Consider the following 1,144,974-nt stretch of genomic DNA (forward strand, 5'->3'; position numbering starts at 1 on the left):
CAAAGGCAAGAGAGAAACAATGACGGGTAAGATCAAGTTAGTCTATATTTCATAAGATGGTAAATACCTAGAAGTCATGTTTATGTATAATGAATTACAATCCTTCCACATTTACCTTAGTAACATTTTACAGGGGTTGTATTTTACTCCCAACGACCAATTATGTCATCATTCTGGCATTTACCTGGACATAATGATACACAGAAACCCATTCTTGTAACATAATTCATTGCTTAAAAGTGTTTGTAAAGTCACACGGCATTCTACACACACATAATGACTCGGATATTGCTATTAAATTTTACTGATTGAAGTTTAGTAAACCTCAAAAATCTTACGTTAGTTTCTGTGTATCTTATTAATCCTAAAGGAAAAGATGTTCAGCTATTTAAATGTCAATAAATGTGTAACCCTGTAAAAAGCAGACATTGTATATTCCGTGATACAATACCTCACCTACAATTTTAATGGAAGATAGAGACTTGCTGTTTTAACTGTTAAAGGCAGGTCATTTAGACTTTCACTGCTACCCCCATATTATGTCATCTATTAAAATATGAAAATACACTAAAAAAGCATGCACGTACACACCTTCACACCTCATACTCTCATACCCCAGGTCCCTTTCCTTGACTCGTTAAACTGAGTAAAGAAACCACAACTGTACCATTGGTTTGCATTCATTCATTTTAATTTAGATTTGAGAAAAAACAAGAAGTCAAATCCTTTTATAAGCTTGTGAGGTCACCAAATTTAAATTATGCCTCCGCCTATAAAGCACATTAATAAAAGTACTATACAGAGGGAAATTTAATATGAATGGTTAAAATGCATGGAATTCAGATTTTACTGTCAAACAGCTCAATTAAACAAATTGAATTTTTAAGCAACAAAAGGGAATTGAATCAAATTAGGAACAGAGTGTGATGTGAAATGTGGACCTTTATGAGGAGCGCCAGCCCCTCCAGCATGAAGCCTTCTTTATTTGTTGCCTCGGCAGTTAGAGGAGGCTGGCAGAACCGCATCACAACAGGATAAAAATGTTCACCATTGAAACACAGTTTTTGGCTCCCAATAAATCATCTATCACTTCATCACAGCCCAGTAGATAATGAGCAATAAAGTTTTCACACTCAGGGAATGAGGACACAGACACAAGAAATACAGCTGAAGCCGTAAGTCTGGCTCTGCTGTGAGTGGAAAGTGCTTTGTATAAGAAATGACCCTAAGATTTCCTCCAAACAAGAACACAGCATCTGTACAATACACAATTTGCCACATTAAAAATTAAATTGCATTTATTAGGAACTTTAATGACAACAGTATGTTGAGGTTGATATATTAAAGCACAATGTTGATCCAGAAATAGCTCTGTGCTCAAAACCAGCAACGCAGGGTGGTCTATACAATGAGTCACTATAATTTTTACTGGCATTATTTTAAATGTTTATGTGCATACACTATTCCCCATTGGTATTTAAATACTGCTAATGTATCTGTAATTCCAAAATAATTTTTATTTGGATGGGTTTCTCTATGCCCCCATCCCCATAAAATTCAATTGAAAAGAAAAAAAGTCTGAGCTATTGATTCCAAAATCATATGCTGGTGTATTTCACAGATGCAATCCATTTGCAGATGTTCTACAAAGGTTTCACCACAATTACCTTGAATTGTTTCTGACTTTTATTCACCCATCTCTGCAACCTGCATGTGGGTGGTCCACTCCATAACCAGAAACAACGAGACAGGAAATGAACCAGAGAATATGGGAAAGAGAAAAAAAGAAGAGAAGAAGGAGGAAGGGAGGGAGGGAAAGAAGGAGGGAGGGAGGGAAGGAAGGAAGGAGGGAGGGAAGGAAGGAAGGAAGGAAGGGAGTCTCAGTGTCACATCAGTTACACTGAATAAAATGTTTCATTAAAAATGCACTCTGAAACTGGTGCCATTGAATCTGGGGCAGTAAGATGACCCTCAAAACATATCTTTCTTGCAGTGGTAGCCAGATGGTGGGTCAGGCACTGGAGGGTGCCAACATCTGCTGGGACAGGAGCTGGCTTCAGGGCACGGGAAGGAGGGAAGAGCCATCCTGCCTTTTGTTACAGGAGCTTTGCCATTGGCTCTCATTGCTGAAATGTGTATGAGGCAACAACCTCATGGTTCTCTGAGGGGTTCCAGACCCCAGTTTCCAGAGGCCCAGTGGTGTGGCTCAGCAGGGATGAGATCTCAAGGCCAACGCGAGTTCTTGCGTGGTTCCTGTCTCACAACCCCTGAGACTCACCACCCATTGGGAGGGCATCCAGCCTTCACATTGCCCCCGACGGCCCAAGGGAGGGTGGAGGGGGGCTTCCTGCACAAGGATGCCAGGCTGCACAGTTGGAGCATGATGTGAGTTGTGAACCCCAACTTCTGCTTTCCAAAGTCCACCTCCTGGGATCCAAAGTCCACCTCCTGGGATAGGTCACATCACAATCCTTATGGAAAATGGAAAAATAAACTACCAATTATAAATAAAACTCTCAGTGGGAGGTGTTGCTTGTTTCCCAGTTGGGGTGAACCAATTGCAGCCTGATAGCACTGCTTTGAACTAAAGAGAGCAGGAGAGTCTGAACGGCCCATCCCAGATGTTCTCACCGTATGGGGTGGGTTCAACAGGATGACTGTGCCCTGTCACACACTGCTGACCCAGGACCCAGGACACGGAGCAGGCAGGAAGCTCCAGAGGTGGGTCTCAGAGAGGCTGAGAAAACACTCTCTCTCCTCCAAGCTGGTGGCTGTGCCATTCACTCAATGATGGTTTATGGAAAGATGACTGCAAACGGGGTGCAAATCACAGGAACTCTAAGACATCCATCCAACCCCAAATCTAGAATTCCCCTACCTAATTTCACATCTGTTCTATAAAAGTTTCTCCATCTGATAGAACTACAAATTTTAATGAACGCTTCTTGATCTTATTAACGTGTGTAAAACTATAATCAAACAACAAATTATAGCACTTTGCAATTGAAAGATATTAAACTAACGCTACGTGCTTCAGAAAAAAATTACAGATATGTAAATAAATGCAAATACAGATTTCCTTACTGTATTTTGTGCCTACTTTCTGAGAAAGGCAAGTCACTTAAAATCTTTATTTCTCAGTTGTATTCGTTAAAATAATGCATGTTAATTATATTCTGACATTCATCTGACAAATAACTGATAAGTTACACAATGTAACTACTAATAATCCATGCAGCCCATTTTATTATCTTATGAAATTAGAGATCGAACATTGATTATGACTAATAGGGGATTTCATCCAATAAAGACAGCACATGAAGAGAAGTATATAAAAATTGGGTAGCTGGCTTTTGAATAGCTAAAAGGAGCTGTGTTAAATCATTAATTAACAAAGATGAATGCTCTGGGTGAAGATGGTAATAGTTGTACTTTTTTAGACCAGAGATGAATTATTTATTTCTACCCTAGCTATACCATAGAGTGCATGCAGAGTTTGTTTAGCAACAATAGTAGAAATATATTTGCTACAGGGGCAGCCTGGTAATACTGCTTGTTAAGGCATGCTATTTGTAAGCAAATTTATATGAAAAGTATGCCATGTCTAATACTAAACTACTCCAGCCTCAGACTGAAGGGTGATTTCACAAACGTCCTGCAGCACTCCATCATCCCTTCATTTTAATGTCTTTATGATTTTGTTGATGAAATACTACTTACTCAGTGCTCAAAATCCCTTTTAGGCTGCAGGCACTGGCTAGTTGACATGGCAAGCTATATTTTACGGCCATATATTTCAGCTCTCTCTGTCCAAGTTGGAGGACACAGTAGCCAAGATGGTTTTTCATCGTAGAAATATATTTTCATATTTATTTATTGATTTGACTAATGTATCTATTTTTCAATTCACATGCTTATGTTTCAATCCATTAAAGTGATTCATGGTCAAATAATATGTTATTGCAAGTACAAAGAGGAGATAAAAACCACTGCACATTTGCTATAACACAAGAACAAAAATAATAAAAAAAAGCATTGCATGATTAAATATAGTTTTAATCCCCAAAAGATCAAAACTAAAATGATGTTTTTAATTATTTCACAAAAAGGCATAAAATAAAAGTTTTTTGAAAAAGTAGGATGCAATTGCCTATGAAATCAGTTTCCCAGTAATAAATATTTTGTGGATGTTTCTTAACAAGATTAAGTACTCACTACAGATTTAGCATCAGGCATGAAATTAACAACAAAATAAAAACTAAAACAGGTTTCCGTTATTCAGCAGGAGAAGGCTAAGATGGTGAAGCTGACCAGCCCCAAGGCATAGGAGCTCTGTTCACCAAGTGCCTTGCTAAGACCTACATCGTGCGGCTGTGTTGTTAGGATCCTAGGTTTTTGGGTGAAGATAGCCAAGCACACCTGCTTTCCTACTGGGGAGCCGGGCTGCGCCTAGCCAAGCCTTGAGATGGCCCTTTCTGTTTGGCTCCAAAGGGCTCCTCAACTGCAGAAGGTTGAGGAGAAAATGCTGCAGGGCTGTTGCTTCTCAGCACCTGTCTCCCCGAGGTCTCATAACAAACTTCGTTTTCCAGGAATGTTTGTCTAAGAACTCTGCAGTTTTGCAATGATTAAAACACACACATACTCACCCATGTGCACGTGTGCATGCATGTACTGTGTGTGCGTGTTTGGAGAAGGAGTATATTATTTCAGGACACACTACCTTGCTAAGCCATTCTGCTTAAATATAGAGGGTGAATTCTTCAGAGGGGCATAGAGAAGTGCAAAGCCTAAACTAGCTCAAGACAAGAGAGGAAGCCAATTGATTCTCAGAGCAACTACTGAGTATCTGCCCCAGGAACAATCAAGCCTCATGGTCAATGAGCTGTCATGGAAACAGAAAACTGACAATAGAGTGTGGTAAAAGAGCAGCCACCTCTCCCAAGAAGAATGGGGGAAAGCAATTGACACTGAAGGCAATGGACGTTTTAAGGTAGGATTTAAAGGGGAAGTCAAATTTTACGAAGGAGTTGGGAAAACCTTCAAGGCAGAGAATACAGGGCTGTGAGGGTTCTGGCTCCCTGTGGAGGGTGTGATGTCCATCATGGCAAAGCGGGAGGCGCCTGACCAGGCAAGGGCAGGGCACAGCAGGTCAATGCCAAGGCCAAGGTGTTACGACACTTCAGTCAATATCCTAAGGCTATTCACTGCTCATCTGCCGTCTGCAAGGCACTGTGCTGAAAGAGCTGGGTTTAGCCTCCTGTCTGTCCAAAATATTTTCTGCAGAACTGGCCAGACCTTAGCTGCCTTTCAAAGAAATCTGGAAATAATAAAATTACTACTGGTGGTATGGAGAAGGGCTGTATCTCATTATTATCATCGCATGGGGTCCTCTCCCACCTAGCCTCTGCTCTTTTTCACAGCCTAACCCAGGAGGCCTATATTACAAGTGCAGAAGCAAGGACCTCCCCGTTGGCTGCTCACTCTAAGACAGGTGCCTCTTGCTCCTGAGGCTGGGGTTAGGATCAGGGGATGTCCCATGGCAAACTGACGCATTCTTCCAGAAAGGACTCCTGAGCCTGTGTGTGCAAGAACAGAAACTGCAGATGAAATTCATGCCCTTTTAGTGTTTGCATGCTATAGAATTGGAGAACATTTGAAAGATTTAGCCAGGAACCTGGGAGATGCCTGAAACAGCCTTTCTAAGCATGTCCAGGGGTAAACTGAGCTCAGATCTTGCTCCCTGTCATGCCTATCTGCCCCAAACCAGGTCAGCTGTTCTTCCCTGGTCTGCAGAACTTAGAACGGCCTTCCTGCTCCCTGCTGTCTTCCAGGTGTGTCTCTCTTCACTAGACTGTGAATTCCTAGGCTGAAGGAGCTGCATCATGCACAGGACACAGGAGATATGCAATATATTAAAGAATGAATGAAATGCCCCGTTCTCTGGAAGCTATCCTGGAATCAAGATTGCAGGAATTTAAGAATAAGAAGAAGAAAAATAAAAAGTACTCACAATCCCATGGTCAAGAAACATCCATTTTAACATTTTGGCACATTTCCTTTCTACCTTTTTCCATGAGAATTCACACTTTTAAAATTAATCTTTGGATCAAGCCATTCATACTGTTATATTTCCTGCATTTTACACTAAATATTTTATAACAAATAGTTTTTCTAACTTTTTCTCATAACAATCTTGAGTGGTTGCCTAGAATATCGTGGTATGAACGTACCATGAATATACCACTGTTTGCATTTTTTTTCCATCATTAAAGATGCTGCATCAAAAATCTCTGAAGCCAAGTCTTTCTAAACATCTATAATTAATTCCATAGGATAAATCTTAAAGTGGAATTTAAAATACCATGAAATCTTTAACCAACAGACTGTACGAACATGCTTTACCTTTATCTGTGTCCATTATCCAATACTCTCCCAGCATCAGATATTACCATTAAAATGTTTTTATAATTAAAATTTTATATAAGCTATTTTATAAGTAAAACAATATTTTTATTTGCATTTTATTACTGGGCAAGTTTAGAGATTTTATGCTTATTGGCCATTTATATTTCTCCTCTTTAATTACTCTTTTAAATCTTCTGCATATTTTTTCTTTCCATACTTTAATTTTTTATTTAATATTTATTAGTTTGTTATTTTAACTGCAGAGAAGCATAAGGAAGAAAGCTAAACTTCTTCATAGTCTCACCCCAATGATCTCTATTGACTTTAAAAAAACAAAATATGTAGATATTAGAAAATTCAACAGCATGCCTTCTTTCTAATCTCAAAACCAACTCCAGTTCCTCTTTCGAAAGATTGTCACTGAAAATACTGTCGTTTTCTACCATATAAACCACATTACACACACACACACACACACACACACTCATGGAGAGAGAGAGAGAGCTCTTTACCTTGCTTTCATAGTTAATAACATAGATTAGAGATTTTCTCATATAACCACAAACCATATTATTTTCCCAACTGCATAGTATCTATCATATAGATGTACCAGAATTTATTTAACCATTCCCCATGCTGGACACATTGATCGTCTTTATTTGGGTCTTGTTACCTTAACAATACCACAGTACCAGAACGAAAATACTGGTGTGTGTGCATGTGCACATGAGTGCAGAGAGAGAGAAAGAAGGAAAGAGGCCTTTGTGAGTACCAGGACAAATTCCTAATGATGAGGGTTTGCAGCTTATATTTGTCTTAGTGACTAAAAGAATTCTTTATAAATTGAAGATGTTAACACTGGAATTGTAATATAAGTTGCAAAAATTTCATCATAATTTATTATTTGCATTATAATTTTTTAACTTGGAAGTGCATTTTTGGAAATTCAAATCTATGTGCTTTTCTTTCTTAGTTTCTACATGTGATACCACACTTTAAAAAGCTTTTGTCACAGTAAGAGTAGATAAACTTCTACATAGATGTTTTCTAGTACTAATGTAGATCTATTCTTAAGCTTAAAATATTCATCTTTCTGGTACCTATTTTTGGTTTCATTGTAAGGTAGAGATCTAATTTTTTTTTCAAATGCTTAACTAGTTACCCTAAACTGTTGACCAATTAACCTATCCTTTTCTTACTCCTCTAAAATGCCATCTTTATTGTATACTCCATTATTTATGCCTCTTTCTGAAATTTCTTTTCTGTTCTATTGATTCATTTATCCCCACACCAAAAGCACATTGTCTTAATCACGCCAGTATTTTAATATCTAGTAGGTCAAGTCCTCTCTCATTATTCTTATTTTTCAAAATTTTCTTGGCTCTTCTCAGCCATTTATTTTTCCAGATGAACTTTAAAAACATTTTGTTAAGTTCCACCCCAAATCTCACTGGGACTAGAACTGGCTATTCATTGAATTTGTGGATGAATTAGGCGAAAGTTAACATCTGCACTACTAAATCTTCTCATACGGGAATATTATTCTTTATATTCATTTAAGTCTTTTTTTCCTCTCCCTTGGCAAAGTTTTAGATATTTTAATACTCTTCTAGGACATTTTGTAAGTTTATTCAGACATATCTTACATTTCAGTTGCTAGTATAAATAAGGTCTTTTTGTTATTATATGTTTTCAGTTGTTTATGTAACATCAAAATCCATTGTTTTCTGCACAGTAGTTTAATATTAGTTAAAATATTTAGTCTTAGTTAATATTATTAAAAATTAGCTAATCTTAATATGTTTTCATTGATTCCCTTAAGTTTCATAAATAGAGTCACATCAACTACAAACAATGCTAATTTTATCTCCTCCATTCTAGCCTTTGTGGGTCACTTTTCTTACATTTTTAAAGAAATTCTCTAAAACTTACAAGTAGCCTTTTAAAATAGCTTTCATGGCGTTTCATCTTGTGTTGTTGCTAACTGCAGAGGACATGATCCTAGAGAAATCTGGAAAGTGGAGGGATGGTCTTATATCAATATTGTTTTCATGTTAAAGAAACATCCTTTTTTTCCTTGTTATTATTATCCAGAACAAATGTTAAATTTCACCAAATAACTCTTCTGCATTAAACAAGATGTTCATGTGTGCTTTTTCCAGTGCCCTAAAAAAGTTAATAGGTGCTACCAGGTATCTTCGGATGATTCCTTGTTGCATACTGGGAGTACTATTAAATAGCCACAGGACATCATTCTCATGTTTGGAATCTCAAGTCAGAAAAGTTTGAGTTCAAATCTCAGTTCTACTACTTCCTGATTGTATGACAATGAGCAACTCCCTTGACTTGCCCAGGCCATGGGACCTTCCAGAATATTCCATGAGATCTACTGCACAAGCACATGCTCCACTTATGTGAATGTTAGTCATCATTTTGAATAACCTCCTCCTTTCATTATGCTCAAAATTAATTTAAGATGTTCATATCTATTTTCATAGGTTAAATTGATTTACGGTGGGTTTAAAAATATCTTTATCTAGCTTTGACATCAAATATCTTCTCATTTTAACAAATTGAATTGAAAAGATTTCCTCCTTTTCTCTGCCCAGGAATTAATTGTAGCTTGGAAGTTGGAAAGAAGTGAAAATCCCATTTGAAACCAGTGGTGATTGTTAGTTTCGAGTGGTAGAGGGGAAATTGCTTTGTAGTGTTGGGCTTTAGTTTCAGATGGTGAAAGAGTCTATTCAGGTTTTTCTGTCTTACGTTGATCATCATCTCTGCATCTAGTCATATATGTTCCTGCAGCCAACACTGTGAATGGGAAAGTGATTTTTGCATTTTATTTTGCTCTTATTAATGGGAAGATATGCTCCTTTTTTTGTCTTTTCAAAAAACCAGCAGTCAATTTTATTCACCAAACATTGTTTAATGTTTCTATAACATTCTAATAGGTAATTCTATTCTTATCACCTCCTTTCTCCTACTATTCTCAGGTCAACTTATGCGATTTTTGTGTCTCCTTGAGTGGAATGGTGTTTTTTATTGTTGATAATATTAAAAACATTAACAGCCACACATTTGCATATTGATACAGCTGTGGCCACATCCCATGAGGCTTCTTATGTCCCATGCTCATATTATTTATTTCAATAACTGTAATTGAGGTTTGTTTCTTTTTCCCATTTTTACTGACCTATCTTTTCCATTCATGGGAAAATATTTTTAATTTCCAAGTAGTTGTTTTGTTGATATTGTTTTATAAACTGCTATTATTTTTCTGCATTGCCATGACAGACTGTGTCCATATAGTCCTTTTGGGGGAATATATGGATGTTTTCTTTTAGAACATGTGATAAATTTCTAAATGTTCTATGGACATTTAAAAATAGTGTCTATTTTTGGGAGGTATAAACTTTATTATATATTAATTATACTATTAATATTCCATATACTAATTATATTATTGAAATTTCTTACATCATATAATATTTTTCACTTGATACTAACAAGAAGTGTCAAACTCCCCCACTAAAATGGTACTTTTGTCACTCACAAATATCTACCAATATTTCCTTGATCTGTAGTCACTATTAACATCTAATGCTCTGTGCTATTAGAGTTTATATTCATTAGACTGAAGCAGGTCACCCAGGAAACATGGAGAAACAACTTCCTTCTGTCTCCACCTACACCAGTCACTCCAAGGCTGCTTCTTCTCTGTTCTCCAGACTCAATCTAGGGCAAGTCCTATGACGTTTCTGGCATTCTTAGGTAAGAGCAAATCCCCTGGTCACTTCTGGTTACAAAAATAGCTTCAGTTCAGAGACTCATCTGTCCAGTGTAATATTTTCACCCTCCTAGCTTCACATAAAATGAAAGCCGATCCTTCCCACAGCTCACACCTACCGCAGACAGAGCCTGGAGTCAGTGCCCCTGCCTCCTTCTTTCTGCTCTGCCAGCTCCTCCCCTGTCCCCCCAACCCCCAGGCCTGCTGCCATCTGCCCACTCCAGGGATCAAATGAGGGAGGAGGGAGAGGGGAAGGGATTATAGCCCTGGCACCTCCAGGCTTCAGGTCTCAATCTCTCCTTTCTCCTCCTTATCTTCCTCCTTCCCTTCTCTCTCTCTCTCTCCAACACCGGGGGTCAATCACCTTTAAGCACCTCTCAGCCAGGACCTCGACCTAAAGCCTGGGCCATGGCAAAACAGCCGGTTAGCCCCATGCCCAGTGGCTGCAGTCACTCCTAACCGCAGCCCTCCTTTCATTAACTGCCTGGCAGGGCGCGGCAGCCACAGCCTTTCACCCTTTGGAGCTCCAAGGCTGCAGCCAGCCTTCAGGCCCTAAGCTGCAGGGGCCACACAGCAAGTTCCCAGGAGCCTCTCCCCGAGGGCTTGAGAAGAAGCCCACACTGGCACAAAGGTTAGGGAGGAACCCACAGCAACCAACAATTCTCTCCAGAGAAATAACCTTCTAATCCCCCTCCCCTCTCGCCATCATGGACCTTTAATTCCCCAAGAGCCGGAAAACTGGGTTTTGACCACCCTGTTTGCACTTCCTGCACAGGTGGGCTGACCCCTCACTTTTGGAAAGCAGGAACCGGCAGTCCCACATCCTGGGGCCTCAGCCAACTCTGAGACTAAACTAGTTTCACGTTACCAACCTCTTACAAAATTCATCATTAGTCATAATGGATGCCAATACAAAATATATATCCTTATTCCATTTAACGACTTTTTCATTTTATTGCCATATTAATTCATTCTGGTATGCAGTAGACTTGTATATTTTTAGCCACCATGTAGTCTTATATATGGTTGGATTATCTCCTTTTATTTAGACTTAAATCTTTGCCTTTTAATGCAGTAATTTATTCCATTCCTATTTATTAGAATAATAGATGTATTAGGTCTTCTGCCAGCTATATCATGCTACCTTTATATTTGATTTTTCTGTCATTGTCGTCTGTCTTGTGCTTTGCTGATCAAGTTCCCCTGGCATATATACATAAACATATAAAAATATTTTGAACATTTTGTCTGTTATATAAGTTTTTAGGGCTGCCATAATAAAGTACCACAAACTGAGTGGCTTAAATCCATATAAGTTTATTATCTCACAGTTCTGGCAGCCAGAAGTCTGAAATTAAGGTATCAGCAGGACCAGGGTCCCTCCAAAGCCTCCAGGGGAAGATCTCTCTTTGCCTCTTCTGAAGTCTGTAAGCCCCGGGTGTCTTTAAGTTGTGGAAACATCATTCCAATAGCTGCCTCTGGCGTCACACTGCATTCTTTCAAGAACACCAACTGTATTGGATTAGGGGCTCACCCTTCTTCATTATGATCTCACCTTAACAAATTACATCTGCAACAGGCTTATTTCCAAATAAGGTTGCCTTCTGAGGTATTGGGGCTTAGAAATTGAACATTTTGGGTGGGGGGCGGTGGCAACACAATTCAACCCATAGCATTTGTCACCTTCGGGTACTCTGGAACTGTGGTGAACCCTGGCGCTTTCGAGTAAGCACTCAAAAACTACTTATGAATGAATAGATTTAAAGGAAGGACAGCATAATTAATGCCTGGGAGCAAATCCCACCTGTGGATTATGCTCGGCTTCTTATCCCCCGAGGGCTCCTGGCAGTGGAGCCCACTGGGCTGGAGGATGGAGACAGGCATGAACTCTCAGGAGCAAACGTGGTAACAGAGCCTGTCAGGATGTGAGTCTGCTGTGGACCCAGCTATCTGTCACTGACATGAGAAAGGCCAAGCAAAGTCGTGCCCCTTTTTCCTAAGAGATTGGAATAGCTCGGAGGGACAGTGTGGGCTCTGTCGCCTCACTGAGCCATCCGCCATTGTTTGTTGATGGATTGCTGGGTTGTAACTCTGTTGCAGGTCCAGACACCTGCATGCGGTTGATGCTTTCCCCACTGTCCCTCCCCTTAATCAGTTTCTTACTAGAAATTCCTATTAGAGCTTCATCAGGCAACCTTCCAAAAGGCAGAAAAGCTCAGGTATAAAAATCGACCCACCCTGGCTCCTTCGCATGTGCAAGTTTAGATTTCAGATTTACTCCTTCCAGGATCTTTTCCAAATTCTGACCTGTGCTTTATCCACTCCTCTTTATTTCTTAGACATATCAGCCAAAGTTCTTATGGAAGAAGGAAAACACTAATTTCAATGAATTCTATTTAACTCTAAAAATAATTCAGACATGCAGAATATGGATGATCAAAAAATGCCCCATCCTCATTTCTTAGTAAATGGTGAGAATCAACTTCCCCAAAATGGTCCTCTATTACAGACAGCACAAATCAGTTATTGATATTCACAAAGATGAACATACATGTTCTGGAAAGAACATACATATTCTGGAAAGAAACAATGTTCTTTTCTGGAAAGAAACAAAACCAGATGTTCTCTTCAGGGCTGACCCCTAAATGAAGTAACCTTAGAAGGAAAACAGCCTCAGTTCAGAGCCATGGGCAGTAGTTTCAGGTGAGCCTGGGGTAAATTTACCCATGCAATTTGATTCTAGCAGCCCAGAAGGATAAATATTTATTACCCTAGTTATAAACCCACCAGAAAAAAAAATCAAATCTAAAGTCACAATCCAACCATTGCAGTGGCTGTTTCAGCAGATCTTGTTTCTGAAATCTGAGCAATTGGACAGAAATTCTTGGAGAAATGTTCAGACCGAGACAATCCCTCCTGCCTTTCCATCATCTGGTGCAAACCTGCGCCTGCACTCTGATCTTCTCAAAGCAGGAGAGCAAGTTGGGCAGCATCTCACAGATGTTTGTGTGTAAAAGTTTGGTTTGAGAAACCTGTATCTCTTCCTGTCGTGCACAAAGCAAACCCCACTGTAAAGAGAGGTTTGTCCCTAGGCTGACCTGGTCCAGCCCACCCTCCCCAGGCAAGGTGTCATTCTTTGTAGGAGAGAGTATTTGCCCAATGTCTGTGATGGGCTCTCAGACTGCAGAGAGGAGAGTGAAGTTTGATTCTTCATTGCCTATTCCTCCAGCTTCCTGACATTTTTCCGGTTGTTGTTTCAGATGATGCTAACTCACTCCCTGGAATAAAGAACAGCCTGCAAGTTCAGCATTACCATGTCCTTATTTGCTAGTTCAAGTTCTCACTATGATATAAAGTGTGCAAAGACATAGACTCCCCTAGACACAGGAAGAGTCCTCGCTGCTTTGCTTGAGCAGTGAAATGGGAGGCCACAATAGTATAGAGAATACTTTTCAACTCAAAGCCGAGTAAGTGAAGATCTAGCACGGTCTACGCTTTAATCACCAGGGGCAGCAGCAGAAACCAGCAGCTCCACGCTCAGGCCAGGTCTCCTCATAGTTTCATCCATGACATGGTTAAGAGGCAAGTGGATGTCAGCTTGGGGTTTTGTACACTCAATGTCAACGGGAAGCAGAAACAGGCATTGAAGTTCAGGCCCATTTTAAGGATCACTCAGTCTGCTTGTGTTCACCGTAAAGAGTAGCGGCAAATAAGTCCTCATTAAATTTCCCCAACTATATTAAAAGTATACTCTGATTTTGCATGTTGAAAATGTTTGTGCTTCTTTTAAAAATTCATTCAAATGACACTGAACAGAAAACTGTTAAAGAGGGACACCTGATATGTGGATTTCAAGGGACAGAAAGCCATGGGAAGCTGTGATCTTCTGGGATAGCCCAAATGACCGTGTTTGCAGCGACTGGAACCCCAGCGCTCATGGGCATAGCTAGATACACACGCAGTCTAGCTGCCGTCTCCTGCTCAGCTTCATCTCAGAGGGACCCCGTTCCAGCTCATCCCATTCTCCCACCTAAAGCCACGTCCCATGGTCCTGCCCAGCATCCTGGCACCCTGCTCCGGAAGCCCCTGCCTGGCCTCTCCTTAACTTCCCTGGCATCTGCCTTCTGGGATCCTGGAGCATTTTCCCTCTGCACCCCCTCCACACTGTTGGGTGTTGAGATTATTATTCCCTTCCCAGTTAAATTTGTTTCCAGTGAGTGTTTTGGTTTCCTGTGGCTGCCATAACAAACTCACCCAACCTGGGGGCGTCTAAAACAAACAACAGAAACTTCCTCCCTTACAGTTCTGGTGGCCGGGAGTCTCAGGTGAAGGCGTTGGCAGAGGTGGTTCCTTCTGGAGGCTCAGAGGGAAAGTAAGTTCATGCCTCTCTCCCAGCTTCTGGTGTGCACAGCAGTCCTTGGTGTTGCTTGGCTTGCAGACACATCTCCCCAATCTCTGCCTTTGTCTTTGAATGTGTCTTTGTGTCTCTCCTCTTTTTGTAAGGACACTAGTCATATTGGATTAGGGGCCCACCCTACTCCGTTATGACTTCATTTTAATTAATTACCTCTGCAAAGAATCTATTTCTAAATCAGGTCACATTCTAAGGTTCCTGGAAGGACACGAATTTAGGGGGGACACTGTTCAACCCAGTACACTAGGGATCTGACCTTGAATTTTAATATGCTACTCTCAGTGCACCTGCTCCAGTACCCTACGCTGAACAAACAATCCAGAATTAGGTGTTGGTGATTAATTTTACCTTATCCTGTCCTGTCCCAGTATGGACACTTGACCCAGCAGAGAAGACACATGGGTGTGGCCCATGGACAGACTTACACAGATACATCGTGACCTCTTAAGTTGCCAGAAATCATGGATGAAGGGCAACAAAGGATTGGAGACTCTGCAGAGAGAGTCTGTATCAACATATACCTCGAAAGAGTTAAACTTCTGAAGCAAAGGCTACGGAGTTAGTGAAGCCACAAATGCTGGGGAAACTGCACGGGCATTCAGCCCCACAAGATCCCTTCTGAGCACAGTGCAGGCAAATGCTGGCATGGAAAGGACCCCCAGATGAGCCAGGAAGTCTTCCACTCCATCATGAAGAATTGTTCTCTGGAGTGGGGGCCAGCAGGGACGTGTTTGAAACACTTACCATATGTGCCTGAGAAGGGTCTAATTTGTCCATCTTGAAATTTTGCCTTTCTTTTGAAAGGATAGTTAATTTAAAGTAATTTGTTTCACAGGTGAAGCCTTTTTCCAAGTGTTTAATATATCACCCTTGGTTGCCTGAACAATTAGAAATTGTCACCAAAGAAAAATGTCGCAGTTCATGTAAATAACTGTTTACCTAAAGGAATGGGAACCCGCGAGAGTCAGCATACTTTAATGAGGCATGACAACAGAGAGAAAGCCCGGGCCGGCTGCATCTGAGAAAGCTGACATTGCTTATGGTAAAAATTGGCCAAAACAACTATTATTTGTTTTTTTCTTGTCAGAAATAATGTAGCTTGAAAATTTTCAACAGGCAGCATGAGCCCAGACCATTTGTTACTTCTAATGGCCTAATTGTTCTCCTGGCAGATATAAAAAATTGGGGCACTTGTATCATTTACCTAAATGTCTAATTAATGCAATGGCAAAAGAGAAATTGGAGCAGGAAAAAAAAGTTGAACAATGTGACTGTTAGCTGTTATGTAACCTGTCTTTGTTAACTTTCCCACTATTTTCCCCAGCAGCACGTACTTTTGATCACCAACTAGACGTCATACTGTTTGTTTCAACAGGAGGAGGGAAAGATATATATCATTTGCTCAGATCTTCAGGAAATGGGCCTTCTGCTTTCTTAGCAAGCAACAAAAAATCCCTTTGCAATGAAAGGTGAGTTACATGCAGTTGGCATTTCCTGAAGAATTTGTACTTCTAGCACCCCTGAGTAGCAGAGACATACATTCCACATCTGCGTAGCTCCTAGACCATGCTCAGGCATAGATTCTAATCCATACATCTGCAATCGGATTTCTAATTTTAAGGCTTTGGCATACAATGAATCATCTAATGTTCGAAAATTCTTGGAATCATGCATAGCTGTAAAACAACCTCTTACTACAGAAGTCTTAACATTCTGTCTGTTGGACCCTTGATGATGTTTCTCTTGCAGTTCAAAATAATTCCCCTGAAAACGGAGGTAAAAACGCATTCCAGAAATGAATTTATGGCTGACGTTAACGAAGCTATAATAATGCGAAACAGCAGTGCGCACTGTGTTTCCCTTAGAATGACAATTCCATGAAATGCTTGGTGAAAAAAAAAATCTGAGGCATACTAGCTTTTCTTCTTAGAGCTCATTGAGACATGAAAGTTTCTGAGACGTTCTGCAGTAAAGAACCATCTTTCAAGGTATTTAGATGCTCATTTTTCAAATGTATTTGACTTCATGATCCTTATTTTTACATGAAAAAAAATCATATCCTGCAGAAAAGAAATCTGTGGAGCCTAATTCTGATAATGAAGTACTTACTGGTTTGTGAAGGAATCCATTCCAGTGATAACGCTAATAATTGGATTAAGAGAGATGAAGTGCACGGAACACCTAGTGAGAGGCTGGGGTGTAGTGTCTAATAGATGTTAGTTGGCTAGTGAAGAAAGAAGAGGGGAAAATTACTCTTCATACTAAAGTTTAAAACAATACCTTCTGAGGCTTTCCTCCATGACTTAGAGAATCAGAGACCAGAACTAACCACAGGTATCTGAGAATGACCGATGCCCCCTCCTTCAAATTGCCTCTGCTCCAAAGGACAAACTTCTGATTCCCATAACAGCAACTCACACAGAAATGTTTCCCTATCCTTCAAAAGCAGTCAATGTCCTCTGCATAGAGCCAGCTTCTGGGAGTCCTTTCCAAAACGTGGCATCCTGTGCCACCTCCATTATGGGGGGCTCATTCCATGCAGTTATTTTTACTCTCCAGTTCCAAATATTTAATTCTCTGAGAGCTGGCATATTTTGAGTCCGGATCAATCAGATTCTCAAAATAGCTTTCATGGGAAGCACTGTGACATCACTTGTCTCCATTTTATCTTCTTTCTCTCTAGTTCCCAGCCCATGGCACCCATTTCCATGATTTCAAATATTATCTGTGTGCTAGTGGCCCCGCATTTTATTTCCAGTCTGTGCTTTCCTTTTACTTGTGATCTCTACTTGGATATCTCAACATAAATTTTACACGTGCAAAATGGACCTTTGGAATCCCCTGCCGTTCCCCCAAACTCTGTAGTTCCAACCCCTTTTTTCCACCCATAAGAACAGAATCCAGCCGGTTTCTCGAGCTGAAAACCCAGGTGTCTTCCTTGATTGCGTCTTTGCGCTCAGATCCAGTTCATTCACCAGATCTGTAGGGCCTACCACCAACTCCCATTGTGAGCAGGTCCAGTTCCCTCTGCGGTCCCTGCCTTACTCGCATCTCGGCCACTGTCCACTCTCTGTAGCTACTACAGTGGCCTCCTGCCCGCTTGCCCTACCTGAGGTTTGACTCCCTCCTGTCCATTCTCCAGAGAGCAAATGGAAGGACTTTAAACCAAGCAGTGAATACAGTGTTATCACTTCCTGGCACAAATCCCTACCAAGGAATCCCAGTGACTTTCAAATAAAATCCCAACTTCTGAAGGTAGACCCTGGGTCTACCTTCTTTCTATCTTTCTATTTTCCTATCTTCTATCTACCTTTCTATCACCTTCTTTCTTCCCTAGCCCATTCCCAAATGTCACCTTCTACTTCCTTGTACCCTGGCAAGAGAGCTTCTGGAAGCTTCTTCTAGTAACCAGCTTCTCCTAGCCTCGGAGCCATCACTCGAACCGTTCCTTCTGTCTTGGAAGCTCCTCTTGCCACTCCCCTCTCCCTTCCCTTCCCCTGGTCAATGCCTGCTCATGCTTTGGTCTCTTTTATTTTCCTCTTGCTATTACATGTACCTTACGGCTGTAATTACACAGAAATCCCTGACTATTTCTCAGAATATTTCCTTTCAATCATCACTTTGAAGATTCTTTGATTTTTTTTTTTTTTTTTTTTTTTTTTTTTTTGAGACAGAGTCTCACTCTGTCACCCAGGCTGGAGTGCAGTGGCGCGATCTCGGCTCACTGCAAGCTCCGCCTCCCGGGTTCACACCATTCTCCTGCCACAGCCTCCCGAGTAGCTGGGACTACAGGTGCCCACCATAACGCCCGGCTAATTTTTTGTATTTTTAGTAGAGACAGGGTTTCACCGTGTTAGCCAGGATGGTCTCGATCTCCTGACCTCATGATCTGCCCACCTCGGCCTCCCAAAGTGCTGGGATTATAGGCGTGAGCCACCGCGCCCGGCCCACTTTGAAGATTCTTGATTCATGTTGACACACTGCTCTCCAGAAAGGAAAATAATTTCCTCCTCTAGAGGGTAGTATAGGAATCTGCCACTATCATCACACCTGTATCCATTTCCTTGGGCTGCCATGACAAAGTACCGCAGACTAGGGGCATAGAACAACACACGTACATTGTCTCAGAGTTCTGGAGGTTAGACACCCAAACTCCAGGTGTTGGCAGGACCAGCCTTCTCTGATGGGTCTAGAGGAAAATCCTTCCTTCCCTCGTCCTAGTTTCTGGTGTTTGCCAGCAATGCTTGGCCTGTAGACACAACACTCCACTGATGTGACCTATGTTGCCCTGTAGACGCAACACCCCCGTGATGTGACATCTCCCTGTATCTTCATAGCATCTTCCCGCCGTGCATGTCTGTCTCTGTGTTCAAATTTCCCTGTTGTACAGAGCACCAGTCCTACTGGATTAGGGGCCACCCTGATCACCTCGTTTTAACTTGTTACCTCTAATAAAGACCTGATTTCCAAGTAAAGTCACATTCTGAGGCCCTGGGAGTTAGGACTCCAACATATGGTTTTGTAGAACAGACAGGACTCAACCCATAGCAATGCCCTGGCCAGCCCCTCTCCTTGCATTATCATATTTATAAAATATTATCTACCTGCTCACTTCCAGTTGCTTTAATTTCCTTTGGCATAGTCATTGGTGAATTTGTACACTTGCTCATTTTCCTTCATCACTTGAACTTCTTTTGTGGATTTCCAGTTATGCCTTTAACACATTCAGTCCTGACAGAAATTCTTCCAAGCTTTTCATCCACCTCTTCTGCTCTGCCTGCCCACCAGGGACGTTTGGATCGCCCAGTTAACAGAAGGAATTACAAACGAAGCACTGCACTTCTTCCTCTGGTCACTGGTGGTGAACATGCTTCAGAAGCATGAAAGTGAGCAACTTGCTTCTCAACAGGAAGACTGGACCTGTTGTCACATAGAATTGGCAAGAGCTAAAATTTATTTGCCTAACCCCCAGCAAAAATTCTAGAAAAGGATGTTTCTCATTGGTTAAGTGAAAAATAACCAAAAATCCTCCGTGTGACTCATTTCTACCTATTATAGCCTCAATTATTGCAAACTATCCTAGCAGTGCCTATTTTTTAAAGCTCTTTTATTCATTTCCACTAAACATGCCAAGCACTGCTATTATTACGCGAAGTGTGAATTTTTTAAAAACCATCGAACTGTATTATATTAAAACAATAAAAGTGATTATCTAGTCCAAACCCCTCCAATTTACCAATGAGGAAAATGAGATTTAGGGAGTTAAGCCTAAGATTACATGGACAATTAGAGGAAGAAAGCAAGGTCTAGAACACCAACTGCCCACTCCCAGCTAAGCTCTTCCCCAGCCTGGCTGTTGTCAGTCTTTGTAACTGTGGACCTTAGGAAATACCTCAAGGGAATGTGGTTATCATTTGAGATAATAGTGGTTACTCTGATATTTATGACTATGTGACAGGCACGGTATTTCGTTTCTTACTCACATCTCTCACCTGAGGCCCGTAACAACCCTCTGTTGCAGGCGCCATTCCACTTTATGAAATAAGCCCTGGAGTTTGGGAGATCACAGGCCTGCTGCCAGGGTCACAGAGCATTGAGTTCAGGCCAGGACTTGGCTCGGGTTTCTAAGACGAGTGAGCTCTTTCCACTAAATTCCACTGAATTTCCACTGAAATTTTGACTTCTTCCAAGACATTACAGTCACACCTGGCCTTTTCTGGCATCAAAAAGCTCCTTGGAAAGGCAGAGTTATTGAAATAGCTACTGCGAAGCAAAGTGTGCAGCTCTGAAATCTCAGTCCTGAAATAAGGCCTTCCATTGCTTCACTGCTACACACAAACCTTCTTTCCCCATCCCCATAAACTAAGAAACTTACATTTCTGGGACTGAAAAATACAGTTAAATTCAAAGGGCCATTTATGATATTTTTATAAAGATGTTTTCTCTCTTGCATTAATGGGAACAGTTCCTATTTAATGTAAAACTAGGCCCTGGCAGCGGTGTCAATATTTCTAGCTTCATTATTATACGTGTGGTCTTATTGATTCTGTTCATAGTTTTACTGTTAAGAATTAAGTCATGAGCCTTGTTTCTTAATCTCTTTTTATCCTCAGTACTCAGCCTAATCATTCTTTACATTAAAGGATTAGTGCTCGGGGTGCAACTGGACAAATAATAATCCACCTTGGAAAAGATACTTTTCCAAAAGGAGAACAAGGGTAATTTTTCCTTGTAAGCAGGCTTAGCAGAGAGGGCAATGGCCTTGAAGGTACTTAAAGAGTGCGAGAGTGTCCATGCATAGCAATTCCTCCTCAGTAGATGGGGAAAAGCATTCCATTTTCCATAACAATAATCCTGGCTTCTCGTGGTCCAGCTTAGTAACTCCGTCATCGTGCAGCCCCGTGACACTGCTTCCCTTGGAAAGATTAAACACCCTAGCGTGTGGGTCCTACCCTTCAGCCATCCCAAAGTCTGATGGGAGGTAGGACACAGGAGACCACCAGGATTTCTGTGGCCACTTGATGACAACGAACCTGTGCTCTCCACATTGAGGTGGTGGAGAAGTTTCAGGATCTACCCCAGTGGCCCCTGGTGTATGTTTTCCCACTTGGGAGACTTGAGTGAACCCTGATTCACTCCACAGCTGAGTTGCTTTAGGGGAAAGAGCTACTACCCATTAGAGAAAAAGCCCTCTCTGTTGGAGGGAAATTACTTTAACCATTGAAGGGTAACGTCATTCATCCAGGTAAACCTTGGAGTCGAAACCCTAATACCTCATTACTGACAGATTCCAAGCCAGCCGGAGATCCGGCAGAGTAAATATTGATGTCCACAGCCCCAGGGAGATTTCCACCAGAATAAGCAGTGGGACCTTTGTTCCCGCTCTTTGCTCAAATACCATCATGCAGACATTGCCACCATCCACTGCCCCCCATTTGTAAAAGCACAGACTTAACATATGGAAGTGTGCTGGACTCTGCTGTATAGAGGATAGGCACATTTCTGTGTCCTCAGGGATGGAATGGCTGGCTAGGAGCAGCATCACCCAAAGAAATCCCATAGCTTTAGGGCAAAGCAGATCTAGAGGTGACCTCTTACTCTGCCACTTCCAATCTTGGCAGCCTTGGGCAACTCACCTGACTGGTCTCAGGAGTTCCAGTATCCTCAGTGCCAAAATGGGGATAGAAATACCTATTCCTCAAAGGCTGGAAACAATAAATGAGGCAATAGATACAGATGTAAATATCTATTACAGTGACAGACACTCATTAAAGAGCCACCATGATTACTGTCAAAGCCAGACTCCATTATTGACAGAAAACCAAGAGGAAAGAAATGTGCAGCCCTGTACTGTCATTCACTATTATTTTAATTAATCAATTTCAGTATTGAGGCTTCGAACAGAGTCATTCAATAGAGAAACTTTATAAGAGGAAGCTGAAATGGCTTGTGATCTATTTTTAAATCTGCTGCTTCCTGGTTGAAGAGTTTGGTTAACTAGTTTATCGATGCTTTGTTTTATATTCCTCACCTATGAGATAGAGATGATTAGTCGTAACATAATTATAACATACAACTCAAAAAACACCAGGATACACTGCCAGTCAGTGAAAAAAGCCATGGTACATAACGGGTACATAATAAATGTTTGTTGAAATAATGAAAGTTAAATGAAAGCAGAGAAATATCTGTTTTCAATGTGTTACCAAAAATATATCTGAACCTGAGAGTTAAGTAGCTCCAGTAATAACATTTTTAACATACTTTTTATTCTTTCAATAGTCAAACAAGTATCAAGTACCCAATATGTGCCTGCATATTGAGAACATGAGAACATTGAGGAAATACAGCCTAGGACTTGGGATCTAGTGGGGAAGACAGACAATTTTTTTTAAGCACTACGTCTGTGCCATAACAGAGGAACAGATGAGGTGTTTGGAGAGCACAAGACAACGTAGACCGCTAAATAGGTCTGTTGAGATCAAAAGAGGCTTCCTGGAAGAGGCAAAACTTGAGTTGATACTTGAAGAAAGAAAGAAGTGGGAACTCTTAAACAAGAAGATGAGCATTCCAGACGGAATTTCATGGTGCATGAGTGGGTGCCACATGCAAAAGTGCAGGCCTCTGTGAGCAATACCAATAGGATGCAGTGTGAAGACCATGTAGGGGGTCATAAGAGAGGGGCATAGGCCATATCAGCAAAGGCCTCATAAGCCATAGGTTAAACTCTACCTTTGGATAATGAAAAGCATTGACTAAGTAGAAATCTAACATTACCCATAGGAGAACATGACTAGAAGGGGTGAAATAGAGGCCTCAGTTAAGAGGCTAGTGTGTTAGTCTGCTCTCACACTGCTAATAAAGACATACCCAAGACTGAGTAATTTATGAAGAAAAAGAGGTTTCATGAACTTACAGTTCTGTGTGGCTGGGTAGGCCTCACAATCATGGCAGAAGGTGGAGGAGCAAAGGCACATCTTACATGGAGGCATGCAAGAGATCATGTGCAGGGGAACTGCCCTTTATAAAACCATCAGATCTCATGAGACTTATTCACTATCATGAAAACAGCATGGGAAAAAACCCATCCCCATGATTCAGTTACCTCCCACCGAGTCTCTCCTATGGCACTTGGGGATTATGGGAACTACAGTTCAAAATGAGATTTGGGTGGAGACACAGCCAAACCATACGAGCTAGTCTGCAGTTTGGCCAAGAAACTATGTGGAGTGAGGAAAAGCCAGAAGCTTGAGATGACTTCCAGATTTCTGGCTCAGGTAACTGTATTAAGAGTGATGTAATTTGCCAAAAATAGAGGTCTCAAAGGAGGAGGGCCAGGTCTAGTAGAAGTGGAAAGGTAATTTATAAGTTAAGTTTTGGTCACAAAGACTTTTGTGTGCCTAAAGGATATACTGATAGAGAAATCCTCAATGCAGTCAGAAATACACATCTGAAGCTTATAGCATATTCAATGGTAGTCATAGGAGACCAGAAGTCATGAGAACATATAAGATTTCCCAGGGCAAATTTGGAGAGTAAAAGAAAAGAGTGCCAAGGAGGGATCCTGAGAAATGACAAATATTTAGAGTCAGCTATAGGAAGAAAAATATCCAAAGGAGACTGAAGAGTTGGTTGAATGAGAGAAGAATGGTTTGAAAGCACATGGAACATTCAGATATCTCAGTGATTAAAATGGCAAAAGAGAAATGGGTTTCAAGAAGAGGAAAGTTAATTGAAAACAATAGAGGAATATTTTTAGAGTGAGGAAGTTCTAAGTATACTAATAATAAAATAGAAAATTTTAAGAAGACACATTTTAAAAATGTTAAATGGTAGATTTATACCTGAATATATAAGTAACTACACAAAATGTCAGTGGATGAAGTCTTCTAATTAAATGAAGTGGAAAAAGCTGTTAGACTACGTGAAAATCAGAAGAACCCAATCTCATGCTACTTGGAGAAACATATCCTAAATGTTAGAACACAGAAAGCTTACAGCAAAAGCGTGGGAAAGCACATATTATACACACTCTAATTAAAAGAAAACTGTTGTGTATATGTTGAAGTAAGAAAAATTGGATTTCAAAATGGGATTATTGCCAAAGATAAAAAGGAATGTATCATAATTTTAAAGAGTCCATTCATCTGCAAAAAATAGCAATCATAAATGTGCATGTACCTAATAATATAGCTTCAAAATCTATGAAACAAAAAGTAACAGAACTAAAAGGGAAAATAGTGAAATCTACAATCACAGTTGGAGATTTAGCACACCTTCTAAGTAATTAAAGTGAGAAAAAACAGTAATAATGTAGATTTTAACAGCACGACTAACAAACTTGACCTAATTGGCAAAGACAGAACACTATGCTCAATTATGTTAGAATAAGCATTCTTTTCAAGTGCACATGTAGCACATACCAAAATATGCCTAATGCCAGTAGTTGAGCAAATCTCAATAGATTTTAAATGATTAAAAAAATTCAGAGCATGATCTCTGTCCGTAGTGTACATAAGTTAGAAAATAATAATAAAAAGATAACTAAAAATTCTGCAATTGCTTGAAATAAGGCCGTTTACCAAAAAATAACCACCTATGTAAATATAAAAGTGAAATTATATTGAACTAAAAATAACAAACAAAATTATATGAGATGTAGCTAAAGCAATGCTTAGAGGAAAATTTGTCACTTTAAATATATACATTAAAAGAAAGAAGAAAGACTGCAAATTGAACACTAAACATCCCTCTGAAGAAATAAAAATAAAAAACAGAAAATTATGCCAAGCACTGTGGCTTATACCTGTGATCCCAGCGCTTTGGGAGGCCAAGGTGGGAGGATTGCTTAAGCCCAGGCATCCAAGACCAGCCTAGGCAACATAGGGAGACCCTGTCTCCACACAAAATTTTTTAAAAATATTAGCTGGTCCTGGTGACACACACCTGTGGTCCAAGCATCTGGGAGGCTGAGGTGGATGGATCGCTCAAGCCCAGGAGGTTGAGGCTTCAGTGAGCTATGATCACACCACTGCACTCCAACCTGGGCATCAAAGAAAGACATCTTCTAAAAACAAAAACAAAAACAAAACAAAAAAAACCCACAGCTAATTAAGTCCAAGGAAAGCAGAAGAAAGGAAATAATAAAGATGAGAGCAGTAATCAGTGCAATGTAAAGGAAACATATAGTAAGTAAAAATTATTTGGCATCTTTGAGGAAAAAAACGTACAATATCTCTAAGACCTTAGAAGATCAACAAATTTTAAAAATTAAAATTATGCAGTATCAGGAATACAGAAGGGGTCATCACCACAAGTTCTACAGACATTAAAAGGTAATAAGATGGTACTATGAATACCTTTCTGCCAGTGAATTTGAAAATACAGACTGGACAAATTACTTTCAAAATATAACCTACCAAACTGACACCAGAAGAGACATAAAATCGGAATAGTCCTGTGTCAATAACCAAAACTGAATTCTCCATTAAAAACTTCCCACACAAAAAAATACAAGACCCAGATGACTTTACTGTTGAATTCTTTCAAACATTTAGGAAGAAAATAATATCAATTTTACACAAGCTCCCTCAAAGAGTAGAAAGAGAGCAAATACTTCCCAATTTGTTTGTGAGACTAGCAAATGCCAATTACAGCGTATAAGAAAAAATATACATATTCTCTCTCTCCCTCTCTCTACATATATTTGTATATACACATACATATATATAGTGCACATACAATATAATGTATATTACAACATACTATACAGAAAATGCAAAGTAAATGTATGTACATATGTATAAGTATATGTTCATGTATTATATATAATGTGTGTCTTCCTATAACTTGTGTGTGCCCACATGCAGAGAGTTCTGAAAGAAAGGAATATATAATAAAGATAACTACCGTTATTTTAGGTAGTTGGAATTATCTTGTTCTTTTTTCATTGTTTCAGAATTTTCATTTTTTTAAATAAGTATGTGCAACATTTATGTTGAAAATGTTATAGCTCTTTTATTTTGAAAAAATAAAGTGAATGTTAAGGCATGTTACATTTTTTAATGGTGTTATTCAATATAATTCACACTCCTTTTAATTTCCTTACCACTTAAAGTTTACAATTCAATGACTTTTAGTGTATTCACATAACAGAGATCAGAGAAAATACTTCAAAAATGTCCCTTAGAATGTTAGTTTTAGTTAGATATAAGTAAACTTTAAAGTATAAGTTAAATCCAATAAATTATAGTGGGTTGTGGGATAAAAAGCCAAGTGAAGAAGTAAAGACTGAATAAAAACATGCATTTTCAAAAAGCTTGATTGTGAAGGAGGGGAAGAAAGATACTATCCAATGGGAAGCCCCACCATTGAGGGAGGGTATTTTCATAGGAGGTATTTGAACATACATATCCTCTCAAAGCAAAGAGAGGCAATAAAAGCAACAACAAAGAAGAATGGTTTTATGGATTAAGACTTTCTGGAACAGATGGGGGAAACACAGTGAGACACACCATTGCCAGTCTTTATTGGACTTTGTTCTCCTCTCTGTTCTCAGAGTCCTTGTTGTCCTGGCTTCCTTAGGGACCTACTTCACCCTGTCCTGCAGTCATTCCAGGTGCTTGCCAGGAGCCTGTGGCATCACCCTCTAGCTTGCACCTGCCATCAACACAATGGGGAAGCAAAGTGGGAGGGAAAACAAATTATTTCTCCCAGCCCCTACTTCTGGGTCTCCACTTCATCCCATCCTTGGAGACTTCTTGGAAACTCTCCCTGCAAAAGACTGTGGCAAACTCCTTGGGTACCGTGCCTAGCAGCATGGAGCAAGAAGGCCAGGAGGGCTGCCTTCAGGCTCCTCCTGCTTGGTTCTTAACCACCTAGTTTTTCTGGTTATCTTCAGTTACCAGAGATGTGCATCTCTGCCTGACATGTCTGACTTCCTTCTGCAGTGTTCAAGATTATTCCATACTCATGAATATTCATCCAAAGAAAAGAAAGAAGAAAATAATTGATTCAAAGGGTAAGATCTACTATTAAAAAAAGGAGGGAAGTGGGTAGAAACATGAGACAAAATAAGATTTGAGTCTCGGAGTTTTAGGTGTGAGAAAGAGTAAATTTTTGTATATAAAAGAAAGTTCTTATACATAAATATATTTTATATACACACATATTATCCTATTAATAAAAGTGAATCACTGAAGCAGAACCCAGCCCCAGCCCCAGCCCCAGCCCCAGCCCCTGTAGGGGCCTAGAAACAAGAACTTATCTGGAATAAAGGAGGAAAATGACCTCTTAGGAATCTGGTTGATTTTTGACAAGAAACAGTTGGTGATTTATAAAGTTCCCAAATTGTTTTTAAAAGATGATGGTATTTTTCTTGAAATTATCTAGAACCCTCTACCTTTGTCTCCTTCATACCAGTGAGAGTCCTTGTCCCTAAATTCAGCTGCTCCCCCCAAATAATAACCTCTTCAATCCCCTACTCTCCTGACCCACTCAAACTTGAGGTTAGAGCACCGGACAGTAGTTAGAGAAATTTTTGGCAATATAAAGGAAAAAAATTTTAATTTGAGCAACAGATGGACAATTGCATATTTCATTGTGGTTGGCAGCTTGCCTTTTCTTAAAGGGGCATTCACGAGCCCTGCCAACGGGGGCCTCAGGTGCTCCCAGCTGGTTCCCACTAACCAGGGTGGGCATGGGTCCAAGGCATCTTCATGCCGGGCCCCGCTGACATCTTCAAGTGCACTGCAGCCTCAGGACCCTGACTGGCTCCCAGCCAGGGTGACTGCTTTGTGCAGTGAATCAAAGTCACTGACCATTTCTGGAACCAGAGATGGTGTCTGAAGACATCCTCAAATCCACAGCAGGCTACTGCTTTCTCTCAAAGAAGGGGCAGCCCTTACTTTCCAGCAATCCCATTATCCCATCTGTTTTCCAGGCAAATGCAAGCGGCAACCCTCCACCAAGTTGTCTTTCACGCACACATGTACTTCTTTAATTGTTTGGGGAATTTGGAGGTCATGAGCTTGGGAGACTACAAGCTAGTGACTTTAAAAACACAGAATGCTAGACCTAAAAACATCCTTGACCTCATGTACCACGCCTGTGTTTAATTTAAAGGGTAAGGAAAGTGAGACTCTAAAGTCATACCCAGTGTGGAGCAGTGTTCAGTCCCCGGGTCCGTGAAGCAAACCCTCCCACTCAGGTAACACCCAGGCATCCCCAATCTAGCAAACGAGTTCCTCCTGGGACTCCCTTTTTCTCTCCCCAGACAAAACAATGTGCCCGTTGCATCCTGGTGACAGCACAGCAGTAGCACGGCTGGCCATTTCCTTCTTGTCCATCAGGCCGTCTCCACCTCCATCTGGGGGGCAGATTGGATCTTGCCAGGTTTTAGATCTCAAGCCCGACATTTAGTAGCACTCAATAAAGATTCGCTAGGACATTGCAACAGTGCATTGGCATTGATGTTTCTCTCCATCCTGGCATGTTATGCAACAAAAGACTCTTCCCAAGGATGATCCAAGAATCCCAGAAAATGCAGCTCTCAGAAACTTATGCTGAACCTTTCCAATTTCAGAAAGAATCCCCCCCTGGCTAAATCAGACACTCAGTTGGCTCCGATGTGGATGACTCCACACAGACAAAATGCAGAAGCCCTGAGGCTGAGCCAGGGTCTAGCAAGAGAGACAGAGAGTTCCTGCCAGCAGCCACTCCCTCTCTCCCCAACAGGGGAGGCACAGGGCAGCCCCAATGTGGACGGGACTCTGTCTGTTCTGCCAAGGTCATGAGTATTCCTATCCACTCAGAAGCCACTCTAGCTCCACTCTCTCCCTTTCTGGATTCCTGTGAAAACCAAAATCAAATACGTGTTAGGTTACCATTCTCCAAAATGAGAATCCCTGATACAGAGCAACAGAAACTAACATGTATTTAACACAGGGCACGTGGAACTCTTGGTTAACACCTCCTGACTCCAGATTTGAGGAAGACTCGCCAGTGACCCGCAGAACTCCTATTTCTAATTGCTTTCTCCTTGATTGTTATTTAATTTTCGTTTCTGAGCCTCCAGCTGCCTTACCACGTATGCCACCACCACCCGAAGCCTGACTCATCTTTCCTGGAGGTAGCACTGACTCTCAGTGCTGAGCAATTCGAGCCACTGGGGGGTGACGGGAAGAGGGAGCCGGCACAGCTCGTGCAGTGAGCTCCAACACATCACCATCTTGGGATGGTTTTGATAGCTCTTCTTTTGGAGCTATGATCAGTTATCACGTCAGTACGTAATATAAAACGGCACTCCACTAAATGGCACATCAGGGGGACCATGACCTGGACATTTCTCACTTCCAGCAACACTTCCACTTGTTACGGGAGCACAGAAACATTTTCTAATGCTTTTTATTCTTTGAATTCCCTTTCTCTACTGCCTTGGAAAAATTTAACAAACCAGGATGCAGTAGAAAACTTGTTTTTGAAAAAAATTGTAGAAAAGCAAGGAAAGGATAAACATGTAATTCAAAGTAGAGGTGCATCAGGGGAGAGAAAGCAAGGGTGAGGATGAATGCATGACTGTAAAGTGCATCGTCCAAAATGGGACCCTCTGGGGAGTCCAAGGGGCACTGTCAGTAAATGTGCCCCAACAACATGGTAAACCAGAATGGCCACACTCAGGACCGTAGACACACACAGAGACTGTCGTTGTCATTCATCTAGAGTCTAGGTCTCCAGTCAGTTGTGGGTTTATGGGTGTTCATTACATTATTAATCCATGCATATGTAAAATAGGGCTATGCATGGTCGAATGATGACAGAGATTAATAAACTAAGGACCAGTACTAAAACAATTCTCTGCAGCAGAAGTGCATTTTAAAAAATTAACACTCTTATTGGTGAATCCAGCTAAAGATGGGTTTATGTCACCTTGTACTTCTTTATCATCATCCTTCTGCTCTTTATTATATAATTTTGTAATGTTCACCTCTCTCTCTTTCTCTCTCTCTCTCTCTCATTTTCTGTCTCTCTTTCTCTTCATACTCTAAATACAGGCATTTAAACCATTAATAGATCTTTCAGATCGACTGTCACATTAGAACCCAGACTGCCAAACCCCAAACCACATCTTCTCTTTAATACATTTACTTCCTATTTTCTTTCCATTGACTCTAAAACCAAAAAAGCCCTGAATTATGAATGGAGTTTTTGCTAAGCAAAATTAAAAGCACACATCTATTTTTCTTCTTCTTCCATGAGGACAGACTCTTCCTCTATGTATTAGTCCATTTTCACACTGCTGTAAAGAACTGCCTGAGACTGGGTAAATTATAAAGAAAGAAGTTTGACTCACAGTTCTGCTGGGGAGAATCAGGAAACTTACAATCATGGCAGATGGTGAAGGGGAAGCAAGTACCTTATTCACAAGGTGGCAGGAAAGAGAGTGAGTGAAGGAGAAACTGCCAAACACTTACAAATCATCAGATCTCTTGAGAACTAACTATCTTGAGAACAGCATGGGGGAAACCACCCCCATGATCCAATCACCTCCCACCAGGTCCCTCCCTTGATACACGGGGATTACAACTCGAGATGAGATTTGGGTGGGGATGCAGAGCCAAACCGTATCACTCTATATTTTAGTCACTACAGTCATTTATTCATTCATCTACCCAACCAACCAACCATTTATTACACACTGTTCATAGGGCACTGTGACAGACACTGGAAAGGAGACAATAGTAGTTCATGTCACCTGATCCCTGCCTTCTAGGAATGTACTGTCAAAAGGCAGTTTATAAGCACCCAAATGAGCATGGCAGGTAAGAACCATTGTAGACAACTGGTGAGGTGAGCGCTCAGGAGCTGGACAGGATCATTAACCAGGTGTTCACAGTGCAATATTAACTGTGTGTGTAAGGAAGACTTGTGTCATCCAGCCCATCTGGAAGATAAGTATGGTTGTCTGGTTAACCAATTTCCCTATTTTGGGGAAAGTTTCCTTAGTCTGAACCTAAATTGCCAATTATAAAGGGAGTGTTTATTTTCTACTCAGATACTTATCTTCAAGCATTCCAAGACAAGATGCTCAGCTGACCACAGAAGGGTAAGAGTCCTCAAAAAAGGCAGTAAGTGTAAGACAGAAGCAAATTTTTTTGTGGAGAACATTAAGAGACACTTGACCCCTGAGAGTTCAAGCTTCAGGCTCAATAGCCAGCAGCTTGGCTGACATCTCTACTCATTATCCAATGAGAATTAAAACCTAACACGTCTAAAACACAGCTGCCCATTCCCCTTCCCCAGCTGGACCCTGCAGCACTTTCTTCATCTCAGCAAGTGGCCAATATACCCTTCCAGCTGCCAACCATGGGTGGCCTCTTTCTCCTCTTTACTCTCACACTTGATGTCTGATCCACCAAAACACTCAGTTGGCCTGATTCCCACAACAGACCCAGAATCTGACCCCTTCTTATGCCTCTACCCACCCACCCCATTCAAGCCACCATCCTCTCATCTGGACTAGTGAAGGGGTCTCCTGGAGCTGTTACCCCGCGCCCTCTACCATCTCATCTCAACACAGCTTATGTTCAATTTTCTGACCGATGCCCACAGGCCCTGGACAATCAGGCCCTTCCATTAACTCCTGACTTCATTTCCTCCTTGCTCCCCCTTGCCCATACTGTGTGTCCCTCCTGGAGACTTCCAGTCTTGCTGCTTTGTACTGGACATCTGCCTTGCTTCCCTCCTGTGACCTCATACTCCTTTACTTTGCTCACTTTGGTACTCCCAGCACCTACACCAGTCCCTGGTGCACAGCAAGCACTCCGTACCTATTTGTTGAATGTGGTGAATGAATGAATGAATGAATGAATGAATGAATGCCATCTGGAATGTTTGATCCCAAAGCCCTGTGTCAAAGTTGGTGAAGACACCCCATGGGAGGACCAAACTGATATTGCTGGAAGTTTTGATGTAAATTTGGGATGTGGCTCCTTGGAGCAAAAGATTCCATTTGTCATCACACTCAGAGGAACCGTTCCCACCCCTGTGAATGAGGGCCCTAAGCAGCCTTCCCAGTACCCACAGACCAACTAGGCTTCTACTGTGGGACCCAGACTTTCAGAGAGACAATGTCATCTTGTCCACATTTGGCAGTTATACTGCATCCCTTAAAAGCCACTCTAAGTGAGAAATGTACATTCTACTTTCAGGGGGAAAAAAAAAGAAAGAAACTTTCCTTGAGTCAATTAGATGACCCCATGGCCAAAATCAAAATTCCACATTAAGAAGAATATTCAGGAATAATGTCAGTGACTTGGGCCCCCACACAATACTTGGGCTCAGCCCCACCAGACTACAGCCACTCCGATATGCTGTTTCCCTCTTCCCCAGGGGACCTCCTTCATCCTTTCCCAGGAGAAAGACCCCCTGGCTCCAAGCTGGACAATGACATCCATGACACCATTGCAAACTCTAATCCACCCTAAACCCAACAAACTTCCAGATCAAATGCTTCTGCTCTGCACTCCCTTCACCCCGAAATCATCCAGGTCTTTGTGGAGACTCTGCATTCCAGGATTTCAATGATGTCCCCAACACAAATCCATAGTGGACAAACAGGGAGTGCACTCCAATATGCTAATTTTCCAAGTTAGTGATAAGAGATAAGCGTAAACCTGGATCTGTCATTATCACCTTCTTGGACTTCATCAGCCAAATGACAGCCTGAAAACAAAGATGCTTTCAGACAGGCAAAGAGTAGCCCCTTAAGAAGGCAGACAACAGGACTTGGAACAGGCAGGCCGCACCTGCAGTGCCCTGTGACTTGTCTGAGGATCACAGTCAGTGAATCTAGAACCCTCCCTCCAACCTGCTCCTCCTAGCCCAGGTCCTGATCCCCATTCACCTTCAGGAAGCCGAGCTACCTTGCTGTTGATTCTGTCAGCGTGTCCTGCACCAGCCCAACTCTGCCTCTAACTCAGCAGGTAAGGCTGGTTTCACAGTCAAGGTCGCACATGCCCTGGGCAGGCAGACTCCCACAGCTTATTTCTGCAACGGCAGGCTGACACCAGTACTTAATCTGCCCAATTTGTGATGTGGATTTTTCCCTGCTGCAGTGTCTAGCACAATGTAGCTACTCAAAAAATAAATGCCTGTATGAGACATCACGGTAGGACTCCTAAAAGATCATTATGATGCCCTGAATCCGACTTTTATTCACAAACCGGGTCCCCTATGAATGCCCAGCTCTCTTTGCCACTTTCCTGACCCAATATTAACAAGGCAGGAGCTGCTACTGATGGGACATTGAGTGAAGATCCCCATAGAGGGTCCATAAGGAAAGACACACTCTTCCTCATCTGAGCACTGGCCTCAAGGTAGCAGGGCCAACCAAGGAAGAGGACACAGACATGATAACAAAAAAACTTCACAAGCCATAAAGAAAACACCACCACTACCATCGAGGTTGCTTCCTTTGGCCAACCCTGGGTTGACAGACATGCTCCTCTGCAAGCCCCGCCAACCTACCACTGAGTCTTTTGTAGCAACAGAAGGTGAGTCATCCCCACTGTGGGGGGACAGCACCTCCCTACCAGGAAACAGTTTGTAGCAAACCGTCCACAATATGAAAATGTATTTAATGCAATTAATAATTTAAGAAGTGAGAGCATGTGCTTTTGGAGAGTTAAATGCTTGTCAGAGTGAGCGATGCACGCTTCACCACCAATACATTTCGTATGAAGAGCAGAGGGATTTTGCAAACTTGTGTTGACCTTGGGTTGCCGTATATAGGAGGCAGATTGCAAAGGCAGGCCTACTTAAGGAGGAACAGTGCTTCAGCTCCCAATTTACAGCCCTTTCTCCAATTAAAGGACTGTAAAAACATTAAAATTAATGCAGTCTTAACTCCTAGAGCAGGCCCTACTTTCTTAATTAGTGCATAATTATTCAGTTTTTGATATCCTGGAAAATTATCACATGGAAATTATTTTAGGCCGAGTAACAATAGCAAAAACTCCCTCCCCCAACTCTATTAACATGTGGAAGTAATTAACACTTTATTACAGTGAAAATACTATTACTGCTAATGTTTAATGACTTTTGCCATTGCATCCTAAGCAGGAAATTCAGAACACTATGGAATGATAGTTTCCTATAAATATATTACAAATGACTCTGCAAAGATTGTGATAGTTTGAACTAGCTGCATTAAAAATCAGGAGGCCATAGACATTCAGTTGCTAAAAGCTTCATGAGCAGAGATACATAATTCGGTGTGAACTCACAGGAAGATGGCACGGAATCATCATTTAGGCATGGCCTGGACAGGCAGCCCGGGCACAATCTCAGCTGTGGCCTGCTGTTAATAAAACAGCATCCTCTCTGCTGTGCTAATGGATACTTTTAAATGGATAGCCAAACTGTTGGAAGTTCAAGACATTGGAAAAAAATTACAATTAAATGGCTCCAGCTGAACAAACCAGAAATGATAGCAGAACTTAATATTTCTACAATCGGGAGGAATTAGTGGTGTTTGGAGTAGGGTAAAAATTATGATCGCTCTTACATAAATATCTAAAAATACAGATGCCTACTTAAGTTGACGTATAACAAGAAAAACTTGCACACGATACCTTTATAAGAAACTGAAAGGGAAAGACAGTTTGTTTCTGCCTGTGCCATGGAGCCTAGTTTGGAGGGAACAGAAGAAAGAGGGTCTTCCTAGGACCACTTTCAAAGTTGTAATCAGGGACATCTTGTGAATAAACCATTGTTCACCACTGTGTGCATTCAGGAACTGGAAATGTTAGCTTCTTTTTAATTTTAATTTTATTCGTTTACTTAATGAATTTTTTTTTGGAAAATTGTGTTGAAACCTCTATGAAAGAAGCATTGCAGAAAGGGTAGCAAAAAGCAAAAAGCACTCCAAATAAATATGGGATGGATATGGGGTAGAAAATGCAGGTGACTTCAGCTAAGTTGCTTGAAATGTCCTCTATGTCAAGTGCCAGGTTTGCCATTAATGGTGCCCTCATGATGCAGCCAAGTCTACAGCACTCTAAAGTTTTATTACTGACTTTGAGTAGTTCTAAAAAATTTTCATACACCATCTTGTTTTCTGAGTCTTTTTTTTCCTTTGTTTCCATGCATTCCTGGGGTTTTAGTTAGTTCCCTTGGAGGAAAAATGTCTCAGAAACATTTCTCAGGCAGAGGGAAACACACCTATGTCCTTCCTATAGTGGATAGAACAACAATTTACATCATTCAGAAAACTTTCAAATGGCTTCAAACCCATGCAATTGCTTTGATCCTAAAACACACTTGGGACCTGTAAGCTAAGCTGGCGGGGTCAAAGAAAACATAGCTCAAGTCATCTGAGGCACTCTGCCCAGAACGGGGGTGCTGGGGAAGAGGGGTGCCCCTTCGTGAGACACACTGGGGCTCTGGGCGAGACCAGCCACAGCAGAAAGTGTCCAGGACTCTCTCACTCAAACCCCACTCCCTCCTTCAGAGAAGGGAGCACCACCACCTCCCTGACACTGAGCAGCCAGCCGAGGAGGGCAACATCACCTCTTCCTTTGTAGGAATGAATCCTGTTTTCTGCAGGTCTCATTTACCACCAGAAGGTAGGGCTTTAGGTTGTTAGCTCTAAGTCCCTTGAAGACACAGACAGTGTCTCATGTTCTTTGCATTCCTTTGGGCTCTGTGAATATGAATACACCTGTATTCATATGCAGGAGGGGCAATTGGGGTCATGACAGGGGGTATAGACCATGAAGGAGGGAGCTGAGGCTGAATCCTGGTCCTTCTCTTTACAGGCTGTGTGAGGGTGGGCAGCTTACTCACTCTCAGCAGCCCACTTCCCTGGGAGAACACTGGTAGTACTTGCCTCAGAGGACTGCTGCAAGGTTAAAGAATTCATACGCAGGTGTATTAGTCGGGGTCCTCTAAAGGGAAAGGACTAATAGGATAGATGTACATATGAAGGGGAGTTTATCAGGAGAATTGACTCACACGATCACAAGTCCCACAATAGGCTGTCTGCAGGCTAAGGAGCAAGGAAGCCAGTCTGAGCCCCAAAACCTCAACAGAAGGGAAGCCGACAGTGCAGCCTTCAGTCTGTGGCCAAAGGCCGTGGCAAACCACTGGTATAAGTTCAAGATTCTAAAAGCTGAAGAACTTGGAGTCCCATGTTCGAGGGCAGGAAGCATCCAGCAGGGAGAAAGTTGAAGGCTGGAAGACTCAGCCAGTCAAGTTCTTCCACATTCTTCTGCCTGCTTTATTCTGGCCGCACCGACAGCTAATTGGATGGTGCCCACCCAGATTGAAGATGGGTCTGCGTCTCCCACCCCACTGACTCAAATGTTAATCTCCTTTGGCAATACCCTCACAGACACACCCAAGAACAATACTTTGCATCCTTCAATCCAATCAAGTTGACACTTAGTATTAACCATCACAACAAGAGTACCAAGGAGATGCTGTGGGTTTGGTTCCAGACCACTGCCATAAAGTGGATATCACAGTAAGATGGGTCACGTGGATTTTTTGGGTTCCCAGTGCATATAAAGCTGTGTTTACACTACACTGTGGTCTATTAAGTGTGTAATAGCATGATGTCTAAAAAAATGTACATGTCTGAATTTAAAAAATATTTTAAGGTTGGGCATGGTGGTTCATGCCTGGAATCCCAGCACTTTGGGAGGCCCAGGCAAGAGGATCACTTGAGGCCAGGAGTTCAAGATCAGCCTGGGAAACATAGTAAGGACCTATCTCTACCCAAAGAATTAAAAGTAAAAAATTAGCCAGGAGTAGTGGTTCACGCCTGTAGTCCCAGCTACTCAGGAGGCTAAGGCAGGAGGAGCACTTGAACCCAGAAGTTCTAGGCTATAGTGAACTATGATTATGCTGTTACACTCCAGTCCGGGTGACTAAGGAAGATCCTGTCTCTAAAAAATAAAAAGTTAATACCTTATTGCTACTTATGCTAAAAAATGTTAAAGATCATGAGCTGTCAGCAAGTCATAATCTTTTTGCTAGTTGAGAGTCTTGCCTTGATGTTGATGTCTGCTGACTAATTAGGATGGTGGTTGTTGAAAGTGGGGTGACTGGCAATTTCTTAAAATAGACAACAATGAAATTTGCCACATTGGTTGACTCTTCCCTTCATGAAAGATTTTTCTGAAGCATGCAATGCTGCTTGATAGCGTTTTACCCGCAGTATAACTTCTTTCAAAACTGGAGCCAAGTCTCTCAAACCTTACCACTGCTTTATCAACTAAGTTTATGTAATATTGTAAATCCTCTGTTGTCAATTTCAGCAATGTCCACAGCATTTTCACCAAAAATATATTCTATCTTAAGAAACCACTTTCTTTGCTCATCTATCCATAAGAAGCAACTCCTCATCCCTTCCAGTTTTATCATGAGATTGCAGCAATTCAGCCACATCTGCAGGCTTTAATTCCTAATTCTACTTCCCTTGCTGTTTCCAAAACATCTGCAGCTACTTCCTCCACTGAATTCTTGAACCCCTCATAGGGATCCATGGGGGTTGGAATCAACTTCTTCCAAAATCCAGTTAATGTTGATATTTTGACCTCCTCCCATGAATCGTGAATGTCCTTAATGGCATCTAGAATAGCGAATCCTTTCCAGAAGGTTTTCAATTTTCTTTGCCCGGCTGCATCAGGACAATCATGATGTCCAGGCTATGGAAGCTATAGCTTTATGAAATGTATTTCTGACCTAATAAGATTTGAAAGTTAAAATTACACCTTGATTTATGAACTGTGGAATGGATGTTGGGTTAGCAGTCATGAAAACAACATTCATCTCCTTGTACATCTCCATCAGAGCTCTTGGGTGATCAGGTGCATTGTCAATGAGCAGTAATATTTTGAAAAGAATCTTTCTCTGAGTGGTAGGTCTCAATAGTGGGCTTAAAATATTCAGTAAACCATGCTACAAAGAGATGTTCTGCCATCCAGGCATTGCTCTTCCAATTATAGAGCACAGGCAGAGTAGAAGTAGCATAGTTCTTAAGGGCCCTAGGATTTTTAGAATGATAAATGAGATTTGGCTTCAATTTCAAGTCACCAGCTACCTTAGCCTGTAACAAGAGAATTAGTATGTACTTTGAAACTTTGAAGCTGGGCTCTGAGGTTTCCTCTCTAGCTATACAAGACCTACATGGCATCTTCTTCCAGTATAAGCTGTTTCATCTACCTTGAAAATCTCTCGTTCAGTATAGCCACCTTCATCAGTGCTTTTAGCTGGATCTTCTGGATAACTTGATGCAGCTTCTGCATCAGCACTTGCTGTTTCACCTTGCACTTTTATGCTATGGAGGTGACTTCTTTCCTTAAATCTCACGAACCAGCCTCTGCTAGCTTCATGCTTTTCTTCTGAAGCTTCCTCACCTCTCTCAGCCAGTATACAATTGAAGAGAGTTAGGGCCTTCCTCTGGATTCAGCTTTGGCTATGGGAATGTTGTGGCTGGTTTGATCTTCCATCCAGACCACTAAAACATTTTCCATGTTAACAATAAGGTTCTTTTTGCTTTCTTATTATGTTTTTTGTTCACTAGAGTATCATTTTTAATTTCCTTCAAGAACCTTTCCTTTGTGTTCACAACTTGGCTGTTTGGTACAAGAGGCCCAGCTTTCAGCCTATCTTGGCAGTGGACACGCCTTCCCTTCCTTACTCAGCTTAATCACTTCTAGCTTTTGATTTAAAGTGAGAGATATGTGACTCTTCCTTTCATTTGAACACTTAGAGACCATTGCAGGGTTATTAATTGGCCTAATTTCAATATTGTTTTGTCTCAGGAAAAAGGGAGGCACAAGGAGAGGAAGAAGGATGGGGAGTGGCTGATTGGTGGAGCAGTCTGAACACAACACAGTTATTGAGTATGTTTATGATATCGTTTGGTTTGGCTCTGTGTCCCCACCCAAATCTCACCTTGACTTGTAATAATCCCCACGTGTCAATGGCGGGGCCAGGTGGAGATGATTGAATCATGGGGGTGGTTTCCCTCATACTGTTCTCATGATAGTGAGTGAGTTCTCGTGAGATCTGATGGTTTTATAAGTGTCTGGCATTTCCCCTGCTGGCACTTCTCCTGCCTGCTGCTGCTGCCATGTAAGATGTGTCTTCCACCTCCTGCCATGATTGTGAGGCCTCCCCAGCCGTGTGCAACTGTGGGTCCATTAAACCTCTCTTTCTTTATAAGTTACCCAGTCTCGGGTATGTCTTTATTAGCAGTGTGAGAAAAGACAAATACAGTTTGCAATCTTATTTAGGCATGGTTCACAATGTCCCCAAACATTTGCAATAGTAACATCAAAGGTCACTGATCACAGATCACCATAACAGACATCATAATAATAACAAGTTTGAAATATTGTAAGAATTACCAAAATATGACACAGAGACATGAAGTGAGCACATGTTAGAAAAATGGCACTGACAGACTTGATGAACTCAGGGTTGCCACCAAGTTTCAATTTGTTAAAAAAAAAAAAAGTGTCTGTGAAGTTGTGAAGTTCAACAAAGTGATGTGCAAATGACAAGGCATACCTGTATAAGTGCAAGCAGCACAGTAATGGCCTTTAGTAAGGGCTCCATCGGAGTTTGCTGTTGCTACCACTGCTACTACTATTATTACTACTACGAGCATGCCCACGTCACTGGTGGAACTGAGAGTTCTCTCAATTGTACAAGAAAAGTTGTGAAAGCCATCAGTTCTGCAATGATGACACATGAAGCCTGTTACCATCAGAACTCTCCCCTCTCCCCAGGCTGCTCCACTGAGTGTCCAATGTGACACATTCTGTGCTTTCTGTCTGCTACTCTCATTTCCAGCTAATTTCCTGCCTTGAAAGTCTTGCTCACGAACATGAGGCAGAAGGCACAGAGCCCTCCTTTCCACCCTGCCTCTGGAGCCCACGAGGGTCTGGGGTAAGCCTGGAAGACAAAACAGACCCAAGTACATCTACTTGTGAACTAAGTGCCCATGACCTGACCAGTGTCAGCACTGTCTTCCTAGCCTGAGACAGGGAAGAAGCCATGCCCCAGGGAGGACCCCAAGGAGGACCTGAGCCCTCCCTATGAGTGCCTCTGGGGAGCAGAAGACCAGAGGCAGGAGAAAAGAGAAGAAACTGGGTGCAAAGGAAAATCAGAGGAGGCGTGAGGGGATGATGGATAAAAGACCTCACGACCCAGTCATCACATGCCTACATGTGGGCCAAGGGAAACTCTCCCACACTACACAGGAGACTCGTGAAGGGATGTCCACAGCAGAACTTCTCATGCTGGACAAACTGGAAATTATCTCTCAGACTGCCTTCCGGTCCACGGCTGGGAAAACGGGGCCTATAAACAGATACATATTCACAGAATGCAACATGCACAGAAATTACGTGACTGGACCACAACTGCTTACAACATGGACGAATCTTGAAATACAATTGTGAGTGAAAAAAAGTTGGCCCTAGAAGGCTGCATGTGGAATGATACCATTTTTATAAGCCCAAGATTAAACAAAACTACATAATGTACTGTCAAACATGCATACATGTCTAATAAAACCAAAATTTTAATTCCAGCTCCTTTTCCTCAGGGAGAGTGGACCTTCCGGAGTGAGGAGTGGGGCAGAGGCTAGACAGGGGCATATAGGAAGGGACAGGTTTGGAGCAGGGTCTCTTATAGGGTCAAGCTCTGTGGGCAGCATGTGTGTGACACACATGCTTTGCCTATTTCAAGCAGCTACTCTTAAAAGGCAAAGTAAAGAGGGAAAAAAAGAGAGACATGTCCTGAAATGACTTCAGATTACTTAATATTGCACCTGAGAAATAGGTGCAATATTTGTAGGCTCTAAAATCGTTTCCTCTTCTAGTATGGACTTTTTTTAAATGACAAAGGATCACAAAACTTACAAGACAGCAAGAATTGTCCACCCAGCCCCTGGTGGACACCTAAACATGGCTGGGTTTATCATTCCAACCCCTTCAGGGTGAGTCCCTCTGAGTGCCTGCCCTTCCCCCTATTGTTTTGGGGGTTCTTTTGCAGTTGAGGGGTGGGGTTAATTTCAAATGTCCATTTAACAGACTACCAGGACTAAAATGCTAGAACTCTTTCAAAGAAACTTACATTATATGAAGGCACTGACAGTTTGGTGATGTTCATCACAGCAGATAGCATTACTTATGCTGACACAAGATGTGATCTCTTGTATAAGAGGAATACATGAAGGAAAGGAAAAGAGCATGTTGGAAATGACCTCAGCTTTTCAGTACTGTAATAGTAGATCAGTTTTAATAAACAAGGAAAACATTCAGTTTTTCACACTGGTGAAAATTATTCAAGCAGCTAGCACACCTTGCCTGTGGCCGCCTTTCCTGTGGTCAGTACAGGAAACTCTTCAGTTCTCGTCTAACCCTTCTCCAATTTTCAATTGCCTCAGTTTGCCATATTATCTTCTTAGCAATGCCAACACGCTCACCTGGGTCTGCCATTGGCCATCCACCTGAAACTGCTCCTCTGCAGAGGCCACCTGTGGCCACTGGCTACGTAAGAACTTGCCTCCAATGCTGGCCACATCACCATGTTAATGGATCATAGTGAATAACCGTAGGAAGTTGTCTCCCCAGAGAAATAACAACAGAAATATTAGAGCCAATGGTTTGCTTGTAAAATAGATTCCAGATTATTTCAAAAGGCCAACTATACACCTGGCAACAAAACACTCTTATGGCAATTTAAAAACTATAGAGCTAAGGGAATTTTTATGCCTCAGCCAACTGTTTTGACTGCTTTTAATTAAATACAAATGAAATAATTGACATAAAGTGCCATGAGGTAATTATTTTGTTGGCATTTTGTCTCTTTGGAGGCAAACTGTTTACTGCATTGATCATCTAGAAAATTCTTTAATTCAGTTGGAGCCAGTTGTAACATAGCTAAAGAGGTAATATCAACTTAAGGTAATCAAGAACTCTTATGTGAATATCGCATTTGTATTAACAGCACACATTTTAGATCCAAGCACAGTGCTATTTTTATACTTCTTTATCCCTGGGCCATTGCTGTGAGATGTGGGATGTTAATTATTTTTTTTCTGATTAGATATTTTAAATAAATGAATAAATTACAACAAAATGATGTTTATCTGAGGTTTTAGCAACTTAATTGTTATTTCTCATTTTTGCAATAATCAGAATTTTTATTTTCTTTCCCAAAATGTACATAAGCCCAACAAGAGTGCATCTGGCTCATTGGCAAGACCTTAAGATATTCTTCCATCCACAAAGTCATCAGAGAATGTCATCATGGACCCACACAAGTTTCTTCACATTTTTGCATAGATGGAGTCAATCTTGGCTTTGCATCTTATAATAACCATTTAAAATACTAGTCTAACTTAGATTCAATATTAAATTTATAGTCACTATGAACATTGGTTAGCTTTCCAATAATTTCTAAAGGTCTGAGGTGAATGTTCAAATGAGATGAGACGTTCATTTGGGTCTGAAAAGTCAGCTATTCTGAATTTTTCGGTGGCGTGTGGCCAAGGATCACGCAGGTGTTCAACTGGGTATAGGAACAGCCAGCACGATGCTGAGTGCCTTCTAGGAGACAACCTTTCTCCCAGTGGTGCGCACGAGGGTTTGTCTGTATATTTATTAGAGGCATAATACAAAATAGTTCTCCAGCTTAAGAAAAGTTTTGGGATCATTAGGAAACTCCCCAGTCAACTTGAATTAAATTCTTATTTAGAAACTCTAGGGCTGCAGTCTAAAAGGGTCAGCACCCGCGTAGTCTGAAATAACTAAGAAGGTGTCGTAACTAGAGCATTCAAAAGAGACATCTATGTGCTAGTTTGGCTATTTGTAATAGGTGGTTTAATAATCAGATCAGAAGCCAGCTTTGTAAGCTTAATATTTTTAATTGTGGTTCTGGCTTGATAAATTATCTTGATGAACTAGCTGATTGGTCCAAGTTCAAATAGCTTAAAAAGAAAGAAATGGCTTAGGCTCCTAGCCAATATATTCAGAACAAAACCAAACTGTTTGCCAGCTTCCCAAACTATTGCAATCAAAACCAGACAAAAGAAGGAGAAGATACCTTCTGCAACCTGCCAACATTTTAACCGGCGCGATTCTTCCGCTGAGCGCGCGCCTCAGCCAGAAGTTGGAGTGCCAGGCCAAGAGCGCACGCTCTGGCTGCAGCTCCGCGCTGACTCTTCAAATGATTGTCGTTTTTTCCTCTCCTGCTGCCAACTGCTCCCGGAGCTCACCAGCCTGTGTTCTGAAGCCAACAGTTCATAGTAAACCTTGCAATATCTCATGCAATCGTAATGCAATTAGTGAGGCGCGCGCTCCTGCTGGGCCTCTCCCCTCCACGCTCTGAGCCCCCAAAGAAGTCAATCACCGTGCCAATTTCAAGGGGCTCCGAGCTGGGCAAGGGAGGCTCAGGCTGCCCTGCACTTTGTCATTTCTGCTGCCTCCACCGACTCCTCCTTTCAGCAGCACAGAAGGTGGCTCCGGTGTGATGGCTTTGCAAACACCACTGGAGAGGCCACAGCTCCCTGGTCAAACTATTTCCAAGTCAACTCTTGTGAGAAACAGAGCACAACCAGTTTCTCCAGACTGTGTACGCTTGCAAATGAAGCTCTGAAGGTGAATGAATTTGCATCGGGCAATTCATCCGGCAAATTCAAGGGATAATCAATTTCCAAATTACCTCCCTCCCTGGTCCATTGAATCCTGTATTTTCTTTCTGATGATTTGTATCTGGTGCATCCCCAACCTTGTGCTTGAATATATTTTATTGATCACTTACAGCACTGAGCACCCAGACTGGGGTTTTCAAATACCCATCCTTACTAAAAAGAGCTAGGGGTCTTTGGACACATGGTGATTCTAAGGCTCAAGCCAGAAAAGATGATCCTGGAAGAGCTTTTGTGCTAGAAAGTCAGAAAGTGTTTAGAAAATGATGGAGACATGTCAATACAACACAGAACCAGTTTGGAGTGGCTCTTGTTGGCCAAACCCAGGCAATTCGAACCACAGAATTACATTGATAGCAATAGACTAAAACTCATTGATCTATAAGTCTGTACTGATATAGATGAATTAGTAAATAAATGAGGGGAAGAAAGACAGCTCCTCTTCACAGTTGATTGACAAGTAGAAGAAATGCTGGTGATTTTGCAATCATCATAGTAATGATTGAATTGGGCATGAATCCTCAAATGGATGCCAAAACTAATGGATGAAACTTGGATGAGAAATAGGATATTGACACCTTCTTAAAGTATGTTCCCACAAATTACTTATTACTATCAGAGAAAGAGTAAATTTACAATGGAGAAATCTGGCAGACCCCACCCTAGCCAAGTAGCCAAAGTTACTATCATCTATATTGGAACAAAGTGACCTCATGGTTTCTCCTGATACGAAACACTGGGAAGGGCACCATGTCACTTCTGTGATATTCCTGCCGAAAATGCAAAATCTGAACCCAAGCATTCAGAAAATATCACACAAACGCAGATCGAAGAACATTCTACAAAATAACTAGTCTATACTTTTCAAAAATATCAAGGTCAAGAAGATTTTTAAAAAGACTATGAAACAATTCAGGAACTATCCAGGCTAGAATTGAGATACTAGAACCCACTTATGGGAAAATATGTATGGCTCTAAAGAACATTATTAGTGCATTTGATGAAATTTAAAAATGGACTATGCATCAATGTTAAAGTTATTCTTTCTCATAATTATACTGTGTGTAACAGAATTTTCTTGTTTTTAGAAATTACTTTTAAAGTGGTTTTTGGAATAAATGCAACATGATATCTATCACTTATTCTCAATGCATTCAGAAAAAATATGTGTGTGTGTATTCATGTATGCTTGTATACATGCATGGGTATGAATATGGTGCATGTGTATTAGTATATATATATGCACATGTGTGTTTGTGTGTATGTATGTCTATAGATATGTATGACAGAAAGACAGTTGAATAGGGCAAAATGTTAGCAATCAACAATCCTGGATAAATTTGGCAGTTCTTTGCAACTTCTGTATGGGTTGGAAATTATATCAAGTAAAAGTCTCAAAAGTTGCACTTAAATTTAGCATCCATTTGAGGATTCATGACTAATCCAGTCATTACTATGATGATTGCAAAATCACCAGCATTTCTTCTACTTGTCAATCAACTGTGAAGAAGAGCTGTGCTTCTTCCCCTCATTTATTTATTAATTCATCTATATCAGTACAGACTTACAGATCAAATTAGCAGCATCATTAAATATTTTGCCCAGCGAAGAGTGTCCGAAAAGGCTCCCCACACAGTAGGACACAAACCTCAGACACTGTTTACACTCAGGCAGCGGGGAAAAGAAAGTCCTGGAGACTGACTCCATGAGGAGTGAAATCCATGGAAAGCATTAGTGAGTCAACCCAGTGGTTCTCAACCAGGGTGGTTTCATCCTTCCTGGGTGCATTTGGCAATGCCTGGTGACATTTTTGTTACACTTTTGATACACTTGGGGATGGGAGTGATGCTACTTGCATCTAGTAGGTAGGGGCCAGAGAAGCTGCGCAATATTCTACAATGCACAGGACAGCCCCTGCAACAAAGAATATCTAGTCTAAAATGCCAATTTTGCCAAAGATGAGAAACCCTGAGCTAAACAATTGATTTTCAACAACTACATGGTTATAGATTGAATTTCAAAGAAATTTAATTTCATAAATTAGAACAGTTTAATAAACCCTAGAAATATATTCAGAATTTTTCAGTTATATAAATGAAAGATTTCTGTGTTGCCCAGGCTGGCCTCAAACACCTAGCCTCACCTCCTTATGTGCCGGGACAACAGGCCTGAGCCACGGCGGCCTGCTATATTTGGAATTTATAATTCCTGCCATTTTTAAGGCTGATGAGAATAAATATTAATCAAAAGGCAAGAAAATGTTTCTAACTTAAGAATGAAAGAAATTTTCAAGCTATCATTGAAGGGAATAAGAGATATATGCTTTTCCTAAATTTAGGAATTTAATATAGATCTATACATTAATATAGATGTATAGATATAGCCATTTTGTGAAGGAAAAATAATAGCCGGAAAGTAATGTGATTGGACACTCTTGTTTTCTAATGTCTTTGAATCTTAAAATCTAAGATGAATAAATTTTTAAGTTTTCTAAATAGTCTTCTTTACTTTGTGTTGTTATTTGAAATGGCGTAGATGCTTCTGTCCTATGGACAATCGCAAGCTGTCTAAATGTGGTTCCTTTTAAGCACACTGAATTTTTTACAACTGGCAGTCTCCATTATTTTTTTAAACTGCAAATCTAATTCAAATTGGTGATCACACTATGGAGAAAATGCAACTAAATAACAATAATGCATTTTGAGGAGTTGAGTCCAATTTCGGTGGCGTGCTAAAATGCCCTCATCAAGACATGCGATAACACTCTCAGTGCAGCTGATGCCAGGAAGCCATTCCCAAAATGAGTTCAGACGTAATTGCAGCCTTTGACATCCTCAATGTTAGGCTCCTTCTAAATCATCTTGAAAAATATGTTGGTCTTTCAGGTTCGGTTATTTGGTTGCTTAAATCTTATTATAATCATCAACAACAGTTTGTTAATATAATTTCTTTCCATTCCCCCTCTTACATTGTCATCTGGAGTCATCTGTTACATTGTCATCGGGAATCCCAAAGGGAACTGGGTCTTGCTACCATCCTTTTCTTTATCTAAGTGCTGCCTTTAAGAACTACACCACCATATCTTTAAAAACACAGATGCTCTTATCGTATTTCAGCTGACAATGGGCCCGCGTGTTTTCCTGTTCCCAGCACTTACACACTCGACTGGTACACTCATCTGTTATTTATACAAAACTAACTCAGGGTTTTGTTGTCTTGAAACTTTTTAATGTTAAAATTCAGAATTGTTTGGTTTATTCTACCTTCTACCTCCTAAAAAAATTCATAAGATTATTGCTGTTTTTCATGAATATTTCAGATTTATTGACTGATCTAGCATGGGTACGTAGGTATTTTCTACAGTCAGTGGAATAACCAGTTATTGGAATTCGAATGTGTGCCCTGGACACCTACACATCACCAGTGCCAACACAGATACTGCATTTCCTTCTGCCTCTCTGGTTTGAGCATCCAAAGAAAAAAAAACACCAAGCCTGCCTTCCTCACATGAAGACAAAAGGAGTGGGGTAGAAGAGAAGAACAATCTATTTTGCATCTGCTGTTCATTGGGTAGTGTTCTAGGTATTTTAAATACACGCCTGTTTTTTTCTTCTGGTTTGAAATGGCACCTGGCTAGCAGACCTGATACAGCCTGTACCTATCTTTGACCCTGTTTTCAGAACATTATATTCCCATAAACTAGCACATGAGGAGTTTTCAAAACTATTTGTTAAATAAATGATGTATATCTGTGAAGACACTTACAAAGCAACTTTAAAAATATTGAAAGCACCACAGTACTTCTGAAAACTAAGATGAATTAAGAGCTTAATGGCAGACTCCGGGTAAATCTCAAAAAATGAGTCAAATGCAACTCTACTTTTAAAATCAACAATCAATCAACACCCCCTTATACAGGTTTTGCCTCATGAAAAACTCAGGCTGTGGTTCACAAGAAAGATTCCGGCTGCAGAAAGCCAGGAGCACATTGGAAGAACCCATCATCACTCCAAGCAGAGCACTTGAAGAGAAGGCCTGGTGCTCTTTCACATGAGCTAAAAGTCAGAAACCCCCAGAAAATAACAGAACAAGGTGTGGGATGTATGGTGCACATGGTATCCTGGTTTACAAACTCAGGAGCAGATGCAGGAAAAATGCTTAGTGCAATGCCAGCTGGAAGGAAGTGTTTCTGCGCACCTTGCTCACTTACCACACTAGGTGAGAAGAGGGTGTATGTGAACATAGACAGATGCATGCTCAATGATGCCCCCTAGTATCTAAGGACTCAGTGGGACCCTGAGTCCAGCCACCTTCCCTCCACCAGTGGAGAAAGGTCCCTGTCTCCACCCACTTTTCTGGGCAGCTGAAGCATTGAGACTGGGGAGCTCTTTCTTCTTTTATTTCATCTTTTTGTTTCAATCAGAAATATAAATAAAAAATACAACACGAGGCAACTCTAAAAGCACAACACAGTAAGACATCAAGAATCTTGTTCTCAACTTAGAGAAAAAGCATCCTTCTGGCTGGTAACCACAACATAAATTAGAAGTGAGCCCCTGGAATTCATTCAGCATACTCAAGAGCTCAAAACTCAACTCCAGTGAAAAAGGACAGGAAATTAAAGCCAACAAGATTAAAAAAATAAGAATATGGCTGGACATGTGGCTCATGCCTGTAATCCTAGTACTTTGAGAGGCCAAGGCAGGTGGATCACCTGAGATCAGGAGTTCAAAACCAGCCTGGCCAACATAGTGAAACCCCATCTCCACTGAAAATACAAAATTTGGCCGGGTGTGGTGGTGCACACCTATAGTCCTACTATAGCTACTCAGGAAGCTGAGGCAGGAGAATTGCTTGAACCCAGGAGGTGGAGGTTGCAGTGAGCTGAGACCATGCCATTGCACTCCAGCCTGGGCAACAGAGTGAGACTTGGTGTCAAAAAAATAGTAATAAAAAATAATAATATGAAAGGAGAGAATGAACAAAGAGAGAGAAATGAGTAAAGAAAGGGATACAAAAGATTAAAAGTGCAACAGGATTTAAAGCCATGTTGTAGACAGTGAACCACAGAACACCTGACCATGACTATGGCATACGTATTTGGGATTCTCTTTTGAACAGAGAGAAAAAGGACAAAGAAATGAAAATGATGAAAGAAAAGAGCATGATCAATGAGCACAGATAACAGTCTAAACATACAAAAATTAACTGGTGGTCTAGAAGGGATCTCTTGTCCCTCCAAAGAACAGAAGTTATCAAACGTTACCCTCTCTAACTAAAAGAGCAGCAATGATGTGGGCTTGCTGATTTAGAAAGTTCACAGTGTTTCATGTAAAAGCCATCGGTGAGAGGCATATTTATATATCCTCCAGCAAGTGATGAAAAATTGCAAGGAGAAGGAAGAAAGCACATCCTGCCTTTCTCTGGATAAAACAGAGTTTATCTACATAAAAGAGCAATGACAGATGGCCTCCAAGTCATCCTTTAGAACATGCAGTGCCAGACTGGGAGCAGAATCTTAACAAGTCAGAGGGAAAAAAAGTTATATCTTACAAATAGGACCAGCCAAGTGATATGTTGTTGGTGAAGCAATTATATTTTTTTCAGCTGGATTGAATTTAATTAATACTTTTTCCATTGAAAGTCACAATGTGACCATAAGGATAAAAAGAACTCACATTAAGAAGAAAAGAGAGTAACAGACATACAATGACAAAATAGAGTAGAGTTGACTAAAAGCACGACAAGCAAAAATATTTACAGATCACTCTTCTTCAGCCTTTTCTAAAGCAACAAATCTAAACAGTGCTATGCCTTATGCTGCTTTTTTTGTTGTTGGTGAAGCAATTCTGAGGGCCATTCATTATTCTATCAACTTATTTATTAACAAAACATAGAAACTGATGAACTAATCCCTTCACTTAGAAACAAGAGGAAATCAGAACAAATACCTAGTATACTAAATAAGATACCAATAAATTAAAACAGAAAAATCAATAAAATAAGTCCAAATCTAGTTTGTTGTCAAGATCTTTTTAATTTTAATCCACCCAAAATTTAAATAAAAATTATATGATGCTGTGGCTCACACCGGTAATCCCAGCACTTTGGGAGGCCCAGGCGGGCAGATCACTTGAGGTCAGGAGTTCAAGACCAGACTGGCCAACATAGCGAAACCCCATCTCTACTAAAAATAAAAATTAGCTGAGTGTGTTGGTACGCACCTGTAATCCCAGCTACTCGGAAGGCTGAGGCAAGAGAATCACTTGAACCCAGGAGGCAGAGATTGCAGTGAGCTGAGATCACACCACTGCACTCCAGCCTGAGCAACAGAGCTAGACACCATCTCAAAAACAAACAAACAAACAAAATGATATGAAGTGACTAGATCAATTTGGCCACTTTCATTTGATAATAAACCCATGTATCAAATGTTACACTTAATTTTAAGATAATATTTGAATAGCAGTGAGGCTGGAGAAACTTTCCCAAGTAAAACCCAAAAGGAACACAGGAAAAGGGAGTTAGCTCACCTTTAAATATTTTAAATAACTGTGTGCCATATGATGCCACAATGTAGAAAGACAAATGATAACCTTCTTGACTACCCACATAATAGACAAATATCTGTATCCCTAAATCACTAAGAACTTCTGCAAATGTATAGGTAGAAGAGTAAAGAGTAAGTAAAAAAAAAAAAAAAAAAACAACAAATGGACAGATATCTAGACTGACAATTCAAAGAAAAGAAAATTCAAATAATTATCAATAAATATGTGGTCAAGGACATGTAAATTGAAGCAGTGAGGAGATCTCATTCATTTTACACACTAGCACAAATTATGAATATCGGTAACATTCAGTGTTAGCAAGAACATTAGGAAAAGGACATTCTCAGGCAGTGCAGTTAGGAAAATGAATCATTACAAACTTTAAATGAAATAAACTAGCATTATCTATAAAAGGTTAAAGTCATGTTTTCTCTTAACCAGCCATGTTTTCTTCTGGATATTTACCCTATACAATAAAAATTTCAGCATGCATATTTATCTGTATAATTGTAAAACATTATTTGAAAACAAAAATACTGGAATCAACCATCAGTAGAGCTTAAATTAAATATCCTATAATAAAACATTATGGAATATTAAGCAGCTGTTTTATATTATTTATCAGCCCAGGGAGATATTCACTATGTACCATTACTTAAAAAATATCAAGTTGCATTGTGATCCCATTTTTATAAGACAAAACAAGATCAATATCAAAATGTGTATATTCTGGATATATGAATGGATGAATGAGTAGATAGATAGACAGACCAATATGCAAATCAAAGTGTTAAATAACACTGATTATCTGATTACCTAAAAGGAAGAATGGGAGAATGGAGAGGGAGTAGGGAAAAATAAACTCTTTATTCAGATAATTTTAGATTGTTTTATTTGTTCTAATTTAATAACAAAAATTGAAAATATGAAGCACCAGTAAAATAAAGAAAAGGCAATGCATGACTTCTGGAAGGAGAAAGGAGACAATTACAAATAAGGCTATGTAAGGAACAGTAAGAGACCATTCGGTGTAGACACCTATGATAATATCTTTGAAAATCTAAATGAGATGAAAAATGAACACATTTTAGAGATGACCAAATAAAAGTTATTCCAGGAAGGTAAGGATGGTTTAATTCCAGAAAATCTGGTAATATAATCAATTATATTAATAGCTCAAAAGAGAAAAATAATGTATTTATTTCAAGAAATGGTCTTAAAATGCACTGCATATGCAAACATAAAAGGATATAAATTTCTTTGGGATTTTATCATTAAGTGCATTAGTGTGTGTAATAAACATGTACATAATAAAATTATTGGTGTATATAATAAACATGTACACTCATGCACTTAATGATAAAATCCCTAAGAAATTTCCAACAAACTCAGAAACACTGATGTCTTTCAATTCAATTAGTACAGAAAAAGATAGGAATATATATTGGAAAATATGAGACAAAAGAATCATTATTCATGGATTGTCTGTCATAGGAGAGAAAGTAATGAACTGAAGAACTATTACAACTAACTATATAGGTCAGAGATCATGAGATAAAAAATAAGTTTAAAAAATTTGTATTTTTTCCTATATAAGAACAATAAAAAGATAGAAAATATAATAAAAATTGCATTCACAATAGAAAGAAAAAAGTTAGAATAACAAAAAATGATTTTAACAAAAATATTCACATTTAACTGCAAAATCTATTGAGAGCCAAAGAGGGATATTTAAACAAGATCAAGAGTCATATTATGTCCATTAATAGGAAACAATAACAGCAGAAATACAATATGTCAAATCTTCCCAATCTAATTTATACATTTAATTCCATTTGTACCCCAAAAGGGATATTTTTTTCTCATAAAAATGGTTCTAAAATTAACCTTGGAAATAAGTGAAGAAGAACAATCAGAAAATGTCTGAAATGAAATGAGAGGGACTTGTGTTTCTAGATGGGGAAATGAACGATAAAGCCACCATAGCTGAGACAGCGAGGCACTGGCAAAAGAGTCACTTCATCTATGGGCAAGTGACTTTTAAAAAATATCAAATGCATTGTGATCCCATTTTTGTAAGACAAAACAAGATCAGTATCAAAATGTCTATATTCTGGATATGTGAATGGATGAATGACTAGATGGATAGATAGAGATGCAAACAAAACTGTTAACTGACACTGATTATCTGATTACCTAAGAGGAAGAAGGGGAGGATTAAAAGAAGAATGGGAGAGACTAAAAATCTTAGTGGGAGTGTGTATAAGAATTTAGCATGTTGTTGATTGAGAATACAGGGACACAGGGAGGGGAACATCACACACCAGGGTGTGTCGGAGTGTGGGGAGCTAGGGGAGGGATAGCATTAGGAGAAATACATAATGTAGATGACGGGTTCATGGGTGCAGCAAACCACCATGGCACATGTTTGTACCTATGTAACAAACCTGCACGTTCTGCACATGTATCCCAGAACTTAAAGTATAATAAAATAAATAAATTGCTACATTTCAAAAAAATTTAGTATATTAAAGGTCATATTTCAAAGCAAAGGTTAAAGTCTAACCCAATAAATAGCTCAAGTTCAAGTGGCTAATTAGAAAAAATTAAGTCAAATTCCCCTTCTCAGAAAACATTAGAATTAATTCGTAATGGATTCTTTTAAAGGTAAAATACAAAAACACACACACACACACACACAAAAGAAGAAGAAAATATAGAAATATAGATAAATATTTGAACTTGGGAGAAGATAGAGGTAGGAACACAGAAGCAAAAGGAAAAGATAGAGACAGCGATCACTTTAAACACATGCACATGTTATACAAGAGATAAAGTAAATAATAAGAGCAAACACAAAGTATGTAAGAATATATCATTAATCTATAAAAGACTCTTAAAAAATTAATACGAGAAAAATAAATACCTACATTGATAAAGAGTCCAAGGCCAGAAACAAATGATTCACAAGAGAAGAAAGCCAAATAGCCAACAACATGTGATAATACAAATTCTACCTCGTAGTAATCAAAGAAATGCAAATTAAAATAACAACAAAGCATCGTTTCTATGACATCAAGTCTACAAAACTTAACGAACACAAAATGCCCAGTGTGGGTGAGGAACTGGGGAAATGGGCACTTTCGTGCACTGCTGATAGGAGCATTATTTTATACGTAATCTTTCAGAAATGCAATTTTCTACAATGTTTCAAATTGGGCACAACCTTTAAACAGGGAATTCCACTTCTAAGAACTCTTCCTAAGGGAACAGGCAAAAGCAATTGCAAATAATTATGCACCTTCACGTTCATCACAATGATATTTGTAATGGCGACAATTTTTACATGACCTAAATGTCCAATTGGGGCTAGTTAAATGAATTTTGTTACTTCGCTCTGATAGACTAGAATCTATTCTGCCTTTCAGATTCATGTTGAGAATATCCATTTACATGGTTAAATAGTCCAAATCTACTGTCAAGTACCAAAGGCAGCTTACAAAACAGAACAAATAATATCATTTCAATATAGTAAAGCAATGACTACAGCCTGCGCTAAAAAGAGGCTGGGGGGATATGCCCAAACCATTCAGAATAGATTTCTGAGTGGCGTTGTTATCTTCTCTTTGACTTTCAAAAGTTTTACAATAAACATGGTTTACTTTTATACATAGGGAAAAGAAACATGACATTTTATTTTTGTGGCAACTTATTATCATCAAGTTTCCAAATATTCTTAACCTCAACAAAATTCTGGGAATTGTAAGCCAACTGGAAGCTTTTCAGAAAACCACAGTTTGTGTGGCCTGTGTGCCTGTCAGGTCAATGCTCAGCATCGCCCTGGTTGCTGAAGCCCATTTGCAGGGGAATTCATCACCGCCATCTTGGGTTTCCTGCCAAGTGAAGACCCAAAGCTCCCATTGAGCGAGTGTTCACTCTGGGCTGGATGCTGGGAGGAACGTCCTAGGATGGTTTCCATGTTTAAAGTGAGGGAACTGAAGCAGAGAGAGATGAAGAAATTTGCTCCACATCACACAGCTTGCAGGTGGAGGAGCTGGGATCCCAGCTCACACCCGTGAGCTGCTTTCCTTCCCCCAACACACTGTCATCTTGACTCAATGTGCACATCCCTGCGGAGAAGAGTTATCCTTTTAAGTTAGGTGTGGTCACATAACTTGCTTTGACCAGTGAGATGTTGGCAGAAGTGACATGTTACTCCCAAGGAAAGCTTTAAGAATGAATCTGTGCCTCACCCCGCGCCCTCTTTTCCCCTGTGCCACGAGAGCTGACGATGTTCCAGAGAGGAGCTGCTTTGTCAGCTTAGGTCCTGGCCAACCTCAGATGGGCTTTTAGCATAAGCAAAAAATATACCTTAGTTGCTTTTCAACTCTGAGATTTGGGGGCTGTTTGTTCTTGCAGCACAACCTAGCTTATCTTAACTGTGACATTGCCATTGAACAATAAACTTAACTGAATTTCCAACAGTAAAAGAGGGGAGGAGAATAGCATGTACTTACGTGATTCTCCTCTTTTCTGAGAAAAGAAAATGCACAAGTCTCTTAGGAGCTGGTACTAAATTTCAGAATAATTGTTTTGCCTGGATCTTTAGACCAGAGACAGTAAGAAACATAATAAATTATTCACATAAACGAGACTCTTTCTGTTCTTCAATATTCTAATCAAAAAGTAAAAATGATATTGCCTGCCTTGCAGAACTGGGGTGAAGACCAGAGATGATGTGAGTAAATTTCCTAGCACTATGGCTGGGCTTAGCTGACCCTTGATTACGTGTCCTGGGTTCTATCTGGTGACAAAGGAAACCGTCATGTTGGATGGGGAGGGCGGCTGCACATAAATTATCAATTATACAATGACAGAAGTTTGCAAAAGCTTATTGTTTATAAAAATAAGAGCAGATGAAAAGTTGTCACTAATATTACTCTCACTCACAATCTGATATGTAATCTTGACCTAAAGGGGTATTGTTACAACTCTAAAGTTATGAACAACAAAGACGTGACGTCATCAGCCAGGTGCATCCCCTTCAGAAGGAAGTGCCAAGGACCAGAGCTTTTAAGAGATGGTTGAGCCCGCTCTACTAGTGACCTGAGTTTCCTATAAATCTCCCACATTTACCTAATCCAGAACTGGAATTTACTGATTTGCTTGGAAGAAGTTGGTTTGTTCGTTTCCCAGAGTTTTGAAATGAAGACTGCACAAGTCCTGGCAGATGGCAGAAAAGTCAAAAGAGTCTCCATCAGGTCATTTTTATATAATAGAATTTCAGCGGGAAAATCAAATTAAAACATTCATCCAATTAGTAAAATATATAGGTAGAAATTATGCATCATTTTTGGATTTTTTTCTGACTTCTGTGATCCTTTTGGAATTTAATTCATCCTCTTTGCCAATGTCAAATCTAACAACTGAGACACCAGTGTCGAAGTTAATAATATTTCAACTTGAGAATTTGGGAGAATTGTGAAATTCATAAAAGAGATATTTGAAACTCTTTATAATTATGACAAGTATATCTAGATTTACCAGAACTGCCTATATTTTGGGAAGAGAAAATGTAATCTTTAACAGATAAATTAATTATCCCAACAGCCAGAGCATTGGCCAGGAAGTGAGAAAGTTTATCCCAGAGTCTTAGGTTACTGAAATGTAACCACAGCCTTCTCCCCTTCCCCAGGCCTGCAAGAGGAACTCAGCAACCAGAGAAGTCTTGGGCTGAATTTTATTATGAGACAGTATTGTTCTTCTTGAATATGAATGTGCCCCTGACTGAGGTAACAGTTGGGTTTTAAGTGGTCTAAAAACATAGAAAAAAAACCACGTTTTAAAAAATTATTGGCACAACATAGATTATCTCTTTAAGGTAAGGCTACCTGCTTGTGGGCTGAATGGACTCTTCCAGTGTCAAAGGCAGGGTGGTCCCATGGCAAAAGGAAAGGGCAGACCTCAAACCCTCCACCAAACCTGGGTATCATTCCAAGTGCTGGCCCAGAAAGCTCCTCAAGACAAACGGCCTGCCTCTGTGGTCAGTGTTCTATTGGCTTTATGAATGAATTAAAGAAATAAGGAAGGGAAGATGTAACACGTGTCTCCCTATAGAAAGTGATTAATAAGAATCTTTGTTAGACTTGCTTTTGATAACATTTTTCCCTATCTTCGACATTTTATCAGATCCACTTTAAGAATTAAAATCATTTTGTGTTGGCTACTGTGGGGTTTTATTTTCATTTTCAGTTTTTGCCTCTTTTGTGTGAAATTCTGCAGAGAATGAGATATTGTGCTGTAAGATCACAAATTACTGAAATCTAAGGTGGTGTGCTTTTGAACTTTCCTGTGTTATTTATCTAAATGTATGGAGAAATCTGTGTTAAAATTTAAAATGCAATCTATCAATTCATCTTTTTGTTTATTCAGAATGTTTTATTGCACACCTGTTGTGAGACCCACTGTACTTGTCTTCAGAAATACCAGAAGAAACTACGTGGAGGTGTTTTTTAGAGCTTTCTTATCTCGCAGTTCCAAATTTCTCATTAGTTCTTCCATTTGAAAAGTTCTAAGCGCCTCCTCACACTGTGTCCCCTTCTTTTCTTTTCCATTTTGCTTTTGTCCCCAACATCTCAGCTGACCCCAGAGACGTCGATGATTAATATTCCTAATTAATATCTGTTAGCCAAGAATTGTCACCTCCTTAAACCATCATCTATAAAGTACATTTATTGGGCTACTTTGTTTTTACTTTCATTTAGGTGCACGGATGCAAATTAAAGACATTAACTAATCAGGCCTGAGAATAATTTATAAAGAAAAAGAAAGGGGTATGTCTTTTCCAACATAAAATATATGGAATTGCTACCAAAATGATCCAACTGAGCCCTACTGGTTTATTCAATAAGGGTCCTCTCAAATTCCATCTGTGAACATTTGGTCAGTCCTTTTATGGAGAAAAGACATTTCTCCGGGTTCATATTAATTTTTGTGCACGTCTGTGCACTCACCTAATCCCTACCCGCATACCACTTCAATTAAAATTAACGGAAGTCAAATCCTTGAATGGTTTTAATTGCAATATGTAGATTATAAATGGTGCCCATCTTCAACCACACAAAAATTATTTTTTCCTTGGCCTTTCTCTCAGGAATAATATTTAACTATAGAGCTCGTTATTATGGATGAATTTTCATTTATTGTGTTACTGCTTCGCATGATACTGGGAGACCTCACCAATGAGCTAAAGGCCAATCAAAATTAATGCAAAAGTACAATTAAGGAATATTTTAAAGAAATGCCTTTTCATTCTATTCAAGGGCATACGGTGATATGCATTGCCAGAAAGAGGATAATGTTGGGCCTGCTTTAATGAGGCAAGCGTAATTATGTGTCAGCTCTATAAATGATGCGGTAAATGGTTTTTTCTCTTAAGTATGTTAAATATTGCCCTTACATCTGGTTTACAATATTCGCAGAATACTCCTCTCATAGACCCCTCAAAGATACACTTGAAACCAGCCTGTTTCCAAATTATCTGTCCTTTAAGCCAGCGGAGTATGACTGAATACTCAGTTTCATTTCCACACACATCCTGTATACACATTGCCATTTGCTAAACATTTTCAGCCTCACACCGGTCGACTAGTGATTCTTGTCTATGTACTCAAATTAAAACAGTAGGCAAAACCACCCTTAAGAATTCAGCTTTTGTTTGTTTTAGCAAAAGCAAAAATTTCTTTCATGTCCACACTCCCTTAAAAGCAACAAGTAATGTACCCTTTGTCAATTAAAGAGCAGAATTGCAACTACACGCAATCAGAGTTTTTATCTTAGGGAAACAATTACACTGCCTCATATAATAAGCTACGATAAATAGAATTTGTCACCAAAACAGAAAATATCATTAAGAAAGGAAAAAGTCAAAGATGACACCAAGAAATGTCAGCTAGGTTAATCACACTTAATTTGAAAAGATGACTATAACTTTAAGAACGCAGCTTAGCTGGAGTTGGAGCTTAGGTTTTTATTTTGCTACTTTATAGCCTGCTTCACAACTACTTGGACAAATACAAAACAAGAATTACAGTGCCCCATAAGTTATTTTAATATCCTGTAGTGGTGCATACTTCCAATGAAATCCCAAGACTATGATTACGGTTCTGTGTTTGTGTGAAAATGTCAAGTTGTTTCGAGTGACTACATACTCTAAATTATATATAACTGTTACTTTATAGCTAATAGGCACTAAAATTACTTTAAAACAGAAATGTAAAGTTATATTTTCATCCTTTTTGACAGATAATACAGCTTATTTATGAGATACAATTTTTCAAGCATTAAAACATCTCATGTTTACAAAAACATTAAAAATATTATTACTTGATATTTAAAGGAATGAAAAAAGCAAAACCATTAGGAAAATATTTGTCCAGCTCAGTGACTCCTCCATTTTGTCACACCGTTACAACTTCACTTATGAAAGTTACTAAACACTTTTAAAATTAAAAATATTTGTAAGTTCAAATAGAGGCCAGTGATTTAAGATCTGTCTTGTTTCATAATCTGTTGGCAGGAACAAAATCCTTCCATATATATTTTAGGTGCAATGATGACATCTGATAGATTGTGTCTATTTATTTTAATCTGTATCTCCAGAAGTCATGTTAGTTAATTATTCAACCACTGAATCAGTGGGTGGAGTTAAATTATATTTGTTATTGCTCAGAAATAGAGTTTTGCATTTCTTCTCCAGTGGGACTAGATTGCTTGATAATCCTGTAAATTTCTTCAGTCCATCCCTCTATCCATAACACCCTGCCAGAAGTGCCGAGGAGACCTGGAGTGAGAGAATTAGTGGGTGAGTGAGTGAATTAGTGGGTAGGTGAATGAGTCAGTGAATGAGTGAGTGGGTGAATGAGTGGATAAGTGAGTGAATGAGTGAATGGTGAGTGGGTGAGTGAGTGGGTGACTGGGTGGGTGGGTGAGTGGGTGAATGAGTAAATAAGTGGATAAATGAGTGAGTGGGTGAGTGAATGAGTGCGTGAATAAGTGGGTGAGTAGATTAGTGGCCGGGTGAATGAGTGGGTGGGTAGGCGAGTGAGTGAGTAAATAAGTGGGTGAGTGGGTGACGATGAGCAAGTGGATGAGTGAATGAGTGGGTGAATAAGTGGGTGAGTGAGTAGGTGAGTGAATGAGTGAATGAGTGGGCGGGTGAATGAGTGACTGAATAAGTGAATGAGTGAGTGGTGAGTGAGTGGGTGAGTTAATTGGGTGGGTGGGTGGGTAAGTGAATGACTGGCTGGGTGGGTGAGTGTGTGGGTGGGTAAGTGATTGGGTAAATGAGTGACGGGTGGGTGAGTGGATGACTGGCTGGGTGGGTGAGTGTGTGGGTGGGTAAGTGATTGGGTAAATGAGTGACGGGTGGGTGAGTGGGTGAGTGGGTGAGGGAGTGAGATAATGGGTGGATGGTTGGGTGAATGAGTGGGTGGGTGGATGACTAGATGAGTAAGTGGGCAGGTGAGTGGGCAACTTAATGGCTGAGTAGGTGGGTGGGTGACTGGGTAAGTGGGTAGGTGAGTGGGTGAGTTAACGGGTGGATGGGTGGGTGAGTAGGTGGGTTAATGCGTGGGTGGGTGGGTGACTTAATGTGTGGGTGACTGGGTAAGTGGGTAGGTGAGTGGGTGAGTTGATGGGTGGGTAGGTGAGTGAGTTAATGGGTGGGTGGGTGAGTTGGTGAGTTAATGGCTGTGTAGGTGAGCGAGTAGGTGAGTTAATGGCTAGGTAGGTGGGTGACTGGGTAATTGGGCAGGTGATTTAATGGGTGAGTGGTGAGTGGGTGAGTAAATGGGTGGATGGGTGGGTGTGTGGGTGAACGAGTGGTTGGGTGGGTGGATGAGTAACATACAGCACCTGCCCCTCACCTTTGAGAGTCTTCACTTTATGGAGGAGGAAACAGAGAATGCCAAAAAGCTCAGCCCACATCACACAGCTGCTGGCCTTGTTTTCCTCTTTGAAAGTGGTAAACAGTGTTGAAGATGGCAAGGAGTGGATGTCGGCCTTTTTTGAAGGTCCAGCCTGTAAGAGCGGTGCTGGAAGGCATCTATGCCCAGAGATGAGATGAGCCTGCTAGGGCTTCCTTCTGGGCCCACAGCCACCTTTCTGTGGCCAGGTCAGCTTGGTTGTGGCAAAGTACAGGCAGAGGGCATTCCATTGATGAGCCAGACATCAGCAGGCCACACCAGTGTTGGCGCTTCAGCAAATGAAGGCTGGCCAGGCCACCATGCTGGCTCCAGGGAGATGCTGGAAGTGTGGAGTGGGCTGTGGCAATGGCCTTGTTCTGGGTACTCCATGAGGAGGGGACACTCCACAGCTCAGGGCACACCTACCATGAGTCCAGAGCAAAATGCAGCGGGCGGGAATATGACAACGAAGGACCCCTGGAAACATAATCCCTTCCAGAGGGACCTGAAAGAAAGCATTTCAAAGGTACACTGGGTGGACACTAGGGGCTTCACGCTGCCGGCCTTCCATGCCCTCCCAGCGGCACTGACTTCCTCAGGGGCATTGCGTCCTCCCCACTGGAGAAAGTCAAACCCTCCTTCCCAGGAATACAAACACAGAGGCTGTGGAGTTGTCTCCTGAAAACAGTGGTGCCTCCACCATGTCTGAGGGGCCCTGCTGCAAGAGCCCCCAGCTTCCTGTTTTTTGCTCCCTGAGGAGGCCTTGGCTCCTGCCCATCCCAGTTTCCCACCAGCTCCCTGCCAGAAAAGGCCCTTTTTGCTTTAGGGGCCAGAGCTGGGTTCTCTTGTTTGTAACCAAAGAATCCATAGCACCTGGTGGCACCATCCTCTTGTCCCTGCTGGCCACAAGCTTGCCAATAACATGGCGGCCCATTACTCTGTCTGGATTTCAGACCCAAGATGGAGAGACCTTCTGCTACCCTCGGCTTCACTGCCTGGAAGCTGTCCCGTGTCCTTTGCAGAGCCCAGGTCTGGAGGAATCCAGTAGTGAGGGAACATGAGTCACAAAACCTCCCTGCCCCATGGGTACTATGAGCACCACTACAGCCACTTCCAAGCCCTGAACCCCCTCCAGGGTTCTTTTAGGTTACAGGTTCCAGGCCTGTTTCATGCAGCTTCTGCCAATACGCTCTTTTTAGGAAGAAATGGTGTTCCTGTCCCTGGAAAGTTAATGCCTGTCCTCCAAACTACCCAGTTAGCCACAGGCCTGCCCAGGGCTCCCCCAGTGACTTTGCCACCAGGACAACATCCTCATGACCACCCCGTCTGATCTGCCTTCATCTGCAGGCCCATGCCTTCCTTCTCAGGAAGGAGAGTGAAGCACAGCCCTTAATAATTCTGGCCCATGCCACCATTGGGGCAGCCCAAGGCTCCAGCACAAGAAGGTGGTCCATCCTGGGCATCAGCCATGTCCACCCAGCCACCAGGAATCTTGGCTCCGCTGCCCAGGGCAGGGAGTCAGATCTGAACTCCAGCACCATGGTCTCTGCAGGAGGCCCAGCGGGAGCCTAGTGAGCAGCTAAACCGAGGACAAAATGTTTAGCTGTGTTTTAAAAGACTAATCTCTGATCACACCCCACAGACTTTGTTCCTCCTCCCGAGCCATCATTAACTATTAATCCAGCTCACGGGCAGGGGAGGGGAAACCCATCTCTTCTGTTTAAAGGAGGGAAAAAATCACAGCATTACACGATTGTGAAGCAAAATGTGTTAGGAAGATATAAACACAGTCAAATCTATTTCAAGATTCACTTACACAGGAGTGCAGGTGTGTGTGTGTTTATGCATCCGTCCCTGTATACAGGGGTATGTGTGTTTATGCATGCATCCCCATGTACAGGGGTGTGTGTGTGTGTATGCATACGTCCCCATGAACAGTGGTGTGTGTGTTTATGCATGCGTCCCCGTGTACAGTGGTGTTTAATGCATGTGTCCCCATTTATGGGTGTGCATGTGTTTATTCATGCATCCTCATGTACAGGTGTGTGTGTGCTTATGCATGTGTCCCCGTGTACAAGGGTGTGTGTGTGTGTTTATGCATGCATTCCCATGTACAGAGGTGTGTATGCATGTTTATGCATGCATCCTGGTGTACAAGGGTGGGTGTGTGTGTGTATGCATGCATCCCCATGTACAGGTGTGTGTGTGTGTTTATGCACGTATCCCTGTGTACAGGGATGTGTGTACATGTTTATGCATGCGTCCCCATGTACAGGTGTGTGTGTGTGTTTATGCACGTGTCCCCATGTACAGGTTGTGTGTGTGTGTTTACGCACCTGTCCCCATGTACAGGTGTGTGCGTGTGTTTATGCATGCGTCCCCATGTACAGGTGTGTGTGTGTGTTTATGCACGTGTCCCCATGTACAGGTTGTGTGTGTTTATGCACCTGTCCCCATGTACAGGTTGTGTGTGTGTGTTTACGCACCTGTCCCCATGTACAGGTGTGTGCGTGTGTTTATGCATGCGTCCCCATGTACAGGGGTGTGTGTGTTCATGCATCTCCGTGTACAGGTGTGTGTATGTATTTATGCATGCATCCCCGTGTACAGCAGTGTGTTTGTGTTTATGCATGCATCCCCATGTACAGGTGTGTGTGTGTGTGTGTGTGTGTGTGTTTATGCACGTGTCCCGTGTACGGGTGTGTGTGTGTGTTTATGCATGCATCCCCATGTACAGGGGTGTGTGTGTTTATGCATGCATCTCTGTGTGCAGGTGTGTGTATTTATGCATGCATTCCTGCGTTTATGCATGCATCCCCATGTACAGGTGTGTGTGTGTGTGTGTGTGTTTATGCATGTGTGCCCCTGTGGTGGGGGTATGAATGTTTATGCATGTGTCCACATGCACAGGTATGGGTAGCAGAAGGGAGAAGGCTCTGGGAGCACTCCTGAGCCAATAAGATTTGCAACAATTGCTAAGGAATTCTTTACCTTGATGTTGATTTAATACCAGATGAACCTGAGAAGGCAGAGAAATTTACTTGTTGGGTTAATACAAGAATATGTTTAATCTGTAATGGCAGATGTAACAATTTCATGATTTTTCTCAGGAGTTATTATGAAATATCTTATTGTTTATTGTCTAGATCAAATGAGAGGATGATGGATATATGCTGTTAGCCAAGGTGAAATATGGTATAATACAACCGAATGTCTTTAGAATTTAGGCAAATAAATGTGCAAATCCATGCCACAAGATAGAGATGATACAATATTCAAAACCAGGGTCACTAAACACTTCCACTTCACATGAGAAACAAGTAGAGTTGAAATCTTTGTACTGCTGCTCATGTTTCAGCATCTTGAGAGGCAGAAAGGCCATTCCTCTCCTGGTTCTTCATGTTTGTGGTGGTGTTTGCCCAGAAAGTTTTCCCATCAGCCCTTCTTCTGAGAACAAAGCCCTTATTTGTGTGGGGTCCATTCCATGGGACACCAGTAGGGCTGACCCTTTCTCCCCAGTGACAGGGCCCCTGTCCCAGGCCCAGCCATCAGAGTTCCACATTGCCCAGCCACATAACTGGTCTCGCCACAGTCACAGCCCCCAAGCCAGGCTGGCCAGAGCTGTCGCTAAGACCTAAGATCTCCTTTTACTAAGACCACCACCTTTTGATCACGGTGCAAATGGCCATGTTTTCTGTTACATGGGGAGAAGCTGCCTGCAAATGAAGCCAACATAGAAGAAAACAGAATCAAGAGATGAAAAAGATCAGATAGACTTCTGATGGCATAGGTTAAACCTCTGATCCAGCCAATTCCTTGACCAACCCTACTAAATGCCTGTTTTGGTGTAAGGAGTTATAGCTTGGAACTCAGTCACTTGCAACCAAGAGGATACTGGCTAAATATTGTCCTGTGTCAATGTTTCTTTCTCTCATTCGTTATTATTTCATTATTCCACACATTCTTCAGTGACCCAATAGTTAATTCACCTGCTTTTTTAAAATTGCTAGCTTGATTTACAGAAATAACCACACAAAAAAAAGCAAACATATTTCTTTCTTAAGCAGGGTAGAGAAAAGCTGAGATCAGTGTACTATAAATAACAAAAGGTGTTACCTTTCATGACAGCTTATCAAATGTATGTTCATAAAAAAACTGAAATTAAAAGTAAATCAAGTCTTAACAGAACAGTCACTAACTATGAGTCAAGACTGATTTAAGCAGAGAAACTCTTCAGAGGAGTGTGTGCTTGGAGCTCATCCACTTTTAGGTAATGGAAACATAACTGAACCAGAGAATCCAAATTTGGGGAGCTGCAGGGATCCCAGAATCCCCCCTCTGCCTCTTCCCCGTCAGGAAGCAGAAGTGATGGAACTTGCCCCAGATTGTGGAGCACATTAAATTCCGTCAATCATTCTCCAAGAAGTACAGTCAGCAGCTGCAGTAAAGCAAAGAGTTTGTTGCGAGGAAGAAATTGGTAGAAGACATCCCAGACGAGAAAGCCTTCAGAAGACAGAGCATTAGGGTTTGCCAGTATGCAGGCTGCTATCCGAGAGATGCTGCGGGATCCGAAAGTGCAGAGCAGAGAAACCAGAATGGTTCAGAGTTTGAGAGTAAGACTAAGAAGATAGATGGGTTAAGTCTATCCTAAACCATCCACCCCAAACAGACGAAGATTTTCCCCAGGACTGCCGGGTACTCAGTGCCCATAAGTCAAAAGTAGACGGGGAAATGGATGGTTGCCAATCCAATGTTTGATTTAACAACTAATTCAAAACTGGGAAACACAGGCCGAGGTTACAGAAGGAAATAATACATTATCGACTGAAGCGCTAGGCAGGAGACTGGAACTACACGAGAATTTTAGGAGTAAATTTTGTAAGTGACTAAATCACTTTTACTAAATGGATTCCTAAATGGCACCCTTAGAGGGTGGATGGGATGCTCATTTCTACGTATTAGAACTGATTTTTTCTTTTCAGAAAATTAAACTTGGGAACCACAGAGAAGTGGGCCAGAAGGATTGAGGGAAGTTTGTAAGTGTGTGGCTGTGGGTTGAGCTGCTGAGCTTGGACTTGGAACTCAGGGTTAGAAGGAAGGAGAACAGCATATGAGGCTGAGGGGGGAACAAATCCACAATTTATTTTTAATAGACATCTTTTGACTCCATAATCATTGTAGGAGAAATCTATATTCTTCATGGGCTTGAAGACATTGTGGGAGCAGCCTCGAACTTTTCTCAATAAATTGTTCTTATTTCTATAAAAAATATTCTTGTAACACATGGCAGGCATCCCTCCAGTTTACTCCTCAGTGGCTTTCTTGAGTCTGCCATGCAGCTCTCTTTGCTCTGGGTTACATAAGCCTAGTGGCTTTGGCCTGTCCTCAGGGGTCCCACTCTCCAAACGCACCTTCCGTTTTCTTGTGTCCTCCTGCACCTGCTACCCTGAGCTGATCCCTCTTGCCTCTCCTGCTGCTCTAACCTACACAGAGCCCCAAGTCATGGCCAACAGGGTGGGGAGATGCTCACGGTTCCCTCACTTGCTGCTCCTGTAGAGGAGCTGGCAGCGTCTCCGCAGCACAGACAGCCGCTCTAGTGGCTGGGACCATTCTCTGCTCCAGTTGGTCAGGGGTCGGCATTCCTGGCCTTCTGCTCCATGCTGAAGATCCAGGCCTGGCTCCTATCCCTGAAACCAGGAAAGGTTTGAGTTTTCTCCTCAAGGCCCCTCTCTCTATCCCTAACTTCCCTGGAAACCATGCACAGATGCTGGTTCTTCCTCGGTGCACCTTCCTGACCTCCAGATGGCCAGAGGGAAAGTGGAGAACTGCTCAGATGGTTTTGTGTATTTAGGAAGCCATCGCTGCAGCCGCGGTCCGGCCCACAGTCCTTCCATTGTTGCGGACACAGCCACCTATAACCAGCCTCTAGGTGGGCCTTGGGCACTGCTGGGGCTTTTCCTCTGCATACGGGCCCTCTCTCTGTACACACGGCTTCAGCACCATCTTCCCTTGAACTTAGTTATTTTCATTAGGATATGAGGTCTTAGATTTAATAAAAGCCAAAAACTGATGAAAAAGACTTTGGTTGGCCGATTAAAAAGGTTAAACATTTGTAAAGAGTCCTTTTTATTCAAATCACTTCTCTAAACATCCTTGAAAAGGAAACCAATATCTTTGACCAGGCACAGTTCCATCCAATCTCACCAGAAACCAACAGGCCAAGACACAAGCAGTGAATCCTTATCTGAGAAGGCTTTTAGGTACACAACCAGGAGCATTCTCTTAGCCGACCATGCTGTGGCTGTGTTTGCCATGGAAGCCTCTGCACTGGTTCCTCTCGATAGTTCCCACATCCTGAGCTGTCAACCTTAGTCCTACCAGACGTGGCTTCTACCTTGTCTCCAGTGGGTTGGCCTGAGCTCTTCCACTCCACTTCATCTGTCCTGATCCATCAGCTCTGAGTGCAAGCTAAAAGAAGACAGTTTCTTGAGGAAATAAGAAATGGTGTCAGCACTCATATAGAGCTTAAATGCAGGCCTTTCAGTAAGTTTTAAAGATGTATGAATAAAGGAATTCCCAGCAAATCTTGGGCACTTCATCAATCATATGGAAAGCTTTTAAAATAAAGTTACTAATACCTTAAGATGAGTGAACAGAAACAGTACTAGCGAGAGGTGTTGTTTTTACAACTTTAAAAGCTAATCAAGTCAGCGAAAACACAGCCCTTCATTCGAGAGCCTTCGACAGGTAGGACTCCGGGCATCTGCCTCTTCTTCATACTTTTCTATACTTTGGAAATTTACTGTGAGAAGCATGAATTTTCTTTGTCAACAACAACAACAAAAACCTAAAATTTCAAAGCTGGTGTAAGTTATAAAATACCAACAAAGCTAAGAGTCACTCAATCTGAAAGAAAACTTCCAGCAATATTTAGGTGGTGATATATATCCACAATGTGATTTCCAGGATAACAGTTATTTTATTTGCTTACGCAATTTGTAAAGTTTGGGGGAAAATAAACCATTCATCTCTACATGTTGCACTTGCCCAAAAAAATGCAACAGCTTATCTCTAGAAGGCGTGCTTCTTGTGTCGTTTTGGCATGTAATTGCTCCATATTTAAAAATGTTGACTGCAATCATAAAGTGTAGTGTTTAAAATTCAGTTCAACTCACCCCTTGTCCTTGCTGAAGGTAGTTATTTGTCTCTGTCCTCTGAGGGACCACATGGTATGATGCTCAAAACATGAAGAGTAAGAAAGAAGGAAGGCATGCAAATCATCACAAAATGAATCCAGCTTTATTTCATTAATTATATAGAGTAGGCGCTAAATATCATATTTGATTCAGAAATAAATAATATATAACTGAAAACACAAGCATCCAATGCACAGCGGCATCATACAATGACATGGTTTTATATGAGAAATTAATCAAGTCTTGCAAAAGTTAAAAGCATGCGTTTTCTAAGCCCTAGAGGCCTGCAGCTAGCGGAATGCTGCTGTGAGAGAGCGCCGCCCTCGTGGCTGGCAGTTCACAGGGGGTTTTGAAAGTGATTGGCTTAGATGGTTGAACTATTATTTTAGATCACCAGTGACATTCTAGCGACATCAATCGTGACATTCTAAAATGCAGTGGTTGTACTGATTCTCATAACATTTATGAATTAAGACAACAGACCCCAGGGAGTACATCCAGTCTGGAAGTTTTATCATGACCCACTTTGCTCCAATAGGGTGAAACAATATTTCCACAGATTATTAAGAATATTATTACATCCTTTAACACACACACACGCACATACATATCCATAATATTAAGAATATTCCCACAGAATATTAAGGATATTAAGGAAATGAAATGCGTAATAATGAAGCTGATTTCTCACTTTGAGGGAAATATTTAAGGGGATACAGCCACTAACGAGTGCCTCCAGCAGTCAGCTCCTGGACTGAGGCTTCCAGAGGCAGCCAAGCAGGTGGTGCCCCTGCAGACCCCCATCAGCCTGGCCTCCCACTACCCCTGCCCCTGCCCCTGCCCGGGGTGCAGGAAGAGCCGCATTCCTGAGAGTGCTAGGAACATGAGCCTGATGGGTTGGAGACAGAGCTGGAGGCCAGGCAGGCCATGAACTTGAATATTCTGCCCAAGCCAAAAGGAAGTGAAAATGAGAGTGTGGGAAATACAAGGTCCAGAGCACTGGGCTTTCCAGAGGCAGTCGGAGGAGAGTGTTTCTCAGAGATGCTTCCACCTACGAGCTCCATGTGCCTTCCCAAGGGAACAGCATGGTGGCTCGCCATGACGTGGTCAGCCACTCTGGGTCACCAGGCCACCTAGTTGTGCTCGTCAGGCTTCCAGGCTGGGCCAAAAGGTGACCTCTGAATGCCCCCAGGGTCAAACTGTTTGCAGCATGAGATGCCCTGTAAATTGGAGAGACCCGGGTGCTCCCTCTGGCCACATCAGATGAGGCCGGTAATGCTTCTGGAATCTCCAACCTGAGGTCGGGTGAGTCCTCATATTCTGCCTCTCTGATGAGCTCAGGATGGAACTAAAATTGCTGGCTGTACTTTAAAGACTAGAAGTCTGGAAACCGCTGGATCTTTGAGAAAGCCTAGTGCTTTCAGAGGAACTGTTAAGGGTTCTTCCTTTTGAGGTGTGTGTGTGTGTGTGTTTTTCCACCTTAAATATGTTGTTTAATGAATAATCTTACAGGGAACAATTACCAGGGTCTAACATGCCACATGCCCTGTTCTGTAGACTGGTAGGAATTTGCCTCAAAGATACAGAATTTAAGTTCATTAATTCTAAACCTAGATTCTCTTTACAAAGGACAGTAAAATACCTATGCCTAAAATCTTCAGTATTTGGTAACTATTAACTGTGGTGACAAGTGATAATGGGGAGTTAACACTTAGCTTGGAGCCCGTTCATATATGCTAATATAAATTATCTGGGTCCTGAGCCTGGCAGGACAGACTTACTAGCAAGGCAGTGAGATCAGCAGCAACTGTTTGAGACCATTTGCTCTGTATGCAATTCACACTTGTCACCACCACGGCCAGTCACAAGGAACATTCAGGCAAGTACTTCTCTTAAGGTCACCTCATTAGTCAAAAGGCCATCTTAGCTACCAGAGGAGAGAGGGTCTGTGGAGAGCTGCCAGCATCTCTGGGAGGGCCATGAGGAGTAGCTATTCATTTTCAAATAAAACTTTTTTGGTTCAGAAGCAAGCTAAGATTCAGGAGAAAATCATCTAAAATAGCTCAGTTGCACAAAGTCATCTACAAAGGAAAATGTGGGCTGAACCGCCCAGTTTCAAAGCTGAACATTGGTGACTGTATGGAACTTCCCAAATGAAGAATTTCTAGAGCAAAACCTTAGGCACGAGCAATCTCTAAAAGTTTAAATTCACATGGCGTGGTTTTTCAAAATTGAAAACGAAACCAGCGGCTGTGCTCCCGGCGACGGCCTCCTCTTGATGAGCACGGTGCGGATGCGGGGGCTTTCGAGGTGGAGGAAAGGGGGATGCGTTGCTCCACTCCCTGAAAAATACCAGAAGCAGAGGGGAACCCATTCCAAATGACCAGAGAACAAGTCATGGGAGACCAATTTGATTGTGTCTCCCTGATAGAATTTCAAGATTCACCAACACTGAGTGCAATACACATATTCTAGTAAAAGTTTAACAAAGCATTTGACAATAAGATCTATTAGATTGCAGAATGGACTTGCAAAGGAAGTTGTGGAAGGGCTCTCCCTAGGGAACTTTCAAGTCAAACAAGACAACCCATTTGAAGAAGCATATTGCAGAAGACAATTTTTTTTTCCTCCAGATGCCTTGATTTAACTGGACCACTTAACACTTCTTGGGTAAAAACATAAGCACCTTTGAAACAAATCCCTTTTCCAAAGAAAAGCATAGGCATAAACATGGGTTTGTTGTGCCACTTTTTCTTTTTTAAATTCTTAACCTAGAGAAAGTGGGATCCTCCTGGGGGACCCCACAGAGAGCCAGAGAGCAGCCAGCCATGCTCAAGAAGGCAGAGTGCAACTGACTGGCAACCAATGCCTAAGGACACGGGCATCTCTGTGAACAACAAAGGAAAATGAGTGCTGGGCCGCACACACACTGCCTTCTACAACCTGCTCCATGCCAACCCACATGTGGGAGGGTATCCAGTGACGTTTCTTATCAATAGAGGAAAAGAATTGTCAACACAACTTGACAATTCAAGCAATGGGCACACGACGCAGTTTGAAACCCAAGTCCCTGTGTGTCCAGTATGATAAAATACATAAAAGTGTGCCATTTCCTATCATTTCTTATCTTTAACCAGCCATACAAATATTGATAAGCCAGGAAATTCCAAAATGGTGCTGGTCTAGTATATAAACACTAATTGCTTTCCTCATTGCACTGTACCATTTTTGAGAGGAAAAACGTGGAATTTTTTAAACCTTGATAGAAAATATATGCAGAATTTGTTTTCCAATGAACGCCTAATAAGGCTACCTCTTAAGTCTAGATATGTAAAAAATTGCCCTTTTCACAGCTGATAAAATACAAATTAATCCTTAGAGGATTTAATATGTGCCTATTTATTACTTTCAAATCTGAACTTACCATGGCAATTAATATGGCTTCTATTAGCCTGTGAGAAAATCAGTAACTGCCTTTGAAACAGGAAATAAATGCGACGTTGACCCTGTTTTAAATGCCTCCTACCTTGTGTGTGTGCATGTGTGCAAGTGTTTACTTTCAGATGTGCTACCAGAGGTGTGATTTGATGCCCTTCAGAAGATCACAATTGCCAAAGCGCCTCTGTAGTTATAACATTGCTTCTAGAATCAATTTGAGTTCCACAAGCTTTAAATTGTGGTGTCTTCAGGGTATGAAATAATGTTGTTTGCATGCAACTGCAAGTTCAGTTTATTATGAGAAGTGAAAACATTTTAAAAATTAAAGAAACATTTTTCTTTGTGTTCACAGTTCATTGTGTTAGTTTAACCCCCACACTTAACCTCCACGCTTCATTTTATAAATTCGCCTTTCATGTATTTTTGCATGCACGCAGACTTAACCCTTGGTTACCAAGGTCCTTTTTAGCATGCCAGGTAAAATGAAGGCTTTTGAGAGCAAATGCATGTTTCTCCCATCTCCCAGGAGTGTGTAGTTGGTAGGCTGCGGAACTATGTAATTACATTTGCAGAAATTTGAGTATTTCTCACTTCTTAACCCACCCTTCTTAGAAGGCCAATCATGCCTATTTTTACCTTCATTTATTTAGCATATGTATTTCTGTTTTCCCAATTGGATTCAAAGCATTTCAGGCCATGACAACTTATAACCTAAGCCATACTGAAGTTTATTTAAATCTGTGTAATTTTTTTTATCCATTCATGTTTCTCACTGTTGATACAGAGCAGTTTTCAAAATAAGCCCCCCCTTTTCTTCATCTTGCACCCACCATTTTGATCTCAAACTAAAAGGGTCATTTAATTTTCTGCTTCAAACATCAACCCTCCCAATTACCACAGTACTTCTTCTTTAAGTGCATGACAATCGGGCAGGTTTTATTCACATTTTTTAAGAAGGGATGTCTGTTTGATATTCTGCCTTTGTGTATTCATCGGCAAAAGTCTATATAATTTCCCGTAATGGTCTTGGTTTATTTACAATTTCAGCAGTCGTATTTGTTTAGGCTAAAAGAACGCCTCTGTGGGGTTAAGGAGAGCAGCCCTCTTTGCTCGGAGAATTATGTCACCTCCCTCTGTCCCATTTCAGCCCATGGAGTTCTTTTGACAGACAGCACGAACAAATCTGCATAAGGGAAAGTAAGTGACAGCTGGGGTCAGGCTCTCTCTGTTTAATGACACTGCCAGTTACACATTTTGAATTGTTTAAATATGAGTCTACAGCTTCCACAATCATCATTTCACTGGATCCACTTTTCATACCCAACAGCCAGGAAACTGACACGTAATTACACACTTGCTGATGGTATCGCGGTGCCGATAATTAAAACTGCCACCCGAGGATTGCGATTGCGAGTCTACAGCTGGGATGTTGTCAGGAGGCAGCAACTCCAGCAGCTTTTAACGCCATCTCCTTACAGGTGGACCTCGAGTCCCAGCGCCGGAGGAAGCGGCGGCCTCCGCACATCATTCGCAACGTCTCACACAAATGAAGAAAATCTATTAACAATCCAATAAGTGAAATACAAGCACGATGACCCAGGGGTTAAACTGTCTGCTTGGACGCAGGAGTTGGATCCATTAGGTATTGTTCTTTTTTCTCCCTTTTGCTGTATTTACCGAAAAGATCGCCAAATGGTCTCCCACTTCTGAGCATAGCTTCAAGTTTTCACGGGTGAGGCTGGAGATGATGCGAAGGATGGGTAGTTCAGCACCTGCCTGAGTTCTTTCCTGTATCTGATTAAAGAAATAAGGGAGACCCTGGGAAAAACAAAAACAAAAACAAAACAAAAAAAACCCTCTAAACTCTAAGAAGCTTGTTAACTAAGAAGAGATTTAATTTCTTGGGAGGAAATGAGATTGAGGTAGAAGAAGACTAGGTTGAGGGATGAATTCTGACTTCCCCAGAGTTCAAAATAATCCCCACCCATTTGCCCAAGAAAGTGATCGTGCTGACGGCATGATATCTGGTGGCTTCTGACAACCCATTTCTCCTTCATCCACGCAAGGACACGTAGAGAGGGCAGAAGTGTGAAGAGTTGCTAAAATAATCTAAATAGGGCAGACAGGGAATGCAGAAAAGACAGAAGCCACCGTGAGTAGGCAAGAGCTGTGGATTTATGAATGCAAAACATTAAAATATTAGAAACAGGTAACTGGAAAAGTTAAAGCTGCCATAGACAAGTGATAATCCAAATTTTAACAGGTCCCGACAGCATGACAGAGGCAGCTTTGCCCAGAATGAACTATATTTATTCAATTCAAAAATGAGAAATGTATTCATTGCATTAGGCCCAAACCTTATCATCAGCATGGGTCTAAGGGTCGTTCATGGGCCGCCTGCCTTCCTAAATAACCTCCTAGTGCATCTGCACTGGGAAAATGAAGACAGGACTTCCCACCCCCTCACTGAACTGAGCACAGGGGTAACCATCACAGGATAGGATTCAATCTGTCTCACGTACAGGGATAGGTTTTCCTGATGCCCTCTGCTAGGCTGACCCACTGTCCAGGTTTGCTGGGACCAAGGGCTTCCTGAGATTTAGGACATTCAGTGACACAGCAGAAAGTCACAGGCCACCCAGGACAAGTTGGCCCCTCCCACCCATTCCACTCCCATAATATTAAAAAGAAAGTTGAGTTGATTTTCTTTGACCTTCAAGAAACCCTGACGCAGAATTACAGAATTACAAATTTGGGGCTTCTATGGATGGGCATCTTTATCCCAAAAGTAGCAGACATGTGCTGGGTGAGGGTGAATATAAGGCATTTTCTAAAAGCTCTCATTTTAATCTACTGTAATTTAAAACATTTTAACGTTCAAGTCACAAGGATAAGCTACGCAATGGACAACTAACTTGCATGAACTTTTAAGAGGAAACACGTTTTCAGAGGATGTTTGCTCTTTGGGCTTGTGGCCAGCCAGGGTGCAGTCCACACCTGGGGCATATTTATGGATGCCCTGGAGCAGAGCTGATCCACTGTACTTTGTCTGCCCACAAGCCACAAAGAAAGGACTTGTCCATGGACACCTTGAAATTCATCTCCCAGTGTTCTTCCCTGCTTCTCTCTCTCCAGGTCCCTAAGGTCCGCTAGGATTTCTACAGGAAGGCAGCATGCTATGGGGGTGCATGCTCTGCCCTCCCCTGCTCCTTGACCCCAGCTGGCATCACTGGTCTTGTCTATAAGTGGTGATAGTATCAACGTCCATGAAGGCTACCGGGAGGATTAATGTCATCTCACCAATGTGGAGTGTGTTGGCCTGCTTGTTCTTGCTGCTATCAGGTGAACGGCTATCAGGTGATGGTTTGGTGGTTAAAGATGAAACAGTGATGGAATTATTTTATACACACATTTCACATATCTTAAATGTTTTATAAGTTATGATTTTCATAGAACTCTCATTAAGTTTTCATAATTGGTATGTTCTTAAAATAAGTGCACTGGAACAATCTCATTGGTCAGTTCTCAGATGACATTCAATAGTGCACATACCTTGCCTCAGATATTTTCCTAATATTTGTGTGTTGTTTACATTTATCATATGCATATTAGTTATAGTTAGGCTGTGTTCTCTCCCCAACACCCAAAATGGGTCAATGGCTCAAAAGTAAAACAATTTTAATACATTGTTTTTAATATTGAATAAATACTTAAATATTTTAGGAAATATTTTAATTTTTAAATGTTAAGAAAATACTCCAACATAGTAAATATTAATAATGAGCTGGGCGTGGTGGCTCATGCCGATAATCCCAGCACTTTGGGAGGCCAAGGCAGGTGGATCACCTGAGGTCAGGAGTTTGAGACCAGCCTGACCAAAATGGTGAAACCTCGTCTCTACTGAAAATACAAAAATTAGCCAGGCGTGGTGGTGGGTGCCTATAATCCCAGCTACTCTGGAGGCTGAGGCAGGAGAATCGCTTGAACCCAGGAGGTGGAGGTTGCAGTGAGCCATTGCACTCCAGCCTGGGTGACAAGAGTGAAACTCAGTCTCAGTAAAAATAATAAATAAATATTAATAATGAATAAGACTCCAATAAGAATATACATTATGAAAAATGAATCTGTGGCAGGTGACAATCTCTACAAGCATCCAAAAAAAAAAAAAAAGTCAAGACCTACTAGGAAGTAAGATAAGAACTATGTGAGAATTTGTTTTTATTGACCAGCCAATCTGTATATCACTGGTATCCAGCAACTGCGGTGAAACTTGTTCAATGGATGGCATGGAGACATCAGTGGAGGAGAAACCTAAACGATAGAGACAGTCTTCAGAAAGACAGCTTTCACAGCAGACGCAGATCAAGACATACTCCTGCGAGAAGCTTGTAAACCTGGTCACCAGCGAATGACAGAGATGATGGTCAGGGAATCAGAAGAAAAAGCTATTGGAAAAAGTCCCTTATGACATCACATGACATCAGCGGCGATTGCTGTCGCATGCACATCCCAGCGGGTCTTTCGATGCACTGTGGGGCCGAGTCCCGCACTACACAGAGCCCAGACTGACTCTGGCATCACCTGGACCAGCTACAAGAGGGATGGGCATGATCACAGGCTTCCATCCATGGCCCACGGCTGGGGGACATCTTGAGAACCTATGCTACAGGGAAGAGTTTTCACAATTATTGAATAATCATCCTGTAAGCAATGATATGGACTAAAAACCAAAATACAGAAATCAGCCCTGCTGGGGCAAACAGGCCACATCTGAAACCCAATTTACATGTGGGGTTTCACTAATAGGGAATTGGGGGCCTCCGGTCTTGATTCAGAATTGATGAAAATAATAAAAATTGTGAATATTACCAAATCACAGAAGCAAATTGTGCAACTTACAGTGTGCTGTGCAAATCAATGCACAGCTGGTCTATTTTCCCGCATTGGGCAGTAAGGTCCTCACTGGGTTTGAGGTTTGGAAATGAAGGATGAAACGAAAACTTTCCTTCATGGCACTAAAATGTCATTCATGACAGTGGTCTGAAATTTATTTACTTATTTATTACTTAAAAAAATATTTTGAGAGTCAGGGTTTTGCTCTGTCACCCAGGCTACAGTGCAGTGGTGCAATCATAGCTCACTGCAGCCTCAAACTCCTGGGCTTGAGCAATCCTCCCGCTTCAGCCTCCCAAGTAGCTGGGACTACAGGTATGCACCACTGCACCTGGCTAATTTTTTTTATCTTTTATAGATACAGAGTCTCTCTATGTTGCTCAAGCTGCTCTCAAACTCCTGAGCTCAAGCAATCCTGCCGCCATAACTTTCAAAGTGCCGGGATTCCAGGCGTGAACCACCACACTCGGATGTTGCCTGCATTTAGAAGTTGTGTTTAAGTGACCTTTCCTAGGAAAATATTTGGTATTTTGAATAGTCTAACCTATCCCTTTAGGACTGAAATACAACATGTTTGATGCTGAGGAAAAAATTAAAAATTTCTCAGTAAGACCAAACTATAGGATACACAGCTTATCTCCCAGAAGTTTGAGTCTTTCCAAACACTCAGTGCTTTATTGCACTATGAATAAAATAAAGATATATTTTAGGGGGAAATATTTTAAATCCACATTTAAGTAGAGACACTGAGCATGATAGAATACTGTTCAAATCCAAAGGCAACCAAATCGAGGCACCATTTTCCCAAACTGGAACATTCAGACTTCTATAGGGAGACACAGGCTCATCTACCCAGCATCCAGGGGATCCAGGAATCCTGGGAGGCACCTTCCTGCAGTTGTCGAATCCACATTCAATGTGGGGACAGGAGCTGTAACCAATGTCATCGAAGCCCCTGGACAATGGGTGCAGACGGAGGCGTTCATACCACCCGATCCCAAAGAGGAACGACACACACGGCCTTCCCAGCAGCCATCATCGCAGGCTGGGATTTTCAAATTTAGGATTTGTAAAAGATGAGAAAAGAAACAGCATGAAGGTTAACATAACAGAAGATTTCGCTCTCTGTAAGCCGATGTACATCATGTCGTCCTCAGTAATGCATACATAGTAAGAGTCCTTATTTAAAAGGAGACATACGTTTTAAAAATTAAATTGAGATGTATTATTTTCATTAACCAAATTCCCAGTCCCTTCATACTATACTTTGAATTGGGACAATTCTATGCTCTGAAAATCTGGGCATTTCTGAGTCTTAAACAATCAAAAAGCAAAGACAGGCCCCAGTGCCCACATTTAAGTCATTCTCTAGATGCGGCTGAGCAAAAACTAGACATGTGACTGCGCATTTGTGAATTTTATGGGCTTTTTCTCTTTGAATCTGGCAGTCAAAGTAGCCATCCAGCCAAACAGAAGATCTACAGGGAAAAGAGATACATGTGCATAAGAACAGGAAGTCAGAATAAAGCCATTAATATCTGAATCCGATGCGCTGTGAGATCGTTCTGTTACGCGACACTAGCGCTTTCCCGCCGCGGAGTCCCATGGGGTCAGAGGCGTCGTGGCCTTCAGAGATGCTCGGGCTGCCACCGGGGTTAGCCCTGGGAAAAATTAAAGCACAGCAACCCTGCCCAGTGCAGGACAGCAGGCAGTGAGAAGGGGGCAGATCTGAAGCCTTTCCATCTTCAACTGTCCCCATGCTTACGGGCAGATGGTGGATTCTGGCCTTTCTCTCCTGCTGGGGTACAGGTGTGCATGCAAAGGGATGGACACACGCACTGAGCTCTTGGAGACTTCATTTCCATTAAATTCTGAGTGGGAATCTCTGGCCTGGAAGTGAGGTGCCATTCCCACCCACGCCCCCTCACGGGCCCTTTCCTCTTGGTGACTTAGCACTTCTTTCCAGTCTTTTCTGGTACCACTCAACCTTCCCACTGGGTCCTGCAGGGATCGGGGAGCCGCATGGAGGGAGCACAGGAAGGCTGGCAGTAGGAAGGAGGGAAGCTCAGACACTGAGCCACATACGCACCTTTGCCCATCAGATCTGTCCATGGAGAAGCAGTGCTGAGAGAGAGAGCCAGAGGCTGCAGGTGACAAGATGGCCAGGGGCCCCAGGCGTCAGCGACTGACCAGAGGCCATTGGTCTATGGTGTCAGGGCAAAGGCTCAGGCTGGGGTGGAGAGGGAGAATGGAGCAGAGGCTGAAGGCTGCCAGGAACAGCTAGCGGCATGCCCGAAGGGAGTCCCTGCCCACGTTGGCCTGGGCTGGGCTGTAGGGAACCCACTAGCAGCGTTGGGTCACAAGGTGAAGAGGGGAGGAGCACTGTCTCTAGAGCTCCTGGTCCACTGAGACCACAGTCCTCTCCAAGTGCCCCCATGTGGACCAGTGGGCAAGGAACTGGCACCCCACTAGAAGCACTGCCGTGGGCTTCTCACCCACACAGCAGGTCCAAGCAGCACTTCTATGCCATCCAAAATGCTTCCCACGTGAAGTCCCCCGGAATGGGGGGCTGCAGAGCAGCAGGGAGTTTCCTCAGCTCGGTTCACCAACTTCTAATGTGTTGCCACAATCGTGCAATCATTTGAAGATAGGCAAGTCCCTTCAATGTGTGTCACCCAAGGGCAAGACAGCCACTTGTTTTTAAAGGAATAGACTTTCTGGGGTTGTATCTCCATGTATCAGATAGCCTAGCCGGTTGTTTCTCTTCACTTTCGGAGCACGTGGCTTTGGTTTCAGCGCATGTTGTGGAGCTGCGAATGGAGCTTTATAAGATGGGGTGCTCAGAGACTTGGGGAGCCTCCAGATTTGCTCATTGGTGCCACGATCACACTTGCTCCAGCAGCCTCATCCTCATGCTGTTTTCAAAGAGCTTCCGGCTCCCAGGACACAGGCTCCTGCAGAGATCACAACAACACGGAAACCAAAGCATCCCCAGAATTCCACACTTTGAGTGCCTTGTAGCAACTTTAGCACCAAACAAACTACAAGCCCAACTGCATGAGACTCAAACCAACCGTGTCCACTACGGGTGTTCCTCTTATGTTATTGCCCTAGTGGTAAACATTGATAAGAAAAATGAAATATCCACGTTAAGATGGAATACTGAACAGTGACAAATGCCCATATGAAAACGGGGAAGGTGGCCTGTGGGCTGTGAGAGATGCTGCAGACTTCAGGAAACAGAAATGGCAGCCTGGCCAGATTCATCTCCCTTGTCTTGTACAATGGTGAGTGCCGGCAGGAGAAGGGGTCTGTGGAGACACAGCCAAGAAGTGCAGGTGGACCCCAGGACATCACTGTGGAGGCAACAGGCCTGCAGATTCCCAAGCCTGTTCCTCACAACACCGTTCTCCCCCAGGCCCCATTTGTTTCTTAGAAGAAACAAATGAAGGCTGCTTTTGTACAAGACAACACGCAGTGCCCCAAACATCTTAAGCTTTCCCTCTGGTCCCCTCCTGCTTACCAGTTGCCCCTTCAGGAAGCCAACTGACCCATGAGGCCAGAACAAGTTGTGTCTTGAGGTCTCAAGCCCCACCAGCCTCACCCACACCCCCTACACCCAGCGTGTCACCTCCACAGGCTTCCTGTATCAAAAGAGGCCCTTGGGAAGGGCTTTGGTGCTCATTCTTACTATAGGTGTAAATAGCTTAGTGTAATCATCCCAGAAGAATTCACATTTTGGAAGGTATCAAAATCTTAAGCTAATATTTCCCTAAAATCACACAGGCAGCAAGAATTTTATTCATTTTAGAAGCAGGTCTAATCTACCCACATGCCCCAGGTATTCTGGGAGAAGTAATATAAAGAAAGGTAGGGACCCATAGCAACCCTGGTAGGGACAGAAGAGGGGAAAAAGGCAGGGGACAGGACCTGCTGCTCAGTAGCCTGGGCGGTAGCCTCCTCTGAAATCCACTGTCACCCACCAGCCTGCTGGCAGCTTGGTGGCCCGCATTTGCACAGATCTGCACTGACACTGCCAGTCCCTGCCACTGAAGGATGCCATTTTAAATGCAAAAAGGCAGTCACTTCTGCAATATTGATTGCCAGCTGCCAGAGTCCACTTCCTGTGGCCAAACACTGAGTGACTCCAGTCACAGGTGGTCACAGCCCAGTGGACAAAGGTGACAAGGCACCTGGCCGCATGCAGGACACCTGCCTGGACAGCAGCAAGTGCCCGGTGTGCGCCACGGCCACGTCAGCACAGGGATGTCCGTGCCACCCGCTCCTACAGACACCGGAGCTTGGGCTTGCTCTGGGTCCCTCTACAGGATTCTCTCCCGCCTTGGTCTTGGGCAAAGCCAAGGCTCACCTAGGCCAGGCTCAGGGTAGAAGTGACCTTCACCCCATGGGCATGGGCCACAGGAAAGGAAAAGTAAACTGCTCCTGTCTGCCAAGCCTCGGGCTCCTCTGAAGGGGATGCCAGCCCAGGGCTGCTAGCACACCGGGGCCTGTGGGTGGAGTCACAGGGTCAGCTCTGCCAGGTTCCCCAGGACCAGCAGCGGATGCTGTGGTCACTGACGTATTGATAGAGACCGGAAACTCTCTGGTCCTTGAACCTCTATGCACCTCAACACCCAACACCCATACCCAGTCCCAAATATTCCCTAGAGAAGCCCGGTTCAGCCCAGCTCAGCCCCACCCCACCCTCACCTGCAATGTTTCCTGACATCCCCGGCTCTGATCCACACGCTTTGTGCTTATGCAAGGACTGGCAATAGAAGCTATACTGGCTCCCTTAAATAAGATGAAGGTGAAGAAACAAACCAACGGTGGTCAGGCCGTATATGACAGCAGAACTGTGGCCCACGCCCTCTGTAGCAACCAGTTCAGAGCAGTCAGGACTTGGTCAACAACTGCTAGCTTCCAAAAATTACTCAACTCCAAACCAATGCAGAAAGCCAAATATGCACCCATATCAGTCAAACTGGAGGCTCTGCTTCCAGACAGCCCCCACCCACCCCGATCTTCCCCAGTGTTTCACCCAGGGCACACCAGAAGCCGCCCCTGTTCCGCTGAGAAGCGTCCCACTCTGCTGCCTGTCTCTGAGTCTCTGCCAAAGGCATGTGGCGATGGCCACCTCTGCTGCCAGAGCAAGGTCTGAAGGAATCGCTTGCTTGTCCTTCCATGCATGGTCTTTGCTTATTTCCACTAAGGACATGCGAGGAAATAATTCCCTCTCGAGAGAGTGTGATGACAAGCCACCAACTTGGCAAAAGTATTTGCAAATCACATAGCTGATAAACGACTTATATCTAGAATATATAAAGAACATTCAAAACTCAATAGCAAGAAAACAAACAACTCAATTTTAAAAATGAACAAAAACTTGAACAGATGCTTTACCAAAGAGGATATACAAATGGCAAATGAAATATTCCAGATCATTATCCATTAAGGCAATGAGAGTTAAAATTGTGATACACCTATTAACATGGCCAAAATAAAAAATACTGGCAATGCCAAGTGCTGACAAGAATGTGAATCAACTGGAACTCTCATACATTGCTAGTGGGAATGCAAGATCATACAGTCACTTTGGAGAAGAGGATGGTGGTTTCTTATAAAGTTAAACATATATTTACCATGAGACCCAGCAATAGCAATCCTGTTTTCACGCAAGAAAAATGAAAACTTAGTTTACACAAATAAAATGTACCTGAATGCTTATAGAAGCTTTATGTACAATTGCCAAAAACTAGAAACAAACCAACTAGAAAACAAACTGTGGTCCCTCTATAGAATGGAACCCCACTCAGCAATAAACGGAAACAAACAGGGAGAGAAGCCAGACCCAAGGCTGCAGCAGGTGCGATTCCACTCATACGACATTCCGGAAAAGACCAAACTAGAGGAACAGAGACAGATCAGTGATTGCCAGGAGTGGAGGATGGGGAAAGGGGTTTACGATAAAGGGGTTTCAGGGGGTGATGGAATTATTCTGTATCTTAATTGTGATGGTAGCTACGTGACTAAGCATTTGTAAAACTCACGGAACTATAAACCATAGCGAATAAATTTTACTGTATGTCACTTTAAAAATAAATACAATTTTTAAAAATCCATTCCATCAACACAGCTTCTAGATTTCTCATTTCCAGTAAGGTTTTGAAGGGCAGTAGTCCCACATTCCATTTTTTATGCTAAAATGCCATTAGTGATTCAGTCAAACATTAATTACAAAAACGGAAAAAACACTAGAAGCATCCACCTCCCATCAGCATTCTATCGCCTTTATCCACCTAGCAGCACACTCTAAATCCTATTGATTTGCTTATATTTAGAATACATATTGTTTCCTGATGACAAAGGTAATATACATTCACTACAGAAAATATTAAAAAGAGTAAGACATAAATAGTACCAGCTATACTATTACAATCTAATAATTTGCTTTTTCAAAATAGTTTTTGAATAAAGTTATTACTACCACCATAATGAAATGTCAAATATAAGGCAATACAAATAGAAGGTATCTGTAAAATGATCATAATGAATATAAAACAGTTCGACTATATTTTAAAAATTTAAATTTTAAAGGATAAAATGTAAGCCATGATAAATCCAATTAATTGACTTAAAAACAATTTCCTCAATAAAAGAACAGACTTCTTTATGATCAGCTATGAATGAAGGGCTATTCAGTTTTCTGTTGTTTCCCCTGAGTCATTGGTTCTCAAATTCAAGGGTACAGGTAGCATCCCCCAGACAGCTTATAAAAACATATTTTGGGCTGGCCCCAAACCCCATTAGAATCTCTGATTTATTAGGCCTGGCGTGAGATTTGGAATGTGCATCTCTCTAATAAACGTCCAGGTGTGGCTGATGCTGCTGTGGTCTGGGGACCCAACCTTGAGAACCATTCCTTCAAAATGTACTTCTGTTATCCAATTCATGCTTTTACATTCTCAGAAATATTTAAGCATCTGGCCACGGTAATGCTGGACTCTGAGAATTAATTCTTAACCAGAATGATGTGAGTAACTTACAGGAATAATCTACAGGCTCTGTTCTGAATGGAGTGGGGTGGCCAAGTCCACGGCAATGAGCGGGTATTCTCTGTGCATTCCCCACTCCCCTCTGGGTCGGGGAGACTTTTATCAAGTCTTTCAAGTGCATTTTCATAAAGCTCAAAATATTTTCAGTAAGTCCTTCAGATGCATTCATAGCCAGGTCCTCTAAAGAGGGTAAAGAGTCTCAGTCAGCCAACACAGGTACAAGCCCTCCTCCAGCTTTCCCGTCACCACCTTCTCTCGCCTGCGAGTGGAATATTGATGGCAGCTGACGCTCGCCTTCTAGGGATGGATGTAGGTTGTCCTAATGAGCTAATATGTCTGCAAGATATGCTAATTTGCAAAGCCGGCTATAATAATGCATACAATCTCAGTTTGGAGATTTCATGCAGAAAGTTCTTGAAACCCAAATAGAGTGAAAACGTTTTCAAGCAAAGGCCGAGAAGCATCTATATGAAACAGGAGTTGTCAATAGTCAGTGGCGTCTCTCCCCTTAACTGACAACTCGCAGCTTTGGCATGCTTTCCTCCCCTGTTCCTGCACACATCTGAGGTTTCTCTGTGCAGGCTGCAGCCCGGAGCAGGCACTCTGCACCTGCTCAGTCAGAGATCAGGCCTGAGACCCCCACATGGCCTTCGAAAAATGACTGTCTAGCCACACCCACAAGTGACAATCGCCAAAACACCAGTCAGATGGGCTCATTACACTTTTCTCTCTAAATTCATGACAATATTCAATGACTAATAAAACTTTTAAATTCTCTGCATCAATTTTCACACCACCAACAGAAAGCATTAAGGCCTCATAGTATTACATTAAAACAGACATGCTTCCTGACTAAGTTCAAGAAAAACACGCAGAAATGACTGAGCACAAATTAAAGATGACCCAGGAGAAGAAAACCTACTCAAGTCATTATACTCATATAAGAAAGAGTCCACTGAGTCAAGATCTAATAAATACGTGCATCTCCATGCTCACTTCTGAAGTATGTGGCCCGTGTATTGCTTTGCACATTGAGTGATAAATGATAGTGGGTGGGTGGGTGGGTGGGTGGATGGATGGATGGATGAGTGGATGGGCAGACAGATGGGTTCGTGGGTGGATGGATGAATGGATGGATAGACAGGTGGATGGATGGATGAATGGATGAGTGGATGGCTAGACAGTTGGGTGAGTGGATGGATAAAAAGAGGAATGGATGGACAGTGTTGATGAAGAGTCATCATTTAATCTGGTAGCAGAGAATCTGACTCTCCTACCTGGTAGTTGTCTAAACTTGGTCAAGTCCTGCTAGCTCTCTGAGCCTGTTTTCACAACTTTAACAAAAATATAGTAATTACTGTCATACTGACTTTATAAGGTTTTTGTGGGGACCAGGTTAAGGAATAAAAAAAGCAAGCTATTATAATGTCCATTTATCTACTGACTTTCATTTTGTTTTATTTGAAACTCAGACTGACATAAACAAGCTTTGTCCAACTTTCACGAATGGCTCATTGGTACACTAGGTGACATGACAGTTTACAAAGTCAGCCCTACAGTGAAAACAACTGCTAACATTTTATGAAGATGTCCTAGATGCTAGACATTGTTCCATGAGCTTGATTTGCATTCTCATTTAATCCACAAACAACACTCTGCGGTCGGTACTATTATCATATCCATTTTCTACAAAAAAACTAGAACACAAAGACTAAGCAACTCGCCTTCAGTCATGCGTTTATTAAAAAGTGGCAGAGCCAGGGGGCAAACCCAACTATCTGGCCATTATGAGCACAAAACCAGTAGGAGCTCACAATGGAGTCACACAGACCAGGCATTTCCAGGCACTTCCTTGCCTTTTCCTCCAGTGTGCCTTGGCTCCTGGTCTCTTCATCCATCTTTAAAGCCAGAGTGCTGGGCTGAGTCCCTCCCACGTGGCATCTCTGATTTCTCTTTGCCTCCCTCTTCCCCTTTTAAGGACCCTGTGATTACATCACCCTCACCTGGATAGTCCAAGCTCATTTCCCTATTTCAGAATCAGGGAATTTGCAACCTTAATTTAATCCACAGCCTTGATTCCCCTACACCAACCTTACTTAGACTCTGGAGGCTAGTTTCTCACCTGCAAAGTGGGCATAATAATGTTATCTATTTTATAAAAGTTTAGGGATTAACCGAAATGACACATTTAAGTGTCACTTGATCAGCACTTTGGCACACAGTAAGAACAAAAAAAGTTTGAAATTTAAAAATATTTGTAGCAGGCTATTCTGACTAAATTACAAAGCACAGGTAATCCTACAAGTATGAACATTCACCCACGTGCCTGTGTGGATGTGCTCATGTATATGTGCATGTATATGTGTGGCATGCATATGTGTGTGCTTGCATGTGTGTGGGAGTGGGTGGGGTGTGTGCATGGGGACTGTGTGCATGGAGGGGTGTGTGCATGGGGTGTGTGCAAAGAGGGGTGTGTGCATGGAGGGGTGTGCATGGAGGGGTGTGTGCATGGAGGGGTGTGTGCATGGGGGGTGTGTGCATGGGGGGTGTGTGCATAGGGGCGTGTGTGCATGGGGGTGTGCATGGGGGGTGTGCATGGGGGGTGTGCATGGAGGGGTGTGTGCATGGAGGGGTGTGTGCATGGAGGGGTGTGTATGCTTGTGTGTGCGTGTGTGCATGTGTACTTTCCTTCAGCTGAACCGCTATCATTATTAGCTGGTCAAGAAGGAACTTTGAAGGCAAAACAAAAATGCTAATACACTTCTGCAGCTGTGTGAAGAATGTGAATGTATTCCACATTCAGAGAAGACTTTTAAATGCCTGTAGAATCTCAAATGAAGGACCAAAGGAGGCTATTTAGGAATCCTTATCCAATTGCTGCTGAAAACCACCCAAACAGTTCTCTGCGATTTTATCGGAGACTAAATAGTCACAAATGAGCTGAACTGCTTTTCTTTCATTTTCTCAACACGGTTGGTAGTTTCCCTACCAAGGCAACTGATGCTCTTCCATGCTGGTTTCTTCCCCTCCCGACTGGGGGGATAACAAGCAACAGTAACTGAGAAGCCTTCCTAAACTCAGAGGAAAGCCCAGATAATTCACTCACAGTCCAGGCCAGCCCAGGGAAGGCCTCAACCAGTACTTGTCCCACGTGGGAAGTGAGAGTGGACAAACTCAACGCCAACCCCAGCTCCTTCAAACTGCACGTTCACTTACATATCGGTTTCCTATTGCTGCTGTACTAAGTTACACAAACTAACTGGCCAAAAACAACACGAGCTTATTACCGTATGGTTCTACAGACTGGAAATCCGGCATGGCTCTCACCAGGCTAACATCCAGGCGTTGGCAGGGCTGCGTTGCTCCAGGAGGCTGCAGGAGAGAATCCACGTCCCTGCCTTTACCTCCTGTGTGACTTGACTCCTAGTCTCTTCCTCCATCTTTAAAGCCAGAGTGCTGAGCTGAGTCCCTCCCACGTGGCATGTCTCTGAGGCCTCTTTGCCTCCCTCTTCCCTTTCAAGTATCCTGTGATTACATTGGGCCCACCTGGATAGTCCAGGCTCGTTTCCCTATTATAGAGTCAGGGAATTCGCAAACTTAATTCCATCTGCAGCCTTAATTCCCCTTCACCATGTAATGTAATGTGAATAATGTAATGTAACATATTCGCAGGTTCCAGGGATTAGGACGGGGCTTCTGGGGGTGGGGGAGATGACTGCCTACAATTTACCCATCTCCTTCCACCCTCTTGAACTCTTCCTCAAGTAAAAAAGCTATTCTCGGGGGAAACATCCCACATATACGAAACAAATTGAAAGCAGGTTGTAGTTATTACTTCACTGTTTTTCATAGAAAGACGTAGGACCACAACTATGGTGGCCACCTGTAACCAAGTCTTAAGCAAACGTAATGAGTCCCTCACTGTAGACTTAAAGGTGGCAGAGTCCTCACAGCACACATGAGTCTTCAAAGGTGTGTGTTGTGAATTCAGTCTCTGCTGACTCTGTCATGGATTCATTAACCATTCAGCCAGCAGTGAGGGCACCCAGGACGCAAGCACCCTCTGTGCACGGTAGCAATGAGGGCACTCAGGACGCCAGCACCCTCTGTGCACAGTGAAGGTTATACAGCCAGGCAAGGTGATAGTTGTCCAAGGTCCCAAAGAGCTACTGATGCAGCCTGTGGCGAGACATAAAAGGGTCCCGGGGGATCTAAATGCATAAGGTGCCTCCTCTCTACCCTCCTGTTCACATAGCCAGCAGTTTTCCCTATGGTACAACAGGCAGGTGAGGTCTGAGCACCTGATTTTAACTGCAGCGCCAATCCTTTCCGTCCCACAGCCTTAACCCACAGGTAAGGTCCCTGGGCAACCTCTGTGTCAAGACATCCATAAAGATGAACACAATGGAAAACTTTTTGTTCACCTAGGCCCTGCCAAGGCCAAATGTTGCCAAGAAAGGCAAGGAATGGAAATGGAGACATCTCTGCACAGAGGACCTCTGGGTACAGCAGAACTGGCACTTGCCTCAGAAGCACATTCCCACTGGGAAGGCAGCCTCCAGCAAGTTTCCTGATGCACCAAATGCAGATGATGATCCCAGCTAGTAGGGCTGTCGTGAAGATTAAACTGAATGATAACAGATGTAAAGCAATCATCACCTAGTAGGTATCCATTAAATGTTGGTTTTCTCTGCCTCCAGCAGTTATTCACAAATTATCAGCATTTGCGGAATCCTGAAGTACCAGCAAGTTACTCAAAACAAATCATTACAAACACTATGCTCGTGCTGGCTGTAACTTCTTTCCAATTTTAGCGAAGTCATGTAAGAACCTCTCAGGGACACGTGGATCTACAGTGCGGTGCACTTGAACGAGGCCGAGCCGCATCCCGGGTCTAACTGAACGCAGCCCACTGGACTCTCCACTGTTTTCAAAGTGGCCTCAGCAAAAAGGATGTCAGGCTTCCTGTTCTGAAACCAATCAGAAGTAAGCAAAAAAGCTGGAATATCAACTCCAGTTTCAGTGAAGGTAGGAAATGATCACAATCTCAAATCATAGATGATGGGTAACAGGCATGACCACATCTGTGGTGGACACCTGGGCCAGAGCATCTCTGAAGAGCTGGAACAGGGGACAGATGTCGGGAAAAAATGAGAAGGTCTTGAATAACCTGGGAAGAAGCAGAATGAAGGAAGGCCGAGCTGGAAATGGGGGCTCCAGGGAAACACGGTCAGCTTTCCAAGACCCACCTGAAGGCAGAGCCTGGAATTGAAATAAATGTAAGAGAGAAGGGAAACAACAATTGACTTCACTGCTACCCACCAGAGATGTTAAACAAAAATCAACAATGCAAAAGAGGTGTGAGCTTCCCTGTGAGACTCACCAAGCCGTGCCAAAGTGAGGAACAGGAAAGGTAAGAAACCTGCTCCTGGCAGAGGGTGTATTAGTCTGTTCTCATGCTGCTAATAAAGACATGCCCAACACTGAGTAATTTATAAAGAAAAGAGGTTTAATGGACTCACAGCTCCACATGGCTGGGGAGGCCTCACAATCATGGCCAAAGGTGAAGGAGGAGCAAGGGCACATCTTACATGGTGGCAGGCAAGAGAGTGTGTGCAGGGGAACTGCTCTTTATAAAACCATCAGATCTCGTGAGATTTATTCACTATCATGAGAACAGCACACGAAAAACCCACCCCCGTGAATCAATGACCTCACCGGGGTCCCTCTGATGACACATGGGGATTATGGGAGCTACAGTTCAAGATGAGATTTGGGTGGGGACACAGCCAAACCATATCAGGGGTGATGTGGAATGGATGTGAAACCGGGTGATGGTTCTGTGGACGCATGCTCCTTGGCCTGTTTTGCATTGTTCTTGAGTAAATAGCAGGGCCTGGTAGAACTGTCCCCAGCCAAAGGTGAACAATATTCTTCCCATGAAGGCCTGCAAAGATGCGACCGAAGAGATGAATGGGACCTTTCAGGGAAAAGTCCCACAAAGTGTGTGCCTTCAAAGAAATGCACCAAAAAGCAGAAAAAAAATTATCCCAGCAAAACCTTCTTTCAATTCTCTGTAAATGTGAAAGAAAATGGAATATGGAAGAAATAGCTTAAAACAAAACTATAAGAAATAAAAAGAGAAAACATTACAGAATAAAGATAAAAATACAGAATAACCATAGAGGATAAAATTGAACATAAAACTATTACGGAAGCGAAAACCACAATTAAAGCCACAAGAATGCGAGCCAAAGGTGCCAAGAATGCAGGAGGACAGAGGACAAGCCTGTGGGAAATTCCATGAGAAAAAGGGTTATAAGGAGGTGATGGATATGCAAGAAAGACACAGGAGTTCCAACACAGATGCGGCAAATTCACTCATTTACTTATGCATATGTTCATTCTAACATCCTTTGAATAATCAGCTTCGACTGTACAGACACTGTTCTAGGACCCTGGACATTAGCAGTGAGAAGCCACCAGCCCACAGGAAGCTCACATTTTAGTGGGTACAAGACAGGTAAGAGGCAAGAAAATGAACAAAGTTCAGATACTGCCAACCGCTCCAAAGAAAATAATTCAGAGCAAGGAGAAAGAGAGCACCGGTGGTGAGGAGGACCAGGAGGAGAAGAGAACACGGATGGTAAAGTTATTCGACGGCCTAGTGGAAGGAATGCTTCCCTAAACCAAAGCGAGGCCTGATCCCCAAAGCCAGATCCAAGCCTGCGGACATCAAGACATATACAGAGGAAGTGATTATATTTCAAAAAAAAAAAAATTTAAACCTGTAAGAACAACAAAGCAGAAAGAGGAAATCAGCTAACAAAGGGAAAATCCTCATGGGCTGGGGACATCAGACACGCCTCTCAGAGCCGGGAGCCACAGAGCAACTCTGGCCTCACAGATTCTTGCACCTCAGTTGCACAGGGGCAGCCCAGGAAGCTCCTCTGAAAGAACAGCGCTCCCCAAGCCCACGCGGAGAGCCTCCGAGTCACGAGGATCCAATGGCTCCAGGAATCTGCACTTGAAACAGATCTCTCTGCTGATTCCTAAGCAGGGGATTCAAACATTCACAGGTTGAGAAACACAGTGGCCCAAAGTTTGAGGGGAAGAAGCGTAACTGAAGGGTTTTATAGGCAGCCAGTTTCTTTATGTCTATAGTGAACAGAAAACACCCTCAGTATAGCAAACATGAGCCCTTCATGCAAAAATAAATAAATAATAAATAAAAGCTAACTGGAATTCAGGGAAAGGAGAAAAGTAGGAATGGGAATAAACTCACTGACTGGGGTGAGCACTGAAGGTGTTTAAATACGGAATTGAAATAAAGCAATTGCAAGAATTTTGGGGTAAAGGCAGCAAGTAAATATTGCTTTTTTAAAAAGCAACAATATTAAAATTATAGCTATGCAAATCCAAAGACAAGGAGAGAGAACAAGAAGTATAAGCCCATCCATTTTCCCACCTTTCATAGATTGGGGTAAATCAATACTATTTGGAGTTGATCAATCAAGAAATAGAAATGTAAGCATTTCTTTAAAGTTATAAAAGTGAGCACTAGAAGAACTAAAAGGAACTTTAGCCCTTCCAAATGCTAGACAGGGGTTCTCTCCCTCAACCCCTTCCTCTCACTCTCTTTCTCACTCTCTTTCTCCCTTTCTCTCTCTCTGTCATATACATATACACACACACACAGAGTGTATGAGCCAAAGATAAAAAACAAAACATTTAAAATGTTTTAGAAACAATAAAAAATCATGCATGACAATTTCTAAAAAGACCTAAGAATGAATACAGATGCATACAATTTCAATCATCATTTTACAGATAATAATAGATACACAATAAATTTAAATTGGATAAGTTGACCTATTAAAAGTATTTATATTAAATCAAAATTCAACCATATGCTGTATGTAAGAAACATCTTTAAAAAGTTACCCAGAAAAGTTGAGACTAAAAGAATGCCAGCAAAAGGAACAGCAGAGGTGAACAAGATATCAAAGCAAGAAGCCCACAAGCATGAAACTCTGTGTGGAGCACAGCATCTCAGAATGCTCCCAGCGATACCATGAGGTCTCTCATATCCCCCTCTTGGTTCCTTCATAGTGCTATTTACCTCTGCAGCTTGTCCAGTATCTTGTTTATTCGTGATTTGCTGTCTGTCACTCACGCATACAAATGTCAGCTTGGCGAGGGCTGACGTTTTCCTCTGCACATTCCTGGTGCCTGGAATAGCACATGGTTGCTGCACAGGAAATATTTTTTGCAAGAATGAATAAAAAATAGATACAATTTCAATCACTATTTTACAGATGATTCAAGACAAGAAAATCTATTAATGTAGTTCACATATCAATAGACAAAGGAGAACATTTGATAAACACACGTCAAAAGGAAAGTTTATAAAATTCAAAGTTCTTTTCTGATTTAAAAAAAACAAGAAATTGACTAGATTCACCCTTAAATTGTGTACATGCAGACAACACAGATACACACACATCACTCACCAAAAATCAAAAGCTATCATGATACTTAATGCTGATGTTTGGAAGCATAACCAATAAAATAAAAACAGAACAAATGTTCCTGCTCTTCCTCAATTTTTTGTAATAGTACTTACCAAAGAAATTACTCAACACAAGAAAATCTAATATAGTCTTAAGTTCTTGTATTTTTCTAGAGGAGGATAGAGATATTTGTGTTCAAAAAAATTTAAGTAATTACTAAAACAACAGAATGTTTACAATCCAACAGAGCAGGGAATATGAAAACTTGAGCAATCAAACAGAAGGCAGAAAATGAGAAACAAAAAGGCAAAGAAAATTGTAATTATAAATTATCATTATTTACTTATTCATTACTACTTACTACTATTATTTAATATACATTATTAAAAGCCAAATACTTAGAAATGAGCAGTAAAAAACAAAACAGGAACTCTTATAGGACATAGCTAAAGCAATATTTGGAGAAAAATAGATTTTTGAGTGCATTTAGAAGAAAAATTGAAAAAGAATAAGCCAAGTCCCCAACTCAACAAGTTGTGTAAGAACAAAAAATAAACCGAAGGGAGGTGGGAGGCAGGATATATCAGAGACGACTACACAGACTGGAGATGAACAAAACATGGTGCGTCTCTGGGGAAAAATCAAGTTACCAGAACGATTAGAAATAATAAAACATGAGTAAGTTTGTGGGCTATGAAATTGTTCTTCAGAAATTAATAACTCTTTTCAACGTAAAATAGTTCAAAACAAACTGGAAAAGGATTTCCCATTCACAATAGCAAGAAATTAGATGAGAATTCTTAGGTATAAACTAAAGAAACATGCACGGTAGAAAAACATTGAACTCAATGAAGGGACATAAAAGAAGACTAATAAACAGGAGGCCGCAGCCCAAGAGTACAGAAGTAAGTTCTCCAAAAATTAATAGATTTTTAGAAATCAAGATTTTTTTTAGAATTGAACAAAATTATTCTAAAACAACTGTATGGGAAGATAGCCGAGCAACGCTTTTAGGAGAAGAACGATCTCCACTAACAAAACATCTGAAAAAGTGACACTATTTAAAGCACTTGATACATACAAAATATGCTAAAATTCATAAAACCTTACACTAAAAGAAAAAAATTCAACTTTACAGCATGATAATCTAAAAAGCTTTTATTTAAAAGGCAATATGATATGGACAAAGGATTATTAAGTAAATACATGCAACAGAAATCCAGAAACTAATCAAATACATATAATAATTTTCCTCTTATAATGTAACCACTTCAAACACTGGAGAGAAAGATGAAAAATAAATTGTGTTAGAACAAATGAATAACAATTTGGGGAAAGGGAGGAATGGATCACTGCTTCAACTCAGTTGAATATATTCATCAGTTAATTTCATTTGGGCCAAATACCTAACTTCATAAATAAAACCATGATAGTTATTTAAAAAGCGTAGGTTTTTCCTAATAAACCAAAAATGGTTAAACTGGTTATAATTGTTGTAAAAAAAAAAAGCCAAGTAAAGTAGATGACTGATAACTGACTAAATAAAATGTTTAAAATTCTGTAAAGCAAAAGTGCCATATACGAAATCAGTAAAGAAATGAGGCCAGGCACAGTGGCTCATACCTGTAATCCTAACTCCACCAAGATGGGAGGATCGCTTGAGGCCAGAAGTTCAAGACCACCCTGAGCAACATAGTGAGACCCCCATATCTACAAAAAAACTTAAAAAATTAGCGGAGCGTTGGTGACACGTGCCTGTAGTCCCAGCTACTCAGGAGGCTGAGGTGCGAGTATTGCTTGAGCCCAAGAGGTTGAGGCTGCAGTGAGCCATGATCACACCACTGCACTCCAGGCTGGGCAACAGCATGAGACCCTCTCTCTTAAAAAAAGAAAGAAAGGAAAAGGAATAAAATGAAATGCTCACAACCTTAGGACAGGTAAAAGGGAGATTTTGTGAATGTAAAAGTAATTCATACACATCTTGTTTGTTCCTTTAAACCTGATCAACCCAAAAGGAAAATGTCCACAGATATGAACAGGCTGTTGAGAGAAGAAATACAACAAAGATATGAAACCACTGTAAGTAAATAAACGCAAATCAAAGCAAAAAGCGGCACTTTCAACTCTAGTTTTGTGAAGGCTTACCAGCAAGTGAATGTCCAGTTCTGGCAATCGGATGAGGAAAAGAACACTCAAAGCTTCTTCAAAACAGTATGAATGGGTCCTCGGTTGAGGAGGGTAATTGGGTCCTTGGTTGAGGAGGGTAATTTGGCAATATTCCTCAAAAGTTAAAGTGCACATAGGCTTTGATCCAGCAGTTCTACATGTGAGGCTTCGTCTTACAAATGCACTCACTTAATTGCACAAAAATTCTCTCTTTTTCACACACACAAACACACACACACACCTGTTTATTCCAAAAAATATACAGAAAAAGCTTTCTGTCTGCAAAGTTCTGATGTTTTCACTTTGTGTGCATGATTTTTATTCTCTCAACAACTATGTGGCATAAGTTTCATTTATTCCCATTTTACAGGGGAGGAATTGGGTTCCAAGAGGATAAGTAGATGGCTGGTGAGTGGTAACCTGTGATTTGAACTGAGTCCCTTTTGTAACCGGACTTACACTCTTAAGCATTATCCTTGTTCTTGCCTTCCTCTTGTTCATAATAATGGAAAATGGGAAACAACGTGTCTTAATGGAGGACGAGTTAAATAAATTGGTTGCTGGAATACTAAGCAGGTTTAATTTTCACCAGGTTGAATTTATGTACAGAAAAGCAAAAAAAAAAAAAATGTCTAAAATATGTTAGGCAAGAAACAGCGAGGTTCAGGGAGTATGTAAAATGCTATAATATTATTCATCTCGTGTATGTGCAAAGCCAATGCCTGTAAGAGTCCAGAGGAAGGTCTCCATACGACAACCTCTGGGGAGAAGAGCTGGGGCGACTGGGAAATGGTTTGGCCAGGGTGTTGGGGGAACCTTTTCATATAACAGATTTTGTACTCTTTGCTTTCTTTAATAATGAACGTGTCTTTCTTCTATATTTTCTAAAAGCTAAGTTTGAAATAAAGAATAAACATTTCCTGGATACTTCCCCAGGATATGAGTCTGTTCCAAGAGGCACACACCCAAGTCAGGAGGGTTGGCAGCATTCTGACAATATGATTTCTAGAAAGAGAGGAAAAAATGACTTCAAGATGTGATGCTTCCTCATAAACAGAGGGCCATCGGAGCTGAGCTCCTGGTTTGATAGTTGAATGTCCTGATGGTGTTTTTTTTCTGGCTATTCTACAGAGCGGGTCTTTAGGAAATCCTGCCACACCAAGGGCTTCGGCTGTGAGCTCGGTCCTATTTTTACAGGACTTCTTCCCCCATCACTCATTTTCAGCAAGAATGTGCCCCACAGTTCAAGGAACTCAAGGCAGGGCCGTTCTTCTATCTTTGGCACAAATATTCCACGTTTTCCTGCCTAGGACAGTCCCCACTCTCCAGGAGAAATTCTACAGCTCAAGAGAAATCTGCTCATCCCTCTAAATAAGGGCAGCCTCGCAGAGCCGAGAAGGGGAAAAGGTGCCAAGTGACAAGGGATGCTTCCATGGGCTCCACCACCTCAACAGGGAGGCAGATTTTGAAAAGAATAGTGCTAGGAACTTCTAGGGGGTGAAAGAGTAAAGCTGTGAATAAACCACCCAACCCAGTCTCCCATGGCATTTTTACAAAAGAAATTAGAATTTCATCACACAGGGCTTGTGAGAACACAAGCTGTATTTCAACACCCTCTTCCTTACATAAACATCAACGACATGGTCATTTGCCTGTTTGTGAATTTCCATTATGAATAATTAAAAAACAAAACCCACTTCAGTTAGGGAAGATATACAACTCCTTATCAGAGGACAGTAGATGTTCTTCTTAACAGTGTACAGACAGGAAGATTAAATTTCAGAGAGAGATTTATTTTGTGCGATTGTCCCGTTATTCACCAGAGAATTGTGCAATGCAAGTAATCTGATCAGAATAATGCATAGGGACATATTTCAGAAAACCAATAATTGTGGTAACGTTGAACTGTGCAAGGTGCCAAAATAAAGTCCAGAATCACTCTCACCCTTTCCCCCAATTCCTTAATCACGGCTTCATAATACGCGGCCACATTGTCCATTACAGGCACAAGCTGGCAGAAATCACTATTGGACTTGTAGAGATTTATTGTCATTTGAGATCCAAAGCACTTCTCTAGACCCAAAATCAAAATGGTATTTTACAGATAAGCCCTAGCAAGATTTTACAGCTCTTACATCTTAAGGATTCTTTATTCTTGGCTAGGTCCTGCAGGGTTTTTATTATTATTATTGTGTTAGTCAAACAATAGAAAAACTACTAAAACTGGCTGTATTTAAATTCTGTTTACTTCTTTAACCTTTTGACTTACCTACATAAAAGGTAATCTTTCAGGAACAAGTTCCAAACAGAATCACTGCCTATTTGCTTTCCTCAAATCCTCATGGAATAAACAGAATCTGTAACAAGATCCCTTTCACCATTTTTTATTCTGCTCATATTTGCAATGATTTTATAACTGACGGCTGGGCCGCCTCTCTCCCATCATCGCAATCAGTGCATCCTGGGATTAAAAACCATTTAGGGCCCAAGTCTTAAACAAACTCCCCACACAGCAGTATAATGAACATTATGCATTGTTTCTTTTTATTGTTGCTAGCTTTATCGGCTCGGCCAAGAAGCTGGGGAGTTCGTCCTCATTTTTAAGCAGAGGAGTAGCCCGCTTACCAACATGGCCAGTGGCATCCAGCGAGATTGCAAAGGTGGCAGGGCAGTTATGCATGAAGGCTTGATGACCACCTGCCCCGTTTTATCATAAAACGGTCACACACTAGATACTTCTCCAGAGACTTTTCCTGGGAATATTTTCTTTACAAACATGAACTGGTGTCTAAATTGCTCAAGAACAAATATGTTGAGTAGCTGAAAAATTGCATTAAGAAGAGCAAAGCAATCTAACAAGTACCTGAGAAGCCTCATCAGAGGGGAAGGTGCAGGCCGTTCTCCGTTCAGTGGCCTGTGGATGGATATGCCCGGAGGCAGCGCCGCCTCCACCCACCTTCAGCGAGGTGGCCCCAGCAGGGCAGGGGGTGCTTCCACCCTGCTCACCGAGCCTCCGTTAATGAAATTAAGCGGGAAGGTCAGCTGCATTCCCATAGGATCTTCTTCCAGGATCCCGCAGCATTAAGTAGGGAGACTAGGCTGGAATCAGCCCCACTCCACTACAATTTCCCAGAGCTAGGTCAAACATAGGAACTGCTCTGCAGAAACTGAATTCCAGATAAGATTCTAGTAACTCCTTCTGTTGTTATCTCTGAAGATGATTAGACTTGGAATCTTAGGTGAATTTGAATTTGGACAATAAAACCAGAGAATATTTTAATAAGTGAGCATGGTCTCGCATCGGTTTTTCCATGCCTACCTAGAAATGACTCCCCTTACTGATAATTAACAGGGAGGGACCAAGCTCCATCTCAAGAGTCAGCACTAATCTTGAGTTTATCCATGAAAATGAGAAATGGGTGTTTCTTAGGGTAATGAACGCCTTCTGATCCTCACATTTTTAATATCTTAATAATAAATAACATCACCACCTTATATTTATATAATGTTTCACAGTAATTGCATTATTTCTACTTCTTTACTATATGAATAAGGTAGACATTATCGTTTGAGATGATAACATGGAGCTATGCAAAAATATCAACTTTATTCCTGTTAAAATCAGGCCTAAGTCTGTTATCACTATGACTGTTTAACATTGTTCTGATTTATCCAATGAAGTAACATGTGAAATACTTCACAATAAACAATTATAAATGACAAAATCATTCACTGCAAATAACGTGAGCACACACATAAAATCTCTTAGAATTAATATGCAGGTTAAGTGGCCAACACAAGTTGAATATAGAAAAATTAATTCCTAACTTATTAGAAGATGTAATGGGAGAAAACGACTTTCATAAGATCAAACAAGAACATAAAATGCAAGGATGACTCCTAGCAAGAACCATACAGAATTTTCAATGGGAAACCACAGATATTTCCTGGGTGATATTAAGAATTTTATAGAAATATGTCATGATCATTGATGGGAGGGCTGAATACAGTAAAGATGAATATTTTCCCAGTTAATTTAAAAGACCAATGCGAATGCAGACACAATCCCAATGGAGATTGTTATGGCACGTGACAGAATCATTCTAAAATTTATAATAAAAATAAATAGCAACAAAGAGCTAAGAAATTGTAGGGGGCAGGGGAGAACAATAAAAGGAAACTCTCTCTGTCAAAACCTCTCATTTATCTAATGGTTTTTTCACCTAAAAGGGAGAGTTACAAATTATGAGAAAGAAATGTGTATGCAAATAGCCATAGTTAGCAAAAAGTGTTCGGAAAATAGTGTTTAAAAAACCTGACATAGGTTATTGGCACATGATGGAACAAAATAAATTCCAGATGGATAAAAATAATCCAGTGAGTAAATAAGAAATAAATAAGCCAATTTTTAAAAATAAGACTTTTTTTTTTACATCTTTGGGCTATAAATTCCATAAGAGGAGAATAATAGTCTTTTTACCCCAATGAATTTGTGCAATGAATGAATGTAAAAACGGTAAAATAATAGAAAATTCACAAAGAAAATATGGATTGATGTGATGGTTTTCAATGTTTTCTAGAATTAAGGGACAAATAAATCTGGGAAAGATTGCAAATAATATGATCAAAGGTTAATATTCTTAACACATGGGGATTTTATTCATCAATAAGAAAAAGACAATTTGAGACAAGCGGAGAACATTTCAAATCATGGTTTGGGAGAGCCAGGAAGCTAGCTGGTAAGAGAAACACACACTATGCCCGCCACGTGGTTCTGAGGGCCCACTGTGGCAGGTGACATAAATTTATACTAGCCCTCATCCACGGGGTTCTGGGATCTTCTCCAGCAGCCCAGACACAGAAGCATCGATCTAAACACATTTTCAATACTTTGACATCATTATCTAAGAGATGACTGTGTCTTCCCAAGATTCCCTGATAAAGATATACTTCCATTCACTTTTTGCTAAGCTGAGGTTTGGTAAAACCATCTTTACAAAAAGAGCTAGAATTTCATGCTAACTTGGTTCACAGAAATAAAACAAAATTGTTTTGCTTTTCTGTGAGAATTAATTCATTTACCTTACATATAAATGAAGAATTACTTTGCAGAAAGAATAAAAATCTATCATATTGTTAATTTTGTGATTTAGTATATACGAAAAACTCCATCTCAAAAGCCTCCAAACACACACACACACATGCACTACACACACACACACACACACACTGAAAAAGGCTAAACACACACACTGAAAGAGGCTATCTTTTCAAAACCTTGATACTCAATTCATGGTGTTCCTTACCTTTGTTATCATGCATAAAATAGGAGGATGAGGCCAGGTGTAGTGACTCATGCCTGCGGCACTTTGGAAGGACAATGTGGGAGAACCACTTAAGGCCAGGAGTTCAAGACCACCCTGGGCAACATAGTGAGACCCCATCTCTACAAAAAGTAAAAATTAAAAAATTAGCCAGGTATGATGGCACACACCTGTGGCCTCCACTACTTGGGAGGCTGAGGTGGGAGGATCCCTTGAGCTCAAGAGGTCAAGGCTGCAGTGAGCCATAATTGTGTCACTGCACTCCAGCCTGGGCAACAGAGCCAGAACCTGTCTCAAAAAAAAAAAAAAAAAAAAAAAAAAAAGGGATGAAGCCACAGTAGTTACTGGAAAAGTGATGATGAGAAAAGTCAAGAAACAAATGAAATTCTCTAATTTGTAGGTAAAATTTAGGAAAGAATAAAAATATAGAAAGAAATAGATAATAGTGCAAACATTCAATTGCTTTCCTTTAAAAAGAGACAATGATAAACAATGCAAGTTATAAGGACAACCACGTCTGAAAATTTGTTTTGTATTTCTGACTTACTAATGGAATCGATGTTCTTCTATTTAAAAATTAGAAAACAGGATTCTAATTACTATGGCTGACTGAAGACCTATTATTCTCTCATCTCTCTCTAAATCCTGTTGAAATAACTGAAGAAATAGATATATTTTAAACTCACTACCATACTGGAAGACCAGAGGGGTACTGTCAATAGATCGAAACAGGAAGGAAATTCTGAAAAATACAGAACACATAAAAATTGATTGATGGCAAATTCCAGTAAGCTAAAGGCTGGTCCTCAAGGAGCCATAGCTTGCTGTGTTCACTTCCTTGTCAGACACCTCCCTCATCCAACCAGGGTGGCCTGTGACTCCATTACATGATGGAATACAGGAAGAAATCCAGCTACCCTGCTGAGGAGATCACCTAGAGGGACCACATGTGGAGAGTCCACAGGGAAAGAGGATCCCACTCATCCTGAGCCCGTCCCCACGGGGCCTTCCAGCTCAGCTGAAATACCAGGCAGCTGCAGATGCAGCCAATGGCACAGGGAGTAGAAGCATGGCCCAGCTGAGCCTCATAACCCTCAGAATCAAGAGAGTAAGTAATACGGCTCTCTTAAGTGGGATTTCTGAGAAAGATGTCCTCAAAGTGTGGTCTAAGGCCAGAGAAACTGGGAGTTGCCACCAATAACTGACCACTGCCCTGGCCACTCCCCTGAGAATGAGAATCCTGAGGACTCACAAGCTGCTAATGTTCCCTAAAAAGAAGCTCACCTGGCTGAGTCCTCCGCATAACAGCGGACTCCACCAGTGCTCCTAGAATCAGAATTTGCAGTCGCTGCCTAGGTAACACACTGCAGTCATCAATACTATTTGGCTTATAATCTCTTCTATGAAATGAAGAATTAAGAATATTCAAATATTGGAGAAAAATGGCATGAAATAGCAGTACCAGTTATAGAGGGGTAAAGGAAGATAAATGATGGAAACAAGAAAATTTTAAGTAAAATTAACAAGCTTAGAGAAATATGCTAGGATACCCATTAATTCATCTAATAAAATTTATAAATATTAAAAAATATGATTTCTAGATTGAAAAATTCAATAAGAATTAAAAGACAAAGCCAAATATCAAAATAGGAAGATGGAGAATTGAAAAAGTCTCTCAAAACTCAGTCCAAAAGGACAAAGGTGAAAAGTGAGAGAAAATTTGAAAGGTAACAAAGACTGATTCAGAAGCTCTAACACCTATCTAATAGACTTGTCAGGTGAAAACAGGATGATGGAGGGAGAAAATAAAGAATTAATGGAGTAATTCTCCCTGTGCTGAAAAATGTCGTGAGTTTTGTTTCATTTTGTCTTATCTTATTGAAAGGGTTAATCAAGAGATCAAGAGTTCTACAAAACATAAAAATAAAAATGAGCCCATTCCTCCATTCATCCTCAAAGTAGCTAGAGACCCTACGTGTAGGTAGACAGCTACCTAGGGGGAACAAAATTAGATTGGAGCGGCTGTCTAATCCACAAAAATAGGCCCTTGAAGATAGTGAAACAATGTGTCAAGCACAAGGACAAAAAATTTGTACCTAGAATTTCATACCTAGCCTAAATATCAGTTGTCAAAATAAGAATATTTACAGACATTCAGGGACTCAGAAAATTTATCAACCATTTTAGAGGAGTAGGCTGGGCATGGTGGCTCACACCTGTGAATCCCAGCACTTTGGGAGATCATGGCAAGAGGATTGCTGAAGCCCAGGAGACCAGCCTAGGCAACATAGCAAAACCTATCTCTACAAAAAACTTTTTTTTTTAATTAGCTGGACATGGTGGTGCATGCCTGTAGTCCCAGCTACTCCAGGGAGGCTGAGGAGAGAGGATTTGCTTGATCCCAGGATGTCAAGGCTGCAGTGAGCTGTGGTGGTAGCACTGCACTCCAGCCTGGGTGACAAAGTAAGACCTTGTCTCAAAAAGAACAAGAGGGAGAGGAAGAAGAAGAAGAAATAGGAGGAGGAGGAGGAGAAAAAAAGAAGAGGAGGAGGAGTAACTTGAAGGTTTATACTGGCAAATTTTGAAAAATGAATCTAATTTTTAAAAGGATGGCGAATCTAAGAAATAATTTTAAAAATACTATTTTTTACAATTACAATTATATTTATAATATAGGTATGGTAGGTATTTTTAAAAGGTGAGAGGGTAATGCAGATAATAATATGGAACTAAAACTTTATATTAGATTAACAACCTATAGAAGATGGAGGAATGGAAATCATTAAAGAGTGCCTTGTCTATTCGGGGAAGCTGAAACTTAGCATCAGACCAAAAATCAAGACAGAAAGGAAATTTAAGACAAGGAATTATATTTTATATAAAAGTATAATCCCTCTTGGTTAAATATCTCTCACACATTGAGCAACATAACAGCAAAATATATAAAACAAAGTATATAAAACAGAATATATATCTAATATTGTATACTAAATAAAATATCTCTATAATATGTAAAACTGAATAATATAAAACAAAAACAGGAAAGCAGAAAAAACATACATGTTCACAGCCATAGGGTGAGAATTTAAGATGCCACAAAAAATTATAAAGTGAAAAATTAATAAAGAGAAGATTAGAATATCAATGTAAAAGCTTGATTGGACAGAGATATAAAGAGAGCTTCTTCCACAACAAATGGAAAATCTATGTGTTTTTCAAGCTCTTGTGGAATATTTATTTGAAAATATGCCCGTGCTTTAGTGAATGAAGAAAACTCAATAGATTCCACAAAAGTAGAAATCACAGAGACCACATTTTCTGAACCTAAGGCAATAAAACTAGAAATGAATACTCAAACAATGGCCCCAAAATGTCACCATACTCAAAAGCACGGGACAAAACCTCCAAATAACTAACGAATGCAAGCAAAGATAAAAACCGAAATGAAAAATCTCAAATAATGAGAGTACTCCGTACTAAAACCCATGGTCACGAGCAAAGCCGTTCTCAGTGGCACATTTAGAGCTTTGAATGTATTTTCAGAAATAAGAAAGACAAAAAGCAAATTAAGCATTCAATTCAAGAAGTTAGAAAAATTACTCAAAAATCTCAAGTAAATATAAAGAAGTAATTAATAAGGACAAAAACAGAGGCTTCACATTTCTCATATTACATACCAGATTATTTGGACCAACACTTCCACTAAAGACAACGGCTAACTTTAATACTCCTTAAATGCATAAAAAGTTATCAATACTGTAAGGAAATATCAGTGCAAAATCTAATGAAACAGAGAACTCAGGGAGGTAAGCTGAGCCCCCAGAACACCAAAATTACTTTTATCCTAAGAGGTTTGACAGTTTGGGTGACCCTACAAAGCAAGAGGGATGGAAATCAGGATCCAGGGCTCACTCATGTCGGAGATATAATTGGAAACCAAGGTGGCATTATTTAGTTCATTTAAATATAAACCATGCCCCATGATCCAGCAGTCCTGCTCCGAGGTATACACCCTGGAGAAACCTGTGCACCTGAACACCAGGATAATGGGCAAGAATGTACACAGTTGTACTATTTTCGACAGCCAAAAATTGCACTATTTTTCAAAGGCCAAATGTCATCAAAAGGACAGCCAAATAACTTGTAATTTTCACAGTAGAGGACTACACGGTAACAGAAATGAACAGTGACAGTTACCCAAAAATTCAAAGCATCAGCATAAGGAAAAACCCAACTATCCTGTCCAGGGACATGGACATAGGCAAGGAAATTATCATGAAAGTCAGAAAAGTGGTTACCCCTGGAGGGAAGAGGGGGCTGAGTTTTGAAGGAATGTATAGGAAATTCTGGGGGGTTTTGTTGTTTGTTTTTTTGGGAACTCTAGGTGCTGGTAAGATTCTGGCTTGTAGCTTGTGACAGTGTAGGTACATTTATATGGGCTTTTTTCACTTTTTGCAAGTGATTTTCACAATACAAAAAGAAGGGGAAAGTTAAGAAGTAATTAAGAAAGTATAAAACACATCAACAGTAAAAGTAGATTCAAACAACAAAGACAAAAGTGTTCTTAGAAAAGCCCAATAAAGTAGCCAAGAATTGTTAACGTCCGCCCAAGTAAAAACAAAGGAGACAAAGAACCTTAGAAATCACGAAACCACACAACTGCCTTCACGGTGCCAATTCTTAAGATAATATGGTGTATAACTTTGGACCAATAAATTTGAAATTTTAAGCTTTTGATTAAATGAACACTTTTTTTAAAACAAAAGTCTGAATGTTCCACAGTGGACTAGAGAAAATGTAGAAAACCAGAATATGCCAATATGTACAAAAGAAATGGAAAAAGTCACCAAATATACATACCCCACCCCCCACGAATTCTACACACACCCTCAATGCACAGATACGGCTTGTGCTCTTTCAACTGCACCCAGGCATGTGGAGAGAGGTGTGTCTTCTCCCCACATCTACAGAACAGCATACATTGTTATTCATTCCTTTTGACTCCATGTGTTGTTTTCTAGCTTTCTGAGTTCTACATATATTTCAGTTATTTTCTTTTCTGGTGATATATGTTCATAACAGTATAATTTTTTTCCTCTGAGTTTTAGTTTAGCTGTATGTCATCGCTTCTGATATACTGAGTTTTCCTTATAATTTTTGAAATTCTGCAATTTTGTTTATTTCTTCCTTGACCCAAGTTGTTTAACAGATGGTTTTATTTTTCCAGGTGGAAGTGCTTAGTTGTTTTTTATTTTCTTATTAATTTCTAGTTTTATTGCACTTAGTGAGGGTGGCTTGTATTACTTATACTTTTTGGAATTTACCGAGGCTTTCTTTACATGCTAATATATGGTCTTTTTTTGTGACTATATACTTGAAAAGAAGGTATGGAGTCTGTTGTAGGAGTACAGAATTTGAAATATATCTATAAAACCTTCCTTATTCACTACATTGTTTAGATCTTCTGCATAATGAATATGGTAGGCTAGTACTATTCATACTAATTGTTTGCTGTCTCAATCTGCCTAGGACTGAGAGGGTAAATTGGCCTTCTGTATGTGCCTATTTCTCCTATGCTGGCGTGTCTTGGTTTATTTCTTCTTTCCTCTCTGTGGTTTCTGTTATATCAGAGTTGCTTCTGTGTAATCTAATGCATTGATACTAATAATTTTTAAATTTTCATTGTGAATTGTGGCCTTTAGCATTATAAGATATCATTTTTCTCTAATTTAATGCTTATTGGCCTGAGTCCTACCTAGTCTATTATATGAATTGCAACATCTGCTTTCTTTCTATTAGTATTTATATATTTACCCAGCCTTTTATAATATTTATCTTTTTCAGTTTCTTTGCATTAGACCTATCTCTTGGATACAGCTTTCAGCGATGCTTCCTTTGTTAGCCAGTCAGACACCTTTTCTTTAAATCAGTGCGTTAAACCCTTCTATAACTACTGACAGGATAATATGTTTCATGTCAGTTCCTTCAACTGTTTGATATAATATTATAGATACTTATGTTTATAAGTATGCAGGTGGGTATATGTGTATGTTATGATGACACATGCATACATAAAGCCTTTCACTATGGAGTCTTTTTTTCACAATTCTGTTATTTATTTTGGTGTTTAGGCAGGCTTACATTTTTCTTCTAGTGTTTCTCTTGTTACTAATATCTTCATATGATAGCCTTAGTCTCCTCTTATATTAACTAGCAACCTCAACCCAGATTTTGCAAGAGAATTAGGCCCTAAGGCATCAATTAGATAACCAAATGATCACTCTTAAGAATCTAAAATGGTACATAGTACCATCCTGGGGAGAAGGAAGAAAATCAAATCATTTTCTATGTGGCTCAATTTCTTCCAGGATCCTGGTAGAGAACGGCTCTCTGTTATGAAAACAGGCATTAACTATTAATAGTAACTGTGTCTCTTTCCTGTCCCCCTTCCCCACCACCTAATTATTAGACACTAGTGTTGGTGTTCTGAATGTCTGCTGGTTGCCCTGAGATTCCCGAGGGCTGAAGCCGGGCCGTCACAGCACCCTGGTGCCCCAGTGCCCATGAATGCAACCATCTCTGTACTCACCAGCAACTCTGAGTCTCAGAGGACGTCTCTCAGCCTGGCCAGCTGCAGCTAGACCCACATATGAGGCATGAGGTGCCTGCCTTGTGGGATATTTCAGCATCCATAGCACAGGGTGACAACAGCTCCTGCACTCTCAGCATCCTCCAGCCATGCTGTTGATCTCTGCCTTCACTGAGGGTGTTTTGGCCACACCCACCCATATTTGGGGGTTCAGTGGGGTTTCCCTGCATCTAGTTTTTATTGTCTATAATTTTCTAACCCTGTACTACCTTATTTTGTTTATTTGGGTTTTTCAGGAAGCATCTTGAAGACATTCAAATGCCACCCTGAGGACATGACTCCAATGCCATAGTCTGATAGATTTTTAAATGTTGATGAAATAGACTGTGCTCCAAAAATTTTTGAATATTCGATAATTTACCTAAGCAAATACAGAAAACTTATGTATAGCAATCACCATATTAAGTCTATCCATCCAGAACATAGTATGTCTATTTACTTAAATCTTATTTTTATTTTTCTTGGCAAAATTTTGTAGCTCTCTTCAGTTGGTTCTATATTATTCTTCCTAAAATTTTTCCGAGGTACTTTATATCCTATATTGTTTTTGTAAATGGGAATTTCTTTTCTTCTAAGTGTGCTGATTATGGCTAATATGTAACATTATCACTGATTTTTATATATGTATTTAAGACCAACACACTTTTATTATATATTTCCTTGACTCAAGAAAAGATAAAATAGATTTTTAGCACAAAGATGAAGATCAAATATATTTATTTGTTGAAATGAAATATCAATGGGGAATTTGGAGAATATTATTTTATAATCAATTTTTAAATCAAAATTCTCTTTTTATGGTTTATGTTCATAACCTTCAGGTAAATCACAACTGATTTAATCAGCAGAATTTAATCAAGAGAATTATGTGAGGATTTAACCCACTGGTCTGAAATATCTTTGAAAATGGCATAATTCTTTGTAATAATACATTGCTCTTTGAGTGAGATCTTGTAAATGGCCCCTTTGGAGATGTTCTGAGAAATTGTATCTATTTATAATCTAGTATTGAAATATGAATAAAAGTTTGCATATTAGAAAAAGGATTCTTTGGAAAACTGCATAGTTTTGATTATAAAAATTATGTGAATCAAATAATGAAAATGCTCTTTGGACCACGTGAGCAACCATCATCTGCTTAAACAGAAAAGATCCAAAGAAGCTACATGTGGCTGCCTTCTAACTGGTGTAAGCATCAGCCTACCCTGGGAATGCCCCCGGAGGCTTGTCAAATCTTGGATGTGCGCATGGCCTGAGGATTAGCTGTCCCCAGGTGGAGAGGAAGCTGATTTTGGAATGGAAGAAAGAGACAACATTAAAGTGCTACCAAGAATAAAGAGCATAGAACAGGAGAGGACATGAAACGGCAAGAACAGATCCCAAGTTTGTGTATAAAGTCAGCGGTGAGTACGTCAGCCAGGAATAGCTCAGATAATCCAAGGCGCAGCTCTGTCTCTGTGGGAAGGAACCCACGTAGTCCTTGAACCATATGGACAACACCTAAAATAACAGTGGTTGGCCGGGCACGGTGGCTCACGCCTGTAATCCCAGCACTTTGGGTGGATCACAAGGTCAGGAGATCGAGACCTTCCTGGCTAACACGGTGAAACCCCGTCTCTACTAAAAAATACAAAAAATTAGCCGGGCGTGGTGGCGGGCGCCTGTAGTCCCAGCTACTCGCGAGGCTGAGGCAGGAGAATGGCGTGAACCTGGGAGGCGGAGCTTGCAGTGAGCCGAGATCGCGCCACTGCACTCCAACCTGGGCGACAGAGTGAGACTCCGTCTCGAAAAATAAAAATAAAAAATAAAAAAATAAAATAACAGTGGTCAATAAATCACTTTTAGGGTTTGGCCTTCAGGGTTCATCTTGAATCTACGACCAACTCACAATATCTCTGTTGCAACATGTGCCTCCTCTCGGGTTGAGAAACCATGATTACCTAAGCTTGAATCCGAGACCCTTTAACCGTCATGAACCACTTGGTGCATATAAAATGAAACGTTTAGATGAGATGAGCTCACATGGTTCAATGCAGACCTGGCATTCCAGAAGCTTCTGAAAGCCATCATGGAACATCACATATTCAAATGCATTCATCCCACAATTATACCTTGCGTGTAAACAACTACCCAGGCATTATGCCCGCTGGTAGATATAAAAGTAAACAGAAATGGGGGAGAGGCAGGGCTGTCTGCAGATGGTCCGAGGTTTCTTTTGGAGGTGATGGAAACACTTTAAAATTAGATTGTGGCGATAGCTGCACAACTCCATAAACATACTCATAAATAATTGAGCCGTACATTTGGAAAGGGTCAATTTTATGGCATGTAAGTAACACCTCAAGAAAGCCCTTTTCAAAAGGAGAAACAGAACAGCAGGCCTTGTTCTACAATGCCTGCAGGAGGATAAACAAGATGGAACAGCACACGGTGTCACCTGTGGTGGCTAAGGGCCTCCCACTGGGGATGGCTGCAGCCCCCCGCAGCCTTGGAAGTGTAAGCAGTGCCCCTGGCTCTCAGTGAATTGCTATCTCTCGAACGTTTCTTTTTCTTAAGTCGCACTCTCTTCCTCTATGTCAAGGCCCACACGGACACTCGCTGGTAAAATACAAGCCAACTTCTGTCTCTGGGGTGGGCCCCTATCCGGCCTGGCAAGCATCCAACAAAGTGTCCAAGTCGAGAGGCAATTCCTTTCCTCTGCTTCTCATCCACATCCCCTAGGAAAACTGTACCAGGAAGGTAGGCCATGTGGGTAATAGTACATAAGAATCCTGAAATGGCTACTAATTACAATGTTTGCAATTATTTCAAATTTTGATTTTCATAATAACTCTTCATGGTTGTGTTGACCAGAGGGAAATTTTATTCCCAAATGTGTCCGTGTCAAATTTGCCATTATCTTCCAGGAAAAAAATCAAATGAGAAGGCTTTTAGAAAGAGATAAAGTTTACTCACTGGAAATTAGAAATGAATATTTATTGTCAGATCTCTGTCTAGATTAAAACCTTTTATTTAACACCAGTTGAAAGTGTAAATTATTCACATGTTTACATTTCAATGACTTCTGTTCTCTAATGATTCCATTTCTAGAGTGTATTAGTGGTAAGATAATGAAATGCCTCATCAGCTTGGAGTATTAAGCAAACAACTAACTTCAACTTTTCAACAGTGAATAAAAAAATAGAGTGGTCTCCAACAACTTATTTCATCAATTTAAAGCAATACTCAGCTAACTTTCCAAAACACAGCACTAAAGGGAATATTGCCAATAAGCCGTGGAAATGCATGTCAGCCTCCCATCGATACGCATGGGACCATGATAACAGATACACTGCTCTCACACAAATCACAGTTTTTGGCAAGATTTATCTTTCCTAGAGGGGAGAATTGGGAGGGAAAAAAAGAGAAAGAGAACATAGTATTGTCCACTCGCCAGCAAAGACAAGCTCTTGGTATTTGAATGACATTATATATAATTATTCACCCTATTCTTCTCACTTAGATTATTGCATGATATTAGGGAATTTTATTACTAATAACAATGATTTATCTATTTACAGTGCTTTAAGTTTACAAAACACTTGCATATGTTATCCCATTCAAGAGATGGGCTTTTTCTGGAATACTGGGGGAATCTAGATATGTCTAGAGAAAAATGAATTTGTACATTGAATTCAAGGATTTTATAAGCCAAGTCTGTTTTCCAAAAATTTCCATGCAGATGTTTCACAATCGCTTCAATGGCACCACACTGTCCATGCATTTAAGTGCTGATAATCCATGACTTTTACACATTCCTCTATCTAATAAATCTCCATTTTCATGGAAGCAACAATGAGATTTTTTGTGTGTTATGCCAAGCACAACTGCTGGCCTTGAATAAGCCAGAGAAATGCTTTCTTTAGTATTATAATAGGCGTGTGGGTAAGGAGTTAAGACCTCATGTCTATGTTCACAATATTTACCATATTACACTATTTACAAAATGTTCATGAAATGAAAACTAACAAAACATGGAACAAGCCGGAGTGACTACGTGAAAGTCAGAGAAAGCTCTGGAAGCATTCCTCTGAAATACAGGGCCACCGATTGTGCCATGTCGGAGGCAAGGATGTGAAGGAGCAATGTTGACTCTGAAGATCCCATTCTGGGTGCTGGCGGGCCTACCAGGCTGGCTTGCCTGGGAGGAGACAGGACTTTGGAAGTGACACTCTGACCCCCAGATAGAGTGGGCTGCTGCTCTGTGCCAGCAGGCCAGAGTGCCAGAGAAGTTGGGGCCGGTGGTGTTGTCTGCACAGATATGACAACTGAAACCACAGGGGCAGATGAGAACTCCAGCTGGGAGGGTGCCGAGAGAGGGCAGCACATCAGCAACCCGAGTTCAGGGTGAGCTTCAGCGAGAGGCCCTGAGAGATGTGGCGAGGGGGCCAGAGAGGTGGGAGGAGAGTCAGCCACACAGGCCCGGAGCTGCTGGAGCTGCAGGGAAAAGGGTTTCTGGAAGTCAGTGATGTAGAAAAATCACCTCTCCAGGCAGGTGTGGTGGTTCACGCCTGTAATCCAAGCACTTTGGGAGCCAGAGGCAGGCGGATCACCTGAGGTTAGGAGTTCGAGACCAGCCTGGCCAACAATGTGGTGAAACCCCATCTCTACCAAAAATACAAAAATTAGCCCAATGTGGTGGCACATGCCTGTAATCCCAGCTACTCAAGAGGCTGAGGCAGGAGAATTGCTTGAACCCGGGAGGCGGAGGTTGCAGTGAGCTCCAGCCTGGGCGACAGAGGGAGACTCTGTCTCAAAACAAAAAAAGAAAAAGAAAAAGAAAAACCACCTCTCCAGTGTCGCACTTACTCCATTTATTCTATTTGAGGTGCAGATGTTGATTTTGATTTTTAGCCCTCCACCTTTTGACTCTTTAAATCAAATATGACATAATGTGTGGAATAAAATCTGCCAGATTAAGATATTCTGCTGTCATTTCCTTGCTCATTACCATGAGGCTTTTTATCTAATAGGATGTGCAAGGCATTTCATGTCTTTCCTTTGACCTCCCATGAAATAAATTTGGCCAAACGAGCTCTACCCTAGGACATCTTTTTAATATGCAACAGATTCTTTCAATTTGAAAAGAAAAATTACCCGTTTTGAATGGAGCCTTCTGTGAAAAGTGGTCCAGGCCCTGCCTGGGGTCTGCATCCTGGGCTTGCTGACACCATCTGGGCCACTCTCTGTTTCCTGATCACTCTCCTCCCCTGCCTCAGAGATCTTCCTGCAGTCCTGAGCACAGCATGTCCCAACAGATAGGATTTCTCTCTGCTGAGGGATGCTGCCCACAGTCCCACCAGCTCCCACCAGAGCCCACCCACCTCTGACGTCATCAGAATCCGGTCCAGATTATTTCTTATTTATCCCTACACTCCCTTCGAAGCTCCACTCTCTGTCGTCACTTCCTGCAGTCTCTCTAAAGACCAAATGATTCCCCACCCCGCCCCCGCTCCATCCCTTACCTGCAGCCTCAACTCAGAAAACCATCAGCATGTAGTACCCAAAGCCCTCACCAGGGGCCAGCCCACTGTACCCCCCTGAGGCATTTCTTTGTGAATTGTCCATACACAGCACACTTGATCATTGTATAGAGAAGGATCCTGTGGCAGAGACGGAGCCGAGATACATGGTTAGCAATCAGCAACAAGGATGCCAGCCACTAGGTAAGGGCTCTGTCCTTTGCATGTCCTATCTCTTGTGTGGAGTGGCCAGGGTGTGTTATTTGAAAATTGTTGTAAGGCAATTCTGAAATTTTTACGAAGTCAAGAAGCCAGAACCTCTTGGTGGTGTGTAATTCACAGTGAGGGAATTCATTATTTTTGGACAAGAATAATCTCTGAAGATATAACTGGGTCCATAGGGAATGATCTTCCACTTCCTTACACTGACCCTTTACATTAATACTGGGGTCGTCTGCAATTGTCGGCTTGGGAAAAGGACCCTGTATCCTTTTCCATGGACTTCTTCCCTGTTCTCATCGTCATGTGCCACTCTGCCTTCTGGTTTCACTTGTGCCTTGTTGCTTCCTCTCAGACAGAAACCTCCCTCCACTTGTCTTCCTTCCAACTGGAGTGCCCCCGCGTCCTGACTTTCCCAGTGCAGTCTTGGTTTTTACCTGTTATTCCAGCATGATTATGAACAGAGCCTTCTTTCACTCTCAAAAAGGCCTAGTTTGGGTAATAACTCGTAGCGTCACGGTTTAAAGCTCATGTAACCGAGAGTTAAGTGTATATTGGACTAGTGAATCAAGAAGCACATGCAGATAATTTTTCTTCTGCTGAATCAGCAAACTTCCCAGCCCCACTTCTCACAGGAAGCCAGGCGGCTTCTGTGGGGACCCCATCCACCCACACGGCGCTCAGTAACCAGGGCTAAGCCCACACACTCAAGCCTAGAAATGCTCTTTTTAATGAAGCTAGGCCAAGTCAACTCACCAATAAGAGAGAATCCTAATCCGTGTGACCAGTCAGCTCTGGTTCTCCCCAACATTTTGCACTTACACAGACGGGCAGTTTTGTAGCATGACTTCTGTTAGGCTACCGCTTATACACAGGACTTGAATTTTGTATTAACTTAACTGTACTGATTCTGCATTTCACATTGCTTCCTATACATTTTGCATGCTTTACCTTCAATAAAAACATGATTTGTTTAACAAATGGGTTTATTCAGTCATTTAACAAATATTAACTGTACTGAAACTGAACTCTTTCTAAATATTGGCAATACAATAATAATGAATGAATAATGAATAAAGGGACAAACAGGGTCCCTTTTTATATAAGGCAAGTCTAGAAGAGAAATTTGGTTTAAATAAATAATCATTAAACTCTAAATGTGATAAGCACTACGGGAAAAACACAGAAAGCCGTGTAACCAGAAGTCTGACCTCAGTGTTGGTTGGAGAAGAGGTTAGAAAAAGACTCCGAAGGGGCTGAGGTTTAAATAGTGGATAGAAGTTAACCAGGAATAAGAGGAGGCTGAGGATGTCACAAAAGACAAAAGGAGCAGCCAATACAGAAACTGTGAGATGGGAACCATGTTGGGACTCTAGAGAAATTGTACGAAGAGGGGAAAGTGACCCAGGTGATGGTGCAGCCTTTGCCAAAGAGTTTAAGTTTCATCCTAAGTGTAGAAGGGTTTTAAGTGGAGGAGTGATCATTGAATTTGCAGGTCTAAAAGGTCTCTGTGGCTGCTGGAGAGACGGACCAGCTGAGGAGAGCTCACGTGGACAGTCACCATGTATGAGGCTCTGGGAGGCGCCAGGCAAGATGTGCTGGTGTCTTGGCATGCGTTGAGGCGGAGAGGATGGAAAACACAAGCAAATGAAAACGTGCTGTGGGGCAGGGGGAGGCAGCACTGAATCTTCACGCAGCCGTGCTGCCGGATAGAAGTGCGAGTCTGATCCTGGGTGGGCTCGTTGGGTGGCCCAGGGTGACCCAGTGCTGAGAAGAGGATGCAGGAGAGAATGAGTCCGCAGTGAAGGGAGTGTGCTCGGTGGTGACTCCTTCAGCTGGAGGTGCCTGGGAGGCGTCCAGGCCACTGCGGATGAGCTGAGCTGCCCACGTATGAGTCTGGACCGTGCACATAGTGTGAATGGGGTCAGTGGCTTGTACTCTACTGAAGCCCTGGGCTTGGGTGAGGTCACTGGGGGACCTTAGAGAGAAGAGAGGAAACAGGCCTGAGCACTTTCAAGGTCTAACGGCAGGGAGAGAAGAGAGATCCCGTAAACGACGGAGAGAAGTAGGAAAGAAATGGGAGAGAGAAGTCCCAAGGAAGGGTGAGCGGGGAAGGATGAGCTCTGGGCGTCCCCGCAGTCAGCAAGAGGGAAGGAGAGCCTCTCCCCAGGGACGTCTGGGTGCTAGAGGTGCACAGGGTGCTAGAGGTGCACAGATTAGAAAGGACAGAAGAGGCTGTGGGGTCCAGGGAAGGTTGTGTTGTTTTGTTTTAATGGATAGATGTGCATGTTTGGGGAGATGGGTCTTTTAAATGGTAGGAAACAGAATATGTCTCAGGACTGACGGAAAGCATCCAGGAGATGGGAGAGAGTCATAAAATAGAACTGAGGAAAGAATGCTGTGCTCTTACTGAGGAACTAGGGAAGATGGGCTCCGGAGCCCTGCAGGAAGAGGTGCTCCCACCATGCATGCACGGTCGGAATCCTGCCCTGGGACTTTCTGCCCAGCAGGTGGTGGGGAGGAACCCGGTGCAGTGATGCTGACGCACTCCGTCAGACACTGCGCATGGTCAGTGGTGGCTGTGTCAACGGCTGCGCAGCTCATGACGGCGCCGGGCTCTAACGGCCAGAACCTGTAGTTTGGGCGAGGGAATATTCTTTCCTTTACAGCCTGCCATCTTCCACGTCATCTGAATCTCCTCTGACTAAGGCAGGGAATGGGAGGGCTAACTATGGATAGTCAAGATACAAAGTGTTGTTCGTGTCAATAGTCTACTGACTCTTTAACCCTCTGTGTACTTCATCGTTATCTACTGAAAAAAAAAAAGTACTGATGTCTTTATCCTTGGAGAGGAGAGGTGTAATCGAGATGGAGAAGGTATTTTAGACAGTATTTTTCACTTGCTCTCAAACTTTGGGCTACTTTATACATATTTAGATGAATTTTACTACCAACCAAGTCTGCTGTTCTTATTACTACATGGTTATCTGCAGTGCACTGTGTAAAAACTTTTAAACAAATTATGGCATTTGATACAATAACTCAAAAAAAAAAAACCATCCTAGGCCTGTCACTGCCCCTGGCCCTGGCCCCCCAGCTGAAGCCCACTGAAGCCCATGGGCTCAAATTTGCCTGCCACGAAAGCAGGATCAAGACTGACTACAAATAAGCTGTCGTTGGCTTCTCCACACTTGAAAACTTACTTTTCCTCCACCCATTTCATCCCAATGTGATATATATTCATAACCACATGTAAATAAATAAATAAAGTGCCATGATTAGGAGAGCGGTTATATCAGATAAACACAGGGGAAATTATGTTACCAAAGGGACTATCAGTCACAGCAATTGGGCCATCGGATCAAGGCTCTGGGGAGGGCAGGAGGGATTCTTACTTTGCTGCAAGCATATGTGGATACAAAACAGTTCTTTGCTTCCAAGGATCTGTCACTGGCATTGCAGTGATACTAAACAAAAGTTATTATTTTCTTTCTTTCTGTTTGTTCCTTAGAAAACTATTTATACAAAATGTTTTCTCCATCCAAATGCAGTTTGGATATTTACTGCTCATCTGCATCACAGCATAAGTCGCATTTCAATCAGTGAATGTAATGTGTCAAGATGTATATATTCTCTGTGTAAAACATTTTGTTGAAATGAACAAGGCTGTTTTAAAGAAAACAGCACATAGGGTTCTCACGTGTTTTTATTTATTTTTATTTTTATTTTTTGGAGACAGAGTCTCACATTGTCACCCAGGCTGGAGTACAATGGCATGATCTTGGCTCACTGCAACCTCCTCCTCCTTGGTTCCAGTGATTCTGCTGCCTCAGCCTCCCAAGTAGCTGGGATTACAGGTGCCCGCCACCACACCTGGCTAATTTTTGTATTTTTAGTAGAGATGAGGTTTCACCCTGTTGGCCAGGCTGGTCTCAAACTCCTGACCTCAGGTGATCCACCGGCCTCGGCCTTCCAAAGTGCTGGGATTACAGGTGTGATCCACCGCGCCCCTCCTCTCACATGTTTTTAAATGTTTCTGCAAAAACATTTATTCTTTTGATCCTATCAGTTGAGCTACAAAATATCTGAATCCTCTTTAACTAACACGTCATTTTGTTTTGTTGTCATACCGACTTACTTCCCCACCCCATCCCCGGGGATGAGTTGGGTGGTTTGGGCTGTTTTTAGTTAACTAATAGAGCTTAGTGTAATGTCAATACAATGCAGTCCCCAAACTGATAGACTTTTATGTGCATATGACTTTCCATTAAATAGAGAGAGTGACTTTGTAAAGAGTAAAATAAACCACAGCTCTGTCCAGGCAGAATTCATTTGACTGAGCACTCCTCTTGTCACATCACCTTTACTCATCTCTTCTTGGAAATAAACACATTTACTGTGCACTATAACTAAACCAACATTTCACCCTCCCACGCGCATTCGCTTTTTAATTTAGAAGAGTCGTGAAAAACGTGAAGCAGCAGGATTTTGGCATGCTCTTCAGAATGCATATAAATAAATCTTTTCCAGCAAATCCTCAAGGGTTTTAGGCAAAACTTTGTGAATGCCAGAGCAGAAAGCTAAAAAACAATTTTGGGTTTGTTTGTTGAGCCAAAAAAGTGGACATCGTGTCCAAAGTATAATTTGAAGCATTATTTTTTGTATTAAAGAATTTAGTAATGTGTATTTCCAACTCCAAGAATTTGTCTGCAGAGTTTCCCAGGCATGTATTGCTTCTCCAACTTTTTAACTCTTAACAGAGAAAGCCAAACAGGATGGGCTCTAGGAAGTATCAGTGTTTCCATGGGAGCCTCTTTGACTAAATAAGTGGATCATGCATCCAAGTACATTCAGTTATTCTCTGAAGAGAATCAAAATCACAAAAACAAGTACCATGGGCACCCTCTTATCTTTTCCTAAAATCCTCATGACCTGTTTCTTCCTGTTAACTGGAATACGCATCACTCTGTGACCCATAATACATGCTTGATGAATATTTGTTAAATTAAAAAATATGTAAAAGCCAGAGAAAACAAATTGTGCTTGCCATTTGTAACTAGTCCATTTTTCCTGTTTGTTGAAATAAATACATACATTTTGTTAAAAGAATGTTTAAATGTGAAAAGGAAAAAATAAAGATAAAAACAGGAAACAGGACCCTGGAGTATCCCTGTAGCCCCTAAGAGGCACTTTTCTTCCATTCTCCGTGGTTTACCTAAACCTCCTTTCTACCTCTCATATTTTCTAAGCAGCATCACTATTTCCTCTTATGAAGTCTGATCTTCCCACACAGAGGGGACACCTTTTGTCAGATTCATCTCCACTGCCAAGTACAAGGTACCCAGTACAATGGCTACACCTGGAAGGCACTCAGCAAATGTCTGCCGAGAAAATAATCTCATTATTCTAATTTTCTGCATGTACTAGCTAACACTGTAGGTAGAAACTCACAAATATGCCCAACAAATGCATTTAAACTCCTCCCTTCGGGGCTTCTGGAAGGACAGAGGCATTTATACAAATACTTTCAAGTCATTGATGTTTTTTCTAAACACCATGAAAGATTTCCATAACGTATTTGTGTAATGTACATCGTTCATATTTGTCCACTTAGGTCTTTATTTGAACATCTGGTTTTCTGCTGCAAGCCTCCCTGTGGCTGGATAGAAGCCACTTTGAAGCCTGGAAGCAATGCCTGAGGTTCTCTAATTACCTATTTTCCCCTCAAATAGAAATAAAATTGACTGTAAGAAAATTTGGCAATGATTCATTTTGTGGACTGCTCTGATAATTTATTGTAGCCCAATTTCATCAGTCCTATTGAACTTATATCAAAGAAAGTTTTGATGTGTTAAAGAGAAATCCATCACACAACAAACTGGCTTCATTTCAGGTTCATTGCTGTTAGGTAGAATCTTCATCACAGATGGTAGGAGCCAGCATCATCTGGTCCCTGAATCACCACCCCTCTTTCACCCTTTCCCATCCCCACCTTGCTCTCTGTACTACAGCTGCAACAGTACACAGTCAGCAACTTCAGCCTGCCATGGTCTCTCACACCACAGAACATCTCACACTCCCTTCTCTGTCTAAATACTCCCCTCTACCAAACATTACCTACTGTAACCTACAATGACTTTAGATCTCAACTCAAGGGCTTCTGGTTCTAACAAACTATTCCTTCACTTGCTCAAGGTCAAGTTCATCAGTTATACATTCTTGTAGAATTACTTATTTCCATGGTCTCCCAGAACCTTTTTTTTTTTTTTAGCTTATAATCATGCATATGTTACTGTGACTATTTGACTAATGTCTATCAACAACAACAGTCTTGTGGCTTCGTGGAATCAGGAGCTGTGCCTGTTTTTGTCCACAAAGGAGACACTTTTATTTTTTTAATTAATACATGATAAAGAAATGAGTGAATGGACAACCAATATACCAATGAGACAAACCGACTTTGTCTTCTAGAAGGCTCATTTTCTCACTTATCCCAATAAATTTCATATGTTCTCTTTTCTCCTCAATCTTCTTACATTTGTTCCCTCTACCCTCTCCCTCCTATGATGACCTCACCACATTCTTCATGGAGAATACAGAAGCCAAACCCATACTCTGTCATGTTCCCACCACCAAACCTGTAAACAAAAATACATTTACTCCTACCTTTTCCTGAAAACAGAAAATATGGCAAAATGACAGACCTAAATCCAGCCACACAACAGTTACATTAAATGTAAATGGCCTAAAAACCCAACTGAAAAGTAGATACTGTAAGACTGGGGGGCAGGGTGGGGCGGGGAGAAGCACTCAAATATATTATGTCTAAAATAGATGCATTATAAAGGTGCAAATAGTTGAAAATAAAAATGTAAAAACACATTCCAAAAATGTAAAATTAAAATATAATTCTGAATAAAAGTGCTGAAAATAAAAATGTAAAAACATTCCACATTTACATTTTCAAATAGAAAACATTAAAAGGATGAACTAACTAGGTCAGGTAAAATATCTTTTACTGTATGTTATGTTTAAAAGGCAAAATAGACTTTAAGGAAAGTAGTATCACCAAGAGACATAAAAGAACATTTCATAATGATAAAAGGTCACTGTATTATGAAGGTAATGCAATTATAAATGTGTACACTTCCAAAGACAGCACTAAAAATACATTAAACAAAAAAATGACAAAAAAGGGAGAAATAGGTAAATCAACAGTCTCCTCTCAGAGATTTATAGAACAATCATACAAAACACTAGTAAGTAAATAGGTCTCATAAATTGTAGATCGACAATTATAAAACAGTATATTCAATAGCCACATACTCTTTTCAACCATATAGAGAATGTTCAAAATATACCACATACTTGAGTACAAACAGTCTCAGTAAATATGAAGAGATTAAAATCCTACATAGTATTTTTTAACCACAATACATTTGAAATATAGAGCAAGAAGATATCTTTTAAACACAGCAAATATGTGAAAATTTGAGAAAGATATCAAAGGGGAAATTGGAAAACATTTCAAATTAAATGATAACAAAAATATAAAGTATAAGTTTGTGGCTTATAGCCAAAGCAGTCATAAGAGGAGAATGTATAGCTTTGAATACTGATGCTAGAAAGAGGGAGAAGGGGAATCTAAGATCAGAAATCTATGTTTCCATGTGAAAAAGCTAAAACAAAGTCAAGTAACATAACATTAAAGCAAGTTGAAAGAAGAAAATTCTAAAGGTGATAGTAAAAATCAATAACATGGGAAACAAAAAACAATAGAATTCAAAAACTGGTTCTTTGAAGACATTAATAAAATTGATAAAACCATCATAAGATTATCATGGGAAAAAAGGAGAGAAAACAACTTACTCATACTAAAAATATAATAAAAACATGAAAAAATCCTAAGACATTAAAGGAATAATAAGGAAATGACATAAACAATTTTTTGCCTATGCCAAAACTGACATTAGATGGAAGATAAATCCTGTAGAGCCTAGTCCAATCAAAGAAATGGAATGTATGCTAGTAAAACTCCCTGAAAAGAAAATGAGACAAAGGCATCACAATCAGAGTAAATTATGGACCTATATCCCTCATTCATAAAGATGTTAAAAAGTTTAATAAAATTTTAGCAACTTGAATATAATAGCACATAAATGAGTAATACAGTATGGCCTAATGGAGCTTATCCAAAAAAAAGGGAAGGTTGGGTTAACATTTAGAAAGCAATCAAATGTAATTTACCGTACTAACAGACTAACAAATAAAAATTATGATTATCTGAAGGATGTGGAACAGAATCCAACCTATACTGTTGATTAAAAACTCTTAGCAAACAAAGAGTTAAAGGGAACTTCCTTCATCTGAGGATGGACATCTATATTATACCTAAATATAATTGTACTTACTGCTGAAAGACTAAATATTTTCCTGCTAAGATCAGGAATGACAAGAATATTCACTCTTATCAATTCTATTCAGTGCTGTATAGGATTTTCTAACCACTGATATCAAGAAAAAAAAGAAATTAAAGGCATACAGATTGGAAAGGAAGAAATAAAACTGTGTTTACTAAGAGATGACAATCTTTTATGTAAGAAATCCTGTAAAATATACCAATTAAATAAGGATACTAGAATGAATAATTCTGTTTAGCAAAATTTCAATATACAAAAATCAATAAAAGAAAATCAGCTTTATTCTATATACTAATGACAGATGATTATAAATTGGGCAAAAGATTTTAACAGACACTTCACCAAAGAAGATATATGGGTAGCAGTTAAACACATTAAAAGATGCTTATTATCACTTGGCATTAGGTAAGTGTAGCAATGACTTGCTGTTACACACCTGTTACAGTGGCTAAAAGACTGTGCATATCCAATGTTGGCCAAGTTGTAGAGCAACTGGTTTCTCCTATGCCTCTGGTGGAAATGTACAATGGTGCAATCACTAGAAAAGTTTGTCAAGTTCTTAAAAAGATAAGCAAACACATCCTATGACCCAGTCATGACATTCTTAAAAGTTTACCCAAAAGGAATGAAAATGTATGCCCACACAAAGATTTTCAAACAAATGTTTATATCAGCTTTATTTGTGATCACCAAACACTGGAAACATCCAAATGTCCAAATGTCTAGCAACCAGTGAATGGATAAATAAACTGTAGTGTATCCATACCATGGTATTACTCAGCCACTTAAAGGAATAAACTATTCTACACATAATGATTTGGATACATTTCAAAATAGTTATGCTATTTGAGAGAGGCCAGACCAAAAAATAAAAATAAAAAAAGAATATATATGCACATACATGATTCCATGTATGTAAAATTTTAGGAAATGTAAACTAATATGTAGTGACAGAAAGCAGGTCAGTGGTTGCTGGAGGCGGTAAGGGGTGGAAGATAGGATCACCAAGGGGCACAATGGAACGCTTGCCAGTGATGGGAGCATTCATTGTCATGATGTGATGGCAGTTTCACAGGTATGACACTCATATACATATGTCAAATTCTTCTAATTCCAACATATACAGTTTGTTGTATATCAGTTATACCTCCATAAGATTTTCTTTTAAGCAATTACTATCTCTGTATTTTAGCAGTAACAATGAGACACTGAAATTTAAAAATACAACTCCACTTACAGTAACTTCAAAAACATATCATATTTAGGAGTCCACTTAACAAAAGGCATGAAGAACCTCTATAGTTAAAATAAAAAATGTTGCTGTGAGAAATTTTTTAAAGACTCCAATAATTAGAAAGATATATCAGGTTTATGGATTAGAACAGTGGTCCCCAACCTTTTTGGTACCTGGGACTGGATTCATGGAAGACAGTTCTTCCACACACTGGGGTCAGGGGTATGGTTTGGGGATGATTCAAGTGCATTACGTTTATTGTGCACTTTATTTATATTATTATTGTATTGTAATATACAATGAAATAATTATGCAACTCGTCATAATGTAGAATCAGTGGGAGCCCTGAGCTTCTTTTCCTGCAACTAGATGATCCCACCTGGGGGTGATGAGAGTCAGTAAAAGATCATCGGGCATTAGATTGTCATAAGGAGCATGCAACCTAGATCCCTCGCATGTGCAGTTCACAAGACGGTTCACTTCTGTGAGAATCTAATACTACCCTGATCTGACAGGAGGCGGAGCTCAGATGGTAATACAAGCAATGGGGAGTGGTTGTAGATACAGATGAAGCTTTGCTCACTCACCCCCAGCTTACCTCCTGCTGTTTGGCTGGTTCCTAACAGGTCATGGACTAGTACTGGTCTGTGGCCTAGGAGTTTGCAGACCCCTGGATTAGAAGGCTTTATATTATTAAGACATGTATTCTCTGCAAATTCATTTATAGATTCAATGCGATCCTATTCATGTGCCTCATATTCTTTCCTGTAGAAATTGACAAGCTGATTCTAAAATTTGTATGAAAATGCAAAGGGCCTAAAAAAGCCAAAACAATGATGTTGAAAAAGCAAAAATAAGCTGAGGACTTCACTACCTGAGTTTAAGACTCAGTTTAAGACTGTAAATCATATTAACTGAGACAGTGCAGAATTGTTACGGGGCAGACAAACAGATCAAGGGACTAGAAAATAGAAATAGACCAACAGTTTCTATGATCAAGTGATTTTTAACATAGGCACCAAAAGGAACATTAAATTCAGCAATAATACTGATACTGAAAGGGAATAAAATTATCTTTACTCCCTACTAAAAACTATACCAAAAACATCATTTCAAGATGAATCATAGGCCTATTTGTGGAAGCCAAATCTATAAAGCTTTTAGAAGGGACTATAAAAGAATATTGTTGAAACTTAGAAGCAGGCAAAAATTTATTAGACAGAAAAGGCAATAGCCATAAATTTAAAAATGATAAATTAGACTTATCTAAATTAAAAACTGATGCTCTTCAAAGGCATCATTATAATTAGGCAAACCCCAAGTATTTGGCAAAACGTATATCAGACTCAAATCCAAAATGCGTAATGACTCATGCAACTCAATAATAGAAAGACAAACAACCCAACAAAATGTAAATGTAGGCAAAATGATGGAACAGACATTTCACAAAAGAAGCGATATGAATGATCAAAAACAACACAAACTAGTGTGTTTATCATCAGTTGCCAGGGAGTTACAAATCAATGACCACAATGTGATATCATGTCAGGCTGCTAGAATGGTGAAAATGGATAAGACTGATAAAACCAAATGTTGGCAAGGAAAGGGAGCAACATGAACTCTTGTCTGTCTCTGCACAAAAATATAAAATGGTACAACCACTTTAGAAAAAGTGGCAGTTTCCGATAAAGTTCACCATTTACATATCCTAAGTGTTTATCCATGAGAAATTTATTTAAATAAATGTTACAAATATCCACATTACCCAAATAAATATTTTGTTGGGGAAAGGAATTTATGGAAAGGTGCTTGAGTATTCACGGCAACTTTATTCACAATGAATGAAAGCTGGAAACACCCATTGTCTATCACCGAGAGAATCGACAATCTGTGGTATAGAATACTGAGAAACAGTAGACAAAAATGAGCTACTGAACCCTGTGATGTGGATAAATCTCACAGATACACTACTGAGTGAGTAAAGCCAGACACGAAAGCACACACACTATGTGATACCATTTACGGCAAGTTCTAGAACAGGCAAAACGAATCCAAGATGGAAGCCAAAAGGGTGGTGACTTGGGCAGGGATGGGGGTGGTGCAGGAATTCACTGGGAGGGAAGAGACTGAAATATTCAATATTGCATCAGGTGATGACACAGATGGATAAATCTGTCACAACTGTACAGTTAAAATGTGTGCATTTCAATGTGTGTAAGTGTCACTTTAAAAAGAGCTGTAAATAATGATAACTGTGGAGTGAGGCAGGCAGTAACCAGAGGTATGAGGGGGACAAGAATGGCAGAAGGCTCGTCATTGCTGAAGCTGAGAGATGGTGTGTCAAGGTCCATGTCACCATTCTGCTTGCTTTGTATGTGTTTGAAATTTTCCATGGTAAAATATTTGTAAATCATTTGATTACACACATTGAGAATGAAAACATTTTTAATTAAAACAAAGGAAAAAGAAAAGTAAAATAATTAATCAAAACAATTTGAATTGGCTTATACCTTCCAGTGATAAGTGATACAAATGGCAAAAGTATTTAAAACTTTTAAATCCAGTTTATAATTCAGCAAAACGTTTCTCAGACCTGATCATCACAGCATCCACAGCCATGCATAGATACTGTATGCACTTCACGGTATACAGCATCCTGATACATAAGTGGAGTCGAGCCTACTGCACAAGTCTGAGCATCATGTGGCCTAATGTGGGGAAGGTGGGGAAAGGGTTGGAGGCTTAGGCTTTGCCTCTGCTGCTTGGTGTTGGGCAAGTCAGTTATGCCAACTTCCCTCATCTGTAGAATGAGAAAAATATCAGAGTGCCTACCACACACAATTCCTGTGAAAATTAAGCACATAAAGCAATTGCACGTATTACATGAATTCTCAATATGATTAATTAAGGAGTGCAATTTATTATAGAGCTTACCTGAAAAACAGAGATCAGCAGGCAAGCAACAAAAACCTTTTGGAGGCGTAAGAACACACAGCCATTTCTTTTGAAAGGCTTGGTCCCTTGAAGAATGTTAAGGATTCTTCAATTGTTAAAGCTGTGGGTTGTGCTTGCTGGGGGCAAAGTTGGCTTATAATGGAAACGTGGAAGCTTCAGCATGTTAAGAGTAAAAAGAAATAAGGAAGTGTTTACCTTTGCTTTGTCTAAATATACTTACAGTAATAAAAATTCATTTTATTGTTGCATTTCTTTAGGAAAAAAATAATGTTGTTACTGTGAGCCCAAATCTAGCCCATAACTTCCTATCCCTAAATATTTATTATGGTAATGTGTATATTTACAAAAATCTAGCTTTTTAGGAGAGTGAAATTATATCTTAGCAGAGGATTAAAATCAAGCAAAACAGACTACAAACTATGCAATAGAGAGAGTAAACCAGTTTCCTGAGTGATATCGGCAAGTCTTAGGATTCACTGGAAGAAAATTAAAACCGGCAATACTGTTGACTATTTAGTAGCTGGAACCAAAGTGTCTATAACCAGAGCAGAAGCATGTTGATTCATTTTCTTCATGGTGTGTAGACGCCGGGATGTTTCTGAGCTGCCTGCCCACCAGTGCTCACCACAAAACAGAAGTTTTCCCAGACCCTTGCAGGGAAGCGTGAGTGTAGAATCAAGTGCAACTCAGGCAGGCTGGCCTTGTCTGGTCTTCCCCAAAAGTCAGCAGAAAGAAGATAGAAGCCAGAGTCTGCCTGGGAAAGAGGCCTGTGGGACTCAGAAAGCATTGGGTTGCCCTTCCTGATGGACAGTAACTGGATTAGATGCTCTCCAATTAAACAAGTTGAGCACCAACCCTCAGGCTTTGAGACAGGCAAGACTTGTCTAGAAATTCACTTTTCCAATCTAGCTTTAACAAGAAAAGAAATTTCTAAATGGAGATGTCAAAACAATTGTAAAGGGAAATGTCAAATGGAAATTTAGATAATTCTGCTCTTTTAGTGGGAGTTCTAAAGCTACAGATAACATGGACCAAAGCAAAGAGGACTGGAGCCAAAACGGACTTAACCAAGATGAGTCATTACTGCAATTTCCAGATCCACCACTCATCTGTGAAAGCTCATCATGGAGAAGATAGCTGCACACGCAGCTGAGCCCTTGGGGTCTGCATGGCCCTTGCCCAGCCACACACGCTGTGGTCTGAACTATCAGAATGTCTGTACCTCCCAGGACAGATGGCACGTGCCATGATCAAAGACACCAGGAGAAAGAAAAGAGCAGAGCAGACACGGAAATGAGTCCTCTGAGAAGGGCTGATGGCAATCATTTACTAATGAGAAAATCCATGTGACTAGAGTGACAGTCCAAAAATCACCTTTCAGAGAAGCAGCCCGAAATGATGAAATCCCAGCCTCAGTGGTTGAAGGGAGTACAAATTGGGAGCTTCTTATTTTTCAAGTGTGTCAAACATCAGTTAATAATCACCAAGGCTCAGGTACCTACAGCTACAACTGGTGAGTCTGTTCCTGAGGAGCTGTCATTTGCATTGGGTCCATGAGTGATTGTGTCATTGTGTCTTAGTGAATTATTGTGGATGAGAAGTTCAACACCAGGACACATCACACTCTTTTACCAGGTACACAAGCAGTAGGTCTGTATGGCAGCAACCAGGATATCTGGAGGTCAAAAAGTCTTGATATTGGAAAATTATCCTAAGATGTACAAGTAGAAGGTAAATGATAAACCTTTAATTCCCTGCTACTTGTGAACTCTGCAAGGTGCAGGTCAGTTGACTTCTGAGTGGCTCAGGTGGCCTATCAATGAAGCTCCACTGACACCTGAAGGGAGGGGCTGGGCTCTTCAACTTTTCCTTCACTGAGCAGGCATGGTGCCAGGTGCTGGGGTGACAAGGTGGGGACCCAACAGAACAAGGAGACATTGTTCCCACCTCCAAGAATCTTACCACCCAACTTGGGGGAACAGATGGCAATAACTACAACAAAGCAGAAGAAGAAACCTAATATAATAGGCACACAAAGTATCAAATTCAAAGCCCAGAGAGATTAATTCCATCTGGACCACAGGGGACAGAGTCATGAAAGAGGGGGCATGTGAGCTGACAACTATTAGGAAGGAATTAATGAGGACCCTAAGGAGGATGGAAGCAGTAACATGGAACAGGAGGAAAGGACCCATGACACTAGCAAGACAGGACCGGAGAGAGATGTGTCTATCTACTTCTTCATCAAGAAGCTCATGACAGACAAGCTGAACTATACCTTAACATAAATAATGTAATTTGTACTTTATTTCAGTAATCAGTTATAAGTATGTAATTATTTTATATGTGAACATACATGGTAATTATATACTTATATAAATGAGATATAATTATATATACATATGTACATAAAATAATTATAAATATATATGTGTGTAACTATTAAAGAAGTTAAGAATGATAAACTTAAGCAATTTAAACTATTTTTAATAATACTTTGGATTTTTTTATCAGTATGTAATATTTGAGATTGGAATAGAGGACAAAGGGAAAATCTGATGATGACTCTCAGGATTTAAGTGATAAGTCATCTCACAAGTGTTAGGTGTGAGAAAAAATCTTGAATTATTTGATGGTAAAATATTTGCCTTGTCCCAATTGCTCACAGGCCTTTTAAATCTAAAGAAAGAGAGCACCCAATGAGACAGATGATAAAATTAAATGTAAATCCCACTGAAGTGCAAAAACAAAAACAAAAACTATATATTGCTGCAAAGTCCTGTAAGGATCCATTAAGGAATTCCAAAGGGTGGGATGTGGGAGGCTGCACTTGGCTCTGCTCCTATAAACGAGGATGCCATCCAGGCACTGCACTTTGAGACAGACAAGAACTGAAGGAATTTCAGAAGGTGACCCAGACAGTTCCAAGAGAAGTAACTAGCTTCATATTCATTTCATCTTTATACAAATGAAGGGTTGGCATAGGGAAGACCAACTACATTTGATCTGTGGCCTCTTAGGATAGAGCCAGGGCCAATGGGAAGAAATAAAAGGAAAGACCATTCTGTTGAGTAGCAAAGAGAAATTTCTGGCCTGAAAGATGTCCTCTTTCAAGAAAGCAGGGGTTTGCCCATGGGGGTGTTCATGTGAAAGTTGGGCTTGCGTTGTATTTCTCGAACACTATCTTTAGCTTCCTTATAAATATTAATGATTTCATTTCCATAAAGCCTATGAGACAGAGACTCTTATTGTCCCCATTTTACAGATGAGACAAATGGAGCACATAGAAGCCACACAACCTTCCTAAAGTCACGCAGCTGGAGGCCGCACAGCCAGATGGCTCCAGAGGACATGTCCTTAATCATGATGTTGCTATTTAGCAGAAACATCGCTGCAGAAAGTCAGACCACAGATGGGGACTGGTGGAAACCAAACATATGACTACATCAGTCTACAAAAGCATCATGGTATTCCCACATAATTCAGAAGCATGCCAGGCCATTCAGAATCTACAGACCAGAGCAATCATGCAAGATAATGGAAGATAATGACAAAACAATATAATGACAAGATAATGGAAGATAGTGACAAAAATATTCTGAGCATCATTGATTTAGTCACCCTTTATTTCATAAACATCTTAGAATTTTCTTCCCACCTTTGTTTATTATTTGGTGTGATTTTGTGTTTTTTCTTCCTAATCTTTTATTAATTTATTTTAAGTGACAAGTAAATATTGTATATATTTATGGTATACAAAATGTATTTGTATTTTGATATATGCATACATTGTGGAATGGCTAAATTAAGCTATTTAACATATGCATTATCTCACATACTTATATTTTTGTGATTAGAACACATAAAACCTACTCTCAGTAATTTTTAAATAAACAATAGATTATTAAATGTAGTCATAATGATGTACAATAGATCTCTTAAATTTATTCCTCCTGTCTAATTGATTTTGTGGTCTTTGACCAACAGTTTCCCAACACCCCCAGCCCCCGCCCCCAGGTAATCACCATTCTACTGTCTGCTTCTAAGAGTTCAACTTTTTTATGCTCTGCATATAAGTAAAATCATGCAGTATTTGTCCTTCTGTGACTGGCTTATTTCACCTAACATAATGTCCTCCAGGTTTATCCATGTTGTCCCAAATGACAGGATTTCATTCTCTTTTAAGGCTGAATAGCATTCTATTGTGCAGATATACCACATTTTCTTTAGCCACTTATTCGTGGTATTGATGAACATTTAGGTTTGCTTTTTATTCTTTCCTTTTCAACTTTTATTTTAGAATCAGGGGTGCATGTGCAGGTTCGTTACATAGGTATATTGCATGATGCTGAAGTTTAGAGTATGAATTTATCTGTCATGGGAACAGTAGATACTGGGAAATACAAGAAGGGGAAGGAAGGAAGGGGGGTAAGGGCTGAAACCATCCTTCTGTTGGGTATTATGCTCACTATCTGGTGTGAGCTTGAAGACCGATCATAGAGGAGTCCATCTCAGATTCCACTCAACAAGAAAGCATTAGTAATAAGCACTGAGAAAAGCAAGGGCATGATCAGAAGGCAGAGGAGCCTTGAACATAGTAATGCCAGGTAAGAACTTGCCCTCCACTGTCCCAAAATGGCGCCCATCACATGGGTTTCAGTGTTTCCTTTATCTCATACCAAATTAAGAAAGTATCAGAGATATTGTCTCTCACCTGTTAAAATGACTATTCTCAAAGAGCTGAAACATAACAAGTGTTGGCAAGGATATAGAGTGAAGGCTGCCTTTGCACACCATTGGTGGGGATGTAGACTAGTACAGCCGTAAGAGAAAACAGTGCAGAGTTTCCTCAAAAAACCATATGACCCGGCAATCCCTCTTCTGGGCATATACCCAAAGGAAGTGAAATCAGCACCCCGTTGGCATATCCACACTCCCATGTTCATTGCAGCGTCATTCACAATAGCCAAGATACAGAAACAACCTAAATGTCAGTTGAGAGATGAATAGATAAGGAAAATGTGATGTGTATACACACAATGGGATATTGCTAAGCCTTGAAAAGTGGGAAATCCTGCCTTTTGCAACAACACGGATGAGCCTAGAGGACATTAGATTAAGTGAAATAAACCAGACACAGAAAGACAAATGCCATATGATCTCACCTATTTGTGGAACCTAAAAAACCGAACTCATAGAAATAGAGAGTAGAAGGGTGGTTGGTTACAAGACAGGTCGGGGGTGGGGGAAATGCAGAGATGTTGGTCAAGAGCACAAACTTTCATTTATAGGATGAATAAGTTATGGAGATTTAATGGACTCATGAGAACTATAGTCAGCAATACTGTGTTATATACTTGACATTTGCTGAGACGGTAGATCTTAAATGTTCTCATCATTGAAAAATATTGTAACTATGTGAGGTGATGGATATGTTAATTAGCTTGATGGTCGTGATTATTTCACAATGTGTACATATTAAATATATCAAAACATCTGCTTGTACACCTTAAATGTACACAATTGTTATTTATCAATTATTCTTCAATGAAGCTGAAAGAAAAAAGAAAGTATCAGTGTTCTAGATAGACCAACTTCTCAATACCTTAGAAATCCCTACAGTGGCCACAGCCAAATACTAAGTTCAATTATATTTCTCATCTCAAAGTGGGGTCTGGGTAACTCCCTGCCAACAGCTTAGGAAAAGCCTAGTGCATCAGAGCTTCTTAACATGTTTCTGAACAAGATTTCAGTAGTACTGGACATAGAGGACTTGATTCTTCCAATTCAGAACCCCTGATACAGGTCAACTACTGACAGTTCTGTTTTGCGGTGGTTCCTAGTATGGTACCTGGCCAAGGGCACACTAGATCTTTGTCAAGGTAATGACTACTTTTTATTAAATGCTTTCCATGTATCAAGTTCTGTGCCAAGCACTTGACATATATCATTTTATTTTATCCCGTGAAGTAGTTATTGGTATCTTCATTTACAAATAAAAAAACAAGCTTAGTACTTAACTCACTGCCTTGAACATAATTATTGCTTTAAAGGTAGCTAGGATTCTTAATAGCTATTATTACCAAAGCATGAACAATCAGTAAAAAGCAAACCTGAGCATTAGCCCCAGGACCAATCTGGTCACAAACATATTAATGAATTGAACAAATGAGTGAGTGGAAGGAAGGAAGGAAGGAAGGAAGGAAGGAAGGAAGGAAGGAAGGAAGGAAATGAAGACAATACAACCAGAGTTGTTCCTTTAATAACAAGACAAGGGAAAAAGAGAACTGTCAGAATAAGTGTTAATTATAATATCCAGGGGTGGGATACAGAGGTTTTAGCATCTGCTCTTTGCCAAGCACTGCACTTATTCCTGAGGAATACCTGAGGGAAAAAGTATGGTTTCTCACAGGATCTAGTTGGACTGGAAATATGACATTCATATTGGAATCCAGTGTCTTTTTCTGAAAAAGAGAGTTCGTTCCAAGCTTAGCTCACATGCAAGCTAAGACAACCACTAGAAATTACTCTCCCCAGGGCAACTAGCATTGCAGCAGCTCAGGGGCCCAGACTCTTGGGCACCAGAATAAGGACCTGGACCACTGATAAGATAACTATATCCATATTTCATGCAAGAAAGTACTTAGCTCAGGCTTTTTTTTTTTAAGGGATGTTTCTGAGTGAACTAAACATCTTTCTGTTTGAAATTGAATAATGAACCCCAAATGTCTACTTTACCCACCTGAGATTCCAGCATTAGATAGTCACTCCTTTGACTCCCAAAAAATGTGAAGTCTTTTACTCTATCTTCCACTACAATAAATCACATTGGAAAGATGTTATATTTTAAAGCTTTTCAGTATTTTAAGACAATGAATTGAGCAAAATCTTCATTTGAACAACTGATTGAGAGAAAGGTACCAGAGAGAAAGAGTTAAAATAGGCAACTAGGGAATGGGCCAGAGAAACCTAAGGGCTCCCATCTTAACCAGGGTTAGCCTCAGGGCATCTCAGTCCATTCATTCTGGGAGGTGTCACATCATCACATCTCAACTTTCCCTCTGTATATGCAACAATCACTGGTCACTGGCCAAGCAATAAAGCTTCACATTCAGCACTCAGCTATGACTTTAGATGGATGGCTGGGAATCCCACGATGTCACTCCCTCATCAGAAGCCTCTGTCCTCACGAGGAGCCCTTCCGCTGGAATTTGTCCAGTGCCATGGCTGCTGATTTAACTGCACATATTGGGAAGCAAAAAGTTTAGGTCCTTCTTTACCTAACTCTTCTCACCAATTCCTGAACTCAAAAATGTGTTAGAACCCTGTGCTAAAACATTCAGTGAAGTACCAAGCTAAACCTAGGTATTTCATTCTGAGAATAAAGAACGTTTGCCTCCATGACAGTTCTTGTTTAAGCGAATAACACAAGTTCGCCATACTGCATGTGGTTCCTTTCAGTAGTTCCTACTTCTAGGAAGCCTAGAGAATGAATTCAGGGACAATAGCAGTGCCGGTGCTAGTGCTAATTTTTATCAACCTGCCCAGCCACAGAAGCAGCTGAACATATTTACTGGGAAGCCACCATGAGCAGGCTAGAATTTGATGCTGGGAACACAGACACAGGTAAGAAATGGTAGAGCTCAACCGGGCACTGTGGCTCATGCCTGTAATCCCAGCAGAGGCCGAGGTGGGTGGATCACCTGAGGTCAGGAGTTCAAGACCAGCCTGGCCAACATGGTGAAACTCTGACTACCAAAAATGCAAAAATTAGCTGGGTGCAGTGGCATGCACCTATAATCCCAGCTACTCTGGAGGCTGAGGCAGGAGAATCACTTGAACCTGGGAGGAGGAGGTTGCAGTGAGCTGAGATCGTACCACTGTACTCCATCCTGGGCAAGAGAGTGAGACTCTGTTTCAAAAAAAAAAAAAAAAAGAAAGAAAAAAGAAATGGCAAATCTTCATCCCATCCTTCTCCACCAACCATGAACAGGATATGACAAGGACTCTTGTCCATTCGTTTACAACCTAATTTTGTTTGTAATCTTACTAATTAACATAATTTCACTGAAGTAAAACTAATTGAGAAAATATAAAACACAGACTTAAAAAGAGAATTTTTGATAATATATGGAAAAAGGCAGAAAGACAATTGCACACGGTATGATTAGGGCTCTTAGTTACTTATTTGCAACCTAATTTTGTTTGTAACATAATAATTGACATGATATTTTAAAAGAAAAAAATGAGAAAATTTGAGGGGAAAGCAGAAAGGAGAGTTTTCTATAATACAGTATACTGAAATAAGAGGAAGGCAATTCAATGTTTGAAATGCTCTCAGTGGAAAAGGTTCTCCTGACATATCTACCAGGGTTCAAATGTTGAGCCCCCAAATCCCACTGATTCCTGCTCAGCGTCCTTGCAGTCACCATCCCCTGGGGGAAGGTGGTGGCTGGTGGTAGCACAGCCCACATTCCTTTCTTCTCCACCTCCACTCTTACCTGCAAGGCACTGCAGAGTGATGGTTGAGAGCACAGACTCCGCAGTGCCCTAGCCTGAGGCTGGCTGGGCTCTGCCCCTCAGGAGCTACAACAGAGGGTGTACAGGGCAAGCTCTGGAGGAACACCTCGGGCACCCAGGGCAGAACCCTCCCCATCACCTGGAGCACAATGTACCTGATGCATGCATTTTCAAGAAGGTAGATTTTGGCTAAAGATGAGAGCTTCGACTTTTCATTAGATGACACGATGAGGTAGACCATGTCCTGCTGATTACCCGGACAAGGAAGTGTCCCAGCCAGTCATAGAAAGCAGGAGCTTACTGCCATTAGTGTAGTGCCCTAATGAACACAGCTGTCAAGCCAACAACTGACTTCCCCCTTGCAACCAGGTGTGTCTGTGTGGCCCAGCTGGCCGGGAGATGTAGGAGGAAGTTTCCTGCAGGGATGGGGAGGAGGCTCTGAGAAAGATTTTGTTTTCCAATAAGAGCACCAGGTACATTGCTGGGACGGCTCCCTCCCTGTGCAGCAGCCACCCAATAACCACAACATCATTAAGTAATGTCAAGAAGGCAATGCGCTGAGACTGGAGAGCAGAAGAAAGCATCACTGGGCTAACACAGCAAATGTGGAACCCCCTCCTTCAGCACCCCCTGGTTGTGAGATCGTCTTTCTTGCTGAAATCACTGTTAGGCATGCCTAACTGACATGAATGCTACTTTTGGAGCATGAGTGAGCATCTACTGTTCAGAAACAATGACATCTTAGTGGCTACAGCCTATAACTGGCCATCCATTCATTAGCTATGTAATTGTCAGTCATTTCTCCATGAAAGTACAATAACAAAGAGGAAAAGCCTGGCTTCCTTCAGAAGAAACATAGACCTACGCTTCGCTCCAGGAGTGAGCTAGCACTACTTGCTGAGATCCAACAAGCAGGACCTATATTTTTAAGCCTGAAGTTCCCAAGTCCTCCCTGTTTCTCTGTTTAAATTCCAAATATGTATAAAAATATGAACTATTATAAGACACACTTGTGCCTCTGAGAAAATCTTGGGCAATCTATCACTGTAGCTTTCGTGTCTTTGCTAGTTTCCCATGATTCTGCAGGTTTTCAAGAGAAGTATTTGTGGCAGAGCACCATTATTACTAATAACAGTATCTGAAAATTACATAGTGCTTTCCTATCTGTAGCACTTTCATATATATTCTGTATTTGCAGATAGTTCTAAATGACCAAGAGGTTGCTGTTTCTTTGAATGCAGGATAGAGTACAGTTGACACTTGAACGATGCGGAGGCTCGAGGCGCCGACACCCACACAGTCAAAATCCCCTGTAGCTTTCGACTTTCCAAAAACCTGTCCACTATTGACCAGAAGCCCTGCCAATAACATAAACAGTTGATTTTATCCTGTATTGTATACTGTAGTCTTACAATAAAGTAAGCTATAGAAAAGAAAATGTTATTAAGAAAAGCATAAGGAAGGGAAAATATATTTACTATTCTTTAAGTGGCTTACTTATACTGGCCGGGAGATGTAGGAGGAAGTTTCCTGCAGGGATGGGGAGGAGGCTCTGAGAAAGATTTTGTTTTCCAATAAGAGCACCAGGTACATTGGTACAAGGATTACTATAAAGGCCTTCATCATCATTGTCTTCACATTGAATAGGCTGAGGAGGGGGAGGAGGAGGAGGGATAGGTCTTGTGTCTCAGGGACAGCAGAGATAGAAAAAAATCCACATATAATAGGACCCACACAGTTCAAATCCATGTTGTTTACGGGTAAACTGTATATGAAAAGTGAGTATGGTAAAACCATCCATGTTTTTAATATGCAAATATAAATAAGATGAGACAACAGGCTAAGAATGAAAGGAGCATAGAGAAATGGAAAAGGAGCTAGATAGGGTAATAAAGTAATATTAATTAATAATTCAGTAGCCCAATTTCTATGTACTTTAAAAGCTGTAAAAAATGCATAATATTCAATCAATATCATGGAGGATAAATTAGAGAAACTATATAAGAAACAGAGGAAAAGGATGAAGATTGCCAAAAGAATTAGAGAGAAAACTATAGGTTTAAGCAAAAGAGAATAAAGATCCAATATTCAATAACTAATGTTCCAAGAGAGGAGATAAATATAAGAGGGTAAGTGATTGGCCATATCCTGGAACATAAAGGAAGTCTCAACAACGTTCACAATGTTACAGAGACTGAATTAATTAGCATATATTCTCTGACTGTGAAAGAAACAACCTAGAAATAAATAACAAAATAATCTAACTAGAAAATCCTCAAAACATTTGGAATTTCATCAATACACTTCTAAATAAGTCATGGGGCAAAGAACAAATTATAATGGATATTAGAAAATATTTTATATTGACCGATAGCAAAAATGCAACAGAACATAATTTATGGGATGCAACTAAAGCATTGTATAGAGGGAAATTAATACCCTTAAATGCTTACATTAGGAGATAAAGAGGTTTAAAATAAATGATTGAAATATCCAAATTACAAAGTTAGAAAAAAACATAAATTAAACTCAAGCAAAAGAAAAGGAATTAAGAAAAACTTTTCAAAATGTAAAACAAATGAGCAAAAGAAAAAAATTTAAAACCAAAAGTAGTTCTTTTTAAAAAAATTACATAAATTGACAGCACATTAAAAGGAATATTTCAGAAAAGAGAGGAAAGAGGAAAGCAGAGATTTTCAATATGGAGACTTCAAAATGGAATATCACCACAAAACCTACAGATATTAAAAAATTAGAGGATATTATAATTTTATGCATATTAACTTGGAAATTATGAAATAGAAAAACCCCTACAAAAGCACAACTTAGAAAACTGATAAAAGAAGAAATAAAAATGTAAACAATCCCATAATTATTAAAGGAATTTCATTTGTAATTTAAATTCTCCACAACTCACCCATCAAAAACTCTCTACACACAGATGGTTTCATTCATGAATTATTTTAAATATTGTTTGGTAAAATGATACCAATCTTACAGAAACTTTTCGAGAGGCTAAAAGAGATAAAATACTTCACCACTCATCTTATGAGATCATTTTAACCATGATGCCAAAATCTAACAAGGAAATAAATTATAACAGGAAAATTACCGGCCTATGAGCACAGACATGAAAATGCCAAACAAAACCCCAGCACAAATAATCCAGCAAAATGTCAAAAGGAAAAGGCATGAAGCCCAAGCAGAGTTTATGACAAGAATGCATGGGTTTTTAACATTCAAAAATCAAAGCATGTGCTTCAGCCTCTGCTCCCCCCACCTCCCTGAACAATTTACTCCTGCACTGGCAGGTAGAGAAAGGAAGGCCCCTATAGCAGGGAGCAGCGGGTCCTGCAGGGAATGTCTGAAAATTAGAGGAGCGCAGGCAGGCTAAAGAGGGGACCCATGCAGGGGAGGCCATAGTGGCAGGGATGAGAGGCCTGCTGGGTCATAGGGCTTGAGCAAATGAAGAAACATGTTAAGGGTAACAAAAGCCAGAGCTCTCCCAGGGCTGGAGAAGAAAGTTACAAATGTGGAAATGGAAAAAACGAAGAACTCTGTGATGTTGAATTAAATGGGATGTAATGGTGTAAATGTGTAGTTTTTGACAAGGATTAGATGGGTATATTATAGGATAGACAATAGGTAGATTGTACATAAATAGATGCAAAAAAGACCTAAATCAACAGAAAGATATACCATGTTTAAGGATTGGCAAACTCAATATTGTTCAGATATCAGTTCTCCCCCACTTAACCTGTAGATTCAATGCAGTGTTAATCCAATTCCCAAAAGGATTATTTGTAGATATTCTTTCAGTGCTACTTTTTAAAAAGATTATTCTTTTTCTATTGAATTGTCCTTGCAACTGTGCCAAAAATCAGTTGACTACTTGTGAGGCCTTATTTCTGGTCTCTCTGTTCTGTTTCATTGCTCTATGCATCAATCTTTTTGCCAATACTATACTCTCTTGATTATAACAAACCTTGAAATCAATCAAAATTGTTTTGACCATTTGAGTTGCTTTGCCTTTCCATATTTAAAAATACAATTTGATTGCCAAAATCTATTTAGCAAAAAATCTTGCTGTGAGAGACATTATTAAAAGAATGAGGGAAGAAGCCATGGACCAAGAGGACTTATTTGCAAATCACAAATCTGACAAAGGGCTCTCAAAATTCAACAATAAGTAAAGAAACAAACCGATTTAAAAAATAAGCCAAAGATCTGAACTCTTTTTTTTTTTTTTTTTTTTTTTTGAGACAGGGTCTAGCTCTGTTGCCCAGGCTGGAATGCAGTGGCATGATCTCAGCTCACTGCACCTTCCACCTCCTAGGCACAAGCCATCCTCCCACCTCCTCAGCCTCCCAAGTAGCTGAGACCACAGATGCATGCCACCACATCTGGCTAATTTTATGTATCTTTTTTTATTTTTGTAGAGATAGAGTTTCAACATGTTGCCCAGGCTGGTCTTGAACTCCTGAGCTCAAGAAATCCACCTCCCTCGGCCTTCAAAGTGCTGGGATTTTACCAAAGAAGATAGAATTTTGCAAACAAGCATATAATAAGATGCTCAACATCATTTATCAATAGGAAATGCACATTAAAATCATAGTATCAATGAGATTAAAATCACAATATTACTACACACATATTAGAATATCTAAAATTTTTAAAAAACTTACAATGCCAAGAGTTGTAGAGAATACAAAGCAACTGTAATTCTCTTACATTTTTGGGAATTCCAAGTGGTATAGCCCATTTGGAAAACAGTTTGTCAGTTTCTTACAAGGTAAAAGATATACCTACTATATAACTCAAGCAATGTCACTCCTTTGTACCTACTGAAGAGAAATCAAAGTTTATGTTCACACAAAAACTTATATATGTTTACAGCTGTGTTATATATATTAGCCGAAAGTTGGCAACAACCCTGTTGCATCCTTCAACTAGTGAATGGCTAAAACAAACCATAATACATCCATGTAATGGAATACTACTCCACAATAAAATGCATGAACTATTGATTCCCACAATAATATGGATGAAACATAAATGCATTCAACTAAGTAAAGAAGCAGACCCAAAAGGCTATCTATTTTATGATTCCATCTATTTGATGGTCTAGAAAAAGCAAAACTATAAGGGAGAAACTGATTAGTGGTTGCCAAGTGTATGATTGAGGGGAGAAGTTATCTGTAAAAGGGCAGCCAGGGAAGATTCAAGGTGAGACAACCATGGTGGTGGACATAAAATTCTATGCATTGTCAAAACCCAAAGACCTTTGTGGTGCTACAAAAAGCAAATTTTACTAGAAGTATTTTTTTTCAATCAACTAGGATGTGGAAAAGATCCTAAAAGCATGAAATGCAGACAAAGATAGCAAATGAGTCTAACTGTATTACACGTGAATGAAACCACCACATTCAAGGGGCTGGGGGAGAAAGGTGCTGACCCAGGTAACTTTGGAAAATGGTGTTTGGACTAAATACTATAAAACTAAAGATGAAAAAGAATTATATGCAAATCCTGCACTCCAGCTGATGAATAACTTTCTCACAGGGGTATGGTTAAAAGTCTTGAAACTATTTATGAGTATACTGGAGTTGAACAAAAAAGGAATGATAGATAATGAGATCCCAGTTTCTTACTGTCAGAGAAAGACGCTACAAATAAGGTGAGGAGGAAGACGAGAATGAGCAAGGTGGTGTTGGATTGGATTCAGAGGTATCAATATGGACTTAAGAGTTTTTTGATATACAGATAAATAAATATAAAACTAAATAGACCCATGTACTTGCATGATTTAGTATACAAACATATGTTTCCCCGCTCTGATCACTGAGATGTGCTACAAGTAGTGAGACTCCAAAAGCAATGAGCACACCTAGCAACCAGATCTTGGTTTCTAAATATCATTTTCCCAAAAAAGGGAACCAGGACTCCTTGGAGAAGTAGTTGATTCCAGGGCTTGGGCTGGGAAAGTCCAAGATGAGCCTGAAGCACTTTGTGCTGCCAAAAAGCAAGGAAGTACTCAAGGGGAGGCAGGGGGAAGGGAATAGGTCCTATTGAAAGGACGCAGAGGTCAAACCAGAAAAACTCTCAATGGCCAAACTTGGAGCAACTTTAGCAACAAATAAATAAAAATAGTATTTAACTACAATGCCCAAAATAAAATAAATATCCATGAGTCAAAAAATTTTTTCCAATTGTGATCATCAACAAAGATGGTACTATCCCTACTTGTATTCAACATTGTACTGGAAATCCTAGTCAGAGCAATAAGCCATGAAGAAAAATTAAACATAATAACTGAAAAAGAAAACATAAAACTGTTACTCTTTCACATGACATGGTTTTGCACTTACATAATCCAAAGGAATCTATAGACAAATTAAGTATTAATAGTGGATTGAGTCAGGCCAATATAGAGTCATATAAAATTGCCATTTTGGAGTTAAATATTGGTAATTTCACATGCTTCAACCAGCAAAAATCAAATGCATTTCAATATTCTTATAAACCAATTATAAAATAAAACTTATAAAAGATACTACTTACAGTAGCATCAGTAAATATTAAGGAATAAATCTAACAAAACATACAAGATTTCTGCGCTGAAAATTATAAACCACAATTGAGAAAAATTTTGAAAGACCTATTAATTTGAACTATTCAATATTATAAAGTTATCAATTTTTACTAAATTAATCTAAAGATTCAATGTAATCCCAATCAAAATCCTAACTCTCAACTCTTGTGTGAAACTGATAAGCTGATTCTAATATTTATACAGAAAGACAAAAGGCAGGGAGAGCCAAGATAGTACTATAGAAAAAAAACAAAGCTGGTATTTGTATCCTATCACCCATCAAGACTTTCTGTAAGCTACCTTACTTAATATAGTGTGGTATTGGCACATGGAGAGCAAACCGATCAACAGAATAGAGAGGGCAGAAATACACCCACCTATTTGTAAGTCACTAGCTTTATGACAGCAATAACATGAAGGTGACAAGAGAATAGTGGTCAATTCAACAGATGATGCTATGTCACTTGTATATCTACATGGAAAAAAATAAATTCTGACATATTTCATACCTCACACAATAGAGAAAAAAATATTTCTAGATAGCTTGTAGATCTAAATGCAAGAGGTAAAACAATAAAGCTTCTCAGACATAGAATAGAAGAATATCTTTATGATTTTATGACAGAAAAATATTTCTTAAAAAGATACAAAAAACACTAAATATTAAAGAAAAGTTTGGATTATATTAAATTAATAATATTTAAATCATATATAATATGTAATGTAGTCAAAAATATACAGTATATATACTATATGATATGTATACTATATATCACTGTACTATATATTATATATAGTCTATATATTTCTATATACTTTAATTGTTTTAATGAACAAGTAAAATATAAATATTAAAACATAAAAGCATTGAAAGACACAAAATACTTAGAAATAAATTTAACCAAATATGTGTAAGACATGTTCAGTGAAAACTCTGTATTACTGGTGAGATAAATTAAAGAACATCTAAATAAATGGAGAGATATACTATGTTCAGGGATTGGAAGACTCATTGTTAAAATGACAATTTCCTGCAACTTAATCTATAAATTCAATGCAGTATCAATTAAAATCTCAGCAGGTTATTTTTTGTAGAAATGGACAAGCTGATTCTAAAATTTATTTGAAAATGCAAAAGATATAGACTGTCCAAAATCAGTTTTTAAAAGAAAAAAATAAGATTTATACTATCTGATATCAAGACTTCTATAAAGCTACAGTAAAGAAGTTGTTGGGGTACTAAGATAGGATAGTCATATGTACAGTGGAACAAAATATAGAGTATAGAAACAGACCCATACTATGTCCCATTTTCCACAAAGGGGCAATGATAATTCAGTGGAGAAAAGAATAGTTTTTGCAACCAACCATCCAAGAACAGATATCCAAATAGGAAAAAAAAAAAAAAAAGATTCCTGGCTTTTACTTAATGCCATGTACAAAATGAGCTCAAAAATGGATCATAAACATAAATACAAAATTAATCAAACCTTGAGGTAGACAAAAATGTTATAAATAGAGCACAAAAAAGATAAAATAATGGTATTAGATTTAACCAAAATTTAAACCATTTGCTCTTCTACAGATACCATTAACAAAATGAAAAGGCAAATCAATGACTGAGAGAAAATATTTGCAAATCACATATTTGATAAAGAACTTATATCCAGAACATATAAAGAACTCCTAAAACTCAATGTCTTTCTTAAATGCTTAGATAGAATCAGAGAAAATGTTCTCAAAGGTACAAGCAATTAGAAAATGTATTACTTGCAAAACTTAGAGAAAACTGTATTCAAAGACATTCTCCAGCGAACTAAAAGGTGAGTCAACATACAGAAGCAAAAAATTCTAAAATCAAATTATAAAAATACTGGGATAAACAATGAAACTGGATGATCATAGAAATAAAGGTAGTATTTACAAAAAATGAGATTGTGAAAACACCAAAAATTTAATGACAAACTGGTTCTAAACATTTCACGATAAAAACAACAGGAAATGGATTGCAGACGGAGGACAGAGGTAAAGAATGCTAATTTCCTCCTCTTATGAGGCGTGCCAACAGATATGACAGGCAGTTTGACGAATACCAAAGACCCGGAAATGTTTATATCATTAGCCAACAATTTTACATGTAGAAATTTGTCTTAAGGAAATAACTGTGAGCAAATTGTATACACAGATGTGTATTGCAGCATTATTTATGGCAGACAAACACTGAAAGGATTCTAAATGTCCACTAGCATGGGACACACAGAAGAAGTATGGCACATGCATTCACTAAAATACTGTCTATTTATTAAATGGGATGTGGACAAAGAATACTTAATGATTAGGATAGCATTTCATCATCTTTCCTAGTTGTGTTTTTTTTCCTTATGACATTCTATTTGAAACCAAGAATTTTGCTCTTTTATGAATCTTTCTTCGATCACCGGGATCAGTTTGGCACCGTCCCTAACCTTTTCCCATTTACTTTCCTAAGTTTTCTGCTGCTTATGAACATTTTCATGTGAAATACTTTGTTTCAACTGTTTATCCTTCCTAAAAAAACTATTCTGTGCTTTAAATACCAGTGACTTTTTGCTTCCTAAAACAGCAGTAGTCATGATTTATTTTTAAATGAGAAAATAAGAATCCCATCACTTAGAAGCTAGTTGGTTTATAATGTCAATGTTTAGTTTCAAACATGATACGACAGTTGTATTTTTAAGTCTCAGTAACTTATGGTTTTGATAGACTTGAATAAAATACTAATTGCTATGACAAAGTGTACTAATTCGAAGAGAGAATCAAAACATTAATTTTTACCAATCCCCAGCAATACGTAATTCTAAAAAGAAACACACACACACACACACACACACACACACACACACACACACACACACGAGATAGATCAATTCAAAAGGGACCTCCAACGCATGTATTTTCTGAAAGAACAGATCTAGTCATAAAATATCCTCCACCACAAATGTGAGCCAAACCCATGTTTCATTTATTTTGAATATTTGAATGCTCCAACGTTTGGCTCATCATCAAGCCTCTCAGAAATACTTTGCAGGAACTCAGCAGACACAAGGTCACCTCCTAGCACTGCCTGGGAGCAAAGTGCTCCCACAAGCCCTACTCACACAGGGCTCGCCCTGCGGCTCTGAGACCCACCCCAAAAGCGTTGAAGCCAGCAGCTGCTCACAGGCCAATGACTGCAGAGAAATAATGACACGACATGGGGGCTATGGGGAGGGCATCTCTGCTGCCAGCCCGGGAAATGTTTCTTCCATGGAATTCTAAGACCACTCGCCCACCTCCTTATCTCTTCTGGGGAACTCCTGGTGTCCGCAACCAACAGCCAGACTCTGGCAAGTTCCCTGCTGGATTAAGTTCTCATGCAGTCTGCATCACCAATGTAGATATCATCAGAAAAGCAATTTTAAAATTTTCAGGCTGGGGTAGAATATGACGATGGCATTCATCTGTTGCCCTTCACAGGATTGCTGGGCACACTCATTTTCATCACATTTCAGGTCTTTCTACAAACCACCGCAGTGCTACCCCAGGAGCTCAGTTCTCAGACTTTTCCAAGCACTCACTCAAGCTTCTCCTCCTCCTTCCCCCACAGATGGTTCCACAGTTTTCATTAGAAACAGATGATAAGAGAAACTTGCTTCGGAGAAACCTTCTCACCTGATGCCTACATGTGATGAACTTTACAATGATTAATTATATTTTATTGAAGACAAAACTCGCCTTAAAACTTAGATGTCAAGACCCTCAAGAAGCAAAGCCAGAGCAACACCTGCTTTCTTCTTCTTCCCCACGCTGGCCCAACATGCTTCAGCTGCTCTCTGGATTCGTCGAGACACAGCACTCATTTTGATCACATCTCCTGTGCAGAAAAATAGAATCAGCTCAAGTCACCTTCAGTCATGCACACAAGAAACAAGGAACCCAAATATTTGTCAAAAAAAAAAAAGGAGCAAAAAACAATATGTTTGCTCTACCCGTGTGCACACCAGGCAGGCATTCGGAGGCTTTGCCAGCTAGTAGCTATGATAGGAATTCCAACACGTCACCGACGTTTCTACCTCCCCTTGTGGGGAGCAAGATCTTGCACTTTATACTACCCTTGGAAAATCAGCAAAGCGTTGCATTGAGTATTTTTTTAAAGAAATTACACAGCTGTTGTTCATAGAAAGGATATATACTTAAGAACTGTTTTCCTTACTTAGTATTTCATTATCGGTATGCACCTAAGTGTATTTAATATTAACACCATTCGACACAGCTTTTATTGGAGGCCTCCATTTGTTTTCATTGGCCCCTGGGAAGCCATGTGAACTCATGGCCATAAAAGCTGTGTTGTACATAAAGGATGCATTGGATCTGGTTTCCAAGCCTAATCCAGAAAAGAATTTCCTTTTCAGGACTCTCACTTTTGTTTCTGAAAAATTTGGAAATACCATTTTTCTCGGGGAGTTTCACTAAGCATTATGCAAAACTTTCTACCATGTGGAAGATGCCTTCTTTGGGAGCAGCTAGAGTGGCTCTGGTGAGAGAGAGAAGGTGGTTGTGCTCCCTGACACAGCAATCTTTAAGTCCCCACCATGCACGCAGCCAGGAAAAGCCATCATGAAAGTGTTGAATCAGTGGAGACTTTCTTAAAGAAGTAATAATAATTTCAGGAGTGAACATCCCGGGGCTACTCTGGGTCCTGGGTTTGCCCCACCATGAGGCCTCCTCAACCACCACCCCGGCTGTGGCTCCATAGACAGGACACATCTGTACGTGCTGAGCAGTGACAAACCTAGAACACCTTGTACAGATGTCTCATTGTGGGACATCCATGTGACTTCTGCTGCTCAAGAAAAAAAAAAGTCTCTTTATAAAGATCCCCCCTACTTAAAAGAAATAGAACCTGTATTTTTTTTTCGGTCTGGAAAGTAATAGTATTATATATCATTGTATATGTGGCTTCTTAGATATTTGAACAGTGACTGAAAAATTCATGCAACCATTAACCTAGGACTGTTTCGCTACAAACAGCAAGCTGGAAACTTCCAGAGGCCCTGGACTTCATGTAGGATCTTCTGCACACCATCCCCCTACAGCCTCGCTTGTTAAAAATTAAAAAAAAAAAAAAAGGATTGGACTATTGACTCAATAATAAAAATTTGATCACATCTTAAACTAGAAATCATCTGTGTTTGCATTTCCAGATTCTTTATCAGTAATATGTTGATGCATGTTTGAAAATTTATTAGATGCTGTAAAACAAATCATTAAGCAGGAAGCAGTTCTGAGCCTCAGCACTCTCTGACCCTTTGTAACCCTATTATAGCACCGAAGTGTTCTAACAAACAAAAGAGAAATTAGCTCTTTTGTTCTCAAGACTGTCAAGCAGGTTAGTTCATCTAACATAGTCTTTTATTAATAAATGGCACAGATTTTCATGCTAGCGTAGCTAAAGCAAATCACATCATCGTCTGAAAAAGACATACCTATTATTTTTCAGTGATATATTGCTTTGCAGCTGTAGCCAAAACAATCTAATAAGCACTATTAGATAAAGGATTCTGAATATGAATGTATTGAATTTGTAGTGGAAGAAAATGAACATATTGCAGCATTTATGTCAGATTGGGTTAAGCTTGGGCATCTCTTTCTCCTTAATAAATGCAGATCAAAAGACTTCTCTTATGTAAAAAATAATAATACAAATTTCAGCAATATGAAATAACACAACCACTTTGTAATGTTGGGAGGAAATCAGTCAGCCATGTGCTGTATAGAATATGAATTATTTTAGGAGGGCAAACAGATCCTGTGATGCTCTCTCCATACATTTATATTCATAAAAGATTCCAAACGCCTAGAACAATAGCAGCGATCTATTTGCCATAAAGCATTCCGACATTTGCAGTGTCACTTATGACAGCTTTGATAGACATGTACTACATAAGAAAAATATCTTCGAGCACTCAACTCGTCTAATAAATTGATTAAACTTCTCTTCAACCAATTGTTTTTGTCTTAACTTCTTCTTCAGACATCACCTGAAGGAGCCCTTGCTTGTTTTCAGAAGACTATGTAAAAGGAGACAGTTTAATCGAGGCCTCAACGTTTGAGCACTGTCAGAATTTCCCCTCAAATGATAAATGATTGTATAATGCAACAGTCTACTGCTAGGGCTGAATTATATTAGCCATCAGTGTTCAAAACCCATTTGAAACTTAATTGTGCTGTGGTAGTGGTATCCCCCAGTCAGCAGAACAGCAGGTTTATAAAAATCATCTCCTATGATTGTTAAACGCTTTCCTAATGAAGCTGATGATCACAACACTTTGCAATAAACGCTTTTGTCAAGATGTCACAATGCGTGATAGTGGCCTCTACAGTGAGCAAGTGCTTCTGCGATTTGGGTTTATCTTCATTGCACGGAATTCAACAGATCGGTCTGCATATGGAAGATAATCTCCATAAAAAGGGAAAGTGCTGTATATTAAAATGGGATTATCAACTAGAACATAATCATGCCACTGTGTAATTATATGGTACACCATACGTAGATGTGAACAATCATACAAGAAAATAATTGAGGGCCATAAAACTTAATTCAGAAAAATCAATAGAATATAAAAGCAATCAGATAAGGCCTCTTAAGAAATCGATCAAGGCTTGTACAAAGTCATAATGTGTTTTCCTAAGAGAAAAGGAGCTAAATGAAGCAGAGAAACCTACATAATATTCTACAAGTAGGTTTCTAGAGGTGCTTGTATATTGAAGAGGGAAGAAGAATGGAAAATGCAATTACTTTTTACATTCTAGAACCACGTGTACCGGGAGCAAACGGAATATATGTTAAATACTGCAAGGGAAAGGGCTGTTAGAGCAATTATTCCTTTTTGATCATTTATCTATATTTGTGTCTTTTTGTATCTCTCTAGAGTCTAAAAAAGCTATTAGGCTCTGCTCATTGCAACTTTATGTATCTTTATACGTTGTACGCTCAATCTGAAATACTCAACCATTTAAATATTGGTATAACGTGGAACCGCCCCGCAGGGTGAAAAGTCTGCACGGGAGTCATCTTCCCCACACCCACAAGCTTCTCGGAGCCCAGAGCCTCTCGGTGCCCAGGGGCTGCTTTGTCTGTGTGTCGCCCCCTCATCATTTCCGCAGAATTTGGCCACATAATTTGACCAGAACAGTGTGCTAAGCCAAAACTGTTTTCATTACATAGGGGAAAAAAGTTTATAAATGAAACATATTTTCCTAAGGGAGTACACCACTATTGGATTGAATCCCTAAGGATCTGGGGAAGTAATCAAGGGAAAATACACACTACTTTTGAAATATTCCCACCAAAACTCTCCACAATTGTACATTAGCAAGAGCTTTGTGGTTTATTTTGTATGAAAACAAATAACAAAAGCTCATGTAACCTGTAGGTGAAATGTATCCCTAATCCCCCAAAGCTCACTCGCTGGGCTTCCAGAGGAAACAAATAACTTTTTGTGAAAAGTTAATGTTGCCTCCATTTTTTTTTTTTAAGGAAGGGGAAAAAAAAACCAAACTTGACTACATTTTTTTGTAGCCATTATTAGGCATTGCACATTTTCAGGATCATGTGCTTATAATAGCTAAATGCAGCTGGATTTATTGCCTCTACTTTTAAGAAAAAGTATACTTACAATTTATTTAAAAAGCATCTCTAATAGGTTCACAGTTTTTGAGAGGCAAGCACAAAAGGGCTTATGTCAAGATAGCTGAATGGAGAAATTTACATGTTATCACTGTAATTTATAAAAACAGAAACCCAGATTATTGACTTCAAAGTTTGTTGAAATGTATTTAGAATTCGAGTGGAACCAGCTGTTTTTTAGCTTCTAAAGATCATGTTGTTATAACCTTGCTCAAAAGGGTGATTGTACTGTATTTCTTTAAACAGCTTAAGGGGTATTAATTACAGGAGGAAGGGAAAATACTGTAAATGCCTCTTCTGCCATCTCAGTCAAATGAGAAGCTCCATAACCACGTGCCTCCTGGAGGGACGCGTGGCACATGCACAGGCCCTTACAGGTTCTCCTGCCCAGGGGTCTGCAAATGCACCCACAGACATCAGTGGCATCATCATCAAAAAGTCTCTTAGAATGCAAACACCTAAAACAATGCACACACCAGAGAGGGAGCTGGGGAGGGTGGAGAGGAAGGGAAGGACTCAAGGATGGAGAGCATTGGGGTCTCAGGAAAAGCCTGGCTCGCCCTGACTTTCATCCAGCCAACATGAACTCAGCCCCTATGGTGGGGATGGCCAATTCTAAGCAAGAAGACCTCATGGCTGCACCATGGACCCATAGGCCAGCAGCTTTCAAGCTCAGTCTATATTCTTACAGGGATAGGGATTAGATGCAAGGAGGTTACTTCATGACCATTTGATGAAAGGTAAATAAAGTGATGCTAGCGAGTTCTACCCCATTAGAAACAGGGATGATAGGAAATTTCTTCCAAAAAGCTAAAAACCCATGGTCTCATCATCTTTGCCATTAATCCTTGGGGGGTAGGGATAGTGAGGGAGGTTTTATCAAGTGCATTTGTACCTGCTGTAATCAAATCCTACCTTCAAAAGCCAGAGATGATAAAACAGGTGATATAAGGTAGCAGTGGTTTATTTGAAAGAGAGATTTTTTTACAAAAGCATTAAGCATAGGCTTCCTTAAAGATGCTAGCCCTCATAGTCCAGCTGAAATGATCTGCTATGAGAATTTGTCTATGACGTCTCCAAAATCCTCTGTATGTGTACTTAGCCCGGGCAAAAGAATATCACCTCTCGTGAAGGTCAGAACTAGCCAAGTGTCACATTCTGAACAGATTCCCCTCTTTGCTGTCTTCTACAAACAAGGAATATATATATTTTTAAAACTCTAAGTGTTCATCCCCCAAGCAGCCTGCTCTGACGACAGCTTCCCAGGAAGGAGGGGCAGCTAGAGAAAGACTGTAGAGGTGGTGCTGGTGTTTCTGTCCCCTTCTAGATTGGGTATTTCCAAGTGAAGGACTGAGAGTGGACCATCATGTGCAGGCAGCTCTGCAGACCCACTGCAAATCATCACAGCACATCATTGACAGCCACTATCCTCCTGCACTGGCCAATGACAGGGCCACTGACTGAGGCCCTACTATGTGCAGCACATTCAGCTCAACATGGAAGACAAATGAGAAGAATAAGACTCAAACCCTGACCTCAAATTTGCTTTTGATCTAGTGGCAAATATATAGAGTCAAGAAGAAGCAAAGCAGCATGCATGCAGACACTAGGAGGAGGCCAAGGAAGCCCAGAGAGGCCTGGGCATGTGTGGAGAACCAGTGCTCAGTCTGCACATTCCAGCACGGGTGTCTGGAAGTATGCTGGAAAACTACACTTGGTTGAGAGTTTTCGCTTCTTATTTTTTCAGCAAATCCACTGCCTCATTGTTAGAGAATGTAAGCAAACTACAGTTGACCCCTGAACAATGCTGTATTAGGCCACTCTTGCATTGCTGTAAAGAAATACCTGAGACTGGGTAACTTATAAAGAAAAGAGGTTCTGCAGGCTGTACAAGCATGGTGCCAGCATCTTCTTGGCTTCTGGTGAGGCCTCAGGAAACTTCTACTCATGGCAGAAGGCAAAGTGGGGGCAGGAATGTCATGTGGCAAAGAAGGAGCATGAGAGAGAGTGGGGAGGAAGGTGCTACACACTTAACCAACCAGGTCTTGTGAGAACTCACTATTGCAATGATGGCACCAAACCCTGAGAGATCCAGCCCCATGACCCAAACACCTCCTACCAGGCCCCACCTCCAACACTGGGGATCACATTTCAACATGAGATTTGGACAGGAACACAGATACAAACCATATCAGGCACCAATCCCCGAGGCTGCTGGAAATCTGCACATAACTTTACTCCCCCCAAACTCAATTACTAATAGCCTACTTCTGACCAGAAGCCATACCAATAATATTCACAATTAACACATATTTTATATACATATTATTTACTGTATTCTTACAATAAAGCTAGAGAAAAGAAAATGTTATTAAGAAAATCATAAGCAAGGGAAAACATATTTTCTATTCCTTAGGTGGAAGTTGATCACCATAAAGGTTTTCATTCTTATCATCTTCATGTCAAGTAGAAGGAGGAAGAGAGGGTCTTGCTGTTTCAGGAGTGGCAGAAGCAGAAGAGGTGGAGGACGTGGATGGGGTGGCAGGAGAGATTTATTGAAAAAATCCTTGTGAAAGTGGACCCAAGCAGTTCAAATCCTTGCTGTTCCAGGGTCAATTGTAGTCTATCTGGGTTAAAATTGGGAAATTCCAATACCAAATACTGGTAAGAATTTAGTTACCTGAAAGATTTAGTCACGTGGAAGATGCTTACTAGTGAAAAAATAATTTCATAGTATTAAATTGTGTTAACCCTATTTTCCATAAACCAAATGACCCTGAAACAATCTCATGAGAGTACCTGAAAATCAAACCCATATGGCATCCCCGAAACTTCCTTTTTTCTTAGCACATGTGAACATTTTACAGATATATTATTTTATGGCTCCAACAAGAAAGGGAGTAGAAGATCCTCAAAGGAAGTTAGCTATAAACAGGAGAAGAGTTCAGGCTTTACCACTATCTAACTGGGCCACCTTTACCAGTTATAAAATACATATGAGGGAAGGATATCAACATGAAAACAAAGGGCTACATGGAAACATGAAGCTACTGAAGAAAAAAAGGAAACATTTTTCCATATTTCACATGGAAAGAAGGGGTAGAAATCCCAACAAATGGATGAAAAATTCACGTTGATATCAGGGTAAACAGTGAGCTCTCTGCTACCATGAACAGGTGTAGAGCTGCAAGAACTGCTTTGAAAGAACTTTACTCAGTGGTTAAAAGCCAGGGGCCAATGATGTCCATTCAAGTGGGCTTCCCAATGCCCTCAGTGCCACACTGCTTGTGTATTTCTTTGGAATTAAGGCTTGGATTATGTCTCTATGAGACAAAACAATGAACTAAACATGGAGTTGGCAAGCTATAGCCAGGGAGCCAAATCCGGCCCTCTGCCTACCATTATAAATAAAGTTTTATTGAAATGCAACCATCCTGCTTTCATGCTCCAACAGTAAAATTAAGTAGTTATGACAGAAACTATATGGCCTGAAAAGCTTAAAATATTTACTATCTGGTCCTTTACAGGAAAAGTTGACTGACCCTTGAGCTAAATAGTAAAAAGCAGTCAATTTTTCAGATACCTTGTCTACAGAATAATCTAGACATTTAGAAATATCTACAGAGAAGACCAAATACTTGTACTCGTCTCCTAAGTGTTAACAACTACCCCTTATTTAACAAGATATTGGTGGGGGTAGGGGTGAGGGGAATATGGGGTTGGGGGGCTCAGAGGGCTCTGAGCCCAAGAGCTGGTCGAGAAAAATGAAATCAAGAGGAGAGGCTGACACAGATTTTCTGGGCATTGAAAAAAAGAATAATCACTTTGATCTGGCCATGTTTCTTCACTTGAAAGTGTCTGTAGATTGGTTGATCAGAGAGCTTTTCAGGCAGAAGTGGTCCTGCTTTGGGCAAATATTTGATAAATACTGCCATGAAAGCTCTGTGGTATGGTTGAAGTGAGGCCTGGCTGAGGACAAAATAATCTGAACTCACAGGTGACAGAATAATTATCCCCATGTGTACAGAACAAGGGTTCACCATTAATTTGGAGAAGGTCTCAAGCACGCCTCCAGGGCTGTGCTCTCAGAGGTTCTCACCGTGCCTGCAATTGATCGGGGCTTGGCCTGAAGGCGCATAGCTCACAGAAAATGGGAACAGAAAACAAACAACAAAACAGCAAGATAACCAGGAAGGCAAGCCAAGCTCTGCATTTAATATCTAGGAGGGAGGAGAGAGAGGTCTTGATGAGCTCTCGAGACAAAGGCCTGCAAAGTTTCTTTGCACCCACAATCCATACAAATTCACCGTGTAGAGGGGCAGCAGGAAATCTAAGGCCAAGTTCACATCAATTACCAGAATCATAGTTTCCATATCCCAGGAGAGGGAATGGATCAAACACCATCTGGACTTCTGTGCTCAGTTCTGAGCATCAACAAACAGGGAGGATTACTCTAGAATCCTCCTTCAGGCAACTGAAGGGCTGGACAACCAGAGCAAAGAGGAGAAGGAAGAGCAAAGAGGGTTTAATCTAAAAAAAAAAAAAAAAATAGAGGAACTGGAACAACTATCTCCAGACAGTTGTGGAGTTTGCTTTGTCAGATGAGTCCTTCTTGAAATCAATGGGTAAAAGATGGAGGGGTACAGATTTTGGCTCAGTATAGGCGAAAACTGTCTCTTGGTACCAGACATACTGTTGAACAGTGGGGCCCATCTCAGTTACAGGGAGTGAATGAGCAGGAGCCAGGGACCTCTCTGTTATGGAACTGTCATGGGAAGGGTGCCCTCATAGGGAGCACTCCTCAGTGCCCTAAGATTTTGCCTAGGGGCAGTCCAACCACAACAAAAGCAAAGCATATGGTTTTATTAAGCATATGTGCTGATTTTCCAGGACAATTTTTACTTTAAACAGGCCATTCCCCTTAAGCTATGACAATATCCCACAGATTCCACATGGCAACTCCCAGGTCATTCTTAGACCTAGAAGAACCTTGGTGCCCTTTGAGGCAGTGACCTCTCATCCCTTTGGAAACTGCGGTCAGCACAGCTGCTGCATGATGGGCACAGTCTCTCCAGAGCACAGGGCCACAACACCCTGCTTTTCTAGGCTGGCTTGCATTTTCTGCTTCCTACCTCTACAATGCACAAAAATAACTGTATTTTTTTTTACTTACTTCAGGGGATCCTTCCAAGCCCCTCTCTTGACTCTATGTTTGAATGTAAATACAGAGATTAGTTTGATAGGAATGGGATCTCACTATATACACTGTTTCTTTATAGTATCTATTAAAATGGAAAAACATCCAGGTGAAAAATCATTATTTTATCAGTTCCATAGTATTTTATCTTATTCATGCTCCAAATACCCTATGCTACAATAAAGAAGCACTGCATATACACCTTTGCACATGTGTTGAAATATTGTAGTACAAATTTTACATTCTGGGATATATTGTTAATGTCTCCCTGAAAGCTTGTATTAATTTATCTTCCTAACACCAGTTCAGTTTATAAGTTAATCTGACCTACTTCCTTACCAGCACTTAATATTGTTACTATATTTAGTCATTGCCATGCAAACATGTGAAACTGTGTTATTGATATTCTAGTTTGCATTTCTACTCTGGAAGTTAAGAGTTCAACCTTTGGGTTAGATGACCACCTCAAATCTATCCAAGCTCTTACCAGTTACTTGATATGGTCAAGGGATGAAGCCATCTGTGCCTTAATTTTCCTCATATAAGAGATAGGAATAATAGCAGTATTCATACCACATAGGATTGTTATAAAACTCAATAAAATAATAAACATAAAGCACTTTTATAGGAAGGATAATACAACATGACAAAATGGAGTTGATCCCAGGAATGCAAGGTTGGCTTAACATTTGAAAATCAATGTGTTTCATGACATAGACAACTAAAAGGAAAAACGATAAGATCAATCAAGAAACTCACAAAAAAGTACTTGACAAAATCCAACATCCATTACTGATAGATGCTGTCAGCAAAGTAAGAACAGGAGAGAACTTCCTAAACCTGATCAAGCACATCTATGAAAAGCCTACAGCTAATGTCATTCTTAATGATGAAAGACTGAATTCATTCCCCTATCATCAGTAATGAGACAGGATATCTGCTATTGGCACTACTATTCAGGCTTGTCCAACCTGCAGCCCACAGGCTGCATGCAGCCCAGGATGGCTCTGAATGTGGCCCAAAACAAATTCATAAACTTTCTTAAAACATTATGAGATTCTTTTGTAATTTTTTTTAGCTCATCAACTATCCTGAGTGTTAGTGTATTTTATGTGTGGCCCAAGCCAATTCTTCTTGTTTCAGTGTGGCCCAGGGAAGCCAAAAGATTGGACACCTCTATACTAGAGGTTCTATCCAGGGTAGCAAGGCAAGAAAAAATAACTAAATAATACAAGCCATTCAGATTAAAAAGGAAGAGGCAAAACTATCTTTTGTCATGGTTTATATGATCATCTATGTAGAAAACCCAATACATTCTACAGAAAACTGCTAAGAGTAAGTGAGTTCTGCAAGGTTGCAGGATGCAAAATCAAAAAGACAAAAATCAATTGTATTTATATATAGTAGCAACAAACAACCAGAATTTAAACTAAAAAAGCATCATTTACAATAGTATCAAAATATATAAAATATTTAGGGGTAAATCTGACAAAAGATGTGCAAGATTCTTACACTGAAAACTGAAAAACATTGCTGAGATAAATAAGGAAGACTTAATAAATGGAGAGACATAGTGTGCTCATGGGTCAGAAGATTTGATGTTCTTAAGGTATTGATTGTCTCCAAATTCATCTCTAGATTAAATACAAACACAACCAAAACTCCCACAGGCTTTTTTTTTTTTGTAGAAACAAACAAGATAGTGCTAAAATTTGTATGAAAATGCAAAAGGCCTAGAATAGCCAAAGCAACTTTGAAAAATAGCAAAGTTGAAGGACTAACTATTCCAAGAGCTATTTTAAAGTTACAGTCATCAAGATAGTGTAGTATTGGCTTAAATTGACAAGTAGATCAATGCAATGGAATACAGAACAGATCCATGCATTTATGGCAACGAATTTTTTACAAATGCACAAAAGCAATTCAGTGAAAGAGGGACATCTGTACCCCCTCTCTGTGCACTGCCACACACACACTCAAAGAAACCCCACTTCCAATCTTACACCATATATAAACTTAACTTGAAATGGAGAAAGGCATCCTGGCTAACACGGTGAAACCCCATCTCTACTAAAAATACAAAAAATTAGCTGGGCGTGGTGGTGGGCACCTGTAGTCCCAGCTACTTGGGAAGCTGAGGAAGGAGAATGGCGTGAACCTGGGAGGCAGAGCTTGCAGTGAGCCGAGATCGCACCACTGCACTCCAGCCTGGGTGACAGAGCCAGACTCTGTCTCAAAAATAAATAAATAAATAAATGGAGAAAAGACCTAAAAAGTATGGAAACTAAAACAATAAAACTCCTAGAAGAAAGCGTCAAGAATATTTGTGACCTAGAGACATGAAGAGATTTCCTAGATACTATACAAAAAGTATGATCCATAAAAAGAAACTCATGAGATAGACTTGATAAAAATTAAAAACATTTTTGCTGCTAAAGACAATGTTAAGTGAATGAAAAGACAAGCCATAGACTTGAAGGAAATTATTTGCAAGGCATATAGCTGATAAGAAGTTTTATCCAGATATTTTCAGAACATATATGGAAACTCAAAATTCAATAACAAGGAAGCAACCCAAGTGTTAAAACTATCCCAAAATTTGAAGAGATACTTAATCAAAGATATACTTTTGAAGAATAAGCACATGAAAAGATGATCCGCCTACAGAAATACAAATTAAAACCACACTAACTTACTACTACATGCATATTACAATGTTTGAAATTAAAAAGACTAACCACATCAAGGCTAGATTCTGAAGGAATTAGAATTATAGCACACTGCTGGTGGGAATATAAAATGTCACAAGCACATTGGAAAACAGCTTGGCAGTTTCTTTAAAAAATTAAACACACGCCTACCACATGACCTAGCCATTCTACTCCTAAATATTTACCCAAAGAAAGCATGTGTCCATATAAAACTTGTATGCAAATGTTCACAGCACTTTATTATTATTACTGAAACACCAGGGGTTTGGTCTAGGCCCTGCTGCTCTCAGCACAGAAAGCCAATCACTGAGACAATAAGTATTGCCAGGGAAGAAGGCTTTAATCAAGTGCTGCAGCCAAGGAGATGAGAGCTCAGTCTCAAATCCATCTCCCTGACCAGCTAAAACTCAGGGTTTATATAGCAGGGAAGAAATGAAACAATGTGTAGGAACACAGAAACTAGGGAGGGGCAAGGGAGCAATCACCATGAATGTGGGGTCCAGCATCTGATGTGAAGATCTGGTGAGTTTCAGTTCCTTGACACTTTTTTGAGAGGTCTCAGGGTCCTTTCCTGAGGAAGGAACTCAAATAAAACAAACATAAGTTTCAAGCTTTAAGACAAGAGGGGTCCATTTCTATGTTTATTTTAAAAAGCAGTCTATGGGACTATTAAGTCAGTTTCATTATTAATACACAAAATCTTGAAACCACCCGTTTCCATATGCAGGTGAATGGGTAAACAAATTGAGGCATCCAATGGATTACTACTGAGCAATAAAAAAGAATAAATTATTTTTTAAAAGAAAAGGAATGAACTACTGATACACATGCAACATGAATGAAATTCAAAATAATTATGCTGTGTAAAAGACACTAAGCAAAAAAATACGTACTGTATTATTCCACTTATGTAAAATTCTAGCAGATGTAAATAGATATGTAGTTACAAAAATCAGATCAGTGGCTGCCTGGGGCTGGTGGCACCTAGGGAAATGGAGGAGGAAAGAATCGCATAGTGGCATGAGGATTTGCTATCTTGACTGTGGTGATGAATTCACAGGCATATGCTTGTCAAAACTTATCAGATTTTACACTTGGAATATGTTCAATTATTGTATGCCAGTTTTACCACAATTAAAAATATAAAGCACTTTGAATACTGTCAGAAAGATAGTAGGTGCTCAACAGATGCTAGCTACCATTATTGTTACTTTTTCATCAAATGTTTTTTCCACTAGGTGGATAGCCTAGTTGCTCATTTTCTACTGATTTCACTTTTTTGTAGGAATACTTTAAACATGAAGACAATTAATGAGTCACAGTTTTAAAATACCTCCTCCAGCCATTCCTTTGTTTTCTCACTTTGTCTTGGTGCCATGGATATGTTCAGACACCACATCAGTCTTTCCCAGGATGGTTTCTGGCTTTCAGGTCATACTTTAAAAAGGAGGAATTTGATTTTAAATATTTGGTCTTATCACTTTTTGCCAGCTTTATGGAAATACGATTTATGTATAATAAAATCTGCCCACTCTAATTGTTTAGTTGGATGACTTTTGACAATTTTATGCAGTCCTGTAACTACCTCTACATCTCCAGCAGCCCCAAAAGTTCTCTAATGTCTTTTTGCAGTCACACCTTCCCCCATCCCCATTCCTGGCAGCCACTTATCTGTTTTCTGACAATTTTCTTTCCTAGAATTTCATGTCAATGAGCTCATATAAGTGATTATGCAACATGTGCTCTTTCCTATGGGTCTGGCCCCTGTCACTCCCCATAAGGTGTGGCGAGCCATCCACATTACTGCCTGCATCAGGATTTCCTTCTTTTGACTGCTGAACAGCATTCCTGGCCTGGATGTAGGAGGAATTTGTTTATCCACTCACCTCTTGATGGATATCCAGTTGCTTTCAGTTTTGTTGGTTTTTAGTTTTGGTTTTTGTTTTAGTGAGATTTGGGGACTACTAGAAATAATGATGCTCTGAACATCTGTGTACCAGGCATTTGTATGAACCTATGTTTTCATTTTCTTTGTTAAATATGTAAGAATAGGATTACTGGGCTCTGTATTTAACTTGATAAGACATTCCCAAGCCACTTTTCAATATGGCTGAGCCATTTGCCACTTCCGCCAGCCATATGTAAGCACTCTAGTTGCTCCATGTCTTTGTCAACACTTGGCACTGTCAGTTTTTACATTTGAGCCATTTCCTTGAATGGGTAATGGTTCTGTCTTATTGCCTGTCAGAATTTATTTATGCTTAAAATACCCCAATCTGTATTAGCCTTCTTTCCTAAAATCAACATTTTACTCCAAAAATTCCCTTTATACAATAATTAGATGGGTGAAAGCTGCCAAAGAGATGGCAGTTATAAAGTGATAACATGCCTTCTCACACAATCATCATGTTTTTAATGAAATATTTAGAATATATATTGATCTCTTATAATAAACCATAATTACTTGATTGGTTCTATCTAAGAAGGCAAATAAGGAATGTATCATTACCGAAAAGTATTTCAGGCATTTTATCTATAGGCTTTTGCTTGGGTAGTACCAAAATAAAGACAAGGGGGAAAAAGATGTCCAGGATAAAAGTTACACTTAATACTTTAGTAACACACTATGTGGTACATTTTATTAAACTCAGATCCACGGCTGAGTCAGAAGGGAGTGTACATGAGGGGACCTTGGGGTCAGGTCATAGATCATTAGAAGAGCAAAGAGCCCACACTCACTGCTCACATGGATCAGGCTGTCCTGGCCATTGTCTGTGTGTATTGGGATGGGGTGATGATAACATAATCCTCTATATGGAAATACGCATACACATACATGCACACATGCACGCAGGAATGAGTAATTGGATTTGGATTAGGATGGATTTGGGTATTAATTCGGTACTTAACTTCATTATATAGGTGCTTTATCAAACAAGGACATTTTATCAAATAGTATCACCAAAAGCCCATTTTACCAGGCCTTGCAGGCATGTTCACTGCCCTCCGGATTCTCAGCAGGCTAACGTCGTGGCCTCCTTCAGCAGCCTCTCCTGCCTGTGCCGCTGGAAGTGACAACTTGGTGACAAGCCAGATGTGACGGCCTGGGTTTCTCTTCCTCGGCACACTCCAGCCGTGGCCTTAGGAGCAATTGCAGCGTCTAGACGGGGTCTGTATCCACACCAAGGCTGCATTCCCGGCCTCCTTCTTGTCTCCCTCTTTGGACTGTCAGCTCTACTGATCCACTTTCCACCTATATGGAAAAAAATTTCTCCAGTATTTGCTAAAAATATCCTTTCACATTCTTGACATCAGAGAAAATTTCCAAAAGTGATTTGCATAATCAAGCACAGAGATTGGGGGCCATAATCGCAGTCCAAACTCATCCGCATGTTCATCCTTCCTGGAAATATCTTGGAATTCTTCATTTCGGTGAGTCTGTTTGGGGATGCTTGTGGCAGCAAAGGGGATGAGGGGCTTAGAAAGAAAGACACACACTGCACGGTGACCTTTATGTCTTGAAAAGGTGGCAGAAATATTCTGCCACAGGCCCCAAAACATGCACAATGAACTTCTTACTATTTTAACTCAAAAAACCCTGCAATTCCTTACATTCTTCCTAAAATCGCATGCTTTTGTCTGAAGCCACACATCAGCAATATGCTTGTCTTGCCTACTTTAAGCATAATAGAAATCATATAAAGCCACGTGAACCTTGTTGTTTAGGTATCATTTCAGGTATGGCGGGCTTTTCTTCCCCGGACTGTGAACGTACATCCGTGTTCTCGTTTGAAGAGTTACAGTGGAGGCAGAGAAGACAAACCCTCCCCTCCCCTCTCTTTTCACTCCCACTAATTCTTCAGTTCACATCAACAAAACATATTAATAGGGGAGTCTTTTGCAACAACTAACACCATGTATTTGGCTGCATGTTTTAGAAGACCTCCGAAAATACCTGCGAAAGAATGCCATTCCCTGAAAGAACCACCCGTGCACAATCAGCATAGAGGCATTGTCTCCAGATCTGGGGGGAAATAGCTAAGATCTTGCCTTTTCCCAATGAGGCCCCCTATTAATATATACCTGTGCACATTTTTATCAGAGGAACTAATAAGACGATAGTGAGGAAGCAAAGTTAGCTATTAGATAACAATTCTCCTGCCAAGAGCCATAATCTGACACAGATTGAGCTGGGCGTAGTAGTCCATTAATGGTTCACGGCTCATACAATAATGACCTACTAACCTGACGTGGTGTTGCTTTCACATTCTGCTGTCCCCTGGGATGCTACTGTCACTGTGTTATCTATTGCCTGCTTCCCTATCAAAGAAAAAAGCAGAGCTGAAATGTATGTACGCATCCAGCCCTGTAGTTCATGGCACACCAACCCTAGCAACTGGAGGAACAATAGATTTATAAGATTATCCTACATTAAGCCAAACATGCCTGACTGCACTGTAAATTACTAAATAATAAACCAGGTGGTGTAAGATCCTGACTTGGACAGAATATAAAAATCTATCAACCTGTAAAATACAATAACCATAAATGTGCTGTGTAGCTGATGGCTCAGGTAAACCATCCACCTCTAGGATCCAAGGTTTCAGCAAGACAATTGCAACAAAGCCATGCCACATTTTACACTTGGCTTCCTTTTCTTTTGTGCTTCCTGTCGGCAGAGGAAAGATCGCTGAGTTAAAACACTTGGGTGTCTGTTTTGTTTGTTCAATGTCTTTGTTTGGAATTGGCCACTTCTCTCCTAATCGGCAATTGCTCCCGGGCTGTTGCCACGCAGTCTGGGGCTGGTGTCTTCCAAGATGACACCAGGTTACATAAAGATTGCTTCGGTGCCCAAACTTCACATTCAAATGAGCTTGAAACACTCCACGCTGCCTGGAGAAAGTGAAAAACACAGGAAAGATGCAACCTTCAGATGATATATACCTTTCTCTTGAGAAAAATATCATAAAACTTGGTTAACTCAGTAAAACCCTGTCCTGAATTCCACACTTCAGCGGTCGTTGCAGAAATAAAATGAAGATGAAGTAAATTCTGCTCGGTCTTTCCTTGCAGTCCCCTGCAAGAGAGATTCCATTTGTATGAATCTCAGGGAAAAAAAAATTAATTTGACTTCAGTGAGAGATTCCAAAATGATCCCATAAATTGTGATTCCAAAACATACAAAGCTAATTAATTCCTTTTTAGGAGATTTTCAATAAGCAAACCAGGTTAAGTTTATATGATTTACAAACAGTGTTTACATTCATAGAGGTGCAACTAATTGCTACATGGTTTGACATCATTACAGAAAAATGCTGGGGGATGCAGGCAGTTTAATTAGGGGTGGTTTCAAGTTCACTACGCGATTACCATCACAGAGCTTTTCTAATATGCTTATACAGTACAGTCATGCTAAAAAGTGATTACATTTTGCCCGCCGCCTGCCTAAATTTTGAATGAAGAATTAGAATCTCTATATAAAAGGTTATGCTCATACAGTTTAGATTTCTTCTGAATCACCGTCACCGGCTTCTGCCCCTCAGACTTCATCTCCTCCTATTTTGCACATCAGCTATCTGGCGACTGTGTGCAAGCCTTTGTATCCATCACAAGACCTCCTTGGAGCATTTTCAAATGATGCTGAAAACCTTCACGCTTAGCAAGATGTTTTAGAAGCAGATTTTTACCATCTACGTAGTTCCAATACAACACCAGCCGTTGTTTATAAATAATTTAGTTCCAAATTACAACTCACTTTCCATTTCAGTCAATAACAATTGTTTTGCCAGTTTTAATTTTTAAAGTTTCATCCTGTTAAGTTGCTGTCTTCTGCAATAAACTCAAGTTGCTAATGACAATGTCTCTTTGGAGGGCTAAGAACTGAGAGGAGGGTGGAACTCAGGGTATGACCTCTAGAACCCAAGACATCTGGATTTCAATGAGCCCTGTCACCACCACAAAATGACCAGGAGCTTGTATTACAAATATCAAGTTAACATCCTTAAGTAATATATAACTAAGAACCAACCCTTTGGAATATTCTAGAATCCATGTGAATGTCCAAAAAAAATTCCCTAAGTCTCTCCTGTCCGAAAGAGGCTCACAATTTAGTCCTGGAGAGATGGCCGCTTGGCGGGAATCACTTCCTTTAAGGCTGAAAGGACAACAGGTTCAAACGGTGTGCGAAGATAATTTAAACTTCAAAAATACCACTCCTTCATGCTTTTTATTTATTTTTTAATGCACATTTCTAAGTTTTGGCCGAAGTACTTGCAAAACACTTTATGTTCCACTGTTTTCTGTTCTGGATTCTGACGATTCTGTTTTGAAGGAAGAATAAATGAAATAAGATTCCCCAGAGCAAATGATTTTACAGTGCAAGTGACACCTCACAGAGGTACCCTGGCTTTTCACAGGAGTTTCAAAACACAGACATCAGAGGAAAAAAATGTTCAAGAAACCTCATATTGTTGGTGTCTGGACTTTAATGAAACAGACTCCTGCAGGTGACCACTTCCCACAAGTTAGTGCCTTGGGGTGGAAGACACAAAAAAGTATAAAAAACACATTATGGCCATACAGTCTTGGTGCTTGGGCCACACAAGAAACAAAATTTCTCATGATACTTTAAGGGTAGTGGGATATCTGTGCTTTGGAGAGCTGATTTGACTCTTGAAGGAATAGCTTCACCTTTACCAACAGCAACTGCTAATTTTTCTATTCAAAAGCAAATAACCAATTTCTAATTGACTTTAATTAACTTGAAGACAGCACCAAATTATTACATACATCTGTTAATAAACAAACGATAAATTCTGGATCTGAAATTGAAGTCACCACAAGTTTTAAAGCATTAAAAACTTGTTTTAAAAACCACATCTCTGGTCTCTGGCAGACCACAGAGCAGCAACTTTCAACCCAACTCACCACTCTGCAGCATGGTCCTGAAGCCTCACTATAAATTCTTCTCTGGAATCTTCCATGTTCTCTTTTTTTGTTTGTTTGTCTGTTTTAAGAGACAGCGTCTTACTCTGTCACCCAGGCTGGAGTGCCTTGGGCAGAACATAGCTCACTGCAGCCTTGAACTCCTGGGCTCAAGTGATCCTCCTGCCTCAGCCTCCCAAGTGGCTGGGACTACAGGCACAAGCCACCACACCCAGCTAATTTTTTATTTTTTGTTTTTTTGTGGAGACAGGCTGATCTCGAACTCCTAGGCTCAAGTGATCCTCTTGCCTCAGCCTCCCAAAGTGCTGGGAATACAAGTGTGAGCCACTGTGCCCAGCAATGTTGCCCCTGTCCATGGTACTCTCTCTCTAGCTGCCCCCTCTATGCTTTTCCTGTCACATCCCTGAAATGGATACATGAATGTCCCCACCTGAAACAAAGGTAAGCTCACGAACAGGTGTGTCACCCCCACAGTGACTTTCCCAGATGGAGCCCTTTCCTTCCACAGGGAGGTGGACTTAGCTCTAACCATTGCCTGAGCCCACAGTGGAGACTGTGGTGATAAGCAATGCTCAGCCCCTGGCTCCAGCTCTGACTGTGAATTAAGCTAGACCATTGAGATGAGTGATGCCATGGATCGAGGGCATGGATCAGACAACTGATCAGGGCCCTGGCTGAAGTACTGGGTCCACATCCTCCGTTTCTTTCTACCTGATCATCACCAGAGGAATTCACTGTTTCCCCTTCTGTCTCTGATTCCGGTGACTCTTCAGAACCAACCCAATACGTTGTTGCTTAATTCATTAATTCCATGGAAACTGACAGACCCCAAACACTGTACTCGAGCAAAGGTGAGTTGCAGGAGACCAGCGCAAGTCTCTGTGAATGCACATCCTGCAAGACTGCCTAAACTAAAAGGATTACCACAATTGCCTAACAATTAGCAACTTCCAGCTCCTATAAAGCAGAGCCTTTTGCCATCCTCTGGCTTACAGAGCATTCACTCACTGTGGATTCAGAAGACTCTTCACATTCATGGGAGCATGTCCCGAGACCCTCACAAACTCCCATCCAGGGACACTGAGGTATATCATTATATCATGTCCAACAAGCTTACTGGCAGTCTACACACAATTGTAGAATGCTCTCCAAACTTCCACTGATGCTTAGCCCTCATCAGCAAGTAATTTCTGCCCTGGATGAAGCATTCACACCCACAGTTTCATAGGTCACTTCTTCTCATGACCGCATTGATTTTCCAGGGGACCCATTCTGGTACTGGGTAGGGGCCACAACCCAGTATTTTGTTCTCCTCTTTCTCCAGAGTTCAATTTCCCAGATATGAATCACCATTTACTTTACTTTCTCTTTATTTCCAGCATTAACAAATAGCTTGTGGTGTGTGTAAGGTGGAAGGGAGGGGTAGCGAATACTTCATCATGAGAAAATGAGTTTGAGCCATTTTCTTGTCTCCTCTTGTCTATGAAGAGAAGAGGAGACCCACACAGCCACATCATAAACCTGCTGGGTGTTATCTGGGCTCATCGATTCAGTATTCACAGCATACAGAATCCATTTTATGGCATACAAAATCTAAATATGTGGCTCAGCAAATTACAAATGACTATATGCCATGAGCCTTCTAGGTTACCTACAAGTAGCCAAAACCACAGAGGTCAAATCACAAATTTCAGTTTATGCTGAATCAGGTCCCCAAACCAGTCCCATGGGCCACTAAAGCCACAAATGTTCAGTTGACTTAACATGACAAAAAGGGTTCTAAGTTCATCTTCTTTTAATTGGGATATGACCCTAGTCTGTTAACATCAGGTACCACAAACCCCAGCTCAGGTGATGTGATTCCTAGACACTGAAATATATTAAGAAGCTTTTGACTGCAAGTAACAGAAAACTCCAATCGAACTGGCTTAAACAACAGTGAAATTTATCTCACAACAAGACTTCCTGAAATAGCTTGGCAGCATACTGGCTAGTTCAGCAACATAACCAAAGATCCAAGGTGTCATCTGCTATCCACAGATCCGCGCCTTTGCAGCCCATCTCGGTTATCCCATGCAGCCAGCAGGACACCCAGCCCAAAACGCACAGGTGCCTCCCTTGAGTCTGCTAACAATTCAGACCCCTCAAGGAGCCACTCAGCTTCTTATGGCCAGAATCGTATGACGTGCCCTTGCCTAAAACCATCCCTAGCTTAGACAGGCCCTGCCGACTGAAATCCATGACATCCATGGAGTAGGTCCCAACTCCCATTTCGCAAGTGAAATTTGAGTCCAGATGTAAATATAAATATGAATATACACATGTCCACCTACTTATGTGTGCACTGAGCTGCAACGTAAGATGAATTTCTTGTATCTGGTTGATGGTCCAGGTAGTATGAGAAGCACTGACTTAGACCAGTCCTGACCTAGACTTAGGGCAGAAGATGTAGCCTGACTTCCCTGAAGCACACAGCCATGTGTGACAGAAGGGAGGCCCAGACAAAGTGAGGTAGGGAAGAAAGCCACAGGAGCAGTAACGGGTAACAAGTAGCAAGTGAGGAAGAGAGTCTCTTGAATGGGGGAGATGCCTGTCACCTGTACAGAGATGCACATGGATTGGATTGAGAGCTAGGCTTTGCGGTGAACAGGGCAATTCCAGGTGCTAATAGAGCTGCCTGTGGGGCCACCTAGATTCTCTGCTGGCTGACATGGACACATTTCCAATGGACAGTGTGAAGCAGATAGAGCAGAGTGTGGATTACAGGCAAAGAAATGCACAGCTGAGTTCATTTAAAAACTAGAAGAAGCATCTACAAGGGCTTTTACCATCTGATGAACAACTAAGCACATCTTAGCCAACTACATCGTTTATTTATTGATTTCCTATGATGTACTTTATGATACTGCTGAAATCATTATGTGGTTTTTAACGCAGTGTGACTCAGGAGACAGGCATGTTGAGGGCTGTCATCACCAAGATGCCTTCTGTCATTGCACCATCCTCTTAACCTGATGTAAGGAAATTCATATTTAGTGGAGAAGGAAATGACTTTGGGTATGTATCATTCAAATCCTCAAGGATTATTGGCTAATTAGGAGCACAGTAATGTAAATTTGCCTTGTGTCAGGTTTTCAGGAACAGTAAAATAACATAATTAAGCAGTGAACAAAGCAGATCATTTAAGCCACTCTTCACTGAAAATGTATATGATGGCTAAATGTATGCATCAGCCTGGCAGCTGGGAAAAAAAATAGCCCACACTGCGGAGGCCAAAAATTGTTTCTAATCGCAGAAGAGAAATTGCATAGATTGACTTAAATATATTGCTATTTCTTACAGGAAGATTTGCATTGAAAATTCCCATTCAATAATTAAATAATTCCCTTACTTAAAGGAAGCAAGAGTTGTTCCTTATGAAAAACATCAAACTGAATTGTATTAATATAAGCAAAGTAAATAGCCAAATAAAACTTGCTAGAAATGGAAACCCTAATAAAATAAGGAAACAAATCTTGAAGTGATACTTCCCAATTTTGACTTTTCTTTGGACTTGCAGCTACATATGCAAAATTACACGTAAAAGTGCATAGCTTCAGCTAAAACGCTTGCCTCCAAATGGCCCAGTTAACTTGGATTTTTAAAATAGAAGCCTCTTGGTCAGGATGCTGATGGACTGTCTCTGTGCATTGAAAAGAACGTATTCCCATCGTACCCAGAAACCTGAGAGAAGGTCATTGCGAGAACTCCAACACACCCTGAAAGACTTGGAAGGGATTCCTGATCAAGGGAATGCATTTCTATTCCGTCATGCTTGCCACTGGAATGAGAAAGGGAGGTTTGACTTAGCCCAGCCAACCGTGGCAAAGAACTGCTGGTCCAGGGTGGGGTCTGGAGCAGGGAGGGCGGCCGGATTAACCCTCCACCATCTCATGAAGCAAAATTCTCTCCACTGCCTCCTCCCCCACTGCTCCCACCCAGGGTTCCGAAACTGCAAGTCAATGTTGTGTTCCCCTCAGTGCTCCAGAAGTGGGGGTGACAAGAATAGAAACAGTGAAGAGAGTCGGCCTTTAGAAAGAAGGGAACACGGCACAGTGACTCACGCCTGTAGTCCCAGCACTTTGGGAGGCCTAGGCAGGTGGATCACTTGAGGTCAGCAGCTCAAGACCAGCCCGGCCAACGTGTTGAAACCCCGTCTCTACTAAAAGTACAAAAATTAACCAGGCGTGGTGGCACGCACCCGTAATCCCAGCTACTCAGGAGGCTGAGACTGGAGAATCACTTGACCCCAGGAGGCAGAGGTTGCAGTGAGCTGAGATCGCGCCACTGCACTCCAGGCTGGGCAACAGCGAGACTCCGTCTCAAAAAAAAAAAAAAAGAATGGGGGGAGAGTGAGAACATGGAGGAGGGAGTTGGCCGTGGGAGAAAGGACAAGGCTCAGATAGATAAGTTAAATAAAATTGTTTTCAAACTTGGTCTGCAAAAGTCAGTGAAAGCATCAATCAGCCAAATATTCACAAGTACTCAGGACTCTGCTTTTGATAAAATATTGGCCACAGTCATTTTGAGAATGCAGCCCGGAAAGCTACTGGTACTGCTTTGGTGCTTAAACAAAAAAAGAATCAGGAAAATCAAGTGCATCTTGATGTTAGCTAAGTTCCCCTTTTTCTTACAAACCAAGGCAAGGGCTGGAAAGTGGCAGCTCTTAGCTAAGTGAATGCGGGGTGCTGCCAGAGATCGGGCCCTACACGCTGATGGCCTGATTTATAACTGCTGTTTTCTATTATAATTCAAGCACCTCCAGGGGCCTTTCCAAGACAAATAAATGATTACAAAGTGCTGTATTGTATCTCAAACCTTCTTTCCTCCCAAATCAAATTCAGTAGCTCTGCCTTGGGAACGTGTGCTCCAAATCGTGATCACTTTCTAAAGTTGTCCACTCATGGCTCCGTAATCAGCTCTCTTGGAGATGCAATTCTGCTGAGTATCACCTGATAGCTCTCCTTCAAAGAAATAACAAAGGGCCCTGTCGCAGGTCAGCAAGGCACTTGGGCAACTCATTCCTTCTTAGGTTCAATGCCTAACATCTTTGTGAGGCCATGATGAGGGTCACCCTTATGAACTCCAAAATGCGAAACAGCAGAAAATGCTCTTTGGGATGAACCACTAACTCAACACTCTCCCAAATAAACAACATATGAGCCACAGGAATTTTATTCAAGAGGTAAATGTGAATCTTCCCTTAATGACTTTGAAAACCCAATTAAGGATTAACACGCTGCAGAGGTAACATGCAATAAATCCAACACTATACGATTTTTAAGATTTCAGATTGAGTGTCTCTTCTCTGGACCTTTTCTAACATAAATTTTGCCTTCGATATTTACCGTCCTTTGAAAAGTGGGTCACTATGTTCACCTGCCACTGTATGATCAGAAGAACTGAAGAAAACACTCATTAGGTTGACAAAATATCCCATATATCCGTGTCAGTTAAAAGGGGAAAAAAATCACCAAGATCTTCCCTGTGCCACCTTTCAGGATTCCTGACATCTGTCATAAAACTCAGGCCATATGTCTTTTCCTTCCATTAAGGGGAGTCGCCACACAACCAGAGCTAAGGTCGTGTCAAAAAGAATTATTGACTTATAAGCATATCTTCCCCCACCCTGCTAATGACTTCCACAAATATACCCACTGATCGTCTTTTTTTATGTGCTTTCCAGAAATTACTGGGAGACCCAGGGGGCCATTTGGGGGTTCTATGCTTAGGGATTTGACAGGTAATGTTAATGAGACTCACACCCATATTTATTTCAGGATTTATTTATTTAGAGTGGAGTGTTCTGGTCGCGTGAGCCTTGCTGAACTGGCAATGAGAGGAGAAGGGAGGAAGGAAGGAGAGGGACGGCGGGGGGGAGGGCCGAGGGATCGCAGTCTAGAAGGCCTCTATAAAGCAGCCTCCAAGAGCACCGTTTACTGCCTCTTCTACAGGGACTGCATCCGTCTGCCCTCATATTGTCAGGTTGACAAGAGGAGAAAAAAAATTAACCAAAAGCCAAATCAAATAAATGTGCAACTCATAAATTCTGCAGCTAAAAATTTACCCCTGAGGGATAGCAACAAGGCACCGTGGAAGGCTTCCCCCTCTCTTGCCCTCATAAAGAGGGATGAGGAGTGAGGCTTCTCTCTCCAGCTCCGAGAGGCCCCGTCCAGAAGCACAGCACCAGGCCGCCTGCCTGGTCCTAGCCTTGTTAACGAATTTACTCCCCTCGTTGGTGGGCGTGAAGCTGCTCTCTTCCAAGGTGATGTCAGCTTCTCCAGGCCCCAACATGTTGCTAGGCAACACGTGCCTGGACCTGGCACCTGACCACTCCTTTGCTTCAGCTATGGGGGTGCGGGGGATGCTCGGGCACAGGATGCTGCGTGGACCGCAGATGGCTATGGAAGGAAGAGCAGGGGACCATCGAATGACCAACATCCAAGCTCATCAAGCCACCTCCTTTTTGGACTCCAAGTATGTCATTCCCAGCAAAACTTGTTCGAAGGAACATCGTTCTTGCTCTCAAGTATTCAACCAAGAGCAAGGATAAGTCAGTCATTAGAAAAAGCTCATTTCTGCCTGCCACTGATTAAACTTTCCAGAAGCAGCAAGGTTTCAAGGTGAAAATGTTTATCAAACCATGTAAAGCAGCTGCGTCTGCGGCGTCGTTAAAGCTTGAGATCCACCCAGGATGTATTTTGGATGCATTCATGTTTGGGAACATTCACCAGTACAACCAGGAGCCCCAGACAGAGGCCATCCATAAGAAAGACTTGGGGAATAGTGGACTACTTCATGCCACCCCAGTTGTCCAGGAGAATTACATTCTTATTTGGCAAAACTCAGAAAACGTTATCTACAGAGCGCCATCTTGTGGCAAACAGCACTGCTCTCTGTCCCCGCCCACTCCTGAAATTGGGGGTGGGGGGAAGAGGGGACAAAGACCAGGAAGCAATACGTAGGGCACCTTTTGCAACTAGGAATTGTTTTTCACCTGAAAGAAGAAGAGATAAAAAGCTATCATAGCAATTAAAATCCGAAGAAGTGGACAATTCGTTTAATACACTTCTAGCCTCAAACTTGATGAGCAGATTAGTGAAAATGCAATGTATGTCTATTTGCCAACACTTCCATCACACAGGGAAAATGAAAAAGAAGAACTCCACTTTTTAATAACCAACAAAAATAACCACAGTCAGAAACATTAGTAGAGATTCGTCACTCAGATTACCTAGAAGCATTAATAAACGTTTTGCTCTCAATTATGATTTGCAGCTGTATTTCATACAAAGCATTTGTCAATTAACCTCAATAAGTAAATATATAAATATATATAAGAATGTAAGACAGTGAAATGTATTTCCACGAACTGAAAAAAAATGGAGTTTTTGCAGATTCTTTGAGATCAAAGTAGAGTGCTTATACCATATGCTACTTCTTCTCTAGTGAGTGCAACTATGAATTCAATATATCTATTCAAACTCAGATATGTAAAATGGCTTTTCATCAACAAAAGTATTCAATGCACGAAGTCCTTATTTTTAAAATATGAATTCAAGAGTATGGCCAAGGATATCTTCAACATGTCCAACCAAGGTTGCTGTGTTTTGGAGCAGTGCTTTCAGATGGCAAAAAGGAAAGTGTTGCTGCTGTAATGATTTAGGTTAAATTGTAGCTTGTAATAAAACTAATTCCTAAATGTTGCAAAAAGGAAACCAGGAAGCTGACAACAGGTTTTAAGAAATAAGGTATGTTTCTGTATATTTAAAATAAGAACAAATGAGTCACTGTCAAATATGTTTCTAGTGAATAATTATTTTCTATCAACACTCTGTTAAATTAGGATTTTCTCCTTCTAGGAGGGTGATAAAAGAATTGATTAGCTGTCACTCTTAGGTGCTGAGTGATATCTATCTGAGTTAGAAGGGCCTCTTTTTGCTGTTTTGTTTCCATAACTGTAGGCATTTTCACTAAAATTCTACTCTGAGTCTTTTTGGCTTAGTCCCTGAAATCCTGAGCCTGCGTTCTAGAAAACACACGGTCACGCGCACACACAGGAATTGTTCTCTCCAAAAGGAGACACCCTCACATCTGCAGTGCCCTCATTTCATACCACAAGAGTCGGCCAATAAATCAACTAGAGGTAAAAGTAAAACCTGTAATAACCCGTTACCACTTCTTCCTCCTCCCACATCGCAGCACATAAAACTTTGTGTCAAAAGGCCTCACATCATGAGAATTAATCAAAAAACTCTTAAAATACTCTGTGCACCTACTTCTGATGGCTAATTTGGCTTCTCGATGGTGAAGCACTAATTTTTTATCTCAATCAATTGGTGCGATATTCTTTTCCATCAATCGCAGGGGGTGGAGAACAGTAAAACTCCACCCTCTGTGAGGATAAAGCAAAATTAAGCAAATACAAAGAAAAAAATGAAAAATCATATGCTCCCAACGAAAGCCTACTGGAACAATAGAAAACACAGAGAGCGTAGGAAGAGGAACAGAGAAGGAGAAAAACAGCAGACGCTTCAGAGGACCCAGGGGAAGCCTTACAAATGGCTCCACCAGAGCAGAAGGAATCTCAAAAGCATCAGAAGGCCAAACGCAGCCGAGAGAAAGAGCCAATAAGAAAGTCAACAAGGTGCCTGGACCAGATGGATCTGGTGGGATGGATGTGAACAACTCGCAACTCGACAGCGAGGATTACTGCCGTCGGGAGAAGACAGATTGAGCTTTTCTTTCCCAGGAAATGAAAGGGAAGTGCCCAGAATGGCTGAGAAAACACAAGCCTTCGACGAGAGGAGAAGAAAGGAATCGCAAAAGTTAACTTGGCTCCCTGAAGAAGCAGCCGGGGAAAGACGACAGCTATGTCGGGCCACGGGGGATCTGCATGTTGATGAGAGATGGCAGAGGGCAAAGGGCAGAGGACATGGATCCCTCCCTCCCTGCTGTGCAGAACCCATAGGTAGGGAGCCCCAGCAGCCCTCAGCTGCCCCACAGTGATTTTTGTCGTGCAGCCTCGCCTCCAGCAAGAGGCCACCCCAGCTGTGAAGTCAGTCCACTCCCATCCTCCTTTTCTCGCCTGCTGCCATCTTGCCTGATGGGCTCCTGGCCCCACCAGCCTTCCTGAGCCTGTCGAGGGCAGGGGTGCACAGCCAGAGTTTTCTCTCCCTCAGCCCTGGGTTCCCTGCTGCCATCTTCTCCCAGTAACTGTGGCACACTTCAGTTCTTATGTGGAGGAAGAAGACGCTGGGACAGCTGGGGACAGAGAGCTCGGGCTGGCTTTTTTTATTTTTTCTTTCTTTTTTTTTTTTTTTTTTTTTTTGACAAAGTCTCCCTCTGTGGCCCAGGCTGGAGTACAGTGATGCAATCTCGGCTCACTGCAACCTCCGCCTCCAAGGTTCAAGCGATTCTCCTGCCTCAGCCTCCCAACTAGCTGGGATTACAGGCATACACCACCACGCCTGGCTAATTTTTGTATTTTTATTAGAGACGAGGTTTCACCATGTTGGCCAGGCTGGTCTCAAACCCCCGACCTCGTGATCTGCCCATCTCGGCCTCCCAAAGTGCTGAGATTACAGGCATGAACCTCCATGCCCGGCCTCAGACTGGGTTTTCTAAGTGTCAGGGCCACAAAGCGGGTGCCCCTTGAAGGGTCAGGCATGCAGGGACTGCTTTGAGACTTGAACTAGAAACACAGCTCCTGCAAGCAGTAGACAAAGCAATGTTTACAATATTTACTGACAAAACACATGAAGCCAATGAAAGGCATTGAAATCTTAAATTAGGGGGAAGTAGAACGTGTCGATTTTTGTTGTTGTTGTTGGAAAACATGTTCAAGCTGTTGTATTGCTGCCCCTAACCATCCCTTCATAGCAGAGATCAAGTATGTAAGTGTAAGACTGTGCTTCCCACAGCAAAGTGCGTGGAAACACTACTGTTCCTGGTGCTGTAAAACTTTCCAAAAATGTGCATCAGCTTGTTGTACCCTCACAACAGCACTATAGGGTGAGTTCTGATGTTTGTTTTAGAGCTGTGTACACTGAGGCTTGGCAAGGTTAAGTGACTTGCCCAGGCACCCAAGTAAAAAATCGTGTGCAAATATGGATCAATATTTATAGCTGAACATCTGACTCTAAGTGCCACCCGAGGCCTGTGGCTAAGCTCGTAGCCACAGCCAGGGGCTGAGATCTTGGGTCTTGGTAGGACACGGAACGAAAGAGGGTGATCCCTTCTAGACCAAAGGCAAGAAAGCTAGGTTTGCCAGATATAGCCACAAAAATACAGGATGCCCAGTTAAATCTGAATCTCACAAACACAACAAGTAATGTTTAGTATAAGTACATCCCATGCAACAGGTGGGATACGCTTATACTAAAATTATTCCTTGTTCATCTGATAGGCAAATTCAACTGAATGTCTGCCGTTCTATCTGGCATCCCTAGTGAAGGCAAATGTTAGTTCCTCCAACCCCTTTTTCAACCCAGGGGAGGAAGCCCTGAGAACAATTTAAAAATGCCCAGTGACATTCCCTCTTCAGAGGCCAGGCACTGTAGGGCATTTCTTCTTTTTTCAAGCATGTTCCCTGTGATTATCTCATCAGATACTCCCCACAGAACTAGGGCATGGGGATCATCCACACATCATGGACGAAAAAAAACTGTCACTAAGCTTGAAGTGACTTAGGAAAGTCAGTGGCAGAGTCAGGGTAAGGCCTCCCAAGTTGAAGTCCAGGGCTCTCTGTTTAAAATGAGAAGCTATGCCCTGACCAGTCTTCAGCCATTGCACTGATCATACTTAACTCCTCTTCAGAGCCACAGCCACAATTTCCTTTTCCCATTTTGAATCCAACAACATGAAAATGTAAGCAGTCCAGGTGACATCAACATCTTTTTCTCTAGGCTTGGTTGACGTGTGGTCCATAAAGCAGAAGGGGTTGTGGTAATACAAAGTAGTACTGAGACAGCAGAGCGAGTGCAGGACCCAAAACTTCTCTAAGGGTCCAGAAAGCTTAGACTAGAAACAATTTGCAAAAAAAAAAAAAAACAAAACTGAAATGAGATAGATTCATTATTCTCATTTCCATGTTCCCATCTATTAATTCAGCCTCCAAAGTAATCTTTGTCCAGGGTGCATAACTGTATCAAATACTCCTGCTATCAAAGCTTTATTTCCTTAAAAGGCAAAGATAATATGGGCTGGGTATTCTTTTCCTACACATAATTCATTTAAGTCAGAAATGTTCTCAAATGGCTTCTTTTTTTTACTGCTTGCCAAGTTTACGTGCACCATGATCCAAGAAGATATAAATTACCATTGGGAGAAGGGGGCAAGGCTGTTCCCTCCCATGGCACAAACACCGAGATTTCATTTTCCTGATACTTTTATTTTGCTGCTAATAAAATTGGGTGGTTAAACCTCCATGGTGGAGTATGAATATAACACCAGAGTTAAGCTCTAACACCAGCAAAAACTCTATTAAAATGTTGCCCCAGAGACTGTAAATTTGAATTCTGGCACCACGGGTCCGGTTGGGCCTGAAAACTAAGGAGAGGAAGTTCCTAAGTCTTGCTGAACAGGCCACACAGAAGGACTTTTTTTTTTTTCCTTTAGACTAATTTCCTCATGGAGAAGAAAATAATAAGGAAGTAGAAAGGCCTCAGAATTCTGGACTGAATTACGAGAAGAAATGAGCTGCAAAGAAGCAGAGGATGGGTCTGGGGCACATGAGCTTCCCCTGGATGGGTCAACCCCACAGGTCAGGAACACAGGAAGGAAAGAAATGCAGACGGTGTTCTGTGACATGGACTAAAATGGATCTTACTGAAAAGTGCTGCTTTCAGGAAGATGAAAGCAATCCACTCTGGGGGAAAAGCAACGTCATTGGACAGAGTCATGAGCTGGGGAGCAGTACATTGGGGCTCTAGAACCAGCCCTGACTTCATCACAGCAGCCACGAACCAGCAGAGCCTGCTTCCTCATCCACTAGATGTGATCATAGCGCAAGGTGATGGAGAAGCTCACGACTTCAAAACATATATATGTATTCCAGTGCTTTGGGATTCCTGACATGCCTAGGAGAAGGTAGTTTATGAACATGGCAAATGCTTTAAATTAGTGTTTGTAGGATTAACTTATTCTTAATGCTAGAAATTTCCTTTAAAAAATGGACTGGAGATAAAAAAAAATCAGTTGTATACTTTTATCAGTGACAAAGGATTAGAAACTTTCCTTTGCAAACATAACATTTGTAATACCAACAAAGTCTCAAGAATTCTAAAAAGAAGCATAACAAAACAAAATTTAATAGACTTGGCTTGCATTTTATATTGCATAAACAATAGCATGAAAATCGGTCAAAATCTCTTAAAACCGGTGAAAATTTTTTTAAAATACTGTAACAGACTTGAAAACTAATGGTCAACATAAAAGTAAGAACAAATGAGAAGGCAGGTGATAATTGACAGCCAGGTTATCAAACTTCTTCTGGTCTTGGAGTGAAGGCACTAACAATATTCCTGCTCCAGTGCACTTGCAGAACAACTGCTCAATATACATTTTACTAACACAATCAATGAATTTAGCAAAGATGTGTTTAAGAAGAGAGTATTTGAGGATTAGGAGCAGGTTTTAGAAATGAAATGGAGGATAAGCTAACAAATCTATCAGAAATAAGATCAACAACTTAAAATTTAAACCAATCTTGAGCATATATTTGAACTTGGATATGCAGAAATGGTGCACAAGTCCCCGAGGTTCAATGATGCACTTGGAGGATCAACAGCCCTATAGACAGTTAAATTACTCGGAAAGCCAGGGAATTTATCAAACATGAATTTCAAAGTGGAGTCTGGCCTCCAGGAAAAATGGAAGTCCCCATTAATGTACATACAAAATAAATGTTGTCTGCAAGCTCTTTCTGCTATTTATTTTTTGACCACAAATTGGCTAAAGGTTTTTACAATTTCCGTAAAGTGGGACAAAGAGTTCTCTCCCTTTGATAGAAGTAATCTGGGTACAAGTTGTGTAAAACTATTTACAGATACTAAAAATGTAACTGTTGGCCTGACAGGTACAACACAAAGCAATAATTTGCACCATTCCCCATTTCTTGGTGCATTATTTATAACCAACTCCAATTTGAGAATGTTAACATTAAATAGGCTTCACACATGGAGGAAATTTCTGCAAACCCGTCATACATTATGAATGAAAATTATAACAGCTCTGCTAAAATATATTGAAGCAGATGGGCTGGAATACAGTGAACACAGAAGTATGTGATTGCAGAAATGTAGACAATATTGAGCGCATGATCTCAATGCTTATTTCATTGATCAAAAGAAATGTTAACTTCATCTACTGTTGACAGATAATTTGTCAAAACATGTTTTAAATAACAGAACATTTCATCGCTAAGGTGGCTCAGGAAATTAGTGCTTGGTCTGTGTGCCACAGGACTTGGGCCTGAGCTGCTCCCGAGGAAAGAGGTTGAGCGTCCTCTGTGAGAAGACAAGACCCAAACCCAGGGGGAGGAAGGAGGATGGACAGGCTGGGCTGGAGGTGGGTGTGGAGGGGCCTCACCCCACACAGTAACGCCCAGCTTCCAGGCTTCCTTGCCCAAAGAGAGTCATCATCTGAAAGAGCAGGGCTTCCTCTTCTGGAAGACGGCTCCTCCAGGTCCAGATGTGCCAAGCCTTGCAGATATACCCAGGAACGCACACCTTCACACGCTTTGGTCCTGCACCAGAGGAAATCACTCCGGCTTTTCTCTCTGATTCAGGCTTTCCATTCCCTTGGGTCTCCAATTTTGTTTTGACTTCTATAAACTGAGTCCTTCTAATTGAACAGACTTTGTTTTCCCTCTAATCTCAGAGCTTCTGCTCGATAGCTGACCAGCTGAGAAAGCCACAAACCTCACAGGTCCCAACATTCAAACCCCACTCCATCCATATCTAACAGTGCCCAGTAGCCACAAGCCATCTGACCTAATATCACAATTCACATGGCCTGCTTCCCATGGCGGGCTCTTCATAGGTCCTTGTCATGGTCACCCTCTTATATGCAGATGGTTGAGAGGAGGTCACCTCTCCAGGCCTCCCCTTTCTTGAAAAAACAGGTGATTGAAAAAGATTTTCTGAAATGATCCTTCTGTCCTAGTGCCTGTTTTTTAAAGTTGGCCTCCACCTCCCCTGGTACTTGCATGTACTAAGTAGCGTCCCCTTTTCAAAGATGGGGAAATGGAAGCAGATTTACAGCTGTCATCATGCAATGCAAGAAACAGCACTCAGGCAGCCTGCAGCGGGATTGTTGGCCTGGACCATGCCCGACATCCACAGCTGCCCTCATGCCATAAGCAGTCCTGCTCATCAGGGTTGGGATGTCCTTTTGCTCTCCTTGCGGGCAAGGGCTTAAAATGAACCCCTTTTCTGGGGTGCCTGGGCCTGACTGTAGACATTTCACAGAAATGAGCACACATGGTCCTCAGTGCCAATGAATGCACCAGCCCCCAAGGCCAGCACAGCGTGGTAAAGCATCAGATCTCTGGCTCTGCATGCCCCGCCGCTGAGCCTCAGCCCAAGCACACTGCAGATCCACCCGTCACCAACAGGATCTCAAGCAGCAACTGCAGGCTGGAGTTCGCTCAAAGTATGTGTTGGGAGAAGGCAGCCGTTTGTAGGGAGTGGGAGCCTGGAAAGGGGTCTCACCCATCCCCCATCCCCCACCCTGCACACACCAGATGCCCAGAGACCCCGAGAGCCCCTGCTCTGCCCCACCCCGACCCCCAGCAGTGGGACCAAGAGGTGTGGTTCCCTCAGGTCTGCTCCTCCCAGTTCCCTTTGGACCACCCTCTCCCACTGTGCCACGCAGGACCCTTGATGTGCAGACTCCCGGGGCTGGGGGCAGTTCTCAGCACTGCAGCCCTCAAGAATCCCCCACTAATAAGCACTGTGTCCACTTCCTGTGGCTGCAATAACAAATACCACAGACTGGGGGCTTCAACAACAGAAATTTACCCTCTCCCAGTTCTGGAGGCTGGAAGTCCAAGACCAAGTTGTTGGCAGGTCACCTCCTTCTGTGCCTCTCTCCTTGGCCTGGGGGTGTCTGTCTCCTGCATCTTCATGTGGCCATCCCTCTGTGTGTGGTCTGTGCCCTAATCTCTTCTTATAAGGACACCAGTCATAGTGGATTAGGGCCCACCCATATGACCTCATTTTACCTTAAGTACCTTTTTAATGGCCTTATTTCCAAATGCAGTCACACTCTGAGGTCCTGCGGGCTAGGACTCCGCCATATGAATTTGCAGCAGGGTCAGGCACAGCAGAGTCAAGTCCCACTCCCTTCCTAGAAGTGAGTAGCTCTCTAGCTTGTTTATGCCTCAGAAAGTTCATTGCCAGCATTCTCAGTTGGAAACTACATCTGCCCAGACATGACAAGTGATAATGCCACAGCTACGGGAGGAATTGGAGGGAATTCTACCCCAAACAAACACGACAACCTGGTGGGCATATTTCACTGCACAAAGCCCTCTCACATGCACTGGAGTCTTTGATCCTCCAACTCACTCTGGAAGGGAGGCTGGGGAGGTATTAATCAATGAATACAGATTAATTTATGAGATGGCGAGATGCAGAGTAAGTTGCCCAAGGTCACACAGCTAATTACGGCCCAAGTCTTGTGACGCCAAGAACATACTCCTTCCACCACACCTCGCTGTCCCCTGTGCAATAGGGGATGCCTGGAATACGATTTCACAGCAGTTCCTTCAAGTTAAAATGCGTTTATCATCTTACATAAGTTATGACCCCAACCTTCCCACAAGAAGATCGTATCACAATAAAAAACACACATCGCGCAGGTGGCTAACATGATTTATTAAATTTTCTCAATTTCATGTATTAGGAAGTTCCTCCGCACAGGAAAATTTCCTAAATATTGAAAACATATGTACATAGGACAAAGCTCAGGGAAAAGGGCTTATTATAACACATCACACATAATAAATGTTTTTTAACAAAGTCTGTATGAACTTTCCATATTAATCAAAAGTGAATGCTGCATGATTCTGTATAATTAACCAGGAAGTCATATTACAAGTGATAAATATCACAGACAATAAAGTGAAGCGAACGAATATTGACCTTAAGTGCTCATTAATAATGCAGGGTTTTTGATGGTCCACAATGCAATTATTACTCAGTTAATTGAAGGGTCAAATTTCCCAAAGATTATTAATTAGACTTACAGTGGCCTGTTCATTGGAGGTTTAATAAATGCCAAAAAGGCCCCTTTAGGCTTCCTTAATGTCTGAATCAGAACCTCAGTCCTTTGAGTTCCTGCTGTCCTTGCAAAAGCTATGGACTTGAGAAAAGAAACAGTCTGTGTTGAGAGCGAGCCCCTGAGATTTTCTGGTGCTCCCTAGAAAAAGAGGTGCCTAACCAGCCTGGGTAACAGTGAGACCCTCGCTCTCCAAAAATAAAAATTAGCCAGGCATGGTGGCGTGTGCCTGTAGTCCCAGCTCCTTGGGAGGCTGAGGTTGGAGGATCACTTGAGCCCAGGAGTTCAGTGAGATGTGATGGCACCACTGCACTGTAGCCTGGGTGACAGAGCCAGACCCTGCTAGAAAAAAAAAAAAAACAAATAAAGCAACGGAAGGAAGGAAGGAAGGAAGGGAGGGAGGGAAGAAAGGAGGGAAGGAAGGAAGGAGGGAGAAAGGGAGAGAGGAAGGGAGGGAAGGAAGGAGGGAAGGAGAAAGGGAGGGAAAGAAGGGAAGGAAGGGAGGGCAGGAGGGAAGGAGGGAAGGAAGGAGGGAAGGAAGGAAGGAAGGAAGGAAGGAAGGAAGGAAGGAAGGAAGGAAGGAAGGAAGGAAGGAAAACTCATGACAAAGATAAGCTTTGGGGAGCCCTGAGTGGGAGTTCAAGAAGAGGGGCCATCTCAGCCACATTCAAAGGGGAGCAGCTGAACAGGCAGCACAAGGCTGTCTCTGCTGCCCCTCGACACGATGCACAAGGCCGTCTCTGCTGCCCCTGGACACAATGTCTCGCAGCCTCGTCAGCATCTGGAGCTCCTGGAGGTTCACTGCCCCCAGAAGTGATGGATTTTAGACACCTAAGAAAGGTTATGATAGCACTCAAGGAAATTCACAAAATGACTTCGAATTTAGGAGATATGGGAAAGATGAGACAAAATATCTTCTTGCAAGTCAAAATTGTCCATAGTCTATCTCCTTTGCTGTGTCTTTTTGACTAAGTTCCTAATGACTTGAGCAAATTCAGAACTTCCCTACAGCTGCAGCAATCTCACCTCCTGACCTTAGTAATTAAGACCTCCTCAAGTAGGACCAGGTGTCATTTGGTACAACCCCCAGCAAGCAACACGGCAAACACACCTGCGACTCCTGGTCTTGAGTCCTGGTGAGGACTCCCGAGCCCAGATGCCTCCTTCACTCCCAGTGCCAACTTCACCCTCATCGGCTCCTCGAACCTCAGCTAAACTACCACCTGGCCCCAAAAATGTCACTCGATCTCAAATCTCAGCACCACCTCCTGCTCTGTACTCAACAGCACTTCCTGGCCTCTCCTGGATGGCAGCTGCCTAGACCACACACACGGGTACCATCTTCCTTCCACCTCCCTACAGACTGGGAGCGACTTACAGAGTGAGATTGGGTGCCCCTCACCCCTCTATCTCCACACAGCCCAGCCCAACTCCCACAAGCGTTGGAGAAATGCTTGCTGAGTGGGAGGTGTGGGTGGGGAAGGAGGGGCCCTGTGCCCCCTCCAGAAACCGCACGGCCAGGTGGAATGGGGCACAGACAAGTTCAAGCCCCTGGTCCACACAGAGCAGGTGCAGGTAGGATGGGGAGAGAGAGAGCAGCGGCCAGGTGGGACCCCAGGAGAAGCCAGGAAGAGCAGAAGAGGCTCACCTGGAGAGTCAAAAAGGGCTTGGGCCTGTAGGATAGCATGAAATTGAAAACTGCCAAAATGCCCAACAATAAAGGATGGGTTAAATAAAGATGGTGCACACATTCCACAAAATACTGTAAAATCATGTGATAGCAAGCATAAAACAGCACACGCGGCTTAACCACCGTCCTATACGCACGGAGGGCTGACTGCATATGTGAAGGTGAAGGAGGCCACAGGAGTTCTGACTGTGTGGTGGGATCAGAGGTGATTTTTTTTTTTTTTTTTTTGAGACAGAGTCTCACTCTGTCACCCAGGCTGGAATGCAGTGGCATGATCTTGGCTCTTGGCTCACTGAAACCTCCGCCTCCTTGGTTCAAGCAATTCTCCTGCACGGGCGATTTTTTTATTTTGCAATTTCTGCTTTTCTGTATGTTCCAAATTCTCTAGACTGAATATACGATGTTAAAGAGGAGGAGGCATGAGCGATAGGACCTGCTCCTGGCTGTGTCTGGGCCACGAGATCGCTGTGAAAATCCAAGGGCCTGGTTGCCTGCTCCATGCCGAAGTGTAAGCAGCATCCACGGACCCAGAAGTCGGGAAAGGCCGGGGCTGCCCCGACGGCCTGCGACGGGAGCAGTGCCTCCACAGCACGTGAAAGAGAGAGGCCTTCACAAAAGGCAAAGGAAGGGCAGGGACCCAGCCTCCACTGGCTCCTTCCTCCTTCCTCTGCTTCTTCTTCCTCCTCAGTCCAGAACCAAACCCAAACCAGAGGCCAATCGATGAGTCACGGGGCTGCACCTTCCACCATCCTCACTGACCTCCTTCCTGGTCTGCCTATTCTCAAGAGCATCACCCCCGAATCCTGCAGGACGCAGACCTGAGCCCAGAGCGCCGCCCAAGAGCGCCTTCTCATTCCCCACCCTCGTCTCCCCCAGCCTGAGCACATCATGTCTATCATGGTCCAGTCTGAAGCAGTGACCCGGAGGTGAAAATTCCGTGTCCCAGGATCAAACCCGTGGGCCAGCCAGTCACCTTTATTTATGGGTCCTGTAAAAAGAGCCCGCTGCAAATTTCCACTCCGCCCTCCGATGCCCACTAATGAGATCTCATTTAATATGGACATATTTCCACATTTTGGGGGACCAGCTACTTCTCCCCCATTCAGGAAAGCCAGGGAAGCTTTGCAGATGCTGTTACAGGGCAGAAGGGACCACAGTGCTCCGGGGGGTGCAAGCGAAGGACCCTCTTTAGTGGCACTAAGCACCCTCATGCCCATCAGTAGCATCAGATTTCAAGCCGAAGCCAAACCAGAAGAAATTGCATCCCAGCAGCGCTATATTTTATGTCTTGTTTTTATTTCCTTTACTTGTCTTTCAGTGTAAACAGTCGATGTTGTTCCAAGAGGTCAGTTTTATATGCCGGAGCACCACCAAACTATTTAGGTTTAAACTGACACTACTGTTTAAGACCCAGTAATTTTCAGAACATATGATTTACTGTCGCAGCACTCCATAAGACTCATTTCATACCTCCAAGAAGAACTAGTCAAAGTGTTAAATAAACATGAAGGCTGTGTCTTGTTTTCCTTCCAAAAGTGCAAACACTGTGTGAGTCTAATGATTAAATACTGCTCGACACACACGCAAGTGACTAGTTCACAGTTGCTTCTTTCCTGTGGCTTCATTTTATGTATTAATTATTTTGTGTTCAGACAAAGACTTTAATTAGGAGTCATAAAGAGTTTCTGAAGAGTGAGTAAGTAGTTTCATCTGCATTAAACTGATAATAAACAGACATTTCTAAAGCAAGGAGCTGCCCATATGCGAGCCTTAACTAAGCCTGAATCTATTAACCACTAACTAAACTCAGCCTCATAAAATATGGTTTGGGGATGTTACATGACAGCAAAAATGATTCAGATTGCCTGTAGGTCCTTAAAGAGGAAATAAATTAATTGAACTTTGGTAGATATTAAAGGTTGCGACTTGCCTCTGAATGTGAACAATTCAACCAATATTATCCTAGGCTCCTAGCACTGATTATTAAAAATTGTTTGATTCTTCAACATGACAGTACAAAAGCAAAAACATTTAAATATAATGGCTTTTTAAGGACAAGAGGCAAATATATGTGCATTTGATTACAATGAATCTGGGAAAAAAAAAAAGGAAGTCGAGAAAGTTAAGGCTGCCCATTAAGCTGAAACTCCAGTCTCCACTCTTCAAAACAGGAATGTCAGCAATGTCCCTCCAATAAAGGCCCTGAGAAGCCAGGCACCATGGTGGGAAGGGCCCTCCTCAGCTGCCTGCATTCAGGAGGTAGGATTCTGAACACTCAGGCAGCCTCCCTTCTCCAGACACTCCCAAAAGATGCCTGGTACCACTGCTGTCAGTCAACAGCGCCTACAGTCCAGGGCCCAGGGGTGAGTGTGTGCTCACTTTTATTTTCAGCTTTATTTTGCATCTGCTCACACTCCAAGACCTGGTGCTATCCAGTTTGCCAATTGCTTGTCAGGTGCTGTTTTCTGGTGTTATAAATTCTTAGAACCCAGTTAATCTTTAAAAGGTGTTTTCTCCAAAGGTCTTCAGAGTTGGTGGTTATCTTAACCTCAACTGCCTGTGCAACTTTTAGGTTGGGACATAGGGATCACCTGCCCTTTCCCTGAAGTCCTAAATTTCCCTTAAGGACGTGCAACCCCACTCACTTCAGAGTCTACGCTGACCCGCAGTGTGGCCACTGTCTACTATGAACCCTTGAGACAAATAATTCAACATCAGCTTCATCATCTGTAAAAAGCAAATCATAGCCCCCACCATCTGGGACCATAGTAAAGATGAAATGAGATGATGTAGAAGGAGGCCATCACAGAGCCTAACTCAACTCAACAAATGTGTGTCTCCTCAAATTCTCATGATGGACCACCTGCCTACAATTTAGACACGTACAGGAGCATACACGTCTGGAGCATATACGTCTGGAGTAGTCTCCAGTTCCTCCATGCCTGTGAATGCATCCTACAGAAATAATCTCACAAGCACGGGCCGATAATGAAGACAGAGGCCCATGGCAGCCGTTTTCTCAAGGTGGAAGACTGGAAGCAACCTAAGTGGCCATCAGGTGGGGCCTGGGAAAGAGAAAATCACAGTGCATTCATGCTGTGCATGCCCTGTGGCTGGGAAGAAAATGTGCTTGCAAGAAATAACATCCCAGTGAGGGGGGAAAAGCACATTTTCAAATCAGCGCGTGTAGCAGGATCCTCTTTTACTAGGATAGAAAAGACGAAAAGAGAGACAGACAGACAGCTGATGGAAATGCACTCATATATTGTTGATCCCTGAACCACACAGGTTTGAACTATGCAGTTCCACGTATAGGAGGATTTTTGTTCAGCCAAAGGCAGAGTAGGGATGTGAAGCAGAAGGACACAGAGGGTTGACTTGTCCTAAGCGTGCGTTCCGCAGGGTGGACTGCAGCAGTCAAGAATTGGAGCACGCGCAGATTTCAGTTATGAGAGGGTCGCGGAACCAATCTCCTGTGTATACTGAGGGACAACTGGACACACACAGACAGAAAATGAACTTTTACTTTTCATTTACACCTTTTGTCTTGTATAAAGTTTCTATTTATGATTTAAAGCCAAAAGAAAGTGTCCCTATAGTTCAAGGAAAATCTTTGCACCTGTCCCCTAACAGAGAGAGAACAAGTCCAATGTGGAAAATGCTACTACGTTACACCAAGGGAAAGGGGAGAGGAGAGGGGAGGGGAGGAGAATGGGAACACCACAGACCAAAAGCCAGTTCATGATGCCTTCTGTTCACATATGGATTTAAGACATGGTTAACTCTATATCGCTGTCTGCTTTGGGTCTGGGAGATGTTTCAGGACATGGGTAAGCCCCAACAACCCGCAGCATACGTGACTATGAAGAAACTAAGCATGGCACAGGCATAATTAGGAACTCAGAAGGGAGACCCAAAAAATCATAATAAATCTAATGCGATGGTGAATATACTCAGAAAATGTCAGCTGCCAAATATTTGCACTTCAAATTTCATCTCCAGTTGGGTGAAAATGTCTCCGGATCCCAGAACACTAGAATAAAACTCCATGCGGTTCCATTTTTATGGGTGAATCTGAAACCAGGTGGTTCTGGAAGGAGAGTTCCCACAGCCCTTGCCCTCCTGCGGTTTCTGGGGATGCTTAGAATGTTTTCCTAAAATGAAATTACAAACATGAATCTCTTATATGCAAGCAAACTTTCATACTGAGCATGCCAATTACAGGCTTGTCATTTTCCCTTTGTAAACCCCAATCTTTAGCCATAAAAATGTGCTTATGATACAACTTTTTGAGCTCAAAAACTCAATTGGTTTTTTTGTGGGGTGGGGGAGAAGCAGGAATTTGAAAATGTCTTCTTAGCCATTTTAAGGGAAAACAATCAAACACAAATTAACCATTACTGGTCTTGATCATAATTCAGCAATTCTCTAACCTCAAATTATCTTTTAAAAAACATTAAATTGTAATATAGTCTTTTCTAAAGGTAGGGGTAGAGGGTCTCCTGGAGACAGAGGAAAGAGAATGAGTGCATGTGGAGGGGAGCGAGGATTTTACAAAATAAAGCGAATAAGGAGACATGGAAAGTGAGCTCACAGGGTTTGAGGATGAGCCCCCGGGCATACAGCTGACCAATCCACCCCTCCGAGCCGGGGCTGCCACGGCCCTGGGTGTACGGCTGACCAGTCCACCCCTCCGAGCCGGGGCTTCCACGGCCCTGGGTGTACGGCTGACCAATCCACTCCTCCGAGCCAGGGCTGCCACGGCCCTGGGTATACGGCTGACCAGTCCACCCCTCCAAGCCGGGGCTGCATGGCCCTGAGTGTACGGCTGACCAGTCCACCCCTCCGAGCCAGGGCTGCCATGGCACGTGTTCTCCGACAGCATTGGGTGAACAATAGGCTTTGAAACCAAACTCAGAATTGTCTGTCATTAGGAGCATTAAGCTATATTCGTAACTTTATTTCAAGAAGGGTTTGTGTGGTTTAATACAGCTATAGCTTTTTCTAACAGCCACACACTCTAACTTTGACACATTTGAAGATAGAAGATCTACAGGGAAATGTAGAATCAAGAGCCATAAGACACTGGGTTACAGTTCATGAGAATTTGCAATTTAAGTATATGATGACTGAAAAAGAGATGGAGATGCATCGGCAAATGTATCTTTCGGCTGCTACATCTACAAGTAGGTTAATTAAGTCACCATCGTTCTGCAGAGAAAAGTGTAAAACACAGTGATCAAGTGAACTCTTCTCCAGGGTTACACAATTCCTAACCTACACCATCCTCAGAGGAGGAGCCACGTGCTTCTGCCAGGCTCCAAGGAGCTCAGCCCAGTGAGGAGGAGGGAGGGGGCCAGGGCAACGCACACCCTTCCCCACTGTTGGGCCACAGATGGGGCTCTGTCCTTGGGGGCTGTGCTGGGGGATAGAGGAAGAGGCTCCCAGGCAAGGGGCATGCCTGGCTGCGCGCAGCAGCCTTCTGAGCTCAGGAACAGCTTGTACAGGGCTGGGCGCCTCTGGAGGGCAGGCAAGGGCCTGGGGCTGCAGCCCCACTCATCTCCTCCCCCAGTGGGTGTCTCAGAAGGGGCTGCAGAGGGGAGGCTGCCCCCTCAAAGTCCTGGGCCTTTTACCCAAGAGACAGACACCTCCAACTTTCAGCCAGTGCCCACCCAGCCTGCTATGCGCCAGGACCTAGATTCGGAGTCAATAGGCACCTTTCACCGCTGGCTGCCCATGGGCCTAGGCCACATACACACGTTCTGTTTTAAATTCAACCACATAGCTCAGCTCTCGCTCTCATCTGGTGCACCTGGAATAGCGGATGGGAACTGGATTTACTGAGTAGCATCCACGCATCTGCCCTCGGGGGATGCACCCAAAACGCCCCTAAGAACGTGTCCATTGCAACCCTCCACAACTGAGTCAGCCCCAATTCCTGCTCTCTGGGAATCGTGATAAGCCGGGGACCCCTGAAGCAGAGCTCCCTCCACGAAGCCCTCATATCCTCAAAGAAGGGAGGGGAATTCGAAGGTAAAATTGTCAAAACTTCGTGATCCTCTGTGGAAGTCCACAAGACAGGGGGATTGCTCTTCTGATGGGACTGGCTCAGCTGTGGGCAGCAGGTGAGAAAGGGCATGAGATGCATGCAGGCCCCCCGACGCCAGTGCTCCCTGAACACCCCGTGAGAAGGCTCCTGCCCCTCGCAGCCAAATGTGCCATAGGGCAGGTACTCAGGACAAAGCCCTTGGTTCACAGGTGACACCACCCACGTGTGGAAAAGAAGCACTTGGGCAGGGCACCCCACACCAGCCAGCAGGGTTTGGAACCTCACTCCTCCAGCTTCCAGCCTGGCTCTTCCACTAAGAATGCAGCCTCCACCCCCCACTACCCCACCTCCACTGTCCAACAGGCAGCGCCATTTGCCCTGATTCTAGTTGAGCCAACAAAACTCGTTGCTCGTGGAAACAGCCCTGGTTTAGAAGTCAACTCTGCCATACCAACCCCTTGCAGGGTAAAATGGGGCAAATTGCTGTATCTTCCCTGCAGGATATAAGGATGATACAGGTTAAGACCAGAAGTGTTTCCTGTTGGGGATTGTTTTGGATTTTGGAATATCTGCATATATAAAATAAAATATCTTGGGGATGGGATCCAAATCTAAGCACAAAATTCATTTATGTTTCATATCAACCTCATGCACATACCTGAAGGGAACTACATGCAATGTTTTAATAATTTTGTGGATGAAACAAAGTTTGTGTACAGGGAACCATCAGAAAGCAAAAGTGTCACTATCTCAGGCACCATGTGGAGAATTTGTGGCTGTTGGGCCTCACCATCATTCCTGACTCTGAATTTATATGTGACCAATAAGCAATCATTTTCTTACACTTATTCACACGTAAGCACTTAACAGTCAAATAGATGACATATCATTAATACAATGAAAACACAGTGTTCGCTTAGCAGCGTGGGGGCATCGGCAGAACACCTGCATCGGTTGTTGGAAACAGCAGCGGCAAGCAGACGGCGGGCTGGGTGCACCTTGTGTTGCCACCTGCATTCTGACCCCCACCCATCGCATGAGGTCAGGTGTAGAATTTTCCACTGGAGGCACTATGTCAGCATTCATCAGATTTTGGAGTATTTGGGATGCTGTATTTCCAGGTGAGAGACACCCAACCTGTACTGCATCCCCGTGGGGCTCTCTGAGGACCGAGAGAGGGCAAAGAGAGGCGCTCAGCAAGCAGGAGCAAAGAATCAAGAGGATTAGAGCAGGGCCAGGATTCAAGCCCTCAGCCTCTCTCTGTTTAAGAAGAGTGTCTCAAAGCATCTGCTCTTCAGGGTGGGAGATGTCCCATTTAATTTGTCTGGTAATATAACTAACACTTTCTTTTTAATTTTTAATTTAATTTTATTTATTTCTGTTGTTTTTAGGGAACAGGTGGTTTTTGGTTACATGGATAAGTTTCTGAGATTTTGCAGCACCTGTCACCCAAGCAGTGTACACTGTGCCCAATGTGTAGTCTTTTATTCCTCACCCCCTCCCACCCTTCCCTCAGAGTCCCCAAAGTCCATTATATCATTCTTATGCTTTTGTGTCCTCATAGCTTAGCTTCCACTTATAAGTAAGAACAAATAAGATTTGGTTTTCCATTCCTGAGTTACTTCACTTGGAATAATGAACTCCAGCTCCATCCAGGAACACGTTCTTTTGAATGCTGTGGTAGGCTGGAAAACGGTGTCCCCAAAGATGTCCATGTCCTGATCCCTGGAGCGTGTGAACGTTACCTTATACGGCTACACTGACTTTGCAGATGTAATTCGGAATCTTGAAATGTGGGTATAATTCTGGATTATCTGAGCAGGCCCAAAATGCAATCACAGGTGTTCTTTATGGAGACAGGGAGATCTGACACAGACAGAAGATGGGAAGGCTGTGTGAGGACAGAGGCCGCGACAGCAGCAATGCGGCCACCAGCCAAGGAGGCAGTGAAGGACTGTACCCCAAAGCCTCCAGTGGGAGCACAGTCCTGCCAGCACCTTGAGACCTTCTGGCCTCCAGACTGGGAGAGATGAACTGTAGTTTGAAGCCCTCCAGCTTGTGCGGATCTGTTACAGCCGCCACAGGAGACTCACCAGACCCCACGGCACAGTTTCACTAAATGACAGAGCCTGGCTCTCTGCAAGCTGTTACCAGGACAGCTGTGTCTCAGGGGAGAGAAAGCTCTGGGTCTCCCACTGCAGGGGCAGGGATGCCCTATTGCTGACAGTCCCCTCAAAAGCCCAGCACCTCTGAGGTCACAGACCAAAAACAAGCTGAAGACCCATTATGAGAGAAAACAGTGCCTGACTCCAAGGCCGCTGATGGGAAAGCCAAGATCTTTCTGCTTTTGTTTGTTTAAACGTAAGTGCAACACAAAATGCATTTATTTCATCAATAATTTCCTCAAACCACCCTATCCCCCCACCACAGCCTCACTCGATCTCTACTTGTTCTCAAGGGGAACTCAGAATGGCAGGTGTATCCCCAACAGATTCTTAAGAATTTAGAAGATAACCTATCCAAGTTTCATCATAAAGAAGTAAACATAATTTACTGTCTAAATGAGGACAACGTTCAGAACAAAGAGGGGCTTAGAAATAATTAACTCGGCCAGGTGTGGTGGCTCACACCTGTAATCCCAGCACTTTGGGAGGCCAAGGCAGGCCGATCACCTGAGGTCAGGAGTTCGAAACCAGCCTGGCCAACATGGTGAAATCCTGTCTCTACTGAAAATACAAAAATTAGCCTGGCTTGGTGGCACATGCCTGTAAGCCCAGCTACCCAGGAGGCTGAGGCAGGAGAATCGCTGGAACCCAGGAGGCAGAGGCTGCAGTGAGCCAAGATCAAACCACTGCACTCCAGCCTGGGTGACACAGTGAGACTCCGTCTCAAAAAGAAGAAAAAAAAAGAAAGAAAAGAAATAATTAACTCGGGATGTATGGTCACCTTCACTAGAAAGCAGTGTTTCTCAGACTTTCATATTCATGAAACTCACCTGGAAATTCTTGTTGAAAATGCAGCCTCTAATTCCGGGGCCGTCGGAAGGAGCCTGCACTGCCTTTGAACCTGCTCCTAGGCCACACAGAGGCTGCTGGGCCCCAGACCACACCTCAGGCTGCAGGACTACAGCATGTGTGGTGCGCAGCATGGACTCAGGATGTAGTCGGTAAATGAATAAAATGTTATCAAATAAGAAAAACACAGGGCGTGGAACTCATAAGGCCAGTGTTGTAGGGAGCTTCCCTGTATGGGTTCACACAAACACACACACACACACACACACATTCTCCAAAAGCCACACAAAGAAGTAAATACAGAGGGGTATAGACAATCATTAGGAACGCAGCAATGGAAGTTGCCAAAATTGGATTTTTTTCACAGAGAAAAGACCACTTGAATATCCAACTCAGCCTGAGAGAGGAAGTCAACAGGACGGACGCCGCGCAAAGAAAGAGCTCCCGCTGATTGTGCGCTGCCCGCTGCAAAGAACTGAATAACATGGTCTGCAACGCTCCAGACAAAACCAAAACGGCATAGCCAGGCTCCAGCACGAGATACACATTGCATGGGTGCAGAGTGAAACACAAACGCAATGACGAGGGGGGCTGCAGCTGCAGCCTGGCAGGGCTCTGGGTCTCGAAGCGCAGTAGCATCAGGAGTTAGCTTCCAGTGGCAGAAAAGGAACAACAAAAAAGGCGGGGAATACAGGGCTTCATCAAAAACAGATAAATGCTGTTGAAGGCAGGGATGGGGGGCGAGACGCCCCTCTTCCTCTACTCACAAAAGGAGGCTGGAAAAAGATCAAGGTCAAATCTTACACCTCATGGCTTTGTGACTGCATCAGCAACGTGCCCAGTATGAGAGTGGAGCTAAAGTTCCAATTCCGCATTAGAGATACCATGAGCTGGGCACAGGCAACAGCCAGAGAGCTAAAGAGGGAGGATAAAGCGGGGAGAGACGGGGGAGTGGGGAGAGAGAGAGAAACGCTTGGGGGAGAGAAAATACGGATGCAAGATACAAAAACACAACCTTCCCACTCAAAACAGGCCTACTCACCAAAATTCCAAAACACATAAAACAAACCTCATACAAGAAAGACAAATCATAAAAGAAAGAATGTGAATTCATTCCAGATAAAACTAAGTTTATAGAAATCCTAGCAAAGACTTTTAAGAATAAGTTTTAAATGTTAAAGGGATACATCCAACATCTCTGTAAATAATAAACCCAAATGAAATAAGAATAGATGTATATAAAAGAGAATCAATTATAACATCTTAGAAATGAAATGTATTGTCACTGAAAATGTTTTAAGCACACGAGGTGGGGTAAACTGTAAGAGGAAGGTGGTTCCAGGTCAAAGAATGAAATTGAAGGCAGACTCGAGGATTTCACCAACATCAAAGAGCAGCAACATTTTTTTTTAATGTATGAAAAGCCTGTTAAAAGACATGGAGAATAGATCAAGAGGCTCCAAGATTTATAAAATTGGAGTACTTAAAGCTGAGGATGGGAGACAAGTGATATTAGATCATTTAAAATAAATAATAGCTAAGAATTTTACAGAACTGGAGGACAGAATTCTTCAGAGGCAAGAGTAATTCATTTCAATCAATAAAAATATCTGTGTCCACACAGCATAGCAGCTTAGAAAAAAATGCAGAACCTTGGAAATAGGGAAGCAAGGACGGGTGCAGTGGCTCATGCCTTTAATCCCAGCACTTTGGGAGGCCGGGGCAGGCAGATGACTTGAGGCCAGGAGTTCAAGACCATCCTGGCCAACATGGCAAAACCCAGTCTCTACTAAAAATACAAAAATTAGCCAGGCATGGGGATGCACATCTGTAATCTCAGCCACTTAGGAGGCTGAGGCACGAGAATCACTTGAACCCAGGAGGCAGAGGTTGCAGGGAGCCAAGATCACACCACTGCACTTTAGCCTGGGTGACAGAGGGAGACTCTGTGTTTAAAAAAAAAAAAAAAAAAAAAAAAAAACAAGAAAAAAGAAAGAAGAAAAGAAAATAAGGAAACAACATCAAAAGCTTCCAGAAGAAAGAAATTGCCTATAAAGGAACGATAATTACAATGCTGACAGAGTTCTCAGCAGCAACAAGAAATTTCATAAGGCAAGGAAGAAACACCTTTAAAGTTTTGGGGGGAAAACAGATAAACTTAACCAAGAATTTCAAACCAGTCCAACTATCAATCAAGAGTGAAAGCAAAATAAAGAAATTTTGAGGTATATAAAGATTTAGTGAATTTACAATCTACAGATCCTCAATATAGGAACTATACCAGCATGCATGTTGAGGGGGAAGTAAGTACCAAAGGAGTTATGGGAAATAAGAGGCAAATATGAACATAGAAACTGATAAAATATAACAGTAAATTTAATAACTAATTTAGAAAATGACAATGTTTTATACTAAAAAATAGTGGTAAAACAAACTCCCAACAACAATACACAAGATGGGGACTTATTCCATGTCAGCTAAGGTATTTATTATAGTCAGAAAAAAGAAAATAGAAATACCAAACAGCTCTAGCCTTTGTTAGGAAATTTTTAGTTAAGTATCTTAAAAATTTAGGAATAATCACCAAAAAGTAAAAATACAATCTATAACTTCCAAAGTAAAAGAAAAAAGTATCATAAAATATTTTATTAATTTTCAGGGTAATAAAAAGGATAAAAAGAAGATGAAAAAGTGGGGGGAAAGAAAGAGGAAACAAACGAGAAAAAAATAAATTGATACTAAAAACAAAAATGTAAAATAAAACGATACATATAAGACCAAATGTGTGCATTAACCACAATAAATATTAATGGATTAAATTACTTATTGAAAGACGATGTTATTTGGTTGGATTTGGGAATTTTTTTTTTTTTTTTGAGATAGAGTCTCGCTCTGTCACCCAGGCTGAAGTGCAACGGTGCAATCTTGGCTTGCTGCAGCCTCCACCTCCCAGGTTCAAGCAATTCTCTTGCCTCAGCCTCCAAAGTAGCTGGGATTACAGGCACGTGCACCAACACACCCAATTAATTTTTGTATTTTTAGTAGAGATGGGCTTTCACCATGTTGACCAGGCTGGTCTCGAACTTCTAGCCTCAAGTGATCTGCCTGCCTCGGCTTCCCAAAGTGCTAGGATTACAGGCATGAGCCACCATGCCCAGCCAGATGTGGGGATTTTTAAGAAATCTAAGTATATGTGACTTAAAAGGAACACAAATAAGACAAAACCACACAGAAAAATTGAAAATAAAAACAAGATATAATATGCAGATATTACCCAAATGAAAAGGAAGTGCTATCTATATTAATATGACACAAAAATACAATCTGTGGCAAAAAGTATTAAAATGTCTAAATAATGACACTATCATAGGGAAAAATTCACCACAAAGATATTAGCAATTACAAATTTTGTATACTTCTAACAACATAGCTCCAAAATGTAACAAGCTCTAACTGGCAGCATTACAAGGATAAATTTAAAGTTTCATAAGTGCCAGGGTGGTGGCTCATGCCTATAATCCCAGCACTTTGGGAGGCTGAGGCAGGAGGATTGCATGAGGCCAGGAGTTTAAGGCCAGTCTGGCCAACATAGCAAGGCCCCTATGTCTACAAAAAAATAAAAAATTAGCCAGTCATGGCGGCATACACCTGTAGTCCTAGGTACTTGGGAGCCTGAGATGGGAGGACTGCTTGAACCCAAGAGTTCCAGGTGACAGCCAACTGTGGTCATTCCACTGCACTTCAGTCTTGGTGACAGAGTGAGACTCTGTCTCTAAAAATAATTAATTAAAATCCACAGTCACAGTATTTGTAAACTATAAACTAGATCTAATAAGCAACTTCCTTACCCTGACAAAAGACACTTATTCAAAACCTACAACATCCATTATACATAATAGTGAGACTTTAAAAGTTCTCATTAAAACTAAGGACAAGAATAGCTCCTATTACTACTTAGAGTTGACTTTCTTCTATCCAATGCAATAAGAAAAGAAAAATGAATTCATGTTTCAGAAACAGCAAAGGAAGAGATAATATGATAGTCCATTTATAAATTCAAGAAAATCTGTAGACAAATCATAGAAATAAAGATCAGCGTGGTTATTAGATATCGAATTGTAGTAGGCAGAATAATGACTCCAAAAGATGTCTGTGCCCTAATTCCCAGAACCTGTGGCTATGCTTACCAACATGGCAAAAGGTATGATCAAGGTTAAAGGCCTTGAGATAGGGAGATTAGCCTGGATTATCCAGGGTGAGCCCAATCTAATACCACAAATCCTTAGACGTGGAGCTGGAACAATGGAAGAAGGGTCAGAGAGATACAATGTGCTGGCTTTGAAGATGGAGGAAGGGGCCGCAGGCCAAGAAATGTGAGTGGCGTGGAAACAGATTCTCCCTTAGAGTCTCCAGAAAGGAACACAACTCTTCTGACACCTTCATTTTAGCCCAGTGAGACCTACATGGGACTTCTGATCTACCAAACTGTAAGAAAATAAATTTGCATTTATTTAAGCCACTAAGTTTGTGATATCTCTTTTACAGCAGCAATAGAAATCTAATACACAAATCAACACATAAAAATCATGTCCATCACCAAGCATCCTATTATAGAACATAAATGCTAAAATTCCCAATCACAACAACAACAAAATGCAAAATGTCACTGGAAAAAAAAAACTAAAAAATACTTGTATGAGAACAGTACTAAGAGAATATTATCAAAGGATATAAAACAAGACCTCAAAAAATGAGAAGGCATATCATGGACATGAATTAGAACACTTCATTATAAATATGTCAAACCTGCCAAAATTAATCTATAAAGTCAACTGTAATTACAATTACAATTCCAACAGGGTTTTTGAAGAAACTTTGCAAGCTTATCTTAAAATTCTAATGAAAGAGCACGGGGTCAAGAATAATCAAGAGGATACTGAAGAAAATAAACAATGTGAGGAAACTTGCCCTCTCAGGCATCAAGACTATTATAAAGTTATATTAGATAAGAGAGTGAATTTTTGCCATAGGGAAAGAAAGAACGGCCAATGGAACAGAATGAAAGTCAAAAAATAATACCTATAGTATATTTCCATTTAGATAAAGTGGAAAAGAAAGGCACAAGTACAGAATATATTGTGTAGGGACACATATATGTGTGGAACACAGCAAAGATGACCAGAGGACCATTTATCATACAAATTGGGAAGGAGAAGGGAAGGGAATGGGATGAAGGGGTGGCCCACACAAATGCTCTAAAATACCGGAAATGTTCTATGTCATAGCATAACTGATGGCTTCTTATTTTGCTTTATTGGCTTATAATAATCCTTAAGTGTGTGTGTGGGGGGGGTGGGGGGTGTGGGTGGGTGTGTGTGTGTGCCCCTCTTCAGTTTGTATGGTAAATTTTACAATGCAATATTTTAATGACTAGCAAAATAATGGATTATTCAATAAATGAAGCTGTGACAATTGGTTATTCATGAGGAAAATGTAAAATCAGATACCTACTTTTTACATTCAAATGTCTCACCAATAGATTTAAGACCTACGTGTGAGAACCAACTTTGTCACTTTTCTAGTAACTGGATGTCACTTTTCTAGTAACTGAACGGTCCAGTAACAGTAGGCTCTTATGGCACAGAAACTTTTCTTAAACAAACGTAAAAAGCATAAGATGTAAATTAAAATATTAATAATTTTTTGATAATATCAATATTAAAACATCCACATCAAAAGACATAGTAAAATAATGTGGAAAAACAAGCCATAGAATGTGAGAAAATATTTGCAATATGCATAAGAAAGAAATTATTATACCCAGATACACATATTGTATTTTTAAAACATGCTTTCTAATCAATAATAAAAAACCAGATACCACAATAGGAAAATGACCCAGTAATAAGAACACGCAGTTTGCACAAGATGAAAGTAAATGGCCAATAAATATAGACAAGCCTCTACTTCATGAGTAATTAGGGGAATGCAAATTAAAACAAGGAGCTATCAATCCACACCCAACTATTGGCAAATGTTTTTAAATGGGGCAATTACAACTTTTGTAAGGTGAAGGGGGAAGGAGAATTTCCATACCCACCAGTATGAATGTACAATGGTACCTAATTTTGGAGAGTAATTGGGGGCTATCTAACAAATTTTAAGACACTTGTACCCTATGACTTAGCAATGTGATTTCTCAATGGAAACTTTTGCTTCTGTGTGTAAGAGTTAGAATGAGACATGTACTGAAAAAGAACATCCAAGTCCATCGTATTGGTTATAGGGGGAAATGGAAAACAGGCTAACTAGCCATCAATAGGAGAATGGATAGACAGCATCAGAGTCCTACAATAAAAAAAAAACAACAACATAGAGAGGATAAAATAGATTTACTAGAGTTATATATGCAAGCTCAAAAACATAATGTTCAGTGGAAAAATTTTAAAAAAAAACAAGGGTAGTTGGGTGCAGCCGTTTGCACCTATAGTCCCAGCTACTCAGGCTAAAGTAGGAGGATCACTTGAGTCCAGGAGTTCAGGGCAGCAGTGAGCTAGGATTGCACTTGTGAATAGCCACTGCACTCCAGCCTGGGCAATATAGCAAAACCCCATCTCAAAAAAAAAAAAAATCAATAACAACAACAACGAAAAGGCATACAGACAGTATGATACCATAGCTTTATTTTTTTTTAAGTCTACACACCACTGTCAGATAACTTATTGAAACATAAGTATCTTGTAAAAGTATAAAAATATGCATAGGAATGATGACCACTGAGTGATTCTAAGGGGGATAGAGAGGGCTAGGATCACAGAGCGGCACGCAGGGGTCCATTTCATCTCTAATGTCAGGGTTTGATAATAACGGTGAGCAAATGGGTAGTTGTTAGGCTCTCTTACTTTTGGAATGCTTGAAATAGTACCTGATTTTAAGAAGGACATTTTCATAAAGAGGACTAAAGCGCCTCTGGTGGGAATATCTCCCACCAGAGATATCTGCCATTGCTAACGCCCAGTGCCATGAATTCACACGGGCGCCTCATCACCAAAGAGACACAACCTGCCACTGAGAAGATGACCTGTATTTCTTAATATGACGTCAACTTACTTTATGCCACAGCCACGACTGACAAGAAGGCAAGAAGGAAGAAAATTTTCTCTAAAAATGAAGGAAATGTTGCTGTTTACGAAGCAGTCCAAATGTAATGAATATTTATAGGTCACGAAATCTAACCTGCCAAGGCACTCTGATTAATAACAGAGTGGGATAACACAACCTGGTAACCTTTTATGATAAATTATAGGCTGTACATCGGTGGTCTGGGACTGGCAGGGGGTGAATCCCTGTCCTGGCCGCCTCCTCCTGAAGGACTTCACATGGAGAGTGGCAGGCTCCGAGAGCTGTGGACAGCAGCGCAGCCACCCGAACCCCTGTGAGGGGTCAGGCAAGGATATGGAGAGTGGCAGGCTCTGAGGGCCGTGGACAGGGGCACAGCCACCTGAACCCCAGGCGTGGATAGAAAGTTGTGAAACTCTGGGATGTGCTTGAGATTTCTGTCAACTGGAGGAACAGACGGATTTAGGGGAGGTGGGCCTGAGAGAAAACGCAGCAGTTTTCTCTTTCTGCGGAGATCTGCTATCAAACCACCTCAGCCTCAATGGGATGAAAGTCCACGGCAGGTAACCTTTCTCTCGGCATCCTGTCCGTCTTCCACAGAAGAGAGCCTGCATCAGGCCGGGTGTTGATGACTCAGAAATAAATGGTCTGCTGTTGATATGCGTGTTTTAACCCCTGTGAACATTAATGAGAGTTTTGTGTACGTATTGATTGCCAAAGAGGCCTAAAGTTTAAAGCATTCATTCTGAATTCCAAGATATTTGTCAATTCCTCCCAGACCCTCGGTCCTCATCAGCACTTGGTATTTTGAACTTCTTTTCTCTGCATATTTTAAAAGAAGAAATGTAGGGGCTTATCTAATCTGATCCTATGAATCTGAAACCCACATCATTTAATGGGTCCGTCGATATACATCCATATTTAGGCTGAGATGAATGGGCATGGCTGCGCATTCGCCTTGGCAGCAAGGCTGGGCATCAATCATGAAGATTAGTCCTCACGCAGACACATCAGCCATTTGGCATCCTGGTGCCCCCAGCCCCCACCTGATATGGTTGAAGACACTTCCAATATATCAATAATGATCTGTGTCCAAAAACTTCTCAGGGGGATCACATGAGCTGGGGGGAGATATATTTCCTCATGCCCGTATTACAGTCTGGTTGCCTCTGCTTCCTGGAACCCCAGAGGTGACCTCCCAAGCTTTCTGAAATATGGACCAATTTAGCTTACACCTGCAGATGTCACTGGCCACAGCAGCTCTCCAGCAGAGAGAGCTAAGGTCCCAGTGAGTGGGTATTGGAAGGAGTCGGCCTTGACAGCTCTGGTTTTGGGGTGCAGTGTGGAGAAGCTTGCTCCAAACCCACTGTCCTTTCTCACAACCGCCCCATCTGCCAAGCACTGGCTCCCACCTTCAGACCAGTCTATTTTCACTGCCTTACAGACCATGGTGACTTTTCCTTTTAAATGCCTCCTGGCAGCTTCCCCAGGTGTTGCAGTCTACTTGGGGTTCCTGGGGGGATCGGAGGACTCACAGAGCCCTGCCCCGGCTGCCCAGCTCCCGGCTCTGTGGATCCACAGAGAACAGCCCTGGACACAGCCCCACCTGCCTCCACTTCCCACCCATGTGGCCTGCGTGAGTTAGGGACCCTCTCAAAGGCTCAATTTCTGAACCTTTCCGCATAAGGACCAAACTACCCACCTTAGAGTCTGGGGAGAGCCGAACTGATGTGCTGGGGACCACGCTGGGCGTCTGCTGGTGAAAGCCCACGTGCCGTGTCCACTCAGAGGGGCTGTATTTTCCTCCCCAGCATCATCCCAGAGCCTAAGTGTACAAAGGGAGGTGGAAACAGAGAAACAGTAGAAATGAACACAGGTTCCTGAATGACAGGGAACTGGGGAAGGTGGTGTGGCTTGCGCCACACACGAGTGCCTTCACTAAGGGCCCAGTGAGACAAGGCCAGCCAATAAAACACAGGGTGCCCGGCCAGATTTGAATTTCAGATACGCAATGAATGCTTCGTAGTATAAGAAGTTTTTAGTATACTTACACTTACATAATCACTTACAAGTTCTTCCTTGTTCACCTGGAATTCAAATTAACTAACCTGGGGAGAGAAGGAGGCAGGGAGAAGTCGCAGCTTAACAGGTGAGAGAAACAAGGATCGCACAAGTCCCTGGAAACGCAGAGACAGGAGGAGCCAGACGAGCAGGTGCCAAGTCCCCAGGTGTGGCGAGTGGAGCCTCGGGAGGAGGCACTGGGCAGCTGGACTGTGCTGTACCCTCCGCTTCCCCACACACAGGCACTGAGCAGAGGCCACGCCGCTCACTTCTGGGGGGACCCAAGGCACTTACATAAGTAAAGCAGCTCTTTCAGCTCTTCTGCAGACTCAGGTAGGGTGGGGTTTGTTTTTTCTTAATCTTTAGTAAAGGACCAGGCAGAAAGATCAACAGTTCATCCTATGCTTATATTTGGGAGGGAATCAAAGGAGGAAAGAAGCTTAGTCTCCTACTGAGGAAAATATCTGAACTTAATTACTTGGAGCCCAATTAATATTGGAGAAGATGCTCTGGTTCTCAGAGGACGGTTACGTCATCCCTCACGCAGATGCACTGTGTCCTCCCGCGGGGATTTCTAAGATCAGAAGAACATTTAACTTACATGTTACAGGAATTTTGCAGTTTGGGACAGCTTATAAATGAAAATATAACAGCTTAAACAGGTCACTCACTCTTTTACTCATCAGGAAAGTTTCAGGCAGTGGCCTGGACTGAAGGACGCTATCCCCTCTCCCCGGGAGAAACAGCCTAGGGTGGTCAACAAGGTACCAACTGCAGGCCAGATCCAGCCCACTGCCTTCTTTATGTGACCTGTGAGCTAAGAATGGTGTTTACCATTTTAAATAGTTGAAAAAAAAAATCCAAAGAACAAATTACCTTGTGGCACATGGAAATTCTATAAAATTCAAACTTCAGTGTCTATAATGAAGTTCTGTGGGAACCCAGCCAAGCACATGCACGTTTATGCATTGTTGATGGTTGTCTTACTGACACAAGGCAGGACTGACTAATCGCAGCATCTGCAAAGATGAAAATACTTACTACCTGACCAATAGAAAAAAGTTTGCCAACATGAAAATATAACTGCAGCACAATGCAGCAAGTGCTCCCAGGGGGCATGAATAAACGCAGAGGGTAGGAGGCTGCTGGAGGAAGCTGCAAAAGGCCTTGGGACTCTTATGGGTGTGCCAGGGATGAGAGTGAACATACTGGGAAGGAGAAACCTTGATGAGATGCACCTACAGGAGCTTACGGGGCACAGAAGATGCTCTACACAGACACACAATGGCACGTGGACACTGACTTAGAAAGAAAGGAAGCCTGTTTTGTAACTGTTAAATACATTCATGAGAGGACAAACTCTGGGATGAAATAGTTTTCAAAATAGTAAAATGAAGTTTTTCTAATTTAAATATCCATCATGATGTTCTAGACTTCCTGCCTCTGAAAGCCCTTGTACTTCCATCCATCCCTTCTCCTTCCTGAGTCTTTAACCTGTCTACTAGATTCTTCCTTTAATGAGTCTGCAAAAGCCCACAACAAGAAAACCTCTCCGTACCCCCATCCCCTTCCTGATTCCTCCCATTATACTCTTCACCCTAACGTGAACCTCCTCCCCGGATCGCCTCTAAGAGCTGTCGACACTTCCCAACCTCCTATGCTTTCCTGACTGGTTCTGCTTCTGTTTCTCCACTTCTCTGACCAACGTCAACAATGATTTCCCTGTTGTGAGGTCAAATGGGCATCAAAAAGCCTCATCTTCCACAGATTCTCAGCTGCCTCCAGTCCTGCTAACGTCTCTCCTTCTTGTAACACTTTCTTCCCTCGGCTTTCATGATTCCATCATTTTCTCGTTTTCTTCTTACCTCTCCATCTTCTTCTCTTGACCCGACTTGGCCTCTCATCTTTCTCTTTTAAATGTTAAAGTGTCTTAAGACCCAGTTATTTCTCATATCTTGTTCTCTCCCACTAGGTGATCTTAACCTGCCTCGTCATCCATATTGGCGTCATGATCTAACCAAAATCAGCTCACGGCCGAGCGTGAGTGTCTCGCTTCTGTAATCCCAGCACTTTGGGAAGCCAAGTCAGGAGCATCAGCGGATCACTTGAGGCCAGGAGTTGGAGACCAGCCTAGTCAACAGAGCGAGACCCTGTCTCTAAAATCTAATAAAAATAATAAATAAATAAATAAAAACAGTTCATGAGAAAGACTTTTTCCTTCTTCAGGGAGAGTCAGCCAGATTTGTCTTTTCTGAAACCCCACTGGAAGAATTAGATTAGTTCCCTTCCCTGAAAACCTTAAAAAAATCCCCTTCATAGATGTAAGCACTCTCATCTTCCATTAATGGTTTATCTGTCCTTTCCCTATTGGGGTTAAGTCATCTTCATTCTGAAAACTAACAAAGGCTCCATAGTAGATGCTCAATAAACACACAAATGGACTGAAGAGAGGATCATGATGGTAAAGCACTTGGGGCATCATTAGAAAGAATAAGGACTTACATATCCCAGACCTGAATAGGCCTTCTATAATTTCCCAGTGTCTTATTAAACTCAAGATATTTTCATAACATAAAAAGTAATTCTGACAACATTTTAGATCATGGAGCTAAGCATGCTTCTGTTGGTTGGAACCGTGGCTCTGCTGCTTACTGGCTGTGTGACTCTAGGAAAGTGCCTTCACATGTCTGAGCTACGGCTCTTCAACTACCAGATGAGTTCAATGGTAGCCCCCCCTTGGACTTTTTGAAAAAAACCAAATAGCGTATCTCACATCAAGTGCTAAGGGCAGTGTGTGGCACACAATAATAATTGAATAAATAATAGTGAAAACTCAATCTCCAGGCAGTAAAATAAGGAAACAGTAGGAGAGAAAAACAGGGAAACAATTCAACACAGGTACTGCCCTACACCCAGACAAGGACAAAATAGTTTCATAAAATATAGGAAATGCCAAAAGGCTGTCTTAATTCCCACTAAGGAGCAATGGCTCACCCCACCTTCACACTGACCCAGCAATAAAGCCAGGAGACAGACTCACGCTGTGTTATAACCTAACCATATTATATCAGGCTTTTGTTATATGTAGTTGTTTAAGTGGATGCACAGCTTAACCTGTGGTAAATTTAAATCTGTTTAATGACTTGCATTATAACAAGCTTCTACATAAATAACAATTCCCAGGAGAGGAGGCCGTCTGGAGTCCCATTACTACCTCCTTCCTACTGATAACGCACAATGCAAACGGGATGAACTGGCTCACAGAGCGTTTATCAAACACACATTTGTGCACTGTGCAGTGCGGGGCACCCACCAAAATATGGGGAAAATTCCCATTAATCCCAGCCACAGGCAGGCCTCCCATGCTACAAACATTTGCCCACAAGAGCAGAAAACCACAGCCTGCAAGTCAACTTTAGGCTGCCCATCTACCTAAGCCTAGGGCCAGGAATTAAGGAGAGGCACCTCGCTCGGCCCTGCACACAGATCAGCAGGAGGGCAGGGCTGGACACAGAAGTGGGGACCTCAGCCTCTGGCCAGGCCTCGGGACCCCTGCGGCATCAGTAGATTTCAGTGTAAATCTCTAAGAAACTCCTGACAGACAGGCCCCGGGACAGCCATGCAATTACTGCTGATGGCCGACCTTCCACGAGGTACCTTTGAATTATAGGAATCTTATTAGAAGCCTCTGACCTCTTGAATTTGCGAGGTAGAAATCGCCTGAAAATCCAATACTCTTATTTATGCCAGCTCTGCAAAAAGGGAAAAAGTAACTATAAGCAGACAGATGGACAGACAGACATGCATCTGTGTTCAAAAGACAAATGCTCTTCTTGCCCAGAGGGCTCCTCATACCATAGCTAGCTGGGTGCCCAAAGCCAACAGCCCTTCTGGTCTTTGATTCAGGCTCTGCAGAAAAAGTTTTAGTCCCCTGTTATTTCAGAGGAGTAGAGGGAATAAGCAAAACAAAGCAAACAAACAAGAGTTTCATCTGTACTTGTGCTGCTCCCCTCTCCCTTGGGCTTGGGAGAAGCCAGAAGAGTGGGGAGGGTGGAGTGAGAATGTCCCCACTGGGCTTCTAGAAGACAAGGAGGGGCGGGGCTTGTGCTGAATGGGTGGGGCATGCTAGGGAGGGTGGGGCCAGTGCAGGGGGAGGAGCTAGAATTTCCCAGGGCTAATTTAAGAGTGGTGAGCCATCCAGGGAAAGGGGTGGGACTAAGGCAATGGGCGTGGCCAACCGAGGAGGCAGAGGTAGTAAAGAGAGCCAACCGTTATAACTGAGGGAGGGCTTCTCAGACGTGGTTGGAGGAGAAGGGGTGGAGCTAGGAAAGAGGGACGGAGTTAATGTGGGAAGGAGGAGCAGGACCAAGGAGGTATTTCACAATTTATCCTTTCAGTGGGGGGAATCTCATTTTTTTAATTAAAAAAATTAATTAAGAAATTTTAAAGCCCTGGGGAAAGTGACCAGGCCACCTGGTGCCAACACATCACATGGCCTTTAATTTTCCTTTTCTGTATAAGCCACGCACTGATCCATTCAGAATTCCAGGTATGGGGGACTCCTGCCTCCAGCCTGGAGTACTCTGCTAGGAAGACCCTGATGACATCAGGCATCCCAGAAACTCTGTCGTCTTGCTAACCTGCATCTAGTCAGTGTGTGTTATGAAAGCTGTTTAGGTTCAAGGGTGTTTCACTAGCACAGCTTACTGGGGACTGCATTTTCTCTGGGGTGCTTGGCAAGCTCTACATCAAAGCCTGATTGAGCAGAAAATATGTGCTAATGTTCACAGCAGTACTCTATTATAGTATAAGTGTGCTTGTAAATATTCACTACATGTTATTACGCCATTTGAACCAAGAATATTGGAAGGTGAAAGGTCGGCCTAATGCTCTCTCCGGAGGCAGCAGTTTTGAATATAACCAAATGGGATAATGGTCGGGAATACCCAGAGGGGGCAATGGAACACGTCGTAAAGAATTGTGCTGTGAGTTTTAAGTTTTCAGGACAACAAAGATGCCAAGAGATGGCTCATAAGCAGTCATTATTAATGGAATGACAAGGCTAATGTTAAGCAGAATGTCTTTGCGACAATAAATCTTGTCCCTGCGCCATTAGTACTCCTTACAACTGCAAATAGCAGTTAGGTTATAACCTAACATGGCAGAATTTTATCCTCTCAATCTCTAATGTATTTTATAATGCTGTTAAAGTCAGGAATCGCAACTGTTTAAGCTCACTTAATCTAGGAGAAGTTTAAACACGAATTTTAAATGCAAAAACTGCTTTGATATTAGTTTTTCTTAATTAAAGAGGAGATCTTTATAAGAAGTAGATCTTTTTAAAAGTGCGTCAGCCTGTAGTAGATGGGCATTGTTGAATATTAAGTGCCATACTTTTATTCATACTCAACTTGGACTGCCCCGTGCGATAAGTCATATTTTTAAAAAAACGAAACGCATTACTTTTGTGGGAGAGCCAGGTCGCACATTTATTTGTTTAACTTCAAATGTACATTGTGTTCAAGCTCCTATTGGGAATGGATTAATCTTTTAAAATAACTTATTTGTATGCATTTTCCACACAGTTCCTTTTGAAATTATGTTCTAATGATTGCCCTGTCTTCCCATTTGACCTCCTTATATATAACAGAATACTTTGGAGAAAAAAATGATTATTAACCCCCGCTTTTTTATTTTTCCTTCTACATGACCAGAAGAACACTGAGAACCAGAAATTAGTACTGAAACTGGAGAGCATCCCGAATGGAAACAGCAGCCACCAACCTCCACAGGGCCTGCCGGGACCACCCTGCAGGGTGGTGGCCTGGGAGAGGACCCCATGCCACAGCCAGGGCCCATGTGAGATGGTGTATAGAGGGACTGTGCTTTGGGGCTGCCATCACTGCAGATACCTGAGGGGAAGGCTCCAGCTCTTCTGTCCCCACCCCAGAATCTGCTGTGCACTGAAGGCAAAGGACTCTAGGGTGGCCTGACCCAGCCAGGGCTGTAGGGTGAAGCCCACTTGCCTCCAGCTGCACAGTTGGCCACAGAACATCTGGGATACCTGGCCAAGCCTGGGAGGCAGCTCTCACCAATACCCTCCATGTGCCCTGTAGAATTTCCACCGTGTTCACTGAGAGCACTCTCCATCAGCAAAAAGGATCCATGGTGCTGCTCATTCTGGCCACTGGTCCCCACTCCTTATGAAGGCATCTCCCTCAGAACATGGTCTCCAAGGGCCCGAGGGTGTGTCCTCACAGAACATTCTGCACAGCATTGAGTAGCAGGTTGCTAAAGCTGGAAGCTCCTTGAAGCTTTTCCAGCGGCCCCTTTGGAGGAAATTCAGGGTCGCTGATCAATTTCAGTTACTTCACAATGCAAAACTTCAAGCTTGCTGCCTTGTTAACAACAATCGTCAACACTTGTGTGTCTCTTCATGGCATACACATGCACTCTCACATCTATTACTTCATCCGTTTTCACAATCCATCTCGAGGATGAGGAAACTGAGGCAGGGAGGGGGCCTAGGCTTGAACCGTGGTCCTCTGAGTCTTAGTCTGACTCCCACCTCTGGATCCAACTGCTTCTCATCCTGTGTGGCATGAAGTATCACTGATTTCTAGATTGTAACATTGTAAAGTCGCTTTTAGATCCCTGCAACAATACTGTATTACCAATGTGAAGGAAATGGCACATTTTGATTGCTGTAATTCTTACGTTTTAAATAATCAACACAAAAATGTTTTCAATTCTTCTTGACATAAAATCTCCCCATATCTTTTGACTCTTCCATCAAACAACTGTTTTTAACCTTTTAGCCTAGAATAATAAAACTGGAAGGAGCTTAGGGCCACTATACAGGTAAGAAATTAAAATGCAAAAGGGAAGAAACATCTTTGATCCAGGGGTGAGGGAGGTCTAGTGCCCAAGTAAGTCCAGGATTCCACAAGCTCTGTGTTTGCTGAAGCATGTTAGTTCACTACCTGACCTGAACTTCTAATTCCTACAGGAGTCACAACAAGACAAGATCGGGCCAAATGGGCTGAAGTAAAAAGGTCTCCATGCGGGTTACATGAAAAAAGCAAGCTACAAACTATGCATAATGTACCCCCATCACACATGCACACATGAATGTCTACATGCACACATGCAGGTGCATGCATACACAGGCATGCATACATGCATACACAGGCATGCATACATGCATGTGTGTATAAGTATACATGTGCACACATATAAACATATGCATACATACACCCACACATGCATACACCCCCACATGCACATGCACACTATATTTCCAGGTGTGCATATATCTGGAAGAAGGGCACACAGAGAGCTGATATCAGTGGTTCCCCTGGGGAAGGACACTGGGATAGACATGGGAGAGGCAAGGAATTTGACTTTACTTGATTGTTGAACATTCTTAAGTTTACAAGAATTTTTAAAAATTCTTATACAGATAAACATGGATCTTTTCAGATCACTGTTGCTGAAACGAATGAGAAGGGGCCTGGCTGGGCCTGAGTAGTATGACAAGTGCCCCCAAGTATCCTGCAGCCCTTGGATCTTTTCCTGGAAGATGCTATTTTCAAGTAACCTCGGAGCCTCATGCTGAGCCGATGAAACTTCAGGGCTGCAGGGTCAGAAGGAGAGAGCTCTCCCTTGGTTTTCAAAGGTTCCGGCTCTGCCCTGCACGGTGGGCATCACAGCAGGGCTCTGGGCCCCTCTGCCCAGGCCCGGGCTCCTCAGGCAGCCGGCTGAGCCCACACTCCTGGGAGCCGCCAGGGAGCCTGGCCTCTCCAGCAGCAGCTGGACGCTGAGAGGCTGCCCAGGCAGGCTCTGCCCAGCCAGGGTGGGAACTGCGATCCGCCACCCAGAGGGATGTGCTTTAATTGAAAATTTATGTTTAATTGAAGAGTCACCTGTTTCATGTGAGATCAGAGAGCAGGCTCCCCTCAGATTTGTAATGGGGACAAGAAGTATATCATTACATGTTTACTTTGTAAGGAAAGGAAGTTTCATATTTAATTCATACAAGGATTCCTTGGCTAGGAAAGAAAGGTTTTTAAAAGCCAGGTTCACATGGCAGATATTTAAAACACCCAACATCTTTATTGCACAGGTTTCTGTTTTGTTGGCTCATATCCTTCTAAACACGGCGGTCAACAGAAGGGAAAGCACTAGAAAGGCTGCATTGTCCTCAAATCATTTAAGAATTACTGTGAGCTTGAAAGCCAACTTAGAAATCAATGCCATTAGAAAAAAAGTGTGCAGAAATACAATTAAGGGATAATAACTTTATTATATAAATAGCTCATACAAATGGGGAAGAAAAACATAAACATCCCAATAGATTAATGGGAAAGGGACAGAAACAAGCAATTCCAAGGGGATAGAATGCAAAGCATAATGCGACAAAAACCATTTAACCTCACGGTTAATAATAAAATGAATATGAAACATGGCACCATTTTTGACCCATCCAACCAGCAGAAATTTTTAATGGTAATATCCAAAACTGAGATGGAGTGGTGAAATCGGAAATTCTCACATAGTGCTGGGGGCAGGAGAAACCAGCGCAGCACTTCTGGAAGAAAATTTGGCTGGGAGTAATGTAAGCCTTAAAATATTCATGTCGTTTGACCTCATAATTTTGTTCTGGGAATCTAACCAAAGAAAACGATCTAAATATATCAAACTTTATAAAGATGTTCAGAGAAGTGTTATTTATAATAACAAAAACTTTAAAACAGCCTAAATGTCAAAATAAATAAATAAATAAAAGAATGGCTAAGCAAATTACAGTTGTTGCATTTACTAGAATATTATGGAATCATTACAAACTATACTTATACAGACTATATTATAATGTTTTTTGAACATTCTCATCAAAGGGAGAATTAAACAAATCGAAGTTTATATTCTGATTGATTACAATGAAAAAACAAACCTACAGGAAAGAATAAGTCTGAAAGAAAATGTGCTAATATATTAATTACATCTGGGAACAATGAATGATGTCAGTGCCTTTTTGCTTGTTTGCTTAGTTTCCAAAATACTCCTCATGACAGTGTATTACATTTTAAATAAATATAAAAACACATTTTAATTGTTTTTCTACTTTAAAAAAAAAAACCCTGGGAAGATAGATTGTAGTGGGAAGTTTCAGGTTAGCCCCTCGTTTTACCGGTCAGGGTATGGAAGCTAAGAGGCTCTGCAGTGCCCTAAACCACAGCACTAATTAGAGAATGGCACCTCTGTAGAATTTGTCACTCAGTATTTGTTAATTGTATCAACTCCCATTAATTAATTAATTCTAGAGGGATATTATTTTCTAACTAGGAGCATGTCCTGGGGAAAATCACTACTTCTCTCTCTCACCCAACAAACATGCTTTGAGCCCTCTGCCGGAAAAACAGAGGAGCAAAGGCGGGATAACAGGGCCACGCAGCAAGTGCCACAACACCCCACACGGGCAACCTTCGCTTCACTGATGAGCACTCAGAGAATGATTTTAAAGGAAAACATAACTTACTGGCTAAAAACTAAGTACCTGCCAGATAGTAGGAATTAATGGGATCATTTCATGAAATAAAAACTTCTACTTTGGTCAATGTAGCAAATTTCACTTGCAGACCTGTTTGAAAAATAAGCACATCTTCAGAATGGTCCAAACGTCAGTCAAAGATCCTGTCCACCTACACGTGGAGGAATCCACATGGTGGTCAGGACCTTGCGACATGGGCAAGGAGGGTGACATGCGGCAGGGAGAATGCCACATCGGCTTCCTGCAGGGTGACAGGAACCCCTCCTTTGGGGCCCATTCCTCTGCATCCAGCCCCCTCCTCTCAGACGCTGTATGGAGCCAAAGTCTGAAGCCTGGGGAGCCCCTTCCTGGCGGTGATTGTGCAGCTGATTCTGGACAAGCCACACAGTCTTGATCACTTTTTCAGAGCTTAACACCGCGAGAGTAATGCCACTGGATCTTATCAGCTCCACCGAAACCGCTTGCTGGTATAAAGATAAATTGGGACTACTAATGCCTAGTGAATACATTACTCTATACTTCTTTTACTTAGTGAAACAGTTAATTAGTATTTACTCGAAAATTACTATCAATTACTAAAAATGACTACAAATTACTAGCAAAATGGATAAATTTTCTCTCTACCACCAAAATAAATTCAATTACTAACTTTGAGTAATTGCGGGTAATTTATTTCTTGGAGGGCAGAGAGCTTATAGACAAACTGGAAGGAGATGATGAAGATACGCGGCGTGGCTGATTTATGAGGGGAACTTTAATAGCTAAATCTGGGTGGTTGAGCAAGAAAGCAGAAACACCGCCGCAAGATACCCACAAACAGCTGCCCAGCAAGCAGAGTCTCTCTGTGGCTTAGCCCAGGATTGGGGGAAGGCTGCGGTGCCGAGATCAATCTAATCAGGAGCTTTCTGCAAAAATACTTAGAGGTTTCCTTGATGGTGAAATCTGAGACCCTAATATGGTCTCCCAAAGGGAAGTTGTCAACACCCGAATCTTAAACAGGACAAAAGGAGAGAGAATACTTTGCAGAATGATTGCAGAGGTTTTCCTTAGAGGGAAAGGGAAGATTTAGATGCCAAGTTTTACACGATTTGTTCCCCTTCAGGTTTCAGCAAAAGAAAAATGTCTTCTGTCCCCCAAGCCTGACATAGGAGCAATCACAAAGACCAGCAGCTGCCAATAGTGGGGTTTGGTCCCTGCAGGAAGTTCACAGCCCTGTCCCTGCTACTTGGGCACCAGGGGGGTGCACAGATTGTGAGGTGGCCATGAACAGTCATCCTTTAAACTGGCACCTCCTGTCCACACTGGATGCGCCTACACCATCTTCACCCCCGGGAAGTCTCCGGCCCAGAGTGCTGCAGATGCCAGCTATTTCGGAAAAGCCGTGTAGAAAGCACATTAGTGAGTACTGAATGACATCTGAATGATGCAGAAGATCATTACAAATGATGACTCGGATTTCCCAAGTCGGGGATGCAGTGAGGCATCATGGTGGTTTCAAGTCCAGTTGTCCAGAATTCCAAATCTTCCAAACTGTGTGACTTACAGCAAAACACTTAGCCAAGCTCAGTCTGTCTCTTCATCTGTAAAACAAAACTCAAAATATGACTTCAGATTAAACAAATTGTGGTACATTCATACAGTGAAATAGTGGTCAGCAATAAAAAAACAAATGAGATTTTGCTCCATGAAAAGACACGGAGGAAACTTATATATAAATCAGGCGGCGAAAGAAGACGAGGTACTGCACGATTCCAGCCATGTGACATCCTAGAGAGGGTAAAACTATGGGGTCAGGAAACAGATGAGCAGCCAGAGTACGGGAGAAGGAGGGATGGGTAGGCGGAGCACGGGATTTGGTAGGCAATGAAACTATTGTGTATGAGACTGTGATGACGGATACGTGATGTCACACATAGGTGCAAACCCGTAGAAGGTGCATCACCAAGAGCAAGCCCTAATGGAAACTCTGGACGTTAGTTACCATTAAGGCACCAATATTGGTTCATCCACTGTAATGGATGCACCACACTGATGCAAGATGTTCACAGTATGTGTGAGGAGGGACAGCCTGTGCAGGAACTCTATACTTTCCACTCAGTGTTCCTAAATGGAAAATTGCCCTGAAAAATAAAATCTAAAATGCAAACAGCTACTTCACAGGGCTGCTCTCAGCACCAAGGGAGGCAGAGTCATAACTTGGAAATGGCACAGGCAGAAGTCAAAGTGACTTAGCCTGGACCTGGGCTTGGCCCTGGTGTTCAAGCCACACACAATGTGGGATTTCCATGCCCATCCTCGCCCCCTTACGGGTCTGCATGGTGACAGGGTCAGTTCAGCAGTCAGTAAGAACAGACCGTGGCCCCAAGAACGACATCCTCAAATCCCACATGCGAGCAGCACGTCCCTTCCCTGGGGAGTCCCCCAAGAGGCCAGGGCTGGAGGGTTGGTGGCAAAGGCGAGTTAGTGGATGACGAGGAACCTTGGTTCACTGTCTGTGCCACCAAAACACAGTCGGTCCACTTCCGGGAGTCCAGGCCTCCCTCCAGGACCAACCACTGGGCCTGTCGTCTCGGAGGCCTTTCTCACTTCTCAAAGCTTGGCCGGTTTCTCTCCCAGGGAGCCAATGCACTGGGACACTTTGGTGTGTGAGCAGCTCCTCCTAATGCCCTCTGCTTTCTGTTCACACTGGTTTAGGCATTCAGTCATAATGTCACAGCATCCCGGATGAGGACGCTCCTGCCAGGCCCCCGTCGGCGGGGAAATTCCTTGAAGCATTAAAACCACGCATAAGAGGAATCTCTGTCCCTTTCACCATGTTGGAGGCTCAAGATGCACAGTAATGTATTCCTGAGAGCCATATTTACCATCCTGAGTGGGGTAGTCAAGGACAAGGATGGCAGGCCGCATTTCTAGGGCCAGAAAGAGAGGTGTCTTTATATCCCACATAGAGGGTAATGCCAGGCTGAGCTCACAGCAACCACACATGCAGGTCATAAAGAGATGCAATGCAGAGGGCATCCCAGAGGTGGCTTGGGGACGGGCTGAGGACATCGTTTAATAATATGGAATGGGGCTTTTGTTCATTTATCTTAGATTCATGCCCACAACCGAGACAGAAGAGTGAGTTCTTTTGCCAAGAGAAAGAGCAGCCTCCTGTCTATGTAGCCTGAGAGACCCATACAAACACGGTGGGCCCGCCCGCTCCGTGCTGCTTTGGGGCTGGATCAAGTCCCCAAGGTGAGTAGTTTCCGTAACTCCAATGAAGACATCCTAAGGTTTTGTACCATGTCATACAATATCAATTTAACATTGGTGCTTCTGAAAAATGCTACCACCATCTGGAAAAATCAACCCAGACTACTTCCATGTAACTTGCAAAGGCATTTAAATTGGCTCTGAATACAGCCTTAAAGCAGGTTGACAGACACCCTCTGCCAACAGTTTAGTTTTGACTTCACATTGCAATTATACTCTGCAATGGAGAGGAATATGCTCAGGTGGAGTCAATCTTGGGTTGTTAGTCTAACAGTGTGAGCTGTACAGAATTTGCTGAGAACGTGTTAATAAAAACTCAAAAATAAAGAAAGTACCACATTAGCAGATTCAAGCCGCCCTCTAAGAGGTCCGGGCTTTGCTCTGGTGTGGGCTAACAGGAGCCTGTAAACAGGCTCCCTCTCGGCAGAGGGAGAGAGGCTGGGCTCCTGCGGCCCCACCTCACCAGCTTTTACAGCTGCATGCCCTGCTGCGGTGGAGCATGGGACTGGTCCCTGCACCTGTGCAGAGCAGGGGCTGACTTGGGCATGTGGCAGCTGCTACCTGTTTCCATACCCAGAACTGGCCATGGTGGTGTTGCCCGTGGATCCAGCATGGAGCAGGCCTGAGTCCCCTTCCTCTTGCAGTGGAGTGAGGAGCCCACTGTGCCCCCATCCTGGTGCCCTTGGAGCAGGGGCTGGGGGTTCCCAATGGACTGAGGCCCTTGGCACCCTCTCCAGGCCACTCCCTCACTGCCATTGGGCCACTGGGCCCTTGTCAGGGCTGGTCCTTTGGTGCTGGCGTCTGGTGTCTTCTCTTCCTCTCCAGTTCCCCAAAGGGTCAAGAGCTTGACCTTCTTGGCTAACTTCTCCCAGCCCATGGCCAGATAAACACAGGACACCAGTCAAGTCTGAATCCCAAATAAAAGTTTATTATATGTATGCCCCAGTACTTTAGTTAAAGTATCTAGGACATACTTATGCTAAAGAAACTTCTCACTGGTCTGAAACTCACAGAAACTATCCTATATTGTTTTTGAAATCCACCCCAGTCCCTCCCTGCTGGAGCTGAACTCCGTTGCTGGCCTCCATGCTGTCATCTCACATCAGCACTGTTGATTAAACAAACCTTCTGCAAACTTCTCATTGTCTGGGGACCTTTCTGAACCTTTGGGACACTGACCTAGATCACTATTAATTGTGCTGCAAATACCTTTCAAATCTGGCGATTCCAGAGTGGAGAGGGGCCACCAACGCTCCCTTGGTCAAAGTGCCCAGCCCCAACCCTTGCCAGTACCACCGTGGTCTCAGGCCGAGGCCTTTCTCCAGGACCCAAGCCACCCATGTTTCCAGGAACTGGCAAGATGCTGCCTTTCAGTCCGCTGGTGTGCACCAGACCCCAGCACGCTCCTCTTGTGTGCCATGCACTCTGCTGTGTGCGGGGATGGACAAGGATGACATGGGGCTCTCCGGACCCAAGTGGATGATTTTAACCCAAGTCAAGTCCTCACCGAAAACTTGGGCCAGATGTGTTTTGGAATTCAAATTTTTCAGATTTTAGAAAGATAATGCCTTGTAGTATGTAAATGCTATTTATAGGATATTATGCATAAGACATAATAAATCCCCCATTAGATTGCATAAATACCTGGTGGATCCAGGGCAACCTCGAACACAGCACGGGACCAGGACAAGTAAGGGAGGGGCCCAGGGCACAAGATTCAAGGAAATGCTCAGAGCCTGGGTGCCGCACCCACCTCACCCTAGCCCTGGCGCTGACAAACACCTGTGTACTTCTACAGTGACCTAGAAATACTGGCACAAGATGGACGCATAAAGACCCCAAAGAGTCACATGTCAGTTCAGGTCAGCTGGGGCCACGGATGAGTTTGGGAGCCAGATGTTAAGAAGGACTTCTTATTTTTTTGAGCTTTGTACGTGTGGCCCTGGGGGCCTGGGATGCGGAGCAGGTACATGCTGCAGCAGAGGCACGCCCGGGGCCTGCCCAGGTGAGTGAACAAGCCTCTCCAAGGCCTGGCATCTATCTCCCTCCTTCTGTCCCCCCACCCCCACCCCAGAGAGAGAAGGCACTCACTGTTAACTTTGCAGGGAAATCATGGGTGGGAAGCATAAGGACACCTTAGGAGTAATTATTTCATCCTGCTCCCCAAGCTGTGAGGCTGCCAAGGAGCTCGCTTCCCAGGCTTTAGGAACGCAGGCCACAGGAGAGAGCTGCAAATTGCTCTCTGGGCCCGGGACACTGCCCGTGAGGATGCCACCAGATTAGAGCTACACCTGAAAATGTAAAACTACTCCTCCTGTGGGCCCTCATTCCAGTGATAGGGGGATCTGCCCATCCACAGCTCGGGACCAGGTCAGTTAGAAGCTGTTGTGAGAGGCCTTTCTGAGAGCCTCCACCAAGCTCGTCCATCAGGGCAGGGCAGGGGACCCGGCCACTGTGCACCAGGATTACTTAGTGGGATGATGTCAGTTGTGCTCAGATAAAATTATAATAGTGTTCAAAGTGGACTCAAGGAAGGAGCAAGGGCAAAACTCTCCTTATATGCTGTACCTTCTCCTTCAAATCCCTTCACACTCAAGGAGTTTGTCTAAATGGACTCTTAGATAAATAGAACGACATAATTGCTTTGATATACCAACATATCTGAGTGTCAGGTTTGTGAATACATCCTCGGTACATTGAAAGAAGCGTATTAAAAGAGTAATTACTTGAAGTCAATATCATATATTCTTATTTTAAAGGAACAGTTCTCAACTCTGAAAAAATTATCATCTCTAACTGCATCATCCAATACAAGAGAGCCACTAGTCCCATATGGCTATTTAAATTTTAACTTTAATGAATTCAAACTAAATCAGTTGTAAAATTTAGCTCCTAAATTGCACTAACCACATTTCAAGCACTCATTAGCTACCTGTGGCCAGGGGCTCCCATATTGGACAGAGCAAATAAGGAGCATTCCCATCAGAGCAGAAAGTTCTATGGAATGGTACTGATCTACAGATTCAGGAATCAACACTCCATTCCTAGCAGGTCATTTCTTTCTTTTGTTTCCCACAGAAGAAGCGGCACCCATGTCATTACTGAAGTTGTTACTAAGGCTAGTGAAATTATCAGAGGCCCAGCTAGTGCCCCAGCCAAGACCTACGTGGGTGACGACCCTTGATGATGATGGCCCTGGCTAACTGTCCTCAGCCCGCACCTTGATGTCCAAGGAGATGAGGAAAGAGACCACATGGAAAGAAAGGAGGGCTGGGGGGCCAGATTTCCACTTCACTGCTGCACAGATACCGATCTCGGCAAGGCATCAGCAACCTCCTAGTGGCCGAATCCTTTACGCCCATGGGTATATACGCTCATGGACCCTTCTTCACTTTGACGTCTCTGGAGCATTTGCGACCCTGGAGCATCCTCCTTGACAAAGTCATTCTTCCCTGATTTCTGAAGTCCATGATCCCTGTTTCCTTCCCACCTCCCACCACTGTTTTCCCCACCCCCTTGGCAGACACCACCTCCCACAGGCGTGCTCTGGCCCAGACCCCTCCCCTTCTCTCCACTCACACCCCAGGCTGAAGTTCACATCTGCAGGCTGCTGGATTCTAAATCAGTTCTCTCCCCGAAGCCCCAGGCCTAGCTGCCTCTGGACATCTCCCCTTGACCAGGAGCCTCAGACAGGATGTTCCCACCCAGAGCCATCTCTCCACCACAACACCCGCCCAAGACTCCCTCCTTCCTGTGTCCTGCGGGGCTTCTCTGAGCCAGGACCTGGCAGTCGCCCCTGAGCCCTTCCTCAACTCACCCCCTGCATTCAGTCCACAACCACCACTGCTGTCACTTCCAGGTACTAAGTCTCTCTCTGGTCTCTCCACGTTTCTCCAGCCCTGCCACTGCTACTCTGATCCAGCCCAGTGCCATCTCTCAATTTATTACCTTCATGCCAACTCCTGGTTTATCCCCTGGCCTTGTCCCCTCTAGCCCGTGCTCCCCACTGTGCCAGGGAGATCTTCCACAGGTGCAAATCTGCTCTGGTCATTCTCTTCCGTCAAATGGGTCAGTGGCTCTCCATTGCCCTCAGGACAACAGCCCAACTCCCTAGAACAGCCCAGGAGTCCTCTGTGGTTGACATCTTCCAGACCATGGCTCAGCAGACTTCTCCTGTAAAGGGACAGATTGGAAATATTTTCGGCTTTTCAGGCCCATACTGTTTCAGCCTCTATGGCTCAACTCTGCCATCATGGCCCAAGGCAGCCATAGGCAATCTATAAACAAATGGTGTGATGGTGTTCAAAACAACTTTATTTATAAAAAACAAGGAGCTGGTTGGATTTGGCCCAAGGCCTGTAGTTTGCTGAAACCTGTTCTATAGATTTCCAGGTCACCTCTCACACAGATCCTGTGTGGTCTCCCCTCTGAGCCTCTACTCTTGCTATTCTTTCTTCCTGGAATCCTCTCTTTCTCCCACCCACCTCTCTACTCTTCTGCTGCAATAAACTCCAACTTGTCCAGTTCCCAAGTTAAATATCTATTTCAGCTGCGTATAGGAGTCTCCAAAAACCTGGGACCTTAAAAACTTCATGTTTGCAAGTCACGTTGATTTCAGGAAAGTAAATATTTTTGGTTTATTGCAGAAACTTAATGGAGAAAAAAATTCACATATACACACACACACACATACACACACACACATACGTTTATTCCACATCCAGGTGTAACTTACCACCATTAACATTTTTATGTCTTTTTCCCAGACTTTTTTTATATATCCATCTTTCTTACATAATTTGAAAAATAACATATAGAGGTTTGAAGTCAGACTTTTTAAAAAATATACATTCTCATGTTGTGATAAGTTATCAAAAAAATACTAACTTGAATGCCAGCATAATCGTCTATCTTACTAATGCTCCAGAATTCACCTTATGATGCCCCTTTTGGGAGTCTGTTAATTTTTCTCTACGGGAAATAGCAGTTTGCTTTCCAGTAGGGTGTCCCTGTCACACCCTCAGCAGCTGCACCCTCTTGAGCATGAGGGGTTATTTATTTAATCTCTGCTTATCCAGCAGGGGAAAATGGCGCCTCATTGCTTTAGTTTGTTGTGTCTGTTTCTTTCTTTTCCTTTCTATTTTTTTTTTTTTTTTTGAGACTGGTTGAGACAGGGTCTTGCTCTATTGCCCAGGTTGGAGAGCAGTGGGCACAGTCACAGCTCACTGCAGCCTCAACCTCCAGCAATCCTCCGGCCTCAGCCTCCTGAGTTGCTGGGACCAAAGCTCATGCCACCACACCCAGCTAATTTTTTTTTTATTATTTATTGTAGAGACAGAGTCTCCCCGTGTTGCCCAGGCTAGTCTTGAACTCCTGGGCTCAGGAAATCTGTCCACCTCAGCCTCCCAAAGTGCTGGGATTATAGGCGTGAGCCACCATTCCTGGCCTGCCCTGCTGTGCCTGTTACTTGAGAGTGAGGTTCAGGGGTGCTCCCATGGTTCTTGGCCATTTGTGTTTCCTTCTCTGTTCCAGGCCCTCTCTCTGTGGCCATGTTCTATACGCGCTAGAAACTCAGTGTATTTCAAGGACACATTCAGTGCCTGACTGGGGTCCTTGGAAGGTTGAAGTGGTCACCAATGGAGCACTGTGCTACTCATCGACCTGTCAGGGGGTTTCTGAATCCACAGCAGAGATGCGGCTGAAGATGCCTTTCCTGAAGGTATAAACAACAGCAAGGCAGGTCAGGGCATCTGTGGGAGTCACCTGCTATAATTCCAGATTAAGACCACATGCAGGAGACCTTCAGAAGAGTTTCAGGCTCCAGAGGCAATTATGTAGCTCACCTGGTGTAGAGGAGAAAATGAAAACACAAGCGGTGAAGGTGGGCCTTCTCAGGGGCCTCCTTAGACAGCACAACCAGATGGTTCGCAGAGTAGGAGACACAGCCGCCTCAGGCACACCTGAGAAGAACTCGGTCCACAGTAATCCCAGAGGCGCCTGCTATGGTTTGAATGCTGGGATCCCTCCAAAGTTCAGAGGTTAAAACTTAAACCTCACTGAGATGGTATTATGAGATGGGGCCTCTGGGAGCATTATTAAGTCATGAAGGCTTCTCCCTCGGGAGTGGGATTAATGCCCTTATGAAAGAGGCTCCAGAGAGCTACCTGGTTTCTTCTACTCTGGCCCTCTGAGGACACAAACACGGCGGCAAGACGCCATCTTGGAAGCGGCAAGACGCCATCTTGGAAGCAGGGGGCAGCCCTCCCTAGATGTCGACTCTGCCAACACCTGGACCTTGGACTTCCAGGCCTCCAGAACTGTGAAAAAATAAAGCATCTCTTCTTTATAAATTAGCCAGTCTCCGGTATTTTATAATAGTAGCGCAAATGGTCTAAGATCATGACCATCAAAACACAAGTGGTACACTATTTTTTTTTTTTAATAAAAATGCGGCTGACAATGAAAATGAGTGTGGCCCACTCATATGCGGGGAAGCGAAATAGGAATCCGTGCGACTTCAGGGAAGCCATGTGACAATGCACCTAAAAATGACCACACCCTACCCAGGAGCATCTACATCATTTTTTAAAGCTCCACAGGCAATGTTGATGCTCCCCTGTGTGTGAGAACTGCTACACTGGATGGGCTATGATGCAGCCATTCAAAATGCTATTTTTAGATGTTCAATAGCATAGGAATGGTTTTCAGCTTACATGCTTAAAGAAAAAAAGCAAGACACAAAATTATAAAATCTTTAAATACATGTAAAGAAAACTGAAAATGACATTGAAATAGTAACCTCAACTGAGTCACTCATTCTTTTATTTAACAAGTATTTTCTAGTACCGTCTATGGTTTAGGCCAGCAGTTATCAAACTAAAAATTATTGAAAACTGCAAAGAGTTTTTGTGTATATAGAACATAGCTATTGATATTTACATATTAAGGACTAAAACTGATCATTTTAAAAATATTTCATTAATTCCTCTTTAAAATAATAATAAATATAATGTTAACACAAAGAACGTATAAAGAGAGTGGTATTGTTTTACATTTTTGTAAATCTCTCTAAGTCCCACTTAATAGAAGACAGCTGGATTCCCATGTTTGCTTCGGCATTCAATTTGTTATGATATCACACTTCATGTAGACGCTGGAAAATTCCACCATATACTCATGAGAGAATGAAAGGGAAGAAGGCAAACAACATCTTAGTTGTTGGAAAACTAGTTTTGACCTTGTGTTAAGAAAATAGTTTTGACCTTGTGGACCCCTGAAAAGGTCCTGGGGACCCCAAGGGTCCACGGATCACACTTTGAGAACCACTGGTCTAGGCATTCCTCTAGGTTCTAACTGTAAGAAAAAATAATAAAAGCAAAATGAAACCAAGTTCTCTCTCTGTCTCTTATATTCTGCTAAGAGAAGAAAAAATCATGTTTATGATCTTTAGGTGGTAAGTGCCAGGAAGAAGAGGTACAGGAGGTGATGGAGAGGCTATTTCAGCTCAGCGGGCACGGAAGCCCACAGACAAGGCAATACCTAGAGGCGCACCGGTATCTGGGAAGAGCGGTTCGTTGGTGCCCACTCGGGGGTGGTTTTACGGATTGTTATGCTTCCCTGCATTGTTCAAATTTTCTTTAAGGAACAAGTACAACTTCAATTTTGAACAAGTTGGGTTTCTTTTTTTTTTTTTCATGAAGGCCTCTTGCAAGGCAGCATTCATCAATGCAACCTTGAAGCAACGGTCAACAACGTTTTGAAGCCGATTTGGAGCCCCTGCTGTTGCCCATTGGGTACTCCAGAATCACTTTCTGCTGGTTCCGCTGTGGTCATCCTAATGATCCTTGAGGGAAGGGCTCTGGGGACACAGCCGTGCAGGAGGCCAAGGACAGCCCCCAAAAATGGGAAGGACATGCATCCAGACAAAATTAATACGTACCTCATTGTTCTCTGTGGGCACTAACCTGTTTCTGGGCCTCCCCTGATGGACTCAGTTCTGCAGGGTGCAGCATGTGGCCTGACCTCCTGTGGGGGTCCATTCTCTCTGTGGCCTCTCAGCTCTGTCTCCTGCACATCCTTCTGCTTCCATTCTAAGACCTGATCACATGGCCCTCGCCACTGCCCTCCTGAGGCAGTGAGATCCCAGAAAAACAAGCCAGGCTTTGCCCAAATGAAGAAACAACAGTTTTACTTTGATTTTTTACAAACAAACAGTTTTCACTTTGTTTTTTAAGTTTTACTTTAGGTTGGTGCAAAAGTCATTGCAGTTTTTGCCATTGAAAGTAACGGTAAAAAGCTCAATTACTTTCGCACCAATCTAATATAAATAATAAGGTTGGATTTCCTAGACATATCAATGAAAACGATGCCTCTGTGTTCCCTATACTTCAGCACAAAGAGAAGATGCTCCCAGGCCCAGCGGACTGCTCGGGTCCCTTGTGTCTCAGGAGCTATAGTGGTTTCTTGTGACTGCCATAACAAATTAGCATAAACCAAGTGACGTATGACAACAGACTCTCATTCTCTCAGAGTTCTGGAGGACAAAAACCCAAAGTCAGGTTGTTGGGAGGGCTACGCTGCATCCAAAGTCTCTTGGGCAAGACCATTCCCTGTCTCTTTGGCTTCTGCTGGCCCCAGGTTTTCCTTGACTGGTGGCAGCATCTCTCGAGTCTCTGCCTCTGTCTTCACATGGCCGTCTTTCCTCTGTGCTTGTCTGTGTCATGTCACCTTCCTTTATAAGGACACTGATCAAACCGGATCAGGGACCACCCTTATCCTATATGACTTCATCTTAACTTGATTATATCTGCAAAGACCCTCTTTCCAAAAAAGGTCTCATTCATAGATACGGGGGTGAGGACTTCGACATATTTTTGGGGGGACACAATTCAACTCATATTAGGAGCCACACCCACCAAGGGAGAGACCAGAAGAGAGTGCAGGCACCAAGGCCAATAGGACTGACTAGGAAGAGGACTGTGGACAGGGCTTTGGACAAGCCAACCTGGAGGTCTTTGCTGAACCCAGCAAGAGGATCATCAGGGTAAGGAGGCAGTGAGGGCAGATCCAGCTGCAAGGAGGCTGTCTGCAGAGGGAGCACAGGACATGCAGACAGTGAGTGTATTCTGTCAAGAGGCTCGTGGCAGAGGGCAGGTGTAAAATTAAGCACTAGCTGAAGGGGGACATGAGAGGCAGGGGATAATTGAGTTTTGCCGTGTTTGTCTTTTGTTCAACTTTGGGGAATGGGCAAGACGACCTTATCGGTAGCTTTACATTTGCGGTTCCTCCCAGGGCCAACACATTCAAGTAGTTGGCTGATACTGAAACTTCTGGGCGTTTTCATTTAAATATTTATTTTATTATTTATATAATTAATACATTGTCTTTGTAGAAATACTATACAATCTAGATAAGAAAAAAGTGCTAAAAGGCAACCATAATTAACATTTTGGTGACTATATCTCTCTAGACTTTATGTCCATAAATGTATGCATATTAATATATATTTCAGGCCAGGTGTGGTGACTCATGACTATAATCCCAGCACTTTGGGAGGCCGAGGCAGATACGTCACTTGAGGTCAGGAGTTCAAGACCAGCCTGGCCAACATGGTGAAACCCCATCTCTAGTAAAAATACAAAAAATTAGCCAGGTGTGGTGGCGGGCCCCTGTACTCCCAGCTACTTGCTAGTCTGAGGCAGGAGAATCACCTAAACCCAGGAGGGAGAGGTTGAAGTGAGCCAAGATTGCGCCACCGCACTCCAGCCTGGGCGACAGAGTGAGACTCTGTCTCAATTTAAAATATATATATTTTTCAGATAAATGAGTTATACCCTACACCGTGTTTTGAAGCGTGCTTTTTTGTTTAACACTATATTGTGAACATTTCTTGTATCAATGTATGTGTACATGTATGCATCTATGTTTACACAATGACGTGTCTATACATACATTCATGCACACGCACATATATAATGCTATTTTAATGACTGCATCTATTCCATTCTGTGGCTGTATCATAATTTAATGAGCCAGTCCTCTACTCTTGGGCACTGAGTTTTACTAAGCATCTTTTGACTTTACACATGAGTCTGAATTTTAAGATAAATTGCTGGATCAAATGGTATCACAATTCCAGTTATATATATATATATGCACATATATATATATTTACACACATATATATATATACACACACATATATATATATGCACATCCTAAAGTTAATCATACCTTTTCCAAATGCCACCAGTTTTGACTCAAATTTGGGAAATCCTGCAGAAGAAGAGAAACGAGGCCCCCAGACAGCGCTGCGGTAGCAGCTTCAGTGCACCCTCACTTCCACACAGGAGGGACCACGTGTGCAGTGTGTGCAGTCTTTTTAAACAACACATATTGTTTTCTTGGGGTTTTTTTTCTAAATGTAAAATTAACATGAGGGGGTTTTTTAAAATTAAAAATGAGGACTGGTTAAATAATGATGCATCATGCAAAGTCAATTTCATTCTGCAAGAGAAAGGGAAGTAGAAAATGTCTTTCCTATTATATCAAACCCCATTTCATATATGATTGGTCAGAAAACAGTAGAAAAATTTAAACCTTGCCTCCTCCTTGTCCTGATATCCTTGCACTTATTCATGTAATTATTCAACACATTTGTATTGAGTACCAAAGTCTGCAAGGCAAGATTAGACAGGCAGATGAAAGGTCCCTGTTTGGACATGTGGAATGTGGATGGGGTAAGGAGAGATGACCAAAAGCAATGATTGCAACCAGAAGAGATACTGGGACTCCCCAACTTGAGACTTGGAGGCCAGAGCACAGACATGAGAGCTAACATCTTGGGAACTGAAGAGACCCCAGATCAGAAAGTGAAGAAGATGGCCAGAAAGGAAAAAGCCACAGGGCACAAAGATGCAGAAAATGAGCTGCCGGGCCAGGCACAGTGACTCATCCATGTAATCCCGGCACGGTGGGAGGCCAAGGCAGACAGATCGCTTGAGCTCAGGAGTTTGAGACCAGCCCATCTCTACTAAAAATACAAAAATTAGCTGGGTGTGGTGGCACACACCCATGGTCCCAGCTACTCAGGAGGCTGAGGTGGGAGGATCACCTGAGTCTGGGAGGGTGAGGCTGCAGGGAGACAGAGCAAGACCTGTCTCAAAAAATAAGAAGAAGAAAGAAAGTAAAAAGGAAAGAAAGAGAGAGAGAGAAGGAAGGAAGGAAGGAGGGAGGGAGGGAAGGGAAGGGAAGGGGAAAGAAAGAAAGAAGAAAGAAAGAAAGAAAGAAAGAAAGAAAGAAAGAAAGAAAGAAAGAAAGAAAGAAAGAAAGAAGAAAGAAAGAAAGAAAAAGAAAGAAAGAAAGGGAGAGAGAGAGAAAGAAAGAAAGAAAGAAAGAAAGAAAGAAAGAAAGAAAGAAAGAAAGAAAAGAAAGAAAGAAAAGAAAGAAAGAAAGGAGAAAGAAGAAAGGAAAGGAAAGAAAAGAAAAAAGAAAGAAAAGGAAGGCAGAGAGGGAGGGAGGCAAGGAAGGAAGGAAAGAGGGAAGGAAGGAAGGAGGGAGGGAAGGAAGGGAGAGGGAGGGAGGGAGGAAGGAAAGAGAAGGGGAGGGGAGAGAAGGGGAGTGGGAGAGAAGGGAAGGAGAGAGAAGCTGCTGGAGAGTCATCAGGTCAACCAAGACTCTTGTTTGCACCATATCATGTTGGCAAAGGTTGAAAAGGTTGATAAAACCCCATGTTGGTGAAGGTTTATGGGATCAGGAAATCCCCATCACCCTGGCTGGACTCCAGTGGGAAACCAGGTTGGAGAACATTTCACAACATCCGATAAAATGCTGGGCATGATCTCCCACTGATGGTGCAATCCCACCGTAACCAATGGAACCACTCACAGATACAAGTACATGTTCATCTGTGGATATTAGTTGTAGTATTGTTTGTGATAGTGGGAGATCCTATCTATACCATCGAAATGCCTGCCCATTCAATGGACTACTGCACAGCTGTGGACAAGAATGGAGGCATCTGTGTGTGCTGCAGAGGGCAAAGAAAACAAGAAGCTAGCTGAAAATGGGGTCTCATTGGTGCAGAAGGCAGCACACACATGTGCACAGCTGAATAGATGTGTGCCTGCTGGTTAGGCTAGAAAATGTCTGAAAGGAAATACAAGTTCAGGGTGGTTTCCTCTAGGGAAGTTGGCACAGGAGTGCTGGGCATTCGCTTTTACTTCACTGTTGAATGTTTCACAATTAGTACATTTGACTGTTTTTTAAATGAAAAACAATCACTTGAACAGGAGAGGACTGAGGAGCTCCCATGTCAGGCCAAACATTCCCAGGAAACATCGGGGACCCTGAGCGGTTTCATCACCCACTAGTTGGCAGCAGACCAGAGTTAGCATCATAGGGCTTGACCACTGGTGACTTCTCCATGTCCAATACAACAGAGTGCTATTTTGGCATTGGACGGGTTAGGACTGTCAGAGACTCTGGCCCTGTGGCACCTCAGTGATACAGGATCAGAAATCTCAGTGCTGGAAGGACCTTGAGAGCTCCCTGGGCCACTGGGGCACACATCAATCACACCAGAGCTCTGCCTTATCCAGCTGAGACCCAGAGCCCTGGGAAGTTCAGCGACGTGTCCCAGGCCATCCCGAAGAACGTGGTGAAGCCTGCCTGCCTCTGGGCTGCAGTGCAAGGCTGTGCTTTGCCCTGGAGTCCTGAGGGCCTGGTACACAGATTGGGCCCACAGAGGACAGAGGGGCATGGGACTCACCAAGGTCAAGTGAGAACAATCATGGTCTGTCTGTTTCCCACACACTGAAATAATCTAGTTCATGACACGCATGGGCTCTTCAAAACAATTCATACTGTTTGGTTCTGGTTTTCTTCCCTGTGATAAAATTAACATGCGGTGGGGAATTGTTTTCCAAAACTAAGGACTGATTAAAAGGATAATAATACACGCAGGCTTTTAAAAGAAGGAGGTAGATATATCCATGATGACATGGAAAGAGATCCAAGATATATTCCTCGAAAAAAGCAAGGTGCAACAGGTTTATGTAATATGATCCCTCATGTGTAAATTATAAGCACACACACAGAGACACATGCAGGTATATGCATAACCACCTCTTTACAAGTATGTTTAAAAGTAGTGTCAATTACTTTTAGGAGAACAATGGAAGGAGTAAAGCTTTCACACTACATTTTGTTTACATTTTCTAACTGTCTTTGACAATTGCATTCTCTTCAGTGCCAAAATAGCACTTCAGTGTACTGAGAGTAACAAGTGATCAGGTTCCAGGACAGTAACTCTCATCTGCTACCAGCCCTTTTCTAATATGTATATTGTATTTGAAATGTATTTTCCTTCATGCCAACAGAGGCTATCAATCTGGGTGCTGAAATTTTGAGGTATTTTGTTTATCCCTTATATTTATCTCAATTTTTGAAAATGAATAAATTCCATAAAATTGAAGCAAAGTTAAAATTGAAGGCACATTGAAGGAAATTTGGAAAATTCAGAAAAAAGAATGAAAAAGAAAACAGAAATCAGAGAGGATCCACTAATCCTTGGATAGGTGCTGTCCACCAGGTGTAGCAATTCCTTCCATATAGTTTTCCATGTGGAGATATGCGCGTGTTTTTACGTTGCTGTCATCACGGCCTTTACGAAGTGTTCAGATCTTCTTTCTGTGCATACAACACCCAGTCCTGAGCACGTGAATTGAATGCTGGTGTAAACGTGTTCAGTCATCATAATCATCATCATCATGCTATGTGTGTGGGTCTTTCTCCTCCTTTTCAAATACTCTGTCCTGTCACTGTGCCAAGTCCCCAGCCCACTCCTAGTTACTTGGTGCTGCAGTCACAGGGCACACCTGTGCCCAAGCAGATGCCTCCCACCCACCCCATGGTCTTCCTTGGTCCAGTTCATCACCTGCTTCCTAACACCAGCATCCGATTGCAGATCCATGGCCTTAGCACCAAATAGCACTGCATTTAATCACATTCAGCCTCAAAAAGTGCCTAAAACATAACAGTGTTTTGCTAATGACTACAAACGGAGTCCTTCAAGATATTCATGGTGGTCCAGGGAATTTCGTAGAAAAAAGAGAGGTCTGTGCTGATTGGATTATGTTCATGTCTCTCAATCTTCTGATCTTGTCCTAGCACATTTGGGTGCTGGCTGTGCCCCCTGCTCATCCTCCCCCCTCACCTGGCACGGACGGGTAGCACACGGCATGCAGTTCCATCCATTTCTGTTCGTGCACACAGGCCAGAGGAGCCTGCCTCTCACCTGGGAGCCCCTCCTAGAAGCAAAAGCTCTGTGAGATTGCAAACATTTGGGAGAATAGCATCGATACCTACATGATGTTTGTTTCATACTCGGTCAGTTTTATTACTCCATACATGGTGTTTCCCAACACTTTAAATCCCTTTATATGATCAGCAAAGATCGTGGTTATGACTACATGGAGGTTGCCACTGCTCTGGGTAAAGGTCAAGCTCTCCTTCCATGCAGCAAGTGCAAACATTAGCCTGCTCCCTTCTGCTATTCGGGTGACGCTGGCCCCACTCCTGCTATGTCAGACTTGCCACGGAAATGCCATCTGCCCCCCACGCTCTCCCGACAAGATTGGGCAGCCTGCAGACCAAATCACAGATGATTTACCAGTAACAAATTCAGGCCACCTCCCACAGCATATCCCAAAGAGGTTAGCTCAATCAGAATATCTTAAAGATGTTGTTAGCCTTGGAGGAGGTTGCAAAGTTGATGATCATATGTCTTCTCTCCAAATTTTATTTGGAAGAGCCTGCTACCGTGTGAGAGAAGAGTCCTTCTGAGATAGTAATTACTATTTTGAAAAGTCATTTTAATATCTAATTTAGAGATAGTGCTTAGCTCCTTGGGTTTCTCAAGTTTCGAAGGATTTGTTTTTGTTTTCTTATAAAATCCAAGCTTTTGTTACTAAAATGAAGTTCCCGCAATGTATGTAACATTTATTTCCAAATGGTGTCTACTTTTATGGGCAAAAATCATCAGAAAAAGCCACTGGCTATAAAAACTGCAAACAAAATGAACCCTTAAACAGCTAATGACTTAAGGGTGGTTGTACAGACATATAAAGTATGTTGGGGCTTACACTATTTGTCATTAACACATATTCTGAAAGCTTGGCTAATATAATGTGACACAAAATTAGTCAAACACAATTCATGCAATATTGTTTAATTTTACTCCTCATTTAACTTGGTTTTAAGCAAAATCATTATGTCACATGACAACGTTCACTTGAACAAGAAATATTTCATAATGGCCACTGCCTTTAGAAATGAGTTATTAGGGGTTCCATGCTGAACACATTCTTAACTATGAAAACTATAAAGCTAATAGCTTAATCATATTTTGACACCATCTACATACTTTATGCATTATTTACAAGAAAGATATAAAAATGAAACCACTGAATATCTCACGCAATACTTCACAGTCATAGTTAACTGGTTAAAAATATAACACATTTATCTTCCAGGGGCTTTATATTTGCATATAGATATTTGCATACCATGTTGCAATGTGCTGTTAATGTAAAATTTAACCTTTGTTCTTTCCCTCTGATGTGCAAGGTATACTCATTAAGTTAAAAATAATGGCAAAAATAAGTCTTCTGGTGATATACATTTCATAAATTATTCCCCAGAGCAGTGAGGAAAGGTAAAATGTGGGTGGGAAAATGTTTAATTGAATTAATTTCTCATTTTCTGTATTTTTATTTTACAACTCGGAGACAGAGCAATTTGACTAGTCTATGTCAACCCTCTGAATTGCTAAGGACCTCCTCTCAATTATTCAAGGTGTCAACCCTCTTAATCCTGTAGTAGAACAATTCCTGGTTTCAGGACTGAGATGGATACATAGCATCATTTTGTACCCCTGTTAAATGGATGAGTCTTTATTCAACAGAGGGAATACACAACTACTACGCATCAAACGTACTGCATGATCATTAGACATTTGGACAAAATGCAGAAGGCTCTTAGTTTGCATCAGGTTATAATACACAATGTCAGTTTCTAATTAAGCCCCTATATGAACTTTTAGAGAAGTGAGACCAGGACTTAGAAATGTGGCAAGAGGGCCGGACGCGGTGGCTCATGCCTGTAATCCCAGCACTTTGTGAGGCCAAGGTGGGGTGGATTACCTGAGGTCAGAAGTTCGAGACCAACCTGGACAACATGGTGAAATTTTGTCTCTACTAAAAATACAAAAATTAGCCGGGCCTGGTGGCGGGCCCTGTAATCCCAGCTACTTAGGAGACTGAGGCAGGAGAATTGCTTGAACCAGGGAGGCAGAGGTTTCAGTGAGCCAAGATCATGCCACTGCACTCCAGCCTGGGTGACAGAGCAAGACCCTCATCTCAAAAGAAAGAAAGGGAAGGGAAGGGAAGGGCACTGTGTTAGTCAAATATCTAAATTCCAAATTCTCTTTTTCCTTGCTGATATATTCTAAATTTAAAATGCGTCATTCAGATGGACTCAATGCCGGAAGTCCTACTGAGGCAAGGAGTGGCCCAGATCCTGCTGCTGGGAGAAGAGGAAAATCACAGATAGCAAGTCCGTCCAAATTAGGCAGATGTCCAAGTCCTTTAATGAATGGTTAAATCTCAGATTATCTCTACCCAAAATGGTTTAGTTCAGGAAGGTGGTGGCGTGCACCATGGCTTGCGTGCCCAGTGAGAACGGGCAGGGTGGGTGGCACACAGCCTCAGGATGGACCTGGGCACACAAAGCTGGGGGAACACAGACCCTCAAGCCTGAGGATGGTCCAGGAGCCACGGCCAGGTGGCCCCAGGTCAGGAGCACAGAACAGGGAAGGAGGGGAGACAGGCTGCCACCCAGAGAGTGGTCTCCAAGGTGTCAGCTCATTGTCCCGGGGCCCCACAGCCCCAGGACAGGACTTTTCCCCACTGTTCTTTATTCCCCTAGAACACTGGATCTGGCAACTTGAAGACGGGACAGGCACAATACATCCAGGATATACTGAGGGCGGGACGGGCCTGAGGTCAGGCCAGCCTGGACAGCAGGCTCCTGACCCCGTAGGGCCAGAGGACCACAGGCCTCATTTCATGGACTGTGGTGGTGACACTGGGGTTCCCCTAGATTTCCAGAAGGGGTCTGGGAGCCCTGGTTTTGTCCTGCTTCCTCTTTCCAGGGCAATCATAATGCCCAGCGCTCCCTGGGCGGACCTCCCTACAACTTCCGCGTTGACCTTTAGGGACTGCCTCTTTGGGGGAAGAGATATCTCGGGCTTCGGAGTGCGTCTCCCGGGTACAGTCAAAATTATGTCCGCTGACTCTGGGACACTGGCCACTGTCTATGTGGGGCTGCAATAATCCCGCCTTGCTGGATTCATTGACCCCGACATCTCGGAGCAGCCGTCCCCATGGTGCCTCACCTTCCCCGTCGGCTCCTACCTTCCCAGCAAAATCTTTTTTCCTTGTATTGAACATGCAATTTATAAGTAGATGTGAAACATACATAAGCTACAGGAACATTTGCGTTTTGCAAATTTCATATAATCTTCGGAAGACTTTGCTTTCTCATTCTGCCACCACTGAAAACATAAATGCACTGTGATTAGACCTCATTTTCTGTAAGAAAGGAAAGAACCGCCCCAAAATGCACAGTGCTCTTGGAACAAGCAGTGGCATTGGTTCTTGCACAAAATGCCCCAGCCCCTCAACATGGAGGCAGGTGTTTTAGGCAGAAATGCCGTACGGAACTTTTACTTATTTACCGTCTTTTCTGGACTCCTATGTGGATGTGATTGTTCTTGTAAAGGTTCTTACCGAGGTAAATAAAATTGTAGAACCTTGGAAACATACTATTATTACAGCACAGAGCTAAGGTGTGCAGAACGGGAAATAACTCTCTGAGGGATAAATTACATGTGATGATGGCTGAAAGGATACAGCTCCCATTTCAGGAAGTCTTCCAGGCAAAGATTTGGCAGTTTTAGCATTCCTTTCAAGACAATGCACGTACACCAAAAACATTATTCTTCACAGAGCGCCCCAGAGGCCGCAGCCGTCACGTGGATGCCGTCGTTATTCCATTCCCTCCAATTCAACACAGATCTTCTTTATTAATTTTAATTTGTCATCAATAGCCTGACAGGCACTCTTTCGGCAAGAAATACTGCATTAACTGTTTCACTCACTGTGGCAGCTATTAAAACCAGGATGGTGATTAGCAGGAATGAGGTCAAACAGAATAATGTGAGTCTAAGTCGCTACCAGCGAAATGTATAACACAGGAGGATTTATTATGTTCACTTGCTGAAATGTAATTTAAAAACAGGATATCACCACCTGCTATGCTGGCTTGTAGGGTTACTCAGATCATTTGAACATTTCCTGCTAATATGTTTATTTGCTTCTGGCATCTATTACCGTTTACTGTATTTCTCATAACTACAGTTAAAATAAACTTAATTGTTGCTATCTACTTCTTGTAAACATAGCAGGTAAATACATCATCCCATGATTAGTTCAGAGGATGTAAATTAGGGTGATTTAATCATCAATATTGGCAACAGAAAAATTAGTTTTCATAACCTTCTTGCAAAGACCTAAATTTAGTTTTCTGATTGAAGAGTCTGTTTGCTAAATAAGGATGTCACCAGGATGCTGAAAGACTCTACTTGGCTAGAAATCCTGGGACGCACCATCAAGCATGCTAAGAAAAGTGCGAATCATTGCAGATGCTAAACATTCGCATGTAAATTTCACGTGCGCTCTTTTTTGAAACATCGGAAATCCAGGCATGTTGCTGGGGATGATTGCTGACCTGGAAATCACAACTCACAGCCTTTGGCTGTACTTTTTAAGGAATTCCGATCAAACAGAGTGATCCACAATCATTTAGTACTTTGTTATTGGGATGAACTTTACATCATGGGCTGAAAATAGAGAATGTGTATTTTAATGTACAGCATATTTTCAATGTGCAGGTTATTTTCAAAATGGACTGCCCGTGAGGCAAACCAGCTGTCAATAATCTCTCTGAGCACCACTGGTCATTTAATCCTTGCATTAAATCTCACTCATACCACTTCGGCTAAGAGATCTTTCTGACTCTGGTTTGTAGGTGGCACAGAACAGGATGCAGTGTGGGTGGTGGTGCCGGGGCAGGCAAGCGCCATGGAGGGGTCATCTGCCGTCAATGTGGCGGTGTGGCCCAACCCACGGCCCCGATGACCCGCCCTGAACGCAGAAAAGTCCTGGCTCAAGGGCAGGTCTTTGTAACTTATTTTCCCTACAGCTTTCAGATCTGCACATTGTGGGAAAAAAAAAAAATGTCAGCTTAGCCATTCTGGAGTGAGGTGGTAAAAACCAAAGCTTGGTACAAAAATTTCAAAAGAAATCATAAAAGATTCCTTTTCTATAGTTTAAGATAGAATTTTTTAAAAAGCCTTTTCTGATAATCCCTATGTAACCTACAAAACAGAATGAATCCTAACGAGAGAAGAGTTCAAATGGTTCTAGCACACAGAAAAGACAACTATTGAAGTTAATGGATATCCCAAGTACACTGATTTTATCTTTATAAATTCTATGAATGTATTCAATTGTCACATGCACCCCAAAACTATGTACATCTATTATGCATCAATTTTTTTAAAAAAAATTAAATCTTGCAATCAACCATAGGGATTTGCATTAACATGAGGCAGAAATGTAATCACCACCACTGTGGTTTTGGGTCTTAAAGAAACACAGCCAGTAAATATTGCCCTCTTCCCACAATTGCCACCTTCTGCGCGGGGCTCTGCAGGAACGCAAAGGGAATATGTAAAGAAAGACACCACCAGCTGCATGCATTTGACTCTTTTTCTCCCAAGCGCTGCCTCTCCCTTAAATCAAGCGGTGCTACAGGAGGCAATTTTCGTGGCAGTGTCTCCCATGCCAGAGTCTGTCACATTAGACAATCAGAGAACTTTTATAAGAAAACCAATGCATGTTAAATATCGCCGTCCTGCGTGCAGAGCCTCGGCTCCCACCTTGCCCGAGGAAAATGAGCAGCCGGGGTACCAGGGAGGCACTTTGTTCCCGCCAGCCCCACCCCGCCGGGTGCACTTGGGCTGCGAGATCCCCCTTCATCTAAGGCAGCCACAACGTGAGCTTTACATATCAGCTGCATTTGAATCGATGATGGGAGCGATGTTTGTAATTCCACATCAAGCAGCCCCGGTGTCTGGCGTTTATTTGTGCTGTTGTTTTGGCAGGTTATCCAAGGCCCCTTCTCATCTGACATGTCAGGTCTACAATCAAACAAAGAGGACTAGTGAATTCACTTTTACAGTTAGGCAAGCTGAATGCTATTACCCGTGTATTTGTCACCGACCTGCAGATCCCAGCCTCTAATCTGCCATCCGGATGGATGCTACAAAGTGAAGAGCCGGGACATGCATTTCCCAGTAACTACCTGCTGCCAGCTATTATTTTAAGGATCCTGTGATTTTCTTTTATTTTGAGTAGAAAAAACAAGGCAGCTGCGGTAATAAAAAGGCATATCAACTAGTCACTTCCTGGCAGATTTGTCACTGGTATGGATACAGTAGAGGGCTTTTTTTGTTGTTGCTAGAAAATGTATACACTCGAATATAATATTGTAAATCTGCAGTGTGTGCTTCAAATAAAACCCTTTTTAGTGCCTTGCATACTGGTAAACAAAATAAAAATGTATGCATCTTATAAAGAACTGCCGATACATACATACATGCAGGATGCCTCCTACAAATCATGCGCTGACAGAAAAAATTTTATGTTATATGATTTTGGGGTGAAAGTTATTATTTTTTATTCCTAAACCACATTAACATAGCTACAAAGCCATACATTATCACAGCTCTCCAATAATGTTCCTAAATATTTCCTAATGATGGATTGTATCATAGGGCCTCCTAGGACCCAAGTTTAACTGTATAATTCCAAGTTGTGAATTAAATTGCAAACATCAAGTGCTTCTGGTAATTCTTTTATTTCTGCACACCACATAATCATATCGATCTCTTCCCCTGTTCTGTCCGTAAATAAATCTTCAGAAATAATTGGTCACCAATAAAACGTTCGTGGTTCGATTTTGATATGTGTTTTAAAATTAATTAGGCAGAGCTTTTAAGAGGTGATCATTCCTAGGGAGAGAGCTGAAAAATTGCAGCCAGGTATTTGTCAAGCTGCATGATTACAGACAATACGTCAACACTTTACCTTTTGTATTTTGAAAGATGTACAGGAATTGCGCTCAGATACACAACAAAGTCAAAATGCCGTTGCCCTTTGCACAAAGCCCGGGGCCCCCAGGTGTGTCCACAGGACCCGCGGATTGAACAAAGAACCCAGTGCCCCGGTGTTCTCCCATCCGAGCAGGAGTTGGACAATTCCGAACAATAAAACCCGGCCCAAACAAAGAGTGATTAATGACTTGAGGAGTCGCAGTGCCACGTCGACCAGAGAGGCTCGAAGTGGGTCTTTGAAGGAGAAATGAAAAGAGTTTCAGGCTTTAAATATTTACTATTTCATTCATCAATGGAGCATGTAAATGCAGAAACAAATATTCAAACATTATCCCAAGACTCCATTTTCCACATCGTCCTCACACGTAATGCCTATTCACGGCAATCAGTGCCGCAGAAGGCACAGGAAGAAAACAGGTGACAGACACAGCCCCGGCGACTCAGCAGGGACCCTTCGTCCCCCTCCTGAATTGTGTTGGTCACTGGGGTTTCTGGTAGGTTCCTCGATGCCATAGAACCTATCCTGTGCTGAGGACTGAAGTTGTAGTCATATTTTACTGTTTCTACACAATCTATTATTGAAAAAGTGATCCAATTCCATGTGAAAATAAACAGTTTTATCATTGAAAGGGGGAACGAGTAGGCAATGCACCTACAATTTGAACATCCTGCATTTCAAAACATGTTTTAAAGCATCATTACTGTTAAGACCATTCTAAGATGTCTATTTCCATTTTCCACTGGTGAAGTTTATTTTTGTTCCTTGTGTTGTGAGAAAGAGAATGCATTTTCACTTTCAAACACACTTATAATATTTCCTAACCTAAATAATAAAAACTAGGGTAGTATTATATCATGCTATTATCATATACCTTGATGCACTTATCGAACACTTCCAGTGTGCACTTGCATGATTTCGTTTAATTGTGCCAAACACTGTCTGAGACAGAGACCAATGCTCTTCCTATTTTATATCTGAGAAAACACATGCCTGAACATTCCTTGAAAAGTCACGATTCAAAGCCACGACTGGCCACCCCAGCCCCCACCTTGGTCCTCTCTTCCTTCTTCCCCTTTTCTCCCTCCTGCCCTCTCCACTTCTCCAAGCCTCCTCCACTCCTCTGGGGTCTGTCTCACAGTCAATGGTGGGGACAAACACTTGACGTGGTTGTTAGTCTTGTCATCTTAATTCTAGACCTCCCCCATCCTTTTGGGCTGGAAAGAACCTCCTTCAAGGAAGGAAATCCAGACTTGCCTGGCAGCATCCCACGGTATCAGGGTGCAGCAAAGCAGGAAAAGGAGAGGAGGGAGGAGCAGAGGAGGAGGGTGAGGGGCCAAGGAGCCGAGAGAACTTGTCTATAAACAGGGCTCTGCCTCTCTAGCAACTGGGCTAAAATGAGAACAAAGGGGTGCTCAACTTCCAAACCCTGCTGAAACCCAGCAGGGTTTACTTTGTTATCCCCTTGCTCTCCTGTGGGAGACTCCGGGAGCCAGCCTCCGTGTCATTTCAACCACGTTTCCAGGGATGCTCCTTGACCCAGTTGCAGGCAGAACCCCAAAACATGTCCCACAAAGTCCTGCAGGATCCGCCTCCACCGACCTGGATGCCCCTTACAAGACCCACTGTGTCGCATGTCCTGCACTGGGTCACCCCGGCCTCGTTCCTGGGCAGGGCCCTTGCCCTCCCCACTCCTGGAATGGCTACATGTTTGGTTCCCCGGCCTGGCGGATGTCAGTTTCTCTCTTGGCCTAGTTTCAGCTGGTAGCTAAAATGCGGCTTCCTTCAGGAAGCCTTCCACGGCAGACTCCAGGTCATGCTCCTTCCTGACTTCTCCCCGCTTCCAGGGCTTTTCTCCCAGGGCTGGCTGAAACCTGGTGCTTTGATGCCTCCGCTCACCAAGTGGGAAGTTCCCAGAAAGCAGGGCGCTGGGTGTTTCCCTCCGCAGCCCCAGGAGAGAGGCCGGTTTACAGCAAGTGTGCCACGATCATTTGTTGCATGAATGAATACGTATGATTTGCTTGGTCTTTATAGACAGGCAGGAAATTAGCCTAAAAGGTTTTACTAAACTTTCATTGCCTTTTCTCCTCCAGCTTTTTTGGAGGTGTAATTGACAAATAAGAGTTGTATATACTGATGGCATAGGTGGTGGCATTTTGATATATATGTGAAATGATGTTCACAAACTAATTAACGAATGCATCCCTTCACATGGTCACCTACTCTCTTCATAAATTTCAAGTACATATGAATCATTTGAATGATTTGCCTACTCAGTCTAAATTTTCATGGTAATTAGGGCTATGTGAACCTAGTATTAAGATCCAGAAAAATAAGTTTTGGGAATTACTAAAAATAAAAAAAGCATCATCTGTGCATGTACACACACACACACGCGTGCACACACACACAAGCACATGGACACACACCTTGGCATGTTTAGAAAAGAAACAGGCAACTGTAGGCCTTTGTGGCCATTTGGTGGAGATATTTCAAGTTTACACTTGTAAATTCCAGACTCAACTTTGGCTGTGACTTAAGAAATTCTGTTAAATTAAACTTTGGAGATTTCACAGAAAGAGAGTGGTTTTCCACTGCTGAATATTTCACAGCAAAGCCTGTTTGTGTGTGCACGTGTGTGTCTGCAAGAGAAAGAGGTTTTCGTTGTACTTGTTGTTTCATATGTGTATGCTTCAATAGATCTGCCAATTTCTCCCAGCATTGCCTTTCTGGGAGAAAGGCCAATTTTCTTCATTTTAAAAATATCATAACATTTGTGTTAGCAAAAACTCCTATAAATGCCATCAGCTACAGAATTCCAGTTTAATTTCTATTTTGACTTTATCAAAATTTGAGAAAAATATCTTTGGGGAATACAATTATCTGTGCTTAGCCTCAGCCCACAAATAAACAGAAACCAACTGTTCCCTGCAGCAGGGAGCTATTCAGTAAAGTCCCTCCTAACTATAGATGATGTGGCCCAGCCAAAAGCTGGAACCACACCCCACAGTGTAATCTAAACAACATAATTCTGATCCCATGGACCGCACCATGTGGTCTAGCATATTGAATTTGTAAAAATCATATTAGAAGGATACACAATATTTATAAAATACAAATACTGATTTGTCACACTGATTCTCAACCTGAATGTGGGTCAACCTCTTGTTTGGTTCCCTTTAATAGCATAATTAAACAAATAAGAGCATTTATATCATGTAAGATCCAGACATAAGGAATCATGGCATTTTAATATTTTAATATTCGAGGCTGCCTAGTGATTCCGTAATGGCTAAACCCAGTTAAACTCCCATTGATGATGCTGATTACTCTAGGATCTAATTTTCTCCTCTGGCTTCATCTAAAATCATGTTTCTCAACAGCTATCCTTTATTGTTTTTTAATCTTACTGCCTGGATATTAGTGAATCTCTAGAGTTCCAAAAACTACATTTGAGTGTTTTAACAAGTCAGCCCAACAATATATGTGGTGAGCTCATTAAACTTAGGTTATAGTTCAGACTATTCACCTGGAATATTAATATTCATCAATACTCTTAAAATCATAGGCCAACTTGACAGCATATATGCCAGCATCAGGGTTACCAACACCTCTGCCCTTCATGCAACAGTAGCACCCGGGATGAGACCAGTGTGTGCAGAGCCAGCTCCTGGCCCCGGGCTCTGTAATTAGCACCCTTAGCTGATACCCTCCAAGCAGAAGGAAAACGACACACACGAAGTACGTCAGTGAATTGTCTTAAGTTTTTCCCTTATGAAGTTTTTAAAAAGCAATAAACATCTAACTCTAAATTGTCATTAAAACACAGCCTCCAAGCCCTATCTATGCCACCTTGATGAATAAATAAGTAGCAGACAGGCCATCCCAATATTCAGTTACTAGCACCATTGCCAGTTAGCGATTCTCTACGGCCGGACAGAGAAAGCACTGCATGTCCTGAACCACACTCACACCGTTTAATCTCCTTCCCAATGTCACTGCCATCTTTGGAAGTGACAAATTCTCTTCATTCTTTTTCCTCCTTCCCTTGAACATAATGTGGTTGAGTCTCTTCTCCCACTTGGCCTGATTTCTCAAATTCAATCAAAATCTTTTTAAGGTCCCCCATTTTATTTGTCTTTTCACTGGGCTCTGCCCTGTGACTCCAGCACTTTGTCCCCTTCCAATCTTCAATGCTCCCTGACTTCTTCATCTCTTTTGTCAATCCCATTGTCATTCACCTTCTGCTGAAAAATGCTGGCCAGGTCCTTTTTGGATCCTTTGGAAATAAATGTACAATTCTAAGTCATATGTATAATGAAGAGGCAGTCAATGTAAAAATCTTTGTTAAATATTTAGAACTCATGGAGCTGAAAGACACTTCAGAGGTTATCTGTCCCCCACCTCACCTCTACCTCTGCACCACTCTGCAAAGGCTTAGAATGCTGAAGCCTCCTAATCAGAGGCACACGGCCAGTTAATAGTATTACCAACACCGGTGCACGACAGCAGGACTCTTTGCCCTGCACCTCCCACAGGCAGCTGCTAAAGACAACCTCCCGATGCAGGAGTCACCTGGCCTCTGCTGGTGGAGTGGCCCTTCCTAGTCAGTGTCATCATAGGTCTCACATCTTACGATGCAAAAGAAGGAAGCCACAATTATTCCAGAAATTTGGCAAGTTACATGCAAAAAAAAAAAAAAAAAATCTAACAGAAGGAACTTTGAACAAAAGGTACAATTTATCCCAACCCAGTTTTTACTGTGGCCTCCTTGATACACATTTCCAGGCTAAAGCTGCCCCATGTCTTGCCATAGACAACAATGATGCTCATAGGAACGCTAGCTCTCAGTTGTTGAATGCTTATTATTACAAATGGCAGCAATCAACAATTGTCAAAGTGTCACAGTATCTCATGAAATCCTCACCATCGTATACATGGATATTATCTTTTCTCATTTTCCAGATAAAGAAAGTGAAGGTCAGAGGGCTTAAATAACTTTCCCTGAGGCCAGGGAAGGTGGCTCGCGCCTGTAATCCCATCACTTTCGGAGGCCAAGGTAGGTGGATCACTTGAGTTTAGGAGATCGAGACTAGCCTGGCCAACATGGCGAAACCCCATCTCTACTAAAAATACAAAAATCAGCTGGGTATGATGGTGCACACCTGTGGTTCCAGCTACTTGGGAGGCTGAGGCAGGAGAATTGCTTGAACCCGGGAGGCAGAGGCTGCCATGAGCTGAGATCATGCCACTGCACTCCAGCCTGGGCGACAGACCAAGACTCCAACTCGAAAAAATAAAAAATAAAATAAAAAAACAACTTTCCCTGGGTCTGAGCTAGCAAGTGAATGAGAGATTCAAACCCAGATCTGCTCACTTCTGCCCAGCCTCCCTGAATCAGTGTAAGCTTCTCAGGCTGCAGTGTTCTAACCAGAAGTATCATTTCCTTGAGGAAGTCATTCATTTATTCACCCAGCCTGAATACAGGGAACCTCACCCATACTAGCGTGTGCCTACTCTGGGAAGACAGGATCAGGGAGCCCTGGTCTTCGCCCTCAAGAGCCTGGCTTCTGGCTTTAGATCTGCTTTGGAGAATCCCACACTTGACTTTTTAATGCCTCTTCTCCCATCTGTAATTGACCGGTCATTTAGTAGTCTTTCTTATTCTTCACGTATCAGCTTAAGGAATAAGAAAACCTTCGTTAAACAGACGCAGAACACGGAGGATGGAAAAAAGTCTTTGAAAGAAAAAAGTGTTGATCATTTACCACAAAGAAAGTCTTAGTGGATTAAAGTATATTCCCTGGGCCTTTAAAGATATCTATTAGTAATTTACAGAAATTATGAGAGCAAAAAGGGCTGTTGTTTTCAGAATTCAGAGCTCAGCCTGTGGCCTTATACTGGATGATGTTCAGAACCAGCCTCTTTGGGAATTCACATCAAATTCAGGTTCATAATTTATGTAATGACATATACTTGGACACTGATTAGCTATCGTATCAGCTCTGTAATAAAGGCGGCATAACCCCTAGTTTATCATTCATTCATCTGAAGTCATTGTGAATAATATCACAAGATTGTAATGTAATCATTATGCTGTACAGCAGTCCTGGGCCTGCACACCAGGCTGGCAGGGTCAGGGCCCCGGCAGGGTTCACACCGCTTAATTTACTCACTTCTTACACATTTATAAAATTGGAGTCAACAGTGTAGTATCGAAGTTGGGTCCAGGAGCAGATGCTTACACACATTGCTAATAAGATGTTCAATAGGAGGTACAGGAAGACTTAATAACAGTAATAATAATCTTCTCTCCCAGCCAGGCTTGTACTTGAGTTTGAAACAAGTCATTCAGTGCTCAATGACTAGCACGGATTTCCTTTGACTCACGGGCTCTGCTCGACCTGAAGGGTTTATCGACAACCGCTTTGCTGCTATGAAACGCTCTATTAGGAAAACTGTGTCTTCAGGCCACGGGGAGGGGAACTGCAGAAGAGTCGATTCCTTTGGAGAAGGGTTCGGGCGGGCAGGCTCTGGAGTGCAGCCACAGCAGCAGAGGAAGGAGGTGGAGGTGGAAAAAATCAGCTTCTGAGAGGCCGGAACGGTGGCTGGGAAGAAGGAGGAAACGGTGGTGACATCGCTCACACCCTGGTAAAGGCACTCGGGCTTCAGTGTGACAGTGACTGTTGTCATTTCTCTGTGGCCGTCCTTCTGGCCACTCCACAGCTCTTTTCTAAAAAGCTAACTAAATGCTAGGTTACCTTTTAAGTTTAATTTGCAATTTCCGCCAGAGCCTTGGCCGACCCACTCATCCTCTGTGGGAGGCGGCTGAACTCATCACAGTGCCCTGGGGGGCTTCCGCCAGGGGCCTGCCGCCTCCCTGGGCCACCAAATCTAGGAGGAAAAATCATGATGTGATGTCAAAAAAAACACGGTTTTGGGGCTGACTTTGGAGACTAGTGCCCCTCCTGCCTCCTGGGCTTGAGGTGCAGCCACAGAACCTGTGGGCCAACACCGACCCTTTCTGCAGTGGGTCCCAGCCCAGGGTCACATGCCAGGCCTGAAGCTTTAACCAGAAGAAGGTAGCTGGGCCAGTGGGGTGGGAGAGGTCAGCCAGGGCAAAGCTAAGTGCCCTCCTCCCAACTACCCCATGAGAGGAAGACAGCAGGTAGAAGGTAGGAACCCCAGCCAAGTGGGAGAGGGTGGCCTGAGCCATCCCAGGTGGGTCAGAAGCCCAGCAGCCTGCAGGTCATCCTCCCAGGACAGGTGGCAGGGAAGCTGTGGAGGCAGATGGTGAACAGGTGGAGGCTCCTCCAACCTATCTCGTTCAGGGCATCCCGTGATTCCTGCATCCATTTAACAAGGCTCCATGGAACATGACTAGGTGTGACGTGGGGCTGGGCTTTCCATGCACAGCACAGGTCCAAGGCAGGCAGCAATGCTAGCATAATCTTTAGGGGGCAATAGGATTATGGAAGAGAGACCAACACCTTCTGCCTGGGAGAATCCAAGAGGCTTCCTGGAGGAGGTGGCATACGGAGCAGTAAGAGGATTTCACCGACTTCATGCTGCGCTGCCAGGTCAACAGGTGGCATTCACTCTCTGTGGTTGCTTTAGGACTAGATGAAAACAGTGGTACCAGAAGCATCACCGTGAGGTCAACAAGAAAACTCCAGCTAAACCTTAGGCTCAGGGTCAGTGACCAGCGTCTCTCAGCTTCGTCAGTTCTTTTTCAGGAAACAGGTGAGGTAAAAATTATAAATAAATCAGAAAACATGAGGGGCTGGTGGGCTGGTTGTGTTTCTCTGAAGGCCTTTTAACGTCCATATTATTTAGGAAAGTTTTTTGTTGCAAGTTACATTAAAAAAAAAATCTTAGAGCAACAGGGTCTTTCTCCCTCACACAACAACGCCCCCATCTCAGCATTCTGGAGGGAGGCTGTGACCAGCCGTGGCGAGGCGGCCGGAAGCTCTGAGATCTCTCTCGGCATCTCCCTCATGGTCACAAGATGGCTGCTTCAGCTCCAGACAACATATCTGTGAAGCATGAGGAAGAAAGAGGTGAAGCCGGCACAAGACATGTTTATCTCCTTACATTCAACACACAAAAGCCTCCAGAAATGCCCGCAAACACCTGCTTGTGTCTTATTGGTCGAAACTGGTCACATGGCTGCCCTAGTTGCAACAGAAGCTCGGAAGATGGGGTTTCGCCTGTGCAGCCCGCACATAGAGGCCGCCACCGACAGGCGTCGGGGGGGCACCCACCACACTCACTCCCACACCCCAGAAAAGTGCGAGAAGACATCACGCTACTCAAGAAAAGCCCTTCACCTTAGAATGATACAATGGACTTTGGGGACTCCGTGGGGAGGGGGAAGGGGGTTGAGGAATAAAAGGCTACACGTTGGGTTCAGTGTACACTGCTCGGATGACGCGTGCACCAGAATCTCAGAAATCACCACTAACGAACTTACCCATGTAACAAAAAACCACCTGTTCCCCAAAAACTATTGAAAAAAAGATATTTTATGTATATAAAATAGAAAAGCCATTCACTCTTCCTCCAAAACTAATGAGGAGAGAATGGTAAATACCAATGGTGAATTCACGGCTGGACTGAAGGTGCTTACGCGGCCATCTCCTTGTTTCCAGATGACGAAGTTTTGGAAGATGTCTGGAAGATCATAGTTAAAAGTTATATCAAAGGGAAGCTTGGCTGGAGTTTGGGATTTGTTCCCGTGCATTTCCATGGACAACTTAGAATTGAAGGTCACAGAAGTCATCCCTAAAACCGTAGTGAGGGAAAAAGGCCAGTTCGTAGCAAACATAGCAAAGCTACCTGACAATAACAAAAAAATCTGCAACGGTGGCTTTCCAAAGAACACCTCCATTTAAATAGGCCACAATATAGAAAAAAGTAAACATATGCCCTAGCAAAGTCAGGGGTCGAAATGTGAAGTCAAGTTATTCTTTTATTTTTATTTTTATGTATTTATTTATTTTTATTTTTATTTGGTTTTTTTTTTAGATGGAGTCTCACTGTGTCAACTAGGCTGGAGTGCAGTGGCATGATCTTGGCTCACTGCAACCTCTGTCTCCCAAGCTCAAGCAATTCTCCTGACTCAGCCTCCTCAGTTGCTGGGATTACAGGTGCCCACCACCACACCCAGCTAATTTTTTTGTATTTTTTAGTAGAGACGGGGTTTCACCATGTTGGCCAGGCTGGTTTCGAACTCCTGACCTCAAGTGATCCACCCACCTCGGCCTCCCGAAATGCTGAGATTACAGGCGTGAGCCACCATGCCCAGCCCAAGTTATTCTTTAGAAGACTCATCAGCTTCTATCAGGTGTCCCTAAGTTCTACTCTTAGACTTGAGTTTGGCCAGCCCTAGAGGTGGTCCCCATGCATCTTGGTGGCATCTGCAGAGGATGAGAGTCCAAGTGTGACTTGGGAAGGGGCCTTCCCGAGGGGGCTTCCTTCTCCACCAGAGACCTTTTCAGCCAAGGTCAAAGAGGAGGGGTAGCGGGAAAGTCCTGAAAGACCCAATCCCGCTGCAGTGGTGACAGCAAGAAATGACTCAGCCAAGGCCAGGGGTTGCAACCAGGCCTGGCATATCTGGGAAGAGAGGCAGAGTGCACAGTGGTCAGTTGCATGGATGTAAGTGCAGGCAGACCTGGTCACTTCCCACACTTGGTCTTGGGTGAGTTACCTGACCCCACAGAAACTGTCTCAGCTTGTAAATTGGGGGTAATAATGGTACGTACTGCACAGGGCTCCTGTGAGAGATGATACATATAAAATTCCTACCAGAGGGCTCAGCACCATTAAGCCCTCAAAAATGTCTTCTTATTAATAGTTGCAACTGCAAATACAGCTCCTTTGAGCTCTAGAGGGCGAGCACCTTCTGGTTAACTTTTCTCCACATTCATGCTCTTAGCCTTGGATTCTTAACTTTCAGGACCCTTGAAACTAAACTCAGAGTTTTGTGTGTATGTGTCTATGTAAATATGTATCCATCCATACATACACTTACATTTCCCCGATGGAAGGATCCCCGGATGGTACCAGACTCACAACAGGGTCTGCTGAGCAAAAAAAGAAGAGACGAAGCTCTCAGAGCTACTTGGTGGCCATATGGGATGTGTATATGTTGCTTTCCTCAAACACAAGTTAATCTTCTCATCCTGTCCTGCCCCCACCGTTCAATGTAAGCCTGGTAATTTCCTAGAGAGGCAGGCTTGTCATCTGAGAAATGTTTAAGCATAGCCATGGTCAGGAGGTAGAGCAGGGAGCTGTGAGTGGTCTGCAGAGGCTGGGGAGGTAGGTTTCCAGGCAGGCCAGAATTTTATGTAAGCCATCTTGAAGCAAAAGCAGCTTTAGGAAGTGCATTCCGATGGACTCACCACCAAAGGGAAGCCCATGAAAGAAACGTTGTCAGAAGCGACCGTGAATCTGGAGGGGGTGGTACCCTTCACGAAGGACAGAGCGGGAAGGTGCGGAAGGTGCAGAGAGCCCACCAGCCAGACCTGCACCAATGGGGCGGGGGGCATGTGACATTCCTCAGGGACAGACACTGGCAACGTGTATTCCTGACTCAGAGGAAACAGTGACTTTCAAAATAACCATATTCACACTACTCGGCCATAAGAAGGAATGAATTAATGGCATTTGCAGCAACCTGGATGAGATTGGAGACTGTTAACCATATAAGTGAAGTAACTCAGGAATGGAAAACCAAACATCATATGTTCTCACTTATAAGTGAGAGCTAAGCTATGAGGATGCAAAGGCATAAGAATGACACAATGGACTTTGGGGACTCAGGGGGAAAGGGTGGGAAGGGGACGAGGGATAAAATTGGGTTCAGTGTATACCGCTCGGGTAATAGGTGCACCCAAATCTCATAAATCACCACTAAAGAACTTACTCATGTAACCGAATACCACCTGTTCCCCAAAAACCTATGGAAATTAAAAATTTTAAAAATCTATAACAAAATAACCATATTCACAAGATGGGGTGGGGGGGGGGGCTGTTGGCAAACACTCCTGAATCCCTCATGAAAACAATTGCTCAAGTTCAAAGGAATTAAAGTCACAATGGAAATGATCAGATCTTTCCTTCCCTGTCATTCCTGAGAAATGTGGAGACAATCACACAAAAAATCGCCTGTAAGCCCCAACCTTCCACCTCTCCTCCAGGCCCGGAACAACACCCCGCTTCTGTCCTCCACTATCTCCTCCAGTGAAGGCTCTGGACTGGCAGGAGACAAATGCAGCAAATAAATTCTGCCCCAATAGCTAACCTCTCCATAGTATTCTCATGTCTTTAGCACCAAAATCTAACAGGAGTGTGATATTTATCTTCTGTTTTCAATATAATGGAATGAATCAATGACCAAAGGAATATAAAATGCAATGCCGTCCAAAATCTCCATAGGATGGAAGGGAAGCCTGGCCCTTACTTTCACTTGGAGGATTAAAATAACAAGACTAGGTAAGACATGTGTAAAAATAATAAGGGAAGACTTGTCTGATCAGATGTCAAAATGCATTCTAAAGCTATATTCATTGAAATGCAGTGATATTGTTCCAGAAGAGTCAAAAATATCAATGGACAAGGGTTCAGAAATAGACATATGTCATATGCTTATTACTATAATATTATAAAGTGGCATTTCAAATCAGTGGGAAAATGCACTCTGAAAATGCTATGAGGAAAATTGACATTTTTCAAACAAATTCAGATATACTATATGCCATTCATTAAATTTAATTCCTATTTCACAATATAATTATTAATCAGAAGATGTTTTTATATTATGGAGATGAGAAAAGCCTTTGAAAATCTAGAAACCAAGAAGACAATGGGTGGTAGATTTCATAGACAAAGAGATTAGGGGCCAGCCTATGTAAAGAAGACCCATAAATCAATAAGAAAAACACAAACAATTCAATAGACAAATATGCAAAAAAGCTCTTTATGAATGAGGAAAATCAAAAAGTCAATTAAACACAGGAAAAGTTAGTTGCTCATTTGCATTAATACTGCGGGAAATAAAAATTAAAACCAAAGCAAGAAAAATATACCTTCCACACTGGCAAAAATATAACTCTAACAATATTAAATGTTGGCAGGGATTTGGGAAATGGGATATCACATATCTTCTGGGCACAAGTCAGCTACTTAGGAAAACAAAGTTATCAGTATCTAATAGAACAAAGAACACACATATCCTACAACCTAGAAATTTTATATGCAAGCATATGCCTGGAGAAACTTTTAAAAAACATTTGCAAAGCTTATCACATCATTATTTTCAATGCTGCAATTGGAAAAATCCTAAATGTCCATCAGTACGCAAGCTTTCAAAATAAACTGTATATTTCTGTATCAGCATGGATATATCTCTAAATAATGCTGTTTTAAATAACAAATTACCAAATAAAACTATGATGCTGTTTATAAATTTTTGAATGCAAATTAAAAAATGCCAGATACTTTTTATAGCTATCTACATTTCTAAGTAACTATTATTTTATGACCTAATAGAAACATGCAAAATTCATTACAGTAATTACACACAGGGAGGGGAGTGAATCAGCCCAGGTATGGATGACAAAGGATCAATACTATCTTTACCTTTTCATTTTAAACTTCTAAAAACTTGAAGCAAATATGTTAAAATCTTATTTATTAGTATTGCTTAAATTATTCATTGTACATCTCTCCACTTTTTTATTTTCCGAAATTTAAAAATGCCATTAATGTTAATATTTTGTTTTACCATTGCTGAACTGTAAATATATTCACACATCACTATTATGTCTTTTGTTAAAAAAAAAAAATTGCTAAGTTTGGCTATGCACAAAAGTAAAAATTCTGTACAGGAAAAACTCCCATGAATAAAATTAATAAACAACAAATGAGGTCAGTATCTTTGCAACCCATATTTTAAAATGTTAATATGTTTCATACATAAGCGTCATTCTCAGATCAACAGGAAAAAGACATCACATCTGAAAACGGAGGGCAGTGAAGAGGATTCGAAGGCTACATCTGGTGTAGATAAACAGGTCCTGCCTCTGAAGGTAGCACAGGGGCGTGGCTGGTGTTGGTTGCGCTGGGTGCTGGAGTACAGCCCACCTGGTCCTGCCTGTTGTCTCAGATCAAAACTTTGGGAGGTTCTGTCAACCAGATCAACTGCAAGGAGGACATGAAGAAAGAGAAAACTGTCTATTTCCCTCCCTAAAAACAGCCAAAGAGATAGGACAGGTTGTGGGGGACAATCGGAGTCTGGGAGCTTCCCTCTTGTGGCACAAGGAAAATGAGTTAATGTGCATCTCAGTCAGGACCCTAAGTGCTACAAAACAGAAACCCAACTCAACTCTAGCTAGCTTAGAAGAAGAGAGTATTCTTGTCTTACATACCTAGCAGAGCAGAGTCAGGCAGGCCTTGCGGTGGTAAGCTTACTCCAGGGGTCTGGCTTGATCTTTTGGATGATCTCCCAGCCATGCCTCCTTTACTGGTCTGCTTCTTCCCCTGGGTGACTTGCCTCACAGCAGCAAAATGGCTGCAAAGGATCCAGACCCCCTTGCCTTCCCAGCATACTATCTATGGCCCAGAATTCCCAGCAAATACTTTGAGAGTTGCTCTGATGAAACTGCTTAGGTCACCCACCTGCCTCTAATTAATCGCTGCAGCCTCAGGATGAGTATAGTGTCTGCTTGGATTAGGTTTCATAACCCATTCCTAAAGCTGGGGTTGGATGGGGTTCCTTTCCCTGTACCCAGGGGACCCCCAGGAAAAAAAGAGGGAATGAATCCTGGAAAGACAAGGACCAGGAGTTCACAGAGAGAAGAAAGCTGAATGGTGCTTCAATTCTTTTCCATAGACCTATGTCATATATATATTTGTAACATTACAAATTGTGATATATGCTGAAGGGACACGTGTTTTCCCAGGACTGTAAGTTCAAGATACTGGTTTCCCAAAGAAAGGGTTAAAGGCCATCATGTGACAGGTGCCAGATGCTCATCCAGGATGGGAATCAGGATCCTGGTCCTGGGTCTCTTTCCCCAGCAAGACCCAGCCGTCCTCGGCCCCCTGTACCGCTGCTTCCTTTCCTCTAAAGTGACAGGGCTAGTTTGACTCTTTAGAAGTATTATTTTGCCCCTTTAAACACAGATTTTAAGATTATATGAATGGCTCTTGTCCTCAAAGATAATACTTTGTGCCCGAAGTTATCAAGTTCCTAATGTCAAACCACTAAGAAAGAAAAGTTGTGACAATTTAATTTACCATCCAATTTAAAGTTCATTATCATGAAAGAAAACTTTCCAACTTGTAAATAAGCAGACTGAGTGAAAACTGATGAAAAATGTATCAGTATCTAAAACCCACCTCCCTTATAGCACATCTTGAAAAAAAATTTGTTCAGCCTTTGAAAAGCCCTTTCAAGCAGGGTTGCTTGAAAACTCTCTGAAGAATGTATTCCTTCAGCAATTCTGTATCCTCCTCCATCTTCTGTGTTCCTGGAACTTCTCTTGACAAGCTGGGCACGAATACAATGGGATTTTATTTATTTTTTAATTTTAAAAGCGTAAAAATAAATTTCCTAGCAAGACAAAGGTAAAGGTGACACACAGTCTTTATATCATGGGTAAGCGTGGAAAAGGCACATGGAATTACAGAATGAAAATTTGGGAAAGGACAACTGCAAGAAGCCGTCAGTCCCTAGGTGCCAGGACAGGCAGGTGACACTTGACTGCACAGTGGTGTGCCTGGATGAAGCCGGAGGTGGAGGCTCCCGTCTGGCACACTTGGCAGGCTCCGATTGTGCTATTTCCTTTGCCGGTTATGGAGAAAATTAATTTGCCATATGACGGTAGCTCCTGCCTTTAAAGAAAAATAATGATTTTAAATCACCAATTGTGTTTGGCCTGTAAAAGAGAGGATCTAGAAAAATTGGAATGTTTCTTAATGATGCAGGACTTATCTATTTTGGGACTATCTGGTACTCAGTCCCGAGACTGCCCGTGAGTTTTGTCTCCATCCCCCAGGTCAGGCTGTCAGCCGTCATCTCTGTTGTCATCATGCCATCTTCCATGAGTCCTCTCGAATTCCTTCCAGCTTGATGCTTCCAGCCGACCACAGCTGGGAAAGCAAGATCGTTATGAATTGAATGTGAAAGCAGCGCCATCGGTGACAATGGACGAGGCTCCCTGCTGGCCTCTGGCACAATTATTCAACGCTTCAGAAGTCGCAATCTTTCCTTCTGAGACGCAGTACCTGGTACCTGCAGTGCAGCCTTGAACTCAGCTCCCGCTCTCACTGGCTGGGCAACCTTGAACACGGCTCACTTAAATCTCTCCAGGCCTCTGTTTCCTCAATCCGCACATTGAGGAAAATCAAAGCACCTACCCCCGCTCGAACATCACATCACGTGAAAAGGGCTTAAGCGGGCCCTGGCACCCAGAATGCACTGGACAGGAGCTGTCAGGATGGAGCTGGGATGGGTGGAGGTAAGGGTCATGCTTAAGCTTCTTAGAAAGTGTTCTCACAACCAGAGAACTTCTCAAAAAAAGTTTGTCGAACACTTTTCTCATTTGAAATTCTCAAACAGCTTTAAAGTGAGCTGAAAACACAGCAGTAAACCCTGGTCTCAGCTTCCCGCTTGGGGATGTTGGGAGAGTTCCTCCCTTCCTTCCAAAGCTGTTGATTGAATATCTACCCAGCACAGGGGCCTGCCTCAGGGAGCTTAGGGTTGAGGAGGATGGACAGACAGAGCCAAGCAGTGACGACCCAGGCAAGTGCGACAGAAGGGAGGTGCCGTGTATAGGAACAGCAGAGGCTTGGGACCTCACTGCATCTAGGAGTGCCAGGGACGTTTTCTCTGAAACGGGAACTGTGAGTTGGCACTGGGTAGGCTGGCACAGCAGGAGGTGTAGTGGGGGGAGGGTGGAGGAAGAGACCCCAGGAATGGGCCCAGCATGGTACTGAAGCAGAAATGAGCATGGTAAGAATCATGGAGGCGGGAGATCAAGGTGTGAGGATAACTGTGGAGAGGTACGTGGGGCTGGGATCACGCAGGGCATGCAGCCACGTAGGGATTTAGCATTTTATTCTAAAATTCTTTGGAAACTATGATAAATTAAAATACATATACTTGATATTTTGCCCAGTTTTATTCATTTACCTAAGACTTTGGGAAAACCAGAGATGTTTGCTTTACCAAGTTCAAGGCAAGGAAGTTTTCAAGGAAATAATACAGATTCAAAGCCGCTGAGTAATATATTTTCTTGGACGTCTATGGATATGGTAGGTATCATTTTCCTAAGTTCATTTTTCTACCTTAAAGGATAACACTTCAGAAGCCCAGCCAGACTGAGTTCATGGTTCAGGGACCCTTGAAGCTCATGTTATAGGGGTGGAGGGGGGAGATACTGAAATCTTTCCAAAAATTTGAGTGTATAAATTACAGCTGCAGAAAACGGGGCTCCTCGTAGGAGGGCCATGTCTACTACCCCCCAGCTCTGAAAGCCTTTTCTTATGGGTGAGGAGGAAAGCACTTTTTCAAACACCTTCCTTTGCTCCTGTTTTTCTTCCAAATATCTTGTCATTTCATTTTCATTGCATCTAGGCCCTTGCTCGTTCCTTAAAGCCATTGAGCAGGAAGAATGGCCTTTTGCTGCACCCAAAACTCCATGTTCTCTGCAAATACATGCTGATGCGCCTGTTTACAGGTCAGGAACCAGCTAGGGCACCCACCCTATCCATGGTCTCTCAAAAACCTCTCCATCTTTGAAAAGCACTAATTTCACCTTATTTTCTGGATGAGTATTTTTCTTTTGCAAAGTAAGAAAGGATAAGGCTCAGGAAGCTTTGCGATACTCCTCATGGAAAAAAAGATGGGAAATTGATCCCAGGGTTTATGCTGCCCTCCTTCAGCACCTGCCTCCTACCTCCCACTAGAGTCCCCGAGAAGCCGGGGAGCCGGCTATGCTATCCTCCCAGCTTATGCCGATACTCCTCAACCTCAAATAAAACAAAATAAAGTGATTTAAAGATGTCCTACTTTCCAAGATCTACAGACTGTCTGCAGAACGTTAAGGGAAATTGGCTATCAGCCCAAAGTGTTTTTCCAAACCACCTCTTAAATATTTTCTGGCCAGAACAATGTATAAAGCCCACACTGTCATCTCAGAAGAGGGAAGACGGATGCTCTCCTGTTGCTCAGAGCCTCTGTTTGGCCCCAAAGCCCCCAGGTACTGTTAAGTTTCATTGTGATCCAATACCCATCTGCCAGACTAGAGCCTTGGGGTGCTTTCAATGCCAAATTTATACAGGCTGATATTTGCATGCAAATATGTAGCTAGAAATAAATACTATAATTAGCATCCATTGAATTTGCAGGTCTCTGTTCCTTAAGCCCTCTGCACAATTTGGGTAGACACAAAAGTTGTGGATCTAAGCACAGATTTTTCTCATTTGATCACACACTATTGTAGCCTGGCTTTGAGGACAATTATAACTGAATTTGATTCTAAAGGTAAGGTAGAGGCACTTAGAGATTACATGTTGATTTGAGGAAATTTCATCCAGTCTGAGTCTGCAAGGTCAGACATGCAAGTAACTAGTAACGAAAAAGGAGGAAGATTCTGCTCCAAAACGCTCTTGAGACAATAAATGAAAATAATCAAAGGAAACCCATCATTTCCTATCACCTGTGTCAGGTCTTAAATCTGGGTCGCAGTCCAGTAATTAGGTGAAACAATTAAAACCTGGATGTTTTGTAAAGGAAACCGGCAAGAATTAATTCAAACTTAATTGAAGTGAGGCAGCCACTTTCAAGGATGAGTTGGTGCTTTGCTCAGGTTTGAGAAGTGGGTGGGAGTTTGGGCAGCTCCAGAGACATCCCCCACCCCACTCGTTTTTGTGGAGAGGCTTCCCTTTTGGAATGAATGAATGAGTGAATGAATGAATGAGTGAGTGAATGAATATAAACGAGGCAAACCTTAAACTGACTTCTTATTCGTTTCTGGATTTCAGATATTATGTAGATTTGTTGTGTGTGCACACATGTACCAAAGTGGACCCAAGCACATTTTAGTGCATGAAAGGCAAATAAAGTCCATACAACAACAGTGTGGGCTGAGAGCACCGGCCGTGTGACCCTGGAACACAGGCTGGTTCAGGCACAGGACCCCACTGCTCGTCATCCTGTTCTGTGCCACAGGGCCTGCGCATGGAACAAGCCCAAGACGACTTCGTGATGAAATAAACCACTCAGACTTCACTTTTCACACTCCTCCTCAGATATAATCCTGCGTCCCTTTTTGAACTCAGGGATTTGTCGGCACTTCCTTTTCCCTTGGCTGGTAGGGCAGATAAATTAGACGGAGCTCTTGGCTCTGTATTGTGGGGAAACAAATGGGAAATCTCATGGAAATCAAGTTGAAATATAAAATCATGAAAGGGCCTTTATGCAAGGTTGTTTTCAAAATTCTGCCTAGGACCTGTCCCCCAGCCCCACTGTCCAGTGTGTTACCCCAGATCAGCGGCTTCTCTGCAGAACACGCTGGGACTGTGTTCTGGAGAGGTGTCTCTGGGCTGGAAGGAAGGTTCATGCTGGGACTGTGTTCTGGAGAGGTGTCTCTGGGCTGGAAGGAAGGTTCATGCTGGGACTGTGTTCTGGAGAGGTGTCTCTGGGCTGGAAGGAAGGTTCATGCTGGGACTGTGTTCTGGAGAGGTGTCTCTGGGCTGGAAGGAAGGTTCATGCTGGGACTGTGTTCTGGAGAGGTGTCTCTGGGCTGGAAGGAAGGTTCATGCTGGGACTGTGTTCTGGAGAGGTGTCTTTGAGCTGAAAGGAAGGTTCCCCAGTTGGAATGAGAGCATGGGATTGGCAGCGTATTGACATGGTGTCTGGACTTAGTTGGAAAACCTAAAACACCCAGAGCCTAGGGCTTGGTTCAAGAGCCCACCCCAGTACCAGGAACTGTGGTTCTGGCCCAGTCATGGATAGACCAAAGTCTCCCTGCAAAAGGAGAACTTCTCATTCATTCTCTAATTCATTTGTTTTCAACACGGATGCATTCCGTAAGCAACTGGAAACCCCAGTACAAATAGTCCAACTTTAGACAGTAGGACGGAGTAGAAGACAGGGTTCTGCTGAAAAAAAAATAAATGCTTTTCTAAGGTTAACGCCGGGAAAAGTCCGGGGCCTCCCGAATTCCACTCCAGTGCTCTTTAGTCACCGGGCCACTTGCCTTGTCAAATGTGCGGCTGGGTTTCATCTCTGCACTGATGACAACGAAGGCCGTGGCAGCTATTAATCTTCACTATGGTCCTCATGAACTAGTTAAGCATGAAGGGTGACAGCCCTGAGCCCCAGGGGCCTTGACAACTGCGGGTCCTAGGGGCATTGTGATTCCGGGATCTCGAGAGGAAGAAATAACGTGCGCTAGTTTTGCTAGCCTCCTGGTCACTGGAAGCAGGATAGCCTGTCTCGGCTGTAAGGACTGGTCGTTAACTGTCAGGCACTGGCATTGTAGTCTTTGTCAACAATCCTAAGCAGATGCAGGGAGCACGATCTGCGAGTGAGGGGGGATTGGCAGCTGAAATGCAACCTCGTCATCAAGAGAATGTGGTGCACACCGATCGAAACTCGGCTGATTCTGCCAGCTCCAATGTCACTCACGCCCTTATTGACGGGTGCTTCTTCATTCCATCTGTTGAATGGAAGCCTTGGTTATTTTCATTCTGAAATTGCACAGGATGACACATCCCCTGTCTTTCTGTACATTTTAGTCAACGTGCCACTGTGGTGACATGCATCAATCAGGCATCTCGGGGCAGCATGCCCTCCAGTGCCAGCATTCCGTTCGGGGCAGCACCCGGCCCTGCCCAGCCTGCTCAACATTCCCACGGAGGTCCATGGAATTTTCAAGCAAGTGCATTATGAGTGGATGAATATCAAGTTGTGCTTCTCAGCTTTAAAAATGAAATTTACGAGTCCAGCCTAGGGATTTATTTCCCACCTCCTTAGCGCCCTCCCCTCCTTAAATGATAAGAAACAACTGGAACAAGACTCTGGGGTGTCATGCTGTCAAAAAAATTCTTAATGAAATTAAAACCCTCACACTCTGACTAATGCTATTTCTGGCTGTGGAGCTCGATGCTGTCGATGTGTGACTATCTCCACGTCTGCCGGCCTAGTGGCTCCACGTCTGAAGAGTTGCTGCATGTCAGCTATTTGCCCCAGGGAATATGGGTGGAATATTTTATACCTGAAGTGGCCTTATTTTCAGGCAATGGCATAGCATGAAACGCAACTCCACTGTGTGTGCAAGAAGAAATGCCGCTTGAAAAACACAGCAGAGAAACGGTGAGATACAGTCAGGGGGAAAATGCCCTTGGAAGAAAAAAGCATGTCCAATCCTCTACATTTCTAATTCTGAAATTTTGGAGAAGCCTCCCCAAAAACTGCAACCTCTTTCTCTGCCTTAAACAACCCTTTGTCGATCTGATGTGGGAAGACCTGCTGCCAGGGGAATGAATGCCATCATTCCGAAAACCGTGTATTCAGAGGGAGGTGGAAGGTCGCACAGCCACTAGCATTCATTAGGAGCTGAAGATGCCTCTCAACTCCTCTTCCCTTAAACAAAAAACGCATATTCAAAAGATGAAATGATGCTTTTTATAAATTCTTGTACATTGATTTCTAAATTTCTCTTATTATGCGTGTTAAGGTTTTTCTTTTAGGTAAGAATTTTCTCTACATCAAAAGCAAATAGTTTTTTTTTTTTAAAAAAAAAACGTATGATTTCTTTCAAAACATAAGCCTTCTTCCTATGCAAGTTTACCAAATTCCTTATCCCATACACAACACAAATGTCAAATCTAGTTCATTTAAAATGAAAACTCTCAGAGTGGAACTCATTGCCCAGTTTATCTGTTCCCCTTCTCTTCTCATGTCCCCAAATAGTACTAAAATGCTTGCGAGAGAGGCACTGGTGGCTTTTAGAACCTTCCCTTTATTTTCTGCTTAAATGTGTTTGTTAAATGTCACAGCGCCGAGAAGGTTCAGTGCTGGAGTTCAAGAACACTCCGAAATGTCTTATTAATTCTTCATAACGCATCGACAGGCAATGCTTAAAAACAAAGCCCCAAGAAGAAAGCTGTGGTGAGTCACGGGCTGCACGTGGCTTGTCCCCGCTTCGGCATCTGGAAGCCCACTTCTAAACAGGAAAGGCATTTTTAACCCTGGTTTGTTTGTTTTACAGTGTCCAACTATCTGAGTCACATTCCTGGCACTTGGCACTTTGTTTTAATTGAACACATACTATTAAACCCAAACTAAGGTTCTGAGTCTCTCAATTACCTGCAATTTTTGTCTTTCAAAGGAAAAAAAAAAGCCAAGGAGTCGCCGCTGCCCATATTTATTGGGAACCATCTGTTACACCTCTAATTAAAACCCACTTGTAATGAGCTTGTTAGTGCACAAAATGTGTCAGGTATCGGATATTATTCATGAAGCAGTTGTTTTGGTGGCTGAATGATGCCTTAAAATCCTATTAGTTTAACAAAGTAATGTATTAGTATTTTGACCCGATATACAAGAGACTTCAGAATGACCTGGCACTCAGCTTGTTTAATATTTTTTTCTCAAATATGTTGCTATTTCTACCTAATATATAGTCAGATGGCCTCTTATAATTGCAGTATCAAATCTTTGCCTCAATTTTCAACTGCAGGTGATTCCAAATGATTAAAGATGCACAACGGGGAATAAACAAAAATGCTTACATGCAATTATTTTTAATTAGTATTTGGCTATAAAGTGTATGGCTTCATAAAAAAGTCTGTTATTCACATAAACATCTGTTACCATACACACAAGGAAACACACTGTAAGTCTGTCATCACATCACCAAAACAGAAACACGGAGGGAGGCTGGCCAGGAAAGCCAGCACTTTGAGCTCTTCAACAAAAGATCTGAGTCTAACTAACTGCCAAAACAGACGCCAAGCCACACCTTTCAATTACCATCGCTCACAATCAAAGGAAGAGCGGTTACCCACGGAATTACACTCGAAAATGTTAAAATAGATGGAATTATTCTTTGAAAACAATAGAATCTCTGAGCACGAGACAATTTCGAATTCTTTTACTAATTTTGCACCCGTGCGCATAATCAGACAGTTTCCTGTTTGCACGCTGTCTGCTGGCTGCTAATTTTCCAGGTTCTCCGCACTCTTATTTTTGTTCGTTAATACATCCAAACTTTGTGAAATGCAGCGGCTTAAATCCCAAGTGCCGAATATTAGCCTTGTTTCACGAGAGCCTCCAGCAAGGGGAAAAAATATATATATATTTTAAGTGAGCGTGCCCCCACCACGCACAGGGAGAGAGATACAGGGAAATAAATTAATACTGCAGTAATTGATAGGTGGAGATAAGGCTGCTCTGTGGAATACTGAGAGGAAAATGAAGGGGAGGTGTGAGAATACTTTGCCCATGAATTACTGAATCAGTGGGAATTAGCCGGCTCCAGTCGGTGGAAGCTCTTGGAAGCGTAGGGCTCCAGGATTACCCCCAGAAACCCAAGTTAACACACTCTGTTCGCAGCCCAAAATCTGCAGCTTTTATTAAACGCACAATTCACGTGCCAAAAGAACTTATCTTCATTTGCATGAAAATGCTAACAATAATTTAATTGAATCACACAAATCAGCATCTATACTATTGCCACACTGGGTTGTCTGTGCTCAAATTAGGCAGAAATCATGACCCCTGGCTGTGGCCCCGGGGGATCAATAAGCAGTTGTTACCCTAACACCCCTCCCCGCCCCGCACCAGGCTCTGGCTTGCCCCTTACAAGGCGATGTTCATCCGCCTCACCAAGGCACGGCCCCCCTGAGGGAGGCTGTGTTGGAGATTCTCACCAGTCTGTCCTGACCATGTCAGGGAGGACACAGCCCAGGGCAGCGGGCAAGTGGACCAAAGGACCTCCGCATCGTGGCCTCAGTCTTTCTAACTGTTCAAACTCAGCTCTGACTCCCAAGATGGTCTTGGAGGGCCCAAGACGGAAGGCCAGTCCCCAGGAACACGGCACCCCTCCACACTGCCCACACACTGCCAGCCTGCATCAAGCACCCTCATCTCCCAGAAACAGGCCCATCTGGGAGGCTGGTGTTAACCTGCAGCCAAGACGCCTTTAAACCCGGCCGCCTGGCAGGCAAAAGCCCAGGTTCACTCAAGGGCAAGCAGCACAATCATTAGCAGCCCCGTGTAATTTAAAAACATAACCAGGAACAACTGAAAGGAAGAAATATACTGTGGGACTAAATCTATTGATCAAGAGCCCCCCAAAGACAGGCCGTAAATAAAATGGCACAATGACCAGAAAAGGCCGGTTTTACATTAAGAAGCAGCAAATTCATTGCCGGGGTGAGCCTGGGAGCCAGGCCCGTGCGCCGGCTGCGTCCTCCCAGGCAGGAAGGTGAAAGATGACCCATTCCTCACGCGGAAGGCGCGCTGGGCTACAGCCAGGCTGCCCTTTGCTAAGCGCGCATCCCTCACGCGAGGAATCCTCATTTTTCAATCATGCCCGCGTTTCAGCCGTCTTCCCCTTGACGTCACTCCTTCGGCATCGTCTCTCCGTCGAAGAGATACTTTTAACCATTCAGTGCCCTGACCCTGGACTCCCTGCTGGGCTTGTGCCCAGAGCCCAAGGAAGGCCGCCTCCCCCTTCGCAGGATGCTCTAGCGCACTCGCAAAGCCCAGGGCCACCTCCCCACCATCTCCTGATGGAGACAAGGTGGCCTGGCAGGTGACGGACAGCACATCACTTGCCACCCCAGGGTCAGCTGTGCTACCTGGGACCTCTGTCCCTTGCTTATTTTGGCAACAGAATCACAAAATCTTTGTTGGTTGAGGGGCGAAACTGGATGGAATTTTGAAAATCAAAGTTGCTATTCATATGTAGAATGTGTGGAAAATGAAACAACAAATATGAATGCCCAAGATTAATCTGAGAAAAATCCTAGGATAGCATGGGGCCAACCGGCAGAGTATCCATTACTGGTCTAGAAATTTCCCGGTAATATTCCTGGGCAGGTGGGTACTAGAGTGAGGAGAGGGAGGATCTCACCTTGGATACAAAATTTTAGGGAATGCCAAGAAGCTCAATCATCAATACATAATATTTTTAAAAATCAAAATGAATTCAACTTAGTGTGCTGTGTCAAATCCTACTGGAACTTCAGGCAAGAGGAAGCATCAGTGATGCCACCCCTTTATTTAGAAAACAGAATTGCTATTTCATGCATAGTGGATTTTTTGCATTAGTTTTTATTTTTAATATTATATTATTGTAAGTCTTGATTGCCGAGTTTTTTGGAGCTCTTTAAAGTTTGTGCCCTGGCTGGGCACGGTGGCTCACACCTGTAATCCCAAAACTTTGGGAGGCCAAGGCGGGCAGATCACCTGAGGTCAGGAGTTCGAGACCAGCCTGGCCAACGTGGTAAAACCCCATCTCTACTAAAAATACAAAAATTAGCCGGGCATGGTGGCGCATGCCTGTAATCCCAGCTACTTGGGAGGCCGAGGCAGGAGAATTGCTTGAACCTGGAAGACGGAGGTTGTGGTGAGCCAAGATCGCACCACTGCATTCCAGCCTGGGTGATAGAGCAAGACTCTGTCTCAAATAAATAAATAAATAAATAAATAAATAAATAAATAAATAAATAAAGTTTGTGCCCCAGAGGAGTACCTCACTCCTCTCGGCCTAGCCTGAGCTCTGCCTCCCTGTTTACAAGAAGGCCCGTTAGCTAAGTGCAATCAAACTGCTAGAAAAGAGCTCACCCTGATTTCTGAGGTCAGCACTTTACTCAGATATTTCTCAATAGCTGCATTTATTTTCATTCTTTTGCAAGCACCTTATACTTCTGAAGATTGTACAAAGTTTTACCAACTACAACAGCTACCAACAATGATTTTCCTGGTTTTGTTAGAAAACAGAATGCCTGTTCTTTGCCCAGACCTTTCGTTAGAGGGAGATCTCTTCTGTACTGCTTATTTGCTAATGTTTGTACTTACTATGTTAATTTCTTCCATACACATATCACTCAAGAGAATATAGCCGGTGTGAAATTAATCGGCATGAAGAGGTCTGTTGGCATGAGCAGCATCCAAACAGGCAGATCCTGTGATTTTGTGGCAATTACTTCCTTGTCAGCAGAGCTTGGCTGCATTGTGGGAGACAAGGCCACTAGACAGTGCAGGGAACTGGTTTCTGGCCCCCATGTGGTCACCTGTCAGTGGACCTTGGGCCATACCTCCCACCTGTCCATTCCCACCTCCTCCTGAACCAGGCCCCTCTGTGTCCCCAGCATGTTCCCTCAGCCTGCCCCCTCCAGCCATGGCTGCCTCCTCCAGGGGCATGCAGGCCTTGGTGGCAGCATGTCCATCGGTCTGCACTGAGCACCTCTGGCTTCCTCCCTGGGCTGCCCAAGAGAAGCTGCATGGTGCACTACCTGGGAGAGCGGGGAGGTCACACTCTCAGGCCGCCTTTGGCCAGCGGGAGCCAGATGGAGAAAAAGCTTCCTCCTTTATCCCAAAAGACCGTTCTGAAACACTTTTCATGAGACACCCAGAAGATTCTGGCTGTATCCTGCCCCAGTTGCCATGGGAGTGTCTGGCACCATCATGCATGCTTGCCTGTGGGTCCTTTTCTCTCTCTCATTTCCCATGCCCGACTCTCTGCTCCCTGGGATCTCTTCCTAAATGCCCCATTGAGGCTATAAAAGGACGTTTCCTGGCCAATTTCTTCATGGATTGCCAGCGCTAAAACGGGGGTCACATGCCGTTCACATGTTTTCTTAATATATGAACCCTACAAATACAATGTTACTCATTCTTACAATCTACACTTTTTTCACCAATCAAGTCTTTCATTATTACATTATTCCAATAATTATTGACAATCACGGAACAAAACATTTTACTGTGCCACACAATTGGCCTTGTATGCAGCCTTGTATGTGATGCAAATCTTTTAGGATCATGCATAAGCTTGGCTAAACCAAAGGCAGCTGGAGTGAGGTTGTTGTTTTTCTCTGAATCCGAATTTTCTGCTAGGTCATTTGTGCAGGATCTGCATTTGTGCAGGTCATTTGTAGGCTGTGTTCTCCCTTTCCCAATGTTAATGAAGTCATATTGGCCATTTTTTGACTAATCATTGCCCTATAAGTGGTTTGATTATTGATCTTATGGTTAGATTATAAGTTTGTCTCTCTGTACATTTCATCGTTGAATTCCTTCAGATTAATATAATAATACCTGATAACAGTTACGACTCAATAAATATTGATTCATTGATTCATTGAATAAGCAAATAAAAACTTGTGAAGAGCAAAAGTAAGAGTTAAAGAAAACACTGGAATCATGGCTAGGTCTTAACAAATTGATATGAATGAGAGAAACTCTTAAATAACTAAAACAGGACAATGAATTAGAATATAATATTTACTAAATATTTTCGGAGCTTATAGTAAGAAAATAAATCATTATTTTCAGTAGTTTAGAGAACAGAATTAATTTGTATCCAAGTTATTTAAATAACATTTGAAATATGCCATAAAATCTTACCAGATACTTTAAAATGCAGGCATTCTTTCATTTCTCCTACTTTACAATTGGAAGGAATGCCTGAGCCCTTTCTATCTCACAGGCACTGTATCTAGTGTGCCTCTTCCTTTTCTCTTTTTTGTTCTCCTAAGCTGGGTGAAGTGGGCAATGGTTTATTTTGCCTGCTCTGCCTCTGTGCACCTTCACCTGAGTTTTTCCTGCATTTTCCCATTGGCACCATCCATAAGCATTCCCTCATCCCCACCATGGGATAGGCATGAGACACAGGTCTGCTCACCCCGTGTCCCCAGTTACTGGTTCAGATGCAGACCTCTTTCCCACATGGGGTCAATGAAAGGCTTCCCAGAGAGCTGACACACAGATTCTGAGACCATCTCGCTCTTTTGTCTCTCTCTTTTCCTCTGGCATCAAAGCCCTAAGGGCCACTCATGGGAGTCTGGAGCTGCCATGGTGCCTGGCAAGCCATGTGGAAGAAGTTTTATGCAGAATGAGGCCAAGCCAGGCAGCAACTTAGGGGAGAGAAAGACAGAGAAGACCTAGAATGTTCTTTGACCCCTGGATCCAGCTGTGCAGAGCTAGGATTTTCAATGCCATGAACCAACAAATTTCTTGGGACTTCAGCTGAGTTTCTGCCACTTGCCATGAATGAGTCCAACTAATACACTTGGACATTGTTTCTAGGAAGAATATGCTGTCTCAGGTTAGAGTCACAAGTGTCCACAGCCTATATAATACAACATTTGGCCTCATAATTTCTGCTGTAAACAGAAATCAGTTCTTCAAAGTCCCCTGATGCTAAAAGTTTTATTTCTTTTTGTGACTTTTTAATTGCTCGTCAAAGAGCACCTTTCTTCTGCTTCACTCAACAAGTTTATATGGCTATGTTCTGCTTAGAAACTCTGGGCAGAGAGAAAGATTTAATGCTTAACTGATAGTCAATATAGATTTGTTTTCATTTCAAAGTTCATTGGAATAAAATTACATCTTATAACTAAACCTAAGGGAAGCCTCATCAATAAAAATTAAAAATTAGTAAAAGCTATTTAGTAATAAAGAACTAGATATAAATTTTTAAAAATTATCAAATTTAGTAACTGTATTTTGTGCTTCATATGCTTTTAAGAAACAAGACCAGAAGCATCTTGGATGGAACCATTTTGATAGGCATTGATCTGGTTCAACAGAAACCAAGTCACATTTTGGGCCTAAGCATTGTGAAAGCAAGGGTCTAAGACTAGGAAGATACATCTTAAAATATAAATACATAAATTTTAATGTCTTTTAAACTAATTTACTTATTCATTCAACCAGAATTATACTGTGTCATTTATATACCACCATCACCAGTGGGGGAAAAATAGGCCTGTTCCCTGTCCTCAAGGAACCTGCAATCTGCTGGGGAATAGAGAAAAAAAAAAAGCAAATACATACTATGAATACATTGAGATAAGTGTGGCCAGGTGCGGTGGCTCACGCCTGTAATCCCAGCACTTTGGAAGGCCGAGGCAGGTGGATCACCTGAAGTCAGGAGTTCGAGACCAGCCTGGCCAACCTGGTGACACCCCCGTCTCTACTAAAAATACAAAACTTAGCTGGGCATGGTGGTGGGCGCCTGTAATCCCAGCTACTCAGGAGGCTGAGTCAGGAGAATCACTTGAACCCAGGAGGCAAAGGTTGCAGTGAGTCAAGATCGCGCCATTGCACTCCAGCCTGGCGACCAAGCAAGGCTCCTTCTCAGGGGGAAAAAAAAAAAAATTTAGATAAGTGCAACACAGGGGAAAAAGCCAGAGTGTTTTATCCGAATACTGAAGCTACCTGCTTTCCATGGGGCTGGTGTAGATTTCCTGCCCTATCATTATTTTCCCAGGAGATGCATTCTTTCTCTTAATATCTGTCCTTCCAAAGTTGAGCATATCTAAAAACCAAACCATAAACATAGCCTGGTTTGAATACAAATAGGCACGCAGTGGAGCCTGATAAACCCTCGTGGTCCGTCATGAATTTGTTATGAGAGGTGGCAAACGAGACACTCTCCCGCATGGAGAGGGGCTTGAAACCAGCACAGTACATACCTGGAGCCCTCTTCAATTCCCACACCCGTCATTTACTATTTGTGTGGCCTTCAACAAGCGACCTATCCTGCCTGTTTTCCCATCTGTAAAAATGGGTGTAATCCTAATGGTGCCCATCTGGTAGGGCCATTTCATAGATGAAATGATCCTGCGGGAGGAAGCTTCCCTGGAAGGGCTGGGCTGCAGGAGGGGCTACAAAAGAGTGCAAGAGCTAACCATGTGGCCCGGCCCTGGGGAAGCTCTCTGGAAAGGGAGAATGGTTTTGCACAAACTGGAATCGTGAGGTCCTTCCTACAGTCCCGTGGCTCCTGGAAAGCATCGTGGTCCCGAAGAGCTGGCGGAGAGAAGCGGCTCCCAGTGCTTAGCCGGCCTGTCGGAGCTTCCTCTGCCTGTCAGCGCCCTCGCCTCTTAGCACATGTTTTCAAGGTCATCTCCTAACACCGGCTGCCAGTTGCCCAATCGATAGAAGCAACATCACACTCCTTCCTTAAAAAGGGAAAAACAAAGCTGCTTTCGATAAAGCCTCATCATCCTATAGCTTCTCCGAGAGCCTCCACAGCAGCCACTCCAGTCCAGATGCGCTAAACTGTCAGGGCCACGGCAGGGTCAAAATGGGCTTTGATGCTCTCTAGCACGTGCACAGAATGGGATTGTAACGTGTTCTGCAAAAGGAAAAGCCATCACTGGAGAACCCGCATGCTCTGGGAGACGCTATCACTGACAATTCCAGAAACATTTTCTCCTTGTATGAAATGAAGGTGCTGAGAAGAAAATACAATTTCTTTTTAAACCAAACACTGCCTGCCTTAACGCCTGAATTCTAGGGAAGGGCACAACTCAGGTCTGGGCTGGCTGGTCCTGCTGGATAGAAAAAGACCTTGCCAGGCCTCTTGGTTGAGAGAGAAGAGGCTGCAGGATATGGTCAGGAAAGAGAAAGGAAAGCAGAAAGAGCTTATCTGTTCTGCCAACCCAATTGGCAGCAGCTGGGGAGTGGCCAAGACTGGGGTGGGGGAAGGGGCAGTAAGGAAAGAACAGGGTCATACAGTGAGGCTGTGACCAGGCGGAGAAGGGCCAAAATACAGTAGCAAACAATGCCTATGGGGAGGCCCAGACAACAACACAGTCCCCATGGTGCAGGGATGTCAGATGGATCCTGAGAACGATGAGGCCAGGAGCCCATACAAAATTGCATCCTGTACTACAGTGACTTAGAATCTCTCTCTGCTTCCCCAAAACCTTCACTAAAGCTGGCTACACACACAGCCTTGGGCTAGAAGAACTCCAGGGAAATGAAGGATGGGCAAGTTATCCTGAAGGGGGTGAGGATGGTGGGAAGGGGAGCACTCAAGAACTCGGCGGGAGTGGAGTCAGTGCAAGAGGTGACCTGCAGTGACGCAGACACCCAAAAATCCTTCAAGATGAGGTGGGGCGGCTGGGCATGGTGGCTCACGCCTGTAATCCCAGGAGGCTGAGGCAGGCGGATCACTTGAGGCCAGGAGTTCAAGACCAGCCTGGCTAATATGGCAAAACTCCATCTCTACTAAAAATACAAAAAATAGCTGGGTGTGGTGGTGCACACATGTAGTCCCAGCTACTCGGGAGGCTGAGACAGGAGAATCGCTTGAACCCAGGAGGCAGAGGTTGCAGTGACCTGAAATTCTGCCACTACACTCCAGCCTGGGTGACAGAGTGAGACGTCTTAAAAAAAAGATGAGGTGGAATGACGAATTACCCAGCATCCTTGGGATAGGAGATCCAGTCTTTTTCATTATAAATCTTAAATGATAGAGTAAGCTAAGAAGTTTGGAGCACTGGAGGAGCCCAAGCGACTGTTCCACAAATGACATAAGTCACACACATATATCCAACTTCCTGTTTTCTGACATTACTATGGTGAAAGGAAGTCAGTCGTGTCTTACATTAACTTTGTTGTGTATAAATATTGTTTGGAAGTCCATTCTGTGTGCCTTTGCACATGTCGAGAGTGATAAGGAAGTTATTTATAACACTTTGGAATGAGGAGGGACATGAAGAATGATGGCTTCCCTCCTGTGTTCCCTCTTTGCAGCTGCTCTGAGTGTGCTGAGCCTCCTCTCTGCTGCAGAGAGCCAGCCACCATCGACTGTGGGACTGAGGGTCTGGCAAAGGAGAAGCAGGGACTCCTGGAGGAAGAGGACGTCCTCGTCTGCCCAGTGATTAAGCCACGCTGCTTATAGAGAAATACTTCTTCCCTGGGTGAGAAGGAGTCAGAATGAGGAGGTTTGACTCCCTTTCTGAAAGACAGATTGGCTTACTACCAGGTTATCCAAATGAAGAATTCCATTTCTGAAGCACCTCATACTTGGCTTCTACCTGGAGGGACCCCAGTTCTCAGCTGTTTTCACATCTTTGTGGAAGTATATGGGGCTCTTTCCTGGCATAAAACAGATGTTGGAATAAAGTGAGCCTGAGCGGGCATATCTGGGAAAACGAAGTTATTCAAGGAAAGCTTGTACTTTCTAAGTGAAGGTGCATTGTTCCCTGTTGTTTAAAAGCAGCTGTAAGAACGGGCTGCTGAGGGCCATGCGACCCCAGGGAGGGACTGGCTTACCCAATAAGCAGACGTGACAACACCTAAGAACCGTGTTCCTTTGTCTCTAGTTGATCACCTGAACAAAAGGAACAGCCTCAAATGTTTCTGGAAAGTGATTGTACATGCTACAAGTTCTTCAAGTCTTGGAAACTCCTGAATAAAGAATTACCTAAGCCTATGAGAGCATTTGGCCCAAACCACGTTACCAGTCCTAAAAAGAAAAAGTGCAATAAAACAGCTTAAGTCAGAGTTGTGAGTAAATACACCTATTCTTTTGAGATTCGGTCTTGATGATCAAGGGTTACTCTGGTTAAAAGAAAATGAAGCCAAATAAGGGCAGATGGAAATATCAAAGGCACTGATAAATCAATAGAAATATCTCTCTAGGATGAGCAATGCTGGAGGAGGATGGTCTCTTGGTCACTGGAACTTCATTGCCATTGACTATAGTGAAAAAGAAAAAAAGACAGAATTATAATTGAACCTCATAATATCCTCTCTGCCTTGCAGAAATAATTAACTTTTTTCTAAAATAATTTGTGTCTTCATCATTTTTCACCACTAAAAATAATTATTTTTAAAGTAAATATAAAGAGTAAAAACTGGACTCCCAGTTAACTGTAGCAGACGAAACACACTTGTTTCTCTCCATTTCTTCCTGAAGTGCCACTAAAATGATAGTAATGGAATTAGAAAAAGTCATGAACTCATAAAGACAAAGCAACAGGACAGGGGATGACAGTCAACAAGAAAAGACACCAAGTTTTGGGTGCTAGAACGCAGATGGATGAGTGTACACACTGAGAATAATCCAAACAGCTGAAACCTACCTTCCTAATAATAATGAAGTCAATTTATGCCATAAAACTCCAGAAAGGCTTAGATTTGGAGGCACTTGGTACCTCTGCAGGCATCAGTACAGGTAATGATTGGAAAACCAGAAGCAATTGGAAACCTCTATAAAGAGCCCTTAAAATAATAAATGATAAAGGGCCCTTAGACTCCCAATTCTTCTACCATAACCAGGCTGCCTAGCAACTGTCCCCTACCCCAACCTTGGCAGAAGACAGACAGAAGATTGTTCTCTGGGAGGCTGAACCTGAGACTGTCTAGACTTGGGGACACCAGGCCACTGGAGGGTCAAAGTGAGGTGCCATATTGAAAGCAGGAAATTGAGAGTCTTAGTACTGAATGCCGAGATTCCTAGTTTGCTTCTCCTCTCAGCTCTGAGAACTTACAGCCTCCAGATAAGCATTTGGGGAATTTTCCTCTGAAGAAACTGGCCCACCCAGAAGAGACTCTCTGAGCTGAATTATGCCCCACCATGTGGCATCAGTGTTGCCTGAATACTGGATGGCAGGGCTACCAGTCAAGAAGCCCCATCACAGAGAGCATTTCCAGGAAATTGTGTAGCGCCTTGCACCCAACAGCTACAGTCTCCATATATTTGAGAAAAGCCGTTAATCTGAAAGACTGAGGTCAAAATAAATGAACAGCGTGAGACAAAGAACTTTTAGGAAACAGACACAATGAAGTGAACAGAAAAAAATGTCAAATAAATATGCAATTAATATTCTCAGAGACGAGAGCCTTTTGCATTCATGAAACAAGAATGTAACACTTTTTTTTAAAAAAAGGAATATTCAGAAACTAAAGAGTTCTTGCAAATTTAAAACATAGTAAAAAGTGTTTTTTAATGCAAGAGGAGATTTAGAAGATAAAATTGAGGAAATCTCCAAGAAAGTAGGACAAAATGTTAAAGAGATGAAAAATAGGAGGGAAAAAGATAAGAAGCTTAAGAGGATTAATCAAGGAGGTCTAATATTTGAATGGTAGGAGTGTTATGAAGAGAAAGCAAAGTAAGTTAGTAGGAGATAATGAAGAACTATTGTTTTATAAAAATGTCCTTAGAGCTAAAGGCCATTGGTCACTAGATTTAAGCTCACCAAATTTACAGTCTAATGAAAATAAATAGTCTCACATTGAAGCACATTATTATAAGATTTTAGGACACCAGTAATAAAAGGGAGATTCTAAATGTTTTCTGCAATGATGAGGAGGACATAATTCACATACCAAAAAAGAAAAAAGAATGAGGGTTCTCCCCAGGAATACGGGAAGCAAGGTGACCATGGAGCAGGGCCTCCAGATTCTAAAGCAAGATCATTTACCGTCTAGACTTCTACACCCAATGAAGTATGAGGCGTTGTTGTCAGGTTATGAGTGCAGAATCAACATTTTCAGGTATGCAAGATCTCAAAAGCTTATCTCACATAGACCTTTTCCTAGAATGTTACCAGAAAACTAAAGCAAGAGAGGAGAGGACTCTGAGAAGGATGCCTACCATTAACAAATGGAAAGGATTAATCACCTGATGCGTACCTGCGCTAAGAGAAGTTTTATACCCCAGGCAAATATTTGGAATATAAAGCAAATAGAAAATTAAGCAAATTAAAGAATGATGCAATTACTAACTACAGGAAAAAAGGTTTTCAATAAAATAAATGTAATGAAAGTAAATAGTTCTGTACCATATTAGCAGTCATGATAATATAAATCCTGAGTATTGCTTTGATCTGCCTTACCTTCCCACAAAGAAGTAACCTTTATAGTACCTTTACCAGAAGAGGGGCTTTTCTTCTATGAAGTAGAGGTGGAACTCATTATATTGGGAAAAAAGATAAAAAACAAATTCTGGAAAAATGATTTGACAGGCAACCTTTTTTTCTCAAGGGGAGCACAGTTTTCCTTTTAATGAGACCCTGGCTTTTGAGGGTTGAATTGAGTAACAGTAAATGTATTTTCTGGGATGTCAGAACTTCTAGATTAGGGTTCAGATCTTGGTTGTGGCTTAACTTGTTCTTAGTTGTAGGTTTCTTGCCTTGTCATTTCAGGTCAACATTTAGACTGCATTTGCCTAACTGACGAAATAATCAAATTATGTACACTGTCCATTGTCCCTTCATTTGTTAGGATAAGAGTTTGGCTGCTTTAAGAGAGAAATAAAATAACAGTCCTGGTGAGGTGGTACAGGGTGAATGTGGTGGTCTCGTGCTATAGGGGCCCAGGCCCTTCTCTCTGGTCCCTTCCATCTCTAGAGGCCATATTGTGCAGCAGTTAAGAGCATAGGCTCTGAAGCCAGGCTGCCTGGATGAAAGTCTCTACTCTGCCATTTACTCTGTGCCTCAGTTTCCTCATCTGTAACATGGACATCATAGTAGTGCCAGCTTCATAAAGCTGTGAGATCTCAGGTGTAAAGCACTCTGAGCAGTGCCTAGCAGACACGAAGCGCTGCATAGGTGGTGGCGATCACTGATCCACACTGAGGTCTGCCCTCTTCACTGGTCCAAGATGCCTCCTCACCACGCACCTATGGCAACCAGCAGCTAGAACCTAACCTCTCTCTTACAGTTACAACAGGAGATCATCTGCATCCCATTGGTTGGAACTTAAGGACGTGGCCTCAACAAGTTGCAAGGGCAGAGGAAAACGTAACCTTCTTCCTAGGCACTCAAGCGCTCCTAAAAATCTCATCACTGGGAAAGGAGTTGGCAAAGGGTATTGGAGGACAGCTAGCAGTCTTTGTCACCATACCTGTTAGGTGTGTCCCAAGGTCCCCATTTATATCCGTAAGTCAAAAGACAAATATATCTAAGCATTGACCTACTAATGCATTCGTAATGTGTCCTACATTAAAATGAGGTTGTATTTAATTTTGCTTGTTATGCCTTGATTTTTACTCAACTCAGAGATTAATTCTCATCAACCCTGTTAAAAACAAGGTAGAGGACAACTCGTACGATGGAACCAGGTGCAAAATATCACTTACATTTTTATCTAGTTTTATCACAGTGAGTTCTGGTACATTTTTCATTTTTAAAAGGTGGGCATTAGATTCTAGGAGACAAGCAATCCTAGTTTTATCAACACAGCTATGGGATATTGGAACTACCAAAGCAGAAATCTCATATAGAAACCTTGTACATTCATTCGCCATGACTAACTTTTCTGTCTTGTGGAATTGAAAGTTATAAGAATGGCTTTCTTTAAAGCAATATAGAAACTTTTTTATTGCAAACAGCTAAATAAAGGCTGGCAAAAACAATAGGTTCATTTTTTACTGCAGATCTTCAAATTATAGGAAACTTGTCTCTTGGCCAATTTGGGCTGGCTTGGAGCCAAAATAGATGTCTCCATTCTCATCCTCACCCTTATACTTATTGTGGGCAAGATAAAAACCCTTAATTTTGAAAACTCGAGCCAAGTGTTGGGTATGAGGCAGAGTGACTCCCTTAACTATACTGGTCCTGAAAAAAAAAATTGTATTACTTTATACCAGTTCACTTTTTTTTTTCAGTTTTTAGAAATTGAGTACTGAGAACAAGAAACTTTAACAAAAGGGAGATTCAAATATTTTGATGGTCTATTATAAATCAAGTTTTAATAACTAGAGGTATATACAAGTACAATCAATCAATGAGAAATACTCACTGGTTAAATACTTCTGATCAAGTCCTTTTCTCTAGGTGAGTTGGCCCTGAGAAAATTAGCAGGCATCTTTCCATTTCAAAGCACAAAAGGCTTCTCTTCTGTTTTTAGCCATGTCACCCTCCCGCCTTTTTTTAATTAACAAGATTTGAGATCATTTGGCAAATTGTAACCATAAAAGTGAATATCGTGATTGGATGATGTTTTATAACTTGAAAAATAAATCTCACCGCTTTTCTCCCTGTGTACTTCATAAATGTCGCTTCCTCTTCACTTCATATTTATCTTGCTTTCAAAATCCATTATGCAATTGTCATTTCACTGAAATCAAAAACTGTCTCTTAATTACATAAGAATGGATTATAAATCAGTTATTCATCTCTCTATATGTTCCTTTTATAATGATTATAGCTAAATACCTATTTTTATACACAAAAAAACAAAGTGGATTTTACCAGGTTAAAATTAGGACTTGCAAAATTCTGCAGCCTAGAAGACAAAACAAAGCCATATACAATGCATCTAGTTTGTGATAATAATGCGATCTTGCACTGATGAAATACTGCAAAGCTTGTTAAGTCAATGGCTTTGGAGAAGACAATGGAATCTGCATTTCCTCCCTCGACTGAGTTAAATTTAGAAGGGAAAGGTAAGCCATACTTCCAACAGGAATTAGAAAACACTGCAGTTGGTGATGTTACAGGGACGATCCTCTTGCAGCCTAACTTGCAATAAATGGACCTTCATAAGACTCGAGTCTGCTGCATATCCTGGTAATTAATCATACGGAGGCACCAAGCCTTAAGTATTAAACACTCTCTAAATGGGAAAAAAATTGCTGTATTGCTAAGCACTAGGACTTGATTCATTTAGTATTAACTTTTAGTCTTTATTAAAGTGGCTTTAATTTTATTTGTGTGATGTTAGTGCATTTCTGGAAAAATAAACACCGAGGTTTTTTAGCTGATTGTACCCGATACGCTCCTGATTCAAATTGTAAGCTGCATGCTATTTTCCAGGAGAAATAAAGATCCCCATTTTTTAAAGCTTATTTTTAAAAACATGCCATAATGGTAAGTTGCATTTCAATATCCTGTGAAAAGTGTGTACTGAGGACAGCACAGTGGCAGGCACCGGGCTGGGAACAGAACATGCAATGATGCTCAGGTGTGGGCACTTGGTCCAGGTTGCCCACAGCCCAGATGGGAGGCAGGGAGGATTCAAGTAACTGTCCTCTGATGCAATCGAGAGTGTGCAGACACGGTAGACAGATCTGTTTTACTGGAGGGATCCAGGGCAGCTTCCTAGAGGAAGCACACTTTAGTTCAGCTGTGAAGAGTAAGCAGGAATTTAGTGCCGGGGCAGGGCTGGAAGGGGAGCACCCTTAGGACAGGAGCACTCTCAGGATGGGTGGGGCAGAGCAGCTCATGGCATAGCGTGGGCTGCACCGAAGGCACAAACCAACGCACAGGCCGCTTGTGGTCTAGCAGCCATTGTCTCCAGCATCCCCACACTCAGCAGAACCGAGGCCAGCCCTGGTAGATCCAGATTCCTGGGGAAGCATGAAAGCTCCTGGCCCCAACCCCAGCAACTTTCCAGCAGCCCCCAGACAGTCTGGCTTACCATCAGAGCCCTGCCTGCGACCTTGTGGATTGGGGATTTGTGGTTCTGGTTGGCTCCAGACATAGCCCTTTTCCCAAAGGAGGACTGGAAGCCAATCCAGAGCCAGCCAGTCCTGCAGCCTCTCGGGGCTGGGCCTCAGCAGGTGTCTGCAGAACCTGCACCGTCAAGCACTCCCAAATTAAGAGGGGCACTGGGCCCCGGGCCCCTGAAGTCTTTCCCCACTCCACCTGCATTCCCATCCCCTGGAGCCCTCATGTTAGGCCACTACCCATCAGGGGCTTACATGAGACCATGAGAGCCTGCCCTCCTCCACTTTTGGCCACAGACGACTCCAGAGATGTCCATGGACGCTGACTTGGTGCTAGACCCAGGGACAGATGCCAGGGAGTTTGCAACGCATCGGCCGGTCAGTTGGGAAGTCACATACAGAGAGAGCATCTTTGGGTTCGCTCTAAGCTCCCTCCTCTCCCCACTGCCCTTCCCTTCCTCCCTGGGTGACCATAAATGTTCCTGCATTATCTATTGATGATTATAATCACACGAAGTCAGGACAGATGGGCTCCACTCCTCAGCTCACAGCCATAAAGTTTACAAACTCGCCATGGCCGGGGGATAAATTACCATTGCTGATCTCTCGCTCATTTACACAGAGCATTTTTCTTCAAGATGGCTATTTTTTCCTTTCAATCATCTGGCCAAAGTTTTTTTTTTTTTTTAAACCAACTTGATTTTATAGAACATGAGAAATATTGGGGATTTGAAGAGCAGTTTAGAAACCATCATCATAAGTGATTAGGCAAAAAAGATATTTCTGAACATGGAAAGGAAGCCCAGTTTCTCATCCTTTATAATCCCACGGGACTGCTGAGCAACTGTGTATTCCCGCTGGGTCACAGGCAGTGAGAAATGGGCCCCCAATGGTTTATTTAAAAGTGTGTTGTCGAAGATAATGGTGCTCAGATTAAGTTTTTAGTCTCCTTGATAACTGCTGTTGTTCCATGGACTAATTATGTCTACCTTCGATTCACTAATGTGGCCCAATCAAGCTCCTCATATGGGATGATATTTCTGGTGGTTGTTTTCTAGATTCTCCACGCCCCCCCAACAACGGTACCAGCGGGTATTGTGTAACACTACAGAAAAGGAATGATTAATTCAAAGTTCAGGTGCAAGACAGGGTCAGAAAAGAAATACTCCTGGATAGAGTGAGCATTTCAAGATGAATTTGTGACTTGAAACATCATTTTATGACGCATTTTCTATTTTGTTATCATGGGAAGTGTGATGGCTGACACACGAATGATCACAGCATTTTGGTGCCATGTTCTGTGATAGGCTTTTCATAAAAATTAGCTGACATTGTCATGAGCACACAAGTAAATTTATAGCTTTCATACTGGACTGCCATTCCCAGAGCAATTTCCAATCACTTGCGCTTTTTATTAAGTTTATTGTACTTTTATTGTTCAGTGGAATGTAAGCAGTGAGATTACAAATAAATGTAAGTTCCACTGGATATGAAGTGGAGCTTGTAGAATTAGGAGAGAAGGGGGTGAAGGAAGCCACACAGTAATCTGAATCACTGGTGATAGGAAACACCACCCACTGATGTTTCTTGTCACCTGCTTCTGTACAGAAGTTTAGGAAATTGACATTCCATTCACATTCAAGTTTTCCCGGAAAGCCCTCCTAGGAGAAGCCTTTGTGGAAAACTTGGTACTGCACATCACTCTGTAATGCAAAGAAAATGCATCCTGCTGTCACTCCTCTGGGTTCCTTTTCTGTTTGTTGCTGTGGCTTCCTGCTTGCTCCCTCCCCTGCCAGGTGTGTCATGCTGGCACAGTGAACATTCCCCTCCAAACTGGTGAGGACCCTGTTAGGAAGCACACTGGCCAGTGTGCCTGTGCACCCCACAATGACCAGCTTCCTTCCCATGCTTTCATTTAGTACTGAAGACACTGGGCCATTTAACTTTCCATTATGCCTTTATGTTTCCCCAAAGAAAGGGTTCATAATCACTAAAGTCCTACTGTTGGGTTTTTTTTTCAGCTGTTGATTTAAAGTTGTTAGTTAAGGTGTGTCAGGGTTCTCTAGAGGGACAGAATGAATAGGATAGGCGTATACATAAAGGGGAGTTTATTAAGGAGTATTGACTTGCACGATCATAAGTTGAGGTCTCACTTTAGGCCATCTGCAAGCCGCAGAGCAAAGAAGCCAGTCAGAATCCCAAAGCTGAATAACTTGGAGTCCGATGTTCGAGGGCAGGAAGCATCCAGCATGGGAGAAAGACGTAGGCTGGGAGGCTAGGTCCATCTAGTTTTTCCACGTTCTTCTGCTTGCTTTTATTCTGACCACACTGGCAGCTGATTAGAGGGTGCCCACCCAGGGTGGGTCTTCCTTTCCCACCCCACTGACTCAAATGTTAATCTCCTTTGGCAACACCCACACAGACACACCCAGGAACATTACTTTGCATCCTTCAATCCAATCAAGTTGACACTCAGTATTTACCATCATACAGGGTGAGAACAGAGATTGGAAGAGGGGGGGGAACCCTGTGCCTGTACAACCCTTCTCCTATCTTAGAGGTCCAGAAATCACTACCCTGCCTTTTGTTGTTGTGTGTTAGGAAGGTGAACTTTTAATTTTAGTGGGCATCTGTGTGCAGACACTGTGGGTCACCAAATCCCCCCTCATACTTCCTAACAGACTCCCCTTTTGTCTTCAGCTCCAGGTGATGGATCATAATTGGCCCAAACCAATCATCTCAATGTTCTTCCCCATTTTCCCAGTCTCCCTTGTTCTTAAAAGTGGCCAGGAAACCTAATTCCAGGCAACAAGATTTACACAAAAGTGTGCTGTGGGGTATGGAGCTAATTGTTTCTGGGACAGCTTCCCTGATTAAAGGGGACATTTGTTGATAGCATACTTCTTTTTCCTCTTCCTCATCTTTTCTGCCTTAAACCTGGAGTCCGTCTGGAGCTGTGGCAGCCATCTTGCAATCACGAGGCAAGAAGCTTCAGGACAAAAGCTGGCACACCAAGAATAAGGGACTGAAAAGATAAAACAGACCTGGCCGTGATGGCATTGGTAAGCAGGGGGACTAACACTGGCCTTGCCTCCCCACACATTCTATGGGAAAACCAAAGCCTCTGTTTAGGGCCAGCTGTCATTCGTCAGGTATTCCATGTCTGGCAGCCAAATGTGTTCAGCATCAGCCTCATCTAGGGAGCTCATTAGAATGCAAATAGCCAGGCTCACTCCCAGAAATTCCCTCCCAATATGTCTATGATCAGGCCTGGGAGCCAGCACAAGCATCCCAGGTCATTTTTATGCAGGTCATATCCTCAAAATACCCTTAGACACAAAGTACCCTTGGAGCACACAAACGGTAGCAATGGGAGGGTAAAGGGAAGAAGTCTGCCAGGGCGACAGGAACCAACCACGTGTTTCCCAGAATTTTTGTTCCCCGCAACCCCTTCTCAAACCTACCAGGTAACACCTGTTGTTCTTGAGCAGCAAACTTAGAATACAAGGAAAATAAAACTGCTCCCACCCAGGATTAGGATGCTCTGATGGAAGGATGCTCTGATGTGTGTTAGGAAGGTCTGGTGTCTTCATCCATCTTCCTGCCTCACCCTGGTGTTGATTCCACAAGGTCATCTCCAGCGGGTTGTGAACGTGGCCGCTCCAGAGAACATCGGCCTCACCCTATCCTCATTATGGCCAGCAGTCAGATCCTTCTACCACCCAGCCCCAGAGGACGCCCAGCCTCAATCCTTCCAGTGAGAGGCAGTAACGCCTTATTAGTTCAAGATGGGGGTCCCCAGGGTGTTGCAGCCCAACAACGCCGCTGCTTCCACAGTGATTGTGGACTACGTCCTGACTGCCCCTTGCAGAAAAGTAGGACTGGAACACCACTGGTAGGCATGGAGAAGCTGGGCTCCAGGGAGAGTGCAAGGAAGGGCCAAGAAGAAGCTGTGGGGAGACCGGAAGTCCAAAACGACACTTAGCCTCCACCAGTCACAGCTTGAGGTCAGAGAAAAAGGAATAGACAAGCCCCAGCACTGCAGAGCCACAGGCAGCACTGGAGTCCCCAGCAGTGCTGACAGAATGGCAGCTTCCTCATTCCACCCAGACAGCCCCACTGGATCAGCTCCCTGGAGGTAGGGCCCAAGAATCTGCATTATCTGCAAGTTGCCTACATTACCACACCTAGACCTTCCTCAAATTCATTTGGGGGATCATTTATCCCCAGTCACCATGACATTGGGGTCAGCCAGAGCTGCCTTTGAATTCCAGCGGGGACACTTCCTAAGCCTGTGGCTGTGAGACACTGTGGCATCCCTGACTAGGATGTGTGGACAATGGGATAATCATGGTACCCACATTACCTACAGCCCTTAGAGAATCAGATGAGACTGTAGACACAGTGTACTTAACACAATGCTGCAAAGATGCACAGTGAGCATTCAGCAAGAGCTAATCACTTTTATGCCATTGCTATCATCTTCTGGGTGCCCCCATCCCACTGGCACCCCCTGTTTACCTAGCCTTCAAGATGATGAAACATGAAAAGTCTCAGCTAGCCAGTTCGCAGAAAGGGGGATCTGAGAAAATAGTTCTGATTCAGATGTTAACGACAGCCCTAGTTCCCCTGTTTTACACAAAGGAAGCAGCATTGTTTTGGATCCTAGCAGGAAGGGCTAGTCCAGGAGCTGGAGAGGAAGCCCACACTTAGCTCCGCACCTTTGGGACTTGGCCGGCACCTAGGATGGCAGCTCCTGGCAGCAGAGGAAGGGAAGGCAAGGCCCAGGAGGCCCTTCAAGGAAACCCCCGCCGAGATGCTGGAGGGGAGAGGACTCCAGGAGGCCACTGGGTGTTCAATGCTAGGAAATCAACACGGCGATGCCTGCATCCCACAGCCAAGGCACTGGAAGTGGCATTTTCAGCAGGTCTGCAGCAGAAGAACAAGTGGGACGATGGAAAGAAAACAGGGCCCACTTAGCACTTCTCAAAAGTCCCTAGATTTGGAAGGTGATCTGCCTGAATACAACTTTCTTTAAACCCATATATTTGACTTGTAAAAATGGACATTTGCGGTATCAAAAGTGAGTGTATTCTTGGGAAATATACTAGCAAAATTCAATGAGACTTGAATTAGAAAGTGCTCAATGGATGTCCAGGATGTATACAGCCTGGACAAATGACCTAGACAAGGAAGAGGAGACACCTCTGGCTGGAGGTTGGCAGTCAGCCACTGTCTTCCCAGCTGTGGGGCCTGAGGCCTGGGCTGAGAGATCTAGACACAGGCGGGTGACCTGCCCCCCAGGCCCCACCTGCTCTCCCCTGCAGCCCCTACAGCATCACTCCAGACCTTGAGCAGGCCTGCCTCACCCCTACCCTCAGCATGTAGAATGTCTTCAATTCCTAGGCAAACTCGGATGAGTTCAGGGCACCGTGACATCTTTTAAACACTGGGCATGTTTGCAAAGTGGTCTCCCTGACCCACACATGGGCAAGGTTGTTTAGTGATGTTGGCTGAGGAACCATTTCGGTCTGAAGGATGGCAGCAAAATGCATTGGCTGAGTCACTTTTGAAGTAGCTCCTTACTGAGAACAAACCACAGAGGCTGCTCAGATTTTCATAGGCTTTTGAAGCTAGTGAAGAAAAGACTTTGTAGCAGCATAGAAATCATAGAAATCCAACCCAAACTTCAGGAAATGCCACTGAGGACATAAGGTGTTTCTTTTATTTTTCCCGAGTGGTATCACAATTTCTAAATTCAACCTGTTCCTATGCACGAGTTGTAAGTGCTGAGATTGCACCCAAGGATGAGAACAGTTTCCTTCTTGAAGGATCTACAAGCTCTCTGGGGTACCCAGTTTGTGGGGGTGGGATGGAGTGGGAAGGACCCTGTAGGAAGCTGGGCGCATGGAGCTTTTGGCAGGAGAGTCCTGACTCAGCCTGCCCCTTGACTGCTACAGGGCCTGGCCCAGTGAAGAACAGAGTGGGGCTTATTCATGATTGATTAGCTTAATATTTAATGATTATTGATTAATTGATATAATGATTATCAATGGTTTGACTGATGGGTTTAGTGATTATTCACGATTGATTTATTCTTGTTTTAAAGTAGGTGAAATAGTTTCATAACAAGATAGCATTTCATTTATTTCCAAGGAGACATTTAATAACCCTATATCCAAATGGAGATGAATCTATTGTGTCCTTTTTGATGATCTCAATAAAACAACTCTTTCTCCATCACAGCCCTAACAAAGATCACTCCCAGATCTTCATGTCCAATCCAGATCTCAAATCTCTGTGAAGCTTCCCCACCAGCACCTGCTACACCACACCTGGGCTGGGCTGGGCACCAACCTCCATCCAACCAGCTGCTGGCTCTGTGTGCTACCGCCTCCCACCACCCACACCATCCCAGGCTGCCCACCCCCAACTAGCCTCTCCTTTCCTCTCATGGCTCATATTCCTCAGCCAGTGATTCCCTCCTGCCTCTTGTGTGGCCACACTCCAAGTCAGACTGTACATATCCTTCAGTACCCCCATTGTCCATCAAAATAAGTCTAACGTCCTTGCCTACACACCCAAGACCCTTCCTCACGCAGTCCGACTGACAGTCCTTCCAGCCTTTTCTCCCCCAGAGGCTCTGTACGTGGCCAGTGAACTAGCCCCATCAGAACTCAGCATCCCAGCCGGCCCTATGCGGATGTACCATGTCTTTGGACAAGCAATGGCATCTTCTTGCAAAACTTTCCGTCCTCCGTTGCCTTTGGCCCAGAATCTCTCCAGCCTGCAGGAGTCCATTAAAATCCTTCTTCCTTATCCTGTCTTTTCAGATCTACCCATCCAGGAGCAATGTTTGTTTTCCTTGGAATCTACCCATGCCTCTCGCCTCTACGATGACACCATCCTCCCTCTACCTCACCCACTTGTTCAACCACCCAGCAGCTGCCACCTGCCATGCACTATGAGTTCATCCGATTGGGCCATGGGACTCATGAGTCCCTGGAGGACAGACACTGTGACTTATCCCTCATTACACTTCTCGGGCCTGGCTCAGTGCCTGACTTACAATAGGTTTCCCAAACCGCTAGATTAAGATTGAGTTCACTACAGGAGCAGGTGTGTTTAGCAAGAGTGCTTTTCAAAACATCATGTTGATCAGAATAACTCTGGCCACTGTTTCCATTCCATATTTCTGCTGTAAAGTCTCAACTAAAAGGGGGAAGCCCTTGCCATTCGGAATGCATTATTCCCTTTGGAGAAACCTAGGTGGTGGGGAGTTCTTCCTGGCTGGTAGTCACCGCCTTCTGCCCTGGGCGCCCCTGCCTCCAGCCCCCAGGGCTTGCTTCTCTACCACCGCAGGCAGTCCTTAGCCTCTGGGCCTGGAAGCGAGGCTGAGGCCAGCCCTGCCACAGCGAGGCAAGCCCACCCATTTTGCATCTGTGTAAACCCAAGTGCTAGCAGCAATATTCATCTTAATTTTCTCTTTAAACCCTTGAGTTGCATTATAGCTTCCATTGTGCTGGTGACAGACAAATGCCTTGCAATAAATCAAAGTTAGGGTGACTGATACACTAAACACCTCTGCTTAATGATGTGATTGTTTCTTATCTGCAAAGTAATGTCACTTATGGCTTTGCTATTTATAGTCAATGTAGTGTTAGACCATTTTATGCCCCTGATGCCTCTGTGGCCAGCCCATTAGCTGTGATTATGGACCAAAAGGGGATACAGCCTCTGCAAGATTGGCGAGAGAAGCCTTCAGAGTGTTCAAGTCATCTCTACCCACGGAAAGCCTGGCTCCTCGTCCTGAGACTGCCTGCAGTTTCTTGCAGGCACAGGTGAGTAAATAAGATGCTGGCTGACAAATCCTGTTTGTGCTCCACTTGTATTAGTACTGAGCATCTCCAGGACAGCAAGATACATATGAAATGTTAAAAAAAAGAAAAAAAAAAGACAAGGGGCTGCTTCTCTCTCTGGCTCAGCCTCCAGCCCAGCAGGGCTCAGGCAGGGCGTGTGGAGAATGTGCGAGGACTGGGCCTTTGCAAGCAAGTCTCCTGTTGGGCTGGCCCAGGCTCTGCCGTTCATTCATTATTTGCTAAGCTATTTGCCCAAACTATTCTCTTTGAACAGGGTGTCGGTGGGGAGAGCAGACTTCGCCTGGGTCTCCCTGCTCTGCTCTGTCCCCGTGCTGTGAGACTTGCTGCCAGCTTCAAAGGCGGCCCCCAGGGTGGGACCAGGGACTGGGCTCCTGGGCAGCCCCCTGCTCCTCCTGTGCCAGGCTCCCAGCCCCGAGCTTCTGCACAGGCCCTGCAACTCCCCCTCCCCCTCCCCCCAGTCTCTGGGCTCCAAACAGCCTCGAGGAGCAGGACCCAGAGTGGCTGGCTACTCAGGGAGAAGGAGCAGGACAGCAGCATTGTAGAAATCCCTTTACAATGTTGGACACCTTGGGGGCAGCTGTGGCCATTCAAAACTGTGCCAGGGCGGGTCTTTCCTATGGCCCAAGGATCCCACAGCTTCAGGAACAACACTTTCATTGGACGAGTAGTGGCTTTGGTGGGTAGAACTGGGTTCTCCAAAAACATATGTTCCAGTCCTAGGCCTGGTACCTGTGAATGGGACTTTATTTGGAAATAGAACCTTTGCAAACACAATCAAGATAAGAGAAAATCATACTGGATTAGGAAGGGCTCTAGTCCAGTGACTGGTGTCCTTATAAAAAGAGGGAGACTGGGGACACAGACTCAGGGGAAAACACCATGTGAAGAAATACACAGGAAGACAGCCTCAGGCTGACAGACACAGAGATTGGGGTGATGCCTCTATAAGCTGAGGGACGCTGAGGACTGTTGGAAGACACCCGAGCCAGGAGAGAGGCATGGGGCAGGCTTTCCCTTGGAGCCTCCAGAAGGAACCCACCCTGCCAACACCTTGATTTCAGACTTCTGGCCTCCAGAACTCTGAGAAAATAAATTTCGGTTGTTTTAGGCCACAAGCTTTGTGGTAATTTGTGATGGCAGTCACAGGAAACTAATACGGAACCAAATGACTTCGCTGAGCCCTCAACAGATGTCAGGGTAGGCCCTTTGCTGGGAGTAAAGTGACCAGCTGCCAGGCTGCCCACTTGGCTCTCAGAGGGCTCCTCTCTGAGCTGGAACAAGGGCATCAGAACACAGAGGGTTAAAGCCTCATCTGTAGATAAACAACCTCATGCACACTGCATGCTGTGCGTGTATATTTATGTTGCTTATGTTTTATGCCTCCATCCTCAACTCCTCCTGTATACCACGCCATTAATTTTCCTTTGATGTTTTGAAAAGAATGAACTCTATGTTTCTCTCAGCTGAGCAGTACCAACCAAGGGCACATTCAACCCGTCTAGCCTAGCACATTTTCCTGAGCCAGCGAGGAGTTGGGCTCATACTTTGCCTTCGTTCCCTAAGTCATGGCGGATTTTGGGCATGGAGCTTGGTGAGTGGATGATATTACTCACACATTCAGCATTCATTTGTGGAGGCTTTTGCAATTTACCATGTGCTTTTTGCGCACTGTATGAGTCAGGATGCATCTGAAGGCAAGATTCAGGAATCCAGCTAAAAGTGGCACGACTGCCCTGTCCAGAAAGAAGTGGTTGAAGAGTTCCAGCAGTGGCTCAGTCATGAGCCCCGTGACACCCACAAGGGCCCTGGCACCTTCCATCCTTCCATCTAGCATCCTCAGGGGGCATGTAGTAGGCTTGGCTCTCTGCAACCATCATGTGGCTGAAGACAGAGAAGGACAGGAGGAGGTAAAGACAGATAGAAGACGAAAGAGGGAGGAGGAGGAAAAAGTGTCTTTTAGGAAGCCGGCCAACCATGACGGTTGCGCACATATTTCATTTTAACTTAGAGATCATCATTTCACAATAAATACCACTTTATAAATGTTTAAATACAATTTAAGGAGATAAAGCAGAGACTCATTAGCCACTTGGTAACAGATGCAGAAATATCAAAATGATCATTACCAAAATTATCAAAAAACAAACAAATCAAAAACCCAGCATGGCTTCAGGTGCAGGGCTGAGAAGCGTCTTTTGTTAGCAACTACCTCCGTGAGTCAGAGGGGACCTACCGCCGGATGGATACAACAGACGTTCAGGAACGGGATAAACATTGGCTCCATGTGCTTTCGTATCACTTAAAAGAAGAAATCTGTAGTGCTTTTATATCCCCTCTTACAAAAATCACAAATGCTATGAACTGCTCAACCTTTAAACCAAATGTGATGTTTCAGAGTTCTGACACTAACAGGAACATTTTAATTAAAAAGTAAGCTGGTGGGAAGGCTTATAAAATTCTGTGAAGTAAAAAAGATGTTTTAAACATGTAGGGACCCTTTGGGGGTAGAAAAAAGGGATTTTGCAGTAGTAATAGCTCTATTCCATTTTAATATTTTTGAATGTAGAGGTGTTTTTTAATCCTGTTCTAGAGAAAGCAAGATTTATCCTGATTATGTAGCAGTAACAAATGGTGAGGGAAGCGCTGTAAACACTACTCTAGCATGCATTTTATTTTTTGGTGGTATCCTTCCGCTTCTGGTTGAAAAGAGGAATAAATTAAATATGATTGCATGGGACTGCTTTATGCTTACTCAAGAGTGCTTGCCGTTGATGTCGATCCAGTAACAAACCTATTTTTCAAAGGGGGACGCTGGGGCTTGTGTTCATTCTCTAAGTATCCTCAGTGCTGAGCTTATCATTAGGGTATCTTTGGCAGTTCAGACTGAAATTAGCAAGTGTTATTAAAGAGTTTCAGTTATGCGGCTAAGAAATGGCTGCCTTTAGAACGGATGCTCTTTATTCAAACTTTCAATGTCAGTTATCATTTTTAAAGCAGCTTGACCTGGAAGCATGCAGCTAACATTGTGGGAACTGTTAATGACAGTTTTATTGGGCACTCTGCTTATGGTTCACATTTTGAGGTCTGTATGTAATTGATCTTTCTCCCCTACATGAGAAACACAGCAATAAGCTGGTTGCAGCACCACATTATAGATATAGAGAAATAATAATGATGTCACCTTGAGATTCAAAGATCGTGGAATAGTAATAGTCTCCTAGCTCATTTCTCCCAACTGTGATGACCTCTCCAATACTAAATCTTAACAGTCTCAGCATTATTTTTGAATTATTCATGCTAGCCTTTTCCCTCACTACAAAATCAAGGAAAATGAATGCATCATGCTCTGTCAGCTCCACAGGTATTTTGGTAAAAATATAAAATGTTATTTGGCATCACAAAAAAGGGCGAAACAGTAGTAACACAATGATGCAAGTGGCATGCTTACCTCGCACAGAAACACAAACGCAAACATCCATTTGTAGAAAATAAGACCAGGTGCATTTCCCCCATCAATTGTGAATTGATCGTTGGCTAATCATGTTGGGGTTAGCTGGATTGTGAGAAGTCTATGGCTTTAAATACAAAGTGCATAATAGGATTAGAGTCTATCATCAATCTGCCCCCCAAATTACACTAATAAGTAACGTCTAGAAATGTGTGCACTCTCTGTGATGGCCAGTTTTAGCCAACATTAGACTTAAAGCTGTTGCTTTCGAAATATCAAATCAGCATATATTTCTTATTTTAATTCAAATTATGTAGAGATAGCAGCTTGACAACTCTCCTAGTTTAGCCAGCCTAGAGAATATGGGAGTGCTACAGTTTTATTCCAGTGATGGATCTCATAAAAAGTGCATGTGGGAATAAAATAAAATGCATGTAAATGTAAACTCAGGCAGGTACTCTGATCCATCTGTAGCCTGTGACCTTTAAGTTCATGATGAAAAACAAATGTCAAGCTTTCAGAAGACAGGAGTATCCCTGGCTTGGCTGGGGTGGTGTGTGCTGTCGCGCAGACTGTATTAATTTAGGATGGCATCAATAACCTTGAAATCAGGATTTTGCACTAAAAACCCAGGTTTATGTTTATTCAGAATCCAAAGAAAAAAGGCAACTTTATTTAAAGAGGCCCTTCAGCGGCGAGTGGGTAATTGTTGCTCACCACTTAGATTTTTGGAGCTGCCGCCGGCTTCCATGGCAACAGATGCCTAAGACTGTGAGGACCCAGAGATGTTCCTTAAAGAGTCTTTTTATTCTGCATATAATGCTAATTATAGATGTGCTCTGCTCATTCGGCTAAGTAGGCCACACCTTGAGAGAAAGTGTGGTCAGTCAAGACCGTGCCTCGACCAAAATGCCGCGGATTCCTTGGGGACTGAGACAAAGTGCCATTTTGTTGTGCAATGTAGACTTATTTCTGAATGCATTTTTTTTCCTGGTAAAGAAAGAAACAGTCAAAGAAATCACTCGTTCCCATCACTGGACTGTAGGCACAAGCGATTTGGCCATAAGTCGTGCCTGGCTGAGCAAGCTCTCCACCACTCCCTGTTCTGATGAGAGAGCCCATAGTCATGTCCTCGTACTTGCCATGATGAGATTAATGGCAGGTCTGGTAGAGTCACACAGTGCCTTCAAATCATCCAAGGCTGAATTATGCTCAGTACAGACTTCACATTAAGTATGTTCCATTATATTCCAATTCTTTAAAACTTGGTGTAATAGGGTTAATTACTGGTAAAAAAACAAAAATAAAAATAAAAATAACTGGTATATTGCCTTTTCCACTGCTATGGGGTTCTCAGCAAAAAAAAAAAAAAAAAGAAAGAGAGAGAGAAAGAGAGAGAGAGTAGGAGAGAAAGAGAATCTGAGCTTGTCTCCCCCAAGAACAGCAGCCAGACTCTGTTAGGGCTTGCCCAGGGAGAAGTTAAATGCTTCTTTTGATGTTTGAGAAGTTGCCCTGAATTCAAGCCCCACCCATCCTTGGTTGGAAAAGCCCAGCAGCTGGGATGCGAGGCTGCCCCAAGAGGAGAAGAAAGGGCTTCACTTACCTGGAGCTGATGCAAGGGGAGTGGCTGTACCTCGGGCCCTTTTACGCTTGTAGGCTGGGGAAGGAAAGGATTTTGGAGGTGAGTAGCGGAGACCAGTCCCTGCCCCCTCACAGTGGTCTGGACGTAGGATGGCCAGATACAATACAAAATGTCCAGAAAATTTTGAATTTCAGATAAACAATACACACAATCTTGGGGGCATATTTACACAAAAAAATCTTGTTGTTTGTTGGAAATTCATATTTAACTGGGCATCCTGGATTTTTATTTGCTAAATCTGGGGACAGTGGGAGGCCATAGCCAGGGCTGAGATGGAGGTGGCTGCCTGAGGACCTGGGCCTGAACCTTGGCCTGACCCTAGCCAGGAAGGTCCTGGGTGAGTCTTCTCCCAACTTCTTGTCTGTCTCCACCCAAGTCGCCTGACCAGCAAGTCCTAAAAGTATCTTCATCCTCAGTGATTCCACTGCTCAAGACCAGGGGCTGCCTGTCACTTAGCAGGCCAAATCTCCATTCTGGGGTCTAGCATGGGAGCCCTTCCTCGAAGGTAAGACTGAAAGAGTAGCAGCCATGGTCAGACCAGGTGCCCACCAGGGCTCTTTCCCTGCAATCTACAAAACCTCAGCCAAGACTTTCATGTTCTCTGAGCTTTGAATACCCCATCGGGGTGGGGACCAGCCTAGGGCTGACCAAATGATCCCAAATTTCTCCTTAACTGCTTTTACTTACTTTGCTTTTACTCCCCACTGAAGAACATTTTTTTGGCCCACTTTCACTTCTTCAATAAATATTTATTAAGTGTCAGCATATGCCAGGATACATAAATGAATAAAGCAGACAAAAATCGCTGCTCTTACAGAGCTTGTATTTAAGTGGAAATGTTTAGAAAATACGTGTGATGACTAAGACAATGATAGAGGATTTTTGAAGGTGAAATGAGCTTAGGAAAAAATTAGAGCATGCTCAGGTGGGTGGAGGTTCAGGGCAGGTTGCAGATGAACAACAGCAATTTAAAGTAGAGTGGTCAAGGAGGGCCTCCTGAAGGTGGTATTTGAGTCTCAAAGGCAGTAGGCAGGTTAGCAAAGGTGCTAAAGGGAACAGTGTTTAGGCAGCAGGAACAGTTGGAGCCCTGGGGGAAACATGTGACTGGCAGAGTTGGGAGAGGAGGAGAGATGTGGTCTGGGTGGTTGGAGGCTAGAGGCAGGGCGTGGAAGGCTCCCTGGATGAGGAACGGAGGGGAGTGGAGTCACAGAGAAGGCTCTGACAGAGGATGAAGAGGAGTGAGTCGAAGCCACCTACACGATCCTAGGGCACGAAACCCAAATGCTGGGGACAACACCCATTAGAATAAATATTAGGTGACAGATGAGGGTGGAGGTGATGAAAGTCTTGGGCGACTGCATGTACCTGAAGCTCCAGTTTCTCTGCCACACTGAATGAGGCACCAGAAAGAAAGTGAGGTGTCTTAGCCGGGCCTGGTGGCGGGCACCTGTAATCCCAGCTACTCAGGAGGCTGAGGCAAGAGGATAACCTGAACTCAGGAGGCGGAGGTTGCAGTGAGCCGAGATCACGTCACTGCACTCCAGCCTGGGTGACAGAGTGAGACTCCATCCCCCTGCCCCACAAAAAAAAAAAAAAAAAAAAGTGAGGTGTCAAGGATGCGATAAATATTTGTCCTTCACTTAGCACACATGGATCCTGGACGGAGAACACAACTGCAAGTCCACAGACCAGAGGTCTAAATATTTCAAAAGAAGAAATCGAGCCAGCAAACTTTCAAATAAAATATTGGCTATCCTCCTGCTTTCCTAATGATGAAACCAAAAAATACGTGGAAAGCTATGATTTTTATTGGCTGAAAGTTGGCAAAATCTCAATGGCTGAATGTAATGCTTGTTGTACATGTCTGGGGGTTTTACTCACGGGCCAGCAATGCTTGAATAAGTCAAAAATAAAGACATCCATAATTCATAAATGAGTATGTACTTTTTCAGTAAAATTTATTTTTCTTGCCTCATTCAGTATAATCAATAATTATGTTGTATGAGCAAGATTTTCACATAATTCATCTTTTAACATTAATGTGATAAAGTGCCAAATTTTGAATGCATTTTTGTCAAAAATGTACATTAAGCCTGGTGCAGTGGCTCTCACCCGTAATCCCAGCACTTTGAGACGCCAAGGCAAGAGGTTTGCTTGAGGCCAGGTGTACGAGTCCAGCCTGGGCAACAGTGTGAGACCTCATCTCTAAAAAATGTGTTTACAAAACTATCCAGGCATGGTGGTGCATGCCTGTGGGCCTATCTACTCAAGAGGCAGAGGCTGAGGCGGGAAGATCACATGAGCTCAGGAGTTCAAGGCTGCAGTGAGCTATGGTCATCACACCACTGTACTTCAGCCTGGGTGACAGATTGAGATCGTGTCTCTAAAAATTTTTTTTTTAAAAAGGAAATTAAATGTAAATTTAGAAAATAAATTTAAATAATTTTTCATATTTTCAAAAAGTATTGCCTCTAAAACATTCAAAATTAGCTGTTAAAAAGCAAAACACAAATTTTAATTATGGAAGTAACTTTAATCAAAGCTAGTTTTTTAAAAAAAACTTTGAAAATTTAATTAAATCACCTGAAATATTTAGGTAAAAATGAAACTATTTATGATTCCACTGAGAACTGTAACCAGACCAGAAAATGCTGTGTTGCTTATATAAAAAAAAGTAGGCCAGGTGTGGTGACTCACACCTGTAATCCCAACACTTTGGAGGCTGAGGCTGGAGGATCACTTGAGCCCAGGAGTTTCAGACCAGCTTGGGCAATATAGGGAGACCCCATTTCTATAAAAAATTTAAAAAAAGAATTAGTTGGGGCTGTGATTGTGCCATGCCAGCCTGGATAACAGAGCGAGACCCTGTCAGAAAGAAAGGAAACAAAAGAGAAGGAAGAGAGGGAAGAAAGGGAAGAAAAGAAGGAAGGAAGGAAGGAAGGAAGGAAGGAAGGAGTGAGTGAGTGAGTGAGTGAGTGAAGGAGGGAGGGAGGGAAGGAGAGAGGGAGGGAAGAGAGAGAGAAGGAAGGAAGGGAGGGAGGGGGAGGGGAGAAAGAGAAGGAAGGAAGGGAGGGAGGGAGAGAAGAAGAAAGAAAGCATATCTCACTTCATGTAGGTTATAACTAGACCTACATTTATGCAAATTTGAGACTATGCATTGCTTAATATTGTCAGCCATGGTTCCTCAGCAACCACATGCAATTGTTGTGGACCCCGTGCTCACTGGAGCAGCTCTGGAATCACACATTGGATCATGAAGACAAGTAAGAAAATGGACACTGGGCAATTCTGGGAAGTGATACTTCATTATACAACAATCTATAGTAACCCTGCTTAAAAGAACGGTGTGAGAAGTTAATACATTTCTCTTTGCTCTTCCCTACTCAAGTCCCCCTTACAGACAGAGGCAGCATCTGTCTCCCATGGAGCAGCTCCACCACAAACCTCTGTGGTACTAAGACGATGGCACAAGGTGGGTGATTTCTGTGTGTAGGGGGGCTGGGAGGGTGTGTTCCCAGGACCCGAGTATCATCAGAATTCAGAGCAAATGTTTCAGGGTCCTGCCTTGCCAGCACCAAGCCCTGCTCCATGACCACTTAGAAACCCACATGTTCTTGCCTAAATGGCATGTGTATGTGTGTGCACATATGCCTGCAGTAAGAGGGGCCCTGTAGGAAAGGAGACCCCCTGAGAGCCTCCCACTTTGGGCAAGGTCTAAGGGCAGTGGCCCCTAGAAGGATGGACTTGCCATCCTCTAGATGGGGAAGCTGTGGGTGAAGTAGCTTTGGGAGGGGATGTACAGATCAGGAATTCAGAAGTGGAGATGTTGACTTTGCAGTGTCTTTTAGTTACCCAGAGGAAAGTAGGCAGGCAGCTGTATAAAGGGGTCTGGATTTTGAGAGAGAAATCTCAGCTGGAGATAACAGATCTGTGAGTCATTAGTGGGTGATGTTCTATGATGCCTTCTGCCTGGAAGATACCACTAAAGTATGAATGTGGATGTGAAAGAGAGAGTCCAGGGGCTGGATCCTAGGGCATGAAACCCGAAGGCTGGGGACAACACCCATTAGGATAAATATTAGCAAAAAAATAAGTAAATAAAAGCAGTAAACAGCAAGTGCTGGCAAGGATGTGGAAAAATTGGAACTCTTGTACATGACTGGTGGGAATGTAAAATGGTACAGCTCCTACAGAAAACATTATGGCAGGCTGGGCATGGTGGCTCATGCCTGTAATCCCAGCACCCTGGGAGGCGGAGGCAGCCAGATCACCTGAGGTCAGGAGTTCGAAACCAACCTGGCTAACATGGTGAAACCCTGTCTCTACTAAAAATACAAAAATTAGCCAGGCATGGTGACACGCGCCTGTAGTCCCAGCTACTCAGGAAGCCGAGGCAGGAGAATCGCTTGAGCCCGGGAGGCAGAGGTTGCAGTGAGCCAAGATTGTGCCACTGGGCGCTCCAGCCTGGGTGACAGAGTGAGACTGTGTCTCAGAAAAAAAGAAAACATTATGGCAGTTTCTCCAAAAATTAAATATGTGATCATCATATGATTCAGCAATGTCACTTCTGGGTATATACACAAAAGAACTGAAAGCAAGAACTCAAACAGATATTTGCACATCCATGTTTACAGCAGCATTATCTGCAAAAGTCAAAAGATGGAAACAATCCAAGCATCTGCTGATGCATGAATGGATGCACAAACTGTGACGCATCCACACATAGCATATTATTCCACCTCACGAAGGAAAATGACACATGCGACAACATAGAAGAACCTGGAAGACTTGCTAAGTGATATTCTCCAGACACAAAGGGACAAATACGGTATGATTCCACCAAATGAAGTCCCTTGTCGTCAAATTCATAGAGTCAGAAAGTTGAAGAGTGATTGCCAGGGGCTGGGGAGAAGGGGAATGGGGAGTTATGGTTTAATGGGGACAGAGTTTCCGTTTTGCAAGATGAAAAAGGTCTGGAGATGGATGGTGGTGGTGGTTGCACAACAATGTGACTGTGATGAATATCACTGAACTACACACTGAAAAATGGTTAAGATGGTAGATTTCATGTTATGTATATTTTACCATGATTTTATATGCTAAAATAGAGAGAGAGAGATTAAAATAAGGGTTGAAAGAGTTGAAGAGTTGGGTACAAGATCAGGGACAATTGACAGGGACAGAGAAGGAGGAACCAGCAGCAGTGTGACTTTGGCCAAAGTCACACTCCTCTCTGCAGGCCTGCAGCTCTCTGTCCAGCTCAGAAAGTCTCATGGCATGTTGCACTCACTGGATGTTATTCCTGGTCACTGTTATTCCTTGAAAGTCCTCCGACTTTGGACTTGGACTTTGGATCTCAGTCACTGTCCACTGCACTTGCTCTTTCCACCTCAGTCAATAAGTCACTCCTCTAACCCACTCACTCATCATTTCAATACTTGTGTGCAAATAATTCTAAACTTCACTCTCTTGTGCCTAATATGTTCAGTTTTGTCATCTCCTCCCTGCCACCCAAATGGCAGATTATTTCTTTTCAAAATGAATGGTGCATGAATGAATGAATCAATGAGGTGGTCCGTCAATAAGGAAGTGTCTTCTTGCTCTTCTCAAGTCTGCTTTTGACATTATCATGCCCATGGTTGGGGCTTGCCCTGTAGAAGGAAGAGCAGAAGGACATGGGAGAAGAGAACAAGAGTGCTAGTTAGTAGAGGTGGGGTCTTTCTCAGAAATAATAAATAGAGTGAGTGTTTCTCAGGAGGTTAATGCACCACACATTTCAGTACCTGAATGGCAGCTCTTATTTAAGACTATATAGATGTGAGGAAAATGAATGCCTGCCTTAGTTCTCTTCAGGGATTGTCAATGAATCTATGTGTGGCATCTCTAGACCCATGGGGACGTCTTTAAGACATAGTCCAAGAGGTGAATTTCAACACGGGGTCTCAGGTTGCATGGTCTGAGTTACACACAGGGGAGGAGTGAGTTAAAATGGTCAACACATTTGTGAAATGATCTTTAATGTTTTTAAGTACCAGCATGTGGTGGTATATATTATGTGTCAACTTTACTGGGCCACAGGGTGCCCAGATATTTGGTTAAACATTATTCTGGGTGTGTCCACAAGGGTGTTTCTGGATGAGAAACATTCAAATTTATAGACTGAGTCAAGAAGGTTGCCCTCCCCAATGTGGGTCAGCCCCTTTCGATCCACTGAGGGCCTGAATGGAAAATAAAAAAGACCGAGTTCTCTCTGCCTGGCTGTCCTTGACCTGGGACGTTGGTCTTCTCCTGCTTTCAGATTTGGACTTTGACTAGAACCACACCACCAGCCCTCCTGGTTCTCACACCCATAAACTCGGACTGGAACTTACACTATCAGCTCTCCTGGGTCTCCAGCTTGCCACCTGTGGATCTTGGGACTTCTCAGCCTCTGTAATTGCAGGAGCCTATTCCTTATAATAAGACATAAATCTCATTATATACATATTATTATATATATATACAGTCATGTGCCATAATATTTCAAGTAACAATGCACCGCATATACAACAGTGATCCCGTAAGAGCATAATGAAGCTGAAATGTTCCTATTGCTGAGTGATGTTATAGCTGTCACAATGTCACAGCATAATTATTTTTGAAATCAATTTAGTGTAGCCTGAGTGTACAATGTTTATAGGCCTACATAGCGTGCAGTCATGTCCTAGACCTTCACATTCATTCACCACTCACTCAGTGGCTCACTCAGAGCAACTTCCTGTCTTGCAAGCTTCATTCATGGTTAAGCGCCCTATACAGGTTTCTTATTTTTTATCTTTCATGCTGTATTTCGACTGTACCTTTTCCATGTTTAGATACACAAATACTTACCACTGTGTTACAGCTGCCTACTACATTCAGTACAGTCCCATGCTGTACAGGTCTGCAGCCTGGGAGCAATAGGCTATACCATACAGGCTCGGTGTGGAGTAGGCTAGGCTAGGTGAGTGTAAATGCACCATGATGTTTGCACAAGGATGAAATCAGCTAACAACCCATTCCTCAGAATGTATCCCTGATAGTAAGCAAGGCATGACTGTACACACACCACACACACACACACACACACACACACACATAATTACAAGATATATAGATATAACAGAACCAATAGGATATATATTATTTACCTGGAGAACTCAGACTCACACACAGCGTAATTGGTGGAGGTTTTATATTGTGGTTGTGGTTGGCATTAATTCCCCAGTTACCATAATGTATGGAATTTTGATGGAGAAAAAAGTGCCCGATGCCCTCTGTGACTGTGTCCTACCACGTTTTAAATTGAGGAGTTGCTTGCACCAACATGACTCCAGTGCTTCACAGAGCATGTTCACTGCCCAGGGACTTACATCCACATGGTCAAGGTGGTGTCAGGCTGGCAAAGCAAAATCACTGCTATTTGACTTTCAACTGTGAAATTTTGCAGTCGTATTATGAGTCGTTCCCCTTCACAATTGTCTGGCTTACAAACTCCCGGGAAGGTGAGAATGATTTAGACTTTATGGGGAGTATGGTAGGTTAATCATAAGAACTGGGCTGCTATGAAGGCCGGTGGGGCATTGACAGATGGTGTTCCCTTCTCCCCTTCTGATTTTCCTTATTTGCAGCCTGACATTTTTAAAAAATAGATTTGCTTGGAGTTTTTGCACATTTACGAAATCCATTTGAAAACTTGATGGTTGGAGAATGGAAATGATTTTATGGTTGGGAAAGATTGTCCACAGATTTCTTAAAAGGTAATGGTTGCTAATTCTGCCTTCAGCAAGAGCCACAACGTCCTCATATTAAATAAGCTAGCCCAGTTTAAGAAGAATTAGACAAAGTCAAAATATAGGATCCACATTTGCCCGTAAATGGCAGCTTTTAATCTGCACAGGCGTTAGAGGTGGTGCAGTGACAGGAGGGCGAGCTCCAGGGAAATTCCTCCAGCTGCCTGGTGGAACTGCCATTTTCAAATGGAGTCCTGATTTTTTTAAAAAAATAAAAAATTAATTAGCAAAGGTCAATAATTACTGTATTATCATAGCTATAATGTACAATTTTTTGGCCCATACATTTGGGGAAGGAAAAAGCATTTGATAAACAATACCTATTCTTTGAAGCCTTTCCTCAGAAGGTTTTCCTAGCTAGTTGGAGTGAGGTGGCCATTGCCATGTTTCCTGTGTTTTGAAGAGCCAGTCCCATCCATCTCTCACAGCTGGAAAACCTGTAGATGTGGGAGTTATCTCCCACATCCTTCTTGGGCTCAAGAACCTGCTCTGGCTCACTATTAACCACTGCATCAAGTTCAAACACTTTCTTGGCTTCCCGATCCCTGCAGGTGCCCCTCTGGCATCCCCACTTTGATCTTAGGCTGATTTTCCAGTCCTCCACTCCTTCCTGAGACCCACCCTAGTTCCCCCTCTGCTCCATGTTGAGTCCTGATTCTTCCAGGATGCCTTCCCTAGCCGTCCCAGCCTGTGGAGTTTAATTCTCAGTTCCGTTGTAGAATTATCTTTGCATTGTTTCATGGGTTCCTTCATTCATGTTTTCATTTGTCTGACATGTTTATTCAGCACCGTCTAGCTGCAGAAATAATTGCACACCAGTGTAATGTCTGCAAAAAAAAAAAAAAAAAAAAAAAGACTTGCATTGGGGGCCAATGATTGGGGTAGCATAGAGCAGCCAGGATGCTGGTGACATTTCACAAAGACCTGGCACTCCAGGGGAAGGGCGGGTTCCACGAGATGCAAAATAGGCCACTACATACCAGGCCTGGAGGTCAGGAGAGAGGTGAGCACTGGCTTTTGAAGTTACTATGAGAGAAATCAATGATTGATATTAAAGCATTTTGAACAACTCTAAAGCACTACATGAGGGTTATAAGATTCTACAACTAGTGCTGTGTAATCCTTTCCAAAGGAAGCTAACGATTTGAGCCCCTGCTGTGGTTAGGGTTTACTGTGGTGGGCATTTCCACTGACATTATCACAGTCAGTTGCAAGGCTTTCTGGTAAGTCAGGTATTATCATCTCCATTTTACAGACAATAAAACTGAGGCTCTGTATGGCTAAGAAACGTGCTAAGGCCACAGAGCTAGGACACGATGGAGCTAGGATGCCTCCAGGTTCATCCTTGGAGTTCCTCCTGGGGTGCAATGCGGCCACTTTCGTCTTCTCATGTCGTGCCACCAAAACAAACTGAGGAATTTAATCATTTAAAGGTTATTTTTGGCTCCATAACAAACGCAAGTTGAGGTCTGTTGGCAGAGTCTGGCTCAAAGGAAGCTACAATTCATCAGTTCCAATCACTGAACAAAGAGTTCAGGGACAGCCTGAAAACACTGGATGCTGCTATTGACCCTGGGTGGAGAGGGAGTGGGAAACACGCCTGGAAAAATTGGCATTTGGTTGCTAATTAAAACATTTTTAAAGATCTCATTACCAAAATATTTATTGAGGTGGACATTGAAATCATTTTACTTACCACTTATGGATCATTTTGCTTAAGAATGGAGTAAAATGTGGATGCATGAACATTTTGTGGAAGTGTAATCATGAAACTGCATCAGATGATGTGTCCATTGTTTTTATTTCTCTGTTATTAAGGGTTTAGGGAAAAAAATTTACAAAGAATTTTAAATAAACTCCCAAACCTTCAGTTTCCAAAATGATGCTTGAGATTGAGAAGTTTTATCTTGGTAAATACGTACTTTGCAGAGATTATTAGATCATTTTGATTTCTGGGAACATCATTTAGAAGCATTGCGTTTGTGGAAAGTGCGTGTTTAACACCTTTGTGGATTGGGGGTGCCCTCATCTTTCTTCGTTTTCCCTGCTCTCTTGTCTTTGTGCTGATTTTTCATCAAACCCAGTGGCACAGGAACCAGAGCCCGCTTCCATCACTCTCCGGGTGCTTCCGTCTCTCTCTAACTGCCCGTTTTTTTCTTCTGAACATCATGATGCCATCTATCAAACTTCTAAACAGGTTCCCACTTTGCCTTCTAAGGCTGAGCCTTGGTGCTTCATTTTCCACAGCAATCCCAGTATTAGAGAACAATTAATGATGTCAGCTTACCGGTATCACTTTTGAAATATTTTCTGTTACTGAGAATCTTTGCAGGAGAACGACAAAGCTGCAAACACAGACCTTTTCTCAATGAGCTCCAGAACCAGGATTGGCCTTTTGATAAATGCTTTCTGGAAGTTGTCTTTAAGGGGCTAATTTTTCAAGCTTAGAGAGGGAGAGAGAGAGAAAGATCTCCATTTTTTCAGGTAACTAATGACTTAAATGGAAGAAAATGAATAATTTAATGAAAATATTTTGGCATGTCTTAAGCCACATACATTTGGTTCCTGTACAAGGTCCCACCCTCCGCGATGAGCAAAGGTATTTTCGTTTGGCAGATTAGGCTATTTTTGAATTCTACTTATTATACTAAATTGAACACCATATTATGAAATCCATTTCAACTTTTATGGACATCCCTGCCTCCTCCAGGGGCTTCTTTGGGCATTTGGTTTATTGGGGAAGAGTCATTTATTCCCTGCAACGATGCCCACGGTGCTGGCACATTACAGCAAAGAAAATAAGCCACAAAATTCAAGTTCTTATTGCAGACTAGTATCAACTTAACAAGATTTTTTTAAAATAATGGAAAACGTTAGAATATGACATCCTAGGGAAGGATAGAAGATTCTTGCATATCTAATCAAAATGTTATCATCCCCGAAACATATTCATCATATGACCTTTGTCAGCTGCTTCATAGTAAAGAAATCCTTTCAAAAAGGCAAAAGTTTCAAACAGAGCATTATGGGCTGGAAGAAATTCACAAAAAAGAAATTGCATTTTCAACCAGAGAGCCTCAGTGCCAAGGCTGCACTGGGGAGATCGCTATGACCCTCTTGCCGTTGTCTTAAACTGTCAAAGTTTGACTCCTTTTGGATTTTGAACAATTCAAAAAAGATCCTTTCATAAACAGTTTCATAAACTACGACATATCTAATTCCTGGGCTTTGAACACGGAGCTGAGTACAGCACAGGGAGCCTACTGAGAATTTCTCCTGAAACCATAAAGCAATCTAGGAGGTGAGTTACCACGCTGTTGACACAGGGAATGGAAATGGAAATTCTCTAGGAGTCTCTTCCACCCCGAGTTCTATGCACTGCTTTGCCTGATGCTTGTTGATTGGTGTCGTATATCTTGATGTTAGTATCCCATTTCAGAAATGTTCTGACATTATCTATTTGGAAGTTCGAAACACAGTATAAAACTCCCAATGCATTTGAGCACAGGTTTCAGCACAGCAATCACAATGCCCATTTCCACTGATGCAAGATGCAGGTTTGAACCACATTCCAATAGACTCTATTCCTAAGTCGATAGAAATCTGAAAGTCTTTCTGTGGCTAGCAGGGTTAGGAGGGGCTGACTCCTTCCTTCCCGAACACCACCTCATTCCTCTTATCAACTCTCCCTAGTGCTCAGCAACCAGGGGCCTGTGGCTGTGGAATATGTATGAAGAACAAATGATCAGGAAAAATGAGGTGGAAAAAATTTTTTAGATAGCAGAACTGAAAGGAAATGAAACAATGAGGATTTGAAAAATGCAATTGAATACAGGTTTAACCATTAAAAATGATTGCACGTCTCTAAAAGAGAGTAGAAATAAAGTGGCTCGAATGTGTTTACTTTTTTAAAGATTCAGGCTCAGTTCACAAATGGCAAAGCAGATTGAATCAAAATTGACCTTTTGCATTACTAGAATCTAGAGATTTTATTCATCTAAGAACCCACTGTACTTTGGAATTAGTCCATGGACTTACTAGCATGGGGTGACCAGAAAAACTGTTAGGTTGCTGATCCTAAAATCACCTTTAAATTCATATTTAGACTTCTTCTAATTTATTTTTATCACACAAGCATGGGTAGATGCCAAAGAGAATCCTCAGTTACTATTTCTAGCTTGTTAATAATCAAGTTATATTTTTCCAGTCATTGGCATTTTCAAATGCTGCAAATGAAAATCAAATTTGCAAATGTGACACATTCGGGGAAACCATATCTACTATTTCCTTCTCAGACAAAGAAAGACAAGTTTTTAATCAGCAGTCAACTCTGCAGTCTTTGGAGTTGGTTTAAACTAAGTCAGCAACTCTGATTCTTTTATTTGAAGAACAAATAGCAGGATAAAATTCCTAAGCCCTAGAAATATACCGTCATAACTTGCCGCCCAAAGATTTCAAATTCCTCAATTGAAAAATGCTAACACAGTCTTTTCCCTGTCTCCCTCTCTTTGTCCTTCCCCCATTCCCTCCTCCCTCCTCTCTCCCTCTCTCATCTTTCCTTCTTCCCCTCCCCTCCCTAATCCTGTGTTCTTAGGAATCGGGAATACTCTCAGAATATTGATGCTTGCAGATCAGTAATTTTCTGTAAGGTTTGGTTCTGCCCATTTCATAGCTGAGTGGCCTTGGACAAGTAACTTGACCTCTGCAATCCTTACTTTCCTCACCTATAAAATGGGTGTAATGATACTCATCTCACAAAGCTGTAAGGTTTTTTGTTGTTGTTTTTGTTTTGTTTTGTTTTGAGGTGGAGTCTCGCTCCATTGCCCAGGCTGGAGTGCAGTGGTGTGATCTTGGCTCACTGCAACCTCCACCTCCCAAGTTCAAGAGATTCTCCTGCCTCTGCCTCCCGAGTAGCTGGAACTAGAGGCACGCATCATTATACCTGGCTAATTTTTGTATTTTTGTAGAGATAGAGTCTCACTATGTGGGTCAGGCTGGTCTCAAACTCCTTCCTGATCTCAGGTGATCTGCCTTCCCTGGCTTCCCAAAGTGATGGGATTACAAGCGTGAGCCACCATGCCTGGCCAAAGCTGTGAGTTTTAGAAGGATGACACATGTAAAAACACACAGCACTGAGTGTCTGCACACAAGAGACCCCTGTGTTGTTCCAGACTCTTGGTCACAAATGACAGAAACCCAACTCACAGTTTATTCAAACAAGAGAATTTATTGTCACAGAGAAATGAGAAGTCCAGGGGTGGCTTTATACTCATGATCGGATCTGGTCATATCCAGGGGCTCAACAATGTGGTTTGGGCTCTGTTTCTATCTCCATGCAACTTTCCTTCGTGAAAAGATGGCCACACGCAGCCCCAGAGCCATGTGGTCCCTGCTTTGTGCCCCAGCAGGAAAAGGCAACTCCCTGCAATAACTGTACATCCATCCAGGCAAGAACTCTGATCAGTCCACCACTATGACCAATGGGAGATTTGCTGTACACAAAGAGACAGTAGAGCTTGCAGGTAAAAGCCATCAATGTCCCCTATGAGGCCCAGTAAATGCTGGCTCTCATTTTCCTGCGGCTTCTACTCATCAAAGAAGCAATAAATTGGGGCATAAATGACTCTAACACCTACTGCTGTGTGATCTTACCAAGTTACTCAACCACTCTGTTTCCTCATTTCTAAAGCTGTGATCATGACAGTACTTACCTAATAGGGTTGCTGTGAGGATGCAGAAAGAGGATGGGTATAAAGCACCTAGCCCAGAGCCTGTCACTTAAAAAGTCATCATCATTTTCAAATATGATTACACATTTTTTTCCGACGGGGATGCATCCTGAGCAATGTGTGGTTGGGTGATTTCGTCATCTCGCAAACATCATAGTGGACTTACGCAAACCCAGCTGGTGTAGCCTATTGCTCCCAGGCAACACACCTTCATGTACTGAATACGACAGGCTATTGTATCACATGGTATTTGTGTATCTAACCATACCCAAGCCTACATAAGGTAATATGTTGCACTACGACATTATGATAGCTATGACATCACTACGTAATAAGAATTCTTCAGCTCCATCATAATCTTATCGGCACCACCATGGTACAGGCAGTTCATTGTTGACCAAAACATCATTATGTGGCACATGACTGTATTATCATTAATTTCTACAAGTCCTATCTTTCTAGTTCTTTAGTATCTTAATGAATCTCCAATAAATGTCCTAATTAAGATTAATCCCTAAGACAAAGAACCAAGGCACAGACTTGCCAATGCTTTTGCTTGGCCTTGGGGCAGGGACAAGGCTAGGAGAGTGCCCTGGGTTGGCACCAAGTTGTCTCGCTGTCCAGCCTCATGAAATGCGTCCCCTTGTCAACAGCCTCCCTGGAAAGCTCCGCTGCACAGAGTCAGATCCACCGGGCACTTATTTAGTGGCCAGAAACTCCCTCTACTGCTTTGGGGAAGATGGGGCTGCAGGAAGCAGAGCACCCCCAGCCCCCTCCTCACCAGGGCCTCCCCAACCCAATCCATACACAGCTGGTGGATGAAGAGTTGTGAAGACTTAAGGTGAGGCAGCATGTGAGTATGCATGCTCAGCACAAAGGGCTCAAGGGCTGGCACACAGCAGGTGCACCATCCTTGTGAACAGGGAGGATACAAACTTGGTGGCTTACTGCCTCATGGTGATCCTGCCCTTCCCACCCCTTCCCCTTCATTCCCATATCAGATCTGTTCTCCAGGCCATGGCGAGTGCATGTGACCGTGGCTGGGAAGGTACCTCATTCCCCTGCCCACCGTGATTGGTCCAGAGGTTGTCCTAATCATCCATGGTAGGCCAGTCAGAGCCCTTCCCTAAGATTCTTTTTGGGGGAAGCTGGGAGAGAGCTTTGATGTGGTTCGATACACCAATACCATTGTGTATTTCAACTCTGAGGGCACAGAGCTGAAAGGATGTAAGCCTGGGTCCTGGGTGGGTAAAGCCTGCCTGGAGCTGGGGAAGATGAGAAGAGGAAGGCCTGCGGAGGGCCCAGTGAACGAGACCTGAGCTCAGCCTCTGTGCCCTGGAGTCCTCCTGCCTTTCCTTCTCTGGGCTGTAGTTCACTTTCTAATAAAGGTCCTTTGGGTTTGGCGGCTTTGTTCTGGGCCTCCTTCACCTGCATCGTGAGGAGCACCAGCAAAGGCCGCCTGACACTGCCCTCACCAAGAAATGAGCACCCCCAGCTTCACAACTTTCCCCTACCCCTGCCAGGAATGAAGGTGCTGTCCTATTCCTGTCCAGCGGGCTCCTGGACAAAGAAGGGAGAGTCTCTGATCTCCAGGCGCTGCTGATCAGACAGATGGAGGGATCATTCTGAGGACCTCAGTGTCTGTCATTCCCCACTCCTAGATTGAGTGGGGTTATCTCAGGCAAAGAGACAATGGGACAGACGGCCACCGGCACCAGCCCCAGCTCCAATTCTGCCGCTCAGGTGGTGATCACTCTCCCACATCTGCCTCCTGTTACCTTAAAGCAGTGGTTCAATGTGCTAGGCTGGTTTGAAGCAGTTACCCTGGGAGGAAATGCAGCCACTTTTCCTTTCTAAATTTGTATTTTGGTGACTGAGACAGAACCCTTAGTGTGGCTGTTTTTCTTGTCTTAATTTCATTCGTGGTTTCCCAGTCAGAAGCAAATGACAGCAAATCACAATCTCAGCATCGAAATCCCCACGTCTCTTGCTTTAATTTCCAAGTCACAAAAGCATGGGCACTTCTGGTTCATCCCAGTGGGGCAGGGGAGGGGGGGGACCCACTTCCTTCTAGTGACCCAGGTGCACACTCCCCAGCTCTTCACACCATTTAAAGGATTCTGCCCAAACTGCCAACCATGTGTTACAAATAAAGCCCTTCCCGAAAATGGATCAAAAACACTTTGTAATGAGTGAAGGAGCTGGTTTAAAAAGGGCCAACATCAAACAAAATCCCAGTCCTGAGTCACAGACACTCAAATAGCCCCTTCCAGGGTGGGAATGTCCTCCAAAGCACTTCCATTTGTGTGAGTAGTTCTTCAAGCCAACGTATCCAAATACATACATCTGATGAGCGGACTTTGCTTGTTTACATACATTATGTACATTCCTTTGATAGTCAATTGTCTAAAGTTGGAACAGTTCGGAGGGAAGAGCTATATAAGGTTTGCAATGATCTTTGTCCACCAGTTACTGGACAACTGGATCCAAATTCCACAAATAGCTGTGGTTCTTTACCTGCATGGTTCTCCTCCCCTGAGACATCCAGTGCCATGCATTTTCTCTTGCAGGTCTTTCCTTGCATCACCCCTCCAACCCCAGCAGATATCCTGGCTGAGCCTGTTTTCTCTGTGAGGGGCTACACTGCACACTGGGGCTCTTGAAAAGGGCTTGCTGGGCTGGGCACGGTGGCTCACGCCTGTAATCCTGACACTTTGGTAGGCCGAGGTGGGTGGATCACCTGAGGTCAGGTGTTCAAGATCAGCCTGGCCAATATGGTGAAACCCCGTCTCTACTAAAAATACAGAAAAATTAGCTGGGCATGGTGGTGTGCACCTGTAATCCCAGCTACTCAGGAGGCTGAGGCAGGAGAATCACTTGAACCCGGGAGGCAGAGGTTCCAGTGAGCCAAGATGGCACCATTGTACTTCAGCCTAGGCGACAGAGAGAGACTCCAATTCAAAAAAAGAAAAAGAGAAAAAAAAAAAAAAGAAAAAAAAGAAAGGGCTTCCTGCAGGGACAGTCAGTGCAGGAAAGGGCCTCTTTCGTACTCCCACTGCCCCTACGCATCTCCTGGGTAGAGGTCGCTGCTCCAGAGAGCAAACTATTTCCTCATCTGTGTGCCATTCCACTACAAGCCCCACAGGGGCCTGCAACGAGTCCCATAAATCCATCTCCAGGCCCTGCACCCACAAACTGGCAAAGGAAGTTTCAGGAAAAGTCTTTCTAATAGGAGTCTGTGGGCTGCCTCTGGTTCGTTTCTTTAGGAATTCTCCTCCATGCCCTTCTTGACACAAAAGGGCCTGAAGGGTTCCAGTTCTCAACAGGAGCTCCCAGGGGCTCCTGGCAGGAGGATGTTCTGCCTCTTTGGAGGAAAGCAAGAGCTAAGGAGCCCCTCCTGTTTTAGTTGCACCTCCATCCCCTTTCTCCACCCTGCACCATTCCCTTACCCTCTATGTGAGGCAAAGCCTGAAGTCCCTCCTTCCCGCCCTCTCTCCTGCCCACTAGTAGATTACACTCCCTGCTGCAGTTACACCATGATGCCTCTGCCATGCTGACAACTAGTGTCACACAGGAGCGTAATCAGAAGCACCTGGCATTCAACCCCGGTACCGATGGCCCCCACCTTTTCATTTCAGGCTTCTTCCTCCAGAGTGCTTGAGGCTCCCTGGCCTCCTGGCCTCTCCCAGGTCCAAGGCGCTGACTCCAGCTCTTGGCTCCAACATTTACAGGAACACTGGGACTAAGAAAATCAATTGTGTTAATCAGCAAAACCCTCCACTTGAGATGCTATCCTAAAAGCAAACTATATGTAAAACACTTAACGTGGGGAGCTCTGTAATATGTTTCTTTTGTTACACGACCATCACACATTTGTCCGGAGTTTGGGGCTTTCAAACCACATAAGGTTTTATGTGATCGTTATAAAATCCCTTCATTTCCCAAAGGTAGGGTAGTAAGGATTAAGTTTGACTACTGAAGGCAGCTTTGTTGTAAGTGGTCTCTAATGTCACAAAAGTAGCTTGGGAAGACAGGCTTATTAAACAAATTTCTTGGGTTGCAAATCATTAGAAGCAATCGCATGTCATGTTCATTTGCTTAACCCGAAAGGTATCCATTTGGATGTTTAAAGAAACTATGCAGATTAACATTGTTCCCAGTGCCCACAAGAAAGCTGGCTGATCTTAAAGGAAATCCAGGGAGCTCCTTGAGGAAGTCGGACTGCAGTTGAGCATACCCTTTTGTGGTTTTCCCACCTCTTTTGTAAAAAGTTCTTCATAGGAATCTGTGTCTGGAGGAAAAGGGGTTGTGATTTGTTAATCTGAAGATGGGAGACCTCAAAGGAATCTCACCCAACCAGTCCTGCACTGTCATCCTATGAACAGAGAAGTCAGGTGGTTGCTCAGTGAGGGGCAGGGCTGGCACCACATCCGAGCCTCCCTGTCCTGTGTTCCTTACTCTTCAGTGGACCCGGCGACCTCCCGGCTTTGGAGCCATCCTGTGTTCCTTTAACAGTAGGACGAACACACAGGCGATGATGAGATTGTAATGGGACAAGGGGGAGAGGCGTGGGGAGCTCTTGATGAAAACTTGGGTTTTTGAAATTACCATGATGAAGGGAGGAGCTTGCACCAGCAGGTGTAAGGAGTGTGAGTTTGAGTTCTGCTCATCAGACAGCCTAAGCAGTCACATCCTTGAATCCTGGTCTTTTGCAGGCCAGTCCTTGGTCAGGTGGTGGCCTTTTTCCTCTTTCCCCTCTGCACTGAGACCCTTATTTGGCTCCTGATCCTGGAGCCCCTGACACAGTCCTTACCACTGAAGTAGCTGTGGCCCTTCACATAGTTCTTCCCACCACGCCAGCAAGGGGACTGAGTTCTTTCAGTACAGCCAGGGCCAGGTCCACACATCTCCCTGGGAAGCCAGCACTTTCTCTCGTGGACCGCCTCCCCATTCCCACAGGGCCCTCCTAAAGGGCCTTTGGATGACCACATTGGCCTTTCTTTCCTAGGGTGGGGAATTAGAGATGCTAAGACTGGCCAGTCTCTTTTTCTTAAGAGTTTAGGGATTCGTCTTAAAATATTATTCAGATAAACGTATGAGTCATGTGTTAACTGCAAAACTACTTAACAGCACACTTGTTAGAATATCAGTCGGCACTCTGATTCCATTTCGGCATTGTTTTTCCTTTGGTTCTATTAAGATCCCGGTTCTAACTGGGTCCTGGTAGTAACAGGCTGTAAGTGGCCAGGTGTATAGCATTATTTCTTAGTAGTGTGGTGTGGTGCTGGTGGTTTATTTTCCCTATGCACACATGCCCTAATATGGAAGGATAGTTTGTACACACGTAGGGTACGTTATCATGAGACTCCTTTACAGAGTATGAAACTGAGGATTAGAGAAGTCAGACGAGTTTCCCGAAGTCTTATAGAAGGCTAATGGAAAAAACCAGAGCCAAGGGCAAACATGTTTCATCTGTCCTTCCACATTAGTTTAAATGTGAATGGCTGCTTGGAACACAGTGTTGAGAAGGATTCCGAGGCTGTGTCCAGGTTCAGTGGGGAAAAAGTGCCTTGATTTGACCATTATATCGTGTACTCAGGGCCTAGTTTATTTCCCACAAGCAGCTATTTAAAACATGTCTCATCCAAGGCAGGGTCGGGGTGGGGAACCTCAGAGGATCAATGATGCAGCCTGTATTGTCACCAGGGCTCATCCCAAAGCAAATCCTGCTGAAGTTCTCCTCTGAACAACCCTTATCACTCATGCTAATATGTTGGATCCTGCAAGTCACAAATACGAAGGTATGAGCATTGGCCGAATCCCAACAGGGAAACTTCACCGGGAAGGTGAAGACCCCTTTCCATTAAGATAACAAACAGAACCTAGAAGGCCCGTAGCATGGTGGCTTAGAACATGTGGGCCTTGGATGGGATCCTGCCAAGGGGTGTGTGACCTCTCCGAAGCCTCCAGGGATGATACTACTCCCTGGGGTGCTTATGCCAACCACGTTAGAGACAATGGTTTCTGTACCCATTGCCTGGGGCTGCCATAATAAAGTGCCACACACTGAGTGGCTTAAAACAACAGAAACCTATTGTCTCACACTTCCGGGGGCCAGAAGTTTGAAACCCAGGTGTGTTAGGATCCTGCTCCCTCTGAAGGCTCCAGGGAAGAGTGTCCTCTGCTCCCTCCGAAGGCTCCAGGGAAGGGTCTGTCCTCTTAGGCTTCTGGTGGCTTGCAGGTGCAGCCCTCCAATCCTCCTCCCCAAGCGGCCTTCTGCCTATAAGGACACGAGTCATACTGGATGAGGGGCCCACTAATTGATGGCTTCTGTAAAGTCCCCATCTCCAAATAAGGTCACATTGTGAGGTACTGGGAGTTAGGACTCCAACATAGCTTCTCTGGTGGACACAATTCAACTCCTAATAACGTCCACACAACCCCAAGCAGGGCCTGGCACCCTGTGTGCTCTCTGGAGAGCGGCTGAGTCAGGCTCTGGCAGTGTCTAGGCCATCGGTGACTGCAGCCCCTGGACGGCATCGCCCACCACAGGCCCTGGAGGCTGCCCCCACGGCCCCCTGACAGGGTCTCTGCTGGTCTGGGGGTCCCTGACTAGGGGAGCGGCACCAGGAGGGGAGAGACTCGCGCTCCGGGCTCAGCGTAGCCGCCCCGAGCAGGACCGGGATTCTCACTAAGCGGGCGCCGTCCTACGACCCCCGCGCGCTTTCAGGACCACTCGGGCACGTGGCAGGTCGCTTGCACGCCCGCGGACTATCCCTGTGACAGGAAAAGGTACGGGCCATTTGGCAAACTAAGGCACAGAGCCTCAGGCGGAAGCTGGGAAGGCGCCGCCCGGCTTGTACCGGCCGAAGGGCCATCCGGGTCAGGCGCACAGGGCAGCGGCGCTGCCGGAGGACCAGGGCCGGCGTGCCGGCGTCCAGCGAGGATGCGCAGACTGCCTCAGGCCCGGCGCCGCCGCACAGGGCATGCGCCGACCCGGTCGGGCGGGAACACCCCGCCCCTCCCGGGCTCCGCCCCAGCTCCGCCCCCGCGCGCCCCGGCCCCGCCCCCGCGCGCTCTCTTGCTTTTCTCAGGTCCTCGGCTCCGCCCCGCTCTAGACCCCGCCCCACGCCGCCATCCCCGTGCCCCTCGGCCCCGCCCCCGCGCCCCGGATATGCTGGGACAGCCCGCGCCCCTAGAACGCTTTGCGTCCCGACGCCCGCAGGTCCTCGCGGTGCGCACCGTTTGCGACTTGGTGAGTGTCTGGGTCGCCTCGCTCCCGGAAGAGTGCGGAGCTCTCCCTCGGGACGGTGGCAGCCTCGAGTGGTCCTGCAGGCGCCCTCACTTCGCCGTCGGGTGTGGGGCCGCCCTGACCCCCACCCATCCCGGGCGAGCTCCAGGTGCGCCCCAAGTGCCTCCCAGGTGTTGCCCAGCCTTTCCCCGGGCCTGGGGTTCCTGGACTAGGCTGCGCTGCAGTGACTGTGGACTGGCGTGTGGCGGGGGTCGTGGCAGCCCCTGCCTTACCTCTAGGTGCCAGCCCCAGGCCCGGGCCCCGGGTTCTTCCTACCCTTCCATGCTGCCAGCTTTCCCTCCGCCAGCTGCTCCAGGAAGCTTCCAGAAGCCCCTGCGCGGGCCTTGGCTTGCAGCAACCCTTTAGCATACTTAGGCAGAGTCCCATATTTCCTTCCTGCTGGAGGCCAAGTTCTAGGGGCCTTCTGGTTACTATGGCTGGTGTTTGTGTACATCATACCCTAACTGTATTCATCAACACTTAGAGTAAGCAAGGCTCGCTGGAGAGCCACACACACTGGGCACCGTAATGTCGGTTATAACACCGCAGAGGAGTTCTGAACTATGTATTTCGCACTCCTGGGTTCATCATCTCCTGAAATCTCAGGGTGGTGTTTGCTCTCAGTTGCTTCAGCTGAGTAGCTGGCTTTCTGTCCTGGAAAGCAGACTTTGTACATGTGTGTGCAACCTATGCCTGCTGAGATCATCATCAGACAGGGAAGCGGCTTGGTCCAGAGAGCTGTTCTCAGTAGAATGTTAAGCACAGAGAGCTGAGAATTAGACTGGTTATTTACATAGACATCCAAATAGAAACCTATAGAGTATCTGTTAAGTCAGGCTCTCCCGTCATCTCCCCCATCCCTGGGCAGGTGTCTAGGAGATGGTTTTGTTATTTTCAGGGCCCTCTCAATGGCTAAAACACTCTGGGAGATGAACAAGATTTTAAAAACCCAAAGCTTAGCGCACCTGGTGGGTGGGGGTGTGAAAACTTTGAAGGAAACCGCGTCAAGAGCCTGGCTGATTGTTAATATCACGTTAACTCAGAGGGCCAGGATACTTGCCCAGACCCGGAGTCTGCCTGCAAGTAGCAGAGGAGAGCTGGCCTTGCTCTGCCGCGTGTCTTTCTTCCTGGGCCCTCTGTCTCGGGTTGGAATTTGAATAGTGGAGTAGTGTCTGCCACAGTCAGGGGCCTGGATGAAGTAGACCACCAGTACGGAGCTATACTCAGGTACTTTTCAATGTATATATCTTCATTAAAAAAAAAAAATCTGGGCCAGGCACAGTGGGTCACGCCTGTAATCTCAGCACTTTGGGAGGCCGAGGTGGGTGGATCACCTGAAGTCAGGAGTTTGAGACCAGCCTGGCCAACATGGTGAAACCCAGTTTCTACTAAAAACACAAAAATTATCCAGGCGTGGTGGTGCATGCTGGTAATCCCAGTTACTTGGGAGACTGAGGCAGGAGAATTGCTTGAACCTGGGAGGCGGAGGTTGCAGTGAGCCGAGATTGCGCCATTGCACTCCAACCTGGGCGACGAGAGTGAAACTGTCCTGAAGGGGAAACAAAAAAATCTGTATCAAAATAAGGATTTAACTAATAGTATTAGGCACTACTTTAAAAAGGCTTTGCTGTTAGTAAGGTTGAAAGAAATAGAGCCCTAGGTATACATTGGGTAGCACCTTGTTCAGCTGCTCAGATTCTTGAACCTTGTTGAGGTCTTACTTTGATATCACCTGGGCCTTACTTTTCGTTGTTTGGGTTTCCTCCCCAGGTGTCTCAATCAGGGCCTCCTCTGTCCTTTTGCAGGGAAGAAGGGGGTAGGAAGGGCCTGAAAAAGAACTTGCCTTCCCCATTGCCCCCTCAGAGTTTGTTCCTCTCCAGTCCTCTTCCCACCCTTTCTTAGGACACCAAAACCCTGACTCTTTCAGTATTTTATAATAAAATAAAGTTACTAAATTGTCTGTTCTGTTTTGCAGAGGACACACATTTAGGAGCCAGTGATTCAGACCTTCCATTTTTCTTTTTGGTGCTAATGCTCTTTTCAGTATATTCTCTTTGATAGAAAAAAAATGGAGGCAAAACTGAATTTTCTGCATTATCTTTTCCTTTAGCATTATTCTTGTTTCTGCACTTCATTCTGACCCCCTTCCCCAGCATAAAGTTCCATGTCCAGATCCACTTGCCCTGAGATTTTTGACTTCCGTTTGGGACTCTAGTCCCTCCAGGGGACACATTGAGCCTCCCAGACCCTGCAGGGCCCTGTGCTCATTCGGCTCTTGGGCTGTTGCTACGGTCCTTCCTGACCCTCTGTTTCCTGGGACAAGTAGTTTTTAATGCAGCTACTTTCTGAAAGAGCTGGGGTCTTACCGCAGAATATTATTTTATTATTTTTAGAGACAAGGTCTTGGTCTTTCGCCCAGGCTGGAGTGCAGTGGTGAGATCATAGCTCCCTGCAGCCTCAAGCTCCTGGGCTCAAGCGAACCTCCTGCTTTGACCTCCCAAGTACCAGGGACTACAGGTGTGCGCCACCATACCTGGCTAATTGTTGTTGTTGTTGTTTTTAGAGGCCAGGGTCTCCGTATGTTGCCTAGGGTGGTCTCGAACTCCTGGACTCAAGTGATCTTCCCTCCTAGGCCTCCCAAAGTGCTGGAATTATAGGCATGAGCCACCATGCCTGGCCTCGCAGGATATTATTTAAACGAAACCTGAAGGATTTAAAATCAGAGAAGACACATAAACCATCACCTGACTGTGGGGTGAGAGTGGTCTTTATATAGACACTCATGATGCACAAGCCAGCCCTTCGCCCCACTCTTGTTTTGAAGTGAAAGGATTTATATGGGAGGGAGGAGGTTTGAGCTGTGCAGGAGGGTCCTTGGTTGGCATGAGGATTTTGTGAACCTACGCTGTTAGCTCTGCAGGCCTGTCTTGGACATAGGTAAGTAGAAGTTGGAGACCTTGTGTTGTGGACCAAATGTTGCAAGATGTGTGTTCTGTGGCTTTTCATTAACTGCTGCATATCTGCTGGTTGGTGGACATAGTCTAGTTTTCTTTTGACTTAAAAAAATTAACAGTACAGCTTATATCGGAGGGCTGCATAGTTTGGGGGAAACTAATGAATATAGTATGGAATGTAATGAATGACTGACTTCTTCATAGAGCTATTGAAGTGATTTATGAAGAGGAAGAAATCATTTTTGTGACTTTGTTGATCTTTGAAGTATTAGAGTGGCTTTGGCAGGTGTGGATCACCCGGAAAGGAATCAAACACTGAGTCCTGCCAAGGTGCTCGGTCCCGGCAGCAAAGCCAGTCCTCAGCAGCCTGCGCTCCCGAAGCTCCTCCAGCTAAGTAACTGAATAGGCCGCCCTGGGAGCTGCCCATGCGGATGCTCTGAATGGTGAAACTTGGTTTTGACACCACAAGTTGTTTTCAGTTAAATCAGTGGCTCAGCAGCAGAGCAGGGTTCTCCAAGGAGGCCTCGTGTCCCCTTCACCCCACCTGGAGGTAGCTGTTCTAAAACCAGTAAAAAATTCTACAAAAACATTTTCTTAGGGTTGTTAAATTAGTCATAGTGTGTGTAACCATGAAAGGAATGGTGAGAGTGCAATAAATGCCTGGTGTGTTCACTCTCCTACTCCTAAAAGTTTCTTGGTAGAATAATTTCCTACCTGTGATGCTTGCGAAGTCAGCAGAGGCTCCCACCCAGCCCTGCCGCCCATTCCCAGAAGTCTGGGCTGGGGGACACCGAATGGATAGTCCACCAGCGGCGTGGCTTGTGAAAGGAGGTACTTGTTAAATCTATGTGTTTTTATTATAGACATCGTTCTGCCAGTCGCAATAATGTGTTTATGGACATTTTTCTGCAAGCACAGCGCGGGTGGCAGTTTTTACTGACAAATTGAGTCATATGCATAGAGGTTTAGAAAGCGCTTGCCTTATTGACGGATCAGGCAATTCTGGCACGGGATGTTCAGAGATATTTAGGTGGGTGAAGAGAGTGAATGAATCTCAGGGCAGAGAAGGAGATGGGGCATTATATGTTGAAATGCAATAAATAATCGCTAGTTATTTATCATTTGTTTTTAAACTTTTAGCTACATTGTACTTCCCAGTCAAGAGGACTCCGGTGGGCAGCCGGGGATATCATGTTCAGGTGTCTCTCCTGCTTGTGTGGGGTAAGAGCCACTACTGGAATGCGATTCCAGCAAGGCCTGACGAGTCACAGCCCCTTGAACCTGTTGCTCTCCGTAAAGTGGGATCTTCACAGGCAACAGTGGAGGAGCGTTTGAGGGTGACCTGGGCCCTCTGCATCAGAATTACTGTGGGTGCTGGCTAGAGAGGTCTCTCGATTGCAGGGCCCCATGGGAGACCTACAGGACCAGAACCTGGGGATGCCAGGGGATTCTGGCAGACCCTAATGCTTGAGCACCTCTAGGGAAGGCCTTAGGATCCTCTGGGAAGTAGCACTCTCCAGCCCAGGCAAGATCCGAGTCCCCCTTCCAGAAGTATCCATCGGCAGTTGGCATTGCTGCAGGTTTTCTGTGCATATGGGTCTGAGTACGGTTTTGTAACTCCTGAGAGACGTGAATCTCTTCAAATTGCAAACCCAACATGTTATTATTGCTTTTGAGTTTTCAGTTTTGTGGTTATGACAAGATGCAGATGTTACCAAAACTTTGGCGTCAGTTTTACAAACACACGCGAAGCACGGGCAACCCGTATCATATTTCACCCCTTCTTTCCTTTTGAGAGGGTTGTCTTGTTTTTAATCCCCCTCTGGGTCAAGGCATTTTCCTGGTCTCAGGTGAGGGTGCACTTTCAGAGGCACAGCTGAATACATTTTGTGGGACTGAATTGAGCTTTTCTACAGGAAGTGCCAGGCCGTGTGTGGGAGTGATGCTGTTTCCTAGCTGGGTCCCCCTGGGCAACTCTTAGCCCTCCAGGCACCTCCTCATCCATTGGGTGGGGACGATTATGCTTATTCGGTCTACCCGGGTAAGTATAGGCACACGAGACAGTAAATACATATTTTTTTAAAAGTAAAATTTCTATCCACTACATGGATAGAAATTTTAATTTGGAGCTGAGTCTCACGGAAGGATGAAACGAGAAGACGGCGAAGAACCATTTCGAGCCCTCGTTTTCCCCCCAGTCCAATCCGAATCTGTATTTTGCAGATCTGCACACACCCAAGCCCTCACTGGGGGCATGTGCACGGTGGTCAGAAGTGCACCTTCTGGGAACAGATGGGCTTCCGTTTGGACCTGCTTTACAAGTTACAATCCTGTGCCCTTGAGCAGAGTTACTTAACCTTCCAAGGCCAGATTTCTCCAAAAGCAGGGCCAGGGACAGTTCCCATCCAGAAGGAGGCCTGGCGCTGGGGAGGCCTGAATGAAGGCGGTTGGTGTTTGCGGATGCAGAGTCGCTCTGTTTTGGTGGAGGCAGGACTGGAGGTCGGGATCACTTGGCCACATTTGCCACCTCTGGTGCGTCTGAGGTCACAGTGCATTGTCTGTGTGCAGCATAAGGTAGTTCCCTATTCATTTACTAGGTCCCTGAAGTCCTTTTGTCTGTAAAGAGGCTACTGGCTCTGCCACCTGCTTCTGTCTTTTCACAGTAGACATTCTCGACGTGGCAGCATTCTAAAGGTTCAGGTGTGCCACATCGGCCTAGAGTGGGCAGGTGGGCTTCATGTGTGCTCCTAGGGGCACTTGGCAGTTGCTGATAGCCCGAGACACTGGGAGCCTTGACATTATTCATCTGTTATATTGAAAGAACTTCCCAAAGGACGGACACAGGATCTGACACGATGGCAGTGGCCAGGAACCAGCAGTGACACCAGCATGTGACAGTATTTTCCCATGTGTGACGGCCGTTTAGATCACAGCAGTGAGGGGTAACGCAGGTCCGCTGGGTAAACTTGGTCAAAAATGGGAAGTCTGCAGCATTTCGTGTGTTTGTGGAAATGGGCCTTATTTTTATTTGGGGTGTCTCCTTAATCTCCTGTCATGGTTCAGCTCACCCTGGTGGTTATTCTGGGCGTGCTGCGCTTGTTGCCTTGTACAGACCAACTTAGGAAAGGCTCACCACCACCCCATGAAGGAGAAGGCGCTGTGAGTGTCTTTATTTTGCATATGAGGAACCCGGGCCTCGGAGAGTTTGAGTGACTTGCACAGGTCTCCTGGGATAGAGGTAGAGTTTTGTTTTCAACCCAGATTTATTTGATAACCAAGTGCAGGCTCATAACCACTTGTGCCAGGCTGGCTTTGCAACGATGAGCCTGAGAAGCTGTTAGAAGTCCTTTAAGGGGCAAGACAGGGTGTAAACAGACACAGACCTGTTTATGTAGCTAATGTTTTCTGAACATCAATGTGACCAAGTGTTGTCTTTAGCATTGTGGGAAAAGCAATTCGCCCAAGTGTATTCCTGCTTGAAGGCGTTGAGCCGTAGCTGAGGCTGGGTGCAGTGAGGACTTGGGGATGGCAAAGCTGTCCCTGCGTGTGCCTTGTGCCTACCCCGCACCCCACTAGAGAGTGGAACGACCAGGGCAGTGGGGCCAGAGGAAAGATGGGAGGATGCAGAGGGCCAGCCATGTCCCGGGACTGTGCACACGCTTCACCATGTCCCTGCAGGCCAGGGACCCATGCCTGATTCCCTCTGAAACATTTGCGGGACTGTGGCTACCGGTCAGGTTTCTCCAAGTGGCCCAAGGGGTGGGCATTTTGAGCAGAGCAGTGGGACTATGGATGCGGGTACATTTGGGGACCTGGCCATAGTTGAATTTGAGCAGGGTGTGGCAAGCATGTGGGGCTGGACAGGAAGGCAGAGCTAGCCAGTGGGGCCAGGGCCTGCGGAGCCCAAATGCTGCGCTGGGTGAAGGGCCTTGGGAGTCTTGTGAGTGGGGAACACTAGCCTGTCAGTGCTTCCCAGAGAAGATCACGGGGCTGGCAGGGGACTGATTGGGGCAGAGGATGCAGGATGGTGGCAGCAGGCCTGGCAGGGCGGGGACAGTTCCAGGAGGTATAGCTGGGGTCAACCCTGGTGGCTTCTGGTGAGAGCGGAGCAGGTGGGAGTCGCAGAGTGTGGTTGTGAGGGACTAAGTTTAGAATCGCTTTTCTTATTGAGAGAGACGAAAGCCTTGGTGTGTGTGCTTTTTATGTGAGGGAAGCCAGATAAAGGATCTGGCTTTGGAAGGGTAGACAGGCCGCCCTCTGCCCTGCCTGGCATCTGGGTTCTGAGGCGGGAGATTTCCCGACTGCAGCCGCGTTCAGGCGAGGATGGCAGCGGTGGACCCAGGCTCATTACCATTGCTCCCACCCCAGCCTGTCCCTGTTGGGGGCAACCTGTACGTCCTGCAGGAGTCACGGAATTTTAAAAACCAAACCGTCAGGTGTTAGAGGTACAGTCACATCAGAATGCAAATTAGAAATAGTGTGTGCTGGGGCCTTAAACACCATGACGTGTTTCGTGGGCTGGTGCGGCTGAGTGTGCCCCTGGGCAGCAGAGATTGACGAGGGTGGCTGGGCTTCCTCCGGGCCCTGGGCTCGCAGTGGCCTTGTCTTCAAGGGGCTCCCCGTGTGGTAGGGAGACGTGCTTGTCACACCCATACATTTTGTAGGTACTGGTGAGGGCTGGCTAGACTGAATGAGGTGAAGAGCCTGGCCTTTGTTGGGGGGGGTGTTGGGGAGCTTGGTAAGTGGTTGAAGATGTTGAAGAAGTCCCCTCTGAGGAGGTGGCTTTCGAGTGGAGATTTGAACAGTGAGAGGTGGCAAGGTCTGGGGAGGAGGCTTCCAGGGGACGAGTGAGAGCTGCAGGTGCCTAGATGGCTGCAGGTCGGTGTGTTGGAAGCACAGATGGGAGGTCCTATGAGGGTCACGGGGTGGGGTGGGGAGCATTGAGGCCACTGTTGCAGGCCTGGATTCACTCTAGGAGTGTTAAAGCCAGGGTCTCAGCCTCCTGCAGTTGTCATCTAGTTAAAGTCATGCCAGCAGGGCAGGGCTGTGTGTGTCTGGGTGATGGGGGATCAGATGAGAAAGTGCGTGCCACCCTCAGCACAGTGCATGAGAGGCGTGAGGCACGGCGGATGCTGCGGGTCTTATAAGGCCTTTAACGCTCGAGGGGAAGTTCCTAGAATAATGGGCGAAGAAAAGGAATGATATATTTCTAAAAGTTACTGAATTTAGCTAGCTAGCCCAAGAAAAGCCCATGTGTGCTATTCTTTATTGTGCAGAAAAATTCGTTTCTGTCACCATTGTGTTATCATCAGATTAAGCTGTCGAGTCAGATGGATGCTGTGGTTGTGCGGGGTGCGGGCCGATCAGCACACTCCCAGTGCCTCTGCAGGCCGTCAGCCTCCAGCCCAGGCCAGCCTGAGAGGCAGGCGACGTGGGAAGGGAGGGGCTTCCCACCAGGACACAGGAGGTTGCTGAGGAGGTTGCTTCCATGGTGCCACTTCTGAAATAAGAACTGTTCCTTGGAAGGAATGCACAGGTTCTGAAGTTAGTGTTCTTAAAGTTCAACGTTATCTACCCTCTTGGCCATAGTTGACCACCCTGTGGTCATCCTTGGCCCAGCAAGAGCACAGGCTCTTGGAAAGCCACAATCCATGACCATATTCACAGCTGACCAACCATTTGCCAGGAGGCAGGACTTTCTGTGCTAAAATGGGGATGTCCCAGGCAGACTGGGGTGGGTGGTCCCTGCCTCCCTCGGCTCTCATTCCAGGGTCCTCCTGGACATCACTGCTGTCACTTTGCCACTAGCTTGAGTCCACCTGGGCCTTGAGGCAGAAGCAGTCGTTGAATTTTCTTTTTTTTTGGTTCTCCGGAAGCATGGGCTTATAAGCCTTCCTGTTGTATTTTGCCATGAGTGTAATTAGAACATCTCCCAGAGCCTGGGTCACTTCCCTTTAGCTGGACATGGCCCCCGCTGTCCTTGTCACATTTTTTGGATTGTTTGTCACTCCAGAAAGCCTTCAGGGTCATGGTTCTCACTTCCTCAGACATTTTTCTCTTCTGGGTGTGAGGATCTTTTGCTCATAAGACTTGCCTTCTTTGGGCCTGAGACGCTTCTCCCCCAGCTGTGGAGATCATGACAGTTGCAGCAGACGGCTTCTTGGAAAGGTAGAAGGCTCTGGTGTTGGCTGAGGAGAAGCAGCTCCGTGGTCTCCAGGGGTGTCCTGGGTTCCCAGGAATCCCATGGCTCCTGGGGGAACCGCTGCCTGGGGCAGTGCTGGTTCCATGGTCTGTTGGGGTTCCTGGGTGCTCACACTGCCCCAGCTTAGCCGGCGTGACTCAGGATGCTAGGACCCATCGCCAGGCTGCTGGGAGTGGCTGGGTGGGGAGGTCAGCTCTGGCACCAAGGCCATGCTGGGGCTGCAGGGCTTGGCTGGAAGGGGTGCTGCCCTGTGTGTCCTGCTACAAGGGGCCGGGGACCCTCCCAACTCAGGGTGTCCTGCACGCCCACACTGCCTCCCTCTTCTATCTTTAAGACACCTGGGAAGCTTCTGGACATGTCAAACCCACACCAGACTGAGTGGCAGGGTCCACCACAGGAGTAGCTTAGTGAAGACCAGAAATGGTTTTGAGCTGGGCACTGGCACAGACAGGGTGAGAGCCAGCCGCATGGTCCTCGCAGCCTCCCCGCCTGTGGACCCCTCTCTCAGGCCAGGCAAGTCTGTGGGCTCGTGGGACCCCGGCAGTGCTGGCCTCCTGTGTTTGGGCCTCTGCATCTGTGCTCTGCCCTGAGGTTGGGTGAGTGGGGGACTCGTGTCCCTCTCTTCCCAGAGCAGCCTCTGCTCTATCCTCAGGGAACCTCTTCTGACCCGATCCCCACGCAGACATGCTCTGCTGCCCTCTCTCTCAATCTTCCCCACTCTCACTTCTTCCAGAAGCTACTTCAGCCCCCACGATCTCTCTCTGTCTGGGGCCCTTCACACACCACTGTTTTCTACTAGACTTGTATTGTTTCCATCTCTTGATGGTGGGATGCTAGATTGGATGCTCTCCAAGGCCTGGTGTGTGGTTTCTACTGGATGGAAGGCCCAGCACAGAGTGCTGGACACAGGGTGCTGTGGACTGAACCGTGTCCCCAAGATTCACAGGCTGAAGTCCTGACCTCCAATTTGGCTGTATTTGGAGACAGGGCCTTTAGGAGGAAATTAAGGCTAACTGAGTCATAAGAGTGGGATCCTACTCTGCTAGGATTGATGGCCTTGGCAGAGAAAGAGAGGATCTTTTTTCTTAGAAGAGAAAGAGAGGATCTCTCCCTCCCATACCGTGTGAGGACACAGCGAGGAGGAGGCTGTGTGCAAGCCAGGAAAGGAGCCCTCACTGGAAACGGAATCAGCCAGGACCAGCAGCTCTCACTTGCCAGCCTCCAGAACCGTGAGAAGATAAATGTCTGTTGGTTAAGCCCCCAGTCTGGTATTTTGTTACGGCAGCCCAGGCAAACCAATATATAGGTGAATTACAGACTAAAGTTGTTTCAAAGGCACAAAACTCATCAAGGGATTGTGTATGAAGTTGGAATTTGGGGCTGAGGATAACTTTGTCATCAGACAGTGCTCCAAAAAGGCACTGTTCTCAGGTTTAGCTCTTGGCATCCCAAAAGATATGAGTGTATTGCAGTAAAAAACAAGTAACAAACAGAAACCCAGATTTCATGACCAGAAACATCAGTGGTTGTGGGAATAGGGGACAGCAGGCAAGACAGGAGACTCCAGAAGCCAGCAGACCATGGAAAGGCCTGGTGCTGTCCTGGCCCTGGGTGGGCTTGCTCTGGTAAGCGGTAGAGGAACCTGCGCCCTGATGGGAAGGAGAGACCAGCTCAAATGCTGCCAGACTGGGTTTTTAAAACCAGTCTCTACAGGTTCATTGGGATTCTTTTTGTTGGTTGGTTGATTTTTTCCCCCCCTCCAGATTGGTCAGTATACACACACTAATCCAGCCTGGTTCAAAGGACAGCATGTGGTCGTCTGGTTGGACACCAGCTACATCTCTCAGAACCATACTCTTTGCTGCTTTTCAGGCTAAGATAGCTCTCTGAGACTGTTTGGAGGTCTCTGTTGATTTAGGGGCCTTGCAAGACATTTCTTGCTGAAAGCCCCGCTGGCCCACACCTCACCAAATTGGCTTATGTGGCTACTGATGGGGGGACATAGAAAAGGTAGATAGAAAAGGTTAAATTTACTTCTGTCTAACTCACCAATTCATGCTGTGGATTGTAGATCTGCAAAATATATCAAGTTCACAGGGATTTTATGATTGTTGCAAAGGAAACTCAAATTGTCAGCCTTTTCCTGAAGGATCTTGCCATTCCTAAGCTCTGGCTATGCCCCTACTTCTGGCTGGCTGTGGCCTTGCAGTGCAGGCTGGCACTGTGCCCCTGGCATCTGGCTTTGGGGGGCCCAGCTGTGCAGGGAGCAGATGCTGTGGTGAATACAGGTGAAGCCAGAGTCCTGGCTTGGGGAATGTGTTCTGCTTCCTGTAGTGCTCTATTTGAAGTGTGGATTTCAGTTCTTCGTTATCTTTTATTTATTTATTTACTTATTAGCACAGCTTGTTTGTTGTTCAGTTCCATAGTGAGAATCTCTAAGAATATGATTAACCTTGAGGGTCATCTTATCCTGTAATTATTAATGATTGATTCTGTTTATCCTTGAAATCAATAAGAGAGGCATAATGGTTTGGTCTGTAGTTGGGCGTGATTTCTTACATTTCGTAAACACGGTTCTGTGACAGCAGTTGTATCAGTTTATTACCCAGAACATGTTTGATGAATCTGAAGTGTATGATTAGTTTTATATAATTATTGTGATATGTAGTGTTCCTTACATGAGTTATGTTAATATGGCAAATAGTGTTAACATCTCCTGCCACTAATAGTTAGGGTGGGGACATATAATAATTGATCTTCCTGGGAGTGCTGTAATGTAAAAACAATTCAGGCTGTTGGAAGTATATTTTACAAGTATGCGTTGGGCCTTGGGGATGTTATATTGAAAAACCCAATTGTACAGTTACCATGGGAACCCAATTAAAATAGATTGGTTGATTTTTTTTTGTCTTTCATCTTGACCAAAAATCTAATGTATTTTAAATGTTTTCATATGGAATTGTAGTCATATACTGACTTGCTGTGCCAAAGTATTCTGCTCGTTTTTTCCAACTTTAAGCTAAAATAGTGAAAAGTTCTCGAGTGGATCCTTATGAGAACGTCTCCCAAAGAGAATCAGTCATGTTTTTGTGGAAAAGTTTGTGTGAGTGATGATGGTAGAGTGGAGGTGGTGGAAAGCTTTTATGAAAAAAGGGAGAACAAGCATTTTCCTACGAGGGCAGACAAGAACCCTCATGTTCTTCCTTTGGTGGAGGACATGAGTGTGTTTCTCCGTTCTCACGTTTGTAGAAGGTGAGATTAGGTCCCTAAAGGGCCCTCTCCGTGTTGTGGAGGGGTTGGGGTGGGGGTGGAGTGGTGGGGTGGGATCTGTGTTTGCCCTCCTTGCTGGGGGTCCTCACATTGTTTGGTCTCAGAGCCTTTTTGCACAGTTAAAACTTATGAGGGATCCCAAAGAGATTACCTGAGTTATATATTAATACCCCATTAGAAATTAGCAGTGAGAAATTTTAAAATATTGATTCATTTAGACAATAAACCTATTAGCTTTTTGCATAAATAACATTTTAAAATAAAAACTAGCTATATTTTCCATAAAAACCAATTAGGGAGGAATGTTATCAGTTTCCATTTTTTAAAACTTCATAATGCCTGGATGAATAGAAGACAGCTAGCTTCTCCTGCTTCATTCAGTCTGTTGTGATATGTTTGGGTTGAAGCGCATCAAGAGAATCTGGCCTCACTCAGGTAAGTAATTAAAAGGGAATAGTGTTTTAACAGCTTCCTCAGATAATTGAGGATGTTCTCCTTTGACACTACATCAGGACTCGGCAAGTGGTAATTTCCTGAGGGTTTGTAGCAGGGTGCAATCCGAGACCCGCTCTGTGAACTTTTTGCTCTCTATGACGTTAAAATCCACAGGTATGCCTTGCACTTTGAGTGATTTTGTAGCGTCTTTCATCGGCCCTGTGGAAAATGTTGCTTCATTGAGTTATACAGATCTTTCAAATATTGATGTTTCCTAATACAGTCCTAAAAATAATATTTGTTAATATCACCACCTTTCTCCTTAGGAAAGTCATTTAGTATTGGGAAGCCATGGTGGTGGGTACCAGTATTCTAACATTTTAATCATCACTTGAAAGTTCTGGCTGGGCACACTGGCTCATGACTGTGATTCCAGCACTTTGGGAGGCTGAGGTGGGAGGATCACTTGAGGCCAGGAGTTGGAGACCAGCCTGGGCAATATAGCAAGATCCCGTCTCTACAAAAACATTTTTTAAAAAGAAAGTTCCCCTTTTATCATCAGCAGCAGATACTGTCAGTTGTGTTCATTACAGGTACAGACTATTCATTTTTGAGAAAACATCCGCCAGATATGCAAGTCTGAATAACTGTTGTTTGTGAGTCATTCACACTAGCAAAGCTTTTGTTCTAAAATGAAGTTGGTAAGTTCATCAGCAGTCTCTGCCATTTGCGGAGCCCTCCTGGTGGCAGCGTCATTCTGGTTTGTGGCAGAAGTGCTTTGCTGCGCTTCCCGTTAGGTCACAGAATGTTTAGAAGGTCAAGATTTAGTGAAGTTTGATTGCTTCCTCAGGGCATTCTGAAGTGAACCTGCCTGTTGCCCTGACCGTGCCTTCCTCCTAGAGTTTGGTGTCAATATCTTGGCCCTTGCGGAGGCATCCACGGTTTTCCCCAGCATGGCTTCTGTGTTGTCTTTCACCGTGCGGTGTGTGGTCAGCCATAGTTTGTGCAGGTGCCCTTTAGCAGATGGGGGATGTTTTACTCTTTTCTGCAGTGAATATGGTGGATAACTCTCATTGGTTTCCATGTCTTCAACCAATTTTGTGTTCCTGGATAAATGCCCACCTGGACTTGGTGAATTACTGTTTTCATAGATTGCTGGATTTGACGTGTGGATATGTTTGAGGATTGTGTGTCTGTTCATGAGAGGTGTTGGTCAGCAGCATTCCTGGAGTGTCTGTCTGCTTTGTTAGGAGGGCAATCTTGCACTCATAAAATGAGGCCTCTTCTATATTTTGGATTAGTTTGTGTACCGTTAGCATTGTCTCTTCTTTAAATGCTTCATAAGATTTACCAGTGAAGCCATTTGTGTTTGAAGTTTTCTTTGTGAAAATAACATTAACTATGAATTCAGTTTTTTTTAGTAGCTATAGGGCCATTCAGGTCATTTATTTCTTCTTGAGTGACTTTTTGGGATTTTGTATTTGTCAAGGAATTTGACCATTTCATCTAAGTTTGTTGAATTTATTGGCCTAAAGTTATTTTTATATTCCTTTATTATCCTTTTAATGTCTGTGGGATTTTGAGTCATGTCCTTATTTTTATTCCTGATATTGGTAATTTGCACTTTGTCCCCTTTTTTGCTAACTGGTCTGGCTAGAGGTTTATCTGTTTCTTTTCAGAGAGCCAACTTTCGTTACTTGATTTTTCTCTCTTACTGATTTCTCCTGTTTATTATTGCTTTCTTGTGCTTACTTTCAGTTTAGTTTGCTTTCTTTTTTGTAGTTTCTTAGGGTAGAGGCTTAGATCATTTGGTTTTCCTTTCTTCTTTTCTCATATAAACATTTAATGCTAAAAATTCTCTCTAAGCACTGCTTTAGGTGTGCTCACAGATAGACATGCTGTGTTTTCATTTTGATTCAGAGTGGCGTATTTCCCAATTTTCCTTGTGGTTTCTTCTTTAATGCTTGGGTTATTTATTAGTACATCATTTAATTTCCAAGAATTTGGGGATTTAAAAAATATTTGGGTACTTTCCCAGTATTTTTCTGTTATTGATCTGCAGGGGTGAGTTACCTTGTAATCAGAGGACATACCTGTTATGATTTTAATCCTCCTAGATTTGTTGAGAGTTGTTTTACAGCCCAGAATATGGTCTACCTTGGTGGATGTTTGAAAAGTGTATACTCTGTGGTTCTTGGGTGGAGTGCTCTTTAAATGTAGTTGGGTAAGGTTTGTTGATAATGCTCTTCAAGCCTTCTATATCCTTATTGAATTTTGTTTCCCTATTCTAAAAATTATTAGGAGTATTGACATCTCCAGCTATGATTGGAGACTTATTACCCCTTTCAGTTCTGTTGGTTCTTGGTTCATCTGTTCTAAGTGATTTCATTAGGTGCATACATGTTTAGAATTTTAACATCCTCATGGGGAATTAACCTTTACTCTTATGAAATGGCCTTCTCTAGTTTTGTTGTCATATTCCTTTTTTGAAATTATTTGATATTAGGATAGCCACTCCAGCTTTCTTTTGATTAGTGTTTCTGTGGTAACTGTTTTTCCATTCTTTTATGTTGAACCTGTTCTTGTCATTACATTTAATGTGTGTTTCTTGTAGAAAACACAGTTGGGTCTCTTGCTTTAAAAAATCTAATCTGACAATGTCTTTGTAAAATTGGAGTATTTAGACCATTTACATTTAATGTAATTATTAATATGGTTGGGTTTAAGTATACCATCTGGCTGTTCATTTGTCATTCACCAATTTGTTCTTTTTGCCCTTCCTCCATCTTCCGTAGCTTCTTTTCAGTTATTTGGATATGTTTTTGAATGATTCCAATTTAACATTCTGTCTACACTGTTGGCTTGTTAGCTATCTCTCTTCTTTTTTAGTGGCTGCTTTAGGATGTGTAATGTACATACTTAGCTTATGCTTATCATAATCTGCATTCATGTGATATAATACAACTTCACATGCAGAATAAGCACCTTAACAAAAGTATGCTTCAATTTCTCTCATCCCATTTTTTGTTATATTATTGCTACATATGTAATATTCTCCAATATATAGAGTTACTATTTTTATGTTGGGCAATCAGTTTTCTTTTAAAGAGATTTAAAAAATCCAGAATTTACATTTATTTGCATATTTACTGTTTTTTGAAATCCTCATTCCTTTGTGTAGATCCTAGTTTCCATTGAGTACCATTTTTTTTACACCTGAAAACCTTGTACCATCATTTCTCAAGTGCAGGTCTGCTGGTGTCTGAATTGTCATGCATTTGTTTTTGTTTTTTGAAAAAAGCCTTTGTCTCACCTGCATTCTTGAAAAAATGTGAATTCTAGGTTGACCTGTTTTTTTGCTTTTTAATACTTTAAAGATGTTGTTCCATTGTGTTCTGCCTTGCATAGTTTCTGATGATCAGTTTGCCGTCATTCTTAAATTTGTTCTTCTGTATGTAATCTGGCATTTTTGCCACCTCTGGCCACTAAGGTTTTCTCTTTGTCACTTGTTTTCAGCTGTTTGATTATTTGTTTTTATGTTTCTTCTGCTTGGGTTTCACTGAGCTTCTTGCATCTGTGAGAATGGGTTACATATCCCTTATCTGAAATGGTTGGGACTAGAAGTGTTTCTGATTTTGGATTTTTTTTGGATTTTGGAATATTTGCATAGATAGATAGGTAGATAAATAGATATATAGATAGATAGATATAGATATAGATACCTTGGGGATGTGACCCAAGTTTAAACATGGAATTTTTGTTTCACATATACCTTATCCACATAGCCTGCAGGAAATCTTATGTATTATTTTAAATAATTTTGTGCATGTTACAAAATTTTGACTGTATTTCAACTGAGACCTGTCATACAAGGTCAGGTGTGGAATTTTCCAATTGTGGCATTGTGTTGGTGCAGTTTTTGGGTTTTGGAGCATTTTGGATTAGGTGTGCTCAACCTTGTTTTACCTCATATAGATTTTTCATCAGATTTGAGGAAATGTCACTGAATATTTCTTCAGATATTTTTCCTGCCTCCCCTTTTTCTGAGGCTCCAATTGCGCATGTGCTGCTTCATACTGTCCTGTGTCTCCCTGAGCCCTGCTCATTTCCTCAGTCTTTTTGTGTTTCTGTGCCTTGATAGTTTAAAAAACGTTATTTTCTCATTGTTGCTATTTTTTCCTTCTGCTGCATCTAATCTGTACATCCTATCGATTGTATTTTTTACTTTAGAGACTGCATTTTACATCTCTATATGCTCCATATGGGCCTTTTAAAATATCTTCTATTTCTCATGTCATATGTGGGTTCTCCTCTATCTTCTCAAATATGGAGCATGTTTATAAGAACTGTTTTTATGTCCCAGTCCCCTTGTTTTACGCATCTCTACTTTTCTGGGTTTGGTTCTGTTGAATGATTTTTCTCCTGATTGTGGGTTATATCCCTCTGCTTCTCATGTGTGTGTGTTTTAAATGGGATCCTAGACATTGAGAGTTTTGTTGTGGAGTGCTAGATTATGTTGTCTTTTAAAAAACAGTTTTGGACTTTGTTCTGCTGCAGGTTCAGTTTCTTGAAATTGTTTGTATCCTTTCAAGGTATCATGCTTTTTTTAAAAAAAGGTTTTGTTAGGGCAGGTCCAGACCAGGTTTTAGTCCAGGGATAGTTTAGTCCTACTATTTACATAATGTCTTTACTTTATAAGGGTGTGTGTATGTGTATATATGTATGTGTGTGTGTATTATATATATGTATGTGTGTATTTTATATATGTGTGTATTAAATATATATGTATTACATATATATGTATATATATGAAAAATAAGGCAGCTCTGAGGTCTTTACCTGATGAATGTTGTATTAGGAGATCTTTCCACACTGGCTGGTGAGAACATGAAATATTCCCAGCTCTGTCTGTGATCAGGAATTATTTGGGCTGCTACTTCTGGGCATCTTTCTTTGACCTCAGGGAGTTCCTTCTCAAGCAGTGTCTCAGTAGTTAGGCAGAGGCCACAGGGACTCTTCTGGAGATGCCTGGCGTGTTCTCTGAGTAGGCCCTTCTTCCCTGGTACTCCATCCTGATGATTCTAGGTGTTTTGTTCTTTTTGAATTCTAATCTCTCTCCCCACTTTGGTGAGAGCACCCACTGGTTTTGTGCCAGATGACCCTCCTCCTCCTTGGCACAGCCTGGAGGCTGCATCCAGCCGTTCTCTGGCGGCTGGCTCACTTCACTTCCCTTTCCTTGGGGAGCATAGCCCCTGGCTGCTGTTGTCCTTGTTCTGAAGACCATTGTTTTATATAAAAGTTGAGCACCCCTAATTCAAAATCTGAAATGCTACAGCATCTGAAAATTTTTGAACATTGACATGCTGCTCAAAGCTGATGCTCAAAGGAAATGCTTATTGGAGCATTTTGGATTTTTGGATTAGGGATGCTCCAACTGTAAGTATTTGCAAATATTCCCAAATCCAGAAAAATCTAAAACCTGAAGCACTTCTGGTTCCCAGAATTTCAGGCTACTCATCCTGGACTTTATTTCGTTTTAGCTGTTACATGTGGTTCTTGCTGCTCTGTCATGGCTAGAAGTGGGATCCCCACCAAGTTATTAGTGGACTCATAAAAATAAAAGAGAGGCCTGCTGGGCTGTTACCAGACTGAGATTGCTCAGATTACACAAAGCCCTCTGGCCCTGACCCCAGACTTTTTACCAGCCTGAAGTGGGTGAAAAGAAAGCTTCACTGACTGCTTTCTAGGCATGTTTAAGCCTGCTTATTCTGGCCCTCACAGAATAAGAATTCAAAGGACAATAATTTTCAAGAAGACTTAATTTAAGTTCATCTACCTTATTAGACTTGATATAGATAGATAGCCTTTTTAATTTTTTTTTCTCATGGAAACAGAGTTGAAGAAAACTAATTTACCTTCTAAATTTAGGCACAGCTAACCAAGTCAAGGTGTGGTTCTGTTCTTCTCTGTTCTCTTCTCTTCTCTTTTTTTTTTTTTTTTTTTGGTGGGGGGTAGACAGAGTCTTGCTCTGTTGCTCAGGCTGGAGTGCGATGGCATGATCTTGGCTCGCTGCGACCTCTGTCTCCTGGGTTTAAGCAATTCTCCTGCCTTAGCCTCCCAAGTAGCTGGGATTACAGGTGCCCATCACCACGCCTGGCTAATTTTTTGCATTTTTAGTAGAGATGGGGTTTTGCCACGTTGGCCAGGCTATTCTCGAACTCTTGACCTCAGGTGATCCACCTGCCTCAGCCTCCAGAAGTGCTGGGATTACAGGTGTGAGCCACTGCGCCCAGCCGGTTATTGTATTTTCTGTATGCTTTTTGGTCGTTCAGCTCATACTCAGTCTTTCCCTGTACTGTTTGAGAAATTCACAAGTGAATCCCAGATCACAGGTGTTTGGTGAAATTGGTATAAACCTTAACTGACTTTCTGTTAAGAAACATAAAAAAATTTATTTGTATTTCTACTCTGAAGAAGGACTGTTCAAACTTTATATGGAGGGGACCCAAGATTGGGAAGGCAGAGGAAACAAAGGGCGTCTTTGATTCACATTATTTTTCTCTTGTCATCATTGCAGGCTTAAGTGTGTGTCATCACTAGAAATGTATTCTGTTGATGTCTGTCATTTCAGCATTTTCATGTTGTCAAAAATGAGACCAGACAGAAGAAGAGTGTATTCTTTCCTGCTAGAACTCGCACAACACTGTCATTAATGCCTCTGGCAGTCAGGACTTTAATCAGTTAAATGTAATAGTGGTGATAACGTTAAAGCCTTGTATGGCAGTCTACCCGGGCAGCCTAGAGAGCCCTGTGCAACTCTGCATTTGAAAAATCAATCAACTAGGGCTGTCTTTTGTCCTGGGCTACTTGGATAGCTGGTATGAACCACCCAGCACTAGCCTCCTGCTTGTTGAGATGACACTTTTCCTGAAGCCATGCCCACTCTTGACAAAGAATAATTAGGTGCCCTGCATAAGTGTATGGGGACCTGCAGGTGGCTTGGATGGTTTGCCCTGCTCTCATGGGGGTCCACATGAGCATACAGAATGGAAGAAGTCATGATGGTTGCAGTGGTTCCTCAGAGGAACAGTGAGTTTTTCAAGTAGGACTCTGATTATCTGTAAAGGCCAAACTTGTTCCAGTGACATCACATCTCTGGGGTTGCTAGGAAGTAAAGGAGAAAATGGGTTCACTTGCACAGTTTTGGATTACATGTAAGTTTTAAAGAATAGGAATGTGTGTGTGTATGTATGGTATATACACTATATTATCATTACCAAAAATGATGCCTCCTATAGACTTTTGGTAGAAAGGAAATTTCTTTCTCTTCTGGTTGTCTGAATTTTGTTTTCCTTTTTTTTTGCTTCCCTCCGGAAGGGAATCAAAAAATTGTATATATATATGTACACACACTATATATGAAATGCCTGTTCATATCCTTTCTGCCTGTGTTTCTGTTGGGATTTCTTTTTCTTATTGATTTATAGGATTATTTTATATAGTCTGGATTCTAATCCTTTGTCAGGTATATTGGCTGCAATTTTCTTCTCCCAGTTTGTGGCCTGCATTTTCATTTTCTTTATACACTGCTAACCATGTAGGTGTATGTATGTATATATTCTGATTGTGGGTTATATTTCTTTGCTTCTTATGTGTGTGTTTTAAGTTGGATCCTAGACATTGAGAGACTGTGTGTGTGTATATATATACCATATAGGGGTGTGTGTGTGTGTGTGTGTGTGTATATATATACACACACAAACACACATAGGTGTATACGCAGGTATACACACACACACACACATAGGTATACACACACACACACACACACACACACACACACACACATGAATATACCTATATGGTTAGTAGTGGGAAGCCAAGCTGTTTCTCACTGTCAGATGGTTAAGTTTTGAAATTTTCTCTCATTCTACTCAAGGGTAGAATGATTGGAGTGTCAGTGTTCAATGCTACAGGACAATAACTTTTGTAAAAATGGTTAAAGCAGATTAGACCCCAGTCAGTTAATCCACCTCCTCACCAAAACTTGGAGTTATCATGCTACTAACACTGCTAACCTACTGGGTAAAAATCCTGTCTCATAGTGATCTTAATTAGCACTTCCGATTGAGAGCAACCTTCAGCATCTTTTCGTGTTGCCATTCATCTTTTGCGAAATGCCTGTTCATACCCTTTCTGCCCATATTTCTGTTGGATTTTCTTTTTGTTATTAACTTATAGGATTATCTTATATAGTCTGAATTCTAATCCTTTGTCTGTTATATGTGCTGCAATTGTCTTCTCCCAGTTTGTGGCCATGTTTTCATTCTCTTTATAGTGCCTTTTGATGGACAGGAGTTTCTAATTTTAATATAGTTGCATGTAATTGAATTTATGATTCTTTTCCTTTATAGTTTGCACATTTTGTGTCTCGTTTCAAAGTGCTTCCTTATCCCCAGTCATAACAATTCCACTATTTTCCTATGAAAGTATCAGTTTTCCTTTTCATATACAAGTCTGCAGCTCATTTGAAATTAACTTCTGCTGTGGTATGGAGTGGAAGTTCAGTTCTTTTTTAATATGAATAATCAGTGGCTCCAGCCCCATGTATAGAGTAACCCCACCTTTCTCCAGGGCTCTGCAGCGGCTTCACTGCAAATATATGACAAACATGTGACATGTGGATATAGAGCAAGAGAGGCACTGCAGAGCCCTAGAGAAATGAGGAGAGACACAGTAAATGGTGCTGGAGCTGCTGACTATTCCAAGTGGACGCATGCCTTTTTCTAGGCTCTCCTGTTCCATTGATCTTTTTGTCTTTCTGTACTAACGCCACAATGCATTAATTACTATAGCTTTAGGCTAACTCTTAAAATTGATGAGTCAGCCAGGCACAGTGGCTCATGCCTGTAATCCCAGCACTTTGGGAGACTGAGGTGGGCAGATCATGAGTTCAGGAGTTTGAGACCAGTCTAGCCAACATAGTGAAACCCCATCTTTACTAAAAATAGAAAAAATTAGCTGGGTGTGGTGGTGTGTGCCTGTAATCCCAGTTACTCGGGAGGCTGAGACAGGGGAATTGCATGAACCCGGGAAGCGGAGGTTGCAGTGAGCTGAGATAGCGCCATTGCACTCCAGCCTGGGTGACAGTGCAGGACTCTGTCTCAAAAAAAAAAAAAAAAAAAAAAAAAAATTGGTGAGTAAATCCTCATATCTTGATTTTCCATTTTCCTCTTCAGGAGTTTCTTGATTCTTTTGGGGCCTTTGCTCATCCATTCGCATTTCACAATGAGCTTGTCACATTCTTAGACTAACCTGTTTGGTATTTTGATTGACGTCCTTGGGTCTGTAGACTAATGTGGGGAGAATAAGATCTTTAGGATATGAATCTGCCTCTTCAGGAATATGCGCTCTTGCACTCTCTGTCTCTCTTGGATTTCCTTAATGTCTCTCACATTTTAATAAGTTTTTTCATAAACAGCTTGTGCACCTTTTGAAATACTCCCCGTGTCCTTATTTTTTGTTGTTGCCATTAATATTATAAATGGTATCTTTTTCTAGGATTAGATTTTTCTTTATGACTGATATGCGGAAATGCTATTAATTTTCATGTCATCTTTAATTTACTTTCTAATTTTTTAAAATGAATATACCACATATATATTCTTTGTTTTTTCTACATAGACAGAGTTTTGCTTCTTCTACTCTGTAAACCATTTCTTTCTTTTACTTGTCATATTGCACTAGGATCTCCAGTTCCATTTTAAGTCGATGTGGGGATAATACACTCATCTTGTTGCTTATTTTAAAGGGAAAACTGCTAACTCTTCATTAACAAAAATGATGCTTGCTATAGACTTTTGGTAGAAAGAACTTTCCTTCTCTTCTGGTTATCTGAATTTTGTTTTCTTTTTTTTCTTTTTTCTTATTTTGCTTCCCTCCAGGAGGGAAACAAAAAATTGTCAGAAACTATTTCAGAGCTGAAGAAAACTTCTTAATCTCCTTCTCCTCTACTGTTCCTTGAAAACTTTTTAAAAATTATGAACAGGCTTCAAATTTTATTAAGTGATTTTTCTGCATCTATTTAACTGTTTATGTGGTTCCCATCCCCATATCTGTTAGTGTGGATCATGACTTCTAGGGAATTATTAATGTTAAGCTATCTTTGCATTCCTGGGATGAACATTACTTGGCCACTAAGAATCATCCTTTAAACACCTGCTCTAGACCAAGCTTATTAATTTATTGCTTTTAACTTTGGCCAAACTAGTGGTTTAATTGTTTTTAAGGTTATTTATTCTTTATTGTTATTAAGATTATTCTTTTTTAAAAACTGGTTAGGTTAATTATATGAAGCTATATTTTTGCACAGTCTATCTTTTTCTACCCTTTAGCTTTCAGCCTTTGTTCTTATATTTAAAATATGTGTAAAGTAATATAGTTTTAAAAATATCCAGTTTGGTAGTCTTTATTTTTTAATTATTTAGTCCAGTCACATTAAAATAATTATAGTTGAGCTTACTTTTACCATCTTGCTATCTGTCTTCTATTTGTCCCATCTTTATTTGTTCCTGTATTTCTAATTTATTTTGCTTTCTTTATGATTAATAGTTTTTAAAACCATTTTTCTCCCCTTTCTGGTTATACAGATTTGTATGTTTCATTTAGTGATTAGCCTAGAGATTATAATATACACCCTGGACTTACTATAGTTCACCTAAATTGCTACTTTGCCACTTCCTGAATAGTAAAATACTTTACAAAATGTTAGTCATTTCCCTTTCTCCCAGCTTGGATGCTGTTGTATTTTAATTATATATACACATTTAAAATGCAGTAGTCACTTTTGTCACTGTTTAAACGTTTGGTGTTTGTGTCACCGTGCCCCATGCTTGCCCTCCAGTGCTCTCCATTGGTTCTCCATCATCATGCCTTCGTCTGGGGTGACTTCTGCTTGAAGGACTTGTTTGTTTACTTAGTTTTTAATGCTAGTCAACTGGCAGTGAATTGGTCCATTTTTAAACACTAATAGTTATTGATTGTTGAGTTAGCAATTCTTTACCTTATAAAATATGACATTCCATCGTCTTCTGGTTTCTGAAGTTTGCTGAAAAGTCAGCTGTCAGTCTTATTGTTGCACTTTTGAAGATAATGCAAATGTTTTTACTCTGGCTGCTTTTAAGATTTTTTCTTTGGTTTGAAGCTAATTGTGTTATGGTTCTTTGAGGTTTTCTTCATATTTATTCTGCTTAGGGTTTGCTGAACTTCTTGAATTTCTGGATTGCTCTCTGTCATCTATTGGCAAATTCTTGACCCTGATCCCTTCAAATATTGCTCTGCCTCATCCAATCTGTCCTTTCCTCTCGGAGTTGAATTATAGGTAGGTTAGTCCTTTTGACTGTCCCTCGGATCTCTATTCTTGTTTTCTTTCCATTCCTTTCCCCTTTCTTGACCACAGTTTGGATATTTTCTGCTGAGCTCTCTGGCAGATCACGGACCTTGTTTTCTGATGTGTCCAGTCTGTTACTAAACCCATCCAATGAATCCTGAATTACAAATTTTGTATTTTTCAGTTCTAGAATGCCCGTTTTGTACTTTAATATATATTTTAATTCTATATTTAAAATTCTTCTCTTTCCCACTTATGTTGTCTGTCTTTTCCTCTTATTATTAAGTGTATCCATTGTAATTATTTTACACTTCTTATCTGCTAGCACCAGTATTGTGGACATCTATTCCTCTGCTTGTATTTTCTTCTTTTTTCCCTTCTCTTTATTATTATTAAATACATGTTTTTGCTTTTTGCATGCTTTTAAAATTGTGAGTGTTTGCTGGACTTGTGCATAAAGGACTGTAAAACCTCTGGATTGTCGTGTTTTTCATCAAAGCAAAAGCTCTCTTTGCCCTTGGTTAGGCATATGGAGTGAGGGGTGAAGGACCTTGGTTTCATGAGGGATTGATCTGGGTCAGGGCTGGCCTGTTATTTTACTAAAACTCAGTCCCTAGTTGGACCTTCCCTTTGAGCATGGTCTTTTGATTGGAAGCCCATGGTCTCTTTCTCCTCAGCCTGTAAATGCTTTGGGAGATCCCTTGGTTCTCCCCTTAGAAGGTTTTGAGCTGAGCTCTTTAGCTTCCCACGTCCCCTGTTTCAAAGTCTCCTAAATGTCCTGATGGGAGATGTGACTATGTGTGAAGCAGGCCCTTCTCTCTCTGTCTTTCCGCCTACCTTTCCTCCCACCCCAGTCTCGTAAGTGCTATTAGATTAAGGGATAGTGTGCTTTTCCTTTTAGGAGCCCTCACTTGACCCAGCTCTCTAGGCTCATGAACGCAGCCCCATAGGATAGCAAATTGATTGCACTTTTGGGGTTCTGATTCTGATCTTTCATGCCATCCCCAATGGGCCACCCAGAGCTTCCCTGGTTTCCCTTCCCAGGTGGAGTGGCTTTGTGTGGACTGCCACGGTGCTCCCCATCTGCACCCAGGATCAGCAAGTGTTTCTGGGCAGCAAAGGGCAGTCTCCACTGTACAGTCCCAGTCCCCCTAGTCCTGGTTGCTTCCACAGCTCTATAACATTTTAAAAGACGAGTTTTGTAATTTTTCTGACTTTTTCCAGTTCCTGTGGGAACATTGGGCTGCCTCCATTAGTTCGTTTTGCTTGGAAATGAAAGTCCATTCTGAGCACTTGCTTGAAATCTTGATTGAAGTCTTTGATTTCTGCTTTCTCCTTGGTCATGCTTTCTCCTGTCATCTATCTTCCTTTGCCCACACATTTCATAAATGCTTATTTCGTATTCTACACAGGTTGCTTTAAATATCTGCAATCCTGTGGGTGGAGTGTGGGCTTTGTGGTTTTCATCTTTCTGTGATTTCTTGTAACTCTTACGATGACACGGGACCTTGTTTGATGACTTGGTTGATTATTAATTTATATGGGCTGAGCCTGATCTGTTTGACTCCTGAGTGCCTAAATTAGGGATGCTTTTCCCTAAGGGTGGGTGTTTGGGTTTCTGTTGCCTGGAACCAGGGGGTCTCAAGGCAGCACCACTCAGATCTAGGACTTTCTAAGGCTTCTCACTCAATCAGGGCCCTCGGGTTGTCAGGGAGGCCCCAGTGGAGCGTCTGGAGGTCATGAGGTGTGCACCTTCTCTGCTGATGCTGCCCACTTTCCCTCTGCTTCCTCCAGCCCTGGCTTACTCTCCTTTTTCCAAGTGCCCCGATTCTCTTTGGATTGCCCCTGCTTACTAGAGAGGCCATTCAGGAAACTTTGAAACATTGCCATTTATTCAATATCTAGTGCATCGTAGTCCCTTAATCCAAAACAACTGGTTTGGTTTTTGCATAAAGCTACCAGAAGATAAATATAGATAAAAATCTTGAAGATTTAGAAAAAGTAATATTAAAATAGATCCTTAGATATGTTCTTATCAACATCTGCAAGTGTTCATCCCAATATGGATTCCATCAGTTAGAGGGGTTTTAAGAGGGGTCACTGTGCGCCAGGCCCAGTGTGGGATCTGGGGGAGGTTGTCAAAGTTGTCTTCTAATCCAGAACAACTTGCTCACTAATATTTATATTTCTGCCTTCAATCTGGGAAGCAGCCCTTTTCAGAAAGGTTTGCTGCAATACTCTCTAGGGGACAAAGCTGAGTGAAACTCTAGAGGCTTGTCTTATACGCATAGACATCACGTGCACACTTACACCCCAGTCATTTCCGCATGTGGGATCATCACAGTTGTGTGTTTGACTTTTTCACCTGACCTTGTAAGTGCTTAGCCATATATTGAACTCTTTAATATCATTTTTGGAGATGGCATAGTGTCCTACTGTAAAGATATAACCTTCTTCCATTGTTAGGAATTTAGGGCAATTTCATATCTGAGACTCTGTCTTAAAGAATTAATTAAAATTTTGTGCACAAAGATGTTTAATATAGTGTTTTGAGAAGTCAAAACACAGGGAAGACTTCTTGTGTCTTACACTGAGAAATTCTTAGCCAGCCTCTTAGTTTCCTGAATTCAGGACTGTGTTGTGTAATTTTGAAGCCCCAATAGTGATATGGTCATTTTTTTCATATCTTCATTCAAAAAACCTCAGTCACCTGGGGAGTGGGTGGGGTGTGTGCTGGACCCTGACCTTGAACTGTCCAGACAAGTTCCTAACCACGTGGAGCTCAAGCTTCCCTGGGGCTTACCTGAATGACCTGCTCAGTGGCCAGCCACTTGCTGCGTGTCAGCCGGTGAACTCTGGGTTCCTGGCTTATCAGAGACTTCAAGTCCTCATTACCTTCTGGGTCTCAGTTTCCCTAATATGTGCAATGACAGGATTGGCCAGGGCTTTCCAACAGAAGTTTTTGCAATGATGGAAATGTTCTGTGTCTCTGCTGCCCAATGTGGTAGCCACTAGTCACATTGGCTGCTGGGCACTTGAAATTGACTCCTGTGGCTTAGAAACTGAATTTTAAATTTTATTACATTCCAATTAATTTAAATTTAAATAAGTAGCCACATGTGGCTAACAGCTGCGTATGGACACTGCCAGTCTAGACGGATATGATGCTTGTTTAATGGTCTTAAGAGGTCTTTAGAGTCTATTCTAATCCTGACATCTGGTTTTCTTTGCTTGTTTGTATTTATTTGTTCCTTTATTTTTACCACGACTGCTCTGAGTACCAGGAACTCCTTTTTGGGATGTCACAGATCACCAACTTCCTTCTCTGTGCTGTGTCAATAGGGACGTCACCCCTGTGGGGAAAGGAATTTGCCTGAACAAGACACTAAAAAGATAAAATAGGCTGAAGCGGAGAAGAATAAAAGATTGTGCTGGCATGAGCTAGTTTTGCAAAACCCATTTAAATAAACTCAGGATATTACCGACCCCATGCACACATTCTTTCCTTGACTCTGCAATGTTCCGTTAAACCAGATTGTGAATTTTTTTCAGGATTAACAATTTACATTTATGATTCTATTTTCTTTTATAAGTAACTGCTATTTGTAAATGAGACTAATTATTTGAATTCATGGTACAAATAACGTAATTTAGAGTTACAGAACTCTTGATCCTCTGGGTCTAAGCAAAATAAACGTAGTACCTAATGCTGGAATAGAGCAAGAGTTTTCTTTGAATCTCAAAATATCTGCATTGTGAAACTGGGTTAAGTTATTTTGGAAACTATAAATAGTCACTTGGTAATTAGGTGTTTGGTTTTATTTGTTCTAATGGAGTGCTTATTACAGTCGGTGCATTTTTACCCCACGGATCAGAAGCTTTTATAGGCCAAGTGATGAGAGACCATCTTCTACATTTCATTTGCTGATTGTGACTCATCACTGATGATCGATGGACTGCTGAACTTTTTAATTCCTGTTTGCTTGTAGAGAAAGAAAATTCTCATCTCTTTTGATAGGTCCTACTCCAAAATTCTGCAGCCGTTTTGTACAATCATAACCTTACACGATATCACACAAAGGCAGAGAAACGATTGCATGGACATGCCTTCCTGTCAAACGTGTATGGAATCTGGCCCGTCCTAGGCTTATCTCTTTCCACCAGGATTCTTCTTCCCATTTTTCTCAGCAGAGCATCTTCACGTAGTTCACATGACATCAGAACTTCATCAGGATGTAAGTTCCTGCAGAAATAGGCCTGTGTCTGGTCAGTAAACAGAGAATGTAATGACATTCCCAGAGCATTCACAGGCCAGAGTCTGGTGTCCTCCCCAGCGTCCAGCAGGCTGCGGATGGATGGCATGCAGCTGACAAGATTGATACTGCATTAGACATTCCTGGAGGTCCCTGCGGCTGGGGACTGGCACTCGCAGGCCTCCCCCTGCACACAGCTGTCTTTGGAGAGCACAGAGCAATGGGAGGCGGTTTTGTTTTACTATTTGCCATTTAGAGTCTCACTTTTAATTTATCCTCACTCTTTAAGAAATAATTGGTAATTTATTTCTTAGAGATCAAATGTTGCTACAAGCTGAAAACTGTTTTATAAATATTTCAGGAAACTTGAATGCCTGGAATTTTCATCGTCACGCTTAAGTCTTCCTCCAAAAGGGGATGGACTTCGTTCCATCCCGCTCCAAAAGCTGGTCCGATTCTTGCCTGGGTGTTGTATGCTATTTGCCTTTTCCATAGGCTCCAATAACAATAAGTACATCTTAAAATTGATGAAAGTTTAATGAATGGCTAGCAAGCAGAGAGACTACTTTTATAACAAGATTAATACCTTGGCTCAGGGGACATAACATTTTAGTAAAATCAAAATTTGTATAGTTATCCTAGCGGTGCTTGCAACCTCTGGCTTCCATATAAAAATGTCTAAATAAAATACTGGCAGCCGTCTCTAGCCATTATTTCCATCTGCTCTAGGTGGCCTGACCCGGAACCCACTCAGGGTGGTGCACTCTGGGCCGGGGTCTCTGGGATTTCTGTCGCATCAGCTTGTGCAGCCGTGGAATGGGGATGGGGCACTGAGGCTAGCTGTCCCGTGCTCTAGAGGTTCCTGGGAAAAAAATACAGAGAGAAATAACTCACAAGGGAGCCAGCATTTGGTGTTGTTTTAAATAAATTCATTCATCATCTATACCTTTTCCCCTTTTAATTACTACACTTTAAAAGGGATCTTGGTATATATTTATTTTTGTTTTGTTAATTTTTTTCTTTTTTAAAAAATTAATTGTAGAGATGGGGTCTCTCTACATTGCACAGGCTCGCCTTGAACTCCTGGCCTCAAGTGATCCGCCTACCTCAGCCTCCCAAAGTGCTGGGGTTACAGGCATGACCCACTGTGCCTGGCCAGTTTTTTTTCCCCCTTTTTGGCAAGGGAAGGCTATCGGGGTAGAAGTTCTGAAGCAAGTACTCTGAATGGTTTCTGATTTTAATAGGGGGAGCATCATTTCCTGATCTAATTTATAATGTGATATAAAGCTGCTGGCCAGCTGACACTAATCTTAATTTATGATCTATTTAACCTTTATATTTCCTAGCCACAGCTCGTACCACTCCCCCGTCTCTGCACCAGCATGTTTCAGAGGCAGGCAAGCAGCATCAGTTCTGGATCCTGGAGGCAAGGGGAGGGTTTTCACGGAGGGGCGGTGCACAGCTCTGTGCCTCCCCGGTCAGCTGGTCCGGCACTGCAGTCAGCAGCAAGGGCGTGGTGAGGGCCCTGCAGATTCTTCACACTGTCCTGGTCCTCTCTCCTGTTTCTGAATGGCAGGACTTTGGGGTCAGATTAGACCCTGCATGTACATAGATGACAACGGAATGGCTTTTTGGGGGGACTTTTTATTTTGAGATAAATTTTAGACTTGCTGAAAAGTTGCACAAATAGCACAAAGTTTCTGTATGCAGCCACCATCTGGTTTCTGCCAGCACTAACACCTCACACTTACCACAACCAGGGCGCTAACACGGGTGCACTACTGTAAACCTTGCCATCTCTCCTTTGTCTCCTCTAGTGCAATGGTCTGAATTTATGCTTCCTCCAAATTCCTGTGTTGAAACTCTACCCCCATGGTGATGGCCTTTGGAGGTGGGGCCTTTGGGCAATGACTAGGTCAGGCTGGAGCCCTCAGAATGGGATTAGTGTGCCTATAAAAGAGGACTGAGGGAGCTCACTGTCCTCTTCCACCACGTGAGGACGCGGCGAGAAGGTGCTCTCTGTGAACCAGGAAGAGGGCCCTTATCAGACACGGGCTCTGGCGGCACCTTGATCTTGGACTTCACAGCCTCCAGAATGTGCGAGATGAATTTCTGTTGTTTACAAAGCACCCAGTCTAAGGTATTTTATTCCAGCAACCAGAAGGAACTAAGACGTCTAACTTGTGACAGTTCCTCTTGCCTTGTTTTTTGTGACCCTGGACCCTTTCGAAGAATACTGGTCAGGTATTTTGTAGGATGCCTCTCGTTTGGGTTTGCTGATGTTGTCTCACAGAGAGACAGAGGTTACGTGTTTTTGGTAAGAAGGCTCAGAAGTGATGTGCCCCCTTGGGCCATCCTGTCCTGGGGACATATGTCTGTCAGTTACTGTGATGTTAGCTTGGTCACTGGGTATGGTGAATCTCTTGTGCATTTCCTCTTGGTAATTGAAGTTTTCCCATTGGTAATTAATACCTTGGGGGAGATATTTTGAGACCATTTTGGTTCTGCTCAGGCTTTCACCCACTCATCTTAGTGACCGTGGGTGTGTCTTGCCTGTGGCAGTTATTACTGTACTGTTTCCCTAATGTTTGTATTTCCCTCCTTCCCTTTTCATTTACCAACGGGAACTGTTCTGTAAGGAAGAGCTGTCTTTTCTTTCCCTTTTATTTATTAGTCATTGAATTATTCACATCAGCGTAGACTCATGGATATTTATTTTAATTTCTGGGGTATAGTCCAGTGCTGTCTTTACTTAATTTTGTTACTCAAATAGCCCCCAGTTTGGCTTTTTGGAAACTCTTGGGTTTGGCTCCTATGTCTTTTGGACCTGCCCATCGTTTTTCTAGCGCTTTCCTACTTTCTGGGATCATAGTATGATCCAGGTGTATCTTGTGTTTTCCCTGCCCCAGCCCTGGATTCAGTCACTTCTCCAAGGAGCCTCTCTTCCTTTTAGCTGGAGGATGATGTTTAGCAGCCAAGATCTGGGTGCTGAGTGTGCTTGCTGCTGCTGAGTCACTGCTCTTCCTGCCCTTCTCAGTAGGGGGAGCTAGGGGCTGTATGTGTGTCTACTGACCCGTGCATCTGCATTTATTTCTGTGTCTGCTGTCTGCATGCATGTTAAAAACTGCAAGTTCATCTGATGCCTCTAACTTGAATTCATCACAGCAGGTTTTATTCTAATCTCTGCCTTTCCTCTTTGTAGCTGCCTTCTCCAACATTGAGAAACCTGGCCCTCTTTATCTGCAACATGTTTGCTTATATGGTGGCTTCCTTTAAAAAGAATCTGGTAAAACCTGTGTCATTGTGTTTCAGCCACTAGATGCAGATGAGGCTTAGTAGGAAAAGCCCTACTTGTGAAGAACAGTATTTCCTATGCTTGCTTGGTGGAAAAAGTCACAGAATTTTCTATAGAATTCTCTGTAAACATGGTTAGGAATATAGGGTTGACATTTGGACTCAAATAGAAAATGAAATCCTTTTGTTTCATTACTTATTTCGTTACTCAGCTTTCACCTTGACTCTTGGAAAACTGATGGCATGTTTCCAAATGGATATGCCAGCTAATTAGCTTATTTCTCAAATATCCATGTTGGATGTGGAAAACAAATAAAAATAAAGCAAGGAAGACCCTCTACTGTTGTTATGTGAAGAATAACAATTACCTTTAATAGCATTTTCTGCTAATTTAGAGATTTTTCTTTTTCTTACACTTATTTTCTAACTCCTATGATTTGTGTAATTCATATCTTATACCTACATCTGATTCATTATGATTCTTAATTCTCTTTGTTGTAAACAGAAATATTGAAAATTCATTCGATGAACCTAAAACCCTTTAAAAGGTCTGGTTAAATTTTAACATTAAGGGTGATACAGTATTCATGCTATAGAACACAGACAGTCAGAAATCTTATGAAGTGTTGGAGACTTTAATGGATACTGTACTATGTAGAATCTGATCACGAGACTCCTGCTTCATCACGTTTTTACTCGAATTGGGTTTCCTGGTGACAAAAGACTGTGAAGTAGCTGACGGAAATACATCCTTATGTCAGTTTTCACCCGATGACTGAAAATTGTTGGATATATGCGTGAAATAATTAGGTCTTATTTTTGGAAGGGAGAGAATATAACCGACTGAAAAATAATTTGGAGTTAATTGTCCTGAAAATTCACCTACTGTATATTAATAGGTTAGGTGTTTCCTAATTCTTTCTTTCTTAAGCATATCTTCCTTTTCCTTACACTCTTTTTGACACAAACTTTTGAATATGGACTCACATTATAAATCTTGGGATTGGAAAGGCCATAAAGATTGGATTTTTAAAACTTCAACAATGTAGAGGAATACCAGTGTTGTATTTGTTCAGAAAGTCCTCATTGGCGCTGATTTGGGCACCGCCTGGTTTCCTACCGTAGAAGCGTGTGCTGTGGTGGGGTGAACTGGGCGGGGGATTCACACCAGCCTGGGCCCTGGGCCATGGGGGGCTGCCTCCCAGGGCTGCTTCAGCCGACAGGAGGGTGCGGTGGTGAAGAGGCAGGGCTCTGGGGATTGGAATCTCCACGCTTGACTTTAGGCTTCTACTGCTCACTCGAAATGGGACCTGAGGCAAATTATTCACCTGCATTGTGCTGGGTTCCTCACCTGTGATACATGGATTATAATATCATCTCTCTTCATGGGTTATTGTAAGGATTGATTTTATTAATATTTCGAATGTTAACGTTATTATTTATTTATTTTGAGATAGAGTCTGGCTCTGTTGCCCAGGTGCAGTGGTGCGATCTCAGCTCACTGTAACCTCCACCTCCTGAGCAATCCTCGCACCTCAGCCTCCTGAGTATCTGGGATTACAGGTACCCACCACCACACCTTCCTGATTTTTGTATGTTTTTGTAGAGACAGTGCTTCACCATGTTGCCCAGACTGGTCTTAAACTTCTGAGCTCAAACTATCCGCCCGCCTTAGCCTCCCACAGTGCTGGGATTACAGACATGAGCCACCGCACGCAGCCCAAATGTTAAGTGTATGACATAAAATTCAGGGTTACTTTGCCTAAACAGTTCAGTGTCTCTGATTAATGTGATTTCTGTTTCACTGACAGCTTTCATGTAAATTTAAAACTAGATAGAATTACAGAGCTTCAGAGTTGTACAGACTTGTAGAGGTAAAGTAAAGCCAAAACATTGAGCTCAGTGACGGGGTCAGTCACTTCCTGGTGTCAGAGTCCACTGACAGGCTCTGGCAACTCTTGCATCAAAATCCTTTGCACACAGGTCCTTTCTTGCTCTTAGCCAGTAGCAGCTGTCCTGGGCAGAGTTCCCTCAGTGAACCTGGAAACGGCAGTGGCTGGAGGTGAGAGGTGTCCATGTACTCACTTGTTCAAAGTTGCCCCCTCTTCCCTCTCTGGGCTTGGGCCCTGATACCTCTCAGAGCTACCCTGCCTCCTGCGGGGGTGGGGGAGGATGCCTTTATTATCTCTAGGCCAAAGGTTGGACCTCCACATATGTCCATGATGAGGGACAGCAGTCATCCCTTTCAAGACCGAGAAAGTATTTAACTCCTTGGAAAATTGAGGGTTTATTTTGCAGTGGTTTGGAAAATGTGCTGAGGGTGGCTGTAGAGTTAACTAAATAGAATGTTTCAGAGTCACAGAGATTTGTAATTGGTGGGCTTGGTTTGTTTTTATAGTGCTTACTCCTTTTTATCTGCCTTGTGGATTTATGCATTTATTTGATAAGTCAGTCATTTACCTCCCCATTCTTTGGTTTTCATGTTTCTGTTTATCATCAAGATAAGCAACTGTGGGTTTTCTTCCATCGAAGCACCTGCCGCAGGTGATGATTTTAATGGTATGACTGCCATGGTCACCACGACCATTCCGAGGACTCTAAACATGTTTCTTGTCCAACACTACTTTAATTTGAAACAAAGCCTGAATTGAGCAGCATTCGTGTCTGTGGTAGACCAGGGAGGCAGGGCTCACCTCTGTTTTCAGTTCCCCTTTGCTGGATGTGCAGGAGGACTGCCCCGTTCCACTCCTTCAAGGGTGGCTTGGTCATGGACTTGGTTTGGCTAATGAGCGTGGCCTGGAGTGGCATGTGGTGCTTCTTGGTAGATGTGTGTGCACACCAGCTCTTGGTTCTCCCCATGTGATACTGGGACAGCTGTGGGATGGGATGGGCGCAGCCTGTGGCATCAAGCTTGCATGAATCAAGGCCGCTGCTGGGGCTAGCCCAGACCCGTAGTGGGTTTGGTGGTGGTTGTTACTGCAGAGCGTCCCAGCCATCCTGACTAGTACAGCGTGGAGTGTGTCTATGTCCTGGAGCTTGGGGAGAGTCCTGGCCGCAGTCCAGGCTTTGAAGAATGTTGACTTGACCTGGAATACCCACCTGTCCCTGGAGTGCTGTGTTCTTAGGCTAGTTCCGTAACCTCCCTGTCTGCTTCTTCATCTACACACCATTTGATCTTCCTTAGGTTTGCTGTAAGGAGTAAATGAGATAACGCATGTAAAGCACCTGGCCCGGTGCCAGGCATATTTAGTTAATACGTTGCGTTCCTACCCAGCTAGACCTTTTAACAGTCCATTGGCATCAGGTCACCTACAAAAAGGTACAGAAGCTGCCTTTCTCTGTGGTATTTGCTTTTTGATTAAAAAAAGGAAATAAATGATCACATAATTGTTTTATTTTGCCTTAAAAAATGAGTAAAAAAAAAATGTGGCTCACATATGCCAGAGGTGTGATATGTGAGTCGTCTCTCCCTGAGGAAGGCTGCAGCTGAGGTTGGGGGTGAATTTTTTCCCCTGCATGAAGAGGGGTGACTGGGGATGGGGCCGCCTCCCTTCCTAAATTTCCGTGCTCCCTGTTGGTGTAATTAACTTAGGGGAAACCACACGTGGGGATTCAGGGGCTTCTCCCTTTATTCTTTTCCTTAAAATCAAGTTACATTTTTTTTTGAGCAATAAACTTTAGAACAAAATGAGGAATAGAAAACAAGATGTCGAGACAAACAAGCCTTAGCGAGGCAGCTGTTAAAAGCAGCCGGACCCAAACAGAGCATAAAAATGCATGTAGTCCAGAGAAGCACTTTTTCTTTTTACGGCTCTACCCCGTATTTCATTTATATTTAAAACTGAGTTGACGAATATGAATACAGATATTTAGAGTTATTGTAAAGTCGTATTTGTTTATGTGCGTGGTCCAGTTTCCAGGCCATATCTTACAGTTTAAAAGGGAGAGCAGTTAATGGTTTCGCCCACACTGCTTGGATTTTTTTTTTTATTATTATCCTCCAGCTCCTATTCTTCAGGTGTGCAGCTATTTTAGTATTATGAAGAATGATGGATGATGCAGGAAAGTTTCTTTGGAAGCACTTCTGATATTGTGCAATGCACTTGGGGGTCAGCTACACTTGACTGATGCATGATTTATCCAATGTCCCTGCCACTTCCCGAGATAAAGCTGCTGCTTTATCGAAAATGCCAGCAACTGTGATTTAGAATTTATAAACCTCCGTTTTCAAATAATTGTTCTGATTACTTTCTGCCTTGGCAATAAAATGATAAAGGTAATTGCACACAAATGTGAGATAGCACCAAAATACAATAAAATTAACCTGAATTAGCTTGACTTGTCGATGAGAAGTATTTATGAAATGTGGTGTTGCAATAAGGGAGGGAGAGTGATATTATGGCTGGAAGGTGAGTTATTGCTTTAATGTGATACTCTTTGAAATTTAAAAAAGAGACTGTTTCTGTTGAGGGTGATTGTGCTTTTGAAATTAAGTTGAAGTGATTCTTATAATTGGCAACGAGAATGCATTTTGAAGGTAATATCTTTTATTGTGTTATGCCTAGTTGCATCACCTTTTATTTAGCTGTTTCTGGCTTCAGCTTTTCTAATACTCAGGTAGAAGCAGACTTGGAATTCTGTCGGATCCAGGGGCTGAAATGTTGTATTCTCTTTGTAGCAATGCCCCTGGTCTTAATGTTACAGACTTTTTCCTCCTACATTTGATTAAATTGTTTAGATATCAAAGGTTAAATATTATAGCTAGTTAATGTTTTTTTAAGTTTAAAGGCGGTTTTAGAAATGTGTTTTGTTTCCCTGTCTTTGTGTGCACTGGGAACATCTCATTGTAGCCTGATGGTTTCAACAGTATCAGATCAGGGTTCCATGTCTGATACCCATAGTTCGTAATCTGCCTTTTACATTCCTGAAATGAAATTCCTGGATAATATCCATCTACATGTACTATTTAAATGAAACACTTTAGGAGCAGTAATTTATAATAAAATAACATGCCTTCAGAACAGGAATGCTTGGGCAGGACTCTGCTAGCAGACATAACGTGGCAATCAGGTGTATGTACCTGGAACACAGCAGCTGCAAATGGAGATTGAGACAGTTTTGTTTATTGGACATTCATCATCTGGTCAACGTTGACATTGGTGATATAATTTTTCCAAAATGGTGGACAGCTTTTGTAAAGTTTCAAAGAAAATGAAGTTCACCTTTCCATTGAGTTACAGGATAGTTGTGTTCTTAGAAAACTTTGTGTAGAGAAAAACTGTGCAGAAAATTTTGTGTTTGCAGTAAACAGAATTCTAGTTTAGGGTCTTATGAATTTTAGATTTGAATGTGTTGCAGGACAGTTGAAAGTGACACAGGTTGCAGGACGACACTGTTGTTTGGGATGGGAGAACATTCTACATTCTTGATTCCCCCCTTTTAAATGTCGATAGCTCCCACAACCATTGTGACAACTAAAAAGTGCTTTCAAATTCTCAATAACCCCCTCTTGAGAAGGACTAGAGAGGATGCCCTCCAGAACATCCTCCCCTGGCCAGATTGTGATTAGATCAGGAGCTTCCCAGCACCCTCCTGCTCAGAGAGCCTGTGCCACCTCACATGCCACCATGGGAAGCCTGAGATTTTGGTTCCCACTGTTGCCTGGGAATCCATTTCCAAATGAGTGGGGAGAGAGATGTCATCAAAGCTGAGAGTCCTTGGCAATTGATTGTACTGTAGTGCCCTCCACCACCTTTAGGACCTGATTTTGTCTAGCCTAGGTTTGTGTGAATGTGGTAGGGTTTTTTTTTCTGACTTGGTAATAAAGTTTGTAGTATTAGTGACTTGTAGGATATCTAACAAAGATGAAGTTTTGGAAACTAAGGCCAACTTTGGAAAGTGTTATAGACTTAAAATTGCAGCGTGTGTTTCCCCCTGTTGACTTTGGGAGTACAGCACTGGTATGCTGTTTTTCCAAGGAGAATGAAGTATTGGGAAAGAATTGCTCAGGAAAAATATAACTAGTAGGATTTTTTCCAGAAATAATAAATGGAATTGAGAAAATTGAAGTGAAACAAGATTCTGTGGTAGATAAATATCTCTTTTAGTCCCCCAACCCCACTTTTATTTTCTAGTCTATTGATAAACTGTATATTATTATGATAGCCTACTTTGACTCTTGGTTTGTAAAAATGAAAGTATAATACAGGCTTTATGATTAGGCTAGTGTGAAGTTACATGTTAAAATAGGGGGCTGACAACATATCAAATACCTGTGTAATTTAATATTATGTGATAAATATGTAAAGTAAAAACTGAGATTCCATTTTTTCCAACATTTTGACTTAAGGCTGAATTTTAGGGGTCATTAAATTATCATGGAGCTCAGATAGATACACGGTGGTTCTTTGTCTTACTCTGGGTGTGAGCAAGCTGGTCTTTTCCTTCTTTAAAAATGGTTGAGTTACTTTCTGTCTGCATCTGATACATCCAGTATCTCAAGTCTTTGCTTGCTTATTGTACATTCATCATCTGGTCAGCATGGATATTGGTGACATCATTTTCCTAAGATGGTAGACAGCTTTTGTAAAGTTTCAAAGGAAATTAAAGTTCAAGAACAAGCTAATAAAGTTTTTTGGCTTGTTCTTGCTCATGGTGTCTTATTTCCATGTTTTCCTGTTTCTTTGATTATACTGGGCATCATATTTGAGAGATTGCTCATTATTCATGAGAGCAGTGTGAAGCCTGAGGGGTTGTGCTTGTCCCTGGGGTAGTTTGATCCCTTCGGTCAGGTGCTGAGCACACCAACAGGCTTTGTGAATTGCTCAGATGGCCACGAGCTGAGACCTGCAGAGTGGTCTCTCGTCTGCAGTTGCTATTTTTTTTTTTTTTTTTGCAGCATTTCCTCACTAGGCCAGTGGTTTTCAACTGGGGGCAGTTTTGTCCCTCAGGGGAACTTTGTCATGGTAGACATTTGTGGTTGTTACAACTGAGGGGGTGCTGCCGGCATCCAGTGGGTGGAGGCCAGGGATGCCAGTGAACATCCCACAACACATGGGCTAGCCCCACAACAAAGAGGAATTCTCTCTCCTGCAATGTCGGTACTGTCGTGGTTGAGACAGTTCATTGGTCTCTGTAGAACTTGTTTAAAGCCCAGCTTGTCCCTGGCCCCACCCCGGATTTCCCTGCCTACCCTCGGTTCATCCATGGCATCCCATCCTCTTGGGCAGGATTCTCTTGGTGCCATCTTGGACCCCTTCTTCTGTTGTGTCTTTCCCATCACCCTATGGCAAAAGAGTTTTCCATTTCTGTGGTTTTCCAAGCATCCCACACCTCCCCTTGCAGCCACATACTTAGGGCTGGTGAAGTAGCCGTTCAGTCATCTCACTGGCTCCAGATTGTTCTCCAGGCATCCAGGGGGCATTTATGCTCATGCCCAGCGCTGGTGGCTGCCTCGATGCTATTGTAGATGTCCAAGTCCTGAGCCCTCGGACTGCTTTCAAAGCCCCAGCTGCCCTACCCTGTCCTCCCATCTCTCGTTCCTATAATCCGCTCTATCCGAAAGAGTCGACTTGCCATTTGTACAACTCCATACTTCACATTTTTCTTTTCTCTGCCTTTGTACACTCTGTTTATTCAACGTACATAGTACAAATACCTTCTTAATCTACCCCCTTTAAACTCCTAACCATTGTTCAAAACTCCTCCTCCTATGAAACTTTTCTTAGTCCTTGGATTTGGATGTTGTCATCTTCAGGGCATCTTCTCTGGGTTTCTTTGAGATCAACACAATATAGTCAGGGCTGTGGGCCCTGAGCCCATCTGAATAGGATCCCAGTCTTCACTCTGCCACTTAGGGGCCATGTGTCCATCACCAGGTTACTTGAGATCCCCAAACCTCAGTTTCCCTGTGTCTAAAGTGGGGGTTCCAGTGCTATGTTATGATGCTTTGCCAGGCTACAGTGGAGAGCTAGGTGAAAATGTTCCTGCGACGACCAGTTCCTGTGAGGACCGGGTGAAACAGGACTGATCTAGTGTTGAAAGGTCTCTGTGAGCCGTCAGGCAGGTGACGTTGGAGCCAGCCTCTCCAGGGTGGTGTGCGTGGTGCTGCAGTCTCTGCATTTATCCCATGTCCTTGGGTTTGGCTTCCAGACGGATGTGAATCTCCCCTCTGGAGCATGTAGATGGAGGACAAGGCCTCTGGGGCAGGGGTGGCCTGGAGACATCGCAGTGGTCTTGTCTGGTGGCACACAGACATTTCCCAGTTTGGTGCGGGCCGCCCTGTGCACAGCTGTCCTACAGCATCAGAGCAGGCTGTGGAGGCAGGGCCAGGCTCACTGGGAGCAATGGCCCTGCTGGAGGAGATCTGGCTTTCAGTCCCTGTTCACAGAGGGTCCTGCTGAATTGGGGACAGGGGTGCCCCAGGAGTGAGCTCTGCAGTATGTAGGAAGTCCTAGTTCCGGTGCTGGGGGAGGAACGTCCTGAGAGTGGGCCGGAGGAGATGGGGATTTATGAGCTGAGCTGTGGGAAGCAGGCTTGCAGAGCCTCTGGTGAGTGGGCCAAAATGACAAATGGATTCTGTGCAACTTTTTATTGTCCAGCCTCACACTGTATTTCTTCGCGCACTGCTGTGTTTGCCAGGGTTTTGATTGTATTAGTTACTTGTGAGATGGAGAAACCTTTCCGTCTCCCAAAATAAATATGGATCTGCTTTCAAAATGTTTTAGCTGTTAAACTTCAGCAGCTAGCAAACAAGCCGAAAGCTTTTGTTCTCATTCCACCACAGGTTTGTAGAGTTTGAATCCCAGATAAAACATGTACCAAGCCACTGGATTCTGGGTGGGATACTAAGTCCTTTGCAGGGAGGTGACGCCCTTTGTTCTGTGACATTTTTGTTTTTGAGGAGTCTCCCATTTCCTTCTCTCACCAAGTTAGTTTTCTGTCTTGGGTGGGGCTCCCTAATTCTTAGGGACCTCTGGTACAGCCCAGTAGCAGTTCTCAGCCTGTAGGTCCTAGCCCGTAGGTAGACAGATGCTGTGGGGCAGGGCCAGCCCTTTTGTGGAGTAAAAAGCCCTTTTGCGGGTGGTTCTGATGGCCACACCACTCCAGCCCGCCTGGAAGCCGCCATAGAGATAGCTTTCACATACCTGGTGATACGTGGCAGGTCCTAGAAGGTATGGGTGAAGGTGGTGTGTACCAGGGGTTGGCAGGGGAAGGAGGAAGAGAGGAGTCGTAGGGCTGGAAAAGGAGAAAAAAGTTGATCTTCACCTAAAACAGTGTGTTTGTCAGTTGAGAAAACTGGTTTTACACTTAGAAGTTAAAGGTGGAGTATATCGAGGTAAATGGGTGCTGACCTCTCTGGTATACAACAGATTTAATTTTTCTTTCTTTCTTTTTTTTTTTTTTGTTTTTTGTTTGTTTTTTTATTTCTTTTGAGATGGAGTTTTGCTCTTGTTGCCCAGGCTGGAGTGCAGTGGTGCGATCTTGGCTCACTGCAACCTCTGCCTCCCGGGTTCAAGTGATTCTCCTGCCTCAGCCTCCCAAGTGGCTGGGATTATAGGCGCCTGCCACATGCCCGGCTGACTTTTTGTATTTTTAGTAGAGACGGGGTTTTCACCATGTTGGCCAGGCTGGTCTTGAGCTCCTGATCGCAGGTGATCCACCCGTCTCGGCCTCCCAAAGTGCTGGGATTACAGGCATGAGCCACCAGGCCTGGCCAGATTTAGTTAATTTGGAAAACCCCATTAAATAGCTCAGATCAGATTGCTTACTTGGTTGAAAAAAAGGCAAAGGTAATATTTTCTGTCATGAACAAGGTTTGTGGATATTGCTAATTACTTATTTGAAAGAAATAATAAAATGAAATTCAGTAAAATCAAATAACTTGGCAGTTATTTGAAGGAAGCGGCTCTTTTCTGCTGGGCTGCGACTTTGAGGAGCAGTTGCGTCATTTCCGGGTGAAGCCAAGAGCCCTTGCCATCACCTGGCTCCACCAGGGTTCTCTGTGTGTTTTCCTTTTGGGTTGAAATTTTCCCTTTTAGCTGCATGAGATGTTTATTATTGCTACTCAGAAGTGCCTGGAATCTATATTGCTTTAAGGTGTGGGATGAAGTTTCCTTTCATGATGGTTTAATTTTTATTGCGTTCGCATAGAGCGTTGCCGCCGTTCACAGGATGCCCATGATAGTCCCGCCCCTCGAGACGACATGCAGGATTGCACCTTCCACGCCCAGCACACACCAGGCCCTGCACACGGTTCCTGTGTGCATTAGTGTGGTTGGGCTCCTTCTCTGTGTGTGTGCCTGGCACATTCGGATTTCCTTGTGTCCTTGTGCGATTTCTATAGAAAAAGGTGTGTTTTATCAAGTGGAAAATAGCTTACAGTAATGGTAGTTAATTATTTTGGAGTTCCAAGTTGTTTAGAATTGATCGAATTCCTAAATCTTGAGTTAAAATTCTACTCTAGGATGACTAAGAAAGACATGCTGTGTTTACGTGTATTTTCCAGTTTAACCAGAGGTGACTTTAGACAAGTAATTCTGTTCTGCCAATTTATTTCTCTAAGTATTGTCAATTTAGCTTTTTCATGGGATTCTGGGATACAGAGTTGCTTGGTCCATTGAAATCTATATATGTAATTTTGTTTTTAATCAAACCTAACTTCTGGGTTTTAGAAAGCATCTCCTGTCCACAGCTTTTGAGAAAGGTCCCGTAAATTGGATGACACCAAATGGCTCCAGCACCAGAATGAAAAGGAAGAGCAGCAGAGACTTGGGGCACCCACCTGGGGGCTGTTTCCTAGTGCTGGGCAGAATCCTGGGGTCAGGGTTGGAGGGCCTTAAGGCCAGATTGGAGGTGGGAGCATGGCAAGGTTGCCGTGCCAGGATGCACAGTGTCCATCTGGGGTCCTGGAGCGGCCTGGGTTCTTCCCGCAGGGTGCTGTCCTCTGCCTGACAAGTCCTGTTCCCTGTCTCCTCGGGAGAACACCAGTACCAGGACTCCAGGAGTTGCCAGGTGGGGGCATCTAAGGAAAGGAAATGTTCATGGGATGCGCCACAGAGATGATCCCTCGGAGAATATTTTCCGGTCTTTCATAGAGGCTAAAATATAACATAGTTGTTAGAAATATGTGGTTTTGTAGGAAGTTACATACCTTGGGGAAAACGCTGGAATTGACACCTGAGAATGGGTGAAATGTTGGAAGATGTTGAACAGGTGAGAGGACTGAATCGGTGCAGAGCCACACCTGGTGGTGGGAGCACGTTGAGGGCCTGCGGGTGCCCTTGAGGAAGGGTTTTGGTGGATGACAAATATGATAGGAACCACGTGTCTTGGGGAAAACACTGGAATTGATGAGTGAGAATGGATACATTATTGGCTCTATTGGAAATTATGGCTGACAGATCTGAAGCTCTGTCATGCATTGGGGGCTTGCTGGTTATTTCAGTTTAGTAATTTCATTGATCTGTAACAGATATGTGTCAAAGAGTTTTAGGAAGTTGATAGAAGTGTACATATTGATGAAAATAAAAATTCGTAAGAAATAGATGATGGGTTCAGGTACAGAATAAGGGCAGGAAAATAAATGAAACCAGTATACCAGATGCAGGCATGTGCTTCCCATGATGGGAACCCCAGATACCAGACGCAGCCAGATGCAGCCACGTGCTTCCTGTGATGGGAACCCGGTATACTAGACGCAGGCACGTGCTTCATGCAGTAGGAACCCCATATATCGGATGCAGCCACATGCTTCCTGTGATGGGAACCCCGTATACCAGACACAGGCACATTCTTCCTGTGATGGGAACCTGGTATACCAGATGCAGCCACGTGCTTTCCGTGATGAGAACCCTGTATACCGTCCGCAGCCAGACACAGACACGTGCTTCCTGTAATGGGAACCCGTATACCAGATGCAGCCTGGTGCTTCCCATGATGGGAACCCCATATACCAGACTCAGCCACGTGCTTCATGTGATGGGAACCCAGTATACTAGATGCAGGCACGTGCTTCATGTGATGGGAACCCGGTATATTAGATGCAGGCACGTGCTTCATGCAGTAGGAACCCTGTATATCAGATGCAGCCACGTGCTTCCTGTGATGGGAACCCCGTATACCAGACACAGGCACATTCTTCCTGTGATGGGAACCTGGTATACCAGATGCAGCCACGTGCTTTCTGTGATGAGAACCCCGTATACCATCTGCAGCCAGACACAGACATGTGCTTCCTGTAATGGGAACCCGTATACCAGATGCAGCCTGGTGCTTCCCATGATGAGAACCCCATATACCAGACGCAGCCACATGCTTCATGTGATGGGAACCCCGTATACCAGACGCAGCCACGTGCTTCTTGTAATGGGAAACATCTTTGAATATGCCAGGAATTAAGCAGTGAGCTTCTTGATGGTCAGAACACTGATGGCACCCAAAGTAGTTGCGTTAAGCCAGCACCAAGGTTCTGGGTTGTGTGTTTTGTTTAACACAGCCATATTCACCTGGCCATCAGTTTTTTAGTGAGGAGACCTTCCCAGGGCTATTGGGGATCAGATGAGGGGCCTAGCATATACTAAGGGCAGAGCTCTGAATAGGTTAACAAGAGCCCTAGATCCCATTAGAGCTGGGACTAGTTTTATCTGTGCAGGCCTAGAGCCCCCCTATGCAAAGTGGCGTCTGGGCTGGCAGCATCACCTGGGCCTACCCACTCCTGCTGTATCGGAATCCGCATTGCACAAGCTCCCAGCACTGGCCGCTGTGGAGGGAATGGCGCTGTCTCGTGGTACCTTCTCCCCAAGGCTGGCTGCTGCTCTTCCTTAGGTCTGAGTCTGGCTGTCCTCTTTCCAGGTCGAGGATTTAAAGCCGCCTAGCTCAGGGCTCAGTCCTGGGTGTGTGGCTGGCCAGGAAAGGGCAGTGAATTCAATTTGCTAAGTGTCTGCTCTGCAGATGCAGGATGCTGGAGATGGGGGGCGCAGAAAGAAACAGGCCCTGATTCTGCCCTCGCACGTGGTGGGGTAGAGGCGGCGAGGTGTTGGCAGCCATCCCTGCTTTAATTGACCTGAGTTGTCATTCCCTCAGCGATCAGTTTCACCTGTTTGCGGACTGCCTGTAGTACTGCTTGCTTCTTGTTTTCTTTATATCAACTTATTTTTAAACACCCGCTTTAACTTCTTCCTAAGGAATTGCAGTGAGAACAAGTGTTTGCTATGCTCATTTTGTTTATTCTGTTACACGTTAATTTAAATCTATAGTTAATAAACTAGTGTCTCAACTAATCTCACCACCTGAGGCGTGTTCAACACCCTAGAGTCAGACCACAGCCTCCCTGTGACTTCCCCACACCAGGTCTCTGGAAGGGTCGTTCTCATGCCTTTGAGCTTCGGGTCTTTCATCATCAGAGGAATGGACTGTGTCTCATTTGCAGGGCTCTTGTAAGGATTAGAGAAGAGGAAAGTGAGTGCCTGGCATGAAGGAAGTACCATCAATGTCACTAAACAACTCTTACTATTAAGTGTTTCTGAGTTGAGTTGTGGCTTAGCGATGCGTGAAGCAGTTGTTGAATTGTAGTCTGTGCCGTTCAGTGCCTTGAATATAAGTATATTTGATAACGTTTATGATAAGTGTTGGTGAGGATGTGGAGAAATTGGAACCCTGTGTGTTGCTGGTGGGAATGTGAAATGGAGCAGCTGCTGTGGGACACTTCTGGAGGTTCCTGAAAACATGAAGCATAGAATTCCCATGTGGCCCAGCAATTCTACCCCTAAGGACATACCCCCCAAAATTGAAAGCAGGGTCTTGAGTAGATATTTGTACACTGGTGTTCATAGCAGCATCATTCACAGTGGCCAAAAGGAGAACACACACAAACGTCTATCTGTGAGTGAACAGATACATTAAATGTGGCCTATCCATGCAATGGAACATTATTCAGCCTTAGAAAGGGTGGGAATTCTGGCACATGCTGCAACATGGACAAACTTTAAAGACATTACGCTGAGTGATATAAGCCAGTCACAAAAGGACAAGTACTATATGGGTCCACAGACATGAGGCACCCAGAACAGGCAGATTCAGAGATCAAGTAGAATAGTGGGTGCTGGGGGGTGGGGAGAGCTATTGTTAAATGGGGACATAGCTTTTGCTGAGGTTAATGAGAAAATTTTGGCTATAGATAGAGGTGATGGATACACAACTTTGTGAATGTATTTAATGCCACTGAATTACACACTTACAAAATAGTTAACATAAATATTGCATTTTGCCACAATAAAAATATATTTCCTAACATTTAAACAAAAGGAGTGTCTGGGACGTTACCTCTGACACACCTGGTTATTTGGCACCACCGGCGACCCCTGGCTGCTGGCAGGTGTCTGGAGCAGCAGCTCAGAGCAGGAGGCCCAGAATCCACAGTGCCAGGTCTAGGAGTGCAGGGGTGTGGCAGGAAACGTGACCCCGCGGCTCCTCTTCAGAGCCTCGGGGACCACCAAGGCAGTTCTTGACACTTTATCCTGGCCTTGGTGTTCAGCATCGGAAAACAAGGAGAACTAGAATGTCTTGACTTTCTAAAGGTTGTTGTAAAACAAGGGAAGGCCATGATGCAGTGAGTTTTATCACACTCTTGCTGTGACCTTCATGAGGATGTTGGAGCGTCTTTTCTTCATTGCGGACAGAGGCTTCCAAACTCCACGGCTGAGCCCCAGTTACAGTCAGTGTGCAGTAAGTCCTGTGGGTAGTCGTAGAAGTGGAGAAAATGGCAGTATCTTTTCTCTAAAAAACGTTTACAAACAGATACTTAATGTGAGTTTGCTTGCTAATAGGTTAGGTTCTTAGAGTTTAAAGAAGTAGTTAATTATCAAAGCTTTTTCATTCTTGACAACCAGCATTTTTCCTCTAATTCAGGCTACCTTTGAAATGAACACTGCAGATCTCTGAGATTTTCATCTGTGAATGTTGTTTGAAGAATTCATTCTGCTGCAATTTAGATAAAATGTACCTGCTGAATTTTGTAATAACATTCACAAAGTTTTATATTTTTGTTCGTGTTTGAAATATACAATAGAGGTTTTCCTCGTGATAGTGAGAATATATCAATATGAGAGAGATACAATTATATCAATCAATTATTTGAACAAAGATTGGGTATTGTTTACATATAATTTTGTAATAATTCCTATTTCCAAGGAAGAACAATGCACAATACTTTGTCATTGTGTCATTTATTTTTATTGTAGTCTTTTGTTTTTATTGAAACATAGATTCCATGTATAAATGTGGATTTTATGTATATCTTTCCCCGTGTATATTAGAAGTATTTCAAATCAAATAATTTGGCCAAATGATTTTTCTATATTAAACATTATATTTTCATTTAAACCACTATAATTTCTCCTAGTTCAGTCTGATTCCTTCTTGCTTTTTTGCATACAGTGAGTACTATGGTCCAAATGTTTGTTCTCCCACAAAATTCATGTTGAAACCTCGCCCGTAAGTTGTTGGTATTAAGAGTTGGGGCCTTTGGGGGGAGATTAGGTTAGTGCCCTTATGAAAGAGACTCCAAAGAGGTAGAGCCCTCGACGATTGAGGATGCAGCAGGAAGGCGCCATCTGCGAGGAAGTGGGGCCTCACCAGGCACTGAATCTGCCGGCGCCTTGGTCTTAGACTTCCTGGCCTCCACAACTGTGAGAAAGAAATGTCTGTTGTTTATGAGCCACGCAGTCTATAGGATTTTGTTATGGCAGCTCAGATGGCCTAACACAGTGAGCATGCCCCACCCGGAGATGGCCTTGCCCCTCTTGCTGTCAGCATCAGGACTGACAGAAGCTGGGCCCATGCAGATTTTCCGGAAGCTGTGTCAGGTATTGGGGGTCATTGGACTCTAACCAGTACCCAGCAGACAGATGGGACCTGAGAGAAAGGGTTGGGGTCTGCCCCTTCTCCGCTCCTCAGCTTCCTGCAGTGGCTGGGGGCAGGAAGGAGGGCACAGTTCAGGGGATTGAGAGACGTGTGCTGACTGTCCAGCAGCAGCAGATCCACCTGCAGGCACAGTGCAGCCTGGTGTCTCGTCTGAGAGGACACGTGTGCAGGACAGGCGGGACCCACAGCTGCTGCTTCCCCACTCGCCAAGGCCCCGTCAGGAGCAGCAGCTGCGGCCCTGGGAGCCCACAGTCCAGCCAGGAGGTGGTGAGCACAGGGCGGAGTGTGGGGTTGGGGACTCCACTTGTGGTGTTCCCAGATTTGGGGGATTTCCGCAAGGCCCCGTTGAAGGGCAGTGCTCCTTAGATACAGTGCAGAGTCCTTGGGGTGAGGGTCCTGTCTCATTACTTGATAGCACGTGTCCTGTCTCATTACTTGATAGCACATGTTTCAGCTGGCTCTTTAATGGGAAAGTTGGTGCTTTAGTGGAAGCTCCAGTCCCCTAGATACAGAGTGTATTGCGGATATTTATCCCTTCCTGGCTGAGCGCGGGGCAGTTTCTGCCTGCAGATTTGGGCTCTGGCTCTGGGTTATGGACCTTTGAATGTGGCCATGCCAGAGTTTGTGACCTTGACGTCTTGAGGCATCCTGTAAGTGGTATGACCTCAAGGGAAGAAAGCTAGCGTGGCCTGCATACAGGTGGGCCTGTGGACTGTAAAAGCAGGTTTACTTAGCGGGAGTAATTACCCATGTTGATGACAGCCTCTAACAGAGGTGCAGTCTTCAAATTCACATTTAAATGTCTCTGCCTGCTACTGAGAAATCCACAGCAAGGGAAAAGAGCAAAACAGTCTTTCTGTGAAGGGTCTGTTTTATTTTTTATTTTATTTTATTTTAATTAATGAGACGGTGATCATCCAGGGAACAGGATCTAAACGCAGTCTTTGAACTTGAACTCTGTATGTGGTGTCTACAGGTTTGGGTGTGAGCAGCCTCACTCTGTGCTGGTTCCCAGCTTAAACGTCCAAGGAAGAGCTCATGACAGTTTTTATATTAGTTCTTTAAATATTTTATTGTAAGTTCGTCTCTTCCCAGCCCCTCTTGCTATTTTTATTGCTCCATTTGAAGTTCCAGCCAATAGCCCAGGCCCTTTCTGTCTTTGATGTCTGTATGGTGGGCAAGATCTCATCACGACCCACATCAGCTTTGCTGTTAGAAACGTGTTGCCACAGAGGAGCACATTCATAATTGAAATCACCAAATAGGGAATTCTTTCTAGAGGCAGTGGCTGCCTCAGTGAAACGTGCATGGCTGAGCAGAGCAAGGAAGAGTTAGTGGGGCCGGGGGCGTGCTGATATCACAGTGGCGTGGGGTGGGGTGAAGGGATACAGGTGTGTCCCTCCTCTTACCCGGCATGGTGTTTCCAGAAAGCAGATGGGAGAGCTGTGTGATGAACAGGTGAGACACTGGCTGGACCCAGGTGAGCTGCTATAGAAGCAGAATCAAAACCGTGTAGCACGTTGCCTTCCCTTTCCCAATACTGTAAAGAATTCCTCTTCAATGGAAATCTACTTCAAACTTTTATCAGATTAATTTTAATAAAAAGCTGAATCAATACGAAGCAGCTTGGGAAAACAGCTTTCCCCCACCCCAGCCCCCACCACCAATAACATTTTACAGATTCAGGCCCAGTATTTCTTGTTTCTAATGAGATGGAAGGAGCGGTATTCTTGGCACCTGCTCATCTCCTTCCCTTTGGAAACTCAGCCAGGTTTTTGTCGTTAGCTTATGGGTCGCTAATGTTATGTGCACTCATAGCAGAAATGGAAATCCGCCATCGGTGAAAGTGGAGACCTTTGAGAATTTATGCAGCATCAAAATGTAAATACCAACTCTTATAGAATATTGGGGTTAGCAATGTCGACAGTTCTACCCCGAGTGCGGTTGGTGGTGGGGCTCCAATGGAAACAAACTGGTGTCCAGCAGTCAGCTGTCTGCGCATCCGTCCCTCCCACTCCAGCTTCTCCAGGTAAGACTGGCCATGTGAGCACAGAGGGTAGAAGAAGGCCTTAGGGACACCTTAGAATGGGAGGAGAGGTCATAGCTGGAGCTCCGCTTGGGGGTTTCTGGTGCTCCGCCCATGGCTCCTGGACAGCGAGGGGCAGTCTTCTGAATGGACCTCAGAGGTCCTGTGGTCCTCTTTGGCCAGAGGGCACGGGCCCCCTTAGCTCATTTCTAGTAATGGGATGGGTGGGTGTTAGGAGGAAACACGCAGCCCAGCACAGGCTCCCCAGAGCACATCGTGAATCTTTCTGTCGCCTCCCTGCCCCACCTCACCTCTGTTCTGTGGCCTCCCTGCACTGTGCCCCTCCTGTGTCCTCAGTTGCCACATGACTGACACGTGCTTGGGGCTCATTTGATGGCTCTGGCAACTTTCTCTACCTCGGTTTACCTTTTGGCTGCCCAGTGCTGGATCGCCAGTCTGCTTTACTGTTCACGGGAGGAAGGGTGTCACGGCGTCACACATGGGCATGGCACCTGCGCTGGGGCTCACCTGTCTCATGAGGCCGTATGTCGCACAAGGCTTCTTGAGGGTGGGGTGGCCATGAGCGAGAGCGCTCGCCTCTGTCCTTTTCCTGTTGCAGAGGAGGAAAAAGTCTGGGGCCCTGTTTGCTCAGGGTGGGCTGAGGCCCAGACCAGCTTCCTGTCTCCACACCCTGACTCCAAACCCTCACTGTGACCCCACGGGAAAGCATATTCCCAAATGTAACTGCGACGCCGCAGCCCGGGACTGCTGATTGAATGAATGAGTATTCTCCTTTGGGTTTCCCACAGAAGTTTTCCCCCAGTTCCCTACCATGATGGGTTGTGGCTTTGTCACCCGCAGTGAGAATATGCGAATGCTTTAGCAGATGTTGTGTGGCTCGGGCCTGCCTGCCTTATTTGGAGATATTTCGCACCTCTGTGGGCTCCCAGTGGCAGGCATCTCTGGGGAGGGAGCGCTGTCTCCATCGTCCTTTGGGAGGATGTGGGATGGCTGCACCGGGCACCACTCTCACATGGTCTCCACATCAGGAAGCGTATCTCACCGTGTCCAGCATTGGTGTCCTGGCCAGATGCTCTGTTTATAATGATAGAAAAAAAATTTTTCATCTCTGAAATTTGCCACCTTCTTTCAGCAGCATTTCACTTGGTTTACTTCCTTAATTCACGAAATATGTGAAAAAACTTTATAAATCTTAAAGATGAGAAAATTCTAAATGATGTGTGTACAGATACACACACATACACACACACACACACACACACACACACACACACACATTTGGCCCTTGGACAAGACAGGTCTGAACTGTGTGGATCCACTTACACTTAGATGTTCTTCTACCTCAGCCACCGCAGAGACAGCAAGACTGCCCCTGCCCCTCCTCCCCTCCCTTCCCCCTGCCCCTCCTCCCCTCCCTTCCCCCTGCCCCTCCTCCCCTCCCTTCCCCCTCCCCCTCCTCCCCTCCCTTCCCCCTCCCCCTCCCCAGCCTACTCACCATGGAGATGATGAAGACCTTCATGATAATCCACTTCCACTTAATGAATAGTAAATAGATTTTCACGTCCTTAGGATTGTCTTAATAACTTTTTCTAGTTTATTTTACTGTAAGAATACAGTGTATAATATGGGTAACATACACAATATGTGTTAGTTGAATGTTTATGTTATCATTAAGACTTCCATTCAACAGTAGGGTATTAGCAGTTAAGTTTTGGGGGAGTCAAAAGGTTATGTGGATTTTTGACTGTGTGGGGCTTCAACAGCCCAACCCCTGCACTGTCCGAGCATCAGCTGTATACATACATATTTTGCCGTTTGTATTATAGTAGCTCTGTGCATGGGGCATGTCTCCGCAGGAAGAGGGACTGTCCTGACTCTTGGGCCTGGTGGTGATTGTCTGGGGCACTCCTCCCAGAGCCCTGACTACTGACAGGTCACTTCAAGAATCAAAGAACCTCGACTATGATGTCATTTTTCTGTAAGCCCTGGACTACTATAAATTATGTTTTATCTGTCATAATTAAGACTCGGAGACTACCAAGCTGTCTTCGAGGGGAAAGGCCTGTCCCTTTCTCCAGAGAAATAATTAATTGTTAGAGTATATGGTTTTTGAAGAATTTACTGTAAGATAAAAGACTGGTATTTTATTCTTGCATTTATTAGTATTTAATCAAATGGAAAGTGCACTTTCAGCCTGGAAATCTTGGCTTCAGCTGCAGGATTAGACTGAATTATTGTTTAAAGAGTAAAAGGTATAGAATTATATGTTCAAGTTATCAAGCCACTGATAGGTTTTGGGTATAATGTAACTAATTTAGAACATAAAATTTCCTGCCTTGTGGACTAGAGCATCGGATTAATCATTTGGAAGCGGGGCGCACTTCCTCTGCTGCGTGGCCTTGCGGTGAGATGGAGCCTGTCGCTCCAGGAGCACGAGACCTTTACGGAGTTCAGTGCCGTCAAGGCCCACTTGTCCACAGCCACCGGAGCATGTTGGGAACACCGGGAGCCGCTGGAACGTGTCTGGAACACCAGGCTCTTCCATTCGGGACACTGAGTCATAAATCATCCCATGTGTCTCATGCAAGAATTCTTCCCTGCAGAAATTTCATGAAACTTAGTCTTTGCTAAGGGTAAAGAGGATTTAATTCTCTTTGTTCTCAGTGGTGTGCAGGCTTAATGCTCATGGGTGTTGACTGGTGGCCGGCACATCAGTGGCTCGTGGGTGTTGACTTGTGGCTCCTGGCATTGCTTTGCATTAGAGGATAGCCGGCCTCTCTACACCATGACTTAGAAAATTCCAGCCAGGCACAGTGGCTTACACCTGTAATCTCAGTGCTATGGGAGGATTGCGTGAAGCCAGAAGTTTGAGTTCAGCCTGGGCAACATAGCAAGACCCTATCTCTACCAAAAAAGAAAAAGAATAAAGAAAATTCCAGAAAACGTTTGTGACAGCATCACTGTTGAGGTTGTAGTGCCACAGGCAGTGCAGCAAGCATCTGGTTTATCTGCGTGAGCTCATGACGTGTTCATCAGTGGGCAGAAAAAGATGGGATCAGACAAAACAGATGCTTTCAGGATCCTTCAGATCAGGATGGCAAATGTTTCCTGAAATGGGCCAGGCCAGAAATATTTCTGGCTCTGTGATGTACAGCCGCTGGCACAGCTACCTGACCCTGCTGTTAGAGCTGCTGCAGACAGGACCCAGAGGAGGAGTGGGGCTGCTACCCATGATGCTAGACCGAGGTTGCCGAAACTGGAGTGTCCCATTGTATGCACGTGTCCTAAAGCATCTCCTTCCATCTCCTTGTCTACTCCTACCGTGCGCATACAGAGCCCCTATGGTGCGAGTACAGAGCCCCTGTGGTGCATGTACAGAGCCCCTATGGTGCAGGTGCAGAGCCCCTACGGTGCAGGTGCAGAGCCTCTACAGTGCATGTACAGAGCCCCTACCGTGCAGGTGCAGAGCCTCTATGGTGCGGTGCAGAGCCCCTATGGTATGCTTTCAGAGCCCCTAAGGTGCACCTACAGAACCCCTAAAGTGCAGGTGCAGAATCCCTACAGTGTATGTGCAGAGCCCCTACGGTGCGGGTACAGAACCCCTACGGTGAGGGTGCAGACCCCCTATGGTGCGGGTACAGAACCCCTACGGTGAGGGTGCAGAACCCCTAAGGTGTGCCTGCAGAGCCCCTATGGTGCGGGTGCAGAGCCCCTACGGTGCGGGTACAGAACCCCTATGGTGCATGTACAGACCCCATATGGTGCGGGTACAGAGCCCCTACAGTGCGGGTGCAGAGCCCCTATGGTGTGCATACAGAACCCCTACGGTGCGGGTACACAGCCCCTAAGGTGTGCCTACAGAGCCCCTACGGTGAGGGTGCAGAGCCCCTACGGTGCGCGTACGGGGCCCCTACGGCACGCAGGCTTGCCCCGCCACCTGCTGTCCCCGGATTCCTGTCAGATGTCCGGGTGCCCAGCCTGACTGGGCATGGCCCTCCTGGAAGCAGTTTCAGGGCCAGTTCTGATCTCAGGTGGGGATGGAGAGCTGGTGTCTGGGCCTCTCAGAGCTCAGGCCCCGCACATCGTCAGAGTGACCTCACCAGCTCCAAGTGCCCCTTTTCCCTCAGTTTCATTATTTGGGAAGTGAGGAGGTCACACCAGGCTGGACACGGGATTTCAATCCGTGTGTCCCCCTGTTGCCCGGGGTGGCTGCATGCAGGGTGAGTTCAGGGAAGCTCTGGATGCAGTGAGCGAGGCCCCGCCCAGCCTCTTGGTGGGAGTCACTGGCCTCACAGCTCACTGCAATTCAGAGACCTGCAGTGTGAAGATTCTTCCAGATTACTGGATGGAAGGGACTTCAGTGACCTCATGTAAGAAAGGAAGTCACCCACTGGTAGCCTCAGAGAGGGAACCTCTGGCAGTCTGGCTCACAGCCGGGGCTAGATTCAAACTGTATCCAAGAGCAGCTGCTGAGAGACCCACCTCAGTCCTGCAGGAGTCCAGGCTCTCTCCCAGGCCCCCAGGGAGGGTGTTTCCACCTGGTACCTTGGGGAGATGTGACCAGAGCTGCTGGAGGGAGCGTCTACCTGCTGGGGTCAGGGGGTCTCCATCCGCCCACAGTGTCGGCTCAAGAAGTGTGTGCTGTCCACCCCAGGCCCAGGGCAAGTCCCACGAGGCCGAGGCTGCACCTTGCTGTCCAGGGGGCCGCAGCTGAGGCCTGTGCAGCCTCCCCGGTGCTAGTGCCAGCATGGTACAGGAGTCGCAGCTCCAGGAGGACATGCAGGCTGCCTGCCATGAGAACATCCCTCTGCTGTTTGCAGACCGAGGCCCATGGGTGCAGAAGGAAGCGTGCCGGTGCAGGGCACGCAGGGCCGATGGGAGATGGACTGACCAGTGGTCTGGACCGAGCAGGCAGCAAAGGGCCCTGTGTGCTGAACTGAGCTGCTGGGACTTAATGCACACAGAACCACAGAACCACAGAACGTAATGGAGAAGAATTGGGTAAGGGTGAGTGGGAGATAAAGAAGCCATCAGAATGCTGCTGAGTCTGGTGGGGGTTGGAGGTCACCGGAAATAGCTCCTCCCAAGTTTTACTCAGATCTTCTTGGCAGGGTGCATCTTAGCATTTGTAGAATGCACCAAGGAATGCCTGGGAAGGGCATGGGGGCCCTGCAGGGGTCACAGGCTGGGAGAGGAGGGGCTTACTGCCTTGGGCCCCTGGACACAGGTAATGCCTTTGCCTCAGGTGGCCAGAAGTGCCTGTAGGCTTTGCAGAAAGCTACTGTTCCTTTCCTGTGTGGGTGTGTGACTCCTGGACGGTTGCCGGAGATTGCCCTGAGGCTGGGGTGGGTGCCCGTCCTGGAGCCCCCATCCCACAGTGCTCTTTGTCCGTAGGATCTGCGCACACAAGGGTTTGGTTGTTGAACCTGGAGACACACATTATGGTGAATCCCAGTGTTGACTGATTATATCATTAAGTGGGTCACATGACACAAAAACCACACGTTCTGAATGTACAAATTCCATCCCAGTGCAGGTGGAAATTTGTATTAACCATGGCTTTCTTCACATGGCTTCTTTGCAAACAAACACTTGGTACTTTGCTAGTACAAGGTCCTTCCTTGGTGGGGAGGGGTGTAATCCCATGTCGATGTCTGGACGAGGAGAAAGAGGAACTTCCCCTCAGCCAGTGGACGAGACTGTCCAGGCTGCTCCACAGTGGCCACAGAGAGCCCCCGGCACCTGCTCGGGGCAGGAATTGGTGGCTTTGGCCACCTTGCTTAATTGAGAAAGTTGATGTTTCCGTCAGATCTTCTTGTGTTCGCACATGTTACCTATTCTCTAAGAAGTCAGTGAAACTTCACCCAACTTTAGAGGCTATAAAGAATGAGGTTATTTTCTGCCATGACATATTTAAGCTGAAGCTTCCCAAGCCATAACAGTTTTAAGAAGTGACATTTCATTTTGAACACCAGCCTGCCACCTCTTTACTCCTCATGACAGACTGTCACTGTGCAGCGCAGCAGTTAGTTGGTTCCTGAAGTGCCAGAAAATTCCCAGGTTGTGAGGAGTGTGCTGCTGGTGGGGTGAGATGTGCGACCCGGCGGGGGCCTCGGCGGGCACAGGCGGGAGACCCGGGCCAGAGCCCTGTGGGGTGAGCGCCATCCTGGCCAGGCCACACGGCCGGGGCAGCTTCTTTCCCTTCTGCAAGGCAGTTGGCATTATCGCGGATGTTAGCATAGGAAGTTCTAGCGGGACTAGTTAAAAATGAGGGAAAACATGGTGTTCTCTCATTGTCTTTTTCCTAGTAAACTAAAGGAATCATGCTTGATGAAGGCTCAAGTGTAGTATGATTCAATCGGGCATGAGACTGTGCTGAGGTCTCGGATGTCTCGGGCCTGGGGTCAGCTTGAAGAGATTCATAGGCGGGTCTCGAAGCCCATGCTGCTGGGAGGGCCGGGCTGCCGACGTGGACGGGTACAGCTCCCTGGTTCACACAAGACTTGGGGTTCCCTCCACCGTGGAATCCGTCTTGCTTTCACGGGATTTGGGGACTGTGAAATCTCTTCTCTTCTAATGCATTCCCGTTGTCTAGAGGCTGGGGAGCACCATTTGATTTTAAAGGACAGCCACAGTCCTGCCAGCTCCATAGAGAGAGCAGAGGTGGCCTCATGTTCTGAGCAGAGGGTGCCATGGTATTTCTGACCAGGCGGGACCCTGGCTGGACTCACGAGATTGTGTGAGTCCACAATGTGCTTGTCAGAAGCCAGGCGTCCTGGAGTTAGGGTCAGATTCCCATGGTGGGTTTCATTACCCTCCTAGAGACTGGCGGGGTCCCAGCCTCTTGGAAGTGTCCGCTCAGACACTGCCAGGTGCCTTGGAGGTAGCAGAAGCATCTCTTGATGGCAAGTGTCCATTGTGACCTGTGTTGAAGACAAGGTCTGTGTGAGAAGGTGCACTGGTACCTACTGTGTCCTGATGACCTGGGAGTGTCGTGAAGACAGAGCAGCCAGTGACCTTCTGAAACCAAAAGAGTGGCTGCCCACTCTGCCTCCTGGCTCTGGCACGGGGACGGCTCCAGGGTTCTAAGGCCTAAGCTGGCTGCACTACCTCCCGCCCTCAAGGACGATTGGCATCTCTGGCGTGCTCAGGCCCCTGCAGCCTTGCCAAACAAACAAACAAACAAAAACAACTTGTAATTTTTCATTTTATCTGTATTTTGCCATTAAAATGTTGTTCTCTACACAATTAGCTGCAGGACGCACAGTGTTTAGCCTGTGGACGTGTCTCCCAGCTCTGCCATGCACCGTGCGTGTACACCTGAGTGTACTCAGGTTTGCATACCCCCGACACTGGGACATTGATGTCATGGAATCTCTTCATATAGATTTTTCTTTGGTCTGCAGTGACATGGCAAGTGGTAAAGCCTTTTATGAAACCTCTTAAAGAAACAGATGATAGTTACTAAGAAGCTTCCAAAAAGACTTTTTTTTTTTTTTTTTTTTTTTTTTTGAGACAGAGTCTCGCTCTGTCGCCCAGGCTGGAGTGCAGTGGCGTGATCTCAGCTCACTGCAACCTCCGCCTCCCGGGTTCACGCCATTCTCCTGCCTCAGCCTCCCGAGTAGCTGGGACTACAGACGCCTGCCACCATGCCCGGCTTATTTTTTTATTTTTAGTAGAGACGGGGTTTCACCGTGTTAGCCAGGATGGTCTGGATCTCCTGACCTCGTGATCCACACGCCTCGGCCTCCCAAAGTGCTGGGATTACAGTTGTGAGCCACCGCACCCGGCCCCAGAAAGACGTTTATAGGCTCATCTTGACAGTGTTCTGGTATCACAAACCAATTGTCAGTTAGAGCTAGAGTTGGTTTAGCTAAACTGTCGGAATGGATATGGGAGTGGCAGTTATAATCTGGAAACATTGTTCCAAAGTGCTTTAAGTTCCAGGGAATTTTTGGAGCAATTTGTTAAAACTGTACACATTTACGTTTTCTGCCCTTTTCTCTAGGTGTGATCTATTTCTTTCACACACACACACAGCAGTTTGTATGTTAACTGCTTGCTGACTGATTTCCTGCTTGATTGCACAGATTCAAAGCAGTGCATGAGCTTCAGAACAGCGTTTATCTTCCTGCATTACTCATATTTAGTTCCATATATGTACCAAAGAGAAGAGTTCAGAAAAGAAAACCAGATTTTATTTTAAGTATGATTTTTAAATGTAGACAGGTGCCAGTTTATATCTCAAAATGGGTGATTTAAAGACCAGTGAACAGATTTCCTTAGATGTCCGTCTGCTTCTGGGATCTGATGTGTAGGCATCTTCACGTTGGTTTTATAATGTGCCACGCGTCAGGTGTTATTTCGATGACTATGCTGAGCCCTTTAATAAGACGCACGTGCCTGGGGTGCTTCTGGAACCTTGCCACCAGGGCTCATTCTTTGACCATCCCTAATTCCCCAGGGCTCTTGTTGTTAGAGTATTCTTTACAACCAAAGCATCATTAATCAGAAAGGTGCTGTGCGGTGCGGGGCCGGCTCCGATGACAGTAATAAAAACCGGCACACCTCCTGTTCCAGGACCCAGACCCTGGAAGTCTGTGCCTAAGCCAAGACATGAGCAGCGTTTGTGGAATGCGGCTTCAGATAGAAACCTTCTTTCAATTTGCAGGCCTGGTTATGTAATTCTAATGCAGAATCTCCCCCTTCGTGTTTGCATGCGTGTAGCCGGGTTCACAGAACTTTAGCCACAAACAGGAGTGTTTCCCTTTTTCCAGGGCTCCCGTGTTAGGCCCCCACCAGGAGGCTTTGGGGTGGCGTTTGGGAACGCCGTTTGGATCCCTTCTCAGTTTGACATCCTAGGTGGCAGCTCCAGTTTTGTTTGGTGAAACGATTTCAATGTAACAGAACCCCTTTCGGTTGTGAGAGCAGAATGAACTGAGCCGCACTTGACTGTCTTGTGCTGGATGTGACCCAGCCGAATCCACGGGGAGACCCCTGGTTACAGCGGGGACCACGGGTGGGGTCTCAGCCGTGGCCCTTTATACTTGGTGAGCATCAGCCACACCACGTGGCCAGGTTTATGATCAGGTGATAGGGATGAAGTGTTTTTGACACATGCTTTTCTTTTTTTAAATTAAAATACTATCTCATGCCTGATTTTGAGGTGGGCTGAGCATGAGTCCTGAGGATGAGAGGGGCTTCCCCAATGCCCCTTATTCCCTGTTCAGAAGGGAGATTGCAAAGCTAGTTTTCATCTTGTGATGTCTTTGTGGGAGGTTGTGAGGCAGTCAGACACGGTCCTCTTCCTCCCCCAGGTGAGCCAATCTCCCCCTTCACACAGACCCGAAGCCCAGGCCACAAGGGACCTGGGCTACCTTGTTTGTAAACAGCTTACAAGGAGGCTGGTGATTTCTCCCTTTTAACATGTTCGTTTTTATGTTTTTGAGGTGTGGTCTCACTGTGCTGCCCAGGCTGGTCTGCAACTCCAGGACTCAGGCGATTCTCCCACCTCCGCCTCTGGATAGGTCGGACCGCAGGTGCACGTCACCACACCCGGCTAGTCTGTTTCTGTGTGTTTTCATTGCACAGGATACCAGCAGTGGAAATGGTTAAGAGGGAAAGACACAGAGCTGCAAAGATGGTCCTGGAAGGACGGTTTTTAGACCTGACAGTTTTTAGTGCAGCAGGCCTGGAAAACGACTACCAGTAGGGGAAAAAGAAGAGTTTCTGTTTCTGGGTCTCTTCCTTTTAATATGGCAGGAACTGGCCTCTGGCGCCAACTGCTTAATTCAGAACATTGTTATTTAAACGCCATTCATGTTAAAAGGGAGATGAAACGAAATTCATTTTTCCAGAGGTCTCCAAATAGCCATGAAAAATAAATTTTTTTCTGCCACCAAGTACCATCAGCCACTCATGTGGTTTAGGTGGATGCCGTGGTGGTGCCGGGAGCACTACCAGCCTGTGGGGCCGTGGGCTTGTGCTTCGCCGGAGTGGGAAGTGGGGACATTAGGAAGCCCGACTGTTGAATCGCCTGGGCGTCCTAAATGTGGGCTGTGTTGTCGTCCCTGTGCAAGCCTGAGAGGCAGACAGCACTGAGTCCACTGGATGCCTGCTTGTCTGGTTGCCCCTTAGACTATGGTACTCTCAGCAACACGGCTGTCCCATTATGTGCACATGCCCTGTTACAGCTTTTGGAGCCCCCCTTAGGACCGATGGTTCGAATTCTGGAAGTCCTAAACATTTGGGTCTTCCACGTCGCTGTTTATTCTGCAGATTTGAGGCTGGCGTGTTTGAGTTAGACGGGACACTGGGGCTGCCCGCTTTCCTTTGATGGTACGCCGAGGGCCTCTCTGCCCCGTGTGTTCCCTGAGGTTCCAGTGGGCTGCTTCAGGGAAGGCGGGCCGGGAATTCCTCTCTGTAAGACAGGCCCCGTTTTATGCAGCTGTGAACCTTGTGCTTGGGTGTAGTAGGTGGTCGGCTCTTTTCTTTTCTCCTGTTCACAGCACGCTTATAGCCAGAGCAGACTCTATGGTTTGCCTGGAGAGAGCTTGCACACACATCGTCACCCTGTCTCTGGTGGTTGTGGCTGCAGCCTCCCAGACGCCTCTCCCTGTCCCCACCCTTGACACGCCTGGAATCCGTGTTCTCCCTCGTTTCTCCGACTTCATCCCAGGACTTGGCCCTCACGGCTCCAGGAGCTGCTGAGGCAGCTTCATCTCAAAGCCAGGTCCTCTCCCTCCTGGTGACCTGGCCACCACCTTCTGCTCCTTAATGCTCTGTGCTGCTTCCAGCGCCAGTGCCTTTGCCTGTGCGCACCTGCCTGCCTCAGTCTCTCCTCTCCTCCTCCTCTCCACCCAGAAAACTACAACACTATCCCTTCTCTCTCAGCACCTCCTCCAGGAAGCCTTCCTGGACTCCCCAGGACATCCAACCCCTTGATACAGGCTCTCATTAATCCTGGAGTTCTCCTTCTGAATTCCTATCTCAATTATCATTGCATGATTCATATAATTAGATATTTTGTTCAACATATATTTGCTGAGAAATCGTGGGTGCCAGGCACTGTTATTCTAAATGCTGGGGATACAGCAGTAGATCAGCTAAGACTACTCTGGTTTGAAGAAAAAACAGGAATTCCTCAGAACACAGACTTGAAACCAGCCCAACGTTCCTGTTCTCACACAAGGAGAAGCCTAGCCAGCCATGGAGAGCTGCAGTGGTATAGTGGCCATGGAGAGCTGCAGTGTAGTGGCTGTGGAGAGCTGCGGTGGTGTAGTTGTGCTTCTCTGAGAAAGTGACGTCTGAGCATGGTTGTGAGTGGGATGACAGTGGCCACTGTGCAGGCTGGGAAGGAGACAGCAGTAGCACGGAGGCTGTGAAGCGAGAGCGAGGCTGGAGTGTGAGGGGCAGTGGCGGGGGGAGCGGGGGCGTGGGTGCGATGGGGTCATGGGGGACTGAGGCCAGAGAAGGAAGTGTGGCCCTGCCGAATTTGGGACCATTTGGGCTAGGGGGCCCCCAAAGAGACCTGCCGTGTGGAGACTAGCCATGGAGAACCGTGGTGGCGGAGTGGCCGTGGAGAGCTGCGGTGGTGGAGTAGCTCACAGTGTTGGGCCCTGATCTGTCAAGGCTTTTGGCCTTTTCCTCATGATCACTAGGTGGTTGCCACAGCTCCAGCCATCACATCTGCCATGTCAAGGAAGGAAGGGTAGGGGATGGTGCCATCTGACTTTAGAAAAAGTATATGAAAACAAGAACTCTCTGCAGGCTTCTCCTCGCTCTTTGGCTACAGTTGTGACACATTTGCTGCCTGTATTGGAGCTTACATTCTAGTGAAGGTGACACAACAAGTAAGCAAATCACGTCACTGTGATTCCAGGTCATGTAAGGAAAATAAGGCAGAGAAAGAAGGGGTGGAGGTGGTGACTGTTTTCGGCGGCTTCTCTGAGAAAGTGACGTCTGAGCATGGTTGTGAGTGAGATGACAGTGGCCACTGTGCAGGCTGGGAAGGAGACAGAGCGGTAGAGCGGAGGCTGTGAAGCGAGAGCGAGGCTGGAGTGTGAGGGGCAGTGGCAGGGGGAGCGGGGGCGTGGGTGCGATGGGGTCATGGGGGACTGAGGCCAGAGAAGGAAGTGTGGGCCTGCCGAATTTGGGACCATTTGGGCTAGGGGGTCCCCAATTTTTTTGGCACCAGGGACCAGTTTTGTGGAAGACTAACTTTTCCACAGATGGGAGTGGGGGGATGGTTTGGGGATGAAACTGTTCCACCTCAGATCACCAGGCACTAGATTCTCATAAGAAGCGTCCAGCCTAGATCCCTCCCATGCACAGTTCACAATAGGCTTCACACTCCTATGAGAATTTAATGCTGCCGCTGACCTGACAGTAACGCTGGCTCACCCGCTGCTTACCTCCTCCTCTGTGGCCCGTTTCCTAACAGGCCACGGACTGGACCCCTGGTTTAAGCCATATCCACAGGAAGTGTTTTCTCATCGTGATGGAAATGAAGGGAAGATGTGATCTGATTTACTTGTGTGTGTTTTCATTTTATTCTAATCTTTATTTTTTTAACTCAGAATTATTTTACACCTCAGTTTTTATTCAGAAAAGCATTAACCATCATTTGTTTTGCATATAAGACATGGTGAGATCACAATAAGTGGAGAATGTTTGCCATCGTTTTTCTACTTGACATCAACAGTGTAACATTAGCTTTTTTTTGTATGTTATATTTACCCATGTATTCATAATTTGGGGTACTCTTTATTTCTTTGTATAGCTCTCATTTTTCTTTTTCCTTTTTTTTCTTTCTTTTTGTGGGGACAGGGTCTTGCTCTGTTACCCAGGCTGGAGTGCAGTGGCACTACCGTGGCTCACTGCAGCCTCGACCTCCTGGGCTCAAGCAATCCTCCTGCCTCAGCCTCCCGAGTAGCTGGAACTACAGGCACATGCCACCAGCCTGGCTAATGTTTTTATGTTTTTTAGTAGAGCTGGGGTTTCGCCACATTGCCCAGACTGGTCTTGAACTCGTGGGCTGAAGTGATCCTCCTGCCTCGGCCTGCCAAAGTTCTGGGATTACGGGTGTGAGCCACCATGACTGGCCCAGATTGGATATTAATACAGTTTTTTTCTCCTTGAAAAGTTGACTCGTACTAACTGTAGAAAGCTGAGAGAATGCAGATAAAAAAGGAATAGTTTAAATCATCCTACCTTATTTGATTTTTTAAAAATAAACTGATTTTGGAATAATCTTAGATTTTTGGAAAAGTTGCAAGCAACGTATGGTGTGGTTTACTTTTTGTGGGTAATTTTTCTCCCCCCAGGAGATCACATTTGTCTCCTTCCAGTTTCTGGCACCTTAGCCCAGTAGCTCCTGTGTAGGGGTGCTAAGGCATTGGTTAAACGTCTCTTGATCGTTCCTGGTTTGTTTCCCGTTATTTTGTCTCCCTTTTGCTTCTCCCCTGGTTGGGTTTCTCCTCACTTCTCAGTGGGTTATTTCCACAATCGACCTTGGTTCTGGACCAGTCTTGACAGAGCTGCCAGAGGGAGCCTCGAAATGCAAACCAGCTGCATCTCCTCTTGTTGAAAACTCTGTGGCTTTTCAGGGAAAAGGCAGCCAGCAGGACCGGCCTGGCCATGGCGGCCTCAGGGCCCGAGGGTGGCTGTGTCCCCCACGCCTCTCCAGGCACACCAGGCCTCATCCCCCAGCTCTCGTGGCGGGTGCCTTCACCCTGGCCTGCGTGGCTCCTCGCCCGGGGGCCCCTCCCCATAGTTCAGTTCTCTGTGTAGGTGTCAGTTTCTCCATAAGCTCTCAGCTGCCCACACTCTCCCCCCGAAGTGTGGCCCCAGCCCTGCGGAGTGGTTCCCTAACCGCCACTCTGCCCACCTCGTGCTAGCCTGGGTGTGGGCTTGCCTGCTGGCTCTGGGCTCAGGCTGGGGTGCTGTCAGGGTTGCAGGGGTCACAGTGAATCTTCATCTTCCGTGGGCCAGTCCCCTTCCCAGCGTCCCTCCTGGGGCTGTGGGTCTGGCCTCCCCCGTTGAATGGCCCTCTCTTGAGGTTGTTGGGCATTGGTGAAGATCCTGATGGGGTCTCATCACTGGAGTCAGACGTCTTTCTTCCTGGGTCTGGGGCATGGCGGTATTACTGTGCGGGCTGTTGGGAGAGGGTCTGTTACCCTCATGGCTGCTTGTGACCTGTCCAGGCCACCACTGTGCCAGCCTTTGTGTGGCTGGTATTGTGGCTTCTAAGTTGAGCCTCCGCCTGGCTGGGTTGCGATGGTTTCACTCCTGTCAGGTTTTCATGCTATTGAAACTCACTTTTCTCACTGCCTGATTTCTGCCTTTTGTGGGTCCCTCCTGGTGTCCGTGATGCCCTCATTTAGTCTGCAGGCATCCCCCCACCTCTCTGCTCGCCCGGTGTGCACACCTGCTAGGTCAGCCCTGGGCATCGCATCAGAGACGCTGCCGTGCTCGGTGGCCTGGGGCTTCTGTCCTGTAGAGGCCTCAGCCATTGCATTTTAGGAATCGGCACTAAACTAACTTCTACTGCTGCCCACAGAAGAACTGTGCCAAATGCTCTGGTTGTCTACCGGAAAAAAAGGTAGTATGCAGGTTTCAGTGGCATATCAAATTCCATTTCTGTGGGCCTTTGTGGGAGGCTTGCTCTTAGCGGGGGCTGGTGGGGGTGGGGGGGGGTGGGGGTTTGTGGGGGTGGGTTCCAGCTCATTGTTGTGTTCAGGTGAAATGAGGCAGGGCTTTATTTTGATCCTATTTAGGTTGTAAGCAGGTCTGAGGAATTCACTTCCTCATGCTTCACATACCTAAATAATTAGCCAGTTGGATATGGACAGGAGCTGGAATCTGTTGCTCATTTGTAAGCCAGATTCTGAACTCATTCATTGTTGCAGTTATAAACTGGTTGCCTTTTTTCGGTTCTTGGAATGATTTGGATGGAGCTCACCTGGTCCCCCCAGCTCCCTGCTTTGTGATTGATTCAGTGTGTTCCCATGGCTTCAGGCCACCTTTGCTGGTCAGGGGAGCTGGTTCAGAGGGCTTGAGGCCAGCCTGCCCTTTGGATGAGAGGCCCATGCCATGATGCTGGTCATGGGGATAGCACCACAGGGCTCAGTCGGGGATATGCCAGAGCTTTAGGGTCCCTTGGGCCAGCAGCTGGGGTCCTTGGGCATTTCCTGGGTGGCGGTGCTCTCTGGGGTGCAGAGTTGGTCATTCCAGGGCAGGCAGTTCACTTGGCCACACCAGGTTTGGCTGGAAGCCTTCTCCACCGCATTCCCAACCGCTGGCCTCCCAAGTTTGGCTTCTTGTGGTCAGGGCCCAGACCATGATAACCTTGAGGACTCCTCTCTCCGGGAGACTGTCGGGGCTAAGCTGCCTGTGGCCCTCCACCGCCCTGCTCCTTCCTCCGGGTGGGGGACACCCCATCCCCCATGCCCCTACTTCAGCTTGCTGGGATTCACCCCCAGTGGCCTTCCAAGGCTCCTACCTTTCTCCCTGGCCCTGTCTCTGCACACTCCAATGTCTTCCCCTTTGGCTGACGCTTGGATTGGGGGTGAACTCGAGGTGTGGTCTGTGCAGAATGGCGTGACAGCCCTTCCAGCCCGTCACGGTGTGTAGTGCCCAAAGCCCTGGCCGTGGCCATCTCAGGTTAGACCCTCAGAGTGGCACTGTCAGGTAGAGGAGTCAGGGGTCTTATTGATGAGGAAATAGAGGCTTGAGAGAGGAGTGCGCAGCTAGTGTCTGACCAGCCCCCACATGGGGCACTCCCCAGTCCGAATGTCTGCAGTGCAGCTTCAGGCGCTGATGTGGGCAAACCCTTCCTCTCCCAGGCCGTCCCTTCCTGCAGCTGCTCGGACACTGGCACATGTTGGCAGGCGTCAGCACCAGGGCTGGGCTCCTGCCTGGGACTCGAATCGGGAGCAGGTCCCACGGAGGCAGAGCAGCCGAGAATCAACGGTGGCCATAGCCACCACATCCTGTTTCCAGGGGCAATGGTGGCAACAGTGCCAGCTGCCCTGCCTGCTGTGCCTGGTTGCCCCACAGATGTTTCCTGAAGCTTGATTTTGGCTGTGATTGGAGCGTGGCCAGTTCTGGTTCCTGCTATTTTCTGAGCCTGCTCCTCCAGCCTTCCCAGAAGTTCTTTGAGTTGTGGAGTAGCCTTTCAGTAAACGGCATTTGTGCTTAAATTAGCCCGTGTCAGTTTCTGACACCTGCTGTTAAGAGTGCTACCTGATGCAGGTGCTCGGGGCTGGCCAGGATCCCCACCTGAGTCTGGAGCCCTGAGCCCAGGCCTCCTGACTCCGACAGCCTGCAGCCCTGCCCGAACTGGGATGATAGAGCAGCAAACATGGCTCCATGGAGAGCGAAACCCAAGCTGGGCTGTTTACTGCCAGTCTGCTGGGAGCTTTGACCCACCATCGTGCAGGGCGAGTTTCCAAGAAATGGCGAGAGAGCATCCAGATTTCTCACGTTGCCTCTAGAGCCCTGTTGTCTGACCAGTATCTTCTGTGAACATACTTTGGGAAATGATCTCATGGACGCTTGGCCTGGATGGTGGTCACACTGGTAATTCAGTTCCACAAGTATTTTATGAGCCCCTTGTGTGTGTGATGTGTGCTGTTCTTCAGGGAGCCCTGAGCAGAGCTGCCAGCATCCTGCCTGAGAAGCAGTGGCCCGGGATGGTGGGAGATGTCTGCAGGCGCAGGGCGGAGGCTGTGGGCCAAGATTGTGGCTCTGAGAAATGGAGATGGGAGAAGGGGAGGCAGTCACTTTGGAAGAATGGGCGGGATGGTGATGATTTGAATGAGACTTGGGGGAGTTGGGGCAGCGTACTCCAGGGGATAAGATCAGAGGTGAAGGGGGTTGGGCTAAAATGTTGATCATGGTGGGAACAGTAGTGATCCCCAAATCCTACAGAGCCTTTGGGAAGCCTGGTCTTTGCATACGTTCCCTCTAAACTCGTGCCGACGTTGTGATTTGGTCTGATTTATCCTACAGACAAAGACAGTTGAAGCACCAAGAGTGATTTTCTCACAGCAAAGGGACAGAGGGTGGGAGGCCGTGATTTGCACCCCCTGCCTTTATCTGGCCCCTGCCACATGGTAAGTGGAAGGCAGGTGGCTCCTTCCACAGGGCTCTCTTTGCCCTCTCGGGAAGCCTGGTTTTTACCCTTGAGGCAGCAGGGAGGCTGCAGGGTGAGATGTTGAAGGAGTGTGATGTGGGCAGAGCCTCTGTGATGGGGCATGGTTTCTGGCACATCCCATTTCCATATTCTGGGGTGATCGAATGGGATCCGGTTCAAATCCCTGTCAGTCTGCACAGAAAAGGGGAGGTTTTGCAGGCGGCTCTGGAGTGTGACAGTTGAGGATTGAATCTTGAGAGTAATGCTTCTACAAAACACTTGTGTAGTTTGCGGTCCGCTGCCCGACCCTGGTCCCTTTAAGGGACATAAATGCACCTCTCTCTCCTCGTTCTTGGAAAGACAGATGAGAGAACCAAAGAGTGGCCTTAGAAGCATATGTAAGACACAGAAAGGAAAGATCAGCTGGAGTGCTGGTGAAGGGTTTCACAGGATAGGAGACCAGGCAGCAAGGTGCCCAGCGGACAAGCAGGGAGGGGGCCTTCAGTGAAGGCGCAGAGATTTGGGATGCATGTGGGATTCAGACCTGCTTCATTGTGGGAACAGAGCAGGAAGGTGCCAGTGAGCTGCCCTTCCAGGGGTCAGCAGACCTTTCTGTAGAGGGTTCCAGGGGTCCGCAGGCCTTTTCTGTAGAGGGCCAGAGAGTCAGTGTTCTGCGCTTGCAGGGCCACACTGCCTCTGTCACAACTGCTCACCTCTGCCACTGTAGCACGGAAGCAGCAGGAGATTGTGTGTAAATAAATGAACACAATTGTGTCTCAATAAAACTTTATTTACAAAGACAGGTGCAGTGAGTGAGCTTTGCCCCACAGGCTCTAATTTGTTGCCCCTGCTCCAGCCCCTTGATGTAGGGAGCCTTTGCTTTGTTGTTCTCAGTGAACTTTGAGGGCTGATGGTTGGGTTGGAGTGGAAAGAGCCCAGGTGTGATGGGAGCCGTGAGGATGGCCTTCCTTGAGTAGCCACGAGCTGCTGTGGGTCTTCCTGAGAAGCTGTGGCAATGGGAGGACAGAGGTAAAATAGCAAGACCCAGTGCCTAAGGAGGCTGAAGAGGGAGGATCGCTAGAGCCCAGGAGTTCAAGACTGCAGTGAGCTAGGATTGCACCGCTGCTCTCCAGCCTGGGTGGCAGAGCAAGACCTCGTCTCTAAAAAAAAAGAAAGAAATGTACAAGTGTAAAGGTAGCCTATAGATGTGTTCCCCTGTATTCCCCAGGCTCTATTCTTCAGCCTCCTGAGCAGCTGGAACTACAGGTGTGTGCTATCATACCCAGCTAATTTTAATTCTTTTGGGGCAGGGTCTTGCTACGTTGCCCAGTCTGGTTTCAACTCCTGAGTTCAAGTGATCTTCCTGTCTCAGCCTTCCAAAGTGCTGGGATTACAGGCATGAGCCACTGCACCCAGACTTGTACATCTCTTTAAATGTAAATTAAATGTGCTTTCCACAGCATTAGTGGAACACCCCAGCATTGCTCATCCTCTCCGGGCTGGCTCCTAACACAGGTGCCGTGGCATAGGTGCTGAGTTGAATCTCTGTTTTTGTAAGTCATTGCATACATGCTTCATTCTAAAATGTACTTTATTCCAAATATTGAACAGTTTGTCTTCGGGATTTATTGTCTGTGGTAGTTGTTTTATTAATTGTTTTAGTAAAACAAAGTTAGCTTAGTTGTGGGAATTATTTAAAAGGAGCTCTTACCAGGTCAGCTTCCTTCGGTGTTGCGTTGGTTAAAGATAAACGAGAAGAATCGGGATACAGTAATTTTAGGAAATAAAAGGAGACTGTAGTATTGGTTGGCTGCTCTAGGTAATGGTGGTAATTTTCTGTCTTCAGAGTAATCATATTGTGAAAATGATGCATCGTATAATTCCAAAAATGAGGAAGAGCTTTGGAATATATTTTGTGTCTTAAATAACCAGTACTTCTGTTGTGTGTTTTATATACGACCAGCCTCTTACCTATACACTTTGTCTTAAAAATTATTTCTGTTTAGGTACTTGGAAAAATGGACAAGGATTGTGAAATGAAACGCACCACACTGGACAGCCCTTTGGGGAAGCTGGAGCTGTCTGGTTGTGAGCAGGGTCTGCACGAAATAAAGCTCCTGGGCAAGGGGACGTCTGCAGCTGAGTAAGTATGAGCCCACGTGATCCTGTATACCGCACATGCTGAAGCAACCGAGGAGTATATGTGATAACGGCATGTTTTCCATTGATGGCAGGGTAACGCATAGCCTTACCCCCACAACCGCAACCACGAGTCCGTCTCTCAAAACAGTGTGCTGCGACGGCTCCTGCATTTGCAGCTTCCCTGTGTGTTGCCCAGGAGCTCTCCACCTCCGATGAACCCAGGGCCGTTCCCTTCATACCCTTTCATTAGTAGCTCTAAGATGTTTGATTAAGGTGTACGTTTACAGAGGAGTTGGTTGGTGATGAGCATTGAACATTTGGGTTCTTCGGCATATGTCTCTGGAAATTTAGAGACAGGGAGATGCAGGATTAATCTTGATTAAAAAAAAAAGCCCAGATCAGCGTTCCCTGTTCCTCCAGAGTCTGCCAGGTGAGTTTCATACTAGGACTGCTTGATGTTCTGGAATCCCTTAACCAGGAGTCCCAGTTGCCTTTTGAGAGCCGTGGTCAGACCCTTGGCGAGGGTGTGGCTGAGGATGGCCCTGCCAGGGGGAAGGGCCCGAAAGCCCCTTTTCAGCATGACTTTAAGTTCTTGTCATTTCTAAGAGCGTACATGTTTCTCTTTTTGTGAACAGCTCCCACTATATTTCTCTAATTGCAAAAACGTAAGAAATGTAAAGCATTCCTTAGTGTTTTGCTTTGAAATGTAACATTTAATTTCCTCCGTTCATTCTATTAAAATTGTAGCTCTTGTTATTTCTGACCAAAGAAGAAGAAGAAAAAAAAAACACCCACTCCTATGCTTGGTGTTTCTCTTAACTGGCTAATAAACACAATGCCAAGAACATTAGATAAAGAAAATACATAAGAAACATAAAAATTGATTTTAATGGGCCCCTGTCCGAGACAGCCATAATGAGCACAAGCGCAGTCATAAATATCAGCACTCGCCTCCGCTGTCGAGATTTTTCCTGTAGAGCTGCACGTTACAATCAATATAGTCTTTTTGAGACCAAAAAATAAGCAAACCTTTGAACCATGTGAATATACTCTTTTCAGTTTCTATGAGAACCATCTGGCTGTAGTGTTCAGAAAGTCACAGGCACCAAATAATTTGTAGGGGAAAATGTCATTTTGTCTTTTAGCATGTTCAGTTGCACAATAAATCATAGAAATTATGTGTTGGTTTTTTTTTTCTTTTGGGAAAAAGGTACAAAGTGAATTTGGGGAAGAAAAAGGAAAACAAAACAAAACAAACATTATAAGATATGTTTAGTTAAATGCCCATTGTGGATTAGGCAAATAGGATGAAGACGCTTAATTTTGAATTTCTACTTTATGAACTTTCTGAATCAAGTTAGGATCAGGTTCAGGTGTAAAAACAGCCGTGAAATAATGCTAAATCCTGAATAGGATCTGGCTGATTGCTCTCATGAAAACACACCTGTGGACAAACCATGGGAGCTGGGGCTGGTGCCTTCATGGCCCCTGGGAACTTGGGCTCCTCTGAGCTTGGGGTCTCCAGATGGTGGTCCCTGCCCTGGTGCTTCAAGACAGCTCCTGGGCCTCTGCCACAGGTAGGGGAGAAAGAAAGGAGGGCGTGTCATATATGGGCTAAAATTAGGTGTCTTGTGAGTAAGGAAGGAGTGGGATTTGGGGGGCAGCCAGCAGTATTTGTGTGTAGTTAATTTTAGTGGGGGGAGCATTTAAAAGTTTGAGAATAGTATATAAAAGTATATGAATAGTCAATTAAGTTTAACATTTTATCATTTTTAAAATTTAGGTAAAAATTACATAGAAGTCAGATTTCAAGTGTACAATTCATTTGACAAAAGTGTACAACCGTATAACTACCGCCGAAGATATAGAACATTCAAGATATGGAACATTCCAGAAAATTCCCTTGTGCCCCCTAAAGTTAGTCCTCTTTGTGAATTTTTGTTTCCATTTCTCCAGAGTAAATTCCTGAGTGTGGAATTGCTGGGCTGGATGGCAAATGTATGTTTAACTTGACAAGAAATTGCCAAAACTTTCTTCAGAGCGGGATGGAATTTCCACTAGCAGTGTGTGAGTTTCAGTTACTCCACGTTCTTGGCAGCACTTGGTGGTGTCAGTTTTTCAGATTTTAGCCATTCTGGCTGGTATGAAGTATATCTCATTGTGGTTCTAATTTGCACTTTGCTGATGACTTATCCTGATGAAGTCTTGGCCATTCCTATGTTTTCTTTGTGAAATATCTACTCAAGTCTTTTGCCCATTTTTTTTTTTTATTTCTTTGAGATGGAGGCTTGCTCTGTCACCTAGGCTGGAGTGCAGTGGTGCAATCTCGGCTCACTGCAACCTCCGCCTCCTGGGTTCAAGCAATTCTCCTGCCTCAGCCTCTGGAGTAGCTGGGATTACAGGCACGCACCGCCACACCTGGCTAATTTTTGTATTTTTAGTAGAGACAGGGTTTCACCATGTTGGTCAGGCTGGTCTCTAACTCCTGACCTTGTGATCTGCCTGCCTCGGCCTCCCAAAGTACTGGGATTACAGGCGTGAGCCACTGCGCCTGGCCACCTTTTGCTCATTTTAAAATTAGAGGTTTCTTGTTTGTGTTTTTGTTGATGTTATTGATTTGTGGTTCTGGATGTAAGACTTTTGTCAGATGTCTGTATTGTGATGATTTTCTCACAAGTTGGAGGCCTGCTTTTTTGTTTTTCCAATAGTGTCTTTTGATGAGTAGAGGTTTTAAATTTTGAACAAGTCCATATGTCTTTTTTTCCCTTTATGTTTAACACTTTTTGTGTTCCCTGTAAGAAATATTTGTCTACTGTAATGTCTGAAATAAATTCTCCCGTAATTTCTTTTAAAAGCTTTGTAGTTTTTTTTATGTTTAGATATATGTGATCCATTTTGAATTACCTTTTTGTGAGGTACAGAGTTTATTTTTTCCCTGTAGCTATTTAGTTGTTTTAGCATCATTTGTTGGAAAATAAAAATTGTCTCCTTTCTTCATTGAATTACCATCAGTTGACCAAGGGTGTGTGAGCCTGTTCCTGTTTTGCTCTGTTTGGTTCAGCCTACCTTTGCCTGTTCTATGCCCGTTCCATGCTGGCTTGGTTAGGTAGCTTTGTGATACATCTTTTGTTTTGTTTTGTTTTGTTTTGAGACGGAGTCTTGCTCTGTCGCCCAGGCTGGAGTGCAGTGGTGTGATCTCGACTCACTGCAAGCTGTGCCTCCTGGGTTCACGCCATTCTCCTGCCTCAGCCTCCCGAGTAGCTGAGACTACAGGCGCCTGCTGCCACGCCCGGCTAAATTTTTGTATATTTAGTAGAGACAGGGTTTCACTGTGTTAGCCAGGATGGTCTCCATCTCCTGACCTCGTGATCCACCCACCTCGGCCTCCCAAAGTGCTGGGATTACAGGCGTGAGCCACCGCGCCCGGCCTGTGATACATCTTGATGCTAGGTAATGTGAGTCCATGAATCCTCTAAATTTATTTATTTTTGAAAGGTTTGGCTTCTATGTCTCTTAAGTTTGCCTATTACTTTTAGAATTCAGGTGTAAATTTCTGCAATGATTCTTTTTTGGATTTCGACTGGGAGTTCATTGAACCTGGTTGTCAATTTTGGGAGGGTTGACATCTTGATACTGAAGTGTTCAGTTCTTGGCTTTGACTGGCGTCTGCATTTGTTTGGGTTCTTTCATTGTCCTCGGCAGCGTTGAGTGGTTTTTCAGCCTGGAGGCTTTGCTTATCTGGCAGACTCCATTTCTAAATACTTTGTTCTTGATGGTATTCTAAATTAGGTTGAAACTTTTTAACCTTTTAATTTATTGCTGCTTGTGTTTAACAACTGACTTGTATGTTGATCTTATATTCTGGGATCTTGACTTAATTCATGTATTTTTTCCAGGGTTGTTTTGAGATTGCTTAGGATTCTGTATAAAAATTCATGATGTCTATGAATAAAGACAATAGGCTTCTTCCTTTCTGATTGTTATGCTTTAATTTCTTCTATTGAGCTGTCCAGAACCCTCCAGGATGACTTCAGTAAGTGTGGTGACAACAGACGTCCTTCCCTGTTTCCTGGTTTGGGGGAGCTTGCAGGATTTCACCAGTGAGGACTTGCTCCCCATGTTGGGTTTCAGAGGCGTCTTCCTCACTGTGTGGAATTTTTGTCAAATGATATTTCATGTATGTGTTGACATAGTCATGTGCTCTTGCTCCTTTATTCTTTAAATTTGGTAGAATAAATTTTTAGAATTTTAAACCAGGTGTATACTTTTCTTTTTTTGGTACTGTCTTTGTCTTGTTTTGGAATTAGTCTCATTCTGATGACAGATCAATTTGGAAGCATTCCCTCTTCTATTTTCTGAAAGAGTTAAGTGTTGGATTGATATTACTTTATCTCCAAATTTTGGGATGAATGCACCTTGGATGCCATCTGGGTCTGGTGTCAGAAGCCTTTTGTGAAGCTTCCTGGTTTAGTAGAATTGGGTGCTGCCTTCCCTCATCTCGGGGTGCTCCCACCTGGAGCCATCTGTGCTCTGTGTGGCTGCTGTCCTCTGGTTGCTGAGTGACAGTGGCTGCTGGGATTTGGGGCAGCATCCTGCTGGCTCTGGCCCCTGCCCTCACCCTTCTCCGAGTGCCTATGAGTCCCAGGGTGGTCCTTGCTTCCTCTGAATGGGTGTTTCTTTAGTAGATAAATTACAGGTTGACCACTGGGCCTTCTTCAGTGACATTGCATCTGTGCTTGTGTACAAAGTGTGATTCCCGCTCCCCAGGTGAATCCACTTACCTGTGTGTGGCTTCGCACGGGGACCAATGACTTCCTTGCATAGTTACCTTTCCCTCCCTAAAAACGTGTGAGAAGCACATCAGTTGGGAAAGTGGTATATTTTCCAAAAGGGAAGCAACATAAGCTGCTTTTAAGTTAGTTTCATAACTGCCTGACAGTATCAGGTTTCTGTGAATGCCATCACGTCCAGGAGCACTTGGCCTCTGCAAGAGCGGAGCAGCTCCCCCGCGCCATCTTCCCGCAGCTGCAGAGCTCTGACCTCGTCAGATTCCCTGCAGTGCCCACAGTCTAATGAGAGGGGCCAGGCTGTATGTGTTTACTTTTCTAATGTTATTTTGGGGCTTGTTTAGTTTTCCATAATGTTGATTGCCGTATTTGATTACTTGAAAAAATGGACCGTATCACCCTGGGTCATACTTAGATTACAAAAATAGTAGCAGTAGGACTTGTAGATCTTGGAAGCTGGGGAGCTAAGGGGGCTCATCTTTCACTTACCAAGGGCTTACCCTTGTTTTTCATTCTTTTATTTTTTTCACATAAGCCTTTTCAGAAAAATATAGGAAAAGCTGATAGAGTCCAATTGAACTAAACCACTTTAAAACTTTTTGTATTTTGGAAAATGTGGGGACTACACACAGACTGTCTTCTACTGCAGAGGCTCTTTTTCTGTCTTCATGGTAGGGATCCATTTACAGGGTTTGTGGGTCTGCTTTTGGCATCTGGCCCAGCCAGCCCTTGGATTGAGGCTGGGTGGGGCATGCAGGTTGGCCCTGACCCTCTTCTGAGCACCTGGCTGGCTGGACAGATAGGGCCTTCAGTCACCAGCTAGGCTGGCCTGACCCTAGACCCTCTGGAACGTGAGAACGTATCCTGCCGGGCCTCTGTGTTGAACCTGGGAGGAGAGTTGTCTGATGTCATTGGATGCCCTATGAGTTTCTGCCCTCGAAACGTGCCCCATGGAAAGCGTGAAGATGCCTTTGAGCTTCCCGAAGGGCAGCTGCAGCAGGAGGTGACCTGCGTTTTGCCTCTCTCCTGCTCATCTCTAAATGTGTTCAGGAACTCAGTCGACCCTCAGCCGTGCATGGGGTCCCGGCTGGCTTGGTATGTGCACCTGCCGAGTCTGTGCTGCCAGTTATCCCCACGGCCTCTCCGTGCAGGTCGGTCTGACCAGTGCCAGTCGGATGGTTCCTCAAGGTCCACGGGCCATGAGAACCTTCCTGGGAACTTCACGAATTCGTTTTTTTCTGACAGATTGGGAAATTAATACAGACACTTGCCGCATTCACGTTACTATAATTGATCTTTCAAGGAGGAGAAGAAACTGTTCTTAAGGACAAACACTTAGAGAAGCACTGCCAGTAAAAATAACATCCAAAAAAACGCGCTCTGTAGGACTTTTACCTGCGGCAAGTTCGGCTGTCTCATTGCTTTTCCTCAGTGCCGTGAAATAATGATTTGTGTTGTATGTGCTTAAAAAATGTGATTATTTTACTTTATAGAGTGTTCCTTAAGGAGGTCTCTTGAGTCAAATAAGCATGTTTCTGTGAGGAAAACTTGCCAGGCGCTCCTTGGCTTTATAGAAATCGTCTGTTTTTCAAAAACGAATGGCTGAATGCCCTGGCGAGCCTGGAACCCCTTGTTCTTGCCCCTGCTGGCTCTGCGATTCCATGTCGGTGAGGCCTGTCCACGCTGACGGATGTTGCCTCCCGTTTCTGCCTGAGAGGGGTAAATGATCAGTGGTGGATAGGGAGTTCCTCTTGTGACTTATGTTATCAATAACACAAATTGTGCATATACTTCACCCCATGCTAAACATTTATAGTGCAGTGTCCTTTAGAAGCCAGACAATGGCCTCGTCTTTCAGGTTGATGGCTAAAAAGACAAGACAGGAAGCCAAGGTGTTTCTTTTCAGCTCCACAGATCCTTGTGATGAATTATGTTCCGTGACGAGAGGGTACGATGGGGGCCGACTGCTGGCCCCCGGACACACAGTGCTGCACATGGGGCCTGCAGAGGTGTTAGCGTAGCCCGTGATGGTGGCAGCTCTTGGACCTTAGTAAAATAAAGGGAAGCAGCATAACATATGCTTTTAAGTGAGGGTATGGCGTGAAAACCCTGCCGTTGTGTGATAGGAGACGGGCTCTGCAGGCTGAGCCTTCCAAGTCGTGAATGATGAGGTTTGCTGTGCTCCTCTGATTGGCAGCTGAAAGGGCAGGTCAGAGCTCCTCTCTACAGCACTGCGGAGAATCCCAGGCTGTGGAGCACTGGCCCATCCACCCCAGGACAGAGCTGCCTCGCCACAGAAGAGCGAGGTTCTGGGATTCACTGTGAAATTGTTGTATGGTTTCTGATCTAGAAAATCAAACCTAAACAATGCGCAACCTCACCAGCTTCGGTGCTCTTGATGTTTTCTCCCTGCAGCTGGTTCTTTGCTGACCTGGGGGCAGAGTAGACAGTGGTGGCAGCCAGGTGGATAGTATTTAAACAAGTGTCACTGAGATTTAGGGTCCTTATGTGCTGGACTCATCTAAGAAAAAAAAAAGCAATGCAAAAGTTTTATTTCTGTCAATTTTGTAACTGTGTTACAAGGAGACAGAGATGGCAAACGTGTGTGCCTGTGTCTGTGAGTCAGAAGCAAACTTGTTCATTTCATTTAATTTTAAGTCTGCCAGGAACTTCTTGGAAGGAAGAAAAGAATGGTTGAATGACAGCTACAAATAGGTGAGTTCAGAATATGATCCAAAGTGTCAGAGCAAAAGATTTTTTAAGTTTCCAACATTTGGAGTAAAAGAGCACTTTAGAGTAACAGGTAAATGGGTTAACTTCAGGCAGAGAGAGGTGGATGTTTCTGCCTCTCTGGTATGTTAAAATAAAACCCCTTAAATCCCCTGCTCTTAACAATAAGTTTCCATTTAAGAGTCATTGGGCTTCACCTCTGTTCGGCTCTGTTTGTGAAGGGAGGGCAGCTTTTCTGGGGAGATCATGCCCCTCTCTCCTTTATGTGGCCACAGAGATCCTTTCCCTGTTTTCATGAGGAGGAAACATGGAACCTTGGCACAATCCAGTTCTCATCTAGAATTACATTGTATGCTGTGCAGGCCAGGGGAGGAAAGATCCCGGAAGTGGCAGCCACCGGATAGGCACGTTGCCGCCACAGCCAGCATCGGCGTCTGTTCAGGTTTCAGGAAGGTCACTTCTTGGCTCAAATCCCTGGTATTTCCAGGTTGTCTTCAGACTGCGGCTTTCACCCTCAGGAAGCCCCAGCATGGCCTTGGGCCCAGCTTAGAGGCTTGTGGGGGTTTGGGTGTAGCCCCGTGCACAGTATCCTGTCTAGGATTCATAATCTTGCAACAGCCATCCCTGATGGGATTGGGTAAGATGACAGTGTCCTTTCTCGATGGCCCTGGTGCCCTGTGGAGTTGGGTCCTGGCCCTCACTACCCTGTTGCGTGGGTGGGCCACGCCCCTCCTGCTGATCAGCCTCTGTTGCAGAGAGTCTGGCCCTGTGGACCCCTGCCCCCGGCCCCAGGCCCTGTGTCTGCGCTGGGCTTGCATTGCCTGCCTCTCGGTCCCCTCGCCTCATTGCAGTTTGGTGCTTCTAATTAGTTGTGGTCTTGAAAAGCTGGTGAACAGGCTTGTCCACATTGTATGGGAAATAAGGTTCAATGAACCCCTGTGAGAAACGCCAAGTGTGGGATTTCTGACAGTATCCCACAGAAACATCTCAGAGCCCATTTCTGTTTCCTCCTGGAGTCTCTGTTTCTCCCAGAAGAGGCGGCGTGGCCAGGGGTCAGGCAGATGTCAAGGAAGTGAGGACTCGGAGGGACTGGCACCTGTGGAATAGCCCCTGCTTCGTCTGTCTGGCCTGGTGGGAGGAGGTGTCCTTCCGTCACTGCACTTCGTCCTTGGGACCCCTCTGTGAAGTTGTTGGCATCAATGTGCGTTTACCAATAAGAGAAATGGAGATGGGGTGAGGGATGGTGGGTTACAAGTCCTGGGGAAGACTTCAGGGAAGAAGTGGGTATTCCCTCTACTTAGCTGAACTTGCAGTAGAGACTGCCACTCTGGGAGTGACTTCTGTTCTCCTGTGAAATCCTCTGTGACTCTTGCCTGCAGTTGAGGGAGCCTCTGAGACCATCCTGATTGGGATTTGGTCAGTGGGAACTCAAGTCAGTATTGTCCTGGGGGCCTGAGTGCCAGTGTCTTAAAAATAGAGTGTCCTCCAGGTAATGTTGGATTTGGAAGTTCAGGCTCAGCACTGGATTTGTCCTCGTGATATCACTCGCCTACTGTACACATGAGTCATTGTAAAGTTACGACATGAGCTCGCATACGTGCTGGTATTAGAGCTCCTTGGACGGTGATGTGCTGTTTTAGAGGAGAAAAAGCTGAGATGAAACAAAAATGGTGGTGGCAGTTACCCAGGGCCACGTCTGTGGATGCCATCCTCAGGATGCCATTGCATCTCGGGCCAGCCTCCCTCTGCTTTTGCAAAAGCACAACCGTCTGGCCTCTACGACCACCAACACACACCTCTCATACTCTGGAATTTGATTTCTGGAATGCTTTTTTATTCTTCCTATATCTGTAAGATTTTCTGATATTTAAACTGGCTGCAACTAATGAATAGTTTTCAGTTTTGTTTTAAAAGTGTTCATGTCATTTAAGCTCTAAACTCTCACAATATACTTGGTTTGTTAAATGTAAAATTTTATCAGTAATTAGATCAGCTCCTTGATATTAATGTACAGGGTAGCTCTTGCGTGCTGATCAGTTCAGAATTTAAATTGAGTTAAAGGTTAAATGAGTTTAATTTTTGAATTGAACTGAAGCATTGTCTTGTGGCAAATTCATCCAGAATTTTTATTTCCAGTTGCTGTACAAGTGACGGAAGTGGGTCTTTTTGCGATAAAAACATTGTGAATACATTTAGGATTCAGTGAGCTTCTGTCATTTACTCGCTCATTCTCTAAACGTGTGAGTGCCCTGCTCCGTGTCAGACCAGATGGCAGGCCCTGCATGGGGTGGGGAGGGGCCAGAATGTGCAGCCCCACCTGCAGCCCAAGCCCAGCTCAGGGGCAGACAGGGGCAGACGGGGAAGTGGGCTGTTCCACACCTTGAGATTGGTGAATTCCTCAAGACAGCGGCTGGCAGGGGCCCAAGCCTAGGTGACTGGCCACAGAGCTGAATGGGGCTGACCGAGTTAGGACATCACTGGGTGGTGAACCAGGAGGCCCTGGCTGCTGACAGGATGTAGGGGCATGGAGGGGTAGCAGAAGGAGGCAGTTAAGAGGCTGCGAGCCCCCTCTTGGGCATCTGACGGGGTGGTGCTTCCTCCCAGGGCTAGGGGAGAGGTGAGCAAAGAATAACCTCAGGAAAAGAAATAAAAGACCTGGAGGAACAGTTTAACAAGTGGGTGGCCATGAAGAGCTACCAATGGAGACTGAAGGAAAACCAAGAAGGACCAGAGAGAGAATGGAGCCAGGAGGCTGGAAGGAGAGAGGCGGGTTTTGTGTCAGGATTGCCCAGAGCTCCCCGGAGAGGAGCATCTCTCCTCTCCATGGCAGAGCACAGAGGGTGGAACACTGACGTCAGATCTTCTTCAGGCCCTGAACGTAAGAATTCCTTGGTACCTGGTCTGCTTTGAGACTGACATGCTGTGTTTGATTAGTTTGACTTCGGGATGCCAGCTAAATGCTGTTTGCTCAGCATATGCCTGAACTGGAAATGGTTCCATCACAAAACAAACTGAATCAAATAGAACGTGGGGGTGGCTCAGTGGGGACACAGAGCCAGAGGTGAGTCTCCTTCACCCCAAACACCCCAAGTTCTAGATTTGTTCTTGGAGCTCTGTGTCAGGGTTGGGGTGGACAGGAGGGAGAGAATATCCTCCGCAGAAACACAGTTTATCACACTGCAGAATTCTTAGTGTTCTTCTGACAAGGACGTTTGTTCAGTTTCCCTCTAGACTGGGCCATGCTCTCTAAATAGAACTGAAATCATAGTTACAACTCAAAGGCAGTTGAGAGAAGAGTTCTAGCTTTGTTCCATAACGTCCTGTGTCTTGATTTCACTGTATCTGTCTGTTCATCCTGCTGGGGGCGTTAACCCACCTCTTCTCGTACAGGGTCATCTCTAGTTTCACTGAGGACCTCTGAGAACCCTAGTCCCTCTGTCCATACACATCGGCAGGAGACTCACCTCCCCCCTTTCCTCCTGTACCCCATCTGATCCACATGCACAAAACACACACATGCAAATATTTAAAAGTAGAAAGGCTTATGGACTGTATGACTTCAGTACACCTGCAGATTCATGGAGTGGTTCTGGAGAACATTGGTCCTTCTGCCGGCCTGGCAGCTACTTTAATTTCTGGTGTCCATTGGCAGAATACAAGCTCATAGTGTGTGCTGGGGGCTGGGTGGGGCAGGGGATTACCGTTTTCTTGCAGTGATTGTTCTTGATGGAATCCACATTACTGCTTTCAAAGCTGCTTTTCCTGTGCCTTCTTCCAGAAAGCTATCCTCCCGTCCTTGGTTGGCTGGGGCAGGTGAAGCATTAGGAAATGCTCTGTCTCTGCATTCTCTTCGAGTAACACTGGGGAGTGTTCATGGCTTCTGGCAGAACAGCAATGTTAGCCTTCAGCTGCTGAAGCAAGCCTTCTGCTCATTCTAGAGGCATCTTCTAAACAGATCTGCACTGGTCAGGTGGGGCTGGAGAAGGACTGGGCTGAGAGCACAGCTATGGGAGGCAATACTTGTTCTTGTTCCCAAGAAGCTGATGTGTCGTCCGGTGAGGTCTCTCGTCAGCCGAAGGTTGGCACAAGGTCGCCAGGCAAGGGCTTTTTGTATGTGAAGTATGCACATTCTAGCCACAGAGTTTTCTGCCAGGGTGTTTAGACAAGCTAAAAGTGGAATATAAACTGTATTCAATTTGCTAGGTTGCAATTATAAGGACAAACATGTTTTTAAGACTTAACCCATTATAGTAGGAAAATACAAGGCTTGGGGTATGCTGACTCTTTCCCTTGTTCGTCTCTCAAATAGAAAAATGGTGTGTGTAAGTAGGTGTTTGTATATGTACATTATAAGACATTCTAGAAATTTCTGTCCTATTTCTTTAATATTCTTGCCACTAAAAATATATGCTCCTGAAACTAGGGAAAAAGAAACTGTTTATCATTCTTCTGAATTATTACAGATACCCCAAAAGTAGCCTCCTCCAAATAGTGGTTTTTCTTTTCTAAAAATCACCTGGAAAAATACTGAGCTTTCTGATCTTTATTTTATCCTTTTCAGTGGCTCTGTTTGGAAGAGTTATTGTACAACCCAGCACTGCTTTTATTAAAAAGAAAACTGGGCCACTCATTTCCTTCAAAGTTTTTGGTGTGTTTAAATCTTCTCTAGGTAAACAAAACTTTTATTGAAAATAATATTTTGAGACCGTGACACCCTTCTCACAAGAAGCGGTGCTGAAAGCCCCCTTGTTGGCTGGTCCTGCAGGCAGCCTGGCGTCTGCTTTGCCTGTGGGCCGTGCAGGGTGCTGGGGGCAGTGGGGAGAGGCGTCAGTCCCACCTGCAGCTTTCGGGGGGGTGCTGGGGAGGCAGATTTGACATGAACGCAAATAAGTGCAAGGACCATCAGGGCAAAGAGACCCAGGAGACCAGGCCAGGGGAGGAGGCAGAGAGCCTGGTCAGGCCAGGCTGGTCCTCCAGGTCCAGGCCCTGCAGGATCCTGGAAGGCGTGAAGATGGGCTGGAGGTGTGAGCACCAAGAATGGGGCGCGGCCTGACCTTGGGTCTCTAGAAGTTACCCTGTGGTGGCATTTTCTATAATTGATGTCATAAATAGCTGGCTTCTTTGTTAGAATTCATTTACTTACTAAGTTTGGCAAATATGTTGAAGGAAAGAAATGTGAGTGTGTGGATGGATTTCAGCACGTTGACATCAGTGCCTGTCTCCTTGGTGCCTGTTGGAGACACCGTGTTGGAATAAGGATGAGGTTCCTCCCTCAGAATGGTTGATCCATTTCCTTCAGTTCTTCTTCAGTTTTGCAGCTTTTCTCCCCTAACTGTAGCAGACCATCTCCTGGAATCTCATATTAAAGGCATAATTAATCATGTGATATCCTCTCGTTTTTTGCATCAGAGTTTTCAAGAGCCCTCCAGATTTTTATTGCCTGCAGATCCGTGTGCTTAGACATAGTACCGTCAGCAGTAAACTGGCTTCTGGAGAAGAAATTGACAAACAACTTTATAGTTGCATTTTTAGCCTTAATATCTGAGGGCGAGAAGAATGTTCAGGATTTATGAAGTTCCTGAATTTAAAATATAAGCAATAAAATGTTCCTAATGTGGGGTCCCCATCTGCATCTATTATTACAAACTCTTAAAGTCACTTTAGCCTAACATGTCAATAGGAGTTTTCTTCTCTTTCTCTTTTCTTTTTGACAAATTGTGTCCAAGCAAATTAGTTTGCTTGCATGAAGCGTCATCTGTGTTTGCAAGCTGGAACAGTTTTGCTGGTTAAGCAGTCTAGAGATGATAAAATTTTTTGTCCGAGTATGACTTTGGTGGTGAATTTAAAAGAATCACGGCCGCTGCTGGAAGCTCAGAGGAGAGGTCCATTTTAAAGGGCGTCTGCTGCACTCAGCCCAAAGCGTTACGGGGATTGTTTGAATTGACAAAATGAAAATATGTATTATATTTTCTCTTTTTAAAATCCATTTACAGTTTATTTGTCTGATATGGAGGAGCAGAGGTATAAATTACAGAGAAATTGTCATCATATCCTCTGGATGATAAGTAGGGCCAGGGCTTCTGTTTATTTCGGTGGTTGGTTACCCACTCAGGACAGTAAAATCACAAAGTTTTAGCTAAGGAAGGAGAAATCCCTTCTGCCTGTATAATAAATGTTGTTTTGACCCAACTACACTGTTTCTTGTGATAAAAATATGTCACTTAAGGTTTCCTGCATCTGCCATTTGTGAACGTACAGTTGAGCGACATTAGTTGGTGCCATCTGTGAGTGCACAGTGCAGCAACTTTAGGGGGTTCACAATGTTCCGCAGCCATCACCGCCGCCCAGCACTGGCATGTTTCACAGTGTTCCGCAGCCATCACCGCCACCCAGCACCGGCATGTTTCACAGTGTTCCGCAGCCACCACCGCCGCCCAGCACCGGCATGTTTCACAGTGTTCCGCAGCCACCACCGCCACCCAGCACCGGAATGTTTCACAGTGTTCCGCAGCCATCACCACCACCCAGCACTGGAATGTTTCTGTGTTTTGATTCTTTTTTTTTTTTTTTTGAGACTTAATCTCGCTCTGTCACCTAGGCTGGAGTACAGTGGTGCGATCTCGGCTCACTGCAACCTCCATCTCCCAGGTTCAAGTGATTCTCGCGCCTCAGCCCCCCAAGTAGCTGGGATTACAGGTGCACGCCACCACGCCCAGCTAATTTTTGTATTTTTAGTAGAGATGGGGTTTCACCGTGTTGCCAGGATGGTCTCGATCTCCTGACCTCAGGTGATCCACCTTCCTTAGTCTCCCAAAGTCCTGGGATTACAGGCGTGAGCCACCGTGCCTGGCTTCATCTCCAGAACTTTTCTGTCTTGCAGAACTGAAACCCGTACCCATTAAACACTAACTCCCCATTTCTGCCAGCCCATCCCCTGGCACCCACCCTACTCCTTTCCGTCTTGATGCTAACACACCTTGTGTGGGTTCCTCCAAGTCAAGAGAAGGAGTGTCCAAAGACCCCTGAGACCAGAACCCTCTGCCAACGTTGGTAGTGCTGTTTCGGCCTGGAGGGCAGGTGGGCCTCTGGGCACTTCTTCGTCAGGACATGGAGCCATTTCGGGTAGGGCCCTGGGTCTACCCTGTCCCAGCCCCGTTCCCTATCAGAAACCCGAGGCCCAGAGGTGCAGGGCAGCTGCAGCACCAGGGTGGACAGATGTTGATGATCAGTGGGAAGGAATTCAAAGAAATAGAACATTCTACACAAATGTGGGGAGGTATCTTTAGTAAAAACAGGACCCAAGTACATGCAAAGTGCACTGTGAGGGAGAGAGATGCTCTGAAGAAAGGCACTGTTTTTACATTAATGAGCATTTAAATGATGCTGGGTTAACCATTTGGCTTTTTGTACCTTGTCACCATCTCCTTTATGGTGTGATTGGACTTTCGAGAGAAGGTGGAGGAAGGTTAATAGATAGGTAGGAGAGTTGCAGGCAGGAAAGACAGAAGGCCCCGGGGATGATAGGTGGGGCAGAGGGAGGGATGGAGAGGTGACTTCAGGAAGAGCATCAGCTGCCGCAGGCCAGGGCACCCTCAGGAAGCAGGCCCCCCATGCTTGCAGCTGCCCCCGGGAGCCCTCATCCCCAGTCTGACAACTCGAGGTAGATCTGGGTTGCTCTTTATTTTTTGATGATTTTTGCATAGTTTCAAGGATCAGTGTCTTCTACACTGATATTCTATCTCTGTAAGTTTCTCCGAGGTATTTTCACCTGTACTGACATTGTAGTCTTTCCTTACTCTCTTATTTATTTATTTACCAGACCCCACCACTGGGTGCAGTGATCAAAACCAAAATATCAAACCAGCACCAGAAACTCTTCAGCAGACCGGTGGAACATGCCTTAGAGAAAGCCAGAGGGGTCAGGCATAGCCTCCTGTGCCTGGCCTGCGCTCGCCTGGGAAGGGCACCCCTCGCTGTCCAAGAGTGACCCCAGGCCACAGAAACCACGCTGAGTACCAAAGGCGAGTCCCCAGGGTGTGGGCAGGCTCCTTGCTGGCATGTTCAGCCCAGGCTTGCCGGAAGTGGGGCTCAGGCTCTGTCTGTGGGATAATGATCAGAAGCTTGGCAGTCATGGGACCAGGATAAGAAGAACCAAAGGACAGCTCTCCTCTCATGGTTATGGGCCAAAAAATAGGTGATTGTTTTAACTGTGGAAACTGACCCACTAAGGGGGACCTGCTGAGAGGAAGGCCAGTGGGGCCGCAGACAGGAGGGGAGGCCACAGCCGCCCACCCGCTCATGGCCGAGCGCCCCGTTTCCTGAACATGTGGGAGGGGCAGGCTCCCCACATGGGAACCACTGGGCCGTGACTGTGGCGCTCCAGCTGCTGGCAGTGCACACCCGGTGGGGCCCTCTGTGGCTTGAGCTGCGTCACCATGACGCTGCATGCCCAGGTGGTCATCCAGGAGGATGACTCTGTGCAGACCTGTGTGCCCCCGGGCCTGGGCCTCCTGCACCCCAGAGGTCAGTGACAGTGGAAATTGCCACAGACGTGGGTTTGTGGCCTTCAAAGCCTTCAATGTCACAGAATTCTGAGTCTTTAGCTAAATTAAGTACATGTTCACGTGAGTGTGTGATTTCTCCATGAGGACTGAGCCTCATAGTTTGTCCCTGTACCGGTGTCAGTTCATCGCTTTGGTCTTGGTGGAGAATTCTGCATCGCAGGCACATCGTCTGGTTAGCGGGAGACATGTTTGGCCAGCGGTGAAAGACTGCCTTGCCCGAGTTCCTGAGACTTCGGGGCTACTGATGGCAGGGAGAGGCTGGCCGAGGGCAGGGCCACGCGGTCCCCTTCTGCTGATGTCCGTGAGGACTGGGCACAGCTGCCAGAGTCAAGGGCACGGAAGTGCAAGCAGTCCGTCCTTTTCTGAAGCCTGCTCTTTTTGTTTTTCCCCACGTGTGTCACCTTTTAACGTTTTTTTCCTGGCTTTTTCATTAATGTATGTAAAAATATTAAAAGCCCTTGTATATTACATGAAAAACTATGTCAGCTGCCTTGCTTTTTTCTATTTATTAAAACTTTTCAAGCAGTAAAAACATTTTACTTGTTAATGAGGGAAAGTGGGAAAATTAATGACATAGAGCTTGGATCCACCACGATGTCTCCTCTTAACCATGCGCAGCCAGCTTCCCACCGCATGGAGTTTAATTTCTGCGATAGGGTTCAGTAAGCAAATGCAAATAGATTTAATGATTTGCATCAGTAGATCATTTCTCAGTTTAATATCCTCTGATATTTTGGGTCAAGGACTCTTTCTTTGGGAGACTAGTATAATTTCTAGAGGTAGAATTATTAATATTAGTGATATTACATTATGTTGAAGTGAAGTGAGATAGATGTATCATTTTCACAAAGTCAGATTTCTGCGTGACTTTTATTCATTGTGGTGCAAAGGAAACCCTGGCTGCTGAAGTAGACTTAGGAGCAGGCAGAATTCCTGGACGCAGGTGCCTTGGAGTGAGGTGACCCTCTCTGGCCCCCAGCACCTTGCGAGCAGTGGTTTTTGCATCTGTTCACCAGCGCATGTGAACCTGTGGGCCCGGGGGACACGTGGTCCATTTTTGTTGAGTACGTTCAACAAAGGAATGAATTAAAATGAGAACTCTTTTCAGCAAACGCTGATGGAGCTTTCTGTGTCTCGTGTGTGGCACCATGCTGACGGAATGACGAGAAACCACAACCTGGCCTCAAGGAGCTTTGTCTACTGCGGGAGACAGAGATGGTGGCAGATCAGTCCTGGAGGCACAAGGAGAGAGTGGTAGAAATACACAAAAGGCATTGAAGACCAGTGGAGCATCAGGGTCACTTTCACAGGGAGGAGGCCAGGGGTCTTGTTGCCTGCCTGCCCCAAACGTGGCCTCCATTCCTTCTTTCTGTCTCCCGCTGGAAAGGCTGAGTGCAGGTGCCAGCTCTCTCTGCCTCACTGAGCGGGTATGTGTGAGAAGCGTAGGCCTACTGGCAGGCTCCTGGGGAAGACGTTTCTCCCCTGATACAAAGAGCAGCATGAGGAAGACTCTCCCGGCTCCCCAGTCTGCGGACACAGTTGTGTGAATGTGATTGCAGGAGGGAGCTGGGCAGCTGTTATGTGACCATGAGGGCGTGGGACTGGGGCTGAAAGGTGGCGTGCTGCCAATGAGAAAGATGGGGAGAGCTGGGCACCTGCTGGCCCTGTGGCCGGCCAGGCCGCCTCTGAACACCTATTCTGTGACCTGATGTGCATCCTCATCACACACTGCAGCCGTGAGCAGCACGCAGGTGATGACGGGTCATACGCCATCTGGGGACTTGATGCTCCTTTTAGCAAATACAGAAAGTACAAAGGAAATAAGAATCAGTTCCATTAATCAGTGATAGTCTTTTGGTGTAATTCCTTCTAGCTTTTTTTTTGTTTTCATCGACATATTTAAAATCAGTTTTGAATTCTACTTAATTTTATATCTTAAGCATTTTTCTTGTTCTGACATCTTTTTAAGCATGATTTTTCAAGGTCTGTGCTTGGTTCTTTGTTAAGGCCTGTTGCGTGGTTGTACGTGGTGGTATTTTAACTGTCTATGTCCTGGTGAACCTCTATGTTTTTGTTTCTGTTTACTGGGCTGCAGTAAACAGTCTCGATGAACACTATGTAGCCCTGGGTGAGTGCTTCCTGAGCAAGCTTGCTTTTTGGCCTTTCTCCCTGTAGCTTTTTTGTCTGTAACACCCCTTTCTGTATTGCAGGTTGGCTTCTGAAATCAAATGTGACCCTAAGTGACTCCTCACTGTTTTTAAGATAAGAAAGCATTAGCTCTGTGTTTTCCTAGCCCCTCCGTTCTTGTACTTAGACCCTTCACTCTGAACAGCAGGTATGCCAGCCTGTACTTCCTGGCATTATTACCCAGTGGCCCATAGCTCAGAAGTGACATTGTGTGGTGTGAACGCTGTCTCCGGAGCGAGATTCCTAACTCCTCTACTTTACAGCTATAAAGTGGACAAATCACTTCACTCCATGCCTCAGTTTCCCCAGGTATCACACATGGGGACTATAATAGCATCTAACCACATAGATTGTTGGACAATTAAATGAGCTGACCAGCAGGAAACTCTTAGAACAACGCCACCCCATAGTAAGCACTCAATAAATGGCAACTGCTGCCGTTGATGAGGATGACGATGGTGCTATTTCTACCACTTCCTAAGGTCGCCCCTGCGTGCTCAGCAGCCACCTCCACCCTGCCCTACCCGCTGCCCACATATTTCATAGGCCTCCTTAGATGTCCCTGTCTTTGAGCCGGGAGCCCTCGCACTCCCAGGCTTGCTTCAGATCCCTTGCCTGAGCCTGTCCAGCACTTTGAGCCCGCTCTGCCCGAGCGCTGTTCTCCTTCCGTGCCGTGCTGTCTGCTGTGAGTCCTGGAGAACAGGGACCATGTCTATCTTGCTGGCCTTAGTACCCCTCACAGGGCCTAGCCCAGGGGGCACTCAAGAAATTGTAAAGATCCATAGGCCGGGCGTGGTGGCTCACACCTGTAATCCCAGCACTTTGGGAGGCCAAGGCAAGAGACTCACTTGAGGCCAGGAGTTTGAGAACAGCCTGGGCAACATAGATTCTGTCTCTACAAAAAAACTTAAAAAAAAAAAATTATCCAGGCCTGGTGGAAGGCGTCTGCAGTGTCAGCTACTCAGGAGGCTGAGGCGGGAGGACCGCTTGAGCCCAGGAGTTCAGAGCTGCAGTGAGCTGTGATTATGCCACTGCACTGCAGCCTGGGCAACAGAGTGAGACCCTGTCTCTAAAAAAAAAATAAAATAAAAAATAAAGATCCTGTAAGTGAAGGGTTAGAAGAGTGGAATATATGTGCTCTTAACAAAGAATGGTGTGATTATAGAGATGGGAGGTGAAAAGTAGCACGAATTCCAAGTTTTATTTTCGGCAACTCCGTCAGAGTCCTGAATGTTCTTTACCCAGTTTCTCACTCCCACTGGGACTCTCTAGGGCCAGCGGGAACCCTGCAGGCATTCGGAGAACTGAGCGCTGGCTGGACCTCCTCAAAACGGGGCACCCTCCAGGGAGCTGTCGAGGGGCTCTTCTGCCTCTTCAGAAACCATCATCAGCTGTGAAATGTGGGCTTCCAAGTGGTTTTGTGTCTCCTCAGTTTACAGAGTCCATGTTTTTGGTGACTCTTGCCTTGGACCCTGATGGCGCTGGGGGGTTTCATCGCCATTTAACCCTCCGCGTCTCACAGAGACCAAGCAGTGCTTTCGGGATCGCTCTGTTGGTCTCTGTGTAGCACGTGGCCCCCAAAATTTAGGTGTTGAAGTCCTCATCCTCAGAACCTCTGGATGTGACAGTATTTTTGAGATAGGGTCTCTTAGAAAGGTGATTAGGGTAACTCAGGGTCATTAGAGGAGCCCCTCACCCAGTGTGACCGGTGTCCCCATGAGATGGAGGTTGTGGCACAGACACACGGAGGGATGGCCACGTGAGGACCCTGGGAGAAGGCTGCCTTCTGCAAGCCAAGGAGAGAGCGCCTTGGAGAAAACCAGCTGTGCCTACACCTTGGGTTCAGACTTGCAGCACCCAGGCTGCAGGGCTTCGTCAGGGCAGCCCTGGCGGAAGAACGCAGCCTCGTCGGTGGGTTTGGTGATGCTGTGCAGTTCAGCTTTACCGTCTTGCTGCAGCGGGAACGTCCTGCTGTAGAAGAGGCGCCGCCATCCCAGACAGTGTTCATAAACACCGACGGCAAAGTCAGGACGGGCAGGAGCGTTCTAGGCAAATGATGAAAATGGTATTTTACACATATTTGAAAAGAAAGGTTTGAGAAGGCATCCATTATTAAAACCAAATTCAACAGAGAATTTAAAAACTGGCTGTGGTGAGCAATGTTAGTCCCAAATCACTTTTTCACAACTTGTTTCTGTTCTGTCGTAGGGCTAGTGAGACCAGCTTTCCCTTGAGTTCTGGGGCGGGACGTGGAATGTTTGTGAGGCTACCCTTCATTGAAGGGGGGCCCGTGATGTTGAGTGTTCACCGTCTTTCAGAACGTTTGTGCGGTGGCGTGTCCCTTCTGTAAATTGCTGTGACCTGGGCTGCATGCTCCACAGTCAGACTCGCTTCGCCCTCTTACTGGTCTTCATTAATTCGTGGTCCCTGGAGTGGAGCGGGAAATACAGATATCCACCTCCTCTCATTATCCAAATACAATAACAAATTACGAAGCATCTTATCCTACCAACCATTATCCTATCAGAAAGCATGTGCTAATTTCGAGGAAGCAAGAGGAACTATGTCAGATGTGCCATGAGATGTAAAATGTACTCGCCCTGTATCTTGGTCTTCTCCTAGCAGTATCTTGTCTGACAATCTCCTTGTTTAACTTCTTGGGCTTTTTCTTTGACATCTTCCCACCTTTCCCTAAGGGTTTAACTGTCTTAGATCTCCTTGTCTGCTTCTGCCCGAGACTCTGGGTCCCTGTCAACTCGGGTAGAATTTTATTGGTATTTTTAGGCTCTTTAACATACTTTAATCATTGTGTTGCTGCATATATTTCTTCTAAGATAGAAGTAAATTGTAATTGTCCTCAGATAATAACCTAGGACCTTAAAATACACACAAATGTACACACTAATGAATTTTGTAAATATTACATAACTCGGTAATTATTGTTTCAAATTAGATAATGCAGAAATCTCTGGATTTTTATGTCGGTGTTTATAAAGCATTTTAATGATAATTGGGGAAGTTGGTTGTGGGTTTTTAGCTAGAACAGGAACCCATTATAATTTTTCCCAATTATAATAATGGGACATAAGCCTCTGTAACCTGAAATTTTCCTCTATGACATGTTTTCAGAAGTAGAATTATTAGATTTGATGAGTGTGGATGCCTAGGTTTGTAGTCAACTTTTTGAACTGAGCTAATCAATGCATATTTGGGAAGAGCATATAATCCAAAATATTGGGTCTACAAATGTAAGATTGCCTTTGGTGATGAGTTGGTGTCATCTGTCTTCTGTAGGAAATGAAGGGCCTCTTGCAGTGTGCTGTGCCTCATTTTAAACCTTTAACTGGCAAGTGGTCCTGATCTTCCCTCTGGACAGCTGCGGGAAGAGGTTTCCCGGTTTACCTTGGCCCCCGTAACACCACATCATCCCACGTGTGCGTGAAGAGCCCGCACAGGCCCCCTGTGCGCCCGGGGTCAGGTGTGGATGGGGTCGGGGTATTTCCAGTACTTGCGCTTCGGAGTCTTTTTAAAATTGAGAGCTCATCTATTGTTGATAAATGGCCAAATATAAATGTATAACACCTTGATTAATAGGCTGCTATGAAATTGAAGGTGGTCTTTTCTAGGAAATCCTCATTGAAATACTGCCCATTTTGAATAAGTCTAATAGTACGATGAACCACACCCTTAGTGGAAACGTTATAGGATGCAAATAGGAAGATTTGTGGGTGTTTTTCCTTCATGAATTTGTTGTTATCTTTGCAGAAGTGAAGAATATCAATATTTTATGGCCTTTCTTTGGGATTCGTGTTTATTACCAGTGATGCAGAGCGTGGCCCTGGTCCTCAGCGCCTCTGCCTTTGTGGTGGCGGGGGCCAGTTTGCCTGGTGGGGAGGTGTGTGTGTTTTCACCAAGTTAGCAAATTTCCTGTTTTCTCTTTTAAAATGGAAGGCTAGCTTCCTCTCCCATTGGCTTTTTCTGGAGATTGGAAATGGTATTACAGTCTTTGTTGTGTTATTGTGGAAATCTCCGGCGTCTCTCCTGATGTTGCCGCCCTGCACGGCCGTTGGAGAGTACTTGCAGGCAGCCCCGCTCCACACCACTTTTATCATCTTCATTTTCATTCTTTTGTGAAAATGTAGTTGCTTTGGAGCCTTTCGAAAAGTGTGTCAGATCATTTTTGCCATTTCTCTTTTTCCTTTTACTTTCTGTTATTTTCCATTTCGATCTCAGATACCCTTCTTAGGAAGCTGCATCCCCGACGCCGGGCTGGTCTGTTCTGCTCTGGGGGCGGCGTGTGCTCTCATTTCACTCCCATAATCAGCTTTGGCATATGGGATTCAGAGACGCAGTGCTTGGTCTTCTGAGATGTTTTGTGCAGCAGCTAGGTGATGTCCCAGTTCTCCTGGAATATTTGCATCGACCAGGATGCTGTTTCTGCGTCGGAACGTGGTGTCTTTGTTTACCCTTAGGCATTATCTTGCTTGTTTACCTAAATCTTTAACTCTCCTTAGGTGAGTGACTTCACTGATACTAAGAGTGATTAAAATAATGTGATGTATGGAGTCAACTTAGGCAATACATTTACCTGTACACCACACGTCCAATATTTATTCAGAATGATTTTTTTCAAATATTTAATAAGAATGAATAATTGAATGTACTATAGCCTTCTTACTTTGCCCTGCGATCCCATAAGACCTTTAAAGCTAAAACTAGTTTGGGCCCTTGAGGGGTTTATAGAAATTAGGTATGTCTGAGTATGGAAATGGCTGGCATGGTGAAAGAATTGAGTCCTTAAGTAATTTGCTATTCCCAGTGATAATTAGAAGAAACCCCTGTTCTAGCTCCATTTTCCCATTTTTTTTAATGTTTTAGGGGAGATTTCTTTAGGTATTAGCGGCTGATCTTTTTTTTCTTACCATGTACTCCCGCTGTAAGGTGAGTGGTTTTGGCATATTGTGTTGCCTTGATGGGTTATTAAATCGTCACTTGGAAGGATGAATGTGGGTTATAGAGTATGTTGTGCCATATATCATCTTAGTCATCAGGAATGTTTCAGAAAACTGAATAAGAGTAAAGTTTTTTAAATTTATGATTGAAATTAGCAATTTTATTAGGTCCTTTTAAAAAAACCTACAAACTTTTAAAGTTTTTCTCAAAATATACATCTTTGTTCTCAGAAGAGGTCTGCAGACTGCCCTAATTTGTCTTTTGAAAGGACACAGAATTTTAGCAGAATACTTATGCTGCAGAAATGGACAAATGCAGGTGCTGTTCCTTGGATGGTCAGCATGGAAGGTTGACGTGCTCCAAGATTTACTGTGCGTCACCTTAGCCATCAGTCCCATCGTATTCATTTAACTCCACTAATAAGAAACGGAGCAAAAGTGGAATTATGAGTTCAGTAGTATTCTATGAAAGGTCAGTTGTTAAAAAGGCAGAGTCTGACATTCTGTGAAAAAGGTGCCTTCATTAATCATTCTGATGGGAGAGCACGGGGCGTTCTTGACCAATACCAGTGAACCTTGCAATGCAAAGTTTCAGGGTCTGATGTGTAAGTTCTTATATAAAAACGAGGATCGTTTGAATATATGTTGAGATCATTCAAGGAATTGCTTTACCTTTGCTGTTTAAAAGTGTGTATATGATATAGAACACGTTATTAAATGTGCATTACTGTTTTGAAAAAGGAAAAACACCTGTTAATTTTATAGATAAATTATGGAAATCTGTGGTAGACACAGCTCCAGGCAGTAATGCATTTCCAAGCGAATGAATGGACATTTCCTATATGGATCATCTACAGATATTGGTAAGGTTTCTTTAAGTCTCTTTTGTACTCTGCATTCGTGGCTAAACCTATGCACTTTGACCCTGTTCTGCAAAACAAACCATGGCCTACTTTCAGACTCTCCTTCGTTCTTTTGCTGTTGGTTACGGTGGCAGAGTGCCTACTGTGTACACAGAATCTAGACATTTCACATTGAATTATCTGAGTATTTATGTGCCCTGACAATTCAGCGTTAAAGTTCAATACAAATATATAAATTATTAAGCAGTTAACCAGTGACACATTCATCAGCTGAACGTCTTTTATTGTGGCCTGTAGACAGATTATTTTCATTCAGCCATTAAAGCACAATATTGTCGGGTGAAATTCTGTTTCTGGATTTTCTTTGTCTCTGTTGCTGCTATGGAATTTCATTGAAAGCATCGAAATATGAGACTAACACAGAATACTGAGTGTTTCTTTTCAGAAACGGGAACTTTCAGACATTTTCTCTCCAGCTGAATTCAGTAAAGAGCAGTGTGTGTGTGTGTGTGTGTGTGTGTGTGTGTGTGTGTGTGTGTTCCTTTCCCAGCCAGCAGTGTTATATCTGAAGGGAAGGGTGGGGATGAGCTGTGGTGCCGCCCTTCACGCCATTGAGACGGGCTGGGAAGGTGCCCTTTCACCCTCTACCTGCAGTTGGTGCCTAGTGATTTTAAAGATTCAGGAATGTCTTTCACCGTGATTCTCACTATTAACCAATCTCACGTATCTAACTTTCCTTACTATATTATTAGTTACTACTTTCTATACAAGAGAGAGGTGGAGCCTGCCTGTGTCACGATGGGGAAGGCCCTTGGGATTCGCTCTGTGGGTGCGGGCAGCGACAGGGGTGGGTCAGGGTGCAGGCGGTGAGACGGCGAGCGAGGAGGTCGGGAAGGAGCCTCCACACCCCAGCAGGGCCCATTCCACACGAGACCCCAGACGAGGGGAGCAGAAGCTGCTGGTGCCTCTCTGTTCTTTGCCGGATGCTACCGTTGTCTGTGGCCACACTTGCTTCTTCAGGTGTGGAAATAGAAGCTCAGAGAAGTTAAACAATGCGCCAAATGTTACACCTTCCCATTCTAACGATTTTGTCAATTTCGGTGTCAAGGTGATATCTTGTCTGATGGTGGAGGTCATAGTTGTCTGTGAGGACATGGTATCCACCCTCAAGCATGTAATTATGCATGGAGAGGGCTCAGTTCAGTTTTACCGAGACACAGTTTATTGGAGTCTACAAATAGCATAAACTGCTATGTCTGCAGTGTTACCATTCTCTTTCCTTATTGTCATAATTTTTGTTTAATGGCTGTTTGTGCTACATTGACCAGGTCCATGGGTTGCTTAACATAAATGATTACATTTGCTTATGATTAAAAACTTCCTCCATTAGAAGCACTGCACCCAGGACTTGTAAATGATTTGTTGTTAAAGTTTTCTACTTCATTAGCCACGTCGTTGACTCCAGAGTCATTGTCTAAGAGTTAGGAACACTTGTAATGAGCTGTATAATATGGACCCTCGAACGAAATTTAAAAAGAGACCAAGCCTTCTAGGAACAGCTTAGCATGCAGATAAAAGGCTAGGAAAATGTGTGAACAGCGCCAGGCTGTAGGCTGAGGCACGTTCCATTCTGACTCAGAATGGCATGGGTGAATAAAGTCTTTTATGATGGAGCAAGACTTGTTGTAAAAAATTATATACCATTCATGACCAAAATCCTTCAAAACACTCCGTCACCATTCCCTTCTGAACCCTATAGCTTAAGTTCTAAGCATCTTGTGAGTCTCTTGATAGAGCGTTGAAAACTCCATGCAATGGTCTTTGGGACGCCATTCGAACCTGGCCTGCCCCTTGCTGGCACCTTGTTCGTCTTTGGCTCCATCCGGGGATTTGATTGTCAGTGACCCACCTGATTACAGTGGGCTGCCATGGCCCTGGCCTCGTGGTACAAAAACATGGACGATTTTGTGATTTATTATCGGAGGACAGCTAGCAAAGAGAACTTCCTGGAATAACTGCATTAAATGTGATGGGCATTTTTGTGACAGATGTAAAATTCTTAATCTTGAAAGCAGTTGCATGTGTCAGGCAGACTGGGTGTTAATTTTCTGACAGCAGTAGGAGGAGCTTTTTTTCCCCATTACAGATGGAATTAGGTCTACTTTGTACACAGTACTTTGTGACAGTGACTCTGGCCAGGGGAGGGGATATGCTGGTTCTGGAGTCTGAGAAGATGGGGCTGAGCCAGCTGTGACTCGGCCACACGTGGCTGTGGGACTTCGCACTGACTACGCAGCCTCTGCCAGGTTTCTTTGTAAAAGTGAAGTTAACACCGATCTCACAATATCTGGGGAGGAATAAATAGGAACACACATGCTGAGTTAAAGTCCTCAGTTATTTCGTCTTCAGCGACAGATGATCCCCGACTTACCGTGGTTCAGCGTTTGAGTTTTCGAGCTTTATGATGGTGCAGAAGCAGCCTACGTGCAGTAGAAACTGTACCACAAGTGCCCGTGCCACCATTCTGCGTCTCAGTACAGTATTGAATAAAGGACATGACACAGTCACCACTTTATTATAAAATAGGCTCGTGTTCACTGATGCTGCCCAACTGTAGCTAATTCAAGTGTTGTGAGCACGTTTAAGGCAGGCTGGGTGGAACCATGGCGTTTGGTGTATTGAATGTGTTTTCAGGGTCGATGTTTTTAACTTTCACTGAATGTATCAGGATGTAGCCCCATCATAAGTCGAGGCACATCTCTGTTTGAGTGCCTGTTACGTGCTGGCCATGGTCCCAGGCCTGCGGGATGCAGAGGCGAGGACAGTGTTTGAGTTTCTAGCGTGCTCACTGTGTGTGGGTAGGATGACCCTGCCGGTCTGTGCCCTGGCTTAGTGAACTAGATCTCGTTGGTGTCCTGAGGCCGAGTCTTCTGTGGTTTCTCTGGAGAGTGTGGCTCTCCCTGGTCAGTATTGTGACCTCAGTTACCACTTTCTGTCCCCTACATTCATATACTCCCATTCATGTATTTAACAATTCTTTACTGCTGTAAGATAAATGGTTTTCAATTATGAGTTTTGTCATGAAAATTTAATTTTTTAAAAAAAATCAAAAGACCTGGATGTGGTGTGAGCATGCGGAGCTCCCCTTTCTGCCCAGGCCTTTACCTTCCTGCTAGGAGGCAAGGTCAGCCCAGGGACAGTGCTGGGAGAGAGCGGAGTTCCGTCGTTCATGGGTTGCTAATTTTTGGAGTACTGCAATACAATTAAATATACTTAACCTTAAAATTACCCAGAATGTGATTGAATCTGTGATTCACAGGCCCCTTCTGGTTCTCCCGTGCCTCGGTGTGATCATTAGGAGGATGGATCAACCTGGTGCTATCGGGAACGCACTGCGTTAATGGCCTCAGTGCCCAGCAATGGAGAACTTTCCACTGAGTATCCGCATGCAGCGTGCCCGGCGGAAGGTGAAAGCTTCACCCTTTGTCTCCCTTGCCATCCTTTGGCCTTGTGTGTTTGGAAGTAGCCAGAGGTGGTGGAACAGTGGTGGGCTGGTTTGGGTCTTGTTGGCAGTGCCAAAGGGACAAAGGCTGGATGTGGGCACGACCTCAGCCTCGTGATGGGCAAGACAGGTGGGGGTGACTTTCTGTTCTGAAAATGACCTCCTCCCCTTCTTCCTCCCCTCAAGCTTCCTACCTTTCCTCCCCCTCCCCCTCCCTTCTTCTTCCACTCCCCCACTTCTTCCTCCTCTCCCCCTCCTTCCCCCTTCCCCCTCCTCTTCCCCCTTCCCCCTCCTCTTCCCCTTCCTCCTCCTCTTCCCCCTCTCCTTCCTCCCCCTCCTTCCTCCCCCTCTCCTTCCTCCCCCCTCTTTCCTCCCCCTCTTTCCTCTTCTCCCCTTCCTCCTCCTCCTCTTCCTTCCTCTCCCCTCCCCCTCCTCCTCCTTCTCTTCCTCCTCTACCCCTTGCTCCTTCTCTTCCCCTTCTTCTTCCTCTCTCTCCCCTTCCTGTCTTTCCCCTTCCTCCTCCCTTCCTCCTCCCCTCCTCCTCCCCTTCTTCCTCCACTTCCTCATTTTCCTCCTCCACTTCCTCATCTTCCTCTTCTTCCTCCTCATTATTTTCCTCCTCCTCCCCCTCATTTTCCTCCTCCTCCCCCTCCTCCTCCTCCCCTGCTTCCCCTCCTCTGCTTCCTCACCCTCCTCTCCTTCCTCCCCCTCCTCTCCTTCCTCCTCCTCCTCTCCTTCCTCCTCTTCCTCCTCCTCCTGCCCTTCTTTTCCTCTGTCTTCCTGTTTTCTTCCCTTTCCCCTGCTGTATTCCTTCCTCACACGCCCCCCTCAGCCTCTTTTCTGGGGACTGGCTCTTCTAGGAGGCCTGCCTCAAGGCCCTCAGGCCAGTTCCCGGGGCAGCCACTGAGCAGAACCGCCCCTCCCAGCGCCCACCTATGGCCACTGCCCTCAGGGTCCCTTCCTCCAGCATGGTGCTGGCGGATGGCGCCATAAACAGGCTGTCACTCATCTGCAGGCTGCCTTGTCTTTCCCCCAGCAGATTAAAGCCTTCATGAAAAAAGATGGAGGGCGCTTGACTTTGCGACACGCACATTCTGCCGTCTTGGGAAGGGGGAAAGAGGGGCATCTAGCTGGGCGCTGCGTGTAGCCTGCCCGGCGGGGCCGGGGTGTGGCAGGACCGAAGCCTGCTCCTCGTGTGGGGCCCGGCGCGAAAACAGCTTGTGCAGCCGCTGAGTGACTGAGGACCGTGTCCCAGTGTAGTGTCATTTCCTCGTACATGTGGAGTTTAAAGAATTATAGGTACCTTGAGCTACTGGCAGGTAAAAGACAGTAAAAAAAAAAAAAATAGTGAAAGACACAGTCTACCCTCTGAACTGATCTACAAGGCTATGAAAGCATCACTTTGAATAATATGCAGTAGATATGTTAGAAAAATGTAATATTGGTGTGTGGACCCCTCAGCCTCTTTGACGAGTGTTGTAATATATCTTGTTGAATGATGAATATGCTACCGTATGTTTCAACTATTCCTTTCTTGTGGCTGAAAGAAAAATATATTGAAAATGAATGTAAAATATTGACATTTAGTAGTTGTTATGCTCCACTGTAATTTCTTGTTGCTTTGGATGTGGTAGACACCTCACTAATTACACGGTGTGTACATGCGCACCTGTAACAGGAGCCGCGTGAAAGTCTGATTGGAACTCTGACTTGATCAGCCCATGTTCTTCTGCCATAGCCACAGGAGCATCTGAACGTGGTGATGGAAGAAGACCCTGGCGCCCCGTCTCCCCGTGGATTAGCGGCCCTACTGTGAGATCCTGGTGATCTTGATGATCGAGGGTTATTTGAAGCAGTTCATTTTGTGCTGCAGTTCATTGAAATGCCACCACCCAGAAGACCCCTGAGTTTCCAGAGGTCCTGGTGCTTTTTTTGCTGGGGCTTGGACCGGAGCGTCTTTAGAGTGACCACTGCCAGGGAAGACACCGTGGTCGGGGCCTGTGATTCCTGCCGGGGCCCCAGGCAGGCTGGAGCCACAGGTCTGAGTTCTGTCCAGTTCAGGTTCGTAGGCCACTCTTGCAGCTCTGTTCCTTCTTCAGCTCCTCTGGTCATTCACACGTGGCCTGGCCACTTGCCTATTGTACCAGCTCTCCAGGGCTGGGGACTTGCTAGAGCAGGGTTCCCAGTGCCCCCAGGCTCTACTTTGCTCTGCCTGGTCTCAGGGTGTAGGGGATGGAGAGCTGGACTTCCAGCCTGCTTCTTGGCTGTCTAGGTGCCAGGGGCTCGGGACACAGAGCTCCTGGAGGCCGAGCACAAGCCTTGGGCAGAGGTGAGGCAGAGCTCTGACTGTTTCATTCGACTACGTTGCCAAGGAGATGCTCGCTCGGAGTGGTTGCTCTGGCTCTGGGATTCCAAACCAAGCTGCCTTCTCTGATGTGGCCTTAGTGCTCTGGGCGGATGTACCTTGGCTCTGCCTGGACCCTCTCTCTCTTCCAGGCCTCTGTCCCACCAGGATGATGCCTATCCAGAGCTCATTGTCCTCTCCCACTTCCTCCCCGAGCTTCCCATTCCGTGTCTCTCTGGAGGGCCCATCATCATCCTGGTGGAGGTGTTGCACTGAGGACCACAGCAGCCCTCGCATTCCTACACATACCCCTTTGCCCGTGGGATTTTTGCTGTTTCTCTTCTCCCACTGTTGGTCGTTGGCTGGATCTCGTTGAAGGCCTGCGGAGATTCAGGTGCCATAGGGAGGGTCTGGGACTTTTCTCTCGGAGGCCCCATGAAGTTGGTATTCCTCAGCTCTGCCCCAGGGTCCCTCTGATTCCACGGAGGAGCTGCGGAAAGTCCACATTTTTGAAGAGCTGCAGGCTGGGGAGCCCCCGTGGCGAACAGAGGCTCTAAGAGAGGGGTCTTTGTTTTGGGGCAGTGAGACTGAGTGGCCAGTGAGCAATCCGTCATCAATGGAGATCAATACCCAGGAGGTGCCATCTCTCTTGGCGGGTGACACGTAACTGTTACAAATGGGTGCCTGTCCCTGTCACGTCACCGGAGTGTGCGTCTTGATGCCCTGGCTCCCTGAGGCAGCTCGTGTTTTCGAGTGTTTCCATTTTAGAGACCCGGAAAAGGGATCCTTAGAGCTGCTTTGTTTTCCTTTTTCACCAGAAACAAATGCCTTTGTGCTTCTCCCGCCTGCGGACTCCCACTGCGTTCAGCCCGTGCGGGTGGTCATCGGCCAGACCCATCCAGCCTGTGGCCCGTCCCCTCCACCTCTCACAGCCACCTAGGAAAGTAGTTCTCAGCTCTAAGGGGCATTGTCTGTTCCAAGAAGAATGACTGCTCCCTGCCACCTCCCACCCCCATCCCATGTCCCCATCATAGACCCAGCAGGACAGACCCCCCCAGAGAGCCAGTGGCCTTCTTGCCCATAACTCGTTGGTGCTGGAGAGCTGTGGGTAGCGTAGCAAGTGCCACTGAGCATCCTGGAAACCCTGGGAGGGGTCCCGGCGAGAAAGAGCCATCACCCTAAGAAGATTCAGGAATGGGATGATCATGGGGTTCAGGGTGCCCCAACAGTAGGTTGAAAATCCTGTCCCTGGCCAGGAGGCAGGGAAGTAGCAACCTTATTCAAGGGGAAAAAAAACCTCCTGGAGTCTAGATACAGTATCTTAGTAGTAATAAAAGCACGGGTACAGATTTACTGGTGTCGGAGTTTTAACTGTAATACTGTGGAATGGTAGGTTATTTTGTGTTCAAGAGCTACATTTATCACAAAAATGATGATATACAAATCACTTCCATATCACAAAATGTTCTTGGTCAAAATTGGCTTGAGGCAAGTGATATCTTCGAGTAAACAGTATATGAAGACCATATCTTAAAATGATAGATCACCTAATTTTGTTCTGACAGAGGTTTTTGCCGCAACAAACATCTGTCATTGAAATACCAATTCAGAGATATGGAAGCCAAATTGTAGAGGTTTTCCTGGATTTGTCACTCCTAACTTAAGAATGCTACTGTTCCCATCGTAGCTTTTATAAGATATTAGGCAGTGTTGCACTTTAAGAGACATTAAAACAAAATAAACAATTCAGAGAAATACGCTTTAAATGCAAACCAACCATTAAAAAGTATAGAAGTCAGGAATGGGCCGAGACAGCCTGGCTGTTTTTATGTGCAGACATCACATTAAGCTCGCTTTACTTGGAGATTTTGAACTGTAGAGGCCTCCAGGCCTCCTGCCTTCACTTGAGGTTTTTGGTGCTTTTTAAAGGACTGTGATAATGATGTTATTCCCAAGATGTGAAGGACCATTCTGGTGCTGTCCTGACAGGGGAGCAGGTTTACAGCTCAGGACACTGGGGTGCCACGGGGACCTGGGGGTCTCCTTGTGCCTGGGATTCCTCCTCGTCAGGAGCCCTCACTCAGGAAGCCCTGCACGGGGGCAAATGTCCTGGGATTGGAGAGGCAAGCGTGAATCAGACATTTCCAAAGACGACACCGAAGAACTTCTGCTGTATTCCAAGTTAAAAACTAATTGATCTTGGTCCAAACTATCATAGGATAGTTAAAAAAAACACACAATAGAATTTCTGAGGTGCTTGGGAGACATTTTAGAAATATGTCATTGGTGACCACTTTTTATAGGCTGAATTAAGAGGAAAAAAAGGTAAAATATCTTTTAAAGTCTCCAGTTTCTGAGACCCCTCTGGAGATGATTTCATTGAGTTCCTCCCTCTGACAGCTCCTATGGACCTGGAGGGCTCTGGTTTCTGGAGTAGCATGGGAGCTGGCCCTGGTCCTGGCTCTCCTGCCCACCTCTGCCCCCTTTTCCCTGCCCCCTCCTGACTGCAGCCACCAGTGCCCGCCATTTCTTCCTGCGCTGCAACAGCTCTGGCCAGTCCTCTCCTTATTCTGTAGGTTGAAGTACATTCCTGGAATCCAGGTTTTCAAAGCATTCTATGCAGTTTCTTGCATGAAATACAGGAGCAGCCTTTCCTGGGCTGCCTCACACATTGGGCTTCTGTATTCCTTTATGACAGTGTGAGGCAGGCCTGGCTAATGTCTTCCAGCCCATTCATCTCCCCACAGGGTATGAGATGATGGGCTTTAGCGTCAGACAGCTGGGCCCACACTCCGGCTCGGCCACTTACGGGCTCTGGCAGGTTACCTCAGCTGTTGAACTCGTGAGCTGTGACTTCCTCCTCTGCTAATGCGGCACTCTCATGCCTGCCTCGCAGGTTCAGATGTGACGATAGACATAAAACACCTGGCCCGGCTCCGGCGCACAGATGCTGAAGTCAGTTTTCTGAGGTCGTGGTGGGGGCGGGGGTGAGGGTGGCAATGGAAATAGTGACAACAGTAGTTGGCGTTGTCATCCTGTTTACGGCTAGCCTGCGAGTGGCTCAGGCGAATCCAGCACAGCCTTGTCCTCGGGTTAGCTGCCCTCTCAGAGCTTCACATCATAACTAGTTCATTTATCATCCACGCTAGAGACTGGTCTTCCAGAGGATATTCCTACCTCAGAGCCCCTTCCTCCCGACGTGCTGGGACGGCCCCTGCTGTTGCCTGGCTTTGCCTGGTATTACAAGGGACCTCAACCTCCTGTGCTCTTACCCGGGCCTGACTTGGGTGATGCCCAGAATCCCAGTCATGAGGGGACCATGACTGTGGGCCAGTTGCTGACAACCTTGGTGGGTTGTAGACTCATGAAAGAAACACTCCTTTGCCTCCTGACCTTGTGCATCAGGGAGGATGCAGGAGGAACGGAAGATTGAGCCCGGGGAGTGCTGTCTCGGCAGTGCCACTTCAGACAAGTGAGTGTCCCTTTGTGGGACGTGTTCTCAACAGGCACAGGTGACCTTATAGGTATTGGGATGATGGGGGTGTGCCTGCAGGTTGTGAATTACTTTTTGCCTTCAGAGCCACCAACACATTCACACAAACATTTGTTTTCCTTTTGATTTTATCAGGAGAATTTTGTTTCTTTGCCCGCCTGAACATTGCTTGCCCTCCATAATTGAGTGTAGACTAACTCTGCAGCCTAAGCCAAAGTACATCTTTTGTCTGTGCGAAGAGAAAGTTCCATTTCCCTTTACCAAGTTATCTCCATGGCCCTTGGCCACAGCACCCTCCGCAGACCCTCACGTGCATGGCCGCAGCAGACTGCCCACACATTTGCACACTGACATTGGTCTTATTCTCATCAACTAATAATTAAACCAGAATCCAAGTAAGTGCAAGAATCAAAGGCTTTGAGTAGGAACAAAAGGCTATGTTACTTTGTATCCTTAACTAAGAATTTTGTTGTTCAAGAAATCCTGGGCTTTTGTTGGTGTAGCTCTGCAAGTCAGCAGCACCCGGGTTCCACCCGGTGCTTACAGGTCACGAGTCCAGTGACGCTGATTGAGGTGTGTCACCAAATATGCTGCAGATCCGGGGCCAGCCCACCTGGGCCTCCGGCCACGGTCTGTGCCCACGTGTCACGAGGCACATCCCGGGTCATCCGGAGAGGGACCTACAAAGTCTATTTTCAAACCAAGTTATTTTGTGAAATATTGTAGTGAACTTATCAAAACTGGTGAAGTTGATGAAGTGAAATGAAAATACTGCCATGAAAATTATTTTAGTGCAACATAATGAGTTCTGTTTTTCATATCTGGCAGATATTACCTACTAAATCTAATCTGCAATGCTGAGAATTATGCCATTTTTTATGATTTGTTTAATTTTGACTGAAAAAAATTGACTATTCATCGATTCTTGACCTGCGAGTATTGAGGGAAAAATTTAGTTAATAAGAATTTTCATGAGGTGTAAATTTAAATGTATGAGGATTCTGCCTATCCTTTAATACTATAGACATTAATTTAAAAATTCTATAAGGGCCTGAGGGCCTGGGGTGTCTGAAGAACAGAACATGGAGGCAGTTATGGTTGTTAACTGGTAGACAAGGTCTGTCAAGATAATATAGGAATATTTTGGTGTTTTCCCTATATCCTTGGTTATATGTGGCTGAGCATAATTAGAAGTTAAATTTGTTTTAGATAATCTCTTCGGCTGTGAAATGGCATCAATACACTTAAGAGTAACAAGTCGAATAGAAATCAGGGCCTGTTGTTAGTGTATGAGCACACACCACACAAAGTTTCTTCTTGGTTCCCTATTTCCGCAGTTCAAAGGGGGTTTTAAAGAAGTCATAAAAAATGAAGGATCCTAATATTGCAGTTGGAGACTGAGAGTGAATGACATATTCTTTACACACCTCAACTGTCAACATTTCTAATCAAATCACCCAGCCTTCTTACTTCTTAAATGATACAGGCGATATTTCCTGTAATAAACACCCCTAAGTCTAATGAGAGGCCCTAAGGCAACTTGAAATATATGAATTCATTATAATTGAACAACATAATCTGCAGGGCAAAGATGCCTGCTACCCAGCTCTGAACTTCACAGAGCTTGGGTGTTTTATGAAAAATGTTATACGTTTTGTTTACAACGTATGGCTGCTGTTTGAAGTATTGTATGTTCCTGTAGTACATAAGACGGGGCCGCATAATGGAGGAAAAATCAAGGAGGCAATCTTTCATTTTGTTCTGGTATGAAAAATTCAAAAGACTGAAAACTCACCCAGAGAAATTTTGCAAGCATATTATTTTCCAATGTTTCGATCAATTTGTCTGTCAACCATGCTGAGAGGTGGAAGGGGCCAGCAAAAGCAATTTAGCTTGTGAGGTCCAAAATAGAAATGTTTTAGGGAACCTTGTCACATGTTATTTCTTTATATTAGAACCGCCGTGTGTTTTATTTGCTGGTCATAATATGAAGAGAAATTGATATCAATCATCTAAGTAAGCTATGAATATCTGATATAAATATGACTTTTATATGCATGCATCAGAATACAATATAAATTAACCTCTTCATGCATGCAAGAATCGTTAGTGCGACAGCGGGCTCCCTGTTTTGGATTTTTCCATTTGACAATTCACGGTGCATTTTAATTGATTGTACCCAAGTGACACTCCGTGGAAGCATCTTGCATGTGAACGTAACTGACCCTGCCAGGGCTTTAATTAAGCTATAATCTTCCTTTAGTCAGTGCATCTGGGATTGATAAACATATGTAAACCATGCTGACCATCTAAGTGTTGCTTTAAAGAAAAAAATGGTGCAGATATGGGAGTTTTAAATAAACGGCTTTGATGTTACCTCCAGTTGAATTTTTAGTTGGGATTTGTTAAGATCAAGTTATCTTAGGAGTAGTTAATTCTAAGGTGAATATACAATCTTGGTGAAACTTGTCCTGGAAAACCTGTAATTCTGTGATTAGTCTGTGTGTACCCCAACACTTTTTCTTCAAATCTTAGATTAACACTGAATACATTAAGGTTATTTTTCAAACAGGTTATAGTTCAGAGAAATTAATTTAAATCAGTTGGCTTACAGAAGACCCAGTTTAGTTTTAATTTGCCTTAACAGCCAGGGTCTTCCTGCTCTACTTACTTAGACGTCCTCAGAGTGTCTTCTGAGTAGTTGGCTACCATTTGCATGGCATGATTCCGCTCTCGGAGCTTGATATCTTTCCAGATTTTCAGAATTTAGAATTAAGTGTGGAAGTCAAGCATACTGAAAGTTTTTTATACTATGGATGCTGATAAATAGAAATAAACTATGACAAATTAATTCAGAAATCTTTCCACTCAGTGTAGATATTAAGTTGTGGTCATACGGAAGAAGTCTTGAAACACGATTTACAGTAAATTATGATAATTTGGGATAGAGACTGTGCCATTAAGAGTTGTTAAACAGCATGATTCAGACAGCTCTGTTTTTTCCAGTGACTGCCTATTCCTTTATTGTATATGTGTACCCAAGTGATGCTCTCACATTTATCTTAAGTCCCTATTATTAATATACATTTAAAGTCTCCCGAGGTTTTGTTTGGTTTGCTTTGGTCCTTTTTTGGAGTGATTTGAAGCAAAGTTAATTGTGGAACCTATTTATAGACATCTTTCTATACTTGCACAAGTCTGTGTATAATCAATTCTGAGAAGTAGAATTTAAAATTTAGTGCTTTGAAAATTGTCCTCATTTTAATTTTTTGGATTTTAATTAGGTAAGGTTGAACATTTTTCCTTATTTTCATTGATTGTTTGGGGTTCCTTGGTAAAATGCTTGCTTTTGTTTCCTGTTGGGTTATTTTGTCTTTTTCTTATTGATATGTGAGAACTTTTTGCATATTAAAGAAAGACCATCATTTCTATTTTGATTTTGCCCAGGGAATTTTTTTCAGAATAAGAAATTCAACTAGATTTTTAAAAAACTTTTAATTGGGCAATAATTTCAGATTTACAGAAAAGTCACAAAGATTGTACAGATCCTTCACCCAGGATCTCCCAATGTTAACAGCTTACATAACCATAGTACATGGTTTGTCAAAACTAGGAGATTAACATTGGTCCATTGTGGTCAGATTTTTAAGTCCCTTCCTATGGCTTCTAAATTTATGAGGTGCTTACACAAAGGCCTTTTTAACCTTAAGATTTTTTTTTTGTTTTGCTTTTGTTAATCATATATGTTTATTTCCTTCTACTTTTTAAATGTTGTTTTTCATATTTTCATCTCTATTTATTTATTTGAAATGTGTTTTAATTTAAAGAGTCTTGGTTGGAACCTATCTTTATTTTCATCTAAATGCTAACTAACCAACTTTTTCAGTATCTTTTGAATTACTCGACTTTGTGTTTACACACATTTTACAAGGACAACAAAAAAGTGCCTGCTGATTGACTTTGTAGTCAATCATAACCCTTGACCATATTTTTTTTGGTGGTACTTCATATATGAAAGAGTATAAAATCTAGGTTATTTAATGTTGTTATAAAATTATTCTAAGATCACCGAATGGAGAATACTTAGATTCTAAATAAGTGACTTTGTGAGAATTGAATTTTTATATCATTAACCAATTCTAAGACATTTTAAAGAAGGCAGAATGATCTAACCCAATACTTCATATACTTAGTTTTACTGTGGAATCCCAAGGGCAACATGTCCCCCGACCCAACGACAAAATAACATATATTCCTATTAAGTTTAGGGATTGATGGAGCTTGTAATTGTTAATTTGTCACAGATGATACTGTTATTTATGCGCAGTTACTGTCTCCCTTTGGAGAGTTTCATGTGCTAAATTTTCAGCAAATAGTTTGAGCCTCACCTACAGCTTCTTGACCTTTTGGGGAAAAAACTATCACTTTAAAAGACCTTTTACGAGTGAGCAAATATATGCTTTTCTGTTTTCACAGTAACTTTCAGAGAAACCCACTGGTCTCAGCATGGCCTATGCCTTGGCAGCCCTTTCCACCCGTAGCAGGTTGTTCTTTACCTTTCGTTTTTAAGGTGGCTTCCAGTTCATACCAAGCTCACATACTGTGGCGAAGAGCTTTCTGAGAAACTTCATAAGATTTTGCTAAGATATTAATGAATAATTTAGTATATTGTTGCATATATGACTGAGTATCACATTTCAGTAATGTTTTTACTATCTTTAAATATAGGTACATAAATCCTAGCTTGGGGTAAAAGGCATTGACATTTTCTCAGTAATAGTTCTTTGTAGACAGACCTGGGTTCAATATTAGCTCTGCCACCCCTCGAGCTGTGTCACCAGAAGTAGGTTGTCCTGTACGTCTAACTTCAGTTTGTCTATTAAAGGGGATTGCACCACTGACGGCTTGATCAGGGTTAAATACTCCAGCATTCCTTGGAAAACACTTCTGTGAGCATTGTCGCAGACTTGATGATGTAGCAACTATTTTCCCTAAGTTTCCCACTTTAGAAATTATTAAAAATATTGCTGCCTTCATAGCTTTTTCAAAGGTTTTCTCTTATTTCTGTCAGATCTCTTACATCTAATATTCTCATTCCCAGCAGATAATTAATCTATTAAGAGGCAGGCTGTGGGCCCCTCTGATACCAGGGAAAGTGAAAGGCACCAGGGCAGGAGTTCTGATTCTAGCAACTGCCTGGCCGCTGTGTGATCTCCACACAGCATCAAACCTTGCAGAGTTCTAACAGAAGTGAATAGAAGATTAGTCTCCCACACAACAATAATGGGAGACTTTAACACCCCACCGTTAACATTAGACAGATCAACAAGACAGAAAGTTAACAAGGATACCCAGGAATTGAACTCAGCTCTGCACCAAGCGGACCTAATAGACATCTACAGAACTCTCCACCCCAAATCAACAGAATATACTTTTTTTTCAGCACCACACCACACCTATTCCAAAATTGACCACATAGTTGGAAGTAAAGCACTCCTCAGCAAATGTAAAAGAACAGAAATTGTAACAAACTGTCTCTCAGACCACAGTGCAATCAAACTAGAACTCAGGATTAAGAATCTCACTCAAAACCGCTCAACTACATGGAAACTGAACAACCTGCTCCTGAATGACTACTGGGTACATAACGAAATGAAGGCAGAAATAAAGATGTTCTTTGAAACCAACGAGAACAAAGACACAACATACCAGAATCTCTGGGACACATTCAAAGCAGTGTGTAGAGGGAAATTTATAGCACTAAATGCCCACAAGAGAAAGCAGGAAAGATCTAAAATTGACACCCTAACATCACAATTAAAAGAACTAGAGAAGCAAGAGCAAACACATTCAAAAGCTAGCAGAAAGCAAGAAATAACTAAGATCAGAGCAGAACTGAAGGAAATAGAGACACAAAAAACCCTTCAAAAAATCAATGAATCCAGGAGCTGATTTTTTGAAAAGATCAACAAAATTGATAGACTGCTAGCAAGACTAATAAAGAAGAAAAGAGAGAAGAATCAAATAGACGCAATAAAAAATGACAAAGGGGATATCACCACCGATCCCACAGAAATACAAACTACCATCAGAGAATACTATAAACACCTCTATGCAAATAAACTAGAAAATCTAGAAGAAATGGATAAATTCCTCGACACATACACTCTCCCAAGACTAAACCAGGAAGAAGTTGAATCTCTGAATAGACCAATAATAGGCTCTGAAATTGAGGCAATAATTAATAGCTTACCAACCAAAAAAAGTCCAGGACCATATGGATTCGCAGCCGAATTCTACCAGAGGTATAAGGAAGAGCTGGTACCATTCCTTCTGAAACTATTCCAATCAATAGACAAAGAGGGAATCCTCCCTAACTCATTTTATGAGGCCAGCATCATCCTGATACCAAAGCCTGGTAGAGACACAACCAAAAAAGAGAATTTTAGACCAATATCCTTGATGAACATTGATGCAAAAATCCTCAATAAAATACTGGCAAACCAAATCCAGCAGCACATCAAAAAGCTTATCCACCATGATCAAGTGGGCTTCATCCCTGGGATGCAAGGCTGGTTCAATATACGCAAATCAATAAATGTAATCCAGCATGTAAACAGAACCAAAGACAAAAACCACATGATTATCTCAATAGATGCAGAAAAGACCTTTGACAAAATTCAACAACCCTTCATGCTAAAAACTCTCAATAAGTTAGGTATTGATGGGACGTATCTCAAAATAATAAGTGCTATCTATGACAAACCCACAGCCAATATCATACTGAATGGACAAAAACTGGAAGCATTCCCTTTGAAAACTGGCACAAGACAGGGATGCCCTCTTTCACCACTCCTATTCAACATAGTGTTGGAAGTTCTGGCCAGGGCAATCAGGCAGGAGAAGGGAATAAAGGGCATTCATTTAGGAAAAGAGGAAGTCAAATTGTCCCTGTTTGCAGATGACGTGATTGTATATCTAGAAAACCCCATCGTCTCATCCCAAAATCTCCTTAAGCTGATAAGCAACTTCAGCAAAGTCTCAGGATACAAAATCAATGTGCAAAAATCACAAGCATTCTTATACACCAATAACAGGCAAACAAGAGCCAAATCATGAGTGAACTCCCATTCACAGTTGCTTCAAAGAGAATAAAATACCTAGGAATCCAACTTACAAGGGATGTGAAGGACCTCTTCAAGGAGAACTACAAACCACTGCTCAATGAAATAAAAGAGGATACAAACAAATGGAAGAACATTCCATGCTCATGGGTAGGAAGAATCAATATTGTGAAAATGGCCATACTGCCCAAGGTAATTTATAGATTCAATGCCATCCCCATCAAGCTACCAATGACTTTCTTCACAGAATTGGAAAAAGCTACTTTAAAGTTCGTATGGAACCAAAAAAGAGCCCACATTGCCAAGTCAATCCTAAGCCAAAAGAACAAAGCTGGAGGCATCACGCTACCTGACTTCAAACTATACTACAAGGCTACAGTAACCAAAACAGCATGGTACTGGTACCAAAACAGAGATATAGACCAATGGAACAGAACAGAGCCCTCAGAAATAATGCCACATATCTACAACTATCTGATCATTGATAAACCTGACAAAAAGAAGAAATGGGGAAAGGATTCCTTATTTAATAAATGGTGCTGGGAAAACTGGCTAGCCATATGTAGAAAGCTGAAACTGGATCCCTTCCTTACACCTTATACAAAAATTAATTCAAGATGGATTAAAGACTTAAATGTTAGACCTAAAACCATAAAAAGCCTAGAAGAAAACCTAGGCAATACCATTCAGGACATAGGCATGGGCAAGGACTTCATAACCAAAACACCAAAAGCAATGGCAACAAAAGCCAAAATTGACAAATGGGATCTAATTAAACTAAAGAGCTTCTGCACAGCAAAAGAAACCACCATCAGAGTGAACAGGCAACCTACAGAATAGGAGAAAATTTTCTCAACCTACTCCTCTGGCAAAGGGCTAATATCCAGAATCTACAATGAATTCAAAGAAATTTACAAGAAAAAAACAACCCCATCAAAAAGTGGGCAAAGGATATGAACAGACACTTCTCAAAAGAAGACATTTATGCAGCCAAAAAACACATGAAAAAATGCTCACCATCACTGGCCATCAGAGAAATGCAACTCAAAACCACAATGAGATGCCATCTCACACCAGTTAGAATGGCAATCATTAAAAAGTCAGGAAACAACAGGTGCTGGAGAGGATGTGGAGAAATAGGAACACTTTAATACTGTTGGTGGGACTGTAAAGTAGTTCAACCATTGTGGAAATCAGTGTGGCAATTCCTCAAGGATCTAGAACTAGAAATACCATTTGACCCAGCCATCCTATTACTGAGTATATACCCAAAGGATTATAAATCATGCTGCTATAAAGATACATGTACACGTATGTTTATTGCAGCACTATTCACAATAGCAAAAACTCGGAACCAACCCAAATGTCCAACAATGATAGACTGGATTAAGAAAATGTGGCACATATACACCATGGAATACTATGCAGCCATAAAAAATGATGAGTTCATGTCATTTGTAGGGACATGGATGAAGCTGGAAACCATCATTCTCAGCAAACTATTGCAAGGACAAAAAACCAAACACCGCATGTTCTCACTCATAGGTGGGAATTGAACAATGAGAACACATGGACACAGGAAGGGGAACATCACACACTGGGGACTGTTGTGGGGTGGGAGGAGGGGGAGGGGTAGCATTAGGAGATATACCTAATGCTAAATGACAAGTTAATGGGTGCAGCACACCAACATGGCACATGTATATGTATGTAAGAAACCTGCACGTTGTGCACATGTACCCTAAAACTTAAAGTATAATAATAAGAAAGAAACAAGATGAGCTTGTGGACTGTCTTTCACATCCTGGGAACTTATAGAAAGGTAGTTAGGATTATTAAGCAACTAAAACATTTTCCTTTATTTTTCCTTCCTTACCGCTACCTCTCCCAAGTTGTAATAATTTAATAGTTACAACTATTAGTACAAATAGTTTTAAAAGTCTCTTTGAGTTGCCACCCTGGAGTGTGTATCTCCTAATGGGATAATACTTAAGGCATTTTATAAACTTTAAAGTGCCATGGACATCAGTCATTTGTGCATTTGTGAGCACTGCCTCATTTAAGCCTGCCGTCGCCTTAATGTACTGTGTACATTAGATACGACTTCAGTTCCCTTATCCCAGGAGGGCTGAAACTTACTGGGATTTCTGTTATATTGACCTAACAGATTAGGATGATTTTAAAATTTTACTCATTTTCTATATTGAATTAAAACAAGAAATTAGCTGAGCATTTTCCAAGATGGAAGGAAAAACGGCCATTGTTTTGATTTCTAGTTATGTAACCCATTCCAAAAATTCAAACATGAGATTACACGGAGTGCTGTATTAAACAGATGAGTACCTGCTCACTGGCTTCCTTTCACACAGTCGCCTGGCACTGCAGCCACACCTGTGCTCACCTGTACCTGCCTACCTGTGGCTGGGCCAGGCCCCAGGAGTCCCGTGGGTCAGGAGCATGGCATGGAGGGTGGGCAGAGCTTTCTGCTCATCCCCGGATCATGGCAGCGTCAGATGGAACTCGGCCTGCCCCGTTTCTGTGCAGCTGTCAGGATGTATGGGGTTTTCCCATGCTCCGTGCCTCCATGCCTGCGGCACTTTGGAAGGACGTTAAGGCAGGACATCTTTAGGAGAATGTCTTTATTGACTTTGTCTTTATTTACCTTGGGCCTGGCGCTGTTATCTCAGCTGAGTGTCCGTGTTTAAAGGCGACACATGGAACGAGCATGGCTCATAATTTTGAGTTTCTTCTTCTGGAGCCTTACTATTATATGCTCAGAAACCATCTCTGTCTGCGTGGTATCTCTCCTCTGGCAGTGCAGTAGGTCACACATCGTTGAGGTTATGAGCTTTGGAGACTCTTAGACATCAGCTCTCATGTTAACTCTGTGATTTTGGGAAAGTTGACCTATATGTTTTTGTTTTCTTTAGTGTGAAACAGGAATGCCTTCTGCATAGCGAGGCTGTCAGAAAAGCCCTTGACACTTTCTGGTCCCAGAGAGGGCACCGCAGCCACCCAGGCCTGCCCGTGAGAGGTGGCAGCTCTGGGAGGAACACTCCTTAGGCCGGTGTGTGGTACTGTCAGGTGCTTATTTTTGTTTCACAAACTTGGTATTTATTAGGTGTTCCAGGCTTTGTTCGACCCGGGTGGGAGGGAGGATCTTTGTTGGAGGACTCTCACTTTCTAATTGCGGGTTTTTGTTCTGAAGCCATAGGGTGTGTTGCCGTCTCAGCAGGGAGGAGTATTCCCCATTAACGGGCAGGTGGCATCGTGGGAGAAGCACCTGCTGTGCCCGGGGGGGCGGGACTGCGCAGGATCAGGGGGATGCGCGGGAGCCAGTGGTGCTGACACTGCATACCATGTGTCAGGAGCCTTGGAAGTCGGCTTAAATGGTTTAATCTGATTTAATCTTCACAAAAACCTTGAGGGATAGGCATTACGATTAGGCACCACAGTAGAAACTGAGGCATGGAGAGGTGCAACAGTTTCCCTGAGGTCACACAGCTCTTCAGAGGGGGAGACAGGACTTAAACACGAGGAGGCTGGCTCCAGGGCCCGTGGGCTTTGAGCGAGGAAGGCCTTCTAGGTCTAGACGTTCCTAGGCTGGGGCTCAGTGATACCCTAAAGCCCATGCACACCTCCTCAGACCTGGCTCCTGAGAGGCAGTCCTCCAGAGTGGCCTCTTTGCTGAGACTGTGAGCCTGGGCTTCTGTCTCTAACCACTAGCTACAAAAGGATGCTGGACAGACATCCTGTACCTAGGGACACCCCATGATGGCTTGTCCCCCGACCACAGACACCCCATGATTGGGGATACCCCGTGACCATGGATGCCCCATAACCACAGACACCCCACAACTGGGCAGCTCAAGGCAGCAAGTGCCTTCCTTGTGTGCTTCCGTTTTGTTGAGGTCTTTGTTGCAAACATCGTTTGTTGAGGGCTGCCTTACCCTTAGAAGACATAGTACCATTTCTGGGAACCATGGTTGCTGTTGAGAAATGCATCCTTACACGCCCAGATCCAGCCGCTGTCTGGTCCCACTGACATGGCACAGGAATCAAAGCAGGTGCTTGGGGGATGTCAACAGTTGAATTTGGATTCCTCATAAAGCAATGTTAGCACATGACACTCTGTGAGGAAATAATGATGCTACTTTGTAAGATAAGAAAGGGGAAACAGCTGCGTTGGTGGATAATTGTTAACGGTGCAGCTGCAGTGTGAGTTGCACACTGGAAGGTGTTTGCCGTGACCTGTCGCGGGCTGAGCTTTTTGGTAGCCTGGCATTGTGGTGGATGCCTTTCATTCCATCCGCTGTGGCTGAGTTCTGCTTTCCTGCCCCTGGTTCTGCAGTGGCGTGACTGGGCTGCTTACAGGCCCTGTCTTTCCAAGCCACCATTTAATTGGGGAGGGCTACTGACATGGCACCATTGAACTTGAGACCTGCCATTCCTCCGGTGGCAGTCCTTGGAGAACAGGGCCCCAGGTCTTTCTGACCCCACATCATTGGCATGGTCTCGCAGCCAAGTAGGTTATGTTTTCTGAGGAAATCATCATGTCATTCCCATCTACTGTTAATTTTTAAAAAGCTGTGATTCCTGATGAAACAAACTAGAGATGATGCAGGAACTCTGGATCTAAATGGTCAGTCACTATCTTCTGCAACTTGCTGGAGTGCAGACACGTCTCAGAATAAGATATTCTCAGACTAGTCAGAACATTGTTTCCTTTCTTTAAAAAACAAAACAGAAAACCACTGAGCCCAGAGTTCAAGGCCTCCTAAAGAGGAAGAGGGCTTTGGCTACCTGCAGATAAGAAAGGTTTTGGTGGTAATGCTCAAGTGTGAGTTAGGTGTGGGCGTGAGCATGCCCAGTGGCCGTCCCGTCCTCCTGGAGACAAAACCATTTCCGGGGTATCCCCTGGCTAAGCATTTGAAAGCAGCAATTTATTTTCAACAGTTTCTATCCTTAATATTTAAAAAATAGGAAAGTGTACTCAATCAGCTTTCTGTTGACTTTCTGCTGCCTGGCCGGCGTCTTGTAGGAGGCGCTCTGCCTGTCTGTGCAGGAGGCTGTCCAGGGTGTGCGAGCCACGTGGGCCAGCCTCTGTGGGCGGACTGTCCCAGGTGGGTGGTGGTGAGGGGGTGAATTCCTCCTTCACATTTGCTTACAAGTGCTCCTTTTTTGAGTGTTGGGAGCACATCTGTGTATGAAGGACATCATTCGGACGCTTTCCAGGGTGGTGGGAAGCAGCCTCCCTTAGCCCGGCTACGTCTCATGAATGTGCGTGGACCCCGCCTGGCCTTCTGCCCGACATGTACTCCACCCCGCCTTCTACCAGGAGCCAAGGCTGTGACCATTGTGATCTGAACAAGCCGTTGAGAGTGTGCTCTGTTGTCAGTGAATTAGTTCAGAGAGTCCCTCCTCGTGTTATAGTTCTCATGACCACTGCGCAGTGTTGCTGTGCTCTGCCTCTGACGGGTGGCTGCCAGGCATTGAAAAAATAACATCGTAAGTCCTTACTGCTAACACTGACTTTTAAAAACATTTAATTGTGTGCCTTTTAAACTTTTGTTCTCCGTACAACGTCTTCCCGATATTTAGATTTTAACTTTTAAAAGACAGTTACAAATTATTTCTAAAGTATAAAGTCTGGTTGTTGTTTTTTTTTTTGATGGAGCTGTGAGGAGGAAAAAAATGAGATATAGAATTTTAGTGTAGGTGATCTTGTGCTTTAGGATAAAACCATTTTTCTGTTACTGCTTTTTGGTATCTAAATCCCCGGCAGTTTCCCCCTTCGGATAAAGCATCATGTAGGTTTTAGCACACCAGCGGGTTCCTGGCTCTTTAGTGAAAAGGTGGCTCTGAGGATTGCCCTGTGCCCGCCATGACCATCCTGGTGGCTTGGCGACTTCATATTGACTGCAGGCCCTGTGGACAGAAAGAATTATTTCTTTTTTAGAGAAAAGATATTTATGACCGAAAACAGTGCTAAAAACATGAGAATATTGATCATGGTTTTGAGAGATGCTTGCACTGAATCACTTGATATACCTAAATATCGGCTTTATTCTATCTTCCCTAAAAGACAGATTGCCAACACAAAAGATGAACCATCTTGAGGGAAAAAAATCTTATATCTTTCTGATAGGCTGTCTTGCTTCCTTCCATAACAATGGGGAGAAAAGAAGTCTGTGTGGTTTCCTGAAATAAGCAACAAATATAATAAATGGTGTATCGGAAGCTTCTGTAAAACTGCCTTGGGTGTACTTTATTTAACTTGTAGTAATAAGTTAAATTAACATCAAATGGAAATTCAAATAGCTAAACATTTAACCAATCTAACAGTAAACAATTATTCTAAAATCAACATAAAAATAAAGACCCATTATCATCAGAAGACCTAATTCATTGTTTTTAGAGGTAATCTCTTGGGGTTCTGTGGAAATTTATAAAGGAATGAGTGAGGCTAATTATTTACTCATCAGATTTTTGAAGGCAAATACTTTTCTGTTATTCTTAAATTTTAGACCTATTTTGGATCAAGATGGTGTGTTGCTTTTGTAGTTTAAGGTAGAAGATAGTGAGGCTGACTTCCTTCCTTATCCCGGGTAGAAAGCCTGACTTTTTCTGGATAGATTGCAGCCTAGGGGTTGTGGTTTTGGTCCTGTTCTGCCCTTTTCCCAAATTCTTCTTCATTGCATCTGATACATCCCCCTTGCCTGCAGGGCAGGGCCCTGTCTCTGTGGCACACATAGCAGGACCGTTTACATTTCCTCTGCTCACAGGTGCCGCCCACACCTTGCTTCCTATTTCATGTCCTCCTCGTCTCTGTAGTTGAGGGAAGAGTATTCCATTCAACAGATGGAAACACCATTGCATCTGACTGCCATGTCTTTGAAACCTGCCAGACCAAGTCTTGACTTTCGTTTTGTTTTTTTTGGTGGAGCTGGGAGGAGACAGATGGGCCATACAGTCTATGTGTGGGTGCCTTGGTGTGGGACACAAGAAAGTGAGGCAGGACGTGGAGCACCAGGTCATCAGAGCTGGCAGAGGCTGCTCCACCGTGCACCGAAGACTTGGCATGTCAGTGGAGCCAGGAAGTCTCCGATGCAGAAGCGGAAGTCAGTGTGGCCACAGGAGCGAGGTGGCAAAGTGCTGGCCTTGGAGGAAGAGAGAGGTCAGAGAGTAGACAGAGGGTGAGGCCTGGATCATCATCAGATGAGCAGACATGAAAGCCGCTCTCAACAGGATTAGAAAACACAGTTTCTAGGGGATTCTTGCAGGGAAACAGACATGGAGGGGCACCATTTGGTTTGTAAAAGGAAGGTATAGCCCTGAAGTTGGCAAGCTCTTGGCCTGCTGGCCTGATGCAGCAGGCAGCTGAGAATTGCTTGGCCTGTCCATGGGGGCCTGACAGGTATCTCAAATTTTAATTGCCAGCACACACGAATCAGGAGATTTCATATTTCAAAAAGCATGTATGGCTGCTGTTTCTTTTTTGTATAAGGCTTAATTTGTTTTTTTTTTCATGTTATAGCTTTCCTGAGATACATTTTACATACTCTAAAATTTACCCATTTAAATTGTACAGCATGCTGGGTTTTCATGCATTTATACAGTTGTGTGTCCATCATCACAGTGTAATTTTAGAAGATTTAAATCTCCCTCTTCCCCACTGCCCCTGCCAAAAAAGGGACCCCAGACCTACCAGCAGTCATTTCCCATCCCCCTCCCTCTGGTACCAGCCCACCACTAGTCTGTCTGTGTCTGTGGTTTTCCCTGTTCTGGATGTTTTGCATCAACGGAATCCTGCACCATGTGGCCTTTTGTGCCTGGTTCCTTTCCCTTCGTGTGGTGTTTTCAAGGTTGCTCCACGCTCCAGCATGTGTCAGAACTTAATTCCCTGCGGCCAAACAATATCCCATCATGTGGATGAACCACATTTTGTTGATCTATACATCAGTTAAGTCAGTTTCGCCTTTTGGTGTTGTGAATAAGGCTGCAGTGAACATTTGTGTATATATGTGTTCATTTCTCTTGGGGTATATATACACACACACACACGTAGGCCTAGGAGTAGGATTCCTGGGTCCGATGGCAATTGCATGTTTAGCATTTTGAAAAACTTATGGTTTTCTAATACAGCTGCCCCATTTTACATTCCTGCCAGCAATGTATGAGGGCTCCAATTTCTTCATATACTCACCAACACTTTCCATGTTGTCTTTTTGATTTTAGCCATCCTAAAGGGCGAGAAAGATATCTTCTTGTGTAAAACGGGCAAATAATCAAGCTGGGAATGGTAAGCAGGGTTTTTATTCACAATAGGGCTGGTTGATGGGATTCACAATTACAGAAGGCCACAGAGGGAGGACACACTTGGTGTACTATTTCTTTTTGTCAAACAATAGCATTATTGAGATGTAAATGACATACAGAGTATACATACAGTAGTTCCCCCTTAGTCATGGGGAATATGTTACAAGAACACCAGCAGATGCTGGAAACCGTAGAAGGCACCAAACCCTTGGTATCCCTGAGGGGTTGGCTCCAGGACTCCTCTCGGATACTAACATCCGCAGGTGCTCAAGCCTCTTATATAAAATGGCATACTATTCTTATATAGCCCAGAGACACCCTCCCATATTTTTTAAATCATCTCTAGATTACTTATGATACCTAATGCCTAGATATCACTTCATTCTTGTGAATTCAACGTAGTCCTTAACATATAGCAAATTCAAGTTTTGCCTTTTTGAACTTTGTAGAATTTTTTTCCGAATATTTTTGATCTGTGGTTGGTTGAGTCCGTGAGTCCGTGGCTGTGGAGCCCATGCATATGGAGGGCCGGCTGTGCAGTATCTTTTCCTACACATACATCCCCATAATAAAGTTTACTTTGTAAACTAGCCCAGTGAGATTAACAGCAGCAGTCTATGGAACCATTATAACAACATGCCAGCATCACTATTCTTGCACTTCAGGGCCATTATTAAGTGAAATGTGGGTGACTTGAACACAAGCACTGCAATGACCTTGATAGTCTATCTGATAGATACCAAGATAGATGGCTACTAAGCGACAGAAGGGCGGGGGTGTGTACAGTGGGGATGCACCGGACAGAGGGATGATTCGTGTCTCAGGTGGGATGGGGCGAGATTTCATCCCACTACTCAGAATGGTGTGCAATTTAGAACGTATGGATTATTTATGTCTGGAATTTTCCAGTTAATATTTTTGGACCACGGTTGATCTCAAGTAATTGAAACCATGGAAAGTAAAACTGTGGATAAAGGGGGCCACTGTATCTCACATATACAGTTTGATAAAATTTGCCTATGGATGACCCCAATCAAAATAACAAATATTCTCATCACCCCCAAAGTTTCCTCTTGCACCTCTGTGATTCCTCTCCTCACCTCAACCCGCTTTCCTTTCTCATCCCCAGGCAATCACTGATCTGCTGTCACTGTGCATTAGTTTGATTTTCTAGAATTTTGTGATGCACATATATACATATATATTGTATTTTACACAAAATTTTCTCGTTTTATGAATGGAATTATAACGTATAGTCTCTTCGTGTCTGAGTTCTTCCAGTGTATTGAGTTTGATATTCATGCATGTTGTTGCATGTGTCAGCGGTTGATTACTCTTTTTGCTGAGTGGTATTCCATTGTGTGGGGATACCACAGTTTATCATTCGTTTGTTATTGTACATTGAATATTGTTCTTTCTGCTTTCGGCTGTTGCAGACACTGCTATGAATATTTATATGAAAGACTTGGTAAGGACGTATGCTTCTAATTCTCTTAGGTAAACACCTAGGAGTGGATCCTATGGGCAATGGGTGTTTAGCATTTTAAAAAGTTGCCAAACTGTTTTCCAGAGTGGCTGCATCCCTCTGCCGTTTTTATGAACAGTGGGTGGGAATGCAATTCTTGCATATAGTCTCTGATTTCATATCATTTTCCTTTTGCCTGGAAGACTTAGCATTTCTTCTGTGGGGTCTGATGGTGATACTGTCTTTTAGTGTTTTTAATGTCTGAAAAAGTATTTTCATATTTAAAAGATATTTTTGCTGTGCAAAGAATTTTGAGTTTTCTCTTTTCCTTTTCTTAAAGATCTTGTTCCACTGTCTCTGACTTGCATTGTTTCGGACCAGAAATCTGCTGTCATCCTTATTTTCCTTCATGTATGTGGAGCATTTTCCCCCCTCCAGGGGTTTTTGAGTTATGTTCTTTATCGCTGGCTTTGACCATCTGGCTCATTTTTTGGGTTGGTGTGCTTGTCTTCATGTGTCTAGTGCTTGGGCTTCATTGAGTTTCTTGGTGCCATCAATTACATCTATATTTGTCTGTTTTAAGTTATCCCACAGTTCTCTAATATTGTGATTTTTTTGTTTTTTTTGCAGTGTTTTATTTTGGTAGTTTCTATTATGTTTTTGAGTTCACTAATCTTTTCTTCTGCAATGCCTAATATGCTTTGAATGTCATCTAGTATGTTTTTCTTCTCAGGCATGGTGATTTTAATCCATAAAAATTTGTGTCATTTTTATATCTTAATTTTTCTTTTTCTTTTTTTTTGAGATGGAGTCTTGTTCTGTCACCAGGCTGGAGGGCAGTGGTGTGATCTTGGCTCACTGCAACCTCCTCCTCCTGGGTTCAAGTGATTCCCTGTCTCAGCCTCCCAAGTAGCTGAGACTACAGGCACAACCCACCATGCCCAGCTAATTTTTATATTTTTATCATGATCCACCCGCCTCGGCTTCCCAAAGTGCTGGGATTACAGGTGTGAGCCACCGTACCCGACCTATATTTTTCTACTCACCTTTTTGACATGTGAAATACAGTTATAACGACTATGTTAATATCCTTGTCTGTTAATTCTAACATCTTTGTCAGTTTTGGGTTGGTTTTGATTTTTTTCTCCTCCTAGCAGTTGTATTTTTATTCTTTTATGCTTTTCTTGTAATTTTTGAATGGATGCTTTATATGCAAATGTTACCTGGCTGGGTGCTAGGTTATTTATTTAATAAATATCCTTTAGCTTTGTTCTGGGAGGCAGGTAAGTTACGTGGAAATAGTTTGAATCTTTTGGATCATGCTTTGAAGATTCACTAGTTGCAACTACAGTGGTATTTAGTTTCAGGCTAATTATTCCCACAACCAAGGCAGGATTGTAAGAGGAGAGATCATGGCCGGGGACTCATGGCTAGACAAAAAACAGGACCTCAGTCCTATCAGTGCAAGGAAATGAATTCTGTCAATACATAGTGAGCTTGAAAGAGACTCGCAGCCTCAGCCCTGGGAGTCTCAGTTGCAGCTGACATTTTGGTTTCACCCGGAGAAACCCTTAGCAGAGGACTGAGTCCACCCGTGCCTGGACTCCTGACCCATGGGGCGGATGAGACAGTAGATGTGTGGTGGTTAAACCACTGAATCTGTGGTAATTTGTGGTGATTTGTTATGCAGCAGTAAGAGGTAATACCGTATGCATCTTCTTGCATCATTTACCAGCTTTTTATTATATGTGGAAGTCTTACGTCTTTCCTCCCTTTTTTATTGCCCTCTGAGTACCTTGTTGTCCCTTTCTGTGTCACATTCTTCCCACTCGCACGCATGCATCCAGGAATAAGAGCACTGTGGCTCGGTGTGGCCAAGACCCACTGTGTACCTTCCATGAAAGATGTTTGTGAGTAGCATGGGCCCCCGAACCCTGGGTCCAGTCCTGCCTGTACTGCGAGCCAGCACTGTCATCATGGATAGTGCCCTCAGCCCATACTCTCCTCTGTGAAGTGTGTGTGCCAGCACACTGACATCACAGGGTGCCTGCAGCATTTGGAAAACACGCAGCATCATGCAAACTGCCTAGGAGTGCTCAACAATTTGGAGCTGGTATCTTTACACTTACCACGTTGAATATTGCATGCAGACTACATATTTGCAGAGCTTAATGAACAGAGAGGCATTTTAGGACAACTAGGAGAAACTCGCGCAGATTCCCCTCAGGGGGAGGGAAGCTGTTTTGTAGGTGTCTCTGGCAGTAGCCTAATGCAGTTGCTTTAGACCCTGGTGGTCTGGATACTGCTTCACTGTAGGCTTTAATTGCATTGCTCCAGGTCTGTGGAAGGCTGGAAGAGGCCGGTGTTTTTGTGTCACTTTTGCTACCCCCTACTCTCTCTAGTTGACAGGCCATTTGGAGCACCAGGGAGTACAATCTGGCTGAAGAAGCGGTATCCAAGGAGGACGTCATGGTGTCTGTTCTCGCAGTCATGGAGCCTAGTGCCAACAGGCCTTAATTCTGTGTTCTGGTGTCTCATGAGTGGCTCTGCAGTGGGACGTCAGAGCAGCCAGGCCTCAAGCCGCCTGGCTGGGGTGGGGACAAAGTGTGTGTTGTCCCTTCATCACGGGAGTGTGGGGCCTGGCACACGCCCTGCCAGGGCCTCACTTGGGCCATGCCTCAGAGCATGGGTGCTACTCACCTCTGACCTCTTGAGTTTTGCAGGCAAACTCAGGTCGAATTTGGATTCTCAGTCGCATTGTGGCTCACATGACATGAAATAAAATGTTGACATTTATTTGCTTCTTGTGGCCTCTACTAAATATATAAAATAATCAAAACTGAAACTTTCCATTATTCTCAGCAGGAGTGAAACATCTTGACTTTGGAAATTTTTCCTAGTGATTTAACTCAAGTCGGATATCGGCAGCACCACCTGCAATAGTGACCCCCTATGGCCTGCGGCGGGGCTGCTTAACGCTCACATGGGTGGTCACCAAGGAAGGGCTGCTGGACAGGCAGACTCCCAGAGCAGTTGCTACTTACAAATCCAGCTTCCAGCAGGGAGACCATTAAAGGGCTGCTTCCACCTCCAGGGCGGGCAGTGAAGCCTCCAGCTGGGAGCCGCGTGAAAATCAGAGCCAATGGGAGCTGGCAGCCCATCCACCAGGAGGGTCCAGAAGACAGAGGCAGAGGACGTGGGATCTGGAGCCCAAGGGAGGGGTCCCAGGTGGGTTGAGGCTGGAGATGGCCCAGGAAGCCCTGGTTTGGGGTGAGGGTGGGCGAGACTGAGAGGCTGCTCAGACAGGATGGGTGGTTGAATGGAGTGCGGATCATGAGATCATCACAGGGCCACAGCATATCAGGCCATGGGTTCCCTGTTAATTCCTCTCCCACCTCGAGGACCGGAGCTTCTGTTAGGCAGGCGGGGGCTCTGCCGCAGGCCCACATTCTCTGCTAATTCCCTTCTCTCCTAAAGGTTTCAGATCTGTCTGTGGTCTTTTGTTTTACTTGGAAACACATGTTTAATATATCTTATAAAATACGTTTAATATAAAAATATAGTTCACTTTATAGTTCAGTTGCTTTGAGCACATTTAGTAAACCAAGATGTGCTTATATGAACTTTTCCCTGAAAAGTACCTGGATCCCAGAGTTCTACATGGATTGAATACTTATGTTTCGATTTTAATTCCTTAGATGGCTAACTCAGCATTATTTAAATTTTAATAAAGAGACTGGATACAATGTGAGCGAATTTCTCTCTATATTTTGTGAATCTCTATCAGAGCAAAATAAAACTGTTTCTGTTTTGCAATGAATAGTTTCTAGCCATGGAATTGCTGGTCGAGGCAAGAAAGTATGAATCTTATTTTTGTGGATCTAGCCAAGAAAAAGAACGTAAACTTTGAAAAGTATGTCATTTGCCATTCACAGTCTAATGAGAAACTCAGAGAGGCTAGAAACTCTCAATAAAAATTCTGATATCAGCATTTAAGATCCAGCAAGATAGGGTATACGGGCATTTAAGGGATTCACAATCCACAGTTTACTGGCACTTTAAATGCTGTGAATCTTGTACTGGCAATCACAATCTTGATTTTATTACCGAGGGGGACCCCTCGTGAGGAATATGTCGGTGCAGTGTGCAGGTTAAACTGTGAGCTGCTCCAGCCTCTCTCCCGCCGGCTGACGGAAAGGTGGTCAAATTACCTTCGCAAATCTGAAGGGTGCTTGGCTCCAGCAAATTGGCCATTTAGTCAAAAAGTGTCTGAAAATGACGTAGTCGTTGGAAGTGTTTGGGAATAAGCGATGAGTTGGCCAAACGCAGTGTGTTTTCTGTAGGCAAGCACCTGTGGCAGCTGGCAGGGATGGGCAGGCCTGCAGAGATGGCTTCCTGGGGGCGCAGCGTGGTCAGGCTTGAGGGTGGTGACAGTGCCCCCAGGAGAAGGCGAGACTGGCCAGAACTGGGACGGGCATGATGAGTGGCCGTGTTTCAAATATTGTCCATTTTTAACTTTTGAAAATGCCAAAAGCAAGTATGCTGCCTTGTGGAATCTGTGCAAGCAGTTCTTTCCAGGCTGACCTTGAATAGCCTGACAGCAGAGCGAGGAGTGAAATGAGCACGCCTCAGGCTGTGGTCCACTCGTGCGGGAAGACATGGACCTGCTACTGCTCCCTGCCCTCTGTCTCCCCAGGAAAGGAGCATTCTGGCTCAGAGATTCTCAAACTGGGTCTTCCAAGACCGCACAGGTGCTGTGTCAGGTCAGAGATGCCTCTGTAACAACGCCAAGACCTCGCGTGTCCAAGAGTGATGCTGGGGGAGGCTGCTCTAGCTGGACCTAGATCCAGGCCAGGCCCCAGACCTCTGCAGCTGTCCACCTACTCCTCACCACCACGCGTTTGCAGGTGGTGGACGGTGTTTTATTTAAGAATGTCCTTGTTGGCCGGACGCGGTGGCTCACGCCTGTAATCCCAGCACTTTGGGAGGCCGAGGTGGGTGGATCACAAGGTCAGGAGTTCGAGACCAGCCTGGCCAACATAGTGAAACCCTATCTCTTCTAAAAATACAAAAAATTAGCCAGGCATGGTGGTAGGCACCTGTAATCTCAGCTACTTGGGAGGCTGAGGCAGGAGAATGGCTTGAACCCGGGAGGCAGAGATCACAGTGAGCCGAGATGGCGCCACTGCACTCCAGCCTGGGTGACAGAGCGAGACTCCGTCTCAAAAAATAAATAAATAAATAAAAAAGAATGTCCTTGTTGAAGCAATAAACGCTAATTGTACTACAAACTGACCCTGGAGCACCTCTCTTTTTAGTAGACACGGGGATGAAGTGAAGTGTGCGTAAAGCACTTCTGCCATGGACCAAAGCAGGGATGTTTTCCGGAGGAAGGGTTTGCGTGTGACTCAGGGTGACGGGAGTGGCCACTTTTTTCCTGGAATACCATTTTCACCATTGAAAGTATCACTGACCAGCCAACCATATTTACCCACACTTGGGTTTTTGGCAGAAATTTTCAAGGAAAATAGCTGACAGTATTTGTTGCTAGTACTGAATGATGAAATCTGAGTTTCAAGTGAAAATCATAATTTTGAGAAACTTGCACCTACTGCCGTGAGCTTAACAGCATTTCAATGTTTAAACAACGTTTTGCTGATACCAGTGTGGCATTAACTAGTGTGAATTTCGGTAGTGTGCTGTGGCTGAAATGCCTAACGTAGATTTGCATACCTCAGTGAACCAGTATTTTCTAAATGATGGATAATGTTATAAAATTATGCCTGGGTAAAAATCCAAAATGCAGGCTAGGTGAATGGATTTTAATGGAACCGTGCAGACAGTTGATTCGGAAGGCTTCAGGGTCCACATGGAAACTGTGGTTTGGGAGCTGCCCCTTGTTGAGAGTTCTGTTCAGGTATCAAAGGAGAGTATCCACAGTGGCCCAAGGTAGATTTTCTTCCTGCACGTCAGCCAGAGCCCTGTATGGAAACAGACTGAAGGCAGAAGCAGCTGCGAGAGTCCACCTGCCTTCTGTTAAGCCAGCTGTGGAAGACAGTCTCAAAAATGTAAACCAGTGCAACTTTAATTAATCCTTTTTTTTTTTGGAAAAATGGTTATTTTTCATGAAAATGTTATATGTGATAACATGAAATCAGTTCATAACTATTTTGAAATGAAATATTTTTAAATGTTCTCAGCTTTCATTTCAAACACAGTATCAATAGAAATAACTTGCATGAGGAAAAAAATAGCTCTTTAGAGTCCTCATGATGCTTAAGGGTGAGACTGAAAAGTCAGACACCCACCGCCCCAGACAAACACCATGGTGGCCTCGGGGATGCTGCGAGGTCAGAGAACCTGCACTCTGCTTCCTTCTTGTGTAGGGTGAGGGAGAAGCCCCAAGCCGTTTCTTCTCAGGGCTCAGGTGTCTCTCATCAGTGTAGGGAGGGTCTTCGGGCATCCTATGCCCTGCTCATTCCCTCGATGTTATCCGGACAGGAGATTTCAGCTCCTGCGCAGTGGGCGCTGTTGGGATTCCCAGGCCTCCAAGTCATGACGGTGGGTGAAATGGAGCTGGTATTTGAGAAGGCTCGGAAGCCTCCCCTTAGAAAGGTGGGTCCTGATCAGCAGTTTGGGATGCCCCTGTGTTTCCTGCATTTGGGATGGGCGGTCCTCCCTCCTGCCTCCCCAGCTCTCTTGAGCACAGTGTGGCCGGCATCTGGTCAGGACTTCAGAGTGGCCAGCCCCGTGTTGCCGACGAATCTGAGAGGGAGCCCCTGGCTTCTTATTTTTCTTTGAACTACGTCAACGGAATTGCTTCGGATCCTTAGCCATTTTAAAAAACACAGTCATATCACGTCCCCTTCTGACATTCTCTTAAGCTTTAGCAAATAACAGAAATTTCAGTCTCACTGTGCCTTGTTCAGAGGTGACAACAACAATGGGTGGCTGAGGCGTAAGTCTCAATCATCCAGGCTCCTTAAAGCAGCTTTCGGGCATGTGTGGGGAAAGTACGCCACAGACACCCAGGGCTGTGCTTCCAAAGAGGTTTTCAAGAGGTTGAGTATTGACACCTTTCCTTACAAGGTAGTGGGGAGGCCTGGAGGCCAGGCAGTGAGGCGAACAGTGCTCAGTGAATCCACGCTCCAGGTGAGGGGAGGCAAATGTCGGCAGAGAAGGTGGGAGCAGAGGAGGAGTTCCTTATGCAGAGGTCTCTGGGCAGGCAGAGGAAATGAGCCTCGACTTTGCTCTGCCCTGGGAAGGGAAGCTTGTGATCCACATTATATCAGTGTGGGGTTTTATGAGCTGGACTGAGATGGTTGATCTAAAGTCACAGTTGGCAAGTCCCTGTTTATGCGAGGCCGGCAAAGAATTCACCTCTGAGTGATCTGTGGGGGCAGCCCTGTGTTGGTGCCTGAGGCCTCTGCCTTTCTGTGGAGGTCTGGCTGATGCATGAGGCTAGAAACAGCCATTCATTTGGAAGAGGGCGTTGCAATGACTCAGCCTCTGGGCTTAAGCTTTCCTTTTGCATAAGAAGTCTGAGGGGTCCTCAGATGTTTTATCTTCCTTTACAAAGTTGTGTTGTCAACACCAAGGAAACAGTCTTGATTCTGAACAAGGAGGTAGCCTGGGTACTGAAGGTGAAAAGAGCTCAGATCAGAAGTTTCTTGGAAAGAGATTTAAAGATTTTTAAAAAATCAGATTACTAAGGCATATTAAAATATGTTCAGTCTTACACTGTGTTCTTTGAAACCTTGAATTACTCTAGCAAAAGGCTCAGAGGGTACTGCTATGAGAAGCTGGATCTTGGACATCTCTTTCAAATGCCTCGGTACCTTTCAAAGGGCTTTGGATGGAATGAAGGGACACCATTGGGTCTCACAGCTTTCTCCTGCCTAACATACCACAGCAGTGTATGAAATTGTTCCCATCAGCTCCAGCGCGTGAAAGACAATACGAACAGTAACACCCCCAAAGAAACAGTGGGGCTGGAGACAGCAGAATCCTTGGAGGGTTCTCTGGCTGAAGAAATCTCTCTCCTACCACAGATACTGTCCCCAGAGAAGGTGCACCTCTACCACCAATGCCCTCCATCCTCAGTTGACAAGGATTCAAAAAGTTTGTTGGTGACGCTGACATGTAATATTCCCCTGCGAGTTACACACATCCAGGTGACCTTCGGACCAGCATTGCCGGCACACCCGTCACGCCATCAACCTGCCAGGCTGGAGAAGACCGCTCAGAGCTTTTCCTTGACTGGGGAGAGGGGAGCCGGAGCAGCGCCCCACGTCTCACGGTTCACCCCTGCCGTCTCTCGGGGCCTTCCTTCAGGCTTTCCCTGTATCCTCAGATCTTCGCCAGGGTCCTGTGATCCAGTGTTAGTTCATTCCATGTGTCATATATGAATGATGTCATTTGAATCATTTCAAGTCCTTTTGTAGGAAAACTAAGGCAGAAAGGCCAGCACCACAAAGAGGCATCCAGAATTCTCCTCGGCACAGGAGGGTGCAGCCATGGTGCCTTTGAGGAGACGGACACGCTTAGTTCCCCCTGCCATCAGTGGGCATCTCGATGTTAACCAGATCTTAGAAATTGCTCTGCTCAGGTTGGACTCATAAGTGTACTCTTAGATGCATTCTTCCATGTTTTTGGAATTTCCTAGAGAAAACGTCTTCTTTGTTCATGCCCGTGACACACGTTCCTCCCTGTGGTGACCTGGCGTCCATCCTGAGCTTTCGTGGTGTCCACCCATGAAAACAAAGGTGTCTGATCCCCCGTGCCACAGACATACTCTTAACCAGAATCTCCCAACCTGGGGTCCGTGGTGGTCTTCGGGGGGGTCTGACACTACCCAGGGTCAGATGAAAAGTGTTGACTGGATGCGTTTATGTGGGCGCTGCGATACTCTTCTTGGGGCGGGGCCCAGAGGGTTCCTGAAATTCTCAAAAGTGTCTGTGTCCCTCCTTGTGAGTAGGAGTCACTGTTTCAGATGCTCAGCTTTCCAGGTGATTTTTCAAATCCCTGGCACAGGCTTTCAAGGTGACTTAAGATTGTCTAATCCTCCTGCAGGTAGAAATGAGAGTCATCTGGCTGATGGTCACGAGCCGTCGGGGAGTTCCTCCTGTCTTGCACTCAAGCAGAGGAGTAAGGAGACCCCTTTAGAATGTACTTCTAATTGTTGAAAAGCACCTAACAAGTTTTCTATGGGGGAGATTATACAGGGACTGGGTAGGGACAATCACGTAAGACATACCTGTTTATAGAAAGAGCTGGATATAGAATTATAGGTGGGTTCAGCTGCACAAAGAAGAGTCAGACTACGGAGGCTTGAAGGAGCTGTGAATACACTGGGCATCTGACATCATTGCTTACTTCCCCCTGCCCCGCCCTGCCCCTCCCTGCCCCAGGGTATCGGTAGCATGTGTCCTAATTAAATTTTGACATTATGTGAGTTTTAGCATGGTATTTTCTGCATTGGGCTATCTGTATAATGTCATGGAGTGGTGACATAAATAATGCTAGACTTTTCCAATTTATCTACCATCCCAGCCCCCTCCCCAACTCAGTCATATGTGGAAAGTCAGTTTCTTTTTCCATTTATTATAGTTGTTAACTAAAGATTAAAATTTTACATTTCATTGCACTGTTCATAAATTGTTTATAAATACAGTGAAATCTAAGCAAACCAAGATGATCTTGGAAAGAAGTGTTCTGTATGGAATTTATCTGTTCAGACCCAACATGCACACCCTTCCTTCGGGATGTATCACCAAGATGAAGGCGGGCAGATCTCATGGGCATGAGCTTGTGTGCACCGAGGAAGTTCCTGCAAGCAGTCCTGCTGCACCTGGGCGGGGGACACCCTGTGGAGAACCACGGTGCTTGAGTGGAAGGAGTCTGTGTCTGTTTTTCAGAATGCCTTCTTGCCTTCACAACTAATATGCAACAAAAATAATAGGATTGCACCTGCTTTTGATGCCTCAAGATATGCAGAAATACATTTCCCTCACTTGAGCATGTCTCTGGATATACTAGGACAGCTAGGTCGTGCTTGCGTTTCAGGCCACGGCCCTGCTCAGGAGTCAGGTTCAGCTTCTTGCATTGAGTCTTATCCGCCACAGCCCAACTTTAACAGTGGATGATAGCCAGGAAAGAGAGGGAAGCATTTTTGGAGCTGGTTGTGGTTTTAATGAGGCATATACAGACACTGCTTTAGTGGATGTAGGAGTGAGGGGGGTGGGGTGTAGTGGTTGAGGAAGGGGCTTAGTGGGCTGGGGTGAAGGTCTCTGCTGGAGATCTAGGAGTTTTCCCTAAATCCTCATCTGATCTTCCTCTCCTGTAGATTGTTAGGATAAATGAGCAAGAAGATTCTGCGCAACAAACTGATACCTTGCTTTCTTTTGTGAGCAGCAGAGCTGGGGCGTGGAGAGGGTACGTCCAGTGTTGGATGTCAGGAAGTTCACGTCCCAGGGTATCTAGTACATCTGAGCTCTAAGCCTGCAAAGGAACCTTCTTTACAAATTGCACCATTGTTATGGTTGGCATTCTGGTTAAAAGTTCATCTGGATCTCAACCTCGCGTGAAATTGCAGAGCTACGACTGGAAAACTCGGCATCAGTTGAGAACCTTTGGGGACTTCTCAGACATTACAGTTAGAATTGAGCAAAACATGCTGAGTTCCATTCACTCACATTTTGGTGAGTGGGTTAAAATAACAGTTTAGTTTCGTCATTTTTATTACCTACTTTTCAGACAGATCCAGAAAAATAAAAAAACAAAAAAAAAGACAAGCATCATTACCATGTTTAGGAAATCTTTGAGAAGAAATATGTATGAAATTTGGCATACTGGCTAGCCATTCCCTTACCCCCTTATTTTTGATTATCCAAAAGCTCAAGGTGACTTTGCTCTTCCCCTCTGTGACTGGGGTTAGCAAACAACAGCCATGGGCTAGATCTTGTCCACCAGCTGTTTTTGCATGATCAGGACGCTGAGTGTGGTTTTTTCATTTTTTAAAGGGTTGTAGGAAATAAAGAGACTATTGAGTAGAGACCTCACAGGCCTTGGAAAGTGTGACATACTTCCTATCTCCTTCTCTACAGAAGTGGCTGCTGACTCCTGCTCTTTGGGGTCGAAACACAAAGACTGAATAATGATGTGGTATTTTTGTATTTAAAAAATGGCATAGGGCATTTTTAGGGAGGTTGTGGCATTGACGTATTCTGTGTTGCTTCAGAGAGATGTCGTTCGGTGGGTAGAGGCTGCGCAGTGGCCCACTGTGATTGGCATGGTGGTGGCTCTCGGCCCCTGGGCCTGCTCTGCAGTCAGGTCCACCATGTGGAAGTGCTCTGAGACTCGGTGCACGTATTCAATGTTTAGTGTGTGCCAGCCACGTTCTAGGCACCGTGGATGCGGCCAGCAAGGAAGATGAGGACCCTGTTCTCATGCCCAGCCTCAGGGTGGGTGCATGGAGCATCCCTGGTCGAGTGTGTGCTCAGGATTCCTTTAGTATGTCATGAATCTGTCGTGTTTCTCAGAGCAGACTTAGGAGCCAGGCTCCCTGAGATTGAACCCTGCGTGGGCCACTTCTTTGCTGTGGAACCGTGGGCAAGTCTCTTGTTCTTTCTGGCGGCTTCCATCTGTATAAGGGGATGATAGTGCCAATCTCTTAGCGTAGGTGACAGATTCCGAAGTAAAGGGCTTGTCAAGTAGGCCTGGGGTGGGCCTGGCACATCCTGGGGGTGCTGCCTGAGGGTCAGATGTCATCTTGGTGGCCCACACTCCCCTGCAGTGGTGCTGCTGGTTCAGGAAGTTAAAGTGGAAAACTGTGCTCCGGAATAAACACAATTGGGAGAACCCAAAACCACACGCAAGAAAGCAAAATGTGCTGCCCGATTACTAAGCATGGAGTTAAACTCTATTTGGTGTTTTTGTTCTGAATTGTTAGGGAGTAAGAATATTTATGGTTGGAATCCTTGGCCAATCCTAAATTTTCTTCTAACTAGTAGATAATTAAGTGTCTGCTTCTAGAGGATGTAGATGTGCTTGTCTTGTATATTACAAAGTAGAGACGACTTGCCCACACCCCCTCCTGGGCTCACACTCCATGCGGATGGCGTCAGTAGCTTCTGAGCCTCTTCAGGTGCTGAACACATGCCCTGAGCTGCTTGTTTTGACAGGGACATCATTTTTAAAGAGTCCTTTATTACCCCAGTTTACTCACCTCTTGTTGTCTCCAGCCCTTCCCTTTTTTATGTTCTTCTCTCCCTTTTCCCTTAGCAATTGCTAATACCCTAGTTGGTACTGATAAAAGAAAAACTTAAGCTGAATTGAATTTAAAGGAGTTTAATTGAGCAACGAACAATTCGCAAATCGAGCAGCCTCCCAAAGCCAGAGTAGGCTCAGATGGACAGAAAAAGGAAAGTGACAGAGACGAGGCACAGAAACAGCCAGATTGGTTACAGCGTTTGCCTTATTTGAACATGGTTTGAACAGTCAGCTATATTGGATTGGCCAAAACTCAGTGATTGGCACAAGAGTAGGCTACGGTCTGTTTATACCTCCACTTGTTATAGTTCATGAGGTACAGAAAAACCTTGAGGCCACATTCAAAACATGGAAGGAGGCAGCTTTAGGCTAAGCTTGATTCAACAGGTTGCTCTCGTCACTAGGAAGTAGTCATGTACAAATGCAAATGTGCTTGAAGTTTCAACCTAGTTTTTAGAATGTGGGATCCTGATGGGTATTCCTCTCATCTTGCTGCTTCTTGTCTTGCGCATTTATCATCCCTTCGAGGCAGTGGTTTCAGATCTTAATCCTTTTTCCTAGTCACCTAATATTCTAAGATGTGGCTATACAAAGCATTTCCAACCATTGTCCTTCCCCCCTCAAAAATTATGGTAATAAGCGTCCTTCCCACCCCACAGATAATACTGCAGTCAGTGCAGACATATGCTTGTACATGCTTTCACACACGATTCACTGAGGCCGGCAAGTCTGTGGGAGGGAGTTCTATAACTGAATGTTTACACAGGGTGTGCATATCTTTCTCTTTGAATAGGTTGTTTCTATACTGTTTGTCATGAAAACTCAGACCATTCCCATTTTACCATCCTTTCTTCACCAGGGAGATAGAGTGACAGAGCAACTTAATTGTTGCCCATCTGATGCGGATCAAGTGTCATATTAACTGTGCATATCCCTGCAACGTTTGCACACTAATGTACATTGGTCTTTCTAGATGCCTGTTGTTACCTATAGGTAAGTAGGTAGGTAGGTAGGTAGGTAGGTAGGTAGATGTCTGCTAGCAATTTGACGGGTCATTTCTTTTTGAAGGATAATGAACAAATTTGAAACCTGTGGCACAGCCTGGGACCTAAGTCTGTGTGGTGCAGGGAGTCTAACTTCTGTCTAAGTCAGTAGTATCTCCAGGGATACAGCCTTACATCCACTGCTGGCTGCGGCTTCTCTGAGCGACCCATCTCTGCGTCCGCCCATCCATGGCTGCCATCTCGCACAAAATTATTTTCCTGGGATGGTCCCTTGAGTTAGTTCGTGGTTAGGGGTAGCTCTCACCTTAGTCCCTACAAACCCACCTGAATTTCCTTTGTCTCCGAGCCACATGGGAAGGAGACTGTGGAAAATAAACCAAGAGATTCTCTAGTAGGTAGAGCTAGAGGCAACAGGTTAAAATCACATCTTTATAGGAGAATGTTTGGGGAATGCATTCAGCAGTCACCCATTCTCATTAATAGACCCAGAAAACAATTAAAAAATACACATTGTGATTTGGACTGGGCAGACATGCCGACTGTGGAGCCATTTCTTAAGAGAGGGAGGTTGGCAGGTAGCTGGTGAGCCTATTTCTTTGCTCATTGAGCTAGCAAGAGCAACACCCATTACTTTCATTGGATTACTTGTTTGAAAATTAAATTAATCAAGTGAGGTAAACATCCGTATTGCCTCTTAGCACCCCCATAGGCTGCCCGCAAAATGGCCTGCGTGGGTATCCTAAGAGCAGGAATTGGCTATGACCTGCCGAGGTGGCCAACTCAGATGTGGCCAGTTTTCCATACAAGTATGAAGTTCCTGAATTAATGGGAAACCTGGCTGCATTGTCTGATGGCTTACTGGCAAGCAGTAATTAGAAAACATTTTTCATAGTGGAACCTCAGGTTTAGCTATCCAGAGAAATTGGATATTTCAAAATACTCCTAGTTGGTTAGTGAAACATTAGTATTAATGACAAATTAATATTAATATCAATATCAGAGTTGAGTATGTAGCCTTTGGGAAGAGAAGGGAAAGATTTTAAGGACCAGATTTAAGTAGCCTCCATATGCCTTTCCTTCTTGGTGGCATTTTTCATCTGAAAGCATTTTTTTTTTTTTTAGCTCAAAAACTTAGATGTGAAAAATTCAACGCATTGGGAAGAGGCGTCAACATTTGAACCGCAAATGATTAAACCTTTATGACTAAAGTAATAGGTTTGGCTTCAGTCTTCCCAGTGGAGTAGCAAGCAGAGGTCCTTTTCAGTTTGCAAACAGTAGTATACAAACTTGGTCCATATCAAATACTGTTTCTCTTCCAGGGCTTGTGTGTGCACTGGGAACAGCAACAAAAGTTGAACAGCAACTGGGTGGGGTTTCTTTATGTCTTCTGTTTAATCAGAGTTTCCTGATGGTTTGGCCACTTCATTCTCCTTTGGCTTAAGGGGTTCTAAGCCATGGGGCAGACCTTGGGTGGCTCACTGCTCTTGGAAGGAGGGTGTCCAGCCTTCCTGGCAGTGTGGAGATGAGTAAGGGAAACACTGCAGGGGCTTCTGGCTTCCTGGATCCTGCCCCTCACCTGGGGACTTTGTCTAAGTCCTCATCCTAGCACCACCTCGAGATCGATTCAGGCCTCCCCAGCAGTGGCAGAAATCCAACCATGGGAGCTAGTGGGTTCCATTACTGTGGAGTAGGGAAGAAGACATATGTCCCTTCTAAGTCACTTTAATTTGGTCCAAAATAAATAACCAAAGTCCTTGGGGAGACCGTCAGGGAAGTATCTTCCCACATCACACTTGGTCTTTGCAAGAAGTGCTGGTGGGCGTGCAGGGCTTCTTGACACTTCGCAGCAACGTAAGGATGTGGTAGTAGAGTGCTTGGTGTTCCAGTGGCCACTGCAATACAAATAGAGTGAGTTTTGTCGCCGTGGTACATTACAGCCATGGAAATTCCCCGTAGTTCATTGGTCCGTGACCAACAAAAATCCCCCTAGACTAACAATTAATCAGGCTCTGCTGAGCCTTTGACTGGCGACAGTTGCAGATGTCACATCATGCGAAAAGTTAAATCTCAGCTTTCCCCAAGAAGGAAAAAAAGTTTATTTTTACAGTTTATGGAACTAGTTTTCCTTTTGATCAAATGACCTGGTCTTTAGGGGAGAAATATTTTCATTTTTATGTTAGCAAGTGTGATACAGAATCATATACATTTAAAATCTTCATTTTTATTGCTTTTTTTTTAAAGTACAAAATTTTAATAGTAATAGTGATTTCAAGAAAATGTTGTGAGTGTCACTTTACTAGTCAGGCATGTTGAAAAGGAACGCGCTTCCTGAAATCTCCAAGCGAGGTTGGCATTTGAGACCTCTGGGTACGTGAGCTTAAAATTAATATAAGTACCTGAGCCTAGAGCCCAGGAGGTTTAGAAAGACTCAGAGATGCGCTTAAAGATAATTGGTGTGCTCCTCTTGTGAGAGCGGATTCACCAAAATGAAGTTAAAATTTGTTTGGGAAGTTGCTTGTACTGTGCCTTGTGAACTTACAAATCTGTGTCACAATCCAAAGGGTTGAGAGCCACACAAAGCAAAACAGATGGGCCGTGTGTCGTAGGATTTCCTGCTGTCCTTTCGGCTTCAGGTAACTAGGACTTGTGAAGCACAAGATACATGGGAGGCAAATCTGAAAAGGAATGGTGAGTGCGCCCCACGTGCCTGGGTAATACCTGAGTGCTCCCGGCATTACCTGGGGGCTGCCACCCTCCCTCCCCCTCCTTCCTTTCCAGCTCAACATTGAGGTGAACTTTTTACCATGATCGATGTAGCTTTCTGGTGTCTACACAGATTTCTGGATGGCCTCAGAAATGTCACATACTGCTTCGGGAATGTCTGCAAGTATATTTCATACATTTTACCTGGCAATTAAAAAAAAGTCATCTTTAAGATATTAGCATGTGGATACCGAGGTTCCACACAAAGCAAACAAAGAGGTCATTCTTAGCAGCTAATTTTAAATCTTCAGGCAACTATACGAACCTATGTCACAGTCTCTCCCAAAATTTATTATAATGCCCTTGTTATAAATTTAGAATATTTTTGCAAACTCATATAAACAAGTAATTGATGCGACTAAAATTCTTGTCACATATTTATTGCACTATCAGCTAAAATTTTTAAGTGACAAGAACCAAAATAATCGTTAATTTTTATAGGGCAAGGATCTGGCTTTTTGTCTGACACAAAGCTGTATAAAAAACTGCTTCTGATTTTATGCACATTGTTTTTAGTTAATGATTTTCAGCTGTTTGTTGTTTCTCTGATAGCATGAAAATGTACCATATGCTCAGCCCAAAGACAGATGATTAGCAAGTGAGATTCCGGGCAGCTGTCTGACTGAGCGCGTTGGGTTGATAGCATTCTGCTATCATAATTAGCTTAAGCTTTGGGTTAATTAACTTTCTACCTGGATATGCATAATAATAGCAAACTGCAAAAAGCAAGAAGCTTTCAGTACATCAACAACATTGCTGTCTTTTTTATTTGGTATTTCAAGAGCATATTAGAATTTCAAGAGTGATTAATCCTGGGAATATTGTCATCTACTGTAGATTTTATTTGCAAGCCAGATAATACTGAAACAATTGGAATCTATTATAGAGCAGAAATAGCATTTTAAAATTGTAATTAAAGTTTCTAAAAGCAATTGCTAATTTCAAATGCCTTTGTTGGCAAGAATATTAGGCACACTGCTTCTTGTATGGGCAGCTTGTCGGGCACAAAAAATACCAGCACTTACACTGTGAAGAATAAAACTTTCTTTTATTTAAGGGCTGTATTGAAAATAATCAGTTATTTTTATGTAATTTGAAAGTAAGATTACTCTGTAGTTTGCAGAGGTGCTGTTCAGACTCCTAGATTGAAGATATTAACCCTGTGCCCTCTTGCAGGTTCTCACCTTTGTTACCTCCTGAGCAGTGGAGGGCTGGAGGCCTGGGTAGGAGTGCCTGGTGCCCTCTTAGAAGATTTGATGTGTGCGTGTGTCTGCGGGTGCCAGAGGTCAGATTTTTCAAAAGTCAGTGCTATACATTTGTAGCTTGATATTTGTTTTCTACCCCAAGCAGTTTCTAAATCAATTTACTGATGGTATGAAATGGGGAGAGGGAGGGCTTTGTCTCCATCCTCCTCCTTGTTTGCATGATTTACCAAAGCACTCTCTACGACGCTCATCATCTGAAGGGGCTGCCGGGGCCTTTGGAGAGCACAAGCTAGTGAAGTGGATGGTGGATTTGGAGTAAAAATTGTAGTTTACATTTCCCAAAGCACCAGAGAGCCTAGCACTTAATTCTGAAATAAGTCATGCCTGTTGTTACACTCAGAAAAATATTTTATCTTCTGAAAAAAAAATTCTTTACATATGCAGTGGATGGTGAAGATTTGGTGGCGGTGAATTTGCCCTGGCTCCAGAGGACTTTACTTACAGAATCAGCAGTCGTGAAAACGTGCTTTCTCAGATGTGTGACTTGTGGTCAGTCTGTGGGCTCAGGAGCACCCATTTGGTCAATCCATGCAAGTTTTATGGGGCTGTCAGAAGCCATTTTTCAAAATTGGCTTCATCTGAGGACACGTGGAGGAGCCACTCTCTTGGTGTGGGTAGTGAAAGGAGTGGCTCCCTGTGGCTCTGTCTTGGGAGTTGGGGGCTGCAGTGGTTCACTGGGAGGAGGGGGTGCCCCTGCAGGCCCCACCTGCACCCCACCTCGCCGCCCCACCCCCTCCCCCCGGCTTTCAGGCTGTGACCTCAAGGCCTTTTATCATTTTCACAATGATGTCTCCAACAGACCTTTACCCCAGTCTCAAAAAAGATACTGCCAGAGCCTGCCTTTGCTTTTTGTTTAGTCTGCTTCGGGCTGCGTCAATAAAGATAGCAGAGGGGTCAAGAGAAAAGAAGTGAACGGAATCACAGTTTTGGTGTTGAACCCTTAAATGGGGGCCCCACTGTCTCTGCTGTGTAGCAGGCACAGGATTATCTGTCTGCCTTCTGAGATTTCTTTTAATGTTTTACCAAATTAAACATGAACAATTTCAGGATGCAAAAACTTGACTGCATCTTGTTGTTTCTTAAATAAGAGCACTTTAAGAAGGCAATATATGGAGATTCTTTTGTGGGAAAGATGTTTCAAATGGGTTATTACTGGCCATTGAAAGAAAGAAAAAGAGGAAATGCATCGAGGCCTCATTTTTTGGCCTGCACATTTGATTATTTTATTTTAAATGCCATTTCAAACATAGTGTAAACTAATGATATTATTTTTTAAAAAACTTACTCTACTATTTGCGGTCCTTGATCTTTAATTTCTTTTAATGTCAAAATTATTTATTTGGCCAGTTCCATTCCAGATGTGACTGTTGAGGGCACATTAATTTCTATTCTGTTTTCATGGGCCCCTGTCCCCATCTGTACATCATTTCTGACTTCCGTGTGCTCCCTAGGGAGTTCACTTATTCATATTGTAGGTTTCATTTGCTGTGTAAACAGAATAAACAGACAATGCAAAAATCCCCACAATACCAGAAAATAATTCTTTTCAACAACATAGTGGATCATATTTAAAAAAAAACATGGAAAATGCAATACATGTGAAGCCCATTTTTTCCACTTTATTGTCCTCCCGAGGAAAGGCTTGTGTTACCAGTGCATTTCCCTTGAATTTGATAAGTTCATTTTTATTAAAAATCCATCCCAAACAGCATTTTACGATAATTCTCAAACACGTGTTGTGGACATTTCTTTGTTTTGCGTATTAGCTTGGTCTTGCGGGTTAATTCGGAATGTGTTACTCAACTGGTATGTGCTTGCGTGGCCAAAAACACCCGTTGTGCTGTGTGTGTGTGAAAAGCAACATTCAAGAACGGTGATTTTTTTTTTTTGACATTTACAAATAAAGAGGGACATGAGTTATTTATGCTCCAATGTTGCTGCAAAGTCCTTATCTCCATTTGGCACTAAACAAGGATTTGTTGTGGGATTTGTGAGGGCTGCGCAGTGCCTCTGTGCTAAGCACCCAAAACTCTAGGGGACTGGCACTAATTTCCTCTCTCTCGTAAAACAACGTAGTATTCATAACAACTCAAGAGGCTTGACATAAGTAATGATGGCATGTGCAGGCGAAGATTACCACCCAACAGTGTAATCAAGGTGCTAGGTACTAATGCAAGTTAAATTGAGACAATAATGCCGAAACTTGCATTGTGGGATTAGGAGGGCACTTGAAATGCTGACGTGAGCACATCCTGCCTGCCTGCCTGTCTGGCGCTCCGTTCCTGTTTATACTTAATGACCTCAAAATTTGTATGTCGTTAACACCGTGTACTGAAGTGGGAGAGAACACGGTTTGGGAGGGAGAAGACTCCCTGTCTTCGTTGACTTTTGTCTCTTTTGGTAATTGGTGGCTTTTCCTGCCGTATTAGGGAGCAAAGCGTGCAGCGGGGAGGCCCCTGAGGTCTCTGTAAACATGCTGTGGGCACCGAGGGCCTCCGCACCCGGCGCTAGGCAGTAATTTACATACTTTGAATGAAAAGTCATTTGTGCCTGCAAAATTGTTATTGCTGGAAGAAATTTAAATACTAGTCATATGGAAATTTGAAATAAAGTCATATTAAATTTTGATGCTCAGATCAATATTGTGGAGCCCCGGTAATTAAAGTGGGTTTGTTTATTTGGCTCCTTATAAATAAAAAGGGCTTAATACAGACTAATTACACAGAATCTTTCGTCTACGGTGGGATAATAATGGCAGCAATTTAAAGTGATATTAAATGAGAATTAATAAAGGAATATTGAGTCACTTTGACTGTATTAAGCTGTGAAATGATTCCTCATCTCAATTTAACTTTCTGTCTTGAGCATAATGTTTGATAAGCAATGCATTTTTGTAGGAATAATCTATAACAGTATTTGACTGCAATATTTAATAACAACTAGACTTGTGACTTTATGTTGTTTTTAAATGGGCTGGGAAAGCCCGTTTTTTCTCTGCAAATTTATAGGACAACTTAGAGGGTTCTTGCCCTATGGTAGCTTCACAAGAGTTCTGAGTTGGCACCCTCCGGTTTGGGAGGTAGGTGGAGATGGCTTTGACTTTTGTTCAACTTACAAGGGAGTAACTTCTTGGAAGTGCAGTCCGGGCCAGCAGAAATGGTCATAGTAGGCCATGGTGGAAGGAGAATCAGAACCACGCGTAAATCCTCAGAAGGAAGAGGGCAGTCATTTTTTTTTTTTTCTCTTGGAGGAATATCCCGGGAAGAATTACCTGGAAGAAATCAGAGTGGTTTTGGAAGATGGATTGTCGGATAACATTTTAACTTAAGGGCTGAAGTTCCTTTCTACCTAAGTACCATTGAAGAAGTATGTTCCTGATCTTAAACATTTTTAATAGCAGTCTAGGCCAATTGACTCTGTGACCATTAAGTAATTTTCAAGTGGACTGGCTGCTGCCAGGGTGTTTGTGTTTTGCTTTGTTTTGTTTGCAGAGTAACTTGTGTGTAATTTCTTTCCACTGTGCCGCACAGCATGTCATGTCCACGTTAGCATTTCTGCCCTTTTAAAGGGTCCTGCTGAAGGTCAGGACCTCACACTGAACACCCTTTTTATATATATTACAAATTGCTGGAATTGTTCATTAATTTCTGTCTTTGAAATGCCATGTCAACCCTCTAAAGGAATTCGCAGTGCCAGTTTCCCTTGGACAGCTGCTCACCATGGTCCAGTGCGAATTTCTGATGAAATTACAGGTGCAGGGAAATGCAGAATTAGAAATATATCTGATGTTGCAATACTTGTGAAGCTATAGCTTTGTTGATGACAGGACAATTCCATTTTTGACAGTTTAATTTACTGTTGCCAGTGGACAAGAGCAAGAGGAGGACGTGGGGTTAGCCACCTGCCCCCTCGTACCGTGTTTCACATGCGAGGTTGCCAAATCATGACTCCCTCAACCTGTCGGGCTCAAATGAGAAGGTTTTCAGCTGGGAAAATGGAATATATCAGTGCATGTAATATTGCCTGACCTCATAAAACAAAAGGGAAAATTGCAGATTCTGACAGCCATTATGAATCTTGTATCAGCATCCAAAACGACTTGGAGCCAGGGTATAGTACATGTTTATAATAGAAAAAAAACGGGGTTGCCACGTTGACTTGCAATATGGAGCAAAAAATGACTTGTCATAATTCGTTCTCAGATGTTAAAGAGGCTGTTGAATTTACTAGTATATACACAGAAGAATGCGTAGCCCGGAGCAGAGTGTGGAAATAGTCCCTACACAGAGGGGTCTGCTGAAGTTAGTCATCGAGTTAGATTAGAATGGAAGGCAGGAGGGGAGGAACTCCGGGTTTGCGCCGCAGCTGCGTCGGTGGGGCCAGATTTCTCATTACAAGATGTACTGAACCTTTCCACTTTCACCCACTGTAAATCTATAAGTAATCAGGCTTCTAAAATAAAGCAAACAACCTTGTTTTGAGATTATGAGAATCATTTGAATTGAATGTATTCTGTTGGAAAACTGGTGTATTGAGGCATGGCTTTTTATCTTACGCTTAAAAAGTTTTATTTATATTAAAATAAGGCATAATCTCTCTGCGTATAATTATACGCTCTTCGATTTAGTTTTTCTATTTAATAGTCTATTCCTTCACCTTCTTGCCCATTTCTTTATGTTATTCCTTAAAAAATAATTTCTAAGTACAATAATTGTCTCAGCTGCTTTTGGTGATTTCTTTGGGAGGGGAGATGTGGAGTGACAGTCCAGGAACTTTCTGCCCAGGGGCAGGAGGCCCAGCGCGTGCTCCCCAGCTGAGGCCCCGTCCGCCTTGGCCACTCCCTTTCATCTCCCGGGCTGAATGCGGAGTGTGGTGACTTTTATTTTTTCCTTTGCTATTGGTTTAGAATGAGATGTAGCAGTTGATTTAAGTGAAGTAAAGCATGCTTACGCAGTACACTGTGTCCCTGTCGGGGCCTGCTCTCTCATGTCACCTGCCGGCGGTGGCATGGAGACAAAGCCTTCTCTCCTCTCTTACTGCTGCTGGGCCTCTCCTGGGCAGGTCCGGGCTCAGTGGCTTGAACAGGTGATGCAGGGAGGGGCAGTGCCTGTGGCCACAGTGATGGCACAGGTGGACATGATCCTGAGAGTCCAGTGGGGGCTGTAGCACAGGAAAGGAGGTTGTCTACAGCCTTTCTCACCACACCTTTCCCTCCTCAGTGGAATCTCTGGCCCCATCTGGAGTCCCTGGAGGCTGGATGGTAGAACTGGAATCGTTGGCCCGATCTGGAGCCCCTGGAGGCTGGGTGGTAGAAGTGGAGTCTCTGGCCCCATCCGGATGATGGAGGTGGAATCTCTGGCCCCATCCGGATGATAGAGGTGGAATCTCTGGCCCCATCTGGAGCCCCTGGAGGCTGGATGGTAGAAGTGAAATCTCTGGCCCCATCTGGAGTCCCTGGAGGCTGGATGGTGGAGGTTTGCTGGGGTAACCCTAGGCGGTAGGTGTTGCCACCCAAGGTGAAGAGGAACTCACAGCAGCGCTGGCTTAGCAGCTCTGTGGGGCATAACCCACTTCTTTGCAAACTCTGGTGCTGGGAGATGATGAAATGAGCACCTGGTACATTAGGTTTGGGACTTAAAGCTGATACTTCCATTCGGGAGCAGGATGAGTAAGACCTGGTGCTTCTTTGCTCAGAGCTCTCTGAGGTGGGAGGCTGGAAGCGCTTCCCTGAACACTGTAGGAAGTGTTGCAGGAGAGCGGAAGAGCAGGAGGAGGAATGGTGCAGAGGAGGAGGAGCAGTGCGGAGATTTCACCTGGGGGGACACCACCACGGGAGGCAGGCGGCAATGGTGGAGGCGTTGGCTGAGCAGGGCCTTTAGAAAAAGGCCCGGGAGCTTGGCAGCAGAAAGGAGGGTGGAAGTGCAGAAGCATCGAGATGCCCAGTGACGTCTGTGCAGTTTGGATTTTGCTGTTGAAAAGCAAAGGAGATGAATAGAAAGCTTTAGGCAGACACTGAGAGTTTTTGCTTTGGAGGTATTTTGATATATGGTAAACTATTGTTTGGATTATTTTGGAGTATGCTTTGGTCTATTATTAAATATCCCAGTCAAAGATAGCAGATATTCAATATTTGAGTTAGGATTTTTCAAATACTTAGAATATTTGAAAATATTTTTATCATTAGAATTTATTGATTTTTTGAGACACTATCATATTCTAACAATTGCACCTTATTCTTTGGCGGTATCACTGTCATTGTATTAATGGCAAAGGCTTCAAAATAGCCTGTCAGGCCCATGTCATCTGCAAGTCAACCCTCAACCCTTTCTCTCTAAACTCCTCTCCTCCAGTTTGCCAAACCACTGTGCTCCAGCCATGCTGCCCTCCTTGCTGTTCTGGAACTTGCCAAGTATGCCCCACCCCAGGGCCTTGGCATGTGCCTGGAACACTTGAGCCCCCACCCTGCACATGGCTGGCCCCTTGTTTTCTTCAGCTCTCCGTCCATATGCAATAGCGATTCCTCATGCCCCTCATAGCACTTCTGGACTTTTTCCTTGCTCTATTTTTTACCAACTAAAACAGGGGTTGGCCAACCATGGCTCTCAGGCTGGCCACCTGTTTTGCAAATACAATTTTATTGGAACACACTTATAAAGACTTGATTTCTTATGGCTGTTTTCCCTATGATGGCAGAGTTGAATAGTTGCAATAAAGTCTGACCTGCAAATCTAAAATGTGTGTAATATCTGGCTCATTAGGCAAAAGTTTGCAAAGCCCTCATCTAGGATATAGTGCATTCATTTGCCTCTGTCCCTGACTGGAATGCACCCTCCCTTAAGACAGAGCCTATCTCTGTTTGGCCCACTGCTGTATCCCTAGAGCCTACAACAGTGTCTAGCACAAAGTATGTTCTCGTGAGATACTTGAATGAATAAATGAACAAAAGTGAAAGTTCCAGCCAACAGGATGATGGGCAGTAGTTAACTATGCCTCTAATTCTGGCTTAAACTTTGGTATTTCAGCCTTTATGTATGTTCTATTTTGCAGTTTTTATGGTGCACAGGATGAAAGAACACATCAACTCCTAGGGAGTAGAGGAGGCCTGGAAATAGACTCAGATGCAGAATTGTGTGCAGGTGGCTGTTGGGGAGTGTATTCATTCATTCTCACACTGCTATTAGCATCTGAGACTGGGTAATTTATGAAAGAAAGAGGTTTAATTAACTCAGAGTTATCTGGGCTGGACAGACTTCTGCTTCTGGAGAGGCCTCAGGAAACTTACAATCATGGCCGAAAGCAAAGGGGGAAGCAAACACATCCTCATGGATGGAGCAGGAAGAAGAGAGAGAGTGAAGGGGGAGGTGCCACACACTTTCAAACAACCAGATCTCTTGAGAACTCACTCACTATCATGAGAATAGCAAGGGGGAAATCTGCCCCTGTGATCCAGTCACCTCCTACCAGGACCCTTCTCCAAGACTGAAGATCACAAGTCAACATGCAGTTTGGGTGTGGACACAGAGCCAAACCATATCAGGGAGTATTCCCAGGATACACTCTGTAAGGAAGTGCATACTGCAGGATCGGGCAAGGGAGAAGCAGGGGCTTGCATTATGACCTAGTTGCAGTTGAGGTCTCATCCTGTCCTGCAGGGAACTCTGGAGAGAGAATGACCTGTAGAGTCATCCCAAATTGAGGCCGGGGGCCTAAGTCTTGGCTCCCGGGTGCGCTCTGGGGGGGCCATAACCTTGGATGAGATGCTTCTCCCTCGAGAGCAGCGGTGAAGTATGCACCTGCCTCTGAGCTCCTAGAGCTGGGGTGTGATGCACTGGTCCTGAAACAAGGCCTGGGCAAGTACCCAGAATTTCAGTTGTCAATGGAAAGAGTCAAACTCTGTAAAATACTTATAGGGATTTATTCTGAGCCAAATATGAGTGACCATGGCCAGTGACACAGCCCTCAGGAGATCCTGAGAACATGTGCCTAAGGTGGTCGGGGTGCAGCTTGGTTTTATACATTTAGGGAGACATGAGACATCAATCAAATACATTAAGAAATACATTGGTTTGGTCCAGAAAGGCGGGACACCTTGAAGTCCAGGGGACTTCCAGCTTATAGGTAGATTTAAAAATCTCCTGGTTGATAATTGGTTGAGTTTCTCTAAAGACCTGAGATCAATAGAAAGGAATGTCTGGGTTAAGATAAAGGATTGTGGAGATGCAAGTTCTTATTTGTGGAGGAAGCCTTCAGGTAGCAGGCTTCAGAGAGAATAACTTGTAAAATGTTTCTTATCAGACTTCAAGTCTGTGTGGATGTTAGTGCCGGAGAGGTATAGCGAAGCATATCCAACCCCCACTTCCCGTCATGCCTGAAACAGTCTCTCAGGTTACATTTTGAAAGAGCCCTGGCTGCGGAGGAAGTCCATTTGATGGTTGGGGTTAGAATTTTATATTTGGTTTACAAAGTCTTGAATTAAAATATTTTATCATTACCTAGTTTTATACCCGGGAATGTTAGTTGTTGCACGTGAGGACATGAAGTGAGTTAATGCAGGGCTTGGGCCGTCCAGTGTCTTCTTTCCCCACAGCCTTGCTGGCAGTGACCCCATATAAATAGGAACAATTACCGGAAGAAACTGTGCTCCTCCTAAAGCCTAGCTAGTGACTTCCACCTTTGAACCATAGGCGAGGCAGCACTTAACCAGGGCACTGTTTGATAGGATGTTACAGGTGGTTCCAGAGAAAAACGAAACATGTCATCTTGTTAAGGGAGGTCTTCGTTTCGGCATCTCTGTAAAATATTTAAAGAGGTATTTTTATTTCTTTAAACAGGCTCTGCCTCTTCCGTCCCCCTCGCCCAATGTGGACTCTGCCCGTCCTTCCTGAGCAGTGAGACTCTGTCCCCATGTGCTTCTGGTCACAGCTGCGGTGACATCCTGTAACATTGTTTGGTCCTTGCTTAAATCAGTTACTCACCATGTTATAGCCGAGTTCAGACCCACTACACAGACCTCCTAAGGTGCTGGCCTGTCTAAAACATTATTTCCATTATTCATTCCTGTTCACTCTGGGATAGGGAAGCCATGCTCCAAGCTGTATTGGAATATCAGGTCCAGGGTAATTAGCCAGGGCCTAAAGGGTCTGTTTTGGAAAATTCAAGTACAAGTAGAATCTTCTTTAGTATCTTGGATCCACCAGGGAAGAGATGGTCTCTGAGGCCTGCTATGCAGAATAAAACCAAGAGAGTCACTGTGAAGGAATCCAAGAGATGCAAGTGCTCTTTGCTGTCCAGTGATTAAAATGAAAGCAAAGACGGGAAGCGTCCTTGATCCACATTTTGCCTGTGATTTGAATATCACATGCTTGGTCCGGGCACTTAGGTGGGCTTCAGTGATTTGGGCCGGAAGGAAATGGTGCCCCTTTCCTCGAGTTTCTAGATTGTTTTGTCACAGACAGGGGAAGCCCTCATCTGACTTGCCCTGTAGGACCCTAGTCTGTCGGGAGGTCTCTGTCCCCACCCCTCCCTGGAGTCTGGGGTGTAGTTGGGCTGACCCTCAAAATATGCTGTGTCATCAAAGGTTCATCATCTATCTGGTCTGTTTTTTAACGCAACTTGATAAAATACCAGTGTTTTAATAAAAAGGTCTAAAACATTTACCATTTAAATGAGCCTCCCTTCCTGGGATGCACACAGGAGTCTTGGCGGGAGGCTGGTGGCGCAGGCTGATGGGTCCTGTCCCTCTGTGCCTTGGGCGCCTCTGCCCAGCGTCACGCAGTGTCATGAGACCCCTCAGTGCAAGCGCAGGTCTGCCTGAGGTCCCCCCTCCCACCTGCAACCTGGATGCCTTTTGTGCCTATGGAACACAACTGAAAGGGCCGGTCAGTGCCATGGCTTGGCTAATTCATGGTGGACATGCATTTTGGTTTTTAAAATTATGGTAAAATATACATAAAATTTCCCACCTTCACCATTTTTAAGAGTCCAGCTCAGCAGCTGTCAGTGCATTCACACCGTCGTGCAGCCATCACCACCACCCATCCTCAGAGCCCCTCATCTTCCCACAGGGAAACTCCATCCCCATTGAGCACAGACTCCCCCTTCCCCAGCCCTGGCACCCACCCTTCTACTGTCTCTATGAGTCTGACTACATCACATAAGTGGTACAGCCATTGTCTTTTGTGACTGGCTTATTTCATGGAGTATCATGTCCTCAAGGTCCATCCGTGTTGTAGCACGTGTCAAAAGGTCCTTCCTTCCTCAGGCTGGATATGGGCTCTTTAAAAGCCTATTTTCTTAGAGCAAAACCCGTTTCCCCCACACCTGATCGTCACAAGCCGTCTAAGACACGTGGTCTAGGGTTTGCTAGTGATCGTCTGTGGGCTTTCCGAGCCTGCGCTGGTTTTGCTGCCACAACCTGAGGTCCGCGGACGTCCCTGTGCTCGCTATGACTTCTTTGTGTGAGACTGTCAGAGTGTGTTCCTGGCCCTGACACGTGCTCGGCGGCTGGTTTTTCTCCTTCAGATCAGCGGCCTTGGACAGCTTTCGCTTCTTTGGCAGCCGTTTCAAGCTGCTCCGTCTTGTCATTTTAGAGTTCAATATCTGCTGCTCTGAAGGAAGAAACGGGGATGGGCTGGACCATTGCACTTGGTCTCTTGACCTCGATGTTGCCCATGAGCAGTGAAGGATGACTTTTGACGAGCCATGTCAGATGTGACAGGCAATCTAGTTGGCTTGAGTGGAAATGTGCTGTACAAGTTTGAAGCCTTGGTTGGGGGCATTTTTCTGGTGTTCAATGCATTTAAATTGACACCAGACTTCAGTATGTTGTTCATTTCAGGCCCAGCACTGTAGGCTCCCATCTTTAAAATGTGTGGGTGCCGAGCGCTCCCTCGTCAGCTTTTGCAAAGCATTTTGCATATTCCCAGTACTGTATTTACATTCCTGGCTCACATTGGTTTTTGTTTTTTGTTTTTCCTATCTTAAAGCTTATTTTTGAAGTGAATTTTTAATGCTTTCAGTTGAGTAGGGATTTGTGGAATTTTGAGGGGTGGGGAGGTGCAGTGGAGAAAAGGGGGAAAATGGTTGTTTCTTGGCTCTCAGCATAAGCTACATTTTCCATCATATGGAGTGAGATGCCTATATTGGGCAGCTGTGATTTTAAGTGAAAGTCATTTCCAGTTGTTTCTAATGTCTAGAAATTAGGTTTGTTTTGATTTTAATTGTCAAAGGAAGGGACTGTGGGTGAGGAAGAGCCCTTGCCGCCGCCTCCCCTGACGTGCCCCTGCTTGGGCAGACGCCTCCCTGGTGAGGTGTGGGCTGCGCTGGACAGCACCCAGGACCACGGCCTCGTTCTTTTCCTTCTCACTGTGTTTTCCTCTTGGGTAGGGGTGAGGGTGGTTATTTTACTCAGATCTCTGAGCCTTAAAGTGGATCTTCTGCAGATCATCTCCAGAGTCATCTGACGGCGCCGGGCAGAAGTCTGTATGTTGGGAGCTGTCCCCAGCTCCTCTCCTTAGGACTTCTGAATCTGCTTCAACCAAGCATATTCCTGCCTCATCCGGAACATTCCTCACCCTCTGCCCCAGTGCAGGCGGTGTCCACATCTCAGGGATGCAGCGTGGTGGAATTTTTAAGGTTTTGGTTGGCGTGGATGAGAGCATCTCTGCTGAGGCTGCCGTGCGGGTGTGGGCTGGGTGCATCTGTGTCTCTGGGCACCATATACCAAGTGGCACTCATCCCTGTGAGAACATGGCCTGGGCATTAGAGGATAGGATCCTTAGTGTGAGGGAGGCCTCAACCATAAAGGGACTGAGGGGAGAGACAGGAAGGGTCCAGGTATAAGAAGAGCTGCCCACGGCAGGGGGTGTGGCAGTGGGACCAGGATGAATGGGTCTCAGTAATGTGGCTCCTTCCCCAAGCTGGGGAGCAAGGGAGGCTTCTGCTGTTGGGTGTTGAAGAGGAATCTTTGGTTTGCAGATGGGGGTGGGGTGGGTCTTTGCCCATCCTCTGATCGTATGTGTAGAAGTTTGCAACATGAAGGGCAGACTGTGGTGGAGTTCTTTGGCAGTTAGGAAAGCAAGCCAGGGCACAGACGTGTTCTCTGAAAGGCAGGGTGTGGGCACCACAGGGTCAGCCCTGCAAACAAGAGCACTGAGCAGAGGGAGCGGCGATTGGATTGGAGAACGGAGGCTCCCACCTGGCTCACATACTCCTACATACATGCCACACGCATGCCACGGTGCTTAGGAATCTTGAAAGCTGCAGGCTCAGGGGAGCTGCGATGCTCATCGTGAAGATGCAGAGCCGGAGAGGCCGCCCAGGCAGGAAGGCCAGTGCTGGTCGCCTCCAGGTGGTCTCAGGATCCCAGAGCAGGAGGCAGCCATGTGGTGCTGAAGGGGAAGCGAGGGCATAGAAGCTGTGCCCTGGAGCTGGAATGGTAGACAGGGCTTTCTTAGTGCCAGGGCCTGCAAATTCCCAACAAGGGCTCACTGGAATCCTCCTCCCGCCATCCTCCCAGGCCCCCCATTGGCCGGCCAGGCCCCTGGATTACCTCTCTGGTGCCCTGTCCTCCTCCATGCTCTCCTCTAAGGGCCCTCACTGGCACCTTTGCCCTCCTTAACCAGGTAACACTAAACCAGGAGACATCTAGAATCCTGTTTGAGACATCTTCGAGAGTCACCTTGTTAACTAGACAGAAGTGGATCTCTACAGGTTAGAGCCTGGGGAACCTCTGTTTTCTTTGTGATATTCTCTAGTGAGTGTTCCAGGAAAGAACATGCCCCACTGTCTCCTTTCTACTTGCAGATAGCGGTGAGGTGGGAGAGGGGCCTGGGAGTGTGCTCTTCATTCTCCACCTCCTCCCCCGAGGAGGTGGTCATGGTCACTCGCTTGACGAGCCCAGACTCTGAGCTTCTGCCCCTTTATTGAGCAAATTCATAAAGTCAACCATGCTCTTTTATTATGTAACTTGTTTTTTAGATTCAGGGGTACATGTGCATGTTTGTTGTATAGGTAACTTGCCTATCACAGGGGTTTTGTGTGTGGATTATTTCTTCATCCACATGATAAGCACATGATAAGCATAGTACCCAATAGGTAGGTCTTCAATCCTCACCCTCCTCCCACCCTCAAGTAGGCACCGTTGTCTGCTGTTCCCTTCTTTGTGGCCATGTGTACTCAGTGGTTAGCACCCACCTCTAAGTGAGAACACATCCATGTTGCTGCAAAGGACAACATGGATGCAAATGATCTCATTCTTTTATTATGGCTGCATAGTATTCTGTGGTGTATATTTACCACATGTTCTTTATCCAGTCTCCTATTGATGGGCCTTTAGGTTTAGTCCATGTCTTTACTATTATGAATAGTGCTGCAGTGAATATACGCGTGCATGTATCTTTATGGTAGAACCGTTTATATTCCTTTGGGTGTGTGCCCAATAATAGGATTGTGGATTGAACAGTAATTGTGTTTTAAGTTCTTTGAGAAGTCACCAAACTGCTTTCCACAGTGGCTGAACTAATTTACATTCCCACCAAGAGCGTATAAGCATTCCGTTTTCTCTACAGCCTCACCGGCATCTGTTATTTTTTGACTTTTTAATAAAAACCATTCTGACTAGTGTGAGATGGTGTCTCACTGTGGTTTTGATTTGCATTTCTCTAATGATTAGTGATGTTGAGCATTTTTTTCATATGCTTGTTGGCCATATGTATGTCTTCTTTTGAAAAGTGTTTGTTCATGTCCTTTGCCCACTTTTTTTTTACAGAGTTGATTGTTTTTTGCTTGTTAATTTGTTTAAGTTCTTTATGGTTTCTGGGTATTAGACCTTTGGGGGATGCATAGTCTGCAAAGTGTGCTTCTTATGCAAGCACCCAGCCTTCCGGCACTGGGACGGGCCACATGGGAGGAGCCAAAGGATGGGAGAGTTTACCCCCTCCAGCCCATGAACTTGCTGTGAGGACCCCTCCTGCCATATACCCTCCTGGGTGTGAAGAGGCCTCCTGTGTGGGCTGCACCACTGTCTCCGGGATTCTTGGCCTGGAGGCATCTCTGAAATTTCTCAGAATGCCCAATTTGCACCAGAGATAGAGCCAGGCCCCTTGGGATGGAAAAGGAAAAGAAACTAGATTTACTTTTTAAAGTTTCTAGAACTTCTTTGGTATCCCTAGAAAACTTTTTTTAAAAAGGATTTTCTTTTTAAGTTGGATTTCTATCCATTATTTACCTGAGACATAATTTCAGCTGATCAAAGTTTAGAGTGCTGGCAAGTGCCAAGCCTTACGATAGATGTTGTACCTTTTGACAAATGACCATGTATGCACAGCTCTGTTTCTGGACTCTGTTCTATCCATTTTTCTGCTTGTCCTCATGCCAACATGGCCCCGACTTCATTGCTGTGGCTCTGTAGTAAGTCTTGGTGTCTTGTAGAAGTTCTCCAAATTTCGTTGTTTTTTCCACAATTGTTTTGGCTCTTCTTAGTCCTTTGCATTTCCATGTAGAATAAGTGGATTAATTAGTATAGAAAAACCTGTGATTTTCATTCAACTGCATTCAATCTATAGATCTATTTGCAGAGATATTTCACAGTTTTGAGTCTTGATCTTTGATTGTGGCGTATAGCTCCATATTTGTTTTCTTTGATACATCTCAACATGGTTTTGTAATTTTTTGGTATACAAATCTTTTAAATATATTCCACATAAATTTATCCATAAGTTTTTCATGTGTTTTTGTTTTGTCCTTTAAAAATGCTATATTTTTAGTTTCAATTCCCAGTATTTCTTTGCTAATGATGAGAATTACAGGAGCTTTCTGTAAATTTGTCTAGTATGCTGTGAGTTTGCTGAACAAATTTATTCTAGTTCTAGTTGCCCAAGGATTCTTTAGTATCTTCCATGTACGTGAATATCTTGTTTGAGAATGAAGACAGTTTTGTTTCTTCCTTTATACTATGTATGCTGTTAGTTTCTTTTTCTTACTTTATTGTACTGGCTAGGGTCTCCATACTGCATTCAACAGGAGTTGGGGAAGTAAACATCCTCTGTTCCTAATCTTAGGGGTGAAGCACTCAGTATTTTACTGTTAAATATAAATACACATTCTTGTAAATTCCCATTGAAGTTCTATTCTTGTAGGCTGAGAGTTTTATTACGGAAGGGTGTGTCATTTTGTCAGGTGCCTTTTTGCATCTGTTGTAATGTTTATGTGGTTTCTGTCTTTTATTCTGATCATATGGAGAAATGCAGTAATTGATTTTCTAATGCTCAACAAACCTTGCTTGTCTTTGATAAGTGCCACTTGCTTTGAGAAATGCATGCATACATCTCTCTGTATATATATGTGTATAATTCCAGCATTATTTCTATATACATAGAAATAATAAATATACAAATAATGCTGGTTATATTTGCTAATATTTTACGAATTACGGGATACTGGTCTGCAGTTTTCACATTTTGTCTTTTTTAGGCTTTATTATCGGGGTAATGCTGGCTTCATAAAATGAACTGATGTATTCTCTCTTGTACTGCTTTTTAAAATTGTTTAGGATTGGTATTTTTTTTATTTAAGTGTTTAAAAACATCTGGGCCTGGAATTTTCTTTGTGGGAAGGTTATTACTTAATTTAAAAAATATATGCAATACTATTAAGATTTTGAATTTCTTCATGACTCAGTTTTGGTTATCTGTCTTTCAAAGAGTTTGTTTTATCTAAGTGGTTGAGTTTATTGGCATTAATTGTTCGTAATCTTCTCTTATCCAGTTATCCCTCTCAGGTCTCTAGGGCACGCCATGATGATGCTATTCCACTGCCCTTTTTTCCATTCCTGGAATGGTACTTCCCACCTTCTAAATCAGTCTTGTTACAGGTTTATTCATTTTCTCAGTTCTGTATTTTATTGATTTTTATTTTTTTGTTATTTTGTGTATTTTACTCTCTTTCTACTTTCTAAGATAGAAGCAGTGGGTCCCACTGAAGAAAAGCAGATAGCAGGCACTAAATTTCCCTGTAGGGTTAACTATGTCAGCCTGACAGACCCCAGGCTGTGTGTCTTTGGAGGACAGAGACATTGGAGGCCGTTCATGATCCTTTCTAAGATTGGTCATTGATAGGAAACTTTGTTTGTTAAGTAATATAAGTATTCAAAACTAGACATTAACTTCTAAGCAGTGCTTAAGCAGCATTCTACATGTTTTGATAGGGATTGTTTTTTAATATCACTCTGTTAAATATTTATGTACTGTAATTATTGTAAATGGTGATTACACTGTTCCATGTGCATTTGCGAGAATATACCCTGCCATTGTGTGCAGTCTTCTATAAATGTACGTTGGGTCAGGTTGTTTTGGCGTGTTGTGCAGGTCTTCCCTATCTTCTGACTTTGTCTCCCTGTTCAATCAGTCGAGAAAGGAGTGTCGAAGTCTGCAACTCGAATTATGGATTTGTCTCTTTTCCCCTTTGGTTCTGTCAACTCTTGCCTTGTGCCTTCTGTACATTTGCTAGTAGGTGCCTAATCACATGAGATCATGACGTCCTCCTGATGTGCTGGCTCCTTAACAGTATGAAATGTACTCTTTATCTCCAGCCATTTTTCTTACTCTGAAGTTACTTTGATATTAATATTGCTAGCTTTCTTGTGATTTGCCTATGCATGTGTTATACTCTTTTCCATCCTTTTGCTTTTGATCTATTTCTTTATATTTATAGTGTGTTTCTTGGAACCAGGATATAGTGATCCAGTATGCAAGTCTGTACTTTTTATTTGAAATGTTTTAGTTAATGTACTCATCAATAGGTATGGGTTTAGTCTGCCGTTTTGCTGATTTTTTCATTTGTACTTTTTATTCTTCATTCCTGTTTTCCTAATTCCCTGCCTTCTTTTGGATTGAATCCTTTTTTGATTTCATTTTATAATTACTATTGCGTTATTAGTGCTACCTTTTTTTAAGTAGTTTGTTTAGTACAGTACTTTTTGTTAGAAATTCCAGAAATGATGGAATGCGCTGTATCCACACTGTCCAGTATGGCAGGCACTGGCCACCTGTAGCTGTTGAGCACTTGACATGTGACTCGGGCAACTGAAGGAACTGGGTATGCAATTACGTTTAATTTTAAATAATTTAAATATAAATAGCCACTTGGGGATACCTGCTACCACACTGGGCAGGGTGACTGTAGGGTTTCTAATATTATTGTTAACTTCTCATGATCTACATTGAAAATGGTGTTCTGTGACGTCACATGCAATGCAAGACCTTCACCACAGTGAACTTCCATTTGCCCCTTGAAGTCCCATGTACACGGCCATTGATCTTACTTCTACATGTTATAGACTCTCAAATACATGGTTGTGACTTTTTCCTTTAAACAGTCATTTGTCGAGAAATAATCATTTAGAATTGAAATTGAAAGTGAGAAAGTACTCTTTTCACGTACGCATTTTGATGTTCTAAATATGTTGAAAGGGCGCAGGGGGGTTTAATGCCCTTCATCAGATCTGTGCTACCTTGTGGACAGTAATTGGAAAGGATGGGGAACAGGGACGCACGAGTGGGTAGATGAATGCGAGGCTGTTGAAATGGTTCCATGGTGAGCAGTGCATGGTTGCTTGGAACAGGAAGGAGCGGAGGTGTTAAGAAGTGGTTGAATTTGGGATCTCTTTGGAAGTATGATGCTCCAGCTGTTATCAGCAGAGCTGTAAGTGAAATGTACTTTGATTGTTTGTTGAACATCCTTGCCACCTTTCCTATCGAATTTGCTTTTCAAAAATAGTGTGGACATTAAAAAGCCATCCCCATGTGCCTAATTTCAATTAGAAAATGTTGAATCACTGTGAATTTGGTGAGTCATCCTGCATGTAAGTAGAGCTATCCATCTAACTCTTAGAATTTGTTAACTATTAAGAGAGGAAGACAGAAGGTAATATAGAGATGACTATTTATGAGTCATTTTATTTATTCATTATCCATCTAAAGAGTAGCAATTGATTGTATCACAGAACGGTGTTTGTTTTACATCTTTTGATTAGGAGCAGTGGTTTATGGCATAGACTTGCTTAATTTCCTCCTGTTTCTTCCTCTGGAGTGGATAACTGTTTCACAACAGAAGGCGATAAAAGATTTCTGGTTTATTCATTAATTTTGCTTTGAGACGGAATACCTGATCTCAAGGATAAGATGCTGATTGGTATGACCTGAATCGAATGATTAGCAGTATGTTGCCCTTACTCTGATCTCCCCACAGTGTGAGAGATTTTCTCATCTTCGCATCAGTTTTTAGCCATGTTTTGGTGTTTAAGCAGAGATACGATTCCACTTTGAAAGCTCTGGAAGTAATTCTCAGATCACATATATTCATCTCAAATTTGAAATCTGGAGTGTTTGTCTTGAAATTAAATTGTGGTATTGTAAGCTGTCAGTGGCATGATCTGTGCTGGAACCTGATGCGGTCTAGTTTACACGGTATTGAATCATGTAAGTATCTCATCTTTCCTCTTTGAATTCAGTATGACTTCACATAGGTGAGGTTAGCTTTTAAGTGTACACAGAGGTATGGTTAACTATCAGCAGACTTCAGTTATCAATTGCTGATCTCAGAAAGCTAATTTATCTTTAGTGTCCAATAACATTACATGGCTTTCTTTCTTTGTTTTATGTTTTGTGTATATGTGCTTAACTGTTTAAATAAGTTCTGGATTGCATCCAAATAAGGTTTGATATGCTCTCATTAAGAATATGATATTGTGAATAAATGTAATCCTGACTTTCAATAAATGGCCTGTAAAAAAAAAAAGAAAGTATTTAGAGTTAGTGAGTTGAGGGGCTTCGTCACATGGCTAAAGGAGATTTGAGTAGCCCCTGGAATGTTGAGTGACTCTGACTTGTGGAATGCATGGAGCCCCGTTTCGTTGGCTGGCAGGATCTACGTGGGCCGAGCATACAGCCCTAGATGAATGACTTATGTCTCTGAATTCTGTTCCTAATCTCTGCTGCTCAATCTGTGGCCACCTGCAGAGGAGCCAGCCGGATGGCATCGTCCTTACCGAGCTCTCTGGTTGTCAGATCCTTCACTACTCCTTAGTGGCTGATTACTCTGCGTAGTGTAGGGTGCTGTAGGGTGCATAACTGATTAGTGCCTTGCAGATATAAGCAAAGTTTACAATGAAGCCCTTGCGCTTAGGAGCATACAGTCTAGTTATGAAGAGAAGACACAAAACACCCAGTCACATCACTGTGAACAGACAAGTTTGCCAGGAGTCTGTTCAGACCTGGTGCTCCCTGAGCCGCGCTGAGCAGCAGTTCAGCGGGGATACCAAGTTGGGGAAGATGCCAAGTGGTAGGAAGGAGGCTGGGGCTCTGGTCTGCACATGCCAGCTGATGGAGTTTGGAGTTGGGGGGATATGGCCAGTTCCCAATGCACTGGACCAGCCACCATCCAGAATTAGGAAGTAGATCAGCCCGTGCCTGGCATGCATTGCTTTCTTTTCAGTTTCTAACATATATATAACCTTTTTAAGTATATATATATGTATGTATATATATAACTTTAGTTATAGAGTCTCGCTGTTTTGCCCAGGATGGAGTACAGTGGTGCAATCATAGCTTGCTGTAGCCTCAAGTGATCCCTCCCACCTCAGCCTCCCAAGTAGCTGGGACTACATACGTGCACCACCACGCCTGGCTAATTTTTTTGAAAGGACAAGTCTTGCTATGTTGCCCAGACTAGTCACCAACTCCTGGTCTCAAGCAGTCTTCCTGCCTTGGCCTCCAAAGGAGTTAGGATTACAGGCATAAGCCACTGTGCCCAGCCTAATCTATATAACCTTTCAAACAGGTATCTCCATTTGTATACTAGGGGAGAATGTAGACCCCACACCCTCTTCCTCAAGAAACAACTTGAACGCATGCCATTCTGCCATCTCAGCCAAGGCGATTGCCTGTGCCCTTCCCAAGGGCTTGGAGACACCCTCTCCCTGCTAGCCCCGTGCAGGGGTCTTCCCATGTGTACCCTGCAGCACCGTCCACCTGTCTGAGTTCGATGGGGCCTCCAGGCCCCCTGCCTTGGTGAGGCAACACGCTCAGCGCCTGCGCGAATCTTCTTGCCCATCAGTTCCTTTTCCTTTTATCCAGGATTTCACACACTGGGACATTTTGTGCCAACAATTATTAATCAGTTTTAAGATTGACTGGGTTTGTGGACTGTGCCCAGGGTTTGTGCACCTCACTCACGGCAGATTTCCTGGCAGCCCTGGGGATGGTCCTGCTCCCCCGGGGACAGTTTCCATCTCATGGTGTAGCTTTGGGAGTGGGGCCCACTGAAGAAAAGCAGATAGCAGGCACTGAAGTTCCTGCAGCCTGTTGGACCCCGGGCCGTGTGTCTTTGGAGGACAGAGACATTGGCCTACAGTAAAATAAAGTCAGATGAGAAAGGGTGGGGAGGCTTTCCTGCTGTAAAGGGATTATGTATTCATACTCGAAATAGGGATACATTAGGGGAATAGATTGTAATCTCTACATCCCCAATCCATGAAAACAAAACAGAAATGGAGGGCCAAGAAACCTACACAGGGAAGACACGAAATAGCAAACATACCTGATTTATCCAAGGGAAGGCAGAGGAGGGAAACGAAAGGATGAATAACAGGTGAGGCAAGCAGGACATAACTCGTAGGATGGTCAGCATGCCCAGTGCGGCGGCGAGGACTTCGGAAGTCAGTGGACCCAGTGGAGACTCAGATGAAAATCAGAGATGGTCTCACTGTGGGAACATGGTGTGCAACCATAGACTAAGGCGGCACACCTTAAACATAGCCTAAGAGATGCACCGTGCAGGGCAGGCACCCACATGAAGCGGCTATGTAAACGTGACAAAGTAGATATTAAGAAAAGTAGGAAGGAACAGTAAAAATAAGATCAGATATCAGCAAAGCAGAAAATGGTATTACAGAGATGTTAACAAAGGCAGAAATTATGTCCTTGGAAAGAGTCGTAAAAATTTTCAAAATTCCCAGCCAAACCTGATGAAGAAAAATGAAATGACAAATAATATAAATGAAAAGGAAAGATCACTACAGAATCTACAAATATTCAAAGATAATGAGGATGTTATTTAAAACTTTATGTTGACAAATTTGACAGTTTAGATACAATGAGCTAAGTTTTTGTCAGAGCTTAACAATTTAATCTAAAGAAATCAAAAATTGAAAATTAAAAATCTTCCCTCAAAGAAAAATCTAGGCCCATACAGCTTCACTGTTCAGTTTTATCAAATAGTTAAGGAAGAAGTAATTCCAATCTTATATTAGCCCTTTCAAGGAATAGCAGAAGAGAGAATAATTCCTAGCTTGTTTCATAAGACCAACACAACCATGACACCAAGATGCCAAGATGTGTCAAGGATGTTTGAGAAATGGTAACCACAGACCAATGTCTCTCATGAACCCAAATTTTAAAATCCTAATAAAATATTAGAATGTCAATTTTACAATATAGAAAAATATGTATATTTCCAGTGGGGTTTATTCCATTCAAAAATCAATCGGTGTAATTCTCCACATTCACAGAGGAAAAGAAAAGAACTTTATGATGATAATGATCATAGTAACCAAAAAAAGCATTTGACAAATTTCAACATCCATTCACGATGAAAATGCACTGCAAAGTAAGAATATAAAGGAAATTCTCTTACATGACAGCGTGTATACGAGTGTGCACACGTGTGTGTGCGTGTGTGTGCATGCATGTATGTGTGTGTACACGTGTGCACCTGTGGTTTTCTCTCCATGTTTCTTCCAGTACTGATCAGGGTTGCTTGTTTTCAGGAGTTTTCAAGTGCTCTACCTTCAAGTTTTCCCCAGCTAAATCTTTCCCATTTCTTTCTCTAAATCCCTTTTTGATATTTGCAGTTCTTTTCAACTTACCACCAATATTTTAGTCTTGATTAGAATCTTCCCAGAAAAGACAAGTTTTCCTTCTGATTCCCACATGTCCCTTCAGCTCGTGATGGCGCAGAATATGTTTGCTTGCCAGTTAGGGGAACCTGAGGCTGCCTTCCTGGGCAGAGTGGCGATTTGTACTGGGCCAACGGGGCAGCCACTGTTACTTATGGACAGGTGGACTAGGCTCTTTTTCATCCTGAGGAACTGCTCCGCGCTTGGGAAGAGCCACTGGAGTTTATCAGCCTGCGTGTAAGCATGTGGGAAGGGGGATCAGGAACATTTAGTAGAATAGTCCGTGCTCCAGGTGATCAGTCCCCACCCACCCGCATGCCTCTCCTTCTCCATCCCACCCGCATTTTGGGTCATTGGGGGATTAATTTATTCGTGTCTCGTAAGCACTGGCAGAACACCACCCGTGTGAACAGCATTGGTGAAGCCTGGGGAGTTCTTTTTGAGACTTCCTTGAGCTTCCGGCAGCACGTGTGAGTTTCGGGGGTGATTGGAATGTTTCTCCCTGGAGGGAGGCCTGATGCCCTGGAGCTGGCTCCAGCCCGAGCCCCGCGGCATGTTCTGCCTGCTGCCGCCTACCTGCAGGGAGACGCCTGAGCTGGGAAGGTTCTGAGGGTTGGCAGGGTGCTCTGCTGTGCTCTTTGGGAGGATCCCCTTGGCTGTTCTGCATGCCCAGGGCCGTGCTCTCCGTGGAAATCTATGTTGGAGACGACAGGCTCCGGTTCCAGCTACACCAGCCTGACTTCCACTGGACAGTGCCATTTTCTGCCTCTGATAACACCGTGGTGAAGCGCCTTACGTAAAGCAACAGATTTTTTGTTTTAAGATGCACTATAATTACTCTTTTCAGAACCAATAATATTAACCCAGTGAAGTCAAAACTGAATTGTTTTATAAACTGACTATGGAGCTGGTGTAAGGAGATGCAGGGAAGGCTTCTCATCTGAGTCGGTAGCAGAGTACATAGTGCAAGAAGCGTGGGCAGGCTCCCAGCGCACCCAGAGATCAAGGAGAGTGATGGGTGCTGCCCGCCTCTGAGGGGACGGAGGCAGCTGCCACCCGCCGTGTCCCTCACGCTGGCTTTCAGAAGGCTTCACGCAAGTGGGCTCACAGGCAAGAAGAAAAGCTGTGGGCCGTGTGTCTCCCTTGGCTATGGCTCAGTTTTAATGTAATTAGAAGCTCAACTTGAAAGTGAGATATCAAAGGAAGCCTTCAGTTGCTGAAGATGGGTGTGCTGGGGGATGAGGGCGTGGGTTGAAAAGTATCCAGTTACTGTTTTTCTCACGTGGATCAGTCTAACATATGTGACTCTGGTAATTGAAGATGGTGACAGGCTAAACTAAGCTGGGATTCCCCAGGGAGAGACTAGGATTTCTGGAACCAGTCTAACAAAAACAGAAACTTGAAGGAGAAAACAGAATATGCCTCCCTCTCTTCCCTGCTTCCCTCCTCTACTCAAAAAAAAGAAAGAAAGAAAAAAGCAGCTTTTGCAATGAAGAATTCAGTTTTTCGCCCCCGAGTGTATGATGGTAGTGACTTTGGTGTTCCTGGTGCAGACCTGTATTTTTTTGTGATGTCTTCATCTGGCCCCTCGCCCTCCACTCTTCATGATGAATATGAGACCTGTGCACTGAGGGTCCTCACCAACACTTCCTTCCTCACAGCCGTATGATTTCATCCGGAAGCGGCCTCTAAAAATAAACACCCTCATGTTAGCCTTTTTCCACCATGCTTCATATTTGGCTCTTGTATAAATATCTGCCACGTTTCCACTGGGAATTATTGCTGTTATATATTTTATAGACACTCGACTGTCATCTAAGTGGCTTATTTTATTCCCATAGCTAGAAGAAAAATACAAAAATAATTTTGTAATGTGAGTGTGATTGTGGGCCAGGAGTTATGTTCTGAGAAGGAGCTGAGAGTAAATTATATTCCTGCTTTATTGTGTTGATATTGTCTTCCCTGTTGTGTCCTGAGTTAGCCTTTGTTGTTCCAAGTTATTAACCAGAGGTGGCTTGATAATGACGCCACTTTGGAAGCGTCTGGCTGGTGTTTAAAACTCTAGCTGGTGATAAATATATTTTAGTCCTATTAATGAAGAATTGTAACATTTTAGTCCTATTAATGAAGAATTTTAACATCCATGCAGATGAGCGGCATCCTAAAAGCAGCTTCAGATGCTTTGGGGTGTTTTCTACCGAAGATGCTTTTGTAGAAATACCGCCTTCCTTTTCATTTTTTACACTGGTCTGTTCATCAAAAACCATAACTTCATGGAACTTGCTTCTGTGGAATGAACTAAATGTAAATTATTTTTCCAAAAGCTTTATGAGTTTATCATACATGTTTTGGAAAAAGTGGAAAAACACTAGGAAGAAGTTCCAGTGAGCAAATGTTTCCCGACATGTTTCACGTTTTGCTCTGGTTTGAAGCAGGGCGTTTTGTGGAAGGTAGGGCTGGTGGATCGCTCGGTCGCTGGGCAGTGCTGGTCACTGCCTTTCTTTGGTTGAGCTGGTCTTGAGTCCTGGTACCTGTGTCTGCCCTGGCATTGACCCCGTGGTGCTTTCTGTGCATCTCCGTGCTCACCTTTCTGGAACACAGCCCCTGAACAGAATCATTTGGCAAAACATCCCAGTACAAAAACCAGTGGGTTTTACATGGGGAAAGAACTCAATGAGTCCACAGTTCGTGTCGATGAAGGAGGCACTGCGTGTTGGGCTCAAACGCATCTGTAACTGTGGGTGCCAAGAGACAAGTAGAGCTCAGACTGCTGGGAGCGTTGGCTGGAATAAAGCTGGCCCTCACGGGGCTGTTAAAATACTTGAACTTGAATTCAAAGTCAGATTTAAGCTGACTTCACCCCTCTTCCCTTGCTTCTGAAGATTCTGGTTTTTCACGAGACAGAAAAAAGGGTGGAACCAGGAGCTTATCCCCTTCCTTCCTTCCTTGCAAGCAGCAGCAACAGCCATTGAAACTCAAAGACAGCAAGAGCTCTCTTCCCGCCCACTCCCAGCGCCACTCCCGGGGGAACCCATGTGGGAAGGGCTCTTCCTGACACCTCTCCTGCAGCACACAGCACACGTCAGCCTTGCCCTGCATGCAGCCTTCCCAGCTGGAGCAGGTCCCACCAGCGCCCTGCCAGGCGGCAATGGTCTACACCGCCATTTTACCTTCCCCAGGTCTGTGGCATTAGGTCTTCCCTTGTGAGTGGCTCGTATTCTTTTCAAGATACTGTAAATAATTTGGCATCATATGGACCACTTGATGCTTCTATATGAAACATGCCTTATAAACCCTTAGTACTGCATGATTTCAGATTACGGAAATATCTGCATGAGTATTGGCTGCGATATCTCTGTACTAGAAATTTCAGTGCTACCTCTACACAAACAGACACACTGGGGATGTGCTGTGTGTATTGTATGAGTGTATCATAGAATATTTCATTGTCCGTGGTAGTACATTTCACATCATAGGCTGTCTGTGGCTACTTTTAAACCTTAGACATTTGAATTTTCCCTCAAGCTTTATTCTGGTGAAGCGTGGGATGGGGTCTTAGCTCACTTTGGAAGGATGGAACAGTTAAGCAGCGTACCTGGTGACTGGCACTGTGTGTGAGTGATGCCACCTCGGCACCTTCGCGTTGATCATCTTTAGGATCTTTAGGATCACTGAGAATTAATCATTCTTTGCATGCATAAACCTGTGTAAGGGTTGCTCCACGTTTCTGCCATTGCTCACAGATAAAACACATTCATGATCTCAGCTTAATCCCAAGAGGATGTTTCCCCATCCATCAAAACCACAGTGCAGGTTTTCACTGATGGGACATAGGGAAGGTATGGCAAGCTGGGTGGAGGTGTGTTTCCTGGACTTTTCCGGAATAACCCAACCCATCCCTCCTAGTGAGCACAGAATTACCCAGAAAGTTGAAAAGGAAAACACAGTTTATTGGAACAAATATGCAAAGTGATTTGTTCTTTTCACAGAGAAGGTAAATAGCATGTCAGCCGCCAAGGCCCTCACACACACGGATCTGCCCGTGGAGTGATGAACTTGTAAAAGAACGTCAGGTGGAAGCGGTGAGAGGGCCTGGACAGTTGTTCTGCAGCTGTGTTCTTTGTCTGGTTAATCGCGTGCGTCTCCAGTCTGTGGCTGGCCAGCCGCGTCCACCTGCGTGCTCCGGGCACCCAAGGTGCTTGGTTAATATGCAGCTCTCTCAACATCTCCCCCTTAGGAGCAACAGGTACCCGGTGCTGGTGTTGTCCGTCCAGATGAAAGGGCCTGGCCACTCTGATTGCACTTCTCTTTGATCTCCCTGTAGAAGGTCGGCTTGTCTGCCTAGAGATTCCTCTGAAGGGCAATTTAAAAGTTGGATTTGAGCAACATCAAGTGAAATGTCTTCCCATCTCACGCCGTGAGGAGCTCTTTGGTGTGGCTCATGGCTGGATGTGAGGAAAGATATTAACCCTTCCTTTGAAACAAACTGTCTCACAGGCTGAACTTGCCAGCTACCTTTCTCCTCTGCTTTTAGAAAAGAAAATATTTTCTTTCTCATAATGCTCTTGGCCCTTGAAGATAAACTCATTGCAGTGTTTAAAATTTGTCCTGAGACCCTATTGCCTTTACTTTGTTAGTGTGTGTGAGACTGAAGGCCTGTGGATGGGTGAGATGCTTCGAACTGATAGAAAAAGAAAACAGAAGGAAGATTTTTGTGGGCAGAGCCGAGACGCCGTCTCTCAAGGTGTTGTGATCAGTAAAAGAATCCATTTTTAATGGTGAACTGGCAAAGGCTGCTAAATACCAATTACTGAGTAAAGTGCCATGAGAAGGTAAAGCCACTTTTTGTGAATTATTTCATTGCACTAACGTGCTCCTACTGAAAAACATGGCCAGGCTGCTTCCGATACAGTTCACTTAAAGAAAAATGGCTCACGTTAAAAATAGTTGCTTTATTTTGTAAATGTTTTAGAAAAGTGCATTGCTGTCCAGAAATCTAGATGTACACTTGTTTTGTGTTTAATGAAAAAGGGAAGGAAAAATATCTCGAAATCCCAAATCTCATCGGTATCAATAGGATCATAAAAGTAAAGGCAGGAAAAGGAATTTGCTGCTCGTGTTTCCCATCCATGTTTCCAGGTTATGTATTTTGTTTCTCAACTTTTATTTATGTTAATGAAACCAGTCTGCTTTTTTTTTTTGTTATTTTTGATGACTAAGATCCCATTTATTAGGAATTTGTAACTCAGCTGTGACAACGTAGCCTGAGATTTACACAGTCCCCGTTAAGGGTAGAAAATAGAGGGAGGGCTTAGCTCTCTGTTTTCATAGCTGTGTTAAAGAGCCAAATAGTAATTTGTTGACCGAATGTATTATCTGTCCTGCCATATGTTGTTCAAATGATGAGACAGAAGAATGAAGGACTCTTACAATGTAAACTTCTGGAAATCATACTGTTTCAGGGTTGTTTACATTAATAACAATGATGGCTTACATGTATGTATGGTTTTATAATTTTTTGAGATTATAAAAGGTATACATGGTCAGTGTTGAAAATAAAGTATAAAGAAATTAAAAATTTGGACGGTGTGGTGGCTCACGCCGGTAATCCCAACACTTTGGTAGGCCAAGGTGGGCAGATCGCTTGAGTGCAGGAGTTCAGGACCAGCCTGGGCAACAAGGCAAAACCCCGTCTCCACCAAAAATACAAAAAATTAGCTGGGTGAGATGGTGTGCACCTGTGGTCCCAGCTGCTCAGGAGGCTGAGGTAGGAAAATCTCTTGAGCCTGGGAGTTGGAGGCTGCAATGAGCTGAGATCACAGCACTGTACCCCAGCCTGGATGACAGAGTGAGACCCTGTCTCAATTTAATAAATAAATAAAATAAAAAATGTATATTTCTATTGCATAATTAACTATTATTTATGTTTTATCAGTCCTTCTAATTTCTTTTTTTCTTAGGAGACAGGGGCTCCCTATGTTGCCCAGGTTGGTCTTGAACTCCTGGGCTGTAGCAGTCCTCCCACCTTGGCCTCCTGAAGTGCTGGGATTGCAGGCGTAAGCCACCGCGCCCAGCTTTCTAGTTTGTTTTTATGCCTACAGCGTACAAATGTTACTAAAGTTTGGATTGCGTCACACTGCATGTGTTGTAGTGGGATATGCCTTTTTATGCACCAGCGTATGCATTGTGCCACATCCTTAGACATGACTTTTATTGGATATGCAGTAGCCTGGCTTACGGATGTTTCATAATTTATTTAACACCCTGTGATTGGTTATTTAGCTTACTTTCATTTTTAACTGTACCAAATTGTGCTGTCATGCCATCCTGGAAGTGGATTGCATGTGGGCGCCTTGTACTTGATAGAGCACTTTCTTAAACTGTATCTCAGTCATTAGCACAAGTGCTCCATGAGGCAGTGAGGCCACTGAGTAGTGATCCGGGTCACAAGGGAAGAACTGGGGCCCAGCGAGACTGAAGCGGGTATTTTCACGTGAGACTTCGCCAGTACGGGGCAAAAGCACACGGTAGAGGATTTTGAAATCACCCTGATTGAAGACCAAGCTGGTTTTTGTCCCAACAATAGTGATTCCTTCATTTATCCCACAAATATTTAAATGCTGCGTACGTGTCAGGCACTGTCCTTGGTTCTGGTGAATAGAGCAGACCCTGCCTGCTGCTCCGGGGGATGTCGGCCCGATTCTTTGGTAACTCTGGAAGGCTTGTGCACCTGCTGGAGTTTGGGGGAGAGAGGGAGGGTTGTGGACCCAGTCACATACCACAGTGGGTTCAAAGTCTCATCTTTATTCTGGGAGTGACTGGGTGTCTTTAAAAGTCAAGTTCGGAAGATTCTCATTTAATGATATTTGATTCCATGTCTCATGCAGAGGAATACTTAGATACGACGGAATGAGTTAAGTAAAGGGTAAAGTATTACTTAAATATATCATCTGAAAATAACTGCTTCATATCTCTTGTATCTTAAAATATTTTCTGGACAAAAATTTTATGTAAATTAAAACAAAATGCTGTTTTTCATCATTGTATTAGGAAAAAATGTAAATACAAAATATTTGGTGTTTTGAAGGATGGGCCGGAAATGGGGATGTTTTTGTATGATGCTGCTGATAACAGTAAGTTGCTATCAGTCTTGTGACCATATACATACAGACATAAAAATGTTAAAACCCTTCTCAGTACTCCCACTTTGAAAAAGTATACTCTAGAAAAATATCTAAATTATAGAAAAAACGTTATACCTTGCAGCTTCTCTTATCATGGTGGAAAGGAAACCAACCTAGACGTCCAACACTAGTGAGATCGTTTAGATAATACTGACACATGCTCTCACCAAACCGAGTCAGCATCTAATGCCTATGAGACTGCGTAGTCAGGGATAAATGCTTCCGTTAAGTGAAAAAGCAGAGTGCTAAAGAGCAGGCACATTAGAGTTACAACTGTGCCATGTGAGAAAAAGCTTGAAGTGAATACTCTCAAATGATGATAATGGCTGTTTTAGGGATGAAGATCAAGGAATTTCCTGTTTTTTCTTGTCTGTATTTCAAATTTTTTATAGTATAGTTATATTACTTTTTAAAACTAGCGACTTCATTTTATAAAATGACTTTTACTTATTTTTAAAATTTAAGCAATACAGGAAAGCAAAAGAAATAACAATTACCTCCCATCTCACAGCCCCCAGATAAGTAGTGCTGATACTTGGTGAGCCTCCTTGTAAAAGTCACTCTTTGCTTGCATAAACATGTGGTTATATGCATAAAAGACAGTAACATAAACACAGATAAAACGACAAATATTTTCAAATGACAATAGTTTTGTTTAATACAAGGTTCTTAAATATTGTCTGTAAAGAACCAGATAGTAAATATATTAGTCTCTGTCTCAGTTATTCTGCCGTTTTGTGACAGCAATCATAGACAAAATGTAAATGAATTAATGCAGCCGTGTTCCAATAAAGTTTTATTGCTCTTCATTCTGTTTAGATCCATTTCCACCTGGCATCATTTTCTTCTTCCTGACAGTTTCCTTCACCCTTTCTCATTGCACTGGTCTACTGCAGGTGACTTCTTACAGTTTTTTAGTGCCCAAAATGTCTTTATTGCTTCTTGATTGTTGAAAGGTATTTTCACTGGGTGTAGAATTCTAGATTGACAGGGTTTTTTTCCTCCCAATACTTTACAGATTTTGCTACACTGCCCTCTTGCATGCATTGTTTCCATTAAGAATTCTGCTGTCATCCTCATCTTTTTGTGCCTCTGTGTGACATGATTTTTTCCTCTGGTAGGTTGTAAGGCCCCTTATCAATTTTTTGAACAATTTTATTGTGATGCATCTTGGTGCAGTTCTTCATGTGTCTTTTACTTGGTTTCACTGTCCATCTTGTATCTGTGCATTTGCAGTTTGCATCAAATTGGAAAATATTTTGGCTATTTCTTCAAATATATTTTTTTCCTTTTCCTTTCAGAAACTCCAACTACAGATATGTACGATTTCCTGAAGTTTTTCAAAACCTCACTGATAATCCTTCCTTCCTTTCTTCCTTCCTTTTGATTTCCTTTCTCTGTCCTCATTTTGTGTAGTTTCTATAGGAATATATTCAAGTTCACTAATTTTTTCTTTTGCAGTGTCTAATCTATTATTTTCATTTGATGTATTTTTCCATTGTAGGTTTTTTTAGTTTTTAATTCTGAAAGTTCTCTTTGGATCTTTTTTTTACTATATTCTATAATTCTAATTAACTTTTTGAATGTCTGGAATACAGTTACATTAACTTTTTGCATCCTCGTCTGCTAATCTTAACATCTGAGTTAGTTTTAGGTCCATTTCAATTGACTGGTGTATTTCTTCGTAATGGATCATATTTTCCTGCTTCTTTGTGTGCCTGGTAATCTTTGATTGCATGTCCAGTATTGTGAATTTTACCTTGTTGAGTTCTGGTTATTTCTGCATTCTGATAGATTTCCTTGAGCTTTGTTCTGGGATACAGTCACAGTTAAATTACTTGGGAATAGTTTGACTCTTTTGGGTCTTGCTTTTAAGATTCGTTAGGTAGAACCAGAGCAGTGTACTGAGGCCAGCCCCCTTTTCAGCTCGCCCCGGATGGTCTGTGAATAGGAGGCATTCCAGTGTGGCTGTCAGGAAAAGTCATGCTCCCAGCCCTGCAAGAGCAGCGGTTACCACCCTGTCATCCTCACAGATAGCTCTTTTCCTGCCTGGGGGAGCTTCCTGACATGGCGGTGCCCATCAGTACTCTGATGAATATGTGAGGGTGACCTGTTGCAGATCTCAGGATTCCTCTTTCTGAGATGTGTCTCTGTCCCTCCAGTTCTGTCCTGCAAACTCTGCCTGTCCTGGTTTCCGGGCTCACAGCTCCATCCCCTCAGTTTGGGAGCTGGCCAGGCCCTTCCTGTGTGCCCCTCCGGGTGCCCGGAACTCTCAGGGCAGTCGCAGCCTTTTCTTCCTTGGTTTTCTGTCACTCATCTGTCTCTGTACTTTGCTCTCCAGTTTCTTGAAAAGTGTGTTCTATTTAATTTATTTTTTCTTTTTGGTTCTTTTTGGTGAGAGGGTCAATCTTGTCTCTTACTTATTTTATCTTGCCTGGAAACAGAAGTGCTGGGGTGTTTTTTAAAAAATAATTGTAAGATACATAATTTAAAGCTGTGCTATTATAGTATTTACATGAAGTTTTAAAAAGAAATTTGCTTCCCCTAAACTTTCTGATCATCGATAGCACTTTTTGAGGCAGGGAGCCACTAGTGGTCACCTATGTCTGTTAGCAATAGACAGACATGTCTGTTACTTCCAAAGGACTCTCACAGTGTAAACTGAGGACCCTCTTACAAGCTGGTACGGGAAGACCAGGCCTGCATCTGTCAGAGATGAGAATAAGACAGATTCTCCTAATCAAGCTGCAAGGAGCTCCTGCTGTAATCACTCCAGAATATATATCAAGAGTGGATGTGTGTTCTCTATGGCAAAAAACAGGCACTGGAAAATTTACATATTTTTAGTTTAAAATATGCATGCTCTTGGCCAATATGTTTGAACTGAAAAAAGATAGAATGTGGTTTTCTGAGTTATCTTCTTTTTCTTTTTTCTCAAGTTAGTTAAGATTTATAAGGTGCTTACTCAGAAATTCATGGATGAAGTACAACGTTCACCTTCACAACACTTTGCTCTGGTTACAAATTTTTGTGGTGTAGAAACCCCCAAAGTGCCTCGTATTTTCTCACCCGAGTCCAGCCGGAGATACTGACCTTGGTCTAGATCGTCACCTCTGAACCATTCCTGAAGAAGTGGGTAGACACCCCCTCAGGACTGCTGTAAGAGTGGAACACATTCACGTATAACCAGCACAGAGGTTAGTATTCAGTAAGCACTCAATAAATGTTGGCTCTGAAGAGATTCTTCTCATTTGCATCATTGAAAAGGGGTCTTTGCAATGATGCTTATAGCCCAGTTTGGGGTGAATCATACCTCTAAGCAACTGTCATTGAAAGAAGGCCTTAATGCTGATAGTCATTGTTTCAGTTTTACTTTTTATTTCTTTGTCTTGGCTCTCTGGCTAGGCCTTTAATACAGTTTTGAATAGAAGTCGTGATAATGGGCATTCTTGTCTTGTTACTAAATTTAGAGGAAAAGCTTTCAGCATTCCACTGTTGATTTCCTGTGAACTCTATAGATTGTTTTGTGGATACCCATTTTCCCCCAGAATGAAAGATCTTTTTGAAATTATATTATTCTTTCTTTAATGAGGCCATTTTCATATTTGCATTTATGAGAAAATGTTTAAAAAAGTATGTGAACATAAATTATATAATCTTTTGAGTCAATCAGAATTATACAATTGAAAAATAGTCTACAATTAATGATATTCAAGTATCTTTAGATTTTAAACTCATTAAATGAACATTGAAAGTTCTGTTTTCTAATTATAGAGCCGAGTTTAAATTGACAAGAGCAGCCACACTCGAGTTGTCTAAGTCAGAGGCTTTATAAACCTGTTGGATTTTCCAAGGGTTGCTTCTCTTGAATAAAGGTGTTTTTGTTTCTCACATATTTTACATTTTCAATGACCTGTTTAGGCAGAAGCACCTTTTGTCACTAATTAGTGTGGTGTGACAAGTAACATAATGCGTATCTGAAAAGCTCCACTGGGTGTAAGTGGAGTTCACACCTCTTAATGAGTGCCTTCAAGAGTGTTTTTGTCATTCCCAGGGAGAACTAGTGCCCCTTGAATAGAAAACTGCTGTAAATGGAAAAAGGATGTGTCTTAGGAGCCTGGTGTAAGTGCAGATGGGCCCACCCTGTCCTCTGACTTTAGGGCCTTCCTCAAAGCCAAGGCCCTCTTGTGCGATGGGGCTCTTCTCCTTCTTAGAATTCCTACATCCAGAGTAATGGAGACGACTTGGGATCATGCTTCAGGATATATGTAGGTGCTCAACACAGGCTGGTTTCTGTTTTTAATTTCTGGCAGAATGAACCACTTGAAAATGAATTTTCATTACGATTTTAGGAGGGCTGAGAGTAGATGAGGTAAGAGATCTGCCTAGGGGGCAGGATCGAAGGAGGCTGTCACTCTCAGATTTGTGCAAGTGACTTGTGTTCCCCAAATTCACATGTTGGAGCCCTAGCCCTCAGTACGTCGGAGCGTGACTGTATTTGGAGATGGGGCCTTTAAGCAGGTACTTAAAGTTAAATTGGGGTTGTTAGAATAGGCCCTAATTCAGCCTGACTAGTGTCCTTATAAGAAGAGGAGATTAGGGCACAGATATACCATAGGCTTCTGTGCACAGAGATGACCATGTGAAGTGGCAGCAAGGGGTGGCCGTCCGCAAGCCAAGAAGAGAGGCGTCAGAGAAAATCAACTCTGCCAACACCTTGAACCTAGACTTGCAGCATCCAGAGCTGTGAGAAAATAAATGTCTGTTCTTTAAACCACCCGGTCTATGGTATTTTGTTATGGCAGCCTGAGCAAATTCATTCAGCAAGTGCCAGCCTTGCACTCGCGGGAGAGTGAGTGCCTCCTGCAGTGCTCAGTCTGGTCTCAGGCTGAAATTCTAGGTAGATGCACATTTTCCCAGTTGGCAGGTGCTGGCTCATGCTGAAGGGGAACATATGCTCAGGATTCCTGCTTTATGTACTTCAAAAGGAGACATGTGACATGTTTCACTTAACTTCATCTAAATTTCCTAGACACACCAATCTGTAACGGTTTAGAACTCAACCCGGTGGTTATACAGCTTTCCTGAAGTGGAGAGGTGGGCTACTTATCTTGTATGAGTCCCATGAGAACTAAAGAACAATGGTTCAAAAAACAGATGGATGTCTCCCATCTTACATTCCCTCCAGGAAGAAGTAGTTGAAGAAATAATGGATATAAATTTCCTTGAATTAAGAACACATGAAAGACTTAAGAATAAGAAGTCCAAGAGAGGACCAAAGAGGCAAAAAAAAAAAAAAAAGAAAAAAAAAAGAAAAATAACTGACGTCTATCTAGAAGAGCACAGTGAAATTTAAGAATAGAGAGAAAAATCTAAAACATTAGCAAGAACAAACAACACATATAAAGAACCAGTGGTCATATTGGCTTCAGATTTGTCAACAGCAATATTGAATGTAAGAAGAGAATGGAGGCATGTTTTCAGCGTATTAAAGGAAAATAACTTAGAACAGAGTTTTATATGCAGCTAAAACTTTAAAATATGAGGGCTTGGCAAAACTATTCTCACAAGGCCTCAAAAGTTACACCTTAACAATTATAATAAATGTAAATGAACTAAACTCACCAGTAAGAAAAAGACTGAAAAATGGAATAAAATATAAAATCCAAATATACGCCACTCAAAGGTTATCCAAAGTATAAGGACTTTCAAACTTTGAGGGTAAATGGATGGAAAGAAGCATGTCAGGAAAATACCCAAAGAAAACTGGCATAGCTATAATGATATGTAAAATAGATTCTAAGACTAACAGCCTTGTTAGAGATAGAAAAGGTGAATACACAATAACAAAACAAGTAAAATAGATTAACAGAGTAAAACATAAATGACAAAAATAATTTGTATTCTTGAAAATATATAGCCATGGAAGTATACATTTTAAGTTAGAAAATGAACAGAATAAACCTTTTAAAAAGCAGAAGAAAAGATCATTGGAAATTAGTGGAAAAAATACAAAGATCTTAAAAAACCATGAATTGTTTGTTTAAGAGAAAAAAATAGATTAAAGGTAAGATATCTGAAATGGCTATATTAGCATTAGATGATGTATATTCTACAAAAAAAGTTACTAGGGTTAAAGAGAGATGTTACATAGCGATAAAGTATTCAGTTCACCAAAAAGACCTAACAGTCTTAAATGGCTATGTACCTGACAACAGAATTCCAAAATACATGAAGCAAAAACGGAAAGGAGAAATAGATAAGTCCACAATTATAAATGGAGATTTCACCATTTCTTACTGATCAACAGATCCTAAAATCAGTAAGGATATAGACAATTTGAACAGCATTATCTACTAACTTGATGTAATTAACATTTCTGGAATACACTTAACAAAGGCCAAGATGTGGAAAATCCAGAATATTTGAAAGTTCTTAGTAACCCATCATTCAAAGAAGTCACAGGGAAACTTAGAAAATGTTTTGAATTAAATGAACATGAAAGCACAACCTATCAAAAGCTGTGGGTTGCGGCTAAAAGTGTGCTTTGAGGGAAATTTATAACATTAAGTTTTTATAATAGCAAAAGGTCTCAAAACAATGATCTAAGCTGCTGCTTTAAGAAAACAGAAAAGTAAGAGCAAGTCAAACCCAAGACAAACAGAAGGAAGGAGATAATAAAGATAAAAACAAAGATGAATAAACATGGAAAACAGAAAAACAGTGGAAAATATCAATGAGTCAAAGAACTGGTTCTTTGGAAAAATATTAATTAAACTGATAAATCGGTGGCTAGACTGACCAAAAAAAAAAAAAAAGAGAGTGAAGTCATATATTAACAATGTTATGATGAGAGGGGCCATTGCTACAAAACATACTGACACTGAAAAAAAAAGTGCATAGCAGGACAGTTTCGCTACCCATATGTTTGACTGCTTAGATAAATGAATAACTTTTTTTTTTTTTTTTTGGAGACAGAGTCTAGCTCTTTCTCCCAGCCTGGAGTTCAGAGGCACGATCTTGGCTCACTGCATCCTTCTCCTCCCGGGTTCAAGTGATTCTTCTGCCTCAGCCTCCTGAGTAGCTGGGACTACAGGTGAGCACCACCATGCCCACCTAATTTTTGTATTTTTAGTAGAGACAGGATTTTACCATATTGGCCAGGCTGGTCTCAAACTCCTGGCCTCATCATCCACCCACCTCGGCCTCCCAAAATGCTGAGATTATAGGCGTGAGCCACTGTGCCCAGCCTGAATAACTTTTTTGAAAGGCACAGACTACCAAGCTCATTCAAGAAGAAATAGTCTTAAATCTATCATAATAATTGAATTTATAATTTAAGCCTTTCCATAATGAAAATTTCAGACGTAGTTGTCTTCATTGGGGAATTCTACAAAACATTTATGGAAGAAATAATGTCTGTTCTAGAAAATTCTTCCAGAAAATACACGAGGAAATACTTTCCAACTCTTTTTATGATGGCAGCATTACCTTGATACCACAACCAAATAAAGGGATTAGAAGAAAAATACAGACCAATATTCCTAATGTACATAAAATGCAAAAGTCCTCAGGAATATTACCAACTTGAAACCAGGAAATATATAAAGGATGATGGAACATGACCAACTTGAGTTTATCTTATGAATGTAAGACTGTTCAGTATTTCACAATTAATCAGTTTACCATATCAATAGGAAAAATGAAGATAAACCTGTGTTAATCTCGAAGAAATTTCCTGATTTGATAAAAAGGAATCTATCAAATACTTATTGCTGACATAATTCCTAATGATAAAAGATTGAATGTTTTCCTCCTAAAATCAGAAATAAGACAAAGATGTCTGTCCACTCTTCCTACAGCTATTCAGTGGAAGGTCCTAGCCAGTCCAGTACATCAAGGGAAAAAATGATTTTGGAAAAGTAAGAAATAAAACTTTATTTATAGAAGGCATGATTGTCTATACAGAAAATTCCCAAAAACCTACAAAACTACGCAACATACAAAAACCAATTGCCTTTCTATATACTAGCAATGAATATTGGATACTAAAATTTTAAATATAGTTCCATTTATAATAGATGAAAATGTGCAGTAGTTCATGTCCAATGATATTTGCAGGATATATATACTGAAAACTACAAAACCTTAAATAAAATAACATTTAAAGAAATGGAGAGATATACTGTGTTCTTAGATTGGAAGACTCAATATTCTCCCCAAACTGATGGATTTAACATGATTCCAGTCAAAATCACAGCAGGTCTTTTCCTAGAAACTGATAAGCCATTCTGAAATCTATGTGGAAATTTACAGTTGTACAAGTTTTCCAAAATTATTTTTGACAACCCATCACTAGAGAATGTTAAAGTAACTGATCATATAATTCCTTCAAGAATGGTCATTAAATTCTGGATTTCACAGTTTCTTTTAGTTCGTATTTCACAAGATAGAAGCTTTACATTTTTCAGATTAAGGTAGTTTTCACCTTTGTGCATGCTACATCTTGGGGAAAATACTGAGACAAAATGACTCATTGGAATTATTTTTGATTTTTTGATACTCGGCTGACAATTATAGTCTGTGTTATGACAGTTATAGCCTGTGTCATACGTACTCAGAATTAACTAACATAGTCTTCCTCCTAACTTCCCTGCATATTGGAACATTAGAATTCTTTTGGTTGGTTGAAGAAACATCCTAGAATTTTAAAATATTTTGTATCTAATGTAATGCTGAAAACATGAAATCCACATAATGTATGCGGCATAGCTAATATTAGAAGCATGTTCAAGGAGCAGCCTCTGGGGTTAATAGAGTTTAATTTGCAAGACAAATGAAAGCTTATTTTCTCCTAGGCTCTCTGCTCATAATTCTAGTAGGGCCACTTTTGAAGAATAGTACCTTCAACAGACACAGAGAACCCTTGTTGGACAGCAACAGAACTTGCTCACAGTGAGACCCGACATCCCCTCCGCTCAGTGGGCATTTCCTACAGTGCAGAGTTGTGCGTTGAAAAGTGCCTCTTCACTCCCTACATGAGGTTCCTCACACAACCCCGCACCTGGGCGGGCGGGCGGGCGTAGGGGGCATAAATGGCTTATCCCTATGAACTTCATCATTATGAAATGTAAAAATGGACAGTCCCATTGCCCCAGAAACAGTGGGGGAGCTTCTAAGTAAATCCAGGTTTATCTGCATTTGGGAATATTCTGCATTTTTTGAAAATGATGTTCCCAGGAATCTTTATAACCAAGGAGAATCCTTACTGTAAACATTCCACCTGAATTTTTCCAAAAAAAAAATAGATCATTAAGAACAATAGACAAAGGAATATGCTTTTAAAAATAGTGATTATCTCTGAAGGTGGGATTGTGGCTAATTTTTAACTACCCTGGTGTGACCTTATGTGACCCTGTGTGAGTCAACATGTCTGGCCTCAGGGGTGTGTGTGGAGGGGGCACCCTTTGCCATTGCATTACACAAGTCTTTGAACTGACTGTCCTTCTTACTAAATGCTATTAGCATCTCTTAGTCACTGTGGCAGCCAAAAATGCTTCCACGTTTTCTAAGCATTCCACAGGTGTATGTTCCTGGCCTGATTCAGGATAGACCAGTAACTCCTGAAAGTAATCAAAGGGGCCGGGTATTGTGGCTCACGTCTGTAGTCACAGCTACTTGGGAGGCTGAGGCGGGAAGACCACCTGAGCCCCGAAGTTCAAGACTGCAGTGAGCCGCGATCCCACCAAGGCATTCCAGCCTGGGCTGCAGAATAAGAACCTGTCTCTTAAGAAAAAAAAAAGAAAAAAAGGTAATAAAAGAGCACCAGGAAGCATAGGTGATGCACCTCCCATGTAGAGAAGGCTGGGCGAGCGAATGTGTAGTGGTTTCTGCGGCTCCATTGTTAGTGATGACTTACGGATGGAAAAGGGAGTTTTGTAGCTGAGTGAAAACTGTTAGAAAACCAAATGCCGCTGTCATGTTTTTGTCTCGTGCGCTTCCCCTTCACCTTCATCCTTGGGCCCATGCTGTGGCCAACTGAGGAGTACCCTGAGGTTAAGCGTCCCCCATGGCAGGTGAGGCTGTGGGGTGGGAGGAGGGCTGGGAGATAGCAGATTAGAGATCTACAAGAGAATAGAAAGTTTGATTCAAGGAGAAAAACTGGAGTAAGCAGTTTGGAGAAGTCAGATGTTTAAAACATGAAAAGAAATGTAACTTTGAGTTGCAGTGGTTTTGAGTTTCCTGATCTTGATGTGCCAGTAACTCCCTGGGGGCTGACAAATCCAGGGGGAAGGTTCAAAGGCAGAGAGCCTGTTTGAGCTGGGCCAGGGCACAGAGGCTTGCTCAGAAGACGTGGACGGCAGCAGAGCCTGGGCTTGAGAGTCGAGCTCCACCTTCTTCAGGCTCTTTCCAGCGGGGCGGGACAAGGACCCACACATGCTAAGCGAGCAGGGACCCTCAAGCCTGTGACTGTTCGTGCCAGTGAAAAGGGCACCAGTGCACTGATTTCTTCCGTTCACCCAGAAACAACGATTTCTTCAATGTTCACAGTAGTCTGTTAACCACCTCTTCGTGGTGCATCTTTGAGCCTGTGTTTACAGCAGTCCTCTCTTTGGTCTTAACAACCCAACGTGAATTTTGTGGCATGCTACAAATTGAGGCATCAAAGCTATGCTTTTTACATTGACTTTTGAGAAATTCGACAGAGTTCTGAAACCCAAATCTTGACCTTTCATGGATATGATGGTAACCTGGCTTGAGGTTTTTTTTCATCTCTTTCCCAAACTACCTGTTCTTTCCATCGGCATTTTAAGTAGCTTGAGCACTTGGTTTCACTCTTCAATACTTTGATGATGCGAATATCTGCAGATGCCTACTGTATGCCCAGCCCAGCCTCTCTACAGAGAGACCTTCCCAGCCAGCCCCGGTCTAACCCATCATGCTGTTGAGTGTTCTTCCTAGCAGACATCATTATATTACTCATGCATTCATTTTAGGGGGTTATGGTCTATTCCATTGCTCCCCTCTCCCAGAGCAGTGCTTTAGGGGAGCCAGGTCTGTCTTACTCCCGGTACACCCAGCACCTGTAACTCTCTAGCAAATCCTAGATGCTTGGTGAGTGAGTGAGTACATTGAAGTACATTGAGTACAGTGAGGCCACACAATTTAAAAAGTGACAATGGCAGTACACTGCGGCATGTGCTGGAAAATGAAGTCCAGGGTGCTGGGTGGCCTCATGGCAGGGAGGCTCCCCTAGGCTGGCGTCGGGGCCAGGCAGCCTGAGGATGTGAAATTCAAGAGGACACAGCAAGAGGCTGGAAGGAAACTAGTTGGGGACAGGGGTGAGAGGACTCGATTGAAGGGGTCCCACTGCAAAGGGCCCCATGAGCCCATCCAGAGTGCTTGGGTTCCCCCCCTGAGGCCTGGTGAGAGCCCGTGGAAGGGCCGAGCCTGGGGAGCTCACACCGAGGCCTCAATTCCTGCTTCCCTTTCAGACACGCATTCATCCTTAACTCTTTATCAGAAGGGAAATAAAACCTCCCAGATAGCTTGGTTGTGAGGATTAAATTAGGAAAAAAAATAAAGCTATAGCTGTTATTGGCCTTGCCCGGTGCTCCTGGACCGTGGTTAGTGGATGGAGCCTTTCCTCATCCTCCAGCTTCTTGCCTGTGTTTGTAGGGCTCACGACAGCTTGTAATTATTTCATTTGTGTGGGTCTTACTTTTTGCACATCTCTTCACTGCGTGGCAGGTCCTGTGGAGGCAGAGCTTGGGTCTGTTTTGTCCACTTTGTTCCCAGTCCAGGCAGAAGGATGGGCAGGGAGTGGACGTCCAGATAATGAACCTGAAGTGAGTGAATGAATGCACTAAGCTCAAGTCAGGGTTTTCTTTACATAGAAATTCTCCCACGCTCCTTTTTGCTTTTAGTCTTGAGGATCAACAGTGTTCATGTACTAAATCAAGCCTGAAAGCCCTTTTTTTTTTTTTTTTTTTGAGATGGAGTCTTGCTCTGTCACCCATGCTGGAGTGCAGTAGCATGATCTTGGCTCACTGCAACCTCCGCCTCCTGGGTTCAAGCGATTCTGCTGCCTCAGCCTCCTGAGCAGCTGGGTTTATAGGCGCCCACCACCATGCCTAGCTGATTTTTGTATTTTTTTGGTAGAGATGAGGTTTTACCATGTTAATCAGGCTGGTCTCGAACTCCTGACCTCAGGTGATCCACCCACCTCAGCCTCCCAAAGTGCTGGGATTACAGGCATGAACCACTGTACCTGGCCAAAAGCCCACGTTTGGCAGGGTGGCTGGCAGCCTTGGGGCCTCATCCACGGTGAGGTTGTGTTTGGCCTCTCTTTGCAGGTTGATGGCTGGAAGGGGGAAGGGTTCTGTGGTCAGGCCTGTGCTTCATGGAGATGTCTGACCGTTGGGACTGTACCTTTCATCCTTTGGATGAGATGCTCTGCCTTGAGGCAGAAGCATGGAAAGCCGGTGGATTTGTGCGTGTCGGTGGTTTTCCACTGGGTCTCCAATCCGGACTCAGCATTGTGGGACCACCAGTGGCTCCCCCTGCCACTTCTTGTGGACACGTTCTTTCTCCTTAGAGCATCTGTTCCAGGCCAGCGGCGGTGTTACTTTCCAGCCTGGGGATGACTTTATGGCGTGATGTCTAATCTCCAGTGGGCAAGTGGTGAAGGTACTCTAGCATCCATCCAGTGGCCAGTCGGCCGAGGGCCTGTCTGCTCATGGGGAAGTGTCCTCTGATGGCAGCCCAGTGTCTTGCTAACCAGCAGACCACTGCAGAAGGCAACGCTGGCCTCCTAGAGGTGTGGCTTGTTTGCATCTCTATGTTTGTGACCAAGTCGTTTCCTTCCTTGGTCTCAGAATCTGCTTGGCACTTACTAATAGCATTTGTTCAACATGCATGATCCCGGTATGTGAAGTACAGATATGACATTTATAAGCCAGACACTGCGTTTGACTAATGTTGGCAAAGTCACACTAAGAGCCTCCCAGTGTTCAGATGGCGGAAGGGAAGGCAGATAGGAGTCCAGTCCCCAGGACTCTGAGGCCCCACCTTGTGCCTTGGTAGAAGTGAAGACAGATCGCCTGGGGAAGTTGGAAGAAGTAGCCGAGACATTTCTCCTGGCTCAGAGCAGAGGGGGATTTACGTTGGCCTATGAAGGAAGAGTAAGTATGTAGAACCTTCACTTGTAGAGAGCTGAGACTTTACTGTCACCCTTGTTTTAGGGAGCCTACATGGCACCTAAGACTCAAATTTACATTTTTAACTAACTGAAGCCAAATAAAAGACCTTTTATCCCAACTGGGTACACTCTAAAGTCTCGACATGATTATGCCTGTGATCCTGCACAAATCGTCTCAAAGATCTTGGAAAATTGGTTAGTGTCGGGGCACGGTGGCAGTTAGTACTGGGGCATTGGAAGCACCAGAGCTTACCTTAGCTAGACGTTTCCATCCCGTGGCAGCTTAACACGTGGCATCCTCACTGGTCTTACAGCATTATGGGGAATGCAAAATAAGGACTTGTCTCCTTCCAGAAGCCTGCTGCCCATCAGAAATATATATATATATATATATATATATATATATATATTTTCAGGGAATGGTAGAGAACAGTGGAGAAGTAGATGCTTGTCAGGCGTCTTGTCTGCTGGGCCAAGGTGAATCAGGAGGTGAGAGCGGCGGCTTTCCTCTTGTTTGGGCAGCGGGTGAAGGACAGGCGTGGCAGGCTGTATGGTGAGTGTGGGCATGGCCGCCCCTCCGTCCTCTTTCCCCTCTGGCCCGTCTCGCATCTGAACACCTGGGAGTCTGTGATTAGACCTGAGAAGAGGAAATGAGGGGCAGTTCCCTTCCATTTTCCTCCCAGCCGCTCAGTCCAGGTGTGTGTCAGTTTGCACGCCTCCCTCTGGAAGTCCGTGTCTCTGCGAGGCTCCTCAGCCCCGGTAGCCCCCACGCCAAGTCCCATTTACTCAGGGTTTCTGCTGGTGACGGCTCTAATAGGCACTTCACCTGCTCTGCGGAGGCGCCTGCGGAATGGTGGTCGCTCTCATTAGCTCTGCTCACCCGCCCAGCGTTACAGGCAGCTGGGGAGGGATTCAGGGGCTGCTGTGTTCAGCAGTAATCAGAGCCCTTCTGTGCACATTCGACGCTCAAGTGTGTAGTTTACCACGGGAGATCAAGAAATACGTTAAATGCATAAAATTAAAGGCAGCGGCCTGCAGGATCCCCAGGTGGCGTGTGCTGGGAATTGGATGCACTTGGCTGTGTGTGTCACTTAGGAAATGCGCTAGGGGGTCAGCAGCTTTCCCATCGAAGCGTTGGTTAGTTTGTGAAAAGTAAAATTCCAAATATTTGAAATAATAAGGGGCCAGATACGTTTGGAGCTTGAGAAGAACTATTTCACCAGCCAAGAGATCCTAAACATTTTTTGGCTTAATAGAAAATAATAGCCTATTTTGAACAATAATCTTTGTAAATCCAAGAAGAAAAAACAGTTCATCTCCCTTTATAGGGTCTGATTTGTGTCTGTTCAATTTAAATAGCGGCAACAGAAATACAAGTGTCTTTGGGTGATTTTGTTCTGCTCTTACCAACAGATGACAATCACGTCTTATGGTTTTTGATTTGACAGAACGGTTCATTTCATCAGCTTTCTAGCAGCCCATTTGATTCAATTTCCCTCTGCAGTGTTTTACTGAAAATGACAAAAATGTTCTTTTACATAAAGCCTGCGAGTCTGTGAAGGAACATAAATGTGCTGTGCTGTTTACATACTAACTTAATTGTAATTTAAATGCCCTTTTCATTCCATAAATATAGCCATAGGCTTTTCATTTCCTTCAAGCCTTCAGCTCACAGAGCAGTTTATATGTAAACTGGAGTCAGTTGCTTCATAAAGTGAATTTCTGGAGGAAATAATATAGTATATATCAAAATCTAGATAGGTAATGGGAAATTGATTGTGACAATACAATATTAGAAACACATCTCCATAATATTTTATTTATTACACTTTCCACCTTTTGCTGTCAAGGGAAAATATTTCATCTTGCACCGCGAACTCCAGTCTGTAGAGATTTTGACCTCAATATTCTCACACAAATGAATATAGTGTGTAAGGTAGCACAATTTTCCCTGTGTAAAATCATGCATAAAAAACAATTCATTTAAAGCATCTAAATGTTTCCAAATTACTGCAGGTAATTTTTACAGCTTAATTCCTCCGAGACACCATTTTAAATGAACCCATAATTCAATTTTCAGACTTTGCATTTCAAATTTTTATGTTGAAAGTAATTTCCTTTCTTGCTTAAGTTGTGCTCAGAACCAGATTCATAAAATGTGTATGATGTATGTCTGTAGAATCAGTGACTGTTAGAAGCTTAATAACAAATATGCAAGGAAGAAATTAAATGATTTTTCTCTTCAGTAGTTCAGTTTAACATTGATTTCTAAAAGAAATGATTCTGACTTTGCCGCTAAGTTTCTTTCTTTCACTTTTTTTCTTTTCTTTTTTCTTCTTGCAGTGTTCCAGGGGATAAAACTGTCCTTGTATCTGTATTTTGAATGATTTGGAATCTTTTATCTTTGCATATTCCTTTAGACCAGAAAAGAAGTTGAATAATGTTCAGACTGGCTCCCATGTTAAGGTAGCACTTAGAGATTCTCTGAATATCATCCCTGAAGCTATGGCTTCCTAAAGACTTTTGACCTCTTAAATTAGTGAAGAGTGGACACCACCGCTTAAGCCCTGCTAAGACCAGTTAAAAGCATCTGTGGTCTGGGCGGAGGGAGCTTTGAGTACAATGGAAAATGGCACCACCGTGTTCATGCTTGCGAGCTTTCCATCCTGATGGCTCTCCTCTGCCTTTTCCTGTGGCTGTGGGATTTTTCAAAACCCTTTTCCATGTCTGCCCTTCAATAGAACACTCCAAGTATCCAGTTTTATTAATGTCCAGAAGCGTAAATCACAGCCCCCTGTTTTGTCATTCCAGTCATTTTAGTCACTAAAGGATTACTTCAAGTGACTGAACTCGGCTGTTATCTGTTTGAGTTTTTGCAGCCAGGTCATCTCAGGGGACTGGGAACAAGCTTTCTGCCCCCTTAACTATGTCGAGTGGATGGCTTTAGCTGGACCACTTTTTGTGATTGATGTACATTCTGTGTCGCTGTATCTTCCCGCGACGTGGTAATGCAAACTTAGAAAAAAAAATAAGATGGAAATGGTGCTGCAAGTTTTTAAAATCAAGGGTTGGGCAGTGCAGGGGGAGCTATTGTTTAAAAAATAAAAGTTGGGAGGAAGATATAATGGATTTTGTCAGTGGTATTAGGGCGATGAGGCATTCTTGAGTTCAGCAAATATTGGCAGATAATTCTGCTTTATGGAAACTATTAAATGTAATTGGTCACATCAGAGACACAATTGGCATCTGTACTTTGAAGCTGAATCTCCTCAGGTTGAGAGAGAGAAAGAGAGATTAAGACGGACTCTTCAGAGACCATGGACTACAGGGCCCAAAGTTATAAATCTGGAAGATGTAAATAAAGGAATATTTTAGGCTAACGTTGCTCCAAGAAGCAGTATTTGCCTGTAAGAAATGTAATAATAGAGGTGCCAATACAAGATAGCAAAAGTTACCCAGGAAAGATGTTAAGTGACATGCTGTCTTCATTTTTAAACAGGACAAATTATTTAATTGGGAATTTTGCCGACACTGTTGAAGCAATTATCATATTTAAACTGTTTATCTTCTCCACATTCTGCCTGTATTTTTTTTCTTCTTTGCATTAATCTTTTTCCTCTTTAGCATCTAGAGAGGGTCCCTTTCTCGTGGAGATCGGCATTGTAGACCTTAAAAGGTCTCACTTGAGAAATATTTTTGATATTATTGAATAATTATTAATTCATGCAAGAAACAAAAGGAAGGGCACTCACCGGCTCGTGGCCAGAGCAGACTCTCATTCTTTACTTCTGAGTGTTTGGGGGCTTCTAGCGAATAATCCCTGGATGACGGGTCCTAGTGGTTTTGAGACCACCAGTGGGTAGCCTCGCCCTGGGAGGGGCTTGAGCAGCCTTGAGGTGCTTTTGTGCTTTGCACGTTCGTAATTGTGAACCTCAACGCAAAGCAGGTGTTGTTGTAAATCTGGTGTCTCTGTGGAAGCAATGCCAGTCCTCTAATTCATCTTCGCCAAGCTAGAGGACGCGAGCACATGTGCAGGTCTGTGACCTAAAGCCCTTGCTGGCCAGGGTGCTATTCTTACCTTTGGGCTTCCAGAAAGAGCCAGCTCCTGGTGGAGTGAAGGTCCTACCTCCAGATGCCTCCGAAGGTGCCGGTACGTGATTGGAATAGGAATGCGCATGAACGGAGAAAACCCTCACCATTGCGTCCTTTTGTTCTTTTTGCGAGGAAGAGATCCATGGGTTGGCTCTTACTGAACATGAAATGTTGGAAGTGGAACACTGCAGTGTTACCAGTGAGCTGTGTAATCGCCACCTCTGACAGGGATCCTGCTCGAGGAGCACGTCTTTCCTTGGTGTGGCCGTCTCCAAGTACTTTGGGTGGTGGTAAATTTACCCTTCTCGGTCACACACTGTGAAGATGTGAGTTTCCCAATTTCAGCATTTGGAGCCATGTCCTTGGTGAGGGCAGGAGGAATTTGTCACCCTTTCTCGATGTGCCTGGGACTAGGGCAGAGACGGTTAGTCTCAGGAGAGCCAGGTGTGCCAGCTGCCCCTGCCTGCCATGGCTCCCGCATTGTGGCCAGGACTTTTTCTGGCAGTGGTACTGCCCGAGGGCCGCAGTCCTGGTCACATTCCACTTGGGGACAGAGTGTGCAAGGGGCTGATCTGAAGATCCGGCTGGAACCTGGGAGCCACAGGATCCTGGGGACCCTCTTTGGCTGTACCCCGTACCTCTGTATTTGCTCCCACATGCTGTCTGATTTCTCTGGATGGCCTGGATGCCTCTGTTCCCAGCATCTCCTCGGCATGCTCCCTGCAGCCCTTGGCCTGTGTCCAGTGGGCCCCGACCCGGAGGCTCCTGCCCCGTAGCTCAGGTCCCGTCTTGGCCTCAGCCTTCCCTTAGGTGCTCGTTTCTCCAGTACCTGCAGCACCGGCGCTTTTAGATTGCATTCTTTATGCATTAATTAGTAATGTGGTGGTCCCAGGTGACTAATAAGCTAAAGAAAGAACTAGTGTGAGTGAATTTCTTTAAAGGTCATTTGGCTCTAGGAAAACCTTTTTTTTAAGAAAAAAAAAAGCATTTTATAGAAATGTTCAATGGCAAAGTGAAATGTAAAGTATTACATGTTTTTTACTATAGCGAACAAATTGCCCCTTTTTATTCCGTTTATGTCTTCATCTGCTACATTTAGCCAGATATATTTGTCTACCTAATTTTCTGCAAACTGGAAGACATAATCCCCCAATGTGAAAACACCAAGAGTTACATGATGATAATTATAACTCATGAGGGGAAAAGTGTCGCCTATAGAATCCATACCGGTCGTTTGCCTGAGAGAACGTGCTCATCCTGGCCCTGTTGGATTGTCTCCACAGATGTTTTTCATTTCGTATTTGGTTTGATTAAAGACAAAATTCACCCATCAAAAGGAAGAACGGCCCTGCAGAGTGTGAGTTCTTCATTCGAGAGCATGTGCTAGTTAAAAAGAAAGAAAAAAGATATCTTAATCCAATTTCTGAGCTGCACTGATCCCAAATTGAACTGAATTTCCATTAATAACTCAACCTAAAAATCCTTTAGGTGTTCTCTGGGGGCTGGAAACAGAGGCCGGTGGCGTGGTGTGATGTTCAGCGTTGGCCAGGATCACTTGCTTCACCCAGGTGTTGGGCCTGCACACTGAGTGCCCGAGAGGAAAGGTTCCGGGAAAGCTGCTGTCGGAAGCCGGGGTTTGTGGGATCGTGTGTAGGAGTAGATGTGGAGGGGCTTGTGTGAATGGGGGAGTTATGAAACCAGGACTGAAGACAACAGAAAGGCCCCCTGGGAGACAGGTCCCTGGCTTGCCCTGTGCTTCCCCGCCACTCGGGGGGCCGGCCATGCGGAGAACACTCTCCTCTCCCAGCCAGGCTTCAGAACTGGGGGGCTCGGCCTCCTTCCTCTGGCCCCAGCAGCCCCCGAGCGGAGACGCTGGAGTTCCAGTAGAGTGGAGGGAAAAGTGTCTTTGACAGCGAGGTGAGCTGCCTGCCTGCACGGTGGGTCCCCTGGGTGACTCAGGCCCCCTTCCTGGAAGGCAAAGGGAGGGGCACGTTTCTGACCCTCCTGAGGGAACGGAGGAGACTGGAGAGGGAACATTCTAGTATGTGCGTGCGCCCATGCGAAGGCTTTCAAAGGCCTGAGAGCAGACTTCAGAGCTGATCACAAAGTTGAAGGTGGGAGGAGGGGAGCAAGAAAGCATCGGCACTCAGAGTCCCCAGGCATGGGCACCTGACACGGTGCTGTCCCCCGCAGTGGCTGCTGCTGTTGGTGTGCCTACTGTGTGGGGGCTTCTGTGGGAGAGGACCCTGTCCTCCGCACGTCAGCTGCCGGAGAGTCAGCTGGTGCCAGATGGCCGGCCGGCCTGCCTGCCTCTGGGAGGCCTCAGTGCCTGTTGGATTCCCTGCCATGCAGGGCGCACCCACGGGGTGACGTGTGGGACCCTCCCAAGCGTGCCCGTGCACCCATGCAGCTGTGGCCGCAGTCTCCACTGTTTTGAATATTTGTTGTGTTCCTCCTGGTAGGATGCATGATGTTTTGGGACTGTGCTGGCAGCTCTGTCTTCCAGTTCCTTCCCAAGCAGTGTGGGCTGAGGGTGCCAGCAGAATGCCCGCCCCAGGACACGATCCAGTGGCTCTCGGGATCCCTCCAGGGTTGGCTGAGAATATATCAGTGGCACTGATCTTGTCCCAGAATGCTTGGTCGTCCGGTCGGCTGTGACAAAAGAGAAACATGGTCCGGGTTATACACAGCCTTTCCTTGTCTTTATTTCTAGACACCCTTTATTTCAAGACTCTACTCCACTGGACTTCATGTCCGGTTATTAATAAGCAGTTCTCGTTCTGTCATCGAGCCTGCTCTGGAGTTAACTGTCAAATAATCTGAACTAAAAAGTTAAATCATATAGGCTTTGAAAATTAGCATCCCTAAGTCTCTGTCCTTTTGTATTTGAAAACATTGATCATTTTCCACCCCCTCAGGATGGCCAGTATCCTCTGGATTTATTGCTAACAGTAACTGCTCAGTTTCACACCCATCCTGAAACCATTTGAGGTGATCCTGTAATTGCCATGTGTGTGTATTACTAATCAAGGCTGCTCCCTCTACAAAACACTGAGTGGCCCCCAGGCCGAGGTGCTGCAGAGATGGCCCGTGTGGGAGGGGTAACGCCTGCAAACCCGACCCTGATCACCAATGGAGTGGCCTCACGTGGCCTCCCTGATGGTGGCCCTTGACTGTGGTCAGCACTGGACTGGCCCACCCTATGAGATGTCTCAGGCAGCTTGCAAGATTACATCATGTGATGGCCAATGCTTCTGCTAAACAAGAGGCAGGGAGCCGAATGGACAGGCCTCAGGAAGCACAGCGTGGTGGCCGTCACAGCCTTCTGGGAAGGCTATTTCTGCATCACTGAGGCCCCACAGCCCAGGGTGTTTAGGATGAAGGGCACAGATTTCCAGATGTGAAGAGTGTCAGGTGGGCTAGGGGCAGGAGAAGCATGAGGAGGACCCTGTGCTGGGGATGAGAGGAGAGCGGCCCTGCAGTCAAGGGGCCAGGTGGAGCCACCTTTGGGGATGCGGGGAGAACTTGGTGGCCCTCAGAGACCCCTGCTTGGAGACCCCACCTCCCCCTTGACAAGACTGCGGCCTGTGCTGGGCACAGCTGGCCCAGAGCGAGGGCCACACCCTACTACTGCACCCTCCACGCCTGTCTGTCCTTGCCCACCTCGGTGGCTGCCTCGCCGACCCCCGCCTTGCAGCTGGAGTAGCTGTGCTGATAAAGATGCAGGTGGGAAGCTGGATGGTGAGGTAGCCCATCTGTGGTTTGGGATCCGAGAAGACGGCAAGACCTCAGCTTCATGAGAAGAGAGACCTGAAGATCCATGCTGGGGAAGGGCGAGGATGGAAAGGGGTGCAGGGCGTGGAGCAGGTGCCCAGGTCGGGTACAGAGACAGGCCTGGGACCTGGAGGACCTGCACGCGGGGTCGGGCACCTGCCACACTCTCCCATGTCTTTGAAGCCTCTTGTGGTAGAAGAGAAGGTGCTCATATTTTACCTTCTGTGCCTTAGTATGTAGTTTGGTATTGTGTTAAGTGGACAGAAATCACATACCCCTGCTCACTCTGAGCCTGCATCCTTTGACCGTCACTGTGAACCTCAGATCGAGACACCAGCCTCAGCGGGGGCTGAGATAGGGCATTCCCCATTCCCACTGGCTGCTTGGAGGGCTGTGAGGGACCTGCTGCCTGGAGCACAGGGCCTGTATGGGTGGGTAAGTCCCTGGAGAGACAGGAGGAGGCAGGGGTGTGCAAGCCTCTTGAGGTATGAGGAAGGTGGCCGGGGTCTCGGGAAGCTTGTCTGGCCCTGGCAGGCAGGACAAGGGCCCCCTCCTGCCCATACCTCTACCTTAGGCCCCTTGTCATGACACGTGATACCTGAGGGTGGGGGGCTGTATGGGCATTTGGAATGTGACGGCACAAGCCACAGTGGGTCACTTGTTTCTACAAATGCCTGAGAAGAAAACTATTCTTCTAACTCAGAGAAGTGGGATTTCCCACTGAAAATCAGTGGAAATCACTTATAATGGTCTTTGCAAATTCCTTGCATCTAAGGAAGTGCCTGTGGAGCAGCAGTGGGAGGAAACCATTCAGGCTCGATGGAGAGGGTGACCGCTGCACCCTCATCCCTGGTGTCAGCACACTACCGAGGTGCTCCTGGTTTAAGGACGTTTGTGCACCCACCCGGAGGTATGCATGGAAAGAAAGCACTGCAGCCATTCCCCAGCCAGTGTAGGGGTGGGACACAGTCCCGTGGGGGCCCCGCGGAGGGCCTGGGCAGATGCAGGGCTGCGCACTGCCGTGGTTTCCTGTGTGTCTGCCAGGAGTGAAGACCTGAGCAGCCTCACTGGCCTGGTGTGGAGGGGCCGCCTCCGAGCATGCGGAGAAGTGGTTTGCATGGCTGGAAGTCAATGTTTATCTGTCTTTAGACTCAGTTGAAGACACATTTCTTTCACACATTACCATTTTTAAAACCCATTAAGGTCTGATTTTCCAAGGCGCTGACCCTGACGCTTCTAGAGGGCCTCATCCCGGAAGCTGGTGGGGAGAGCAGGAAAATCTTCCCCGTTGAGTTTTAAACGTCCAGACCTTTGTTGTCTCCTTGTGACCCTTGCAGGAGAGCTCTCGTGGCTTCTGTGCATGTTCGTGTGTGACTCGCCCGGCTGAGGGACTGGCATAAACAAACAGGGATGAGTTTGTAAAACACTTTGTAATCCCTTGAAAAGGAGAAAAATATAAATGAAAATCACTGTTTAACAGTGAAGGCAGGAAGGGAGCTGTTCCTCAGTATAGCTGTGGGTTGTCGTTACGTGAGCAGGAGGGAATTTCACTTTGGATGGATTTGGATTTTCTCTTCATGCTCATGCTCTCTAAATCTTGCAAAAGCACATGGTAAACACACAGCGCATGTGTTTCTGGAGGAAACGCACAGTGTCCATATAGAGCAGGCACTGATTTTGCACTGAAAGAACGTGGATGAGAAGTTCCACGTGTTTAAATAAACTGGCAACAGCGGTCCCAGATAGCTTAGCCGGGCAGCAGTCAGAGGTGCCCTGGCCTGGGGACTGAGCTAAGGTCTCAGAAGGGTCAGCTAGCCAAGCTCTTCACCGGACAACCCCTGAATTAACCAGACACATCACAGATGCAGACTGTTGATTCCAGGGAACCCAGGTGAAAGGCCAAGGAGAGGTGAGGTAGTTGGTGCGGTGCCCCTCCTGGAGTCCCTTCAGGACTATGGCACTACAGTTCTATGTAAGCTGTCACCCAGGACTCATCTTCAGTGGAGTCTGGACTGCAGTCGGGAGGTGACAAACATCCATGGCATGAGGGCAGCAAGAGCCCCTCTCTTGGGAACCAGTTGTGGCCACTATCTGCCCAGTGAACATGGGCTTCAGCCCCGAGCATGGGAGGGCTCCTGGTTGGGCATCTCCCTGGGAGTTCCTTGGTACTGCCTCCTGCAGGGTGAGGAGGGGTGGGGCCTACTTCCAGGCCTCTGGAAGCAGCATCGGCATGTCCTTTCTGGTGTGAACTCCAAATATCTGAGATGGTCTCAGTTAATTTAGAAAGTTTATTTTGCCAAGATTAAGGACATGCGCCTGTGACCCAGCCTCAGGAGGTCCTGATGACACGTGCCCCAGGTGGTCGGGGCACCGCTTGGTTTTATAGATTTTAGAGAGACATGATACATCAATTAATATATGTAAGAAGTACATTGGTTCTGTCCAGAAAGGCAGGGACAACTCGAAGCAGGGAAGGGGCTTCCAGGTCACAGGTAGGTGAGAGTCAAGTGGTTGCACCGAGTTTCTGATAAGCCTCTCCAAAGGAGGCAATCAGAGATGTCTTTCTCTCTGTGAGCAGAGGGATGACTGAATACAACGGGAGGCAGGTTGGCCCTGAGCAGTTTCCAGCTTGACTTTCCCCTTTAGATTAGTAATTTGGGGGCCCCAAGGTTCTCCTTTCATGCTGGGAGGAGGGTTTTTCCACACGTCTCAGACCCAACTCTCGGGCTTCTTAACCCAAAAGAACTTCCACGCAGAAGGCAGCGAAAATAGTGCACTTCATTTTCTAAGACATCTAAAGCTGCCACAATGACTGTGAGTTAGGTGAGCTCTATGAATTAGGCTAGGGATTTGCAACCACTTAGCAAGTTCTAAGTAACTGTAAAAGATCCCATAGACTGCAAATTGTGTTTCATTTGGGGACAGATACCCTGTCTTGGGGATTTAAGTGTGTTTACCTGCCCAGAGTTGACACAGACGACTGTCCCTTAGCTTCCTTTCCTCATGCTGGTTTTAAGTGCTTCGAATCGGGATTTTCCTACCCATCTGATGCATTCCATTGAAAATTCAGGAATACACATGTATGTGACTGTTTATTGGCAAGTAATTGTGAAATAGGCCAGAAATCTACCAGCTTCCTTTAATTAATGTAACAAATACTTAGCAAGGACCTCCTGCATTCTAGGGATTGTGGGGGTGGGGGGGGGAGCAACAAACAAAACAGATAAACCCTGCCCTGAGGCGCCCCTTGTCTTGTCTGGGGGTGGAGGTGGGGCAGGCGTGAGACAGAAGAAACAGGTAAAATACAGTTCAAAGTCAGGTGCTGGTCAGTGTCTTGGAGAATTCTAAAGCAGGGAGGAGGGATGGGGTGAGTTTTAAATGTGGTGACTGCTGAAGAAATGGCCTCTGACAGCCTGGAGGAGGAGCTGGAGCTGGGGGGGGGACAGGCTGGCCAGCTCCTCCAACACACACACACACACACACACACACACACACGCACACACACACACACACACACCCCCTCTCCCCCAAGGACCCACAAGGACTGCGGCCTCTTAGCGTGTGTGGAGTCATCACACTGACCCTTAGCAGTGTGGCCTGACTTCATGAGGCCCCCGTTGTCATGGAGATGCTGGGAATGGGAGGATTTGCCACCCTCCAGTGAGGAGCCCCCATCCCATGAGTGCAAAGCCTGAACCGGCCCTTCCCTAATTGGCACCTCTATCCTATTTTCTTTGGCTGAGGAAATTCTCGTAAATGTATATTTAATGTGGTGTTGAGATTGGTAGTTCTCCCCCATCCCCCAAAGATCATCAAATCTCTGGGGGTCTTTCAAAACCTAAAGGTGATCTCCCTGGTCCTATTATGCTGTTTTGTTTTTGCTTCTTTTCTTTTTCTTGAAAGACCTAATTGTGGAGTTTTTTCCCCCTTCTATGAATCCCAAGTAAGGAACTAAAATGGAAGACGGGCTTCTGGCTCCCGCTGCAGCAGATGGGATAATTCTACAGGTGATTGCCCTGGAGGTCTGCAAGGGAGGGAGAGCGGCACCATTAGACTAACACAGCTCTATTATTGACTAATGACGAACAGCGTCGCCTTGCCTTGCCACCTTAAAACAGACACAGGGATTTGCTACTCTATTTGTTTTATAAAATATGCATTGAGAGCAACACCAAAATGCTGAATGACAGGTGACCCTCAGAGCACGCCTGGTATGCACTGCGTTAGCTTGCCAGTATTTCTTAGAGACTTATTTGATTCTAATTCAGTAGGATTTTTAACCCCAACATTTTGAAATCTTGCTTTGAAAGTCCATGTTATTCCCATTAACGTCAGTGAGTTTTTCACATATCTAAATATCTAATATCATGCTTTGAGAATTGAAGCCCAGCCTGCTCTTTAAAAGCAAGGGAGCTCACCACATCCTGGAGTTCTGCAGTGATTTGACATGTCCTGGAAGAAATTATCTTCGCAAGAAAGTAAGTTTAGTTGATTGAAATGAAATTAACACCACATTTCTGTGTCATAATGTATTAACCTGATTGGCTAGCTGGATTCCAGCCTGTTTACAAACATCCTGAAGCCTAGATGGCCCCTTCCTCAGTGTCCTTAACTGCTGTTCTCGCCCTTAGCTCGCGTGCCCAACCCTAAGGCTGAAAACGCCCCCTGTAGGCTACTGTAAGCTGTAGCATTCAAGGCCTCCCAGGTGTCGCTGTAATTTCTTGTATACATTTTAGCTCCATCTGTGGCATAGGTACCATTCAATGTTATCTTAATACACTAGCTTTGGATTTTGTGGCTGCAACAATAACAAAAAAAAATCCTTGGTTCTGATGACTTCATGTTGTTTCAGAAGATACTCAAGGCCGGGTGCAGTGGCTCACACCTGTAATCCCAACACTTTGGGAGGCCGAGGCAGGTGGATTACCTAAGGTCAGGAGTTCGAGACCAGCCTGGCCAACACAGTGAAACCCCATCTCTACTAAAAATACAAAACTTACCTGGGCATGGTGGTGCACACCCGTAGTCTCAGCTACTCGGGAGGCTGAGGCAGGAGAATTGCTTGAACCTGGGAGGCGGAGGTTGCAGTGAGCCAAGATCGCACCACTGCGCTCCAGCCTGGGTGGCAGAGCGAGACTCCCTGTGTGGAAAAAAAAAAAAAAGATACTCAGATGTAGCTGTCTCTGCCTGGGTTGTTTTCTAAATGCGTTTGGCTGGAGATAGAACAGATCCTGCCTCTATCCACGGCGTAAGGGAGTTAGCTTCATGGCAAGCTCTCTGGAGAACACAGGCCATTGTACCTGCTCATGAGAACAGAAGTGAAAGTCACACAGCATGCATATTAGTTCCGAGGCTACTGGCATTATTATTTAATGATGAGTTAGTGCAAATTGAGGGGTGAGGAAGTAGCATGTACAAAGGCCCTGAAGATGAATGACTGTGTGAAATTTTGAAGAGCAGTTTAGCCCGAAAATATTCCATGAGTAGCTGCCAGGAGAGCTTTTCTGGAACAGTATTAAACTTTAGAAAAAGTGTTCTGACATTTATAGACTGACACGAAAACAGAAGTAAAAGTCTAAATTGAACCAAAGTCCTCCTTAAAGATTGCCTTTGAAATTGAGTAATGGCGGATGCCCAGCACCTGATGTTTGGGCACGGGCGACAGGACGTAGGGTGGTCATCCGAATATCCCTGCCCCACTCCCCAGCTCTCTATGGCATTAGTAGATGCTGGAAGATGAGGCCGTGTTTTCTCTTTCATCACCCGTGCAGTGAAGGATTTGCGTGGTCTTTGGTGCTTTTCTTCTAAATAATGAACAATTATTTCTTGCGACATTTTGGTTTTTTACTGCCAATTCCAACAGCCATTTGTCTTTTCAGAGCTAAGTTTATAACTTCCTCCTTTCTCTCCTGTCACTTTTACCCCATTCTGATTTTTCATCTCCCTGCCAATTGTGGTTTCGTTTCTGAGCACTCATTTATTAATCCTTCTTTTTCATTTCCCAGAACACGTGCTGGTGTAAATCTTTTTGCAGTTAAAGTATTACATTAACCTTTTTGATAGCATGGGGTGGTATCTCGGCGGATGGGCGAGTGCTGTTCGCCTGTGGTCTGTCTCAGGGGTTCTAGTTGGAAGGCGTCCTGCAGCCATTTCTTCAGAGGCTAAGGTGTGGGGGAGCACCTTGGGGAAGAAGAAAACATAGTTTCTGCCCTTACAAAGCTGATACCCCATCAAACTTGAGATTAAAACAGACAAAAAACCCAAGAACCTACAGAGCACTGCAGAGAGGCCTTGGGACCCTCTGACAGAGTCAGTGGGGAGTCGGCTGGGAAGGGCAGCTTTTCTGTCCCAGCAGCCTTGCTTCCTCTTCAGCATGCTGAGGGACATGGAGCCCTCCACCATTATCTGAATTGATTCCATCTTTCTCTCCTGCCTCTGCTGTGGGTTTCCATAATGTGAAATTAATGCATGTGCTTAGGTTGCGGGGGGCCAACCCCTCAGAAATATGCAAAGACTTCAAGGGAGACCTTTTCTTTTCACAAAGAGGAAGATCCCCCACCCCCAACACACACACACACACACACACACGCACACACATGCACAGTTTGCATAGCCGGAGTAGGGAGTATCTCTTTCTGGGGAATGTTCGTATGTCACTGTTGATTTTACATTGTTTTTCCTTTCTTTGACTTGAAAATTTTTAAAGTAACACAAATTTATTATTTTAAAAACTTCAACTCTGGAAGTACAGCCGTAAAATCCTCTTTCCAGAAGCAATCAGTCTTAGTCCTTTGGAATGCAACCTTATAAATCTGTTTCTGTTGTAAATATACTTCCCTGTTCTTACCTGCCTTTACCTGGAGAGTACATAGTATATTCTTTTGTGAGTAGGACTTTAACTTCCTAATATATCATAGGCTTTCCGCAGCTGGTTCTGTATTATGGATTACTGTAATTTATTAACTTTTCCCACTTTGAGTGGAAATTTAGTTTATTTCCAACTTTTTTTTTTTGCTTTTATGGTGTTATGAACATTTGTGTATGTCTGTATTTCTGTGCTGTGTGCAAGTATTTCTGTGGGATAGACGTCTAGGAGAGGAATTGTTTGGCCGAAGGGCATACACATTTAAATGTTCACGGATGCAGCCCAGACCCCCCTCATAAGGCTGTACCAACTCATACTCTCAGCAGTAATAAAGACGCGTCCATTTCTCACACCTCTGCAGAGGATTTCTAAAATGGCTTTTTATTTTTCAAAAAGCTTACATTTGACAACTATTGATGTTGTGCAACTTTCTGTGTTTATTAGCCAATTATATTTTTTTCTCCTTTGATTTACTTATACATATTCTTTGCTTTTTTCGATTGTTTCTTTTAGTAACTCTGCAGTATGGCTACTAGTCCTTTGTCTAACAAGTTATACATATTTTATTCTAGTCTCTTTTCTTAGCAGTTTAGTGGTGTCTTTTAGTCACGCTGGAGTTTTAAAGTTTTCCGCAATTTAATCTGACGATCAATTTACTGGAGTTTCCAGTTTTGAGTCCTGCTTTGAAGCGCCACTGTAAGATTTCGAAAAAGGACTATCTTGACTTACGGTTTTGTTTTAATATTTTTAATTTACTGGTAATTTGCTTTCGTGTGACCTGAGAATGATCTGACATAAGGTTTTTCTACATAGATGGTTTTGCTACACCCTTTCCATAGGCTTCACTGTCATCTACCCTCATCACTGAAATGTCCCCTTCATCTTATTCTGACCTTTCCTGTGTGTGGGTCTAGATACAGGCTCTGTTCTGTCCATTGCTATTCCTGGGCCAGCTCTTCCCTGATAGTAATGTGGCTCTGCAGACAGTTCCACGTGTAGAGGATGTGTCCTTTTTCATTCTTGTTTGTAAATAAGAATGGGGGTGGGGACACGGGAGGCAGAATCATAAACAAATAGCCTGACAGAACAGGGATAATAAAAATTTAAAGAAAAAGGGGGTTAGGGGAAGTAGAGTAAGATCATGCCCTACTGTATAGGTCATAGGTAGGAATCAAAGGAAACTATTTCAAGCTCACAGACCAGGAAGTGGAAGATTAGGCAAGGAAAAAAAGGAATTAAAATAGGGTGACCAGTCATCCCAGCTCGCCTGTGACTGAGGGGCCTCCCAGGACACGGAACTTTCCGTTTTAACACTGGGAAAATCCTGGGTAAACTGCTGGGACAAGTTGGTCACCCTAGATTACAGACGCTATAAAAGATATACACACAAAGGTACCACTAGAATAAAAACACTTTACAAAATATTAACCTAAAAGAAAAAGCAAAGAAGACTAAAGAGACACAGTAACCCTCACTGCAATTCCAGCATCAGCCAACAGGACAAAGCGGAAGCTGTGTCAGGAACTGTCAGGGGGCTTAGCTGCTTCTGGAAATGAAATTTCACGTTGGCTTGGTAAGGCAGCCCGTAGCTCAGCACATGTGAGCAGCACATGTGAAACACAGTGATTCACAAGGGAAGGGCAAAGGGATGGGCGGTGATTAATCAGGCAAATGAAACCATAGGGAAGCAGGGGTTGCCATCTTGGGATTAGACCAAGCAGAAATCAGGCTAAAAAGGCATTATAAGAGACAGATGAGAACACCTTAAAATGCTAAAAGTCACACTCATAATGAAGATAAAACCCATGTAACACAGAAACCACCTGTATAAAGCAGAACCTACAGCATACGCAAAGAGAAATAAATAGCAACACGGAAATTGTCAGAGATGTTAACACACTATTCTCAGTACAAGACAGGTCAAGTGGCCACAAGTAAGGAATGATACAGGAGACCCAAACAACCTATCCCGTCACAGATACGTATTGAAATGCATTCGCTGAGTAGAAAATACGTCTGTTTCTCAACATACATGGAATATTTACAAAAGCTTATCAAAAATTAGGTTATGAAGAAAAGTTTCATAAAAGAATTGTTACAATCAACATTCTCTGATCACAGTGCAATAAAACTATAAATTGTTAACAAAAACAAGGCCCATCCACCTAGAGACTTAAAACCTATTCTTGAATGAAAGTGTAAATATAAACCAACGTAATAGAATGTCTGTAAAATAATAACTCTGTGTATCAAAGGCATAGTTAATGCAGTGATTAGAGAATTCATGACTGTAGACACCTATATCAGTAAAAATGAGGGAAGAAAAATAAATGGAATTAATACCAAACTCAGAAAACTATGAAAAATTAAAAGGGAAGCCAAAAAAGTATAGGAAAGGAAATAATAGAAGCAGAAAATAACGAAGTAGAGAAGGAAAAAGCATTTATTTAATCAGTAAATCAAATTCTAGGTCCTTTGAAAAAAATTTAAACAGACAAATCATTAGTTATTTTATTCAAGGAAAAAAATGGGGAAACACAAATATATAAAATGAGAATGACAACAGGGAAATAAGTATTGATACAGAAGTTTTTAAAAAGCACAAGAGACTAATTTGCAAATAAATATGAAAACATTTTTGAAGTGCATAATTAGGAAAAATCCAGTTTTAGCAAAATTAACCCCAGTAGAGATAGAAAGCTTAAATAAACCAATTTACATGGAAGAAACAGAGAACATTTTCAAAGAACTACCTCACAAAATGGGTCTGAGCCCAGTTGCTTTCACAGGGGAATTCTAGTAAATCTTTTGTGTAGATGATTCTAATGATACATAAATTGTTTAAAAGCATAAGAAATGAAGGGAAACGTCCCATATTTTTTATGCAGCAAGTACAAATTGAAACCTAAACCTGGTAAAGATAGTATATTGTAAGGAAAATAAAAACTAATATAATATGGAAATATTGATGCAGAAATCCCAATGAATATTAGTGAATAGATTCCGACACCTCATTAGTAGTATAATATACCTCAACAAATATAACCTTTCTATGCCCAGGAATGCAAGGGTAGTTTGGTATTAGGAAATCTGTTCATTGCATTGCAGATGAATAATATAATCATGCAAAAAGGAAGGAAAAAAGTACCAATGCAAGTAACTTAAACACTGTACTCTGATGACATGTACTCAATTGTAGGGGGAAAACTACAAATATTCTTCTTAATAACTTTGTTTTTCATAGTGATGTGGAATTATTTCATGTGTATGTGGATTGAGAAAATGACTAAGTGTGTTGATGTTTGGGAGAACCCCCTGTGAAGAAGAGGGACACTTACATGGAGTAGGCATCAAGGAAGAAGTTGGTGCAGTTGACTTGGAATCAGCATCATCTATATGGACTCATTATTTCTCAAACATGCACATATGTACACACTTCTTCCAGCTCTAGCTAGAACTAAAAAGGCCTAGAGGCAGTAATACCCCAGTCACAAAGAACACACCTAGTTCCCAGTCTTATTTTCAAAATACCATGCACCACTGAAAAGGATCTTGTGCAGCTTGGAGAAATGGCTGATTCCAGGATGGGGGCAGCAAAGACACAAAAGGAGCCTAGAACAAGAAGAATGATAAGCAGGATGAGAAGGAAGAATACAAAATGAGCCCAGAATTAGCAGGGGGAAGAGAAGCCAATTTTTAAAATGGGCAAAACATTGGAACAGGCACTTCACCAAAGAATGCATATAAATGGAAGATAAGCATATGAAAATATGCTCAACATCTTCACCCTTAGCAAATGAAAACTAAAACCACAAGGAGATTCCACTACATGCTTATTAGAATGGCTAAAGTGAACTGACAGTGCCAAGTGCTGATGAAGATGCAGAGCAGCCAGAGTCCATTGCGGGGGAAAATGCTGAATTACAGCCACCAGGGTGACAGTCAGGCAGGTTTAAAAAATAGAGTTGAACATACACTTACCATATGGCACAGAAATCTGACTTAAATGTTTACTCAAGTGAACAAAAACAGATACCTACTCACCCACCCATCCACTCCTTCAGTCACCCACCCACTCCATCACTCTCTCTCTCTTCACCCACTCACCCACCCCCCCACCTACCCACTCACCCACCTACTCACTCCCCCACCCACCCCCCAACTCACTTACCCCCACACCCGCTCACCCACCCATCCTCTCCCCTCTCCCAACTCTCTCTCTCCCAACTCTCTCTCTCTCTCTAACTCAGAAAAGTGGCTTTACTCAGAGTCTCCCCAAGCCTTAAACAGCCATTCCCTCACTTGGAGAACTGAGTAAGTAGATAAGCTGTAGTTCATCCCTACCATGCAGTTCAGATCAGCCCTGAGAAAGGAGCAGACAATTGATACATACAACATCATGAATGACTCTCAAGGCATTATGCATTTGATAGTGGAAGAAGCCAGACACTGAGATGACATTACTCCACTTACAGGACTGACTGTGGGAGGCAAAACCACTGGGACAGCAAATCAGTGGTAGCGAGGGATGGGATTGAGGGGGAAAGAGGTTTCCTATAAAGGACCACAGGAAGTGCTTAGGATGATGGAACTCTGGCTTGATCTTAGTGATGGTCATGTGACTGTAGGTGTTTGTCAAAACTTACAGAACTAAACACCAACAAGGGTGAGTTTTACTTCATGTAAAAAATGTTAATGTCATGAAAGACAAAGGCTGTAAAACTGTTCCAGCTTGAGGGAGACTGAAGAGACATGGCGACTGAATACAACGTGTGCCTGTACTCCAGGGAAAGTGTATTGTGGGAGAGACTTAATTGGGACAATTGATGAAATTGGCTATGGATTATATGTTAGATAAAAGCACTGTGTTGATGTAGAATTTCCTCAGTTTGACAACTGTACTGTATTATGGTTACCTAAGAGAATATTCTTAGGAAATAAGATGTGTGATATACCCAAAGTAACTCTCAAATGGTTCACACAAACAAATAATAATGTTTGTGTGGGGAGGGAGGGGGAGAGAAAGAAAAAACAGTGGCAAGATGGTAAAAACAGGTGAATCTAGGTAAAGAATATACTGGTGTTCTCTGTATTCTTGTAACTTTTCTGCAAGTTTAACGTTATTTGAAACAAATTTTAACTATTTCAGTGTTCTAGATCATATATCTTTTTCCATGCTTTTAGAATGCATTTGTCAACTTTCACGTTTTAAAAATCCAGTTACAGTTTTGATTCAGGGTGCATTCACTATGTAGATTAATTTGGGATCACAATGAATTTCTGTTAATTTTGAGAAAATTTATATTTCTGATATTTTCCTATCTAGGAATATGCTGTTTTTTCACTTATTCAGCACTTCTTTTATGTCTTTCCATAAAATTTTATACTATGAGTCATAGAACTCATATTTTTTGCTAAGTTTAGCCATATATATTTTTTAATGTTTGTTTTATAAATGAGCTCTTTTCACCTCATTGAAATTACTAATTTATTATTTCTGACATACAGAAAAGCTGTTGACTTTTGTACTTGGCCATTCTGCTAAATTCTCTTATTAGTTCTAACATCAATTTATTCTCTTTAACTTTCTCTAATAATACCTGGAAATAATGATAATTTTGTTTATTCCTTCCTAATATTTTTATCTGTTATTTCTTTGTCTTGTCATGCATTGACCAGAACCTAGACAACAATGCTGAGAGTAGTGATACTGTTGATGGGGTGTGCCTACCCAACAGTTGTAGAAGTTTTTGTTTCTAATGTTTGCTGCTTATGAAACATAAGATGGTAATTAACAGGTGATTGCTGGAAGTTCTTGGCTTGGTTCCCACACCTGAAAAGCATTTGTGATTTACTGAAAACCAGTGCATGTTGAAGGCTTCCCAGCCTTACATAATTGAGATTCACTTTGACTGTCATATTGCCAAAAATGGACTCAAACCCTGAAGTTGTATCCATACCATCTTGAGAATCAGTTGTTTGAAGCGTCACCCATTGTTTCTAACCATTTTTGTTATAAAGATAATACACACAGAGAGAAGCGCCTGCAGTGAATCTTTGTGTAACCATCATGCAGATCAGGAGACAAACCATGGCGGCCCCTCAGAACTCTGCCACGTGTTTCTTCCCATCTTTTCCTGCTGCTGCTCCCAGAAGTAACCCTATTCCGACTTTTCTGGGTTTTCTTGGTAATCAATTTCTGGTTTTTCTTTATAGAGTTGTTGCCTAAGTATGCACCCTTCAACACGATACTGTTGTTTTGCTTGTACTTTTTGTTAACTGTACATATAATAAATTATGTTATATATTTCTTTATTGCAGGCTCCTTTAATCCAGTGTTATGTTTGGGAGACGCACCCATACAACTGCATGTCACCGTAGCTTGTTCATTTCCAGTGTCGTGTAGTGTCCCTTCATGTGAATTTATCACAGTTTATTAGTATCTTCCACTCTGATGGACATTTGGTAGTTGGAATTTTCATTACTAATGATGCCCCTGCCTGTGGTCATTCCTGCCTGCCTCTTGATGCACACAGGCACGCATTTCTGCTGGGTATGTCCTAGTTCCAGACTCACTGGTTATACGGTATGGATGTAATTATTGTTAGTTTTCCAGTGTGATTAAACATCAGATTAGCGCCCATTAGCAATGTCTGAGGCTGCCTGTTGCTCCACTCGGGTGCCCGTTTGGTATTAGGAGCTTCTTCAGCCATTCTTGTGTTTGTGTTCATGTATCTCATTGTGGTTTTAATTTTCATTTCTATAATGACTAATGTGGTTGAATATGTTTTTGTATGATTATTTGCCATTTGTATTTGCTCTTTTTAAAGTATTTGTACAGGACTTTCACCCATTCTCTTATTGTGTTGCCTTATATAGGAATTATTTCTATGTTCTAGATATGGATCCTTTGCTGGCCATATATGTTGAAAGTATCTCCACTCTTTGGCTTGCCTTTCATTATTTTAATTGTGTCTTGCTGAACAGAAGGTTTTAATGTCAAGGTAGTTTTTAGTCAATCCCCTCATTTATGATTGGTGCATTTTGTCAGGTTTAAGAAGTCTTTTCTCTCCCATAAGAACGTGAAGAAAACATATTCTCCTATGTTTTATAGACCATAGGTTGGCAAACTTTTTTCTGTAAAGGACTAAATAGTAAACATTTTAAGCTTTGTGGACCACAGATAGTCTCTGCTACATATTCATCTTAAAAAAAAAAAAAGAATAACCTTTAGAAGTATAAAAACCATTCTTAGATGCTGGGCCAGAGTGGGCCAGGCTGTACTTTGCCTGTTCCTGTTCTAGAAGTCACAGTTATTTGCTCTCACCTTTACAGTTATGATTTCAGTTGCAGTTGGTTTTGTTTTTTGTTGTTTGGGTTTACAGCATGAGACATGGGACATCTCTAAATGGATATTTATTCATGTTGAGAAGTCCATTTATTCCCCATGTCTATGCAGTGACCCCTTTGTCACAAGTGAAATGAGTCTGTTTCTCAGTTGTCTATTCCATTTTATTGTCCTATTTGCTTATTCTCCCACCATACCGCACTACTTTAATTATTGTAGCTTTATAACAAATTTTCAAATCTAATAGAGAAAGTACTTCATTTGTTCTTTTTACAACTGTCTTGGTTATTCTTGGTTAAGACATTTCCATTAGTATATAAATGAATCAGTTTGTCACATTTCAGTTTCAGAGTAATTTTTAAAAGAACTTTTTCTTTTTGAAATGTAGAGAAGGTTTTTAGAAAATCTTTTTCTTCTTGAAATTGTAGAGAAACATCTCTACAATTTTGAGTCATCAAATCTGTAAACATATTATAGTCCTCCATTTGTTGAGGTTGTCTTAATCTTTCCCAATCATGACTTAAAGCCTTTCCCTACAGAAGTCTTGCATACATTTTGTTGGATTTATTATTAGGTAGATGAATATTTAAATATATATAATCTATTGTAAGTGTTATGCATTTATTAATTGGCAGTGCTTCCTTAAGTGTTTGTTGGAGCATGCTGCTGAAAGCATCTTGGCTTATACATTTCCATAGAAGATTTAAAATTATAGGACACTAGGTTTCCTGATATTTTTGTTTTTTTAAAAATCAACTTATTTTGTTTTACTGCAATTTTTTTTTGTTAAGAGACAGAGTCTCACTATGTTGCCCAGACTGGCTTCAAATTCCTGGACTCAAACAATTCTCCCACCTCAGCCTCCTAAAAAGCTGGAACTATGGATGCACACCACTGTGCCCACCTCTAATTTCCTTTTTTTCCTGATCTTTCTGGCTGGTTGCTTACCAATTTTACTCACCTTTTTAATGACCCCACTTCTGGTTTTACTGCTTTTTCTTATTTTTTTGTTTGTTTTCTGTTTCATCAGTTTCCTATATGAGATCAACCCACAGACATACAATTTTATTTGAGCATTTGTATTGCTTAGAAAGCATTTATAAAATTTTATTAAATTCTTCTCGACATTTTTCTTTCAGCATGGCATTACACTGCAGATTAATAATTTCCAATTAAAGGTTGGGTGGAAGCTCTTCAATTGCACAGTTAAAAAGACTTTGAAATATGGAGATTTCTTTTTGTACTTGCCTTGGGATCCACAAAAAACAAAACACTACCAGAACAGTAATTTGTGCTCAGAAATTATATCCACTGTAAATTTCTGTGGGAATAGAAATCTGGAGAAGTAAATGAACAGCTGATGTTTCTTATGATTCAGTTGTTACTTTTCATCACAATAACTTTACTGAATTTTAAGCATATAATTACTGTTTTGCCTTGTAACTTTAGGTTGAATTTATTTTTAAAAAATATAAAGTCCGATTTACAAAGCTATTTAATGTTTGATAACAATAGTTGAAGGAAATTCTTTTGATTCAGAAAAATTTTAATATCAAACCTGAACCATAAAAATTGCAGTAAAACGTTACTACCTCTGCTAAGTCATTGAAGTGCTTTGTGATACAGTATGTCAGGATATCCAGCTTCAGTTTCTGACTAAATTTCATAGAAATGATTGTCATTAGGTCCGTGAGCATCAATGAAGTACACCATTGATTACACTCTTTAAATAATGTGCAATAGATTCAGATTCACATATTTTATGCAGAGTACCTGCTAGTAGGTAATATAGTAACCATAGGCCTTAACATTTTCATAAGTTTTTCAGTTTAGCCAACTAATCCTTTTTTGCTTCACACAATTTCACAACCACCACTTATAACACATCTTAGCAGATTCCACTTCAGGTTGTACCGAAGTAGTACTTTCTCATTTTTCTGAAAATCTTTTCTTTGGATTTAAAAATTTTTTCTTTGAAAATATTCTTGCCATGGCCATAGTTTGCCAGCTGTTAATCTAGCTTTCAAAATAAGAAACCACAAAGAAGAGAAAATTGAAACATAGACCTAGTAGAAGAAAGGCAATAATGAAAAGCATAAATTAATGTAATGGAAATAAAAAAAATTTTTGAGAAAATCAAAGAAACCAATAGCTTATTTCAGTTTTGAAGACATCAATAAAAATGATAAAACTCAAACTGAGAAAGAGATTACAAATTACCCAAATTGATGTGGTAAGAGGAAATAAGTACAGATCCTACAGACATTAAAAGATTATGAAGGACATATTATAAACAGTTATGCCAGTAAATGTGACAACAGACAAAATGGACAGAATCATTGAAAGACACAAACTATCAAAGCTCTCTCAGGAATTCGTAACTTAGTTGCTGTGGTGCCTGTATGACTGTACATGTCAGTACTCATTGAACTGTATGTATGAAAAGATTTAATTTTTCTGTATGTGAAAATTATCTCAATTTACTTGACTTTAAAATATTGTTTAATGCTGTCAGTCATTTGAGCTACACGTAGATTTACCATTTTTATTCTTTTCATCCTTTCTGTGTCTGTAGCCTTCTTTATGTGATAATCCTCCTTCTGCCTGAAGAATACCTTTTCAGCAGCAGCAAGCTGAAGCCAGCCAGCTCCGAGAGCCAGTTCTTTAATTTACGAGAATTTTATGAGCTGGCTGTCAAACACACCCATTAGTAAAAATCGAATTACATAAATTTACAGTTAAATACATTATGTTTGGAAAGAGAACACACATTCAAAACTGATTCCTTCCAATTATTGTACTAATTGTGCTGTTATCCATACCTTGGAGGCCATTTTTATGATGCTGTGATACTCCACATTTAGTGCTGTCACCTTGGTAGCTTGAAGTCAGTCCTGGTAGGAATATTTACACAGCAGAAATTAGCAAATGCTACTAATTAGAAGTTTATTTGATTATCTAGACCAGAGGTTGGTAAACTATGGCCTGGGGCTGGGGCTGGACATCTTTTTTTTTTTGGTAAATAAGTATTTGTCAACACAGCCACACTCATTTGTTTATGTCTTGTCTGTGGCTGCTTTCATAGCTCAGTAGCAGTCAAGTGGGAGCAACTGAGACTTCCGGCCCACAAAACACAATATATTTACTATCTGGCCCTTTGAGAAAATGTTTGCCAACCAAAATCTAGATTTCAAAATGTGATGGAGAAGATGTTAGTAAGGTGCATTCATTTTCAGATGTCTTGTGTGTAACTGTTACATTTTGAATAGCTCCAGAAATTTAGCCCCTCTTCCAGTGGTTAAAAGTATCATCTCATTCAACAAAGAAATCGCTCACGTCATTGCCGAACACGTGAAGTTCTGACATAACATCTTCATCACCTCTGTCTCGTCACTTTGCAGCATTCATGTAGAACTGTGTGTTCACCAGTTGCAACCTCAGATTGGCTATGGACATGAGTTTGGCAAATATCAACAAAGTCATGCTATAAGAATCAGCTGGCTATACAGAATTTACAACAAAGAGTATTGTGTATTGAATTATTTGTAAATTGTATACTTCACATCCTTTATATCAGTAGAGTTTATTCTTTAAGAAATGCACATCTACATGAATACTTGTTTTGGAATGCCAGCTAAACATTTATCAGTACACCATTGCCTTTATTTCATTTCACAGGGAATTGCTGGCAAGTTCTGGTTTCAGTTTCTTTTTTAGAAAATGTCTTAATTGTATCTGTATTTTTATATCATTTGTTATAGGGGTCTAGGTTTCCAGTTATTTTATTCAGAATCCAGAGATACTGTGACTTTTTCTTCAGGCTTCCATCATTCTTCTTGAGAAGTCAGCTCTTCTTTCAAGTAATGTCTTTTCTCTAAATTGAGATCTGACTAGGTGTGGACACCTTTTATTTATCTTGCTTTGAGATCACAGGGATTCCTGAATCTATAGCTCAATGTCTTTCAACAGTTTCAGAATGTTCTCATCTCTTACTTCTTCAGAGGTTATTTTTGCTCCATTCCCTTGAATTTCCTTCTTTGAACCCATTTACGCATCGGTACACTTCCCTGTATCTTCTAAATCTCTTGTTCTCCGTTATTTCCCATTATTTTATATCCGTGGGGTCCATTGTGTTGATTTCTTCTGATCGCTCTAACAGTTCATTAGTTTTCTTTGCTACTGTGCCTAATTTGGTTTTAAACCCATTCATAGAATACATTATTTCAATGATTTCTCAATTCTAGTATTTTCATTTTTTTAAATAGTTGGTGATTCTTTCCTGAATTTGAGATCTTAGCTTTTTTCCTGCTTGAAGGTAGTAAAGCATAGTTATTTTACATTCCAACACCTGGAATCCCTGTGATCTATTTTTTGTCTTTATTTCTGCCATTTTTGTTCATATTGTCTTATCTCCTCATGGGTCTAGTTGTTTTTTATTTTGTGCCATATTAGTACATTGGAGAAACAGTGTGTAGAAATGACGTATTGCCCGGGAGGATGTTTTCTTCCTCTAGCAGTGCTTGGGGCACCGGCAGTGTGGGATCAGCTCATTCTAACCCTAGGGATTAATACGATCAGAGCAGGGCTGTGGCTCTTTTGAGGTTTGCTCTAGTGACAGCTCACTTTTACTCCTACAAGGTGGCCATTCAGATTCTTCCCCCAAGTTGAGGGTGCTCAAAGGACCCTGCAAGACACTGTCTGTTGCCCCAGGGCAGTCACCTCGCAGGAATGGTGCTTCATCCCAGGGTAGGGGCAGCTCCTGTGCTGCTGTTTCCTCCTGTACGCTGGCCCAAAATTGTCGCTGTCTGCTCTTAGAATATGACCCACTCCTTTCATAAAGCTGAGTTCAAATCCCACATCCCAATTTAAAAAAAAAAATCATGTTATAAGCAACACTAACAACAAATCCACTTTTCTGTCAGCCCTGCCCACCTCCCCATCTTCCTTTCTGAGACATGCAGCATTTCTCTGCAACAAGCAAAATTTTGTATGTGCAAACACACCCTCCCACCCCAAACTTTATTTTAGTCTCTGTGTCTTGGTTAAGGTGTCTTCCTCGCAGTGCCTGCCACCTTGCGGTCGAGCCCAGCTGGCAAATGAAGCTGAGCTCCAGTTCTGCCTGATGCACCACCCCATGCCTTGGTCTTCTGCTGGAGGCTGGGGGAGGTGAGCACTGGCCAAGGACCAGCCCTCTGGTTCTGTCCACATCGGCTTGATGCCCATTCAGGGGTTGCAAGTTCTCCTGGTCTGGATCTATTAGTTGAAGAAATTGCCACCTCGTAATTTCAAATTAGTGGGAATTAAAAATTTAATGGGATGTATGTATTTTTTGGATCATATGAAACTATGTTTTATGTGGTATTTAATGTGAGTTTAAATATGCTTACTAAATATGACTTTTGTTAATATCTCAGTTGATGCTCGTGCGAAAAAAGTCTGCCTTTCTACCTTTCTTTCCTACCTTTCTGCCAAACCCAGTCCTTTTACTAATATTTTAAAGTATTGATTTGAAGCAGCAGTGTGGTTGCTTCTGTCTGGGTTTGAACAAGTAACTGAATTTTAATTCCTGAGACCTCTTACATATAGCAATTGTCTTGGCTGTTGTAGGAAGGCAGCACCCTCATTCCTCTGATTTAGCTCTCTTTGATTCTACAGGAAGTTGTTGCCACTGTCTCTTTTTATTAAACTAAATGCCAGAATTCTTTCATGTCATCATAAGATGTTAATGCATATTGCTTTGGGGACCAAAGTCATACAATTAGAAACCACTCAAATGCTTTTTTATTCTAATTCTGAGGTTACCAATTCCTTAAAATTAGTAAATTTTCACTGATTTTGCAAGCCAGTTGTAAAAAAAAAAAATAGTATAAACTCCTCACTGACGGTAGTTTGGAAGCTGCATTGTTTGGATGTGATGTTTCAGTGCCACACACGTTAGCGGTGGGAACTGGAAGCCAGTCACGAATCGGCTATCTGCTTCAGGGATCTGGCTTTGCACTCCTGCCCCTGCCCCTGAAGTGGCTCTAGGGACAGCTGTGGTTTGAGTGGACTCTTGCTCCTTCCTGACCTCTTAATGGCCACATGGACCCCCTTGCTTATCTTTGAGAGCAGGGCCTTGATGGAAATGCAAATGTGTTTCTCTTTGGTAACCCAGATACCAAAACCAAGTGCAGTCCTGGAAGGTGAAAAGAGTTTCCAAAGGAAAAATAAAAGACACATTTCTAGGAAGCATGGGAAAACCTTGGTGGCTTTGTCCTCTGGTGACAGCAGCCTGGGGGAGGTGGAGTAGCTGGGATGCCCCCAGCTTTCGCCTCCCCTGGGCTCTATCCTGCATGTTCTTGGTCCATAGCCCTCTGTGGGCCATATCTTTCCAGCATCAGTACCTGTTGGGGTCCGTGCTAGGAACACAGCAGTGAGAGATGAAGATGTGGCCTCCCTGACCGCCTGGAGTCCACAGTGCAGGGGAGGAGGGTGACTTTCAACAACTAATGAACAAAGCGTGGCTCAGTCGTAGCTGAGAGAGGCACTGCCCAGGAGAAGTATGAGGCATCGTGGGAGCATTTATCAGAGTCAGAGGAGGCTTCTTTGAGAGGTAGCTTTTAAATGAGATCTGAACCACGTGGAACAAGTAAGAGCTCACGAGTGCCTGTGAAGAAGGACCCCACCTTGCACTTGGGGGACCCGAGGAGGACCTGTGTGCTTGCCGTGCAAAGCAGCAGGACAGAGGACCCAGCTGAGGGCCAGGCGGGAGCAAGGGCCCAGCACACTGGGAGGTTTGAGAGGGTGTCAGGAGGCCATTTGGATGGAGAAGCCACGGGCAACCAGAGGAGTTTCGTCTCGAGTCCTCACCCTGGCTGTAGTGTGGTGAGCACATTGGATTTGGAGAGGTTAGGCAGATGCAGGCAGGCCAGTTACTGGACCATCATGGTGGTCTAGGCAGGGAATGACTGGGTTTAGACTAGTAGAAGGATGACAGCAGTGACGTCTGTAAGTGGACAGATTGCCGGAAGAGTTAGGAGTGAAAACGAGGACTTTGTGATTAAATAGGGCCAAAGAGGAGGATAAGGCAGGCGTGGGCCCGTGTTGCTGGCATGTGTGACTAGCAGGAGGGGAGTCCCCATCAGAAGGGGAAACAGAGCAGGAAGCCAGGAGTGGCGGGAACAACGCTTCAACCTTGGGCCTGCTCTTGTTGAGGTCCAGGGAACCAGTGGGTCGGATCCGTGAGCATGCAGGCATGGAGCTCAGAGAAGCAGCATGTGTCAGAGATATGGCCTGAGAGCCACACACCCACTGCTGCTGCTGTGATCTCCTTGGGTGAGAGCATCAGGGAGAAGAGAGAAAGACCCAGTAGGTGGTGTCGCCAAGGGAGCAGGCCGTGGTGACAGAGGCTGGTGGAACCATCGGGAAAAAGGGTGCCAGAGCCCATTTCCCTGTGGCAGCCACCACCCCCTCCTCACAACACCCACCAGGTCCCTTTTCCTTAAATCAAAACCTGGTGGATTTCAGGGGCAGGCGCTGCTCAGTTGTGGCCTCTGCAAGGTCCCGGCCATGTGTCACCATTGAGTAGCTGCTACCTGGCACTGCGCCGGGCTCTCATGAGCACATGTGAGTGAGGGAGGGAAGGGGCTCCATTGGCTGAGCAGGGTGCACCCTACCTCTCCTGTAACTCCCAGGAGTGGCCGTCCCACACCCAGATGGGGAGTCGGGGTGAAGCCACCATCCTGTGCGTGAATCAATGGAAGGCAAGGCTGGACTCACCCCCGCCTTTCCCCAGGGCATTGGGCCGGATGTTACTGAGCCTCCTTCACTTCCTCTTCCCTGTGGCCGCCCCCCGACCTTCATTTCCTTGGTAATGGGACACTTTGGCCGCTGTCATGGTTGGCCAGGCTCGGTGTGGGCGGCACCCACCAGTTCCTTCTGTGAACATACAGGTTGATGGCAACAGCGCTGGGGCCATGGGGATGACTGCGGGGAGAAGGGCTCATGGCAGAGCAAGCGCAGTGGACCCTCTCCCTCTGGCCAGTGTTCTTCTGTGAAGAGGTGCATCTCTGCGTCTCTGCGGCGTACTCTGCGAGGGTCCCTGTGGAAGTGGCTGAGATCAGCAAGACGACGTGTTTGCAGGGGTTGGGCCACACCAGGCTCTGCACGTGACATGGAGCCTGCAGCTGGAAGAACAGTCTGTTTAATAAAAAATAACCATTTGATAATTATAATCACTTTTAAATTGATAAATGGATTCTTTTAAATAAAAGAAACCATTAAGAATGATTGTTCTGCAGAAAAAGCACATGAGGAAATGAAATTTTCTATCTCATTGGGAATTTCTTGGTAAATATGCAAGCAGATACATACATTACATTTAGATTTTAGAAGTAAAATGACCTCATATACTTTACTTTTTTAGCACAGAGAATTCTGTATAGCATAAAGCAGTAAATCACAGATACTGGGCATTATGAGTGTATTTTTCTTTTGGAAAAAAAAACATTGAAAAAGCAGAGTTATTAATTGGAGTCCTCAAGGTCCTTATTTCAGTAAATCTGAAATGGTGACCATCTTACCCATAGCTAAGTTGGGATGCCAAAGCCATTTCCACCATCAGCGTGCTAGTAGTAACCATCCAGGGGCAAAGCGGCTGATTCTGCAGCCTGGGCATGTGGTATGTGGGTGTCTCTGATGGGCCAAGGGAAATGACAGGCCCTTGTGCTGAAGACTGATAGGAGTTGATTTACATGAAACACATGTGTTTTTTTTTTAAAGACAATTTTAATGCACATATTTTCATTTTCAGCTTTATAGTGTTTTATGTCTTTTGCCTTTGTGATTTAAATTGTCTTATATTATTTATAAGCATTTTCTATTATTTATAATTATTTTTAATGATTTTATGTAATACCATTTTATTTCTAGCTTGACCTGAGTTGGCCTATGCTAACACATTTAAGCTTTCCTAATTCCCAAGGTTACCATAAATCAGCAGGTCCCTAACTTCTGTATTCATCTCTGCCCTGTAGAGAATAGCCAACCTCAGGTTTTCGCAGCCATGCCTCATCTCTCTGTTTCTCTAAAGGGAAGCCATAGCAGGTGCCTGGGTAATGTCCAGATCTGAAAAATCCCATGTAACCTGGAGTTGAGGGCCTGTCTTTCACCCAGTCTGTTTGTAAGCAGTGCCTCTGCCCCCACCATGTCCCCACCTGACAGGCCAGCTCAACACCTGCCTGCCTCCTCGTCCCTGCTCTAACACTAGTCAGGGCGCACAGCCCAGCGAAGTGCTCTGTCTGCTGGGAGGAGGTACTGGCTGTGATCGGACTGCCCCCCACAAAGCCCTGAGCAGGTGAAGGGTGTGGGCCAGCCGGGGGCGAAGGAACAGGTCACCGAGGCCACTGCCAGCACCACCAAGAATCAGGCCAGGTTCCGGGGGCATCTCTGTCCCCACCAGCAGCACTGCCCTTCAGCTTTTTGATGAGGCCGGTTGTTGGCCATAAGAGGAGCGGTGATAAGTTTAGATTGTTTTGGTGTCTGTAGGTCATTACTGGAATTACACCAGCCAGCCATGAGGTCATAAAGTTACCTTGACAGATTGTGAATGCCGAGTCCACAGTAACTCTGGAGGGCTGCCTGGCATCGTCCTTCATCATTGTCCAGAAACGCTCCTCTCGGGAAGGCTGGGCGTAAAACTGAAAAGAGGAGGCTCAAGGAAAGAACGCCTCGGTGGCTCCATGCAGGAAACATTATTTCTGATTTCAAGCTGGAGAGAGAAAGGACTTTGGGGCCCCTGTTTTGGAGGCCTGGAGTGATGAGTACTGTGTCTCCAAGCTCAGAATGAAGCCACCAGTGGTGGCTGCCTTTGTTTCTGCACTTTCAGTTCCTGCAGGTGCAGGAGCTTGCCAGGGCTGCTGTCAGGGACACTTTTCCAGGCCCCGCTGCCCTGGCTGGGTTTCCTTCTCTGAGCAGGAACAAGTGCCCGATGCTGTTGCTGGTGCAGATTGGAGGGCTGCCAGGGCTGGGTGACTCCCTGCCGCATTTTGCCAAGCTTGTGTAGCTGCTTCTGCCTCTTGGAGGGGCTGTGTTAGAAAGCATGCATCACCTCCAGTTACCTCAGGCAGCAGGAAAGACTTTTAACCTACTAAACAAGCGTCTTCCCTGGGAAAATACATCCTTTGGTTGAGACTGTAGGAGACACACTGTAAGTTATTTATCTTGAACCCTAAACTGCATGTAAAAAATGTAACCAAACCCTCAGTGCCTGGGGCGAAATCCACTCCCTAATGTTTTAATGACACAGGATCCACTATGCTACGTGTGCACCGGGTGTAGACTTGGTCCAGTGCATGTGGTGCTAAGCCATAAGGGACTGTTAGGAAGAGCCGGGCATGGTGGCTCATGCCTGTGGTCCCAGCACTTTGGGAGGCCGAGGTGGGTAGATCACTTGAAGTCGGGAGTTCGAGACCAGTCCCGGCCAACATGGCAAAACCCTGTCTCTACTAAAAATACAAAAACTCGCCGAGCGTGGTGGTGCACACCTGTAATCCCAGCTACTCGGGAGGCTGAGGTGGGAGGATCGCTTGAACCCAGGAGGCAGAGGTTGCAGTGAGCCAAGATCATGCCATTGCTCTCCAGCCTGGATGACAGACTGAGACTCCATCTCAAAAAAAAAAAAAAGAATCGTGATATTCTTGATAGGAAGTAAATGTTAGTCATAGGATTACAAGATTTTATTCTAAGCTCTTACAAGCAAGCAGTTCAGATTAATGTGTTTTCTTAGAAAACTTGATTTGATTAAATTTCATACTTTTTATCTATTCCCCAAAATTTATGCGGTCCTTGTGTGCTTGAGGGTTCTAGGAACAAAGTGATTGGGGAAACACCGGTCCCCTCTGCTGTGGGACCCTGCGGGCTTCCAGAACTGGCGTGAGGTCCGAGTCGCTGTGGGACCCTGCGGGCTTCCACAACTGGCATGAGGTCTGAGTCCCGGTGTTTCACAATATTACTTGACCAAAGAGCGTTTTTTTCACAAACACATGAGGCAGCCCATGTGACTCCAGGGACCCGCAAAGCACAGCTTGAGAAATGTTGGTATGTTTCAATGGAAATGTATGTAATTAAGAATATTAGTACAATATTTATTAAAAGTTTCTGTCTTGAATGAAGTAATAGGATATCCTTTAGGAAGCCTGATGTCGGGACGTGCTGTGGGGTATTTTTATGTTAGGTGTTAACATTCAGCAAACAAATCCAGGCTCTACTTTTATCCTTTAATGAAAGATTTTATTTTTTATTCAGCATTGGTGCATTGAGGACTTACAGCCATCTTATCTTACCTCGATGCCATTGAAACAAAAAAATTAGTCATAGAAAACAAACCTAATGCCTTCCTTTGCAAGTTCCAGTCAGAAGTGTCGCATATACCAGACAACACATCATTTTTATAGTTATAGAGAGAACTCCTATGTACTTCATGGGAATACAAAAATGTCACAAAATTAAAAGGAATTTTTCCAAAATTACTGTGACTGAACAGATCATTCCACGCTCCGTTATACCATTCTGATCCTAATCCCATAGTTTAAGTGTAGAGGCTGGAAAATGTCTTCGATTTAGAAAGGAAAGACAGGCGAGTGCTGTACAATGGTGCAATTCAGTGGCCAACGAGCCCAGCAGTCGCAGACCCCATACATTCCTCTCGTTCATATCCTATCGATTTGTGACAGCGATCACATGCTATTGTAGTACAAGGAAGAGGTTTTTTTAACCGACTGTATGACTTGTAGACTTTTCTGTGAATTTTCATTAAGGTTGGTGAATTGTACAAGCTGAGGAAAGCCAAGACAAGCTAGTTAAAATCTCCTGGCACACAGGTCAGCCTGAGTTCAGATTTTATTTCGCGGGCATGATTTTGGGGATCCCGTGCTAGATTGTAGTTGTGTTGTAATAAAGCCCCCTTTCCAGCGCTGCAGTGGGTTGTGGAAATTGTTGAGAGGAGAAACCACCTTCTCCTAGGCATCTGTATTTGGTTACCCGCCAGCACTGAGACATGCAGGCATGGAAAGGCAGACTCAGGAAGGTTCAGGAATTCTACCGACTTTGGAGCATGCTCTCCCCCGGATCTGAAACACTGGCCCCCGTCTTATCCACCCACCACTCCTTAAGACATCCAGGCGTGGAAGGGAAGATTCAGGAAGGTTCAGGAATTCTACCGACTTTGGAGCATGCTCTCCCCTGGATCTGAAACACTGGCCCCCGCCTTCTCCGCCTCCCGCTCCTTTAACCAGTCGTCAGGTATTTCCTCAGGTACCCGCTCTGGGAAGCCTTCCCTGACCCTCCTTTGCCCCCGTGGGGACGTGGCTGCTGCTTCCCCCGTGTGCCTGTGGCCCCTTGTGCCCAGCGCCATCGCCACTCCGTGAGGGTAGATGTGGGTGCCGGCCGTGTCTGATGCCTCCCCACAGGGGCCTTGGGCACGCTGTGTGGACGCTGCCTGTGCGTGCTTCCTGAGCGACCCCATCAGTAAAGCGTCGCCACCATGCAATGCTGCTGGCAGTCCTTGTACTGAGACAATGTGGTAGCTGCCATCCTGAATTTCCCTCTGAAACTGCTCCCACCACCAGTGCTGCCTGTGCTGTGGCCCTGCTTTGTGTCCTGTGGCCTAACACTGGAGCGCCGGCTGCTACCTGTCTGTCTCCTGTGCTGGACAGGAAGCACCATGCAGGCGGCGTTGTCGTCCGATGGTCTCCACCTGTGGCCGTAGCACCGGGTGCGCTGTGGACTGGGACACTTCCATGTCACTCCACACGTGTGCCCCGCTGTGGCACTGTAAATATTCATTTGAGCTGGTAAGGAAAATGACATTTTAAATGCCATGATGATATATAGTGTATTTCTCATGTGAATCACGTTTTCCTTAGTATGGCTCAGCAGCACGCCATGTTTCCGTCCCATAGAGACCATGCTTCCTGTGGGGACGCCCATGGTCCTGGCTACCTCTGCTGAAAGACGGCCAAGGTGACTCTTCAGCTATAAGAGAGATCACTCATCCTGGAAACTTGTCAGAGCAGGAGAATTCCAGAAGGATCAATATTTTTAAAAAATTCTGTTCCTAAACTTTTGCTCTGCAAAAGGTCTTGTAAAAAGAGAACAGAGACAAGTCAGCCCAGGAGAAAATACCATTGACCTTTGAACAACACAGACTTGAACTCTGTGGGTCCACTTACATGTGGATTTTTTTCAACCAAATGTGGATGGAAATATAGTGTTCACAGGATATGAAAACCGTGTATATGGAGGGCCAGCTTTTCATATACACAGAATCTACAGGGCTGATTGTAGGACTTGTGTAGGTGCAGATTTTTGTATCCATGAAATCCTGGAGGCACTCACCAGCATATACCGAGGAACAACTGTATTTGCAAATCCCATATCTGACAGAGGAGTTGTATTCAGAACATGAAACCAACTCTCTAAACTCAAAAATAAGAAAATAAACATTCCAGCTAGAAATTGGACAAACAATCTGAACAGAGACTTCATCCAAGAGGAGATACGTAGGACCATAAGCACAGGAAACAATGTTTATTGTTAGCCAACAGAGAAATGCAAATCAGAGCCTCAGTGAGGTTCCACGCAGAGACCACACACTCCTACAGCCACTCGGAGACCACGTGGCCACTTCCCAGAAAGTTAAGCATCTGTTTCCACAGGAACCGGAAGTTGTACTTCTGCTCTTGTATCCTAAAGAAAGGAAAACTTATGTCCACACAAAAACTGTACACAAGTGTCCATGTCAACTTTATTTGTAGTGACCCCCAAATTGGAAGCAATTCAGATGTCCTTCCAAAGATGAAAGAAAAAGCAAACTGTGGTCTATCCATACAATGGAATACTTATGAAAACAGAATAAAAAGCAGCCAACTATTGATACACGGTACAATTTGGATGGATCTAAAGGGCATTAGGTGGAGTAAAGGAAGCTAATCCTAAAAGATAGGATTTTTTTTGTATGTAACACTCTTGAAATGACAAGCAGTGATGGGGAAGAGATAAGGGTTAACAGAGACTGGGGACAGATGACTTCGTAGGTGTAGCCTGACAGGTGTCTTTGTGATGAGACAGTTCAGTATCCTGTCTGGGGTTTTGTGCATGTAAATCTAAACACATTATAAAATTTCATTTTAAAACATAATTTTTAAAAGTCCATTAAAAATAAAAATACATAAGAATTTAAAATGTTTGTAAAAACTGGTGACATCAAATAAGATAGGTAGTTTAGTTAGATGTATTGTATCAATGCCAGCTTCCTGGTTTTGGTAACGCATGATTATGTAGAAAGTTAAGCTGAATGAAGGTGCCTGGGAACTGTCACTAATATTTTTCTTGTGAATCTTCAATTTCAAACTATAAAGTTTAAAAAAATTTGTGCCTTTTACATACCAGTTTTTTGTTGTTTTTGAGACGGAGTTTCACTCTGTCACTCAGGCTGGAGTGCAGTGGCGCAGTCTTGGCTCATTGCAAACTTCATCTCCCGGGTTCAAGCGATTCTCCTGCCTCAGCCTCCCAAGTAGCTGGGATTATAGGCGCACGCCACCATGTCCGGCTAATTTTCATATTTTTGGTACAGATGGGGTTTCACCATGTTGGCCAGGCTGGCCTCAAACTCCTGACCTCAAGTGATCCACCAGCCTCGGCCTCCCTAAGTGCCGGGATTACAGGCGTGAGCCACCACGCCCAGCCCATACCCATTTTTAAAAAGAGAAAATGGACAAGAGAGCAGGGAATGGCGTTGGCTTTGCTGCTGTGAGTCTTGGAAAACCCATTTCCAGTGCAAGTGCCTGCGTAGGAGTACGGGGGCAGCATTCTTGTAATGAAAGTGAGCCCTAAAGCCAAAAGGTGATATTCCCCCTGAAATTTAGGAAAGAAAGGAAACTCTTAGGCTGGAAAAATGTGGCTGAACTTGATACTGTTCATTTGATGGTTCTTTGATTAGCCTCATTACCTAGTATTTGAACAACATAAAAAATTGGTTAAGAATAGCCAAAGAGAAAATGCCCGGGTGAGTGCTAGGCGTCCATACACATGGCAGCTTTTAACAACGTGCAGCCATGAAATATGGAAAACTTCCTGACGTTGATCACAGTTGAAACTTCATACTTTCTTAATTCAGCCTCTTATTGACAGTAATATATTTTAACTCAAGAATGTGTTCATTCAGTGTATATTGACTTGGCTTGTTGAAATGTTCACAGTACATGTGAACACTGGGTTTCCTGTCATGATGACTTAAGACAGGAGGACAGCAGTGAGTGATTCCTGCCAGTCAAGGAACTTTCCCTGGAACCCCACTTGAATGGTAATAATCTGCTCCTATAATTGCTGTGGAAAAGGAAAGCCCTCTGGAGATTTTACATCTAATCATTTATTTATAAATCTGTAGATGGCAGTCTGCAGAAGATGTGTCAGGGGTCAACTTTGTGCTCAAAACAGTTGCCTGATGTTTACATTTCACAGTGTATTTTTTTAACAGTACCTCCAGCCCCCATCATCACAAAAGGACCCTGGCTTGCTGGTAGCTGCTCCCCACTCATCCCACAGCCCAGACACTTCATTACAGATGCCTCGGCAGAGGCTGGTCCCCTCTGTATTTGCTGAAATATGCATGTTTTTCCATCTCATTAATTCAGTCTACATACAATTAATTTTTGCCTATTAATAAACCCCTTGGTGTTAGCGACAGCTATCTAAACCACTTCACCTAGTGTGGAATGAGCAAGTGTACTTGCAAATTTCCATCCCTGGTCTGCATTTTTTAGTGTTGTATTTGTGGGTTGGAGAGTTTGGGTGCATAAATCAAGCATTGTGAAGAAATATAACTGCCGAAGACTCTGGGTTCAGACTGGCTGATGGGAAGTTTGAAATACGAATTAGTTCCACATTAATTGGGGATAGAGGGAGATGCAGGGGGGCCATCCCAGCACGTGGTAGTCAGGGAGGGTCTCTGGCTATGGGAAAATTTGTCAGCCTTGTATGTGCGTGAGACCAACTTTCTTTTTCCACAAATACAAATCCTCTCCAAATTGGACACTTCTCAAAAGATATCTTTTCTGTGTGTTTTCAAATCTCATAATTTCTTAAACATCTAATAAAGTCTGTGAATACACGTAAGTGATTGTGTATGTGGTAACTACACCAGCCAACAGCATTGAAAGGAAAAAGGAAGAAAACACAAAAATCAGAATGGAGCCTTGAAGTTGAGATGAGCACCACCTAGCTCATTTAGAGACATCCACAGGAAAGGAGGTTCCCCAAGACTTTTGTTATGCTCCAAAGCCCTGAGACAGATCCATGTCACAAGGACACCTTTCTCATGGTTCAACATCACCAGCCAGGAGGAAATGCAGAATTCTGTATAAATGTTAGGAATTCTTAGATTTCTCACCTGGATTTGTAAAAATTGCAGTTCATGGCGAGAGACATCCGGGAGATCCAAATGCCATCCTCCTAGAACTTGCTGGAGGAACCAGATTCTTTCTAAGCGATTTGCATCTTGATGTGATGCTACAGTTCTATGACAGGCCCGAGTAGCTGATGAAATTCTACGTGGGAAAAGCTTTTGAGTGCCTGTCCTGGTAAACCTGTGACAGTGGCATCACATAAAGGTTTCCAGAATGTTCTGTGAGGAGATTGAGCCAATGTCGTTGGTCAGCTTAATTGGAAGCAGGTGATTGAAAGTCAGATAAACATGCAAGATTTGCTGATTTTTAAATATGCCATATGTGTCAAATGTATGAATTGTGATGATGGACAAGAACACTTTCGCAGCTTTAATGGGAGCATGTAATGACTTGAACAAGACTGCTTAGTTTTGGTTACTGATGATCAAGTACAGAATCTTGCTGGTGTCTCCAAAACTTCCTGCCTGGCCTGGGCAGCTGTCCTGGCTCCCTCTGGCCAGTTCTCTGCCAGGCAGCCAGTGTGAATCTGGAAGGGGCTAGTCCTGTCTTCCCCTCCCTGTCTAGTGCCTTTAACGTCTCCGCTGAGCCTGCCACCTCCTGGCCTCCTCGACCCTCCACCTCCCCGAGCCGTGGAGGTGAGTCCTAGACCTTCTTCTGTGGGCTCCTCTCCCCGGGGCCCTTTCGGCTCAGCCCCACTTCTCTTATTCACCCACTTGTGTTCTCTGTAGCTAAATGATACATAACAGGAACTCGTTAAGTAGCTTGTGCAGTGAATGAGTTAATCCTAGGTGTTTTCAGAACAGTGAATTTCAGGTTCCTGACTCCGCTTTGAGCTCATTCAAAGAAAGTCATGTAAATAAGACCTAATCATTGCAAGAAGTCTAATGAAGAAACCATTCATTATCTCTGGAGATGGGCAGGTACACCTCACAGAAAGTGAAGTCTGTTGCTGATGAATAGTCTGCATGCCCACATCTTCCTCTGGGTTTCTAAGTAATTGAATAAGAAACGTTTCTATTTATATTCTTATTTATGTGCAACTGTATTTAATTATTCCCTAGTTTTGAGGATTGGCCAATAAACCTTTTCTTCCCTTTTGCCATTGATTATTCTTAAGTTTAAGACAATGCCCAGTGGCAGATGTGCTTAACCGCCATCCTTCATCTAGTTCATGTGACTTTTTAATGTCAATTATAAAGAAAATTACTCCTTTGGCTTCAGAAGTTTATTTAAATCTCTTCTGAGAAAATTGGCAGCTCTTCGGAGTTAATGTCCAGAGCAGCAGAAACAGAAACTGGAGGGCACAGACTGGTGGATATGTGAACAGAAGCACTTTTTTTAAACAAAGTTAAAAAAAAAATGTTATGCTATTGCTAATAAATTGAGTCAGGGGAAAGAAAAAAAAAAGAGATCCCTAAATCAGCTTCCAAGCTGCCATTAAGATGGGCAAGTAAGATAATTCCACATAAATAAGACCAGAGGCCTTGTCTCTGTTTTTATTTATGTATTTATTTTATTATTTTTTTGAGACAGAGTCTCGCTTTGTTGCCCAGGCTGGAGTACAGTGGTGTGATCTCCTCTCACTGCAACCTCTGCCTCCCGGGTTCAAGGGATTCCCCTACCTTAGCCTCCCAAGTAGCTAGGATTACAGGCGCCCACCACCACATCCGACTAATTTTTGTATTTTTGGTAGAAATGGGGTTTTCTGCTGCTCTCAAACTCCTGACCTCAAGTGATCCACCCACCTGGGCCTCCCAAAGTGCTGGGATTATAGACATGTGCCACCGTGCCCGGCCTGCCAGGGCTGTTTTTAAATGAGGATTTCTCCATTTAAGGAGGTCACCTGTCCTGGACGGTATTTCCTAAATGCCTGGCATAGGTGACATCATGCGAACAAGTGATGGTTCAGAATACAGAAGTCATGAGTTTGAAGGCTGTGATAGAGGAAGGCCGGGAGAGAAGTGAGAACAGAACGTGCTTGCCCTGGGCCTGCAGCTGTTGCCAGCATCTTCTGTCAGCTGATCTGGGCAGGGCGTGGGGGTTCTTCTCAGGCCTACCTCCTAAGAACAAAAACATGACTGACCACGAGCCTGTCCTCAGGATGCAGCCTCCATCCTTGGTGGGCACAGCTGAGAGAGGAAGTTCTGAGCTGCTTTGGGGTAGGGCTCTGTTGCACTCACCCTCCCATCTCCTTAGTCGCTGCAACCCTGTGTCACAAATAGTAGGTTCTCAGCAAGTGTGCTGAACCAAGGGGTAAGAACAACGTTTTTATTTTTTTATTTAATTTATTTTTATTTTTTGTTTTTACATTTATTTTTTAATCCATTTGGAATTTTTCTTTTTGAGATATATATAATAGGGATGAACTTTTATTTCATTTTTCTAGACAGGTGTACAGTTACCTTAGGTACATATATTGAATTGTTATGTCTCACCAATGCACCACAACGTAGCAGTCTCTCATAGCCCGACGTATCACCCAAAGTTCTTTGTCTCACGACCAAGAAAGTTAAGGAGCGCCGACGCCAAGGGTATCACTGGACTGAAAATTTAATAAGCAAAAGAAGAAAGCTCTCTGGTGCACAGGGGGGACCCAGAAGAGGGTTGCTGTTTTTACAGTTGAATGCAAAGGCTTTTATAGGAAACTGATGAGAGCTGGGCATCTTATTTGCATACGGTGCAAATCTGTGGTAGCTCCACCCCGTCCTCCTAGTGCACACGTAGGCCCTTAGCTTGAGTTACTCCATATTGCTTTGTTTCCCTTACTGTGCATGTGTCAGGGGACAAAATTTTTCATTGTGGGCATGTCTGGGAAACTCACATGTGTAGCCCTTTTTTTTTTTTTTTATACTTTAAGTTCTAGGGTACATGTGCACAACGTGCAGGTTTGTTACGTATGTATACATGTGCCATGTTGGTGTGCTGCACCCATTAACTCATCACTTACATTAGGTATATCTCCTAATGCTATCCCTCCCCCAGCCCCCCACCCCACAACAGGCCCTGGTGTGTGATGTTCCCCTTCCTGTGTCCAAGTGTTCTCATTGTTCAGTTCCCACCTATGAGTGAGAACACATGGTGTTTGGTTTTCTGTCCTTGCAATAGTTTGCTGAGAATGATGGTTTCCAGCTTCATCCATGTCCCTATAAAAGACATGAACTCATCATTTTTTATGGCTGCATAGTATTCCATGGTGTATATGTGCCACATTTTCTTAATCCAGTCTATCATGGATGGACATTTGGCTTGGTCTTTGCTATTGTGAATAGTGCCACAGTAAACATACGTGTGCATGTGCCTTTATAGCAGCATGATTTATAATCCTTGGGGTATATGTCCAGTAATGGGTTGGCTGGGCCAAATGGTATTTCTAGTTCTAGATCCTTGAGGAATCGCCACACTGACTTCCACAATGGTTGAACTAGTTTACAGTCCCACCAACAGTATTAAAGTGTTCCTATTTCTCCACATCCTCTCCAGCACCTGTTGTTTCCTGGCTTTTTAATGATCGCCATTCTAACTGGTGTGAGATGGTATCTCATTGTGGTTTTGATTTGCATTTCTCTGATGGCCAGTGATGGTGAGCATTTTTTCATGTGTCTGTTGGCTGCGTAAATGTCTTCTTTTGAGAAGTCTCTGTTCATATCCTTCACCCACTTTTTGATGGTGTTGTTTGATTTTTTTCTTGTAAATGTGTTTAAATTCTTTGTAGATCCTGGATATTAGCCCTTTGTCAGATGGGTAGATTGCAAAAATTTTCTCCCATTCTGTAGGTCGCCTGTTCCCTCTGATGGTAGTTTATTTTGATGTGCAGAAGCTCTTTAGTTTAAAGACTTCATGTCTAAAACACCAAAAGCAATGGCAACAAAAGCCAAAATTGACAAATGGTATCTAATTAAACTAAAGAACAACGTTTTTATTCTGTATCATCAAGGAGGGAACCCAGCACGCCTCTATCCTTTTAAGAGACACGGCAAGCATCAGACCTGAGGGACATCATCATTTCCTTGCAGCTCAGAATGCACTTAAGTGTCATGTAGTGGGTTTTCTGTTTATGGGTTTGTTTTTTTTTTAGAAAATGTGTTCTTTTCTATCTTTTGTTTGTTTTTGAGACAGGGTCTCGCTGTGTCACCCAGGCTGGATGGAGTACAGTGGCAAGATCTCAGCTCACTGCAACCTCAGCCTCCTGGGTAGCTGAGACTACAGGTGTGCACCACCACGCCCAGCTAATTTTTGTATTTTTTGTAGAGATGGGGTTTAGCCACTTTGCCCAGGTTTGTCTCAAATTCCTGGACTCAAGTTGTCCACCTGCCCCAGCCTCCAAAGTGCTGGGATTACAGGTGTGTGCCACTGCGCCCAGCCCAACCCTGTCCTTTGTTTCTTACAATATTCAACAGTCAGTCACTTCTAGCTTTCACTTTGTCCCATAAAAATATTTCATTGAAAATTGCAAGCCATGGCAGTTTGCAGTGTTTCTAAGCTGAGGAGTTCAGCTCCACACCCAACAGAGCTCCAGCTTCTGGTTTGATTCTTAGAGATAGGAGTGACTTTTTTCAATCATGTACATCATAATTAGGAGGAAGGCATTCAGTCTTGAACATGGGGACAAAAAAGTGCTGGAGATAGTAGCTTGAGAGTTGCAAATATTTATTTTGATTCTGACTTTAATTCTTAAAAATGTTTGTCAAGAAGACAGTGGTGTGATGGAGCAGGTCCTTCGGTTACCACAAGCACACACCCTTTCTCTGTAGTCTTATAGCTTGTTTTCTTGGTCGATTGTGCCAGCTCTTATAAAAATATTATGCTCCCAGGCAAAGGGCCATTTCTGTTGGAATTGTTGAGAAGATTCTTGGCTTAACTCTTGATCCAACTCTGATCAGCTTGGCCAAGACTAGACTTGACAAGTTTGCTCTGAATTGCCTCATGCTGCTGTGTGGGGTTTCAAATCATTGGCTTCCCAGTGCTTTCTGGGCTAGACCAACAAAACAATGCCTGGGAAAAGAGAGATGATAGGCCGTGATAAAACTAAAACTGCGTAATACTGGAATTAACTGAGTTGGCCATGTAGATGGCAAGATATTAAAATTGAGTCCTTGTGTGCCAAAGTCGTAAACTCATTCAGATAGGCCCTAGGTCTGTGAATGTTTGTTGTTGAATCCTAGGCTCTGGGTGGAACCGAAAGCTGAAAAACATGAAATTCCCCCTCTGTCCTTTGGATCTTATTCAGACAGTCATTTCCTAGCTATTTCAAGTTTTGATCAAAACAGACACGCAGTAGAAGCCCAGTCTAAAACATCGGTAGTTTATATCACATATTTACTTCCATGTGTCTTAAGTGGTTAAGTTGTAGAATTATGTCTTTTAGAGAATGGATGAAGAAGTCTAGGAGTACAATAGGCAAGAGAATATAGCAAAGTAGTTATATTTTGTCAATTTTAAAGTAAATTCTGAATCATTTTAAGTATATTCAGTAACACCCGTTTGCCCCCACCTTCCTTCCTTTGAGGTTTTCACTTATTCACTCATTAATAATTCATCAGTCTTTGCTGTTTGTGGCATGAGTATGTACAAAAGGCACTGCGGCGTCCATTGCTGTGAGTAATATAGAGATGTCCAAAGGTGTGGCTTTACCTGTGGAAACCACAGGACCATACCCAGAGCATTTGGAGGTGCCATATGCTGCTTAAGGGTGGCACATGGAGGGGAGGCTGGGCTGCACGCATGCTGGTCCTGAGGTGACCCTCTGGCCGCAGGAGAGCTGGAAAGGTGCCAGCCGTGGGTGCCATGCACTTGTCTGAGGCCAGGATGGGGAGACCACATTCCAGGTACAGGGATAAGAGGAGGAAAGTCCCAGGAGTGGGAAGGCCTGGGGGAAAAGGGGAGAAGGTCAGGGGGAGGCAAGTTGGCCAGATCGGCTGGAGCTTGGGATTCAGCCAGGACAGAGCCTGAGCCCCAGGCCAGACTGCAGGGCTGTGCCCAGCACTGGATGCAGAGTTTGGATCTGATTCTGAGTATGTGGTGATGACTCGGGGAGGCTTGTGAGCAGGATGGTGACAACCAGGCAGGATTTTAGGAAGGTTTGTCTGGTTTTGGCAGGTTCTCTGGATGTGACTGGAGTGTGAAGAGGCCAGTTTAGAGGCTCTGGAGGTTGTTCAGAAGTGGCAACAAAAGGGAATGGAAATAAGAGATGTTGCAAAGCAGAAACCAACTGACATGGAGTGCGGGAGAACTTGAAGGCAGCAGTGGGAACTGGGAGCTGTTCCCGGCGTGGGGAGAAGGCTGACGTTGATGTTGCCTAAGGAGTTAGAGGTGATGACCAGGTTCCAGGTGGCTGATCTGGATAGGCAGCTGCATGGGGCAGGAGCCCCAGTGTGGCACAGCTGTGTCTGTCCCCTGCCGGTCCTCAGAAAGTGACACCTAACACTGTCCCAGTCCACACAGAGCCTTGTCCAGTAGTCAGGGTGAGGTGAGTGGAAGCAAGAAGAGGAGCTGGCAACAGGACTTGGGAGAGGCGGAGAGCACAGCAGGCAGCTGGGCCCAGACGTCAGCCCCAGGCAGTGTCCTGAAGCAGCGTGTGCACCTGGGCAGTGCAGGCATCGCGAGTAAGAAGAGGGTGTTAGCTCGGATAACTGGGGCTCCTGAGCAGCCTTCAAGAGGACAGGTTCCTTGGGGCTGTGGGTTTCAAATAACATCATGGAGGAGGGAGCAGAGAGGCTTGAAAATAAACGGCGGTGGCCGGGGGGAGCACAAAGAAGCCAGGCCTGGCAGTGGCACAGGTGTCAGGGGTTTCATGAAGGAGGGGCCCGGGAGTGTGCCTGCCACATGGACACTGGAGCGAAGGTGCACCCTGAGGCAGCCCACAGTGAGGAATTCAAACGCAGCTTCCTGGGCTGGATCCTGCAGGGCCTGAGTTCTCTGTTCCAGGGGCATCTTCATCTGAGGATTTGGGGTGTCCGTGCCCTCTCCTGGTTGAAAGTGTTAGAAGCCACGTTGGAGAGGCCACCACTCAGGTGCTAAAGTTAAAGCTCTAGAGTTTGGTGCCTGCCACTTAGCTGCATGGCCTTGGGAGTTATTCACTCCTCTGCACTTTGGTTTTCTCGTTAATCAAACTGGAATCCAGATACTCACCTCCTACCTTGTTATGGGAACTAGACGTGGGCGGTGCACGTGGGGGCACCGAGCACAGTGCCCAGCACCCAGTGGGTGCTCAGGGGATGGCAGCTGCCATGATTTTTGGGACTGAATGCTTTGATACCACCCAAATATATGGTCTGAGGTGGTTGTAAATAGAATTAGCAGAGGAGATGATACAGACTCAGAGTTGAATTAGGGTTTGAAGAAGGGCTTAGGTCTGGAGCGTTACAGGTGGGAGGACCAGCAGAGAGTGGTCAGGAATCAGGAATGACAGGACACACCTGGGGAGCCTGAGCGGCGGCTTCCAGGCAGGGAAGAAAAGCTCGGGGCAGTATGAGTCCAGACCAGGGGCCTATCAGGCGCCTTCTATGCAGGGTCAGGTGGTAAAGAATTATCTCAGCCTTAGTGGGCTAGAAGATCTCTGTCATAGCTATTCAGCTCCGTTGCTTTCTGAGTAAACAAATGGGCGTGGCTGTGTTCCAATGAAACTTTATTTACAAAAACAGATGGTGGGCCAGTTTGGTATGTGGAGGCATGTTGACTATGGACACCTTGAAAATCCCATGTGGCAACAGATATGAGCCAAGTGGTGACGTGGAATGCCCCATCGTTGAGGGATGGGGACGCAAGGGCAGCGAGGAGGTCCTGTGGGTCCGGGTGTGGCGTGGGCCCAGCGTGGCCATGGCATCTGGGGCCTCAGCTGCAGGGTTGCAGTGGAAGGAAGGGGAAAGAAGCTCAGAGTGCATTCTGAGGGTCAAACTGGCCTGTAAGTGACAAACTGAGGTCACTTCACATGTACATGGAGGGAGACAGGCTGTCTTTGGAGCAGTGTCCATGCAAGCCTGCCTGGAGGGAGCTGCCACCCTCAGCTGCAGCCCCAGACCTCGCGGTTGCTCTCATCCGTCGTTCCCAGTGTGGGCAGTGACGCAGCACCACGGTAAGTTCTGTAGAGTGGACGCCACTCGCTGGCAAAGCCCAGCAGGGCAAGGAATAAGTGTCACTCAGTCTTTATCCAGAAAAATCCACCAATGTACTTTTAGTGCAGTATTAACACATGGTAGAAAATGGAATTGCCTAGAGGATTTTAATCTCTGATGGATTATTCTTGTACCTGTACCTGTCTGATGGTCGTGTAAGTCCATGTTAACAAACCTGGGACCACAGGAAAGGAGAACTGATGCGAATACAAACAGGTGGAGGATTTCCAGGCGTCAGTGGGGTCTGGGAGACTTTTCCAAGAAGTGTTTTCATTGCAGTTAACATTTTTAAAGATGAATATCTCACTATTATAAAGGTCAATGCCACTTCTGTAATATTAATTTGCAATTGAAAGGTATTTTCTTTTAAGAAGTCCCCTTTTTCAAGTTTCTCAAACTGGAATTTTCTTGAGCATCTAAGAATCCTTTCCTTTCAAAAGATCCCCAAGTTACCCCGGTCTAAGCTAAGAAGGGTTCAGCGTTGGCCGGAAGCATAACTCTAGCTCTCCAAGGCCTTGGGCTGCGGCAGGGTTTGCATGTCCAGGCAGTAGGTGGAGGCTTCTCTTGGTCAGTGTGTCTGCTCAGGGGGAGGCCTGGCTGGGGAAGCGGGTAGCAGTTTGGGACCAGAGCTTAAAAGAGAAGGAGAGACCGGTGCGGTGGCTCAGGCCTATAATCCCAGCACTTTGGGAGGATGGGGCAGGTAGATCACAAGGTCGGGAGTTCGAGACCAGACTGACCAACATGGTGAAACCCCATCTTTACTAAAGATACAAAAATTAGCAGGGTGTGGTGGCGCACGCCTATAATACCAGCTACTCAGGAGGCTGAGGCAGGAGAATCACTTGAACCCGAGAGGTGGAGGTTGCAGTGAGCCGACATCATGCCGCTGCACTGCAGCGTGGGCGACAGAGTGAGATTCCATCTAAAAAGAAAAAAAAAAAAAGTGAGACTTTGAAAGTGATGACAGTTTCCACAGTTCCCATGGGCAGGTGGCTCAGAATGAGGTGGCCTGAGGCCCACAGTCTGTCCTTGGGGACTGGGTGGCCCCCACGTCCAGGCAGCAGGGAGAGGACGTGCTGGCTGCCAAGATGGGGTGGGAGAAGCCCAGGGCATCAAGTGCCACGGAAATAAAGCTGGTTGCCTTAGTTGAATGGCGCCTTTGAGTTCCCAGAAGCTCTTCTCAGCGGGAGGCTCCCTGTCTTTCACCTCTGCTCTTCTGAGGTACCAGTTGAAGGGTTTGGGGGGTGAAATCAAGGCATAGGGCTCCTGGCAACACTACCCCTGGCTCCGGGGTTTGCATGCCGGGGCTTCTTCCTTGTCCTGGCTGTCAGAGAACACCTGGAAATAAATGCTGCATTGTTTTGCTGGAAAATCCTGACACCACCTCCTGCCTTCCCCTGGGAGGGCTGAGACCTGGCCTAGGCATGGAGCTTACGGTCCACAGACCTGCCTGCCTGCAGCATGACAGCCTCCCAGAGGGCTGTATTGATTTTTGAAGAGGAGGAAAAAGGCATACAAAATTGGACTTGCCAGCCTTCTTTGAGTAGAAATTGGTGCTTCCTAAAGGGAATCTTAATTGGCTAGCTTCGAAGCTAAAATGTTTTCTCCCCCTTCCCTTCTCAGAACTCTCCAGCCCCCCTGTTTGTTCTTGTGAGACTTTTCCAAGCCCCAGTTACTTTTCTTTCCTGCTTTGGAACATAATTGGATTCTTCGCTGGGTAGAGTTTTGCTTGGAAGACCTGAGGGTGTAGCTGAACCAAGTTTGAGCACCCTGGAAGGAAGACAGAAGATGCCGGGAGACCAGCCAGCTCAAAGGAGAAAGGGAGGGGGACAGCATCTGAACTCTGGCCTCCAGCATGATTTCATCCTTTAAACTGAAAACCCTGAGTTTCAGTGCCAGCGACGACACTTGTTGAAAAAGTACAAATGTTTTCTGCTTCTTGTAATCTACTTCTTGCAAATATTAGTACTCTGGAAAAAAGATTTATTTTAATAATGTGAGTTTCAGATTTTTTTCTGTAGTTAACGTTGTTTTATTACTCTATATCCTTGCCAGAAAGCGTGTTTTAAGAGTTTCAATTCAAAATTAAATATGACCTCAGTGTTTTAAAATACAATTATATTAACTGTCCATTTAATAGTTGCTGAGGATTTTTTTGGCCACTGATGGATAGTCAAGATACTTGTCTGAGATTAAATGCAGTATTCTCAACTCTGCTAACCAGCTAACTTGTTCCAGCTGCAGCAATCAACAGGAAAAACAAGGGCTTTCTATGAAGTGAGCTGGAGAAAGTTGTTCCCGGATAAAATTGCAGTACTATTCTATAAGCTGTGCTTTTCTTTTAAAAACTCCACTGTGTTTCATAATAGGGAACTATCTATTATTTATTTAGAACTGTACAAACCAATTTACAAGACAGGTAATTTAGTGACAGAATTATTTATTAATGAGCCCAAGTATACAAGTTAATGGGACCGAGCCCCGTGGAGGTCAATCCTCATATAATCCATGCCTTTTGGAAAGAAAAGTATTGTCTTCAGAACATTTAGTTATGATTGTTAAATTTAAATTACGATATATTCTCTTGCTAAGACAAAAAATAATTTTTTCTGAATTGCATGATGACAGAGTTAGTCTGTAAGCTGTGTGGAGATGAATTGTGTCAATTAGGGGTAGGTACATCTTAGCCCTGTTGGTACCAAAAGTATTATTTCTCATTGCATGGGCTCACAGGAGAAAGCAAGCCTGTTCTTTAATAGAGACGACAAATCAGAAACCGCTGCCTGCCTGGGAGATGGAACAGTCGTGCAGGCGAGGAGCTCAGAGGGCGGGCGTGGCTTCCCAAGCTCTGGCACAGCCTGCAGGCCTTATCAGGTGCTCTGCTTCTGGGGTACTCGGCACTTTGCTCTTCCGGTGGATGGGGGAGGGGCGGGCTGTTCCATGTGACAGCATGTGGGCTTGTCATGATTCGGGGTGACCACTGGCTTCCATTTCCCAGGAGTGGCTTTGTCCTCGCGGTCTTACGGTATGTTTCCAGTAGATGAGAAGGCATGCCTACAGACAGGGCCTGCTGGTGTCTGCTGTGTGTCATGGGGGGAGGCAAGGTTTTCCTCACTGGGACCTCTTCACTCCCCCTTTATTAATGACCCCCTGGCTCCTCCCCAGAGGCCCAGAAGCCTAGAGGAGAAATGAGGGTACAGCATAGATGCCTTAGTGTAACGAGTGGGGCTGCTGGAACTCAACAGACTATTTACAGTTACAGCATGAAGGTGGTGCTTGAAGGATTTGCTGCTTCGTTTCATTTTTCTCATTTCATCTCATCATGAAGTCGATTGCATTATATCAGGGGGTGGGGAATGGAACAGACACAGAGGAGAACCCACCAAGTTCTGTGTCTTCAAACCTGCAGCATTTCCAGGTTCCGACTGCAGAGTCCTATCAAAGTAAGCAAAATTGGAAGTGATGCCCATTTCCTGGGCTTTCACAAACTTTGTTATTCTGCAGTCTACCACAAAATCTGAAAAGGCAGAGAAATGTAGCTTTCACTGTTTAGAAAATCTTTGTGAGTTTTTCTTCCCCCTAGGGAATGGTTTTCAGCACATTATTCATTGGAAAAATGAAATCTGAAATGTAGGTGTATTTTCAGTGCACGTGCTCCGGAGGAGCCTCAGCACCCTTGTGTCTTGTCTACCCATTCGCTCAGTGGGCAGGGATTGAGCACTGGGAATGTGCTGGGTCGGAGCCGAGGGCTGGAGGCAGAGTTGGGACCAGCCCCAGGATGGTGCCTGGCTGTTTGTCCCAGGGCTCACTGGAACAGCCCTCCTGGGCAGCCCTTGGTTGGACTTCTTTACGCAGCCCAGTCCACACCTCACCTGTGCATTCGTCAAGCCATTGAGTGCAGTGTTGTGGCCTGAATCACTCCAGGCCTTGCTTTGGAGGGTTGACAGTAGGGGACACGGCAGGCCGGGGGCATTCTGGGACCCAGGTCTCCTGCCTATGTGGAATACTGATGTGTGTTGTGTGGACAGGTCACTGATGTGTTTAAATGTAAATCTGACCTTCCTTTAAGAGCAATTGGGCAGCAGTCTGGGAGCTTGAGACTGTATGATGTGGACACCTAGTATCTCTTTCTGGAAGCTTCTAGTGTATAATAGAAAGTAGGTTGGTTACTCATTCCCATTGTCTTTGAATAATGGGGCAGTGGGCCTGGATTGTTGTCCTGTGGATTGGGGAAGAGATCATAGAGATCATAGAAGTAACCTTAGAGTAAAAGAAAGTAAATCAAAATGCTATTCTATGTAGAATATATGCCATCAAGGGCAGAGCATGTGGGCGTGTGGACTTGTCATGATGAGGAGTGACCACTGGCTTCCATTTCAAAGAGGAGAGCTGGAGTGCTTCTATTCCACGGAGATGCCCCAGACTAAGGTCTTTGGAGTCAGGCTTTCATTCCATTCCTGGGTCTGTCCCTTATGCGTTTGGTAAGTTGTTATTACATAACCTCCGGACCTCAGTTTCCTGTTTTAGAAATAGAGATAATGGTACCTCCCCCAAGGGTCTTTGGGAGGAATAAATAGAACAGCTTATAATGGAATGCCTGGCACATGTTAGGCACTCAGTAAATAGCAGCTGTGCAGTGTTGTGCGAGAGCTTACATCGAGCTGTTTTCCCAGAGTGCATTGATCCTCAACCGTGTTCATGTACCCCTGCCCAAGGTGCCATATTGTGTAATGGAGATGTGACGTCGAGGCGCCATGTTGCCTGGAACTTCTGGAGTCAGCCACCTTGCCTGTGGCTGACCTTGGCTGTGTTCCTGAGAGAGTGAGGATGTGAAATTGCATGACACAAAGTCGGTCATCTTGTGCCCGTCTCATCTACTCTCACTGGTGGTTCAGTTCTTCTCTGCCCCTAAATTCTTACATCCCAGAGCAGGTTCTTGGTTGAGACACAGGTGCTTGCCTCAGGTTTCCTTGGAAAACTCCAGTGGCACCAAGCGGTCAGTAGCCTGTAGCGGCCACTTGCACTGTTGTCCCCTTTTGTGGACGTGGACGTTGACTCTCCATGTCTGGTCTGTGCAGGAAAGAGTGAGTCCTCTCTTTCTCACTCCAGAGCCTGCAGGGGTACCCACCCTCAGCCGGGCAGGGCAAGCCAGGACAGAGGCTTTGAGGGCATCTGAGGAGGAAACTGCAAGGTGTGCAGTTTGGCCCAGCAGAGAGAGACCAGAATGCAGAGGGTACTCAGGGCAGGCGGTTGCTACTCTGGGCTGTGTGCGTCATAGCGTTTGCATGACAGACACCAGCGGTTGACCAGATGCCCCATTTGAAGCCCATGTCCAGGCATGCAGTGTTGATCTCTGTGTATAGATCGACGTGGCTTCTTCTCTAGGGCTGGGGAAGAGAACTGTTTAATAATGCACAGTTGCCTAGCCTCAAAGATCCTTTGAGAAATAGCTACTCTGTGCAAGTTTTCAACAATTTGTTTAGACTAATGGAATGACTCTTTAAAAGTTTATATCTTTACAGATATACAAGCACTTTATTTCTAAGCAACTAATTTAAGCTGGGAAAGAAGAACGTGCCCTCATGTGTGTGTAAAACGTTAGAAAGCAGCTCTGTTCACTGCCGTGGTGGTGGAAGGCATGTGCAACACAGACATAAGGCTATTTGAACTCTTTATTTGCCACATTTACAATATTAATAATAGCGTTTCTAGAAGTTGTCACATCAAGTAAAAGATCTTCATTCCAGGCTGTCTTTAGGGGCCAAATTGAGACTGGATGCATGCATTTAATAAATTGTAGTCTCACGTAGTCATTTTTGTAAATAATTAGTTTCAGTGAAAGAATAAGTTAGCATATTGTATGCATCTAATGTTGCAAATGTACATACAGCAAACTTTGCTATTAATCAACAGTCAGGCACCGCAAGTGGGGTCTCATACATAATGAATTGTGCTTAAGCCTCATGGGCTTCTTGATAGAAAAATAAAAGAAAACACAAGTGCAGTAAGCTTTTGAATAAAATTTAACTAGATTGCTCTGCATCCTGTAATTGTTTTGGAATCTTTAGGGACCTGATCATTCATCTATAGTTTTGGGGTGTTTTTATCTTCATCTGTCAAATAGTAGAGACTTTTAATGATATGTTAAAATGTTGATAAAATACAATTTTCCTTTTAATGATTTGAACATTTGGAGGGGGGAGGTAAATAGGCTTTTTAAGGCTTTCTGATCTGCCAAGTATACTATTTGGGTTGTCTTTTAAAAATATTTTCATTATTTCCTGTATTTTTAAGAATCAATTATTTTTAAAAAGAAAAATATATATAGTCCTTATGGGGAAGAGTTGAAAATTTACATAAAGTGTTCTCTGTATTTTTGGTGGGTGTTTTAAAATACTATGGTAAATACCTTTGCAGTTTTGTTTAGGATCTGACATTAATTTGAGCCCCAGATATTGAGGGCATAGCGTGCCGGTTAAAAATCGGTATCCAGTTTTAGCAAGATACCTACGACCACCCAGAAAGTAACTTGGAACCTAACTTAATTTTAAATGGCCTCTTTCTCCTCTTCACATTATTGACATTAGTACATGAACCCGTTGGTGGCCTATAATAGGATCATAAACATAGGATTCATTTTGGGATGGGGTTGAAGGCATAAAAGCAAGGAGTGAGATTTATGTCCACCTTTATTATGAACCACACAGTAAAAGTGCAGTAAAGATCTGCTGACTTGACAGCCAGAGCTCCTCACAGCCCTCCTGCAAGCACTCATGGAACCCGTCCTTCTCCAGGAAGACCTCCTGTTTACTTCTGCGCTAGGAATGGGCTGTGCTCATCACTTACTTCCCTGTCTTATATGATGTCCTTTTGTACAGAATGCATCTTTAAAATAGGCCCTACAACTAAACACATAACAGTCAATCAGTAGACTCACCTGTGATAAGTGGGAGGCCCTCTTGTACCAGAAAGTTTTAAAAAAAAAATACATTACTCATACCTGTCATTGTTTGTTACGTAAACTTAAGCATATTTTTGATGTTTTGTGCGTGTTTATTCACTTCTTCCTTTCATAGTTGAACACATCTTGTTCTTGAGGTTGCGTTGGAAATCAGTAGGGTGGCGCATGAATCACTGAGAACAGCCCACGGTGTGTGGTCAGTGCCATCGTCATCATCGTCATCAGCAACGGCAGCTCAAGACCAGCAAGGCCGCGGTTGTGTCTGTCATGAGCCCGTTGGCATGCCGTTTGTTTTTTATCTTTGCCACAGTTGCACTGTTGAGATCCATGTTTCCTATTACTAACATCAGCACTTTTAATTTTCCGTTTCTACTCAGTTTCCTAAAAGAACTATAGAATATTCAAATAATTGCATGCGCTTTGTCAAACGTACATGGTCATAGTGCCCAAACAGTTGCTGGCCACCACGCAGAGCCACGGAGCAGTCACTGCCATGTTCCTTCGCAGCCTCCTCGGGGCCTCCATGAAACATCGGGGCCAATGGAAGGCGGAAGTGCTGTTTCTGATGTTGACCTGTGTGTTTGACCCTCACCTTCCCTTCCTGCGCAGTCGGCTGTCAACTCCAGAGGAAGGGACAGCCCTGAGTCAGTATTCTCACCACTAACCGCATGCATTTCAGATCCTCAGTAAATGATTGAATGAAATTAAGCCACTGCATTTGTCTGAAATACAGAGTCAAAAGGTTTTATTCAGCCTCCTGTTTAAAATAAAATGATCTTTATTAAGAGCAGGTAGCATAGTTTATTTCTTTTCTTCAGTCTTACCCCTGAAAGAAAACATCTGAGCTTTAGCAGGAAGTTATAATTAAATGCAGGACAAATCCATCAAACACAAGACACTCTGCTAGAGATCTCTAAATGGGACATAATTGTGCATTTACCAGTGATATTTAGCAAGAGTCTCCATGCAGCGTGGATAATCTTTGGCTGAAGGCATGTTCCTTCCTACATGAGCCCCGGAGTCTGCTGCTCTGCCCTTCAGTCCCGAAGCCTCTCCTGGCCCTCCACACCAGGTTCTGGAAGCCAGAGGAGGTGGGGTGCTCACTAGCTGGGTTTGGAAAATGTTGCTCATCACCTGAGCATCTGAAGTGCTGTGTGTGGCGAGGCCACTAAAAGCTTTTCAGATCCCCACCAGTTTCCGTGCAACCTCCTTCACAGCCTCATGGAAGCCTTGCGTCCAAGCTCGGCACCTTGCCAGATTCCAGAGGAACTCAGAGGAGCACCTGTCTTTGGAACGAACTCTTTCCTTGGGTGACCCTCCAGGGTGGTCAGGTAGCATTCCCAGACCATAAGATGAAAACGTCGTCCATGGAGAGAGAGAGGAGGTGTTCGGGTCACAGGAGAGGCAGAGGGTACACAGCACTCCCCATCTGGAGTGTCCCACGGTCAGCCCGATGGTGCCTCAGATGTGAGTAACTTATGAAGGACTCTTGGCCGATTTTCTTAAATCAAACAGGATTCAAGCCAAGTACATCGTGTGTTAATGTCTCTGGGGAGTAGAATTCATTCAGAAATGGACATTTAGTGATTCTCTACTGCCAGTGGAATCTTAAGGCACCCAAAAATCTGAATACCCAAATCTCCCAGCTGGCTGGTCAAGTTTTAGAATGTTGAGCACTCTAAACTGGGAAGAGCCTGGTAGCCGTGGTACCAGGAACACTCACTCTTCCTGCTTGCTGCTTTCCTCATGCTGAGCTGGGCTGAGATCAAGACTCCTGGGGCACTTGCTTCCTCTACCCTTTGTCTGTGGCCAGGTGGGATTCCCACACAGTCAAAGGAAGCCCGTGTCCAACAGGGGCCATTTCCCTTAAATTTCTCTCATCACCCCCAGCTCTGCTGTGCCTCAGGTGGGCCGCTGCCACTCTTCCTTCACGTTCTTGATAATATCAGTGTCTTGAAAGGAAGCTTCTTGCAGGTAGGGAGGACGCTTTTCCCTGGAATAGCTGCTGTGCTCATATGAGTTTGTGCTGGAACATTCTAACCACCTTTCTGTGCCCTGGTTTGGGTTGAAGGGAAGGCGATTTAAATCAAAATAAATCTGCAAGGCAGTTCATCACTGGGACATTGTTTTTCCAAGCCGGGGAAGGCGAATGGGTTAGGGCAGCTTCCCACAGACGGCAACTCCGGGAGAATATCACCGGGGCCTTCCAGTCTGCCGCAGCCCCGGGAGCTTCTACCCAGGGCAGGTCAGTGTTGTCCGGTTTGATTTTAAGGAACCCCTGGCATTGCCAACAGTTGTGTTTTTCTTAAAGAAATCCTTGAGCCAGGTCCACATGGCTCTAGCTTTGCTGTGTTAAGGTGCCCGACGCCCTGTTGTCACATGTACACACGCCCAGCAAAGCTGGGCTGCTTCACCCACCAGCCACCATCCTCTCGTGCCAAGTCAAAGAAAGTGAAAGCCACCAGTGTCATGATATTTGCCTCGGGATTATTCTGTGGGTGACACGTGATGTCCTAGGAGAGGCCTAGGGGAGGTGCGACTCTGATGGGCTCTGAGTGTTTCCCCACCAATGCTGGGAGAGGGTCTTGTCTCCTGCTGGGTTCAAGGGATGGGATAGGAAGGGGCTGAGGTGCCAGGCAAAAGTCTTGTCTCCTGCAGGGTTTGAGGGATGGGACAGGAAGGGGCTGAGGTACCAGGTGAGGGTCTTGTCTCCTGCACTGGCTCCTGCTGGCATCATGAGCTGGCATCCGTGGCAGCCCCCGGAGCTGCAGGATTTGGGCTTCCGAGCAAAGGTGCTCCCCCGGCAAGGATGGGGCGGACCACAGGGCCGGCATTTCAGTGGTGGGTGAGTTGCAGGGCCCCTGGGGAAGACTGGGACGTGGCATTTCCATGAGCGTGGGCTACGGAGCCCGTAATTGTTAGTGTTTCAGGGTTTGCCAGTGGGGAAGCTTGAGGAACTCCCCCGTGATAAGCGCCGCCGTGAGAGAGGCCATCACCCCAGCTCTTCTTCCAGGGCCGAGCGCGGCAGGGAAGGAGGAGAGGGCAGGGCAGGAGAATAAATTTCATTTTACTGTAGAAATGGAAATTTGTGTCATGGCTTTAAAAATCTGGTTTTATGTGTGTGTTTAATGCCATTCATTTTAAATGTAGTATCATAAATCATTGCTTCAGAATCAAAGCTGTTTAATTACATTTCACCCATGAATAGTTATCTAATGCCAATAGAGAAAGAGTTAAAAAGGAGAACTACAGAGTAAATCAGAGGTTGAGATCTTCAGCACAAGCATAAAAAATCAATTTAAGATGAATTTTACTACTATAAAAATTCTTCAAATATCCCTTTAAGAGTGGGAACTGCTAGGAAAGCCAGCTCACATTTCAATTCCCTCAGCAGCATGAGAGAAGGACGCCCGCGTGGGCAGAGGCTTGGTGTGCACCCCGTTTTGCTCAGGGGTGATGAAGGAATCCTAACTCTGGAGTCTGAGCAGTTGCTGGGGGCACAGAACCTCCCAGCTCTCGTGGTAGAATGCCCCCTCTCCCACAGTGTACCCTCGCTTCCCTGAGAAACCCCATCTGCGGGGTGTGATGGCCAGCCAGACCCCGCTAGTCCTGAAGACTAACCCTGACCTTGAGGTGCATGCCTCGCCAACCAATCCCACATCCCAGTCTTACCCGGGGACCGTACAACTCACCCACCACTGAAACGGCAGCCCCTGTGCTCCACTCCATCCTCGCCGGGGGGGCACCTTTGCTTCGGAGCCCAAATCCTGCAGCCCCAGGTGCCACCACGGACGCCAGCTCATGACACCAGCAGAGGTAGTGCAGGAGACAAGACCCTCACCCAGCGCCTCAGCCCCTTCCTGTCCCATCCCTCGAACCCTGAAGGAGATGTCAGCTGAGCTCTTGCTGCAGGAGGTGCCAGGCCCAGGTGGCTTGATCAGGGGTTTTGTTTCCTCAGTTGAAGGTCGGGGCACATGGGCCCCATCACGCTTGCTCTTCCTGTCTGGGCAGTGGTGGTTGACAGCAGCCAGCTCTGCATCACTCAGGAGGGAGCCGGGGCTAACCCTCACTGCACAGGGCTTCCACCCCTCTGTTCGGCCGCCTTCCCCAGGGATCAGGACAGCAAAGTACATTACATATTTCTCCATCGTTCTTCTTAGATAGCATCAGTACACTGTTTATTCGGTTAGCAAAGAGCAGAGCAAGAATTGAATGACTGAAGGTGTGTCTCTGAAATTGAATAATATTTAAGCCAAGCAGAAGTTCTCCTTTCCGTGGCCAGACCTCACTAACGGGGAAGGAAATTGGGCAGTGAAAAGACAGCACTCCCATGCCCTAAGGAAACTCTGAGAGAGGCCACTTCGTTGCCTGCTCGGCAGGCCCATTCTCTGCCTGCAGAGTGAGCCCGGCTTCCCCCAGGGCCTCTTTGTGACGGGACCGACAAGGGTTTCCAGGCAGTGGCTTGGGCTGTGGAGACCTCAGCCTGTGTATTAAGGGTACTGGGCTGAATGAGGGCACTGTCTGCGTGAGTTCCCTTGGGCAGGGATCTGGGTAAGGCGGCAGTTTGGAGAAGACCGGGGCATGTTCTGTCTGGCCGCAGTGTCCACGGGGTCAGCGTAATTTAGCCGGCTCTGCTGGGCTTGGTTCACAGGTCCGACTGCTGGTCACAGTTATCCGTGGCTGTCGGTCATCCTAGTGAGCTTCCTTCTTTTTCCCTTCATTCTCTGGCTCCTTCCTTAAAACCGTCAGGATTTGTGTGCTTGGAAACCTCTGACCACCCTCCTGCTCCACCGTGAAAAACAGTGTATGGGGGCCCCTATGTGCATCTCACCCAAAAAGGTCCATTTTTAGAAAGACCCGAGGATCTCGGCAGAGACTTTTACACCCACAAAATGCTCCAGCCCAGAGACCCAGCCTCCAGCACAGGACAGCGTGTGAGACTGGCCCGAGGTCTTCCGTCGCCGCCCCTGCTGTCGGATGACATGCACATTTCTGCACCTGCAGGACCTCAAAGCGAAGTAACCCTGGACACACCCTTCACTGGGTCTCTTTCCCCCACATCTCCCCCAACAATGGAAGGCAAGCACCGCTCCACACGAAAATAACAACACGGGTGCAGTTCTGTGCCTCTCCTTAGCTTCTCCCTGCCGCCCCGTGGGCTTGGTCATGGTGTCACCACGCACTGTAGATGTCGCAGACGCAGGCCCATGGCCGTGTGTGCCCCTGGGCATGTCTGCTGTCTTCTGGGGAAATGGAAACGCCACCATAGGCATTTACTCAGGCAGAAGCTCCAGAACTTTAGATCCCAGCTTTGCCGTTTTTAATTGTCTCTTGTTAAAATGTGAGTATCCCAGATGGAATGCAAAAGAGGTTCGTGCTGCTGAGGCCCTGGTTTCTTTTCTGAATGGATGTGCCAGGGTATTTCCGCCCACAGTACACTTTAAGCCAAAGTAATTTGTATCATCTTTAACACAAACCCAAAACACGAAAGGCTGTGTTTGTTTAACTAGACGTGTAAGCTATAGTTATCTTTATTTCCGCTTTAACTGCATAAGAGAGGAAACCTTTTTAACTATAAGGAAGGTGTTCGGCTTCCTTTTATCTCTTGCCTCATTATGTACTTTTGACTTTATTCAGATTTGTACAAGCTTGGTTTTTACCTCACAGGAAAAGCGAGAACTAATCGCTCCAGAGATCATCTGAGCTCTTTGTGTGAAGGTGTTTTAAGAAGTTGTGACTACATCTTCTTTTCTAAAACAGCCTCCAATTCTGTGATACAAAGTGAAATGCCAGTTGTTTGCAGCTCCGGGGCTGTGGTCCTCCTGGACACCAGCGGTAGCAACAGGCCCCATCCACACAGGGCTGGGGAGACAGGTCCCCTTCTGCACGGGGCCCAGGAGACAGGCCCTCATTCATACAAGGCCAGGGAGACCAGCAGAATCAGCACGGGGCCAGGGCAACAGCCCCATCCACACAGGGCCGGGCAGACAGGCTGAATCCGCACAGAGCTGGGGTTGGAGCTGAGAGTCATCCCTGACCCCAGCTTCATGGTCCTCCAGCTCTTCCCTGCACCATTGCCATGTTCTTACTGCTGCAGCCCTGCGTCAGGGCAGCTGCGGTGCCTTCTGCCTCTTGCCAGGGGCCCCCAGCCCCCACCAGTCACACTGTGGGCCGCACTCATAGGACAAAGTGCCCTTCCCGCCCTGACACGCACAGTCCTTGCCCACCTTTCTGTGAGTCTCAGTCCCCGAGGCCTCCACTCTGCGTCTACGTTCACACTGTCTGTCCTACGTCCGGGATGGCTCTGTTGCCTCCTCTCCATGGACTGGCCGTGCATACCTTGTGTGGACAGAGTTGGGACGGTGCTCCCGGCTGCATCGGCCGCCTGTGCTGGGCCACATGTCCAGGCAAGTGAAGCCTTCACTGGGACCCTCCCAGAGCAGCATGGGTGTGTCGAGGAGAAACATTCTGTAGATCTCAGCGCACGCCCCCCAAGGCAGCCCAGGAAGGAAGGGTGAAGGGCCCGCGGGAGCTGTGCGTCCACAGCATCCACAGTGCAGTGACGTTTCCCACCTTTTCACAGAAGCCTGAGGAGCAGCACTGTCTGCAGAAGGAAACTAGAAAACTTCCGTGCTCCAAGCCTGGGAAGTCCCGGGGAAGCATGCCGTTTGTCTGGGGCCTCGAGAGGCAGGGAAGGAAGGAAGGGAGTCACCTGAAGAAATCGGACCCAGGGCCAGGGCTTCCCACGGGGGTCCACAGCACTTGAAATCACAACGGGATGTGTCATGCACTCCACAGCCCCAGGTGGCAGCGGGAGACCTCCCCTTCAGGGCCATGTCCTCAGTCCGTGGAACACAGCCCCAGAAAATCCACCCCTGCTGGAGATGGGGAATCCTTTCCATGAGGGCCCACCAGGTCGAAGCCACAGATGAATGAACACCCCAAACAGAAGCAGCCACAAAACAGTCTGAAGCGACTCCCAGAGGTACAGGTTCAAACTGCAGGAAATCAAAGGGAGGAGAGTGTCCAGAAAGAACCAAGAGGGCCGCGCAGTAGCTCACACCTTTAATCCCAGCAGTTTGGGGGGCCCACGCGGGCGGATCACCTGAGGTCAGGAGTTCGAGACCAGCCTGGCCAACGTGATGAAGCCAACATGGAGAAACCCCATCTCTACTAAAGATACAAAAAGTTAGCTGGCCGTGGTGGCAGTCGCCTGTAATCCCAGCTACTAGGGAAGATGAGGCAGAAGAATCACTTGAACCCGGGATATGGAGGTTGCAGTGAGCCAAGATCGAGCCATTGTACTCCAGCCACGGCAACAAGAGCAAAACTCCGTCTCAAAACAAACAAACAAACACCAGGAAGGTTTGAGAAAGAACCAAGTAGACACAGGCACACGAGGCACAGGGCTGCCCCCGAGAGGACAGACTCACCGATGAAGGAAACACAGAGTAGGCCCTCTGGAGCGTGGGAATCAGGGGACTGCAGGTAAACCCTGAGGAATCCCCTGAACACAGCACACGGCCATGGAGGAGGCAGAACGCGTGGATGTGGCCTTGCGTTGTTGGACTCGGGGTGGGGTGGGCCGTGTGGTGCAGTCTAATGACTGTGTCGATATTTCTGGGAACTGTTTTCAATAGTGAGTGCTTGATGATTTAGGTGCAGCCGTGCCATCTGTAAGTCTTACAAAGGGACACTGTCACTTGGGTTGCCTTGCGCTGTGATGCAGACTCTCAGAACACACGTCCTGGGAGGCCTGAAGGTGGAGAGTGGTTGCGGGGCCTCGGTGCGTCCTTGCCTCACCAGTCCCCCTTTCTGCTGCACAGCTAGTTGAGACGTGTGTGCCCATGAAGCAGCCACAGGTGTTTGCCCGTTTAGATGCAGTAGGTGTTTGCTTTTCCGATGTGTGGAGGCAGGGCCCAGAGGTTTACTAAGCCCCTGTTCTCACTTTTGCAGTGCCGTGGAGGTCCCAGCCCCCGCTGCGGTTCTCGGAGGTCCGGAGCCCCTGATGCAGTGCACAGCCTGGCTGAATGCCTATTTCCACCAGCCCGAGGCTATCGAAGAGTTCCCCGTGCCGGCTCTTCACCATCCCGTTTTCCAGCAAGGTCGGTAACTAAGCCATCTGCGGTGTTTCCTTTGGGGAGCTTGACTTATTAACGATCGCTGACATCACAGTTCATTTTATTGAGTATACCAACTTGGTATTTTTACATCAGCTAAACAGAGGCAGCGTTTGGCCGAGCTGGAGGGACGGGGGTTCGCCGCCTCCACCCACTCCAACACTTGTGTTAGTTTTGGCACAGGGTTGCATAATTCTTGGCAAAGGCAATAAAAATGAAGCATGCAGATCGACTCTTGACTCTCGCTGGCTGAAAGGTTTAAATAGGAACACATCTGAATGGCAGTAAATTTTTCAATAAGCTTATTGTGAACTTCAACTATCTGCTTGCCAACAGCACAGAAAACGAGACTTGTGCGTGGACATTTAGCTATTTCCATACACTCTGTTGGTGACACTTACATCATAGCAGGTAGCAGCATTGGAGCTTCTCAAATAATTTTACATTTAATTTCTCAAACGTACCAGAGTTAGACATATTCTTTCTTAAGAGATGACTTGAGAACTTACCTGTATGTAGCCTGCTTAAGGCTTGTGATAATCTAAAACATTTCCCAGACATTTCTTTTAAAGCTTGTGTTTGGCTCTGCTCAATACAGAAATTAATTACAGCAACTAAAATCATTCCAGACACATGCCAGAAATTTATTTTGCATAGTGAGTTTTTCATAATCATTTTTGTGTATAAATGAACATATATTCATATATGATGTATATATGGAGTTGTACACTTATATATCCTTAAAGGGAAAAATTACCTTGAGATTTTAGATGTGGTGAATTTAAAGCAATTTTGAATTTCAGATCAGATTTGCTGGGTAAGCTTAACAGTATTCTAATTGCTGCGGTGCTTCTCAGCACAAAACAAACTTGAAAATGGAGAGAACTTTTCAAGGGAAGCAGGTAAAGAAACCCCTGAAGGTTGGGCTAATACCTGAGTTCACTAACCAAGTCAGACAGGCGAACATATGAAGTCATGAGCACGTTTTGTGCATAATGAACTGAAGCTGTGCAGCTATAATGAACCAGGCACCTTGCTGTCCTCTGAATCATACAGAACTGTCTCCAGAAGGGTTCAGTGGGGATCTCTAGGATGGGCAGATAGGAAGCTAGAGTGGGTGGGCCTTTACATGGAACCACAAACGTCCAAGAAACCTCTCATCATCTCTGCCCACCAATGGGCTGCTGCCAGGACAAAGGCACTACCAAAGCCTCCTGGGCTGCCGCCAGCTGGGGGCCACCTCTCCCCAGCGCCACAAGCCAGTGAGCCAATTAGACGGTGTGGGGGACCTTGCTCACTGTGCACCTGATGGGCCGGGCACAGGGCAGGATGTTGCTGAATGGCCCAAGGAAGTCAGAGATTGGTTTTGTTTATTAAAGTTGGGGCTTGGGGATCTTAGAGTGGTGAACTCTTCTCTATACGATCTCTTTTTGGGGGTTCGCCTGCCAGGAGGAGCAAGGCTGAAGAGCTGTCCAGAGGCTTTTCTTCTCCTTAAGCCTGTGAAATATGTGAGCTGAAATGTAAGGTCTCAGGACAGAAAAGTTCTCTTACAAAACCAGGGCAGGAGGTATCTGCATAATCATATGGAGGCTGGGAGAATGAGCCTGCAAACCCCTGAAGTTTACCTAAGGTTTGTTGGGCAACTTCATGAAAAACATAGGGGCAAAAGTTCCATGAAAATCGTTAGTTTTCTCCAAGTCATATGGTGGCCCTGGCCATGGAGCTAGACCCTGCTGGCCTGGTCTCACCAGGGTCCAGAGAGTGGTGTGCTCTCAGGCAGGCCAGGAAGAACCGGAGGAGGAGGCCTCCGCAGCTGCTGACAGGAGCTCCAGGGCAGGAGTGGCCAGCAAGGAAGGTGGCACCGGAAATAATCAGACACTCTCCAAACCACCCCTGCAAGCACTGAACCCCCGCTGAGCCTTTTCCCCCTCACTTCTGCCCATGGCAGTGTTTGCTGCTCCTAGAGCCGAGGACAGGCGGGCCCCTGGGGCTTCTCAGTCAAGTCCCTAGTGCTTAAGCAGAGTTGGGATTGGCCACACCTACCCCTGCCTCCCTGGCTTTCAGCCCACGCCAGGCCAGGCTGCTTCCTGGGCTGGCAGGTCATGATAGGTCTTGGTGACCAGGAAGACCTCAGAGTAGCCGCCAGGATACTGGTAAAGGCTGTCTGGCTCCCCCGTGGCCCTGCCCCTCTTGGAAAGCCCTACAGTGCGGGTGGATACCTCTAGCTGGGACGAGGTCCACTCCAGCCAAGTTTTGGGATGGTAGTGCGACAGCCGCTCACATCCTTCTCTCTTGGTGTTCTAGAACTCTGAGGCTGGCTGCAGACCCAGGGTGCTGAGCTCAGGGCCTTCTCTCGAGGGTAGGGGCTGGAGTCCCCTGGGCCAGGCCTGCCTGCGGATGGTTAGTGGTTGCTGTGGGGGCTGGGATTCCCCACCACAGCATGTGTAAGCCAGGTTTTTAACATTTAGCTCAATCGTTTACTCCTGGGCAGGGGCCAGGTGTATGGATTTTACTGTTTGAAGAAGGGGAGGTGGATGGTGGATGGTTGCTAACAGGGAGTTAATTGGTTCTCCCAGATGTGGATACGCCCCTCTCTGTCTGGCATGAGTTTGGTTTGCTCTCTGTCCAGGTTGTTATCTTGTAACATCAGTGAAATCAACAGTGAGGGGGCAGGTCTTCTAGAGGAAAAGTCTTTTGACATCTCAGAGCCGCCTGGAAGCTGTGGAGTAACAGAAATCAACCTGCTTTGCAGACTGAGAGGAGCGGGTCCATTGTAACATGGAATGAACATTTCCTTGACCAATTCCTTTTTCTGCACATTTTAATTTCTGTATATGTTTAACATACTTTTGCATATCATTTTTCACCATAGTCTCACTTCTGAGATTGAGACCAGGTTTATCTATTTCAACCTGGTTTGTCTATGTCAACATTTTTAAAAATGTGATTGTATTTGAGCTCATCCTTGAGTTCCAGCACATTGACCATTTCTTTCTGAAGGCCTGGCTGGTAAAACTTCTGACTGCGCAGTACCAAGCCCTCATCCCTTCCTCAGGCCTGTCCTGCTGCTGAAAGACCCTCTCTCCTGCACACGGCCTCTTCGCGGTACCACCTCACCTTCCAGGATTCCTCTCTGGAACGAACATGCTGTTTGTGATTTGCTTTTTAAGGCTAACCACAAAAATATGCATTACGTTGAACCATATGAAATTGCTATTTTTTAGGTTAAAACTTATCAAATACCAGAAATTTCAGATGGTTCAACTTCTTATCTTGGGGAATTTCCAAAGACAGGTTAGTAGCTAGGTAGCTGTTGAAGTATTTCTGCCAAGGGACAGTGAAGCTGCCTTTCCCGACCGGGTGTCCGGAGGTCCCCGGGGCTGCCTCATTGTGAGGTTGGGACAGGTGGGATTTCCCAGTGGGAGGGCGCTGAGGCTCTGGAAGGAAGCCTCATTGTTCTGCTGAAGGGATTAAGAGGAAAGCTGAGCTGTCCAGTGAAGCATATTCTAATTTCTCGTTCAAGTGTTGTTTTAGTCAGGTCATTTCCTAAAATAAAATTAGTCAAAGTTTTCTTGGTTTGGGGTTTTTTGGCTTTTTTGGTTTGCTATTCTGGTTTTTTTAAAGTGTCAACAAAATCCATTTTCTAGCTACTGTGTGACCGAGGGCTAGCATCTTGTCGTACAACGTAGCTTTTTAAGGAGGTAATTTTTTCCCATAAGCCTCTCGCAAGGGTCAGCTTTGTATTTATTTCTAATTCATTTTTCCTCAAGAAATACTTATTTAATGAAGCCATTATTTTTGAAATACATTTTTACTTTTTTCTTTTATAATGAAATATCATTTAAACTTTGAACACTCCCTGATTTCTTAGTGTTTATTTATGAAAATGTTTAGCTTCTTTATATAATGTGCCTTCTGGAGAAGCTGTAGGGGTCAGCAGCCAATGCAGCTACAAGAAATCCTTTCTACCTTAGTTTGCCAAAAGCAGCTTTTTACAATGAGTTCAAGAAAAGCAGACCTACGGAAAGCGAGGATGGACTTTCAGATACAGAACCCATCTGGGCACGTCCTCAGGTCCCTGAGCCCTCCCACCCATGGAAACCCTGCCAGCAGGTATGGCTGACCCCAGGCTGCTGAGGGAGGTCCTGCCAAGGCAGGACCAGGCCTTGGGGCTGCCCACGCGAGACTGTGGGGAGCCTAGCTGGGACCCCAGCCTTCTCACAGTTGAAGGTGTTCAACGGACGAGTTCTGAGTTTTCTTTGTAAAGTGACTGCAATGTTCCCTTTTAAATGAAATATTTAACACTTTAATAATTCCTTCGTCACAGCTATTGGCTTACAGCTATGAAATCCAGTTGCATGACAGCAGTAAAATCTCCCTTTTTTAACACCTGCTGGTAGAAGTAAGTTTTTGTAACTTCTATTATAGAGCCTCAGAAAGGATTCATATTTTTGTATTTTTGTGTCTCCATCGAATTCCTCATTTCAAAAGCGCCTCTAACAAAAGCCCTGCCCCAGAGTTAAGGGAAAGGGCCTTCAGGGTGAATTCGTTAAGGTTCCCACCGTGTCCTGGAAGATGGGCCCTCTTTGCTGGTGCTTCTAGTGAGGACTGCTTGGGTCCTGGAAGGGGCATGTCCCGGGAGAGGATGACGAGGGAGGAGAGGAGAAGAGAGTGGCGTCATTACTTGGGTCCTCACCGGAGCCAGCCCTTTAAGATTAGAAATCCTTCTTGAAGAGCCAAGCAAAGGCTCATCCAGCCCCCTACAACCCCATCCTGCTGCCTACTCACATCCAGGAAAGAGCCCACCCCTGATGGGTGCCCAAGTAGATGGCCTCCCCTGGAAAGAGGCATATTAGCCCTCCTCACCCGAGGGTCCTAGGGCCCGTTTGGGTGTTCTTAAAATGTGCCTTATAAGTCGTGATCCAGCCTGAGTTTTTCTACAGAGACACTGCAGCCAAGAGGGGATGTTTTTCTTGTAGCTTCCACATAGATCACGGCAGCACGCAGGCTTTGTCCTTTCAGCACTTTGTACCGATATTTTCCCTGAACTTAAGAAAAAAATTACCAATTGAAAGAGAAGAGAATAGCTAAAATAGGAGATGCATTTGCCACCACGTGTGGGTGGCCACCGCTGTTCCCCTTGATTTTAAACGAGGGCTCATAAATATTGTTGACCTTGCTGAGATATTACCTGGTGGAGCTGGAAGGTTTGTAAACCTTCTTCCGATGCCCGTTTATTGATTAGAACAAGCTAACAACACTGCACTTAAGTGGAAAAAACAGCTGGTAAAAATGTAATTCTTTCAGCCTTAGGGCTGCTGTGCTCCTTTTCTGGAGAGCAAATGTGGAAATCAAGATCTGTGGCCTTCTGGAACCTTCACCAGGAAAGGTGAAAAGAAGAAGAACCCATCCACAGCTGAGAGTGGATGGCAGGCCCGCGGGTTTCCAGGTGGCCAGTAGGATTGTCCGATGTCTGGAATGAGTACCGGGGCCGCCACCAGGAACACTTGTCATTTCTACCATGGAGAGGAAAGCCCAGTGCATTTCTGTGGTTCAGAAACTTGACACAAAGAGAAAAGCTGGAATGTTTAAAAGCAAAAATAGGGCAGAGATCAGTGAAAGTGCAGGATGTGTGTGAAACAAGGGTAGAGTGAGCACTGGTGGGGATGGAGGTGGTGAGGGGTCTTCTGAGCTGGGGACGTTTACTTACACCAGCCCTGCCTCCCAAGAACCCATCCCCTGTGGGTCCAGAAGACCAGATCCCCGCCAATGTCCTTCCCTTTCAGAGCTGTCTGGAGGAGCATGCCACTAGTTCCCAGGGTCTCATCTGCCGGCACACGGCCTGACTTTCATGGGAAGTCCCCATTGATGCTGTTCCCTTCCCAGTGAGTGGGCTCCCGTCACCCGTCCTGGCTCATTTGAATACCTGCATCACCTCCAGCCCCTCAGCAGAACAAGAATGTCAGATAATCCAGAATGCTGTTGAGAGCTGCTCCAGGTTGGGGGCTCGCAGCCCCAGCATCCAAAAGCCTGGTTTCAGCAGGGCATGCCCGCAGAGCCCCTAGGCGCCCCGAGCTCTCCTGGTTTGCCCGGGCTTTGCCTGCACGGGCTGGCCCCGTGGACTGCCTGGCCAGGCCAGCCCAGTAACAGCGAAGCACACCACTCTCAGCTCCTGAGCTTGGCTGACCAGCTATACTCTGGCATATTGGTGAATTTCATGGGCCAAAGAACCTGAGGTTCAGATTGTGTCTTAGTTCATTGTTTCATATTTGAATATGCAGTTTCCTACCTAGCAATTGTCATGAGTACTTTCTTGCTGTTTATACTATGAACAACATCTTGGGCTAGGAGAGAGTTTTTAAAGTTTCAACAATGATTCATTCAAGCACTTTCCTTTTTCAAGTTACTCATATCTCAGTTCATTCAATGGGGTTGGGGGATTTATATCAGAATCCTCTAGACATTTCATTTATAATATTCTACCTATAAATTTTTATACTTCTTACCCCTCCTCAAGATACACTAAAACCTTAGCATGGGCACACGCACACACATACCCTGTTTCTGAGAATTATTGTTCTAAAGGAATTTATCAAAATGGATGTAGCTCCTATGAATGCTTTTGCTGTGTGCTTTACCCTCTACTAAGCCTAACATTCCTAATTTAATAGCTATTTTTGTTTGAGACTTAAAAACTGTGCGCATTGAAGGAATGTTTTGCCGTTGAGGAAATGCCAGCCCCTCTCCTAGGAAAGGGGTGCTCGGCTCCTGGTCCACTGGCAGTGGCTGGAACAGAACCACAGCCTGCTGAATCCCAGGAAATTCATGATGTCCCTGTGCAGAGCCCTCTGACTAATCAGCGATCCCACAATGCCTGTAGCAGAAGCATAGTTAGGTGAGAGTTTTATCCTGAATGTAAGAGGTGGCCAGGTCCTTAGTTCCCTGAGGTTCCGTGAGTCGGGGGTAAAGGAAGCAGCCCTCACACAGAGTAATTTACCAAGCCTGAGAGGGAACCAAGAGGACTGTTTGAGAGTCAGCCACTTCCAAACCTTGGTGGACATAACGAGGGTCTCTACTACAATAAGCAGGACTTGTAATATGTAAAATTATTATGAGTGCTGCTTTTATGGGAAAATATTCACATTAAAATATAATTTAACTCTGGTGAAGTAATTAAACAGTAAATCAGTGATGGCTTCTATTAAAAATTAAGTCATCGTAATTATGTGAATGCCTTTAGAAGGATTTTCCGCAGTGTCCTGGCGTTGGCCTTGAGTGGACTTCTCAAAAAGTAGAAGTAACCAGGTTTCTGCCTGTGAGGAAATGTAAATTGCATCATTGCTTCCTTTAATAAATTTTCATTTTAAATGGGCTTTGAAAAATAGGAATTTTCTCTCTGTTTTAAAGTAAAAAACACACTTTTCACTTAAATATGTTTCTAAATTTCTATTTCCACTGTAGTCATTAGCTGGACATGTGCCGCTCCAAAAGAGAATGTTAACCTTCGTCTCTTTTGTCGTCATAAATGCACATTCATGTTTTACAGGTAATGTTCGTGCATTTGAAATAATTCCAGCAATAATAAGTAGAATTATCTCCACTACCTGTGTTTATAGAGAAAATGATGTTTTAATAACGTGTGCATAGAATTGGACTATGTTATCAATACGTTAAATGTGTAAATATTAGTATAAAATTAATAGTGATAATGCTGAAAAACTATTGCAGGAGCTGAAAGTGTAAGAACTATGACTTAATGTAAATGCTTTCACACATACGGTTTTTGCCTGCAATCCTTATGTTCAGGCTGACTCGGAATATAAGATTCATGAGTCTCTGTCCCTCTTTATATGTTGTTTCATGTGTCAGAATGGAAAAAGCAAATATTTACGTAGAGGGAACTCCTCCCTCCTGTTGGAGGTACGCGGCGGTCAGTGTAGCTTCTGAGGCCGCGTGGAGATGGGAACATCCTCAAGACAGAGCAGACTTCCTGGAGGCTCAGCCGGAACGTCTCCAGCTCTGTAGCACGTTTTAATTCCATACAAGAAGTTACTCCCAAAGAAGTAAATTGAAGAACGAAATCGAGGAAAAGAAAGTCCTTTTTTGAAAGCTCTTAAACACTTGACTCCGTTTAGTTCGGATCAGGCCTTCTCTGCCCTTCCAAAGATTCAGGTTAGGTATTGGTAACGCCCAGGAAGCACCCACTCTGGCGAGCCCACCCTCTCCGCCAGTAAATATATACAGTGTAGCTGTTACTATGACAACGACTTTTTTTTCTTGAGTACTGTTTTTAATTGTTGCACAAACACATATTGTGTAAGAAAGGGGAATTGTCCATAGTCTTCCACGTGTGGATGTGTGTGCCCACACTGTCTGCTTTCTTTAAAAATGCACATTCCTTTCTGGATTGGGCTCCGCGATCCCCCGCCTGCCAAGCAACCTGATTTTCTCTTCAGCCTTTCCTCACTTAGATGGTTTTAGTAAGACCTAGCAACCGAGCTCAAGAGACACGTCAGGACTTACTGCTTGCCCAAGACATATACTTTTCATAGAAAATTCGCGTCTCTTCCTCTTTTCAGAATAAAATATGCAAGAACCAACAGAAATGGCACATTCCCCTGCTTTTCCCCAAGAATTGGGCCTTTGATGTTCAAGAGCAGCTGATATTAAAGGCTATCCCTAGAAGGCTGTAGAAACTGTACCTATTTATGACAAATGTAAAACAGCACAAATCTAGCTGAATGTGATGGTATCATTAGTTTGTGAATCGCATCCTTGAAAATAACTGTGAAGGAGCCAAATCGGTTTAAAAGAAGATAACAAAATGGTTTAAGCTACTTAGGTTGAATGCCAATTATATTTTAATATTCAACTGAGCATATTTTACTAAGAAAAAAGGCCGCATTGACGCATGCATAACTCATTGGCAGCGTCGGCCAGCTGTGCCGCTCCACTCTCCGAATCACTTTGTGCATTTTAGTAGCATGGTAATTTAGTAGAGGACTACCTGAGTGATGGCATTTTCAATGAGCAGGTAATCTACAGAGAATTTTTATATGGTTATGAGTTCTGTGCTTCAGCCCGGCAACACAAAAATACATCAAGACCAATTACGGTATCAACTTTCAGTGTGATACCCTTGCCACGCAAGTGCATGTATTTCTGCCCCAGGCATTTCAAATTGCATCTAATTTGAAATCTTTGGGGTTTTAATTAAATTTCAGAATATATGGAATTCTTCATTAGTACCTGCTCTGAATAGCAGATCATCCTTCTCCCAGTCTCTCGTTAAAGAAGTAGGCTGTGGTAAATAGCGTGTTCAGTAGCTGATCATTTGTGGGACCTGGGTATTGGAACAGAAATAGTGAAATGCAAAATAATATCAAAAAGATTATTAGTCCAGGGAGAGTCTCTTGATTTGTATTTTAATGGAATTTTACATTTCTCTTAATGATTTGCAAATTGTCCTCTGATTATAAGATGCATTAAGCTTTTCATTTTAATGGCAAAGACACAGCCATTAGCAGAATTTTTTTTTCTGTCTTCTTTTTAGAGTGCTTCCCTGCAGCAGATAAATATTGAAACCATTAACACCTTTTGATGTATGGTACAGTCTGCATCTTAGACCCACACATGGCTGGCCGGCTGTGGTCCCTCCGTGCCGCACACCTGGCCGGGGACCCTGACTCTTCTCTGAGGACAGTGAGCAGCAGTAATGCCTGTTTCCTTTTCTGGAAAACAGGATTCTTTTTGAAAATTTCATCAGAAGGTGGTGTTTATTTGTATTAAAGCAATGCATTTAAATATTATTCATGGCCCAATGTGTATTTAAAAAGCTGGTCTTACCAGTGTTAGGGTTGACGGTGCCCACAGCTCCTGCCTTGCTCTGGTCTGCGGGGCTGGCCTTGGTGATTTTGGAAATGGAATCTGGCCTTGCCCCCAGGATGTTTCTCTGTCAACCCATGTGCTGTGAGAGACACACAGAGCTCTTTCTGTGTTAGCCAGCTGACCACAGCACGACCCCAACGTGGGGACACTTGACTTTGGTTTGGCCTCTGAGATAATGTCTTGGTTTTAAGGCCAGGACTTCTAATGCCCTAGAAGATGAATATGATTTACACGACCAGAGCTACAAGGCAAAGCTCATCTCTTCTGCTTCATCTGCTGAATGTGCACAGGGAGCTTTAGGCTTCGACCTGGCATGCAGTGACAGTCTGTGAAGGCAGTGGCGCTTCGGGCTAGGTGTCTCCTTGTGTCGGAGACCTGTGGAATCCAGCAGCTCCGTCTGATCGTATAGTTAGGAAAACCAAGGGGACTAGAGAATGGCACTGCTGAGTGCGGGCAGTGGTGGCTGCCCCCCACCCCCACCCTGGGCAAGTGAGGTCAGGCCTGGCCCTGCTTGCCCTCCATTTCGAAGGGCAATTCTTCACTCCAGGCTTGCACAGCTGACCCGAGAGTGAGTGTCTCTGAGCAGCTGTGGCTCTCAGTCACTTACCCCCTCACCTTCTCACTTCTCTTCATGGGTCTTCCAGGATCTGAGGGATGAAGCCAGACACACCTCCTGCCCTTCCTTTGTCCTCTCCTGGTGAGTGTCACCTTCCCGGGCTGTCAAGAGCTGGACCATGTGCCCACTCAGGTGTGTCACCTTCCTGGGCTGTCTAGAGCCAGTCTGCATGCCTGCTAAGGCGTGTCACCTTCCGCTCAGGTGTGTCACCTTTCTGAGATGTCTAGAGCCAGTCCACGTGCCTGCTCAGGCACATCACCTTCCTAGGCTGTCTAGAGGCAGTCTGTATGCTTGCTCAGGCATGTCACCTTCTGCTCAGGCATGTCACCTTCCCGGGATGTCTAGAGCTAGTTCGTTTGCCCGCTCAGGTGCATCACCTTCCGCTCAGGTGTGTCCCCTTTCTGAGATGTCTAGAGCCGGTCCATGTGCCCGCTCAGGTATGTCACCTTCCTGAGATGTCTAGAGCCGGTCCGTCTGCCTGCTCAGGCGTGTCACCGTCCCAGGCTGTCCAGAGCCGATCTGTGTGCCCATTCAGCTGTGTCACCTTCTGCTCAGGCATGTCACCTTCCCGAGGTGCCCAGAGCTGGTCTGTGTGCCCGCTCAGGCGTGTCACCTTCTGCTCAGGCATGTCACCTTCCCGGGCTGTCTAGAGCTGGTCCGTGTGTCCACTCAGGTACGTCACCTTCCCAGGCTGTCTAGAGCCAGTCCGTGTGCCTGCTCAGATATACTGTCACCATGTGGGCCCTACTCTTGTGTCAGGGCCATTAGCTGGCACATGCTGTGTGGTTGCCTGGTGCGCGCTGGGGCAACCTCGGGAAACACTCTTAGCCTTTGTATTGATCTGTGCAGGCTGCCAAAACAAAGTGATGCCAACTGGGGTCTTATACAACAGAAATCTTTCTCAGCTCTGGAGCCTGGAAGTCCGAGACCGAGGTGCGGCAGGGTGTCAGCTACTCAGACCAAGGTGCTGAGGCTGTCCTGCTTGCCCTGCAGATGGCCGTCTCCTTGCTGCGTCCTCACTAGGCCTTTCCTCTGGGCGTGCATCGCTCGGGTCTCTATATCATAATCTCCCCTTCTTAGAAGGACACCAGTCAGATGGGATTAGGGCTACCTGAACAACCGAATGAGAACTTCTTCACCTCTTAAAGACCCCATCTGCTGATACAGTTGAAATGCCGAGGGTCAGGGCTGCAACATACGAATTTTGGCAGAACATAGTTTAGCCCATAACACCCTTTCCGAGCCTCTGATTATCTGTCTGTAAAGTGGGGACAGTAGTAACAATGTGTAAAATGTCATGAGGGTAAAATGAGGCCACCAAACAGTCAGCAAAAGAAATACCTGCTTATTTCACAGATAGTCTTTTCTCCAAAATCCCAGTGGTAGTTAGCAAGTCAGGACAGCTGACTCCACCTGGTCCTTTGGAACTCAGGGAAGATTGGGCCGTTATTAGGAAGTGCTGCTCTTTGCAGCCAACAGAACTTCCCAAGGACGCCCGCCCTCCGCCCTTGCTTGCTATGTGTACGAGTTACAGGAAGTGTGGCTGGTATAGCCCCGCAGCTGTTCAGAAGGAGTGTTTTGGTTTGTCATCTCCACATGAAATGAATGGAGCCAATTCATACTGTAACTGAGAAAAGAACATTTTTCAACCATTATTTCTTCTCCCTACTCACTGTTAAGCTCTAGGCCACAATAAATGGCTGCCTGCTGGGACTCCTGCACTCTGGGATGACACGTTCAAAGCGTGTGCCCATGTAGGCTGCTGCAAGAGGGTAAGCATGATTGGAGTGGGGTCACTGGGGTCTGGGGAGCCAGCCTCGGCCCCTCCTGGCTCAGCACAGCCCTCGCGGCCTTGGGGGCCCACAGGGTCACTCTCCCCCAACCCTCCCACAGCACCGGGCTGTCTGCTCTGTGCTTCACTCTGCACTAGCTGGTTCCTGAGTACCAGGAGGCATTCTCTGATATGCTATGGATACAGTTATGGACAAAATGGACTCTTAGGAAGGCAGCAAGTAAGGGGAATGGAGGGGCAAAGAGCACACAGCTAAAGATTGCCTGACTCAACTGTGGTAGTCACTGGTGCACTGCAGGTTGGCATTTGCACCCTGCTAGCATGTGCTCCTGAAACTGGGGCCGGAGAGCTTTCTTCTCTGTCTGAGCACTCAGAGCAGTGCCTGCCAATGCTGTGACAATGAACGAATGAATAAGCAAAATGTCAACCCATTTTCAGAGTTTTGTTTAATGTCCCTGGACCTGGATCTCTCTTGAGAGTGAGCATTGAATGGGCCTTCCCTGCCCCTACTGAGAGCTCAGGGCATGGACCCCAAACGCTTGGGTCTCTCCTCTTCCCTCTTCTGTTGTAAATTTAAATGTCAGGGGGAAAAAAAAAAAAGCAAGAAAAATATGTAAATAAATACATTTGCAATCATATGTTATCGGATGAGAAGGGTAGCGGTTTCAAGAGTTACATTCAGAGTAATCGTTGAGCACATTGATGGCAAGTTGATAGTTTCGTTATTATGAAATATTTACTTTGGACAAAGGAGTATTCAAAACTGACTTACGAGGTATAAATAATAAAGGACAAAGTCATATATATGCCACCCAGGTGATGTAATAATTTGTTTTCTTCCCTTCTGTCAGTAGACATTTGGGTTCTGAAGTTTTTGCCTTTAAAACTAATGATGTTACAGATATTCTAGGTTGTGTGCCCTAGTGCTCCAGCTGGCTGGAATTCATGGGCGGAGTTCGCGAGAAGAGGGAACTATACAGAGAAAGAATTCCAGAGGTCTGCATGGTATCCCATTGAGTCTGTTGCAGATTACAAAGTCATACATGCATTTGTAAACCACATGAAACCAGACAACTATTGGGGAACTATAAGTTGAACAAATTTCAGATAAGTGAACCTCACTAGAACTAGAAAATATGTGGACAAGTATGAAAATTTTCTTCTATTATTTTATTTAAAAGATGATTAACTGTTCATGATAAAGTTAATAAAGATGTATTTTGTAGTTTATAATACACGTAGAAGGAAAACATATGACAACAATAGCATAGAAGATGAGACTGGGGAAATGGAAATACATTGTTCTAAGTTTCTTACTTTATGAACAAGTATAATATTTAAGGGCAGACTTTGATAAATTATGAATGCATATTAAAAATCCTAGAATACCAGTAAAAATAACCAGAATCTATAGCTCATGGGCCAACAGAAAAGATAAAATAGAATGCTAATTCTTTTATTAGAATTAGCATATTAGAATGCTAAAATGTAAAAGAAGATAGGGTAAAGGGGGAACAAAGAACAGATGGGAAAAATAACAAGTTGGCAGACTTAAACCCAATCATATTAATAATTACATTAAATGTAAATGTTTTAAGATTCAAATAAAAAGACATAGATTAGTAGACTGGTTTAAAAAGCCAGAGCCTGTTATATATTTTCTACTAGACAAAAATAATGTAAAATGATGACAGAGTCCTATGTAAAGATGGAAGGAAAAAAAAAGGAATACATTGACAGAAAGATATAAGTAAAATTGTATTTATTTTCAGATCACATAATTATTTACATAGAATATCTTGAATAATGTTGAAAATAACTATTAAAACCAATAAGTGAATTTGAGAAGTTTGAGGATACAATTTTAACATAAAATGTATTCTATTTTTATATAATGTAATTAAAAAGTAAATTATAAAACAGTTGCTTTATGTATTTAACATTAGCATTATTAAAGATTATTATTTAAAGATATGCAAGGCCTCTCTACTAAACAGCATAAAAACATGACTGAAAGAAATTAAAGAAGACCTAAGTAAATGGATCTTTATTAGTTATTGGAAGAGGCGGTGTTACGGAGAGGTCACATCTACACAAATTGCCCTCTGCATTCAGTTCAGTCACACTTTTAAATTATTTCAAAATGCAAAGAGCCTAGAATATTTAAAACAATCTTGAAAAAGAAGAATGAATTTGTAGGACTTACATTACCTGGTTTCAAGACTTCCTACAAATCTGTGGTAATCAAGACACTGCAGTAAGGATCAAAACTTAGAACAGTGCAACAGAGAGAGAGACCAGTGTTTTTTCAGTTCTTGTATCTTTGAGAAAGACACAAAGTAGATCAATGAGGAAAGTAAAGTCTTGTTGGCCAGGCATGGTGGCTTACGCCTGTAACCCCAGCACTTTGTGAGGCCATGGCAGGCGGATCACTTGAGGCCAGGAGTTCAAGACCAGCCTTGCAAACATAGCAAGACCCTGTCTCTACTAAAAACACAAAAAACAGCCAAGCATGGTGGTGCACACCTGTAATCCCAGCTACTCGGGAGGCTAAGGCATATGAATCACTTGAACCCAGGAGACAGAGGTTGCAGTGAGCTGAGATCATGCCACTGCATTCCAGTTTGGGTGACAGAGGAAGACTCTATCACAAAAAAAAAAAAAAAAAAAAAAAAAAGTCTTGTCAACTAATGGTGCTGAGCAACTGGATATCCATTTTTTTTTCCATTCCATTTTCAGATCACTTTAATGGTTAGAAATTTGTTCCATAACTTATTTATTTCCATAGGTTTTTGGGGAACAGATGGTATTTGGTTACATGAGTAAGTTCTTTAGTGGTGGTTTGTGAGATTTTGTGCACCCATTACACGAGCAGTATACACTGAACGTGATATGTAGTCTTTCATCCCTCACCCACTTCCCAACCATTCCCCCTGAGTCCCCAAAGTCTATTGTGTCATTCTTATGTCTTTACCTCCTCATAGCTTAGCTCCCGTGGATAACCATTTTCAGATAAATATTATTCACCATGACCTTGACCTCACACCATACACAAAAATTAATCTGAACTATATCATATACCTAAAGGAGAAGCTGAAACTCTAAAGCTCTTAGAAGAAAACATGAGTATTTTTCTGATTTGGGTAGGCACACATTTCTTATAACACCAAAATAAAAAACAATGAAAGAAATTATTAATAAATTAAACTTTATTAAAAGACTTCATTAAGTAAATGAGGAACAGGCCACAGAATGAGAGAAATTTTTACAAAACACATATCTGACAAAGGACTTCTAAGAAGGGTATATGAAGACTCTGATAACTCCATAAAAGGACCAACAACCCAGTAAATAACTGGACAAAATATCTCACATTTTCATCGCAAAGACACATAATACACAGATTGGCCCCTGAGCTCATGAGAAAGTGCTCGGCATCATCAGTCATTAGGGAAGTACAGGTTAAAACCACAGTGAAAGACATCTGCATATATCCCAGGGCAGCTCAGATCAGACACCACCAAGTGTCGCAGAGACTGCCGCAGCCTCGCCTCTCGTATACATTGGTGGGTGTTAAAATGTTGTAACCTCTTTGCAAAAGGTCTAGCAGCTGCTTATAAAACTAAGTGTTCTCCTACCCCGCTACCCAACAATTCCACTCTAGGGCATTTATCCAGGAGAAATTAAAACCTACGTCCACAAAAACGTATTCAAGAGTGTTCACAGCAGCTTTGCTTGCTTTATTTATAATTGCTGCAATTGGGAATTGCTTGTATGTCCATCTGTAGGAAAGTGGATAAATTACCTGAGGGATATCCATGTAGAGCCTGTTCCTATCTGTGAACTTAGCATTGAAAAGGAATAATCCACAGACACACACAGCCTCGTGGATGAGTCTCGGTAACGTCATGCTGAGCTTAAGGAGCCGGACACAGCAAGAGCCTGCCTCTGATTATATTTATTGAAGCTCTGCAGTTGCCAAAAACAATCTGGATAGGGAAAAGTTAGAAGAGGAACTGCTTCTGGGGTTGTGCAGGCAGTGAGAAACTGGGAAGGGGCATGAGGGAATGTTCTAGACCATGACGGCCATGGTCTATATCTTAACAGGTTAGGTCACATAGGTATCTATCTGTGTTTGTCAGAATTCATCAAATGATGTTGAAGATGGTACATTTCACTGTGTGTGTAAATTCCACCTTAAAGGAAAAAAGAACCATAAATGGACATTGAACTCTTAATGGTATATGTGCTGAAGGACTTGGAGAGAGTACACTGATGTCTGCAGCTTATTTTGAAATGCAGCAAAAATAATAATAAAATGGATATGGGGTGGAGAGATGGATAGATATATGATAAAAACAAATACAGGCTAAAATGTCAATTATATCATCTGAGGTATAAAGCTATTCATTGTAAAACTCTTCCAACTCTATGTGGCTGGGGTTTTTCATAATATGTTGGAGGAAAATAGTAAATATTATGGATTTTTATTCCTTGAAAGCAAATTTGGGGGAAAGATCATGAAAACTGTGGCCTCCTTATCCCAGATGGTGAAGATACAACCTAGTATGGCCTCAGCGAGATACTGAGTGCACTCTCAGTTTGCACCTGGAGGGCAGGGTGAGTCTGGGAGGTCTGTGAATTGTCAGTGGACCTCCCGGTCCTCTCCAGAGCCCTGCAGGATCGGGTGGATACACTGACCTGATGGACAGGAAGAGGAAGCCTCTGGGCCAGACCTTTGGACACTGTTGCCTTACTCTTCTTCTCTCCAGCCAAGCGAGTGGCCTTGGGAGGTGAGTGTGGTGTCGCCTTGCAGCCTTGCACTCAGCTTTGCAGCCGTCCCTGTCCAGCCAGCTTCCACGCAAGTGGAAGACACACAGAATCCACAGCCCAGGCAGCTGCTCTCACCTGTGTGTGGAGCACAGGGTGCCCATCCTCAGAGACCCTGCCCAGCCCCTCGCTGCCATCCCCTCTGCTAGACCAGGCATGTGGGTCAGCGCTGCCCTGTCTGGCCCGAAGTTCCATGTCAGTAGCCGTGGATCAAATGATGAAGGCAGAGTTATCTAATTACGGAGTGTTTTCTCTAATATTTCCACAGCCTGCTGCTGTCATGGAACATGGAGATTCATTACTTAGAATGTCAAATTAATAGCGTTCCTGGACCTGAAACATCATTGTGTCAACTTCTCCACCTTTTCCAGGTGGTGGTTTGAGTTTGTGCACATGGCATGCCTATTGCCCCAGCACGGCCACAGCTTTCCAAAGTGCCGCCCAGGGCTGGGGTCTGCCCACTTCCTCGGAGGTCTGTCCATGCTCTGGGCAGGCTACAGCCTGCAGGATGCAGATGCCCAGATTGGAGCAGCACCCTGTGCCCTCAAGAGGAGCACAGCTCACACATCCACGTAACTCTTGTCCTTAGCAGTAGTGAGGGGCTTCTGCAGGCAGAGGAGTCGGCTCCACGGTCCTCCATGTAAACTACCGGGATCAGGAGCCTAGGGTTCAATTCTGCTGTCACGTGTCTGCACTGTAGCCTGTTCTGCCTTCTCAACCAGCCCCTTCTAGCTCCTGGGGCAGTTTCTCTTTAGCTGAAACTTCCCTTCATCTTCCACCAATACCATGTTGCGTTACAGTTTCCCTCTTCTCACAGAACGAGCCTTGGGAGAGGAGTGTGTTCTGTCACACAGCCTGGCCATGGCTCAGGTCCACAAGGTCAGCTCCAGACTCTCAGTGCAATGAGGGACCATGAGTAGCTTCTGCTTGCTGAGTGCTTTCCAAGTGGCGGGGCCTCTGCCAAGTGCTTTGTGATCCTCATATCCAAGTGGAGGAAACTCAACTTTAGACAGTGACTGAGCTCCAACAGCTGATCCTTGGCACAGATGAGACTTGAACCTGGGTCCTTCTGACTCCAGAATGCAAGCTCATAGGAAGGGGTAAATTTACTGGGAAGATCTCTGCTGGCCAGGTCCTTGATGGCACAGGGCCACGTGCAGGTGGAGTCCAGGCGAGACTTGTCCTTGGGAACACGAGCTGGTTTTGAAGCTACTGTAGTCCTGGGTTGCCCGCCCATGGGTGTTGTGAGGACGCTCTCCAGCATCACTGCTGCCCACGTGCCCTGAGGGGTCTTAGGTTCCACCCCAGGTCACATTCAGTGTTTTGTCTGATTCTTCACCAGAAGGGAGCAGCCTCACGCAGACTGAGCAGGAACAGTGGCATTGGTGTTTTCCACAGATCTTTTGGAAGAATTTGAACTTCTGATCATGTATATATGACACTTTTTAAAGTTTTAAGTGATGCATGGAAACTTGATATTGTAAATTTAAATATCAGTCATTTTCAGTTTTGTCTCTTTGCTGCTCAAAATGAAAAATCTTCTCACTCTTCCCCTACTCCATAATATGGTCATGGAGTTTTGACCTAATTAAAAGCATCAGAATTAAGTTGCTAAGTTTGAATGGGAATGTAGTGGTGTTTAAGGGGACTTAGGAGACCCTGTCCTCATGTCCTTTCTGTCACTATAGGTTTTGTTACTGTTTAAAGTCCATCTGCCCAGCTTTTAGATAATTAATTCTAATTTTGAGAACTTGGGAGATGTTGCAAAAACTGTTGGAGCTGATTTTAAGATTGGTGTAATATACCTGGTATTACTAGAGTCAGTCAGTGAAGTCATAGATGAAGTTGTGACATTTGGCCCAGGGTTCCCTGCTGAATTCTGAAATACCATGATGCTATCAAGAGAAGAGCCATGGGTTAGCCAGTCTCCATGTGACACCCAGTGAGCTTCACTGCTGGTACTCCCACTCTTGTTCCTTCTCGGATGGAGTCAGGTCTGGCCCCAAGCTACAGCAGGATATGGAGGAAGTGATGGTGTGCGACTTCCGAGGCTAGGTCATAAGAGGCCTTGCAGCTCCCAGTGTCCTCAGTCACCTGCTGTGAGGGCAGCCAGTACCATGTCAGAGGACATACAGGCAGCCCCAGGAGAGGCCCATGTGGTGAGGAGCCAGGGAAGTCAGCCCTGTTGGAAATAGATCCTCCAGCCCCAGTCGAGCCTTCGGATGAGTGCAGCTATGCAGAAGACCCCAAGTGACAACTGCTGAGCCCGACCCTTCTGAATTCAAGGCCATGAAAGAAAGGTCATTTGTGTTGTTTGGGGCCACGAAGTTGGGGATTATCTGTTACCTGTCTGTAGTGACTGGCACAAGATGTGAGGCACTCCCCAGTAGTTACTTATTCATCACACTTCCTTTCATAGCTGGTCCTTGTCCTTTCCTCTGGTGTAAAGTACAGACTGTGAAGACCCGCCCTCTGTTCCTTCCAGCTGTTTTTGGCTGTCTCTTGTGTACAAATGCTGTAGGAGATGCAAAGGTGACTCGCAGCATCCCCCAAGAATGCCTGGGCTTGGTGCTGCCAGAAAGGTATATGAGGAGCCCCGGGTAAGCCAGCACTGCAGGCAGCAAGGTAGCCTTCAGCTGTGTGGGCTGGGGAGAACTTCATGGAGGAGGTAGCATTTGCACCAGACTTTGAGGTAGATGGGATTTGAACACATGGAGTAAGGGGAAACAACATAGACTGAGGCTGGGCCTGTGTGTGAAACAGCAAGCAATCCCTTCTGGCTGGAGCAGGGGAGGGTGTGAGGAGGGGCTGCCAGCCTCCCTCCAGGCCAAGAAGGCCATCAGGTCTCACTGGGGGACAGTGAGGAGCTACTCAAGGCATGATGGGAGCCAGGCTGGACTTGAACAGGACTCATTGGACTGTCCAGGTGCTGGGTGAGAGAGGGAGGAGGGGACATGGAGCCAGCACCAGGGGACAAGGGGGACCTGAAGCAGCTGTGACCGTGGATGGCAGGGAAAAGAAGAAGAAGGGATTCATTTTGGCATAGAGTTGGGAATTGCAGCAGTCACTTGAGAATGACAGAGATGGGAAGGTTAGGGATTAGGGTCAGTGGCATGGACGTGAGCGATGAACCCATACAAGTGGGTGAGAAAAAGGCTGAAGAAGGTGAGGCAGCATAGGGAGTGGGTGACGCCAGTGATGGCTGATGTGGTGTGACCAGAGGAAGGGGCCAAGGGGGCGGACCCCGCAGGGTCCATAATGGTGGTGATTGCCTTGGGGGAGTTCAGGGGTCGCAGAAGAGGACCTGATTATGCCATCCTCACTTGTAAATTCTGCTTGGTCTCCTGACGCTATCAGGGTCAGACCCAGCCCTCTCATGGCCCGCTGTGTGGCATGTGCTGCTCCCTGGCTCTTGCCCATGCCCCTCCTCCTGGCCAAGCCACACTCCACCTGCATCAGCCATAGGCCCTCCCGCCACTGCCCGCCTGCAGGTCTCAGCACCAGCGTTGCCTCCCCAGAAGCCTCCCTGACCATGGTCCCTGTTGTGTGCCCCACCACCCCCTGTTCTCTGTCCCCCTGGTATTGGTTCGTCTGCTTGTGGTAACTGCTGAATGCCAGCCCCAATGCCCCCGCCTCCCATCGCCATCAGCGTCACCAGCATCACAAAGGTCAGCACGAGGTAGCTGCTCACAGAATATTTATTAAGAATAAGAAATTAATAAAGGGACTAATTGGTAAATCTTAACATGCCCACACTGGGTCTTTTCCCCATGTCACGTGAGCCTGAACTTGGAACATCCATATTTCCAGAAGACATCAGGCTCTTTCTCTAGTGACCTTAGAAATCCCCGCATTGAAGGGAGATGGCCCTGGCATGGGGCCCCTGCCACTGGGTGGGGAGGGGTGGGGACCAGACTGTGCCAGGGACCCCAAGGAGTTGGAGGGTGCAGAGCTTCTTGACCTGAGTGGACAGGGAGACCCTCTGAGCTCATCCTCTGTAACAGGATGAGCATGGACTCTTCAGGGGACAAACTTCGTGCCTCGTGTGAAAAACGAAAGGGCCCCACGGGCTGTGTCTGATGGTGTTACCCACTGCACAGGGAAGGCACCTTTGCACCCCAGTCCCAGCCAGGAGAGCAGCAGGTCGCAATGTCTTGCTAGCCTGGCCCCTCTGCCCTCAATGACTTTGCAAGCACCTTGGCCTCCCTGTCCCACTCCCCTGCCGGCACCTGCGTGTCCCTGTCCTGCCGAGCTGCCAGCCTCACCTGCGTGCCTCTCGTCCTCATTTGAATAGGTGAGCAACCAAAGTCAGCTGTGCCGTTGGAGCCGGATTCCATCACTCAAAATCCAGGCACAGCTCCTTTTGAATTCCTCAGCTGCCCCGAGGCAGGGGCTCAATGTTGATACTGAGATTAATCCCCAAAGAGCTTCTCATTTCTCTGCAGAGAAATTAAAGCTTGCCAGTTTCCTTTTGCCCGTCCTTCTGACAGCTCTGTCAGTAATGATATGCCTGCCGCGTGGCATAATCCGTGTCCCGTGGTAAAGAATAATTCATTAAGAAATTTAGGGCCCAGCTCCTTTCCGTTGGGTTGGTCTTCAAAAGTTAACTAATGGCGGCAGCAGCACGATGATCAATGGAAAATTATTGAACAGAGCTCAGGGCTGCTTCAGACCAGCTCAAGGAGCCACCTGGGTGGAGAGCAGTCAGACCCACCCACCCCCTTAGATTTGTCAGCATTCCCTGAAACACAGTCAGACGGTGTTGATATGAGGTGTCTGCTGGGCGTGGACAGTGGGGTGGATGGGGTACTGCCCTAGTTTGGGAAGCAGCTTATTTTTAGCCTTGTAGAAGCAGCGTGAAGTGTCTACTGGTAAAGCCAGCACGACTTCTCCTCCCTTCTGAACACCAGCAAGAAGCTTCTAGATGTTTCTGATGAACAAATAGGAGTTCCTGTACTGGCTGAGAGGGGCAGCCTACATACTTAGGTTCTTTGGGGAGGTCAGTGCGTTTTTAGCAACCATTGGCGCATTGAGCATGAAATGGCGTGGAGCTGAAACTCACTACCAACTGCAGTGAAACCAACAAATGGAAGACGTGAACTGATGCTGGCCCTAATGACTCTGGGCAAGACGAGGGACATTATTGTTTTGCATGCATTGATAATGTGTCATCTGGAATCAGATTTTCTACTTTCATGTTGTTCGATAACAAGGTTGTGCCCTGTGAGTCTGGGATTGTGTGAGGCGAGCGTGCGTATTCATTCTACTGCAGAGGAGGCTGGGGAGGAATCAGAGCATCCTGTGTCTGCAAGGTCTGGCGTGTTTCTAAGGGAAGGCAGAGAAAGCCAGTGCTCCAAAGACAGCAGAGCAGACGCGAGGTTTGCAGGCATGAGGATGACAAATGAAATTCGCAGAATTCCTCAGACTTGATTTCCCTCCCTTCTATAATTAACCTCAGGGATACCTTGACTGCGCTGAGGTCCATGTGCTTGAGCACTTGCTGTCCTGCTTGCCCTGCCCTCCTCTGATTTTTTTTTGCACAGCATGATTCTATTTCTGCTATTGTTCAGAAACCATTAGCACCTATTCAGAAGTCAGTTATTCAGCTTTGAGCTGAATGACAATTATTTGAATGGTAAAGGGTGTTAATGTATAATTATTCACATTCATACCAGGACAGTCACAGTTTAATCATTTCTCTGTAGGCTTCCTTAAGTTTGTGCTTAAAGTCTTAGGCATAATTCTTTTGTTAAATAAGTTTAGGAGGCTCTAAGTATTGGGAAAGTGAGTATAAATACGCCTCTGGGGGAGCTTCAAGGATGTGGTGCCTCACCTCCAGGAGCGAGCCTCCTAGGTGAAACTGTCACTAGGCGCCCCACACTTCAGCCAGGAGGAAGGTCCATTTCCGAGGGCTGGTAGCATAATCTGGCCTCCAGGTGAGCTCTGAGGTCGTGTTCTGGCGTGCCCAGGACTAGATGGAGCCTACCGGGGCATTCCTATGTGTGACACAGAGCCCTGCCAGGCCCGGTCGGGCTCAGAGTGGGCTTAAATTAACCCTTCAGACCCTCGATTCCTCTGGACCCCTCTTTAAGATGATTGACGACCCCAAAGAGCTTTTGATGATAAGGGCTATATTGTGCACATTTGCCATATTGGAAATTAAACCTAAGACTTTTTTTTTTTTTTTTTTTTTTTTGCGACGGAGTCTCGCTCTGTTGCCCAAGCTTGAGTGCAGTGACACGATCTCGGCTTACTGCAACATCTGCCTCCTGGGTTCAAGAGATTCTTCTGCCTCAGCTTCATACACCCTGCATATGCCGGCTGCCTCCTCAAGCAGTACAGCTGGGATTACAGGCACCCGCCACCACACCCGGCTGATTTTAGTGTTTTTAGTAGAGTTGCGGTTTCACCATTTTGGCCAGGCTGGTCTTGAACTCCTGATCTTGTGATCCACCTGCCTCGGCCTCCCAAAGTGCTGGGATTACAGGCCTGAGCCACCACGCCCTGCCCTGAGACTTTTTAAATGTATTAACTTATTTAAAAATAACAACAGTAAACCTATGGCAGGATATCATAGGTAATATGCTTCTGGAAATGAGTTTTCCAAGACAGACACTTGAGGAGAGTGGCACTGTTGTCCATTTTTGCAGAATGGAATGCCTTGATGCCTGCCTCAGTGGAAGACAGCTGGGTTCTCAGATCTGCCTCTGCGTTTAATCCGTTGTGTTGTCACATCACGTAGCCCCCAGAAAACTCTTTTGTCACCTGTAAGAGAATGAGAATCTAAAAGGCAAATAACATCCTAGTATTGCTATGGAAATGATTTTGACCTCACAAACCCCCTAAAGGGGTCTCAGTGACCCCTGATGATCCCTAGACCACATTTTGAGAATCTCTGTTCTAAAAAGTCCATTTCTTTTACTCTAAAATATTACTCACATTGCCTGATATGTTGTGGGCTCCTCCTTTTTTAAATTTTTTTTATTATACTTTAAGTTCTAGGGTACATGTACACAATGTGCAGGTTTGTTACGTAGGTATACATGTGCTATGTTGGTGTGCTGCACCCATCTATTCGTCATTTATATTAGGTATTTCTCCTAATGCTATCCCTCCCCCAACCCCCCACCCCCCGACAGGCCCCAGTGTGTGATGTTCCCTGCCCTGTGTCCATGTGTTCTCATTGTTCAGTTCCCACCTGTGAGTGAGAACATGCGGTGTTTGGTTTTCTGTCCTTGTGATAGTTTGCTTAGAATGATGGTTTCCAACTTCATCCATGTCCCTGCAAAGGACATGAACTCATCCTTTTTTATGGCTGCATGGTATTCCATAGTGTACACATGCCACATTTTCTTTTTTTTTGGCATTTTTTTTAATTTATTATTATTATACTTTAAGTTTTAGGGTGCATGTGCATAATGTGCAGGTTAGTTACATATGTATACATGTGCCATGCTTGTGCACTGCACCCACTAACTCGTCATCTAGCATTAGGTATATCTCCCAATGCTATCCCTCCCCCGTCCCCCCACCCCACAACAGTCCCCAGAATGTGATGTTCGCCTTCCTGTGTCCATGTGTTCTCATTGTTCAGTTCCCACCTATGAGTGAGAATATGCAGTGTTTGGTTTTTTGTTCTTGCGATAGTTTACTGAGAATGATGATTTCCAATTTCATCCATGTCCCTACAAAGGACATGAACTCATCATTTTTTATGGCTGCATAGTATTCCATGGTGTATATGTGCCACATTTTCTTAATCCAGTCTATCATTGTTGGACATTTGGGTTGGTTCCAAGTCTTTGCTATTGTAAATAATGCCGCAATAAACATACGTGTGCACGTGTCTTTATAGCAGCATGATTTATAGTCCTTTGGGTATATACCCAGTAATGGGATGGCTGGGTCAAATGGTATTTCTAGTTCTAGATCCCTGAGGAATCGCCACACTGACTTCCACAATGGTTGAACTAGTTTACAGTCCCACCAACAGTGTAAAAGTGTTCCTATTTCTCCACATCCTCTCCAGCACCTGTTGTTTCCTGACTTTTTAATGATTGCCATTCTAACTGGTGTGAGACGGTATCTCATTGTGGTTTGGATTTGCATTTCTCTGATGGCCAGTGATGGTGAGCATTTTTTCATGTGTTTTTTGGCTGCATAAATGTCTACTTTTGAGAAGTGTCTGTTCATGTCCTTCGCCCACTTTTTTGATGGGGTTGTTTGTTTTTTTCTTGTAAATTTGTTTGAGTTCATTGTAGATTCTGGATATTAGCCCTTTGTCAGATGAGTAGGTTGCGAAAATTTTCTCCCATTTTGTAGGTTGCCTGTTCACTCTGATGGTAGTTTCTTTTGCTGTGCAGAAGCTCTTTAGTTTAATTAGATCCCATTTGTCAATTTTGTCTTTTGTTGCCATTGCTTTTGGTGTCTTAGACATGAAGTCCTTGCCCATGCCTATGTCCTGAATGGTAATGCCTAGGTTTTCTTCTAGGTTTTTTATGGTTTTAGGTCTAACGTTTAAGTCTTTAATCCATCTTGAATTGATTTTTGTATAAGGTGTAAGGAAGGGATCCAGTTTCAACTTTCTACATATGGCTAGCCAGTTTTCCCAGCACCATTTATTAAATAGGGAATACTTTCCCCATTGCTTGTTTTTGTCAGGTTTGTCAAAGATCAGATAGTTGTAGATATGCGGCGTTATTTCTGAGGACTCTGTTCTGTTCCATTGGTCTATATCTCTGTTTTGGTACCAGTACCATGCTGTTTTGGTTACTGTAGCCTTGTAGTATAGTTTGAAGTCAGGTAGTGTGATGCCTCCAGCTTTGTTCTTTTGGCTTAGGATTGACTTGGCGATGCGGGCTCTTTTTTGGTTCCATACGAACTTTAAAGTAGTTTTTTCCAATTCTGTGAAGAAAGTCATTGGTAGCTTGATGGGGATGGCACTGAATCTGTAAATTACCTTGGGCAGTATGGCCATTTTCACGATATTGATTCTTCCTACCCATGAGCATGGAATGTTCTTCCATTTGTTTGTATCCTCTTTTATTTCATTGAGCAGTGGTTTGTAGTTCTCCTTGAAGAGGTCCTTCACATCCCTTGTAAGTTGGATTCCTAGGTATTTTATTCTCTTTGAAGTGATTGTGAATGGGAGTTCACTCATGATTTGGCTCTCTGTTTGTCTGTTATTGGTGTATAAGAATGCTTGTGATTTTTGTACATTGATTTTGTATCCTGAGACTTTGCTGAAGTTGCTTTTCAGCTTAAGGAGATTTTGGGCTGAGACAGTGGGGTCTTCTGGATATACAATCATGTCATCTGCAAACAGGGACAATTTTACTTCCTCTTTTCCTAATTGAATACCCTTTATTTCCTTCTCCTGCCTGATTGCCCTGGCCAGAACTTCCAACACTATGTTGAATAGGAGTGGTGAGAGAGGGTATCCCTGTCTTGTGCCAGTTTTCAAAGGGAATGCTTCCAGTTTTTGCCCATTCAGTATGATATTGGCTGTGGGTTTGTCATAGATAGCACTTATTATTTTGAGATACGTCCCATCAATACCTAATTTATTGAGAGTTTTTAGCATGAAGGGTTGTTGAATTTTGTCAAAGGCCTTTTCTGCATCTATTGAGATAATCATGTAGTTTTTGTCTTTGGTTCTGTTTATATGCTGGATTACATTTATTGATTTGCATATATTGAACCAGCCTTGCATCCCAGGGATGAAGCCCACTTGATCATGGTGGATCAGCTTTTTGATGTGCTGCTGGATTCGGTTTGCCAGTATTTTATTGAGGATTTTTGCATCAATGTTAATTAAGGATATTGGTCTAAAATTCTCTTTTTTGGTTGTGTCTCTGCCCAGCTTTGGTATCAGGATGATGCTGGCCTCATAAAATGAGTTAGGGAGGATTCCCTCCTTTTCTATTGATTGGAATAGTTTCAGAAGCAATGGTACCAGTTCCTCCTTGTACCTCTGGTAGAATTCGGCTGTGAATCCATCTGGTCCTGGACTCTTTTTGTTGATAAGCTATTGATTATTGCCACAATTTCAGCTCCTGTTATTGGTCTATTCAGAGATTCAACTTCTTCCTGGTTTAGTCTTGGGAGAGTGTATGTGTCAAGGAATTTATCCATTTCTTCTAGATTTTCTAGTTTATTTGTGTAGAGGTGTTTGTAGTATTCTCTGATGGTAGTTTGTATTTCTGTGGGATTGGTGATGATATCCCCTTTATCATTTTTTATTGCGTCTATTTGATTCTTCTCTCTCTTTTTCTTTATTAGTCTTGCTAGCGGTCTATCAATTTTGTTGATCCTTTCAAAAAGCCAACTCCTGGATTCGTTAATTTTTTGAAGGGTTTTTTGTGTCTCTATTTCCTTCAGTTCTGCTCTGATTTTAGTTATTTCTTGCCTTCTGCTAGCTTTTGAATGTGTTTGCTCTTGCTTTTCTAGTTCTTTTAATTGTGATGTTAGGGTGTCAATTTTGGATCTTTCCTGCTTTCTCTTGTGGGCATTTAGTGCTATAAATTTCCCTCTACACACTGCTTTGAATGCGTCCCAGAGATTCTGGTATGTTGTGTCTTTGTTCTCGTTGGTTTCAAAGAACATCTTTATTTCTGCCTTCATTTCATTATGTACCCAGTAGTCATTCAGGAGCAGGTTGTTCAGTTTCCATGTAGTTGAGCGGTTTTGAGTGAGATTCTTAATCCTGAGTTCTAGTTTGATTGCACTGTGGTCTGAGAGATAGTTTGTTATAATTTCTGTTCTTTTACATTTGCTGAGGAGAGCTTTACTTCCAAGTATGTGGTCAATTTTGGAATAGGTGTGGTGTGGTGCTGAAAAAAATGTATATTCTGTTGATTTGGGGTGGAGAGTTCTGTAGATGTCTATTAGGTCCTCTTGGTGCAGAGCTGAGTTCAATTCCTGGGTATCCTTGTTGACTTTCTGTCTCGTTGATCTGTCTAATGTTGACAGTGGGGTGTTAAAGTCTCCCATTATTAATGTGTGGGAGTCTAAGTCTCTTTGTAGGTCACTCAGGACTTGCTTTACGAATCTGGGTGCTCCTGTATTGGGTGCATATATATTTAGGATAGTTAGCTCTTCTTGTTGAATTGATCCCTTTACCATTAAGTAATGGCCTTCTTTGTCTCTTTTGATCTTTGTTGGTTTAAAGTGTGTTTTATCAGAGACTAGGATTGCAACCCCTGCCTTTTTTTGTTTTCCATTTGCTTGGTAGATCTTCCTCCATCCTTTTATTTTGAGCCTGTGTGTGTCTCTGCCCGTGAGATGGGTTTCCTGAATACAGCACACTGATGGGTCTTGACTCTTTATCCAATTTGCCAGTCTGTGTCTTTTAATTGGAGCATTTAGTCCATTTACATTTAAAGTTAATATTGTTATGTGTGAATTTGATCCTGTCATTATGATGTTAGCTGGTTATTTTGCTCGTTAGTTGATGCAGTTTTTTCCTAGTCTTGATGGTCTACATTTTGGCATGATTTTGCAGCGGCTGGTACCGGTTGTTCCTTTCCATGTTTAGTGCTTCCTTCAGGAGCTCTTTTAGGGCAGGCCTGGTGGTGACAAAATCTCTCAGCATTTGCTTGTCTGTAAAGTATTTTATTTCTCCTTCACTTAAGAAGCTTAGTTTGGCTGGATATGAAATTCTGGGTTGAAAATTCTTTTCTTTAAGAATGTTGAATATTGGCCCCCATTCTCTTCTGGCTTGTAGAGTTTCTGCCAAGAGATCTGCTGTTAGTCTGATGGGCTTCCCTTTGAGGGTAACCCGACCTTTCTCTCTGGCTGCCCTTAACATTTTTCCTTCATTTCAACTTTGGTGAATCTGACAATTATGTGTCTTGGAGTTGCTCTTCTCGAGGAGTATCTTTGTGGCATTCTCTGTATTTCCTGAATCTGAATGTTGGCCTGCCTTGCTAGATTGGGGAAGTTCTCCTGGATAATATCCTGCAGAGTGTTTTCCAACTTGGTTCCATTCTCCCTGTCACTTTCAGGTACACCAATCAGACATAGATTTGGTATTTTCACATAGTCCCATATTTCTTGGAGGCTGTGCGCGTTTCTTTTTATTCTTTTTTCTCTAAACTTCTCGCTTCATTTCATTCATTTCATCTTCCATCGCTGATACCCTTTCTTCCAGTTGATTGCATCGGCTCCTGAGGCTTCTGCATTCTTCACGTAGTTCTCGAGCCTTGGTTTTCAGCTCCATCAGCTCCTTTAAGCACTTCTCTGTATTGGTTACTCTAGTTATACATTCTTCTAAATTTTTTTCAAAGTTTTCAACTTCTTTGCCTTTGGTTTGAATGTCCTCCCGTAGCTCGGAGTAATTTGATCGTCTGAAGCCTTCTTCTCTCAACTCGTCAAAGTCATTCTCCATCCAGCTTTGTTCCGTTGCTGGTGAGGAACTGCGTTCCTTTGGAGGAGGAGAGGCGCTCTGCTTTTTAGAGTTTCCAGTTTTTCTGCTCTGTTTTTTCCCCATCTTTGTGGTTTTATCTACCTTTGGTCTTTGATGATGGTGATGTACAGATGGGTTTTTGGTGTGGATGTCCTTTCTGTTTGTTAGTTTTCCTTCTAACATACAGGACCCTCAGCTGCAGGTCTGTTGGAGTACCCGGCCGTGTGAGGTGTCAGTCTGGCCCTGCTGGGGGGTGCCTCCCAGTTAGGCTGCTTGAGGGTCAGGGGTCAGGGACCCACTTGAGGAGGCAGTCTGCCCGTTCTCAGATCTGTAGCTGCGTGCTGGGAGAACCACTGCTCTCTTCAAAGCTGTCAGACAGGGACATTTAAGTCTGCAGAGGTTACTGCTGTCTTTTTGTTGGTCTGTGCCCTGCCCCCAGAGGTGGAGCCTACAGAGGCAGGCAGGCCTCCTTGAGCTGTGGTGGGCTCCACCCAGTTCGAGCTTCCCGGCTGCGTTGTTAACCTAAGCAAGCCTGGGCAATGGCGGGTGCCCCTCCCCAAGCCTCGCTGCCACCTTGCAGTTTGATCTCAGACTGCTGTGCTAGCAATCAGCGAGACTCCGTGGGCATAGGACCCTCCAAGCCAGGTGCGGGATATAATCTCCTGGTGCGCCGTTTTTTAAGCCCGTCGGAAAAGGGCAGTATTCAGGTGGGAGTGACCCGATTTTCCAGGTGCCGTCTGTCACCAATTTCTTTGACTAGGAAAGGGAACTCCCTGACCCCTTGCGCTTCCGGAGTGAGGCAATGCCTCGCCCTGCTTTGGCTCGCGCACGGTGCACGCACCCACTGACCTGCGCCCACTGTCTGGCACTCCCTAGTGAGATGAATCCGGTACCTCAGATGGAAATGCAGAAATCACCCATCTTCTGCGTCGCTCACACTGGGAGCTGTAGACCAGAGCTGTTCCTATTCGGCCATCTTGGCTCCTCCCCATGTGCCACATTTTCTTAATCCACATCATTGATGGGCATTTGGGTTGGTTCCAAGTCTTTGCTATTGTGAATAGTGCCGCAGTAAACATACATGTGCATGTGTCTTTATAGTAGCATGATTCACAGCTGAATTCTACCAGAGGTACAAAGAAGAGCTGGTACCATTCCTTCTGAAACTATTCCAATGAATAGAAAAAGAGGGAATCCTCACTAACTCATTTTATGAGGCCAGCATCATCCTAATACCAAAGGCTGGCAGAGACACAACAAAAAAAGAGAATTTTAGGCCAATATCCCTGATGAACATTGATGTGAAAATCTTCAATAAAATGCTGGCAAACCGAATCCAGCAGCACATCAAAAAGTTTATCCACCACCATCAAGTCGGCTTCATCCCTGGGATCCAAGGCTGGTTCAACATACACAAATCAATAAACATGTTCCATCACGTAAACAGAACCAAAGACAAAAACCATATGATTATCTCAATAGATGCAGAAAAGGCCTTCAACAAAATTCAGCAGCGCTTCATGCTAAAAACTCTCAGTAAACTAGGTATTGACGGAACGTATCTCAAATAATAAGAGCTATTTATGACAAACCCACAGCCAATATCATACTGAATGGGCAAAACTGGAAACATTCACTTTGAAAATCGGCACAAGACAAGGATGCAGTCTCTCACCACTCCTGTTCAACATACTGCTGGAAGTTCTGGCTAGGGCAATCAGGCAAGAGAAAGAAATAAAGGGTATTCAATTAGGAAAAGAGGAAGTCAGTTGTCTCTGTTTGCAGATGACATGATTCTATATTTAGAAAACCCCATTGTCTCAGCCCAAAATCTCCTCTTTTTTATTTTCGAAAAAATTACAGCAGAGTTCACTCTTCTTGGTGTGCAGCAGGAGGTGCACGTGCTGTGCTTGTCCATCAGTGTCTGCTTTGTGCATCTCTGTTGACCTGCCTCTAACACTGGGACGAGCATCAGCCAAATCAGAACCAGGTCAGAGCCCCTACGCCCTGGTCAGATCAGAACCAGGTCAGAACTCCCCTACACCACAGTCAGATCAGAACCAGGTCAGAACCCCTATACCAAGCTTGTCCAATCCTCAGCCTGCGAGCCACCTGCAGCCCAGGATAGCTTTGAATGTGGCCCAACATAAATTCATAAACTTTCTTAACACATTATGAGTTTTTTTATGATTTTTTTTAACTCCTCAGCTATCATTAGTGTTAGTTATTTTATATGTGGCCTAAGACAATTCTTCCAGTATGGCTCAGGGAAGCCAAAAGATTAGACACCCCTGCCCTACACCTTGGTCAGATCAGATCCAGGTCAGAGGCCCTACATCCTGTCCCCACAGTGGACAGGTTGGAAATGTAAGGTCGTGTGGCCACTGGGGGCCCAGGATGGGCTCTGCCTCAGAGGCACTTCCTTCCACCTGGCCTGTTTTAATCAACAGTCATTAAAGGGAAATCTAAAGATGTTTAAAACGTTGTGTATTTTCTCGTTAGCAGAGCCAAGAATCAGTCTGCAGGGAGCAAAGAGCTTGAGTGTGGAGTTAGAAGTCGGGGTCCGGGAAAGGGTGCTTGTTTCTGAGGCTAACATGCATCAGGTGCTCCAAGTGGGCTCTCATTGACCCCAGGATGCCATCAGCCCCCTTGCCCTGCCTGGAGTATATCACATGGGCCCTGGGTGCCTGGGCCTGTGGAGCCACAGCTGCTGAGGTCCGGTGTTTTTAAAGCCTGAGAGAGGCCATCTGGGGGTAGCACTACAGGAGATGGGAAGAGGCCCCCAGGAAACCAGGGAGAGCAAGAAGGTCTTCTAAGGACTCATGTCCTCTTACCAACTACCATGTAGTTAAGAATGCCTTACGAAGGGGGACGGGAGAGTCAAGGGATAGAAAATCAGTCCTTAAAATCTGCACTGTCCTTTCCACATACAAAGCACCTTTCACACAGGTGAGCTCATTTACCCTCAGATGGCACTTACTGTTGTGGGAACCTCATTTTACCAGGAGGAAACGGAGGGGCGACAGGACAGCGTTCTAGGAAGTAGCTCAGCTGTGGACATTTTGTGGTGAGCTCTCAGGGACAGCAGCAGGCATGGGATGCCTGCAGAGAGGCTTTCAGGAGAGCGCTGGCCCCACCTGCAGGCCCCCAGGGCGACCTTGGATAGGCTGCCGTCTGGGCCTGGGAGACTTCTCACCTGCAGAGTGGATGATGGGGGACCTTGAGGACTGAACAGGAGAAAGCACACTGAACCGAGCCTGGTACCTAGTAAGCACTCAGTAAGTCTTGGCACTTACTGTGATAATTGCATTTTAAGCCCAGCTACCAAAATTTCCAGACCTACGTTACCATCTTCAAATGAGTGCCCCTACCCGTTTCCCTAACGTTGCTCAAACTTGCATTTTCTGAGGAGCGTCTGTTGGATGCCTTTGGCCCTTGCACCACGTACAGCTTTCCACGCTTATTGGCTGGCCACTGGGTACCAAGGACCATGGCGGGCACTCTGGAATGCTCTGTTTTGGCAAACTTTCTTCCCCAAGAACAGATTTGACTTTTGAAAAGTGGTCTGAAAGTCAGCCTCCCCAGCCCTGGTCACAGCAGAAATAGTTTTGGACCCAGGTGAGTTGAGTCCACAAAATAACAGGCCGTGTCTACTTGAGCTGAAGCCTTATCAGTTGGCCCAGTAGGTCCCATCTGAAGAAGCCCTGTATTTTTGAAAAATGTTAACTCTCCCTAAAAGGTTACATTGAACGGCAACACCCGGGAGGCTGCTGTTGGCCTTGCCAGCAAGCTGAACCTGCAGTTGAGTGGCCACGCGTGTGGTGCGAGGCGTGCAGCCCATCCCTGAGGGCTCCCCTGCATGGGAAAGGAGGCTGGGAGGTTCGCCAGGACTGCATGTGGCCCTCGCACCAAGAACCTGACCCATGGTGGAGGTGGTGAGTGCTGTGTGGTCGGCCTTGATGTTTATACGAGAGTCTCTGAGGTGTAGACATCAGTGTCTCCATTTTGGGGAGAGGGAGGCGGTTTTCTTCCCAGCTTACCATTACCACTGTGTTCGAGGAGGGACTGATATTTCGAGTGGGGTCACCATCACACTCACACCACCAAGGCTGCTTTCCACCACTCAGCTTTCTCATGCATCCCGTTTCCCAGAGGTGGCCAGTGCCTGGGCCCTGAGTCGGTTGAGACTCATCCAGAGCAGAGCTGCAGAAGCTGGGCTGGCTCCAGACAGAGATGACCCAAAGCCTGTGTCAGCATTTGGGTGCCTGGGCCCACCGTCCAGGCCTGAGAGAGCATCAGTGAGGCTCGGAGCCCCCATCAGCCAGGTCAGGCCGTGGCTCTGAGCCTAGTGCTCCTTTCTAAATGGGAGTTGCAACGCCAGCTTTGCAAAGTGGTTGTCAGGGCTCACTGAGGGGCTCTGGGGAGACTTTGGGGGAAGGATAATGATTGGGGAAGTAGAAATTGGCTCCCAAAATGCTAGAGCAGGACTTAAGGGACTGATGGCCAGGCACCTGCCCAGTGTGGCATCCTCCCATCGTTGGCTCGAGCGCTGAGCTGCACCTCTGTGTCAGGACTTGCTCTCAGTGTTCTGTCTGGGGAGGTCATGTGCCTACTGGGTGGGGCAGGTCCTTGTGTGGGAGGAGCCAGAAACTCCCTTTTTTCTTAAAAGTTATTGGGCCAGAGGTCATGAATTCACCCTTAGCCTATGATCTCCAGTAACTCTACCATCCGCAGGAAAATGACTTCACACCATGCGTAGGGCTGGAAGGAGCACTGGGATGGAGTCCCACCTCGGTGCGCGACCCGGGGCGTTCAGCAGTGCCCCAGGACCGCAGCAGCCCATGCTCAGAGCCAGGTCCTCAGGGCCGGGGCATTCAGCAGTGCCCCACTACCATAGCAGCCCATGCTCAGAGCCAGGTCATCAGGGCCAGGGCATTCAGCAGTGCCCCACGGCTGCAGCGGCCCATGCTCAGAGCCAGGTCCTCAGGGCTGGGGCGTTCAGCAGTGCCCCACTACCACAGCAGCCCATGCTCAGAGCCAGGTCATCAGGGCCGGGGCATTCAGCAGTGCCCCACGGCTGCAGCGGCCCATGCTCAGAGCCAGGTCCTCAGGGCTGGGGCGTTCAGCAGTGCCCCACTACCATAGCAGCCCATGCTCAGAGCCAGGTCATCAGGGCCGGGGCATTCAGCAGTGCCTCACAACTGCAACGGCCCATGCTCAGAGCCAGGTTCTCAGGGCCGGGGCGTTCAGCAGTGCCGCACGACTGCAGTGGCCCATGCTCAGAGCCAGGTCTTCAGGGCCGGGGCATTCAGCACTGCCCCACCACCGCAGCTGCCCATGCTCAGAGCCAGGTCATCAGGGCCGGAAGATGGCAACTTGATGCTTAGCCTTCAAAGAGGTGGTAAACGATAAAAAAACGGAGCCATGCCTGGATTCAAGAGCCTCTGAAATCCTACCACCTAATCACTGTCTTCCCTAATTTCCCCTTGGCCGCTATGTGGGTGGTATATGGTGGGCTGTTGGGTGGAGCGGGGCGGGTCGTTACTGATCTATCTGGAATACCCGCTTTATCTCTACCCAGCAAACTGCTACCCATCCAAGACCCAGGCCCACCTGTCACTTCCACTCTGGCACCTCGTTCGCCATCACCTCACTCAGGAGGGTTCCACTGGTGCTTGCCGGCGAACGCCACCATTTTTTGCAGCATATCTCATAGCTTGTTGGAAACCCACGTTGAGTTGGGGCTTTGTTCATCCACAGGTGCTGTCACGCATCCGTTTTCAGGAGACAGAGATGTCCTCTGTGGCCCTCCGTTGGCCGACCCTGTTGGGTGCAGCAGCTGTCAGTGGACAGAGGTGCATCAGTGCGTTGGTTGGTGGCATCGTGGCCTCACCGGCCCACAGTTCTGACAGAGGTGTCTGTGTTTCACCAACTCAGTCTGTCCCTGCCCATTGTCCGCACACTCATTCCCTCCATGCCCCAGTCTGGCACCCTCAAGTGCAAGTGCGTGCATTTAATTCACGTAGTGTGTTGGTTGGGTGCACTCCTGGACCTTTGGGGAGACTGTCTTCTTCCATGTTAGCTGCTTCCTTCTTCCCTGTGGGGTCATAGAGGTCACAGCTGACATGCTGAAACAAATGCCATTGTTTTCACTTAAACCACATTGTATTCCATAGCCGCTGTGTCATATGCGTATATATAATAGTGTGTAAGGCGTATGGAAAGAAGAGATTGTGTCCAGACTGGCTACAGATGGTCATCCTAATGGCGGAAGCAGCCAGGCCAGTTGGGCTTGACTCTGGAGCTTTGGAGGGCCATCCTCAGTGTATTTGTTTTTATTTGTGGAGGCCCCGCAGCGCTCATGCTGGCCATGCCTGGCTGGGATGGGATGACCTGGTGAGGACAGAGGAGGACAGCCTCTGCTTCCATGATGAATAAAACAGCATCTGGCTGGGTAGGAGGAAAGCCTGTGCTTGTTCAGCCTCAAGTACGTGTTTGAAAGCTTGCCCCAAAGACATTCCAAAAACCAGGCAGTGGTGGTGTCCTGTCCTTCTAGAGGCCAGGTTGTCCAGGCCCAGGGGAGTCTTGCTTAGGGGTCAGTGAGCGCTGGGACTCAGTCTGGCTCCTGGCAAGCCCAGAGAACCCCACTGCTGAGTCTCTACACAAGGCATTGGACGGGGCTGCTGTGGGTGTGCGCCAGGCCACCTCCATGCCTGGGCAGCTGTGCACAAGCTGGCTATGAGCTCCATGGCATACAGAGCACGTCCAAACTAACCTGGTAGCCCAGTCCCATGGAAAGTGTGTGACATCGTGTCCCTGCCTTCGGAGTGAGCAAGCCACAAGCCAGATGTCAGGGGCTGTTCCTTCTGCAGGTCACCCACTGGCTGGCCAAGCACCGTGAAGCTGGGCGCACCTCCTCCAGGGACCATACTAAAGCAGCTAGCAGCACCTTCCCCCTGCTGTGAACCCCATGCCTGACCTGAGCCTGAGCCCTCACAGGCCTGGCAAAGGCTGCCTGCAGAGGCCTGGGCCACACAGGCCCTATGGCTTTCCTGCGTGCCACGGAGAGCCAGCCAGTGGGGCTGCAGGCACCTCCTCCCGCTCACTCTCAGTGTGCGCCTCCACAGGGACCACAGACCACAGGAGCTCCTGGCCCGCCACATCGCCAGCCGTGTGCGCAAGGTTTATCAGGTTCCTCTTGGCCAGGTTGAAGTAGATGCCGGGTGGGGATCTGTAGGCCCTGGTTGTGTTTACAGAAGATGCTGCCCTTCACTGTCTTCCAGCCTCCCAGGAAAGGATGGTCCCCAGGCTCCATGCTGACACCACCCACCTTGCTTCACCCAGTAGGCGCTTACTGTATGTCTACTCTAGGTCATCCACAGTGCTGAGTGTTGGGATAGAGCCCCGGGAGGTAGGTGCCTGGTCCTCCGTGAGTCTGGTGGAGGAGCCCTCCGTGGTGACAGCCTTCTGTGAGAGCATGGCAGGTGGTGGGGCCTCGTAGAGGGAAAGATTTTGCAGAAAATGTGACCTAGATTCCCTTTTAAATAGGAAATACTGGTCCCTAGTGTCTTGAACTTTGGGGAGAAAACTCCCTTTGATTAAAGAGAAGGTAACTTGGAAATGTGTTTTCCCTCATCTTTTTGTTAATTTATTTTTTAAATTAACATGTAGTGAAATTGGCTTTTTGTGGGGTATACAGTCCCGTGAATGTTAACGCGTGTGTGTGTTTCTGTAACCACCCCCAAAATCAGGGTGCAGAGGAGTTCCACCACCTGGACACCCCCACGCCGCCCCCTGGCAGCCACGGCCTCTCCCCACCCCCATTCCAGCTCTCAGCAACTGCGACGTGTTCTCCAACACCGTGGCTTTGTGTTTTTGAGAATGTCTTATAAATGGAATCAGACAGTATTTAACCTTTGGAGCCTGGCTTTTTTCACTCAGGTTAATGCCTTTGAGATTCATCCAAGTTGTTGCATGTATCTACAGCTTATTCATTTTTCTTGCTGAGTGTACGCTACCGTGTGGGTATATCTCCATTGATCTGTTTTTTATTTTGGCCATTCTAATAGATATGTAATGATATCTCATTGTTTTCATTTGCGTTTCCCCGATGGCCAGTTATGTTGAACATCTTCTTTTGTGGTTATTGACCCCTCCTTATATCCTCTTTGGGGAAGTGTCAATTCAAGTCTTTTGCCTTTTTTTTAAGTTAGGTGGTTTGTTGAGTTTCAGTTTGGAACTGTTGAGTTTGGAAAAATCTTTATATATTCTGGATAGGATAGGACTCTTGTTGGATTTCTTATTTCCAAATATTTTCTCCTAGCTAGTAGTAGCTAGTCTTTTATTCTCTTAACACTGACTTTCAGCCGGGTGCGGAAGCTCATGCCTGTAATCCCAGCACTTTGGGAGGCCAAGGGGGCGGATCATGAGGTCAGGAGATCGACTGCATCCTGGCTGACACAGTGAAACCCTGTCTCTACTAAAAAAATACAAAAAAAATTAGCCAGGCGTGGTGGCAGGCGCCTGTAGTCCCAGCTACTCAGGAGGCTGAAGCAGGAGAATGGCGTGAACCCGGGAGGCAGAGCTTGCAGTGAGCCGAGATCGCACCACTTTGCTCCAGCCTAGGGGACAGAGCGAGACTCTGTCTCAAAAAAAAAAAAAAAAACAAACAAAAAAAAACACCTGACTTTCATAGACCAAACTTTTTCACAAACAAGTTTTTTTTCCCTTTTTAATGAAGTTCAATTTATCTCTCTCTTTTTTTTATCATGATTTGAAGGACATATCTAACAACTGTTTGCCTAACCCCAGGTCATGAAGATTTGTCATATAGTTTCTTTTTTTTTTTAGTTTAATGTTTTACATTTAAATCTATGATATATTTTGAGTTAATTTGTTTAAGTAAGTCATGAGATTTACATCACGTTTCACTATTTGCCTATGGATATCCAATTTTCCAGCACCTCTTTTTGAAAATAATATGCTTTCTTCATTGAAATCCCTTTGCACCTTTGTCAATAAACATTTGGTCGTGCTTCAGTAGGTCTATTTTGGAAATCTCTCTTCTATTCTGTTAACTCCATCCAGTAACTCCATCAATACTCCAACAAGCTGGGTATTTATCCCTTTGCAAATACATAATTATTATTATGTATAGTAAGTCTTGAAACCTGTCAGTGTGATTTCTCTAACCTTTTTTGTCTCTTGTAAAATATGTTGGCTAGTCTCAATCCTTTGCCCTTTCATCTAAATTTTAGAGTCAACATGTCTATCTGCAATAAATTCTTCTAGGGTTTTTTAATTGGAATGATAATAAACCTATAGGTCAGTTTGTTAGAATTCAAATTTTATGATATTGAGATTTCCATGAACATGATATGTCTCCTCAGTTATTCAGACATTCTTGTGATTACTTTTTCAGCATTTTGTAATTTCCAACAAACAGAGCCTATATACAAATTGTTAGATTTACATCTAAGTATTTTATTTGGTTGGAGCCATTATCAGTGGTATATAGAAAGGTGATTGATTTTTATTTAGTAACCTTGTATCTAGTGACTTTGCTAAACTCACTTATTAGTTCTAAGACTTTTCTATTATTTCCTGGGTATTTTCCCATAGACAATTATGTTGTCTGCAAATAGGGAGAGTTTGTTTCTTCTTTTCTAAAACAATTGTCTTCTATTTCCTCATCTTGCTTTTTTTGCACAGTTAGGTATGATGTTAACTGTGGGTTTTTTGCAGATACAGTTGTCAGATTGAGGATGTTACCTTCTGTTCTTAGGTTGCTGAGAGCTTTTATCATGAATAGGTGTTAAATTGTATTAAATATTTTTTCTGACTGGATATAGATTATGTGTTTTTCTAGGATATTAATATGATAGCTATTGTTCGTTTTTAATAGCCTTTGTTTTTAGAATAGTTTCGGATTTACAGAAAAATTGAAAAATCAGTAGGGTTCTCTGATACTGCACACCTATTTTCCCAAATTATACCATTGATTCTTATTATGATGACATTTACACTTGACATCTTACATTAGTACGGTACATGTGTTATGATTCATGAACCATTGTTGGTACCTTAATATTAACTAAAGTCCTATGATCTTGAAGTTTTCTTAGTTTTTACCTACTGCCCTTCTTCCATTCCAGGATCCTGCCTTGGATACTGCATTCCTAGCTCCTTTGGCCCCTCTTGGCTGTGACAGGTCCTTAGTTTTAGATGGCCTAGACAGTGTTAAGGAGTACTGATTAACTATTTTGTAGAATGTTCCTCTTTTGGAATGTTTTATGCTTTTCTCATGATTTGACTGGAGTTACAGTGTGTGAGGAGAAAAACCACATAGGTAAGCTGTCATTTTCCTGAGATCGTATCAAGGAGTCATGCTGTCAGTGTCATTTATCATTGTTGATGTCAACTTTGATTACCTGGCTGGGTAGTGGTGTTTGTCAGGTGACTCTATGATAAAGTTACCTTCCCCCATCTCCCCTGCGTACTGCACTCGTCCCGAAGAAGTTGCTGTACCTAACACACTTAGGAATGGGGAGTTACGCTCCTTGAAGACAGAGTATCTACATAAGTTACTGGGAATGCTTCTGCATGGGAGAGTTCTTCTCCCTCACCTATTTCTGTATTCAGTCATTTTTTTATGTTAGTATGGACTCAGGGATATTGATATTTTGGGTTGTCTTCCAATACTACTTTATTTTGTTGCTGAGATTATCCCAGTTTTGGCCATTTGGGAGATTGTGCAGTTTGCTCCTGTGTCCCTTTGTCGTACTCTCCTCATCGTGGTTTGACTGGAATGTTTGTCTTTGTTCTTTTGCTTCATTTCATTTTGGAGTGTGTCCTGACTTTCTGATACTGCAAGATTCTCAAGGCTCATCTTGTGTATTTCCTGTCCCAGTCCTAGGGAGGAAAAGGCCAGTTCTTGAAGGAGTCTTGTGTCTTTTATTATAAAATGCATGAGAAACCATGGACTGGGCACTAGGTTTGCTCCTTGCTATGGGGGTGGTGTTGTTTCTAAGTCTTCTCAGTTGACAGACCACAGAAGTAGCTTTCTGTATACTAACCCACGGACAGATAAATATTGTAAACATTTCTGTATGCAATTATCTGTGTCTATATTAAGCTAAACATTAGTTCCTATTGATATCTGCAACTCTAATCCATTACCACATGGATTCTTCTAGCCTCCTCTCCTTACTTATCTGTAAAATCCCACTCACAATGAGAAACCTGGCTCACACTTTCTGCCATCCATTTACTTAATTATTCAAGCCCAGTATACATATAGAATAGTATCAGAGAGTTTAACACCTGTGCTCATGGGAAACAACTTTATCAACTAGAGTTCAGTATTTATGTACAGTTCCTTTTGCCTTTAGTCTTACAGACTCCACTCACTTTCAAGTTACTTTTGGAGAAATCAGCTCCCCTCCCCCATTCAGTGAGGACGTTTTATAAGTTTATAATACAGTCAGATTCTCTTGTCACAGTCTGTGTTTCTTCCCAGGATCCCCTGATCTCCTAAATATTTTGTTGTTGTTAATTTACATACATTGCTTAGATTCACTCTTTGTGCTGTAAGCTTCTATGGCCTTTGATAGATGTATGATATCATGTTTTCACCATTACAGTAACATGCAGAATAATTTTACACCCTAAAAATCCCCCTGTGCTCCACCTATTCAGTCCCCCGCTCCTTCTGAAAGTGCCCCGGCAACCACTTATCTTTTTTCTGTCTATATAGTTTTGCTTCTTCCAGAATGTCATCTAGTTGGGATCATACAGTATGTAGCCTTTTCGGCTGGCTTCCTTTGCTTAGCAATATACATTTAGTTTTCTCCGTGTCTTCTGCATAGCTCATTTTTTTCACTGAATAATATTCCATTGTATGGATGTACCATAGTTGTTTATCCGTTCACCTATCGAACAACATTTTGGTCACTTACAACTTTTGGCAGTGTTAATAAAGCTGCTATAAACATTCACAGGCAGGTTTTTGTGAGGATGTCAGTTTTCAAATCAGTAGAGTAAATACCTAGGTGTGCAATTGCCAGATCACATGGTAAGGCTCTGTCTTTGAAAGAAATTGCAAAACAGTCTTCCAAAGTGGCTTTACCATTTTGCATTCCCATCAGCAATGATTAAGCATCCTTTTTGCTCCACATCCTTGCCAGCAGTTTTTGGTACTGTCACTGTTTGGATTTTTAGCCATTCTAAAAGCCATTGTAATCATATTCATTATTTTAGTGTGCAGCTCCTAAAGACAAATTATGTTAAATATCTTTCCTTGTGCTTATTTGTCACCTATATATATTCTTTGGTGAAGTGTCTGTTAAGACTTGCCCATTTTTTAATTGGGTTGTTTGACTTTTTTCTTGTTGAATTTTAAGAGTCTTTTTATAATATATTTTAGATGCAAGTCTTTTTTCAGATATGTGTCTTACATATATCTTCTCCTAGTCTGCCTCTCGTTTTCAGAGTCTCAGCATCTTTTGTAGTAAAGAAGTTTTTAATTTTAATAAACTCCAGCTTATTCATTTTTTTCTTTCATGAATCATGTTGTATCTAAAAACTCTTCTCCCAACCTAAGGTTGCTTAGATTTTCTCCTGTGTTATATTCTGAAAGTTTATGATTTTCCCTTTTAGATTTAGGTCCATGATCCATTTTGAGTTCATTTTTGAGAAAGGTATAAAGTCTGTATCTGGATTCACTTCTTTTTCGTGTGATGTCTAATTGTTCCAGGGCCATTTGTTTAAAAGACTATGCTTTCTCCATTGAATTGCTTTTTGCTTTTTTTTGTCAAAGATCTTTGTCAAAGTCTAAATTTGGCCCTTGTATTTATGGGTTCCACATCCATGTATTCAACCAACTGCAGATAAAAAATGTTCAACAACAAGGAAAGAATGGTTGCATCTTTACTGAAAGCGTACAGACTTTTTCTCCTTGTCATTATCCTCTCAACAATACAGTATAACAGCTATTTACATAGCATTTACATTATTCTAGATATCCTAAGTAATCTAGAAATGATTTAAAGTCTACAGGAGGATGTGCAAGGGTTATATGCAAATACTATGCCATTTTATATCAGGAACTTAAGCATCCATGGATTTTGGTATTCTAGAAGGGTCCTGGAACCAATACCCAATGGATACCAAGGAATGACTGTATATCTGTGTGTGCCTGTTTCATTGACCTTTGTGTCTGTTCTTTTACCAATGCCACCCTGTCTTGATTACTGTAGTTTCATAATGTAGATTTATTTTCAAATATTGAATCAGCCTTGCTTTCCTGGGACAAACCCCACTTAATTTTGATGTCTTGTTCTTTTTATATATTGCTGGATTTGATTTGCCAATATTTTGTTGAGGATTTTTACCCTGTGTTCATAAGAGATACTGAACTGTACTCTTTTGGTTTCTGACTTTTTCTGGTTTTGATGGTGGAGTAATGCTGGTCTCATAAAACACTTTAGAAAATGTTCCTTTCTCTGGAAAAAATTATGTCAAATCAATCTTATTTTTAAAACATTTTATAGAATTCACTGGTAAAACCATCTTGGCCCTAGAGGTTTCTTTTTCAGAAGATTGTAAGCTATGAATTCAACTTCTTTAATAATTATAGGAGTATTCAGTTTCATCTTGGATAAGTTTGGTAGTTTGTAGTTTTTGATGCATTGGTCTATTCGCAGTTGTTGGATTTTAGTACACAGTTATTTGTAGGAATACCTTATTATCTCTTTAATATCTGTGGGATCTGTGGCAATATCTTCTCTTTTATTCCTGATATTGATTATTTGTTTCTTCTTTTCTGTCAGTCTTTTAGAGATTTATAAATTTTATTGATCATTTCATGGAACTCATTTTTAATTTCTTGGATTTTACTCTTATCATTTGTCTGTTTTCAATTTTGTTGATTTTCGCCTTTGCCTTTATTATTTCCTTTCTGGTTGTTTTGAGTTTATTTTTCTCTTCTTTTTCTGGTTTCTTAAGTTGGAAGTTTAGATTATTGAGACCTTTCTTTTTTAATATAGACACTTAATACTATAAATTTTCCTCTAAATATTGTTTTAGCTTTGTCCCATAAATTTTAATATGCTTTATTTTCAGTTTCATTCTGTTCAGTATACTCTTTTAATTTTCCTTCAGACTTTCTCTTTGACCTATTGATTATTTAGAAGTGATATGTTTACTGTTCAAATGTTTGGAGAATTTTCTATTATGGTTTTTGTCGATTTCTAGTCTAATTCCATTATGATCAGAGGATGTAACTTATATGATTGCAGTCATTTTGCATGTGTTAAGGTTTATGGCCCAGAAGAATATGGCATATCTTTGTCAATGTTTTATGCACACTTGAAAAGAGTATAGATTCTACTGTTATTGGGTGGAGTGTTCTGTAAATATCCATTAAATCCAATCGGTTGATAATATTTTTTATTTGTGTATCTTTGCTGATTTTCTGTCACCTAGTTCTATTGATTATTGAGAAAGAGGTGTTTAGGTCTCCACATATAATTCTAGATTTGTCTAATTTTCCTTGAATTTTTTCATGAGTTTTGAAATCTGTTGTAAGACACATATACATTTAGAATTGATGATTTCTTTTTGTGAATTGACCCTCTCACTATGTAATATTCCTTTTTACCCTCTGGGAATTTTATTTGTTCTTAAGTCTGCTTTGTCTTTTATTAATTTTTTTTTACATTTGTGTTTGCATGGTATATCTTTTTCTATCCGTTTACTTTTAACCTACCTACAGGTATCATTTGAAGTGAATTCTTTATGACGGCATTTTCTTGTGCATGTTTTTAAAAATCTATTGTGACAGTCTCTATCTTTTCCTTGGCATGGTTAGATCATTTACATTTAATGTAATTATTAATGTTTCAATTTAGGTCTAACATTTTATTGTTTGTGCCCTCTTTTTTTCCTTTTTCTTCCTTCTTTTGGGCTATTTTTAACTTGTTTTAGTGTTTTGTTTTATTTGTTGTGGTTTTTACTATATCTCTTCATATAGTTTTTCTAGTGACTGTTTTAGGGATTATAATACTTTCTTTCACAGTCTAATTAGAATCACTGTTTTACCTTTTTAAGTGGAATATAGAAATCTTATGACTATATAGATCCTTTTAGCTCTCCCATTATGTTATAATATCATGCATTATGTTTACATAAATTGAAAATCTCATTTCATATGTCATAATTTTTGCTTTTGGCTAATAAACATATCTTGAAAAACTTGAGGAAAATAGCCTGTAATAGTTTTCCATATACTTACATTTTTCTTACTCTGCCTGCATTCCTGATGTTCCAAGCTTCTTTAGAGTAAGTATATGGATAACTATAACCATCATTTCCCTTTTTTCTAAAGAATTTCCTTTAGCCATTCTAAAGATCAGATCTACTGGCACTGAATTACCTTAGATTTTCCTTTTTATCAGCAAATGTCTCTAACTCTAACTTCATTCCTGAAGGATTCTTAAACATCGGATATAGAATCCTGAGTTGTCAGGTTTTTTTCTTTCTTTCAGCACTTCAAAAGTGCTGTTTTACTTCCTCTGGACTCAGTAGTTTCTGATGAGAATTCCACATTCAAATGACTGTTGCCTTGTACATAATGCATTGTTTGTTTCTAGTGGCTTTCAAGACTTTCTCTGAAGCTTTCAGCAGTTTGATCATGATTTATCTGGGAATGGATTTCTTTGAATGTGTCCTGTTTGCAGTTTTTTGGGCATCTTAAATCTACAGTTGTGTATCTTTTGCCAAATTTGACAAAATTTTAGCTATCGTTTATTTGAATTTTTTCCCGTACTACACTTTTTTTCCTCTTTTTCTGTAACTCCAGTGACATAAATAGATCTGTTGACCTTGTCTCACGTGTTCTCTTTTTGTCTATTTTAAATACTTTTTTTTCTGTTGTTTGGATGATTTTTTGTTAACTTGGCTTCAGTTTTATTGACTCTTTTCTCGGCATCTCCATTCTACTATTGATCCTATGCAGTACAGTTTTTAATTTTGGTTATTGTATTTTTCAACACTAAATTTTCTACTTTATTATTCTTGATAGCTTCTATTTGTGTTTTTTCATTTGTTTCAAGAGTGTCTTCCCTTGCAGCATTTTTATAACAGATCTCTTAAACTTTTTGTCAGATGATTTCAACTTTTGGGTCATCTCAGCCTTGGCATGAGTTGATTTTTTCCCTGGTGAGTTTATTTTTCTGATTATTTGCATGCTTGGTAATTTTGGATTGTATCCTGGTCATTTTGAATATTATGAGACTCTGGGTTTTATATAAATCCTACAGATAATGTTGATATTTTTGTTTTAGGAGGTAGTCAACCTGGTTGGATTTAGTTAGTTCATAAGTTCTGACCAGCCTTCAATATTTGTTCAATTTTCAAACCCTTTTCCGTCCTCTTAACATCAGTTCTTTTGTGCACCACTCACCAGCCAGTTTGGGAACTGGCAGTGCCGAATTCTTACAGCAGTTCTCAAAGTCTGTGGTTTAGGGTCAGATACACATGTGCATAGGCGGGGAAGTAGACAGCTCACCCGAACAGGTGAGTCCAGAAATCTATCAACAGCTTTTTGGTTTGCTTCCATGAACTCCTTTTCCTCCACAATCTTTTTGGCACTTTTTAGTTCTCAGGGCTCCCTCCTCAGTCCCCTGGACAGACAGCTGGGGCTTTTCCCCACTCCGCTAAACTCTTCCTATTACTAAACCTCAATCTGGGTCCAAGCATTAGGAAGACAGAGGTAAAGAGCAAAGACATTTCGCCCACCTCTTAGGGGGAGCACACCTCTTCCCATCAGAAAGGGACCATCTCCCCCTCACTGGTTTGGGCTCCTGCGGCCCCTGTTGTCCCCCACACCACAGGATTGCTTAGGGAGGAGCTGACGTTCAAGGGCTCAGAGATAACACCAAAAAGGGATGATTCCTCACTCGCCCTGAACATAGTTGTCTCAGCCCATTTTCTGCTGCTATAACAACACTGCCATCTAGGTAATTGATAAAGAATAGGAATTTATTGGGCTCACAGCTCTGGAGGCTGAGAAGTCCAAGAGCATGACGCCGGCATCTGCTGAGGGCCACCCCGTGGTGGAAGGCATTCCATGGCGAGGAAGCATGCCAGACAGGAGAAAAGGGGCCAGAGTCCCTCAGTAACCAATTCCAGCAGTAACAGCATTCATCCATTCCTGAGGGAGGGGCCCTCATGACCTAATCACATCTTAACACTGTCACAGTGGCAGTTGTTTCCAACACAGGAACACATTGAAACCTTAGCAGCAGGTGATGCTTTTCCTTCCTCAAAGTGGATTAGAGCCGAGCCCCTAGGGGGCTCCCCAGCTGTGCCAGGCTTTGCCTCCAGGGCTCAGGCTGTAGTAAGTTCGGGCTGAGGACAACAGAGGGATAACCCAGGAAGCCCATTCATCTTTTCCATGGTACTTGAAATTCTTATCTTCTTTCCAAGGCTGCCAACTACTACTGACTCTTCTCAGCCCTCACGTAGCTGCTCTGTGCCTTCTGCCCAGGTTTTATAAAGACATTCAGTAGAAGAAACAAGTATAGAGTGCTTGCTTCATTTTACCTGGAACCAGAATCCCCCTTTCCCTCCATTTGTGTTTCAGGTTAGTTTATTCTGGCTGCTTTTGATGGCCAGGGAGCATTAGGTCAAATAGCTGTGACTTGTGCCAGGGACACCAGCTCCTGGGGATTCCCCTTCCAGGCCAGTGGCTGCTGCACAGGGATGTCCTGCAGGAGCTGAGGACCTGCTCTTTCTTGCTCTCTGTTGCTCTTTGTTGGCCATGGCCACAGCACAGCTACTGAGATGCTCTGCAAGCATGACCCGGCAGGTAGCACCTGTGTGTATGGGCCTGAGTATGCCCCTGCTAGCTGCAGCCTGGCTAAGGAAAAGTCCCAAAGCCTGGGCTGCTGAAGGATGCCCCTTCCCCCCAGGAAGCCACACGGACCTTGACAGGTCACCACCCATGGAGCTGTGATGGTTGAGGGAAAGGAGACTCCTCCTCAAGAACTTGGAAGCACAATGGCCTGCCTCCCAGGAAAGAGAGCCTCAGTGCTTGTCGGAGCCCTGATCTCAGAGAGGGCCAGCTGCCTGGCCAGCTCTGCTGTTGCCTGTGCTCTGAGCCTGGCCGTGTGCAGTGGACGCACAGGTGTGTTTGCTGAGGTGGCTCGTAGCAGATTATCACCGAGGAGAGATGGACACCCAGGATAAGGAAGTGATGAGTCTGAGCACAGCGGTGGCAGAGCCAGGCTGGTCCCGGTCTGTGTCCTCCTGCCGTGCTCTGGTGTGTGTTGTCTTCCTTATTGGAGCTGGGTTTGGCTGAGTTGGTCCAGGTTCAGGTGTCAGGCCTGCTCAGAGCCTTGAGCTCCACTCCATGGCGTGGCATGAAAACACCTCGCATAAAAACCCAGTGTCTGTGACACAAAACGATTTCTCCCGTGACCAGCATGAGAAAAGGGCATCCAGACCCTTGGCGGAGGATGCACAATGCAGGCAGAGGGTTTAGAAAACAGTCTTCTCTGGGTGAGGCAGTTATGGTGCACACATTTAAATAGCTGCCCAAGCCGAAATGAAAATAGCCATGTCCTTCAGATGCAGAGACTCCAAGATGCAGGTCCTCTCCCTTGACCCCAGCCACAGAAGCCCAGCCCAAGGTACCCAGCACCACAGGACAGGCAGGAGGAAGGGCGAGTGTGGGAAGGAGACAAGGGAAGTGGAGGGGTAAGAGAGGAACATCCAGAATGTGGCGTTCGGAGGCCGCGTCACAGAGCCCCAAGGTCTCGGGGCTGCCCTCTGGGGAGGCCCATGGTGAAAGAGAGAAGGCTGCTGGGGTTTTTTTTGTTTTGTTTTTTGTTTTTTGAGACGGAGTCTCGCTCTGTCGCCCAGGCTGGAGCGCAGTGGCACAATCTCAGATCACTGCAACCTCTGCCTCCCGGGTTCAAGTGATTCTTCTGCCTCACCCTCCCGAGTAGCTGGGACTGCAGACGAGCACCACCACGCCTGGCTAATTTTTTTATTTTTAGTAGAGATGGGGTTTCACCATATTGGCTAGGATGGTCTTGAACTCCTGACCTCGTGATCCGCCCGCCTCGGCCTCCCAAAGTGCTGGGATTACAGGCGTGAGCCACCGCGCCTGGACCAGAAGGCTGCTGTTTTAATGGTTGCCCCTTTGGGCCACCTGAAGTGATTGTTCCAGCTGCTGAGGACTGATGTGGTCACCTCAACCTCAAGAACTTCTATTTTCCACATGAGTTAATGTCTATGAGTGGATTTCACTCCATTATAGAATATGATGCTTAACAGCAAGGATTGCCCTTCTTCAAGAACGGGTGTCATTCAGCCATGTGATTCTGCACAGGCTAGGGTTCGAAGCACTGTGCTCTTTGAGAGCTGCTTCAACTAATTACTGCATTCGTTCGCTGCAGGGTGAAACAGAGTTTTCAGATACATTTGTAAAATCAGGTGCCTGATTGCTAAATACTACATTGTTTGAGCTATACTTCCTCATATGTTGCCTGGTACGGACCAGTTAAGAAATGGTTTCCCATGAGAAACTGACAATGAAGCTGAACATGTTTGATAAACTCTGTGCTCATCTATGGACATATAATTGTTTTATTATACGATACTTTTACACTTGGAAAGAAAGGTGCTCCGTAATTTGGCAGCAATTTGTCAGAGCAGCACTCAAGGCTGGCGCTCAGATGAGGCCCTTGGAACCATGCCATTGTTTCTCGGAACTGCTCTGTGCTCCGGTTAGGTTTGCACACACCTCCCTCGTTTCATTCCTACAAGTTTAGTAAAGTTCCAGGCCGTTCTCCCAGAACACCTAACGGAAAGCACAGAAAACAAAACCACCAACTCTGTGTTCGCCGAGGAAGGCAGGAAATTGGCCTCTGCTTCTTGCGGTATTGACGTGCTGCTTTCATTGTTTCTTTTCCAAGACAGCTGTCCCCGAAATCTCTTTACCTCCAAGTCAACAGCAGGCTACCTTGCTTTGCTTTGCTTTTTTTTAAAGTTAGGCATAACAACAACAGCAACCATGATAATGATTAACAGTTTGATTTCAAAACGTTTTCTGAAGAAATGACAGTAAACAGTGCATTTGCCCAGGGAAATCCACCACCCCGCCAGCCATCAGCCGGTAATACAACTGCATGTGCTAATGAACCCAAAGCTGTTAATGTGGTTTCTTCAGTTAAATTGATTCATGAATTTTGAAGAGAACATTATCTAATGAATTTTCTTTGAATAGAAAGCAATTAAAAGGACAAATCAGTCTGATTAACCCCAAAGTCACCCTCCTGCCACAAATGGTGTACAGTTTGAAATTATATCATAAAAAACTAGAGCACATTTGCTATCTTTTTGCCCTCTACTAATCCATGTAAATTAATGAACAACAAAGTTAATTTCTTTGATGACCCTTTTCTAGTATCACCTGGATTATGCTGATGTTTAATTTGCTTAATGTTATAATAAAGACTAAACAGATTTTTTTCCCAGTGAAGTGATTATCGTTCCCTTCAGTTAAGAAGTGATTTTTATTATTTAACACACATGTAAGGGTGTGTTTCCTTTAAGAACCAAATCACACTTTGCCAGCTTGGCACCAAGTGTAATTAGTGTTCTTGTGGACACACTCAGAACATCGTTCCTGCCCGCGGAAGCCTTCCCTTTGTTGCTGCTATTCAGAAACTCCTGCCCCTGGAGGGGCTGGAGCCCCTGCGATGGAGGACATGGCTCTGTCTCCAGTGCTCCTGAGCTGCATGTCCCCCTTGGAAAGACAATAGGTACTGATTCAGACAGGCCTTCTTCGCGTGCCCCAGTTTCTCTCCCACCGACACCACTCCCAGGTAACAGTTCTGAAACCTGGAGGCAGAGGGAGAGAATGTTCTCCTGCAGTCACCTCCTCATTCCTGCAGCAGGATGCGGCACAAATGCAGTTGGATGTGGTTAGTCAATTAAAATGGGAATCAAGTCATTTTATTTTTGCAGCCCTATTCACTAAAGATGCCTGTAACCAAGGTCACCGCCAGCCCCTGCGTACTGTGGTGCTTGGCACTCCGAGCAGTAGCTGGGGGAATCCTGCACGCGGCTGGAGGTGGACAGCCGGCATAATATCGCAGCCTGGCCTGTGGCTGCTTTTGCCTTCTTTGTCCCAGTTGAAGTTGGAAATTAACCAGCAGTACAAAAGATTTCCAAGCAGGCGGGCAGGCAGGGACTTCTGTGTGTATTAATTGAGCCATGAGCTCACTTACACACGCCCAGTCGCTAGAAGAGTGGCACACGCAACCCCACGCGGAACACGGGAAGATGGAAAGAAATTGCAAACCTGTGGTGCCAGCTCCAAGGATGCCTTCCAAGGGGCCAGCCTGCATGGTGGCCTGCCACATGCTTGCGTCTCCTCGCCTGGTGACATGGTGGCAGCAGTGCATGGAGGCCGTGTTTTAATTGAGTATAATACCTCTATTTGTGTAGATGCGTTTCCTGTTTTGGGACTAGTGGCTATTTATATCAGAGCTGCTGAAGCCGTTTGTCCAAATAACATTATCCTGCATTCTTCCTTTCAGAGTCGTTCACCAGACAGGTGTTATGGAAGCTGCTGAAGGTTGTGAAATTCGGAGAAGTGATTTCTTACCAGCAATTAGCAGCCCTGGCAGGCAACCCCAAAGCCGCGCGAGCAGTGGGAGGAGCAATGAGAGGCAATCCTGTGAGTTCTCATGGCGCAAGCATGGCTGTGGGTGGCGGGTGCGTGCAGGTGGCAGGGTGTCATCTGATCCCACGTGTTTCCTCGGAAGGCAGGCTGTGCTGCTGGGGTGGGCAGAGGGGCGATATCTGTGATGGGGACCATTATGCCAGATGCCTCCAGAAGAGGCAAGGAGGCTACCCCAGCACTACACTCCTGGAAGCTCCCCCCTACCGGGAGCACATCTCCACTGCATGAGCTCCTGGTTGTCACAGTGAGCAGGAGAGGAGGGAGCCTGGAGGAGTGGCAAGCGGGCAGAGGGTGCCCCACCTGCTCACTCAGGAGGTGGACGTGTTGGGTGCCTGTTTTATGGCCCACACTCTTCTAGGTGCCCAGAGTACAGCAGCTAACAGACAGAAAGGTCTACCTGCGAGGTGCCTGCATCCTAGCAGGATGGCCAAGCAAGGGTGCACATCCAACCCCATCTCTCTGTGGGCTGCACTCCCCCTGAGGCCCAGGGCTCCCTGGGTCCCAAGAGCTAAAGCACCACACGTGAGCACACGAGGCAGGAGGCCTTGCAGCATGGGACAAGGGACCTAGACCACACGCACCTCGTGTCTCACCAGGGATGGCGCCCTCCCCAGAGCCCTTCTGTGTCCTCGTCCTTCCCATGCGTCTGCAGTCAGATTTCACTAAACTCCAGGCTCCCAGGCTATGCAGCCTCAGGCCATGCTCCCCAGAGGACAAGGCCCAACCGGGACACAGCATGGGTGGGGCAGCGTGGCCTGTGGTGCCTGGGGGCCACGTGGGTGCCGTTGCTCTCCCATCTCACAGCACCCAGGCCTGGCAGCTGGGCCGCGGGCCATCTGGCATCTGGCATGAGGTGGTAAGTCACAGCATGCCATGTGCGCCCGGCCAAGGCCACACGTGCCTGTGTGTGTGGGGGCAGAAAGGGTGCCCCGTCTGCGTGGCCCATTGGGAGAACCCACACAACCTCAAGAATGCCCCTGGAATATTCACCCAGTGATGGTGTGTGGTCACGTTGGCAGTGTCTTCTCCCGAAAGCTCTGTGAAAGTTTCTAGCATGATGGAAGCATACCATCTGATCAGGGAGCACAAATATGATCACTCCATCATGGGATGGGAAATTACTAAATCAGATAGACCTCACTTTTTGAAAAATTGCTGTGGCTTTACTGTCTATTTCCAAAACTACTTATATCCCTGCTCACAGGGGAGAGGCCGGCGTGTTCATACCACAGCCTGCTGCTCCTGCTGCCCGCTGCAGCAGCCTGGGGGCAGAGCCTCCGTTTCTAGGAGATGACAGTTACGTAGGCTTTTGCACAAAACTGCATTGTTAGTCCTTAAAAAGCAACTCTGGTAGGTTTGTAGTGGATTGCATTGTCGTAATGTACACCCTAATCTAGGCGAGCTTTCTACCCTATTAAAATATCCCAAATATCCCAGGAGTGAGATACCACAGGGACAGCCACCATCCCCACCTCCTCCATCTCTTCCTGTCCTCAGTTTTGGTGACAGTGGCTGGTGGGCGCAATTGACCCTTCCTTTTGCACCTGTTGCACATTAATTGCAATGTCTTCAGCTACATTGTCATAAAACATCTGCACCACGCAGTAGGGATCTGATTTTTACGGCGCGTTGGGGGATATTTCCGAATCAAATTTCTGAGGATGGTTTTTGACATTTCCCAATAAAACTTAACCTACATGCCCCTCTGGAAGGCTGCTGTCTTCTCCCCGGTTGTGAGTCAATTTTGAGGTGTTCAACCTGATGAAAAGGCAGCTCAGATGCTGTTGTGTTGTGGCTCCGTGTAGGGCCCATGAGAACTGTGGATGCGAATGGGGTTTTGGGGGTGCTCTTCCTGCATCAGTGCAGTGACTGTTTCAGGCAGTGTCTACTCTTTGTGCCCCCCGAGGAGAGTAAGTCCTTGTCTTCTCCCCACTGAGGTGGATTCTGCTCCCTCCGTGCACACACATGAAGATGGGAGTGGCCCCGTCAGCGGGCGCCGACTGCTCGCTCCCTTGTGTGTGCAGCTCCCCTTTTGCTGTAAGGACAAGCTCCACTAACTGACATGTGCAGCGTGGCAGCACCCTCCCCCACCAGCCTTTGGTGATGCCAGCAGTTTCTCACTCTGCAGTGGAGATGCCGTCGCTGGTTAGCAATCCTGCTTGTGGCGATATTCGGAGACATTTATTGTTCTGCAAACCAGCGTGACTCTCTTCTCCTGCTATTAATCTCTATGAGTGTCTCTGTTCCAGTATGGCCTCAGTCACTGAAATGTATAAAGTAGTATCACATGGGATGTAAAACCCTAATGTCTGTAAAGTCCACACATCGGCACCCTGTCCCATGGCAAAGCCAAGACTGGAGGTGAGCACAGCATCAGGCAGGAGGGTTCTACAGGCACCAAGTCTCGCCCTTCTCGGCGTCCACATGCCTCCTGTGCCGAGGGCAGCCAGGCGGTGGTGGCTTCTCGTGGCCTTTCTGTGGGCTCCACCGTGTGCAGTGACCTTCAGCCTGAGGAGGGGGCTGCAGCAGGACCTGTGGCTACGGTACCCACAGACGCCTCAAATTATAGCACAGATATGCCAGAGATATTCCTGCAAGAAGCCTTCAGCTACGTAGTTTACTATGGTTCAGGTTGACAGCCTCCCAAGTTCCCATTAGAAACCTCATTAGAATGGGCTAGGAGGATGAAAAGGTGACCCAGGGACTTGCTAGAGGAAGGGCGCTGGCCAGCAGTGAGCCATTGCTGCTGTCAGTGTCCTCAGGAATGTTTCCCTTTGGCGCTGACAGCAGTGTCCCAGCCGGAAGGCTGCGCACATCCACTCCAGCCCAGACGGTGCGTCGCTGAGACTCGCTCATTGAAAACATCCCTTATATTCAGGATGAATAGAGTGATTGTGCATTTAAGGGAGGAGAGTGAAAAATGGACTTGGAATGTTAGAAAACATCGTAAAGCTCATTGTGCATTAATTCCTTAGGTGGCTTGCAATAAACAGGAGCACGTGCTGGTTCATATTACTGCATTTGCTGTCGGCATGAGTTTCTCTTCCCCAACCGGAGTAAGGGATGGCTTTTGCCATGCGGAGCTTTCCTCTATCCTAGGAGCTTGATTTCTCCAGAATCCTCCAGGAAGGACTCACCAGCCGGTGTAAGGTGGTTGGTCAGCATTCCTGGAAGGCTGTCTCCCCAACTCAGCGGGAGAGGATGGTCAGTTTCCCAGTATATTGAGTAGAAAACTCCTCACGACCCACCCCCTCCACAAAGCACCCTTCCTCTTCATCCTCAGACAGAATTTGCTAAATGCAGTTCAAAGGCAATCGATACATTGCACAGAGAGTCTCCCCACCTTTTTCTGAACAAATGCATTCCTGAGGAGTTAGTTTATTCACGGATTGCCATGAGCGTTAATGACCCCCCGAGGCTTGTTCTGCCCGTCACCCGGATGGCTGCTGATAAAGACTTAGCATCATGTTCTAAGTGTCAAGGTTGTCAGTGGAGCTGAACCATTTGACCAGAAGAAAAAAACGCACAGGGAGCTATTGATTACAGCTTCTCGGTGTCACTTGTTCACCAGGATTTAGGTATTGATGAGGCTGCGAGTGAAAACAAGCTCTTTCCCTTGTGGGCTGCTGCCCAGAAGAACAAAGGCGAAGTTGGAAAAAATATTCAGCCGGTACCAGAATCAGAGGGATTCCATCATTGACTGAAAGGCCCCTTCATGTTATTTTTGTTGGAAACAAATCTATGGGTTTGGAAGTTTTATAGCGTTTGAGAAAGGGGCTGCATAAGTGATGGATTCACGTATTGGATGAATTAGATTTCACAGCATGAAGATTTCAATGCAGCTGTGATATTATGAGCTTCTTGGTTATTGATAAAAATTACATTTTATGCAGCACATGCTTTAAAGGAGAGGGCATAGAGGGTACAGATCCTTTGAAAATGTCCTTAGGGCCCCAATAAATTTCAGCAGGTTTCATTATCTTAATAGTCTGAAACCTGCCACCAAAATTCACACAAACAGAAGCAGCGTTCCCTATTTCTAACGGTAAAAATAGTGCCTATTTGGTAAGTCACCTCTTCCCCATCACAGCATGCTAAGGTGAGGACCGGTCACAGCTGTCGGGGTCATTGTTATTCCGTGCCATCTGTCCTGGCCTCTGCATTGATGTACAGGAAGAGGGAGAGGGAGACATGTTTATTTTACTCATTTTTATAATTTCATAGCTCATTGAGAGGGAGAGAAGAAAAACCAAAGCTCTGCTGTGAAATCTGCTATTAGGTAGGAAAATTGAATTGGTGCCTAAATGTTTATAAAACTAGATTGAATTAAATGCCTACCTCTTTATCAGTCAAAAACGTGAATTGTGTATTATCTAATAATGCCCTCACAGCAATTATTAATGGGACTGTTGTATTTGATAAAAATCATCAATCAGGGTAAATATTCCATCCTGGAGATTTCCTGTGACTCCTTCTGGAAGACTGGGATTCTCAGCTGTTCCAGAACTTGGCAGTTACTACACCTCACTCTAGTAAACTCAATGTTAAAAACAGTCAGCCCTCCGCCACCTGCATGTTCCCATGTCATAGTCGTCAGAAGCCTCTTAGACTGCGTCATTGGTGCACGTTACCAAACTCATCGTCAAATTAGGATGAGCTGTGTGATGTGCCGGAAGCCAGAGTCCCACCTTGCAGCCATGTCATCTGCTGGCACCGGCTGTCACCCCACAAGGTCCCACCTCAACAGTCCACGTCAAGGAGGAGAAGTGTGGTGCGTGGAGCCATGCAGGAGAGTGGTTAGAGCCCCTTCTTTGCCACTTAACAGCTTTATGAACTTGGGCACGAGACTCCATTCGGCCGGAGGCTGAGACAGGCCTGGTGGGGCCTTGCGGGGTGATGGGGGCCATAGATGGGGTCGAAGATGCAGCAGCATCAGGCATGGGCACACCCGCTCCCAGGGGCTTTAAGCACCTTTTCCAAGGGGGGCTGGGGCTTCCCCCACCTCCCTCGGGGACGTGTGTAGCTGGGCCCCACAGAGGGCCACACCCACCAGGTGAAATCTGTGGCAGGTACATGTGTGGCAGTGACACAAGCTGCCTGCACCAAAAGCCTCAGGGGATGCAAAAGTAGCAGTCACCTCCCCAGGAAGCAGAGGTGCCCAAGAAATAGAGCTTGGAGATGCTGGGCACACGCCCCCAGCTGCTTCCTCTAAAAGCTCACCTGACCAGTAGCTGGTTGCTTTGTCCAGTTCACTGGCTTTGGAGGGTGGAGCGTGGGGAAGCTGGGCATGGGCAGAAATCATTTCTCTGTTGAGCTGGGGATACGCTCAGCTGGAGAGAAAAAGAAGAGTGGAGTCGGAGTGATACCCGGGGGTACCCGGAGTGATACCCGGAGGTAGCCTGGACACGCCCCAACCTTGGGATCCTGCAGAAACAGCTGTTTGTTCTCATCAGGGCAGGATGCTGGGAGCAGGGCAGCCATGTGTGAGGGCCCAGGGAGAGGCCCCGGGTCTGCAGCATCCGTGTCTGGGCCATCTAGGTTGCGGGGATGAATGTGCTGCCCTCCAGCTCAGGAGGAAGGGAGGAAGGGGGGCCAGGCAGTAAGCGATCGTTAGGCATCTCCCATGTGCCTTCTACGTGTCGTGCCAGCTGAGAACCTTCCAGAGCGAGCTTGGTGCCCTTCCCCATTCTTCTGGAGCCTGCCCTGGCTCCTGTGGTCATGCTCATTGGCAGTTTACCTTCTTCACGGAGCAGCCACTGTGATGCTTTGCACGATGATGAGGCATGTCCCCCCACACGTCCCCCGAGATGTCCTGGCCCCTTAGTGGCTGCCCACCCATACACCTGCTCCCCAGGCGCCAGGAGCTACTTAGGGATGAAGGCTGTTGCCTGGGAGGCTCTCCAGCCAATTCTTTCTTTAGAAATCTGTGCAAGACTTCCCCACATGCTCCTGGGAAGCCATTCTGGAGCAGATCTTCACAGTAACTGCTTGTTGGGAAGCTTAAGCAAATGGCCCTGGAGCCCCCAGAGCCCCCAGAGTCCCCTGCGGTGGCCATGCAGGCTGTGTGGCCATCCCTGTCTGCCCAGGCAGAGGGGGACAACCAGAGAGATGCCCATATGTTACTGCCTTGTCTTTCACCTTTCTGAGCCAGCTGAGAAATGGATAGCAGACCTCAAGATTTTAGCTTTATTAGGGTAAAAGCGAGATTGAAGGCAGGGGGTGGGGGGCCAGTGGCATGGCCATGGTGGCTTCCCAGTAATTCCCACAAGAATTACATTCGCCATCACTGTCCCCTCTGGCTAAGCTCTGGCCTCCCCAGCCAAGGCAGGGGCTGACCATCTCAGAAGAGATCAGGGCGCCCCGAACCCTGGGGCAGGCAGGTCACCTGCAGGAGCCCTAACAGTGCTAAGCTGGGCATACCCCTCTCTTCCTCCCTTGTCGGTGGTCAGTGACTCATTCTCCCTTGTGGGTGTGAGAGTGGAGGAGGCCAGCACCTACATGGAAACCAGAGGCAGGGGCCACAGCACCTGCCCCCACCCACCACAGGTGGCTCTCAGAGCTTCAGCCAGACAGTGGACCCATGGAGCTCCTCCTGTCTACACAGCTCGGGCAACGCCAAAGGACCAAAGCAGAGTCTCCCTGAGGACTGCACTGAAGGAGGCGCCCGCCCCTCTGGAGGGAACAGGGATTCCCTTCCCCTGGTGGGACTGGCCATAAAGAAGCAGTTGGTAGGCAGGATCCGGGGCCTGTGTATGGCTGCGTGGTTGTGGTCCTCACTCTGGATCAGCCCCTATCAGCACAGGGCATCCTGAGGCAGGGGTTGGCCAAGTCCTCCTGTCAAGGGCCAGAGAGTAAATATGTTAGGCTTGGCAAAGCAGCCACAGCCAGTATGGAGAAAAAGGCATGGCTGCGTTCCAGTAAAGCTTCATTTGCAAAAGCAGGTGGTGGGCTGCGTGCGCCCACAGCCACAGTTGGCCGGCCATGGGCTGGAGAGGCCCGTGCAGGTACGGTCTTCTCTGATGCGTCCTGTGATGCCTGCGTGGTACCTGGGGAGTGTTTGAGAGCGTCACATACCACCAGAACTCGGAAACGTAGTTTTCAGTTTTGTAAGCGAACGTTGTATATTACTCACCGGATGAAATTAAGTTTTCTCCTCCCAAATCGTGGGCCTAAAGCAATTCTCTGAGGATGCCCCACGTCACCTCAGGACACTCGTCCCTCCCCCAACCCGTGCTGAGACCCCCAGGGACTCAAGGGCCTCAGGGGAGGGGAAGTCCATGCTGAGACATAGCTGACACCCACCCATGCCAACAGCCTGCCCCTGGCACAGGCCCCTGCTTGGTGGGCACAGGACTCCTGTCAGTCAGGGCCTTGGCCTTGACCCCAAAGACCTCGTTGTCCAGATCCCTGACTGACAGTGGCTGCCCCCCTGTCTTCCAGGTCCCCATCCTCATCCCGTGCCACAGAGTGGTCTGCAGCAGCGGAGCCGTGGGCAACTACTCCGGAGGACTGGCCGTGAAGGAATGGCTTCTGGCCCATGAAGGCCACCGGTTGGGGAAGCCAGGCTTGGGAGGGAGCTCAGGTCTGGCAGGGGCCTGGCTCAAGGGAGCGGGAGCTACCTCGGGCTCCCCGCCTGCTGGCCGAAACTGAGTATGTGCAGTAGGATGGATGTTTGAGCGACACACACGTGTAACACTGCATCGGATGCGGGGCGTGGAGGCACCGCTGTATTAAAGGAAGTGGCAGTGTCCTGGGAACAAGCGTGTCTGCCCTTTCTGTTTCCATATTTTACAGCAGGATGAGTTCAGACGCCCGCGGTCCTGCACACATTTGTTTCCTTCTCTAACGCTGCCCTTGCTCTATTTTTCATGTCCATTAAAACAGGCCAAGTGAGTGTGGAAGGCCTGGCTCATGTTGGGCCACAGCCCAGGATGGGGCAGTCTGGCACCCTCAGGCCACAGACGGCTGCCATAGCCGCTGTCCAGGGCCAGCTAAGGCCCATCCCAGGCCGTCCACACTAGAAAGCTGGCCCTGCCCCATCCCCACCATGCCTCCCTTCCTGGCTGTGTCCATGGCTGTGATGGCATTCTCCACTCAGCAGTTCCTAGCATCCCACACCCAGGTCTCACTGAAAGAAAGGGGAACAGGCCATGGCAGTCAGTGCTTACAGAGGTTTTCTAGCTTTGTTTCCTACCTGCCAAAAAGGCTAATGCAAGATGCATCCACTTATGGTCTGTATCAGGTGAATAGAAAATAACCATTTGCCAAGATTTGGAAAGACAGAGAGCTCTCTGGACACGGGTTCGATGGAGCTTGCACCTCTCTGAGAGCTGAAGTCAAGTCTCACCCTCTCTCCATACTCCCTGGCCTAGTGTGCTCTGGGCAGCAGGTAGGAAGGGACAGGGACCTCTCATCTCAAGGGCTGCCCCAAAGGGCCCTCAGGGACCATGGGCCTGTTAGGACCCCAGCACCCCAGTGTCGATCCTGGAAGTCAAAGGTCACGACTGTGGGGGGCCAGCTCATGTCACTGATGGCAGCAGGCAGGGTTTCCAGCATGGGCGGTGCGCTGCTGTCTGATACTTCATTATTGTGTTGTCATCCTAGCTGTATAATTAACTATATCCAAAAGCCGGAAGGGAAACCTGTAGCTCTGCATATGGAGAAATAAAACAGAGCATATGATGTATAGAGAAAATGAACTGCACCCAGCTGTGCACTAGAGCGCCATGTTCTTACCCAGCATTCCTTGCCACGGTGTGAACCACAGCAGGGAAGCTCGCATGGTTCTACACGTCACCGAGGCCTGGATGAAAATGTGGCCTCACGATGTGTATGGTTGGGACCCGCCTTCTATTTCATTTTATCTTAACACCAACGAAAGAAAACCGATTTCAGACGTTTTTCGCTGATTTATGATTTATTATATCCCTTTCTGGCATCAGCCAAAATCTCGGTTTTTCCTATGACATGAAGTGATGTGACTCTTACCCCGTTGTCTTAACTCTTGGTATTTTTGAAGCAGGATAAGTCACACAGCGGGTCACGTAGACACGTGCTGTTTTGTGGGACAGGCCCTGGGCCTCCTTGCTCCTGGCAGGCCTCAGGTGCCGCACGCCGCGTCACCGTCAGGACTCGCAGGCTGTCTGGTCATTTTTGACGTTGCTGAAGGTGAGTGGGAAAAGCTGGGTGCACTCTGCCCCAAAGGTGGTGCCCTGTGTCCCCCACAGATGATGGCCCTCCCCAGTGATGGCCGGTCACCAGGCACGGCTTTCCCCTCTGCATGAACAGAACAGAAGCTTCTGGCTCTCCAAGGCAGCAGCTTGGGGCCTGGTGGCCCGGGTGTGCGAGCCGCGAGTGCTTTCCAACAGAGGGCACCAGAGCCGTGCGGTGTGCTGTGGAGACCCCAGCACCACTTCCCCTGCTGGAGGATGGATTTGAAGGAGGGTGGCTGGGCGGCACCCCGATGGCTCCCTGTGCTCCCTGAGACCCTACAGGCCGCCCTCTGCAGCCACACCTGGACCGGCAGGCATGCACGCTGCAGGCAGGCTGCCTCCGCTGTTTGGGTCCCATGAACGATGGAAGCCTCCCAGTGAGATCTTCAGGTCTCTCATCAGGCACAGGCTCTGAGGGAGGGTCCTGGGGCCACATGACTGCAGCCAGCGAGGGCCGAGCCCCCAGAATCCAGGTCAGCTCCTGGTGGCAGGGGACCTGCCCGTCAAAGCCGTCCAAGGTGAGCCAGCAAATCCGTGTGGCCTGGGAGCACAGGTGGGCCTGCTCGGACCATGCCCTTGGTGCAGTACAAAACCATGTTCTGCTTCCTCTCCGAGGGTTTCCGCGGCCCTGTCAGAACAGGCTTGATAGATGCCCGGAGGTTCCCTCTGACAGCCGCAGCAGCAGGGCTCAAACCGGCGGGGCCGTGTACCGCTCCAAGGACAAGCTCTGCCGAGGCCGACATGAAAAGCCAGCACGCGGGTCGCCTAGAGCCGCTCTGCCTCCAAGCTGCAGCGCCGTTCGTGAAAATACAGAGGGAGAGGGAAGGCACAAAGAAATACAAAACTATTTTCCAAATAAAAAGAAATGTCGAAACAAGAAAGCTGTGTTCTTCAGCCTTGGCCCTGGGTCCCCCTCACCCTGTCGCATTTCCCAGCACTGTGATGCTTTGAAGGCCGACACCGAGACCCGCCGTGCACGACAGCCACCTCGCAGCCACTCAGACCGGCGGACCACGCTCCCCTGTTTCCAGAGAGATGAGAGAGTCAGAAGTAATACTTGTTTTTGCAGAACCACACTTGTGGCAAAATAAGTTGCCTTTGGCCACGCAGGAGACTGAGTTTTGTGAGGGGTTGTCCTTCTCCCAGTCTCTCTTCCCGCTGGGAACAGAAGTGTCCAGTAAACCCACCTGCATTCCACGTGTCCTGTGGCCGCCTCCAGTGGTGAGTCTGTGAGGCCAGAGAAGAGAAGCTATGACCGTGCAAACATGCATGTTATGGTGTTGGCTGATGCGGAATCAGGAAGCTTGGAGGAGCTCTTGCATGAGGAATTGCAGAACTTAGGGGCATGAATTTGCACTTCCAGATGTGAAGGTTGCAGGCACCGGGCGTTGCAGAGGAAGTGGGCAAGCTCACCTTGTAGAGAACTTACTTGGGGTTTGTAATTTGTATACACTTCTTACCCAGCAGAAACAGCTTACTGAACACCCCTCGGGTGGCTGGATGATGTGCTAGCAACTGAAACCATCTCTGCGACTTAAGCTTCTCTGGTGCGTCGCGCCCCACGTGCTTCTCCAGAATCCCGTTTGGAGGGGCCAAGCAAGTCCAATATAGATAGGTTTATACTGAAGCCATCAGTTTTGTTTCTTACATCGTTTGTAAACAGCAGTATTATCCTGGAACTTGTTTCCTACAGAACTGTAAGATAAGGATAAAATCCCATCCACCTGAATTGCTGAGAAACGTAAGAGGTGGTGTGACCCGCTGGAGCCCTGTGGAGTGGCGGACTCTGGGGAGTAGCTGGTCAGTGAGATTCTCGCAGCAATGTGAGGCATCCTCCTCACAGAAATGCATTTACGGATGTTGCTGTATCCCCTGACCTGGCCTACAAGGACAGAACAGCCCTGGGGGCCACGTCCCCTCCCGGTCTCATCTGCCGCTTGCTCACCTTGGCTGTCCATGCACCCGTAGCTGTGACCATGGGCGGTGGCGCCAGCTCGGACTTCACCCCGTTGGAGCGGGCAGGATGTCACACTGAGCTAATGTGAGATTGTTCATGAAGCTACAGATCTTAGTGCTACTTGGGCTTCTCACAGCACAGAGGAGGATTCTGAAGTGAGAGATAAATTGGCTTCATGTATGAGCAAGGGGGAAAGTGTTTTATTTTACTAGGAAGATTTTACTGAAAGACCAATCCCGAAACGGCCCTTGCTTCGGCCACAGCTGCTGGGATGTCCTCGGGCCTCCCCTGTTTGTCTGCATGTCTTCTTGTTGCCATCGGGGCAGTGGAGTCCCCGGAAACAGTCCAAGGCCCTGGGGTGGGGGATTTAAATTTTTGGCTTCCCTCAGACCTCAGACCGTGTGGGTTTTTTTTTCTTTCTTTCTTTCCTGTTCATGGGCATTTGATTAAAAGTTTGTGTTTAAAGAGCTGAACTTCACATCAGTTTTACTTATCAGTTTGAAAGACATTGAGATCTAAACACGGCTCTGCCCAAGACCTCTGCCAAGCAGCGCCGTCTGTCTGTCTGTCTGTCTGAAGGGACGGGAAGGTGGAGAAACTGCAGGTACTGACCTGTCTCTAAGCCACTGAGGGCAGCCATCCAGTGTCCTCGGGACCCCATGGCTCCAGCTGCTGACAGATGTGAAACGTCTGGCCTCCATCACCCGGGTCGCCCCGACAAGGATCTGTAATGGGGGCAGGGGTGGGGGTGGATGAGAAAGTAGGAAGTGGATGCTGGGCAGCGAGGTGTGAACTGACGGCAGAGCCCAGCCCGACAGCACCTTTGATTGATGAAAGGACATTGTTAACAAGCCTTTAAAGTTTCTCATTAATGTTTTTTTCGTTGGAAAAAAAAGCCACCAGAAAAAAATTCCACATGGACAGTAATTAAGATCGATCCCGTACAGTATGGTATCAATGTTTGGGAGCCTTTAGGAAAAAATTATCCACCCTCCTATTAAAGACTTATTTTCAAGCTGCCATTTTCCAGGCTGTTGAAAGTCCCTGGCAGTGTGGGTACCTGGGCAGTCAGGCACGTTCCGCAGATGTGATGTGGTCGGCCTCACAGGTAATGTTTCTACTGTGGCCTGAGGATGGAGAGTGGAGCCCCTGAGCTTTAGTTGTCACGGACTCTGATGCAGTCAGGCAAGGAAGGGTGGGGAAGGATCTGATGGATCTGCTGCCATGGAGAAGCTGGAGTTCTTCTCAGCTCCGAGTGAGCCCCAAGGAGTGCGTCTGAGCAGAGTGCACGTGGTGCCCATGGTTCTCACCAGAGATGCTCAAGCCCTTGGGCGAGGGGGCTGAGCCAGCCCCGACATTGTACACACAGCACCACACACGGGCATACCCAACGGTTCTTTACAGGTCTTCGAGTTACACGTCACTGCTGTTTGGATCCCAAACACCAGCGGAACGCATGATTCCAGGTTGATTTGTTGACTCACATTAAGGAAACCCAGCTGGAGAAAGTATCAGGGTCCTAACGTTAAGCAACCTGCGATATTATGCAAAAAGGATTGCTTTTGTGTGTTGTGATTGCCATGGCTACGAGAAGAAATGGATGCACGTGTGAGACTTGGCTGGTGACAAGGAAGCATGTATGGACATGGAATCAGGTCCTGAGCAAGCAGGCGGTCCTCCAAGGCGGTGGAATTGGCCCTGGATCCCTGCCCAAAGGCCGCTCCGCTCTGGGCCTTGGTGGGAAAGCTCTGCCCTCTAGGCTGGCCTCTGAGAGGGCTTTGGTGTGACCTTCCTGTCACTGCCCACTTTCTAACCAGACAAGGAGGGTGTCTGTACCTGGCGCTAACCCAGGGTTTGGGGGACCGTCCTGCAGTCCCCGTCGGACAGAGAAGGCTTCGTTTCTCAGGAGCTCCAGGCTTTGATTCACTCCCACGATGTGTTTCTTTTTGGGGTAAAACAGTCCCCACGGGGAGTTAAATTTTAGGAAGCCATGAGATCCTTCCAGATGAAAGGCATCATGTAAGTGTATGATACTGTTACTGAGCAAAAGCCCCAGTGCTCCCAGGTGTGGCAACGAGACACCTGCACTCACCGGGCACCACCCAGCCGGGGCGGGCGCTCCCCGGGACTGGCAGGTTCTCTAGGTGTGGCAGTGAGACATCACTCACCGGGCACCACCCAGCCGGAGTGGGTGCTCTCCGGGACTGGCAGGTTCTCCAGGTGCCTCCTTCCTCTTGCAGCTTTGCTCACTTTGTCAATTTTCAGGAAGGGGAATTTTAAATGTCCCCCCAGTCCTGAAGAGATTGAGCAGCATTTTCAGGAGGAGGCCTCACCATCATCATTGCCACACTGGCCATAAACCAGAGACTCTGCTGGAGAAACCCTCTGCAGACCTTGGAGGCCTCACACATCCCAGTTACGGGCAGCGCAGCTGTCCCCTCCGGAGAAGATTCCTCTGCAATGGGAAAGCATTTGTGAAATGAGGCAGGGTTTACATAATTGGTGTGAGCCTGAGCACACCCGGCACACCTGTGTCCTCTGCGTACACCTGCCTGGGTGCCGACACTGCTTGCAGGTGGTTTTGGGGAAAGTGCAGGCCTGGCTTCCATATGGCACATAGTGGCTTTTCTAAGACTGTTCACATGTCTGCCAATGAGGAATGGCCCTGGCCCCTATTTCCTGTAGATTCCCAACACCACTGGAGGGCCCGTGAGGATCCTTCTGTCCCTGCAAGGTGTGGCCTACTGGGGTGTCCCTCCAAGGTGTGGCCTGCTGGGGTGTCCCTCCAAGGTGTGGCCTGCTGGGGTGTCCCTCCAAGGTGTGGCCTGCTGGGGTGTCCCTCCAAGGCGTGGCCTGCTGGGGTGTCCCTGCAAGGCGTGGCCTGCTGGGGTGTCCCTCCAAGGCGTGGCCTGCTGGGGTGTCCCTCCAAGGCGTGGCCTGCTGGGGTGTCCCTCCAAGGTGTGGCCTGCTGGGGTGTCCCTCCAAGGTGTGGCCTGCTGGGGTGTCCCTCCAAGGTGTGGCCTGCTGGGGCGGGTCCTGCCAAGTCTTCATCTCCATCACCACTCAGCAGGGTGTAGCCTGATGTGGGAGGCGCCCAGGAGGCGAAGCAGAGACATCCTGCCTTTCTTTGAAAGCCACCCCAGTGACCAAGAGGTAACTTGAAATCATGGGCACAAACACCCATAAATCATCATCACAGCTAAGCCGGCCCCCAGCCCCCTCCCAAGGGGTCTTCTGCTGGCACCACCACCACCACCACCCAGAAGGAGAGGTGGGTTGCCGAGTGGTCTGCTTTGGCCTGGCTTCACCAGGGATGGAAGATACTTGCAAGGTCCAGAGCCGTGGCTGACCCTGGAACTGGCAGGGAGGGGAGCTGTTTTGCAGTTGTCAAACCCAGTATCTGCCATGTGACGCTCCCTGCCCCACACTTTGCAATTCAAACCTCATCTGGGCAGGCATCCCTGAAATGCACCTTTCCCAGAGTCTTGCTGTTTCCAGAACTTAGGTATTCTCACTCAGGGAGCCGTCTTCTAAGCCACCATTCTGGAGGGCTTTCTTGGGAAAAAGCCTTTCGTGGACTCTGCATGGTGGCCCTGGGGACTGGCACTCACCTCCCCTGAGCCCCTCGCTGGAGACGGCGGAGTATCCCGACCAAGGGCTCCTCCCACCTGACCAGACGGGCCATCCACCAGCGCACCCAAGGCTGGACTCCAGCCTTCAGGGAGCCTCAGGTCCAGGTGAGTACATGGAAGAGAATCCCTGAGCCAGACCTGGGACGTTCTGGAACACTCTGGAGCCAGCTCTCTTGCAAGAGCTGTGGGCTGGGAGTTGGCACCACCAGTTCCATGGAGAAGTTGGCCTGGTGGTGGCTGTGGAGCTCTGGAACAGGAGGCCCCCAAGGGGCTGCACGCCAGTGCACAGACTGCCTCTCTCATTGCTGATGGGTGAAGCAGACCCTTGGGACAGAAGGACCCTGTGCTCCCCCGCCCCCCAGGCCAGGATCGGGTGGCTCTCATCAGAAGGCCCCACTCCAGGGTGTCGCTGTCGGCTTCCTGGGTCCCCAGCAGGCTTTGATCCTTCCCCCACAGCCACAGAGGGTGGGCCTCCCTCACCCACAGGAGTATTGGAGGGCAGTGTTCCCACCACGTGAGGTCCCCCAGGGTGCTAACTCCCCTGCCCTTTGGCTGCTGTCCTCCAGCTGTGCAGGAGTGGAGAGCAGCCCTGCTCCATACCAGCAGTGGCCAGAGGCGTTCTAGCCACCCAAGCAGGAAGCTCACAGCCCTGCCTTGACTCTAGGTTAACCAAACACAAGACCACCGTGGGCCACTGGCTGCCTCCACCTCCCCCTCCCCCAAGGCGGCCACACCCAGCACGTGGTCTGCAGAGGCCACAGTGAGCTGAACTGGGGAAACAAGGGCCTGAGGAACTGTGGAGAGAAGCCCCTTTCCCAAAGAACCTGCACAGTGAGCATGCTCTCGGAGCCCCCGCAAGGCCACTGGAGGAGACAGCCGGGCTCTGGCTACCCCAGATCTGCAGGGGTCACTGCCTTCACTCTGATGTGGAAGTGCGGCTCACAGGGCTCAAGGAGCAGGCAACGGAGCAGCCATGGAACCCCAGTCCCTGGGCTCCTGCATGCACTGAAAGCCTGGCGGGGTGGGTGGTGGGAGAAAGTACCCAGAGGTGACGGGGGAGAGGGACGAAGGCCTCAGGCCAGCTCTGATGTCCCAGAGGCATCTGAGTGCCATGGGCACTGGGCCCAGTTCAGGGCTTTGCAGGCTTCTGGATACCCCGTGTGGCTGGGTTTTAGGCCAGGACTGTGACCTGTGGTAGAAGGTCCAGAGTATCTCAGGACATCCAATCCCAGAATCTTCCTGATCCAGGGATGTCAGGCCTGAGTGACCATGCCCAGAAGCCAGAGGGAATCCTGGTGTCTGTAGCCCTGACCGAGTGTCAGGCACTTTCCCCAGGCACACTTGGGCCTCCCAGGAATGTCCTTCAGCTGCAGGGATGCAGCCCTGGATGGCATGCACAGGGTAAATCCAGAATGTTCAGACAGGTAAAAAAAAAAAAAGGGCCATAGCCATGTCAGCTGCTGGTGCTCACAGACATTCCGCTAATAAACTGTGACAATGAGGATGGCAGATGAGATGTAGGATGTTGTGGTTCAGGCCTGGGAGAGGTCGAGGCTGGTGGCCCCACAGATGGGCTGGTTCTTTTCATCACCTTTTAATGATTGCATCTGTGGGGTGAGCATGTTCCTCTCGACCTTCTGCTGTGTCCCCCTCTGAACCAAAGCCTGAAGTGGGCTGGGCCTCCTCCCATTAGGCCTCCTGCCGGGACCCGCCTTGCTTCTAAGGTGGAGGGACATCTTCCCCTGACTCGGGAGGGCCAGGTCCTGCCACTCAGACGGGAGGCCACTGCATGGAGCCAGGTCCTGCCATTCAGAGCAGGGGGCCAACGCATGGAGCCAGGGTGGTAAATATGGGCCTCCCTGACCCGACCTGCCCAGGGAGGTCCTCGGTGTTCATGTCTGCAAAACAGCAATGGGGGAGCTTGCCTCAAAAGAGTGCTGGAAATAGCAAGAGACTTCAAAGATCTTTGAAAACTTTACAAGGCACACAAAAAAATACAGTGATCACAAAATCTCTCCAAGGCACATGCAAAGAAGTATGGCCAAGGATATGTTTTGCATAACACAACCAAAGTTGTGTTATGCAAAGAAATGGGATCAACCCAGTGACCCAGCAATGAGGGACTGGATACATCCACTGGAAACATTCAGTAGAATGGGTGTGATCTCAGCCTGTTTGTCTTCTAAGGGGAAGAGGCCCATCCCTACAGAGTAGCAAGATGACACGTAAGGCATGTGCCCAGGTGCGATGCCCAGAAACAGGCCAGAGCTCATCACCTGTCTCTGGGTGAGGGGATTACAAGCAGTTTCCCTTCTTGCTACCTAGATATGCAGGTGTGTGTATACAAACACACACACACACATATACTATACACACTACCTCAGGAGGGAGGAACAAAGGAAGGAAGGAAGGAATCTCAGGTTTTTTAAATGCAGCCTGTAACATGTGAAGGTTTTTAAAATTTGCTTTTCATTTCCATTTTTATTTTAGATTCAGGGGAGGCATGTGCAGGTTTGTCACAAGGGTGTATTGCATGATGCCGAAGTTTGGGCTTCTATCGATCCTGTCACCCAGATAGTGAACATCTGTATCCAATAGGAAAATTTTCAGCCCTTACCCCCTCTTCCCTCCCTTTGGAGTCCCCAGGGTCTGTTGTTCCCATCTTTATGTCTGTGTGTACCCAAGACTTAGTTCCCACTTATAAGTGAGAACATGGGGTATTTGGATTTCTGTTCTTGCATTAATTTGCTTAGGATCATGGACTTCAGCTGCCTCCATGTTGCTGCAAAGACGTGGTTTTCTTCTTTTTTTATGGCTGCATAGTATCCCATGGTGTATACTGGATAAAGTGGACTTTATCCAGTCCACTGTTGATGGACACCTAGGTTTATTCCATGTCTTTGCTATTGTGAATAGTGCTGCAATGAGCATAGGGGTGCGTGTGTCTTTTCAGTTGAACAATTTTTTTTAGTAGATACCCAGTGACGGGATTGCTGGATTGAATGGTAGTTCTGTTTTAAGTTCTCTGAAAAATCTCCAAACTGCTTCCCACAGGGGCTGAAGCAATTTGCGAGGAATCTCTATTTTTTACAAAGAAAGCTCAAGAGAGAGGAAGCAGCGGAACCCCTCCACACAGCGCAGACCCCCAGGACCCACATGAGGAACACAGTTCTCGATTTGAAGAGACCAATTCCCAAGGAGGTTTATAAGAAGAAATACCTGTTAGTGTTCATTTACTTTCTCAGGAAGACCCCGGGGTCTGAGGAGAAGTGGTCTTTGAAGTAGTTGGTTCATAAGTTATTGACCGAGGGTCTAGGGGTAGAGGAAGCTGTGCCTGGCCAGCTCCGTGGCTGTGTTCTCCGGGGAAGAGTTATCATTTTGTTAAGAAGTTACTCTAAAGGATGCTTTTAAGGCAACGACCAGAATGTAGACAGAAACTAGCATCTGCCCCCAGAGAGTGCGTACCACCCAGGATTGCGAAAGCGCTCTCATCCCAGGTACACAAGAGCCTCTGTGTGTCTTATGGCTTTTATGATTTTAAATGACGTGAGGTATGCACGCGTGACAGCAGATTCATGGGGGCTGCAGAAACCCCTTGAGAAGAGAGGTATGTTGTCTCTGCACCTCCTGTACACAGGTTGTGTCGGGGGTTTCCTAACCTGGGGGCGGAGGAGTTCGGTGTTCGGTGCATGCGCGTTACAACTTCATCACGTGTCTCCTTCCAGCAGCCCAGCTCAGGGGCCGCGCAGGAAGCCATGGAGGCGTGCCCTTTAGCACCAGTGCCCTCCCGTGGTCCAGGCTGCCCAGGGATGTGAGGAACTGGACGCCAGCGGCTGGACCCTGAGGGACAGCTGTGGGGGCCAAGAGGACACGTGGAGGTTTTTCACCTGCGTGGAGAAAACACTTAGGGAATGGGGGAAGCATAGTCGGTTTTTAAATTTCATTTTTGCAGATTCTGCCTCGTTGTGGCTGCCATTGTTATAACTCTTGTTTCTGTTGAGAAAGTACAGAGGGTGCCTTTGGTAGCGAGTTCAGAGATCACCAGCCAGCCTCATTTACTCGTCTTCCTGAAAGCAGCACTGGGCGAGCGGTCTAAACCCCTTGGCCGCAAGGGCCGGTCCCAGCCCTGTGAGAGCTGCCTGGGGTCCACACTTTCCCAGCCCCTTCTCAGTTTGTCTGCTGGGTGCTAGACAAGCTGGGGCCAGATGCCGGGAACTCTTGACAGCCCCTGGTTTGTGCTGATTTCCTTTCCTGGGCCCCCACTGGAGTCTTTCCTGGCTCAAGGCCTCCTCGTGGAGCTTCCTGGAGCTGGGAGCACACGAGCAGGAGGATCTTCAAGGCCAGGGAGATGGAAGTGCACACAGCAGAGACATCGTCTCACACAGCAGAGACGCCGTCTCACACCTGCAGAGGACAAGATCAGCAGGTTTCAGAAGCCCCCAAAGAAATGGGGAAAGCCCAGACCGCGGGGCAGCACGGCCACCGTGCCAGCTACTAAAGTCACCTCGATGAGGTCAGGAGGTGTTTCTTTTCTTATCCTTCAATGCTTTTTGTGAAGATGAAGCTTTCAGCCATGGAAGACATGAAGCCCGTGGGCACGTAGGCCTCATCTGCTTCTGAAGCAGTGGCTTTCCACACTGCTGCTGTCTTCCGGTGGACGCGCAGGCCTGGCAGGAGTCTTTGGACACAGCACGCCTGCTGCCTCTGCCCCGCCTGCACACTGGGAGTGCCAACACCCATGTCCCTGGCTGGTGGTCCTCACAGTGCCCAGCAGCCCACAAGAAGCATTGGGTGTTGGGGGAACATAGACGGCCTATTTTCAGCCACTTAAAGGGAAAATCAGCTCAAAAATCAACAACAAAAATTTGTTGCAACACACTATACATAATTTCATGAGAAAATCAAATTACACATAATACAAAGCGATTCGGAGTCCCCCGATAGCACTGAGAAGACCTGAGCACTGCATCCTCCAGCAGCTTCTAAATCCCTTCCTCCCTTCCTAAAAAGGGAGCAACATCAAAACACTCTCCTTATGCGCCTGACTTCAGAACGCCAAGACGGTCGCCACGCTGCGCTTGCCTAGGACCCAGCCAGTGCGGGCTGCCCTGAAGCTCAGCTCCTTCCTAGCGCAGGGCTGCACACCGCTTACCGCCCTGCAGTGTGGGCGTGAGTGCCCGTGTGGTCGTTTATGTCGAGGACTGTATGCTCTGACCACGATGCCACGTGACCCAGTTCCCAAACATACGAACCCACGTCTGGACCTCAGTGTGACTTAAGACCAAGGGCCCGAGATGGCACCGGGTGCATCCGCGTCGGCGCTGAATTCGAGCCATGGTTGAAAAAGCCAAGCATGGGTTCTGCTCAGCTGCTGGAGGGAGGTGGCCAGCTCCTGCGCGGTCTCCAGGCCAGGAGGACTCGAGCCAAGCTGAGAACACTCATTTATTTGAAGCTGCTGCTTCTTTGAGACACAGAATGACACATCTAAATAGTACAGCACCAAGAAGTATGTAGCTGCCTGTATTTTTCCGAGCAAACATCTGACTGCTGTGCCAGGAAGCAATATGACAGGTATTCTGTAGTTTCAAGCAAATTGGTCTCAGATGTAGATGAACAGATTTTCACAAGGAAAGGATGGAAGTTTGTCATGTGCTGGGCCTGAGCCTGCCAGGTGCTGCGAGTTCGTTCGTTCCTGGCTAAGGATGGAAGCCGCCATCTCCTCCCCCTCTCCCTTCTCCTCTTCCCGCTCTCCCTTCTCCTCTTCCCGCTCTCCCTTCTCCTCTTCCTGCTCTCCCTTCTCCTCTTCCCCCTCTCCCTTCTCCTCTTCCCCCTCTCCCTTCTCCTCTTCCCCCTCTCCCTTCTCCTCTTCCCCCCCTCTCCCCCCTCTCCCTCCTCCTCTTCCCCCTCTCCCTCCTCCTCTTCCCCCTCTCCCTCCTCCTCTTCCCCCTCTCCCTCCTCCTCTTCCCCCTCTCCCTCCTCCTCTTCCCCCTCTCCCTCCTCCTCTTCCCCCTCTCCCTCCTCCTCTTCCCCTCCCTCCTCCAGGAAGGCCCCCCAGAAACTCCACTCCCTGAGCAGGTCCCCTGGCTTGCCTCAACCAGCATGGACTTCCATCACGCAGGTTCCCCCCAGGCTGCAGTGGAGCCATCGTGGCCTTCAGGTTTCAGTGCTCAGAGAGACAGTGCCACATTTGGGCCCTGCCTTTGCAGAAGCCCCACAGATTGGGAACCTTTGGCCCGTTGCAGTGGGGAGTGGGGGATGGGGCAGTCATGCTCGGTTCAGGATCAGAGTCCAGCACATCTGCTTTAGAGACAGCTTCTTGTGCGGGCTGGATAACCTCTCCATTCCTTGGTTTCTGCAGTGGATTGAATGGGGGCCCACAGAGAGGTCTACATTAAATTCCTGGAACCCGTGAATGTGATCTTATTTGGAAAAAGGGCCTTACCAGATATGATTACGTTAAGGAGCTCAAGATGAGATCATGCTGGATTATCCTGGTGGGTCCTAAATCCAATGACAGTTGCCCTTATAATAGACAGAAAAGGGCCGGATGCAGCAGCTCACGCCTGTGATCCTAATACTTTGGGATGCCAAGGCAGGAGGATTACTTAAAGCCAGGAGTTGAAACCAGTCTGGGCAACTTAGCAAGACCTTGTCTCTCTAAAAAATACTTTAAAGATTGGCCAGGCAGGTGGCACACACCTGTAGTCCCAACTACTCAGAAGGCTGAAGATGGAGGAGGATCACTTGAGCCCAGGTGGTCAAGGCTACGGTGAGCTATGATAACACCACTGTACCCCAGCCTGGGCGACAGAGAAAAAACCCTGCCTCCAAAAAAGAGAAAAGGGGAAGACACAGACGCAATGGAGAAAGCCATGCAAAGACAGAGGCAGAGATGGAAGTGATGGCAGCCACCAGCTGAGAAACACCTGGAGTCACCAGCAGCTGGGGGAGGGAAAGGAGACTGCTCCCCTCACGCCTTCGGAGGGAGTCTGGTCCCGCCAGCACCTGATTACAAACTCCAGAACTGTAGGAGAAGACATTTCTGCTGCTTTCATCCCCCCAGTTGGTGGAATTTGTTGCAGCAGCCCCAGGAGCTCCTGCAGCCACCTCACCTGCAGAACAGGGATGGCAGCGGCCGCCCTCACGAGGCCATACCCAGGTTCCAGTGAAGGCGACCTGGCTTCCTGGCATGTGCAGAGTGCTCAGATTGTGGTGGCGGCTCCTTGGCTTCCTGGCATGTGCAGAGTGCTCAGATTGTGGTGGCGGCTTCAGGTTAGATTTTTGCATCAGACAAGCCCAGGTTCCAGTCCCTAATTCCTAGCTGTGGGACCCTCAGGGATGTATTTGCTCTCAGAAGCCACAGCTGCCTCACCTGAGGAAAAGCAGGCACGTGTCCACCCTGCAGGTCTTCTTTGGCATTTAATGGAAAGTTCTTTCCGTTGCCCATGCAACGTGCCTGTCATTTTGTATGACGGGGTAATGCCCAGACCACTGACTTCAGTACCCTAGGCCGTCCCTGAAGGGTGGGGAATTTATGCAGCGTCTTTTCTGGATGGAAAGCTGTTGAACATGGAGGTTCGTGGGATTGTGATGTGCACCTGGCATGGGTGTGTAACATCACAACTGGATCTTTGACGAACCTATAACTGGGGTTGCAGCTTAAGGTGGCCACCCTGCGAGACTGTGCCCTATGTCAGGGACACTCAGAAGGGCCTCTCTGACAGCAAATGCCAGGGGCATTTATGAGCCACATTTTTAAAAGCAGCAACAAATAAGGATTCCCAAAGCCCATGCCCCCCACTGGCTAGGCCTGCCTCTGATGTCCACGACAACATTCACAGCTAAGCTTGGTCACTGGGGACATGTATTTGCTCAAAAACAGCAAGGTACATTTTTAATACTAATGGCATCAAAATGAATCCTAAAGCCACTGTAAATAAAGCATTGTAGGGCCAATGCCACAACAGACATAAGTAGATCAATGGAGCCAACTGGCCCGTCCAGAAACAGCCACAGGTCTGTGGAATCTCAGGATGTCATCATATGGCATTTCAGTTCCGTGGGGAAAGGAGTCATTTAATACATGGTATCAGGACAAACTGGCCAAGCTATTTGGAAATAACGCAATTCCAGAAACCTTAGGGTTCTAAACATTTGTTAAATTGGGTTTTAACTGTTACTGTATCAGCTGAAAATAGGAGAAACATGCATCCATGTCTGCATTTGCAGGAAGTGCCTGAGAACACGGCAAGAACTCAGAAGCTGGCCGGGCACAGTGGCTCACGCCTGTAATCCGAGCACTCTGGGAGGCAAAGGTGGGCGGATCACGAGGTCAGGAGATCGAGACCATCCTGGCTAACACAGTGAAACCCCATCTCTACTAAAAAATAGAAAAAATTAGCTGGGCGTAGTGGCGGGCGCCTGTAGTCCCAGCTACTCGGGAGGATGAGGCAGGAGAATGGCGTGGACCCGGGAGGTGGAGCTTGCAGTGAGCCGAGATCGAGCCACTGCACTCCAGCACTCTAGCCTGGGTGACACAGCGAGACTCCATCTCAAAAAAAAAGAACTCAGAAGTCATAAAGAAGAAGGTTGACTTGCCTGACCTCATGAACCTGTTGGAAACAGAAGACAAATGGTACCCTAGGAGAAACCATTGGCAACATGTAAGACAGAAAGATTGTGTCCACAATATATAAAAAACTTCTACAAATCAATAAGGAAAAGGCAAACCACCCAGAAGATAGATGAGCAAGGAATATAGACAGGCACTTCGTAAAGGGAAACATACAAGCAGCAGCTGGAAGCCTCTAGAAAGAGCAGCAGAAGGACCCAGTAAGCTTGAGAGTGATCACCTGGAGTGACCTCCAGGGGACCTCCCACCTCACGAGTGATCATAGCATGACAAATTAAAGCAGGAGATAGCATTTTGTTGTGATCTGGGTGAAAAATGCAAACGACGTGTAATTCTTTGTCCACAGTGTAGAGAAGGGGCAGGCATTCACTGTTGGTAGTAATGTTGGCATGTTTTTGGAGGGTAGTGAGGCAGTATTGATTAAAATGGTAAATGCCTATGCCATTTGACCAAACAATTCCACTTTTAGGAATCTATTCTACAGAGTTATTTCCATGAGTATATAAGGCTGTAGCTACAAGGATACACATGGCACTGTTGTTTGTAACAGCAACAAATGGGGAACAGCACAAATGTCCCATGGGCATGGGGTTGGCTGGATACATCCCAGTAAATATGTCCACACAACACAGAACAATTCTGCTATTAAACGTGGTAGAGTAGCCCTCTATTTACTGACATGGGAAGGTAGTCATGACTCACTGCTGAGTGAAAAAGGCATATAAGAAAACATCAGGCTGGGTGCGGTGGCTCACGTCTGTAATCCCAGCACTTTGGGAGGCCGAGGCGGGCAGATCACAAAGTCAGGAGATCGAGACCATCCTGGCTGACACGGTGAAACCCCGTCTCTACTAAAAATACAAAAAAAAATTAGCTGGGCATGGTGGCGGGCGCCTGTAGTCTCAGCTACTTGGGAGGCTGAGGCAGGAGAATGACATGAACCTGGGAGGCAGAGCTTGCAGTGAGCCGAGATCGCACCACTGCACTCCAGCCTGGGTGACAGAGCAAGACTCTGTCTCAAAAAAAAAAAAAGAAAAGAAAACATCAGGTACGATCAGTGGTGTTTTATTAAACTAAATTTTTAAATTGTGCTTACAGACATAAAATTGTGGAAGAGAGATCATCAGATTATTTGCAGGAAGACATCTTAGTGGAAGTTGGACAGTTGGAGAGAGCTGCTTTGGTTGTGTGCCTATGTGTGAGTGAGTTGGGGAGAATTACTTTGGTGTGTGGGCCTGTGTGTGAGTGAGTTGTGCAGAGTCGCTTTGGTGTGTGGGCCTGTGTGTGAGTGAGTTGGGAAGAATTGCTTTGTGTGTCTGTGAGTGAGTGTGTCTGTGTGTGTGTTGTGTTGCTTTTCAGAGTTATTCAACTCTTATAAAAATGTCTTTATTTTCTAAGAAAGAAATAGTTGTTATCACTTTGAAAATATGATCCATGATTGTGTTTTAAAACTATATATATGGCCATGTTGTAACATTTTTTAAAAAGACCATCTGCAGAGCAAGGTGCTTCAGTGATTATCTCAGCACGAGGAAATCACTTCATTTTTTGTGTGCTTAACTGTACATTCTCAATTTTTGCCATGGAAATGCATTATGTTTGTAATCATAAAAGAACACACTTACTGGGTGAAGAGGAAGGACCCTGACACATGTACTAAGAAGACAGCATGGGCCCACGCATCTGACCACGTGACTGGTGTCACGTGCTTGACCAGCTGTTTATCAGCTTCGCCTCTCCACTTGCAGGGCAGCTGAGCACAAATACTCCAGGTGAGGTCATGCCCAGCCTGTCATCAGATAGCACATCAACATAAATGCAGTATCACTTCAGGGCTGTGAGGTCTCAGAGGGAGGGGAAAGGGTGAACTAGAAAATGAAGAGGGGCGTCCTGAAGGAGGTGGCAATCAAACTGCATCAGCTGGAGCTGGGCAGGACATAGAGGGCATCTTGAGTAAAAGAAGCAACTGGACTCCAGGGAAGAGGAGAGGAGGGCCCAGGTGCCACGGTCCCTACAAGATGAGACTTGGGGACTGGAGGGCCAGGCTGGGAGAGGGCAGACCCCTTTGCCATGAGCACAGGCAATGTGGGGCCAGTTCTTAGTGACATTTCAGATGGTGACCAGTCAGAGGACAGCAGGACGTGGTGGTCATCTACTCTCTTTCACAGGGGACACAGTGGGCCCAGCACCCCGGCCACATGTGATGGAGCCTCCAGGCCTGCCCAGCACCTACTGCCCTGGGACAGGCTCTCTTTCAAGTCAGCTCCTCTGTCCAGGAAGCATCTGAGAGGCCCTGTGGTCCTGGCCAAGGAGGCAGGCCGTAAGGAGGGCAGGCCCGAGGACGTAGGTGTGGCAACACTCCGTGTGGAGTAGTCTCTGAGGCCAGACCTGCGGTTCCTGTTTCCTGTGCCCTGGGGACCCAGAGAAAGAAGACGGATGGGCGCTGCAGTGGGGCGGAGCAGGCCTGAGCCCAGCTCGAGGAAAGCTTGCCTTCTCGTCTAGTGTCCCCGTGTTTTACATAATTAGGTAAGTCACTTAATGTCGCTGTGTCTTGTTAGAGAAGCTACTAATCCTTAGAGCTAACAGAACTAACTAATTAGTGTAGAACACTTGGAAAATATAAGAAATTCAGATGTAGAGTGTAATGTCCCAGTCCTCCCGGCATTGATGCTCGCACAGTGTCCCTGGTAGAGCCGCGGGCCTGGCTGCATCAGGAGGGATGGGTCTTGGAGGCGGTGGCATAATTGAGACACCTGTTCTGAAGCCCCAGGGCTGCCGGCCACACACCCTGCCCTGCTTAGCCAGCTGTAGGCCACGTGGGGACAACAAAAAGGGAACTATCCAGGGGCCATCTGCCTTGCTACCCCGGCACCTTGAGGCAGGGGCAGCCAGGTCAGGGGACCATGGGCTCAGAGCCCGTCGGAGCCACAGGGAGGTGCTGACATGGCCTGAGGGCTGGAGCTTCCCCCTGGGAGTGCCTGGGCTTCCACAGACTGGTGGTGGCCGAGGTCAGGGGAGCCGGATGTGGCAAGCCCCGGGTTTGGCTCTGGACACTGCCCATGACTGGCCATGCCTCAGCAAACCTGCTTTGCCCTCCGCCTTCTCTTCTCTGAAACGGAGCTAATGACGCCGCCTCGCAGCTCCTCCAGAAGGTAAAGACGGGATTACGGGACACCTGGCACACAGCCTGGCGGATGGCACTCACTGCTGTTTTCCTCCGTGACAGAGAACCGCAGAACTTCCTTCACAGTTGGCGAGCTATTCAGAAATGATACCCGAGTCCGAGGCTCGGCCTTCACTCGCTCCAAGCTCCGGTGGCACCTGCAGCCACCTGTAGGGTGTGCCTTTTCCTCTAGTATTATTGGAAATAAGATAGACAATCAAGTGTTCACTTCCTAAGGATGTATGGAGCTGTCGGCAAATCATTAATCTCTCTTTAAACCACGGTGACAATATTTACATTTAAGATCAAGATGATGATTATCTGAAGAACTCCCCTGGAAGCTCTTCTCACAACTGGAAAAACACAGCAGCCAGTTAGCAGAGCCACGTCCCAGGCCAAAATAACTGCCTGACAGTCCACGGGGCCAGGAGTCTACAGGGTGTTGGCGTGGGGAGGCGTGCTTCCCGCAGAGGCTGGAGGGCTGCTGTTGGCAGAGTAGATGGAGCTGCTCGGGGCACAGCATTCTGGCCCAACCTTGCAGGAATGTGGTTCTGACAAACCAGCTGGAGAAAAGCATTTCTGAAAAGAACTGTTTTAAGTTATTAAAAAAAAAAAAAAAGAATTTGGGGGCCTGACACGGTGGCTCATGCCCGTAATCGCAGCACTTTGGGAGGCTGAGACAGGTGGATCATCCGAGGTCAGGAGTTTGAGACCAGCCTGGCCAACATGTTGAAACCCCATTAGTACTAAAAATACAAAACATTAGCCAGGCATGATGACATGTGCCTGTAGTCTTAGCTACTCAGAAGGCTGAGGCAGGAGAATAGTTTGAACCTGGGAGGCAGAGGTTGCAGTGAGCCCAGATCACGCTACTGAACTCCAGCTCGGGTGACTGAGTGAGACTCTGTCTCAAAGAAGAAAAAAAATGAAAACAGAATTTGTGACCAAATGGTGCAGAAAACAACTGAGTCACAACAGAAGTGAAAAGCCAGGTAGTGGGTGTGCTGGGCACGGCCTGGCCAGGCCTTGGTTCCGAGAGAGAACCCCCGTGCCGTCCAGCACTGGGGGAGGCGTCCTCTAGGAGCTGCTCATTTCAGTCTTTTGTGCTCCTCATGCTGCTGTCAAGCCTGAATGATCAGCCCAGGACTCTCAAGGGGGTGTGAACAGCTTGGCGTGGTCTGATCAGGCCACTTTCCTCGTGTTGGTCTCTACATCAGGGCACTGGCATCTTTAGCAAGTGTTTTAGGAAACAGGTAACATCATCAACAAAAGCCAACATGTCTGCTCTTGATCAAGCACCTCCACATATATTGAGACCCCTGACGCCCACAACATCCTGTTAGATACTGTATCTCCGCCATCCCAGGACAGGTAAGTGCTTTGCCCTGAATCACCTCACTTTTCACCAGGATGTCTAGACTAGGGCCTGAGTCCATCACCCCAACATCTGTGCTGATCCTGCTAGGTAATGACGCCCCTTCCTTATCGTTCTAGAGTCAAGCCTAGATCCCCTACAAATACCCATGCACACTTAGAGCTCACTCTGGTTAAATGTTCCAAGAAGGATGTTGGATGGTCACTTGGTATCATCCCATGGAGTTCAGGATACCCCCGCCCTCTGAGCAGCCATTCCTCTCCCGAGCACATTCCCCTAGAGAAGCTCTGCACGTGTGCACAGGCACCAGCTGCAGGAGTGCCATCCACAGCACAGCTGTTTATGAAAAACCGTAATCAACCCAAACATCTGTATGAAGAAAAACGAAGAAATGCAGAGTGGCATGTTCACATGATGGAATACTATGCAGCTGAGAACATGAACAATTGGAGCCATGGCATGAATGAAGCTGAGAGATTTGAAGCGTCAACCAAGTAAGCTGTAGGAGATTACATGTGGTGGAAGACTAGTTTATAAATCTCACAGACAAGCCTTAAAGAAAATGTATCTCTTGAAATAAATGTATACACACAATTATACACATATATATGATAAACCCTTTTAAAAGGCAAGGGAATGATCAATAAAAACATAAACTGTTCCCTCTGGGCCAAGGCGGAGGGCAGGCCATCAGATCAGCAGGAAGTTGATCTGGTTTTGAATTGGGTTGTGTGTGCACTGGAGTCAAACATTATTTTACAGAATATATTTCATATATATTTTACACATATTTGCTTTTTTGTTTCAGATATTTCACAAGTTTTTAAAAATGTAAGCAGGTCATGAGGCCGCTGTCCAGGACAGCAGCATGCCCGTTTCTGGTGATACTTGGTGCAGAGGGTAACTCCAGCAGCTGTGCGTGCTGACCCCTCCAGCCAGCTCTGGGCAAGGGGTTGTTTCCTCCCAGCTCAGTGGCTGAGCAGAGCTCCAGCTGGCGAAGGACCCAGGCTCTGCCAACATTGTGGACATCCCCTCCACAGGCCCTGGGGTGCCCTGTGCAGAGGCAGAGGGTGACCGGGAGCAGTGGGCAGAGCCCGGACCCTCCTATCCCGGGAGGAGCCTCAGGTCCTCTTTGGCAAAGAGCAGGATCCGGTAGCTTGAGAAGCTGTGCAGCTGCCGCTGGGTGCACCCTGTCACTCAGCAAGGCAGCTGCTCCGGAACAGGCACTGCTTCTAGAATCCACTTCCTTCTCGCAGGACCAGATGTGTCAGCAGGTGACAAGAACAAGTCCAACGCCACCTCACAAGGGCTTTGGCTTTGGGATCCCCTACCTGCAGGGCCTGGGTTTTGGAGAATAAGGCTTGGCCCCAAGAGTATTCAGATCTGCAGCAGAGCAAGATGGGATGCAACATATCTAGATAGATAACCTCACCCCAATCACAGGCTTCGTGCATGGACCCGGTGCAAAGGGCAAAGGTTATGAAGTATCACTTACCCAATGCCCCAAAGAGCCCTTCAGGCCTGGGAGGAAATTCTCAGGAGAGCCTGTGGAAGAAGGGGTTCAGTGGAGGGACGCTGCTGCCTGGGAAGGAGCCTCCAGCCCTTCCAAAGGCCACACTTTCAGCAAACTTCACATTAAAAGACCCGCCAGTGCCTGATGGTTACTGAGACTGGTGTTTGCTAGACCCTTTCTCAAAAATGAGTCAAGGCAGGGCACAGTGGCTCATACCTGTAATCCCAGCAGTTTGGGAGGCCAAGGCAGGCAGATCACCTGAGGTCAGAGCTCGAGACCAGCCTGGCCAACATGGTGAAACCCTGTCTCTACTAAAAATACAAAAATTAGCCGGGCGTGGTGGTGTATGCCTGTAATCCCAGCTACTCGGGAGGCTGAGGCAGGAGAATCTCTTGAACCTGGGAGGCGGAGGTTGTGGTGAGCCGAGATTGCACCACTGCACTCCAGTGAGACTCTGTCTAAAAAAAAAAAAAAAAAAAAAAACTCATGCCCACTTTTCTTACTAATTTATTTTGCTATGGAAAAATACAGTTTTTAAAATTATATATGCTGCTTGTTAATAGTGTTTTATTATTTTTAATACTTTTTATTTCTCAGTTTCATTTTCTAGTATGCTATCAACAGATGGAAACCACATATCTATTATTGACCACCTCAATATTTATGAGTATAAAGGTGAAGAGAGCACACGTTCTAAAAAGGGCAGTGGGGGACATTCATGCTTAAGAATTTCCTACCAGAGTTACATCCAAAGAAAATGATGTTACCCAAAAGAAATAATCAGCAGAGTAACAGATAACCCGCAGAATGGGAGAAAATATTTTCAAGTTACGCATCTGGATACAAAGGACTACTATCCAGAATCTACGAGGAACTCTAACAAATCACCAAGAAAGAAAACAATCTAATTAAAAAGTGGGCAAAGGACACGAATAGACATTTCTCAAAAGAAGATACACAAATGGCCAAAAAACTATGAAAAAATGCTCAGCGTCACTAGTCATCAGGGAAATGCACATTAAAACCACGAGATACCACCTAACCCCGCAAGTATGGGCATTATTAAAGTTTAAAAAACAAAAGCTGTTGGTGTGGGTGGGGAAAGGGAATGCTTCTACACTGCTGGTGGGAAGGTCAATTAGTACAACCACTATGGAAAACAGTATGGAGATTCCCTACAGAACTAAAAGCAGATCTACCATTCGATCCAGCAATCCCACTCCTGGGTATCAACCCAAAGGAAAAGAAGTCATTATATGAAAAAGACACTTGCACACATATGTTTATAGCAGTGCAATTCACAATTGCAAAGATGTGGAACCAACCTAAGTGCCCATCAACCAATAAGTGGATAAGGAAAATGTGGTGTCTATACACCATGGAATACTACTGAGCCGTTAAAAGGAATGAAATAATGTATTTTGCAGCAACTTGGGTGGAGCTGGAAGCCATTATTCTAAGTGAAGTAACCCAGGAGTGAAAACTAAAAACCATACATTCTCGCTTATAAGTGGGAGCTAAGCTATGAATCCACAAAGGCATACAGAGTGATACGGACTTTAGAGACTCAGAAGCGGGAGGGTGGGAAGCAGGCTAGGGATGAAAAAAAAAAAAAGAAAAAACTACACATTAGGTACAACGGACACCACTCGGGTGATGGGTGCAATAAAATCTCAGAATTCACCGCTCTGTAATTCATCCATGAAACCAAAAACCACTTGTACCCCAAAAGCTATTGAAATTCAAAACTTAAATAAATGATGCCACATCGTTAGCCACGGGAGCTTATTTCTCAACTACAGTGAAATGCCACAAGCCTCCCCTTCTCCCGAGTCTCCCTTCTGTGATGTGGCATTTGAGACAGCATCCCAGGGCAGTGGTGGTGCCCAACTTATTACTAAGCTGCATTATTTGGTAAGTCAGAGATGGATCGCTTCTAAACAAGCTTACCCTTTTCCATAAAGATTAAAACACCACCACCAAAAAAGAACGAGATTTTTTTGAAGAAACAAACCCAGGCTGCAGGCCGAGGGAGCTGTCAGCATCGTTCATCCTCATGTTCGCTGGGCTGGGGGGAGGAACTGGCAGCTGTTCGCCAGTGATTCAGTTTTCTTCGTTGTGTGTTTCGTAAGTGGTTTTTAACCAGGCGCCCTTAAAATGTATTATTGTTAGAAAATAAACCAAGAAAGAAGGGATGGTAATTTAGTACTAGGAAGTTAATTCTGGAGGCCTCCAACCTTTCAGCAGTCATGTGGCTATTGATTTTCAATACCATGAGGTGGCGGCCACCCTAGGCGTGGGGTTCAGTGGATTCCAAACAGTTTCTCCCTTATCAGTTGAGTCCCTGAGTACTTGAGCATTAAGACAACAAATGTCCGGAGTTAACGGCGTGTCACATGGCAGCTGGGTGGACGTGCCAATTTTCTAATGAAGTTGGGTTGTTGGCAAACACACCAGTCATCATATATTGAAGGAGGTCTTCTTTTGTGTATTTCCAGCACTCTTGAGTGCTTCGAAAGATACCAGTTACATCATTGTCTGAGGGCCAGGCACCAAGGGAGAAACATCCGTCCCCTGCCAAGACAAACACAAGCAAAAGCAGAGTTAAAACCAAAATGGGGCTGGGTTTTCTTGGAGGTGTTGGAAATGTTTTTTCCAGTTGTGCTTAATGGGGGGATATTCGGAAGGAAAGCAGGGGCTCCTAAGTCCTCGTTTCTCTGCAACAAGAGGCACCAGGGTCTTTCCTTGCTCCCAACTTAGCTTGCACTCTGTGCGGGAGAATCAGCCTCATTTTTCTTCACATTGAAGAAAAACAGTCAATGCATTTTGGGTCCAAACCACTGTGTAGTGGAGGGATGACACAGGCTCTCAGATAAGCTGACCGCATCTATACCTCAGCAGACTCTGGGAGATCCTCACCATCTCTGCCCTCTTCCTCCACTCCCCACCAATAATAAATTAGGGCTGCCATCTTGTATTGATTACTGAAAATGTTATGTCCATGGGAAGAAAATGCCATTTCTTTAAATATCAACATTACAAGAGATTTAAATGCTTTGTTTTCTTTTGTTTTACAGAAATGTGTGTGTGAAAAAATTTTAAGCAATTGAAAGGAGCCGGGGTGTGGTGGGAAGAATTATTAAATAATAAAAAAAAAATCAATCCTCAGTTTGGCCTGGCCAGACGAGTGTTTCTCGGCTCAGGTAAGTAGTTTAAAGTCAGACATGTCTCATACTGGACTTTTTACAGGAATGGCAAAACTTATAATGAAATTCAACAAGGAAACTGGAAAAACAGCCAAATTGGTGCAGCAAAGTGGTTAATAGGATCATTAGCCTACTCGCTGTATTTTTTTGGACATTGTGTGCCTGTACTGCCGCACTCGAGAGCAGATTGCAGGAACAGGCTGACAGTTAGGAGCTAGCTCAGCAGTGCTGGGTACAAACTGCCATCTTCCTGTGGATTTACAGCTGCCACTTCTGCTACTTCAATTAGTTCTATGGCACACAGATGTTGCTTAAATGTTGCTGCTAATGATACTGCAATAAGCGTAAGATTCATGCCATATTTTGAGGCACGTAAATTTCTCAAGTGGCACAATTAAAGTGGAAATATTAGGTGGTGAGAACTTGGCAGTCTCTCCAACTTGGAAGGCGCACCCGCTATGCAATAATGGGTCAAAAATTCATTCAAGTTTTACTGCTGTTCCGAGTTTTAAAAGACTTTTCACAGTTGAATGCAAAGTAGTAAAAACCAGGGTATTAGGAAATGAGAATGCAGTTCTGTTATTCAGACATGACTTTTAATTTCAAATTGAAATCACATGCTCACTTTTCTGGATATGACCGAAGGGAAAAGGTACAGGCTGAAGAGATTTTGTCTTTAAGGGTAAAAGTCCCGAGTGGAAATGAATTTATTGCTGGGCCAGCCTCAAAATCAGCACTGTCCATGACTGAGGAAGTGTGGCGATCGCCTCCCACCCAGAGAAGCAGCCGCATTTGTACTGGAAGCCAAGTTCATCAGCAGCTCTCTCTCTATCCACCCCCGGACAGGGTCTCAAACCAGGGACTGGAGAAGTGTGTTGGGACAGGCACACACATGCACACATGTGCACACACTGTGTGTCCCACCAACACAACGCATGCACATTCACACACACACACTTGGTCTCTGCCTCATACACACATGCACACACACTTGGTCTCAGCCTGTTACACATTCACGCACACACGCTCCATCTCTCCCTCCTACACGTGCACACTCGCACATGCATGCACGGTCTCTGCCTCTTACACAGGTAGAGAAGAAAAAGACAAGTGGGCTTCCAGGAGTCTCACTTCTGCCTGCACGGAGTCTCCATTAGTATTTCTCTCCCTCATTTATCATCCCGGGCACAGTCCCCTGCCTGTCGCCAAATTTTCTTTTCCATGAAAAATCTCTCCTTCGGAGAAGAGCTTCTCCCTGACTGGTTGTCAAATACGCTTTTGATTTTCTCACACACCGACTTAAAAGGCAGGCGGTTCAGGGCAAAGCCGGCACCCAGTAGGCCTTTCTGCTTCTCGAATCTTTGACTGTGCAGGTTGTTCCCCCACCCCCACCCCATTTTAACTTATTGATTTGAACTGTCAAGTAAATGACTCCGTTGCACTTAATCAGAATCATAGACTTCTGCCATCCCAATTAGAATTCGAGGCCATGCACCGGAGCTCCACATGTGTGGCTCTGCTGGAGGGCTGGGCACAGCCCCTGCACCTAGGGCTCTCTGGTGCGATGGTTTGCAGGATAAATCCTGCCCTGGGAGCAAAGGCCATCTGCAGTAGGCATGCAAGCCGATGCTGTCCTGTAGGTATTTGCCAAATATTTATTTTTCCCTGAAATGATGCAAACGATTTGGTGAAGCCTTCCCATGACCAATTCAGGATGCGGAATGATTTAGCATTCAGTAAATTTCACAACACCTTTCTGCCTCCCTCTTCCCTCTCCCCTCTCCCCTTCTCCCCACCTCACCCCACCTCACCCCCTCCCTCTTCCTTCCTCTTTTCCTTCCCTCCTCCTTTCTTTTTTACCCTCTCCTGCCCCTGACCCGGTACCTATACCACTTGGATTATTTACAGCAAATCTTACAGATGTCAGTATTGTCTTGTTCTGAAGCTAAAAAGGACAATGAGTTCCCGCTGACCTCGGTACAATGGATCTCGCTGGAGCACAATATGTATTTTATACAGGCAGTGAAAAGCCTACAAGTAATTGAGAGAGAGAGAAATGTCACTGTAGCATTTCTGTTGACACTGCACTCTGCGTGTGGAGGGAAGCCCGGGGCCTGGCGGCAGAGGAGCAGCCGCAGCCGCGCTGTGCACCCAGGAACCTGTCCTTCAGGAAGGAGGCGGCGGTAGAAATTAATCTGCTCAGATTTTCCAACTAATGAAGTATTCCCAGGACCGAAGGGGCCACACAGAGACGTCTGCGGCGCTGCTTCCCATTCGCGCAGATGCACACGGATTCCGGGCCCAGCGCTAACTCGGATGTGTTTTCCAGCTCCGTTTATTGTCTTCCATAATGCTTAACGTACTGTTTGTATATGTTGTCCTTGCACTATATTTTGATATGCTCTCATATATTTTATTCATCTCTGGCTTTCTACGAAGGCAAGCTCGCAGCAACACTGAGAATAATTATTCTCCGCCATCAATCAAGAGTCTCCGTGGTTGGCTCCTCATGGGATGGCCTTGATTTTAAGCATGAAATGTAACTCTTGCTCTTTGGGGCCATTTCATTCTTTGTTCCTGGGGCCTGCCTGTGGGCTCGTCGGGACACTAGAGAGCAGGCATTCCCGTGGCCGCGGGAGAGCCGCGTTCCTGGCTGGCCATTCCCGGGCCCTCTAGAAGGGAGCGGCTGAGAGCTCTTTAGCCCTACTTGGGGTTTAAAAGTGAAAAAGGAGCAGCTCTTCCTGGTGGAAATTGCGAGCAGAGGCTGCGTGAGTTCCGTAACTCGCACACAGCCTCCATTTGGAGCCAGAATGAGCACGTGAGGGACCCCGGGCAGAGGGGCCAGTGCTGACATTATGCTCCATGCAACCTCCCATCCTGTTGTGGGAGATGGTGCAGACCAGGGGAGGGAGTCAGTGTGTGAGGGGATGAGGCTCCAGTCCTTTCCTGGGCACCAAAGCCAAATCCCCCCTGAGCACAAGGATCTTCCCTGGGTGACTGCAGAAGCAAGGAGACCTGGCCCACCGTCCCTGCTGGCTTCCTACTGCCCAGCCGCGTCTCTGCCTCCCTACCCCAAAGCCTGCAGCTCCTAAGTGCACTATTTGGGCTGTCTTGTTTGCAGCGGATGTTTGAAAGACAGACCCTCTTCTCTAGTGCTGGCCTTGAGTCCTCAGAGAGCTGCTGTTTCCTGGGTTTCTAGCTCCATGGAGGCAGAAAGAGACCCCAGGGTGGCCTTTGGAGGAAGATGAGCCCCCTGGGTTAACCGAGCTTCTGCAGTGGTGCTCCTGGGTCATCACTGTTGCCACTGGTCAGAGCCAGAGTGTGTCTGCCTGTGCTCTCCTGAACACAGTGGAGCTATTTCCAAGTTCAGGTGAAGGGGACATGGAGGTTAAGCAAGGCCAGAAAGACAGAGACGTCCTCTTCCCCTGGTAGCAGGTATTTAGCAGATGGGAAAATATTAGCAGATGGGAAATCAGCAGATACACTCAGCTCAAGATGCAAATTTAAAAGCCGCCAGCCCCTGTACTAAATATTTACACTGAACATCTCTACTCCATCATCCGTCTTTTATTTTTGTGAGCCCGTACAACTGCTCTTATTACAAAGTCATGTAAAAGTTGAGGAAAGAAAATTTCACCCTTGGAAACAAATTCATGATGAATTAAATTTCAGCATGAAAATAGAAAAAAAAAATTCAAATTTCTGTTGACTTTTGGGCTTATGTCCTGAAAGAGTTAACATACATTCTTCCATACATAACTTATTCACGTAAATTAAATGGTACACCCCCAAAACTTGTTTCCCTAAGCTGATATTGAAACTTCCATTATTGAACAGTTTTTAAAAATGCAATTCTAATCCCTTTTTAAGTTTCAATACCAAAAAAAAAAAAAAAAAAAACACTCCTGAGCCTCCAAAAGCCACCCTCTTCACAGACCACAAGGGCCAGATCTGCCACGTGGTTTTTGTGGACAGATTCTTTCTCTCCACATTAAAATCCTAACTGCCACGTCACACCCGCATAGAACCTCAGTAACACCTTGACGTGTTTTCTCGCTTAGTCCTCCAGAGGCCTGTGAGGCCAGGCCTGTTACATCCACTTTACAACAGGGAGACTGAGGCTGGGATATAAAACTCACCAAGGCCCATAGATGCTTGTCATCAGAAGGGCTTGAATCCGGCTTTTTTTGACTCCAAGTCTCTCGTGCTGTCAGCCGTATCCAGGGATTGAACTGGATACTTTCAAAGGGACTCTCAATCTATAAAATTCAACAATTGCCATTTTATACGCCAGTGGATTCATTTATTCCTCCAACAAGCATTTGCAAGCCTGCCATGGGCCAGGCACTGTTCTGGGGTCTGGGGATATAACCATGAAGTCCCTGCCCCAGTGGGGTTTACATTCTAGTGGAGAAGATAATGAAGAAGAAAGTCCGTAATAACATTTCACATCATGGCTCTGCTATGAAGAGAGCACAGGCAGTGGGGTTTAGGTCAGACTGGGAAGTGCCTCGTAATCTACTATCTTGCAAGTTTTAAGATGGGATCAAATTTAGAAACAGAAGGCCGATAGCAGATGACAAAATCTGCCCTTCTTCAAAGGTGCCCTTCATCCCCAGAATGAATGGCCCCTGCCTGCGTGGACTTGGTCACCCCAATTCAAACTCAGCGTACTCAGTGCCATTGCCCTGGTGATTTTTTTCACACTCAAAAATTGGACGAGAGCACAAGGCTTGCCCACATTGTCACCACAGAAAGACGCTACGCTGGTGCATGAGGAAGTTACCCAAGTTACAGGCCCTGATTAATTTCACTCTGTTACTTATATTAGAGTGTGGTTACCTTAGCAACTGCAGAGTGGGTTGCTGTGGTGTCTGCATTCGACAGCCTGAGCTTTGAAAGCCCGCAGGGTGGGATGTCGGAAGGGCAGGCACATCTGGCCCAGAAGATAGTGGTGATCCCTCGGGCCGTCTTCAGCTCGCCAGGGTCCTTAGTTGGTTCAACTGTCCGTCACGGTGTCCTGCTGCTCCTGCTCACCTCTCCCATGCAGCTGGCTGCATTGTACCTCACCTCCAGCACCACTCTGCCTCCACACCTGCCCTCCCAGTCCTGCCAGGGCAGGGCCTCCTCCCTTTTGTCTTCCTGCTGGGCTCCAGGCTCCTGAGAAGCAAAGCAGTGTCTCCCTTGGTCACTGCCCCCAGGCGCCAGCCAACGGCCAGCACTGCACAGGCATGGCAGGCCCTTGATAGGCAGCGATGCTAAATGGGGTAGCTCTGTTTGTTCCAATCACCTTTAAAATGCTGTTTTATAGACAGTATTTGATAGGCTTATTTCAGCTGATTTCTAGACCTAATTTTTAAAAGCAATTATTAATCTATTTCCCAATGACTTTGATTGTAACTTGAAAACCAAAATCTAATAAGAAACATTTTGAGAAGACAGTGAAGTTCAAGGTCAGGCATCATAAATGGAGAAGTGAGGAGCCCTAAACCACTGGCCGTGCCTCGTCAGCTCTGAGCTCCTCATTCCCACCTTTCCTCCTCGTTCAGCTTTATCCTTCTCTTCCTTCCATCAGACCAGAACAGTTTTCCCAATGGCAAAAACATATTTTCATTCTAATAACACTGAGACATGACTGCCCTTTCTCCTTTCTGTCTGTATCTACATTTAAGTTACACGTAGTTACATTTGAATAAAACAGATTTGAAAGATTATGTCATAAACCTGGTACCAAAACCTAACCAAGATATTGAGAAAAAAGATATGTCAATATTTTTATGTACAGAAATGAAAAAAATATTTTACAAAATATTAGCAAAGGAAATCAAATCAAGCAATGAACAAGTGGGTTTATCCCAGGAATGCAAGGTTTGTTTAGGGTCTGGAAATCAGTCAATGTAATTTGACACATTAACAGAATAATAAAGGAGAAAAAAACAATCATCTCAGTAGATGTAGAAAAAATATTTGATGAAATTCAACACTCCTTTATTATAATTTCTCAGCAAACTGTAAATGGGAACTATCCTAATCTGATAAAAGTCACCTATGAAAAGTCCACAGATAGTATACTTAATGGTGAAACATTGCCGTGCTTTTCCTCTGAGATGGGGGCACAGCCAGTGTGCCTGCTCTCCTCACTTCCGTTTAACATTGTACCTGACATGCCAGGCTGCGCAATGAAACAAGTAAACCAAAATTCATAATGTTGGGGAAAGGAAAAAGTAAAACTGCTACTATTTGCAGATGACTTGATTGTTTACATAAAAATGTGAATGAATCAACAAGGGAAAAACTAAGTATATTTAGCCAGGTCATTGGATATAATACCAATATGCAAAAACCAACGGCATTTCTATTTACTGTCAACAAACAACTGGAAATATAGAAAATTTTAAAGCAACACTGTTTATAATAGCATAAAAACCAAAATGCTTAGCAAGGGATGTAATACATGATGTGTAAGACCTCTGTACTGAGACCCACAAAACCTTCCTTAGAGAAGTTGAAGAAAACACAAATGGAGAGATAAACAATGTTCATGGATTGGAAAGTCAATCTTATTAAGTGGTCATTTCTTCCCCAAATTAACCTAAAATTTCAAAGCAGTTCCAGTCACAATCCCAGCAGGCTTTTATAGGTACTGACAAAAAAATTAAAAGCCGCCTCTGAAAATGCGAAGAACTGAGAGGAGTGAAGCAAGCTTGGAAAAGAACAAATTCAGAATACCTTGGCAAACCGTATTTATAATAACCAAAAATGAGAAACAACTGAACGGCACCCAACAGAAGAATGGATAAACAATCTTGTTATGTTCATACGATGGAATACTACTCAACTAAAAAGAAATGAGCTATGTATGTATGCAACAACATAGATGAATTTCATAGGCGTTATGCTGAGTGAAAGAAGCTAAACACAGAGGTACAAACGCTTTTCACTTCATCGCATTTCATTTATGTGATGTTCTGGAAGATGCCTAGCTGATCCATGATGAAACAAAATTCAGAAGGTTAGTCGCCCAGGGTGGAGTGAGGTGGATTGAACTAGGAAGAATCGTGAAGGAACTTCCTGGGGTGATGGAAAATTGATGCTCGATGGGTATATAGGTTAAATGAATGTATCATTTGTCAAACATATACAATTAAGATTTGTGCATTTCAAAGCATGTAAACATTTTGAAAGAAGTAGTAATGGGGGCAGGAAGCATAAATGAAGCAGGGTTGGCAAAATGTTGATGGTGTGGAAGCCGGATTAAAAGTGTCTGAGGCTCATTATACTATTCTGTTTATTTTCTATATGCTGGCAATCCTCCATGGTAAAAGATTGCTTTTTAATTTAGCACATAAAAAAGGAAATAATGCAACATAAAACATTTTAATCAGATCTCACTTTAAGTTAAAAACTTGAAAAAATGCGTTTTGCCAAAAGTATTTAATTTTCAAAGTCAGCTTCCTGTGTGGTCAGTATCTTTGGGCTTTTGTCCTTGGGGTGTCCCTCGGTTGGTGAAGGGCAGCATTGCGTCTGCTTCCTTTGTAAGGAATCTCTGAACTGAGATGGTGTCGGGAAATGATTTGGGGATAGACGTGCTGGTTCTTTACAACCATTGTTACTTGACGTCTTTCCAGTATTTGTTAAAGGGCGTGGCAAACACTAGTGCCGCACGTGTCACCAATGGTCACCAGCTCCAGAAGGCAAGTAAGATGTGAGCAAATTCCATGAACACCAGATGGCTTCAAGGGGCTTCCAGGTAATTTGAAGGAAAAAAAGTTTAAGGACAGAAGATGATGCTGAAAAAATAAAATCAGCTCTAAAGTAAGTATATCTTTCAGTTCCCCATCCCAAAAATAGATGATAGGCAAGAAAAATGGGATAAATGTTGACTGTGTTGAACACCACTGCAGGGATGCTGTTAACAACAGCAGTTATAGACTATCAAGTTTGAGGCTCATTGCTGTCCCCACCTGCTATGCCACACATTATCCCCCTTTGCATTGTCAGTCACTGCCTGTGAGCCATGTGGATGTGGTCAGTCTTGAGGAGCCCCCACGGCCCTGCACGATGCAGTGGGCTTGGTGGAGAATGCCCCCCAGAGCTGCCTGCAGCCCCACGGCTGCTCCAGGCCCAGCCTCTGCTCAGCAGGTTTCTGACTTCAGTAAATGGTTTCATATCCTCCCTCTTTTATGTAGTTGGTGAATTTAAAATGGGCACCATATGGTCTTTTTTGTAACCTCAAGAAAGGTTCTCTGGGTTTACAGTAATGACACATCTAGCATTAGATTGAACCATTTTTACTTTTATTTTTAACTAAACAGGCCTTCCTTTGGAATTTTTGCATATACAATGCTATTTCCAGAATTGAACCCTAACATTAGTACAATTCCATAGGGCAAAGGTATCCTGACAGTGTGGCATTATAGCAATAGTAATTTTTTATATTATTGGCAATAATATTTTATGTAAAAGTTTTAACATTTACAAAATGCTAGTATATCTATTATCCAAATATATCATTTTGATGTCATTAATGAATTAACTAGTGATACATTGTGTGCTTTGTAGATCAAATAACCCCTCTTAAATATCAGTTTATGGAGGGAAACCATGAAGAACCACCAGGAAAATTAGAGTGCTTGAAAGACATTTGGACAGGCCAGCTTCTGCCATCCAAGGCCAGCCTGTGTTTGTGGGCATGTGAGAGGCCCCCTGATGAAACTTGGGATAGGAAGCAGCTCTGACCCCTTAACCTCAAGCAGGCAGGGGGAGAGACCCAGACGAGGACTTAGGCTGCAGGGGTGCTCTGAGCACGACTGCCAAATGCCAGGCAGCAAAGCAGGCTTCACAGATCGTGCCTCTTTAGAAACCACCTATCAAGCCCCATGGGAGCAGAAACCTGCCCTGAGCGGCACTGATCTCTGTGTCCCACCTGGGTGTGGAGTTGCCTGGGTATGTGGTACTCAGGAGGCCTTTAGGCGGCCGCAGCTGCAGACTGGACAGACAGCTTTGTCCACGGCGGGCTTCTCTTCACCTGCCTCAGCTCCACAAGGGCAGACAAGCCAACTGGATGGAGTCCCTGGGGCTGGGACCTGCAGCCCAGCTGGGAAGCAGACTTGCCAACAGCTGATACCAGCACGCTGGGCTTGTGTGGTCTCCAGCATGTGCAATAACCAGGACAGAGAAAATTCAGTTCATACTCACGTGGGTGAGACGCAGCTCACCGCTAAGACTGATGCCCAAGCAGACAGGCCACACAAGTTAGTTCAGCTTCAGAACTTCGACGACTGCATCCTCTCTGCAGAAACTGTAAGCGGTTTTAATTATGTTTAAGGCAGATCAAACTTATTTCAGAAAAGTATTAGCTCAAGACTAGGCATAGATTCCCTAGAGAGCTGCTGGCTTCAGCTCCTCCTTTCCAACAGAGCTGCTTTTTTATTATTTTTGCCATGATTCCTACTGTTTCTCTTTATTAATGCGATACTGAACTTTCCTCCAGAAAAGCAAGAGATCCTTAAGCCCGTTTCAACTCTATTGTTGATTTGTTTTTATAAATATGCAGCCACCCCAGCATGCTGGGAGAGCCTGATGTGCTCCACGAGGAGCCCCCAAAAGCCGAGGGGAACACAGGACACTTCCCCGAAGGCACAGGGGCCTGGTCCTGCCCCTGGGCCACTCCAGGTGGGTCAGAGGGAGGATGAGCCAGACAGGTGGCTTCTAGGGGTTCAGCCAGAGTCCGTGTGCCCATTCCCACTGGGAACATGTCTCCCAGGCCAAGCTGGGTGTGGAGTTGAATTAAGTAACAGCTCAAGCAGGGGTCAGGAGACCCCCGACCAAGGTCTGCCCCAAGGCTGGAGGGGAGGCAGAAGGGGGCTCTCCTCCCAGGTCCCCAAGGGTGGGGCCAGCGGGGGTAGGGGGAGGTGGCACAGAGGAATGGAAGATGGCCATGAAGCCTGCCCTGGTGTGCACGAGGGGAATAGGGGTGATCTCAGGACATGAAGGTTTTCTGTGTAGCATTTAGTGAGTTCGAGGTGTATACCCCTGTGTAACCAACACCCCAGTCAAGGTAGAGACCTTTTCTCGAACAGGTATTTGCACACCCATGTTCATAGTAGCATCATTCACAACAGCTAAGAGAAGGAGACAACACAAAATGTCCTTGGATAGATGAATAGATAAACAGTGTGGCACATCCACACAATGGAATATTCACCCTTACAGATGAAGGAAATGCACACACATGCTACAACACGGATGAACCTTGAAGACGCTAGGCTCAGTGGTATCAGCCAGACAGAAAAGAACACAGAACGTGTGGTTGTCCTTACATTCGACACATAGGATTGTCAGATTCATGGAGACACACAGTAGAATAGTGGTTGCCAGGGGCTGCTGGAGAAGGAAGCAGGAAGCTAGGGTATAATGAGGACAGCATTTCAGATCAGGAAGATGAAAAAGTGCTGGAGACAGATGGTGCCATGTTTGAACTGCAGCTAACTGGAATCCCACCGTATACTGTCCTGAGTCAGGTTCCCTCGTCCAACAGAATGCTTTGAGATTCAGCCTTGTTGTCTGTTTCAAAAGTCCAAACATTTTTGATGGCTGATTAATATTCCATTTTAAGAGCATGCCACAGTTTCTTCATTCATTCTTTTGTTGATGGACGTTGAGTTGTTTCCGGCTCTTGGCTTTTATAAATCAAGTTGCTGTAGACATTCTTTCTCAGGCCTCTTTGTGGACAGGCATTTTGTCTCCCAGGTGCATGCATGGGAGGCGATGGCTGGGCAGCTGTACATCCACCTTTAGAGACACTATCGGGTTTCCAAAGCGGCTGCACCATTTTACACACCCACCAGCCAGGTATGTTGCCCATCATCCTCAACAGCATTCAAGGTTGCTATTCCTTTTTATTTCAGCCCTGGTGGGTGTGAAGGGTGGTCTCGTGGTGGTTTTATTGTGCATTCCCTGGATGACTGATGGTGTGGAGCACTTCCTGGCTTTTGCACATCTTGGTGATGTGGTTGTTTGCTCCCTTGCTCATTTTTCTCTTTCTTTTCTTTTCTTTTTTTTCATAGAGAGGGTTTTCATGTTGTCCAGGCTGGTCTGGAACTCCTGAGCTCAAGCAACCTGCCCACCTCAGCCTCCCAAAGTGCTGGGATTACAGGTGTGCGTCACTGTGCCCGGCCCCCACCTTGCTCATTTTTATACTGTGACCTCCTTATTGAGTTGTAGGAGTTCTGTATATTCAAGAAACAAGCCCTCTGTCAGTTCTACATGTTAGGAATATTTTCTCCTAATCCATGGCTTTTCATTTTCTTAGTAGAGACTTCTTTTAAGCAGCAAGGGATTGATTATAGGGTATTAAGTAGCTTCAGGATGTTTGGAAGGAAGTTTAAAAGGCTGAGCTCTCAGGAACAACTTCCAGATGTGGACAGCAGAGCTGGCCCGGAGGCAGGGTGGTTGCCACACAGCTGCCTCCAGAATCACTCTGCTTCTGTCATAGTCAAGAAGCCTCCCCTGTCTTTTGTGTTTTTAAACTTTTTATTCTGACATAATTTTAGACGTAAAAAAAGAATTCCAAAGATAGTACAGAGGGTTCCCATATGCCTTGACCCAGCTTGACCCCCATAACATCAGCCTCTTATGTAACCATAGTAGAATCGTCAAAACTAAGAACTTAACAACAATTCAACACTGGTAACTGAACTATAGACTTTATTAGGAGTGCACCAGTTTCTCCACAAACATTGGTTTTCTATTCCAGGATCCATTCCAAGATACCATATTGCATTTAGCCATCATAGCTCCTTAGTCTCCTCCAATCCATGATCATTTCCTAGATTTTCCTGTTCTTTCACGACTGACTCAATTAATTTTTAATTATGTCCATGAAGCTCATAAACTTAAAAAAAATACCAACTAGTCCTAATAGTTTTAGATTACTTAGGATTTTCATCATATCTGATCATGTCATCTGTGAAAAAATAATAGTTTTACTTTTTCCTCTCCCATCTTTATGTCTTTCTTTTTTTTTTCTTGCCTTATTTCACTGGTTACCATCTCCAGTCAATGTTGAGTAGAAGTGGAAAGAATGGACATTCTTGCCATGTTCTGCATCTTATGGGAAAATCATCCAGGCTCTTGCCATTAAGCGTGATATTAGCTGTAGGTTTTTCATAGATGCCCTTCAGTTCATTGAGGAAGTTCTCTACCAGTCTTCATTTGCTGAGAGTTTTCAAAATGAATGAGTTTTCAAAATGAGCGAGTTGAATTTCACCATGAATGAGTTGAATGCTTTTTCTTTGTCTCTTGAGATGATTGTATGATTTTTCTCTTTACTCTGCTAATGTGACTTACAATTGATTTTCAAATATTAAAACAATCTTGAGTTCCTGGAGTAAACTCATTTGATCATGATTATATTTTATTTCTTACACATTATGGATTTGATTTGTGAAGGATTTTTGTTTCTGTTCAAGAATGATATTGGCCTATAATTTTTTTTGCTCTTTCATTATTCTCCAGCTTTGATGTTGGGTTTATGCTGGACTCATAAAATATATTGGGAATTGTCACCTCTTCCTCTCTTCTCTGAAAGAATGTGTAAAATTGGTCTTACTTATTTCTCATATATTTGGTAGAATTTACCAGTGAAGCCTTTGGAGCCTGGAGTTTTCTTTTGGGGAGATCTTTAATCACAGATGCAATTTAAACAACAGATATGGGGCTGTTCACATTTTCTATTTATATTGTGTCTATTATAAAGTTATGTATTTCCAGGAATTTATCCATTTCCTCTTTGCTGAATTTGTGGCATAATGAGGTTCACAATATCCCTTTACTCACCCCAATATCATTAGGATCTATAAATGTCTCCCTTTTAAAAAAAATTCTGATATTAGTATTTCATATTTCCTTCCTTTTTATTTGTTTGGGTCTGGATCAGTCATGCTAGATATTATACTTTTCTTTTTATTTTTTTTCTTTTTTTGAGATGGTGTTTTGCTCTATCACCCAGGCTGCAGCTCCCACCTACCAGGTTCAAGTGATTCTCCTGCCTCAGCCTTCCAAGTAGCTGGGATTACAGGCACATGCCACCACACCCAGCTAATTCTTGTATTTTTAGTAGAGACGGGGTTTCACCATATTGGCCAGGCTGGTCTTGAACTCCTGACCTCAGGTGATCTGCCTGCCTCGGCCTCCCAAAGTGCCAGGTAGATATTATGGTTTTCTATTACTGCATAACCAACTATCCCAAAATGTAATCACTTCAGGCAACAATGATTTGTTATTTCTCACATTTCCGTAGGTGAACTGGACATCTCTTCTGCTGGTTCCATCTGGGTTCACCCATGGGTGGGCCCCACTCTGCAAGAGGGTCCATAGGGCTGGACCGTCCAGGTTGGTCCCACTCACAGGTTTAGCCCTTTTCACTGTCTCTTGTAGCCTGCCATCCTTCTGTGGGTTAGATCTTCTTTCTTACATGGTGGTCTCAAGAAAGAATCCAAAAGGGCAAAGGCAGGAGCCCCAAGACCAGCTGAGGCCCAGGCTCTGAACGCACACAGCATGACTTCTGCCACATTCTGTTATTGACCAAGGCAAAGTCACAAGGCCAGTCCTCATGTAATAGAGTTGAGAAATGTATGGGAGATGTGGCAGAGTTTCATTGCAAAGGGTCATGCCTTTTTCAAAGGAAGAATCTGTGGCCATGAAACAATTTATCACGTTCCACAATGTGGCCACAAATTATTTATTTCCTTCCCACATACACCATATTCTTTCTCCCATTCCAGTATGGCTAAAAGTCTTATCCCAGTTAGGGCACTTAGCTCAAAGACCATAGTGCTGTGATCAACATCAGGTCCATCTGGACATGTACACATGGCTCTTCTGGTGTGATTCTTCTTGATCCAGAAATCTGTGAACTAAAAAGCCATGTTACCCCACAACAGGGCCAGGATGACCACAACAGTCACCCCCATCTGAAAGGAGAGGAACATGAGGCACAATGGAGGTCACTGGTTCTTACCAATCCTAAGCTTCAGAAGGGCCCAGGTATTCAGATCCCCCCACTCTAGAGGAAGAAGATATTCCTTGATTAAGGCACAGTTATGCTCTCAGGAGGGGCTTCCTAGTCCTTTTTTCTCTCCATTGTTCTCTTGTTCTATTCTCCAAGGATCTTTTATTTTCCATCAGAAATGGCCCATGTTTGAAGATGAGCATCTTTTCCTGTTTCCAGCCCATAGGAAGCTGGAGGCCCAGAAGTGTCTTTTAATTTTGAATGATATCAGCCCCTTTTAGTGAAAGCTGGTGGTGCTCTTATTAATACATTTCTCTCAAAAATTTTATGAGTCTCCTATGAATCTTATTGGAGCTTGAGGCTTCTCTATGCACCACCACCCCCACCCCACAAAAAAAGAACAACTGTAATTCCTTTCAAGACAGACCCCTCTTCACTTTGGATATGTCAGGCTCCTATGAGACAGTGCTCCATGGGTTCTTAGGAAGCCTCTTTCCCCTTGTTGAGAGGTTCCCTGAGGCACTGCCTTCAGTCTTTCTGAGGCCTCAGCAAAGGATCCCATGAGCAGACCCTCAAATTAGTCCTTTCTTTGAGGCCATTTCTTCCGTTAGGGATATTTTGCTGACTGTTGAAACCGAAAATGAGAAATACTTCCATTTTTCAACGAACCAATCCTGACACTTTTCTGTTCCCTCTGAATTCTGCTTGCAAACTAAATGGATTTTGGGTTTGTTTTGGTTTTGGTTTGGTTTTTAGCCCATCTCTCTTTTCCTATATATTTTCCTAATTGGCACTTTCAACACTCTACTAAGAAATGTTTTCATCCATATTTACAAATTATTTGGGTACATTTTCTATTTTCCAGGTTACTGCTGGCAATGGTCCTGCTGGTGGCTCTGTCCCTGCTTCATTCAGGTTGCTCTTCTCCAGCCTCCCATGGTCCCCTCCTCACGGCTCTCCCAGTGCTTCCTCAGCACCTTTCCAGCTTCCACCTGATGCCTGCTTTGAAAACCAGGTCAAAGTTTCAGGTTCGTGTTAGAACAGCACCCAACTTCCATTTCAGTAATGTGTCACTACATAACAGACCACCACGGTGCTTCAACGGTGATGCCTTGCTGTTTCTCCCAGTTCTGTGCTTGGCTGGGTAGTTCCTTACTCACGTGGTTCCTTCAGCTCGAGGGTTTGCTGGGTGGGAGGGTCCAGGATGGCCTGGCTCACCTGTCCAGCTGCTGCTTGCTGTCGATGGGGGCCCCACAGTTCCCTCCTGTATGGTTTCCATCCCCCAGGAGGCTTCCTTATGTTCTGGCCTCAGGGCTGTGCATCAAGAGGGTGGAGACAGGGGTGTGTTGGCTGGAGCTGGGCCCCCGAGCTCACACAGCTTCATTTCTGCCAGTTCCTACCGTTGGTCAAAGCAAGCCACAGGGCAGACACCTCCAAGGGAAGGGGACGCAGTCCCCATGACAGTTACAGCAAAGTCACCTGCAAAGGGAGTATGAGAAGACTTTTCAAGATAAACTTAGGAAGGCGTCTACCACACCAGGTGTTGATTAATTTCATGGGTCTTTCTAGGTCCTGGTTGAACCTCAGTGTCCCTATTCTTTGTAGCCATGGCTTCACCTTCTCTGGCTCCATGACACAGAGTGTTCACGAGGGACATCGCTTCTAAAAGATGCCCTCTCTCCTGTACAAGGCTTGGAGTGGTGTAAAATTCTAATATATAATTCTCCAAGGGAACTGCCAAAGCCTTTTCTGTGGGAGTTTGTGCCATGGTGCCACTGCAGGGTAGGGTCATTTTGAGGAACAAGGCATGTGCTTGTCTTGCACAGAGCAGCTGCCCTGGACCAGCGTTCCTGGGGGTCAGCAGGCATCTCACAAGGCTGTCCCACCGCCACTGCCTCCACTGTCCCACTCTCACCGCTGACCTCCCTCTCTCCCATTTCCAAGCACCTGCCTCCCTTTCTCCTCCCTGCTTTCTCCTTTCCCTCTTCTTAAGGGAACTCTTGAGAACCTAATCGGCAGTCTTTCAAGGGATCTGTCCTAGAGTGGGCTGCAGAGCCTGAGGAGCGAGGCCATTTGGAGTGTCCCAGGCCCCCGAGGCCTCAAGGCCATCCGCCTGGCTGCAGTGCAGCCCACAGATGACCTGGGCTCATGGAACCAGCCAGGAAGGCCACCGTCTCCGGGTTCTGTGTCAGTGTCTGGGGTGGCCCACACCCCAGCCCGGCACTCCTGCAGTACCCGCTGGCTCGTTGTGTTCCTGGGCGCTTCTGGTCTTGCTCTCCTCGGGAGGTGGGCACCTTGCCAGCACAGGGCCCTGGGTGTTTCCAAAGGTGGGAGACAGGCGAGGAGGCAGCACTCGCCTGGACTTCCCTGGAGTCCGCCCGGCCCATGCAGCACCCGGGGCTCTGCAGGGGACCCCACTCCAAAGCAGAATGAGACACACAGGGGTTTTCTGATGGTTCTTTCATCCCCTCAGCTCCTCTTTCTTCAAATCGCCTTTAACCTCAGTCAGAATGCCAGTCTTCGCCAGGTTGGCCCAGTGCCCAGCACCCTCGCACCCACGCAGAGATTCTGGCGGCACTGCTGAGGCAGGAGTTGGTCCTCCCAGCTGTGGGTGAGCTCTGGTGTGAGCTTTGGTGGTCGCTGGGCCCCACAGACCCTACTCGCCCAGAGCAGGGGCTGCCTACATCATGAGTGTGTGAGCCACAGTCATGGCCAGAAAGAGCCCACTCCGGAGAGACATGCAGCCTCTGTTCCCCAGGCCCACTGTGGGGCTCCTTCAAACATGCAGCCACAGGCTTACCCCTAAAGCCCACTGGTTAGGGACATGGCGTGGCTGTGGCTGGAGGGCTGGGGCTGGGGCTGGTCCCCGTGTCCATGGGAGGTGGAGGCAGGTTCCTGCAGCCCAGCTGCCACGGTGTGCAAGCTGCAACAAAAGCTTGGGTGTTTCTTCAAAAATGTCGATGTCAGACAGGACAAAATGTTGTGAGGACGTTCCAGATAAAAGAAGACTAAAGAGACATGGCAATTAACTGCGATGGACTGAATCCTGGACTAAAAGAAAAAAAAAATGTTAGAAAGGAGATTACTAGGTTAATTGACAACAAAGGACTGTGAATGAGAGAGTGCTGTGTCCGCATTACACCTCGGAGCTGGCGACTGCACTGAGGCTGTGTCCCTAATGCTTTCCTCTCAGAAAGTGTATGGGGATGAAAAGCCACAGTGCGTTCATCTCCCCCAACAGTGGCTCAGAAAATACACAGTTGTAGGCGGAGAAGTCCATGATGACAACATTAACGGTGTCAGTAACAAATCTGGGTGCAGGGTCGATGGGTGTTTGCAGTATTGTTATTCTTGCAGTGTTCCTATGAGTTTGAAATTCTTCCCAAATAAGACTCAATGGTTTTAGTTTTACTAAATGGTTATGTTTTCTGGGGCCGAGACATCCTGCATTGCTCCCTGGCAAGCTACCCCATGGGTTCCCGAGGACTGTGGAGTTGCAGGTGGCCATGCCACAAAGCAGCCCCTCCACAGGGGACTCAGAGCCTTGGCCTTGGCGGGTGGCTGCCGAACTGCCCCAAGACTCAAGACAGGGGAGGGGAAGTGAGGGGCACAGTGTGCAGGGATGTCCGCGGATCTGCAGACTGCTCGAGCTCCTTCCCTGGAAGCCGTGTGTAGACACTAACCTCTTCTTTTTTGTCTTCCTGGCAAGGCAGAGGCAGCTATTGAACAGAGTGGGGCACAGCACTTCCTTAAGTGTTTGGAACCGGGGAAGCTGAAGACCTGTTGTCTCTCCTCCTTGGCTCCAGAGCCCTCCGATGCCCTTAACGTTTGGATTGATACTCCTCGTTGGGCCTGTCTTCAATTTGGTTTCAGGCACTTTCCAATAAGTGCATGAAGTGCTCTGGGGCTGAGGAGAGACAGTAAAGAAATCAATACATGTTCATCATCATCGCGGCACTTATGAGGGCCGGCTGTCCCTCGGGTCGGCCCACAGAGGTGCATGCTCGCCCGGGCTGCCCTGCTGGTTTTGTGTTTCCCCATGGATGGCCGACCAGTCTCAATAATGATCAATATCACTTTATCAATGCATCACTATTAACCAGGGTGCTTTAGCCGTCTCGCATTCCTGTCTTGGAAGAGTGCCTTCCAGACATTGAGATTTACAGTCCAGGGCTGCATATTCATTTCCTTCCCTCTCTGGTGGGGTTCCCAGTCAGGAGGCCCCAGAAACCAGCCCTGCCTTCTAGGAGTTTATAGTCTGGTAGGGTAAGGGGATGAGGGGGATGGTGGGGAGAAGCAGGGGGAGGGGAGGGATCATGAGCATGCCCTGCAATTACAGAGCTGGTTTTGGGTTTTAGAAGTTTATGCCAGACTTACTCTGGATATTTTCTGACTTGTTTTGAGGAAGGAGGGTGGTCCCCCTGACCCCAGGAGCTTGAATAAGCATCCATGAGTTCATATGTGAAAACCAGAGTAGTCGTTATACGTGGACAGCAGTTGACAGTTTCCGAAGCTTGTGCCTGTGTGGACATTGTTCATTTTATGGAAACTCACAGTAATCCCAAGAGATGGGCAGAGCAGATGGCAGCCTCCCCACTGTAGAAGAACAGGGAGCTCTGGGCCCACAGAGCAGCAGGGGCTGAGCCAGGCGGGTCTCACTCCTCCTGGCTGGGTCACCTCCTGTGTCACCCTGGCTCTATTTTCTGGAGTCAGGGGTTGGACGGGGCCACAGTCAAGGTGATGTGCAGCCTGCCAGCAGCCCCAGTCCCTCGCGGGCAGCACAGCCAGGAAAGCGAACGGGCTTCCTTTTCCCTCTGCCCCAGCACGGGAGGGCATTCAGGGTGGGAGGGTGAGACAGGAGATTTCTGTCCTCGCTCTCTTTCCTTCAAGTCTTCAGAAAGTGCCCCCCATGTTTGTAATAGGGTTTGGTTATGTTTGGTGCACAGACCCTGCCAATGTCCTTTCCCCAGAGCCCTTTGTGTCCAGCAGTGGGTCACACCCAGGCCTTATCCACCGTCGACTCCCTTCACCCTCCAGCCCCTGGGACCCCACCATCCCACTTCATATTGTGAAGAGCCCTCTAAGGAAAATAAGCAAGGCTCACTGCCTGCACCTTCCAGGAGGGCATACGGAGCCCCAGAGCGAGTGTGTGGCTTGCCCAAAATTGCCAAGTGGCTCCTGGCTCGCCACTTCCCCCAGCCAGGCCCTGAGAGGTCGCTGCCCAGGGTTCCCTCATGGGACTGTCTGTTTCCAGGCTAAGAAGGCTCGCTCACCTGGGTAGCGGTGCTGCCCTTCGAAGGTGTGTGGAACAGGAACAGTGTGCATGAAAGAGCTGCTGTGCTCCAGCAGCTGGCCTGGGCTTCTCATCCATCTCCCCTGGGGTAGCTAAACCCCTTTCTACTGCCTCTGTCTGTCAACTAAACCCTGAACCCCCACCGGAGCCTCCTCTCACTCTGCCACCGCCCTGGTCCGTGCCAGGGTCTCTCTTCTGGACCCTGCCCCCTTCTCCCGGTGCTGGCCATCTGCAGTCCCACCCCCTGAGGCCCATGCCAACACGGGTCTCCAGGAGCACAGAGGGTGCATGCTTTCTGTTTAAAATCCACCACTGGCTTCCAACCAAGCCCCATCCTCAGCAGGGGGAACAGGCACCTTGGACATCCCAGTCCCTTCTCCCCATCCCTATCCACATGGCCCCTGTCCCCCAGGGCCTGGAAAGAGTCGCACCAATATTGTCTTCTGAGGGGTGGGAAAGAGGGGAGCTTCCTCCTGGCCTCAAAATGGACAGTGTTAGGAAGGTCACCGGCAGGGAGCAGGAGCCTGTGATTCCAGTAAACACCTCACTCGAAGGGGCTTTATGGAGACAAAGGAAACTTCTCCTGGTCATGATGTGGGCTTTTTGACAAACAAGCCCTGCCCCTTAAATAATTGTCCAGATCCTGGTGACAGCAGATGCACCCCACAGCCGCTGCGAGCTGCTCACTTGACCTGTGACCTCTGACTTCATGTGAGTGAGCATGGGCCACGGTCTGCGGCTTCGGGAGGACCTGGTTATGGGATGCTATTGACGAGGCATTTATAAATATTTAATCTTCACGTTAAAAATATGGGACAGAAGAACCATTAGTCGCCAACAATAAAAAGGCTCTCTCTGCTGATTGTTGGGGCAAAAGAAGATCAGGGTAGATTTTGATCAGGCTAAACGACAGTACTGTACGTTGAAAAAAATGTAAATAAGTGCTGTTTCCAAGGCAGTCATAGCTCAGACCTGTGGTCAAGGATCTAAAACTGGCCTGTCGATTCCACGGAATCTGTGCAAAGTACAGACCATTCATACAAAACAGAATGGATGGTTTATTTACGCCCAGTGCCATTAAGAATGGAGGAGAAAAGTTCAGCCCAGGATAAGAAGCTTAAATCTTGATTTTTTTCCCTTCCCCCTCTCAAAAGAATGGGTTCCTTGCATTGTAAATTATCCAACCCTTGTCCTTGGGTTGGCAGCTACTTCAGGCTGGTACGGACATTGCATAATCTTAAATATTGATTCTTGTTAGACCAAAAAAAAAGTCTGAGAGCACCGAGCTCCCCTGGTCTGCATGTCCAGGAAATCGCCTTGGCTATAGCTCACTTGTGATGGCCCCTGGCCTCCTGACAGCGAGATCCATTCTGATTAGAAAAGTTCTAAGAGAAAAAGCAATGGTTAGGATCTCCTCTCCATCACAGCAAACACGGGATCGACTTCTGCCTAAGTGTGAGTCCTCAAGTGCCCCCAGAGCTTTCTGGGCAGAGTAAACCCAAAATGATGCAAAGCCCATCATCCACTCACTCCCTGCAAGTGAAGCTCCCCCGCTTTGGGCAGTGCTCCCTGCCCCATTGAGGCCTCTCCACACTGGGTGATGGGTGCACGCCTCTGCTGACGCTGGAGGGTTCCCCACTGGTGCTCCTTCCCCTTTGTCTGTCCCCAAGACAGTGTGGGGCAGAGCTGGAAGTGCTGATATTGTCCATCCCAAGAAATGATGCCTTCATAGGAAGAAACTGATTTTCATAAAGCCACACTGTGTGGTGTGATGTTTACAGCTCTATACGGAGTCCCCCAGGCACCGAGATAACTAAGGCTTGGGTTTTAGGAGAATGAAGAGAATGGTCTGTGTAAATCCGTTAGGGTTAAAAAGGAGCCACTTCTCTCTCCCGATGTACAGACCACCTTAGCGCTGGTGGAGGAAGACGGCCAACATCACAAAGAGAACCTGTGGCCATTTCCCGGGCTCCCAGTTTGAGAAGCGCGACGCCACTTCGGTGACTAAATGCAGAAAGAAACCCGAACCATAAAGTGTGTCTTCAGTTTGGCAACTTGTGGTACAATTTCATGAAATGCAATTAATTTTTCTAGTCCTCTGTGGCTACAAGTTTCATTATCTATTATCTAACCAGTCAACTTTGGTTACCTGCCAGTAGCATCCACGGGAAAGAGACCTCTTGACTGATTTCTTCAGTTTCATGTTGAAAAGCCCTTCCCCTGAAAACTGTTTCTAGTTACTCCAACTGTCAATTGAATTATGGTGAAAAACCAAGAGTGTTTGCAAAACGGAGTTATGTGTTAAAATGGTGCAAGGTGCTTCTCATTTAATGCAGATTCGTTTTCCCACTGGTTTCTTCTTGCTGTGTGTTCTGCAGGTCTTGGAAGAAACCATCACACCGAGGTCATTTCTGAGCACAGCGTGGAAGCTCCTATGTTTGCAGGCAAGTGATTGATTGAAGTTTGGCTAAAAGAAAGCAACAAACCGGGGTCTCGGACTGTGTGAAATTGTAATAGTTAAAGCCTCCTCCCAGTGACCAATCACTGCTGACCACACTCTGCAGGCCTCCTGCTCAAACCAGAGATGCCTCATTGAATCCTCAACTGTTATTTGAAGCCACTGGGTTGCCAGGATAGTAAGGGGCCAGTTCCACAGGGAGCTTCAGGGCCTGGAACAAAACCTAATGGTCTTGCCCAGTGCCCTTCCAGACCCAATGGGCTGTTTCTGAAGTTTACCTCAATCTACAGAGAAGGCAAATTACTATTAGATGGCATAGCAGATCCACATTGTGCAAATCAATGGCTTATTTTCAGTTGAGCCTTCTCTGTTCTTTAAAGCAGGCCCCAAAAACCTCTGCTATGGTCTGAATGTGTCCCCCCTCACCAGCCCCAAATTCATATGTTGAAACCCTAACCCCTAAAGTGATGGCATTAAGAGGTGGGCCCTTTTAGGAGGTGATTAGGTCATGAGGGTGGAGCCCTCAGGAAGGAGATCGGTGCCCTTATTATGAAAGGCCTCAGAGAGCTGCCTTGGCCCTCCCACCCTGGCAGGAAGGTGCCATCTGCAAACCAGGCAGAGGAGAGACAGTAGATCTGCTGGTGCCTTGACCTTGGACTTCCCGGCCTTAGGAACTGTGAGAAATACAATTCTGTTGTTTCCAAGCTACCCTATCCATGGGATTTTATGATAGGAGCCCTAACAGCCTAAGACAGCCTCTTCTGGCAAAGGCTGTTTGGGGGAATAGCAGTCACAGGTCTGGATGTCAGAGTGATAGTTCATATGTATTGTCAAAGCCTCTATTTCCCACCACGGCCCCCCCCCGACAGCCTAGCTCCAGTCCCTACCCCGATGAGTCTAAATGCATGAACTTCTGCCAGACAAAGAGTTCTGGTTAGGGGCTAGCCTTTAGCTGCTACTTTCTTATTTCTCAGCCTTAAAAAACGAAATCAGCGTTCCTCCTAGGGTTCTGAGTGCCTCACCTTTTATCTCTGTGATCTGCCTCCTCCTGAACCTGCCAGCCCCAGAGCCACAGCAGGGGTGGCTTAGTCTCTCATTAACCAGGTTTCCCTCCCATCTCTGCTATTCCTAAAGGTACCATTCAGTGGCCTCTAATGCTCGGACTATCCCTGAGCTTTTATAAAGAAGAAAAATCTTATCAGCAGCTTTCCAGTGTTTTCGAGAACTATTTGTGTTTTTTGAGATCTATTTTCTATTTTTATTCTTTATCTCTGTTTCTTCATCTTTGAGTTCCTCCAGCGACCCTGGCAGGAGGCCGGCCATTGCTAATGATTTACAGTACCTGGGCTTCATCAGTTGCTCTATAACTTCCTCGTTAGAAACTTATTTTTGTCAAGGAGACACTTTAGCTGCCCATAAAAACTGCCTTTGGAATCGAAATTCCTCTGAAACTCACACAAATGCTTCATTAAATTTCTTTGCTTCTCTGTCTCTTAATTTCCCCACATGGATCAGAACTCGATAGGAGATCGTCTAAAGCCACCCAGTAGCCCCAGAGAGGTAGCTCAGGGCCCTCCAGCACCTCCCATGAGCACAGCACTTTACAGTTTACAAGCCTCTCCTTGCTCTTGGCAGCAGCCCTCCAGGGCAGGCAGTGATGTCCTCATCTTAGATGAGAAGTCTCTGAGCTGGCATTTCCTAAGGTCTCTCTGCTCTTCTGAGGGTGACTGGACTCTGACCCGGTCCCAATTCCTCTGCAGTCCATGAGGCAGCTGTCCTGGCTCTTCAGAAGGGATGGACCTGGGACCAGTCACTTGGAGGAGCCAGAAAGGAGGGGCTGCAGGGACTGAACAGCCTGGTTGCCCAAGGGACCCAGAGCAGAGGGCGGTTGTGGCAGGTCTTTCTCCTTTCCGAGGCCCTGAGCAGCTCTCTACAGCGTGGCTCGCTGCACCCCCAGACATCTTCCTGCCACATGGAGGGGTCCCTGGAGGCAGGGCTGACCCGACGCATCTTTGAAGCTCCCCCCATCACCCACATTGATGGGAGAGGCCTGAGCATTGCTGCCAGCTCACCCTGTGTTGAATGATGGTCACACCCACCCTACATCTCCCGGGAAGCCAGCACCCCCTCCCCTCTGGGGTGGGCACCCCCTCTGCTGTGCTCAGAGCCCGGCTCCTGCCCACTCCCTGACGTGGAGTGGTGAGGACAAGCCTTTCCCATAGGCACTGCCACATTTGTGGGGTCCTCTGCCAGCCACCACCACTGCCTCCCCACAGCCACCACAGCCAGCATCCCCACCCTCCTGCCGGGCCAGCCGGGACGGGACTCAGCCATGCAGGAGACGGCCCCTTCCCTGGCAGCTTGTGAGCCCCCGGGGGCTGGAATCCTCCTGTGGCCCCGAGAGGCCTCTGTGCACCAGGCACAGCCTAGAAAGGTCTGGCCTTGTGGGGGTTCTACTGCACCCCTGCCTGGATCCCAGGCATCCCCGGGTGGTGGCGTTGCAGGTCCTGAGCACTCTGGTCCCTGCTGCCCACACCCACTGCATGGCCAGGAGAGGCTGGAGAGGCTGGGTCAGTGTGGCCACCAGGGCCACTGGATTCCTCGAGGCTCCTCCCTCAGGCTGTCCCCGCCCCACTGGACAGGACCAGGGTGGCACCTGGCCAGGAAGAACTCATTGTGATGGCCTTGTCCCGGCTTCTGCCATCTCCGCACCCTGTAGCCTGAGTCCCACCCTGCCTACACCGTCAGCCTTGGCCCCACGCAGAAGCAGCCACTTTGATGTTAGAAAGTAGATTCTGGTGCCTGGGCCTTGGCTTTGCCTGGGGCAAGTGGGACCCACACTTGTCAGGGTGGAGCAGCTTTTCCAAAAACTGGCACTGGACAGAGGCAGTGAGGCCACCACTGGAAGGCAACGCCGGGGAAGGGTCGGGCACTGAACATTGTGTGCCTGAGCCCAGTGGCCCCGGAAGGCCCAGGACATTTTGTCCACAGGCACTCAGGGCTGCCTGCACAGGCCCCAGCTTGCCTTGGGTTTTGGAATATCCTCGGCTGCAGGAGAATGTGGATACCATCATTCACTCCATTTTTCCCAGAAGCGTGGGCAGCAGGGCAAGCAGTGGGCTTGGGTCCAAGCAAGAACAGGAGCGTTTGCCTCCCCTGGCTGGCAGGTCCTCCTCCTGGCTCACAGGGCTAGCAGGGAATGGGTGAGCAGCTTAGGTTTGGGCCAAAACCCACCGTGCTCTCCACCCTGCTCCTGTGTTGAAGGAAGGGTTACCTTTTCTTTCCGTGGGTGTTTACATGCTGTATTTACTTTGGGGAAAAGAAAACTAGCATCACCCTATAAGGCCACCCTATAAGGTGAACACTGAAGGTGCAAGTTCTTTTCCAGCCAGCAAACAAGGCAAACATCTAGCTTAGTGGAAGGAGCAGCACTACCCAGGTAGGAAGCTCTGTGGATGGAGGGGCCCGATGAGGCTTCCTGGGATTTATTCTGGGGCACGTTAATGATGAGACGCTGCTTGCTGGGCCTCAGCCTGGCACTTGCAACGTTCTTCATCTTTTTCTTGTGATCTATGTCTTCTCTACATATTCTCTATATATTTCCAATGTATACATTGTGAACATTTTATCCTAGTCTGTGGCATGTCTTTTTTTTAATTTAGAAAAAAAAAAATTGTGGATATGGTCTCTCACTATTGCCCAGGCTAGAGTGCAGTGGTGCAGTCTGGCTTACTGCATCCTTGACCTCTGGGCTGAAGCAATCCTCCTGCCTCACCCTCCCAAGTAGCTGGGACCACAGGTGTGTGCTATCACACCCTGCTAATTTTTGTATTTCTTGTAGAGGTTGGTTTTCTCCATGTTGACCAGGATGGTCTCAAACTCCTGGCCTCAAGCTATTCGTCTGCCTTGGCCTCCCAAAGTGCTGGGATTATGGGCGTGAGTCACTACACCCAGCCATAGTGTGTCTTTATACTTTATGGTGTCCTTTGATGAGAATTTTTAAGTTTTTATGAAGTCCAGTTTATCAGTTTTTTTCTTTCATTGTTAGTGCTTTTTATGTCCTGCTTAAGAAATCTTTGCCTATCCCAAGTCTATAGAGATGGTTTCCTATGTGTTTTAGAGATAGTTTCCTGTGGGTTTTTTCCAGAAGCTGAATAGTTTTAGCTTTTCTCTTTGGGCCAATTATATATCTCAAATTAATTTTTTCATATGGTGAGATGATATGGTTTTGGCTGTGTCCCCACCCAGCTCTCACATCTTCAATTCCCATGTGTTGTGGGAGGGACCTGGTGGGAGATAATTGAATCATGGGGACTGGTCTTTCCCATGCTGTTCTCATGACAGTGAATGAGTCTCACGAGATCTGATGGTTTTAAAAATGGGAGCTTCCCTGCACAAGCTCTCTTCTCTTGTCTGCCGCCATGTAAGACATGCCTTTCACCTTCCACCATGATTGGCCTCCCCAGCCACGTGAAACTGTAAGTCCATTAAACCTCTTTCTTTTGTAAATTTCCCAGTCTTGGGTATGTCTTTATCAGTAGTGTGAAAATGGACTAATATATGCAACATAAGTGTCAAGGATTTTTTTCCCATATGGGTGTCAGTCGCTTTAGAAAATATTTTCTTTTTCCATTGAATTCCATTGGTGCCTTGTCAAAAATCAAATGACTTGATATATGTGAGTCTTTTTCTGGACTCCTTATTCTGTTCCAGTGATTTGTCTCTCTAACCTTATACCCGTATCACATTGTCTTAATTATTGTTGCTTTTTAGCAGACACAGGATTCTTGGAATTTTCCATTTCATCATGTGTCTGTTTTGGCAAGTTGTGTTTTACAAAGAATTTGTTCATTTTTTTTCTGTGTTGTCAAACTTCTTAGCATGTGTATTTTTACAATGTCCTCTTACTATCCTTTTAATGTTCATCAGGTCTATAGCGGTGTTCCCTTTTCAGCTTTCCTGATCAGTCTTACTGGAGATTTGTCAATTTTGTTGATCTTTTCAAAGAACCAGCTTTTGGCTTTTGATCCCTTCAGTGAACTTTTCCACACTGACGGTCACTATGACCTTGGCTCTGCTAATCCCCCAATCCACATGAGGATGGGTGGACTTAAGTGACCTCTAAGGACCCTCATTACTCAGACAATCCCTGGCTCTGTGAGTCTGTGTCTTTCTTGCTCCCAGTTAAGGTCAGGATTAGGACTTGGAGGGTGACAGTTTTCTATCAACTACAGAAGGAAATTCCAGCTGCAGGCCTGCGAGAGGAGATGCCCCATGCCTGCCTCCTGACATCACTCTGCTCTTGCGGCCATGTTGGTTTCTCTGTGGCCCCAGGACCTTAACACATACTGTTCTTGCTGTGTTTGCAAGACTCACCCCCAACCCCAACTTTGCTTCACTAATTCCTTATCAGTTTCCAGAGTAAACCAACACATGATTTCTGGAAGAAAGCCTTCCAGTTTCTCAAACCCCCTCATTCCTGCTGCTGGCCTAGACCAAGGAAGGCCTTCCCAATTCTGTGTTCTCAAAGGACTGAATAGGTTTCCTGCAAAGCACCTACTGCAATTGCTTTTAAATTGTTATGTAATAAATGAAGAGACTTAATATGTACCTGAATGGGGCAACTCCATATTTCATCAATAGCCCCCATACTATAAACTCTGTACAGCATCAAACTGATTCTAAAATTAGACTGAGTGCAATGGCTTATGCCTGTAGTTCCAACACTTTGGGAGGCCAAGGTGGGAGGATTGCTTGAGCCCAGCAGTTTGAGCCCAGCCTGGGCAACATGGGGAGATTCCATCTCTACAAAAAAAAATGAAAAATGAGCCCAGGGTGGTGGCACACACCTATTGTCCCAGCTACTTGGGAGACCGAGGTGGGAGGATCACTTGAACCCAGATTGTCAAAGTTGCACTGAGCCATGATCACACCAGTGTACTCCAGTCTGTACAACAGAGCAAGACCCTCATCTCAAAAAAAAAAAAAAAAGGAAGTTATATGGAAGAGTAAATGAACAGAAATAGCTGAGAAAATATTAAGATTCTTAGAGGAAGTTTGCTCTTCTAGGAATTAACATATTTTTTAAACTATAAGAATTAACAATAGATGGAGTCTAGGCAGGAATTCTCTAAAAGGTCAGTAGAAGGGAATTTAAAAAGAAAAAAGGAATTTAGAAATGAATAATGAGATATTTAAAATCGGTAGAAAAGATGAGCTGACAACTCAATATATGGTTTGGGGATAATTTGTTCTCCATTTGGAAAAAAATAAAATTAAATTTCTCCGTGTATAAAACATAAAATTAAACCCTAGAGAGATTAAACAACTATAGGCTAAAACTATGAAAACCATCAAAGTACTAAGATAAAGTGTAAGATAATTTTGTTTTTTAATCTAGGACGGAGAATATTATCCTAAACAAAGAACTAGAAGCCATAAAAGATTGACTTACAGATGGCTGGGGAGGGGTGGGGTCGTTGCACAGGGAGAGAATCCCAAAGCAAAGTCATTGGCATAGAGAAGATATTTGCAGCACATAAAGAGGCAACCACCATCAAATACAAAGAGCTCCTGCAAATTAACAAACAAAAGACAACCCAGTAAAAAATGGGCAAATGATAGCAACAGGCAGTTCACAGAAGAAATACAAAAGCTACATATATGTGTGAGAATATGCTAAAATGTGTAAGTAATTAGCAAATGTGTATTAAAACAGTAAGATTTTATTATCACCAATCAGATTAGCAAAAATTTTGACTGAAAGTATTCTCACTAGAATGTTTGTCCCACAAGAACAGTAAATGTTTGTCTGTTTTATTCTTGGCTAAATTCCCAACACCCAGAACAGTGCTTGGCACCTAATAGGCACTCATTAAATATGTTTTTCATTTCTTTAACTTTGCCAAAATATACATGACATTTACAACTTTTTTGAGACAAGGTCTTCCTCTGTCATCCAGGCTGGAGTGAAGTGCTGCAGTCGCAGCTCACTGCTGCTTCAACCTCCCAGGCTCAAGCGATCCTCCCATCTCAGCCTCCCGAGTAGCTGGGCCCACAGGCATGCACCACCTTGCCCAGCAAGTGTTTTCTTTTCTGTAGAGACAGAGTCTCCCTGTGTTGTTCAGGTTGGTCTTGAACTCCTGGGCTCAAGTGATCCTCCTGCCTTAGTTTCCCAAAGTGCTAGGATTATAGGCATGAGCCACCATGCCCAGGCATTTATAATTTTAATCATGTTTTAGGTGTCTGGGTGAGAGGCATGAAGTACATTTACACTATTGTGTAATCATCACCTCCATGAATCTCTAGAACTCCGTTCATCTTGGGGACAGAAACTCTTCCCCTTTAAACAATAACTCTCCATCCTCCCCTCCCCAGCCCCTGGCAGCCCTCATTCTACTTTCTGTCTCTATAAATTTGACCACTCTATATATCTCATATAAGCAGACTTAGACATATTTATCCTTTTGACAATAAATATTTTTAAATGAATGAATATCTAGTACAGGCGAAGGTGGGGTGAAATAGGGATTTTCTTACATGTTGGTGAATAAGAACATTTGACCGCACCTACCCAAATGTAAAGTATACATTTAACAAGCCAAAAACCCCACTTCAGGGGCTCTTTCCTGAAGAAACACTGATTAATGCACAAATATACAAGTGCAAGGGTGTTCTCTGTGGCACTTTTTAAATATAAAATTTATTAAAATAGGAACTAAGTACTGCAACATTCAAGAACCATAAGCATCAAGCCCCATGCAATTTACAAGGTGAACCTACCTGAATCCTGATCTGAAGTTCCAGCAGGCTCCCTCTGACCTCCTCCTAGTCACTATCTCCCTGCTTGGGTAAGCTCAACTCTGCCTTTTCACACCATTGATGAGTTTTGCCTATTTTTAACTTGATATAAAGGGAAATCATATAGTGCACTCTCTTTTGTGTCTGACTTCTTTTGGTTGACATTATGTTTATGAGATTCATTTCATATCAATGCATGTAATGATAGCAAATTTATTCTCATTATTTTGTACAATATTCATATTGTATGAATATGACACAATTTTATTTAGATATTTTGCTACCCGTGACCATGTTCACCATGTTTCCAGTTGGTGGCTTTTAAAAATACTGCTGCCATTAACTTTGTTATGCATGTACTTTAGTGAATACATGTACTCATTTCAGTTGGTTGTATACCTAGTAGTGAGATTGCCAAGTCATAATGTTCAGCTTTGGTAGATGCTACAAAAGAGTTTTTTCAAGTGCTTCTACCAATTTACATTCCCACTAATTCCCACTAGCAATGTGTGAGACTTCCAGTGGACCCAATCTTTGCAAAAACATGATATTGTTTGACTTTCTCAGATTAGTCATTCTGGCAGAGATATAGTGGTATCACTTGATCTTTTAATTTTAATTTTCCTGACGATTAATGAAGTTTAACATCTTTAAGATGTGAATTTACTATTTGGATATATGATTTTCTTTATGTTTCTTGTTCAGGTTTTTGGCCATTTTTCTGTGAGACTGTCTGCTTTTTCTTGATGATATGCAGTTCTTTGTATTCTGATATGAATTCTTTGTCAGATATATATCTTGCAAGTGTCTTTCCCCACTCTGTGGCTTGTCTTTTCATTTTCTTAATATATCGTTTTGAAGAACAGCATTTCTTGATTTTAATGTCATCCAATCTATCAATTTATTTTATGGTTAAAGTTTTTTGTTTTCTGTTTAGTGTATCTTTGCCTGTCACCAGGTTACAAAGATATTCTCCCATGTTTTCTTCTAAAAACATTATTGTTTTATCTTTCACATGCAGCTAGAAATCCATCTAGACTTGCTTTTTTATATGGTGTAAGGTAGGGGTTAGTTTTATTTTTTTCAAGAGATAAAGCTGATTGACTCAGCACCATTTGTTGACCCAGCCTCATTTTGTCATATGTTGGGTCTCTTTCTGGACTCTCACCCATTTTACTAAACTTTCAGGGTATCTTTGCACCAATAATACATTGTTTTAATTAGGATAGCTTTAAAATAAGCCTTGCTGGGTGATGGTCTAAGTTTTCCAGTTTTATTCTTATTGAAGATTATGTTGCTATCCTTAGCCCTTTGCATGTATCTGTAAATTTCAGAATCAGCTCATCAAACTAAACCTGCTAACATTTTTATTAAGATTGTGTTTAATCTATTGGGGTAAATTTGGGGTAAATTTAGGTAATTACAATAATGAGTTTTCTAATCCATTGACATGGTATATCTCTCCAACTACTTAGATTGTTAAAATGTTTTTCTCAATTATGTTTTGGGGTTTTCACTGGACCAATTTTGAATAAATAAATTCCATTTATTTCTAGATATTTGATGTTTTGCTGCCATTGTGGGGGTATCTTTTTTTTTTTTTTTTTTGAGACAGAGTCTCACTTTGTCACCCAGGCTGGAGTGCAGTAGGGCAATCTTGGCCCACTGCAAGCTCCCCCTCCCAGGTTCATGCCATTCTCCTGCCTCAGTCTCCTGAGTGGCTGAGACTACAGACACCTGCCACCACTCCTGGCTAGTTTTTTGTATTTTTAGTAGAGACAGGGTTTCACCGTGTTAGCCAGGATGGTCTCGATCTCCTGACCTTGTGATCCGCCCATGTCGGCTTCCCAAAGTGCTGGGATTACAGGCGTGAGCCACCACGCCCATCCTGTGGGGGTATCTTTTTTAATGGTAGCTTTAAAATTTTTCATTTTCTACTTATTTGTTACCATAGCACTTTTTAATAATAGCAAAGAATATAAAATTTTCAACAGAGGACTGGTTCCATAAATGTGGTTTCATATGTACAATGGATTATTCTGCAGCCACAAAAAAGGATGGGGTGGATCTACATGTACTGACAGGGAACTTCATTAAACGGTGTAAGTGCTAATGGGGGAAGGATGATGAGAATAATATAAAAATTATTGTCTCATGGTGTTACAACTATATGTAGATGTCTGTTTGTTTTTAATGTCCTTCAAACAAGGTCCAGAAAGACTGACAGCCCATTGGTAATAGTGCATCTGCCTGCAAGCTGAAGGGGTTTAGGCAGAGTTTGGATAAGGAGGATTAACCTTTATCTCCAAATACATGTTCATTGCTTTTATTTGGGAAATAAGCCTGGATTACAAGAAAGTAAAAAAAAAGGGGGGGGATTATTACCTGTTTAATGCCTGCCTTTTTTTTTTTTTTTTTTTTTTTTTTGGTGAGAAGGAGTCTCGCTCTGTTACCCAGGCTGGAGTGCAGTGGTGCAATCTCGGCTCACAGCAAGCTCCAGGGACTACAGGCACCTGCCGCCAAGCCCAGCTAATGTTGTTTTTTTTTTTTGTATTTTTTTAGTAGAGATGGGGTTTCATCCTGTTAGCCAGGATGGTCTTGATCTCCTGACCTTGTGATCCACCCGCCTCAGCCTCCCAAAGTGCTGGGATTACAGGCATAGCCACCGCGCCTGGCCCTAATGCCTGTCTTTCTTCTGGCTCAGGACTGGCCTACCACAAGGTCTCCACAAATACTCAGGATGGAGCTGGCATTGAATGACCCACTTGGCCTGCACAGAGACTGTCAGGCCTAAGTCTGGAGCTCTGTTTATGTAGTTCTATAATTTTAATGAATGTATATTGTAAACTAACACAAGAACTGTGCACTGTGGAGCAAAACCATGCTAGATAATGAAAGAACTGGATTATTAATGGACCACTGTAGTGTGATATTGAGCCATGTGCCTCGAGCACAGAAGCAGATGCCTTGGTCCAGGGTCCTGCTTCTGTTATGTGTATGGACCCCTGAATCAGACTAGTGAAGCCTGCATACCCCTTCCCCAGAACACTGTTTTCATTGTCCACAAAATAAAATACATACAATCACAGAAAAAATTAATTCTATTAAATAGTTAGCAAAACATTACAAATAAAATTTGAGATATCATTGTATATGTGCTTCTTCATTATTCATGCATTAAACAAAATCCAGGAACAGTTGAGCTAATTATTACCAGAATCTCCAAGTCACGATAACCATAAACAATCTGATACTGCTAAAATGACTGTGGCTTCTTGCCTATACTCATAAGGAAATGCTGAATTTTATAGCCGTTAGTGAAAATAAAGTTAAATTTTTGTTTTTCATTCAAGTTTATGGACCCTAGGTTAAGAACCCTTGCCTTGGTTGAAGACACAGTAAGGAACACTGTTTCTGTGAAAATGTGGTTTGCAAAAGCTGGGGTTCTGGGGATGCAGCAATAATCCAAGCAGACCAGCCCCTGTCCTCACGGGGCTTCCCTTCTCATGGGGAGACAGTGCAGAAGTTAATTAAGTCAAACCTGAATTTCATTAAATGGTGTAAGTGCTAAGGAGAAAAATAAAATGAAAGGGAGAGGGGAAGGTATATGTGTGGTGTTTGGGGTGGGGGTTAGTTTTAGACAGGCAGGCAAGGCTGCCTCCCTGGGCCGGGGGTGAGACGTGAGTTGGGGAGCACAGCAGGTGCTTTTGCAGAAGAGAGCTCCAGGGAGAGGGAACAGCAAGCGCAGAGCCTCAAGCAGGAGCTTCTGCAGCAGCAGAGGGAGGGAGGTGTGGCAGGGTAGTGGCTGACCCTCAGTGTCCTTGTGGCCCTTGGAAGGTCTGTGGAGGGGGTATGACAAGAGTGGTATTCCTTTCATTTTAAGGGCCCCTCTGGTTATGGTGTCAAGACACAGAGAGATAGAGCTGCAGGGCAAGGGCAGGAGTGAGGGGACCAGTTAGGAGGCTGCCACCATCCGCCAGGGACGCACTGATGTGGCTCAGAGCAGGGTGGCAGGGGTGGCATCTGCTGAGACTCCTGAGATCCAACTGAAAGAGACAACAAGTTTTAAAGAAATGTAAGAAAAAGAACTGTGTTAAAAATAGTGGAACTGACTATTCTGAAATGTTTAGAAAATAATGAAACTTCTTTTTAAAAAGCCATCTGGAAGGATTTTACTTTTCCTTCATGTCATTTGGAAATGACCTTCGAGAAGCTCTGTGTATGTGTGTTCCACAGAGGACCAAGAGTGGCCTCCAGAGAGCCCTGGCAGAGTCCAGGCCGGGGAGGGGGCAGGCTATCCCACCTGGGGAGGGGGCAGACTATCCCACCTGGGGACAGGGCAGGCTATCCCACCTGGGGAGGGGCAGGCTATCCCATCTGGTGCCATGTGGGGCCGGGACCTTGTGGAGAGTGTGGACCTGCCTTGGTCTCACCCCAGGCAAGAATTGGGAGCCATGATCTCCACTTTGGTGGTCTGGAGATAAGGGGTCAATAGGGGCCTACAAGACCACCTTCCCACTCCAAGGTGTGTGGACACCAAGCAGCCCCTCCTGGGGAGCAGGTGGTGGTGGGGTCTTGGCCAGCTGAGGACAAAGACTCAGGAGGGCCCGGGGATCCCATGTGCCAGCCAGCCTGCAGCATGAGTCCTGGCCATGTGCTCCAGGAAACATGGTTTCCCCAGAACATCAAAACGCTTAAGAGTGATTCTTCATGAAAGATAATGTTCATTTTTTATGCTCTGATAAAACCACAGGGCTTTTTAATTTTTTGTAACAGCCTTATCGAGAAGTAATTCACATACCATACAATGTACTGATTTAAAGTGTGCAATTCAGTGGTTTTCTAACATATTCACTGAAACAGGGCAACAACTACCACAGTCCATTTTAGAACATTTTTATCACATCAGGAAGAAACCCATACATACCCCTTGGCTGTCACCCCCATCACCCCATGTCCCCCAGCCCTAAGCAACTACTCTTCTACTTTCTGTGTACATAGATTTGTCTGTTCTGGACATTACACAAATGAAAACATATAATATGAGTTTCTTGGTTATTGACTTCCTTCATTCAGCATAATGTTTTTAAGATTCATCCATGTCGTAGCATGTTTCTGCATGTCATTCCTCTTATGGTTGAATAATAATTCTGTTGTATGGATGTACAATGTTTTAAAAATCCATTCATGGCCGGGCATGATGGCTCATACCAGTAATCCCAGCATTTCAGGAGGCTGAGGAGGGAGGATTGCTTGAGACCAGGAGTTTGAGAGCAGCCTGGGAAACATAGCAAAACCCCATCTCTTTATAAAATACAAAAATCAGCCAGGCGTGGTGGTGCATGCCTGTAGTCCCAAGTACTTAAGAGGCTGAGGTGGGAGGATCGTTTGAGCCTAGGAGGTCAAGGCTGCAGTGAGCCTTGATTGTGCCACTACATTCCAGCCTGGGAAATAGAGTGAGAGACTGTCAAAAAAAAAAAAAAAAGTCGTAATGGACATTTGAGTGGTTTCCACCTTTTAGCTATTATGAATACTACTGCTATAAACATTCCTGTGCAAGTTTTTGTGTGAATTTCTGTTTTTCATTTATCTTGTGTCTACACCTAGGATTGGAAATACTAGGTCATATGGGACCTCTGTGTTTGACCATTTGAGAAGTTGTTGGACTATTTTCGAAAGTGGCAACACCATTTCTGATTCCCATCAGCAATGTGTGAGTTTCTAATTTCTCCACATCCTCACCAGCACTGGTTATTATGACCTCCTTATTACAGCCATCTTACTGGGTGTGAAGTGGTAGCTCATTGTAGTTTCGACTTGCATTTACCTACTGACTAATGATGTTGAGCATCTTTTCACATGGATATTAGGGATTTGTATAACTTCTTTGAGAAGACGTCTATTCAGGTCATTTTCCTATTTTTAAATTGAGTGATTTGTCTTTATATTATTGATTTGCAAGAGTTCTTCTCATATTCTAGATACAAGTCCCTTATCAGATAAGTGATTTGCAAATCGTTTCTCTCATTCTTTGGGTTGTCTTTTCACTTTCTTAATAGTGTCTTTCGAAACATAGAAGTTTTTAGTTGTGGTGAAGTCCGATGTATTTATTTTTCTTGTGCAGCTGATGCTTTTGGTATCACATCTAAGATTTGTGTCACATCCATTGTCAAACCTGAGGTCAGGAAGAGCCCCCTGTTTTCTTCTAAGAGTTTTTACAGTTTTAACTCTTACAGTTAGGCCCTTGATCTGTTTTAAGTTAATTTTTTATGTGGTGTGAGGTACAAATATAATTTTGTTCTTTTGCTTGTGGCCCTCCAGTTGTCCAGCACCATCTGTTGAAGAGACTATTCTTTTCCTTGAAAGACCTTGGCAGTTTTGTCAAAACTCAGTTGACCATAGATACATAATTATACTTCTGGAGTCTCAATTTTATTTCATTGATTTGTCTATCCTATGCCAGTACCACAATGTCTCAATTGCTGTTGCTTTGTAGTCAGTTTTGAATCAAAATATGGGAATCTTTTAACTTTGTTCTTTTTCAAGAGTGTTTTTTGGTTATTCCATGTCTGGTGCCATATAATACGAATTTTAGGATGAGCTTATTCGTTTCTATAAAGAAGCCAGCTGTGATTATAATAGGGATTGCGCTGAATCTGTAGATCAATTTTGGTTGTTATCTTAACAATATTGTCTTTGAATCCATGAACATGGGATTTTTTTGTTGATGTAGATCTTTATTTTAACAATAAAACCATAGGGCTCTTTGAAGGTGTTTCAGAACAGCTATCTTTTGAGGTTGCCTACTCTTACCAACTCCTCTGTGAGAGCTGCCACAAAGTTCTGGGTCTCCATCATGTCCAAGGCATTGATGCAGCCCTAGGTGAATAAGCCTAGGGAGTCAGCTGGAGGGGAACTGGGCTGGGTTTTGTCCTTCCCTTTAAAGGTCCTCCCTCCTGCAAGCCTGCCAAGGCAACTGGGTGCTCATAGCTCCAGCTCATTGCTAGATCTTGGGTGTTCCCTTAACCTTGGTTTAAGATCAGCTGTTCACTTTGTCTCTACACACTATTCCTTTCCTCTTCAGAGCTGGGGAATCATCATATCTTAGGGTGCCCAATCGTCTGAGTTTGTCCTTTCACGTGTGTGAGAAGGGCATAATCCAGTCTTTATCATGTGTGTTTCTACTACCCTCAGCACCACTTATTGGAAAGGCCACTCTCTGCCACTGCATTTCAGTGCCACCTTTGTCGTCAATCAGGTGACCATGAATAGGAGGTCTGTTTCTGGTCTGTGCCATTAGGTTATTTGTCTGTTCTTGTTCTAATACCAAAGTGTCTTAGTTATTACAGCCTCATAAGATGTCTTGGTTTGGGTGGTTCAAATCCTCCAGCCTCTGTCTCTGTCAGAATTGCCTTGGCTCTGGATCATTTACAGTTCCAAGTAAATTTTAGGATCAGCTTATCAATTTTAAGAAAAGCACCTAGTGGAATTTGAGATTGTACTAAATCTATAGGTCAGTTTAGGGAGGAAGAGTTGACATCATCCCAACAGGTAATTTTCCAATCCATGAATATGGAATATTCCTTCATTTATTAAGATTTTAAAATTTTCTCTCAGTACAGTTTTGTGGTTTCCTGTGCAGACATCTTGCATAACTTTGGTAGCTTTCTAAGTATTTGCTGTTTTTAATGCTATTGTAAATGGCATTGAAAATTTTTAAATGGCATTTTTAAAATTCCTGTTATAAAAATACTGTTATTGTCATAGAAATACAGTTGTATATTGACCTTGTATGCATTAATCTTGCTAAATGTATTTATTAAACCTCATACCTTGTAAGTTATTTTTGGTTCTCTTATAATGCTAATTTTAATATATTTTTTTCCCCTAATTTGCTTGGTCAGTAACTGTTTGGTTGCAGGCAGCAGAAACTTCCTCCAGGAAGTTCAGATAAAAGTGAAGATAGTATCAGGCCCCAGAGGCATGCTGGGAAAGCCAGAGCAAGGAATTCAGTGGGGCTTCATGGGAACTCCTCCCTTGGGATCTCTCCCCTTTGGACCATGAAATCCAGATCTCCACACCTCTGTGCACCTCTACTCTTTCCTGCCCACTTGCCAGTCTGGTGTCTGCTGTCTTAGCACTATGTAAGCCCCAGCTCAGATTCCGTAGCCATGCACCAACGCCCATCCCATCAGGCCTCAGTGTTCTAGGCCAATCTGATGGCTCTGAGTTAGTTGTCCCGGCTACCTTGTTCACTGTAGTAGGAGGGCAGGGTGGTGAGACAGTGATACAGTGAGCAGTGTTCTCCAACACATAATCCTGCCTATTCACAAGAAAACTTGGAAAATATTAATGTAATGTGTAAGTTTTCACCTCCCAGATATACCTACTGTTAATTTTGCTGTAACTCTGACTAGTATTTTTTCTAAATATATGTATATTTTTATATATTATTTATTTTCCCTCTACATAGAAATTTACAAATTGAAATTACGTTCTACATAAACAGTATTATATATATATATGCTTGTTTTACCTAATTTTATGTCATTTGAGGTTGACGATTTTATTAGATATACTTCAAAAACAATCTTTATGGTTTAATAGAATATATAATATTCCATTACAATGGCTATATCATAATTTAATGACCAATTCCTATTTTGAGCCATTTGGGTTCTTTCCAGTTTTTTGATAAATATTGCCATAGCTAACAATTTTGGACTTAAAAGTCTTGTCTAATATCTGATTATTTCTTTCAGATTGATTCCTTGGAGTGGAATTAGTAAAAAGGATATGAATATTTTTAGTCTCTTGATATGTTAGACTGATTTCCAGAAGGCTTGTACCAATTTACTCTTCTACCGACAACTGTAAGAATACCCTTCCTCCATCAACAGCATTGTGTATTAGCTTTTAAGAAAAATCTTTTCTAATTTAATAGGTTAAAAAAATTCATCTCATTATTTTAATTTGATATGTATTTTTAAATGAGGTTGAATATAATTTCCCAAGCTTATTGATCACTTTTATTGTTCCCTTGTGAATGGACTGTAAATTTGCCTCTTTTTTCTTTAGGGTGTTCATTGAGTGTTATTGATTTGCAAAAGCTCATTGTATATTAAGAATATAAACCCTTTGTTGAGATTGTTACAGGCATCTTTTCTCTCTCTCCTGATGGCGCCTTCCCTGCATCAGCCCTGTGTTCTGCCAGCCCCACAACAGTAGCACAGGCAGTGAAGAATCTGGTCCCTTATAGGTGGAAAAACAAGTTCTATATTTGGCTTAGCTAATGAACCCTGTGATGGCTGAGCAAGCTGTACCAACACCCTCATTGTCCATGGCCCACCATCAATGTGGAGTGTTGGGAGAGGGGGTGGTCTGATGGGGCAGCTTGGTGAGAGATACCTGGGTCCCCTTCTGACCCTTTGTGTCTTTTTTAGCCAACACCTTTGATATTGTTGTTATTCATTGCAAGTCTACCCTCCAAATCATGATTGCTCTTATTTTCCTCTTCTTCATTCCATCCTTAGCCCATTATTACCTTGTTGGCAGTCACAGAAGCTAACTTTTATTGAGCCCTTGCTGGGTGCCAGCTGTAGGTGTAACCCCTTGCAGCCCAGCCCCTCTGGCTGCCTCAGTCCTAGCCTGCACCTCCCTCCCACTCCCGCACCTGCCTCCCACTCCCGCACCTCCCTCCCACTCCCGCACCTCCCTCCCACTCCTGCACCATAGGATGGGCTCAGTGTACCCTTCCCACACTGGCTCACCAGCCGCATGTGTGGACCCCATGTGGACCCCAGGAAACCCACGGAAAGCACAGGGAGCCAGCGGTTCCGAGGTGTCCTGGTGGCTTCAAAGGCCCTGGGAGACATGGTCTTCTGCTTCCAGTTTTGGGAGCATGGATGTGTGACATTGGTTATATTCTGAGGCAAGGCCCGCTGACTCCCATCTGAGCTGCACCGGGCAAGCTAGTTTCCACTTGTGGCCTGCACAGGTGGCCTCGGCTGAGTCAGGCCCTCCAAACCGTGTGGGTGGCTTGGTTAGGATCTTATCAGGGAAGTGTGACTTCTTTCCTTGCTTCCATTTAGATACCCCTCCTTCTCTCTCTCTCTCTCTCTCCCTCTCTCTCCCTTTTTTTTTTTTTTTTTGAGACAGACTCTCACTCTTGGTGCCCAGGCTGGAGTGCAGTGGCACAATCTCAGCTCGGTGCAACCTCCGCCTCCCGGGTTCAAGCCATTCTCCTGCCTCAGCCTCCCAAGTAGCTGGGATTACAGGTGCCCACCACCACGCCTGGCTAATTTTTTTGTACTTTTAGTAGATACAGGGTTTCACCATGTTGTCCAGGATGGTCTTGAACTCCTGACCTCAAGTGATCCACCTGTCTCGGCCTCCCAAAGTGCTGGGATTACAGGCGTGAGCCACCGCGCCTGGCCAGTCTTTCTTACTGAAGATACCTGAAACCTAAATCAGTGGAGAGAGGGTAGGGTTCGAAGATTGGAGACGTCCCCTGGCATCGGATCCTGGTCCTTTCAGCCTGGTGACCCTGGCCCATCCTCTAAACTTTCTGAACTGCAGTTTCACCACCTGGAAGTGGGGAGTCAGCTCCAGCACAGAGCTTTGCGGGAGGACAAAAGAGACGATGTGGATAAAGTGCTCCGCAGATCATCAGGGGCGGCAAAGGTGAGTATTGCTGTTAGATGTGTGGAATATTTGACTCACTTTGGAGACTATATTTAAGAGATGGTCTCTGAGGAATCTTGAATCAGAAACAGTGTTCACCTCCTCCTGAAGTAGTGCCTGCCCTCACTTTGTCCCTGGCCCCAGTCTTTCCAGGAGGGACAAAATGCCCTCCTAGATTCCCACTAAGTACCAGAAACTCAGTAGGACCTCAGCTTCCCCCCTCAGCCTTGACTGGGTGCCCCCATGCAGGGGTGAGAAAGGTGCAGGTTCATCCAGGGCACTCAGGAGACCCACTGGGAGGCTGGGGGCTGGTGGCCTCAGATGCTTTCGAGTCTTCTCCAGGGGGACACCACCCTGGAGTGGCCTGGGGGGCAGGGCAGGCTCTGCAGAGGAGAGCACTGGGGCTTCCACTGGATGCTGGATGGGAGTTAGCCAAGATTCTCTCTGCCCAGATCTCAAGGTCTTGGCACATGCGGACTGGGAGGCCCACATGCTTCTGTATCCTGTGTGCAGCTGTCTGTGGGGTGGTATAGAGCCAACTGGGGTGGGGTGGCACGGGGGTGGGGACTCACCGAAACTGACGGCACTCCCCAGAGAACATGTCTCTGTGGCCATCCGTGGATCTGTGAGTGCAGACCTAGAAGTCACTGTGAATTTTGCCAAGGACGACATCCCAGGTTATAAAGCTGCCACTGGATTCACCATGATTGCACCTGTTATTGTCACAGGTTCAGTTGGCTGCACTCAGTGGGGCAGGCGGAGTCACCAGGGCTGCCTCTGCTTGCCAAGGAGCCCGGCCACGGGTTGTCCCTAGGCCAGGGATGGGAGCGGGAGCTGCGTCCACTCTCACTCCCAGCCCCGCCACGATGGCAACTCGCTCCCTGTGAAATCTGCGACTCTACACTGGGACATGACAAATGACCAAAAAATCAATTTGTAATCTGATTGGAGGTTTTTGATTTCCTCTGATGAGTTTAAATTTCATTAAAAGCAACCTTATTCCAACATAAAAGGAATCCTTGAAGGGTAAAACGGGGGATTGTCTCACTGAGTATAAAGCATCCCAACTCTTTTGTGTGATTTATTCATGGCATTAATTGTGAGGGCCAACCTGTGGTGTCCGTTGGCAGCTGCGCCGTTATCAGGGCCTGGGATCGGCCCAGCGAGCTCAAAGCACAAGGACTCACATTCAAAAATCACTCTTCGGCATATTGACACTTCAGTTATCAACAACTGTTTTTATCTGCTGGGAGGGAGATCGCAGCTCGTGGGGCCGGAGTAAGCCACAAATCACTGCCGCCGCCGCCTCTCTGCATTCTCTTAATTGTATGTATTCTCTGGATAAAATGATCATTGTGGCCTCTTGTCTTGATGAGAAATTGACATTTCTGAGGACTTCTTTGGGCGCTCCGAGCAAGCGAGATAAGGCGTGGGTTGTTTTAGAGGAGAGCAGCCTTTCTTCCCTTTCAGGGGCCTCTTTACTGCTTGCGTTGACCCACTTGATGAGTATGGATTTCATGAGGTCTTTTTCAGCATTTGAACTATAAAAGGTTCAGAATGACACCACCCCTTATAGACAAAAGATAACCTTGCCCTTTGAATATATTGATTCTTTATTAACTAGGCTGTTTAATGCAATGAAATGAGGCATTAGATTGAAGCCCATTTCAAGTGCTTTGAATAATCTTTAAAAGCTTGAAAGACCTTAAAAGGCGGCCTGACAATAATTGGCATGCATTTTGAAAGAAGGCAGTTCTTGCTTCTGATTTGAAACACAAACATAAAATAATTTCTCCATCCCCGGGTTACAGGGCGTTGGGTACTTGTGGCACCAGCGCAGAATGGGAAGGTGGTGACTTGCCCAGCCACTGCTTGTCCCAGCCCCAGCCCCAGCCTCCAGCCACTTGGAAGGGAGCCTGCAGGGGAGGGGAGTGGGCAGGCTTCAGGCTTGTACCTTATAAGCCTCTCTCTTTGCTGTCTCTTTAAGGCTGAAATGAGAACCTGATTGTCAATGACACGACAAAAAGGTATTCACAAGTTTCTTTATGTTTTGAATAATTGTTTCCTGTTTTGCTCAGCAGAACAAGTAATTAAGATGACATTTGTGAGTACTAATTTGGATCACACTTATGTGTATGTGTTATAAAGCTGCAAGCCAAAACATGCAAACCCAGCCTTTCATGGAGGAGAAAATGAAAAAATACCGAGTGAAATGGGAGCATGGGAAACTCGGAGGAGCTGAACATCGGCGTGTAAATTAGAACCTCAGTGTTGATAGCAGATCTCATTATAGTCGGTGCATTTGGCTACCGACCTGCAGCCAGCAGTGCCCGGGGCTAGTGCATGGGGTCTGCTGTGCCACTGTGGTGGCAGTGGCATCCGTGATGCCCCTCTTGCAGAACGTAGGCAGCGCAGGCATCTGGGTGCCCTGGTATCTGCACACCCATCCAGAGCCTTTGCTGCTGTGTCACTCTTCTAAGCCTGGTTCTTGCCCAGTGGAACCCAACCATGGAACCAAAAGAAGCATGTGTCTGGGGTCACCGGAGCCGTTGTTCTCTACCTGCCCAGTGCGCTATTCAGAAGCAGAGGGGCTGGGGCAGAAGGTCTGGAGGGAGTGGGTTATGAAGCCCCTCAGTGAGCCTTGGGATTGTTTGAGTTCTCAAAGACAAGTGCTGGAACAGTGATTGTGTCACCCCAGTGCTGCTGTGGCCCACAGAACATCTGTGACACAGAAACATCAGCCAGAGTGCAGCATGAATACAGATGGCACCTCTGGGGGTCAGGACCACGTAAGTGACAATTTGCTGAACCTCTCTTTCTATGCAGGTTAGAGGACGGAGGCTGGATAACTTTGTGGAAAGTTCCTCTGTGGAACATTTTTATCTTGGCCAAGTTGCAGCTTCAGAACCCGGTCTGTGCAAATGAAACCCCTGATGTAACTTTTATGTTAGTGTTTAGTCATTTTAATAATCAAAAACAGAGAAAATTACCAAAAGTGAAATTCACAGACAAGAAATACTTTAATTAAATATTGTGTAAAATGAACATTTTTATACAGTTAAATATCTGAAAAAATGTACAGATAAAACAATCTTATTGTAGGGTCTTTAACAGTAAAATCTACCATTTAGTGAAGTGCTCAGTCTTGAGACAGTGAAGTGATGTGGGCATTGACTACTTAACCTAAAACACAAACCAAGTGAGGGCATGGGGAAGCTGGCAGGCGTTCTCAGTGCGTCCATGTGAGCTCTTTTGTAGATCAAACCCTTACTCGTACAAAATAAAATGGAGGCAATTTAGTTCCAAAGTGACTTCTCAGGCTTTCCCATGTAGCTAGACCTTGTCAACCATCACAAAGCCAGACTGTGACCTGCTGACTCCTGGGGACATTCTGTTTATTTAATTTTGTCCCTAGAATGAACACTTTGTAAGTTGTGCATTGTTGATTTTTGTCAAGAAGGTATTTTAAAGTCCCTCCTTTTTGTTTTAAATTCGATTTCTGCTGCAGTTTGCAAAATGTTTGCTGTGCCGTGTCTGCAAAGCACTTAGTGCAAAGGAGAAAGAAAAAAAAAAAAACACCTGACACTTTTGGTCTCACTGTGGGTTTGGCACTAAGAGGCACGATATCTGAAGGAGGTCATTCCAGTTTTAAAAGTACGGACAGTGCTGTTGGAACTGACCACAAAAATGTATTGTTAAAAAAAAATTGAAAACCAGCAGTGATTTGGGTCCCCCTGAAACCTCTGTGAATCGGAGGTGGGCCCAGGAGGGTGCAGGACGCAGCAGAAATAGTCCCAGAAAGGAGAGACGGGTCATGCAGCGGGCTTGTGCTTTTTTGTGTGTGTTTGTGTGTTTTACACCATACATCTCCAAATGAAGTATTTATTAACAATTGTAGTGTAAGCCTGTGATAAAATAGCACAAAGGTTCTTTAAAGAAGTTCACTTTTAAGGCATCAGAAAAGTTAATGTGGCAAACATTTTAATTAAAACATCAGAAGTAAATTTTATTTTAAACTTTAGGCCTCTGAATTTTTCCAGTAAACACAGTTCAGCTATGTGGCAAAGTCAATGGGTGGCATCTAAAATGACTTTTTACATTCTACAAAAAAATAAAATAAAATAAGGACACAGCCCCAAACGGTGTCACCTCTTCGCGGCCGCTCCACATGCACAGAATCTACTAGGATTTGTCACGGCCGGGTGGCACCGATTTGTTTTGACTATACAACAAACTTTTTTTTCAAAAGTATTTGTTCAGATAACTTAAAAATAATATAAAAATAAACAATGAATTTGACTTTTCCTCAAAATAAAAAAAAAAAGGATGGAAAGTCTAAACAATAGCATATTTTTTGAAGTACAAATGAAATGTAAAGACACTGGTTCAGCTTAACGAAACAGATCAAAGAGACAAGTTCTTGGCTAATGCTCTTCCCAGTATCACAACACCAGGCCGTGATCAAAAACCAATACAGACAAGAAAGAAGAAAAAGGAAAAGGTGGGAAAAGCAATGTACAAAATTTCAAAGATAAATACAATATTTATAATTGATATGTTACAAAATAAAGTCCCTTAGCAACTGCAAGTGTTCATGGGAAAGTAAGTGTCAAATGAAGACCATTTTATTCCTTATAAGACACATAAGGAATAAAACTTGTTTTTCTAAATATTTTAAGTGGATCTGAAAAAAATTCAAGACAAGTGTATAAATATTTAGCTACAACTTTGGCAAAATCACAAAAGTCTACAATTTTATAACCACATACAAAACACATTAGGGAAGAAGGATCTAGAAGTCAAAAGGACAATTTCTGGTACAAGAAACATAGACCTCACAGTAGCCTAAGAATGCAATAGTATACAGTGCTAGCAAAAGTTGAAAAAATGTTGCAGATCACACTTGCTTAACAGGAAGCTCTAGCAGTGGGAGAATATTGGAACCAACAGACAGTAGCATTTTTTCTCTGTCAGTGTGCTTGTTGAAGGCAAGAGAATTCAATATCAAAGTTACAATTTCTAACTACAATAAGTTACAAAGTTTCATTTCATGAAGATGAAGTTAAGCAGTGATAAACCCTCCCTCCCTCCCTGCCACCCCAGTTTCTCCTCATCATATAGTCATCCTTTTTTCCAGTCTGATGGCTCATACCTCCTTGGCCCTCTTTTTATCACCACAAAAAAATATTTCACATTATAGAGATACACAACCATTGTGAATCTAAGTATGAGTACAGAAAAATGTTTGGAGGCATTTTTCATCAGCGTTTCATGATCATCAAAATGGTGCATTCACAAAGTTTCTCCCAACACATAGCAATTACTAGACATGGCCAAGACGGAGTCGGAAACTTTATACAAAATAGGCGTCGCTTTGTTTTCCTTATTCTTCAGGACTGAGAAATGTGAAAATATGAGAAAAGTTCAGTCAATAAAATGGAATTGTTCATGAAGAAGTAGGCTGTTTGCATGTTGATTCTTAATAGTTTAAATAAAATCTTTAAACAAAGTCTTTTGTAGCATTTCAATTGCTGCTGATTTTTTTGAAGATACTGTTTCCATCAGCATGTCTTAATATACTAAACGTGTCCCCTGAAGTCCGTCCTTTGATGCTGGGTGCTGCGGAAGGTAAACAGAAGTCCCTCACATTGGCGGGACTACCAGCCCAGACATAGCTGCAAGACAGAAGGACAGAGCAGTTACTGCAGGCTCCCCCACGCGCCCTCCCGCCAACGCTGACGCGGGCGGGGCTGCCCTTCCCCCCTATTCAACTGGGAGGCTGGTCTTGCACAGTTCCGTCCACCAGCCTCGGGCGTGGTTAGGGCGTGCTGGGGAATCTGCTTCCTGAGGTGGGGGCACACGTGGGGACAACAACCCCCAGTCCTGCCCCTCCTGCAGCCCTCCTCAAAGGCTTCTTTAAAGGCTTCTTTTGGAAAAGGGAAGGGCTCCTGGCACTGCTGTGTGCAGAGGCTGCAGCTTCCCCACACTGACCGGTGCACTGCCAACAGGTGCAAAGCCAACGGAGGCCCGGAGCCCCCTCTGTCGAGAGAGGTGACCCAGCCTGGTCACTCCCGTGACGCCAGTCAAGGCCGGCTCACAGGCCCTGCTCTCGCTCCCTATGTGAGAACCAGACTGGCCTCAGTTTCCCCCTCTGCTTCCAGGTCTGGGCTCTGACCGTGCGGTCATCTCTCTGTATCGTAATGGTGAGTCAGGGGCTCTCCAGAATCAAAGCCACTCACAGCCCACCTGCCCTGGAACCTCCAGGCAAGGGCCACGGAGAGACGTGAGTCATGGCACCGCCTCGGGACCTTTTTTCTCTTCTCAGGAAAGAAGAGAAAACTTTGCACGAAAACGCCAAGTGGGGCTGACGCTTTCACATGAACTCCTGGTACGAATGTAATTTAAAATCTTTTACCGCTGGTGTTGTTTAATTTTTGTCAGAATGATCGTTCTCATTAATTTATGTATAACATATTAATACATTTGTTCATGTAGTGACGTGAGCTTCAATTTCTCAGTTCATTAATTTCAACAATATTAATTTATCTCCGACTCACCGTTACAACTTTACGGTTTGGAAGCCCTGTGCGTACACACCGCGTAGGAGGTGCCGTCTTTCAGCCGGCCCGACCCCGTGTCACGGGCAGGGCCGCGGCACCTCACCACCTGCCTCTGCAACGACCCTGGTGTGGTGCCCGCTGATGGCACGCAGGCCAGTCGGCGGCACTTCGGGGGCCTGGGCGTCCCTTCATACGCTAACGGATGTTGTGAAGACAATGATTTCAAATCACTGATACCTTTCCAGTTCCTTTTTTGAGCATTAGTTCATCAAAGTGAAATATGCCACCGACTTCACAAAAGGGCCAGTTTGTCTTCTCCGCGGCTACGTCCTCAGCACCCAGCAGAGAGCCTGGTACATAGTAGGTGCTCAGTAAATACTGGTTGAATGGGTTCATGTTTCTAAAGGAGTAACTGGATTTGAGTCACTGGGAGGAGCATATACCAAAGGTGGTGTCTGAAAGAGGCCAGATGACGGCCACTTAATTTAAGTGCCTGCGGGCCTCAGCACCTCACAAAGGGCCACTCGCAAGTTCATGAGGCCTGGGGGCACCCATGTGGCTCTGCCCGTCACACACATCACAGGCCACGTGCAGCCTGCACAGCTCAGATGGGCCAGGCGCTGGGCAGGCACAGGGTGCCCACCCCGTGTGGCCTCATCTGTGGACAGCTGTGCCCTCGGGGCCGGCCCTTCTCCCTCCTGATTCTTTGAAAGAGATCACGTAGGAAAATCAGCTCCTGTCCACAGACAGGACTGCAACCTGGTGTTGGTACACACCTGGCCCTGGGTCTAGACGCACACCTCTTTCCAAAAGACAGTGCAGCCCTGCTGGATGTGTGGCCCAGCAGATAAGGTGGAGAACCAAGGCCCAGCCTCGGGACAACGAGGGTAGCAGATTTTGAGATGGGCTCCACAGGTAGCATGGTGCCCCGCCATTCCCATGCCAGGGCTATTTTCGCTGCTTTGTGCATAGCAGGCTGCAAGCCCAGGAGCTATGGGCAGGGCAGCATCCTGCGCTGAGAAGTGCCAGGCCCCGGGCAAAGGCCCATTGGCTGAATCAGACCGACAGTGACCACAGCTACCTTCACCACACTCCCGCCTTCTCTTACGTGGTCCCACCCCCTTAGGGGCACAGGGTGCTCCACCGTAAGTACACTAGGTGCCGTCGGAAGGGTGAGCTGGACAAAAACCAAGAGGAGGAATCTGGTCCTTTCTGGGGCTCAGTGCACAGGGGTCCTCGCTGTGAACACCAGGCAGAGGTGGCACGCATCAAGGTGGGCCACGGGAGAACATGCAGCAGTCACAGAGGTGCCAGGAGAAAGGCCGAGCCCCCACCCCCACTCCCATCCCCACCCCTGGAGAGGACCCAGCACTGGCCCACGGCCCCGCACCACCCTCACCTTGCAGTCCATTCCCGTTGGCGCTGGTGCAGGAAGGAGGAGGAGAGGCTTGGGGCCGGACCACGGGCGCGAAGGCGCTCTTCTGTTTCACTGCGGAGATGACATTGGCAGGTGAGAATGAGAAAATGCCGTGTGTGCTGCTACAGTTTGAAGGGAGGGTGACCGAAGAGGCTGCCATGGTGGGGCTGGACGGCACTACTGCAACAAAGCAAACACGGTCAGCACGCGCGGCCGCGGCACAGCGCCACGGCGAGAGGGCACCAAAGGCCTCGCCTCGGACGGGGGGGCAGGGGCACGAAAACAAAACATGACATGCGTCTGGCTCGGCCACGCTCTGGATAACAGGCAAGCTCTTTTGCACTGGACTTTCCCTTCCAATTGAGCAGCCCATTTTGTTCTGATTTTGTTTTGGTTTCCAATGAGATCACATCGGGCCCGTTTTGGGTCAATTTACGGTCGCCATTTGGACGCCCAGCCTCCAGGGCCACCCTTCCTTTTATCCAGTAGCTCACATCACAGAACATCCAAGCAATGCACACACTCGACTCGGTAGTGAATATGAATCTGCGTGATGACGTGTGACAAAAACAGACACTTACTGCCGTAGGGAGAGTTAGCGGAGGAGCCATTAAGAAATCCAGGCGAGCCAGGGACCCCTAGACTGGCCATGGCGCCACTTCCATATCCATTCATGCTAGTGCTGACTGTGTTGTAATTGGACTGCTGGGGAGTACTGCTGGGGACGTAGCCTCGCGGGGACACGCTGCTTGTATTGCGACTGTAGCCGACTGTTGAAATCCCCCCCCCGGCCAAAAATAACATTATTATCAGCGACAGACACTTGGGGGGGGTTCCCCGAGAATCTATATCATATATTAACATTGCTAATTGACCCTGTGCTTTCCACCTGCTCTAGCGCCTGCTGCCAGCTCGGATGACCTTATCACGCCAACCCTGCTGCCACTGTCTCACCGTGAGCCCCATCCTGTCTCTGCTGGCTTCAACAGCCAGCCGGGGCGCGCTTCGATCTCGCCGTCAGTGGCTTTCACGTTTCTCTTTAGAGGCAATTATCAACAGCTTGGATTCCTGGTCTGTCCCCCCACGCTCTGTGAACTTTCGGCCTCTGTAGACCTTCAAATGCCATGACTGACAAGGAGAGCTTGTTTGTGGCCGTAACTTCCCCTGAAAGGCTGTTTGGGGGTCTTCATTTGTATGGTTGTTATTTCTATACATGGGGGCGTTCGGGGGACATGGAAGCTTCATTCCTGCCATGGGAGCTTGTGGATGGACGGGAACAAAATCAGCAATAGTATGGGTGAGGTGTTTTCTAAGATCACTGCCTGCGCGCTTTTCAATGAAGAAAACTAAAATGGACCCAAATGGCAAGATGCAGCGGCCTTGGCTGGCCCAGGACACTGCACTGTGGGATGGGGTGCGGGGTGGGGAAATGGGGGTCTGTCTCCATGGATTCGTTCCAAACTTAGACCCAAATCCCGCCGTGCAGTGCGTCCAAGCAGGCTCCCCTCAGCTCCCTAGGCCATGGCTATCCTATGGCTTAGCCCAGACTTCCAAGGAAAGCAAAGTCTCTTATGAACACATTGAGGGAAACTTCTAGCAAATACCAGTGACCCGCATGGCATCCATTGGAGCTGCCGTTTTTAGTAACTGGGCTCTCTGAGTGTTCTTACCCCAGCACTGGCTGGGAGGACCTGCAGCAAGGTCTTCCTGAGCAAAGGAACCAGCAGAGCCAGAGAGAACAGAACGCTACGGACATTCCCCAGCTGGCCCTGGACACGTGCCTCTTCAGCTAAGGCCTCAACCAACCCTCGGAGGGCGTTCAGGGCAGGGGTCCTCCCAGCATGCTGGCATACCTTGGTCGTTGGCTTGTGACGTCTCTGACACGTTGACGGCTAGCTGGCTGCTGAAGGAGTTGACGCCCATCATGCCCGTGTGTGCAGGGTTGTTGCCCAGGGTGGGGATCTGGTTGTGATTGCGGGGAACGCTGTACAGCGCCTCGGCGATGTCCGCCGCTCGCTTCAAGATGATCTCCTGCAGCAGGAGCAAGTGGGAGCCGGCCTGTCACCCCAGGCCCGGCCCAGCTGGCCGCACTCTCGGGGGCCCACCATGGTGGCATCCCACTGTCCCTTGCCCAGACCATGACCAAATCTATTTCTTAATGGGCAAAGAGCTTCCCCTAGAAAATCATTTACTGACGCTTTTGAAAGTGTGCAATATCTGGCTGGGCACGGTGGCTCACTCCTGTAATCCCAGCATTTTGGGAGGTCAAGGCAGGCGGATCATCTGAGGTCAGGAGTTCAAGACCAGCCTGGCCAACATGGCGAAATCCCATCTCTAATGAAAATACAAAAATTAGCCGGGTGTGTTGGCAAACGCCTGTAATCCCAGCTACTCGGGAGCCTGAGGCAGGAGAATCGCTTGAACCTGGGAGGTGGAGGTTGCAGTGAACCGACACTGCCCTACTGCACTCCAGCCTGGGTGACAGAGCAAGACCCTGTCTAAAAAAAAAAAAAAAAAAAGGGAGCAACATTTGCTGTGTTCTGTCCTGCATGCTGTGGGGCGCCCATCCAGCCCTCCCTGGTTCCCAGCGGCACCAACACCGTCCACCCGCCACTGCACACTGCAGATGGGTTTCAAGGCTGTGCACTCCCGCTGTGACAAGTTTTTTCTGCTTTTGGGTCCTGACACCAACTCATCATTTCTACGTGAACCTAGCGTGAGGGCAAGGATGGGAAGCCATTCTCACATCAGACTCCTGTGGAGTCGCTGGAAAAGCATGCTTATGTCCAGAAAGCCCACACTGGAGCCACGCCGGCTGCCCACGGGTTCTGGCATGGGGGGGAGGATGGGCGAGGGGAGCCGCCCTCCACCTACCTGGTTGTTGTGAGGCATTCCGTATAAGGCTTCCACCAGGTCCGCCGCCCGCTTCAGTAACACCTCCTAAAGGAAGAGCAGACAGGAGGTGATTCATGGGAGGAACCGGCCAGTTATCACTGCCCTTCAGTACCAGTTCCGTCTGCGGGTGTGGAGACCAGTCCCCACCCACAGCGACCCGTCCTGGCCCTGCCGTGCACTTCGAAGGCAGGCACAGACAGGAAGGCACGTGCGTGCTGACAACACTGTTTGTGGCCTTTACAAGGAGGCTGAATAAAAGCGTTTTCTGTGGCTCCTCCATCCGGTTGGGCTCACAGAGGTGCACGGACAAGCGGGAGGGCCGGCGGAGAACGAGCCCAATCCGTGCCTGAGGTTTAATGACGGAGTCTTATGGGTATTAAACAAATACACACATGGCGGAGATATGAAAGGCCCAGGCACCACATTTGCCTGTTAATTCCTAGCACTTTAGTGGTGAAGAACAATAAGTAATTTTCCATATCTTAATTAAACTGGCAGAGTCCTTAAAGACAACATCTCACCCCTAATTCACGCCCCAAATTTGCAAGTGAGTTCAGTGCTTATTCCTCTTTATTTTGAACAATAAAGTGAATTAACTTGGGTTAATCTAGTTCTTTCATAATGACATTAAGAAATTTTTCAATTAACCTCTTTGACTGCATGTTGTAAAGGACTTCATAAATGCCTTCACATTCCGAGAGTGTGCGCGCTGTGCCTGGGGGCTTGGATGCACCGAGTTTTGTCTTATCCACGTCTGCACGCCTACCTCCAGTTTACGATTGTGCGGATTAATCCAGAGTTTAGTTAATTTTAAATACAAATGGGGGCTTACGTTTTAACTTTCTCTACCTTGAGCTGTAATAAAACGGAGCTGAGCTTTTTAATAAGCCGAGGCCAGGCCCAAACCCCTCCCCAGCATGGAAGACGGGCAGAGAGTTTCTTTCCAACTCCATTCAGCCAGGACAGTGCTAGCACAGAGGTGAAGAGAAAAATTCCCTGGGTGGCTGGAGCACAGTGGCCTCCTGCGGACCCCAGGCCCGGTCTAGGAGAGCTCTGCGGTCTAGGAGAGCTCTGCTGGTCCACCTTTTAGGTGTGGAGGTGTGTCTACATCTGGGCACCTCTTGTTAACCTGAGACCCCAAAGGTGACTGGACAAAAAGTAAGGCAGGTGGCCTTCGCTCCTGGGCCTGTGGCTGTGGCCTTCCCAGAGAGCTCTGTGGTGCCTCACAGACACACCAGCTTATGATTTCTGCAGATTCACATAAGCAGATTTCAGCCTGAACCTCTTAATGCAAATACAGTGCAGTCGGCTGGTGGGAAGCAGGCCCGTAATGACTCCACTGTTAAATCTGTGTTACATCTGAGAAGGCAACGACTGCCTTCCAAGGACTCACTCGCCTCATTGTTTCCCCATCTCCCCCAACATGCCGACTCTGGACCCTTTATTTATCAAGATTAATCACTACGGGCATCACTTTTTGTGCGTGCCATACGTTCCCAGGAACAGCACTTAATCCAGAAAGTTCCCGGATGGGTGGCTCTGACAATGGGCATTTACCTCTGAAATTGGTGCCGACGCTTGATGTTGCATGCATCTAGTTTGCATACAAATAAAGAATTAGACTTGTCATGAAGCAGGTATAATCAATGAAAGGCCCAGCTGTCTTAATCAGGTTTCGTTAGCCTGAGCAGCTCTCTGTGAGCAAGATAAAGTGTTTTTCAGAGGTATTAATAATTACTCATAATCTCTCCTATCATATCGCAAGACTTTTTACATGCCTTTCAATTTTAAGCAACGATTAAAGCAATTAAGATTGCTGCATTTACAAGCTATTTTTCATTCCCAGAAAATATCCTACACCTACTTGTCCATATGGTACTTTGCAATTGGAACATAAGGATAGTTTAGGAAAATTACGTATGCTCTTATCCTAATCTGCCTATTACTGGATAGTGTCTTAACTAATGAACCCGACTTTCTGAGCTGCTCTTAAGTGGTGGTCTTGTCATATCAGAGAGACACAAAACGGGTAACCCAATCAGTCAAGGATGCTTTGAACAAGTTTGTTTTGTTACAATATGCCGAGCTTATGCATACTGCCTCATGCTGTGAATACATTAGCACCGAATGGTGTTTGAAAAGCATTTCGATGGAAATTTCTTAGCCACAACCATAAGTGTAATTGGCTGCCTTTCAATAGGACATAACAGACTTCAAGTTAAATGGAAACTATTAAAGCTCAAATGATTTCTGCCGTTGTTTCATGACAAATGTACAGTTTTATTATTATGAGTATTCATTCTTGTACAGTGGTCGACAGCGATTTGAATATACATGATTATTCACATGCCCGATGATCTAGAATGGTATATATCATCACAGTTAAAAGAGGTAACCAAGGTGACGTTGCTTCAGGTGCTAATGTCATTATAAAACTGTAAAGCAATTATTCTGTTAGTTCTTGCCTGGGGTTATGAATACATTGAAGAGTGCAGAGCCATTAGATGTAGCTACTTCAAAAAGCGGGGAAAAGAAGATGAATTTTAATGCATGGGTAATTGCTCAACATGACCGCATTCCTAATAAATTTTTGTATATTAGAAAAAAAGAACAGAATATATTTGTGTATGATGCATGAAACAGAAAAAAAACTCAGATGAAATGCATGCAATTAATTTTATGGTAAAATCATTTTATGACTATGCACCTTATAATAAATATAATTTGTTAGAGCACAATTCCATGCATAAAATGTAATTTGTTTTTTCTGCTTTCATTTTTTTTTTTTTTTTACTATAACATGTCTTAGCCTTGATTATATTGTTTCAAATAAGGCTTAAAAAGAATGAGAATTCTTTAGTCTCTGATCACTTAGAGACGTCTTCCCTTCCAATCTCTATTTTTGCCACATGAGTGCCTCTTGATATTGCCTTTATTTTCATTCTGGGCTTTGTGTGTGTGTGTGTGTGTGTGTGTGTGTGTGTGTGTGTAAAACATTTGCCTATTTATGCCACTCCCACAGGATAAAATGGGTCATTTTTGATGGTGCCTAAAATTAGGAGGTAAACTTCAATTCAAGCCAACCCCCCTCTCTCAGAAGCAACACTATTCGCGTGCATCCAAAACAATGTGTGTGCAATGTATTGGCTTTCTGTCGCCCCACAATTACCCATCAAACCACGTGCATTACGGAGCTTCAAAAAAATTGCTGCAAAAATCAATATTGTGGTAATATTATCAACTGCGGGGTGACGCCGAGGAGGGGGCAGCACTCCTCGGCAAAGCCTTATTGAGACACACGCTTTACATCTGCGGAATCTCATCTCTCATTTCTATTCTTTTTTCTCTGTCTCTCTGCTTGTGACACTTACGGCTGATTTTCTTTATTCCATTTCTTTTTTCATTCAAAATGTATGTTAAGGCCAATTGCTGTTTTACTTAGGACCCACTCTGACCCTTGTAAAGCAGCCTCAGATGGCTGGCTTAACCATGATGAATCGCTTGGCAGTTTAATTTACATGCCGCTGAACTCCACATTTGGGTCCATTAGAACAAAATCAAATATTTATGTTGTTTATTGAAACTGCTAGATTTCATCTCGTTCAGTGATCGTTTTATGTGAAGCCTGAACAATACGTTTTCACCTGAATTAAAAGAGCTAAGTAATATGGGGCAGTGGGCTGTGGGCTAACTGATCTGTCACCCTGCTGGAGGGCTTATGGGAAAAAATGCCCATAACTGAGAAAGTCTTCTGTCCCCCGGGGAGGCAGAAGCCCTTCCCTGGAGGGCTGGTAGGCTTCCCAGGGGTCCCATCCAGGCCCCCAGCCGCCCTGGGGGCTCAGGGAAAGAAGGTGGCTTGGAGGAGGCTGGGTGCTCACCAATGAGGGCCCTGGCAGGCACGCGGTCACCTGTGGCGCCAACACCAGCTGCCAGCGGGGAGGACTGTGCTGTGGGGTTCTGCAGGGACCTGAGGGGAGTGGGAAGGTGACCAGGGAACCCCCCGAGAGCGCAGCTGCTGGGGTGTCTTCCCTGAGGGCCACCCAGCCTCAAACCCAGTGCTTCCATGGGCCTGCCAAGGCATGTGGTCTGTCTATGGGATGGCGGGACCCAGTCACTAATCCTGCACACAAAGCCAGCCCTAGATGGAGGCTGGCAGCAAAGCCCTCTGGGTAAGGATGTTGCAGGCCTCGATTCTTCCCGGGGAAACACTCGTTCTGCCTGGGCTCACCCTCAGGAACAAAAACCCCTCCGTGAACTGCTCTGCATTTGAAAAACATCTTCCCCAGCCCTGATGATCCTAACAGTGAATATCTGACATCCGTTGCTAGCATGTTCACAAATTAAAAAGCAGCCTAATGACATCGCCTATGTTCATGCTGAGCATTAAAAAGGTAATGTCTAAAAGGTTTTATTGTGTTAATAAAACTCAGAGGTGGTCAAGACTTGGTACACACAGGGATGGAATGTAAAACAATCAGCCATAATGTTATGACTTCATTTTTCATTTTGCATTTTCAACTCTGCCTTGGAAATCAGATAGGGCTTCTAAAGAGAGAAAGAGACAAAATTATATCAAAGGAAAGGAAAAATTATAAGCTTGACTTGTCTTTAATGTTATACATCAAAATGGAATTTCTGTGATATGTGGCGTGTGCATAAACAACGCGGGCAGCTTTTGTCTTTGTTGAATTTAAATGGAAAGTCCCTCTAGATATTAATATGTGGACTTCATTTGTTAGCCTGCTAAGTCAGGGACTTATAACAAAAGCTTTGTAAACAAAAGATTAAACTGAATCGAGCTTTAGAAAATGAAAGGAAAACAAGAGTCAAGTAATCACAGATCAGACTGGGGCTGCTTAGATGGAAATCAGAGCAGGCCACTGGAGTGGAAAATGTTTAATTGAACTATTTCATTACGCGGAAGTTTATGTCCCCCTCACAGAATCCAAAATATTTGTTATCAGAAAAGCTGTTCTTTGCTTCCCTTAAAAAGATGGTCCTTTGGAGATGAGATGTAAAACTCGAGCCGTCTACGCCTTCTCTCACCCTTCGCCCACCTCTGAAGCTGGTCAGGTGCGGGCCCGGGCAGCTCCTCACACCTGTCGGCCCTGTGGTGGGCACAGAGTTTGGGGAATCTGCAATCCCCCCTTCCCAGAGCACCTGCTGCCCCCAAACCAGAACCAGCCCAGTGGCGGCCCCACCATGAGCGGGGTGCCACTTGCTCTTTTACTAACCTTGGGTAACCTTTCGGGATCACCCGGATGTCTTGGGATCACTTTCTGCAACCTCTGAAAGCCGTAATCTATGGTTGGTTCATTAAGGGCTGCAACAGGACACAGAAATGTAGATCAGGTTAATTACTTTTATGTCATCCATTACTCGTTTATTGCACACTTACAAATAAATGTGTAGTTCTCCTGCTCTGATGCTCTCTAAGGCAAGCACCCCTGAATACTAGCTGTGTCTTAAGGAATAGATTTTCCCCCTTTCTTTTGCACATAAAAGCAACGATTATTTCTGATCTATAATTAGACTGGAAGAAAGTCAAAGGGTGACTCAATATATTGTAAAAATGGTAGTGCAGTCACAAAGTTACAGGTCTTGGGGCCATATGTAGCAATCACCACCATCACGATGTGATGTCTGCATCACACGGTGCCTTCCACACTGGCCAGGGATTTATGGGAAACTGGCAATTATGACATATGTCCAGCTATTGCTAGCCTCAGATTTATCCCTGTGGTCCTTTTTTGTCTAGCATATTGCCTGAGCACAAACCAGGCAGGAGGAGCACTTATTCTTGCAAAGCTTTAATAATCTGTGAATGGCTGCCTACAAACTGATGTAGGGCACTATCATTCTACAGCTGCAATCCACCAGCCTCACGAAATTGCTGGCCACAAACAGTAATTAATCTTTTTATCCCTCAAATTGTAATTTTGACTATGAACTGTGCGCGGCCATAAATCAGCGGCACATGCGCTGTGTACAGTGCATGAATCACGGCCGGGACTCCGTCCGACTGCACACACTGTGTTTAACAAGCTTTATAAGGAGCCATCGGGCTTTATTATGGCTCTGCCTGACTCCAACAAAAACTGAGCCTGGAGGCCCGGGGACACGAGTTAAGATGAAAATACTTATTGGAGTACATTACTTCTTGATGTAGATGGCGTTTTCCGTGGAGTCACTCCACGGTGCGTGGCACAACATAAATCAGAGGTTTTTCGGAGACTAATAAGACCTGCCACCATCTATTCATTACTCTGCCTGCAATTTGGGCCATCACTCATTAGTAATTTGATGATTAACACGCCCCACCTCAGCAGGTGTGCAAGGTGCGGGGGCGGACACAAAGACTGCGGCTTCCGGAGAGGACGGCTAGGGGGCCGCCTTTGCAAGTGCTCTCCAAAATAATTGGTCACCGTTCTCGAGTGCTTGGGCGTCGGCGCATCTTGTAAGCAACGCAGGAAGCCTCGCACGTACACTCAATAATGCGCCCGAAAGTTGAGGACCACAATATGATTTGACATTCCATCATACATCCCGGAGATAAAGGTCCGCACAGGAATGTGAAGTAAGACATTTTCTTGTTAATAAAGCATTGATCCGATGTATTGATTTTACATGACATGGCTTTTGCTGGGATTTTGCCCTCTTTTTTCTTTGCAAATAGTAAAGCTCTTCAAAATGCCTCGGCGTATGTGACATGGCAAAATTTCTAACTCTCTGTGATGTAAATTCTATATGTGTAAAACCACTTCATAATCAGACCATTAATCATCAGAAGCTGTCAGCGTTGACTTGGGGGACAATTTGTCATGTCTCTGCCTAGGCCCAGGCCAGAGTGTCAGGCAAAAGCATAGTTCGGGCCGCGGGGCGCGTGCGCAGTCGCCCAGCCTCACCAAGCGACTTGGTCCAAAAAGGATTAGATAAAGTATTACCTTTCCTGAACAGGGAACAAAAAAGGCGGCCCACTGCATTTCTAACGTGTCAGGTTTCTCCTCTCCCCCAGCTAATCACCATGACTGTTTGACTTAATGAATCGGCCTGATGAAAGGTGATCAGAAAAGATAGATGGGCGGCCATTATTGATTTCATGCAAATGCCCCTGACAGGTGATAGACGCTTTAATGCAAGCTTTCAGAAGCTTTATGACTTGTAATAACCATACACTCTCATTCTGGGAGAGACGCTTTCCAATGTTTCAGTTGAATTGATATTCTTCTTTGATGCCCAAAAATATGTGAAAGCAGGGTAAGTACATGGGCCCCTTTCACCTCTCAGTTCAGCCCAAAGAGCACTTATGTCTTGAAAGCAATGCCAAGAATAAGCGCGGCACTCCATTGGAAGTTCGGATGTGAGGCGTAATTGTGCACTGTGGGCTCCTGCCAGGCTGGATGCGGGCCGAGGCAAGGGGCTGGGGCTGCCATTCCAGCTCTAAATCCCTTCCAGGGGCTGGGCTACTGGAAGCCCAGTGAGTTCACGTTCAAGAATTAGAAAAAACTGCCCCTCTCTTTTTAAATTGCAGGAGGAATGACACGCATTCGTGGTTCTGGGAGGCTTCTGATCACTGAAGGTGGGGGTTCCCAATCCACCTCTGTGCCCCCAAGAGCACCTGCCTTCTACAGAGCTCCTGGGTTCTGCAAAGCCTGGCCAACTGGTGGCCCCTCTGGCCCACAGCCCCCCAAACCCTACAGAACCCACCACCGCCCTGCACCATCACTGGCAAGTTCCCCGACGGGAGGAGAAAGCACCGGGGCCTCACACACATCTCATGAGCCCTCCGCACGCAGAGTTTACGGGCGAGAGCCCTGCCGAGCCAGGGCAAGGCGCTGGCACGTCCAGTCACAGAGCCCCGAGCCAGGCCAATCAATACCACTTTCCTGTTTTAGAACTGGGTAATTATGAGGGGGAGAGATTGCCTGACCTTTCACCTGCGCTGCATTACTTTGCTGATATTAAGATAAATTGCCTGATTTTGGGTAAACATATGCTGCAATTCAAACTGTCAGCACTGGTTTGCTCAGGGATAATTTGTATTGATCTCCCAGCTTCTTCCCAATTTTGCTTACTGACCTCGTGGATAATTAGAGAAGGAGCCTTGGGTGAGCTCAAGTCGGGGATGAAGAAGAAATATGAAGAAGAATAAAGCAAATTTGTTTTATGTTAATATTTGTGGGTCCTCCCCCCACCCTCACATCTGTCAGCATCTGGAGAGCCGTAAATTAATGTACTTGGTTCCCGAGCAATTTATTCCCAGGAATTGTTTAGCAGCATGCTTAGTCTCCGAACACATGTCACTGGGTTAAATTAATTTAAACTCTGCCTTAAACACAACAAAAACAAATGTTATTTTCTACTGAAGGGGGAAAAAAACAATACGTTTCTCAAAATTTTGAGAAACGTATTGTAAGCTCCCAACTTTCTGCATGGAATTCCACATATCTGGATCTGAGAGGATGAGTTTTCTAAGAAATCCCCCCAGAAGTAATTAGTGCCCATTATTTGTCCTGAATTCAAATTTTGCTACGATGGGTTGCTGCGTATAAGAGATGAATGTATGTGTGAAATTATATCGTTTAAGATATGTCAGATTACAAGGCTGTTGTATCAAAAGTCATAAAACAAATCTCCCCTGTGAAATATCTCTTTATTAACCGTGCCATAAGATATTAACATTCCTCATTTAGTGGAGGGCCTTTTATCTGTTTCAAATACATTATTCGTCCTTTTAGAGATAAACTGTATTAATATCCATTTGAGTAGGCTACCGCGGCCTAATGCATAGTAATTTTTGTTGGAGAGCTTTTATTTTAGAATAAGAAAATTACACAGCAATAAAACCTGAATGAATCAGAAGCTAGAATAGCCGGGAATCACATTCCATGCCAAATGAGGCAAGCAGTCGGGCAGCCTGTGAAAGGCCAGATATCCGGCTATCATATGCAGGCCAGTATCCAGAGCGGGTCATACAAATAGAGCCTGACACGACCACATAGACTCAATGCTTCCTGCACGCTGGAATAGCCTACAGCTCGGGAAGGATACATATTTAAATATATTTGAGTGTACTGGAGTTAATCTCGTTACTTTACATGCATTAAGTCATAACAGAAGAAGCATTCTAAATATTTAAGTCATGCCCGTGTACTGGGGGATTCATCACACCGCACTTGATACAATGTTAACGGTCTGTGATGTCAGTTCAACTTGGGATTGCTGCAGCTAATGTGGCAGCAGAAATGGCATCAGGCGCTGAGCTGCAGCTGGGGCCAGAGCAGCTCCAACCGGCCTGCTGCAATTAGAGACGTACCGGCGGGCAGGAGGCACTGGGATTTTCTTTCTTGTGACATACGTGGTTGTAGTTTTCATTTTGATGGCTTAACCTTCTTTGTCAGCCAGCCCCGCCCTGAGTTCATGTTGATCTCTAATACCCCAAAATGTATATGATTATTTTATTAGACCTGAATAGCAAGTCCGTTAACTTATAAACGTCATTCAATTAAATTAAGCAAGGGGACACGTTCAGTACTTCTGGGTTGATAACACAGAAAAAAAGAAAAATTCGGATTGGAAAACATACACGTTTGGGGCCAGTGAGCACTTTCTACAAAGAGTAGTGGAACCATCCATCTTAAATCCAGTTCCTGCACCAAACATTTTATCAAGCAGCTACTACATGCCTGGGGCTTGGTCGTGGGTCCCCACCAGCTGTGGGAAATCCACCCCCAAGGGCATCCTGTGAGCAGCAGCCGAGAGCAGAGGGAACTGCTGCAAGGGACTCTGGCAGTCCAGGGCGTTGAGGTCCCCCCAAGGCCTGGAGGCTCCCTGCCTGCAAACAGGACTGGACTGTGGCAGGAAGGAGGGGACAGGGTGAAAGAGCTTAATTGTGATGGCAACCTCCTGACCACCCCTGCCCGGGAGAGCTGGAGACCAGCCCAGCCAGCGAGCAGTGTGCGCCGCCTGTAAGTACTCCTAGAGTAATTGCTCTTCCAGCCACAGTTGTGTTTTTAAAATAGTGTCATTAAACACACAAGGGGGGAACTCGCAGGTAGGAAGTGAGACGCTTTTAGCATTGCCTCTCCATTGTTTAAGCCCAAGCCCAGCACGCAGAGAGAGATACAAGAAGTTTTAGGTTTAGCGCAAATTTTCTTCCTGCCTGAAAAACCTGACTCCAACAATAAAAACAGGAAGACATTCATTTGCTTCATTCCAGCTGCTGGCTGCAGCTATTAAATGAGTTCCAGTTTCATTTCAATAATGATCATCTTCCTGTAGCTTCCCAATCATGCATTTGTCATAACGCAGTAATTTTCTAGCTACAAACAGATCCTCGTAATGAGGCAGTTTTTCACATTAGCAACATAACTACATAATAAGAACATCTGCAGTTCCTTTTCCGAGGGACAAGAATGCGCCTCAATTAAGGCAATGGGGATTGTTAAATAAGATATAGTATATTTTACTAACAGGGAGACCCAGACCCTACCCCAACAGACTGCAAGCCGTCAGTGTGCCTGAATGAACACAGGTTGTAATGTGTAAAAATTAAATAAAGTAAAATTAAATTGCTCAATACAAAGACATTCCTCTAGAGGGTGTTAGTGATTTCAGTGACAAAGTGCTATTTGCTGACAAGTAGTTTACACATTAACCAGCTGAATCCAAGGGGGAAAAATGCCAATAGCAATTATATCACCTTGAGGTTATTAAATGTCCCACTGATAAGTAACTAGGTGAACTTGACCAGGTGATAAAGACTGCTGTGAGCAAATGATTGTGCGGTGAAGAATGTTTTTCTGTCCTGCTGTTTCTCCAGATAGCTTTTCTTTCAAAAATGACTGTATAAAAAGTTGCATTAAAAATGTGTGGCCACGGAAGACAAAATTGATATTTAGCTCCCCCCTGAATACCTTGCCCCCACCAGAGCGCCTTCATCATTCCACCTCAAAAACATTACACAAAGTCTGCAAATGCCTGCTTTTTCTCCCTTTTTTAGGCTTTAAAATGATGCTAAGTTCTTCACTTTATCATCAACTGTCTCCTCCAAGTGCATTTCATCTATAAGAAATTCAGATGCTCGGGAAATTAAAATTTCAAAGATCTGCTGCAAAAAAAATCAATGGGGCGAGATCAATGCTCATAGAAATTTCATGAACTTTGAACTGATCCGGGCATGATGATGAGAGGTAGCTGGAGTTTCAGGCGGCTGATGGCTCCTCACATGGATGAAAAGCGGCCAGGGCAGCTGAGAGGAGGGCTACGTTTTAGATGGGTTTTTGCTTTCATATTTTGTCCGACAAAAAAATTAATTTTTAGTCTATTTCAGTAACAAGCAAAAATAGAAAAAAAAAATCTGCCTTCCTGATACGACGTGTAATACCCCGCTTCTTAAGAGCACCTAATGCTTTGCACATTAACGCGGCCATGGAATGAAATCGGTTCCCTCTGCAGCCGATTGCAGGTGCAAATTAATATTGTAAAATGAAGATCAATGCATGGACAGGGCCAGATCAATAGTGGCTAAATTATTGCTGCATTTTCCTCCTCATTCAAGATGAGTTGTGTTTTCCTCTCAAAGTCAATACTTTGCAGCTTTTCTCATTAATTTCTCAATAAATTTGGCAATGAATTTCAATCACAGCACTCGGCAGGGTGAGCCAGGCATTGTGGTGTGCACGGGAAGCACAAAGGCCTTGCAGCCTCCGCGTCGTTCACCAGGGGCGCTGCCCGCGGGGGCCGGCCTGGCTCCCCAGCCTGGCAGGAAGACGTCAGGTCACCCTCCTCCTACACCCAGAGGCAAACCTTGTGTTTGCCCTCACAGAAATGACAGTGGCTTTTCTAGCATCCTGGCCGCTCCCGTCCGTGGAGCTCCCCAGTGCCAGCGGGGGATGGCTCAGACCTGCCTAGGGTCACCCTGGGTTTCACACCAGTGACTCCAGCATCCCCCCAACCCGCTCACTGCAGGGTATTTCTGTCGAAAAGTCTTCTAAGGTTGAGAAAAACACTTGACTTCTAATTGGAATTAGAGCCGCCTCCTTCGTATCGGGAATATTGTTCTGGAATTCACACAGACAGCCCAACCGGGCCTCGTGCACAGGGACCAGCTTCCATTCACCACTGCCTGGCAGTGGATGGCGGCATTGTGATGTGACACCAGGCACAGAAAAGGGGACAGCTCATCTTCCTTGTACCAAAATAATACCCTTGCTGACAACTATTGGATTGCATTCAAACAATTCTGTTTACATACCTCAAAGAATACATTGGATGATGGCTTTTATAGTCGTGTGGAAACTACATCTACCCAGTCCAGCCCTGCAGCTCGGAAAACTAAGGCACGTGGCCTCCTCACTTCTCCGTGGCTTTCGCCTCTGGGGACGGGACTGGGGGAGACAGGCACTTCCCAAGGCGGAGGTTCTGAGGTCGGGAAGTGGGCCCCAGGTATCCTATAACCCTCAAGCTCCCCAAGAAGGCTGTTCTAACGTTTTAACCTAAGGGGAGAAATGCCTGGAAACAAAAGGAAGAGACACCACCCAGTAAAAGCCACCCTCAACATGATAAAAAGATGTGTGCGATTGAATGCTATATCCTTTTCTTTAAAAAAGGAACATCAAGTGTCCCTCTGCTGCCACGCCTCCCAGAGACTTTTTGCAGGGAGGAGAGAGGTCTTAAGAACCAAACAGGAAATCTAATGCTCTGTGGAGAACCCTCTGAGCAATGGATTTGCACACTTTAAACCAGCGGAAAATCTGCACACAGAGGTAAACAGAAAAAGGAGTTGGCAAAGCCCAAGCCCCTCCCGAGGCCAGAGGTGTCCCTGCCAGGGTTGAGGACAGAGGCATCCCTGTCCTGTGCTCTGGGGTGGGCCACACTCCCGTGGGGACGTTCCCAGCCACCCCATGCACTTGTTCAGGCATCTGCCCTCCCCATAGGAGGAAGGCCACCCAACAGGTCACCCTCTGCCACGTGCCTGCCCTACTCAGTGCGATGTGCACAGTAGGTGTTCAAGGTAATGAGTAATGCAGGCCCCTTGGAGACATCTGGCCAACACAGAAGGTATCACATTTTCAATTTTGAAAAGCCAAAGTGAATGTCATGTTTCCATATGTTCACAAAAAAAAAATGTATTCACACATGTTCCTGGCAGTGTTTTCCATAACATCCAAATGTTCATCAATGAATGAATGGATAAACAAAATGTGGTATATCCATACAATGGAATAATACTCAGCCATGTACAGGAGCAAAACCTTGATACCTGTTACAACAGGGATGAGCCTGGAAAACACGCAAAGTGAAAGAAGCCAGACACAAAGAACTATATATAATGTGTGGCCCCATTTATAGGAAATATCTGGAACAAGCAGATGGATAGGGAAAGGAGGTAGATTCATGGTTGCCAGGAGCTAGGGGAGGGCAGGAAAGGAAAACCAAGGCACAGGCTGCCCTCCATGCTCTCACTTCTCTACGGCTGTCACTTCTGGGGACCAGGACAGATCCAGAGACAGACGCTACCCAAGGGAAGGAGGAATGGGGCAACAGCTAGTGGACACGGGGTTCCTTTTCGTGTGAAGAAAACATTGTTGAATTAGACTGATGGTTGCACAAACTTTGTGAATATACGAAAAGCCACTTAATTGTATACTTTGGGTGAATTCTGTAATATGTGAATTATATGTGAACAAAATACAGTGTTTTTAGTGAAACTAACGTTTCTCATCTGAATTAGAATATATGTGCCAGCTCCATCTGTACTAAGGAAATATCTTCCAGGGCCGGAGTGCCGTTTAGAATAAAGATGTGTCCAGTGCCTGTGTAAAAGCACAGGGCTCCGCACAGGTGTGAACAAGACAGAGCCCAGCAGTGGGGGAAGGGCCTGGTGTGGGGAATCGATTCCCATTCAGGGAGCATAACTCTGTTTCCCAACATTATTACCCTTTTCAATCTCCATGGAGGCATTTTTAACTCCTGGTTTTTCAGGCTGCATAAAGAAGAAAAGGAATGTTCTAAGGCAGAGACGCTTTAAAGACATCACCAAGATTAATGTAAACACTGGAATCCCCAAAAGCACAGCCCTTGAACACAGCATGCTGGATTATGTGTCTCCTATAAAACCGTCCTATTTCCACATAGGGGTTCCCAAATGCCAAGGTGTACTGGGACCAGAAGGCCATCGTGTCCTCATCTGACCTCCTTCTTGCCACGGCAGCCCCCAACCCAGCCCTGGGCCTCCCCCCTCACAGCCCCATGCCCAGCTGGCACTCCTTGGCCTGGAACTCCTCAACGCCTGCTGCTCAGCCTCCAGGGGTACAGCCTCTACGGCCACCTCCCAACCATCTCCCCAGGGCGCCCCTCCTCTCAAATCTGCCAGCGCCTCATCTGCTCCTCTTGTCATCGGATGGAGTGCCTTCTCCATTTTGACTATTTTATTAACTTTTCCATGTCCCGCTTCATTCCCGCAAGACCTCAAGTCAGTGTGATAGCAAATGTGGCTTCTGCACCAGACACGTGCCAACTGCCATCCAGATACCAGGCCCCGGGCTGCCAGGATGGAGACTGTCACTTCCCTTGGCAAGGGACCCACTGCCGGGTGGGCAGGTATGTCACCCCACCTGATACCCCCACCATGAGCGCCTATGAGAACCAGTAGCTTCCCCGCCTCTCAGTATCACCTACTGTGTCCAGGTAGGAGAACACTGGGAGCCAGGGGCAGATTCCAAACCATGTTGATGGCGAGCTTCCACAGCACGCCACACCTTCACATAAGACACCGTGCTCACACTACGCTTGTCCTACAGATCATTCCCGCCAGCTGGCATTTTGCAAATACACAGGAAAGGCGAATCACCGATGTTGGTGGACTCTGGGGTGGTGAGGAAGGGGAGCAGTCCCCTGGTGAACACGGGGCTCGGGCACGTGGCAGGTGTTCACTATCATGGTGCCACAGCAAAGCCAGGGCATGGCCTGGAACCCAGTCCTTGGGGTTGTACATACCAAATGCCAGCTTCCCTGGGCAGTGGGCATGTGAAGCTGCAGCCCAATACCCTCCGTGGTGTCTGCCGGTGACACGTTTCTCTCCCTTACAGGGTATTAAGACTCAGTGGACTTCTGAAACAATCACCACCCTAGCCTATGGCCTGTTTACAGTCTTTAGTTTGGGACAGGCCACAGCCTGATGCCAAGCATGTGGTAAAGCAGTCTCGATGCCACCTGTCCTGAAGGCTGTTCCATCGTAAGAGCCCTGGAGGAGCCGCCACCCTCAGGTTGGTGCCTGTTTGGAAGCTCAGTGCCCACAGGCCTAAGCTTGGGTGGGATGTTTCTGCAGTGTGAGCATGTTCCTTAGGAAAAACACCAAGTGGGTCTTCCGAACTAGGGCTAGAAGGGATGGCCATCAACAAGCATCTGACTGACCCCAGCCTGGGTGCCTGGGGCTGAGACAAAAAGGGCCAGTGGGGAGATTCCCAGCCAAGGGCCTCCTTTAGAGAAGACAAGGAGGTAAAAAGATGGAGAAAAACCTCGCAGAATCCACCCTCCCTAATCCGACCCCCTGGATTTCCTGACTTTAGGCTTCCTCAGATGCCTAGAGTGCGGGTCCAGGCCTCAGAGGCTCCAGGGCTCACTGTGCCAGGCTATAAGCTCTCTATCTGGGAAGACACAGAAAGGGCTATCTCAAGAGTGCAGGGAGAGGGTGGCATCCAGAAAGGAAAGGAAGAAAAGAATGACCCCGGCCACGCAGTACCTCTAAGAAACTTTCCTCCCAAGATGATTTGCACCAATGCTGACCAAAATCTGCCACGGCCTCCTATCTCAACGGGAGCTTCTCTATTTAAAATTTCGCACGCTCCGTAATGACCCTTCGAGAGTGTGCCCTCTGCACGCACTTAGGTTCCTTGTGAAGTCAAGTTGCTCCATGTGCTCGTGAAAAGCATCTGAAAACTTTGATTTTGCCTTTTAGTGTAGCAAACAGTCCACATCGCTGACAGACAGCCTTCTATTTGTTGTTGTGGCTTTATTTCAAAGCCACTCTAAAAGACAAAAGTTACGTTTTACTCATTTTGCTTTTTTTTTGTTTTGGAGATGGAGTCTCAGTCTATCTTGCTCAGGCTGGAGTGTGGTGGCACAATCTCGGCTCACTGCAGCCTCCGCCTCCCGGGTTCAAGAGATTCTCCCGTCTCAGCCTCCCATGTAGTTGGGACTACAGGCGTGCGCCACCACACCTGGCTAATTTTTTTTGTATTTTTAGTAGAGACAGGGTTTTACCATGTTGGCCAGGCTGGTCTTGAATTCCTGACCTCAGGTGATCCACCCGCCTCAGCCTCCCAAAGTGCTGGGATTACAGGCATGAGCCACCACGCCTAGCCTCATTATGCATTTTCTACAACAAATTAAAAAGGCCCAACTGATTGAAATGATAGTTTTGTAAAAGCACTTTTTCTCAGGCTAGGCTTTTGTAATCCAAGCCTCAGCCTAGAGCCAACGTGCACAGACAGGTCTCAGGACCCTCCAAAAACAGCCTCACATGAAACCACGAGCAGCCAGGCTCCAGCACTGTCACTGACCCAGCTGGCGGGGCACACGCTGGAGCGAAACATAGTCTATCGATTCCAGCCATGGGCTGTTAGCACTGGGCCTGATGTCCAGCCGTGTAGATTTGGTGGGAGGGAGCTTGAGGCACTGGTAACTTATAAGCCAGAAAGAGAAACAGAGGCAGTGTTTGGTTCTTGTTCCTATTTTTCCAGGACAACAGAGTGATCTATTTCACCTCCTCTTTGGTGCTGAAAGAACCACGCACTTCTGTTTCAGGTCCTCTACCGACATGTTTGTGCTGATGTCTCCCTTGGTCTTCAGAGTTTAACCTGTGGGAGTTGTGGCTGGAGTGATCTGTGATATTTAATTTTACATGTTATTATCCCCGCTTTATTCTGCACTTCAGGTGATCACACTTATTTTGTTCTAAATGGTCTGCTGCTCTTCTCCCACAGTCCCACACCATCTCCTGGACCCACTCCAAGCTGTTTTCAGAAGCACGTCCTACTCAATCAGAAACTCAAAAGTCCGGAGTGTGATCCCGCTCTACCCCCGACTCTCCTCCCTGCAGCACCGAGAAGGACCATCGCAAGGTGGGTGAGGAGCGGGACCAGAGGACCCACCTACTCAGGGGGCTTAACAGGAAGAGGGCCGGGCCCGCCTCTGCCATCCTCAACCCAACAATTACCAAGTGAAATCCAGATGACCCTTTTGTCCTTTGGGGAAGATGAATGGCCGTCCCCTGTCTGCTACATTTTGTCAGGTTTGGTGCTGAAGAGTCAATACCTTCACCTTGACATGGAAACTTTGTGATTTATCAGCTCATTTCTCCTCCTGGGTTAGCGTGGCCCCGATGAGAGCAGCCAATCGGGGTGCAGGGTGCAGACTTGGTCACAGCCACTTGGAAAACGACCAAAGCCCCCTCGGATGACAGACAAATGTGTCTTGTTAGCAATAGCCCAAAAGCGCTTGACTTGTACTAATAACAAAAAGGCCATGCTGGTCACCGTGGGTCTAAAGACGAAGCACCCTGTCACCAGCCTGGTTGGGAAATTAGCAAATAATGTTCTTTTCCTTGATAAATGGGTGACAGCTCCCTCTCACCAATCATTTTTAACATGTTGATGCATGCCTATGATCCCACTGGAGGAGCAGAAAAGTTTACTGGCCCTCAATTTTCAGATGATGAATGGAACTCTCTAAATGTGCGATTTCTGTATGAGGTATAGTTCATTTTAAGCAATTCTAGTAAATGGGTGTCACTGATTAGGACAAATAGTCTACTTGTGCAATAGCACAAACGGTGTGTCTCATTCTCCTGGCCTCCTTGGAGACAGGAAAGAGAGGGGACAGCAGTGACCCTGGAAGCCCTCCCGGCCCCACTCTTCAAAGGGCCGTGTTATCGAATCTCACCCCAGCACCCACTTAGCATGCTGGCAGATTAACTGATCATGGTTTGGGTTGATGCTGTGCCGTAGCAGTGGGGAGGACAGCGGTGGGAGCCTGCCCTCCCTCCCTTCCTTTGTGGCTCTGCCTAAGGGGCCCTGAGGACCCTTGAAATGACCCCAGTGATGGCAGTGGGCCTCACTCCCAGGGGAAGGGGCTGAGGCACAGATGCACGCCACCCCACTTGGTACGAAAAAAAAAGTCACCCTTTGCCATCCATATTTAAACAAAGGACAAAAACTAAAGTGGCGTCAGGAGAAGTTGTGTTGTTGGAGTCACGCATTATCTTGTGATTATCCCGATTCTGGGCAGGTCCAGAGTCAGCCTGAGCTGAACACACAGACCCAAGCTATTCTCTGATAGAACCAACCTGATAGAAAAGCAAAGGTGCCTGGAGGGTGTCTATTCTTGGGGGGTTCACTGGGGATCATGGGGGGGACACAGACATCCTTGGACACCATTGACTGGTAGGTTTGAAGCAGGACAGCCAGTGTGGCTGCAGGAGGGCCCACTGCAGACAGGAACGAACAGTCAGCCACGGGGGGCCCCTGGCCACACCACGGGATGATGAGAGTCACTGACAGAATTGAGCCAAAGATTCCCCAAACTCCAGGACCCATGAGGAAAGCATGTGGTTTACATGGAAGGAAGGCATTAGCATTGAGTTGAGCATAGTAAAAATAGTATGATTTGTGGGCGGCAATTAAGCATCATTTGCTCTGTGCATCCAAGTAATTTGTTTGAGGAGCACCGGCCTGGGAGACAGCAAGCTGGGGCTGGCGTGGTCGAAGGGCACAGTCGACTCCGCAGTGCTGACGGGACCGCCTCTCAATGCACACAAAAGATCTTTAACACACTTAAGAACCATGAGTGCTTTCACAAGGGGAGTGAAGTGGGACTAAATTGTGGACACCCGCCAGGAGACACGGGAGAAACCCTCACCCAGGGCCAGGACAGCCCTGGAGGACACAGCGTCGCCCCTTGACACACTGCCAGTTTTAAGGCACATTATGACTTTAAAAGAAAGAAGAAGGAAAGTAAACCATAAATACTGTATCAGAAAGAACAGAAACTGTTAGCAATTACTGGTTGAGTAACGATTTCATAAGCCTGAAGCTGAATGAACGTCCTTGTGCAGAAAATAATCACTTTTATGTTCCCATCTAGTAACTGCATCCCAGGGCTGGGAGCGGTCCAGGTATTCCGCCGTCAAGAGCTCCCTGTGTCCACTTCGGATGTGGTTGCTATCGACTGCCAATATCTTGTTTAGTAACTGGGTTCAGTCTGTCGCAGACAACATGTTGACTCCCAGTAATTTGTGGTAATTTCTTTAATCGAGCAAAAGAAATCTCTAAAAGGAGGGTGGGTCAATCAACCATCCGGGTGCAAGAAACCAAGAGTAAGAACACCCGACCCAGCCACGTCCCCAGGGTCCCATGAATGATGCTGGAAGTCAAGCCACCTCTCCCAACCGGCCTCAGTGCTTTTGTTTAATAGGAAACCATTCTGCCAAATGGACACTGTTGGAAAACAGTAACACACGCATTTGTGCCATGATGCTTCACACTTGAAAACATGTCTATGAAAGTAGTTTCCTCAGTAACATAATTTCAATTAGATGCATACAAATTCCAATCTGTCTTAATCAAATAACACTGTAATGCTTATATTCTAATTAAAAAATAATTTCTTTTATTACTCTTAACCATTTGATGCGTTTCTACGGGTGAAATTATAAATGCGAAACTGCCCAATTTGTGTATACTGCGAGTTTCTCAGGTAGGACATTCTGGGACTATTTTAATTACTATTAAACAAGCAAATGGCACACTGTTAGACAAATATTAAAACAAGCATTGCACTCAGTTATTAATTTGCACTATTTACTTTTAAATGCAGCAAATATCTCATTAATTTAATTTTAGGTGCCCACCAGTTTATATTGCATTTTACAGTCTAGAAGGCAATTTACTATTAACTGGCAATTACATACAGAGTGATTGTTAATTCTGCTCCTAAGTGCTAGCCGCTTGAAAATTGTTCTCTCTCTCTAATTTCTGACCTTCTTACAACAGGGTGAGGCACATGGGAATACAAAGAACCAGTATGGAAGCGCTGGACATGTCATTTGTGACTCATTCTTTTAATTCACCGTGCTAATCAACTGAACCGCCACAGCCTCCCAAGGTAATTGTGTCTTTATAGGAGTTGAAAGCAGCAGGCAAAAGGGCCTGGATGGATGGGGCCTGGCCTGCCTTCCCCTTCCCACTCGGGGTTGACTAATAGGGTCTGGTTCAGAAAAATCTGGTGTTTCTCAGATCACTGTAAACAGATCATTGAGGCCCTTTGCAAAGCCCCTCCCAGCCTCTGGCGGGCGGCCCCTCCTCTGAGCACAGGTTCATTAGCCCTCCGCCTGGCGGCCCCAGCCGGCCTCACGTGGGGAAGGTTAAATGTGAGGGTGTCCCGGCAGCCTCCGGGGCTGGGGGACACTGATGGGAACCAGACGCCCAGGGGACGGTGCCTACGTCGTGACATGCAAAGGGGCTGGCTCAGTTTTCAGCGGGGGAGTGCAATTCCCGGTGATTACCTCATTGTCCCCATCAATTTTGGGGCAATGCAAATCAGACAGAAGCTTCCAGGTCAGACAGGTCATGACCCTACCTTTCCTCTGCTCCCCAGCCTGTAGAGCCTGTATCCCTTACATCACCTTTGAAATGGATATTCCTGTTAATGACTGGGGTGTGGGGGAGCCAATAGGTTAACCTCCAGCCAGGAAAGGCTGGGCTGTGGCAAGCATCACCAAACACCCACTCATGGGAGCATGTCTCGATGGAGGAAATCCCTGAAGCTTCGGGCAGCCAGGACCCTGAGCTTGTGCCTGAGAAGCCCAGTCAGCCCCAGAGTGGGCACAATATGGGCTGCAGATATAGAAGGTGGGCACTTGGACAGGCTGGGTGGGGGCTGGAACTAAGGGGTCCACTGGTCCCTTAGTAGGAGGATATGAGACCTGGAGAGGATATCCCTGGCCAAGGAAGGCATCCTACCTGGCTGGAGGGCAACAGGAACAGGCTACAGACAGGAGAGAGCTGCCCCCTCCCTGCACCAGCCCCAGAGCAGCAAAAGCAGGGCCCGGCCATGCTGGGAATTGGGGGGACGCTGACATCACAGGCTCCGCCACACCATGTGATACCTGCCAGCCAGTGACAGGCAGCTCCTCCCACCCTACACATCCGCAACTGTCTCCAAATGCACAGCCCAAGGCCTTTCTCTGCAGCACTGGGGACAGAATCCCCAGGAGACAGCAGGCAAAGTGCAAAGAAAGGACTGGACCTTTCAGCAATCTTCTTTCTTAAAAAAGTCTCATTTCTAACAATAGCTGTGCAGACTTCCCCACCAAAAAGCCCACATATGCAAAGATCTGAACTCATGAAAGGATCCACTGAAGGCATCCACTAAAGCATTCATCCGGGATGGGCTGACAGTCCAGTGTAAGAACAGGGGGCTTATTCATCCATTTTTGTGCAGAGGAAGTCAGTCTTGCCACATGCAAACACATGTCACTTTCATGTCACAAACCAGGACCCCGCAGCAGACACAGGCACCTACACAGGAGCCCACCCCTGCCATGTGCCCGCCGAAGCTCAGGTGCTGCTCCATGGCTCACAAGCAATAATCAACACCCGCTTTCCTAAGGAGCTCAGGACTCGAGCAGAGTCCCACAGAACCCAGCCGAAGTTCACCCTCAGTGACTTTCCACAGGAAGGACCATTTATGGAGTGCCTGCCATGTGTTAGACACTGTACATAAGTCATCCCCGATCCTTGCCAAAACCTTGCCAGATAGAGCAGAGGAGAAATTGGGACCACAGGAGTAAGCATATGCCCAGGTCCCAGTCTGTCTGCAAACACCAGGTCTTTGCACGGGGCCTACAGCCTCTACAGCCAGATGTGCCAAGGGACTCAGGGGCATGTGGTACACATACCAACAGTTTGCACAGGAGGCATGTGGAAATGTGCACCGTGTGGCTTCAGCACACACCGGCAAGGTGCCAGAAAGGACCCCCCAGCCCACGGTGGGATTCTGACATCTCGCCTTTCCCAGGTACCTGGGGCCTACAGATGCTGCACTTTGTTGCACAGCAAAAGTTCTTAATTGTTGAAGTGTATATAAGTGTTTAAAAGGTTCCCCAATTTTTTGAACCCCATTGTGACATGTCTTTATTTTTTTAAAACACTGGGATTCCAAAACCTAGAGGAGCAGCCCTCTCTCCATCTCAGAGTCTTACATGGAAGCCAAGAGGTGTCCGGACATCAGCTCTTTGCTATGCCCACCTCCCCTGTGGTCTTCTGGCAGCTCCTGAGCGCCTGGTCCTGTGTGTGCTGGTCCCACAGAAGGTGGCCCCTAGTGTGGGGCAGGCACTGCCTCTCCCATCCTAACCACATGGAGAGTGCTGAGCTGTCGACTGGACACCTCTGGGACAGCAGCCCTGGCCTGCCACCAAGACCCATCCAGGCACACCCTGGGGTGACGCTGGGCCTGATGTACAGTGGGCAGCGGCAGGATTTATATCTTGCCTTTCTTGCTCACTCCGTCCTTCCTAAGAAGGGAAGAGGCTGAAGGACGTCTATTGCCTCTTTAAACCTTCTGAAAGCAGAGGGGGCTTAGCATCCTCCATGTCACCCGCTCTCTGGACAGAGGAGAGGACTGTGTCCCATTGGGCGTCCTTCAGGTGGTGATGGCAGGAGTTGAAGCCCCATCCTCTAGTCCAGGTTCCTGCTGTGGTCCTCATGGCCACCCCAGGACACCAGGCCACAGTCACCCAGCCACTGCACATGCAGGTCAAGCCCACAGATAGTAAGTATTCATCTTGCTCACTGTCACTCGGTTCCAGCAGGCACTGTCCATCATTAAAAACATCTCTCAAATGTCACAGCCTTTGGAGTTGGCTAAGATTAGAAATCAAAATGCAAACATGCCTTAAGTTGAAGTGAGTTGTTTGTTTTGAGATAGGGTCTTGCTTTGTCACCCAGGCTGAAGTCCAGTAGCTCAATCAAGGTTCACTGCAGCCTTGACCTCCCGGGCTCAGGTGATCCTCCCACCTCACCATCCTGAGTAGCTAGGACCACAGGCATACACCACCATGCCCCACTAATTTTTAAATTTTTGTAGAGACAGGGTTTTGCCCTGTTGCCCAGGCTGGTCTTGAACTCCTGCACTCAAGTGATTCTCCTGCCTTTCAAAGTGTTGGGATCACAGGTGTGAGCCAACATGCCCAGCCAATTTGAAGTTTAGTTACGGCATTTCTCAACAGCAATCCCGAACAAGTGGGGCTAATTCAGCCCTTGAGTGGACAAAGCATTGTATAGAACAACTGTAAGATAGCAAGCATGTGTAACTGCATAGGCCACACTTCCTGCTGACAGGAGTCTGTCCCGCACCCTCAAAGAATACGGATCTCCTTTAGGAAGCAGCGTCATGCAGGGTTCAAGACCCCAGGCTGGAGCAAGAAAGACCAGGCTTACATGGGCCTTGCATTTACCCGGGGTGTGGCCCGGGCACTGACTTCATCACCTCTCTGAGCCTCGGCCTGTGCAGGAGAACAGCAGTGACACCACGGGGAAGAGGCATAGAGACCGGTGGACACACGGCCCCTAGCCCCACATGGAGCCAGGCATGTGGGCAGCTGCCGCAGTGGTAGCTGGGTGGCTGTTGTTCCTAATGACTCCCCCTGCCACTTTGTTTACAGGTGAGAAGCCCCACAAAGGGAGAGAGGTACCGAAGGTCACACAGCCACGGGGGCTGCCCCATCCACGGCTTCATACGCCATCTCAAACAAAGATGTGGAAACTGCATATCCAGCTAAACCCACAGGCCAAGGGGGCTTTGTCTGTCTTTCCACAGACCCCTGCCCTCTCTGTACAGTCCTCCCGTGCCCTCATGAGCACCTCCTGGTGGGGAGGAGGCCTCTACCGCTTTCCCGCAGAAGCTGGAGCTGTGAACTCACCGGTGTAGACAAAGCGCCCAGGAGCACCTTTGCAGAACTGCTTGGATTTGTAGGAGAGGGTCACTTCGACGACGCCAGGAATGTGCCTCGGCGGGGTCTGGACTCGGATGGCATGGGGAGTTATCAGCTACAAAAACCACACGGTGAACAGGCGCTCAGCGGCGCTGGCTATGAGAGGCGGACACTTGCCAGTTGGATATAATTACCAAAATGAGCACAAATTGGACCATCGTCTTGGAATGCCCCCTCCTAGCTGTCACCCAGAGTCCCGGGACCTACAGTGTTTTTTAAGAAAAATATCTGCAAATGATCCCAGGTTTTAGTTTGCAGGAAAGGCCACAGGGCATCATTCATATGAAAATTGCCACCATATGTCTCCTTAAACCTGCTTCTCGTAATTCTAGCACTAATTGTTCCAGTGGACGGGGGACCTCGATGGCAGGTTTTAAACCCCAGGGCTGCAGGGCAGGGGGGTGTTCCGTAGCCACCCACGGGAGAAGCTGCTGCCACAGGCGAACAGTGCAGTGTGTTAAAAGGGGAATTTGCCATAGGGCACCTTGTGTCAATACACTATTGACAGCTTGTCAAATCCATTCATGAAGACAGCAACAGCGCGAAGCTGACCGAGTCCGCGGGCTTACCTCGCTCCACACCAACATAGTTCCGAATACAACTTGCAGCCCGTCAAAGAAGTTGTCGCCAATTATGATGACGGTGGCACCCCCCGTGGTCCAGCCTTCACTGGGACTGATGGCCTTGATGCACGGAGTGGCTGCTCACACAAGACAGAGAAGGCAGACCTTAGAGCCCCGTCCTCCTCCGACGCTGGGCCGCTCGGCCACCGCGCGTCCCGCGGCCACCGCGGGAGGAGAGGCGCGCCGTTCCTCCAGGCGGCACGCAAAGGGCAACCGTAGATCAGCATGTTGATGTGTTTAAAGCAAACTATTAAATGTTTTATAAAGGAAAGGCCGAGCTGCGGAATACTAGTGAGCGAGAAAAAAATGGCTTGATATAGCAAATTATGTGTCAGCGCAAATATGACTATTACAAATGATTAAGCATTGCATGCATGTGGCATGTCGATTTATCTGCTTTGCTGTACAGATCTAAGCAGAGTCAATCAAAAGGTTGTTGAAGGAGATGGAAGAGCAAATGCCTTGCATTTCGATTCCTCATAAGCAGCTAATTGGGTTGGGTTTTTTCATCCGCGAACTTTGCCTTTTAGTTCAAAACTTCATTTTCCTCTGTCACTCCACAATTACTACTTTTCACTTTTCATCAGGAAAAAAAATCAAAGGCACTATATTAATACTTTTGTCAAAGGTACACATTTTACATCTAATATTGTTTGTCGACAGGGATCCCCGCGCCGCTGGCGTGACCTCTCTTTGTCTCGGGAGCTCTCGCATTTGCATGAGTTATTACAATGGTGCTGCTGCACCGGCCGCAGAGGCAGCCCTGCTGGGGCGGGAGGGGTTGGGGGCACACAGACAGCAGAAGGAGGGTGCAGGGGGGAGGGGACCAAGAGGCCACAGCCCAGGGAGACAGGCAGGCAGGAGTCCCAGCACGGTGCCCTCGGCAGCCTTGAGCAGGAGGCCAGGGCCGGGGCTGAGGGCTGCAGGCCTGGTGGAGGCCGGCTTTGATCAGCCCTTCCTTTACATGGTGTTGGCAGACCTTTTAAACTGCCTTTGATGGCCTCTTGTACATGGGCTCCCATGCAAAGGAGGGGTTGTTTGCATGCCTGCCCACGCCTGCCAAAGCCTCGGAGCCTGTCACCTGCAGGGCTTCCGCAGCCCGGGCCAGGACACTATCCTCAGGACCCTCAGACTACTCTACCCTTTAGGTGAGCTGGGAGGTTACCTTTGGTGCACAAGGAAGAATGGGCCATGTAGGCCTCTGTAATGGTTGCCAGGTGGCCTCTTCGATGTACAGGTCTCCTTGCTGATGTTTGGACACAATTACACCCTAAATGGCGGGAGGCCCAGGCCTCAGTCCTCCAAGAGAAGAGGAAGCCTCTACACTAAGCCCTGGGACACCCAGAGGTGGCATCCCTTCTTTGTCCTGCCTTAGCATTTGGGGGTGTTGGGGGTTAAAGATGAACCCTAGAATAAGGGACTCAACCCTGAGGCCCGAGGAGTACCCTTGCTGTTTTGGTGCCCTTCCGTCGCTCACAGCAACCTCGAGGGCTACTGGCCCAAAAATGTAGTAACTAAGCTTGGTAAACAATTAGTGGCTTAACCAAGCCACCCGCCCCCCACCACCCCGCCAGCTCCTGGCTTTGCTCCCCCACGGCTCTCCAGCTGCAGACAAGAGCCCTCCAAAGGACATCTTGGGGCCTTATTAGGTTGTTCATCTTATTTGAGCCCCTGTGCAGCTCGGCTTCAGATAAATCATCTTTTTAGACTCTGGGTCAGATCCGGTTGCACATCTTCATAAGCGGGAGTTTTCCGGAAGCCCGCGTGCCGTGGTTTCCCTGACAGGTCAGAGGCAGCGCCGTGCAGACACTGTCTAGTTAATCACCATTAGCTATTGTTGTTTAGCACACCGCCGACATGCCACCTTCCTTTGTTTGCTTTAATGTTGGACTAGCGGGGGTTATATTTGCTCATTCCACGCGCATCTCCCTCCGCAGCAGAGGCGCAGAGCACACACTGGGAACCTGCCCTTAACTAGCGCTGTTGACTTCATGCTAATAAGTTCATACAAATTTTCATTTCTGAGGCTTCCGAATGACATTTGCTTTTCTTAATTGCATGGAGAGCATTTGAAAAGGATCAGCTCTCTAAAGACTGACAAGTCTCCTCCAAGGGGGTGACCTTCATCAGCACAGCCAATTATGGCAAATAATTCACAAAAAAAAAAAATTACAGTAAACAAATTTACTTTGGAGGTGAGAAAAGAAAAAAAGAATCCAGGATCTACTGCATGCACAAGAGACTGCTATCTGGCAGCTGTGGCCCAGTGGAAAGCCACATCATCTCGGAATTTGTAGTGCTTCTCAGCGGAAAGAAAACACGGGCCTGCCTTGGCCTCCTCCACAGTGATAGCCATCTTCCTTCTGCCTGTATTTGCATACATTTCAGTGCACATATAGAGAGGGAACATGTGTTCAATGGGAACCATAGCAAAATGAATTACACAGACAGCGTTAGAGATCTAATGATATACGCGCACAATACACTCAAGCAGATGACAGGAGCTGGGCCCGGCAGCTGAAGATGGCAGAGGAGGAGCAGGGAAGCAGTGGGGACAGGGAGCCCCCACACTCCCCATCTCTTTCCCGGCCTGGCCCTGTGATGGGAGGCATCCCTGAAGACAGATCCTGGTCTGCAGCTTTCAGCGTGGCCCACCCTCCTGGGGCCCCGAGCTGCCAGGGTCCAGAGAAAGGAGGCGTGGCGAGTCTCCCCTGCGGATCTGACATGCGCCACCATGACCTGTTTTTAACTCTGAGGATCCTCTCAGCTACTTGGGAGAAGAGGCGCTCACAAGGAACACCCTCTGCCCATCGTGACCCCCGCCGGCTCTCCCCAGGGCCTGCGGGGACTGGCTTATCCTGTGGCCAGGGAGCCCAATGGCTGGGATGAGCATGTCAAAACGGGAGCGTGACTCAACTTGGAAACCCGTGTTGGAGACCCATATCTTTGGGTTTTTTTCCTTTCTTTTGGGGTCTCTCCACCCTATCCAGTATTCTATTAGTAAACAGCTTCCCCAGCCTGGTCCCATTAATCAGCCCTCCTGAGTAATATCACAGCATTTGTCACCTTCCTCTGCATTCACAATATTGAGGCACTCAAACAGGCCTAATCTTGCCTCATGAAGACTTCTTTGTTCTGCCTGCTAAAATGTCTTGTAATTGTGCTTGGGATGTCCAGATGGCTGGCTGATACTCCAGCTGATAGGATTATACCTTTACCTCTCCTAGGGCCATCTGTTCGCTTTAACTCGCTAAAGCCCCGCAGCCTGGATTCAGTTGTCCTTATTGCATAAACCTAACCGCATTACGGCACTTGGCATGCAAATCGCTTCTGTGCTGCAGGCCGGGTGCTGGGCAGGGCTCGCGGAAGGTTTAAACAGGGTTGGAGTCGTTTACGAGGGGACAAGTGACAAGGAAAAAAAATTAAAGCCTGAGTTCTACTGTGTTGTGCTGAAAGGGAGAATGGTTGTTTTCCCTCACTTGTGTTCAATACTGTAAATAATCTGCCTTGCTTTTTGTGAGCTCAAAGGACGCCGTGGCAGACATCCACAGCAGCAGCAGGGGGAATTCGTTTACTTGGAAACCATCAGCGACTGTGTACACACTGCTGGTGAATATTAGATGATTGGATAATGAGGTGTTAGCTAGGAGAGGCTGCACGCAAGCACAGATCTGCGGTTTTGGGGGGCACTTTCCTTAAAGGATGTGGGACTGATGTAGAGCCAGCCTCCCACCCCTGCAATCTGTCCTGAGCAGGCAGAAGGAGGGAAGGGGTTTGGGGGACAAATATGCGCAGACTTAAAAGGAACTTCCTAAGTGTCAACTCTCTCAGGAAGTGACAGAAGCATAAGCCCTGCCATTTTTTTCTAGGGCACTTGATAACTGGGTATTAATTACAAAAAAATAAATAACCCTACTATTTATGACAAATGCCTTTTTCTTAACGATCTGTCTATGCTAGTCCTCAGAGTCACCCTATTGGCATTTTTAAATTAGTAGTCACTTTCTAGGGTGGGACAAGATATTTCAATCTCTTGCAAGGAACTGACTTGGTTTAAATGTCGAGAAACAAACAGGAAAAAATCCTGAGCAAGACTGCTTCTGCAAATAGCTTTTGATTAGTTGGGTTTTATCTCCAAGGTACCCACTAGTGGCCTTTATTTCTCTAAACGCTACATTTTCTGCTTACAGTCAAATGCTTTTTCATGCTACTTACAAAAATAAATACTTGTACTTTGCTCAGATCATAATAGCTCATTAGAGGAGGCTGATTTTGGACCTAGACTACAACCTAACACCAGAGGGCTGGGGAGGCCCCTTGAACCTATTGCGTGAAAGCTCCACTCTCTAGGGAAGCGAGGAACTGAGGACCGGGGATTCAACCTTCTTAATTGTGAACCTCATTAGTGACGGTTGCTAAGCAAAACACACACCTACCTTCAGTGCATGGGAAGGAGATAAACAATACGTCACAGGCTCTAATGACATCGGTGCTTAGGGCGACCTTTAATTATTATATTTTTGTTCTCTTATACCTTAGTCATTAATGTAGAAAAACAAATTAGTTTATTTTTGTGGACCACAGCAGATTCATAAATTGTCTTCCAGTTTTTGTCTGAATTATATTTCACGCTGATAATCTGCACACGCTTCATTCATTTTCCTGTGCGTGCATCTGTCTGCCTCGTGTGTGGCTCTCGAATGTGGGACCTCGGGATAGAGGATTTGTCTTAAAACCATTTAGTTTTACAGGCTCTTTGCTCTAAAGGATTCGATCATGCTGTTTTGTTTGCAATTCACTTAAAAAAACACTCACATTACTTTCTCCACAATTCATATTGGTCAGAATCTCGTAATTATTATGAAATGTTTAATGGGGGAAGTGGCTCTTATTCTAAAGGGGATGTGTTCAATTGTGGGTGCTGTGCAGAGCACAAAGTGGGATGTGCCTGAGGGGCTCGGCGCAAGGCCCACTGTGTCTGAGTCTTTCTGCATTCCGACCTGATATCCAAGAACCTTTCTCCCTACCTACCACCCTTATGGAAACCCTTCTCTTTTAACAAACAAAATAAGAAGTCAATCAATTGAAAGCATTTGGTTAAAAAAAAAAACGTATGCTGGTTGGTATTTCACCCCCTCCTCCTTGCCCCCACTCTTGTGTGAACACGCACATACACGTGGATCACATGCACACGCACTCCAGCCAGGGACAGGAAATGGTCCTGTCCCTTCGGAGCTGACTGGACCAGGATGTAACCACCCACTGGGCCTGCACGAGGTATCTGGGTATGAGCTTCTGGATGGGCGCTTCCGACAAACCAAAATAAAACCAAATAAATTAAAATCGCAAGAAAAGCAGTAAGCAAAAGAACGCCTGGAAACATGAAGGCCGTGGCAGGTGAATGGGAAAGTCCCGCTGTTCAATAAAGGAGAAGAGAAAGCCTAGGAGGGCTGTCTCCCCTTCCACCTCGGGGACACCCCCTCATCCTGCCTTGGTGCAGGAGGTCTGACCAAGGGCGGGGGCCTGGTGAGAGTAACTCCACATGAATGAACATAAAGGATGGTGCAAAGAAAAAGAAGCATCGCAAATAAAAAAAGACATGTAACATGTGCCTACCATTTTCCAGATAAGAAGGGGCCGTACCTTCTGACGGGTCTAGGCGGCGGGCCCGCCTCCCGTGTTTGGAATTGTTGTGCACAAACATGTTGTCTGACACGGCCAGCACGTGGCCGTCCACGTTGACTGTTGTCGATACAACAACCTGCAAAGATGAAGTGGATTTGAAAATGGAATTGGCAAAGAAAAGCAGAGCCCCCTGTTAGGCAAAATACAAGCCATCTTAAATACTGCAGAGCACAAGGAAATTTCACGTGTTCCTGGACACTGTTGATCGATGTGCGTTCACAGCTTTTTTGGCTAATGGGGGTGGGTGGGTTGTTTTGTTTGTTTTGTTTTGACTCAAGATTGCTTCTCTTCAAAACCTGCTCCACTAATTACAGTTTAATCTCCTATTATGCTAACAAGTGAATTCAATTCAGAGAAATATTCTTCTAGCCATTAGCTTCAGAAACACCCCTCTAGCCACTCATTTTAAAGCCGCTGTTTTGATTGATCTGTTCACATATTGATTAGAAAGTTTATCTAATTAAAATGAGTTCACTTGAGACTGGCCTCCCTTGAAGAGCTGGGAGGATTCAGAGTTGCCCAAAAAAGGCTTCATAAATCAGGAACATTCCTACTGCCCACATTTTATCAGGAAACGATCCCTGGGTCAATTTTACAATTACATTTAATGTCTGGTAATGAACTTTTTTTCATCTGAAAAGACTGAGTTGAATATGAATAGTGGGAGTGTTTTCAATCCTGGAAAGGTATTCTTTCTCAAGTTCATTGCAAAGGCTGGCAAGGACCCTGGTATGCCAAGGGAATGTCCTCTCTGTTGCGGTGAGAGGCTTCCATTCTTAGGTCCAGGCACAAAGGATGTCGAGGGGAGAGATCACAGATCAGGCCCTCTTAAGCCCTCAGCTGCCTCGTGGTAGAGGGAGAAACGAAAAGGGCCAGGCAGGGATGGCCTTGCAGACTCCATAGACCTGCCCAGGGGAGCTTGCCACAAACATCCAGAAATGGCATCCCTGAATGGACCCAGGAACCAGGAAATGACAACCTGGCCCTGAGCTTTCTTTAACAGAGGTGGTGCATTCATCCCGGACTAGCTGGAGCTGCAAAGATCTGAGGCCAGGTTTCATCTGGGTCTTGCAGAAGCACTCCTGGAGCTTCAGCCCAGCTCTGACCTGAAGGAAGGGTGGCTCTCTGCCACAGTTTGGGCACACTCGGCCATGTCTTTGAGTCAGCACCACCCGAGGGAACCACAGCCCTACAGAGAATTGTGCGGTGGTTGCACGTGAGTGGAGAAGCGGAAGGGGTTCCCAGTCAGGGTACACCTTCCCTGCAAGGCCCAGACAAAGCACGCCATGCAAAATGAGCTTAAAAGCCAAGGCCACCATAGGCCTTAGTGAATCGCGACACATCAGTGTTGGGTCCGCACATGTAAGGAATCCCCTGCACCAGCATAATCGGGGAAACCAGGGGGAGGGGCGCACGGGGGTACACGGGCGATCTCTGTACTTTCTGCGAAATTGTTTTTAAACCTAAACTTCTCTAAGAAAAATAAAGCCTATTAATAAAATAATTAAACTAGTTACCTAATACAAAATGAATACAATTCATTGTATTCAATGAGTCACTGAATATAAAATAATTAAACATACAAATAAGTAGTATTTTCAGGGGTTTAACAAAGAAGCCAAAGCTTATGTTTATATATGAATACATGTGCAAGTGATGGCTTCTTCTTTTTTTTTTTTTTTTTTTTTTTTTTTGAGATGGAGTCTCGCTCTGTTGCCCAGGCTGGAGTGCAGTGGCACGATCTCAGCTCACCCCAACCTCCGCCTCCTGGGTTCAAGCCATTCTCCTTCCTCAGCCTCCCTAGTAGCTGGGATTACAAGCACTGCCACTGCACCTGGCTAATTTTTTGGCATTTGTAGTAGAGATGGGGTTTCATCATGTTGGCCAGGCTGGTCTCAAACTCCTGACCTTGTGATCCACCCGCCTCAGCCTCTCAAAGTGCTGGGATGACCGGCGTGAGCCACCGCGCCCGGCCGGCTTTTTCGTTTTAAATCTCAGACTCCACAAGATGATGATGCAGCAGGGGCGGTACACACGCATCCCACCCAAATGCCCTCATCGGGGGCAGCTTCCCTGGCATTTCTTCCCCTTGGCCACTGCCAGGATTGTTGAGGTCGCAACAGTGTCAAGCCACCCAGAACCTCAAAAGGTTATAAGTGCTGGCCCAGCATCCCAGGTCCAGCCTTGGGTATCTCAGCACCCTCCTTTTTTGACCACTGCCCACTGGCTTTGCCCTTTGCAGCCCTGGTGGGAGGTGGCTTTGCTGCCCCTTTGGTACCACGAGTGGGCCTGGCAGCCTCTGCCTGGAGGAGCCAAGGCCTGTTCCTGGTCACCCAGGTGCCCCCCTTGTGTTCTACCTCCCAGGCCCAGCCCTGGGCATTGAAGACACTCTACAAATGCATTATCTGAATATGATGCAAAGATGCGTAACTAACACTGAGGTGCAGACTTAACCCTTTTTACGTTCCTAAACATGATAGGTTAAAGAAACATGAAAAAGTAAAAACAAATTTAAAAAGTTTTTAAAGACACAGGCTTTGCAGTCATCTACATATAGGTCAGCCACGAAGGGTAAAGAGTGTAGTTCAGCAGAGAGAGCAGGCAAGCTGTGCTCTGTGTCTCACCTGGGCTGTAGCACCTACAGAAAGCTGCTGAGATTGTGAAAGCAGCTGAAACTATTGTGTAAGCACTGCCATCCTCCTAGGTCAGTTACACCTTCTGAGAGGCATGGGGCTCAGCTAAAGAGACCAGAGGAAGTTCTAGTAACTACGGGGTCTGCAGTCAACCACGAGATCACCTGTAACTGACGCTGTGTTCAGTCATTGGTGAGACAAAGAGGACACAGCCCCTCAGCCCTGCCTGACTTCCATTCTGCTTAGAAGGATCAATATCACCAGTATCCTGTGAAGCCTAGTGCGTGACAAATGGAAGCAGACCCAACTGTTCGCAGGAAACACTGTCCCCAGCTGCAGACATGACTGTGGGCGGGCCCAAAGAGCCCGCCTCCTCTGACCAGCTGACCGGGCAGGCATGGAGACAGATGTCACGTGATTCACTAAAGGACTGAGGCATAAGTTAAATTTCTGAGAAATGCTTTGAGCTATTTGATGGAAAAACTGGGTAAATCCCAAACAGGAATCATTCTGCTCTTGGGTCATTCATCCAAGCTAGTGGTCATTTCCATTAGCCGCCAAATTCTTCTCTGGCTGGTTTTGTATTCTAGCCCAGACTATTTTTACAATTAAAATTAGCAAAATCATCCAATGTGTTTACCCTGAATTAGCTTCCTAATCATTCACAAAAAAGGCAAGAAAAATATGAATCTATCATAATGGTACATAAATCTATCATAATTCATCCCTGAACCCCCCCCCCCCCCCCACCCAGCTACCCCTCTGTATCCGTCTTTTGGATAAAATCTTCTGAGGCAAACCAGAGACAGGACTTAGCCTGAGTTTAGGAACAGATGCAACTAGCATGGAAAGTGGGCAATAAGAACACAGTAAACCTCGGGGGAAGGAAGCCGAGGCCAGGAAGAGACTCTGGCAGTTGCAGAGGTCTGTACTAAGCAGGTGCAGATCCCTCTATGAGGAGGATCTCAGATCTGGAGTATTCCCAAAAGGTTGCATTATAGTTCTCCTCCCACTGAAAATCAATCCCTCAATCAATCCCAAAAGAAGCACTTCTGGGCTGGGCACGGTGGCTCACGCCTGTAATCCCAGCACTTTCAGAGGCCAAGGCAGGCGGATTACTTGAGGTCAGGAGCTTGAGACCAGCCTGGAAAACATATTGAAACCCCATCTCTACTAAAAATACTGGGTGTGGTGGTGTGCGCCTGTAATCCCAGCTACTCAGGAGGCTGAGGCAGGAGAATCCCTTGAACCTGGGAGGCGGAGGTTGTAGTGAGCCAAGATCGCACCACTGCACTCTAGCCTGGGATACAGAGCAAGACTCTGTCTCCAAAAAAAAAAAAAAAAAAAAAGCTTCCACATGGCCATGTTTTCAAAGCTAAGTTCGCTGTTCGCTATATTGTGCCCACATTAGACTTGATGAATCTGGCATACTGAATATACCAGATCATTCTTAAAGCATTTTATTTGCATATTTTTATCAAATGCACCAATTCCAGTTTGCTTCCAAGCCCTTAAAGAACTCAAGATTACTTCCTGAACAGTTGCAAATCAGAGAATTCAAATTTGGTATGAAAAGTCAGGACCACGGTCCACGTGTCTTTGAGAAATGTATACCTGGAATCTCCGCATATCTCGAGGGTTGCCTGCATTCTTCAAACAGTTCTGATTGCACTTGAGGAAAAACTTTAGAAAGAATCTATAAAAAATACAAAAAGATGATATTTATTAGGGTTATCAGACAAAAGACTCAAACTTTTTAAAAGACACTCTTGCGCAGGGAGGAGTGGAGACTCAACCCCACAGCTTCCACACTTCCCTCTAGGGGGCGACATTGAGAAGAGGCTCTGGGAGAGGCGGCGAGGAGGCACCCAGAAATAGCCACACAGGAGAGCAGTGAGTTGCATTTGCCTTGACGCTGTGGGTGTCCAAGCTTTATGATAATAGCTGCGACTTTCGCATTGGCATTTCTTGGCTCAATCTTTGCACAACTGCCCATTAACCATGGGGGAAACATTCAGCCCAGACAGGCCTACCATCTCAACCCACTAAAAATGAAGGATGCCTAGTTAAATTTGAATTTTGGATAAACAAAAAATAATGTCCCAAAGCATACTCCTCACTAAAAAATTGCTGTTGACCTGAAATGGAAATTTCACTGGATGTGCCATATCTTATCTGGCAACCCTAATTCCAGAGGCTACCACTGCCTAAGCAAACACACTTTTAAATATGGGTTTTAAGAGTTACAGTAGCGCCTGTAATCCCAGCACTTTGGGAGGCTGAGGTGGGCAGATGACTTGAGGTCAGGAGTTCGAGACAAGCCTGGCCAACATGGTGAAACCCCATCTCTACTAAAAATACAAAAATCAGCCAGGTGCGGTGGCATGTGCCTATAATCCCAGCTACTCGGGAGGCTGAGGCAGGAGAATCGCTTGAACCCAGGAGGTTCAGTGAGCCGAGATCGTGCCAGTGCACTCCAGCCTGGTTGACAGCTCAAGGCTCTGTCTCAAAAAAAAAAAAAAAAAAAAAAGAGTTACAGTAGGTACAGCTCTTAAAAAGCAATTGGGGGGTGGGGCAGGAGAATCACTTGAACCCAGGAGGTGGAGGTTGCAGTGAGCGGAGATTGCACCACTGCACTCCAGCCTGGGCAACACAGTGAAAATCGGTCTCAAAAAAAAAAAAAAAAAAAAAAATCTAAGAACTGATTGGGAGGCATATTGTTTTAACCAAGAATTCTTGAGGCGGTAATGAAACTGTTGCTGAGGCAGAAAGCAAGGAACAGCACTCTGCAGGGCTGGGGAGGTGAGGCCGAAGCGAGTGCTATTTCCATTTCCCGCCATGCCTTGCCCTTATGTTTCATGGCATGAAGATTCAGGGGTCCTGACAGTGTGTTGAGATGCTGTGACTAAAACGTCATCATGTTGTCCTCCGCATTCCTGCATGCTCAGTGACATTGCAGGAGAGCTGGCTTCCAGTCTGAACTCAAAGAACCTGGGAAGCCAGGCTCTACCACTACCCACAGGAAAAGTGGGTGGGGGGGTTTCTCCCTGTATAACCTCTGCCTCAACTTGAAAAGGCCACAACCAAGAGGTCCCAGAGCTTGGGTCTGTGCTGAAACACCCACTCTCTGCACGTGGCCAAGCATCCTGTCCAGCAAGGTCATCAACACAAACCTTTCTCTACTTCCTCCCAAAATATCATCTGTCCTACTTGGTGATTATTAATTTTTGATGAAGTTTCACATGATTTTCTTACGTTCAAGGTTCCTCGCTGGCAATTAGAATATCAGAAAATGAAAACACTCAACGGACCAAGACTCATCTAAGTGCCCCCCCAGCATATCCTGGATGACTTCTTACTGTGGCAGAAGAAAATCCAATTGATGGGGGAAAGAGTGGTGGCCACTTAATTAAATTTTCCTGCATACCATGAGGCCTCACCATTTTAGGCCAGAATTTACATCTTTTATTAACTCACCTCACCTATACACTTAGCTCACAATGCCTCTTCACACCATCTGCCATCAGCATACAGTAAGTCACTTGATATTCCACCCACCAATTTTTCCTAACAACCACTGTGCAATTAAACTCCACACGTTCCGCAGCGAGGTAAATGAGGCGCACCTGCGGCCACACTGCATTTGAACTGCATCAGAAAGGGCCTAACAAGGTGAGGGCGCCACCAAGTTATCGTCCTGTCAGGCAATTAGGTTTTCACTTCGGGGACAGCAACACGGTGCAATTACACCACACATTACCACCCAGCTAATCTTCGGAGCAGGCGCCGGCCCGAGAAGCTGCTCATCTGCAAATGTACCTGCACGGAGCCATCTCCAGGAGCTTTGTTTGTGATTTGAGAGATTTCTCCCCAGCTCCAGAGGAGGTTTCTTTAAATTTCTTGATGTCTTTTAGACAGTCACCCTTTTACCTCCAAGAGAACAGAGCGAGTTTTGATGATACCCTAACTAGCCCTCACTCGGCACTGTCATGAAGAGCTGGGTTTGGCATTCTTAGGCCTTCACTGTCATCCTCTGCAGAAATCAGCAGGACAAAGTCGGGTGCTGGACCCCAGAAACATACTGAGCATACCCAGGGTCAAGTCAAGCAGGTGCAGATACACACCTATGCACACATACACACATGCCACCCACACATACACACACATGCCCACACATACATACACACACATGCCCACAGACACACATGCCCACATGCCCACACTTGCATACACACACATGCCTACACATGCATACACAAATGCATGCACACATGCAGACACACACGCGCATACACATACACATGCAGACACATGCACACATACGCACATACATATGCACACACACATACATATGCACACACACACATGCATTCTTGCTTGCTCACTCCCTCTCTTTATTTTCTATGTGGCAATGATAGTTTCTGCTTCTATCCAAACTGCCTAAAGAGCAGTGCAAGTACTTGAGAAAGAGCTGTCGTGCACAACCCTAGAGACCAGGATCCTTTCTGAGCACACAGGTCCCAGTGACACAAATAAAGTAAGCTCAACAGTCAAGTGGCTCCATGCCAGGTTCTTGGGGCATCTACAGGGACGGACAGAGGGGAAGCCTCAGCAGAGAGAAAGAAGAGCTCTGCGCTTACCTCTTACCCTAGTTTTGGTCATGTCTGAGTTGGGGATTCAATTAAGCCTTTGCAAGGTGGCTGGCACCGTACAGCAGGTGTGTGACTCTGATATTGTGCAGAGTTACACACGGAGCAAATGTATGCTTTCACGAGGAGGTGCTCAGTGAGCCACACGATTTCAGTGTTTGGGGAGGGGGTGAGAAAATTGAATGCCCAACATGTGAAGTCAAAAGGTAATTCTCATCCTTTACTCAATTACCCTTTAATTGGCTTTTTCCTAAGAAATATCTGACAACCACTTTACATATCTCACTTCTAGAGTCTGGTACACAAAGAATTTAATACTCTTGTTATGAAAGGAAAAATCTTTCCTATGTCAGAAAATCTTTGGCTTTAGCACCAATAAACTCTTTATTACTGCAAAACATGGATTTGCTGCTCCATCACGAAGAGGCGATAAAAATTCTAACCTGTCATTAGTACATTATGCTTAATTGTGTACAGTGTGTCTCTCGTTGCATCTGTTGGCCCGTCATCAAAATGACCATTATGTGCACTAATTCCCTGACCCTGTCTTTATTTCCCTAAAGAGTCATCATCTTTCACAGTAGGTACCAGAGTAAATCAAGCTTGAAATATGGGCTTTATTTACTTGTTTCTCCCAGGCAGAGGGGAAGACAGCAGCTCGAGATAAACTGCTACACGCCAGGCGCGGCTTTCCCAGCCCCATTCCACTCGGAAACAGCCCACAGAATCCTGGGAAGTTCTCAGGAACCAGCAGAAGGGGGAAAGGTGTGATCTTATTACTTTTGAAATGAGGTTTCCTCTTTCGCGGTGCACAGGGACTAGGACAGGGAACCATATGGGCAACCTCATTCATTCTTGGGAGGGCTGGTTCCAGGAGGCTGAGTTGTGGGAGGTTCCCTCTACTAACTCATGAGGGTCCTGTGAAGATGGACCAAGGGGCACAGTCGGGCCCTGTGCCGGGGAGGACAGGGGTGGAGGGGCAGCTGGGTGCCACTCCGGATATCTTGAGTTTAATCTAGAAATCCCGAGGCCCTCATTTCTGCTGGGACAATGACTCATCTGCTCTAAATAGAGTTGTGGCCACCACTGCACCCAAGGAAGAAAGAGTTTGGTCTTGGTTGTGTTTGTTTCAGAGTCCCAACAAAAAACTCCAGTGCCAGCATAAGCGTGGAGCAGCAGAATGAGGACACCTTAAACTGGGCTAAAACAAATAATGGGATCAACCGTTTTAACTGGAGCCCAATCTAGGTATCACACAAGAAAGGGGCAAGCCCCCACCGCAGTGACTAATTTCAAAGTCTGCTCTATTTCTGTGTGTTTAAGCTATGAATTAGTTCATTTATATTTACTTTTATGAAGCTGATTAACCAGAGCTTCTCTATCTGATGAAAATCATTTTAATTGTAGTGTTAGGCTCCTGTGTAATATCCATTACATTATGAACTGTTTAAATTCTACATGGGTATTGTGTAAATTGGCCCTTTGTGAGCTAGCAGGCAATTAGGACCAAACAGCTCTCCTTTAAACGGCTACAGAACTTTGTGGTGTTGTTCAGGACAATCAGAAACAAAGGAGGCTGTTTAATTGTAATTTAATGGAATATCAAGGAGTCCGTGGCATTAGATGCTGGCAACAGAGAGCAGGAGAGAAAAATTAACTGCAATTATGTTTGATTAAAGCTATCCTTCTCAATAATCAGCGGTCCTGACAGGCCATGGGGCTCTAGTGGGTTCCAGGATGGCAAAAGGTGTTGAGCAATATTAGGGCCAATAAAGGGGATATTAGCATAGCTAATTACAGCCCTGCAAAACCTGTAAAGGGGGCCTCTGTGTATTGTAATGTGTGAAATAATTGGCCAAGGCCGTTATCAATTACATAAGGAATGAATTTGGTTTGTCAGAGAAAAGCTGATGAGATGCACTTCATCTGACACCATCCCTACCCTCATGTTTCCATGTAGCTAAGAACGTATCCACTTTTATCAAAAGCTGCAACTTACCACTGGCCAAACCACTGATAAAATTATCTTGCCAGCAAGTGTTGGGTAATTAATACAGCCCATCCTCACCGCCTTCCCTGCCGCTGTTGTTCTCACCTAACTGAAGCCACTAATCATGCAATGATGATTTCTTTCCCTCTGGTCAAAGGAGAAATAGATTGTCTCCTTAGAAATGCAGTGGGCTTGGCGGTCGCACCCTGGTGATTGAAGAGAAAAAGGAAACTTTGAACTGTTCTAATGGCTTGCTTTTTGCATGTGGCTATCACTTGTTTGAAATTACCTACTTCTCAGCATCTCAGGAACCCTGTACAGGATTTTTTCTTTAATCATCAAGTTTCAGACTGTTCCAGGGCTTGGTTTCTCCAGCGCTTGAAAACGTGAGTCACTGTACACTGGAAGGTGTGACACTGACTGGCCCCCTGAAAAGACGCCTCATCAAACCGAGCTGTGACTCCTAGGTGCGCGCCTACCCCCACGCAGGGTTAAGTGGCCACGCTGCAAGGAAAGAGCTCTGGCTCTTAGCACAGCCTCCCGTGCCTGGGTTCCAGCCTCGGTCCTAGAAGGACAACCCCCTTTTGCGGCCCTCAATGATGGGTAATGTGGGAAATCAGAGTCAAGAATAAAAAATGTTGGTATCTTTTATTGTGGGGGATGGGGGGAACCTGCTTTTGAGTTTTAAGGCAGAGAGCTCTTAATAAGCAGCAAACTCATACAACAGTGGATGGGCCTGCAGGCCATCCATCAAAAACCCAAAGTGTTCGTGTGTGAATCATGGAGGTGACAGCTTCCAGAGGTTCCTGGGGGCTGCAGAGAGCCCTATTCCGGATCGAGCCCCCATGTTTTCAGTTACTACTGTTTTAATACGTAATAACCTTGACAAGGAAAAATGAGTACTGAAAACCAGCCAGAAAACACAGTTTTAAAAGTCACCGTTCACTGGTGGTTGCTGGGGTGGGGGAGGGGAGGATGGGGAACAGCTGCTTCGTGGGTACAGGGTTTCCTCTTGTGGGGGTAACGGGGACATTTGGAACTAGATGGTGGTGATGGTTGCACAACCTTGTGAGTGCACTAAATGCCACAGAACTGTTCACTTTAAAATGGTTAATTTCATGTTATGCCAACATCACTTCAGCGAACAAAAAACGTCCTGCCCCGAAGGAGAACACAAGAGTGGGGCACGTGATCCGAGGCCCTCATGGGGGCCGGTGGCTGCAGCCTTTACTGTGCTATTGAAATGAAATAGTTAAGAGTCAAATTAAAAGATAGAGCCTTTAAGAGACTTTTCCCTGACTGATAAGAGTGGCCAGTGGAGTGCTTCCTCGAGGTCCCTGCTAATTACTGGGAAGTCCCTGAAAGCAGTGGCCACAGCTGTGGTGTGTGCACACCCGGCCATCAGTCGCTGGAGTATTGATTACTGAGCAATTCTAGCCGATCGGGTTCGGGCGCTTCAGAGACAATGTGCTTCCCTCACAAAACCTGTAATGAGCAGTTCCTATACAAGACTACATTCTGCTGACATCAGATCTGTGCACTAAGATAGTACACAGGTCAATACGTATTGGATTTCCAAAATGCGAGGGTCTTAATGTCAGGCCTCTCTTTTTCTCTCACTCCTGCCATTAGCTATTACTGGGCTCACGTTCTTTAATGCCATACGGGAGAAAAAATCTGCTCCATTAGTCTGATTTATTCTTCAAATATGCCATGACAAATTGCTTTAACACCAGACTTATTAAATTCTTGTACATTTCAAGTTATGGGTCTCATATACTTGTAGTGCCTGCATGACGTCATAGCGAAGGGGCAGAGGGCGGCAAGCTTGAATTTTACAGCTGTGCCCAGATGTCCTTTGTTGGGGGCTCCCCTCTCCAGGCGAGAGGTCTGGATGGCTGGACTCCCCAACTGGGAGTACCTGGCCTGCACGTGCATGCTCCCCGAGCACACACGCTATCCTGCATGTAAATGTAGATGTATGAGGATTTGAAAATATCCACGGCTTGACTTGCAGTTCAACAACGACTGGCCTTTGTCTGGGGATTCTGGCTCTACTGTAGCCGAGCCCGTCTCTAGTGGACTCCAGCTATTTTACTTCCCTCCGCTGTAGTAACCACACCGCATTAACAATATTTGTACTACAATCGCCAAGGGACCCACTTCCCAGATTCTATCACTTCTTTATCTCCTGACAAATACCTCACTATCGAACATTATTAGGTTTAGAAAATTAACCCTTCACAGCCTAGAGCCACACTAGGCCCCACCGTCCCTCCAAAGAGCCTTATCGCTAAATTTCTGCTATAATGGTTTTTCTTTTCATCACAATTTCAGCAGCGGCTGTCAAGAGGCACTTATAGATACCATGATCTTGTACTTTTGCAATGATTCTCATTAAAATGATGCCAAAGAGATCTGATGGGATTTAATGGCTTTGCCGGCCAGTTCAATATCCCCTTCCAGAACAGATCCCCGCCAAGTCCTCCGTTTGGAGAAATTTGTATGACTCGCATTAAACTTTTCCGGGTGGTTTTAATGTGTTCAGATAAGTAAAATCCAGGTAGACACTCTAAAGGCAAGTACATCCCAGAGCTACAAGCTTCGTCAGCCACCCCACTCCGCCCGCTGTCAGTGTTCTAGTTAGTATTTTCTGCAACTGCTCCGGATATTTCATGATAGTTTTGATAAGGTTATCTGTTTCAAAGAAGTCAACTGCACAACACAAAAGAAATGTGAAGTGCACTATATTTACACTAGGGTTCTTGTTTCAAGTGCCTATCTTTCTTTCCCCCCTTTACCTATTTCTCTATTTCTAATGGGCAATGCAGCACTGACATTATTTCCCCAGCAGATCACGCGCCCTGTCAATCAGTCTGTATTTTGTCTTTCGCTGCGGGCTCATTAAAACAGCTTCCTCTCTCCCTCTGGACACTGTTCTATTTGCCAGCTCTGATCACGAAGCTCCTTATTTAAGAAAAATGCCAGCATCACTTGGCTCACAACAGACGCACCCCCCTGACTTGTTGCCAGCTCCAGGGGAGGCTTTTACAGGTTATGCAGAGATTAAGTGCCTATGCTTATCCCAACTTAGGGTTTCAAGCCTCTCCCACCATACGCGTGTGTGTTTTTAGGGATCTGAAGATCACGGGAATGCTTCTTTCGCCATCCTGATTCCTGATGGCTGGGGAGGTCATTCTCAAAATAAATGTGGGTGAGGGGGTGTTGTTTTTGGTTTTAATTTTTTTTTTTTTTTTTTTTTTTTTTTTGCTTCCCATCTCCAAGTGGGAAAGATCTTGTTAATCCTTTCCTCCTCGGATGTACATTTCCCCCATCCACACCAGCTTGCTTAATTAAGAACTATCATCTTTGTAGGCTGAATTATTAATAAAAAAATCACATTTTAAATCAAGCCTGTGCATGCACGGAGGACACCAGTGTTGGACCTGCCTATGCGGCTCTCTAGCCTTTTAGGTCCTGATTAAAAACTTATTAAAACATTATAAATGATTAATGGGCGCACAGCTCTGAGTGGCAATTATTAGTTTTAATGCAGGTAATGCAGCTTAATGAGGGGCACATGTGTGCAAAGCCTTAACTTCATTACTCCTGCGTGTCAACATATACAAGAGAAATGTGTGTACAGGTCATCCATTACTCGGAACAGCACCGAGCCCTCTCTCTTCACCTCCCTTTGTTGATGAGCCAGGAGCCATAAATTAATCCCGTTCTGTGGCTCGGGGAAGGACCAAGGTGTTAAAATCTCAGTAAACCCTGCTCGGCTCCCCACGCCACCAGGCAGCTGTGTTGGAATATTTCACAGATTATCTGTTCTGCGGCCCTCTGGTATGTGGGAATTTTTTTTTCCCTGGGATTTTTGCAGGTCGTCATTGTCTCTGCTCAGAAACAAGAGCTCCCGACATTCAGAGCTGACTGGGTTTCTTTCCCTTCTTGTTTTAAAAGGTCTGCAGGGGAGTTAGCTCCATCCTACCAGTGCCTAATTCACATTAGCACGGTTCTCCTAAATCTTCAGATGTGATTCCAATGTCTGTCCTTCTAACCGCTCCTCTCCTGTCGTGTGGGGTGCAGGAGACTATGTATGAGAGACACAGAGAGACGCACACTTGAGTGCCCCTGGTCAAGAAGGGGTTTTAACACTGGAATGCAGAAACAGAAGGAAATACCGATCAGCGCCTGGCTGCAACATGGAGATGTCAGGGTAAGCACAGGCCCGGGGAAGAGGCTGGGTGGGGGTTGTGGGCGGGGGGGGGGGGGAGGTGAATAGATGCATTTAGGATGCTGAGAGTCGGGGGCACTGGCCCACAAAGAAGCCCATACAAGTTGCAGCCCCACCTGGGACCCTCAGCCCTGGGCCTGCAACAGCCCACGGCTGGGGAGCATGCCACTCGGCCCAACTTTGCACGTCACCTTTCATTTTCTGTTTTTGTGACAAGCAGCTTGATCCAGCCTGATCTCCACTATCTGTTTGAAGAGTATTCAGGACTATTTGCATCATTTTATCGCTAATGTATAATATATGGCTCTAAAGTGAGCCCAAGCGCTGTCTTGTTACCGAGCATAAAAAAGTAAGGGCAATAAAGATACATTAGTTCTCTCAAGCACAGCGGCTATAATGCAAGCAAGAAAGGTTGCTGCTTACAGTTAAGAGGCAACCTTTCTGCCTGGCTAAGACAATGGAAGAGTAAAGAAAATGTCAAATCAAGAAAAGCTGGATTTAGAGATGAGGCAGCCCAGAATGACGTTGGTGCCATATTTTGTGGAACTATAATGCTGTTGGCAGCAAAGATCCGTGTTTCTGATTCATCTAGGGCCGCATGGCAAAGCTTTGTCAGTCTGTGCAAGGTATAAATAATTCAGGGTGAGAGATGGCAATTACAGGGCCCTGCACAACCAAAATGAATATTTTATGAGGACTAAAACTGCTCTGGAATGAATCATGCACATGGAGTCACACATGGCGAGTGGTGGGTTCGCACATGCCAGCCCCAAGAAGAGAGGCGCCGCGGCCCTGATCTCCTTTCAGAGCGTTGACTATAAACCTGGCGAATGGTAAGAGGCAAACAAAATCAGCTAACCCGCCCCCACGCTCCTCATAGATGCTCAGTCCCTAAAACGTCCAGTAGGGAAGCCCGGGACCATGCCATAGAAACTCCTTGCTGATCCATCCCAATCGGCCTCGTGGTTTGCTTATTTTTCTCCAATTGTTCAAACTATTGATAGGGTAAGCTGGGAACCTTCTCTTCGTGAGAAAAGGACTTGAATTTCTTGCACAGGGAGAAGAACAGTTTCGTTGTCCTCGATGGAACGTGGGCGTGCTCCAGGAAGGAGTTGCAGCGAGCATGCGTCACGCCCTCCGCGTGATTTTCCATTTTCCTGTCGGGGAGCAGCACCCGCTATGGCTCTTCCTCCGCCTTCTGGACCTGAACCTCACATGGTCCCAGTCAACAGACTGAAGGGCCCGAGGCGGTGGCTTTTGCGTCCTTAGATCCAAACTGGCGCGTCGAAGTTGCTTTCCTCGCTTTGAAAACTGGTAGACTCCTGATGGGGGCAGGATTTAAAGAGGTCGTTAAAGGCTGAAAGGAGGGTTTCATCTGTTACATTTCCTTCCAAAATGCTCCTGGTGAATTGCTAGAACAAATAACAACATTGTTCACAAGGCCGCGGAGGCCCAGTCCCACTGGTGAATGGCCATTGTGTTTGTCCAGCTACTGATACCTGCGCTTTTGTGGAGGAAAGAAGGCCGGGGCCACGACATCGGCGCAGCACAAGCATCCCTCTGTGCGGATGCCCAGAGCGGGTCCCGGCCGCGGTGGGAACCGAACACCAGATCCCTCTGAGAAGGTTTTCTTTAAATCCAGCTCCAATGCATTGTTTATGAAAACAAGGCTATTAGGTATATTAATAATTTGATAAATAGGGATTTGTCCTTAATTATTCATGAAGAACATTTGGCAACAGTAAAATTATATTCGCAGAACAGGTTTATAAACCAGCTAATTATAAATTAAGTATGCAAGAGAAAATTGCTAACCTTGAAATTAAAATATTTTATGATTCTGCAATTACAAAAAAAAAGGTAGGGAATTATCAAAACCCCAGTGTGGGCAGAGGGAGCAGCAGGCCTGGGCCTATACAGATGGTGGCGGCGCACAGGCCAGAGGCGTGACAGCAGAGGGGGTGGACCGGGAACCCCTGTCCCCTCCCCAACAGCCCCTCCAGTCGGGGTTTGTGCAACTTTCCAAGAGCTCATGGGAAGGAACCAGCAGCTGTCCACAAGGCAGCCCAGCATCTGCAGAAGGCCCTGGTCTGGTTCTTTGCAAAGGACATGGTGGTCCCCTCTGCTGGCCGCCAAAGCCCTGGCAGGTGAACAGAGCAGCATGTGCCCTGCAGAGAAGACCCCAACGCCCCTCCATGTCACTGCCCTCCCGCTGGGGCAGGGTCTACAGAGAGCATGGGGGCCAAAGGGACAAGGCCAGAGCTCGTGGCACAGGAGCGTGGTCCCGCTTGTCCCCACTAGAGGGCTTCTCGGACGGGCCTCAGCGGAAACCAGCAAACGCCAGGGTGGGCGGGCAGCCTTGGGCTGGGAGCAGCTCCTGCCTGCAACACACTTGGGACAGACCCCTCCTGCGGCTGGGCCGTCCCACTGATATGTGGGCTCTGCTGCCTGAGCACAGCTTTCTTGTCGGACGGTTCCATCATCCACCTGCTCCCCAAACTCTGCAGCCTCCCTGCACCCCCCACCCGCTAAACAGCCAGCAACACATTCCCAGTGAGTTCCACACACATTCCCTTGACTCATTTGATAAGAGAAGACAGATGCAGGGGAATCTTCCGTTCACTTTCTAATGACCAGATATCCTCACTCATAATTTGGGCAGAAGTTAAAAGAGGAAAACAACCAGGATAAATAATGAATGTCCTGTTGGGTGCAGGGAGGGGAAGTAGGCCATATTCCTCCACTTCTTTTCCCATGGCTATGTCACATCTGCAAAAAAAAAAAAAAAAAATGCAAACCGTAGAGGCTCAGGACATGCAGAGGCAGCCCCCGACCACTTTTACTACCCTGTAACTCAGTGACTCTTTCCACATTCCCTGAAATCAACGGGAAAATGAGCAAAGCCCATTGAAGTGCCTTTTTTTTTTTTTTTTTTTTTTTTTTTTTTGGTTATGAAGAGTCTTGACTTCCCTGAGAGTCAAAAGCCCCATTAATTGTTCATGTACCAGAGGTAGTGCAGGGCACACTCATGTGCCCGAGTCCTTACCCCGACGCTTGGAGACACAGCTGTGGGTCAGACAGCCAACCAATCAGGGAGGTCTCTGGGAACTCAGATAATGAAAATTTTTTCATGTATAAAATCCTTAATCAAAATGCGAGTGGTGTCATCTTGCAGTGCAGACACTGCAACTTAAAATTAATATACAACAGAACCTTCAGCAGAAGGAACATCCCCGGGCTGTGTGGTACAAGTGACCCTGAACTGTGGCCTGGACTGCCGAGACCCCAGGCGGCAGGCCGGCTCCAGGCCAGCATCGAGATCCCAGGGAAACAAGCTGTTGCTGCACCAGGATCCCCAAGGCCCGGAGGGACTCCAAAATGTGAGGGCAAATCGGCAAAGATGATGTAGCACAAAGAGCGCCATTAACACCATAAGGTGTGACGTGCACAGCGGGGCCTCCGCCAGCCTAATACTGGGCACGGCTTTAAGGCACCGTCAACCAATTAGTTTAACTCGATCAGCTAGTATCTAAAGAATATTTTTATCATTTGGAATAGACTATTTACCATTTGATAGGATACATTTCTTTCTTTACCGCTGGGATGCTCCACAGATGCTAAGCAACTTCCCCTAACAATATTTAAATTGCTTACAAAGCCTCTCTAAATATTTGCTATGTATTTAGCATGCCTAAGATTTGCCCGTTATCCCAAAGTCTTTTTGTTGTAAATTGCAATTTTACAACTTCATGCTCGTGATCTATTTTGACAAAGCTCTGCTGACACCCTCTATTGGCCTCTGAAGGCAAAAGAGCTGATACTCCACGAGTCACCAGAGAACTCTCAATTTGTTGTGAGACCGCGCTACTTTGCCATCCTCAATCTGCATGGAGAAAGATTAAACATTCAATTTGTTACTTGATAGGCCACAAGGTTCGCCACTTACCATACAAATGGAAAACATTACTGTCATTCCTCAACTTGCTTGCCTGAGTATTTTATTATTTGTAATATTTACTTCAGGGAAATTATGATTCATGTCATATTTATCTTCATGAAAAATGAGCATCTAAATGGAAATCACCTTTTGAATGTACCGGGATATAGTGTAATACTAATATGCTTCATGAACTATAAAATTTAGTCACAGTATATGGATATATTATAGCATGACTTTAATACTCTCCCATCAAGCAAATTTTCTCTGTGTTAAGCTGATACTCTGAGCCCTGATTCCAGTTTGATAATCATTACACCTACATGATGGTACAAGTCACTACTTGTAGATTTATGTGCCCTCTCAGCTCTTTTGCATTAATCTGCCTCTGAATAAGCTATTCGCACTTCCTCCCGTGCATGCAGGAAATTGGAATAAGGTGCAAATTTGTAGGCCTTAAATCTGAACAAGCACAGACAGATATTTTTCACCTGATACCATTCATTTGTTTCAAGTAAATACAAAAGACATTTTTTATTCTTTGTCTTTGTCCTAAGGCCGTTCTTCACGAAAACGACTGTTGTGTGTTTCCCTCCATATTTACATCCATTTTTGCAGAAGTCAGAGTTAAATGAACTATCTGCAATTAGCTCTGAGTCAGACTTGCAGTGATGTCTGTACCAATACAGGGTCCCCAGCAGGCCGCGCCATCCTTTGTGGATCCGTGGCCCGGTGGTCTGCCACCCAAGGAGGTGATGCCATGTATTACAAGCACAACAGAGCTCAGAGGCCCACAGCCCACTTTTGAGAATCCTTCTGGATAATTGGAGAGCATAAACTTCAGTGGCTCACGGCGTCTCTGAGGCCCTGGTAAGAGGCATTCCAATTCATTACAGAGGTAGTTCAGAAATATCTAAAAGTGACAGGAAGAGCTTGGCGTCACTCTCCCCCAATTATCCGGGAAATTCCGAGATTCCTGGCTAAACCCGTCCCAATCTCAAACCTTTTCCTCTCAGCTGACCTGCAGCCAATCAGGCTGTTAAGGGAGATTGATGGGCCCGCCTCTCTCTGGCCAACGGCCTGCCTGAGGACCCAGGGCTGGGACACTGGCAGGGGAAGCATTTCTCAGCAGCGGCAAGAAATGACAGAGTCAAGTGAACTTGACTGAGCAGGATGATCCCGGGTCTCTCCCCGGGTCCCAGGCTCCAACTGATGAGTAGCGGGGCTCTTAGTCGGGTTCCTCTTTGGAGCCCTTATGAAACTACCTGGGGCCAGGAGGCGGTGCTGGGGTGCCCCCAAGGAAACAGGAGAGGGGTAGGTCTTCACAGTGTGCACATGCCCCTGCTTTGGAACCCACTCCCGTAAAAGCAGTGAATAATTAATTTGATGAACTCAATTTCCATATAAAACTGTTGTCATTGGAACCATAGGAGCCAAGTGCAATGAGCTGTTTGGCGATTTCCACTTATTTGGGGATTTTGGTGCCACGGATGCCGGACACCTGTGAGGTGAGCAACACCATGGGTCCAGACCGGGAATGAGGCCTCCTGTGACGGCTCAGAGAGTGAGCCGTGTTGCATGAATGTTTATGTGCGTTACAAATTAATGATAATCACCACTGACCATAAATATAGCACAAGAATCACACGAGAGGGTCATAGCTACGAACCAGCTACATAAATAGAGTATGATTAGTCCATGTCTAAGAGTACATTCATCACTTAATGACTTTTCCCATTATGCCTGCACATTTTATCTAATCAGAAAGTAAGCCTGCTTGCTTTCACTGAGCAGGGTTAACCTAATAAGACTGCTGCTTAAACCACATCGAAACGAGGCATAACAAGCCAGCTTGATGAAAACGCTTTCCCAATCTGTGACAACGCACTTGAACGTCGCCATCAAATCATAACCCCCAAATATGTATTTTCCCATTTTAGGGGAGGGCGCCGGCAGCCAGCCGTTAATTAGCATACTTCCCATGCTCGTCATGAAGTCACGGGCTAATCTGGCACACACGGTTCGGAACAGGCTCCTGCCTGAATCAATCGTGAGAGCAGGGCGCTGGGCCCTCCCTCCCAGCTCTCCCTTTATATTTCAATAGTCCTATGACAATAATTGATTGTGATTCACTCCTGAAATGTACCAATCCCCGGGAAATGGCATGGGCTTTCATTCATCAATTTCAGCTTCATAAGTGGAAATTTATACAAGGTATGCAGATGTTTAGAGTTTGGGGTAATCAATAAGGAGTAAATAAAGATTGGCATTCACTATACTCCACTTGACAAGCCCCAGCCTAATGTTTGTCAAGCAAATTAAACACACTCAGACTTTTCACCTGCTCCGACAACAGCACCACATATGGCCCTGAAGTTAAAAATAAGAAAATGTGCATACATTATCATACATAATGTACAACTCCCTCCATTTAATATGCAAATTTTGTAAAATATTACTGAATACCTTCTGTTCTAAATGAATAAATTTGAATTGCAATTAGAATAATCTTGTATAATTAATGAAAACTGTCAATTTTTGTTCATAAGTAATTTGATTAACATGTTGATAGGACACTTATCAAGTTCAGTAAACTGTTAGATTAGGAAGATGAAAAAATTTGAAGAAAATTTTTACCAGCTCTGACAATTTCCCCTGGCATGGTAAACAAAGACTTGCTGGCAAACTTCCTGACGCCGGGAACGAGCCTCTCCAGCTAATCTGCAAATCACAGCGCACGCATGAAACCCGGACCACCTTCTCCATTTCTTCTGCGCTCCCCTCCTCTCCAGCTAAGCCAGAGTTTAAAGCTACAGTTAATTTCATTGATCAGTCTGACTCGGAACGTCTGCTGAGGTCAACAGCAAGGTGAGCGCCTCTGTTACAGGAAGCGTGCAGGCCTGTCAGCAGACCTGCTGGCTTCCCTGGTGGGGGTGCACGGGGCCCCACGTGTGAGGGACTCTCCACAGCCACCCTCCGTTTGGGGTGAACAAAGCGCGTGCTTCTCCTACCCAAGCCCCACTCCCCAACTCGTGTGGCTGGAGATGCAACCCACAGGCAGAATAATTTCGGTAAAGGCTTAAGTGCCCCCCTCCTTCCTATTAACCTGCTCCCCAGTCCTGTTCCTGTTCTTATTTTCTAATAGAAATGAAACTTTTATGATATAGACGTGGGCTGGCTTAAAGGGAAAATCTGTCAAGCTGGTGATCTGCACTTGGGTGTCTCCTGCGCAGAACTTTAGATGTTTAATTCATAAATCCTGTCATCCATGTAAACCTCCTGATTTCATAATGAATAACTCTTCATCATTTAATTAATTTAATAATGCCTTTCAAAATCCATAAATGAAGGGGGTTCTAAAATGGGTGCATTAATTAGTCACAACGAGGGCTGAGGACTCACTTGTCAACCCTGAGCCTGTCAGTTTTAGGACGACCAGAAGAGATGCCAAGGTCTGTACCCATCACCCAGGACCTTGCCCCCGTGGCTGGCACATCCCACAGGTCCCAGGGGAGAGGCCCCCTGCAGGGCTCGGTGACCTATGATCCAGCACCTTGCCTCTGGGCCCCGCCTCTGTGCCCCAGCTCCTCCTCAGACCGAGCTGGAAGGAGGCTTTCTACTCTGCTTGGAAGCTCACTGACCAGGCTCTCCATTGCTCACTGGGGCCCTCCAGCTCCCCAGGTTGCAGCAGCCATGGCTCTCCCAATAGCCTGGATGACCCTCCTGCTTCCAGGGCAGACTCTTCCAGAAAACTGCATCTGCCTGGGGCCTCCACAGAGCCTATTCTAACATTTGTCAACATCATCTGTTTTCAACTTTGCAATATCTCAGCTTCCTCTGACAGTAGGTAAAAGGCATCAAGATTCCCAATGTTTACATGCTGCATTTTCAGGAAGTTGCCAGAGGGACAGAGTCTCCTGCTGGTGACTTCCTACTCAGGCTGGCAGCAGCCTGTCTGCAGATGTGGGTGAGTCCCTGGGTCAGTGAGCACAAAGTCCTGGGCACCTTCTGGGGCAAGGCAGTGCTCATGGCAGAGGCTGTAAAGCCTGCAGGACGGGTAAAGCCAGGCAAAATGAGTGGGCATGCGGAACGGGGACAGTAAGGCCAGGTTCAGCCCCTTGTTCTGCTTCTTCCTCATGGGCCACTGGGCGAGACACTTAATTTTGCCGAGATTCCATTCGTCCATCGACTTCATGGAGCTGCTGGGAGGACTATATGGAATTGCTTGCATAAAGACCTCATGCCTTCACTCAACCACTGCCTCACCAGCAGGAGTTTGGGAAGCCACCTGGCTGCTCTTAGCTCCTGATTGCCCTCTGCGAAGTGGATGGATGCCTCTCCCCCAGCCAGGCTCCAGAGGGAGTGGACGGGGAAGGAGGCCCTGCGACAAGGCTTCGTATGCCTCCCGGCACCGAATCTACCTGAGGCTCGGGTGTACCAAGAGCGGGCTCTGGACACCACACTGAGCTGGGCTGCGGCCCAGCTACTGGAGAAGCTCCCTTGTTCCCATGGGCAGCTTCTCCTCCGAGTATGGGTAAGGCATTTCCATTCCCCTTCAGACCTCCACAGAAAAACCCAATGAGTATCAGTATGTCATCAGGGGACAAAGGAGTGAATCCATACTCTCAAAATTCGACAATCAAATCTTACCAGAGGAGTCCTGAGGACCCTGGTAGGGGAGTGGCCTAAACACACCTGTGCTTCTCCACCTGGGACAAGGGCTGGTGTGCAGAAATGCTACTACAAATAAACTTGTATCGATACTTGTGCCATTTTAAAATGATACTTTTGATTACTTTCCTATCATGGACAAGGACATGACACAGATTATTTCTCTGCACATATTAGTTAAAAAAATCCAGCTGACTTTAGAGTTTGTCAATATCAGGAGAGGTAATTAACTGTTTTGAAAGAATCCGTAATGTGGGACTTTGTAATGGCATCATTTGGAGTCAAGTCACAGATGCGGCGTGTGGAGCCATACTGTAATTAGGAAGAAATGCTGTACAGGTTTTCTACTAATTAGCAAATTATGCTGAAAATAGCATCAAGCTAATTAACAGTTATTATGGCATTTTTGAAAGTATGACTTTAATTAGCAAAGTCCTGACGCATGCAATTTCAAACTTGTCCAGAAAAACACAGGACATGATCAAGAAGCTACAAAGATTATTATGAAGAAGTCAAAATGCAGGGTGGGGGGAAGGGGCTTTTATGATCCATCTGAGTTCCCATTTAGATGAAAGAGCATGTGTATCGTCCAACTCTGCCAAAAAAACCCAGGCCGGCTGCCGGATGTCAGGTGGCCTCAGTGGTCATAGCAGCCACCATGCAAAAACAAGCCCGAGCTCAGCTGGTGCTGGGAAGATTCACTTATTCTACTTGAATGCACATTAAAAGAGGGACTGAATGAAGCCAAGCAACAAGACATAACCTGACAGCTCCGCTCCCGGCCACGCGGCCACCGTCAGCCACCCTGGCCTGGCGTCGCCCGCCATTCCTGGCCCCTCCGAGCAGCTGGCTGGACGGGGCGGGGGCCGGCGTGGGCCGGGTGTGGGGGTGCGACAGGCCCTTGGGGGCTGCCCCTGTCCCTGCACAGCGAGTGGGGGGCTGGAGTTTGCAGGACGTGCTGGGGCGCGGCCTCCTGGCGAGCCTCCCGGAGGCGGTGCACCGTGCAGCCCTTGAGCTCCGCTGACCTCGCCGGTGCCTTTGTCTTCCCTGCTCCTCCCGCTGCTCTCCTCCTTAAGCATTCCCTTTTGTTGTCTCAGAGAATGAGAAAAATGCCATCTCTTCCCAAAGCCCCCTGTAGCTCCAACTCCTGAGAGCTGGTGACACGCCCAGCCCGTAGCCACCTTTCGCCCTGCGTGAACTTGGCAGGGGAGTCGACCATTAAATACTGAGCAGAGGCTCAAACCGAGAGAGAAGCCTGCCCACGCCGCCACCCCAGGCCTCCTCTTTATTGCCTGTCCTTCATAGAGAGGGAAAGAGCCTTGTAGCCAAGTTTTGACATGGCCACATATGGCCTCTTCCATCAATCTGACTAATCAAGCATCGAGGACAGGCACCGCCAGCCTGATTGCCAGCCATGGCCATCTCACTGCAGGCAACCTGAGCAGAGATGGGCCTAGACGGGCAGTTGGAGCTGGGAGACAGGAAGACAAAGCCGGTCTCCTTTCGGGGTCCTGGGATGAGCACTGTGGTCACAGACACACTCGCGGTGTACACGGGCCCTCCACGCAGCCAGGAAGGGGTTCTGCTCTTCCTGTCCAAGTTCCTGGGGACACCTCTAGTCCACTTGGGCCCCACTTTCCTGCAGGGACCTAGGAGGGTTGAAAGGAGATGAGGCCCATGGCTGTGTGGGTGAGTTCTTGGGGGTACACCAGTGGCCCCAGGACCTTTGTGGAACCAGAGCAGAGCCCAGCGGTGCCACCCATCTGGAAGGCGGTGCTGCAAAACCCTGAGGTGCATGGCCTCTTCTCCCATCCACCCTCCCCTGCAGACTGGCTCCCCCTAAATCAAGGGGGGCCAGGCAGACCTAACAAACAGAGGCAACACCTATGCAGGAACTTCCTGGGAAAATACAGAGGAAACCCAGCACACGACCCTTTTATCCGAGAGGCGAAGCCCGGGAAGGTTCTCGAGGGCGCCCATTGTCTCCGAGCCTGCCCACTGTGCCTGCCTCAGAGCCCTGACGGACAGCTGACATTCTCCTATTTATTATCAAGAAGTACAAGTTTTGATGTTATCAGAGTGGAAAAACAGCCCAAATGTCAAAGCCTGAATATTTTCCCCAGTTTCTTGAAATGACATCTTACTTTCCTACATTTATCGTGACGGGGCCACTTGTGGGTATGCGAGTACATGGCGGCCAGAGGCAGATATCATTGAACTTTGTTGGGGTTTTGTTCCAGCATCCTCCAAATGCTGCAATTTCTGCCCTTTTCCTGGTGAGGAATTTCAAATAATTCTGTTATAAATGCCTAAAGCTGGGGCTGCTCAACAGAAGAGAGCCCGAGCTGACCCGTTGCTGTATTAAATTTTCATATGAAAAGAGGACTTTGCACATGCAGCCAAAAGGGCAGAGCTCAGCGCTCCTGTTGGGCTCCCAGAGACAAGCATTTTCTAGCTCTGCATGCATAAAATGAGCTACAGTAGGTGTCAGTAATTAAACGATCATGTTTCAAAGTCTTGACAACAGTACAGAAGCAAGAGAACAAGACGATAATTTCATTAGTCTGAAGAGCAAAGTCATAATTAGGTGCCTTTCACAGAGTAAAAGTCATGGACAAAAGGTACCCATCCTGCCCGGCTGGGTCTGCAGTGCAGGAGTGAAATCTAATACGGGGTCCCGGGTTTACGGGGTTCACCCATGGGCAGGAGACTGCAGGCAAAGTCTGGGTGGAAACAATCAGGCTTTCTTTGGGGCGGCTGAGAAAGGAAATGATATAGAAACAGCCTGAAAAAGTCAGCAACAATGGGATATCGGTGGGCTATTGTTATAGGGAAACCTGAATTCCTCTCCTTGTTCTGGGGACCGCCCCCCACCCCAACCCAGAAGGATGGCACCATGGCTCACAAGCACGGTTTGCATCCGTCGCCCCACTCCAGTCATTAACCACATTATAAACTGACTTTGGTAAAGTAGCATTTATTTAAAACTAAACTGTTGGGATGGGCACTTCATGGAATCATTAATGTGCAGTTTGATGTTTCTGTCAGTTTATTTATCTCTGTCTTTACTTGCTGAGGTATTTGCATATTTAATTGATCAATATGCTCCCCGTTCCTCTTGCACATCTGCCAAGCTGGTCCCAGCCTCTTAGACCCCTCATTTCTCAAAGTGACAGCTCGCCGCTGCCCCTCCTCCCGCGCCCAGGCCCCGCTGCGCCTCCCGCAGCAAGGCTGCCCGGCCCGCGGCCGGCGTCCCCTCTGCACGGCTATTAATTTTGCATCCTCGGATAACGTGCAGCCTCGAGTAAGGAGAAGACGTTTTTGGTGTCTGATCTGTAAAAAGTTCTCGAGACAGATTTTCCACACGGCTACACGTCGGAGCGCGGCAGCAACATGTGTGCGCCGGCTCCCGTTCAGCATCTGTCACTGTCTCCTCCTGCCTCCGCGCAGCCTTGAATCGGAGCTGCTTATCAGCAGAGTGTCAGAAATCCGCGCTGCCTTCTCTTCCTCGTTTAATCTTTTATTAAGAGCTACATTGTGAGCTTCTGATAGCGAATGTCCTCCACTTCATCATTCATAAATCGGAGTCGACATCAATAAGGTGACGGCACCATGGAATCAAAAGCAGCGTGGTTAACTGCCAATGAAAACGTCTTAAATTTTCTAAACAATCCGCTGGCATTTCTTGATGCCAGCAGAGTGCCACAAAGCCCCATTATGTGTGTCGGATGGTGAGGAACATAAGGAAGTTGTTCTCCTCCAGGCCCCGCCTCACCATGGACTGTGCCGGAGGACGGTGAGGCAGAGGCCGGCGCCCTGGACCAGCCTGGGTCATTTCAAACAGGCCAAAACAACAGCCAGCCATGTGGCTAAAATGTAAATAAATACAGCCTTCCCGACTTGCTGTGCGAGGGAAGCCCAGGAGGAGAAACGGACATGTCCCAGTTGCTCTTTGAAATGGCCAGATCCAGCCGGAGGGAAGGCCAGGCCGGGGAATGGCAGCAGGGTTGAACTCCTCCACAGGTGAGGACACACCAGGGGCCACACTCGCAGAACCGGAAAGGACGCCAGCACCGTGCGTGAAAAAAAAGCCAAGAAAGTCCAGGTGACAAGTTCCTATGCTGGAACCCGGCCCTGCATCTACATTCTCCTCTTCGCTGATAGCCAGGATGCTTCTCTCTCCTCTTGATTGATGTTTTAGTCTGAGCTGTCATTAGTTAAATTAATTTTCTCTCCAAGATAGTGGAATAAGGTCCACAAAGGCAAATCTTATGAGGCTGTAAAAATAGACCATCATTTGGAGGAAATTCAGATGTGTTCCCTGCTCTTGTCGTTGCTGCAGAAGAACACTTTAATTTGATATGAATTCCTCAAGAGAAACTTTAAATTAACTTAGATTTAGCTGTGTTTGAGAGATAGCAATTCAAAGCAACAAAATAAAATACTCTTTGCTGACTCCGGTGTTTCCATGTTCATGCTCCTATGTGCTCTTCTTTATTTTCTGCTCAGGCTAAATAAATGCCAATATTCACCTTGAAAGAGTCATCATAAAGTAACTCCCCTGGGATACAAAAATATCCTTCTCTCATCTTCCATCCAAACAGTGTCAGATGAAGTTAAAAGACCTGGTAAATGTGCTAAAATCTGCTTATGTGAATTATTTTTTTCCAGGATAACTGAGCAGCCATCACCTAAGCTGTCAGGATGCAAAGAGAAACGCAGAAAGACCGTTTTATAACCTAAGAGCAAGGATGGGGGGTAGGAGGGGGCTGGAGAGAGGCACACGGGGAGGGGAGGAAGGACACAGAAGCCACAGATTCCCCAGCGGTCAGCACCAGCAAGGTCCTGGGGGACATCTGGTGCAGCCTCCAGGGACAGAGGAGGCCTGGCCAGCACCGGCCCAAGGTCCTCCTGGGCAACCCCCAGTGCCCTGACCTCCTGGACTCACTGCCTGATGCCAAAGGGCCTCCAGTTCTCCTCACTTTGAGGAAATTTAACTTGAACCTCTTTCATGAGAGATCTTGTTTCCTAAACAGCCCCCAACATTGATGGTGCTGTAGCCAGGCTTTGCCTGTGAGAGCACTCATGAGGAGCACCGTAGCGGGGGTGCTCCTGAACTTCTGCATACAGATTTCTTGGCTTTTTCCGTCACAGCCTTTGACACCCATCAGCCACAGGCAACCTGGGTAGACTTCCATGGGAGGGCACCTCAGAGCAGGGTGACTGAGTTCATGAAGGTCCCAGTGCAAACCCAAAGGTCTTGGGAGCCATTGAAAGCACACATCACCCAACACCCATAGAGCCAAGTTCAGGGACTTGGGAGCCAATAAAACCAGGTATTACCCAACACCCATCAGAGCCAAGTTCAAAGGCAGGTTCCATGCATAATTCTTTGGGCTGGTAAGTCTTTTTCTGGCACGCCCTCTGATAAGAACCATTCTCAACTGTAGGATGCTCTTGACATCTAAGTGGGTCCTTCCAGGTCAGACAGTCAAGTACATCTGGAGTGTCTCATCCAAGTGGCTGTGGCCCTCTTAGCTGGGAAGAAGCCAGAGGCTGCCAGTGCTCAGCTGACATCTCCACATGACTTACCACCACTCTGGCAATGTCATAATTATGACGCCTAAACTTACCCTGTTTATTTGCAGGCCAGAGGAATGCATGATTGTTTATTTTTATTACAAATATTGATGGTAACTCACAGGCACTTACTTCATTGCCATTTCTAGTGAAATTGCCCATCATAAAATATCTCCAGAATTCTGATCCTGATTAGCTTCCAGAGCTGGTCCAGGGTGCGATCCTACCATTTGTCTTAATTTTATTTTGCTCTCCCTAACTGCACACACCACTTCAGGAATATCTGGAATTTTGTTTTAATTGTACAGCTTTCAACTCACACCACATTTCTCTTTGTGTTGAAAGCATCCCGGTGATTTATCCTCATTATTGTGTAAATAGGTTTCGGCAGTTCTCAGTAAATAAAACAAAGACTGACAGGAGGAGAAGAGGGAATTTGCTTTCCTACCAATTAGAGTAGCCTTAGGCAGTACTTTTAAGAGGAGATAAATCCTGCAAATCACTAAAATGATCCTGTCACATGCACCAAATATTAAAATCGCACAGCGGCGCCCTCGGTACAGTTTGCTCTGGTTTAATGAGTTGGGGTGGGCCTCGTGGCGAGGGCTGCAACGCACAGTTGGGGACCCTTGACTGACAGCAGAGCTCACACCCAACTGCAGCTTCCCAACCTGTGTGGCCAGATGGAAAATCACAATCCGGCGGAATCCGCAGCTTTCCAGCTAACGAACATTCCCAAATTGTCTTTACAGCGTCTACCTGTAAAACCTTTCCCCATGATAAATAAATGCAAACTCTGCTTCCTATTAGCTGAGGTGATGCTTTTAATACAAAATCTACAGCCTGTGCCTACTAGGGGAGCAACATGTTAACTTCTGCAACTGGGGAAGTTTTCGGGGAATTAGAAGTGAGTTTACTTCATCTAGCGCCACACTTAGTTCCCCACCACAACGCAGCTAGTTAGTTGTCCTCCACAACTAGTTAGCTGGGGAAACACAAGGAACTTCCAGACATTTTTTTTTTTTTTTTTACTATGTTTCAATGCCTCATCTACTTTCTCCAGCTTTGGGGTGAAGTGGTCCACCTAACTCCACGGCAAGGAAACCAATGGACCCCATGAACACTTTAACGAGAGTTGTGAGCCCATCTTCTTCAAGGCTGGTGTGTGACCTGGGGTGCTGGGTGCACGGGCGTCTTTCCATTTCCAATCCATGGCCACTGGGGTTCAGAAGCATGGCACGCTATCTGGGAGGCACATCCATATGGGACCGGTCACAATGGAGCTGTAACAGCCATCAAGATGGTTCACCATAAAACCCAGCAGAAAGTCCCAGAACAGACAACCCAATGGGCAGGCCCAGTGTTTTGCGTTTTTCAGTAACCACCTTTCTTCTCTCTGCCACTGTCAGGTCTTACCTGGTGACAATGACACTTGGTATATTGAGCAACAACTGTTAGCTTGTTACAGCATCTTTGTGAGACTCTTTATGAGCGTGTAACTAACTGTACGAAAAGAACTCCCATAACCCGAGACCCGGGGTCAGTAATGCATTAAAACAAAACAAGACACACAGGATTTCAGTACAGCAAGGACTCGTGTGGAAAGGGGTGCCTGGCAGGGCAAGACAGAAGGAGCCCAGGTGCTCTGAGCCAGCTTCCGCCCACCCTGCCCCTGGGCCTACCCAGCCTGGTAAATGCCAATTCACATCCAAGAGACGGCGGCCTCTCTCAGGATTCCAGAAGTATTTAAGATTCACAAGTGATTCTCCATGAACTCACCACCACTGCCTTCCAGGATTTGGAATGAAAACGCCTACAAGACACAGAAGCAACACAACAAAGAGAACACAACGCAATTCTGTGGCTTCGATGAAAGTCATACACACGTTTCACCTTTTTCTTGACATCTTAGTTTTTAGCCTCCAACTGAAGTTCCATTCCACTAGTATTAGATGGAACCAGGTGAAGCTGCTGGTTTTGAGCATGTACTGGTTCAGTATATACGGTTCAGTCTAATATTTTATGCAAAGTGGATATCAAAACCATAAGGCCAATTTCCAAAGTAATATTATTTTCTTTATAAGAGATGTTTGGAAGGCCCTTGGGCATAGAAATCCTTGGACTGGGCTTCCCTTGTAAGGAATGACCCAAAGTGTCTGCATTTAGTAGCTGTGGTTATCTTATTCTACCTGCTCTTTTTACCCATGTAGCATTCCATAAGCACCTGTGCTCAGTGCTAAATTTATGAAGAAAGAGATTACAAAGATAGCATCACACCCTTACAAAGTTCAGATTACATCCCATTAAACAATGTCAAATTGTCAAGTACTAAACCTATTCGATGAGGAAATGTATTAGAGAGATACTGGTGCATTGTTTTACAAATATTTGTTGAGACATTTCCTAATGGTCCTTCTCGTGGATAAAGATCCACAGAATCAGGAGTGGGGACATATTGGGCCTGGAGGAAGATGTGATTTTTGATGAGAGTAAAATCCTTGCTCCCAAAGGTGCTCTGAGAGGCACTTTCTTGCTGTCATGGGGAGTCCATGACCCCAGGCAGTCATTTGGTGGAATTTTAATTGCTGCAAAGTCATCATAGGAATCACAGCATTTTACTGCCGGGAGAGGAGTCTCAGATAGAATTCAATCCTAAAGTTGACAAATGGAGGCAGAATGATCAGCCAGTGAAGTCCCCTCTCCTTCCCATCTGTTCTTTCTGTCCTCAAAACCCTATACACGATTCCAAAGGGCTCCCTGGAAAAGTTGCTGCCACTCTCAGAAGAGGGGGTCACATGACTGAAGACCATGACCCAAGTTTCCTTCAGCTGGTTCAGGATAACATAGTTGGTGGAAGATATTCAGGCAGTTTCCTTTTTTCCTACTTTGGAATTCATGCCCTTCCACCTAGAATGCCCATCCCCAACTCATCTCTGAGGGTGTGCAGACCCTTCATCTTCATAGCCAGGACCCCAAAGCCTCCAGGGTTCCTGCACTACCCCTTGGTTAGGTCTTAACTGGTGACAATGACACTTGGTATATTTAGCAACAACTGTTAGCTTGCTACAGCATCACCCCAGAGTCATCATTCCCCAACACATTATTCTCCTGTATTATAATCATTTGTTTCTCCCACCTCCTGCCAAACATATTAAGGGATACAGGGCTATGAATATGGAGATGGATGGATGGACAGACAGATGATTAAATGGACAGATGGATGGATGGATAAATGGATGGATGGACAGACAAATGGAAGATAGATGGGCAGATGGATGGATGAATGAATGGATAGACAAGTGCACATATGGATAGATGAACAGAGGATGCATGGATAAATGGATGGATGAACGGATGGATGGATGGATGGACAAATGGATGGATGGATAGACGGATGGCTGGATGGACAAATGGATGGATGGATGGATGGATGGATGGATGGAGACAGACATCTATGGATAGAACTATATAATACAAATATATAGACACAGACATAAGATTTATATAGATCTCTCTATCCATCCATCCATCCATCCACCCTTTAGAGCAGGAATATTTTAATCACCTCAACTCAAATTAGATTTTGAATAAATATTTCTTGAATGAATAAATGAATGGATAATTAGTTACTCCTAAACGAACAGAAGCAACTCCTTAAATAGCTCCCTATATTGCAACTGCAAATTTTCATGGAGTAGGAAACAGACACAAAATTATAATCACGAGACATTTCTGAAGCAAAGTCAAATTTGTCCATAAGGTGAGGGTTCTGCCACCATGTCCATGAGATAACCAGAAAGGGCAAGGCTGCGCCTTTCAGGGATGAGTTCGTCCCACTAGAGATGTGCCCTCTAGGGTGAGGTGACTCTGGACCCCAGGGCTCCACCCTCAGCTCTTCCCTGCCCTTGTCTTTCCATCAACTTGGGGCTGGAGACTCCAGGGAAAGTGTAGCTCTGTCCTGACCTTGATGGCACCAGAAGGGCTCCAGGGTGCACTGTGCAACATGGTGGCCACAAGCCACAGGTGGCAACTAGGCATGTGGTAGGGGCCGGTCCTCATGGAGATGTGCTGTTTGTGTCCAATACACCAGATTCCCAAACTTAGTGAACAAGATAAAATTTAAAATATGTCAGCAATTTTATATTGACTACGTATTGAAATAATAATCTTTTGGCTATATGAAGGAAAAAATTCTTTCTTATATTTTATATTATAAAAATATTATCTCTTTTTACTTTGTTAGTGTGGTTACTTGAAAAATTTAATAGTCAAAATTTTAGGTGGCTTTCATGTGTGGTTTGCACACTGTTCACTGGCCACCACTGGTCTAGGGAGCAGGCTGGGTCTCTCCAAGGACTGACCCTACCTGGCCTCCCCACTCCATGAAGAAGTAGGGATGGAGGATCCTCCCAGGCCCTCACACACCATCTCTAGAGGATGGCAGCCTCTGGGAGGCCACACAGCTCAGCGAGAACCGCAGCATCAGCCTCTCCAGGACGGTGGCGGGGAAGGGAAGGGCTTCCCAACCGTTGCAGGTCCTGGGAACCCTGGAATTGAACTCGCCTCCACCCTGCATGGCAACCTCCCCGCTGGAGGCTGCCCTCGTGGGTTGGGCCCCCGAGGTGACATTTGTTTCATTAATGCAACGCTCAGGCACTCAAACACTGCTTCACATTCTACAGCGATTCCAAAAGTGATTTCCACAATATGATTTACATACTAGCCGAGTGTAAATTTAGAATAATTTGGCCTGAATGATCCTTACTAGAATAGATGGCCACAAGAAAAGAATGGTGAATAAAAGCAGCCTTACTCAGAATCTAAGCAATTTGCTGGCAAATACAAGCAGCATTTCCCCAGATTATAATTTACACTGTATTAACTGTCAAGAGCGCTTTTGAGAAATATAGATAACAATTCAGATGCAATCGATAGGGAGTGACAGTTGATTTCAAAGCTTAATGCAAGACAAGAAAGAAATGACTGGGGCATCAGCTCTGGAAGAATAAATTTGTTTTGTATTTGATTTTTGTGTTAAATTTATTACTGCCAAGAAGAGCTCTCTTTCAATAATATTAAGAACAAGATTGTGAAATTGCAACATGTTCGTCTCCCACAGTTTTCACAGCATTGCCAATATAAAATGATGCCCCTGTTCAGTACTATGTATAGATCCCATTAAACTGCTGCAGATTCCTCTAACTTTGAATTTCCGCGCCCTGTACAGGAGCCCTCTTAACCCCTCTCTGCACTGGCAGGGGGCTCTGTTTGGACCCTCAGGTGGAACGGGCCCTCTTCTGGGTGCTGTCACACCCTCCTGTGAGTCTAGGGAGAGGACAGTCCCTATGGGACCAGAGGACGCTTCTGCTTAGTTCTGAAGTGGCCTTAACAATAGGCTTATTTCTAGAAATGCCTACAGTTGGCTGTTTCTAAGATCAGAGAGTTCTGTGAAAACAAAAACTTGAAAAAAACGTCAGGCTAAACCTCAATTGTTTGATTGAGAAGGGTTGGTGTATCCCTGTCATAGTCAATAGAAGCTTTTTTTTTCGATTCTGTCAAAATGTCCAGTGTATATAATCTTAGGGTTTCATGTTCCTCTGTGCAATACCACAAGAAACTTACTTGACAAGTACCAGGGAAAAAAAAAATTTCCCTTTTAGCCCAACTCTATTATACTCCTTATTCTCTCCCACCAGCTGGGGTTGCCTCTCCGCAGCCCTGCACACTCGAAAACCCACCAGCATGGCCAGAAATGAAATGATGAAAGTTGCCACAGTTCAAACTTCTCCATACTTCTCACTTATGACATGATTGATTTTCCTTCAGAGTGCTCAAACACAGGATTGTCTCCCTTCTTTTTTCACTGTGGAAACAGCTAATGTATACAGCCTCGGCCTGCCAGAGAAGGGGGAAGCGGCTGACATGTAGAAGAACAACTGAAATGAATACGGATGAAATTTGAAAGTGCAATTTTCCATCTGTCAATCACCTTTCAAAGGGACCCGTTAACCACCAATCGGGAGACCCTGGGCGAGGGCGCCCCTGTTTGCAGCTCTCCACGCCAAAGGCCCCTTGGCCTCATTAATCAAGATATTCACTGCTGATCAAAGTTTTGCACAGGTATCCTGCACTGACTTGGAATGCTCCAGGAATATTTTATTAGGTTTCTTGAGATGCTATTGATAATTTATATTTTGAATTAAAACAAATGGTCTCCTCTTAAACAGAATTTGATTAGGTGACGACAAAATCTATTTCTCTCACTCTGGTGATGGTACGTGGTGGATCCTTTCCCAGAGCTGCCTCAGAAGGAAATGTGAGGTGCTGTGGCATTAATAATGGATAGTCACCCCAACCCTTCCTGGCCGCAGCACCAAGATGCCTCGAAATACAGCCAATTAAGGTTTATTTAATTATTAAGGTTGAATAAATAACAGCGAAACATGTTAAAAATCTTTCAGTTTCAGTCAATCATAATAAAAAATTAATGAGACTGGATAGAGAGCCATAAAAACTGATAGACTGCGATCGTGAATTATAAATTGGTATTGATTTTTTCCTTTGCAATAACACTCTCAGGTAATCGTACGTTGTCGCATGTAAAGTGCACTCTCCTGGTTGAGACTAATATTAACTATCAAATATAGATGAGACGGAGGCATTTATGACACTTCAGATATCACAAACAAAAAGCAAAAAATACAATTTGTGGAATAATAGCAGCACTGAACAGAGAATCCTAGGGTGTTTATGGGAGCTGGCCGGGACCCCACTGAGCCATGGATCCATAAGACACAGCTACCTCATTCTTCTCCTGCCATTTCTCCTCTGATATGTTACCTTGTTAGTATCACTAAGAAAAGCATAAATATTTTTTATTATTTGTGAGGCTCATCCCGTCTTGCTTAATAGACAGGCCACATGGAGTTAAAGCCATATTATATGACCTGGTGCAGAAGTGATCATTCAAAAACCCAAAGCACATATTTTATACCGCCTGGCTTTATTAATTCTAAGCCCCCAAGAAATAGCGGGAGGATTTTCCAGCTTTCTGTTTATTGAAGTAACGTGGAAACAAATAAGACATTTCCCTAGGCTAGCTCAGATAAAGTGGACAATTACTATTGGCATTCCGCATGTAAATATTTAACACTTCACAGCTAGTTTGCACCTAAATACCCATTAGATGTTGCTACAAGCCTGGACACCATTTCCCAGCAGAACTACATGGGCCGTCCTGGGCAATGGTTATTGGATTAGGGCGAATACAAATCTCATTCCAAATAGCGCTGGAAGGGGACACGGGCTAGAGGAGACGGGATATACCTGAATAGGGTGGCTTCCTTGAGTGACACAAACCAACTCCTCCAAGAAAACTCAGACAAAGCCAGTGTCGGCGCAGCCACCGCCGCTGGCCCAGCTAATTGATAAGCCGCGTTGCAGTTCGTTAGTGGCGTTGATCGGATTTCCCTTGTTTGGGGGAAGCATAGAGGAGACATCATGGACACAGGCCAGCTATGCACACATGTGGCTGCCTGTCTGAGTTCAATTTCCGCCTCCTTTCCACTGTCTGGCCTGGAACAAACATCGAGAGGTGCAAGGCCACCATTTTTTTAGGATGCGAGTGATCCAGTTTACACCAATAAGTATGGCCCATAAGTCGACTCTTTGCAAATTCTAAACACAATGCAACTGCCTCTTTAAGTAACTCTGCTTCTTAAAGATATACTAAAAGTATTCTTTTAATAAGCAAACCGTAGTCAGAGTTAACAATGTGGACTTTACCTGCCCACTCTGATTTTAAGCACAGCTGCTGAAGGCTTTCCTTCTGAATTAGAAGTTACTCTGCCCCTTGGCTGGCATTTGGAACTTGAAAGTGAATGGACTGGGATTACTCTTCCCAGAGGGTGGCTCTTTTATCCTTTAACTTCCCCATGACTAGGAAATGCCACTGCCCAGAACCCATGATCTCCCCATGGCTGCCCTGGATGGAAGAGGCCAGACATGGAGGGATAGGCCCTCTGCATGGGTCTCTCTTGCAAGAAAGCAAATCCCATGGCCATGAACACGGGGATCCCCAGCCTCCCACCAAACCACAGGCAATTCACACCAGCAGCTCCTTCCTGGACGCCCTTCCTGTGCAGACACTACAGACTCTTGAAAGCAACTTTGTTCACAACCTCTCTGGCCTCCAGTTATGCTGCTGGAAAAGTAGATGGCCCTGGGAGGTGACACTCCCTCGGAACAGCAGCCACTGGACAGGGCACACGTTTGGTCACCCTGGCTCTCAGAGGGAGGTCATGGGTTCTCACTCACCTGGCCTGGGCTGCCATCTTTGGAGCAGCAGCTAAGCCTTAAAAATCAGCCTGAGAGCAACTGTGACAAACTCTGGAAGTCAAGCCTGGAAAACATACCTGGGAAGGTGGCCCAGTGAGGCTGGTGTCCGGGCAGCACTGTGCATGCTGGGTGCCTGCTTGTACCCCATCCAAGCCTGCGAACCCCCATGCTGGCCAGGGACCCTCTGTGGCACACCGTCAGCCGCCAAGGCCCTGGGGTCCCCCCAGAACAGCAGCGCCCACCCCTGGGCTCACAGACTCTAAGAGCCCTTCTCCCAACCCTTTCCTCGCCGCTCTGACCTCTGCGCTCTGGAAACAATTACTCCTGGAAGGCCTGTCAATATCATTATTTTTACAAGAAATCAATACGCCTCACAAAGTTAATGGGGGATTCAGGCAGGGAGCGTTTACCTCCTCACTGTCAGGGGCTCGGGCTCTGCTCAGCGCCGATGACAGATCCGCCGACACCAGCAGACAGTAAGCAACGCGTGGAGAGGAGGCTGGCACTGCAGGCAGGCGTGGAGGCCGTCAGCAGTGCCGCGCTAACGAGCCCGCCCGGGGCTGGAGCCCACTCGGACCGCCGGGCCAGGGGCCATGTGGGGCAGACACCCCAGAGCTCTGCCCAAATGAGGCCTGAGTCCCCTCTGTGAAGGGAATCGGAGCCTTCAATTACTTGACATGTGTCCTGTAAGCACAGACTGTACACATACTCAAGTCCCTTGGCCAGTACGGGGCCTGAAAGAAGAGTTAACCGCATCTGTTGTCTTTAACAAAAGAGACTGCTTCTCCTTCCCTGCCCAACCCTAACACTTACAAAATTAAAAACCAAGAAACAGCTATGTGTATGCACACACACACACAAATACATACAAATATACCTGTATATATATTCACAAACCAAGTCAGAAGTAACTACACTGATGATCCTAAAATCCAAATTGGAAGGGTCCGAAGAGCCATCCCCCACCACAGTTTGGCAGATATACACCAAATCTCCATGAAAAATATCTCAATACATCAATTCAAGTCCCTATTTTTCTTATCCGAGATGCCAGGTGTACGGATTGTCCACCCAGCTCCTACGCTCCCTGCTGTGGGTCCCCCCTTCTTTTCCCCATCACCTCCCCCAGAGCCCCAGGTATAGGATTAAAAATTAAAGTTACAAAGTTGTCCAGGGCACAGACCTTCAGCACGCTCTAGCCCACACTGAGACAGCACCCTAAAATCCTTCCTAGACCCCCAGCCTCCCTGTTCAGCAGCAGTTTCTGTCCGCAAACCTGGCCTCTGCATGGTCACGTGGTCCAAGGGGAGGGTTCCAAGCAGCTTTACTGCTGCCACAGCCTGGCATATCCACTCCTGGGGCACAGGTGCCAGCAGGGCCATGGCCGAAGCTGCTAATGAAACGATTTACCCACACAGAGCTCAGCGCGGAGGCTCCGGATCCAGCACCAACCACCAGCACATCATGATGGGTACCACCGCCCACTGCCCACTCCAAACCCCCACACCTGCCTTCCAGGTAACTGCAGGGCCCATGGAGAACGGGGTCATTCCTTTATAACAGAGCAAAGCATGCCTCTGCCCCCACACGGCACATGGCAGTGACCAAGCCCCACAGCTGTGAGGGACCTCCAGCCCACGGGTGGGCCAGGGCCAGACCAGGAGCCATGGTCCCGGAGCACAGGGTAAGGTCACAGGGATACTTCTCCTGGCCTGACAGGTGCAGAGACCCACAGGCCTTCTCATCCCACAGCCAGCTGGATAGAAGCATTGCAGAGCCACAGCCCAAGCCTTGGCTTAGAGGACCGTCCTCAGTTTACCCAACAGGCCCTTTCTCTCTAGACCCTGTCCTGGCTCCTCTCTCACTCCTGCTCCACCTCCCTCTGCTCTGCCCCATTCGCCCTCCCCTATCCATTCTCCAATCACTTCCCTCTTCCATCCCATTTCAGAAACCCCCATCCCCACCCAGGCCCCTGAAGCTTGGAATAGTGTCCAAAAGGCCGCCAAGAAAAGGCATCCACCTGCCTCAGCTGCTCCAGCCTCCTTGGTGGGCACGGGATGGGAAGAGGGGTGAGGAGGGGCTGGGGGCTGCTGCTGGGCTCACGGGGCAGGGACAGTTAGCCGACCTGTCATTCAGAACCGTGTATGCCAAAGCACTGCTATGGAAAACAGCATGAATGAGATCTCATAGTTGATATGGGGGAAATGGTGACCCCTCACTCCTACTCCAAGCTGGGAAGCCCAAGCCCAGGTGGACTCCCAAGTGCCCTCTCACCCACAGGGAGGCCGGTTCGGCAGCCGAAGGGAGCTTTGCCAACAAAGGAACAACTAGAGTGGGCAAAGGGGTCTCCGCGAGGCCTCATGGAGGAAATGCATGGCTGCTTCCTCCCCAGAGCAACGCACGGCCCAGCAAGAACACGTGACCTCAGTCAGATGTGCACACAAACTCAACGCCCGGGTGTGCACGTCCACCTGCGTGGGACTCCCCGTGAAGGAATGCCACTGAATGAAGAGGGCTCCCGCTAGGACCCACAGGAGCAACTGCCCCACCACCAAGTACAAAAGTTGGGGGAGGTCCTCGCGCACCAAGAATTTCACCTAAACTGGCTCTTTCCTGCGCATGGAATATCGCCCTCCACTCCTGGCCTCCAAGGTAGAGGGAGAGGCAAGCTGGACCCCGGAACCCTAGGAAGGGCCCTGCGGCTCCTCTCCCCACTATCAACAGTGTGGAATTTACACCGGGCCTTTACATCCTTACCAGGCGCTTCACAGCTTTTTAAGGCCTTAATGCAAACCATATGCAGAGCTGCCTGCTCACCAAGGCCTCCAGCAGCTGCCTCCTGATTGGCTCCTGCAGGATGGGAAATAGAGGTCTCAGAGGGGAAAAAACAACAAACAGATCTCTTGTCTACAAAGCAGAACTCAAAACATTTTTCATGCATTCTCGGCTTCTCTAGGAGCAGCAGGCTGTTTAAAAAAATACCTGGCCCAAATTGAGCATTTGCTTGACATGATGGCAAAGTGAGTGCTATTTTCTGTTATATTGCCCCTATTCTACATCGACAAGAATATATTTTTTCCCTGTTCCCAACTGATTTCACAGTAGTGAACTCCGTTTATGAATTATCTGACACATTTCTTGCAATTCTTCTGACAACAGTGCTCAGTGGAAATTTCAAGGCCCCTCTCTTCTGACAAGTAGAAATATCAATATTTGAATAAATTGTGGATTTTAAACTTCTCACTCTGATGCGCCACAGCAAGGAAGACTGAATTCTTCTTTTACTGGGTCTAATCCCCCTGAGCCTCAGGAAGAAATCTGTATGCAGCGTTTCATTACAAGAAAGCAGTACTGAGTGACATTTGAAACACATCTAAGTCGACCTGATGAAGTTTACTTCCTTCCAACAACAAATAGCAGCTTTGTATCATTCCCCCTTCTTGGGGGAAGAGCAGCACAACTCTGGTGTCTGAGCAAAAAACCGAAATGTTGATTCACAAATTGACAGCCCGATCTTTAAACAAATGTGTTTCTTGGAGGGAAAACGCAGCTTTGTTCGAGCTAGGCATTTTTCTCTTGCCTGACAGAAGCATTCCGGGCCTGATTAGAAGGGCCTTGTTAGGGTCCGTCTCAGACACTCTGACTCCACGTTTTAACAAGCATGCAAAGAAAACAGCATAAAGATAACAAAACATTGTCATTACCATCTCCGGTGACTCTGTGTGCCTTTAACACTTGCACACATTTTCTCCTGGTGGCCCCCACACAGTTGCATGCACTGGGCAGGGCCCAAGGCTTGCTCCAGAGGTCCCTAAATGAGGGACTTTCTGCACTCACAGAGCTGATGGACTGGCAGGAGCATGCAACTCCAGCAGCATCCTCTTCTTTTCTTGGATGAATAAACATGGATAGTTTATTGCTGAAACCATATGTGGGCCTGAGCAGTATGATGAATGGCCTGTATTTTCCGGGGAACGGCCGGCAGAGCCGCCTCCTCCAAGCCCAGCCTGACGGTCCTGAGGCTGCAACCTCGAGCACCCCCAGAGCTATGGTTCCCTGAAATGTATTCCTTGTAAAAAATAAATAACAAGATACAAGCCAGAGGAGAAACCTGGGAGGTGCTACGAATGCTAGATCACCACCGGTGAGGGGCCCAGGGGTCTGGCTGTGAGCCTCAGTTTCCCCCTCTGTGGGAGGGGGTGGCACCCACCCTTCAGAGCAAATGGAAGGCCCCGTGCCAACCCTGCACACAGGCAGGACTCGGCCAGGCCAGGTGCCATCTTCTCATCTTCTCATCTAAATCCCAGACTCTCTTCCCCAAAAGCTAAGCTGAGTGTATCCAGCCATATCCTTCATTCACTCATCTCGCTTCTCATCCGAATGGAACTCCACCTGAAAACTCTGCATGGATGACCATGGTCTCTCGTCCTACCTGTGGATGCAAGAGCAAGGCCTGGTGGTTCAAGAACACCCATCCCATTCACAAAACCCACTCATGCAATTTGGAAGTATGAGATCCCAATGTAAAAATCTGTTGGGGTGAGGGGTTCCTCGAAGGACCTGAGGCCAGGCTGGGGCCAGGAACCAAAGAGGACTCCAGGGGACATGACGGGCAGAGGGGCTGACCTCTCCCCTACCCACCTCCCTCCAGCCCTGCACCCACATCCAGCTTTGAAGACCGAGGCGGCTGAGGAGGGCAATCTTGCACATTTCAGACAAAGAGCATCTGTGATTTTCCCTTGGCAGGGGCACGGCGTTGGGCATCAGTGCTCTGGGCAGCCTTGGGAGAGGGAGACTCCCAGGCCTGCATCCTAAGGACTGGCCTGGGGAAGGTGGGGCACAGGCTGGTTCACTGGAGCCCAGAGGCGCATGCAAGGTGCTTTCGAAAATACCGTTGGCCACTCGGAACCGCAGGGTGGGGAAGCCACTCCAGCAGTGAGAATGGCAGGAGAGCAAGCAAAATGGCCGAAAACAAAGTGAATCCCCTGCTGGGCATGCAGGGCTTGGAACGGGGCTGGTTCCTCCTCTGAGGGTAGGAAAGGAGAAGGCTACCCCTTCACCTGAGCCCTGGGCAGCAGGGGCCACGGGCACAGAAGACCCACTGTGCGGCCGGTCCATCTGAAAGCACGGGGCAGGGCGGGCCCATGCTCCACCTTTGCCATGGTAGAGCCACCTGCATGGGAGACCCTGGGAGGCTCCTGCAGAGGCTTCAGCTGCCCCGGCCACTACTCACCAGGTGTCAGGCCCCCCACCTTCTCCCTGCACCCAACGGGTGTCATGAGAAGGGAGGCTCAGTGAGCAATAAAAGACCCTCAGGGTCCCCTAGGGCATCACATCAAGTCTGGGAAAGCCAGTGGCCAGAGGCTGAGAGAACATGAGGGGCAGGGACTGTATCTATGCATCTGTGAAAAGAGAACATGCTTTGCATGGCTGTGGGACAGAGCCCCTGAGCCAAGACACAAATGTGCTTGGCAAACCCTTGGGCCCTTCAAGAGTTTGCTGCTCCTCACTGTGTGAAGAGGTCAAGGATGCCCATCCACTGGGGCAGTTTCAGCCTCATGGACAGCACTGGGGCAGAGGGAGGGATGAGGGAGAAGAAACTGGACATTCACTTATCTAGACAACAAATGGTTCTCAGATGCTGCAATGGGGCGCTGGGAACTCAGCAAAAGGCTCTGTGATGTGAGGCCTCATTTCAATACAAGGGCCCAAGACCCAGGGCCCAGCCCGGAGCAGGACCCCCCAAAGGATGGCTGGGGGTTCCTCTTGTTGGCATCTGGGACAGGAAAGGGGGAGCAGTGAGAAACCTCAACTCCCAAAGTTACTATTACTCAAAAGTAAACACAAAAACACTTTCTCCAGAAGAGTTATGATTTAAAACACTCACCCATGCATGCGCGCACACATGCACACACACACACACACACACACACACACACACACAAAAAAGCCAAGACAAGTTGGGTGTTGCTACGAAGTGAGTCGGGGAGCCCATTCTTGCGGGGTGTGACGTCCCATGAAGTTTGTTGTAACGAGCGACAGCCCAGACATCAATGCTGGGCGAGCACAGCCGCCGAGAGTGCGGGAAAGCTGTGCCCACAGATGGCCAAGCATGTGGAGGAGAGCACAATATTTTATTTAAATATCCAAATACGAACACATTCCCGCATGGCACCAACAGCCGCCTGAACACGCCCGATGCCGGCTTGTGCTTTTTCCGTTTTGTCTAGAAATTTGGGTTGCACTAAATTCTCAGCTGAATGAAGATGAGAAGGGGCTGGCAGAGGGGGTGGCTCCAGCTCTCTGAGAACCTGGCTCCTTCCCGGGTGGCAGGGAGAGATGGCCCCTGGGGAGACGGGGAGGGTGCACTGCCTCATGCCCAAACCACCAGCTTCTAGTTGAGAAATCAGAATTTTCTCTGCAGAATAAGGAAAAAGCATTGTCACCATGATTCACGTGGAGCTGGCCACACTCAGGAAATTCAATGGGGTCCCACAGGGGCTCCGAGGGGGAAGGAGAGGGCCTGGGACATGCCCCTCCAGCCATCATGGAACAGGATGGGCAGGGCCGGCCCTCACTGCTCTCTAACAGTGAAAAGCCACATCTCCACTTTGGAAAACACAGGCATGTGAGAGCCTGGGGGAGAGACGGGCGGGTGCACTCAAAGCCTCCCTGGCAGGGGTGAGACCACCAGGCCCAGGTGCACCACATGCCCACCAGCTCTGTGACCCTGGACAAGCCACGGTTCCTCGTGAGCCTCAGGCTCCGCAACTTCAAAATGGGAATGACAGTCTCTCTCTGTCCACCACCTCATGCTCAGCAAGAATTAAATGAGACAATGCCTAGGAAATGCTTGACCAGCCCCTGATCTGCCCTGGCATGTGGACTGGATTCAGGACGGGTGCAGAAAACGACACCAAGAATGATTATCCGTGCGGGGCATCTCGTGTTGTTTCCGAAATTAGGCACAGCCTAGAGAAGCGTTTGAGAGCAGTGGAGTTGAAGGCACTCCAGGAGGCTCAGAGGAGCATGAAGGCCAGGCTTGTTGCAGTGGCCCAGGTCTCCACAGCTCAGGAGCCAGCAGGGCCAGCGAGAGGCTGGATGCAGGGAGTGTGACCCCAAATCTCCAGCAAAGCTCAGGGCCTGGCCACCAGGGCCCCCAATAATGGACCCTTCGCTGAGGCCATTCCCTGACCTCTCAGGGCTCCGGCTCACGCTCAGCCTCATGGGCCACACCAGGGACAGAGGCCAGCACAGCCCAAGGGAGGCACAGTGAGCAGGACGAAGGTGCTCCCTGGGAAATGGGGAGGAGTTCCTGCCATAGCAGAGGAGGGCATTCCTGCAGGGGTGGGAATGAGGGCTAGTGACCCCCAAAGCCACATCCAGGCCTGAGTTTCTAAAACATCAGCAGGAAAAGAAATCTAGAATTCCCAGAAGAAAAAGAGATCCATTAATAATAAGTACAATAGATTTGTAAAGACTAAACCCATAAACAAAACCGGTTACTTGTCATGTATTAAAAGTGGGACACAGGCCAGGTGCAGCAGTTCACGCCTGTAATTCCAGCACTTGGGAGGCCGAGGCAGGTGGATCACCTGAGGTCAGGAGTTCAAAGACCAGCTTGGCCAACATGGCGAAACCCCATCTCTACTAAAAATACAAAAATTAGCTGGGCGTGGTGGCACACGCCTGTAGTCCCAGCTACTTGGAAGGCTGAGGCAGAAGAACCACTTGAACCTGGGACATCGCAGTTGCAGTGAGCCAAATTCACACCACTGCACTCCAGCCTGAGCGACAGGGCGAGACTCCGTCTCAAGGAAAAAAAACAAAAAAAGTGGGGCACATATCATATGCATATTCCACCTCGGCATTTAATTATTACAATGATAGGTTTTTACTTCAGGAAAACCCCACTAGGAAAATAAAAAACAACTAAGTTTAAAATAAAGACAAGAAAGCCAGACACAATAATGTGCACCTGAAGTCCCAGCTCCTCATGAGGCTTGAAGCCAGGAGTTTGAGGCTGCAGTGAGCTATGACTGTGCCTCTGAATGGCCACTGCATTCCAGCTTGGGCACCACAGCAAGACCCTGCCTCAAAAAAAAAAAAAAAAAAAAAAAAAAAACTAAAACCAAGCTGAGATTATTTGAATTACAAATGGGATTTTACCAAAAGATTTATTTCAGTAAAGCAAAAGTATCAGGCTTGCTCCCTGGTGATATTTAAATATAATTTGACTTCTGTGAGATACCCCTTTAGTGGTCTAGGTTTACCCTCTAGCCTCAAGCTCCTCATCTTTAAAATTAGGTAAGGAAGCTACTAACAGTAGCAGATAAGGTGTAATTAGTAAAATGATAATCCTACTGCTAATAACAATCATGAACTGTCCTACCAGAGGACCCAGAATGGGGCAGGTGCCAGGCCAACCACTTGGTATTGACTTCCTTCAACCCCCATCAGCTCTGCTTTGTAGATGAGGAACCTGAGACCTGGAAGCTGGAAAAGCCTGCCCCTGGTCACACAGTTAGGAAGGGGCCCAGGTGGCCTTCCAGCCCCTCACTGCACCCACAAAATTGGGGGATGTGGGATTCACTCTCCCACCCAGCATTCCTGAGGCCGAGGGCTCCCAGCCTGGCATTTTTGAGAAGAGCTCAGGCATAGGTTCTTTGCGTACTCATGTCACAGCTTAGTTCCTCAATGACCTAAGCGGGCAGAGGTGTCCAGCTGGGTCCAGGGGCCAAGACCCCACTTCTGTCTCATTCTCCATGCCCCACACATTTCACTGAAGAAGAAACTGAGGGGAGAAGTCAAGAAGTCAAGTTTTCACAAGGCCTCATGTTTAATGTAACTTAGGAGAAAAGCTAAGAAAAAAATTAGATCTGGAGGAAGATCAGAAATCAAAGTGGACCACCAGACTAAAGAGGATCGGGGAGCGTTGAGAAAGTAATGGAGCTTGGAGCTGCCATTTCTGCTTCCCTCAGCATCACCAGGCCTGCCCTCCTCCGCACCACCAACCTGCGGTTTAGGCCAGACGGAACCCTGTGTGTTCGCATGGTTGTTTAACGATGATCAGGGCCCTGCCCTACCCCCCTCCCCAGCTCCCTGCCCCAGGGGCCTACAGGTCAGAGCCATCAGGAGTGAAGCCCAGATGCGCCTACACATCTGTGTGCACATGCAGGTGTGATTTCATGTCTGTCCTTGCTGGAATCTGGGACCTGAGGCTACAACGGCAGGGGTGGAATCAGGGGAGACTCTTGGTTTACTCATAGTGAGATCTGCTCATCTGCTTAGCCCTCAAACTCCAGTCCAGTGTTATTTTTTAATCCCTGAAACGTGGCATGTAGCAGAGTCCTTGCCCCCTGCAGCAGTCAATAAACACTTGAGCTGTGCTCTGGAGGAGGCTAGAGAGGACTTCCCCAGCCGGGCTTACCAAGGGCAAGGGTACATCAGGCACCCGCCCATGGAAGCCCAGCCTGGGCACAGTGGGAAGGGGACCCAGCCATGACTGAGACTCTCTCTGTCCCCGAGGTGCTTGGGGACAGTGGGGAGGGCGAGTACGCAGGTGACCAAACACAACGCAGACCAAGCCATGAGTTCTGGGAGAAGGGCTGCTTGAAATCCAAGATGGCAATTAAACCACATGGGCAGCAGGGTCTCTGTGACTCGGAACATATCACTGGAAAAGCAACATTGGAGCTGAGCCTGGAAGTTGGGGTTCCAGATTCTGACAAGCAGATACGGAGGGAAGGCTGTCCAGGTGGAGGGAACAGTGGAGGCGGAGGCTGGGAGGGGTCTGGCCCAGCAGGCAGTGGAGTGTGATAACAGCCACAGGGAATAAGGCTGGGGAAGGTGACGAGGCCAGAGATAGCGAGCTTCTCTCTTCATCCAAGAGACCCACTCACGGAGCCTGGGGTACATTCTAGTAGCACAGGCCACCTGTGCTGAAAGGGGCCAACAACTTTCACTGTGCTCTGACCAAGGGCACCCCAGGGGCCAGCTTAGGAGCAGACTTAGAAAGCACAGCCCTGCCCCAGGCGTTGCCCTTGGTAAGCCTGACTGGGGAAGTCCTCTCCAGCCTCCTCCAGAGCACAGCTCAAGTGTTTATTGACTGCTGCAGGGGGCAAGGACTCTGCTAAGTGCCAGGTTTCAGGGATTTAAAAATAACACTGGACTGGGGTTTGATGGCTAAGCAGATGAGCAGGTCTCACTATATGTAAACCAAGAGTCTCCTTCCTGGTGGCCCCCATGTCTCTGCTCCCTGAGGGCAGGGGGAGCTCTGTTTGGGTTCGCCACCATGAGCCAGGAGTCTGCCCAGTGCCGGGCACCTGTAGATGCCCCAGAGATGCCGCTTAATCAATCAGACAGAACAGCACAAGAGAGAAAGCCGCCCGCCCACAAGCCCACCCCGCTGTGCAGTCTAGGGCGAGTATCTCCAGGAGGGCCATAAACCCGCCCCACTGTGCGGTCTAGGGCCAGTATCTCCAGGAGGGCCACAAACCCGCCCCGCTGTGCGGTCTAGGGCGAGTATCTCCAGGAGGGCCACAAACCCGCCCCACTGTGCGGTCTAGGGCCAGTATCTCCAGGAGGGCCACAAACCCGCCCCGCTGTGCAGTCTAGGGCGAGTATCTCCAGGAGGGCCACAAACCCGCCCCACTGTGCGGTCTAGGGCCAGTATCTCCAGGAGGGCCACAAACCCGCCCCGCTGTGCAGTCTAGGGCGAGTATCTCCAGGAGGGCCACAAACCCGCCCCGCTGTGCGGTCTAGGGCCAGTATCTCCAGGAGGGCCACAAACCCGCCCCGCTGTGCGGTCTAGGGCGAATATCTGCAGGAGGGCCACAAACCCACCCCGCTGTGTGATCTAGGGCGAATATCTGCAGGAAGGGGCTGTCTCCTGCACCAAGGGCGGGGGCGGCACAGCATACCTGGAGCGACTCTGGGTTAATGGGTGGAGCATTAAGAGCTCCTCCTGACCCAGCTGGGGCGCTAGCATGGACACCACTGATGGGATAGAATTTCAACCAGCCTTTCTGGAACCTGACTCATTTTATAGAAGAAAAAGGAACGAATAGAAAGGAAGACATGACTCCAGTGGTAAAACCCCGAAGAATCTTGGAAAGCCACGCTTTTGAAAGCACCCAGCCCAGGACATCTCACATGAAAGTTGTGGCCCCGCACTCTGTGTGTGGCAGCAGGTGCGCTGCCAGATGAGAAGGGCCCAGTAACCATGAAGGACCATGATGGCTGGTGGTGCCCAGTGGAGTGATCACTATTGTCTGGGGCAGAAGGGGGCACCAGGGTGGGTGCAGAGGTCTCTGGGCCTAGAGTCAGCAGCTGGCAGTCCTAGCTCTCCTGCCTGAGGTTTGGTTTCCTCATCCTCAAAATGGGGATCCCAGTGCCCACCAGAAGGCTGTTGTGAGCCTGAGGTGCCCTCGGTGGTCTGGGGACAGGGAGGGGTAGCCTGGAAGAAGCTGCCTTGTGATCTCTGGGCAGGACCAAAGAAGCTCCAGCATAGACAGAGTCAGCCTCATCGGCTAAAAGTACACAAAGCAAACAAGAGAAAACAGCGAGTTTGAGCGGGAACCAACTGGGAATCACGTTCTGGAAAAAGAAATCACTTTCGATGGTCAGGAAGAATGTGCTGGATCGCAGTGGGCAAGGGGTCCCTGAAGCAGCTTTCTCCAGCTGGGCACGACTGACGGCGGGGGTGGTCACTGCAGTGGGGCCATCCTGGGCACCGCAGGGTGTTAGCAGCATCCTCAGTCTCAACTCACTTTGCCTGGAATAAACCCTCCCCGCATTGGTCACAACCAAAAAGGCCTCTGGATGTTGTCAGATGTCACCTGGGGGAAAAGTCACCCCAGGCCAAGAACCCCTGCAGACAATCACCAAGCTGCCGGCGTCCCCTGGGCAGAGGATACCCCCGACCATGGGGCCTCACCGATCCCTGTGGAGGTTTGGCCCCAGGCCCAAGGACCACAAGAAAGGGCAGCAGCCTCCACTAGGCCACCGGCTCCTGTTTCAAAGGTCTCTGTGTCCATGCCACCTTTGCAGCCAGCCCACGGCAGCCTGAGTGACAGGCCTGGCTACCTCAACAGAGGAGGATGTCTGCGTGAAGAACTGCTGCCCGTCCTGAGCACCTGGCCTGAAGAGAGGACCCCTGGGGGTTGTCCCAGCACAGAAGGTGACAGCCACAGACTGAGACCCATTAAAGAACTGGGATGTGGCTGGCATCTGGGGATATGGGCATCAGCACCCTCAAATGCTGAGGCCTCAAACACGAAGGCCGCCCTGTCCTCCTGAGCCCCACACCTGCCGTCCCATCCCAGCTCACTAGCCAGCCACATCCGCCCAAGCCTGGCCCGCCCCCTGTCTCTTGCTCATCCCTGTGTGTCACATGCCATTGACCCGCTGTCCCCTGCAGACGGACATGAGGGCAGAACCGGTCAGCTTGTTATGGGGGTGGCCCCACGTCCCAGAGTAGCATAGGCTCATGAGGGCTGAGCCAAAGCTCCCTGAATCCATTGGGAGGCCTTGAGGGGTGACCAGGCTCATGCCAGCCCTGCCTCGAATTCCCCTGCTGTAGACATAAGTTCTGGATGCTCCATTCTTTGCCCAACAAGAGCAGAGTCCTCTCTCTCCCTCCAGCCATGGCCCCCGAGCCCTCCTCAATTATCCGAAGTGGGCTGATTCCCACTCACAACGAGGCCCTGCCCAGAGTGGGATGCATCCCCCCAGCCAAGGAACAGAGGATGGAGATAGTGTCCCAAGACAGCATAGCAGGTCAGCAGCAGGGCCAGGGGCCAAGCCAGGCCACACAGGCCCCAGTGCCCACTGTGTGGGAAGCCACACCCCACCCGTGCCCCCCGGCCCTCAGCACCTACTGTTTGTGCATAAATACAAACTCTGTAGGGTGGGGGGTGCCTTGGTCCTCCCTATACCCCATAGCCCCTGGAGGGCAGGTCTGGGTTTAGGGGAGCTTTGTAAACATTTCATGGGGTGAAACTGAACTTCATGGGGACAGAAAGGCGTGCACCACACTCTGCTCTCTTCCCGGCTCTCGCCGTCCTTGCACGGCAGGCTGTGGTCTGCGTACCTACAGCGATGCCCTGCATGATGCCAGCCACAAGGACCCTTCCCTAGGCAAACGAACCCCTGCGTCACGGACTGTGAACCCCGACTGCAGCCCTCCTGACCCTGATGTGGGGCTGGGGGCTGACGGGACCACCCAGAGCTGCCCACATCTTACACAACCCAGCACACAGCCAGGGGGCTGAAGAAAGGAAGGTGGTTGGGGCTCCTCTCTGCAGACCAGAGGCATGGAAGGAGGGTTCCAGATGGGCTCAGGGTGAGGCCCCCCCGACCATGTGACCAGTCGGAGCTGGTCAGCACCCAGACCTTCCCCATCTCCTCTTTCAGGCCCTGGAGTCAGCTGTGTGCCTGCCCCTCTCCGGGTCTCGGCTTCTCTCTCTATAGAATGGGCTGGGTGAGGGGTAACCCGAATATCTCCACTCTTGCGCCAAACTGTCAGAATGGCATAAGAACATCCTGTTGATAACGGCAGCAACAATCATGTGTTACTGTTGTTATTATTTTGAACCGCAGCAGCAGGCCACAGTCCACAAGCCACGTGCCTTCCATAGTGACTTCATGAAGCACTCGGTGACAGAAGCTGCTCAACAGTAGAATCATTTTGCAATAGAAAAAGTGTGATGCCCTCCTCAGGTCTAATTACTGTAAGCGGGGATGATGTAGACACTCAGTAAAACATACTGCAGCCTCAGACAATCTTAAAAAGAAGAACAAAGCTGGAACTCACACTGCCTGATTTCAAACCTTACTACAAAGCTACAGTAACCAAAACAGTGTGGTGCTGGCATAAAGACAGACATACAGACCAATGGGACAGAATGGAGAGCCCAGGAGTAAACCCTCACACATATGGTGAAGAGATTTCAACAAAGGTGCTAAGGCCACTGAACAGGGAGTGGGTGGTCTTTTCAATAAATGGTGCTGGGAAAGCTGGACTCCGACATGCAAAAGAGTAAAATTGGACCCTTACACATATATAACAACATATACAAAAATTAACTCCAAATGGATCAAAGACCTAAAAGTGAGACCCAAAACCATAAAACTCTTAAAAGAAAACAGAGGGCAAAGATGTCGCAACATTGGATTTGATTTCTTGGCTACGGCACCAAAGACAAAGTCAGCAAAAGAAAAAAAATAGACAATTTGGACTTCATGAAAATTCAAAAGTTTTGTACATCAAAAGATTCCATCAACCAAGTGAAATGGCAAGTCACAGAATGGAATAAACTACTTGCAAACCAAGTATCTATAAGGGATTTTATCCAGAATATAGAGAGAACTCCTAAACCTCAACACCAACGAAATGATTCAAAAATGGACAAAGGACCTGGAATAGCCGTTTGCCCAAAGAAGACATACAAATGGCCGATGTATGTCTTCTTGGGAAGATGCTCAGCCCCTCTCAAAGAGGGAAATGCAAATCCAAGCCACACTGAGATAGAGCTCCTCACCCATTAGGATGGCTGCTATCAGAAAACAGAAAACAGGCCAGGCGCAGAGGCTCATGCCTGTAATCTCAGCACTTCGGGAGGCCAAGGCAGGTGGATCACCTGAGGTCAAGAGATCGAGAACAGCCTGGCCAACATGGTGAAACCCCATCTCTGCTAAAAATACAAACATTAGCCAGGCGTGATGGTACGTACCTGTAATCCCAGCTATTCAGGAGACTGAGGCAGGAGAATCACTTGAACCCGGGAAGTGGAGGTTGCAGGGAGCCAAGCTCAAGCCACTTCACTCCAGCCTGGGCAACAGAGTGAGACTCCGTCTCAAACAACAACAACAACAAAAAAAAAAAAAAACAAAAAACAAAAAACAGAAAATAGGTACTGGTGAGGATGGAGAAACTGGAACCCTTGAGCACCCCACTGTGGGTGTGGATGAGAAACAGTGCGGGCCCTGTGGAAAATAGTATGGCAGCTCCTGAAATAATTAAAAATAGAACTACCCTATGATTCAGCAATCCCACATCTCCGTGTATACACAAGAGAATTGCAAGCCAGGTTTTAAAGAGGTATCTGTGTTTCTTTCTTTTTTCTTGAGACATAGGTTCTGCTCTGTTGCCCGAGCTAGAGTGCCGTAGCATGATCATGGCTCACTGTAGCCTCGACTGCCTGGCCTCAAGCAATCCTCCTGCCTCAGCCTCTTGAGTAGCTGTGACCACAGGCATGTGCCACCACGCCTGGCTAATTTAAAAAAAAAATTTGTGAAGATGGAGGTCTCACTATGTTGCTTAGGCTGGTCTCAAACTCCACGGCTCAAGTGATCCTCCTACCTCCCGAAGCGCCGAGATGACAGGCATGAGCTACGGCACCCGGCCTGAAGAGTCCTTGCACGTCCGTGTTCACAGCAGCATTACTCACAACTGCTAAAATGTGGAAGCCACCCAAGTATCCATCAATGGGTGAATGGATAAGCAAAATGTGGTGTGTGTGTGCACGCGTGTGTGTGTGTGTGTGTGCGTGTGTACGGTTGGTGCAAAAGTAATTGCAGTTTTTGCCATTGAAAGTAATGGGCCAGGCGCAGTGGCTCACACCTGTAATCCCAGCACTTTGGGAGGCTGAGGCGGGCAGATCACCTGAGAATGATGCACAGAGCCTGGCTGGTGTGAGGGTGGGGGTGCAAGGAGAATGGGGTGGGGGGCTTCAAGGCGTGGCTGGGATTTGGGCAAGTGGAGCTGGCACCACAGACCCTGGGCTGAAACTCTTAGGACAATGTGCGGTACACAGACCACTCAGGAGTTCGAGACCAGGCTGGCCAACATAGTGAGACCCCCGTTTCTACTAAAAATACAAAAAATTAGCAAGGCGTGGTGGTGCATGCCTGTAATCCCAGCTACTGAAGAGGCTGAGGCAGGAGAATCACTTGGACCCGGGAGGCAGAGGTTACAGTGAGCCAAGATCGTACCACTGCACTCCAGCCTGGGTGGCAGAGCAAGACTCCATCTCAAAAAAAAAAAAAAAAGAAAGAAAGAAAGAAAGTAATGGTGTGATGCTTACACAACATTCTGAATGTACTTAATGCACTGAACTATATACTTGAAAATGGTTACAATGATAAATTTTATGTTATATATATTTACCACACTAAGAAAATTGGAAAAAAAAATAAAAACAAAAAACATGTTCCAATCACGCTGAACTGATGTTTCCAGGAGGTAAACATCCAACACAAAGCCCACGCACCACGTAGCTCCTTCCGCTGGTCTAGTGCACGAGAATTCTCAAAAGCCCACCATGAAGAATCCAGGACAGTTAGGAAAGCAGCCTGTGCCTCACTGCCACTGGGGGCCAGTGAAGATCTGTGGAATCCCTAAACTGGAATTTGTGCATTAATAGCCCTGATACCTTTAGAGCATCTTGAACAAGAAACACAAAGTGGGCAAAGTGTCACACTGAAATGCTGAGAGACATCTGAGGACAGGGGGCGTGACTGGCAAAACTGCACTGTTTTTAACTGAGAAGGATTTCAGTTCCTTATGAAGACACCTTCACTGCTTCCCGAGGTGCTGTGTCGCAGCCATTCATTCATTCATTCATTCATTCATAATGAATACCGAGAGCATCTGACGGGTGCCAGTCCCGTGCCAGGCAGGACGAGAATGGCGGAACGCACACCTTGGCGCCAGCCCGCAAGAGCATGGACTCCAGTGGGGAAGGGAGTCCCCCTTCCTGAGACCCTGTGGAGGGACTGTGCAAGGCCTAGAGAGTGATGCACACGGCCTGGCTGGTGTGAAGGTGGGGGTGCAGGGAGAACAGGGGAGGCTTCAAGGTGTGGCTGGGATTTGGACAGGTGGAGCTGGCACCACACACACAGACCCTGGGCTGAAACTCTTAGGACAATCCGCGGTGCATGGACCACTCAGCCCAAAGCAGTGAAACCTCGTGTCACCCCAAAGCTCCACAGGGAAGCATCTCAGGGCTTGGGGGGTGGAGACAGCCTGTGGCCAAGTGGCCAGGGAGGGGGCTGGGCAGACTGGAGCACCCACTGGCACCTTCAAGGGCGGCTGGGACAGGCTTACTCACTACCCAAAAAAGGTGTGGAATAAACAAAAGAAAAACAAACATGGGAGAATGGAAAGAGGGTGCTCCAGGAAACGAGGATGCCCCTCCGCTGGAGGGGGTGTGCCTCACTGGAGGACACACATAGCCAAGGCCCTGCATGTCAGAGTGTGGAACCAGCAGGAGCCACGGCCAGCACTGCCCACCCCACGTGGAGGCTTCAGGTGTGCTCAGCGTTCCCCGAAACGGGGCTCCAGAGCCTGCTCCCGGGGGACAGGCTGCAAGGTGGGCAAGGTGCCGATTCAGGGCTTCTTGGGACTCTGAACAGGTGGGCATCCTCCACCGTGGCCCCAGGAACCGCTGCTCCCTTGGGCAGTGCCATTGGCCACGAGAGGAAGTCAGGCGCATCTTTTTTGGCTTGTTTTGTTTTTAGCAAACCTAAAAGCCTGAAGAGCCACTGCCAGTCCATTCAGTTGCTTATTGCCTGAGAAGCGACACAACCGACCAGGCTCCCGGGCGATGGGGACAAATAAAAATGCCCGTTCCCATTCTGTTCTCAGCTGCACAAACCAGCACATGGCCAGGAGGAACCAGCACCAGCATGACGTGGGCTTGGTCCCCGTGGTGGCCATTCTGGTTTCACATATTTTTAAGTGAAAAGTGGATGCAACATATTTCTAAATTCAATTAAATACATAAAAAGTTAATTTCCCATAAATACCCTCAGAGAGCAACAAGATCTATATACCATCTTCATGCAATTGTAATCAATTCAACCATAATCTCCCCTTACAAAAGGCACAGAAAGCCTTGGGGCCCAGGACACGTGGTTCCATCTACTAAGCCAACACGTGGCCCCACCAGAGAGACTCCAACAGCGCCTGCAGGTGGCTGCTTAGCCTGCAAACACACCCTGGCAACGACGGGGAGCTCACCCCTTCTCGGGCAGCCATGCCTCCTATGCTGACATCTCCCACCCTGAACCCATGCCTCTGGAATGTGAGGATCTTGCATTTCTTCATAGTCGTCTTCTTCCTTTCGGCCCTCCCTCTGCCCTTTGAGTCTACCTGCCCTGAGATGTCCCCTGAGGACAGTTGGGTCCCTTATCCACTGGGTTAGGGCTCCTCCCTGCTCAGTTATTTGAGGAGAGTCTGCTATGTAAGCAGCTCTCCTGGCCATCCCACGTCTGTGCACGATGCTCCCCTCCTCTGCCCTGCTCAGTTAGGACACAGGGATGGGGAGGTGGAGTCTCCACAGGCAAACTCTATTTCCACCCCACCGTCTGCATGTTGTCAAGTGCTCGGTGGAGAGCTTGAGATTCCCAGCCCAGGACTGGTGCTGGCTTCTCCAGGCCCCCACTGTCTGCTACCAGAAATGGGGAGAAGACTGGCAGAAATGAGATCTAACAGGAACCGTTACTATTCCGAGCAATGCCACTTGCCCTGCAAACTCAAGACGTCCAGCCGAGTAAAGAACAGTTCGGTCAGCCTCATGCGAAAACGACTCAGGCAGAAACCTGACAGACGTGTGAACAGACGTGTGAAGCATTGTAAGCTTTAAAAGCACGTTTACGATCATAAAAATAACTGATGCCCATTGTAGAAACTTTTGAAAATACCTAAAAGTATACAAAAAATATAAAAATTAATTATAAACTCGCCAGCCAGAGCTAACCACAATTATTAGTCTGATTATTTCCTCACAATCCCATTTCTGCATATTTAAACAAAACTGGGATCATCCAGTACACACATTTTTATATCATTTTTGCCTAATTTTACGTGGTAAGAACGTTTCCATTGTATGCACTAATCCGCCTTCTCCAGGATTCTAGTACAGGGACCTTCCATAATTTATTTCACAGCTCCCTGTTGTGGGGCAGAAAGCTTCCTAAACTTTATTGTGAAAACACCACAATGCAGTCTTCATTCATAAATTATCTGCATTTCTAGGTGCTTAGGAGATATTCCTAGACAGAGAATGTGGATTCTGTGTGCAAACTAAGGCCCTCACCGTCTGCTACCAGAAACCTCCCACAGGACATTTTGGCAATTGCTTCCTGGGAGGCCCATCTTCGCTTACTCCACTAGGTCAGAGAAGGCCAGGCCATTGCATGTTTTCTGTTCTGAGAGTCAGTTTACGGCTGACCATTGAGATGAGCACTGCAATAATCACTGTCTCCACTGGCAAATCCTGTGATGTGCTATCAGGAGAACGCTGCTGACACGGCCATGCCAGTCTGTTCTGTGAACTTTTCCATATCTTTCATTCATTTGATAATCCATTAGCAGTTAGATTTTGTCACATTTGTGGCAATATTAGTAAAACGGCCAGAGTGGTCTGGAGTGTGGGGAGTCCTTGCAGGTGATCCCCATGAGGTTACAAACAAGGAGACCCTCGGGCTGTGCTCAGACATTTCAGAATGATGGAGTTTCATTCCTTGATAGGACTCGATGTAGCATAAACTCAGCCAGAGTAGAGTGGGAAGTAATCTGGACATATCCGATGCTATGTCAACATTTGTAGGAGGATGGTCTTCTTTATTTTTTATCTTTATTTTTATTTATTTATTTATTTTGAGACAGGGTCTGGCTTTGTCACCCAGGCTGGAGTACAGTGGTGCGATCTCAGTTCACTGCAACCTGCACCTCCCGGGCTCAAGCCATCCTCCAACCTCAGCCTCCCAAGTAGCTGGAACTACAGGCACCTGCCACCCACACCCAGGTAATTTTTGTAATTTTTATAGATACAGGGTTTCACCATGTTGCCCAGGTTGGTTTCAAACTCCTGAGCTCAAGCAATCCGCCCACCTCAGCCTCCCAAAGTGCTAGAATTACAGACGTGAGCCACCATGCCCGGCCAGGAGGATGGCCTTCTTAATAATGCCTTGGAAAGCCTTGTTGACACACTGCTGATAGATATTAAGATGGAAATAGAATTTGGAGCAAGGACATTCAAATCAGTAATGCGTCTGGATGGGCAGACCCTAGACCCAGTCCAAGGAGGCCCCCATGTCAGACGTGGAGCCCCATGCTTTGTCCACGAGAGAGGGCCACAGAGCACCATGGTGCCATCAAGGTGGCATCCTCAAAATGCACACACAAGTGATTGTTCTGCACCCAACTCTGAGAGTTACTAAGTTGCCACAGAAATTAGAGACCACAGAACTATGGTGTGATGTTTGTTTTAGGTGTCAACATGACTAGATTAAGGAATACTTAGAGAACTGGTCAAACATCATTTCTGGGTGTGTCTGTGAGGGTGTTTCCAGAGGAGCTTGGGGTGTGAGTCGGAGCACACTGGGTAGGGAAGGTCCACCCTCAATGTGGGTGGGTGCCATCATTGGTTAGGGGCCCGGAGAGAACAAAAACAGAGGAAAGGTGAGTGTCTCCCTCTGTCTGCCGGAGCTGGGACTCTTCCTCCCCTGTCCCTGGACATCAGAACTTCAGGCTCCAGGCCTTTGCACTCTGGGATTCACACCAGCAGTCCCGTAGGTGCTCAGGCCTTCGCCCTCAGATTGAGGATTACACCATCAACTTCTACAGTTCTGAGGCCTTCAGACTTGGCCTGAGCCGTGATACCAGCATCCCAGGGTCTCCAGCTTGCAGGCAATCTGTCATGGGACTTCTCAGCCTCATAATCCTGTGAGCCAATTCCCTTAACAAATCCCCCTCTCATATATCTATATCTATATCTGTCTATATCTATCTCTATATTAACAAATCCCCCTCTCATATACCTATATCTATACCTGTCTATATCTATCTCTATACTAACAAATCCCCCTCTCATATATCTGTATCTATATCTGTCTATGTCTATCTCTATATTAACAAATCCCCCTCTCATATATCTATATCTGTCTATATCTATCTCTATATTAACAAATCCCCCTCTCATATACCTATATCTATACCTGTCTATATCTATCTCTATATTAACAAATCCCCCTCTCATATATCTATATCTATATCTGTCTATATCTATCTCTATATTAACAAATCCCCCTCTCATATATCTATATCTATACCTGTCTATATCTATCTCTATATTAACAAATCCCCCTCTCATATATCTGTATCTGTCTATATCTATCTCTATATTAACAAATCCCCCTCTCATATACCTATATCTATACCTGTCTATATCTATCTCTATATTAACAAATCCCCCTCTCATATATCTATATCTGTATCTGTCTATATCTATCTCTATATTAACAAATCCCCCTCTCATATACCTATATCTGTCTATATCTATCTCTATATTAACAAATCCCCCTCTCATATATCTATATCTATCTTTATATTAACAAATCCCCCTCTCATATATCTATATCTCTACATTAACAAATCCCCCTCTCATATACCTATATCTGTCTATATCTATCTCTATATTAACAAATCCCCCCATATATCTGTATCTATATCTGTCTATATCTATCTCTATATTAACAAATCCCCCTCTCATATACCTATATCTGTATCTGTCTATATCTATCTCTATATCTCCTATTGGTTCTGTCTTTCTGGAAAACTCTGACTAATACCTATGGGTTTGTGGTTTTTTTGCCCTGGACAGGATAGCACTTAAAGAGAAGCAGAAAAGCAATTGAGAACCCAATGTCTTGGGGATACTTTTTGGTGTAAGTGCATTGTAGACACAGCCCTTTAAGGGGTCTAACATTTTTCTGGGATCCAAGTGCATCTTGGTACCATCCCCTCAAGATCAAGAAGAGAGCCTGAGTGTGGCAACAAGACTCTGCCATGCACGCTGAGGATCCTGATGGCCAAAGTGGACTCCAGAATTACACACAATATGCCCCAGAAGTGATGAATGCACTCAGGTCATCTCTGAGAACTGGGCCCTTAAATGACATATAGCAAGTAGCCCCAACAGTTGACTTCCCTGTCTGGGGCCGCGACTGTGAGCGCCCTGAGGGCAAGGCCATGGTCTGATTCTAACTTGCTCTTGATGTCTGCCCTGATGCCTGACACAGGCCAACAATCAGAAGTATGCTCTGAATTTTATAAAACGAAGTCTTCTCATTCTTTCTCTATTGGTCTTGGTAACAGCACCAATTTGAGCCCACTGGTTATTTCAACTTAAACTGTTGCTATCATGAAGCAATGCCTGCTGACCTCAAGCTCCCTGAGCGACCCTGTGTCCTATTCTTCCCAACCCAGTAGACCAGGCAGGAGGGACCCTACAGGGCCTAGCTGGGTATCTGGAGTGCCCTGGGGTCCTGGTACCCAAATGTCTCCATACACACTCCTGGCCCAAGATGTGCAGATGTTTTCAGAGGTGACCAAGCCTCTGAACCTGGCGGTTCTCTGTGGCCACAGGCTATGTCCAGCCACCCTGGAGAGCTAGGCCAGCCAGAGGAAGAAGAGAGGGCTTGGTCCGCTCTCTCCTTATCTCTCCCAGAGGAGCAGAGGTGAGGGCAATGAAGGACAAAGCGGGCCACTCTGGCAGGCAGTTACACACACGGCCAGGGTAGAAGCACCCCCTCCACACCTGGAAGTCATTTGACTTTCTAAGCAACCTCTTGGGAAGAAGGTATTATTGTTGCTTTCATAACTGTAACGGATAAAATGCTAAGACAGAGGCCTTCGTGGATAACCCACTTCTCACATTGGGGCATTCATTCCTCAAGCTGCCTAGCCTGGGAGGCAATCCCTGGCAGCCAGCCCTCACCCCTGCAACAAGGCGACAAGGGCCACTTGCTTGGCATGTGGCAAAGGGTGCCCCTGTACATGGCAGAGCGGCCGCCGATCTGAGAGTGCCACTCTGTGACCAATGGCTCCCTCTCAGAAAGGTGAAAGGAGTGCTCTCAAAGCTTATATTTATTTGTCACCTTCAAAGTTGATTCCCATTGCCTAAAAGATCAATACATCACCATTTCCAAGGGCAGGACAGACAGTGATCAGGATGGTGAGCAGGGCAGGGGGCACATGGTGTATGTAGCTCCACGTGCCTGTGATGCCATCCCTGGAAAAATACTTCTTGCCACGCAATTTTTTTTCCTGCACATTTTGCATTTCAAACCACAGAAACAAACTAAAATGTGGGAAACCATCACTTGTTCAACACCACGAAGTTACAGAAGGTGCACAACTCGCTGACAGAGCCGGCATGTGACCAGGCAGGAGGCCGAGCTTCGGAACAATTAAAACCAGCCGTCATCCTCAAACAACCCAGCCTTCACCTATAACCAAGGCAAACAAACTTCAACCATTTCTTTTTTTTCCTTTTTTTTTTTTTTTTTTCAATTTCAGAATGCTCAGTGTAGCAGCGGGGCTGGGATGCATTTCACTCTTGACTGGGTACAGTGAGATTGCTAATCAGGATTACTTGATTCAGTCAACACTGATTTCAATAAAAAGACCCAAAAATTATCATAAATATAGAGAAAGTGCGGGCGGCAGTGACAGGTGATTAAAATCTCATTCGCTTGGAATCAGCCTGATTGATGGACGTGGAGGAGGGTCAGTCCTGATTCCGCCACGGTGATCATATCTGCCTCTCTGCAGCCACTTCGGAGCACACACGCACACACGTGCACCCACACACACACATACGGGCACCAAGTAGATCCACAAACAGCAAACCGCAGGGGATGCGGCCTCTCGAAAAACAGGCTTTGAATAATAACTGCTGCGAATTATGCCTGGCAAGGGGTAAGGGGAGCTAATTTGGCACCAGACGAGCTGGGACGCCCCGAGTATGGGGAGGACCAGTGCCGAATAGAAACATTTGTTGAAAACTCAGACTGGCAGTGTGCATTTAGAAAGATTTCAAGGGCTCAAACCAGCCTGCACAGCAGTATAGATGGCATTCGATTAGAGCTAAAGTGATTCCTTGAAACACAAAAGAAGGAAAAAGGATCTTGAAGCCCTCGGAAGCCGCTGAGGCTCAAGTGGTCCCTTGAGCTGGAAGGGAATCCCGCTCCCAGCCCAGCAGCCTCTGCAGGCGGGTGCCCGTGCAAGAGGCACAAGCGTGGCTGAATGTTTCCTAAGGCCCCATACCAACCTTCACTCGATGTCCTCTATTCCTTTCATCAGCCAGACCACAGGGGGGCTCCTCTGTGATCTACAGCAGGGTCAGAGCCCACCCAGAGTGAGTAAGGCCCTGCAGGGCAGGCCAGGCACCCCCAACCTACCTCCTCCCAGTACTGCCCCCAGTGCCAAACACTGGGCCTCAGCCTGGCCACGCTGGGCGCCAGCACCTGCCTCTCCCCTCCTCTCTGCTCAGCCCCACTCTCTCTCAACTCCCCCTCCAGCAGCTTCACGGTCCCAGAGAGAACCATCCGGGACACAGACCAAGGCCCTCTGCTCCTGCGCCCTGTCCAGGCTGGGCTTGCCAGATTTAGCAAATAAAAATACAGGGCACCCAGTTAAATGTGAATTTCGGAGAAGCAATGTCCCTGCTTCTCCAAAATTCACATTTAGCTGAGCATCTTGTATTTTGCCAGGCAAGCTTAACCCTGACTGAACATGGCACCTCAGGGCCTAGTATTAATATCCCCCCTCTCCAGCCTCCTCTTAGTCCTTGATCCATTGCCTGAAGACATGCCCCTCCCTCCACCCTTGAAGACCCCAGAGACCCTCCCCACTTCCAGGCAGCGACATCACGCTCCCCAGACACTCAGAGCAAGGCCCCCCACCCCATCCACATTCACTGTGGGTCCAGCGGGTACTGAGGAGATCCTGGGCTCCATCTTCACTAGCAACTTGGGGTCAGGCGTCATCTGTCCCTTGCACATAGTAGGTGCCCAATAAATACCAGTGGCTCTAACTAAGGCACCTCGCCGCACACAGGGACCTGCAGGTGCTCCTTCCCGGGTGGCTCCCCCAGGTCCCCCTCCTGCTTCCTCATCTCAGGGCCCATGTAAATGAGTCGCTCTGGGTAATTGTTTGACTATTAGCTCATTTGCATACTATTAAGTGGCATGCTTAGCGGTGGGGCTGGGAGTTTCTAAGTTCACTCCCCCTCATTTCCCTCCAATTTCCAGCCCATTCCCTCACAAGCTCCTGCTCCAGTTGGGAAGAGGAGACTGAACAAAGGCCAGCAACTCCATGGGCGCCAAATTAGCTGCCAGGTGACAGGCACGATTTCCACATTTGGATCTGAGCTGCTCCACCCACAGTCAGGCCTGCAGTCACAGACAAAGGTCAGTGCTCAAAGAAGCCCAAATTCATTCTCTGTGCAGAGCTGGGCCCTCGGGAAACTTCTAGAACCTTCTAGAGCCCTCTGGCACACTCTAGAACCCAAAGCATTCTGGGTTGTCAGGATGAGGTCTGGATCAGGAAGATGGTGAGCTCACCTTGAACAAGGGCCTACTGTGTACCTGGTGGTGATCTAACTAGATCAATAACAAGTAATGTTTAAGATAAGTACATCCCAAATATCTCATGGGATGTACTCATCCTAACACATTAGCTGTAGCTGGTGGTCCGGTTCCCTAAGAACCGGACCCTCTAGTGGATCATGATGTGGATGCATTTTCCTGTCTCCACTCCAGCCAAATGTAGCCACATTGTGAGCTGCTTCTCACAGGGGAGATTCTTGAAGGTCCCACTCGCACCTGTCACAGCAGCCACTGTGGCCCATGGCTGTCCCAGCACCCAGAGTGGAGTTGGGAACCAGGCTTGGATCTGCCCAGTGACTGGCGGCCTGGGACCAGGGTGGCCCTGCCTTCCCAGCTCTCCGGTGGGGAAGGTGGGATCCTGTCCTGCCTGGCTCCAGCAGAAGGACCCAGTGCCATCATTCTGACCTTCCTTCTGTGCTGCAAACTCCCACCAACGGGACCTCCTTGAGGACAGAGCAGCTGCCAATTCCTGTGTGACCCCAACCCTAAGAACAAGCCTCCCAACTCAGCGCCAACTGCGGAGCACCAAGCACCCATATGTAAGGCATGGGGTTAGATACATGCACCCCACAAGGCTGGCGGGCAGCAGGCGGTGCCTCCTGATCAGGGCTGCTCATCCAGAGCCCAGAGCCTGGGCGTCCAGGGCACAGACAGCTCTCAGCCACCATTCCTCCTACGTCAGCACTGGGGAGTCCAGAGGCCAACCCCGCAGTCACTGCTGCACAGAAACAAAGACTAAGCCCATCTGGAGCAGAGCTTGGCCCTGCCACACCGGGGCCTCAGGCAAAGCCAAGGGCATAGAATGTGGGCTGGGGACAGGAGAGGCCAAGACACCAAGAGCGGCCACGATCAGCCACAGGCAGGCATGGACAAAGGAATGGCCGGGGAAGGCAGAGCCCAAGCAGCCCTGGAGCACCAGGGCCCCTCCTCCACCATCATCCATCGGGGGGCTTCCTGAAGCTGCCCCCCCCGCCCAACAATGCAGCTGGTGCCCAGGGCTGCGAGTCAACGGCGGCAGGTGCAGATGGTTCTGGGGGACTGTGCAGAGCAGCCACATCAATTACAATTGCTGCAATTATTAAATTATAGAATTATATAGAATTCCATTTATGGAATGATAGAAAACATTGCGACTGACTCTCACACCCACCTGACAGTTATAAAGTCCCCTCCCTTCACCTGCAAGGTCTCAGTCCTCTAAAAGTCAGGCCCAGGGAAGGTGAGGACTGGTTTGAGGTCCCCTGGCTTCTACCAGGTGGAACCAGGACATAACCCCTGCCCAGCCCACCACCCCCTCCTGTCTCTGGCTCAGAGTCATCCTGAGGGGCAGGAAGGCCAGTGCATCTCTCTCTGGGGATGATGCCAAAGGCTGAGAGGACAGAGCACAGGAGACAGGCTGCCCAGGCCCCGGCTTGCTGAGGGATGGGAGAGGCCCACGGGAAGTAGGGCTGGCCTGTCAGGGGACCCTCGGCCTGTGTGAGGACCCAAGGGCTATGCAGGGGACCCTCAGCTGTGTGGGGAACCAGGGGCTGTGGGGGGACCCTCAGCTATGTGGGGAACCAGGGGCTATGGGGGACCCTCGGTCTGTGTGGGGAACCAGGGGTTATGGCAGGGGACCCTCAGCTGTGGGGGGACCAGAGGCTGTGTAGGGGACCTGCAGCCTGTGTGGGGAACTAGGAGCTGTGGGGGGACCCTCAGCTGTGTGGGGACCCAGGGGGCTATGGGGGGACCCTCAGCTGTGTGGGGACCCAGGGGGCTGTGGGGGGACCCTCAGCTGTGTGGGGACCCAGGGGACTGTGGGGGCTCCAAGGCAGGGAAGCACTGCTACAACCAAGTCCCCCACAGGGAACCTCAGACACGAACAAATCAAGGCAGGAGGGCCATGCTTTGGCCAAGAGAGTTCCTAATTCAACAGAAGCTTTTGCCTCCTTGATGACCTGGGCTCCACGGATCGGACGTGTGAGAACAACCCTCAGTCACCCCTCCCGCGACAGTGCATCTCCTACGTGATGCATGCCGAGTGCCAGGCGCCAGCCAGCTTCATTCGGGCCCCAAGGGCTGCAGTGAGGAGGAGCCCAGAGAATCCCCAAAAGCTGGACTGGCTGTCTGAAAGTGGGACAGCAATCGTGCCGGGAACAAGATCCCTGAGTCTACAACTGGGATCAGATGGGTGGGACAACCACAGGCCGTAGGGGGCCGGGTCGACAAGGGAAAGAGCCTGGGGTTCCGGGGCGCACAGAGACCCCTAGTTTGAGCAGAGGGCAGGATGATTTAGACAGCACTGCCCAGCTAAAGGACAGAGGCTCAGGACACCCCAAATCTAGACAAGCCTTCCCTGGGTGACCCTGAGTGGGAATACGATCCTTGAGAACAGAGAGGCCCCAGGGACCTCAGGTGGGAAAGGCTAGTGGTGACAGCAAGAAAAAGGAGCAGGCTTTGTCACATGCTCCTGCCCTCAAGACACACCAGCGCTGCCCCAAGCCCACACAACCTGTGGGGGTCTGCAAGCCCACCTGTCCATCCGCACATTCCCATTCAGGCAGCTACGCCTGATCACAAGGGCTTACGAGCTCAGCCTGCCCACAACTGAGGCCATGGGAAAGAGAACCACTGTCCAGTCCCCGCCCCGTGCCCACGCAGCACCAGAGACACCGCTGGGGACTGCAGGTCACATCTGTGTTCCTCACTGATACCTCATCTCCTCACCATGGCCCACCCCCAGGCCAACCTGTCCCGGGCTGTCCCTGGCAGCCAAGGGGAGCAGCTCTAAAGGAGTTCAAGTCCTCTCCGAGCCACACTTTCCCCAAGACGTCACTGTGCTTGACAACTGCTGAGGAATTCCCGGGGAAACATTCCATCCCAGCATCTTATAATATTCCATCCCCCTAAAAGGTGAAGCATGATGAAAACTCACATTTTTTCTAAATAATGGTATTTTCTTTTAAGTAGGCACATGGGTACACTTTCACAAAATGCATTAGTCAAAATACTTCGAAATGGTACAAGCTATTTTCTGGCATGTTCATTGACATCACATACACAATCATACTCCACAACCACGCAAACTGTAAAGAGACCACCATGTCCTTCAGCAGCACCTGGCAGGAGACTCTCTTCTGCTCCTGCTGAGTTTTTGTGCGAGGCTAGCCCCCCGCATGAGGCTTCATCAGTGAGCCCCTCTGGTACACAGACTGCTCTGTTCTAGAACGGAAATTAGTGGGTTTTTTTAAAGTTCATGGCGGGGCCGGGTGCAATGGCTCTCATCTATAGTCCCAGCACTTTGGAAGGCCAAGGGAGGCAGATCACTTGAGCTCAGGAGTTCAACACCAGCCTGGGCAACATGGCAAAACCCCATCTCTATTTAAAAAAAAAAAAAAAAAAGACAAAAATTAGCCAGGCATGGTGGTGCACACCTGTAGTCCCTGCTACCAGGAGGCTGAGGTGGGAACATTGCTTGAGCCCAGGAGGTCCAGGCTGCAGGGAGCTGTGATTGTGCCACTGTACCCAGCCTGGGTGGCAGAGTGAGACCCTGTCTCGAAAATAAAATAAATAAAAGTAAAAAAATAGAAGTTCATGAGGGAAAAGAAGAAAACAATTTAGCATTTTTGATGGGCAGCCCAGGCAGGCACGAGCAGAACGCTCCTCCTCCTTGGCTGTTGTCCACGAGAAAGGTGCGGCTGCAACCGACGAGCACTGCCTTGTGTCCTGGGACCTGGCCTGTGCTCCAAGCAAGTCAAGGCCATTGAGTCAATAGGGGCAAGATGTTACATGGGGGTCTTCGTGGCCCATAAAACCAACCTGGGGAAAGAGAACAGAACTTTGGGGCAGAACCAGGAAGAACCCACTGCAGGCCTTCTGGATCCAGTCAGACTGCCAAGGCCAAAGTGACCAGTTGGCATCTGATGACTCAATTATCCCAACTCCATCCTTTAAACAGCTCCTAGAACCTCTGACCTGTCCCAAACAAATAAATGAGGGCTCTTGATGTCTTTCTTTTTCAGAGGAAACACCAAACCACTCCACTGCACAAAATAATCTGAATCTCAAGTTCATTACATTTCAGAAGCAAACAATCCCACCCACCCAGAAGGTGCCCCTGTGTGTCCTGTGCGTCAGTGGCACACACAGCCTTCAACTTCTAAGACCTGCCTGGAGAGCAGAGCAGTGGCAGCCAAACTGTGTTCGAGCACACTCTGGGGGCAGTGGTGTCAGTGCTGGCTGGCAGCCCTGGCCCTCCTTCCTGCCCTCCACCCTCCCCTCTCCCAGGTCAAAAGTATCCTGCCACTTCTCAAGGGACTGACAAATACGAAGGACAGGGTGAAATCTGAAAACAGCATGATCATGCCAGTCTACATAAGAAACTCCAGACTTCATCAAAAATCAAACCAACCAACAATCACATTAAAAGTTCCCACTGCCATCAGCTGAAACACGTGACCGTTCCTCTGGGCAATGTTCTGACTATGCAGATCTCATTTAAAGACTTGGGGTTTTTGTTTTTGTTTTTTGTTTTGGTTCTGTTTTCTTTGTTTTGCCAAGCGTGGTGAGGAAACAGTTCAAGGGAAATTCAAACGACAGCTGCCCACTCTGCCACAACGTCTGCGTCTCCTCCTAATGCCACCCCGGGGCCATCATTCTGCTCCTCTGCTATGCAGACTTCGTCAGACTGGACACTCTTCCCATGCTTCTCAGCGATCAATGGAGTTAGAATTCCCACGTGGAACCAGAGATCCCAGAGTCAATGGCAAACTTCTGTCACACGCAAGCTAATACCGGACTTCGTCTTAAGTTATTTATAGCCCAGGAAAATGGAACCGACCTTACGGTTGCACTTAGGAGCAAAATCTTTCTAGATACCACGTCCTGAGGACTTACGAGGAGTTATGCTAAGACCTGTGAGAGCCTCTAGTGCTAGAGGGTCCCCCATGCCCCTGTGGCCCACGTCCCCCTCTAGAGGTACCATTCCTGGCAGCTTCCCCTCTGACGGGGATGTATCAGCCTCTTTTCCGAGTACACAACCCCGAGGGCCCACTGGTGTCCAACAGGCAAACAGGGCACAATGGCGTGAGCTCACCTGTGGGTCAGACTCAAGCCCCTGCCCAGGCACACATCTGCACTGCCATGTCACACACACAAACCAGCTGCTTCCCTGCACAGGCATCCTGGGCTCTGTGCGTGCCCACAGCTGTAGGTCAGGAGCAGCCTTCCCCTCCTCCTCCTCACCTTGCAGGCCCTACCCTCTGACCTGTCCTCACAAAACCCCACGCATTTCAAGAAAGCCATGAGAGAAGGGGCTCATCCAGCTCAGCCCTCAAAGCTCAAAGGCAGAGCCCCCTAGCCCTCTCAATGTGAGCCCCCTGGGCCTCCTGGGCTAGTCCAGGATGGGGTCTTCACCACCTGCCCAGCCCCAGGCACAGAAGGGGAAAGAATAAAGGACCCGACAGCCTGGTTTCAAATCCCAGCTATACCCCTTCCCAGCTGAGTGACCTCAAACAAGCTTCTCAATGTCCCCAAATCTGAGGAAATGACAGTCATTATAATAAGAGGGCTGTGAGAGGCATACCTTGTAAAGAGCCCCATGCTTAGTAGCACTTAAAACCATGAGCTGCTGTTATCTCTACTGTGGGCGGGTGAGGAATGATGGCATCTGCCCCTGCCCTCCTCCTCACACCTGCTAGGAAGTAGGGGGCTGGCAGAGGAAGAGCAGAGGTGGCCTCAGGAGTTCTCCAGGCCCCCTCCCCACCCAGGGGTGGCCCAGGATGCCAGGGGAACCGCGGGGGAGTCTGGGCATGGGAAGGCAGAGGGCACCGCCCACCCCGGAAACCTGTCACCAGGGCTGCCATAAACATCCCACACTCGATCCTCCCATGTTGGGCCACAGCAAACAGGACTGCAGCGTAAAACCAGGTAGGTCCCCGGTCCCCCAGCCTCGGACTGCCTGGCCGTGGAGCAGTCCCATGTCTACAATGGGACCCACCCCAGCAGTGAGCAAGACCTGCTCTTAGAGCTTCCCAGGTCCCAGGAACACGTGAGGGAGAGCCCGCCCACTCCCTGAATCTCTCTTGGAAACTCAGTGACAACATGTGGGAAAATGCGTTTATTTTAAATTAGGAAAGTAAAACATCCTACCTCCATAGTAGATTGAGATAAATAACCACTAAATTCAGCCTGTTGGCAGGCATCAAGTTCAAGGGACGAAAGAAACCCATGATGGGCTTAGCGAGACTTAGCAAGGATATCAGCTTACAGGGCAGCAAGGGGTGTCAGATGAGCCGGGCTGGAGCTCCGCACCCTTGCTCAGAAACACAAGGCCTCAAAGCAGGTGGACACGTGACAGGGACAACACAAATGTCTGTTCTGCCCCGGTCATCACAAAAGGTGTGCCAGGCACTGAACGCCTGGAGGTGGCCCAGCAGCCCTTCTTGAGGCCTTGCTTCTAGGAAACCCACCACCCGGGGACAGTGCCAAGACTAGGCCACAGAGGAGAGGTGCTGGGTGAGCACTGGGCACTGGGAGAGAGGAGACTCGGCCACAGACTCCGGGCAGGCCAAAGGGTCAGGGGGGAGCCCTCCAGGCCCAAAGCGCTGGGCACTCTGGCGGCGGTGGAGGTGAGCAGGCAGAGGTGGCAGTGAGGAGATGGCCAGGGCAGTGAGCAGCGCTCCATCCCCAGGGCCTGGAGGCCAGAGAAAGGGGCAAGGCAGAGGCAGGAACCCCTCAAGGAGGCAGAGCTTGGGGACAGGACCAGGCTGGCCTTCCAGAAGGCTTCCTGAGTAATGCAGTGCCAGGCCTGGGTGGAGCTACCAAAGAAGGGCTCTGCAGAGGCCAAAACTGCCAAGGGCAGACAGCAGCCATTTGCGGGGTCATCCCAGGGCCAGGTGCTGGGTGAGATCCCAATCCAGACCCACAAGGGATGACACAGGGAGCAAAGTGAGCTCACAGGACAGACACACGAGGACTTGGCAGTTCCTTGGGAATGGAGCCCCCCCACCCCATTTAAAAGCAGTGGCCCAAGCTGTTGACCCCTGTGTCCCCGCAGCCAGGAGAAACACCTCCTATCCTCAGGGAGCCCCGCCTCACCCACTCAGGGCACCAGGCCTCTCTCAGCATGGACGGCTCCCTGCAGGTTCTTAGCACTAACTGATTTTCATTTACAAGAGCTTTTAGGAAGATAAAAATTGTGCTTAAGTTTTGAAAGATCATCGCAGCTTTTGAGTGATTTTAGGACATTTCCCCAACAAGAAAACATCTTTCTAGGGTGGTCCAGGACCCTTCTTTAGCCCTGTGGACCTGCTTCCCAAGACAGTAATATAAGATGCATTGACAAAAATAAACCCCCAAAATCACAAAAACAAGAAGGGTGCTGAATACTGACGCTGGGGGAAAGGCCTACAGTTAGGTAAATGCCAAACAAAACAAAAGCAAATCAGTGTCACCACTGTGTTCACCTACCCAGAGCACCAGCCCCAGTGGTCCTGCAAGAGCGTCCCACACGCTGTAGGGACAGCTGTGCAGCCTTCATGAGCTCAGGGACAGTCAGGTCAAACCCAAACAGCAAAGCAGACAACTCGGGCCCCGGGGCACTGGGGAAAATTGGGGACTACCACGTCCACACAGGGTGCATTCCAGAGATGGCCTCTCTGCTCTTTTACGCATGCCACGATCACATTTATTTCTTCTAAATAACGCCTGCCTGTCTGCCAGCGTGGTGACTGCATTGGAATGTACCATCAGTAAGATCTTACTTTTAAATGAAATCAATAAAAAATTGTATTAAATACTTACAACTGACTTTTAAAAACCAGGACAGACTCTCCTCCCATACAAATCTAAATTGGGGTGGGAGGGACAGAAATTTTCTGTGCAGAACGCTCAGGTACAGGCGTTTGTTTTGAAGCCAGTTGCCAGATCACGCGTTGACATTAATTCAGCAGACCTAGGAGCAAGATACATTCTAATTTACAGCATGCACTTATGTACTGCTTTCTAATGGGTGTTTTTCTCTGGATTCTAAGAGGAAGGTAGCAGATACAACCGATTCCTGTCCTCCATTCTAAACCACTTTGCCTGCACGATGGGAATGACTGGATCACTCCACCGGCTGCTCAAGAAGCCAACAACTTCCTCCACATAAACAAGGCCCGCCAGAGCCAGAGAGCTGCCAGGCAGCTCTTCATTGGGGCCAGGCCTGACCCGGCCTTCCCAGTTGGAGGGGATTTCAGCGGCTCTCCACAAACAAATAAACAGCAAATACTTACAGGAGACAGCCTTGTAGAACTGATTCCTTAATCAACAGTTAAAGAAGCAAATTGGATTTGCCCTATCACAAAAAAAATTAATTCCAGATTGTAGTTATTGTCTTAAGCACAAGAAGGTTGTCTTATAGGCTTGGCTGGATAATTTCATTTTAAAAGTATCGCTAAAATTTGATGTCCCTTGGGATTTGTGGTTTTCTCCATCATTATATAACTGTAAACTTCTGGAGGTTAGAGATTGGATAATTTCTTTCAGCTGGACCTGGCCTCCAGCGCACTTGGATGCTAGGGATGAGCCTCAAGTGGTTGCCAGGAGTCGCCAGCCGGGCTTGGGAACAAGACAGGTCCCCGGCGTGCACATCCAAAGTTTGAGTGTGTGAGACTTTTCCTCATTTATTTTCCTTCAGACATTTTTTTTTTACCTCTGCTATGAATTAAAAGAATTGCTAGGAATTCTTTTCACAGGCTGCATCTATGCTAGCCAATGAAAACAACACAGAAACAAAGATTCAGTCTCTTTAAGGTTTTTGGGCTTGATCCTTTTGAGCAGTTTTTTTCTGTGCTGAGCTCTCTGGAACCATATGTTCAGCAACGTTATGGAGGGCGCTGGCCTTCGGCGCAGACCCAGCTGAAACCGTAAAATGCTCGGTAAAACCAGTCGCTCTGAGGGTGCAGCGCGTGTGTCCATGGGTAAAATATCTCCCCAGACCTTCCCACCCTATGCGTGATTTCTGAGTTGATTAACATTTCATCTCTAGTGTTATGTTATTATCGCCTTTATGTTTTAATCCATTTTTTACACCGTGGGAAAAGAAAAATATCACCGTTCTAGTAATCAAGTTATTCCTGTAAAATCCTAAATAAAATGAGAATTTTATTAAAGATATTTATCTTATACAACAAGAATAAAATCAATTTGCAAGGCCGGTCCGGCATCCAGTTACAATAACATTAAAATATATTGTTTATTTGCGGGTGGGGTCATTTCTCCTTTCAGATTGGTCAATGAGGGGAACACCAGAGTGCACTGCCTTCAGAATATTGGCTTGGTGGCTGGACATGCAGGGAACATTTTTATTGTTAATCAATGCCAATCAATTCTGAGCCTTGATGTTAAATAGGGATCAATACCGCTGGGCTGCAGATGAGATCTGATTTCAATTGGTGAGCAAACCTGCAGAAGTTTTTAATCATAAGGTAAATCAAGACCTGGAACATAAGTCAGATGAATTAATATAGGCGGTGTAGGACCTCTCTTGCCACTGATCCAGCAGAAGGAAATTTCTGTCATATTTCATTATCACTCTTAGGGTAGGCTGAAGGCAGCGTTTGGGGAGCATTTTCTTAGTGGAAGCTGGAGCGCCCCTCACACCACACGGTGAATCCTTGCTGCAACTGAGCCTGCTGGTCCACCGAGTATAGTTATACGTATGCCCCATGAATCTCATTTTATGCGATTAAGATCCATAAAAATTCAATAGCTTTTCTTCTGCAATTCACATTTTACCTGGTGAAATATCATAAGAATTTCATTATCTTTGCAGCTGTTGCCTAGGATCAAGCAAAGGTTATTATCCTCTTCGAAAACACTATAGAATATGTACGAAAATGTCAGGAGAACTGGGCATTTAAAGCTTGATTTTTTAAAAGAAAAACACTGTCTGAAGTTTAGAATAAACTGTACTTGACATTTATGTACCATGATGCATTTCTTGGTAAACTGATTTTGCAAGGAAATTCTTTGAATTCGACTCTGTGACCAGATTGTAAAAGGAAAAGGGAAGATGGGCGGGGAGGGGAGGGGAGGGGAGGGGAAGAGAGGAGAAGGGAGGGGAGGGGAAGGGGGGGGAGGTGAAGGGAGGGGCAGGGAGGGGAGGGGAGGGGAGAAGAGGGGAGGGGAGAGGAGTGAAGAGGAGGGGAGGGAGGCCTGGGGGGATCTGGAGGCAGAAGCGAGAAAGGAAGCAGAGGGAGGGAGGGGGAGCAATGGCAAAGCACTCCAAAACCAAAGCTCTCCCCACATCAGTCTGTATAGGATTTCCTAACCTTTCAGATAACCATCCCTCGAAGATAACTCGGGAGAACCCTAACCGATTGCGATGGTCTAATCCTATGGATCATTCAGGCCCGTTTAAAGCATTTGAAGAAAAATGGCCAGTGCAAAGAAGGTGATTGATCAGAGGGCTCTGTAAATCACACGGATTCCGTACAGTCCTCCGGCCTCCACTGCTAGGGTTCCATCTATGATGATAAATTAGCATTAGATGGAACCTAATGAGTTTACTAAACATTTGGGATTTGTGCTAATAAACTGGCTGGCTGTGAACTAGCAGAAGCGGTGCAGGATCCCGGAGCTCTCTCTTATCTCTGTAACATGACAGTTAAACCATGCGTCCAATCTGCGATCAATTCATCATCCGACACCATTGTACATTCTTCACAAAAAGATAATTACTGCTTCCCTGGATCAGAACACTCATATTTCCTTGGAATTGCAGGTATGATAGCAGCCCCTGTCACCGCTCCCTTCGAGCCTCACCATACAGCTCTATTTATGATCATTATTTTCGCCTAAACAAGCCTTTTTCCTCAACTTGATAACAAAACCTGCTACAAGGAGAAGGGAACAGTTAAGACATTGTTTCTCTGTGGAGTGCTTTTACGTTTAGTGGAGGCCGCTGACAAATATTTTATTCAGGGCATTAGTAAAAGTTTCCACTCGTTAGAAGATATCGCTACTATTTCCTTCCAAAAAAAAAAAAAAATCCTGTTCCTGGCTCTGATTTGTTAAACACAGACAGGGAGTAAGAGCAGAGCAAGTAACGTCACAGGGAATAAATCAAAACATGATTAAAAAGACCGTAGCCGTTTTAAAATCACATGCCCGCGGATTCCCTGCTTCTCACTGCTGGGCCCTCGGTCCTGGCCTCGCGCGGACCCGCCCTGGCGACTGGTCAACTCTGTTTGACCCCCAGCACACGCAATAAATTACCATAACACACAACTCTGAAACAATGTAAATTAGTTACTGCTCACAGTCTAATAAATGGGAACAAATGTGTTTGGGGCTGGAATGGGGTTCTGGATGCTGTAATTGCTGAAAATAATTAGAATGGGGTCTGAGGAAACATGAGCGGCAGTTACTTGTCATGACAAATGTCCCGAACCCGGTAAATATGCTGCTGACCGCAGGACTCGGAGCAGCCAAATAACATTTTTCCTTAAAGTTAAATGTCTCATAAGCCTCGCTTTATTCACAATCACGTATGAAAGAAGTATTTTTAAAACTCTAAGGCACATCTATGTGTCATAATATTCTGAACCAAGACAAGTTTATTTTTGTTTCTGAGCTTTCTCTTGGATTGTTGTTGGCGTGCCACACTGCAGACGAGGCCATGCGTCCCAGGCAAGAGCTCCGGTGACCAACAGAAGAGGGAGAGGATCAGTGCCCCCACATTGTGGGGAGCAGGAAAGGGCAGAGTCTATTTTTGAGCCACACAAAGGTGCACCTCTGGATGGGGAACCTCACCATTTATTAACTTGCATAACTCATTTATTTGTTCAAGGTAATGATCTTTGGGGAAAGGGCTGTTATATTTAGAACCTGCTTGTCAAATTTAATAAATGATAGTGATCGCTGGCCTCCCCCTCTGCAAGCACTTTCCCAGGTCCTTCCACCTTTCCCTGGGGCCTCGCTGGCCGGGGACCTGGCAGCCCATGTCTTGGTAACTGATGGCGGCTGCCCAGTGGCTGGATCGGGCCGATGACCTCGGACAGTGGGGACCAGCAGCACGTCCAATCCAATCCCCCACTTGTTTCCTGACCCAATCTTCCTCGTGTCAGGGGACGAGCCGCTTCATTGAGAAAATGGAAATGGACAGGGAGCTCCCTTTGGCAGCATTTCCAATAACCAAATATCAAGGAAGAGGGGCCGCCGGGGGACCACCCCATCCCGGCACACTGATCTGATTTACAAACCTTTCCTAATGGGAAACAAATGCTGTGGGTGTGAATTCATACTTAACCATAAAAACCCTTGCATTACTCTGTCTCGTATTAAATACCACATATAACTCTCAGCAGGTTTTATGTTGTGTTTTACTGTCAGCAATGGCTAAAGCTGGCCTAACATTTTGTTTGGCAATTAGGAAAATTTGTACTTTAATTTATTAAACCAAAAAAGCCAACAACTGCACTGAATGCTGAATTCATTCTGTTCTTATGCCACGGTGCAGTATATTTGCCTTCCCAATAATTTAATCATTTTCCTTTTATGGCCTATACTATTTACATATTCCAAAATAGTATTATTGAGGAAATAAACCCCTTATAATAAGTGAAATTGAGCAATGCCACTTAAATTCTGAATATAAAGTTAAAATGTTTTCATTTCTTTCTTTGCAAAGGAACCAAATGCTTTGAAAAAAAAAAAAAAAGAAGGGCAGGACGGGCAAACTTCTGAAAGCCTGGTGAACCCCACTGATGACATCCAAACACCGAAACATGACCTGCTACCTTGACAAGCTCAGGAGTGAAGGATTTCACTTCTAAAACACCAAGACACTGAAAGGAAGGAAGCAGAGTGCCCAGTAACCTTTAAGAAGAAAAAAAAAATTATATTCAAAGAGAGTATTATCGGTGAGCTAAAAAGTCACAAGAAGACATGCAGGAAACTTAAATGCCTACTGCTCAGTGAAAGAAGCCAGTCTGGGTGAGGCACGGTGGCTCACATCTGTAATCCTAGCACTTTGGGAGGCCGAGGCAGGTGGATGACCTGAGGTCAGGAGTTCGAGACCAGCCTGACCAACATGGTGAAACCCCGTCTCTACTACAAATACAAAAAATTAGCCAGGTGTGGTGGCGCATGCCTGTAATCACAGCTACTTGGGAAACTGAGGCAGAAGAATCACTTGAACCTGGGAGAAGGAGGTTGCAGTGAGCCAAGATTGCACCATTGCACTCCAGCCTGGGCAACAAGAGCAAAAACTCCGTCTCAAAAAAAAAAAAAAAAAAAAAAAAAAGCAGCAGCAGCTAGCCTGGAAAGACTACATAATGTATGCTACCAACTCTACAACATTCTGAAAAAGCAAAACTAGAGACACAGTAAAAGGATCCAGGGGTGCCAGGGGTTCAGGAAAGGGGGAGGGGTGGCTAGGTGGAGCACATGTGAAACTATTCTGCACGGCACTGCGATGGCAGGTACGTGCCACGATGCGTTTGCCAAAACCCACCAGATGTGCCACACCAAGAGTGAACCCAATGTCAACTGCAGACTTTAGTTCATATTCGTGTATCAGCATTGGCTCAGGTGTAATGAGGATACCACACCAAAGCAAGACGTTAACACTGGGGGAAACTGGGGGGTGGGGGGAGGTGGGGGGATATGGGAACTCAGTACTCTCTGGTCATTTTTCTGTAAACCTAACACTGCTCTAAAAAATAGTCTATTCAGTGTTTTTAAAGCGTTATGAGAACACCTTTAAATCTGCATCAGATGCAGAGGAAGACAAGGCCAGGTTAGGGGTGCCTGTTGCTGGTGTGGCTTCAATGTCCCTGCTTCATGCCCTGCCCCCCAGGCTGTTTGCATCTCCCAGTCCTTCCTCCTGACTATGGGATGTCATTCTGCAGAGCCGGACGTGTGGTTCTTGACAATGAAAACTTGGAAAGGACACCTGCATTAATCTGTCAGAAGAGCATTTAGGCCCCTGCCAGCCATATCCCCTGGTGCTGAAGTTCTTACAAAACTTAAGAGGCACTCGTGCAGTGGCTCATGCCTGTAATCCCAGCACTTTGGGAGGCCAAGGCCCGAGGATCACCTGAGGTCGGGAGTTCAAGACCAGCCTGACCAACATGGAGAAACCCTGTCTCTACTAAAAAAAATACAAAATTAGCTGGGCATGGTGGCACATGCCTGTAATCCCAGCTACTCGGTAGGCTGAGGCAGGAGAATCACTTGAACCCGGGAAGCGGAGGTTGCGGTGAGCCGAGATCGTGCCATTGTACTCCAGCTTGGGGCAACAAGAGCAAAACTCCGTCTCAAAAACACACACAGAAAAGAAAAGAAAAGAGAAAAAGAAAACTTAGGGGGCACTCAGGGAGGAGCCCCTCCCTAAACCAGTGAGCAGCATCCCAGGCTCCAGTGCCAAGAAGACTAAGCCGGCTTTCCTGGGTGTTACCTCAAATAAAAGGGACACTCCCCCATGGGGCCTAAATGACCCTGTTCCAAGTGATGGGACTCGTGGGGGAACGTGACCTTTGATGCAGGCCCCATCACTGCCCAGAGTTGGGGTGACCCTGCTAGGGATCCCCACATGCACGCCTGGGGAAGGCGCACGCTGCCTGCCCATGCCCATAATCAAATCCCGGGCTTGTACTGCACATATGTCACCCTCGGATGGCCCCAGCCCAGGCACAGGCCTCCAGACCTGTTCTTCAGCAGCTCCCTAACATCCAGATTGGCCATCTCTGTGCAAGCTTTCTGATTCAATGAAAACTTAGAGAAAGCGGGAGGGGGTGCAGTTCCTTACCAAACCATTGTGGAAACCTGGACTCAGCTGGCAGGCCTCAATGGTCAGGGTTGGTCTTTCTCCCTTTGTAAATTCATCATCACAAGGGCAAATGCTTTTAGGGCCTTAAACACTGCCAAAGTTTTGTCTCCTTCTGTGCTTTAACATGGCACCCTGCCCCCAACTGCTTTCTGCTGAGAGGGACAGAGGAAAATATAGGCAGGAGGGTGGAGGGTGGAGGGAGGAGGGAGGAGGGAGGAGGGAGGGGAGGGGGGCGGAGGCAGGGGCGGCGGCTGGAGCTGCCTGTCTGGGCAAATGCACGGCCTCCTCTCCAGATGTGCAGGCAGCTCCGTCTTCCAGCAGAGACACGCTGGAGCCGACTCCTTCCGTTCGCGGGGCCTGGGCTCCATGTCCTACAACAACACAACCGCGAGCCCCTTCCTTTCCGCACATGTTAAACTCATTTCCTAGTGAATTACTGGGAAGGCGCGGCTGCTGCCCCCACCACCGTTTGCAGAGGATGCGCCCCATCCACTCGGGCACCACAGCCCTGCATGAATTTTGAGTATTTTCTAGCTGAGCAACTTCCAGCGAAGGAATTGGAGAGGGATCGTTTTCATTTGTGTTGTTTTTAAGGGGAAGGGGAAATGAGTGATTCAAAAACAACTAAAATAAGAGTTTCCCTATACCCCTCCCTGCAGTGCTCTCTATCGAATTGTTGGCAAATTTATAGCATTTACTCTTTTGACAGATATGTCTGACCTTTTTCTGAAAACATCGTTTTGAAAACAGTTTTCTCAAGCTTCTACAATTTAATGAACGCTGGTTACCCCAAAGTCTAAGAAGCTTATAAAATTCAACAAGAACAACAACAAAAAAAAACCCCTTAACCCATGAAATTACTGCACTAATTTTTCTAAATGATAGCCATATTTTTATTAAAGCATGAATAATGCCAGCATAATGTCTCATTATATAGAGTTTGGACCACAAACATTTTTGGGAGATTTGCTATTAAGATAAACAAACAAGAGGAGCTTGTGTTCTGGCAAGCTGACGGAGGGAATGGTTTTCATTTTCTCCAAGTGTAGGCTGCAGAAGCTTTGCCAACTGCAGGTTAAGCTCCTTGAGTTTTCACTTCCTGTACCCCCACTTGTCAATCACTTCCTGTCTGCAATGACAATTTCCATCATTAGAGCTTGGAATTTTTATCTTCTTCAACGTGTCTCCCTTTGCCACTGTTTGAATTCTGATAAATTATTCACCATCTTTAAAAAGTAACCAACAATTACAGCATCACAGTGAGCCACCTATGCCTAGCAAAGATCACCGTCCTCCTGGTCTGTCTCCTAAAGGCTTTGACGAGGCCAGCTTCTCCTGCTTTCTTCGGCATCACGAGAAGGCCTCTGGCCAGCCCCAATTATCTTCTGGTGCACAGAGTAATTATTTGCTTCCTGTAAGCATGCGTAACAGAACCTCGAGTTTGGACGGCTTTCCATAAAGTAATCCAATTCACCCATGCCATCCTAACACAATTACAGGCACTGCAATATCTTCGCTCCTCACCTGATAAGGCTGCCGCAGCGGTGCAGGATGCTTTCCGTCAACATGCCTCCCAGAGTATAGCTTCTGACAGCCCTGCTTCCAGCCCTTGCCTCCACCCCTGCACGTTCATACCCGGCTGCATGCTGCTGCAGGGCCTGGGGAAGGCAACACCACGAGGTTTTCACCCTTGCACAGGCAGACGGGAATCCGAGTTGGTGGAGAGTGATGCGGAAGTCATTGTGGGTGTGTAGCTTGTTTTCAAACCCAGCCCTTGACTGGCCTGGCGGTGGAGTCTTTACCCAGCTCAGGCAGCCATAAATCTCGCAGGCCTCCTAGGCCTAGGCCAGAGATGCAGGCCTGGGCCTGGTGGTGGCCCTGACCCACCGCGGCAGGCGACCACGCAAGCTGTGACACACAGCGGAGGCTAACCGTGCAGCCGGCGTGGTGCACACCCGCATCTCAAGCTTATGGGCAGGGCAAACCTACAAAGTGGGCACTGTTCCTGGCGCCTCCCTCTTTAAATGAAAGCATGCCATTGTGCCTCCATAATGCAGCTCTTCCTTTTCTGTTTATTTTCAGAAGTTTAGGGGGAAAAATTGAAAGGATGAATGAATGCAGTGAACTTTTTGCCTCTCCCTACTGGCGCTGCCAGGGAATAAAACAGCCATTCACACCTGAGCCCGGCGAAGCCAAATGGGGCCGGTGCCAGCCAGAATCAGATTCTTTGTAGCCACATCCATTCATCCAAAAGGTGTTTTAATATTGCCAAATTTCTAGCCAATACTTTCCCTTCACTGAAGGCCCAATGTATTAAAACAGACCCTGAACCAAAGAGCATCTCCAATGCACAGCCTCCGCCAAGAGAGGATCTCCAGGACCCCAAGGCCTATCCAATGATAATTATATTCACATCTTTAAGAAAACTGAGAAGGAAAAATTAACACCAAACTATACTGTTTTCATTGCATTATGCAGATGAAATGACAAGTTGTCATTTAAGAAGTTAATAAACAGTCTCCGTTTTGCAGGTTATCCAAATGCTACTGAATAGAAAACCTTGGATCCCTAAATGATGTGTAATTAATATTATTTTTAAAATCCTCCTTGACAGGCCGGGGCTTAGCCAAAATGTAAATGACATTAAAGAAGACAATGAATTTAATTTTATTTAATGTCCCTTTTTGCAGATCCTCATTTACATAGCATTTTTAACAAAAGCGTTGACCTTATAAATGCTGGCATTTGTACAGCTTCAGCAGAGTTGGATTTAATCACGCTCGTGCAAAGCCATGAGGGAGGAAGCTTTAAGTTCTCTGCTTGGAGATGGAGTAGGAATAAAAACATTGGGACTGGTCAAATGTTTATCCTCCCCGCTTCTGAAAACAACCTGACAAGAAGATGTAAAGGGCTAGGGAATAACCCGGTGCTGTTTGTAAGGCTTGGTAATAATCATACATAATCGTTTGGAAATATAGCTAATAAAAAATATAATGAGTGTTCAGCAAAATCGGCATTAGGCCCAAATTACACGATATTAATACTTGAACAGGTGCAGAAAGGCGCTTTAAATGAGGTAAATGAATAAAATGTCCCAGAGCACAACTGTGTGTGCTGACAAAAAGTCAATCCCATGAATAATTCAGTGAGCAGGACTGCCAGCAAAGGTCGGCTCTCTTTGACCTTTGTGACAGGAAGTGAAAGGAAACACTGTTGACTAAAAAAAAAAAAAAAGAAGAAGAAGAAGAAAGAAAGAAAAGAAAGAAGAAAGACAGAAAAAAAAATCTCCAATCGTTGGGCTACCGTTCCACAGTCACTTTAAAGGTGTAAACTTAAAACGCACATATGAATCAAAGTATGGCTGTGCAGGGTAGGGGGGGCGCAGAGCTGAAATGGGGGTAGTCAGGTCATCTGACTAAAGACAATGTGAAATCACAGACAATGGAAGGTTAAGCAAATAATATTTCCCTATGACACAACGTCAATTACGCATAAAAATCTGAGGTCAGCTGAAAAGTATTTTCAGAGCCCACAGGATTGAAATTTTATAACAGCTGTTAAATATGACAAAACTTCATCCTCCCCCCTCTTCAACCCCCACCAAAACTAAAGCAATTCCAAACTCTGTATGAAAGAAAATGGGATAAACAGATGTCTGGCTTCCAGACAGGAAAGTAGGACAGACTTGGAATGATAAGTCTCCCAACTCTATAGACTAATGCCAGATTGATTGGGGAGGGGGCACCGCCTGCCGCAGAGATGCCAGCGAGTGGGACGCCGGAGACGGTGCCATCTGGAACCGCCCCGCCGAGCCCGCTCCCAGCGCTGCATGGAGCCCCTGCGTGTGCCCGGCCTGCCTGGGCAGCCACAGCCCCTGCTCCCACCACCCCTACAGTTGGCCTCCCCACTTTGCAACAGTTGGACCTTGCACCTTCCATCCACCCAGCCCAAGCAAGGAGGGGGAGAAAAGGAGTATACACCTTCCTGGGCATTTCCAGAGCTCCTTGGGAAACAGACCGGGATGGCACGAGCAAGTGATGGGAGCCAGAGTGTGGTGTTGGCTTAGCAGCTACACCGACATCCTGGAATCATTTGCAGCCCTTGGAATGCACGGGTGAAACAGGAGAGATTTATCTGTTCATAGTTGGGATATGTGGACAATGGGTGTTCCTAATGAAGACCATCTGCTTTTGTGTTTTCCCAGAAAACATTATTCCACGAGGAAAATGATACTCCCATCCTTTTCAGCAATACCATTAAAAATCATTTGTGTGTGTATGTACAGAAGGTGTACATGTGTGTTTGTGTGTGTGCACTCTTCCTTTACTTGCATTTGGTTCTCTGCAGGTCACACAATCTACCATAGATACTTTTTTCCTGTAGTATCTCTTTATTGACCATGCTTTTTACTTTACAATGTTATGTTTCTTCTTTGCTCCGTAAGTTGTTATATTATTTTAAATATACTGCATATAGTTATAACCATGGTGCTATTAAAAACTTGTTCCTCTAGCAATGTTTTATGAGAAAGAAAACAGTTAACATAAGTGAAACCTTTGCAGTGCATGAAATGGTTTTGTAATGGGAAACAGCCTCACTTCCCCCCCCCCTTTTTTTTTCTCTGAAGGGTCTTCATGCCATTCATAAGTATTTAATGCTTCTGAAAGATAACTGAACTAAATTGTGTAATTAATTGATTTAAGGCATCAGAGTCTATAGAATGTGATTACCCTGCCAGAGCGAGGAGCTTACTTCTCTGTTCTCATAACACAGAAAGGCAGTCTCAACGTGCCGGGAGAGGCTCGGTGTGGGTTGGAACAAATGTGGGCCCATTGATCTCAATTCAGGTTGGAATTATTGGTTTATATCCTCAGGACAAATATGCCTTATCTGGTCAGAACCTGCTAAATGTATCCAAAGGCCACAAGGAGCCGGCAAAGCACGTTGTATATAATTCTTTTTTAAGCCAACTAACCAAATGAGACACTGCTGATGGGGACCTGGAAACTGACTCCCCAGTCTGGTGGGACATTTTATTCTGCAATACTCAAGAGAAAAGACAGGCTAGAAACTCAACATAAGCAACTAATTTTCAGAGGCAACATACACCCCACAGAAATGATTATCATTATGAAACTGAAACGCATCTCAGTTGCAAAAGACGGTGTCAGTCTAAAGAGATTGCCCTCCTATAGGTATTCCTCTTTCTCTGATTAATCTAACTTGCCCTAGTGAACACTAAATTCTTCATTTTTTTCACGTAGAAATATGCCGTAAGCTGGAGACAGTGCCAATACTGCAATCATTTCACAGGGATTTACAACAGACAACACAATGCTAATAGTACTTTGCCATTCTAAGTGACAGCTTTCTTAAGAATGCTAAAAATGTACATTGTATTTGTCATTTCATAAAACTACCCTCACCTTAAAATCCCTAAAATAGACGGTGATTAAAATTTCTATAAAATTGTCATATCTTTGAATTTAGGAGCAGAGCAGATTTTTCATCAATAATTAAGACCTCCAAAGCATTTATGCCAGGCGTAAATGGAGCTTCAATCCTCCTTATTCAAATAAACATGGTAAACCCATTAACCAAATGTTTTTACGTTTTTCCCCTCCTCTCATGCTTCTAGAATATCAAATAATCACACACTTCTCTTAGGTTATAAAAATATGAGTAATCTTAGCACATATTTTAATTAACCAAATATAAGACAACATTCAGACGAGAATTAAGGAATATATTTCTGCATATCTGGGGAAAATATTTCCCACCATATGATGAACACTGAGTATTAAAAGTTATTCAGCATCAATAGTCAATAAAGGATTGAATGTTGCACAAATCCAAAGTGATTTTGAAGGGAAAACACAGCATCCAAAATGTGAGCCAAATCAACATGGCTACTTCATCATTGTGGCATGCTAGAAGTCTCACACTTTATAAACAAGTCCTCTTTTAAAATTTAAAGTATCACACAAAAGATGAAACACTTTCGCAATCCTTCATTTAAAGCCAACATGCACTGCCTTTTCAAGCAACTTAGACAAGACTCCAATAGTTCAAACACTTCTAGCCAATCAAGAAAATAAAATAAATTCAGTTACAAGACAATAATCTAAGGCTATATGATTTCCATGGCCACAACACTAAAGACAGATATAATTATATTGATTTTCATAGTTCGAGTTCTATAAAGTGTTGAACTTGTTCTCAATTGCCTGAGTGACAGCCACAACTGGTCAACCCTATTTGATTACTAATAAGAGAGCTGTCCCTTCTGTCAGATACCGAACATTCTCCACTAAGCAAACAGCTATTCCAGCTAGTTAAACATTAGCATTGCTCTCCACTGGTGGCGCATATTTCTTTAGGCTTAACTCATGGAGTTTTCCGGGTTTAATTTTTCAGACACTGGACAGCAAAGTTCATGATCAAAAGATAACTTTGTAATGAAAGCTGCGGAAATTCAACCCCTCTTCAAAACCGTCTAAACCTCTGCTTCGCAAAACTGGTGTCATATGTACACGTCTAACATTTATTCAATTTGGGTACCAATTTCAAAATCTGCAGTCAATCACACGCTGGGCCTTTTGCTGCTACCCATTGTTGGAAAGAAAGAAATCCTCCTCTCCTGCACGGCACCGAAACCCAGCGAGTTGGGAGAGGGCTGGGCGAGGAGGGTGGTGGTGTTTTTGTTGCTTCAACTAAAGCTATGCCAAATGCACATTAGCACCATTAGGGCTACTGATTGGTATCTTAAAAGGATGCAGCATTGCCCAAGGAATATGAGAAACAGCAAGATGAAGAGCAGCAAATGTAAAGAATGCATACAGCTAATCGAGTTATGAAAATTAATGTTGGAACATGTAACCAGCATGTGTAATTAGTTTCAATTATAACAAGTTTGGTTTGTTAGTTACATATTTGCTACTTGACATAAAACGACAGCTACAATTGGAAAAAAATTAGGACACATTTTGCAACTAATTGAGAGCAGATTAAATTCATTCTAACGCTGGGCAACAATTACAACAGTAACATCACCCAAGTCTCAACTTCAACTATCATCAGAGATAAAAATAATGTAAAAATGAAATACTTGTTAACAAATTAGCAAAAAGCATTTTATGACACATCTCTAGGTTTAAAGCCAGAAACTCTCTAGGCATAAAGTGCTCCTCACAGCGAGAGCAGTGGCAGATGAAACTGCTTCCCTTGACAACTCACAAGCAATTACTGAATCCCCACAGAGCGAGCCACCAGGTTTCCAAGTCAACCCACCTGTGCATGATAACACACGCGGACAACAAATGGTGCAATGCACAAGATGGGCTCGACACCAGCCTCAAAAATATGGAGCAACTGGAAACCAAGCAAGGCAAAACGTTTTGTTGCTGCTGCGGTTTTGTTTTGAAAAATAAAGAAGTCATCCTTACCTGTCAATGATTACAGGGTCTGAGGGCGTTTCGTTTCTATTGCCACAACTTTTCTTGTCACAGCACCGGCTGTGGAGCAATTGTAAACAGTGGTTTTAATATGCATTTCCCCCTTTTATGCCCGACTTGTATTTTTTTTTTTTTCTGACGTCTGACAATGAAGCGGTAGGAGTCAACTACCAAGGCAGTTTGGAGAATTTAAACCCAGTGAGTTCACGTGTTCTGCGGCTAAACTTACGATGTAACTTTCTACCGGAAGGAGCAAAGTTGAACCTATCTGTTAATACCAGGAGGGTAACCAGAGTACTATATAGATTGTGATGCTAAAATATGGAAAACATGTTGTCGGTGTTTGTCTTTGCAATGAACTGAGGAGAAGGGAAGGCAGGAGGCTTGGGAATAACTTTTCACAGCTTCGGCTTTTGTTTACCTCTAATTGTCAAGCTGTTATTTCTGGAAAAGATGCAAGATGCCACCTTCAACCAATATTTCTTTGGGGCATTTATTAATTATAACCACAAAAGCATGCATCCATCTATCACAAACTTCTATTGTTCCTTCTTTAAGCCTACCTTAACTCTGTTATTGAAACTTTAATTAAAGCAGAAATGAAACAAAAATGTTATGCTTCTTGCATTTTAAAAAAGCATACTTGTATAATGGTTACATGTCTAAATTAGCTAAATTAACACCATATGGTAGGCAAAGTATATAAAGCCTTTTAAAGCTGACAGCTAAAGTGATTAAAGAAAGTCTACAGTCTTCCACTTAGAGCTTAAATCACATCTGTGCGCTTTCTATGTTAATTGCAGTACATGCAGAAGTGGATAATAAAGAAATTCCACTTTATTGGTTGTAATTTATATTTATTACCTGATATGAGAAAAAGTCAGCTTTTGTATATTAGTGCTGTAACAATATGTCTGCTCAGAAATGGCATTTAGGCAACCGGCATCATAGCCAGGCGGAGTATGCCCCTCAGAGTATGCGGCCTGCTACTGTAGCCTGGAAGCCTGCAACGCTTTCCTTGCTATTCCTTGCAACTATATTTCACATGCCACACATACAAAGTCAATGATGCATTTTTATTTGCCATGTAGGGGTGAAACTCTTGTGGTAGTTAGAAAAAACAGGTGGGAAATTGCTCTTCTGACAGAGATCTCAAGTAACGGGCACGCTATCTAACAACGACACGAACGCTGCATCGCTGCTCTAGGGAAGAGGTTAACTGACAGAATCACAATCCAATTCTCACATACACGCGCGCTATAGTAAGTACAAAAGAGTTTCCTTTTTATCAATAACAGACAATTGTATATCTCAGGATGCGAGCGCCTGAGAAGGAAGTAGTAAAATGATTCCGAGTGATCCCTGACTCCTCCGGCACCGCGGACGGATGCATCACCCAGACCTGTTTTCATTTTTGACTACACTGCAACGACACGGCCCACATATTAATCCGCTCTGCTGAGCAGCGGGTCGCGTTGATCGTCAGCGCTGGGGGGAAGGAGCGCGGGCTCCTCCGCGGCCCGGCGCGCGGCCTCGGGCCGATTACATTTCAATCGATGCCCTTCCCGGAGCTGGGCGGGGTGGCGGCGCCTGGACGCGGCGTCCTTTGTAGACGCAGCTGGCGCCGAGGCAGCCCGCGCCCCCGCCGCCCGCCGCCCGCCGCTCACCTGCACATGATCTCGTGGGTCAGCAGCACACGGCACATCTCCGGGTTCTTGTCCTGGCCCTCGTAGACGATGGCCTGCGCGAGGGACAAGCAGAGGCTGGGGTTACGCGGCGCCCGCGGCTTTGGCGCCAAATCGCCCCGGGCGCTGCAGGCCTGGCTGGCAGCAGGTGCACCACGCTCGAGGGGAGGCGATGCGCCCCCCTCCCTCGGCCACCCTCCCGATGGGGTCACCCTCGGAGCTGGGCTAGGCCGCGATGGCTTCTCCCTCCCCTGCCTCCCAGCCTCCTCCCCCGGGCGCCCGCCAGGCCTGCGAGGGGCCTTCGGCTGCAGGGAAGGCGCCGACTGGGCTCGGGCCGCGGGGAGGGCAGGGCGAGGGAGGCCGGGGCCGGGGCGCAAGGAGCGAGAGCCCGCTGGCACCGACCCCGGAACCCGGGGCTCCCGGGCCCCTTCGGCATTCCGCGCCGCCGCCAGGCCGCGTCCTCAGGCCATTGTCTACAACGAGTTCCAATCTGCATGTTGGGAGAGGCCGATCAGAACGCCCCGAGGCTAAAGAAGCAGGGAAGGATGGTCGCGGCGCAGGAGCAGTTTGCCAAGGGCCGAGGGCCGCGCCCGCCCTGCCCTGCGCGCTCCCCCGGCTCTAGCAAGTCTGGCGCCCCGCGGCTTCCCGCGGCTTCCCGCGTTCCAAACCCAGGCGCCCGCGGGGAGCAGGCCGCCCTGGACCGGCCGCCGTCCCGAGCTCCCGGGGCCTCCCTGAGTGGTGGGCAGCGACCTGGCCTCTGCACGCTGCGGGCGGCCTGGGAGCCCAGGCGGGAGGCCCAGGAGCAGCAACCGCACGTGGGCCGCGGCGTCGCCAGCGCCCCGCAGGAGTGCCGGGGCCCCAGGGCGCCCGAGCCCGCGCGGCCACGTGCTCCTCGCCGGATGATATTTGGAAAGAAAGTGCTAATGGCCAATCTGGTGTTTATTTTGAAACTGCTAACAGTGATTTTTCTCGGGTAAAAAGGCAGTCTCTGCGCGCACGCTCGGGTGGGTTTTGAGCAGAGGCTCCGCCAGATGGTGCGAAGCCCTAGGTGCGCTCACGGCCGCGCTCAGCCCGGCTCCGCCGCTGGGAACCCGAGCTGGGGATCGGGAGCCGCCCGCCCGGGCTGGGCCTCCACCACTGGCCTCGCGAAAAAACAGAAAAGAAAAAAAAAAAAAGTCTACTGGGGGAGGGGCGGGAGGCTGGGGCCGGGAGCTCCAAGTTCCCTGCATAAAATTCCACGGAAGGGGGAGGGATGTCCTCTTCTCCGGTTCCCGCCCCCACCCCTGAAAATTATCTGGAAATTCCTTCCAACCTCCCCGGGCACTTCTGACACTTTCCTCTACTTCCAGGCGGACAAAGCCCTTTCTGGTGAAAGCCCGGGGCTGCCCTCCTGGGAAGAGGGAAGGTTCCCCGCGAACCCCGCTCACCCAGCCTCCTGCCTGGACCCGGCTCAGAACCACAGAAGTGATGGGTGTCACCGCAGGCCAACGAGTCGCCTGGCGCTGCAGGGCGCGTGGCCGCGGCGGGCACCAGCGCTTCTGAGAGAGTGGCTTGTCCTCCGATGGATCGCCGTATTTATATTTGATTTATTTTTTATTTTGTAGCACAAACAGAAATCCATAAACTGTCGGTTCAGCGCCATTGACTCTTTGATCAGTTACTGGGCTATTTCTTTCCTTTTTTTTTTTTTTTTTTTGCCCCTCCATGCCCGTCAGTGAGAGGAGATTAAATGCCTTTATTTTCAGCCCTGTTTATACTGCAAAGGTACAAGGCTAAATGAACAATAAAAGTGTACTTAAAACGAAGCCTCCTCCTCCTCTGTGCAACAACAGAGAAACTTAGGGCTGCCTACATAAACCTCTTAATTAGACTATAGCGATTTCCGAAAACATTTAGCCATTATATACAAAGGAAATAAAATCACCCTGTCAACCAGCAGCCGGAGTTCCAGAGGCTTCTCTGAATCGAGTGAAATAATTACAGAAGGGCACACCGCCTCTGTCTTTGTCAGAAAGACCTTAGTTTACCTGTCAGATCTGTTTTACTCTAAGAGAAAAGCACACTGGTTTACCACTGCAGGCATTAAAATCTAACACCCTTGCTACCTAGGTAAGGACAAACTTTTTAAAGGGGAAATAAAATGTGCAAACTAATTGCATGCAGAGAGTGGGAGGCATATGTGCTGGGCTGCAGGAAGCCCCAACGAGCTCTCCTTTACTTGGCTCACAATTCTTAAAGTTAGCATCAAAACCGAAGAAGCCACTTTCATTTCTAAGTGTGAAGTCCAGCTTGGAAGTATATTTTAAAACAATCTGTGCCGAGTGGATTTAATCTACAAACTGGACCTGCCCCCCTCCCCACCACAACACTCTATTTTAAGAAAATGGGGGCGGGGGGAAATCTTTAAAACAACCAAATCAACAACAACACACCACCCAGCACAAAACCAGCAGCCAGAGACTGCACAATGTCAAAAAGCAGTGACGCACTTTTCTCCACTTAATCACATTACTGATAGCCAATAGTTATCATCGGAAAAGTTGACCAAGACAGGTTAAATAATTTAATAAGGAACTGCTTGTAATTATGTTATTTACAAGGTATGACAGAGGGTGGGAGAGGGGGCAGAGCAGTGGACGGGTTGGAGTGACCCCTGGAGCTTGGAGTTTGAATTATGGAGCTGGGGGGCTGCGAGGTGAAGATGGACTAGAGGAGAACAAGGTGACTTTTCACCCCAACACATTTAACTTTTAAATCCAAATAAACGTCTCGTGTTACTAGACCATCACACTGGAAAGGAGAAAAAAAATGAACTAATCAAGTCCAACTCGATGGGCTTAGGAGTTAGCTGCCTTTGTTATAGGAAAAAAAATCCAAATGAACTGATTCCTAGCAGAGAGAGAAGCATTTAAAAATAAACAAGAGGGGGGACATCTTGAAATTTTTGTCAAATATTAATTACCATAATTAATTAAGACAGAATATGATTCCAATCACAAGACATTTAATAAAGCATATATGTCCTGTTCTAATGACAACATAAACTATTTTACCAATCGCTTCATTCATTCCAATAAATATGGAATTCTCATTAGCATGTCAAGGAAACTCAATGGAAAACAAATACACGAGATCCATTTGTCAGTGCCCTTGCCTCTGAAGCCCAGGACAACCCAGGCCCAGCAGTGAAAACTCGTGCAGAGGCATAAACTTTCTCACCTGTTTGGTCATTGAATCTATGAGGCGAACATACAGATCTTGCTCTGTTCTGACTCCTGCAAAAAAACAGAGACAAATTCTCATCAGGATTTGAGTGCTGCACCTCGGGGAGGGCACACGGAGCACAGGAAGTCTGTAACTCAGGACTGCTGCCACGGTGATGCAGCAGAACTTAGGCAATCCCTTTGAAAGGGAGAAAGAGAACCCCACCACTTCTCGCTTAATTTTTTTTTTCTTTTCTTAACTAAGAACCTTAAGGCTCTTAGGGCTTGCATTTCAAGGTGCAAGGAACTTGCCTGGTGGAGAGCAGGCCTGGTAGCTGTGTGCGGTGGGCCCATGTGGTCGTTTATTTTTAGAAAAGAAAAAGCACCAAATGGAAACTGAGTGAGAGGCTGAACTCTTTCTAATGTCTCTCGAGGATTTAAAAAAAAAAAACTCGTTCACAGGAAGTAAGTTATGCTCCGTTTATGGAGTTACCCCCATCCTAATAATTAACATTAATTTGCAAAATTGAAAAAAGTCACTTAAAAGTGATGTTCTGCTGGAGCCCGTATCGATCTTTTTCTTACTTTCTACTTCAAGCCCCACCGGTTAATCATGTGAAGTGCCATCGACTTATTGATCGTTTATGTTTTGTTTTCCTTCTATGCCATGAGAAGATTTCGTGTTTACATCCATGTCATTTTAATCTCAAATCTTTATGTCCTTTCACCAGCGCAGAAAAGGAGAGCCAGCCGCTGCAGGGGCGGCGAGCACGCAGCAGGCACTTACCGTTGCTGTACAATAACTGGAGTTTATAGTGGATGCCGTTGTTGGTTTTCTCGTTGTTTGGCTCCTGAAAGTAACGATAAATAATTGCATTTAGTGCGATCGGTGTCAGGCGCGGCCACCACGCTCGGTCCCCCTCCGCGACCGAGGCTCTCGGCCTCACACATGGCAGGATTCCTAGCTCGAAGCAGCGCGGTGATGTCACTTTCCTGCTGGAAGCCCAGCGTTCTCCTCGCCCCGAGTAAGTCCGAGGGCGCAGAGAAGTTGCCCAGCCCTCGGCGGTCCCGGGCGGCCGCACGTGGCGGCGGCGGGGTGGCCTGGCGGAGCCGAGCCCGCCGCCTAGGGGGGCACTCGAACCCCCGCGCACCGGCACCGCCTGCCTCCCGCTTCTAGAAAGAGAGAGGGTGTGATCGTGTGTTTGCACTTACTTTCTCTTTCTCCACAAAGTCCACAAAAGCGGTCCTTTCAATCTCCACCGGCTGCCCCTGCCTATCGTAGAGCGCCAGCACGAAGTGGAAGAAATTGGATTTCCGGAGGTTGGAAGGCGGCTGCTTCTCGAAGTGCGCCCGCGCCAGCCCCACGCCGCTGCGGGAGGAAAGAGACAGCGGCCCGGTGAGGAGCGCGGCGCCGGCCGGCGGAGGGGGCCGGGCCGGGCCGGGGCCGGGGCCAGGGCGCGCGGGGGCGGCCGGTACGTACCTCTGGGCGGCCGTGTTGGCGTCCACCACGCCCGCCGTGTGCATCCACGAGCGCACCGGGTTCATGCCGCTGCCCAGCGGCTCCTCCTTCATGGTCGTCCCCCCGCGCGGAATATTCTCCTGAATCCCAAACATGAAAACTGCTGGCGGCGGCCGCAGCTCCCGGCCGAAAGCGTTTCCTCGAGCAGCGGCGCTCGGGGCTTGGCGGCAGGCGGCTGCCCTGGCCGCCCTCGCCCTGCTCGGCGCCTGCGGTCCGGCCCCGCCGCCGGCTTCAGCCCGTCCCGGGCAGGCGCGACATACACCAGCGGCCGGGCGCTCCGGACGGCCAGGGGCGCGGAGGCGGCTCCACCGGCGGCGGCGGCGCTTCGAAGGAGCAGGACGCGGTGGCCGCGGCGGCGCTTGTTGTTGTTGTTGTTTGCAGGCGCGCTCAACGTGGTGTCATCCTAGCCAGGCGGCGTCCGCGGCTGCAGGACACTGCGGGATCGCCCGCTTCTGGCGCGGCCCGCCTGCTCCAAAGACAAATAAACGGGGCAGTGAGTGCTGCGGCGCAGTCCCGGGCGCAGGCGGGGCGCGGCGGGGCCTGGAGCGGCGCGCGCAGCGGACGGAGGCGCACAAAACTCAGCCCTCTCTCCCCGAGGAATGGACCCTTTCCCGGGAGCCAAAACTCGAAGCCCCCGGGAGCGGCGCTGTCAGAGGGTGACGTCGGGGGGCGGTGCCTGCGCCATATATGGGAGCGGCCGCCCCTCGCCGCGCCCCTCGCCGCCGCCGCCGCCGCGCTCGCCGACTGACTGCCTGACGGCGCCGCGAGCCGGCCCGAGCCCCGCGAGCCCCGCGAGCCCCGCCGCCGCCGAGCGCCACCGAGCGCCGCCGCCGCCCCCCGCCACGCACCGCGGCTCCTCGCGTCCAGCCGCGGCCAAGGAAGTTACTACTCGCCCAAATAAATCTTGAAAAGAAACAAACGCAGCCACTGCACAATTGCAGTTTGGCCCCTTAATACCTCCCTGCAAAACCTGCCACACAGTCGAACACGATGGGCGGGGCGGGGGGCTGTAAAATGCTGAGGCGCCCCAAGTTGCCCAGATGCATGCAATAAATGCAAGGGGCTGCAGCTTGTCCTGGGGCCGCCCGAAGGAGAAGTGGGAAGAGGCAGGTCGACCGCAGGGAGGGCGCCGGAGGGAGGAGCGGGCAACGGACTGGGAGGAGGGGTGCCCAGGGCTCCCCGGCCAAGGCTGGACGCGCAGCTCAGCCTGATTTCTAAGCAGACCTAAGGCTGCTGCAGGGCCGGCCGGTCCCGGTCTGAGCCCCGCCAGGTACCCCAAGCTTCCTACCCCGGCGGAGGCCGCCGAGTGCCGGGCAGGGAATCACGTCGGAGGCAGGGTCTGCCAGATGCTCCCTCTCCCCCGGTGGCCGCGGCAGACCCCGGCCCCTGGCCTGTTCTTACGCACAGCGAGTGACAAAGAAGGCTCCGGTCTCTCCGGGCCGACGGGAAGCGCGCCCGGCCTCTCCGGCGACCCGGAGCCGGGTGTCTGGCTGCGCGACCTGCGCGGTGGCCAGACCGCCCTGGAGCCAACTGCTCCAAAAACCAAGCGGACGCCGCGGGCGCTGTGGCCCGGCCCTCGGAGCCGCCGGACCCGGGTGAGCGCGCGGCGCGCGGCTTCCCGACCTGGTTTCTAGGAATCGGGAGGGCAGCCGGGCGCGGGCAGACTGTGGGCCCCGCGGCCCAGCTCCTGTAGCCGGGACTCCGCGCCCAGGAGCGCGGCCCGCCCAAAGGACGTCTGCGCGACACGGAGCAGAGACCCAGGGGACGACCAGGAACTGTCCTAGGCACTTCCCTGCCAAGAGAAATCAGGCCCTTTTGATTAAAAGAAAAAAAAAAAAAAGATTGCAGGGCGCAAGTGTGTTGCAGGGCAGCCTCCTCCCGCCGGGTCTGGGGCAGCACTCCCTTTTCCCGTGAATTGGCAGCGTGTGTACGTTAATATTTTAATTAATCGGGAAAGTCGAAGTCCGATTCACGTTGTCTGGGGACCCCCACGCCTCTTGGAAGGAGTGAGAAAAAAGATGTGTTGGAAAGAGATCTATTTTGCTGGTGTTGGGGGTTAATGACTATTGCCAAAGATAAGTGAATTATCAAAGCTGTTGCGCCAGTCCCATCTCAAAATCCATTACGGTGCCGGCCGTCTAATTAAATACGTAAGTATAATAAAATCATATTTTATGACTATTTGAGGGTAATGAGATTAGTCTTTAGAAGCGATAGCCACATATTAAAGATGCCACTGTCTATAGAATGTTAATAACCTTAAATCAAAGTGTATGGAAACTGTTCATGATAAATTAAAAGAAAATTTCTGTATTCCTAATAAGCCCAGCGCTTTCCACTCTCGGCAGACACTGGTGTAGGAGGGAACACTTTCTTCGTGGAGAAACAACGCAAAATAAAGTTGGCCATCGAGGGAGGGTGGGGTTGAGAAACGCTTTGTCTCTGCGTGTTTAGCTGCTTCGGGGGCTCACGCAGGGCAAGCGGCCAGGCAAGCGTTATTGTCAGAATATGCAAAGTGCCTTTTCGGGAAAGATGAAGTTGGAAATAGGAAACAATGCTTCCTTTATAGCACACTTCCTAAAATGTCCAGCCTGTGCTAGAGGTGCCCCTTCCTTGCGCTAACGAAAGTATCATGCTTAAAATCATTTACAGTATCTTTAATTCAGATTACACGCGCCAAGGCGATTTAAATCTGATTACCAAATTAGAAGGTTTAAAAACAAATCCTTCTAAATCTGATACTGTTGACTAAAGAGGAAAAAAAAGTTCTATAAGCCCATCACATAAGGTAACGATCCTGCCCCAGAAAGAAAAGGGGTTTTAAACCTTTTTGACAACAAATGCAGCTGCCCCACTATTTTGGACGATATTAAGCGAAAATGAATGCAAATCTGTGTTCAGCAGCCATCTGGCCCGAAATGGGGGAATCAGCTGCTCTCACAACAGGCTCGGAGGCTGAATCCATTTCAGCTCATTTTCTAGATCATCTGGTCCCGCACCCAAAGCGTGGAAAATACGGTCTTTATCATTCACCAACTTTATCTTTTTTGTCACTCCGCTGCTGGCTCCGAGCTGTGGGCACAAGGACTCGCCTACCGGGCAGGGTCTCCACCTCGGCCTGCTGCGGAGCGGCCTGGGAGGGTACCCCCTGGTCCCCCACCCCATCCCACCCTCAGATTTTCGACTTGATGGGGCAGGAGCAGCAGCAGAGGGGAGCAAGGGACACCGCAGCCAGGCCAGGGATGGGGAAGGGGGCTGCAGGCCAAATCCCAAGTGTCCTGAGTAACGCTGGGAGCGCGTCCCGGCGCTTGGCCACCTCCCGAGGGAGCCCTGCCCCCACCCCTCGCCCTTTCTGGGGAAGGCGGGGCGCTGGGTACCCAGGAGAAGGGAGACGAGGAGAAACAGGCTGCTACTTTGGAAGTTTTGCAGGCCCACGGCGGCCGCAGGTCTAACCTCGGTGCACAGAGCGCTCCCAGGGGCCAGACCGGCGTCCGGGGGCCGGACTGGGCGGAGCCTGACCTTTGCCGGGGACCCCGCGGGCCGCGACGGCTGCGGCGACCGCTCAGGGCCCCGCGCCCAACGCGATTTGCACGGGTGGCCCTCGAGCTGCCGCCGCCGCCTCCTCCTCGGAGGGTGGGAAGTATTCCTTTTGTGCGGATTTACGGGGAGAGGCTTCAATGAGCCCCCTCACATTTGCATTTAAATAGCGGCATCAAGCGCTTCGCGTGCCACACACCAGTGGGCTCCCAGATGTCAAGCCGGAGTCAGTCAGATGGCCAGTGCCCAGCTGTCCTCCCCATGTCGTGCCGGAGCAGGCAGTGACCTTAAAGAGACAGCGCCCGCCGCCCCTGGCGCCCGGCTCTGGGAGCGGCGTGCCGGGCGCAGGGCAGAAGGCCCTGGCGGCGCTTGGGCCACTGATCCGTGGCACCATCAAAAAACCTGGCTGAAGTCTAGCGGGGGCTCTAACCTCCCAGGAGCCGCACCTAGGCTCACCCTGGCCTCCTTGCCCAGCCACTCAGTGCCCGAGCCACCGCGCGTGCCAGCGTCCTCCGCCGGTACCCACTACCCACCCGTGAAGGGGGCTGTTCGGCGCGCGTAGAGAGGAAACTTTCCCCTTACCCCTCCTCAGTCTCAGATCCTCCACTGGTGCCTGGTGCAAGGCCCAGAGACGGGGACCTGGGCTGGTACCGGACTCCAAGCCACCCCCACCCAGAAACTTCGGCCAAGTTGGAATCCCAGGGCGCGAGGCCTGCCGCGGTGTCTGCACGGGCCCAGGGCCCAGCGCCCAGGGCACCGGGCGAATGCCCCCTTCTTGATCGAGGCTTAGCCCAGGGCACCCGCCTACCTCCCTAACATCCTTCCAAAGAGTAATAAACTGCATTTCCGGCGTTGAGAAGCCTGGGCCGAGAGTTCCTGGAGGCCAAGTCCCCTGGAGTATCAGGGGGTGCGCGGGCTCGACCCGACGCCGCACCATCGGAGGGCCCATGGCCACAGGCCCAAGCTGCCTGGCCATGTCACTTGGAGCCTTCGGGAAAGGGTGAAAGCCAATGCACGAAAAGCCGCCAGTTCGTGTGCCCGCCGCCAGTGCTGAGCTGCAGGCGCGGCCCGCCCCAACGTCCTCCGCGCCCGGGGGTCACGCTCAGACCGTGCCGGCCTCCGGGCCTCTAGCCCTGCTCAAGCCTGGGGTCAGAATCGGGCGCCAAGCACAGGCAGGGGCCGGGGAAAGAACAGGAAAAGAGAGAGCCAAACTGACCCTGGGCCCCAGTGGGAAGGAGGTCAGAGGGGCCAGGAGAGACGCACCTAGAAAATCCCGGGAACTGCGGGATAGGGTGGAAACAGCACGCACTGGCAAAGCCTGCCCACCACGGGTGGTGACGCGGCCTCTGAGAGCGCTCCAAGTTCGTCTTGCGCCACGGGGTCACGCTCGTCCGTGGGCCGGGGAAAACCGAGAAGTAAGGGCCATCCCAACCTCAGTCGCGCACAAAGGGAGCCCGGCCAGGTTTGGGTGGGTTACTCAGGACCAGAGAGGGCGCCTTCGCCCTCTCGGCGCGGAGATGCTAGCCGCGGGGGCCTCAGGCGGCATCTGGCGGCAGAGCCCAAGACAGGCCGCGCACCCCGCCTGCCCTCTGAGGCAAGTTACTGGGCAACTCCCCCTGGCACATGGGGCAAACCAACGGGCGCCTCCTCCCTGCGCTGGAGGAAGGATGCCCTGTTGGGTTCACGGGTAAAAAGCAAAAACTGAAGGGTCCCAGACCCCTGTTCTCTGCATTGCCTCCTCCCTCTAATATTTATTCTGTACGGCTAAGATTGCTGAAGCCCGACCCCCAGTACCAGGGAAGGCTCAGCTTCCAAGTGAGAACGTGCAGGCGCCTCCTGCCAAGGCGGCCAAGTTTGACAAACAGCGCCTCCTGGGGTGGGGAGAGTGGAGTGCCGCTGCGCAGCCGGGAGCCGGGAGCAGAACAGCCTGGGCTCCCACCCACCCCGGGGCAGGTGTCCGCCCCGGGTCCTGCCGGCCCCAGCAGCTGGGCCCCGGCTCCTGCGCGACCGGAGCACCTAGTCCTAGCTGACGCCGTGACCCCAGGGGCGCGCGGAAACCGCCACACGCCGCCTAGTCCTAATTGCCGCCCACCTGCGTGAGCAAGGGTCGGACCAAGCCCGGCACTGGGCAGAAGGCCTAGGTACCAAGCGCCATGCGAACGTCCTTGCTGGAGAGAAACCTGCGCTCTAAGTGCCCGGCCCCGCAGCGGGGCGACGGACCTGACCTGGAACTCGCTCAACCTTCTCCCTGGAAAACCATGGGCGCTCCAAGCGGGGCGAAAACGCCGGGGTGTGCCTCGGCTCCTGCAGCGTGCTAAATTATAAGGGAAACAGTTAATTATTGTTTCCTTTTCCTAACTTTTCTCGGATTCCTTCGGTCACTTTGGCCGACCCCACGAGTCAGCTCTGGGGGCTCTTCTACTTGAGCGAAACCCCCAAATCAAACACTGGCGAACTTGGGCTTCTCCCAACGCACCCGGCAACCCGAAAGGTTGCCTGTCTGTAAAGATACTCCGGAGGAGCAGCCGAGCTGGAAAAGACAGCTGGTGCGTGGCGACGTCCCTCGGACCCTAAAAGGCCCATCGGTTTAGCAACGAGCTGGGATTTCTCGAGCTGCGTTCGGCGGCGCCCGGAAAATCAGTCCTGCTGGATGCGCCCGAGCGGGCGCGGGAGACGCCGATTCCGCGCCGGCCCGCCCCCGCCAGTTTACAAAGCAAACTTTCCCCAGAGAAGTTCCGAGATCGAACCACGCGCAAAGTGCGCCAATCAACACCTAAACAGACCCAAACTGTACAAACACGGATCGATCAGATAATTTCAAATATTATAATTGGCTTTAATTAAACACACTGCGTTCTAATTAACTCTGAAATTTTAGCATGCTTTGGGACACTGGTGTCTGATTTGATATTGTCAGTCCAGATGTCCTAATAAAATTCAATCCTCCACTCAAGACTTCAATATTCACCAAGAACAAAATGCAAATTAAATGTAAAACCTAAAGTATTGCCAAAGGTATAATCAAGAAAGGTGTCTCAAAACTTCTCACTTTTTATTACGCAGTAGTTTAAAAATGCAGATTACATCCTAACAAGACCTCTCCAGCATACCATAAATCTTAACTCTTTCATGGACGGGTGTGGAGTGCGATGCCACTGGCTTGAAGGGAAAGGAGGGGGCGGCCAGACCTCATAACAAAATTAAATACCCTCTTCTGGAAGCTAACCGCGCACAAAAGTTTGCCAATAAAATTCTAGTTTGAAACCGCGGTTTGCCAACACGAGTAAAGGAAGTTGGGGTGGTGGAGAGCTACAGTGGGCACGGACGGAAAGGGTGGCCACGGTCACCGATGTACTAATGTCCTCCTCCTCGGCTACCCGATCTCACTCCTTCACAGCACCTTAACAGAGTGTATACACCCGTTCTGGTGCGCAAAAGTGGGGCGATGGGTGCCGGCGGCCGGGCCGGGGAGTCCGTCCGGGTAATTAACTCAGCTCCGGCGACTGCGACGATGAGGCCGGGAGGGAAGGAAGAGCATACCGCTCTTGGACAGAAATGTGTCAAGCTCTCCTCCCTTCCAGCCTGCATAAACCCTTTCGCGCACATTCGCGCGACTTCTAAGGGATCCAAGCCAGCGGACTGGGTCCAGCAGCGCGCGGCGGCGGGACGCACCCCTCCTCTCCCCCCAGGAAGGCGGGTGCACGCCGGGGCTGGAAGGGGGAGGGTGCACCTCTGGCTACAAATTCGGCCGCGAAGAGATTCTTTACCAACTCTAAGGGTTTGCTGAATGTACAGACCAGAATGAGTCCCGTTAAAAGGAAGCTATTCCCACATTAAACATGTGTGTTTTCCATACTAATGGAGTCACTTAAAGCTGTTGCTAATTTAACTTTTTAAAAAGGCCACACTGTGGAAATTTGCATTTTCTTTAGGACATTGAAATGAAGAGAAAACTGCTGGGCGGCAAGGCGGCCCAGGGCATAGCTAGGGGCCATGTAGAAATAAAAACAGATAAAGAAAAGAAGAAAGAAAGAAACCGGCTTCTCTTCTAGACTATTAATAAGCAATTTGTCCCGCTGAAATTTACATTGCAAAGCGGAGGGCGCCGGCAGCCGTGGCGGCGGGCCTGGCGCGGGCTCCGGGGGTGCGTCGGCGCGGGGGCGGGGGGGGTCCTCCGGCCATCCGGGCCGCCCTCGGGGGCGATCCACCGGCGGCTTTGAACTCGGTGTCCTTGCCGCCGTGCCGCCGACCCTCGCCCGCACACGCGCGCATCTGCACGCCAGGGCCCCGCCTGGGCTGCGCACCCGGAGGCCGGGACTGGCGCTGCGCTAGCGCCACCCGGGCTGAGCTGCAGCCTTTTGTGGGGGGGGCGGGAATCCCTCCGCTCCCAGTGACGCCTTGGACTCGCGGACCCCCATCCGCCCCAAACGACTGCCCAGGCCTTAAATTAAAAATGGCAACAATAAGCTTAATTTTTTTTTCCTCCTTAGCCGCGCCGCCCCGGTCCAAGTCTACCGCAAGCGTGGAGCCCCGAGCGCCGCGCCCCCGCCGGCTCTCCCGCCCGCGCGCCGCCCGACGGAGCCGCGGATCCCGGGCCTAGCGTGGGGCCAGGGCGCCATCTACGGGCGCCGCGCGGCTCCGGGCGGCCGCCGCCTCCTCCCTCTCAGCGTCCAGAGCCCGCTCCTCCTCCCGCCGCCGCCGCCCTCGCCCCGCGCCGCCTGCCACTTATCACAATTACCCGACGCTCCCGTGCCATTTTGCTTATGAAACACTGATTGCTAGTTATGCGGACTTTTAAGCACTATATTAAAACTTTCGAAATGAAGGCGCTCTCCTGCCTGCGATTTTTAGGTACAAGATTAAAAGATATGAAATGTAAAGATAATGCAATTTGATTTGTTAGTCTAACTCTGCGATTTGAGACTTGATGTCCCCAAAGACCAGGCGAGCTTTTCCCCTTTATTTATTTTTATTAAAACATCAATCTACGCTGGAGCTGGGTGAACTCGGTTTCACCTGGAGAACATAAAATTCTCCATACCAGAGAAATAAGCACCTTTCATAAATCAATGGTATTCCTGACACATGGATCAATTTTTGGTTGTTAATCCGAAAGGAGGAGTTTTAATTGCTTCCTGCGTTGTCGTCCAGGCATCTAGGCGCTTCGACCTTCCCCATCCCTCTCTCCAAGGGTCTGGCGTTTGTACTGGGGGAAGACGGAGAGTGAAAAACGCGGGGTCCTTCAGCTAAATCCTCGGAACCCCGGATCTTCGCCCGTGCCGGTACGCGCCTCCCCCGCGCCGAGAATCCCTGGCACGCGATCGCCTCCCCGCAGGCCCGCCGGGAAGGCCGCGAGCAGAGGCCAACGGAGGCCTCCCAGGCAGTGCTCGCCAGGAACCAAGACGCTGCCAGGGCGCGGCGCAAAAGTTCACTGCGAGGCCAGGCCTGGGCGCAGCTCATGGTCAGGGGCTCCTGCCTCCACAGTCCCACCCCGCGCCTCCGCCGCAGCCCCGCCCGCGCTCCCGTAGGCGAGAGGAGCGCACCCGGCTCCGGGGCCCCGGCAACCCGGCCCCCAGCGTTCAGTGTCCGGCCCGCCACGCGCGAAGTTCAACTTTGCTGGCGCCGCGGCCGCCTGGGGGCCGCGGGCTGGGGCGGGGAGCCCCCGACGGGATCGAGAGCGCGCTTACCTGTGCCGCTCACTCGACGGACATCGCGGGCGCCCCGGCCGCGAGGTGTCGGCGGCGCCGGCTGCGGGCCGGGAGGTGGGCGGCCCCGCGCCTTCCCACGTTCCCACCTCCCGCCCTCCCGGGAGAGCCCACGGGCCCGGCCGCGAGCACGCCAGTGCGCACGCGCCACACTGCCTTCCACCGCGGGCGGCGGGCTAGGGCCGAGCGGGGGCGCGTGGAGGTGCCCGTAGGCGGCCCAGCGGCCCGCCTGCCACCGTGCCCCGGGGCCGCAGCTGCGCCCAGCGCTAGCCACCTGGAGGAGAGGCCTCCTGGGCCACGCGCGGGGCTCCTCCGCGGGGAGGCCCCCTTGCAAGGACCTGAGCCCCTCTCTTTCGTCGGGGGCCCGAGGGTATTCGTGCGCCTCCTTGGCCAAAAGAGTGCGCCAGGCCTGGAGTGGGGCACCGCTGCTGTGGACACCACTTCGCAGGGCATCTGGAAACGGGTCCCAGGCCCTGGGCGGCTTGAAGCCGTCTGTGTGGATGAGCGCACACTCCCGTGGGCAGGAGATGGCTGGGGTTCTCCCGGTCCTTTTTGGTAAAGTGGATGAGAGGACATCTTCCTGGATACGGATAACTTAATGCAAAGTACTCTACTGGGCCCCGTGACGGCTAAAATGAAATGGGAAGAGGCAAGAGATCGCCCACGAAAACAGAGAAAGCCCGGGGTTCTCCAATAAAGCCACGCTATGGAAGAAAAAACAAAAACAAAAACAAAAAAACGCCTGGATGGCTCCTAGATGAGCTTTGCGTTTAGAGCAATCTCAGTGAAGGAGGGCTTCGGCCGCCCTTCAGAGGCCAGGCAAGCCTGACCACTCCACTCCCATTTTTGATGTCACCCAGCAAATGACCAGAGGTGTAACTTTTCTCATAAGTATCTGGAGCTGCTGCTCTGGAAAAGAAAAGGGGTCAGGCGGGGGTGTGACCTGCATCCCCAACCTGATGGCCGCCCTGGGCTTGGGAGGGGCTGATTAGCCCAGACCCTGGCTCCGGGCCCTGGGCCCCTACCCAGGGCTGCTGCGCTTTTTCTAATTTGCCTCTTCCGGGAGAACCTGGGACTCCTGGAAGATCCTACTAATTCCTATCCATCTGCTTCTTCCAAACCTAAGTGTGATGTAGATACCTGAATAAAGACAACTTTCTTATTGCCGAGATTTGTCTGAAACAGAAAGCACTTTTGTGGGAATGTGGGCCTCACCCTCCTGTATCCATCGCTTTTTCTCGCCTGTTTCTTGCTCCCAGGCTTGTTTCGTGCTCTTCACTTTAAGCTTTTATAGTGAACGTTGAGTGTGCCGAATCATGAAATCTTACTGGAAGGGAAAGTTATTTTTGGCCATTTATTTAGCAAAAGGCACTCTAGAGAATGCAACCCAGAAATGTACTTTATTATGATCACTTAATGTAAGAAAAGAACTAAATAACGAATATTTCCCCTTTGTCATCTTCACTTGGGAATCATTTTTAATGTGAGCCAGCATGAAACCATTTAAGCAATATGCAATATTTTAAGATATAAAATTACCCATGTTTTTAATAGCAACTAACATGTATTGAATGTTATGTGTCAGGCCCAAGCTCAGAAAAGTTAAGGGGCATGTTCTTGTCACACTGCTAGGAAGCTGGGACTCCAACCCCATTGTGGGACTTCAGAGCTCTGGTCATGTGGTTCTGTCACTTGTGGCTTCAGAGGCAAAGGGAAGGGTTTGGGGAGGGCCACCATTCAGTGCCACACACAAAGACTCACAAGTGGCCTTTGCTCAGTCTGTTTGACCAGTTGAGGTAAAATGCTGTGGACGAGGCAAGAAAACAGTTCAATCCCTCTAATAACGACTTGGTGACTCCCTTCCTTCTCCAGCCCAACCACCGCCCCCCCCCACCAACCAAACACACACACCACCCTGCTTTCTGCTCCTCTCCTTGCCCCCTCTCTCCAAGGCTGCAGTCTCAGGATCTCTTTCCTCTAAACAGGCCCCTGGGCACACCGCGTTGCCCACTCAGTTCTCTTCTGGAGCCGCTCCTAGAGAATGTGGCCCAAGCCTTACCCTAGGTGGGTCCTCAAGACATAATTTTGCGGGAATGAGGAATGAATGGAGAGCCATTGGCCAGGTAGACAATGACTCCTGATCTCAGGGGTCTGGAGAGGAATGGCATTGGTCACATGGGTGCATCGCAGGGAACCTCGGCCTATTGACAGGAGACCCAAGGCCTTGTCTTCACAGACAAGAAACAGCACAGAGGTAGCTGTGAATGTAACGAGAAATCACGGCTTTCTCTGCCCCTCACTTACTCCTTCCACGCAGTGGAGACATCCCCCTCCCCACCTTCTTTCCCCATTGGATATTCACTTAGGCTGAGTCAGGTCCTTGGAGCCCAAGTCCTGAGTAAGGCCCTGCCCTCATGGAGCTTACTGTTTGGCATAAGAACAAATCCCCCTTACAGGTGAGACAGGTGAAAGGAAGAGGAAGCAGCTTTGGTGACGTTTGCATTGGGAGAGGCTTAGACAGATCTGACAGGTTAAGCTCAATTCTCTCAGGCATATAAAAATCGATGTCCATTTCATCTGTCGCTGTCCACCTATGTATGCTTTGTCACTGGCCACTGTACCTAGAAATGTACATTCACAAACATCAATAATCAAATCTGTTTCAATATTTACTTTTATCTCTTTTTTTTCATAGCAAGCAAGGTGTCTTGTAGCCACCACTAACCAGCTCGCATATTCAGTACGAGCCCAGGTGGCGACTCAGAGCCCAGCAACAGTGCACACCAATCCAAGGGGGCAGAGGCCTGGAGGACCCCTGCACAGAAACTTGCCAAGGGTGAAATGCAGTCACCTGCCCCAGAAGTCAGAACGTAATCATGGGTACTTTCAGAGGACAGATACTGAAACTGTCATTATCTGTTCTACTTGCAGGCGGCATGGTGCCTCTCGTTCTGATGTTAAACGTGTCCACCGTGGATCTTCCCTGCAGGAATGGAACACCTGGAGGTCAGGACCCACCTGCTCTCTTCATCTGGTTTACTCAGTTACAGAGCCAGGCACAATGTGGGGGCTCCGTAAAGATGTGTGCAACTGATAAATATGCAATTCAGTTCTTAAAACTTTGTATTATGGAAAATTGCAAACACACACAAAAGTTGATAGATCGCAAATCTCCATGTACCCCTCCTCCACCTTCAACCATTCTCAACATTTTGCTGTCTTATTCCTTCCACCATTCTTTCCTCATCATCTGTTTTCTTAGAAACTACATTTGTATATTTACAGGATCAAAAGCTGTAGATGAAAATGCACATTCCTCGAGTCCAGCATTCGGCCCCAAACTCTCTTTTCCACCTTAACTCGCACATTCCACACTAGTCCAGGCAGGTCCTGCCGGCCCCGTGACCAGCTTCCTGCTGCCTGCATGAGTGCTGGGCTCTCTTCCCTTGGCTTCTGGAAACTCTAGCCTTGGTCCTTAGTCCAGGGAAGCCCCTTTCCATTTTGACTGGACTTCCTGACACCATAATCACTGGCCAAAGGCCTGCCCCGGGTAGACAGGACATCCCAGGCACTTCCTGTGCTAGCTGCCTGTGGAAATGTGGTTCCAGCTGTGCAGAGCTAACCCTGGGAAGCAAAAGCACACATCAAAGCTGGCGGAACAGCCCAGCATGGGACAGGGGCCCGAGGAATCTGCACAGCACAACCGTAACCCCAAGTTCCCCAAGGTGGGACCGCCCATCCAAAAAGTGTGTGCTATAATGGTGGACAGGACAGGACATAAACATGCCTTTTTCTAAGAATAAAATTGTGTGCAACTGATATGCGTTGTTTGTAACTAAAAATAATTCAAGAGAGATATCTCACACTGAAGGAAGCTTCATATTGCTTCTGTGATTGAGAATACTTTGCAGAATCTACTTGGTAAAGACACTGAGATTCTCAAGATAGGAAACAAACAGGTTATCTAGTATTAATTATGCAGTGACTAGGTGGAGATGCTAGTGTCCCAGCCCTCCTCCCTGAGGCACTAAGAATGAAGAGAGAGAACAGGTCACCACCATGACCAAACGAAAGCGACTTCGGTTCTTCTGGCGAGGAGGTTGATTTTTCAGAGAAAGGTGTCAGGGTAGACAGGAACTCTACTAGAACAGTAGTCACCTCCCCCATCAGCTGTCCTGGATCCCCAACACCGACTCCTGCGGCTCTGAGGCCAATGTAAATGTGGTTGTGAGGTGAGAGGTCACATATCAGGTGACAGAGAGTTGAGAAAGAATGGGGCAGCTGCCCTCCCAGGAACTTCGCAAGCCCAAGCTGCAGAACTTACTCACCAGCCATGGAGTCCTATCCATAGAAGACAGGATCCATGTGAGCACAGCAACCAGAAACCCTGTGGTTCTGTTAAAAATATTTCTGATGCATTCATTCAATCTGTTTTTGTATATCCATTAAGAGTATTCCCTCAACTTGAAATTGTATATATTTGTACCATGAATTGTACTACTCAGGAGGAAGTCATTTTTATAAAATGTCAATAATATATTCCTTGCATTTAATTTTGAAATGATCAGAAGAGATGCATAATGACTTCTCTCCAGCCCTGTGGGCCACATCTCTGATCCAGTGCTCCAGGTGAGAGGTGGCACAGATGCTGACCTCTAGAAGCCCACGTAGTTTTGGCCATTGCTCAGCCAGTGGTGATGGGACAGCACCACTGTTGGACAGAATTCAAAAGATGCCCCCAAGATTCCTGTCCCCTCTTATTTGATCAAACACTAATAGAGGTTCTGCTGGGAAGGGACTTTATAGCTGGAATTAAAGTTAATAATCAACTGACCTTAAAATAGGGAGATTATCCTGGATTATTTGGGTGGGCCCAGTGTACTTTCACGAGCCCTTGAAAGCAGCAAGGGAACAGAAGAGTCAGCAAGGTGTACGAGAAAAGGAAGTCAGAGAGATCCAAGTGTGACAGCCACTCAGACTGCCGTGGCTGGAGCGGACCACAGGGAGAGCATGAGACTGACTTCAGGCACCCTCTAGGAGCCAAGATCAGTCCCAGCCGACAGTGGACAAGGACCTCGGTCCTACAACCACGAGTACCTGAATTTAGCCAGCAATTTGAATGAGCTTGCATAAGGACCCCAAGCTCCAGATGAGACACCGTCCAGGCTGACAGCATGATTTCAGCCTTGCTAGACCCTGAATAGGGCACCAGCCACACTTGCTGCACTTCCGATCTGCAGAACTGTGGGAGCGTAAGTGAGTGTTGCTTCAAGCTGTGCAGTGAGTGGTAATTTGTTACAGAAAAAACAGACAATGAATACATCCACCTTTGATGCCGGCCAGTGGATGAGCATCACTTACATTAGTCAGTTGTCATCTTGACATCACTTATGTCAGTCAGTTGTCGTCATGGTAATGCTGTGAAAAGACCTTCCTCAAATGCACTGGCTTAAACAAGAGCCATGCTCTCTCACCCATGCCCATGCAAGTTGGCCTCTGCTGATCTTGGTGGGCTGGTTGAGTCCAGACAGGCATGGCTCTGTGGAGGTCTGCTCCATGTCTCACATATTCTGAGACCAGCTGGCTACCCAGGGTAGGTGCCTCTCACTGCAATGGCAATAGTCCAGGGGATAAGACCAACCGTGCAAGTATACTCAAGACTCCACTCACATCCCATTGACCCAAGAAGGCAGGTGGCCAAGCTAAAGTCCATGACAAGGGGCATAGATATAGGAGGGTGAGTGGCTGAGCCAGTAGCTGGCAGAAGAGTCTGAGAAGGCTGCATGGGCCTCCAAACCCCTTGGTGCTGGAGCCCTGAGAAAGAGAGGCATGTTCTCCTGAGTCCTGAGCTCTTCTGAGAAGTCCCCCAACCACACTCTTCTGAACCATGCAAACCCCTCGCAGCACCCTCAGAGCCAGTCTGGCCTTCAGAGGGGCCAGTCACACCAGATGTGGCTTGATCTCCAGAGGTGGTGAAGGGCAGTGGCCAGGAAGAAGGAGCTCATGGCAATTCATCCCTCATCCATCCCTCCTGCTGGATAGAGAGCAGCTCTGGACAGGCCCTGTGTGTCCTGTTTGTATTTACTCCCTCCCACTCCCAGCACTTGACAGTCTTCCATTCACATACCTTCAATCCAGCATGCCTGCTTGCCATAAATGTCCCAGGGAGAGTTTGGTGTGATTGGCTCACATGACCATCCGGGAACTAAGTGTGGCGGCCTCAGGAGGATGGGCTTCTTTGATAGGCCGGCATCTGTCCTGGACTGGCTGGTGAGGAGTGATCCCCAGAGGAAAGGAAGTGGGGCAATGAGATGCACCCACCTCAGCAACTCACCGAGGGGCTTAGAAAAGCTGTTCTCCCTCCGCGTGTCTTTTCTTATTTGTAAAATGGAAGGTTTCACCCCTCAGTGAGTCATGTGGTTCCTATCAATGCTAAAATTTCATTATTTAATTATGGCTATAGCAGCCACTACAGGGGTTTCTTTAGTTGTATTTGTGGGACAGATGCTCTCCTTGCATCCTAATGTGCCCGGGTCCCTCCACGGAGCGTGAGTGGAAGTTCCACGGAGCGTGAGTGGAAGTTCCATGTGTCCCCTCTGGGTTGGGCTCTGAGACAAGGCATGCCTTCTCCACCCACTCTTTCTCTTTCCCTTAGCTGGAAGCTGAGGTCTCAAAAGCCCAATGCCCAGGGGACATCAGAGTCCCAGATGGAATAAACTGGGACCCCTTGGTCACTACGTGGAGGAATGTTGCCCAATGAGCAGACTGTCAGTGGACTGTTATGTGAGTGAGCAGTAAACTTCTGTTTCTAGCCACTGAAATTTTGCAGATTATTTGTTTATAACAACTCATGAGATGCTCATGGTGACCCGGTTTAAGTGGCCTAAAGAAGACCAGGTGCGGTGGCTCACGCCTGTAATCCCAACACTTTGGGAGGCCGAGGCAGGTGGATCACCTGAGGTCAGGAGTTACAGATCAGCCTGGCCAACACGGTGTAACCCCATCTTTACTAAAAGTACAAAAATCATCTGGGTGTGGTGGCGAGTGCCTGTAGTCCCAGCTCCTCGGGAGGCTGAGGCAGGAGAATTGGCTTGAACCCAGGAGGTAGAGGTTGCAGTGAGCCAAGATTGCACCACTGGACTCCAGCTTGGGTAACAGAGTGAGACAGGAAGAAAAAGAAAAAAAGAAGGAAAGAAAGAAAGAGGAAGGAAGGAAGGAGAGGAGGGGAGGGGAGGGGAGGAGAGGAGAGGAGAGGAGAGGAGAGGAGAGGAGAGGAGAGGAGAGGAGAGGAGAGGAAGGAAGGAAGGAAGGAAGGAAAGAGAGGAGAGGAGAGGAGAGGCCCTTGGCCCTTAGGCCAGAAAATTCTGCTTTGAAAACTTGAATGAGCTCTCTGTGCAAAGGATGGGACCCTCAAAGTAACATTTTGGATGCCCCAGTCCATCCTGCATAAGGAAAAGACTCCCTGAGGAACCTGCTATGCACTGTCTTGCTGGAGTGACAGCACAAAGAGCAGCAGCTTATTTTAAAAAGTAGAAAATTTTGTTTTATTTTAATTATAAATAGTACCTGTTAATAATAAGCACTTTGGGAATTACAAAAAAGAATGGAGATAAAAACCAAGTCACTGTTAACTTTTTAGTGTATTCCCATCCAGCCTTTTAAAAAAGACATTTGTAGATAAATGCTTTTTTTTTTTTTATAATTCGGTGTGTGTTGTATGTACCCACAATTTTTAAAAAGTAACAATAAGAGACTTCCACTTCCAGAAAGATGGAGTGGATGTTCTTTTCCCTATTCTAACTGCTAAGTACAGTTAAAAGCCCTGGACATTATGTGTGAAACAAACATGAGAAGACAGTAAAAGTTGGAAGGAGAAGGAAGACAAGCCAGGGAACGTGAAACCCAGTGAACAACACAGTGGCGATTTTCTTGGCTTTTCTTTTTGCCTCATACATCCCAGACAGAGAGATGAAGAAGTCAGCAACCCAGAAATGCCAAGGGCATAAATTCAAAAGCAAAACAAAACAAAAAATAAAAAACAAAAAACCCTGCTATCTTTGGCCAGAGGACTGGAAGAGAAGCTGTTTAGTAAGATAGAAAACTTTTAGATAATAATGGGTCTACTCCAGCCAAACACCACTGAAAAACTGTGGTCCCACCCCATCCATACCAACAAGGACAAACTGGGGAAATTAGACTTTCACCCTTGAGAGGCTGTAAGGCAGCATCCCAGGCCCCTACAGGGTGGTATCCAGGAAGGTCTAGTGGACAGTCAGAACTTTTACTCCCACCCAGCAATAATGAGGCCATGCCCTACCCCATGGTGTCAGCCGAGGGCTTGTGGGGAGCAGTAAGGAAACTCTCCTACCACTCCCAGTCAGGCAGATATGAGTGGAGGCTTGGTGGGCAGCCAGACCTCCCACACCCACCCAGCAATAAAGAGGACTCTTCCTTATTGGATGTCAATGGAGGTGAGTGGTGAGCCAGGACTGCTACCCCTACCAGGTAGTAACAAGATAATACCTTCCCTTCCTCTGCCAGAACAGCATGAGGGAATGCCAACTCAAACAGAAAGTTGGAATAAGATGCAGAGTCTTATAACATAATAACAAAATGTCCAGATTTCAATTAAAAAAAATCACTTGTCATACCAAGACCCAGAAATATCATAAATGGAATAAAAAAAGACAACCAATAGATGCCAACGCTAAGATGATGAGATGTTTGAATTGTCTGGCAGAGATTTGAAAGCATTCATCATAGGAATGCTTCAATATGCAATTGAAACAAATGAAGAAATAGAAAGTATCAGGAAAGAAATAGAAGATTCAGCAAAGAAATAGAGGATCCAAAGGAAGAACCAAATGTAAATTTTAGAGATAAAAAAATACTATAACTGAAATTAAAAACTCAATGTATGGGCTCAACAGCAGAATAGAGAAGCCAGAGGAAAGAATCAGTGAATTTGAAAAGAGAACAATAAAAATTACCCAATCTAGGCTGGGCGCGGTGGCTCATGCCTATAATCCCAGCACTTTGGGAGGCCGAGGTGGGTGGATCACGAGGTCAGGAGTTTGAGACCAGCCTGACCAACAGGTGAAACTCTGTCTCTACTAAAAATACAAAAATTAGCCAGTTGTGGTGGCACGCACCTATAATCCCAGCTACGCAGGAGGCTGAGGCAGGAGAATCGCTTGAACCCACGAGGCGGAGGTTGCAGTGAGCCGAGATCATGTCACTGCACTCCAGCCTGGGCGTCAGAGTGAGACTCAGTCTCAAAATAAATAAATAAATAACCCAATCTAAAATAGAAAGAAAATAGGTTTTTAAAAATGAATGGAGCCCCAGGAACGTGTGAAATTATAATAAAAGATTCAGTAATCATGTTATTGAAGTCCCAAGAAGAGAAGAATGAGGCCAGAGTTGAAAAAGTACTCAGAGAAATAATGGCTGAAAAATTCCAAAATTTGGCAAAAGACATTAATCTATAGATTCAAGAAGTTAGACAAACCCCAAACCAAATAAATTCAAATAAATCCACACTAAGGCACATCACAATTAGACCTCTGAAAACTAAAGACAAAGGGAAGCATCATGAAAGCAGTGAGAGTGTGAAGACACCTTACCTACAGGAAAAAGGCAATTTTAAAGGCAGTGGATTTCTCATCAGAAACCATAGAAGCCAGAAGGATCTGACAGAAAATAGTTCAAGTGTTGGAAAAAAGAAACTGTTAACCCATAACCCTGTATCCTGAAAAAATGTTCTGCAAAAATATACAGAAAATAAATACATTTTCAGATGGACAACTAAGATAAGTTGATTCTTTAACACCCATCTCAAAAGAATGGCTAAAGGAAGTTCCCTAAACAAGGAAAAAAGAAAAGAAGGAACTTTAGAACAAATAGACTGATTCATGGAGAAACAAACAGTTACCTCAGTGAAATTCTAGAAAGGGTTTCAAGTAACCCACAAGAAGATGGAATAAATAAAAGAGATCAATAAAAACCAGAGAAAATAAACTGAGAACAAAAAATAAAATGGCAGACTGAAGCCCAGACATATTAAAAACTGCATTAAATGTAAATGGTCTAAATACATCAATAAAAGAGAGAGACTAGCAGAGTGGATTAAGACTCAACTATATCCTGTCTATAAGATACTCACTTTAAATATAATGATATAGGCAGATTGAAAGTAAAAGGATGAAAAAAGATATATAGACTTTAATCAAAATAAAGCAAGATTGGAGGAGAGGTTAGGAAAATGGCTGATAGGAGGCAGGACTAAATTGCAGTTTCCACTTACATGGACACAGCAGCATGTGGAGACTTACATAGTAAACGTTTGCTTCAAGAACTACCACAGGAACATACTAGGAAAGCGGAGACAATCCACAGACTCTTTGAAGGAAGCAGATTGCTCCTGCAGGCCCTGGGAGACAGCCCAAAAACTGTGAGTGCCCAAAATGTGAAAGGGGGATTGTCTGCCCCCGAACACACATTCTCACTGGGGAACCTGAAGGTCCAGATCACGAGAGAAGGATTTTACCTTACCTGGAGCTGAGACAATTTTAGAGAGCTGAGTGAAATACAGGGGTAGAAGAAGCAGTGGGAGGAGACCGGTGGGCTCTCTCAGTCCCAAGGGAAGCTGTTTCTGACTTTATCTTGCAGACGTCCTTGGGGAGGGCTGCCAGAGGAACTGGGAAAAGATCACAGGGAGAAGAAAACCTCCAGCTGAACTTTGTAACAATTTTAACCCTGTGAAGTTTTCTGGACAGAACTTGGGGGAGCGGGTGAATCCAGAGTGCAGGTATAGCCCAGAAGCTGCAGCAGGCAGGGAGGGGTGAAACCTAAAAGCCCTGCTTGCTTTCACAGCCCTGAAAGGTAGCCTGGGGCAAGTTCTCACCCCTGCTCACCTGCTGCATGGAAATAAACTCGGTGCTGTTGGGGGCAGGGGCACTGTGGGAGTGAGACCAGCCTTTTGGGCTGTGTGGGAGCTGGGTGAGGCCTGTAACTGCCAGCTTTCCTCCACTTCCCTGGTGAGCTGCATGACACAGTAGAGGCAGCCATAATACCCCTGAGAACATATCTCCATTGGCCTGAGAACCATAACCCGTCTTCCACAGCAGCTGCAGCAAGCCCTGCCCAAGGAGACCCTGAGCTCAGACATGCCTAATCCTGCCCCCACCTGATGGTTTTTCTCTACCCATTCTGGTAGCTAAAGACAAATGACATATTCTCTTGGGAGCTCTAGGGCCCCACCCACAACCCGATCATCCCTATAATACCACAGCTGACACTGTCTTGAAAGCACCACCTCCTGGCAGGAGACCAGCCAGCACAAAACTAGTGCAATTAAAAAAACTACAACTCAGCAAGGCGTGGTGACTCACACCTGTAATCCCAGCACTTTGGGAGGCCGAGGCGGGTGGATCATGAGGTCAGGAGTTTGAAACTAGCCTGGTCAATATGGTGAAACCCCATCTCTACTAAAAATACAAAAATCCTTAGGGCATGGTGGCAGACGCCTGTAATCCCAGCTACTCGGGAGGCTGAGGCAGGAGAATCCTTTGAACCCAGGAGGTGGAGATTGCAGTGGGCTGAGATTGTGCCATTGCACTCCAGCCTGGGTGACCAGGCAAGATGCCACTCAAAAAAAAAAAAAAAAAAAGACAAACAAAAAAACGACAACTCAGTACACTCACAGAGTCCATTTCACTCCCCTGCCACCTCCACTGGAGCAGGTGCTGCTATCTATGGCTGAGAGAGCTGAAGACAGTTCACATCACACAACTGTGCAGACAAGCCCAGAGCCCAATAGCTCTGCTAGGTGGCAAGGTCCAGAAAAGAAATAATAATCACAACTGTTCAGCTCTCAGGAAGCCACATCCCTAGGAAAACGGAGAGAGCACTACATCAAGGGAGCACCCCATGGGACAAAAGAATCTCAACAGCAGCCCATGAGCTCCAAATCTTCCTTCTGACATAGTCTACCCAAATGAGAAGGAACCACAAAAACAATTCTGGTAATATGACAAAACAAGGTTCTTTAACATCCCCAAAATATCACACTAGTTCACCAGCTAGTAGAAAATAAAGGAAATAAAGGACACACTTAGAGAAATGCAAAATGTACTAAAAAGTCTCAGCAATAGAATCAAACAAGCAGAAAAAAGAACTTCAGGCTGGGCATAGCGGCTCAGGCCTGTAATCCCAACACTTTGGGATGCCAAGGCAGGTGGATCACTTGAGATCAGGAGTTCAGACCAGCCTGGCCAACATGGCGAAACCTCATCTCTATTAAAAATACAAAATTTAGCCAGGCATGATGGCACATGCCTGTAATTCCAGCTAATCAGGAGGCTGAAGTGGGAGAATCGCTTGAACCCAGTGGGGCAGATGCTGCAGTGAGCCGAGATTGCGCCATGGCACTCCAGTCTGATGACAAAGCAAGACTCTTTCTCAAAAAACAACAACAAAAAAAAAAACTTCAGAGCTCAAAGACAAGGTTTTCAAATTAACCCAATGTAACAAAGACAAAGAAAAAAAATGTTTTAATGAACAAAGCCTCTGAGAAGTTTGGGATTATGTTAAATGACCAAACCTAAGAATAATTGGTGTTCCTGAGGAAGAAGAGAAATCTAAAAGTTTGGAAAACATATTTGAGAGACTCATTGAGGAAACCTTCCCTGGCCTTGCTGGAGATCTAGACATCCACATGCTCAAATAATACCTGGGAAATTTATCACGAAAAGATCGTCACCTAGGCACATAGTTATCAGGTTATCTAAAGTCAAGACAATGAAAGAATCTTAAGAGCTGTGAGGCAAAAGCACCAGGTAACCTATGAAAGAAAACCTATCAGATTAAAAGCAGACTTCTCAGCAGAAACTCTATAAGCTAGATGGGATTGGGGCTCTATCTTCAGCCTCCTTAATCAAAACAATTATCAGCCAAGAATTTTGTATCTAGTGAAACTAAGCTTCATAAATGAGGGAAAGATTTTTCAGACAAACAAATACTGAGAGAATTCAACACTACCAAGCCAGCACTACAAGAACTGCTAAAAGGAGCTCTAAATCTTGAAACAAATCCTTGAAATACAGCAAAATAAAACCTCTTTGAGGCTCAAATCTCACAGGACCTATAAAATAAAAACTTTTTTTTTTTTTTTTGAGACAGAGTCTCGCTCTGTCACCCAGTCTGGAGTGCAGTGGTGCAATCTTGGCTCACCACAGCCTCCACCCCCTGGGTTCAAGCAATTCTTCTGCCTCAGCCTCCCAAGTAGCTGGGACTACAGGTGCATGCCACCATGCCTGGCTAATTTCTTTTTGTATTTTAGTAGAAATGGGGTTTCACCGTGTTGCCCAGGTTGGTCTTGAACTCCTGAGCTCAGGCAATCCACCCACCTCAGCCTCCCAAAGTGCTAGGATTACAGGCATGAGCCACTGCACCTGGCCAAACAGTTTTCTTAAAAAAAGGTATTCAGGCAACAAATACCATGATGAATAGAATACTATCTCACATCTCAATACTAACATTGAATGTAAATGGCCTAAATGCACTTAAAAGATACGGAATGGCAGAATGGATAAGAATTCACCAACCAAGTATCTGCTGTCTTCAAGAGACTCACCTAACACATAAGAACTCACATAAACTTCAGGTAAAGGGGTGGAAAAAGATATTCCATGCAAATGGACACTGAAAGTGAGTAGGAGTAGCTATTCTTATATCAGACAAAACAAACTTGAAAGCAACAGCAGTTAAAAAAGACAAAGAGAGACATTATATAATGATAAAAGGACTTGTCCAACAGGAAAATATTACAATCCTAAATATATATGCACCTAATACTGGAGGTCCCAAATTTATAAAACAATTACAACTAGACCTAAGAAATGAGATAGACAGCAACACAATAATATTGAGGAACTTCAGTACTCCACTGATAGCACTAGACAGGTCATGAAGACAGAAAGTCAACAAAGAAACAATAGATTTAAACTACGTCCTAGAACAAATAGACTTAACAGATCTTTAAGATTTACAGGACATTCTACCCAACAACTGCAGAATATACATTCTATTCATAAAACGATACAAAAGATAAATGAAACAAGAAGCTGGTTCTTTGACAATATAAATAAAATGGATAGGCCATTAGTGATATTACTCAAGAAAAGAAGAGAGAAGATCCAAATAAGCTCAATTAGAAATGAAATGGGAGATATTAATACTACAACCGATACCACTAGAAACACAAAAGATCATTCAAGGCTACTTGAACACCTTTACACACATAAACTAGAAAACTTGGAGGAGATGTATAAATTCCTGAAAATATACAACCCTCCAAGGTTAAACCAGAAAGAAAAAGAAACTCTGAACAGACCAATAATAAGCAGTGAGATTGAAATAGTAATTTAAAAATTGCCCACAAAAAAAGTCCAGGACTAAATGGATTCACAGCTGCATTCTATCAGACATTCAAAGAATAATTGGTACCTATCCTATTGACACTATTCCACAAGATAGAGAAAGAAGGAATCCTCCCTAAATCATTCTATGAAGCCAGTATCACCCTAATACCAAAACCAGGAAAGGACATAACAAAGGAAGAAAACTACAGACCAATATCCGTGATGAATATAGATGCAAAAATCCTTAACAAAATACTAGCTAACCAAATACAACAGTATATAAAAAAAAAAAAAAAGTCCACCATGATCAAGTGGGTTTCATACCAGGGATGCAGGGATGGCCTAACATACACAAGTCAATAAAGGTGATACAGCACACATAAACAAAATTAACAAAAATCACACAACCATCTCAATAGATGCAGAAAAAGCATTTGACAAAATCCAGCATCGCTTTATGATTAAAACCCTCAGCAAAATTGGCATAGAAGCGACATACCTTAATGTAATGAAAGCTATCTATGACAAACCCACAGCCAAAATAATACTGAATGGGAAAAAGTTGAAAGCATTCCCTCCGAGAACTGGAAAAAGACAAGGATGCCCACTCTCCCCACTTCTATTCAACACAGTGCTGGAAGTCCTAGCCAGAGCAATCAGACCAGAGAAAGAAATAAAGGGCATCCAAATTGGTAAAGTCACTGTTTGTGGATGATATGATCATATACCTAGAAAACCCTAAAGACTACTCCAAAAAGCTCCTGCAACTAATAAATGATTTCAGCAAAGCTTCAGGATATAAAATTAATGCACACAAATCAGTAACTCTGTTATACACCAACAGCGACCAAGCTGAGAATCAAATCAAGAACTCGACCCCTTTTACAATAGCTGCAAAAATAATAAAATACTTAGGAATACACCTAACCAAGGAGGTGAAAGACCTCTACAAGAAAAACTACAAAACACTGCTGAAAGAAATCATGGATGACACAAACAAATGGAAACACATCCCATGTTCATGGATGGGTAGAATCAATATTGTGAAAATGACCATACAGCCAAAAGCAATCTATAGATTCAATACAATTACCATCAAAATACCACCATCATTCTTCACAGAACTACACGGAACCAAAAAAGAGCCCACATACCCAAAGCAAGACTAAGCAAAAAGAACAAATCCAGAGGCATCACATTACCTGACCTCAAACTATACTATAAGGCCATAGTCACCAAAACAGCATGGTACTGGTATAAAAATAGTCACATAGACCAGTGGAACAGAATAGAGAACCCAGAAATAAAGCCAAGTATTTACAGCTAATCTTCAACAAAGCAAACAAAAACAAAAGTGGGGAATGGACACTCTATTCAACAAATGGTGCTGGGATAATTGGCAAGTCACATGTAGAAGAATGAAACTGAATCCTCATCTCTCACCTTATACAAAAATCAGCTCAAGATGGATCAAAGACTTAAATCTAAGTTCTGAAACCATAAAAATTCTAGAAAATAACATCAGAAAAACCCTTCTAGACATTGACTTGGGCAAAGACTTCCTGACCAAGAATCCAAAAGCAGGTGCAACAAAAACAAACATAAGAGATGGTATTTAATTAAAAGATAAAGCTTCTGCACAGAAAAAAAAATCAGCAGAGTAAACAGACAACCCACAGAGTGGGAGAAAATCTTCACAATCTATACATCCAACAAATAACTAATATCCAAAATCTTCAAGAAACTCAAACAAATTAGCAAGAAAAACAAACAGTCCCATCAAAAAGTGGGCTAAATACATGAATAGACAATTTTCAAAAGAAGATATACAAATGGCCAACAAGCATATGAAAAAATGCTCAACATCACTAATGATCAGGGAAATGCAAATCAAAACCACAATGTGATACCACCTTACTCCTGCAAGAATGACCATAATAAAAAAATAAAATAAAATAAAATAGATATTGGTGGGGATGTGGTGAAAAGGAAACACTTTTACACTCCTGGTGGGAATGTAAACTAGTACAACCACTATGGAAAATAGTGTGGAGATGCCTTAAATAACTAAAAGTAGAACTACCATTTGATCAGCAATCCCACTACTGGGTATCTACCCACAGGAAAAGAAGTTATTATACAAAAAAGATACTTGCACATGCATGTTTATAGCAGCACAATTCACAATTGCAAAAATATGGAACCAGCCCAAAGGCCCACCAATCAATGAGTGCATAAAAAATTGTGATACACACACACACACACACACACACACACGCACACACCATGGAATACTACTCAGCCATAAGAAGGAACACAATAATGGCATTTGCAGCAATCTGGATAGAATTGGAGACCATTTTTTCTAAGTGAAGTAACTCAGTAATGGAAAACCAAACACTGTATGTTCTCACTCATAGGTGGGAGCTAAGCTATGAGGATACAAAGGCGTAAGAATAATACAATGGACTTTGGGGACTCAGAGGAAATGGTGGGAGTCAGGTGAGGGATAAAAGACTACACGTTTGTTACAGTGTACATTGCTCAGATGATGGGTGCACCAAAATCTCAGAAATCACCACTAAAGAACTTATTCAGGTAACCAAACACCACCTGTTCCCCAAAAACCCATGGAAATAAAAAATAATAATAAATAATAATAATTTAAAAACAGAAAGCAAAATTGGTTATATTAATATCAGAAAAAGTAGGCTTCAGAGCAAAGAAAATTACCAGAGATGAGAGACATTATATAAAGATAAAAGGGTCAATCTACAAGGAAGAAATAGCAATGCTAGATGTGTTTATACTAAAAGACAGAGCTGAAAATTGTGAAGCAAAAACCGATAGAAATAAAAAGATAATTAGACAAATCTACAGTTATATTAGGAGATTTTGACACCCCACTCTCAACAATTGATGGAATGATTATACAGAAAATCAGCTAAGAGAAAGAAGAATTCAACCACACCATCAACAGAATTTGATCCAGTTAGAGTCTAGAGGACATTTATAAAACATTTCACTCAACAAGAGCATTCTATATATTGTTTTTAAATATCTATTGAACATATATCAATCTAGACCAAATAACCTATGCCATAAAACAGACCTCAACAAATTTAAAAGAATCAAAATCATACAAAGTGTCTTCTAGGATCACAACAAAATCAAAATCATATTTAATGGCAGAAAAATCTTCAAATACTTGGAAACTACACAAGGTACTTTTTTTCCCTCCGAGACGGGGTCTTGCTCCGTCACCTAGGCTGGAGTGCGGTGGCGCAATCTCAGCTCACTGCAACCTCCGCCTCCTGGGTTCAAGCAATTCTCCTGCCTCAGCCCCCCTAGTATCTAGGATTATAGGTGCCCACCACCACGCCCAGCTAATTTTTGTATTTTTAGTAGAGACGGAGTTTCACCATGTTGGCCAGGCTGGTCTCAAACTCCTGACCTCGGGTGATCCGCCCGCCTTGTCCTCCCAAAATGCTGGGATTACAGGCATGAGCCACCCCACCTGGCTATACAAGGTATTTCTACTAAGTCCATGAGTCAAAGAGGAGATCTTGAAGGAAATAAAAAACAAATGCATTCAACTGAATGAAGATGAAAATATGACATATCAAAATTTCTAGGATACAGCTAAAGCTGTGTGGAGAGGAAAATTTATAGTACTAAATGCAATGCATACATTTGAAAAGATGCCAGATCAAATGGACATTCATAGATAAAAACATGAACATTAACCTAAGTGTAACACCTTATACAAAAACTAATTCAAAATAGGGGAAAATCTTGAGTACCTGGGGCTAGTCAAAGAGTTCTTGACTTGACACAAAACCACAATCTGCATAAGGAAAAATTGATAAATTAGTCTTATTAAAATAAGAAAAAATATTTGTTCTGCAAAAGATCCCACAATAAAAAGATCAAAAGATAAGTTATAGACTAGTGGAAAATATTTGCAAATTATATATCTGACAAAGAATAGGTATCTAGAGTATATATAGGACTCTCAAATCTCAACAGTAAAAAAACAAATAATCTAACTAGAAGATGAGCAGAAGATATGGAGACATTTCACCAAGGAGAAGACACAGATGGAAATTAATCACTTGAACATATTTAAAACACTGTTAGTCATTAGAGAAATGCAAATTTAAATCACAATGAAATAACACTACATTCCTATCAGAATGGCTAAAATACAAAATAATGACAACATGAAATTCCGGTGAGGATGTGGGGAAACTGGATAACTCATATATGGCTGGCGGGACTGTAAAATGATGCAGCCATGAGGTGAAGGAAGATGGCCAAATAGAAGCCTCCAGCAATTGTCCCCCCGGCAGGAACACCAAATTGAACAACTATCCACACAAAAAAAGCACCCTTATAAGGACCAAAAATCAGGTGAGTGGTCACAGTACCTGGTATTGACAACATATTAAGGAAAGAGGCACTGAAGAGGGAAGGAAAGACAGTTTGAATGACAAAAGATTCAGCAATCATCTTATTGAAGTCCCAAGAGGAAAATAATATCAGGGCTGAAAAAGTACTTAGAGAAATAAAAGCTGAAAAAGTCTCAAATTTGGCAAAAGGTATAAATCTATAGATTCAAGAAGCTGGGCAAGTTGGGCACAGTGTCTCACTCCTGTAATGCCAGCAGTTTGGGAGGCCGAGGAAGGTGGATCACTTGGGGTCAGGAGTTCAAGACCAGCCTGGCCAACATGGCAAAACCCTGTCTCTACTAAAAATACAAAAAATAAAAAAAAAAAGAAAGAAAAAATTAGCCGGGCATGGTGGTGCCTGCCTGTAGTCCCAGCTACTCGAGAGGCTGAGCCACAAGAATCACTTGAACCCAGGAGGCCAAGGTTGCCATAAGCCAAGATCATGCCACTGCACTCCAGCCTGGGAAACAGAGAGACTCTGTCCTCCACCCCTCAAAAGGAAAGAAAGAAAGAGAGAAAGAAAGAAAGAAAGAAAGAAAGAAAGAAAGAAAGAAAGAAAGAAAGAAAGAAAGAAAGAAAGAAAGAAAGAAGGGAGGGAGGGAGGGAGGGAGGGAGGGAGGGAGGGAGGGAGGGAGGGAGGGAGGGAAAGGAAGGAGAAAGAAAGAAAAGAAAGAAAGAAACAAAGAAAGAAAGCAAGCAAGCTGGGAAAATCCCAAAACAAATAAATTCAAAGAAATCTACACTAAGGCACATCACAATTAAACGTCTGAACACTAAAGACAAGGGGAGCTTCTTGCTGTCTTTGATTAATGTCTATGTAATATATCTTTTTTCATCCTTCTACTTTCAACCTGCCTATATCGTTATATTTGAAGTGAGTTTCTTACAGACAGGATATAGTCGAGTCATGTTTTTTTTGTTTTGTTTTGTTTTTTGAGACAGAGTCTCACTCTGTTGCCCAGGCTGGAGTGCAGTAGTGTGATCTCGGCTCACTGCAAGCTCCACCTCCCGGGTTCATGCCATTCTCCTGCCTCAGCCTCCCAAGCAGCTTGGGATTACAGGCGCCCACCACCACGCCCGGCTAATTTTTTGTATTTTTAGTAGAGACAGGGTTTCACTGTGTTAGTTAGGATGGTCTCGATATCCTGACCGTGTGATCCACCTGCCTTGGCCTCCCAAAGTGCTGGGATTACAGGTATGAGCCACTGCGCCCAGCCGAATCATGTTTTTAATCCACTCTTTTAGTCACTCTCTTTTTAATGATGTATTTAGATCATTTACATTTACTATACCACCCCTCTCCCATCCCCTAGCAGCAGCTGTGTGGCTTGGAGAGAGAATCTGTGCACTTGGGGGAAGGAAAGCACGGTGATTGTGGGACTTTGAATTGGAACTCAGTGCTGCTTAGTCACAGTGGAAAGCAACGTGGGACAGTCACAGCCTTCTGTAGGCTGTCACCCACAGAAGGAGCATTTAGACCAGGCCTAGCCAGAGGCAAATCATCCATCCCAATGGTCAGAACCTGAGTTATGGTAAGCCCCACCATCACAGGCTAACTTGCCCAGCAGTCCTAAATAAACTTGAGAGACAACCTAAGCTACAAAGACTGCAATTCCTGGGCAAATCCTGGTGCTGTGCTGGGTTCAGAGCCAGTGGACTTGGGGTACATGTGACCTAGTGAGACACCAGCCAGGGTGGCCAAGTGAGTGCATGTGCCACCCCTCCCCCAACCCCAGGCAGTGCAGTTGCCACAATGAAAGTGACTTCTTCCTTCTGCTTGAGGAGAGGAGACATCAGAGTAAAGAGGATTTTGTCTTGCAACTTGGATACCAGCTCAGCTGCAGTTAAAATAGGTCACCAGGCAGAATCCTGAAGCTCCTATTCCAGGCTTTCGCTCCTGGATGACATTTCTAGACACACTGTGGGCCAAAAGGGAACTCACTGCCTTGAAGGGAAGGACCCTGTCCTGGCAGGATTCATCATCTGCTGACTAAAGAGCTTCTTTTCCTCTGAATAATCAGCAGTGGTAGCCAGGCAATACTCACCACAGGACTGGGGCAAGACTCAGAACCACACTGGCTTCAAGTGTGACCCAGCACATTCCCAGAATGATGTATACCTATGAGATCTAGAAAACTGCCTCAAAGGCAAATGTAAGAGTGACTGGAGGTAGAGAGAGGGAGAAGCAGAAAGTTTATTCAAAGGTCTAGTTAACACAGAACTTCCCAAAACTAAAGAAAGATATCAATATTCAAGTACAAGAAGGTTTTAAAACACCAAAGAGATTTAACCCAAATAAGACTACCTGAAGACATTTAATATTCAAACTCCTAACAGTCAGTGATAAAGAAAGGATCCTAAAAGCAGCAAGAGAAAAGAAACAAATAACACACAAAGGAGCTCCATGTCTGACAACAAACCGCTCAGTGGAAACCTTACAGGCCAGGAGAGAGTGGCATGACATATTTAAAGTGCTAAAGAAAAGAATTTTTTACCCCAGTATATACCCTACTATATGTACCCTAGTATATCCGTCAAAAATATCCTTCAAACATGAGGGAGAAATACTTTCCCCTACAAACAAAAGCTCAGGGATTTCATGAACACCAGATGTGTCTTACAAGAAATGCTAAAGCAAGTTTTTCGATCTGAAGGAAAAGGATGTTAAGTGAGCAATAGACATCATCTGAAGGTAGAAAACTCACTGGTAATAGTCAGTACACAGAAAAACATAGCCTATTATAACACTGTAACTGTGTTGTGTAAACTACCCATATCTTGAGTAGAAAGACTAAAAGATGAACCTACTGAAAGTAATAACTACAACAACTTTTCAAGACATAGTATAATAAAATATAAATAGAAACAACAAAAAGTTAAAAAGCAGGGTGATGAAGTTAAACTGTAGAGTTTCTATTAGTTGTCTCTTTGATTATTTGTTAGTTCGTTTATGCAATCAGTGTTAGGTTGTCACCAGTTGAAAATCGTGGATTATAAGATATTATTTGCAAGCCTCATGATAACTTCAAATCAGGAAACATACAACAGATATGCAAAAAATAAAAAGCAAGAAGTTAAAACACGCCACCAGAGAAAATCATCTTAACTAAAAGGAGGACAGAAAGGAAGGAAAGAAGGAAGGAAGGAAGGGAGGACCACAAAACAATCAGAAAACAAATAACAAAATGCAGGAGTAAGTCCTGACTTATCAATAGTAACATCGAACATAAATTGACTACACTCCCCAGTCAAAAGATATAGAATGGCTGAATGGATTTTCAGAAACAAGACTCAATAATCTGTTGCCTACAAAGTAAAGATACAGGTAGACTGAAAATAAAGGGGTAAAAAAAGATATTTCATACAAATGGAAAACAAGAAAGAGCAGAAGTAACTATACTTAGACAAAATAGATTTCAAGATAAAAGGTATAAAAAGAGACAAAGAAAGTCATGATACAATGCTAAAGGAGTCCATCAGCAAGAGGGTATAGCAATTGTAAATATATATGCACCCAATACTGGAGCACCCAGATATATAAAGCAAATATTTTTAGAGCTAAAGAAAGAGATAGATCCCAATGCAATAATAGCTAGAGACTTCAACACCCCACTTTCAGAATAGAACAGATCATGCAGACCGAAAATCAATGAGCAAACATTGGACTTAATCTACACTACAGACCAAATGGACCTAATAGGTGTTTACAGAACATTTTATCCAACAGCTTCAGAAACACATTTTTCTTCTCAACACATAAATCATTCTCAAGGATAGACCATATGTTAGACCACAAAACAAGTCTTTAAAAGTTAAAAAAAATTGAAATTATATCAAGAATATTCTCTGGCCACAATGGAATAAAACTATTGGTTAATAACAAGAGGAACTTTGGAAACTATACAAACACATGGAAATTAAACAATATGATTCTGAATGACCAGGGGGTCAACAAAGAAATTAAGAAGGAAATTTAAAAATTGACTGCAACAAATGAAAATGGAAACACAACACACCAAAACCTGTGCAAAAGCAGTAGTAATAGGAAAATCTATAGCAATAAGTGCCTACTTCAGAAAAGTAGAAAAACTTCCAATAAACAACTTAATGATAAACCTTAAAGATCTAGAAAAGCAAGAGCAAACCAAACTCAAAGTTAGTAGAAAAGAAATAATAAATAACAGAGCAGAAATAAATAAAATTGAAATAAAAAAACAATACAAAAGATCAACAAAATGAAAAATCGGTTTTTTGAAAAGATAAACAAAATTGACAAACCTTTACTCAGACTAAGAAAAAAAGAGAGAAGACCCAAATAAATAAAATCAGAGATGAAAAAGACATTGCAACCAAATACCACAGAAATTCAAAGGATCATTAGAGGCTACTATGAGCAACTATATGCCAATAAATTTGGAAACCTTGAAGAAATGGGTAAGTTCCTAGACACATACAACCTACCAGTATTGAGCCATGAAGAAATCTAAAACCTGAACAGAACAATAACAAGTAATGAAATAGAAGCCATAATAAAAAGTCTCCATCAAAGAAAAGCCCAAAACCCAAAAGCTTCACTGCTGAATTTTGGGTCTTGGTTAGTTTTGAGTAGAAAGGCTAAAAGATGAACCTATCAAAAGTAATAACTACAACAACTTTTCAAGACATAGACAGTATAATAAGATATAAATAGAAACAAAACAAGTTAAAAAGCAGGGCAATGAAGTTAAACTGTAGAGTTTAACCAATCCTACTCAAAGTATTCCAAAAGACAGAGGCAGAAGGAATACTTCCAAACTCATCCTATGAGGCCAGTATTACCCTGATATCAAAACCAAAGACACAACAAAAAAAGAAAACTACAGGTCAATATCCCCGAGGAACATTGATGCAAATATCCTCAACAAAATACTTGCAAAATGAACTCAACCAAGCATTAAAAAGGTCATTCATCATGGTTAAGTGGGATTTACCCAAGGATGCAAGAATGATTTAACGTATGCAAATCATTAAGTGCGATATACCATCTCCATATATCCAAATGATCATATGGTTTTTGCCCTTCATTCCATACATCAATGGAATGAAGGGCAAAAACCGTATGATTATTTTGATTGATGCTGAAAAACATTTGATAAAATTCAACACCCCTTCATGATTAAAACCCTTAAAAAACTGGGTATTAAAGGAACATACATCAACACAATAAAAGCCATACACAAAGGACCCATGGCTAGTATCATACTGAATAGGGGAAAACTGAAAGCCTTTCCTCTAAGATATGGAACAAGACAAAGATCCCCATTTTCACCACTGTTATTCAACATAGTACTGAAAGTCCCAGCTAGAGGTATCAGACAAGAAAAAGAAGTAAAGGGCATCCAAATTGGAAAGGAGGAAGTCAAATTATCCTTGTTTGCAGATATGATCTTATATTTGGAAAAACCTAGAGGCTCCACCAAAAACCTATTAAAACTGATAAAGAAATTCAGTAAAGTTTCAGGATATGAAATCAACATACAAAAATCAGTAGCATTTCTATATGCTATAAGCGAGCAACCTGAAAAAGAAATCAATAAAGTAATCGTATTTACAATAGCTACAAATAAAATAAAATACCTAGTAATAAACTTAATGAAAGAAGTGAAAGATCTCTACAATGAAAACTATAAAACATTGATGCAAGAAATTGAAGAGGAAACACACAAAAAAATAGAAAGATATTTCATATTCATGGATTGGGAGAATCAATATTTTTAAAATATCCATACTACCCAAAGCAATCTCCAGATTCAATGCAATCCCTATCAAAATGCCAATGACATTTTTCACAGAAATAGAAAAAAAAATTGGAAAATTTATATGAAACCACAAAAGACCTAGAATAGCCAAAGCTACCCTGAGGGGAAAAAAAAAAACTAAACTGAAAAAACAAAACTGGAAAAATCCCATTACCTGACTTCAAATTATACCACAAAGCTATAGTAACCAAAACAACACGGTACTGGCATAAAAACAGACACACAGACCAATGAAACAGAATAGAAAACCCAGAAATAAATCCATACATCTACAGTGAACTCATTTTTGACAAAAGTGCCAAGAACATACATTGGGGAAAGGACAGTCTCTTCAATAAATGGTGCTGGGAAAACTGGACATCCATATGCAGAAGAATGAAGCTAGACCCCTTTCTCTATCTGTCTACAAAAATGAAATCAAAATGGATTAAGGAATTAATTCTAAGACCTCAGACTATGAAACTACTAAAAGAAAATATTTCAGAAACTCTCCAGGACATTGGTCTGAGCAAAGATTTCTTGAGTAATACCCTACGAGCGCAGGCAATCAAAGCAAAAATGGACAAAAGGGATCAGATCAAGTTAAAAGTCTTCTGCACAGCAAAGGAAACAACCAAATTAAGAGACAATCCACAGAATGGGAGAAATATTTGCAAACTATCTGACAAGGGATTAATAACCAGAATATATTAGGAGCTCAAACAACTCAATAGGAAAAATCTAGTAATCTGATTTTAAAATGGGCGAAAGATCTGAGTAGACATTTCTCAAAAGAAGACATACAAATGGCAAACAGGTATATGAAAAGGTCATATACCTCAACATCATTGATCATCTGAGAAAAGCAAATCAAAACTACAATGAGATATAATCTCACCCCAGTTAAAGTAGCTTTTATCCAAGAGACAGGCAATAACAAATGCTGGTGAGGTTGCAGAGAAAAGGCAACCCTGTACACTGCTGGAAGAATGTAAATTAGTACAACCACAATGGAGAACAGTTTGGAGGTCCTCAAAAACTAAAAATAGAGCTACCATATGATCCAGCAATCCCATTGCTGGGTATATACTCAAAAGAAAGGAAATCAGTATGTCAAAGAGATATCTGCATTTTCATGTTAACTGCGGAACTATTCACAATAACCAAGATTTGGAAGCAACCTATGTGTCCATCAACAGATGAGTGGATAAAGAAAATGTGGTACATATACACAATGGAGTACTATTTAGCCATAAAAAAGAATGAGATCCTGTCATTTGCAACAACATGGGTGGAACTGGAGGACATCATGTTAATTGAAATAAGCCAGCCACAGAAAGATAAACTTCACATGTTTTTACTTATTAGTAGGAGCTAAAAATTAAAATAATTGAACTTATGGAGATAGAGAGTAGAAGGATAATTACCAGGGGCTAGGAAGGATAGTGGGTGATGGGGAGTGGAGATGGTGAATGGGTACAAAAATATAGTTAGAATGAATAAGATCTAGAATTTGATAGCACAACAGGACTACAACCAACAATAATTTATTGTACTTCTTAAAATAACTAAAAGAGTACAATTGGATTGTTTGTAGCACAAAGAAAAGATGAATGCTTGAGGTGCTGGAGACTCCACTTACCCTGACATGATTATTATGCACTGCATACCTGTGTCAGAATTTCTCATGTACCCTATAAATATATACATCTACGATGTACCCGCAAAAACAAAATTTTAAATACTTAGAAAGTCAATATTTATTTATTTATTTATTTATTTATTTATTTATTTATTTTGAGACAAAGTTTTGCTCTGTTGCCCAGGCTGGAGTGTAGTGGCACAATTTTGGCTCACTGCAACCTCTCCTTCCAGGGTTCAAGCGATTCTCGTGCCTCAACCTCCCAAGAAGCTGGGATTACAGGCATGTGCCACCATGCCCTGCTGATTTTTTGTATTTTTTTGTTAAGTAGAGATGGGGTTTCCCTGCGTTGGCCAGGCTGGTCTGTAACTCCTGGCCTCAAGTGATCAGCCCTCCCCAGCCTCCCAAAGTGCTGGGATTACATCCATGAGCAACCGTGCCCAGCCAGAAAATCAATATTTAGAAAATGGTGCAGCCCTTCTGAAAAGACTGGAGCACCTTCTCGCAAAAAAAAAAAAAAAAAAAAAAACTTTGATTTTGTAACTACTATATGATCTAGCAATTGCACGTCTGGACATTAATCCCAAGGAAATGAAAACTTATGTTTCCACGAAAACCTATACCCAAATATTTAAGCAGCCTTATTTAGAATAGCCAAAGACAAAAAAACAACCCAGATGTCCTTTAGTGGGCAGCAAATGGTTAAACAGATGGGTACGGCCATACCATGGATACCACCAAGCAACCCAAAGGAACAGGCAATACACACGGTGACCTGGATAAGTCTCCAGAAAATTATACTGAATGGGGAACGACATCCCAAATGGTGATATACTGTATGATTCTACTTCTTCCAATATTATTGCCATTCTTGAAGTGAGCACAGTATAGAGGATTCTCCAGGGGTTAAGGAAGGATGGAGATGGGGAAGAAGCAGGTGTAGCTGTAAAAGGACAGCAGGAGGGATCCTCGTAGTGAGGGAACGTTCTGCATCCTGACTTTATCAACATGGCCTTCCCAGTTGTTGTACAGTACCTTGTACGAGTGCACCGATATTGTACTGTACTCATATGAGATGTTATCATTGAGGGATACTGAATAAAGACTACAGGTATTCTGTATTATTTCCTACAACTGTATGTGAACCTACAGTGATCTCAAATTTTAAAAATTGAATTAAAGAGTACTGCCAGGCACGGTGGCTCACATCTGTAATCCCAGCTACCTGGGAGGCTGAGGTAGGAAGATCACTTGAGCCCAGGAGGTCAAGGCTTCAGTGAGCTATTATGGTGCCACTGCACTCCAGCCTAGGCAACAGAGTGAGATCCCTTCCCTAAAAAAAGAAAGAGAGAAAGGAAGAAAAGAAGGAAGGGAGGGAGGGAGAGAAGGAAGGAAGGAAGGAAGGAAGGAAGGAAGGAAGGAAGGAAGGAAGGAAGGGGAAAGAGAAAGAAAGAAAAAGAAAGAAAGAAAGAAAGAAAGAAAGAAAGAAAGAGAAAGAAAGAAAGAAAGAAAAAGAAAGAAAGAAAGAAAGAAAGAAAGAAAGAAAGAAAGAAAGAAAGAAAGACTTACTGAGCACCTGCTGGGTGCCAGTTGGCACCTTTAAGTGAGTATTACTTTCATCCAATTTTACAGCATGGACAGGCAGCTCTCCCAAGGTCATCAGCTAGTGGTGTTGAGCCTGGGATTCTGACACCAGAAGTGCCTCTTTCAGCCTCCACCCTCTCCTCAGCCTCTCCACCCTTCAGCCTCCACCCACTCCCCACTGGCTGTTTCTGGGCCCTCCACACAAGCTTGCCCTGTCTTTGAAAGGGACCATCCACTGCACTCAGAGACCCCACCGCCCCCTCTCTTGGAGCAGGTGCATTCTGTGCCCACTAATGTCCCTGGCACTTGCACATTGCAAGGCCCTCTCCCTGGAAAGACACTGGCCACAGGCACCGACTCGGCCTGCACGTGGGACAGAGGACACCCACATCCTCATGCAGGTAGGATGAATCTCCATGATGTCACAGCAGGACTGAGCCCCAGTGCCCCACTCTGGTGACCTGCACATCCACATGCCCTGCACTGACTTCCCAGCTTTTCCTGCCTGACTTCCCCACACCCCTCTGAGTGTGTCCTAGTATCACCTCCCTGGTAGACCAGTGATATGGTTTGACTGTGTCCTCACCCAAATCTCACCTTGAATTGTCATCCCCATAATCCCCATGTGTTGAGGGAGGGACCCAGTGGGAGCTGATTGGACCTTGGAGGCGGTTTCCCCCATGCTGTTCTCATAATAGTGAGTGAATTCTCAAGACATCTGATGGTTTTATGAGGTGGTTTTCCCAGCTCTTGCTAGCAGTTCTCTCTCCTGCTGCCATGTGAAGAAGGTCCTTGCTTTCCCTTCACCTTCCACCGTGATTGTAAGTTTCCTGAGGTTCCCTAGCCATGTGGAGCTGTGAGTCAATTAAACCTCTTTCTTTTATAAATTACTCAGTCTCTGGTATGTCTTTATAGCAGTGTTAGAAGGGACTAATACAACCAGCTATCTCAGAGGCTGGGGCCCCCATCCTGGGATGTGCACACCAGCTCCCTGGGAGCTTTCCTGCACATGGGTGATGCCAAACACCTCTGTGCCTGGAAGACTGCCTGTGTTCATGTCCTGGGGCTGCTCTAACACATGGCCTCAAACTTGATGGCTTAAAACAACAGGGATTTATTCTTTCATAAGAAATGGAAGCCCAAAGTCAGAAATCAGTATCACTGGACTGAAGTCAAAGTATCAGCAGGGCTGCGGTCCTAACGGAGGCTCAAGGGGAGCAGCCGTTCCTTGCCTCTTCTCAGCCTCTGGAGGCTGCAGGGCTTCCTTGGCTTGTGGCTGCATCACTGCTCTCTACCTCTGAGGTCAGAGCAGCTTCTCTTCTCTGTCTGAATCAAATCTCCCTCTGCCTCCTTTGTATAAAGATCCTTGTGATTGCATTTAGGGCCCACTTGGATGATCCTGGACACTCTCCTCATTTCCAGATCTTTATCACACCTGCAAATACGCTTTTTCCTTATAAAGTAAGATTACAGGTTCTGGGGGTTAGGACCTGATATCTTTGGGGTGGCCATCATTCAGCCAACTACATTCCTCAATCTGGGGCTCCAGCCCAGACTGGCCCCTTCTCCACCGGGCATGTGTCCTGTCTAACTCTGAACTCCTCCTTATCTGACACCTGGGTTGCCCTGCACAATTTTTTTTTTTCTTTTGAGACACAGTCTCCTTCTGTCTCCCAGGCCGGAGTGCAGTGGCACTATCTAGGCTCACTGCAACCTCTGCCTTCTGGGCTCAAGTGATCTTCCCACCTCAGCCTCCCAAGTAGCTGGGACTACAGGTGTGCACCACCACACCCAGCTAATTTTTGTAGTTTTGTAGAGGTAGGGTTTTGCCATGTTGACCAGGCTGGTCTTGAACTCCTGGGCTCAAGTGATCCGTCCACCCTGGCCTCCCAAAGTGCTGGGACTACAGGTGTGAGCCGCTGCGCCCGGCCCTCTGGGATTACAGGTGTGAGCCGCTGCGCCCGGCCCTCTGGGATTACAGGTGTGAGCCGCTGCACCCGGCCCTCTGGACATCTTCAACCAAGGCTGCAGCACCCATCTGTTGTAGAAGCCAGAAATCAGGGCGTCATCCTCACTCCCACCTCTCCCTCGTCCATTTTGGCCACGGGTCCGCCCAGGGCCCATGCTACCACCAGCATGGCTATGGGGGCCTTCACCCTTGGGAAGATGCAGGAGGAGCTCATCTCACTCAGAGCCAGCAGCTGTAACGTCACCCAGGAGTGCACGGCCATGCAGGACACTTGCCCATTCTAGAGATGAGCAGTGGTTATTGTTTGTTGCGTCAGAAACCATAAGCCCACTGGTTTCTCTGGGGCCTGGGTCTGGCTCCTGTCCCACTGCAGGTGCAACCTCTCCCCATGATCTTAAGCTGAGAAGTAGCCGTCCTCTGGGCCCAGATGTGTCGTGGACTGCAAGCTTTCCAGATACAGGGTGGTGGCTGTGGACCTGTGCTGGGACTCTGAGGGTGCCAGGCCTGTCCCAGCAGCCCCACACCCAGATACCCTCTGTGAAGGAGATGCAGAGGCAAGTGAGGAGGCCAGCTGCCCAGACGATCCTGCCCAGCATGTTGGGCGCTGCCAGCCACTGGCTCCGGCTGTCATACCCAGGCTGGATTCTGAGGCCGGGGCTGGCCTCCAGACACCTGCAGTGGGCCGCCCCAACCAGCCAGCCCAGCTGCCTGCAAAGACAGAGCTGGGGACGGCCTCTTCTCAAATGTGCAGGAATTTCCTCCCATCTGCCTTTGGCCAGGCCAGGGACCTGGGCTTCCACGGCAAGGCAAGGTGTCTAATCTGCATCTGGGCCCAAGGGTGACCCAGCAGGCCCTGCACAGACTCCCCAAATGGAAGGCACAATGCCAAGAGATGGGGCAAAGGGAAAATGACATCCAGGTCCTAACGGCCTAGCTGCAAGCGTCCCTGGAAGGCCCTATCAGAGTCTACCAGTGCCCAGGAGCCGACCACAGTGACTGACATAGTTGGAGCCAGTGTCCACCTGTGTCTGGGCCATCCGCAAACACAGTTTACAAAGGGAAAGACACTGACGTCAGGTACTCACTCAAATCATTTCCAACAAGAACTTTCTCTGAGCTATTTGTCTCCAAATCTCCCTCAAGGTGGGCAGCTGAGGAGCAGGGCATAAATGAAAGTTGCCAGACAGATGTAAGATTTGGGGTCTTGTTCTGACATGTGACTTCATAGAAACTGGATATGGGCAGGCAGCCACAGGTGATGACTCCACCCCAAGCCTAGGCGATGACAAGTTTCTAGACCTCTGCTCCCTAGAGCTGGCTGAGAACAAAGGCATGGCTGATGTGACCACTTCTGGGAGGACGCTGAAACTGGGTTCCCACTGGACCCAGGCAGTGTGATGTCAGCCTGACAGGTTAAGTTGTTTCAGTGCCGACTGCAAAGACATTCCTGATTTCTCAGCTGGACCTGTGATGTGTCAAGGACTTGACGTCATGGTTCTAAACTGTGCCTGCATAACAGGCTTTGTTAACCAGACGTTGCAAGGCTGGCACACTTTCAGAACCATAGTGCCAGACAGGTGACCCTCATCTGTGAGTCAGGTTGTGAGTGTGCTTGGTGTGGTTGAGGAAGTGGAGTGTGTGGGTACTGTGGTGGTAGGAGGGGCTCTGTGCCACAGAAGGTCTCCATGCACACTCCAAGAACTAGAGCTTCCTCGGACCTTACAACTCTCTGTTTACCTTTCCTGGGAGCAGTTGGCCCATTAGCCACTCACACCTTAGTATGAATTTGTCTGCCCTGCACAGGCCCTCTTACAACACAGCAGCTGGCCACAGCCTGCATTCATGTTTCAAGCTACCCAACCCTGTCGGTCCTGTGAGATTCTGTTTCTTGTGCCTGAAAGGAGACTCAAACCTCATACCAGACTTGGGGAATTTCAGGATATCAAGAATTATGGAAAGATCTCTGGAGCAATCACACAGGAAAAACCAGGCAAACTACAGAGAAATGGGGATCTGATTGGCAACATACTTTTCATCAGGCTCAGTGGGTGCTGGAAAACCACAGAGCTGACCTTTAGAATTGTAAGAAAGAAGAGTATTTTGAACTCAGGATCTGTGCCCAGCTAAACCATCAATTATGTCTGGGGATGAATTTCCAGATATGCAAGTTTGGGGGATGTTTATCCCCTGCTCCTTCTTTTGTGCTTTTTCTGAGAAGCAATTGTTTCAGGATGTACTCCAATAAAGCCAGTTACAACAAAAGGAATTCAAGAAAAAGAGAAATGGGATCAGAAAACAGTTGCATTACCCCATGTGCAACAGAAAAAAAATTCTAGTCTGAAAGTCTAAAAAGCAGCTGATACAAATGAACCATTCAGAATAGTACAATGAGGATGCTGGATGGTCTTCCTCACGTGTTTCTTCCATCAATATGGAAAAACAAAGGCAATTAGCAAGGCCAGGATAAACAAAGAGTTATAGAAGAGTATCATCGGCAATTGATAAGAGTGTAAAAAATATCCATTTAAACGTTGGCTCCCAGATTATCCCCTGCCAGCAGCCAGGCTTAGGGGTGTAAGATTTCATTTCCTTCCTGGGTACAGAAAGGAATAATATTTATGAAATCATAATACATGCTTCCTAGCTTAAGAATTATAGACTCAAAATATTGGCAATTACAGGGAAGACATGGTTACAGATTCAGAACAGAGAGTTAATGTTACACATCTTCTCTGGCTACTTATTAAATTATGACTCTCTCTTCCTTTATTCCTCGCTTTAGTTCTCTCCATAGTTCTTATCACCACCTGATATATTGTCTAATTTACCTATTGATCTTGTTTTTTTTTTTTTCTCCTTCAAACTGGAAAGTGAGCTCTGTAAGGCTAGGGGCTTTTGTCTGTTTGGTTTGCTGCCTACAATAGTGGCCGGCATATAGCAGGTGCTCACTACATTTTTTAGAGCAAATGATATCTGAGCAATGTAAACATGAGGGCTTCATGACACCAGCTGGCACATAGGGTATAGAGCATAGGAGCCCTCAGCTCTTCACTTGACACAGAAGGGAGTCATGAAACAGTGCCCAGGCTGGTGAAACAGAAACAGAGGTCTATGCACATGACTCCAGGCTATTTCCAAAAACATGGAAGAGCTAAAAATGACATAACTAACAAAATTAAGGGGACAATGTAGGAAGTGGAAATGACTTAAACTTCTCTTTCATACTGGGACATCAAATAGAAATGGTCGAAAATTGATAAATCCAGAAACAAAGTAAAAGCATTTTATTTAGAATTATGGTGGTAACAACAAGATCTGAAAACACAAACTGTTAAAATTGTTCTCTCCCGAGAGCGGGACTAAGGGCAGGAAACTTTACTTTTTTCATTTAATATCAGTCTATACTGCTTTAATATTTTTACTTTGTGTGTGTATTACTTTTATAATTTTAAAAAATGTGGGGAAAAAGCTATGTACACAGACCTCAATATCCTTGTTTCCTGTAAAAATGTCTTCACTTATTTATGATTTAGTATTATGCCACTGGACTTTATAGAGGGTCAATATAAAAAATGGCCATCTGAAGAGTGTATCTATATTGTTTGAAAACTGCAATAAAAGACATTCATGTCCATTATGTCACCAAATGTCCCTTATGTGAGGATTCATGCTGTAAACTTCTAGAATTTCACATCTGAAAAAAGTTTGTCTCAACTAGGGAAAAATATCTGCCACAGATATGGAGGACAAAGAGGTTGACATTCTTAATATAAAAAACTTTCTCAAATTAATAACAAAAATCCTTAAATATGTCTATAGAAAAAAAAGAGAGAAAGGATACAAACTCACCAAAGAAGAAATTAAAAATCACCAAATAAGACAGTCAGTTAACATTTTACCTCTAGCAAAATTGAAGGAAAAGCGGTATGGGGAGAAGTGGCAGGAAGAGGAGGAAAGGGAGGAGGGAAAGGAGGGAGGGGAGAAGAGCTCATAATGACAGATGTACGGGGAGCCTGGTGCCCTGGGCTCTTCAGACCAACTGGATAACATGATCAAAACTTAGAAAAAAGATTACTGTGAGCCCAGCATTTCATGTCTAAGAATTTAGCCTAAGAAAATAATTGAGTAAGTATGTAAAAATATATTTCAATCGGATCCCTCAGCTCTTCACTTGACACAAATGAACAATTGGATGAGGAACAGTATTGACTGAGTGCCTCTTCTGTCCCTGGTACTTACAAGGATGTTCATTTAAGGAATTAAAAAATAATAACAATCCAAAACATTGGAAACCAACTCTCTATCCCTGTATTAGCTTGCCAAGGCTGATGTAAAAAACTACCCCAAAATAGGTGATTATAAATAACAGACATTTGTCTTCTGCCAGTTCTGGGGGCTGGAAATCTGAGATCAAGGTGTCAACAGAGTTGGTTCCTTCTGACTATGGGAGGCAGAATCTTCCCCAGGTTGCCCCACTAGCCTCTGGTGGTTTGCTGGCAATCTTAGGTGTTACTTGGTGATATGGTTTGGCTCTGTGTTCCCACCCAAATCTCATGTTGAATTGTAATTCCCAGTGTTGAAGGTGGGACCTGTGGGAGGTGATTGGTTCATGGGGGTGATTTCTAATGGTTTAGCCTCATCCCCCTAGTGCTGTCTCATAACTGAGTTCTCATGAGATTTGGTTGTTAAATGTGTAGCACCTCCCCCTTTGCTCTCTTCCTCCTGCTCCAGCCTTGTGCAACATGCTGGCCTCCCCTTTGCCTTCTGCCACGAGTGTAAGATTCCTGAGGCTTTCCTCAACCATGCCTCCTATACAGCCTGTGGAACTTTGAGCCAATCAAACTTATTTTCTTAACAAATTACACAGTCTCTGATAGTTCTTTATAGTGATTTGAGAATGGAATAACTCCCTTGGCTTGCAAATCTCTGCCTTCATCTTCACCTGGTGTTCTCCGTGTGTGTGTTTCTGTGCTCACGTTTGCCAGGTCTGTAATGACTCTAGTTGTATTAGATTAGGGCCCACCCTAATAATTTCATCTTAACTGGATCCTGCAAAGACCTCATTTCCAAATCACATCATATTCACAGATACTGGGTATAGAGGCTTCAACATCTTTCCGGAGAACACGATTCAACTCATAACAATTCCAGATAGGGAAAGGGTGAAGTAAATGAAGGTAACCCATATCATCAGTGCTACCCAGTCATTAAAATAGTACTGGACATATATAGTTAGTTACACAAAAATATATTCTTAATATAAATTAAATGTTTAAAAAAAGATTATAAATCAATATAATAGCATGATTCAATTGTAGTCACATACATGCGCATTTGCACACACAGCTGGAAAAATACATTCTAGAATGCTCACAGTTACTTTCATTTAAACATTTAACTTATTTAATATCAAGATAGATGAGGGATCTCCCTGGAGTCTCATGGTTACAAGTGGAGCAGAGGTTTTCTCCTTCCTTTCTAGTATTTATCAGAATTCGCAATATATTCACTCGTGTGTCCTTCTATTCCTCACTGCTGCTTTACTAGTCCAGGGGAGCCATGAGCACCAGTTTTGCTCACAACTGTATACCCAGGGATGCGCCCAGTAGACCCAAAATTAGTAAAGTCAGGTGCTGCATAACAACATTTAGGTCAACAACGAACCATGTATACAATGATGGTCTCAAAATTCTAATGCTGCATTGTGACTGTACCTTTGTGATATTTAGATATGTTTAGATACACAAATACCTTCATACAACCGCCTACAGGATCGGTACAGTGACATGCTGTACAGTGTGTAGCTCGGCAGCAAGGTCGCTTAACAATGCACTCCCCAGAACATGTCACTGTCACTAAGTGATGCATGATTGCTTTTAATAAATGCATGAATAAAGGAATTGTGGACGCTTTAATTTTTGTCTTTACTTTCTTTGTCTGGATTTTCTAATTTTTCTACAAATGGACACATATTATCACTTTTATAATCATCATAAAAGGCCTACATGGTTTTTGGTTGTGGCTCAGATGAATTCTGTGCCATTTCCCTGAGAGAAGGGTAACTCCATGTAATGGGCTGATATTTGGAAGACACTCATGTTCTTTTTCTTGTTCTGCACACAGACAACCTTCTCCCGGGCAGCTAGGAGCATCCACCCCCCTCTGTGGGCAGAGGGTGGGTGAGCATTTCTGCAGCAAGAAGAAGTTAATGTCCAGGTTCTGACATTCCAATCCAAGCTGGAATTTATGGCAAGATTTAGAGTACAGGCATTTTTAAAAACAAAGGACTTTCTAAATTCATTTAACTTCTAGCGTGTTGTGGGTTAGGGTTGGTGGATCAGATCCTGGGATCTTACCTTTAAGAAGGTTCTTTGAGGACAGAGAAGGAAAGAAAAGCCTGCCCCACTGCCCTGCAGATCATGGGAAGCGGGGGGACAGAGCCAGCTGCCTGGGAGAGGGGTGTCCAAATTGTGGCTCCCTGCCCAAGACTTCAAATGTGGGTTGGAGAGTTGAAGGGCATGCAGAGGGCAGAAAGGCATTTACACTGATCCTGTGCTGGGACCCTGGGAACCCCAGTGCAGGGAGACGGACCTTGAACATAAGACTCAAGGGTAGAGCAGCATGGTCAGGGGCAGCCCTTCCAGCCCCCAGCAGACACCACGCGGAGGGGCTGGTAGAGGCCCCGCCACAATGGGGGCAAGGTCTCCCACGGCAGGGGCTACATAGGGGAACTCTCTAAGCTGGAGACAGAGGAACCCAAGGCAGCGGCTAGAGGGTCTTAGCTAGGGGCTGCGAGATGCACCATCTTTCTTTTTATAGAGATATTCTGTTTCTGAAGTTAGCACGTCCTCTGTTCGAGATGTCAGCTCTTCCTGGCTGCTTTGGCCCCTGGCGCAAATCACCAGGGAGGTAACCTGACTGGTTAGTGTGTTAGGATGCAGGTAAAGCTGTCATCTCCAAGGGTCTCAAAGGATACTGCAATTTAAATAAGATGCTATTTCTCTCCTTGTACTCGGTTGGATAGCATTCTCCCAAATTCACATCCACCCTCAGAATGGGGCCTTATTTGGAAACAGGGTTCTTTGCAGATGTGATTAGTTAAAATGAGGGTGCATGCACCCTGATACCATTTGGATGTGTGTCCCCTCCAAACCTCACACTGAAATTTGATCCCCAGTGTTGGAGGTGGGACCTGGTAGCAGGTGTTTGGGTTGTGGGGCTGGATCCCTCGTGAATGGCTTGGTGCTGTTCTTGCAGGATTGAGTAAATAAACTGAAACTATCTGAGACAGGTCTCAGTCAATTTAGAAAGTTTATTTTGCCAAGGCTAAGTATGTCGCCATGACACAGCCTCAGGAGGTCCCAACAACATGGGCCTGAGGTGGTTGGGGTACAGCTTGGTTTTATACATTCTAGGGAGATGTGATTCGTCGATCAACACATGTACGATGTACGGTGGCGTGGTCAGAAAGGCAGGACAACTTGAAGTGGGGGCTTCCAGGTCACAGTAGATTTAAGGATTTTCTGATTGTCAATTGGTTGAAAGAGTTATTATCAATAGAAAGTAATGTCTAAGTTATGATAAGGGGTTGTGGAGACCAAAGTTTGATCAGCAGATGAAGCCTCCAGGTAGCAGGCTTCAGAGGGAATAGATTGTAAACGTTTCTTATCAGACTTAAAGATCCTATTCAATCAGTGATTCCAAAAGGGAGGAGGGTAACGAGGCACGTCCAGCTCCCCCTTCCCACCATAGCCTGAATGAGTTTTCAGGTTGACTTTACAATGCCCTTGGCTGAATGGAGAGGTCCATTCAGATGGTTGTAGGGCTTAGAATTTTATTTTTGGTTTACAAGTGGAAGCTTCCTGAGTCCTTACCAGAAGCAGATGCCAGTGCCATGCTTCCTGTACAGCCTGCAGAACCATGAGCCAAATAAACCTCTTTGCTTTGTAAATTACCCAGCATCAGTATTCCTTTATAGCAATGCAAAATGGACAGAGACGCACCCTAACCCACTGACTGCTGTCCTTACGAGGAGAGGAGAGGACACACAGGGACATGGGCAGGCAGAATGACGTGTGATGACAGAGGCAGCTATCACTGTGCTCCAGCTCCAAGCCAAGGAATGCGGAGGGACCCCAACAACCCCTTGAAGTGAGAGAGACAGGAAGGAGCCTCGACCTGGAGCCCTCAGAAGGAACACAGCTCTGCCAACACCCTTGATTTTGGACATGAAAAAGGCCTCCAGATCTGTGAAATAATAAATTTCCGTTATTATAAACCACCAGCTGGTGGCACTTTGTCATGCAGCCCTGCGAAGCCCACGCGTACCTCGAATAGTGCTGAGATGGGCCCACAGTTGGCTCCACAAGGCCCTCCAGCCCCTAGGCCTGGGGGCTGCTCCCACACAGGGCCCCACCGCTGCTCCATGGCCGCCATCACCAAGGCCCCTGCTGCTTGGCTGCGAGGCAGAGGAAGATGTGGGGCTAGTGTTTGTTTCTAAGGAGCCTGCTCAGGGTGGCACCAGTCCTAGTCAGCCCAGCTGCTCAGAGCTGTGAAAGGCAGTCTCTCAGGGGTCCATGGTTTCAGCTGGGACTCACAGGAGTCTTTTCCATCTCTCAGGGGGTCCATGGTTTCTGCTGGGACTCACAGGGGTCCTTTCCATAGAGGAAGATGGGCAAAGACCCTGAGGGTGGTTCAGGGCAGTTTGGCTGCTCCTCTCCCTCATGCAGTGACTGTGGCCTGGGAGGTGGGTCAAGGGAAACAAACAGGGCTCTGAGGACCACCTGGTTAATGAGGGCAGGTCCTCGAAGGAAGCAGGGCTCCCCCAGTCAGCTGTGCAGGTGAGAGCAGGATAAACACAGCAGACGGACCCACGCTTCTGAGTGTTCATGGAGTAGCCCAAAACCATGGTGCCTATTTCCTTCCATTCTTTTAAAAATAGGCCACATAGGAACTTTATACCACATTTAGAAGGGGATGCATTACTTGTAGGCTACAGTAAGAAAGGCAAAATCAAAGGTGATTTGTCTGTGTCTGACCAAAAGCCACCAAGCATGCAGGTACCAGGATGTCCTGTAGCCCAGCTGGTACCCAAGGGAGTCCCAGCACCATTTGGCAAATCTTCCAGACTCAGATGGACACATCCCTTTGACCTTTGACAGGTCCACGTGAGGGTCATGTGTCACTTCCTGACAAACAGTTTAAGGGCCTCAGTTCTATGTTCAAACCCCCTTCGCTCCCCACTCTGGGTGGTCGCAGAGCCTGTGAAGGAAGGTGTCTCCGCCAGCCTGGGCTCCTGGAGCAGGCCAGGCTCCCCCGTGCTGCACCAGCAGTGCAAGCTAGAAGTAACCGGGCTATGTTAAGACAGTATGATCTGGGAGTTGTCTGTTGCTAGCTCATTCAATCAAACAAAGGAAGCAATGTAAACATCTATCAGTGGAGGAGTCTTTAGCTCAGAATCGCAACCCCCGTGCTTCAGGGGCCAGGCAGGAGCAGGAGTGCCAGCCAGCAAGGGAGGCCAGCAAGGGTGGCCAAGACGAAGCTGCTGGGGTGATGGGCAGGTGCTCCTGCAGTGCCAATGCCAAGTGGCGAGGGGTGCAGGTGGCTGTCTCCTCCCAATTTCCAGAAAAGCTGGACATGCAGATTCTACGTGCTTTCGGACACCGAGCAGGAAGTGCAGGAAGCCAGAGGACGAGACGGCGCATATTGTACGACTCCGTTTATCTGAATTGTCTAGAGCAGGGGACTCTATAGAGACAGAAAGGAGGTTGGTGTAGTTTAGGGATCAGGGGCATGAGGTGGGGGAGGTGGGAGGGACAGTTAAAGGGGGAGGGGTTTCTTTTTGAGTGCTGAAAATGTTCTAAAACTGCTGTGGTGATGAGCGTACTATCTGTGAATATACTAGAAACCTCTGCATTGTATGCTGTGAATGGGTGAATTGGATTATATGTGAACTGTATCTCAACAAAGCTGTTTAAAAGAGAATGTGTATATTTGTACATAGACAAGACTGGCTGGTGGCCTTTGCTCCAGGGAGGGGGTCTGGAAGGAAGAGAAGGATGACAGGGGCTTTCCCTTTGAACTTCATGCTATGTCTGCTTTATTTCTGTGTTAGATGAATTTTTGCAATAAGCAATTACTTTTGTTTTGTAGGAACTCAATAAGGATTGAAAAAAGGAGAAAAAACAAAAAGGAAGATACAAACAGTTTCTACGAATGTGAACTTCCGTGGCTTTGCTGGCATTGTCTTTCTGATTTTGAAAAAAGTGGACGTCCCCACGGGCCAGCCCAGGTGAATAAACTCAGTTTCTGTGGCCTGACTGAGATGCACCGTCCTCCACACAGCAGCAAGTACATACGTGAACATCCAGGAAACACACGTGCGTGCTCATAGGTAAACATGGCAGACTCATCATTTCTGGATGGCATCACAGCCATTTAGGGCAAACCTGAATCAGGTTCCGTATCAATCACATCGTTATTGAAAGGGTCTGGTTATAAACCTTGTCCTCAGAATGGATAATTAGAAGATGGATTAGACACAAAGCGCCGTTTCTTTTTCTTAGAGCAGGGAACCTGACGCAGGGCTCTGCAGCCGCTGCGGGCTTGCCGACCGTCGCCTGGTTGTAATCACCATGACTTATGGGTCTTGGCTGGTGTTTTGGGCAAGATGAACATTGTTGGAGCAGAAATTCATAGCGCGTCATAAGTATTCTGCTTTTTTCACTTTTAACAAAACAGACTTTCAGTTCCAAAGGCAGCCTGGGTCTGGAATGTGTGTTAGATCTTTCAGAAACATAAACTTATTTTCTCGTGCTTACCCCTGACGTGTGCTTCCAGGAAAGCGTGACAGGCCACAGGCAAAGTGCAGTCACAACGGGGCTTTGCGCCGAGCAGGAAAAGTCTGGATTTGAAATCAGAGCGGGGCCTTGCCAATGCCACTCTGTTCCTTCCCAGCCGAGATCTGGATGTCCACATTCTGCTTTATTCTTGCTTTTGAGATTCGAGAAGAAAACACCTGCCTGGTGTACTTAGTCCTGAAATGTAGCCCAAGGCAGGGGCAGGACATGTTCAGGAGATCCACAAATCTCCCTTTGGTGAGGTCCCTCCGAGCCCATCCGGAGGATGCAGGAGGTTAGTGAGGGGAGCTTTGGAACACAGGAGCAGGCCTGGAAGAGCGGGGCCTTGGTGGGGGCCGGACCCCGGGCAGGTGGGCCCAGGGATACGAATAGGGCCCTCCCCAGCACAGCTGCCCCACTGGGGACCAGGCACACAGTGGCCCTGGGCACACAGTGGAGGAAATGCGTAAGCAGCTCCCAGAGTCTCAGTAACACGGGGGCCTCTCATCCTGCAAGAAACACCCTGGGGCTCAGAGGCGGGGCGGAGCGATGACCAATGTCCCATGACTCCGCTCCTGGCTGCAGTGTTCAGCCTCATGCAGGCCGAACAGAGCAACCAGGGCGAGCAACCAGGGCCACCAACCGGAAACCAAGCGACATCTCCTCTGATCCCCACCGTGCCTGAAAGGTGGTGGAGTGGGCAGAATAGTGGCCCCAAAGGTGTGTCTATGACCCAATCCCCGGAACCTGCAAATGTGATTTTATATGGCAAGCAAGTGATTATTACCTTCATGACAAAAGATGCAATGAAGTGAAGTTCTTGAGTGCGGAGTGCACCCCAGTCATCCCGGCGGGCTTCCTAAATGCCACTGCGTGTCCTCATAGAGGTGTGCACGGGAGATGTGATACAAACCCAGAGGGGAAGGCAGACTGGCGGGGTGCAGCTGCAAACCCAGGAATGCCTGGACCACCTGGACCTGGAAGGGGCGAGAACAGACTCTCCCCGGGAGCCTCCGCAAGGGCTCGGCCCTGCTAGTACCTTGGTTTTCAGCTTCTGGCTTCTGGAGCTGTGAGAGAATAGATGTCCGCTGTTTTAAAATAAATTTAAATGCACTCAGTTTGCGATCATCTGTCCAGACAGCCGCGGGAAACAACACAGGCAGCATCACACTCCCAAGCCGGCAGCGAGGTTTTCCAGGCTCAAAATCTCCGGGCGGCTCTCTGAGGCCACGAAGCTGGGAGCTGGGGGACCTGGGGTTCACCGGCGGGTCTTTCCGAGCACAGTTGCTCCCGGCCCACCCACGTGGCTGAGCATTTCTTCTGCTCCCGCCCTCCCTCCAAGTCATTTCTGAATCCCCGCCTGATATGACAAAGCTAGCGGAAGAGAAGGCGGGCCACGGCGGGGGTGAAGGCGTGCTGAGGATGCTTGCCTGAATGAACAGCAACGCTTTCTCGGCTTTTTGTGTTGACCTAATGTTTCCATTCTCTTCTCAAGGACATTTCTCTTGGGCATGAATGGGATGGCCTCGCAGAATCTCAGAGAAATCTCAGGAAAACCGAAATGCCCGTGAATGAGCCAGGTAGAGCGCCGGTGAGGGTGAACGGGTGGGCGCTGGCATAGCGGAGCCGCGGTACTGGGCCTGGGGCACTGGCCCGGGACGTGGGCGTGTCTCTGTCAGGTCAACCGGCTGCCACAAACATTGGGCCACTGCCTAGCCAGGAAGACTCCTTCCCTTGCCATGTGGGTTGAAAACAACAGCAGGAATAATAATAACAGATGATACCAATCAGCAATGGGAAGAGCTCAGATGGAACTCTACAAGGTGGGAAGGATCCTGTCCCCGTCACAGAGAAGCAGAAACAAAGAGCCGCTGCCCCAGCCGTGGCTGGAACACACCCAGGTCACACTCAGTGCAGGGACTTGGTTCCAGACGCCTCCTGTCCACCCGGGTCCTGGGCTGCTTCCTCAGGAGAGCTATTTCAAACTTACCAAAACAAGTGGTTGATTTGAAGGCTTATATTTTACATGGAATTTCGTGGTTTTCCTATTATGTGGTGTGCTCTTCGATGTGAATGAAAGCGTTGATTCAGAGACAAAAATCATACGGAAACCTCCATTTTCACCTCCAGGGCTTTGGTCGTGCACAGCAGCCAAGCTCAGGGCCCTATCCCAGTGGGCCTGGGGCCAGGCGGGCAGGCTGGGGATTGGGGAGCAGGGGTGGGGGTTGGGCTGCTCCTGTGCTGCTTCTTCCCCTCCAGATTCTGCCCCCAGCCCTCCCCCCATGCCACCGTCCCCCCGAGGCCCCACCATCCCTCCGCTGGCCACTGGTCGAGTCTCCCATGCATTTTGAGAGACATGGAAACCTGACTGGTCAGCAGAACAGCAGTCAGAAGTGTCCCCTCCCTCTGCGTGGGAGAGACTGTCCTTCCTCTGGTGTCCACTCTGAGAGAAGTGCAAGGGGTATATGCAAAAGAAAATAATTCATTCTATCAAAAAGACGCACAGGCACTCGTACGTTCACTGCAGTGCTGTTCACAATAGCAAATGGAATCAACCTAGGTGTCCTCCAACAATGGATTGGATATATATACCCTGGAATACTACACAGCCCTTAAAAAGAACAAAACCATTTCCTTTGCAGCAACAGGGATGGAGCTGGAGGCCATTATCCTAAGTGAATTAACAGAAGAACCAAAGACCAAATATCACATGTTCTCACTTATAAGTGGGAGCTAAACATTAAATGCACACAGACATGAAGATGGGAACAACAGACACTGAGGATGACCAGGTGGGGAGGAATGGACTGAAAAACCACCTACTGGGTCCTGTGCCCACCATCTGGGTGACAGGATCATTTGGACCCCAAACCTCAGCATCATGCAATATACCCATGTAACAAACCTGCACACATACCCCTTCATCTGTAATAAAAGTTGAAATTATAAAATAGTAAGAAGAAGGCAGAAGGAAGCCATAGGGGACCTGGCCCTGAATGGGCCCACAGCTCAGAGGGGAGATGCAGGTGAGGTGCCAGCACGGGGTCCCAGGGACTACTCCAGAGGACGGGGCCCTGCACTGGAGTCTGGAGGCAACGTGGTGGACAGGAGAGCGCAGCCCCCTTTAGTGACGTCGGATCTACGTGAAACCATCTGCCCATTTCCCTTATCTTTCATCGTTTCAGGGGGACTTTGGGTCAGAACCATGGCTGGCATCTAAAAGATTCATCTATGGCCTTCCTGGGGCAGTGCTGAAGATGCAACACAGGAAGAATGTAGGTTCTTAGCAGACAGTTCTTGTAAAACAAAATAATGAATTCACCCAAAGTATGAGATATTGATTTAGCATCACCCAAGAAGTCATCCTAACACTCCATGAAGAATACGTTTTCAGTTCTAAAATCTTCTAATGGATATGTCAATTTTAACAGATTTTTCCCCGTTAGGTCTAAATCTCTGCTTTGGACGGTAGTGTGCGGCTGGCTGTCAGGAGCACGATCGCATGACAAATGGGGTTATGACGTACATTTCCATTTTCCAAATGAGCCTTGCAGCTGGGGCTACAGCCGGCCTGCCTCTCTCCAGGCAGAATCCTGAGGCTTGGGAAGCAGCCGGAAGCTGGGGTCCTGGGGGTGGGAGGTGGCTCCATCCACAGAGAGCCGGGCAGGGTGGGCCAATGCCAGCTGGGGCCATCCATAAATTTAATTGTTTTATGGTGATGCCTAGTGTTATTGTCTCCATTTTGTGGGGGAAAAGTCTGAGGCCCAGGGAGAGGAAGTGACTTGTCCGATGTCCTGCAGCTACTTGTGATCGTGATAGCAGCTTCCATAACAAACACCGCCGTGGTGCCCATTCTGTGCCGGGGCTGGTCTGAGCGCTGCATCCTTATTAACCCCCTTTGCCCTCACAAGTCACGGCATTATTCACATTTTACAGAGGAGGAAACTGAGGCACGGAGACGCAAAGTTTAGAGATACTCACCAGAGGCCTTTTGGTTGATAGATGTAAAGCTGCGACTTACCCCCCCATCACCTGGGCTCCTGCATTCGGTGACAGAAGCATCTGCTGACTCCCCTGCCCTCTCCCAGGTGATCACACGCACCCCCACCTTCGGCCCCACCCTGGGGGCAAATCACAGCTCTCAGCTATGTGAGGCTCCTTCCCTCCAGAAAGGCAGGGTCTGTCCTGCCACAGCGCCCGGCTCTCAGCCAGCTTGGCCCTCCTGGGCTACAGTCAGGGTGGACGGTGGTCCCTTGGGCAGGGTTCCAGGCTTGCCTGCAAGCAGCCCTTCTGAGGCGGCCAGAGTGACTCGGCGTAGCGAGGGTCCTCATGTCTTTCATCACACAGACCACGTGCTGCTGGGTTTTTTTCCATCGATTTCGTTGCCTTGCTCTATAAGGTTTTCCCCAGGACTTTACCATAATAATGTTTCTAGTCAGGCTGATGATGTCTCCCTTAAGAGATATTAATATTTGAATAAATTGTTTTTAAGGTGCATCTCCTTATGAAATAAACTATAATAAGCACGCTGTAGTGTTCCATGGAACACAGTATGCATCGTGATATATAGAAGGGCTGTCACATATCCATAACTTTGCTTCAACTTCCTGAATCCGTCTGCAAGGGCTAGGATGCCTTTCTAGAACATTCTGTGTTGGAGAGGAAAACTCACCAAGGCTTCTTCAGAATGAGCTAGGGTGTTGGGCTGGACCAGCCTTGGCGGTCAGCTGGGATGCAGCAGTTTCAGGGCTCTTGGAGAGCCCCTCCCGATAGCAGGAGGGGGCTGCTGTGCTGCAGGCTCCGAGAGCGAGTCCACTGTCCAACCAGGGAGCTGAGGTGTGTGATCCACCTCCTTCAAGATCATCCTTCCCCCTGCAGCCCAGCTGGATGAGTCATTGCTTCCTGCTGCAAACCACTGCTGGAGGAGGACTTCACTGCATTTGAAGCTCTTTTCTTTAACGGCAGGTGTTTGATGCATAGCCATATCCAAATCTACTCTTCATTTAGTATTAAACATCTGTTCCAAACAGCATTGTGAAATGTAAATGCTAGCATCTGTGTTAAACCTTAATACAAAATTCATTAAACGCATAGCCCAAAACTTTCCAACCTCATTATAAAGCCGTGTGCTCTGCACTCACTTACCAGAGCTGTGTCATGGCCCTGCAGCCTGTGCTTGAAGGCTGTGCGGCACACAAAAACAATGCCAGGGGGATGGGGTGAGGTTGCCACCATTACCCAAGAGAGGCAGGAAGTCAGGCTCTGCTCGTTTTGTGCATCTCAAGAGAAACTGGATGCCCAGTCCAAAGAACTCTCAGGCTTCACCACCCACGTAAACTCCGATATGTCCAGGCCTGAGACCTTGGTGGCTTCTGCAGTGAGGGCCAGGACAGGGTGGACCACTGGTCAAGACCTGTGGGCTGCCTGTGTAGTCAGCACCCACAAGGCCGAGAAGCCATTTGCAGAGATGACTTGCAGGCAGTGGGGCCCCCACTCACCTGGGGTGCCAGGGAGGTGAGCTCACCATGCTCGTCTAGAACTGCAAGGCAGACAGGCCACAGGGCTGGCTAGAGTCTCGGAGCCTCTCCTTATTAGTGCACAGATGCTCAAAACCATTTCCATAGGATCTCTGCTAAAACACAAGGGACACCTCAGGGCAGCTGGGTACACAGAGGCACCAGATGCCACTTGGCCACTGTTGTGTTTGGTGACCAGGACATGTGTAGGGAGATGCAACTGAAGCAGAAGAAATGGGCAAATCCCTTGGAATAGAGAGGAAACTCAAGAGCACCAAGAGGCTGCTGTGACTGATTCTGCTGTTCCAGATATCTATCATCAATGCCTTGCACCATGGTTTAATTGGCTGTGTTCTCTTTCTTCGTTGGTCATAAAATCATGGTACAACCACTTAGGTGGATGAAATAAATAATGTGTAACTAAAATAGGTTTTGCAAACCAGCACTCATCTGTAGTGTGTAATTTGCTCTAAACGTGTTCTATTTTATTCTATCTCATTTTTCAAAAATACTGGTCGTGATCTACTATATAGTCATGACCAAGATTTCCTGGTTCACTAATGGGCTGCAGTCTGAATAAGATGGTGATGGGAGCCAGCTCGCCAATCCTGTGTGGAAAACCTACCTGGATGTGGAAGAAACATGCCACACGGTTGAGCCTCTGAATCAGCCCTGTCTGACAGAAATGCAAAGGGAGGCACAAATACAATTTCAAATTTGTAGCAGCCCTGTTAAAAGTGTAAAAATAGGCTGGGCGCAATGGCATGCACCTGTCATGCAGCTACTAGGGAGGCTGAGGCAGGAAGATCACGGGCCCGGGAGTTCAAGACCAGCTGGGGCAACACAGCAAGACCCCATCTTTGAAAAAAAAAAAGTGTAAAAATAAGCAGGTGAAGTTAACTCTATGTTTTATTTAACCCAACAATTTAAAAACATCTTACTATGTAATCAATATACAAACATTACTAATGAGATACTTCACATTCTTCTCTTCACACTAAGTCTAAAACCTGGTGTGTTCTGTAGTTTGCACTGACAGCCCATCTCCATTCAGACTAGACACGTTTCGAGAGTGCAGAAAACAAGAGTCCCATGTGGCCAGTGGCTGCCATATTGGACAGCAGAGCTGCAGGGCAGAGGTCGGTCAATCTCTTCTCTAAAGGAACAGACAATAAATATTGTAGGCTTTGCAGGCCAACAGTCTCTGCCACACCTACTCCACCTTGCCACGGTAGAGTAGAAGCAGACAAAGACAATACTTGAACAAATGTCCATGGCCGCATGTAGGTGGCAGGGCAGATCTGGCCTTCGGACCACAGGCTGCCAACCCCTGAAATGGGTCACTCCATGCCTGAAGCCACTGATGTTTTTAGACTCTCTAGTTCAACCCAGTAAGTCCTCTTTCTAAACTTGCTCAAGCTGTCATCAAAAATTCCCAATTCAGAGAGTTACCATTTTGAAATCTGGCCCCCACTGAGAAGCACCGGGCAGCCCTCAGAGGTCCTCTGGTCCACAGATTCCTCCCAGCTCTCTGGCTCCGTCCCAGGAGAACACTCCCCTGCCTGTGTGGCCCAAGCGCTCTGTGTCTGCCTCTCCTCCTCTCCCTTCCACCCCTTACTTCCTGCTGTCTTCTCTGAGCTGTTGACGGGCTCGCCTGCACTTGAAAAGCATGCAGGAACACGAGGCTGTCATCGGTGAGAGCCAGCACTGTCTGCTCAGGGACTTGGAATCCCTAACCCAGGGAGTGGGGGCGACTGTCAGGCTGGCTGCGGGCAAGCTGATGGAAAAGGCCCTCTGAGAGCATGGTGTTCCTGGCCTAGAGAAGCTTCCACACCCTCCCTGGTCACTGCACCTCAAGGCCCTGGAAGAAGCTGGTGGCACCGGCGCTGGAGCATCACTCACTTATAAGCACAAGCAGATGCCAGCCAAATGGCTCCAATGGCTGCTCTGAGCTCCAGACCAGGCACTTGCCCAGCCCTGCACAGGGAATGAGTTTCAAATGACAAACGTTTGCCTAGGGGCTTCCAAATGCCATTCCCGGAACCGAAGATCACTGTGTGATGGCAGCGTGGTGTGGACTTCCCTGGTTTGCCTGCCTGGTCCCCCACCGTCCCGCGGGGGCTCCTTGTCCCCGGCTGGCCTCTGCTGATTAGGAGGCCCTGACCAATGAGTCGCTGCTCTGAGGTTTCTGGACTTGGAGAGGGGAGTGGGGCTCTCTCTGTCAGCTGAGATCCCATTTGGAAGCTGTTGGCTGCCATGGAGAATGCCAATTTGCAGTGCAAGCGAAAGAAGCCAATGGCCCATATGCCAAGGGAGGAGAGTGGGGAAGGAGCAGGCAGGGCCCCAGGGGCATCTGTGGCCTGGAGCTCGTGTTCAGAGTCTGGCTCATTCTTGCTTTTTCTAGTAGCTTAGTGGCTCTTGAGGCATCTCCAAGTGTTTTCACTGAGTCATTCTTTCTGCTTGAGCCAGTTTCCGTTTTGTGTCTACCACATGCAAGCAGATGAGCCCTATGAAGTTCCGTTAAATAAGTCCAATCTAAAGCAGTGGTGGAAGCTGCAGCGAGTGCAACCAGCAGAGAGGGGCAAGAATGGTGTGTCCAGGGATGCCAGGAGGAGCTCAGCCCTTCAGTAGCTGGAACCTGAGGCCAGCAGCTCCTTCCCCACCCATTGCCCCGTTGTCACTGCTGTAGGGCTTAGTTTAGGCTTCGGGGGAAGCGCCTCCCCTCCCCAGAGGAGAACGCACAGGGCTGCTCGGCTAACCCAGACAGAACTCCGTGCCCATGCTGTTTTCATCATGGAGAATGCAAAACACTTGTGATATTCATCGATATCACATGAGCCTTTGGGGGCATCACAGGCATCACCTGGAGAAGAAAAGCCAAAGTCATCCCAAGCTGGGCACACAGGAGCTGCTCTTTAGACTTCCCAAAAAGACTGGAGTGGGTTGCACAGTGTCCCCCCAAATCCACATCCACTTGGCACTTCAGAATGGAACTTGTTGGAAATAGGGTCTCTGCAGATGCTGTTAGTTAAGAGGAGGTCATGCTGGATTAGAGTGGGCCCTAACCCAGTGACTGGTGTCCTTATGAGGAGGAGAAAGACACACAGACAGAGGGAGGAAGATGGCCATGTGGTGCTGGAGAGGCAGACGGGATGCAGCAGCTGCAAGCCACTGAACCCAGAGAGCACTGAGAACCCAGAGGCCGGATGGAACCCGCCCCAGAGCCCTGGGAGAGAGCACCGCCCTGCAGACCCTATTTTGATTTTGGACTTCTGGCCTCCAGAACTGTGGAAGAATAAATGTCTATTGTTTTCAGCCATCCAAGTTTGCAGCCATTTATTGCGACGGCAGCCCTAGAAAATTCATTCAGGGATTCAGGGAGCCACTGGAAAAACTCAGCTCCCTGCAGCCCACGCTGCAGCCCACCCACCCTGCACCGTTGGGTTGCCCTGCCGAGGGAGCGTGGGGCACCCCCCGCACAAAGCCCTCGTCCCTCTCGGTGTGCCATGGGCTCCTTGCCTTCCTGGGCCCTGCCCTGTCCTCTGGGTCCCCTTTGCTGCCGCACATCCCACTTTTCCGATGACCTCAGGGGGTGTTATTATATCATCTACATCGGCATCTGCCTCTCCCTCCTGCACGCAGGTCCTGGAGTCTGTCCCCGGCCCACAGAAGACTCATGAATGAATCACCAAATAGGATCATTCAGCTGAACTGAACTTTACTTGTACTTAAAGAAGAAACAGCTGGGCCTTGTTGGCAAAGCAGGGATTAGAGAAGCAACCGTCGCTGTTTGTCAAGGGCTTGACATTTGTCAGAACGGGGGCTGGATGGCTCGCGTTGCCTGGATGGGTTCGTTCTTTCCCACATCCAGTGAGGGAGATGCTCCTATACCCATTTGACAGGTGAGGTGACCGAGCCCCCGTGATGTGTCACTGGGGGGCCCTGCCGGTCTGGCTCTGGCAGCCACAGGGTGCCACCCACTCTCGTGCGCACCCCTGCTCTCTCAGGTGGTATCAGCCCCACACAAAAGGGAGGAGTGAGGCCAAGAGGAGTTTTCCTCTCAGACGGACCCGGGAACCACCTCAGCCCTGTGCTCGATTTGCTAACAGGACAGTCACCCAGCTCGCATTCACAGCGAAAATGGCTGACATTTTGACATTAAATTCAAATTCCCTTAATTTAGGCGATTCTGTTTATAATCAGCAGCAGCCACACGCACTTCTGAGCCCTGCTTCACGAGGTTGGAGAGGGCGCCTCTTTTGACCATCCAGACTCCTGGGTGGGGAGCACCGGGGCTGGCTGTCCTGGGAGCCTAGGTGGGCATGGGGCACAGAGCTGAGTGGGGCAAGCAGGGCCACCTCAGGGTCAAAGAGCTTCAGGGTTCCTGCAGACATAGTGGGGCAGGATGGGACGCGTTCCCAGGCCTCCCTCCCCACCCTGGTGTGCCTCACCATCTGCCTCCTCCAAACCTGGCCCAGGCCCAGCCAGCACACCTGGGTGCAGAAGGCACGAGTCCATGAGGGCCAGACCACAGAGCCATGTGTCAGCTGGACTGCTCATCTTGAGCCCGGGACCCCACTGGCTTGGCAGGACAGGCCTCCCCAGGAGCCACAGTCACCTTCTCTGTGCAAGCCAAGGTGGTGAGGATGGTTCTGCCCCCACAGGGCGCTGGGCCCGGTCTCCTTCATTCAGACTGTGCCTTGGTGAGAATCAGTGTGTGGCCCCTTCCCGACAGGCTTCACTCCCACTTCACGTCCTCGCTCAGGAAGTCGTCCTGAAATTTCTGATGTGTTAGAACAAGACAGCCGTGGCCTCAGCTCTCCAATGGACAAGGTGGCAGTGTTTGCCCGGCAGCCTGGCCCCTAGTGGCCCACTACCCTGTTTCTGATGCCATGAAGAGCTGCCCCGGCCCCACGGGATGCCCACCAGGATCAGAGACCTGGGGCGGCTTTCCCTCCAGGCCCACCCTGTTAGCCCACATCCCACCCCGCTTCAAGCCTCTGCCCCCGGCACACTTATAGCTGCCTTCTGCTTGTGCCTGTCTCCTGCCTGTGCCCATCTCCTACCTGTACTCGTCTCCTGCCCGTGCCCATCTCCTGCCTGTGCCTGTCTCCTGCCTGTGCCTGTCTCCTGCCTGTACCCGTCTCCTGCCTGTGCCTGTCTCCTGCCTGTATCTGTCTCCTGCCTGTGCCCGTCTCCTGCCTGTATCTGTCTCCTGCCTGTGCCCGTCTCCTGCCTGTGCCCGTCTCCTGCCTGTGCCTGTCTCCTGCCTGTACCCGTCTCCTGCCTGTACCCGTCTCCTGCCTGTGCCTGTCTCCTGCCTGTACCTGTCTGCTGCCTGTGCCCGTCTCCTGCCTGTGCCCATCTCCTGCCTGTGCCCATCTCCTGCCTGTGCCCATCTCCTGCCTGTGCCCGTCTCCTGCCTGTATCTGTCTCCTGCCTGTGCCCGTCTCCTGCCTGTACCTGTCTCCTGCCTGTACCCATCTCCTGCCTGTGCCCATCTCCTGCCTGTGCCCATCTTCTGCCTGTGCCCATCTTCTGCCTGTGCCCGTCTCCTGCAGATGATGGAAACAGCCTCACAAGAGCCTGCTGTGCACACTCATCCCCTAAGACCAACTCACTCCCACTTGAGAAACTCTTGCTCCTGCTGAGGTCAGCAGACATTCATGAAACGCAGGTGTAAGAGATGGCTGGAAGTTTGTTTTCTTTTACTTTCATTGGAAGCAGTTTACAAGCTGCCTTCTAAAAGTACACAAAAAGTGCAAATTGGAGACAGGATGGTTCACAAAACGCTTCTGAGATGCACCCCGTGCCCATCAGCGTGGCCATTTAATGCTATCCACAGGGTGCATGGGCACGTCACGCGTTTGTCTCTCACCCTGGACAAGGCCAGGAAGGTCTATGGCCCGGCTCCATCTCCAGGGCCCAGACACATGAGCCCAGTGGCCTTGGGCAAGTGGCTTCACCTCCTAGAAATTCAGTTCCACCCTCTGCAAATGGGACTGTTACCCCTGGTCTTGCAGGTGTGACAAGGATCAAAGATGAGGTGCAGAAACCCCCAGCAGCATGGCTGGCGCGGGGGAGGCTCTCACCCCAGGGCCTTCGGTCCCAGGCTCCCTGCTTCAGAGCAGTGATGGGCGAGCTTCTATTCTGGGATCTGTGAGATTCTATGGGCCAAAGCCAAGCAGGAGCTTTAACCAACACTCAAGCCAGGAAGGACAGCATGTTGGTGCTTGTCAGGGGCTGAACTGTGCCCCTCCTGGTTCATAGCTCTAAACCCTGACCCCCATTGTGACTATATTTGGAATTGGGCCCTTTAAGAAGGTAACAGAGGTTAAATGAGGTCCTAAGGGTGGGGCCCTAATGCAATGGGACTGGCATCCTTATAATAAGAGGGAGTGGCACCAGGGATGCATGCACAGAGGGTAAGGCCAGGCGAGGACACAGCACCTTTGCTGTCTGCAAGCCAGGAGGAGAGGCCTCAGGGGAAACCAACCTATTGGCACCTTGATCTTGGACTTCCAGCCTCCAGATAATGAGAGAATAAACATGTTGTTTAACACATCCTGCCCCAGGTGATGGCATTTTGTCAGCCCCAAAAGATGAATACAGCAAGCCTCCATGATCTTATTCATTTATCCTTAGAATTCTGTATTTTGACTGATTTGCTGATTGATACCCTGCCATATGCCAAGAAGGATGTGTTCTAACGTCTGTGTTTACAGGCAAATGGTTCCCATGAACAGTGCTAGGAGCCGCTCACAGTGGTGAGAATTATCCTTTCACATTTCCAGGCATGTGGTCAGGCGCTCCCATTTCACGGGTGATCTTATGGAGTGAACCGTGTCTGTCTGCAGCATTGACAGTGGGATTTGCGGTTGAAAGGCGAGGGGACACTTGGGCGGCCGGACGTCCGTGCTGCTGTCCACATCGCGCCTGCCTGTGCTTCATCAGGCTCCACACTGCCTGTGCTATACTATCCAGGGGGTGCCAGCCTGGGCACTCTTCACATCCTCCTTCCAAAGAACTCGGGATGCATCCACGTGCCGCTCCAGAGTATTCTCTGCTGGGCAATTTCAAGGGATATTCATGGAGGGTAATTTTTCCTCTCTTTGAATCTCATTTAGACGTGGTTGTGTTTGTGAGGCTGGAGATTCCAAGTGCTCCTAGTTACTGGGCATCCTGCCTAATTTGAAATGTTTTCCCCTCACAGCCCTTGAGAATCCACAAAATGATCCCAGAGGTCAGCTTGGCACCAGAGCTCCAGTGCTGACCAGTGTGGGGGGTGGGGGCAGGTAATTTGGGCTCCATGTTCAGGCAATAAACACCTCTCCATGCATACCAAAATATACAAAAGGAGCCAGGCGCAGTGGCTCACGTCTGTAATCCCAGCACTTTGGGATCACAAGGTCAGGAGTTCGAGACCAGCCTGGCCAATATGGTGAAATCCTGTCTCTACTAAAAATACAAAAATTAGCCAGTCATGGTGGTGGGTGCCTGTAGTCCCAGCTACTCGGGAGGCTGAGGCAGGAGAATCACTTGAACCCTGGAGGTGAAGGTTGCAGTGAGCCCAGGTTGCGCCACTGCACTCCAGCCTAGGCGAGACTCCATCTGAAGAAAAAAAAAAAAAAATATATATATATATATATATATATATATATATGTATATATATACACATGCCCCTGGCAGGACCCCGTGCCCACGGTGTTCCAGGGAGCACAGCCCTCTGTGTGGGAGGCAGGAGGCTGAGAGTGAGCACTCGCCAGCCTTGAGTCCTCAGGCTGTCAGCCCGAGCCTAAGTGCCCCTTGACTCTGAGGGGTTCCGAGTGAGGGGAAGGTTCCCACACCCACCGCCCACCTGCTGCCAGGCCCTGGGGGAGCTCTAGTGAGAAACGTCCACGTACTACTGCCCAACATGCTCGCCGCTCCTGAAGAGTTTTGTTTGAATAGAAATGTCCCCGTGTCCACGGCCATTTTGCTGGAACAGACTCCAGGCTGCACAGAGGCGCCAACACTGTCCCCAGCCGGAGGCCACCGCTGCTGCCCTCACAGCTGCCATCTCACGGTCTCCCCCTGCCCCACTTCAGGGCTCTCCCCGGGGGGCCAAACAAGGCCCGGCGATGGGGTGGAGCCACTCGCAGCCTCCCCCGACCCACGCGCCTGCCCACCACCCCACATCCTCCCCCAAAACCTCCACACCCGAGGGGAGACCACGGCCAGCCGGGGACATAGGGCCACACTCTGCCCCCAGAACTGTTGGGATGGAGAAGAGTGTACTACATTCCCATGTGTGGGACCGCTATCCCACCAGCGAGATCAAGTTAAAGGTAGACTGAGAGGGTTCAGGAAGGCGGGGAAGGATGCGCTACAGTCCTACCCAGGGACTTGCTATCCCACCGCCGGGTGAAGTTAGGGTAGAATGGGAGTTAGCGTTAATTCAGGAAGGTGGGGAAGGATGCGCTACAGTCCCACCTGGGGACTTGCTATCCCGCCATGGGGTGAAGTTAGGGTAGATTGGGAGTTAGCGTTCAGGGAGACAGGGAAGGATGCGCTACAGTTCCCCTGTGGCTCTCAGTGAAGCTAAGGTGGGCTGAGTTAGCATTCAGCAAGAGCCAAGGCTGCAGCCGGGGCTCAAGTCAGCGTCATCGTCAGAGCTGAGACTCCAGTAGGTTTGATTGCAGATCCCTGAACACCTCCTCTCTACGGGGGATCCTGAGACCCTGAACGGCCACCACCCCAATCCTGGCAACCCCGGCCCGTCGGCCGTGAGACTTTCACTTGCAGCTGCTTGGAATAATCAGGACATTCCCCGAAGGCCCAGGTACTGCTGTGCTCTCCTCGGGGGCCGAAACCCCTTCCTCAGTGCGTGTGCTGTGGGCGTCACGTGCAGAGCTTCCCCTGCTGCCTCCTCAACTTGTCTCAGCAGGAGGGCCTGGCGAGGGGTCGCTCTGCCCCTGGCGAGGGCCGTCCCTGGATGTAGGGTCCCAAGCCCTCTGCTCAGCTGCCTGTCCTGTTGAAGGGGATGACTCCCTGGGATTCTGAATCCTGAATGGACAACTGTCTTTTGTGCTAAGCGCCTGCCTCTGAGGGCCTTGCATAGGCCGGACACTTCAGGCACCACCACTCCAAATGCACCCTGTGTAGAATCAGTAGCCCTGGGCGGTGGGCGGGGACTCTCCCTTTGGTCCTGTGTATTGCTTGGGCTCAGCGCCAACAGAGCCAGGGCCTCCCTTCCTTGGGTGAGTCCAGCCAGCCGGCTGCACGGGCCTCTCTGGCAACAACCCAGATGCCTCGCCTGCCTGAGTGAGAGGTGGGCTCTGGGCAAGTCCTCAGCAGCTGGCAATTGTGGGGGACCGGCAGGGCAGGGGTCCCCTGACCCCATAGCTCTGCCTGACCTGAAAGGAAGCTTGAGAAGTAAAGGCAAAGAGGGGGTGACTCAGTGTGTGGGCCCAGACTACTCATCCACAAGTCCCAGAGGCTGGGTGGCTTCAGGGTATAAGAGGTGATGCGGCCTCCAATGAGGCCCCAGCCATGACCATAGGGATTCCTGCTGCCGCTGTGGCCCTGGGCAGAGTGGGTCTTGGGCATGGGCCAGCACCCAGGGAATGGACAGGGGCAGGAGGCCAGGCCAGCTCCTGGGTCAGGGCTGCTATGAACGTAGAAGGGAGACCACTGATGCCTCAGGAACTTCACTGCAGGCAGAATGAGTCCAGAAAACCTCAAGAAGGAAGTGAGTATGATTCCCCGTGTCTGCTCATGCCAGCCGATGCTGCAGCCTGGTTCTCCCTGGAGCCCTTGGGCATCTGCTTCTGGTGGTGATAGTTCAGGAGACCAGCACTCTGGGCAGATTGGTTTCCTATGGCTGCCATAACAGACCAGCAATTGGGTGACTTAAGCCAACAGAAGTGTATTATCTGACAGTTCTAGAGGCTAATGTCTGAAATCAAGGTGTGGGCAGGGCTGGTTCCTTCGGGAAGCTCTGAGGGAAAACCCATCCCATGCCTCTGTCCCAGCTTCTGGGGGCTGCCAGCATCCTTCACACTCCGTGGCTTGCGGATGCATCACTCAGTGTCGGCATTCACGGTCACAGCGCCTTCTCCTCCATGTCTGAGTCCTTTCATCCACCCTCCTCCAGCAGGATCTCATCTCGAGCCTTAATTACATCTGCAAAAACCCTATTTTCAACTAAGGTCATATTCTGAGGTTCTGGGTGGACATGAATTTTTGGATGGACACTAACCAACCACTAAGCTGGATATGGGAATTGCTCGTCCAGCCAACTGTGACAAAGGTGAATGTTGCTGTCCAAACCCCACTGCAGTGCCAGGGAAGGGAAGCACAGGGGGAACCAGATGCAGCTCTCCTCCAAGACACGCTCCTCTTTAGTTTCTAACCTCCTTAATTTTAATTAAGCCTAATTATCGTAACAACCCTAGTGAATTGAAATTGGGGGTTGTATTAATTTTCTATTGCTGCCATAATAAATTACCACAAAATTAGTGACTTATCACAAAATTTATTATTTTACAGCTCTGTGAGTCAGAAGTCCAACATGGGTTTCACTGGGCTAAACTGAAGGCACCAGGCAACTTGCATTCCTCTCCAGAGGTTCTGGGAGAGAATCAATTTCCTTGCTTTTCCTGGATTCTAGAGGCCACCTGTGCTCCTTGGCTCATGGCCACCTCCTTCATCCTCAAAGCCAGCAATGGCTGGCAGAAACTTTTTCACATTACTCCCTTCTGATTGCTTCTTCTCTTCCCTCTTCCACTTTAATAGGCCTCTGTAATTACATTGTACCTAGCCAGACAACCCAAAATAATATTCCTGTTCTCTGAGTAAGCTGCCTAGTAGCCTTAATTCCATCTGCAACCTTAATTCTCCTTTCCCATGAAAGGTAATATATTCCCAGCTTCCAGGGATTAGGATATGGATATCTTGTGGGGTGGGGGGTGACCTTATTCTGTCTAACATAGGAATTTTTCCAGATATCTTCTTATTATTGATTTCTAACGTATTCCATTTTTGTTGATGTACACCTTCTGCATTATCTCAATTGTTTAAATGTATAAAGACTTGTTATGTGCCCCAGCATGTGGTGGTCTATCTTGCAGAACATGCCACACACTTGAAAAGAATGTGTATTCTGAAGTTGCAGCATACAGTATAAATACCAAACAGGTCAAGGTCATTGATCATCTTTTTATATCACCTATATTTTAACTGAATTTTTCTCTATTTGTTCTATCAATTGCTGGGAAATGGCTGCTAAAATCTCTAAGACTGTATGATTGTCTATTTCTTCTTTTATTAGGTGCATACATATTTATGATTGTGATGTCTTCCTGATACACGGACTCTTTTGTCATCATGAAGTGACCCTCTTTATCGCCCTTTTTATTTTTTGAGACAGAGTCTCGCTCTGTCGCCCAGGCTGGAGTGCAGTGGTGTGATCTCAGCTCACTGAAAGCTCTGCCTCCCGGGTTCATGCCATTCTCCTGCCTCAGCCTCCCAAGTAGCTGGGACTACAGGTGACCGCCACCACGCCTGGCTAATTTTTTTTTTGTATTTTTTTTTTTTTTTTTTTTTTTTAGTAGAGACAGGGTTTCACCATGTTAGCCAGGATGGTCTCAATCTCCTGACCTCGTGACCCACCCACCTCGGCCTCCCAAGGTGCTGGGATTACAGGCGTGAGCCACCTCGCCCGGCCTCTTCATTGCTTTTAATGCTCTTTGTCTTGCAGTTGGTTTCACTGGATATTAACACAGCCACTCCAGTTTTCTTTTTTCTTTCTTTTTTTTTTTTTAGATGGAGTCTCGCACTGTTGCCCAAACTGGTGTGCAGTGGCGCAATCTCAGCTCGCTGCAACCTCCACCTCCCAGGTTCAAGCGATTCTCCTGCCTCAGCCTTCCGAATAGCTGGAACTACAGGGGTGCGCCACCACACCCAGCTAACTTTTGTATTTTTAGTAGAGACAGGGTTCCACTGTGTTGGCCAGGCTGGTCTTGAACTCCTGACCTCGTGATCCACCCACCTCAGCCTCCCAAAGTGCTGGGATTACCAGCGTGAGCCACCGTGCCCGGCCCCCACTCCAGTTTTCTTATGCTTACTGGCTGCATGGTATATCTTTCTCCAACTATTTATGCTCAATCTGTTCAAGATTTCATATTTGAAGTGAATTCTTAAAATGATTGTTACAGCTAGGTCTTGCATTTTTAAAAAGTCAGTTTTTATTGTGTTAAAATACAGATAACATGTAATTTACCGTCTTAACCATTTTAAAACGCACAGTTCAGTAGTGTCAAGTATATTTACATTGCTATGCAACCCATCTCTAGAACTTTGTCACCTTACAAAACAAACTCTATACCCATTGGATTCGTCCATCCTTGCGTTGCTATAAAGAACTACCTGAGATTGAGTAATTTATAAAGAAAATAGATTTAATTGGCTCACAGTTCTGCAGGATACATAGGAAGAATGGCTGGAGAGGCCCAGGAAACTTACAATCATGGCATAAGGTGAAGAGGAAGAAGGCATGTGGCTGGAGCAGGAGAAAGAGAGAGAAGGGGGAGGCGCTACACATGTAAACAACCAGATCTCATGAGGACTCACTCACTATCATGAGAACAGCAAGCAGAAATCCACTAATGATCCAATCACCTCCCACCAGGCCCCTCTTCCAACACTGTGGGTTACAATTCAACTTGAGACTTGAGTGGGGACACAGACCCAAACCATGTTACCCATTAACAATAACTCCCCATTTTTCTCTTTCTCCAGCCCCTGGCAACAACCATTCTGTTTCTGTAAGTTAGTCTACTCCAGATATCTTAGGTAAGTGGAATCATGCAGTATTTGTCTTTTTATGACTGGCTTATTTCACTTAGCATAATGTCCTCAAGGTTTAGCCATGTTGTAGCATGTATCAGAATTTACTTCTTTATTAAGTTTAAATACTGTTCCTTTTTTTGGATATACCACATTTGTTTGTTCACTCTTCTGTCCATAACTTTGGTTCCACCTTTTAGCTATTGTGAATAATACTGCTATTAATGTGGGTGTCGTGAGTGTATAAATATTTCTCTGAAACTCTGCTTTGAATTATTTTGGATATATACCCAGAAGTGGAATTGTTGGATCATACGGAAATTCTACGTTTAATTTTTTGGAACTGCCATACTGTTTTTCTACAGCAGCTGTGCCATTTTACATTTTCCACCAACAGGATACGAGGGCTCTGATTTCTCCACATCCTTTTCAATATCTGTCCTTTTTCTTTTTTTGATAGTAGCCTTCCTAATGGTTGTGAAATGTGGGTATTGTTTCTTAAAATCTAGTCTGACAATCTCTGCCTTTTAATTATAATGCTCAGTCCATTAACATTTAACATGATTTTTGATATGGTTAGATTTGGTGTGCTAATTTATTATTTGTTTTCTGTTTCTTCCCTCTGTTTCATGTTCCTCATTTCTGGGAAAGGGACACCTTTCCCAGTTTTGATACTCTTCATTACTTCTTCAAATCTGAATTTCCAACTGGTATTATTTCCCTTCAAAGAACTTCTAAGTTTTCTTTGATCTGAGAATAGCTTCATTTTGCCTTTATTCTGATTACAGAATTCTAGGTTGATAGTTTCTTTTTCCAGAACTTTTTTTTTTCTTGAGAGAGAGTCTTGCTCTGTTACCCAGGCTGGAGTGCAGTGGTGTGATCTCGGCTCACTGCAGGCTCCACCTCCCGGGTTCACACCATTCTCCTGCTTCAGCCTCCCAAGTAGCTGAGACTACAGGCGCCCGCCACTGCACCCGGCTAATTTTTTGTATTTTTAGTAGAGACGGGGTTTCACCGTGTTAGCCAGGATGGTCTCGATCTCCTGACCTCGTGATCCGCCCACCTCAACCTCCCAAAGTGCTGGGATTACAGGCATGAGCCACCACGCCCAGCCTTTTATTATTATTTTGGCATCACTCTGGTATATCAACTTTGGAAACAAAATACATCATTCTATTTATAGCATTCTGTTTTCAGCAGTGATATTTTCATTTACAAAATATAGTAATTCTTCATTGCTAAAAATGTCAAATCTTAGAAAATGTGGCTTTCCAACACATGATGTTATCATCATTCTCTAACAGTTGTTGGCCAAAGATTCATTTGATGAATCAGATTTTTCTGGAATAGACAATCCTGATGATTCAGACAATTCTGATGTGAGCTCTGTTCAGAAATAACTTCAAGAGGCCAGGCGCGGTGGCTCACGCCTGTATCTCAGCACTTTGGGAGGCTGAGGCAGGCAGATCATGAGGTCAGAAGTTCGAGACCAACCTGGCCAACATGGTGAAACCCCGTCTCTACTAAAAATAAAAATTAGCCAGGCATGGTGGCACATGCCTGTAATCCCAACTACTCCAGAGGCTGAGGCAGGAGAATCACTTGAACCTGGGAGATGGAGGTTGCAGTGAGCCAAGATCATGCCATTGTACTCCAGCCTCAGTGACCAATCTCAAAAAAAAAAAAAATCAAACCCCAAGAATAGTTTTATATTTTATTTTCACATTGAAATTTAGTCAGATTTGCTTCAGCCTCAAAGAGCATGTTTATGTAAAACTAATTGACTGCTGGCAGCAAGCTGCACATTTTTTTCTAAACAAGAAAAGGACTAAATCATCCAATTCAGAGTTCACTGAACTTTTACAATCTCACATTTGTGTGGTACAACAACAAATTTAGGAAATGTTTTGGCCACTACACCTTCGAATGTTTTGTCTGCTCCATCCTGTTTCCTTTACTCATAGGACCCAAATTATATCTATGTTACATCCTTTGATATTACCCCCTAGGTTCCCACGGCTCTGTTCATTATTTTTAAATCATTTTTCTCTCTCCTCTTCAGAATAGATTTTATCTGTATTCAAGTACACTGATCTTCATTTCTCATCTCTGTTCTGTTATTAAGACAATCCAGTGAATCTTTAATTTCAGATATTGTCTTTTTTTCAGTTCCAGAATTTCCACTTGGTCCTTATTTTCAGTTTCTATTCCTCAGCTGAGATTTCTTATCTTTTCTTTCCTGCAAGCATATTTCCCTTTACTTCATTGAATATCGTTGTAATATCTTTCTTAAAATCCTTGTCTTTTTTTTTTTTTTTTTGAGACGGAGTCTCGCTCTGTCACCCAGGCTGGAGTGCGGTGGCGCGATCTCCGCTCACTGCAAGCTCCGCCTCCCGGGTTCACGCCATTCTCCTGCCTCAGCCTCCTGAGTAGCTGGGACTGCAGGCACCTGCCACCATGCCCGGCTAATTTTTTGTATTTTTAGTAGAGATGGGGTTTCACCGTTTTAGCCAGGATGGTCTCAATCTCCTGACCTCGTGATCTGCCCACCTCGGCCTCCCAAAGTGCTGGGAAAATCCTTGTCTTTTAATTTCAACATCTTGATCATCTCAGAATTGTTCTCAGTTGATTGACTTTTTGGTTTAAACTGGGTCGCATTTTCCTGGTTCTTCATATGTCAAGCAATTTTAGATTGTATCCTGAATATTAGGAACATTATGTTGTGGAGGTTCTAAACTCTGTTCTAATCTTCCAGAGAATGTTCATTTTTTTCTCAGTTAAACTTAAACGGCAAATTTGTCTCTTTCGTATCAGCTCAAATCACAGTTTAGATATTTTATCCTTAGCTAAAATGCATTGAGTCTGCCTAAAAGCATGTGTAGTTCAAAAGTTAAGCAGAGAATTGAGTAGAGCTTGTTTTTTGTTTTTCTTTTTTGTCTAGAGTTTGTAGTTTTTATTTGCAAGAGGTTTAGGTCCAGTAGGAGTTAAGGCCATGCCCATATTTTTTCTAACATGTAAGTGTTTTGTTCACCTGTCACAAAGCTGGGAAGCCTGTGAGCAGGTGACTTAGTGACAGACGGAAAAACCTTCAGAGGAGGTTGAGGAATAAAAGAGCAACTCTCTCTAGGCAGAGGGCAGAGGCAGCTGTGAACAAATCAACCTGTATTAGGCAGCTCAGGCTGGGTGGTTTAACCAACAGAAATTTATTTTCTCACCATCCAGGAGGCTGGAAGTCCAAGATCAAGGTATCAGCAGATATGGTTTCCTCTGAGGTCCCTCTTCTTGGCTTGCTGATGCTTGCCTTCTCCCCATGTCATCCTATGGCCATCCTTTGGTGTGTTTCGTCTGTGTCTTTGCCTCCTCTTCTTCTATCCAACCAGGCATATTGGATTAGGACCCACCCCAAAGACCTCATTTAACCTTTGTTACTTTTAAAGACCCTATCTCCAAATACCCACATTCTGATTTACTGGGGGTTAGGATATCGATACATGAATTTGGGGGGACTCAATTCAGCCATAACACTGCCCTTCAGAGGCTGAGGACTACCCTCTCCTAAAAGGCTGCAAAGGGGTGCAGCTGCCTCATGGCCCCTATGTTGTGGGGCATTCAGGCAGCAACTCCCCAGGCATCAGTTGCCCCCTCACTGCTTACTCGGTGCCCTCACATGTCCTGTCTCACTTTATCCTCCCTATCCTCTAGGGTGGTAGCTGCCAGGATTCCCATTTTGCAGACGTGAGAATGACTCCACACAGCTGGGAAGTGAGTAGACCACCACACATCATGTGTTCACTGCATCCTGGGCCTGTGCTTTACATGGTTAATTCAGTTATCTGCCCAATGTTGTCTTAGTCTGTTCAGGCTGCTATAACAAAATGCCACTGACTGTGTGGCTTAAACAACAGAAACTCACTTTCTCTCCATTCTGGAGGCTGGAGGTCTGAGATCATGCTGCCAGCATGGCTGGGTTCTGGTAAGCCCTCCTTTCCCGGCTTGCCAATGCCTGTCTTCTTGCTGTATCTTCACCTGGTGGAGAGAGAGGGATAGTGAGCTCTCTGGTTTCTCTTCTTATAAGGACACAAATTCGATCATATCTGGGCCCCATCCTTAGGACCCCATCTAACCCTTATTACCTCCTTGTAGGCTCTTTCTCCAAATAGGGTCACACTGGGAGTTAAGGCTTCAACATAGGAATTTTAGGGGGACCCAATTCAGTTCATAGAAACTCCATGTTTCTCCTGTATTCTGATGGGGAAACTGAGGCTCAGGAAGATCCACTCACAGAACTAGGGAGTGACACAGCTGGGTGCCCACTTCCCATGCCAGGCCTGTCTGACGAGGAGCCCATCTGGGGTCTTGAGCTCTGGTCTTCCAGGCCCGATAGGTCATGGACACCATCCACAGACCTCAGGCCCTCCTGTCATAGGACGATGGTAATCACCTGTCCAGGCAGCTGCCATGCTGGCTGGAGGGGAGGAGATGGTTCTTCAGTCCCTATCTCAAGGCTCAGCCCTGGCTCCTGGCAGCCCTGATTGTTTGACCCAGAAGCAGGCAGCTCCCTCTGCAGGTCCCCAGAACACCCTGGGCTGGGCCATTTCTCCAAGCTCTGCCTGGAGCCTCCACCCTGAGAGAAGCGGCCCCCATCTCGCCAGCTGCCACCTGGTTCCTGTAAGCGTCCTGCGTTTCAATAGTATTTGACAAAGAGGGAAGCCCACATGGCTTGGAGATTGTTCTGACTCACTGTAGAAAGTGTCCAAGGTTCCCAAAATACGGACACAGCAGTGAGTCAGGCATGCAGCCCACCTAGGTGCACACTGTCCTGTGCTCCTTTCTCTCCAGAGGACGCTGGGTGCTGGGCGCAAGTTCCTAGAGAACAATGGTGCCCAGCAGGTGGGCAGGGTATGGGCCTGTCCTGGAGCGCCCAGCATCCCGCACTTTTTGCTCGCCCTTCTCACCAGGGGCTGCAACTAGGTGGGCTGCATGCCTGACTGTACCAGCAGGTACAGGCACAGAGGGAGGCGTGGACCCTGCAGCAACTGGGCCAGCAGGTGACAGTGTGCACTATGGATGAGGCTGGCTCCTCTGAGGTGCAGATGCAGGGATGCACCTGGTACAAGCAGAATTGGACTATTTTGGAAAGCTTGGCCTCAATGGCATTTTAAAGTGCAGATGACACTGAAGAGTGCCCTTGGAGAAAGTCTGGGTGGGGACCAAGGGGACAGGGCGATGCCCTCTGCCCTGTGGGAGGAGATGGGTGAGCAACAAGGCTTCTTAGCATTGAAATTCACCAAGGCCGGGCCGCCGCTTCCGCCGTATGTTACATGTCAAAGAACACTTTTAACTAAGCACTGCCGCTTTCCTCCGGCTGACTTCACCCAGTTACTTACCCCAGTAACACTGCCGGCAGCCCACTTGCATCCTAGAGGAAGTACTGGATGAGCAAGCGAAACAAGAGAAGGCTCACTCCCAAGCCCATCGTTCACAAGCCCTGCCTGCTGTGGGTGGACCAGGGTGCCCGGTCTCCAAGGGAGTGGCCCTGACTCTGTCCCCTGTCCTTAGCATGTCCCTTCTTCCCCTCCAGCCACCCACCGAGGGAGGTGCCACTGGCAAGGTGTGCACACCCCAGGGAGGGCAGCCCCACCTGTGCATCCTGCTGAGGGCAACTGTAGCTCAGCGCCACTGAGGCTAGAGCCACAACAGGAGGCTGTGCACTCACAGGGACAAAAATACCCCAAGGAAATCAATGCGGGCCTTATTAATATCAGACCCATACGTGACAACTGTCAGACAATCGGTCAACAAGGGGCCTCGTGTCTGCATGATCCCAGCTAACCCACTGTGATCTTCATGAAGTGTCCTTCTGGGGGGTCCGGATCTTCAAATATGAGGGGAAGACCCTTCCCTTTTATTAGCAGCTAAGCTCTTTATACTTTTCCCATATTGCGGCAGGTTAGAAGTCTAAGCTTTATTGTCTTATGTTATTGAAAATCCAGATTCCGGCAGGCGTCTCCCTCAGGTCAAGCTTTGTCTGCGAATACATTCTCATTTTTCCATGTACAGAGACCGTCTGGAGAGGGGCAGAAAAAGATTATGACTGTAATATACTTAAATCCAATTTATTTGCCTGGCCAGAAACTTCCACCCTCCACAATTGCTTCCTACCCAAGATGCTTCTTTAATTCTTTCTTGACAGGGAGTAACATGCGGCGGCCTCTTCCAGCAGGTACAGGCACAGAGGGAGGCATGGACCCTGCAGCAACTGGGCCAGCAGGTGACAGGTGGCCTGAGAGAGAGGGCCAGCCGCTGACTGAAGTTTCGGGTTCGGGACTGCTCATTTGTGCATGAGAAGTGGGTCCTCAGTTGTATGTTGTTTACCGGGAGAGAAATGCAGTAAATGGAGAATAACAGGCCGTTGTCCAGGCAAGGCCACCCCAGCCTGTGGCTCCCTTGCAGGCCCTGGCTTACACTTCATCTCATCCAGGAGCATCTGTCTTGGGGGCCCCTGGGATGAGGGTGGGCCCCACAGCCTCACTTAAGGTCTTGATGAGCCTGTGTAACACTTCCCTGCAGGCTTACCTCTGATATAGGCTCACAATCCGGGAGGAAAATGGTTTCGGGGGATTATTTTATTAATTGGCGTTTGCTCGTTTTAAATGATGGATGTAAAGGGACTGCCAGGACAGACGGAGGTGTGGGCATCAAACACCGCCCAGGCCCTTCCCCACCCCCCAGGCTGAGCCATGCCTGGGGCCATCCTTGGCCTTAGCCTCCCTGGCTAATGAACCTGGGACTGGGCTGCCCTCCCAATTATCATCTGCTGGCCCTGCCTACAGCCCACCTCAGTGCAGCACAGAGCACAACCATTAAGCACCGACTGTGTATGCTTTTTCCTGCTAAGCTGGAGGAGGCGGAGACGGTAGCAAGGCCGGAGGGAGTGATGGGCCAGCAGGCTCTGACCACAGGGCAGGGGAGTGCTGCACTGGGCAGGGAGGACGCAGGGAGGGGCTTGACTGATAATGTGTGGAGCCACCGCTCTTCCCAGTTTGCCCAGGATGTTCTGGTATTGGTGCTAAAAGTCCTGCATCCCAAGAAAGGCTCAGCCTCAGACAAACCAGGACAGTTGGTCCCCCAGCAGCTGGGAACAGTGACACTAGTCCAGCCAGTGCTGCTCTGTCACCCCAGCAGCTGGGAACGGTGACACTAGCCCAGCCAGTGCTACTCTGTCCATCTGTGTATTGGCCAGTGTCTCCAGGGAAAGAGAACCAACAGGATATACACAGATACATGGAGAATGATTTCTTATGGGGTCGGCTCATGTGATTTTGGGGGCTGAGAAGTCCCACACTCTGCTGTCTGCAAGCCGGAGGCCGAGGACCACCGGTGGTGCTTTCCAGTCCAAGCCCAAAGGCCTGAGAGCCAGGGGAGTCCGCCACGTGAGTCCCAGTGTGAGTCTGAAGACTGGAAAACCAGGAGCACCAGCATCCGAGGGCAGGAGAAGATGGGCAGCCCAGATCAAGCAGAGAGAGCAAACGTGCCCTCCTCATCTTCCTGTTCTACTCAGCCCTCGATGAGGTGGATGCTGCCTGCCCACACTGATCTCATGAGTGTTTCATGCAGTCTCCTGATTTCAAGGCCTTTTCCAGAAACATTCTCACAGACACACCCAGAAATAATATTTCACTAGCTATCTGGGTATCCTGTGGCACAGCCAAGTGGACCCATAAAATTCACACTCATGCCCTGCAAGTCAGAAGATGCCCTGGGCCTGTTTCTCATTCATACGCTGCAGGTGGGGAGGCTGACCTCTGCCTCTAGGAAGGCTCCCGACGTCTCATGCGCTCTTCTCCTTGGGGCAATGGCCTTCCCCAAGGGTACTGTGGATGACTCTGAGGAAAGCACAGTGGGTGACTACCAATTTGCTGTCCCCAGAGAGCTACTGGGCATGAACCATTTAGGGACGTGGCAAATCACACAGCAATGTGCAGGGTTTGGGATAAGAAACTGGCCAGCCTGGGGAAGCTAATTCTGAAATCAGCAGTGGGAGGTCTGGAAGCTCCATTCTCTTGGTATCTTAGTGAGGATGCCCCAGGAGGGGACCTGTCCCCTGCCATTCTCCCTTTCCATGGGCTGAGTGCACTCATCAGCAGGGAACATGAGGAGCTGGGGTGGGAGTCATCTGAGCCTGGATGCCCCCTCCCTAAGGGAGTGCTGGGAATTTCAGCAGCCAGCATCAGTAGGCCTGGGATCCATGCCCCCAGCCCCCAGTCCCTGCTGGGCTGAAGGCACCCCAATCCCAGCTGGCCTGTTGCTGAGCAGTCCAGAAAGAGCACCGAGGACCATATCATGACATCTGCCTGTCCCCGTATATGGACAGAGCAGTCTGATCCCTAGCCTGCCGTGCAAGCGTGGTATGAGTTCTGGGTCTCTCCAAGGTGAAGATCACTCGAAGGCTTCTTTTGCAAAACGGCTTAGGAAGTGGATCATTTGGTTCATAAGACACTGAGTACTGAGTCACATTCTTCCTGCACATCAGAATAAGGCAGCAGCAAGTCTCCTGAGACTCTCCACCGCACCCTGCAGCCTCCAGACAGTGAAGCGCCTTATTCAAGAGAGTAGAATGGGACGGCGTGCTGGCTCACGCCTGGGGAGGCCGAGGTGGGTGGAGGTCAGCTGAGGTCAGGATTTCGAGACCAACCTGGCCAACATGGTGAAATCCTGTCTCTACTAAAAATACAAAAATTACCCGGGCTTGGTGGCGGGTGCCTGTAATTCCAGCTACTCAGGAGGCTGGGGCAGCAGAATTGTTTGAACCTGGTAGGCAGAAGTTGAGATCACACCACTGCAGTCCCGCCTGGGTGAAAGAGTGAAACTCTGTCTCAAAAAAAGAAAAAAAAAAAAGGTAGAATGAAGGGACCACAGTGGCAGGGCCTATGGCTCAGTGAGGGGCACCAAGGGACATGAGGCTTCAGGAAGCTACACTGGCCTCCTTGCTTGGGGAGCACTCCCGGGCATGAACCGGCATGGGAAGGGACACTGGATCTTAGTGAGGGCCCCCGCCACCGGCACTCCCAGACCTCCAGGAGGCCCTGACAGGTGGGTGGGAGGGGCTGCGCCATCCTAATGGTATCACCTCTTCCCTCCACTGAAGGGCAGGTGGGTTGAATCCGTTCTACTTCTCAGGAGGCCAAGCTCCTGAACGGCCGTCTTGCCAGGGAGAAGCTGTGTTTGAGATAAAATGCAAAGCAGCGAGCACCTAAATACCGAGGCTCTGGTTCCTGAGTCCAGATGGTTTCCACAAACCTGAACTTTTAGGCGTGTGGACAGGTATCACCAGCTTGACCTCTACTGAGTCCCCTCCGAAGGTCAGGGGACAAGGCTGGGACAGCAGCTTCAGGCATGAATCTAAGCTCAGAGTCAGTACCAAGGAGGCCATGATGGACCAAAAAGCAGGGGCATTTCAAATAGTGATAGGTTTTGCCAAATTTCTTCCACAATGATTGAAACTCTTTTTTCATTGCTACCAATGGTGACTGAGTGCCTATTTTCCAACATCCTCACCAGCACGATTATGATTTTTAAAACATGTTGCCAACTTGATAGTAAAATGATATATCATAAATTCGATTTGCATTTTTAACTTATGAGTTTTAACACTTTTGCTGTAGCCAAAATTTGAGAGGAACTTATGTGTCTGTCAGGGGGATAGCAGCTATGTGAATTACTGTTCATCTTTTCAATGTAGCAACACATGGCTTTTAAAATGATGAGTTCCATCTGTGCTGATGAAATGTGTCCATAGGAAACACTTTCAGGACAAATTAAGTGAAAAAAACTTGTAGGACTTTTATGTATAATTTTAATAAGCTCTGCACACACACACACACACACATGCATGTACACACATGCACCCATGTGCATACTCTCACATGAACACGTGTAACACACACACACACACATGCACACACTCATACAATTACATATGCCCTATGTGTACACATAACCACATATGTACATGCCCATGCACACCCTAAGCACACATTCACATGCACACTCATGCACATTATGCATGCACACACGTTCATACATACCCAAATATGCACTTGTGTACACACGTGCACACCCACACATGCACACTATGAACACACAGCTACACATTCATGTGCACACCCATACATACACACACAGACAACCCCAGGCAGAGCTCTGTGGGCTTCATGTGGGAAGAAGGGAATGATTATTACTTTCTGATTCAGGGCTAGACTGTTTAGGCTAAATCAGAAAATGTGCATAGAGTTATCACGTACATGGAACGATCATTCTGCAAACGTTAACCACTTTCACGCCGTTTGTTAGCTAACTTAACTGACAAAGGAAACATATTAGAAGAATAGAAAATCTGCTAATTTGATTAAACTTACATTCTTAGAAGAGTTTGTGAATGGATAAATATGACGAAGTTCCTTTGGCTCACTTCCTCAGAAGAAACATTGTGATCGATTTCACCATCGTTTTCTCAAACGGTCTCAGTCCTGGACAATTAGCTGGCGTGTTTGCTGGTTGGAGCGCGGAAGCCCTTTCTGTGCTGCCCAAGGCAGCAAGCTCAGCCCCTCGGATGGGAGACCTCCCTCAGCTCTGGCCCACCCCTCCTCGCGGGCATCACTCTACTGTTAACACCATGGGCATCTGAAATCAGTTGTTTGCTGTCAGGTTTGGATCCACCTCTCCGTCCTTTGATCCAGAGCTGCCGAAAGCCACATACTGTTTTCATCACCTCAGCCAACGTCTGGAGAGCCTATATTCGTATAGCCAGTGTGAGAAAGGTGGAAACTGAAAACACAAGTAGGGAAAGCAACGCTTGGAAAGGAGGTGGGCCGTCACGGCTTGGAGGAAACTTGAAAGTGAACTGAATATCAGACTCTATTAAGGAATTATGGATCATTTTGTTAAATGTGTGTATCAGTCGTGGCAAAATACCCTTATCTGTTAAAGACACATACTGAGGTATTCAAGGTGGAATTACGGATTACCTTAATACACTCCAGGAAAAAACTCGGAGACAGTGCGGAAGCAAGCCTGCAAAACGCTGATGCTCACTGCAGCTGGGTGAGGGGCGTGGAGGCTCACTGGCCTAGCATGCTTGAGTATGTTTGAATTTTCCATAACAATATGTTTTTTAAAATAAGAAAGTTAAGCAGCTGATATAATTAAAACACCAACAGATGAGACAATGCTGCCGTAAGTCTCAAGGTTACCGCAGGGAATGCTTCATAACCTAAGTGTGTTTTCCCAAGGAGTTATACGGCAAAAAATTGATCATCATTACTTATAAACATGCTGGTATTCCTGGAAAATTGAAGAGAACGCGTTAACATATTAAAGCAAATTGGAAAGGTTATCAGCTGGCTAGACACAAAACACACCAAATCTAACAGTCCTCCTAAATATCAGCCATAACCCACTGGAAAGTATGATTTTTACAAGATGCCCATTACCAAGACGGGCAGGTGGGAAAAAGCCCCGCCCCTCTGTACTGTGCTTCTCTCTCTGGGCAGCTCAGCAACTTTGCTCGTTCCAGCAGCAGAAAGTCTCTCCCCAACCCCTCTGTCAGCCCTGGTCTTCTTCTCCCCTCCTCAACCATGGCACTCACGCCCAGACCAAGGGGCAGGTTGGGGGAACAAACCCCATAAGCACCCCCAGGTGCCCTGCTCTCCCGCTGAGTCAGACATGCCTTTTCCTGTGCCTGATACCCAGATGTTCTCCCCGAGGGGTGTGGTCTTCCAGAAGTTGAAGCATCTCCACCCCACTGTTCCAGAGGTGCTTATGCCCTGCCTTGGCATAACAAGGGCACCGTCCATCCTGACAGTTAAACCAAAATGAACGAGCAGATGCCCCAGCAATGTGGAGCTCCGCCTCTTGCAGGTGGAACCTACTTGTAGCTCGTCATGATGGGAGGCTTTTTAGTTTCTGCACATTACAGAGGTGACACTCTTAGGGTTGGGGCTCAGCCTGGGCACCTGGACAGTGCCCAGGGGCCTTTGCAGACCATGGCAGGGAGAGAGAGAGAGAGAGAGAGAAAGAGAGAGAGGGAGAGGGAGGAAGGGAGAGGGAGAGAGAGATGGTAAAGAAGGAGAAGACTTTAGCTTGGGACAGCTGGTTTCCTCCAGTCTGACCAGGCCAACATGTGAACCTGGTCAGGAAAGCTTGCAAGGCTGTGGGGATGCTGTCTGGGGACTGCCCCTGAGGAGCCACCCACTGGTGCACTGTGATAGGAGAAGCCTTGGCGGGAAAAGTGACCGAGACATTTGAGAACAGGCTGAGCCTGATGGGGGCCGAGCTGGGAACTGGAGGTGAGATCCCCTGTGACTTAAGAAATAGGATATGCGGATGTGGCTGGAGGAGGAAAGTGGAGAGGTCTTGGCTGCACCCCATGACGCCTCCTCCAGCCCAGCCCAGCCTGGGCTTCCCTTCACTCCCAGGCTTGCTTTTCTTCCTTCCTTCCACATCTACCTGCCAGGTAGGCTCTGCTCCAGCCAGGGCTGCCAGGGAGCCAGGGGCTGGGAACCCCGGGTGTGGTCTTTGAGGAAGGGGGTTTCATTGAGGTGAGCTGGTCACTCTGCTAAGGGCTCGGAAAGGCATCACGCTGGGCTACAAAGTGCACCCAGCTGCAGATGAGCAAAGTCAGGGAAAGGGATGCTTGGCTCTTAAATCCCATTTGGCTTCTGATGGAAGGGGTGCGTGCAAGTTGCCAGCATGATGGAAGGGAAATCATGAACCAGATGACCCGGTGGATCCATTTGTCAACGGACCACTTGTCAGCCTTGGGAAGTCCAGACTTCCTCTGGGGATGTACCCTTGCCACCTGTGTACCCCAGAAAGGGCTTCCTATGGCTTGTGGGACAAGAGGTGCAAACAGAGAGGCCATTACTACCAACAGCAATGCCCAGCCCTGCGCATAGGTGTGCGGATTGCAAGCAGGGTCCTTACTCAGTGAGGTGAAGACCTAGGCTGGAGCTCAGGTCTACCGGCCCATCACTGGCATGTGGCTGATGCTCCAGTGCCTGCCACACCCCGATGCCTCCCTACCGGCCCCTCCTGCCCTGTCCCCCCGTCCCCTCTGTTCTCTGGGGTCCAGGGGCCCCCACTGCCTGTGGAGGTGAACAAAACCCACCCCATGGAGAAAGTTTAGGACCTGACCCAGCGTGGGTCTGGCTTTCCTGAGGGCAAGGAACAGCTTTGTCCCAGTACTGGCCACCTGGCGCCTCCAAATGGCTTTTTCTTGCAGGGCAGGCAGGCTCTGGGCAGGCACCTCGCCAGGCATTGCGCCCTCTGCCTGCAGGTCGGCGGGGCCTGCTCTTCCCGGCTCCTGAAATGCATTTCCTTCCCGACTCCGAGGTCCTGCTTCCAGAACCTTTGGCAACAGAAAAGGAAACCCGCACAGGCGTCAAATGTCTTCGGACTGAAACTAGCAGGTGACGAACCATACAGCCCCAACTCTGCTGCCCCGCCCACAGTGCCCCGCAGACAGTGGCAGCAACGCCCCGCCCCGCAGCACTGCAGCTGCACCCCCAGGACGCCCCCCGCGAGCGCCACGCCCCAAAACCGCGAGGCGCCCCTGGGAGCTGCCTCCAGACCTTCGTTCCGGGAACGTTTCTGTTCTCTGGCATTTTCGTTTGAAGCAGAGATGTCAAAAAATAAATGCAGCCAAGGTGTCAATAGGCTGCCATGGTATGTCCAGCCACACCCCACACAACTGGACCTGAAGTCACGACTCAGAAAGTCACAGCCACGTCCCGCCACGCGGGCGGGAAAACGTGGAAGCAAATGCGATTGCCTCGACTCGAGGCTCAGCTAAGGAGCAGTCAGGTCCGTGTCACCTGTGGCTTCCACTCCCAGGAAGTCTGATGGCTCCGGTCGTGGCTGTTGTGGGGAATCCGTCGTGTGGAGAACGTGCCTGCCACGTGCGGGGGAGAAAGGAGCCACCTTCCGAGTACGCGACCTCACCTGCCGGGCGTGAGGTGCTGGACTGAGACCAGGGTGGGGCTCTGGGCATGGGAGGTGGGGCTGGGCGTGGGGCACGTGGCACAGAGGGATGCGCGTGGTAGGGCTCAGGGCAGACGGAACGTGGAACAGGGAGTGGCTCAGGGCATGGGGATGGGGCGGGGCGTGGGACGGGGCGTGGCGTGGGGCACAGGAAGGGGCAGGGCACGAGGAGTGGGGCGAGAGGTGCTAAGTGGGGCCTGAGTGGGGCGCGGGGCGTGGCGCGGAGTGGGGTGGAGCGGGTGGGGCGAGGCTCGGCGTGGGACACGAGGGACGGGACGCGGGGGCACGGCAATGGGTGGCGCAGGGCGCACTCTCGGGCTCCCTGCAGGTGGGCAGCCCCACCTGTGCACGCCGCTCCCCCGCCCAGCGCCTCCCCCGGGACCTGCTCCAGAAGCGCCAGTTGCGGGACCCCACACGGAAGGCAGTCTTCGGTGGTTCTCACTGCAATTCCTCTTAATTATGTGTGACATAAAAAGACCACCTACAGACGAGACAATGCTGCCGTAAGAGTCTCGGGGTTACTGCAGGGAATTCTTCATAACCGAAGTGTGTTTTCCCCGAGGAGTTATGCTACCATTTGATTTAATTTTTAATTTTTACATTTTAATCAAAAATAGATCAAATGGTGGTGGTCTCTCCGGGGAAACACACTTCAGATAGGAAGCCGGCCATGCTCCTTTAAATATGGAAACTGCCGTCTCCGCGCTGCGGGCTGGGCGTGTCCTTTCTGGGAGGGGCCTTGGGCCATGCACCTGAGGCCACCAGCTCGCCCACGCCGCCCGCTCACCTGCACGCGGAGGTTCATTTAATCCGTGCGTCTATGCAGCGCCTAGGCCTAACTCTCCCAGGAGGCGCCAGTCACGTTCCCCAGGGGGAGCTCCCTGACCTTTCTGGGGGTGACAGAGTGGGGAAGTGGGCAGTGTGAGCCCACCCCTGAGGCGTGTGTGTGTAAGCGTGCACACTTGCTTTTTAACGTTCTGTATTCTAGTCAACAGACAGTACGGTTGTTCAGTTGCAAGGAAAGGCGTTCACACTATAATCCAGGTGTTTCACTGGAAGAGATGTGTCTCGCATCCACAGTGGTCAGCTGGCTTGTCACATCACGGCACTGAGGTTGGTCTAGGCTCCTGCCAATATCCAGATGGGCTCCAAAAGCAGCCACCCAATCCCCTGTGTGAGCCTGGCGGATGCACTGGGTGCATTCTGCAGCTGCTCTGGACCTGGTGTTATCATACAGGGGAGCCTGGTGTGGACCCCATGGGGTTGCCGTGGGGATGAAGTTTCCATGGAGTAAAGTGCTACAGTACTGGCTGCAGGTAGGAAGTGAAGCTATTTTGTTCCTGTTGTTATTGCAAGGGAAATAAAGGCAGTCTGCTCCCTCGCTCTCTCTCAGCCCCAGCATCAGCACAGGGCTTGGGGCGGGAGGGTCTGTGTAAGGCACTGAGCGGGGCTGCGTACTTGGTAGGGAAGCCTCCAGAGCCCACCTTCCCTGAGGCTGCCTTAATGCCCTGATGATGCCCACAGCTCTCAACCTGCAGCCGCTTTCTCAAATTCCTGGATTCCTGCACTAAGTAACTTACTAAGGCCCCCCGCACTCCAGGCTTCCTGCGTCCAGAGCTGGTCAGACCCGGACGAAGCCAGCTGAGCTGAATGATGAGGGGTCCACCTTCTCTTTCACTCCTGTCCCTAAACCCATGGACAGGTGACACCCAGGCCACGTGACCCTAGCTCCCTGAGACATACTTTCACATCCTTCTATTTTAACATGGTGGCCTTGGCCTCTAGTGCCCATAAGAGATGCCCAAACCCAGGTTTCTCCTCCTCCCATCAATGTCATTTCCATAAAGACCCACTGGAAACATTTTTTTTTTTCGGATTTATCACCAGGAAAGTAAGGTGGCTTCCCCTAAAGCACAGATGTGCTTCCTTTCTGGAGGCCAGCTGTTTTTGCCTTTGAAGCCCAGATAAAAATCGAGTGCTCCAGTCTGGCAGCCTGACTTTTGGTCCAAGTGTCTCCCCCTCAATACTATTTGCAATTTGTCTCCTGCCTCTGCCTCTGTGGCTCATCACAGGACTTCATCCCAGTCATGGGGCATCACAGGCCCCCTATCATCTTGGTGCCCTGGAGCCCAGTAAGCAGACAGATGGAAGCTATCAGGGAGGAGGAGGCAGGAAGGGGAGGACAGCAGGCTTGCCAGCCCTCTGTGGATATATGACGGCTGTCTGGGGGTCAGCTGTCCAGCTCACCCCTACAGCTGCAGGACAGCAGGCCCAGGGGAAAGATGACCTGGCTGTGGTCCCTCCCTGGACCCACCTGCCTTGACAGAGGGTAAGAGCCCCAGTCTGTGGGTGCCCCTCCTACTGGCCAGGTTGGCTGAGAGTAGGTTCCCTCTCTCCTGGGGCGCCCAATCTCTGCCATCCCCCTCCTTAGCCCCATCATTACCTAGCCTGTGACTGGCTGGATACACACTCGCCTAAGTCCCCAGTACCCTCTGCTGGGACACCAGGGTCCCTGCAAGTCCCCAACTCACGTCACAGGGCAAGTGGATTCAGCTGTTCCAGATCCATGGGAGCCCAAAGAATTGAGACGTGCAGGGACCTCGGTCACTTTTAGGCTCCAAGGGCCACCTACTAGCCCCACGGCTACAAAAGCTCCAGATACTCTGGTGCACCAAGTCTTCCTGTAGACCACGCAATGCAGAGGAAGCCATGAGCTTGAGAGACATCTTCTTTTTAAGAGTCAGAATCTCCTCTGTCTCCCAGGCTGGAGTGGAGTGGTATAACCATGGCTCACTGTCATCTTGAACTCCTGGGCTCAAACAATCCTCCCGCCTCAGTCCCCCAAGCAGCTAGGAGTACAGACATGCGCCACCATACCCAGTTAGTTTTATTTATTTATTCTTAGACATAGGGTCTCGCTATATTGCCCAGGCTGGTTTCCAACTCCTGGTCTCAGAGGATCCTCCTACCTCGGCCTCCCCAGTCACTGGGGTTACAGATGTGAGCCACCGTGCCCAGCTCCATTTTCTTAATATAACCAAATGCAGACGCTCTGAAATGTGCAAGGCCGCAGCTGGCCCCTAGGACTCCGGGGCTCCTTCTCTCAGCACTATCCCAGGTTTACCCCTGAGAGACAAGCCCCAGCTTGTGCTCCTTGCCAGCCCACTGCCCGGGCTTCCTTTGCAATGTCAGGTGCAGCACCTGGGCTCATGCGTTTGCACCTCCTATGTTGGATCTCCATCCACAGGGAAATCATCCAGTGGCGATCATGGAGACAGCAGGCATCTTTGAGCAATGGGGGCTCGGGCAAGCTCCCCCTCTGCCACTGGAGGGAACACTGTGCAGGGGCCCCTCGCCACCCTGTTGTGTTGTGACTCTGTGGCTCATTTATTCAGAGCCGGAGCTCCAAACGACTGATTCCAAGTGGAAAACATGCCCCGGGTGCCATCCAGGGTGGGACAAGCATGGTGTGCGGCAGACCGGGCAGCCCCTGGGCCAGCCAGATCGCCTCCACCTGGAGGGGCCCTTGTTGAACCAGCCCCGGGAAGATGCTTGAGTACCCTTTGGTCCTGGGCAGGGGCTTGGGGACCGGAGCCCCCACTCAGACCGGTGGGTGCTCAAAGGTGGGTCCTGATAAGGGAACCTACAGGGGTTTTGGGTTCACGCTGTGGCCAACTCACGCTGACTTCGCAGTCACTTTGTTGTCGCTGCTACCAGTGACAGTTCTTTTGCAGACAACATGTAGAAAGAGGCGCTTTGAGTCCTGAGGGAGACCATTCCACCGGCAGGACTGAGTCTGGGTTTTTAGAATTGGAAGACCTCACCAAAATAACAATTAGGGAGATTTAAAAGTCAAAGGAAATGACTTAAATATTAAATGAAAAATTCAAGATGTTAATTTGAATTTCTATCCTTGTAGATGGTATTGCTACAGAATCAAAGGAGAGAAAGAGGAAAATACACCGATGGCTGTAAAACCATCGGTGATGAAATTGAGTGGTTTAAAATCTCATCTCCAAGTGTTCTGTGTTTTCAGGGCCTCGACAGTGTGCATGGATAGCTTTTATACCCAGGAGAAAATCATCAGCCATAATGGAAAAACGGGAGGCGGGGCAGGATTCAAAAACAGAAAACAGGTGGTGGGACCCGCCTGGGCGAGACATTCCTGGCAGGCTGCAGGCGCATGACTGAGAAGCAGGAATGGGCCACGCTCACACCCAAACTTCCACTCTCGCTGGCCCCGGCCAAGTGCAGAATTGCGGCTGTGGCTCCCCAAGTTCTGAGGCTCATTAAGAATAGGTTCAGCTGGGTGCAGTGGCTCACGCCTGCAATCCCAGCACTTTGGGAAGCCAAGGCGGGAGGATCACTTGAGCCCAGGAGTTCAAGACCAGCCTGAGCAACATGGCTGAACAACAACAAAAATTAACCAGACGTGGCAGCGTGCGCCTGTGGTCCCAGCTACATGGGAGGTCAAAGCTGCAGTGAGCCCTGGTTGCTCCACCGCACTCCAGCCTAGATAACGGAGCAAGACCCTGTCCATTCATTCATACATAAATAAAATAATCAGAATCATCTTAGTCACAAAATAAAGGCAAAATGGAAAATAACGGGTAGTAAGGCCTTAAAACAATGTGTTTTTTTAAAGAAACTTGAACATCTATACATGCCGTTTCTACCTCCATTACCATAGGGAGCATCTGAGTTCATTTCACATAAACAAAGAAGCATGCATTCTCTCTCAGATGCTATTTAAGAAATTATTCTAAGAGATTGTTTTGAATATAAAGAGCATGTGGCAACCGAATCAGCTCTTAACACGGGATGTAAACCCTGGCGCCTCTCCGTCTGGGGTCAGTTCCTGCTGGAGCACTGACCTCAGCCATAGGCAGGTGTGTGGCCTTGGCCAGTGCCCCGACTTCCTTGTCTCCAACATGGATGATGGTCCCATCTCAGGCTGTGGAGGGACCACTGAGCTGTTACGTGCAAAACACGCCGGCCCGTGCGTGGACAGGTGCAGCGCTGGCTGTGATTACAGTCCTTAGATTCCACTGCTAAGCCAACTTGCCATTTATTCAAGGTTCATGTTTGAAACACACAAAAAATGGAAAACTACAATACATAGCGAACATCCATGTTCTCACCAGAATTAACTGTTAACACTTGGTCATACTTGCTTTTGCTTTTGTGATACTTAGCAAACGGTGACCGTTGTGCTCACCTTCCTTCAGTGGCTGTTGAGTCTCATCTCCCTCTCCTACCCCCGCCTCATTAAGAGTCTCATCTCCCTCTCCTACCCCCGCCTCATTAAGAGTCTCATCTCCCTCTCCTACCCCCGCCTCATTAAGAGTCTCATCTCCCTCTCCCGCCCCCACCTAGTTAAGAGTCTCATCTCCCTCTCCCGCCCCCACCTAGTTAAGAGTCTCATCTCCCTCTCCCGCCCCCACCTAGTTAAGAGTCTCATCTCCCTCTCCCGCCCCCGCCTCATTAAGAGTCTCATCTCCCTCTCCTACCCCCGCCTCATTAAGAGTCTCATCTCCCTCTCCTACCCCTGCCTCATTAAGAGTCTCATCTCCCTCTCCCGCCCCCACCTAGTTAAGAGTCTCATCTCCCTCTCCCGCCCCCACCTAGTTAAGAGTCTCATCTCCCTCTCTCGCCCCCACCTAGTTAAGAGTCTCATCTCCCTCTCCCGCCCCCACCTAGTTAAGAGTCTCATCTCCCTCTCCCGCCCCCACCTAGTTAAGAGTCTCATCTCCCTCTCTCGCCCCCACCTAGTTAAGAGTCTCATCTCCCTCTCTCGCCCCCACCTAGTTAAGAGTCTCATCTCCCTCTCCCGCCCCCACCTAGTTAAGAGTCTCATCTCCCTCTCCTACCCCCGCCTCATTAAGAGTCTCATCTCCCTCTCCTACCCCTGCCTCATTAAGAGTCTCATCTCCCTCTCCCGCCCCCACCTAGTTAAGAGTCTCATCTCCCTCTCCCGCCCCCACCTAGTTAAGAGTCTCATCTCCCTCTCCTACCCCCGCCTCATTAAGAGTCTCATCTCCCTCTCCTACCCCTGCCTCATTAAGAGTCTCATCTCCCTCTCCCGCCCCCACCTAGTTAAGAGTCTCATCTCCCTCTCTCGCCCCCACCTAGTTAAGAGTCTCATCTCCCTCTCCCGCCCCCACCTCAGGAGGCCACCACCATACATCCTTCCGGCCTGTATAAAATAGCTTCTCTACTTTTGCCCTGGGTTAGGAACCTGGACGGGAGCCCGATGGGGGTCACATGCTGCTCTATGGAGCTCCTTGAGGCAAAGAAGTGGGGGTCCATGTACCCCACACAGGACAGCGGTCACCCCTGGGCCACCCAATCATGGAGGGTGACTCCAGGTACCTCCAGGTGAGGCAGCTTGAACCACCAGGGCGATCTCTGGAGAAGGTAGCCATGGGAGCCGGGAGCACCAAGCACAGTCCCCCACACCCAGAAGCATCCCCGGGATAGTTACTGCCCCCAGATGACACAGCCAGGACACGTGAGGTGCAAGCTGGGTCTCACGCCCAGACCAGCTTTGAGGAGGCTGCCCCAGCCTGCGTCAGCCCCATAGGACACTTGAGGTTACACAGCTGAATCTTTGGACCCCCTCACCTTGTCATCATAGACTTTTACTGTACCTATCTAATCACAAACGTAAGCTGCCTATTTTAATATCAGGAGCTATTTTAATAAAAGTACAGGATTAAAGGAAGAGCTTAGACCAGGACACCAGTGAATAAGACTATCGGTCAACTAATCAGCGTTACTCTTTCATGGTCCTCTCAGTACCCTTGAAGATAAAGAAAATTATTAGTAGAGCATTTGAAAATTCTTGCATTCACTCTGAAGAGAAAAACAATGCATGTTCTAAGAATGTTTTCCAAACAGCTAACTCTAGTCGAGTAGTGGTGGAGGTCATTCGTACAGTAAACCTTTGCAGCCAAACAGGAATACCAAGTGGGCAGAGTCTTGCACATTTCTATGAATTGTGTATACAGAGGAACTATGGGCAGGCAGTGGCAAAATGTTGAGTTTTGTTACGCTAGAAGTTTCTAAGTGTTTTTTGTTTGTTTGTTTGTTTGGAGATGGAGTCTTGCTCTGTGGCCCAGGCTGGAGTGCAGTGGCATGATCTCGGCTCACTGCAACCTCCGACTCCAGGGTTCAGGCGATTCTCCTACCTCAGCCTCCTGAGTAGCTGGGACTACAGGCCCCTGCCATCACACCCAGCTAATTTTTGTATTTTTAGTAGAAACGGGGTTTCACTATGTTGGCCAGGATGGTCTCGATCTCCTGATATATCACATGACCTCGTGATCCGCCTGCCTTGGTCTCCCAAAGTGCTGGGATTACAGGCGTGAGCCACCACGCCCGGCCAAAGTTGCTAAGTTTTTATACTGATGGAGAGCTTGAAAGAATATAAAAAATACTTCAGGATGTTTTTTAAGCCGCTAAAACAAAACTGTTATTCATTAAGGTTTTTGGGACCACAGAGTCAGACCCCCTGGTTCTTGCCTCTACCTCTGTGATGGTGTTTTCCAGAACAAGGCCCCAGGCATGTGAGACCCCCACAGGAATATTTCCACCGGTGTCAGGAGCTTGCTGTTGGGCGTGAGACTCAAGGGGGCGAATGGCTGGGACTCGGGGCAGTTTGCGGGTAGCACAGCAGCCAAGAGGGCTCCTCGAAAGCCAGGACTTTTGGACAAGGGATCCCGAGTACATCTGTCAATTACTATGGATGCCAGTGAAACCGCGTCTTAAGTGGAACCATCTGGAAAGACAAGGAAGCTTTGTCAGAGTCTCCTCCCACTCTGTTGCCAGGAGGCTGGCCCAGCACCAACTCAAGGAGAAACTGTGGGTCCCTGGGAGAGTGGGGGAAGGCCCCTTAGGGACCATGCCTGGATGGGGAGATTCTCACGTGGGAGAGTGAGTGTCTGAACCCAAATGGAAAGGACGAGAGCAAGTGTGAGCCATCCCTCCAAGTGCCACCGTGGGTCATGGGCCAGTATGCTGTTTTGAATTTTATTGTGGCAGGAACACTTGCCATCAGATCTGTCCTTTTAGCAGAGTTTTAAGTGTACAACATGGCATTGTTACCTACAGGCACAGTGTTGTTCGCAGATCTCGGGAACCCATGCATCTGCCATAAGTGAAATTTTATACTGGCTGACTTGCAACTGCCCGTTTTCCCTCCCTCCAGCTCCTGGCAAGCATCATTCTATTCTGGGCTTCTGTGAGCTCAAAGTTTCCAGGTTCCACATAGAAGTGAATCACACAGTATGTTTTTTCCTGTGTCTGGCTTGTTTCACTTAGCATGATGTCCTCCAGCTTTGTCCATGTTGTCACATAGGACAGGGTTTCCTCCTTTTTAAAGACTGAGTAATATTCCATCATATGTATAAGTCACATTTTCCTCATCTGCTGTCTTTGAGTGGGCATGCAGGTTGTTTTCACATCCAGGCTATTGTGAATAGTGCTACAATGAACAAAGGAGTGCTAATAACTCTTTGAGATCTCATTAGAATTCTTTTGGATACATACGCAAAAGTGAGATTGCTGGATCATAGGGTAGTGCTATTTTCAGTTTTCTGAGGAACTTCCACACTGTTTTCCATAGCGGCTGCACCATTTTGCATTCCTACCAACAGTGGGTATGGCTGCCAATTTCTTCACATTCTCACCAACACTTGTCTTTTGTTTTTTAAATGGGTGTGAGGTGGTATCTCATTGTGATTTTGATTTGCAATGCCCTGATGAGTAGTAACATTGCATATCTTTTCATCTATCTGTTAAAGGCATCACACTTTCTAATTTTGAAATATATTACAAAGCTACAGTAATAAAAATGGTATAGTACTGACATAAAGACAAATCTATAGACCAATGGAATAGAGTCAAGAAATAAATCCAACCATATATGGTCAACTGCTCTTCAATAAGGGTGCCAAGAATATAAAATGGGGGAAATACAGTCTCCAACAAATGGTATTGAGAAAACTGGATATGCAAATACAAAAGAATGAAATTGAACGATTATCTTACACCATACAAAAAAAAATCAACTCAAAATGGATTAAAGACTTCAATGTAAGTCCTAAAACTATAAAACTCCTAGATTTCCCCAAGTGGGCTAATGCCTAGCAAACAAACAGAAAACAAAAAACTCCCAGAAAAAAAACAGAGAGAAGGTTTCATGACATTGGAATTGATTTCATGGATATTACCCCAAAAGCACAGGCAACAAAAGCAAAAATAGACAAGTGGGATTTCATCAAATTGAAAAGCTTCTTTACAGCAAAGGAAGCAATCAAGAGTGAAAAGGCAACCTACAGAATGGGAGAAAATATTTGCAAACCACATATCTGATAAAAGGTCAATTACCAAAATATATAAGGAATTCACACAACTCAAAAGCAAAAAAAGTAATAGCCCAATTTAAAAATGGGCTTTGGACATTTCTCCAAAGGAGACATAGGAATGGCCATGGGTCATTTTCGATCATCAACAACTTGCAGTGATTGCCCCAGGCATTTATGACTCCTGAGATATAATTTCTTCCACTGATTTAAACTCATTTTTAAAAAGTTTGTCAAGAATGTTTGAAAAAATTAAGAATTATGAATCATCACTGAATTGGCTTTCCTGAAATCTGAATAAATGGGCCTCACCTGGCCGGGCACGGTGGCTCACGCCTGTAAGCCCAGCACTTTAGGAGGCCGAGGCAGGCAGATCATGAGGTCAGGAGTTTGAGACCAGCCTGGCCAACATGGTGAAACCCCATCTCTACTAAAAATACAAAAAAAATAGCCGGATGTGGTGGTGCGGGCCTGTGGTCCCAGCTACTTGGGAGGCTGAGGCAGGGGAATTGCTTGAACCCAGGAGGCAGAGGTTGCAGTGAGCTGAGATCGCATCACTGTACTCCAGCCTGGATAACAGAGCAAGACTCCGTCTCCAAAAGTAAAAAAAAAAAAAAAAAAAAAAAAAAAGAAAGAAAAGAAAAATGGGCCTTATCAGAAGAGTGATGAAATAGATCATTTTAACTGAAAAATGCATTGGTGGCTGATGATTGTTAACTTTTTAAATAACTTTACTCTTTTTAATAATGGTCACTGAATAAATGAGTAAATGCAATTTAAAGTAAGTAAATTTAGATGTCAGAAAGGAAATCTTGTTTGTCCTGATTTAGGGCTGAAAACATCACCGTGTATTTAGTAAATGTGCAATTAACCCTTACCGACCCTAGCAAGCCACTGGTGGTCTTTGGGATCCTGCCCAGAGGGAAGCGCTGCCCCTCATGGCTCCAAGCTCCAGTGGCCGTACCAGAAGATCAGGGGTGGGGGTGCCGTCATGAGCAGGATGAGGGCAGCACCCCTGAGAGCCGCTGCATGCACAGGGCTCAACAGCAAGGGTCATGCTGAGTCAAGCGTTCAGTGAATACCCCAGGACCTTCATGTGGGTGACTGAGAACTCATACTTGGCTGGTCCATAGTCAGTGAGAAATGAGGAAAAGAAACAATGTCATTTTACAGAGAAAGGGAAGGGTTGAGCCATTGAGAGTTTTTTATTTCTTTCATTTTTTTAAATTAAATTAAATCTATTTTATTTTATTTTATTTTGAAATGGAGTCTCGCTCTGTCGCCCAGGCTGGAGTGCAGTGGCGCTCTCTTGGCTCACTGCAAGCTCCGCCTCCTGGGTTCATGCCATTCTCCTGCCTCAGCCTCCTGAGTAGCTGGGATTACAGGCACCCACCACCGCACCTGGCTAATTTTTTGTATTTTTAGTAGAGACGGGGTTTCACCATGTTAGCCAAGATGGTCTCGATCTCCTGACCTCATGATCCGCCTGCCTCGGTCTCCCAAAGTGCTGGGATTACAGGCGTGAGCCACTGTGCCCGGCCAGTTGCTTTCATTTTTTATACAGAGTCTCACTGTGTCTCCCAGGCTGGAGTAGGTGGCTCGATCATGGCTCACTGCAGCCTTGATCTCCTGGGCTCAAGTGACTCTCCCACTTCAGTCTCACTACTCGCTGAAAGTACAGGCATATGCTACCAGCAGGCCCAGCTATTTTTTTTTTTTTTTTGTAAAGATGAGGTTTCACCGTGTTGCCCACGCTGGTCTTGAACTCCTGGGTTCATATGATCCTCCCGCCTCAGCCTCCCAAAGTGCTGGGATTACAGGTGTGAGCTACCACATCTGGCTGAATTTTTAATTTTTCATGGTGGTAAGATATACATGGCATAAAATTCACCATTTAAACCGTTTTTAAGTGTGTAGTTCAGCAGCATTGTTTCACACTGTTGTACAACCATCATCCCCCTATCCATCTCCAGAACTCTCATCTTCCCCATCTGCAACTCAGTGCCCATTAAACGCTAAATCCCTGCTGTCCCCTCTGGGCCCTTCCAAGTTTGCACTAGGACCACCCTGTCTTTCTACCAAGATGCCGAAGACTTGACAGTGATCACAGAAACCAAGGCCAGGAAATCCTCACCAAATACTCTTGACATATTGGTAAGCAACTGGGGGGCCAGAAGTTTCTAAAGGTCCTCAAAAAACTGCATAAAAATCACGAATCCTAGCTAAGAGGCAGTGGGTAGAGAAGATGAGGTCTGAGACAGCCTCTCCACGAGGCCTGTGATTGTGGGGGAAGGGGGCTTCACAACAGGGTCAGCATGTGGATGGCAGAGGGCTGGCTTTAATCCTATGCCACTGTGGCCCTGGGCACTGGAGTGGCGGGTTCTGAGGCCTGTGCAAGAGCACGCGGTAAAAGTGGCTATGAACACCATGCTCCATTCCAAGAGCGTCAAATGCAGACCTATGTCACTAACTCCTCAGTGAGTGATGATGCAGGTACTGTTGTTATTCTCATTTCAGATAAGGAAACTGAGTAAGTGGCAGAGGAGCCCCAGGCAGGCAGCCTGCCCAGGCCCTCAGACGTCATGACTCCAGGAAGTGGCACCAAGGTGAGGGGCTTCCTAGACTGGCAAGGTAAACTGTTCAAATTATTCCCCAAAACAGAATGCTTTCCACTCTAGAGCCAGGGAATTGTCTGCACCTCCACAAGATTCCATGTTACCATATTCTAAATGATGTGGGCAGGCAATGTGCTATAACAGTCCTGAGCATGGTCTGTGGCATCTCCTGGGAGCTTATTCGAAATGCAGAATCCCAGGCCTTGCCCCAGACTTAAGAGTCTGCATTTTAACCAGACACCCACCCCTACTCCACCACCCCACAATCCATGTGCAGTTCTAGGAGTGAGCGTCTGGAGAAGGCAGATGCTGGAGTGGAGGCCAGGTCTGACCCCAGCATCTGACTGTGGACAAGTGATGCAGCCTCCTTGGGCCTCTCCTCTTAGTACAGTGAAGGTACTTCTTCTCTCAAGGAGTTCTGGGGGTTAAATATGCTAATGTAAGTCAAGTATTCAGCACGGTGTCTGACATACAGGGTGCTCAGGAAGGATGGGCTTCCTGAGGACAGCCACACAAAACAAAACAAAATCATTATGAAATTGATGAAGCATGTAGAAATTTGATCAAAATTTCCCTTTGCATCTGGGAAAAATGCACTAGTAGGTTTTAAACAGCATTTTTTTTTTTTTTTCAGAAATGATCTGGTATAACAGTTACACATAGAAACAGTAATTGAACCAAGATGATCTGGGATGAGCTTAAAGTGCAGGACCTATCTATACTAACGAAACAGGAAAGTGTTTATCAGAGCAAAATGTACCACGTGTCTGTGTAAGTCTTAATACTGTAAAGCTACCCCTTATCCTGCAATTCATCAATAATCAGCACAGACCCCATCAACACTTTATGTGGGTTTTTTTTTTGAGATTTGACAAAATGATCCTAAAGTTGATCATACCCATGCAGGTGTACTAGACCTGGGCACACATTTATTCGCTCTTCTGCATGTGTGTTATATTTTAATAAAAAGGCCACCCACACACATGCACAATGTTATGGCCAATGCATGAGAAAGATCAAAGAACAGAGAAGCAAGTAAAGAAACTACACCATGTATGATAAAAATGGAATGGACAGTCAATGGAAAAGATGTGGTTAGAATAACTGGTTAATATTTGGGGAAAAAACACAGTTAGATATATCACTCTTTACCCTCCAGAAAGTTGTAGCTAGAGTAAAGTTTTAAATGTCAGAATTGTGCAAAAATGTAGATGTGTAAGTTACAATCAACTCATGTAATGTAGATGACCTTGGGGGAAAGAAAGGCCTTTCTCAAATGATTGCAAGGCTAGAAGCCAGCAAAAAAAGAGGCTGACAGATATGACAGAGAAAAATTGTGTGGCAAATGATATATAAATATCATTGAAAACAAAGTGAAAAATAATAAACTGGGAAAAATATTTCCAACATGAGAGAAAAACAGATTCAATGGCCTTAATATATAAAGAACTCTTAAAAATAAATAAAGACACATGCTCCAGTAGAAAAATGGGCAAAGGTGGAAAGTTTACAAAAGACACACACGGCCAGTAAGCATCTCCAAAAAGCAGTGTGTGGCATGCAAATTAAAACTGCAACTAGCAAAGATCATACTGGCATCAATCAAAAGAGAAGACTTGCTAAAAAATCTAAATAGAATCCACTTAAGCTTCTACATCAACTACCAATTTGTAGGAAACACAGGTCAGGGAAGCAGATAAAACCTCAGGGAGATATAATTAGCGAAATCAGCACAAACTCTATAATCCAGTTAGTGGAGGGGAAAGAGAGAGAGAGAGAAGATCCTTGCATAGAGAGAGATACTTAGGAACCCATCAGCTTGTCACAGTGTGTGGCCCTGATTCGGATCCCAATTCACACAAGTTGTAAAACACAAAACAAAACAAAATCATCATGAAATTGATGAAGCATGTAGAAATTTGATCAAAAGCTAGCTATTTCATGATATAAGGAATTACTGTAAATTGTGTGTTAGGAGTGACGACTGTATTGTGGTTTTGCTTTTCAAATGTCTCTTTAGGAGAGACATTGAAAAAAAGCACAGCTGCAGTCATATTCTGTCTGGTATTTGCATCTAACAGTGGGACCAGGTGGGAACAGGCAGGCAGGACTGGCAGTGGCCGATCATCACTGGAGCTGGATAAGAACTGACGGGGTTCCTTGTCCTGTTTGTTTGTCCTGCCTACTTTTGTGGGTGCAAAGTGCTCCATGCTAAAAAAAAAAGTTTCTGCCAATGTTCGTGCACAGGGACAGGACATGGGCTCTTGGTACCTTTCCAGAGGGCAGAAAACCAGAAGGTGCCCTCTGCACCAGCAGCACAACTTCTAGAATGTTCTTTTGAATATAATTGCAAAACTTTACAGAATATAAGGATGTTTAGACAGCAACTTCTATAATAGCAAGTAGATAGATACAACCTAAGCACTCATTATGAAGGAACTGGGTAAATGTAGCATTTCCATTTAATGGTATACTGTGTAATCACTTAAAATGGTAATGATCACTTAAAATGGTAATCTAATATATATTAATTGACATGAAAAGAGTTACATGATGTTAACATTAAAAAGTATGTGCAGCCGGGCGCAGTGGCTCACGCCTGTAATCCCAGCACTTTGGGAGGCCAAGGCGGATGGATCACAAGGTCAGGAGATCGAGACCATCCTGGCTAACACGGTGAAACCCCATCTCTACTAAAAGTACAAAAAAATTAGCCGGGCGTGGTAGCGGGCACCTGCAGTCCCAGCTATCGGGAGGCTGAGGCAGGAGAATGGTGTGAACCTGGGAGGTGGAGCTTGCAGTGAGCCGAGATCACGCCACTGCACTCCAGGCTGGGTGACAGAGCGAGACTCCGTCTCAAAAAAAAAAAAAAAAAAAAAAAGTATATGCTAGGCCGGGCGCGGTGGCTCACACCTGTAATCCCAGCACTAGGAGAGGCCAAGGTGAGCAGATGGCTTGAGCCCAGAAGTTCAAGACCAGCCTAGGCAACATGGTGAAGCCCCACCTCTACAAAAAATACAAAAATTAGCCAGGCGTGGTGACACATGCCTGTGGTCCCAGCTGCTCAGGATGCTGAGGAGGTACTCATCTGGGCCCGAGGAAGTCAAGGCTGCAGTGAGCCGTGCTTGCACCACTGCACTCCAGCCTGGGTAACAGGAGTGGGACCTTGTCTCAAAATAAAATAAACTATAAATTTTAAAAGTACATGCTTGGGAGCATATATTCACATAGAAAAAATTTTGAAAGGACGCACATCAAAATGTGAACATGAGTTACTTTTGAGTAATGGGATTATGGACGACTTAGTTTCATGTTTATCTAAAATTTATAATTAAAAATTTTTTTCTTTAATAAGTATGGATTTCAAGTATACTTTTTGTTTTAAAAACAAATTTGGAAATAAACTATATTTTTGAAGGAGGAAAAACATGTCAAATGATGTTAACACATCTTTGTTAACCACTTACCATGCTTTTGAATGTTCTAAAATGAGTTTCGTAAGTTGTTGGTTTAGAAACCATTACAAACTTACTTTGTGAAATTATTAAAGGTACGTTTTGACATTTTTAGCCCCTATATCCCCCCAAAAGCAATAACAGATTATAATTAAAGAACAAATTGAAAATTTATCTAATGGACATACAGACACATCAATGCCCAGTCTGTTTCCTCAGGGTGTAAGAAAATGTCTTTTTCCTCCTCTTTTGACAAGAATACAAAGATGAAGCACTTTAAAGGGATAATCCCATTTCACGCTCGTCATGGGTGCATCAAGACCCAGTTTAGTGAAATCTATGCAGGTTTTGCCTATTAGCTAATCTGTTTTAGTACCTGTGGTGCTGACAAATTAATTTGCCAGGGAGAAACAGTTCTGCACGGGGTGAGCTCCTCCAGGTAATCCCAGCAGGAGGCGGGTTGGGCTGGAGAGCAGAGACCGTCCTGTGGCCAGGGATGACTCTGGAGCCAGGGAGGTGGGGCTGAAGGCCAGGATGGATGCCAGGGCAGCTGTGACAGCAAGTCAGGGGGTGGGTGGAGGGCGGCTGCCAGGGGACAACAAGGCCACGGGCAGGACCTCTGTTCACACGAGGCCAGAGTAGGATGGGACTGAGGTGTGGACCACACCTAGGAAAATCTGGAATTTCTGAGCCTTCTATTTCATGGCCTGTACTAAAATGGCTGAAAACACCAAGAAAATGTTGCCATCCCCCTTTTTAGGTACCCAGTCACAAGCTCCTCCATTCCCTTCACAGTCTGGAAAATCCAGCACCTGGATAAAGCTGCTGGTTCTCCACTGTGGTGGTTAATATCAAGTGTCAACTTGATTGAAGGATGCCAAGTATTGATCCTGGGTGTGTCTGTGAGGGTGTTGCCAAAGGAGATTCACAGTTGAGTCAGTGGACTGGGAGAGGCGGACTCACCCTCAATCTGGGTGGGTACCATCTAATCAGCTGCCAGCTTGGCCAGAATAATGCAAGCAGGAGAATGTGGAAAGACTAGACTGGCTGAGTCTTCCAGGCTTCCTCTTTCTCCCGTGCTGGATGCTTCCTGCCCTTGAACATCGAACTCCAAGTTCTTCAGCTTTTGGACTCTTGGACTTACACCAGTGGTTTGCAAGGGCTGTTGGGCCTTCAGCCACAGACTGAAGGATGCACTATCGACTTCTCTACTTTTGAGGTTTTGGGACTCAGGCTGCCTTCCTTGCTCCTCAGCTTGCAGACGGCCTATTGTGGGACCTCACCTTGTGATCATGCAAGTCAATACTCCTTAATAAACTCCCCTTCACATATACACTTATCCTATTCTGTCCCTCTAGAGAACCCTAATACACCCACATTCTGGCCAGTTACACCTCATCCCTTTCGTCCTTGTCACCTGGGTCATCAGGTTTTGTGAGCTTTGCTTTTCCAGAACCGAAGGCCTGCTTTGGGGTGGAGGGGCTGTGTACCAGGAGGGAGGGCACTGACACTGAGGAGTCACACTGTGGGCTAAGGGCAAACCCCAAGGGCAACCTCCCCACCACACAGATGGGAACCAGAGGCTCCAAGAAGTCTAAGGACTCATCAAGGTCAGGTGGAGATGGTCGGTGGAGATGAGATGGGAACTCACGTCTGTCTGACTCTGAAGCGGGGGCATTTTCCTTGGGGCAGGAGGATGCCCGGGGACTGTTCTCTACAAAAGCCAGCTTCGTATGAACAGCTGGAGGGACGCGTGCCACGTCAGCTACAAAACACCCACCTGACACCGGGTGGACACCTGCTCTCTCCATGAACGAGGGTGAGAAGGAAGAGTTTACACACAAAAAAGAACATGCTGTCCATCTAAGAGTTTTCTTTTTTTCCCGTAAAAATTAGACGTGTATCTCATTTTGGAAAAGAGAAGAACAAACTAAAGCTCTTCATAAAGATCTTTCGTAAGGCTACAAACGCCAATACCTTCTCCCTCTTTCCCGGCTTTGGTTGTTTGGCACGAACTGGCATTTTTTGATCGAGTCATAGCTCTGGGATCTTACCCAGGCTTAATGAAGACGTGTCCTGTAATTCTGGATCATCCATATCCCAGGTGGTGCTGTACTGGTTTCAACACCTTGTCTTCCTCTGCTCCATCTTTCCCGTATGGAACTCTCCCATGACCGAATGCCATGATGACTTATAGAGGGGGCTCTTCCCACATCAGTGCCGAGGACACTCCCTGGAGGGAGCACATTCCCTGCAGATAACGTGATGCGGACAGGAGCTTACAAACAGGACATCTCAGGAAGCTTTCAAACCCAGAGAAAATAATGCCAGCCTCACAGTCAGACGATACATTGAAAACCCAAGAGAAAATGAGTAATTTCCACTTGAATATAAAAGGGATTCTGTCTCTGATAACTTCAGTTGGGGAACAGATTGGACACTAGCATTTAGTAAAATTCACTCCAAGATTAGAACATTTTAAATATAAAAATAAGCCTTTTAATGAAAGAGTGTGTAAATAGCCCTGGGTACATCCACAAAACAACGAAAAAGCATGATGGCGGGGCTGCGTCTGGGTGGGCCTCCATAGGCCATGAGTGCCCAAGCTCATAGGAAGTTTGATACAAAATTTTTTGACTTGTAAATAATGCAATTGATCTCCCTCTCAACCAGGAACATTCGAAAGGAGGCTGTAGTACGTAGTAAGGATTTGGGGGCTCTTTTGAAGTGATGTGGATTCTCCTGGCTCTCGTGCAGAGGATGGTGGATTTACTAGAATGAAAGGACAGACAAACCTCCCCCCACCCACAGAGGACACCGGGCTGCTATTTGAACAGGTAAGTCCCCAAACCCATCTGTAGGAGATTCACATTTGCTGCAACATGAAGGGTTCAAAACCAAAACTGGGACCTTCTTTTTTCCAGCTTGCATCTTCTAATGATTCTTGGTATGGCTAAAATGTCCCTACAAAGATAAAACAGCACATTGCGGGAATTAATTTACCTTGGCCAAATTAATACACCTTGGCTATATATACATTTGCCAACACAAAGCACTACATTTAAAATGACTACTTGTAAGTGATAACTTAATTCCTGAGGTATCTGTTTATAGATATATTAATATATATTACATTATAATTAAGATATTTAAAGCATTTCCAGTAGTGACTGGTACACAGAAGACTTTCAATAAATGTTACTTCCCTTCTTTCCTATAGTACTTTGAGGAATAGCAAGAGAATGAAAATACTATTCATATATTCATAAAATAAATTTTTAAAAAAATGTCTAAATATTGAATCAGGATTCAGCACAAAAGCAACACAAAAGTGGCTCCTCTCACCAGGGACATCCGGGAGTAAGAGAGGCTCACGGCAATCCCCACCAGGGCCCCTCCGGCCCCCAACCCATTTCCTAGAGCAGGCCTCTCATCTCCTCACCTTCACCCGCAGAAGTAACTGGGAGAACCAGATGGCTGGGGATAGACAGTTGGCCAGACACTGTACCACTGTGCAATGAGAGGCTCGTCAGCATCTAGGAATCTCTGTCACACTTGGCCACATATCCTGGCACATAGCAGCGTGGCACTCTGGCCCACAGGCAGAGACAGGCACAGCCTCCCTGTCCTGAAAGGACTCCACCATCAGGGCAACAGGCTCCTGAGCTGGCTGCAGCCCAGGAAGGGTGGGGTAGGCTGGGCAGTGGGGAAACAAAGAAGTCCAGTTCTTGATGATGTCCCTGCTTCCTGGAAGGCAGGGGCTGCCCTGACCCACAGGGACCAGACAGGAGAGACTCTGAACTTGCCTGGAGGGATTATCAGACAGCAGAGTACTGACGTCAGATACTGATGGCTCCTTCGAGTGATCAGAACGAAATGCTACAGGAGCCAGGGAAGACAGCACGTGACCCTACCTGGTGAGGGGCCTGAAGAAGGCTTCACACAAGACAGGAATCTCGGGTGGGCCACGAAGGAGCAAGAGAATCTTTGGAGGTGGGAAGGTATACCTCAAGCAGTAAGCACAGTACAAGGTCAGACTGTTCCAGGATCGGAGAAGCTGTGGCGGCTGGAGCAGGGGCTTGTGGCGCACATGGCAGGGATGGGAGCAGCTGTCTGGGAGGTCAAGCAACACTGAGATTTGAAGGGCCCTGGATGCCATGGTGAATACAGGTGCTGCATTTACTCAACAGGCCTGCGCTTCCCAGAATATTCCCAGAATCACATGTGTAGCAGGTATCCCTTTACAAAAGGACATTTTGGAAACCAGTTTCTTCATGCAATTCTCGAGGTCTTTCACAGTCTAATGGACATCAAGTCTCTAAAAGGCAGGGGAAAGTATGTAGCATTTCCTGAACTTCTCTGGACAAGAACCTGTTCTGTTGGGAGACTCTGAACGCAGGAGCCCAGCTGGCAAATCACGGCTCTGGGCTGTGCACTGAAGGGGCAGAGTCAGTGGAAGCCTGGGAGGCTCACTTGGAGGTGCCGTGGGGTGCGCAGACCCAGGAGGCAGCAGGCGTCTCTTAGGGAAGAGACAGGGGAACTGCAGGGAAATGCTGTTTAATTCATTTCGTCATCACCAACCACAGAACTTGAAAAACACAATGATTTCTTTTTTAAAAACAGCTATTCACTGAGGTGACTTATTCCTGACGCATCCTTCCCTGCTCTGTTCAAGGAGGGGTATACCTGGAAGACATGTTTGAGACAGAAAGGATAAAACGTGGGGACAAAGAGCCACATCAATTTGAGGACTGAGACCTGGATTTTTTTTTTTTTTTTTTTTTTTGAGACAGGGTCTGGCTCTGTCACCCAGGCTGGAGTGCAGTGTCACAATGATGGCTCACTGCAGCCTCAGCCTCCTAGGCTCAAGAGATCCTCTCATCTCAGCCTCCTGAGTAGCTGGGACTGCAGGTGCTTGCCGCCACACCTGGCTAATTTTTTTTTTTTTTTTTTTGGTAGAGACAGGGTTTCATCATGTTGTCCAGGCTGGTCTAGAACTCCTGGCCTCAGGCGATCCACTCGCCTTAGCCTCCCAAAGTCTTGGGATTATAGGTGTGAACCAACGCAGCTGGCCAAGACCCAGAATCTTAGACACAAAGGAACCTTTAGAAATTGCTCTTTAGACCTTTTGCCCCGGTGTGATCTCAAGCCCCCGCACCATTCTACTCTCTCTTAGACACAAAGGAACCTTTCGAAATTGCTCATTTAAACCTCTGCCCTGGCATGATCTCAAGTCCCCGCATCATCCTACTCTCTCTTCTTGACACGTCCCAGTTTGTCTCTGTCTCTCTCAAAGCAAGCAGCCCCCAGTGACACCCAAAGAGAAGCCTCGTACTGACCCCAATCTAGACTGGGGCTGGGCCAGTGGGACCTCAAGTCATCAGACTCTGGGACTCACAGATGGCCCACACCAGCCACCAGAGGCAGGTCTGACGAGGAGCATCAGGCTCATTGTGCCTCGACTGTGAGTCTTACTGCAGACAATTAAAATGCCTTGCCTCCTGTTTGGTCAGGCTTGAAAAGTGATTTGATCAGCAATAATGGGAAAACCCTTTTCCACTTTTGGTAAAACACAATTCCACGGAGCAAGAGAACGATGTTTGTGAAGAGGGAGTTTTTATTTGCTTCTAACCTTGGAATGAAAAGGGCCCAGGGCCAGCTGCTTCTGGTTGCACCTGCTGCCCAGCGCCTTCTCCTCCACACCCTTGGGGCACACGTGTGTGGCCTCAGCCCTTCTTTCATCTCTCACTGCAACGGCTTCTTTGTGGGGTTTGCCACCACGCATGAACTCCCTCAAAACGTCCCCCTTTCCTTTTTGGAAGCCTTCCTCGCTGGGCTCTCCATGACCTCTCTGTGGAGCCGGAAGGACAGCAGGGCCAACAGGGACACACCTCACTCCATCTGGGACCATTACGTGAAACACCCAGATTGATGCCCTCACCTCTGGTACATCTAGCTGCAAGTCATCCCTGTGGACTGGGGGAGGAGAGAACTGCACCCCACATCTCCTTCCCTTTTTGCTGAAGCCATTTTTCCTTAATGGGCAGAGCCCTGGCTGTGGCTAGCTCTCTGCTTCTCCCCGAGTACCTGTGTGACAGGATGACAGCAGCCCTCTGTGGGTTAAAGATGTTGACGATTCCTGCCATTACCATCTGCCAGAGGAGTCATTTTTTCTTCCTTTAACAGCATATTCGTCTTTACTACCACAAAACACTGTCCCTTCTCAAGAGAATTCTACAAAGGCCTACAGTAAAAGCTTGGACCTCTAAGACAATCATCCGTCTTTACCAGCATGCATCTTTGTATGATGAAATGTCTTTAGAGCACCTGCTGTGCCCTGTGCCGAGGGACACCTGTCACACCCTTGCCTCATCTTCCTCCCTTCCTTCTTGGAGGCGTCAACACTTGAAAGTGGGCGTGCACCCTTCTGTACCAGTCATAGCCCCAACAGGAAACAGATACATGGGCGAACAGGAGACCTCACAAAGGGGTTATTACAAAAGGATTTGTCACAAAGTTGTCCTGGGAGCCGCGAGGGACAGTGCAGGGGCCAGACCCAAGGGATAAAGGGCAGCAGCGGCTACCAGAACCTGGAAGGAGGAGATGACACATGCTGCTGAGTGACACTGGCCAGGGGACATGGCCACATACCCTGCCCTCGTTCTCCAGCCTCCTGTTGCCTGCCCCAAATCCCCCTAGCGGCTGAGCCCAAAGGGAAGTGGGAGAGCCCAGGTGCCCCCGGCACCCCCTGGATGTAAGCCATGCAGGCTGGCCTCCTGTGCAGATGCCAGGAAAGGTGGGCAGTGGATCTGACCTGGAAGGGCAAACAGAACACAAAGCCCAGACATGAACTTACCAGAGACTTCACCTCAGCCATTTTAAATATGGTCAAAGAACTAAAGAAGGTCATGGCCGGGCACGGTGGCTCTCGCCTGTAATCCCAGCACTTTGGGAGGCCGAGGTGGGTGGATCACTTGAGGTCAGGAGTTTGAGACCAGCCTGATCAACAAGGTGAAACCCCATCTCTACTGAAAATACAAAAGTCGCCAGGCATGGTGGCACACACCTGTAATCCCAACTACTTGGGTGGCTGAGGCAGGAGAATCGCTTGAACCTGGGAAGCGGAGGTTGCAGTGAGCTGAGATCATGCCATTGCACTCCAGCGTGGGCAACGAGAGCAAAACTCCATCTCAAAAAAAAAAAAAAAAAAAGAAGATTATGATTAAGAATTAAAGAAAAGCAGAATGATGTCTCACCAAATAGATAATTATCAATAAAGAGAGAATTTTATACATATAAACTAAACAGAAGTTCTACAGTTTAGAAGTATAAGTGAAATTAAAAACTCATTAACGGGGATCAACAGCAGATTTGAGCAAGCAGAAGAAAGAACTAGTGAACACAAAATCAATTGAGATTATCCAGTTTGAGGAACAGGAAAAAAAAAGCGAAGAAAAATGAACAGAGCTTCGAAGACACCTGTGCAGCTCCATCAGGTGTCCCAACACACCTCTAAGCGGGAGTCTCAGAGGAAAAGGACACAGAGAAAGGGCAGAAAGAGTATTTTTAAAATAATGGCCAAAGACTTCGCAGATTTGATTTGAAAACATTAATCTATATATACAAGAAACTCAATTAACTTCCACTAGCATGAACCCAAAGGGATCCACACCTAAACACATCATAACAAAGTGATCTAGAACCAAAGAATCTTGAACACAGAAAGGGAGAAGCGACATACTATGTGCAAGTGAGCCTCAGTGATACCAACAGCTGATTTCTCATCAGACATCATGGAGTGAGAGGCAGCCAGATGACATACTCCAAGTGCCAGAAGAAAGACTGTCAGCACCTGTTACTCTACTTCAAAACCATGTGGCCACATATGCCTTTCCTCAATATCCAACAAAACCAAACGACATTGAAATTATAATGATAGAGAAATTAAGACATCCCCAGATAAACAAAAACAGAAAATCTGTCGCTAGAAGACTTGCCTTACAAGAAATGCTGATGAAATACAGAACACTAGATAGTAACTTACATCCTCACGCTGCAACCATGTGAATGGAGTTTTGTTCTTCTAATTGACTGTTACCAGTAAGTAAGAGTCTATCTATTTTTGTGTGTTCATCTTATATTCAACAATCTTGCTGGATATTAGTTCTACTAGTCTATCTGCAGATTTTCTGGAAAATTTTTTTTTTAAGAGATGGGGTCTCACCCTGCTGCCTGGGATGGAGTACAGTGGCATAATCATAGCTCACTGCAGCCTCCAACTACTGGGCTCAGGCAATCCTCCTGTCTCAGCCTCCCAAAGTGCTGGGATTATAAGCATGAGTCACTGTGGTCAGCCTTGGATATTCTATGTAGATAATTATACCATCTGGAAATAACAATTTAGATTTTTCTCTTTCCAATTCTTATGTCCATTGTTTCTTTTTTTTTTTCTTATCACATTATGCCAGCTAGGAGCCCTAGCATACCGAGCAGAAGTGCTAATAGCATCCTCGTCCTTTTCTCTTCAACACAGATGCTTCCACTAAGTATCACGTCCTTAATTTTTACCAGAAGAAAGCCTTCTATTTCTGGTTTGTGGAGTTTTTAAATATATATCATGAATGGGATTCGCATCTGACTGTATGCTGTTGCTGCATGTAACAGATGATCTCTATTTTCCCTTTTATCAGACAATGCAGTCATTTTTCTAATGTTAAATCATCCATGTGTTCTTTCATACAGGGTTTTTAAAATCTGTAAAATCCCTGTGATGGGAGCTTTTTGATAACCTTCCCAGATCCTTCCATTGTTACTGATCTGATTCTGTTCTCTGTTCTTGAGTCAGTTTTGGTAACTGAATTTTCTGGGGTGGGGAGAGGAACCCCACTGCAGTGGCCATCGCACCCCCGGACCTGGTGCAGCCTGTCCACATGCACGTCACAGTGCAGTCCCCTTAGCAGCTCAAAGATGCATTCCAAGCTCTTCTGGCATCTATTGCTACTAATGAGAGATCTGTTGTCAAATTATCATCCCTTCATGCTTAGCCAGTCATTTCTCTCTAGCAGCTCTACACGTTTCTCTGCCTTTGATGTCCTCCAGTGTCATGATGACCTATCTATGTGTGGATACATCACACCCAAGACTCACAAAACTTAGGGGATAAAACATTAGATATCACCAAAACACTGCACCCTGAGCCCTTCCACTCAGTAGAAATAACGCCCTTATTTTGAAGTTGTTTACCACTCTCATAAATGTTTTTATTCCTTTAGTAGATATATATCAATGTTTCCCATGCTTAAAATTGTATCTAGATAGTATCATTCTACGTAGATCCTTCTGTAATTTCCTTTTTTCTCCATTTGATTTGATCCATTTTCACTGCTCTCTGTAACACTTCATTGAGTAAATCTATTGCAATTCATTTATTCATTCTATTGATGAACATTTAGGTTGTTTCTGGCTTTTCTTACTCTAACAGTGCAACAACAAATATTTTGTTTTGTTTTGTTTTGAGACAGAGTCTTGCTCCGTCACCCAGGCTGGAGTGCAGTGGTGGGATCTTGGCTCACTGCAACTTCCACCTCACAGGCTCAAGTGATTCTCTTGCCTCAGCCTCCTGAGTAGCTGGGACTACAGGCATGCGCCACCATGCCTAGCTAATGTTTTTTGTATTTTTAGTAGAGATGAGGTTTCACCATATTGGCCAGGCTGGTCTCAAACTCCTGACCTTAAGTGATCTGCCTGCCTCAGCCTCCCAAATACAACAAATATTTTGTATACACTTTCTTGGGCATCTACTAGGGTATACACCTAGGACCATATCTTCTAGCTTACCAGAAATGCCCACCATAAGCTTTACCCATGTACATGGCTTCTGAGGAAGTGAACACATCCTTTCACTCTACCTCACTCACAGTTATAGCACCATTTTTATTTTTGCTAATTTGATGGTTTAATTTGCAAGCCCTTAAATTACTAGTAAGGTTGAACACCTATTTATATTTATTGGCTATTTTGGGTTTCCTCTTCTCTGAACTGCCAGGTCATATACTTTGCCCATTTATTTACTGGACTGATTTGCATATTTATTCAAGAAACCCATCTTTATATTTTGTGCATTGTAAATATCTTTCCTGCAAAAAGCTTTTCTTAGACAATGATGAAAGAATTCTGATATGTAGCATGTCTTAATATATACAGTTATATTCTATATTTTTTTTTTGAGACACAGTTTCACTCTTGTTGCCCAGGCTGGAGTGCAATGGCACAATCTCGGCTCACCGCAACCTCTGCCTCCTGGATTCAAGAGATTCTCCTGCCTCAGCCTCCCGAGTAGCTGGGACTACAGGCATGCACCATGCCTGGCTAATTTTTTATTTGCAGTAGAGATGCAGTTTCTCCATGTTGGTCAGGCTGGTCTTGAACTCCCAACCTCAGGTGATCTGCCCACCTTGGCCTCCCAAAGTGCTGGGATTATAGGCATGAGCCACCGCGCCTGGCCGTCATATTCTATATTTTCTACTAACAATGTTAAAGGTTTTTCTTTCATATATAGGTTCTTATTAACTCCCACCCCCACCTCCCACCTCCTAGAATTGATTTTGTGTGAGGCAGAGATCTAATTTTATCTTTCCTCATATATGGATAACTAATTGCCCTGGCACAATTTATAGGTGTATGTAAATCTCATTTATAATGCCTTCAAACTGCCATATATGCATGTTTAAAGATCTCAATTTTATTTCATTGGTTAGTCTACACTTAGGCCAATTAACACATTGTCTTAATGGTCACAGCTTTGTAATATATCTTGATATCTGATGGATAATTTCCCTTGCTTGTTATTCTACTTCAAAATTGTTTGACCACATATGCCTTTCTTCAATTCTGGAAAATTCTCAGCCATTATCTTTTCAACTATTCTACTCAAACATTCTCTAAAGTCCTTCCTTCTGGATTTCCTAATGGGCATTCTCATTCTTTCCTCTATGACTCCTAATTACACTTTTATACTATCCATCTTTTTATCTCTCTTGCTGTGCTTGGGGGATTTATCCAGCTCTATCTTCTAATTCACTAATTCTGTCTTTAACTGTGTCTAATCTGATGACTTTTTAAAAAAACTTCAATGAACATATCATGCACTTTTAGTTCTTTTTAAAAAAACCTTCCAATTTTTTTTCAAACTGTCTTCCTTTCTTACTATGGCTCTATTTCTTCTTTAATCATTTTATAAAATAACTACAGGATACTTCAGAGACATGGCAGGCTTGGTTGCAGAACACTGCAATAAAGTGAGTCACACAAATTTTTTGGTTTCTCAGTGCATATACAAGTTTTGTTTACAATATGCTTGTAGTCTATTAAGTGTGCAACAACATTCTGCCTAAAAATATGTACACACCTTAATTTAAAAATACTTTGTTGTTTTAAAATGCTGACACAGAAGCATGAGATGAGGATATGCTTTTGGGACAATGGCACCAAACAGACTTGTTCAATGCAAGGTTGCCACAAATCTTCAATGTGTAAAAACCACAGTACCTTCAAAGCACAATAAAGTGAAGTGCAATAAAATGAGTTGTGCCCGTACTTTATATCCACCTTCAGGTTCTTCAATTATTTCAGATTGTTAGAGACTTTGATTCTACTGTTTATTTCTTGACCCCTCTTCTCACCATGGTGGTAGATTTGTTTATGTGCTTATTTTTCTAGTGTGATCTTATCCTCCGTGGGGGTTGTTTTATCTCCAAATCTCCTACACACTGGGTGGTGGAGGCATGCCTACAGGACAGTTCTGCACCTGCTGCCACCCAAGGCCTTCAGGACTTCAATGGGCTGCAACTGTTTTTATGGCAGGGCTTCTACTTTTGGTTCCTGTATGACTGAGATAAAATAAACTTGGAGCCCATACCCATGCATGGCCTGGTATTGTAATTTCCAGTCCCCTTTTAGGGTACAATCAGATCTTCAGGCTCTAAACTTTATGCAAGGATCCAAATTCTAGCTCCCACACCTTTGTTAGGCCAAAACCACATCTATCTCTGGACGTGAGCATTCCAGTTCCCAGCCCTGGGTGCAATCTAGGACCAAACCCAACAAGTACCCAGACCCAGGAACGGCCACTAAAGAGTGTGTTGGTCCCAACGGCACTACTTTTGTTTTCTCTCTTCGCCTATTACGTGATCAGCTGTGTGTTTTTTTTTTATCAGAGTCTACCTTGAGTCTCTGCAGCAGGAGGGGGACACATCTGTGTTGGTTTTATCTAACATGTTTGTAGGAAGTCTAAATTGAACTTGTTTCTTTTTTCTTCTAGTCATCTGAAGCCCCTCAGCTCCTTCAGTGCCAGAAAATGACCTAAATAACAGTTAAAAATTTTTTTAAAGGTAGTTTTTCAATATCCATATTCCAGAGAAAGTACTCACTGTCAGCTACTGCTAGATGCTAAATCTGAAGATTTTGTCAGTGGTCTATTCATACCCATCTATTCTGGGATTCGTATTTGGCTATACTGACACAGCCAGACTCTTCCATTCCCAGCTTATTCCCTCACAGTGTGAGTAAATCAGCCCTGTGTCTTAGCCAAGAGCTTCTCACTGTGTCCGGGGATGAAGTCCACAAAAACCCGCACTGTCACTGCCACAGTTCTCATAGGGTGTTCGAGCCTGACGCTGGGCCGCCAGTCTTGGGGAGTGATGCCGGCATGCTGACTGCAAACACACTGATCAGCCAAAAAGAGCAGAAAGCAGAGGGGGCTCCAAGCAGAGTGCTCAGGCCCCTGCCTCCCCATCAACCACGGTGCATGGCAGTCCAATGGCTTAGCCCCTGGGGACCTCACTTTCCTTATCTGTAAATTGACAGGGTTAGACCAATGAACTCCAGGATCCTTGACAAACCTGGGGGTAGAAATGCATGGAGCACAACTTGATTCTTACAGAATGATCAATGAAGTTCCCGTTGATCCCTCCATGATTGTGTTTTCTTCTCTCAGGACAGAAGAAGAAAGAACTGACAAGGATGCTTGCTATCAGCTGTGGCCGAGACAGGACACAAAGAGCAGGGCACTGCGCATCGATCTCTGTTCATCGATATCAGAACGTTACATTTCCATCTTTGGTCCCGTCCCCAGCTTGACACTCGGACCCGCCCTAGCAAGCACAGGCAGTGTTCTCAGCCGTCACTGCAGGCACCAGAGGAGGGCAGAGATCACTGGGTTCCAAGGCTTCCTGTTCTAGTGCAGTATTTATAGATGATGTAGGTGTAGAAAGCAATGACCAATAATGTACAAATATGTAAACAAAATAAACAGAAATACTTTAAAGGTAACCCATTTGGAGATAAAAAGAAATACAAAGAAAAAATGCATCCATTTAGAATCAGAATAATCATACTTTGGCTCCTCCTGGTGTCCCTACAAGGGAAAACTGAACCAAAACAATAGGTTTGGACCAAACACCTCCCTTCCCCTGCCCTCAATTTCTACTCCTACGTTGGCTGACTCCACACACACAGACATGCACACACACTACATATGTACACAGACACACACATGCACACACACCATATATACCACACACACAAATGTTGTCAGGCAATAGATTTCAATGTCAAAAAGTGAATAATACGGAGGCTTATTAAGACTGCTCCTTTGCTATTTGCCCTCAATGAAAAAAAAAAGAAAAAAAGATAAGGCTAATGACAATGCTGGTATCCAGAATCAACGTGGGGAGCGGAGACTCCATGGCACCAGGAAACACCATGTTTTGCATGCTGGCTTTTCAGTGGTAACTCCCTACCCGTTTGAGTAATAAAAACCAATAACCACAGATAAAAGGCAGCGAAGGAGCATTAGCGATGGGCAACATTGAAGGGCCTGACTGTATTTTTAACTTTCATGTCCAGGCTCTCGGGACTCATGTGGCTTATCACCAGGATCAGCCCTGCCAGCACTCTGGAGTGCCAAGCTTGCGGACTACTGACTGAGCCCTTGCAGGGGACAATACAGGCCCGGAGACCTCTGTTAGAAACAGCAACTTTCCTCCCCAGGAGAATCTGTCCATTCATTAGCTGATTAGCGCTGGTAAGAAAACAGAAACCAATCTAGGTATATTTCAAACAGAGGGACTGTAACAAGATTTGGCTACACAAATGATGGAAGAGATGAGAAGCCAAACGGGGGAGCTGATATGGTTCGGCTCTGTGTCCCCACCCAAATCTCATCTGGAATTATACTCCACACATGTTGGAAGGGAGCTGGTGGGAGGTGACTGGATCATGGGGGCGGACTTCCCCTTGCTGTTCTCGTGATAGTGAGTTCTCATGAGATCTGGTTGTTTGAAAGTGCATAGCACTTCCCCTCTGGCGCTCTCTCTCTCTCCTGCTGCCATGGTAAGGCATGCTTGCTTCCCCTTCACCTTCCACCAGGATTGTAAGTTTCCTGAGGCCTCCCAGCCATGCTTCCTGTACAGCCTGTGGAACTGTGAGTCAACTAGATCTCTTTTCTTTATAAATTATCCAGTCTCAGGTAGTTTTTGTGTGTGTATGTGTGTGTTTTTTGTTTGTTTGTTTGTTTTTTTTTTTGGAAATGATGGAGTCTCATTCTGTCACTCAGGCTGGAGTGCAATGGCGCAATCTTGGCTCAATGCAACCTCCACCTCCCAGGTTCAAGCGATTTTCCTGCCTCATTCTCCCAAGCTGGAATTACAGGCACCAGGTAGTTCTTTATAGCGATGTGAAAATGGACTACTACAGGAGCCAAACACTCACCAGGAGGACAAAGGGAGGAGGAGGTGGACCTCGCAAGAGATGGGCCCAGAGGGACTACTCTGCAGGAGCTATGTACTGCGGGAGGGCTAGAGAGAGAGAGAAATGCTCTGGCCTCCTCCTCCTTCTCCCCCACATTCCTGTGTCCCACCAATGCCTCACGTTGGCTGGATTCTCCCAGAAGTCAGAAGCAAAGGAGTCTGGGAAACAGTCTCCACAACACAGAGGAGGGGCAGACAAAGGAGGTCGGAGCTGAGAAAAAAACAGGCAACAGGCTGACCAGTGACCCAGTAAGATCTGAGGGTGGCCCCTTCTCCAGAGGATTCCAGCACTGAGAGGCTACAAAACGTCAGAGACCAGAGACCACTAGGAAAACACGGTGCTGAGGAAATATCATCATATCTCCCCTCAACCAATATCCTAAATCCTTTCTACAGTTCTCTGCCTTATAAGCCTTCCTCCCCTTTTCATGTACCTTCTTTTGATTATTTTGGAGACCTCTGGCAGACCCCTAAGGTTTCATTTAATTGCTCTGAATTTGCAAGGAGCAGCTTCATTTCCATTTCACACTTGGTTACCGTGTGGCCTGTGCACACGCAAGCCGCGCGATCCGGGAATGGAAGCCTGCAGCCTAGGTGACTGTCCAGCATGGGAGCCATTGGTGGCAGGAAAGGAAGCCTCCTAGCCATGGCGATCATCCTCTACGAGACTTGCAGCCCCAGACAGCACATGACAGGGAGAGCAAGCAGCCCGACCCTGGGCAGGAGCGGACGCCCTGATGCTGCAAGACTGGGTCCCACCACATTCATTTCGATCATCAGTAACATGAGCAGGGTGATTCAGGGCTACGAGGTGACGGTCCTAAATAATAATGTACAGCAGGAGATAAACCCTAACAGTAATTACTATAAGAAACCACCTCAGTCACTCCTGAAATAGTAACCATTGTAACAATGGTTACAATACGCCAGAATGAGTCAACAGAAATAGACCGAAATGCAAACTTGGAAAATGAGGTTGAAGAGGTCTACCGAGGAAGTCCTTGCATATGAGAAAATGTCAAAACCCTGTATGTGTGAGAAACAACTCAATCATAAACATAAGGAAAAGCTTAGGAACAGAAGGACCACCAAGCTCAGACGGCTATACTGAGAATTCAGAGCAGAACAGATCAGATTAGCTGACATCCTACGAAGGTCAAAAATACACTAGAGAATTCAGGATGCAAGGGAGCTTACTGGAGAACAGCCACCAAATAAACTGAGAATCACATGTAAGTTTCCCATTAGGAATTCCACACAAACTACCCCTCACATCACCTTGGCTTCTCTCTGACCAAGAGAACCATTCTGAGCTGCCTACGGGCATCATGGGAGAGTGGGCAGGCCCACGTGTAAGCAGGCATTTGTGAATGGAACTGCAAGTTTAATAAAGTCTTCTGAAATTTGGAATTGTGCCCCATTGGTGATTTATTGTTAAGCACGACTCCCAGGGATCTTGCATCTCTAAAAATACTATTTGCTTTTTATTTAACACTGAACCTTTTGATGTTTTATAATACAAAAATAGTGTCTTATTATTTTAAAAGCTTAGGAGAGAAACTAGCCATATTATTAGAAGAAGAAGATATATGCAGCTATAGTCTGTTCAAATATCAAGAGGTGTGACTTTTCAAATTCACATTTCAATCTTTATTTACATTAGACTTTCAGAAGTAGTGGGTGTAAATATTAAAACGCCCAAGCCTGGGTGAAATTTTATTGAGAATAACTACAAATAAAAGGAAACTGATTTTTTAAAGTCAGTTTCTGAAATTTAGATGAAAAGAATATTGAGTATTAACAAAAAAATGATATTTACATATCAATGAAGGTTTTCTGCTCATAGATTCATTTCCTACGAAACATAACAGAGGCAAGCTTGGGGAATTACAAAGAAAGGAAAAACCCTAATCAAATAGGTACTGTTGTTCAAACAGAATATTAGCCAAAATGATCCAATCAGTTGCTTGAACTAAATTTTTTTTTTCTTTAAGCCATTCATGCCAGAACACAAGCTCTCAAAGCAGTAAGAATCTGTACTACATTCCAAGTGTTTGCTTCCAACAGATGGGGGGATGTGAAAGATACATTCCATGGAAATGGGGTGGGGACAAAGAAGGCACCGGTCAGTCATCGGCAAACAAGGAATGCAACCCCAATGGAGGCATAGTTCTCAAAGTAAGCATTATTCGTTTGTATTCTAGGGTATGTTTAACAGTTACATGAATCAACATAAGCATACTAAATTCAAGTTGCTGGATCTTTAATTTCAACATTGTTCAGAATTACACCATAGAATGCAACATAACCTATGAAAATTTTTCTAAAGAGAGTACAAAAAGTAGCAAAGTATACCTTCATGGAATGAGTTACATACTAAACTTTGTTTTCCTATTTGTCTAAGGACTTCAGATAATTAGAGGTTCACCCTGTCATCAGACACGGTGATGGCTGTCATGGTTTCAGGTCTCCGTTTGAAACAAAATCAGTGCTTATCATCGTAAAACACAGTAGCTTACAGTATGTCAATTGAGGATCTCCATAATTTATTGACTCAATCTTTTGCTTATCAAAAACAGCAATACATTTCTCTAAAGATCTTTAGGGGGCAATCTCAGAAATACACATATACACACGCACAAATTCCTGGTTTCTAGGTGGAATTTAAATATAATTCTATTTTATTGCAATATTAAGATTCCAAATGTAAAATTAAAGAAACCCAAGAATTATAGAGGTTATCAAAGACATATTAACTTGTTCTTGGAGTAAGTTCAAAATTAATAACAAAGGTATTATTATGCTAATATATACTTTATGATATTCTGCCCAGTAGAAGAGACTGAGAATCTGACTCTGGCAGTTTCTGACCTCCCTTTACTTTGAATTAATGGTGTAAACACTGTGTTTGCTTCTGAAATCTGTGATTTATGTGAAGTTTATGATAGAAACATGCAAGAAAAGCATAAACAGGGAAAAGAAAAAAGCAATGTTGATTGCTATTTGGAAAATTAAATGAGAAAGATCTTTTCTCCAAGATGTCCTTAAATGATTCTCTATTTTAACCAAATCCAGTGGCCTGGTCCCTTTCCTAAACCCTGTTTTTTAGAAGGAATTTTAAATGTATTTGCAATTTATATTTCCAATCTGAAGCTGGACACAAATTAGTTTGTACACCGATAGAATGCTAAGAAAAGCTTAAATCAATTTTCACCTTTTTATTTATGTTCCTCATTCTTCAGAAACATAATTGCAGTTTTTATTAACTTTGTTTTATGGATCTAATATTTAAGAAGAAGTCTATCTTTTATGTCACAGCAAGAAGGTTAATGCACTTACAGATTCCCCTGCAATACATCTTGGGCAAGGCTGGGCTGAGCTCCTTCCACCATTCTGAGAAATCTAGTTAACAAATCACAGTTGCAGATATATCAGAACAATGATTATTTACACTTTCTATTAAAATATTTCAACATGCTCACAAGTAGTTTGGTGGGAAGAGGAACATACCCCTGTACTTAGCCTCCCCTGGCCACTCTCTGGCCTTGGTGCTGGGAGGCAGCCTCTTGATGGAAGCTCCCGGTCCTCTGGGCCCCAGGACGCCAGGGCACAGGCATTCACCTGGTGGCAGCCACGCTCATGCCCACTGGCTTCTAATCTCCTGCATACCCGTTTCTGAAACAAACAAAATTTTACTTTAGATGGTCTCATAAAGCACACAACACTCTAATTGAATTTGCTTTCAGAAAACTTCAGCTGCAAATACAGACCCCTGTGGAGCTGGAAAACTTTATAGGGCATTTGAGGAGATGACTTTAAACTTTATCTTTTCAGAATAACAATCATCCATTACATTTAACCTCATTATTTCTTGCATTGCCTGATATTTACTTAGCTTTATACATTTAAAACAGTCATTTCAAATAATTTTGGCTGAAACTCTTGTAATAAACTATGGTGACTGGTTTATTGATATTGAAAATGTGCAAAACCTATAAATTTTGTTCAAGAAACTAGTTATATGCTTTTGCTTAGTATCAAGTTACATACTTTCTTAATACAATATGAATAATTCACATGTGACTACTTCTGTGTCTCACTGGCACTGAAGAGCAAATTAATTTTATTTACAAAGGTTGCATACACAGTCCATAACTGATAACCTTTGGGAAAGTTAGCATTTGGTTTTTACTACTATGTGAACTAAAGAAAATAATTACAAAAGGAATCCTGTAATGCTAAAGAAAAAAAGTACTCAGTTTGAAAGTCCCAAGACTTTGTGTATTTTTAGGGTAACAATGTTGTAACTGACACAGAGTTTCAGAGGCAGGAGGACCTCTGTAAACAGTCATGGAGGCCACCCTGGCCCAGGGCGAGAAATCCACCCCAGGAGCCCTGGCAGCCAGCCCAAGAGGCCCCGCTGCTGGACAGCCCTGATGTCAGAACACACTTCATGGTACACTGGCATCTCCCCAACCTCTGCAGTCACTTGCAAACCACCTTTATCACTTTTGCAAAATGTGTTTATTATCCATACTACTATTATTTAATATATTATTAATGGACTTTTTCACTTAATGCATCTACACAATATAGAAACCTTATGACAGACTAGAAATGATGCATTAAAAATGGGAGATGAGGGAAAAGGAAGAGAGGAGAATTCTCATTACTGTATAGTTCATTATCATATAAGCAATAGGTGAGTATTAACTGATGCTGAAAAAACTGAGAATCAGACAATAAAGGGTTAAATAATAAAACAGGGGACCTAAGGATATTAAATCGGTTTAAATACAAATAATCACTAGAAAATACAAATCCTTCTACATCCAAAATTTTAAAAGAACAAGACCCAACTATACAGATGTACTTAAAATCAAGTGATTCTGAAAGGCTAAAAATAAAAAGGATGGACCAAGGTATAATAGAGAAATAAAAACAAAAAGAGAGCAGGAGCAGATCACATAGAACATAAGCCCAAAGTGTTAAATACAACCAAGGACTTTTTTTTTAATGCTAAAAGCCACAGTTCACAGTGAAGACATAATGCTCATGAACACCTATGAGCCGAATAATACAACCATAACCTTTATCAAACAAAGACTACAGGAGATGTGAGCAAACACGGTTAGAAACATACTAATAACAGGAGGTTTCATACACCATTCTCAGTACAAGGCAGAGCAAGTACACAGAAAACAAGTAAGGAGATAGATTTAAACAACATAATCAACCAAGGTTGACCTTATGGACATATATATTGAACTCTGTACCCTGATAATAGAGTATACACATTCCTCTCAAGAACTCACAGCACAGTTACAACTGATGGCATTAAAGGAAAAAACAATGATTTCTATAGGGTAGAAATGTAGCCAATACTTTCTGATTATAATGCAATAAACTATCAATTATTAACAAAAACAAAAAAACAGAAAGGCACTTCCACCTGGAAATTTAAGAGTCTTATTATTTCTTAGGTCACCAACTGAGAGGAAAGAATTTAAAAAAAAATTACAATGAAAACACTACATATCAGAATCCATGAAATACATTTAAAGCAGTAATCAGAGAAAAATTCAACTCTTGGATAGGATAACCCAACATTATAAAGATGACAGTTCTCCCTAAAAATTAATTTGTAAATTCAATATAATCCCAGTAAAAATCCCAGTAAACTATTTTATAGAGTTATACTAGTTGATACTAACGGTCACAATGAAAAACAAATATGCAAGAAGAGCCAGGAAAACCCTGAAGGAAAAAATAAAACAACTCCTGGACACGAAAACAAACCATAGACACTCCATAATTAAACACAGTGGCACACAAGGAGACAAACAGACCAGTGTGGTAGCATTAAAAGTCCAGATATAAATCAAAATATATATGAAAGTTTGGCTTCAAATCACTGTGATAAGGATGGACTTTTTATACATACATATATGATCTTCTTTTTTTTTTTAGAGATGAGGTCTCACTATGTTGACCAGGCTGGTCTCACACTCCTGGCCTCAAGCAATCCTCCCTTCTTGGCTTCCCAAAGTGCTGGGATTATAGGTATGAGCCACTGTGCCCAGCAGGATGGACTTTTTAATATACGGTCCCAGGACAACTTGGAGCCATTTGGAGAAAAGAAATTTAGATCTGCACCTCACACCATGACATGGTTTGGCTGTGTCCCTACCAATCTCATCTTGAATTGTAGCTCCTATAATTCCCACATGTTGTGGGAGGGACCCAGTGGGGGATAATTGAATCATGGGGGCGGTTCCCCTACACGGTCCTCGTGTTAGTGAATAAGTCTCACGAGATCTGATGTTTTATAAGGGGCTTCCCTTTTGCTTGGTTCTCATTCTCTCTCATGCCTGCTGCCACGTAAGACGTGCCATTCACCTTCTGCAATGATTGTGAGGCCTCCCCAGGCACACAGAACTTTGAGTCCATTAAACTTCTTTTTCTTTATAAATTACCCAGTCTCCAGTATGTCTTTATCAGCAGCGTGAAAACAGACTAATACAACCACATACAAAACCAAACCAGATGCATTAGGGACCTGAATGCAAAAGATCTAATTATAAAGAACTATGCAATTCCTAGGAGAAAATACAAGTGAATTCTCTAATCTTGGTGTAGGGAAAGATTTTCTAACTATGATTCAAAATACAGAGGCAATAAAATCAAGATTGACAAGTTTGACTATATGAAAATAAAAACTTCTGTAAGGCCAAACAAACAAAAAAATCCTAAACAACATCAAAAGATAACTGATAAAAGGGGAAGAAAAATGTTTGCAATATATACCACAGAAAAAGGGTGAATAACCTGAATATAAGAAACTGTTACAAAAGCTGAGCAAAAAAGGACCAAAAACCTGAAAGATAAATGGAGAAAAGACATAAACAATTTAAAAAAGCTATTAAAATGGTCCTCAAACATGAAAAAAAGTGTTCAAATGCACTCATATTTAAAGAAATACAAATTAAGTCAACATCAAGATATCATTTATCATCAGAATGGCAAAAATTGTAGAATGTGGTGTAGCCCCTGTTGGTGAGGCTGCAGGAAAACAGGCACCTCCTGCTTTGCTGGTGAGAATGCAAATTCTTGCAGGGAAATTTGGCAATACAAAGCTATATGCACATTTTTTAACCCAGCAATTACAACTCTAGAATCTACCCAAAACATACACCTCCAACGATATGGGAAAAAAGCACATTTGCACAGTTATTCAATAGTGCAATATATTGGAAACAACCTAAATGCCCCTACACTGGAGAGTGGTTGGATAAACTATGGTACATCCAAGCAACGAAGTACTAGGCAACTGAGAAAAGGAAGAGGAAGATTTCCATGAACTGGTCTAGAGTGATTTCCAGAATACATTGTTAAGTGAAAACAACAAAGTGCAAAAGAGTATCTATAATATGCTATCCTTTGTGTAAGAAAGAAGGGGTTATAAGAAAATGGACACTATCTGCTCATTTCTGCAAAAGAAATACAGGAAGGATATTTGAGAAATGAAAGAGACTGCTTTCCTACAGAGAGTGGATAGGAAAGGGCTGGGGAACAGGGTGGCATGGGAACAGAAATGAAGAGGGAGTGTAGAGCTCTGCATTAAAGCACCAGAGTAACATTTCACATGCCAAAAAGTGAGGGAAAAATGTAAGTAAACCAAGACATAGGGGGAGAGGAACCCAAGTGGAATACAAAAATAATGAACCTAACTACATTACAAATAAGTAACATAGCCACACTGAAAAGAACTACCCCAAATAACTTTTAAAAATACTATTTTGGGCCAGGCATGGTGGCTCATGCCTGCAATCCCAGCACTTTGGGAGGCCAAGGTGGGCAGATCACAAGGTCAGGAATTTGAGACTAGCCTGGCCAATATGGTAAAACCCCATCTCTACTAAAAATACAAAAAAAAAATTAGCCAGGCGTGGTGGCAGGCACCTGTAGTCCCAGCTACTTGGGAGGCTGAGGCAGGAGAATCACTTGAACACGGGAGGTGGAGGTTGCAGTGAGCCAAGATTGCACCACTGCACTCCAACCTGTGCAACAGAGCAAGACTCCATCTCAAAAAGAAAAAAAAAACTATTTTGACTAGAAACTCAAACGCTAAATAAAGACGACAAAAAGCACTGTATAGAAATCCTGTACTCTAGCTAGTAAATGTGTTTATTACAGGGTTAGCAATTTTTGAAATTACTTTATTGGCATTGGATAAATAAGTAAATACACTGTAAATAACAAGAGCAAAGTTTCTCACTGTTTAAGAAATAAGCTACAAATACAGAAAAGGGAGAGGCTACAATGAACCCAGTGGTGTTGCATTAGAATTTTTAATACATATCCAGACAGAGATATAGAAATATATAAAGATATGTATGTGTGAGTTACTGTGTGTGCAGGTGATACACACACACACACACACACACATACATATATATATCCTAGCTGTGTCCACTAAGGACAGTGGCATCCTAGTAGCAAGATTACACTTATCACCTAGAAATTGGTTTCGAAATACCATTTTCCCTTAAAAGGAATCTGGACTCCATGGGAAGCAGCTGATTCAGGGAAGGAGTAGGGAAAATACAAGATGAGCCTCAAACACTTCATAGGCCAAAAACTTAGAAAGTTCTTGTAAAATGAGGGCATGTCAAAAAGACAAAGGCATACACCTGAAGGACTTCCTGTTGGCCAAAGCTGGAATGATTTAAGCAATAAAATAAATAAAAAACAGCACTGGATAATCCACAGAATAAAGTAAATGCCTATTAGTCTACCCATATCAAAAATAATTGAGTAAATAAATAGCTGAAAAGGGAAAGGACTTCCTTACAGTTGAATTCTAATTAACAAATGCAAAAGGAAAGAAGGAAATACATTAAGTAAATACCACAGTAAAAATTATTGCAGGCAAGATCTAATAATAGATGCTAAAATTAGGAGGCAAAAGTTTAAGGAGAAACTGGATGTTTGCACAGCCTCAAACTATCTTCCCCAAGATTCGTATTAATTGTAAAGAGAAAAATAGTAACTTTACCGTGGATAAAACCATCGTAATCAAGTGACAAGGTTAACAACAGCAGTAATGGGACACAATACCATGAACCCTCCTCCGTACAACGTACCAAGATGGCACAACATCACTTCTGCAGTACTCATGCCAAAAATGCGCACCCTGACTCTAATCATAAGAAAATGTGGGACAACAAAATAACTAACCAATAATCACTAAGTGTCGAGGTCCTAAAAGACTGTCAAAGTGTCACAGATTGGAAGAGAGGAAGGAAACACAATAACTAAATGCAATGTGGGATCCTGGGTTAGATCTTGCAACAGAAAAAGGATATTAGAGGAAAAACTGGTAAAATGGAATAAGGTCTATAGTTAACAGTACTACACCAACATTAATTTCATGGCATGCTAACTATACTAAGATCATTAACAAGCTTAAGTGAAGGATGTATATGAACTCTATACTATGTTTTTGCAACCTTTCTGTATGTCTAAAACTATTTCAAAATAACAAGTTTTTTAAAATGAAAAAAAAATATCTTGCATCCCTAATGTGAGAGAAATACTGATCTAAACCAAATTGCCTTCTCACAACCTCAACCCACTGTTTCTAATTATTCTCCTTTGAGCAACATAAAATAAACAAAACCCCTTGTGTATGAGATAAACATTCAGATATTTGATGATCATTCTCAGACACTTTGGAGGCTTGTTCTCTCCAACCAAATATCCCTAGTCTCTCTCACTATTCCATTTCAAAGATGTTCTTCAGACTCTTCATATCCTAGACACCCTAGTCCAGTGTTTCTAAATTGCCAATATCCCGCTTAAAATAAACCACGCAAAATACTTTCAATGCCATGTAACTAGCAGAGTAGAATCACCACTTGCCACTGTGTTTGCACAGGAGAAACCCACACTAGGTCAACAGCCCCAGCAACCACATCACACACAGGTCCATGCGAGCTCACCTCCCCTGCAACCCCCTCAGCTTCTCCACACAAACGTACTCTCTCATTCCTGGGGCTTATTAAGTCGTCTTTGTCTTCCTCTTTTTCTTCTTTTAATTTAACTGTAGGCTCTCCTATGTACACTAGTTAAATCTGATTTCCATGGAATATGTATTTGATTTGTAGCATATCAAAATATATTCAATCCTTATTCTGCCATATATTACAGTAATCGTATTAATCATCCTTAGGACTTTTGCAAATAATGCAGCCTTCTATGTCTTCACCTAAGTTGGATGACAGTTTGAAGAACTAAGACCAAGGCTTTCAATCTCTGGTTATTCAGGATCTGCTCAATCCTTACAGTGCAAAAGGAGGTGTGTTATGTTAAAACTGGTTTGCTGTCAACTTTCAATCACCTGGATTAAAGGGGAAAAGTGGAAATATTAAGTATTCCCCACATAATTTTACAAGTTTCAATTTTCCCCCATCAGTAACACCATAGTCGGCTAATAGCAATAATATTATTTCCCTTCCTCTTTTCTCAATAACACAGGACTTACTCAAAAGGAAAGCAAACAGGCATGCATGAATATGAATGAGAACCTGTACTTTCTGGATGAAATTTACAACACTTATGAAACTATATTCTACACCTTTTCTGTGTGGTTGAATGGCCCTTGGCACATTAAGGTCAGCAGACTTGTGATTATCTGCAATGAAAAGCTGACATTCTTCAAGGGGCGCAGGGGGCTGAAGGGCCAGGGTCCCGACAGCCTGTAGTAGGAGAAAGGAGAGCCAAGCCATACTCTGCCACCAAGGCGAGCAGAGTGTGGGTTCTAGTAGGGAATGTGAGGATGACATCTCAGTGGCACTCAGCCAGCACAGTGAATTAATTTATTCATATTTTCTGTTACTTACTGTGGATTATTGAGAGCTGACCACATACGATACTGATCTATACACTTACTTGGGAAATAGTTCAGTTGTCATGGATGGGCCTGGACCAAAGAAAAATGACTGCCACAGAGGCATTTACATCTGGGGCTGCTTACGTTGAACGAGAAGATCTGTCAGCCTTCGCAAAGGCAGATGAAGGCTTATGCCAAGCTAAAAAGACACTTGTACTATATGAACGAAATGAAAATCCTAAGTATACACAAGGACCCCATTACATAACAATAACTAGAATAGATCAAGTGACCAGCATCCTCATCAGAGAAAGGTGAAGCAGGAGCGTGGCCGAGAAATAGACGCTGTTTCAAACGATGCTAAATTAAAATAGCAAACAGGGATGGTGCTGCCTCAATGATAGAAACACACGAAGCTGCCACAGATCTCAGGAAGTCTTGCTGCCTGTCCTGAGGAGGCAAGACCAACCATTTGTTGAGGGGGACTTCTTCCTTTTCCGGAGGTGATGGTCCCAAGTGAGCTTAATGAGTGAAGTGTCTATAAGGGATAGGGGGTTGAAGACCTAACAGTTTGCCAGAGATGAGATTCAAAGCTTTGGTTTCTGTGCTGAGAAGAGCCAGCCCTTATATGAACCAGACAGGGGACATCTCCCCAAAGCCCCTAGAAACACACAGCAGAGCCAGAGAACACGGAGCAGGGTGAGCAGAGCCCAGCGCCAGCTCTGCCACCGGTGGGGCTCTGCCATGCTGGCAGCCTCCGCTCTGGGCTCAAGAGGAGGGTGGAGAATAGAGAAGAGGCATGGTTCTCTGACCTCTTCAACAGAAAAGCACCACATACTCTCTTCAGTCAGCAAAGCAAGAAAATGGCACACTCTTCAACATCAAACACACTGAATTAAGCATATGTATTACATGTGTTAACACGTGAGCGAGCATATGAGTTAAGCAAATATACAGCAAATTAACATACCAAAGGAGCTAGCCAGGTGCAGTGGCTCACTCCTGTAATCCCAGCACTTTGGGAGGTCAAGGCGGGTGGATCACCTGAGATCAGGAGTTCGAGACCAGCCTGGCCAACATGGTGAAATTCCGTCTCTACTAAACATACAAAAAATTAGCCAGGCGTGGTGGCACGTGCCTATAATTCCAGCTACTCAGGAGGCTAAGGAAGGAGAATCACTTGAACCCGGGAGGCAGAGGTTGTAGTGAGCCAGGATCGCGCCATTGCACTCCAGCCTCAGCAACAAGAGCGAAACTCCATTTCAAAAAAATAAATTATATAAATAAAATACCAAAGGAAATCATTAGAAATCAGTAATGCAATTAATAAGTCCACAAGAAAATATATTTTATATAAAATAATCTAATCTTTCATTTTGAAGGTATTTTGAGAATTTTTATTGACTAATGGCCCTTATGCCGAAGATCATTTGTAGTGTAAGTGTATAATGCTGGGTAATTCAGTCCTTAGGTACCAGGAACAGTCAGCTGAGGGAGGTTTCTTTGGTTCAGTTTAGTTCAAGTCCTACCATGATAAAGTTACTTCTGCAGGATGGAGCAGCTGATACGGATGCCCATTGGTCTGAACACAGAACAGGTAATGCTGGATGGAACAAGATTGAGAAGGCGCCACAGATTGCCATTTAGAAAGAAAGCATTCTTTCCATCAAGTAAAGATTCCTTTCCTATGACATTTTCATTTGGAGAATGACCTTGTACTCTTAGGAGGTTTCTTTCTATGACATTTGGTACTGCATCAACTAAGGAGGGCCAGAAGTTAGGATTCTCACACTGAACTCCTGCATTACCAGGGCACACTGGGGCTTTACCAACAGGATCTTAACATCTTGATACTGTGACCTTTTTTAAAAAAGACTCCTCAGCCTACTATGCTCGAGCTTTCAGTCCACACTCTTGACCAAGTCTAGCTTGGCGAAGAGAAGGCAAGTTCTGATATGAGCAAGCCAACACTCAAAGTAAGAGGGCAACTGAATTCTAGGGGAGTGAGTTATCTTGAGATAATGGAGAAGATTAAGGAAAAACCACTCTTCTACTTTGATTCTGAAAAAGACATAAATGAACACATTGGACTTGTTGAGGATTAATTTTAGGCTTGCAAGGTTTACCAAGCACACTGTAAACCTAAGTTATAGTCCTGAATAAATTAAGGATCTTAAGGAAAGCAGTTATGCACATTTACTTGCAACAGGCAGAGCCTAATAAATGTCCTCTGCATTTATAGAAAACTAGTTTAGATGTTTCCACATTTGTTATTTCATTTGATCCTCACAATAATCCTGTGACAATGGAGGGATATGGAGTTTTATTTCTATTTTATAGATGAGGAAAAAGAAGTAAAAAAAAACCTTAGCCAACTTGCCTGAAGTCTGGTGATATGAAATGACTGAGCTGGGTCAGCTGGGTCTTGAGTCTGCTTTCAGGCTAAGTGGAGAAATAAGACTGAAAAATACAACTAAAGAAGCACTAGAAACTAAACAATGTATAAAAAAGACTTCAAAACTTAATATAATAGAAACTTAATATACAGCTCCAGTAATCAATATGGTATTGGCATAAGGATGAACATACAGGTCAATGGCACAGAACTGAGAGTCCAGAAATGAACCCTTATATTTATGGTCAAATGATCTTTGACAAGGGTGCCAAGAAAATTCAATGGAGAAAGAACAGTCTTTAGAAGACATGGTGCTGACACGATTCAATATCCACATGTAAAAAGATAAAGTTGGCCTCTTGACATATATCATGCACAAAAATTAACTTGAAATGGATCAGAAGCCTAAATGTAAGAACTAAAAGTGTAAAATTTTTAAAGGAGAACATAGGGAAAAAAAATCCTTATGATCTTGGAATAGGCAAATATTTCTCAGATACAACACCAAAAGAATGATCCCTAAAAGAAACAAGTTGAAAATTTGGATTTCATCAATATTCAAAGGTTTGGGGCTTCAAACAACACCATTAAGAAAGTGGAAGCTGGCAAGATGGCCAAATAGGAACAGCTCCAGTCTGCAGCTCCCAGCAAGATCAATGCAGAAGGCGGGTGATTTCTGCATTTACAACTGAAGTACCTAGCTCATCTCATTGGGACTAGTTATACAGTGGGTGCAGCCCATGGAGGGACAACTGAAGCAGGGTGGGGCATCGCCTAACCCGGGAAGCACAAGGGGTCACGGAACTCCCTCCCCAGCCAAGGGAAGCCGTGAGGGAGTGTGCCATGAGGAACGGTGCACTCCAGCCCAGAAACTATGCTTTTCCCATGGTCTTCGCAACCCACAGACCAGGAGATTCCCTCGGGTGCCTACACCACCAGGGCCCTGGGTTTCAAGCACAAAACTGGGCGGCCATTTGGGCAGACACCAAGCTAACTGCAGGAGTTTTTTTTCATACCCCAGTGGCACCTGGAACACCAGTGAGACAGAACCATTCACTCCCCTGGAAAGGGGGCTGAAGCCAGGGAGCCAAGTGGTCTAGCTCAGTGGATCCCACCCCCAAGGAGCCCAGCAAGCTAAGATCCACTGGCTTGAAATTCTCACTGCCAGCACAGCAGTATGAAGTCAACCTGGGATGCTTGAGCTTGGTGGGGGGCGGGCGGGGCATCTGCCATTACCAAGGCTTGAGTAGGCGGTTTTCCCCTCACAGTGTAAACAAAGCCTCCAGGAAGTTCGAACTGGGTGGAGCCCACCACAGTTTGACAAAGCCACTGTAGCCAGACTGCCTCTCTAGATTCCTCCACTCTGGTCAGGGCATCTCTAAAAGAAAGGCAGCAGCGCCAGTCAGGGGCTTATAGATAAAATTCCCATCTCCCTGGGGCAGAGCATCTAGGAGAAGGGGCAACTGTGGGCACAGCTTCAGCAGACTTAAACGTTCCTGCCTACCAGCTCTGAAGAGAGAAGCGGGATCTCCTAGCACAGCACTCAAGCTCTGCTAAGGGACAGACTGCCTCCTCAAGTGGGTCCCTGGCCCCTGTGCCTCCTGACTGAGAGATACCTCCCAGCAGGGGTTGACTGACACCTCATAGAGGAGAGCTCCAGCTGGCATCTGGCAGGTGCCCCTCTGGGACGAAGCTTCCAGAAGAAGGAACAGGCAGCAATCTTTGGTGTTCTGCAGCCTCTGCTGGTGATACCCAGACAAACAGGGTCTGGAGTGGACCTCCAGCAAACTCCAGCATACCTGCAGCAAAGGAGCATGACTCTTAGAAGGAAAACTAACAAACAGAAAGCATCAACATCAACAAAAAGGACATCCACACAGAACCCCCATCCAAAGGTCACCAACATCAAAGACCAAAGGTAGATAAATCCATGAAGATGAGGAAAAACCAGCACAAAAAGGCTGAAAATTCCAAAAACCAGAATGCCTCTTCTCCTCCAAAGGAATACAACTCCTCGCCAGCAAGAGAACAAAACTGGAGAGAGAATGAGTTTGATGAGTCAACAGAAGTAGGCTTCAGAAGATGGGTAATAACAAATTTCTCTGAGCTAAAGGAGCATGTTTTAACCCAATGTAAGGAAGCTAAGAACCTTGAAAAAAGTTAGATGAATTGCTAACTAGAATAACCAGTTTAGACAATAACATAAATGACCTGATGGAGCTGAAAAACACAGCACGAGAACTTCATGAAGCATACACAAGTATCAACAGCCAAATCGACCAAGCCAAAGAAAGGATATCAGAGATTGAAGATCAACTTAATGAAATAAAGCATGAAGATAAGATTAAGAAAAAAGAATGAAAAGGAATGAACCAAGCCTCCAAGAAATATGGGACCATGTGAAAAGACCAAACCTACATTTGACTAGTGTACCTGAAAGTGACAGGGAGAATGGAACCAACTTGGAAACCCTCTTCAGGATATTATCCAGAAAAACTTACCCAACCTAGCAAGACAGGACAACTTTCAAATTCAAGAAATACAGAGAACACCACAAAGATACTCCTTGAGAAGAGCAACCCCAAGATACATAATCGTCAGATTCACTAAGATTGAAATGAAGAAAAAAATGTTAAGGGCAGCCAGAGAGAAAGGTTGGGTTACCCACAAAGGGAAGCCTATCAGACTAACAGCAGATCTCTCAGCAGAAACCCTACAAGCCAGAAGAGAGTGGGGGCCAATATTCAACATTCTTAAAGAAAAGAATTTTCAACCCAGAATTTCATATTCAGCCAAACTAAGCTTCATTAAGTGAAACATAAATAAAATCCTTTACAGACAAGCAAATGCTGAGAGATTTTGTCACCACCAGGCCTACCTTACAAAAGCTCCTGAGGGAAGCATTAAATATGGAAAGGAAAAACTGGTACCAGCCACTGCAAAAACATACCAAATTGTAAAGACCATCGACAGTATGAAGAAACTGCATCAATTAACGGGCAAAATAACTAGCTAGCATCATAATGACAGAATCAAATTCACACATAACAATATTAACCTTAAACATAAATGGGATAAATGCCCCCAATTAAAAGACACAGCCTGGAAAACTGGATAAAGAGTCAAGACCCATCGGTGTGCTGTATTCAGGAGACCCATCTCACCTGCAAAGACACACATAGGCTCAAAATAAAGGGATGGAGGAATATTTACCAAGCAAACGGAAAGCAAAAAAAGCAGGGTTACAATCCTAGTCTCTGATAAAACAGACTTTAAACCAATGAAGATCAAAAAAAAGACAAAGAAGGGCATTACATAATGGTAAAGGGATGAATGCAACAAGAAGAGCTAACTATCCTAAGTATATATGCACCCAATAGAGGAGCACCCAGATTCATAAAGCAAGTTCTAAGAGACCTACAAAGAGATTTAGACTCCCACACAATAATAGTGGGAGATTGTAACACCCCATTGTCAATATTAGATAGATCAACGAGACAGAAAATTAACAAAGATATTCAGGATTTGAACTCAGCTCTCGACTAAGCAGACCTAATAGACATCTATAGAACTCTCTACCCCAAATCAGCAGAATACACATTCTTCTCAGCACCACATTGCACTTATTCTAAAATTGACCACATAATTGGAAGTAAAACATTCCTCAGCAAACGCAAAAGAACGGAAATCAAAACAGTCTCTCAGACCACAGTGCAATCAAATTAGAATTCAGGATTAAGAAATTCACTCAAAACCGCACAACTACATGGAAACTGAACAACCTGGTCCTGAATGACTAATAGGTAAATAACGAAATTAAGGCAGAAATAAATAAGTTCTTTGAAATCAATGAGAACAAAGACACAATGTACCAGAATCTCTGAGACACAGCTAAAGCAGTGTTTAGAGGGAAAGTTATAGCACTAAATGCCACAGGAGAAAGTGGGAAAGATCAAAAATTGACATCCTACCATCACAATTAAAAGAACTAGAGAAGCAAGAGCAAACACATTCAGAAGCTAGCAGAAGACAAGAAATAACTAAGATCAGAGCAGAACTGAAGGAGATAGAGATACAAAAAAACCCTTCAAAAAAATCAATGAATCCAGGAGCTGATTTTTTGAAAAGATTAACAAAATACATAGGCCACTAGCCAGACTGATAAAGAATAAAAGAGAGAAGAACCAAACAGACACAATAAAAAATGATAAAGGGGGCCAGGCGCGGTGGCTCACACCTGTAATCCCAGCACTTTGGGAGGCCGAGGCGGGCGGATCACGAGGTCAGATTGAGATCGTCCTGGCTAACACAGGTGAAACCCCATCTCTACTAAAAATATAAAAAGTTAACCAAGTGTAGTGGCGGGCACCTGTAGTCCCAGCTACTCAGGAGGCTGAGGCAGGAGAATGGCATGAACCCGGGAGGCGGAGCTTGCAGTAAGCCAAGATCGTGCCACTGTACTCCAGCCTGGGCAACAGAGCGAGACTCCATCTCACCATTAAAAAAAAAAAAAAATTATAAAGTGGATATCACCACTGATCCCACAGAAATACAAACTACCATCAGAGAATACTATAAACGGCTCTACACAAATAAACTCAAAAATCTAGAAGAAATGGATACATTCCTGGATACATATACCCTCCCGAAACTAAACCAGGAAGAAGTCAAATCCCTGAATAGACCAATAACAAGTTCTGAAATTAAGGCAGTAATTAATAGCCTACCAACCAAAAAAAGCCCAGGATCAGACAGATTCACAGGCAAATTCTACCAGAGGTACAAAGAGGAGCTGGTACCATTCCTTCTGAAACTATTCCAAACAACAGAAAAAGAGGGACTCCTCTCTAACTCATTTTATGAGGCCAGCATCATTCTGATACCAAAATCTGGCAGAGACACAACAAAAAAAGAAAATTTCAGGTCAATATCCCTGATGAACATTGATGTGAAAATCCTCAATAAAATACTGGCAAACTGATTCCAGCAGCACATCAAAAAGCTTATCCACCACAATCAAGTTGGCTTCATCCCTGGGATGCAAGGCTGGTTCAACATACACAAATCAATAAATGTAATCCATGACATAAGCAGAACCAATGACAAAAACCACATGATTGTCTCAATAGATGCAGAAAGGGCCTCTGATAAAATTCACCAGCCCTTCATGCTAAAAACTCTCAATAAACTAGGTACTGATGGAATGTATTTCAAAATAATAAGAGCTATTTATGACAAACCCACAGCCAATGTCATACTGAATGGGCAAAAGCTGGAAGCATTCCCTTTGAAAACCAGCACAAGACAAGGATCCCCTCCCTCACCACTCCTATTCAACATAGTATTGGAAGTTCTGGCCAGGGCAATCAGGCAAAAGAAAGAAATAAAGGTATTCAAATAGGAAGAGAGGAAGTCAAGTTGTCTCTGCTTGCAGATGACATGATTGTATATTTAGGAAACCCCATTGTCTCAGCAAAAAATCTCCTTAAGCTGATAAGCAACTTCAGCAAAGTCTCAGGATACAAAATCAATGTGCAAAACTCAAAAACATTCCTATACACCAATAATAGACAAACAGAGGGCCAAATCATGAGTGAACTCCCATTCACAATTGCTACAAAGAGAATAAAATACCTAGGAATCCAACTTACAAGGGATGTGAAGGACCTCTTCACAATTGCTACAAAGAGAATAAAATACCTAGGAATCCAACTTACAAGGGATGTGAAGGACCTCTTCAAGGAGAACTACAAACCACTGCTCAAGGAAATAAAAGAGGACACAAACAAATGGAAAAACATTCCATGCTCATGGAAAGGAATAATCAATATCGGGAAAATGGCCATACTGCCCAAAGTAATTTATAGATTCAAAGCTATCACCATCAAGCTACCACTGACTTTCTTCATAGAATTAGAAAAAACTACTTTAAATTTCATATGGAACCAAAAAAGAGCCCGCATAGCCAAGACAATCCTAAGCAAAAAGAACAAAGCTGGAGGCATCACGCTGCCTGACTTTAAACTATACTAAAGGCTACAGTAAACAAAACAGCATGGTACTGGTACCAAAACAGACATACAGACCAATGGAACAGAACAGGGGCCTCAGAAATAACGCCACACATCTACAACCTTCTGATCTTTGACAAAGCTGACAAAAACAAACAATGGGGAAAGGACTCTCTATTTAATAAATAGTGTTGGGAAGACTGGCTAAGCCATATGCAGAAAACTGAAACTGGACCCCTTCCTTACACCTTATACAAAAATTAACTCAAGATGGATTAAAGACTTAAACATAGGACCTAAAATCATAAAAACCCTAGAAGAAAACCTAGGCAATACCATTCAGGACACAGGCATGGACAAAGACTTCATGACTAAAACACCAAAAGCAATGACAACAAAAGCCAAAATTGATGAATGGGATCTAATTAAACTAAGGAGCTTCTGCACAGCAAAAGAAACTATCATCAGAGTGAACAGGCAACCTACAGAATGGGAGAAAATTTTTGCAATCTCTCCATCTGATGAAGGGCTAATATCCAGAATCTACAAGGAACTTAAACAAATTTACAAGAAAAAAATAAACAACCCCATCAGAAAGTGGGTAAAGGACATGAACAGACACCTCTGAAAAGAAGACATTTATGAGGCCAACGAACATGAAAAAATGCTCATCATCACTGGTCATTAGAGAGATGCAAACCAAACCACAATGAGATACCATCTCACGCCAGTTAGAACGGTGATCATTAAAAAGTCAGGAAACAACAGATGCTGGAGAGGATGTGGAGAAATAGGAACGTTTTTACACTGTTGGTGGGAGTGTAAATTAGTTCACCCATTGTGGAAGACAGTGTGGCAATTCCTCAAGGATCTAGAACCAGAAATACCATTTAACCCAGCAATCCCATTACTAGGTATAAACCCAAAAGATTATAAATCATTCTACTTTAAAGACACATGCACATGTATGTTTATTGCAGCACTATTCACAATAGCAAAGACTTGGAACCAACCCAAATGCCCATCAATGACAGACTGGATAAATTCTTGGCAAACTAACACAGGAACAGAAAACCAAACACCACATGTTCTCACTCATAAGTGGAAGTTGAACAATGAGAACACATGGACACAGGGAGGGGAACATCACACACCCACACACTGGGGCTTTTCAGGGGGCAGGGGGCTAGGGCACAGATAGCATTAGAAGTAATACCTAATATAGATGATGGGTTGATGGGTGCAGCAAACCACCATGGCACGTGTATACCTATGTAACAAACCTGTACATTCTGCACATGTATCCCAAAACTTAAAATATATTAAAAAAAAAAAGAAAACGAAAAGACAAGCCACATTCGTGGAGAAGAAATGTTTACAAATCATATATATGATACAAGTATCCAGAAAATATATATATATAAAATTTAATTTTTTAATTTTTTTTTTTTTGAGACAGAGTCTCGCTCTGTCACCCAGGCTGGAGTGCAGTGGCGTGATCTCAGCTCACTGTAACCTCTACCTCCTGGGTTCAAGCGATTCTCCTGCCTCAGCCTCCCAAAATGCTGGAATTACAGGCATAAGCCACTGCACCCAGCCCAGAATATATTAAAAACTCAACTTGACAAAAAGACAACACAATTTTTTAAAGGGGCAAAAGATGTGAAGAGTAATTTCCCCAATGAAGATATATGAAAGGTCAGTAAGTATATGAAAAGATGCTCAACATCAATACTACAGTGATGGCCAGGCATGGGCGCTCATGCCTGTAATCCCAGCATTTTGGGAGGCTGACTTGGGAAGATCATTTGAGGCCAGGGTTTGAGACCAGCCTGGGCAACATAGCAAGACTGTACCTCTACAAAAAAAGTAAAAATAAAAACTGCAGTGAGATACTGCTCCGTATCTACTAGAATGACTATATATGAAGATGTGGACAAAATGGATCCCTCATATGTTGGTGGTGGGCATGTAAAATGGTGTAGCCACTTTGGAAAATATTTTGGCAGTTTCTTAGAAAGTTAAAAATAAATTTACCATAGAAACCAGCAATTCCAGCCCTAAGTATCCATCTAAGAGATATGTTCACACAATGATCGGTACCTATGTGAATTTTCAGAATTTTCTGCACTATTCATAACCAAAATGAATGGATAAACAGAACGTGTTCTATTCACACAATGGAATATTATACAGCCATAAAAAGGAGCACACTACTGATCTATGCTTTATCTGGATGAACCTTGAAAACATGATGCAAACTGAAAGAAGCCAGCTGCAGGAGACCCTATCAGGTATGACTCCCTTTACAAGAAAGTTCCAGAAAAGGCAAATCCAGAGAGAGAAAGTCAGTCAGTGGTTGCCTGGAGCTAGGGGTGTGAACAGAGTGACTACCAATGGCCAGAGATTTTTCTGAAGTGAAGAGAATGAAAACTGGGTGGTGATAGTTGCACAGCTGTAAATTTACTAAAAACCACTTAATTACACACTTAAAAAAAAAAAAACTCTAAACCTGGCCAGGCATGGTGGCTCACACCTGTAATCCCAACACTCTGGGAGGCCCAGGCAGGAGGATCACTTGAGGCCAGGAGTTCGAGACAAGCCTGGCCAACATAGGGAAACCCTGTCTCTACTAAAAATACAAAAATCAGCTGGGCATGGTGGCACGTGCCTGTAATCCCAGCTACTCTGGAGGCTGAGACATGAGAATCACTTGAGCCCAGGAGGCGGAGGTTGCAGTGAGCTGAGATCACACCACTGCACTCAGGCCTGGATGATAGAGGGAAGCTCTGTCTCAAAAAACAAAAACAAAAAAAACTCTAAACCTAAATAACACGGTCTTGGTAACTGCCAAGAGAGAAATCTAAAAAGATAGTAGCTATGTGATGATAATGAAGGGTGACCATGTGGCACGCTGATGGCGTTTTCCCCAAATGAATTATAATTTTCCCTAAACAAAGATGTTTTGAAAATACCAACAATTTTATGCATTTGCTTAATCCTCCTTTCACCAATTCTCAGTTAAACACACACACACCCTCACGTGTCAGTCAACCAAAAAGCCTTTCCTGAATACCTACTATGTGCCCCACTCAGTTCTGGGCACTTGGTAATTAAAGAACCAGAAGCCAAGGCAGAGTCCTTCCAGGGTCAGTGCTGGACACAACAGACACCTGAAGAGGTGGCTAACCACAGAAAATGGCCTCCTTGCCGATCCTAACCTCATTGTGACTTTCTGTGTCATATATAAAGAAACCTGCCAAAAATCAGAAATGATTGGCTGGGCGCGGTGGCTCATGCCTGTAATCCTAGCACTTTGGGAGGCCGAGGTGGGTGGATCACTGAGATCAGGAGTTCAAGACCAGCCTGGCCAACATGGAGAAACCCCATCTCTACTAAAAATACAAAAATTAGCCAGGCGTAGTAGTGCACGCCTGTAAAATCTCAGCTACTAGGGAGGCTGAGGCAGGAGAATCACTTGAACCCAGGGGGCGGAGGTTGCAGTGAGCCAAGATCATGCCACTTCACTCCAGCTTGGGCAAAAGAGTGAGACACCATCTCAAAAAAAAAAAAGAAAAAAGAAATGATTGAGTGTAGGCATAACTGGCAGGGTGAACACCTGTATTAGGGTTGTAACCAAAGATGAATTATCATTGATCAATTTCCTATATCTACATGGGAGGATAGTGGAATCTCATTAAACTGAGTATAACAGATAGTATAATATAGCTCAACAGATTGTTTCCAAAATACAAAATGGGTGAGAGAATTAAATAGCTTGCTTCTTGAGGAATGGGTGATAATTATTGAGAAGGAGAAGAGTGACCACAGAAGGCAAAATGAGGGCTTCTGTCAGGGGCTGCATCATCAGCTGGTTATTTACTAGGTTCTCACGGCAAAGATCTTACTCAGCAGATGAGCTATAAAATCTGCAACCAATGGGGTAAAACAAAGATATTTAACTCTGAATCTTCTTCTTTTATTTTTATTTATTTATTTATTTATTTATTTATTTATTTATTTATTTTGAGACACAGTCTCACTCTGTCGCCCAGGCTAGAGTGCAGAGGCATGATCTCGGCTCAGTGCAACCTCTGCCTCGTGGGTTTAAGTGATTCTCCTGCCTCAGCCTCCTGCATAGCTGGGGACTACAGCCGTGTGACACCATTTTTGTATTTTTTGGTGGAGACGGGGTTTCACCATGTTGCCCAGGTTGGTCTTGAACTCCTGACCTCAAGTGATCCGTCCGCCTCAGCCTCCCGAAGTGCAAGGATTACAGCCACCACGCTCAACCTAAATTTTTTTTATTTTTTCTTTATTTTTTTTTTTTTAAGATGGACTCTCACTGTCACCCAGGCTGGAGTGCAGTGACGTGATCTTGGCTCACTGCAACCTCCGCCTCCCAGGTTCAAGCGATTCTCCCACCGCAGGCTCTTGAGTAGCTGGGATTACAGGCACGCGCCACCACACCCGGCTAATTTTTGTATTTTTAGTAGAGACGGGGTTTCACCATGTTGGCCAGGCTAGTCTCGAACTCCTGACCTTGTGATCCACCCAACACAGCCTCCCAAAGTGCTGGGATTACAGGTGTGAGCCACCGCGCCCGGGCTTCATTTTCTTTTAAACTCTGACCCAAACTGTATTATCCAACTTCCTCTTTGGGCCAATCTGGACCAACAAGATTTACTCTCCTGCATGAACTGACCAAAAATGGACAAAACAGGGCGAGGCACAGTGGCTCACGCATGTAATTCCAGCACTTTGGGAGGCTGAGGCAGGTGGGTGACGAGGTCAGGTGTTCAAGACCAGCCTGGCCAACATGATGAAATCCCATGTCTACTAAAAATACAAAAATTAGCCAGGCGTGGTGGTGCGTGCCTGTAGTCCCAGCTACTCGGGAGGCTGAGGCACGAGAATTGCTTGAACCTGGGAGGCGAAGGTTGCAGTGAGCTACTGCACTCCAGCCTGGGCAAGAGAGGGAGACTCTGTCTCAAAAACAAAAACTGCCAAAGAACAGACACAGATGTTAAATTTAGCAGAGAAGAACATTAAAAGAGTTAATATAACTGTATATGTACAAAATATTAAACAAAACACGGAAGATATTTTTTAAAAGATAAAAATCAAATGTTATGAGATCCAAATCAAATGCTATAATGTCTGGGATTAAAAATGCACTGGATGTAATTAGTGGACGGCTAGACATTGCAGAAAAAAAGATTCATGAACTTGAAGGCACAGCAGTAGAAACAATCAAAAATCAAACACAGAAAAGAGATTTTTAAAAGTAGACATAGCATCAGGGAACTGTGGGACAACTATCAAGAAGCTTAATAGATGTGTAGTGGGAGTTGTAGAAGGAGAGGGGAGAAAAGGGACAGAAAAAATGTTGAAAGCTATAATAGCTGAGGCCGGGCATGGTGGCTTACATCTATAATCCCAGCATTTTGGGAGGCTGAGGTGGGTGGATCACCTGAGGTCAGAAGTTCAAGACCATCCTGGCCAACATGGTGAAACCCCGTGGCGACTAAAAATACAAAAAATTAGCGGGGTGTGGTGGAGCGCACCTGTAATCCCAGCAACTTGGGAGGCTGAGGCAGAAGAATCACTCGAACCTGAGAGGCAGAGGTTGCAGTGAGCCAAGATCGTGCGACTGTACTCCAGCCTGGGCAACAGAGACTCTGTCTGGGGAAAAAAAAAAAAAAATCTATCTATTTATCTAGGCTGAAAGTATACCAAATTTGATGAAAACTATAAACCCAGAGATCCAAGAATCTCAGTAACCCAAGCACAGAACCATGAAGAAAACTATATGAGAGCACGTGATGAGCAGTTCAAAGCCACAGGTCAAGGGCAACCTTAAAGGCAGCCAGAGACAAGAGACACGTTCAACACTGAGGAGCAGAGAGAGGGTGGCTGCAGCTCTTTCATTGGAAGCAACTGTGTCAAGACAGTGGAGCAACATTTTTATATTACTGAAAGAAAAAAACCTATCAATTTAGAATTCCACACACAGTGGAAATATCTTTCAAAATAAGGATAAAATTAAGATTTTTTTGACCGGGCATGGTTGCTCATACCTGTAATCCCAGCACTTTGGGAGGTGGAGGCGGGCGCATCATGAGGTCAGGAGATTGAGACCATCCTGGCCAACATGGTGAAATCCCATCTCTATAAAAATACAAAAATTAGCTATGGTGGCAAGCATCTGTAGTCCCAGCTACTTGGGAGGCTGAGGCAGGAGAATCTCTTGAACCCGGGAGACAGAGATTGCAGTGAGCTCTCTGCAACTCCAGCCTGGTGACAGAGGGAGACTCTGTCTCAAAAAAAAAAAAAACCAAAAAAAAAAAAAAAAAAAACTTTTTCAGAATATAGAAGTTAAAAAAAAATTATCACCAGCAAACCTGTCCTATAAGAAATGTTTAAAAAAAATTCCTTCAGGCAGAAAACAAAATTGAGGCCAGGCATGGTGGCTCATGCCTGTGATCCCAACACTTTGGGAGGCTGAAGCCAGGCAGATTGCTTGAGCCCAGGAGTTTGAGACCAGCCTGGACAACATGGTGAAAATCTGTCTCTACAAGAATACACAAAAATTACCCGGGATGGGGTGCCATGTGCCTGAAGTCCCAGCTTATGTTTATTGAGCCTTCCTTTATGGCCCAAAATATAATTAGTCTTGGGAAATTTGTTTTCTGCTGTTTTTGAGTGAAGAGTTCTATAAATTCCAAGTAAGTCAGGCGGTTTGATATTCGTTTATTATTTTTATTTTTTTTTGAGACACTCTCACTCTGCCACCCAAGCCGAAGTGCAGTGGCGCCATCTCAGCTCACAGCAACCTCTGCCTCCAGTGGTTCTCCCACCTCAGCCTCTTGAGTAGCTGGGATTATAGGCGCCTGCCACCACATCCAGCTAATTTTTTGTATTCTTAGTAGAGATGGGGTTTCATCATGTTAGCCAGGCTGGCCTCAAATTCCTGACCTCAAGCGATCCGCCCACCTCGGCCTCCCAAAGTGCTGGGATTAAAGGCGTGAGCCACTGCACTGGCCAGTAGTTTAGTTTACATTTTCTATATCCTTAATAATTTTCTTCATATATCTATCAATTTTTGTGAGAAGATACTGAAACTTACTAATATAATTGTGGATTTGCCTATTTTTCCTTGCAGTTCTATCAGTTTTTGCTTCATGTATTTTGAAGCTCTGTTGTTAGATGCATAAACATTGATGAATTTTATGTCCTCTTGATGAATTGACTTTTTTAATCACTATGAAATCACCTTTTATATCCATGGTAATATTCTTTACCCTGAAATTGACTTTGTCTTTTATTAATATAGCAACTCCACCTTTCTTCTGGTCAGTGTTAGCGTGATTTTTTTTGCGTCCTTTTATTTATCTATTGCATCTTTATATTTATAGTGAGTTTCTTATAGATGGACTTATAATTGAGTCTTTTTTTTTTTTTAAAAGATTGTGTTTCGCTCTTGTTGCCACCCAGGCTGGCGTGCAATGGTGCGATCTCGGCTCACTGCAACCTCTGCCTCCCGGGCTCAAGCGATCCTCCTGCCTCAGCCTCCCAAGTAGCTGAGATTACAGGCATGAGCCACTACGCCCAGCTAATTCTGTATTTTTAGTAGAGACGGGGTTTCTCCATGTTGGTCAGACTGGTCTTGAACTCCTGACCTCAAGTGATCTGCCTGCCTTGGCCTCCCAAAGTACTGGGATTACAGGTGTTGAGCTACCACGCACAGCTGAGTCTTGATTTTTTAATTCTCTGCCTTTTCCTTTGGGTATTTAGTTTTATCTCTACTAAAATTAGAAAAATTAGCTGGCACACTCCTGTAGTCCCAGCTACTTGGGATGCTGAGGCAGAAGAATCACTTGAACCCAGGAGGCAGAGGTTGCAGTGAAACCAGATGGCACTGCTGTACTCCAGCCTGGGTGACAGACCGAAACTCTGCCTCAATAAGTAAATAAATACATACACACTTGTACACGAGGCCAGGTGCGGTGGCTCATGCCTGTAATCCCAGAATTTTGGGAGTCCAAGGTAGGCGGATCACTTGAGCCCAGGAATTTGAGACCAGCCTGGGCAACATGGCAAGATCCCGTCTCTACAAAAAAGTTTTAAAAAATTAGCTGGGCGTGGTGATGCTTGCCTGTAGTCCCAGCTACTCAGGAGGCTGAGGCAGGAGGATCGCTTGAACCCAGGAGATTGAGGCTGCAGTGAGCCATCATCGCTCCACTGCACTGCAACCTGGGCAACAGAGCAAAATTCTGTCTCAAAAAGAAAACAAAAAAAAAAGCTAGAAAGAAGGATCTTGAATCAACTCATATGACACCAGAAAAAAAAAATATTATCGACTTGATTTTCCAGCCCAGGTATCTAAAATGTTGCTCTACCCAAGAAACCTGGTCTTCAGTGAGTTCTTTAGGGAGAAGAGTCTCAGCAAAGATGAAAGACTAAGTGGACATGAATCTTTAGGCGTTCTAGGCAGGCAACTTTCAATCTGAAACACATGAGTGTGGCCAGGGTGTGGTAAGCAGGGGCACTTACTGTGTAAAAAGCCGAGCACTGGAGTTGCAGAGTAAGCCTCATCATGAGTTGCAGGATAAACGTAAGCAAGGCCTCTACTCATCGTTTCTTCATCTCATCTCCAGTGCCTAGGACAGGGCTTGAGACACAGCAGGCGCTCAAAACATGTCTGCCCAATGGAAACGATAAAACACTACTGTCATTGAACTATGACACATGTGACCACGCTAGCTAACTGGACTGCAAGGAAATGCACAGTGATAAGACACTCGCATCACAGCAGAGGTGCTTCACTCTGGCCCTGCCCGAGAATCACCTGCAAAGTCACTACAGAGATGGGTCCTGGCTGCTGTGTTTTCCAAAACTTTGCTGGTGGTTATGTGCAGAGTACAGAGCCTCTAGGCTGGGAACAGAAGTAAGAAACTAGTTACCGTTCCTCAGTAACCAAATTCTGGAGACGCCTGTGAGAGAGAAATACACAGAGAGGCAGAGAGAGGACAGAAAACTTGGTAGAACTTGGATACTTTATTGAACTCAATCTGGATTATTAAATCAAAGACTAGGACACAATACAACATAAACAAAACTTTATCAAATTAAGAGGCAATATACACCATGCCAATAAGATACCCAACTCATTATTCTTTGGTAACAGTCAAGAAGTATTGCAACCTGAAGCCTGGCACTCCATTTCAGCAATTCCAACCTGATAGATCATTCAGGGTGTCTTCCATTAAACCTTCCCTGTTCGCTCTGATCAATAATGACCTCTGGCTCCCCTTCCCTGACAGCCCACAGCATCACACTTTTCATCATTTTATGATAGCCAATTTAGGACTTCATTGTGAAGCTTTGTGGGTATATTTTATTTTTACTTTTTTATTTGAGACAGAGTCTCACTCTTTCATCCAGGCTGGAATGCAGTGGTGTGATCTCGGCTCACTGCGACCTCTGCCTCACGAGTTGAAGCAATTCTTCTGTCTCAGCCTCCCAAGTAGCTGGATCACAGGTGTGTGCCACCAAGCCCAGCTAATGTTTGTATTTTTAGTAGAGACAGGGTTTCACCATGTTAGCCGGGCTGATCTGGAACTCCTGACCTCAAGTGATCAGCCTGCCTTGGCCTCCCACAGTGCTGGGATAACAAGCATGAGCCACTGCGCCCGGCCTGCTTTGTATTTTAGTTCCACAAATGCCACATGGGAAGCTGTGCAGCCCTGTGGTTAAGATGGCAGGCTCTGGAGCCAGATGGCTTGGATTTAAGACCTAGTTCTACCATTTACTAGCTGTGTATCCTTAGGCCAGTTAATTACCCCCTCTGCGTTTCAGCTGCCTCCTTTGTATCATGGGAATAATTTAGCAGTGTTGTGCTATAAATTCAGATAATCCAGGATGGGCACGGTGTCTCACGCCTGTAATCCCAGCACTTTGGGAGGCTGAGGCAGGCGGATCACCTGAGGTCAGGAGTTCGAGACCAGTCTGGCCAACATGGTGAAACCTCATCTCTACTAAAAATACAAAATTAGCTGGGCATGGTGGCGGGCACCTGTAATTCTAGCTACTCCGGAGGCTAAGGCAAGAGAATCGCTTCAACCCAGGAGGCAGAGGTTGCAGTGAGCCAAGATTATGCCACTGCACTCCGGCCTGGGCGACAAGAGTGAGACTCCGTTCCCCTCCCCCCCCAAACAAAACAAAACAAAACAAAACTCCCCACCTCCCCACGGCTGCCTGGCCAAAACCAAACCAAGGGGTGGGGCTTGCGCGGGTCCAACATGTGCTACCTCAGGATGTAGTGTAACAAGGGGGCTGGGTGGGCAGAGTGGGCCTGTGAGCGCCCGCATCCCCCAGCTCCCCCCCGCAGCCGGCTCCACAATGGTCTGCTCCGGTTGCCGGGTGCGGATTCGGGTTCCGGACGCAAGGCTGCGAGTTCTCCGCTGCTTGTTGTGGCCGGGGTTACTGCGGCGACCGCCAGAGCAGCCTTGGCGCTATGTTGGAGCCAGGGGCTACCCCTCAGCGGTACTTGGGGCTGGTCCTGGGGGAGCCACGCAGGGTTGTGGCAGCGCTGCCTGAAAGTATGAGACTGGATTCGAATCCTCATGGTTTTCCATGGGAAATGGTGATATGTGCAGCTGTTGCTGCATTTTTTGCTGTTCTCCTTTTTCTGTGGAGAAGTTTTAGATCGGTTAGGAGTCGGCTTTATGTGGGAAGAGAGAAAAAGCTTGCTATAATGCTTTCTGGACTAATTGAAGAAAAATGTAAACTACTTGAAAAATTTAGCCTTGTTCAAAAAGAGTATGAAGACTATGAAGTAGCGTCATCGTTAGAGGATGCCAGCTTTGAGAAGGCGGCAGCAGAAGCACGAAGTTTGGAGGCAACCTGTGAAAAGTTGAACAGGTCCAATTCTGAACTTGAGCATGAAATTCTCTGTCTAGAAAAAGAGTTAAAAGAAGAGAAATCTAAACATTCGCAACAAAATGAATTGATGGCGGATATTTCAAAAACGATACAGCCTCTAGCAGATGAGTCAGAATCCCTCAAATCACAAGTAGCTGAAGCCAAAATGATCTTCAAGAGATTTAAAATGACTGAGAAACAACTGAAGATAGCAATAAAAGATGCTTTGAATGAAAACTCTCACCTTCAGGAAAGCCAGAAACAGCTTTTGCAAGAAGCTGAAGTATGGAACGAACAAGTGAATGAACTTAATAAACAGAAAATAACATTTGAAGACTCCAAAGTACATGCAGAACAAGTTCTAAATGATAAAGAAAATCACATCAAGACTCTGACTGAACATTTGCTAAAGATGAAAGATTGGGCTGCTAGGCTTAGAGAAGACGTAACGGATGATGATAACTTAGAAGTGAACAGTGAATCAGAAGATGGTGCTTACTTAGATGATCCTCTAAAAGGAGCTCTGAAGAAACTGATTCATGCTACTAAGTTAAATGCTTCTTTAAAAACCTTAGAAGGAGAAAGAAACCAAATTTATATCCAGTTACCTGAAATTGATAAAACAAAGGAAGAGCTTACAGAGCATATTAAAAATCTTCGGACTGAACAAGCATCTTTGCAGTCAGAAAACACACATTTTGAAAGTGAGAATCAGAAGCTTCAACAGAAACTTAAAGTAATGACTGAATTATATCAAGAAAATGAAATGAAACTCTACAGGAAATTAACAGTAGAGGAAAATAGCCGGTTAGAGAAAGAAGAGAAACTTTCTAAGGTAGACAAAAAGATCAGCCATGCCACTAAAGAGCTGGAGACCTACAGACAGCGAGCCAAAGATCTTGAAGAAGAATTGGAGAGAACTATTCATTATTATCAACGGCAGATTATTTCCCATGAGAAAAAGGCACATCATAACTGGTTGGCAGCTTGGGCTGCTGAAAGAAACCTCAATGATTTAAGGAAAGAAAATGCTCACAACAGACAAAAATTAGCTGAAACAGAGTATAAAATAAAACTTCTAAAAAAAGATCCTTATGTACTTGATGTTCCAAATACAGCATTTGGCAGAGAGCATTCCCCATATGGTCCCTCATCATTGGGTCGGCCTTCATCTGAAACGAGAGCTTTTCTCTCTCCCGCAACTCTGTTGGAGGGTCCACTCAGACTCTCACCTTTGCCTCCAGGGGGGGAAGGAAGAGGCTCAAGAGGCCCAGGGAATCCTCTGGACCATCAGATTACCAAGGAAAGAGGAGAATCAAGCTGTGAAAGGTTAACCGATCCTCACAGGTCTCCTTCTGACACTGGGTCCCTGTCACTTCCGAGGGAACAGGACCGTAGGATGATGTTTCCTCCACCAGCGCAATCATATCTTGATTCAGCTCTTCCTCCACAAAGGCAAGACAGATTTTATTCTAACTCTGGTGGACTGTCTGGACCAGCAGAACTCAGAAGTTTTAATATGCCTCCTTTGGATAAAATGGATGGGTCAATGCCTTCAGAAATGGAATCCAGTAGAAATGACACCAAAGATGATCTTGGTAATTTAAATATCCCTGATTCATCTCTCCCTGCTGAAAATGCAGCAACTGGCCCTCGCTTTGTTCCTCCACCTCTTGCCCTAATCAGAGGTCCACTGTTTCCAGTGGATACAAGGGGCCCGTTCATGAGAAGAGCACCTCCTTTCCCCCCACCTCCTCCAGGAACCAGGTTTGGAGCTTCTCGAGATTATTTTCCACCAGGGGATTTCCCAGGTCCACCACATGCTCCGTTTGCAATGAGAAATGTCTATCCACCGAGGGGTTTTCCTCCTTACCCTCCCCCAAGACCTGGATTTTTCCCCCGACCCCCACATTCTGAAGGTAGAAGTGAGTTCCCTTCAGGGCTGATTCCGCCTTCAAATGAGCCTGCTACGGAACATCCAAAACCGCAGCAAGATACCTGGCAATATTTTTGCTCTCTTCAAAAGTAATTCTGACTGATCTCATTTCAAGTAACTGCTGTTACTTAAGTGATTACACTTTTGCTCAAATTGAAACTTAATGGAATTATAATTCTTAGGATAGTATTTTGTAAATAAGGATGATTTAAATATGAATCTTATAAGTAAATTATTTCCATTGTATTTTATTCGATAGTATAACTATTTTAATTTGATTAATCCACTATTATAGAAACAACAGTGGGAGTTTTACGTATGTAATCTTGCAGGTGGGGAGGCTTTAAATTCTAAAGGCTGTGTCTTTATGCCAACAACTGTATTTACTGTAGGTGTAGACAAATGTGAAAGTAACTTTATGCTTAAATAAATTTTAGTTGATTAAAGAAATTCAGATAATCCACATGATAACCATTCAATCACTAGCAGTATTTGCCACGTCTCCACTAAACGTCTCAAAGTCGCAGAAAACACAGCATGGCCTAACAGGAGCTCTTCATTGCCTCCACACCACTCTTCTCTCAAGGAGCAGCAGTACTGCCCTCGCAGGGCTCAAGTCAACCCCTACAACACCCTGGACTCCACTCTTCACATTACCCTGCCACTGCCACTCCATCAGTGAGACTGTCTGCTCTCCCTCTACACAGTCACGTCTCTCTAGTGTCACCACCCCACTGCCCTCTCTTGTGCAAACCTCTGCCACTTCTCCTCTGACACACTACTGTAGCCACAAGCCTTGCCTCCCTGCCTGCACCCTGATCACACCTTTCATTTTCCAGGGCAGTGAAGTAAGGTCTCAACACATCAGCATAATCATGTCACTTTTCTGTTTGTTTTTCTGCCATCTGGTAGCACAGTAGCAGTGAGCCACCCTTGGCTATGCAGAGGAGGGTGACACCCAGGGGATGGTGTGAGGGGAAGGAACTTAGGTCCCCGCATATCCCCTGATCTGGGTACCACCAGCCCTACGCCTATATTTAGTGACCCTGGGCTCCACCCCACTGGACTGCTCACGTCCATGCTGTTCTGTGCAGGAGAATCAAACTTCCATCTTGTTAGGGCCAGCGTGCTTTGAAGGCTCTTGGTTACAAAAGCACCCTAACCTGCTATATTACTGTACTATACTATTACTATACTACATTACTATACCATATTATTACTATATTACTGGGGTAACCTGCACCCTAGTAATATAACAATTGGTACCTGGAGGAGGGGTGCGGCTGTGATAGAAACCTAAGTGGTACTGGCTTCACGGCCAGGCAGTGAGTAGTGAGGAAAGAGATGGTGCAGGGTAGAAAGCTAGTCATTCCCGCTACGCAGTAAAGACATCTAAAAAAATGCTGCCTGTATTAACTGGGAAGACGGATCCTGCACTTACCAAGCCTGTGTAGCTCTAGAAGAAAAAAAAAAGCAAATATGCGGTATGTTGGCTGCTCACTGCTGCCCCTAGCGAGGAACTTTGAAATAAACGAGGTTAAGTAAGAACTGGCCAATTTGCAAGCAGAGGTGGAAGATAAAATACAGGAATGCCAAGCAGCTCTGTCTTCCAGCTCCAATCCTGCAGTACTTCTTTCAGTGCCCCTAAGACGCTAAGCTCCTTCCTCCAACACTGTTTTTTGTCACCTCCCATCCTGCCTACCCCCGGTCATCCTTCAAGTCTCACACATACCTGACTTACCCACGCACCCTGGGATCTTGTGCAAGTCTCCCCATTACCATCTCATCTTACCCTCTGCTCATCAGTTAATGGACTCAGCCCAAGAAGCACTAACACGCTCAATGCCGGGTAATTTTCTGCGCGTGTTCGCTCCCCACGTACTCGTCCCCCAACACCCAGCCCTGGGCCTGGCACGTGGCAGGCGCTCAGTGAACGAGACTCAGGAACAGTCAGGTGTAGACGGCAGGAGAAGACATGACACGGATACCAAGCACCCGAGGTCCTGCAATGAGTCTCGGCCCATGTTTTAGGGAGCCTGGGTCTGGAGCCCCAGTGAGCGTGTGGGTCAGGAAGGTGCCCGAGCTCCGCGCCCGACCGCGCAGGCGCGAAACCGGGAGAGCGGCGTCACAACCCCGCCCTAACAGGCCACGCCCATCACTGGCCACGCCCTCCCAGGGACGTACGCGAGCGTGCGAGTGTCTTGGGCCAGGCCTCCTCACAGGCAGGGCCGCGCCGGCAAAAACGAGGCGCGGTGGGAACCCGCCCAGGGGCCATCCGCCCTCCCGTCCCTAACGCCCAGGCCCCGGGGGCTCACCACGTCCCCCGGAACCTGCAGATCCTCCGCCCTCCGCTGTCGCCAGCGGCCGAGCGCTAAGCTGTCCATGCAGCCCCAGGGTCAAACCCTCCCGGCATCTCAGGCCTGGCCGAGGCCCGCGCACCACGCCCCCTTCCGCACAAGGCCCTGGGGAGCCAATAAGGAGAGGGAGGGGCGGGACGCCGCGGGAAGCGCGAGAGCACCAAGGCGAGGACCGCAGGCAGGAGTAGCAGAGACCAGAGTCTTCTGAGACTATTGGGATGCTGTGGGCGTTGTCCGTCTGCCCCAAGTCATTACTTCGCAGAGAGGTCCCTGCATATCTCTGCTTGTCGCTTCTCCCTTCACAGGAGCAGCCGTGGGGCTCTAAAGAAAGCATTCTTTCAGGATCCCGCCAAACTTTTGACAACACCCCGTGGATCGGCTGGAGGAGCGCCCGCCTCCTCTGTCTTATGATTGGTTGTTAGGCCTCGTGGGGAGCCGTCTCCCTGTGGCTGGTTGGCTAATAGATGGCGCAGCGGGTCAATTAGCTTGAGCGAGACAGCGGGTGTTTCTGGGAGTTGTGGTCCGCAGGGCTGCCTCGCTTCCGGGTGGGAGCTGCTGTTGCCGCGGTGGGAAGACGCAGAGCTTTCAGGCCAGCCCCGCGCGGCTCACGGCTTTTGTGGCTGGTGGCTGGTGGCTGCTGGTTGGGAGGCCCCGGAAGGACTTCTACTCCTCCGTAGGCTGGAGGGCACTAGGAGGTCGCAGGTGCTGAGCTGCCGGGGCCTTTGGGCTGTGCTGAAGGGGAAAAGCGCAGCCACTGTCGGGAGTGTGTGCTGTGGAGGCAGTTGCCGCGGTGATGTTCGCTCCGCCTGGCCCCTGCCGGGGATTCAGCCAACCAACCCTCAACAGCCGGCGGCGGCTCAGTCTCTGGCCCGGCGCGGTGCTGAGCACCACTGAGCCCTCATCTTAGGGCACCGAGGCCCGGACTCCTGCAGCCGCATGTCCAGGCCCCTCCTGCCTTAGCACGGAGCTCCCTTGACTGCTCCAAACAGCCCAGACTGGCGCCTTTTTTGGATAAATTAAAACGGGGCCAATCCGTTGCCAGCGATTGGCTAACGATGGGTACACGACCTAGTACGGGCCAGGGAGAAGTAAGCGAGGTCTGTTGAGGCAGAGTTTCGGGAAAGATCTTCTAGTTAAAAGGGGAGTTGGGTGGGTGGGGGCTGTTTTCTTCCTGTTGTCCTTGCCCAGTGTAAGTTTCCTGGAGCTGCAGCAGCCTTTTTGTCACCATGAGGGCAGCTGGTGGGAACCCTAGGAAAGCAGGAAATCACCTAGAGCCGGAACAGCCTGAGCCTCTGAACCAACCCACAGCTGACTACCCGTCACTTTGTCGTGTCTCTGTGATTTGAGTCCATCATTCTGCTGCAGTTGAAGGTATCCTTTGACAAAGCCCTGTTCTTAACCATTATGGTGAAACGCATGAATCCCTCTTCGGGCTATTTGCTGCATGATCCTCAGCAAATTAAATAGTTAATCTCCCTCAGTTTCCTCATTTATAAAGGATAGGATGATAAAGCATAGAGATCGTGAGGATTACATGAGGCATTTACCTAGAAGATACTTAGAACAATGCTGGACACAAACTAAGTACTTAACAAATGTAACATTTCTCCTATTAGTTAGTACTCCTAAGACTAATTATGCCACCACTGATTCACAGTCCCTTATCAAAAACCTTTCAGGCCAGATGTGTTTGTGAAATTCAGAATTTTTTGAATGTTTAAAAAAGGTGAGATATATTGTATGCCCCCGTAGTCAAACAATGTTTCTATAGCAGAAATGTGTGAGTATTCACAAATATTCACCCTAAGTGGGATATATAAAGGTTGTAAATAGGGCCAGGCACAGTGGCTCATGCTTGTAATCCCAGTACTTTGGAAGGCCAAAGCGGGAGGATTGCTTGAACCCAGGAGTTTGAGACCAGCCTCGGCAACACAGTGAGACCCCCGTCTCTACAAAATAAAAATAACAAAATTAGCCGGGCACTATGGCGCCCACCTGTAGTACCAGCTACTCAGAAGGCTGAGGTGGGAAGATTGCTTGGGCCTGGAAGGTTGAGGCTGCAGTGAGTTGGCTGTGATCACACCACAGCACTCCAGCCTGGCCAATAGAGTGAGACCCTGTCTCAAATAAAATAAATACAATAAATAAATAAAGGTTGTAAATAGTCTCATATCAGTTCAAATGAGTTTACTCCAAGCGTGGGGAAAAACTAATTTGGAGGACTTTCTGCATTTCAGAATTGAAAATAAGGTATGTTGTAGGCCTCTCAAAATGCTTGTCTTGCAGTTTAGATTAGATGACTTGCTTTGTTACCCACTTTTGATTCGCTGGCCTTTATACTGATGGCTGCTTTTCAGATGTGTATAAGAACAAAATTTCAACAAATTTAGTTTCAAAGATCTGATTGGTTTTTAATAGCATTGCATGCACCAGGCAGTCTACAAGATAGAAAGGTGCTCCAATGAGGACCGAGTGGGTGAGTTTGACAGGCAGGAAAAAGTGGAGGAAAGCAGGAAGAATGAACAAATAGCAGATCAGTCATTTCAAGGTTACTTTCCTTATAGAGGTGTAGACGAAATCTTGGTGTAATGTAATTTGGCTTTCATCCCTCTCCTGATTTCTCAGAAGATCTTACAAGTAAGCAACCCAGGTTTCAGTTTGGTAGCATGAATCCTTAGCATTTAGTGACTCCAGTTTTGGTCTGCTGTCTTTCTTAAATGGATGCATGAGGCAACCATTGGGTACTGGGGGGGGGACTGCTTAGCTTAGGAATGAGATACAGCAATAGGTATATTTAGAAGGATGCAGTTTAGCTTAGCACAGTATTTACCAAGCATCAGTCACTTGGGTACTAACTGCAAGATGTATGCTAAACCTCTCCTATTATTTACATAGTATATTTATTTAAATTCTCAATATCTTAAGTTTGAAAAACTTTAAAAATAATATGTGACATCTATAAAGTGATGGTTTGAATGCTCACTATTTTAATATGTTAAATAGATTAATTATTAGAAGAAAATATGGGAGGTCAGGCACAGTGACTTATGCCTGTAATCCCAGCACTTTGGAAGGCCAAGACAGGCGGATTGTCTGAGGCCAGGAGTTCAAGACCAGCTGGCCAACATGGCAAAACCCTGTCTCTGCTAAAAATACAAAAATTAGCCAGGCATGATGGCGCATGCCTGTAATCCCAGCTTTTTGGGAGGCCAAGGCAGGAGAATTGCTTAAACCCTAGAGGCGCAGGTTGCAGTGAGTCAAGATCACACCGCTGCACTCCAGGCCTAGGCGACAAAACAAAACTCTATCTCAAAAAAAAGAAAGAAAGAAAAATTGGCCAGGCACAGTGGCTCCAGCCTGTAATCCCAGCACTTTGGGAGGCCAAGGCAGGTGGATCACAAGGTCAGGAGATGGAGACCAGCCTTGCCACCATGGTGAAACCCTGTCTCTACTAAAATACAAAAAATTAACCAGGCATGGTGGTGGCGGCACGTGCCTGTAGTCCCAGCTACTCGGGAGGCTGAGGCAGGAGAATCTCTTGAACCTGGGAACCTGGGAGGCAGAGGTTGCAGTAAGCCGAGACCACGCCACTGCACTCCAGCCTGGGTGACAGAGTGAGACTCCGTCTCAAAAAAAAAAAAAAAAAAAAAGTAAAGAAAATATGGGAAAACTTCATGATATTGGATTCTTGCATATGACACCAAAAGCACAGTCAACAAAAGAAAAAAATAATTTGGACTATATCAAAATTTAAAATTTTGTACATCAAAGGACACTATTAATCCAGTGAAAAGGCAACCCAGGAAATGGAGAAAATATTTTCAAATCGCATATCTGATAAGGAGTTAATATCCAGATTATATAAAGAATACCTGGCTGGGTGCAGTGGCTCATTCCTATAATCCCAGCACTTTGGGAAGCCGAGGTGGGTGGATCACGAGGTCAGGAGATCGAGACCATCCTGGCCAATATGGTGAAACCTCATCTCTACTAAAAATACAAAAATTAGTCGGGCGTGGTGGTGTGTGCCTGTAGTCCCAGCTACTCAGGAGGCTGAGGCAGGAGAATTGCTTAAACCTGAGAGGCGGAGGTTGCAGTGAGCCAAGATTGCGCCACTACACTCCAGCTTGGATGACAGAGCGAGACTCCATCTCAAAAAAAAAAAAAAAAAAAAAAGAATGCCTACAACTCAACAACAACAACAAAAAACCTGATTGAAAACATGGACAAATACCAGCATGGGCAAGACAGCAAGACCCTGTCTCTCCAAAAAGCAAAAAATTAGCCTCTTGCTAGAGAGGCTGAGGTGGAAGGATCACTTGAGTTCAGGAGTTTGAGGCTGCAGTGAACCATGATCTCACCACTGTACTCTATCTGAGGTAACAAAGTGAGACCCTGTCTCAAAAAAGAAACAAAACAGAAAAATAGACAAATAACTTGAATAGACAGTTCTCAAAAGAAGATATACAAATAGCCAATAAGCACATGAAGATAATATCATCAGTTATTAGGGAAATGCTAATCAAACCCGTATTGAGATACCACTTCACACCCATTAGGATGGCTATTATCAAAAAGAAAAAAACAGTGACCAGGCACTGTGGCTTATGCCTGTAATCCCAGCACTTTGGGAGGCTGAGGCAGGCAGATCACTTGAGGCCAGGAGTTCAAGACCTGGCCAACATGGTGAAACCCTGTCTCTACTAAAAATACAAAAATTAGTCAGGTGTGGTGGTGCAGGCCTGTAATCCCAGCTACTCGGGAAGCTGAAGCAGGAGAATCGCTTGAACTCAGGAGGCAGAGGTTGCAGTGAGCCAAGATCGTGCCACTGCACTCCAGCCTGGGTGACACAGCGAGACTCCATCTCAAAAAAAAAGCAGCCGGGCATGGTGGGTGGCTCATGGCTGAAAACTCAGAGCTTCATGAGGCTGAGCTGAGCGGATCACTTGAGTGTAGGAGTTTGAGACCAGCCTGGGCAGCATGGCAAGACCTCATCTCTACAAAAAAACAGAAATACAAAAATTAACCAGGTATGGTGGCTCCCGCCTGTAGTCCCACCTACTCAGGAGGCTGAGAGGTGGGCAGATTGCCTGGAAGGTCGAGGCTGCAAGTGAGCTGAAATTGTGCCACTGCACTCCTCCAACGTGGGCAACAGATGAAGACCCCCTCTCAAAAAAAAAAAGAGAAAAAGAAAATGACAAGTTTTGGCTAGGGTGTGGAGAAATTGAAACCCTTGTGCATGGCTGGTGGGAATGTAAAATGCTGTAGCCACTGTTGAAAACAGTGTGGTGTTTTTTCAAAAAATTAAAAATAAAATTACCGTGTAATCCAAAATTCCACTTCTGGGAATATACACAAAATAACTGAAGGCAGGGACTCAGAACAGACATTTGTACACCCGTGTTCATAGCAGCATTATTCCCAATAGCCAAAAGTTGGAAGCAACCCAAATGTCCATCAGTGGATAAATAAAATGTGGTCTGTATGTGTATATATATAATATTCTACTGTATATATATATATATATATATATGGTAGAATAATACACAGCCTTAAAAAGGAAGGGAATTTTGGCATATTTTACAACACGGATGAACCTTGAAGATGTAATGCTAAGTGAAATAAGCTAATCACAAAGAGTCCAAACTATGATTCCACTTATATGAGCTGCCTAGAATAGTGAAAGGTGTGGAGACAGAAAGTTGAATGGTGATTGTCAGGGCCTTGGGAGGAGGAGGAGGAATGGGAAGGTACTGTTAAGTGAGTACAGAGCTTTCGCTTGGGAAGATGAAAACATTCTGGAGCTGAATGATGGTGATGTTTGCACAACATTGTGAATGTACTTAACACTACTAAAGCATACACCTAAATATAGTTAAGGTGGCAAACTTCATCTTATGTATATTTTACCACAATAAAAAATACGTTATTAAAATAAAAGTTTCTCAGCCAGGTGCAGTGGCTCACACCTGTAATCCCAGCACTTTGGGAGGCTAAGGAGGGCAGATCGCTTGAGCCCAGGAGTTCAAGACCAGCATGGGCAACAAAGCAAAACCCCATCTCTAAAAATAAAATAAAAATTGTTTCTCATGGCTCGGCATGGTGACACACATTTGTAACCCCAGCAGTTTGAGAGGCATAGGTGGGGAGATCACTTGAGCTCTGGAGTTCTAGGCCAGCCTGGGCAACATAGGGAGAGCCTGGTTTCTACAAAAAATATATATATATAAATTAGCCTGGTGTGGTGGCATGCACCTGTAGTCCCAGCTACTCAGGAGCCTGAGGTGGGAGGATCGCTTGAGCCCAGGAGGTCAAGGCTGCAGTGAGTCATGATCACGCCACTGCACTCCAGCTGGGGCAACACAAGACCCTGCCATAAATAAATAAATAAATAAATAAATAAATAAATAAATACCTGTTTATGCACCACTAACTGTCATCTTGCACACCACCTTCAAGGGAAGTATCTCTCAGGTGGAAGGTGATTCGAGTTCAATCCCACCCTGCCAGTTTCCAGCACCTGGACAAAGCTGCTTGAACCTCTAAGTCCCCTTCCCCTTTTTGGTGTATAAAATTGGTATCGGGGGAACCAGCCCCCAATATTTCAATATAGGTTCTTTCTATTTTCCCTAAGTTTCGGCCGGTCTGAGAAATAAAGAGTACAAAGAGAAATTTTCAGCTGGGCCTCCGGGGGTGTCATCACATATTGGTAGGACTGTGATGATGACCCGAGCTGCAAAACCAGCAAGTTTTTATTAGGGATTTTAAAAGGGGAGGGGGTGTACGAACAGAGAGTAGGTCACAAGGATCACATGCTTCAAAGGGCAATAAAGATCACAAGGCAAGGCAAAATTAGAATTACTGATGAGGGTCTATGTCCCGCTGTGCACGCATTGTCTTGATAAACATCTTAACAGGAAACAGGGCTCGAGAGCAGACAACTGGTCTGACTACGATTTACCAGGCTGGAATTTCCCAATCCTAGTAAGCCTGAGGGCACTGCAGGAGACCAGGGCGTATTTCAGTCCTTATCTCAACTGCATAAGACAAACACTCCCAGAGCGGCCATCTATAGACCTCCCCCCAGGAATGCATTCCTTCCCCAGGGTTGTTCCTTCCTGGGAAAAGAATTCAGTGATATTTCTTCTACTTGCACATCTGTCTATAGGCTTTCTGCAAGAAGAAAAATATGGCTCTATTCTGCCCGACCCCACAGGCAGTCAGACCTTATGGTTATCTTCTCTTGTTCCCTGAAAAATTGCTGTTATTCTGTTCTTTTTCAGGGTGCACTGATTTCATATTGTTCAAACACATATATTTTACAATCAGATTTCATATTGTTCAAACACACGTTCTTCAATCAATTTGTACAATAGTGGTCCTGAGGTGACGTGCATTCTCAGCTTACGAAGATAACAGGATCAAGAGATTAAAGACAGGCATAAGAAATTATAAGAGTATTATTAGGGAAGTGATAAATGTCCATGAAATCTTCACAATTTATGTTCAGAGATTGCAGTAAAGGCAGGCGTAAGAAATTATAAAAGTATTAATTTTGGGAACTGATAAATGTCCATGAAATCCTCACAATTTTATGTTCTTCTGCCTCAGCTCCAGCCGGTCCCTCTGTTCGGGGTCCCTGATTTCCCGCAACAATTGGAATAATAAAACCTGGCATGGTGGCACATACCTGTAGTCCCAGCTACTCGGGAGGCTGAGGCAGGAGGGTTGCTTGAGCCCAGGAGTTTGAGGCTATAGTATGCTATGGTGTAACCTGTGAATGGCTACTGCATTCTAGCCTGGAGAACATAGGGAGACCTTGTCTAAAAACTAGAGAAATAAAATTAAGAATTGGGATGCTAATAGTATCTACCTCAGTGGAATACTTTTGGGTTTGTTTGTTTGTTTGTTTGTTTTTCCCCCAAGACGGAGTCTTGCTCTGTCGCCCAGGCTGGAGTGCAGTGGTGTGATCTCGGCTCACTGCAACCTCCGCCTCCCGGGTTCAAGCAATTCTCCTGCCTCAGCCTCCTGAGTAGCTGGGATTACAGGCACTTGCCACCATGCCCGGCTAATTTTTTTTTTTTTTTTTTTTTTTGAGACGGAGTCTCGCTCTATCGCCCAGGCCGGACTGCGGACTGCAGTGGCGCCAATCTCGGCTCACTGCAAGCTCCGCTTCCCGGGTTCACGCCATTCTCCTGCCTCAGCCTCCCGAGTAGCTGAGACTACAGGCGCCCGCCACCGCGCCCGGCTAATTTTTTGTATTTTTAGTAGAGACGGGGTTTCACCTTGTTAGCCAGGATGGTCTCAATCTCCTGACCTCATGATCCACCCGCCTCGGCCTCCCAAAGTGCTGGGATTACAGGCGTGAGCCACCGCGCCCAGCCCTAATTTTTGTATTCTTAGTAGAGACGGGGTTTCGCCATGTTGGCCAGGCTGGTCTCAAATTCTTGACCTCTTAATCCGCCCACCTCAGCCTCCCAACGTGCTGGGACTACAGGCATGAGCCACCGCACCCGGCCACTTTGGAGTTTTAAGTGAGATGTTTGTCTGTGACTGTGGAGTGGTGAGCACTGTGTCTGGTAAGGTCTCAACTAATGGTAGCTGGTGTGACCATCTCTAGTCTTTCTCTAACTGAGCACACAGTCTTTCCCCTTCCTGGATCACATAGAGTTCAGGCGGTTTCCAGAGAGGTTTGATTCGGTAATGGCTCCTGTATTCAAATGATGAGTGTTTGTTTCTGAGCCTCAGTTCCCTCATCTATAAAATAGGAATAAAATAGACTGCTTCTGTCATCTGCCTTCCAGAGAAGTCAGAGCTTCCAAGAGTGGCTGCTGATTTGCCAATGAACACACTCATTTTGGCCATGCCAAGGGGGATCTGTGTGTGTGATGGGGCCGGGCCAAGGAGCAGTTTGATTCAACTTTTGCAAAGCCATGACTTCTGTTTTTCCATTTACCCAATCTTCCCCCTTTCAAACTCCCATGACGTCTTTTAAAAAGCACCATGTCTGCTCATCTTACTGAGATGTACAAGATAACACGTAAAGCCTGTAGTAGGGAGCCTGGCATGGAGTAGGCATTTCCGAGGCGCTCCTTCCATTCCCTGCTGCCCTCTTATTTAAACATTCCCAGCACTTCCTTGGGCACTAGAATAAGGTTAGATTTTACCTTTGAAATTTACGGTTTCTTTAGATATTACAATAACAATAATTGGTTATCTTCTTTACCTGGAAATGCTTCCCCCTTTGATTAGTCTGTTTTGCACTGCTATAAAGGAATACTGAGGCTGGGTATTTACAAAGCAGTTTATTTGTCTCATAGTTCTACAGACTGTACACGAAGCAACGGTGTCAGCATCTGCTTCCAGTGGGGCCTCAGGAAGCTTTCAATCATGGCAGAAGGCCAAGGGGCAGCGGGGTCTCACGTGGCAAGAGAGGGAGGAGGAGGTGCCAGCCTCTTTAAACAATCAGCTCTTGCATGAACTCTTAGAGCCAGAACTCACTCACTACCTGGAAGACGGCATGGAGACAATAATGAGGGATCCACCCCCATGACCCAAACTCCTCCCACTAGGCCCACCTCCAGCACTGGTGGTCACAGTTCAACGTGAGATTTGGAGGGGACAAACATCCAAACCGTATCACCCCTCAACCCCTCAACTACACCTGGTTTGCTCCTTGTTTTCTAGATTTTGACTGAAATGTCCCCTTCCCGGCAAAGCCGTGTGGACCACCCGGGCTAAAGCAGCCACCTGGTGCTGGCCTGTGTGGCCCAATTCCAGTTCTCCAGGGTGCTCATCACTCTGTGGCAGTTTGTCTTCTGGTTTGTGAGAGAAGAATAAATCTGAGGGACCCAAAATCACTAAAGGGAAAAGTCAAGCTGGGAACTGCTTAGTGCCAACCTGCCTCCCCTTCTATTCAAAGTCACCCCTCTGCTCAATGAAATAAATGCATATCTGATTGCCTCCTTTGGAGAGGCTCATCACAAACTCAAAAGAATGCAACCATTTGCCTTTTATCTACCTATGACCTGGAAGCCACCTCCCGCTTCGAGTTGTCCCGCCTTTCCGGACTGAACCAATGTACATCTTACATATGTTGATTGATGTATCTCCCTAAAATATATAAAACCAAACTGTGCTCTGACCACCTTGGGCATGTGTCATCAGGACCTCCTGAGGCTGTGTCACGGGCGTGCATCCTCAACCTTGGCAAAAATAAACTTTCTAAATTAACTGAGACCTGTCTCAGATATTCGGGGTTCACAAGCTGATGTTCTGTACTCTCTCCGCAACCCCCCAGAGTGCTTTGTTCCCTGCTGTCCAGAGCCAGGCACACTGCAGGCACTCAGGAAAGAAGTGTGCCAACAGAGAGTTCGCTAGTTAGCCTGGCACCTTTGATTTCATTTAATTATTACAGTAATACCGCAGGACTATCCTCATTTTCAGACAAAAAAACTGAGGCTCAGAGAAGTTACCCATGGTGTCCACGGCCGCAAGGCCACCAAGTGGCAGACCTGAATTCAACCAAGTCCATCTGGTTTCCCACCCTTCTGCACCCAGTAGCCTTTGGGTTCCCATGTAAAGCCTCCTTATTAAGCTGCAAGTCTTCCTGAAAACAAGGTGAGTTAGACAAAAACAAACAAACGAAAACAGCAACCCACAGCTCTAGCTTGTCAGGTACCCCAAAGGCCTCCATTTCCCAGTGGCATTTTCTGGGCACCCTGCTGGGGAGTGACGTGCAAGGCCCAGGGCATGGCTTTCTGACATGAGCCTCTGTTGCACACGCTTGTGTACTCTTTATTCTGCATCTGAAGTGGCTTGTGCAGGGCCATGTGTGATTAAGGGGTTTGTCTGCTTCCCCACCAGACTCCTTGCTGGTCCCGCTTACCAGCCAGTTGCCGGGGCCTGTACTGCCCCGGGGCCGTGTATTCCAGGCTTGGCTTCATGCCATGCCCTCTCCACCTCTCTCCTCCTGCGAGGTGCAGCCAGTGTTGCATGGGGACTTCCCATCGTGGCTCAGGCTTGCTCCTCTGACCTCTCCTGGCACTTGGTCCTCCAAAGGAGCTCCCCTTTCTGCTGGCCATCTGCGTTTGCTCACCTGGACTTGCTGAGGGAGCTCGGGTGCCCTGTGTGTGCTTATCTGTGTGTCCCGGCGCCCGGCACAGGCAGGGCCCAGAGTGGGTGCCTGCTCGAGGCCAGGGGATGGGTGAGTTCAGCAGTTAGCTGTGGGGTGTCTGCTTAGGCCCAGCCCTTGGGGGCCTCTAGGAGGGGTCCCCCTGCTCTCCTGCCCTCCTGCCCTCTCTGCAGGAGAGGCTCCAGTGAAGCAGACACAGCTCGATGTTAAGTGAGACAAGTCGGTGAGAATGCACAAGCCACGCAGGCGCTGCTTCGTGATTTTCTCATAACATCTGACACTTGTATGTTCAAATCGCATCACTAAAGAGTAGCTGCATAGGTCTGTCTATGGAGGGTCTCCCACTTTGCTGTCTCTTGTCTCTCCTGTCTAGCCTCGGTCTTTAGCCCTCTCCTCTCCCTGTGGACAGGGCAGTTGTTCTAGCCCAAGAGGATTAGAACCTGAAGGATGCCCTTCTCCCTATAAGGGAAGCCACACATTTGTTTTGGTGAGGGTCATGGTTTTGTTCCAATATCATTTTAGCTTAGGCTGTATTTTCTTTTATAAGACTCAGTTTAAGACTTTTCTACCTGCTCATAAAAATGAGATTAAAAAAAGAGAAAGACTTTTCTAAATGCAATCCTTATAATAATCCAGGAATACTTCATTAAAACAAAAAAGAAAGTAACAATCCACTATTTTTCAACTTTCTTTTTTTTTTGACGGAGTTTTGCTCTTGTTGCCCAGGCTGGAGTGCAATGGTGCGATCTCGGCTCACCGCAACCTCCGCCTCCCGGGTTCAAGCAATTCTCCTGCCTCAGCCTCCCGAGTAGCTAGGATTACAGGCATGCGCCACCATGCCCAGCTAATTTTGTATTTTTAGTAGAGACGGGGTTTCTCCATGTTGGTCAGGCTGGTCTCGAACTTGTCCCCACCTTAGGTGGTCCACCCGCCTTGACCTCCCAAAGTGCTGGGATTACAGGCGTGAGCCACCGCACCTGGCCTCAACTTTCAAAATAATGTCTCTACATGCAGACTTTTGTAATCTAAGCCAGTGCCCTGAATTATTTTCTGACATTGTAAATGTGCTTTTTAAGGATGATAAACAAAGATAATTATTTAATATCAAAAGACTTTAGGCCAGGTGCGATGGCTCACGCCTGTAATCCCAGCACTTTGGGAAGCTGAAGTGGGTGGATCACTTGAGGTCAGGAATTCGAGACCAGCCTGACCAACATGGTGAAACCCCGTCTCTACTAAAAATAAAAAAAATAGCCAGGTGTCATGGCGGGCACCTGTAATCCCAGCTGCTCAGGAGACTGAGGCATGAGCATCACTTGAACCTGGGAGGCAGAGGTTGCAGTGAGCCAAGATCTCACCACTACACTCCAGCCTGGGCAACAGAGTAAGACCCTGTCTCAAAAAAAAAAAAAAAAGAAAAGACTTTATGACCAGTGCAAATTAGAGATCTATATGACACTGTATAACGTATATGCCCAAGTCTGTCTCACAATGGTACTCTAAACACTCGCTATATACAGAAGGTAAGAATTTTATAGTCATTTTGCATTTTCTTCAAAGGTGCTGTTGATAAATAAAAATATTAATAAACCACAAATGTACCTTCCAAAGTCAATAGTTTTATGTTTGAATGGAAAGTACTATCTCCCATCTTAACCTACCCCTGCTTCTAAGAGCTTGACAATGTTTGTTAAATGCCACACACCAGTGTCCTTTCTAAGTCATGTTTTATTTCAACAATAGATTGAAATTTTACCATGATGTTTTATATTTCATCCTAAGTTTTTTTATTTTCAAGTGTATGAAGTCACATCAGTTATGTCTGATAATCCATTTTGGACATGTATTTTCATATAAATTATAGGACATTTTTGCCTTTCAGTTCTCACAACATAGTAAGGAAAAAAAAAAAACCCCCAGCATGTGGAAATATGACTGATGCCATGTTAGTGTGTGGTTGGAAATAATAAAGATTATAAATGACTCCATAGGTGTAGAAAATAAGGGGAGAAGACTTATTGGGGAGAAGTAAAAAAGCTTGTTTTCTTTATGCATAGCAGAAAGAAGGCACCATGACTGATATATTACTATTCACCTTCTTTTTATTTCTAAGGGGGTTTTTATTAACCCCTTTTTATCAATCAAAATAAATTGATTGCCAGTGAATGCAATATTTTCTGACTATTTGAAATTATACAATGAAAGCAAAGACATGTAAACTCACATACTACATTTGCTGACAAACAAGAGACAACCTTTCCCCCAAAAAAGGATTGCTAAATAGTTAAAGATTGTTACAGCTATCTCTTAAAAAAAGAACATTTTAGGCCAGGCATGGTGGTGCTCACCTGTAATCCCAGCACTTTGAGAGGCCAAGGCAGAGGATCTTTTGAGCCCAGGCGTTGGAGACCAGCCTTGGAAATATAGGCGACCCCCATCTCTATAAAAAATAAAAATAAAAGTAGCCTGGTGTGGTGGCACATGACTGTGGTCCCAGCTATTCAGGAGGCTGAGGCAGAGGATCCCTTGAGCCTGGGTGGTCTAGGATGCAGTGAGCCATGGTCACGCCATTGCACTCCAGCCTGGGTGAAAAAGCAAGACCCTTTTTCAAAGAAAATAATATTTTATTTAAGGATAGGATTAGGCCTTGGGATTCCTTTGGAATTCAACTTCATCCAGCTGTGTTAGTGGTCATGTAGTCATTAAATATCAGAATACTGTTATTTAATAAATATACCCCATCATAAAAGGTCATATTTCTTTAGGGCAAATACAGTTAGGACCAATCTCCGTCCTGGGCAAGGACTTACCTGATTCAAGAGGGGAGAAAACAGGGTGGTCAGGAATACATTTGTGATTCACTCCCTGAAGAGGCAGTCTGGTGACGTGGTTTGGCTGTGTCTCCACCCAAATCTCTTCTTGAATTGTAGCTCCCATGATTCCCACGTGTTGTGGGAGGTAATCAAGTCATGGGGGTGGGTTTTTCTTGTGCTGTTCTCCTGATAATGAGAAGTCTCATGAGATCTGATGGTTTTATAAAGGGGAGTTCCCTGCATAAGCTCCTTGCCTGCCTCCATGTGAGACATGACTTTGCTCCTCCTTTGACTTCTGCCATAATTGTGAGGCCTTCCCAGCCATATGCAACTGTGAGTCCATTAAACCTCTTTCCTTTATAAATTACCCATCTTGGGTATTTTTTTTTTTTTTTTTTTTTTTTTTGAGACAGAGTTTCGCTCTTACTGCCCAGGCTGGAGTGCAATGGCACAATCTCAGCTCACCGCAACTTCTGCCTCCCAGGTTCAAGTGATTCTCCTGCCTCAGCCTCCTGAGTAGCTGGGATTACACGCATGCGCCACCATGCCTGGTTAATTTTTTATTTTTAGTAAAGATGGGGTTTCTCCCTGTTGGCCAGGCTGGTCTCAAACTCCCAACCTTAGGTGATCCACTCGCCTCAGCCTCCCAAAGTGCTGGGATTACAGGCGTGAGTCACTGCGCTGGGCCAGTATGTCTTTATTAGCAGCATGAAAACTGACTAATGCATCCGGTCACTCTTAGCACAGTGACATTGAATGTGCACAAACTAAAAAATAAGGTTTCAACCAAACTGGTGAGAGCATTCCTCTTGGTGTTCTCTAGGAAGAAGGCCAGAGGGTTTGGGACAATAGAAATAAAACACAGTGGTTTTGAAAATGGGGCCAAACTGTGCTTCCCCGTGGCGGGGCTGAGAAGGAGGGAGCAGGGCACTGAGCCCGCTGTTCTTTCGGCCCTGGGCTCTCTGCCTCCTACCATCAGCCCTCAGGGCAGCTGCTCCTCGCTGACCACCTGGCTGCTGATGGGCTTGGTGGCCAGCAGAGCTGCCCCGTTTTGTCTGTGCAGAGTCAGCCAGACGTGGCTCAGCGCAGCTCTTTCCCTCGGTTTCATGGAGTAAAGGGTTCCTCATTAGGGCCCCACACATCCGTCTCTCATCATAGGAGGGTGACTTTCTTCCTGCATCTCCCGTTTCCACTTAGTCATTTCAACCAGCGGCAAACTGGAAAAAGAACGTATATGTTATGGTGGCAAAGTCTGAAGGTAATGTTGGCATGGAGTGTTTCAATAAGATGTTTCTTTTGATTAAAGCATATTTCATATGATGGGCAAGTAATAGATACAACCTCAGACGTAGGCTAATCATGGAGTCAACAGCAAACTTCTACTTGACTCCTAGGAAACTAGCTCCCTCACCAGAACATTACCGCTGTATTTCTTTCTTTCTTTCTACATACCATCAGGCAACTGGGGCCTATGCATCCTTAAGAATTAGTGGTTTGTTTTTTCTTTTCTTTTTTGGTTTGTTCTAGAAGAAGAAATTTAAAGCCAGCCATTGTTTTACAGAAAAATCATCCTGCCATTGAAACCCAAAGTGGTCCATCCAGTCTGGAGGCCGTGGGAACCATGAATCCTTTCAGAGTTTGAAGCAAATGCAAAACTGTTCACGTCATCCTGGGTTATTTTATTGTCTCACCACCTTCCTGAAATGGAGCTCGAACTTCATTTAGAGTAGCTCTCGGGCACGCTGGCAGGGGGGCTCCCAGAGCTGAGTGAGCAAGGGGTGCATTGAGAAGCAGGCGTTCTGCCCCGACCGGCCCACCTCACTCTCCGCAGAGGGAGGCATTTGTGGTGGGCCAATGTGCATGCAGCCCCAGGCTGGACAACTCCAGAAGAAACTCAAGAACACAAATGTAGATGATTAACCAAAATAGTCTGTTCCATCTTCCTGCACTGGGGGGAAATGCCTCTTGTATTTTAGAGGAGAGAGAGAATGGGAAGGAAGCCACTGCAGGTGTGGCAGACATTGGAGGACTCAGGTCAAGTATAAAACTGCTGTGGCCACGGATTTAACTAAGTTTCAACCAAGTAGCTTTCCAGGTTGGGTGACATCTGCTACATGCTAGAACTAGCTGTGGAGTCTGTGCTTTGGCCCCAGTTTGGAGTCCAGAACTATTAGCATGTATCACCGAGTTGTGTTTGTAAGGGTTGTGTGTATTTTTAGTGCTTCCCAGAGCTTTCTACCCTGATCGCCTTCCACAGGTAGAAGCGGCTGACTGTACCTGGTACCTGGGGCCACTCCAGAGGTCCCCTCTGGGAGGTGATGCCTCTGTGCACAAGCAGCCTGTGCAAGAATGTCAAGGTCAGCGGAAGAGAGGGCACACGCCCTCCAAGGAGGTGGTGTGGGTTGGGACTCAGTGTCCTGGAAGGGACCTCCTTCAGGCAAGAGCTCTTGGAGTCAGACGGCACGAAAGAACCTGAGTATAGAACTTCTCAGGTCTCTAAGGAATTACATCTGATTCTATAAGAATCAGAAGTTTGTTGGCCAGGTGCAGTGGCTCACATCTGTAATCCCAGCACTTGGAGAGGCTAAGGCAGGAAGATCACTTGAGCTCAGGAGTTGGAGACCAGCCTGGGCAATATAGTGAGACCTCATCTCTATTAAAAAAAAAAAAAAAAAGTTTGTGACACCAAGGAAAGCTCATCTGGGTCCTTAGTTTCTTAGATATGAAACATGAACTACAAATAACAGCAGAAAATTAACTCCATCTGGACTTGGAGGATAAATACACATATGCACACACATGCACACAATACTATTTACATATAAAACATTGTGACTCAAACGGAGAGAAAATGCAGCTGCATGTAAACATCTGTGGTGATTAGGTATACCCACTCAGTGACCAACAAATTGCATTCAGTGTGTCTGGGGTGATCGCCTCAGGAACTGGGCCTTCGGTTAGTAACGATGCTTTGGAAGCATGTATGCCAGTCATAACATGTGGAGGGCTTTTCCTCTCTCCCTCCCTGTGTTAACATGCTTTCATATGGCTAGTACAGTCTTGATAAATCTTGCAGGATCTCAAATAGCCTAGTGAAACGGGAAGAGAAGAAGGTGTTAAAAGTTTGCAGGTCAGGGGAAAAGCACGTGTTTTGGGTGAGTCGGTGGAGCCTCCACAAATACAGCATCGGTTTGTGTGAATTCTCAGCTGTGGTTTCTCAGGTTGAATAAAGCCACTCAACAAAGGCTGCTGTTTCTCCAGCCTGAAGAGGCACTTATGCCACCTACAGCCTGGAATCTGGCACTACAATTCGCGCCCAAGTCCCTGGCTCATCCTAGGTGGGAGATTAGAATCTATGTAGGGAATGGAAAATGGGCAGGCATTCCAGGGTGAGTTTTTCTTCCCCCCCGATAAATTGTAAACAAACAATTACAAACATGTTTGAAAATTGTTTTAACTAGTTTTTAGAGATTGCAATAGCTGGGTTGGGATTTATGAACTACATTTCTTATAAATACATTTCTTCTAGAGAACTTCTTGTGGGACGTAATCACTTTTCCCCTCTGTATAGCAGCCCCACAACTCAACCCAAAGCTAGGTTAGGCTACTGGGTACACACTTACCCAGATAGTCTTAGCTTCTTAGGGGAAACCAGATTACTGTGAAGCCATCAGATAAGACATACTTCTGAAAAGAAATGGAATGTATTTTTATTGGCAGAGTCAAGATGAAGTATGTTTTGAAATCTGTTTTACAAATAAACTTACACATAAATTGTCCATCCACTACTTGGAAATCTTTTTTCGTGTTTGAGGAGCTGTCAGAGGTCTCTAATAAACAGTGAGTCTTATTTAGTTTACTGGATATGTAATTCTTCTTTTCTTTGAAAATAATTATTTTTCAAGCAAGTGCAGCAAAAATACAACCAATAAAAATCTAGCTATGACAGCATAAACAACCTTTATGGCATGCATATACATAGACTTCTTCCAATAAAAGCAGTTCCTGGCAAGAAAGGGAACAGAAAATTGGCTGATGTGTTCCCAGATAAGTTCTGGACTCTTAAGGGCTGAGAGAAGAGTCCTCACAGCCCATCTCCAACTCCCCATCCCAGACCGGTCCTTGGTTAGCGTGAGGGAGGCAGGTCCCCATTGCCAGAGTGGCTTGGGCTAAGGAGAAGGGACGGGCTGCTGTCAACTTGGAGTCAGGGGAGCCCCTTCCCAAGGCCCGTTCTTGGGGCCAGGAAGTCTGCTGGACAGAGGCTGAACCCCCCTGCAGGCTCCGGAGGAGCGGGTGGGAGACCGGCCACTGTTCAGGCTCCCCATTCTTGGTCCAGGCCAATTGTCCCCGCGGGAGGGCGGTGCCACGGTGGGTGACAGGGCTGGGGGCGGGGTAGGGGTCGACTTAAGATAATCTGGTCCAGGGGTTCTGCTCTGGGCTGGGTCGACCCGGCTCGCGGGGAGGCTGTTTGCCCTGGGCCTTCCCATCCCCGCGCCTTCCCATCCCCGCGCCCACGCCGCACCCAGGCGAGCAACGTGGAGGGTCGGCGCGGGGCTGCTCCCGGGGAGCCTGGGGTTGCAAGTTCTCAGCAGACGTGCGGGTGCTCATTTATGCTTTTTATAGTAGCTGGAGAAGATGTTATCGCAGCTTGAGAACAGAAATTAAAATATGTATCCTTCAGGTGCAAATCTACTGTACTTACAGTTTTACCGTTTCTCTGCAGGGGGGCTCCATTAATCTTGTAAGAGTGAAATTCCTAAGGAAATTAATTCCCTCCAGTTGGGGTTATTCTCAACTGGTCTTTGGGGGCGGAGTAATTGGAATTTAAGAGTCGCTCTTAAAAGAAAGGAAACGTTGGCCATTTTACTCGAATAACACTTTCTAATGCCAGGCTTTACTCTTTAAAACACCTCCTCCTTCTTTCTCTCCCTGCACCTCTTTGTGTTTCTGGGCTTCCCTTGGTAGGGTTTACAAAGACCCCCACCAGGTGGGACCTCCCCTCCCAGTTTTCCTGAGGCTGACCCCACATTCCTTTCCACGTGGGTTATTTGTGGCCCCCCACCCCCCCTTCTCCCACTGCGCAGCCTGAGGACCACGGGACCACAGGAGGGAATGAGGCATCATGAAAAGTTCATGGCTAAATCATTTCCTTGCCTGTTTAGGAGCAGTAAATGTTTGTTGTCATCACCCAGCAAAATAATTACACCTCAATTTCTCTCTCTCTCTCTCTCTCTCTCTCACACACACACACACACACACACACCCTTTAAAATACAGGCAATTCATAGGCAAGAGGTGAAGTTTTTTTTGCTGCCAGGAAAGTCCAGGAAAGCATCTTCCACTGGAGCTTCAGGTCTCCAAGGCCTAAGCTTCAGTCCCCAGGCCCAGAGCCCCAGGCCCTTATTCTTCAGGCTATGGGAACCCCACCACCACCACCAAGACGGAATAGAACTTGGCTAAATGGCTAAATGCAGGTGTGGTGGCACACGCCTGTAGTCCCAGCTGCTTGGGAGGCTGAGGGAGAAGAATTGCTTGAACCCGGGAGGCGGAGGTTGCAGTGAGCCGAGATCATGCCACTCCACTCCAGCCTGGGCGTCAGAACGAGATTCCGTCTCAAAAAAAAAAAAAAAAAAAAAAAAACCATGGCTAAATGATGCTTATATACAGGGTCAGTAGAATATTAGCGGCCAGGAGGAACCCGTGGGCACATGGCCACAATCAGCCACAGTCCTTGCTTTTCAGCTTAATGGGGCTTAAGGGAAAGGCCAGGTCCAGCGCATTCTAGGCCAGGTCCAGCGCATTCTGTGCCAGCCCAAGCCAATTTAATAGGGTCATGGCCAGTTTTTCCCTGTGGGCCCTAACATGGTCATAGGGAGAGAGGATGGACTTTCCAGGGCACTGTTCGGGGCAGTGAGTCCTGGCGATGTCCCTCCTCTGCTGTGGGTTGGGCAGTTTCCTTAGCTATACAGTGGGTCATGGGCAGTGTGGGTCCCACATCATCAGCTTAATGGGGTGCTGAATGATCAATACAGATGTTTACCTTTGGGGGCTTTTAATAGCTGAAAAGTGCCATCTACCAGTGGGCACCTGTGTATCCCATAGCTCCCCAAAACCTGGCTCAGCTCAGGGCAGAGCCTAGTAGTCTGCTGTCCATGTCAGAATATCAGAGCTCCTAGAGCTGGGAGGAGGTCATCTGCTGCCCCTAGGCCTCTTGATATCAACAGTGACAACATGGGCTCAGGAAACAGAAGCCTAGAATGAGGCCTCAGCTACAACCTCAGAAGCAAAAGTTTTTCTCTGATCTTCTCTTGCCCTCCTGTCCCTGCCCCTCATTCTCCTCTGAGGCTAGCCAGAGAAACTAGAATCCCTCTTCCCTTAGGCACATCATAGAAACCAGTACCCCTTTCCCCCAAATAATTACTCTAACTCCCTGCCCCCCAACACCCGAAAATCCAAAATTCTCCGTGCTACCTAATACACCATATCCTATAGCAAGGTCAGCTAAATAAGCTGACCCCACCTTTCCCGTGTAAAAACAAAGAACCCAACACCCCACCTTTTCTCTGTAAAAACTGGCCATGGGCCAGACATAGTGGCTATGCCTGTTATCCCAACACTTTGGGAGACCAAGGCAGGTGGATCACTTGAGGTCAGGAGCTCAAGACCAGCCTGGCCAATGTGGTAAAACCCCATCTCTACTGAAAATACAAAAAATTAGCCTGGTGTGGTGGCGCATGCCTGTAATCATAGCTACTCGGGAAGCTGAGGCAGGAGAATTACTTGAACCCGGGAGGTGGAGGTTGCAGTGAGCCGAGATCATGCCACTGCACCCCAGCCTGGGTGGCAGAGCGAGACCCCATCTCAAAAATAAGCAAACAAAAAAACTGGCCAAAAAGAAATGTTCTCACCTACCTTGCTTGAGTGTAGTTCATAAGACCTCATTCCACAGAGGGTCTTGCTCCTTTACCCAGAAGGAAGGAGGCTGCACAGAGGCCAGGAAGAATCTGAACACCAGACCAGCCTTGCTGGGTTCTCCCAGTCAGTTCTTTTCAAAGACAAAACACAAAGTCACATTTATTAGAGTTGTCCACAGTCAGCAATGGTGACCTTCTTGCTGGTCTTGCCATTTCTGGACCCTCATGCCTTCTTTCATCTTGCCAAAGACCACATGCTCGCCATGCAACCACTGAGTCTTGGCAGTGCAGATGCCAAACTGGGAACCGTACGTGTTGGTCCAGCATTTGCCTTGGACAACATGCCGGGACCTGTATGCTTCAGGCTACAGTTTTCATCATCAAATTTCTCCCTGTAGATGGACTTGCCACCAGCGCCATTACGGCGTGTGAAGCCACCACCCTAACACATAAGCCCTGGAATAATTCTGTGAAAGCAGGAACCCTCATGACAAAATCCTTTCCCTCCAGTGCTCAGAGCATGCAAGTGTTCTGCTGTCTTTGGAATCTTGTCTGCAAACAGCTCGAAGGGCTGTTTGATGGCCCCAGGGCTTGCCATTGACGGCCATGTTGAAGAACATGGTGGGATTGACCATGGCTGGTAGCAGGGGGTTCTGGGGGGCGTCAGCATCTGCAAAGCCCCCAGTGAGTTCTGCTAGCATAAGAGCATACCCATTTTGTCCAATCGTATTTCTACATAACTGTCCATACTTCGTTGAACCTAAGCATACAAATGGACAGTTTTCCCTGTATCTTTGAGTCTTCACGTGTCACGTGAAACTGTGATCAAATAAATTTGTTTATCTTTTCTCCTATTAATCTGCCTTTTGTCAGTGATTTTCAGCAAACCATCAGAGGGCTAAGGAGAAGCTTTCCTGTGGCCCCTACAATAATAAACTACAAAAAGGGCAGAAATGGAAGTGTTATCCAGGAGTTTTCATAGCATTTTTTTTAGAGTCTGCTCTGCAACTGGTTTGTGCCACTTTCAGCAAATTCCATTTAAAAGAAAAATCAGCGGGCCGGGGGCGGTGGCTCACGCCTGTAATCCCAGCACTTTGGGAGGCCGAGGTGGGCGGATCACGAGGTCGGGAGATCGAGACCATCCTGGCTAACACGGTGAAACCCCATCTCTACTAAAAATACAAAAAATTAGCCGGGCGTGGTGGCAGGCGCCTCTATTCCTAGCTACTCGGGAGGCTGAGGTAGGAGAATGGCATGAACCCGGGAGGCGGAGCTTGCAGTGAGCTCAGATCGCGCTACTGCACTCCAGTCTGGGTGACAGGGCAAGACTCCGTCTCAAAAAATAAAAAATAAAAGAAAAATCAGCATTTATAAAACAGCCACATTTGAGGGGTGATTACTGCTTTTTTTTTTGAAAAGGATTCACTATAGCACATTTCCCCTGTGCAATACAATTTCATTATTTTTTAAATGTCAAAAGCAGTCTATGCTATTAGAAAACAAGCAAATGACACAAAGAAGTGTGTAAGTCAAAGTGAAGGGCCTCCCTTTAGCTCTCCTCTGTTTCTGCCCTCTGGAGGCAAGCTCTGATAATAATTTGGGGAGCATCCTTCTGGAGACCCTTTTCTATGAGCCATTCACTGATATAGTTATATGTTTTATTTACATTCAATTCTACTTAAAAATGATAATCACAGGCCGGGCACAGTGGCTCACACCTGCAATCCCAGCACTTTGGGAAGCCGAGGCGGGCGGATCACCTGAGGTCAGGAGTTCGAGACCAGCCTGACCAACATGGAGAAACTCCGTCTCTACTAAAAATACAAAATTAGGCGGGCGTGGTGGCACACACCTGTAATCCCAGCTACTTGGGAGGCTGAGGCAGGAGAATCGCTTGAACCCGGGAGGTGGAGGTTGCGGTGAGCCGACATCACGCCATTGCACTCCAGCCTGGCCAACAGGAGCAAAACTCCATCTCAAAGAAAAGAAAAGAAAAAAAGTGATAACCAGAATGTGTATCTTGTTTTATGACATGGTATCTTTTTCTTTTTTTTTGACATGGTGTCTTTTTTCCCTCCTATTGCATTCTTTTCATAGTAAACTTTAAAGTCTTATTTACATGGTTTTTAACTAAACTTTTTAGTTTAAAACAACTGTAGATTCACATGCAGTTGTGAGAAATAATACAGATCCTGTGTACACTTTCTTCCGATGACAACACCTTGCAAAACTGTAATACTGCAACCAGGATGTTGATATTTATAAACAATCGACTGATCTTTTTCAGATTTTCCCAGTTTTACTTGTACTCGTGCGCGCGTGCATGCGTGTGTGTGTGTGTGTGCGTTGTTTTTGTTTTTGAGACAGGGTCTTGCTCTGTCGCCCAGGTTAGTGGGCAGTAGCAGTGGCAGGATCATGGCTCACTGCAGCCTCCAACTCCCAGGCTCAAGTGATCTTCTCACCTCAGCCTCTCACCTACCTGGGCCCACAAGTGTGAGCCACCATGCCTGACTCATATATATATATATATTTTTGTAGAGACCGGGTCTTCCTATGTTGCCCGGCTGGTCTCCAACTCCTCGGCTCAAGTGATCCTCCTGTCTGGGGTTTCCAAATTGTTGGGATTACAGGTGTGAGTCAGAGCACCCAGCCAAGTTCTATACAATTTTATCATGTTTAGTTTGTGTTCTCACCACCACAGGCAAGATACAAAATGGTTCCTCATCACTCTCCTGTTGCATTTTAAATAACACAATTTACCGTGTTCAATACCATGTATTTCTCCAGGTGAGGTATACATGTGACAGGCTCCAAAAGGCTTTTAAACACCACAGTAGTGCTGCCCAAGAAAATTCAAGGGCCACGAATGAAAGTTGCCTATGAAATTAGACATTTCTCAGGAGCCAAAGGTAAAAGAGACCAATTTAAATAATATATTTCAGAAAACCGAATATATCCAAATATCCTCATTTCAACATGTAATCAATATAAAAAGTATGAATGATATGCTACTTTTCTCGTACGAAGTCTTTGCAATCCAGTGAGCCCAGTCCTCTGGCAGCTGTTAGCATGGACTGAGTACCTCCTATGTGTCTGACTCTGATCCAGGCACTGAGACACAGATCAGCTCCTGCCCTTTAAGAACACAGGCCAATGGAGGACAAGCACAGTTCTACAACATGAGACAGGCCACGGTAGAAGCAAGCAAAGGAGGCCTGGGAACACCTGGCTAGTAGGGAAGGCTCTGTGGGGGCTTGGCCTCAAAGCCCAGGGACAGCAGGGGGACCAGTCAGAAGGAGCCCCAAGTGTCTGGGTGGGAGCGATGGTGTTCCCTGAGATGGGAACCAAGAGGAGAGGCACTTTGGAGGGAAGGCCCAGTGTGGTTTGGGGATATCCAATAAAAGATGGCCCCTCCTCAAAGTTAGTGGATGCTAGGCTCTGGGATGCAGGGGAGGGTTCTGGGCTTGCTATTGAGGTTTCCCTGGAGGTTGATGTCACTGGGGGCATGGAGATTACTCAGGCCAGAAGGTGTGTGGGAAGCATGGGGTGTGGGGTACAGAGTACACCACATGGAGAGCCAACATCAGGGGGATTCCCAAGGGAGAAAGACAAGCCAGGGATCATCCAAGGAGGCAAGACGGGAGGAGTGCAGGGATCTGTGGACCCACCCAGCCCCTTCTGTTCTGAGGTTACAATGGGTGATGGCTCTGTGGGGCTGCAATGAGTGGCGGCACGCGCGGAGGGCCAGGGGAGGAGGGACATGCTGTGGGCTCCGGGTTCAGGTCCCAGGACTGAATTGGAAGCACCCTGTCTGTGTTGAAGTTCAAGATCTACCACTTCTGTTCCCAGACCTCCCAGTTCTTCCTCACCTTTATGCAATTTCATTTTTGATAATTTCAGCTTCCTAAATGTACACATCTGACTTCACTTTCACTCACATGTCTCACCCCCACCCCTCCACCGGCCCCTTCTATTACAGACCCAGGAGACACAGGAAGTGCAAGGAAGGTCTGGAGCCCCAAAAGCCAGGAGCCTCAGGAGTCAGGTGTCCTGACAGCCAGGAACCCTGACACCCAGGAGCCCTGGCACCCAGGAACCCCAACAGCCAGAAGCCTCTACCACCAGGAGCCCTGACAGCAAGGAACCCCGACACCCAGGAGCCCCTACTACAGCCAGGAAGCCAGGAACCCTAACACCAGGAGCCCTGACACCCAGTCACCCCGACAGCCAGGAAGCCAACAGCAAGAAGCCTCTACCACCAGGAGCCCTGACAGCAAGGAACCCCGACACCCAGGAGCCCCTGCTATAGCCAGGAACCCTAACACCCAGGAGCCCCTACAGTCAGGAACCCCGACACCCAGGGGTCCCGACAGCCAGGAACCCCGACACCCAGGGGTCCCGACAGCCAGGGGCCATTACGGCCAGGAGCCCCGACAGCCAGGGACCTCGACGGCCAGAATCCACTACATCCAGAAGCCCTTATAACCGGGAACCTCCATAGCCAGGAGCCCCTACAGCCAGGAGCCCCTTCAGCCAGGGAGCCCCGAAAGCCAGGAGCCCCGACAGCCAGGAACCATAACAGCCATGAACCCCGGGAGCCAGGAGGCCCGCAGCGGAGTGCCCAGACTTGGCAGGGTCAGAGCCCCCCAGCGGGATCCAGAGCCCGCCGCCGAGGCCCCTTTTGGGATTTCTCAGGCTCGGCAGCCTCAGCGCAGGCAGGGGCGGGGCTTTCCCTCGCGCAGCCGCTCAGCTCCCCGTGGCCCCGCCCACATCCGGCCGCCGGCACTGGATTGCTTCTGTCTGGCGGCGGCAGCATGGCGGCGGGGGCGGCTGAGGCAGCTGTAGCGGCCGTGGAGGAGGTCGGCTCAGCCGGGCAGTTTGAGGAGCTGCTGCGCCTCAAAGCCAAGTAAGCGGGGCGGCGAGCGGTAGGAGTGAGGAGCCGGAGCGGGAGCGGCCGCGAGACCGGGCCGGTGTGGGGCGGCGGGTGGCCCAGCCTGGCTTCTTGGTGCCCGGCTCCCTTCGGCCTCGGGGGACCGGGCCCGGCGCCACCCGTAGACTCCCCCGAGCCTCCGCGTGAGTGGCCCGAGCCGCAGGTTCCCCGCCCCGGAACAGCGAGCAGGGCGCGAGGCTCGCCTGGAAGCCCCGGCCCCAGCCCTGGCTCCGACCCCGACGGCTGTCCAAGCCCGGGGGACGCGACCTTCCCGGCCTCTGGCCTGGGCGGCCCCGCCGCGGGACGGAGGCGGTGGTGACTCAGCCGTGCCGCAGTGGCGGGGCGGGGGACGGGGCGGCGCCGAGACCCCGGCCCTCCGCGCCACGGAGCGGGACCCACGGCTGCGGGCTCCACCTTTCCTGTGCCCGCCGGGAGGGAGCGGCAGGCTCGGCGTCGGCCCATTGCTCTTCAGCCTCCCTTCAGGAACGCCCCTGTCGCAGGAAGAGCGGCGAGGGAAGGCCCCGTTGCATTAGCTAGGCCTGGCTGCCTTTTGAAGTCAGCCTTTAAAGTTTGTTGGACAGCAGGTAGCCTCAGTCTTCAGACTTAACCTGTTGCCGGAGACAGAGATTTCCTGTTCCATGAACTGGTGTAGTGAGAGTCTGTTCAGATTTGGCGCCGGTGTCCAGGTCTTCAATCCCTGGGAAGACTACAAAAGGAGATCCAGAGGAATGCATAGAAAGCGTTTTCTGGGTGGACTAGAAGCTCTGAACTGCAAGCATGCTTACGAGTAAATGCTTACTAGCGTGCGTGCCTGCAGGGAAAGGTCTGCACGTGGACTCTCCGTGATAATACCACCTCACATTGTAGACTACTCCAAGGACTGAGTTGTTCTCTTAGTTGTATTATTAGCGGTTGTTATGGGAACTCTTATGTCGGATTGCCTGGGATCCAGTCCCACCGCAGCCACTCAGTAGCCATGTAACCCCTGGGCACGTTTCATGCCCAAGCCTCAGTTTCCCGACGGTGACATAGATTAGCACCTGTTAGTACCTCAGGGTTGTTGTGAGGGTTAAATGAGATGACGTATGTAAAATACAAATAATACAATGCCTAGTATGCAGGAAGCACTCAGTAGATGTTGGCACTTAGTATTTCAGTAGGAAGTAGAATGGTTCATGGAATTCACAGGCAAAAAGCTTTGTTTTGTTTTGTTTTTGAGACAGGGTCTGGCTCTGTCACCCAGGCTGCAGTGTAGTGGAGCGATCACGGCTCCCTGCAGCCTCCGCCTCCCAGGCTCAAGTGATCGACCCACCTCATCCTCCCGAGTAGCTGGGACCACAGGTGCTCACCACCACGCCCGTCTAATTTTTATTTTTTTTTATAGAGACGAGGTCTCGCCATGTTGCCCAGCCTCGTCTCGACCTTCTGGACTCGAGCGATCTGCCCTCCTCAGCCTCCCAAAGGGTTGGGATTACAGGTGTGAGCTACCACGTCCGGCCAGAAATGCTTATTGATCTAAATTTTGTTTTGTTTGTTTTCGAGACAGGCTGTTGCTCTGTTGCCCAGGCTGAGTGCAGTGGCGTGATCTCGGCTCACTGCAGCCTCTACCTCCTGGGTTCAAGCGATCCTCCCACCTCAGCCTCCTGAGTATCTGGGACTACACGTGCGGTCCACCACGCTGGGCTAATTTGTGTATTTTTCGTAGAGGCAGGGTTTCCTCATGTTGCCCAGGCTGGTCTCTGGAACTCCTGAGCTCAAGTGATTCGCCTGCCTCGGCCTTGTAAAGTATCGGGATTACAGGCTTGAGCCCCCGTGACCTGCCCTGTTGATCTAAATTGAGTGAAATTTTGCCGACTGAATTTGAATTAGAGGCAAGTAGTACTCTGATTTTGCAATGGAGAGTGCAGGTGAGATGGGGTGTTGCCTTTGGAAATGGGGAGGGGTGCGAGTTACTGACTAATGGTTAGAAATGCTTTATGGGGGTGATGAAATTAAAGTGTTATTTAAACAGCTCTTTAGGCATTTCAGGTTTACCTGGGAAATTGTTACGGAAAAAAGCAGGGGTTGGGGAGGGACATGTGACATTTACTCACTGATGGAAGCTGGGCTCTGACTCATCCAGTACAGATCAGCACAATCACAGGAGTCACCAGAAGTGGCCTCTTGAAATGAGCAGGTCTTGTGTGGACCTGCCCTAAGTAAACGTTTTGAATTTACCATCACCTGAAAGGCTGTTTTGTCTGTTTTACATGTTTGTTTTAAATGCTTCATGTTTTAAAAAGTCCTTAAACTATCAAAATGAATAAAAGTGTTTTTTTTTTTTTTTTTTTTTGGGGGGGAGACAGAGTCTCTCTCTGTTGCCCAGGCTGGAGTAGAGTGCAGTGACACAATCTTGGCTCACTGCAACCTCTGCCTCACGGGTTCAAATGATTCTCCTGCCTCAGCCTTCTGAGTAGCTGGGATTACAGGTGCCCGCCACCACGCCTGGCTAATTTTTGCATTTTTAGTAGAGATGGGTTTCACCATGTTGGCCAGGCTGGTCTTGAACTCCTGACCTTAGGTGATGGGCCCGCTTCCCAGCGTGCTGGGATTACAGGCATGAGCCACTGCGCCCGGCCAAAATGGATAAAAGTTTAAATGTAAGTACCATTTGGATGTTGTATCCTTGCCGCTGGCCTGTACTTGAAATGGCCCAGGAAACAATGTGCACTTTCCTTAGTGACTAGTTCAAACGGACACGTGATAAATGATGTGTGGCATCTGGGGAAGGAGCACATTTCTGCAGCTTTTTTGGTGAAGATGGAGACATTTAAGAATATTAGGCCGGGCGCGGTGGCTCACGCCTGTAATCCCAGCACTTTGGGAGGCCGAGGTGGGTGGATCACGAGGTCAGGAGATCGAGACCATCCTGGCTAACACGGTGAAACCCCGTCTTTACTAAAGAAAATACAAAAAATTAGCCAGGCATGGTGGCAGGTGCCTGTAGTCCCAGTTACTCGGGAAGCTGAGGCAGGCGAATGGCATGAACCTGGGAGGCGGAGCTTGCAGTGAGCCAAGATCGTGGCACTGCACTCCAGCCTGGACGACAGACGAAGACTCCATCTCAAAAAAAAAAAAACCAAAAAAAGAATATCATGGTGGCTTACACCAGCAAACCCAGCACTTTGGGAGGATGGCTTGAGGCCAGGAGTTTGAGAGTAGCTTGAACAACATAGAACCCATCTCTACAAAAAATAAAAAAAGTAGCCAGGCATGGTGATGCATGCCTGTAGTCCCCAGCTACTCAGGAGGCTGAGGTGGGAGGATTGTTTGAGCCCAGGAGTTCCAAGCTGCGGTGAGCTATGATCCTGCCACTGTACTCCAGCCTGGGTGACAGAGTGAGACCCTGTCTCAAAAAACAAAAAGTGCCCGAATTTTAGTACTTGTGTTGATGTAATAATTTTAAATCTACTTTCCAAATCATCGCTTCTCCAATTTTAAAATTTGACATGAATTGAAATTTTTTTCTTTTAAGTAGTTGAATCAGATATTTACATAAGTTGCTGAAATCTCAGCTGGTTTGTACAATGGGGTTATTAATATCCATTTGCAGAGTAAGCAGGTTTAGTATATGATATGTTTAATAAGCAGTAGCTGGTATCTGCAGATGAATGTAGTAGCAGAATACTATAATAATTGAAAAACAACTATTTGCTGATGAAGAGCTGAAGTTTATTACATTGTCTAAAGTTACATTAGTCAGGATTTGAATGTGGTTTTTGTCTGATGGTTTTTCTCCAACAATGCTCCAGGCATATGGGGCTATCCATTAAGATGGAAAGAATACTGTAACATGTAATCCAAAAGGGGATAACGTTTATATTTGTTTCAGATATAGTATGTCCTTATAATATTGGACATTATGTGCTTAATTGAGAAATGGAAGGTAAGCATTAAATAGGAGAATATTGTGGATAATTTCAACTAACAATATCATGTTTTAATGTTTTCAAATGTTTTATATTTTTGTTTCATCTTCTCAACATCCCAGAGTGTTGGTTATTGCTGTTTTACAGATGTGGAAGTTAAATTACTCTTCAAAACCATGTTAGTAATAATGAAACTGAAATGAATTCAGTTTCTATGGCATACTTTCTTCTTTTCTTTTTTACTTATTTGGGCTCATACTATTATAAAGTTTGGTAACCTACTTTAATTTTTGAAAAATGTAGTTATATTAGTATTTTCCTGTGGCGTTGAAAGTTCTTTGAAAATTTGATTTGTAATGGCTTTATGTTTTCTTATGACCATTTAAAAACTATTATTGAGCATCAGAAATTTTTCTGATTTGCTACGTAAAGTAGTGGGAAAATATCCATGTACAGAAAATCTTTGTCTCTTAATTACTTCCTTAGGATTGATACTTATGTGTAAGAAATTTCTGAAAGGTCCCAATTTAATTTTTACCAGCAGGACATGAAAGTACTTCTCGTCATCCTTTTTATCATTGAATATTATGATTTAAACAGTCCTTTTGTTGGCTGGGCACGGTGGCTCATGACTGTAATCCCAGCACTTTGAGAGGCGAATGCAGGCAGATTGATTGCTTGAGCCCAGGAGTTTGAGACCAGCCTGGTCATTGGCCAAAGCCCAACTTTACAAAGAACAAAATATGCCTGTAGTCTGGGAGGCTGAGGTGGGAGGATCACCTGAGCCCAGGAAGTCGAGGCTGCACTTGCCTTGCACTCCAGACTGGGCATTAGAGTAAGACCCTGTCTCAAAAAAAGAAAAAAAAAATTTTTTTTTTGGTCAATTTGGTGGAAAATGGTATCCCAGCTTTAAAAAGAAATTGAAGTATTACATACAGTAACAATGCACAGATCTTAATCGTCAGATGTGGTGAATTTTCACAATTGTATACACACCGATAACCACCATTCACAGGAAGAATATAGAACCCAGGAAGTTTTCCATCCCCTTTAGCCCAGCTACTGATTTCTTACTGTCACTGTAGATGAGTTTTCCCTGCTCTTGGACTTTGTGTGAGTAGAATCATACAGTTCTTTGTCTGTGTTATCTTTTGCTCACATATTTTCAAGCTTCATTTGTGTCATTGCTCATGTCTGTGGTTGGTTCCTTTTTACTGGTAAGTTACATTCTGTTGTATGAATGTCTATCACTTTCTCCTGTTGGCGGACATTTGGCTAATTTCCAGTTTTGATTTATTATGTATAGGGCTGCTGTGAGCATTCTTGCATGAGGCCTCTGTGAACCTCTGTTTTGTTCTTGCCATCCTTAGGCAATGGACAAAAAAGCTTCCCTGGATCCTCTTCATTGCTGGAGGCTATGGTGGGCAGAGGCTCCTGAGGGAGGGTTTTGAGGGGTCAGGCCTGTGTTCTAGTTTTAGGGCCAGAATTCAGTTCCAGGGCCCCAGACAACTGCAAGGAAGACTGAAAAATGTAATCTAGCTGAATGCACAGGAGGAAGATGAAACAGTGCTTGATTGAAACAGCACAGTCTCTGCCGTGGACCTGAGGCCCCACCTACTCAACCATTGAAGCTGCTGAGTTGTGCTGGATGCAAATTAACATCCGGTGACTAGGGGCTCCTACAATGTGTCCTTCCCTGCCTTAGGTGGGTCTTCATTTGGAGCTTCCTGCTTTCCTTGTGTGCCTGTGGACACTCTCCCTTCATCAGTCCTACCAGTGGTCTTGCCCTCTGTTTTCCTATGCTTTGATAAATGACCTTGCTTCCCACCTGAGAGAAAACAGGATTTCAGGTAGCATCTCCCCAAGCCCTCCTTCCACTCTCACCTCTCCCAACACTTACCATTTATTTGTAGCCTTACCCATTCTTAATTCCTTGGCTCCTGACTCAGAGGAGACTGCCTTCTTCTTCTTCAAGGTAAGCTCTTCTCTGCTCTGGATTTCCCCTCTCCTGCCTCTTCTGAGTCCTTGCATCCTCAGCTGTCTTGTGTCTACGGCCCTTCCCTCTCCATTTGCACTATCCCCTAGTAAAATAAACATATAAGGATTTTCTTGTATTAAAAAGGCCCATCCCTTGATTTTGTCTTTTTCTCTGCCTGTACAGATCTCTTAGAGTACATCTCTGCTTCCTCATCTTCACTTCAGTCCTCAGTGGACTGCAGTCTGACCTGTGCTTCTGCTATTCCATTGAAGGTACTCTCTCTGTTAGTTGCCCTTTCCTGTTGCATTGGATGATTGTCACTCCCTCTTGACACTCTTCTCTTGACTTCTATGTGACCCTTCAATCTTCCAGTACCGCCTAGGACCCCTTAATCTTCCAGTACCGCCTAGGACCCCTTCTCTGCTTTACTACATAAGTTCCTTCTCCTCCATCTGTCCTAACTTAATGTTGATAAGCCCCCTGAGGCGCTGACCTCGGGTCTCCTCTGTGTCCCTCTGTAACCCTTTGCGGTGTGGTGCTGGCACTGTTCCTTTCTTGATTCCCAAATCTGTATATCAGGTGCAGACTTCTTCCCTGAGCTCTAGACATCATACTAACAACCCATTAAACTTCCTTTCCTCAGGTTGGCAGCTTCTGCACTATGATTTGAGGCATAGTGCCACCACTAGCCATCAGTCTCTAAGCCAGAACTTGGAGCCAGCTGTAGACTGCCTTATCTGTCACCAAATCCTGCCCCTTCTACCTTCGAAATCCTCATGCTGCTCTTTGCTTCTGCTTTCCTGACACTTTATTGTAGGCTTATTCTCTTCTCGCTGGTATTATTTGATCAGTTTTTACAGTTTGTTATTCCTTTCCTTACCCATAGGTTAGTTGTCCTTGGTTCTTTTTGCCATGGAACATATTTCTGTTCGTGATTTTTCAGATTTTTTTGGGAGGTGGTATTATATTTGAACAGAATTCCATAAAACTGAAGGATTTTTTAGTTGGATATGACCATAGATATCTTTGCCAAGATAATTTTGTGTGAAAACTAACTAAAATAGATACTGAGTTATTAATATATTCTGTGTGTTCATACTATAAATGTTTAGAATTTTTTTTTTTTAAATGGGTCTTGCTCTGTTGCCCACACTGGAGTGTAGTGGTATGATCATGGCTCACTACAGCCTCGACCCCCTGGGCTCAAGTAATCCTTCCACCTTAGTCTGCCAGAATGCTGAGTACAGGCATGAGCCACCTTGCCTGGCCTAGAAAAATCTTTTTTTTTTTTTTGAGGCAGAGTCTTGCTCTGCCATCCAGGCTGCAGTGCAGTGGTGTGATCTCAGCTCACTGTAACCTCTGCCTTCTGGGTTCAAACAATTCTTCTGCCTCAGCCTCCTGAGTAGCTGGGATTACAGGCATGCACCAACACACCCGGCTAATTTTTTGTGCTTTTAGTAGAGTTGGGGTTTCACCACATTAGCCAGGCTGGTCTCGAACTGCCGACCTCAAGTGATCTGCCTGCCTCGGCCTCCCAAAGTGCTGGGATTACAGGTGTGAGCCACTGCTCTGGGTCTAGAAAAATCTTTTGTAGCATAATATTAAAAAGTATAAAAAAAAGTCTTTGTGAAAAGCAGTTCTATTCTTTTCCTCGTTTTGCACTGGCATGCCTTCATTTTCAACACTTACTGCTGTTTCTATGGTCACGGTTATGTCTCTCCATCACTATACCACATTTAAAAAGTAAATAATGATATTATTAGTAATGTGTCTACAACCATTTTTCACAAACATTGTGCCATTAATACAGAAATTCAGTTTCCACTTTGCCCAGGGGTCTGAAAATATGGTTGATTTGCCTGGCTTTTTTTTTTTTTTTTTCGTTTACTTTAAGTTCTGGGATACATATGCAGAATGTGCAGGTTTCTTACATAGGTATGCATGTGCCATGGTGGTTTGCTGCACCTATCAACCCATCATCTAGGTTTTAAGCCCTGCATGCATTAGGTATTTGTCCTAATGCTTTCTCTCCCCTTGCCCCCCACCCCCTGACAGGCCCTGGTATGTGATGTTCCCCTCCCTGTGTCCGTGTGGTTTCATTGTTCACCTCCCACTTATGAATGAGAACATGCAATGTTTGTTTTTCTGTTCCTGTGTTAGTTTACTGAGAATGGTGGCTTCCAGCTTCATCCATGTCCCTGCAAAGGACATGAACTCATTCCTTTTTATGACTGCATAGTATTCCATGGTATATATGTGCCACATTTCCTTTATCCAGTCTGTCATTGACAGGCATTTGGGTTGGTTCCAAGTCTTTGATATTGTAAATAGTGCTGCAATAACATAATGTGTGCATGTGTCTTTATAGTAGAATGATTTATAATCTTTTGGGTATATACCCAGTAATGGGATTGCTGGGTCAAATGGTATTTCTGGTTCTAGATCCTTGAGGAATTGCCACACTGTCTTCCACAATGGTTGAACTAATTTACACTCCCACCAACAGTGATTTACATGACTTTTAATTGAGGTGGATGAATATTCAGATCTACTTCAAATGGGCTTCACTTGAAATATCATTGAATTGAAAATTTATCTGAAAGAGTCTCAAGACCTTGCAGAGTGCTTTTATGTTCCAGTGTTGTATACAACAAAATTCTAGCAATATGAAAAACTTCAGACGGTTCTTTTAAAGCTTTCTTTTTTTTCTTTTTGGTAATTTATATCAGTATTTGTGTATTTCCAAAATTGGTATAATTTTAAATAAATGCATTTAATTGATTTACAGGTCCCTCCTTGTGGTCCATTTCTGGGCACCATGGGCTCCACAGTGTGCACAGATGAACGAAGTTATGGCAGAGTTAGCTAAAGAACTCCCTCAAGTTTCATTTGTGAAGGTATTTATATTTCAATGTCATGTCTTTTGTGAATTTAATTCTGATTTATGGGTTAGATTAGGGCTGGGTGCGGTAGCTCACACCTGTAATCCCAGCACTTTGGGAGGCTGAGGCGGGCAGATCACCTGAGTTCAGTAGTTTGAGACCAGCCCAGCCAACATAGTGAAACCCTGTCTCTACTAAAATACAAAAATTAGCTGGGCGTGGTGGCGGGTGCCTATAATCCCAGCTATGTGGGAGGCTGAGGCAGGAGAATCTTTTGAACCCGGGAGGCAGAGATTGCAGTGAGCCGAGATTGTGCCACTGCACTCCAGCCTGGGTGACAGAGCGAGACGCTGTCTCTAAATAAATAAATAAATAAAATAAAAAATTAGATTTTATTAACTAATATAAAGATGGAGTGGTATGGAATTCCAAATATGTATAATTGGTGTGGGATCTGTTATTTTTGCACATCATTCTTAAAAATCTTAAAATAATTTTGCATTTTTTTTTTTTTTGAGACAGAGTCTTGTTCTGTCGCCCAGGCTGGAGTGCAGCTCCAGCTCACTGCAACCTCTGCCTCCCCGGTTTAAGCGATTTTCCTGCCTAAGCCTCCCGAGTAGCTGGGACTACAGGCACATGCCACCACACCCAGCTAATTTTTTGTATTTTTAGTAGAGATGGGGTTTCACCATCTTAGCCAGGATAGTCTTGGTCTCTTGACCTCGTGATCTGCTCACCTTGGCCTCCCAAAGTACTGTGATTAGGCGTGAGCCACCACGCCTGGCCAAATGTACACTTTTCCTTGATCATCCTCGGGTGTGAGGCATGACTACCAAATGTCAAGGTGGCTGTGGGCTGGAGTTTTGGAGAGCACAGGCAGACAAATTAGTTCCCTGTGGGTAACTGTGGTTTTAAGGCATTTAAAATAGTAACACAAATTATGTCATTGAAAAGCTAGGTGTGCTGTAGAAAATAATTCAGGAAGGGGTATGTAAATGCTGCTAGGGACCAGGGAACAGGAAGTTGCTATCTTGGTTTAGATGAAGGCAGACCTCCGGGAGAAGGTGAAAGTCTTTCTAACCTGTTCAGAATGTAGAGGAAGATGGAAGCCAGTCAGTCTCTTCCTTGCCTCTTTTGTTTTTCACTCTGGTTATGTGTACTCCTACATTCCTGCTGTCTCTCTTGAGTGGATGAGTGCTAGGAAAGCTGTAGTTTTGACTGTGGATTAACTCAATTGGTTTAGCACGTTAAAGATATTATTCAGGACTTAGTACTGGTTTAGGCAGCAGGGCCAAAATATGTGTTGAGAGTCTTAGAAATGAATTATCAGGAGGGGAGGTGCACCTTGTATTCCCAAGCCTGAATCCTTAAGATTTAAAAAACAAATGAAAAACCAAAGTCTTATTTTTTAAAACAAGAATCTGTGAGTTCAGAGTACATGTTACCCAATATACTCATATATGGGATTAAAAATAACATCAACTGTATTGGTCTGTATGCCTCTTTCTATGTAAACTGAAAACACAGAATTTTGACAGGGTAATTCATTCGTATAGTAGGTGATAAAATTTTCAGGAGGCTTCTGTATAAATAAGTTTGCTTTGAATAGGCATTATACTCAGTTGGCTCAAAATTCCAAACAGTGTAGAAAGATGTCCGTTGAGAAGGCCCACCCCGTTCCTCTGTTGTCACCCTTGTGTCCCACCACATAAGTAACTGCTTGTATTAATTTTGTATGAATCCTTCTAGTGTTTCTTTATGCAAATAGGGCAGATGTGAATATAGTGATTAGCTTTTTAAAATTTAAGGACTTATTTAAAATTCCAATGAAATGTATAATGTAACTGTAGAGTGTAACCCTAAAATGTCCAATATAAATAATAGAAGGGGGCATTAAAACTGCATGTTTGGTCAGTGATAAAAGATAATGATTACAAGTGAAATGAATGATTAAACATTTCAATCATAAGATTAATCAAGATGATGGTAATTGTTCTAAGTCTGCTTTTATGTGTATCATGTTACTGGTTTAGGTAACACATTGTTCTTAGCTGCTATCTGAATGATTTATTTAAAGTGACTATAGAATTACTTCTCACATTGGTACCAGACTTGGCAGTGAGATTTTAAGTTGTTCAAGTGCTTAAGTATCTCTGTGAGCCAAAGGTTGGAGGAGCCCTCAGCGATTTTGGGTTGTGGGGGATACCTGAGCCTGACTGCACCTGCCACTCATGAGGATGATGACAGCGTAAGATTGGTCATTCTTCCAGGAGTCATCACTTTCCAGAAATTCACTCTATAACATAGTTTTTCTTTGATTAGCCATCATTAAGGGCAAAGGTACTTTCCATGGCATTTGTAAGGCAGCTAATTAAAAGGCACTTGCCGGACAATAGTAAGCAAAAGAGAAGTAGAATGAGAGATCATCGTTCTTTCCCAGTAAGAGAGGCGTGCAGGCTGGGCGCCTCGGCTCACACCTGTAATCCCAACACCTCTTGAGGCTGAGGTGGGAGGATTGCTTGAGGCCAGGAATTCAAAACCAGCCTGATGCACATAGCAAAACCATCTCTACAAAAGAAAAACTAAAAAAGTTAGCTGTGCATGTTGGTGTGCACCTGTAGTCCCAGTTACTTGGGAGGATAAAGCAGAGGATTCCTTGAGCCCAGGAGGTCTCAAGGCGGTCACACCACTGGACGTAGAGTGATACCATGTCTCAAAAAAAAGGAGGAATGTAGTTCATTTTAAAACAGCTTTCTTTTTGTTAATGAGAGTTTTTGGAAAGTTCTAGAGTATGAACTAATGTTCTTCTGCTTCATCTTGTGTCTATTTGATTTCTTAGTCTTTTTTTTGGAGACAAGGTCTCACTCTTATTGCCCAGGCTGTAGTGCAGTGATCTTGGCTCACTGCAGCCTCTACCTCCCAGGCTCAAGCAATTTCTCCACCTTAGCCTCCCGAATAGCTGGGACTATAGGTGTACACCCCTGCCCAGCTAATTTTTGTATTTTTTGTAGCGATACGGTTTCACCATGTTGCTCAGGCTGGTCTTGAACTCATGGGCTCAAGCAGTCTGCCTACCTTGGCCTCCCAAAGTGCTCAGATTATAGATGTGAGCCACTTTGCCCTTCAGTCTTTTTTTTTTTTTTTTTTTTTTTTTTTAATGATGAAATGGTTTGGCATTTTTGGCTTGTGAAGTAAAGGGATCAGTTCATTTTTGTGACTGGGATTTATAAAATCATTAAATAAGTGATCATACACTAGATATTTTTAAACAGATTGTAAACTTTTGTGACTATCAACAATTTCTTATTTTGTAGGAGCTGGTAAAAATAGAGTTAGAAGAGTTAGTCACCCATTTTTGGTCAGAGTAGTTAGTTTGTGCTCTTTGGAATTGAATGCTGAAAGACAAGGTTTTCATATTTATTGCATCTGAATCCCTCATTCTCTGTATTGATGATATGGTCGTAAAGTGTATTTGGGGTGGGGCACAGTGGCTCACACCTGTAATCCCAGCACTTTGGGAGGTGTGAGTGGGAGGATTGTTCAAGGACAGGAGTTCGAGACCAGCCTGGGCAACATAGGGAGACTTCATCTCTACAGAATAAAAATTTAAAAAACTAGCTGTGTACACCTGTTGCCCCAGCTACTTGGGAGGCTGTGGTGGGAGGATTGCTTAAGTCCAGGAGTTAGAGGCTGCAGTGAGCTATGATTGTGCCACTATACTCCAGCTTGGGTGACAGAGTGAGACCTTGTCTCTTAAAAAAAAATTAAAAAGTGCATCTGTACTCCTTTTGGGTGCTGTGTTTATAATGGGTGGTGTTCCATTTACCTGAGTCACTGCCATGTCTAGTGGGCTCTTCTGGGCTCCGTCCTGAGTTTGTCACACCTCCTAGGGCCCAGAGGAGATGATGTGGTATTTCTATCACTAAAAGGAGTTCAAGACCAGCTTGAGTAACATGGTGAAACCCTGTCTCCACTAAAAATACAGAATTTAGCCAGGCATGATGGCGCATGCCTGTAATCCCAGCTACTCGGGAGGCCGAGGCAGGAGAATCATTTCAACCCAGGAGGTGGAGGTTGCAGTGACCCGAGATCGCGCTACTGCACTCCGGCCTGCGTGACAGAGCAAGACTCCGTCTCAAAAAAAAAAAACAAAACAGGAAAAGTCTTAGAGAAACCTTGTGTTTATTCAGAATAAAATGAAATAGTTAAAATGTTTTAGTGCCTTTTATTTTCAAATTACATAGTCAGTATCTTCTCTCATACTGATTCTTGTTTGTATCTTTACCCAAAATAGGAGTACACCTTTGTCATTTAATTAATTGTTTGATATAATCTTCCAAAATATGGTATCTGGCAGAGGGGGGTGGGAGAGAGGAAGAATAGCACAAGGCTTTGTTGGGTGCCTGCTGCTGGTTGTATTTGAGATCCAAATCAACTATTTTGTATGAAATCGTAGCTATTTTTTCCTGTAGCTTTTTTTTTTTTGGTCTCTGTGCCATTGGTTGCTTGGATCAGGAAATGCCCTATATTTTTGTCTATATTGTCATTTAATTCCTTTTTTCATTGCCTCCTTGACTAGATGGTGAGATACTTGACATGGGGACCTTTACCTCATCAGGTTTTCATTAGTAAAAAAAAAAAAAAAAAAATAGGGCCGGGCATGGTGGCTCACGCTTGTAATCCCAGCACTTTGGGAGGCCGAGGCGGGTGGATCACGAGGTCAGGAGATTGAGACCATCCTGGCTAACACGGTGAAACCCCATCTCTACTAAAAATACAAAAAAAATCAGCCAGCTGTGGTGGGACATGCCTCTATTCCCAGCTAGTCGGGAGGCTGAGGCAGGAGAATTGCTTGAACCCAGGAGGCGGAGGTTGCAGTGAGTTGAGACCACACCACTGCATTCCAGCCTGGATAACAGAGCAAGACTCCATCTCAAAAAAAAAAAAAAAAGAAAGAAAGAAAAAGAAAAAAATGACTTTCCTTTGTTCGAATGGCTCTTGCTTTCCATGCAAGCCTCCCTGATCCCACTTCCAGCTTACTGCTCCCATCCTGCTAGGCCATAGTATACTCATTTTACCATATCATGTACTTCAGTGCAAACATTCTCAAAGTCAGACTTACCAGCTAGCTGGTTGGTGAGATTTTATACTATTGTATTTCATTTGACATTAATTTTGTTTATATAGTAGCTGCTGTACTTGCATTTTATTTTCATTGTAATTTAAAATATACGATCAAGGGTATGGAGGAGTTACGTATTTAAATGTATTTTTGCTTCTTGAAAAACAAGAATCTTTATTCTTATTTTGAAAGTGCGACTATCTTAAAGATACAGATTGCACTGTTGAATTTCTAAAGATCTGTACAATCATTATAAATGTAAATGTAGTTTATGTTTAATTTCTGAGTGTATAATTACTGTATGTAAACAGATAGTGTTGGGCAATCTTCCGAAGGGTACCAACTAGCTGTATAACCAGGTGCATGCTAACTAGTGGAATTAAAATTTTTCAGTGGCAGAGAATGTTGGCCAATTTATTTGGCATCTTAAGAGAGCATATGTTGGATTTCATTCTACAGGAAGGAACTCTAAAAATGCGTCTCAGATAATTCTGGTAGAATTGTTTTTTTTTTTTTTTTGAGACAGAGTCTCACTGTGTCGCCCAGGCTGGAGTGCAATGGCGTGAACTCAGCTCACTGCAACCTCTGCCTCCTGGGTTCAAGGAATTCTCCTGCCTCAGCCTCCTGAGTAGCTGGGATTACAGGTGTGTGCCACCACTCCTGGCTAATTTTTGTATTTTTAGTAGAGACGGGGTTTCACCGTGTTGGCCAGGCTGGTTTCGAACTCATGACCTCGTGATCCGCCTGCCTCGGCCTCCCAAAGTGCTGGGATTACAGGCATGAGCCATCGTGCCCGGCTCTGGTAGAATTGTTAAATCTTAAAAAGACTGTAGGTTTTTATCTGTGCTATCTTGGTAATTAAAAAAACCCAAAATTAACATGGTTTTATTAGCTGTTTCTGGGCTAAGTTTGGTGAAAGTATTTAAAGAAGTTATCAAAACTTTTTTTTAAAATTATTATTATACTTTAAATTCTAGGGTACATGTGCACAATGTGCAGGTTCGTTACATAGGTATACATGTGCCATGTTGGTTTGCTGTACCCATCAACTCATCATTTACATTAGGTATTTCTCCTAACGCTATCCCTCCCTCAGCCCCCCACCCTCCAACAGGCCCCGGTGTGTGATGTTCCCCTCCCTGTGTCCATGTGTTCTCATTGTTCAGCTCCCACTTATGAGTGAGAACATGTGGTGTTTGGTTTTCTGTCCTTGTGATTGTTTGCTGAAAATGCTGGTTTCCAGCTTCATCCATGTCCCTGTAAAGGACATGAACTCATCCTTTTTTTATGGCTGCATTATATTCCGTGATGTATATGTGCCACATTTTCTTTATCCAGTCTATTATTGTTGGTTTAAAGTCTGTTTTATCAGAGACCAGGATTGCAACCCCTGCTTTTTTTGCTTTCCATTTGCTTGGTAGATCTTCCTCCATCCCTTTATTTTGAGCCTATGTTTGTCTTTGCACATGAGATGGGTCTCCTGAATACAGCACACCGATGGGTCTTGACTCTGTCCAATTTGCCAGGCTGTGTCTTTTAGTCTTTTAATTGGGGCATTTAGCCCACTTACATTTAAGGTTAATTTTGTTGTGTGTGAATTTTTTTTTTTTTTGAGACGGAGTCTCACTCTATTGCCCAGGCTGGAGTGCAGTGATGCGATCGGTTCACTGCAACTTCCGCCTTCCAGGTTCAAGCGATTCTCCTGCCTCAGCCTCCTGAGTAGCTGGGATTACAGGCACCTGCCACCATACCCAGCTAATTTTTGTATTTTTAGTAGAGACAGGGTTTCACCGTGTTGGCCAGGCTGGTCTCAAACTCCTGACCTCAAATGATCCACCTGCCTCAACCTCCCGAAGTGCTGGAATTACAGGCATGAACCACTACACCCAGTCTGTTACATGTGAATTTGATTCTGTCATTATGATGCTAACTGGTAATTTTGCCCGTTCGTTAATGCAGTTTCTTCATAGTGTCGATGGTGTTTCACCATTTGGCCTGTTTTTGCAGTGGCTGGTACTGGTTGTTCCTTTCCATGTTTAGTGCTTCCTTCAGGAGCTCTTGTAAGGCAGGCCTGGTGGTGACAGAATCTCTCAGCATTTTCTTGTCTTTAAATGATTTTATTTCTCCTTCACTTATGAAGCTTAGTTTGGCTGGATATGAAATTCTGGGTTGAAAATTCTTTAAGAATGTTGAATATTGGCCCCCACTCTCTTCTGGCTTGTAGGGTTTCTGCCGAGAGATCTGCTGTTAGTCTGATAGCCTTCCCTTTGTGGGTAACCCAACCTTTCTCTCTGGCTGCCCTTAACATTTTTTCCTTAATTTCAACCTTGGTGAATCTGACAGTTATATGTCTTGGGGTCGCTCTTCTTGAGGAGTATATTTGTGGTGGTCTGTGTATTTCCTGAATTTGAATGTTGGCCTGCCCTGCTAGGTTGGGTAAGTTCTCCTGGATAATATCCTGAAGAGTGTTTCCTAACTTGGTTCCATTCTCCCTGTCACTTTCAGGTACACCAATCAAACGTAGATTTGGTCTTTTCACATAGTCTCATATTTCTTGGAGGCTTTGTTCGTTTCTTTTCACTCTTTTTTGCTCTAATCTTGTCTTCTCACTTTATTTCATTAATTTGATCTTCCATCACTGATATCCTTTTTTCCGCTTGATCGAATCGGCTATTGAAGCTTGTGTATGCTTCACGCAGTTCTCATACTGTGGTTTTCAGCTCCATCAGGTCATTTAAGCTCTTCTCTACATTGATTAGTTAGCCACTTGTCTAACTTTTTTCAAGGTTTTTAGCTTCCTTGCAATGAGTTAGAACATGCTCCTTTAGCTAGGAGAAGTTTGTTATTACCGATCTTCTGAATCCTGCTTCTGTCAACTTGTTGAACTCATTCTCTGTCCAGTTTTATTCCCTTGCTGGCAAGGAGTTGCGTTCCTTTGGAGGAGAAGAGACGTTCTGGTTTTTGGAATTTTCAGCCTTTCTGCTCTGGTTTCTCCCCATCTTTGTGGTTTTATCTACCTTTGGTCTTTGATGTTGGTGACATTTGGATGGGGTTTCTGTGTGGATATCCTTTTTGTTGATGTTGATGCTATTCCTTTCTGTTTGTTAGTTTTCTTTCTAACGGGCCCCTCAGCTGCAGGTCTGTTGGAGTTTGCTGGAGGTCCACTCCAGACCCTGTTTGTCTGGGTATCACCAGCAGAGGCTGCAGAACAGCAAATATTGCTGCCTGATCCTTCCTCTGGAAGCTTCGTTCCAGCGGGGCACCTGTCTGCATGAGGTGTCTGTCGGCCCCTACTGGGAGGTGTCTCCCAGTGAGGCTATACGGGGGTCAGGGACCCACTTGAGGAGGCAGTTTGTCTGTTATCGGATCTTGAATGCCATGCTGGGAGAACCACCTGCTCTCTTCAGAGCTGTCAGGCAGGGACGTTTAAGTCTGTAGAAGCCTTTTGTTCAGATATGCCCTGCCCCCAGAGGTGGAATCTAGAGAGGCAGCAGGCCTTGCTGAGCTGTGGTGGGCTTCACCCAGTTTGAGCTTCCCTGCCACTTTGTTTACACTGTGAGCATAGAACTGCCTACTCAAGCCTCAGCAATGGCCTACTCAAGCCTCAGCAATGGCGGACGCCCCTCCCCTAGCCAAGCTTCAGTGTCCTAGGTCGATCTCAGACTGCTGCGCTGGCAGCGAGCAAGGCTCCATGGGTGTGGGACTCACCGAGCCAGGCACGGGAGGGAATCTCCTGGTCTGCCAGTTGCAAAGACTGTGGGTAAAGCGTAGTATTTGGGCAGAAGTGTACCATTCCTTCAGGTACAATCACTCATGGCTTCCCTTGGCTAGGAAAGGGAAATCCTCCAACCCCTTGCGCTTCCTGGGTGAGGTGACGCCCTGCCCTACTTTGGCTCGCCCTCCATGGGCTGCACCCACTGTCCAACCAGTCCCAATAAGATGAACCCGGTATCTCAGTTGGAAATGGAGAAGTCACTCATCTTCTGCATTGATCTCGCTGGGAGCTGCAGACTAGAGCTGTTCCTATTTGGCCATCTTGGAAGCGATCTCAGCCTAAACTATCAAAACTGTTAATTTAAATTTCTGTTTTGAAATTTATATTTGGCTGTTTGACAAAGATTCTGATTTTGAAATACTATTTTTTTTTTTTTAATATCACACATCACAGAGTAGAAGGAAGCCTCTTTTGGAGGTTTAGCCAAATGTTCCTGAATAGCAGGTTTAAGTGTTCTCTCCTTAGTCTTGCAGCTCAGTGCCATCATTGGTAAGTGGCCATCCCCATTCTTGGCTTAGGTATAGTGACCACCTTTGTTTAATATTCGGTCAAAATTTATCAAACACTAAATGCCGCACAGTAGTCTAGGCACTGAGGATACAGAACATTAAGGGTCACAGACAACAAATAGTAGACATATATGTTATCAAGGTAATTTTAGGTAGTAATAAGTTCTGCAAAAGAAAGAAATAGGCTATGAAAATGGGAACTGGGATAGGTGGGATACTTTATTTAGATTGGGCTGGAAGGGTGTATCTAAGGAAGAGAGATCTTTCTTTTTTTTTTAAGAGATAAGGTCTCGCTCTGTCACCCAGGCCAGGGTGCAGTGGTGTGATCATAGCTCACTGCAGCCCCAAACTTCCGAGCTCAAGCATTCTTCCCACCTTGGCCTCCCAAAGTGCTGGGATTACAGGTGTGAGCTACTGTGCCAGCAGGGCCATTTGAAAAATGGAAAGGAGCCAGCCATTGGGAGAGCTAGGAAGAGCTTTTAACCAAAGTGCAGAGTGTCAAAGCAAAAGGCTAGTGGGGCTGGAGGGTGGTGAGAGTGTGATGTGAGGTTGGAGTGGCAGGCAGGGGTCAGTGACCTTGTGGGGAACGATAACATTCAGGTCTTATTCCAAGTGCAATAGCAATGACACAGTTCCATTCCTGTCATAAGTCAGTTACTCTGGCTGGAGAATGGTTTGAAGCGGGAAGGGTGCAGAATAGAAGCAGGTACCCCAGTTAGGAGGCTCCTAGGCCAGGTGAGAGATGAAATGATGTCATGGTCTGAGTGGGATTATATTTTGGAAGGGAGCCCAGAACACCTGTTGATGGAGTAGGTGTGAGAGTGAGAGAAATGGATTAATCAAGGTTGTCTCCTTTTTGATTTTAGGAACTGGATGGATTTTGTGAGATAGAGATGCCTTGTGGGAGGAGCAGGTTTAGTGAGAGGTGTTTGATAGAGCTCTGAGTGCAGGTGTTGAGTGTATAGTCTGGAGGTGAGGGGAGAGGCCTGGGCTGGGAAGAAGTTGGGAGTTGTAATAGCAGCGTCATTTAGAGCCATAGGATCGGATGAGCCCACTCCAGGAGAATGAGTGTGGATAGGCATAGAAGAGGACTCAGAACCAAGGCTGGCACATGCCGGTGTTCAGGGGCTGCCAGAGATGACAGAAACGGACACTGAGTTTGAGCATTTAGGGAGGGCAGAGGAAACATGGAGAGCCAAGTGGAAGGTGTTGCAGGAAGGTGGTTGTGGTCACTGTTACTGAAGGATACTGAAGGGTCAGTGGAATGAGGACAGGGCAGCAGCCATGAAGTGGAACATGGTGTAGGGAGGCGCTTGGCTCCAGAGACACACTGTCTGCCTACATCACTCAACAGGTTTGTAATTGTCCTAGTCCATTTGTGCTACTATAACAGAATACCTTAGACTGAGTAATTTTTAAGCAACAGATTTATTGCTCACAGTTCTAGAGGCTGGGAAATCCAAGATCAAAGCACCAGCAGATTCAGTGTCTGGCAAGGGCTTGCTCTCTGTTCCCAAGATGGCACCTTGTTGCCGTGTCCTCACTTGGCAGCAGGAGAAGAAGGGCAAAAACAGACTAGCCAGCCTCAAACCCTTTTATAATGGCACTGTTCCCATCCATGAGGGCATAGCCGTCTTGGCCTAATCACCTCCCAAAGGCCCCTCTTAATTGCTATCACCTTTGATGTTAATTTCCAGCATATGAATTTAGGAGGGACATATACATTCAAATCATGGCAGTGATCTAGGCCAAGTTATGGAACCTCTTTAAGTTCCAGTTTCTTCTGTAAAATGGATGTTAAAGACGGTGCCTGTTGTTGTAAGGATTAAGTGAGTCTATACGTGTGAGGATTAAGTGAGTCTATACGTGTGAGGATTAAGTGAGTCTATACGTGAAGCACACTTAGAATAGTATCTGGCCCAGAATAAATTGTAGCTATTCGCCGTTACTGTCACAGTGGCATCCGATGACCCCTGCTCAATAAAAGTAGAATAGAGAGAGGATTCCCCATCTCTGGATTTACCTGATGCCTCCCTTGCGCTTTCTTTCCTTCTCCATAGACACATAGCAGGTGGGACTGGTCCCAAGGTTTGGATTCTTGGTATAGGAAGCAAGTGGTTCCCACTTGAGGCATTTTGCCTGGATTCTGTTTTGGAAATGTTCATGTTTGGTTGGTCCTGAAGTCTTGTATAAATCCTACTTTGACATGTAATCTTTATTTTTGATTGTAGTAGTAGAAAAAATTAACCATAGTATAGTGAAAAAAGCACAGGTTTTATAGTCAAACAAACTTTGATTGTTTCTCAGCTCTGCCATTTATTAGCCATGTATCTTTGGGCAAGTTACCCAAGTTATCTCCTGTGTTAGTTAGGGTTCTCTAGAGAAACAGAACTAACTAATAGGATAGGTACAGATAGATGAGAGGGGATTTAGGAGGCTGAGAAGTCTCACCATCTGCCCTCCACATGCTGGAGAACTAGGGAAGCTGGTGGCATAGCTCAGTCCAAGTCTGAAGGCCTGAGAACCTGGGGGCCGCTGGTGCAAGTCCTGCAGTCTAACGGCTGGAGAATCTAGAGCTGTGATGTCCAAAGACAGGAGAAGATGGATATCTCGGCTCCAGGAGGGAGGGATGGGGCAGGAGGGGTGGGGGATGGGGGTGTGCGGAGGAGAGGGAGGGAGAGAGAGAAAGAGGGAGAAAGACAGGATTTGCTTTTTTGCTTTTCCTCTGCATTTTTTTTTCCTAGTTCTTTTCAGGCCTTCAACCTATTGGATGGTGGCCGCCGCCCCCCCCCCCCCCCCCCCCCCCCGCCCATATTGGGTGAGAATGGATCTTCCTTACTCAGTCTACTGATTCAAATGCCAGTCTCTTCCCAAAACACCCTCACAGCCATGCCCAGGAGTAATGTTTTAACAGCTGTCTGGGTATCTCTTAACCCAGTCAAGTTGAAACCTTAAACCAACCATTGCACCTCCTCTTTAACTACTTACTAAGTTGAAATGATAACATGCTAAAATTTCGCACCTTTCAAAATTGTCTGTAGGCTAGGCTGTTTTATGTTAAGGCCTTCTCATGGTTTATGGCACAGGGTAGGTCGCCCATGAATGATAGCTATTTCTGATAATCTTTGAGCTCTTCTGAATGCAGATCCTTTAAAAATATTTATATATTTATTTTCTATTTTCATTGTTAAAACTGTTACATTAAATCCAACAAAAATATTTCTAACGAATTTTAGTGCTGCAAGGGTTTTAGGACTTCAGATGCCCTTGATGTTCTGGAGAACTCTTTTGCCTTAAATGATGTTCCTGTTCCCTTCTTCTTAAGATTTGTCTGTTACCATTGTCTCTTGTTATGAGGATCCCTTCCTCTGGGAGCTGATTGAGTGGAGGCAGTTGTGGTAGTTCTCAGCCTTCAGCAGGAATTGTAAGAGGTCATTTGCTTCCCAGAAGAATTGTTACTCCACTGGAAATCAGCAGGAATATAAGAATGTAAGAAGAAATCAGATTTTTTTTTTTTTTTGAGACGGAGTTTTGCTTAGTCGCCCAGGCTGGAGTGCAATAGTGCGATCTTGGCTCACTGCAACCTCTGCCTCCCGGGTTCAAGCGATTCTCCCGCCTCAGCATCCCGAGTAGCCGGGATTACAGGCACCCGCCATCATGCCTGGCTAAGAAATCAGATTTTAAAAGAAGATAGGAATTTGTTTTTATGAGTCAGGGTGCTACCTGTTTTGTTCTGGTTTAAGATCACATTACCTTATTTCTACTTAGTATTGCCTTTTTTTTGGATTTGTATTACTTGTTGGTTAGAATTCAGTAGTACTGAAGGAAGGGCCCTTTTGTGATCCTTGCTGAATGCCCAGTGCGTAGTGGGCACTCCATAGATGTTAGTTGAAAGACAGAAAATAATGAGCTGGAGGATGGTAGTGTAGGCATGCCCTAGTCATTAACTTTTCTGGTCATCTTTGATCTGAGTGTGCTGTTGTGTATGTGAAAGAAAATAACACAAACGTCTTTAAAACTTTTGAGAGTCTGTTCTAAATAGCTGTCTCGAATGCCTTATCTTTTTGTTCTTTTTTCAGATTATTAGACTATTGTTGATTTTATAGAATTTTCATATAAGTACATTTTAAAAATGGAAATAATTAAAAATATTGTTGCAAAAGTGTTTTCTAAAAAAATAAGAATTAAGGTAGTAAAAGAGCACCCAAGAATGTAGGAGATAGAAGATAAAAGCCAAATACATAGTACTCTGCTTCCCACTTTCTCTGCAAGCTTTATTTGGGTAGATATAACCTGATTGGGTAAGGCTCTAAATAAAAATAGTATTTCAAGCCCAGTGGAAATCTTTTACTCTTGGAAAAATACAGTGTATATATTTTAAAAACTTTTTAACAATATAATTTATCAATAAATTTTATTTCCTACAGGTATAATGTGAATACAGATTTTTATTGGTTTCAAAAGTTTATATTAAATTGACAGTCCTATGAGGGAAGGATATAGCTTGGTATTTCTCCAAGTGTATCATTTATAAAGACCTACGTAAATAGCTTACAGTAATTGTGCCCTAATTATTTAGAAATTGTGTTACTAAATGTGTTTTAAATTCATGCATCAGATATCACATCCTGTCTTGTTCAGGGGCCTTAAGGAAATTATCAAACACAATGCAGTCATCTTATTTAAAAGGTATTTACATTGTAAATAGACCGGAAGCAAGTAACCTAGCAAGATATCTGCCTAGTGTCCAGCAGCCTTGCAGGAGTTAAAAGCAAAATTTATCAGACATCAATAGTTTATTGAAGAAATAGTCCTTTTTGCTTCATAATTTGCAGAAGGCTGCAACTGTCAGTCATGATGTACTGCCTCTTGAAATTAGTCAATAGAGCAAACAGCAAGAATTGCTGTGGGCAGAAAATAAGCACTGTAATCATGACATAACTGGGGTCAGTGATTTATGGATTTCAATATAGTAGTAGCTGCATATGATTGAAAATTTACTAGGTCACTAGTGCACCAAAAATTTTATTCACAGCCTCCAGGCATCTTTTGAAATGTGCAACAAAATAAAAACCTCTGAACCTGTTTTGACACTGCAAACTCAGTGGATGACATGCCAGCCCAGTGAGTCTCATTTAAATGTAAATGTGTCATAAACTTTTGTACCATGCTCTTTAAAAAATGCCAGCTACTTGAAGGGATAATGCATGTGAAACTGATTTACATATTAAAGTAGTGAAAAAGGACCTTGTAATAATCAAGCTTGAATTCTTTTATTTTAAAGTTGGAAGCTGAAGGTGTTCCTGAAGTATCTGAAAAATATGAAATTAGCTCTGTTCCCACTTTTCTGTTTTTCAAGGTAAGGATAAAGGTGGTACAAGAGATTATCCATTTGTAGGGTGCCATGGGGCTACCTATTTTGTTTCTTTACCCTCTCTCTAATCCCCGAATATTAGGTGTTTGGCTGTTTCTGGCCCTCCACCTTTCTTCTGATAGTCTCATTTTTGCACCGATGCTGAGAAAGAAGACCATGCCAGCTGCTTGCCAGCATCTTAGAAAAGTAGCATGGACTGTGTAGGGCCAGCAGCCAGAATCAGAGCTTCTTGATCAAAATTCAGATATGTGGCTGTGGAACCCCAGTGTTCCCTGAGTTGGTTAAATTGGTTGTTTAGAGCATGTGCCTGGACATAATGGAATCTCTGGCTGGTTCTGGTTTGATGAATGACTTTTAGGAAGCAGGTGCACACCTGTGCTTCCAGGCACCCATGGGTGTCATCGTAGTTCCCCAAATACCTCATTTATACTTAGTAATAGATTCATTCCAGCCAATGTGGGGGCAGTCTTTTTTGTATTATGTTAGACTGACCTGATTTGACTTTGAGATGTTGCAGTGTTTTCTCAGTGTGTTTCTGAGAAAAGAAAAAAATTATGTATTTCTAAAATTGAGATGCAGTGCAGGCAATTGGCAATGAGGGTTTCTTTTTTTACATCTCCGGTAATACTGTTGTCCCCTTTAAAAATCTGCTATAACAATGTCATTATTATGGAATGCTGCATGTATTCTAAATAACTTTTTAAACTTTAGAATTCTCAGAAAATCGACCGATTAGATGGTGCACATGCCCCAGAGTTGACCAAAAAAGTTCAGCGACATGCATCTAGTGGCTCCTTCCTACCCAGCGCTAATGAACATCTTAAAGAAGATCTCAACCTTCGCTTGAAGAAATTGACTCATGCTGCCCCCTGCATGCTGTTTATGAAAGGAACTCCTCAAGAACCACGCTGTGGTAAGAAGCTGCCTTTAACATAATATAAACAAAATGGGTGCTTTCCCAGAATGGGGTATGGTTGAGATGGGCATCCTGTTTCCAAGGATGCTATACCATACATCTTATACTTGTGTTCACATACTTTTAGAAAATCAAAAAGGTTATAATTCCCAATGACACTATATAAGAATTAGTTTGCATTATGGACTCAGCATGTTGGAACCAAAAGGGGTCTCAGAACTCATCTAATTCAGATTTTTGTTTTATACTGAAGTCCTCAGACTCAAAGATAGAGGTGACTTGCCCAAGGTCACCTGGTAAGCAGAGTTAGGATTAGGTTCCAACTACCATATTGCTGTCTCTTTTGCCTGTTTATCTACTTTTGCTGTTAACAGTTATTTTTTCTTTCTTGGCAGCCTCCTGTTTTTCACCTAGTTCAGATTCAGCAATTAAAAAATTTGCGGAATTTTTCAGTGTTTTTGTGTCCAGCCTGTGTGCTTTTGCCTCCCCTGTGTCATCACTGTCTAATGATTCTCTTCCTGCATTGCTGTCATTTCCAGTTTATAGCTGCTGGTAATGGAAAGATTCCGAATTCTTGGCTTGTAGTCACTCTTATTTTCTGTACACATGGATGCTTATAATTTTGTCCTTAAGTAAGTTTTAGAGTTATTTGACCCCTCTGGTAGTGGGTTTATGTTATTTTCTTTTTACTGTGCCTAGTACAACATTAGTATGCTGCATAATTGAGCATTTAATGCCATTTGATGATGCTGTTGAGACTCTAAGAGTATTTGTATCAACTACACAGGAGGGACTTTATTAAGATAGGGGCAGTAACATTGAGTATGCTCTTGATATGATTACAGCATGTCCAGAGTGACTTTATAAAGATAGCCAAGCTTCTAGTGTGAATTTGATTCTAAATTCTTCCCTGTAGGGTTATTAAATTACATATTAGCTTATGATAATGTCTAGTTTTAAAAATAAAGTTTCATGATGAATTCTTATTTTTTCGAGATGGAATTTCGCTCTTGTTGCCCAGGTTGGAGTGCAATGGCACGATCTCAGTGCGACGGAACCTCTGTCTACTAGGGGTCAAGCGATTCTCCTGTCTCAGCCTCCCGAGTAGCTGGGATTACAGGTGTCCACCACCATGCCCGGCTAATTTTTTTGTATTTTTAGTAGAGATAGGGTTTGTCCATGTTGGTCAGGCTGGTGTCAAACTCCTGACCTCAGGTGATCCGCCTGCCTTGGCCTCCCAAAGTGCTGCTGGGATTATAGGCGTGAGCCACCATGAATTCTGTCTTAAAAGTATCTCTTAGTTCTGCCTAAAAAATTTCCCTGCCAGTATTTATGTGTCAGATAATGCCTGCTATTTGTGTATTGCAAAGCTAACTTAGTCTGTACTAAACTAAAGGTAGCAACAGATAGTCTCTGTTGCGTTTGTTATTTTGTTTTTAACGGGGGTTGCAAATGGTTCACATTCACCTTCTTCCATGAAACATGAAAATTATTTCTTGTACTTTGTGCGGTGGCCACTAAATGGGAACTTACCACTTCAGTTGAATGGATTGTATTCAGCACCTTCATTCAGATCTCAGGTACAGTAGAACTGGCTGTGAAATGTGGGTGAAGCACACCTACAGTGAAATCTCTACAGTATTCTCTCCTTTGGGGTTGAACAGCAGCAGTCTCAGTCTTTTCTGAATGATAAACCTAATGAAAAGGCAGGTGGCAACACTGAAGCTTGGGGAAGGAGTGCTCAGAGGAGAAGGATGTCCTGGGAAGTGTGCTGCACTGGGTGTCATGCCAGGCGAGCCTCAGGCCCACCCCTGCGGCCTTAGCAACTTTGGGGACAAGTCAGGTACCCTCCTTGTGCCTTTAATTCCTTCTAGTGCTGTTGGGAACAAGATTGGCTGTTGGAGCCAATCTTGGAGGGCCTTTTCAGTGTAGATATTGTATGATTATTCAAGTAAATTAGAGAGAAACTTAGACATTTTAATTTTTCTGCTTACCTTTTACTTTATTAAACTGAATTTAAAATATACTGCTAGCATTTTTATATTTATATTAAACTTATTTAAATTATGTTTATTATAATGGAGTGAGATTTGGAAGACTGTACAAATAACAGAATAAAAAAGAAGCTTTGAAATATTTCAGGGCTGGGCGTGGTGGCTCATGCCTGTAATCCCAGCACATTGGGAGGCTGAGGTGGGCGGATCGCTTGAGATCAGGAGTTCGAGACCAGCCTGGCCAACATGGCGAAACCCCGTCTCTACTAAAAATACAAAAATTAGCTGGGCATGGTGGAGTCCTGTAATTCCAGCCACTTGGGAGGCTGAGGCAGGAGAATTGCTTGAACCTGGGAGGCAGAGGTTGCAGTGAGCCGAGATCGAGCCACTGCACTCCAGTATGGGTGACAGAGTGAAACTCTGTCTCAAAACAAAACAAAACACATTTCAGAGCCATCTGAAAACGTAGTATTATAGTTATTTAATTAATAAAAGACAATAAATATTTTGAGATACATATGGTTGAATGGTTACAGTTTCTTCTTTTAAAGTACTTCTATATAATTTTTATAACTACATTTTCAGTGGGTTTTTCTGTTTCCTGATATTTTCTGTTTCATGTCTTTCTGTCACATATAGTAAATAGATCATTTAAGAATGTTGCTGTTCTTTAATAAAATACTTAGGATTAATTGGAAAATATTTTTAAACTGTTTTCTTATGGGAACATAAGTCACCTCGACCCTCTGCTGTTCCTTTCTGAGCCTGGTTAGTGGAGCATTGTTTTTGCTCTTCTTCTGGCATTTTAGAGAAGGGCGTAGGCAAAGCTCCCTTTATAAAAGCACTGGCCATCTCATCTTGTGAACACGCACGTGGCTGCTCTTTCCTTATTTTGCACCAAATTAGCTTTGAAAGTGCTATCTCTGCTAACACCACTGAACTCCCACTGCGGAGTATTTTGATGTTTGTTTTTTGATTAGTTTGTCCCCACCTTGCTTTCTGCTAATCAGAAAAACATGAATGAATAACATTTAAATTTTATATCTAGAAAACCTTGAAAGCCATTTTTAGGGTCTCTCCTGGAGCCCCACTGGACTCAGCCTAACCCCTGCACAGGTCATGTCTCCATCTTCTTATCCTTCATGTGGGCTCTACCTGCAGAATTGTATGGTGTGTTATGAGCCTGACGTGTAGATAGGGTCTCAGTTGAAAAGAATTGGATTGTCCTTACTCTGTGCTCCTCATGAAGATGGGAAAATGCTTGTTTTAGGAAGAGTTTCCAGAAGCACTGAGGTATATGTCATCTTAAACAGAATCTTAAATCCTTGAGCAGGTTAATTATTTGGGAATTCTTATAACTATTTCAGTTAACAAAGCTTTTAGCAAAGCAAAAGGTATTTGAGGCATAGTCAGATATTCCTTCTGCAGTGAGAGTCATCCAGCCGGGCTCTTACTTTTGAATCAGCCACAGAATCAGGTTTCAGAGATGTTTTTTAGGGTTTATTGTTAGGTAGTGATGAGATGCGGTGTTAGGCACCTATTCATGTCATGAGTAGAAATGACTGGGGGTGGAAATGGGGATTCTGTGGCAGTTAAACATTACTTTTCTACATTTAAATATTTTTATTGCATGCATGCATTTTTCTTAAAAAAAGGTGTGTAAATATTTTGTTACTAGAATAAAGCCTTCTTGCCATCTTATCCTTAAGCGTAACATTTCTAGTCTGCCACTTTAACTCTTAAAAATGAAACACTACCAATCAATCTTTCTAGTCTGCATGTAATTGCCTAAAGCTAAAATAAAGCTTCTTCTCAGCCAGTTACAGTAAAAATGAGTTAATATATTGGCAACAGAATAACCATCAGCAATCAGCCGTTAGCTGTTTACTAATGAACTCCCAGATGAATAAAAAAATTTCAGAATCAGTGTTTTACTTCAGGCTGTACATGAACTTAACACTTCAGATGTAGGAAAAGCAACTTATATGCTATACAAATAAATACTAGTGCTTCATCTCAATAAACTGCAGATTTGGAAAATGTTTAGAGCTCACTTGTAGATCCATGTTTTAATAGTAAATATGATTTTGGGTGACATCAGTAAAGCCCATTCTTGCAATTAATCTTATATTGAATTTTATGGTTTGATTTTATTTAAAAACAATTGCTGACACTGCTAAGTCTTATAGAAATTTTGAATCTGAAGAATAGGTTCTTTTCCAGTGAATTACAACTGTGTTTGAGAAGAAGAATGAGGCGTGAAAGAGTAGGGCCCTACATAGTATTGGGAACAATGGAGAAGAATTAGCTTATGGAAAGAAAAATACTTTTTTTTTCAGACTAGGCTAATAGGTTTATAAAAGACTGATATTCACACTCTTATTCTTCAGTTATAATGTCATAATAAGATGATGTCAAAAAAGTACAGAATAAAAATGTGTCACAAAAGTATAATAAAATCATGGAACATAAAATTGTCGCTATAGTGTAGTAAAAAAATTACATTACATACTTTAGGGAATGTAAATAGTTTTAAAAAAGAAACTGTCAAGTTATGACATGAGATGAGAAAGAATACCGTCAATCTATTGATGGTTCATATATAACAACAGAGAAGATAGCTTTAAAATTCAATGTACTGTGTGTATTTTAGACTACAGGAGAACACATGCCTTCTTGATTTCTAATTTATCCTACTTAGAGATAGTGAAGATTGAGAACTACTGAAGTGGGAACTCAGGAAGTAGTAAAATGGCAGTAGAAATGCAACAGCATTGGGTTTTAAGTATAGTCAAGTAGTAGTTAAAAATAACAATTGTAGAATTTTTTCATCTGCCCAGAATTGATTCTCATAGATTCATAACAGAAAGGCTGGGAGGGACTGTCAGAGCATCAGGTCAGTCTCCTGATTAGTAGGAAAGTGCTGAGCGGAGGCCACCCATGGCCTCATCATGTGTCACCTTGGTGGGTGGAGGGAGCAGGTGTCAGATTCAGATTTCTGGTTTTGTTTAAAGACAAGGTCTTGCTTTATCACTCAAACTGGAGGCTGGAGTGCAGTGACAATCTCATAGGTCGCTCCAGCCTCAGACTTCTGGGCTCAAGTGAGCCTGTTGCCTCAGTTTCCCCAGTCTCTGGGATTACAGGTGTGCACCATCACCCCCAGGTCTCTGCTTTTTGGCTAGTGCTATTTCTCCTGTGACAAAAAATGTCCATGATATTGAAGAATAACTTTAATAAATACACACACCACTTTTTTTTTTTTTTTCAGTAGTCACAGTTGTGTCAAAAAGTTAAGTCATATCTGAGTGTGTGATATGGTTCAAGGTCAAATAAGGGGATCCAGGAATTTATTTTCTCTTTGTATATTATTCAGCCATGCTAATTAAATCACCAGCAAAATAAGGCAGGCGTCTATGTCTTTTAGATGATATGTACGCTGAACTAATGTATTATCATGTGTATGTGTTTTGGGAGAGAGAAGTTAAGTGCTTTATTTCTTTTTTTGTGTACAGGTTTCAGCAAGCAGATGGTGGAAATTCTTCACAAACATAATATTCAGTTTAGCAGTTTTGATATCTTCTCAGATGAAGAGGTTCGACAGGGACTCAAAGCCTATTCCAGTTGGCCTACCTATCCTCAGCTCTATGTTTCTGGAGAGCTCATAGGAGGACTTGATATAATTAAGGTTAGAATTGAGAAGTCTGTGCTTTGTAAAGAAATTCCATTTAGAGCATACTTTTTAAAATGTTGTGATAAATCTAAGATACAAATTTCTTATGAATCTATATTTACTAATAAGAACCTGCAATGAATACACAGTATTTCTGATTAGTTGATTGATCAATAATCTGTGTTATGGTATGATCAAGGAGATTTATGTTATAATAATTTTTTTCATAAAACTGGTATGTGTGCTTATTTTAGGAGCTAGAAGCATCTGAAGAACTAGATACAATTTGTCCCAAAGCTCCCAAATTAGAGGAAAGGTAAGTGTTTTAGAAGGTTTCAAATAGCCTATCATTTAATATATTAAAAATATTTTAAAGTCCTCAGGTTTTGCATTGCTCTTTCTGTGTAGAAATCAAGGATTTGGTATGCCAGACGTCATAATTGTTTAGTCACATTAGCCATTCAAACTTTGGCAAATCTAATTTGTATTGGAGAAATTTTAGCACCAACTTAGTGATCATGTGGAGGATCTGCTTTGCTTTTATAGAAATGTCATTGTTTCTGTGGAACAACCAAGTTTTGCTTACCTCTCTGCATTTCAGAGCCAGGGTCCAGTTGTTTTGTCACTGCTCCTTGGCGTAACCTCAGCACACTCGTGTTTTACTGGGTGCAGCCTTGGTGACTGCTGCGGGTGCTGCCCCAACGCCAGAGCACTGAGTGACAAGTGGTGAGTGTGAAAAACTCATCACCTCGCAACAAGCTTTGAGCACTTCTCATGGCCTTTCTAGACCACGAGAACTTACATGAACAGATTTTGGAGGTGTGAAACATGTATTTGTTTTATCAAGGATCTCACTTGGCTTTTAGAGACGTTCTCTTACAGAAATGTTGGACTTTGGTGTGTAAGGCAACTTAATGGGATTTTTATTGCAGTAAAATTAATATAGAACTTTAAAAAGGAATTTATTATATCAGCAATCAGCCATTCATAGTTGGGGCTGGAGATTGTAAGATAAACCTTCCTTTGGTAATTTTTTTTTGCCATGTAACATCTTGAGAATTTCTAAAAGTGTTTAATAATAATAAATACCTCATTTGTCTGTCGTTAATTAATAATTTCTATAAACAGCGTCCAATCCACGTATGTCAGGCTGATCTTTGAGTGCCGCATTCTGTCCTGTGGTTGGTACCATTTCCTGTGTTCTTCATGAGAAAATGATACTCCTCATCCCTTTTTTGACTCTGGGCGTCTTCATGTGTGGTTCTTGCCTGTAGCCTGGTGATGCCCTTGGCCCATGGAGGCTGTGTGGTCTCCAAAGACAGCTGTGTTTTTTATATGCTTGTATTTGCTCTTCAGTTGATTTTCCTTCTCTGCTGAGTGCACTTGCCGCTGTTAATGGCCTTGTCTCCATCAGACCTCCGTTTCCTAATGTGCTGCTTCTAAATCTGTGCTTGCAGACACCAAAGGGTAACGGGCTAGAATTATGTCGGAAGGAAAATTCAGCATATTTGGAGTAATAATTTAAAGGGCTCCGAGTGAGCAGAGTGTAGGAAGTGGAGTTCATGGACTTGTGACATGTATTTTGGCAGTACTTTGTGAGCTGTGGTTCCCTGTATCCAGGTGACTGGGTTAGTTAGTTGGGTTGTCAGGGTCAGCATTGTATTCCTATATCTGTTCATATTTTTCTGAACTTGAGCTAATCCCACTCGGTTGGCAATGTAAGTGATACAGCTTTGTGCGTGATTGATGCATTTCATTTGGGATGAGTTTATAAGGATATTTATTATTATTTTTTTTTGAGACGGACTCTGGCTCTGTAGCCCAGGCTGGAGTGCAGTGGTGCTATCTTGGCTCACTGCAAGCTCCGCCTCCCGGGTTCACACCATTCTCCTGCCTCAGCCTCCCGGGTAGCCGTGACCACAGGCGTCCGCCACCACGTCCGGCTAATTCTTTTGTACTTTTTAGTGGAGACGGGGTTTCACCGTGTTTTGCCAGGATGGTCTTGATCTCCTGACCTCGTGATCCACCTGCCTCAGCCTCCCAAAGTGCTGGGATTACAGGCGTGAGCCACCGCGCCCAACCTCTAAGGAGATTTTTGAGCTGTGAATTGGGAGAACATGGTGGCGTGACCCCATGGGGCTTAGGTTCTTTAGTGACCCGTTGTCCCAGCACTGACTTTTCTTGAGATTTGTGACTAAACTTGTGGCTGTATACAGATAATTAAAATTCCTGACAGCATGTTAGATTATGATGTTTGAAAGACTATATAAAATATAAAACATGTTAAGATGAGAGAATTTGATTTTAGTATCTGGCATTAGTTGATGTTCTGAGGTTTAACGCTGTCACCCTGCAGTCCGACCTTGTGAGCTTTACACGTGTACAGTGGTATGCAGCATCATGATGGAAGATGGTGCACACAAGATCTAGTTCTGGAAGTTTTGGATGGGCTTAATATATAGGCCCCTTATTGAACAATTCCTTACTGAATTGGTTATTATTATTATTTTTTTATTACTGTGAGTTGATGGGCTTAAATTGCAACTTGAAGGAACATTCGTTGCCTTAAAAGCCATATTGTGTTTTACAGTGGCTTAGGGAGAGAATGAAATCAAGGAAAATGTCAACGCATTTGCTTGTTTAATACCACTCAAAGCTGTGAACTGTCATCCTGCCATCCCTCAAATATGCATGTTACTCACGAAGCGGAGGAAAAGTGGTGTTGCATAATTGAGCTGAGCCGTTTTATATCAATTTTCTCTCTTTAGGCTCAAAGTGCTGACAAATAAAGCTTCTGTGATGCTCTTTATGAAAGGAAACAAACAGGTAAAGAACTCAAAAATGGTTTTATTTGTAATTTCTTTTGATGTTAACATCTGCAACAAGGGGACAGTTAAATCTTTTTCCTAGCTTTAGCTAATGAAGCTGTAGCGATATCAGGAAGTTATCCACGCCTTAATTGGTGCTTACGGAGATCAAACAAAGTAATCTACATTTTGCTTGACTTTATCATCAACATCTCAGTGGGGTGCATTTCTTTCTGCTGCCAAACTTTGTCAGCTAATGTGGTCAACACTGTTAACACTTTACTGGTTGTATGAGTTGTTATGTCATTATCCTTTGTTTGAGTTTGTGGACTGCTGAAGTGTGCAGCTGAGTCAGTGGACTTCCTGAATGCAGGGAACCTGGTCGTGCTTGGGTTTGCACCCCTAGATCGTCCTTTTGTGACAGTGGAGGAGCAAACCCTGGCTGTAGCAGGTGTGCTCTGTGTGTTTGATGAATGAGTGAAATGGTCAGCAATTCTCATTTTTAATGGGATGGTTCTTACAGCTTTTTGATGTAAGTACATATTGATTATGCGTCATTTTGAATATCAAGTTTGATAGATTACTTCCACCGATAGTTTGAGCAGAACTAATTTTCTTTCAGATTGAGATCAGAGTGGTAATTTCCAGAAACCAGCCATACACATTTATATCATATTTTGTAATTTTCATAGCAATTGAACCTCTACTTAATTCTCAATCAGTTGTTGAAGTAGGCAGGGTTGGACAGACTTTGGCCTGTTTTAGAGATAAAGAAACCAAAGTTTTGAAAGGTGAGGCTGTTGGAATAAAGAAACTGCCTCACTTGTTAGCAAGATGCACCGGGCAAGTGACATGGAGAACCACTTTGCTCATTGGGAAAGGGACACAATACTTCACAGGGCAGACTCTGGTTGCCATAACTAGTGTATAAGTTAACATAACTAGTATAATGAAGCTAATTAGTTAACATAACTGGTTAATATAATTAGGTAATAATGAAAGTAACAGTAACAAAGAAAATGTTAATATAAATTTCAGCATGTTGGAAACATTAGGTTAGGGCCTAAATTCTTTGATTTTGGTTCAGTGTATTGAAACAATAGAGGAAGTTAATAATTCCTAGTAATGATAAAGTGACATTTTTTCTTATTCTCGGTAATGGTTTAAGTGGATATTTATTCTCAAAACTATTTTTTTCTGGAAACCTAGAAAGTATTAATACATTTTGGAAACAATGTTATTGGGGCTATTAAAATGTTGACATGGTACCATATCTTTTCCACAAGATTGCTGGAATTTGGAGTCCTGTGGCATGAAAAAAGCTTAAGATTTTCATAAACTCAAAAAAGTGTTAGTATTCTGTAATGTAAAAATAAATGAGGCTGGATGCGGTAGCTCATGCCTGTAATCCCAGCACTTTGGGAGGCCAAGGCAGGTCCGAGGTCAAGAGATCGAGACCATCCTGGCTAACATGGTGAAACCCCATCTTTACTAAAAATACAAAAAGTTTGCTGGGCGTGGTGGCGCATGCCTATAGTCCCAGCTACTCGGGAGGCTGAGGCAGGAGAATCGCTTGAACCTGGGAGGTGGACATTGCAGTGAGCCGAGATCACACTCCAGCCTGGGGACAGAGTGAGACTCTGTCTCAAAAAATAAATAAATAAATAAATAAATAAATAAAATAAAAAGAAAAATGGGAGTCAGAATCCAGTTGGAAATGGGAAAATAATTGTCATAATCATTGCAAAAAGGCTAAGTGAGTTAAGATCATTTTGCATGAGTGAATTAAACAATGAACTCAAATCTCTGTAGAAAATCTCGGTTTCACTTAGAGGAACTTTTTGACCACAGAGAATATAAACTGTTGGAACACATGTCATCTCAAGTGGTTACAAACCAAAGGAAAAGGAAGTCTGTGGGTCACGTGTGCCTGGGTTGATGTGTAGATGGGTTCGTACTTGAAGAGGGGATGAGCAGAAGCTCTGGGAGCTGAGTGAAAGTAGTGGCAGCTATGCTGGACAAGTGCTGTGCTGGTTGACAAGAGTATTAGGTACAACCATGCTGCTTGGGTCATACAAAAATTGTAATCTTTGCAAATTTTTTTTCATTTAGGAAGCAAAATGTGGATTCAGCAAACAAATTCTGGAAATACTAAATAGTACTGGGTATGTAAATGTTGTTTTCAAATGGTGTATTAAAAAAATTCCAACCTGGCCAGGCGTAGTGGCTCACGTCTATAATCCTAGCACTTTGGGAGGCTAAGACAGGAATATTGCTTGAGCCCAGGTGTTCGAGACCAGCCTGGACAACATAGTGAGACCCCATCGCCACAAAAAATAAAAAAATTAGCCAGGCATGGTCACATACATCTATGGTCCTAGCTACTTGAGAGACTGAGGTGGGAGGATCACTGGAGTCTTGGAAGGTGAGGCTGTAGTGAGCCGTGATTGCACCACTGCACTCAGCCTGGGTGACAGAGCAAGACCCTGTCTCAAAAAAAAGAAAAAAATATTTCAACTTTTCAGTTCTGCCACTGATACTTTTCAGTTGTAATGTCTATATCCATACATATCTGTATCTTTCTTTATTTTTTGCTGTATTGTTTTGTGAATGCCTTAACTTAGATCAAAATAGTATTTTCTGGCCAGTGTCAACCTATTAGTAACATAAAGGAGGTCTTTAGGCCACCTTTGGAATAACTATTTGTCTACTTTCCCAGAGGAAAATGTATAACTGAGTCCTCACCATGCATAAAGATATTTCAGGGGAATATATTATAGGTAGTTTTTAATTTTTCTCAAATATCCTAGTTGCTAAACAGTACAGAAAGCTGAGGGGCACATATTAAGGTCCATTACCTGGATCTGAGAGGTAGCACAAGTTAAATTGCAGTGCTCCTAGTTTTGATGTGCTCAGTGGTGAAGCTGTCAGGTAAGAACATTGCCATTGATTTTTGTGGTTAAAAACAAAAGCACTTATTTGGAGATATACAGCACATGTTCTATAGGGTTTGTCAGATATTTTTGTTTATTTCTCATTTCATGATTGTATCTTTTAAAAATCATGTATTCTAACTGTAGCTTCAAATAAATTACTTTCAAGTAATCTTTGATATACTTCAAAGATCTATTGAAAATAGTTAAATAGTACAGGTTGAATACAATTTCAGGGACATAAAAAGAATATAGGGCCAGGCACAGTGGCTCACACCTGTAATCCCAGCACTTTGGGAGGCTGAGGTGAGTGGATCACTTGAGGTCAGGAGTTCGAGACCAGCTTGGCGAACATGGTGAAACCCCGCCTCTACTAAAAATACAAAAATTAGCCGGGTGCGGTGGCGCACGCCTATAATCCCAGCCACTCAGGAGGCTGAGGCCTGGAGAATCACTTGAGCCCAGGAGGTGGAGGTTTCAGTGAGCTGAAACCACGCCACTGCACTCCAACCTGGGTGACAGTGAGACTCTGTCTCAAAAAAAAGATGTGGTTGTCGTCTTTAGATTACTATGACATTTTATAGAAGCAAGTATAGTCAGTTTATTGTAATTGTAACTTCAAGCCTGTTCCTTTCTTCACCCCTGCCCTGGGCCATACAGTGGGGGCTGGCTTGTTTTTGGTCATTTTTGATTTTCCCCTTTCTTTGTCGACCCTCTGCTGCGGGTCCACAGTGAGACACACACAGTCCATCCCTCTCTAGCAGTACCAGGTTCCTCAGGTGTCTTCTGAGCCGACACACTGGGCCTGACTCAGCTCGTGTCTTTGGTGGAACATCTTGGTAACTTGGCTTTCTGTCCCATATCTGTCTAATCTCCATTGTATTGAAAGCACCCTGTTGTCGCAGAGAGCAGGAGGATGCTTTGGGAGAGCATGACCTCCCAGCTCTGGACTTGCTAAGCGTGATTGGCCCTAGGATGAGTGAGGCCATCCAGGACCTCAGCTTCGCTTAACACGAGCAGACCATGCTCTTGCTGGGCGCCAAATGTATGTGGAGAAAACTCCTTTTTACTTTTTCTCATTTCTTATCTTTTCCTTTAGTAGCCAAAATACACATGCATGAGTGGTTGAGAACCAAGTGTATATTGAGGTTTGAAAGGTACCCTTTATGAATAACTTTTAGGAAGTATACTGGCTGTTAGGACTCCACATACATACACTTGGGCCCAGTGCTTCCTGGATCCTTTATGAATAGTTGTATAACTCATTGTTTTTATCACAGTATTAAGAGATCTGCCACCTTTAGTTCAACTTGAACAAAGACTTACATTGGGGTTTTTAAAAAGCATTAGGTTTACATTGGGGTCTTTTTTTGTTCTTCTTTCAAACATTCCTTTTTTGGTAATTGCTTCTGATTTATCCCGTCATTTAGTTTTTTTGACTGTTCCCTGTACCATAGACAGTTTCCTTGGGAACTTGTTTACTAAATAAACAAGATTTCCCTATGATGGTTTCAGTTTTATGGAAAGTCCAGTTTTTTTTACATGTAGCATTTTCTTTGGCCACCTTTGGGAATTGCACCTGTACCCTCAGGCACCCTGCAAGGATTTAGGCATACATGCTTGCTAATACCTGACCACCTAACGGTGAAATCGCTCTGAGTGGATACAGTTGGATATTCATGCAGTGATTTTTCATTTTTTGTACAAGTAATGTTCATTGTATGGTATAAAGCCACAAAGCTTTCATTGGCCTTTTGTACATTAAAAACAGCACCCTCTCTGAAATAAGTTTAAGTGTGGAAAGCATGTCTCTTGCTAAGGTGGAGGGAGCTGGCAGCGTGGTTGTTATCCGGCTGCTGAGCCCTCCAGCCTCCGTCCACGAGCACTACTACATCCTGCTGCACGGGCAGCTTCCAGGAGGTTAAGAAGCAGCAGCCTGGGGTGGGTTAGACATTAGAAGTGGGTAAGAGTGTTCAGTTAATGAAGGCTCGTGCAGATGGGGGTGTGGGTCTGATCCAGGGGTTGGCAAGTTGCAGCTGGCTGCCCATTTTTGTAAATAAAGTTATATTGGCACATAGCCACATCCCTTCATTTATACATTGTCTGTGGCTGCTTTTATGCTGACAGTTGCAGCAGAGAGCAGAACTGAGCAGTTGCAGCAGAGACTGTCTGGCCTGTAAAGCCTGAAGTGTTTAGTGTCTGACTCTTTAAGAAGAAGTTTGCCCACCCCTGGTCTAACCCAATATTGTCCGGAGAAAAATCCAGATAAAGTCATATGTTGGAATGACTAATTCTGTGTAGTACCAGACAGATTAAGAAGTAAAATCATTTCCATTGGTCTGTAGTACATTTTGTTAGCAGTGAAACGGTTTTCTTGATTATTTTAAAAACATCAAATGCATAGAGGTTTTACACTTTGATTTAACTGTATTTCCAGTTAAAATGTCTTCTCTTTTTTGCAGTGTTGAATATGAAACATTCGATATATTGGAGGATGAAGAAGTAAGTTCTGTGTTTGATGTTTCACCCTTGTCTTAGCTTTAATCTTAAGGGCCTGATAGGATGGTTTCAGGATTCCTGTTGTTTCTTTAGGTTCGGCAAGGATTAAAAGCTTACTCAAATTGGCCAACATACCCTCAGCTGTATGTGAAAGGGGAGCTGGTGGGAGGATTGGATATTGTGAAGGTAAGGCCAGTTCTTCTGCTGTTCTAAAGAACGGAAAAGATTTTGGTATGTTTAAAAATGATTTCATATTGAATGGAAACTTGAGAGTTGTTTTTGACTCCTGTTTCCAGCCTGACTCTCAGACATTTCTAGACCAGTATCACCGTTTCTGTGTGCATGACTACCCTGCCATTCTCACTGTCCCCACGTGGCAGCCTGTTCTTACTTTCACACCTGAGCTAACCATTGCATCTCCTTTCTGTGGGGTGATCTTCCCTGTCACTCAGGGTCCTTGTTAGATCCTGCTTCAGCTCCCAGACAACAAATTGTTTTTTCTTGCCTTACTCATCTGCCCTTGGGTGCATGGAGTGACAGCAGTGTGAGGCCTGTGGCCCGGTGCTGCCCATCCTTGCCACAGAGGCTGAGGATCACTGCCCCTGGTCCCCCGAAAGAAAAAATGTAGGTCCTTTTTGGTTTTGAGATGCTTGGAAATCTGTTATCTGTTAGATTGTGTTTTAGATAAGACACCATTTCTTATGTATCTTGAGTCCTTCCTGATGCTTTGTGTATTTTAGGAGTTCAGTAAATGGTTGTTGGATGGATAAGTGACTTTACTTCTTGATTGAGTTTTAAATGGACGTTACTTTGCATGTATTTAATGTCTAGAATTCAGGGCAGGCCCACCAACTAACACCTGTGTGCTCTGTAGCTCTTTGATTAGCCCAAAACAATAAACAGAAGCTGTAGCTTTAATATCTACACACAGACCCCACTGCACCCCAGGCCCACTGTGGGCATGGTGGCATCGAGGAGGGTGGTAGCTGGTTGGGTATAGAGAGGAGCTAGACAGGAATGCTGGGCAGGAATGCCAGGGTCTGCTCAGGGGCATGAACAAAACTGCCCCGAAAAGTGGGTTGCTGACTGCCCTCAGGCCTTCCTCTTGCCTCAATCCATGAGAGAATTTTCTGAGGTCAGATCTTCGACTTTTTATGTGGAAAACAAATAGCAAGTAGTACTACTTCTAGTTATGTTGTAAAATAAAAGTTTTTTTTTTTTTTTTACATTTTTTTTTGAGAGAGTTTCGCTCTTGTTCCCCACTGGAGTGCAATGGTGCAATCTCGGCTCACTGCAGCCTCTGCCTCCCAGGTTCATGTGATTCTCCTGCCTCAGCCTCCTGAGTAGCTGGGATTACAGGCACCCGCCACCACGCCCCACTAATTTTTGTATTTTTAGTAGAGATGGGGTTTCACCATGTTGGCCAGGCTGGTCTTGAACTGCTGACCCCAGGTGATCCGCCCACCTTGGCCTCCCAAAGTGCTGGGATTACAGGCATGAGTCACCGCGCCTGGCCAAAATAAAAGTTTTTAACACGTGCTTTTGTAAAGTGAAGCACTAGCCTACCACTGAAATGACATCAGCACTTTGGACCAATATGTTTTATAAAAACAAAGCTTGAGTTCCATTGATGCAGAGGCTCTTTTTGTCCTTTGGTGGCCTCTGTGTAGGTTTTGTTTCCTGTGGAGTTCCAGGTTTGATATCATACTTCTTAAACAAGCCAGTGAGACATTTTTCCTGGGGAATGGTCTCACTCCTGGAGGAAAAAATTTTTAAGACTATTGCTCTTGAATAGCCCTGAAGCAGCAGAAACAGATCTGCATTTGTTTCTTCCCTCCCTCCCTCCTTCCCTCCCTCCCTCCCTCCCTCTTTCTCTCTCTCTCTCTCTCTATATATATATATATAGTCTTATTTTTGTAAGACACAAAGAATACTCAAACCCCAAATACTCTTGAGCCTGTTCTTGTCTGAATGTTTTATAGCCTGTACCTTAGCCATTGGTAACTCTTGGGAAGATACAATCAATAAATCTCATTTAATTCTAAAGCTAAGCTGCGTGGGTAACTTCTTTTTAGTTATATAACAGAGTGTTATATGATTTTTTATGTTCACCTGCTAAGAACATATACGTTTGAAATGTGTGATATTGTTAACGTTTTTCCTTGAGAAGATATATGGAATAGATCTTACGATCCCATTTTGATCTGTTTCTTGCAGAATGCAGTTCTTCATGTTCAGTTCAATTAAAAGATGTTTGAAATGGTCTAATCTGGCTGGCCTCTTTGGAGCAATGAGCGTTTGTTTTGTTGAATGAGGGACTGAATGATGATTTAGTTACTCAGCTAATCTAGTGTCCTGAGAAAATTGTGAGTTGTTATTGCCTCTGAAGAGTAAACGGTTCACTACTGCTGTTCCAGAATGTTTGGACTTAAGACAGTTTGTTGAGAGAGATAGAAGATTTGGTTAGGTTTAGACTTTCCACCTGCCGGCTCGCATTAACAGCAGTGAGGGTGGCGAGGACTGCCTTATTTGGCGCGCTCCCAATGTTCCAGGCACACTGCTTTGGTGCTTTAAGAGGCTGCTTCACGTAATCTCCCAAGCAGCCTCAGAGAGCAGAATTCTTCTTAGTCAGTAGATGAGGAAACAGAGACATAGAGAGGTCAGGTGAATTGTCCACCATCCCATAACTAGTAAGCCATTGAGTCCAGATTCCACCTGAGGGCCACCTGCCCTTGCCCACTCAGCTGCGTGGTCCTCTCCGTGCCTTCTTGAGTGTGTGCTCAGAAAAGTCCTGCTGGGTCCCTTGGAGGGGCAGGGTGTCTGCTTGTTGAGTAGGTAGAAGAAGATCCCTAGACATGACTGAAAGCCGTCTGGGTTTTGTGTGACAGCATCATTCCTATTTGAATTTCATCCAGAGGAGGTCATACGGATTTTAATGGTTTTATTGATTGATGTTTATGCTGTTCAGTGATAACCTGAAATGTTATATCATACTAAATGTTTCTTTAAACCAGAAAATCTTATTTATCATGTCTGTCCTTTCAAGCTTGGTGTCTATAATCCAGATTTTAAATCTGAAAAACAGGCACAAGGAGCATGGCGCCTGTACTGCAGTTCCAGTCAACCTGGTGGTAGCTCTTTTGATGCCATGTCTGTTTCTGAATTGTTAGGTCTTTTTAATGGTTTCTGCCTTTCCCTCTTACTGGTACTCTAGCTTTTCCTGAGGCAGAGATGTGTTGCCAGGTTGGGTTTCAATAGCAAAGCCTGATTCCTCTCTGTGAGTGGAAGAACGGGAGGGGAACAAGCATCATATTTGAGTAGACTTTTAACGTCACACTGCTTTTTTTTTCTTCCTTTTTTTCGAGACAGAGTCTCACTCTGTCACCCAGGCTGGAGTGCAGTGGTGCAATCTTGGCTCTTGGGTCACTGCACCCTCCACCTTCTGGGTTCAAGCAATTTTCATGCCTCAGCCTCCTAAGTAGCTAGAATTACAGGCACATGCCACCATGCCCACCTGGCTAATTTTTTTTTTAATAGAGATGGGTTTTGTCATGTTGGCCAGGCTGGGCTTGAACTCCTGACTTCAAGTGATCTGCCCCCTTGGCCTCTTAAAGTGCTGGGATTATAGGTGTGAGCCACTGCGCCCAGCCACATTACTTCATTCTTCAACCTTGAAAGTCACTTGATTTATTTTCCTTATTTATTGCTACAGTTTAAATAGGGGCTTCATTGGCTCCAGTTGCTGCGTTTCCTAATACTAAACAATCTGTTGGTTTTAGGATACCTTAACTTCATTTATTTATTTATGAATGAATGAATGAGATGGAGTCTCGCTCTAGCCCAGGCTGGAGTGCAATGGCACGATCTTGGCTCACTACAATCTCCACCTCCCGGGTTCAGGAGATTCTCCCTGTCTCAGCCTCCTGAGTAGCTGGGATTACAGGTGCCCGCCACCATGCCCAACTGATTTTTGTATTTTTAGTAGAGACGGGGTTTCACCATGTTGGCCAGGCTGTTCTGCAACTCCTGACCTCAGGTGATCTGCCCTCCTCGGCCTCCCAACGTGCTGGGATTACAGGCATGAGCCACTGCACCCAGCCTTATTTATTTATTTTTTAAGAGACAGATTTCACCATGTTGGTCAGGCTGGTCTTGAACTCCTGGCCTCAAGTGATCTGCCCACCTCGGCCTCCCAAAGTGCTGGGATTACATTTGTGAGCCACCACACCTGGCCAAGAATACCTTGTTAAATTTTTTAACCTGATAGTGTATTCAGGGTTTATGGCTCATTTAGTTTGAGAGTGTTAAGAGACTGGAGTTTTAATCCAATAGGTGTTTCTTTTGGTTCTCAGATATACATACAAGCTGTGATTGTTTAGATGTTTCCATCTTTTTATATATGCATATACATATTATTATTGTTGTTTTTTATTTTTAGGAACTGAAAGAAAATGGTGAATTGCTGCCTATACTGAGAGGAGAAAATTAATAAATCTTAAACTTGGTGCCCAACTATTGTAAGAAATATTTAATTACATTGGGAGCAGTTCATGATTTAGTCCTCAGAAATGGACTAGGAATAGAAAATTCCTGCTTTCTCAGTTACATGTTTTGTGTATTTCACAATGTCGTGCTAAATAAATGTATGTTACATTTTTTTCCCACCAAAAATAGAATGCAATAAACATCTTCAAATTATTAACAATAATTGTATGAAAAAAGTGTATCTTTACAGCAGTATTAAACATACAGCTACTATAATTAACCCACCTTAAATCTCTTTTTCTTAGTACATGAGTATCTTCTAGCAGTTAAGAAAGGCAGTCTTCAGAAAATGGAGAACTGTGGCGGAATGCAGTACACAACAGTATTTAGGACAACTCCTTTGCCAACACAATGGCTCCCCTCGCTGGTGAAAGATCTCTTTACAGCTTAGGAAAAACAACGGAAATTAGTTTCTGATGTCATTGCTGAGCTCGGCACTGGTTACATTGCAGAGGCAGTGTAGGATGTCTGCAGGTTTAGAGACTCATTTCACAAGGCACCAGTAGTGAATTATCAAGAAACATTTAAGAGGAAAATGATTTCTCATTGAATATGGTACAACAAGCACTTTTTTCATAAGGTCTAGAAGAATGGGTAGTCATGACAAAGAATGGAAAAGTATTGTCATTTGTTGTAAGCATCACTACTTTTTTTTTTTTTTCAGACGGGGTCTGGCTCTGTCACCCAGGCTGGAGTGCAGTGGCACGATTATGGCTCATTGCAGCCTCGACTTCTCGGGGCCAAGCGATCCTCCTGCCTCAGCCTTCTGAGTAGCTGGGACCACAGGCGTGCACCACCATGCCCACCTAATTTTTTATTTCTTGTAGAGATGAGGTCTCCTGCCTCAGCCTCCCAAAGTGCTGGAATTTACAGGTAGGACCACCACACTTGGTCCACTTACTTATAATAAACATTGATTTGGTCGTTCAGGTTCCTTTGGTCCTCCTATTGAGAACAGTTTGAAGTCCATGAAAATTTTAACAATATTTTTGATCCTGAATCTAACATATTTGAAAAATAGTTGCTCCACTAGGCTTCCACAGTGCAGGCTTCAAATGGGATGGCTAAATTCACCTCATGGTTCTTAGTTTTTTTTGTACTTGTGGCACATTCTCTTCATATATTACCCCACCCTGTTTGTTTGGGCAGTTAAGATGCTGGTACTGTCTGGTGGCGATAAGGAAAGGGAAACAGAAGTCAGTAATTCAGACAAGAATAAACAGGATGAAATGCATCTATTCCTAGGTAAGATTAGCCCACCACCTCCACACTGCTGCTGTCTCTTCAGCTCAGGCTGTTTTTCTCTGTTTTGATTGTGTAAAGAGTAGAGTGCTGATTTGTGTGTTACAGAGGGTGGTCTGTACAAGTCATAAAGCTCGACATGGCCTTGCTTCCTGCTAGGTGTTAGGACACCCATGATGGTGGAGTCTCTTGGCATTCTGTGTAATTAGATAAGGCTGTTTATAGCATTGGTCCATGAGAACTTCCTTGTTTCTATTTAAAATGAAAATCATTGTATAAGTAAAACTTCTTAAATGTAGATAGAAATAGAATTTTTACTGAAATTTTATGAAGCCATTGGCCGCAGGGATGTGTGTCATGGAGGAGGGCTCCATACTTTTTTGGTATACTTATCTCAAACTTAATTCATTTGCATACTGCTTTTTCTCTAAGTGCCAACTGTCCTAGTATATTTTCTAAGTCAACTTTTACTTTCACTTTATCCTAAGCAAGAATATCTTTGGCATCACAGACTCAGTAAGCCTGTTTTTTTCTAATGCACATACAAATAAATAAAATGCACAACTTTTAACATAAATGGCTGCCTCCAATTTGGGAAATACTGTTCTGGCCAGAGGCCGTTGCTCTGATAATGTCATGTGGTTAGTGCATTTTAGGAAGACCTCCTTTCCCTTTGGTTGACTCCTGCAGGACATAAGATATCAGTGACGTTATCCTTTGTTGAGCCATCCTGGTTTGAGTCAGGATGAGTGTTGAGAGTTTTTGGGGAGTTGCCCCTGTGTCCTATATTATTTTATCCTCTTAAAGTCTGATGGTCTTTGGCTCCACTGACTCCAGGTAAGTTGGGGTGACAGTGCAGCATATTTCTATTTTCTAGTTGTTTCTGGCCAGACATGGGGAAGGTCAAGACATCTTGTTCATGCAAACGGATTGATGGCCATTCCTAATCTGATTTTATTAGTGTATTTTAGGAAGTAAAGTAAGATTCTTGAGCCCAGCTGAACTTCCCCTATTGAATTTTCTAACAAAAAGAGAGTTTGCGTATGGGTTTATAATTGAGCCTGCTCTTGTAGAAATGTTTTATCAGAATTGAAATCCTCTCTGATCCCCAAATTCTAGAGACAAAGTTGTTTTCTGAATTTGAGAAATCTGTTCAGTTCACAAGGAAAGGTGACAATGTGTCATTTGGATGTTGTCCCACACGTGAGGCCTCGTTGGGTGCTTGTGGTGGGAGGGACCCTCCAGGCAGGCTTTGTATGGAGGGTTTTCATGTCTGGACACATTTCTGTTCCGAGAAGCACTGCTGCGTTTTTGGGAGCGTGGACCCTGGCCAGAGCCTGTGGCCAGCTCTGCCTGCCCTCCCTTTCTTGGCCTGCTCTTTTGAGTATGTAGTGGGGCTTTGTGTGGCATCCTGCCAGGTTAAAGCTGCATGGTGCTTAGGATAGAGCTGGTGCTGTGGGGAGGCTCTTGATGATGGGGGCTGCCATCTATTTGCCTGTTAACTCTTAGAAACCAAACCTCAAATGTCAGAATTTCCTTTCTAGAAGAGGCTGGTTGAATAGGAACCAGAAAGGCCCTCATACAGGCAGGGCTGTTCACTCCTCTTGACTTGCGTGTTTGTGCCTTCCTTGTAGGAAGGCTTCTTAGGGAATTGTTATCTGTTTAGGGGAAATAAGCCTGCAGGAATGAACTTTTTTTTAAAATAAAAACTCTTGATCAAAAATGGAAAGAAAAAAACCAGTGAAACAGGCTAGGTAGTTTGTGGAATTCTCCTTTGCAGGTGAGGGGAGAAAGCAGCTATCTCAAGGGCACAGCTACAGATTGGGAGCTGGGGCTTCCATCCAGGGTCTGGGACACCCAAACCTTAGGCTTGCCCCTCCCGGGAGGCCTCCCCCTCAGAGCTATGTGGGATGCAGTTGCCTTTTTACCTGTGATGAGAAACTGGTGAATTGCCAGGATTCTGGCTCTGGCTTCAGTCTGCCCCTTTCCGGGGATTAGAGGGCATTAACCCTACTTCCTACAGCCAAGCAGCTCTTCCTCATGACTCTACTTTCTAACTCCGGGGGTTGACTGATTGATTTGAAGACCGCCTTGTTGATGAATGTGTTGAAACTTGCTATCATAATGTAAATGCTCCTTAATAAAATAACAGGACCTGGTGGGTTCAGTTGCCTTGCCCACGTGTGACTTACATGTTTTTGCCTTTTTTTGTTGAACACTGAGCCTTGCAGAACCATCAGGAAGTCCACCTTGGTCCCACTGGATTGATCATTAAGAAGGAAGGAAAAAAGTTATTTGCCATTTCCGTTCTTTACAAAAATGTCTTAAGTCTGCTGAGGAGTAGACTAAAAAATAGCATGTTTTTATAATTAGAAAGCCTCATTTTAATAACTTAAAAATGTTTAATCTCTGAAACAACTGTAATACATTTTAAGCGCTTGGTAATCATTATCTGCCTTATTGGAAAGAATTATACAAATAAGACCTATCTTGACAGTCAAAAGTTACAAGCTTAAGATTGCAATATGAAACATGATTTCTGGTTTAGTTTTTAAAGTAAAATCAGCTTTCTTTTCCTTTGTTTTTTGAGACAGGGTCTCCTCTGTCACCCAGGCTGGAGTGCAGTGGTGCAGTCATGGCTCACGGCATCCTTGACCTCCCAGGCTCAAGATCCTCCCCCGTCAGCCTCCTCAGTAGCTGAGATGACAGGCATGTGCCACCATGCCCGGCTGTGTTTTGATTTTTTTTTTTTGTAGAGATGAAGTCTCACTATGTTGCCCAGGCTGGTCTCAATCTCCTGGGCTCAAGTGATCCTCCCACCTCAGCCTCCCAAAGTGTTGGGATTACAGGCCCTAGCCACCATGCCTGACCTAAGATCAGTTTTCTTAAATTTGACAGTTGCTACTTTTCAAAATTCAAACCTTTCTAAATAAAAGTAAGTTGATTATTTGCAGATGAATTCTTGTTTTATACACATTTCAGATGTTGAGTTTGAGGACCTAGACCCTTCCCTTTTTGTCTAGTCACATTTCCTCACGGCCGTCCACTGATCGTTGAATCAGCGTAAATATGGACAGTTTCTCTTGAGTCTTTGGGTCTTCATTTCTGAAGGCTCCTGTGTCACGTAAGACTTAAATAAATCTTACGCTTTTCTCTTGTTAATCTCTTTTGTTATAGGAGTGTCGGCTGTGCCCCTTGTGATGGGTGAGGAAAGGTATCCACCTTTCTGAATCAGACACAAGCTGCAGTAGCTTCCTGATGCCTCATTCACCAGGATGGGTAACTTTAAAGACAAGTTTTATAACTGGCATCCCATCTGGTTTCAGAGTCTTGGGGGCTTTTTTCATACAGCTTTGTCTGATATTTAGAGACATTCAGATTCAGAAGCCATGAGTTCAGTTAGCTCATGGGCCGGGCACGTGCACTGACTCACTGGCTGCAGCAGAACACGTTGAGGGAGTCTTGGTGCACTTAGGTCACTGTAAGGTTCTAGGGCTGGGAGCTGGGATTTGAACCAGGATCTGTCAGCGCAGCCCCAGTGCTGTGCTTGAAGCCTCGTGCCACACTGGCTTTGAGGTAGCACGCTGCAAGTTAGTGAGTGGAGTTGCCCAAGTCTGGGGCTTCTGAAATGACCTGGTATTTTTATGTTCCTGTTAGAAATGGTGTGGCTTTCACAAATTAAGTGCCAGGCTGGGCACAATGGCTCGTGCTTGTAATCCCAGCACTTTGGGAGGCGGAGGCAGGCGGGTTGCTTGAGCTCCGGAGCTTGAGACCAGCCTGAGCAACATGGCGAAACCTCATATCTACAAAAAATAAAAAATTAACTGGTCATGGTGGTGTGCACCTGTAGTCCCAGCTACTTGGGGAGCTGAGATGGGAGGATTGCTTGAGCCCAGGAGGTCAAGGCTGCAGTGATCGTGCCATTGCACCCCAGCTTGGGTGACAAAATAAGAGCCTGTCTCAGAAAAAAAAAAAAAAACAAAAAAACCTAATTGCCAGGACCCGCAAATTCTGACTGAAAAAGACCTTCTTGTTCTCCCCACGGTCATTCATCTAAATGGTTGTCAGTGGTACAGTGTTCATCTTTTCTCAAAAAGTCAAGTTTTATTTGAGGAAGTTACAGATTTCCATATGAACTCCTAGAGAGAGAGCCTGCCCTTGTTCAGGGTTGCCCGGGGGATGCCTGCCATGTGGTAAGGTAAGGGTTTCTCTGCCCCTCATCTCCCAGCCTGCTGTCCCCAGGAGCGAGTTCCTTAACCCCTAGCCGTGTCGTTGAGCCCAAGCTTGTAACCTGGATATGGGAGCTGTCTATTTAGGAAGAAGGCATGTGTGGTAATTTCTAAAAGAATTAAAATAGATTTTTATGCTCTTGTATTATGTTTTGTGCTTAAAAGGAAGAGCCCCGATATAATGGAGAAAAGCCAGAAGGAGCTTGGATGCCCTCAGAGAGCCCTGTCACCTGTCTGTAGGGGCAGAAAGGAGGATGCCTTTCCTCACCCATCACAAGGGGCACAGCCAACACCTAGAATAGATTACCAAGGAAAAGTATAAAATGTATGTAAAGACTTAGGTGACACAGGAGCCTTCAGAAATAAAAACCCAAGAGAAACTGCATGTTCACACTCAGATTCAACGAAGAGTGGGTGGCTGTGCAGAAATGTGATTGGACAGAAGGGAAGGATCTAATCGTAGACTGGATGGGGAAGCCTTGCCCCGTGTGTAGCTTTCTTCCTTCCAGGTACAGGGCAGGGCCCTTCTGGAATGAAGGTCTGGGATCCATTTTCAGATAAAGTAGTGTTGAGGATGTCTTTGTGGCCGGCTCCTGTAGTGGACCTCAGATCCGGGTGCTCGCCAGTTACAGAGTCCAGTTGACAAGAGCAAGGTCTGGTAGAAAGAAAGTGACTATTAACCAGAACTAGTCATGGGGATATGGCTGGATTCCCACCCAAAGTAACTACTTTGAATTCTGGAGAGAAGGCAAGGGTTTAAGAAGTGGGGAGTAGGAGCTTGAGCTGGGAGGCGCGCAGGGATCGTGCTGAGTACAATGTGTGTCTTGTTCCGGCGGCTGTCCTGGGCCTCCGTCCACCTGGAGTGCGGGCTGGTGTCATCTCAACAAGTGGCCAGATTTGACTGCTCACCTTGAGGTAAGCTCTGGGATTTTGCAGCTGGGTTTCCACGCTTGGTCTGTCTCAAGATTAGTCCCTAGAACTTCGAAGTAAGCACGTAATTAGAGACTAGCTCACAGACACATGTGAAGAGAGTATACGGTGAGAAAGGGGAGGGGTATGGAGTCTATTTTAAGATTAAGGGAAAAGGCTTCTGCAGTTTGCTCTAAGGTTGCATCTCAGGACTAAAGAGAAAGGAAAAAAAAGTCTAAAAATGCATTTTGAAGTTAAGCTGCTCAGTTACACTCCTACACAAAGGCCAGGGAAAGTTAGAGTCATATTTCTAGTTTTTTTTTTTTTTTTTTTTGAGACAGAGTTTTGCTCTTGTCCCCCAGGCTGGAGTGCAGTGGCGCGATCTCGGCTCACTGCAACCTCTGCCTCCTGGGTTCAAGCGATTCTCCTGCCTCAGCCTCCACAGTAGCTGGGATTACAGGCGTGTGCCACCATGCCCGGCTAGTTTTTGTATTTTTAGTAGAGACGGGGTTTCGGCATGTTGGCCAGGTGGGTCTCAAACTCCTGACCTCAAGTGATCCGCCTGCCTCAGCCTCCCAAGTGCTGGGATTACAGGCGTGAGCCACAGAGCCTGGCCGTATTTCTAGGTTTTATGGCTGGCCTCGCAGGAGAGGGGTTCTGGTTTCTATGACCTGCACTGGGGAAGAGGCATTCTACTTTCCGTGGCCTACCTTGAGGGGTGGTGGGGTGCGGGCAAGGGAAGGGGCCAGAGGGTCAGAGAGCCCTTGCCTCTGAGGCCCTTCCGGTGTCCTGCAGTTCCTCAGTGTGCCAAAACCACAGGCCTTGGGGTATCATTTTCTGAGCCCCAGCATATCCCTCTATTTTGCCCTTAGGTCTGGAGGAAGGTTCCAGGGCATTTGCCCTTGGTGGGTGCAGGTAGGGAGGATCTGCGGGTCTTCCTCATGCCAGGAGTCTTATCCCAGAATCAAAGGCTCCTGGTGGGTAGGAGCGTGTCCCATGTGCAGCACGCTTGGCTGTCCGAAGTTGCTGATGAGAAGCAGCATAGGATCTGGCAGGGACGGTCCTGAGTGGAGAGGCTGAGATGGGAGGTGGTGGCCCACGGTTAGCGGGCTGGATTTTCTGGGGCAGCCTCCATGCCAGCATTTTGTCTTCATCCCGGAACCCTGTGCACTGAGGTGCAGGAAGCGTGTGTAGTTTCACACACTTAAGTGTAAGAAAGCATGTTCCTGTTGAAAATAACACCCCGCTGGGCATGCTGTGGGGTGACGGCAGGTTTTTGCCCTCCTCCTGCAGCTAAGCACTGGAGCCCTGGGTTCCCATCGGGGCTGTGGCACTGTGCTGTTTCCCGGGCCACTGCCAGGGAAGGAGCCTCCTATATTGCTGGGCAGGGCCTGCGTGCAGGTCCAGGTTTATAAATTTTAGAGCTTGTTCAGAAAGCAGGCAAAAAGTGCTGTTGGAGGTGCTAAGATATAAAGGTTTTTCCCCGGGTGTGTATTATTTGCTACTTAATATTCTAAAGAAAAATTAGAACATTAAGTTATTAACATGAATGTTTCTGCTTTTCTTTGCACTGTGTAGTGGCAATTTCAAATGCAAATATAAGAGCATTTAACTTGTGTGTGGGATACTTGAGCTGGCCCATCTATGTCTATCTCAGCTTCTGCCAGGATGCTGGAGGCACTGCACAAAAGGAAATGCTCTTGATCCATGCACATTCCCTCAGCGAATGCTGCCTTAAGGCTAAGGTTACCATGAGAGAGAAGGAGCTGTGGGTTGCCCTCTCATTGCCTGCCTTCTGTGTCATCTTCAGTGTGAGTAGTTGGCTAGTACAGGCAAGAGACAAGGCAGAGAGGATATGATGGCTTCCTCCGTCATCCGTGTTTCTTAGAATGCAATTGCTCTCTTTCTGGGCTGGAAGCAAGTTCTCATGTGATTGGAAAGCGTGGTGCCAGGGCTGTCAGCTCCAGCTGTCCTGTCGTAGCTGGTTACATGCTGATGTTGCCCTCGCCTTGAGTCTTGTCACCTCCGATGCTGAGGCCCACTGGAACGCTGCTTCTGGCGCATCGCGAACCCTGCATGTTAGCCGGGTGGCAAGGAGTAGCCAGTTCTCTGCTCACCCACATGCTCTGTGGTGCCCCTGCACTAACAGCACGAGTTCAGATAAAATTATTAAGAATTTCGAGATGACGAAAGCAGAACGTGAAACTGAGTGTGGTCCTTCTGAGTGCAGGGCCCCATGGGACCGCACAGGTGGCAGGCCTGGAAGGCCAGCCCTGCTTCAAGGAGTGTGGCTGAAGGAGGTCGGGGAACTCAGGCCCTGACCCCAGGGTTCTCCTTTCCCGGAGATTCTGTTAAAGGGCCACTCACCTTAGCCATGATCTTCTTTGAACTTGCTCCGAACTGCTCGCTAGAGAAACACACACCCGGTCACCTGTGACCCCTTGTTCTAGGTGCATTCCTGCAGGGACATACTCTCCACCTGATGCTGAAACCACCACAGCAAACAGGTGCTGTCATGAATAGTTGACATGTATTAAGTCATTTAATTCTCACCACAACCCTATGAGGTAGGCATCTTCAGCCCCATTTGACAGATGGGGAAACTGAGGCATGGGTGAAGCACACTGCTCCTGGTCATAGTACCTGTTGGACCTGGGATTTGACTCTGGGCCTCCTGGCTGCAGTTTGCCCTCTTAACCCCTATGAGGTGTGAGGAGTCAGTGAATTGGCTCCTGTGGCTTGGGAGGGAGACATGTTCCTCTGGGTGTCCAGGGACAGCACTGGGTGCAGGGTGGAGTGCTGGGCTGTGGATGGGCCCATATTGGTCCTAATGGTAGGCAGAGAGGGTGAGGAGGTGCCCAGGACCGGCTTTGCCAGAAGGAGAGAGAACGCTGGCACCACAGGAGCAGCCCACCGTGAAGGCCATGCCCTGCCCGAAGCGCGGTGCCTATTTAGAACCCGAGGGCCCCCCAGCACGATGGCGTTTTGGGGGTTATTTTTGTTGGTGGGGAAACAAGCTCAGGAATTTGCCAAAGCTCTTATCCAAGGGGCGAGTGGCTCAGCCAGGGTTCATTACCAGGCTCCGGATCCTGCTTCTCCCGGATCACAGCAAGCGCTGTGCTTAGGCCTGGGGTGGGGGACGGATTCTCCCTGAAGGCAGGTCTGACGCGGGCGGGAGCACCCACCCCGCTGGGTTCTTACGGCGGATCCGTTACCTGGGTCTCCAGAGGGTGAGGTCGCCGTGGGCACCCTGGGAGCAGCAGTTCAGATAGAAATCCTCCCATGCCGTGTGCAAACACTAAGTTTTTTGTTTTGTTTTGTTTTGTTTTTTTTGAGACAGAGTCTCGCTCTGTCGCCCAGGCTGGAGTGCAGTGGCGCGATCTCGGCTTACCGGAAGCTCCGCCTCCCGGGTTCACGCCATTCTCCTGCCTCAGCCTCCCGAGTAGCTGAGACTACAGGCGCCCGCCACCACGCCCGGCTAATTTTTTGTATTTTCAGTAGAGACCGGGTTTCACCCTGTTAGCCAGGATGGTCTCGATTTTCTGACCTCGAGATCTGCCCGCCTCGGCCTCCCAAAGTGCTGGGATTACAGGCGTGAGCCACCGCGTCCGGCCGCAAATACTGGAAGTTTTAAGTCAAGCGAACAAACATTAAACTGTTCTGTCCTCTTACCTTGACAAATACACCTACCAGTGACCGGGAAGGCTGCCTTGTGAATTTAGAAAGTCCTGGGTCTTGGCAGCTTCAGGGGACAGATCGCCCCGCTCACGTTTGCCCCTCTTGCTTCCCACCCTGTTTCTGTCCCTTCCCCGGGGCCCTGGGGCACACAGGGGTGGGATCGGGGGTCCAGGCCGGGAAGGGCTGCTCAGGCTCCGGGCACGCACTCCTGGGGGCGGCCTGTGCACATCCCTTTTGGAGGGGTCTGCCCCACGCATCCGGGGAGGTACGCAGCCCCTGGTGCCAGGGTCCAGGTGGTGCTACTGGGGAGGGCGCGTGCAGGAACCAGCAGCCCTGGAACCAGACGCCAGGGTAGGAGCTGGTCACGAGCCCTGCCTGGCTGGGTCGGGTCCCTGTCCTGGGTCCCAGAGTGCCCTGGACGTTGGGGCTGCAGGGACACCCCGGGGCCAGCGACGGCAGGTGATGTCCAGGGCCCCGCGCCAACTGGGAGCTTTGCTGCCGCTGCGGCCTTGTGTGAATTTGGAGGGACAAGGCCGGGGCGCGAACTGAATCTACTGTCATATGCGGAGTCAATGCACCATCTCCAGGACCTCGAAAGCCTCAGTTTCCACGTATGCAAAACGGTCCATGGTGCCCTCGTACCCTGGTCGCTGCTGCACCATCGAGGTCAGCGCGCGGCAAGTCCCAGGTAGGCCACGTCGGCTGCAGACCTCGGCGGCGGGCGGTGGCGGCGCGTGTCCACGCGAGGGCGCTGCGCACCGCGCTTCAGCCCGACCTCGCCTTCTGCAGGGGCGGTCTCCTGGCGCCAGGGGGCGTGCGAGGACCGAGGAGAGCGCAAGAGTAAGCCCGCGGGTGCCGGAGCGCGCGCCCCGCCGTGTGCTGGGTCCAGGGCGCGCGGCCGGCCTGTCCGGGCCTCCTTCGCAGACGAAGCGGCTGGAACGTCTCGGGGGCGCGCCAAGCCGGGGGCGCATGCCTGCACACGTGTGCGGGGCTCACCTGGTGCTGCGGCCGGCTCGGGCGTTGCCTGCACGCACCGTGCTCTACCTGCGGGAGCGGAGTGGAGTCCGCGGTGCCTGCGTGGCCGGGGCAGGGCCCACAGGGTCCGGCTCAGAGCCCCGCCCCGCTGCCTGCGGCTGCCGAGCCTTTCCAAGCTCGAGGGGGCCGGGACCTTTGGGAAACCAGCGCCTGAGGCTTGGGGGCGGCCGTGCTGGGAGTGGCGGCTGCCGGGAAGCAGGGCGGATCCCTGGACACCTGGAGCCCTGCCCCCTCGTCCCCGGGGACCCGGGGGTCTGTCTGGTTGGGGTCCGAGCGGCCTCAGGGTGGGCGCTGCATCCTGGCCCGGGGTGCACGGTTGTGCGGGGGACACACTTGTCCCGTCCTGCCCGAGCTGCGACCTGGGCCAGAGAAGGGAGCGGAGCTGGCATAGCCCCAGCCCCAGCTCACTGGGGCGCCTTGCCCGCCTCCCCAAGCCTGGGCCGGCTTGGCCGCTGCAGCCACCGGGCCTGGGCCCCAGCACTCGAGCCGCAGGGCGTCGCAGGCCTGGCCTCGCTTCCCCAGAGTCGGCCCTCCCCAGGAATTTTTTGTTCCTTAGCCCTAGTGAACCTTCTGCGTCCCCTCGAAGAGGGGAGCCAAGGGACCTTGGGGACAGTTGAGGTTCGGGTTTTTAAAACACCAATAGGCTTTATTTTTAGAACAGTTCTACATTTACAGAAAAAATGAGCAGCTAGTCCGGAGTTCTTATTACAACCCCTGCTGCCTCCCCCCGTGAACATCTTGCACAGGCGACGTGCATTTGTTCTAATGAACGAACAAATAGTGACACGTTACTATTAGCTAGAGTCCATACAGCTGAGGTCCCCTTTCTGTCCCAGGATCCCACCGGGTCGCCGTCTGCTCACGCTCCTTGGCGGCAGCATTTCTCAGACTCTCCTTGTCTCTGGTGATCGTGACGGTGTGAGAGTATTTTGAAGGCTCTTTCTCGACTGGGGTTTTCTCATGGTCAGGTTGGGGCAGCGGTGTTTTGGGAGGAAGCCCGCAGAGGCAAGGCGCCGCCCCCCTCCCATCACATCGAGGCTACACGCTGCTGACACGCCTTCTGGCTGCGGCGCTGACCTTGGTCACCTCGCACGTCTCCACCCCAGTTCTGCTTTCTCCCTCCTTCTATAGGGTGTCGTTGGAAGTCCCTGTGTGCAGCCTACGCTGAATGAGTGTCCCTGAGGGGGAGGAGCCCATAAATTGCTGGGTTCTGCGTGGAGACTTCTGCATATTCATCTCTTTTCTCCATTTTTTTTTCTTTTGGAGACAGGGTCTCTCTCTGTCACCCAGGCTGGAGTGCAGTGGTGCGAACACAGCTCATTACAGCCTCGACCTTCTGGGCTCAAGCGATCCTCCCACCTCAGCCTCCCAAGTAGCTGGGACCACAGCCATCATCACACCTGGCTAATTTCTTTGTATTTTTTGTACAGACGGGGTTTTGCTATGTTGCCCAGGCTGGTCTTGAACTCCTGATCCTCCAACTTTGGCCTCACAAAATGCTGGGATTACAGACATGAGCCACTGCACACAGCCTTCTCTGCATTTACTCATCTATTTGATCATTCTGTCAGTGTAGACTCATAGGTATTATATAAGGGGTTAGGAGGGGTGTGGTTATAGGCTGCTGGTGTACACTTGGGCACTTGTTGTGTGTGTCCCTATGCTTGTCTGTGTTTGAAATGTTTCTAATGAAGTGAAATAAAGATGGGGTTAGGGCCGCCACTGAGGGGTGAACCAGGCTGGTAGACAGTCTCTTACCAGAGCCTGCCCCTGTGTCAGGGAGGGCTGGGTCTGGATTGGGCTGTGTTGGGCCTTTGTCCCTGCCTGGTGCCCTGTCTGTGCTAATGGCTATGGTCCTAACAGAGGCTCCTGGGGCCTAGGGGGTGGTTCCTGTTGGCCTCTAAAACCCGCCCTACTCAGTGACCGAGAGAGCAAGTTGGGACCCACTGGGACCGGGCCCTGCCCTTCAGGTGGCCCTGTGGCCTCTCCGAGTGCATGGCAGTAGAAGTGGTGGGGGACATTGCAACCTGCAAAGTGCTGGGCTGGAGGCCACTTGCTGAGCCACGCTGTTTCTGGCAGGGACTTTCTGACAGGGCTGATGTGTGTCCTGAAGGGACTCCTGCCTGCGTTTGGGGCTGTCCCTGAAGCGAGAGCACGGGGTGTCTGTGGGGGCTGGCTCCCCTCTCCTGAGCCCACCCCGGTCTCTGTGGATGGCTGCCGGCCTGGGTTGATGGATGTGGGCTCATTATCTTGTCTGTCTTAGGGGAAGGTATTAGCTTGGCAGTTCATAAAAGATTTTAATTAAAGAGGGAAGAATCATTTTGGCAAACTAGCCTTGTTCCCACACTCAAATGACCTGTCAAAGTTATAAGTTCGGTTAATTTCCACACAAAACCTTGCTATTTTGGGGGAATTCAGCTGGAGTCTGGGGCGACACAGCCCTGGGACTGGGCACCCTGGGTGGAAACCTGTTTCCCTCTCTCTTCTTGCCTGTGAAAGCCCCTGGCAGCCACCCTGTCCCTGCTTCTCCAAAGCCCCACTCTCTCTGCCCATCTGCCCACAGTCCCCATGGGTCCCAGTGTTACCCTTGACCCCTTTTCCACATGCCCTTCCCGCCCAGGTCCTGGTCTCCTGCAGAGCTGCCTCATCTCCAGGCATCCACGTAGACTGTTACATCCTCTTCTCCATGTGCCAGTGATGGGATGCTTAAAATACATTTTGAGAGAGTTATGGGCTCACAGGCAATGGCGAGGGATGGTACAGAGAGACCCTGTGTACCCTGCCCTGTTCCCCACAGCAGGAGAATCTTGCAAAATTGGAGTGCAGTAGCACAGCCGGGACATCCCACCAATACACCACGAGCCTTGTTCTGGCTTCAGTTTTTTGTGCACTGGTCTGTGTGTGTGGGCACGTTGAATTCTAGACAATTCCACCACAAGCACCCACAGCCAGATGCAGAACAGCCATCACCGAAGGCTCCCTCCTGCCCTTTCACCCACAGCCACCTTCCCTCCCACCCAGCTCTCCCGGGTCGGCGGGTGGGTCTTTTTAAACCACACCGCAGGTCACGCCTCCTGTAGCCTGCAGTGGCATCTCCCAGGCCTTCCCAGGCCTTCCCAGGCTGGGTCCGCAGGACTCCTCACCATGGCGGCAGAAGTGGCCCCTGAGTGACAGCAGGTGCACTTGCCCTGCCCGGCTGTCTCAGGACCTCCTCACCCCTGCCTGGATGCTGCCTAGCCCACCCCTTCCACTGCCTCCCTCACACTCCTCCCCCTCCCCCGCCCGCCTTCCCCCTATGCTCTCCCTCTGACTAAGGGAAGAGTTTCTCAGGAGCCTCGCTGCCCCTCTCTCTGTCTCTGTCTCTTTCTCTCTCTCAGTCTCTTTCTGTGTCTCTCTGTCTGTCTATATCTCTGCCTCAGTGTCTCTGTCTCTGTATCACACTGTTTCTGTCTATATATATCTCTGCCTCACTATCTCTCTGTCCCTTCATGCTACTAGGACGTCTGGCTGCCCTTTCCTCCCTCCTGCATCCCTGGCATGTGGAACGGTGCTCGATGACTCAGATCCCTGCTCCCTACCTTGGTCTTTCCTGAGCGTGCTCAGGGCTGTGCTTGGGGACAGGATGGGGACCTGTGGCTTCTCTCACCTCCTCTCCTGCCAATGCCTGCTGCCCTGCAGGCCCCTGGAGGTCCCAGGCTGGTGACTGGGCATGCAGACGATGGAGGAGCCCCCAGGGGTCCTCGAGGCACCCCCTGGAAAGTGGCCAGGTGTTGATTTGGGCCGAGCCGTGTGTGGGTCTCCTGTGGCCTGGCCACCAGCAGGGACAGAAATGGCAGGGTGATCACTGGCTGACCCAGAGATTTTGTTTCCACTGAGCCTTGGCCTTCGTTGACTGTTACCACTGGGCTTTGAGTCAGACGTGGCATGCTGCTAGAGAGCGAGAAAGAGCGAGAGTGAGAGAGAGAGAGGGAGGGGAGGGGAGGGGAAGGGAGAGGAGAGAAGGAGGGAGAGGGAGGAGGACGGGTGGTGGGGAGGAGGAGGTTCTGAATTCTCCCAGACCTCCCGGCCGGCACCTCCAGGCCAATGGAATATTTAGTTCTGAATCCTTCCCTGGTGCAGATTTCAAGTGAGGAGGGTGATCTGGGCCTTGTCCATCTCTGTCATCTCTCAGGTGTCTGGCAGGCTCGGCCCCTGGCTCCTGGCCATTGTGGGGGCACAGAAGGAGAAACAAGGACATCCCTCGGCCTCAGGGGCTGGCTAGACACAGGCAGGAGTGAAGATACACACGGCATGGAAAGGCAGCCGTGGCCCTTAGCGACAGTGGCGCTGGGAGCCTGGCTCCCTGGGGGCGGTTCAGAGATGAGCGAGAAGGAGCGGTGAGCTGGGAACGCAGTGCCCTCCAGGCCAGGGAGAGCTGGGGATGGGGCTGTGGAGGGGCTCTGCTGGGGTCCCTGAGTCACACCGGCTCCTCTGTGGCACTCCTTGGCTTCAGCACCCCCTCCCCACTCCCTCCTGGGTGCAGGATCCCCTCCTGCGGTGTCCCCTTGCTCCCCAGTGCTGGGTCCATGGAGGCTGCAGACACCGTCTGCTTGTGCATGTCCAACATCCATGCCGAGTCACTTGGTCACTCGGGGGACCCCACACAGCTGGCACCAGGGGCCTGCAGTGGATGGAGGTCCATCCATAGTAAGTATGGGGCTAGCCCTTGACCCCACAGTGACTGGGAGCCCCTCAGCTCCTGGGCAGGGTAGGGGTGATGGAAGTGGAAATGCTGCTGGAAATACATTGGCCTGGGCCGCTGCGGCAGGAGGAACTGTGCACGGCCGGAAACCCAGGTGCAGGCAGGCTATGTGGGTGGTGGCTGCTGGCCTGGGGACAGAGGCTTCAAGGACTGCAGTCGTAGTGACACGACACTGACATAGGTGGGACTGGCAGAAGAGGCCAGGTGGCCGGCTGGACCCGAGGGGTGGTCCTCGAAGCCATTTTTGGCCCAGGGTGCCGCGGGCCAGTGCCAGGAGCCCCACAGGCAGCTGCGTCCTGTTTGCATCAGATCCGAAGGATGGGAACAGGACAGGGAGCCAGGTTCCCATCGCCCATCAGGCCAGGCCTTCTCAGGAGCCCTCTGTGGCCTTCGTTAGGCTCCTATTACAAGGCTGCATATGGACAGGTGGGGCTTACCTGATTCTCGCAGCACAGATTCTATTTTTTGGAGCAGGGGAGCGGGCAGGCACCCTGCACAGCCCGGCCATTTAGTAAGACTCGCTTCTTTCTGGGTGTGCTGGGCGTTCACTATGCTTTCATGTCAATAGGAGAGTCACCGTCCCCACCCACTGTATCACGCACCCATTGCCACAGTAACAACAGTCAGAACCCCCACCCCAGTTCTCTGCTCCTGTCTGTTGCCAGCTGGGGCTTGTGGACTCTGCTTGGCGGGGCGCTCACACACGTGGGGTTGGCTGGGGGCTGGCTGCTCTGGGACAACCCCGGATTGACAGCTCAGCTGGGCTCCACTGGGCCTCTCATCCTCCCCACAGCTGGCCTGGGCTTGTCCTCAGGGAGCTCACAGAGTCCAAGATGGCAAGTAGATGTGTGTGAGCCCCTGGAGCCCAGACTGGAGCTAGTGCCATGCCCAGTGTCCAGGGGTTGGGAGAGGCTTCACCTCTTCATGGGGGCTGCAAAGGTGCATTGTGGAAGTGTCAGGCTGCAGGGAGAGAAGACTGGTGTCCACTCACCTTACCAGCACAGTTAAGCTGCGGGGAGATGACCGGCACTGGTGTGCATGTGTGTGTGTGTGTGGGTGCCCATGCATGTGCATGGGTGTGTAAACTCGTGGGTGCATGGATGTGTGTGCATGCGCATGGACACGTGCACAAGTGTGTTTATACATGTGTATGTGTTTGTGCATGTGTGCATGCATGTATGTGGGAAGACGCAAGCTCATTTCCAGTATCCTGCTGGTGACCCCCAGGACATCTTGTGGAGAGCCAGGATCTGAGCCCAGATGGGCGCCAGGGCAGGAGCTCTAAGCTTGGAGTCTCCAGCCTCCAACAGAGCGTGGACTGTCCCGGCTGCCTAGGAGAGACTCCAAGGATGCTCACACAGCACCTCAGCTGCAGAAGGTTGCAGGGAGCATGTTTGTGCAGCCTCTGCTCTGGAATGGCTGTCCTCCACTACAGGATCCTGTGGGCATCCATGGACACAGCAGGCCACAGTGTGGCACCAAGGCCTGAGCTCGCCTGCCACGGCCCGTGGTGGGCATCCAGCCTGGCCCCTGCCACCCCATGACCTGCGGGGCATCCCTGCTCTCCTGGTAGCAGCAGTACAGTGTGGGCTGAGCACCAGTCAGGTCTGACAGGCTGCCCCTCTCCAGGTGGAGGGGGTATTCCCTGTACCCCATATTCCCTGTCTGCCCCAAATCCTCTGGGTCAGCGGGAATCAGGGGTTTGATGGAGCATTCTTCTCTAGGCAGGGCCTCATCGCAGTGTGAGCAGAGAGAATCTTTCCTTTATTAGGATACAAACTGGGAGCTGATTTCTTCTACTGCTTGTGGCTGAGTCCCTTGACGTAAAAATTATTCTGTTGAAGGGGGATGATGCTGCTACCAGCGTCAACACTGACAACCATAACGGGGAATGATTTTCCAGCTCAATTGAGTAGGTATTCTGCAGAGTAGAAGCCACAGAGGAGCATGGCCTGGTAGGGGCATCACCTGGTGGAGGAGCATCGCCCGGTGGAGGAACATTGGCTGGTGAGGGAGCATCATCTGAGGGGGGAGCAGCACCTGGCAGGGGAGTATCATGTAGTGGAGGAGCATCACCTGGTGGAGGAACATCACCTGGGGGGGAGCATAACCTGGCGGGGGAGCATGACCTTGGGGGGAGCATCACCTGGGGAGGGAGCATGACCTTGGGGGGGTGAATCACTTGGGAGGGGAGCATAACCTTGGGGGGAGCATCACCTGGCGGGGAGCATCACCTGGGGGGGGAGCATAACCTTGGGGGGAGCATCACCTGGTAGGGAGCATGGCCTAGTGGGGAGCAGCACCTGGGGGGAGCATCACCTGGTAGGGAGCATGGCCTAGTGGGGAGCAGCACCTGGGGGGAGCAGCACCTGCTAGGGGAGCCTCACCTGGTGGGGGAGCATCATGTGGTGGGGGAGCATCACCTGGGGGGTAGCATAACCTTGGGGGGAGCATCGCCTGGGGGGGAGCATCACCTGGTGGGGGAGCATCACTTGGGGGGAGCATCACTTGTGGGGGAGCATCACCTGGGGGGTAGCATAACCTTGGGGGGAGCATCGCCTGGGGGGGAGCATCACCTGGTGGAGGAGCATCACCTGGGGGGAGCATCACTTGTGGGGGAGCATCGCCTGGGGGGTAGCATAACCTTGGGGGGAGCATCGCCTGGGGGGGAGCATCACCTGGGGGGGGAGCATCACCTGGGGGGGAGCATCACCTGGGGGGGAGCATCACTTGTGGGGGAGCATCACCTGGGGGGGAGCATCGCCTGGGGGGGAGCATCACCTGGTGGAGGAGCATCACCTGGGGGGAGCATCACTTGTGGGGGAGCATCACCTGGTGGGGAAGCATCACCTGGTGGAGGAGCATCAACTGGGGGGGAGCATCACCTGGCCAAGGTGCCAGATTCTGTGGCTGTCCTTTAAATCCAAGTGTAGTGGCATATCCTTCCCCCTAAGCACAAAAGTCAACAACATAGTGACAAGTTGCTCATTAAGAATTTTGTTGCAGGTTGGGCGTGGTCGCTCACACCTGTAATCCCAGCACTTTGGAAGGTTGAGGTGGGCAGATCACCTGAGGTCAGGAGTTCGAGACCAGCCTCGTCAACATAGTGAAAAACTGTCTCTACTAAAGTACAAAAATTAGCCAGGTGAGGTGGCATGCGCCTGTAATCCCAGCTACTTGGGAGGCTGAGGTAGGAGAATCGCTTGAACCCAGGAGGTGGAGGTTGCAGTGAGCCGAGATCACGCTACTGCACTCCAGCCTGGGCGACAGAGCAAGACTCTGTCTGGGAAAAAAAAAAAAAAAAAAGAATTTTGCTGAGAACGTGTTTGGCTACCTGTGCGAAAATGTGAGTAACTGATTTCAAATACAGCTAAAAATACAAGTTGTAAAAAAGACACCAAATTTTTGACCAGCAGAATTTTTTTTTCCCTCAGGAGCTCTTGGATCTCTTTGAGAAATGTATTCTGTTTCATCCTTAAGCTACAGATACGGAAAGAAAATGTCATCTAGAGGTTTCACAGCGCACCGGGATTTATTGTAGCAACGCCTTGCTTGCTAAAGAGGTGCTCAGTGAGATGATATTCCAGTAAAAAGCCCACTAAGTCTCAGTGAAATGTCTGAGTAGCAGAACGTTGAGGAAGCAATTTGGTTTCATTACTTGTAAGTGCACTGTGCATTACAGAGTCGGGTAGGCATGAGAAGCATGGGGCAAGTTAATGGAAATAGCCTTTTACTAGAGGGACACATTCCATGATGCTCTTTTCTTAAACATACATATAAAAATCTTATCACTCCTAAAACATCCTTTAGCTTTTAATCATGAGTTCCTAGAAGCCCAGGCTGCAACCAGGCACTGCTGCCCCAGGACCAGGTTCTGGGATGAGTGTGACTGCACGGTCTCCAGGTGACCCTGGCCGGCCCCTTCCTCTCACCACTGAAGGCCCTCCTTCTCCTGAAAGACTGTATCAAAAGCAGATGGTGGGCTGGGTGCGGTGGCTCACACCTGTAATCCCAGCACTTTGGGAGGCCGAGGCGGGTGGATCACCTGAGGTCAGGAGTTTGAGAACAGCCTGGCCAATGTGGCGAAATCCTGTTTCTACTAAAAATACAAAAATTAGCTGGGCGTGGTAGCAAGTGTCTATAATCCCAGCTCCTCAGGAGGCTGAGGCAGGAGAATCCCTTGAACCCGGGAGGCAGAGATTGCAGTGAGCCGAGATTGTGCCATTGCACTTTAGCCTGGGAGACAGAGGGAGACTCCGTCTCAGGAAAAAAAAAAAAAAAAAAAAAAAGCAGATGGTGGTTTCAGGTCTTAAAGCTTTGCTTGTAAAAGGCACTGGTTTTTAGCCTCAACTTCACTTAGAAGGGAGACTTTAGAGCTTTATAAAAATCCCACCCATGTCCAGAGGGACTTAGAAGGAGTCCCTGAAGGCGGAAAGCAGGAACGCTCTGCTGAGATCACATTTTACTTGCTTTATACCTAGAGAGTTTGGATTTGAAGGTATTTGTGTATCTCAGGATGGCTGGCTGAGATGCAAACTCATGTACTTACACTCCCTGTAGATCCCTTCACCCCATGACAGCAGATTTCTGCCTTCAGTTGCCCTTAATGCAGAATGGAGGCTCTCACTGGTGTCGGGATGCAGCAATAATAGGAAAGTGGAGCGACAGCTCCTGGGCCGGTGACACTCGGGGGAAGGACGGTGAAGGTGGAGGGTGGTGAGCATGAGCACTGAGCCACAGGGGCTCCTGGAGCACCGGAGGGACCCCAAGCAGTGAGGGCAACAAGGGTGAGGCCTGGCCCAAGCCTCAGATTATGCAGAGCGCTGGGTGAGCCCGAGTTCTTAGCCCAGACAGGCGCACAGTTGCGAGGTCAGGGGAAACAAGAGGACCCCCAGCTACGGCATGGGGACAACTTTTGAATCCTCTGATTCTCTGTCCCCACCCTCCATTTAAAGCTAGCACTCCCCTTGCTTGAAAACCACACGTGGACGCGCAGCCTGCAGGGCAGCGCAGCCTCCCTCAGAGTTTGGCCTCCCCTCCCCTCCTGAGCCCCCAGGGGCCCGGTACCCTGTGGGCACTGCAGGACCAGCCAGCTTGTGCTGCCAGGAGCTGGGAGAGGCCACATGGGACTGGAACTTGGGGGTGGCATATAGGAAGGTGGGAGAGGAGAATCTGTTGCCATGGGAGCTTCGGGGTATGAGGTTCATGCCCTGGCAGGCCCCAGTGCTCGGAAGGCTCCTGCAGGCTCAGGGGCGATGGCCTGGCTGAGGGAAGAAGCGCCAGAGGGTCCAGAGAAGAGGGGGCCAGAGGCTCAGAGACATGGATGTCCACAGGAGGTCACGTGTATGCTCTGCGGGGAGCCTGCTGGTGAGGGCTCCAGCGCCCCTGGGGAGCCCAGCGCTGGCCTCTTCTGCAGGCCAAAGCAGTGCCATCATAGAGCAGGGCTCACCATTTGGGGTGGGCGGGGCAGGATGTCACTGTGATAGGTACACAGAGAAAGGACACGGTTTTGCAATGGGTGGCAGCGAGGCCCTGACCCGGGGGGCACTGTGGGGAGATTTGAAAGGGGGACATGTGGCCGCAGGAGAGAGCGGGCCGCCCGCTGGGCATTGCTCAGTCTCTATGGCCACGAGAAATGAGGAGGCTGGGGGTCACCAGCAGGACACGGTCACAGTCGTGGGCCACGTTTCTGGGCCTGAGCCAGTTTTCCAGCTGGAACCCACTGTCTGAGGAGGCCTGTTCTGCAGGAGGGGAGAGGTCCCGCTTGGCTTACACCCCTAGCCTGGGCTTAGAGAACAGGGGGGCCTGGCCCAGGACAGAACCTTGGGGAGCCCCTGGGCTGAGCTGGGAGTTTGCATAGCAGCCCCATGGATGTCCGCGGAGGCCTCAAGGTCCTTCATGAGATGGCTCTGGTCAGTGGACGGGGCACATGGTGAGTACCCGGAGGGAAGGAGGCAGGGCCTCCATGGCTGGGGAGACTCAGGTTGTCTTTTCTTATCTGGGAACACCAATACCAGGGGGAGAGGAGGGCAGAGCCTCCAGAGGGAGGCCGAATGTGAGCCAAGGGCAGTGGCTGTGATACGGACTGCAGCGGGTTGCTGCCTCAGGCCTGGGGGACACATGGAGAGGAGTCCATGGGGTGATGACCAGTTCTGAGGAAAAAGACCCAGTGAATAGAGGGACCCACTGTCCCAGTGTGCCGAGACCGAGGAAGTGCCTGAGACATGGGAATGTTCGTCCTCAAGCCAGGAAAGTCCTGGGTAAGACAGGCCCAGTGGGTCACCTAGTTGGGGAAGAGGGGGACATGGAGGTGAGGAGGGACCTGAGGAGGTGAGGAGGGATCTGAGGAAGTGAGGGGAGATCTGGGGAGCTGAGGGGGGATGTGGGGAGGTGAGGAGAGATCTGAGGAGGTCAGGAAAGATCTGAGGAGGTTAGGAGGGATCTTAGGACGTGAGGAGAGATCAGGGGAGCTGAGGGGGGATCTGAGGAGGTGAGGAGAAATCTTAGGAGGTGAGGGGGAATCTGAGGAGGTGAGGGGGATCTGAGGAGGTGAGGGGGGATCTTAGGAGGTTTGGGAAGATCTGGGGAGGTGAGGGTGAATTTGAGGAGGAGAGGGTGGATCTGAGGAGATGGGGGGGATCTGAGGAGGTGAGGGGGGATCTGGGGAGGTGAGGGTGAATTTGAGGAGGAGAGGGTGGATCTGAGGGGGTGAGGGGGTATCTGAGGAGGTGAGGGGGGATCTGAGGAGGTGAGGGGGGATCTGAGGAGGTGAGGGGGGATCTGGGGAGGTGAGGGTGAATTTGAGGAGGAGAGGGTGGATCTGAGGAGGTGAGGAGGGATCTGAGGAGGTGAGGGGGGATCTTAGGAGGTTTGGGAAGATCTGGGGAGGTGAGGGTGATTTTGAGGAGATGACAGGGGAACTGGCGAGGTGAAGGGAGATAGTGAGGCTCAGCTTGACTGTGGCTGCTTCCAGATCTTTTTAAGCTGGGTGTAATTGCTCATGACTGTAATCCCAGCACTTTGGGAGGCCAAGGTGAGTGAATCACTTGAGCCCAGGAGTTTGAGAGCAGTCTGGACAACATAACGAGATCCCGTCTCTACAAAAAACAAACAAAAATTAGCTGGGTGTGGTCCCAGCTCCTCAGGAGGCTGAGGTGGGAGGATGGCTTGAGTCTGGGAGGTTGGGGCTGCAGTGAGCTGTGATTGCACCACTGCACTCCAGCCTGGGAGACACAGTGAGACCCTGTCTCAAAAAAACCGCCAAACCCAGCAATAAAACCAAGTCTTTTTTGTTTTGTTTTGTTTTGTTTTTGAGCCAGAGTCTTGTTCTGTTGCCCAGGCAGGAGGGCAGTGGCGCAATCTCGGCTCACTGCAACCTCTGCCTCCCGGGTTCAAGTGATTCTCCTGCCTCAGCCTCTCAAGTAGCTGGGATTACAGGCACCCGCCACCACGCCCGGCTAATTTTTGTATTTTTATTAGAGACGGGGTTTCACTGTGTTGCCCAGGCTGGTCTGGAACTCCTGAGCTCAGGCAGTCCCCCCACCTCGGCCTCCCGAAGTGCTAAGAGAGCCACCGCGCCCGGCCCCAAATCTTTTTTTTTTTTCAAAAATCAGTTAAGTGGTGGTAAAATACACTTAACATGAAATTGCCCTCATCCTTTACCCTCACAGCCTGCACAGCACACACGGTGCCCGCACAGCACACACAGCACACACGGTGCCCGCACAGCCCACACAGCACACACGGTGCCCGCACAGCCCACACGGTGCCCTCACAGCCCGCACGGTGCCCACACAGCACACACAGCACACACGGTGCCCTCACAGCCCGCACGGTGCCCGCACAGCACACACAGCACGGTGCCCACACAGCCCGCACAGTGCCCACACAGCACACACAGCACACATGGTGCCCACACAGCCCGCACGGTGCCTGCACAGCACACACAGCCCGCACGGTGCCCTCACAGCCCGCACGGTGCCCGCACAGCACACACGGTGCGGTGGTGCCAGGTGTCCTCTTGCTGCTGTGCAGTGCCCTGAGGTCCCTTGGGAAGCCGCTGCCACTCTGTTTTGTCATCACTGACAAACTGTCGCAGGCTGCTGGTGGCTGTGGCCGGTTGCTAATGATTGCAGGGAAGAAACACCTGACCACCTCTGATTTCTTCAAACTCTGCACAGTTAACCTGTTTCCAATAGAGAACTGAGAATTACCATTCATTCCTAATGCTTAATCAGGGTTTAATGCATGGAAGATCTTACTGTTAACCTCCCACGAGGACGCGCTCATCTCAGTCGCCTTTTAAGAGGGCTTCTTGAAAGTCAAAATAATTCCCACTGGTTATTTTTAATGCTCTTATTGTATGAATTGCACAAAAATATTCAGCAGATGAATGCAGTTTTTTTTTCTTTAAGCTCCAGAAGATCGGCTCAAGAAAGGCCCGCCTGCCCCTCCCGCCTCCACCTGCCCCTCCCGCCTCCACCTGCCCCTCCCGCCTCCACCTGCCCCTCCCGCCTCCACCTGCCCCTGTCCATTCTCACCAGCCCTGGTTGCCCTCCGTCCATCCCTGCCCACCTTCTCTACACTGCCCGCCCGCCCCCGCCCGCCCCCGCCCGCCCCCGCCCGATCCCGCCGGCCCTGGCTGCCAGGATGGGCGTTCTTAGGCTCTGCCTACCCCAGGCCCTTGCCAGCCCTGACAGTGCTGGGGAGGGTGACAGGGACCAGCATGCCTGTAGCCAGGCATCTTCACAGCTGATGGCCCTGGTCTCACAGACCATGCCCCTGCCTCAGGTTCCCCGAGGACTTCCCCTGGGCCTGGGCCTGGGCCCCTGCCTTGCTGCTGGCACCCTGATAAAATTCTGTGTCATAAACACAAAGTGTTTATGAAGGCAGCATACAAGGGCACTTGTTGTGAACACAAACTTGGGATATTTTTCTGTTTCTTGTGGAGGTTCACTACTCAGTGTGCAATGAGATTTATCTCATGCGTTTGTCCTCATTTTCCTGCAAAGATAATTGCGTGTGATGTTCTCTGGCATGCCGTGTTTCCCTTTCTGTGTTCCTTGACTTTGAAAATGCGAAGGTTTTATAAATAAGTACAATAAAGCTGATTCTGTATAGAATGAAACCAAAGCCTCTCTTTCTAATTGCATCTGTTGATCTTGTGCACATCTTCATTAGGGGTTTTAGGATATTGGAAAGATGCATCAAAGTTAGCAATTAGAGTCTCCTCATCAAATATGGGTTGCTTGGCCTTTCTTTGTCAACAGCTGAGGGTCTGGATGCTTCCAGCAGACAAATCCAGGTGCTGACCCTGCCTCCTCCGGGCACTCAGGTGCGACACGTGTCTGCTTTTCAGGGTGCACTGATTTAGTCTGGGGCCATTTCACGGCCTGGGTGTTCTGGGACCCAAGCTAGCAGTTCGTGTGCACTTTAGTGTCACAGCAAAACGGAGGGTGACTAGGACTCCCGGTTTGCAGACAGGAAATGAAGATTCAGAGAGGTAAGGACAGGTACGATGGCATGTAGCAGGGATTAGAGCCCAGGTCTGCTGATCTGAGCCCCAGGTGCTGATGGCTTTCCCTTACAGCACAGGCCTCCCTGAGGGTGATGGGGGGAGTGGGTGAGGCAGAGCATCGTGCTGGTCCCAAGAACAATGTGGGTGTTTGTAACATGAGTTTGGTTTGCAGTGGACTCTAGGTGCTTCTTACCTGAGGTCTCCCTGGGTTCTCACGGCAGCCTGAGTGCATTCTCCCTCTTTCCTGGTGGGGACTCATGCTCCGCCGGTCAGTGGTCCCTGGCCACCCTGCTGGTCCGTGGAGGAGCTGGGTCTTGCACTGGCCTTCTTCCACCAGGGCCTGTGGAGCCCCTCAGCCGGGCCCAGCCAGGGATGGACTTAGGAGAGGGAAGAAAGAGTGGGGAGGAGACCCGAATGGGGAGGATGGAAGAGGACAGAGGACAGAGAGAGAATTCAAAATCTCCGTCCCTGCCTCACCAAGCTTCTGAATGTGGGCATGTGGCTTTAAGAGCTGAGAGTGAGGAGTTAGAAAAACTGTAAAGAGAAAGACACTTAAGTAACAGTTTATTGGTCTAATTGAGGAAAGAATTATGGAAATTTATTTTCCAAAGGAATGGGGGTATTTAATTAGACACTGATAAACAGGTTCACTTGAGTCTGATTCAGAACTTCGAGGGCCTCTATTTTCCTCTTGCCGCTGCCATGGTGAGTGGCGTTAGTTCATTTTGTCTGCTCCATTGTTCTCATTCTGATAATTAACTCAGCAAGCCGGATGCGGCGTCTATACACACGTCAGGAATCTTCGGTGCAGAGCAGCATTTGTGTTCACCTGAGAAGGCGCCTGGGCTGGGATGTGCTTGGAGAGGCGGTTATGAAAGGAGCGGGTGGAAGGACCACCTGCTGAGGCCAGGGTGGGGTCCTCCCTACGCCTTCCTGCAGGGAGGGGCCAGGGTTCTCCATTCTGCCCAGGGGGGTCCTCGTCGGAGGCTGGTGTCTGCGTTACATCAGGGTAGGCGGGCTATTGTGGCGATGTTTAAGACGAGAGGAACTGTCAGATGTAACATGCCTGGCCTTAGCATGCTGGGGCCACAGTCATGAGAGACGGGGAACGTCGCTTAGCTCCGCTCTCTGTGAGGCCTGGGGTCTGCTACGGGGGAGTGGGGCTTCAGGTTCATGTCACTAAATGGCAGTGACGTTTCATGAGGTCCCAACACCTGCCGCCCCCATCTCTTCCTCAGCAATAAGGCGCCAACTGAACGACAGCATTGAACCCTATGCTGGCTATTGAAACACTTCCGTGGGCGACGGCCTCCTGTAGGTTTAATTCTCATTTACTCCTCAGGACAACCTTGGGAGGTGCTCTTCGTCATGTTTGGGAGACAACTGAGAAGTAAAGGATCTGAGAATGTTGATCAAAGTCATACAACCAAGGTGCATATTCAAGAACAGCAGGATATTCAAATGCTGAGCTTCATACAGAATGTATATCAACGTATTTGTGGAATTAATCTTAGAACATTCTATTACAGAATGTGGGTTTATCATGTGTTTGCTGTGGGGCACTGTGCTGAGTTCCGTGAGCACAGATGAGTGAGGCTGAGTCACTGGGGCCCTCAAGGCCCACGTGGGAGCTGGGCGTGTGGGTGCCCCTTGAAGGAGGAGGCCGCTGTGCTGGACGCTCCAGGCCTCTCGTGCATCCGTTAAAAGCTGTCTGCTCAAGCTCAGGTTGAAGAGGACCTTGGCAGGCAGGGAGTCCTGCGGTCACACGGTCACACAGAGCAGAGGTCGGGCATATGGGCTCCTGGTTGGATTCCCGGGATGCCAGTCCTGGCCCTGCCTGCCTTGTGCTGTGTGGCCTGGGTAAAACACTTGGCCTTTCTGTGCTTCTGCCTTTCTGTCTGCTGAAGGGGACGGTGGTTCCTGCTGTGGGGTGCGCTGTGGGATGGGCAGCAGGCACCGGCACGTGGTGCCCTCAGCTCAGGTCTGCAGATGGCAGACACCGTGCTATTAGAACTGTTATTCATCGGCATGTGGCCTTGGGGAATATGTTTTCCTTTTTCTTTATAAATTACAAAAGTAATGCATGCTCATTGAAGTTCAGACAATACAGAGGTAATTATGTGTAAAATGAACTGAAAGCTGCACACTCTGTCCTTCCTCTCTGGTCTTCTGCAGGGAAAAAGCCACTCCAGCCCTGGGCAGGCTTCATCTGGAATCGAGACTCGAGATCTTTTTTCCTATGTATTTACAAATACAAACATATACGTATAAAATGCTTGCTTTCATGTTTACAGTCACTGAAGCCACTCAGTGCTCATTATACTACCTGTCCCCCCCCACACACACACTCTCACACACTAACACACACTTGCACACATGCACTCACACACTCATGCACACACTCACACATTCATACGCACACACTCACACACACATACACTCATTCTCACTCATACTTTCACACACCCACACATACACTCTCACACACTATCTCACACACAAACACACTCACACACTCCCATACACACACTAACACACTGACACCACACACATTCACACACACCCAATCACACACAATCTCACACACTCTCACACCACACACCCACACTTCTCACACACACACTCATACACACACTCACACACCCAATCTCATACACTCTCACACTATCTCACACACCACACGCACTCACACACACCCCCACAATCTCACACACACACACTCACACTCACACGTCACACACACCAATCTCATACACCACACACACCACACCCCCACACAATCTCACACATACACACACAATCACACACACCACACACCACACACCACACCCCCACACAATTTCACTCATACACAATCTCACACACACAAAATCTCACACCACACACACCCCCCCCCCACACTATCTCACACACTCACACTTAGACACACTCTCACACACACACTCTCACCCCCACACACTATGTCACACACACTCACAGACACACACACACACACTCTCACCCCCACCATCTCACACACACACAATCTCACACACACACACACATATGGCAGCAGCATGTAGTGGACATGTTTGTGTCACTAGAGAGACATTGTCAGCATTTATGGATGTGTTCTTGCCATGGCGTGATCCACCTCGCTATGTTGAATCATCCCGTTACTTGGGTGTTAGGTGCCTGCCCCCCACCCCTCTCCTGCCCCAACTTTTCAATGAGAAGGAATGTCCTAACAGATGTTCTTGTACGTTCATCTTTAGATGGGAAGAAGATTTCTGTTCAATGAAAGCAAAAACCAACATGTTCAGCGTCTGCCCAGTGGCCTGAGACCTGGCTGGGAAGTCAGCACGTCCCATCTCTGGGATAGCCCCAATTAGGGCAGGTGGGCTGTCTCTTGGGGATGTTGTGTGTGTGTGTGGGGTTTCTGGGCTGGGGGTGCACGGCTCTTTGCACATGGAAATATTCTGGCAATGAAATTGAGAGTCTGCATAGACTTTTCAGTAGAGAAGGAAATACTTGTATTGAAAATTAAGAAAATTACAGTAAGAGAATTAAACATTAATTGACAAATGGAAATGCATCCAGAGAAAGATCTCCAAGTGGATGAAAGGTTTTAGAACCATGCTTTAGGCAGAATGGGGATGCTTCGTCCGGTAAAGGCATGGGAAACATCATCAGTTATCACCTGTTGGAAGGACTTCACGTGGAGGAGGAGCAGAAATGTTTCTGGGTGGCTTCGGAGGGTAGAGGTAAGACTAAAGACTACAACTTAGAAGAGGCTGATTTTGACTCTCAATGCCGGTGAAGCTTTTAACATGAAGATCTGTCTATTGAAGACTGGGCTGGACTTCTAAGCCCAGATGAGGGAATGGAGCCAGGAGTCATCCTCTCCCCTCTGCTCCTAACACAGGTTATAAGTAAACTGTTTTACAAAAGAAGAAATAACCATATTCAAAAGCAAGGGCAAACTGCAGGCCCAGGAGTGAGAAGGCCCATGGAGGTGAGCAGAGGCTGAAACAGTGGGTTCAAGGGACTGGGGACCAGAGTGAGTGACCAGCAAGACTTTCCAAGCCTCCAGTGCTTATTGGAGGAGCTGCTGTTAACCATGCAACCTGTGGGGCCAGGCCGAGGCAACTGCAGAGTCAGGTGAGAGGAGCAATGTCCATGTGAGACATTGCAAACAAAAATTGCAAATCACAAGACACTTACAGCCCCGAGAATCAATTGGTAGACAGTACACGTGGGAAAAGGCACACCCAAGGAAATGGAAATAATAGCACAATCTGAAAACAACTTTAAGGAGGGAGGGTTCAGAATCTCAAGGAAGACTGAGGAGGAAACTGAATCCCTGAAATGGGAATTGGGGGGTTATTCATCCAGAACAGGCCTGATTCCTGGGAAGAGGACTCTAAGATGAAGATCTGCACAGGGCATTTATTGAGAAGGCTCGGGAACGATGCCTGTGAGGGACATGGGAGCAGTCAGGGCAGAGTGAGGGGTTGAACTGTGGCATGGCTGCAACAGAGACATGGATGAGTCTATAAGGACCTCAGAGATGTCCCCTATGAAGCAGGGGCCAGGTATCCTCCTGGGAAGCACAATATCCTTCAGCCAGGCTTGAGCTTTGGTGCATGGTTCAGGCAGTGATTTTGATGCAGGGATACCGATTCCTCATTTTGTGTCCAGGGTCCAGCTCTCTCATTTCCTCGTTGGTTAGTACAATGCTGTTTCCTGATCCTGATGAGGTTACTGGATTTGAGCTTTCTGTAAATGTTTTTTCTCTTGTATTATAACCTAATCAAATAGCTCTCAGCAATACAACACTGTGAAATAGCTCTTGTAACTATAAGGACATTTTTCCAACTAAAAAACCATGCATGGTAATGTTCATGTATATTTCATCATTGCTTTTATTTGAAATTATTCATGTCTTTAGAAAATACAAATTTGTTGCTCTGAAAAAAATCCCCAAAGCAATACAGCCTGAAACTGACAGGAACCTCAGAAGACTCTGTGTGTGTTTCACAGAGAGGATTGCTTAGCTCAGGGCACCTGTCTGAGTGTTCTCACATGTCCCGTAGGCCGCATGGTCTGTGGCCTGTGGGGATGGCCAGTGCAGAGCCATCAGGGGTCCAAACCCAGAGTACAGAGGCCAGTCACCTGGACCCAGCCCCTCTTCACTGGCAGCTTGTAGAGGATTCCACAAAACCAGGCCCAGTGATTTCAGGTTATTTAAAAATGCATGTTGTTCTGCAATTCCATAGCTGTTATAAAAGCACCACCCCAAGACTATGAAAATCCTTTCTTGGAACAAGCAATTCTGAATGTTCAGCCTGTGGGTTGCAGAAAGAGGCTCTGAAATGTTACCCCCAGAGACTGTGAGCTTTTGAATCTCTTGCTTTTAGCAGTCCTCCTTCCTTTCCCCTGACTTGCTCTAGGGTTGGCAAGGAGTCGCTCATGTTTCCCCTAGTGGGTCAGTGGAAGCAATTTTTCACATTCTTTTTTCTTATGTGTATTTCTCCCCCCAGATGTGCTTGTCGTGGCAGAAATATAATAACGGGTATAGCTTCGCCCCTAGCCACGCCGTATGTTTGTCAACTGTATTTGTTTCCTGGGGCTGCCATAACAAAGTATCACAAATTGGGTGGTTTAAAATAATGGCAATTTATTCTCTCACAGCTCTGCAAGCCAGAAGTCTGAAGTCAAGGTGTCTGCAGGGCTGTCCTCCTTCTGGAGGCCCAGGGGAGGGTCCTTTCCCACTTCCTGCAGCCAGAGATCCTAGCGCTTCTTGGCTCTGGCAGGATAAGTGCAACCTCCGCTTCCGTCTTCACATGGCCCTCTCCACTGTGTCTTCTCTTCTGTCTCTTAAAAGAACACTTGTCATTGGATTGAGGGCCACCCAAGTAATCTGAGATGACTCCATCTTGAGATCCTTAATGTCATCTACAAAGACCCTATTTCCAAATAATGTCATATTCATGGGTTCTGGGTTTAGGATGTGGACATATCTCTTCGGGGCCACCATTCGATTCACTACATCAACAAAGATGCATATGGAATTGTAGACTGTAAGTGAAGATCCAATGTTTGGGAACTGTAGGTAGCTTAATGGTTGAAGGAAGAAAACAAGGTGAAGTTTATTAGGTAGGGAAGATAATTTGGCGTGAGAATGTGAACCCTGTGAAAGGAAAATAAGAATCTCAGGACCCCAGACTCACTATGCCAAAGGAAACAGTCAAGCTTAGGAACCAAATCATGCAAAACTGCCTCCCAGTTTGTTCCTAAATAGCTGCAAAGATGGAGGCCGCCTACCTCCCCATGGGGGCTCCTCACAAGCAAGTTCCTTTCAGGCCCCAAGATTTTTATCCTAAAACAGACTTCTGTTGAGTTTCACCCTGACAGTGTAAGTTAACAGCTTATCTGCTCAGTAGGGCCAAAGGGGGAACGAGAAGTCATTCCTCTACTCCCGAGTCATTCCTCTACTCACCTTTGACTGCTTCTTCTATGTTTATTTTATCTTAGGTAAAAATGCAGTTTCACTGAGCGCCAGACAAATGCACAGTTGACAGTTCCTCTACCCACTTCTTTCCCAGGTAAAATGCGGATTCAGTGAACGCTGATCAAAGCCTCTAAAGAATGCAACCGCTTGCCTCTTTTATCTCCTCCTCCCCCCCTTTTTTTTTCTTTACTCCTTCCCCTGCTGCCCGCTATTTCCCCTTTAAAGACTGAAGTCTCCAAACCCTCTTTGGAAAAAGCACAGACGGTCCTGTGGTTTTGTGTTCCTTTTTCCTTGGCAAACTAAATCTCTAAGTTGATTGAGATGCACCTGGGTAATTTTTCTTTGATTTTCAACTCCATGACAAAACAAGAGGACTTTATTCCATAGGCGAAAGAAAGCCATGGCGGTGGCATGAGACTGAGGTGGGATGAGAGACTCTGATGTCAGCCACAGCTGCCACTGCCATGCTCATGCACGCCCTTTCCGCAGGTGCCTGTCCCTTTCATCAAATGGATTGCCTCAACCTGGGGCGGGGGCTTCAGGTGCGGATGCTTCTGCAGGGCAACCGGCATTACTTCCAGAGCTTGCTCTTTGACACAGCTGGGTCTAAACTCCCTTCATGGGGTTGGCCTGACTTTGGGTGTAACAGAGTGAGGACCCCACGCCCAGTGGTACCTGTGTGGACAATTCCCTCCCCTTCAGTTCCAGCCTCTGGCCCGGAGTGGCTGAGCTGTTGGTTCCTGGGAAGGCCGCTCCTCCTCCAAGGCTGCTGAACTGCTGTGTGGGCAAGGGTGATGGTCCTGCACACAGCCACATGCAGCCCTGGTGGCCACTCAGCACTGGGGTTACCTGCTTTGTGTAAACACACCAGTCTTGTGGGTGATGCGCTGTTGGGGCTGGTCGGTAGCCCTGGAGACCCCAGGGTGCAAGTAGCGGGAGGGTCTGCTCCTCCAACACTCTCCCAGGTCAGAACTAGCCGCCTGCTCTGGAAGCTCCTCCTCCTGGGGGGAGCCACTGAGGGAGTCTTTGTCCCTCTCACACTTTTCTTTCTGCTGGAGCCACCTCGTCTCTCAGGAGGCATCGGGTGGGTGGGGGAGCGCCGTGGTCTGGGCTGCATCAGAGCTCTCTGAGCACTGGGACCCCTCCTTTGCCTGGACCCTTCCCAGGGCCTCCTGATGACATTCCTGGGCCCTTACTCTACAAAAAACATTAAAAATTGTATTTTAGATTGTGTTGGTGCAAAGATGAGTATAGTGAAGAAGTTCACCATTTTGTTTGTTGCCAGAAATGAAACATTTCCAGGGTCCCCAGCCGGCGTCTGCTATGCCTGATGGACAGGCTTCTGGGGTGGGGGCGGGAAGCTCCCATCAGGCCCCCTTCCCCTCCCCTCCCACTGGGGACCCCTGCCTCCAGACGGCCTCCAATGCCCGGTACTCTCCTGCTCTGATCTCCTTCTGTGGCAGGACGGGGCTCACATCAATGTCCTCCCATCTTACCCCTGCCAGTCCCCAGCGCCCAGCACAAGGCTGGACACAGAAATAAACATCGCCCTTTGGAATAAACAAATGTGAGAGTGACTCCTGACCTGAACAGCCCAGCCCCCTACCCCGGGCCTTTCCCAGCTGTCATAAATCTAATGGCTTTTATTGCCCTAGGATTTTTACAGTACCCATTACCATAGCAGTTGGGAACTTAATTGGCAAAATTAAGGACATGTACTTAGGAACTTCTAGTAAATATTTGCTAATGGATTCATATTAGCAGGTCCTGCTGGGACATCTGGTACAGTCAGAACTTGTCTGCCTAAAAACTTGTCCCAAAGCTGGGGGAAGCTGTTTCCTGGCCTGAACTTTCTCTGGGGCTGTGAGAGGCGAGGGCTCAGGAAAAGATGGTCAGGTTCAGTGGAATTTGGATCCTTGAAAGGAAGAAAAGGGTGACGGAAAGGGCAGAGGGAACTGCAACTGGATCCTAAGCCACCCCGTCTGTGACCTGGGCCTTGTCACCGCAAGGCTCTCGTGTTGGTTGGAACTCCGAGAGCGCCGACAGACAACACGAGGCGGTGTGGAGCGACAGGCTGTTTCAGCGAGCGCCCAGGTGCGGGCGGCTCGAGGCCTAAAATGGCGTCAGCACCAAATGAGGGCGGGGCAGGGGTTTTATGGTCTCCTGGAAACAGGAAGTGTCTCAGTCTGACGTAACTGCTACGCGGTACCCGGATGGCCTCTCTCCGGGTCTTCGGGGGTGCGCGTCTTCCGGCCGACCCTCCTCCTGCTCCTGCTATGTTGCTGACCCACGCTGCTGGCGCGAGTGGTCTTGCCCCTCGGGACCCGAGGAGGGAGGAGTTCTTCGTTCCCTTCAGCTTTCAGGCCCCAGGGAGAACCTTTCAGTCACAGGCAGCCTAGGTTCAAGAAGAAGAAAACCTGAGGCCTCGGCTCACCCTGACAGGGAAGTGGCGTGGGGACCGCTAAAGGACTGCGAGGTTCCACTGCCCAGGGCTGTCTAACCGCTTGCTTTAGACTGTGGGTGCACGGAGTCCGTCACTCAGCCTCCAGGACCAGGGCTCCTGATGTGTGAGCGCGTTCCATTCCCCCATTCCCACAAGAACCCTCGCTCCCGCGAAGGCCTCCTGAGCTTGCGCGACTCCGCTGGGCCTTGGAGAGCTCTGGGGAGGGAGGCGCCTCTCCAGCACCCAGATCCCCAGCCTGCAGCGCCTCGGGGCCAGTGTGGCCCGGAATGGCAGGTGAGTTTACAGGGGGGTCTCCGGGGCCTTTCCTAAGTCTATAGACCCATGTCCTTTTGAGAATTCTGAATTGACTCCAAATGGAAGGCTTACCATGCGATTGAAAAAATCGAAACAAAACCGCAGGACCCTATTCGTCCCTGGCCTCCTCTGGCTCATGCTCTGTGCATTTGCTGGAACCCCTCTCTACTGCAGAGGTCACCAGGAGGGTCTGTGCGGGGTCTGGGGATGGGTAGCGAAGCGCAGTTTCCAGTCCTCCCAGCAGCAGCTGTTTTCCTGAGGGACTTTCTGGGACCCAGTGTGTTCCAGGTGGTGGATTCCTCTTTGTGTTTTACTGCTCGTGGTGAGGAAATAGGTGGAGGTTAGAACAGAGATCCCAAAACAGGACTGAATCCAAAGCAGGCTAGGGCAGGAGGTCTCACTGGTGTCCCAAACCATCACCTCCAACGGGGGTCAAGAAGGGTCTGGAAGGCCTGGTGCAGTAATCGCCACTCAGGAGGAGGTGGAGGAGAGGGAAGGTCTGGGCATGGGAGGGCCCATTTTCCAGGGGGAGTTGTACTTGGTGAATCCTAAGATACAGGCCTGCTGCCGCTGCCTCTGCTGCCTTCAGAGCGTGCTCCGGGGCCTGAAGGTGGTGTGCTGTGCACCTTGGGAGCCATGCTTTATGAGTGCAAGAGGGAGTGACTAGGATGTATTTCAGCATGTCTCGCTTCTAAACTCATCACATCATAGATGGGTTCCCAACCTGTGTGAATGTCAGAATCACCTGAAGAGTTTTAAAGACGCAGGTTTCCAGGCCTGTGGCCAGCCTTGGAGAGCCCTAGGAGGGTGAGAGGGGTGGATCTGGCTGTGTTCATTTAATAGTCCTATCACCATTGGCCATAGCCAATGGTATATAGTGTATCCATGTAACAGTCCTATCGTCACTGGCCGTCAGTATGTAGTGTGTTCGTTTAACAGTCCTATCGTCACTGGCCCTCGGTATATAGTGCACATATTTCAAAAATATTGGTTAATGTTTTACCCAGGTGAATTTGAAAAAGAAAACCAGAGAGAAAGCTGACATGCAGCAGTGCCCCCAAAGGTGGGGACTCCAACTCAGGGGCCACCTGGTTTAGTAGGGGCTTGTTGAAAATGCAGGTTCCTGGGCCCCATCCCCAGCTACTGTATCTGCACCTCCTGGGCTGGGGCCCTACATGTGCGTGCTAAATGCATGCCCAGGGGATTTGGGGTCAGGGCCTGATGACAGCGGTGCTGGAAGCGACTGCAGACTGCTGCCTCCTGGGTCCTTCTGGGCTTCTGATTCTGTACCCTGTGGCCCAGGAGATACACACTGCCCTGAGAGGGCTGTACCGGCTGTTGGAGATGCGGCGCTCATTAATAATGCATTCCAGGGGTCAGCTGCAAGATTACCACTTAAAACAGAATCCTGCTAACTTCTGACACAAAATCAATGCCATCAGCACCATCAGAAGCAGCCTGGGAGGTGAGGCCTTCGATGTACCCCCGTGGGCTGGGGTCACAGGACTGGTCCTGCTCGCTGGCAGCTCTATCAAAACCAGCTCCAGCTTCCTTGGAGGCCAAGAGGGCCCAGGCGGTGAATGGCTGGCCCGGCCATCCTGGGTGTCCTAACCTGGCCTGGCAAGGTGTGGCCTTGGCTGGTGGGGGAGGCCTGCAGGTGCAGAGGCACTTCATTGGTGGAGAGTGAAGTGGCAGGTGCAGAGGCACTTCACTGGTTGTTGCTTCCCCAGTCAGTTGCAGCCTGTTTGCACTAAACATCAGCTTCACGTTGACAGCAGAATCTGATGAGCTTTTGGACAGACAACCTTGGGAATCCCCACAGGCCCTGGAGGTGGTGTCGCATCCTGTCCTGGTTGCCTTCATTTTGTGCCCTTGCTTCATAGACCTTTATTTAGCAAATTTATTTGAGTCAAAGTTGACTTCCTTTTCAGCTTTGTCACACACTGCCGCTGGAGTGGGACTTGGCGTGGCTTTTCTGGAGGGCGACCTACATCAAGGGGCATGCATGCGCCCTTTGAGCTACAGATTTCTCAGCTGGGAATGAATTATGAATGTCCTTTAGCCTTGGCCGAGAGGGTGTACAGCTCTGCAGTGTTCCTGTCGGAAACTGGAAATAGCCTGAGTGTTCTCCATTATGAATTAGTGCAAATGAAACACGGCTGAGCCTTACGGTGGCATAGGATGCAGTCATTAGAATACAACATTCGAAAAAGGAAGAGCTGGTCGTTTGGTAAAAGCTTGTAACAGATAAAGTTCTAAATGGCATCAAAAGAACAGACTTAGTAAATCTCATTTTGGTTAAAGATGAGAAATAAAAATAATACGCCTGAATATGTAGGTGTATATACATATGTGTCTGTGTACACGGATGAGTCTGTGGAAGTATATACCGTACACCAAAATGTCGGGGGGGCGTTTCTGGGTGGTGTGGTTACTTATAACTTCCATTTTCTTGTGTGTTTTAAAATGTTCTGTGATACAAATGTAGGTTTTAAAATGGCAAGACAGAAATAATGTGCAGTAGGTGTCATTTTCTAGAATCCCTTTTTTTTCCCCTTTCTTTTCTTTTTTTTTTTTTCCTTGAGACAGAGTTTCGCTCTTGTTGCCCAGGCTGGAGTGCAATGGCACAATCTCGGCTCACTGCAACCTCCGCCTCCTGGGTTCAAGCGATTCTCCTGCCTCAGCCTCCTGAGTAGGTGGATTACAGGTGCCCACCACCAGGCCTGGCTAATTTTTTGTATTTTTAGTAGAGACGGGGTTTTGCCATGTGGGGCAGGCTGGTCTCGAACTCCTGACCTCAGGTGATCTGCCCACCTCTGCCTCTCAATGTGCTGGGATTACAGGTGTGAGCCACCGCACCCGGCCTAGAATCCCCTTTCTTTTGGAGGGCGGTGATGCGCAGGTGCTGGGGAAGTACATTCTGGAGCTCTTACGCAGAAGATGGTTTACACTGACACAGAGGCCGCCGCGCCCGGTGGCTGCCCTGTGGTCGCCCCTTGCTGGCTGCAGCTATCAGCCCTTCACACTGGGCGTGCAGTGGGGAATGTCCTCACTGGACTGGCGTGGTTGCATCTGGCACCGAGCTTTCTTTGTAGGGCTGTTGCCCGGCGCCAGCTCTTCTCCTGGGGGTGCTTTTGTGGTCCTCTGGACCCCCAGCTGCTAGGCTCACCTTCTGGTTGCCCTGTGCCCTGCCCAACTCTGCTTCCTTTTCTGGGTCAGCCATTTCCCAGCATCTCGGTCCCTCCTCCCGCGTGTCTATCTCCTTACCTGTATTCTCTTTTTTCTTTTTTTATTGTAAAGTTTACATAACACAAACTTTACCATTTTAATCAATTTGAAGTGTACAGTTGCATGGCATGAAGCGTACTCACAGTGTTGTGCAACCGTCCCCACCATCCATCTCCAGAATGCTTCCTTCTTCCCAAACTGGAACTCTGTTCCCATTCAACACGGACTCCCCGTGCCCCTCCCCTCATCTCTGGCAGCCTCTACTTTCTGTCTATGAATTTGATGACTCTAGGGCCTCAGATAAGTGCAGCCATAGGACATTTGTCTCTTATGACAGTCTTATTTGACTTACCATAATGTCTTCAAAGTTCATTCACGTTTTAGCATGTAGCTGAATTTCTTTTCTTTTTAAGTCTGAATAATATTCCATCATGGATACACCATGTTCTATTTATCCATTTATCCATTGATAGACACTTGTCTTGCTTCCACATTTGAGCTATTGTGAATAGTGCTGCGATGAACATGGCTGTACAAATATCTCTTCAAGACTCTGTTTTTAATTCCTTTGAATATATATCCAGAAGTGCAATGGCTAGATCACGTGGTAATTGTTTTTAATTCTTTTTCTTTTTTTTTTTTGAGGCAATGTCTCACTGTGTCACCCAGACTGGAATGCAGTGTTGTGATCACAGCTCACTGCAGCCTTGCCCTCCCAGGCTCAGGCGATCCTTACACCTCAGCCTCCCAAGTAACTGGGACCACAGGTTTGCACCACCATGTCTGGCTAATTTTTTTTTTTTTTTTTTTGGTAGAGACGAGGTCTCACTATGTTGCTCAGGCCGCTCTCGAACTCCTGAGCTCAAGTAGTCCACCCAAAGTGCCGGGGTTACAGGCATGAGTCACTGTGCCTTGTGGTTTTTACTTTTCTGGGGAGCCGCTGTCCTGTCTTCTACAGCAGTGGCACCATTTTCCACTCCTGGCAGTGACACATGATGATTTTGGAGGAGGGAGTACTTTTGGTCACCACGCCGCGCTGGTCTGAAACAGTCTGCCTGCACGTGTCCTAAAGCGACTGCACGTTTCTGTCTTGTGTTTGTTTCGTGGTGCTTGCAGCAGGTCTTTGTCAGGCCGGGAGGGAGGACCCAGGGTAGACGGCAGCTACTTTCTTGGCTGGCTCTTCTGTGGCCTCCACGAGACCTGACAGGACCTGCTCTGTGTGCTGGGGAGGTGCTGAGACGGTGACCAGGCCTGCTTGCTGGCCACAAGGCCAGGGCCTGGCTGAGAGGAGGGCTGCTTTGGACTGGGGCTTCTCTGTCCCAGAAGCCTCTGTGGGAGGGGCCCTTCCCAAGGGAGCTGTTGCTGCCAGATTTTGTCTGGAGTGGCTAAAGCCATGGTTGCCCATGATGGCGCTTGTCTTTGGCCACAGTGGGACTTGACTGCAGTCCCCTCCCTGGCCTGGGAAGCTGTGGCCTGCCCTAGAGCACTGGGATTTTCCTTGTGATCTGGGTTCCTGACTTCGATTGCCTGATGAATTGTATCTGGATTTTGCCCATTTTATATATATATATATTTTTTTTTTTTGTAGCCAAGGTAGACGCAGAGACAAAACCAGATCCTACTAGATCTGGCCGACAGGAATGGGAAGGCTGGACGGGACTTCAGAAATGATTTGACCCAAGCGCTAAGTTTTGCTGATGGGAAAGCTGAGGCCCATGTGGGGTAGGTGGCTGGTCCAGGGTCATGCAGCAGCTGTTACTAGGGTCAGGGCCGCTCACATTCTGCTCACTGGCCCACCCCATGGCGTGTTCACTGGAGTCCTGTGTCGGGGGCCTGGAGGAGCAGTAGTGACAGCAGGTGCTCTCTGAGCTCTCACTCAGGCCCGGCACTGGGCCAAGCCTCACAACAGCCTGGGAGGCGGACCGGGCACTAACTGCCTTTTGCAGGTGAGGACACTGAGGCCAGAGAGGTGCAGTTTCTTGGTCGAGGTCACACAGTGAGGCTGACTGCTTGATGTACAACCCTCGAGTCAGTCATGGGCCTCATGTTGGTATACATTCTTAAAAAGCATGCTTGGGAAGTAAGTGTTAAATCAAACTAAACATGGCCTGAGACAGCCTCTGTACTTCCATACCTGCTGAGTCCTTGTGGATGAACTGTAACCTGGCTTAGTAGGTAGACAGACCGAAAAGCTAACCTGGGAGTAGGCTTCTGTAGTAGTTGCTGAGTCCCAGCCAATCCCAGCAGCCGTACTTCAACCACTCACAGCAGCTGACTGTTGAAACTGTATTCAAATAAGGTAAACGCCAAGCTGTAACCAACCCGGCCGTTTCTGTACCTCCCTTCCGTTTTCTGTGTGTTGCTTTTCTTTTTTGTCTATAAATTTGCTCTGACAAGACATCCTTGGAGTCTCTCTCAATCTGCTGTGATTCTGGGGGCTTCCTGATTTGCAAATTGTTTCTTTTTTTTTTTTTTTGAGATGGAGTTTTGCTCTTGTTGCCCAGGCTGGAGTGCAATGGCGCGATCTTGGCTCACTGCAACCTCTGCTTCCCAGGTTCAAGTCATTCTCCTGCCTCAGCCTCCCGAGTAGCTGGGATTACAGGCACCTGCCACCACGCCCAGGTAATTTTTTGTATTTTTAGTAGAGATGGGGTTTCACCATGTTGGCTAGGCTGGTTGCAAACTCCTGACCTCAGGTGATCCACCCGCCTCGGCCTCTTAAAGTGCTGGAATTACAGGTGTGAGCCACTGTGCCTGGCTGCAAATTGTTTTTTTAAATTGCTCAGTTAAACTCTGTTAAATTGAATTTGTCTATAGTTTTTCTTTTAAGAGATTGAAAGGTTGCAACAAAGTTTAGAGAGATATAGAGAATAAACACATGTCAGCGAAGAGAGCCCCAGACAGAGAGGGACAGTTGTCCTCTGAAAGGCCCATGGCTGATGCTGGCCCTGCCAGCCTGAGGCCTGAGAGGCCATTGGCCCTGGAGGGATTTCTGCATGTAGGGAGCCGACCCAGAGCTTCTGCTGTGTGCTTGTGGGTGAAGGGCTGAGGGCAGGTGCAAGGGCCAAGGGCTTTCTGTTGCAGTTGGGACCAGTGGGCGCGAGGCACTCAGAGCGTTTGCGGGTCTTTGAGAAGTGTCTCCCAAACGGTGAATGGGCAGGCTGGGTGGAGGGCGTTGATTTAGGACACATTGCCTGTAGCAGGGCCCAATGGGGCTGGCCATCTATCACTTCTGCAGGGAACTTTCCACAGCAAGCATGTATCTTCACGTGGGGAAACCGCGCTCCCTGACAATGTGTGGCCAGGGAGACATTTGTTCAGGGCTGAGGAAGTATCCTGCCATAAACTTCCTGCAAAATCACGGCTGTGTAACAGGCTCCCCATCACAAGGTGTATCTTTTTAATAATGTGATGTTTCCAGTAACTCTGGCTTGGCGGCCAGCCCTTGTCAGCTGTGAGCACACACACAGGTGGGAGTGCAGTGAATGGAAGGGCCCCCCTCCCAAAGCCTGCTAGCCACGGGGGACACAGTGGTGTCCCCACCGCAGCTTGAGCCTGCCCCCGTGGGCAGGATGATGGTGATCACAAGGCACACATTTGGGTAAAACTCTGGCCAATAGTCACAGCAGAAGAAAAACATCTCTGCAATGGAGGAGGAGTCTCTGTTAGGCTTTATGTCAGCAGGCATCACAGATGTAACAGGTGAACGCAGGCATTGGGCCTGGTCAGCCCTGTGGAGTCCAAGCTCTGTGATGACACAGAGGGGCCGATGGTTTGAGGACCAGCCAGAACATCCCACATCAACAGAGGCATGGCCATAGACGCAAGACTCAGCTAATTGTCTTGCCAACCCCTGTACACAGTTGGCCTTTGTTGCTCCGTCTTGATTTTAGGATGCTCAGGATGTGTGTGTCTAATACGTGTGTGTGTGTGTCTGTGTAGGTAACTGTGTGCAAATGCATATGTATGTGTGTGAGTGGGTGTGTGTTAAGTTGAACATTCAGCCATGTTGACTACAACAATAGCATTGCTTATGGTTCAATCTGATATGTCTGTGTGAATGTGTGTATATTTTATGTTACATTTTAGAAACAAGTCTTTTTCTGAATATAAAATATGAAAAATCTAGTGTAAGAATATGGAGCTAGAGAAAGGTGTGAAGAAGCAAGGGTTCCTCTGGGACCCCAGCACATGTGACGACCCCTTGTAGCTTTTGATGTGTGTGTTTGACTCATACATTCACGTAAGGCAGTGGCGGACTCCTCCACTCCAGCTTTACATCCCTGTCAGGACAAAGTCTTCATGCCCCCATACACGATGGCTGCAGGAGTAGTTCCTGAGCCCCCTGCCCATCCGTCTCCACTTATCTCTGCCCTCCTTGGTGCCCCTGAAGCCCAGCCTCTGAGGGCAGCATCTCCGGGGCTCTGTTCCCTCGCTGGCGGGGTTTAGGTTGGGCTCAGAGTTTAGGTTGAGGCCAGCTGGACATTGGGAGTGGGAGGAGAGCATGGGGAGTGTTCTTCCTGTTCCCGTGTGCTGTGGTGCCAGCCTCCCTTGGCAGCCTTTCCTTCTCACGGCTTGATTTCCCTGCACTGGTGGGCATGCTCTTCCTTTGGCCCTTGGCCTTTCTTTATGCCTTGGGAGGTAATGGCCGGCCTCTGGGTGTGTCTCCATCTCAGTCTGTGGTGTGACAGGTCTCCCACCAGGTTACTTAAGGGTATCTGTCCACTGCCTGAACCCTGAAGGCCGGGCAGTGAGCCAAGGTCATGGTGCCTGGCCCAGGAGCAGGTGTCCCTGAGAAACCAAACATCCTGGAGAGGATCTGAGAACCTACCAAGAAAAACAGTCTCATCATTCAAACACAGGAGGCAAAGAGCCAGAAAATTAGCTTAAAAGCAGCTTAGAGATGGGAGGCGGTGCGGATCTCTAGAGCAGTCCTGCTGCCACCCGGGAGTGCCCCAAAGATAAATCCTAATAAACAATGCATCTGCTCACCAGACTGGACTGGCCCCAGTCATTCTTTGGTCTCTCAACATCTTTCTGGTGTAGGGGAAGGGTGTTACAGTCCCAAGTTTCTCTTGTAACAAAGTTGTAATTTGATTAGCGACTTTTCCTCTGGACCTCGTGGGGCGAGTTCTTTCTCCTGCAGGTCCTGACTGGCACAGTGCATCACAGATCTTAGCTCATTCAGCCGTCACGACCACTGTGTGACAGTGCCGTGGAAGTGTTCCCGTGGCTTGTGCTGTGTTAAGGTGTAGCTAACACCTGATCAGGGCTTGCTCTGCCAGGGGCAAGGGTAGGGTGTGCTGTCCACCCAGTGGTGTGGTTGTGACCACACCCAGGTGGTCTTCTCTGGCAGCAAGCAAAGCCGCAGCACTGGGCCCAGATGCCTGGAAATGCTCGTATGGACTTCTGTCCTCTGAAAGACCAGGAGTCTTAGGTGGTTGGCATCCAGATTTCATACAAAATGATTATGTATCCAGTACCTTCTTGGAATCCTCTCACCCCAGAGGGACACTCTCTGGCCATTCTCTAAAAGCCCAAAGCCACTCGTCTGCGAGTCAGGGCTTGTGGCTGCTGCAGGTACTGGTGTCCTCATTTCCTGGAGAGTTACGGCGAAGCACTCAAAGTCACACATTTTATAAATAGTCAAAGTGTAATTTGCAACCAGGTAATTTACATTTTATGTCTTTTTAAAAATACACTAGCGTGCCAATTATATAATTGTCTTCAACTTGCTCTGATTCTCCTTGTCCCCGGGGTCCCGTATCCCATGTGACTGCAAAACCACGACAGTCTCATCATGCAACAGGGCAGCACTGAGAGGGAACTGTTTACCCCTCCCTGTCTTCCTGGGAAACTGCTGTGGCCACGCATTTACAAAGATTCCAGAGAATAGGGTAGTCCAATGCACTGTCAAACCTACTTTTTTATTTGTTTCGTTTTTTTTTTTTTTTTTTTTTTGAGATGGAGTCTCTCTGTCGCCAGGCTGGAGTGCAGTGGCACGATCTTGGTTCACTGCAACCTCTACCTCCCGGGTTCAAGCGATTCTCCTGCCTCAGCCTCCCGAGCAGCTGGGACTACAGGTGCACGCCACTATGCCCGGCTAATTTTTGTATTTTTAGTAGAGATGGGGTTTCACCGTGTGGCCAGGATGGTCTCGATCTTTTGATCTTGTGATCCATCCACCTCGGCCTCCGAAAGTGCTGGGATCACAGGCGTAAGCCACCGTGTCCGGCCCTTTTTTTTTTTTCTTAAATGCAGCTGATTTAATCATTTGGATTAAAACAAAAGCAAAACCAACCACTGTACCTGGTTGCTTTATTGAGTAACGGCAGCACCAGTGCCTCGTGTGAACCTGGTTTAGCAGAAGAAAACATGCCTGAGTGAGGGGCAGGCAGGGCTGAGGAGGGGCTGAGTGGGGAATTGCTAGTTAGTTTTTGGTTATTGTTAGGGAAGAAAGTGGAAGTGGTTCTCAACAAGAGACTTGGAAGACATCCCAAGTATGCCAAACCTCTATGCTTTTTTTTTTTTTAAGTAAACTTCATTTTGGAATAATCTTATATTTACAGAAAAGTTACAAAGATGGTACAGAGAGTATCTGTGTGCCCCTTTCCTGGTTTCCCCTAATGTTGCATCTTCTTTTCCTGGTATATTTCTGAAAACTAAGACAGTGATGCTGGCACATTACGATGAACTACGCTCCAGACTTCACTTGGGTTTCACTAGTTGTTTTTGTTTTCCAGGATCCAATTCAGGATATGATAATTGCGTTTGGTTGTCACGTCTCCTGAGTTTCCTCTGGTCTGTCACAATTTCTGAGACTTTCCTTGTCTTTAGTGAGCTCAGTAGCTTTGAGGAGTGCTGGCCATGCATTTCCTAGACCCTCCTTCTATTTTTCATTGTTTTTTTTTTTGCTGGGGGGTGGAGGAAGACCATGGAGGTGAACTGTCCTCTTCATCACATCATGCCAGAGGGTCATACCCTCAACCTGACTCATCCCTGGGGATGGTGACCTTGACACTTGTTCAAGGTCACGTTTGCCAGGTTTTTCCACTGTCCAGCCACTTTCCCCCGCACGCAGACTCTGTCCTTTGGAAGCAAGTGATTGAGCTCAGCCATTGCTCAGAGTGGGGAGGGGAAGTAAGCTCCACTCCTTGGAGAGGAAAATAGCTGCATAAATTATTAAAAATTCTTCTGTAAAGAAGATCTCTCTTCTTCCCATTTATTTATTTATTCATCAATTTATCAGGCATTTATTTATATTACTAGGAACTCATGCATATTTATTTGCTACTTTTGGTTGTGATTCGATCCTGTGTTATTTATTTTGTTGCTCACTCACATTGTTCCAGCTTTGGCTGTTGGATGGTTAGGTTTTCAGATTGGGACCTGGGTCCTTTGACGTGTCCATCCTTTTGTTCTTTAGAGCTCTTCCTTTCTGGCACCAAAAGAGGCTCCACGCCCATTTCACATCTTCTCCATCCTGATCCCAGAATCAGTCATTTCTCCAAGCAGTCCCAGCTCCTTTTATTGAAGAATGGCATTTAGAAAACAACATGTTTGTAGGATATTGTTGCCTCTAGGTGCCCTCTGTCTAGAGTGAGAAAAACCTGAGTCCATGCTTATGTTCCTGCCTCTAATCCAGGGGTGCATGGCCCATCCTGGCCCTCCTTGTGCTTATCTGTCGTTGTCCTCTCTGCCAGTGAGGACCTGGCTGCCACCACCCACCCTTCTTTTACTTGTTTATTCCATGTCATATACGTGCAAAGCAGATTCAGATTTTTCAGCCCCTCTCCTGTGAGTAACAACTTTTCCAAGGAGAGTATAGTGATTATTTATGGCTGTTTTTGTCTTTAGCCTTAGAGCTTCCAGGCAAAACACCATTTTCCAAAGTGCCGTAGGTCCGCTGCCCTTCCCCTTCTGACAGCTTACGTTGTGTGCTTGCAAGAGCTTCCCTCTTAGGGCCAGGTGCAGTGGCTCATGCCTGTAATCCCAGCACTTTGGGAGGCAGAGGTGGGCGGATCACGAGGTCAGAAGTTCGATACCATCCTGGCCAACATGATGAAAACCCATCTCTATTAAAAATTTAAAAAAAATTAGCCGGGCATGGTGGTGCACTCCTGTAATCAATCCCAGCTACTCAGGAGGCTGAGGCTTGAATCCGGGAGGCAGAGGTTGCAGTGAGACGAGATCATGCCATTGCACTCCAGCCTGGCTGACAGAGCGAGACTCTGTCTCAAAAAAAAAAAGTGTTTTCCTCACTTGACCCAGCTTGCATTCCTTCCTGGCACCTTCTGTCTTCTCGGTTGGTTTTGTAAAATCTGTGTATGTGAACCTTCACTTTTGTGATGCACAGTCTTGTGGGTTTTGAGAACTGCCTGGGATCTTGCCTCCACTGCCCTACTGCTGCACAGAGAATTCCGTGCCCTTGGAATTCTGCTGTGCTTTCCCTTTGCAGTAGCCACACTGTCCTTTGCCAGTGCGGATGTGCTTCCCATCCCTTCCCAATGCCACGTGGGTGGGATCTACATGACGGGGCCTTGTTGGGCTGGCTCCTTCCACTTAGACCTGCCCCTGTTGTCGCATGAATTAACAGCATGATCCTTTTGAGCCCTGGGCAGTATTCCATGGCATGGATGCACCAGTGTTTATCCATTCCCAGACTGAAGGACATCTTGATTGCCTCCAGTTTCTGAAGGTTATGAGTAAAGCTGCTATAAACATTGGACAGGTTTCTGTGTGAAAATAAGTCTTAAGTTCTCTGGGATAAATGAGTCCAGTTTGGGGCTGTGACTTGCATGGGCTATGGGGGCTTTTATAGCTTTGGGGAACATTCTGAGGCAGAAGAGAAGTGTTGAGTTGGAGAGGAGACACCCCACCCAACCACTGCCCTGCTTGGCTTCCCTGGTCCTGAGTGAGCTTGCCCCTCCCGGGGATCCTGGAAGGCCTCTCCCATGGGCTGGCCTTTGAAGGAGTCGGAATGGACACAGGAGGTGTCCACAGCAATGTGGTGTGATGGAGCCGATCCCTCAAAGGGAGGGACACAAGAGGAGCCAGCAGTGAGACCCTCAGTGACAACAGCCAGCATTTGGCAGCATCACTGATGTTGGCACTCTCCATGTGCTACTTTAATCATCCAGCAACTCTCTGCATGGGTGGGGTCAGCCTCACTGTCCTGCTGAGGAAACTGAGGCAGGCACAGGTGTGTTACCCACAGAAGTGCTCACTGCTGGCAAAGGTGGGGCTGGTATCTGAGCTGGCAACGGGGCTCTAGTGTTCATACCCATATGCATACATCCCACTGTCTCTCCTGGTCTGGGTGTCAGGGTTGGGCATTGGGAAGTTTTCCAAAGGCAGTGGGAAGCCATGGGGACATTTTAATTGGAGGAGTGACCTATTGGCTTTGTCTTTCAGAAAGGCCATACTGGCTCTGGATGGATTGGAGGTGCAGGCTGAATGGCTGGGGCAGGGGCTGTAGCTGTCCACGTTGGGATCAGAGCTGTGACAGCAGGGGAGGAAGGAAGATGGGCTCAGTTATGGTGTGGGCAGTGTGTGGCAGGAGTGGGTGGCTAAGTACCTGTGGGGAGGGAGCTAGTGTCATCTAGAAGGACTCTAGGGTTCTGGTGAAGAGACATGTCGATTCTCTAAGGTGGTGAACGGTGGGGAGATGGGTTTGGCTTGGGGTGGGAGTTTGCTGAGCTGCCATAGCAAAGGACCACAGACTGGGTGACTTCAACCATGGAAATTTATTCCCCCAGAATTCTGGAGGATGGAAGTCTTATTGGACTAGGGACCCACCCTAGTGACCTCATTTAACTTTAACCATCTTTTTAAAGATCCTGTTTCCAAATGCAGTCCTGCTCTGAGGTACTGGGGGGTTAGGACTTTGGCATGTAAGTTCTATGGGGACAAAGTTCAGCCCATAACACTTATGAATTGGGTTAGAGCAGCCTGTGGGATGCACACGAGGAAATGGACTGGAGTGGCAATGCATATCTGGAGCTGGGGATAGAGGCTGGGGAGCAGGCAGTGTGTGATCCAAAGGGATTGGAGCTGAAAAACGTAAACTGCTCTCCCTCCTGCATGCTTTTCTTACGATGTGGATTGACCCTCCACTGGAGAGGCAGGGTCTGGGTTCTCTCTCCTTGAATCTGGATGGGACTGTGTCTTCAGGGAAGGTGACACCATGTGACTGGAGAGACTGTGTCATAAAGAGCATTATGTCTTCCATCTTAGGATGCTCAGGATGTAACTGAACCCAAGTTCAGCGGCTTGCCTCTGGAAAGCCAGACTTGAGAGACAAGGGTTGATGGGAGGAAAAGCAGGTTTATTTGGAGAGCCAGCAAAACTGAGAAGGGGGTGAGCTAGCATCCTAAAGTACCATTGTATGCCAGTACAAATTTTAGGCTCCTTTTATGTTAAGGACAGGGAGAAGAGGAGGAGGTTGAGATCCAGAGGTGACTGATGACTGCAGAAATCTGGGTGGCAGCCAGGGTCCAAGGAGGTTGGGAACTTTGTCAGGTCACAATGCTCCTATAAATTTTTAACAAAACATAGTTAGTTGTATATGTAGTTCCCCTTTAATCCCAGACTTAGTTATAAAAACCAATGGGTAAAGGCCCCTTAAACATAAATGATGTTAGCTGTGTTAGTTCTTTGCTGTTTCACTGTTATACTTGCTCTTGGAGCCCAGTTATGCTGTGAGGAGACAGAGATGATAACAGAGAGGCCATGTGTGGATGTTCTGGCTGACAGCGCCCACTTGAGGGCCCAGCTGACAGCCAGCATCAGCCTCTAGATAGGTGACTGAATGAGCTTGAAGAGACCCAGAAGAAAACCACCCAGCTGAGCCCTGTCAACCTCCAGCGTGAGAGTTAATCATAGAACCCTGTTGTTGTGTTAAGTCCTCAAATTTTGGGAGTGATTCATTGTGCAACAACAGTTAACTTGAACCATTGTTTTCTCTCCAGCTTCAGTGAGTGAAAGCTTTATTGTATGGTGTTTTTTAAGCTTAGTGAGACTAAGACACAGAAGACATGAAATATGGTTGGTTACATGTGGTTTGTGCTCTTCATATTCCCATTGATTTATGGGTAAAGTGTGTCATGGAGCCAGTGTTAGTGCAAGTTTACAAATGGCAGATTTGTAAAAAGTAATGCTTATTAATCAAACCTAATGGTCTCTGATGTTTTTATGTGAGTTTCAGAATTCAGTTTTGCTAATTGTCTTCTTATTAATTTGTGATTCTCCTATGCAAGTTAGTCAAATGATCTCACTGTGGTTGAAATGACAATCTCAGCGCATAGATTTCTAAGTGTAATTTTAAAAAAAAGCACGTGGTGGGAAGTTTGATTAAATAGACGTTTATAGCCTTGGTTTTCTAAACAATAAGAGTTAATTACAGGGGGGCATCATTTGCAATTGTATAGAACTCTTCATCCGTGGAATTCTGAGCAGTTTACTAAAACTTGAAATGTTAGTCTTGCATTTATTCAGTATGCAAATAAAGCATATAAAATATTCCATCAAGCACTTTAAATAGTCAGCCAAACATATCTTTTTATTATTAGATCAGGAAACTCAAATATAGTTACTCTTTGATTTAATTAACATATTGAAAATACAATTTGGTGTAAACTTACTCTTTTCTCATCAAAGCTTGAAACACCAGCAACTGTTCTGTGGGATTTGAAATTCTATTCTTGAAGGTAAATAGCTGTGTTTTCTATTAATGCCCTTGTTATTTATTTAGACCCAGACAGGAAAGCAGCCCTGGGAGGAAAGCATTCATTTAAAGGCTGAGGGTGATTTTCTGTTTGTTTGATGCTGAACTAATACTACCCCACTAGGAAGGTTCATTCTTTCTGTTTTGACAGAAACCTCCAAAGCCAATTACTGCTGGATGTTTCTGATCTTGAAGGCCATGATAATGCTTTCAAGGCCTTGGCTGAGGGGAACCCCATACCTGGGTTGACTTTCTGGCTATGTCAACCAGGATTAGGGGAGGGCCCAGGGGTACAGCGTGGGTAGGGGAGGTCAGTGAAGGGCATTTTGGGGTCCTGCAGGTGGGAAGAGCTCCAAGAGGGGGTTGGCATGGAGAGATGGGAAGGAGGGAAGAGTATGAGGTGACAATGAAAAAGCCAAACTCTGCCAAAATATCTAAAGAGGTTTATTCTGAGCCATATGAGTGACCATGGCCTGGGGAAACACAGACTCAAGAGGCCCTGAGAAAGTGCTCCCAAGGCCATCAGGTTACAGCTTGGTTTTATACGTTTTAGGAAGACAGGAATTGCAGGTAAAATCATAAATCAGTACATGGGAGATACACATTGGTTTGGTGTATATCTGTCTTCAAAGGTCGGACATCTTGAAGTGGGGACTTACAAGTCATAGGTGGGTTTAGAGATTCTTTCTTGGCAGTTGATTGAAAGAGTTCAGCTTTGTCTAAAGCCTTGGAGTCAGTAGAAAAGAATGCTTGAGTTAAGATAAGGGGCTCTGCTGTCTGTCATGTGAGGCCAGGCCAGAGTCAGGTTGGAAAGTAGGCCATGATATACTGGGCCAAAGAGACCCGTTTAACACAGTTTTATGGCTTGTAAGGGTGACTTTCCCCAGGCTTCTTAGACAGGGATTTGAGCAAGAAAAAAAGGTTAGAGTTCAGTCCTTGAGATATGGACAGAAGTCTCCCGCCCCCATGCCACAGAGCCCATTTCTCAGATGTGAGGACCTGACCGCCACCACTGGAGATGCAGTATTGGGATTTTGTCATCACCTTCCCCAGGGCCTTCTTTAAAATGCACATTTTCAGAAGAATAGGTGTGGGTGTAAATAACATTTTGGTCCTCAACATTCCTGGAGGGGAGAGATGAGCAGAGCAGGGCTGAGACGCGGCTGAGGGTCCTGTGTGGGGCGGCTGTGCTGAGGCAGGCAGATCTGCTCACCTGAGTCACTTCCACGGCTGTGTCCACTCACTTGTCCCCAGGCAGGATGGGGCACCTGGCAGGGGGCTGTGTGTTCCATGATGCTCTGCTCTGAGCCAAGCCCACCACTCCCCCTACTCCAATCTCCCTGAAATCCCCAGAGCAGATACTTTCAGGGTTAACTCCGAGGAGATGATGGGGATAGAAGGACTGCACCCCAGCCCCACCCTGCTCAGTGCTCTTACCTGGAAAGGACGCTGTCCGTCTGTCCAAGATCATCAGGGAAGATGAGAGGCTTCAATCTTTAAGGTGAGGGTAGGGTGGGGTTGGGGATGGGCATCTCACTTCTCAAAATGGGAGGTGAGGCTTTGCAAATTTCCCTCCCAGGGGCTTGGGAGAGGCACTGCAGAGGCTCAGCTGGCCTCCACTGAAGGGAGGGTGGGGCAGGGCAGGTGGCCCCAGGCAGGAGCTCTTCCTGCCCTTTACTCAGCCCCTGCCTCACCTGTGTTCTCCAGGGAACCTGCTCCTTAGTGACTGTGGCTGTGCCCCCACAGCCCAGAGGCCGCACCTGCCTCCACCTGCATAAGGAGCTGCTTCTCCAAGCTCTCCCTGAGAGCCTCACAGCCAACCCCTAGTGTGACTGCCCAGTGGGTTCGTTTTGCCTGCTGCCCAGACCCTGAATCCTCTCAGCCTGGGGAGTCACCTGTCTTCGTGGGGCCACGGTCTCTCTTAGTCCCAGCAAAGCTGGGAGCTTTCATCCGTGGGAAGCTCTGTCTCTGTGCCTCTGGAGGTTGGAGACTCTAACAATCCGAGATCTTCCTGGGTGAGGGGACTGACCTGGTATCCTTCCGAGAGGCAAGGGGAAGCTCAGTTCTCCTTTCCGTGCCTAATGTGGTTATAGGAGAGCACTCCAAAGATGGCACTGATGTCCATGCTAGCCTCCTGGGGCGGCTGCTGGTACAAATATCCACACACTGAGCAGCGTCAGATAGCACAGCTGTTATCTAGCAAGAGGCGGCAGTCCAGAATGGGGTGGCAAAAGGCTGTGCTCCCCGAGGCCTGGAGGGGCATCTGTTCCTTGCAGTGTCCACTTCTGCAGTGTCCGCTCCTGCAGTGTCCACTCCTGGAGGTCCCCGGCTCGGCATGGGGCTGGCCCCCGACCCTCTGCCTCTGCCATCGTCACGTCTCTGGCCCTGACTCTCCTGCCCCGCTGTGAGGAGGCCCTTGTGATACCACTGGGCTCCCAGATGATGCAGGTTCAACTTCCAGCTCAGCCACAGCTGCTAAGTCCCCACTGCCGTGGAAGGTGACGCATGCGCAGGCCGTGGATGTTGAATCCTAGGCATCTGTAATTCCACTGACCACATCGATTGGTGCAGCTCCCCCCGGGACTCAGACTTTTGCCTCCCAGCCTGGCTCCGACTCCACTCCGGGCTTTTCCTGCACCTGGGGCCACTTGGACTCTTCCTAACCCTCTTTGGCCTCCTGCTCTTAAGGACTTTTTAGTCAGGCCTTTCTGCAGGCCAGGCCTGGCTCTGCTGCCCCAGTGGCCTGACCCCGGCTCACCCTGGGGCTCAGCTTCCTGATGTATACACAGGGGACGGGAATCCTGCTTTGCTAGTTGTTTGGGGTAAAGGGAGGTTTTCTGGTTTTGGGGTAAAGGGAGGCTGGAGACAGGAGGAAACCATCACACCTAATGTTAGAGGAGGCTGCCGGGGCCACTGCTTTTAAAGTTTATGCAACTTAAAGTGGCAATAATTGAATTATGAAGTCAATGGAAGCCTACATCTCTGCCAGGTTCAGTGTGGGCAGTGTCCACGACCTGTCCTCCTGGCCTCTGAGCTGGAAATGCTGGCAGGGCTGTGACAGAGTTGTTTATTCTGCATAGGATCCAGCATATTGGGGGGCCTCTCACATATACAACTGACATAAGTTAGTTTTTCTACATAAACTACTTTTTTTCCTTTTTTCATTTCTCTGTTCTGTATTTAAAATGTCAGCAAATCTTCCCTTATTTGGGGATCATACGGTTTGCTTTCTTAATGGCTGGGAACCATGTTTTCCTCCGTCATTTGTAATACATTTCTCGTGTTGGAGCAGGAACGTCTCCCCCGAGCGGGCAGGTTGCTGTAATACAAACAGAAGAGCTTTTAAAATTAACGTGACATCAGAGGTTTGTTGTAGAATTTCTCTAGGAACACAGTCTGCACATATAAATGCTACAGCTCCGACTGGATGTGGTGCGTGTCTTTTAAACACCGCTGCCGTGCTGGGCACTTCTGGGCGCCTCCCTCCCTTCATCCCAGTGGGAGCTCAGAGCTGCTGATGCCAGTGGTCACAGGGTGGTGAGAGCCGTGCAGGGAGGGGCAGAGGCGGTTTCGGAGCCCAGCAGAGTGAGAGCCCAGCCTGGGCAGACAGGAGTTGGAGTTCCTAAAGGTGGATGCTTTAGGAAGATGCCAGCTGCCCTGGGGAAGGGGAAGAGACCGGGAGGATCATGGAGGCCATGGTGAGGCCCAGCCCAGGGCAGTCCAGGCTTGCAGCAGCGATAATGGCAGTCGTGAGACTGTTCAGAATACTATGCATAAGGCTCTATGCTAAGTGCCGTACCCCGTCATTGCCTTGATTCTCACGCCACCCTACGGCCAGACCTTCTCTTCTCCATGCCAGGCAGAGCTAGTTCTCAGGGCTGGCTGTGGGCAGGAGCAGAGGCGGTGCCGGTAGGAAAGCAGGTTCCAGGAATGGCGAAGCTAAATGTCAGTGCCAAGACTGGAAGGGAAGGAGGGTGTTGGCACAGAAGGCGCGTGCCCGATGGGGATGGCAGGAGAGTCTGTGCATGGTGGGCAACCCGCAGAACGACTTTCGGCCCTCGGCAGTCTCTCTTGGCTCTGGCTTTGCAGACTCCCATCCTCTCCTGGACCTGGAGGCCGAGAGGCATCTCTAAAACACAGAAGTCAGTGAAAATGTGTCTCGTGCTACCTGACGCTCTGTCCTTTCCCGAGTCTGCAGGCACTGTTCATGTGTCATTTAATTTTTATGGGCACTCCCACTGAGCACTGGGTCCGGGCTTCAGGTAACAAGGTCTGTGGATATTTGCAGCCACCTGAAATACCGTAAGGGTGAACAATTTCGCGACTTCACGATGCACGTTTTCATTTTATTGCAGGTCATTTTAGACAAATAGAAATCAAATGTGAAGGAAGCACCGTAAAAACGTGTGCTTTCCAAGGGCCAGTTGTTCCTGGATCATACCCAGCAGTGGTCACCTCGTAAAATGTCCCATAAAATCAGCCTGAATAGTGCAGGGATGCAGAGCGATCCCATGCAAAAAGGACAGGGGTACCTCAGCTGCCGATTATGGTGATGCCTGGATGTGATCCTACGTGGGCTGTGCTCAGGTGGGGACCTTGGGGCTCCAGCCCGTGGTGGCCACCTCCTCCTCTGGCTGGCATGCTTGTCACCGTCCCACCCATGGTGACCCCAGGCAGAGCCCACGCGCCACCAGTGTTGGTCTTGCAGGTTCTTAGAAGCTGCAGGGCTGGGATTTTCATAAGACTTTGTAAATGAGGCTTTGTGCTTGCCTGCAAGGTTAGCCTTTCTGCAGGACAGAGGGCTTACAGAGAAGAGATGCCCTGAAGTTAGCCTGTGGGGAATGAGGTCTGGCCTCTAGACAAGAACTCTGGAGCCTGTCCTTGCTGGCTGGAGCTCCAGAAGGGTCTGCATGAGAAAGAATGTGCATTTAATGCAAGGAAACAGGTGCAAGATAAGCAAATGTTAAGTAGACAAATAGAACATTAAATCATTATGATCCAAGGTGAGCAATATAAAAATATAGATAGGCATTGTGGGATGGACTTCTGGAAGACTGTACATCAGGTCAGGAATTGTGGTTATTTCTGGGTAATAGCGTGCAGGTGATTGTGGTTGCTGGGGTTTATTTACATTTTAAAGATTTCCTAAAATGAAGAGGACCCTGTGAAGAACAAGGATGGCTTGAAGGAGAGCTAGGGGAGTCCGTGGCCCAGCTGGGGAGTTAGGCAGCCAGCAAGCTGCATCTTCCCAGTCCCTCATTCTTCCCTGGCTTTCTACATTTTCCAAAATCCTGTCCAGGCAGGCCACACGGTGACCTGGTCACTTAGGGGCCACCCTCTTGTGTCCATTGGGCCCTGCCAGCTGCACTTTTATCTGACATGTAATTAGGTGCCTGTGTAAGTAGTATTTTCTGTGCTCTGGTATGTCCCCAGATGCAAATCCAGGAAGGCCATTCACGACGTTGTCACAGAAGAAGTGGAGGTCAGTACCACTGCCATCATGACTGCAAGCAGAGCAAATGGACAGAGCTCGCAGAGTGGCCCCAGAGCCTGCCTGGGCCCCCTTCTCACTGCTCCTCCACTCCCTGGTCTGCTGAGAGCTGGTGAATGATGACTCCCGCAGGCCTGCCGGCGAGGGGCAGTGCTGGGAGCCGGCTGAGACACACCCTGCAAGTGTACCCTGCTGCTCCTGCCAGGTCTAGCTCCCACCATTGGCACCACTCTGCCCAGCCCTGGCCAGTGGTACTGTTTGCAGTTAGCTTCTCACTGCCCTCTCACTGCTACTGGGGTGGGCCATGGACCTGCAGCTGCCCCGTCCTGCCAAGAGGCTTTACCCCCATGGCTGGGCTTCTGCTTGGGCTTACACTCCCATATCTGGAGGGATTAGTACCTTGTGCCAGATTCAACACCCCCAGAGGGGCCTTGCCCCTGGAACTCTGCCCAGTTGGTGCCAGCTGCCTTCTCCAGGGTCTGGACCTGTCCACTGTCCATGGCCTCCAGCCACTGCATGGAGTCCTCCATGCTGGTTGGACCCAGCAGTTAGAACTTTCTGAGAGTGAGTGCATTTGTTTCCTCTATAGCTGCTGCAATGAATTACCACAAATTTAATAGCTTAAGTAACACACATTTATCACCCCATGTTCTGTAAATCAGAATTCCAGTATGGCAAGGCTAGACTCTCTTCCCAGGGCCTCACTGGGCTGAAATCAAGGTACTGGCTGGGGCTGGAGTTCACCTGGGGCTCAAGGTCCTCTTTCCAGCTTGCCCATTATTGGCAGAATTCAATTTCTTCTCCTTCTTTCCAAGCCTGCCAGGATGGGCCAGGTTCTACTTGCACTTTGATTCTCTCTGACTTTCTCTTCTGCTCTTCTCTTCTGCTTTTCAAGGCTCATGTGATTGAGTTCACCCTGATTATCCAAGACAACCTCACTATTATAAGATTAACTGATCAGTAACCATAATTACATCTGCAAAGTCCTCTTTTCCATGTATGGTAACAGAGTCATGGGAGTAATGCCAGAGGGCGTAGGTCATAGGGCCTGAATTTCTCTCACTGGGCATTGCCACTGCTAGAGTGCTCCCACCTCAGCTGCCCTCCCACTGGCAGGTGCCTAGGCCTCTGTGGTCCTGGACACTGATTTGGACCAGAGTTCTGACCCAGCTTCCCCTTGGCTCCTCCTCTTCTCTCCTGCCCCACCTCCCTCTCCCTAGCCATGGCCAAGACTGAAAGCCTCAATTCAGAACCAAAGCTGGTAGGCTACGTGGAGGTCATTTCTATATGAAGTAAGGAAACACTTTCAATGGGTTGTGTGGACCAAAACTGTTGATGCTGCCTTGGGTGCAGTGAGCCTCCCATCACAAAAGGCAATAAAGCTGAGGTTGCACACCCACCATACGTGGTTTTCCTTCAAGCATGAGAAGATGATCAGATAGGACAATTAATAAAGCCTTCTTTATGTGAGAGAGTCTGGAATTTTATGAATTCTGCCTGTGGGGAACCCCAGGCAGCAGCCGCGTGCCTTTTGAATATGTTGCATTTCCAAAGTCTTCTTTCAGGAAACAGCAGGTACTCAGCAGTGATGGAGATGGGCTGTGCAGTGGCCTCCTGGATTTGGTTGAAGTTGGGTTATTTGCTCTGTTAATGTTCTTGTTCCTCAGAAATTCCTTTGAGTCTCTGGGAATTTCAGCTTATCCGTGATGGGTAATGGGGAAAAGTTCATTTTAAAGGGTAAATATCACCAGCCTTAAGGAAAAATCCTCCAGAATTAAGTTTGATTTATAGCATGAAACACAGAAGAGACAGCTGGGATTCTGCTCATGAAGTGACTTGATTTGTCTGCATCTGGGGTGGTGGGAGGCAGGCTGGCTGGTTACTGAGATCCCAGCTGCAGGGTTGAGAAGATATGGCTGCAGGGGAGGGGTCTTCAGCTTGTGGAAGGAGTGTGTGTGGTTGTTGACTGATTAACAAATAAGATAATTTGTGGAAAAGGTCATGGAGAACATTAACAAATAAGGTAATTTGTGGAAAAGGTCATGGAGAACTGTGAATTGCCACAGAAATGCGAGATCCTCTGCACAACTCCAGGCGGGAAATCGAGAGGACTGGAGGGTTGAGTCTCAGCTGAAGAAGGATGATGTGATGAAGACAACCTCACCTTGGCGGGGATACAGCAAAGACATGGAGTAAACTCTGGACTACAGGACTTGAGGAACCTGGTCTGGCCTTGGATATGCTGCTCAGAAGACTCCTCAGAATCTCTGTGTCTCAGTTTACAATGGGGATGATAAAAATGTCCTGGCTTTAGCAGGGCTGGGTGCTTTTGGGATGGTGTGTGTCCCCTTGGTACAGCTCCAGGAGCCAGCACTGTGGCAGTAGAACTTGATGCTATGCACACAGGACTTCCATGCCTGGAGAGAACCTCAGAGAAGGCCCCTGCCTGGGACATGCAGTGAGGGAAAGAGGACCCGGGTCCTCACTAGGAGGCTTGGCTGTCCCCACCTTCCCTGTAAAGGGCATATAGCATGGCCACTTTTATGACCCACATTAATATGGTTTTGTTAGCAAAAATGGTTTCAGTCTAAAGAGAAATCACTTTCTATATTCTGATGGAAAAGCTACAATAATTCCACCACCATAAAGTTGTTCACTGGCAGCTGGTCACCAAGTAACCACAGGTTTATGTTCAGTTCAAATAAATGTGTAAAACTGGCAGCTCAGAAATCAACCCTTCCACCACAAAAGAAAACCAGATTGGAAACTCCTAACTTTTCTTGGGGTTCAGTTTGATGAAAACCCAAAGGTCAAGTTTAGAGATTCTTGGTATCTAATTTCCAAAAAATCAATTATATTGAGGTGCAGTTACATAGAGTAAAACACATCATTGTAATGTACATTTTGATGAGTTTTGACACGTTAGTTAGACACCCATGCAACCACAGCCTCGGTAAAGATATCAAACATTTCTTTCACTGCAGTAAGTTCCCAGGCAATCTCCACCATGCCTGGCAATCTCTAATCTGCTGTTACTGTAGATTACATGAATCATTTCTGGAGTGTAACTTAAATGGAACTATACAGTATGTATTCTGTTGTGTCTGGCTTTTTCTTGGCTTCATACCTTTGAGATTCATCCATGTTGTTGCCTTTTTGTGTCTTATTTAAAAAATCTTTACCTAGCTCAACATCACAAGGTTTCTCCTATGTTTTCTTCCAGAAGTTTTATGGTTTCAGTTCTTGTGTTTAGGTCTATGACCGACTTTAAGTTTGTTTTGTATAAGGTGTAAGGTAGGGTTGAGGGCTTTTTTTTTTTCATGTTGATATCCACTTATTTCAATACCTTTTGTGAGAATTGCCCTCTCTTGTCTGCACTACCTTTGCACCTTTGCTAAAAATCAAGTCTATTTATGTGTGGATCTATTTCTGGATTCCCTATTATGCTCTATATTTATCTGCCTATCCTTTTGCCAATGTTGCACTTTCTTCATTACTAAAGCTTTATAATAACTATTACAATCAGGAAGTGCAAATTTCAACTTAAAAAGTCTTTGCAAATTGTTTTGGCTATTTGTGATCTTTTCTATTCCCACATAAATTTTAGAATCAGCTTGTCAATTTCTACCAGAAAAGCGTGCAAAGGTTTTGACTGGTATTGTATTAAATCCATATATCAATGTGGGGAGCATCAGTCTATTAGCTATATTGAGTACTCTGATCCATGAATATGGTACATCTCCCCATTTAAGTCTTTTAAAATTTCTCTCAGCAGTGTTTTATAGTTTTTAATGTACAAATTGTGAACATATCTGGCTCTCTAAAGATTTCATGAGTTTTCTTTTTGGTTGCTGTTGTAAATGGTATTTCATTTTAGCTTTTCAATTTTCAATTGTTCATTGATACTGTGCTAGTAGAAATACAATCATATATTGACCTTGTATCCTAAGGCCTTCATAAATTAAATATTGTCTCTAGTAGTTTTTTTTGTAGGCTTCAGAATGTTCTATATAGACAATTACATTGGTGAATATAGACAGTTCTACCTCTTCCTTTTATTTGTATGCCTATTATTATTATTTGCCCTTTTCACTGACTAGGACTTCCACTATAATATTGAATAGAAGTGGTGAGAGGAGACAGTCTTGCCTTGTCCCTCATCTCAGAATCAACCTTTCATCATTAAGTATGATGTTAGTTGTAGATGCCCTTTATCAGGTTGAGACAGTTTCCTTTTATTTATAATTTGCTGAGAGATTTTATTTATCACAAATGGATGTTAATTTCTTATCAAATGATTTTTCTGCCTCCACTGAGGTGTTGCTTTTTATCTTTTATGAAGTGTTGCATTGTTCAATTTTTAAATGCTAACCCAGGGTTATATTTCTGGCTTAAATCCCAATTGATCATGATTTATCATCCTTTTTACATAATACTATATTTTATTTGCTAGTATTTTGTTAAGGATTTTTAAGTCTATATGCATAAGCATATTGTAGTCTCTTTTTTTTGGTAATATCTTTGCTTTTGGTAACACAGTAATGCTGGCCTCATTAAATGTGTTTCATTCTCTTCTATTTTCTGAGTCTATGTAGAATTGGCATTGTTTCTTAAATATTTAGTAGAGTTTACCAGTGAGTGGATTTGGGCGTGGAATTTTCTTTCTAAGAACATTTGTAGCTATAAATTCAATTTTGATTAAGTACTATTTTGGTTATCTATTTGTCCTTGAGTGAGTTCGCTATTTTGTGTCTTTCAAATAATTATTTCATCAAAGTTTTCAAATTTACGGGAATAGAATTGTTATTATAGTCTCTTACTAACCTTTTAATGTCTGTAAGGTCTAGTGATATCTTCTCTTTCGTTCCTGATAATAGTAATTTGTTTTCTCTCTTTTTTTTCTTGATCAATCTGGCTAGGCATTAATAAAGTTTACTGATTTTCTTTTAGTGAACCAGCTTTTTTTTCATTGTTTTATTGTTTATTGTTTCATAAAATTTCTCTATTGTCTATTTTCTATTTCACTGCTTTCCAGTAATGTTTATTATTCCCTTCCCTCTGCATGCATTGGGTCCAATTTGTTCTTTTTTTTCTATTAGTTGAAAGTTTATTTTATTAACTTTAAATCTGTCCTTTTTTCTAACATAAACATTTATTACTATAAATTTCTCTTTAAGCATTGCTTTAGTTGTATTATACACATTTTAATAAGTTGTATTTTTATTTTAATATAAAGTATTTTCTAAATTCCTTCACAATTTTTCCTTTGACCCTTTGCATATGTAGAGTGTGCTGTTTATTTTTTACATATTTGAAATTTTTTTCTGATAGCTTTCAGTAATTGATATCTAATTTAATTCTTTTGTGGCCAGAGAATATACTGTGTAATATTTTGATTATTTAAAGTAAATGGAGTCTTATCTTATTACTCAGATTATGATCTATCTTGGTTAATGTTCTATAGCAAATTCTGATATTGTTGGGTAGAGTGTCCTATAAATGTCAATTCTAGTTGGTGTGTTAGTGTTGTTCAGTTTTCTATGTCCTTAGCAGTTTTTTTATCTCCTTGTATCAATTACCAAAACAAGAGTACTCGTAGATTTCTCTTTTCAGTTCTATCAGTTTTACTACATATATTTTGAATCTCTGTTATTAGGTGCTTAATACTTACGGTTTTTATATTTTTCGGGTGAATTGGTCCTATTTTTTATTTTCAAGAGTTTCTCTTTATTCTTGGTAGTATTTCTTTTTGAAGTCTACTTTGTTGGACAGAAATATAGCCACTAAAGATTTCTTTTTCTTACAGTTTGACGTATATAATTTTTTTCAGTCTGGGATTTATGGTAGACGGCATATGGTGGGTCTTTTTGTTTGAAGAAGTCTGAAAATTAATGCCTTCTATTGAAGTGATTAGACCATTTACATTTAACATAATTATCAATATAGTTGAGTTTAAGTTTATCATGTTTTAATTTATTTTCTATTTTTCACCTTTGTGTTCCTTGATCCTTTTCCCTCTTTTCTGTCCTTTTAGATTGAGTAATCTTAATATTTAATTTTATCTCCACTATTTGCTTATTTGTTTTTCTCTGATGATGATGATGATGATGATGATGATGACGATGATGATGATATTTGTTCGCTCTAGGATTTATGTATAATGTAAGAACATTTCCTTTTGCCTGAAGAGCTTCCTATATTTTTTGGTAGAGTTTTCTATGTTTTATAGAGTCAATTAATTATCACAGTTTTTGTTTGACAAAGTCTGTATTTTGCCTTTATTTTTCAAATATATTTTCATTGGATGTAGAATTCTAGGTTGACGTTTTTTTCTTTCAGCAATTTAATTATATAATTTCATTGTCCTTTGTCTTGTGTAATTTCTGGTGAGAACTCTGTTATCATTCCTTATTCCTTTGCACATAGTATGTGTTTTTCTCTGGCTCCTTTTAAGTTTTTCTTTTTAACCCCATTTCCAGCAATTTGATTATGATATACCTGTTTTATTTTAATTACTTCTTAGTTTATTTATTTATATTTATCAAGTATAGCATATGTTCAGCTCCTTGAATCTTTGGGTTTATAGTTTTCTCCTAATTTGGAAAATTTTTAGCTGTGATTTCTTCAAATTTATTTTTGGTCTCCTTTCTCTCTTCTTCCCTCACTGGACTCCAATTACACATATATTAGACCACTTTGTATTGTCCCACAGGTTACTGAGCCTCTGTTCATATTTTTTCTCTGTACTTCATTTTGTATAGTTTTTATTGCTATGTAATCAAGTTCACTGATGACTTCTTTTTTTTTTTGAGATGGAGTCTTGCTCTATTTTAATCATGGATATCCCAACAGCTACCCCTGGATTGATGTAATTTTCCTAAAAATGGGGCCAATTAAGCCTCCAAACCCAGGCTGGAGTGCAGTAGCGCGATCCTGGCACACTGCAGCCTCCACCTCCTGGGTTCAAGCAATTCTCCCTGCCTCAGCCTCTTGAGTAGCTGGGATTACAGGCACTTGCCACTACACCCAGATAATTTTTGTATTTTTTAGTAGAGACAGGGTTTTGCCGTGTTACAGTGTCTAATCTGCTGTTCTTATTCTGTATATTATTAAAATTTCAAATGCTGTATTTTTCATGTCTAGAAGTTTTATTTGGGTTTTAAAAAATATCTTTCACTTCCCATTGCATTCCTATTTTCTTTACCTATTTTAGCACGTAGAGCAAATTTATAACGGTTACGTTAGTGTACTTATCTGCTAATTCTATCATTTCTGTCTTTTCTGTGTTTTTTTTTCTATTGATGGATTTCTCTGCTGGTTATGGGTCACATTTTCTTGCCTTTTTGTATGTCTTTTTGATTAGATGCTGGACATTTTCTTGTTGAGTTCAGGATTTTGTTTCGTTTCTTTAAGAGTGGTGGACTTTTTCTGGCAGGTATACAAATTACCTTTGGATTAGTGTGATCTTTTTGAGGTTCGCTTTTAAGCTGTTTTAGAGAAGGTCTAAGTAGCTTTATTGGACAGCTAATTTAGCTCCACTTTTAAAGAATTACACTTCTGGGGTCTCTGTGGAATGCCTGTGAGGTCTCTCCAATCTGTCTGGAGAAAGCCAGACAATTTCCAACCCTGTGTGAGCTCTGGGAATTGTTTGTCTGATAGCATTCTGATCACTCTTCTTCTGGAGGAGCTGATCTTGCCCAGCCTGGGGGGGATCCATGTGCAGATTTATATTTAGCCAAAGACTCAAGGGAGCCCTTAGGCAGATTGCTGAAAGTCTTTCTTGACAGAGCTCCCTCCAGTCTGGAATTCTGCTCCTCAGATTCCAGCTGCTTTAACCTCCACAGCCTCTGACCTTCTCAATTTAGAGAGACCCCCAAGCTCTGTTTGGGTCCTCCCCACCTGCACCATGGCCTGGAACCAGCTAGTTTACTGTCCAGGCACTAATCTGGGATTCACCTCATTTGTTTCCTTTCAGTCAGGGTCAACAGTATTGCACTGTCTTTTTTCCACTTTTTTTTTTTTCCAGAAAACAGTTGTTTTATGTATTTGTCTGGTTTTCTAGTTGTTTATGGCGGGAGGACAACTCCTGTAGCAGTAAATCCTTTGTGGCTGGCAGCCGAAGTTCTTAGCAGTTAATTTAGAAAGAGGATTTTCTGAGTCCTTTATTATTGAAAAGCTCTCTTGTCTTCTTGGGAGATGGCAGCTGCTGAGCCAGAAGTGGCCCCTGCCCTCTGCAGGTGTGCAGAAGCCCCAGGCTCTAAGCAGGGAAGAGGCATCAGAAACCCTCCTGGGGAAGCCTGTGGTGATTTGTCTTTTTGAGGAGTTGGAAAGTGAGCCATGGAGATGCCACATTCGGATGAGTGGACTTTTCCTCCTTGAGTTCTGTAGGCTTTTACTTGATGCTCTTCAAGTGCTGAAGATTTGGGAACACTGCAATAGAGGTACAACATTTAGAGATGTGTTAGGTATAAAAACTGCCAGGTACATTACTTTCTCAAGTCATTTCCCTCTCTCTCCTTTTTACATTTAAGGGGAAGAGGAACAATACATTTTTCTTTGCAAAAGTGTTTGGCAGCGCAGTATATTTGGAAAGTTTACTAACTGCAGAAAGGGGAGAATTAAATTTTATTACACTGGCAAATGATTCTTAAATGCGGCTTATATGAAACCCTCAAAGTTAACTTTGCGTAAGGCTTGTGGTAAGACCACAAGCCCTGGGTTTCCTGGGCTGAGTTTGTGTCCTGACTTCCTTCTTTACTGGCTGTTTGATCTTGGGCAAATTGCTTATTGTCTTTTCTGGTCTCAGTTGGCATGTCATTAAAATGAGACAATAACCACAGATATCTCAAGGGCATTGTTATGAAGGTTAAATGAGATGGTACCTACCAAGTGCCTGTCATAGCATAAATGTTCAGCAAATATTTGCTGATGTCAGTAAAGATACTGCTGTCCATGGCCACAGATGTTCACTCACGTCAGGGTGAAGTTTGATATGATCCCATCAATGGGACAGTTCTCACTGGCAACCCCAACAGTTCCCAAATGCCTCCCAGGACTGGCAGCTTCCAAAGCACTTGGTGAGCTCATTACAATACAAGTGTCTCAGACCAGCTGAATTAGAAGGTCTGGCATGTGTGTTTAACATGCTCTGTGGGCAGGTCTCATCTACTGCCAGGTTTGGAACCAGTGATCTACACAAAGTAAAATTTTCTTACTGGGTCAGTATTTAATACTAGTGAAATTTGGGAAAAAGCAAATATTAAAATAATAAGTACCAGAATTGTATTTGTCCAAAAGATGTTTTATTGTGCTGTTCTGGGCTTTAATGTACAGAATTACTGTATCCAGCTGTTGGGCAGAGGTTGGACATGCTAAATGTCAGGTGTCATGCTAATGTCAGGGGTTTCCTTTCCCTTTGCAGGGTGCTGTCTCATTTTGTTTTCTGCCTTTTTGATGGTTACCTTGAACCTGAGCAATTGGTAGTTTCAGGTGAAGGAAGCAAGTGTGGATGATATTGTTACAATTTTGGAGACCCACATGTGTGAGGTAGCCTAGGCGAATGTTGAAGCTCTGTTTAGCATTTACCAGTCCCCATCTGCGGCAGATCTGTGCTAGGCACAGGGACACAGAGAGAAGCTGCCATCTGGCGTTCAGGAGCTGATGGTCTGCAGAGGTGACTGAGTGGCTAAAGCTTCAGCAGGGAAGGGGCTGTGGGTCCTGGGGGCGTTCAAAGCTGGGCTGCTCCGGTTCCTTGACTGGCTACCACCCCATCAGGAAGCACGGAGGGACTCCCCATGTGAGCTGAGCAGGCCTTGGATCCCCAGGCCTGGGGTGCTATGTCTGGCCCTGACTGCTCGCTAGAAACCTGAAAGTGCTCCATGAGCACCACTGAGGCCACACTTGTTGCAAGGATGCACCATCCTGTGGCCCTTTGCCCCCAGCCTCAGCCTGCGGCCTCTGGCCCTTTTCTTGGCCACCGTCTCCTCTGGTTACTTCCGGGGCTCCCTACCTGAGCGTATTTGCAAAAGATCCTCTCATGTCGTTCCTTCCCAAGCCCCTGTCCCTTGTGGCCTGAAGTCCACAGAGTCACTTGGGCATGACATTTCACCTGCCCCTGCTCTTGACAGGTGTCCCTGGTCCTCACTGACAGGAGAGTGCCCTTGCCCCCCGGCCTGTCATGCGGCATTACTTGTGCTCTGGGGCACAAAGCAGCCCCTGCAAAAGACAGCCTCGTTCTCTCACCCATTATTTCCTGAGCACTTGCTAGCCTCCAGGAATCTTCTAGTGCTACAGGTACAGGTGCCCTAGCAATATGGCCCATTCCATTCCCCCGGGCTCCTTGTCTCAGGGGCTCATGCAAATTGACTCAAGCATGTGGTCTCCTCTGGCCTGGTCCCATTTGCTGGGTGGGTGCTGATTGCTTTGAACTTAGTGCTGGACACGACCTAGTGCATCTGATTTCCAGGCCCTTGCTCTTCTGGGCCAGGCAACCACACATTGTCCCTAACAGAGGTCCTTCCCTCATTTTAGACAAGTCCCCAGCCTGGCCGTTGCCTTTCATCCCCCAGTAACTGAGTGTGGCTCACCTGGGCCTGGCTTCCTGTTTTATTTGTGATCCCCCCAGGTCTGATATGATGGAAATGCTAAGCCAGCATTTACATTGGGAAGGAAGAAATGTACCTCCTCCCCTTCTCCTGGTGCACCCAGCCCTTCCTTACACTGCCCCATGGGCAGGTGGTGAGGCAGCGGGAGGCTGCTGCGGGGCCACCTAGGGTCATCGTTCCACACCAGCAGGAAGAGAAGCAAAGCCAGCACCTCCCCCTGCTGTCCCCTCACCTCCTCCATGTGGAGGTCAGATCCTCTCATAGGGAGAGGGGAGCCTTTGCATTTGTGTTTCGTGGTCACAAGAGTCACATGGAAATAAGCGTCTGTGCTGTGGTGATGGGAGACCTGGATCTGGGCTCTGCGTGTGCTTGACTGGACAAGCCAAGACAATTAGAGAATTAGAGTAACCAAGGGTTAAGGCATAAGCAAGAGAATGGCAGGTGCAGACAGTTCTAGGCAAGATAGGGCAGCACACGGGCCATGTCCTCACTCCTGAGGGGGAACAAGACAGAAGTCTCCATTTCAGCCTCTGATTGGTTGTGGGCCAGTCCTTCATAGGATGTAACAAATTGGAGGCCTCTAAAGGGCCCCTCGGGGTGTTACCAATTTTTTTTTTTTTTTTTTTGAGATGGAGTGTTGCTCTGTCCCTTATGCTGGAGTGCAGTGGCACGATATCTGCTCACTGAAACCTCCACCTCCTGGGTTCAAGCGATTCTCCTGCCTCAGTCTCCCGAGTAGCTGGGATTACAGCTGCACACCACCATGCCCAGCTAATTTTTTTGTATTTTTAGTAGAGACTGGGTTTCACCATGTTAGTCAGGCTGGTCTCGAACTCGTGACCTCAGGCGATCTGCCTACCTCGGCCTCCCAAAGTGCTGGGATTACAGGTGTGAGCCACTGTGCCCAGCCACCAAATTCTTTTAGTTTTATCAAAACCCTAAAGAACATTGTAACTGGGGCTCTTGAGCTGCTTGCTCCAACCTGCCCTTACTCTGTAGAGTGTACTTTCACTTCAGTAAATTGGTGCTTTCCTTGCTTCATTCTTTTGTTGCTTTGTTTGTGCATCTTGTTCAGTTTTTTGTTCAATGCACCAAGAATCTGGACAACTTGCAGTCAAGATCTTCTATAGGGTAGCACTCCTGTGGGATGCATCAGGAGGTGAGGGTCGGCCATGTCTCCACCGAGTGGGCTTGGGTGTCCCACCTTTAGGGATGTTAGGATAGAGCAGGCTGTTCAATGCTGGCAGCCTGATTGCCCCTAGGGTTTTCTAAAGGGACAGAACTAATAGGATAGGTGAATATATGAAGGGGAGTTGATTGACTTGCACGATCACAAGGCAAAGTCCCACAATTAACCATGTGCAAGCTGAGGAGCTATGAAACCAGTCCAATCCCAAAACCTCAAGCGTAGGGAAGCTGATAGTGCAGCCTTTAGTATGTGGCTGAAGGCCTGAGAGCCCCTGGCAAATCACTGGTGGTAGAAGTCCAAGAATCCAAAAGCTGAAGAACTTGGAGTCTGATGTTCAAGGGTGGGAAGCATCTGGCATGGGAGAAAGATGGAGGCCAGAAGACTCAGCAAGTCTGCTGTTTCCATGCCTGCTTTTATGCTGGCAGCTGATGATATGGTGCTCATCCAGTTGAGGGTGAGTCCACCTCTCCCAATCCACTGACTCAAATGTTAATCTCCTCTGGCAACACCCTCACAGACACACCCAGGAACAATACTCTCCATCCTTCAATCCAGTTGACACTCAATATTCACCATCAACCTTATTAGAAAATCTTCGGTTAACTTACCTTTATCTGATAGGTGTTTGGGGATGTGAAATGGTGACTGGTGGCCACTTTTTTTCATTTTTCCTTTCCGTCTCTCCATAGAATCAAAACGCCACTATCACACCTAAAATGTCACCAATAAATCCTTTATACCATCCAATCAGAGTTCAAATTTTCCTGGTTGTCTCATGCTTCTTTTTTTAGTTTGTTTGATCCAAATGAATTTGATCCACTTCAACCAGCTGATATGCCTCTTTTCATCTGTACATTTCTTCTTTACCTCTTGTTCTTGTTCTTTGTGTTCTTTTTCTTCTTCTCCTCCATCTCCATCTCCTCCTTACCCTCTCATACCCCTTGCAATTTATTTTTGAAAAAAAAAATTCATTGGTAGAGTCTCCCACAGTGTGTATTTTGCTGACTACATGCCTTGTAGTGGGGTGTGTGTGTGTGTGCGTGTATGTGTATGTATGTTTAACATGTTTTCTCTGCATTTCCTATAAGTTAGTCATTAGATCTAGAGGCTCAATCACATTCAATGGTTTCATTTGTTTGTTTGTTTTAGCAATAGGGAGCTGTGTGCACCTCCATCAGGAGCAACAGTGTCTGATGATCTCTTTTTTATGATGTTGCAATCCATGATAGTCATTGCCCAGGTTCATTTACTAGAGATTGACAAATGGTGATATTCTAATTAACTATTGTTGCTTCTTCCTTTATTAGATGTAATACTTTTACAAAAAGAAACTTCTCATTGATTATTAGTTATACGATTCATACCAGGAATCAGATCCGATTCATAGAAGAAAGGCTGGGGAAATGCTTACTTCTTTCTTTCTTTTTAAAACCAGCTTTCAAAATAATGACTTGGTTCTCCAACATTCTCCAAAGGTGACCACTGAGTTTTAAAAAAATCACTGCTCTGAACTCATGGATTTGAGTTATTTGATGTGTTTGAGCTGCTGCAGTGTTATCTTTATTGATTCTAAGATTGTCCCATCTGTGGCCTAGGGGATATCTTCCGGTTGGATTCTGAGTACGTCTGACATGATCCCAATCTTTTTTAGCCTCTTTGCTTTCTGCTGAGACAAAATGTTCCAGGCACACCTTACTGAATCAGATCTTTTTCTGAGAAACGCTGCTTAGTATTAGTGGGAAGTAGCAGTACAGGAAATAGGGTAGTAAGAATGCTAATTGCTGCTAAGCTGCTCACCATTTTTAGACTTTTTCAGTGGCTGGGCAAAAAGACACACTGATGATTTTAGAGAGAGAGAAGTTATAGGCCAGGTGTGGTGGCTCACACCTGTAATCGCAGCACTTTGGGAAGCCAAGGTGTGTGGATCACCTGAGGTCAGGAATTCAAAGCCAGCCTGGCCAACATGGTGAAACCTTGTCTCTACTAATAATACAAAAGAAATTAGCAGGGCATGGTGGAGCATGCCTGTAGTCCCAGCTACTTGGGAGGCTGAGGCAGGAGGTAAAAAAAAGGAGAAAAAAAGAAGTTATAAATTCATACATGTAGTTTCAATTAAAATTAAAGACTATAGAGTTTTCACTTCATCTCTGCAGTGTTATATCTGTATCTCCTTTCTCCATGTGAAACTCATTTCCCTGTTACACCGACATAGTTGCTGATTTGCATCATCCACAGCACACACGTGCAAGTCTCAGGATCACACATGCTAATCTCATCACTCCCCCTCCAACCCCGCCAACCGCCACTAATGAGGGGATTCCTGAAATCAGTCTGAGTTTCTCATGGCTTTTTGTCCCTAGACTGTCTCCCACTAGGGATGTGTGATTATCTCACTGTGATTTAAAATTACTTGAAATAATTTCTCTCCAAGAGGGGATACCATTGAATCAAAACACAGTTATCTTCAAATGGTTTGACTTCTTTTTTTTTTTTTCGAGACAGAGTCTCGGTCTGTCGCCCAGGCTGGAATGCAGTGCGTGATCTCTGCTCACTGCAACGTCTGCCTCCCACGTTCAAGTGATCCTCCGACCCCAGCCTCTTGAGTGGCTGGGATTACAGGCATGTGCTACCACACCTAGCTAATTTTTTGTGTTTTTAGTAGAGATGGGGTTTCACCATTTTGGCCAGGCTGGTCTTGAACTCCTGACCTCAGAAGTCTGCCCTGAGGCTGATCAAAGTGCTGGGATTACAGGTGTGAACCACCGCGCCAGGCCCTCCACTTTGAATTGTAGAGATTGATTTATAATTTAAGTTCATTTATAGATACATAGAATATTTACCTGTATCTGAAGTCAAATCTATAAAATGAGATCTATTTACAGGAGTCAGCCTTCTCTTCTTGTCTCCTCTACTCTGCCTTATTCTCCCAAAGGCTAGCCATTAAAATGATCTTTTCATTTATTATTTATTTTTATATATTCAAATATAGATTTACATATTTTAAACAGTCTTCTTTCTTAAAAGTACATATTGTCTGTATTTTTGTTAATCTTTTTTCCATCTAATAATATACTAGAGATCACACCATATAATTAGATAGAGAAATTCCTCTTTTCCTTTTTATAGCTGTGTGGCACTTCGTCTTGTGAATGTATCATTGTTTAATTAACCAGTCCCCCATTAATGATCGTTTTAGTTAAATCCAGTCTTTTCTTGTTAAATAGCATGGTGCATAGGTCTAACGTGCACCAGGATAGGTTTCTGAAGATGCAAAAGAATAATTGCATGTGTAATTTTTCTAAAGGTTCCCATATTCCTCTACCCTCTAGAATGGTTACAGCAGCAACATGGAAGTTTTTAATTCTGTCATTCCTTTTGCATTTGCTGACTGTACGCTGTCAATAAAGAAAATCTTGCCTTCATTAACTGTTTGATTCACCTGAAAATAGAGTCCCGTAAAGAAGGCAGGAGAGGTGCCTTACTCGAAAGAGTAAAGTTAGAATATATATCAATATTCTGACTGAGTTCGTGCCCTAGCTGTCTTCGTAGGTGGTCAATGAGTCTTTTTCGGCATCGTTATGCATCCCTGAACATATCTATTTCTTATAGTTTAACTTAAGTCATTTATACTTTTAAAAACACACTTGTTATTGGGATAATTTTAAGTTTGCAGAAAGGTTGCCATGGCGGCGCAGAGTCTGTGCACACTCGGTACAGCTTCCCATCGTTGCCACCTCACGTCACCATGGGGCATTTGCCAAACCCATGAAAATAACATGGGTATGTGACTGTTAACTAAACTCCAGGCTTGTTTGAGTTCCTCCAGTTCCTCCACCATTGTCCTTTTTTGAGGAATCCAGTTCAAGATACTACATTACAATTAACATTGATCTTTCTGATGTTCAAATCTTTCCTTAGTTGGCTGGTGAGGGTTCTATCTGGTCTGCTCCTCATGCAGATGAAATCCCAGTGGCTTCTGATTGTGTATGTGTGTGTATGCATGTGCATGTGTGTATATGTGTGTGTATACACACGTGTGTGTGTGCAAATGCATGTGTGTGGTGTGTTGGGCCAATGAAACATTCTCAAACTCATCTTGAACATTTCTTGCTCCAGACCTGATTTGAGCCATTTCTCGAAGGCGCTTTTGTTCTTTTTAGAGAGAAGTGGTAGTTAGAGATCATCATCTGAGTGCTGGGGTGCTCATTGCTGTTGGATTTTCATTGCTTTAGGCCTTCAATGAATGAAGGTAGGCAATGCATACTTTTTAGAAAGAAAAAATTTATGAGCTTATACTGATAACAGTTCAAATGAAAAATTACAAGGTGTTAAATTCAATTACCTTGATTTTATGTTGGTTTCTCTTTTGCACTGAGAGCACAATGACTACCTTCCTAATTGTGTATAATAGTTATGCTGCTTATATACCCAGCCATGATCAGTAGAGACAAGCTAGATCATGCTGTGGGGACAACGGTCCTCAAATCTCCATGAGCTGCAGCAGCAAAAGTCCATCTAGTGCTCCTGCCCTGTGTCCACCTGAGTCCTGCTTCTTGGGCTAGGCCCAGAGGCCCCGGCTGGTGAAGACTGTTCCATTTTTATTAATTTTTCTATTTTTTCTTGAATTACTTGAAATAACCATGTAGCATGGTCCATGGTCTTGGCAGAGAAAAAACAGATGTAGTGGACTGGAACTTGGCTTTTAGATTTCTTGCAACATTACTTCCATCCACATTTTTTTTTTTGGCTGCATCCGGTTGCAAGGCCAATCCTGAGTGCAGCAGGGAGGGGACTTCTCATCTTCCTGCAGAAAGGGGCTGCAAATCATACAGCCAAGACTCCTGTCAACGAGGAGCCCTGTCTTGGAGGATGCATGAGTTCCTTGTGGCTGTTGTAACAAATTACTAGGTGATTTACAGCAACAGAACTTTATTCTCCCCCAGTTCTGGAGCCCAGAAGTCTGCAAGGAAGGTATTGACAGGAATGTAAGATCCTCCATCAGGGAGGGCAGGGAATAGCCCACTAGGAAACTGACATTATTAATAAAAATAAGATGACTGCATGCAGTTGAAGATTCCTTTTTGCCCACAGCCTTTCTCATACCATATGGGGCTGCACAGCTGAGATACCTTGTTTCAGGTTTATTCACAGTATTTTTTCTCTGTGTGGTTGTACCACCTACTTGATGTACCATTAAGTTTTTTTTTTTTCAGTTTATGTTTGGTTTTTGAAGATGATCATTTTTATTTTTTGTATTTTATAGAAAACATTTACATAGTTCCAAAGTCAAGACATAAAATCAGGCATATTCAGAAAGGTTGGCTTCCCTCCCTATCCCTTCCTCTCTCTCCTCACCCCCACTCTATAGTGAATGCTTTTTTGTGTTTTGTTAGTTTTTGTTTTATTCCTTTGTTCACATGTTTGGAAATACATAAACATGCACACAGGTGTGCAGTAAACTGTGATGCCTTATCTTGGAGGATGGATGAGTTCCTTGTGGCTGTTGTAACAAGCGACCATGTGCTAGGTGATTTACAACAACAGAACTTTATTCTCTCCCAGTTTGGGAGCCCAGAAGTCTGCAGTGAAGGTATTGACAGGGCTGTGCTTCCTCTGCAGGATCTAGGGAAGACCCCGTCCTTGCCTCTCCACGGTTTCTGGTGGCTGCTGGCAATCCTGGGCCTTTGCTGGCTTGTAGCTGCATCACTCCAATCTCTGCCTCCACCGTCACATGACCTCCTTCCCTGTGTGTCTGCACCTGCAGATCTCCCTCTTCTGGTAAGGACACCAGTCACTGGGTTCAGGATCCACCTGAATCTAGTATGACCTCATCTTAAGTTGATTACATCTGCAAAAACTCTGTCTCCAAATCAGGTTACAGTCACAGGTGCTGGGGGTGAGGACTTAGCACATCTTTTTTGGGGGGCACAGTTTAACCCACAATAGAGGAGAAGCTCTGCTCCCAGCCAGCTGTCCCACTTTTAGACCGTGGTATTCGACGGTCACCCTTTGAATTTCTCTGCAGGGCTGACTCACATGTTGAGATGTGTGGCCTCCTCAGCCCCTGGAATGATGTGCTCGGACTGCCTCTCAGCCTGGTTTGCGGGGTGACTTGTCACAATCTCTGGTGACCCTCCCTTTTGCACTGAGTTTACGGCCATGTTTATTTTGAGGGGAAGGAGATGATGATGGAGGTGTGGCCATTAATCAGCCATGGAGCTTCTCGAGTGTGTGGCCCTGAAGTCTGATCTGGACACAGAAAGATAGAGCGATGGCGCTGGCCGTCCTCTCACTCAGATTTTGTTAATGGCTCCTGGCCTCGCTGTGCCAGGTCCACCCTGAACACAACAAATGCATCCCTCCCCTTGGAATGAATGCAGCACATTGGCTGCTGCAGCAGAGCCTTGAGAGCGCCGCTTCTCAGAGGTCAAAGTGAGTCCATGTTAGAGGGCGTGAGAGTGGACTCGGAGCCTGGTGCACACCCAGCTCTAAGAGGGCAGCAGTTGGTAAAATGGGTTTGTAATGGCTCATGCATTGCCCTGAAGCAGTACTTGTTATTGGAGCTCATTCCAAAGGGACCCTGCTGTGCGGCTCCTTCTAGTGCTCACCCAGGTGCTGCGTGGGTGAACTGAACGTTTACTCTTCCCAAAAGAAACATCACTGTGAAAAGGAGCCCTTGACAGTGAGATGTGTTGAAAAGCAATGTCTGTGTCATCTTCTGGTCTGAGTTCATGTGTCTTAAAGCAGGTATCCTAGCAAACAAGGCTGATTTTCTTATTAAAACCCGGGGCAAATAATTACTGGATATGATCTTGTTTGTCTCATTCTCTCCCAAAACCAAGGGAGTGATTTATTTTAACTCCCACGAAAGGGCTTCCTGGAAGGGGCCTGCACTGGCGGTGGCTGGCTGTGTTAGGAGGTGGATGTGTTAGTGGTACTCCAGGATAAGAACCTTGTGGGTCTGTTGGGAGATTTAATATGAGTTTTTATCCCTTTTATTGATGCTGTCAATGCAGCTAACAAGGCTTAGGTTCTCCTAGCGAGAGGATTCGTGATTTTGAGCACCATTTTGTACTAAGATGTTGTTTATGGAAATACTCTTTCATGTTTGGAGAATCATATTACTCCACTCCACCAACAAGGACGCATTTCAATCAGAATTTGGAACGGGCTGGTTATTGATTGACAGTCTTTTTTGGGTCCTAATGGTCTGCGTACTTACCTTTCTAGAAATGATCTCAGCTGTAAGCTTGCATTACAGCACATGACTTATTTGACTGATGTTTGTCTCTCTCTCATCTATAAACCCTGCAAGGACAGGGTCGTGTGTGTGTCTGTGTGTGTGTGTGTGTGTGTGTGTGTGTGTGTGTTTTCTCTCAGAATCATGTGCCTAGTGTCCACCATGGCGCCTGACTGTGGGGAGGCTTAAGAAATTTTGTGAATACATTAAACAGTATCCCACAGCTCCGGAATCCCAAGAGAGCCACAGGGCTGAGCATTTGCCTGTTGGCTTTGCAAAAGCTCCAGGAAGGACTAATTCCAGCACCCGACCCAGTAATCTAATTGCAAAACCGATACTCATGAGTGTCAGCATAGACACTGTTTAAGACAGGTTCTGTCAAACTGTAAGAAAATCATGTGAAAAATATGATAGTTTTTATTCTCCCAAAGGCTTGTTTTTCTCTCTTAACATGAGATTTCCCCTCCTTTAAAAAATATCAACCTATTAAACCTAGCTATGTAAAAATTGCTTGTTCAGAACTTTATAAGCTACAAAATGTATTATTGCAATCTGTAGTTATGTAATAAACAGGCCTGCAACTATGTAACAATTCCCAGTATGAAATAATCATAAAATCCGATATTACTTTTCTCCGGCATAGCCTATATTTTTTAATAAACTGTCACTTCTTCCGAACTTGGCAAACACCAAGTTTCCTTTGCAGCCTGAGTTTTGTGCTTTGTCTCGTCTTGAACGTAATAAGCAAGGGATGCATCCTATCTTCCCCGGTGAATTGCCCAGGGATTTGCAGTGATAAACAAGCTGGCTTTTAAGTTGGTCCGAACATTTAAGAACTGTCCAAATACTGACTGCTTCTTGGGAGAATGTGTAGTTATGGATACCCAAGGCGTGATGAGCTCCAGCTGTAACTCCTGTCTTTGAATGTGTCACAGGCTGCCTCTGAAAGACACCCAGCTGCCGGTGGCTGTGGCTGTGTCCCGTGGCCGGGCACGCTTTTCTTGCAGCCCCCAGTGTTCCCAGCACCGTCATCTCCGTCGTCTGTGGGGATGTCTGTGGAGCTGTCTGTGTGCTGGTGCTCCCAGGCACCACAGCGCAGCCCAGGGGGATGGCACTTCCTCTTCTCATTTGCTCTTTACCAACTTAGAAACATAGTTTAGGAGTCGAAAAGGGACATTAGAGAGGGCTTCCTGAGATACCTAAAGCAAGAATAGGTTTCTTTTTTTGAGGAGAATGGACTTGTCCCGCTTCTGGCTCCCAGCCCCACCTTATTCTCCGATGGTGGAGGTGGCTGTGCACGGCCATGCAGACGAATCCCACAACCATTTCCCCACCTGGGGGCAGCAGGGCTTTAGGATGGAGACTGGCTCCACATTTCACACTTCAATTTTACATCTTTTCTTTCTAAGTCAAAATGTTTGCTCTGCCTTGTGGAGGGCTGATTTCTTATCAAGAGCCTCCCTTGGTGCCAAATGGAATGCCTGGTGAGATTTGCAGGCTATGGTCCAGTTGTTGGAGGGTGATGATAGTAAAGGTACTAGCCCAAGGCCAGCCCTAGGGGAGCCTGTGGCTGTTGAAGGGGCCTGGGTGGGAGTCACCTACCTCCCATGCGTGGGATTAGGAAGCCCCTGTGGCAGGGCACCAAGCCACGTTCTCCAACAGGGACAAGGCAGACCTTCTGTCCTTCTCTCCTTCCTCCCTAGTCTCTCTTGATTGGTTCAGGACTCCAGATGGAGATCGGCCCCCTCAATCCCCTAGTCAGGTAGCCATCTGAAGACGGTCCCTGAGTGTGCAATTCAGCAGAAGGCAGGGTCACTGATTGGGTGAGGGAGGTCAGGGAAGGGAGAGGCCTGGGGTGTTCCTGGGGGTTTGTGGGGGAGGGGAAGTTGATTGTTGCAAACCCCAGGCAGAGAGCAGACCAGATCAAGATGAATTTACCTTTTAGAGCAGAACAGTCAAGCTTTTTAAGGATGGAGGCAACAGGAATTGCAGATTTGAAATAACATAATTGAAATAAGGTCACATTCTGAGGTTCCAGGTGGACATGAATTTTGGGGTACACTATTCAAACTGCACACCTTTAGATAACTATGAGTTATAGGACCCCATGAATGGCAGGTGAAAATTTTTCCTCTAAATATATATTATTTCAGAGAAAGCCACAATGCACTTTTTCCTAGTTAATGAAGGAAGAATGGAATTGTCTGGATCTCACTTGTATTTGTTTTCTGAATTGACTCTAAATCCTGCAGCTGGCCTGTGCCTGAGCTCCCTGGGGCCCACAGGGGAAGGCAACTGTTGGTGCACAAAGCAATACCATCCTTCAAACTTTGGAAACTCGAATAATGTCACAGATGAAACACAAGCTTTTGGTTCTGAAAGGTGACACCACTGTCATACTCAGCGGGCGGGGATGCTCCAGTCCTGGTTCTCCTTAGCACGTGCATTGTTTTAAGCCCATGCATGTGGTGTGGGGAGCCTGGCACTTTGATCTTTCCTGGGAAAGAGGTGAGTCATCCCCATCATTCTCTCTATCCCAGCATGGAAATCCACCTGAAGAAGTGAATGGAGTCAGCAATCCTAAACTAGCAACTTTGCAGGTCATTTCTGCGCACAAGATCCTGTGCTCCCCTAGATAGAGTGCTGTGGGCCCCACTTTGGCTCATCTAGTTCACGACTTTGCACGCTTAGATGTGCTCAGTAATGTTTGTTAAACAAATGAATGGTTTAGTTATTTTTTTTTCACCGATTATTGGTAAACAATTCAAACATTTGCAATTTAGGAACAGAGTATAAAACCTCCCTCCCATTGCAGACTTGTAGCATCTCCTGAGAGGCAAGCACAGTCTGTGGTCCGTGGGTGTCATTCCAGATACATGGCAGCATACAAAGGCACACACGCTTACACACGTGTGTAAGCTAACGAGAACATGAACACACATTCCTCTTCTGCCGCTTGCATTATCTGCCCGACGTGTCTTGTAAATTGTTCCATATTTGCACTTGGAGATCTACACCCTTCTTCTAACAGGCTGCCTAGATTCACAGTAAATGGATGCACCATGATTTGTTTAACAAGTCCCCTAGTGGCAGTTTCTATAGCTTGCTATTTCAAACCACCAGGCAGTCAGCATAATGGTGCCCACATCTTGGTGCCTGCAGGCAATTGTTTCCATGATATTCAGTCCAAGGATTGAAATCGTTGGGTCCAAGGACAGGTGCACTTACAGTACTGGTGGATCTTGCCAAAGTGCTCTCCAAAGAGAACATCCCTGCATATGGGTGCCCATTCACAGCGCCACAAACACCACACCAAGGGGCCCTTTCTTTTTCTCGGCCATCAGGACAGCTGGTCACCACGGCCTTCTATTGAGGTCTTATTTGATGGTTTTGTTGATGCTTTGAAAAATGAGGGTTAGAAATGGTTTCTCTTTAGAATTTAAATTACTTTAAACTACCAGTGTTTTGTGTGTCTTATACTGTGTTTCAAATAAAATAACAGGTAGTTCCCGTGGCCACTGACTAGCACATAATTAATATTCAATAAGTGTTGCCCTACTTCTTTTGCCCTTGAAGGACAATGGTCCGAGGCTATTTTCCAGAGAAAGGAGACACTTGATTGATGTGTGTTGGGGAAGGTGTGGGACCCTTGCTGAGGGTGGGGGCACCACGGCCTGGGCACCACCCAAGACTGGGTGACTTCCTGATTCACAGACAAGCAACTGAGGCCCAGGGGGTTCTGGATGTCCTCTTGGGGTCATACCTTGGGAGTGACAGAGCCAGATTCTACCCTCAGGCTCTGTGTTCACCCTGCTCTAGTGATTGTCCAGCTCTGGAGCAGGGCACCGTTGCTGGAAGCGAGGGTTCTATGGAAAATGGTGTGGATGCTGCTCCCGTCTCTGTATGTGTGTGCAGATCTACATGTGTGCACGGGCCTGCACGTGTGTGTAGGTGTGGCTGCTAAGCCATCAATCACCCTGTGGGAACTGTGGAAAGGACGTGCATAGATCTCATGTAAGCTCCGAGTTCTGTGTCTGTCTTTGACCATCTGCCCTAAAGGCCTCCATGTTGTTTACAAATTATTCCAGTGAGGAAACAGAACTGGAAGGAAAGTCATGTACACACCCCATACATTATTAATACAGCACAGAAAAACTGTAAAAGCAATAAGATCTTTGGAAAAGTAATTTTAACTTTGATGTGGCCACATAGACTTTAGAGGGAAAATAGGGTCATTTTATACCAAGTACTCTGAGCTTCAAATGAGGCAGAGAAATTTATAATGAAGCCCAAAGGAAACAATTTTGACAAAAGCTCAAACCTGTATTTTCCCCATTATTAAGTGGATCTCTTCCTGAAGAATAAAATATTTGGTAAAAATATTTTTCTTGTAAGTGCTCTCACCAGCGTGGGGAATGCTTGAATGACGGCTGTGAGTCCTGCCCTCTCTCCAGTGCAGGAGGCCCTGGACTTGCTGGTCAGGCCCCATCCCCAGAGGAGGGCAGCCTCCCTGCCTTCCAATCCCAGCTGTCCCAAGCCAAGGGTTGGGGCCTGCTTGCTGTCTGTTCCTAAAAATGTTTGGCTTTGGAACTCTCATTTGTATAAAACCATTCATGGTTTACTTGCCGAATAAAGATCCAGTGGTGATTTTGTAGAAGCCCAGCACTGCTCTATCGTATACATGCTAAATAGTCACAGTTCCTGTGGCTGTTAGGGCAAGTTATCGCAAACTAGGCTTATGGCAACGTATACTCATCTCTCGTGGTTCTGGAGCCAGAATTCCGAAGTCAAAATGGTGACAGGGTCATCCTCCTTCTGAAAGCTCTAGGGGTATATCCTTCCTCGCCTCTTCCAGTTTTGTTCTTGTGGCTCCTGGGCTTGGGCTTGTGGCCACATGGCTCCAGCATCTGCCTTCGTGTTCACAGGGCAACTATCCCTGTGTGTTCTGTTCCACTGTGTGTGTCCTCTCTGTTGCGGGGAGCAACTCTCTGGAGCTGGTGTTGTGCAGGTGGTAAAGTGATTTACCAAGGCAGTTGTAGGTAAAGAAAGGCAGATTTATTAGAGAAAGTAAGAAAATACATTGCAAGAAAGCAATGGGCAAGTCAGCAAGAGAGGAGCTGACTACCAGGAGACAAAGACTTGCTAGAGATTTGATAGGATGGTGCTTGTGCTGGAGACAGCTACATCAGTACTGATAATGCCAAAGTTGCAGTGTGCTAACTTGCGTTTTTCTATCAGCCAGGGGTCTGGTGATAGCTGGGCACAGGAAGATTGTGAGTTATTTGCCCAGGAGGGATATGTGTTCTGGACCATGAAGAAAGGCAGACTTATAGCTCATCTGACTTTTCTTTTTGCTTTTCCCTGGTCCCACCAGCCTAACTCCTTTTCCTGAATTAGGACTCCACACTTTCCTCTTCTTGTGAGGACCCCAGTCATTGGATTTGGGGCCCACCCTACTCTGTTAGGACCTTACCTTAACTAATTGCATATGCAGTGACCTTAGTAAGTTTCCAAATAAGATCACATTCTGAGGTTCCAGGTGGACATGCTATGAATTTTGGGGAGACACTATTCAAGCCACTATACTAAAGCAAATATTTACCTTAGAGACTGATAAACTAGGAAAAATATTTTATATGCAAAGTTCCTTGAAATTAAGATTTTTTTTTGTCTTGAATGCAGACACTATTGCCTAATTGTGTTGTTGCAATGTTGCTCCAGCAGACATTGCAAATACGTGACCAATGGAAGAGGCCAGAGAGGCTTGGGAGTTGTGAACTGGAGTCAATCATTCTTCATTTCCCTGGTCCTTAGAGCTACAGCACTTTATGCCAGTGAACATAATGTTAGATAGGGCCTTGGCGTTGGCCCTGTGTTAATTATTTCCTCAACTTTTGTTCCTGTTTTTAATAAGTTGCAAGTACAGCCCGTTTGGGTCCATTGTGGCTGTTGACTCCATACAGGAACCCGTTTTCTTGCTATGGGGCCTGGTATGCAGGGTCCACCTCTGCCCTCCTTGGCATAAATGCACGAGGGTTGCTGACCTTCAGCATCTGGGCATGGCTCTAACTGGCCAGCCAGGCCACCTGCTCCTGCCCCCAGCAGCAGCTTGTGAGTGGCATCCCTGTGCTTTTAGGATGCACGGGTAGATGAGTGCCTTAGTGATGCCGAAGATTAGATTTTAATCCTCAAAACCCAGAGTTGAGGATTCTTTTTTGCTATTTCACTTTTGTTGTGTCTTCTCAAGATTATTTTCTTTGTTTATTTTTATAACCAACTAGGCTTTTCTTCAACCATCGTTTCATAATACTGAATTACAGTGGTACAAATAATATGACATTCCACATGCCCAAAGCCTATTAGAGGTGAAAGCGACTTTTATGAAGTCAAGGTGGGCAAGAGACGGCCTCTGAGTTGAAGCTTTGTTGTCAGAGCAGGAAGGAGACGGAAGAAATGGAATGAAGCCAGTGTGGGAGAAGGAGGCTCAATTTGCCTGTTAAGTGCTGCAGCTCTGCACCCCATGGCCTTGCATGGAATTCCAAGAGGCTCTTGGCTGCTTCTCCGGGGACACTGGTGCCTTTCTGCATCATGCTCTCCTCCCTTCCCGAGGCAGGACAATGGGGTTAGTGCCCAGCGTCACTCCAGATTCAAGCCTTAGGGAACTTCGTGAGGCTGTGCAGCCATTTTACACTGCCCAGTGCAGCTCCTGAAGAAGGTAAGAGTTTGGGATTTTTTGCTTCTGAGCAAAATCAGAACATTCCAGTATCTAGTCACTCCACCGGAATTTAAAAATATGTCAGTTGTGTAAAAATGAAGGAAAAACAGTAACATGGGGTTTTCGTAGGCACACACACACATGCATAAAAACAGAAAGAAACTTAGAGAAGGGAAAGGGAACTTTCGATGTATCTTAATGTTTAATTTTTAGAATAATTTTTTTTAAGAGACCGGGTCTTGTTCTGTTGCCCAGGCTGGAGTGCAGTGGTGCGATCATAGCTCACTGCAGCCTTGACCTCCTGGGCTTAAGGGACCTCCTCTCGCCTTGGCCTCCCAAAGCACTGGGATTACAGGCATGAGCCATGACACCTGGCCACTTTTAAAATTGTTTAAATCAAAGTAATAAACATGGTTTAAAAGTCAAATGACATCACCAGGCTGATCACCCAAAACCGCAGCTGCTCCCTGACCCTCCTCTCCCACTTTGATTTTCATTGTGAGAAGAAACCACCTTGATCTTTTTTGGCTCTTTCTCCTGAAATTTAAGTCTCTACATCTGAAAATGGGCTTATACTGCTACTTTTGATGGTTTGTTCTTGTTCTGTTTTGAGTATCGTCTACTGACTTTCTGTTGGCTCCCATTATTTTATAATTTCTTCTTTTTCTTTGTCCCCTCTTTCTGGAATTCCTATTGTTTGAATGTTGGACCCCCTAGACAAGTCACCTAATTTCTTTTGTTTTTAAATCTCCTATTTTCTATCTCTGTCTTTTTATTCGCCTTTTCGGGATATGTCCTTAATTTTACCTTTCAAGCCTTTGGTGCTTTTTCTTTAATTCTGCGATCACACTTTTAACGTCGAAGCCCTCTCCCCTATCATCTGAATGTTTTAGAGACTCCTGTTCTTTTGTGGATGCAGCAAGCTATCTTTGGCAGGATGTAGGTCACAGCTCTGCTCTGTTCTTACAGTGTTCCCACTCTGACCTCTGCACATACCTGCATGCTATGAGTTTCCTTTCCTTCTTTTTGTTTTCTCCTTGGCTTGGTCTCTGGCCTGGGACTCTTCATGGCACAGTCCTAGACGCGGGTTGCAGCTTTGTGCAGAGTGGCCCGTTCTCCAGGTGGGCTCCAGGTGGGCTCCAGGTGGCGATGGTGGGGCCTTCTCACTTCACAGAGAGGATCCAGGTGTCACTGTCTGAACTTTCTTCCTGGGCAGAGGCTTCCTAGAGAGGCCTCCTCCACCTCCTGCTCAGAGGGTGTCTTAGTTGGCTTCAGCTGCCATAACAACCTTCAACAGTAGGAATTTATGTCTCATGGCTCTGGAGGCTGGAAGTCCAAGATCAAAGTGCAGCAGGGTGGGTTTCCATCGGAGGCCTCTCTTCCTGGCTTGCAGAGGGTGCCCAGGAGGGTGGGTTTCCCCTGAGGCCTCTCTTCTTGGCTTGCAGATGGTGCCTCCTTGCAGTGTCCTCTCCTGGCCTTTCTGCTGTGCATGCATCCCTGCCATTTTCTCCTCCTCCTCTAAGGACCCCAGTCCTCCTGGATTAGGGCCCCACCCTTAGGACCTCATGTCAACTTAATTACCTTGAAGGGCCTACCTCTACTCGCCATCCCATGGGTGGCTAGGGCTTCCACCTGTGAATTCTGGGGGACACAATTCTGCCCGTGTCCTGGGATGTAAGGTGGCTATTAGCAGTCAGTGAGCCCAGGCGGGGCTGAGGGAATGCCGGCTTTCACCGAGTCCCCCGGCATTTGTTGCTTTATTCCTCTCCCATGTTCAGCTGGGTCCTGGAGTCGAAAGCCTGCCCGGTTCTGCCTCCCCAGAAAGTCAATCTCTGTTTTCTCCTGGGGTGGGGTGGGGTGTTGTCTGCGTCTGGTCTTGTCGGGGTCTGGGCTGCTCCCTGTGCTCCTGTCGCTGTTTGCAGGTATGGCCTGTGCTCATCCTCAGAGCAGCGGGTGCTTCCCATTCCCCTTCTGGGGAGTTCCTGGGCCCTGCACCCCTTTCTTCCCCAAAGCCTTAGCTTCAGCTTTCTCCGTTCTGTGAAGTCCGTTCCCACCCCAGCCTGCCTTCCAGTCTCATAGTGCCGCTGACCTCACGGGTCTGCAGCAGTTTCTTTGTTGCCTTTGTCCTCATGGGGCCATCCCCTGGGTCTTCCTTTGCAGTCGTTTTCTGGGCTTCGGGTAGGGACAGAGAAAGCAGTGAGTGTTTGATCTGCCTGTCTGCTTGGAAGTTCTGTAGCGCCTGAGACTGAGTTCTTTGGGCATCAGTGGATGGTGAGCCATGGGGGCAGGCCTGCGGATGCGGCAGACTCTACCGTTTTAATTTCTGTGACCTAAGAAAGTAGCATCCATTGGCATGACTCCATCCACAGCACAACACTCACAGACTCCAGTCCAGGGAACCCCTCCAGTTCCCACCCTTGGCACCTGGCCTGGCCTCCTACCCTTGGCTGCTCCTTCCCCACCTTGACTCACCTCTGCCTCCCTCTGCCTCCTCCTCTCACTGCCGTCTTCCCACAGTTTCTCTCTCTTGGGCTCAGTCTCAGCCCCTGATGGGCCCTGGAGCAGAATTCCAGCTCCCCAACATCTTTTCTTGCAGAAAACTCTGGACGTTTGGCCCTCAGGACAAGAGTTAAAGTTTAAATGATGGGTTTATTTAATTGAAATATGCTGAGAACATTTTGTGTAAGTAAGTGCTACTGAGAATTTAGGAATTTCAAACAATGAAATAGTAATATCTGCTTTATTTCTGAATGAATGGAATCTAGAACGATTAAACAGAAAAAAAAACAACATTCTGACCTGATTCTGTGTTACCATCTGCTGTAGATTTTGAAACAAGTCAAACTATTTTTTGCATACACGTCTAAGTGTCTGTCTTGATCAGACAGGAGCTTTCCCATAGTACTGCTTCAAGTGGATGTTCTGTTCTGCCGAAAATTCAACACTACCCTCTCCTCTTCTTGTTCTTTTCTGTTGTGTAAGCTCATATTTTGACCTTAATTCCTTGCCTCGTCAACTATTAAATAATAAAGTAACCCACATGGGAACGCTTCTAATTACTTCCTTAAACTTTTATGGGTAACGTGTGTGAGTTGAGCGAAGCCCCGTGGGTGAACGACCTTCCCACTTCGGTGTAGCCCATCCTATCATGAGCCTAATTAATGCCAGAGTCCATAAAAGAGTTGCCTGTGCCTCATAAAACTTGGAGAAGACATAATATCTCCCTCGTGCCGTTGGTTGCCATGGTTACCATTTGAGAAAAACTTGATTACAATTCCCAGCCCCTTCCTTTCCTTGCCAGGGTAATCCATAGATTTGTGGGTCTCAATGTGCCCCTGTCGGGCCTGTCATTTTCACCCTGATGAATGCCTGGCGTTGCCTGGAGGTCAGAGGCAGGGACACAGGGGCGTGGCTAAGTGCACGGTCATGATCATGGGAGCACCCCAGGGAGGGGTGGAGGGTCAGGCTAGATGGGTTAATGACAATGCTCAGGGGGATGAGCATTACATGGCAGTTCGCTGACCATCAGAGCCGGCCATAGCCTCGTAAGCCACAGGTGGGCTGTGGGGGGCTGTGGAAGGGTGAAGACACACAGTTGCTGTTGAGATACCCACACTGCTTTTCCTTGGGAGACTGAGGCCCATGGTGGACCCCTGGGTAGGAAGTACAGTCATGCCCAGAAAGCAATTTCTGTCTCAGCCTCTGAGTGAGGGGACAGCTCCCAGTGCCGGAAAGAACATGGGGCAGGGCCCAGTGACCATCTAGGGGATGCCAGGGAGGAGTCTTGACCCTGGGGAGCAAGGCCAGACTTAAAGACGTTCCACCCGCCTGAGACTTTGATTCCTCCAGTCCCCATGCTCGGCACCTGGCCTGGCCTCCCACCCTTGGCTGCTCCTTCCCCGCCTTGACTTGCCTCTGCCTCCCTCTGCCTCCTCCTCTCACTGCTGTCTTCCCACAGTTTCTCTCTCTTGAGGTCAGCCTCAGCCCCCGATGAGCCCTGGAGCAGAATTCCAGCTCCCCAACAGGCCCTCAATTCGGGCGTCCCCTGATCCTCAAACCCACAGAGTCCAAAACAGGGCTGCTGTTTTCCCGTGACCTCCCCTCTTCTTCCACCCCGGGATCTTTCTCACCTCTGACTTATCTACTTCCATGGCTGGAGCCGCCAGCTCCTGGGGGTCTCATCCAGGTCCACTTGCTTCCTGGTCTTCCCCCTCTCCCTCCCCACAACAAATATCCCTGGGCTTCCACCTGCGAAGCGTGCTGGACTTCTTACCTCTTTAAATTTCATTTCCACCATGCTGGTGAATTCGTTCTCATGCTGCTGATAAAGACATACCCGAGACTGGTAATTTATAAAGGAAAGAGATTTAATGGACTCACAGTTCCACATAGCTGGGGAGGCCCCACAATCATGGTGGAAGGCAAAGGAGTGGCAAAGGCACATCTCACATGGAGGCAGGTAACAGTGTGTGCAGGGGAACTGCCCTTTACAAAACCATCAGATCTCATGAGACTTATTCACTATCACTAGAACAGCATGAGAAAGACTCACCCTCAAGATTCAATTACCTTCCACTGGGGCCCTTCCACAACACATGGAAATTATGGGAGCTATCATTCAAGATGAGACTTGTGTAGGGACACAGCCAAACCATATCAGCTGGTCATATTGAGGTTTCGTGTGTGTGATTCACATGCAAAGATACTGGAAACCTTTGAAAAATGGGGAGGGAGGGGGAATTATTACCGAAGGCCAGAGGCAAGGAAACAGAACCTAGTTTATGAGTCGCTGGCCTCAGGGGCTGGGTCTCAGGGAGGCTGGCCAAGGTCCAGGTACTCATTGCACTCCAGCCATGCCAGCAGGTGCTGGCTCTTGTGTGGTTGGCATTTCCTGGTTGGCGTCCTTGTCTAGTCAGTGGTCCCAGCCTAAAGGTCAGCAGAAAGAAGGTAGTATAGCACGGAAGGCTTGGGCTCTGCTGGATTCACAGATCTGGGCTTTGATCCCAACTCCAGCCTTTAATAGCACTGAGACGGTAAGCCAGTCCCACTGCCTCTCTGAGCCTCAAGTCATGGTAGCACATGCCCCACATGCTTGTGTGAAAGTTACACAGAAGACCCGTGGTGGAAAGCATTTGGACAGTGCCTGACACATGGCCTCCTCCAGTACATGATGTGCTGCTGTTATTATTGTTGGTTTTAAAATTGGGGTTGCTTAGTAACTTTGACCTTGGGTTTGCCCTGCGCGTTTGGGCGACTCCAACCAACAATGATGAATCTTCAGTTTTCTGGAGCACGAGGAGAGAACAGTGAGACGTCATCGCCCTCTTCCTGCCAGAGGTGCTGTGGGAGGGTAGTGAGAAGGGCTAAGACAGAGGTCATCCAACATAAAACATTCCCACACAAGGAAATATGCCCCCTGGCTGTTTGTCCTCTGGGGAGAAGCAGCCTGGATGTGCTCTCCGTGCTGGGCAGGGCCGCGGGTCCTGGGCACCCAGGCAGGGAGGACACGGTGGTACCACTCCCAGGGCAGAGCCTTGGGGAAACTCAGTATGGAGGAGGCCTCTCGGCCAAGTTGGTTTGGGAGGGGAGGCAGATGAGAGGAGGGAGCCCTGGCCTGGGGATCCCACCGGGAGCTCCAGAGGAGGGAGGTGGAGGGAGGGCTTTCCTCACGAAGCTGCAGATGGAGACGGGGCCGGAGGAAGGGAGGTGGGCATCACTGGGAGCCCCTGCTCTGTGCCTGGTTGGGCCAGGCCATGCTCGTGCAGCCACGCTGGAGTACCAGGCACAGCTGGGTCCTGAGCACTGTGGCCACTGTGTTGTGGCAGCTGCCCTCTCTCCCCTTGTGACCCGTCTGCTGTGCGAATGGCCTTCCCCTCCCCTCCCCCAGAACAGCAACACAAAACAGAGCAGAAACAAGTTGCCCTGTGTTTCTGGAGGGAGTTTGAGGCTCTAGGTAGCTGTGGTCTTGCACAGCAGTGACAGATGCTGGTGAGGTTACCTGGAGGTTTTGCAAAGTCCGGCAGCGAATTTTGAATCATGGGAGGGGAGGGTTGGTTCTACTCATTATTGCTTCCATGTGAAGTGTGTTTGTTGTATTTGATCTTCAGCACTGCGCTTAGGGCTTTATGGAGATTATCTCTAATCCTTACCACCCTGGAGCTAGAAGAAGATCTTCCCAGGAGATAGATAGGGAAACTGAGCCCCCAGCATTGTCACAGCCACAGTCAGGAGCAAAGCTGCTGCAGGTCAGTGTCGACTTAGCCTCCATCCCCTGCTGGGATCACACGGACAGAGAGGCCTCTAGGCCAGACATGCTCCTAGACATGCTCCTAGCCTAGACATACAAACCCGAAGTTCCTCTACCGACCCAATCTGCGTGGTCCGTTGTGACAGCCACGAGGCACATGTGGCCACTATATTTAAATGTATTAAAATGGAGTAAAATTAAAGATCCAGTTCCTCAAATGCACCAGCCACGTTTCCCTTTCTTATTTTTTTATTTTTATATTATTTTATTATTATTATTATACTTTAAGTTTTAGGGTACATGTGCACAATGTGCAGGTTTGTTACGTATGTATACATGTGCGTTTCCCTTTCTTAAAAGCCCCAGGCAGCAGTGGCTGCCAATTCTGGACACCACCAATGGAGGACATTTCTGCCATTGTGGAAAGCTCTGCCTGGCCGTGCTGCACAAAATAGCTTGTGCTTATTATCTGAAAGGAGCCAGTTGTTTTTAAAAGATCTCATTCTCAGAGAAGACAGGATTTTCTAAACAGTTGGCTGAGGATGTGTGAGTGGCACAGTCTCATGCCAGCTTTTGGTGCTCTGGGCCTTTCCTGTGGCCCCTGCCCTGGCTTTGTTTTCAGTCCTGAGGCTCCCGCTGGGCACTGTCCCTCCCCCAGTGCTCATTTAGTGTCTGGGCCCAGGTTGGGGTGGAGTCGGCTTTGCTCCTTGCAGACAGGAAAGCGCTATAAGCTTCTATTTTAAGTTTGGTTGTATAAAATGCCATCCGATGTGAATTAAAGCAGAGTTCGCGTTTCTGTTTCCCTAAAATTGGTGTATGTGTGTTAGCTTCTTTTAGCTGCTGTAACAGATTACCAAGCACTTGATGGCTTGAAACAACACGTATTTATTCTCTTATGGTTCTGGAGGTCAGAAGTCTGAAATTACCTTCTTGAGGCAAAAGGTGTGGGTAGGGTGTCGCTCCCTCTTGGGGCTCTGGGAGAAGCTGTTTCTCAGCCTCTTCCATCCTCCACTTGGAAGCACTCCTTGCAGGCCTTGGATTGGGGGCCCTTCCTCCACCTTCAGGTCCTCTGAGGAGCAGCATCCGAACATCTTGTTGCAGTCGTCATGTCGCTTTTCTCTTCTATCTCAAATGTCCCTCTGTCTCCCTCTTATAAAGACACCGGCGATTGCATTTAGGGCCCACCTGGATAATTTGGGATAATCTCCCCACCTCAAGATCCTGAATTTGTCACCTCTGCAAAGTATCTTTTACCATATAAGAAACACTCACAGGTTTCAGGGATTCGGATCTGGACGTCTTTGGGGGCCATTATTCCGCTGACCAGAGGTCATGAAAAGAACTCCCTGGCTGGCAGCGTAGAGTAAGGGTTAAGAATTCCATTGCTACAGAACAAACCACCCTGAAACTGGAGAGCTGAAAACGGCGGCCACTCATTTCTCCCCGGGCTGCAGATGCACTGGGTGGTTGTCCGTGCTCTGGGCCTGGCCTGGCTGGGCTTGCTGGGGTGTCTGTGGACAGCTCGTGGGTTGGCCAGGGGTTAACTGGTCTAGAGTGGCCTCATCTGGGACCACCCACCTCTCCTCTGACTGTCTCACTTCCCTCCATCTGGGCTCTCCCAGGCACATCCCCACCTCTCCTCTGTCTCACTTCCCTCCATCTGGGCTCTCCCAGGCACATCCCCACCTCTCCTCTGACTGTCTCACTTCTCTCCATCTGGGCTATCCCAGGCACATCCTCAGGCTCCTGTGGCAGTGATGCTCATGGTGATGACAGAGAAGCCAGAGAGGAGGCGGAAACACGCAAGTACTTGTTAAGGTTCTTGACAGCAAGTTTGTTATAATCCCTTGGGTCAAGACTCAGAGTCAGGGGAGACTCCAAAGTGACAGGGCAAAGGGGAGGACACAGGGCGACCGTGAATCGGGGCCACTGATCTAATCCTGCATCCTGCATCTGGTGCTGTCTGTGGGGCAGGAGACACTACTCTTCCTGAGGCTCTCTTTCCTCATTTGTTACATAAGACACCAAACATGTATGATAGAGGGGGTGTGAGGATTCAGTGACAGGATGCCTTTAGAACACTCAGCAAATGTGGGAACATGGTGAAAACCAGTGCAGATTAGTTACTATCATTTCTCTAGGTGAGTATTATGATGATGATGATAATGAAAATGGCAATTGTTATTTTTACGTGTGACCACGATTGGAGCCACTTTGTTGTTCGAGTTCTCTGTTCTGCCGCCCCCTTCTAATGGAAGAGAGCACGTTAGAATTTGACTCGAGAAGGGTTCAACTAGAGATTTTCATGCGATTCTGACTCAAGTAGCAGTGAAAAAAGATGAGCACACAGAGCTGTTGAAATGTGTTTTGCAGCTCCAGAAAGGCGTGAGTGTGCTTTGTCTTGAAAATGAAATCAAATTTTTCAGCTTCAAAGTGGAATTAGTGTGACTTTAATAGCAAATTTGTAATTGGCTTTAACTATCATTTATTAAAAGTGATTGCTCTTCATGTTGGCTTCTCAAATGCAAATGCATGAAGTCAGACTTAGTTAAAGGTTGCTGTGCATTAGCTACCTTCCTACTCTGCCGCAAGCCATTATCAGTTTAAAAAAGAGTGTGTTATTAAGTTGGAAGCTGCTCAAAGTTTAAACGAACAGAACAAAAACCTTGCAGATAATGAAGGTTTTTGAAATTCAATTTAACATTAAATTACGGTGATGAAATACCCTCAATAAAGAGGCTTTTGTGATTTTATTGTTTCTAAACTCAGAGAAAAGTGGAATGAGTATGCATGAAATCTGATGAGAGCCACATACGGCTTTTAAAATTCCAAATCACTTTTCAAACTAATATTTTGGGAAACCATTTTCAGTTTGATGGTGTTGCGGGAACATCTCATTTCTGGGGCTTTGCCTGTGGATTCTGTTTGTTCCAGACCCAGAGCTACTGCTGAAGAGAAGCTTCTCCCTTTGCCTGGCTTCTCTCTTCTGAATTCTCAAGGGCTTTCTATTGGAAGCCTGAAAGTACTTCTTGATAACTTTGCATCACTTTTATCTCTGTGACATGTGGGCTTTGGATGGTTTCCTAGAGAAATACTTGAAAATATAAGTGCTTTCCCCAAATCTCCCAAATCCATGGTTTTCAAATGTCTTTTTCATTGAGTGACAATCCACTTATGCTCTGGGTCCCCAGACGTGGGGGTGCAGGCCTCTTGGGATTATCCCTAAAGAAATAGGACGCCTAATTTCAAGATGGTTTATTTTTAAAAATTAGAAATGTTGACTCCTTGTAATACAGTGATTTTGTTTAAATCTGGAAGCGTCAGTGGCTGCCACCTCATAGTGAGCACCAAGACCTGTTCACAGAAAACTGCTGGAACAGCTTGTCCAGGGTGCCGGTTCCCTAACTCTTAGAGCTCCAGTCTCTTCTGCCATAAAGTGGGGAGAATGGAACCAGCCCGTGAGGGTGTGGGGGATGAGGGTTGGTTGCAAAGAGGCCAGTCCCGGTGGGGACTCTGCAATGGTGAAGCACTCTCAAGGGTGAGCGTTTCTCATATCACCCTATCCTTCTCCTACAGGGGCTGGCCCAGGAAGGGCTTAGGAAATCCTGAAACAGAGGGTTCTGTTTTTAAGTCCATTGCTTGACGCTCTGTTTTGTTAACAAATTATGCAAATTCTGACAACCCAGTTGGATTTTCATCTTTAACTTTAAATCCACTTTAAAAACAGGACATATCTATTTTTCTAATGTCAAAGATATTAAATCTCATTTTTTAAAATGACAATAAAATGTTTTGAACATATTTTATGCTGTTATTTCTTTTGCTTTTATATAATTATAAAGGTAATTGCTATATTAATTTAAAGCAAGTTTAACAGAAGCCAACTGCACGATTTGGTGGCCCACCCTGCCCTGTCCCCAAAGGTAACGTAGCTTGGGACTTATTTGTCTGAGTGTCTGTACGTGCCCCAGATTCTGAACTAGTGGGGAAGGACTGTGTCTTATTCATCTTTTCATATGTGGTTTCTAGTACAGTGTCTGTCCCATAGAAATCACTTGATATGTTTTTGCTGATTGACTGGAAAAAATAGTTAATACGATAACCCTTAGCCTTCTGTACTGTGTCGGTCAGGCCGTGATGCGAGTATGGGGTCAGTTCAGGTGTCCGCTCCAGGAGGAAGCAGGGTGTGCGCTGAATTCTCCTGATGTTGATGCCAAGACAGAGCTTAAGATGCAGGAAGGGAAAGGAGGCAGAATGGGGCAGAGAAAGATGTCCAGTGGCAGCCTGTGCCAGCCTGGCCAGGAGCCCTGAGGCCAAGAGGCCCCATCAGAAGTGCCCCCTTGGGCTGACCTGGGGCTTTCACATTCCACCTGCCTCGTCACTGGGTGCTGGCAGGGGACGCTGGTCACTGTGTAACAGTTGGCTCTCTGGGTGCTGGCCTCTCCAGGCGGGGGATGCGGGTCACTGTGTAACAGTTGGCTCTCTGGGTGCTGGCCTCTCCAGGCAGGGTACGCGGGTCACTGTGTAACAGTTGGTTCTCTGGGACACAGGCCATACCTTGAAGCATTTGTCAGTTTCCAAAGCGTAAACACTCTCTTGAGGGCTAGTTTCTAGGGACTGAACACGGAATTGGGAAGAGATGCAGCAATTGGCTCTCTCAAGCTGGAGGAGCTTCCCTGGCAGGGAAGAGTGTGGCAGGCAAGGCGGCTCTACAACTGGGTGGGTGCTGGTGGAGCTGGGACCTCGCTCATGGCAGCCGGTAGCTGAGGAGGCAATGCCTGCTCGGAGGGGAATCTGGGAGGTGCATCTCCATGATGACCACACTTTACCACTGGTGCCTCCTTAGCTATTTGGGGAGCAGCTCCCTAAGGATTGCAGAGGCCTCTTCTTGAGGAAGATGATGAGTGGGATGAACTTCAGTCCCCACTGTTGCAGTGCTCTTGAGCCCCAAGTGAAACTCTTTGTCTCCCTCTCTGTGTTCACCGGCTCCCCCTCACCCAGCATCCACACTTGTTTCAGTGCTCAGGTGGCGGCGTGACCAGCCCTCGGGATGGGGTCTCTCCATTACTGTAGCAGCTGTTTGAGGGAGCTCTGTGAGGTGCCCAGGAGGCTCCCAGGCTCTGTGTCTCTTCGTGCCCCACCCCGTGTGGACAGAAGCCTTGTTCCCCCAGGATTAGGATCGGTTGCCCCTGCCAAGACCTGGAACTTCTATTTTTGCCGGCAGGTTCTTCTCCTGCACCTGCTGTCTTCCTCCTCCTGTTCCTCTTTCATGTTTTAAAGATGTAAAAGCCACTCATGGCGCTCAGGCCACACAACACAGGCGTAGGACTGGATTTGGCCCACGGACTGGACTGTTGCATGGGGCCCCTGTGTAGCTTATCAGCGTGGAGATTCCATGTCAATACCCCTCTGCCCTCCAAAGCTGTCATTAGTGCAGCTGCAACCTGCCAGAGGCAAGCCAGGTTTACCTTTGGCCGCCGACAGCATTCTTTCCATTCAGTCACCCTCCTGTCTTATCAGACCCTGCCATGAATGACTTTTGACTATTCCCAGACTTCCAATTTATTCTCAAAATTTGAAGATTTTTCTTTCCCTTTTTTTTTTTTTTTTTTTTTGGAGACAGAGTCTCACAGCGTTGCCCAGGCTGGAGTGCAATGGTGTGATCTTGGCACACTGCAACCTCTGCCTCATGGGTTCCAGTGATTCTTCTGCCTCAGCCCCCAGAGTAGCTGGGATTACAGATTGCACCACCACGCCTGGCTAATTTTTTTATTTGTTTTTTTAATTTTAGTAGAGGTGTGGTTTCATTATGTTAGCCAGGCTGGTCTCGAACTCCTGACCTCAGGTGATCCTCCTGTCTCAGCCTCACTGTGCCCGGGAAAATTGGAAGATTTTTCTACCTGTTCAAAATAATCTGTTACACCTTTCTGAAAGCAGCTGACAAAGAGGTTTTTCCAGTAATGAAATAAAAATAGACCTTTTTAAAGAAACGATGTGTATTTGGATGTGTAAATTTTACCCATCTGTTGAAACACCAGTCACATTGTCTAGAATAACGCTTTTCATGTGTGACCTTTTCCTTTCAAAGTAGGCATGTGGGGACCATATTGAGTTTTCTCTAGAAACATGATTTTTTTTTCCCCCTCAAGAGCTTGTCTTTTTTATTTGGCAAAGAAAGCCTCTATCCTGTAGACGACAAAAACAAAAACAAACCCTCCATTGTGCAAAACCTTTGGAGAAAGCATTGAACCCATGAAATCAGCCATCTAAGAAAAAGTCTCTAACATGGGATCTGTAAGGGTGTGCTGAAATTTTAAATGTGAATGTAGTGGAATCAATAGTTTTTTATTTTTATTTTTGAAGAATTTTAAGGACAAATGAAGAATCGATACTTTTTTGAAAATGTGCAATATGGTTGAGTGCGTGCCGCCAAAACAGCATAATCACCCTGGACCCGTGGGAGGAGGCTCTTTTGATGAGAACTGACTTTCCAGATGAAAGGAGGCCTGCCTATAAACAAGCTAGCGGGAACACATTAGCATTCTTACAGGGGGCCGCCAGGTTTCAATAATGCCAGTGGTCCTTTAACCAAAACTGCCAGAAATGTTCTCCCTACATAAACCACAGAAAGTATGATCATTTACCACCCACCACGAATCATATTGACATAATTTTTTTAACTTTGAATTCTTAAACTAAGGAGGATGGTTTGGGCTTGGGTATATCTCCTTGAGGTTATGTTATGAATGATTTGGACTGTCATGGGAAAGATGCATGTTTTCATGGGGAAAAACTGTGTTATTTTTATATCCCTCAAATTCAACAAATCTTTAACTTTGTATGGAGATGTGGGTGAACTTGAACCTTTGGGAACCCGTATTCCAGCTGCTTTGCCGTTCTGTTTCCCACTGCCTTGGAGAAAGAGGATAGTCTTTGTGGATGCACCAGCCAGGTGCATTTCAAGGTGTGAACTCCTGGGAACAGCTCTGCAGCGTGATGTGTGACACCGCCAGCCACCTGGGCACTGCTGTGGGCTGAGCTGACTGCAGCATCAGGACCATGGGACTGGCTGTGAGGTCGCTGTGCATCTGCCACCCTGACTCACCCCATCTCTGGGTGTGGAGTGTGTACACCATTGTGATCTCCTCTTTCCCGTAAACAAAAGTTCATCCCTCTTTACATGAAGAAGAATACTCCCGTGTTTCCTTTCCCTCCAGAAGGAGGCTTTACATTCTCAAATGACCCCTAGGCTTTTCATGGGTGGAAAGCATCTCCAAGACACATATCTGTGCCCAGGTCCCCTGGCCCAGCTCTTTCCCCAAATCAAAACTTTCTGTCCTTGGAGGCTTCAGGTTCTCTACTTATATTTTAGTTGACAGGAAAAGGATTTTGGAAAACATGCCCTTTTTCCCTAAATCCTTGGAGTTTTGACTCAATAGCTCCACGTTTGTAACACAGACAGCTGCTGAGGAAATCTCAGTCACTGAGCTGCAGAGCTTCATGTTTTAGTCAATAACAAAATCCACATGTGTTGGGTCTTCCTGATTCCCAAGGGGGTCATGACTTGAATAAGCATTTAAAGACATTCTTCTTGGAGCTTTTCCCCATAATTGAATGTAGGGGCCACACTTCCTGTATTCAGTTCCTAGGGCCACTGTGACACATTACCATAAACAAGGTGGCTTAAAACAACAGAAATTTATTCTGTTAGTGTTGGAGGCCAGAAGTCCAAAATCAAGGTGTTGGCAGGGCCATGCTCCTCCCAGGTGTTTGAAGAGAATCCCTCCTTGCCTTTCCAGCCTCTGGGGCCTTGGGGATTCCTTGGCCTTTCTTGGGTTGCAGGTGCATCTGTCCAGTCTCTGCCTCTGTCTTCACATGGTCTTCTTCTCTGCATTCTTTACTTCTGTCACTCGTACCGACACTTGCCATTGGATTTAATCTGAGATGACCTTATCGTGAGATCCTTACTTTAATTTTATCTGCAAAGACACTTTTTCCAAATAAGGCCACATTTACAAATTGTGAGGATTGGGAGATGGACTTTTTTGGGGGGCACCATTCAGACCCCATGCCTCCTTTGTGTTTTAGAATTCAAATGTACATAGCAAACTCTTCCTTTGAATGTTGTAGTTGAGTATCCTTGTGTTCCTTCATCTGTAACTGCTCTGGAGGTGGAATTTAGTGTTTTAGTAACTACCTAAACATTATTTGGGTTTCTGGTGCAACTACTCCCCCTGCCCAAACTCTCTCCTTCATTTTATAACAAGCCTTTTAATCTCCTGTCCTTATTTAATAGGCTTATTTCAAGACTTCCCCAAACTTGAAAGTAGCAAATGCATGAATGCATGATACTGGTACTCAGTATATCATACTCTCCACTGATAGGTTCCAGCTGACCTCGAAAACATCAGGATAGGGAAACAAAACCAACTAGCTAGCATTTGAATTAGAACTAGAAATATAGAGGTATATACACAGGTCAGTTTGAATACTGAGCTCCCGTTCCTTTTATAAATATTAAATTAATATTTACCTAAAATTACAAAAATAAGGCAACCATTTGAAATGTTTATTCATGCTTGAAGAGGGTCTGGGACTCACCTTTCTCCTCTGGGGACCTGCTTTCATATTAGCCCTAATTGCATGGTACACACAGGAGCTTCTTTCTTCCAAGAGTTTTCTTTCTTTACCACTTTCTTCATTGCTGCTTCAAGGGCAAACCCCAGACCCAGGTTGAGTCAACTGTTGTATGCCCTCCAGCCAGAGTCTGTGAGACCTGGGAAGCACTCCCACCCACACTGCCAGTGCGCTTACACCTTCCCATGACACCTTCTGTGCAGTATCTGTGGCGAAGGAGCACCCTGAACAGAGCTGTGGGTTGTGAGGCTGTCTGGGCTCTACGTTTACCAAACCACCAGATCGGTGTGTGGCTGATGCCACTGCCAGCTCTACCTCCCTGAAGCAAGCTGGGAACACTGATCCTCCTCCTCCAGGTGGCTCTGGGAAACTCTAATTTGTCCCTTGCAGTTAAGGGGAATTTTTAATGAGAATGAGACAGTCCCACTCCAAGGAATTTATCCTAAGGAAATATTTGGGAAATGCACACAGATATATGTACAAAGTTATTCCTTTGCAATAATCTGCATGTCCATGATAGGAGATTGGTTATGCAAATTAGTGCTCATACATGCAAAGGACAACCCCACAGCCCTTAAGAGGATGAAAATGGATCTTGCGGGGCCCTCTTTCTTGGAGAGGCAGCGTTGGACAGTGGCTAAGAGTTCTGGCCACAGAACAAGACAGCCTGGACTGACCTGAGCTCTGTCACTTGATGTCTGTGTGGCCTTGGGTAAATTATCATGGGCTCTGGGCTCTACTTTGCTCATCTTTGAAAGATTGTTGTGAGTATTAAATGAGTTAAAGTGCCCAGGACCTGAAGTACATGGGACACAGGAAAAAATCAAAACAATTTTAGCCATTACCTATGACATATCCTTAAGTGAATAAAACATGTTATGAAACACTATGTAGATGATACTATTTTGGGGTCCCTATTATATACATGTCACGTGTTTGTACCAATCCGTAAATGCATTTGTTAGAAGATCCTGGATTTTGGATGATTTCAGTGACTTCAGTCAACTTTATTCAATCAAATACTTGGATTTTGCAGGCACACTTTGGATCCCTTTAGTTGTCTTGTTCACATTCATTGGTGGGTCGAACATTTATTGAGCATGATATGCCAGCAGAGAACAGGATAGTCACTAAAGTCAGACAGATGATGCTCCCCGGGAGGGAGCAGCTCTTCAATGGGCACTAATTCATCACTTAATTGAAAATATAGTAAGAGTGAGAGAGGGGCAGGCAGCCCTGAGAGTGTAGGAAGTGCCTGACCTCACTTCTGGGGGCCCCTGGAAGAAGTCATATTGGAGCTGATTGCTAAAAGATAAGCAGACATTCTCAGAGGGAGGGAGGTATTCTAGCAAAGGGGACAGCTGGTAGTAAGACCTGCAGGCACTATGAAAGTTGATCATAGGAACTGGGTCATTCTTGTCATACCCAATTAAAACAGAGTCGAGAAGCCAAGGGGAAAAAAGCATTTGGGACACATGACATTGCTCCAGAAATGAAATTCTTTGTGAGTCTGGCTGTGGAAACAACCTGTTTTAATGGGAGACCAGTTTTAGCTAACAGTGGCCGAAACAACCTGCAGTAGCTCTAAGACTAATTTTACCCAGTGCCTTAGCTCAGCAGCTTCAGCTCCCCGTCTCCCCAAACCTTTACTGATACCAATGACTTTCAAGACCTCGGCTGACATTTCTCTTTTTTATAAAACCCCCAATCTTCTCTTTGTTCTTCAGACATACCAGAGACTACCTGGCCTGGGTTTATGCCCCAAGTTGCAGTTCTTGTATCCCAAATGAAACATCATTGCAGAGATTCATCTCTACATTTTAATTTCAACTTCAACAGCACCAAATGCCCTGGAATTAACAAGAAGGGCACGAGCCTGGAGGAGAGTGATGAGGCCAGGTGGCAGAAAGCCATATATAAAACAGACTGCCATATAGAGGGATTTAAACAGTGGGAAGATGGGATCAAATGGAGTTTAACAATAATCTCCCAGCTGCCAGTGGACAATGGACCAGCTAGGGCCAGAGTGATCCAGGGACCCTGCTAGAAGGCCCTTGGGGTCACCCAGGGGATAGATGAGGGTGGCTGAGATGAGGGTGGGGGCTCTGGACATGGAGAGAAATTGATTGCCTTGAAAGACAATCTGGTTTAAATTCAGAGAATCTCCCAATGTAACCTCACTGAAAAGGAATGCAACTCAGAACAAGACAGCGTAGCACTCTAGTACACAGCGCCCTGGGAAAAGCCCAGAAGCTTGCATGGAACCTTTAAACCATGGATGTACCTTGCAAGATGCCCCACCCAGGGCCAGAAAATGGGCCATGGGGTGTGTGCCCAGTGCCTGTCCCCACCCCCCATGGCACATTAGGTTGGCTTCCGGCACCACGCTGCTCAGGCCTTAAGGTCTAAGAGAAAGGTAGGCTGCCTTCTGGCCTGTCCCTGTATTCCCTGCGGCACTGCCAGCAGGGAGGGTGGCCACGTTTGTAGGAGATGTCAAAACAGAGGGTACTTCGGAGGCTCTTCTCAAAGTCAGGCACCCCAGGCTGTTGCTCAGCCAGCATCCTGGCAGAGGTCTGGAGCTGCCTGTGTGACAGAGCTCTGGCTGTGAGGGACAGGCTGAGCCTGCCCAGTGACTCCAATCATCTGTCAGCCTGGGGTGGACAGCAGCATGATGCAATGGCTAAGGCAGGCCCACCCACCCCAAAGAGAGTGGAGACTCTGTCTCCCCCTGTGATTGTGGGTTTGTCACTTCTTTGACTCACCTTCCATATGCTAAGGCTGGGTTGTGAGGAGCACAGACATTCAGAATCATTACATAACCCTGACTATCAGTATTGATTTTGCCCTATCTCTAAAAGTGTTTTTTGCCTTAAAGTCAACTGTGTCTGGAGTAAGTATAGTTATTTTGGCTTCATGTTGGTTAGTTTTCCCCATAAAACACATAACAGTTACTTTCCCTTTAAATCTGTATTTATCCTAGTATTTGAGGTCTGCATGTCATGACTACTATTTGGGAGACAACTGGGAGCGTGGCCAGGACCAGTGGGGCTGTCCCCTGTGGGTAGCACTGGAGGCAGCAGGGGTAACTTGCAGGCCATCACCAGGATGAGCTGCGGGACAGAAGCAGGTGTCACCAGAACCACCATCAGTGCGTTTGTAGCCTGGTCTCCTAGCTGGCAGTGGCCACGCCTTCTGGTGATGTGTGGGTACCATCATGAGACCTAAACTGAATAAAAACCCAACCGGAAGCCAGAAACGCCTTTTTTTTTTAAATGTGGAAAGGAAGTTGGAACATCTCAAATACTACTAAGACTCAATGTGAGGGGTGAAAATAAAATACTGACTCCATGATATATTATAAGGAGTATAATGCTATTATAATTTTAGGCATTCTTGTACTTAAGCACAAGTATCTGCAAATAGTTCAGTGAAATCAATAAAAGGTCAGACATAGGCCAAATAAATTCAGTTAAGTCAGGACCCAATTACAAATAGGAGCAACCTGCCTCAGTAGAGTGTATGCAAAACCAAGAAAACACACTGCTATGTCACTGGAAGAGGCACGTGGTATGGGCCTCAGAGGTGTCCAGATTACCTGGACCTGTAGGCCATCAGAAAACTCTGCCTACAGCCTCTCTCCACCCTATAAACCCAAACTCCTGACAGTGTGGGCAGCTCCAGGCCCACAAACAAATAGGTCTGTGATGATGGCAATTACAGATATCATGAGAGAGTCACTCTCTACCCTGAACAAAAGACTCACCATGCAGGCAGGACATGCAGCATTATGGCTGACACAGTGGGGTCAGGTAACCCCCTGTGGTCACACAGCTGGCCTGTGAATAGAATGTGGGGAAATAGTGTTGGACAGACAAAAGTTAACAGCCACTCCAAATCATTAGCTAGTACTTCATGGTTAATGAAGAAGATGGTATTTCAAATCCATGCATGTTATGGACTCAACATTTGTGCCTCCTTAAAACTTGCACAGGGAAACCCTAACCTTCAAGGAGACTGCATTTGTGGACAGGACCTTTAAGGAGGTACTCAAGCTCAATGATGCTATGAGGTAGGGCCCTAACCCTATAGGACTGCTGTCCTTACAAGAGGAAGAGATGCCAGTGGTTTCTCTGTCTCTCCAGGAGCACAGTGAATAGGCCATGTGAGGACATGACGAGAAGGCAGCTGTCTGCCACCCAGGAAGCAGAGGCCTTACCAGACACAAGCCCGTTGGCACTTTGGTCTTGCACTTTCAGCATCCAAAACTTTATAAATGTCTGTTATTTAAGTCATCCAGACTGTGGTATTTCGTTATTGCACCCTGAGCAGACTAACAGAATGGGTTAGGAGTAAATTGGTCAAGAATCTTAGTATAAAGAAGTGCCATTAGAAGAAACTAAAATTAGACGCTCAACTCACACCAAATTCAATCAATCAGCACGAGGGATAGCAATCAAACAATTCAATTTCTTTTTTTCTTTTCTTTTTTTTTTTGAGACAGAGTCTCGCTCTGTCACCCAGTCTGGAGTGCAGTGGTGCGATCTCGGCTCACTGCAAGCTCCTCCTCCCGGGTTCCAGTGGTTCTCCTGCCTCAGCCTCCTGAGTAGCTGGGACTACAGGTGCATGCCACCATGCCTGGCTAATTTTTTTTTTTTTTTTTTGTATTTAGTAGAGATGGGGTTTCACCGTGTTAGCCAGGATGGTCTCAATCTCCTGACCTCGTGATCCTCCCACCTCGGCCTCCCAAAGTGCTGGGATTATAGGCATGAGCCACCGCGCCCGGCCAAGCAATTCAATTTCAACAACATCTGTTTTAACAGTTTAAGCCAGGGGTTCCAACGCTGGGCTTTGGACTGGTACTGAAATGTGGCCTGTTGAGAACCAGGCCATATGGCAGGAGGTGAACAGCAGGCAAATAAGCATTACCTCCTGAGCTCTGCTTCCTGTCAGACTAGCCGCAGCGCTGGATTTTCACAGGAGCACAAACACTATTGTGAACTGCGCATACAAGGGATCTAGGCTGCACGCGCCTTATGAGAATCTAACTCATGCTTGGTGATCTGAGTGGAAGTTTCATCCTGAAACCATCCCCCACCCCACCCTGGGTCTGTGGAAAAATTGTCTTCCACAAAACTGGTCCCTGGTACCAAAAAGGTTGGGGACCGCTGGTTTAAGGGACAGAAAGACCTGATGGCATGCTATGATTCCAAGAACGTTTTTATTGCTCATCAATATACAAACATATTTCCTTCAAACAATAGAATAATAAATAACTTGATTTCCAGTGCTTGTAGTTACCCAGGACACAATCATAGGCATCCTTGAAGCAATTTTCTGATTAGTAGTTGGACACTATAACTGCAGTATGTAATACTTTTTGAAGTGAGTACTGTTATAAAATTAACCTCTGGTCATATGCTGAGTCCAAAAGGACCACAAAAGGGAAAATTAGTCTCAGCCAATCATAAAACCTCAACCAAGTTAAATCCCTGAATAACTGTGTAGAAGTGAGTAACATAACCAAATCCAGACTGCTAAAAAGCTGAAGATGGCTCTGGAGTAGGCAAATAATAGCTTATTGCCTCCCACCAATTCATGACAGAGTAATTTTGTAAACTGTCGCAGCTATAGAGAATATGTTGTTTACCAAGTGCTGATATATCCAAAGCACTTTACTTACTTTGTTCCTCACAATGACCCTTTGAGGAAGTTTCTGTTGTTAACGGCCTTGTGAATATGAAGAAACAGAAACCCTGAGAGGTTAAGGCCAGCAGTCACACAGGTAACGTGCGGATCAGAGAGCTACCTGCTGGCCCCATCATTGGCAAGGCACAGCGCAGCAGTCCATCACTAGAAATGCAAATGCCGAGATCCCTCAGCCACACGGCACTTGGTGCGCACACTCATGACATATGTGGCTGTCCCATTAAAGATACCAGGGATAGGAGCAAAGGGGAAAGTCTGTTCGGGGCTGCTTTTCGCTGAGTAGAATAAAATGAGTACTATTGTTCAGAGCTGTTTAAAAATTCAGGCCTAAGCTGTTAACAGTTGTGTGTCTGATGTGTGCATTTCTATGTGAGTAATGTTTCTGTTAGACTCACTGGCTGGCACTGTGTTAGCAGCAAACTTTAGAAAAATATATTAAGAGACAATTTGGTAACACTGGTCACAATGATTTACGTACACTAGGAGAGTAGGAAAAATGTACCTAGTTTAATACTTTAGGGTTAATCTATTTAACAAACTATAAAGTGGCTAGAGTGGCATTTAATGTAAGTCACAATATTTATTACACTAAATGTATATATTCCCTACCCACAATTATGCCTGGTCCTATCAGGGAAAATTCTGTTAACATAGAACACTCATATGCATCAGCCACCTCCTTGAGGGGGCTGCTCTGTGCACAGCAGGCTGTTTAACAGCAACCTGGGCTCTACCCACTGGGTGCCAGTAGCTCCTCCCAGCCTCTAGTAACAACCAAAAATGTCTCCACTCATAGCCAAATATCCCCTGCCAGGGTATGCCATCTCTCATATTTAACTACTGGTGTATAGTCAAATATATTAAACATTTTTAATGCTTTAACATTTCTGTTAGAAAATTTACATCTATATTAGACGTTGATAGTTTTCCTTCATTTTAAATTCTCTGACATAATAATGTTGGAAGTTTTGTTTGAAAGTGATGACACATTAAAAATCTTCATAAAGATTCGCTTTATTCTCAGCATTTAGTGAGATGTCCCTGTGACAAGATGTTCCAAATATGTTCCAAATTGTTTCTCCCCACATTTCACTGACTTTTCCATAAACTGACTTGGGATCAAAGGTGACAATATAGGTGTGAATTTTCTGATCTAGAAAAACTAGTACTTTCTCTCAGAAAGCTCACAGATTAGCTACAGTGGGCTGTTTGTATTGTAATGCAAACACACCACATAAACAATGGCTCAACAGAGCAGGAATTTCTTACTCAAGTAAAGCACAAATGGAGGGTTTTAGCGTAGAGGTGGGAAGACTTCTGCTCTCTTCAGTGAATTCTTTCTGTCCTAAATCATGGTGGACTTCTCTCACGCGTGGCTCCCGAGGCCACCTTGGGGGTCATGATCTGCACTTCAGTCCGAGGTGCCATGAGAAATCAGGGATGACCTTTTTCATTGCCAGGCCTGGAAGTAATGTTCACCACTTGTGTCCATATTCTCCTGGACAGAGCTGTTGCATGAAGCCATCCATAATGGTGGGAAGCTGCGAAATGTGTGTCGGAGAAAAGAGGATGTTTTTGTGGAAACACATAGCTGGTCTCTGACACACAGAATTTCTCCCTTCTATGAGCTATCTGATGCTTTTTGAGGTATGATTTGTGGCAAAAGGATTTTCCACACTCAACACACTGATCATGTATTTTTCCAGCGTACTCTGATGTACAGTGAGGATTGACTTCTGGTAGAATTTTCCTACACCCTTTCCACTCACATGGTGTCTCACCTGTGTGAGTTCTCTGATGTGAGTCAGGACTGACTTCTGGTAGAAGTTTTCCCCACATCCACTACATTCATAGGGGGTTCACCTCTTTGTGAGTTCTCTGATGTATAGTGAGGACTGACTTCAGGGGAAAGGTTGTTCCACATGCATTGCATTCAAAGTGTTTTTCCCCCTTGTGAGTTCGCTGATATATAGTGAGGACTGACTTCAGGCAAAATGATTTTCCACACTCATTACATTCATAGGGTTTTTGTACTGTGTGAGTTCTCTGATGTGTAGTGAGTTCTGACTTTTTGTAGAATGTTTTCCTACATTCATAGGGTTTTCCCCCGTGTGAGTTCTCTGATGTAGAGTGAGGGCTGGCTTCTGATAGAGTTTCCTACATTCTTTACATTCACAGGATATCTCACGTGCGTGGATTTTCTGATGTACAGTGGGGGCTGACTTCTAGGAGAAAGTTTTCTTACGTTCTTTACATTCGTGTGGTTTCTCTCCAGGGTGAATTTTCTGATGTACTCTGGGGACTGGCCTCTGTGAGAAAGTTTTTCTACATTCTTTACATTCATGTGCTTTCTCACCTGTGTGTTCTTTGATGAATCATTAGGTTTGACTTACAGAAAAAGTTTTTCCACACTCATTGCATTCGTAGGGTCCCCCCACTGCCCTGGTGAGTTCTCTGATGTACAGTGAGAACTGACTTGCAGTGAAATAAGTTCCCACATTCTTTACACGCATAGGGGTTTTCTCCTGTGTGAGTTCTCTGATATACAGCGCGGACTGAATTGCAGTGAAACTGTTTCCCACATTCCCTCTATCCATAGGGTTTTTCTGCTGTGTGAGTCCTCTGATATGTAGTGAGTTTTGACTTTGGGTAGAAAGTTTTCCTACATTCTTTCATATGGTTTCTCTCCTGTGGGAGTACCCTCATACATCCTGAGGTTTGACTTCTTGCTAACGGTTTTCCCACACTAATTACATTCACAGGGGTTATCCTCTGTGAGAGTTCTCTGATGTACATGGAAGGCTGACTTCTCACAGAAGGTTTTACCACACTTGTCCCATTCATAGGGTTTCTTTCTTGTGTGAATTCTGTGATGGATAATAAGGTGTGACTTCTGGCCAAAGGATTTCCCACATTCATTACATCCATAGAGCTTTTCCCCTGTGTGAATTCTCTCATGGATTTCAAGGCCTGACTATGGCTGAAGGATTTCTCACACTGGCTGCATGCACATTTTTTCCCCTCTATGTGTCCTCTGATGTACTGTAAGATCTGATTTTGGCCGGGCATGGTGGCTCATGCCTGTAATCCCAGCACTGTGGGAGGCCAAGGCGGGCAGATCACGAGGTCAGGAGATCGATACCATCCTGGCTAACATGGTTAAACCCTGTCTCTACTAAAAATACAAAAAATTAGCTGGGTGTGGTGGTGGGCGCCTGTAGTCCCAGCTACTCAGGAGGCTGAGTCAGGAGAATGATGTGAACCCGGGAGGTGGAGCTTGCAGTGAGCCGAGATTGCGCCACTGCACTCCAGCCTGGGCGACAGAGCGAGACTCCATCTCAAAAAAAAAAAAAAAAAAAAAGATCTGATTTTCTAACTAGGATTTTCTCACATTCATAGAATTTTTGTCCTGTGTTTGGCTCCTCTCAATTAGGTCATCAACTGTCTGAACATCTGAAATGAGAAAAAATAACCACAACATTAAGCACATATTAACCATTTCTTATGGGCTTCTCATGTAAGGAAAAAGAAGTTATTTCTTATCCCACTGGTTTTGGTAGTGGTTTTATAAATATATGGTTTTCCTTACTACTGACTTAATGTAATGAATCACAGGAATCTATTTTCCAATGTTACACTGTGTTTTCCTTTTCTTTTTAACTCATGAAGAAATATTTGCTAATTATACTCACCTCCTGCCTAACGGTAGTTGTCACCTAAGTGCTTATCACCTGCCATTTGTTTTCTCACTTCTTTTTATTTTATTCTGAAAACAACAGTGGGTGTCTAATGCTGGTATTTCTCATTCTTCTGCTTTGATGATGGCAACATTTCCCTGGATCAGTTACTTGCAGGTACAGGGGAAGGCCATTTGTCTGTATCCTATGATTTAGGGACAGGATTTTCCATCTATGTTTTAGTTTTCACTCTTTTCTGGGAATGGCTATAGATATTTGGGGGTTTTTCAAATATAAATCGCTCATTCCCTATGCTTGATAAAGACACATTCCTGCAACTACCTTCCTCTGCTTCTCAGAACCATAACAGGTACAGAAAGCTCCAGTCTACCACCCTGGGCACCGCTTCCTTACTACCCTACAGGTTTTCATTCTGCAGCCTAGGCTGTGCCCATATTAAAAAATGTACTTTTGGCTCCTTGTAAGATAAATTTCCCTGACATTCTTTCTCCATTTCTAGTCCACACACCACTGCTTGATAATTCACTGCTTCTGAAGGCTTTCATTTTGTGTGCTGGAGTTTGAGTTCTTAGTTTCATAGAAAATATGTCTCCCATACATTTCACATTCTTTTTGTTGTTTCAGAATGATTTCTAGTAATAGAAGAGGAAAATGCTAACTTCAAACTCTACTCCCAAACAGAAATCTGAGCTCTTCAAAATGAAAGCCTTGATTCTCTCGTCCTTGGCATCCAGAATCTCCTGATTCTCCACCCAAGTCAAGGACCACTCCTTTGTATGCCTCTATGCTGAGTCCTCCTCAGTTTCATGACTTCTGGTGGTGTAGTACACAAGGTTCACTCACAGACTTCTCATTTGCTTATCAACTCCCTCAGAGACTTTCTTTATAAGTATTATGTTAAATACCAGCCTTAAGCTACTCATTTCCAAATTTCTATCTCCAATAGGAATGTCCACTCTTGAAACTATATGTTATATTCACCTATTATATGTCAAAATTGGAAAGCATTAACTCAAACTGAATCTATGCTGAAGTAAACACTTAATAATCACTCTGAAACTGCCTTCTCTGATGATTCTTCCTAAATTATCACATCCTATACTCTTGCTCTCTTTCTTACTCTTAAGTATTTCTTGTGCTTCTTAAACTACCCAATTTATCATTGTTTCTTTCTCATCAGAACAGAAACTCCATGAAAAAGGAGCATTATTTTGATCACAGTTATAACTATAAAATTACCAATATTTAAAACGTGCTGAATTAAGATGTGTTGAAAGAATAAACTGATGTATGAATACATGTCTGAAAAAAGACCCGTCCATGCAAATAGAGGAAAGGAGGACAACTGAGAATATTGAGAAAATAAAAAGCAAAGGAAGATGTCTAAGAATAGGAAGGCAGGAATTAGGTTTTGAGCAAATAGACTATTCATCAAAATAAAAGGCTGGGTTATATGTATGAGAGGTATTCTTGGGGTCTATATAGTGCCTGTGTTTGGTGCATGCAGACTAACTGTTCTCAGGTCTAGGACCTGGGTAAAAATTGGTGAAAACAAATTGGCATCTGCTGGGCTTTACTGCTCCAGGTGTCCCTGTCTAGCACATGCTGACTGACCTGAGAGGCTCTGATTTGGGGCTTCCTCCACCCTCCGTGGCTGTGTTCCTTGCTCCAACTCAAAGATCAGTTCAGGTTTGGTAATGCAATGCCCTTTTAATTGGAAATAATGTAAGACTTTGTCAAAATGCTAAGTCAGGTCCTTTGAAGAATGACAACAGCTTGGCTTCAGGAGCTGTGCAATGAAGGAGCCAATTTCAGCCTTTCGTTGGAGAGGATGACACATTCTTCATGGACTGGAATCTGATACCTAAATAGCAGTAAATTTATACAGGTTCCTGTATTTATCAGGAAGGAATAAAGTGTTGCTCCTTGGAGTTACTGGCAGGTTTCACTCACTCGATGATACGAGGATGCTATAGGTCTCCAGCATCACATCTCTTTACAGGGTCCCCTGAGCATTGTGCAGATGCTGCCATTCCTCCTAGGTAAAGTCCATGGCCATATCTTCAAAGGACACCAACCCCTATAATGGCTTATTTCTCAAGTCATTGGGCCTGGGTCACACAGTTTTCTGGGAATTTGCCCTTCTGTGTGTGTGTATCTTACATGTAGGTATGCTCACTGACAGCCCCCACCAAGCCTCCAGCCACCCACTGCCAGCTACCACTGAGCCATCATGCATGCCAACCCAGCTGTGCTTTCAGATGACCCATCATAGCTGCTGCCTTACTGCACCGGTGGGTGAGACAAGCCAGCCTGCTGAGACTCCCTAAGCCACAGAAACAGAAGTACTAGTAAACTGTTTGAAACTGCTATGTTTCAGGGGTGGTTTTTTAAAGCAGATTAGATAACAGGAACAGAATTTGGCAGCTGGAATGGGGTGCTGTGGTAATAAGAAGCTATGACATGCAGCACTGGACCTAAGACTGAGCAGAAGCTGGGCCTCAAGGAGACCGTTCATGGAAGCTGGAAGGGTGTCAAGACTCTTGGTGAGGGCTGAAGTAGAGTAAGAAAAATCACACTGGAAACTGAAGAAAAAGACATGTGGGTTACAAACTGGAGGATTGTGGGCAATGTGACTGCCTGCCGTGACGTAAAAAATTAAAAGGGAATCTCACCATGTCAGGGTCGGCCTAAGGAGATGAACGGAAAGAATATGGAAAGAGCTACCTGGTCTCATCCCTCTGCCTCTGAGAAAATATAAGAGGATAGAGATGATCTAAAAAAGGAAATTCAGTCTTCAAACAGAACTTAGGGGAAATGAGCCAGCACTTGCTGGGTTTGAAATAAAAATGTTTCTTATCCTCAATTTTTCCCACCAAAACAGTTTAAGGTAAGACATGGCTTTATGGCAAAGATAAAACCCAGTGTTTTTGTAAAAATGTGAAAAGTCAAAAATATTTTCAGCATTTTAAGGACCTTAGGGTGTGACAAGAGTGTACCTGGTAACAACAGGACTTCTAAGGCTGTATTCCCACAGTGGTCTTAGAGAGAAGGGGAGACTAGAGACGGAAAGGCCTGTCTTGGAGTGAGTGTGTGTGTGCGTGCGTGTGAGTGTGTGGTCAGGGGAGGGTCATTTTGGTCTAATGGATTTTGGTCCACAGGAAGCTTGTGTTTTTCAAAGACATGTTTACAGAATAATTTTTTGTATCAAAAGTCCAGCGTTCTCACGCCTGTAATCCCAGCACTTTGGGAGGCTGAGGCGGGTGGATCACAAGCTCAGGTGATCGAGACCATCCTGGCTAACACGGTGAAACCCCGTCTCTACTAAAAATACAAAAAAAAAAAATTAGCTGGGCATGGGGTGGTGGGTGCCTGTAGTCCCAGCTACTTGGGAGGCTGAGGCAGGAGAATGGCGTGAACCCAGGAGGCGGAGCTTGCAGTGAGCTGAGATAGCGCCATTGCACTCCAGCCTGAGCGACAGAGCGAGACTCTGCCTCAAAAAAAAAAAAAAAAAAAAAAAGTCCAGCATTAGAAGAAAATGAAAAGGAGGTCACTGGGTTCCCAAATTACAGTAAGGAAAAAATAGGTGGAGAAAATTGGTCAGCTGCAAACCCAGGAATTAAGGAAAAAGAACATGGAGAATGGTGAGAGCCCAGAGGGCAGAGTGAACAGGCACGAAGCATGTTAGGACTAGGTCCTAATCAATGAACTGGAGCAGGTGGAAGGGAGGTGCTCACCATGTTCTCGCTCTGTGCTGGCTGTTTGTGGAGGGGCAGAAGACAGGCCGCCGGTACCTGATTTGGATAAGCTTTCAGCCAGTTCCATAGTAGGAAAAGATTTCTGGGGCTCTTCAGAGGGGCACACAAGGGGTATAGTACATTTTGCATGTGGAAGAAATGTAAATAATTTGTAGCCAGAGGGCAAAGTGGTTTATTAAAGACTGTTGCAAATCTTATTATTCCTCTTATGGTAGTTGAAATCGAATTGCCTTGCACTTGAACTGGCCTGCTTTTTGTGATGAGCCTAGGAGAATGTGTTGGCAGAGATGTTTTGGGAATTCTGAGGGGAGATCATGAAAAGCCTCTAGCCGCTTCCTGGGCCTCTCGCATACCTGCTGTGGGAGAAGCCAGATAAACCTAGTTCTCCGAGACTGCTGGACTGGGAGGAGGTCCAGTCTGGCCACAAGGAGAGGCCTGGGTGCCTCCTCAATGTCCCCAGACCTGGCTGTCCTTCAAGCTGAGATCAGAGACCACATGAAGCAGACTACACTGCCTTGATGCAGACCAGAGACTTCAGGAAGCAGCCAACACACACTGCCTTGTTCAGATTCCTGACCCACAGCATTCTCATATGTAATAAGAATAATTTCGTGTTAAGCCAGTGTTTTGTACTACTTTGTTACACAACAGATAACTGGAACACTGACTGAAAAAGTTATTAGAGACCATACGTAGCACTTTGGTTTGAAACATAGGGTGCATTGGTTTGAAAAACAGGGTGTGTGAATAGTAGCTTCAACAGAAATGAATAAAGCACATTTCACTTTTTATGTTAGAACTCTAGACTATAGTCATGAATTTAAAATGTTCAGTATTAGATTGAGTATAGTCTTTAAAAAAGAAAACGTGACAGGTATTTTCAACTACAAACCTACAATTGTATATTAAGAAAACTAGATAGAATCACCGAGATAAATTTATATAAGGAAAAGGTACAAATTATGAAAATCTGTGGTGCATTTTATTCTTTGCATATCTTTGTACTGACCCTTGTCCAAATGCATCCCAGTAACTCCTGAATGATTTTCCCAATGTAATCTGGAGGATGTCACATGTGCTGGCTAAAAGCAAGGTTCACCAGGGACTGAACCTTGTCACCTAGAAAACACACCCTTAAGGTTTTGCCAAGAATCACATTTCAGATGTGACAAACTTACTGATGTCTGTGAGCACCAAATCACAAACCAGCTCTTCCCCCTAAACTGGCACTGTAAACAGACTTTAGAATAAAATACAAAGAGCAAACAAACGTAAGTAGCAGGAGTTGACACTAGATGAGGTAAGACGTAAGAGAGAGGATTCCAGGAGAAATAGGGGTTTGGATCACTGGCTATAAGGTCATAATACCACATATAAGGGAATAATGGAGAATGTGGTTTTCATGTTGGATTTGTTGGTCTTGAGGGGTCTTTTGGATAGCTACAAAGAAGCATTTAATAGGGAGTTGACCCTGTGCTCTAAAGGCTGGGGAAGACATCAAAGCTGGAGAGAAACAGGACTGCAAAATCACAGAGGGCTGAGTCAGACAGGGATAACTGTAGAGTGGGATGGGTGGGAAATGAGATAGTACACTTGTATGAGGTACATTAAGGAGAAGAAAGTAGGAGAATTCAGGGAAAAAGAGAAGAAACGATCAGTGAGCTCATGATAGAAACGAACACAGAAGAATTTCCAGCAGATCATGAACAGTGGTTTCAAATATGGCAAAAGATTCAAGTAAGGCAAAGACTAGACAATAGTCATTGGATTTTACTATAATTTAGGTTATTGGTGAGTTTTAGAAAAAATGAATTAAGACCACATTGTGCTGAGAATACATGCCAGAAAAAAGAACTTTGAACAGTCTGCTGTACACCTTGTATATACAGAAGAACTGAGAGAAAGGTATAGATAATTATTTAAGGGTCTGTGGTTGACTCAGTCCCCTAGATGTTCCAGGTTTTACTTATGAATGAAGTTTGACCTTCCAAAACCTGTCTAGGACAACATATTTTAGTAACTCCAGAAATACCTTATTCTGGAAGTTGTGTTTTAGTGCCAGGGATCCATTTCAACTGCAGAATGTGAAAAGCATTTACCTTCCAGGTTGGTAGTGAAAAAGTTTCCACCACATCATCTATGTCACTAATGAAGTCAGTGTTTCAGACTCTGGTGCCAGCAAGTCTTCCTGACTCACGAGAATGTAGCATGGTCTCTTCTTAGGTCCCATTCCAATCATGCAACAAACGTGACTGCCCTTTTACCATGGCATCATAAAGATCAGAGACGTATTTGTACTCAATTTAGACAAAAACTCTAAGGTCTTATAATCTGTCCATATTTACAGGTTATTTTTATCTTATTTATTATGTCAATTTCCCTTAAGTTTTGCTCTACTTTTTTCTACTTTTCCACTTTAATTCATATACAATGTAAAAGAAAGTGAGGAATAAATTAAAAATAAACCTTGACTCACTGAACATTTAATTTTTTGTTGCTCTTGAAAACAAATAGTAGACATGTTGGGAACAGGCCCCCCCAAAATCTGGCCATAAACTGGCCCCAAAACTGGCCATAAACAAAATCTCTGTAGCACTGTGACACGTACATGATGGCCATGACGCCCATGCTGGAAGGTTGTGGGTTTACAGGAATGAGGGCAAGGAACACCCGGCCCACCCAGGGCAGAAAACCACTTAAAGGCATTCTTAAACCCCAAACAACAGTATGAGCGATCTGGGCCTTAAGGACATGCTCCTGCTGCAGATAACTAGCCAAACCCATCCCTTTATTTCGGCCCATCGCTTTGTTTCCTGTAAGGAATACTTTTAGTTAATCTATAATCTATAGAAACAATGCTTACCACTGGCTTGCTGTCAATAAATATGTGGGTAAATCTCTGTTCGAGGCTGTCAGCTCTGAAGGCCGTGAGACCCCTGATTTCCCACTCCACATCTCTATATTTCTGTGTATGTGTCTTTAATTCCTCTAGTGCCGCTGGGTTAGGGTCTCCCTGACCGAGCTGGTCTTGGCAAGTGGTGCCCATACGTGGGGGCTCAAACCCAGGTTGAAGGGTCGCAGAAGCAATGGAACTAAGCTGGAGGGCACCCGAGTACTCTTAAAGCAATCCCCGTGGTGAGTAAGAAGGGGAACTTGGAAGCATGAGGGTGACACTGGGAGAAGTGTGGGATCTGGTTCATTCCATCTTGGAACCTTTTCACACTAATGATGAGGAGGAAGGAGAGTATAATGAAGTAACAGAAGAGGTTACAGAGCAGGTTTGCTTGCCAGCTGAAGCGGCAAAGGAGGGAGAGGTTCATCCCTACCCTTCTGCACCCCCTCATTATTATTTTGAAGAAAAAGACCCTCCAGATCTTTCTTTTCCGGAGGACACTGGGCGAAAAGTAGTTGCCCCAGTGACTGTTCGAGCAGTGCCTCAAGCGACCACTCTCAGTTCTATTCAGGCAGGAATTCAGCAAGCTAGATGAGAGGGTGATTTAGAGGCTTGGCAATTCCCTGTTAGAATACACCCCCAAGATCAACAGGGAGATATTATAATTACATTTCAGCCTTTTCCTTTTAAATTACTCAAAGAATTTAAACAAGCTATTAATCAGTATGGACCAGGTTCTCTTTTTGTAATGGGACTGCTAAAGAATGTTGCTGTTTCCAGTCGGATGATTCCTACTGACTGGGACACTCTTACTCGAGCTTGTCTAACTCCTGCTCAGTTCTTACAATTTAAAACTTGGTGGGCAGATGAAGCTTCCATTCAGGCTGCTTGCAACGCTTAGGACCAACCTCAAATTAATATAACTTCAGACCAGCTTTTGGGGGTTGGTGGCTGGGCTGGTTTAGATGCACAAGTGGTCATGCAGGATGATGCCATAGAACAGCATAGAAGAGTGCGCAATAGAGCTTGGGGAAAAAAATCACTTCAGGTAGAGAACAATAACGTTCCTTTAGTGCTGTCAAACAGGGACCAAAAGAACCATATGTGGAGTTTATAGCTTGGTTACAAGAGTCTCTTAAAAAGGTGATTGCAGATTTGGCTGCTCAGGATATAGTGTTGCGGTCATTAGCTTTCGACAATGCTAATCCCGATTGCCAGGCTGCTCTGCGAACTATTAGAGGGAAAGCACATTTAGTTGATTATATCAAGGCCTGTGATGGTATCAGAGGTAATCTGCATAAAGCTACTTTGTTGGCACAGGCAATGGCAGGACTGAGAGTGGATAAAGGAAATACTCTGTTTCCTGGAGCTTGTTTTAACTGTGGAAAGCATGGTCATAGTAAAAAGTATGTAGAAAAAATCAGCAGGTCAGGCCGCCAGATAGAGGAAGAAAGAAAAGTGTTGAGCCTGAAATATGTCCAAAATGTAGAAAAGGAAAACATTGGGCTAATCAGTGTCACTCTAGTTTTGATAAACATGGGAACCCGATTTTGGGAAATGCCATGAGGGGCCTGTCCTGGGCCCCATTCCAAATGGGGCATTTCTGGCTCAGGCCATTCCCTCACCCCTGTACAATGTCTGTCCCCTGCCACAGCCAGTAGTGCCACAGTAGATTTATGCTGCACAAAAGCTGTGAGCCTTCTGCCTGGGGAGCCCCTGCAAAAGGTCCCAACAGGAGTCTGTGGACCCTTGCTAGCAGGGACGATAGGATTACTTCTAGGCAGGTCTAGTTTAAATTTAAAAGGGGTACAAATACATATAGGAGTCATTGATTCAGATTACATTGGGGAAATTCAAATTGTTATATCTACTTCTGTTCCCTGGAAAGGAGAGCCAGGAGAGCGCATAGCACAGCTCCTGATTGTGCCGTATGTGGGAATGGGGAAAAGTGAAATTAAACGAGCAGGATTTGGAAGCACAAATAAACAAGGCAAAGCAGCTTATTGGGTAAATCAAATTACTGATAAACATCCTACCTGTGAAATAACTATTCAGGGAAAGAAATGTAAAGGTTTGGTAGATACAGGAGCAGACATTTCAATCATTTCTCTACAGCACTGGCTGTCCGTGTGGCCAATTCAACCTGCACAATTTAACATAGTTGGAGTTGGTAAAGCCCCTGAAGTATATCAAAGTAGTTATATTTTGCATCGTGAAGGGCCTGATGGACAACCTGGGACTATTCAACCAATTATAACTTCTGTACCTATAAATTTATGGGGGAGAGATTTATTACAACAATGGGGAACACAAGTTCTAATTCCAGAACAATTATATAGCCCTCAAAATCAACATATGATGCATGAAATGGGGTATGTCCCTGGTATGGGACTAGAAAAAAATTTGCAAGGTTTGAAAGAACCGCTTCAAGCAGAAAGACAAAATTCCCGCCAAAGATTAGGATATCATTTTTGATGGTGGCCATTGTTAAGCCTCCAGAACCTCTACCTTTAAAATGGTTAACAGATAAGCCAATTTGGATAGAACAATGGCTGCTAAGTAAAGAGAAACTGGAGGCTTTAGAGGAATTAGTTACTGAACAATTAGAAAATGGGCACATAGCTCCAACATTTCCCCTTGGAATTCTCCAGTTTTCTTAATGAAGAAAAATTCAGGTAAATGGAGAATGTTAACTGACTTAAAAGCCATCAATTCAGTTATACAACATATGGGAGCATTACAGCCAGGACTGCCTTCTCCTGCTGTAATTCCAAAAAATTGGCCTTTAATAGTCATAAATTTAAAAGACTGTTTCTTTACTATCCCCTTAGCTGAGCAAGATTGTGAATGGTTTGCATTTACAATTCCTGCAGTAAACAACCTGCAGGCTGCTAAGCATTTTCATTGGAAAGTGTTGCCACAAGGCATGTTCAACAGTCCAACAATTTGCCAGACGTATGTAGGGCAAGCAATTGAACCTACTCATAAAAAATTTTCAGTGTTACATTATTCATTATATGGATGATATACTTTGTGCTGCCCCCACTTGAGAAATATTACTCCAATGTTACGATCACTTGCAAAATTCGATTTCTCACACTGGTTTAATTATAGCTCCTGACAAAATTCAGACTACTGCTCCTTACTCCTACTTGGGGACCTTAGTAAATGATACTACCATTGTGCCACAGAAAGTAACCATATGTAGGGATCAATTGAAAACATTAAATGACTTTCAAAAATTACTAGCATTAATTACTAGCATTAATTGCATACGACCTGCACTAGGCATTCCTACCTATGCCATGAGTAATCTGTTTTCTATCCTTAGAGGAAAACCTAGTCTCACTAGCCCTTGGCAATTAACAAAGGAGGCTGAGGCAGAGTTACAGTTAATTGAAAAGCAAGTCCATAAAGCTCAAATAAATATAATAGATCCAGAGAAGACTCTAGATTTGCTAATTTTTTCAACTCAGCATTCACCTACTGGTGTTATTGTCCAAGAACAGGACTTAGTAGAGTGGCTTTTTCTTCCACATACTAATTCACAGACTCTAACTCCTTATTTACATCAAATTACTACTATGATAGGAAATGGGAGAACTCGGATTGTTTAATTACATGGATATGATCCTGGAAAAATTATTGTCCCTCTCACGAAGGCACAAATACAGCAAGCTTTTATAAATAGTCTTACTTGGCAAACCCATTTAGCTGACTTTGTGGGTATTCTCAATAATCATTTTCCTAAAATGAAACTGTTTCAATTTTTGAAATTAACTAATTGGATTCTCCCTAAAATAACTAAATTTAAACCAATTGAAGGTGCTGAGAATGTTTTTACAGATGGGTCTAGTAACAGTAAAGCTTCTTATTCTGGCTCAAAAAGTAAAGTTTTCCAGATGCCCTATACTTCGGCTCAAAAAGTGGAGCTTGCAGCTGTAATTGAGGTATTCACTGCTTTTGATATGCCTATTAATGTGATTTGTGATTCTTCATATGTGGTTCATTCCACACAGTTAATTGAAAATGCTCAGTTACGATTTCATACAGATGAACAACTGATGACTTTATTTACCCAATTGTAAACAGCAGTTAGGAGTAGAATGCACCCTTTTTACATCACTCACATTAGGGCTCATACACCTCTTCCAGGACCTTTGTCTGAAGGGAATCAAATGACTGATCGCCTAGTTGCTAATGTAATATCTAATGCTGACACTTTCACAATTTAACCCATGTTAACGCCTCTGGTCTCAAACGCAGATACAGCATAACCTGGAGAGAAGCTACAGCTATTATCCAGCAATGTCCAACTTGCCAAATGGTACATTCCTCATCTTTTACAGGAGGATTGGAACCTAATTCTCTTTGGCAAATGGATGTCACACGTGTTCCCTCGTTTGGGAGACTAGCTTATGTACATGTGTGGACACCTTTTCTCACTTTGGGCTACATGCCAATCAGGAGAGTCTTCTGCCTGTGTTAAACGTCACTTTTGCAGTGTTTTGTGGTGATGGGCATCCCAGCTTCTATTAAAACAGATAATGCCCCAGGCTATACTAGCCAAGCTCTAGCTACATTTTTCTCTATGTGGAATATTAAACACATTACTGGTATCCCATACAATTCTCAAGGACAAGCCATAGTGGAAAGAATTAATCTCTCCCTGAAACAGCAGTTGCGAAAGCGGTGGGGGGAGGGGGGAAATAGAGAATATGGAACACTGCAGATATAATTGAATCTAGCATTATTAACTTTAAATTTTTTGAGCCTGCCCAAAGGCCAGATGTTATCAGCAGCTGAACAGAAGCTGCAGAAACCAGCTGCAAAGACAGAAGCAGAACAACTGGTTTGGTGGAGAGATCCGATAACAAAAAGTTGGGAAATAGGTAAAATAATAACTTGGGGTAGAGGCTATGCTTGTGTTTCTCCAGGCCAAAATCAACAGCCTATTTGGATACCATCAAGACACCTGAAACCTTATCATGAGTCAGATGCCGAGGAAGAGATTCTGGGAGAAACCCAAGGACCCCCTGGTTGCAGCCATGTTGAGGCTGATGCTGAGGAGGACCCCAACTGTCATGAGCAACACCTGTCTAACACAGCCACCCACCTGGAGACAGATCAAGAAGTTGTCACAGATGGCAGAAGAAAACCTGGGGAAAGCAGGACAACCAGTCACAATGAGTAATTTAATGGTAGCTATGATAGTGGTGATCACCATTGCCATGAGTATTCCTTCAACAAGGGCTGACACAGAGAACAATTATACTTATTGGGCATATTTGTCAATCTTGGCTGGCAATAATGCCTGGATGTAATCACTCTATGACACAGTTACATACGCTTTCTGATCTCAATATTTACCGTAATAAATCTGCTCCTATAATTGAGGCATACCACCCTCAAAAACCTATTTGTAAACAGAATTGGACCTGGCCAGAAAAAATGAACGTACTTGTTTGGAAAGACTGCATTACAGAACAGGCAGAGGTGCTACACAACAATTCCTATGGAATCATTATTGATTGGTCCCCTAAGGGGATGTTTAGCTTAAACTGCACCTCTCAGTCTGTGTGCCACGGCCACACTGTGTTCAGCTGGTCTGAACAAAACGGTCAGATGGTAGAAATGATAAGAAGTATGGCAAGAGTTCCTATTATCTGGAACCATGGCACCTCAACCTCAAATGATATGGCCCACTCTAGGAGCTTAACATAAGGATCTGTGGAAACTATCAATGGCTCTTAATAGGATCAAAACTTGGGAAAGAATAAAAAAGCATCTAGAAGGACACTCTACGAACTTGTCTTTGGATATTTCAAAATTAAAAGAACAAATATTTAAAGCATCCCAGGCACACCTTACCTTAATGCTAGGAACTGGAATGCTTGAAGGAGCTGCAGAAAGATTAGCAGCTAGTAACCCATTAAAATGGGTAAAAACACTTGGAAGCTCTGTGATTTCAATGATGATTGTGCTTTTAATCTGTGTTGTCTTTGTATAGTCTGCAGTTGCAGATCCTGATTCCTGCAACAAGTAGCTCACCATGACAAAGCTGCCTTTGCTTTTATTGCTTTGCAGATCAAAGAAGGGGGACATGTTGGGAACAGGCCCCCCCCCCCCCAAAATCTGGCCGTAAACTGGCCATAAACAAAATCTCTGCAGCACTGTGACATGTTCATGATGGCTATGATGCCCACACTGTAAGGTTGTGGGTTTACTGGAATGAGGGCAAGGAACACCCAGCCCACCCAGGGCGGAAAACCGCTTAAAGGCGTTCTTAAACCACAATAGCACGAGTGATCTGTGCCTTAAGGACATGCTCCTGCTGCAGATAACTAGCCAAACCCATGCCTTTATTTCGGCCCATCCCTTTGTTTCCTGTAAGGAATACTTTTAGTGCATCTATAATCTATAGAAACAATGCTTATCACTGGCTTGCTGTCAATAAATATGTGGGTAAATCTCTGTTCGAGGCTGTCAGCTCTGAAGGCCGTGAGACCCCTGATTTCCCACTCCACATCTCTATATTTCTGTGTGTGTGTCTTTAATTCCTCTAATGCCGCTGGGTTAGGGTCTCCCTGACCGAGCTGGTCTCGGCAAGACAGACTCTGGAAACATGGCTAAGACAGAAGGTAAATGTAGTGGATTAAGGAGAGAACTGGTGTGGCTTGGTCCTAGATTCTTGTGTCCAAAACTCTATACAAATTAGCTGGAAAATGACTTCCCTCCCCAAAAAGAAACAACTACATCAACAAAAACCACAAACAGGAATCTCCTTGGGAGAGATTAGTCCTCTACACATCAAATAAGGGGAAACCAAGATCCATTAAAAATGCATCTGCCAGTACAGTAATTGGTTGACATTAGACATATATTTCATTTTGGGTTAGTGATAACATACTTTACTAATTTGGCACCAATGAATGTTACCTAAAGATGTAATAATTTAAACCAAAGAAATCAACATTATATTTCCACTAAAATCAATGTCATGGAAATATACTTGGCTGTTTTAACTATTTTCCTATGAATATGTGGATTCCATGCAGGACTCTATATGGTATTTTCACTCTCTCTAACACATCTTTCTTTTATATATCTAGATATCATACAAAGTATGGATCTTGCAAACCAACATTTTTTTGCCCCATGACTGTATCAGAAACAAATGTACATAATGTATATTTCTTATGGTACACTGTTCCAGTAATGTTTCCCAATGACAAGTCTCCCTGTATCCAAGACCTCATGTAATGTGCTCTGACGATGAACTGGGCTTTGCCTTTTGACTTGCGTTGGCCAATGGGACACAGGCAAATGTCATGCAAATACAGATTCAAAAAGTATTTGCCTAATGGTGCTTGTCTTCTTGGACACAGTCAAATTGTGAAGAATCTTGGGGCTACCTGCTGGAAACACAGTGCCTAACAGAGAGCCAGCACAAATCACAAGACATGTGAGTAAAGCCATCTTAAGCCAACCAGCCTCAGTCAAGGCACCAGGTGACTCAACTGTCACTCGTGATCCAAGCAACACTAACATAGAATATGAACTGCCCAGATGAACCCACCACAAAATACAGATCCATAGAAGCTTGAACAAAGAAAATGGTGGTGGTTTTTTAAGCCACTAAGGTCTGATTACTTTCTTATAAAGCAAATGCTAACTGATACATCTAAGCCGCCAGAACTTGATATATATCTAAGAAAATTATGTGGGGAAGAAAGTTTTAATGTGTATGTCAAATACAATCAACACCACTTTGGAAGCACACAAAGAAATTTTGAAAATCACAATGAATATCAAATGGATGGAATTCAGTGAGGTAGGTGGCTGGTGCTAATAGAGACCGTGTGAATCATACAAAGCAACTGTTTGCACATCAGAAAGCCGTCTATGTTTTAAAGTTTTTACATCATAAAAAAGTTTGTTTACTTTAAAAAACACAAAACATAAAAAGAGTCTGTTACAAGGGAGCATTGTACTTCATTTTATTAAATTTTAAGAAATAGGTTTGGAGAAGCAGTATGACAGTCTAATTTTCCCATATTAATGTCAAATAATCTCCCATTATTTTCATGCAGAATTTATGATTTTTAAGAACATATTACTGACATTAAGTGGGAAACACTTGTGTTTCCTCAAATGAAACTCTTTGAAGTCACATAATCCATAGAAAGTGTTGGGGATAAAAAAGGATAGGGATGTTTAAGGCAAAATATTTTAAAGCAATGTTTGTTCTATGCTGTCAGTGTTGCAAAAATAATCTCAAAAGTAAACAAACACGGCCGGGTGCAGTGGCTCACGCCTGTAATCCCAGCACTATGGGAGGCCGAAGTGGGCGGATCACAAGGTCCGAAGATCGAGACCATCCTGGCTAATACGGTGAAACCTCATCTCTACTAAAAATACAGAAAATTAGCCAGGCATGGTGGCGAGCGCCTGTAGTCCCAGATAGGAGGCTGAGGCAGGAGAATGCCATGAACCCGGGAGGCAGAACTTGCAGTGAGCCGAGATCTCACCACTGCACTCCAGCCTGGGTGACAGAGCGAGACTCCGTCTCAAAAAAAAAAAAAAAGTAAACAAACACTTGTTTTGACTTGTGGCAAAATGAGTAACACCAGCCAAAAGGTCGGGATGCCTAACATCTACAGATCAAGTGATCTTGGGCAAGTAAATAACTTCTCAAATCCAATTGCTCCATCTAACGTAGAAATACCTCGGCAAACTTCCTGAACTACCAGGAAGAACTATTAGGACAGAGGGAGCATCAACATATCTGTAGATACCAAATTTCGTGCTAGACTATGTTTAAGACAGCTCAGACACGGGACAATTAGGGGAGATTGAAGGAATGGGACGACTGTTTAGGGAGCACTGTCTACGGTAGGACAGGTCATTCCTACACCCCAGATGACACCTTCAAGCTCCCTCCTATAAGCAACATTTCCTAGGCCCCTGCCTAGTCTTCTCAAACTCACCTCTCCTTTCTGAAAGTTGGCCTAAACCTTCCAAAAGCACCAGTTGTTAATAGCTATTGAATGAGCTATTATCAATCAAATACCGTGCATTCTAGGGAGTAGGATCAATAACTGCTTGGGTCATGCAAAACTAGGATCTATGCCTTTCTGTGATTCTGCTCTGAAGCTCCAGTGAGAAGGTTCAGGCCAGAAGGGTGCTCTTTCAGAGGGGAGTCCTATTTTCTGCTTCCAAGTGTGGAACGCCTAATTTATTGCAAAGACAACTGGGCCATCACCCAGCACCCCATCTTCCTCGTGGAACTCGTCCCTGGAAAACAGGCCGGGGTTGCCCTCTATGCTGCCTAGAGGGCCTGCCTGCCGGGGCTGCCCGCTGTACGTCCTTCAGGCCTGGCTGGGAGGCTCAGCTGGCCCCGGGGCCCGCATGCCGGGCCTGTCCACTGTCCTGCCTTCAGGGCTCGCCAGCCTGGGCTGCCCGCGGTCCTGTCTGCAGGGGCCGCCTGCCGGGATTGCCCGCTCTCCTGCCTGCAGGCGCTGCTGGGAGGCTCAGCTGGCCCCGGGGCCTGCCTGCTGTCCTGCCTGCATGGACCACCAGGCTGAGCTGCCCGCTGTCCTGCCTGCAGGGCCCGCCTGCCGGGGCTGCCCGCTGTGCAGCCTGCAAGGCCCACCTTCCGGGGTTGCCCTCTAAGCTGCCTACAGTGCCCGCCTGCCGGGGCTGCCTTCCGGGATTGCCCGCTCTCCTGCCTGCAGGCCCTGCTGGGAGGCTCAGCTGGCTCAGCCTGCAGGGCCGGCCTGCCGGGGCTGCCCGCTGTACGTCCTCGAGTTCCGACTGGAAGGCTCAGCTGGCCCCAGGGCCCCATGCGGGGCCTCTCCGCTGTCCCGCCTTCAGGGCTCGCCAGCCTCCGCTGCCCGCTGTCCTGTCTGCAGGGGCTGCCTTCCGGGATTGCCCGCTCTCCTGCGTGCAGGCCCTGCTGGGAGGCTCAGCTGGCCCCGGGGACCGCCTGCCGGGTCTGCCCGCTGTGCTGCCTGCATGGACCACCAGCCTGAGCTGCCCGCTCTCCTGCCTGCAGGCCCGGCTGGGAGGCTCAGCTGGCCCCGGGGACCGCCTGCCGTGTCGGCCCGCTAACCTGCCTGCAGGGCCCGCCAGCCTGAGCTGCTCGCTGTCCTGCCTGCAGGGCCCGCCTGCCGGGGCTGCCCGCTGTGCAGCCTGCAAGGCCCACCTGCCGGGGTTGCCCTCTAAGCTGCCTACAGTGCCCGCCTGCCGGTGCTGCCCACTGTACATCTTTCAGGCCCAGCTGGGAGGCTCAGCTGGCACTGGGGCTTGCATGCCGGGCCTGTCTGCTGTCCTGCCTTCAGAGCTCGCCAGCCTGGGCTGCCCGCGGTCCTGTCTGCAGGGGCCGCCTGCCGGGATTGCCCGCTCTCCTGCTGGCAGGCCCGGCTGGGAGGCTCAGCTTGTCCCGGGGACCGCCTGCCGGGTCTGCCCGCTGTCCTGCCTGCATGGACCACCAGCCTGAGCTGCCCGCTGTCCTGCCTGCAGGGCCTGCAGGCCCGGCTGGGAGGCTCAGCTGGCCCCGGGGACCGCCTGCCGGGTCTGCCCGCTCTCCTGCCTGCAGGGCCCGCCAGCCTGAGCTGCTCGCTGTCCTGCCTGCAGGGCCCGCCTGCCGGGGTTGCCCTCTAAGCTGCCTACAGGGCCGGCCTGCCGGGGCTGCCCGCTGTACGTCCTTCAGGCCCAGCTGGGAGGCTCAGCTGGCACTGGGGCCTGCATGCCGGGCCTGTCTGCTGTCTGGTCTTCGTTTTTGGTTCTCTTCATTTGGTTTATAAATTTGAGTTAATATTTGGAGCCATTTTCTCAACCCAATACAGCTTTGCTCCCATGACCTCCTTCGTACTCTTATTGGTGAACACATTACATTTATATATGGTACAGGAAGAAGAATGCATTGTATATATGCAGTTTTATACAACTGCTTTCTACATCGGTTAAGAGAAGAAAATAGAAGAATGTGCACTTATACTGCCTTTTGTAGTTTCATATTTACCTTTTATGGTGCCCTATGTTTTTTGTGTGTGATTTTGATTTACTGTCTGGGATCACTTGCTTCCAGCCTGATGAATTTCTCTTTTGATTTCTTATGAGGCAGATATTCCAGCGACATATTCTTTCAGTTTTGTTAATCTGGGTATGTTTTTATTATACCTTCATTTTAGAAACATAGCTGTGCTATGTTATAGGAATCTTGGTTGAGAATTTTTAAAATTTGGACATTGCGCATATTATCCCACTTCTTCCTGGCCTATATTGTTTTTGATGAGGAATCAGCAGTTAATCTTGCTGGGGTTCCCATTGAAGAGTTTAAGAGGATCCTTTTTAATTTCAAAGCTTTTGCTTTCTGCTGTCTCTTCCTGCTTTCAGAATTTTTTCCTTGGGATTAACTTTCAGCATTTTCACTATAATGTGTCTGTAGATCTCTTTGTATTTATTCTATCTGAACTGCACTGAGTTCCTGGATGAGAGTAAAATGTCATTCATTGTATGCCCTTGGGACCATTATCAGTGACTTTAAATGGTTGTTTTCATTTTTTAGTTTTTTTTTTGTAATTTTTACTAGTTTTGCTGGGGGCTAGATTTGTGGAGCTTTTCACACCAGCACACTCTCAGCTCACCCAGGAATCACGTAATTTTATTTTTAAAATTATTTTATGTATTTTTGAGACGGGGTCTCACTCTTTTGCCCAGGCTGGAGTGCGGTGGTGCATTGGTGCAGTCGCGGCTCACTGCAACCTCCACCTCCTGGGTTCAAGTGATTCTCCTGCCTCAGCCTCCCGAGTAGCTGGGATCACAGGTGTGCGCTGCCACACCCAGCTAATTTTTGTATTTTTAGTAGAGATGGGGTTTCACCATGTTGGCCAGGCTGGTTTCAAACTCCTGACCTCACGTGATCCTCCCACCTTCGCCTCCCAAGGTGCTGGGATTATAGCCCAGAATCATGTAATTTTAGAGACTGCATGCTAAGTGACATGTAAACTCTCCCTAAGAGGCAGAGAGATGGGGAGGGGATATCAGAATGCAACTCTATCTGGAATCTTGAATAAAGGAGATTTGGACATCACTGAAGCTAGACAGAGTCCAGCAGAGAGAGCTGAGTCCAAAAAGAAAGGAGAGGACAGAACCCATTCCAGGTGGAGCACCTCTCCTGTGTGTTTGACTAGGCCCTTGGCACATTTCCTAGCCTCATGGAGCCCTGGATCATGCACATTATTGCTCTCTTCACCCTTTGCACCTGCTCACATCTTTCTACTGCAGCAATGACTGTGGGAAGCTGTATTTGTCCATATACTTTGGGGCGTGTGTACATATTATTGGGACTTTTGTCTTTCTTTCTCCTCCCTCTCTCTCTGCATCATTACCTCATCTCCAGGACTCCGCCCTGAAAACTCCTGTGGCCTCATCTCTCTGAATGCCCCATCCTGTTATTTCAACTTTGTGTGTCTCCATGCTCCCCATGTATGGTCTGAAACCTGGAGCAGATTGTAATTCCCACCTAATTTGACTTTGTTATTCTGCATTAAATAATAACGATCTTATCTTAATGGCCAGAGAGGAGAATTTATTTTTGCCCCCACTTCTTGTGCAGGTCAACAAGAGGAGCTTAGTACTCCACACAATGACTTAGGAACCTGTGCTGGTGGTGGCACTGGCATCTTACAGCTGCTCCATCTGGAGAAGGTTCCAGGTTGGTTAATGGTAATTCTATGATTTGGAATCCTAAGCACCCATGTTAGACGTCAATACACGCTTTTCAGAAAAGAGCCTGCTCCAAGCTCGTAAAGGTGGACAGGGCAATTCCAGCCTCTGCATTATCATCATTTCCTCCTGATCAGGGTGGTAACACCTTTACTCTGCCCTCAGGTGATTCCAGCTCTTCATATAGCTGCTGCCTCACAGAATTAGGATGAGTAGTGGGAAGAACTGAGTGTGGGAATGAAGCAGATGGGACAGAGTCCAAGAACCCAAAAGCAAGGAGGAAGAGACAGTACCGGGGCATGAATAGCCTTGGAGGGTTCCTGACGCCAGCCTGCAGTTCCTGGAGCTCCAGCACCTCATCCACAACATTTGCGAATGGACAAGGCAGGAGTGAGGAAGAAAGGTTTCATCTTCAGAGAAGAGGTATCAGTAGTGTAGGGGTGAAGGTGATGGAAGAAACGGTTGTGGAACAAAAGGAATAGAAAGCTCCCGGCAAGGATGGAGGCAGCACTGTTTGTTGGACAACTGAATTGGCCCAGGTGGCCCCTGCACTCTCAGGTACCTGAGACTCCACCCGCCTTGCCTTACTGTCCACATTTACTCATGGTGACAACCCCCGCCCCCAAATTTCATTTGAATGACATGCGCAGGTGCATTTGCACTGAGATCTTTATTCTAGGCCTGGGGCCTTGGAGCAGTGGGCAATTGCAACACAGGACAGAGAAGAGAGTATTGTTTGTGTCCCTGTGATCAGACACATGCACACACTACACACACACACACACACACACACACACACACACACACAAGGACACGGGCACAGACATGGGTAGTAATGAGACCTATTAAGTATTTTCCCCTCCAGTAGGCAGATGTGCATGATACATAAATTACAAATAAGAGGAACCTTGTGAACACATTTCAAAGGCAAGATGAGTGAATATCGGTGACTTGTGGTTTTCATGTATTTTATAATTCAGTTCTTGGTATAAAATATATTTTATATTCCAACCTCGTATACACCTATACACTCTTGAAAAATCGAAAGAAGAGTTTCACTGAAGAAAACTTAATTTCACAAGGTGTGATACTCTCTGATGTTTTATTTTACATCATATACTAGTTCAATTAAAAAATAAATTCATTAAGCTCATCAGAATTGACTGTGCCTGCAATTTCAAAAATGAGTCGGAGGAACAAGATATTAATGACTGGGCACCGCCTCTCCCACCTCCACCTGATGCAGTGCTCGATGGTGAACTCACTGAGCCAGGCCATCTGTGTCCTTGCAAGGTGACCTTCCCTGTGCCCTTGCAGTGGGCATTGTGACACTTTCCTCTGAGACACTTCCACAGTTGTGTATCTCATGCTTTGTTTTCAAAACAGATTCCTTGAAGCCTGTGGTGGTTTAATCTGGCCAGCCTGGGAGGGACTATTCCACTTCACAGCGAATTTCTCTTTGATCCTTTTGCTAATTTCGTTCTGAGGTCAATCTTATTCCTGAGGTCCAAAGAGGTATCTCTCTGCTATGTCTCATTTTATTCTATTAATAGTGTATTAATATGGGCTGCTGAAGTTATTTTTTCTTAGCACTTATTAGGTGTTTGTATTTGTTTTATTTTATAATACTTACTCACTAAATATTAACCTTCACAATTGAGGCAACATGCCCAGGGGAAGAAAGCTGACCTCAGTGTCTGTCACTGTGTACAGGCTCCTGTGGAATTGTCAATGCTGAGCAGCACACGTAGCTCTTGGAGTCTCATTTTCTTCATTTCTAAATTAGAAATGAGCACTTGTACTTTACAGCATTCTGAAGATAGAATGAGATGTGTCCAGATAACTCCTGTCATGTGTTGGGGGATACATGTATGTGTATGTTCTTTCCCTTTCTTACATGATTATTCTCTTTGTGTGGGGAGGTGGTGAGTGTTTTTATTACATGCGGAAAGGAGATCTGTCTTGTTATGCTGTATTAGGCCATTCTTGCACTGCTATAAAGAAATATCTGAGCCTGGATAATTTATAAGAAAAGAGATTGAATTGGCTCACACTTCTGAAGCTGTACAGAAAGCATGGTGGCATCTGCTTCTGGGGAGGCCTCAGGAAGCTTCCAATCATGGCAGAAGGTGAAGGGGGAGCAGGTACGTCACGTGGCCAGAGCAGGAGCAAGCATAGTGGGTGTGCCACACAGTTTTAAATGATCAGATCTGGCAAGAACTCACCAGCTATTGCAAAGACAGCAGCAAGTCATGAGGGATCTGCCCCCATGATCCAAACACTTCCCACCAGGCCCCACCCCCAGCATTGGGGATTACAATTGACAATTCAACATGAGATTTGAGAGAGGATAAATATCCAAACTATATCACATGCATACAGATAAGGAGCATAGGTTGCTGTTCTACCTATTGTCTGTCCTGTTGAAACAGTTAAATATATTCCCTGGGCGTTCATTTTCTTCCCAGAACTGGGTGAAAGAACTGTCTGAACTTGCTTCTCCTTCCTCACCTGCATGTGTTCCTCAGTCTACTGCAGTCTTTCACCTCCTTTACTTCATTAAACCTGCTCTGGCAAAGATCGCTAATTTCCACCACACTGCAGAGGCTGCAGGCTCTTGTCCCTACTGATTTGACTTCTTTGCTGCATCTAATACTTTCCTTGGGATCATTCTGCCCTCAGTGATCTGAGATTGCCTTCTGCCTTTGAAAAAGTGACTTGATTGTTGTTGTTGACACTCCCTCTTCTTCTCCCTACATGAGACATTTCTAAAGAAGACTGGCATTGTTTGTATGTCAGGGACATCAGAATGGAACAGAGACATAAGAACAGGAGAAGGCAATGCATTCTTGTCTTGAGGAATATGTCTGGCTTTAACAGGAGCTATGGGCCAGAAGCACTGGGCCTTTGCATGTCAGAACATGAACAGTGCTGCACCAGGGCATGCTATAGCCAAGGCTGATGCGGACGGTGTGGATTTTATTGCTGTGCTGAAAAGGTCCCTGTGCTCGTGGATGCTGGCCACCCCTTCCACTACATACATATTAATCATAATTATCTTAAAGTCCTCGTGTGAGGTTTTCATCATTTGGGCCATCTCTGTATCTGATTCTATTGATTTACTTGTCTCTTGATTGTGGGTTATTATTACTATTTTGCTTTTTTTGTGCGCATGATCTTTTTTATTCAATACTGAACATTATTTGGAGACCAGGGATGATGGAGGTATATAGTAATTACCCCCGGAAATGGGCATGCCTCTTATGCTGTGAAGCCATTAATGTGGAGGGTTGATACAATTTGGACAAAAGATGAGCTGAATTTGAGGTTTGTTGTTGTCATGGCTCTTGCTGTCTACAGGCTTTCAGTTCCTCCTTTCACCTTGTGTGCAGGGTGGGGTATGGCTGGCGTGTTGGAAAGTCTTCCTCAGATTTAGTGCTGCATGCTCAGCTTTTGGCTGTCACTGTATCAGGTCTTCTCCATACTCTGCACCTCCCCAGTGGTAGTTGGTGCTGGGTGAAATTTGGTTCTAAGATCCAGGTCAGGGGAAACTTGCTGTTGTTCTGCTCCAGCTTTTTTCTTGTAAATGCTCTGTGTGCCTGGCCCTGTGTCATTCCTGCCCCTCTTCCATATGGTGCTCAAATTCTACCTGAGTGGGGGATTCCTGCTTCAGCCCCACACGCCCCCAGGGCAGCAGACTTCTCCTTGGTTTCAGTAGAGGATCTGGGCCCAGGATGGCTTCTTGCCCTCCCCTGAGTGTCCAGGGCTTTTGCTTCTACCCTTTCCCTCCTGCAGTGGGTCTTTCCTTGCTCCTTGCTCATGGGGTTAAGACTTTTGCATTTTGAGGGAGAAGGTTCTAGGTGGGGTGGTGGGGTTCATGTCTGATGCACATGGCCCAGTCCATCCTGCATGCCTGTATTACTGATGAGGCTCATCCTCTTCTCTTGCCCAGCTGCCAGCATTCTTGTAAGTGCCTAGTGAGTGAATGCAGATCCCTCCGCATCTGCACATCTTTGCCGTAAGTGAACCTGGTTCCTGTCCAGTTTCTCCTTAGAGGAGGCTACCCCTCCTGGAATTTCAGGCTTTTTGGTTTCCCTGTGACCTAAACATTTGGCTTGGTCCAAGGAAATTTCAACTTGTGGTGTACCTGGCTTTTTCTTGTGGTTAGGGCAACACTATTTTCAGCTTTCTATATCCCTGGTGGAAGTGAGCATCATCATTTCCTAATAGTTTCCCTTGGTGAAGTTTATTCATGCCTGAGAGTGTTTTCCGTGTTATAAAGGTATTCATGAATATGGTCCATTGCCATCTTGTCATAAGTAGAATTGAAATTGTTTACAAATGAACATCTTCTCTGTGCTAGCTCTGATTAATTGAGGAAATATAATTTAATTTTTAACCCTTTGTGCTTACTCTCAGGGTAGGATTTTTTTAAGTGATTGTTTTGCTGTCTTCTTTTCTGTTTTTATCTGCCACATTAGCTCATTTTCTGTTGGTATAAATGAATCTTGGAAACTAGGTAATCTATAAAGAAATTTATTTCTTACAGTTTTGGAGGCAGAAAGTCCAATATCTAGGGGCCACATTTGTTTGGCTTCTGGTGAGGGACTTGCGCTGTGTTATAACATGGCAGACAGCATTACAAGGTGAGAGGGGCTGAGAGTGCCAGTTCAGAACTCTCTTTCTCCTCTTATAAGCCCCTAATGCCCCTCCTTCATGACCTCATCTAATTCTAATTACCTCCCAAAGGTCAGTCCCACCTCTCCAATATCATATTCAAATTTGTCACTCTCTCAATACTGTTACAATGGGGACTAAGTTTCAAAGGAGTTTTGGAGGGGACAAATATTTGGACCATAGCATCTGGGTATAAAGTAGAGATTGAAAGGCCAAAGAATATTTAAAAATCCACTTAACACTGGGCCAGTGTTCAGTTCCCTTGGCTCAATGATAGGCTGTAAGGTGAATTCTGCAGGATTGTATTCAGGAATTAAAACATCTGCATTCAAGTGAGATGTTCTCAAAGACATGCCTATTTCTCTTCAAGATAAACCTTATTGTTTTAAAATAAAAATGATAAAGGAAAATAGAATACACTAACACACACAGTTCTGTTCTTTGGTCTCCAAGGGTAGCTGAGACCTGGAGCCTGCTGTTTTCAGGACACCCATCGAAGTGACATTTAGGTGGTTGACTATGGTCCAGCAGAAC

At 45.5% G+C, this 1,144,974-nt stretch overlaps 6 protein-coding genes, 9 long non-coding RNA genes, 1 other non-coding gene and 3 pseudogenes across 45 annotated transcripts, besides 89 other annotated features; 11 read left to right on the forward strand and 8 right to left on the reverse strand.

Annotated features, from left to right (window-relative positions):
- Positions 144,108–146,328: an enhancer, noted in NCBI's record as "VISTA enhancer hs562". NCBI's record gives its function as "enhancer in: hindbrain (rhombencephalon)[5/5]" and the evidence as "EXISTENCE:transgenic organism evidence [ECO:0001131][PMID:17130149]".
- Positions 202,133–204,539, forward strand: LOC105378556 (uncharacterized). Its single transcript, XR_946464.1, has 2 exons — positions 202,133–202,217; positions 203,559–204,539. It is a non-coding gene; the product is annotated as an uncharacterized LOC105378556 (long non-coding RNA).
- Positions 204,540–208,043: 3,504 nt separating this feature from the next.
- LOC105378557 (uncharacterized) lies at positions 208,044–216,972 on the reverse strand. The gene is made up of 3 exons (XR_946465.2): positions 216,493–216,972; positions 214,598–214,822; positions 208,044–208,974 (listed from the first exon to the last, which is right to left on the reverse strand). It is a non-coding gene; the product is annotated as an uncharacterized LOC105378557 (long non-coding RNA).
- Positions 233,188–233,688: an enhancer, noted in NCBI's record as "H3K4me1 hESC enhancer chr10:131195602-131196102 (GRCh37/hg19 assembly coordinates)". NCBI's record gives its function as "activates a minimal SCP1, AML or CMV promoter by ChIP-STARR-seq in primed H9 embryonic stem cells {active_cell/tissue: H9 hESC(primed)}" and the evidence as "EXISTENCE:reporter gene assay evidence [ECO:0000049][PMID:30033119]".
- Positions 233,689–234,189: an enhancer, noted in NCBI's record as "H3K4me1 hESC enhancer chr10:131196103-131196603 (GRCh37/hg19 assembly coordinates)". NCBI's record gives its function as "activates a minimal SCP1, AML or CMV promoter by ChIP-STARR-seq in primed H9 embryonic stem cells {active_cell/tissue: H9 hESC(primed)}" and the evidence as "EXISTENCE:reporter gene assay evidence [ECO:0000049][PMID:30033119]".
- Positions 255,229–256,073: an enhancer, noted in NCBI's record as "H3K4me1 hESC enhancer chr10:131217643-131218487 (GRCh37/hg19 assembly coordinates)". NCBI's record gives its function as "activates a minimal SCP1, AML or CMV promoter by ChIP-STARR-seq in naive H9 embryonic stem cells {active_cell/tissue: H9 hESC(naive)}" and the evidence as "EXISTENCE:reporter gene assay evidence [ECO:0000049][PMID:30033119]".
- Positions 281,957–282,477: an enhancer, noted in NCBI's record as "NANOG hESC enhancer chr10:131244371-131244891 (GRCh37/hg19 assembly coordinates)". NCBI's record gives its function as "activates a minimal SCP1, AML or CMV promoter by ChIP-STARR-seq in naive H9 embryonic stem cells {active_cell/tissue: H9 hESC(naive)}" and the evidence as "EXISTENCE:reporter gene assay evidence [ECO:0000049][PMID:30033119]".
- Positions 282,075–282,369: an enhancer, noted in NCBI's record as "tiled region #9394; HepG2 Activating non-DNase unmatched - State 23:Low". NCBI's record gives its function as "activates a minimal TATA promoter and a strong SV40 promoter by Sharpr-MPRA in HepG2 cells {active_cell/tissue: HepG2}" and the evidence as "EXISTENCE:reporter gene assay evidence [ECO:0000049][PMID:27701403]".
- Positions 282,075–282,369: a silencer, noted in NCBI's record as "tiled region #9394; K562 Repressive non-DNase unmatched - State 24:Quies". NCBI's record gives its function as "represses a minimal TATA promoter and a strong SV40 promoter by Sharpr-MPRA in K562 cells {active_cell/tissue: K562}" and the evidence as "EXISTENCE:reporter gene assay evidence [ECO:0000049][PMID:27701403]".
- Positions 302,731–303,170: a silencer, noted in NCBI's record as "silent region_2937". NCBI's record gives its function as "represses an Ori minimal core promoter by ATAC-STARR-seq in GM12878 lymphoblastoid cells {active_cell/tissue: GM12878}" and the evidence as "EXISTENCE:reporter gene assay evidence [ECO:0000049][PMID:35858748]".
- Positions 302,731–303,879: a biological region, named in NCBI's record as "H3K27ac-H3K4me1 hESC enhancer GRCh37_chr10:131265371-131266293".
- Positions 302,957–303,879: an enhancer, noted in NCBI's record as "H3K27ac-H3K4me1 hESC enhancer chr10:131265371-131266293 (GRCh37/hg19 assembly coordinates)". NCBI's record gives its function as "activates a minimal SCP1, AML or CMV promoter by ChIP-STARR-seq in primed H9 embryonic stem cells {active_cell/tissue: H9 hESC(primed)}" and the evidence as "EXISTENCE:reporter gene assay evidence [ECO:0000049][PMID:30033119]".
- MGMT (O-6-methylguanine-DNA methyltransferase) lies at positions 303,091–606,833 on the forward strand. The gene is made up of 5 exons (NM_002412.5): positions 303,091–303,146; positions 372,091–372,227; positions 543,745–543,893; positions 595,052–595,191; positions 602,638–606,833. Exons 2-5 carry the CDS (start codon positions 372,103–372,105, stop codon positions 602,845–602,847), a joined length of 624 nt encoding a protein of 207 aa, NP_002403.3. The 5' UTR covers positions 303,091–303,146; positions 372,091–372,102; the 3' UTR covers positions 602,848–606,833.
- Positions 303,191–303,390: a silencer, noted in NCBI's record as "silent region_2938". NCBI's record gives its function as "represses an Ori minimal core promoter by ATAC-STARR-seq in GM12878 lymphoblastoid cells {active_cell/tissue: GM12878}" and the evidence as "EXISTENCE:reporter gene assay evidence [ECO:0000049][PMID:35858748]".
- Positions 309,259–309,408: an enhancer, noted in NCBI's record as "active region_4202". NCBI's record gives its function as "activates an Ori minimal core promoter by ATAC-STARR-seq in GM12878 lymphoblastoid cells {active_cell/tissue: GM12878}" and the evidence as "EXISTENCE:reporter gene assay evidence [ECO:0000049][PMID:35858748]".
- Positions 309,259–309,978: a biological region, named in NCBI's record as "H3K27ac-H3K4me1 hESC enhancer GRCh37_chr10:131271703-131272392".
- Positions 309,289–309,978: an enhancer, noted in NCBI's record as "H3K27ac-H3K4me1 hESC enhancer chr10:131271703-131272392 (GRCh37/hg19 assembly coordinates)". NCBI's record gives its function as "activates a minimal SCP1, AML or CMV promoter by ChIP-STARR-seq in naive H9 embryonic stem cells {active_cell/tissue: H9 hESC(naive)}" and the evidence as "EXISTENCE:reporter gene assay evidence [ECO:0000049][PMID:30033119]".
- Positions 311,357–312,045: an enhancer, noted in NCBI's record as "H3K4me1 hESC enhancer chr10:131273771-131274459 (GRCh37/hg19 assembly coordinates)". NCBI's record gives its function as "activates a minimal SCP1, AML or CMV promoter by ChIP-STARR-seq in primed H9 embryonic stem cells {active_cell/tissue: H9 hESC(primed)}" and the evidence as "EXISTENCE:reporter gene assay evidence [ECO:0000049][PMID:30033119]".
- Positions 327,182–327,382: a silencer, noted in NCBI's record as "peak1129 fragment used in MPRA reporter construct". NCBI's record gives its function as "represses an SCP1 promoter by STARR-seq MPRAs in K562 erythroleukemia cells {active_cell/tissue: K562}" and the evidence as "EXISTENCE:reporter gene assay evidence [ECO:0000049][PMID:32103011]".
- Positions 330,336–330,977: an enhancer, noted in NCBI's record as "NANOG-H3K27ac hESC enhancer chr10:131292750-131293391 (GRCh37/hg19 assembly coordinates)". NCBI's record gives its function as "activates a minimal SCP1, AML or CMV promoter by ChIP-STARR-seq in primed H9 embryonic stem cells {active_cell/tissue: H9 hESC(primed)}" and the evidence as "EXISTENCE:reporter gene assay evidence [ECO:0000049][PMID:30033119]".
- LOC124902531 (uncharacterized) lies at positions 346,470–349,648 on the reverse strand. Its single transcript, XM_047426131.1, has 3 exons — positions 349,604–349,648; positions 349,302–349,405; positions 346,470–347,163 (listed from the first exon to the last, which is right to left on the reverse strand). Exons 1-3 carry the CDS (start codon positions 349,646–349,648, stop codon positions 346,470–346,472), a joined length of 843 nt encoding a protein of 280 aa, XP_047282087.1.
- Positions 356,344–356,859: an enhancer, noted in NCBI's record as "H3K4me1 hESC enhancer chr10:131318758-131319273 (GRCh37/hg19 assembly coordinates)". NCBI's record gives its function as "activates a minimal SCP1, AML or CMV promoter by ChIP-STARR-seq in naive H9 embryonic stem cells {active_cell/tissue: H9 hESC(naive)}" and the evidence as "EXISTENCE:reporter gene assay evidence [ECO:0000049][PMID:30033119]".
- Positions 357,891–358,405: an enhancer, noted in NCBI's record as "NANOG-H3K27ac-H3K4me1 hESC enhancer chr10:131320305-131320819 (GRCh37/hg19 assembly coordinates)". NCBI's record gives its function as "activates a minimal SCP1, AML or CMV promoter by ChIP-STARR-seq in naive H9 embryonic stem cells {active_cell/tissue: H9 hESC(naive)}" and the evidence as "EXISTENCE:reporter gene assay evidence [ECO:0000049][PMID:30033119]".
- Positions 367,019–367,863: an enhancer, noted in NCBI's record as "H3K27ac-H3K4me1 hESC enhancer chr10:131329433-131330277 (GRCh37/hg19 assembly coordinates)". NCBI's record gives its function as "activates a minimal SCP1, AML or CMV promoter by ChIP-STARR-seq in naive H9 embryonic stem cells {active_cell/tissue: H9 hESC(naive)}" and the evidence as "EXISTENCE:reporter gene assay evidence [ECO:0000049][PMID:30033119]".
- Positions 367,864–368,708: an enhancer, noted in NCBI's record as "H3K27ac-H3K4me1 hESC enhancer chr10:131330278-131331122 (GRCh37/hg19 assembly coordinates)". NCBI's record gives its function as "activates a minimal SCP1, AML or CMV promoter by ChIP-STARR-seq in primed H9 embryonic stem cells {active_cell/tissue: H9 hESC(primed)}" and the evidence as "EXISTENCE:reporter gene assay evidence [ECO:0000049][PMID:30033119]".
- Positions 382,131–382,630: an enhancer, noted in NCBI's record as "H3K4me1 hESC enhancer chr10:131344545-131345044 (GRCh37/hg19 assembly coordinates)". NCBI's record gives its function as "activates a minimal SCP1, AML or CMV promoter by ChIP-STARR-seq in naive H9 embryonic stem cells {active_cell/tissue: H9 hESC(naive)}" and the evidence as "EXISTENCE:reporter gene assay evidence [ECO:0000049][PMID:30033119]".
- Positions 387,886–387,965: an enhancer, noted in NCBI's record as "active region_4203". NCBI's record gives its function as "activates an Ori minimal core promoter by ATAC-STARR-seq in GM12878 lymphoblastoid cells {active_cell/tissue: GM12878}" and the evidence as "EXISTENCE:reporter gene assay evidence [ECO:0000049][PMID:35858748]".
- Positions 416,561–417,537: an enhancer, noted in NCBI's record as "H3K27ac-H3K4me1 hESC enhancer chr10:131378975-131379951 (GRCh37/hg19 assembly coordinates)". NCBI's record gives its function as "activates a minimal SCP1, AML or CMV promoter by ChIP-STARR-seq in primed H9 embryonic stem cells {active_cell/tissue: H9 hESC(primed)}" and the evidence as "EXISTENCE:reporter gene assay evidence [ECO:0000049][PMID:30033119]".
- Positions 426,637–427,202: an enhancer, noted in NCBI's record as "H3K27ac-H3K4me1 hESC enhancer chr10:131389051-131389616 (GRCh37/hg19 assembly coordinates)". NCBI's record gives its function as "activates a minimal SCP1, AML or CMV promoter by ChIP-STARR-seq in naive H9 embryonic stem cells {active_cell/tissue: H9 hESC(naive)}" and the evidence as "EXISTENCE:reporter gene assay evidence [ECO:0000049][PMID:30033119]".
- Positions 428,676–429,350: an enhancer, noted in NCBI's record as "H3K27ac-H3K4me1 hESC enhancer chr10:131391090-131391764 (GRCh37/hg19 assembly coordinates)". NCBI's record gives its function as "activates a minimal SCP1, AML or CMV promoter by ChIP-STARR-seq in naive H9 embryonic stem cells {active_cell/tissue: H9 hESC(naive)}" and the evidence as "EXISTENCE:reporter gene assay evidence [ECO:0000049][PMID:30033119]".
- Positions 437,711–437,770: an enhancer, noted in NCBI's record as "active region_4204". NCBI's record gives its function as "activates an Ori minimal core promoter by ATAC-STARR-seq in GM12878 lymphoblastoid cells {active_cell/tissue: GM12878}" and the evidence as "EXISTENCE:reporter gene assay evidence [ECO:0000049][PMID:35858748]".
- Positions 437,987–439,186: an enhancer, noted in NCBI's record as "BRD4-independent group 4 enhancer chr10:131400401-131401600 (GRCh37/hg19 assembly coordinates)". NCBI's record gives its function as "activates an origin of replication core promoter dependent on BRD2, P300/CBP, MED14 and CDK7 cofactors, and independent of BRD4, by STARR-seq in HCT116 cells {active_cell/tissue: HCT116}" and the evidence as "EXISTENCE:reporter gene assay evidence [ECO:0000049][PMID:35650434]".
- Positions 437,987–439,865: a biological region, named in NCBI's record as "VISTA enhancer hs656".
- Positions 438,534–439,865: an enhancer, noted in NCBI's record as "VISTA enhancer hs656". NCBI's record gives its function as "enhancer in: forebrain[4/6]" and the evidence as "EXISTENCE:transgenic organism evidence [ECO:0001131][PMID:17130149]".
- Positions 440,359–440,438: a silencer, noted in NCBI's record as "silent region_2939". NCBI's record gives its function as "represses an Ori minimal core promoter by ATAC-STARR-seq in GM12878 lymphoblastoid cells {active_cell/tissue: GM12878}" and the evidence as "EXISTENCE:reporter gene assay evidence [ECO:0000049][PMID:35858748]".
- Positions 440,519–440,608: a silencer, noted in NCBI's record as "silent region_2940". NCBI's record gives its function as "represses an Ori minimal core promoter by ATAC-STARR-seq in GM12878 lymphoblastoid cells {active_cell/tissue: GM12878}" and the evidence as "EXISTENCE:reporter gene assay evidence [ECO:0000049][PMID:35858748]".
- Positions 511,777–512,350: an enhancer, noted in NCBI's record as "H3K27ac-H3K4me1 hESC enhancer chr10:131474191-131474764 (GRCh37/hg19 assembly coordinates)". NCBI's record gives its function as "activates a minimal SCP1, AML or CMV promoter by ChIP-STARR-seq in primed H9 embryonic stem cells {active_cell/tissue: H9 hESC(primed)}" and the evidence as "EXISTENCE:reporter gene assay evidence [ECO:0000049][PMID:30033119]".
- Positions 520,795–521,296: an enhancer, noted in NCBI's record as "H3K4me1 hESC enhancer chr10:131483209-131483710 (GRCh37/hg19 assembly coordinates)". NCBI's record gives its function as "activates a minimal SCP1, AML or CMV promoter by ChIP-STARR-seq in primed H9 embryonic stem cells {active_cell/tissue: H9 hESC(primed)}" and the evidence as "EXISTENCE:reporter gene assay evidence [ECO:0000049][PMID:30033119]".
- Positions 521,297–521,796: an enhancer, noted in NCBI's record as "H3K4me1 hESC enhancer chr10:131483711-131484210 (GRCh37/hg19 assembly coordinates)". NCBI's record gives its function as "activates a minimal SCP1, AML or CMV promoter by ChIP-STARR-seq in primed H9 embryonic stem cells {active_cell/tissue: H9 hESC(primed)}" and the evidence as "EXISTENCE:reporter gene assay evidence [ECO:0000049][PMID:30033119]".
- Positions 526,985–527,852: an enhancer, noted in NCBI's record as "H3K4me1 hESC enhancer chr10:131489399-131490266 (GRCh37/hg19 assembly coordinates)". NCBI's record gives its function as "activates a minimal SCP1, AML or CMV promoter by ChIP-STARR-seq in primed H9 embryonic stem cells {active_cell/tissue: H9 hESC(primed)}" and the evidence as "EXISTENCE:reporter gene assay evidence [ECO:0000049][PMID:30033119]".
- Positions 528,595–529,095: an enhancer, noted in NCBI's record as "H3K4me1 hESC enhancer chr10:131491009-131491509 (GRCh37/hg19 assembly coordinates)". NCBI's record gives its function as "activates a minimal SCP1, AML or CMV promoter by ChIP-STARR-seq in primed H9 embryonic stem cells {active_cell/tissue: H9 hESC(primed)}" and the evidence as "EXISTENCE:reporter gene assay evidence [ECO:0000049][PMID:30033119]".
- On the forward strand, positions 543,900–553,717 carry LOC105378560 (uncharacterized). Its single transcript, XR_946467.3, has 2 exons — positions 543,900–551,454; positions 553,462–553,717. It is a non-coding gene; the product is annotated as an uncharacterized LOC105378560 (long non-coding RNA).
- Positions 547,101–547,816: an enhancer, noted in NCBI's record as "NANOG-H3K4me1 hESC enhancer chr10:131509515-131510230 (GRCh37/hg19 assembly coordinates)". NCBI's record gives its function as "activates a minimal SCP1, AML or CMV promoter by ChIP-STARR-seq in naive H9 embryonic stem cells {active_cell/tissue: H9 hESC(naive)}" and the evidence as "EXISTENCE:reporter gene assay evidence [ECO:0000049][PMID:30033119]".
- Positions 554,015–555,214: an enhancer, noted in NCBI's record as "P300/CBP strongly-dependent group 1 enhancer chr10:131516429-131517628 (GRCh37/hg19 assembly coordinates)". NCBI's record gives its function as "activates an origin of replication core promoter dependent on BRD2, BRD4, P300/CBP, MED14 and CDK7 cofactors, with strong dependence on P300/CBP, by STARR-seq in HCT116 cells {active_cell/tissue: HCT116}" and the evidence as "EXISTENCE:reporter gene assay evidence [ECO:0000049][PMID:35650434]".
- Positions 579,975–580,476: an enhancer, noted in NCBI's record as "H3K4me1 hESC enhancer chr10:131542389-131542890 (GRCh37/hg19 assembly coordinates)". NCBI's record gives its function as "activates a minimal SCP1, AML or CMV promoter by ChIP-STARR-seq in naive H9 embryonic stem cells {active_cell/tissue: H9 hESC(naive)}" and the evidence as "EXISTENCE:reporter gene assay evidence [ECO:0000049][PMID:30033119]".
- Positions 580,477–580,976: an enhancer, noted in NCBI's record as "H3K4me1 hESC enhancer chr10:131542891-131543390 (GRCh37/hg19 assembly coordinates)". NCBI's record gives its function as "activates a minimal SCP1, AML or CMV promoter by ChIP-STARR-seq in naive H9 embryonic stem cells {active_cell/tissue: H9 hESC(naive)}" and the evidence as "EXISTENCE:reporter gene assay evidence [ECO:0000049][PMID:30033119]".
- Positions 597,608–598,180: an enhancer, noted in NCBI's record as "H3K4me1 hESC enhancer chr10:131560022-131560594 (GRCh37/hg19 assembly coordinates)". NCBI's record gives its function as "activates a minimal SCP1, AML or CMV promoter by ChIP-STARR-seq in naive H9 embryonic stem cells {active_cell/tissue: H9 hESC(naive)}" and the evidence as "EXISTENCE:reporter gene assay evidence [ECO:0000049][PMID:30033119]".
- On the forward strand, positions 603,466–671,176 carry LOC107984281 (uncharacterized). Of its 2 annotated transcripts, NR_186705.1 has the most exons (11): positions 603,466–610,103; positions 620,799–621,156; positions 627,759–627,884; positions 635,516–635,702; positions 637,444–637,562; positions 638,640–638,741; positions 640,900–641,095; positions 641,191–641,282; positions 642,767–642,929; positions 649,573–649,638; positions 666,215–666,603. It is a non-coding gene; the product is annotated as an uncharacterized LOC107984281 (long non-coding RNA). The 2 variants fall into 2 exon arrangements; NR_186702.1 differs by lacking the exons at positions 603,466–610,103; positions 627,759–627,884; positions 640,900–641,095; positions 666,215–666,603 and adding exons at positions 618,438–620,402; positions 668,031–668,135; positions 670,962–671,176.
- Positions 609,499–610,196: an enhancer, noted in NCBI's record as "H3K4me1 hESC enhancer chr10:131571913-131572610 (GRCh37/hg19 assembly coordinates)". NCBI's record gives its function as "activates a minimal SCP1, AML or CMV promoter by ChIP-STARR-seq in naive H9 embryonic stem cells {active_cell/tissue: H9 hESC(naive)}" and the evidence as "EXISTENCE:reporter gene assay evidence [ECO:0000049][PMID:30033119]".
- EBF3 (EBF transcription factor 3) lies at positions 671,083–800,124 on the reverse strand. Of its 16 annotated transcripts, none has more exons than NM_001375390.1 (17): positions 799,485–800,124; positions 799,217–799,373; positions 798,792–798,855; positions 798,021–798,076; positions 794,784–794,857; positions 793,108–793,176; positions 713,618–713,699; positions 709,329–709,446; positions 703,632–703,762; positions 702,991–703,117; positions 684,242–684,330; positions 678,987–679,052; positions 677,966–678,143; positions 676,694–676,882; positions 676,095–676,184; positions 674,933–675,045; positions 671,083–673,810 (listed from the first exon to the last, which is right to left on the reverse strand). In NM_001375390.1, exons 1-17 carry the CDS (start codon positions 799,616–799,618, stop codon positions 673,793–673,795), a joined length of 1,755 nt encoding a protein of 584 aa, NP_001362319.1. In that variant the 5' UTR covers positions 799,619–800,124; the 3' UTR covers positions 671,083–673,792. The 16 variants fall into 16 exon arrangements, with proteins under 16 accessions (NP_001362319.1, XP_005252724.1, NP_001362318.1 ...); XM_005252667.3 differs by having other exon boundaries at positions 676,095–676,292; NM_001375389.1 differs by having other exon boundaries at positions 709,302–709,446.
- On the reverse strand, positions 679,149–679,224 carry MIR4297 (microRNA 4297). The gene has a single exon (NR_036179.1). It is a non-coding gene; the product is annotated as a microRNA 4297 (primary transcript).
- On the forward strand, positions 692,979–702,995 carry EBF3-AS1 (EBF3 antisense RNA 1). The gene is made up of 5 exons (XR_946466.3): positions 692,979–693,611; positions 694,100–694,276; positions 695,996–696,133; positions 699,062–699,173; positions 702,733–702,995. It is a non-coding gene; the product is annotated as an EBF3 antisense RNA 1 (long non-coding RNA).
- Positions 702,556–703,220: an enhancer, noted in NCBI's record as "H3K4me1 hESC enhancer chr10:131664970-131665634 (GRCh37/hg19 assembly coordinates)". NCBI's record gives its function as "activates a minimal SCP1, AML or CMV promoter by ChIP-STARR-seq in naive H9 embryonic stem cells {active_cell/tissue: H9 hESC(naive)}" and the evidence as "EXISTENCE:reporter gene assay evidence [ECO:0000049][PMID:30033119]".
- Positions 728,672–730,434: an enhancer, noted in NCBI's record as "VISTA enhancer hs232". NCBI's record gives its function as "enhancer in: hindbrain (rhombencephalon)[5/7]" and the evidence as "EXISTENCE:transgenic organism evidence [ECO:0001131][PMID:17130149]".
- Positions 730,456–731,064: an enhancer, noted in NCBI's record as "H3K4me1 hESC enhancer chr10:131692870-131693478 (GRCh37/hg19 assembly coordinates)". NCBI's record gives its function as "activates a minimal SCP1, AML or CMV promoter by ChIP-STARR-seq in primed H9 embryonic stem cells {active_cell/tissue: H9 hESC(primed)}" and the evidence as "EXISTENCE:reporter gene assay evidence [ECO:0000049][PMID:30033119]".
- Positions 731,779–732,683: an enhancer, noted in NCBI's record as "NANOG-H3K27ac-H3K4me1 hESC enhancer chr10:131694193-131695097 (GRCh37/hg19 assembly coordinates)". NCBI's record gives its function as "activates a minimal SCP1, AML or CMV promoter by ChIP-STARR-seq in naive H9 embryonic stem cells {active_cell/tissue: H9 hESC(naive)}" and the evidence as "EXISTENCE:reporter gene assay evidence [ECO:0000049][PMID:30033119]".
- Positions 732,684–733,587: an enhancer, noted in NCBI's record as "NANOG-H3K27ac-H3K4me1 hESC enhancer chr10:131695098-131696001 (GRCh37/hg19 assembly coordinates)". NCBI's record gives its function as "activates a minimal SCP1, AML or CMV promoter by ChIP-STARR-seq in naive H9 embryonic stem cells {active_cell/tissue: H9 hESC(naive)}" and the evidence as "EXISTENCE:reporter gene assay evidence [ECO:0000049][PMID:30033119]".
- Positions 762,767–763,298: an enhancer, noted in NCBI's record as "H3K4me1 hESC enhancer chr10:131725181-131725712 (GRCh37/hg19 assembly coordinates)". NCBI's record gives its function as "activates a minimal SCP1, AML or CMV promoter by ChIP-STARR-seq in naive H9 embryonic stem cells {active_cell/tissue: H9 hESC(naive)}" and the evidence as "EXISTENCE:reporter gene assay evidence [ECO:0000049][PMID:30033119]".
- Positions 784,942–785,776: an enhancer, noted in NCBI's record as "H3K4me1 hESC enhancer chr10:131747356-131748190 (GRCh37/hg19 assembly coordinates)". NCBI's record gives its function as "activates a minimal SCP1, AML or CMV promoter by ChIP-STARR-seq in naive H9 embryonic stem cells {active_cell/tissue: H9 hESC(naive)}" and the evidence as "EXISTENCE:reporter gene assay evidence [ECO:0000049][PMID:30033119]".
- Positions 794,088–794,760: an enhancer, noted in NCBI's record as "H3K27ac-H3K4me1 hESC enhancer chr10:131756502-131757174 (GRCh37/hg19 assembly coordinates)". NCBI's record gives its function as "activates a minimal SCP1, AML or CMV promoter by ChIP-STARR-seq in primed H9 embryonic stem cells {active_cell/tissue: H9 hESC(primed)}" and the evidence as "EXISTENCE:reporter gene assay evidence [ECO:0000049][PMID:30033119]".
- Positions 796,105–796,776: an enhancer, noted in NCBI's record as "H3K4me1 hESC enhancer chr10:131758519-131759190 (GRCh37/hg19 assembly coordinates)". NCBI's record gives its function as "activates a minimal SCP1, AML or CMV promoter by ChIP-STARR-seq in naive H9 embryonic stem cells {active_cell/tissue: H9 hESC(naive)}" and the evidence as "EXISTENCE:reporter gene assay evidence [ECO:0000049][PMID:30033119]".
- Positions 796,199–796,403: a silencer, noted in NCBI's record as "fragment chr10:131758613-131758817 (GRCh37/hg19 assembly coordinates)". NCBI's record gives its function as "represses an EF-1alpha promoter that drives an FKBP-Casp9 reporter gene in an ReSE screen in HepG2 liver carcinoma cells {active_cell/tissue: HepG2}" and the evidence as "EXISTENCE:reporter gene assay evidence [ECO:0000049][PMID:32094911]".
- Positions 800,251–801,222: an enhancer, noted in NCBI's record as "H3K27ac-H3K4me1 hESC enhancer chr10:131762665-131763636 (GRCh37/hg19 assembly coordinates)". NCBI's record gives its function as "activates a minimal SCP1, AML or CMV promoter by ChIP-STARR-seq in primed H9 embryonic stem cells {active_cell/tissue: H9 hESC(primed)}" and the evidence as "EXISTENCE:reporter gene assay evidence [ECO:0000049][PMID:30033119]".
- Positions 802,258–802,878: an enhancer, noted in NCBI's record as "H3K4me1 hESC enhancer chr10:131764672-131765292 (GRCh37/hg19 assembly coordinates)". NCBI's record gives its function as "activates a minimal SCP1, AML or CMV promoter by ChIP-STARR-seq in naive H9 embryonic stem cells {active_cell/tissue: H9 hESC(naive)}" and the evidence as "EXISTENCE:reporter gene assay evidence [ECO:0000049][PMID:30033119]".
- Positions 804,121–804,740: an enhancer, noted in NCBI's record as "H3K27ac-H3K4me1 hESC enhancer chr10:131766535-131767154 (GRCh37/hg19 assembly coordinates)". NCBI's record gives its function as "activates a minimal SCP1, AML or CMV promoter by ChIP-STARR-seq in primed H9 embryonic stem cells {active_cell/tissue: H9 hESC(primed)}" and the evidence as "EXISTENCE:reporter gene assay evidence [ECO:0000049][PMID:30033119]".
- Positions 806,603–807,222: an enhancer, noted in NCBI's record as "NANOG-H3K4me1 hESC enhancer chr10:131769017-131769636 (GRCh37/hg19 assembly coordinates)". NCBI's record gives its function as "activates a minimal SCP1, AML or CMV promoter by ChIP-STARR-seq in naive H9 embryonic stem cells {active_cell/tissue: H9 hESC(naive)}" and the evidence as "EXISTENCE:reporter gene assay evidence [ECO:0000049][PMID:30033119]".
- Positions 807,863–808,748: an enhancer, noted in NCBI's record as "H3K27ac-H3K4me1 hESC enhancer chr10:131770277-131771162 (GRCh37/hg19 assembly coordinates)". NCBI's record gives its function as "activates a minimal SCP1, AML or CMV promoter by ChIP-STARR-seq in naive H9 embryonic stem cells {active_cell/tissue: H9 hESC(naive)}" and the evidence as "EXISTENCE:reporter gene assay evidence [ECO:0000049][PMID:30033119]".
- Positions 808,749–809,632: an enhancer, noted in NCBI's record as "H3K27ac-H3K4me1 hESC enhancer chr10:131771163-131772046 (GRCh37/hg19 assembly coordinates)". NCBI's record gives its function as "activates a minimal SCP1, AML or CMV promoter by ChIP-STARR-seq in naive H9 embryonic stem cells {active_cell/tissue: H9 hESC(naive)}" and the evidence as "EXISTENCE:reporter gene assay evidence [ECO:0000049][PMID:30033119]".
- Positions 849,400–850,240: an enhancer, noted in NCBI's record as "H3K4me1 hESC enhancer chr10:131811814-131812654 (GRCh37/hg19 assembly coordinates)". NCBI's record gives its function as "activates a minimal SCP1, AML or CMV promoter by ChIP-STARR-seq in primed H9 embryonic stem cells {active_cell/tissue: H9 hESC(primed)}" and the evidence as "EXISTENCE:reporter gene assay evidence [ECO:0000049][PMID:30033119]".
- C10orf143 (chromosome 10 open reading frame 143) lies at positions 870,975–946,680 on the reverse strand. Of its 6 annotated transcripts, NR_034125.2 has the most exons (8): positions 946,554–946,680; positions 939,933–940,080; positions 936,944–937,061; positions 915,587–915,751; positions 915,416–915,478; positions 904,126–904,458; positions 900,712–901,955; positions 899,746–900,233 (listed from the first exon to the last, which is right to left on the reverse strand). NR_034125.2 is itself a non-coding variant. In XM_024448007.2 (6 exons), exons 1-6 carry the CDS (start codon positions 946,620–946,622, stop codon positions 871,108–871,110), a joined length of 624 nt encoding a protein of 207 aa, XP_024303775.1. In that variant the 5' UTR covers positions 946,623–946,680; the 3' UTR covers positions 870,975–871,107. The 6 variants fall into 6 exon arrangements, 4 of the variants coding, with proteins under 4 accessions (XP_024303775.1, XP_024303777.1, XP_024303776.1 ...); XM_024448007.2 differs by lacking the exons at positions 899,746–900,233; positions 900,712–901,955; positions 904,126–904,458; positions 936,944–937,061; positions 939,933–940,080 and adding exons at positions 870,975–871,162; positions 871,708–871,820; positions 927,006–927,164; XM_024448009.2 differs by lacking the exons at positions 899,746–900,233; positions 900,712–901,955; positions 904,126–904,458; positions 936,944–937,061; positions 939,933–940,080 and adding exons at positions 870,975–871,162; positions 871,708–871,820.
- Positions 880,223–880,722: an enhancer, noted in NCBI's record as "H3K4me1 hESC enhancer chr10:131842637-131843136 (GRCh37/hg19 assembly coordinates)". NCBI's record gives its function as "activates a minimal SCP1, AML or CMV promoter by ChIP-STARR-seq in naive H9 embryonic stem cells {active_cell/tissue: H9 hESC(naive)}" and the evidence as "EXISTENCE:reporter gene assay evidence [ECO:0000049][PMID:30033119]".
- Positions 884,836–885,720: an enhancer, noted in NCBI's record as "H3K4me1 hESC enhancer chr10:131847250-131848134 (GRCh37/hg19 assembly coordinates)". NCBI's record gives its function as "activates a minimal SCP1, AML or CMV promoter by ChIP-STARR-seq in naive H9 embryonic stem cells {active_cell/tissue: H9 hESC(naive)}" and the evidence as "EXISTENCE:reporter gene assay evidence [ECO:0000049][PMID:30033119]".
- Positions 941,362–941,877: an enhancer, noted in NCBI's record as "H3K4me1 hESC enhancer chr10:131903776-131904291 (GRCh37/hg19 assembly coordinates)". NCBI's record gives its function as "activates a minimal SCP1, AML or CMV promoter by ChIP-STARR-seq in primed H9 embryonic stem cells {active_cell/tissue: H9 hESC(primed)}" and the evidence as "EXISTENCE:reporter gene assay evidence [ECO:0000049][PMID:30033119]".
- Positions 941,362–941,952: a biological region, named in NCBI's record as "H3K4me1 hESC enhancer GRCh37_chr10:131903776-131904291".
- Positions 941,757–941,952: a silencer, noted in NCBI's record as "fragment chr10:131904171-131904366 (GRCh37/hg19 assembly coordinates)". NCBI's record gives its function as "represses an EF-1alpha promoter that drives an FKBP-Casp9 reporter gene in an ReSE screen in K562 erythroleukemia cells {active_cell/tissue: K562}" and the evidence as "EXISTENCE:reporter gene assay evidence [ECO:0000049][PMID:32094911]".
- CTAGE7P (CTAGE family member 7, pseudogene) lies at positions 941,859–944,688 on the forward strand (annotated as a pseudogene). The gene has a single exon (NR_044994.1). The product of NR_044994.1 is annotated as a CTAGE family member 7, pseudogene (transcript).
- Positions 944,885–945,144: an enhancer, noted in NCBI's record as "active region_4205". NCBI's record gives its function as "activates an Ori minimal core promoter by ATAC-STARR-seq in GM12878 lymphoblastoid cells {active_cell/tissue: GM12878}" and the evidence as "EXISTENCE:reporter gene assay evidence [ECO:0000049][PMID:35858748]".
- Positions 945,735–945,844: an enhancer, noted in NCBI's record as "active region_4206". NCBI's record gives its function as "activates an Ori minimal core promoter by ATAC-STARR-seq in GM12878 lymphoblastoid cells {active_cell/tissue: GM12878}" and the evidence as "EXISTENCE:reporter gene assay evidence [ECO:0000049][PMID:35858748]".
- Positions 946,005–946,184: an enhancer, noted in NCBI's record as "active region_4207". NCBI's record gives its function as "activates an Ori minimal core promoter by ATAC-STARR-seq in GM12878 lymphoblastoid cells {active_cell/tissue: GM12878}" and the evidence as "EXISTENCE:reporter gene assay evidence [ECO:0000049][PMID:35858748]".
- Positions 946,375–946,754: a silencer, noted in NCBI's record as "silent region_2941". NCBI's record gives its function as "represses an Ori minimal core promoter by ATAC-STARR-seq in GM12878 lymphoblastoid cells {active_cell/tissue: GM12878}" and the evidence as "EXISTENCE:reporter gene assay evidence [ECO:0000049][PMID:35858748]".
- Positions 947,045–947,374: an enhancer, noted in NCBI's record as "active region_4208". NCBI's record gives its function as "activates an Ori minimal core promoter by ATAC-STARR-seq in GM12878 lymphoblastoid cells {active_cell/tissue: GM12878}" and the evidence as "EXISTENCE:reporter gene assay evidence [ECO:0000049][PMID:35858748]".
- On the forward strand, positions 947,143–963,200 carry LOC102724883 (uncharacterized). Of its 3 annotated transcripts, none has more exons than NR_188169.1 (3): positions 947,143–947,966; positions 949,168–949,232; positions 962,104–963,200. It is a non-coding gene; the product is annotated as an uncharacterized LOC102724883 (long non-coding RNA). The 3 variants fall into 3 exon arrangements; NR_188168.1 differs by lacking the exon at positions 962,104–963,200 and adding an exon at positions 955,916–956,832; NR_188170.1 differs by lacking the exons at positions 949,168–949,232; positions 962,104–963,200 and adding an exon at positions 955,916–956,832.
- Positions 947,855–947,984: an enhancer, noted in NCBI's record as "active region_4209". NCBI's record gives its function as "activates an Ori minimal core promoter by ATAC-STARR-seq in GM12878 lymphoblastoid cells {active_cell/tissue: GM12878}" and the evidence as "EXISTENCE:reporter gene assay evidence [ECO:0000049][PMID:35858748]".
- LOC124902560 (uncharacterized) lies at positions 955,886–957,934 on the reverse strand. Its single transcript, XR_007062392.1, has 2 exons — positions 957,484–957,934; positions 955,886–956,103 (listed from the first exon to the last, which is right to left on the reverse strand). It is a non-coding gene; the product is annotated as an uncharacterized LOC124902560 (long non-coding RNA).
- Positions 957,032–957,532: an enhancer, noted in NCBI's record as "H3K4me1 hESC enhancer chr10:131919446-131919946 (GRCh37/hg19 assembly coordinates)". NCBI's record gives its function as "activates a minimal SCP1, AML or CMV promoter by ChIP-STARR-seq in primed H9 embryonic stem cells {active_cell/tissue: H9 hESC(primed)}" and the evidence as "EXISTENCE:reporter gene assay evidence [ECO:0000049][PMID:30033119]".
- Positions 957,032–957,552: a biological region, named in NCBI's record as "H3K4me1 hESC enhancer GRCh37_chr10:131919446-131919946".
- Positions 957,383–957,552: an enhancer, noted in NCBI's record as "experimental_11120 CRE fragment used in MPRA reporter constructs". NCBI's record gives its function as "activates a minimal promoter by MPRAs in K562 erythroleukemia cells, with activity observed for both the introgressed and non-introgressed 10:131919882 variant alleles {active_cell/tissue: K562}" and the evidence as "EXISTENCE:reporter gene assay evidence [ECO:0000049][PMID:34662402]".
- Positions 957,533–958,033: an enhancer, noted in NCBI's record as "H3K4me1 hESC enhancer chr10:131919947-131920447 (GRCh37/hg19 assembly coordinates)". NCBI's record gives its function as "activates a minimal SCP1, AML or CMV promoter by ChIP-STARR-seq in primed H9 embryonic stem cells {active_cell/tissue: H9 hESC(primed)}" and the evidence as "EXISTENCE:reporter gene assay evidence [ECO:0000049][PMID:30033119]".
- Positions 959,262–959,431: an enhancer, noted in NCBI's record as "experimental_11122 CRE fragment used in MPRA reporter constructs". NCBI's record gives its function as "activates a minimal promoter by MPRAs in K562 erythroleukemia cells, with activity observed for the introgressed 10:131921761 variant allele {active_cell/tissue: K562}" and the evidence as "EXISTENCE:reporter gene assay evidence [ECO:0000049][PMID:34662402]".
- LOC105378561 (uncharacterized) lies at positions 959,851–972,221 on the reverse strand. 3 transcript variants are annotated; one of them, XR_001747659.2, is made up of 6 exons: positions 969,309–972,221; positions 967,455–967,587; positions 964,166–966,154; positions 963,437–963,631; positions 960,540–960,728; positions 959,851–960,169 (listed from the first exon to the last, which is right to left on the reverse strand). It is a non-coding gene; the product is annotated as an uncharacterized LOC105378561 (long non-coding RNA). The 3 variants fall into 3 exon arrangements; XR_001747657.2 differs by lacking the exons at positions 959,851–960,169; positions 960,540–960,728 and having other exon boundaries at positions 961,202–963,631; positions 964,166–964,229; positions 969,309–969,350; XR_007062393.1 differs by lacking the exons at positions 959,851–960,169; positions 960,540–960,728; positions 967,455–967,587; positions 969,309–972,221 and having other exon boundaries at positions 961,202–963,631; positions 964,166–964,229; positions 964,310–964,445.
- Positions 962,518–962,687: an enhancer, noted in NCBI's record as "experimental_11124 CRE fragment used in MPRA reporter constructs". NCBI's record gives its function as "activates a minimal promoter by MPRAs in K562 erythroleukemia cells, with activity observed for both the introgressed and non-introgressed 10:131925017 variant alleles {active_cell/tissue: K562}" and the evidence as "EXISTENCE:reporter gene assay evidence [ECO:0000049][PMID:34662402]".
- PPIAP32 (peptidylprolyl isomerase A pseudogene 32) lies at positions 967,595–968,091 on the forward strand (annotated as a pseudogene).
- Positions 972,223–972,822: a silencer, noted in NCBI's record as "silent region_2942". NCBI's record gives its function as "represses an Ori minimal core promoter by ATAC-STARR-seq in GM12878 lymphoblastoid cells {active_cell/tissue: GM12878}" and the evidence as "EXISTENCE:reporter gene assay evidence [ECO:0000049][PMID:35858748]".
- GLRX3 (glutaredoxin 3) lies at positions 972,241–1,016,227 on the forward strand. 3 transcript variants are annotated; one of them, NM_001199868.2, is made up of 12 exons: positions 972,241–972,362; positions 981,061–981,169; positions 995,845–995,919; positions 996,646–996,847; positions 1,002,357–1,002,529; positions 1,002,769–1,002,830; positions 1,005,283–1,005,340; positions 1,007,434–1,007,486; positions 1,010,717–1,010,756; positions 1,010,847–1,010,939; positions 1,015,192–1,015,270; positions 1,015,963–1,016,227. In NM_001199868.2, exons 1-11 carry the CDS (start codon positions 972,271–972,273, stop codon positions 1,015,240–1,015,242), a joined length of 1,008 nt encoding a protein of 335 aa, NP_001186797.1. In that variant the 5' UTR covers positions 972,241–972,270; the 3' UTR covers positions 1,015,243–1,015,270; positions 1,015,963–1,016,227. The 3 variants fall into 3 exon arrangements, with proteins under 3 accessions (NP_001186797.1, NP_001308909.1, NP_006532.2); NM_001321980.2 differs by lacking the exon at positions 1,015,963–1,016,227 and adding an exon at positions 995,596–995,684 and having other exon boundaries at positions 1,015,192–1,015,522; NM_006541.5 differs by lacking the exon at positions 1,015,963–1,016,227 and having other exon boundaries at positions 1,015,192–1,015,522.
- Positions 973,023–973,072: an enhancer, noted in NCBI's record as "active region_4210". NCBI's record gives its function as "activates an Ori minimal core promoter by ATAC-STARR-seq in GM12878 lymphoblastoid cells {active_cell/tissue: GM12878}" and the evidence as "EXISTENCE:reporter gene assay evidence [ECO:0000049][PMID:35858748]".
- Positions 973,351–973,986: an enhancer, noted in NCBI's record as "H3K27ac-H3K4me1 hESC enhancer chr10:131935765-131936400 (GRCh37/hg19 assembly coordinates)". NCBI's record gives its function as "activates a minimal SCP1, AML or CMV promoter by ChIP-STARR-seq in primed H9 embryonic stem cells {active_cell/tissue: H9 hESC(primed)}" and the evidence as "EXISTENCE:reporter gene assay evidence [ECO:0000049][PMID:30033119]".
- Positions 973,987–974,621: an enhancer, noted in NCBI's record as "H3K27ac-H3K4me1 hESC enhancer chr10:131936401-131937035 (GRCh37/hg19 assembly coordinates)". NCBI's record gives its function as "activates a minimal SCP1, AML or CMV promoter by ChIP-STARR-seq in primed H9 embryonic stem cells {active_cell/tissue: H9 hESC(primed)}" and the evidence as "EXISTENCE:reporter gene assay evidence [ECO:0000049][PMID:30033119]".
- Positions 977,544–977,593: an enhancer, noted in NCBI's record as "active region_4211". NCBI's record gives its function as "activates an Ori minimal core promoter by ATAC-STARR-seq in GM12878 lymphoblastoid cells {active_cell/tissue: GM12878}" and the evidence as "EXISTENCE:reporter gene assay evidence [ECO:0000049][PMID:35858748]".
- Positions 977,604–977,673: an enhancer, noted in NCBI's record as "active region_4212". NCBI's record gives its function as "activates an Ori minimal core promoter by ATAC-STARR-seq in GM12878 lymphoblastoid cells {active_cell/tissue: GM12878}" and the evidence as "EXISTENCE:reporter gene assay evidence [ECO:0000049][PMID:35858748]".
- Positions 977,694–977,753: an enhancer, noted in NCBI's record as "active region_4213". NCBI's record gives its function as "activates an Ori minimal core promoter by ATAC-STARR-seq in GM12878 lymphoblastoid cells {active_cell/tissue: GM12878}" and the evidence as "EXISTENCE:reporter gene assay evidence [ECO:0000049][PMID:35858748]".
- Positions 1,003,998–1,004,498: an enhancer, noted in NCBI's record as "H3K4me1 hESC enhancer chr10:131966412-131966912 (GRCh37/hg19 assembly coordinates)". NCBI's record gives its function as "activates a minimal SCP1, AML or CMV promoter by ChIP-STARR-seq in naive H9 embryonic stem cells {active_cell/tissue: H9 hESC(naive)}" and the evidence as "EXISTENCE:reporter gene assay evidence [ECO:0000049][PMID:30033119]".
- On the forward strand, positions 1,015,963–1,035,174 carry LOC124902561 (uncharacterized). Its single transcript, XM_047426136.1, has 2 exons — positions 1,015,963–1,016,171; positions 1,019,718–1,035,174. Exon 2 carries the CDS (start codon positions 1,025,918–1,025,920, stop codon positions 1,027,073–1,027,075), a length of 1,158 nt encoding a protein of 385 aa, XP_047282092.1. The 5' UTR covers positions 1,015,963–1,016,171; positions 1,019,718–1,025,917; the 3' UTR covers positions 1,027,076–1,035,174.
- Positions 1,025,677–1,026,177: an enhancer, noted in NCBI's record as "H3K4me1 hESC enhancer chr10:131988091-131988591 (GRCh37/hg19 assembly coordinates)". NCBI's record gives its function as "activates a minimal SCP1, AML or CMV promoter by ChIP-STARR-seq in naive H9 embryonic stem cells {active_cell/tissue: H9 hESC(naive)}" and the evidence as "EXISTENCE:reporter gene assay evidence [ECO:0000049][PMID:30033119]".
- Positions 1,025,677–1,026,348: a biological region, named in NCBI's record as "H3K4me1 hESC enhancer GRCh37_chr10:131988091-131988591".
- Positions 1,026,019–1,026,348: a silencer, noted in NCBI's record as "silent region_2943". NCBI's record gives its function as "represses an Ori minimal core promoter by ATAC-STARR-seq in GM12878 lymphoblastoid cells {active_cell/tissue: GM12878}" and the evidence as "EXISTENCE:reporter gene assay evidence [ECO:0000049][PMID:35858748]".
- Positions 1,026,399–1,026,518: a silencer, noted in NCBI's record as "silent region_2944". NCBI's record gives its function as "represses an Ori minimal core promoter by ATAC-STARR-seq in GM12878 lymphoblastoid cells {active_cell/tissue: GM12878}" and the evidence as "EXISTENCE:reporter gene assay evidence [ECO:0000049][PMID:35858748]".
- Positions 1,119,079–1,120,095, reverse strand: LOC100419870 (zinc finger protein 717 pseudogene; annotated as a pseudogene).
- Positions 1,137,685–1,140,916, forward strand: LOC124900609 (uncharacterized). Of its 2 annotated transcripts, XR_001747662.2 has the most exons (3): positions 1,137,685–1,138,198; positions 1,139,654–1,139,752; positions 1,139,929–1,140,916. It is a non-coding gene; the product is annotated as an uncharacterized LOC124900609 (long non-coding RNA). The 2 variants fall into 2 exon arrangements; XR_001747663.2 differs by lacking the exon at positions 1,139,654–1,139,752.
- Positions 1,140,917–1,144,974: the final 4,058 nt, after the last annotated feature.

The sequence above is a fragment of the Homo sapiens genome, chromosome 10 (assembly GCF_000001405.40).
Source record: "Homo sapiens chromosome 10, GRCh38.p14 Primary Assembly".
Lineage (NCBI taxonomy): Eukaryota > Metazoa > Chordata > Mammalia > Primates > Hominidae > Homo > Homo sapiens.

What these genes read in the sequence shown, in the direction of transcription:
- GLRX3 (NM_001199868.2), top strand. Translation starts at nt 972,271, where the DNA reads ATGGCGGCGGGGGCGGCTGAGGCAGCTGTAGCGGCCGTGGAGGAGGTC. An exon ending in CCACTTTTCTGTTTTTCAAG is followed by an intron (nt 995,920 to 996,645) that starts GTAAGGATAAAG and finishes TTTAAACTTTAG; the next exon opens with AATTCTCAGAAAATCGACCG. An exon ending in GAGGATTGGATATTGTGAAG is followed by an intron (nt 1,010,940 to 1,015,191) that starts GTAAGGCCAGTT and finishes TTTTATTTTTAG; the next exon opens with GAACTGAAAGAAAATGGTGA.
- EBF3 (NM_001375380.1), bottom strand. Translation starts at nt 799,618, where the DNA reads ATGTTTGGGATTCAGGAGAATATTCCGCGCGGGGGGACGACCATGAAG. An exon ending in GAGATATGCGGAGATTCCAG is followed by an intron (nt 709,447 to 713,617) that starts GTATACATTTCT and finishes TCATCTTTGCAG; the next exon opens with GTTGTTGTATCGACAACAGT. An exon ending in GAATGCCTCACAACAACCAG is followed by an intron (nt 678,144 to 678,986) that starts GTAGGTGGAGGG and finishes CTCCTGCTGCAG; the next exon opens with GAGATCATCTTGAAGCGAGC.
- MGMT (NM_002412.5), top strand. Translation starts at nt 372,103, where the DNA reads ATGGACAAGGATTGTGAAATGAAACGCACCACACTGGACAGCCCTTTG. An exon ending in AAGGGGACGTCTGCAGCTGA is followed by an intron (nt 372,228 to 543,744) that starts GTAAGTATGAGC and finishes TCACTTTTGCAG; the next exon opens with TGCCGTGGAGGTCCCAGCCC. An exon ending in CCATCCCGTTTTCCAGCAAG is followed by an intron (nt 543,894 to 595,051) that starts GTCGGTAACTAA and finishes TCTTCCTTTCAG; the next exon opens with AGTCGTTCACCAGACAGGTG.
- LOC124902531 (XM_047426131.1), bottom strand. Translation starts at nt 349,648, where the DNA reads ATGAAGAAAAGACGCTCCAACATCCTCATGAAGGTCACAGCAAGA. An exon ending in TCATGAAGGTCACAGCAAGA is followed by an intron (nt 349,406 to 349,603) that starts GTGTGATAAAAC and finishes CTGCACTCCTAG; the next exon opens with ACCTGGCACTGTGGATTCTG. An exon ending in AATAACCAGGTGTGTCAGAG is followed by an intron (nt 347,164 to 349,301) that starts GTAACGTCCCAG and finishes TTCTCATCACAG; the next exon opens with AAAGCACGTGGCTGCATCTG.
- C10orf143 (XM_024448007.2), bottom strand. Translation starts at nt 946,622, where the DNA reads ATGGACAGCTTAGCGCTCGGCCGCTGGCGACAGCGGAGGGCGGAGGAT. An exon ending in CTGGAGCTCTCCTCTATGAG is followed by an intron (nt 915,752 to 927,005) that starts GTGTCAGTCAAC and finishes TGTTTGTTTCAG; the next exon opens with AAACGGGTATGCAGGAGATT. An exon ending in AGGGGAGGCTAAGTACAGGG is followed by an intron (nt 915,479 to 915,586) that starts GTATGTTCCTCT and finishes TTTGTTAACTAG; the next exon opens with ATTTCTCAGAATGGTGGAAG.
- LOC124902561 (XM_047426136.1), top strand. Translation starts at nt 1,025,918, where the DNA reads ATGCGGAGTCAATGCACCATCTCCAGGACCTCGAAAGCCTCAGTTTCC.